Source organism: Carcharodon carcharias, chromosome 6, assembly GCF_017639515.1.
Source record: "Carcharodon carcharias isolate sCarCar2 chromosome 6, sCarCar2.pri, whole genome shotgun sequence".
NCBI classification, from domain to species: Eukaryota; Metazoa; Chordata; class Chondrichthyes; order Lamniformes; family Lamnidae; genus Carcharodon; species Carcharodon carcharias.
In genome coordinates this window covers 50142623-51265093 of record NC_054472.1, presented here as the reverse complement: position 1 = coordinate 51265093, position 1122471 = coordinate 50142623, and the positions used below count along the sequence as shown (strand labels likewise).

The following is a 1122471-nucleotide window of genomic DNA, read 5'->3' as shown; positions in this document are numbered from 1 at the left end:
TACTCAACTTGCATGGTGGATGCCAATGAACTTTAATCTTTTTGTGGGTTTGTTGGTAAAATGGTAAGATGAAAAGCAGAGTGTGCGAGTATTTTTTGATCTTTGAGTACTTTACTTCCTTGATTACCGCGCACTAGTAAATGTTTTAAGTAAATTTTAAAAATCTACCTCCTGAGCTGATGGCTATCATAATTTTATTCAGTCTATAAACAAATACCACACTGCAATTCATGATTCAAGTAATAAGATTTTTAAAAATGTTCACTGTACCACTTGCACCATTTTTTAATGAGATTAAATATAAACTGTGGCTTTTCAACTATTAAACGTTACATTGGATTGAGAATAGAGGATGTTTTGAATATTGATCCTCTTTTGAAATTGTACATTTCTAATTGCTCTAAAAAAGCAACACAAACCAGTCTTAGTTTGAAAAAACTGAGGATGAAGAGAAACTACTGTAAAACTGAAATAAAGCAAATGTTGGAAATGGCTAAATATTGCAGGCTGAGTAACTCCTGATAAAAGATATTTTATCCAAAACATTACCTGATTTTTATTTCTTCTGTTTCAGCTACAGCATTTTCTGTGATTTTATTTTTCTTGGACAAGCTATTGCATATGTAGCTTTGCTTTAGAAGAGGTAATATCATGGGACTAAATCATCATAATGAAATTATTAATGTAACAATTTATAGTAAATTATCACAATGAAGCTGGGTTCTTTAGTGTGGATGCAATTCTAATTAAATTGTAACATGTCCACTATCCTTCCATCATTAAGACTCTTAAAACCAGGGATGACTCAGTTCTGGCCACCTCTCCTAATCTGCTCCATTGGTAAAGTTCCCATTTTCTTCTTAGCTCTGTGAAGCACTTATGGATGTTTTGCTACTTTAAAGGAAGTTGTATTTCTAACATTGGCAACTAGACTACCATTTCATAGTTGAAAGCATCCTAACATTTTGAGACTTGAAAACTCTGACCCAGTTATATAGTAAGCATATGAAATGACCAATCCAAACTCGAGTAGTATTCAGCATTGTTCAGTTTACTCTGCCACTTTAAACAGTACATCTACAGCCTACAGTCAGTATTAGGCCACCTCACTTCCTGTCCATTTAAGTGATGTCATCTTGATGTAAGCCAGACAATCACCTTTGTTTTCTATGATATTTTGATATTATATATGAGATGGTTAAATAGAATAAACGTACTTCAGTATGGTTTTCCATGCTATGGTTTGAATTGGGGGTCTCAATTTAAAATTCTACTTTGTCTATTCCATGAAGCAAGTGCTTAAAGGTTCTGTGGAAAATGCCTGCATCATTTTTTTATATGCCTCGAGAATGGTAGAAGGAATTCAGAACAGAGCATAGCAAGTAAGCAAAAACAAAAATTGCTGGAAAAACTCAGCAGGTCTGACAGCATCTGTGGAGAGAAAGATAGTTAATGTTTCGAGTCCGTATGACTTCTTCAGAATTAAAGAAAGGTAAAAATGTGGTGAAATATATACTGTTTAAGGGGGGGTTGTAGGGACAGGTGAAACTGGATAGAAGGCCAGTGATAGGTGGAGACAAAGGAGAAATTGCAGAAGGTGTCATAAACAGCCTGGAGCTTTTCTGCCTGTTGATTTTAATAGGTGAGAAATTCTGGCCAATATCTTAACCCTCTTGTGTCATTTCTATAATGTTCGCAACACAAGTGACTCCAAACACTATTGAAAGTAGCAGCTTGAAGGAACAAGTGAAACTTGTGTTTGGAGAAGTATCTTTGTGTAATGTGGCTTGCCATAATCATATGACGTCTATGTCATTCTTGGTGTATACAGGCTTGAGAGCAGAAGCCATTTCATCCACCACTTGGAACATGGTGTCAGGAGTGTGCTGAAGTTGAGTGGATTTTGATAGCTGTAAGAAAGCCATCATTTGTAAGAAACAGCGGAGAATAATTAAAACTTTAGTCTGCAGCTTTGTAAGGGACATTGGTCACTGGGTAAGTCAGTATAGCTTTGAATATTCCTCTACCAGCACCTACAGAAATGAAGGCAGATTTGAAAATAAATTGGAAATTCTTCCAGTCTCAATTGTAAACTATGAAATTGCCCCACAGTTCAACAAGAAACCTGAACAAATAAGAGTAGCAACTAATTAGTGCTAGGAAAGAAGTGCTACAAGCTGTATTGCAATCTAGACCTCACTGAGGAACAGAAAAACCAGTCTACTGAAATTTTGGAGGCCTTGAAACCCACTTTGAACCCTCTACTAATCTTATTGCTGAAAAAAGAAACATGCTATTGAAGCTTTTCATCTTGCGCTCATCAGGACAGACTTGCAAGCATATCAATAGTGAAGGGAACAACAGTTTATACTGCATGCGAAGAGAGTGCTAATTGGTTGCCAAGTGGACTCTAGTAGAGGTGTTGCCATGGTGAATGCACCAGGGAACAGTTAACTGCCAAGCTTTTGTCTAAATTCAAACCAGGCATGTTGACTCTAGTCAAGGCATTGCCCTGAAGAATGAACCAGCGAATGGCTGTCCCCCAGCTTTTGTTCAGTTGAAAAAGGCACAATACATTGACATGTTCCTTCTGTCTGCAAAGGATAGAGCCTTGTGTGAATATATGTAGCTTCTAGCATACAGTGAGCCACACTGCGAGCCCGACTAATGATCTTAAATTGGTTGGCAATGTAATTCTTAGGACAATCGGGATTCTTTAGCAAGTGCTGTCCAATCGTGGAATCACAGCTACTCTTGGACACTGTTTTGCAAACACAGGCTGGTTGGTTACGGTCGTTAATTTATCTGTTGCAAACAGCCATGCTATTTGATACAATCTGCCAATCGTTGGGTCATAAGGTCTACAATACACTGGCACTGAAATTCGTATACCACATTACTTTGTTTGATTGGCATAGAGTCTTGTTGGCTTGACAGCAGCATCCTGTTAGTGGAGAATGCCACTAGTGTTGCTACTACATAGTAGTAGCGTGAAACAACTTGCTTCACTTGTTCAAATTTTTGAGACACCTTACCCTTCTAGAGTAATGTGAGCTACAATGGGCACTTTCAGGATTTTCATGAGTTTGCACGATTTGTAGCAAGCAATGATTTGATCAAGGTAGCCATTATCCCGCAAGGATGGCTTTGATGCGCCCTATTTCAGCATCAAGCTTGCATAGTGAGCAAATGGCTCCTGTTCTGCTTACGACGTTGTCAATAATGCCAATCTAATTGCGCATGGAACTGTAGGAATCCCAATGTGTATACTGACCAGTGAAGGTAGGCTTGCGGTAAATAGTTGTAGAGAACCCACCGGCAGATTTTTCATCTAGCACATCAAGGAAAGGGATCTCTTTTGACTGCTACATTTCAAATGTGAATTTGAGCACAGGATGGAACCACTTAAAGTGTGTAAGGAAATTATTACATGCAGCTGTGGATTCAAATATAGCAAACGTATAAACTACGTAACGGAAGTATGCAAGGGGTAAGTGGTTAGGTGTCATTCCATCAAAGACTTGGTTCTCATGGAAACCAACTGGGCCTAGAGGGAAACCCATGGCAACACCACCATTGGCCTTATCAGAAACCTTGTAAATGGGGCCTGAGACACATGCTCACTGTGCAAGCTAGATGCTGAAATAGGACTCATCAAAGCCATCCTGTGGGACAATGGCTACCCTGAGCAGATCATTGCTTGCTGCATATCACGCAAACTCATGGGCCTAAGGCCACCAGTGTCCAGCCCAATTACCCTGGAAGGGTAAGGTGTCTCAAAAATTTGAGCAACAGGTGAAGCTAGCTGTTTCATGTTTCTACTATGCAGTAGCAACGAGTGGTATTCTGCACACAAGGTCCTGTCCTTTACAGACAAAAGGACCATGTCCATGCATTGTGCCTTTTTCAACTGAAGAAAAGCTTGCGGGATAGCCATTCCCTGGTTCATTCCCAGGGCAATGCCTTGACCAATCAGAGTCAACGTGCCTGGTTTGAATTTAAACAGAAGCTTGGCAGTTAACTGTTCCCTGTGCATTCTCCATGTTAACGCCTCAACCAATCAGCACTCTTTTCATGCAGTATTAATTGTTGCTCCCTTTACAATTTGGTATTCTTGCGAATGGGCCTGCTGTGAGAGATGAAAAGCATCAACAGCATGATTTTTTTCAGCAATACTCAAGTCTGTACTACCGAACAGCTACTAAAATTATTTATGAACACTAACACCAATCTTGGTCTGTATGTTACTCCACTGAGATATCTAGCTGAATCCTGGGCGTTTGAGCAACTGAAGGATGATCTGACCAGAGAAAGGGTTGTCTTAGGAAAAAGAGATCCCACGATGAAAGCACATCTGAAAGAAGAAAACCTTACTCTTGAGAAAGCTGTTGTACAGAAGCTCTGCGGTTGTTAATTATCAACTGAAGAGTATTGATGGGGGAACTGATGAGGTTTTGCACTCTGTTGAGAGGCAGGAAGTCTAGCCCTTACAAGCACAAGACAGTGGAGAAAAGGAAATATTTACAGAAGGAGCATCAGAAAGACCAAGGCCAGGGTAAAGAATGTAAATATTGCGAAGGATCCCACATGAAAGAAAAGGAAGCATGTCCAGTATGGGGAAAACAGTGCTCAAACTGCAAGAAGCTGAAAAACTTCGAACAAAAGTATTTTGCTGGAAAGATGAAAAACAAGCCTATAAAGATGGTTTCTGGAGAGATGTCGGAAGATGACCCTGACAAATCACTCTACATCCTAGAACTGGTTGCTACGAAGCCCTGACTCCCCTCATCTAACTAATTGATGTAATTGTAACAAGTTGAGGCCCCAGCCCTGACCCCTGCCAATCAGAAAAAGACCCATTTATGCATAGTTTTCTACCAGCCAGCCAATCTTGTATCCATGCTAACATGTTACCCCCATACTGAACTTTTATTTTCCACAATAACCTTTGATGTGGCACCTTATCAAATGTCTATATATACTCTCCAATGCCTCAATATTTTTATATAAAGATTTACAAGGATGATTCCTATCAGGAGAGGATGAACAGGCTGGCCTCATTTCCTTGGAAGGGGTGACCTAAAAGAGATCTTTGAAAGTATGAAAAAGGTTCTGATAGACACAAAGTGTGTTTCCATTTGTGGAGAAGAGCAAATCTAGAGGCCATCAATATAATGGTTACCAAGAAATCAAACTGGGAATTCAGGAGCAACTTATTCACCCAGAGAGGTGAGAATGTAGGGAACTGAGGGAGTAGTTGAAGCAAATAATATAGATCTATTCTAAGGAGAGGTTAGATAAACAGATGAGGGAGAAGAGAATAGACAACAATGTTGCTAGAGATAGTTGAGGAACTATGAGAGGTGGCCTGACTGGAACATGAATAACAGTTTTTGCTGTATTGCTGTTATGGCACAGCAGATGGTAAATGTCGAGCTGTTTAAATCCCAGAGGGAAACAGCTGTCACAATGGTTTTGCAATTTGTATTTTATTTTGAAATGCACACCTTGAATTCAGTAGTAATAAGCCCATGGAGACTTAGGTTCTTTACAAAACTAGATTAAACATTTTATTAATAAAAGATTAAGTACATACATAGGAGTTATTATAGCAGTAATTTGTAGACCTAACTTTCCTAATTAATCCAGTTCCCAGTTACATCTTCGTTAAGGTAACAGTAAAACAAAAATAGATTTCAACAGTACCCTGAACAGTGATATTCAAAGTGAATTTTTTTTTTAAGCTTCGGTTCCTGTAGACAGCAATTAGATGCATTGAGGCTTTTCACACTTGTGTTAGATCTTAGAATGCCTTCTCTCTTGCGCTTAACCTCATCTCCTTTATAAGTTTCTCCCTTTTTAATGTAAATTCCATTGTTCCAATGTCTTTGCAACTTTACTAGGAAAGGTTCATATTATGGAAAAATACTCATTATTCTCAAAGGTTATTGATAAACACACTCTTTGGCTTAGCTTCTTATGGCTAGGTGCAACATATCACCTCTTTGCAATTCAACCTACCCAAATTTGTCTAAAAATGCAAATTTTCCTCACATTCTAAAACTGCAGCTATGTTTACGTATTTATCATTTCAAACCTAGCTTCCCTTAAAAGCTCCAGAGCAGCCTTCAATTCAATTAAATTCCCCACACATCCACACACACAAACTAATCTAAACCACACTATTAATCTACCTTTACAATAAATGACAATATTATGAAAATTATATTATGAAAATTATATTTTCATGACAATTGCCATATGTAAAACATATTATGAAATCATCAATATTTACAAAATATGATCTGTGGCTAGCCATCAATGTACCAAGCCATTTTACAATTTAGAAGGGACACGATCTATTGCAAAACTGCATTATCGGGACTGTTCACTGGTGGTACTTGCTGCTTCTCCCTGCCCCAACTTCCCATGTGATCAGTGATGGTCAGCACCAGTTTTTTTTTGATGAAAGCAGCTTTTGTTGAATGGGGAGCTCTTTATTCAGCGCACACAGCCAATCTCAGCAACTGATTGCTTGCATGGTATTATCCCAGGGATAGAGATTTCTCATCTGCTATGCATGCAGGGTACTGAATTGTATTGTACTGAATTTGAACTTCTTACAAGTCATGAGCTTTCCAAAATTACTATTAAAGCCCTGGCAAGCATTCAACTATTCCAGGATCCCCACATGTTCTCAACAAGGTGCTGTTAGTTACCAAGCTTGTCATGAAAGCAGTGTTTCCTTTCATCCAGCTATGCCAAGATGCAAAACATGTCAATTAACCTACCACAAAAGCCAAAAGCAGCAGTCCTCATGCACATATTCTTATGTAACAATTCAATCCTGTAGCTCATTGTTGGTTCACTACTATTGCTGGATAATTTCTGGGGTTGTCATTTACAAGTTAAAAGTACTTTTAGCAATCAAATGTATGCACAATTTATATTCAACATGATGCATATTCAAATTGAGATATTTTCCTAGTACTTTTTTCACCTTTTGTAGTTTAAGTTTCAACAAATTTGTGCTGCAGTTTTTATGGCAGCTTTACTCAGTTTGTAGTCTACTTGCTTCAGAATCAGGCTTTGGTTCAAGCCCCACTTCCAGGACATAGTATTGAGTTTTTCTCTTTCAAATATGATTTTTAAAAAGTCCTATTTAATGCCAGCTGCGGCACTGGAAGATTCCACAACACAGCTCAGGAGAAAAGGGAGTTTGCCCTGTGTCCTGATTCAGTAACCTGCATAGTTTAATCTTGAACAATTTATTATACAAGATAACATATCCATCTGCACTCACCATAAATTGGTCACAAGAAGAATGGACAAGAAAATACAAGCATCTTTTAAGAATGTAATTCCTAAAATGTAGCAGGATACTTTCCTCATACAGTATATTGTATGCCACAACAGGAGAGGCTAGATCTTCAGCAATGAAACAGTTGATTTAAATGTAAATAGGCAAAAATGGAGTAGTGACCATAATAATTCAGGTTTAAGGTTCACATAGAAAAGGCACCTGGAACTCCACACCACTCACCATCCTGACTTGGAAACATAGCATCATTCCTTTATTGTTGCTGGGTCAAAATCCTGGAACTCTCTCCCTAACAGCACAGTGGGTGTACCTACAGCAGATGGATTGCAGCAGTTCAAGGAAGCAGTCCACCACCACCTTCTCAAGGGCAATTAGGGATGGACAATAAACGCTGGCCTAACCAGTGATGCCCACAATCCATGAATGAATAATAAAAAAGCTGCAGTATATTTGGTTTTATTGTCTTAAGTATACTTATCCAGGATCAAATGTATTTTTGCCTGGTTATGTCTAACACTTAAGTATGAACAGCAACTTTAAACTGTTGTAATATTATTTCAGCTGACTTGCACGTCAACCTGTCTGCATCCTGTAGAACAACAGCTCTTGTGAACAATGGATTTCTCAGACCAGTTTTGTGTATTGGCTGTTCCTCCAGGCCAAAGCAAAGGCAAACAAAGACATCCACATTTGGAAACATTTACACCATTTAGCTTCATGTATCAAACTAGTAGCACAGAAATCTTTCCCTATTTGGCAGATGAAATAGTTCTACTTCCATAACATTTTCACCTTCCACTTGCAGCTTAGGCAAAGGAAGTTTGGAGGGGTTGCAGCCAGAAGGTGATGTTTCCACAAATTATTCTCATTATGGGCAGTTTCAGCATCCTTCTGGTTAACACTCCTACAGATGTACTCAGCACCATCATTCTTCACAGTTCAGTTCTTGATGATTAGGTAAACCAGTTTAACTTTCACAAAAAGCAGCCCCCCGCCCTCCCTTTCTTAATCTCTGAATGGAGTTGGGGGAGGTGAAGTTCAGAAAAATTAGTTGTTTAAAAAAATACACCATGCTGTAATGTATATTTTCTCCAATTTCTCCAAAAGCTCCAATTAAAGCGATAGCACAAACACGGCTGCCCTGCCTCTTTCAGGGCATGCTTTTATTTTGCACAAACTCTGCTCCTGTCTCCAGGTTCTCAGTGTGGGTGTTGTGCAACCGACTGCAAGAGTTAAATTGCCAGGATTCACTAATACCAGTTGCTGGGACACCATCTTTTAACAACTCTTTTAGGTCACTGGTTTTCACAAGTCCTATCAGATTTACATTTGGCCTGCAGCCACCTGTGTTATTTATACCCATGTTTGGGAACCCAGCTGCACTCGTGCAATATAAAAAACATCTTATGATTTACAATGGCCAGCTCTTGTGAAGGCCTGGAACCTCAACACAGTACTTAAAGCTTTAATACTTATGTTTTATCTCTGGGTGGACCATAAAAGATCATTTGGTTTTAAACCTATGTTCCATAAGTATATATTTATATGAAACGCCCATAATGAGTTTAAAGACTGAAGCTTGAAGTTGTAGTAATTAGAAGACTGAAAACCTCAAAAAAAAAACTGGAAATGCACAGAACATTGGCAAACACTTGGAAACAACAGGAAGGATCTATGTTTTGTGCAGGGCCCTACTTTGAAGCTATTTAATCTGAGTGCAATGCACAGAAACCCAATTCTCAAACTATGGAATTTCAGTTTATGCAGTGATTTAGTAAGAAATATTTTATTAACCTTTATCCCCAGCATGAGCTGAAACCACAGGTAGTCACAGCCAGCAATGCTAAAACTAAACAAGAGCTGTGTGGGTTAAATGCCACCATTTCACACAGTGATGGTCAGCAAATACCATTGATTATATTGTCCCATTAATCTTAGCGAGCACACACAGCTGAAGGAGACATTTGCAAAAAAATGATTTGAAAACTTTATTACAGAGGCAATGTGAATATATATGCACAGCCCATAATTAAGATCTCTAAACCAAGAGTAACAAAGTTGCTGGTGCTTATTCTAATGACAAATTGTGAAACTTAACACTTGGGACATAATCCTATGGTTGTTTTACACCAGAATATAGTCTGAAATTCCAAGCCAAAATCTGCTATTTTTCTCAATATATTTTAAAGTAATTTTGACAGCTGACAAGTTGAAGTGGACAGCTATGCTAACAACATTGTTTCCCCCTTTGGTGAGAAATGCATACATAGTGCTCAACCTAAAAATTCTTGATAATTACAATCCCATGAAAACATCTGAAAAGTAAGCAAACAATCTTGATTTTATTAACATATCAGTGCAGTGAGATTTGGTCACAGAGGCACAATTATGACTTGGAGAATTATAGGACGCAACTACATTTTTAAATACTGGTTTCAAAAGCATAGGATTTGATTAATGGACATTTACAAATTTATTGTAATTTTTTTTTAAATACAGAACGCACCTTTCCTCTTTGATCTAAAAGCAATTGTGGGTTAAACAAAACTGAAGCTTCTTTATTCACAACTGCTGTTTATCTACAGGTAAAAGGTTTGACATTGAACTCAAACAATAAAATGCGCTAAATGTTCAAAAAAAAGAAATAAGATTAGCCTCCACAATGGGGCTAGTAGTTTTATGTAAAAAGCCATGTGACCTTAAAGGAAGCAGGGAAAATATAGCTTAAGAATGTGCAAGCTGCAACTTTAAATTAAACAAGTATCCTGATTTGAGACAGGAATTGAAATCACAACATTTTTATATTGTCTTTTTCTCCTTAGAACGTAGATTAGCAACTGCACTATATGATCTTGCAGATACAGTTCTATCTAGGGAGACTGGTATCTTGTAAAGGCAGTAAAATGTATTACGGCACAGAAAGTAAAAGGCAAACATTTAAAAAATAACATGGCATATCTCAACATCAATCTCAAAACCAATAATCAAGAAACTAGACAGGTAATTTGAAGCATAAATGCTTCAAAATGAGACGATTATTGTGCAAATCTGGATCTACTGGCCATTTTCCTCCTCTTGCCATATTTACGAAGACCACTTTGAACCATAATTTCTGGACTTTCAGGCCCACCCTCAAGCTTGCTGCATCCGACAGGTGCAGGGAGGGTGCTGATCGGTGGCAGTGATATTTCCAGAAGCTTCAAACTCACAGTAAGGTAACTGAACAGTCAAGCTGTGTTTTCAATATGAAACATTTTGTACAGTGAAGTCAGATTCTAACATTTACATTTGCTCAATGTCCTTTGTCATAATAAAGATATCTTCTATATGCAAAAATGTAGTCCAGCTTAACTGCTAAATGGGACAGTTTACTTCAAAATTACATGGTAGCCTTCAGTATTTTCAGCTGTAAAATAAAAAATGTGTGAGAGATCTGCTTAACATTAGGTTAACTTGTACAAATTGCTTATGAAGAAAAATATTACCTTTTACTGTGCTGATGACAAAGCAACTTTCATCTTGGAAGTTGTGAACCATCTGCAAAATATATTTTCAGAAAGTGAACACATATTTTAGGAAATTAGGAAGAACAAAAATGATTAATTATTTTTGCCAATCTTAAGATTGTCCCAATTACCTGGTGGGACATTTCTATATAAAACCAGCCACAGGCGCTTCAATTTATTTTGAATTGCTGAAAGAAAAGTTTTGTTAGAGCTTTCTTTTCATACAGTATAAATATGTATTTTTCTACGAATTGTCCTGATGAGTGCAAGATCAAAAGCTATGACATAAAAGGTCTTTTTTCCAAGCAACACTCAGGTTCTGTACTAAAAAACGACTATTCATTTTGAATTAGAAGTTTCAAGAAATGAGTTGAGATTTTCTAAACTTATTTCACTTAGGAACTAGCAGAAAAAGGAAATTTTCACACCTACAGGCTGAAAATGAATCCAGGTCCCAAGAATCACTGGAGGCCTCCTCTTTCAAATTCAACACATATTTCCTCAAATAAGTCCCTTCTTTTGGAGGGTAAGGTATTTTTTTTCCTAAACGTATTTGGCTTAGTAGGTAGGGGTCGAAAAAAAAAGGATCATCTTAGACGCTGGGTCAATTTATACAGCACGATCTATGGGATTAAAACCAGAACATGGCCTATTTCTATCTGTACATCTTGTGCATGAATGATGGTTAAAGGAGTTGAAACTTAAATGCTTATAATTAAAATAAATATATGGTGTGGGTTTGGTGCTTTCCTTGGGGTCCAATTGTTCAACCTGATTTATGTCTATTTTAAATTTCAGTGTAGTCTAATAAGATTGGTAAGATACTTGGGAGTAATTTGCCTTTGGCAAAATGGGTGCCAACAATGGGGGCATTTTTGGATCTAACTTCCCAATTGTGGCCATGGAGGAAACTCCAAGTCACGATCTAACACACAGAATTTGATTTACTTTGCAGCTCAAGTTAGACAGTTGAAGATTCTGCAGTTCCAAAGGGAGATGTTGAAAATCACAAGCTTAAATAAGGTTTTATATCAATTGTAATGTATTATAAGCATGTCAGTTTCCACATGTACACTGACACCACCCAGATGTACCTCATCATCATCTCTTTCAACCGCTCCAGTCTCTAAACTCTCAGACTGCTTGTTCAACATCCAATACTGAAAGAACAGAAATTTCTTCCAATTGGGAAGATCGAAGCCATTGTCGGCGGTCCCCATGACAAACTCCATTCCCAAGCCACCAATTTCATCCATCTCCGAGGCTGAACTAGAGTGTTCTGACACCATGATCCCAAGATGAGCTTCCAAACATACATCTGTGCCATCACTAATTTCTATTTCCATCTCTGTAACATTGCCCATCTCCAACCCTGCCTCAGCTCATCTGCTGCTGAAAACCACATCCATATCTTTGTTACCTCTAGATTTGATAATTCTAATGCACTATTGATTGGCCTCCCACATTCCATCCTCTATAAACCAAAAACTTGTTCCAAATATCCTTAATCACACCAAGTCCTATCGCCCCTGCGCTTGCTGGCCTACACTGGCTCCTGGTTAAGCAACCATTTTGGTTAAGTCTCCATTTTAAAATTCTCAACCTGGTTTTCAAATCCTTCCACGGCCTCACTTCTCCCCCTCTATAATCTTTGCCAAGTCCACAACCATCCAAGATAGAAGGGCCGAATGGCCTGTTTTTCTGTGCTGTAGTATTCTATGGTTCTATATGTGAGCTCCTTAAATTCCAGCGTCTCAATTATTCCTGATTTTAATTGCTCCACCATTGAAGCCATCAGCTGCCAAGGCCTTAAGCTCTGGAATTCCCTCTCTAAACTTCTCCACCTCTCTATCTTGTTTGTCTCCCTTAAGACGCGTCTTAAAACCGACCTCTTTGACTCGTTTTTGATCATCTAACCTGAAATCTCCTTCTGTGGCTCAGTGTTATGCTTTGTTTTAGAATGTTCCTGTAAGGCATCTTGAGACATTTTATTAAAGTCCCTCCATAAATACAAATTGATGTTATGTACGCAAGAACTTTGAATCACTAACTAATTTCTCCAAACATATGGTGGCAGCACAATCTCCAAGCTAATGTAGGCTATCTTTCTAAAATTCATATTTTTGCCTCGTTTTACAAGGTTCGCCAAAACAAAATTACAAATTGAACATTCTGTCTTCCGTCAACACCATTGTTTATGCTAAGGCAACCCTTTTTAATTTTCTTTGCTATTCAATAAATTTCAGCAGCTTTAAGAGAATAGAGAGATTAGGACACTAGTAAAGGAAAGGCCTATCACTTGGTACTCTATTACCAAGGAAACGAGCTTGACACACAAGTTCAGCACACACAATTTCAGCAAAACTGTCCCCCACTCTTAAATTCAGACATACTTGTCTGAGAGAGACACACCTTCAGGCCAAGGGTGCACAACAGTCTGAAAGGGAGCACTCATCAATTGTTGTCTACAAGGAGTGTGAGGTTATTGGGAAGAGAGAGAAAATAAAGTTTGTCCAGGGCAGGCCTGATCTGGAAAGCAGGTACCATCAACTGGGGAATAGGACAAATGAAAGCTACACAGTTGTACCTCTGCATAGTGACTACGAATTGCGCTCTCTGGAAATCCACTGTCAGCCATCTGATTTCTTCCCAGTCAACAACCATGTTCAGAGATGTTCCCACTGACTGCCTTGCACTCCAGGCCACTGGAATCCACACAGCGCGTTCAATCCCTCCTCACTCAGCAGCTCATGCTGCAGCACCACATCTGACAAAGCCACAGTTAACATGTTGCACAAGTGGCTAGGGGCAGGTACACTGCATGCGCACACATCCCCTTCGGGCAGAATCAATAATAAATTTGTTCCCCTTCTGTTATGTGCAGAAGCTCAAGAATCATATTGTCTTTTTCAAAATGTTTAAAGCACAATATATTTCAAAAGCATCTCTGCAGAGGCCAAGATTAGAAAAAGATTTCAATGGGCAGAATTCCAGAATCAAGAAGTCAGAATTCTGCCAAAAGACGGAAATTTCTCATCCCTCTTTATGTCCACCAGAGGGGACAAAGGATACCTCAGTTTAACGCATCATCTGAAAGATGGTGCCTCAGACACTACAGCATTCCTTCCACAATGCACTGAAAAGTGTCACCCTGGAATACACACTCATGTCTCCTTTGTGGAGCTTGAACACAGACCTTTTGACTCAGTTACAAGTGCTGCCACTGAGCCAATTCTGACACCTACATTCTCATGGGGTGGAGCGTAATCGATCCACATAGTTAACAACAGTCCCAATCCAGCCCTTTATAGAGTCATGGCCATGGTAGCAGTTACTGAACTCAGCACAGCTGGTTCTCAAACTTCTCAGCAGCAAAATTCCTACTTACCTGATCACTGACGAGAACATGAATACCTGTTGGGCCCTGTCTGTACACCTGGTTTATCTGATTTTGGGATATACTAAAGATGGTTGCAATCTTTTTGGCAAGTTCTGCTGTTGTCAGTTCTTCCAGGTAGATAGCATGGTACACTGGGGAAAAAAAGATGATTATAAAATAATTAACCACAGTGTGCAGTCTACTAATTCTTGCTAATGAATTTAAAATACCAAATACATTTAGTTATAACATAAATGCTAGTACTTTAAAAAAAAAGGTAGCATAGTGGTTACATTATTCCACTAGTAATTCAGTGGCCTGAACTAATAATCTGGAGATGAGAGTTCAAATCCTGCTGTGGCAATTAATGAATTTGAATTCAGTTAATTAAATAAATAAATCAAAAATAAAATGTTAGTACCTGTAAAGCTATCAACTGATCTAAAAACCCAACTGGTTCACTAAGGTCTATTAGAAAAGGAAATTTCCTCTTGTCCTGAGCCAGTGTGACATTAACCATTTGGTCACTCCAGATAGTACTGAAGACTTATGCTCCAGAATTTGCCACCCACCTAGCCAAGCTGTTCCAGTACAGCTACAACGCTGGCATCTATCCAGCTATGTGGAAAATTGCCCAGGTATGTCCTGTACACAAAATGTAGGACAAATCAAACCCGGTCAATTACCGCCCCATCAGCCTACTCTCCATCATCAGTAAAGTGATGGAAGGAGTCATCAACAGTGCTATCAGGAGGCACTTGTTTAGCTATAACCTGCTCACTGATGCCCAGTTTGGGTCCCGCCAGGACCATTCGGCTCTTGACCTCGTTTCAGCCTTGGTTCAAACATGGACAAAAGAGCTGAACTCCTGAGGTGAGGAGTGACTGCCCTTGACATCAAGGCAGCATTTGACTGAGTGTGGCATCAAAGAGCCCTAGCAAAACTGGAGTCAACGGGAATTAGGGGGGAACTGTCCACTGGTTAGAGTCATGCCTAGCACAAAGGAAGATGGTTGTGGTTGTTGGTGGTCAGTCATCTCAGCTCCAGGACATCACTGCAGGAGTTCCTCAGGGTAGTGTCCTAGGCCCAACCATCTTCAATTGCTTCCATCAATGACCTTCCTTCCATCATAAGGTCAGCAGTGGGGATGTTCGCTGATAATTGCACAATGTTCAGCAGCATTCACAACTCCTCAGGTACTGAAGCAGTCCATGTCCAAATGCAGCAAAACCTGGACAATATCATGGCTTGGGCTGACATGTGGCAAGTTACATTCGCGCCACGTGTGTCAAGCAATGACCATTTCCAAGAGAGAATCCAACCATCGCCCCTTGATGTTCAGTGGCATTACCATCACTGAATCCCACCCCCCCACACTATCAACATCCCGGGGATTACCATTGACCAGAAACCGAACTGGACTAGCCATATAAATACTGTGGCTACAAGAGGCTAGGAATTGTGCGACAAATAACTCGCCTCCTGACTCCCCAAAGCCTGTCCACCATCTACAAGTTAAGAGTGTGATGGAATACTTTCCACTAGCCTGGGAACACAACCAGATCCAAGTCACACCCCAACCACTGGAAATACATTGCCATTCCTTCATCCTCACTGGGTCAAAAACATGGAACTCCAAACCTAACAGTACTATGGTGGTATCTTCACCACATGGACTGCACTAGTTCAAGGAGGTATTTCACCACCATCTTCTAGGTCAATTAGGAATGAGGCAATAAATGTTGGCTTTCCAGCAATTTGTGCATCCCATGAATGAATGTATTTTAAATAAGTAGATCTAAGGCAGACTACTATTCTGAATGAATTATAAGCAGTCAATATTGGACAGTTTTAGGAAAACAGCTTTAATTTCTAGTTAGCCCCACAGAGCATTCTGAGGGATATTACATTTAAGAATTGTTTAATGAAATAAAAATGGCTAAAAAATATACTAAAGATAAGTTTTTAATACTGTATGCCATGGAATTTTCTCAGTATACCCATATACTATAGCTTTTCTACAACAGACTGCCAAAGTGCATAGACAATATATTTACATATTGGGTTCAACCTTCGATGCTGAAAAACACATACCTGGAGTACCTCTGAAGAAGCTGCATACATTTGCATAAGAATTACAGATTATTTATAGCACTGAAATAGCGATTCACCCCAAAGGTTTCATGCTAGTGTTTATGGCTCCACACAAACCTCCTGTCCTTATTCATCTAACCCTAGATGTCAGACAGGGGGTCCCACAGAAACAAAGTTGCCACAACACATTTAACTTGCAAGTGTGTTTAAGTGTTCCGAATACAGCAAAAGACTGCCATGTGTAAACGGTAATCAACCATCCAAAGCACACAGCTCAGTACTAAGAGAAGTAACACCAAGATTTATCCTAAAGGAAAGCAAAGAGAAACCGTTCCATCTGAATATGTAGAATATCCTCTTGAGGAAGAAACAACATTCCTCAACCTAAATATTTAACAAGCAACTTTACTTTAAATAGGAGGGTAAACCCACAAAATCTGACTTAGGGAAAATTAAAGTTCCAATTAAGTGCAGTGGATTTTTTTTTATTTGTTCATGGGACGTGGAAGTTGTTGGCCAAGCCAGATTTATTGCCCATCCATGATAGGTGAAGAGGAATGCATCTACGCTTACAATCATGGAATTCTGAAGAAGAAAGTTGAGCAGAGAGCATAATCAATACTAAAGTATCTAAATGGTGGCCAAACTAGATCACCATCTTGCAAAATAGGGTGGTTACTGCTCTTTGGAATGAACTAGTACGCAGTCTTCAATCAGGAAACAAAGTCTGAAGCTTAGAAGTGCTAAAACTGACATATTTGAGTTGTAACCATTCCTTTCCTCTATTAGTAGCCTTATAATTAACCAAGACGCATATATACTAGCAACATATAGGACTGCCTTTTCTTCATTCTCAAGCAGAAGATAGTGACCTTGAAATCCAGTTGTAGTGAGGTGGGTGGTGGGCTGCGTGGGAGGGGAGAAGTAGGGCAGCCTTGCCGAGGCTGCGTCTAAGCACATGCCAAGGCGCACCTACCATTTGCCTATATTACTGTAGTTTGCGGGGTTAAGGGTCAATGCCAATGAACCTTTGATGTTGAGATACACACATCTAGACTACCCCAGAAGAGGCTGCATACATCAGCATAAGGATTACAGAGTATTTATAGCCCTGAAACAAGCCATTCAGCCTAATTTTTTCACGCCAGTGTTTATGGCTCCACACAAGCCTTCCATCCTTATTCATTTAACCCTAGGAGCCAGACAGGGGACCCCACAGAAACAAAGCTGCCCACAACCCTTTTCTATAGGGGGCCACATTTAACTTATATAAAAATAAAATTCAGTCTTCCTTTTTAGAAGTCCCGTCCCCAACTCCAGTATGTACTGCCAGGTGGCCCCCACTTCTGCCACCCTGATTGACTGCTTTGCCTGGTCTCTCACCTATACTGATTATGTGCCAGATTGAACCTGACTGCTGGAGCACAGGAACTCAACTTTCCAGAGTCCCTCTCCAGGCTTCTCCACATCACTGGCCTTCTATGGAGCAAGGGGCCTTACAAGGCTCAACAGAATCTAAATGCTGTATCTGGGTGCTAGCTGAGTTTGCAGCACAGGGAACTCAATGTCAAAATGGAATCACAGTGAACTGATGACGGAACAGTCTTCCTATATTTTGAAAAGCACAATACATTATTTCAAAAATACATCATACCAACAGTTTAGTGCTGGAGATTGCTACTCCATGTTTTGTATGCGTGGTCACGTGTGCCAGGGTCCAGCAGGGATATCAGGGTGAAAGAGAGATGCACAGTCTGGTTCATGAAGAATTATTCAGAGACAGCACGCATGCCAGGTTTCACAGCAAACGCAACAAAAAAAAATAAGCATTTCTCCAAATGTGTATATGCTCATGCACATCTTTTGCAAAGATTAAGCATGGCTTTAGAACTTTAGTTTTATGAATTCCTTCAGACTATACTGTTCAAAGTGATACACATCTCTTGCAAATGCATTATCTTCATAGTTATTTTCAGTGAAGCAGGTTTAAACAAAACTCATTTTACTTGAGGTGAGCAATGTTCAATCATTTAATGGCATCCTCTTTCAAATAAACAATTCTCAGATCTACCCACAGGATAGCAGAGATTTATGGGATATTAGCATGGAAGAAGGAACTCCAGGAGAGGCTGGAAAAGTTAGCATTGTTCATCTTGGAACAGTGGAAGTTAAGAGGTGAAAAAAACAAGAGGCTTTCAAGATGATGAGGGGTTTTGATAGAGTAGAAAGAGAAAAATTCTTTCCTCTAGTAAATGGGTTAATAATTAGAGGTCATAGATTGAAAATTAGATACAAATATATAAGAAAGAGAATTTTTTTCTCCCCATCTCCCTTGTCAAAGTTGGAATGCTCCACCTGAGAAGATAGTGGAAGCTGATCCCAGAAATACATTTTAAAAAAGGAAGTTGGACAGGTTCTTGAAATGAAGAACAGGGTTATGGGAAAAAAGTGGAGACATGGGACTAAGCACTGGTGTTTTTTTTTCAAAGAGCTGATACAGATATGATATAGCACAGATGGAGACCATTTGCCCTAAGTTTCTATGATTCTATGAATTGATAGGACAGGTTACATTGACTAAGCTTGTATTCCCTCAAATAAAGAAAATATAGCTGAACTGTTTAAGATGATTAAAGGAATTGATAGGATGCACAGAACAACTCTTTCCCCTGGTGGTGGAGTCCAGAACAGGGGCAGACACTGACATCTGGCATCAAGCTATCTCACTTCCTCCAGCTGAGCAGAACATTAGGAAGCAGAAGACACTTCTACGAAGGGGAAACACTGGGGCAAGACCCAATGAGCACAGCTGCACCACCGAAGAGTTGCTAAGATGGGATGACATACTGGAATGTGTGTTGACAATGCTTTTGGTATGAGCCAGATTAAAATATTTGGGAGGCAATACTGTAGTATTCACAGTGAACAGTCAGAGGAGACATCACTTCATTTGGCAAGGATATTGAGCCTATGTGCAAGTAACTTTTACACTGATGTTTCAGGCAGTGACTGTTAGTTCTGCTGGTCAGAGTAGTCAGCTGACCCTGGTTGCTCCTGCATTTTTCCTTCTGTCTGCTGCAAAGCTATGCCCCTGTGCGGTAATGCTATTCAAGAAATAATAAGCTGTAATAATTCTGGATGAAGTGCACTGTAGCATTCAAAATCTATACTTGAACCATATGTGTGCCATAAAGGCTCTGGTAGAGGCATGCACTACACAACTCTTTGACCCTTGTCCCTCGGTTTTGCAGTGGGTGTCGCCAGCCACAGTTCTAGCACATATCCTCAATTCAACCTCAATGCACCTTCAAATGGAAGTGTAATCATGAACTGATGAAAAGTGAAGAAATCAAAGCAACTCCAAGGTAAAGGGTATTCAATTTTTTTTTCTGTTGTTAGGGGGAAATTAAAAATGCTAAAAGAGAACACTAAGAATGTGCTGAAAAACCCTTAAAATCTCCAAGCAGACACGGCTGCTAAACATTTTAAGAGTTGAAGGTTACCAGATGAACATTACACAGCCTTGAGAGTCAGACTGGAGACACAAGCAGGACACAAATTAGATTAAGTGTACTTCCCTCTCACATAGGGAAGGGGCAGATGGTTTTAGCTTAGATATGGGAAGATGAACAATGGACAAAGAGGGGCTTTGATGAAACAGTCTTGAGTTGTGAGAACCAAGGTCTTTGCATATGTGTTTTAATTAGGTATAGATCCTTTAGAATAATTGGTTAGCAAAATCACATGTTTATATGATAAATAGGATAGAGTTAGCATGGGACCGGTGTGTCAGTTACCGACTGGATGCATTCAAATGTACTCAAATGTATTATGATAAGAAAAAGTACAAAAGTAATGGAATGTAATCAATCTGGGAGCTGGGTCTTCATTCTTAGGAATGATTGCGGCTCCCTTGCATATGCTTGAATAAAACTGGTTAAAGGAAGCCTGAGTCTCTGTGGTCGCTGTGTGATCAGAGTGTGTAACTTCTCCTCTTCAACTGGCCTATGTGGTAGTTGCAGGATCGGAGGGTGTACCTTCTTCATTATGGTTGCAGACTTAGAACATATATTCATGGAACTGTATCCCCCGCTGTTCACGAATGGATAGCATTACGCACATGTGGCCACAAATCAGGAATGAGAGTAGTAATAAAATCCCTTTTTATGACCTGTAGTGAAATGCAAACGCTTCTAGATCAGGATTATCCAACATATGGTCCACTGAAGGTTTTACCTGGTCTGCGGACCAGCTGGCAGCAACTTGAGATGGGCAATAAATGCTGGCCCAGCCAGCGAAGCCCACATCCCGTGTATGAATAATAAAAAAACTCTCATCTCTGAGGAGGTTATGGCTAGGGGCTTAGAGAAACTCAAGGTAAGAGTCAGCATAGCTTTGTGAAAGGGAAATCGTATTTAACCAATTCATTGGAATTCTTTGAAGGAGTAACATGCACTGCGGATAAAGGGGAGCCTGTATACGTGCTGCACTTGGATTTCCAGAAGGCATTTGATAAGGTGTCACGTCAAAGGTTATTGCGGAAAATAAAAGCTCATGGTATGGGGGTAACATATTAGCACGGACAGATGATTGGCTGGCTGGCAGAAAACAGAGTATGCATAAATGGGTCTTTTTCTGATTGAAGGGATGTGATGAGAGGACTCCCACAGGGGTCTGTGCTGGGACCTCAGCATTTTACAATTTATATCAATGACTTAGATGAGGGGAGTGAAGGCAAGGTTGCTAAATTTGTAGATGACAGAAAGATAGACAGGAAATTATGTTGTGAAGAGATAAGGAGGTTGCAGACAGATATAGATAGGCTGAAGTGGGTGAGCAAAAATGGCAGATGGAGTATAACGTGGGAAAATATGAAATTTGACAGGAGGAATCGAAAAGCAGAGTATTACTTAAAGGAGAACTACTGCAGAATTCCGTGGTACGGAGGGATCTAAGTGTTCTAGTGCATGAGTCATAAAAAGGTAGAATGCAGGTACAGCAAGTAATTAAGGTGGCTAATGGAATGCTATCCTTTATTGTGAGAGGAATTGAACATAAAAGTAAGGATGTTATGCTTCAATTACACAGGGCATTGGTGAGACCAAATTTCGATATTGTGCGTAGTTTTGGTCACCTTATTTAAGGAAGGATGTAAATGCACTGAAGGCGGTTCAGAGGAGGTTTACTAGATTGATACCTGGAATGAGCAGGTTGTCTTATGAAGAAAGGTTAGACAGACTGGGCTTGTTTCCACTGGAGTTTAGAAGAGTGAAGGGTGACTTAGTTGAGGTAATAAGGGGCACTGCTTTAAAATTAAGGACTGCCCTTTTAGAACAGAGAGGAGGAGAAATTTCTTCTGAGGGTTGTGCGACTTTGGAATTCTCTGCCTCAGTAGGAGGTGGGGTCATTGAATATTTTTAAGGCAGGAGTAGGTAGATTCTTGTTAGGCAAGGGAATCGAAGGTTATCGGGGTAGATAGGAATGTGGAATTCGAAATGAATGAACGGCTGAGCAAGCTCAAGGGGGAAAATGGTCTACTTCTGCTCCTATTTCATATGTCCGTAACTCGACTGTTTCCGGAGACCGTAACACAATTCAGCTGTTTCCAGAAGCCTCGGTACGAGCCTTGCAGCGTCTCCTTGCAATTCTGCAATCGCCTTTGCAGCCCTGACTGATCATGCCCACATTTTCATGGTCACCAAGTGTGCATTAACTGATTAAACTCCTGTATCAAATATGTTCAGGGGTTTTGGGCACATCGAACAAGAATATATCAAAAGAGAAAAAAGTAAAATAGAAAATACTGCAAACACTCAAAAATCATGTTGATGTTTAAAACAGTAGCCCTTCATCAGAACTGGAAAATAATGCTGTCACGAATCTATAATATGTTTCATAATGTTATTGTGGCTTATTGTAAAGTAGGTTTATGGGTGTGAGTGTAGATGGTCCTGTCTTTGTGATTTAGTATTAGAGTCAGATAGGCTGCAAGTTTGAAATTATCAAAAGTAGTTAGGGGTAAAAGTCATTTGAAATGTTAATGAGTAAACATGGATGAGGTCTTAGCATGTAAGGTGTGAAGAAAAGTTGCATTTTTTGATAAGTGAAGGAGTTGATTGGGGTTCAAAGGGATGGTAGGATGATTTTTCCCAGAAGGTACTTACCATAGTGGCAATGTGAAATGTTTATATTATGGAAAAAGTACATTTCCAAAGACAGAACAATGAAATTTACAGATTAAAGAGAGAGAAACATACATAAAGATGGAAGGAAGGTGATGATGTGGGGGCCATGTAAGATCTAACAGGAGTGTGAGAAATAACCTTAGGGAAACCTCTGTTTTTGCAAAAGTCTGATGTGTCCAGTAACTAAAGTTGGAGAAAAGCCTTTAGAATTCCATTGTCGAGGGGGTGTTGTGGTTGCTGGCTTGCTATTTATTTGGGACTGTTGCCTTAAAGAGACTGTATGGTTGGGATCAGTTTAATTAGGAATTTTGTGATTGATTATAGGATTAAGTAACTGTAATCCTATGTATGTGCTTGAAATCTTTGTTTTTGTTAAGTGGTGAGACTGCAAAAATGGCTTCATCCATAGCTAAGACTCTCCTGGGAGTAAAAGGCATAATTCTGATTGGCTTACAAAAAGTATCTAAGAGTAAGTTAGCAGAATTGGCGGATAAGTTGCAGTTGAGGTTAACTGTAACTCTTTCGAGTACAAACACGTTTCCATCTGTTTCAGATGAAGTGACATTGTTTCATAGTTTGCCATTGTGAGATTTGAACTCTTGATCTTGGGGTTACAAGCCCAGTACCATAACCACTTGGCTTAACTGTAGGGGCCAAGAAAGCAGACATAATTGAAATGATAGCGCAGGATTTGAATTTGCAAGTGATACCTGAAACTCATGAGTCACAGCTGGAGGTAGTGAAACTTCAGTTACAAATGAAGAAGCTTGAACATGAACAAGCAACAGAAATGAAAAAAACTGGAATTGGAAGCAAAAGAAAAAGGGCATTTCAAAGGGTGCAAGCAGTAAGCCAGGAGAGAGAGAAAGAAAACAGGAAAGGGAATTGGCACTGGAGAAATTAGCAAGGGAGGAAGGAGAAGAGAGAAGATTAGCTTAAAAAATCTTAAGTTAAAAAAGAGATCTCAGATGATGAGGGAGGCTCTGAGGATGAAGTGATTACTTCCAATCTAAAGCCCAGTGGGGAGATGTTTAAATTTGTGCAGGCTCTTCCAGAGTTTGAAGAAAGAGATGTCGAGGCATTCTTTATCTTATTTGAGGTGACAGCTAAGCAGATGAAATGGGCCACAAGAAATCTGGACATTGATTTTACAGTCATGAGGTTTATGCTTCACTGTCAGAAGTAGTATCGGTGGATTATGATGCAGTAAAAATGGCTATTTTGAGTGCATATGAGTTGATTCCTGAGGCATACAGGCAGCAATTTAAGAAAACAAGGGAACAGCCTGGTCAAACTTATATTGTGTCTGAGAGAGTATAACAAAGTAATTTTGACCGGTGGATATGGGCATTAAAGGTAGAGATAACATATGCAGCTCTTAGAGAAGTGAAGAATTTAAAGATTCAATTCCTTTGGTAGTAAGAACTCATGTGGAAGAAGAGGGTTAAAACAGCAAGGCAAGCAGCAGAAATAGCTGATGATAAGGGTTAGTTCATAGATCTAAACATTTTCTTCGTCACTCTTTTAAATCCGAGAAGGATAGAAAGTGGGACGGTGAAAGGAAGGTAGTTAGTCAAGGAAGAGGAGGAGTAGTTGGAAATTCTCAGGAAGATTTTTCTCAGACCAGAAAGTAAGGTGCTGAGGGTAGAAGTGACACTCGAAAACTGAGGTATTTTCATTATAATAAGGTTGGGCACATGAAGTCAATGTGTTGGAAGTCAGGGAAAATCTGCTGGAGTAGTTGGAATGAAGAAAAGTTCTGGAAATAAGAGTACTGTGGGTTCTGAGGTCCAGGCACAGCAAAGACCAGTGGTTTGTGTACAGGTGAAGCAGGAAGAATCAGTGATGGGTAAAGAAGTGGAAATGTGTTCACAATTTACCCAAGGGACTTCTGAAGGGCAGGTTACAGAAATGTTTAAAGATTTTGAATGTAAAGGGAAAGTCTTTCCATGTGTACAAGGTGGAGTAGACAAAGATATTAAAATTTTAAGACACAGGGGCTAGTCAATCCTTAATGTAATGTGATAGTGATATTTGTTGTTCGGAGGAAGTATTGCAGGAAAAAGTGATAATAAAGGGAATTCGTGGAGAAAGAAAAAGTATTCCATTGTGTATGGTAAATTTAAACAGCAAGTGAAAAACAGGTGAGGTGATTGTTGGGGTAGTAGAAAAATTGCCCATTGCAGGGGTTCAATTTGTTTTAGGTAATGACATAATTGGGTCACAGATGATGGTGAAGCAGAAAAAGAATCCTCGATTATTTCCCGATTGTATAGTAACAAGACCACAAATTCAACAGGCCAAAACAGAAAAAGAAGGAATTTAGAAATTTAAAAGATAGAGAAAATATGCTGATATTCAATTAGCTAATAGGATAAGATTGTCCAGAGAGAAAGAATGGAGGAGAATGAAGCTGAAGTGTTTAGTTCAGTTAAGTTGGTAGAGTTACCGCAGAAGGATCCATGAATAAAGCAGCTATATCAGACAGCTTACTCAGAAACAGAGGTAGAATATATTCCAGAATGTTATTATCTTAAAGTAATATGTTAATGAGGAAGCAGAGGCCATCTAATGTTTCAGCAGATGAAAAATGGATGGTAGTGCATCAAATAGTCATACCATCTAGACACAGAAATTAGATATTGGAGTGTAGCTCATGAAATTCCAATAGGAGGACATTTAGGAATTAAGGCTCAGGCGAAAATACAAGGATATTCCTATTGGCCTGGATTGCATAGGAATGTAGTCAAATTCGGTAGAACATGTCACACGTGTCAGGTGACAGGAAAAAGTCAAGCAGTGATTAAACTGGCACCTTTAATTCCTATTCAAGCATTTGAGGAACATTTTACTAGGGTCTTGATTGATTGTGTAGGGCCAATCCCTAAGAATAAAAGTGGAAACCAGTAGTTGCTGACAATAATGGATGTCTACACAAGGTTTCCAGAAGTGATACTTTTGTGAAATATTACAGCAAAAATTGCGGAAGAGCTGACTAAATTCTTTACCAGATTTGGTTTACCAAAAGAAATACAATTGGATCAGGATTCAAGTTCATGTCAACAGCTGTTTAAGGAGGTGCTGAACAGCTTGGGGACAAAATAGTTTAAGTCAACAGCCTATCATCCTAAATCATAAGGTGCTTTGGAAAGATGGCATCAAATTTTAAAAACCATGGTGAGGGCTTATAGTCAGGACTATTCACAGGATTGGGATGGGGAATTCCATTCTTGTTATTTGCTATTAGTGATGATCCTAATGAATCAACAGGATTTAGTCCTTTTGAATTAGTTTATGGTCATGAGGTACGGGGCCCACTGAAATTAATTCAGGAGAAATTAGTGGGTCAAAATTCAAAAACTACTCTGAAATTTTGGAATTTGTTATATTAAGTAACTACAATCTTATGTATGTGATTGAGATATTTTCTTTTGTTAATAAATGTTTTAATTTAGTGTTTTAAAACTCTAAAGGTGTTAGTGGACTCATTACCTCTGAATTCAGTGCCCAAATCGTCTCATAATAAATACAAATTGCAAAACCATTGTGATAGTGTGGCCATGTTTCCCTTGTGGATTTGGTCCACTAGGCTCACATCACCTGCCACATCATAACACTGCAAATAGTTTATAATGGGATTGCCCAACATACAGTCTACGGGCCAGAGTCAATAAATTTCTAATGTTCATCTTTCCAAAATTTGCTCACTGGCCCCATCAATGAGAAAAAAATTGAAATGTGACTCTTCACACGAAAAGGTTGGATTCTAGACAATTTCAAATGGGTGGAATCATTATACTTCAAGTAGAGAGAAACATTAATTCTCCCATTGTTTATGTTCTATCACTGTATAAAGTCACCAAGTGACTTCAACAATTCAGCATTCAATGCAGTTAGTGTGTAGAATATAGGATGCAGTCCATACTAACAACAGAGCTTGCTAGATTATGTACATGTAAAGTGAAGCAAAGAGCTATGGCAGCACTTGGCAAGTTATTTTCCAATGTGACCCCATATAACCTCACCACCACCTTCTCAAGGGCAATTAGAGATGAGCAGCGGCTGGCCTTGCCAGCGATGCCCACATCCCACGAACAAATATAAAAAACTGAAAATTAACCGGACCCCAGACACCAGCAAAAACAAAACAGCAATAAAGCAGCTTAGTAACACTTAGTATGTTATTAATAAAGTTGTGTATTATAGATCAACATATAATAAACATATAAATATGAAAATGTGTTTTAAAAGTACTTTGTAAAAATGTTATTTTAGGTAGTCCTGTAGATTTCAGCCAAAGTCTCCATATTCCATGGTGACAGAGAATTCAGTGAAGCCCCTCCTCCCCTACCCACCCACATTGTAATCAGCTCCTCTCACCCCATACACAGACACCTCTTTCCAGTCCACCTCCCCCCACACACTCACTCATGCCCCCCCCCTCTCACACACTCCCATCCTAACTCAGGCCCTACTCACTGACTGATGCCCTCCCATCTCACTCGTGTACTCGCTACTCATCCCTCCATTCACTCATACCCTCCCACCCCAGTCAGCCCACACCCCCCCCATATGCCATCCCACCCCACTCACTCAACCCCTCCTCCTTCTCCACCATCACGCCAACCTGGATTTTTCCACCTTGCCAAAATATGGGGGAGCTGGAGTGAAAAAACAGCAATAATGGTAATGAATAAAAGGGAAACATTTTGGAAATTAGACTCAATTCCTGAATCTTTATAAAACATCGACATGGGAGAGAAGCGGCTGTCAGGACCCAATTCCCAGGCTGCAGATCTCAACAGCACTCCCAGCTGCCTCCCCCACAACTCTCTCTCCACCCCCCTGGTCCAACTCTCTGCCCTCCTTCCCCAAGGCCTCAGCCCCACTTTATATCCTCCCTCTCACCCACCCACCTCACTGCTCCAGTAGTGCCTCATCGCACCCTCCACTCCCCCCAAAAGCAGCAACTGCTGCTGAGTGAAGGATGTGGTCAATACCATAGCCAGCGGGATACTCTATCAGGCCTCGGATTGGGCAAAAAGATCCAACCACCCCGCACCACCAGCTTTTGCAGCAGAAGAGGCAGCAGAAAGATGGCCTAGCGCAAGAAGACATTCTGCAGGCTGCACATGGGAGCAGCAGCTACTGGGAGCATGGCCTCTGCTTCTCCCAATGATAGAAATCGAGTCAGGTTGGAGGCAGGTTAGAGAGGGGCTGAGTGATGGCTCCACCAGCCAAGCTGTGGTCAGAAAGAAATATTAAAAGAGCGGAATTCCATGATCGAAAAGTCAGCATTCCAACAAATAGTGGAAATTTCTCATCCATAAGCAAATGGAGACAAAAATGTCCTGTACTCTGGGGAATTATGTCACACAAAAAATGTGGAGTGTTTACAGTCTGCATTCTTAAAGAAAAGTGACACACACTTTGGTTCTAGCAAAAAACATCTTTAGTGACCTGCATGTTGTAAGTGTGCACTGAAAATGAGAGATATCACCAAGATCGCCAACAGATGCTTGAATTGAGCATGTAACATAAAGGTTCAACATAAGTGGTATATTCATGGCCTTCTGTCCCAGAAGCAGTTCCCAGATCTGGTTGCAGGAGTGTGCACAGCCTCCTCAGGAAATCATTATCTTAACATGTAGGCACCTTTGAAAATGTCCAGTTACAGCTGCCAGATCTACTACACCCAGGTGCTGGTAACATCAGGTGCTTATTAAGTGCCTGAAGTGAAAACGCAATCAAGTATACTTCCACTGACACTCCTCCGGAACATACAAATTAGGAGGGATAGGCCCTCAAGCCTGCTCCACCATTCAATAAGATCGTGGCTGATCTGATTGTAACCTCAACCCCACAATCCTGTCTACCCCCAATAACCTTTCACCTCCCACTGCCTTTTGAGGACGAGAGTTCCAAAGATTCACCACCCTCTCAGAGAAAAAAATCATGTCTTAAATGAGCAATCCCTTATTTTTAAACAATGACCCCAGGTATGATCCCAGGTATGGAGGGATTTTCTTATGAGGAGAGGTTGAGCCTCTACTCATTGGAGTTTAGAAGAATGAGCGGTGACCTTATTGAAACACAAAATTCTTAGGGGGCTTGACAGGGTAGATGCTGAAAGGTTGTTTCCTCTTGTGGGAGAGTCTAGGACCAGAGGGCATAATCTCAGTGTAAGGGGTCACCCATTTAAGACAGGGATGAGGAGGAATTTCTTCTCTCGGAGGGTAGTGAATCTGTGGAATTCTTTACCACAGAGAACTGTGGAGGCTGGGTCGTTAAGTATATTCATGGCTGAGGTAGACATAATTTTTTAATCAGTAAGGGAATCAAGGATTATGAGGAAAAGGCAGCAAAGTCGAATTGAGGATTATCAGATCAACCATGAGCTTATTGAATGGTGGAACAGACTTGATGGGCCGAATGGCCTAATTCTGCTCCTTCATCTCATGGTCTTAACCCTAGTTCTAGATTCCCCCACAAGAGGAAACACCCTCTCCACATCCACCCTGTCAAGGCTCGGGGTCTTAAATGTTCCAATCAAGTCTTCTAAATTCCAGTGGATACAAACCTAGCCTGTCTAACCCTTCCTCATAAGACAACCCGCCCATTCCTGACATTAGTCTGGTAAACCTTCTCTGAACTACTTCTCTGAAATAAGGAGACTAGCACTGTACACAATACTCCAGATGTGGTCTCACAAGTGCCCTGTACAACTGCAGCATAACCATACCTCCCTACTTTTATAATCAAATCCCCTCACAATAAATGACGATATTCTATTAGCCTTCCTGATTACCTGCTGTGCTTGCATACTAAGCTTTTGTGATTCATGCACTAGGACACCCAGATCCCTCTGAATCTCAGAGCTCTGCAATCTCTCACCATTTAAATAATAAGCTTCTTTTTATTCTTCCTGCCAAAATGAACAATTTCACATTTGCCCACATAAGACTCCATTTGCCAGATCTTTGCCCATTCACTTAACCTACCTGTGTCATTTTGTAGCCCCCTTATAACCGCTTCACAGTTTACTACCTATCTTTGTGTCATCAACAAATTTAGCAACCGTTCCTTTGGTCCCTTCAACCAAGTCTTTATATAAATTGTAAAAAGTTGAAGCCCCAGCACTGATCCCTGTGGCACACCACCTGTCAAATCCTCCCAGCCAGAAAAAGACCCATTTATGCCAACTTTCTGCTACCTGTTAGCTAGCCAATCTTCAATCCATGAGGTTATGATACCCCCTATACCATGAGCTTTTATTTTCTGCAAGAGCTTTTGATGTGGCACTTTCTCAAATGCCTTCTGGAAATCTAAGTACAGTACATCCACTGGTTCCTTTAATCCACAGCACATGTGACTCCTTCAAAGAACTCCAATAAACTGGTTAAACATAATTTCCCTTTTACAAAATCATGTTGACTCTGCCCGACTGCCTTGAGTTTTTCTAAGTTCCCTGCTGTAACATCTTTAATAATAGCTTCTAACATTTTCCCTATGACAGATGTTAGGCTAACTAGTCTGTAGCTTCCTGCTTTCTGTCTCCCTTTTTGAATAGATGAGTTACATTTGCTAGTTTCCAATCTAATGGAAACTTCCTCGAATCTAGGGAATTTTGGTAAATTAAAACCAGGTCATCAACTACCTCACTAGTCAATTCTTTCAAGACCTTAAGGTGAAGTCTCGATCTGGAGATTAATAAGGAGGGATTTGGAGTATGCAGCCCGCAGCCCCAACAATTCGCCAATATTATTTCCCCAGTGATTGTAATTTTCCCCGAATTCCTCTCTCCCATTTCCTGATTTACAGCTATTTCCGGGATGTTACTTGTGTCTTCTATAGTGAAGGCCGAAGCAAAATACCTGTTTAATTCATCAATTCCCCAGACACAATCTCTACAGGACCAACACTCACTTTGTTAATTCTTTTCTTATTTAAATATCTGTAGAAACTTTTACTATCCGTCTTTAAGTTACTAGCTAGCTTTTTCTCATACTCCAAATCCCTCCTTATTAATCTTTTTGTCATTCTTTGCTGTTCTTTATATTCTTTCCAATTTTCTTATCTGCCACCCGTCTTTGCGTAGTCATATGCTTTTTCTTTAAGTTTGATACTGTCTTTAACTTTTTTACTTAACTACGGATGGTGGGCCCTTCCCCTGGGCTTTTTCTTTCCCATTGGAATGTATATATTCTATGTATTCTGAAATATCCAATTAAGTGTCTGCCACTGAACTTCCATTGACTTATCCCTGAACCTCATTTGCCAGTTCACCTTAGCTAGCTGTTTTTATGCCCTCATAATTACCCTCATTTAAGTTTAAGATACCAGTCTTTGACACACTCATTTCTCCCTCAAAATTCAATCATATTATGATCGCTACCACCTACTAGGATTGCTACTAGATCATCAATTAATCATATCTTGTTGCACAATACCAAGTCTAATATAGCCTGCTCTCTGGTTGGTTTCAGAACGTGACGTTCTACGAAACTATCTCAAAAACATTCTATAAACTCATCTACGCTACCTTTGCCGCCGACCCCCCCTGATTTTTCCAGTCTATATATTAGATTAAAATCCCCCATGATTATTGCTGTATCTTTCTGGCAAGCTCCCATTATCTCTTCTTTTATGCTTTCTTACTGTGTAGTTACAATTAGGGGGCCTGTGCACCAATCCCACAAGTGACTTCTTGCCTTTATCATTCATCTCAACCCAAGCCACTTCTACATCCTGGTATCCTGAACTTAGGCGAACGCTCTCTAATATCATCATTAGTTAACAGAACCACCCCTCCACCTTTTCCTAACTTCCTGTCCTTTCTAAATGTCACATACCCTTCAATATTTAGGTTATCTATGTCATCCTATAGCCATGCCTCTGTAAAGGCTGTCTGATTGTATCTATTTATTTCTATTTGTGCTCAGTTCATCTGTTTTGTTTCAAATGCTAAGCGCATTTAGATACAGCGCCTTTAGTTTTGGTCTTTTATTATTTTTGTAGCACCTAGCTTTATCTGCTGATTCACTCAAGTCTGTACTCTCTGTCCCTTCCTGTCACAGTCTGTTTATCATTTCCCATATTAATATCTGTCTCTCTTGCCTTGTCTCTACTCTTTGGTTTACCACATTTTCCCACATCATATCATTGTCCCTGATATCAGGGAGTAATTATAATAATTTAATTGATAACTTGTCATGACAAACCAAGAGAGCAAAGCACAAGATTTTAAAACTGTGTACTAATAGCACCATTGAATTACTGCTTGAAATGACAGCCTGGTATTTTACTTTTCTGGATATAAATGACTTTAGTTGTATATAGTTAACATATTTTGGCCTTGCTTTTGTGTTGACAGAGCTACAGGTACCTCCGGGAGCTTAACACCCATTATGTTCACAACAGAACTAACAACTTGCAACCATTACCTACAGCTGGCTGCCGATAAACTCTACACCCAGTATATAATGTAATATCCATTAGCCATATCAATGGCTCCCAACATAAGACAAAATGGTGTTAATAATTTTATACTGCAAGTCGCTGAGTTTAATCAATTTATAGTAATAGCTGCTTGAAGGTAGCTTTATTGCAGCTTTTGTACTTGAAAACCCAACCCTTTATTAAGCAATTTTAAAAAGTCAATAAAAACGTGTGGAACTACCTGAGGGAACAAGAAACAACAACAGGGTTTAAAAGGGGACTGGACAAGTTCCAGCCAGCAAAGAAAATTCAGGGCCCTTGAAATATATCAAGAAGTGAGAAGCTGGATAAGTAGGCTAGGTGAACAAATGTTCTACTCTTGCCTGAAAATTAGCAAATACAGGAGTAGCTGCAGCTTTGAGCTAAGTGAATCTATTGAGAGCTATTAACAGATTTAATCCTGGAAAATGGAAACTGGCTCCTAAAGGGGCAGTCAAGATTCCCATTTGCTATCAACAAATGTTAAGCCCACTATATGTACAGATGTACAGTCAAGGAAAAGGAACATATCTAAATAATCAATTTTTTCAAGAGCTTTCCAAGAAAGCTACACAAAATCACTTACCATATATTGCACGACTGTCTCCCTCTCCGTTTTCATTATCTTGCAAGCTAGCCAGCTGCGAAATACTTCTTGCATGCTGTGATTCTTGGCAAACATAGATGGTTAACCTCGGTCTAACAGACCTGCATTAGGTAATAAGATGGTATTTGCCTTAAGTCATCAGAGAGTATGTTACGTGAAGACATGGTACATCAGTTCTCTTTAAAATGATAGGGTGATGGGACTTGCAATTATGACAGTGGCTTTACATCATATTTTCAATTACTGGTCTAAGGAACATTATATAAAAAAAGAGGGAACAAGCTAGTTTCCCTTTTATCAGGCCATACAATTTCTGTAGGAAACACATTTGTTCAATCTCCAACAAATATTAGGAGGCATGCAACCCACGAAGATAACTAAATAGCCTTTGAATTTTTTCTTTAATGATGGAGATGGTATATAGAATACACTAAGTTTATGTTCATAACATGACTGTTGCAATTTAGCCTCAGCAGGCTGATGGAATCAAACTATTGCCCTCACTGTTACCATAAAGTGGATGGAGAGGCTCAATATTACAAATGCTTCAGCATAGCTATGTGTTTGGATTTAAAAAGTTAAGGGAATGGGATATCAAAGCTAAATAAAGTAAAAAAAAAGTGATTCAGGAAGTAGCAACCAGGAGTTAGCAAACCAGCTTTAAAATAGGAAACAGTGCAATGATTTTTGAACAGCGACATTTAGAAGAGTGGTATTGATAAAACAAAGAAAGATGCAAGAGATGGATCTTCTGCCTCTCACATCTAGCCTTCAACCAATCAAGTGACGAGCCATTCCTTGCATCCTGTCTCATTACAAGAGAATTGTTGAAAGATTCTATCTCAATATGGGAGTAGTGATCACATCTAGAACAGACTTGCCCTTTTTAAGAGTAAACAGCTGAGTAGAAAGCATTTGGCACAAAATAGAAAAACGGTCTTGAAAGCAGTTTTACCAATAGAGAGATGCGGCATTTCAGCTGAGTTACTGGGGCCAAGAATGTCAACACTGTCTACTCCTGATAATTCAAAAGTTTTTACATCTGAATTACACTGAAAAACCCTTGATGCCTTTTTATTCTACAAGAGGAATTTAAATTTTCTGGTGTAGAAAAACTATTTAGAATTATTACAGTGCAAACATAAAACCAGTAAGAGGTGATTATGGTGCACATGATCAAATATACAAGAAGCCAGAAGACAAGATAAACTCAAAAGGCACCATGTGGATGACAGACAGGCATCAGGGCCAGGAGGACTCAATGGGGATAATATTGTCGGTCAGTTAACAACGGAAGAAGGGAGGTTCACAGATCAAATCCAAAGTTGGAGGACAGAAGTGAAAAAAGAAAAAAGAGCCCTTGCATTTTTGTGCTTTTCACGACTACCAGACTTCTAAGTACTTGACAGACAATGAAGTACTTTTTGAAGTGTGGTCACTGATATAATACAGAAAAACACAGCATTTTGCATCCAGCACGCTCCCACAAACAGTAATGTGATAACGACCAGATAATCTGTTTATAAAAACAGTGTGCTGGAAATAGTCAGCAGGTCTGACAGCATCTGTCTAGAGAGAAACAGAGTTAGCACTGAGTCATGAATATGACACTGTCAGAACCTGCTTCATTGAGGGAGGGATAAATATTGGCCAGGACCTTGGGGATAACTCCCTGCTCTGCTTTGAAATAGTGCCATGGGATTTTTACATTCACCAGAGCAGGCAGATGGTGCCTTGGTTTCACATTATCCGAGAGACAGCATTCCCTTGCAGTGCTGCATACCCTCAGTACCACACTGGAGTGTCAGCTTTGATCTTTGTGCTCAAGTTCTGGAGTGGAACTTAAACTTGGAACCTTGCGACTCAGCAGCAAGAGTGCTACCAACTGAGCCACAGTTCATGCTTGGGGGAAAAAGGAGCTCATTTTATTTTAGGAGAGTGAGCAACTCTGATTCGTCAAGGCATTCAATCAGAGTTGACCTGTCTGGTATGAATTTAAACAAAAGCTTGGCAGATCCTTGGTGCATTCGCCAAGGCAATGCCTCTACCAATTAGAGTCCACTTGCCAACCAACCAGTACCGTCTTCTCATGCAGTATAAATTGTTGTTCCCTTTGAGATTTGGTATTCCTGCAAATCTGTTCTGATGAAGACAAAAAGCTTTGACAGCATGTCCCTTTTTTCAGTAATACTCAAGTTCTGTACTACCAAGCGACTAATTAAAAATTTACTATTTCAAAATATACTTATCAACCTTAACAACAAAAATAAGCACCAGACATGCTCCAGAACACAGTAAATTTCAGCTGCTACTCAATATTTGACCTTGGAACATGGTTAGCTACAATCAGCAGCACTTGCAATGTGAGCACACAACTGCTTCTTCAGTAACCAGCACATAGTACTTAGGAGGCTAGGTAACCTCCTAAACTGAAAATTGCATAATTTAAGCTAGTAGAAGCATATATACAACCTATTGCACTGCTTCATCCAGCCAACAATGTGCCAGACTTAGGGATTCAGAATTTCCCAGGCAACACTTGTAACAGCCCAAAAGAAATGGTGCCTTTTAAAATTCATGCTACATTAGTACCCGACCACTCCATGACACTGTGAACACTTAGTGGTGACTAGAAATAGAACCAACTACTGGAGGGAAGAAAGAAACAGAGTAGAGTGAGGTGCAGGGAGCTTGGAAACGAGATGCAATGGAGAGGATGACTGAAAGATGGAGAGGGGTGCTGGGAGATTGGGAGACTAGGGAATGTGGTTGGGACATTGGAGCTTGGAGGGGGGGGAGTGTGGAATTGGAAATGTGCTGGTCATGGGGCTCAACATTTTCTGCATAGGAAAGTGCAGCACCAGAAGCATGGTTAGTGGGAGCAGTGTTAAGAGGGGAGTTACCAGTAAAGTGGTGTATGAAACTTGAGGGCATTACTGTGGTTAAACAATGAAGGACTGCTTTCACTGGTGGCCAAATGAACAACAAGGTATAGAGGCTAAGGATCTCAATGTATATGGGGAGCTGTGTGACCAATCAAAAACTCCAAATACAGCAGGAGAGAGATGACGGGAGATGATGCAGATTGTCAGGGACCACATTAGCACCGTGGAGATGGGAAGAGCATTCTTCTCCACAGATGTTAGTGATATAAAGAATCTTTTCCTCAGCATTTCCTCAGTGATTCCTATAATGATCACTGTAGAACCAGAGAAACTACTCACAACTCATTTAGTGAATGTTCCATCTAATTTTTCAGCATGTTGCAGAAGAGTCCTGAAACAAGCACAGAATCCTTCTTTAAATTTAAATTGATCCATCATTCATTTCAGGTGGCTCGCCAGGTATGCCTAAAAACAGTGAAGACCAACATGGCAACAGCCATACACAGGTACATTTCAGGTTCAGGACCTCATTCCTAGAGGTTGATAGTAATGCAGATGTTTTGTGCATAAACATACCAATTTCTATCCCAGTATATTTAAATAACGTTTGCTGAATGTGGCCCTCTCCAAGTACCAGGATGTCACGCCAAGCCCACCACATAAATGGAGTTTGATGCCTATGATGTAAACGAAGTATGAGTGACCCATTTTATTTGGCTTCTGAAATGTTACCTTGCTTTAAGTGCATTGAACAATCTAATCCCATCAGCTGAGCCACAGATCTGGACAAGGTCATCTCGTGTCAACTTTAGTAAATCAGAACCTGTGAAAGCATCAATCATTGACACAAAATAATTATGAAGCTTTCAGTGAGAACAAAGAAATGAGCCATTCTTAACCAAAAGAAAAGAAATGGAATCACAGCACATCCCAAGATAACTTTTACACAAGCATATATGGCAAGTTTCTGAGAAGAAGTTTTTAGCCCAAAAGTAGGGGGTTGACTTATACAGAAGTAATATGACATAACAAGCTGATGGTGTTACTGTTACCAGAATAATAGAATAATAGAATTACATTCGTGTAATGTTAAACAACAAGAACTTAATGTTCAATATATTAGGAGACTATTAATTCTGGCACTTCTAAGCATTTGAAACATAAAATCTCTCCCATCGTCTCCTTACCTAACTGTTTACGGTGGTATACTAGCTGATTGCAGAGTTGCGAGGCTGGAGACTGTTCCTGCCAACCCTGCCCCCAAAACCAGCAAAAAGCAGCCAAAAAGTATATTTTTATTACTCTGCGCAGACACGAGAAGCTGAACATCTGCCTTCAAAGGAGTAGTTTTGCACCAAAACAAGTTTGACTTCAGTGGTGAGCAGGTGGTGAGGAGTGTGGATTTTTTGACCAAAAGTCAGGGGTTGACTTATACACAAGATCAACTATTACTAGAATATATACAGCAAGTACCTCAATGATTTGACTTGGATACGAATAATTTATTTGGAGCTTCCTGGGTATTACGGCCAGAATTTTCACCCGTCTGTTGGGCGTGCACCTGACCTGAATGAGCATAAAATGACGCATGATGACGTTGGGAGAGTGTCCCGACGCCATCACGCACTCACATGATATTTCGGTTGGCAGCCGCACAAGGGAGTCGGTAGCGCACCCGTCAACAATTAAAAGGCCTATTAAGGCCATTAAAGTAAGAACTGAATTAAAATTTTCACAGCCTGTCCAACCTCTCAGTTGGCAGGCAAGCAAAAAGGCCAAGCAGCCTTTGGATTTTTTAGGAAACCTCATCCAAGGGCGGGATGAGGTTTCCATCAGCTATGAAAAAGTAAAAATTTTAACATTTCATTAATAACATGTCCCCCTCATGTGACAGAGTCTCACGAGGGCTTTTTTTAAACATTTTAAAATTCTTTATTTTTAATTTCAAAAATCTTCATCTCCCTGAGGCAGATCTGTGCCTCAGGGCACAGTTCCTGTGCTCATCCACGCGCTTGTGCAAAGTTCCCAGCTTGCCCTCCTCCACCCACCCACCCCAACACAGGCAGCGCAGAGTGCTGTAGCACGTGTTTCAAGCTGGGTGGGCCTTAACTGGCCCACCAGCGTGAAATTGCAGTTGGGCCCCGATCGAGGGCAGCAGTCGGCTTCCCAACTGCTTCCGCTTGCCCCCGAGCCCGCCCAACAAGGGCAAAATCCTGGCCTATATGTTTAGTAGTCATAACAGAATTAGTACTCGTCAATGTCTTTTCTAATCTTTCCTCCAATCCCTTAGTGCCACACCCAGTATAGCTAAGGCAGCAGGCAAACTGCTCTCTGCAACACAGCCAACTCGCAGAATTGAGGCAGCTTTTTTTATCCACAACCCCCTGCACTCCTCTCCTGTTGGGAAAAAGAATGTCCAGTCAGCATTTCCAAAGCATCACTATTAAAAACGGAAACTCAATTCTGCATCCTTATATTGTTCCAGAATTGTCGTAAAATCCAATTTAACAGATTAGTTCCTCCACCTGTTATAATTTTGTATTGGCAAACTACGTTTATTGAAATGGAAAGGAACAGCAATCAATACCTGAGAAGTTTGAAAATAATCTCGCATAGGTCGAGAATCTATTCTTGTGCAACCATTGCTGGGCCTCCTGTATTGTAGCTGTTGGACACAGTTGCTGGAGGAGGGGAAAAAGTTTATATGTATAAAGGGTGACATTTCATTAAAATTTACAGTCAAGGATCCAAGAATTCTGCAGCACCACAGGGATCATTTCTGTAACAAATAACTCCTGCATTAGAAAACATTCTAATATTTAAAAAATATCCTTTCCATATTTAAAATATAAAGAGTGTCTTTTTTAAAAATAATTTTCTGATATTTTAACTTACGTAATCTCTAAGTTTGTTGCAAGACACCCTAGCTGCCTCATCTCAGTTTTTGCTCAGTGGCAGCCAGCTAAACTGGTGGCTATTTCCAATTGAAGGGCTGTTGAAGCATTTACAATACTGTCTCCTAGTGATTGAAGCTCAAGGAGCATCCCTCTAATTTTCCCCATTTCAAATGAGAACCTTTCCTTCCAAAACTGCATCGACTAGTCCGTTCATAGAGATATGAACATTCTGTTGACATAGCCAGTTGATGGGAGCTGATGCACCCCAGAGTAAAAGGAGAATTACATTCATGTAATGTTAAACAGCAAGAGTCTAATGTTCACTGTATTAGGAAATTGTTAATTCTGGCACTTAAGCATTTGAAATGTAAATGAAATGAAAAGCATTTGCTGAGCAAAGCACAAGAGGTCAAATCCATAGTTTTGCAAAGTTATCTGATTAAAGAGCAGAGAACAATGGGGTTAAAAATGTACAAAGAACAAAATGATTTAGGATATGCATACAGGTTAACAATCTGTAAAGCATCAGGGGTCGGAAAATTGGTGTCAGCTGGCATAATTCAGACTTAGAACATGCGTTATTCATTCCACTGCAATTTTTAAAATTAGCTTTATTTGGGATGAGTGTGTGGGGCAAGGTGAGCGTTTATTGTCCATCCCCAAATGCCCTTGAGAAAGTGTGGTGTGCCTTCTTGAACTACTGCAGTCCATGTAGCATATGTACATCAACAGTGTTGTTAAGGAGGCAGTTCCAAGATTTTAACCCAGCAACAGTGAAGGAATGGCAATATAATTCAGAATCAGGATGGTGTATGGCTTGGAAGGGAACTTGCAGGTGGTGGCATTCCCATCCATCTGCTCGGCTTTATCCTTCTAAGTGGTAGAGGTCACAGGTTTGGAAGGTGCTGTCGAAGGACCCTTGGTGAATTGCTGCAGTACATCTTGCAAATGATACATACTGCTGCACTGGCTGTGGAGAGAGTGAATGCTTAAAGGTGGTCAAAGGGTGCTAACCAAATGCTTTATCCTTCGAGTGTTGTTGGAGCTGCATTCATCTCAGCAAGTGCTGTGTATTTCATCATGCTCCTGGACAGTCTTCAGGGGAGTCAGGTGAGTTACCACAAAATTCCCAGCCTCTGACCTATTCTTATAGCCACAGTATTTATAGGTCTGGGCCAGTTAAGTTTCTGGTCAATGGTAACCCCTATGATCTTGAAAATGAGGATTTCAGCAATTGTAATGCCATTAAATATCAAGGGGAGATGGTTCGGTTCTCTCTTGTTGGAGGTAAGTCATTGCCTGGCACTTGTGTGATGCAAATGTTACTTACCATGTATCTGCCCAAGTCCGAATATTGTTCAGGTCTTGCTGCATGCGGACATGGACTACTTCAGTATCTGAAGAGGTGTGAATTATACTGAACACCACGCAATCATCAGCAAATATCCCCACTTCTGACCATATATTGCAAGGAAGGTCATTGATGGTGGAGCGGAATATGGTTTGGCCTAGGACACTACCCTGAGGAACTCCCGTGTTGTCCTGTGGCCGAGAAGAATGGCCTCCAAGAACAAAGATAGGTATGACTCCAGTCAATGGAGAGTTTTTCTGATTTTCACTGACTTCAATTTTGCCAGGGTCCCTTGTTACCACACTTGGTCAAATGCTGCCTTGGGTTAAGGAGAGTCACTCTCACCTCTGGAACACAGTTCTTTTGTTCATGCTTGGATCAAGATGTATGAGGGTTGGAGCCGAGTGGCTCTGGCAAAACACCAACTGAGCATTGCTGAGCACATTTTTTTTTTGTATATTCATTCACGGGATGTGAGCTTTGCTTGCTGGCCAGCATTTATTGCCCATCCTTAGTTGCCATTGAGGTGGTGATGGTGAGCTGCCTTCTTGAACTGCTGCAGTTCATGTGGTGTAGATACACCCACAGTGCTGTTAGGAAGGGAGTTCCAGGATTTTGACTCAGTGACAGTAAAAGAACGGCAATATATTTCCAAGTCAGGATGGTGAGTGACTTGGTGGGGAACTTCCAGGTTCCCATCTATTTGCTTCCCTTGACCTTCTGGATGGCAATGGTCGTGGGTTTGGAAGGTGCTGTCTAAGGAGCCTTGGTGAATTCCTGCAGTGCAACTTGTAGATGGTACACACTGCTGCTACTGTGCGCCTTTGGTGGTGAGTGAATGTATGTGGATGTGGGGGCTGCTTTGTCCTAGATGGTATCAAGCTTCTTGAGTGTTGTGGGAGCTGCAATCATCCAGGCGAGTGGGGAGTATTCCGTCACACTCATGGCTTGTGCCTCATAGATGATGGACAGGCTTTGGGGAATCAGGTGGTGAGTTACTCATCGCAGGATTCCTAGCCTCTGATCTGCTCTTGTAGCCACAGTATTTATATGGCTAGTCCAGTTCAGTTTCTGGTCAATTTAAACCCCAGGATGTTGATAGTGGGGGATTCAGTGATAGAAATGCCATTGAACATCAAGGGACGATGGTTACATTCTTTCTTGTTGGAGATGGTCATTGCCTGGCACTTGTGTAGCACGAATATTACTTGCCACTTGTTTCTGAATAAGCGTCGCTTGATAGCACTGTCAGCAATACCTTCCATCACTGCTGATGATTGACAGCTGACTAATGGAGTTAGGGTGATAATTGGTCAGATTGGATTTGTGGACAGGGCATACCTGGGCAATTTTCCATATTGTCAGCTTGATGCTAGAGATGTAGCAATGCTAAGATCTTGGCTAAGGGTGTGGCTAGTTCATTAACACAAGTCTTCAGTGCTTCCACCAGTATGCTGTCAGGCCCCATAGTCTTTGGTGTTTCCCACGCCTTTAGCCATGTCTTGATATCACTTGGAGTAAGCCAAATTGTCTGAAGACTGGTACCTGTGATGATGAGACCTCCAGAGGAGGCAGAGCTGGATCATCCACTCAGCACTAGGGTTGATCCCCTGGCTTTATGGTCATGGTAGAGTGAGGGATATGATGGACCGTGAGGTTACAGGTTGTGGTTGAATACATTTCAACTGCTGAAGGCACACAACACCTCATTGGTGTTCAGTTTTAATCTGCTGGTTATGTTCCGAGTCTATAACATTTAGAACGTTGGCAGTGCCACACATGGAGATTTCCTCAGTGTGAAGCTGGGACTTTGTCTCCCCAAGGACTATGCAGTGTGCTCACACCTACCGATACTGTCATGGACAGGTAGACTGGTGAGGATGAAGTCAAGTAGATTTCTTGTGCTTGTGGTTCCACCACCTGCTGCAGGTCCATTCTGGCAGATTCAGATTCTGGCATTCAGGATGCAGCCAGCTTGGTCAGTAGTGGTGCTGCTAATCCAGAGTATATTCTGTGCCCTTGCTATCCTCAGTGCTTCTTCCAAGTGGCATTCAACACGTAGCACTGATTCATCAAATGAGGGAGGGCGGTAGGTTGTAACAGGAGTTTCCTTACCCATGTTTGACTTGACGCCATGAGCCTTCATGGGGCCTGGCATCAATGCTGGAGGTCTCCCAGGGACACTCCTGCCTGACTGTATACCACTATACCACCAACACCTGCCGCCCCCCCCCCTCCCCCCACCCCCCAAACCCCCCACCGCCTCCTCTGGTGAGTCTGTCTTGCAGGTGGGACAGGGCATATCCAGGAATGGTGATGGTGGAGTCTGAATCATTGACTGCAAGATATGATTTTGAGAATGTGATTATGTCAGGCTTCTACTTGACTTTTCTGCTTTCCCAATTTTAGTACATGCCCAGACAATTATGAGAAAGACTTTGCAGGGCCTGCCTTTGCTGTTTTTGTTAACTACGACAATGCCAGATAGTCTGTCCAATTTAATTCTTATTTGACTTTTCTTAGTAGTTTGACACAACTGAGTTGAGTGCTAAGCCATTTCAGAGGGCAGTTAAGGGTCAACCACATTGCTGTGGGTATGGAGTCACATACAGGCCAGATCAAGCCAGGACAGCAGATTTCCTGCCCTTAGGAAATTTAATCAACTAGCTGGATTTTTAGAACAATCAGGCAGCTTTGGGATCGCTTTTACTGATAATAGCTTTTTATTTTCAGATATTTTTTCCAAGAAAAACAGAATTCAAGTTGTCAAACTGCAACAGGGAAGTGTGAAGTCATGTCCTAGGGATTACTCACACAGACATATGGATTACTGGCCCAATAACAAAAGCACTACACTCCTGTACCCACCTGGGTGTAAAGAAAAAGCTAGTAAATGATTTTAGAACAGTGCGAAATTTTATGAGGCTGATTCCACAACTGTGGAATCACTGAGCATGAAAACTTGATATACATCATCGCTAAATTCCAGCATACTATTTAAGTATCTCTATCGATTTGAGGATCAAGTACAACTGAGCGATTCCTTTTTTAAGTGAATGAGAAACACGCGAGAACGTACAGAGCAAGCTTATTCGACCCATCAAATCCACTCCAATCTAACACATCAGAAGCTCTATCTACCCAATTAATTCCCAAGAGTACCTTCTGCATAATTATCTCCTGATCGCCTTACTGGAGTCTTCACCCCCTCATCATTTAATCCTGATTGTTATGCATCAGACAACTATTATCTCCTCTCCCAGTCACAGGAACCAGTGCAGTTGTGCAAAAAGTACGCCAAAAGATCAGAGGCTGGATATTAAGGAATGGGAACAGAGATTTAAAAAATGTGCCAGGAACCAAATCAAACATTGGGGGGGTGGGGGGGGGGTGGGGATCGATCACCAAGTGACATCAGAGTCAAGAGAGAGAGAGCAGAGAAACAGAAACAGGCCAGAGTGAATCTAATGGGTAAACTTTTAATTTAATCTGAATTTATTAAGAAAGACCTTATTGATTCAAGAGCCAAAAAACTAAATACGAAAGCTGATTTAACAATTTTTCATACAATTAAAATTGGTGCTCAATTAATCAATCATATTAATGGGATAAAGTTAAAATTAAATAGTTGGAGATAGTAAAACTAAAGAAATTTGAATTTTTCAGTTTATAATCTAGGGTTTTAAATAATAAGTTAAATAAAAACATTTTCCGATTTAACAGAAGCAGCACATTGGTGAAGCAGTCAATAAATAAAGGCCAGGCTCTGCAGCTCAGCGCCATGCAGTGTGCATTCTGTTCCATGTGAATACTCAAGGACACTTCTTGTCTCCTGAATAAACATATGCGCAGGAACTATTGTGAACTACTGCAGCTCAAGCTCCAGGTTTTAGGCCTGGAGTAGCAGCTGGTGTCATTGCAGCATATCCATGAGGTTGAGAGCTTTGTGGATTGTACATTTATAGATATGGTCATCCTGCAGTTTAAGGATATGTAGGCAGAGGGGAAATGGGTGTTCTCCAGGCAGTCAAGAAGGACAAAAGGTAGGTAATGCAGAAGTCCCCTGAGTGCATCTCACTCTCCAACCAGTATTCCATTCTGAATACTGGTGAAAGCGAAGGTTCATCTGGGGAACCAAAGTGCAGCTAGAGCCACATCCACAACACCATAGTTGGCTCAGTTACGGCGGGGGGGGCTGGGTAGCAGGAAGTCGGAAAAACCAACAGTCATAGGGAATTCAATAGGCTGTGAACAGACAGGCATTTTGCTGCTGCAGACGTGAATCCAGGATGAAATGTTGCCTCCCTGATGGCAGGGTCAAGGATGTCACTTAGCTCCAGCAGAGAACTTTGAAAGGTGAGGGTCAATAGCCAGCAGCAGTCCATATCGATACCAAAGTCATAGTCCGAAAGAGAGATGTGATCCTGCAGGCAGAATATAGGGAGCGAGGAAGGAAAGGAGCAAGTAAGGCCTCAAACGTAGTCATCTCTGGATTAGGGGAGGCGAAGGTGTAGTGGTATTGTCACTGGACTAGTAATCCAAAGACCCAGGGTAATGTTTATGGGACCCGGGTTCAAATCCCACCACGGTAGATGGTGGAATTCGAATTCAATAAAAATCTGGAATTAAAAGTCTAATGATGACCATGAAAAACACTGATCGTTGTAAAAACCCATCCGATTCACTAACGTCCTTTAGGGAAGGAAATTGTTCTCCTTTCCTCGGCTGGCCTACACGTGACTCCAGACCCACAGCAAAATGGTTGACCCTTAAATGTCCTCGGAATAGCCGAGCAAGCCATTCAGTTGTAACAAACCGCTACAAAGTCACAAAAGAGGAATGAAACTGAACGGACCACCCAGCATCGACCTAGGTACCGGAAACCACAATGGCAATCGCAGCCCTGTCGACCCTGCAAAGTCCTCCTTACAAACATCTGAGGGCTAGTGCCAACATTGGGAGAGCTGTCTCACAGCTAGCCAAGCAACAGCCTGACATAGTCATCCTCATGGAATCATACTAGGCTGATAATGTCCCAGACTCCGCCATCAACATCCCTGTCTTATTCCACCAGTAGGACAGACCCAGCAGAGGTGGCGGCGCAGTGGTATACAGTCGAGAGGGAATTGCCCTGGGAGTCCTCAACATCAACACCGGACCTAATGAAGTCTCATGGGATCAGGTCAAACATGAGCAAGGAAACCACCTGCTGATTACCACATACCACCCTCCCTCAGCTGATGAATCAGTGCTCCTCTATGTTGAGCATCACTTGGAGGAAGCACTGAGCATGGCAAGAGTGCATAACGTACTCTGGGTGGAGGACTTCAATGTCCATCACCAAGAGTGGCTTGGTAGCACCACTACTGACTGAGCTAGCTGAGTCCTAAATGGTATAGCTGCTAGACTACCTCTGCGGCAGGTGGTGGGGGAACCAACAAGAGGGTAAAACATATTTGACCTCATACTCACCAACCTGCCTGCCACAGATGCATCGGTCCATGACAGTATTGGTAGGAATGACCACCGCACAGGCATTGTGGAAACAAAGTCCCACCTTCACGCTAAGGATACCTTCCATCGTGCTGTGTGGCACTATAACCATGCAAGTTTCGAACAGATCGCGCAACTCAAGGCTGGGAATCCATGAGATTCTGTGGGCCATCAGCAGCAGTAGAACTGTACTCGAGTACAATCTGTAACCTCATGGCCTGGCATATCCCCCACTCTACAATTACCATCAAGCCAGGGGATCAACCCTGGTCAATGAAGATGCAGAAGGGCATGCCAGGAGCAGTACCAAGCATACCTAAAAATGAGGTGTCAACCTGGTGAAGCTATAACACGTGGCTACTTGCATGCCAAACAGCATAAGTAGCAAGTAATAGACAGAGCTAAGTGATCCACAACCAACAGATCAGATCTAAGCTACGCAGCCCTGCCACATCCAATCGTGAATCGTGGTGGACAATTAAGCAATTCACTGGAGGAGCAGGCTCCACAAATATCCCCATCCTCAATGATGGAGGGGCCCAGCATAGCAGTGCAAAAGATAAGGCTGAAGCATTCACAACAATCTTCAGCCAGAAGTATCGAGTGGATGATCCATCTCGGCCTTCTCTGGCATCAGAGATGCCAGTCTTCAGCCAATTCAATTCATTCCACATGATATCAAGAAACAGCTAAAGGCACTGGATACTGAAAAGGCTATGGGCCCTGACAATATTCAGGCAATAGTATTGAAGACTTGTGCTCCAGAACCTGCCTCACCCCTAGCCAAGATATTCCAGTACAACTACAACACTGGCATCTACCTGGCTATGTCGAAAATTGCCCAGGTACACAAAAAGCAGGACAAATCCAACACGGCCAATTACCACCCCATCAGTCTACTCTCCATGATCAGTCAAATAATGGAAGGGGGCATCAACAGTGCTACCAAGAGGCACTTGCTTAGCAATAACCTGCTCACTGATGCCCAGTTTGGTTCCTGCCAGGGTCACTCAGCTCCTGACTTCATTACAACCTTGGTTCAAACATAGACAAAAGAACTGAACTCCCAAGGTGAGGTGAGAGTGACTGCCCTTGACATCAAGGCAGCATTTGACCAAGTGTGGCATCAAGGAGCCCTAGCAAAACTGGAGTCAATGGGAATCAGGGGCAAAACGCTCCATTGGTTGGAGTCATACCTAGCACAAAGAAAGATGGTTGTGGTTGTTGGAGGTCAGTCATCTCAGCTCCAGGACATCACTGCAGGAGTTCCTCAGGGTAGTTTCCTAGGCCTAACTATCTTCAGCTGCTTCATCAATAGCCTTCCTTCCATCATAAGGTCAGAAGTGGGGATGTGCACTGATGATTGCACAATGTTCAGCAACATTTGCAACTCTTCAGATATTGAAGCAGTCTATGTCCAAATGCAGCAAGACCTGGACAATATCCAGGCTTGGGCTGACAAGTGGCAAGTAACATTCATGCCACACAAGTGTCAGGCAATGGCCATCTCCAACAAGAGAGAATCCAAGCATCGCCCCTTATGTTCAATGGCATTACCATTAATGAATCCCCCACCATCAACATCCTGGGGGGGTTACCATTGACTAGATTAGCCATATAAATACGATGGCTACAAGAACAGGTCAGAAGCTAGGAATCGTGCAACGAGTAACTCACCTCCTGACTCCCCAAAGCCTGTCCACCACCTACAAGGCACAAGTCAAGAGTGTGATGGAATACTCCCCACTTGCCAGGATGAGTGCAGCTCCCACAACACTCAAGAAGTTTGACACCGTCCAGGAGAAAGCAGCCCACTTGACTGGCACCACATCCACAAACATTCACTCCCTTCAACACCAATGCACAGTAGCAGCAGTGTGTACCATCTACAAGATGCACTGCAGGAATGCATCAAGGCTCCTTAGACAACACATTCTAAACCCACGACCACTACCAGCTAGAAGGACAAGGACAGCAAATAGATGGGAACACCAGCACCTGGAGGTTCCCCTCCAAGTAGCTCACCATCCTGACTTGGAAATATATCGCTGTTCTTCCATTTGCTGGGTCAAAATCCTGAACTCCCTTCCTAACAGCACTGTGGGTGTACCTATACAACACGAACTGCAGCGGTTCAGAAGGCAGCTCATCACCACTTCCTCAAGGGCAACTTGAAGAAGTCAATTTAAAAAATGCTGGCCCAGCCAGCAAAGCCCACATCCCGTGAATGAATCTATTTTTTAAAAATTGAGCCTGGTACTACATGCAAGTGACTACAGAAATAGGAGGACAGAGCTGAGGAATATATGCCTCAACAAGATTGTACAGGTGGGAGGATTTGAGATTCCTGGGCTAGGTCTGGGGGTGATGGGATCTGTAAAAGCCTGACCAGTTGAACTTGAACCGAGCAGGCACTAATGTCCTTGTGGGGCTATTTGCTAGTGCTATTGGTACAGGGGAGAGGGTGGGTTTAGGCGACAAGGGTGTGCAACCAGGAGGCAATATGAGACACAGAAAACAGAGACAGATAGCATTACGGTAGGAAATAGTAAGGTCTTAGGTATTAGAGGTCAGAGGGAATGTAATATGCAAATGCGTGGAGTGTGGTACATAAGCTGCAGACTCAGGTGATCATGTGGAAATATGATTTATACAAGGTGTTAAGGAAAGATAGAAAAGAAAGGAAAGGGGGACGGATGGCTGTTTTGATTAAAGAGAACATTGCAGTGCTGGAGAGAAAGGACACCCCTTAGGTATCAAGGACAGAATCTATTTGGTAGAACAAAGAAACAATGAAGACACCATTACATTGCTGCTTATATTCTATGGGCCACCAACTAGCAAGAAATATATAGAGGAACAAATGAGCAAGTAAATTACACAAAAGCGCAAGAATTATAGAGTAGTTATAATGGGGGACTTCAATTATGCTAATATAGATTGGGATAGTAATAACGTAAAGGGGAGAGAGTGGCAAGAGTCTAGAGTGGGTTAAGGGGGATTTTCTTTATATATTGTGTGTGTGTGTATGTGTGTATATATATATATATATATATATATATATAAAATCCAGTACTGGGAAATTAGGTGGGTCAAGTGGAACAAGCATCATATGATTTAAATTTGCTATGGAAAAAGACAAGGGGTAATCCAGAGCAAGAATAACCGATTGGGGAAGGACCAACTTCAATGGGACGAGTACAGATTTGACCCAGGTAAATTGGAATCAAAGATTGGCAGGCAAAACTGTAACTGAACAAGGAGCTGCCTTTAAAGGGGAGGTAGCTCTAGTACAGACAAGGTATATTTGCACGAGGGGGAAAGATAGGGCAAACAATGATAGAGTCTCATCGATACAAAAGAAATCGAGAAAGTAAGATGAAGCAAAAACAAAAGGGTGATTATGCCAGGTGACAGGTGGATAACACAATTGAGGACCTGGTTCAAAATAGAAGGGGAAGCGAATAAAACAATTAAGAGAAGCAAAGAGAGAACATGAGAAGAGGTTGGTAGCTAACGTAAAAGGAATCCAAAAATCTTCTATAAGCACTTAAATAGTAAAAGGGTAGTAAGAGGAGGAGTAGGGCTGATTATTGACCTAGGAAGTTGCAATAATCATGCATAAAACAGTGATTTGGCCTCAACGCAATATTGTGTTCCATTCTGCACACCACACTTTAAGATGCAAAGACAGTGGAGACGGTGTAAAAAAGATTCACGAGAATGGTTCCAGGGATGAGACACTTCGATTTCGTGGATAGACTGGGGAAGTTGGGGCTATTCTTAAAGAGAAGGTCGAGAGGAAATCTGATAGAGGTATTCAACATCACGTGGGTGTCTAGACAGAGTGGATAGGCAGAAACTGTTCCCATTGGCGGTAGGATCAAAAACCAGAGGACACCAAATCAAGGTGATTGGCAAAACAGATAACAGTGACATGAGTAAAAACTCTCTCTTATGCAGTGAGAGGGATGAATCTGGAATGCACTGCATGAAAATGTGGTGGGGATAGATTCAATCATGGCTTTTAACAGAGAACTGGATAGTTATTTGAAGAGCAAAAAATCTGCAGGGATATTGGGAAAAGGTGGTGAATTTCTCTTGCAGAGAACTAGCACAGATGCCCTGGGTCAAATAGCCTCCTTCTGTGCTGTAACTATGATTCCAATGATTGACTAGGGAACTCAAACCAGTTAACTTCATGTCGTTAGTGAGAATAGATAATGGAATCTTGACTCAAAGATTTAAGAGAAAAACGTTTCAAATTCGAAAATATACTAACAAGTAGTCAGCACAGATTTCAAAAGGGAAGGTAACATTTGACCAACTTTATTGAATAATTTGAAGTAGTGACGAAAAGGATAGACAAGGGTTATATAGCTCATGCATTTTCAAAAAGATCTTTTGATAAGGGTAGCACAAAGTAAGTCTCATGACTAACATCAGAGCACATGCAGTCAGAGGGCACACAGCAGGATGGATAGCAAGGTGGCCATAAAACAGAAAAAAGAATAAGGGTTAAGGGCAGCGCCTCATACTAGCAAAAGGCGCCAAGTGGTGTTCCATAGGGATTAGTGCTGGAACCACTATATCTTATAATTTACATCAACAATTTGGGCTCAGGAATCAGAAGTAAAATTTCTAAATTTTCAGGCATCACAAAACCAGGGCATTATAGTCAATGCAAAAAGTAGATTATAACAAAATACAATACTTCATTAATAAATTTGCAGAATAGAATTTAATTGTGAAAATAGACTTCAATACAGATAAGTGTGAGGTGGTGCATTTTGGTTGGAAGAATATGAGGGTCACATACAGCTTGAATAGTAAGCCTAAATGAAGTAGAGGAACAAAGGAATCTGGAGGAACAGGTATACAAATCTTAGGCAGAGACAGAAGATAACAAGGCGAAAGAAAAAGAAAACCCAACACTGAGGTCCAGGCTGATAAGAAAATTGAAAACAGGGAAGGTCATGATAATTTAAAATCTCTCTCTTCCAGATCTGTGCTTATGGGTATCCTCCCCCTCCCCTTCTCCATGTAGTGGCCTTGGTTGTCCAAGGGTTGCTAATCACAACTCAATGATGTCATGATATCACAATGGGGCAAGTGGAAGAAGCAGGCCCTAAGAACTAACTTAACTAGTACAGGGATTGAACCTACATTGTCAGTACCATTAGGCACCACTCTTAACCAGCTGAGCTAACCAGCTCGACCATGAGTATCCTGCTTTCATTAATTTCTCTTTGTACTTTAAAAATCAATCTTTTCTTTAATGTAAACCAGTTAATGTATAACCTTATACACAAGGACCATCACTGCTTATTTTTTCTGAACCATCTCCTATGTAACAGTCTTTCTGAGGGTAGTATGTCAAGAGTAGCACACGAGATTTTAAATACAGCCTCACTGGTGGTCTATGCAAGGTTGTAACTTATATCCACTGCACTCAAGAAAGTTAATTTTTTGGACTACCTTTAATGAGGTCAGGTTTACATCTGAGCCCCAAGGAAAATCTTTCAAAACGTTTCCTCATGCACATTGAGGTGCAGTGAACCTTGACTTTTTAACAAGTTGGCCGACTCCATGAAAACCATGGAGGACTAGGGCATGCCTATCCCCACAATGTAGCCGGCCACATCGGGAGTGCAGGGTGCGGGCTCATGAGCCAAACCAACCTGCACACATAAAAGGCACTCCTGAAAATCAGAAAGCCCAGGAATGGGATTGGGAATTCTAGAACTGTGACCCGCCCAACATTTTAAGAAGGCTCCTAAGTCATTCTGCCTTGGTGAAAACCCAACCTGTTACGTTCCCTCTCAGCCACTTTTAAGTAAATCACAAACCTGAGGCCTATTAGATATATATCATGTCAAACAGCTACCAATCATTTTAATTTATGAGGGTCCGTTCATTAAACCAATACTTTGTCTAGTTGGGGAACAGGGATAAGCACCCCAACATTAATTTTATTTAGAATGCCTGTGAAAGCAACATAAAATTAAAATACTGATTATTTGCAGAACATGGAAATTTCTTAATTCCTACATTCTCAATAAACTTTTAAAAATCTAATGCTGTTATACCCTTAAATGAAGAGATACTTAATTTGTGTCAAGAGTTGAATACTTCTTAATGTCAACATTTTTATATTCAGTTCAATAGTTTTTTTGCAGGACACTGAAAACATAATAATCCTGTTGGGCAAGGGTATGGCAAGATAGACAAGGAAACAGTTGTCAATCATAACTAATCCAGTTTAGTTTAAAAAATCCCAGATTCAAAAAGTTAACCCATTCCATGCTATGCAGAGCTGAATAGTTTAATAATATAGTTTCCACAACTAAAAATTAATAGTATTACTTTTTGATAAAGGTAAACTGTGCATTGCCCACCAGAAGCTTTACTGCTGTGGGGAGACACATACCTCCACTACAAACTGTGTTGTCCCTTCTCCTTGATGATTTGGTGAAGAAGAGTTACTGCAAAACAATAGCATTTATGAGTTGTAGCTCCAACTTCACACATATTTAAAAAAGGAAAATTATCTTACTACTATAAATCTGTACTGCCCAAGTCCTGATTATGATTCTTGACTTAAGTGTTAAACAATCAGGACAAATGCTTACATTTATCAAGTTTTTATGCAAATGTATTAAACTATATCAATATCACTGTACCTGTCTGGAACACTGTAAGTGCTGACTTGTCCAGAAGTAAATGCTGGAGTGGTAGAAGGACTGCTGTTTACATATGCATTATCTGGCCAAGGAGAGCACTGTAGTAATTTAAAAGAGAAAACATTAGGACTTCAAGTTCTTTATAATTGAAGAGGCAAAACACTCCCTCTATTAGATAGAAATGAATTGTGGATTTATGCATGAGGAGAGAGAGGAAAGCAAAACTGAGAATTGAACATATTTCTGTATGCAAATGATAAATTGCTAAGGATAGCCAAATAAATAGATCAAATTGCCTGTTTTTTCTGCATAATCAGAAAAATAATTAGCTAAGCAAAAGGGGAAAATTTCAAACTAACCATGTATTAACAAAAATAATGTGCTGTGAAGAAGAATACATTTAGGAACATGTCCACAATGGTCTTGCTGCATTATCTTAACTTCAATCACAGGATCTTAGTTCAAACATGTAAACAAACCTCAAGAGGTAAAGAAAACACTATCTGGTAGTTTAGTTTCCATATGATATGACTTTAGTATCATTTAGCACAGAATGAATACTTTAATTAATTCTCTTGCACATCACAGGATACTATAAACATAGTTAAGCCATGTTAAGATATTAACTAAGTTGTTTTTCATTATACGGACGGAGTCATACAACTCAAACGTTAACTCTTTCTCCCTCCACAGATGCTGTTAGACCTGAGTTTTTCCAGCATTTTCTGTTTTTATTATTGTCTTTCGTTATACTTAACTTTTTCTATTTCTAGATATTGGATTATAAAAATAATGTTGATATCAGTGTAAAATAAGGTTGATCTACAAAACTCAGCTTGAATAAGAATATGAATTTTCGTTCAGAAAGGAAAAATGGAATTTCACTTCAATGCAGAACAACAATGAATTTATATGGATCCACTAGCAATGTTACAGATGCAGCTAAATTACAATGAACAACAGAAACTAGGCAGTATAAATCACTCAAAAATTGAGAATTGCCCCATTTTAAGTGATTTGATGTTCTCATCATCCCAGTTCCACAACACAAAACCACAAATAATTTAGCACAAAGTTGCAACATTGCTCCAAAACCACCAGAACAACTATTCTAAAATTGGGATTAGGAGAAATTATCAGAACAAAAAATAGGGCCTATTTTTTGGATCTAACCAAGGAGTCAAACAAGAAAAACGATCAGCTCTGCAGCACTTCCTTTGTCTTAGTGAGTACAAAGCTTCAGATGTAAATCAATGAGTCGGACTACTCTGAAGGTTTAGGTGTATAAAATGTATGAAAAAACAAAATTAAACTTATGTATCACCTCATCACACTCTCAAAACCAAAAGCACTTCAAAACCAAGGGTTGTTTTTCAATTACCTCACTGTCATGTATGGAAAAATGGTAGCCAATTAGACACACAGCAAGATTTGCAAACTGCAGAAAAGAATTAACAACCAATTAATCGGTTTTATTTTTGAAGTGCTGAAGGATGACTATTGGCTGGGATGTAAGAACTCCCTGCGCTTCTTCAAGTAATGTCAAGAAGCTTCAATATCCACCTGAACAGTTTGACTGTTTCGCACAAGTGGCACCTCAGAAAATGCAGCAATCCCTCTTGTGGCACTGCAGTGTCAAACCTTGGTAATGAGCACAAGTCCTGGAGTGGGAGTGGTACTCTCAACCACCTTACAAAGAGAAAATAGCTACCAACTAAGACCACTGAAAGGCAGAAAATCTGAAACTTTTTTTTGGTAAACATAAAAGACTCTATACTTCTACAAATCGTTTCAGCCAGAACAAACAGGATGCAGCATTGTACAAAGCAACCAAGTCATTATAGGCTTTGCTCCAATTTGTTTTTTGAAGTTATTAACTACAGGATAGAGATAGCGTTAGCTGTTTTTCTCTAGTTTTTCTTTTGCTCTGGTACCTTCCTGTTTCTCCCCCAATACACTATCAGATCCATAAGCAACACAAATGATACATTATCTGTCAATGAGTGTTGGTTTTGCAGGACAAAACTGACCTGACCAGATTTTTTTCCCTCCAGCTTTAAGTCAACAAGAAGACACAAGTCATCATGGATTGAGAAACCCTGAATTAAAGATTATTCTGTTTATGTATTCATTAGGTTATTGTTGTTCATATGTTTCATTCATTTTCAGCTCCGAAATAAATTACAACTAGAATTATTTTTGCTAGGCTATAAAAATGGCACATAAAAAACATTTGGGGAAATGTTTCTTCAATTATGCTATGAACTGTTTTGTGCAGATTTTCATTGGTTTCCATTGCATTTTCATCTAAATCAAAAATTGAAAGATAAGATAATGCAGCTTAAATAGGAGGGGTGACAATGGAAAGTACTTTCATTCAAATTTACTTTAAATGAAAAAAAATTAAACCCATCCTAAATTTGACAATTTTGGAAAATGGAAACGTTCCTGCTACATAGAGATCTTCAAGTATGTGTCTCCAGGACATCAATTAAATGAAGTATGCCAAAGCAATTCCATTTAAAACAGCCACTTAAAGCTGGCCTGAGAGATAGCCAGAGTTGCCCACCCACACAGAATCATGCTCCTCACCTTATACATTGGCCCAAATCTTGCCATAAAAGTCAAGGTGAGTTTGTATCTCATGCCATCATTAATGTGCAAATCCGCCAGCAAGTTCAGCCAAGAGATATGCCATGGGTTGTAAATCGCCAATTTACACCACTCAATTTGCCTCGTCCTCCCAATCATGAACTTGCTGCATTTTCACATGAATTACCTATTTAACTTGCCACAAAACATTATTGTTCATACTTTACTGTGTAAGTACCCCTTCAACAATGTGATATTGTTAACGCACTGTCAATCAACCATGCTGGCCCTAAAAGGGAACAAAACACCTGCTCCACCAAGATTTGAACCACTGAGCCAAAACTTGCTGTCAAAGAAACAGCAAAGCTAATGGCACTTGGCAGTATTTATAGGCAAATGGCACATCAACGTCAGGTGAGTAACTAATGTACTAAAGGTTGCCAAAGAAACTGCACCGCTCTGCTGCTGACTCTGCAAGAATAGCGCCCTGTCCTTGACCTCCCCATCTTGTTTTAAAAAAAGGAACATGCTGCATTTTCCCATAAAACTCCCCACAGAAGAGGTGAAATCTTGTCATTGCAAGCAGTGCCCCTTCAAAGATGTGAAAAGTGTGAATGACTGCCAATCAACTGCTCTGACACCAAAAACTAAGAGTGTAACCTTATTTTTTCAGGTTTTGTATTTTTCAGAGATTTTAAAATGTCAAGTTTTCTTATTTTTCCTTTGCGTCCCTTTGTGTCCTCTCACCCACCCAACCTTAATCCAATCTTTCTTTCCCTTGCTTTATTTTTCTTTTTGTACCTGATTTGGCATTGAATTCAGCCCTTTTAATTCAACCTTCTTCTCTGTCCTTCCTGGTCCCTTTTCCCTCGCTGTACCATCGGCAGCAGCTTCCACTTTCAGCAGCATTGTGGGCAAAAATGTTGACGGGTGAAAGGTAAAATCTAACTAACTGCAAATATAATTGACAGCCTGCATCAGCAAATGCTGGTCTAGCATTTCCTGGACTTGGGGAGCTCTGAAGCAATCCCTCATTAGTGTTGTGAGGCCAACTTGCAGGGCCAGAGACTTTTAAGGTTCTGCAACCCGACAGGAAAATTGAGTTCCAAAAAAAAAAGCAAATACATTTAAAGAGAGTTTATTACTTTCTTCTGTACAAGCCAGTTTTCCCATTCTTGAAATCCTGTTCCAAAATTTGAAAAATCCATTAAATTATCCTACAAATGGCATTTCATACTAAAGAAATTTCTGAATCTGAATCATCTTAAGTAGATATTGCTAGGTTTCCCATGCATGTTAGCCAGGACAAGCAAGCAATGTGTTCTTAGGCTTTAAAAAGCTCTCTCTTCCAAATCAGTAATGACCGGAGGTTAAGTGAAAACTTGTATTTATTATTTGTTCTTGAAACCTGGACAGTACCTATACCTAGTTACCTGGAGAACGTCAAGACTAGACCACCCTTTGCGACATTGGAGTCATGTGCGAGAAAGGTTTCTTCCCTGGAGAACTTTAGTGATACCACTGGGCTTTATGGTATGCCAGCAGCTTCCATTGTCATTTTTTGGAATCAACTTTGTTGAATTCAGTTTCACAATTCCCTATGCTGGAATGCGAACCCAAGTCTTGGGTGCTAGTCCAGTACCAAAGCCATCAAGCTACCACACCTGCCACCCTGAACCTTCATTCTCTTTTTGTTTAAAACAACGCAGGCAGAACAAAAATTAGTTATTGCTCAAGACCAGATATTAGAGTAGTGCTTTACATGTTAAATACAGCGGTTTCAAACCTAGAGTTTGCATTCTAGTGAGTTCTGAATTCTCCATCAAAAGATGGCACTGAACAAGTTACACATAAATTAAGGAGCGCCCTTCCAAAAATGCACATGAAAAAGAAATACACAGCTCTGCTCAAAGGACATTTTAACTAATCCGGGGTAGAAAAGGATTAACAGTGCAAACAGCTGACAGCATTTGAAAGGTGGGGGTGGGGGGAATTAAGTTGACAAAAGAAAAAAATTCAAAAGTAAAAGGAAGAGACATAGCCCAAGTAGAACACAGTCTTCACAATGAAATATAAACTTGAATTAGTCTACTTTCCACTTGTTATATTATACAAAATGTCTCACTGCTTTAGGCCACAAAAACCAGAAAGTGTGTGTGTGTATGTATGTATGTGTGCGCGCGCGCACGCGTATGTGTGTATATATGTGTGTGTATTTGTGTATGTGTGCACGCACGTGTATATGCATGTGTATCTATGTATATCTTATAACATACAGTATATATATATATCTCAGATATATAGTTAGTTATTTTTCCAGCAAAACATTTGTATTGTATTAAACGATTCATGAATAACTTTGAGACCTCGCATCAGCACTTTCCCCTTGAATAATCCATCTCAAACTGCTTTTTAGTCTGCCAATTTGAGTATGTAAAATATTATGAAAATTAAAATGACTTAGATTAAAAGGCGATGTGCTAGATAGATACATTTTTGTGGCCTTTGAGGAATTAAGAGCTTCTGTATCAAGTGTTAGATTTAGGAGGTTTGAAGCCTGAAAGAGGAGTTGAAAGTTTTGCAAAAAAATCCAAACCAAGTCCTTTCACGGGTAAGTGTTACACGTTTGTAAAAGCTAATCCTATATCTAACACTTTGATTGTATTCTTGCACAAGCAGTCTTGTACAACGAAAAGGTAAGCAGAAGTCCTTACACTGCCTCGCTTTGCCAGAGAATCACCGCAGTCTGCTGGCAAAGTCCGCTTGGTGGACTTTTTCTGCTCATGTTCAAGTGCATCTTCAATAATAGGCTCAAGCCTCATCTGGACAGACACCAAAGACTAGGATCAATTTATACAGTAGATCATGAAATCATGAGCACAACACCTAGCAGTGTAAGCATTTCTTTAACATTAACCATTTTTTTTTAGAAATTCAACTTTAATGTTGAAAAGAGAATCCATCAGGACCTTCAATTTATTCTTCAGATGCCACCATCCAAATAAATATTTAGCTGTTCTCCCTTAGCTCAGAGATATAACTGACTTAGAATTCTAGCATCAATAGAAGATATGCTTTTTCTTCTTGCACCTGGTTTGATTTTGGCATTGTTCAACATAAAGGTACCTCAAAACAAAAGATCTGAACATCCCAAGCATTCATCTCAGTGCATGTCCAGTACTTGTGCCTAAGTTTAGATTTTTTAATTTAAAATGTTTGATGTCTGGGTTCTAAAAGCATTAGAAAAATTTTAGGGATAGCCAAGTTCATTTTGCGTTACATTGCTCATTGTTCCGATAGAGTTCAATTTTTTTTTTTGCCAGCCTCAAGAATATTTTGAATTGCCAAGATAATAGAATAACGTCACAAATCAGTGATGAAAAGCATATTTTCTTCCACGTATTCTACTGATGAAATTCAGAGCACCTTTGTTGACTACCAAAAAACATCTGTCTCTTAATTGTTCCAAGTTTGAATTAGAATTGCTTCCACTCTTGAGTTTAAGTTAGTCGTAAACTCTTCAAAAGACTTTCTCACCTTCCAGATTATTCTCCACAAATCACCATCTGCCAAGTAGGGAAAAGTCCAAGCCTTGTAATGTTTTAAATGGCTGTTGATACCTGATGTGTAGCCCAAAAGCAGGCACAGTTGAACTGGGATGTCTGAAGTGTCCGTTTTTTTCTTTCCTGGAAGCACTTTTCTTGCATCCAGTTCATTGACAAGCCCAGCTAATCAACAGGCTTCAATGCATCGAGGTTTAGGTCAGAGCGCTCAAGCTCAGACACACATCTCTCGAGTACAGAGTCCAAGTGTTATTGACTCCTGAGCTACCCAGTCACTCAACAGGGTGAGCATTTACACTTCTTTTAGACTTTCTGCAGATGTACTTTTCCCCATTTAACCAGATAATGTGTCATGGAGCACAGTAAAAATGATAATTAACATAACTGCAAGTTAGTATCCCAAATGTAAAGTGGAAATGTGGAAGGCAACATCGTACTGCCAAAGTCTTAGAAAGGCTATTATCAAAGATGCTGGACATCAAACGCACAAATTCTGCAATCTGTTCTAAAATTAAGCATGTCAGAAGCATAGTTGCTCATTCATTATGCATCCAACATTGTAATGTTCATTTACTTGCTTCTTCAAAGTAACAATGATTCCAAATAAACATCCACTAGACAGCCAATATCAAAATTATTAGCATATACTTTTTCAAAGTAGGTTAAATAACAAGTGGAGATAGAGCATTAGCAAAACCAATAATGGACTCCTGAAAATTAAAAGTGGAAGCCAGAATATTCTTCAAGTTTCAGAATCCTTAGTTTTAAAATCACATCTTTACAAGACACTTCATTTTGAGTAATCTTGAAACATTTACAATAGCATAATAGTCACATCTTCCTTTCTCTAAACTCAACATGAAGATTCAATACTACTAACAACAAACCAATTCTCAACTAATCTAAGGATAAAACAATGAGAATTCTCTCATGCTTAACATTATACTGACAACCACTGGAGCACTGGAGCACCTATTGAAACCTCATGAACTGCCATCTTAACCCAAATGCAAGCATTTAATCAAATTATCGATTAGAAAATTGTGTCACCTTTTTTAAGCTATTTCCAATATGTCACATTGCATGCACAGTAAGGTCATTCACATGACCGGTGTGTGCACATGTAACTTTGTGCTCATAAACTTCAACAGCTTTGCCCTCTCCCAGCTTCAATAAACTAGACATCCCTCTAAATCCAAAGCCAATGACTGGTAAAATGAAAAAACTTCAGTGTATTTCAAGAACTTCCTTACAAACAAACCAAAAAATGAAACAAGCTTCTTTCAATTCTGGATAAACATATTGCATCTTCCTGTCCGCTGTTATCAACATTACAGGACAAATCCATTCCAATACCTCTGCAGCAGTTTGGTGTCCTGTTAAAACTGGTGGATTTTAGATGCGGTCACAGAAGAAGAGTCAATGCATATTTGTAGCAATGCAGGTCAGCTATCTTTTAGTACAATGAATTGTCACAATAACTTACAATTATAACAAGTTTGATTTTCCTACTCCAAAATACAGTGGAGCCAGCGTATTATTAGAGCATTTTCAAGGCTACTTGCCCTGCAGGAGATTATAATAATTCTTTATTTCTCTTATTTTAAATTTATGATGTAACTACAGTGAACATGACAAAGATAAAAAATACAAGAATATCTTAAATCAAAAGGTCAGGTGAAAATAAGAATTGGTGATGAGTACAAGTGAAAGAGAAATCAACAGATGGAATTTGGCAAAAATACTTCACTCATGATCCAAAAACATGATGCTAATTGAGTTTTAAGTATGTTTTACAAAAATAGACTCCACAACAAAATGGCAAAAGATGTCATAACATGTCAGTACACTATAATTTAGCAAGATTACAAAATGTACTAATGACAGAAAGTTATGTGGCCAAATGATTAAAATAGGGGAAGTTAACAGCATTCAGAGTCATTTGGGACAATTAAGCAGGTGGCAAAGCTATGGTGAATGGTTTTTAACGTCCATATAAATGTACAGTAATAGATGTTGGAACAGGAAATAAAAGTACACGATTAACGAAGGTCCATTCAGCAAGGTAGAAAGGAGAGGGATTTGAGTGCTATTATTGACTGAACATTCAAGTATCCTGTCAACGTGAAGCTGTTATCACCATGATTAATCAAGCAGTAGGTTGCAACTCAGGACATTTAGCTGTGAGTCAAAGTAAATTATTTTAATCCAGTACAACTCAACAGTAACATATCAAGTATAGTGCATCCCAGAAATGGGAACCTCACCTTGCAAAATTAAAAAAAGGTACTGAAAATGAGTTCAGATAAGAACAAGGATGATTACACGAATTAAGGCTTGAAGTTGGGAAAAAAAAGACTTCCACCCAGTACTATAGATAAAATCCAAAGTTAAATTAAGTCTGCATTGCATCAGATAGCCTGACCCAGAATTTTTATTTAAATGTGAAAATACATGAATGGACCCATTCAAAAACAAAGCACATTTTAAAAAAAAGATGCCCACCTTGTCTGATTTGGAATGGGTTAAAAATGGCAACCTCAGAAACAATTGAAGCCTCAGTGGTTGTAGGCTGGCGGGAAGGGAGAATTTTATTGTATTATGAATACCCGCCAGACAGTTTAACACGTACAGCATCAGATGCAGCCGCAATGCCCTCCATGATAGAGAGGTCTAGACAAGAGGCACTATCTAGATTAATGTCTGAAGAACAGTCACTTGGGCAAGATACAACAGATTGCCAGTGGCCAAGGGTTTGTACTCCATTGATTCCCAACTACTGAAAAGGGGTGGAAACTGACTGAAAAATGGCTCTCAGAGAAGAACTTGTTTTCACAAGAGGCAAAACAATTGAGAAATTATGTAACTTACATACTTAAAACACTGAAACAAAGATAGTAGATGCACAAAGGCTGTTTAACTTGAACTGAGAAGGTACAGAACTAAAGGCTTCAAAAGGGATTAAATAAAGGAGAATGTTGCTGCAATAGTTAATGTGGTGCAGGGTTCCAGAAAAAGCTCAAACACAGCTTGAACATGGTAATAAAATTATCCCAATAAATGTTTAGTTAGAAATTGGATTGACAAACATCTAGGTGTCACATAAAAATAATCAACTACTTCTATGCAGCACAATGATTCCCTCACAAACAATTGAAGGAACTCTCATCCAGGTTATGTTTCATAGATGGGCCGTATTGTGAAGGGGGATTAAAAGATGTTCCAATTTTGCAAAATTATTTAAAAAATTTGGAAGAGCTTATTCTCCAGAACAGAGTTCACTGCTGGGTAAATCACAATTAAGCTGTTCAAACCCACATTTTCCACAGATGATCAGCTTTTTACTCCCTCCCTACTTTAATCAATTACTTTCCCACTCCAGGATAGGATTTGCTGCATTCAGTGGAGCAGAGGAATAAAAGGAGAAAAGATCATTTACAGAACAGGGAAAAAAATAAAAATAGGAAATGGAGAGAGTGAAGTAAAACAAAAAGCAACATTAGAATTCCACCGCATACTTTGAAAACCTGTCAGCTTGCCTGAAAGGCAATAATTGTGGGCTCAGTATAAATCAGATGGTCAGTGTGTTTTAGACTAATTTTTCAAGTGTATTTGAGATTCAAGAAAAACTGCATCTGTGCTACCTGCATTCTTACTCTCTTTTCCCTTAACCTATACTTTCCTGTATTTTACCTCAGTTAAGATTGTTGTTTCATATGACGGCTGATACTTTTCTTTTTCTTGAGCTGTTCGTTTCTCCATTTTTTCTCTATCGGTTTTCTGTTTTCTGTCTGCACCTTTGGGCTAGAAAAAGAGAGGAACACTGAAATTCTGTAACTCAAAATTTTGTGGTAGAGAACTATTGAAATTACAATGCATCAAAACTGAAGTTGAAGGTCGAGATTGCCCATTGACTCAGTGAGCAAATACAGCAGGACGTAAGAACATAAGAAATAGGAACAGGAGTAGACCATTCGGCTCCTCAAGCCTGCTCCACCATTCAATAAAATCATGGCTGATCATCTTGTGTTTCGATTTCCAGATTCCCATTTAACCCCAATAACCTTTGATTCCCTTGCCTAACAAGAATCTATCTACCACTACTGCCTTAAAAATATTCAATGACCCCAACTCCACCACCTTCTGAGGTAGAGAATTCCAAAGTCTCTCAACACTCTGAGAAAGAATCTTTCCTCATCTTTGTCCTAAAAGGACAACCCCTGATTTTTAAAACAGTGCCACCTAGATCAGGACTCACCCACAAGAGGAAATATCCTTTCGACATCAACCTTGTCAAGGCCGTTCAGGATCTTGTATACTTCAATCAAAGCACCCCTCACTCTTCTAAACTCCAGTGGAAACAAGCCCACTCTGTCCAACCTTTCCTCATAAGACAACCAAACTCATTCCAGGTATCAACCTAGTAAACCTCCTTTGAACCACTTCCAACATATTTACATCCTTCTTTAAATAAGGAGACCAAAACTGCACACAGTATCCGGGGTGCGGTCTTACCAATGCCCTGTTTAACTGAAGCATAACATCCTTATTTTTATGTTCAATCCCTCTTGTAATAAAGCATAGCATTCCATTAACCTTCTTAATTACTTGCTGTTCCTGCATACTAACATTTTGTGATTCATATACTAGAACACCTAGATCCCTCTGCACCTCAGAATGGTACAGCTGTTCTCCATTTAATTAATACCCTGCTTTTCTAACTTTACAATTTCCCAGATTAAACTCCATTTACCAGATCTTTGCCCACTCACTCAACCTATCTATATCCATCTGCAACTTCCTTATGCCCTCTTCACAACATGCTTTCCTACCTATCTTTGTGTCATCTGCAAATTTAGCTACCATGTCTTCACTCCCCACATCTAAGTCACTGATGTTAATCATAAAAAGTTGATGCCCCAGTACAGACCTCTGTGGGATGCCATTCGTCACATCCTGCTAATCAGAAAATGACCCATTTATGCATACTCTCTGCTTTCTGCCAGCCAGCCAATCTTCCATCCATGCTAATATGTTATGCACTACACCTTGCTCTTTTATTTCCTGTAATAATCTTTGATGTGGCACCTTATCAAATGCCTTCTAGAAATCCAAGTACAGTACAGCTACCAGTTCCCTTTTATCCATTCTGCATGTTACTCCTTCAAAAAATTCCAATCAATTGGTTAAACATGATTTTCCTTTCACAAAACCATGCTGACTCTTCCCAATTGCCTTGAGCTCTAAGTGCCCAGCTATGACCTCCTTAATGATCAATTCTATTAACTTCCCTGCGACAGACGTCAACCTAACTGGCCTATAGTTTCCTGTTTTCTGCCTCCCTCCCTCCTTGAATAGAGGGGTTATATTTGCTACTTTCCAATCTGATGGGACCTTTCCAGAATCTTGCGAATTTTGGAAAATTAACATCAACACATCAACTACCTCATTAGCCACCTCTTTTAAGACCCTAGGATGTAGTCCATTGGGACTCATAGACTTGCCAGCCTGCAGCTCCATCAATTTGCTCAGTACTGTTCCCTAGTGATTCTAATTTCACCAAGTTCTTTTCTCCCGTTCACCTCCTGATTTGCAGCTATTACTGGAATGTTTTTGTATCCTCTATAGTGAACACAGAAGCAAAGTATTTGTTCATTCCTTTTGCCATTTCCTTATTATCTATTAACTCCCCACTGTCACACTCCAGAGGACCAACACTCACTACTTACTCTTTTCCATTTCAAATATGTGTAGAAACTCTTGCTATCCATTTTTACAATACAAGGTTGGTGCCAAGTTTAAAAACTAGTTTCTGTTGAATGAACTGATCTCAGCTGAGATGGTGGTAGGACACAATAACTGACCTCCATTCTAGAAAGGGAAATAAAGCAGCTGAGATTTACCTCCTTTTTTTAAACTGGTGAACCTTACATCAAAGGACAGAATTTTCCTTAGCTGTGATGTACCCCTCTCCACAATCGAACAGCCTACCAAAATTCACTCTGGTCTCACCCATCAAAAGCAGCATTTTAGAAGAGTGACAATGTACCAGTGCCCATTAAATCACTTCACACAACACTCTAGGTAGACAGAAGAAAATGGAAAATTGCCAAATTATTGAGAAGTTTCACATCACAGGATCAACAAAATGATAGGCCCACATAAAAGGTTAAACAACAATATAAAAGGTTGCAATTTACACAAAACTTCACCACAGGACTTAAGGCCAATGGAGGCAGATTCCTATCCTGGAGAAGATTACCTGTGCAAATGTCAACATTATAAAGATGAAAAGAAACAAAATAAAACAAGTCTTGGACAGTGAAGGGTTTATAACTTCATTAGCTTCCACTTCAAAACATATAGGCACGACCCTCAAAAAAAAAATCACAATTTAAAATACCACCTGACCAATGCATATGCATGAACCTCACTGCCGGTGAGAACATGGAAGACGGGATACGTTTTCATAGTGATGCGCTAAAGCACACTGTTCAGTAGGTATTAATTAAAATGAAAAATATAAAAATTTTTCTCTTGGCGTATATGTTTCAAGTAGTGGCTTCTCAATTCTGGGTGCTCCAGATTTACAAACATTTAATTTTGCAACTACCACCATTTGACAAGTATACTCACTATCCATAGAGGCTTGCCAGAATATTAAATCACCAGCTGTATTATCTTCCAGATGCAGTGCGGGAAGTGCCACTTCAAACAAAAATGTGTCACACAGTACCTTGAAAACTTTGATTTGGCAGCTGGCTGAATGAAGATGGTCTGTATACTCTCCGGTTTCATTTTGCTTGAAAGTGTCTATCTGAATCCTGAACGGAACCCCCTTCTCACCCCCATGTTTTCTGGGAGTAAATTCTGTGCTAATGCAATGTACCTGCAACAAAAATAAATGTGTAGTTCCTGGGATTAAAATTGAAAACATTAAACAGTTCAGCTGCAACAAACTGCACAATAAAATTTAAGGATTTTTCAGTAGATACAATAAAACAACTTAGAGTAAAACTATTATATGATTCTGATTCAAAATCAACAGTTCTATTGGCTTTCAAAGCAAGGTAGAGAAGTATTTTGTTCACTGTACACATAAACCCATGTCCAAACATATAGAACTTGCACTTCTAACTTCAGGTGGCCATTTCCAATTATACCCAATAGCACCCCGGCTAGCTGTTTAATAGATTATTCTGTTACCCAATTAGCTGTTATACCATTATTTACACCAAGTATCTCTACCAACCTGAATAAAAGCTGAGGTGCGTTTTGCTGGATCCCATAGAAATTCAATAGTATTCAGTTGTGCTGGATTAGTCCTGGGGTCAATGATTCCAACAGACATTGGAATATCTGTAGTTTTATTAAAAAAAATATAAATCTGTCACACCTCCAGTACAGGAGCTTAATAAAATCAAAGTCAAAATAAATTATGTGCCTGTTTAGCTATTCACTACAATACATAAACTATCCAGCTCTCTACTTTCCCTCCAAATGACCTGAGCTAATGTGAGAGAAATAGTCTATGAAATGTAAATGTTGGTAATGTAAAAAGAGAGATTCAACATAGCCTTAGGGTTGAACCTTCCCAGACTAAACAGCTCACTCTTACATCATGTGGTATGATCAATCCATTCAGCCTTCTGGAAACTTACTATTTTTCTTGCACTTAAAAAAAAATTATAAACAAATCTCTTATACTCCATTTCAAAAATGAAAATTCTCACGACTTGGCACAAGGTAACTTATTGGGAATGAGTCTCACATCTGCAGCCCTTGTTAAAAATTAATTACAAGTGCCTTAGCACATCTGTTATGAAAACATATCCCGTCTTCAAAGTTCTCACCAGCAGTGAGGTCATGCATTTGCTTTGGTCAGCTGGTGTTTTAAATTCTGATTTTTAAGGGTCATGTCTATATGTTTTGAAGTGGAAGCTAATGAAGTTGTAAACCCTTAACTGTCCAAGACTTACTTTATTTCTTTTCATCTTTATAATGTTGACATTTGCACAGGTATTCTCCAAGATAGGAATATGTCCCCAATGGTCTTCAGTCCTGTGATGAAGTTTGGTGTAAATTGCAACCTTTTATATTGTTGTTTAACCTTTTATGTGGGCCTGTCATTTTGTTGATCCTATGATGTGAAACTTCTCAATAATTTGGCAATTTTCCATTTTCTTCTGTCTACCTAGAGTGTTGTGTGAAGTGATTTAATGGGCACTGGTACATTGTCACTCCTCTAAAATGCTGCTTTTGATGGGTGAGACCAGAGTGAATTTTGGTAGGCTGTTCGATTGTGGAGAGGGGTACATCACAGCTAAGGAAAATTCTGTCCTTTGATGTAAGGTTCACCAGTTTAAAAAAAGGAGGTAAATCTCAGCTGCTTTATTTCCCTTTCTCGAATGGAGGTCAGTTATTGTGTCCCACCACCATCTCAGCTGAGATCAGTTTGTTCAACAGAAACTAGTATTTAAACTTGGCACCAACCTTGTATTGTAAAAACAGATAGCAAGAGTTTCTACATGTATTTAAAAAGGAAAAGAGTAAGTAGTGAGTGTTGGTCCTCTGGAGTGTGACAGTGGGGAGTTAATAGATAATAAGGAAATGGCAAAAGGAATGAACAAATACTTTGCTTCTGTGTTCACTATAGAGGATACAAAAACATTCCAGTAATAGCTGCAAATCAGGAGGTGAACGGGAGAAAAGAACTTGGTGAAATTAAAATCACTAGGGAACAGTACTGAGCAAATTGATGGAGCTGCAGGCTGGCAAGTCTATGAGTCCCAATGGACTACATCCTAGGGTCTTAAAAGAGGTGGCTAATGAGGTAGTTGATGTGTTGATGTTAATTTTCCAAAATTCGCAAGATTCTGGAAAGGTCCCATCAGATTGGAAAGTAGCAAATATAACCCCTCTATTCAAGGAGGGAGGGAGGAAGAAAACAGGAAACTATAGGCCAGTTAGGTTGACGTCTGTCGCAGGGAAGTTAATAGAACTGATCATTAAGGAGGTTATAGCTGGGCACTTAGGAGAGCTCAAAGCAATTGGGAAGAGTCAGCATGGTTTTGTGAAAGGAAAATCATGTTTAACCAATTGATTGGAATTTTCTGAAGGAGTAACATGCAGAGTGGATAAAGGGGAACTGGTAGCTGTACTGTACTTGGATTTCTAGAAGGCATTTGATAAGGTGCCACATCAAAGATTATTACAGGAAATAAAAGAGCAAGGTGTAGTGCATAACATATTAGCATGGATAAAAGATTGGCTGGCTGGCAGAAAGCAGAGAGTATGCATAAATGGGTCTTTTTCTGATTGGCAGGATGTGACAAGTGGCACCCACAGAGGTCTGTACTGGGGCCTCAACTTTTTACAATTATCAATAACTGATAAGGGGAGTGAAGACGTGGTAGCTAAATTTGCAGATGACACAAAGATAGGTAGGAAAGCATGTTGTGAAGAGGGCATGAGGAAGTTGCAGATGGATATAGATAGGTTGAGTGAGTGGGCAAAGATCTGGTAAATGGAGTTTAATCTGGGAAAATGTAAAGTTGTTCACTTTGGCAGGGAGAACAAAAAAGCAGAGTATTAATTAAACGGAGAACAGTTGTACAATTCTGAGTGCAGAGAAATCTAGGTGTTCTAGTACATGAGTCACAGGTACTGCAAATAATTAAGGTGGCTAATGGAATGCTATGCTTTATTACAAGAGGGATTGAACATAAAAATAAGGATGTTATGCTTCAGTTAAACAGGGCACCTCAGATACTGTGTGCAGTTTTGGTCTTCTTATTTAAGGAAGGATGTAAATGCATTGGAGATAGTTCAAAGAAGGTTTACTAGATTGATACCTGGAATGAGTTCGGTTGGCTCATGAGGAAAGGTTGGACAGAGCGGGCTTGTTTCCACTGGAGTTTAGAAGAGTGAGGGGTGCTTTGGTTGAAGTATACAAGATCCTGAATGGCCTTGGCAAGGTGGACATCAAATGGATGATTTTTCTTGTGAGCGAGTCCAGTTCTAGGTGGCACTGTTTTAAAATTAGTTGTCATCCTTTTAGGACAGATGAGGAGAATTTCTTTCTCTCAGAGTGTTGAGAGACTTTGGAATTCTCTACCTCAGAAGGCGGGGTCATTGAATATTTTTAAGGCAGAGGTAGATAAGATTCTTGTTAGGCAAGGGAATCAAAGGTTATCGGGGTTAGATGAGAATGTGGAAATTGAAACACAGGATGATCAGCCATGACCTTATTGAATGGCGGAGCAGGCTTGTGCGGCCGAATGGTCTACTCCTGTTCCTATTTCCTATTTTATGTTCTTAATTAGCCATCTCCAGCAGTCTTTGGTTTTGTTCTGCCAATTTAATATTTTTTTCCCCTCAATACTTCTAACCTAAAGTGCATGCAGACAAAGATGTCAGGATATAGACTTCCAAAGGCTCAACTGTGCAACAAGAGGAATACACACTTTTTTTTTCTTTCACAGGAGTGGGCATTTTTTTTTATTGCCCATCCATAATTGCCCTCGAGAACTGTCCAGCACCAAGCTAACCATCAGGTAATGAATGGTTTAATTCACATATACTTAATATTTCAGTGATTTATTTTTTTCCCAAGCTAATGGGCCTCCTTGCATGATCATTCATGCTTCAATAAGACATAGATTGAAAACCCTTGGCAAAGGAGCACCCAAGCCACAGTAAAGACACATACTACTTTACAGAGGTGGTTAACTCACTGTGTTGACTCAGCTATCAAATTAGTCCCACTCCTGCCTAATTCTTCCTCATGGCCCTGCAAAACTCATTCCCTTCAAATATTTGTCCAAATCTTCACACCTTACTGCAAACCATTATTATTAATGATTTATTCAAACTAACTCCCATTGGAGCCACAGGGTGAATTAAGGCAAGTTTTACAATCAATTTAAGTAAAATACAAAAAAAAAATGTTCAAAAGTTCAGGAGAAAATTCACCGGTAGCATTGCAGCCAACAGCATGACCATCGATTCATCATATAGTCATAACTTCTTTGAGATTGTCTACTGTTTGAATCACTGTTCTCTGTTAGGTGCATAAAATCTTTCAAACACCTCTATTTCCGAGTGCGGCTATACTCCCACTCCCCGCTGCACAGAGGATCAAAATCAATAGCCCTCGAGTACCTCTGCAAACCAAGGTGTCAGTGTCGTTAAGGAATCCGAGAGCCAAACAGTAGAATTCATTCAGGTGGTTTCCCACAATTTTCTTATCTCTTGGGGTCTGTCCCTCCTGCTGCTGCTTTCTTCCTTCCAATGGTATCCCTGGCCCCTGCCCATCCATCCCCTCGGCCTGAGCCAGGTCCCGGTCCCACCTTGGGTGTTGCGGCTGTTGAGCTTGGACAAGCGTTGCTTCGTGAGACCTCACACTGCTCGTTGTTATCCTGCTCTTCCTCGTCTGGGTTTGAGCTCAGCATCAGGCCAATGATGGAGACTTCCAGCAGGGTGGAACCATTGACCAAGGCAGAGTTAAATGTGAATCTTCGGCTGTACACACATTCTCCCACTGAGACAAGTCTGGAACATTGCTGAGGGGTTGGTGTGGAGGAGAGGCCACTCTGCAGCCCTGGGCAAGTGGAAACTGCAAAAACACTCACTCTCATTAATTCCCCCCTCCAAAGTCTCTAATCCAGGGTCATCAATCTCGCACTGAACCACAGGAAGCAGGTTCATTCTACCTACTCCCAACCCACAAACCCAAACCTAATTTATTTAGATTATCTAAGCCTAACAGCAGAAGACATTTCTTACCTCCCCTTCTGTCGAAGTGACTGGTGATGGATGCAGCAGGACCAGCCAGAATAACTGCTCCAGTTCCTCACTCTCTCCCACTCTTGCTGCTCCTCCAATCATAGATTCTGTCTCTTGAGGAGCAGCAAAAGCGGGAGAGAGGTAGCCTGTGATTAGAGGATCTGGAGCAATAAGCATGGGACACACGGATTTTCTAACTGGGGGAGCAGGTGCACTCAGATTCTGGCTCTCCCACGTGCGAAGGAGGCTTTTCTCTCATTTGTCACCCTCATCATTGATTTTTCACAAGCTTTTTGGGGGCTTTTAAGCATAAATTCAACTGCCGCCCCCATGTAATATGAACCCTGCAATGCTCAATATGTTAGTTAGATGCAGGATGCCATTCAAATAGGAGGGAATGAAAAGGAATGTGGTATGTATAGTCATGGGGATAGAAATTCTTCTCTGCAGGCTCAATTGGAAACTCTGAAGGTTATGTTGCCTGCTTGGTACCGGGGTTAGGCACATCTCCTTGTGGCTGGAGAGGAGCTTGGAGTGGGAGGGGGAGGATTCAGTTGTCGTGTTCCACATGGGTACCAACAACAAAGGTAGAACTAGGAATGATGTTCTGCTGGAAGAGTTTGATGAGTTAGGGTCCAAATTAAAATGCAGAACATCAAAGGTAATCATCTCTGCATTGTTACCCAAGCCACATGCCAATTGTTATAGGGTCAAGCAGATTAGAGAATTAAATACATGGTTCAAAGAGTGGCGTGGGAAGAAGGGATTTTGATTCATGGGGCACTGCCATCAATACCCAGGGAACAGTTAATTTGGGCTGGGCTCCTGGCCTAACATATAAATAGGGCTTAGGATAGAGCTTTAAACTAATGGGGAGGGAATGGATTCAGGTGAAGAGGGAATTAGAATTCCAAAGAGAAAGGTTGAGGCAACAGAACAGTATAGCTATGTGGGGAAGGACAAGCAAATTGGAGCAGGAGGAGGCACAGTTTAACATAAATTGTGCATTGGTGAATAAGGTAATTGCAGTGAATAAAAGTAAAGAAAAATGAGATTGAAGGTTCTTTATCTGAGCGCATGAAGCATCTGCAGATAGATGAACTAGTGGCGCAAATAGAGATATTTAGATTTAATCACCATTACAGCAACATACCTGCAAGATGATCAAGGGTGAGAAATAAATATTCCAGGGTCCACAATATTTTGGAAAGACAGACAGAATGGCAAAAAAGGAGGGTAGCCCTGATAGTAAAGGATGACTTAAGGACATTAGTGCAAAATGATCTGGCCTCAGCAGATCATGAAGTAGAGTTAGTATGGGTAGAAATTAGGTATAGCAAGAGTCAGATAATGCTGATGGGAGTAATTTACTGGCCCCCTAACAGCAGCCATACCATTGGACAGCGCACTGAACAAGAAATTATTGGAGCCCTTAACAAAGGCAATGTGATTAATCATCATATAGACTGGGACAATCAAGGGGAAGAAGATGAGTTTGTAGAATGTTCTTGGGGCAGTTTCTTTGTTTACTTTGTGGAACCAACTCGAGATAAAGCTACCTTAGATCTAGTATTGTGTGCTGAGGAAGGGATAATTAGTAATGTCAGAGTAAAAGATCCACGGGGAAATAATGGTCATAATACCATTGTTTCCAGTTAAGCTTAAGTGACATAATCTAACACAAACAAGAATCTTAAACTTTAAACAACGCTAATTACTTAGGTAGGAGGGGAGAACTGGCTAAAGTTGATTGGGTAAACAAACTAAAAAGTATGGTGGTGAATGAACAGCTGGAAAATTTAAAGACACAATTAAAAAATGTTCAAGGCGCCTGTGCTTTATCTGTGTGGAATCGATATCAAGAGATTTCAGAAGCACTATTTTTGTTTCTTGGAGCTGCTGATGATCATTTGTCTTGATGCTCCGAAAAAAAAAATGCATTCCATTGAAAAGCGAAAACATCAGCAAGAAAGACCCATCCATGGCTCATTCAGGAGGTTAATGATAGTATTAGATTAAAAGAGGCTTACAATGTTGCCAAAAACAGAAACAAGTTTGGGAATTGGGAGGGTTTGAGAGACTATTTTTTTTATTCATTCATGGGATGTGAGATTTGCTGGCTGGGCCAGCATTTATTGTCCATCCCTAGTTGTCCTTGAGGAAGTGGTGGGGAGCTGCCTTCTTGAACCGCTGCAGTCCATGTGGTGTAGGACCCACAGTGCTATTAGGGAGTTCCAGGATTTTGACCCAGCGACAGTGAAGGAACAGGGATATATTTCCCAGTCAGGACAGTGAGTGGCTTGGAGGGGAGCTTCCAAGTGGTGGTGTTCCCATCCATCTGCTGCCCTTGTCCTTCTAGATGGTCGTGGTCGTGGGTTTGGAAGGTGCTGTCTTGTAGATGATACACACTGCTGCTACTGTGCATCAGTGGTGGAGAGAGTGAATGTTTGTGCATGTGGTGCCAATCAAGTGGGCTGCTTTGTCCTGGATGGTGTCAAGCTTCTTAAGTGTTGTGGGAATTGTACTCATCCAGGTAAGTGGGGAGCATTCCATCACACTCCTGACTTGTGCCTTGTGGATGGTGGACAGGCTTTGGGGAGTCAGGCGAGTTACCTGTCATACAATTCCTTGCCTCTGACCTGCCCTTACAGTCACAGTATTTGTATGGCTGGTCCAGTTCAGTTTCTGGTCAATGTTAACACCCAGGATGTTGATAGTGGGGGATTCAGTGGTGGTAATGTCATTGAACATCAAGGGGCGATGGTTGGGTTCTCTCTTGTTGGAGATGGTCATGGCCTGGCACTTGTGTGACATGAATGAACTTGCCACTTGTCAGCCCAAGCCTGGATATTGTGCAGGTCTTGCTGCATTTGGACACGGGCTACTTCAGTATTTGAGGAGTTGCGAATGGTGAACATTGTGCAATCATCAGCGAAGATCCCCACTTGGGGGCCACCAAAGTTAATAATAAGGGAAAAAATAGAATGAGAATAAACTATCCAGAAATACAAAAACAGATTGTAAGAGTTTTTATAAGTAAATAAAAAGGGAGAGAGTAGATGAAGTAAATGTTGGTCGCTTACAGGCAGAGACAGGGGAAATCATCATGGGGAATGAGGAATTAGCAGAAGCGTTGAAAAAATATTTTGTCTGCTTACAAGTAGAAAACAGACTTTACATACCAGAAATAGATGGTAACCTAAAGAGTTGCGAATAGTGATGAACATTGCACAATCATCAGCAAACACCCCCACTTCTGACCTTATGATGGAGGGAAGGTCATCGATGAAGCAGTTGAAGATAGTTGAGCCTAGGACACCACCCTGAAGAATTCCTGCAGCAATGTCCTGGGACTGAGATTACTGACCTCCAACATAGCCACAACCTTCCTTTGTGCCAGGTATGACTCCAACTGGTGGAGAGTTTCCCCTGATTCCCACTGACTTCAGTTTTGCTAGGGCTCTTTGATGCCACACTCTGTCAAATGCTTCCCTGATGTCAGAGGTAGTCACACTCACACCTCTGGAGTTCAGCTCCTCTGTCCATGTTTGGGCCAAAACTGTAATGAAGTCAGGAGTTAAGTGGCCCTTGTGGAACCCAAACTTGTGTCAGTGAGCAGGTTATTGCTGAGCAAGTGTCACTTGATATTACTGTTGATGAATCCTTCCATCAACAGAGAAAAAGTATCGGAGATACTTTAAGGGACTAAGTCCATGGGACCTGATGGCATGCACCCAAGGGTACCAAAAGACATAGCTGCAGTGATAGTGAATGTGCTGGCTATGCTTTTCCGTAATTCTCTAGATTTGAGAACGGTCCATCAGAATAAAAGTTGGCAAATGTAACACTGCTTTTCCAGAAAGGAAGGAGGGAAAACATGGAACTACAGGCCAGTAAGCCTAACATCAGTTGTTGGGAAGATGCTGGAAGCTATTATCAAGGAAGCCTTAACAATACACTTAGAAAAGTATAGCCTGATTAGAACAAATCAACATGGTTTTACAAAAGGGAAATCATGTTTGACAAATTTATTAGAATTTTTTGAAGATATAACTTGAAGAATAGATAAAGGGGAACCGGGACATAATATACCTAGATTTCCAAAAGTAATTCAATAAGGTGCCAATCAAAAGGTTAATAGGCAAGATGTGGGCTCATGGAGTTGGGGATAATACATTAACATGGATAAAGAATTGATTAACAGACGGGAAACAGAGAGTGGGCATAAGGGGGGCACTTTCAAGTTGGCAGGCTTTGACTCATGGAGTGCCAAAATGATCAGTGCTGGGGCCTCAGCTATTTACTATTTATATTAATGACTTTGATGAAGGGACAGAGAGTAATGTATCTAGGTTTACTGATGATACAAAGGTAGGTGGAAAAATAAGCTGTGGGGAGAACACAGAGGCTACAAAGAGATTCGGACAAGTTGTGAGTGAGCAACAAGATAGCAGAGTATAATGTGGGGAAGTGTGAAATTATTCACTTTGATCATACGAATAGAAAAGCAGAATATTTTTTAAAAGGTGTGAAACTTATAGATATTGATACTCAAAGAGACTTGGGTGCACTAGTACAAGGAATGCCAAAAGTTAGCAAGCAGGCTCAGCTAGCAACTAGGAAGTCAAATGGCATGTTGGCCTTATTGCAAGGGGATTGGAATACAGGAATAAACAAATCTTGCTACAATTATACAGGACTTTGGTGAGATCACATCTGGAATGCTGTGTGCAGTTTTGGTCTCCATATTTAAGGAACGACATACTTGCATTGGAGGCGGTAAAGCAAAGATTCACTAAATTGTCTTGGGATGAGGGGGTTGTCCTATGATGAGAGGCTGAAGAAACTGGGCCTATTATTCTCTGGATTTTAGAAAAATGAGGAGGTGATCTCATTGAAACATACAAGATTCTAAAGGAGCTTGATAGGGTAGGTGCTGAAAGATTGCTCCTGCTGGTTGGGGAATATAAAACACAGGAGCACAAGCTCAGGATAAGGAGCCGTTCATTTAGGACCGAGATGAGAAATTACTTCACTCAAGTCTTTGCATTTGAATCTTTGTAACTGTCTACCCCAGAGTGTTGTGGATGCAAGCATCAGATCAGATCGGGATCCTCCATTAGTGACACGCTGCGCTGTGCTCTCTCTCTTCTGGCTCTGGCTGGACAGGTGGCAATACTTCAATGTCTGAAAACAGGAAATCAGAAGGGCAAAAGGGAAGACTGTGTGGGGTGTAAAGCAAGAAGTCCATGGCCACACCACCATCAGCTTGTTCATCATGACAGAAAGCAGGATGAGGGTAAGCTGCCAATTGAGAAGGCAGGAACATACTGTCATTCTCAATGCTGCAGTGAGGCCAGATGCAGCAAATTCAGTTGCAGCAGAACCTATGATGCTATGGATCATCTCCCACCTGGGGCTGCGAGATACAGACGTCCTTATCCCCTGCCAGTTTTACCTTTCTATTGTGTGCCACTTTGTCCTGCTAGAGAGAGAGCAGAATGTCAGTGATTGTGCAACACTGCGTTTGAGTGATGTGGATGTGATGGCTGAAAAGCTGGAAGTATGTAGAGACAATGAGAGGTGGGTGAGGCTAGCAGCACTGGTGGTTGTGAGAGGGTGACCTGGATTATCTAGATGTTTAAATACTGTCTTGAGTGTCAGGGAATCCTGTTAGGTGAGTGGTGCATTGAGCAGCCTGAGAAGTTAATGTAGGGATAGGTAGGAGATATGATGTGACGATGCATTCACTGACCTTAACCATTAATTGAGGTTATTAACCTTCTCAAGGCACTCAGGTAGGCCCTTGGATCCAGACTCTAAGAATTAACCTGTGACCATTTGCTCCCACACCCTTCTGAAGAACCTCCTGGCCCTCCCTGCAACCACAGCATCTCTCCTCCTGCCCACCTCCAAAGCTAATTTCTCCAGTGGCCTTCACCTCAGAACTCTCTCTCTGCCCCAGTGTTCCATTTTACAGCTTTTAAATTCCAGCAATATTATTCAGTGCAACATGCCTTTAAAAGGCCTGCCTTTAAGAACAGAGCACTGGTTGCCTGCACGGTCTGAGCAGAAGTGTTAGAAACCCTGATTAGCAGAGGCAGCCAGGAGCACAAAGAGAATGCCAGCAGTCAGCTTGGTTCTGTGATAAAATCAGGTAAATGAGATGGGAGCACCACGTTTGAATGCTGTCCACTCCCAAAGGATCTATCACAGGCAGGTCACAAACCTGCTACCTGAGATCAAAATCGGGCAAACAAATTTTTGTTTGCACTGTGTCTCAGTGCAGGTTCTTCAATCTGATTGGTTGAGCAGGTATACAGTTGCTTGCCCTTTTAAGGCAGGTCCCAGATACCCTGTACAACGTAACACACACTTCTGGGTTTCTAAACACTGCAAATTCAAAAGCCGACAGAAAGTATGTGGGCAAGTAAAAGTGTAATAAACATCTAGCACCATTTATTCACCACTGACCGCAAAATCCAGGCTAATATTTCACCCGGACAGTTTTGATCATGCAGATTACTTCAGAATGGAATTATGGTGATTAATTTTGCTCTTTAATTACACACTTCAATTTTGCTTTAATTTTGTTTATAATTTTTTTTAAACAATGCACAAAACTCCATGGTTTAATGTTGACCTATGTTCAGGAGGACTGCTTTAGAAAATACTACTGCCATTAAAATGGGGCTGCTGTTCTGAAGCAATAGCGTTTAAGCAGAAACTTGCTTGCTCTCAAGATTGGGGCTAAGAGCAGGAAAATGCTTCTACTTTCAGCATTAACACAGAATCAAAGAAAGATACAACACAAAATTTGGTTTATTGTGCCCTTTCCGGCTGTTTGATAGCACCCTCCATGTAATACCACTCTCCTGTGCTTTCTTTTAAAGCCTGTCATTCTTTTTCCTTTCGAGTGTTTACCCCAACAGGTAGTGCACCCAGATCACAACAACTTTTGTGTGAAAAGAAAAATCATTTTACCTCTGTTTCTTTATTGCCAATCATCTTAAATGTGCGTGCACTGGATACTAAGTCTCTGCCACTGGATATAATTTTTCCTTATTTACTCTATCCAATCCAGTAGCATTTCAAACGTTTCTATCAAATCTCCTCTTATCCTGCTCTGCTCTAAGGACAACAACCCCATAACTCAAATCCCTCATTCTTGGTACTACTTTAGAAAATTGCTTCTACACCCTGGCCAAGATCAGGACATCCTCCCTGAATTCAGCTGAGAAATGAACACACTATTCCAGCTGAGGCCTAACCAACATTTTACAAGCATGTGAGCATAACTTACTCGCTTTTGTACTCTATTCCTCTACGAAAGCCAAGGGTCCCTTAATAGGCTTCTCAATTAGTCCTGCTGCCTTCAAATATTTGTGCACAGACTTCGAAATTATATATTTAGTTCATTTTCCGCTTTCTCATTCTTCCTACCAAAGTCTATCACTTTGTTGTTCTCTGCACTAAATTTCATCTGTCACGTTTGCCCATTTTGCAAGCCTTCCTGAAGTTTTAATAATTTTCTGAGTTTAATGGAAGTTAAGTAACATTCAAAGTGTGAAAAGAAATAATGCCAGTACCTGTGCAATATAATTAATAACCTATCCACCTCATTGTTTACCACATTTCCCAGTTGATCATCTGCAAATTTAGGAATTATTCCCTACAAAACAGGTTCATATTATTAATACAGCAGATCAAAAAGATCAGTGGTCCTAATACTAAACTCTGGGGAATGCTACTGTACACTTCCCCAAACTGAAAAACAATCATTTAACACCACTTGTCGCTTTCTGTCCAATAACTACTTCTGAATCTGTTGTCTTTGTCCCTTTGATTACAAGTTTATCATGTGGCACCTTGTCAAAGCCTTTAAGTTCAAATGTAGAATATCCAATACACTACCCTCATTCAGCTCTCTTCACTACTTCAAAGAACTGGATCAAGTTAGTCAAACACAATTTGCCTTTAACAAATCCATGCTGACTTTTATTGTTATCCCATACTTTTCTGAATATCAATTTAATTTTTTCCTGGATTATTTCCACCAAAAAGTTTCCCCATCACTGACATAACACTAACTGGCCTGTAATTGCTGAGTTTATCCATTTTAATAGTTTTAAAAAAAACAAGTGTGGAACAATAGCAATCAGCCCACTTATATCTCTCCCACTTATATCCTAGGAGGATTGGAAGATTGCGGCTAAAGGCTCCACTATTTCCACCCTTATTTCCCTCAGTAACTTAGAATGCAACCTAGCAACACCGGGTGACTTTTCAACATTGAGGACTAGTGACCATTTAAGTACATCTTCTTTATCCATTTTTATCCTTCCACTATTATTATTGCCTGCTCTGACTGTTGCACGGATAGAATTCTCTTCTCTTATGAAAACAGATGTAAATTACCTACTTAGTACCTTTGTCATGCACTCTGTCTCCACAAGGTGAAATTTCTGGTCTCTAATTGGCTCAACCCTTCCTCTGACCACACTTTTAGTATTTGTGTGATCACTGAAGACTTTTGGGGTCCTTTTTATGTTGGTCATGAATCTACGTTCAATATTTGTCCCTCTTGTTCTCTTTATAAGATCTTCTCTGTACTTTCCATATTCAGTTTGATTCACTTCTTTTTTGCTTCATTGTAACATCTCGGTCTTATTCATCCTAGGAAGCACTTTCTTGCCTCATCATAGGACTACCTCTACTCTGTAGCTAAATCATCTCCACTTTGAAGGCCTCAACTCACTGTTAGTCCTCCTCCAGTTAAATAGTTTTCAGTGCACTGGGTCTTTTTCCATAAATATTCCAAATCTGATGATATGATCTCTGTTTCCTAAATGCTATCCCACTGAATAATGCTCCATTTGCCTCACTTCATTCCCCAGAAGATGATCCAGGGCTGCTTCCTTTCTTGTTAGTCTGGAAACACACTGATCACATTTGAAACACTCTTGTACACATTTCAGGAATTCCTCGACCTCTTTGCCATTTACACTGTTGCAATCCCAGTCTATATTAGGATAACAAAGTCCAGAGGATCTCTATTCTGCAATTTTTGCAACCTTCTAGTCTGCTAATATGCTCCTCTATCTCCCTTCCAGTATTTGGTGGCCCATAATAGACACAGTAGAGTAACAACTCCTCTGGTGTTCCTTAATGCCAACCAAATAGACTGTCTTTGGCCCCTCAAGCACATCATCCCTTCCCAGTATTGTAATAGGTTCTTTGATCAATACTGACACCAGAGCGTAATTTTCTTCCTTCCCTACATTTCCTATTTTGTAGCTCAAAATATTAAGTTTCTAATTTTCCCCTTTTTGAGGCAGGTCTTCCTTATTGTCAGTATAGCATAGTTCCATCTGTCAACTCCTGCCTGAAGCTGACCAACCTTATTTATTATTTTGTGTCATAGAAATACTATAGTATCTGTCTTTAAGAAGGGGAAATAGGACAAAATCAAGACTAGTCTATTACAGAAAACTTACCTAAATCAAGGAGTCTATCACCTGGCCTGTTCCACTTCCAACCTTCCAGCTGCTGATGCTCGGTATATTGAAGTCTACGATCATGGAACACAACACGCACAATACTCTAGGATTAAAAAGATACAGGCATAAATATTTTCCATGTAAAAAGGCAGTAAATCATGCAACTTTTGCCAAACTTGGCTGTACTGTTAGGTAGTGGATATTGTACCCAAATCTTTTTAAAATCTACTATGGCGACTCTAAATGTAATTTTCTTTGCCTGCTGCTTAAGATAGTATAAACGGGTCCAAGTTCAATCCTTAGTCTTGGCAAATTTAATGTCTCTCAGCAAAGGTAGCAAAAGGAATGTTGCAACAGGAGGGAGGTGGGTGCAAGTGGCCAGGGCTCCTCTGCCAAATTATCTAGCAATGCTTGCCAGCAATGCATCTGTGGGGATACATGGCTCATACTTCAAAATTATTTTGCTTAATAAGAGCCCTGTTGACTTGCATTCACCTCCCTGCTGTTGTAGCTCTCCTATTGCTGAGACATAGTACATAGTGTACAGCTCTTTTTCAAATCTATATACCTGACTCTCTCAACACATTGGAGTTCTTGATCTTACTTGTGATCCCCTAAAGATTATTCCTGTACTAAAGAAAAATCCACTATTGACCTAGATGAATAGTTATGAAATATGCCAACTGTGGCAAACAGAACACGTGGCACAATATCAGATCCAACTTTCTGGAACTTTCTTAGAGCTGCTTTAGTAGGAATTATTTGTCCAGCCAAAGGCTTCTCACCTATTGTCGAGATCCACATTATACATCAAGGAAAGCAACCACATTCAAATTATTACAATTAAGTACACATCAACATGCTTGAGTCTTCTACTTAAATTGATAGTCATTGACTATTTGTTATTTAATGAAAAGGTGACCCACCTTAACCATTTTTCCACTTATTTCTGGTAAATCTCCTATTTTTCGGTTATCTAGCATTCGGACTTCATAAGATTGACCTGTTGAAGTTCAAAAGTTAGTTTAAGCTACTAAGGTCTCAGTTCAAACCAACTACAAAGTAATTATCAGCTCCAGTAAGATTGTTCAATGTGAAGCAATTGCAAGGTAATGACCAATGCAGTCTTTCAATTTAAATTCAGCTATTGGTTGAAAATAATTCACCAGTGCAAATTAAGCAAAATTATTGGAGCAGCACAGCAGATTCTACAGGTAAACCAATATTGAAATACACAAGATCAAAGCATTTTGGTGCTGCAAGGTTCTATAAATTTGCATAATTCTTTTATCATTTACTTACTGCCAACAGTACATAAATCCCCAAAATGTTTAAGTCTATTGCACATGAAGTTCTATCAAAACATCTGACTAATCGGTCAGCCACTTCCTCAAGAATCTGACATATTTGGTCAATGGGCTGTAGTTCAGGCTTTTCTATTGACTGTCCTCAACCTTGAGCCTCCTCCTTATTCTCATTTCCACCGACTGCAACATCAACAATTTCCATGTCTGCCAGCAATCTGGGCATCATGACTTATAAACAACAGGTGCAAAATTTATGCCAATTGACCATAGAACGTTAGCTGCTTTGGGGGAGTTGAAATTGAATTAAACAGTAAATTTTACTGGTCAAAGTCCATAGCAAAACTAGCTTCTTTTTTGCATGATTTGAATAAAGCATCTTTGAATTAAAAATAGAGTGTACCGAAAAGGTGGCTCAGTGCAAAGCAACTACAAAGTAATGACCATTACCATTAAAAGCCAAAATACTGCAGATGTTAGAAATCTTTATTAAGAAGAATTTATTTTACACAGCAAGTTATGATGATCTGAAGTGTGGGACAAGCAGATTCAATAGTAACTTTCAAAAGGGAATTGGGTTCATACTTGAAATGGAAATAATGGCAAGGCTGTACAAAAGAGCTACACAGACACAATAGGCCAAAAGGCCTCATTCTGTGTTCTACAATGCTATGAAATCTGAAACGAAAATTAGAAAGTTCACTGTTAGCCCTATTTTCCTCTCTCTAAAGATGAGACCTGATTATTTCCATTATTACCAGTAGTATGGTGGAGAAACTATTTAATCGGAGTACACTGCTACAGAGCAGAATTGCTGTGAGTTTAAGGAGGAGGGGAGGGAGGTGCTCTTTTCTTTTTCTATCTTTCTCAGCCTGCAGGAGTTGAAAAGCTGCATGAGAGGGCTGAGTTTTGAAAACATCCAAGAGTGGCATCACAGGAGGAGCATAAGTTCATCGGTTGGTGAGAAACAGCTATTAAGGGAGGGTCTTCTAAGTGGCTGAAAATTAGAAAAACACATTCTTCTTAAAAGGAGGAGCTAATTAGATTTCAATAAGAAACACAAGCAATAGGGAAGTAAAGTTAAGTAAAGGCCAAGTAAAATAAAGTAGTATCAGTATACCAAAGTAAAATAAATTTAACATAAGGGAAGTAATTGAAGCAAAGGCAGGACAGCTTGGTCGCATGGAATGCATGTCCTGTAATATGTGGGAAGTCATGGACACTGTTGGCGTGCAACACAACCGCATGTGCAGGAAGTGTCACCAGCTGCAGAATCTTGAACTCAGGTTTCAGAGCTTGAGCGGTGACTTGACTCTCTGTGGCGCATCCTCAAGGCTGAAAGTTATGTGGATAGCACGTTCAGAGAGGTGGTCATACTAGAGCTTAGGAGCCTGGAGGCAGAAAGGGAATGGGTGACTGTCAGGCAGTCCAAAAGGACTAGGCAGGGGCTGCAGGAGACCCCTGGGGTACCACTCGCCAATCGGTTTTCCATTTTGGATACTGCTAAGGGTGTTGGTTCCTTGGAGGAGTGCAGTCAGAGCCTGGTTTGTGGCAGCATAGGCAGCTTTGCTGTAAGGAGGGGAGGAAGAAGGAGGGAAGAGTAGTAGTGATAGGGGATTTGTTAGTTAGGGCAATCAGACAGGCATTTCTGTGCCGTAGACATGACTCCAGGATGGTATGTTGCCTCCCTGGTGCCAGGGTCAATTATGTCATGGAGCAGCTACAGGACTTTTTTCTGGGGACGGCGATCAGCCAGATGTCAAGGTCCATGTTGGTACCAATGACTTAGGTAGGAAAGGGAATGAGTTCCTGAACGCAAATTTCAGGAAACTAGGAGCGAGATTGGAAAGCAGGACCTCTAAAACAGTAATCGCAGGATTACTCCCAGTCCCACTTGCTAGTGAGTATAGGAACAGAGAATTGAGCAATTGAACATGTGGCTGGAAAGCTGGTGTAGGGAGGGCATCAGATTTCTGGGGCAGTGGGACTGGTTCTGGGGAAGGTGGAACCTGTACAAGCCAGACAGTCTACACTTGAACAGGCTGGGATGAATATCCTTGCAGGGAAATTTGCTAGTGCTGTTGGGGGTTGGGGTTAAACTAGATTGGCAGGGGGCTGGGAACCTGAGGGCTAATTCGGAGTAGAGAATGGGAGATGGAGAATTAGTGAATGACTCTGAAAGACAGAAGCAGCACAGGTTAAAAAGTGTACAGCACAGGTTAAAAAAGTGTACAGCACAGGTTAAAAAAGTGTACAGCACAGGTTAAAAAAGTGTACAGCACAGGAACTTGGCAGTGTTAAAGGGTGTATATGGAAATGCAAGTAGTCTAGCAAATAAAGCTGATGAGCTGAGGGCACAGATAGATACATGGCAGCATGATATCATCGCTATAACAGAAAGTTATGGCAGACCAACATCCCTAGATATTGAGTTTTCAGGCAGGATTGATGGGAATAAAAATGGTGGAGTGTAGCATTATTGGTTAAAGAAACAATTACAGATGAGAGAAGGGATGAAATACTAAATGAAGCATCAAATGAGGCCTTATGGGTTGTGCTCAGAAATAAAAAAAGGGGCAGCCACATTGCTAGGAATGCACTATAGACCCCCAAATATTGGAAGGGAGTTAGAAGAGCAAATATATAGGCAAATTTCTGAGTGCAAAAACAATGGGCCAGTAATAGTTGGAGACTTCAACTACCCTAATATCAACTGGGATACGAACAGTGTGAAGAACACAGAGAGCACAAAATTCTTGAACTGCATTCAAGAAAGCATTTTCAGCTAGCATGTAACAAGCCCAACAAGAGGGGGCACAATTCTAGATTTAGTATTAGGAAATGAAGTTGGCCAAGTGGATGAAGTAGCAGTGGGGAACCATTTTGGAGATAGTGAGCATAATACAGTTAAATTTAGCTTAATGATGGAAAAGGACAAAGATAGAACAGAAGTAAAAGTTCCAAGTTGGGAGAAGACAAATTTTACAAAGCTGAGAGGTGAACTGGTGAAAGAGGACTTGATACAACTACTGGAAGGGAAAAGTGTGTCAAATTGGGGGAAGATATTCAAAAGCGAGATTCTATGGGCACAGTGTAGGCATGTTCCCAAAATGAAAAATGGTGGTACAGCCAAATCTAGCCCCCTACATCAGTGCAGGAAGTACAGGGGTGAAATAAAAAAGATTAGGAAAGCAAAGAGAGGATACAAAAAAACACTAGCAGGTAAAATCAAAGAAAACCCTAAGAAGTTTTACCAATACATTAAGAGCAAGAGGATAACTTAGGAAAGGGTAGGGCCTGTCAGAGATGTACATGGTAACTTGTGCATTGATACGGAAGATGTGGGCAGGGTTCTCAATGAGTACTTTGTCTCTGTCTTCATTAAGGAGAGGGATGATGCAGACATTCTAGCTAAAGAGGAGACATTGAAATATTAGAAACAATAAGCATTGTGAGAGAGGAAGTACTGGAGGGACTGACATCCTTGGAGGTGGATAAATCACCAGGCCCAGATGGATTTATCCCAGGCTATTAAAGGAAGCTAGGGAGGAAATAGCATATGCCCTGAGGATCATTTTCCAATCCTCAGTAGATACAGGCGAGGTACTGGAGGATTGGAGGTCTGCGAACATTGCACCAATATTTAAAAAGGGTGCAAGGGATAGGCCAGAAAATTATAGGCCGGTCATTCTGACTTCGGTAGTGGGCAAATTATTGGTATCAATTCTGAGACACAGTATAATCTATCACTTAGAAGGGCACGGATTGATCAGGGGTAGTCAGCATGGTTTTGTGAGGGGAAGATCGTGTCTTACTAACTTAATAGAACTTTTTGAGGAAGTAACAAGAAGTATTGAAGAGGGTAGTGCAATGAATGTTGTCTACATGGATTTTAGTAAGGAATCTGACAAGGTCCCACATAGCAGACTGGTTAGAAAAATGAGGTTCCATGGGATACAGGGGAAGGAGGCGAGTTGGATCCAAAATTGGCTCAGTGACAGGAAATAAAGGGTAATGGTCGATGGATGCATTTGCAAGTGGAAACAGTGACGTTCCACGGGGCTCGGTATTGGGGCCTTTGCTGTTTGTCGTATATATTAACGATTTGGACTTAAACGTGAGAGGCATGATTGGGAAATTTGCAGGCATCACAAAAATTGTCCACATAGTTGCTGGTGAAGAGGATAGCTGTTGTCTCCAGAACGATATCAATGGTCTGGCTGAGTGGCAGAAAAGTGGCAAACGGAATTCAATCCAGAGAAGTATAAGGTAATGCATTTGGGGAGGGCAAACATAAAGTTAGGGAATACTGAATAAATGGGAGGCTATTGAAAGGGGTAGAGGAAGTGAGAGGCCTTGGAGTCCACAGGCTCCCGAACATGGCAGGACAAATGGATAAAGGGATAAAGAAAGCATATGGAATGCTTTCCTTTATTGGATGAGGTATTGAATACAAAAACAGGGATGTAATGCTGGAACTATATAAAACAATGATTAGGCCACAATTGGAATTTTGTGTACAGTTCTGGTCATCACATTACAGGAAGGACATAATTGCTCTGGAGAGAGTACAGGAGAGATTTACAAGAATATTGCCAGGACTTGAAAATTGCAGCTATGAAGAAAGATTGGATAGGCTAGGGTTATTTTCCTTAGAACAGAGGAGGCTGAGGGGTGACCTAATTGAGTTGTACAAAATTGAGGGGCCTAGATACAGTAGGCAGGAAAGACCCAATTCCCCTAGCTGAGGGTTCAATTAACAGGGGGCATAGATTTAAAGTAATTGGTAAAAGGATTAGAAGCAACACACAGAAAACTTATTAAGCCAGAGGGTAGTGGGCATCTGGAATTCACTCCCCAGATTGGTGGTTGAGGTTGAAACATTCAACTCATTTAAAAGATACCTGAATATCCACTTCAAGTGCTGTAATCTGCAAGGCTATAAACCAGATGCTGGAAAGTGGGATTAAAAATGAGCAGCTAGTTTCTTTTCTCTTTTTATGGCCAACACGGACACAATGGGCTGAATGGCCTCATACTGCACGATAACTTTTCTATGGTTCAAATACAAACATGTTCATATTGTTACTGTTTACATACAAAATAATCTGTATCCCTAGCCACTTAAAGGCTTCTCAAACATTTGAAAGGTTGACAGTTATGAATGTAATAGAATATTCAGTTAACTGGATGAATTCTGCATAGGAATACAAGAATAGGGAGGTCATTCAGCCACTCAAACTTGTTCCATCATTCAATTAGAACATGGCTGATCTGTACCTCAACTCCATTTATCCATCATTACATCATATTCTTTATCACCCTTATCCAAAAATCCATCAACCTGATCTTAATTTTTAACTGAACCACATCCACACCTTCCTGCAGAGTAAATTAAGATTTCGACTGCCCTTCAACCGTACTGAAGTACTTCCATATGACCTGGTTCCAATTTTAAGATTGCGCTCTCCTCCTCTTGGTACATTTGGGAGTGCAAAACTTGAGAATTGCTGAAAAAAGACACTTGCTGTCAAAGATTATTGTCCTGCACCCATCAGGACAATTAGCAAGAACACCAAATTGTAAAGGGAACAACAATTTATACTGCATGAGAGGAGGATGCTAATTGGTTGGCAAGTGGACTCTGATTGGTAGAGGCATTGCAATGAAGAATGCGCTGTTAACTGATAACTGACAGTTAACTGCCTAGCTTTGTTTAAATTCAAACCAGGCAGGTTCACTCTGATAGGTCAAAGCATTGCCCTAGGGGATGAACCAGGGGATGGCTGTTGCCTATTTTGTTTAGTTGAAAATGGTTCAGTGTGTACACATGTTCCTTCTGTCTGCAAAGTACAGGGCCCTGTATTAATATGTGTAGCTTCTAACACATGTCAAGTGAGCCACGCTGCGTGTCTGATAATCTTAAATTGGTTGTCAGTGTAATTCTTAGCACACTCAGGATTGCTTAACAAATGTGGCCCAATTGTGGAATCGCATCTAATCTTGGCACTATGTTTTGAGTTTTGCAAACGCAAGCTGGTTGGGTAGTCAGTACTGTCTGTTGCGAGCAATAGCACTATATCACGGCCATCCAGACTTGCCGCTATTGTCTGAATCAGTATTCACTAAACTTATGAATTCAGCAACTCATGGAGTTGAGATTAAACAACACCGTGTATGTCTAAAAAGATGGCAATGCCATGGGATTCCATCTAGGCTCTGCTCTCACAAACTTCTTTGCTGGGTTTCATAAGAAACATGTCTTCGATGGAATGACATCCAACGTCCTATCCCTTGCACAATTCTGATATGTAGATATATTTGCTATATTTGATTCCACAGCTGCATGCAAGAACTTGCTTACACACCTTAAGTGGCTCCATCCTGTGCTCAAATTCACCTTTGAAATGGAGCAGTCAAATGAGCTCACTTTCCTTTACATGCTGGTTGAGAAATCTGCCAGTGGGTTCTCTACTACTGTCTACTGCAATCCTAGATTCAATGGTCAATATACGCCTTGGGATTCCTGCAGTTCCATGTGCTAGGAGATTGGCCTTATTAGCAACCGCGTTAATTAGGCCCGAGCCATTTGCTCACCATGCAAGCTTGATGCTGAAATATGATGCAGAGGCCATCCGACTGAATTGCCCAGTCTACCTTTCTAAAATCTGAGCAACAGGTAAAGTTAGCTGTTTCATACTGTTACTACAATGGTATTCGCCACTAACAGGATGCTGCCATCAAGCCAAAAAGACATTCTGCCTATCATACAGAAGAGTAATGCGGTATACGAACTTTGGTGCTGGTGTGATGCTAGGCACGTAGGCCATACGTCCCGAAGACTGGCAGATCGTATCAAACATGTCCCTTCAGCTGTTCACAACAGACAAAGTGCTGACTATACCCAACCAGCCCATGCTTGCAAAACTCAAAACAGTGTCCAGGATTAGATGTGATTCCACAATTGGACAACATATGCTGAACAATCCTGATTGTGCTAAGAATTACACTGACAAACAATTTAAGGTTATCAGTCGGGTTCACAGTATGGCTCACTTCTGCATGCTAGAAGCTAGATATGTTAATACACAGGGCCCTGTCCTTTGCAGGCAGAAGGAACATGTAAATACGTTATACTTTTTTCATCTAAACAAAACAGGCAACAGGCGTCCCCTTGGTCAGAGTCAACTCATCTGATGTAAATTTAAACAAAATTGGCAGTTAACTATCAGTTATTAGTTAACTGGTGCATTCTTCATGGCAATGACTTAACCAGAGTCCACTTGCCAACCAATCAGCACTCTTTTCTCATGCAGTATAAACTGTTGTTCCCTTTACAATTTGGTATTCTTGCGAATTGTCCTGATGAGTGCAAAAGGAAAAGCTTCGACAGCATGTGTCTTTTTTCAGCAATCTTCTTGGTACATTCACAAAAACAAATAATTTCTCTGTATATACCCTCAATTAGATCATCTCAACATTCTAACTCAAAAAAATATAAAACAATTTGTCCTCAATTTAACTTATTAATTTATTTTGGGGAATCTGTGTATGCATTTTCTATATTACAGCTGTAATATCTTGACTGCATCAGACTGATAGATGAAAGATACACAAAACAGCATCTAATCAACACACAAACAAAAATTGTGATTTACTGTGGCTTATCTACATCTCCAAGCAAAAATCTAGAAACTCAACAAGGACTCAACTTAGAAAATTCCAAATGATGCAAAGAGATAGGCAAGGGGAATGTGTGGCGTCTGATCAACTGAACATATCCACAAGGTTCACAGATTAGCATATGTTTATCTGAAATGTACAGGTGTTCAGGTACTCCTAACTCAAGCAGTATATATGTTTTACATTACTGATCTACGTAATTTATCAGACACAAAATATTGATGACAACATGGTACTGATATTAAATAACAGGATTAATATCAGCTCTGTGTCCATGGCAACAACCAAACATCTTTTGGAGCATGCCAGTGGCACAATAATCGCTGATTGGCATGATGGCCAGTCACTATCTTTGACCTCAAATGCCTACACTTCTGTTGCTTATGACCCAAAATCATGGAGTTGCATCAAAGCACAACCCAGACCTCAATCCTTTCCTCTGTCCCCAGTCATTGTACCTAGGCAGCCCAATGTCATGTTGGACTATGAAGCAATCCATTGCTGATATATTCTCAATTCACCAGTGAAACCTGACCTGAGAAATAACACTGGACAGAGCACCAAGCAGAGGTCAGACACTTGCTCGTGGACAAGAAGTGAAATGAACATCACCTATCTTCCTCAGCTATTGCAGGCTATTACTTTTTTTTAAAATCTGCATTTTTTGTTAGAGGCACTCATGCATTCTCATTCTTCAAAAAAAAAATGGTGATCCAGTTCTCTCAGGTCAAAAGGGGAATCCAAAGGCATGGATGTTTCAAAGCACATAGATCTTCAGGGGCTAGGAAAATAGCATAAAACAGATTTGTGCTAACCATCAGTGCCATATTAATGTACACCAAGCCCTTTCAATTCTGAAAGGTACACATCATAAACAAGTTTGGAAAAGATTTAAAGCTATAGGAAGGAGTACACATAGTAAATTAAACATAACAGTGAGAAATGTGAAGTATTTAATAAATCCAAGTTTATTCAACGAAGGGGGATGAAGTTGTGCAGGGGTCTTAGAATGGGGAAGAGACTGAACACATCACTTTCAATGTTGAATGCAGTGAGACAGTTTATGTTAAAACAAATGTTTAGATATACGGTTTGCAGCTTTCACTTAGAAAGCTTTGAACAGTTTTTTTTTCAAATATCATTGACACTCCAAAGATGAAAGAAAAACTAAATAGGAACAGATAAGGAAATGGATGACAAATTTTGAAGGCAGTGATTAGGAGGAGTGACCAAAGCTCCAATGGTAGTCAACAAGCTCTACAGCATCCAAAACAGTGTGGTACATTTGATCAGTTTTCTGCTGTTGGGCTCAATATTCAACCCATTCACCACTGGCATACTATGGTTGGAGTAGATATCACCTGCAGGATGCACTACAGCAACTTGTCAAGCATTTCCCAGTCACCGACATCACCCACTAAAAAGAACAAAAGCAGCAACATCATGGAAACACAATTACCCCCAAGTCACACACCATCCTATCTTGGACACGTACCACTGTTCCTTCAGCATCACTGGATAAACAATGAGATGAGGGTGCACCTAAATAGAGCCAAGACTGAGTTCCTTGTGGGGTGTTTTGCTAGTGCAATTGGGGAGTATTTAAACAAACTTGGCAGGGGTGTGGGAACCAGAAGGCAATTTCAAAGAAAACCACGTTACACCGTATACTGGGAGAGAAAGATAGCGCTCGAATATGGAATAGTAAGTTAATAAGCGGGGTCAGAGTTGAGAAGAACGTAATAAAGTCTAAATCAGGGCTACTGCTCATGTACGTGAATGCACCAAGTGTGGCAAATAAGATTAGGGAGTTACAGGTGCAGATTGCTAGACAAACAGAGACACTTCAGGAGAGATTAAAACAACAAGACTTCTAGAGAGGGGCTTAAACAGCTGAGAAGGGGAGAGAGCACAGTGAGACTTTGGTGAAGCTTAAACAGCTAGGTGACAGATCAGTCTGTGGACCTACTACGTTCAGAGAAAAAAAGTGAACATCACAGAAAAACAGATAAGTGATTGGTTGGTGAGTATTTCGCTCATTTATCTTAAAAAAACTCATGTAATTTAGTAATTGTAAGGTTTTATTAGTATTAGTATAGTTTACTAGCAGTAGCAAAGTTCAGTGGAAGTAGCAGGGTTCATTAATTAATTAATTAACTCATAATAAAGAAGGCAGGACAGATAATTTGTTACCCCTGTAGAACATGAGGGGACACCAGCGTGATCCAAGGCAAACATGTCTGCACTAAGTTTTTGCAGCTTGAGGAGCTTTGGTTCAAGAGTCATTGAGCTAGAGACAGAGCTACAGACACTGCAATGCATCGGTGGGGGGGGCGGAATTACCTGGACACTTTGTACCAGGAGGCAGTCACATCCCTTAGGATAGGGTCTTCTGATTTGGTCAGCGGTCAGGGACAGGAGGGTATGACTGTGGGTTATTCACATATAGGCAGCCAGAAGATAGAAGTGGAGGAGCCTCAGCCTTTGCAATTGTCCAACAGGTCTGAGGTTCTTGCAGCCTGTATGGATGAAAGTAGAGGCTGCAGGGTGGATGAACAAACTGAGCATGGCACCATGGTACAGGAAGCCATTCAAGTGGGGGAGATGTGGGATGGGGTGGAGTTAATAGGAATGTAGTGGTAGTTGGGGACAATATAGTTGTGGATAGACAGTTTTCTGCAGCCAAGAGCATGAATGCAAATGGTTATATTGCCTACCTGGTGCCAGAGTTTGGGACAACTGCTCAGGGTTGGAGAGAAACATGCAGTGGGAGGGGGGAGGACACAGTTATCATAGCCCACATTGGTACCAATGACCTAGATACGAGTAGGTAAGACGTTCTGCTTGGAGAGTATGAGCAACTAGCGGCCAAATTAAAAAGCAGAACATCAAAGGTAATAATCTTTGATTTATTACCTGAGCCACGAGCAAATTGGCATGGGGTAAATAAGATATGAGAGAAGAACGCATGGGAGAAACAGGTTTCAATTCATGAGACACTGGTACCAGTAATGGGGAAAGTGGGAACTGTAGCATTGGGACCTGAACCGTGCTGGCACCAGTGTTCTGATGAGCTTTATACCAAGATGGTAGAGAGTGCTTTAAATTAAATGGGGGGTGGGGAGGAAAGAGTAATCATGCAAGAGATGTAGTAAATCAACAGGAAACAACAAGATAAAGGAGCAAATTAGAGATTTGGGCAATGATAACCAGAGCATGGGAGGGTGGGACAGAGTACAAACTTAAAAGTGCACCAGCAGATAAGGCCAGAGGGTGCAAAAATGGCGAAAACACAAAGGCTCTGTATCTGAATGTGCGCAGCCTTCATAGCAAAATGGATGAATTGTTAGCACAAATAGAAATAAATATGTATGACCTGATAGCCATAACACAGATATGGTTACAGGGTGACCAAGGGTGGGACCCAAAATATTGAAGGGTATTTAACATTTCGAAAAGATAGGAAGCTAGGACAAGGTGGTAGGATAGTTCTGTTAATTAAAGATGTTATTGGTACTGTAATGACAGAGCAAGATGTAAAATCAGTTTGGGTAGAGATAAGAAATAGTAATGGTAAGGAGTCGCTTGTGGGAGTAGTTTATAGGCCCCCTAACAGTAGTTATGCAGTAGGACAGTGTAATCAGGTAGAAATAAATGGGGCAAGTAAGAAAGGCACCGCAAAAATTATGGGTGACTTTAATCTATGACTAGGTTGGGTGAATCAAATTGGCAAAGGTAGCCTGTAACATGAGTTCATAGCCTGTATTTGGGACAATTTCTTAGGGCAGCATATTCTGCAGTCAACCAGGGAGCATTTTGTTACAAATGCTGCGCACATTCAGATACAGAGCCTTTAACTCTGTCTGGACCTGGTAATGAGCAACGAGACAGGATTAATCAATAACCTCGTAGTAAAGGAGTCTCTTGGTGACAGCGATCATTATGATAGAATTTCATATCCAGTTTGAAGGGGAGAAGTGTGAGTCTAAGACTAGTGTTTTAAACCTGAAGAGGTAATTATAAGGGTATGAAAGCAGATCCAATTAATCTGAATTGGAAAAATAGGTTAAAAGGTAGGATGGTAGAGATGCAGTGGCAGACTTATAAGGAGATATTTATTAACTCTCAGCAAAGGTTTATCCCAATGAGAAAGAAATACTCTTTGAGAAGGATGCATAAGCTGAATAAGGAAGTTAAAGGAAAGTATCAAATTGAAAGAAACACTGTACAAATCTACAAAGACTAGTGGTAGGTCAAGAGATTGGTCACTTATGAGAGGAAGCTAAATACTAATGTAAAAAACAATAGTAAGGGTTTCTACAAGAATTTGAAAAGGAAAAGAGTAATTAAAACTAGTGTTGGTCCTCTAGAGACACAGCCTGGGGAACTGATAATGGAAAACAAGCAAATGGCAGAGGCATTGAACAAGTATTTTGTGTCTGTCTTCACTATAGAAGACTTAGAAAACTTCTGGAGGGAAGAACATAAAACAATCTCAACAGTTAGGGAAAAGGTGCTGGGAAAACTATAAGACCTAAAAGCTGACAAGTCCCCAGGACCAGATGGCCTGCATCCTAGGGTCTTAAAGGAAGTGGCTGAAGAGATAGTAGGTGCATTGGTTATAATCTTCCAAAATTCCATAGATCCTGGAAGGGTCCCAGTGGATTGGAAAATAGCTAATGTAACACCTTTATTCAAGAAAGGAAGGAGACAGAAAGCAGGAAACTACAAGCCAGTTAGTCTATCATCTGTCATAGGGAAATTGCTAGAATCGATCATTAAGGAGGTCATAGCAGGATACTTCGAAAATCATAATGTGATCAGGCAGAGTCAACATGGGTTTGCGAAAGGGAAATAGTGTTTAACTAATTCATTAGAATTCTTTGAGGAAGTAACAAGCAAGGTGGATAAGGGGATCCTGTAGATGTGGTGTATTGGCTTTCCAGAAGGCATTTGATAAGGTGCCACATCAAAGGTTACTATACAAGATAAGATTACATGGTGTAAGGGGTAACATATTAGCATAGAAGAGGATTGGTTATCTAACAGGAAGCAGACATTAGGCATAAATGGGCCTTTTTCAAGTTAACAAGCTATAACAAGTGGAGTGCCACAGCAATCGGTGCTGAGGCCTCAACTATTTACAATCTACATCAATGATCTGGATAAAAGGACCGAATGTATGGTAGCAAAATTTGTTGATAACACCAAGATAGGCAGGAAAGTAAGTTGTCAAGGAGGTAGAGTGTCTGCAAAGGAATATAGACAGGTTATGAGAGAGGGCAAAAATTTGGCAGATGGATCATAATGTGGGAAAATGTGAACTTGTCCACTCTGGCAGGAAGAATAGAAAATCAGTACACTGTTTAAATGGAGAGAAATTGCAGAACCCAGTCGAACAGAGGGATCTGGGTGTCCTGGTTCATGAATAAGTTAGTATGCAGGTACAGCAAGTGATGAGGAAGGCAAATGGAATGCTGGCATTTACTGCAAGGGGAATGGAATATAAAAGTAGGGAAGTTTCACTGCAGCTGTATGGGGTCTTGGAATTCCGCGTGCAGTTTCGGTTTGCTTATTTGAAAGAAGATATAATTGTGTTTGAGGCAGTACAGAGAAGGTTCACTTGACTCATTCCTGGGATGAGGTGTTTATCTTATGAACAAAAGTTTAATAGGTTGGGGCCATACCCATTGGAATTTTGAAGAATGAGAGGTGATCTTATTGAAACATAAAAGATCCGATGGGCATTTGATAGGGTAGATATAAGGAGGATGTTTCCACTTGTGTGAGAAACTAGAACAAGGGACACAGTTTAAGAATAAGACGTCTACTATTGAACACGGAGATGAGGAGAAGTTTTTTTCTCTCAAAGAGTCGTTAATATGTGGAATTCTCTTTCCCAGACAACAGTGGATGCTGGGGCATTGAATTTATTCAAGGCAGGGTTAGACAGATTTTTGATAGACAAGGGAGTCAAGGGTTATGGGGGTAGATGGCAAATTGGAGTTGACCACAACCAAGTCAGCCATGATCTTATTGGATGGCAGAGCAAATTCCAAAGGCTGAATGGTCTACACCTGCTCGCTCCTAAGTCCTAAGTTTGATTATAACAGAGACCTGGCTCAAAGAACAGAAGGACTGGGTGTTAAATATTCCTGGGTACAAGTTGTTCGAGAAAGATAGGAAAGGTAGAAAAGGAGGATGGGGTGGCAGTATGATTGAGGAGAGCATTGCAATGCAGGAGAAACAGAGGATGTCCCAGAGGGGTCAAAGACAAAATCCATTTGGCTTGAGCTAAGGAACAAAAATGATTTAATCACATTGCTCGGTGCAGTCTATAGACCACCAACTAGTGGGAAGGATGCAGAAGAACAAGTTTGCAAGAAATTACAGAGAAGTGCTACCCAGACAATGGTGGAAGAGGAGGTAATTCAGACTGTAGAAGGGTTTAAAATTGATAAGGATATGGTATTGGATAGGCTATCTGTACATAAAAATTGATAAGAAACCCCAGGACCAGATGAGATGCATCCACGAATACTGAGAAACGAGAAAGTGGGAATTGCAGAGGCACTGGCCATCATTTTTCAGTTTTCCTTTGACACAGGGGTGGTGCCACAGGACTGGAGAAAGGCAAACATTACACCCTTACTCAAAAAAACGATGTAAAAACAAGCCCAGCAACTACGTGCCAGTCAGCTTATCTTTGGAGGTGGGGAAACTTCTAGAAACAATAATTCGGGACAAAATTAAGTCACCTGGACAAATGCAGGTTGATTAAGGAAAGCCAGCATGGAGTTCTTAAGGGAAAATCGTGTTTAACCAAGTTACTGGAGTTTTTTTGAAGAGGTAACAGAGAAAGCTGAGGAGGAGTACATGGACCCCCAAAAGGCATTTGATACAGTGCCGCACAACAGACATATGGGCAAAGTTATAGCTCATGGAATAAAAGAGAAAGTAGCAACATGGATACGAAATTGGCTGAGTGACAGGAAACAACGAGTAGTAGTTAATGGATGTTTTTCAACCTGGAGGAAGGTTTGTACTGGAGTTCCATAGGGGTCAGCGTTGGGATCCTTGCTTTTCCTGATATATATTAATGACCTAGACCTTGGTGTACAGGGCATAATTTCAAAATTTGTGGATGATACAAAACTTGGAGGCACTGTCAATTGTGAGGGGAAATAAGTCTAGAACTTCAAAAGGACATAGACAAGTTGAAGAAATGTGAAGTGATTAATTTTGGTCCGAAAAACATGGAGACAATATAAGACAAATGGTACACTTTACAAGGGGCGGTGGACCTGGGTGTATGTGCATAAGTCATTGAACGTGGCAGAACAGGTTGAGGGAGCAGTTAATAAAGCATGCAGTACCCTAGGCTTTATAAATAGGGCATTGAGAACAAGAGCCAGCAAGTTATGTTGAACTCACAGGACACTGGTCCTTCGTATTGTGTCCAGTTATGGGGCCACACTTTAGGAAGACATTGCAGAGAGTGCAGAAAAGATCCACGAGAATGGTTCCAAAGATGAAGGACACCAGCTATGAAGATAGTTTGGAGAAGTTAGAACTGTTTTCCATGGAAAAAAGAGAAGACTGAGTCAAGATTTGATATGGGTATTCAATATTATGAGGGGTTTGGACAGGGTAGGTAGGGAGAAACTATTCCCACTTGTTTAAAGGTAGAGAATGAGGGGGCACAGATTTAAAGTAATATGCAAAAGAAGCAAAGCAATATGAGAAAAAACTTTTTCACACAAGTGGTTAAAGTCTAGAATGCACTGCCCGAGAATGTGGTGGAGGCACATTCAATTGAGGCATTCAAAAGGGAATCAGGCTGTTATTTGACGAGGAAGAATGTGCAGGGTTATGCGGAGGAGTTGGGATAATGGCACTAAGTGAATTGTCCACTTGGAGAGCCAATGCAGACACAATGAATGGTATGGCCTCCTTCTGCACCATGAATATTCTTGAACTACATACTAATACTTACATGGAAGTACCAGCACAAGGATTACAACAGTTTATGAAGGTCCATCATTGCCTTCCTTTGACAACTGGGGTAGGCATTAAAGCTATCATGAGTGTCACCAACATTATAGAGCTTTTTTTGTTAGAAAGTGATTCATTTACACACAACTAGGGAGGTGGTGAGCTTACCATAGGACAAAACATTAGCCACCAAGTCCTATTAACAGGGACAGGAGTGTGATTAAAGTAAAGCCAAATATGAGAGATTACTGCAAATGTTAAATACATATATGAGAGAAGGTAGTAGCCGAGTGGTCATCAAAAGAGTGCAGTGTTAACAGATGCTAAAATCAGCAATTTGGTGCAAGTGGGAAAAGGTTTTTTTTAAGAACTTTCTAATGCACGTATGTTTCATATAAGCTTGAGACAGTAAAATAAAACATTTTAAACATTTTGTCCACAATTTAGTGCAAGTTAGTGCTGGAAAGGGAAAAAATGCCAAAACTAGATATAAATATTTCAGACCAAGACACGGGAGATTAGAAAACTGCACATCACTCCACTACAAGAAAGGTGAGAGGGGAAGCTAGGGAATTATAGACCAGTTAGCTTAAAATCTGTTAGAGAAATTGCTAGAGTGCATAAATAAGGATAGGGTGACTGAACAGCTTGAAAACTTGCAGCTAATCAGGGATAGCACATATAGATTTGTGAAGGGTAGATCATGTCTGATGGACCTGACTGAATTTTTTGAAACGGTGACTAAAGTAGAGGACAGGGGAATGTCTACGGTTGCTAATTAAATGAGCTCTCAGAAATGTGTAGACACGATTAAGTCCTTCAGAAAAACTGCTCGCTAAAGTGGAAGCTCATGATATTGAAGGGAAATTATTGACCTGATTGTAAAATTGGCTGATGGTGGACAGGCTTTGGAAAGTCAGGAGATGAGTTACTTGTTGCAGAATACCCAGCCTCTGACCTGCTCTTGTATTTATATGGCTAGCCAGGTTAAGTTCCTGGCCAATGGTAATCCCTCCCCCACCAAGGATGTTGCTGGTGGAAGGTTCAATGATGGCAATGTAACTGAATGTCATGGAGAGATGGTTAGATTCTCTCTTGCTGGAGATGGTCATTGCCTTACATTTGTGTGGCGTGAATGTTACTTGCCACATTTTCAGTCCTGACCTAAATGTTGTCCAGGTCTTACTGCACGCGGCCATGGAAGACTTCAGTACCTGAGGTGTTGTGAATAGTACCAAACGCTCAGCAATCATCAGCGAAGATCCTCACTATGCCCTTATGATGGAGGGAAGGTCAACTATTCACAACTTAGATGATTGAAGAGAAAGCCTCATATCTAAATTTCCTGATGGCACAAAAATAGGCAGTATTGTAAGCAGTGTAAGTGGAAGCATAATTTATCAATAACTCTGTAGTTTTAAGTGAATGGGTAAAACTATGGCAAATGGGAGGTCATCTACGTTGGACCTAAAAAGAATCAAACAGGGTACTATAATGGAGGCCCAAAGAAGCTGGGGGGGTGCAGGTATGCACTGTAAATCGCAGTATATAAGACCACCCTAATTTTCCGGCCCCAAACATCATGTTTTTGCATATACTTGGCACATAGATTGCCCCCTTTTCAACCACGACATGCTATACTTGTATCAGTTGTCAGCCTCAATTTTTACCTTATAATGGGACGCAAGGATTCAAGCAGCCGATACGGGCTGTGTTGCAAAAGTGTATGCAAGTTTAAGGCATGCCCACTCTTTGCATCAGATGCCAATGATATTTCAAAATGACAACCACCCATAACCACGCTGTGGTTCACTTTTATAGTCAGCATATAAGTCACATTTTCGAGAGATTTTGAGGCTTCAAAGCTCAACTTAAACACCAACATTAAATCATTAAAATGTTGCAGACAGTACAGAAAGTAACTAAAAAGGATAATGGAATGCTAGTCTTTTTATCTAGAGGTTAAGAATAAAAGGGGTTAGAAATCATGCTTCAGTTATACAGAGCTCTGGTTGGGCCACAACTGGAGTACTGAAAGTCCTGCTTAGGAAGGATACAATACCTCTGGAGAAAGTACGGCATAGATTTATAGAATGGTGCCCAGAATCAAGGCTTAAGCTACGAGGAGAGATTAGGCAACTTTGGGTTGTATTCCCTTGAATTTAGACGGTTAAGGGATGCTTTGATCAACGTGTTCAAGCTGAAATTAGGAAACACTTCACAGGAACAGTAGTACAAGTTTAGAACTCTCTTCTGCAAACAAGTGACACTATATCAATTATTAAGTTTTAAAACAGATATTGATAAATATTATTAACCAAAGTATTAAGAAATATGGGGCAAAGGTGGATGTATGGAATTAAGTCAGAGGTCAGCCATGATTTCACTGAATGCAGCAGGTTCAAAGAGCTAAATGGCCAAATCCTGCTCCTATGTTCCTATGAATGAAAAGTCACTGTACGTACAATGAAGATGCGTCAACTTTTCTGGAAAGCCTTAATGTGAGCATTGTGTGAAAGGTTCATTTTTAGCATAGCTGTGGCTCTGAATATGTGCAAATTTTTATTTGCATAGGAGATAAAATTTTAGTAGAGTATAAAATCTAAAACAACTTATATTTATACAGCACCATTCACATAATGAAACATCCCATTCACAGCAGCATTTTAAAACAAAGTATAACACTGAGCCACATAAGGAGATGCTAGGTCAAATGACCAAAAACTTGGTCAAGGTAGTAGGTTTTAAGAAGTGTCGTAAAGGAAGAAAGTGAGGTTGAGAGATGTAGGGAGGAAACTCTAGAGCTTCTGGCCTAGGCAACTAAAGACACGGCCACCAATTGTGGAGCAATTATGATTAGGAATGCACAAGAGTCAATTAGGGCAGCACAGATATTTCAGAGGATTGAGAGGCTGGACAAGGTTACATAGGTAAGGAACAGCTAGGCCAGGGGGGATTTGAAAATAAGGATGAGAATTTTAAAATCAAGATATTGCTTGACCTGGAGCCAATCAACATTCCCGCTAACTTTTTCCATCCATGTGCAGAATGAATTATGTTGTGTGTACCATTATCAAGGTAATATGCTTATGTGAGCCACTAGTAGAAACTGAAAACCTACAGTTATATATATTTTTTTTAAAAGTTACCATTAGGTATGGAAGAATATTAAAACAAGGAATAGATTACAGGGTGCACCACTTAAGATGTTTATCTAATACGAACTCATAAGTGTACGAGACTCTCTAAGCTATATTTATTGAATTCTTTAGTTTGATTTCTCTCTTTTTAGTGAACACACTTGATCCTGGGAGATGATTGGATCCAATGAAATTGAGGTTGCATTTCTGAACTATATCGACAACTTGTCTCTTCGAAATTAGATATTTTAATTTTTCCTTTTTGATCCTGCAACTACCAAATAGTAACAAGGGTTGCAGAGCAGGTATGTACAATTTGTGCGGTAATGTCGCTCACAAAGCAGAAAATGTACAAAAAAAATAGCTAATCAGTGTCTGTGGGTGACAGGGTGCCAAAGGGATAGTTTCTCGCTCTCTGGTAATCCATTTCATGCTTTGTTTTCAAGTCCGCCCTTGATAGTGATCTCCACATTCTGACACAATCACATTTTTATGTTCAGAATTTCACAGCAACCCCCATCCCGACCTTCCCGCTTCCTAGCAGTGACCTGTCAGCTTCCCTCATAATTTATCATTCAGTCTTTACTCAGCCTTTGACGCTTTCTTTGGAAGATAGATACTTTCAAGTGTCTCTATCTAGTTGTGTTATTGAATGATGTCTAAGTGCGATACAGACTTGGACATCGAACCTATTTTGCAATGCGTTTAAAAACAAGCTGGATGATTCAATGGAATTAACCAGCAACCACACAACTATGCAAATTCCCCTCAACTCAGCTTAATAGGCTTTTGGAGAGAATTACATTCAAACATAATTAAATCAAATCTAATGGTCTTATTATTCTTTCACTGGATGTGGGTGTCGCTGGCTAGGCCAGCATTTATTGCCCATTCCTAACTGCCCTCGAAGAGGTGGTGCTTGAACCACTGCAGTCCATATAGTATAGGCACACCCACAGCGCTCCTAGGGAGGGAGTTCCAGGAGTTTGACCCAGCGATAGTGAAAGAACTGCAATATAGTTCCACATCAGGATGGTGTAGTTTGGAGTGGAACTTGCAGGTGGTGGTGCTCCCATGCATTTGCTTCCCTTGTTCTTCTGGGGGTAGAGGTCATGGGTTTGGAAGGTGCTGTCGAAGCAGCTTTAGTGAGTTGCTGCAGTACATCTTATAGATGGCACACACTGCTGCCACAGTGAATGAGATTTTGAGTTCCGTAATCTCCATCTGATAAGTACCTAGAATCAGCTTAAATATGTATCTGATGCAAAAATGCATGTTCCCAAGTCTGAAAACTGAGTGTTACCAAGAAATTGCCACAAACAGTGAAAAAGCTAAAAATTCGCTGGATTTTCTTTTCATCAGCAAAGGTGACATATCACCATTCCTGCTAAATTTTGAACATGGTGACATAAAAGAAGTATCACTGAGGACATCTGAGATGTGGAATTATCTTCTGGTATATTTATTTATAAATCTAAGTTAATTTTCATGTCCACTGCTAAGAAAAAAAATCTACGATAGCAACCATTTATTCCATGCAAGATTATTAAAATTCAGAAAGACACGTGCACTCATTAGTCATACAACATACTTATTTTGCCTAATATTTGCAGATCCATGAAACATCATCCGAATTGAGAGTATCTACTTTGAGACCTAGAAGTTTCAAAAATGTGGCATTCTCACAATCTATACATGAGCAGATGTCAGTGCAAGGTAGTTTGCTAAGAAGACAAGAACACTATCCTTGTGCACAATGTCTTTTTCATGAACAATGTGCAAACTCCATTAATCTTGCTGGTCTTGGAGCAAGTGTCAACCAGGCTATGAAAAGTACATAATTTTCTCATTTCCACCCATGGTCCTTTGGAGATGGGATTTTTGGCTTGCTCTGAAGACATCACTTGCGTATTGCAGATTGGTAATTGTATATGCCTTTAAAATGTATCATTGTTTGGTGGCAAGCACTTCACTGCATAACCTGAAGACCTGATAGATATCATTCAACCTGCACACAGTTCACATGTGTATGCCTTCAGTTCATCACACGGAGATTGCGAAACAGCAAACCATGTCCTCAACTACTCAAAACATTGCACAGTGCTCTTTACTGGTGATCAGGACTTTCGCTGATTTCCCCTTCCCCATTCCATACACAACACTCACTGAATCGCATCCTGAAAAACAACCAAAGTGATCAAAAATGCGATGAACATCAATTGTACACATGTTGTTTCCTCTTCCTGTGCAAAAGTAGAGCTTAGCATCAATGTCCTTGCAGAATACCAAGCACAGTATTAAGACAACAGTGTCAGGACTGTTCATGATGACATGCTCACTGGGACTGGCTGCAAAACACTATGAAGCAGTAGTCATATATTAGCTTCTTGGTTAGGGAACACTGTTGGGCTTGGTACCACCTCCAGATCTGTTACGCTGTCAATCTGAAGTGCATGACACTCACCTCCATGTCCAGCAAAGAGTGTTGTCATTAATGATCTCTCTTGCAGCCTTGCACCATCTTTCATATAGAGGGACTGGAGTAGGTCATCATTGTTGGCACTACAAGACAGAGATTTTGCCCGCTGTCTGAAATTCAACTGCTGGATTGAAGTCAGGTCTTGCTCATCATCTGGCAGAGCATTGATGTAAGCCTGGCAACTCAATCTCTGTACAGCTTCTCAAACAATCTTGAGAGTTCAAATGCTCCTATTGTAATGATAAGCTGCATATGACACCACTGACAGAACCTGCTGCAACCAGTTCAGATTCAATGATGCCCTCCTGAAGACTGGCATCTGCAAATCTTTTCCCAATGCAAGCTATTAATAACATTGCAGTGTGAAACTCCCCCGTGAAAGTAAGTCTCTGCACAAAGAGGATGTTGCTCCAATAAATCTCCTGGGCCTTTGCATAAATTGTCTCGTCCATTACAATGACAATCTTATCCAGTCTCAGTTTGTCTGCAATATGAACACTTCGTTGCAAGATAGTGTTCACTGTACTGAACTCAGTAGGGCTGGCATCGACGGCTGGGAGGTAGCCAATGTTTGACTTCTGTGCAATTGTGGTTCTCTGAAGCAGGGTATTGAAACCAGTCCATCTAGACAAAACATCATTCCTTTCTAGCAACTTGCTGAGGCATTATCCAAGCTGCATGCATCTTCATGGATATGCATACCATTTTCAAGTTCTAATTGTACTACCTCAGCAATGACTGTGGGCCTGCTCTTTATCCTCCACTATACAAATCAATATTTGTGGGGAATGGTTGTAAGGATCGTATTTTAGATCTCTTCAAGGAAGATACTTTCAGTTGCTTTGTTCTGGCTGACTCATCTCTTTGAATATTTATGCCATTCGTATTGTGAGTTGTGCCCATTCCTAACAAAGTTGTAATTGGTCATGTAGGGAACTCAATTACGTCATCATTTGAGATTTCATGCGATTTATGGACAAAATTGGTGCAGACTTTGGGGTGGCTTCAGTCTTCTCAAAATTTATCTGGAAGAAATTTTAGCTTATCCAAAACAGAATATTGGACAAGCTGTCTGAAAACCCAGGGCTAGGGCAGAGTTGAGAGAAACTGTAAAGAGGTACAGCTGAGTATCAGTAGTATGCATGTGGAAGCTTATCCCATGATTTTGGGTATTGCTGCCAAGGAGCAGAATGTAGTTGAGAAGAGAGGCCCTCAAGGACAGGTTTCTGAGAGATTTCAGAACTGATGGAACAGGGGTGGGAAGAAAATTCACTCGCTGAGATGTTATGGCTACAATCAGATAGGAACCAAGTGAGGGAAATACCACTCAGCTGGAAAATGGATGAAAGATATTGAATGAGGAAGGCATGGTCACCTGTTTCAAAGGTTGCAAGAGATGAAGGAGGAATACTGTATCATACTCACATTCCAAATAATAACTTGTTGCTTGGGTTAGGGCCATATCATGACTGTGGCAGGGATGGAAATCCGATTGGAAAGATTCAAACATGAAGCAACACGATTTGTGAGGCAGCAACATGTTCAAGAACTCTGGAGAGGAAAAGAGGGTTGCAAATGGAGCAGAAGTTTGCCAGGGCCAAGTGGTCAAGGTGGCATATTGAGAATGACAGGGGCTCAAGAGCAATGGTGTTGGAAATGAGATAAACAGTACTTAAGGAGATGAAACTATTTATAAATCAGCTGGTACAGGAAACAAGAGGTGAAAGTTAGTGGTTGGCAGTTTAATTGCAATGGGATCAAGGAAGGAGTTGAGTCTCAGGGACAAGGTCTTAAGGAGCACAAAGGGGCAGAAAGCAAAGACAGTAGGGCCTGTACAATATTAATCACAACACTTTCAAAAGGACTTATATTCATTAATAAAGATACAAGAAAAATGATACCAAGTGTTAAGGGAATGAGCTAGGAGGAAGATTTAAAAAGTTCAAGCCCTATAGCTGAAAGAGAAAAAACACATTTATTTAGCACCTTTCACATCCTTATGAGATCGCACAGTTCTCTACTAACAAGCACTGGAGGTTAAAGATGAACTCTGTTATAACTCTCCAGCACTTGAAGGTTACAGCGGAGGAAAAGCACGAACACATCTGAATTTAGAAAGCTGTGAAATATATAAGAGAAATGCTCTCAAATCTCTATATGTTCCAGTCTTAGGGGAGCAACCTCCATGCACTCACTGATCTCCCTAGCTAACACTAGTCATGCAGTGCAGGTGCCTGTAGACATGATGTCTGCTGTTTCATAAGATAGAAATCCAACCACTGAGGGCCAACTCCCCATCTTGAACTTGCATAATAAGCACTTGATCTAAGAGCAATGTTATACAATTACACACACTTTTCAAATCCATACTTCATTGGTTATGAAGCACGTTATACATACTGAGGTTGTGAAAGGTGTTCTATCACTGTATTCCCATAAAGAAAGGAAGATTTGCAATAAGGCTGTTTGTGTTAAAGACACTGACAGAAGAACTGTACATCTGTCATTGGATGAAATCCCTCAGTGCAAAAGCACCTTCAGATTCAAGATGATTGGGAGGAGGGAAGGTTTCCCAAGTTTCTGACTACTTTTCCTTCTTGAACAATGGCAGATATTTTTGAGGCCAATTCTAAACACAGTCACAATGTTCCAAACTCAACACAATCCTTTGTTAGACTATTCATTTATTTACTAATCATTCAACAGCATTACCATTGCTGAATCCACCAGTAACATCTTAGGGTCTCACCACTGACCAGAAACTTAACTGGACCAGCCACATAAATACTGCAGTTACCAGAACAGGTAGGAGGCTGGGTATTCTGCAGCAAGTAACACACTACCTGACCCCCACCCCCCATCAAAGCCTGTCTGCCAACCACAAGGCGTAAAGTCTAGAGAGTGATAGAATACTCTCTACCTACCTGATGCATGTAGCTCCAACACCACTCAAAATGCTCACCACTATCCAGGACAAAGCAGTCTGCTTGTTTGGCATTCCATTCACTTCTTCAAACATCCACTCCCCTCCCCCACCATGTATACATACACTTGCAGACAGACGCACCACCATCTTCTCAAGAGCAATCAGGGAAACACAACAAAAGCCGACCTTGTCAGCGGCTCCAACATCCCACAAATAAAGAAAAGCACTCCTTCTTTCTAATTATCTCCCCGCTTTCTTGAAGGCATTACTTGCTTATGAAGAATTGTTACATAAGCATCTCCTGGCACTTGACCAACCTGTTATTCATGTGCAAGACTTGACAATGAGTGTCAGCAGGCCAGCTGACTGCCAGGTAACAACACAACAATAGATAAAAACAAAAAAACTGCGGATGCTGGAAATCCAAAACAAAAACAGAATTACTGGAAAAACTCAGCAGGCCTGGCAGCATCGGCGGAGAAGAAAAGAGTTGACGTTTCGAGTCCTCATGACCCTTCGACAGAACTTGAGTTTTTCCAGGTAATTCTGTTTTTGTTTTTAACATCACAACAATGTTGTTCAATAATACACAAGCACATACAATGCAAGCTGGGATCATTAGATACTAACTCAGTGCCCTGAAACCAACTAAAATATCCGCTACCTCTGATATGATTGGTCATTTGGCAGAGACAAAGAAATGAATATGGTAACTTCCTGGTACATTTGGCTCAGCTACTCACTGGATGGACTTGCGCAAAGGGACAGTGACAATTATTCTAAAGTGAAAAAAAATTCAATGTATTGCCATGTCAAAATATCACACAAGGATTTTGCACAATTATTTTTTGGACTATTATTTAGCATTTAAATGCAGTAGCCATTCTGCAGAGGCAATGTCTGACAGTCAGGAATGATAAGAATGAGAGCTTTTTTGGTACTGATTGAGGAAGGATATAATAGTGAAAGCAAGGTCACACTGGCAATTGAGTGGGCTGAAGTAATGACAGGCAAAAATTCCCATAAGTACTGAAACCTCAGAGCTGCTTTCTTGCCTAATTTTAAAAGAGGCTTTTGCTCACCTTTTTCTGAGAGTTTGCTTACACTACTCTGGTGTTTTCTGCTTCTGATTTCCACTTTACACCTGTGATATTTCAGGTCAGCATGGGTTCCACTTTTACAAGCCCAACAGCTTCAGCAAAAGTAGAGGAAGGCTACTCAAGTGCTTGTTCTGACTGCTGAGATGCTCTTGACCAATGTCCTTCGGGTTTTGGCTTCACCTACAACTGTGCAGGGGCAGACTCAGCCATCAGGACACAAGACAGCATGTTGGGTACTGACTAAGGGTGTGGGGTGACAGATGAGAAATGGAATTGCTTTAAACAGAGTCCCCATAATCCCTCCCACTGGAACGTCCTTGCTAGCATTGACCTGCGGCACCCTTTGCACCAAATTAATGGGGTGGTGAACATCCAAGGCTAGGATTTCTGGAATCCAATCTAAGGTGGTGCAAGCCTTCACTCACTCATTTGATGCTCCCTGCAGGTGATGATTCCTTCCAGGGGTGAAGACATCATTACAAACTCCTAGTACATTATGACTCATGTTTTAGACAAACTCCTCCAGTCTCCCTGTAAGATGAACACTGGAGATGGAAAGCCTGCCAGTACATTGCACTTTCGTTGCTGGTGCTCCAGAGGTATCCTCTTCAGTGACAGATCCCAAAGTTCAGCTAAATGCATTCAGCTGAGCTGAACTTAGGCGTGTCCTGTGCCCTCCAACAGACTATTCACTCCTGTCCCTAGCTTCATCATCTGCTCTTGTTCACTTGTGATGTGAGACATGCCATGTGCAAACCCAACTAGCTTCCTTACCAGTCCATCAAATGCGAGTATCTGAGTCTGGTGCTTGATTTACATGAATCTTGTGAGGAGCCATCATTATCTTTCCAGAACACTTGATGACTTTGTGGAAGATTAAAGGCAAGAATAAGAACTGTCAAGTTAAGTGATCATCATGCACATGATCACATTTCACAGACTGCTGGCATCAAATCAACATGAGTGTTTGTTGCTTGCCATATGGCTGCATGATATTTAATTCTGTCACCAGGTAGTCAAGATGAAATGCACAGACAGACAGAAATATAAGCAAGTTGATGTGAGATTTGCTGGAATAGGCTTCAGAAAGTAAAGTGAGGGATTTTGGTATATACACATCACGTAGGTGAGTGTGCCACTATACTCACCTTTAGGAAGACAGAGTAGCTGAAAGCATGGCTGGAGAGACTGTGCAGGAGGAAGGGCTTTAGATTTCTGGGGCTAGTTTTGGGGAGGTGGGCCCTTGTACAAGCCAAACGGATTGCTCCTTGACAGGGCTGGGCTGTTGTTGCTGGGGAGAGCTTATGCTGGCTTAGCAGGAGGTTTGGGAACCTGAGCATAGATTCAGGAGGAAGAGAAGCAAAGCTGGAAATAGAAGGCAGAAAATTAGTGAGTGAGTGTGTCAAGAAAACAAAGGCTAGAAAATAGGTAACAAAGGATTAATTCTGTGATTATTATTAGATCTTCAATGCAAGGGATTCTAGTGATTAAGCGCATTGATAGATATTTCTATTATATAGTATGACAGAGTCAGCTGTGATTCAGTTGGCTCTTGCTGCTGAGTCACAAAGTTCTGGATTCAAGTCCCACTTCAGGAATTTAGCACAAAAATCTACACCGACACACCAGGTGCGAGTGCTGCATTGTCAGAAATGCCGTCTTTCAGAAGAGACTTTAAAACGAGGTCCCATCTGCCTGCTTGGGTGTATTTTTAAAAAATCCCATGGCACTATTTTGAAAAAGAGCAGGGGAGATATCCCTGGTGTCCTAACCAAATTCCACCCCTCAATCAACATCACAAAGACAGATCATCTTGTCATCATCACATTACAGTATGTGGGAGTTTGCTATTCACGTTTCCTACATTACAAGTTCGTCAAAAGTACTTCATTGGCTATGAAGCACTATGAGGCGTTTATGATCATGAAATACATTATATAAACACAAGTCTTTCTTTTTGTTTATTTCACTGTTATTGCTAAAACACGGTTTAAAGGAGGACAGGTATGACAGCTCAACATTCCTGGCTACAAGGTTGTCAAACAGGACAGTGAGGGGAATAAAAAGGAGGGTTTCACAATATTGGTTTAAGAAACAATCACAGCTGTGAGAAGGGAATGCAAGAAGGGTCAACCAATGAACTGAAGATCAAAAAAGGGGCAATCATACTGCTGGAAGCATACTAAGGGCCCTCAAATAGTTACAGGGAGATGGAAGGCAAATTGCTGAAAAGCGCAGAAACAAAAGAGCAGCAATGGCAGGGGATTTCAACCACGCTAATGTTAATTGGGATAAATTCAGTGTAAAAAGTACAGAGGTTGCAGACTTTTAAAAAATATATTCAGGACAGCCTTTTTAGCCAGTGAATAGCAAGCCCCAACAGAAAAGCTGCAGTCCTGGACTTAGTTTTGGGGAATAGAGTCAGGGTTTTATAGCAAGGAAAGAGGCCCTACAGCCCATCTTGTCCACGCCGGTCATAAAGCCCCTATCTACTCTAATCCCATTTTCCAGCACTTGGGCCTTGGTCTTGTGTGCTATGGTGTTTCAAATGTTCATCTAAATACTTCTTAAATGTTGAGGGTTTCTGCCTCTAACACCCTTTTAGGCAGTGAGTTCCAGATATCTCCCATCCTCTGGGTGAAAAATTTTTTCCTCAAATCCCCTTTAAACTATACCTCCACTCCGTATCCCACCCCCCTGTCAAATTAGTTTAAACTCCCACCAACAGCACGAGCAAACCCCATCCCCCCACCCAGCAACGCATTCATCTGCTCTATCCACATATTCCTATACTATCTAGCTTGTGGCACCAGAACTAATCCAGAGATTACAACCTTTGAGGACCTGCTTTTCAAACTGCTACATAATTCCCTAAATTCTTGTTGCAGGACCTCATCCCTCTTTCTACCCATGACATTGGTGTCAATGTGCACTATTATCTCTGACTGTTGCCCTCCCCCTTCAGGACACCCTGCAGCCAGTGACATCCTTGACCCTAGCCCCAGGGAGGCAACACACCATCCAGGAGTCACATCTGCGGCTGCAGAAATGCCTGTCTGTACCCCTCACTATTGAGTCTCCTACCATAAGACATAGGAGCCATTCTATTGCTCTTCCTCTCTTTCTCCTCCATCCCCTTTGCGCAGCTGGACTCTGGCTGCACTCCCCAGAGGAACCATCACTCTCATTATTTTCCAACACAAAAACTGTTCTTGAGTGAGATGCACTCTGGGGTTTTCCTGACTACCTGCCTGCCTCCCTTCTTCTGACTGGTGGTCACCCAATCCTTCTCTTACTGCACTTCCTTAAGCAGCGGGGTGACCATGTCTAAAACGTGCTATCCACATAACTCTCAGCCTCGTGGATATACTGCTGTGCCTCCAGCCGACGCTCAAGCTCTGAGACCTTGTGCTCAAGCTGGTTGAACCAGTGGCGCTTCCTGCAAATGTGGTCATCCAGGCTGTCAGGAGTGTTTAAGACCTCCCACATTCTGCAGGCCATGCAACACACAGGACTGAGCTCCCCTGTCATACCTTTAGTTAAAATACCGTCACCCTAAACTTAAGCCAAGGGGAAAATTATTTAAGTTTCTTTCATTTTTTAAAAAAAGCTACAACTCTTACCTTTCCTTAATATAGCTTTATAGTGGAGAAAAACAACTTACCCACTACCTAACCTACCAATTAGCTCTCTGCATTGGCTGATGTCACTTTCATCAGCCTTTTTGAATTCTGGTGGAGTTCCTCTTATATCCCATGAACGCTCGCTCAAATTAATGTGAGCAGGCGGAAGGTGCATCAGTGGAAGAACGTTTTAGTTGAAGTTATCAAAATTCAGTTAGATTCAATTAGCTAATGGAAAAGGTATTAAATTGGGAAAAGGCCAATTTTACAAAGCTGAGGTGTGATTCGGCAGAAGTGGAATGGAAACAGCAACTTGAAGTTAAAATCACTGTCAGAGCAATGGGAGCCATTCAATGATGTGCTAAAGAGGGTTCAGAATTAATTTGTTCCCACAAAGACAAAGGGTGGAACACAGATCTAGACCCTCTGAATGTTAAAGCGCATATAAAGTAAAGCAAAAAAACAGTGTATGTCAGGTGCCATGAGCTCAATACTGCAGAAAGCCTAGATAAGTATAGAAAGTGGGAGGTGAAATTAAAAAAGAAATTAGGAAAGCAAAGAAACAGCAAGAAAAAATATTGGCAAGTAAAATCCAAAGATGTTTTTAAAAATATATAAAGGACAAGAGGATAACGAAGAAAACAGCAGGGCCAATTACAGACCAAAAAGATGACCTGCGTGTGGAGAAGCAAGACGTGGGCATGGTTCTTAAATTAATACTTTGCATCTGTTTTCACAAGAGGGATGAAGCAGACATTGTAGTTGAACAGGAGTGAGATGTTAGATGGGATTAACATAGCAAAGAGAGGAATTATCAAGATGTTTTATTGCATCCTTGAAAGTAAATAAATCACCAGACCCAGATGAAATGTATCCCAGGCTAAGAGAAGCAAGGGAAGAAATAGCAGAGCCTCTGATCATCATTTTCTAATCTTCTCTGTCTACAGGCATGGTGTTGGAGGACTACTAACATTGCAACATTGTTCAGAAGAAGTAGAAAGGGACAGCCTGAACAACTACTGACCAATCAGCCTAACCTCAGTGGTGGGCAAAATTATTGGGCAAGATTCTGAGAAATCAGATAAATAGTCATTTAGAGAGACAATCAAGGTCAGTCAGCGTAGATTTGTTCAGGAAGGTCGTGTTTGACTAATGATAGAGGTCTTTTTTGAGGAGGTAACAAGTAGAGTCAATGATGGCAGCACATTTGATATAGTCCATAGAATTTTAGCATAGCTTTTGACAAGGTCCCACATGGCAGACTGATCAATGGCAAGGTTAGATCCAAAACTGGCATAGTGGCAGACAGCAAAGGGCTAAGGTCAGTGACTGTTTTTGTGCAGAGGAGGCTGCTTCTAGTTGAGTTTTGCACGGTTCAGAACTGGGTCCACTGCTGTTCATGGTATGTATCAATGATTTAGGCTTTACATGAAGGTGGCAGAACTAAGAAGCTAGCAGGTGATATGAAAACATGGCTAATGGTCAGAAAAGTGGCAAATGAAATTTAATCAAGAGAAGGATGAGCTAATGCATTTGGGGAGGATAAACAAGGTAAAAGAATACATAATAAATGGTGGGATTCTGAAAACTGTAGAGGAAGAGAGGGACCTTACAGTGTATGCCCACAGATCCCTGGAGGTGCAGGACAGGTAGATCAGGGGTCAAGCAGCACACGGGATACTTTGCTTTATTGGCTGAGGCCTGGAGAAGGGCAGGGAAGTTATGCTAGATTGTATAAAACATTAGTTAGGCAGCAGCTAGAAAACTATACAGTTCTTGTCACCTCATGACAGGAAGGATATAGAAATAGAATCAGACTCATTAAGATACAGAGGGAGGCCATTCAGCCCATTGACTCAAAACTGGCTCTCTGCAGAGCAATCCAGTCGATCCCATTCCCTTAGTCTATCCCTATGGCCCTGCAAACTTATTTCCCCCCAATTTTCTACTGAAATCATTTATCGTTTCTGCTTCCACTACTTTGCAGAGAGTTCCAGGTCATCAACAGTCACTGCATAAAAAAGTTCTCTCTTTCTCAATCACCCTGGCCCAGGTCTTCCAGTCAGCGGCCATACTAGGGAGATCATGGGTGACTGCAAAAATCACTGCGCCCTGACACTTTTGTGCCCTTCCTGTCTTTCTGTCCTGGTTGCAGCAGTGATGTGAAGGGAAAACTTTTTATGACATTAGCTACCATATTCAGATAACTGCTCAAAGACTTTCATTGGATGAGTGAGTGGGAGGGGGTAGTCTGGGGAGTGGGAAGAATCATCGGGTCAAAGGTAGTCAAGGGGGATAGCGAGGTCGGGGGCGGGGTACTCAGATCAAGTCAGGTGAGTAGATGATTTGGATCAGGTGGGGCGGGGGGGGAGACTGTGTGAGGGGGAAGGGGGTCTTAAATTACGCTGCTCAGCACCGGAGTTACACCAGGAGGTTAAACAGTATAAACAATTCTAGCCAAATATCTGGGTAAGTAGCACATATCTAGCTCAACTCTCCAACCCTGAGCTCAGTGTTGGAGATATTCTCAGTGTACCAGGCAAGGGAAATTAGAAGTTTTAGCTTCCCAGGCAATTACAGCACCTGTGCACATCAGAACTGCCAATGTTCTGTAAAGCACGATAGGAGCACACGCCTCAAAATTGGTCATTGTTAGCTTCGGAAGATCTGAACCCTTAAATCTGTGTTACCTGCTCTTTGTACGATGTTATTGGGAACAACTTTTCTGTCTACCGTTATCTAAACCTGTCATAATGTTGTATATCTCTAACAAATTTCCCTTCAATCTCCTTTGCTCCAAGAAGAACAACTGCCAGCTTTTCAACCTCATAGCTAAAATTCCTCATCCCTGGAACCATTCTGGTAAATCTCCTCTGCACCCTCTCTTGGAACCTCACATCTTTCCTAGGGTGTAGTGACCAGAGCTGAACACAATATTCTAGTGGTAGCCTAAGCAAAGCTTAATAAAGGCTCAGCATAACCTTCCTTACGTACTCAATACCTCCACTTAAGATGCCAAGATCCCATAGGCTTTGCTAATTATTCCCTCAATATGTCCTGTCGCCTTCCACCATCTATGCAACTGAACCCCCATATCCCTCTGTCCTTGCACTCTTTAGAACTGTGCTATTAAGTGTATATTGCCTTGCCCTATCATTTCTGCCAAAATGCACTTCTCTGAATGGAATTCCATCTGCCACTTGTTTGCCCATTCTGTTAGCTGATCTGTGTTCTGTTGTAATTGTTTGGTATCTTCCTCACTGCTCGCCACACTTTCAAGTTTAGTATCAGTAGCAAATTTTGAAATTTTACTGTATTCCAATATCTATATCAATATATCGACCTCTGCTTGCCTATATACGATATACCTATATACCTCAAAAACGTAGTACTCCCAGTTTTGACTCGAGAACACCACTGTCTCCCATCCTCCTGCCTAGGGCGAGTCATCTGTTCCCTATAAAATAGATACATTTGGTTATCGCACAGAGTTGGGAGTACAAGATGTGACAAGGTTTGAGTGCTAACCTAGGAATCTGGTGCAGGTGGGAACCTCTCCACTAAATTTTTTTCAAGCTATAATTTAAATTAGCAGTCAGGCTGATTTAGAACCTTAAAACTACAAGCAAGTTAAGGAGCCTAATTAACAGAAAGCACCTGGTAGTGGCAGTTTCTGCCAATCAACTGAAAGTGAGTAGGTGTTAATCACTGCAGCAGGAAGCTAACTTAGCAGTTGCACCTTGGGTGAGAGTTATCAGCTCTCTACTAAAGTAGACAGGTTCTGTTATCACACAGCATAGGAGCAAGTGTGACAAGGCCCGGGTACAATGAGGTATGAGTGCTAACTTGGGAATTTGGTGCAGGTAGAATACTCAGTGCAGAGGTGAAAGGAGGTGCTGCTTTTCATGTCCTTTTTTCCACCTCCAGAAGCTGGAGAGTGCTCAAGGCTTTAATTAGGTGAGCAGATAGATGGATTGTTTGGTGAGTTTTTAAGATTTTATCCCTCTAAACACAAGCAGTACTGGGGACATACAAGTATTGCATTAAATTTATAGCTTAACAAATTAAACGACTTGATGCTTCTACAGACACTAGGAGTGATATATCAAAATCAAACCAAATTAGTTAAATTAAACACAATAAAGATGGCAGAGCAGCAGCTGCAACAGGTGGGAGCTGGTGGACACCACTGCAAAGCACAATACCACATCTGTAGTGTCTGCAGCTTGAGGAACTTTGATTCAGAGTTGATGAGCTGGAATCCAAGCTTTGGACACTTCAATGCATGAGAGGGAGGAAAAGTTACCGGCGACTTTGTTCTAGGAGGCAGTCACACCCCTTATGCTAGCTACTTCAAATTTGGCCCGCGGTCAGGGAGAGTCTGTGGCTATGTGTGAGGCAAATATGGGGATCTAGAAGATAGCAATGGACAAACTTCAGTCCTTGGTATTATCCAACAGTTTTTAAGTTCTTGAAAGTTGTGTGGACAGGATTAGGGACTGCAGGGATGATGTACAAACTGGTCATGGAAAAGTGGTGCAGGGAGCCATTCATATGAACTTGTAAAAAATGTAGTTGTCGTAAGAACATTAGGGGCTGTGTTGCCTGCCCTGGGCCAATGTTATTGACATCTCCTCAGGGCTGGAAAGGAACCTAGGAGCAGGAAGAAAAGGATCCAATTGTCATGGTCCATGTGGGTATCAATGACCTAGGTAGGGCTAAGAAAGAGGTTTTGCTGAGGGAGTTTGGGTAGCTAGGCATTAAATTAAAAAGCAAAACCACAAAGCCATGAGCAAAATAGTTTTATTCTTTCACGGGACGTGGGAATCACTAGCTAGGCCAGCATTTTTATTGCCCATCCCCAATTGCCCTTGAGAAGGTGATGGTGAGCCACCTTCTTGAACTGCTGCAGTCCATATGGTATAGGTACACCCACAGTACTCTTAGGGAGGGGGCTCCAGAATTTTAACCAGCCACAGTGAAGGAACCGCGATATCATTCCAAGTCAGGATGGTGTACAACTTGGAGTGAAACTTGCAGGCGATGGTGCTCCCATGCATCTGTTGCCCTTGACCTTCTAGGTGGTAGCAGTTGAGGGTTTGGAGGTACTGTCTAAGCAGCTTTAGTGAGCTGCTGCAGTGCATTTGTAGATGATACACACTAGTGCATGGTGCGTTGGTGGTGGATGGCGTGGATGTGGAGTGGATGGTGAATGGGGTGCCAGTCAAGCGGGCTGCTTTGTCCTAGATGTTGTTGAAGCTGCACTCATCCAGGCAAGTGGAGAGTATTCCATCACAGTCTTGATGTGTGCCTTGTAGATGGTGGACAGGCTTTGAGGAGTCAGAAGGTGAGTTAATCTCTGCAGAACTCCCAGCTTCTGACTTGCTCTTACAGCAATAGTATTTATATGGCTGGATGTTGATAGTGGGGGAATTCAATGATTGTAACGTCATGGGGAGATGGCCAATGCCTGACACTTGTGGCACAAATGTATTTTGTCACTCATCAGCCTAAGCCTGAATGTTGTCCAGGTCTTACAAACGTACATACTAACATACGAAATAGGAGAAGCTGGCCATTTGGCCCTTTGAGCCTGCTCCACCATTCAATAAGAACATGGTTGATCTGTTTGTGTTCAGTTCCACATTACCATCTACCCCCAATGACCTTTGATTCCCTTGCCTGACAAAAATTATCTATCTCTGCCTTAAAAATATTCAAAGGCCCCATCTCCACCACCTTGAGGCAGAGTTCCAAAGTGGCAGAACCCTCAGAAAAAAAATTCTCATCTCTGTCATATAAGGGCGACCCCTTATTTTAAAACAGTGCTGCATATGGGTACAGACTACTTCAGTTTCTAAAGAGTTGTGAATGATGAACATCGTGCAATCATTAGCAGACATCCCCAATTCTGACCCATGGAGAGGTCACTGATGAAGCAGTTGAAGATGGCTGGGCCTAGGACATTAACCTGAGGAATTCCTGCCGTGATCTCCTGGAACTGAGATGATCGACCTCCAACAACCACAACCATCTTCCTTCGTGCTAGGTATGACTCCAATCAGCAGAGAGTTTTCCCCCGATTCCCAATGACTCCAGTTTAGCTAGGGCTCCTTGATGTCACACTTGGTCAAATGCTGCCTTGATGTCAAGGGCAGTCACTCTCATCTCACCTCAGGATTTCAGCTCTTTTGTCCATGTTGAACCAAGGCTGTAATCAAGTCAGGAGCTGAGTGGCCCTGTCCAAACCCAAACGCCAGTGAGCAGGTTATTGCTAAGCAAGTGCCGCTCGATAGCATTGTTGATAACCCCTTACATCACTTTACTGATGATCGAGAGTAGGCTGATGGGGTGGTAATTGGCCGGATTGGATGTGTCCTTTTTGTAGGCAGGGCATACCTGGGCAGTTTTCCACGTTGCTGAGTAGATGCCAGTGTTGTAGCTGTACTGGAATAGCTTAGCCAAGGGCGTAGCTAGTTCTGGAGCACAAGTCTTCAGTTCTATTGCCAGGATGTTATGAGGGCCCGTAGCCTTTGCAGCATCCAGTGCCTTCAGCTGTTTCTTGATGTCACGTGGAGTGAATCAAGTTGGCTGAAAGCTGGCATCTGTGATGCTGGGGGCCTCAGGAGGAGGCCAAAATGCTTCATCCACTTGGCACTTCTGGTTGAAGATTGTTGCCATTTTTTTATTTATTCATTCAAGAGATGTGGGCTTTGCTAGCTAGGCCAGCATTTATTGCCCATCCCTAATTGCCTCAATGTGGTGGTAGTGAGCCACATTCTTGAACTGCTGCAGTCCATGTGTGTAGAGGTACACCCACAGTGCTGTTAGGGAGAGTGTTCCAGGATTTTGACCCAGTGAAGCATTGTCTTTTGCACTAATTAGTTGAACTCTCGCATTGAGGATGAGGATATTTGAGGCTCTCCTTCAATTTCTTTAACTGTCCACCACCATTCACAATTGGATATGGTGGGACTGCACAGCTTAGATCTGATCTGTTGGTTGTGGGGTCGTTTGGCTCCGTTAATCGCATGCTGTTTTCATCATTTGGCATGCAGGTAGTCCTGTGTTGTAGCTTCACCAGGTTGACACCTCATTTTTAGATCTGTCTGGTACTGCTCCGGTCATGCCCTCCTGCATTCTTTATTGTATCAGGATTGATCCCAGGCTTGATGGTAATGGGAGAGTGGAGGATATGCTGGGCCATGAAGTTACAGATTATGGTTATATACAATTCTGCTGCTGCTGGCCCACTGTGCCTCATGGATGCCTAGTTTTGAGTTGCTAAATCTGTTCAAAATCTATCACGCTGGTCGTGCCACATAGCGCAATGGAGGGTATTCCACAATGCAAAGATGGGACTTTATCTCCACAAGGACTATGCAGTGGTCACTCCTACCAATACTGTCAAGGGAAGATGCATCTGTAATAGACAGATTAGCGAGGACGAGGCCACGTGAATTTTTCCCTCACCACCTGCTCCAGACCCAGTCTAGCAGCTATGTCCTTTAGGACTCAGCCAGTTCGGTCAGTCGTGGTGCTACACAGCCACTCGTTGATGGACACTGAAGTCTCCTCCACCACCCTCAGTGCTTCCTCCAATGGTGTTCAACATGGAACAGTACGGATTCATCAGCTGAGCTGGGGGGATGGGGCAAGTAGGTGGTAACCAGCAGGAGGTTGCCTTGTCAATGTTTGACCTGATCCCATGAGACGTTTTTAAGTGCATTGAAAGGCAATGGGTTCTCTAGACCTGCACCACCCTCTGGGTGAAAAAGTTAATGCTCAACTCCCCACGAGTCCTTTCACCAGTTGTTTTAAATCTATGTCCCCCATTATTGACCTCTCTGCTAATGGAAATAGGTTTTTCCTGTCGACTCTAGAAAGACCCTTCATAATAGAACCTCAATTAAATCTCCCCTCAGTCTTTGTTCCAAAGGAAACAAATCTATCCAACCTTTCCTTAGCTAAAATGGATGTTATCTACTTGGACTTCCAGAAGGCCTTTGACAAAGTACCGCACAGGATGCTGTTATGAACTCCAGGGCAACTCCCTCTGAGCTGTATACCACTATGTCACCACCTTTGATGTGACAGGACATAACCAGGGGCAGTGATGGTGGTACAAAAACAGAAAATGCTGGAAAAGCTCAGCAGGTCTAGCAGCATCTGTGGAGAGAGAAACAGAGTTAAGCTTCGAGTCTGTATGACCCTCCTTCACCCACGGTGATGGTGGTGTCTGGGACATTGTCTGTAAGGATTCACTGAGTATGGCTATGTTAGGAGGACTTTGCAGGGTCGACAGGGCTAGGTTTACCCTTCTCATTTCCACTGCCTAGGTCGACACCAGATGATCCGACCGGTTTCATTTTTTTGTATTTGTTTTCATTTTTCTCATCTTTTTGTAGACTTTGTAGCAGTTTTGATGCAACTGAGTGGCTTGCTCAGCCATTTCAGAGGGCATTTAAGAGACAACCACATTGCTCTGAGTCTGGAGTCACATGTAGGCCAGATCCTTTGCTGAAGGACATTAATGAACCAGATGGATTTTTACAATGGTTTCATGGTCACTAGGAGCAGCTTTTTAATTCCAGATTTAGTATATGAACTTAAATTCCACCAGCTGCCATGGCGGGATATTACCACCAAGCCACCAACTCCCCGAAAAAGTGCCTGTTTTTCCCCTGGTTATTTCTAAAATCTTAACCACCACTGATGTTAAACAGACCTACTTGTAGTCACAAGGAACGTCCTCACACCCTTTCTTGAATAAGGATATTTGCTACTTTCCAATCCTCTGAATCTTCCCCTTAATCTAAGAAATTAGGATCATGCTAGAGGAGATACAGAAGAGATTTACAAGGATGGTGCAGGAATAGAGAATTTTAGCTAAGGAAAGATTGGTAGATTTGTTTCCTTTGGAACAAAGGAGACTGAGGGGAGGTTTAATTGAGGTTCCATTATGAAGGGTCTTTCTAGAGTCAACAGGAAAAACCTATTTCCATTAGCAGAGGGGTCAATAATGGGGGACATAGATTTAAAACAACTGGTGAAAGGACTCGTGGGGAGTTGAGCATTAACTTTTTCACCCAGAGGGTGGTGCAAGTCTAGAGAACCCATTGCCTTTCAATGCATTTAAAAACACTTAGATATGCACTCTGTACTTAATGGGTACAGACCAAGAGTTGGAAGACGAGATTAGACTGGATAGCTTTTTGCAGCCAGCACAGATACAATGGGTCAATTGGCCTCCTCATATATGTCATAACTTCAAATCTGTTAGAATTCTTTGAGGAGGTAACGAGTAGGTTAGACAAAGGAGAGCCAATGGATGTTATCTAATTGGACTTCCAGAAGGCCTTTGACAAGGTGCCGCACAGGAGGCTGTTCAGTAAGATAAGAGCCCATGGTGTTAGAGGCAAGGTACTAGCATGGATACAAGATTGGTTGTCTGGCAGGAGGCAGAGAGTGGGGATAAGGGGGTCCTTCTCAGGATGGCAGCCAGTGACTAGTGGAGTTCCGCAGGGGTCAGTGTTGGGACCACAACTTTTCACTTTATACATTAATGATCTAGATGAAGGAACTGAGGGCATCCTGGCTAAGTTTGCAGATGATACAAAGATAGGTGGAGGAACAGGTAGTATTAAGGAGGCTGGGAGGCTGCAGAAGGATTTGGATAAGTTAGGGAAATGGGCAAAGAAGTGGCAGATGGAATACAACGTGGGCAAGTGTAAGGTCATGCACTTTGGTAGGAAGAATAGATGCATAGACTATTTTCTAAATGGGGAGAGAATTCAGAAATCTGGAGTGCAAAGGGACTTGGGAGTCCTGGTTCAGGATTCTCTTAAGGTTAACTTGCAAGTTGAGTCAGTAGTTAGGAAGGCAAATGCAATGTTGCCATTTATTTCAAGAGGACTAGAATATAAAAGCAGGGATGTGCTGCTGAGGCTTTATAAGGCTCTGGTCAGACCACATTTAGAACATTGTGAGCAATTTTGGGCCCCGTATCTCAGGAAGGATGCTCTGGCCCTGGAAATGGTCCAGAGGAGGTTCACAAGAATGATCCCAGAAATGAAAGGCTTAACGTATGGGGAACATTTGAGGACTCTGGGTCCAAAGTCAATGGAGTTTAGAAGGATGAGGGGGGATCTGATTGAAACTTAGAGAATACTGAAAGGCCTGGATAGAGTGGACGTGGGGAAGATGTTTCCATTAGTAGGAGAGTCTAGGACCCAAAGGCACAGCCTCAGAGTAAAGGGAAGACCTTTTAGAACAGAGATGAGGAGAAACTTCTTTAGCCAGAGTGATGAATCTATGGAATTCACTGCCACAGAAGGCTGTGGAGGCCAGGTCATTGAATGTATTTAAGACCGAGATAGATAGGTTCTTGATTGGCTAGGGGATCAAAGGTTACGGGGAGAAGGCAGGAGAATGGGGTTGAGAAACTTATCAGCCATGATTGAAAGACAGAGCAGACTCGATGGGCCAAATGGCCTAATTTCTGCTCCTATGTCTTATGGTCTTAACTCTGCTTTTTTCCCACCCTACCTACATGATTAAACTACTTTCTGCATTCAATCGAGGACTGTGGCTCCACACTCTTGTTGCTCACCTCCTGAACAGCGTTCAGCCATGTCTTCTTGTTTTCAGTTTCTTTCTCCCATTTGTAGTGTAGAGTATCTGCCTGTAGTCCCTTGCAGCATTAAAACCAGGAGGCAGGGAAGCGAAGTGCAGACTTGACACAATTAAACACCACTATGACACTTTCTTTTGCTCATCCACCACAACATTCCATCAACTGTCATTTTTGATAATGCAGTTAAAATTGACTCATGCGTCATCAAGCCCATTATGCTAATTAGTCAGGAACCCAGAAACAAATGCAGTGGCTAGGCTAAAAAGTCACTGACAGATGCACTGTACTTGCTTTTGGGTTCTTTGCTACACCAGACAACACCCACAACCTTGGCTCCCAGCACATTAAGTGAAAGCTTCCCCCACTGTATATTAAGCACCAGGTCATCATTTGTTCAAGTTTGTCCACAGACGTTGCAATTATCTCTTTGTTGTGCCCTCTGAGTACAACAGGGAGATAATTGGCCACCTGATTAGCTTTAAATTTTCCCTCCTGGCATCTTTGAAGTCTATTTGAGGTTGACCAGTCCAGAAATTGGGCAATGCATGCTTTTTCTATCTCAGGAGTAACCTTGCTCTGCCTCTACACAGTTACCACAGAACTTGGCAGCAAATCTAAACTACAAAGAACAGTGCAGTATTCTCACTAGACTAATGATCCAGAGACCCAGAGTAATGCTCCGGGGATCTAATTCAATATAATTTTTAAAATCTGGAATTAAAAGTCTAATGATGACCATTGTCGTAAAAACCCATCTGGTTCACTAACGTCCTTTAGGGAAGGAAATGTGTCGCCGTTACCTAGCCTGGCCTACATGTGACTCCAGACCCACAACAATGTGGTTGACTCTTAAATGCGCCCTGAAATGGCCTAGCAAGCTACTCAGCTCTCAAGGGCAATTGGGGATGGACAATAAATGCTGGCCTAGCCAGTGACGCCCCCATCTCATGAACGAATTTTTAAAAATTGCTTCAAGACTTGCATTGTTTTAAGATGGAGTTCATATATATTGATGACAAATCAAATATCTTTTTACTGTATTAAAATGGCTATGTTGTTCTTGCTTTCATTTAAATGTTACTACTTAATAAACTTGCTTTGTACTTGAAGCCAGCTTAAATTGATGGGCTGGACTATTAGGTTACACACCTCATCAGGACACCTTGCTTTAATTTCTTATCTGGAAGACAGCACCTCTAATCCAACACTCCCTTAGTACTTGTATGCCTAAATTAAGATCGCAAATCCTGACGTGCCTGAAGACCATAATGGCTCAGTCAAGAGCTCTAGCCACATAAGCCAAATACAGTACTGGTTTCTAGTCTAAATACAGAAAATACTAGAAATATTCAGGAAGTCAAGCAGCATACATAGAGAGAGAAAGAGAGCTGATGTTTCGGGTTGATGACCTTCGATTAGAACTACAAAAATCTGAAGATGTCAACAGGTTTTGAGCAAGTTGAGGGACAGGAAAAGGGGAAGGAGAGGGCAGGAAAGAACAAAAGGGAAGGTCTGTGATAGGGTGGAAGACAGGAGAGCTGCCAGAAGGGGATGGAACTGGGTCAATGAAAAAAACACTTCATGGAAAAATGGAAGTCGCAGGTATAATTTGAAATCGTTAAACCAAATTTTGAATACTGAAAGCTGTTAAGTGCCTTATCACCACTGTTGAGCTTCATTAGAGCAGTGTAGGAGGGGAGGGAATGTGGAGTGAGACGATTCAAATGTTAAGCAACCACAAACTCAGGGTCACTCTTGTGTACTGGACAGAGGTAAGCAATCACTCAGTCTAGATTTGGTCTCCCCAGTGTACAGGAGGCATCATAAGCAGTGAATCGTGTATACTAAATTTATAGGACAAGTAGATCACTGTTTCAGATGGAAGGAGTGTTTGGGGCCCTGGATGGTAGGAAGCAAGGAACTGAAAAGGGCAGTGATTACATCTATTATGCTTGCACAGGTAGGTGCTGTGAGATGGGTATTGGATGTTTGACGAGTGATTAAAGTAGGCCAGAGTGTCACCGAGGGAACGGTTTCTTCAGAGTACTGAAAGGGAAGGGGATAGCAGTCAGTGATGGCAGAAATAGTAGAGTTTGATGGGGTGGAAGGTCACAAGCATGACCCTAAGCATCCGATAACTTGTCATTTTAATTCTCCATGCCAATGACTTGACCTTCTGAACTGTACTAATGAATTTCAATATAAGCTTGAGGAACAGCATCTCAACTTTCAATTAGGTACTTCACAGCCTTCCTAGCATAGGCTAGACATCAAGTTCAACAAATTCAGATGAGATTATAGCCACTGCTATCAATTTCCATACAGTAGTTGCTGATAATGATTCTACTCGTTATTTTCAGCTCCTCTAGATCCATCTTGTTTCTTCACTTGTCCCATTACCACCCGCTTTTGCCTTCATCATTTTTTTCATTTGATCTCTCCAGCCTTCTCCCCATCACAGACCTTCCCTCTTGTTCTTTCCTCCCATCCTTCCTTTCACTGACACTGTACTTACTTCAAACTGTTACATCTCTAACTTTTTCCAGTTCTGACAAAAGACCACTGATCTGAAGTATTAATTGTGCTTCTCTCACCAAATTTGCTGCCTGGCCTGCTGAGCATCTCCAGCATTTGTTTTTATTTCAGATTTCCAACATCCACAGTATTTTGCTTTTGTTCTGCTTTATATTTTACTCTGCCAGAAATTCTGTGTGTGTGCTTCATCATTGTGAAGAACATATAAAGCATTACATCAACCACTATCAAGCAGGAAAAAAGAACTGTAGAAATTATGTTATATACACATGCTGTGGCTAAACTGGTTAGTCAATCAGGTCCTCACATTGCTGCCCATGCTGAATTCACTGTCAGACAGACAACAATCACTCATTACCAGAAATTAAAACAGGTTAGGCGGCATCTGTGGGGAGAAAGAGTTAGTATTTCATGTCCATGACCTTTCATCAAAACACAGCATCTAATTAGCAAGCACAAAAGATGCAATCCCTGCCCTGTTTACTTCCTTGCTTCCTAGCATCCAGGGCTCTAAAACATCTGAAACAGTGATTTACTTGTACTATAAATTTAGTATACTATATTCACTGCTCATGATGTGGTCTCCTCCACACAGGGGAGGCCAAATCCAGACTGGATGATCGCTTAGTTCTGTTCAGTTCACAGAAGTGATGAAAGGTCATCGACCTGAAAAGTTAACTCTATTCCTCTCTACAGAGCTGCCCGGCCTGCTGAATATTACCAGGGTTTTTCTTTTATTTCAGATTTCCAGTATTTGCAGTATTTTGTTTTTGTACTCATCACCAAAAATTCTATTTTCTCTCAACTAATGTTTTACAGTGCTAGTAACAAAATGATATGTACAGAACCCAAGGGACAAAAACAAAGTTTCATCCTGGACAGCAAATTATGAATTTAGTAGAATACTTCAAGCGATTACATTAAGCAGAAATTGACACATTGACCCATTATTTAACGTAATGCTCAAAAGCCAAAGCACAAGAGTTATGCTCATTTGAGAGAAATTTTCTAAGATAGTCACACTTATTAAGAAAGTTAAGCAGCAGCTCATATGGCCTAACAGGCAGTATTCAAATGTTATTTGATCTGGCTGATTGGCACTTAATCGAGGGGCTGTCTGTAAATGGCCTGCACAGGAGCTTCAAAAGCCCAGTGAGCAAGAAGGAAACAAATAATGTCCTCTAGAGAGCGATTTGATAGAGTAAATAAGGAAGACGGGTTTCCACTGGTGGAAGGGTCAGTAATCAGAAAGCACAGGTTTAGACAAGAAGAGAAATGAGATTTTTTACACAAGTTATGATCCAGAATGCACTGCCTAAAAAGGTGGTGGAAGCAGATTCAATAGTGACATTCAAAAAGGAATTGGGCAAACATCAAAAGTAAACATTTACACAGCTACAGGTAAAGAGCAGGGGATGAGGCTAATTGGGCAGCTTTCAAAGAGCAGGCATAGGTACAAAGGACTGAACTCCATATATTAACAACACTAGAAATCGACATCAAGCTCCTAGTGAACAGCAATATTGCATATGAAAACTGTCATTTGTTATGAGTAGGTTCAAATTCTTCCATAAGAATTTAAATCAGCAAATAAATTTACAATGGACAAGAATACAATATTGCGTTTATGTCACTCTGGAGAAGACTAATTTTGCTTTAAAGTCTTCCTTGTTTGTAGAATAAATTTGGCATTCATCTTAGCCCCTGTGAGTCATGGCATTTACAGACATGAGCAATGACTTGAATCTGCTTTAACTGTCTTGCCATAGAAGAGGTAATAGCTTCAGGCTTCCATCTTTGTGCTGCTCAAACCCTGAATTCACCCATCAGAGCATTAACAAATTCTGTTTATTCAAAAGCACCAAGTAGAATGTTTCTCAAAAGTACTTCACTATTAACTGGTGACAGAGGAAAGGAAAAGATGGATGACAAAATGAAAACAGAAAATGCTGGAAATGCTCAGCAGGTCAGGCAGCAACCATGAAGAAAGAAAGAGGTAACAGTTCCAATGGATGACCTTTGATCAGAACTGGGAAAGTTAAAAATGTAATAATAGGTTTTAAGCAGGTGAAAGGTGGAAGGGTGGCAAAAGAAGAAAAGGGAAGATCTGTGAAATGGTAAAGGCAGAAGAGATTAAATGACAAAGAGCTGGGGCACAAGGCCAAGGGCAGAGGTAAAATAGGACAAGTAAAAAAAACAAAAGATGTGTCTGGAGGAGGTGTGAATGGCTGAATGACGAACAGGTGCTGTCTGAAAACAAAAACATGAGAAAAAACAAGAGTAAAACTAAAATCTTCAAAGATAAAGGAAACAATAGGGGAAGAGGTTACGATCTGACACAGCTGAACTGAATGTTGAGACCAGAAGGCTCTAACGTGTCAAATCGAAAGTTAAGGTTCTATTCCTAGAGCTCAGATTGAGCTCCATGGAGAACTTGGTTCAGTTTTTGCCCCACTGCCCCACACACCACTGTTTGCGAGCATGAAGAGACAACATGAAGTTAAACCTCTTCAAAGTATTAAATATACCTTGGTTCAAGTAGGTGAGCGTTTCATCATGTAGTTTAACAGCAGGGGATGTGGCTGCATAGAGCACGTACTGGAATGGTGGGTGCTTAGTTTCATTCTCTGGAGGAAGGTTAGAATCTTCTTGCTTAAAAATGGGTAGTGCCAAGACATCGCTGCAAAACAAGAATGTATCAATTTTGTCAGTATGAAAGCAGTACTAAAAATGAAAAATAGGATTCTGTTCAACAGAATGAAAACATAAATTAAGTAATTTCTAACCACACTTTTGTATTCTTTTCATAACATCATTAGAACCAAAAAATAGTTCATGCCTAATGGACAATGCTGATGTTTACAATAGTTTCAAACACCAAATTCAGGTTATTAATCTATCTCAACAGATTCACTGTCAAAATCTTCTATTCTCTCTAAAAAGGAGTAAGATGCCACTAAACATATTCAAGAATGGAATATTTCACACTGTTTATCCAATAGGATTTTGAACATCAAAAGCTGTACTGTTGCTTCAAACTTTGTGATTAATTTTTCCTCTAAAGTGGACAACAAGATACTTGGTGCCTCAATTTTTTTCCAGCAAGATGTCGTACCTCAGTTAGTGCAAAGGAAACCTTATCCCATCACTACCATAAAAGGAAGAGTTACACCAATCTCTGAAGTGATCTTGGAACTAAACAAGCAACGTTACAAAAAGTGGTTAACTTAGTTAGCCTGAGCACACTGCCCGTTCTCAAGCTAACAGGAACATACTACCAGAATGACTGGTAATCAAAAGTTTCTCTTATGACTATCTTATTGAAGACTCAATAGAAAAATCTTATCTCAGTTAATGGGAAAAAAAGAGCAAAAACAAAACCACATAAACATTGACTCAGGCCATGAAAAAGGAAACTGATAAAATTGGACAGTATGTGACAATATCATTAACCTCTCAAAATTGAAGTGCTTTTTTTAAAAAAAAAATCACAGGGATGCCACAAACGCACCTATGAAGCGCTGCCTCAGTTGGTTGTAGATTATAGCATAAATGAACCATTGTTTGGCAGATCAACTTCATGCAGATCAGGGACATGCTGTTGAGCTGCTGCTAGTTCAGTAAATACAGGAACTTAGACCCCATCGTTTGCAATCAACAATATCAACCAAAGAGCAAGCAAAGAACTCAAAAGGGAAAGCAAAGTACCACGGATACTGGAAATCTGAGCTAGAAACAGGAAATGCTCAGCAGGTCTGGCAGCACCTGTAGAGAGGGAAATAGAGTTAACATTTTAGATAGATAATCTTTCATCAGAACTCTGAGAAGTTCTGACGAAAGTTCTTCACCTAAAGCATGTACTATTTTCTCTTTCCACAGGTGCTGCCAGATGTGCTAAGTATTCCTGTTTTTATTACCAAGAGAGATTTGCTCCATCCCTTCAATTAATCCAGAAACAGTAAATGACTTTACTCTTAGCAATCTCTCCCTGCATTTGGGCATCTTGCCTAGGGTAGACCAGACTGTAATTGTAACCAGTTTGTTTAAGTTCTTAGATTTCAACCATGAAATGCAAGCTCTTTTGATTACACCAGCTGTTTTTATATTGTTCTTTTAATTCCATTTTGACTATCCTGCATCCCAGACAAGCTGGGTTTACAAACCTGCCTTCAGGCAACAGGATACCAGGCTCCCAAAAAGCAAATTAAAATATAAAATCAGCTTTCAGCTGCTGTTCCTTATAGATTAGATATTAGGAACCTGATGGCTTGCTATAAAAAGGAGCTTTGTCTCAAATAAATTTCACATTCTTTCCAGTTTAAGCTTTGAATTCAAATCCTAAGAAATGCAAATCAAATTTTCATTGTGGGAGTGGTTGCAAAGGGAGACCTACATCAAATATGAAATGGCTAGGGAAGGCAGAACCCCAAGACAAATATCAGGAAGAAAAAACTAAAAACAGGCCACACACACCAAAAGACCCCAGGTTCAGTCTTGGGTCTATGACCTCAGCTATGAAAACAGCTGAGCTATTATAATTAAATACAATGTAGCAAGGCTTAAAGTAAGGGGAAAACGTAAAGGCTCCAGTCTATGTGCACTCCTACGATTCCTAACAGCAATCGTGGTGCAGAAATTGGCTGGTTGCAATGTGCTCCATGAACATTCACTGTCTCAACATTGAGCTGCCTCTATAAAGCCAAGGCCTGCTCTTAAGAGAAAAAAATGATAGGAAATCAAAGATCATGCAGAAAAGCTTCTAGATTTAAATTTTTGTTCAGGTCTACAATCAACAATGTTGGTATTTAAACATACGGAAGTAATTTTGACTCCACTAAAAGAAACGGTGCGCTAAGAAATACAGCTTTTGTAAAAATAAAGACAGGATATGCCATGTCAGCATGTAAACCTTCATCAGAACAGCTATAGAGGGAAAAATAACAGCACAGACACAAAGTTGGTTGACAGGTAAGAAGCAAAAATTTAGAATAAATGATTGCTGCTTAAGCTGAAGGATAGTAGGGTTAATACTTGCTCCACCTTTATCCTCAGTATACATAGATGATTTGGACTTGGCAAATGTGATGTAATGGCAGTATTGTTAGGTTTGGCAAGCAGGTTAGTAGAATGGGCAAAGAGGTAACAGATGAAATTTAATACAGATATCAGCATGAAGAAATATATTTTAAGGATTAACAAGGAATGGGAGCGCACACGAAATAAAAATATGCGACTGGCATAGATGAACAGAAGAACTTAAATTGCAAAAACATAACTCCCTGAAAGTGCAAATATTGGTAGATGAAACCTTAAAAGTCCCTTAAAAGTCAACAGTTATTTGGGGTTTATACACAGGTGCATTGAGTACACAGGTAAACAAAAAACTACAAATTTGTACAAGACAATTATAGTGCTATGTGCAGTTTCAAGTGCCCATATAGTGAGGGCAGTGAAGCCATAGAAAAAAATGTTGGTTCACCAAGATGCTAGATATTTGAGTATTACTGAAAAACGAGACATGTCAAAGCTTTTCATCTTGCACTCATCAGGACACTTCGCAAGAATACCAATATAAGGGGAAAACAACAAGTTATGCTTGATGTGCTCATTGGTTGGCAAGTGGACTTTGATTGGCAGAGGTATTGCCATGGAGAATGCCCCAGTGATGGTGACTGACAGTTAACTGCCAAGCAGCGTTTGAAATTTAAACCAGGGTGCTTGACCCTAATTGGTCAAGACATTGCCCCTAGGAATGAGTCAGTGAGTGGCTGTCAGTTACTTTGTTTAGCTGAAACAAGCACAACGTGTGCACACGTTCATTCTGTCTACAAACAGGGCCCTATGTAGTTTCCAGTACGCACAAGTGCACCATACTGCGAGCCCGACTGACAATTTAAATTGGTCGTCAGCATAATTTAGCAAACAGAGATTATACAAATGTTGTCCAATTGCAGAATCACATTTAATGTTGGACACTGTGTTTTGAGTTTCGCCAGCACGGGCTCAGTACTTTGTCTGTTGTGAGCAGCGGCTGGGGCATGCTGTTTGATATGATCTGTCAGTCTTTGGGACGGACAGCCTACATACCTAGCATCACACTGGCACTGAAATTCGTAGCCACATTACTCATTTTGTGATAGGCAGAACGTCTTTTTGGCTTGACAGCAGCATCCTTTTAGTGGTGAATACCACTGTAGTGGCAGCATGAAACAGCTAGCTTCATCTGTTGCACAAATTTTTGAGATGCCTTGCCCTTCCAGGGTAATCTGAGGTAGACTGGGCACTTTTCAAAGCCAAAAAGTGGCGGCCTTAGGCCCATTCACGAGTTTGCATGACATACAGTGCAAAATGATTTAATTGGGGTAACCATTATCCTGCAGCATGCCTCTAATGAACCTTATTTCAGCATCAAGCTTGCATGGTGAGCAAATAGCTCGGGCCTTATTTAGAAGGTTGCCAATAAGGCAATCTTATAGCATGCAGAATTGTAAGAATCCCAACATATATAATTGCCAGTGAAGGTAGGCTCACGATAGACCATGGTAGAGATGTGGAATGCTTTGCCATAGCAAATGATTGGAGGACAAAATATTCCTAATTCAAGAAAATATTGGATTACAGAGTGAGACTCCAACTAGGGGGTTAGTTTTGGATCCTCTAGCAAAAAGCTGCCACGCACATTGTACTGAATTCCCACCTCTGTGTTGTAAATTTTTGCTGTTCTCTGTAGAGATGCTGACAATCCCACTGTATCCCCCAAATCTTCTGTTTATTTCCAATTCCCAGCATTCACAATTTTTCTTTGTTTAAAAAATGTTCCTTTAAAGTCTGGCAGGGTATTAATTACCCCAAGTCTGCTGAAAGGAGCTGGAGCAATTTAAGATCACTTCACTAAGTTTCCTTTTTTTTTGTATTCATTTAAGGGATGTGGGCATTACTGGCTAGGCCAGCATTGATTACCCATCCCTAACTGCCCTCGAAAAGGTGGTGGTGAGCTGCTGTCTTGAACCGCTGCAGTCCACATGGTGTAGGTACAACAACTGTGCCATTAGTTAGGGAGCTCCTGGATTTTGACCCAGCAGCAGTGAAGGGATGGAGATATATTTCCAAGTCACTCCACCAGTGGAGACTGCACCTTCAGTTGCCAAGGCCCTAAGTTCTGAAATCTCCTCCTTATATCTGTCTCTTCCTCTCTTTCTTCCTTAATCCGTTCCTTAAAATTTATCTCTTTGTCTGATCCTTTGGTTGCCTGGCCTAGTACCTCTTTGTGGCACGGTATCATACTTGGTTCCACAATGCTCCTGTGAAGTACCACGGGACATTTTATTACGTTAAAGTTACTATATAGATGTAAGTTGTTATTACAGGTATATGACATGGATCCTCCTATTTTCAGCTGGATATAAAATCGATCAGTTCAGAAGTTCTGTTGACTGATCACAACCTGAAACATTAACTCTATTTCTCTTTCCACAGATCCTGCCTGATCGAGTATTCTCAGCATTTCTTGTTTTTATTTCAGGATTTCCGGCATCTGCAGTGTTTTGCGTTTGTCAGAGAACATTGGGTTTGATATAATCTGAGATGAAGAAGGTCATGACAGCATCAAATTTGGGTTTATCTGAAAATTATTCAGGACAATTATAAAAAGTTGCGAGTTAACAAATAGAAATAGTTAGACTGAAGGTTTATTTGGATGTAGGAAAGTAACACTAGATAGGATCCACTTAACACTGTGCAGTAAAAGTGGATACACTTTTGATTATTAACTTGTAAAATATCATCTTTTACTTGTTTCATCTTTTAAATGATCTAGTATAGAAGTAATTATAATTGAAAACTTAGTTGAAATCTTTCCATTCAGGGTGATTGAGGAAAATGGGTTATTTTTAAAGGTAAATTTTCTGCAGCACCCAAAGCAAGAAGACACCTTCAGTGAGAGTTTGTATTCAGTAATATGTGCATGAAATATAGTGGCATTCCAGTTGAGAATGATGGTGATCAATTAAACAACACACCGGAGGACACGGCTCCGCAAGTATCCTCATTCTCAAAGTTGGAGGAGTCCAGCACATCAACGCAAAAGATAAGGCTGAAGCATTCACTACAATCTTCAGCCAGAAGTTTCGAGTGAATGATCCATCTCGGCCTCCTCTGGAGGTCCCCAGCATCACAGATGCAAATCTTCAGCCAATTCAATTCACTCCGCATGATATCAAGGAACGGTGGAAGGCACTGGATACTTCAAAGGCTACAGGCCCTGACAATATTCCAGCAATAGTACTGAAGACGTGTGCTTCAGAACTAGCCAAGCTGTTCCAGTACAGCTCCAACACTGGCATCTACCCGGCAATGTGGAAAATTGCCCAGGTATGCCCTGTACACACAAAGCAGGACAAATCCGGACCAGGACCAACCCAGCCAATTACCGTCCCATTGGTCTATTCTCCATCATTAAAGTGATGGTAGGGGTCATTAAACAGTGCTATCAAGCGGCACTTGTTTAGCAGTAACCTATTCACTGACGCTCAGTTTGGGTTCTGCCAGGGTCACTCAGCTTCTGACCTCATTACAGCCTTGGTTCAAACATGGACAAAAGAACTGAACTCCAGAGGTGAGGTGAGAGTGACTGCCCTTGACATCGAGGCTGCATTTGACCGAGCATGGCATCAAGGAGTCCTAGCAAAACTGGAGTCAATGGGAATCCAGGAGAAAGCTCCCCACTGGCTGAAGTCACCCATAGCACAAAGGAAGATAGTTGCGGTTGTTGAAGGTCAATCATCTCAGATCCGGGACATCACTGCAGGAGTTCCTCAGGGTAGTGTCCTAGTCCCAACCATCTTCAGCTACTTCATCAATAACCTTCCTTCCATCATAAGGTCAGGTGGGGATATTCGCTGATGGTTGCACAATGTTCAGCACCATTTGCAACTCCTCATGTGCTGAAGCAGTCCATGTCCAAATGCAGCAAGACATGGACAATATTCAGTCTTGGGCTAACATTCACGCCACACAGGTGCCAGGCAATGACCATTTCCTTCAATGAGAATCTAACCATTGCCCCTTGATGTTCAATGGCATCACCATCACTGAATCTCCCACTATCAACATCCTGGGGGTTACCATTGACGAGAAACTGAACTGGACTAGCCATATAAATACTGTGGCTACAGGGGCAGATCAGAGGCGAGGAATCCTGTGGTGAGTAACTCACCTCCTGACTCCCCAAAGCCTGTCCATCTTCAAGGCACATGTCAGGAGTGTGATGGAATACTCTCCTCTTGCCTGGATGAGTGCAACACTCACGAAGCTCTACATTGTCCAGGACAAAATAGCTCACTTGATTGGTACCCCTTCCACAAATATTCACTCCCTTCACCACCACCGCACCGTGGCAACAGTGTGTACCATCTACAGGATGCCCTGTAGAAACTCACAAAGGCTCCTTAGACAGCACCTTCCAAACCCACGACTGCTATCATCTAGGACAAGGGCAGCAGATACATGAGAACACCACCACCTGGAAGTTCACCTCCAAGCCACTTGCCAACCTGACTTGGAACTATATTGCCGTTCCTTCCACTGTCACTGGGTCAAAATCCTGGAACTCCCTTCCTAACAGCACTGTGGGTGTATCTACACCACATGGGCTGCAACAGAAGGAAATTCACCACCACCTTCTCAAGGGCAATTAATGTTGGCCTAGACAGCAACACCCACATCCCATGAATGAAGAAAAAAGTTGCAACATTAATAGTCGCTATAAACAAAATGAAACACATCAAAAGGCATAAGAAAAAAAAATCCATATCATACTTTAAATTGCTGTGAATGATCTGCCACCCATTTTCCCAACCTTGGTCTTTGCATTATCCCGTAATAATAAACTGTTTAAATGCAATAAAATATCTAGAGACCACCTTCTCTGGGTACACTCATCTCTAGTATGAGGACCTTGAAACCAATGCTGTCATTACACTTAGTTACCAGTATCAACAAACTGTATTTAAATATGCTATATTGTGCCTGCACCTTTCTTAAGCCTCTGGGAAATATCTTGGGACAGTAATCTAAATTAAAAGGATAACATAATGGAAATTGATTGCGCAATGTTCTTAATTCGTTCTTTAAATTATTTCCACACTGCCATCATTGGGCCTGTAACATCCTATCCTTACACATCTTAAAATGCTCTTAATATACATATAGAATGGCAAAATCCCTGCAGTATAATAATTAGGCCATGAAAATTTCATGTTTGTTACACTTCACTGAAATCCTTGTGGCAATACCACACAACTATTCAATTTCGAGCTTTTGTTTTAAGTCCAAAGGCAGGGAGGATTAGGAGCAAGTTAGAAACTGACATAATCAAAAACAAACAGGTACAGCTTCAAATTTTGGAAATCAGTTTCAGTTCTAAAGAACCAATGTCTTAAACGGTAATCCTTTTCGGTTCTATAGACGCTGAGTGATCTGTTGTGTATGTCCAGCAGTTTTTTAAAAAGAAAATCAATCCTTCTTCAGGAAAGACGAGATGATGATTTGTATTTTCAATGGATTTGCAGTCCAACTCCTAATCTAAAACAATTGTCTAGGTTAACACATCAAACCTGACCTCCTGGAAAGCATCAACATGAAAAAGGCCGATGAAACAACCAGCAATCCAAGAAAATAATCATATAAGGAACACCCCAACATACGTGGACCATTGACACGGAAGAACAGACCCCGTGAGGTTAAGGTGGCTTAAATTTCCCGATCTCAGTCGTTCACCTTACTACTGCTGTGGAACAAAAGACATGGAAGTCCAAGGCATATCTCCATTTTGCACGCAGCCCTTCCATCCCAAAACTCTGGGCCCTTCACTTCTCACCTCATGCTATAAGCACCAGAGACAAGCTCCTGGCCGATCCCAGACAAACTTGAGTCGAAATCGTGCACAAGCCCGGACTCGATGGCTTCGTCCATCTTCAGCACCCAGGCCATGGTTCGTGAGGATGGCAAAGGCCGGGCTAGCCCCAGGCCTTGCCACTGGGGGTAAGGGGAGTGAGTGGGCGCTTGCAGACAGCGGCGGCGGCGGTGCGCACGCTCTACCCCCACCCCCCACCCCCGTCCCGGTTGCTAGGAGGCGGCCTGTCCTCGCTCTCGCTGTCACGCTCTCCCCCGGTCCGGCTCACAGGGCCATGACAACACTTCAAATCCAGCTGCCGACTCCTCCTCCCAGTCGCAGTAACGTCGGCAGGAGCAAACCTTCGCTTGGCCGGGAGCTCACTCACTGACTCACGCACGGCCCGGCCAGCTGCTGAGATTAATGCTGCCTCCACCGCTCCGCTCTCTCACCAATTCCGGCACAAACATGGCCGCCCTTCTCTTTCACTCTCACCTCCGACGAACCGACCGAGTCACTGCGCGCGCAACGTCACCAGCTCTTCAGACAACCATATGGGAGGAGCGCAGTCTGATTGACAGCACCGCTCAGTTGATCAGAGCGGAGCTACCGCCCACTGCTCCGGCAAGTGTCCAATAGCACACACATTAAGATGTTGATTGACGTGCAGTGCGGAGCGTCGACCGGTTTGTCTCCGGCCAACGCAAGATGGCCGCCGATACCTGTCTGTGCATGCGCATCCAGGTGCGCGTGTACAGCGTTTATCGGAGATACATACTGCCGGTTGGTAGATGGGGGCTTCTGATTCACCCGATGACGGTCGCAATTCCATTTGCAGCTGCGGGGTTTGTTTCTTCCAGCACAACATATTTAAGCATCAACAGACAGGCACATTATGGAATACAGGCTTAATAACACATCATCCTTTCCACACCACAGATTAGCTGCTAATGACAAGCTGGTTTACTGGAAGAAAGGTGCCTTCCCAAAAGAATGGGGAAGTAAAAGGTAAGAAAAATGTTAAGGAGATCAAATGGGATAAAGAAAACCGTGGGACCCCCGGGAGAACCTGCTGCCAGCGCGTAATATTTGCAATTCCAGAGCCAGTGATCACCGCACATGTTCCTGATAAAGATGGCGGCCGCGCCTCCAGCTGCACCTGCACGGCACTGGCAGCAAACCCAGCCTTCGGAAAATGGTGCACGACAAGGAGTTCAACAAGTTGGATTCGAAACGTTAACTGTTTCTCTCTCCCCAAATGTTGCCAGACCTCCTCTGAATTTTTCCAGCATTTTCTGTCTTTTTTTTAAATTTCAGATTCACAGCTTCGCAGGATCTTGCTTTTATTTTAGACTGCGGGAGGCCGGCTTATCAGGTGTGAATAAACCGTTAAGGATGATCCGTGACACGGGATCACGCTAATTGCAGGGCAGCCAGAAAGCTCTGCAAGTGAGGAAGCTGGTGGGTGGTCAGCATCTGAAAGTAAAATGAATGCTCATCAACTCGGTTTCTCTCTTCACAGATGCTGCAGGATCTACTGCGTATTTCCAGCATTTTCTATTTTTGTTTCAGAATTACAACATCCGTAGTGTTTTGCCTTGGCAAACGAGGTTGCTGCTTGGAGGTATATTCCAGCAGAAACGTGCTCATCCAGCTGCTGTGGATCTCTATGTTTTTAATCTCAGATTTACTGAAATTGATGTTATTGTTTTTGCCCTACCGTACTGATTTAAGGGCTGGCTATGGTAATTAGTTATTTTTTTCTTTGATGCAGGCTGTCAGTAATGCCAATCCCACTCAAAACAAAAACAGAATTACCTGGAAAAACTCAGCAGGTCTGGCAGCATCGGCGGAGAAGAAAAGAGTTGACGTTTCGAGCCCTCATGACCCTTCAACAGTCCTGCTGAGTTTTTCCAGGTAATTCTGTTTTTGTTTTGGATTTCCAGCATCCGCAGTTTTTTGTTTTTATGCCAATCCCACTGTTGCATAAGTCATATGACAAATCATAAATCAAATGTTATAAAAATCATGGGTTTCAAACTTTTCTAACAATCAATATAGACACAGCTGGTTACATAAACCACCAATAAGGTTTAGAATCAAAATGTATGGCACAGAAAGAGGCCACTTGGCCCATCATGTCTGCAAAGTGAGCCACCCAGCCTAATCCCACTCTCAGCATTTGGTTCATAGCCCTGCAGGTTATGGCACTTGAAGTGCATATCCAGACACCTTTTAAATGAGTTGAGGGTTTCTGCCTCTACTACCCTTACAGCAGTGAGATCGAGACCCCTACCACTCACTGGGTGAAAACGTTTTTCCTCATCTCCCCTCTAATCTCTCTACCAATCACTTTAAATCTATGCCCCTGAGTTACTGACCTCTGTGTTGAGATAAATCAGCCCTTCCCATCTACTCTATCTAGGTCCCTCACAATTTTGTACATCTCAATCAAATCTCCCCTCAGCCTCCCCCAGAAGTGTATCTTAATTGGATTAAAGCCAGCTCAGCTGGGTGCTTTGATTGGTACTAGTTTTGATATGCAAGAGAGATAGTGTGCATTTGCATTTTTTGAATAGAGTATTCAAGGAGTGGGGTGAAAACTGACACCTTTCTAGCAGCTAACAAGCAATATATTACTAATAAAGTTGGTACTATGAAAGGAATTTTGTTAGAGAGGTTTAGTTCAGGGGTTGTTGATACAATGAGAATTAACATTCAATGGGTCTGGTAGGTATAACTTAAACAAAAACAGTTCTGTCGAAGGGTCATGAGGACTCGAAACGTCAACTCTTCTTCTCCGCCGATGCTGCCAGACCTGCTGAGTTTTTCCAGGTAATTCTGTTTTTGTTTTGGATTTTCAGCATCCGCAGTTTTTTTGTTTTTATCTCTAGGTATAACTTAAGTAGTTTTCAGGTGTGCAGAACAGAGGCAATGTGAGATCAAAAGGCAGCTGCAAGCCTCCAACTGGCTCCACAGGAACCAAGTGAAAGAACATCATTTTGAATTCGTAAGGTGAAAATGCTTTGCCTGGTGTTTGGTTAAGTCTATGGGTTGCTGTTGCCTTAATGGAGATTATTTTGGGAATTTGTTAAAAGTTATGATTGTAATTTGTTGTCATATATATCTGTGTAAATTAATAAAATGCTTCCTTTAGTTTAATGTAAAACCTCGAGAACTGGTGGTCTGATCCTGCATTTAGTCGCATCTCAAACATAACACTTAAAATTATAGGTTATGACAATTGTTTAAAATTTCCCTCTGGGATTTTGAAATAACTCCGCTTTACCAACTGCATTGGTCATAACACCCAGCCCATCCAATTTTTCCCCATAGCTGCATTTATCCAGTCCTGGCAACATCCTTGTAAATCTCCTCTGCACCCTCCCTAGTGCAATTACATCCTTTCTGTAATGGAGGTGCCCAGAACTGCACACAGTACTCAAGTTGCGGCCTAACTAATGATTTATACGGTTCCATCATAACCTCACTGCTCTTATATTTTTCTCAGTTAATAAAGGAAAGGATTTCATCTGCCTTCGTAACCACCATATCGATTTGTACTGCTATCTTCAAGGATCTGGACATTTGCTTCAAGGTCCCTCACTTCCTCTACAACTCTCATTAAACTCTCTATTTTCTAAATACCAATATTGGTATTTGTGGGTATTATGAATGAGTTTTAGCTTTAATGTTTAAGTTTGATTTGTATTTCTGCATCTGTGTATTAAAAAGTCAAGCTGAGTTTAGTTTCACTTTATAAGGTGTCTGCATTTCTAATGAGAGTTTATGACTGTAAGAGAAGTTAAGCAAACACACAAGTGGAAAAACTAGGCTATTGCTGAGCAGCAGGGGTCCAGAGAGGCAGGTCCTTCCCACAGACACACACACAAGAAACTAGAAACAGCAGATTGATTTGGAAGCTGTTTGAGTTCAGTTGGCTTTTGAAGACAGCTGCCAGGCAGAAGCAGCCGAGAAAGCTTAGATAGTTCCAAGCTAAAATTGGTTCAAACTAGCTGCCAAGGAGAGACTGGAGCAAAAGGGACAGAAAGCAAAGTCCCCAAATCCAGAAGAGTGAAGTAGGAGAAAGCCCCACGCAGACTTTCTAGTTACAGGAAGGACAGGAACCCGGAAAAGGTCCTGTTAAGAGTGAGGGGTAGAGAAAGACTTCAAGCTTAAAAGCTCCAAGCTGCAGGAAGCAGAGTCAAAATGATATAAAGGCTGTGAGAAGTCAGAGGTCCAAAGAGGCAACTGTAAGGTCTGTATCTCTTTGCTATGGGCATGTGAAACAGTGGTGTATTGTTGACGGTTGAGTCGGTGAAAGAGAGTGTGTGGGAAAAAAGTTTGAATGCATGTGGTGACCCACGGGAGAGGAATATTGGAAGGGGAGTTTGAAACCCTGGAGGTGAACCCTTGCGGAAGGCATATGAGAGAAGACGTCAGTTTGGGAGAAGATTCCAAGGTGGGTTCTTGGAAGGTGGAGATTGGAAACATTCATGTAAAAGACAAAATTCAGTGAGACTGGTTGACTAATGGTATGACAAGCATCTGGGGGGAGTTGGGCAGAGTTGAGAGATCTGTAGCATCTGATTGAGGTGCCATCTGTCACTTGGTTTCAGAGTGTAATGTGTGACTACAGGTCACCAATTGGTTTATATGAACTGTTATTACTGTGAACATTAGAATATTAGATGACTTGTGGTAGCCTTACAAATCTGTATATATTTGTAAAGGTATAGTTGTGGGTGAAGAAGTATTGTAATATAGTTCATCTTGTTTAATAAATGTTTCATGCTTTTGTTCAAAGTTCACTAGCTGACTCTGGTGACTCTGTTCAGTAGCCCTTCTCCACACATCCAAACAAACAAATAAAAGTTAGGATCTATCAAGCTGGGTTCCACCCTGGGATCAGGCTTGTCCGTCCATTGGTAACCTCAGCTGGGGATCATAACCTATTCTCCATTAATAGCATATTCCTTTGCCTTGTTTGACATTCCCAAATGCATCACCTCACATTTCTGACCAGTGCATTGATATCTTCCAGCTGTTTTTGTATCAACAATTACCCTTTGTTTCCTTTCACTAAGAGAGTTTTGTATCTGGCATGCTACAAATCCCCTGGATCCAAAGGGCTTTTTTTTTTAAACTGGCCTGCCATGGGGCACCTTGTCAAAAGCCTTGCTAAAATCCATGCATACCACATCAACTGCACTACCTTCAGCAATCTTCCTTGCTACCTTCTCAAAAAAATTCAATCAAGTTAGTCAGACATAACAAGATCTTCCCTAAACAAATCCATGCTGACTATCCTTGGTTAATTCATGCCTTTCTCAGTGATTGTTTATCCTGTCTCTCAGAACTCATTCCAATAATTTGTCCACTACTGAGGCTAGGCTGACTGGCTTGTAATTATTTGGTCTATCCCTTACTCCCTTTTGTAAATAAAGGTACAATGTTAGCAGCCCTCCAATCCTCTGGTACCACACCTGTGTCCAGTGAGGATCAGACATTCTGCTATTTCCCCCTGGCTTCTTTTAACAGCCTGGGGTACATTTCATCTGGCCCTGGCGATTTATCCAATTTCAAGGATGCTAATCCCATTAATACTTCCTCTCTCCCTGTGTTTATCACATCCAGTGTTTCACACTCCTTCTCCTCAACTACAATATCTGCATCATTCCCTCTTCTGTGAGGACAGATGCAAAGTATTCATTAAGAACCATGCTAATATCTTCCACCTCTACACATAGGTTACCGATTTGGTCTTTTATGGGCCTTACTCTTTCCTTTGTTATCCTATTCGCTCTTAGTGTATGATAAAACATCTTTGGGTCCTCCTTGATTTTACTTGCCAATATTCTTTCATGCCCTCTCTTTTTGATTTCACTCAGATTTCACTATATCGCTCTTGGCTTTCTTGTATTGTGTTCTCGATGTCGGACGTAAGCTTTCCTTTTCTGCCTTATCTTACCCTGTAAGCTTCTTGACATCCAGGGGGCTTGAGATTTGGCGATCCCATTCTTGTTCTTTACAGGAACATGTTTACTCTGAGTCTCCCCTTTGAATGCCTCCCACTGCTCTAACACTGATTTACCTTCAACTAGCTGTTTCCAGTCCACTTTTGCTAAATCACTCAGCTTCGTAAAATTGGCCTATCCCCAATTTAGAACTCCAACTCCTGGTCTAACTTTGTCTTTTTCCATAATTATGTTAAAACTAATTGAATTAAGATCACTATCACCAAAATGTTCTCCTTCAACCTGTCCAGCTTCATTTCCTAAAAATAAGACCAGAACTGTACCCTCTCTTGTTGGACACTATATGTTGGCCAAAAAGCTCTCCCAAATGCATCTCAAAATTTTTCTCCCTTAATTCATTTCACAACAGAAATATGCCAGTTAATATTGGGGTAGTTAAAATCCCTTTTACTGCGCTATTGTTTTAGCATTCCTCAGAATTGTCTACTATTTGTTCTTCTATCTTCCTCTGACTGTTTGGGGGTCTATAACACACTCCCGGAAGTGTGACTGTCCCTTAGTTGTTCCTTAGCTCTGCCTTTTTGATTAAGAAGCAGAGCTAGAGGGAGACACACTATGCCCCAGGGTCACCAACACTGACCTGCATTTGCCTCTGGCGGTGCACATTCTGTGCTGGCCACAGCGGAATTCATGTGAAAGCGGCGGTTGGAAGTGGGTTGGTTTTCAGCATGGATATTGCCCCTCTCCCAGCCTCCTTTGTGGATAGATTTTGGGGAGGAGGACAAGGAAGGCATGGGATGTGTTTCTAGCTCACTCCAATCTCGGGGTTCATGCTTTCAGACAAAATCACCAACAGCCACCCGCTCCCTGCAGACTCACACAGACTCGTTGCAGGCGCACCAGAGATTCTCTCGTGTGCGTGCACAGGCTCACAAACATGCACGCACACACATACACTCCCACACAGACAGACATACACACACTCTCACTCTCACACACACACTGATACTGTCCTCTCACACAGACACACACAAACTCTCACACAGACACACATAAACTCTCACACAGACACATTCTCTCTCTCACACACATTCTCTCTTACACTCTTTCTCACACACTCTCAAACACACATACTCTCACACTCTATCTCTTTCACACACTGTATATCTCTATCTCTCTCACACACACACTCACCCTTTCTCTCCTGCACACACTCTATCTCACACTCTCTCTCTCACACACACACACACTCTCACACACACACACACATTCACTCTCTCACACACACTCACTCACACAAACTCACACAATCTCTCTCACTCATACTCGCTCTCACACTCTCATACACACAGAGTCTGTCTCACTCTCCTCTCACACACACACTCACTCTCACACACACACACACACTGACTCTCCCTCAATTTCACGCACTCGATATCTCATTCACACACACACGCTCTCTCTCTCACACACACTATCTCTCACACACTCTCCCTCTCACACACGCTCTCTCTATCTCTGGCACACACACTATCTCTCACACACGCACTCACTCTCTCTCTGTCTTGCACACACTCTATCCCCCTCTCTCACACACACACACACACTCTCTCTCTCTCTCTCTCTTACACATACACACACTCTATCTCCACACACTCACTCTCACACACACACTCATTCACTCTATCACACACACACTATCTCTGACTCTCCCTCTCTATCTCATGCACACACTCTATATCTCACGCACACACTCTGTCTCTCACACACTCTAACTTTCACACACACTCTCTAGCTCTCTCACACACTCTATCTTCCATGCACACACTCTCCCACGTGCACACTCTCCCACGTGCACACTCTATCTCCCACGTGCACACTCTCTCTCCCACGTGCACACTCTCTCTCCCACGTGCACAAACTCTCTCCCACGTGCACACACTCTCTCCCACGTGCACACACTCTCCCACGTGCACACACTCTCTCCCACGTGCACACACTCTCCCACGTGCACACACTCTCCCACGTGCACACACTCTCCCACGTGCACACTCTCTCCCACACACACTCTCTCTCTCCCACGCGCACACACTCACTCACTCTCCCATGCGCGCACACTCATTCACTCTCCCACGCGCACACACTCACTCACTCTCCCACACACACTCTCACTCCCACGCACACTCTCTCACTCTCCCACGCACACACTCTCACTCTCCCACGCACACACTCTCACTCTCCCACGCACACAATCTCACTCTCCCACGCACACACTCTCACTCTCCCACGCACAGACTCTCACTCTCCCACGCACACACTCTCACTCTCCCACGCACACACTCTCACTCTCCCACGCGCACACTCTCACTATCCCACACACTCTCTCTCACACACACACACACTCTCTCTCACACACACACACTCTCTCCCACACACACACTCGCTCTCCCACACACACACTCTCTCTCCCACACACACTCACTCTCTCCCACACACACTCACTCTCTCCCACACACACACACACTCTCGCACACACAATCTCTCTCTCCCAAACACGCACACACTCTCTCTATCCCCCACACACACTCTCTCACACACGCACTCACTGTCTCACACAAGCACAATCACTAATGCTCCCACACGCACACTCACTCAGTCTCCCACACATACACTCTCTCTCTCCCACGCACACACTCGCTCTCTCCCGTGCACACTCTCTCTCCTACGCACACACTCTCTCTCCCAAGCACACACTCTGTCTCTCCCACGCACACGCTCTCTCTCCCACGCACATGCTCTCTCTCTCTCCCCCGCACATGCTCTCTCACTCTCCCACGCCCACGCTCTCTCTCTCCCACGCACACGCTCTCTCTCTCCCACGCATACGCTCTCTCTCTCTCATGCGCACACTCTCTCTCTCCCACGCACACACTCTCTTTCCCATGCACGTGCTCTTTCTCTCCCTCCCACGCACATGCTCTCTCTCTCCCATGCCCGCACTCTCTCTCTCTCTCCCACGCACACGCTCTCTCTCTCTCCCACGCACACGCTCTCTCTCTCTCCCACGCACAGGTTCTCTCACACACTCTCTCTCCCTCTATCTTACACATACACACACTCATTCACTCTATCACACACACACTATCTCTGACTCTCTCTCCTTCTCTATCTCATGCACACACTCACTCTATATCTCACGCACACACTCTGTCTCTCACACACTCTCTAACTTTCACACACTCTCTAGCTCTCTCACACACTCTATCTTCCATGCACACATTCTCTCTCCCACGTGCACACACTCTCTCCCACGCACACACTCTCACTCTCCCACGCACACACTCTCACTCTCCCACGCACACACTCTCACTCTCCCAGACATATGCTCTCACTCTCCCACACACATACGCTCACTCCCTCAAACACACACTCTCACTCTCCCACACACACACTCTCCCACACACACACTCTCTCCCACACACTGTCTCCCACACAATCTCTCCCACACACTCTCTCCCTCACACTCTCTCCCACACACTTTCTCCCACACACTCTCTCCCACACACACTCTCCCACACACACACACTCTCCCACACACACTATTTCTCTCCCACACACACACACACTCTCTCTCCCAAATGTGCACTCCCTCTCTCCCTCTCCCCAACACACACACTCGCTCCCACACAAAATCTCTCCCACACACGCTCACTATCTCACACATGCACAATCACTCACTCTCCCACATACAAACTCACTCACACTCCCACACACACTCACTCACACTCCCACGTACACACTCTCTCTCTCCCACGTACACACTCTCTCTCCCACGCACACACTCTCTCTCCCACGCGCACACACTCTCTCTCCCACACGCACACACTCTCTCTCCCACGCGCACACTCTCTCTCTCCCACGCGCACACTCTCTCTCCCACGCACACACTCTCTCTCTCCCACGCACACACTCTCTCTCACACACACATGCTCTTTCTCTCCCACCCATGCACACACTCTCTCTCTCTCCCATGCACACACTGTCTCACGCATCCACTCTCGCACTCTGTCTCTCTCACACACACTATCTCACTCTCTCTCTCACACACATATTTTCTCACTCTCTCACACACACACTTTCTCATTCTCTGTCTCACACACACACACTCTCTCTCCCACGCAGGTGCTCTTTCTCTCCCTCCCACGCACACGCTCTCTCTCTCCCACGCCCGCACTCTCTGTCTCTCTCCCACACACTCTCTCCCACACACTCTCTCCCACACACTAACTCCCACACACTCTCTCCTACACACTCTCTCTCACACACTCTCTCCCAAACACACTCTCTCCCTCACACACTCTCTCTCTCACACAAACACTCTCTCACACACACTCTTTCTCACACACTCTCTCTCTCTCTCACACTCTCTCTATCACACACACACTCACTCTCACACACACACACACTCTCCCACACACACTATTTCTCTCCCACACACACACACACTCTCTCTCCCAAATGTGCACTCCCTCTCTCCCTCTCCCCCACACACACACTCGCTCCCACACAAAATCTCTCCCACACACGCTCACTATCTCACACATGCACAATCACTCACTCTCCCACATACAAACTCACTCACACTCCCACACACACTCACTCACACTCCCACGTACACACTCTCTCTCTCCCACGTACACACTCTCTCTCTCCCACGCACACACTCTCTCTCTCCCACGCACACACTCTCTCTCCCACGCGCACACACTCTCTCTCCCACGCGCACGCACTTTCTCTCCCACGCGCACACTCTCTCTCCCACGCGCACACTCTCTCTCTCCCACGCGCACACTCTCTCTCTCCCACGCACACAATCTCTCTCACACACACATGCTCTTTCTCTCCCACCCATGCACACACTCTCTCTCTCTCCCATGCACACACTGTCTCACGCACCCACTCTCGCACTCTGTCTCTCTCACACACACTATCTCACTCTCTCTCTCACACACATATTTTCTCACTTTCTCACACACACACTTTCTCATTCTCTGTCTCACACACACACACTCTCTCTCCCACGCAGGTGCTCTTTCTCTCCCTCCCATGCACAAGCTCTCTCTCTCCCACGCCCGCACTCTCTGTCTCTCTCCCACGCACGCGCTCTCTCTCTCTCCAATGCACACGCTCTCTCTCTCCCACGCACACGCTCTCTCTCTCTCCCACCGACACGCTTTCTCACACACTCTCTCTCTCTCTCTCTTACACATACACACACTCATTCACTCCATCACACACACACTATCTCTGACTCTCTCTCCTTCTCTATCTCATGCACACACTCACTCTATATCTCACGCACACACTCTGTCTCTCACACACTCTCTAACTTTCACACACTCTCTAGCTCTCTCACACACTCTATCTTCCATGCACACATTCTCTCTCCCACATGAACACACTCTCTCCCACGCACACACTCTCTCTCTCCCACGCACACACTCTCTCTCTCCCACGCACACACTCTCACTCTCCCACGCACACACTCTCACTCTCCCACACACTCTCTCCCACACACTCTCTCCCACACACTCTCTCCCACACACTCTCTCCCACACACTCTCTCCCACACACTCTCTCCCACACACTCTCTCCCACACACTCTCTTCCAAACACTCTCTCCCAAACACACACTCTCTCCCAAACACACACTCTCATTCTCCCACACACACTCTTTCTCTCCCACACACACACACGCTCTCTCTCCCAAACATGCACTCCCTCTCTCCCTCTCCCCCACACACACACTCTCTCCCACACACACACACACTCTCCCACACACACACTCTCTCCCACACACGCTCACTAGCTCACACATGCACAATCACTCACTCTCCCACACACACACTCTCACTCTCCCACACACACACTCTCACTCTCTCAAACACACACTCTCACTCTCCCACACACACACTGTCTCCCACACTGTCTCCCACACACTGTCTCCCACACACTCTCTCCCACGCATTCTCTCCCACGCATTCTCTCCCACGCACTCTCTCCCACACACTCTCTCCCACACATTCTCTTCCACACACTCTCTCCCACACACTCTCTCCCACACACTCTCTCCCACACACTCTCTCCCACACACTCTCTCCCACACACTCTCTCCCACACACTCTCTCCCACACATTCTCTCCCACACACTCTCTCCCAAACACACTCTCTCTCTGACACACACACTCTCTCTCACACACACACACTCTCACACACACTCTCTCTCACACACTCTCTCTCTCACACACTCTCTCTCTCTCACACACTCTCTCTATCACACACACTCACTCTCACACACACACTCACTCTCCCACACACACTCTTTCCCTCCCACACACACACACTCGCTGTCCCAAATATGCACTCCCTCTCTCCCTCTCCCCCACACACACACTCTCTCCAACACAAAATCTCTCCCACACACGCTCACTCTCTCCCACATACACACTCACTCACACTCCCACACGCACTCACTCACACTCCCACGCACACACTCTCTCTCTCCCATGCACACACTCGCTCTCTCCCACGCACATACTCTCTCTCTCCCACGCACACACTCCCTCTCTCCCGTGCAAACTCTCTCTCTCCTACGCACACACTCTCTCTCCCAAGCACACACTCTGTCTCTCCCACGCACATGCTCGCTCTCTCTCCCACGCACATGCTCTCTCTCTCTCCCCCGCACATGCTCTCTCACTCTCCCACGCATACGCTCTCTCTCTCTCTCCCATGCACACACTCTTTCTCCCACGCACACGCTCTCTCTCTCCCATGCCCGCACTCTCTATCTCTCTGCCACGCACGGGCTCTCTCTCTCTCCAACGCACATGCTCTATCTCTCCCACGCACACGCTCTCTCTCTCTCCCACGCACACGCTCTCTCTCTCTCCCACGCACAGGCTCTCTCACACACTCTCTCTCTCTCTCTATCTTACACATACACACACTCATTCACTCTATCACACACACACTATCTCTGACTCTCTCTCCTTCTCTATCTCATGCACACACTCACTCTATATCTCATGCACACACTCTGTCTCTCACACACTCTCTAACTTTCACACACTCTCTAGCTCTCTCTCACACTCTATCTCCCATGCACACATTCTCTCTCCCACGTGCACACACTCTCTCCCACGCACACACTCTCTCTCTCCCACGCACACACTCTCTCTCTCCCACGCACACACTCTCTCTCTCCCACGCACACACTCTCACTCTCCCACGCACACACTCTCACTCTCCCACACATACGCTCTCACTCTCCCACACACATATGCTCACTTCCTCAAACACACACTCTCACTCTCAAACACACACACTCTCTCCCACACACTGTCTCCCACACACTGTCTCCCACACACTGTCTCCCACACACTGTCTCCCTCTCACTGTCTCCCACTCACTGTCTCCCACACACTCTCTCCCACACACTGTCTCCCACACACTCTCTCCCACACACTCTCTCCCACACACTGTCTCCCAAACACTGTCTCCCACACACTGTCTCCCACACACTGTCTCCCACACACTGTCTCCCACACACTGTCTCCCACACACTCTCTCCCACACACTCTCTCCCACACACTCTCTCCCACACACTCTCTCCCACACACTCTCTCCCACACACTCTCTCCCACACACTCGCTCCCACACACTCTCTCTCACACACTCTCTGCCAAACATACTCTCTCTCTCACACACACTCTCTCTCTCACACACAAACTCGCTCACACACACACACTCTCTCACACACACTCTCTCTCTCACACACTCTCTCTATCACACACACACACTCTCCCACACACTCTATTTCTCTCCCACACACACACACACACACTCTCTCTCTCCCACGGACACGCTTTCTCACACACTCTCTCTCTCTCACACATACACACACTCATTCACTCTATCACACACACACTATCTCTGACTCTCTCTCCTTCTCTATCTCATGCATACACTCTCTCTATATCTCACGCACACACTCTGTCTCTCACACACTCTCTAACTTTCACACACTCTCTAGCTCTCTCACACACTCTATCTTCCATGCACACATTCTCTCTCCCACGTGCACACACTCTCTCCCACGCACACACTCTCTCTCTCCCACGCACACACTCTCACTCTCCCACGCACACACTCTCACTCTCCCACACACACGCTCTCACTCTCCCACACAAATACTCTCACTCTCTCAAACACACACTCTCACTCTCCCACACACTCTCTCCCACACACTCTCTCCCACACACTCTCTCCCACACACTCTCTCCCACACACTAACTCCCACACACTCTCTCCTACACACTCTCTCTCACACACTCTCTCCCAAACACACTCTCTCCCTCACACACTCTCTCTCTCACACAAACACTCTCTCACACATACTCTTTCTCACACACTCTCACTCTCTCACACACTCTCTCTATTACACACACACTCACTCTCACACACACACTCACTCTCCCACACACACTCTTTCTCTCCCACACACACACACACTCTCTCTCCCAAATGTGCACTCCCTCTCTCCCTCTCCCCCACACACACACTCTCTCCCACACAAAATATCTCCCATACACGCTCACTATCTCACACATGCACAATCACTCACTCTCCCACATACACACTCACTCACACACCCACACACACTCACTCACACTCCCACGCACACACACTCTCTTTCCCATGCACACACTCTCTCTCTCCCACGCACACACTCCCTCTCTCCCGTGCACACACTCTCTCTCTCCCACGCACACAATCTCTCGCCCAGGCACACACTCTCTCTCTCCCACGCACACGCTCGCTCTCTCTCCCACGCACATGCTCTCTCTCTCTCTCCCCCGCACACGCTCTCTCACTCTCCCACGCACACGCTCTCTGTCACTCTCCCACGCACACGCTCTCTCTCTCTCCTACGCACACGCTCTCTCTCTCTCCTACGCACACGCTCCCTCTCTCTCTCCCACGCACATGCGCTCACTCTCTCCCACGCACACGCTCTTTCTCTCCCACGCACACGCTCTTTCTCTCCCACGCACACACTCTCTCTCTCCCACGCACACACTCTCTCTCTCCCACGCACACACTCTCACTCTCCCACGCACACACTCTCACTCTCCCACACACACGCTCTCACTCTCCCACACAAATACTCTCACTCTCTCAAACACACACTCTCACCCTCCCACACACTCTCTCCCACACACTCTCTCCCACACACTCTCTCCCACACACTCTCTCCCACACACTCTCTCCCACACACTCTCTCCCACACACTCTCTCTCACACACTCTCTCCCAAACACACTCTCTCTCTCACACACACACTCTCTCACACACACACTCTCACACACACACTCTTTCTCACAAACTCTCTCTCTCTCACACACTCTCTCTCTCTCTCACACACTCTCTCTATCACACACACACTCACTCTCACACACACACTCCCTCTCCCACACACACTCTTTCTCTCCCACACACACACACTCTCTCTCCCAAATGTGCACTGCTTCTCTCCCTCTCCCCCACACACACACTCTCTCCCACACAAAATCTCTCCCACACACGCTCACTATCTCACACATGCACAATCACTCACTCTCCCACATACAAACTCACTCAAACTCCCACGCGCACACTCTCTCTCTCCCACGCGCACACTCTCACTCTCCCACACACACTCTCTCTCTCCCACGCACACACTCTCTCTCTCCCACGCACACACTCTCTCTCTCCCACGCACACACTCTCTCTCTCCAACGCACACACTCTCTCTCTACCACGCACACACTCTCTCTCTCCCACGCCCACACTCTCTCTCTCCCGCGCCCACACTCTCTCTCACACACACATGCTCTTTCTCTTCCACCCATGCACACACTCTCTCTCTCTCCCATGCACACACTGTCTCACGCACCCACTCTTGCACTCTCTCTCTCTCACACACACACTAACTCACTCTCTCTCTCACACACATATTTTCTCACTCTCTCACACACACACACTCTCTTTCCCACGCAGGTGATCTTTCTCTCCCTCCCATGCACACGCTCTCTCTCTCCCACGCCCGCACTCTCTGTCTCTCTCCCACGCACGCGCTCTCTCTATCTCCAATGCACACGCTCTCACTCTCCCACGCACATGCTCTCTCTCTCTCCCATGCACACGCTCTCTCTCTCTCCCACCGACACGCTTTCTCACACACTCTCTCTCTCTCTCTCTTACACATACACACACTCATTCACTCTATCACACACACACTATCTCTGACTCTCTCTCCTTCTCTATCTCATGCATACACTCTCTCTATATCTCACGCACACACTCTGTCTCTCACACACTCTCTAACTTTCACACACTCTTTAGCTCTCTCACACATTCTATCTTCCATGCATAACATTCTCTCTCCCACGAGCACACACTCTCTCCCACGCACACACTTTCTCTCTCCCACGCACACACTTTCTCTCTCCCACGCACAGACTCTCACTCACCCACGCACACACTCTCACTCTCCCACACAAATACTCTCACTCTCTCAAACACACACTCTCACTCTCCCACACACTCTCTCCCACACACTCTCTCCAACACACTCTCTCCCACACACTCTCTCCCACACACTCTCTCCCACACACTCTCTCCCACACACTCTCTCCCACACACTCTCTTCCACACACTCTCTCCTACACACTCTCTCTCACACACTCTCTCCCAAACACACTCTCTCCCTCACACACTCTCTCTCTCACACACACACTCTCTCACACACACTCTTTCTCACACACTCTCTCTCTCTCACACACTCTCTCTATCACACACACACACTCTCCCACACACACTATTTCTCTCCCACACACACACACACACACACTCTCTCTCTCCCACGGACACGCTTTCTCACACACTCTCTCTCTCTCTCTCTCTCTCTTACACATACACACACTCATTCACTCTATCACACACACACTATCTCTGACTCTCTCTCCTCTATCTCATGCATACACTCTCTCTATATCTCATGCACACACTCTGTCTCTCACACACTCTCTAACTTTCACACACTCTAGCTCTCTCACACATTCTATCTTCCATGCACACATTCTCTCTCCCACGTGCACACACTCTCTCCCACGCACACACTTTCTCTCTCCCACGCACAGACTCTCACTCTCCCACGCACACACTCTCACTCTCCCACACAAATACTCTCACTCTCTCAAACACACACTCTCACTCTCCCACACACTCTCTCCCACACACTCTCTCCCACACACTCTCTCCCACACACTCTCTCCCACACACTCTCTCCCACACACTCTCTCCCACACACTCTCTTCCACACAATCTCTCCTACACACTCTCTCTCACACACTCTCTCCCAAACACACTCTCTCCCTCACACACTCTCTCTCTCACACACACACTCTCTCACACACACTCTTTCTCACACACTCTCTTTCTCACACACTCTCTCTCTCACACACTCTCTCTCTCACACACTCTCTCTCTCTCACACACTCTCTCTATCACACACACACTCACTCTCACACACACACTCTCTCTCCCAAATGTGCACTCCCTCTCTCCCTCTCCCCCACACACACACTCTCTCCCACACAAAATCTCTCCCACACACGCTCAGTATCTCACACATGCACAATCACTCCCTCTCCCACATGCACACTCACTCACACACCCACACACACTCACTCACACTCCCACGCACACGCACTCTCACTCTGCCACGCACACGCTCTCTCTCTCTCCCACGCACATGCGCTCACTCTCTCCCACGCACATGCTCTTTCTCTCCCACGCACACGCTCTCTCTCTCCCACGCACATGCTCTCCCTCCCACGCACACGCTCTCTCTCTCACCCAAGCACACGCTGTCTCTCTCCCACGCACACTCTCTCTCTCCCACGCACATGCTCTCTCTCTCTCCCACGTACACGCTCTCTCTCTCTCCCACGCACACGCTCTCTCACTCCAACGTGCACACTCTCTCTCCCACGCACACGCTCTCTCTCTCCCACGCACACGCTCTCTATCTCTCCCACGCACACGCTCTCTCTCTCCCACGCACACGCTCTCTATCTCTCCCACGCACACACTCTCTCTCTCCCACACACACACTCTCTTTCTCCCACGTACACACTCTCTCTCTCCCACGTACACACTCTCTCTTTCCCACGCACACTCTCTCTCACACACACATGCTCTTTCTCTCCCACGCACACGCTCTCTCTCTCCCACGCACTCGCTCTCTCTGTCTCCCATGCACACGCTCTCTCTCCCACGTACACGCTCTCTCTCTCTCCCACGCACACGGTCTCTCTCTCTCCCACGCACACGCTCTCTCTGCCTCCCACGCACACACTCTCTCTCTCTCTCCCACGCACAACCTCTCTCTCCCACGCACACACTCTCTCTCTCTCCCACGTACACGCTCTCTCTATCTCACATGCACACGCTCTCTCTATCTCCCACGCACACGCTCTCTCTATCTCACACGCACACGCTCTCTCTATCTCCCATGCACACGCTCTCTCTATCTCCCACGCACACGCTCTCTCTCTCTCCCACGCACACGCTCTCTCCCATGCACCGCACTCTCTCTCACACGCACACGCTCTCGCTCTCTCCCACGCACACGCTCTCGCCCTCTCCCACGCACACGCTCTCTCTCTCTCCCACGCACACGGTCTCTCCCACGCTCTCTCTCTCTCCCACGCACACGCTCTCTCTCTCTCCCACGCACACGCTCTCTCTCTCTCCCACGCACACGCTCTCTCTCTCTCCCATGCACACGCACTCTCTCTCTCCCACGCACATGCGCTCACTCTCTCCCACGCACACGCTCTTTCTCTCCCACGCACACGCTCCCTCTCTCCCACGCACATGCTCTCCCTCCCACGCACACGGTCTCTCTCTCACCCAAGCACACGCTCTCTCTCTCTCTCCCACGCACATGCTCTCTCTCTCTCCCACGTTCACGCTCCCTCTCTCTCCCACGCACACGCTCTCTCACTCCAACATGCACTCTCTCTCTCTATCCCACGCACACGCTCTCTCTCTCCCACGCACACGCTCTCTCTGTCTCCCACGCACACGCTCTTTCTCTCTCCCACGCACACACTCTCTCTCTCCCACGCACACACTCTCTTTCTCCCACGTACACACTCTCTCTCTCCCACGTACACACTCTCTCTTTCCCACGCACACTCTCTCTCACACACACATGCTCATTCTCTCCCACGCACACGCTCTCTCTCTCCCACGCACTCGCTCTCTCTCTCTCCCATGCACACGCTCTCTCTCCCACGCACACGCTCACTCTCTCTTCCACGCACACGGTCTCTCTCTCTCCCACGCACACGCTCTCTCTGCCTCCCACGCACACACTCTCTCTCCCATGCACAACCTCTCTCTCTCTCCCACGCACACACTCTCTCTCTCTCCCACGTACACGCTCTCTCTATATCCCACGCACAAACTCTCTCTATCTCCCACGCACACGCTCTCTCTATCTCCCAAGCACACGCTCTCTCTATCTCCCACGCACACGCTCTCTCTCTCCCACGCACACGCTCTCTCCCATGCACCGCACTCTCTCTCACACGCACACGCTCTCGCTCTCTCCCACGCACACGCTCTCGCCCTCTCCCACGCACACGCTCTCGCCCTCTCCCACGCACACGCTCTCTCTCTCTCCCACGCACACGGTCTCTCCCACGCTCTCTCTCTCTCCCACGCACACGCTCTCTCTCTCTCGCACGCACACGCTCTCTCTCTCTCCCATGCACACGCACTCTCTCTCTCCCACGCACACGCTCTCTCTATCTCCCACGCACACGCTCTCTCTCTCTCCCGCGCACACGCTTTCTCTCTCTCCCACGCACATCTCTCTCTCTCCCACGCACGCGCTCTCTCTCCATCCCACGCCCGCACTCTCTGTCTCTCTCCCACGCACGCGCTCTTTCTCTCTCCAATGCACATGCTGTATCTCTCCCACGCACACGCTCTCTCTCTCTCCCATGCACACGCTTTCTCACACACTCTCTCTCTCTTACACATACACACACTCATTCACTCTATCACACACACACTATCTCTGACTCTCTCTCCTTCTCTATCTCATGCATACACTCTCTCTATATCTCACGCACACACTCTGTCTCTCACACACTCTATAACTTTCACACACTCTCCAGCTCTCTCACACACTCTATCTTCCATGCACACATTCTCTCTCCCACGTGCACACACTCTCTCCCACGCACACACTCTCTCTCTCCCACGCACACACTCCCTCTCTCCCACGCACACACTCTCACTCTCCCACGCACACACTCTCACTCTCCCACACACACGCTCTCACTCTCCCACACAAATACTCTCACTCTCTCAAACACAAACTCTCACTCTCCCACACACTCTCTCCCACACACTCTCTCCCACACACTCTCTCCCACACACTCTCTCCTACACACTCTCTCTCACACACTCTCTCCCAAACACACTCTCTCTCTCACACACACACTCTCTCACACACACACTCTCACACACACACTCTTTCTCACACACTCTCTCTCTCACACACTCTCTCTCTCTCACACACTCTCTCTTTCACACACACACTCACTCTCACACACACACTCACTCTCCCACACACACTCTTTCTCTCCCACACACACACACACACTCTCTCTCCCAAATGTGCACTCCCTCTCTCCCTCTCCCCCACACACACACTCTTTCTCTCTCCCACGCACACACTCTCTCTCTCCCACGCACACACTCTCTCTCTCCCACGCACACACTCTCACTCTCCCACGCACACACTCTCACTCTCCCACACACACGCTCTCACTCTCCCACACAAATACTCTCACTCTCTCAAACACAAACTCTCACTCTCCCACACACTCTCTCCCACACACTCTCTCCCACACACTCTCTCCCACACACTCTCTCCTACACACTCTCTCTCACACACTCTCTCCCAAACACACTCTCTCTCTCACACACACACTCTCTCACACACACACTCTCACACACACACTCTTTCTCACACACTCTCTCTCTCACACACTCTCTCTCTCTCACACACTCTCTCTTTCACACACACACTCACTCTCACACACACACTCACTCTCCCACACACACTCTTTCTCTCCCACACACACACACACACTCTCTCTCCCAAATGTGCACTCACTCTCTCCCTCTCCCCCACACACACACTCTTTCTCTCTCCCACGCACACACTCTCTCTCTCCCACGCACACACTCTCTCTCTCCCACGCACACGCTCTTTATCTCCCACGCACACGCTATCTCTCTCCCACACACACGCTCTCTCTCCCACGCACACGCTCTCTCTCACCCAAGCACACGCTCTCTCTCTCCCACGCACACCCTCTCTCTCTCTGCCACACACATGCTCTCTCTCTCTCCCACGTACAGGCTCTCTCTCTCCCACGCACACTCTCTCTCTCTCCAACGCGCACACTCTCTCTCTCCCACGCGCACACTCTCTCTCTCCCACGCGCACACTCTCTCTCTCCCACGCACACACTCTCACTCTCCCACGCACACACTCTCACTCTCCCACGCACACACTGTCTCCCACACACTGTCTCCCACACACTGTCTCCCACACACTGTCTCCCACACACTGTCTCCCACACACTGTCTCCCACACACGGTCTCCCACACACTGTCTCCCACACACGGTCTCCCACACACTGTCTCCCACACACTCTCTCCCACACACTCTCTCCCACACATTCTCTCCCACACACTCTCTCCCAAACACACTCTCTCTCTCACACACACACTCTCTCTCACACACACTCTCTCTCTCTCACACACTCTCTCTATCACACACACTCACTCTCACACACACACTCACTCTCCCACACACACTCTTTCTCTCCCACACACACAAACACTCTCTTTTCCAAATATGCACTCCCTCTCTCCGTCTCCACCACACACACACTCTCTCCCACACAAAATCTCTCCCACACAAGCTCACTATCTCACACATGCACAATCACTCACTCTCCCACATACACACTCACTCACTCCCACACACACTCACTCACACTCCCACGCACACACTCTCTCTCTCCCACACACACACTCTCTCTCTCCCATGCACACACTCTCTCTCCCATGCACACACTCTCTCTCTCCCACGCACACACTCCCTCTCTCCCGTGCACACACTCTCTCTCTCCTACGCACACACTCTCTCTCCCAAGCACGCACTCTCTCTCCCCCACGCACACACTCTCTCTCTCTCCCACGTACACGCGCTCTCTATCTCCCACGCACACGCTCTCTCTATCTCCCATGCACACGCTCTCTCTCTCCAACGCACACGCTCTCTCCCACGCACCGCATTCTCTCTCCCTCGCACACGCTCTCGCTCTCTCCCACGCACACGCTCTCACTCTCTCCCACGCACACGCTCTCGCTCTCTCCCACGCACACGCTCTCGCTCTCTCCCATGCACACGCTCTCGCTCTCTCCCACGCAAACGCCCTCTCTCTCTCCCACGCACACGGTCTCTCTCTCCCACGCTCTCTCTCTCTCCCATGCACACGCTCTCTCTACCACGCACACGCTCTCTCTCTCTCCCAAGCACAGGCACTCTCTCTCTCCCAAGCACATGCTCTCTCTATCTCCCACGGACACGCTCTCTCTCTCTACCGCGCACACGCTTTCTCTCTCCCACGCACATGCTCTCTCTCTCTCCCACGCACGCGCTCTCTCTCTCTCCCACGCCCGCACTCTCTGTCTCTCCCCCACGCACGCGCTCTTTCTCTCTCCAATGCACACGCTCTATCTCTCCCACGCACACGCTCTCTCTATCCACCACGCACACGCTCTCTCTCTCCCACGCACACGCTCTCTCCCATGCACCGCACTCTCTCTCACACGCACACGCTCTCGCTCTCTCCCACGCACACGCTCTCGCCCTCTCCCACGCACACGCTCTCTCTCTCTCCCACGCACACGCTCTCTCTCTCTCACGCACACGCTCTCTCTCTCTCCCATGCACACGCACTCTCTCCCACGCACACGCTCTCTCTATCTCCCACGCACACGCTCTCTCTCTCTCCCGCGCACACGCTTTCTCTCTCTCCCACGCACATCTCTCTCTCTCCCACGCACGCGCTCTCTCTCTCTCCCACGCCCGCACTCTCTGTCTCTCTCCCACGCACGCGCTCTTTCTCTCTCCAAAGCACATGCTCTATCTCTCCCACGCACACGCTCTCTCTCTCTCTCCCATGCACACGCTTTCTCACACACTCTCTCTCTCTCTCTTACACATACACACACTCATTCACTCTATCACACACACACTATCTCTGACTCTCTCTCCTTCTCTATCTCATGCATACACTCTCTCTATATCTCACGCACACACTCTCTCTCTCACACACTCTCTAACTTTCACACACTCTCTAGCTCTCTCACACACTCTCTCTATCACACACACACTCACTCTCAAACACACACTCACTCTCCCACACACACTATTTCTCTCCCACACACACACACAATCTCTCTACCAAATATGCACTCCCTTTCTCCCTCTCCACCACACACACACTCTCTCCCACACAAAATCTCTGCCACACACGCTCACTATCTCACACATGCACAATCACTCACTCTCCCACATACACACTCACTCACACTCCCACACACACTCACTCACACTCCCACGAACACACTCTCTCTCTCCCACGTGCACACACTCTCCCCCACGCACACACTCTCTCTCTCCCACGCACACACTCTCAATCTCCCACGCACACACTCTCACTCTCCCACACACACGCTCTCACTCTCCCACACAAATACTCTCACTCTCTCAAACACACACTCTCACTCTCCCACACACTCTCTCCCACACACTCTCTCTCACACACTCTATCCAACACACTCTCTCCTACACACTCTCTCTCACACACTCTCTCCCAAACACACTCTCTCTCACACACACACACTCTCTCACACACACACTCTCACACACACACTCTTTCTCACACACTCTCTCTCTCTCACACACTCTCTCTCTCTCTCACACTCTCTCTTTCACACACACACTCACTCTCACACACACACTCACTCTCCCACACACACTCTTTCTCTCCCACACACACACACACACACTCTCTCTCCCAAATGTGCACTCCCTCTCTCCCTCTCCCCCACACACACACTCTCTCCCACACAAAATATCTCCCACACACGCTCACTATCTCACACATGCACAATCACTCACTCTCCCACATACACACTCACTCACACACCCACACACATTCACTCACACTCCCACGCACACACACTCTCTTTCCCATGCACACACTCTCTCTCTCCCACGCACACACTCCCTCTCTCCCGTGCACACACTCTCTCTCTCCCACGCACACAATCTCGCTCTCCCACGCACACGCTCGCTCTCTCCCACGCACAGGCTCTCTGCCTCTCTCCCACGCACACGCTCTCTCTCTCTCCCACGCACATGCTCTCTCTCTCTCTCCCACGCACACGCACTCTCTCTCTCCCATGCACACGCTCTCTCTCTCTCCCACGCACACGCTCTTTATCTCCCACGCACACGCTCTCTCTCCCACGCACACGCTCTCTCTCTCACCCAAGCACACGCTCTCTCTCTCCCACGCACACTCTCTCTCTCTCTCCCACGCACATGCTCTCTCTCTCTCCCACGTACACGCTCTCTCTACCACGCACACTCTCTCTCTCTCCAATGCGCACACTCTCTCTCCCACGCGCACACTCTCTCTATCCCACGCACACACTCTCACTCTCCCACGCACAGACTCTCACTCTCCCACACACACACTGTCTCCCACACACTGTCTCCCACACACTGTCTCCCACACACTGTCTCCCACACACTGTCTCCCACACACTGTCTCCCACACACTGTCTCCCAAACACTGTCTCCCAAACACTGTCTCCCAAACACTGTCTCCCAAACACTGTCTCCCACACGGTCTCCCAAACACTGTCTCCCAAACACTGTCTCCCACACGGTCTCCCACACACGGTCTCCCACACACGGTCTCCCACACACGGTCTCCCACACACTGTCTCCCACACACTGTCTCCCACACACTGTCTCCCACACACTGTCTCCCACACACTCTCTCCCACACACTCTCTCCCACACACTCTCTCCCACACATTCTCTCCCACACACTCTCTCCCAAACACACTCTCTCTCTCACACACACACTCTCTCTCACACACACTCTCTCTCTCTCACACACTCTCTCTATCACACACACACTCACTCTCAAACACACACTCACTCTCCCACACACACTATTTCTCTCCCACACACACACACAATCTCTCTACCAAATATGCACTCCCTTTCTCCCTCTCCACCACACACACACTCTCTCCCACACAAAATCTCTGCCACACACGCTCACTATCTCACACATGCACAATCACTCACTCTCCCACATACACACTCACTCACACTCCCACACACACTCACTCACACTCCCACGAACACACTCTCTCTCTCCCACGCACACACTCTCTCCCCCACGCACACACTCTCTCTCTCCCACGCACACGCTCGCTCTCTCTCCCACGCACATGCTCTCTCTCTCTCCCCCGCACATGCTCTCTCACTCTCCCACGCACACGCTCTCTCTCTCCCACGCACACGCTCTCTCTCTCCAATGCACACGCTCTCCCTCTCTCTCCCACGCACACGCTCTCCCTCTCTCTCCCACGCACACACTCTCTCTCGCTCCCACGCACACGCTCTCTCTCTCTCCCACGCACACGCTCTCTCTCTCTCCCACGCACACGCTCTCTCTCTCTCTCACGCACACGCTCTCTCTCTCTCCCACGCACACACTCTCTCTATCTTCCATGCATACGCTCTCTCTCTCTCCCACGCAGATGCTCTCTCTGTCCCACGCACACGCTCTCGCTCTATCCCACGCACACGCTCTCGCTCTCTCCCACGCACACGCTCTCGCTCTCTCTCACGCACATGCTCTCTCTCTCTCCCACGCACACGCTCTCTCTATCTTCCATGCATACGCTCTCTCTCTCTCCCACGCAGACGCTCTCTCTGTCCCACGCACACGCTCTCGCTCTCTCCCACGCACACGCTCTCTCTCTCTCTCTCACGCATATGCTCTCTCTCTCTCCCACGCACACGCTCTCTCTATCTTCCATGCATACGCTCTCTCTCTCTCCCACGCAGACGCTCTCTCTGTCCCACGCACACGCTCTCGCTCTCTCCCACGCACACGCTCCCTCTCTCTCCCACGCACACGCTCTCTCTCTCCCACGCACACACTCTCTTCTCCCACGCACACTCTCTCTCACAGACACATGCTGTTTCTCTCCCACCCATGCACACACTCTCTCCCTCTCCCATGCACACCTGTCTCACGCACACACTCTCGCACTCTCTCTCTCTCTCACACACACACTATCTCACTCTCTCTCTCACACACATATTTTCTCACTCTCTCTCACACACACACACTTTCTCATTCTCCCTCTCACACACACACGCTCTCTCTCCCACGCACACACTCTCACTCTCCCACGCACACACTCTCACTCTCCCACGCACACACTGTCTCCCACACACTGTCTCCCACACACTGTCTCCCACACACTGTCTCCCACACACTGTCTCCCACACACGGTCTCCCACACACGGTCTCCCACACACTGTCTCCCACACACTGTCTCCCACACACTCTCTCCCACACATTCTCTCCCACACACTCTCTCCCAAACACACTCTCTCTCTCACACACACACTCTCTCTCACACACACTCTCTCTCTCTCACACACTCTCTCTATCACACACACTCACTCACACACACACTCACTCTCCCACACACACTCTTTCTCTCCCACACACACAAACACTCTCTTTTCCAAATATGCACTCCCTCTCTCCGTCTCCACCACACACACACTCTCTCCCACACAAAATCTCTCCCACACAAGCTCACTATCTCACACATGCACAATCACTCACTCTCCCACATACACACTCACTCACTCCCACACACACTCACTCACACTCCCACGCACACACTCTCTCTCTCCCACGCACACACTCTCTCTCTCCCATGCACACACTCTCTCTCCCATGCACACACTCTCTCTCTCCCACGCACACACTCCCTCTCTCCCGTGCACACACTCTCTCTCTCCTACGCACACACTCTCTCTCCCAAGCACGCACTCTCTCTCCCCCACGCACACACTCTCTCTCTCTCCCACGTACACGCGCTCTCTATCTCCCACGCACACGCTCTCTCTATCTCCCATGCACACGCTCTCTCTCTCCAACGCACACGCTCTCTCCCACGCACCGCATTCTCTCTCCCTCGCACACGCTCTCGCTCTCTCCCACGCACACGCTCTCACTCTCTCCCACGCACACGCTCTCGCTCTCTCCCATGCACACGCTCTCGCTCTCTCCCACGCAAACGCCCTCTCTCTCTCCCACGCACACGGTCTCTCTCTCCCACGCTCTCTCTCTCTCCCATGCACACGCTCTCTCTACCACGCACACGCTCTCTCTCTCTCCCAAGCACAGGCACTCTCTCTCTCCCAAGCACATGCTCTCTCTATCTCCCACGGACACGCTCTCTCTCTCTACCGCGCACACGCTTTCTCTCTCTCCCACGCACATGCTCTCTCTCTCTCCCACGCACGCGCTCTCTCTCTCTCCCACGCCCGCACTCTCTGTCTCTCCCCCACGCACGCGCTCTTTCTCTCTCCAATGCACACGCTCTATCTCTCCCACGCACACGCTCTCTCTATCCACCACGCACACGCTCTCTCTCTCTCCCACGCACACGCTCTCTCCCATGCACCGCACTCTCTCTCACACGCACACGCTCTCGCTCTCTCCCACGCACACGCTCTCGCCCTCTCCCACGCACACGCTCTCTCTCTCTCTCCCACGCACACGCACTCTCTCTCTCCCATGCACACGCTCTCTCTCTCTCCCACGCACACGCTCTTTATCTCCCACGCACACGCTCTCTCCCACGCACACGCTCTCTCTCTCACCCAAGCACACGCTCTCTCTCTCCCACGCACACGCTCTCCCTCTCTCTCCCACGCACACGCTCTCTCTCGCTCCCACGCACACGCTCTCTCTCTCTCCCACGCACACGCTCTCTCTCTCTCCCACGCACACGCTCTCTCTCTCTCTCACGCACATGCTCTCTCTCTCTCCCACGCACACACTCTCTCTGTCTTCCATGCATACGCTCTCTCTCTCTCCCACGCAGATGCTCTCTCTGTCCCACGCACACGCTCTCGCTCTCTCCCACGCACACGCTCTCGCTCTCTCTCACGCACATGCTCTCTCTCTCTCCCACGCACACGCTCTCTCTATCTTCCATGCATACGCTCTCTCTCTCTCCCACGCAGACGCTCTCTCTGTCCCACGCACACGCTCTCGCTCTCTCCCACGCACACGCTCTCTCTCTCTCTCACGCACATGCTCTCTCTCTCTCCCACGCACACGCTCTCTCTATCTTCCATGCATACGCTCTCTCTCTCTCCCACGCAGACGCTCTCTCTGTCCCACGCACACGCTCTCGCTCTCTCCCACGCACACACTCCCTCTCTCTCCCACGCACACGCTCTCTCTCTCCCACGCACACACTCTCTTCTCCCACGCACACTCTCTCTCTCACACACATGCTGTTTCTCTCCCACCCATGCACACACTCTCTCCCTCTCCCATGCACACCTGTCTCACGCACACACTCTCGCACTCTCTCTCTCTCTCACACACACACTATCTCACTCTCTCTCTCACACACATATTTTCTCACTCTCTCTCACACACACACACTTTCTCATTCTCCCTCTCACACACAAACGCTCTCTCTCCCACGCACGTGCTCTTTCTCTCCCTCCCACGCACGCGCTCTCCCTCTCTCCCACGCTCATGCTCTCTCTCTCTCTCCCACGCACGCGCTCTCTCTCTCTCCCACGCACACGCTCCCTCCTTCGCATGCACGCGCTCTCTCTCTCTCCCACACACACGCTCTATCACACACACTCTCTCTCTCTTACACATACACACACTCTATCTCTACACACTCACTCTCACACACACACACTCATTCACTCTATCACACACACACTATCTCTGACTCTCTCTCCTTTCCTATCTCATGCACACACTCTCTCTATATCTCACGCACACACTCTGTCTCTCACACAATCTCTAACTTTTACACACTCTCTAGCTCTCTCACAAACTCTATCTTCCATGCACACACTCTCACTCTCCCACGCACACACTCTCACTCTCCCACGCACACACTCTCTCTCTCCCACGCACAAACTCTCACTCTCCCACGCAACCTCTCACTCTGCCACACACACACTCTCACTCTCCCAAAAACACACTCTCACATTCTCAAACACACACTTTCACTCTCCCACACACACACTCTGTCCCACACACTGTCTCCCACACACTGTCTCCCACACACTGTCTCCCACACACTGTCTCCCACACACTGTCTCCCACACACTGTCTCCCACACACTGTCTCCCACACACTGTCTCCCACACATTGTCTGCCACACACTGTCTGCCACACACTGTCTGCCACACACTGTCTGCCACACACTCTCTCCCACACACTCTCTCCCAAACACACTCTCTCTCTCACACACACACTCTCTCATACACACACTCTCACACACACACTCTTTCTCACACACTATCTCTTTCTCACACACTATCTCTCTCTCACACACTCTCTCTCTCTCTCACACACTCTCTCTATCACACACACACTCACTCTCACACACACACTCACTCTCCCACACACACACACTCTCTCTCCCAAATGTGCACTCCCTCTCTCCCTCTCTCCCACACACACTCTCTCCCACACAAAATCTCTCCCACACATGTTCACTATCTCACACATGCACAATCACTCACTCTCCCACATACACACTCACTCACACACCCACATACACTCACACACTCCCACGCACACACACTCTCTCTCACACGCACACGCTCTCTCCCACGCACCGCATTCTCTCTCCCACGCACACGCTCTCGCTCTCTCCCACGCACACGCTCTCGCTCTCTCCCATGCACACGCTCTCGGGCTCTCCCACGCACACGCTCTCGCTCTCTCCCACGCACACGCTTACTCTCTCTCCCATGCACACGCACTCTCTCTCTCCCACGCACACGCTCTCTCTATCTCCCACGCACACGCTCTCTCTCTCTCCCGCGCACACGCTTTCTCTCTCTCCCACGCACATCTCTCTCTCTCCCACGCACGCGCTCTCTCTCTCTCCCACGCCCGCACTCTCTCTCTCTCCCACGCACGCGCTCTTTCTCTCTCCAATGCACATGCTGTATCTCTCCCATGCACACGATCTCTTTCTCTCCCATGCACACGCTTTCTCACACACTCTCTCTCTCTCTCTTACACATACACACACTCATTCACTCTATCACACACACACTATCTCTGACTCTCTCTCCTTCTCTATCTCATGCATACACTCTCTCTATATCTCACGCACACACTCTGTCTCTCACACACTCTCTAACTTTCACACACTCTCTAGCTCTCTCACACACTCTATCTTCCATGCACACATTCTCTCTCCCACGTGCACACACTCTCTCCCACGCACACACTCTCTCTCCCACGCACACACTCTCACTCTCCCACGCACACACTCTCACTCTCCCACACACACGCTCTCACTCTCCCACACAAATACTCTCACTCTCTCAAACACACACTCTCACTCTCCCACACACTCTCTCCCACACACTCTCTCTCACACACTCTCTCCCACACACTCTCTCCTACACACTCTCTCCTACACACTCTCACTCACACACTCTCTCCCAAACACACTCTCTCTCTCTCACACACACACTCTCTCACACACACACTCTCACACACACTCTTCCTCACACACTCTCTCTCTCTCACACACGCTCTCTCTCTCACACACTCTCTCTTTCACACACACACTCACTCTCACACACACACTCACTCTCCCACACACACTCTTTCTCTCCCACACACACACACACACTCTCTCTCCCCAATGTGCACTCCCTCTCTCCCTCTCCCCCACACACACACTCTCTCCCACACAAAATCTCTCCCACAAACGCTCACTATCTCACACATGCACAATCACTCACTCTCCCACATACACACTCACTCACACCCACACACACATTCACTCACACTCCCACGCACACACACTCTCTCTCCCATGCACACACTCTTTCTCTCCCACGCACACACTCCCTCTCTCCCGTGCACACACTCTCTCTCTCCCACGCACACACTCTCGCTCTCCCACGCACACGCTCGCTCTCTCTCCCACGCACATGCTCTCTGCCTCTCTCCCACGCACACGCTCTCTCTCTCTCCCACGCACATGCTCTCTCTCTCTCCCACGCACACGCACTCTCTCTCTCCCATGCACACGCTCTCTCTCTCTCCCACGCACACGCTCTCTCTCTCCCGCGCACACGCTTTCTCTCTCTCCCACGCACATCTCTCTCTCTGCCACGCACGCGCTCTCTCTCCATCCCACGCCCGCACTCTCTGTCTCTCTCCCACGCACGCGCTCTTTCTCTCTCCAATGCACATGCTCTATCTCTCCCACGCACACGCTCTCTCTCTCTCCCATGCACACGCTTTCTCACACACTCTCTCTCTCTCTCTCTTACACATACACACACTCATTCACTCTATCACACACACACTATCTCTGACTCTCTCTCCTTCTCTATCTCATGCATACACTCTCTCTATATCTCACGCACACACTCTGTCTCTCACACACTCTCTAACTTTCACACACTCTCCAGCTCTCTCACACACTCCATGCACATCTTCCATGCACACATTCTCTCTCCCACGTGCACACACTCTCTCCCACGCACACACTCTCTCTCTCCCACGCACACACTCTCTCTCTCCCACGCACACACTCTCACTCTCCCACGCACACACTCTCACTCTCCCACACACACGCTCTCACTCTCCCACACAAATACTCTCACTCTCTCAAACACAAACTCTCACTCTCCCACACACTCTCTCCCACACACTCTCTCTCACACACTCTCTCCCACACACTCTCTCCTACACACTCTCTCTCACACACTCTCTCCCAAACACACTCTCTCTCTCACACACACACTTTCTCACACACACACTCTCCCACACACACTCTTTCTCACACACTCTCTCTCTCACACACTCTCTCTCTCTCACACACTCTCTCTTTCACACACACACTCACTCTCACACACACACTCACTCTCCCACACACACTCTTTCTCTCCCACACACACACACTCTTTCTCTCTCCCACGCACACACTCTCTCTCTCCCACGCACACAGTCTCTCTCTCCCACGCACACACTCTCACTCTCCCACGCACACACTCTCACTCTCCCACACACACGCTCTCACTCTCCCACACAAATACTCTCACTCTCTCAAACACACACTCTCACTCTGCCACACACTCTCTCCCACACACTCTCTCCCACACACTCTCTCCCACACACTCTCTCTCACACACTCTCTCCCACACACTCTCTCCTACACACTCTCTCTCACACACTCTCTCCCAAACACACTCTCTCTCTCACACACACACTCTCTCACACACACACTCTCACACACACACTCTTTCTCACACACTCTCTCTCTCTCACACACTCTCTCTCTCACACACTCTCTGTTTCACACACACACTCACTCTCACACTCACACTCACACTCACTCTCCCACACACACTCTTTCTCTCCCACACACACACACACTCTCTCTCCCAAATGTGCACTCCCTCTCTCCCTCTCCCCCACACACACACTCTCTCCCACACAAAATCTCTCCCACAAACGCTCACTATCTCACACATGCACAATCACTCACTCTCCCACATACACACTCACTCACACACCCACACACATTCACTCACACTCCCACGCACACACACTCTCTCTCCCATGCACACACTCTTTCTCTCCCACGCACACACTCCCTCTCTCCCGTGCACACACTCTCTCTCTCCCACGCACACACTCTCGCTCTCCCACGCACACGCTCGCTCTCTCTCCCACGCACAGGCTCTCTGCCTCTCTGCCACGCACACGCTCTCTCTCTCTCCCACGCACATGCTCTCTCTCTCTCTCCCACGCACACGCACTCTCTCTCTCCCATGCTCACGCTCTCTCTCTCTCCCACGCACACGCTCTTTATCTCCCACGCACACGCTATCTCTCTCCCACGCACACACTCTCTCTCCCACGCACACACTCTTTCTCTCCCATGCACACACTCCCTCTCTCCTGTGTACACACTCTCGCTCTCCCACGCACACACTCTCTCTCCCACACACACGCTCTCTGTCTCTCTCCCACGCACACGCTCTCTCTCTCTCCTACGCACACGCTCTCTCTCTCTCTCCCACGCACACGCTCTCTCTCTCTCCTATGCACACGCTCTCTCTCTCTCCCACGCACACGCTCTCTCTCTCCCACGCACTCGCTCTCTCTCTCCCACGCACACACTCTCTCTCTCTCCCACGCACACGCTCTCTCTCTCTCCCACGCACTCGCTCTCTCTCTCTCCCACGCACACGCTCTCTCTCTCTCCCACGCACACGCTCTCTCTCTCTCCCACGCACACACTCTCTCTCTCCCACGCACACTCTCTCTGTCCCACACACACATTCTCTCTCTCCCACGCGCACACTTTTTCTCTCCCACGCACACGCTCTCGCCCTCTCCCACGCACGCGCTCTCTCTCTCTCCCACGCACACGGTCTCTCCCACGCTCTCTCTCTCTCCCACGCACACGCTCTCTCTCTCTCCCACGCACACGCTCTCTCTCTCCCATGCACAAGCACTCTCTCTCTCCCACGCACACGCTCTCTCTATCTCCCACGCACACGCTCTCTCTCTCTCCCGCGCACACGCTTTCTCTCTCTCCCACGCACATCTCTCTCTCTGCCACGCACGCGCTCTCTCTCCATCCCACGCCCGCACTCTCTGTCTCTCTCCCACGCACACGCTCTCTCTCTCTCCCACGCACACACTCTCTCTCTCCCACGCACACTCTCTCTGTCCCACACACACATTCTCTCTCTCCCACGCGCACACTCTCTCTCTCCCACGCGCACACTCTCTCTCTCCCACGCACACACTCTCTCTCTCCCACGCACACACTCTCTCTCTCCCACGCACACACACTCTCTCTCCCACGCACACACTCTCTCTCTCCCACGCACACACTCTCTCTCTCCCACGCACATGCTCTTTCTCTCCCACCCATGCACACACTCTCACTCTCTCCCATGCACACACTGTCTCACGCACCCACTCTCGCACTCTCACTCTCTGACGCACACACTATCTCACTCTCTCTCTCACACACATATTTTCTCACTCTCTCACACACACAATTTCTCATTCTCTCTATCACACACACACACTGTCTCTCCCACGCAGGTGCTCTTTCTCTCCCTCCCACGCACACGCTTTCTCTCTCCCACGCCCGCACTCTCTGTCTCTCTCCCACGCACGCGCTCTCTTTCTCTCCAACACACGCTCTCTCTCTCTCCCACGCACATGCGCTCACTCTCTCCCTCGCACACGCTCTTTCTCTCCCACGCACACGCTCTTTCTCTCCCACGCACACGCTCACTCTCTCCCACGCACACGCTCTCTCTCCCACGCAAACGCTCTCTCTCTCTCCCAAGCATACGCTCTCTCTCCCACGCACACTCTCTCTCTCTCTCCCACGCACACGCTCTCTCTCCCCCACGCACATGCTCTCTCTCTCTCCCACGCACACGCTCTCTCTCTCTCTCCCACGCACACGCTCTCTCGCTCCCACGCACATGCTCTCTCTCTCTCCCACGTACACTCTCTCTCTCTCTAACGCACACGCTCTCTCTCTCCCACGCACACGCTCTCTCTCTCTCCCACGCACGCGCTCTCTCTCTCTCCCACGCACGCGCTCTCTCTCTCTCCCACGCACACGCTCTATCACACACTCACTCTCTCTCTCTTACACATACACACACTCTATCTCCACACACTCAGTCTCACACACACACACTCATTCACTCTATCACACACATAGTATCTCTGACTCTCTCTCTTTCTCTATCTAATGCACACACTCTCTCTATATCTCACGCACACACTGTCTCTCACACACTCTCTAACTTTCACACACACTCTCTAGCTCTCTCACACACTCTATCTTCCATGCACACACTCTCTCTCCCACGTGCACACACTCTCTCCCACGCACACGCTCTCTCTCTCTCCCACGCACATGCTCTCTCTCCCACGCACACGCTCTCTCTCTATCCCATGCACAGGCACTCTCTCTGTCCCAAGCACATGCTCTCTCTATCTCCCACGCACACACTCTCTCTCTCTACCGCGCACACGCTTTCTCTCTCTCCCACGCACATGCTCTCTCTCTTTCCCACGCACACGCTCTCTCTCTCTCCCACGCCCGCACTCTCTGTCTCTCTCCCATGCATGCACTCTTTCTCTCTCCAATGCACACGCTCTATCTCTCCCACGCACACGCTCTCTCTCTCTCCCACGCACACGCTCTCTCTCTCTCCCACGCACACGCTCTCTCTCTCTCCCACGCACACACTCTCTCTCTCTCCCACGCACAACCTCTCTCACTCTCCCACACACACACTCTCTCTCTCTCCCACGTACACGCTCTCTCTATCTCCCACGCACACGCTCTCTCTATCTCCCATGCACACGCTCTCTCTCTCTCCAACGCACACGCTCTCTCCCACGCACCGCATTCTCTCTCCCTCGCACACGCTCTCGCTCTCTCCCACGCACACGCTCTCGCTCTCTCCCATGCACACGCTCTCGCTCTCTCCCACGCACACGCCCTCTCTCTCTCCCGCGCACACGGTCTCTCTCTCCCACGCTCTCTCTCTCTCCCATGCACACACTCTCACTCTCCCACGCACACACTCTCACTCTCCCACACACACGCTCTCACTCTCCCACACAAATACTCTCTCTCTCTAAAACACACACTCTCACTCTCCCACACACTCTCTCCCGCACACTCTCTCCCACACACTCTCTCTCACACACTCTCTCCCAAACACACTCTCTCTCTCACACACACACTCTCTCACAAACACACTCTCACACACACACTCTTTCTCACACACTCTCTCTCTCTCACACTCTCTCTCTATCACACACACACTCACTCTCACACACACACTCACTCTCCCACACACACTCTTTCTCTCACACACACACACACACACTCTCTCTCCCAAATGTGCACTCCCTCTCTCCCTCTCCCCCACACACACACTCTCTCCCACACAAAATCTCTCCCACACACGCTCACTATCTCACACATGCACAATCACTCACTCTCCCACATACACACTCACTCACACACCCACACACACTCATTCACACTCCCACGCACACACTCTCTCTCCCACGCACACACTCTTTCTCTCCCATGCACACACTCCCTCTCTCCCGTGTACACACTCTCGCTCTCCCACGCACACACTCTCTCTCCCACGCACATGCTCTCTGTCTCTCTCCCACGCACACGCTCTCTCTCTCTCCTACGCACACGCTCTCTCTCTCTCTCCCACGCACACGCTCTCTCTCTCCCATGCACACGCTCTCTCTCTCTCCCACGCACACGCTCTCTCTCTCCCACGCACATGCTCTCTCTCTCTCTCCCACGCACACGCACTCTCTCTCTCCCATGCTCACGCTCTCTCTCTCTCCCACGCACACGCTCTTTATCTCCCACGCACACGCTATCTCTCTCCCACGCACACGCTCTCTCTCCCACGTACACGCTCTCTCTCCCACGCACACTCTCTCTCTCTCTCCCACGTACACGCTCTCTCTCTCCCACGCACACTCTCTCTCTCTCCAACGCGCACACTCTCTCTCTCCCACGCGCACACTCTCTCTCTCCCACGCACACACTCTCACTCTCCCACGCACACACTCTCACTCTCCCACGCACACACTGTCTCCCACACACTGTCTCCCACACACTGTCTCCCACACACTGTCTCCCACACACTGTCTCCCACACACTGTCTTCCACACACTGTCTCCCACACACTGTCTCCCACACACGGTCTCCCACACACGGTCTCCCACACACTGTCTCCCACACACTGTCTCCCACACACTCTCTCCCACACACTCTCTCCCACACATTCTCTCCCACACACTCTCTCCCAAACACACTCTCTCTCTCACACACACACTCTCTCTCATACACTCTCTCTCTCTCTCACACACTCTCTCTATCACACACACTCACTCTCACACACACACTCACTCTCCCACACACACTCTTTCTCTCCCACACACACAAACACTCTCTTTTCCAAATATGCACTCCCTCTCTCCGTCTCCACCACACACACACTCTCTCCCACACAAAATCTCTCCCACACAAGCTCACTATCTCACACATGCACAATCACTCACTCTCCCACATACACACTCACTCACTCCCACACACACTCACTCACACTCCCACGCACACACTCTCTCTCTCCCACGCACACACTCTCTCTCTCCCACGCACACACTCTCTCTCCCATGCACATACTCTCTCTCTCCCACGCACACACTCCCTCTCTCCCGTGCACACACTCTCTCTCTCCTACGCACACACTCTCTCTCCCAAGCACGCACTCTCTCTCCCCCACGCACACACTCTCTCTCTCTCCCACGTACACGCTCTCTCTATCTCCCACGCACACGCTCTATCTCCCATGCACACGCTCTCTCTCTCCAACGCACACGCTCTCTCCCACGCACCGCATTCTCTCTCCCTCGCACACGCTCTCGCTCTCTCCCACGCACACGCTCTCACTCTCTCCCATGCACACGCTCTCGCTCTCTCCCATGCACACGCTCTCGCTCTCTCCCACGCAAACGCCCTCTCTCTCTCCCACGCACACGGTCTCTCTCTCCCACGCTCTCTCTCTCTCCCATGCACACGCTCTCTCTACCACGCACACGCTCTCTCTCTCTCCCATGCACAGGCACTCTCGCTCCCAAGCACATGCTCTCTCTATCTCCCACGCACACGCTCTCTCTCTCTACCGCGCACACGCTTTCTCTCTCTCCCACGCACATGCTCTCTCTCTCTCCCACGCACGCGCTCTCTCTCTCTCCCACGCCCGCACTCTGTGTCTCTCCCCCACGCACGCGCTTTCTCTCTCCAATGCACACGCTCTATCTCTCCCACGCACACGCTCTCTCTATCCACCACGCACACGCTCTATCTCTCTCCCACGCACACGCTCTCTCCCATGCACCGCACTCTCTCTCACACGCACACGCTCTCGCTCTCTCCCACGCACACGCTCTCGCCCTCTCCCACACACACGCTCTCTCTCTCTCCCACGCACACGGTCTCTCCCACGCTCTCTCTCTCTCCCACGCACACGCTCTCTCTCTCTCCCACGCACACGCTCTCTCTCTCCCACGCACACGCTCTCTCTCTCTCCCATGCACACGCACTCTCTCTCTCCCATGCACACGCTCTCTCTATCTCCCACGCACACGCTCTCTCTCTCTACCGCGCACACGCTTTCTCTCTCTCCCACGCACATCTCTCTCTCTCCCACGCACGCGCTCTCTCTCTCTCCCACGCCCGCACTCTCTGTCTCTCTCCCACGCACGCGCTCTTTCTCTCTCCAATGCACATGCTCTATCTCTCCCACGCACACGCTCTCTCTCTCTCCCATGCACACGCTTTCTCACACACTCTCTCTCTCTCTTACACATACACACACTCATTCACTCTATCACACACACACTATCTCTGACTCTCTCTCCTTCTCTATCTCATGCATACACTCTCTCTATATCTCACGCACACACTCTGTCTCTCACACACTCTCTAACTTTCACACACTCTCCAGCTCTCTCACACACTCCATGCACATCTTCCATGCACACATTCTCTCTCCCACGTGCACACACTCTCTCCCACGCACACACTCTCTCTCTCCCACGCACACACTCTCTCTCTCCCACGCACACACTCTCACTCTCCCACGCACACACTCTCACTCTCCCACACACACGCTCTCACTCTCCCACACAAATACTCTCACTCTCTCAAACACACACTCTCACTCTCCCACACACTCTCTCCCACACACTCTCTCTCACACACTCTATCCCACACACTCTCTCCTACACACTCTCTCTCACACACTCTCTCCCAAACACACTCTCTCTCTCACACACACACTCTCTCACACACACACTCTCACACACACACTCTTTCTCACACACTCGCTCTCTCTCACACACTCTCTCTTTCACACACACACTCACTCTCACACACACACTCACTCTCCCACACACACTCTTTCTCTCCCACACACACACACACACTCTCTCTCCCAAATGTGCACTCCCTCTCTCCCTCTCCCCCACACACACACTCTCTCCCACACAAAATCTCTCCCACAAACGCTCACTATCTCACACATGCACAATCACTCACTCTCCCACATACACACTCACTCACACACCCACACACATTCACTCACACTCCCACGCACACACACTCTCTCTCCCATGCACACACTCTTTCTCTCCCACGCACACACTCCCTCTCTCCCGTGCACACACTCTCTCTCTCCCACGCACACACTCTTGCTCTCCCACGCACACGCTCACTCTCTCTCCCACGCACAGGCTCTCTGCCTCTCTCCCACGCACACGCTCTCTCTCTCTCCCACGCACATGCTCTCTCTCTCTCTCCCACGCACACGCACTCTCTCTCTCCCATGCACACGCTCTCTCTCTCTCCCACGCACACGCTCTTTATCTCCCACGCACACGCTCTCTCTCCCACGCACACGCTCTCTCTCTCACCCAAGCACACGCTCTCTCTCTCCCACGCACACTCTCTCTCTCTCTCCCACGCACATGCTCTCTCTCTCTCCCACGTACACGCTCTCTCTCCCACGCACACTCTCTCTCTCTCCAATGCGCACACTCTCTCTCCCACGCGCACACTCTCTCTCTCCCACGCACACACTCTCACTCTCCCACGCACACACTCTCACTCTCCCACACACACACTGTCTCCCACACACTGTCTCCCACACACTGTCTCCCACACACTGTCTCCCAAACACTGTCTCCCAAACACTGTCTCCCAAACACTGTCTCCCAAACACTGTCTCCCAAACACTGTCTCCCAAACACTGTCTCCCAAACACTGTCTCCCACACGGTCTCCCACACACGGTCTCCCACACACTCTCTCCCACACACTCTCTCCCACACACTCTCTCCCACACACTCTCTCCCACACATTCTCTCCCACACACTCTCTCCCAAACACACTCTCTCTCTCACACACACACTCTCTCTCACACACACTCTCTCTCTCTCACACACTCTCTCTATCACACACACACTCACTCTCACACACACACTCACTCTCCCACACACACTCTTTCTCTCACACACACACACACACACTCTCTCTCCCAAATGTGCACTCCCTCTCTCCCTCTCCCCCACACACACACTCTCTCCCACACAAAATCTCTCCCACACACGCTCACTATCTCACACATGCACAATCACTCACTCTCCCACATACACACACTCACACACCCACACACACTCATTCACACTCCCACGCACACACTCTCTCTCCCACGCACACACTCTTTCTCTCCCATGCACACACTCCCTCTCTCCCGTGTACACACTCTCGCTCTCCCACGCACACACTCTCTCTCCCACGCACACGCTCTCTGTCTCTCTCCCACGCACACGCTCTCTCTCTCTCCTACGCACACGCTCTCTCTCTCTCTCCCACGCACACGCTCTCTCTCTCCCATGCACACGCTCTCTCTCTCTCTCCCACGCACACGCTCTCTCTCTCCCACGCACATGCTCTCTCTCTCTCTCCCACGCACACGCACTCTCTCTCTCCCATGCTCATGCTCTCTCTCTCTCCCACGCACACGCTCTTTATCTCCCACGCACACGCTATCTCTCTCCCACGCACACGCTCTCTCTCCCACGTACACGCTCTCTCTCCCACGCACACTCTCTCTCTCTCTCCCATGTACACGCTCTCTCTCTCCCACGCACACTCTCTCTCTCTCCAACGCGCACACTCTCTCTCTCCCACGCGCACACTCTCTCTCTCCCACGCACACACTCTCACTCTCCCACGCACACACTCTCACTCTCCCACGCACACACTGTCTCCCACACACTGTCTCCCACACACTGTCTCCCACACACTGTCTCCCACACACTGTCTCCCACACACTGTCTTCCACACACTGTCTCCCACACACTGTCTCCCACACACTGTCTCCCACACACTGTCTCCCACACACTGTCTCCCACACACGGTCTCCCACACACTGTCTCCCACACACTGTCTCCCACACACTCTCTCCCACACACTCTCTCCCACACATTCTCTCCCACACACTCTCTCCCAAACACACTCTCTCTCTCACACACACACTCTCTCTCACACACACTCTCTCTCTCTCACACACTCTCTCTATCACACACACTCACTCTCACACACACACTCACTCTCCCACACACACTCTTTCTCTCCCACACACACAAACACTCTCTTTTCCAAATATGCACTCCCTCTCTCCGTCTCCACCACACACACACTCTCTCCCACACAAAATCTCTCCCACACAAGCTCACTATCTCACACATGCACAATCACTCACTCTCCCACAAACACACTCACTCACTCCCACACACACTCACTCACACTCCCACGCACACACTCTCTCTCTTCCACGCACACACTCTCTCTCTTCCACGCACACACTCTCTCTCTCCCACGCACACACTCTCTCTCCCATGCACACACTCTCTCTCTCCCACGCACACACTCCCTCTCTCCCGTGCACACACTCTCTCTCTCCTACGCACACACTCTCTCTCCCAAGCACGCACTCTCTCTCCCCCACGCACACACTCTCTCTCTCTCCCACGTACACGCTCTCTCTATCTCCCACGCACACGCTCTATCTACCATGCACACGCTCTCTCTCTCCAACGCACACGCTCTCTCCCATGCACCGCACTCTCTCTCACACGCACACGCTCTCGCTCTCTCCCACGCACACGCTCTCGCCCTCTCCCACACACACGCTCTCTCTCTCTCCCACGCACACGGTCTCTCCCACGCTCTCTCTCTCTCCCACGCACACGCTCTCTCTCTCTCCCACGCACACGCTCTCTCTCTCCCACGCACACGCTCTCTCTCTCTCCCATGCACACGCACTCTCTCTCTCCCATGCACACGCTCTCTCTATCTCCCACGCACACGCTCTCTCTCTCTCCCGCACACACGCTTTCTCTCTCTCCCACGCACATCTCTCTCTCTTCCACGCACGCGCTCTCTCTCTCTCCCACGCCCGCACTCTCTGTCTCTCTCCCACGCACGCGCTCTTTCTCTCTCCAATGCACATGCTCTATCTCTCCCACGCACACGCTCTCTCTCTCTCCCATGCACACGCTTTCTCACACACTCTCTCTCTCTCTCTTACACATACACACACTCATTCACTCTATCACACACACACTATCTCTGACTCTCTCTCCTTCTCTATCTCATGCATACACTCTCTCTATATCTCACGCACACACTCTGTCTCTCACACACTCTCTAACTTTCACACACTCTCTAGCTCTCTCACACACTCTATCTTCCATGCACACATTCTCTCTCCCACGTGCACACACTCTCTCCCACGCACACACTCTCTCTCTCCCACGCACACACTCTCTCTCTCCCACGCACACACTCTCACTCTCCCACGCACACACTCTCACTCTCCCACACACACGCTCTCACTCTCCCACACAAATACTCTCACTCTCTCAAACACACACTCTCACTCTCCCACACACTCTCTCCCACACACTCTCTCCCACACACTCTCTCTCACACACTCTATCCCACACACTCTCTCCTACACACTCTCTCTCACACACTCTCTCCCAAACACACTCTCTCTCTCACACACACACTCTCTCACACACACACTCTCACACACACACTCTTTCTCACACACTCGCTCTCTCTCACACACTCTCTCTTTCACACACACACTCACTCTCACACACACACTCACTCTCCCACACACACTCTTTCTCTCCCACACACACACACACACTCTCTCCCAAATGTGCACTCCCTCTCTCCCTCTCCCCCACACACACACTCTCTCCCACACAAAATCTCTCCCACAAACGCTCACTATCTCACACATGCACAATCACTCACTCTCCCACATACACACTCACTCACACACCCACACACATTCACTCACACTCCCACGCACACACACTCTCTCTCCCATGCACACACTCTTTCTCTCCCACGCACACACTCCCTCTCTCCCGTGCACACACTCTCTCTCTCCCACGCACACACTCTCGCTCTCCCACGCACACGCTCACTCTCTCTCCCACGCACAGGCTCTCTGCCTCTCTCCCACGCACACGCTCTCTCTCTCTCCCACGCACATGCTCTCTCTCTCTCTCCCACGCACACGCACTCTCTCTCTCCCATGCACACGCTCTCTCTCTCTCCCACGCACACGCTCTTTATCTCCCACGCACACGCTCTCTCTCCCACGCACACGCTCTCTCTCTCACCCAAGCACACGCTCTCTCTCTCCCACGCACACTCTCTCTCTCTCTCCCACGCACATGCTCTCTCTCTCTCCCACGTACACGCTCTCTCTCCCACGCACACTCTCTCTCTCTCCAATGCGCACACTCTCTCTCCCACGCGCACACTCTCTCTCTCCCACGCACACACTCTCACTCTCCCATGCACACACTCTCACTCTCCCACGCACACACTCTCACTCTCCCACACACACACTGTCTCCCACACACTGTCTCCCACACACTGTCTCCCAAACACTGTCTCCCAAACACTGTCTCCCAAACACTGTCTCCCAAACACTGTCTCCCAAACACTGTCTCCCAAACACTGTCTCCCAAACACTGTCTCCCAAACACTGTCTCCCACACGGTCTCCCACACACGGTCTCCCACACACTCTCTCCCACACACTCTCTCCCACACACTCTCTCCCACACATTCTCTCCCAAACACACTCTCTCTCTCACACACACACTCTCTCTCACACACACTCTCTCTCTCTCACACACTCTCTCTATCACACACACACTCACTCTCAAACACACACTCACTCTCCCACACACACTATTTCTCTCCCACACACACACACAATCTCTCAACCAAATATGCACTCCCTTTCTCCCTCTCCACCACACACACACTCTCTCCCACACAAAATCTCTGCCACACACGCTCACTATCTCACACATGCACAATCACTCACTCTCCCACATACACACTCACTCACACTCCCACACACACTCACTCACACTCCCACGAACACACTCTCTCTCTCCCACGCACACACTCTCTCCCCCACGCACACACTCTCTCTCTCCCACGCACACGCTCGCTCTCTCTCCCACGCACATGCTCTCTCTCTCTCCCCCGCACATGCTCTCTCACTCTCCCACGCACACGCTCTCTCTCTCCCACGCACACGCTCTCTCTCTCCAATGCACACGCTCTCCCTCTCTCTCCCACGCACACGCTCTCCCTCTCTCTCCCACGCACACGCTCTCTCTCGCTCCCACGCACACGCTCTCTCTCTCTCCCACGCACACGCTCTCTCTCTCTCCCACGCACACGCTCTCTCTCTCTCTCTCACGCACACGCTCTCTCTCTCTCCCACGCACACGCTCTCTCTATCTTCCATGCATACGCTCTCTCTCTCTCCCACGCAGATGCTCTCTCTGTCCCACGCACACGCTCTCGCTCTCTCCCACGCACACGCTGTCGCTCTCTCTCACGCACATGCTCTCTCTCTCTCCCACGCACACGCTCTCTCTATCTTCCATGCATACGCTCTCTCTCTCTCCCACGCAGATGCTCTCTCTGTCCCACGCACACGCTCTCGCTCTCTCCCACGCACACGCTCCCTCTCTCTCCCACGCACACGCTCTCTCTCTCCCACGCACACGCTCTCTCTATCTTACATGCATACGCTCTCTCTCTCTCCCACGCAGACGCTCTCTCTGTCCCACGCACACGCTCTCGCTCTCTCCCACGCACACGCTCCCTCTCTTCTCCCACGCACACTCTCTCTCACACACACATGCTGTTTCTCTCCCACCCATGCACACACTCTCTCCCTCTCCCATGCACACCTGTCTCACGCACACACTCTCGCACTCTCTCTCTCTCTCACACACACACTATCTCACTCTCTCTCTCACACACATATTTTCTCACTCTCTCTCACACACACACACTTTCTCATTCTCCCTCTCACACACACACGCTCTCTCTCCCACGCACGTGCTCTTTCTCTCCCTCCCACGCACGCGCTCTCCCTCTCTCCCACGCTCATGCTCTCTCTCTCTCTCCCACGCACGCGCTCTCTCTCTCTCCCACGCACACGCTCTCTCCTTCGCATGCACGCGCTCTCTCTCTCTCCCACACACACGCTCTATCACACACACTCTCTCTCTCTCTTACACATACACACACTCTATCTCTACACACTCACTCTCACACACACACACTCATTCACTCTATCACACACACACTATCTCTGACTCTCTCTCCTTTCCTATCTCATGCACACACTCTCTCTATATCTCACGCACACACTCTGTCTCTCACACAATCTCTAACTTTTACACACTCTCTAGCTCTCTCACAAACTCTATCTTCCATGCACACATTCTATCTCCCACGCACACACTCTCACTCTCCCACGCACACACTCTCTCTCTCCCACGCACAAACTCTCACTCTCCCACGCAAACTCTCACTCTGCCACACACACACTCTCACTCTCCCAAAAATACACTCTCACATTCTCAAACACACACTTTCACTCTCCCACACACACACTCTGTCCCACACACTCTGTCCCACACACTCTGTCCCACACACTGTCTCCCACACACTGTCTCCCACACACTGTCTCCCACACACTGTCTGCCACACACTGTCTGCCACACACTCTCTCCCACACACTCTCTCCCACACACTCTCTCCCAAACACACTCTCTCTCTCACACACACACTCTCTCATACACACACTCTCACACACACACTCTTTCTCACACACTATCTCTTTCTCACACACTCTCTCTCTCACACACACTCTCTCTCTCTCTCACACACTCTATCACACACACACTCACTCTCACACACACACTCACTCTCCCACACACACACACTCTCTCTCCCAAATGTGCACTCCCTCTCTCCCTCTCTCCCACACACACACTCTCTCCCACACAAAATCTCTCCCACACATGTTCACTATCTCACACATGCACAATCACTCACTCTCCCACATACACACTCACTCACACACCCACATACACTCACACACTCCCACGCACACGCACTCTCTCTCACACGCACACGCTCTCTCCCACGCACCGCATTCTCTATCCCACGCACAAGCTCTCGCTCTCTCCCACGCACACGCTCTCGCTTTCTCCCACGCACACGCTCTCGCTCTCTCCCACGCACACGCTTACTCTCTCTCCCATGCACACGCACTCTCTCTCTCCCGCGCACACGCTTTCTCTCTCTCCCACGCACATCTCTCTCTCTCCCATGCACGCGCTCTCTCTCTCTCCCACGCCCGCACTCTCTCTCTCTCCCACGCACGCGCTCTTTCTCTCTCCAATGCACATGCTCTATCTCTCCCACGCACACGCTCTCTCTCTCTCCCATGCACACGCTTTCTCACACACTCTCTCTCTCTTACACATACACACACTCATTCACTCTATCACACACACACTATCTCTGACTCTCTCTCCTTCTCTATCTCATGCATACACTCTCTCTATATCTCACGCACACACTCTGTCTCTCACACACTCTCTAACTTTCACACACTCCCTAGCTCTCTCACACACTCTATCTTCCATGCACACATTCTCTCTCCCACGTGCACACACTCTCTCCCACGCACACACTCTCTCTCTCCCACGCACACTCTCTCTCTCCCACGCACACACTCTCTCTCCCGCGCACACACTCTCACTCTCCCACGCACACACTCTCACTCTCCCACACACGCTCTCACTCTCCCACACAAATACTCTCATTCTCTCAAACACACACTCTCACTCTCCCACACACTCTCTCCCACACACTCTCTCCCACACACTCTCTCTCACACACTCTCTCCTACACACTCTCTCCTACACACTCTCTCTCACACACTCTCTCCCAAACACACTCTCTCTCTCACACACACACTCTCTCACACACACTCTCTCACACACACACTCTCACACACACTCTTTCTCACACACTCTCTCTCTCTCACACACGCTCTCTCTCTCACACACTCTCTCTTTCACACACACACTCACTCTCACACACACACTCACTCTCCCACACACACTCTTTCTCTCCCACACACACACACACACTCTCTCTCCCAAATGTGCACTCCCTCTCTCCCTCTCCCCCACACACACACTCTCTCCCACACAAAATCTCTCCCACAAACGCTCACTATCTCACACATGCACAATCACTCACTCTCCCACATACACACTCACTCACACCCACACACACATTCACTCACACTCCCACGCACACACACTCTCTCTCCCATGCACACACTCTTTCTCTCCCACGCACACACTCCCTCTCTCCCGTGCACACACTCTCTCTCTCCCACGCACACACTCTCGCTCTCCCACGCACACGCTCGTTCTCTCTCCCATGCACATGCTCTCTGCCTCTCTCCCACGCACACGCTCTCTCTCTCTCCCACGCACATGCTCTCTCTCTCTCCCACGCACACGCACTCTCTCTCTCCCATGCACACGCTCTCTCTCTCTCCCATGCACACGCTCTTTATCTCCAACGCACACGCTCTCTCTCTCCCACGCACACGCTCTCTCTCCCACGCACACGCTCTCTCTCTCACCCAAGCACACGCTCTCTCTCTCCCACGCACACTCTCTCTCTCTCTCCCACGCACATGCTCTCTCTCTCTCCCACGCGCACACTCTCTCTCTCCCACGCACACACTCTCACTCTCCCACGCACACACTCTCACTATCCCACACACACACTGTCTCCCACACACTGTCTCCCACACACTGTCTCCCACACACTGTCTCCCACACACTGTCTCCCACACACTGTCTCCCACACACTGTCTCCCAAACACTGTCTCCCAAACACTGTCTCCCAAACACTGTCTCCCACACACGGTCTCCCACACACGGTCTCCCACACACTGTCTCCCACACACTCTCTCCCACACATTCTCTCCCACACACTCTCTCCCAAACACACTCTCTCTCTCACACACACACTCTCTCTCACACACACACTCTCTCTCTCTCACACACTCTCTCTATCACACACACTCACTCTCACACACACACTCACTCTCCCACACACACTCTTTCTCTCCCACACACACAAACACTCTCTCTTCCAAATATGCACTCCCTCTCTCCCTATCCCCCACACACACACTCTCTCCCACACAAAATCTCTCCCACACAAGCTCACTATCTCACACATGCACAATCACTCACTCTCCCACATACACACTCACTCACTCCCACACACACTCACTCACACTCCCACTCACACACTCTCTCTCTCCCACGCACACACTCTCTCTCTCCCACGCACACACTCTCTCTCTCCCATGCACACACTCTCTCTCTCCCACGCACACACTCCCTCTCTACCATGCACACACTCTCTCTCTCCTACGCACACACTCTCTCTCCCACGCACACGCTCTCTCTCTCCCACGCACACGCTCTCTCTCTCCCACGCACACGCTCTCTCTCTCCCACGCACATGCTCTCTCTCTCTCCCATGCACACGTTCTCTCTCGCACGCACACGCTCTCTCTCTCTCCCACGCACACGCTCTCTCTCTCTCCCACGCACACGCTCTCTCCCACGCACAACCTCTCTCACTCTCCCACACACACACTCTCTCTCTCTCCCACGTACACGCTCTCTCTATCTCCCACGCACACGCTCTCTCTATCTCCCATGCACACGCTCTCTCTCTCTCCAACGCACACGCTCTCTCCCACGCACCGCATTCTCTCTCCTTCGCACACGCTCTCGCTCTCTCCCACGCACACGCTCTCGCTCTCTCCCATGCACACGCTCTCGCTCTCTCCCACGCACACGCCCTCTCTCTCTCCCGCGCACACGGTCTCTCTCTCCCACGCTCTCTCTCTCTCCCATGCACACGCTCTCTCTCCCACGCACACACTCTCACTCTCCCACGCACACATTCTCACTCTCCCACACACACGCTCTCACTCTCCCACACAAATACTCTCTCTCTCTAAAACACACACTCTCACTCTCCCACACACTCTCTCCCACACACTCTCTCCCACACACTCTCTCTCACACACTCTCTCCCAAACACACTCTCTCTCTCACACACACACTCTCTCACAAACACACTCTCACACACACACTCTTTCTCACACACTCTCTCTCTCTCACACTCTCTCTCTATCACACACACACTCACTCTCACACACACACTCACTCTCCCACACACTCTTTCTCTCACACACACACACACACACTCTCTCTCCCAAATGTGCACTCCCTCTCTCCCTCTCCCCCACACACACACTCTCTCCCACACAAAATCTCTCCCACACACGCTCACTATCTCACACATGCACAATCACTCACTCTCCCACATACACACTCACTCACACACCCACACACACTCATTCACACTCCCACGCACACACTCTCTCTCCCATGCACACACTCTTTCTCTCCCATGCACACACTCCCTCTCTCCCGTGTACACACTCTCGCTCTCCCACGCACACACTTTCTCTCCCACGCACACGCTCTCTGTCTCTCTCCCACGCACACACTCTCTCTCTCCTACGCACACGCTCTCTCTCTCTCTCCCACGCACACGCTCTCTCTCTCTCCCATGCACACGCTCTCTCTCTCCCACGCACTCGCTCTCTCTCTCCCACGCACACGCTCTCTCTCTCTCCCACGCACACGCTCTCTCTCTCTCCCACGCACTCGCTCTCTCTCTCTCCCACGCACACGCTCTCTCTCTCCCACGCACACACTCTCTCTCTCCCACGCACACTCTCTCTGTCCCACACACACATTCTCTCTCTCCCACGCGCACACTTTTTCTCTCCCACGCACACACTCTCTCTCTCCCACGCACACACTCTTTCTCTCCCACGCACACACTCTCTCTCTCCCACGCACACACTCTTTCTCTCCCACGCACACACTCTCTCTCTCCCACGCACACACTCTTTCTCTCCCACGCACATGCTCTTTCTCTCCCACCCATGCACAAACTCTCACTCTCTCCCATGCACACACTGTCTCACGCACCCACTCTCGCACTCTCACTCTCTGACGCACACACTATCTCACTCTCTCTCTCACACACATATTTTCTCACTCTCTCACACACACACTTTCTCATTCTCTCTATCACACACACACACTGTCTCTCCCACGCAGGCGCTCTTTCTCTCCCTCCCACTCACACGCTTTCTCTCTCCCACGCCCGCACTCTCTGTCTCTCTCCCACGCACGCGCTCTCTCTCTCTCCAACACACGCTCTCTCTCTCTCCCACGCACATGCGCTCACTCTCTCCCTTGCACACGCTCTTTCTCTCCCACGCTCTCGCTCTCTCTCTCTCCCACGCACACGCTCTCTCTCTCTCCCACGCACACACTCTCTCTCTCCCACGCACACTCTCTCTGTCCCACACACACATTCTCTCTCTCCCACGCGCACACTCTCTCTCTCCCACGCACACACTCTCTCTCTCCCATGCACACACTCTCTCTCTCCCACGCACACACTCTCTCTCTCCCACGCACACACTCTCTCTCTCCCACGCACACACTCTCTCTCTCCCACGCACACACTCTCTCTCTCCCACACACATGCTCTTTCTCTCCCACCCATGCACACACTCTCACTCTCTCCCATGCACACACTGTCTCACGCACCCACTCTCGCACTCTCACTCTCTGACGCACACACTATCTCACTCTCTCTCTCACACACATATTTTCTCACTCTCTCACACACACACTTTCTCATTCTCTCTATCACACACACACACACACTGTCTCTCCCACGCAGGCGCTCTTTCTCTCCCTCCCACGCACACGCTTTCTCTCTCCCACGCCCGCACTCTCTGTCTCTCTCCCACGCACGCGCTCTCTTTCTCTCCAACACACGCTCTCTCTCTCTCCCACGCACATGCGCTCACTCTCTCCCTCGCACACGCTCTTTCTCTCCCACGCTCTCGCTCTCTCTCTCTCCCACGCACACGCTCTCTCTCTCTCCCACGCACACACTCTCTCTCTCCCACGCACACTCTCTCTGTCCCACACACACATTCTCTCTCTCCCACGCGCACACTCTCTCTCTCCCACGCACACACTCTCTCTCTCCCACGCACACACTCTCTCTCTCCCACGCACACACTCTCTCTCTCCCACGCACACACTCTCTCTCTCCCACGCACACACTCTCTCCCACGCACATGCTCTTTCTCTCCCACCCATGCACACACTCTCACTCTCTCCCATGCACACACTGTCTCACGCACCCACTCTCGCACTCTCACTCTCTGACGCACACACTATCTCACTCTCTCTCTCACGCACATATTTTCTCACTCTCTCACACACACACTTTCTCATTCTCTCTATCACACACACACACTGTCTCTCCCACGCAGGTGCTCTTTCTCTCCCTCCCACGCACACGCTTTCAGTCTCCCACGCCCGCACTCTCTGTCTCTCTCCCACGCACGCGCTCTCTTTCTCTCCAACACACGCTCTCTCTCTCTCCCACGCACATGCGCTCACTCTCTCCCTCGCACACGCTCTTTCTCTCCCACGCACACGCTCTTTCTCTCCCACGCACACGCTCACTCTCTCCCACGCACACGCTCTCTCTCCCACGCAAACGCTCTCTCTCTCTCCCAAGCACACGCTCTCTCTCCCACGCACACTCTCTCTCTCTCTCCCACGCACACGCTCTCTCTCCCCCACGCACATGCTCTCTCTCTCTCCCACGCACACGCTCTCTCTCTCTCTCCCACGCACACGCTCTCTCGCTCCCACGCACATGCTCTCTCTCTCTCCCACGTACACTCTCTCTCTCTCTAACGCACACGCTCTCTCTCTCCCACGCACACGCTCTCTCTCTCTCTCATGCACACGCGCTCTCTCTCTCCCACGCATGCGCTCTCTCTCTCTCCCACACACGCGCTCTCTCTCTCTCCCACGCACGCGCTCTCTCTCTCTCCCACGCACGCGCTCTCTCTCTCTCCCACGCACACGCTCTCTCACACACTCACTCTCTCTCTCTTACACATACACACACTCTATCTCCACACACTCAGTCTCACACACACACACTCATTCACTCTATCACACACATAGTATCTCTGACTCTCTCTCTTTCTCTATCTAATGCACACACTCTCTCTATATCTCACGCACACACTGTCTCTCACACACTCTCTAACTTTCACACACACTCTCTAGCTCTCTCACACACTATCTTCCATGCACACACTCTCTCTCCCACGTGCACACACTCTCTCCCACGCACACGCTCTCTCTCTCTCCCACGCACATGCTCTCTCTCCCACGCACACGCTCTCTCTCTATCCCATGCACAGGCACTCTCTCTGTCCCAAGCACATGCTCTCTCTATCTCCCACGCACACACTCTCTCTCTCTACCGCGCACACGCTTTCTCTCTCTCCCACGCACATGCTCTCTCTCTTTCCCACGCACGCGCTCTCTCTCTCTCCCACGCCCGCACTCTCTGTCTCTCTCCCAGGCATGCACTCTTTCTCTCTCCAATGCACACGCTCTATCTCTCCCACGCACACGCTCTCTCTCTCTCCCACGCACACGCTCTCTCTCTCTCCCACGCACACGCTCTCTCTCTCTCCCACGCACACGCTCTCTCTCTCTCCCACGCACAACCTCTCTCACTCTCCCACACACACACACTCTCTCTCTCCCACGTACACGCTCTCTCTATCTCCCACGCACACGCTCTCTCTATCTCCCATGCACACGCTCTCTCTCTCTCCAACGCACACGCTCTCTCCCACGCACCGCATTCTCTCTCCCTCGCACACGCTCTCGCTCTCTCCCACGCACACGCTCTCGCTCTCTCCCATGCACACGCTCTCGCTCTCTCCCACGCACACGCCCTCTCTCTCTCCCGCGCACACGGTCTCTCTCTCCCACGCTCTCTCTCTCTCCCATGCACACGCTCTCTCTCCCACACACACACTCTCACTCTCCCACGCACACACTCTCACTCTCCCACACACACGCTCTCACTCTCCCACACAAATACTCTCTCTCTCTAAAACACACACTCTCACTCTCCCACACACTCTCTCCCACACACTCTCTCCCACACACTCTCTCTCACACACTCTCTCCCAAACACACTCTCTCTCTCACACACACACTCTCTCACAAACACACTCTCACACACACACTCTTTCTCACACACTCTCTCTCTCTCACACTCTCTCTCTATCACACACACACTCACTCTCACACACACACTCACTCTCCCACACACACTCTTTCTCTCATACACACACACACTCTCTCTCCCAAATGTGCACTCCCTCTCTCCCTCTCCCCCACATACACACTCTCTCCCACACAAAATCTCTCCCACACACGCTCACTATCTCACACATGCCCAATCACTCACTCTCCCACATACACACTCACTCACACACCCACACACACTCATTCACACTCCCACGCACACACTCTCTCTCCCACACACACACTCTTTCTCTCCCATGCACACACTCCCTCTCTCCCATGTACACACTCTCGCTCTCCCACGCACACACTCTCTCTCCCACGCACACGCTCTCTGTCTCTCTCCCACGCACACGCTCTCTCTCCTACGCACACGCTCTCTCTCTCTCTCCCACGCACACGCTCTCTCTCTCCCATGCACACGCTCTCTCTCTCTCCCACGCACACGCTCTCTCTCTCCCACGCACATGCTCTCTCTCTCTCTCCCACGCACACGCACTCTCTCTCTCCCATGCTCACGCTCTCTCTCTCTCCCACGCACACGCTCTTTATCTCCCACGCACACGCTATCTCTCTCCCACGCACACGCTCTCTCTCCCACGTACACGCTCTCTCTCCCACGCACACTCTCTCTCTCTCTCCCACGTACACGCTCTCTCTCTCCCACGCACACCCTCTCTCTCTCCAACGCGCACACTCTCTCTCTCCCACGCGCACACTCTCTCTCTCCCACGCACACACTCTCACTCTCCCACGCACACACTCTCACTCTCCCACGCACACACTGTCTCCCACACACTGTCTCCCACACACTGTCTCCCACACACTGTCTCCCACACACTGTCTCCCACACACTGTCTTCCACACACTGTCTCCCACACACTGTCTCCCACACACGGTCTCCCACACACTGTCTCCCACACACTGTCTCCCACACACTGTCTCCCACACACTCTCTCCCACACATTCTCTCCCACACACTCTCTCCCAAACACACTCTCTCTCTCACACACACACTCTCTCTCACACACACTCTCTCTCTCACACACTCTCTCTATCACACACACTCACTCTCACACACACACTCACTCTCCCACACACACTCTTTCTCTCCCACACACACAAACACTCTCTTTTCCAAATATGCACTCCCTCTCTCCGTCTCCACCACACACACACTCTCTCCCACACAAAATCTCTCCCACACAAGCTCACTATCTCACACATGCACAATCACTCACTCTCCCACATACACACTCACTCACTCCCACACACACTCACTCACACTCCCACGCACACACTCTCTCTCTCCCACGCACACACTCTCTCTCTCCCACGCACACACTCTCTCTCCCATGCACACACTCTCTCTCTCCCACGCACACACTCCCTCTCTCCCGTGCACACACTCTCTCTCTCCTACGCACACACTCTCTCTCCCAAGCACGCACTCTCTCTTCCCCACGCACACACTCTCTCTCTCTCCCACGTACACGCTCTCTCTATCTCCCATGCACACGCTCTCTCTCTCCAACGCACACGCTCTCTCCCACGCACCGCATTCTCTCTCCCTCGCACACGCTCTCGCTCTCTCCCACGCACACGCTCTCACTCTCTCCCATGCACACGCTCTCGCTCTCTCCCATGCACACGCTCTCGCTCTCTCCCACGCAAACACCCTCTCTCTCTCCCACGCACACGGTCTCTCTCTCCCACGCTCTCTCTCTCTCCCATGCACACGCTCTCTCTACCACGCACACGCTCTCTCTCCCATGCACAGGCACTCTCTCTCCCAAGCACATGCTCTCTCTATCTCCCACGCACACGCTCTCTCTCTCTACCGCGCACACGCTTTCTCTCTCTCCCATGCACATGCTCTCTCTCTCTCCCACGCACGCGCTCTCTCTCTCTCCCACGCCCGCACTCTGTGTCTCTCCCCCACGCACGCGCTTTCTCTCTCCAATGCACACGCTCTATCTCTCCCACGCACACGCTCTCTCTATCCACCACGCACACGCTCTATCTCTGTCCCACGCACACGCTCTCTCCCATGCACCGCACTCTCTCTCACATGCACACGCTCTCGCTCTCTCCCACGCACACGCTCTCGCCCTCTCCCACACACACGCTCTCTCTCTCTCCCACGCACACGGTCTCTCCCACGCTCTCTCTCTCTCCCACGCACACGCTCTCTCTCTCTCCCACGCACACGCTCTCTCTCTCCCACGCACACACTCTCTCTCTCTCCCATGCACACGCACTCTCTCTCTCCCATGCACACGCTCTCTCTATCTCCCACGCACACGCTCTCTCTCTCTCCCGCGCACACGCTTTCTCTCTCTCCCACGCACATCTCTCTCTCTCCCACGCACGCGCTCTCTCTCTCTCCCACGCCCGCACTCTCTGTCTCTCTCCCACGCACGCGCTCTTTCTCTCTCCAATGCACATGCTCTATCTCTCCCACGCACACGCTCTCTCTCTCTCCCATGCACACGCTTTCTCACACACTCTCTCTCTCTCTCTTACACATACACACACTCATTCAGTCTATCACACACACACTATCTCTGACTCTCTCTCCTTCTCTATCTCATGCATACACTCTCTCTATATCTCACGCACACACTCTGTCTCTCACACACTCTCTAACTTTCACACACTCTCTAGCTCTCTCACACACTCTATCTTCCATGCACACATTCTCTCTCCCACGTGCACACACTCTCTCCCACGCACACACTCTCTCTCTCCCACGCACACACTCTCTCTCTCCCACGCACACACTCTCTCTCTCCCACGCACACACTCTCACTCTCCCACGCACACACTCTCACTCTCCCACACACACGCTCTCACTCTCCCACACAAATACTCTCACTCTCTCAAACACACACTCTCACTCTCCCACACACTCTCTCCCACACACTCTCTCTCACACACTCTATCCCACACACTCTCTCCTACACACTCTCTCTCACACACTCTCTCCCAAACACACTCTCTCTCTCACACACACACTCTCTCACACACACACTCTCACACACACACTCTTTCTCACACACTCGCTCTCTCTCACACACTCTCTCTTTCACACACACACTCACTCTCACACACACACTCACTCTCCCACACACACTCTTTCTCTCCCACACACACACACACACTCTCTCTCCCAAATGTGCACTCCCTCTCTCCCTCTCCCCCACACACACACTCTCTCCCACACAAAATCTCTCCCACAAACGCTCACTATCTCACACATGCACAATCACTCACTCTCCCACATACACACTCACTCACACACCCACACACATTCACTCACACTCCCACGCACACACACTCTCTCTCCCATGCACACACTCTTTCTCTCCCACGCACACACTCCCTCTCTCCCGTGCACACACTCTCTCTCTCCCACGCACACACTCTCGCTCTCCCACGCACACGCTCACTCTCTCTCCCACGCACAGGCTCTCTGCCTCTCTCCCACGCACACGCTCTCTCTCTCTCCCACGCACATGCTCTCTCTCTCTCTCCCACGCACACGCACTCTCTCTCTCCCATGCACACGCTCTCTCTCTCTCCCACTCACACGCTCTTTATCTCCCACGCACACGCTCTCTCTCCCACGCACACGCTCTCTCTCTCACCCAAGCACACGCTCTCTCTCCCACGCACACTCTCTCTCTCTCTCCCACGCACATGCTCTCTCTCTCTCCCACGTACACGCTCTCTCTCCCACGCACACTCTCTCTCTCTCCAATGCGCACACTCTCTCTCCCACGCGCACACTCTCTCTCTCCCACGCACACACTCTCACTCTCCCACGCACACACTCTCACTCTCCCACACACACACTGTCTCCCACACACTGTCTCCCACACACTGTCTCCCAAACACTGTCTCCCAAACACTGTCTCCCAAACACTGTCTCCCAAACACTGTCTCCCAAACACTGTCTCCCACACGGTCTCCCACACACGGTCTCCCACACACGGTCTCCCACACACTCTCTCCCACACACTCTCTCCCACACACTCTCTCCCACACACTCTCTCCCACACATTCTCTCCCACACACTCTCTCCCAAACACACTCTCTCTCTCACACACACACTCTCTCTCACACACACTCTCTCTCTCTCACACACTCTCTCTATCACACACACACTCACTCTCAAACACACACTCACTCTCCCACACACACTATTTCTCTCCCACACACACACACAATCTCTCTACCAAATATGCACTCCCTTTCTCCCTCTCCACCACACACACACTCTCTCCCACACAAAATCTCTGCCACACACGCTCACTATCTCACACATGCACAATCACTCACTCTCCCACATACACACTCACTCACACTCCCACACACACTCACTCACACTCCCACGAACACACTCTCTCTCCCACGCACACACTCTCTCCCCCACGCACACACTCTCTCTCTCCCACGCACACGCTCGCTCTCTCTCCCACGCACATGCTCTCTCTCTCTCCCCTGCACATGCTCTCTCACTCTCCCACGCACACGCTCTCTCTCTCCCACGCACACGCTCTCTCTCTCTCCCATGCTCACGCTCTCTCTCTCTCCCACGCACACGCTCTTTATCTCCCACGCACACGCTCACTCTCTCCCACGCACACGCTCTCTCTCCCACGCAAACGCTCTCTCTCTCTCCCAAGCACACGCTCTCTCTCCCACGCACACTCTCTCTCTCTCTCCCACGCACACGCTCTCTCTCCCCCACGCACATGCTCTCTCTCTCTCCCACGCACACGCTCTCTCTCTCTCTCCCACGCACACGCTCTCTCGCTCCCACGCACATGCTCTCTCTCTCTCCCACGTACACTCTCTCTCTCTCTAACGCACACGCTCTCTCTCTCCCACGCACACGCTCTCTCTCTCTCATGCACACGCGCTCTCTCTCTCCCACGCATGCGCTCTCTCTCTCTCCCACACACGCGCTCTCTCTCTCTCCCACGCACGCGCTCTCTCTCTCTCCCACGCACGCGCTCTCTCTCTCTCCCACGCACACGCTCTCTCACACACTCACTCTCTCTCTCTTACACATACACACACTCTATCTCCACACACTCAGTCTCACACACACACACTCATTCACTCTATCACACACATAGTATCTCTGACTCTCTCTCTTTCTCTATCTAATGCACACACTCTCTCTATATCTCACGCACACACTGTCTCTCACACACTCTCTAACTTACACACACACTCTCTAGCTCTCTCACACACTCTATCTTCCATGCACACACTCTCTCTCCCACGTGCACACACTCTCTTCCACGCACACGCTCTCTCTCTCTCCCACGCACATGCTCTCTCTCCCACGCACACGCTCTCTCTCTATCCCATGCACAGGCACTCTCTCTGTCCCAAGCACATGCTCTCTCTATCTCCCACGCACACACTCTCTCTCTCTACCGCGCACACGCTTTCTCTCTCTCCCACGCACATGCTCTCTCTCTTTCCCACGCACGCGCTCTCTCTCTCTCCCACGCCCGCACTCTCTGTCTCTCTCCCATGCATGCACTCTTTCTCTCTCCAATGCACACGCTCTATCTCTCCCACGCACACGCTCTCTCTCTCCCACGCACACGCTCTCTCTCTCTCCCACGCACACGCTCTCTCTCTCTCCCACGCACACACTCTCTCTCTCCCACGCACAACCTCTCTCACTCTCCCACACACACACACTCTCTCTCTCCCACGTACACGCTCTCTCTATCTCCCACGCACACGCTCTCTCTATCTCCCATGCACACGCTCTCTCTCTCTCCAACGCACACGCTCTCTCCCACGCACTGCATTCTCTCTCCCTCGCACACGCTCTCGCTCTCTCCCACGCACACGCTCTCGCTCTCTCCCATGCACACGCTCTCGCTCTCTCCCACGCACACGCCCTCTCTCTCTCCCGCGCACACGGTCTCTCTCTCCCACGCTCTCTCTCTCTCCCATGCACACGCTCTCTCTCCCACGCACACACTCTCACTCTCCCACGCACACACTCTCACTCTCCCACACACACGCTCTCACTCTCCCACACAAATACTCTACTCTCTCTAAAACACACACTCTCACTCTCCCACACACTCTCTCCCACACACTCTCTCCCACACACTCTCTCCCAAACACACTCTCTCTCTCACACACACACTCTCTCACAAACACACTCTCACACACACACTCTTTCTCACACACTCTCTCTCTCTCACACTCTCTCTCTATCACACACACACTCACTCTCACACACACACTCACTCTCCCACACACACTCTTTCTCTCACACACACACACACACACTCTCTCTCCCAAATGTGCACTCCCTCTCTCCCTCTCCCCCACACACACACTCTCTCCCACACAAAATCTCTCCCACACACGCTCACTATCTCACACATGCACAATCACTCACTCTCCCACATACACACTCACTCACACACCCACACACACTCATTCACACTCCCACGCACACACTCTCTCTCCCACGCACACACTCTTTCTCTCCCATGCACACACTCCCTCTCTCCCGTGTACACACTCTCGCTCTCCCACGCACACACTCTCTCTCCCACGCACACGCTCTCTGTCTCTCTCCCACGCACACGTTCTCTCTCTCTCCTACGCACACGCTCTCTCTCTCTCCCACGCACACGCTCTCTCTCTCCCATGCACACGCTCTCTCTCTCTCCCACGCACACGCTCTCTCTCTCCCACGCACATGCTCTCTCTCTCTCTCCCACGCACACGCACTCTCTCTCTCCCATGCTCACGCTCTCTCTCTCTCCCACGCACACGCTCTTTATCTCCCACGCACACGCTATCTCTCTCCCACGCACACGCTCTCTCTCCCACGTACACGCTCTCTCTCCCACGCACACTCTCTCTCTCTCTCCCACGTACACGCTCTCTCTCTCCCACGCACACTCTCTCTCTCTCCAACGCGCACACTCTCTCTCTCCCACGCGCACACTCTCTCTCTCCCACGCACACACTCTCACTCTCCCACGCACACACTCTCACTCTCCCACGCACACACTGTCTCCCACACACTGTCTCCCACACACTGTCTCCCACACACTGTCTCCCACAAACTGTCTCCCACACACTGTCTCCCACACACTGTCTCCCACACACTGTCTTCCACACACTGTCTCCCACACACTGTCTCCCACACACGGTCTCCCACACACGGTCTCCCACACACGGTCTCCCACACACGGTCTCCCACACACGGTCTCCCACACACTGTCTCCCACACACTGTCTCCCACACACTGTCTCCCACACACTCTCTCCCACACATTCTCTCCCACACACTCTCTCCCAAACACACTCTCTCACACACACACACTCTCTCACACACACTCTCTCTCTCACACACTCTCTCTATCACCCACACTCACTCTCACACACACACTCACTCTCCCACACACACTCTTTCTCTCCCACACACACAAACACTCTCTTTTCCAAATATGCACTCCCTCTCTACGTCTCCACCACACACACACTCTCTCCCACACAAAATCTCTCCCACACAAGCTCACTATCTCACACATGCACAATCACTCACTCTCCCACATACACACTCACTCACTCCCACACACACTCACTCACACTCCCACGCACACACTCTCTCTCTCCCACGCACACACTCTCTCTCTCCCACGCACACACTCTCTCTCCCATGCACACACTCTCTCTCTCCCACGCACACACTCCCTCTCTCCCGTGCACACACTCTCTCTCTCCTACGCACACACTCTCTCTCCCAAGCACGCACTCTCTCTCCCCCACGCACACACTCTCTCTCTCTCCCACGTACACGCTCTCTCTATCTCCCACGCACATGCTCTATCTCCCATGCACACGCTCTCTCTCTCCAACGCACACGCTCTCTCCCACGCACCGCATTCTCTCTCCCTCGCACACGCTCTCGCTCTCTCCCACGCACACGCTCTCACTCTCTCCCATGCACACGCTCTCGCTCTCTCCCATGCACACGCTCTCGCTCTCTCCCACGCAAACGCCCTCTCTCTCTCCCACGCACACGGTCTCTCTCTCCCACGCTCTCTCTCTCTCCCATGCACACGCTCTCTCTACCACGCACACGCTCTCTCTCTCTCCCATGCACAGGCACTCTCTCTCCCAAGCACATGCTCTCTCTATCTCCCACGCACACGCTCTCTCTCTCTACCGCGCACACGCTTTCTCTCTCTCCCACGCACATGCTCTCTCTCTCTCCCACGCACGCGCTCTCTCTCTCTCCCACGCCCGCACTCTGTGTCTCTCCCCCACGCACGCGCTTTCTCTCTCCAATGCACACGCTCTATCTCTCCCACGCACACGCTCTCTCTATCCACCACGCACACGCTCTATCTCTCTCCCACGCACACGCTCTCTCCCATGCACCGCACTCTCTCTCACACGCACACGCTCTCGCTCTCTCCCACGCACACGCTCTCGCCCTCTCCCACACACATGCTCTCTCTCTCTCCCACGCACACGGTCTCTCCCACGCTCTCTCTCTCTCCCACGCACACGCTCTCTCTCTCTCCCACGCACACGCTCTCTCTCTCCCACGCACACGCTCTCTCTCTCTCCCATGCACACGCACTCTCTCTCTCCCATGCACACGCTCTCTCTATCTCCCACGCACACGCTCTCTCTCTCTCCCGCGCACACGCTTTCTCTCTCTCCCACGCACATCTCTCTCTCTCCCACGCACGCGCTCTCTCTCTCTCCCACGCCCGCACTCTCTGTCTCTCTCCCACGCACGCGCTCTTTCTCTCTCCAATGCACATGCTCTATCTCTCCCACGCACACGCTCTCTCTCTCTCCCATGCACACGCTTTCTCACACACTCTCTCTCTCTCTTACACATACACACACTCATTCACTCTATCACACACACACTATCTCTGACTCTCTCTCCTTCTCTATCTCATGCATACACTTTCTCTATATCTCACGCACACACTCTGTCTCTCACACACTCTCTAACTTTCACACACTCTCTAGCTCTCTCACACACTCTATCTTCCATGCACACATTCTCTCTCCCACGTGCACACACTCTCTCCCACGCACACACTCTCTCTCTCCCACGCACACACTCTCTCTCTCCCACGCACACACTCTCACTCTCCCACGCACACACTCTCACTCTCCCACACACACGCTCTCACTCTCCCACACAAATACTCTCACTCTCTCAAACACACACTCTCACTCTCCCACACACTCTCTCCCACACACTCTCTCTCACACACTCTATCCCACACACTCTCTCCTACACACTCTCTCTCACACACTCTCTCCCAAACACACTCTCTCTCTCACACACACACTCTCTCACACACACACTCTCACACACACACTCTTTCTCACACACTCGCTCTCTCTCACACACTCTCTCTTTCACACACACACTCACTCTCACACACACACTCACTCTCCCACACACACTCTTTCTCTCCCACACACACACTCTCTCTCCCAAATGTGCACTCCCTCTCTCCCTCTCCCCCACACACACACTCTCTCCCACACAAAATCTCTCCCACAAACGCTCACTATCTCACACATGCACAATCACTTACTCTCCCACATACACACTCACTTACACACCCACACACATTCACTCACACTCCCACGCACACACACTCTCTCTCCCATGCACACACTCTTTCTCTCCCACGCACACACTCCCTCTCTCCCGTGCACACACTCTCTCTCTCCCACGCACACGCTCACTCTCTCTCCCACGCACAGGCTCTCTGCCTCTCTCCCACGCACACGCTCTCTCTCTCTCCCACGCACATGCTCTCTCTCTCTCTCCCACGCACACGCACTCTCTCTCTCCCATGCACACGCTCTCTCTCTCTCCCACGCACACGCTCTTTATCTCCCACGCACACGCTCTCTCTCCCACGCACACGCTCTCTCTCTCACCCAAGCACACGCTCTCTCTCTCCCACGCACACTCTCTCTCTCTCTCCCACGCACATGCTCTCTCTCTCTCCCACGTACACGCTCTCTCTCCCACGCACACTCTCTCTCTCTCCAATGCGCACACTCTCTCTCCCACGCGCACACTCTCTCTCTCCCACGCGCACACTCTCTCTCTCCCACGCACACACTCTCACTCTCCCACGCACACACTCTCACTCTCCCACACACACACTGTCTCCCACACACTGTCTCCCACACACTGTCTCCCACACACTGTCTCCCACACACTGTCTCCCACACACTGTCTCCCAAACACTGTCTCCCAAACACTGTCTCCCAAACACTGTCTCCCACACTGTCTCCCACACTGTCTCCCACACGGTCTCCCACACACGGTCTCCCACACACTCTCTCCCACACACTCTCTCCCACACACTCTCTCCCACACACTCTCTCCCACACACTCTCTCCCACACACTCTCTCCCACACATTCTCTCCCACACACTCTCTCCCAAACACACTCTCTCTCTCACACACACACTCTCTCTCACACACACTCTCTCTCTCTCACACACTCTCTCTATCACACACACACTCACTCTCAAACACACACTCACTCTCCCACACACACTATTTCTCTCCCACACACACACACAATCTCTCTACCAAATATGCACTCCCTTTCTCCCTCTCCACCACACACACACTCTCTCCCACACAAAATCTCTGCCACACACGCTCACTATCTCACACATGCACAATCACTCACTCTCCCACATACACACTCACTCACACTCCCACACACACTCACTCACACTCCCACGAACACACTCTCTCTCTCCCACGCACACACTCTCTCCCCCACGCACACACTCTCTCTCTCCCACGCACACGCTCGCTCTCTCTCCCACGCACATGCTCTCTCTCTCTCCCCCGCACATGCTCTCTCACTCTCCCACGCACACGCTCTCTCTCTCTCACACACTCACTATCTCACTCTCTCTCTCACACACATATTTTCTCACTCTCTCTCACACACACACACTTTCTCATTCTCCCTCTCACACACACACGCTCTCTCTCCCACGCACGTGCTCTTTCTCTCCCTCCCACGCACGCGCTCTCCCTCTCTCCCACGCTCATGCTCTCTCTCTCTCTCCCACGCACGCGCTCTCTCTCTCTCCCACGCACACGCTCTATCACACACACTCTCTCTCTCTCTTACACATACACACACTCTATCTCTACACACTCACTCTCACACACACACACTCATTCACTCTATCACACACACACTATCTCTGACTCTCTCTCCTTTCCTATCTCATGCACACACTCTCTCTATATCTCACGCACACACTCTGTGTCTCACACAATCTCTAACTTTTACACACTCTCTAGCTCTCTCACAAACTCTATCTTCCATGCACACATTCTATCTCCCACGCACACACTCTCACTCTCCCACGCACACACTCTCTCTCTCCCACGCACAAACTCTCACTCTCCCACGCAACCTCTCACTCTGCCACACACACACTCTCACTCTCCCAAAAACACACTCTCACATTCTCAAACACACACTTTCACTCTCCCACACACACACTCTGTCCCACACACTGTCTCCCACACACTGTCTCCCACACACTGTCTCCCACACATTGTCTGCCACACACTGTCTGCCACACACTGTCTGCCACACACTCTCTCCCACACACTCTCTCCCACACACTCTCTCCCAAACACACTCTCTCTCTCACACACACACTCTCTCATACACACACTCTCACACACACACTCTTTCTCACACACTATCTCTTTCTCACACACTCTCTCTCTCTCACACACTCTCTCTCTCTCTCACACACTCTATCACACACACACTCACTCTCACACACACACTCACTCTCCCACACACACACACTCTCTCTCCCAAATGTGCACTCCCTCTCTCCCTCTCTCCCACACACACACTCTCTCCCACACAAAATCTCTCCCACACATGTTCACTATCTCACACATGCACAATCACTCACTCTCCCACATACACACTCACTCACACACCCACATACACTCACACACTCCCACGCACACACACTCTCTCTCACATGCACACGCTCTCTCCCACGCACCGCATTCTCTATCCCACGCACAAGCTCTCGCTCTCTCCCACGCACACGCTCTCGCTCTCTCCCACGCACACGCTCTCGCTCTCTCCCACGCACACGCTCTTGCTCTCTCCCACGCACACGCTTACTCTCTCTCCCATGCACACGCACTCTCTCTCTCCCAGGCACACGCTCTCTCTATCTCCCACGCACACGCTCTCTCTCTCTCCCGCGCACACGCTTTCTCTCTCTCCCACGCACATCTCTCTCTCTCCCACGCACGCGCTCTCTCTCTCTCCCACGCCCGCACTCTCTGTCTCTCTCCCACGCACGCGCTCTTTCTCTCTCCAATGCACATGCTCTCTCTCCCACGCACACGCTCTCTCTCTCTCCCATGCACACGCTTTCTCACACACTCTCTCTCTCTCTCTTACACATACACACACTCATTCACTCTATCACACACACACTATCTCTGACTCTCTCTCCTTCTCTATCTCATGCATACACTCTCTCTATATCTCACGCACACACTCTGTCTCTCACACACTCTCTAACTTTCACACACTCCCTAGCTCTCTCACACACTCTATCTTCAATGCACACATTCTCTCTCCCACGTGCACACACTCTCTCCCACGCACACACTCTCTCTCTCCCACGCACACACTCTCTCTCTCCCACGCACACACTCTCTCTCTCCCACGCACACACTCTCCCTCCCACGCACACACTCTCACTCTCCCACGCACACACTCTCACTCTCCCACACAAATACTCTCATTCTCTCAAACACACACTCTCACTCTCCCACACACTCTCTCCCACACACTCTCTCTCACACACTCTCTCCTACACACTCTCTCCTACACACTCTCTCTCACACACTCTCTCCCAAACACACTCTCTCTCTCACACACACACTCTCTCACACACACACTCTCACACACACTCTTTCTCACACACTCTCTCTCTCTCACACACGCTCTCTCTCTCACACACTCTCTCTTTCACACACACACTCACTCTCACACACACACTCACTCTCCCACACACACTCTTTCTCTCCCACACACACACACACACTCTCTCTCCCAAATGTGCACTCCCTCTCTCCCTCTCCCCCACACACACACTCTCTCCCACACAAAATCTCTCCCACAAACGCTCACTATCTCACACATGCACAATCACTCACTCTCCCACATACACACTCACTCACACCCACACACACATTCACTCACACTCCCACGCACACACACTCTCTCTCCCATGCACACACTCTTTCTCTCCCACGCACACACTCCCTCTCTCCCGTGCACACACTCTCTCTCTCCCACGCACACACTCTCGCTCTCCCACGCACACGCTCGCTCTCTCTCCCACGCACATGCTCTCTGCCTCTCTCCCACGCACACGCTCTCTCTCTCTCCCACGCACATGCTCTCTCTCTCTCCCACGCACACGCACTCTCTCTCTCCCATGCACACGCTCTTTATCTCCAACGCACACGCTCTCTCTCTCCCACGCACACGCTCTCTCTCCCACGCACACGCTCTCTCTCTCACCCAAGCACACGCTCTCTCTCTCCCACGCACACTCTCTCTCTCTCTCCCACGCACATGCTCTCTCTCTCTCCCACGCGCACACTCTCTCTCTCCCACGCACACACTCTCACTCTCACACGCACACACTCTCACTATCCCACACACACACTGTCTCCCACACACTGTCTCCCACACACTGTCTCCCACACACTGTCTCCCAAACACTGTCTCCCAAACACTGTCTCCCACACACGGTCTCCCACACACGGTCTCCCACACACTGTCTCCCACACACTGTCTCCCACACACTGTCTCCCACACACTCTCTCCCACACATTCTCTCCCACACACTCTCTCCCAAACACACTCTCTCTCTCACATACACACTCTCTCTCACACACACACTCTCTCTCTCTCACACACTCTCTCTATCACACACACTCACTCTCACACACACACTCACTCTCCCACACACACTCTTTCTCTCCCACACACACAAACACTCTCTCTTCCAAATATGCACTCCCTCTCTCCCTATCCCCCACACACACACTCTCTCCCACACAAAATCTCTGCCACACACGCTCACTCTCTCACACATGCACAATCACTCACTCTCCCACATACACACTCACACACTCCCACACACACTCACTCACACTCCCACGAACACACTCTCTCTCTCCCACGCACACACTCTCTCCCCCACGCACACACTCTCTCTCTCCCACGCACACGCTCGCTCTCTCTCCCACGCACATGCTCTCTCTCTCTCCCCCGCACATGCTCTCTCACTCTCCCACGCACACGCTCTCTCTCTCTCACACACACACTATCTCACTCTCTCTCTCACACACATATTTTCTCACTCTCTCTCACACACACACACTTTCTCATTCTCCCTCTCACACACACACGCTCTCTCTCCCACGCACGTGCTCTTTCTCTCCCTCCCACGCACGCGCTCTCCCTCTCTCCCACGCTCATGCTCTCTCTCTCTCTCCCACGCACGCGCTCTCTCTCTCTCCCACGCACACGCTCTCTCCTTCGCATGCATGCGCTCTCTCTCTCTCCCACACACACGCTCTATCACACACTCTCTCTCTCTTACACATACACACACTCTATCTCTACACACTCACTCTCACACACACACACTCATTCACTCTATCACACACACACTATCTCTGACTCTCTCTCCTTTCCTCTCTCATGCACACACTCTCTCTATATCTCACGCACACACTCTGTCTCTCACACAATCTCTAACTTTTACACACTCTCTAGCTCTCTCACAAACTCTATCTTCCATGCACACATTCTAAGTCCCACGCACACACTCTCACTCTCCCACGCACACACTCTCTCTCTCCCACGCACAAACTCTCACTCTCCCACGCAACCTCTCACTCTGCCACACACACACTCTCACTCTCCCAAAAACACACTCTCACATTCTCAAACACACACTTTCACTCTCCCACACACACACTCTGTCCCACACACTGTCTCCCACACACTGTCTCCCACACACTGTCTCCCACACATTGTCTGCCACACACTGTCTGCCACACACTGTCTGCCACACACTCTCTCCCACACACTCTCTCCCACACACTCTCTCCCAAACACACTCTCTCTCTCACACACACACTCTCTCATACACACACTCTCACACACACACTCTTTCTCACACACTATCTCTTTCTCACACACTCTCTCTCTCTCACACACTCTCTCTCTCTCTCACACACTCTATCACACACACACTCACTCTCACACACACACTCACTCTCCCACACACACACACTCTCTCTCCCAAATGTGCACTCCCTCTCTCCCTCTCTCCCACACACACTCTCTCCCACACAAAATCTCTCCCACACGTTCACTATCTCACACATGCACAATCACTCACTCTCCCACATACACACTCACTCACACACCCACATACACTCACACACTCCCACGCACACACACTCTCTCTCACACGCACACGCTCTCTCCCACGCACCGCATTCTCTATCCCACGCACAAGCTCTCGCTCTCTCCCACGCACACGCTCTCGCTCTCTCCCACGCACACGCTCTCGCTCTCTCCCACGCACACGCTCTCGCTCTCTCCCACGCACACGCTTACTCTCTCTCCCATGCACACGCACTCTCTCTCTCCCAGGCACACGCTCTCTCTATCTCCCACGCACACGCTCTCTCTCTCTCCCGCGCACACACTTTCTCTCTCTCCCACGCACATCTCTCTCTCTCCCACGCACGCGCTCTCTCTCTCTCCCACGCCCGCACTCTCTCTCTCTCCCACGCACGCGCTCTTTCTCTCTCCAATGCACATGCTCTATCTCTCCCACGCACACGCTCTCTCTCTCTCCCATGCACACGCTTTCTCACACACTCTCTCTCTCTCTCTTACACATACACACACTCATTCACTCTATCACACACACACTATCTCTGACTCTCTCTCCTTCTCTATCTCATGCATACACTCTCTCTATATCTCACGCACACACTCTGTCTCTCACACACTCTCTAACTTTCACACACTCCCTAGCTCTCTCACACACTCTATCTTCCATGCACACATTCTCTCTCCCACGTGCACACACTCTCTCCCACGCACACACTCTCTCTCTCCCACGCACACACTCTCTCTCTCCCACGCACACACTCTCTCTCCCACGCACACACTCTCTCTCTCCCACGCACACGCTCTCTGTCCCACGCACACACTCTCACTCTCCCACGCACACACTCTCACTCTCCCACACACACGCTCTCACTCTCCCACACAAATACTCTCATTCTCTCAAACACACACTCTCACTCTCCCACACACTCTCTCCCACACACTCTCTCTCACACACTCTCTCCTACACACTCTCTCCTACACACTCTCTCTCACACACTCTCTCCCAAACACACTCTCTCTCTCACACACACACTCTCTCACACACACACTCTCACACACACTCTTTCTCACACACTCTCTCTCTCACACACGCTCTCTCTCTCACACACTCTCTCTTTCACACACACACTCACTCTCACACACACACTCACTCTCCCACACACACTCTTTCTCTCCCACACACACACACACACTCTCTCTCCCAAATGTGCACTCCCTCTCTCCCTCTCCCCCACACACACACTCTCTCCCACACAAAATCTCTCCCACAAACGCTCACTATCTCACACATGCACAATCACTCACTCTCCCACATACACACTCACTCACACCCACACACACATTCACTCACACTCCCACGCACACACACTCTCTCTCCCATGCACACACTCTTTCTCTCCCACGCACACACTCCCTCTCTCCCGTGCACACACTCTCTCTCTCCCACGCACACACTCTCGCTCTCCCACGCACACGCTCGCTCCCTCTCCCACGCACATGCTCTCTGCCTCTCTCCCACGCACACGCTCTCTCTCTCTCCCACGCACATGCTCTCTCTCTCTCCCACGCACACGCACTCTCTCTCTCCCATGCACACGCTCTCTCTCTCTCCCATGCACACGCTCTTTATCTCCAACGCACACGCTCTCTCTCTCCCACGCACACGCTCTCTCTCCCACGCACACGCTCTCTCTCTCACCCAAGCACACGCTCTCTCTCCCACGCACACTCTCTCTCTCTCTCCCACGCACATGCTCTCTCTCTCTCCCACGCGCACACTCTCTCTCTCCCACGCACACACTCTCACTCTCCCACGCACACACTCTCACTATCCCACACACACACTGTCTCCCACACACTGTCTCCCACACACTGTCTCCCACACACTGTCTCCCACACACTGTCTCCCACACACTGTCTCCCACACACTGTCTCCCAAACACTGTCTCCCAAACACTGTCTCCCACACACGGTCTCCCACACACGGTCTCCCACACACTGTCTCCCACACACTGTCTCCCACACACTGTCTCCCACACACTCTCTCCCACACATTCTCTCCCACACACTCTCTCCCAAACACACTCTCTCTCTCACACACACACTCTCTCTCACACACACACTCTCTCTCTCTCACACACTCTCTCTATCACACACACTCACTCTCACACACACACTCACTCTCCCACACACACTCTTTCTCTCCCACACACACAAACACTCTCTCTTCCAAATATGCACTCCCTCTCTCCCTATCCCCCACACACACACTCTCTCCCACACAAAATCTCTCCCACACAAGCTCACTATCTCACACATGCACAATCACTCACTCTCCCACATACACACTCACTCACTCCCACACACACTCACTCACACTCCCACTCACACACTCTCTCTCTCCCACGCACACACTCTCTCTCTCCCACGCACACACTCTCTCTCTCCCATGCACACACTCTCTCTCTCCCACGCACACACTCCCTCTCTACCATGCACACACTCTCTCTCTCCTACGCACACACTCTCTCTCCCACGCACACGCTCTCTCTCCCCAACCACACGCTCTCTCTCTCCCACGCACACGCTCTCTCTCTCCCACGCACACGCTCTCTCTCTCTCCCATGCACACGTTCTCTCTCGCACGCACACGCTCTCTCTCTCTCCCACGCACATGCTCTCTCTCTCTCCCACGCACACGCTCTCTCTCTCTCCCACGCACACACTCTCTCTCTCTCTCCCACGCACAACCTCTCTCACTCTCCCACACACACACTCTCTCTCTCTCCCACGTACACGCTCTCTCTATCTCCCACGCACACGCTCTCTCTATCTCCCCTGCACATGCTCTCACTCTCTCCAACGCACACGCTCTCTCCCACGCACCGCATTCTCTCTCCCTCGCACACGCTCTCGCTCTCTCCCACGCACACGCTCTCGCTCTCTCCCATGCACACGCTCTCGCTCTCTCCCACGCACACGCCCTCTCTCTCTCCCGCGCACACGGTCTCTCTCTCCCACGCTCTCTCTCTCTCCCATGCACACGCTCTCTGTCCCACGCACACACTCTCACTCTCCCACGCACACACTCTCACTCTCCCACACACACGCTCTCACTCTCCCACACAAATACTCTCTCTCTCTAAAACACACACTCTCACTCTCCCACACACTCTCTCCCACACACTCTCTCCCACACACTCTCTCTCACACACTCTCTCCCAAACACACTCTCTCTCTCACACACACACTCTCTCACAAACACACTCTCACACACACACTCTTTCTCACACACTCTCTCTCTCTCACACTCTCTCTCTATCACACACACACTCACTCTCACACACACACTCACTCTCCCACACACACTCTTTCTCTCTCACACACACACACACACTCTCTCTCCCAAATGTGCACTCCCTCTCTCCCTCTCCCCCACACACACACTCTCTCCCACACAAAATCTCTCCCACACAGGCTCACTATCTCACACATGCACAATCACTCACTCTCCCACATACACACTCACTCACACACCCACACACACTCATTCACACTCCCACGCACACACTCTCTCTCCCACGCACACACTCTTTCTCTCCCATGCACACACTCCCTCTCTCCCGTGTACACACTCTCGCTCTCCCACGCACACACTCTCTCTCCCACGCACACGCTCTCTGTCTCTCTCCCACGCACACGCTCTCTCTCTCTCCTACGCACACGCTCTCTCTCTCTCTCCCACGCACACGCTCTCTCTCTCCCATGCACACGCTCTCTCTCTCTCCCACGCACACGCTCTCTCTCTCCCATGCACACGCTCTCTCTCTCTCCCACGCACACGCTCTCTCTCTCCCACGCACTCGCTCTCTCTCTCCCACGCACACGCTCTCTCTCTCCCACGCACACGCTCTCTCTCTCTCCCACGCACTCGCTCTCTCTCTCTCCCACGCACACGCTCTCTCTCTCCCACGCACACACTCTCTCTCTCCCACGCACACTCTCTCTGTCCCACACACACATTCTCTCTCTCCCACGCGCACACTTTTTCTCTCCCACGCACACCCTCTCTCTCTCCCACGCACACACTCTTTCTCTCCCACGCACACACTCTCTCTCTCCCACGCACACACTCTCTCTCTCCCATGCACATGCTCTTTCTCTCCCACCCATGCACAAACTCTCACTCTCTCCCATGCACACACTGTCTCACGCACCCACTCTCGCACTCTCACTCTCTGACGCACACACTATCTCACTCTCTCTCTCACACACATATTTTCTCACTCTCTCACACACACACTTTCTCATTCTCTCTATCACACACACACACTGTCTCTCCCACGCAGGCGCTCTTTCTCTCCCTCCCACTCACACGCTTTCTCTCTCCCACGCCCGCACTCTCTGTCTCTCTCCCACGCACGCGCTCTCTCTCTCTCCAACACACGCTCTCTCTCTCTCCCACGCACATGCGCTCACTCTCTCCCTCGCACACGCTCTTTCTCTCCCACGCTCTCGCTCTCTCTCTCTCCCACGCACACGCTCTCTCTCTCTCCCACGCACATACTCTCTCTCTCCCACGCACACTCTCTCTGTCCCACACACACATTCTCTCTCTCCCACGCGCACACTCTCTCTCTCCCACGCACACACTCTCTCTCTCCCATGCACACACTCTCTCTCCCACGCACACACTCTCTCTCTCCCACGCACACACTCTCTCTCTCCCACGCACACACTCTCTCTCTCCCACGCACACGCTCACTCTCTCTCCCACGCACAGGCTCTCTGCCTCTCTCCCACGCACACGCTCTCTCTCTCTCCCACGCACATGCTCTCTCTCTCTCTCCCACGCACACGCACTCTCTCTCTCCCATGCACACGCTCTCTCTCTCTCCCACGCACACGCTCTTTATCTCCCACGCACACGCTCTCTCTCCCACGCACACGCTCTCTCTCTCACCCAAGCACACGCTCTCTCTCTCCCACGCACACTCTCTCTCTCTCTCCCACGCACATGCTCTCTCTCTCTCCCACGTACACGCTCTCTCTCCCACGCACACTCTCTCTCTCTCCAATGCGCACACTCTCTCTCCCACGCGCACACTCTCTCTCTCCCACGCACACACTCTCACTCTCCCATGCACACACTCTCACTCTCCCACGCACACACTCTCACTCTCCCACACACACACTGTCTCCCACACACTGTCTCCCACACACTGTCTCCCAAACACTGTCTCCCAAACACTGTCTCCCAAACACTGTCTCCCAAACACTGTCTCCCAAACACTGTCTCCCAAACACTGTCTCCCACACGGTCTCCCACACACGGTCTCCCACACACTCTCTCCCACACACTCTCTCCCACACACTCTCTCCCACACATTCTCTCCCAAACACACTCTCTCTCTCACACACACACTCTCTCTCACACACACTCTCTCTCTCTCACACACTCTCTCTATCACACACACACTCACTCTCAAACACACACTCACTCTCCCACACACACTATTTCTCTCCCACACACACACACAATCTCTCAACCAAATATGCACTCCCTTTCTCCCTCTCCACCACACACACACTCTCTCCCACACAAAATCTCTGCCACACACGCTCACTATCTCACACATGCACAATCACTCACTCTCCCACATACACACTCACTCACACTCCCACACACACTCACTCACACTCCCACGAACACACTCTCTCTCTCCCACGCACACACTCTCTCCCCCACGCACACACTCTCTCTCTCCCACGCACACGCTCGCTCTCTCTCCCACGCACATGCTCTCTCTCTCTCCCCCGCACATGCTCTCTCACTCTCCCACGCACACGCTCTCTCTCTCCCACGCACACGCTCTCTCTCTCCAATGCACACGCTCTCCCTCTCTCTCCCACGCACACGCTCTCCCTCTCTCTCCCACGCACACGCTCTCTCTCGCTCCCACGCACACGCTCTCTCTCTCTCCCACGCACACGCTCTCTCTCTCTCCCACGCACACGCTCTCTCTCTCTCTCTCACGCACACGCTCTCTCTCTCTCCCACGCACACGCTCTCTCTATCTTCCATGCATACGCTCTCTCTCTCTCCCACGCAGATGCTCTCTCTGTCCCACGCACACGCTCTCGCTCTCTCCCACGCACACGCTGTCGCTCTCTCTCACGCACATGCTCTCTCTCTCTCCCACGCACACGCTCTCTCTATCTTCCATGCATACGCTCTCTCTCTCTCCCACGCAGATGCTCTCTCTGTCCCACGCACACGCTCTCGCTCTCTCCCACGCACACGCTCCCTCTCTCTCCCACGCACACGCTCTCGCTCTCCCACGCACACGCTCTCTCTATCTTACATGCATACGCTCTCTCTCTCTCCCACGCAGACGCTCTCTCTGTCCCACGCACACGCTCTCGCTCTCTCCCACGCACACGCTCCCTCTCTTCTCCCACGCACACTCTCTCTCACACACACATGCTGTTTCTCTCCCACCCATGCACACACTCTCTCCCTCTCCCATGCACACCTGTCTCACGCACACACTCTCGCACTCTCTCTCTCTCTCACACACACACTATCTCACTCTCTCTCTCACACACATATTTTCTCACTCTCTCTCACACACACACACTTTCTCATTCTCCCTCTCACACACACACGCTCTCTCTCCCACGCACGTGCTCTTTCTCTCCCTCCCACGCACGCGCTCTCCCTCTCTCCCACGCTCATGCTCTCTCTCTCTCTCCCACGCACGCGCTCTCTCTCTCTCCCACGCACACGCTCTCTCCTTCGCATGCACGCGCTCTCTCTCTCTCCCACACACACGCTCTATCACACACACTCTCTCTCTCTCTTACACATACACACACTCTATCTCTACACACTCACTCTCACACACACACACTCATTCACTCTATCACACACACACTATCTCTGACTCTCTCTCCTTTCCTATCTCATGCACACACTCTCTCTATATCTCACGCACACACTCTGTCTCTCACACAATCTCTAACTTTTACACACTCTCTAGCTCTCTCACAAACTCTATCTTCCATGCACACATTCTATCTCCCACGCACACACTCTCACTCTCCCACGCACACACTCTCTCTCTCCCACGCACAAACTCTCACTCTCCCACGCAACCTCTCACTCTGCCACACACACACTCTCACTCTCCCAAAAATACACTCTCACATTCTCAAACACACACTTTCACTCTCCCACACACACACTCTGTCCCACACACTCTGTCCCACACACTGTCTCCCACACACTGTCTCCCACACACTGTCTCCCACACATTGTCTGCCACACACTGTCTGCCACACACTCTCTCCCACACACTCTCTCCCACACACTCTCTCCCACACACTCTCTCCCAAACACACTCTCTCTCTCACACACACACTCTCTCATACACACACTCTCACACACACACTCTTTCTCACACACTATCTCTTTCTCACACACTCTCTCTCTCACACACACTCTCTCTCTCTCTCACACACTCTATCACACACACACTCACTCTCACACACACACTCACTCTCCCACACACACACACTCTCTCTCCCAAATGTGCACTCCCTCTCTCCCTCTCTCCCACACACACACTCTCTCCCACACAAAATCTCTCCCACACATGTTCACTATCTCACACATGCACAATCACTCACTCTCCCACATACACACTCACTCACACACCCACATACACTCACACACTCCCACGCACACACACTCTCTCTCACACGCACACGCTCTCTCCCACGCACCGCATTCTCTATCCCACGCACAAGCTCTCGCTCTCTCCCACGCACACGCTCTCGCTCTCTCCCACGCACACGCTCTCGCTCTCTCCCACGCACACGCTTACTCTCTCTCCCATGCACACGCACTCTCTCTCTCCCAGGCACACGCTCTCTCTATCTCCCACGCACACGCTCTCTCTCTCTCCCGCGCACACGCTTTCTCTCTCTCCCACGCACATCTCTCTCTCTCCCATGCACGCGCTCTCTCTCTCTCCCACGCCCGCACTCTCTCTCTCTCCCACGCACGCGCTCTTTCTCTCTCCAATGCACATGCTCTATCTCTCCCACGCACACGCTCTCTCTCTCTCCCATGCACACGCTTTCTCACACACTCTCTCTCTCTTACACATACACACACTCATTCACTCTATCACACACACACTATCTCTGACTCTCTCTCCTTCTCTATCTCATGCATACACTCTCTCTATATCTCACGCACACACTCTGTCTCTCACACACTCTCTAACTTTCACACACTCCCTAGCTCTCTCACACACTCTATCTTCCATGCACACATTCTCTCTCCCACGTGCACACACTCTCTCCCACGCACACACTCTCTCTCTCCCACGCACACTCTCTCTCTCCCACGCACACACTCTCTCTCCCGCGCACACACTCTCACTCTCCCACGCACACACTCTCACTCTCCCACACACGCTCTCACTCTCCCACACAAATACTCTCATTCTCTCAAACACACACTCTCACTCTCCCACACACTCTCTCCCACACACTCTCTCCCACACACTCTCTCTCACACACTCTCTCCTACACACTCTCTCCTACACACTCTCTCTCACACACTCTCACCCAAACACACTCTCTCTCTCACACACACACTCTCTCACACACACTCTCTCACACACACACTCTCACACACACTCTTTCTCACACACTCTCTCTCTCTCACACACGCTCTCTCTCTCACACACTCTCTCTTTCACACACACACTCACTCTCACACACACACTCACTCTCCCACACACACTCTTTCTCTCCCACACACACACACACACTCTCTCTCCCAAATGTGCACTCCCTCTCTCCCTCTCCCCCACACACACACTCTCTCCCACACAAAATCTCTCCCACAAACGCTCACTATCTCACACATGCACAATCACTCACTCTCCCACATACACACTCACTCACACCCACACACACATTCACTCACACTCCCACGCACACACACTCTCTCTCCCATGCACACACTCATTCTCTCCCACGCACACACTCCCTCTCTCCCGTGCACACACTCTCTCTCTCCCACGCACACACTCTCGCTCTCCCACGCACACGCTCGTTCTCTCTCCCATGCACATGCTCTCTGCCTCTCTCCCACGCACACGCTCTCTCTCTCTCCCACGCACATGCTCTCTCTCTCTCCCACGCACACGCACTCTCTCTCTCCCATGCACACGCTCTCTCTCTCTCCCATGCACATGCTCTTTATCTCCAACGCACACGCTCTCTCTCTCCCACGCACACGCTCTCTCTCCCACGCACACGCTCTCTCTCTCACCCAAGCACACGCTCTCTCTCTCCCACGCACACTCTCTCTCTCTCTCCCACGCACATGCTCTCTCTCTCTCCCACGCGCACACTCTCTCTCTCCCACGCACACACTCTCACTCTCCCACGCACACACTCTCACTATCCCACACACACACTGTCTCCCACACACTGTCTCCCACACACTGTCTCCCACACACTGTCTCCCACACACTGTCTCCCACACACTGTCTCCCAAACACTGTCTCCCAAACACTGTCTCCCAAACACTGTCTCCCACACACGGTCTCCCACACACGGTCTCCCACACACTGTCTCCCACACACTCTCTCCCACACATTCTCTCCCACACACTCTCTCCCAAACACACTCTCTCTCTCACACACACACTCTCTCTCACACACACACTCTCTCTCTCTCACACACTCTCTCTATCACACACACTCACTCTCACACACACACTCACTCTCCCACACACACTCTTTCTCTCCCACACACACAAACACTCTCTCTTCCAAATATGCACTCCCTCTCTCCCTATCCCCCACACACACACTCTCTCCCACACAAAATCTCTCCCACACAAGCTCACTATCTCACACATGCACAATCACTCACTCTCCCACATACACACTCACTCACTCCCACACACACTCACTCACACTCCCACTCACACACTCTCTCTCTCCCACGCACACACTCTCTCTCTCCCACGCACACACTCTCTCTCTCCCATGCACACACTCTCTCTCTCCCACGCACACACTCCCTCTCTACCATGCACACACTCTCTCTCTCCTACGCACACACTCTCTCTCCCACGCACACGCTCTCTCTCTCCCACGCACACGCTCTCTCTCTCCCACGCACACGCTCTCTCTCTCCCACGCACATGCTCTCTCTCTCTCCCATGCACACGTTCTCTCTCGCACGCACACGCTCTCTCTCTCTCCCACGCACACGCTCTCTCTCTCTCCCACGCACACGCTCTCTCCCACGCACAACCTCTCTCACTCTCCCACACACACACTCTCTCTCTCTCCCACGTACACGCTCTCTCTATCTCCCACGCACACGCTCTCTCTATCTCCCATGCACACGCTCTCTCTCTCTCCAACGCACACGCTCTCTCCCACGCACCGCATTCTCTCTCCTTCGCACACGCTCTCGCTCTCTCCCACGCACACGCTCTCGCTCTCTCCCATGCACACGCTCTCGCTCTCTCCCACGCACACGCCCTCTCTCTCTCCCGCGCACACGGTCTCTCTCTCCCACGCTCTCTCTCTCTCCCATGCACACGCTCTCTCTCCCACGCACACACTCTCACTCTCCCACGCACACATTCTCACTCTCCCACACACACGCTCTCACTCTCCCACACAAATACTCTCTCTCTCTAAAACACACACTCTCACTCTCCCACACACTCTCTCCCACACACTCTCTCCCACACACTCTCTCTCACACACTCTCTCCCAAACACACTCTCTCTCTCACACACACACTCTCTCACAAACACACTCTCACACACACACTCTTTCTCACACACTCTCTCTCTCTCACACTCTCTCTCTATCACACACACACTCACTCTCACACACACACTCACTCTCCCACACACTCTTTCTCTCACACACACACACACACACTCTCTCTCCCAAATGTGCACTCCCTCTCTCCCTCTCCCCCACACACACACTCTCTCCCACACAAAATCTCTCCCACACACGCTCACTATCTCACACATGCACAATCACTCACTCTCCCACATACACACTCACTCACACACCCACACACACTCATTCACACTCCCACGCACACACTCTCTCTCCCATGCACACACTCTTTCTCTCCCATGCACACACTCCCTCTCTCCCGTGTACACACTCTCGCTCTCCCACGCACACACTTTCTCTCCCACGCACACGCTCTCTGTCTCTCTCCCACGCACACACTCTCTCTCTCCTACGCACACGCTCTCTCTCTCTCTCCCACGCACACGCTCTCTCTCTCTCCCATGCACACGCTCTCTCTCTCCCACGCACTCGCTCTCTCTCTCCCACGCACACGCTCTCTCTCTCTCCCACGCACACGCTCTCTCTCTCTCCCACGCACTCGCTCTCTCTCTCTCCCACGCACACGCTCTCTCTCTCCCACGCACACACTCTCTCTCTCCCACGCACACTCTCTCTGTCCCACACACACATTCTCTCTCTCCCACGCGCACACTTTTTCTCTCCCACGCACACACTCTCTCTCTCCCACGCACACACTCTTTCTCTCCCACGCACACACTCTCTCTCTCCCACGCACACACTCTTTCTCTCCCACGCACACACTCTCTCTCTCCCACGCACACACTCTTTCTCTCCCACGCACATGCTCTTTCTCTCCCACCCATGCACAAACTCTCACTCTCTCCCATGCACACACTGTCTCACGCACCCACTCTCGCACTCTCACTCTCTGACGCACACACTATCTCACTCTCTCTCTCACACACATATTTTCTCACTCTCTCACACACACACTTTCTCATTCTCTCTATCACACACACACACTGTCTCTCCCACGCAGGCGCTCTTTCTCTCCCTCCCACTCACACGCTTTCTCTCTCCCACGCCCGCACTCTCTGTCTCTCTCCCACGCACGCGCTCTCTCTCTCTCCAACACACGCTCTCTCTCTCACCCACGCACATGCGCTCACTCTCTCCCTTGCACACGCTCTTTCTCTCCCACGCTCTCGCTCTCTCTCTCTCCCACGCACACGCTCTCTCTCTCTCCCACGCACACACTCTCTCTCTCCCACGCACACTCTCTCTGTCCCACACACACATTCTCTCTCTCCCACGCTCACACTCTCTCTCTCCCACGCACACACTCTCTCTCTCCCATGCACACTCTCTCTCTCTCCCACGCACACACTCTCTCTCTCCCACGCACACACTCTCTCTCTCCCACGCACACACTCTCTCTCTCCCACGCACACACTCTCTCTCTCCCACACACATGCTCTTTCTCTCCCACCCATGCACACACTCTCACTCTCTCCCATGCACACACTGTCTCACGCACCCACTCTCGCACTCTCACTCTCTGACGCACACACTATCTCACTCTCTCTCTCACACACATATTTTCTCACTCTCTCACACACACACTTTCTCATTCTCTCTATCACACACACACACACACTGTCTCTCCCACGCAGGCGCTCTTTCTCTCCCTCCCACGCACACGCTTTCTCTCTCCCACGCCCGCACTCTCTGTCTCTCTCCCACGCACGCGCTCTCTTTCTCTCCAACACACGCTCTCTCTCTCTCCCACGCACATGCGCTCACTCTCTCCCTCGCACACGCTCTTTCTCTCCCACGCTCTCGCTCTCTCTCTCTCCCACGCACACGCTCTCTCTCTCTCCCACGCACACACTCTCTCTCTCCCACGCACACTCTCTCTGTCCCACACACACATTCTCTCTCTCCCACGCGCACACTCTCTCTCTCCCACGCACACACTCTCTCTCTCCCACGCACACACTCTCTCTCTCCCACGCACACACTCTCTCTCTCCCACGCACACACTCTCTCTCTCCCACGCACACACTCTCTCCCACGCACATGCTCTTTCTCTCCCACCCATGCACACACTCTCACTCTCTCCCATGCACACACTGTCTCACGCACCCACTCTCGCACTCTCACTCTCTGACGCACACACTATCTCACTCTCTCTCTCACGCACATATTTTCTCACTCTCTCACACACACACTTTCTCATTCTCTCTATCACACACACACACTGTCTCTCCCACGCAGGTGCTCTTTCTCTCCCTCCCACGCACACGCTTTCAGTCTCCCACGCCCGCACTCTCTGTCTCTCTCCCACGCACGCGCTCTCTTTCTCTCCAACACACGCTCTCTCTCTCTCCCACGCACATGCGCTCACTCTCTCCCTCGCACACGCTCTTTCTCTCCCACGCACACGCTCTTTCTCTCCCACGCACACGCTCACTCTCTCCCACGCACACGCTCTCTCTCCCACGCAAACGCTCTCTCTCTCTCCCAAGCACACGCTCTCTCTCCCACGCACACTCTCTCTCTCTCTCCCACGCACACGCTCTCTCTCCCCCACGCACATGCTCTCTCTCTCTCCCACGCACACGCTCTCTCTCTCTCTCCCACGCACACGCTCTCTCGCTCCCACGCACATGCTCTCTCTCTCTCCCACGTACACTCTCTCTCTCTCTAACGCACACGCTCTCTCTCTCCCACGCACACGCTCTCTCTCTCTCTCATGCACACGCGCTCTCTCTCTCCCACGCATGCGCTCTCTCTCTCTCCCACACACGCGCTCTCTCTCTCTCCCACGCACGCGCTCTCTCTCTCTCCCACGCACGCGCTCTCTCTCTCTCCCACGCACACGCTCTCTCACACACTCACTCTCTCTCTCTTACACATACACACACTCTATCTCCACACACTCAGTCTCACACACACACACTCATTCACTCTATCACACACATAGTATCTCTGACTCTCTCTCTTTCTCTATCTAATGCACACACTCTCTCTATATCTCACGCACACACTGTCTCTCACACACTCTCTAACTTTCACACACACTCTCTAGCTCTCTCACACACTCTATCTTCCATGCACACACTCTCTCTCCCACGTGCACACACTCTCTCCCACGCACACGCTCTCTCTCTCTCCCACGCACATGCTCTCTCTCCCACGCACACGCTCTCTCTCTATCCCATGCACAGGCACTCTCTCTGTCCCAAGCACATGCTCTCTCTATCTCCCACGCACACACTCTCTCTCTCTACCGCGCACACGCTTTCTCTCTCTCCCACGCACATGCTCTCTCTCTTTCCCACGCACGCGCTCTCTCTCTCTCCCACGCCCGCACTCTCTGTCTCTCTCCCATGCATGCACTCTTTCTCTCTCCAATGCACACGCTCTATCTCTCCCACGCACACGCTCTCTCTCTCTCCCACGCACACGCTCTCTCTCTCTCCCACGCACACGCTCTCTCTCTCTCCCACGCACACGCTCTCTCTCTCTCCCACGCACAACCTCTCTCACTCTCCCACACACACACTCTCTCTCTCTCCCACGTACACGCTCTCTCTATCTCCCACGCACACGCTCTCTCTATCTCCCATGCACACGCTCTCTCTCTCTCCAACGCACACGCTCTCTCCCACGCACCGCATTCTCTCTCCCTCGCACACGCTCTCGCTCTCTCCCACGCACACGCTCTCGCTCTCTCCCATGCACACGCTCTCGCTCTCTCCCACGCACACGCCCTCTCTCTCTCCCGCGCACACGGTCTCTCTCTCCCACGCTCTCTCTCTCTCCCATGCACACGCTCTCTCTCCCACACACACACTCTCACTCTCCCACGCACACACTCTCACTCTCCCACACACACGCTCTCACTCTCCCACACAAATACTCTCTCTCTCTAAAACACACACTCTCACTCTCCCACACACTCTCTCCCACACACTCTCTCCCACACACTCTCTCTCACACACTCTCTCCCAAACACACTCTCTCTCTCACACACACACTCTCTCACAAACACACTCTCACACACACACTCTTTCTCACACACTCTCTCTCTCTCACACTCTCTCTCTATCACACACACACTCACTCTCACACACACACTCACTCTCCCACACACACTCTTTCTCTCACACACACACACACACTCTCTCTCCCAAATGTGCACTCCCTCTCTCCCTCTCCCCCACACACACACTCTCTCCCACACAAAATCTCTCCCACACACGCTCACTATCTCACACATGCACAATCACTCACTCTCCCACATACACACTCACTCACACACCCACACACACTCATTCACACTCCCACGCACACACTCTCTCTCCCACACACACACTCTTTCTCTCCCATGCACACACTCCCTCTCTCCCATGTACACACTCTCGCTCTCCCACGCACACACTCGCTCTCCCACGCACACGCTCTCTGTCTCTCTCCCACGCACACGCTCTCTCTCCTACGCACACGCTCTCTCTCTCTCTCCCACGCACACGCTCTCTCTCTCCCATGCACACGCTCTCTCTCTCTCCCACGCACACGCTCTCTCTCTCCCACGCACATGCTCTCTCTCTCTCTCCCACGCACACGCACTCTCTCTCTCCCATGCTCACGCGCTCTCTCTCTCCCACGCACACGCTCTTTATCTCCCACGCACACGCTATCTCTCTCCCACGCACATGCTCTCTCTCTCTCTCCCACGCACACGCACTCTCTCTCTCCCATGCTCACGCGCTCTCTCTCTCCCACGCACACGCTCTTTATCTCCCACGCACACGCTATCTCTCTCCCACGCACACGCTCTCTCTCCCACGTACACGCTCTCTCTCCCACGCACACTCTCTCTCTCTCTCCCACGTACACGCTCTCTCTCTCCCACGCACACCCTCTCTCTCTCCAACGCGCACACTCTCTCTCTCCCACGCGCACACTCTCTCTCTCCCACGCACACACTCTCACTCTCCCACGCACACACTCTCACTCTCCCACGCACACACTGTCTCCCACACACTGTCTCCCACACACTGTCTCCCACACACTGTCTCCCACACACTGTCTCCCACACACTGTCTTCCACACACTGTCTCCCACACACTGTCTCCCACACACGGTCTCCCACACACTGTCTCCCACACACTGTCTCCCACACACTGTCTCCCACACACTCTCTCCCACACATTCTCTCCCACACACTCTCTCCCAAACACACTCTCTCTCTCACACACACTCTCTCTCACACACACTCTCTCTCTCTCACACACTCTCTCTATCACACACACTCACTCTCACACACACACTCACTCTCCCACACACACTCTTTCTCTCCCACACACACAAACACTCTCTTTTCCAAATATGCACTCCCTCTCTCCGTCTCCACCACACACACACTCTCTCCCACACAAAATCTCTCCCACACAAGCTCACTATCTCACACATGCACAATCACTCACTCTCCCACATACACACTCACTCACTCCCACACACACTCACTCACACTCCCACGCACACACTCTCTCTCTCCCACGCACACACTCTCTCTCTCCCACGCACACACTCTCTCTCCCATGCACACACTCTCTCTCTCCCACGCACACACTCCCTCTCTCCCGTGCACACACTCTCTCTCTCCTACGCACACACTCTCTCTCCCAAGCACGCACTCTCTCTTCCCCACGCACACACTCTCTCTCTCTCCCACGTACACGCTCTCTCTATCTCCCACGCACACGCTCTATCTCCCATGCACACGCTCTCTCTCTCCAACGCACACGCTCTCTCCCACGCACCGCATTCTCTCTCCCTCGCACACGCTCTCGCTCTCTCCCACGCACACGCTCTCACTCTCTCCCATGCACACGCTCTCGCTCTCTCCCATGCACACGCTCTCGCTCTCTCCCACGCAAACACCCTCTCTCTCTCCCACGCACACGGTCTCTCTCTCCCACGCTCTCTCTCTCTCCCATGCACACGCTCTCTCTACCACGCACACGCTCTCTCTCCCATGCACAGGCACTCTCTCTCCCAAGCACATGCTCTCTCTATCTCCCACGCACACGCTCTCTCTCTCTACCGCGCACACGCTTTCTCTCTCTCCCATGCACATGCTCTCTCTCTCTCCCACGCACGCGCTCTCTCTCTCTCCCACGCCCGCACTCTGTGTCTCTCCCCCACGCACGCGCTTTCTCTCTCCAATGCACACGCTCTATCTCTCCCACGCACACGCTCTCTCTATCCACCACGCACACGCTCTATCTCTCTCCCACGCACACGCTCTCTCCCATGCACCGCACTCTCTCTCACATGCACACGCTCTCGCTCTCTCCCATGCACACGCTCTCGCCCTCTCCCACACACACGCTCTCTCTCTCTCCCACGCACACGGTCTCTCCCACGCTCTCTCTCTCTCCCACGCACACGCTCTCTCTCTCTCCCACGCACACGCTCTCTCTCTCCCACGCACACACTCTCTCTCTCTCCCATGCACACGCACTCTCTCTCTCCCATGCACACGCTCTCTCTATCTCCCACGCACACGCTCTCTCTCTCTCCCGCGCACACGCTTTCTCTCTCTCCCACGCACATCTCTCTCTCTCCCACGCACGCGCTCTCTCTCTCTCCCACGCCCGCACTCTCTGTCTCTCTCCCACGCACGCGCTCTTTCTCTCTCCAATGCACATGCTCTATCTCTCCCACGCACACGCTCTCTCTCTCTCCCATGCACACGCTTTCTCACACACTCTCTCTCTCTCTCTTACACATACACACACTCATTCAGTCTATCACACACACACTATCTCTGACTCTCTCTCCTTCTCTATCTCATGCATACACTCTCTCTATATCTCACGCACACACTCTGTCTCTCACACACTCTCTAACTTTCACACACTCTCTAGCTCTCTCACACACTCTATCTTCCATGCACACATTCTCTCTCCCACGTGCACACACTCTCTCCCACGCACACACTCTCTCTCTCCCACGCACACACTCTCTCTCTCCCACGCACACACTCTCTCTCTCCCACGCACACACTCTCACTCTCCCACGCACACACTCTCACTCTCCCACACACACGCTCTCACTCTCCCACACAAATACTCTCACTCTCTCAAACACACACTCTCACTCTCCCACACACTCTCTCCCACACACTCTCTCTCACACACTCTATCCCACACACTCTCTCCTACACACTCTCTCTCACACACTCTCTCCCAAACACACTCTCTCTCTCACACACACACTCTCTCACACACACACTCTCACACACACACTCTTTCTCACACACTCGCTCTCTCTCACACACTCTCTCTTTCACACACACACTCACTCTCACACACACACTCACTCTCCCACACACACTCTTTCTCTCCCACACACACACACACTCTCTCTCCCAAATGTGCACTCCCTCTCTCCCTCTCCCCCACACACACACTCTCTCCCACACAAAATCTCTCCCACAAACGCTCACTATCTCACACATGCACAATCACTCACTCTCCCACATACACACTCACTCACACACCCACACACATTCACTCACACTCCCACGCACACACACTCTCTCTCCCATGCACACACTCTTTCTCTCCCACGCACACACTCCCTCTCTCCCGTGCACACACTCTCTCTCTCCCACGCACACACTCTCGCTCTCCCACGCACACGCTCACTCTCTCTCCCACGCACAGGCTCTCTGCCTCTCTCCCACGCACACGCTCTCTCTCTCTCCCACGCACATGCTCTCTCTCTCTCTCCCACGCACACGCACTCTCTCTCTCCCATGCACACGCTCTCTCTCTCTCCCACTCACACGCTCTTTATCTCCCACGCACACGCTCTCTCTCCCACGCACACGCTCTCTCTCTCACCCAAGCACACGCTCTCTCTCCCACGCACACTCTCTCTCTCTCTCCCACGCACATGCTCTCTCTCTCTCCCACGTACACGCTCTCTCTCCCACGCACACTCTCTCTCTCTCCAATGCGCACACTCTCTCTCCCACGCGCACACTCTCTCTCTCCCACGCACACACTCTCACTCTCCCACGCACACACTCTCACTCTCCCACACACACACTGTCTCCCACACACTGTCTCCCACACACTGTCTCCCAAACACTGTCTCCCAAACACTGTCTCCCAAACACTGTCTCCCAAACACTGTCTCCCAAACACTGTCTCCCACACGGTCTCCCACACACGGTCTCCCACACACTCTCTCCCACACACTCTCTCCCACACACTCTCTCCCACACATTCTCTCCCACACACTCTCTCCCAAACACACTCTCTCTCTCACACACACACTCTCTCTCACACACACTCTCTCTCTCTCACACACTCTCTCTATCACACACACACTCACTCTCAAACACACACTCACTCTCCCACACACACTATTTCTCTCCCACACACACACACAATCTCTCTACCAAATATGCACTCCCTTTCTCCCTCTCCACCACACACACACTCTCTCCCACACAAAATCTCTGCCACACACGCTCACTATCTCACACATGCACAATCACTCACTCTCCCACATACACACTCACTCACACTCCCACACACACTCACTCACACTCCCACGAACACACTCTCTCTCTCCCACGCACACACTCTCTCCCCCACGCACACACTCTCTCTCTCCCACGCACACGCTCGCTCTCTCTCCCACGCACATGCTCTCTCTCTCTCCCCTGCACATGCTCTCTCACTCTCCCACGCACACGCTCTCTCTCTCCCACGCACACGCTCTCTCTCTCTCCCATGCTCACGCTCTCTCTCTCTCCCACGCACACGCTCTTTATCTCCCACGCACACGCTCACTCTCTCCCACGCACACGCTCTCTCTCCCACGCAAACGCTCTCTCTCTCTCCCAAGCACACGCTCTCTCTCCCACGCACACTCTCTCTCTCTCTCCCACGCACACGCTCTCTCTCCCCCACGCACATGCTCTCTCTCTCTCCCACGCACACGCTCTCTCTCTCTCTCCCACGCACACGCTCTCTCGCTCCCACGCACACGCTCTCTCTCTCTCCCACGCACACTCTCTCTCTCTCTCACGCACACGCTCTCTCTCTCCCACGCACACGCTCTCTCTCTCTCTCATGCACACGCGCTCTCTCTCTCCCACGCATGCGCTCTCTCTCTCTCCCACACACGCGCTCTCTCTCTCTCCCACGCACGCGCTCTCTCTCTCTCCCACGCACGCGCTCTCTCTCTCTCCCACGCACACGCTCTCTCACACACTCACTCTCTCTCTCTTACACATACACACACTCTATCTCCACACACTCAGTCTCACACACACACACTCATTCACTCTATCACACACATAGTATCTCTGACTCTCTCTCTTTCTCTATCTAATGCACACACTCTCTCTATATCTCACGCACACACTGTCTCTCACACACTCTCTAACTTACACACACACTCTCTAGCTCTCTCACACACTCTATCTTCCATGCACACACTCTCTCTCCCACGTGCACACACTCTCTTCCACGCACACGCTCTCTCTCTCTCCCACGCACATGCTCTCTCTCCCACGCACACGCTCTCTCTCTATCCCATGCACAGGCACTCTCTCTGTCCCAAGCACATGCTCTCTCTATCTCCCACGCACACACTCTCTCTCTCTACCGCGCACACGCTTTCTCTCTCTCCCACGCACATGCTCTCTCTCTTTCCCACGCACGCGCTCTCTCTCTCTCCCACGCCCGCACTCTCTGTCTCTCTCCCATGCATGCACTCTTTCTCTCTCCAATGCACACGCTCTATCTCTCCCACGCACACGCTCTCTCTCTCCCACGCACACGCTCTCTCTCTCTCCCACGCACACGCTCTCTCTCTCTCCCACGCACACACTCTCTCCCTCTCTCCCACGCACAACCTCTCTCACTCTCCCACACACACACACTCTCTCTCTCCCACGTACACGCTCTCTCTATCTCCCACGCACACGCTCTCTCTATCTCCCATGCACACGCTCTCTCTCTCTCCAACGCACACGCTCTCTCCCACGCACTGCATTCTCTCTCCCTCGCACACGCTCGCGCTCTCTCCCACGCACACGCTCTCGCTCTCTCCCATGCACACGCTCTCGCTCTCTCCCACGCACACGCCCTCTCTCTCTCCCGCGCACACGGTCTCTCTCTCCCACGCTCTCTCTCTCTCCCATGCACACGCTCTCTCTCCCACGCACACACTCTCACTCTCCCACGCACACACTCTCACTCTCCCACACACACGCTCTCACTCTCCCACACAAATACTCTCTCTCTCTAAAACACACACTCTCACTCTCCCACACACTCTCTCCCACACACTCTCTCCCACACACTCTCTCCCAAACACACTCTCTCTCTCACACACACACTCTCTCACAAACACACTCTCACACACACACTCTTTCTCACACACTCTCTCTCTCTCACACTCTCTCTCTATCACACACACACTCACTCTCACACACACACTCACTCTCCCACACACACTCTTTCTCTCACACACACACACACACACTCTCTCTCCCAAATGTGCACTCCCTCTCTCCCTCTCCCCCACACACACACTCTCTCCCACACAAAATCTCTCCCACACACGCTCACTATCTCACACATGCACAATCACTCACTCTCCCACATACACACTCACTCACACACCCACACACACTCATTCACACTCCCACGCACACACTCTCTCTCCCATGCACACACTCTTTCTCTCCCATGCACACACTCCCTCTCTCCCGTGTACACACTCTCGCTCTCCCACGCACACACTCTCTCTCCCACGCACACGCTCTCTGTCTCTCTCCCACGCACACGTTCTCTCTCTCTCCTACGCACACGCTCTCTCTCTCTCTCCCACGCACACGCTCTCTCTCTCCCATGCACACGCTCTCTCTCTCTCCCACGCACACGCTCTCTCTCTCCCACGCACATGCTCTCTCTCTCTCTCCCACGCACACGCACTCTCTCTCTCCCATGCTCACGCTCTCTCTCTCTCCCACGCACACGCTCTTTATCTCCCACGCACACGCTATCTCTCTCCCACGCACACGCTCTCTCTCCCACGTACACGCTCTCTCTCCCACGCACACTCTCTCTCTCTCTCCCACGTACACGCTCTCTCTCTCCCACGCACACTCTCTCTCTCTCCAACGCGCACACTCTCTCTCTCCCACGCGCACACTCTCTCTCTCCCACGCACACACTCTCACTCTCCCACGCACACACTCTCACTCTCCCACGCACACACTGTCTCCCACACACTGTCTCCCACACACTGTCTCCCACACACTGTCTCCCACAAACTGTCTCCCACACACTGTCTCCCACACACTGTCTCCCACACACTGTCTTCCACACACTGTCTCCCACACACTGTCTCCCACACACTGTCTCCCACACACGGTCTCCCACACACGGTCTCCCACACACGGTCTCCCACACACGGTCTCCCACACACGGTCTCCCACACACTGTCTCCCACACACTGTCTCCCACACACTGTCTCCCACACACTCTCTCCCACACATTCTCTCCCACACACTCTCTCCCAAACACACTCTCTCACACACACACTCTCTCTCACACACACTCTCTCTCTCACACACTCTCTCTATCACACACACTCACTCTCACACACACACTCACTCTCCCACACACACTCTTTCTCTCCCACACACACAAACACTCTCTTTTCCAAATATGCACTCCCTCTCTACGTCTCCACCACACACACACTCTCTCCCACACAAAATCTCTCCCACACAAGCTCACTATCTCACACATGCACAATCACTCACTCTCCCACATACACACTCACTCACTCCCACACACACTCACTCACACTCCCACGCACACACTCTCTCTCTCCCACGCACACACTCTCTCTCTCCCACGCACACACTCTCTCTCCCATGCACACACTCTCTCTCTCCCACGCACACACTCCCTCTCTCCCGTGCACACACTCTCTCTCTCCTACGCCCACACTCTCTCTCCCAAGCACGCACTCTCTCTCCCCCACGCACACACTCTCTCTCTCTCCCACGTACACACTCTCTCTATCTCCCACGCACATGCTCTATCTCCCATGCACACGCTCTCTCTCTCCAACGCACACGCTCTCTCCCACGCACCGCATTCTCTCTCCCTCGCACACGCTCTCGCTCTCTCCCACGCACACGCTCTCACTCTCTCCCATGCACACGCTCTCGCTCTCTCCCATGCACACGCTCTCGCTCTCTCCCACGCAAACGCCCTCTCTCTCTCCCACGCACACGGTCTCTCTCTCCCACGCTCTCTCTCTCTCCCATGCACACGCTCTCTCTACCACGCACACGCTCTCTCTCTCTCCCATGCACAGGCACTCTCTCTCCCAAGCACATGCTCGCTCTATCTCCCACGCACACGCTCTCTCTCTCTACCGCGCACACGCTATCTCTCTCTCCCACGCACATGCTCTCTCTCTCTCCCACGCACGCGCTCTCTCTCTCTCCCACGCCCGCACTCTGTGTCTCTCCCCCACGCACGCGCTTTCTCTCTCCAATGCACACGCTCTATCTCTCCCACGCACACGCTCTCTCTATCCACCACGCACACGCTCTATCTCTCTCCCACGCACATGCTCTCTCCCATGCACCGCACTCTCTCTCACACGCACACGCTCTCGCTCTCTCCCACGCACACGCTCTCGCCCTCTCCCACACACATGCTCTCTCTCTCTCCCACGCACACGGTCTCTCCCACGCTCTCTCTCTCTCCCACGCACACGCTCTCTCTCTCTCCCACGCACACGCTCTCTCTCTCCCACGCACACGCTCTCTCTCTCTCCCATGCACACGCACTCTCTCTCTCCCATGCACACGCTCTCTCTATCTCCCACGCACACGCTCTCTCTCTCTCCCGCGCACACGCTTTCTCTCTCTCCCACGCACATCTCTCTCTCTCCCACGCACGCGCTCTCTCTCTCTCCCACGCCCGCACTCTCTGTCTCTCTCCCACGCACGCGCTCTTTCTCTCTCCAATGCACATGCTCTATCTCTCCCACGCACACGCTCTCTCTCTCTCCCATGCACACGCTTTCTCACACACTCTCTCTCTCTCTTACACATACACACACTCATTCACTCTATCACACACACACTATCTCTGACTCTCTCTCCTTCTCTATCTCATGCATACACTTTCTCTATATCTCACGCACACACTCTGTCTCTCACACACTCTCTAACTTTCACACACTCTCTAGCTCTCTCACACACTCTATCTTCCATGCACACATTCTCTCTCCCACGTGCACACACTCTCTCCCACGCACACACTCTCTCTCTCCCACGCACACACTCTCTCTCTCCCACGCACACACTCTCACTCTCCCACGCACACACTCTCACTCTCCCACACACACGCTCTCACTCTCCCACACAAATACTCTCACTCTCTCAAACACACACTCTCACTCTCCCACACACTCTCTCCCACACACTCTCTCTCACACACTCTATCCCACACACTCTCTCCTACACACTCTCTCTCACACACTCTCTCCCAAACACACTCTCTCTCTCACACACACACTCTCTCACACACACACTCTCACACACACACTCTTTCTCACACACTCGCTCTCTCTCACACACTCTCTCTTTCACACACACACTCACTCTCACACACACACTCACTCTCCCACACACACTCTTTCTCTCCCACACACACACTCTCTCTCCCAAATGTGCACTCCCTCTCTCCCTCTCCCCCACACACACACTCTCTCCCACACAAAATCTCTCCCACAAACGCTCACTATCTCACACATGCACAATCACTTACTCTCCCACATACACACTCACTTACACACCCACACACATTCACTCACACTCCCACGCACACACACTCTCTCTCCCATGCACACACTCTTTCTCTCCCACGCACACACTCCCTCTCTCCCGTGCACACACTCTCTCTCTCCCACGCACACACTCTCGCTCTCCCACGCACACGCTCACTCTCTCTCCCACGCACAGGCTCTCTGCCTCTCTCCCACGCACACGCTCTCTCTCTCTCCCACGCACATGCTCTCTGTCTCTCTCCCACGCACACGCACTCTCTCTCTCCCATGCACACGCTCTCTCTCTCTCCCACGCACACGCTCTTTATCTCCCACGCACACGCTCTCTCTCCCACGCACACGCTCTCTCTCTCACCCAAGCACACGCTCTCTCTCTCCCACGCACACTCTCTCTCTCTCTCCCACGCACATGCTCTCTCTCTCTCCCACGTACACGCTCTCTCTCCCACGCACACTCTCTCTCTCCAATGCGCACACTCTCTCTCCCACGCGCACACTCTCTCTCTCCCACGCACACACTCTCACTCTCCCACGCACACACTCTCACTCTCCCACACACACACTGTCTCCCACACACTGTCTCCCACACACTGTCTCCCACACACTGTGTCCCACACACTGTCTCCCAAACACTGTCTCCCAAACACTGTCTCCCAAACACTGTCTCCCACACTGTCTCCCACACGGTCTCCCACACACGGTCTCCCACACACTCTCTCCCACACACTCTCTCCCACACACTCTCTCCCACACACTCTCTCCCACACATTCTCTCCCACACACTCTCTCCCAAACACACTCTCTCTCTCACACACACACTCTCTCTCACACACACTCTCTCTCTCTCACACACTCTCTCTATCACACACACACTCACTCTCAAACACACACTCACTCTCCCACACACACTATTTCTCTCCCACACACACACACAATCTCTCTACCAAATATGCACTCCCTTTCTCCCTCTCCACCACACACACACTCTCTCCCACACAAAATCTCTGCCACACACGCTCACTATCTCACACATGCACAATCACTCACTCTCCCACATACACACTCACTCACACTCCCACACACACTCACTCACACTCCCACGAACACACTCTCTCTCTCCCACGCACACACTCTCTCCCCCACGCACACACTCTCTCTCTCCCACGCACACGCTCGCTCTCTCTCCCACGCACATGCTCTCTCTCTCTCCCCCGCACATGCTCTCTCACTCTCCCACGCACACGCTCTCTCTCTCTCACACACACACTATCTCACTCTCTCTCTCACACACATATTTTCTCACTCTCTCTCACACACACACCCTTTCTCATTCTCCCTCTCACACACACACGCTCTCTCTCCCACGCACGTGCTCTTTCTCTCCCTCCCACGCACGCGCTCTCCCTCTCTCCCACGCTCATGCTCTCTCTCTCTCTCCCACGCACGCGCTCTCTCTCTCTCCCACGCACACGCTCTATCACACACACTCTCTCTCTCTCTTACACATACACACACTCTATCTCTACACACTCACTCTCACACACACACACTCATTCACTCTATCACACACACACTATCTCTGACTCTCTCTCCTTTCCTATCTCATGCACACACTCTCTCTATATCTCACGCACACACTCTGTGTCTCACACAATCTCTAACTTTTACACACTCTCTAGCTCTCTCACAAACTCTATCTTCCATGCACACATTCTATCTCCCACGCACACACTCTCACTCTCCCACGCACACACTCTCTCTCTCCCACGCACAAACTCTCACTCTCCCACGCAACCTCTCACTCTGCCACACACACACTCTCACTCTCCCAAAAACACACTCTCACATTCTCAAACACACACTTTCACTCTCCCACACACACACTCTGTCCCACACACTGTCTCCCACACACTGTCTCCCACACACTGTCTCCCACACATTGTCTGCCACACACTGTCTGCCACACACTGTCTGCCACACACTCTCTCCCACACACTCTCTCCCACACACTCTCTCCCAAACACACTCTCTCTCTCACACACACACTCTCTCATACACACACTCTCACACACACACTCTTTCTCACACACAATCTCTTTCTCACACACTCTCTCTCTCTCACACACTCTCTCTCTCTCTCACACACTCTATCACACACACACTCACTCTCACACACACACTCACTCTCCCACACACACACACTCTCTCTCCCAAATGTGCACTCCCTCTCTCCCTCTCCCCCACACACACACTCTCTCCCACACAAAATCTCTCCCACAAACGCTCACTATCTCACACATGCACAATCACTCACTCTCCCACATACACACTCACTCACACCCACACACACATTCACTCACACTCCCACGCACACACACTCTCTCTCCCATGCACACACTCTTTCTCTCCCACGCACACACTCCCTCTCTCCCGTGCACACACTCTCTCTCTCCCACGCACACACTCTCGCTCTCCCACGCACACGCTCGCTCTCTCTCCCACGCACATGCTCTCTGCCTCTCTCCCACGCACACGCTCTCTCTCTCTCCCACGCACATGCTCTCTCTCTCTCCCACGCACACGCACTCTCTCTCTCCCATGCACACGCTCTTTATCTCCAACGCACACGCTCTCTCTCTCCCACGCACACGCTCTCTCTCCCACGCACACGCTCTCTCTCTCACCCAAGCACACGCTCTCTCTCTCCCACGCACACTCTCTCTCTCTCTCCCACGCACAAGCTCTCTCTCTCTCCCACGCGCACACTCTCACTCTCCCACGCACACACTCTCACTCTCACACGCACACACTCTCACTATCCCACACACACACTGTCTCCCACACACTGTCTCCCACACACTGTCTCCCACACACTGTCTCCCAAACACTGTCTCCCAAACACTGTCTCCCACACACGGTCTCCCACACACGGTCTCCCACACACTGTCTCCCACACACTGTCTCCCACACACTGTCTCCCACACACTCTCTCCCACACATTCTCTCCCACACACTCTCTCCCAAACACACTCTCTCTCTCACACACACACTCTCTCTCACACACACACTCTCTCTCTCTCACACACTCTCTCTATCACACACACTCACTCTCACACACACACTCACTCTCCCACACACACTCTTTCTCTCCCACACACACAAACACTCTCTCTTCCAAATATGCACTCCCTCTCTCCCTATCCCCCACACACACACTCTCTCCCACACAAAATCTCTGCCACACACGCTCACTCTCTCACACATGCACAATCACTCACTCTCCCACATACACACTCACACACTCCCACACACACTCACTCACACTCCCACGAACACACTCTCTCTCTCCCACGCACACACTCTCTCCCCCACGCACACACTCTCTCTCTCCCACGCACACGCTCGCTCTCTCTCCCACGCACATGCTCTCTCTCTCTCCCCCGCACATGCTCTCTCACTCTCCCACGCACACGCTCTCTCTCTCTCACACACACACTATCTCACTCTCTCTCTCACACACATATTTTCTCACTCTCTCTCACACACACACACTTTCTCATTCTCCCTCTCACACACACACGCTCTCTCTCCCACGCACGTGCTCTTTCTCTCCCTCCCACGCACGCGCTCTCCCTCTCTCCCACGCTCATGCTCTCTCTCTCTCTCCCACGCACGCGCTCTCTCTCTCTCCCACGCACACGCTCTCTCCTTCGCATGCACGCGCTCTCTCTCTCTCCCACACACACGCTCTATCACACACTCTCTCTCTCTTACACATACACACACTCTATCTCTACACACTCACTCTCACACACACACACTCATTCACTCTATCACACACACACTATCTCTGACTCTCTCTCCTTTCCTCTCTCATGCACACACTCTCTCTATATCTCACGCACACACTCTGTCTCTCACACAATCTCTAACTTTTACACACTCTCTAGCTCTCTCACAAACTCTATCTTCCATGCACACATTCTAAGTCCCACGCACACACTCTCACTCTCCCACGCACACACTCTCTCTCTCCCACGCACAAACTCTCACTCTCCCACGCAACCTCTCACTCTGCCACACACACACTCTCACTCTCCCAAAAACACACTCTCACATTCTCAAACACACACTTTCACTCTCCCACACACACACTCTGTCCCACACACTGTCTCCCACACACTGTCTCCCACACACTGTCTCCCACACACTGTCTCCCACACACTGTCTCCCACACATTGTCTGCCACACACTGTCTGCCACACACTGTCTGCCACACACTCTCTCCCACACACTCTCTCCCACACACTCTCTCCCAAACACACTCTCTCTCTCACACACACACTCTCTCATACACACACTCTCACACACACACTCTTTCTCACACACTATCTCTTTCTCACACACTCTCTCTCTCTCACACACTCTCTCTCTCTCTCACACACTCTATCACACACACACTCACTCTCACACACACACTCACTCTCCCACACACACACACTCTCTCTCCCAAATGTGCACTCCCTCTCTCCCTCTCTCCCACACACACTCTCTCCCACACAAAATCTCTCCCACACGTTCACTATCTCACACATGCACAATCACTCACTCTCCCACATACACACTCACTCACACACCCACATACACTCACACACTCCCACGCACACACACTCTCTCTCACACGCACACGCTCTCTCCCACGCACCGCATTCTCTATCCCACGCACAAGCTCTCGCTCTCTCCCACGCACACGCTCTCGCTCTCTCCCACGCACACGCTCTCGCTCTCTCCCACGCACACGCTCTCGCTCCCTCCCACGCACACGCTTACTCTCTCTCCCATGCACACGCACTCTCTCTCTCCCAGGCACACGCTCTCTCTATCTCCCACGCACACGCTCTCTCTCTCTCCCGCGCACACGCTTTCTCTCTCTCCCACGCACATCTCTCTCTCTCCCACGCACGCGCTCTCTCTCTCTCCCACGCCCGCACTCTCTCTCTCTCCCACGCACGCGCTCTTTCTCTCTCCAATGCACATGCTCTATCTCTCCCACGCACACGCTCTCTCTCTCTCCCATGCACACGCTTTCTCACACACTCTCTCTCTCTCTCTTACACATACACACACTCATTCACTCTATCACACACACACTATCTCTGACTCTCTCTCCTTCTCTATCTCATGCATACACTCTCTCTATATCTCACGCACACACTCTGTCTCTCACACACTCTCTAACTTTCACACACTCCCTAGCTCTCTCACACACTCTATCTTCCATGCACACATTCTCTCTCCCACGTGCACACACTCTCTCCCACGCACACACTCTCTCTCTCCCACGCACACACTCTCTCTCTCCCACGCACACACTCTCTCTCCCACGCACACACTCTCACTCTCCCACGCACACACTCTCACTCTCCCACACACACGCTCTCACTCTCCCACACAAATACTCTCATTCTCTCAAACACACACTCTCACTCTCCCACACACTCTCTCCCACACACTCTCTCTCACACACTCTCTCCTACACACTCTCTCCTACACACTCTCTCTCACACACTCTCTCCCAAACACACTCTCTCTCTCACACACACACTCTCTCACACACACACTCTCACACACACTCTTTCTCACACACTCTCTCTCTCTCACACACGCTCTCTCTCTCACACACTCTCTCTTTCACACACACACTCACTCTCACACACACACTCACTCTCCCACACACACTCTTTCTCTCCCACACACACACACACACTCTCTCTCCCAAATGTGCACTCCCTCTCTCCCTCTCCCCCACACACACACTCTCTCCCACACAAAATCTCTCCCACAAACGCTCACTATCTCACACATGCACAATCACTCACTCTCCCACATACACACTCACTCACACCCACACACACATTCACTCACACTCCCACGCACACACACTCTCTCTCCCATGCACACACTCTTTCTCTCCCACGCACACACTCCCTCTCTCCCGTGCACACACTCTCTCTCTCCCACGCACACACTCTCGCTCTCCCACGCACACGCTCGCTCCCTCTCCCACGCACATGCTCTCTGCCTCTCTCCCACGCACACGCTCTCTCTCTCTCCCACGCACATGCTCTCTCTCTCTCCCACGCACACGCACTCTCTCTCTCCCATGCACACGCTCTCTCTCTCTCCCATGCACACGCTCTTTATCTCCAACGCACACGCTCTCCCTCTCCCACGCACACGCTCTCTCTCCCACGCACACGCTCTCTCTCTCACCCAAGCACACGCTCTCTCTCCCACGCACACTCTCTCTCTCTCTCCCACGCACATGCTCTCTCTCTCTCCCACGCGCACACTCTCTCTCTCCCACGCACACACTCTCACTCTCCCACGCACACACTCTCACTCTCCCACGCACACACTCTCACTATCCCACACACACACTGTCTCCCACACACTGTCTCCCACACACTGTCTCCCACACACTGTCTCCCACACACTGTCTCCCACACACTGTCTCCCACACACTGTCTCCCAAACACTGTCTCCCAAACACTGTCTCCCAAACACTGTCTCCCACACATGGTCTCCCACACACGGTCTCCCACACACTGTCTCCCACACACTGTCTCCCACACACTGTCTCCCACACACTGTCTCCCACACACTCTCTCCCACACATTCTCTCCCACACACTCTCTCCCAAACACACTCTCTCTCTCACACACACACTCTCTCTCACACACACACTCTCTCTCTCTCACACACTCTCTCTATCACACACACTCACTCTCACACACACACTCACTCTCCCACACACACTCTTTCTCTCCCACACACACAAACACTCTCTCTTCCAAATATGCACTCCCTCTCTCCCTATCCCCCACACACACACTCTCTCCCACACAAAATCTCTCCCACACAAGCTCACTATCTCACACATGCACAATCACTCACTCTCCCACATACACACTCACTCACTCCCACACACACTCACTCACACTCCCACTCACACACTCTCTCTCTCCCACGCACACACTCTCTCTCTCCCACGCACACACTCTCTCTCTCCCATGCACACACTCTCTCTCTCCCACGCACACACTCCCTCTCTACCATGCACACACTCTCTCTCTCCTACGCACACACTCTCTCTCCCACGCACACGCTCTCTCTCTCCCACGCACACGCTCTCTCTCTCCCACGCACACGCTCTCTCTCTCCCACGCACACGCTCTCTCTCTCTCCCATGCACACGTTCTCTCTCGCACGCACACGCTCTCTCTCTCTCCCACGCACACGCTCTCTCTCTCTCCCACGCACACGCTCTCTCTCTCTCCCACGCACACACTCTCTCTCTCTCTCCCACGCACAACCTCTCTCACTCTCCCACACACACACTCTCTCTCTCTCCCACGTACACGCTCTCTCTATCTCCCACGCACACGCTCTCTCTATCTCCCATGCACACGCTCTCACTCTCTCCAACGCACACGCTCTCTCCCACGCACCGCATTCTCTCTCCCTCGCACACGCTCTCGCTCTCTCCCACGCACACGCTCTCGCTCTCTCCCATGCACACGCTCTCGCTCTCTCCCACGCACACGCCCTCTCTCTCTCCCGCGCACACGGTCTCTCTCTCCCACGCTCTCTCTCTCTCCCATGCACACGCTCTCTGTCCCACGCACACACTCTCACTCTCCCACGCACACACTCTCACTCTCCCACACACACGCTCTCACTCTCCCACACAAATACTCTCTCTCTCTAAAACACACACTCTCACTCTCCCACACACTCTCTCCCACACACTCTCTCCCACACACTCTCTCTCGCACACTCTCTCCCAAACACACTCTCTCTCTCACACACACACTCTCTCACAAACACACTCTCACACACACACTCTTTCTCACACACTCTCTCTCTCTCACACTCTCTCTCTATCACACACACACTCACTCTCACACACACACTCACTCTCCCACACACACTCTTTCTCTCTCACACACACACACACACTCTCTCTCCCAAATGTGCACTCCCTCTCTCCCTCTCCCCCACACACACACTCTCTCCCACACAAAATCTCTCCCACACAGGCTCACTATCTCACACATGCACAATCACTCACTCTCCCACATACACACTCACTCACACACCCACACACACTCATTCACACTCCCACGCACACACTCTCTCTCCCACGCACACACTCTTTCTCTCCCATGCACACACTCCCTCTCTCCCGTGTACACACTCTCGCTCTCCCACGCACACACTCTCTCTCCCACGCACACGCTCTCTGTCTCTCTCCCACGCACACGCTCTCTCTCTCTCCTACGCACACGCTCTCTCTCTCTCTCCCACGCACACGCTCTCTCTCTCCCATGCACACGCTCTCTCTCTCTCCCACGCACACGCTCTCTCTCTCCCACGCACTCGCTCTCTCTCTCCCACGCACACGCTCTCTCTCTCCCACGCACACGCTCTCTCTCTCTCCCACGCACTCGCTCTCTCTCTCTCCCACGCACACGCTCTCTCTCTCCCACGCACACACTCTCTCTCTCCCACGCACACTCTCTCTGTCCCACACACACATTCTCTCTCTCCCACGCGCACACTTTTTCTCTCCCACGCACACCCTCTCTCTCTCCCACGCACACACTCTTTCTCTCCCACGCACACACTCTCTCTCTCCCACGCACACACTCTCTCTCTCCCACGCACATGCTCTTTCTCTCCCACCCATGCACAAACTCTCACTCTCTCCCATGCACACACTGTCTCACGCACCCACTCTCGCACTCTCACTCTCTGACGCACACACTATCTCACTCTCTCTCTCACACACATATTTTCTCACTCTCTCACACACACACTTTCTCATTCTCTCTATCACACACACACACTGTCTCTCCCACGCAGGCGCTCTTTCTCTCCCTCCCACTCACACGCTTTCTCTCTCCCACGCCCGCACTCTCTGTCTCTCTCCCACGCACGCGCTCTCTCTCTCTCCAACACACGCTCTCTCTCTCTCCCACGCACATGCGCTCACTCTCTCCCTCGCACACGCTCTTTCTCTCCCACGCTCTCGCTCTCTCTCTCTCCCACGCACACGCTCTCTCTCTCTCCCACGCACATACTCTCTCTCTCCCACGCACACTCTCTCTGTCCCACACACACATTCTCTCTCTCCCACGCGCACACTCTCTCTCTCCCACGCACACACTCTCTCTCTCCCACGCACACACTCTCTCTCCCACGCACACACTCTCTCTCTCCCACGCACACACTCTCTCTCTCCCACGCACACACTCTCTCTCTCCCACGCACACACTCTCTCTCTCCCACGCACATGCTCTTTCTCTCCCACCCATGCACACACTCTCACTCTCTCCCATGCACACACTGTCTCACGCACCCACTCTCGCACTCTCACTCTCTGACGCACACACTATCTCACTCTCTCTCTCACACACATATTTTCTCACTCTCTCACACACACACTTTCTCATTCTCTCTATCACACACACACACACACTGTCTCTCCCACGCAGGCGCTCTTTCTCTCCCTCCCACGCACACGCTTTCTCTCTCCCACGCCCGCACTCTCTGTCTCTCTCCCACGCACGCGCTCTCTTTCTCTCCAACACACGCTCTCTCTCTCTCCCACGCACATGCGCTCACTCTCTCCCTCGCACACGTTCTTTCTCTCCCACGCTCTCGCTCTCTCTCTCTCCCACGCACACGCTCTCTCTCTCTCCCACGCACACACTCTCTCTCTCCCACGCACACTCTCTCTGTCCCACACACACATTCTCTCTCTCCCACGCGCACACTCTCTCTCTCCCACGCACACACTCTCTCTCTCCCACGCACACACTCTCTCTCTCCCACGCACACAATCTCTCTCTCCCACGCACACACTCTCTCTCTCCCACGCACACACTCTCTCTCTCCCACGCACATGCTCTTTCTCTCCCACCCATGCACACACTCTCACTCTCTCCCATGCACACACTGTCTCACGCACCCACTCTCGCACTCTCACTCTCTGATGCACACACTATCTCACTCTCTCTCTCACACACATATTTTCTCACTCTCTCACACACACACTTTCTCATTCTCTCTATCACACACACACACTGTCTCTCCCACGCAGGTGCTCTTTCTCTCCCTCCCACGCACACGCTTTCTCTCTCCCACACCCACACTCTCTGTCTCTCTCCCACGCACGCGCTCTCTTTCTCTCCAACACACGCTCTCTCTCTCTCCCACGCACATGCGCTCACTCTCTCCCTCGCACACGCTCTTTCTCTCCCACGCACACGCTCTTTCTCTCCCACGCACACGCTCACTCTCTCCCACGCACACGCTCTCTCTCCCACGCAAACGCTCTCTCTCCCACGCAAACGCTCTCTCTCTCTCCCAAGCACACGCTCTCTCTCCCACGCACACTCTCTCTCTCTCTCCCACGCACACGCTCTCTCTCCCCCACGCACATGCTCTCTCTCTCTCCCACGCACACGCTCTCTCTCTCTCTCCCACGCACACGCTCTCTCGCTCCCACGCACATGCTCTCTCTCTCTCCCACGTACACTCTCTCTCTCTCTAACGCACACGCTCTCTCTCTCCCACGCACACGCTCTCTCTCTCTCTCATGCACACGCGCTCTCTCTCTCCCACGCATGCGCTCTCTCTCTCTCCCACACACGCGCTCTCTCTCTCTCCCACGCACACGCTCTCTCTCTCTCCCACGCACGCGCTCTCTCTCTCTCCCACGCACACGCTCTCTCACACACTCACTCTCTCTCTCTTACACATACACACACTCTATCTCCACACACTCAGTCTCACACACACACACTCATTCACTCTATCACACACATAGTATCTCTGACTCTCTCTCTTTCTCTATCTAATGCACACACTCTCTCTATATCTCACGCACACACTGTCTCTCACACACTCTCTAACTTTCACACACACTCTCTAGCTCTCTCACACACTCTATCTTCCATGCACACACTCTCTCTCCCACGTGCACACACTCTCTCCCACGCACACGCTCTCTCTCTCTCCCACGCACATGCTCTCTCTCCCATGCACACGCTCTCTCTCTATCCCATGCACAGGCACTCTCTCTGTCCCAAGCACATGCTCTCTCTATCTCCCACGCACACACTCTCTCTCTCTACCGCGCACACGCTTTCTCTCTCTCCCACGCACATGCTCTCTCTCTTTCCCACGCACGCGCTCTCTCTCTCTCCCACGCCCGCACTCTCTGTCTCTCTCCCATGCATGCACTCTTTCTCTCTCCAATGCACACGCTCTATCTCTCCCACGCACACGCTCTCTCTCTCTCCCACGCACACGCTCTCTCTCTCTCCCATGCACACACTTTCGCACACACTCTCTCTCTCTCTCTTACACATACACACACACATTCACTCTATCACACACACACTATCTCTGACTCTCTCTCCTTCTCTATCTCATGCATACACTCTCTCTATATCTCACGCACACACTCTGTCTCTCACACACTCTCTAACTTTCACACACTCTCTAGCTCTCTCACACACTCTATCTTCCATGCACACATTCTCTCTCCCACGTGCACACACTCTCTCCCACGCACACACTCTCTCTCTCCCACGCACACACTCTCTCTCTCCCACGCACACACTCTCACTCACCCACGCACACACTCTCACTCTCCCACACACACGCTCTCACTCTCCCACACAAATACTCTCACTCTCTCAAACACACACTCTCACTCTCCCACACACTCTCTCCCACACACTCTCTCTCACACACTCTATCCCACACACTCTCTCCTACACACTCTCTCTCACACACTCTCTCCCAAACACACTCTCTCTCTCACACACACACTCTCTCACACACACACTCTCACACACACTCTTCCTCACACACTCTCTCTCTCTCACACACTCTCTCTCTCTCACACACTCTCTCTCTCTCACACACTCTCTCTCTCTCACACACTCTCTCTCTCTCACACACTCTCTCTTTCACACACACACTCACTCTCACACACACACTCACTCTCCCACACACACTCTTTCTCTCCCACACACACACACACACACACTCTCTCTCCCAAATGTGCACTCCCTCTCTCCCTCTCCCCCACACACACACTCTCTCCCACACAAAATCTCTCCCAAAAATGCTCACTATCTCACACATGCACAATCACTCACTCTCCCACATACACACTCACTCACACACCCACACACATTCACTCACACTCCCACGCACACACACTCTCTCTCCCATGCACACACTCTTTCTCTCCCACGCACACACTCCCTCTCTCCCGTGCACACACTCTCTCTCTCCCACGCACACACTCTCGCTCTCCCACGCACACGCTCGCTCTCTCTCCCACGCACAGGCTCTCTGCCTCTCTCCCATGCACACGCTCTCTCTCTCTCCCACGCACATGCTCTCTCTCTCTCTCTCCCACGCACACGCACTCTCTCTCTCCCATGCACACGCTCTCTCTCTCTCCCACTCACACGCTCTTTATCTCCCACGCACATGCTCTCTCTCCCACGCACACGCTCTCTCTCTCACCCAAGCACACGCTCTCTCTCTCCCACGCACACTCTCTCTCTCTCTCCCACGCACATGCTCTCTCTCTCTCCCACGCACACTCTCTCTCTCTCCAATGCGCAGACTCTCTCTCCCACGCGCACACTCTCACTCTCCCATGCACACACTCTCACTCTCCCACACACACACTGTCTCCCACACACTGTCTCCCACACACTGTCTCCCACACACTGTCTCCCACACACTGTCTCCCAAAGACTGTCTCCCAAACACTGTCTCCCAAACACTGTCTCCCACACACGGTCTCCCACACACGGTCTCCCACACACTGTCTCCCACACACTCTCTCCCACACACTCTCTCCCACACACTCTCTCCCACACACTCTCTCCCACACACTCTCTCCCACACATTCTCTCCCACACACTCTCTCCCAAACACACTCTCTCTCTCACACACACACTCTCTCTCACACACACTCTCTCTCTCACACACTCTCTCTATCACACACACACTCACTCTCAAACACACACTCACTCTCCCACACACACTATTTCTCTCCCACACACACACACAATCTCTCTACCAAATATGCACTCCCTTTCTCCCTCTCCACCACACACACACTCTCTCCCACACAAAATCTCTGCCACACATGCTCACTATCTCACACATGCACAATCACTCACTCTCCCACATACACACTCACTCACACTCCCACACACACTCACTCACACTCCCACGAACACACTCTCTCTCTCCCACGCACACACTCTCTCCCCCACGCACACACTCTCTCCCCCACGCACACACTCTCTCCCCCACGCACACACTCTCTCTCTCCCACGCACACACTCTCTTCTCCCACGCACACTCTCTCTCACACACACATGCTGTTTCTCTCCCACCCATGCACACACTCTCTCCCTCTCCCATGCACACCTGTCTCACGCACACACTCTCGCACTCTCTCTCTCTCACACACACACTATCTCACTCTCTCTCTCACACACATATTTTCTCACTCTCTCTCACACACACACACTTTCTCATTCTCCCTCTCACACACACACGCTCTCTCTCCCATGCACGTGCTCTTTCTCTCCCTCCCACGCACGCGCTCTCCCTCTCTCCCACGCTCACGCTCTCTCTCTCTCTCCCACGCACGCGCTCTCTCTCTCTCCCACGCACACGCTCTCTCCTTCGCATGCACGCGCTCTCTCTCTCTCCCACACACACGCTCTATCACACACACTCTCTCTCTCTCTTACACCTACACACACTCTATCTCTACACACTCACTCTCACACACACACACTCATTCACTCTATCACACACACACTATCTCTGACTCTCTCTCCTTTCCTATCTCATGCACACACTCTCTCTATATCTCACGCACACACTCTGTGTCTCACACAATCTCTAACTTTTACACACTCTCTAGCTCTCTCACAAACTCTATCTTCCATGCACACATTCTATCTCCCACGCACACACTCTCACTCTCCCACGCACACACTCTCTCTCTCCCACGCACAAACTCTCACTCTCCCACGCACAAACTCTCACTCTGCCACACACACACTCTCACTCTCCCAAAAACACACACTCACATTCTCAAACACACACTTTCACTCTCCCACACACACACTCTGTCCCACACACTGTCTCCCACACACTGTCTCCCACACACTGTCTCCCACACATTGTCTGCCACACACTGTCTGCCACACACTGTCTGCCACACATTCTCTCCCACACACTCTCTCCCACACACTCTCTCCCAAACACACTCTCTCTCTCACACACACACTCTCTCATACACACACTCTCACACACACACTCTTTCTCACACACTATCTCTTTCTCACACACTCTCTCTCTCTCACACACTCTCTCTCTCTCTCACACACTCTCTCTATCACACACACACTCACTCTCACACACACACTCACTCTCCCACACACACACACTCTCTCTCCCAAATGTGCACTCCCTCTCTCCCTCTCTCCCACAAACACACTCTCTCCCACACAAAATCTCTCCCACACATGTTCACTATCTCACACATGCACAATCACTCACTCTCCCACATACACACTCACTCACACACCCACATACACTCACACACTCCCACGCACACACACTCTCTCTCACACGCACACGCTCTCTCCCACGCACCGCATTCTCTCTCCCACGCATACGCTCTCGCTCTCTCCCACGCACACGCTCTCGCTCTCTCCCACGCACATGCTCTCGCTCTCTCCCACGCACACGCTCTCGCTCTCTCCCACGCACACGCTCTCTCTCTCTCCCATGCACATGCACTCTCTCTCTCCCACGCACACGCTCTCTCTATCTCCCACGCACACGCTCTCTCTCTCTCCCACGCACACGCTTTCTCTCTCTCCCACGCACATCTCTCTCTCTCCCACGCACGCGCTCTCTCTCTCTCCCACGCCCGCACTCTCTCTCTCTCCCACGCACGCGCTCTTTCTCTCTCCAATGCACATGCTCTATCTCTCCCACGCACACGCTCTCTCTCTCTCCCATGCACACGCTTTCTCACACTCTCTCTCTCTCTTACACATACACACACTCATTCACTCTATCACACACACACTATCTCTGACTCTCTCTCCTTCTCTATCTCATGCATACACTCTCTCTATATCTCACGCACACACTCTGTCTCTCACACACTCTCTAACTTTTACACATTCTCTAGCTCTCTCACACACTCTATCTTCCATGCACACATTCTCTCTCCCACGTGCACACACTCTCTCCCACGCACACACTCTCTCTCCCACGCACACACTCTCTCTCTCCCACGCACACACTCTCTCTCCCACGCATACACTCTCACTCTCCCACGCACACACTCTCACTCTCCCACACACACGCTCTCACTCTCCCACACAAATACTCTCACTCTCTCAAACACACACTCTCACTCTCCCACACACTCTCTCCCACACACTCTCTCTCACACACTCTCTCCCACACACTCTCTCCCACACACTCTCTCCCACACATTCTCTCCCACACACTCTCTCCCAAACACACTCTCTCTCTCACACACACACTCTCTCTCACACACACTCTCTCTCTCACACACTCTCTCTATCACACACACACTCACTCTCAAACACACACTCACTCTCCCACACACACTATTTCTCTCCCACACACACACACAATCTCTCTACCAAATATGCACTCCCTTTCTCCCTCTCCACCACACACACACTCTCTCCCACACAAAATCTCTGCCACACATGCTCACTATCTCACACATGCACAATCACTCACTCTCCCACATACACACTCACTCACACTCCCACACACACTCACTCACACTCCCACGAACACACTCTCTCTCTCCCACGCACACACTCTCTCCCCCACGCACACACTCTCTCCCCCACGCACACACTCTCTCCCCCACGCACACACTCTCTCTCTCCCACGCACACACTCTCTTCTCCCACGCACACTCTCTCTCACACACACATGCTGTTTCTCTCCCACCCATGCACACACTCTCTCCCTCTCCCATGCACACCTGTCTCACGCACACACTCTCGCACTCTCTCTCTCTCACACACACACTATCTCACTCTCTCTCTCACACACATATTTTCTCACTCTCTCTCACACACACACACTTTCTCATTCTCCCTCTCACACACACACGCTCTCTCTCCCATGCACGTGCTCTTTCTCTCCCTCCCACGCACGCGCTCTCCCTCTCTCCCACGCTCACGCTCTCTCTCTCTCTCCCACGCACGCGCTCTCTCTCTCTCCCACGCACACGCTCTCTCCTTCGCATGCACGCGCTCTCTCTCTCTCCCACACACACGCTCTATCACACACACTCTCTCTCTCTCTTACACCTACACACACTCTATCTCTACACACTCACTCTCACACACACACACTCATTCACTCTATCACACACACACTATCTCTGACTCTCTCTCCTTTCCTATCTCATGCACACACTCTCTCTATATCTCACGCACACACTCTGTGTCTCACACAATCTCTAACTTTTACACACTCTCTAGCTCTCTCACAAACTCTATCTTCCATGCACACATTCTATCTCCCACGCACACACTCTCACTCTCCCACGCACACACTCTCTCTCTCCCACGCACAAACTCTCACTCTCCCACGCACAAACTCTCACTCTGCCACACACACACTCTCACTCTCCCAAAAACACACACTCACATTCTCAAACACACACTTTCACTCTCCCACACACACACTCTGTCCCACACACTGTCTCCCACACACTGTCTCCCACACACTGTCTCCCACACATTGTCTGCCACACACTGTCTGCCACACACTGTCTGCCACACATTCTCTCCCACACACTCTCTCCCACACACTCTCTCCCAAACACACTCTCTCTCTCACACACACACTCTCTCATACACACACTCTCACACACACACTCTTTCTCACACACTATCTCTTTCTCACACACTCTCTCTCTCTCACACACTCTCTCTCTCTCTCACACACTCTCTCTATCACACACACACTCACTCTCACACACACACTCACTCTCCCACACACACACACTCTCTCTCCCAAATGTGCACTCCCTCTCTCCCTCTCTCCCACAAACACACTCTCTCCCACACAAAATCTCTCCCACACATGTTCACTATCTCACACATGCACAATCACTCACTCTCCCACATACACACTCACTCACACACCCACATACACTCACACACTCCCACGCACACACACTCTCTCTCACACGCACACGCTCTCTCCCACGCACCGCATTCTCTCTCCCACGCATACGCTCTCGCTCTCTCCCACGCACACGCTCTCGCTCTCTCCCACGCACATGCTCTCGCTCTCTCCCACGCACACGCTCTCGCTCTCTCCCACGCACACGCTCTCTCTCTCTCCCATGCACATGCACTCTCTCTCTCCCACGCACACGCTCTCTCTATCTCCCACGCACACGCTCTCTCTCTCTCCCACGCACACGCTTTCTCTCTCTCCCACGCACATCTCTCTCTCTCCCACGCACGCGCTCTCTCTCTCTCCCACGCCCGCACTCTCTCTCTCTCCCACGCACGCGCTCTTTCTCTCTCCAATGCACATGCTCTATCTCTCCCACGCACACGCTCTCTCTCTCTCCCATGCACACGCTTTCTCACACTCTCTCTCTCTCTTACACATACACACACTCATTCACTCTATCACACACACACTATCTCTGACTCTCTCTCCTTCTCTATCTCATGCATACACTCTCTCTATATCTCACGCACACACTCTGTCTCTCACACACTCTCTAACTTTTACACATTCTCTAGCTCTCTCACACACTCTATCTTCCATGCACACATTCTCTCTCCCACGTGCACACACTCTCTCCCACGCACACACTCTCTCTCCCACGCACACACTCTCTCTCTCCCACGCACACACTCTCTCTCCCACGCATACACTCTCACTCTCCCACGCACACACTCTCACTCTCCCACACACACGCTCTCACTCTCCCACACAAATACTCTCACTCTCTCAAACACACACTCTCACTCTCCCACACACTCTCTCCCACACACTCTCTCTCACACACTCTCTCCCACACACTCTCTCCCACACACTCTCTCCCACACATTCTCTCCCACACACTCTCTCCCAAACACACTCTCTCTCTCACACACACACTCTCTCTCACACACACTCTCTCTCTCACACACTCTCTCTATCACACACACACTCACTCTCAAACACACACTCACTCTCCCACACACACTATTTCTCTCCCACACACACACACAATCTCTCTACCAAATATGCACTCCCTTTCTCCCTCTCCACCACACACACACTCTCTCCCACACAAAATCTCTGCCACACATGCTCACTATCTCACACATGCACAATCACTCACTCTCCCACATACACACTCACTCACACTCCCACACACACTCACTCACACTCCCACGAACACACTCTCTCTCTCCCACGCACACACTCTCTCCCCCACGCACACACTCTCTCCCCCACGCACACACTCTCTCCCCCACGCACACACTCTCTCTCTCCCACGCACACACTCTCTTCTCCCACGCACACTCTCTCTCACACACACATGCTGTTTCTCTCCCACCCATGCACACACTCTCTCCCTCTCCCATGCACACCTGTCTCACGCACACACTCTCGCACTCTCTCTCTCTCACACACACACTATCTCACTCTCTCTCTCACACACATATTTTCTCACTCTCTCTCACACACACACACTTTCTCATTCTCCCTCTCACACACACACGCTCTCTCTCCCATGCACGTGCTCTTTCTCTCCCTCCCACGCACGCGCTCTCCCTCTCTCCCACGCTCACGCTCTCTCTCTCTCTCCCACGCACGCGCTCTCTCTCTCTCCCACGCACACGCTCTCTCCTTCGCATGCACGCGCTCTCTCTCTCTCCCACACACACGCTCTATCACACACACTCTCTCTCTCTCTTACACCTACACACACTCTATCTCTACACACTCACTCTCACACACACACACTCATTCACTCTATCACACACACACTATCTCTGACTCTCTCTCCTTTCCTATCTCATGCACACACTCTCTCTATATCTCACGCACACACTCTGTGTCTCACACAATCTCTAACTTTTACACACTCTCTAGCTCTCTCACAAACTCTATCTTCCATGCACACATTCTATCTCCCACGCACACACTCTCACTCTCCCACGCACACACTCTCTCTCTCCCACGCACAAACTCTCACTCTCCCACGCACAAACTCTCACTCTGCCACACACACACTCTCACTCTCCCAAAAACACACTCTCACATTCTCAAACACACACTTTCACTCTCCCACACACACACTCTGTCCCACACACTGTCTCCCACACACTGTCTCCCACACACTGTCTCCCACACATTGTCTGCCACACACTGTCTGCCACACACTGTCTGCCACACATTCTCTCCCACACACTCTCTCCCACACACTCTCTCCCAAACACACTCTCTCTCTCACACACACACTCTCTCATACACACACTCTCACACACACACTCTTTCTCACACACTATCTCTTTCTCACACACTCTCTCTCTCTCACACACTCTCTCTCTCTCTCACACACTCTCTCTATCACACACACACTCACTCTCACACACACACTCACTCTCCCACACACACACACTCTCTCTCCCAAATGTGCACTCCCTCTCTCCCTCTCTCCCACAAACACACTCTCTCCCACACAAAATCTCTCCCACACATGTTCACTATCTCACACATGCACAATCACTCACTCTCCCACATACACACTCACTCACACACCCACATACACTCACACACTCCCACGCACACACACTCTCTCTCACACGCACACGCTCTCTCCCACGCACCGCATTCTCTCTCCCACGCATACGCTCTCGCTCTCTCCCACGCACACGCTCTCGCTCTCTCCCACGCACATGCTCTCGCTCTCTCCCACGCACACGCTCTCGCTCTCTCCCACGCACACGCTCTCTCTCTCTCCCATGCACATGCACTCTCTCTCTCCCACGCACACGCTCTCTCTATCTCCCACGCACACGCTCTCTCTCTCTCCCACGCACACGCTTTCTCTCTCTCCCACGCACATCTCTCTCTCTCCCACGCACGCGCTCTCTCTCTCTCCCACGCCCGCACTCTCTCTCTCTCCCACGCACGCGCTCTTTCTCTCTCCAATGCACATGCTCTATCTCTCCCACGCACACGCTCTCTCTCTCTCCCATGCACACGCTTTCTCACACTCTCTCTCTCTCTTACACATACACACACTCATTCACTCTATCACACACACACTATCTCTGACTCTCTCTCCTTCTCTATCTCATGCATACACTCTCTCTATATCTCACGCACACACTCTGTCTCTCACACACTCTCTAACTTTTACACATTCTCTAGCTCTCTCACACACTCTATCTTCCATGCACACATTCTCTCTCCCACGTGCACACACTCTCTCCCACGCACACACTCTCTCTCCCACGCACACACTCTCTCTCTCCCACGCACACACTCTCTCTCCCACGCATACACTCTCACTCTCCCACGCACACACTCTCACTCTCCCACACACACGCTCTCACTCTCCCACACAAATACTCTCACTCTCTCAAACACACACTCTCACTCTCCCACACACTCTCTCCCACACACTCTCTCTCACACACTCTCTCCCACACACTCTCTCCCACACACTCTCTCCCACACATTCTCTCCCACACACTCTCTCCCAAACACACTCTCTCTCTCACACACACACTCTCTCTCACACACACTCTCTCTCTCACACACTCTCTCTATCACACACACACTCACTCTCAAACACACACTCACTCTCCCACACACACTATTTCTCTCCCACACACACACACAATCTCTCTACCAAATATGCACTCCCTTTCTCCCTCTCCACCACACACACACTCTCTCCCACACAAAATCTCTGCCACACATGCTCACTATCTCACACATGCACAATCACTCACTCTCCCACATACACACTCACTCACACTCCCACACACACTCACTCACACTCCCACGAACACACTCTCTCTCTCCCACGCACACACTCTCTCCCCCACGCACACACTCTCTCCCCCACGCACACACTCTCTCCCCCACGCACACACTCTCTCTCTCCCACGCACACACTCTCTTCTCCCACGCACACTCTCTCTCACACACACATGCTGTTTCTCTCCCACCCATGCACACACTCTCTCCCTCTCCCATGCACACCTGTCTCACGCACACACTCTCGCACTCTCTCTCTCTCACACACACACTATCTCACTCTCTCTCTCACACACATATTTTCTCACTCTCTCTCACACACACACACTTTCTCATTCTCCCTCTCACACACACACGCTCTCTCTCCCATGCACGTGCTCTTTCTCTCCCTCCCACGCACGCGCTCTCCCTCTCTCCCACGCTCACGCTCTCTCTCTCTCTCCCACGCACGCGCTCTCTCTCTCTCCCACGCACACGCTCTCTCCTTCGCATGCACGCGCTCTCTCTCTCTCCCACACACACGCTCTATCACACACACTCTCTCTCTCTCTTACACCTACACACACTCTATCTCTACACACTCACTCTCACACACACACACTCATTCACTCTATCACACACACACTATCTCTGACTCTCTCTCCTTTCCTATCTCATGCACACACTCTCTCTATATCTCACGCACACACTCTGTGTCTCACACAATCTCTAACTTTTACACACTCTCTAGCTCTCTCACAAACTCTATCTTCCATGCACACATTCTATCTCCCACGCACACACTCTCACTCTCCCACGCACACACTCTCTCTCTCCCACGCACAAACTCTCACTCTCCCACGCACAAACTCTCACTCTGCCACACACACACTCTCACTCTCCCAAAAACACACTCTCACATTCTCAAACACACACTTTCACTCTCCCACACACACACTCTGTCCCACACACTGTCTCCCACACACTGTCTCCCACACACTGTCTCCCACACATTGTCTGCCACACACTGTCTGCCACACACTGTCTGCCACACATTCTCTCCCACACACTCTCTCCCACACACTCTCTCCCAAACACACTCTCTCTCTCACACACACACTCTCTCATACACACACTCTCACACACACACTCTTTCTCACACACTATCTCTTTCTCACACACTCTCTCTCTCTCACACACTCTCTCTCTCTCTCACACACTCTCTCTATCACACACACACTCACTCTCACACACACACTCACTCTCCCACACACACACACTCTCTCTCCCAAATGTGCACTCCCTCTCTCCCTCTCTCCCACAAACACACTCTCTCCCACACAAAATCTCTCCCACACATGTTCACTATCTCACACATGCACAATCACTCACTCTCCCACATACACACTCACTCACACACCCACATACACTCACACACTCCCACGCACACACACTCTCTCTCACACGCACACGCTCTCTCCCACGCACCGCATTCTCTCTCCCACGCATACGCTCTCGCTCTCTCCCACGCACACGCTCTCGCTCTCTCCCACGCACATGCTCTCGCTCTCTCCCACGCACACGCTCTCGCTCTCTCCCACGCACACGCTCTCTCTCTCTCCCATGCACATGCACTCTCTCTCTCCCACGCACACGCTCTCTCTATCTCCCACGCACACGCTCTCTCTCTCTCCCACGCACACGCTTTCTCTCTCTCCCACGCACATCTCTCTCTCTCCCACGCACGCGCTCTCTCTCTCTCCCACGCCCGCACTCTCTCTCTCTCCCACGCACGCGCTCTTTCTCTCTCCAATGCACATGCTCTATCTCTCCCACGCACACGCTCTCTCTCTCTCCCATGCACACGCTTTCTCACACTCTCTCTCTCTCTTACACATACACACACTCATTCACTCTATCACACACACACTATCTCTGACTCTCTCTCCTTCTCTATCTCATGCATACACTCTCTCTATATCTCACGCACACACTCTGTCTCTCACACACTCTCTAACTTTTACACATTCTCTAGCTCTCTCACACACTCTATCTTCCATGCACACATTCTCTCTCCCACGTGCACACACTCTCTCCCACGCACACACTCTCTCTCCCACGCACACACTCTCTCTCTCCCACGCACACACTCTCTCTCCCACGCATACACTCTCACTCTCCCACGCACACACTCTCACTCTCCCACACACACGCTCTCACTCTCCCACACAAATACTCTCACTCTCTCAAACACACACTCTCACTCTCCCACACACTCTCTCCCACACACTCTCTCTCACACACTCTCTCCCACACACTCTCTCCTACACACTCTCTCCTACACACTCTCTCTCACACATTCTCTCCCAAACACACTCTCTCTCTCACACACACACTCTCTCACACACACACTCTCACACACACTCTTTCTCACACACGCTCTCTCTCTCACACACGCTCTCTCTCTCACACACTCTCTCTTTCACACACACACTCACTCTCACTCACACACTCACTCTCCCACACACACTCTTTCTCTCCCACACACACACACACACTCTCTCTCCCAAATGTGCACTCCCTCTCTCCCTCTCCCCCACACACACACTCTCTCCCACACAAAATCTCTCCCACAATCGCTCACTATCTCACACATGCACAATCACTCACTCTCCCACATACACACTCACTCACACCCACACACACATTCACTCACACTCCCACGCACACACACTCTCTCTCCCATGCACACACTCTTTCTCTCCCACGCACACACTCCCTCTCTCCCGTGCATACACTCTCTCTCTCCCACGCACACACTCTCGCTCTCCCACGCACACGCTCGCTCTCTCTCCCACGCACAGGCTCTCTGCCTCTCTCCCACGCACACGCTCTCTCTCTCTCCCACGCACATGCTCTCTCTCTCTCCCACGCACACGCACTCTCTCTCTCCCATGCACACGCTCTCTCTCTCTCCCACGCACACGCTCTTTATCTCCCACGCACACGCTCTCTCTCTCCCACGCACACGGTCTCTCTCCCACGCACACGCTCTCTCTCTCACCCACGCACACGCTCTCTCTCTCCCACGCACACTCTCTCTCTCTCTCCCACGCACATGCTCTCTCTCTCTCCCACGTACACGCTCTCTCTCTCCCACGCGCACTCTCTCTCTCTCCAACGCGCACACACTCTCTCTCCCATGCGCACACTCTCTCTCTCCCACGCACACACTCTCACTCTCCCACGCACACACTCTCACTATCCCACACACACACTGTCTCCCAAACACTGTCTCCCAAACACTGTCTCCCAAACACTGTCTCCCACACACTGTCTCCCACACACTGTCTCCCACACACTGTCTCCCACACACTGTCTCCCACACACTGTCTCCCACACACTGTCTCCCACACACTGTCTCCCACACACTGTCTCCCACACACTGTCTCCCAAACACTGTCTCCCAAACACTGTCTCCCAAACACTGTCTCCCACACACGGTCTCCCACACACGGTCTCCCACACACGGTCTCCCACACACTGTCTCCCACACACTGTCTCCCACACACTGTCTCCCACACACTCTCTCCCACACACTCTCTCCCACACATTCTCTCCCACACACTCTCTCCCAAACACACTCTCTCTCACACACACACTCTCTCTCACACACACACTCTCTCTCTCTCACACACTCTCTCTCTCTCACACACTCTCTCTATCACACACACTCACTCTCACACACACACTCACTCTCCCACACACACTCTTTCTCTCCCACGCACACAAACACTCTCTCTTCCAAATATGCACTCCCTCTCTCCCTATCCCCCACACACACACTCTCTCCCACACAAAATCTCTCCCACACAAGCTCACTATCTCACACATGCACAATCACTCACTCTCCCACATACACACTCACTCACTCCCACACACACTCACTCACACTCCCACTCACACACTCTCTCTCTCCCACGCACACACTCTCTCTCTCCCACGCACACACTCTCTCTCTCCCATGCACACACTCTCTCTCTCCCACGCACACACTCCCTCTCTACCATGCACACACTTTCTCTCTCCTACGCACACACTCTCTCTCCCAAGCACACACTCTCTCTCTCCCACGCACACGCTCGGTCTCTCTCCCACGCACATGCTCTGTCTCTCTCACCCGCACATGCTCTCTCACTCTCCCACGCACACGCTCTCTCTCTCCCACGCACATGCTCTCTCTCTCCCACGCACACGCTTTCTCTCTCCCACGCACACTCTCTCTCTCTCCCATGCACACGTTCTCTCTCGCACGCACACGCGCTCTCTCTCCCACGTACACGCTCTCTCTCTCTCCCACGCACACGCTCTCTCTCTCTCCCACGCACACACTCTCTCTCTCTCTCCCACGCACAACCTCTCTCACTCTCCCACACACACACTCTCTCTCTCTCCCATGTACACGCTCTATCTCCCACGCACACGCTCTCTCTATCTCCCATGCACACGCTCTCTCTCTCTCCAACGCACACGCTCTCTCCCACGCACCGCATTCTCTCTCCCACGCACACGCTCTCGCTCTCTCCCACGCACACGCTCTCGCTCTCTCCCATGCACACGCTCTCGCTCTCTCCCACGCACACGCCCTCTCTCTCTCCCGCGCACACGGTCTCTCTCTCCCACGCTCTCTCTCTCTCCCATGCACACGCTCTCTCTCCCACGCACACACTCTCACTCTCCCACGCACACACTCTCACTCTCCCACACACACGCTCTCACTCTCCCACACAAATACTCTCTCTCTCTAAAACACACACTCTCACTCTCCCACACACTCTCTCCCACACACTCTCTCCCACACACTCTCTCTCACACACTCTCTCCCAAACACACTCTCTCTCTCACACACACTCTCTCACAAACACACTCTCACACACACACTCTTTCTCACACATTCTCTCTCTCTCTCACACTCTCTCTCTATCACACACACACTCACTCTCACACACACACTCACTCTCCCACACACACTCTTTCTCTCACACACACACACACTCTCTCTCCCAAATGTGCACTCCCTCTCTCCCTCTCCCCCACACACACACTCTCTCCCACACAAAATCTCTCCCACACACGCTCACTATCTCACACATGCACAATCACTCACTCTCCCACGCACACACTCTCTCTCCCACGCACACACTCTTTCTCTCCCATGCACACACTCCCTCTCTCCCGTGTACACACTCTCGCTCTCCCACGCACACACTCTCTCTCCCACGCACACGCTCTCTGTCTCTCTCCCACGCACACGCTCTCTCTCTCCTACGCACACGCTCTCTCTCTCTCCCACGCACACGCTCTCTCTCTCTCCCATGCACACGCTCTCTCTCTCTCCCACGCACACGCTCTCTCTCTCTCCCACGCACTCGCTCTCTCTCTCCCACGCACAAGCTCTCTCTCTCTCCCACGCACACGCTCTCTCTCTCTCCCACGCACTCGCTCTCTCTCTCTCCCACGCACACGCTCTCTCTCTCTCCCACGCACACACTCTCTCTCTCCCACGCACACTCTCTCTGTCCCACACACACATTCTCTCTCTCCCACGTGCACATCTTTTCTCTCCCACGCACACACTCTCTCTCTCCCACGCACACACTCTCTCTCTCCCACGCACACACTCTCTCTCTCCCACACACACACTCTCTCTCTCCCACGCACATGCTCTTTCTCTCCCACCCATGCACAAACTCTCACTCTCTCCCATGCACACACTGTCTCACGCACCCACTCTCGCACTCTCACTCTCTGACGCACACACTATCTCACTCTCTCACTCACACACATACTTTCTCATTCTCTCTATCACACACACACACTGTCTCTCCCACGCAAGCGCTCTTTCTCTCCCTCCCACGCACACGCTTTCTCTCTCCCACGCCCGCACTCTCTGTCTCTCTCCCACGCATGCGCTCTCTCTCTCTCCAACACACGCTCTCTCTCTCTCCCACGCACATGCGCTCACTCTCTCCCTCGCACACGCTCTTTCTCTCCCACGCTCTCGCTCTCTCTCTCTCCCACGCACACGCTCTCTCTCCCACGCACACACTCTCTCTCTCCCACGCACACTCTCTCTGTCCCACACACACATTCTCTCTCTCACACGCGCACACTCTCTCTCTCCCACGCACACACTCTCTCTCTCCCACGCACACACTCTCTCTCTCCCACGCACACACTCTCTCTCTCCCACGCACACACTCTCTCTCTCCCACGCACACACTCTCTCTCTCCCACGCACACACTCTCTCTCTCCCACGCACACACTCTCTCTCTCCCACACACATGCTCTTTCTCTCCCACCCATGCACACACTCTCACTCTCTCCCATGCACACACTGTCTCACGCACCCACTCTCGCACTCTCACTCTCTGACGCACACACTATCTCACTCTCTCTCTCACACACATATTTTCTCACTCTCTCACACACACACTTTCTCATTCTCTCTATCACACACACACACACACACTGTCTCTCCCACGCAGGTGCTCTTTCTCTCCCTCCCACGCACACGCTTTCTCTCTCCCACGCCCGCACTCTCTGTCTCTCTCCCATGCACGCGCTCTCTCTCTCTCCAACACACGCTCTCTCTCTCCCACGCACATGCGCTCACTCTCTCCCTCGCACACGCTCTTTCTCTCCCACGCTCTCGCTCTCTCTCTCTCCCACGCTCTCGCTCTCTCTCTCTCCCACGCACACGCTCTCTCTCTCTCCCACGCGCACACTCTCTCTCTCCCACGCACACACTCTCTCTCTCCCACGCACACACTCTCTCTCTCCCACGCACACACTCTCTCTCTCCCACGCACACACTCTCTCTCTCCCACGCACACACTCTCTCTCTCCCACGCACATGCTCTTTCTCTCCCACCCATGCACACACTCTCACTCTCTCCCATGCACACACTGTCTCACGCACCCACTCTCGCACTCTCACTCTCTGACGCACACACTATCTCACTCTCTCTCTCACACACATATTTTCTCACTCTCTCACACACACACTTTCTCATTCTCTCTATCACACACACACACTGTCTCTCCCACGCAGGTGCTCTTTCTCTCCCTCCCACGCACACGCTTTCTCTCTCCCACGCCCGCACTCTCTGTCTCTCTCCCACGCACGCGCTCTCTCTCTCTCCAACACACGCTCTCTCTCTCTCCCACGCACATGCGCTCACTCTCTCCCTCGCACACGCTCTTTCTCTCCCACGCACACGCTCTTTCTCTCCCACGCACACGCTCTCTCTCTCCCACGCACACGCTCTCTCTCCCACGCAAACGCTCTCTCTCTCTCCCAAGCACACGCTCTCTCTCTCTCCCACGCACACTCTCTCTCTCTCTCCCACGCACACGCTCTCTCTCCCCCACGCACACGCTCTCTCTCTCTCCCACGCACACGCTCTCTCTCTCCCACGCACACGCTCTCTCGCTCCCACGCACACGCTCTCTCTCTCTCCCACGTACACTCTCTCTCTCTCTAACGCACACGCTCTCTCTCTCCCACGCACACGCTCTCTCTCTCTCTCATGCACACGCGCTCTCTCTCTCCCATGCATGCGCTCTCTCTCTCTCCCACACACGCGCTCTCTCTCTCCCACGCACGCGCTCTCTCTCTCCCACGCACACGCTCTCTCACACACTCACTCTCTCTCTCTTACACATACACACACTCTATCTCCACACACTCAGTCTCACACACACACACTCATTCACTCTATCACACACATAGTATCTCTGACTCTCTCTCTTTCTCTATCTAATGCACACACTCTCTCTATATCTCACGCACACACTGTCTCTCACACACTCTAACTTTCACACACAGTCTCTAGCTCTCTCACACACTCTCTCTTCCATGCACACACTCTCTCTCCCACGTGCACACACTCTCTCCCACGCACACGCTCTCTCTCTCTCCCACGCACATGCTCTCTCTCCCACGCACACGCTCTCTCTCTATCCCATGCACAGGCACTCTCTCTGTCCCAAGCACATGCTCTCTCTATCTCCCACGCACACACTCTCTCTCTCTACCGCGCACACGCTTTCTCTCTCTCCCACGCACATGCTCTCTCTCTTTCCCACAAACGCGCTCTCTCTCTCTCCCACGCCCGCACTCTCTGTCTCTCTCCCATGCATGCGCTCTTTCTCTCTCCAATGCACACGCTCTATCTCTCCCACGCACATGCTCTCTCTCTCCCACGCACACGCTCTCTCTCTCTCCCACGCACACGCTTTCTCACACACTCTCTCTCTCTCTCTTACACATACACACACTCATTCACTCCATCACACACACACTATCTCTGACTCTCCTTCTCTATCTCATGCATACACTCTCTCTATATCTCACGCACACACTCTGTCTCTCACACACTCTCTGACTTTCACACACTCTCTAGCTCTCTCACACACTCTATCTTCCATGCACACATTCTCTCTCCCACGTGCACACACTCTCTCCCACGCACACACTCTCTCTCTCCCACGCACACACTCTCACTCTCCCACGCACACGCTCTCACTCTCCCACACACACGCTCTCACTCTCCCACACAAATACTCTCACTCTCTCAAACACACACTCTCACTCTCCCACACACTCTCTCCCACACACTCTCTCCCACACACTCTCTCCCACACACTCTCTCCCACACACTTTCTCCCACACACTCTCTCCTACACACTCTCTCCCAAACACACTCTCTCTCACACACACACACACTGTCACACACACACACACACACACACACACTCTTTCTCACACACTCTCTCTCTCTCACACACTCTCTCTCTCTCACACACTCTCTCTATCACACACACACTCACTCTCACACACACACTCACTCTCACACACACACTCACTCTCCCACACACACTCTCCCTCTCCCCCACACACACACACTCTCCCACACAAAATCTCTCCCACACACGCTCACTATCTCACACATGCACAATCACACACTCTCCCACATACACACTCACTCACACACCCACACACACTCACTCACACTCCCACGCACACACACTCTCTCCCACGCACACACTCTCACTCTCCCACGCACACACTCTCACTCTCCCACACACCCGCTCTCACTCTCCCACACAAATACTCTCACTCTCTCAAAGACACACTCTCACTCTCCCACACACTCTCTCCCACACACTCTCTCCCACACACTCTCTCCCACACACTCTCTCCCACACACTCTCTCTCAGACACTCTCTCCCAAACACACTCTCTCTCTCACACACACACTCTCTCACACACACACTCTCACACACACACTCTTTCTCACACACTCTCTCTCTCTTACACACTCTCTCTATCACACACACACTCACTCTCACACACAGACTCACTCTCCCACACACACGCTTTCTCTCCCACACACACACACTCTCTCTCCCAAATGTGCACTCCCTCTCTCCCTCTCCCCCACACACACACTCTCTCCCACACAAAATCTCACCCACATACGCTCACTATCTCACACATGCACAATCACTCACTCTCCCACATACACACTCACTCACACACCCACACACACTCACTCACACTCCCACGCACACACACTCTCTCTCCCACGCACACACTCTTTCTCTCCCACGCACACACACCCTCTCTCCCGTGCACACACTCTCGCTCTCCCATGCACACACTCTCTCTCCCACGCACACACTCTCTCTCTCCCCTGCACACGCTCTCTCACTCTCCCACGCACACGCTCTCTCTCTCTCCCACGCACATGCTCTCTCTCTCTCCCACGCACACGCTCTCTCTCCCTCCCACGCACACGCTCTCTCACTTCCACGCACACGCTCTATCTCTCTCCCACACACACGCTCTCTCTCTCTCCCACGCACACGCTCTCTCTCTCTCCCATGCACACGCTCTCTCTATCTCCCATGCATACGCTCTCTCTCTCTCCCACGCACACGCTCTCTCTCTCTTACGCACACGCTCTCTCTCTCTCCCACGCACACGCTCTCGCTCTCTCCCACGCACATGCTCTCGCTCTCTCCCACGCACACGCTCTCTCTTCCCACGCACACGCTCTCTCTCTCTCCCACGCACACGCTCTCTCTCTCTCCCACGCACACTCTCTCTTTCCCACACACATGCTCTTTCTCTCCCACCATGCACACACTCTCTTTCTCTCCCATGCACACACTGTCTCACGCACACACTCTCGCACTCTCTCTCTCACACACACACTATCTCACTCTCTCTCACACACATATTTTCTCACTCTCTCTCACACACACACACTTTCTCATTCTCCCTCTCACACACACACACTCTCTCTCCCATGCATGTGCTCTTTCTCTCCCTCCCACGCACGCCCTCTCCCTCTCTCCCACGCTCATGCTCTCTCTCTCTCCCACGCACGCGCTCTCTCTCTCACCCACGCACACGCTCTCTCCCTCGCACGCACGCGCTCTCTCTCTCTCCCACACACACGCTCTATCACACACTCTCTCTCTCTCTCTTCCACATACACACACTCTATCTCTACACACTCACTCTCACACACATACACTCATTCACTGTATCACACAAACACTATCTCTGACTCTCTCTCCTTTCCTATCTCATGCACACACTCTCTCTATATCTCAGGCACACACTCTGTCTCTCACACACTCTTTAACTTTTACACACTCTCTACCTCTCTCACACACTCTATCTTCTGTGCACACATTCACTCTCCCACACACACACTCTCACTCTCCCACGCACACACTCTCACTTTCCCACAGACAAAATCTCACTCTCCCACGCACAATCTCACTCTGCCACACACACACTCTCACTCTCCCAAAAGCACACTCTCACATTCTCAAACACACACACTCACACTCCCACACACACACTCTGTCCCACACACACTCTCCCACACACAGTCTCCCACACACTGTCTCCCACACACTGTCTCCCACACACTGTCTCCCACACACTGTCTCCCACACATTGTCTGCCACACACTGTCTGCCACACACTGTCTGCCACACACTGTCTGCCACACACTGTCTGCCACACACTCTCTCCCACACACTCTCTCCCACACACTGTCTCCCACATACTCTCTCCCAAACACTCTCTCCCAAACACACTCTCTCTCACACATACACACTCTCTCACACACACACTCTCTCTCACACACTCTCTCTATGACACACACTCTTTCTCTCCCACACACACACTCACTCTCCCACACACACTCTTTCTCTCCCACACACACACACACTCTCTCTCCCAAATATGCACTCCCTCTCTCCCTCTCCCCCACACACACACTCTCTCCCACACAAAATCTCTCCCACACACGCTCACTATCTCACACATGCGCAATCACTCACTGTCCCACATACACACTCACTCACACTCCCACGCACACACTCTCTCTCTCCCACGCACACACTCCCTCCCCCCCATGCACACACACTCCCTCCCCCCCATGCACACACACTCTCTCTCCCACGCACACACTCTCTCTCTCTCACGCACACGCTTGCTCTCTATCCCATGCACATGCTTTCTCTCTCTCCCCCGCCCACGCTCTCTCTCTCCCACGCACATGCTCTCTCTCTCCCACGCACACGCTCTCTCTCTCTCCCATGCACACGCTCTCTCTCTCGCTCCCACGCACATGCTCTCTCTCTCTCCCACGCTCACGCTCTCTCTCTCTCTCCCACGCACATGCTCTCTCTCTCTCCCACGCACACACTCTCTCTCTCTCCCACGCACACACTCTCTCTCTCTCCCACGCACACGCTCTCTCTCTCTCCCACACACACGCTCTCTCTCCCACGCACAAGCTCTCTCTCTCTCCCACGCACAAGCTCTCTCTCTCCCACACACACGCTCTCTCTCTCTCCCACGCACACGCTCTCTCTCCCACGCACACGCTCTCTCTCTCTCTCCCACGCACACGCTCTCTCTCTCCCACGCTCACGCTCTCTCTCTCTCCCACGCACATGCTCTCTCTCTCCCACGCTCACGCTCTCTCTCTCTCCCACGCACACGCTCTCTCTCTCTCTCCCACGCACACGCTCTCTCTCTCTCTCCCACGCACACGCTCTCTCTCTCTCCCACGCACATGTTCTCTCTCTCTCCCACGCACACGCTCTCTCTCTCTCCCACGCACACACTCTCTCTCTCTCCCACGCACACGCTCTCTCTCTCCCGCGCACACGCTCTCTCTCTCTCTCCCACGCACACGCTCTCTCTCTCTCCCACGCACATGCTCTCTCTCTCTCCCACGCACACGCTCTCTCTCTCTCCCACGCACACGCTCTCTCACACACTCACTCTCTCTCACACACTCTCTCTATGACACACACTCTTTCTCTCCCACACACACACTCACTCTCCCACACACACTCTTTCTCTCCCACACACACACACACTCTTTCTCCCAAATATGCACTCCCTCTCTCCCTCTCCCCCACACAAACACTCTCTCCCACACAAAATCTCTCCCACACACGCTCACTATCTCACATATGCACAATCACTCACTCTCCCACATACACACACACTCCCACGCACACACTCTCTCTCTCCCACGCACACACTCTCTCTCTCCCACGCACACACTCCCTCCCTCCCGTGCACACACTCTCTCTCTCCCATGCACACACTATCTCACCCACGCACACACTCTCTCTCTCCCACAAAAACACTCTCTCTCTCCCACGCACACGCTTGCTCTCTATCCCATGCACATGCTTTCTCTTTCTCCCCCGCACACGCTCTCTCTCTCCCACGCACATGCTCTCTCTCTCCCATGAACACGCTCTCTCTCTCTCCCATGCACAGGCTCTCTCTCTCTCTCCCACCCACATGCTCTATCTCTCTCCCACGCTCACGCTCTCTCTCTCTCCCACGCACACGCTCTCTCTCTCCCACGCTCACGCTCTCTCTCTCTCCCACGCACATGCTCTCTCTCTCTCCCACGCTCACGCTCTCTCTCTCTCCCACGCACACGCTCTCTCTCTCCCACGCACACGCTCTCTCTCTCCCACGCACACTCTCTCTGTCCCACACACACATTCTCTCTCTCCCACGCGCACACTCTCTCTCTCCCACGCACACACTCTCTCTCTCCCACGCACACACTCTCTCTCTCCCACGCACACACTCTCTCTCTCCCACGCACACACTCTCTCTCTCCCACGCACACACTCTCTCCCACGCCCATGCTCTTTCCCACCCATGCACACATTCTCACTCTCTCCCATGCACACACTGTCTCACGCACCCACTCTCGCACTCTCACTCTCTGACGCACACACTATCTCACTCTCTCTCTCACACACATATTTTCTCACTCTCTCACACACACACTTTCTCATTCTCTCTATCACACACACCCACTGTCTCTCCCACGCAGGTGCTCTTTCTCTCCCTCCCACGCAAACGCTTTCTCTCTCCCACGCCCGCACTCTCTGTCTCTCTCCCACGCACGCGCTCTCTCTCTCTCTCGCACACGCTCTTTCTCTCCCACGCACACGCTCTTTCTCTCCCACGCACACACTCTCTCTCTCTTACGCACACGCTCTCTCTCCCACGCACACGCTCTCTCTCTCCCAAGCACACGCTCTCTCTCTCTCTCCCACGCACACTCTCTCTCTCTCTCCCACGCACACGCTCTCTCTCTCTCCCACGCACACGCTCCCTCTCTCTCCCACGCACACGCTCTCTCGCTCCCACGCACACGCTCTCTGTCTCTCCCACGTACACTCTCTCTCTCTCCCACGCACACGCTCTCTCTCTCTCCCACGCACACGCTCTCTCTCTCTCTCCCACACACGCTTACTATCTCACACATGCACAATCACTCACTCTCCCACATACACACTCACACTCCCACGCACACACTCTCTCTCTCCCACGCACACACTCTCTCTCTCCCACGCACACACTCCCTCCCTCCCGTGCACACACTCTCTCTCTCCCATGCACACACTATCTCACCCATGCACACACTCTCTCTCTCCCACAAAAACACTCTCTCTCCCCCATGCACACGCTCTCTCTCTCTCCCATGCACAGGCTCTCTCTCTCTCCCACCCACATGCTCTATCTCTCTCCCACGCTCACGCTCTATCTCTCTCCCACGCTCACGCTCTCTCTCTCTCCCACGCACACGCTCTCTCTCTCCCACGCTCACGCTCTCTCTCCCACGCACATGCTCTCTCTCTCTCCCACGCTCACGCTCTCTCTCTCCCACGCACACGCTCTCTCTCTCTCCCATGCACACGCTCTCTCTCTCTCCCATGCACACGCTCTCTCTCTCTCTCCCACGCACACGCTCTCTCTCTCCCACGCACACACTCTCTCTCTCCCGCGCACACTCTCTCTCTCCCACGCACACACTCTCTCTCTCCCACGCACACACTCTCTCTCTCCCACGCACACACTCTCTCTCTCTCCCATGCACACACTCTCTCTCTCCCACGCACACACTCTCTCTCTCCCACGCTCACACTCTCTCTCTCCCACGCACATGCTCTTTCTCTCCCACCCATGCACACACTCTCACTCTCTCCCATGCACACACTGTCTCACGCACCCACTCTCGCACTCTCACTCTCTGACGCACACACTATCTCACACTCTCTCTCACACACATATTTTCTCACTCTCTCAAACACACACTTTCTCATTCTCTCTATCACACACACCCACTGTCTCTCCCACGCAGGTGCTCTTTCTCTCCCTCCCACGCAAACGCTTTCTCTCTCCCACGCCCACACTCTCTGTCTCTCTCCCACGCACGCGCTCTCTCTCTCTCCAACACACGCTCTCTCTCTCTCCCACGCACACGCTCTCTCTCTCCCACGCTCACGCTCTCTCTCTCTCCCAAGCACATGCTCTCTCTCTCTCCCACGCTCACGCTCTCTCTCTCTCCCACGCACACGCTCTCTCTCTCTCCCACGCACACGCTCTCTCTCTCCCACGCACACGCTCTCTCTCTCCCACGCACACACTCTCTCTCTCCCACGCACACTCTCTCTGTCCCACACACACATTCTCTCTCTCCCACGCGCACACTCTCTCTCTCCCACGCACACACTCTCTCTCTCCCACGCACACACTCTCTCTCTCCCACGCACACACTCTCTCTCTCCCATGCACATGCTCTTTCTCTCCCACCCATGCACACACTCTCACTCTCTCCCATGCACACACTGTCTCACGCACCCACTCTCGCACTCTCACTCTCTGACGCACACACTATCTCACTCTCTCTCTCACACACATATTTTCTCACACTCTCACACACACACTTTTTCATTCTCTCTATCACACACACCCACTGTCTCTCCCATGCAGGTGCTCTTTCTCTCCCTCCCACGCAAACGCTTTCTCTCTCCCACGCCCGCACTCTCTGTCTCTCTCCCACGCACGCGCTCTCTCTCTCTCCAACACACGCTCTCTCTCTCTCCCACGCACATGCGCTCACTCGCTCCCTCGCACACGCTCTTTCTCTCCCACGCACACGCTCTTTCTCTCCCACGCACACGCTCTTTCTCTCCCACGCACACGCTCTCTCTCTCCCACGCACACGCTCTCTCTCTCTCCCACGCACACGCTCTCTCTCTCCCACGCACACACTCTCTCTCTCCCACGCACACACTCTCTCTCTCCCACGCACACACTCTCTCTCTCCCACGCACACACTCTCTCTCTCCCACGCACACACTCTCTCTCTTCCACGCACACACTCTCTCTCTTCCACGCACACACTCTCTATCTCCCATGAACACACTCTCTCTCACCCACGCACAAACTCTGTCTTTCCCACGCACACTCTCTCTCACACGCACATGCTCTTTCTCTCCCACCCATGCACACACTTTCTCTCCCTCCCATGCACACACTCTCTCACGCACACACTCTCTCACTCTTTCTCTCACACACACATTTTCTCGCTCTCTCTCTCACACACACACACTCTCTCTCCCACACACGCGCGCTCTCTCTCCCTCCCACGCACGCGCTCTTTCTCTCCCTCCCACACACACTCTCTCTCTCCCACGCACACGCTCTCTCACACACACTCTCTCTCTCTCTTACACATACACACAATCTATCTCCACACACTCACTCTCACACACACACACTCATTCACTCTTTCACACACACACTATCTCTGACTCTCCCTCCTTCTCTATCTCATGCACACACTCTCTCTATATCTCACACACACACTCTCTCACACACACACTCACTCTCCCACACACACTATTTCTCTCCCACACTCATACAAACTCTCTCTCCCAAACATGCACTCCCTCTCTCCCTCTCCCCCACAAACACACTGTCTCCCACACACAATCTCTCCCACACACGCTCACTATCTCACACCTGCACAATCACTCACTCTCCCACACACACACTCACTCACACTCCCACACACACACTCACTCACACTCCCACACTCTCACTCTCCCATGCGCACACTCTCTCTCCCATGCACACACTCTCTCTCTCCCACGCACACACTCTCTCTCTCCCACGCACACACTCTCTCTCTCCCACGCACACTCTGTCCCACACACACATTCTCTCTCTCCCACGCGCATACTCTCTCTCTCCCACGCACACACTCTCTCTCTCCCATGCACACACTCTCTCTCTCCCACGCACACACTCTCTCTCTCCCACGCACATGCTCTTTCTCTCCCACCCATGCACACACTCTCACTCTCTCCCATGCACACACTGTCTCACGCACCCACTCTCGCACTCTCACTCTCTGACGCACACACTATCTCACTCTCTCTCTCACACACATATTTTCTCACTCTCTCACACACACACTTTCTCATTCTCTCTATCACACACACCCACTGTCTCTCCCATGCAGGTGCTCTTTCTCTCCCTCCCACGCAAACGCTTTCTCTCTCCCACGCCCGCACTCTCTGTCTCTCTCCCACGCACGCGCTCTCTCTCTCTCCAACACACGCTCTCTCTCTCTCCCACGCACATGCGCTCACTCTCTCCCTCGCACACGCTCTTTCTCTCCCACGCACACGCTCTTTCTCTCCCACGCACACGCTCTCTCTTACGCACACGCTCTCTCTCCCACGCACACGCTCTCTCTCTCTCCCAAGCACACGCTCTCTCTCTCCCACGCACACTCTCTCTCTCTCTCCCACGCACACGCTCTCTCTCTCTCCCACGCACACGCTCTCTCTCTCTCCCACGCACACGCTCTCTTGCTCCCACGCACACGCTCTCTGTCTCTCCCACGTACACTCTCTCTCTCTCCCACGCACCCGCTCTCTCTCTCCCACGCACACGCTCTCTCTCTCTCCCACGCACACGCTCTCTCTCTCTCTCACGCACACGCGCTCTCTCTCTCTCACGCATGCGCTCTCTCTCTCTCCCATGCACACGCTCTCTCACTCCCACGCACACGCTCTCTCTCTCTCCCACGTACACTCTCTCTCTCTCTAACGCACACGCTCTCTCTCTCCCACGCACACGCTCTCACGCACACGCACTCTCTCTCCCACGCACGCGCTCTCTCTCTCCCACGCACGCGCTCTCTCTCTCTCCCACACACGCGCTCTCTCTCTCTCCCACGCACACGCTCTCTCACACACTCACTCTCTCTCTCTTACACATACACACACTCTATCTCCACACACTCAGTCTCACACACACACACTCATTCACTCTATCACACACATAGTATCTCTGACTCTCTCTCTCTATCTAATGCACACACTCTCTCTATATCTCACGCACACACTCTCTCTCACACACTCTCTAACTTTCACACACACTCTCTAGCTCTCTCACACACTCTATCTTCCACGTGCAAACACTCTCTCCCATGCACACGCTCTCTCTCTCTCCCACGCACACGCTCTCTCTCCCACGCACACACACTCTCTCTATCCCATGCACAGGCACTCTCTCTCTCCCAAGCACATGCTCTCTCTCTCTCCCAAACACGCGCTCTCTCTCCCTCCCACGCCCGCACTCTCTGTCTCTCTCCCATGCACGCGCTCTTTCTCTCTCCAATGCACACGCTCTATCTCTCCCACGCACACGCTCTCTCTCTCCCACGCACACGCTTTCTCACACACTCTCTCTCTCTCTCTTACACATACACACACTCATTCACTCCATCACACACACACTATCTCTGACTCTCCTCTATCTCATGCATACACTCTCTCTATATCTCACGCACACACTCTGTCTCTCACACACTCTCTGACTTTCACACACTCTCTAGCTCTCTCACACACTCTATCTTCCATGCACACATTCTCTCTCCCATGTGCACACACTCTCTCCCACGCACACACTCTCTCTCTCCCACGCACACACTCTCACTCTCCCACGCAAACACTCTCACTCTCCCACACACACGCTCTCACTCTCCCACACAAATACTCTCACTCTCTCAAACACACACTCTCACTCTCCCACAAACTCTCTCCCACACACTCTCTCCCACACACTCTCTCCCACACACTCTCTCCCACACACTCTCTCCTACACACTCTCTCTCACACACTCTCTCCCAAACACACTCTCTCTCTCACACACACACTCTTTCTCACACACTCTCTCTCTCTCACACACTCTCTCTATCACACACACACTCACTCTCACACACACACTCACTCTCCCACACACACTCTCTCTCTCCCACGCACACTCTCTCTCTCTCCCACGCACACACTCTCTCTCTCCCACGCACACGCTCTCTCTCTCCCACGCACACGCTTTCTCACACACTCTCTCTCTCTCTCTTACACATACACACACTCATTCACTCCATCACACACACACTATCTCTGACTCTCCTTCTCTATCTCATGCATACACTCTCTCTATACCTCACGCACACACTCTGTCTCACACACTCTCTGACTTTCACACACTCTCTAGCTCTCTCACACACTCTATCTTCCATGCACACATTCTCTCTCCCACGTGCACACACTCTCTCCCACGCACACACTCTCTCTCTCCCACGCACACACTCTCACTCTCCCACGCAAACACTCTCACTCTCCCACACACACGCTCTCACTCTCCCACACAAATACTCTCACTCTCTCAAACACACACTCTCACTCTCCCACAAACTCTCTCCCACACACTCTCTCCCACACACTCTCTCCCACACACTCTCTCCTACACACTCTCTCTCACACACTCTCTCCCAAACACACTCTCTCTCACACACACACACTCTCACACACACACTCTTTCTCACACACTCTCTCTCTCTCACACACTCTCTCTATCACACACACACTCACTCTCACACACACACTCACTCTCCCACACACACTCTTTCTCTCCCACACACACACACTCTCTCTCCCAAATGTGCACTCCCTCTCTCCCTCTCCCCCCCACACACACTCTCTCCCACACAAAATCACTCCCACATAAGCTCACTATCTCGCACATGCACAATCACTCACTCTCCCACATACACACTCACTCACACACCCACACACACTCACTCACACTCCCACGCACACACACTCTCTCTCCCACGCACACACTCTCACTCTCCCACGCACACACTCTCACTCTCCCACACACACGCTCTCACTCTCCCACACAAATACTCTCACTCTCTCAAACACACTCTCACTCTCCCACACACTCTCTCCCACACACTCTCTCCCACACACTCTCTCCCACACACTCTCTCCCACACACTCTCTCCTACCCACTCTCTCCCAAACACAGTCTCTCTCTCACACACACTCTCTCACACACACACTCTCACACACACACTCTTTCACACACACACTCTCTCTCTCACACACTCTCTCTCTCTCACACACTCTCTCTATCACACACACTCACTCTCATACACACACTCACTCTCCCACACACACTCTTTCTCTCCCACACACACACACTCTCTCTCCCAAATGTGCACTCCCTCTCTCCCTCTCCCCCACACACACACTCTCTCCCACACAAAATATCTCCCACACACGCTCACTATCTCACACATGCACAATCACTCACTCTCCCACATACACACTGACTCACACACCCACACACACTCACTCACACTCCCACGCACACACACTCTCTCTCCCACGCACACACTATTTCTCTCCCACGCACACACACCCTCTCTCCCGTGCACGCACTCTCGCTCTCCCATGCACACACTCTCTCTCCCATGCACACACTCTCTCTCCCACGCACATGATCTCTCTCTCTCCCCTGCACACGCTCTCTCACTCTCCCACGCACACGCTCTCTGTCTCTCTCCCACGCACACACTCTCTCTCTCTCCCACGCACACGCTCTCTCTCTCTCTCCCACGCACACGCTCTCTCTCTCTCCCATGCACCCGCTCTCTCTCTCCCACGCACACGCTCTCTCTCTCCCACGCACACGCTCTCTCTCTCTCCCACGCACACGCTCTCTCTCTCTCCCACGCACACGCTCTCTCTATCTTCCATGCATACACTCTCTCTCACTCCCACGTACACGCTCTCTCTCTCCTACGCACACGCTCTCTCTCTCTCCCACGCACACGCTCTCGCTCTCTCCCACGCACATGCTCTCGCTCTCTCCTACGCACACGCTCTCTCTCTCTCCCACGCACACGCTCTCTCTCTCTCCCACGCACACGCTCTCTCTCTCCCACGCACACTCTCTCTTTCCCACGCACACTCTCTCTCACACACACATGCTCTTTCTCTCCCACCCATGCACACACTCTCTTTCTCTCCCATGCACACACTGTCTCACGCACACACTCTCGCACTCTCTCTCTCTCACACACACACTATCTCACTCTCTCTCACACACATATTTTCTCACTCTCTCTCACACACACACACTTTCTCATTCTCCCTCTCACACACACACACTCTCTCTCCCACGCATGTGCTCTTTCTCTCCCACCCACATAAGCCCTCTCCCTCTCTCCCACGCTCATGCTCTCTCTCTCTCCCCCACGCACATGCTCTCTCCCTCACCCACGCACACGCTCTCTCCCTCGCACGCACGCGCTCTCTCTCTCTCCCACACACACGCTCTATCACACACTCTCTCTCTCACACCTGCACAATCACTCACTCTCCCACACACACACTCACTCACACTCCCACACACACACTCACTCACACTCCCACACTCTCACTCTCCCATGCGCACACTCTCTCTCCCATGCACACACTCCCTCTCTCCCACGCACACACTCTCTCTCTCCCACGCACACACTCTCTCTCTCCCACGCACACTCTGTCCCACACACACATTCTCTCTCTCCCATGCGCATACTCTCTCTCTCCCACGCACACACTCTCTCTCTCCCATGCACACACTCTCTCTCTCCCACGCACACACTCTCTCTCTCCCACGCACACACTCTCTCTCCCACGCACATGCTCTTTCTCTCCCACCCATGCACACACTCTCACTCTCTCCCATGCACACACTGTCTCACGCACCCACTCTCGCACTCTCACTCTCTGACGCACACACTATCTCACTCTCTCTCTCACACACATATTTTCTCACTCTCTCACACACACACTTTCTCATTCTCTCTATCACACACACCCACTGTCTCTCCCATGCAGGTGCTCTTTCTCTCCCTCCCACGCAAACGCTTTCTCTCTCCCACGCCCGCACTCTCTGTCTCTCTCCCACGCACGCGCTCTCTCTCTCTCCAACACACGCTCTCTCTCTCTCCCACGCACATGCGCTCACTCTCTCCCTCGCACACGCTCTTTCTCTCCCACGCACACGCTCTTTCTCTCCCACGCACACACTCTCTCTCTCTTACGCACACGCTCTCTCTCCCACGCACACGCTCTCTCTCTCTCCCAAGCACACGCTCTCTCCCACGCACACTCTCTCTCTCTCTCCCACGCACACGCTCTCTCTCTCTCCCACGCACACGCTCTCTCTCTCTCCCACGCACACGCTCTCTCTCTCTCCCACGCACACGCTCTCTTGCTCCCACGCACACGCTCTCTGTCTCTCCCACGTACACTCTCTCTCTCTCTAACGCACCCGCTCTCTCTCTCCCACGCACACGCTCTCTCTCTCTCCCACGCACACGCTCTCTCTCTCTCTCACGCACACGCGCTCTCTCTCTCTCACGCATGCGCTCTCTCTCTCTCCCATGCACACGCTCTCTCGCTCCCACGCACACGCTCTCTCTCTCTCCCACGTACACTCTCTCTCTCTCTCTAACGCACACGCTCTCTCTCTCCCACGCACACGCTCTCTCTCTCTCACGCACACGCGCTCTCTCTCTCCCACGCACGCGCTCTCTCTCTCCCACGCACGCGCTCTCTCTCTCTCACGCACACGCGCTCTCTCTCTCCCACGCACGCGCTCTCTCTCTCCCACGCACGCGCTCTCTCTCTCTCCCACACACGCGCTCTCTCTCTCTCCCACGCACACGCTCTCTCACACACTCACTCTCTCTCTCTTACACATACACACACTCTATCTCCACACACTCAGTCTCACACACACACACTCATTCACTCTATCACACACATAGTATCTCTGACTCTCTCTCTTTCTCTATCTAATGCACACACTCTCTCTATATCTCACGCACACACTCTCTCTCACACACTCTCTAACTTTCACACACACTCTCTAGCTCTCTCACACACTCTATCTTCCACGTGCAAACACTCTCTCCCATGCACACGCTCTCTCTCTCTCCCACGCACACGCTCTCTCTCCCACGCACACACACTCTCTCTATCCCATGCACAGGCACTCTCTCTCTCCCAAGCACATGCTCTCTCTCTCTCCCACGCACGCGCTCTCTCTCCCTCCCACGCCCGCACTCTCTGTCTCTCTCCCATGCACGCGCTCTTTCTCTCTCCAATGCACACGCTCTATCTCTCCCACGCACACGCTCTCTCTCTCCCACGCACACGCTCTCTCTCTCTCCCACGCACACGCTTTCTCACACACTCTCTCTCTCTCTTACACATACACACACTCATTCACTCCATCACACACACACTATCTCTGACTCTCCTTCTCTATCTCATGCATACACTCTCTCTATATCTCACGCACACACTCTGTCTCTCACACACTCTCTGACTTTCACACACTCTCTAGCTCTCTCACACAATCTATCTTCCTTGCAAACATACTCTCTCCCACGTGCACACACTCTCTCCCACGCACACACTCTCTCTCTCCCACGCACACACTCTCACTCTCCCACGCAAACACTCTCACTCTCCCACACACACGCTCTCACTCTCCCACACAAATACTCTCACTCTCTCAAACACACACTCTCACTCTCCCACAAACTCTCTCCCACACACTCTCCCACACACTCTCTCCCACACACTCTCTCCCACACACTCTCTCCTACACACTCTCTCTCACACACTCTCTCCCAAACACACTCTCTCTCTCACACACACACTCTCACACACACACTCTTTCTCACACACTCTCTCTCTCTCACACACACTCTCTCTATCACACACACACTCACTCTCCCACACACACTCACTCTCCCACACACACTCTTTCTCTCCCACACACACACACACTCTCTCTCCCAAATGTGCACTCCCTCTCTCCCTCTCCCCCCCACACACACTCTCTCCCACACAAAATCACTCCCACATAAGCTCACTATCTCGCACATGCACAATCACTCACTCTCCCACATACACACTCACTCACACACCCACACACACTCACTCACACTCCCACGCACACACACTCTCTCTCCCACGCACACACTCTCACTCTCCCACGCACACACTCTCACTCTCCCACACACACGCTCTCACTCTCCCACACAAATACTCTCACTCTCTCAAACACACACTCTCACTCTCCCACACACTCTCTCCCACACACTCTCTCCCACACACTCTCTCCCACACACTCTCTCCTACCCACTCTCTCCCAAACACACTCTCTCTCTCACACACACACTCTCACACACACACTCTCTCTCACACACTCTTTCTCACACACTCTCTCTCTCACACACTCTCTCTCTCTCACACACACTCTCTATCACACACACTCACTCTCACACACACACTCACTCTCCCACACACACTCTTTCTCTCCCACACACACACACACTCTCTCTCCCAAATGTGCACTCCCTCTCTCCCTCTCCCCCACACACACACTCTCTCCCACACAAAATATCTCCCACACACGCTCACTATCTCACACATGCACAATCACTCACTCTCCCACATACACACTCACTCACACACCCACACACACTCACTCACACTCCCACGCACACACACTCTCTCTCCCACGCACACACTATTTCTCTCCCACGCACACACACCCTCTCTCCCGTGCACACACTCTCGCTCTCCCATGCACACACTCTCGCTCTCCCATGCACACACTCTCTCTCCCATGCACACACTCTCTCTCCCACGCACATGCTCTCTCTCTCTCCCCTGCACACGCTCTCTCACTCTCCCACGCACACGCTCTCTCTCTCTCTCCCACGCACACGCTCTCTCTCTCTCCCATGCACCCGCTCTCTCTCTCCCACGCACACGCTCTCTCTCTCCCACGCACACGCTCTCTCTCTCTCCCACGCACACGCTCTCTCTATCTTCCATGCATACGCTCTCTCTCACTCCCACGCACACGCTCTCTCTCTCCTACGCACACGCTCTCTCTCTCTCCCACGCACACGCTCTCGCTCTCTCCCACGCACATGCTCTCGCTCTCTCCTACGCACACGATCTCTCTCTCTCCCACGCACACGCTCTCTCTCTCTCCCACGCACACGCTCTCTCTCTCCCACGCACACTCTCTTTTTCCCACGCACACTCTCTCTCACACACACATGCTCTTTCTCTCCCACCCATGCACACACTCTCTTTCTCTCCCATGCACACACTGTCTCACGCACACACTCTCGCACTCTCTCTCTCTCACACACACACCATCTCACTCTCTCTCACACACATATTTTCTCACTCTCTCTCACACACACACACTTTCTCATTCTCCCTCTCACACACACACACTCTCTCTCCCACGCATGTGCTCTTTCTCTCCCACCCACATACGCCCTCTCCCTCTCTCCCATGCTCACGCTCTCTCTCTCTCTCCCACGCACGCGGTCTCTCCCTCACCCACGCACACGCTCTCTCCCTCGCACGCACGCGCTCTCTCTCTCTCCCACACACACGCTCTATCACACACTCTCTCTCTCTCTTCCACATACACACACTCTATCTCTACACACTCACTCTCACACACACACACTCATTCACTCTATCACACACACACTATCTCTGACTCTCTCTCCTTTCCTATCTCATGCACACACTCTCTCTATATCTCACACACACACTCTCTCTCACACACTCTCTCTATGACACACACTCTCTCTCCCACACACACACTCACTCTCCCACACACACTCTTTCTCTCCCACACACACACACTCTCTCTCCCAAATATGCACTCCCTCTCTCCCTCTCCCCCCCACACACACTCTCTCCCACACAAAATCTCTCCCACACACGCTCACTATCTCACACATGCACAATCACTCACTCTCCCACATACACACTCACTCACACTCCCACGCACACACTCTCTCTCTCCCATGCACACGCTTGCTCTCTATCCCATGCACATGCTTTCTCTCTCTCCCCCGCCCACGCTCTCTCTCTCCCACACACATGCTCTCTCTCTCCCACGCACACGCTCTCTCTCTCTCCCATGCACAAGCTCTCTCTCTCTCTCCCACGCACATGCTCTCTCTCTCTCCCACGCTCACGCTCTCTCTCTCCCACGCACACGCTCTCTCTCTCTCCCACACACACGCTCTCTCTCTCCCCCACGCACACGCTCTCTCTCTCCCACACACACGCTCTCTCTCTCCCACGCACACGCTCTCTCTCTCCCACACACACGCTCTATCTCTCTCCCACGCACACGCTATCTCTCTCTCCCACGCACACGCTCTTTCTCTCCCACGCTCACGCTCGCTCTCTCTCCCACGCACATGCTCTCTCTCTCTCCCACGCTCACGCTCTCTCTCTCTCCCATGCACACGCTCTCTCTCTCCCACGCACACGTTCTCTCTCTCTCCCACGCACGCGCTCTCTCTCCCACGCACACGCTCTCTCTCTCTCTCTCTCCCACGCACACGCTCTCTCTCTCTCCCACGCACATGCTCTCTCTCTCTCCCACGCACACGCTCTCTCTCTCTCCCACGCACACGCTCTCTCTCTCTCTCTCCCACGCACACGCTCTCTCTCTCTCCCACGCACATGCTCTCTCTCTCTCCCGTGCACACGCTCTCTCACTCTCCCACGCACATGCTCTCTGTCTCTCTCCCACGCACACGCTCTCTGTCTCTCCCACGCACACGCTCTCTCTCTCCCACGCACACGCTCTCTCTCTCCCACGCACACGCTCTCTCTCTCTCCCATGCACACGCTCTCTCTCTTCCACGCACACGCTCTATCTCTCTCCCACGCACACGCTCTCTCTGTCTGCTACGCACACGCTCCCTCTCTCTCCCACGCACACGCTCTCTCTATCTTCCATGCATACGCTCTCTCTCTCTCCCACGCACACGCTCTCTCTCTCCTACGCACACGCTCTCTCTCTCCCACGCACACGCTCTCGCTCTCTCCCACGCACACGCTCTCTCTCTCTCTCCCACGCACACGCTCTCTCTCTGTCCCACGCACACGCTCTCTCTCTGTCCCACGCACACGCTATCTCTCTCCCACGCACACTCTCTCTTTCCCACACACACTCTCTCTCACACACACATGCTCTTTCTGTTCCACCCATGCACACACTCTCTTTCTCTCCCATGCACACACTGTCTCACGCACACACTCTCGCACTCTCTCTCTCTCACACACACACTATCTCACTCTCTCTCTCACACACATATTTTCTCACTCTCTCTCACACACACACACTTTCTCATTCTCCCTCTCACACACACACACTCTCTCTCCCACGCATGTGCTCTTTCTCTCCCTCCCACGCACACCCTCTCCCTCTCTCCCACGCTCACGCTCTCTCTCTCTCTCCCACGCACATGCTCTCTCCCTCACCCATGCACACGCTCTCTCCCTCGCACGCACGCGCTCTCTCTCTCTCTCTTCCACATACACACACTCTATCTCTACACACTCACTCTCACACACACACACTCATTCACTCTATCACACACACACTATCTCTGACTCTCTCTCCTTTCCTATCTCATGCACACACTCTCTCTATATCTCACGCACACACTCTGTCTCTCACACACTCTCTAACTTTTACACACTCTCTACCTCTCTCACACACTCTATCTGCTGTGCACACATTCTCTCTCCCACGCACACACTCTCACTCTCCCACGCACACACTCTCTCTCTCCCACGGACAAACTCTCACTCTCACTCTCCCACGCGCAATCTCACTCTGCCACACACACACTCTCACTCTCCCAAAAACACACTCTCACATTCTCAAACACACACACTCACACTCCCACACACACACTCTGTCCCACACACTGTCTCCCACACACTGTCTCCCACACACTGTCTCCCACACACTGTCTCCCACACACTGTCTCCCACACACTGTCTCCCACACATTGTCTCCCACACATTGTCTGCCACACACTGTCTGCCACACACTGTCTGCCACACACTGTCTGCCACACACTGTCTGCCACACACTGTCTGCCACACACTCTCTCCCACACATAGTCTCCCACACACTCTCTCCCAAACACACTCTCTCTCTCACATACACACTCTCTCACACACACACTCTCTCTCACACACTCTCTCTATGACACACACTCTCTCTCCCACACACACACTCACTCTCCCACACACACTCTTTCTCTCCCACACACACACACACTCTCTCTCCCAAATATGCACTCCCTCTCTCCCTCTCCCCCACACACACACTCTCTCCCACACAAAATCTCTCCCACACACGCTCACTATCTCACACATGCACAATCACTCACTCTCCAACATACACACTCACTCACACTCCCACGCACACACTCTCTCTCTCCCACGCACACACTCCCTCCCCCCATGCACACACACTCTCTCTCCCATGCACACACTCTCTCTCTCCCACGCACACGCTTGCTCTCTATCCCATGCACATGCTTTCACTCTCTCCCCCACCCACGCTCTCTCTCTCCCACACACATGCTCTCTCTCTCCCACGCACACGCTCTCTCTCTCTCCCATGCACAGGCTCTCTCTCTCTCTCTCACGCACATGCTCTCTCTCTCTCCCACGCTCACGCTCTCTCTCTCTCCCACGCACACGCTCTCTCTCCCACGCACACGCTCTCTCTCCCATGCACACACTCTCTCTCTCCCATGCACACTCTCTCTCTCTCCCACGCACACTCTCTTTCTCTCCCACGCACACATTCTCTCTCTCCCACGCACACAATCTCTCTCTCCCACGCACACACTCTCTCTCTCCCAAGCAGACACTCTCTCTCTCCCATGCACACACTCTCTCACTCCCACGCACACAATCTCTCTCTCCCAAGCACACACACTCTCTCTCCCACGCACACACTCTCTCTCTCCCACGCACACACTCTCCCACGCACACACTCTCTCTCCCATGCACACACTCTCTCTCTCCCACGCACACTCTCTCTCTCTCCCACGCACACTCTCTTTCTCTCCCACGCACACATTCTCTCTCTCCCACACACACAATCTCTCTCTCCCACGCACACACTCTCTCTCTCCCACGCACACACTCTCTCTCTCCCACGCACACACTCTCTCTCCCACGCGCACACTCTCTCTCTCCCATGTACACACACTCTCTCTCCCACGCACACACTCTCTCTCCCACGCACACACTCACTCTCCCACGCACACACTCTCTCTCTCCCACGCACACTCTCTCTCTCTCCCACGCACACTCTCTCTCTCTCCCACGCACACACTCTCTCTCTCCCACGCACACACTCTCTCTCTCCCACGCACACACACTCTCTCTCCCATGTACACACTCTCTCCCACGCACACACTCTCTCTCCCACGCACACTCTCTCTCTCCCACGCACACACTCTCTCTCTCCCACGCACACACTCTCTCTCTCCCACGCCATGCACAGTCTCTCCCACGCACACACTCTCTCTCCCACGCACACACTCTCTCTCCCACGCACACACTCTCTCTCCCACGCACACTCTCTCTTCCACGCACACACTCTCTCTCCCACACGCACACTCTCTCTCTCTCTCCCACGTGCACACACTCTCACTCTCTCCCACGCACACTCTCTGACTCTCTCCCACGCACACTCTCTCTGACTCTCTCCCACTCACACTCTCTCTGACTCTCTCCCACTCACTCTCTCTGACTCTCTCCCAAGCACACTCTCTCTGACTCTCTCCCACGCACACTGTCTCTGACTCTCTACCACGCACACTCTCTCTGACTCTCTCGCACGCACACTCTCTCTGCCACCCTCACACGCACACTCTCTCTGACTCTCTTACACGCACACTCTCGCTCTCTGACACACGATCTCGTTCTTTCACATTCTCTCTCTCTATCTCTCACACACACTCTCTCTCTCCCACACACGCGCTCTCTCTCTCCCTCCCACGCACGCGCTCTTTCTCTCCCTCCCACGCACACACTCTCTCTCTCTCCCACGCACACGCTCTCTCACACACTCTCTCTCTCTCTCTCTTACACATACACACAATCTATCTCCACACACTCACTCTCACACACACACACTCATTCACTCTAACACACACACTATCTCTGACTCTCTCTCCTTCTCTATCTCATGCACACTCTCTATATCTCACGCACACACTCTCTCTCACACACACACTCACTCTCCCACACACACTATTTCTCTCCCACACACACAAACTCTCTCTCCCAAACATGCACTCCCTCTCTCCCTCTCCCCCACACACACACTCTCTCCCACACACAATCTCGCCCACACACGCTCACTATCTCACACATGCACAATCACTCACTCTCCCACACACACAGTCACTCACACTCCCACGCACACACTCACTCACACTCCCACGCACACATTCTCACTCTCCCATGCACACACTCTCTCTCTCCCACGCACACACTCTCTCTCTCCCAAGCAGACACTCTCTCTCTCCCATGCACACACTCTCTCACTCCCACGCACACACTCTCTCTCTCCCAAGCACACACACTCTCTCTCCCATGCACACACTCTCTCTCTCCCACGCACACACTGTCTCTCCCACGCACACACTCTCTCTCCCATGCACACACTCTCTCTCTCCCACGCACACTCTCTCTCTCTCCCACGCACACTCTCTTTCTCTCCCACGCACACATTCTCTCTCTCCCACACACACAATCTCTCTCTCCCACGCACACACTCTCTCTCTCCCACGCACACACTCTCTCTCTCCCACGCACACACTCTCTCTCCCACGCGCACACTCTCTCTCTCCCATGTACACACACTCTCTCTCCCACGCACACACTCTCTCTCCCACGCACCCACTCACTCTCCCACGCACACACTCTCTCTCTCCCACGCACACTCTCTCTCTCTCCCACGCACACTCTCTCTCTCTCCCACGCACACACTCTCTCTCTCCCACGCACACACTCTCTCTCTCCCACGCACACACTCTCTCTCCCACGCACACACACTCTCTCTCCCATGTACACACTCTCTCCCACGCACACACTCTCTCTCCCACGCACACACTCTCTCTCTCCCACGCACACACTCTCTCTCTCCCACGCACACACTCTCTCTCTCCCACGCCATGCACAGTCTCTCCCACGCACACACTTTCTCTCCCACGCACACTCTCTCTCTCCCACGCACACACTCTCTCTCTCCCACGCACACACTCTCTCTCCCACGCACACTCTCTCTTCCACGCACACACTCTCTCTCCCACACGCACACTCTCTCTCTCTCTCTCCCACGCGCACACACTCTCACTCTCTCCCACGCACACTCTCTGACTCTCTCCCACGCACACTCTCTCTGACTCTCTCCCACTCACACTCTCTCTGACTCTCTCCCACTCACTCTCTCTGACTCTCTCCCAAGCACACTCTCTCTGACTCTCTCCCACGCACACTGTCTCTGACTCTCTACCACGCACACTCTCTCTGACTCTCTCGCACGCACACTCTCTCTGACACTCTCACACGCACACTCTCTCTGACTCTCTTACACGCACACTCTCGCTCTCTGACACACGATCTCGTTCTTTCACATACTCTCTCTCTATCTCTCACACACACTCCATCTCTCACACACACTCTCTCTCTCCCACACACGCGCTCTCTCTCTCCCTCCCACGCACGCGCTCTTTCTCTCCCTCCCACGCACACACTCTCTCTCTCTCCCACGCACACGCTCTCTCACACACTCTCTCTCTCTCTCTCTTACACATACACACAATCTATCTCCACACACTCACTCTCACACACACACACTCATTCACTCTAACACACACACTATCTCTGACTCTCTCTCCTTCTCTATCTCATGCACACTCTCTATATCTCACGCACACACTCTCTCTCACACACACACTCACTCTCCCACACACACTATTTCTCTCCCACACACACAAACTCTCTCTCCCAAACATGCACTCCCTCTCTCCCTCTCCCCCACACACACACTCTCTCCCACACACAATCTCTCCCACACACGCTCACTATCTCACACATGCACAATCACTCACTCTCCCACACACACAGTCACTCACACTCCCACGCACACACTCACTCACACTCCCACGCACACATTCTCACTCTCCCATGCACACACTCTCTCTCTCCCACGCACACACTCTCTCTCTCCCAAGCAGACACTCTCTCTCTCCCATGCACACACTCTCTCACTCCCACGCACACACTCTCTCTCTCCCAAGCACACACACTCTCTCTCCCACGCACACACTCTCTCTCTCCCACGCACACACTCTCTCTCCCACGCACACACTCTCTCTCCCATGCACACACTCTCTCTCTCCCACGCACACTCTCTCTCTCTCCCACGCACACTCTCTTTCTCTCCCACGCACACATTCTCTCTCTCCCACGCACACAATCTCTCTCTCCCACGCACACACTCTCTCTCTCCCACACACACACTCTCTCTCTCCCACACACACACTCTCTCTCCCACGCACACACTCTCTCTCTCCCATGTACACACTCTCTCTCCCACGCACACACTCTCTCTCCCATGCACACTCTCTATCTCCCACGCACACTCTCTCTCTCCCACGCACACACTCTCTCTCTCCCACGCACACACTCTCTCTCTCCCACGCACACACTCTCTCTCTCCCACGCCATGCACACACTCTCCCATGCACACATTCTCTCTCCCACGCACACACTCTCTCTCCCACGCACACACTCTCTCTCCCACGCACACACTCTCTCTCTCCCACGCACACACTCTCTCTCCCACGCACACACTCTCTCTCTCCCACGCACGCACTCTCTCTTTCCCACGCACACACTCTCTCTCTCCCATGCACACACACTCTCTCTCCCACGCACACACTCTCTCTCCCACGCACACACTCTCTCTCTCCAACGCACACACTCTCTCTCTCCAACGCACACTCTCTCTCTCTTCCACGCACACTCTCTCTCTCTCCCACGAACACACTCTTTCTCTCCCACGCACACACTCTCTCTCTCTCTCCCATGCACACACTCTCTCTCCCACGCACATACTCTCTCTCTCTCCCACGCACACACTCACTCTCTCTCTCCCACGCACACACTCTCTCTCTCTCTCCCACGGACACACTCTCTCTCTCCCACACGCACACTCTATCTCTCTCTCTCCCACGTGCACACACTCTCACTCTCTCCCACGCACACTCTCTGACTCTCTCCCACGCACACTCTCTCTGATTCTCTCCCACTCACACTCTCTCTGACTCTCTCCCACGCACACTCTGACTCTTTCCCACGCACACTCTCTCTGACTCTCTCCCACGCACACTCTCTCTGACTCTCTCCCACGCACACTCTCTCTGACTCTCTCCCATGCACACTCTCTCTGACTCTCTCTCACGCACACTGTCTCTGACTCTCTCCCACGCACACTGTCTCTGACTCTCTCCCATGCACACTCTCTCTGACTCTCTCCCACGCACAGTCTCTCTGACTCTCTCACACGCACACTCTCTCTGACTCTCTCACACGCACAGTCTCTCTGACTCTCACACGCACTCTCTCGCTCTCTCTATGACACACGATCTCGTTCTTTCACATACTCTCTCTCTAGCTCTCACACACACTCCATCTCTCAAACACACTCTCTCTCTCTCCCACACACGCGCTCTCTCTCTCCCTCCCACGCACGCGCTCTTTCTCTCCCTCCCACGCACACACTCTCTCTCTCCCACGCACACGCTCTCTCACACACACTCTCTCTCTCTCTCTTACACATACACACAATCCATCTCCACACACTCACTCTCACACACACACACTCATTCACTCTAACACACACACTATCTCTGACTCTCTCTCCTTCTCTATCTCATGCACACACTCTCTCTATATCTCACGCAAACACTCTCTCTCACACACACACTCACTCTCCCACACACACTATTTCTCTCCCACACACACACAAACTCTCTCTCCCAAACATGCACTCCCTCTCTCCCTCTCCCCCACACACACTCTCTCCCACACACAATCTCTCCCACACACGCTCACTATCTCACACATGCACAATCACTCACTCTCCCACACACACACTCACTCACACTCCCACGCACACACTCACTCACACTCCCACGCACACACTCACTCACACTCCCACGCACACACTCTCACTCTCCCATGCACACACTCTCTCTCTCCCACGCACACACTCTCTCTCTCCCACGCAGACACTCCCTCTCTCCCATGCACACACTCTCTCTCCCACGCACACACACTCTCTCTCCCAAGCACACACTCTCTCTCTCCCACGCACACGCTCACGCTCTCTCCCACGCACACGCTCTCTCTCTTTCTCCCACGCACACGGTCTCTCTCTCTCTCCCACGTACACGCTCTCTCTCACTCCCACGCACACGCTCTCTCTCTCTGCCACGCACACGCTCTCTCTCTCTCCCACGCACACGCTCTCCCTCTCTCCCGCGCACACACTCTCTCTCTCCCACGCACACACTCTCTCTCTCCCACGCACACACTCTCTCTCTCTCCCACGCACACACTCCCTCTCCCACGCACACTCTCCCTCTCCCACGCACACTCTCCCTCTCCCACGCACACAATCTCTCTCTCCCACGCCACACAGACACTCTCCCACGCACACACTCTCTCTCCCACGCACACTCTCTCTCTCCCACGCACACACTCTCTCTCTCCCACGCACACACTCTCTCTCTCCCACGCACACACTCTCTCTCCCACGCACACACTCACTCTCTCTCTCCCACGCACACACTCTCTCTCTCCCACGCACACACTCTCTCTCTCCCACGCACACACTTTCTCTCTCTCTCCCACGCACACACTCTGTCTCTCCCACGCACACACTCTGTCTCCCACGGACACACTCTCTCTCTCCCACACGCACACTCTCTCTCTCTCTCTCCCACGCGCACACACTCTCACTCTCTCCCACGCACACTCTCTGACTCTCTCTCACGCACACTCTCTCTGATTCTCTCCCACTCACACTCTCTCTGACTCTCTCCCACGTACACTCTGACTCTTTCCCACGCACACTCTCTCTGACTCTCTCCCATGCACACTCTCTCTGACTCTCTCCCACGCACACTCTCTCTGACTCTCTCCCACGCACACTCTCTCTGACTCTCTCCCACGCACACTCTCTCTGACTCTCTCCCACGCACACTCTCTCTGACTCTCTCCCATGCACACTCTCTCTGACTCTCTCCCACGCACACTGTCTCTGACTCTCTCCCACGCACACTCTCTCTGACTCTCTCCCACGCACACTCTCTCTGACTCTCTCACACGCACACTCTCTCTGACTCTCTCCCACGCACACTGTCTCTCACACACACTCTCTCTCTCTCTCTTACACATACACACAATCCATCTCCACACACTCACTCTCACACACACACACTCATTTACTCTAACACACACACTATCTCTGACTCTCTCTCCTTCTCTATCTCATGCACACACTCTCTCTATATCTCACGCACACACTCTCTCTCACACACACACTCATTCTCCCACACACAATATTTCTCTCCCACACACACACAAACTCTCTCTCCCAAACATGCACTCCCTCTCTCCCTCTCCCCCACACACACTCCCACACACAATCTCTCCCACACACGCTCACTATCTCACACATGCACAATCACTCACTCTCCCACACACACACACACACACTCCCACGCACACACTCACTCACACTCCCACGCACACACTCTCACTCTCCCATGCACACACTCTCTCTCTCCCATGCACACACTCTCTCTCTCCCACGCAGACACTCCCTCTCTCCCATGCACACACTCTCTCTCTCTCCCACGCACACACACTCTCTCTCCCAAGCACACACTCTCTCTCTCCCACGCACACGCTCACGCTCTCTCCCACGCACATGCTCTCTCTCTTTCTCCCACGCACACGGTCTCTCTCTCTCTCCCACGTACACGCTCTCTCTCACTCCCACGCACACGCTCTCTCTCACTCCCACGCACACGCTCTCTCTCTCTCCCACGCACACGCTCTCCCTCTCTCCCACGCACACACTCTCTCTCTCCCACGCACACACTCTCTCTCTCCCACGCACACACTCTCTCTCCCACGCACACACTCTCTCTCTCCCACGCACACACTCTCTCTCTCCCACGCACACACTCTCTCTCTCTCCCACGCACACACTTCCTCTCCCACGCACACTCTCCCTCTCCCACGCACACTCTCCCACTCCCACGCACACAATCTCTCTCTCCCACGCCACGCAGACACTCTCCCACGCACACACTCTCTCTCCCACGCACACACTCTCTCTCTCCCACGCACACACTCTCTCTCTCCCACGCACACACTCTCTCTCTCCCACGCACACACTCTCTCTCTCCCACGCACACACTCTCTATCTCCCACGCACACACTCTCTCTCCCACGCACACACTCTTTCTCTCCCACGCACACACTCTCTCTCTCCCACGCACAAACTCTCTCTTTCCCACGCACACTCTCTCTCACACACACATGCTCTTTCTCCCCCACCCATGCACACACTTTCTCTCTCTCCCATGCACACACTCTCTCACGCACACACTCTCTCACTCTCTTTCTCTCACACACACACTCTCTCACTCTCTCACACACACATTTTCTCACTCTCTCTCTCACACACACTCTGTCTCTCCCACACACGTGCTCTCTCTCTCCCTCCCACGCACGCGCTCTTTCTCTCCCTCCCACGCACACACTCTCTCTCTCTCCCACGCACACGCTCTCTCACACACACTCTCTCTCTCTCTTACACATACACACAATCTATCTCCACACACTCACTCTCTCACACACACACTCATTCACTCTTTCACACACACACTATCTCTGACTCTCTCTCCTTCTCTATCTCATGCACACACTCTCTCTATAGCTCACGCACACACTCTCTCTCACACACACACTCACTCTCCCGCACACACTATTTCTCTCCCACACACACACAAATTCTCTCTCCCAAACATGCACTCCCTCTCTCCCTCTCCCCCACACAGACACTCTCTCCCACACACAATCTCTCCCACACACGCTCACTATCTCACACATGCACAATCACTCACTCTCCCACACACACACCCACTCACACTCCCACACACATACTCACACACTCCCACGCACACACTCTCACTCTCCCATGCACACACTCTCTCTCTCCCATGCACACACTCTCTCTCTCCCATGCACACACTCTCTCTCTCCCCCGCACACACTCTCTCTCTCCCCCGCACACACTCTCTCTCTCCCACGCACACACTCTCTCTCTCCCACGCACACGCTCACTCTCTCTCCCACGCCCACGCTCTCTCTCTTTCTCCCACGCGCACGGTCTCTCTCTCTCTCCCATGCACACGCTCTCTCACTCCCACGCACACACTCTCACTCTCCCATGCACACACTCTCTCTCTCCCACGCACACACTCTGTCTCTCCCACACACACACTCTGTCTCCCACGGACACACTCTCTCTCTCCCACACGCACACTCTCTCTCTCTCTCTCCCACGCGCACACACTCTCACTCTCTCCCACGCACACTCTCTGACTCTCTCCCACGCACACTCTCTCTGATTCTCTCCCACTCACACTCTCTCTGACTCTTTCCCACGCACACTCTGACTCTTTCCCACGCACACTCTCTCTGAGTCTCTCCCACGCACACTCTCTCTGACTCTCTCCCACGCACACTCTCTCTGACTCTCTCCCACGCACACTCTCTCTGACACTCTCCCACGCACACTCTCTCTGACTCTCTCCCACGCACACTGTCTCTGACTCTCTCCCACGCACACTCTCTCTGACTCTCTCCCACGCACACTCTCTCTGACTCTCTCACACGCACACTCTCTCTGACTCTCTCACACGCACAGTCTGACTCTCACACGCACTCTCTCGCTCTCTCTCTGACACACGATCTCGTTCTTTCACATACTCTCTCTCTAGCTCTCACACACACTCCATCTCTCAAACACACTCTCTCTCTCCCACACACGCGCTCTCTCTCTCCCTCCCACGCACGCGCTCTTTCTCTCCCTCCCACGCACACACTCTCTCTCTCCCACGCACACACTCTCTCACACACACTCTCTCTCTCTCTCTTACACATACACACAATCCATCTCCACACACTCATTCTCACACACACACACTCATTCACTCTAACACACACACTATCTCTGACTCTCTCTCCTTCTCTATCTCATGCACACACTCTCTCTATATCTCACGCACACACTCTCTCTCACACACACACTCACTCTCCCACACACACTATTTCTCTCCCACACACACACAAACTCTCTCTCCCAAACATGCACTCCCTCTCTCCCTCTCCCCCACACACACTCTCTCCCACACACAATCTCTCCCACACACGCTCACTATCTCACACATGCACAATCACTCACTCTCCCACACACACACTCACTCACACTCCCACGCACACACTCACTCACACTCCCACGCACACACTCTCACTCTCCCATGCACACACTCTCTCTCTCCCACGCACACACTCTCTCTCTCCCACGCAGACACTCCCTCTCTCCCATGCACACACTCTCTCTCTCTCCCACGCACACACACTCTCTCTCCCAAGCACACACTCTCTCTCTCCCAAGCACACACTCTCTCTCTCCCACGCACACGCTCACGCTCTCTCCCACGCACACGCTCTCTCTCTTTCTCCCACGCACACGGTCTCTCTCTCTCTCCCACGTACACGCTCTCTCTCACTCCCACGCACACGCTCTCTCTCTCTCCCACGCACACGCTCTCTGTCTCTCCCACGCACACGCTCTCCCTCTCTCCCGCGCACACACTCTCTCTCTCCCACGCACACACTCTCTCTCTCCCACGCACACACTCTCTCTCTCCCACGCACACACTCTCTCTCTCTCCCACGCACACTCTCCCTCTCCCACGCACACTCTCCCTCTCCCACGCACACTCTCCCTCTCCCACGCACACAATCTCTCTCTCCCACGCCACGCAGACACTCTCCCACGCACACACTCTCTCTCCCACGCACACTCTCTCTCTCCCACGCACACTCTCTCTCTCCCACGCACACACTCTCTCTCCCACGCACACACTCTCTCTCTCCCACGCACACACTCTCTCTCCCACGCACACACTCACTCTCTCTCTCCCACGCACACACTCTCTCTCTCTCTCTCCCACGCACACACTCTCTCTCTCTCTCCCACGCACACACTCTGTCTCTCCCACGCACACACTCTGTCTCCCACGGACACACTCTCTCTCTCCCACACGCACACTCTATCTCTCTCTCTCCCACGCGCACACACTCTCACTCTCTCCCACGCACACTCTCTGACTCTCTCCCACGCACACTCTCTCTGATTCTCTCCCACTCACACTCTCTCTGACTCTCTCACACGCACAGTCTGACTCTCACACGCACTCTCTCGCTCTCTCTCTGACACACGATCTCGTTCTTTCACATACTCTCTCTCTAGCTCTCACACACACTCCATCTCTCAAACACACTCTCTCTCTCCCACACACGCGCTCTCTCTCTCCCTCCCACGCACGCGCTCTTTCTCTCCCTCCCACGCACACACTCTCTCTCTCCCACGCACACGCTCTCTCACACACACTCTCTCTCTCTCTTACACATACACACAATCCATCTCCACACACTCATTCTCACACACACACACTCATTCACTCTAACACACACACTATCTCTGACTCTCTCTCCTTCTCTATCTCATGCACACACTCTCTCTATATCTCACGCACACACTCTCTCTCACACACACACTCACTCTCCCACACACACTATTTCTCTCCCACACACACACAAACTCTCTCTCCCAAACATGCACTCCCTCTCTCCCTCTCCCCCACACACACTCTCTCCCACACACAATCTCTCCCACACACGCTCACTATCTCACACATGCACAATCACTCACTCTCCCACACACACACTCACTCACACTCCCACGCACACACTCACTCACACTCCCACGCACACACTCTCACTCTCCCATGCACACACTCTCTCTCTCCCACGCACACACTCTCTCTCTCCCACGCAGACACTCCCTCTCTCCCATGCACACACTCTCTCTCTCTCCCACGCACACACACTCTCTCTCCCAAGCACACACTCTCTCTCTCCCACGCACACGCTCACGCTCTCTCCCACGCACACGCTCTCTCTCTTTCTCCCACGCACACGGTCTCTCTCTCTCTCCCACGTACACGCTCTCTCTCACTCCCACGCACACGCTCTCTCTCTCTCCCACGCACACGCTCTCTGTCTCCCACGCACACGCTCTCCCTCTCTCCCGCGCACACACTCTCTCTCTCCCACGCACACACTCTCTCTCTCCCACGCACACACTCTCTCTCTCCCACGCACACACTCTCTCTCTCTCCCACGCACACTCTCCCTCTCCCACGCACACTCTCCCTCTCCCACGCACACTCTCCCTCTCCCACGCACACAATCTCTCTCTCCCACGCCACGCAGACACTCTCCCACGCACACACTCTCTCTCCCACGCACACTCTCTCTCTCCCACGCACACACTCTCTCTCCCACGCACACACTCTCTCTCCCACGCACACACTCTCTCTCTCCCACGCACACACTCTCTCTCCCACGCACACACTCACTCTCTCTCTCCCACGCACACACTCTCTCTCTCTCTCTCCCACGCACACACTCTCTCTCTCTCTCCCACGCACACACTCTGTCTCTCCCACGCACACACTCTGTCTCCCACGGACACACTCTCTCTCTCCCACATGCACACTCTATCTCTCTCTCTCCCACGCGCACACACTCTCACTCTCTCCCACGCACACTCTCTGACTCTCTCCCACGCACACTCTCTCTGATTCTCTCCCACTCACACTCTCTCTGACTCTCTCCCACGCACACTCTGACTCTTTCCCACGCACTCTCTCTGACTCTCTCCCACGCACACTCTCTCTGACTCTCTCCCACGCACACTCTCTCTGACTCTCTCCCACGCACACTCTCTCTGACACTCTCCCACGCACACTCTCTCTGACTCTCTCCCACACACACTCTCTCTGACTCTCTCACACGCACACTCTCTCTGACTCTCTCACACGCACAGTCTCTCTGACTCTCACACGCACTCTCTCGCTCTCTCTCTGACACACGATCTTGTTCTTTCACATACTCTCTCTCTAGCTCTCACACACACTCCATCTCTCAAACACACTCTCTCTCTCCCACACACGCGCTCTCTCTCTCCCTCCCACGCACGCGCTCTTTCTCTCCCTCCCACGCACACACTCTCTCTCTCCCACGCACACGCTCTCTCACACACACTCTCTCTCTCTCTCTTACACATACACACAATCCATCTCCACACACTCACTCTCACACACACACACTCATTCACTCTAACACACACACTATCTCTGACTCTCTCTCCTTCTCTATCTCATGCACACACTCTCTCTATATCTCACGCACACACTCTCTCTCACACACACACTCACTCTCCCACACACACACAAACTCTCTCTCCCAAACATGCACTCCCTCTCTCCCTCTCCCCCACACACACTCTCTCCCACACACAATCTCTCCCACACACGCTCACTATCTCACACATGCACAATCACTCACTCTCCCACACACAGTCACTCACACTCCCACGCACACACTCACTCACACTCCCACGCACACACTCTCACTCTCCCATGCACACACTCTCTCTCTCCCACGCACACACTCTCTCTCTCCCACGCAGACACTCCCTCTCTCCCAGGCACACACTCTCTCTCTCTCCCACGCACACACACTCTCTCTCCCAAGCACACACTCTCTCTCTCCCACGCACACGCTCACGCTCTCTCCCACGCACATGCTCTCTCTCTTTCTCCCACGCACACGGTCTCTCTCTCTCCCACGTACACGCTCTCTCTCACTCCCAAGCACACGCTCTCTCTCTCACCCACGCACACACTCTCTCTCTCCCACGCACACACTCTCTCTCTCTCTCCCACGCACACACTTTCTCTCTCTCTCCCACGCACACACTCTGTCTCTCCCACGCACACACTCTGTCTCCCACGGACACACTCTCTCTCTCCCACACGCACACTCTCTCTCTCTCTCTCCCACGCGCACACACTCTCACTCTCTCCCACGCACACTCTCTGACTCTCTCTCACGCACACTCTCTCTGATTCTCTCCCACTCACACTCTCTCTGACTCTCTCCCACGTACACTCTGACTCTTTCCCACGCACACTCTCTCTGACTCTCTCCCATGCACACTCTCTCTGACTCTCTCCCACGCACACTCTCTCTGACTCTCTCCCACGCACACTCTCTCTGACTCTCTCCCACGCACACTCTCTCTGACTCTCTCCCACGCACACTCTCTCTGACTCTCTCCCACGCACACTGTCTCTGACTCTCTCCCACGCACACTCTCTCTGACTCTCTCCCACGCACACTCTCTCTGACTCTCTCACACGCACACTCTCTCTGACTCTCTCCCACGCACACTGTCTCTCACACACACTCTCTCTCTCTCTCTTACACATACACACAATCCATCTCCACACACTCACTCTCACACACACACACTCATTTACTCTAACACACACACTATCTCTGACTCTCTCTCCTTCTCTATCTCATGCACACACTCTCTCTATATCTCACGCACACACTCTCTCTCACACACACACTCATTCTCCCACACACAATATTTCTCTCCCACACACACACAAACTCTCTCTCCCAAACATGCACTCCCTCTCTCCCTCTCCCCCACACACACTCCCACACACAATCTCTCCCACACACGCTCACTATCTCACACATGCACAATCACTCACTCTCCCACACACACACACACACACTCCCACGCACACACTCACTCACACTCCCACGCACACACTCTCACTCTCCCATGCACACACTCTCTCTCTCTCCCATGCACACACTCTCTCTCTCCCACGCAGACACTCCCTCTCTCCCATGCACACACTCTCTCTCTCTCCCACGCACACACTCTCTCCCAAGCACACACTCTCTCTCTCCCACGCACACGCTCACGCTCTCTCCCACGCACATGCTCTCTCTCTTTCTCCCACGCACACGGTCTCTCTCTCTCTCCCACGTACACGCTCTCTCTCACTCCCACGCACACGCTCTCTCTCACTCCCACGCACACGCTCTCTCTCTCTCCCACGCACACGCTCTCCCTCTCTCCCACGCACACACTCTCTCTCTCCCACGCACACACTCTCTCTCTCCCACGCACACACTCTCTCTCCCACGCACACACTCTCTCTCTCCCACGCACACACTCTCTCTCTCCCACGCACACACTCTCTCTCTCTCCCACGCACACACTTCCTCTCCCACGCACACTCTCCCTCTCCCACGCACACTCTCCCACTCCCACGCACACAATCTCTCTCTCCCACGCCACGCAGACACTCTCCCACGCACACACTCTCTCTCCCACGCACACACTCTCTCTCTCCCACGCACACACTCTCTCTCTCCCACGCACACACTCTCTCTCTCCCACGCACACACTCTCTCTCTCCCACGCACACACTCTCTCTCTCCCACGCACACACTCTCTATCTCCCACGCACACACTCTCTCTCCCACGCACACACTCTTTCTCTCCCACGCACACACTCTCTCTCTCCCACGCACAAACTCTCTCTTTCCCACGCACACTCTCTCTCACACACACATGCTCTTTCTCCCCCACCCATGCACACACTTTCTCTCTCTCCCATGCACACACTCTCTCACGCACACACTCTCTCACTCTCTTTCTCTCACACACACACTCTCTCTCTCTCACACACACATTTTCTCACTCTCTCTCTCACACACACTCTGTCTCTCCCACACACGTGCTCTCTCTCTCCCTCCCACGCACGCGCTCTTTCTCTCCCTCCCACGCACACACTCTCTCTCTCTCCCACGCACACGCTCTCTCACACACACTCTCTCTCTCTCTTACACATACACACAATCTATCTCCACACACTCACTCTCTCACACACACACTCATTCACTCTTTCACACACACTCTATCTCTGACTCTCTCTCCTTCTCTATCTCATGCACACACTCTCTCTATAGCTCACGCACACACTCTCTCTCACACACACACTCACTCTCCCGCACACACTATTTCTCTCCCACACACACACAAATTCTCTCTCCCAAACATGCACTCCCTCTCTCCCTCTCCCCCACACAGACACTCTCTCCCACACACAATCTCTCCCACACACGCTCACTATCTCACACATGCACAATCACTCACTCTCCCACACACACACCCACTCACACTCCCACACACATACTCACACACTCCCACGCACACACTCTCACTCTCCCATGCACACACTCTCTCTCTCCCATGCACACACTCTCTCTCTCCCATGCACACACTCTCTCTCTCCCCCGCACACACTCTCTCTCTCCCCCGCACACACTCTCTCTCTCCCACGCACACACTCTCTCTCTCCCACGCACACGCTCACTCTCTCTCCCACGCCCACGCTCTCTCTCTTTCTCCCACGCGCACGGTCTCTCTCTCTCTCCCATGCACACGCTCTCTCACTCCCACGCACACACTCTCACTCTCCCATGCACACACTCTCTCTCTCCCACGCACACACTCTGTCTCTCCCACACACACACTCTGTCTCCCACGGACACACTCTCTCTCTCCCACACGCACACTCTCTCTCTCTCTCTCCCACGCGCACACACTCTCACTCTCTCCCACGCACACTCTCTGACTCTCTCCCACGCACACTCTCTCTGATTCTCTCCCACTCACACTCTCTCTGACTCTTTCCCACGCACACTCTGACTCTTTCCCACGCACACTCTCTCTGAGTCTCTCCCACGCACACTCTCTCTGACTCTCTCCCACGCACACTCTCTCTGACTCTCTCCCACGCACACTCTCTCTGACACTCTCCCACGCACACTCTCTCTGACTCTCTCCCACGCACACTGTCTCTGACTCTCTCCCACGCACACTCTCTCTGACTCTCTCCCACGCACACTCTCTCTGACTCTCTCACACGCACACTCTCTCTGACTCTCTCACACGCACAGTCTGACTCTCACACGCACTCTCTCGCTCTCTCTCTGACACACGATCTCGTTCTTTCACATACTCTCTCTCTAGCTCTCACACACACTCCATCTCTCAAACACACTCTCTCTCTCCCACACACGCGCTCTCTCTCTCCCTCCCACGCACGCGCTCTTTCTCTCCCTCCCACGCACACACTCTCTCTCTCCCACGCACACGCTCTCTCACACACACTCTCTCTCTCTCTCTTACACATACACACAATCCATCTCCACACACTCATTCTCACACACACACACTCATTCACTCTAACACACACACTATCTCTGACTCTCTCTCCTTCTCTATCTCATGCACACACTCTCTCTATATCTCACGCACACACTCTCTCTCACACACACACTCACTCTCCCACACACACTATTTCTCTCCCACACACACACAAACTCTCTCTCCCAAACATGCACTCCCTCTCTCCCTCTCCCCCACACACACTCTCTCCCACACACAATCTCTCCCACACACGCTCACTATCTCACACATGCACAATCACTCACTCTCCCACACACACACTCACTCACACTCCCACGCACACACTCACTCACACTCCCACGCACACACTCTCACTCTCCCATGCACACACTCTCTCTCTCCCACGCACACACTCTCTCTCTCCCACGCAGACACTCCCTCTCTCCCATGCACACACTCTCTCTCTCTCCCACGCACACACACTCTCTCTCCCAAGCACACACTCTCTCTCTCCCAAGCACACACTCTCTCTCTCCCACGCACACGCTCACGCTCTCTCCCACGCACACGCTCTCTCTCTTTCTCCCACGCACACGGTCTCTCTCTCTCTCCCACGTACACGCTCTCTCTCACTCCCACGCACACGCTCTCTCTCTCTCCCACGCACACGCTCTCTGTCTCTCCCACGCACACGCTCTCCCTCTCTCCCGCGCACACACTCTCTCTCTCCCACGCACACACTCTCTCTCTCCCACGCACACACTCTCTCTCTCCCACGCACACACTCTCTCTCTCTCCCACGCACACTCTCCCTCTCCCACGCACACTCTCCCTCTCCCACGCACACTCTCCCTCTCCCACGCACACAATCTCTCTCTCCCACGCCACGCAGACACTCTCCCACGCACACACTCTCTCTCCCACGCACACTCTCTCTCTCCCACGCACACTCTCTCTCTCCCACGCACACACTCTCTCTCCCACGCACACACTCTCTCTCTCCCACGCACACACTCTCTCTCTCCCACGCACACACTCACTCTCTCTCTCCCACGCACACACTCTCTCTCTCTCTCTCCCACGCACACACTCTCTCTCTCTCTCCCACGCACACACTCTGTCTCTCCCACGCACACACTCTGTCTCCCACGGACACACTCTCTCTCTCCCACACGCACACTCTATCTCTCTCTCTCCCACGCGCACACACTCTCACTCTCTCCCACGCACACTCTCTGACTCTCTCCCACGCACACTCTCTCTGATTCTCTCCCACTCACACTCTCTCTGACTCTCTCACACGCACAGTCTGACTCTCACACGCACTCTCTCGCTCTCTCTCTGACACACGATCTCGTTCTTTCACATACTCTCTCTCTAGCTCTCACACACACTCCATCTCTCAAACACACTCTCTCTCTCCCACACACGCGCTCTCTCTCTCCCTCCCACGCACGCGCTCTTTCTCTCCCTCCCACGCACACACTCTCTCTCTCCCACGCACACGCTCTCTCACACACACTCTCTCTCTCTCTTACACATACACACAATCCATCTCCACACACTCATTCTCACACACACACACTCATTCACTCTAACACACACACTATCTCTGACTCTCTCTCCTTCTCTATCTCATGCACACACTCTCTCTATATCTCACGCACACACTCTCTCTCACACACACACTCACTCTCCCACACACACTATTTCTCTCCCACACACACACAAACTCTCTCTCCCAAACATGCACTCCCTCTCTCCCTCTCCCCCACACACACTCTCTCCCACACACAATCTCTCCCACACACGCTCACTATCTCACACATGCACAATCACTCACTCTCCCACACACACACTCACTCACACTCCCACGCACACACTCACTCACACTCCCACGCACACACTCTCACTCTCCCATGCACACACTCTCTCTCTCCCACGCACACACTCTCTCTCTCCCACGCAGACACTCCCTCTCTCCCATGCACACACTCTCTCTCTCTCCCACGCACACACACTCTCTCTCCCAAGCACACACTCTCTCTCTCCCACGCACACGCTCACGCTCTCTCCCACGCACACGCTCTCTCTCTTTCTCCCACGCACACGGTCTCTCTCTCTCTCCCACGTACACGCTCTCTCTCACTCCCACGCACACGCTCTCTCTCTCTCCCACGCACACGCTCTCTGTCTCTCCCACGCACACGCTCTCCCTCTCTCCCGCGCACACACTCTCTCTCTCCCACGCACACACTCTCTCTCTCCCACGCACACACTCTCTCTCTCCCACGCACACACTCTCTCTCTCCCACGCACACACTCTCTCTCTCTCCCACGCACACTCTCCCTCTCCCACGCACACTCTCCCTCTCCCACGCACACTCTCCCTCTCCCACGCACACAATCTCTCTCTCCCACTCCACGCAGACACTCTCCCACGCACACACTCTCTCTCCCACGCACACTCTCTCTCTCCCACGCACACACTCTCTCTCCCACGCACACACTCTCTCTCCCACGCACACACTCTCTCTCTCCCACGCACACACTCTCTCTCCCACGCACACACTCACTCTCTCTCTCCCACGCACACACTCTCTCTCTCTCTCTCCCACGCACACACTCTCTCTCTCTCTCCCACGCACACACTCTGTCTCTCCCACGCACACACTCTGTCTCCCACGGACACACTCTCTCTCTCCCACATGCACACTCTATCTCTCTCTCTCCCACGCGCACACACTCTCACTCTCTCCCACGCACACTCTCTGACTCTCTCCCACGCACACTCTCTCTGATTCTCTCCCACTCACACTCTCTCTGACTCTCTCCCACGCACACTCTGACTCTTTCCCACGCACTCTCTCTGACTCTCTCCCACGCACACTCTCTCTGACTCTCTCCCACGCACACTCTCTCTGACTCTCTCCCACGCACACTCTCTCTGACACTCTCCCACGCACACTCTCTCTGACTCTCTCCCACACACACTCTCTCTGACTCTCTCACACGCACACTCTCTCTGACTCTCTCACACGCACAGTCTCTCTGACTCTCACACGCACTCTCTCGCTCTCTCTCTGACACACGATCTTGTTCTTTCACATACTCTCTCTCTAGCTCTCACACACACTCCATCTCTCAAACACACTCTCTCTCTCCCACACACGCGCTCTCTCTCTCCCTCCCACGCACGCGCTCTTTCTCTCCCTCCCACGCACACACTCTCTCTCTCCCACGCACACGCTCTCTCACACACACTCTCTCTCTCTCTCTTACACATACACACAATCCATCTCCACACACTCACTCTCACACACACACACTCATTCACTCTAACACACACACTATCTCTGAATCTCTCTCCTTCTCTATCTCATGCACACACTCTCTCTATATCTCACGCACACACTCTCTCTCACACACACACTCACTCTCCCACACACACACAAACTCTCTCTCCCAAACATGCACTCCCTCTCTCCCTCTCCCCCACACACACTCTCTCCCACACACAATCTCTCCCACACACGCTCACTATCTCACACATGCACAATCACTCACTCTCCCACACACAGTCACTCACACTCCCACGCACACACTCACTCACACTCCCACGCACACACTCTCACTCTCCCATGCACACACTCTCTCTCTCCCACGCACACACTCTCTCTCTCCCACGCAGACACTCCCTCTCTCCCATGCACACACTCTCTCTCTCTCCCACGCACACACACTCTCTCTCCCAAGCACACACTCTCTCTCTCCCACGCACACGCTCACGCTCTCTCCCACGCACATGCTCTCTCTCTTTCTCCCACGCACACGGTCTCTCTCTCTCCCACGTACACGCTCTCTCTCACTCCCAAGCACACGCTCTCTCTCTCACCCACGCACACGCTCTCTCTCTCTCCCACGCACACGCTCTCCCTCTCTCCCACGCACACACTCTCTCTCTCCCACGCACACACTCTCTCTCTCCCAAACACACACTCTCTCCCACGCACACACTCTCTCTCTCCCACGCACACACTCTCTCTCTCCCACGCACACACTCTCTCTCTCTCCCACGCACACACTCCCTCTCCCACGCACACTCTCCATCTCCCACGCACACTCTCCCTCTCCCACGCACGCAATCTCTCTCTCCCACGCCACGCAGACACTCTCCCACGCACACACTCTCTCTCCCACGCACACACTCTCTCTCTCCCACGCACCCACTCTCTCTCTCCCACGCACACACTCTCTCTCTCCCACGCACACACTCTTTCTCTCCCACGCACACACTCTCTCTCTCCCACGCACACACTCTCTCTCTCCCACGCACACACTCTCTCTCTCCCACGCACACACTCTTTCTCTCCCACGCACACACTCTCTCTCTCCCACGCACAAACTCTCTCTTTCCCACGCACACTCTCTCTCACACACACATGCTCTTTCTCCCCCACCCATGCACACACTTTCTCTCTCTCCCATGCACACACTCTCTCACGCACACACTCTCTCACTCTCTTTCTCTCACACACACACTCTCTCACTCTCTCACACACACATTTTCTCACTCTCTCTCTCACACACACTCTCTCTCTCCCACACACGTGCTCTCTCTCTCCCTCCCACGCACGCGCTCTTTCTCTCCCTCCCACGCACACACTCTCTCTCTCTCCCACGCACACGCTCTCTCACACACACTCTCTCTCTCTCTTACACATACACACAATCTATCTCCACACACTCACTCTCTCACACACACACTCATTCACTCTTTCACACACACACTATCTCTGACTCTCTCTCCTTCTCTATCTCATGCACACACTCTCTCTATAGCTCACGCACACACTCTCTCTCACACACACACTCACTCTCCCGCACACACTATTTCTCTCCCACACACACACAAATTCTCTCTCCCAAACATGCACTCCCTCTCTCCCTCTCCCCCACACAGACACTCTCTCCCACACACAATCTCTCCCACACACGCTCACTATCTCACACATGTACAATCACTCACTCTCCCACACACACACACACTCACACTCCCACACACATACTCACACACTCCCACGCACACACTCTCACTCTCCCATGCACACACTCTCTCTCTCCCATGCACACACTCTCTCTCTCCCATGCACACACTCTCTCTCTCCCCCGCACACACTCTCTCTCTCCCACGCACACACTCTCTCTCTCCCACGCACACGCTCACTCTCTCTCCCATGCCCACGCTCTCTCTCTTTCTCCCACGCACACGGTCTCTCTCTCTCTCTCTCCCATGCACACGCTCTCTCTTACTCCCACGCACACGCTCTGTCTCTCTCCCACGCACACGCTCTCTCTCTCTCCCACGCACACACTCTCTCTCCCACGCACACGCTCTCTCTCTCTCCCACGCACACACTCTCTCTCTCCCACGCACACACTCTCTCCCACGCACACACTCTCTCTCTCCCATGCACACACTCTCTCTCTCCCACGCACACACTCTCTCTCTCCCACGCACACACTCTCTCTCTCCCACTCACACACTCCCACGCACACACTATCTCTCTCCCACGCACACACTCTCTCTCTCCCACGCACACACTCTCTCTCTCCCACGCACACACTCTCTCTCTCCCATGCGCACACTCTCTCTCCCACGCACACTCTCTCTCTCCCACGCACACTCTCTCTTTCTCCCACGCACACACTCTCTCTGCCACGCACACAATCTCTCCCACGCACCCACTCTCTCTCTCCCACGCACCCACTCTCTCTCTCCCACGCACACACTCTCTCTCTCCCACGCACACACTCTCTCTCTCCCACGCACACACTCTCTCTCTCCCACGCACACACTCTCTCTCTCCCACGCACACACTCTCTCTCTCCCACGCACACACTCTCTCTCTCCCACGCACACACTCTTTCTCTCCCACGCACACACTCTCTCTCTCCCACGCACAAACTCTCTCTTTCCCACGCACACTCTCTCACACACACATGCTCTTTCTCCCCCACCCATGCACACACTTTCTCTCTCTCCCATGCACACACTCTCTCACGCACACACTCTCTCACTCTCTTTCTCTCACACACACACTCTCTCACTCTCTCACACACACATTTTCTCACTCTCTCTCTCACACACACTCTCTCTCTCCCACACACGTGCTCTCTCTCTCCCTCCCACGCACGCGCTCTTTCTCTCCCTCCCACGCACACACTCTCTCTCTCTCCCACGCACACGCTCTCTCACACACACTCTCTCTCTCTCTTACACATACACACAATCTATCTCCACACACTCACTCTCTCACACACACACTCATTCACTCTTTCACACACACACTATCTCTGACTCTCTCTCCTTCTCTATCTCATGCACACACTCTCTCTATAGCTCACGCACACACTCTCTCTCACACACACACTCACTCTCCCGCACACACTATTTCTCTCCCACACACACACAAATTCTCTCTCCCAAACATGCACTCCCTCTCTCCCTCTCCCCCACACAGACACTCTCTCCCACACACAATCTCTCCCACACACGCTCACTATCTCACACATGCACAATCACTCACTCTCCCACACACACACTCACTCACACTCCCACACACATACTCACACACTCCCACGCACACACTCTCACTCTCCCATGCACACACTCTCTCTCTCCCATGCACACACTCTCTCTCTCCCATGCACACACTCTCTCTCTCCCCCGCACACACTCTCTCTCTCCCCCGCACACACTCTCTCTCTCCCACGCACACACTCTCTCTCTCCCACGCACACGCTCACTCTCTCTCCCACGCCCACGCTCTCTCTCTTTCTCCCACGCACACGGTCTCTCTCTCTCTCCCATGCACACGCTCTCTCTTACTCCCACGCACACGCGCTGTCTCTCTCCCACGCACACGTTCTCTCTCTCCCACGCACACGCTCTCTCTCTCTCCCACGCACACGCTCTCTCTCTCTCCCACGCACACACTCTCTCTCCCATGCACACACTCTCTCTCTCCCACGCACACACTCTCTCTCTCCCACGCACACACTCTCTCTCCCACGCACACTCTCTCTCTCCCACGCACACTCTCTCTCTCTCCCACGCACACACTCTCTCTGCCACGCACCCACTCTCTCCCACGCACCCACTCTCTCTCTCCCACGCACACACTCTCTCTCTCCCACGCACACACTCTCTCTCTCCCACGCACACACTCTCTCTCTCTCCCACGCACACGCTCTCTCTCTCTCCCACGCACACACTTTCTCTCTCTCCCACGCACACGCTCTCTCTCTCTCCCACGCACACACTCTCTCTCCCACGCACACACTCTCTCTCTCCCACGCACACACTCTCTCTCTCCCACGCACACACTCTCTCTGCCACTCACACACTCTCTCCCACGCACCCACTCTCTCTGTCCCACGCACACACTCTCTCTACCACGCACACACTCTCTCTCTCCCACGCGCACACTCTCTCTCCCACGCACACACTCTCTCCCACGCACACACTCTCTCCCACGCACACACTCTCTCTCTCCCACGCACACTCTCTCTCTCCCACGCACACACTCTCTCTCTCCCACGCACACACTCTCTCTCTCCCACGCACACACTCTCTCTCTCCCACGCACACACTCTCTCTCCCACGCACACACTCTCTCTCCCACGCACACACTCTCTCTCTCCCATGTTCACACTCTCTCTCTCCCACGCACACACTCTCTCTCCCACGCACACTCTCTCTCTCCCACGCACACTTTCTCTCTCCCACGCACACACTCTCTCTCTCCCACGCACACACTCTCTCTCTCCCACGCCATGCACACACTCTTCCATGCACACACTCTCTCTCCCACGCACACTCTCTCTCTCCCATGCACACACTCTCTCTCTCCCACGCACACACTCTCTCTCTCACACGCACACACACTCTCTCTCCCACGCGCACACTCACTCTCTCCAATGCACACACTCTCTCTCCAACGCACACTCTCTCTCTCTCCCACGCACACTCTCTCTCTCTCCCACGCACACACACTCTCTCTCCCATGCATACACTCTCTCTCTTCCACGCATACACTCTCTCTCTTCCACGCACACACTCTCTCTCTGTCCCACGCATACACTCTCTCTCTGTCCCACGCATACACTCTCTATCTCCCACGAACACACTCTTTCTCTCCCACGCACACACTCTCTCTCTCTCTCTCCCATGCACACACTCTCTCTCCCACGCACATACTCTCTCTCTCTCCCACGCACACACTCACTCTCTCTCTCCCACGCACACACTCTCTCTCTCTCTCCCACGCACACACTCTGTCTCTCCCACGCACACACTCTCTCTCCCACGCACACACTCTCTCTCTCCCACATGCACACTCTCTCTCTCTCTCCTACGCGCACACACTCTCACTCTCTCCCACGCACACTCTCTGACTCTCTCCCACGCGCACTCTCTCTGACTCTCTCCCACTCACACTCTCTGTGACTCTCTCCCACGCACACTCTCTCTGACTCTTTCCCACGCACACTCTCTCTGACTCTCTCCCACGCACACTCTCTCTGACTCTCTCCCACGCACACTCACTCTGACTCTCTCCCACGCACACTCTCTCTGACTCTCTCCCACGCACACTCTCTCTGACTCTCTCCCACGCACACTCTCTCTGACTCTCTCACACGCACACTCTCTCTCTCTCACACGCACACTCTCTCTGACTCTCACACGCACTCTCTCGCTCTCTCTCTGACACACGATCTCGTTCTTTCACATTCTCTCTATCTCTCACACACACTCCATCTCTCACACACACTCCATCTCTCACACACACTCCATCTCTCACACACACTATCTCTCTCTCCCACTCACTCTCTCCCACTCACTCTCTCCCACTCACTCTCTCCCACTCTCTCTCTCCCACTCTCTCTCTCTCCCACTCTCTCTCTCTCCCACTCTCTCTCTCTCCCACTCTCTCTCTCTCCCACTCTCTCTCTCTCCCACTCTCTCTCTCTCCCACTCTCTCTCTCTCCCACTCTCTCTCTCTCACACTCTCTCTCTCTCACACTCTCTCTCTCTCACACTCTCTCTCTCTCACACTCTCTCTCTCTCACACTCTCTCTCTCTCACACTCTCTCTCTCTCACACTCTCTTCCACACACACTCTCTCCCTACCGTGCACACACACACACTCTTTCTAGCTCTCTTGCACACACACTCTCACTCTCTCACACTCTTTCTCTCTCATATACACACTCTCTCATACTCTCCCTCACACACACACACACACACACAGACTCGCACACTTTCTCTCTCTCTCACTCACACACAGACTCTCCCTCCGTATCTCTGACACACACTCTCTCTCCCTACCTTGCACACACACATACTCTTTCTATCTATCTCACATGCGCGCGCACACACACTCTCTCTCTATCTCTCACACACACACACACTCTCACTCTCTCTCTCATCCTCTCACTCTCTCATACTCTTCCTCACTAACACACAAACACAGACACTCTCTCTCTCTCTCACACAGACACTCCTTCTGTATCTCTCTGACACACACACGCACTCTCTCTCTCTCTCTCACACACACACTCTCGCTCTCTCTCTCTCACACACACACACTCACTCTCACACTTTCTCTCTCTCTCATACTCTCCCTCACTAACAAACACACAGACTCTCTCTTTCTCTCACTCTCACACAGACTCTCCCTCTGTATCTCTCTGACACACACACACCACTCTCTCTCTCTCTCACACACTCTCTCTCTCTCACACACTCTCTCTCTCACACACTCTCTCTCTCACACACAGTCTCCCTCCCTTACACAGTCTCACACTCTCTCTCACACTCTCTCTCACACTCTCTCTCACACTCTCTCTCACACTCTCTCTCACACCCTCACTCACATCCTCACTCACACCCTCACTCACACTCACTGTCTCACACACACTCTCACACACACTCACACACTCTCTTGCACTTTCTCTCTCACTCTCTCTCGCTCTCTTACTCTCTAACATTCTTTCTCTCTCTCTCCCTACCGTGCACACACATACTCTCTCTCTCTCGCATACACACTCTCGCTCATTCTCACGCTCTTTCTCTCTCACACTCTCTCTCACATACACTCTCTCTTGCTGTCTCACGCTCTCTCTCTCATTCACATGCTCATTCTCACACACACTCTCTCTCTCTCACACACTCTCACACACACACTCTAACTCACACACACACATGCTCTCTCTGTCTCTCTCACACACAATGTCTCACACACACACACTCTGTCTCTCTCACGCACACACACACACACACACTGTCTCACACATGCACACTCTGTCTCACACACGCACACACACTCTGTCTCACACATACACACTCTATCTCTGTCTCACGCACTATCTCTCTCGCACACACACACACACACTCACACACACACACACTCTCCCTCTCTCTTTATCTCTCGCACTCTCTCTCACACACAGTCTCTCTCACTCTCTCTCCTCCCACACACCCTCTCACTCTCCCTCACACACACTCTCACTCTATCTCTCTCTCACACACACACACTCTCTGACTCTCCCTCTCTCTCTCACCCACACTCTGTATCTCTCGCACACACGCTGTCTCTATCTCTCACACACACACACTCTCTTACACACACTCTCTCTCTATCTCTCTCTAACGCACACACTCTATCTCACACACACACACTCTCTCTTTCTATCTTGCACACACTCACTCTCTATCTCTCTCTCACACACACACTCTCACTCTCTCTCTCACACACTCCTACTCTTACACACACACACTCTCTATCCCTTTCATACATACTCACCCACTCACACTCTATCTCTCTCACACACACACACTCTCTCTCTTTCTATCACACACACATACTCTCCATCTCTCTCTCTCACACACACACACACACATGCACTCTCTTGCTCACACACACACACTCTCACACACAAACACACATACACACTCTCTCACACTCTCTCTCACTCACACACACACCCTCTCACAGAATCGCACAATGCAGGAGGGCCTTCGGCCCATCAAGTCTGTACCGACACATGAGAAACACCTGACCTACCTACCTAATCCCATTTACCAGCACTTGGCCCATAGCCTTGAATGTTATGATGTGCCAAGTGCTCATCCAGGTACTTTTTAAAGGATGTGAGGCAACCCGCCTTCACCACCCCCCCAAGGCAGTGCATTCCAGACCGTCACCACCCTCTGGGTAAAAACATTTTCCTCACATCCTGCCCCTCTCTTTGAACTTATGTCCCCTCGTGACTGAACCTTCAACTAAGGGGAACAGCTGCTCCCTATCCACCCTGTCAATGCCCCTCATAATCTTGTACACCTCGATCAGGTCGCCCCTCAGTCTTCTCTGCACCAACAAAGACAACCCAAGTCTATCCAACCTCTCTTCATGACTTCATAACTTATACACACTCTCTTTCTCTCCCTCACACACATACGCGCACACGCTCTCTCTATCACTTACTTACACATGAACATGCACACGCTCTCTCTGTATCTCTCACACACACTCTTTCTCTCATACTCACTCTCTCTCTCTCTATCTCTCTCTCTCTATCTCTCTTTCACACACACAGTCTCTCTACCTCTCTCACATGCGTGCAGACATGCAGACACATACACACACTCTCTCTCTCTCTCTTTCTATCTCTCTCTGACACATATACAAATGCACGTACTCCCTCTATCTCTCACACACACATACGCACACGCTCTCTCTCTCACACATATGCGCTCTCTATCGCTCTCTCTCTCTCGCACGTGTGCCCACTCTCTATCTCTCACTCTCAAGCGCACCTACTCTCTCTCCCGCGCACGCGCGCTCTCTCTCCCGCATGCGCCCGCTCTCTCTCCCGCGCACGCACACTCTCTCTCCCGCGCCAGCTCTCTCTCTCCCGCGCGCGCCCGCTCTCTCTCTCTCTCGCGCGCGCACCCACTCTCTCTCTCTCTCTCGCGCGCGCGCCCGCTCTCTCTCTCTCGCGCGCGCGCGCCCGCTCTCTCTCTCTCTCACACGCCCGCCTGCTCTCTCTCTCGCGCGCACCCGCTCTCTCTCTCATGCACGCCTGCTCTCTCTCTCGTGCGCGCCCGCTCTCTCTCTCTCTCGCGCACGTGCGCCCGCTCTCTCTCTCGCGCGCCCGCCTGCTCTCTCTCTCGCCCGCCTGCCCACTCTCTCCCTCTCTCTCTCATGCCCACCCGCTCTCTCTCTCTCTCTTTCTTGCGCCCGCCTGCTCTCTCTCTCTCGCGCCTGCCCCCTCTCTCTCTTGCGCCTGCCCACTCTCTCTGTCTCTTGCACCCACTCGCCCACTCTCTCTCTCGCGCCCGCCTGCTCTCTCTCGCACCTGCCCGCTCTCTCTTGCACCCGCCCGCTCTTTCTCTGCCACTGGTGCGACCTCTCTCTCTCTCTCTCTGCCGCCGGCGTGACCTCTCTCTCTCTTTGCCACCGGCGCGACTGCTCTCTCTCTGCCGCCGGCGTGACCGCTCTCTCTCTGCCGCCGGCACGACCGCTCTCTCTCTGCCGCCGGTGCGACCGCGCTCTCTCTGCCACCGGCGCGACCACTCTCTCTCTCACGCACACCCACGCTCTATCTCTCTCACACCCGATCTCCCTCTCTTGTGCCCACGCTCTCCCTCTCTCGCGTGTGCTCTCTCTGTCTCTCGTGTGCGCTCTCTCTCGCACGCTTTCTCTCTCTTGCGCTCTCTCTCTCTCGCGCACTCTCTCTCTCTCGCACGCTTTCTCTCGCGCTCTCTCTCTCGTGTACACACACTACCTCTCTCATGCACAGAGGCTCATGAGTTTACACAGGGATATAGGCAGGTTATGTTAATTGGCAAAAATCTTGGCAGAAGGAAACGTGGGAAAATGTGAGGTTATGCATTCTGACAGGAAGAGAGGAGCTGAATATTTAAATGGAGAAAGATTGCAGAAAGCTGCAGCACAGAGCGCTTTGAGGGTCCTCAAGCATGAATCACAAAACGTTAGCAAACAAGTTCAGCAGGTAATAGGGATGGCAAATGGAATGTTAGCCTTTATTTCAAAGGGAATGGAGTATAAAAATAGGGAAGTCTTGCTAAAACTATACAAGGCACTATAACTATAAAAGTTAGACCACACCTCGAATACTGTGAATAGCTTTGGTCCCCTTATCTAAGGAAAGATACACTGTCATTGGAGGCAGTCCAGAGAAGGTCCACGAGATTGATCACGGGTATGGAGGGATTTTCTTACAAGGAGAGGCTGAGTAGGTTGGGCTTGTACGCATTGGAGTTTCGAAGAATGAGAGGTGACCTTATTGAAAAAGATTCTTAGGGGACTTGACAGGGTAGACGCTGGGAGGCTGTTTCCCCTTGTGGGAGAGTCTAGGACCAGAGGGCTTAATTTCAGGGTAAGGGGGCCACCCATTTAGGCAGAAATGAGGAGGAATTTCTTCTCTCAGAGGAGTGTGAATCTGTGAAGTTCTTTACCCCAGAGGGCTGTAGAGGCTGGGTCATTAAGCATATTCAAAGCTGAGATAGACAGATTTTTAATCAGTAAGAGAATCAAGGGTTATGGGGAAAAGGCAGGAAAGTTGAGTTGAGGATTATCAGATCAGCCATGGCGGAGCAGACTCAATGGGCCAAATGGCCTACTTCTGCTCCTAGGTCTATGGTCAAACACAGGAGACAATCAGTCTCTGACTGGAGGAAGAGATCCTTGCAGATCTTTCATTCAACTTGCCTGTAATTTGCAGAGTGAGCCCACAGGCCGGACACAGAGGCTTCAGGGGCTGGGAGTTGGACAAGCCTGTTCTAACATATCATCCCTCCTCACAGCTGTAATTGTTTCTTTTACCAAAATTGCCACCCCTCCTTTTTAATCCTCTTCTCCATCTCATCTGAAAACCCTGTAACCAGGAATGTTCAGCTGCCACCCCTGTCCCTCTTTAAGCCATGTTTCTGTAATAGCTATGATACCATACTCCCACATTTCTATCTGTACCTTCAGCTCACCTGCTTTATTTGCTATACTCCTTGCATTGAAGTATATACCCTTGAGCACCGCCAAACTCTTTGTTTTTATTTTCTAACCCTTGTTTGCTCTGTCTTCCAGACTTATCCATTAAATTTCTGCCTTCCATTTTCATTTCTGATTTTGTGGCAACTACCCTGAGGTCCCGCCCCTCTTCCAAACTAGTTTAAACTCTCCCCAACAGCACTGTCAAGACATCCCACAAGGAATATAATCTCTTAACAGATCAATACTCTACAAAAACTATATGACTGCATCTGAAATGCTTTATAAAACATTTTGCTTTTTAAAAATCCTATCAGTTATCCTCATATGTTAAAGAAGATCCACTTCACTACTGGCTGAAAGCATTGTCTTCTTGTAGGATGAAACATAATTCATGTGTGACAGCTTAATGCATGAGTTCTTTAAAAAATGGATTTATCCACAATGAAGTATAAGCACCTCCAAAGAGTTATTCAAATGTGATGGTGATAGTTAAGTTAATAAAAATATATGAATAATAACTGACAGATAATGACCATACAACCTTTCCCACACAATTGCAATATTTTGTGTATCACCACCCAGAAAATGTGAAGATTTCAATTATCAGTTTTAATCATCATTTCAATACCTTGAAATAATTAAATATGATAAATGGGTATGTAGAATAACAATTACTAGTGGACAGAACAGTTACTCTGTTCTATTAGCACCAAAATACAACAATTTGCAGTTCTATAATACACCCTAGAACATACCTCAAAATGCTTTACACTGAAGCAGGAGGGGGAAATTTAAAAATAAAGATTAGCTTGGGAAATGAAAGACAACGGAAGAGAAGTGTTTTAGGGTGTTTTTTAAAAGCAGAGGAAGAGAAATGTATAGAGAGGACAGGATTGTAGCTGCTAAACAAGGGACCATTAATAATGAAGTGGAAAAAGGGTCAGAAGCATGTGAGGAATCTTGCAAGAATTTGAAAATTAGGTCAAAAATTTAAATCAACTCCCTAACACTTGTGACCAAGCCAAGACGAAGGGAGAAAGGCAGTGCTAGCACTCTAACACCCAGCTCACCCTCTCCAGCCTTTCCTCCATGGGACACTTAACTCTTCAAAAAAAGAGCCAGCCATAGCCTCGGCCTTGCAGAACCACTCCTCTGTCACCAATTGCTTGATGAGTAGTTGGAAATTTAGCAACATGGTCCAGGTCCAACTCCCTGAGTAAATGTCAGCAGGAAAATCGTGAGACTCCACAGCTCTTGCAAAATTGAGTGAGGCTGGATTTGGCTGCAAAATCTGTCTCTAACGACCAATTTGCAAGAGTCAGCTATCTGAGCTATGCAAAGTAACTGATGACCAGGCAGAGTTGCAACTTTAACTCTAATGACGTAGATTGCAAGCCTATTTAAATACATGAAAGTCGGGAAGTCTCCCAGCTTTTTAAGCTGGCCTTGGTCAATTGAAAATGTCAAATCAGAGATTGATTAATAGATAAAAGCAAAATACTGCGGATGCTGGAAATCTGAAACAAAAACAAAACAAAAATAGCTGGAAAAACTCAGCAGGTCTGACAGCATCTGCGGAGAGGAACACAGTTAACGTTTCGAGTCCGAATGACTCTTCATCAGAACTAAGAAATATAGAAATGAGGTGGAATATAAGCTGGTACAGGGGGGTGGGACAGGTAAAGCTGGATAGGGGGCCAGTGATCGGCGGAGCCAAAGAAGAGATTGCCAAAGATGACATAGACAAAAGGACAAAGGGGTGTTGATGGTGGTGATATTAGCTGAGGAATTGATTAATAGATTTTTTTTGTTAGCTAATGGTTTTAAGGTTTACAAAATGAAAATGAAGTTAAGATACAGATAAAAGCAAAATACTGTGGATGCTGGAAATCTGAAACAAAAACAGACCTGCTTCTAGCATTTTCTGTTTTTCTTAAGATACAGATCAGCCATGACCTAATTGAATGGCAAACAAGTTCAAGGAGCTAAATGCCCTACTCTTGTTCCGATATTCCTGTAAGCAGTTCTATATGTTTAAATGGGCGTGCAGGATGGAACTCTGAAGTAAAACTGGAAATGCACAGCAGCTGGATTATTCTCTCCAGTGTAAATCTGAGTGTAGCATACTTCAAATGGTTCACATTTTAAACAAGGCCAGCGACTGTTATTCCACAAACAGGCGCTTGGTGGATCTGTTAACAATTGTCCTGAATTCGCCTGATTTGCCACAAGAGTGGGACCAGCAAAATTCGGGGCGAGAGCTTTCTTCCAGTGCGCCAATATATATTTGTCCACATGAAAATCAGTTTTAGAGAGATGAGTATTACATATAAAAAAGGGCATAATTAAGATCTGGTGGATCTATTTGTAATTTCAGCGATGAGTTAACTTGTTATAAAATTGTTATGCCAATAACCACATTAGAAAGCCCAGCAAATTGACGAAACTAATTCTCCAATACAGAACTGCATTTTAAAAATCCAATACACTCAACAGTAAATAAAAATGTGCAGTCTCAACTGGTGTTCGAAATAGATTTAAAATGAAATTACCATTCAAAATTGCAACCAGATTCTGAACATTTAAGAGGATTTGCTAAGAGTTTGCTGATGACACACAGTTGTTGAAAAGTTATACTTTTTACCCTAAAGGAAGTTATAGGCCCAGCACGAAATCCGCCCGCGGGGTTGCTGTGGCTTGTAGAGATGCAATAACCACAGAAATTGAACGGGTTGAAGCTCGTTAAAATTACTGACCCATAGGAGGAACTGAGAAGCGAGTCTCTGATTCCATTGCCTACTCTGTCTTGCTCCAGCCCCTCATTTGACTTAATAATAATCGGTAATGTCGGCTTTTGCCCTGCAAATTGCTTCATCAGACCCGTTACAATCAGATCCACGGATCTGGTCTGTCCACAGAACTGCTCTGTGTTTCCAGCGTTTTTTAGGATATTTTGTTCCCAGCATCTGTTTTAATCATCATTACTTGAACCTGTTTGCAAAACATTTATATTATCTTGCAGAGAGGCAGAGTTAGTTGTGCCGTGGTTTTGTTTTGAAAGGGGGGTGTGAAAACTTAAGATGCCATGCTAACACATATGACATTTCCGATCCCGATCGCCAGCGAGGGAAAGAGAAACGACAATCTGAGCTCGTGAAGTTAAACGGCGTTTGAAAGAAAGCTCAGTCAGAAAGATAACGTTCATTCGCGTTCTTCTAGTAACTGAATAGTTCTGTTTAGGATGGAGCATTAAGCTCCTGTAGCTCTGCCGAACAAGGTAAGTAATACAACCAGGAGGAAGGACATTCTTACCGGAGGTAGCTATTGCTGCTGGGGTATTGATGATATTGTTCGGGTTGCGAGTGCCAGAAGAGCATCTTGTGATGCGATCCGGGGAGTTCAGACGAGTGGTCACTGAAACAAGAGAAGAAAGCTCTTGAGATCCCCGATGAGTTAACCTGTACCTGGCGCTCTCCCTGGGAACCGCCGGCGACTTTATCACCTTTACCTGACGTCAGTTAGAGCAGGCAAACCCTACAGGGCTGGGGAAGAAAAACTGCCCAATCACAAAAGCACTGAGGTCTGTGCTGTAAAGACATATGCACAAATACCTATGTATAGATATTTTACTTTTTGAAATTTAAACTTTTAACTTAAATGATTGCACATTCCATATCCCTTAGATTCGTCAGCTTTCACTACTCATCAAAATCGTGCATTGTCGCTTTCAAACGATACAACAACTGCGATGCAAAGCAGCTCCGAGCAAACCTGCGATTTGTGATGTGCATTTCTCTGTTGGGATCGCCCTTTAGAATCACGGAAGGACACCGTGCAGAAAGAGGCCAATTGGCCAATAGTGCCGGTGGGTGGAGTTCGCCAGTTAATACCAAATCACTGCCCTTCCCCCATAGCCCTGTAAAATGTCCTCCCTTAAATATTTAGACAATTCTCCTTTTGATGTTAATATTGAATCTACTTCCATCACCCTCCCATACATTCCAGATCAATACAACTCACTATTAAAAAGGTTTCCTCCTGTAGCCTCTGGTTCTTTTGCTATTCACAGTAAACCTCTGTTCTCTGACCCCTTTCTGTCACTGAAAACAGTTTCTCTTTATTTAATCCATCAGAACCATTCGTCATATTGAAAACCTTTTAAAAAAAAAACCCACCAACATAGATGCTGTTGGACCTGCTGAGTTTGTCCAACATTTTCTGTTTTTGTTTCAGATTTCCAGCATCCACAGTATTTTGCTTTTATCCTCTTAACCACCTCTGTCCCAAGGAGAACTAACCCAGCTTTTCTACATAACTGAAGTCACTAATCCCTGGTACCATTCTAGTAAATCTATTTGAAGTAAATCCAGAGCTTTAACATCCTTTCCACAGTGTGGTGTCCAGAATTAAACACCTCACTCCAGCTGCGGCCTAGCCAGTATTTTATAAAGGTTTAGCAAAACATCCTTGTTTTTGTACTCTATGCCTCTATTAGAGAAGCAAATGATCCTATATAATTTATAATGCTATATAACCTTCTCAACTAGTCCTGCCACCTTCAAAAATGTGTATATTTACATGTGTGACATTACAGGAAAACAGATGTGATTTGTTGGTTAATATTTTGCTAGTTTACCTTCAAAACTCATGTAATTTATCTGTAAGTGTAAGGTTTTATTAGTTGTAGTAAGGTTTACTAGCAGTAGTAAAGGTTATTGGGAGTAGTAGTATTTAATTATAAATTAATTAAGAAAAATAAATTAATTAACACTTAATAATAATGTCAGGGAAGATGATGTGTTGCGTCTGCAGAATATAGGTGCTCCTGGACACCGGCGCAATCCAGGGTAAGCACATCTGCAGTAAGTGTCTGCAGCTTAAGGAGCTTCAGCTCAGAGTCATTGAGCTTGAGGCTGAGCTGCAGACACTGTGATGCATCAGGGAGGGAGATCGTTACCTGAACACTACCAGGGGGCAGTTACAACCCTTACACTTTTCTGATTTGGTCATGGACAGGAAGGTGTGACTGCAACTGGGGCCGGAATGGGGACCCAGAAGGTAGAAGTGAAGAAGCCTCGGTCTTTGCAATTGTCCAACAGGTTCAAGGTTCTTACAACCTGTATGGGTGAAAGGTGGATGTGCAAACTGAGTATGGCATCGTGGATCAGGAAGCCATTCAAGTGGGGAGAGTTAATAGGAATGTAGTGATAGTATGGGACAGTAGAGCCAGTGGGATACACACAGTTCTCTGCATCCAAGAGTGGGATTCCAGACAGTTGTGTTACCTGCCCAGTGCCAGGGTTCAGGACATCTGCTCTGGGTTGGAGAGGAACTTGCAGTGGGAAGGGGAGGATCCAGTGGCTGTGTTCCATGTAGGCGCTAATGACATAGGTAGAGCTAGGAAAGAGGGAGTATGAGCAGTTCGAGGCTAAATTAAAAAACAGAGCCTCAAGGTAATAATCTCTGGATTACTGCCTGAGCCACAAGCAAATTGGCCTAGGGTAAATCAGATTAGAGGGTTAAATGTGTGACTCAAAGATTGGTGTGGGAGAAATGGTTTTCAATTCATGGGACACTGGCATCTGTACTGAGAAAAGTGGCAGCTGTACTGTTGAGATGGCCTTCACATGAACCATGCTGGGACCAGTGTCCTGGCGGGTCACATAACTAGGGCAGGAGGAAGGGCTTTAAACTAAATAGTGGGGGCAAGGGATCAAGTTTGGGAAGATGTGATAAATTAAAAAGAGAAGACAAGGCAAGAGAGCAAAGTAGGAATAAGGGAAATGATGATCAGAACATAGCAGGAAGGGACAAAGTGTACAAACCTAAAAGTGCACCAGCAGATAAGGCTGGAGGTTACAAAAATAGTAAAAAGTCAGAACTAAAGACTCTGTATCTGAATGCACATAGCATTGGTAACAAAACAGATGATTTGACAGCACAAATATAAATAAATATATAAGATCTGATAGCAACTACAGAAATATGGCTGCAGGATGACAAAGACTGTGACCTGAATGTTAAAGGGCAAGTGACATTTAGGAAGGATAGCAAGCTAGGAAAAGGTGGAGGGGTAGCTCTTTTAATTAAGGAAGACATTGGTACCATAGAGAGAGATGACATTAGTTCTGGAGATCAAGATGTAGAACCAGTTTGGATAAAGATAAGAAAGAGTAAAGGTAAGAAGTCACTTGTAGGAGTGGTTTATAGATCCCTTAACAGTAACCACATTGTAGGACAGGGTATACAGGAAGAAATAGTGAGGATTGATGATAAAGGTAATAATCATGGGTAATTTTAATCTACATATATTGGATGAATCAGATTGGAAAAGGTAGCCTGTATGATGAATTCATAGAGTGTTTTCGGGACAGTTTCTTAGAGCAGCATGTTCTAGCATCAACCAGAAAGCATGCTATACTAGATCTGGTAACATGCAATGAGACAGGATTAATTAATGTGAAGGCGCTCCAAAGTAGCAGTGATCATAATATGTTTGAATTTCACATTCAGTTTGAGGGAGAAAGGAATGGATCTGAGACTAGTGTTTTAAAATTAAATAAGGGCAATTATGATGGCGTGAAGACAGAGCTGGCTAAAGTGAACTGGGAAATTATGTTAAGGGATAGGTCAGTAGAGATGCAGTGGCACATATTTAAAGAGATATTTAAGAATACATAGAAAAGACACTTTCCAGTGAGAAAGAAAGACTCTAAGGGAAGGACACACCATTCAAGGCTAACTAAGAAGTTAAATATAGTATCAAATTGAAAAGAAAAGCGTATAATTCTGCAAAGGTGAGTGGCAGATCAGAAGATTGGATAGAATATAAAGAACAGCAAAGGATAACTAAAAGATTAATGAGAGGGAAATTAGAGCATGAGGAAAAATTAGCCAGAAATATAAAAATAGAAAGTAAGAGTTTCTACAGGTATTTAAAAAGGAAAAGAGTAAGTAAAGTGAGCATTGGTCCGCTAGAGAGTGAGTATGGGGAATTAATAAAGGAAAGTAAGGAAATGGAGGATAATTGAATAAGTTTTTTGTGCTTGTAGAGGATATAAACAACATCCCAGAAATAATAGTTAACCAGAAGGTGATAGGGAATGAAGAACTTAAAACAATTAAAATCATCAGGGAAAGGGTACTGAGAAATTTATTAAAACTAAAAGCTGACAAGTTCCCAGGTCCTGATGGACTTCATCCTTGAGTCTTAAAGAAGTGGCTACTGAGAAAGCAGATGTATTGGTTTTAATTATCCAAAATTCCCTAGATTCTGGAAAAGTTCCATCAGATTGGAAAATAGCAAATGTGACTCCGCTACTCAAGAAAAGAGGGAGATGGAAAGCTGGAAACTATCGGCCAGTTAGCTTAACATCTGTCATAGGGAAATTGCTGGAATCTATTATTAAGGAGCTTATAGTGGGGAACTTAGAAAATCTCAATGCAATCAGGCAGAGTCAACATGGTTTTGTGAAAGGAAAATCATGTTTGACTAATTTATTGGAGTTTTTGAGGAAGTAACAAGCAATGTGGATAAAGGGGAACCTGTGGATGTGCTGTACACAGATTTCTAAAAGGCATTTGACAAAGTACCATATCAAAGGTTACTATGCAAAATAACAGCTCATGGTGTAGGGAGTAACATATTATCACAGATAGAGAATTGGTTAGCTAACAGTAAGCACAGAGTAGGGATAAATGGGTCATTTTTGGGTTGGCAAAATGTGATGAGTGGAGTGCCACAGGGATCAGTACCAGGGCCTCAATTATTTGCAATTTATATCAATGACTTGGATGAAGGGACTGAATGTCTGATTGCTAAACTTGCTCATGACACAACGATAGGAAAGTAAGTTGTGAAAAAAACATAAGGAGTGTGAAAAGGGACATTAATAGGTTATGTGAGTGGGCAAAAATTTGGCAGCTGGAGTATAATGTGGGAAAATGTGAACCTGTCCCACTTTGGCAGCAAGAATAGAAAAGCAGTATATTATTTAAATGGAGAGAGATTGCAGAACTCTGAGGTACAGAGGGATCAGGATGTCCTGATACATGAATCACCAAAAAGTTAGTATATAGGTACAGCAAGTGGTTAGGAAGGCAAATGGAATGTTGTCATTTATTGCAAAGAGAATTGAATATAAAAGTGGGGATATTTCGCTACAGTTGTGCAAGGTGTTGGTGAGACTACTTCTGGAGCACTGTGTACAGTTTTGGTCTCTTTATTTAAGAAAAGATATAAGTGCATTAGAAGTAGTTCAGAGAAAGTTCACTTGACTGATACCTGATTGGGTGTTATGTTATGAGGAAAAGTTGGGCTGGCTGGGCCTGTATCCACTGTAGTTTAGAAGAACAAGAAGTGATCTTGAGGGGACTTGATGGGGTGGATGCTTAAAGGATGTTTCCCCTTGTGGGAGAGACTAGAATTAGGGGATACAGTTTAAAAATAAGGGGTCTCCCATTTAAGGCAGAGATGAGCAGAAATCTTTTCTCTCAGAGGGTAGTGAGTCTTTGGAACTCTCTTCCCCAGAGAGCAATGGAGACAGGATATTCTTGTTGGATATTCTTAAGGCAGAGGTGGGTAGTTTCTTGACTTAACAAGGGAGTCAAAGGTTATCAGGGGTAGGCAGGAATGTGGAGTTGAGGTCACAATCACCAATATTTGATCTTATTAAATAGCGAAGCACGCTCAAGGGGCTGAATGGCCTACTGCTGCCCCTAGGTCATATGTTTGTACACCCTCGGGTCTTTCTGTTCCTACACTCACTTTAAATTGTATCTTTAAGATTATATTGCTGCTTCTGAATCTTCCAACCAAAGTGTATCACTTCACATTTCTTTGCATTAAACTCAATCTACAATGTGTCTGTCCATTTTACCAGTCCATGTATGATCTCTTGAAGCCTGTTACTATCCTTCTCATTGTTTACTACATTTCCAAGTTTTGTTTCATAGGAACGTAGGAACGTATCATCTGTAAGCTTTGAAATTAAGCCCTGTATACCCAAGTCTATATTGCCCTCCAATCTGAAAAATAACTGTATACACCACTCTCTGCTTTCTATCACTTAGTTAATTCCATATCTACACTGCCACTGTCCCCTTGATTCCATGGGCTTTAATTTTGCTAACAAGTCTATTATGTGATACTTTAACTAAACTTTTGAATTGTCCCTATTTGCACTGAATGTGGCAGCAGGTGAGTAAAATGATGTTTTACCCTCCGGCCATGATGGCTGGTTTTCATGTCATATCATCCCAACCCCACCACGTTAATTATGCATTCCCAAGAAACATGCCGTTTCATTGGCAGGCGGGTTCTCATTTGCCCACCCGCCTTCACCTCGCTGCTTCAGCACACCGAGCGCCATATTTAAAGTCCAGCCGCGCACACAGCTTCCAGCCCACGACTGCTGCAGGGAAGATGTCCATGAAAGGCAAGAAGACTGCAGACCCAAGGTTTAGCAATGCGTCACTGGAATGCCTTGTGGATGCCGTGCAGGCCTGCCATGATGTCCTCTACCCCAGCTCTGGCTGCAGGATGGGCAACGGCATGACCAACAAGGCTTGGGAGCCGGGGGGTGGGGGTGCAGTGGTCAGTGCCAACACTCTTCAAAAGAGGACAGCCCCCAAGTGCCGAAAGAGGGTGAATGATCTCCTTCGTGCCACCAGGTTAAGTCACTCTTCTCATCACTCTTAACTCACACACTCACAAACCCATCACATGTCCACAGGGCCCTCACTCACTGCCAGTTCAGGGGACATCACGATTCATTCTCTCACACACATCATCATTGTCCTCATCCTGTCCATGGGACCACTCACCACACACACATGCCAGGCATACTTATCATCTGGCCCGGCAGGCACCCTACTTACACTCTCTCCATTTCTATTCATGCAGGACAAGCTGGCACACAACAACAGGGAGAAGTTACAGACTGGTGGAGGAGGCTTGAAATCAAGGTCCTCATGGACTTTGAAAACAGAGCCATCCAGCTGGCCGGCGAGGATCTGGACTGTTCCTGTGCTGACAGTGAGGTCAGTGGTGCTCTACCAAGTGAAGATCGAGCATTGCAACATCCATCAGATAACCATGCTGTGAGTGATGTGTCCTGTTCCACAGGCCACTGCCATGCACTGATTATCTCCCCTTGCTTTCAAAGGCACATCTGGGAAACAGCTAAAGTAGCCCATGACCCAGGGCCACCAATCAAGCCCTGAAGAAACCTCTGAAGAGGAATCTGGAGTCCCTGAAGCCCCGTCACAGCTTCACCCGCATCCTCCACCAGCAGAGGGACACACACTTCGGTGGGACCTAGCTTTACAGGGATAACAATGTGGTGAGCACATCACACTGTCTGATCCACAGCAGGCAGAGGCAGGGACTTCCCTGGTTTCCGGCTCTCAGAGGACTACTGGAGGCCAGAAATTTGCTGAGACCGAGTCAGGTGATGAGCCTCTGGACTCAGTCATCTCACAGTTGCTGGAGCTGCAAAGGCAAGCTCAGGAACATCAGGAAGGGATGTCTGCTGCACTCCTCAGATCGCAAGGCATGATGGAGGAGTCTGTCCACCTTCAGTCTGAGCTGATAATGTCAGCATGTCAACGCACCGAGGTCAACACTGTTAGGATGACATGGAGACCTTGGTCCTGGATGTCGCTCCTGCACTGCTGTGCGGGTTCAACTCCATTGCTGACGCCATAGTTGGACTCCAATAGTTTGTACACGAGAGGGGTGCCGTGCAGCTTGACCTCACTCCAGCTACACCTTCTCCTCAAGGAGTCAGCCAGGAGCCCTCAGCCACCCATAGGGAGGAGGATCAGCAGGTGCACACTCCAGGACCATCCATCCAGGTGACTCCAGGAGTGCCCGGCTCATCCAACTCCCCTCTCCCTGTGACCTCAGCAGCTCCAGCTCCACAGGCCGAGGAGGATGCCACTGCCACACAGCAGGACCCCGAAAATGGGACAGGGCACTTCAGGTCTCGGCCCACCAGAAGATCCCCACCAAGGTCATCACAGACAGGGCATCACAGTCAACAGGCTGCCTCCATCTCCGCTGTGCATGTCTGGGGAGCACCAAGATGTAGCGGCAAGGTTAGGAAATTTAAGAAGAATTAGTTGCACAGCCTGGGCACAAGTGTTAATCATTCGTACATAATGTTCACTATTGTAAGTAAACTCCCAAGAATGTCTCCCTGCCTATGGCTCCTTGTTCTGATGAGCAGTGACCTTGTCACTCAGATGTGAAACCTTTCTGCACAATATAAAGGCAGGTGTCTCAGTCCAAGACCTCTTCCTTGTGCTTTGTGCTGCCTTCAGACCAGTGACGGTCTGGCCTCACACTCCCTGGGCACATTAGTGATGCTTGCACCTCGATAATGCTGGTCATTGCTGCCAGAGTGTTGTGGGCAGGCATCACAGAGTTCCGTCATTCTCTCTGTGTGTTCTCAGCACCTTTAAGGTGGGGCTGGCCCCCATCTCTTCAGCATCTGTGACCATCAGCGACATTGTGCTCCTGAAGGGCTCAGGTGCTGAAGGTGGACAAAGGACCAGATGCTTCTAAAGTTTCATGGCTGTGTCTCTATGATGTGACCCTGGTCAAAGAATGCAAGCGAGCTGCCCTCGGCCAGACAGGAGTCAGACATTCTCAGAGGCTATGTGAAGATGTTATGGACAACTGCATGTTGTCATCATCCTCCTGGAATTGAGTGACTATTAGGGTCTCCACTGTGCCTTCATGGTATGAGCATCATTACAAAAGGTATGTGCGCTGCCATAAGCCAGACTGGAGTCACTCGTTCACAGTTGCAATGTAAGGATCTATGCAGTCTCCTCACTGCATGTCGTCATCATCCTCCACAAATCTAGCAACTATGAGGGCCTCTCAAGTGCATCTGCCTTGTCTAGCCACTGTGAAGGCCTCATCTCCATCATAGTTGCCTTTGAGGTCCTCCTTACCCTCATCCCCATCAGTGTCTTCCTCATCGTAAGAGACCTCCAGCTCCTCCCTCTCCTCCTCAGCCAGCTCCTCTCCCCTTGTAGTACCAGGTTGTAAAGGGCGCAGCAGATGACAACAATGTGTGACACCCCCTGCAGACTGTATTGCAGGGCTCTACCAGACTGTTCCAGGCACCGGAACCTCATTTTCAGCGTCCCGATGGTTTGCTCCACCAAGATGCTGGTTGCAGCAGGAGCCTCGTTATACCTCAACTCTGCTGCAGTCTGAGGCTGCTGCATGGGTGTCAACAGCCACTGTCTCTGTGGGTAGCCCTTGACCCCGAGGAGCCACCCCTGCAGCTTCTGTGGATCCTGGAAGACTTCAGGGATTTATGACCGACTGATGATGTAGGAGTCATGGATACTCCCTGGAAATCATGCGCAGACCTGCAGGATGCGTTTCTGGTGGTCACACATCAGCTGCACATTCAGCAAATGGAAGCCCTTGTGGTTGATGTAGTCCATCGTGTGTTATAACGGAGATCGGAGCGCCACGTGAGTGCAGTCAATGGCACCCTGCACCTGTGGGAAGCCTGAGATCTGGGCAAATCCAGTCTTGTATCCTGGCTGTCCTGGTCCCAGACGAAATGCACAAAGTTGTGTGCCCTCGCAAATATGGTATATGTGACCTCATGGATGCATTTGTGGGTGGAGGCTTGTGAGATCCCACAGAGGCCATCTGTGGAGCCCTGAAACTGGCGTAGAAATTGAGTGCTGCTGTCACTTTCATGGCCACTGGCCCTCCATGTCCCTGTGGCACCAAATGCTGCAGCAGCTGGCAGATGTGACAGACCAGTTCCCTAGACATGTGCAGCCTTTAGCGACACTGGTTCTCAGTCATCTTCAGGAATGAAAGGCAGAGACCTGTGTCTAGCTAGGCACCAACCAATATTGGCTCATTGTGGGTCTTCGGCGGCGTGTGCAGGAACCCCAGCTGCCCCTCCTTCCACAGAGTGCTGCTCCTCCCTCTGCGCAGCCAGGAGCCTCAGTCGCTCTCTCCTCCATCGTCTTCACTTTCTGAAGGCATTCAGGCATACAGCTAGTTCACCAGGCTCCATGCTCCTGATGTACTCTTCCTAAGGGGTAAAAGAGAGACACCACTTGGATGGGCAGAGATTAGTGCACTGCATGGCTGCCTGAGACTCCACCCACCTCCACCCCACTCCACACAACCAATTTGTGGCAGCTTTGCCCATTGGACTGCATGCTGCGCTCTCAGCTCAGGCACAGGCATTCTCCTAACTCGCAGGGGAGACTGGTCCAAACCAGGATGCTGACATTTCAAGGGGCTGTGAGCACCTCCACCAGTGACTGCTCCACGGCCAGCTTTAATAAGGAGATTGTACAAAGTGTGCAGTTGTACAACTGTTCTGCAGTCCACTAAAATGCTCATGACGTTGCAGTCTGTGCCAGAGTGGGGTGAAAGGCTTTGGAGCATTTGGTGGTACTTTGATGCCTCTTCGTTGCTTGAGTGGGCAGATAAGCTGGAAGCCTGACTCTTACCATATCAATTTGGCTGCGCTTGAACTGTCTCAGTTGCAGAGGAATGGTCACTTTATTTAAAGTGTCCCTAATGCATGGCCCCTTCCCTTACCCACCCCGAATGCTTGTGCACTGTATTCAACTGCAAGACAGCCCTTGCACCCCCCCACCCGCAACCCCCCCCCCCCACCCCCCCCACCCCCACCACCACCACCACCACCACCACCACCACCAACATGCCTCAAGCTTGAACTCCAACAGGTGACCCTGGTGAGTGTTGCACATCGTTACTGTGCACTTACCTCCAAGTTCCCCTCAAAGTGCAGCCCGCCAAGTGCACGCCTTTTATGTGCTGCTGTGAAACATGATGGCGGCGTGCTTTCCCACCGACATGGATGGAAGATCCAGCCAGGGTGAGTGGGGGGTGAGGTGGGTGGGGTGGTGAAGGGGTGAATGATTCTGGCAGGCTGTCCCAATAATAATATTGCAATGAAGTTCCTGATGTCCAATGGCGGGAAACGCAGCCCACCATTGATGGGCTGAGCGGACGATCGCAAACTGGCTTCACACCTTCATGAAACTGATCGTGCCATATTGTCCACTCATGCCACCGAACATGCTTGATGCCAGTGGGCATGGAAAATCTGGGCCAAAATACTCATTTAGTACCTCAGCTGTGCCCTCTGCCTTTACAAGAATATTTCCTTTTTGGTCCCTAATCACCCACCCTCCTTTTGACAACTATTTTACTAGTTAAATGTCCCCTTTTATGTTAGTCACTAATCTATTTCCATATTCTTTCTTTGCCCCCGTTATTCACTATTTTGGCTCACTTTGTACTTCCCATATTCATCCTTTCTACTATATTGTGAAACCTTTTATTGCCAAATTTTAACATCGAGAACATTAATCATCCAGAGAACTCTACCTTTGGATGAACTTCCTTTTCCCCTCATAAGAATGCATCAATTCTGTAGCCGAACTACTTTCTTTTTGAAGGCTTCCCATTGTTCCATTACTGTTTTGTCTAATAATTTTTGATTCCAACCCACCTGGGCCAGATCTATTTTCAAATCACTGAAGTTAATCCTCCTTTAGTTAAGTATTTTTATGTTTGATTGCACCTTGTCCTTTTCCATAACTAATCTCACATATTCCACATGCCCAAATTCATTTCCCAGAACTAGGTCCAGCGCAGCTTCGTTATTGGGCTGGAAACACACTGATCAAAAAAGTTCTCTTGTATACATTTGCTTCCTGCCTTTTGTCCTTTACACTGTTTCTGTCATAAGTTATATTAGGATCAGTAAAGTCTGTTATTACCACTATTCTGTAGTTCTTGTGCCTTTCAATGATTTACCTGCAAATTTGTTCCTCTATCTTTTTCTCACTATTTGATGGCCAAGAATATAAACCCAGTATTATAATTGCTTATCAATTGTTCCTTAGTTCTGATCAAATGGAATCTGTCCTTGATCCCTCAACTACATTATCCTTCATACGTAATATACAGTGTGTCAGCCATGGCTCTGTGGTAGCCCTGTCATCTCTGAGTCAGAAATTTTTGGTTCAACTCCAGGACTTGAGTCTAACAATCAAGGCTGACATTCCAGTGCATGCTGAGAGGACGCTGCACTGTTGGAGGTGCTGTATTTTGGATGAGATGCTGAACTAAAGCCCCATTTGACCTCTCAAGTGTATGTGAAAGATCCCATATTATTTCAAAGAAGAGCAGGGGAGTTATCTCTGGTGTCCTGCCTAATATTGACACCTCAATCAACATTACACAAAAAATAGATTATCTGTCATTGCTATTTGTGTGATCTTGTGTACAAACTAGCTCCTGACTTTCCAACATTTCAACAGTAACTGCACTTCAAAGTACTTCACTGGCTGTAAAGCATTTTGAGACCAAAGTGTCCACTGGGCATGAGAAGCACGATACAAACGCCAGTTTCTTTTTGTAACAGTTTCTTTGATCAATATTATCACTATTTTCTGAATATCTTGTAGTCAGTCCCCAGTCCTCCCTTCTTTGAATCAGGTCTCTATCAGTCTTCTGGTTTGATCTAGTCCTACAATTGTTGGAACGCTGCTGCGACAGGGCTGCATGTTTCCTGCTGAATGGACAGCAGGGGGCGGTGTCTGTGCAAGTGGCAAAGAACACTGACCCGAATGGAGCATGAGTCATCAGCACACTGCTGCCGCCAAATGGTCAATTTCGGCAGTTCTTCTAGTTGGAATTATTTGCTTTTTGCAATGAATTGCGAGGAACTTGACGGTCTTTTCTTTTTGGACAATATTATAAGAACATTATTCTCTGTGGGAGAAGAAAAACTCTTTTCAGGAATTTTGTGCAGTTTTTCTGGGTCCCAACTCTGCATCAGCATCACTAACACAATACAATTTTCAAATGTGGATGAGGCCATTCTGAAGGGGGAGGGGAACAGCCAGAGGTCGTGGTCCATGTCGGGACCAGTGACATAGGAAGAAAGAGAAATGAGGTCCTGAAAGCAGACTTTAGGGAGTTAGGTAGGAAATTGAAAAGCAGGACTTCAAAGATAGTAATCTCCGGATTATTCCCAGTGACACGCAGTAGTGAGAACAGGAACAGAAGGATAAAGCATATGATTGCGTGGCTGGAGAGATGGTGCAGGAGGGAGGGCTTTAGATTCCTGGGGCATTGGTACTGTTTCTGGTGGAGGTGGGACCTGTACAAGTTGGACGGGTTACATCTGAACAGGAACAGAACCAACATCCTCGCGGGGAGGTTTACTAATGCTGTAGGGGAGGGTTTACACTAAATTGGCAGGGGGGTGGGATTCTGAAAAACAGTTCAGAGGGGAGAAAAGCTGAGATGGAACTAGAAGTTAAAATGCCAGTAAGTGAGGCTAGAAGGCAAAGGAAACATAGGCTAGACAAGAAAGAAGTGAGTTTAGCAAAGCTAAAAGGAATATATTTTAATGCAAAGAGTTTGAGGAATAAGACAAGCTGAGAGCACAAACAGGCACGTGGGAAATCATAGCTATGACAGAGACTTGACTAAAAGGACAGGATTGGCAGCTCAACATTCCTGGTTGTGGGGTATTCAGATGAGATAGAGAGAGGTAGAAGAGGAGGCTGGCTCACAATATTGATCAAGGAATCAATTATAGCAGTGAGGATCATCAAATGAGGCCATATCGGTGGAAGTAAAAAACAAAAAAGGGGCAAACAAGCTGTTGTTTGTGTACTATAGGCCCTCAAACAGTCAGGGATAGATAGGGGATCAAATATGTAATCAAATTTCAGAGAATAATAAAGCAGTAATAGTCGAGGATTTTAACTACCCAAATATTAACGGGGATGGTTTTAGTGTGCAAGGTAGGGAGGGGGCAAAATTCATAAGTTTCATCCTGGAGAACTTTTTTAGCCAGTATGTAGAAAGCCCAACAAGGGAGGGGGCAGTTCTGGACCTAATATTTGGGAATGAGCCCGGGCAAGTGGAAGGCGTATCAGTAGGGGAGCATTTTAGAGATGGTGACCATAACTCAGTTAGATTTAGGATAGTTACGGATAAGGTTGGGCTGGGAATAAAAGTTCTAAACTGGGGAAAGGCTAATTTTACTAAGATGAGATACGATTTGGCCCAAGTGGGTTGGGAGCAGCTACTTGCAGATAAAACGGTGTCAGAAAAGTGGGAAGCATTCAAGGAGGAAATAATGAAAGTACACAGCAAATATGTTCTCATAAAGACGAAGGAGTTGTGGGGGGGGGTGGGCGGAGAAACCAAGTCCAGAGAACCCTGGATATCAATGGACATAAAGGTTAGGATTAAGAGAAAAAGAAAAGATTATGGCAGATACTAAATGCTAAACACGGCAGAGTCTTTAGAGGAGTATAAAAAAGTGCAGGGGGGAATTTAAAAAGGACATAAGAGAGTGCATGAGAAAGCATTGGTGGGTAGAATAAAGAAAAACCCAAAGGGTTTTTAAATATATAAAGAACAAGAGAATAACTAGGGAAAGAGTAGGACCAATTAGGGACCATAGACGTAATTGATGTGTGGACCCGGAAGATGTGGGTACAGTCCACGGTCTTCACAATGGAAAAGGATAACGCAGTTATAGACATCAGGGTGGAGGACTGTGAAATATTAGAGGCAATCAACATAAAGAGAGAGGAGGTACTAGCAAGTTTAATGGCCTTAAAAGTGGATAAATCCGCAAGCCCGGTTGAGATGTATCCCAGGCTGTTGAGGGAGGCAAGGGAAGCGATATCAGGGGCCCTAGCAGTAATTTTCAAATCCTGTCTGACCACAGGTGAGGTGCCAGAGGACTGAAGGACTGCTAACATTGTCGCATTATTAAAAAAGGGAGGAAGGGATAGACCATGAAATTACAAGCCAGTCAGTCTAACCTCGGTGGTGGGAAAGTTACTAGAAAGAATTCTGAGGGACAGAATATATCTGCACCTGGAAAGACACGGATTAATCGGGGATAGTCTGCATGGATTTGTTAAGGGAAGGTTGTGTTTGACAAATTTGATCAATTTTTTGAGAAGGTAACCACAAGTGTTGATGAGGTAAATGCATTTGATGTAGTCTACACGGACTATAGCAAGGCTTTTGATAAGGTCCCTCATGGTAGATTATTCAAGAAAGTAAGAGCCCATGGAATCCAAGGCAAAGTGGCACATTGGATCCAAAATTGGCTGAGAGGCAGGGAGCAGAGGGTGATGGTAGATGGATGTTTCTGTGATTGGAAGTCTGTTTCTAGTGGGGTTCCACAGGGCTCGGTGCCGGAGCCCTTGCTGTTTGTGGTGTACATAAATGATTTGAACTTAAAGGTAGGGGGTATGATCAAGAAGTTCGTGGATGACACAAAAATTGGTAGGGTGGTTAATAGTGAGGAGGATAGCCGTAAACTGCAGGAGGATAGCAATGGACTTGTCAGGTGGATAGAGCAGTTGCAAATGAAATTCAACCTGGAAAAGTGTGAGGTAATGCACTTGGGAAGGATTAACAGGCAACGGATTACCCTATGAATGGTAGGACCCTGGAAAGTACTGAAGATCAGAGGGACCTTGGTGTGCATGTCCACAGATCCTTGAGAATAGCAGGGTAGCTAGATAAGGTGGTTAAGAAGGCATATTGGATACTTGCCTTTATTAGCTAAGGCATAGAATACAAGAGCAAGGAGGGTATGCTGGAACTGCATAAAACGCTGGGTAAGGCCACAACTGGAGTACTGCGTGCAGTTCTGGTCACCACCTTATAGGAAGGATGTGATTGCACTGGAGGCGGTGCAGAGGAGATTTACCAGATGTTGCCTGGGCTGGAGGGTCTGAGCTATGAGGAAAGATTGGATAGGCTGGGGTTGTTTTCCTTGGAGCAATGAAGGTTGAGAGGGGACCTGATATGAGTGTATATGATTACGAGGAGCAGAGATAGGCTGGATATGAAGGCACTTTTTCCTTCAGTGGAGGGGGTCAATAACCAGGGGGCATAGATTTAAGGTAAGAGGTTGAAAGATAAGAGGGGAGCCTGAAACTCACTGCCTGAAAGGGTGGCTGAGTCCGAAACTCTCGTAACATTTAAGAAGTATTTAGAGGTTCAATTGCGTTGCCATAGCCTCCAGGGCTATGGGCCAAGCACTGGGAAATGGGATTAGTGTAGTCAGATCTTTGTTGACCGGCGTGGACATGATGGGCCGAATGGCCTCTTTCCGTGTTGTAGACATCTATGAGTCTATGAGTTGACTGTCCCGGGGGTAGGTTCAGTGCCCAATTGGCAGCGCCTGGAGCAGCCTGAAGGTAGGATATAATAATGGAGGGACCTTTGAAAAGTCGAAAGGCAGCTTGCTACTCGCTGTGCAAATGTCTGCACATGGAGCCAATCAGGATCAGGCCATTCTTGAGTTCTGAATGTCCCTGGAAGTTCTCACTGAGGAAGTGACCTAGCAGAGGGATATCATTTTCCCAGCCTCTGGCCAAAACTCCTCCTCCAGGTGCTGGAGGTGGCTGCCTGCTGGTGGAGGAGATCAGTAATCGTGCTGTGACCAAGAGGATGTTGGTCCAGTGTGGCAAGCGCTTCAGTTATTTCATAAGATCTGGGAAGGTGATGGCGAGCAGCACCAGGTGATCAGACTCTCGATCTGTACACAACAGCATGTAAACAAGCTCAGCAGACTGTGTGCCCATAGTGCTCCCTAACATTGTCAGAGCAAGTGCCTAGTCACATCCTGGAACTCCCTAACAGCACTGTGGGTACCTCCACCACATGGACTGCAATGGTTCAAGAAAGCGGTTCATCACCCATCTTCTCAAGAGCAATTAGAGATGGGCGATAAATGCTGGCCTAGCTAGAGATGCCCACATCCCATGAACAAATAAATTTAAAAAACATCACTGATACATCAGCCACTCTGATATCTGAGACACAACAACTAATGCCAACGCCATACTTTGAGAGCTGCAGGAGAAGAGAGCTCACAATACCTGGGAGATGGCATGGATAGGAGGCAGAATGCCAGACCTGCACCAACTCTCAGACATAGAGGAGGGAGTGCTGGAGAATACCATCATGGCAGGCCATTGGCAAATGGCAAGGCTGGAAGTTGAGAAGAGTGCATTATTTGATAACTCTATCCTCAGGTGAAGAGCATAGGGGAAATTCCTGCCTATTGGTCCATGCCAATGCACACTGAGGTTATCAACTGCTGTAATCTATGAGGCTGGTTTTGCTGACGCACTTGCTAAATTGTCCGAGTTCTCATCAACATGTCTCCAGCGAGCCATAAAGTGCAACAGCACAAATATTTCCAGCCCCATCAGTGGGAGCATCACTCCACAAAGCCTGTACTGTCACATCCTACCTCTGCACCAACAATCAGCAGAAACATAGTCACCTCAGTGGGGCCATCATCCATCTTAGAACAAGGAGCACAGGATGAGCAGCACATTATGAGTGAGAGGAGGAGGAGGGTGAGACAGAGTCAGGTATGAGCAGTCCTCGTTGGAGGACAGACACAGTGTGCTCCACAGGGTGAAGATGCTGGGCCTTGGGTCTGACAGACAAGGAGGATCTTTCTGGAGCATCAGACACAGATGAGATCCCTATTGTCAGAGATCTCTGCGGCATTGCCGAGCATAGGAAGTCAATGGAGAAATCCATGCGGCAAATATGCTCTGTCATGGCTCAGAGATTTAAGCGCATGGGCCCTTCCATTGAGAGAATGGCCACTCTCATGGACAGCCATATGCAGCAGCACTCAATAAGTGTAGAAGCAGCGTGTGGACATGTGCAGAAAGAATGATACTCACTGTAGCATTGACCGCTCAGTGCTGCTGGTGGTACAGGGATGTGAGGAGTGGATGTGGGAGCTTTGTCCCAGCTGGTGGCCTCGTTCAGGATTGAAGAGCACCATGAATGGGTTAAAGCAGTTAAAGAGGCTGATGAGGGGACCACCCCTCAAGGGGCACTGGTGTCAATGCTTGTGTTCTTGGCCTCTCTGGCATCCATGCATTAATGCCCTGTAATAAAGACTGCCCCTGCAAGAGTGTAGGCACAGCACCCTGCAGAGGAACCCCCTTAGGCAGGTCCAAGGCAAGTACAGAACCACAAGTATCTCAACTGAATGCAGGTACAATGGAGCAGGCCATTTCATTGTCAGCCACATGGAGGAGCACCTGGTAGGAGTGGGTATGAGTACAAGGTGATATGCACTTGATGGGTCACCTGGGTGAAGTTATCTTTGTTTCTTTTCTCATTAGATTTATTTTCTAATAATAATATTGTTTGAGGATGTCGATTAGTCTACTGTGTGCTAATGGAGGTGACGACTGAGGGGGAAGGCAGGGGGCTGGGGGGTTGGCATGACTTTGTTGCGGGTGCCTGTTCTGTGGTATGGGGTGATCGTGGTGGTGAAGAACCCATGCTTAATGTCTTTAGGTGGCAGTGAGATTATCCAGATGTGTGTACTGGCTGGATAATTTCTCGATCTGATGGAAGTTTGCGTTTCAGATTATTCACTTTGGCAGAAAGAATAGGAAAACAGAAGATTTATAAATGGAGAGACACTGCAGAATGGTTCAGTACAGCAGGATCTGAGTGCCCTTGTACATGAATCATAAAAAGGTAAAGCATGCAGGTACAGCAGGTAATTAGGAAGGCAAATGGAAAGTTGGGCTTTATTGCAAGGGGATGGAATATAAAAATACGGAGATCTTGTTACAACATTCAAGACATTAGTGAGGCCACACCTAGAGTACTGTGTACAGTTTTGGTCATCTTACTTGCATTGGAAGCAGTTCAGAGATGGTTCACTAGGCTGATCCCTGGGATGAAGGGTTTGTCTTATGAGGAAAGATTGAGCAGGTTGGGTGGACACACATTGGAGTATGGAAGAATGAAAGATGATCTTATTGAAAAATACAAAATTCTGAGGGGGATTGACTGGGTAGGTGCTGAAAGGATTTTCCCCCTTGTGGTGAAATCTGGAACTAGGGGGCACAGTTTAAAAATAAGGGATATCCCTTTTAAGACAAAGTTGAGGAGGAATTTCTTCCCCCAGAGGGTTGTCAGTCTTTGGAATTCTCTTCCCCAGAAAGCTATGGAGGCTGAGTCACTGAAATATATTCAAGACTGAATTAGATAGATTTTTGATCTACAAGTTTGATGATATGTGTATATTTTTATATTTCTTTGTTTATGTGTTTATTCCGTGTAGTTAAGGGTAAGCTGTGTGTGTGTTGTTGTGTGTCCAGGGTTAATCAAAGGTGAGGTTGTTGGAGTCAGATTTTCTGTAGAATCTAGGGGACGAAAGATTAAAGATGTTATTATCTTCTGGCATTTTGTGGCCTTGTGATGGGTCTTAACTTACAAGGAAACAGAGTAGATCTGAAATTAGTATTTGGGGATAGGTTTTGAAATTGATTTGTATCGGTTGCATCTCAAAGGAGTCTCAAAGGAACTAAAGAGCGTTTGCATTTTACAGGAGAATTGTGAGTAAACAGGGGCAGATGTTTTAAATTTTATTGACCTGAAATAGAGGTACAATAGGAACATGAAAGGTTTTGATTTTTGGGAACTGAGTTTTCAAAAAGATATTTAAAGATAATAAGGAATTACGATGAAAGGGATGAAAAGGTGTTTATGAAAGTGGGGTTTCAGTTATGGTAGTTGTTGTGGGGGGAGTCCCACTGAAGGCCAACTCCGGTGCTTTGGAGTGTGCTGAAAAGCTGTGAAAGTATTTTAGTTGAAGAAAGTGGATCAGTTTTGGGCCAGGAGAATACTTGTCCTGAGAAACTGTTTGTTTTAAATCTGCCTTTGGAAAACCCACATCAGCGTGGATTTGTTCTGGGGAGTCATGGGTTGTACTTTTGTTTAAAGTGAAAACAATTTTTTGGTTTGGGTAATATTTCCTGGATTTTATGATAAGAATCCATAAGGGCTGTTGCCAAAAATATAGTTTTATTGTGTACCTTTGTTGAAGCATTTTGGTGAGTTATTTTTGTAAGATTTTTTCTGTGTATCTTTTATTTTGTGTGTTGAAGTTTTTTCTTCATTTTTTAATAAACATTTTAATTCTTTAAAGCTAAAGCTTTACAAGTTATTGCTGGTATCCTGTGCTTTTCTGTTCAGTAGCTATCCCTCCTCATTTCGACAATACAAGAAAAAAAATTATGATCAGCCGAGAAGGATTTCAATCTGAGATTTGGCATGCTCAGCACTAACATCAGCTGCAGTCATAACACAAAGGAATCAAAGGTTTTGGGTGACAGCCAAGAAAGTGCAGTTAGTGCCACAATCACATCAGCAATGACCATATTGGATGGTGGAGCAGGTTTAAAGGGCCAAATGGCCTACTCCTGCTCCTATTTTCTATGATCCTATGCCTCTTGACAAAGAGCTCAGCACACGCATTGGAAAGGCAGCCACCAACTTTGTCCAACTAACGAAACAGGCCTGGCAAAAACAAACAAACAAACCAAGATGCTTATCTACAAGGCCTGTGTTCAGCACATTGCTGTATGACAGTGAAACCGGAACAACTTACTTAAAACTATCTCTAGTTCCTAACAGGTGTAAGTTATATTTATATTTGTGGGTGTTAGGAACGAAGTTTAATATGTATTTCTGTATTTGTAGGTTATAAGGATGAAATCTGAGTTTTAGTTTCACTTTAAAAGATGCCTGCTTTTTAATGAGATTTTATGACTCTTGAAGGGAAGGTAAAACAAACACAAGGTAGAAAGAAAACTGTGTTGTTACCTAGCAACAGAAGGCCTTCTCGAGACAGAACAGTAGTTTCAGTTCAGTTTGAATGCGGTTGGTCAGTTTGTTCCAAGGTTGAGAGGAGTTGCCAGCAGAAGCAGCATAAGAGAGGGATAGTTAGCAAGTCCCAAAGTAAAGTTGGAGGCAGTGGCCAGCAGAGGCAGGACAAGAGAATGAACTGTAAGGAGCAGGTTCCAAAAACCAAAGAAATCCCCAAAACTGGGAAGTGGAACAGGAAAGGTCCCAAGAGGACAGCTGAGTCAAAGAGCAAGGACAGGAACCTGCAAAAGGTCCTGTTAAGTGAAGGTATAAGATTGTTTTTGCAGCTTATGTTATCCCTAGACGAATGTATATATCTGTAAAGGTATAGTTGTGGGTGAAGATGCATTGTAATATAGTTAATCTTTTCTTGTCTATGAAATGATTTGTACTTTTGTTAAAAATTCATCAGCTGACTCCTGTAAATTTGTTCAGTAACCACTCTCCATGTATCCCCCCCCTCCCCCCCAAACCACAATCCCCCATCACTAGGTTAATACCAGCAGCAGTGGGATGAAGCCCTTAACTGGACATTAGTTGTCCATTTATGAGCCTCAGTTGGTGGCGGGGCAGAAAGGCCATCCTAGACCTTCCCACCATGGACTTAATCAGGGTAGAGGCATTGGCAAGGTTCCCACTCCACCATTCTGCTGGATTAAACACACCTCCACCACCAAACTTACCATGGGGAAGGGCACAAAATTCTGCCCAAAGTCAGCAATGATGCAATCCTTTCTAGGGCAAACATGCCATGCATGCTCAGCAAAGGAGGCTTTGCTGGCTTGGGTGTGTGCACAAAATGGAAGATGGCTGCATCTCCAAAGATATGGGAAACGGTAAGGTAGCCCATGGCAAGAGACCAGCAAGATGCCTAAAGCTTGGATTCAAGGATGCTATCAAAGAGACATGAAAGCCCAAAACATCAATCGTGACAATTGGGAAACTAGCTGACAATCAATGCAAATGGCGACACCAGCTGTGGACCAGAATTTGCCACCACAACGATATGTGGTTTCAGAAGCTCCAAAGCAGACACCAACCCTGCAAACAGGGTGTCAGCAGAGATCATCCTGCACCACCAGCAAGGGACAACTTAATGTGTGACAACCGTGCAAACTTTGTTTTTGCAGACTCAGCTTGTTCAGCAATCAAAAGAAGTGCAGCAGATGGTCTCATCTGACCTCACTAAAGTTCTGAAGCTACATTCCCATCATCTCTCGCAGATGAAAGGATGCCAATCAGCCAATCACTGCTTCATGGACTTGTGGTCAAAGCTGTTTTTCTGCACAACCTTCAACTAGGGACAAGTGGTACGACATGCTCCAACTGAGTGGAGCATTGCATGAAAAGGAGGCCAGGCCCATCCTTTGCAACTCCAGATCAGGGGAGACCGGAGGCTGGAAGGTGGATGGGAAAGTGAAGTTGCTCACTTTGACAACTGGATGGATTGAGATCATTAGGTAGCTCGTTAAGTGTTCCCCTTCTGACATTGTGAGGTTTTCAAGGCAGGCGACCTTTAGGACTCTCTGAAGCTGACCAGCTGTGACCTAGCAGGAACAGGGGTGGTAGCGCTGAAACAGGCTTATTTAATGCAAAAAAGCGAAAGTTTGGACAAACTACTGAACAGTAATCAAAATTTTACAAACCAACTTTTCCCCACCCTATCCCAGGATCCAGCTCTCCATTTGTCTTGGCCACACTGAAGATGAAGATCCTTTCATTTCTTTAAGATCACACACAGACAGCAGCCACAGCAATGACTGCCAATTTGGGTAGAACACTTCCCTGCTGTTGTTCCTCTATTTCCCCCTCCCCCACCCCTCCTCCCTCCCATCCCCAGCTACTAATTGGGTGGGAGACCCAGCTCTAGGGTCATTAACAGCCTGTCCCTGTGAAAATTGCGCTTTATGGCATGATGGAGGCAGGGTCTTGACCCAGAATTGAACCCGCCTCTCGATTCCTGCTTCCAACAGGAAGATCCAGCCTTTGGTGTTTGAGTACTGAGGGTTTACGCACAGCTCGTACAGCTGCACACAAACGTGGCTATCAGGATGAAGGGAACATTGTTTTTTTGCCCCCTTTCTCCAGAGATTTGTACTTGGTGTCCCTGTGGACGTGATCCATTTTCAATCTCCAGATAAAGTTGAAAGTGGTTTGGGTGACTACTGTGGTGTGGGAGTCAATCGAATCCCTGAGGAACCTCAAAGTACTCAGAGAGATCGAAGAAGCCCTCAAGGATAGTGGAGGTCCAAGAGGTGCTGATGCAGGAATTGAAGCGGACGAGATTGGTATCGCAATGGGATGGACGGATATCACCCAAACGTCCAGGCCCAAACCCATCAACAGATACGCGGCTTGGAGGGAGGTGGAATACCGGAAGTGGACCAAACTCCAATGCCAAGGAATCGGCATCGAGTATTACGGAAATGACTATGCCTCTAATTCCTGGACAAGAACCTGTTTCAATATCAAACAATCCAGACTAATAAACAGTTTTCTACTACGGTGCAATCTCTACCCGACGAGATGTACCTTAAACAGAGGCAGAGTTCACCACAACAAATCCTGCAGGAGATGTGAGGCCCCCTTCGAGTCACTGGCTCACATCTCCGGCAACTGCCCGTTCGTAAAGAATGCAAGGATCAAAAGGCACAACAAAATACTGGACCGCTTACAACAGTTTGTCGCAAAATACGGCTGGACATCACACCTAGAACCGAGGCTCTTCGGAAAGGACGGGTCCCTGTGGAAGCCCGATCTTGTTCTCGTCAAGGACGAAGTAGTCGCGGTGGTGGATGTGACAGTGCGTTTCGAAGACAACAACAAGTCTCTGGAGAAAGCATGGGCCGAAAAAGAACGCAAGTACAAACACCTTGAGGAGGAGATACTGAAACTGACTGGCGGCAAGTCAGTACGATACTTCGGATTCGTTATGGGAGCTCGTGGCAAGTGGCTCGACCTGAACAACAGCCTCATGCGATTCCTGAAGATCGATAAGTACAAATCCTTCGCCCAGCTTGCTTCAAGACTTACAATATCTCTGACATTGGAACTTTTACAGATCTTCGGAGACCAGTAGTCAGAGAATTGTCTCACAAAGACCACCCGTAGAGATGTCACAAGACCCAAGACGGAGGACGGAGAGGCCGCACGAGATGGGTATTGTATATCTCCAGGGTGGGAGGCCTAACGCCTGATCCCCGGTGGGCGGGTAAGGTGGATTGTTTGTAAATAGGGGTTAAATAAACCTAAGAATTGTCTGGCACGTTGATTAGTTATTCTACTCTGTTTAACCATTTGTTAGTGTTACTTAAGGTTGGTTACAGTTATGTTAACTTAATTACGGCTTTTTCCTTTGTTAATGTAAATAAGTAATTAATAAAGTAACACACATCAGATGATGTAATTCAGGGTAGGTCTTCGGACCACTAACTTTGTGATACTGAACTCTTCTTCCGCCGTCTTCGTCTCCGGGCTCACTTCTTTGGGCAGGAGTCCTCTCCCAGTTCAACGGATCCTTTTACCCATCTTCAATATTCTCCCTCCACCTGGACCCCTCCCTCTGGATTCTTACCTTCTCTCGATCTTTTCATTGAGAACTGTCGGCGCGACATTAGTCGTCTCAATTTCTCTGCTCCTCTCACCCATTCTAACCTGTCTCTCTCTGAACTTACTGCACTCCATTCTCTCAGGTCCAACCCTGACATTGTCATCAAACCCGCTGACAAGGGTGGTGCTGTTGTTGTCTGGCGCACTGACCTCTACCACGCGGAGGCTGAGCGTCAACTCGCAGACACTTCCTCCTACCTCTCCCTGGACCATGACCCCACCACTGAACATCAAGCCATTGTTTCCAGGACTGTCACTGACCTCATCTCCTCTGGGGATCTCCCTCCCACAGCTTCCAACCTGATAGTTGCCCAACCTCGGACGGCCCGCTTCTATCTCCTACCCAAAATCCACAAACAGAACTGCCCCGGTAGACCGATTGTCTCAGCTTGCTCCTGCCCCACAGAACTCATTTCTCGTTATCTTGACTCCCTTCTCTCTCCCCTTGTCCAGTCCCTTCCCACCTACATCCGTGATTCCTCTGACACCTTACGTCACATCAACAATTTCCAGTTCCCTGGCCCCTACCGCTTCCTCTTCACCATGGACGTCCAATCCCTCTACACCTCCATCCCCCACCAGGATGGTCTGAGGGCCCTTAGCTTCTTCCTCGAACAGAGGCCTGAACAATCCCCATCCACCACTACTCTCCTCCGTCTGGCTGAACTTGTTCTCACGCTGAACAATTTCTCCTTCAACTCCTCTCACTTCCTCCAAATAAAAGGTGTGGCTATGGGTACCCGCATGGGCCCCAGCTATGCCTGTCTCTTTATGGGGTATGTGGAACATTCCTTGTTGCAGTCCTACTCCGGCCCCCTTCCACAACTCTTTCTCCGGTACATCGATGATTATTTCGGTGCTGCTTCATGCTCTCGTCAGGACTTGGAAAAATTTATTAATTTTGCTTCCAATCTCCACCCCTCCATCATTTTCACGTGGTCCATCTCTGACACTTCCCTTCCCTTCCTTGACCTCTCTGTCTCAATCTTTGGTGATAGACTGTCCACCAATATCCATTACAAACCCACCGACACCCACAGCTATCTCGACTACAGCTCCTCACACCCCACTTCCTGTAAGGACTCCATCCCATTCTCTCAGTTCCTTCGCCTCCGTCGCATCTGTTCCGATGATGCTACATTCAAAAACAGTTCCTCTGACATGTCCTCCTTCTTCCTTAACCGAGGTTTTCCACCCACGGTCGTTGACAGGGCCCTCAACCGTGTCCGGCCCATCTCCCGCGCATCCGCCCTCACTCCTTCTCCTCCCTCCCAGAAACATGATAGGGTCCCCCTTGTCCTCACTTATCACCCCACCAGCCTCCGCATTCAAAGGATCATCCTCCGCCATTTCCGCCAACTCCAGCATGATGCCACTACCAAACACATCTTCCCTTCACCCCCCTTATCGGCATTCCGTAGGGATCGCTCCCTCCGGGACACCCTGGTCCACTCCTCCATCACCCCCTACTCCTCAACCCCCTCCTATGGCACAACCCCTTGCCCACGCAAAAGATGCAACACCTGCCCCTTCACTTCCTCTCTCCTCACCGTCCAAGGACCCAAACACTCCTTTCAAGTGAAGCAGCATTTCACTTGCATTTCCCCCAACTTAGTCTACTGCATTCGTTGCTCCCAATGTGGTCTCCTCTACATTGGAGAGACCAAACGTAAACTGGGCGACCGCTTTGCAGAACACCTGCGGTCTGTCCGCAAGAATGACCCAAACCTCCCTGTCGCTTGCCATTTTAACACTCCACCCTGCTCTCTTGCCCACATGTCTGTCCTTGGCTTGCTGCATTGTTCCAGTGAAGCCCAACGCAAACTGGAGGAACAACACCTCATCTTCCGACTAGGGACTTTACAGCCTTCCGGACTGAATATTGAATTCAACAACTTTAGGTCGTGAGTCCCCTCCCCCATCCCCACCCCCTTTCTGTTACCCCCTTCTTTTTTTTTCCCAATAAATTATAAAGATTTTCCTTTTCCCACCTATTTCCATTATATAAAATATAAAAAAAAACCCACTAGAGCTATACCTTGAGTGCCCTACCATCCATTCTTAATTAGCACATTCGTTTAGATAATATCACCAACTTTAACTTTAACACCTATGTGTTCTATTGTACTATTGTTGTTGACATCTTTTGATGATCTGCTTCTATCACTGCTTGTTTGTCGCTACAACCACACCAACCCCCTCCACCTCTCTGTCTCTCTATCTCTCCGCCCCCCACACACACACCTTAAATAGCTTATATTTCAGCTCTTTCCTGGACTCGAACTCAAGTTCTGTCGAAGGGTCATGAGGACTCGAAACGTCAACTCTTTTCTTCTCCGCCGATGCTGCCAGACCTGCTGAGTTTTTCCAGGTAATTCTGTTTTTGTTGTGGGATTAGTGTTGGATCCGACCTGTACCATGTACAGCAACACCTGAGGGCACCTTGCACCTGATGACCAGGTTCTTACACGAAACCGAGAGCAAATGCTGTTCCCTCAGGCCCAGTTTCTGTTATATGCTCCTCCCAGATTGTGGAACACACTCAGCCCCTTCAAACGGTATCCCCACCACTCTCAGATAGACTGACCTGGCCGTGAAAGGGACAAAGGATCAGTTGGCCTGATTCCCAAAGAACGTGGCCTTGCCATTTTAGACAACTTCAATTAATGTTTCTAGACAATTACATTGATCTATTTTCTGACTTTATCAAAAATTAAAGAAACGGAAGCATTTGCATTTCATTAATCCCTTTTTTAAATTGTGCATTTTAAAATAAAGCTATTGAGTGAATAAGACACTTCTCCCAAATGCTTTATTTTTTTCAGTTTTTTAAAAAAAATCAAGTCTGGTGTACTGAGCCATAAAATTAAGCTTTGCAGTTTTCAAAACAATAGGGATTTAAATAACACACTAGTTTTATATTATGGTTTTGGTTATAGTCGGGAGGGAGTGCTTCACATTCTGCCAAAGGTTTAACCTCAGGCAACAAATAGACAAATTGTTGCATTTTTTCTCCTTGATACATTAGGGCCAAAATTTTCCATTTGGTGGGCAGGCGGAGCAGGTGCTGATGTGGGCCAAATAATGCCCGCCCAGCACATTTCTGACTCCCGTGGAGAGCGGGAGTCTGAAATTTGCGGCAGGCGTGCACAGACCACCGGGTCCAATGGCCACCTGGCAGTCTGTTTAAAAAAAGGCCTGGCAGCCTCCTTTAGGCTGTTCACTATGGCCAGCTGCAGGTCGTTCCACAGGGAGTCTGTGCAGCAGGTCAATGTTGAGGGAAGGCCAGAGGAGGAGGGCAGGCTGCAGGGTGTGGCCCAGGAGCAGGGCAGGCTGCAGGGTGTGGCCCAGGAGCAGGGCAGGCTGCAGGGTGTGGCCCAGGAGCAGGGCAGGCTGCAGGGTGTGGCCCAGGAGCAGGGCAGGCTGCAGGGTGTGGCCCAGGAGCAGGGCAGGCTGCAGGGTGTGGCCCAGGAGGAGGGCAGGCTGCAGGGTGTGGCCCAGGAGCAGGGCAGGCTGCAGGGTGTGGCCCAGGAGGAGGGCAAGCTGCAGGGTGTGGCCCAGGAGGAGGGCAAGCTGCAGGGTGTGGCCCAGGAGGAGGGCAGGCTGCAGGGCAGCCAGCAGGGGGCCAATGAGCCCCTCGCTTTTCTGATGATTGCCTTGCTGCCCTTGTGGAGGAGGTGGCAGCGCAGCGGGAGGTGCTGGTTCCCCAGGATGGGAGGAGGAGGCCCCCCCATATGATGAAACATGCCTGGGAGGAGGTGGCGGAGGTGGTAAGCTCCTGCGACGTGGTGCGGTGCACCTGGATCCAGTGCCGTAAGCACGTCAATGATTTGTTGCGCCCTGGAAGGGTGAGTACCATGTTGGTGTTGGGCATTTAACCCAGCAGGTAGCCTTAGCCTTTGAAACCCCCCTCCCCATCTCCCCCACCTCCCCTCCCCCTCCCAAGTCTTACTGTCATGACTGCATTGACTCATGTTGGGCATTTGTCGTATGCTGGGTGGGCAAGCAGATAGTGACCATGCTTACATCAGCCTCAGTGGTTCATGAGAAGATGGTTTCTCCCCGCACCATGTGTTGCTCTTAGTCGCACATGGCTAGTTTGGGGCCAACCTGCAGGAGTTGCAGCTAAGCGCATACTCAGAACTTTAACACATGTCCTATTCATTGTAATGAGATTGTGGAAGGGGAGCCTCATGATCTCATGGCCAAGAGTCATCTGGTGCCCTCGGCGCCATACTTAGTTGCGCCTCCTTGCCATGGGAGCTAAGACCATGTGTTCCTTAAAGTGATGGACGCAGAATGTGTCCAAGGTGGCCTTTGGGAGGAGGGGGCGAGCAGTCGTACTATATTTTTGTGACCGATCAGCAGTAGCATGGAGAGGAGGCACAGGAGGCCTGAGATGGGCCACTGTGGTTGGGGTGCAGCTTGAGCATGCTGAGTACATGTGCGATTAGCCCCAATGAATGGTCTTCTCTGTTTTGCAGGAGAAGAATGCGTACAATGCTTCCGAGTGTTTGTGCACTGGAGGCAGCTAGGCCCAGTTGGTGATATTGAGCCGTTTTGAGCAGGAGGCCCTGGTGCTTGAAAGGTGCCATGCGCCCAGGTCCAAAGGTGTCAGTGAGGCTGAAGTGGAGCGGCCAGGTATTTGAGGTCCACAGTCACATCCGCTCCGTCTCCCACCATCCAAAGCACTGATGGTTGTTGGAATTGTTAATGTAGCAACACTGCTCATTCACAGAGTGATAGAGTCAGACGTGTGGGTCATAGGCAAAGGTCCCTCGGCCCTTCGAAGATGCGCATGTCCAGCACCTTCCAAAGTCGCCTTATCCCATTTCTGACCACTATCCCCTTAGCCGTGTATGCCATGGCATCGCAACTACACATCCAAATACTTGTTACATCTGAGGAGGGTTTCTGCCTCTACTGCCCTTTCAGCCAGTGCATCCAACATTACTGTGTGCAAAAGACCCTTATCACCTCACCTGTCAACTTCATGCTCCTTACCTTAAATAAATGACACCAGGTTATTCATGCCTCCGCCAAGGGGAAAAGTTGCCTTCTGTCTACCCTATCTATCCCCCTTATAATGTTATCAAACTTAATAATGTCATCCCTCAATCTCCTGTGCTCCATGGCAAATATCTCCAATCTATGCTATGTGTCCTCATAACTCCAACTCTCCAGCCCAGCATGCATCCTGGTCAGCGACCTCTGCACTCTTTCTATTCCAATCACATCCCTTCCATGAAGCGCTAATTACAACTTCACGCAGAAGTATAGCCGTGGCCTTGGCAGTGTTTTCTGCACTTGCAATATGACCTCCCTGTTCCTACATTCTGTTCCTCGGCTAATAAAGGCAAGTATGGCATTTACCTTCTTAAACACCTTAACTACCCACTAGCCTTTGAAACCCCCCTCCCCATCTCCCCCACCTCCCCTCCCCCTCCCAAGTCTTACTGTCATGACTGCATTGACTCATGTTGGGCATTTGTCGTATGCTGGGTGGGCAAGCAGATAGTGACCATGCTTACATCAGCCTCAGTGGTTCATGAGAAGATGGTTTCTCCCCGCACCATGTGTTGCTCTTAGTCGCACATGGCTAGTTTGGGGCCAACCTGCAGGAGATGCAGCTAAGCGCATACTCAGAACTTTAACACATGTCCTATTCATTGTAATGAGATTGTGGAAGGGGAGCCTCATGATCTCATGGCCAGGAGCCATCCCACTACCTTAACGGGCCTGTCGACATGCCCAACAAGGTCTCTCTAATCCTCTTTACTTTCCACGCTTCTACCATTCCTCGTATGTTCCCGTACCTTGTTTGTCCTGCCCAAGTGCATCATCTCACACTTATCCACATAACATTCCATGTGGCATTCCTTAGGCCATCTGACCAGCCCGTCTGTATCTGCCTATAATGTTTGGGCCTCCTCCTGACTATTTGCCACCCCATCAATGTTGGTCTCCTTAGGCTATGGAAGTTTGAGCGCATTATGAGCCTGGGGGAAAGGGATGAAGTGTGTCACTGTGTGGACGCTAGTTAATCCACTGTCCTTGTTGTTATTATCAGCATCATCAGAGGCTGGCGACCGGACTCCATTACAGATGCCCCCTCTCACACCAGAGGACCCTGAACTGTCACTGCGTCACACCATTTCTGCGAGGCAGGCACCAGCGCAGATACTAGCACATCGGTGGGAATTGTAACATTGGCTAATGTCCCGGGGCACAGTGGAGAGGGCACTTCACAATCGGCTGGAGGAGATGGCAGAGACAGAGAGTGCCGATGGCACCAGCAGCCGGAGGACTGCAGGGGACCAGGCACATGCTGAGTTAGGCCGTGATGATGTGCCTCTGGAGTCGTCCGCGACGCAGCAGCTGCAGGAAATGCAGCCGGGTGTGTGGGAGCATCTGGGAGTGTTGCATGAGACGATGCTTCACTTGGTGTCTGTGGTGGAGGAGTCCACGCGGAGCATGAGTGATGCCATGAGCCTCATGTCAGAGTGTCACGCTTCCTCCATGGAAAGAGTGGTGACTCTCCTGGATAGGGGCTTCCAGGAGAACAAGCAGCTTCTCCTGGGGATACGCTTGGACCTGCAAGCCCTCACAGCTCCAGTGGTCACAGCTGGTCATTGGCAATGTGAGCGATGGTCTGGGCACCAAGCTTCCCAGCTCAGTGCCCATCCATCTATGGTGAGCAGGGAGGTCCGGAACGACCTCATGTCAGCGCAGCAGCTGCCTGTCGTCTCTGTGGGCACCTCTCAGGGCACTCTGGATGAGGGTAGCAGCTCCTCCGCCCCTCTGCCAGTGACCGTTGCATCCACTGAGGCTGCGACGACTGGGGAGATCCCAGCTGTGGAACTGGCCACTCCCTCCCAGGCAGGACCAGCACAGGCTCCACGGACCAGAGGGCATCCGCCAAGGTCATCGAGGCCAACAGGACAGCAGAGTCAGCAGGCTGTCTCAGAAACCACTCCGAGCGATGGGGCAGCACCAAGACGTAGCGCCTGTAAACATAAGCATAAGGCACCTTAGGCACACCATGGGTTTCTCACTGATGCTTTTGTGTTGGCCTGAGATTAGGGAATTATTATTTTTTGCTGTTGTAAAAAAGTTTTGGTTTCATTTTGTTGGACCATATGATGGATCAAAATAAAATCCACATATGTTACCATGGCTGAGGGTGGCTCCTTTGTGCTGCATTTGTATGTTTTACAAACATGTCATGAGTGTTTGAGTGGACATTGATGTTTATGTCCAAAGCTCTTAGTAGCAGCTGATGAAGTGGCAGATGTAACACTTAAGTGCCGCGTATGGAAGCGCCAGGCAAGGCTGGTCCTCCAGATCCATTTGTGTGGAGCTAGCTGAAGGTTCATTGGATTAAAGTCTCCCGGGTGTCCCTGACTCGTTGGTATAGTGCCGGGTCAATGTTCAGCCCCTTATCATTGCCCTGTGCTTCCTCATCCTCCGAATCAGTGCTGGAGTCATCGTGTGCAGCTGCATCCACTGCATCAAGGTCTTCATTGTCCACTGCTTCCCCTCCTTTCCAGCGCCAGATTGTGGAGAGCGCAGCATGCTACCACTATCACCGAGACACGATCTGGGGGGTACTAGAGGGCACCACCTGAGTGGTCCAGGCATCGGAAGCATATCTTGAGAAGACCAATGGGTCTCTCCACCACAGCCCTTGTGGAGCCGTGGCTCCTATTGTAGCGCTGCTCAGCTTCTGTTCTTGGATATCGGAGAGGCGTCATGAGCCACCTTCTGAGCAGATAGCCCTTGTCACCCAGCAGCCATCCATCCAGCCGGGCTGGAGCACTGAAGAGCCCTGGCACCTGGGAGTGTCTGAGGATGTAGGAGCTGCCTGGGTACCTTGCACAGACTTGTAGAATTAGCATCCTGTGATCACACACTATTTGCATGTTCATGGAGTGGAAACCCTTCCTCTCGACAAAGGCACCGGGCTCACCTGCTGGCGCCTTGATGGCCACGTGTACAGTCTATAGCACCCAGGACGCGGGGGAAGCCAGCAATGGCCGCAAAGCCTCTGGCTCGCTGTGCCTGACTTACCTGGTCGCAGCAGAAGTGGATGAAGGTCAATGCCTGTCTGAACAGAGCGTCTGTAACCTGTTTGACACAAGTGTGGAAAACTGATTTGGAGACACCGCAAAGATCACCCACTGAGCCCTGGAAGGAGCCACAAGCATAGAAGTGGAGGGCAACTGTGACCTTCAGGGCCGCTGGCATTGGGTGTCCACCCATACAGTTAGGAGAGATCCCAGGGCCAATCATCTGGCAGATATAGTTGACTGTCTCCCTTGACAGTCAGAGCCTCCTTCTGCACTTCAGTCATATTGAGTTAGCTGCTTCGCCATCTGTATACCCTCGTAGCAGGAAAGTGGCGTCTTCTGCGGCCCCTTCCCCTTTGACTACCTCTTGACCCAGCGACCCTTGTGCTTATGCCTGTGCTCCCAAAGGTGGCTCTCCTGGAGGCTGATTGTGCATTCCTGGCCTCCTCCTTATTTAGCCCTTCCTCCGTCCTCAGAGGAGCTGCCTCCAGTGGACATGTCAGAACCCATACCCAGGCTAAAAGGAGGCCTCTGGAAAGCTGCATGCCCGATAAAGATTTCTGACTGCAGGGTGCTGACCTGAAAGTTCAAAGTACACAGAAAGCTGCTGGAATGCGTTCTGAACTGTTACAGATCACACAGGCAGGTTTAAAATACTTTCTGCAATAAATACTTCACAGACCAGATTGACAAATCCACTGAGCCCTCATCCTGCCCGTGGATGAGTTTTATTCAAAAGTCGCTTATCCACCTGCCCATTGTGTTCATGCGCTGAGCAGAAGATCAGACGGGCGCCTGAAAACCGGCATTGATTGCCAAGTTAATGGCCTTAACTAGCCCGTTAATTAATGGCGGGCACATGTCGCACTTCATCGCGTGCCTGCCCAACGAAATATCGCGATGCCCAGCCCTGCATGTCACCCAGAAAATTCTGCCCTAGAAAAAGTAAATCAAAGAACCAGTCTGATTCAACAATAAACTACAAGCAGTACACTAATAGCAACTCAGTATCATCCAAAATCCTGCTGTTGCTACTTGTAGCTGCTCTTACCAGGAGATCTACTGTCATGTCATGCTCGTCTGTCTTTTTTTCATTTGTTAATGGGATGTGGACATCACTGGCTAGGCCAGCATTTTTTGCCTATCTATCTCTCACTGCCCTTGATAAATGGCTTGCTGGGCCATTTCAGGGGATATTTAAGAGTCTGTGGGTTTGGAGTCACATGTAGGCCAGGCCAGGTAAGGATGGCAGATTTCCTTCCCTGAAGGACATTATTGAACCAGAAGGGTTTTTATGACAATCAACAACGGTTTCATGGTCATCATTAGATTTTTAATTCCAGGTTTTTTATTGAATTCAAATTTCACTATTTGCCATGGTGGAATTCAATCACGGATCCCCAGATCATTACCCCAGGTATCTGGAATACTAGTCCAGTGACAATACCACTACGCTACTGTCTCCCTGTTTTGTGCTATCCTCACACATCCCAAATCTGGGTTGCAAGCCATGTGGACCAGGTGACTTATCCAGTCTAAGCATAGCCAGCCTTTCTAATACATCCTAGCTATTAATTTTCACCCCATCCCTGCTTCTGCCGACATTTTGTCAGCATCCTCTCCCTTAGTAAACATAGACATTTGTTATTCATTAAGTATTCTAGCCTTGCCCTCAGCCTCCAAAGATATATCACCTTTTCTGTCCCGAATAGGCCCCAGCCCATTTCTTACTATCTGTTTACTATTTATATGCTTGTAGATGATTTTGGGGTTCTCTTTTAAGTCAATTGCCATTCTATTCCCACACTTGCATGTCTTATTTTCCTCTTTCCTTGCCCTCTTGATTCTTGTTTATTCTCTAGTTCTCACCTAAGATTTAACCTAATATGTAACTCTCATCTTCCTTATCATTTGAGGAGCCATGGCTTTGGTTCTCCTACCTTTCCCTCTTGTTGGAATGTACCTAGCCTGTACCTGAAACATGTCTTCCCTAAAGATCATCATTGTTCCACTAGTTTTTCCTGTGAGTCTTTGGTTCCATTTTATCCGAACAAGATCTCCTCTTATCCCATTGATACTAGCCCTCTGCCAAGAAGTTTTACTTTAGATTATTCCTTGCTCTTCTCCAGGATATGGACTGAATGAATCATAAGATTTAGGTTATTTACAGAAAAGGACAAGGAACAATCTACAGTAAAAATATTTAATTGCAGGTGGTCTAATTTCAGAGTAATGAGATGAAATTGTTCAGGGTAAATTGGAATTGAAGATTGACAGGTAAAATGGTAAAAGAACAAGTTTTTCAAAATAACCCCTTTTAAGATGGTTCTGGGGCATTTCAGCTACATTCCCACATAGGGAAAGGTAGCACAAAGAACGCCAGAGCTCCCTGAATGACAAAAGATAGAGAGTAAGAGGAAAAATGTTACCTATGACAGATGTCAGATTGATAATACAGGCAGGACCAGGCTGAATATAGAAAGTTCAGAGGGAAATGAAAATGAAAATAAGAGGCAAAGAGAGGGAGTATGAGAAGAGACTGGCAGCTAAAACAAAAGAGAACCCAAAAGTCTTCTATAGGCATATAAATAGTAAAAGGAGGTGGGGTTGATTAAAAACCAAATAGGAGATCCATGCATGAAGGCAGAGGGCGTGGCAAAAGTACTAAATGAGTGCATTACATCAGTCTTTACCAATGAAGAGGATGCTGCCAAAGTCATAATGAAGGAAGAGGTCATAGAGATACTAGATGAGCTAAAAAATTATGAGCTGGAAAGTCTGGCTGTAGTCATTAGGGCTGGATGGGATGCATCGGAGGATGCTGAGGGAAGTAAGAGTGGAAATAGTGTAAGTACTGGCCATAATCTCCCAATTCTTCTTAGATTCAGAGTGATGCCAGAGAACTGGAGAATTCCAAATGTTACACAGATGTCAGATTGATAATACAGGCAGGACCAGGCTGAATATAGAAAGTTCAGAGGGAAATGAAAATGAAAATAAGAGGCAAAGAGAGGGAGTATGAGAAGAGACTGGCAGCTAAAACAAATGTTACACATTTGGAATTGCTAAAAAAGAGACATGCTATTGAAACTTTTGCCTTGCACTCATCAGGACAGAATTGCAAGGGCACCCAATCTCAAGCGGAACAACAATTTATACAGCATGAAAAAGGGATGCTGATTGGTTGGCAAGTGCCATGGAGAATGCACCAGGGAACAGTTAACTGCCAAGCTTTTGTTTAAATTCATACAGGCAAGTCGACACTGATTGGTCAAGGCATTTCCATGGAGAATGAACCAGGGAATGACTGTTCTCCAAGTTTTTGTTTAGTTGAAAAAGCTTGTTGGACTAGTGTAAGAGTAATGGCTTACCTGATGGTTCACTGCAAGTATATATGTATTGGCTGTCCAAGACACACAAAAGTGATGTCTCTTTACGCCCTATCTTACCTATGACTGGGTCTGCACAACATAATTGACTAAATGGTTGAGTGACTGAGCAAGTTTTCCACATACATGATGAAGGATTCCTTCACCTTTACGAAGACCATACAGGACTTGCATATCAATAGCAATGCTGTGTCCATGTGCTCATTCAACATTGCCAGCCTATTCAGCAATGTATCGTTCAAGGAAGCCATAGACATTTGTACCACTCGCTATTTCATAGCAATTTAGATGCACTGCCATTGTCTGAATCTGTATTTACTGAACATATGAACTCAACAACTCATGCAGTTGAGTTCAGTTTTAACAACACCATATGTGCCCACTTTAGGCTGAGGTCTTGCTAACATCTTTGTCAGTTTCCACGAGAAACGCATCTTTGATGGAATGACCCCTAACCTCCTACCCCTTGCATATTTCTGAAATGCAGAAGATACGTTTGCTTTATTTGAATCTGCAGCTGCATGTAAGAATTTCCTTATGCACATTAATGGGCTCCATCCTGCGCTCAAATTCACCTTTGAAATATAGCAGTCAAATGAGAAATCTGCGTATGGGTTCTTGATGACTGTCTACCACAAGCCCACCTTCACTGGTTTATATACATGTTGGGATTGCTACAGTTATTATAAGATTGGCCTTGTCAGCAATCTCGTAAATAAGATCCAAGCCAATTACTCACTGTGCATCAAAGCTATCCTGCAGGATACTGGCTACCCCGATCAGATCATTGCTTACTCTATATTGTGCAAATTCATGCCATTTTTGATCCTGCAAAGTGCCCAGTCTATCTCAGATTACCCAGGAAGGGTAGGTATCTCAAAAATGTGAGCAACAGGTGAAGCTAGCCATTTCAGGCTGCTACTGTGCAGTAGCAACACAAGTGGTATTCTCCACGAACAGGATGCTACCATCAAGCCAAAAAGAAGTTCTGTCTACCACACAAATGAGCAATGTGGTATATGAATTTCAATGCCATTGTGATGCCAGGTATGTAGCCCATACATTCCAATGGCTGGTGGATCAAGCAACATGTCCCTTTGGCTGTTTGCAACAGGCAAAGTACTGATTGTACTCAACCAGCCCATGCTTACAAAACTCAGAACATGGTGTCCATCATTAGATGTAATTCCACGATTGGACAACACTTACTAAACAGTCCCAATTGTGCAAAAAATTACATCAAAAAACAATTTAAGATTATCAGTTGCGCTTGCTGTATGGCTCACTTACATGTGCTAGAAGCTACATATTCACACACAGGGCCTGTCCTTTGCAAACAGAAAGAACATATCTATGAATCTTTTTCAACTAAATAAAAGCTTGAGGACAGCCATTCCCCGATGGGAATGCCTTGACCAATCAGAGTTGACTTTGTTGGTTTGAATTTAAACAAAAGTTTGGTAATTAACTTTTCCCTGGTGCATTCTCACGGTAATGCCTCTATCAGAGTCCAACCAATCAGCACCCTCTTCTCATGAAGTATAAACTGTTGTTCCCTTTGAGATTTGGTATTCTTGTGATTCTGTCTTGATGAGTACAAGACAAAAAGCTTCTCTTTTTTCAGCAATAATTAAGAATCTACTTGGTACATTAGAGGTACCAGAACACTTCTGGGTGTATTCTGCAGGCCACCAACTGGTGGGAAAGATGTAGAGGAGGAACTTTGCAGGGAAAGCACAGGACAGCAGGTGCAAAACTATAGCGAGACAATAGTGGACCTAAATTATCCTAATATAAACTGGGCTAGTAATACTGTAAAGGGCAGAGAGGTGGATGAGTTCTTGAAGTGCGTTCAAAAGAATTTTCTTGATATGTTTCCACCCCAATGAGGAAAGTGGCATTGTTGAGTCAGGTTCTGGGAATTAGGTGGATTGAGTGGATCAAACGTCAGAAGGGGAATGTTTAGGAAACAGTGATCATTGTAATTTAAGGTTTAGGTGAGCTGTAGAAAAGGACAAGGAATAATCTAGAATAAAAACAGTTAATTGGAGGAGGGCCAATTCCAGTGGGGTGAGAACAAATTTCATTCAGGTAAATAAATTGGAATCAAATATTGATAGGCAATGGGCACAAATGCTGCCTTTAAAGAGGAAATGGCTTGGCTTCAATCCAGGTACATTCTCACAAGGATGAAAGGTGGGGTAAGCAAAGCCAGAGCATTCTTGATGACAAAAGGGATTGAGGGTAAAACAAAGCAGAAGAAGTAGGCTATGATAGATGTCAGAGTGATAATACAAGTGAGAACCAGGCTGAATATAGAAAGTTCAGAGTGGAAGTAACAAAGAAATTAGAGCCAAAAAAAAGAGTTTGAGAAGAGACTGGCAGCCAACATAAAAGGGAATAACAAACATTTTTTACAGGCATATAAATAGTAAAAGAACAAAACGAGGAGGGGTGGGGCTGATTTTCGACCAAAAAAGGGGATCTACAGGTGGAGGCAGACGGCATGGCTGAGGTACTAAATGATTAACAGTCATTTGGACAAGTGTGCATTTATTAAGGAAAGTCAGCATGCATTTGTTGAAGACAAATTGTATTTATGTAATTTAATTGAGTTTTTTGATGAGGTAACAGTGAGAGTTGATGAGGATAATTTGGTTGATGTGGAGTACATGGACTTCCAAAAGGCACGTGATGAAGTGCTGCATAACAGGCTTTCGAGAAAGGCTGAAGCCCATGGAATAAAAGAGATAGTGACAGCATGAAAAACAGTCAACACTATCTATCTTATACTCTAACATCCAGAATTATCATGATGTAAACATGAATTAACAAGCAAACTGTAGTCAACTGCACATTAAATAGCAGGTGCAGCCAAGACAGGTGCCTTGAATTTTCTCAGCAACCAGGTGTTAGTTAGTCACAAAAATTATTAAAAACCCTGTCTTCCCCCTGAGGGATTTCAGCTTCTCTTTTTCAAAGATCTAGCCACTGATTTCCCTCAAAAGCCACTCCAACTCAGACTGTCCCAACAACTATAAAAATAAAAACAAAAAAACCGCGGATGCTGGAAATCCAAAACAAAAACAGAATTACCTGGAAAAACTCAGCAGGTCTGGCAGCATCGGCGGAGAAGAAAAGAGTTGACGTTTCGAGTCCTCATGACCCTTCGACAGAACTTGAGTTCGAGTCCAAGAAAGAGTTGAAATATAAGCCGGTTTAAGGTGTGTGTGTGTGTGTGTGGGGGGGGGTTGGGGGGGGGCGGTGGGGGGGGGAGAGAGAGAGAGAGAGAAGTGGAGGGGGTTGGTGTGGTTGTAGGGACAAACAAGCAGTGATAGAAGCAGATCATCAAAAGATGTCACAAACAACAGAACAAAAGAACACATAGGTGTTAAAGTTGGTGATGTTATCTAAACGAATGTGCTAATTAAGAATAGATGGTAGGGCACTCAAGGTATAGCTCTAGTGGGGGTGGGGAGAGCATAAAAGATTTAAAAAATATTTAAAAGTAATGGAAATAGGTGGGAAAAGAAAAATCTATATAATTTATTGGAAAAAAAACAAAAGGAAGGGGGAAACAGAAAGGGGGTGGGGATGGAGGAGGGAGCTCAAGACCTAAAGTTGTTGAATTCAATATTTAGTCCGGAAGGCTGTAAAGTGCCTAGTCGGAAGATGAGGTGTTGTTCCTCCAGTTTGCGTTGGGCTTCACTGGAACAATGCAGCAAGCCAAGGACAGACATGTGGGCAAGAGAGCAGGGTGGAGTGTTAAAATGGCAAGCGACAGGGAGGTTTGGGTCATTCTTGCGGACAGGCCGCAGGTGTTCTGCAAAGTGGTCACCCAGTTTACGTTTGGTCTCTCCAATGTAGAGGAGACCACATTGGGAGCAACAAATGCGGTAGACAAAGTTGGGGGAAATGCAAGTGAAATGCTGCTTCACTTGAAAGGAGTGTTTGGGCCCTTGGACGGTGAGGAGAGAGGAAGTGAAGGGGCAGGTGTTGCATCTTTTGCGTGGGCATGGGGTGGTGCCATAGGAGGGGATTGAGGAGTAGGGGGTGATGGAGGAGTGGACCAGGGTGTCCCGGAGGGAGCGATCCCTACGAAATGCCGAAAGGGGGGGTGAAGGGAAGATGCGTTTGGTAGTGGCATCATGCTGGAGTTGGCGGAAATGGCGGAGGATGATCCTTTGAATGGGGAGGCTGGTGGGGTGATAAGTGAGGACAAGGGGGACCCTATCATGTTTCTGGGAGGAAGGAGAAGGCGTGAGGGCGGATGCGTGGGAGATGGGCCGGACACGGTTGAGGACCTGTCAATGACCGTGGGTGGAAAACCTCGGTTAAGGAAGAAGGAGGACATGTCAGTGGAACTGTTTTTGAAGGTAGCATCATCGGAACAGATGCAACGGAGGCGAAGGAACTGAGAGAATGGGATGGAGTCCTTACAGGAAGCGGGGTGTGAGGACCTGTAGTCGAGGTAGCTGTGGGAGTCGGTGGGTTTGTAATGGATATTGGTGGACAGTCTATCACCAGAGATTGAGACAGAGAGGTCAAGGAAGGGAAGGGAAGTGTCAGAGATGGACCACGTCAAAATGATGGAGGGGTGGAGATTGGAAGCAAAATTAATAAATCTTTCCAAGTCCCGACGAGAGCATGAAGCAGCACCAAAGTAATTATTGATGTACCGGAGAAAGAGTTGTGGAAGGGGGCCGGAGTAGGACTGGAACAAGGAATGTTCCACATACCCCATAAAGAGACAGGCATAGCTGGGGCCCATGCGGGTACCCTTGGCCATACCTTTTATTTGGAGGAAGTGAGAGGAGTTGAAGGAGAAATTGTTCAGTGTGAGAACAAGTTCAGCCAGACGGAGGAGAGTAGTGGTGGATGGGGATTGTTCGGGCCTCTGTTCGAGGAAGAAGCTAAGGGCCCTCAAACCATCCTGGTGGGGGATGGAGGTGTAGAGGGATTGGACGTCCATGGTGAAGAGGAAGCGGTTGGGACCAGGGAACTGGAAATTGTTGATGTGACGTAAGGTGTCAGAGGAATCACGGATGTAGGTGGGAAGGAACTGGACAAGGGGAGAGAGAAGGGAGTCAAGATAACGAGAAATGAGTTCTGTGGGGCAGGAGCAAGCTGAGATGATCGGTCTACCGGGGCAGTTCTGTTTGTGGATTTTGGGTAGGAGATAGAAGCGGGCTGTCTGAGGTTGGCCAACTTTCAGGTTGGAAGCTGTGGGAGGAAGATCCCCAGAGGAGATGAGGTCAGTGACAGTCCTGGAAACAATGGCTTGATGTTCAGTGGTGGGGTCATGGTCCAGAGAGAGGTAGGAGGAAGTGTCTGCGAGTTGACGCTCAGCCTCCGCGAGGTAGAGGTCAGTGCGCCAGACAACAACAGCACCACCCTTGTCAGCGGATTTGATGACAATGTCAGGGTTGGACCTGAGAAAATGGAGTGCAGTAAGTTCAGAGAGAGAGAGATTAGAATGGGTGAGAGGAGCAGAGAAATTGAGATGACTAATGTCGCGCCGACAGTTCTCAATGAAAAGATCAAGAGAAGGTAAGAATCCAGAGGGAGGGGTCCAGGTGGAGGGAGAATATTGGAGGTGGGTGAAAGGATCTGTTGAATGGGGAGAGGACTCCTGCCCAAAGAAGTGAGCCCGGAGACGAAGACGGCGGAAGAAGAGTTCAGCATCATGCCGAGCCCGAAATTCATTGAGGTGAGGGTGTAAGGGTATGAAACTAAGTCCTTTGCTGAGCACTGAACGTTCAGCATCGGAGAGGGGAAGGTCAGGGGGTATAGTGAATACACGGCTGGGGCTGGGATTGGAAGATGGGGTGGGGACGGAGGGACAGGCAGGGTTGGAGGGTCCTAGATGGGTGTTGGTGTCGATGAGTTGTTGGAGCTTGCGTTCCTTAGCACTTGAGAGAAAGAGAAAAAGTTTCTTGTTGAGGCGTCGGATGAGCCGAAGAATAAAATGAAACTGGGGGCACGCGCAGCTTTGGAAAAGGGTACGGCGGTGCTGCTGGAGGGAGAGGTCAAGTGTGTTCATATGGCGGCGCATGGCACTGAGTGTGGATTTCAGAATGTGACGGTTATGCAACACCTGCCCCTTCACTTCCTCTCTCCTCACCGTCCAAGGGCCCAAACACTCCTTTCAAGTGAAGAAGCATTTCACTTGCATTTCCCCCAACTTAGTCTACTGCATTCGTTGCTCCCAATGTGGTCTCCTCTACATTGGAGAGACCAAACGTAAACTGGGCGATCGCTTTGCAGAACACCTGCGGTCTGTCCGCAAGAATGACCAAAACCTCCCTGTCGCTTGCCATTTTAACACTCCACCCTGCTCTCTTGCCCACATGTCTGTCCTTGGCTTGCTGCATTGTTCCAGTGAAGCCCAACGCAAACTGGAGGAACAACACCTCATCTTCCGACTAGGCACTTTACAGCCTTCCGGACTGAATATTGAATTCAACAACTTTAGGTCTTGAGCTCCCTCCTCCATCCCCACCCCCTTTCTGTTTCCCCCTTCCTTTTGTTTTTTTTCCAATAAATTATATAGATTTTTCTTTTCCCACCTATTTCCATTATTTTAAAATATTTTTAAATCTTTTATGCTCTCCCCACCCCCACTAGAGCTATACCTTGAGTGCCCTACCATCCATTCTTAATTAGCACATTCGTTTAGATAACATCACCAACTTTAACACCTATGTGTTCTTTTGTTCTGTTGTTTGTGACATCTTTTGATGATCTGCTTCTATCACTGCTTGTTTGTCCCTACAACCACACCAACCCCCTCCACTTCTCTCTCTCTCCCCCCCCCCACCCCCCACCCCCCCCCCCCCCCCCCCCCCCCCCGCCCCCCACCCCCCACACACACACATCTTAAACCAGCTTATATTTCAACTCTTTCTTGGACTCAAACTCAAGTTCTGTCGAAGGGTCATGAGGACTCGAAACGTCAACTCTTTTCTTCTCCGCCGATGCTGCCAGACCTGCTGAGTTTTTCCAGGTAATTCTGTTTTTGTTCTGCCCCAACAACTGCTTGCCTCCCTGTTTCTCAATCTCTTCTTGAGACTGTGTCTGATTGGGTTCATAAGGCTGCATCCCAGCATTTAGTTACTGGCACAATTTTAGATCTTTAGCTATGCTGAGCAGAACCCCACTGCTCATGGGCTTTCCTTTGCCCCAACTGCCAGCTTTATGGAGCTGATACGTGCTGTTCATTTCAGCTTCACTGGGTGAATAACTGGGCTTCTCTTAGCCCCAGTCTCCTCAGTTGCACAAAGCTAGCAACCTTCTGCTGCCTCCTCCATCTCTGGACTCATCTGAGCAACTCCTGCCCACCAATGGCTGCAGTTCCTTCAACAGAATGGAGCTAATGGCAACACTTCAGCTGCATGGAGCTGACTCTCTGTCTGCTCCCTACAGGCTGCCATTCATTCTGCCTCTTGAACTTATCAGTGTGACTTGTTAATATCTCCCAACAGGGCTTCACCCCTACTTTGATACAAGATCTGATGTATCAACCCTTGACACATTCTGAACCTTAACTGTTACAATCTCCAGTCAACCAAAGGTCACCCCTCACCCTGCTTCGTCACAGGTTCTAACTTACAAAAACAGAAAAATATCCAAAAATATAGATTCCCTCACAACATGGCAAAAGAAATTTAATCTAGACAAGTGTGAAGTGATATATTTTGATAGGAAGATTGAGGAGAGGCAATATAAACTAAAGGATACAATTCTAAAGGTGATGAAAGGGCAGAGGGACTTGGAGGCAAATGTGCACTAATTATTGAGGGTGCGGGGGAGAATAAGAAAGTTGTGATGAACCTTTATAATATAAACAGTGTGTCAGCCTCAACTGGAATATTATATCCAATTCTGGGCACCATACATTTGGAAGGATTTGAAGGCTATTTAGAGGGTGCCAAAATGATTTCTAAGAATGGTTCCAGGGATGAGGAACCTCAGTTATGTGAATATATTGAGAAGCTGGGGCTGTTCTTCTTAGAGAAGTGAAGGTTGAGAGGGGATTCGTTGGAGGTGTACAACATCATGAGAGGTCTGAGTAGATAGGGAGAAACAGTTCCCATTGTGGAAAGGTCAAGAACCACCAGACACCAGTTTAAGGTGAACAACAGAAGAACCAACAGCAATATGAGGAAAAACTTTTTTACACAGCAAGTTGTTAGGATCTAGACTGCCTGGGAATGTGATAGAGGCAGATTCAAGTGTGGCTTTCCAAAGGGAACTGGATAACCAGCCAAAGAAAAAAAAATAGCAAGGTGGCAATGAAAGTCCCAGGTCAAATACAACAGGCCAAATGGCCTCCTTTTTTGCTGTAACCATTGTATGGTTCTATGATTCTATGTGGCAAGTAATTTATATCAAACAACAGCCCAAGCTTGAACATGGTCCAGGTCTTGCTGCATTTAGGGATGGACTACTTCATTATCTGAGTTACAAATGGAACTGAATGCTGTGCAATCATCAGTGAACATCCCACTTATGAGAGAGGAAAGTTCATTGATGAAGCTACTGAAAATGGTTGGGCCTAGGACATCCTTCAGAAACACCTTCAGCAATATCCTACAGCTGAGACTATTGGCCTTCAACAACCATAGCCATCTTCTTTTGTGCTAGGTATTACTCAAGCAAATGGACAGCTTTCCCCGATACTCATTGACTTCAATTTTACTAGGGCTCCTTGATATCACACTCCCTCAAATGCTGCCTTGATGTCAGGGCCAGACACCCCCTTACCTCTGAATTCAGCTCCTGAGTCCATGGTTGGAGGAAGGATAAAACAAGATCTCAAGCCAAATTATCCTGATGGAGTTCAAACTGGACATTGGTTAGCAGATTATTGATAGCCACTTGATAGCACAGTCATCAGTTCTTTCCATCAGTTTGCTGATGATTGAGAGTAGACTGATTGGGCAGTAACTGGCTGGATTGGATTTGTCCTGCTTCTTGTGAGCAAGACATATCTGGAAAATTTTCCATTTTGTTGGGTGGATGCCAGTGTTGCAGGTGTATAAAACAGTTTGGTTAGAGGCATAGTTAGTTCCGGAACACAAATCTTGAGTCTCTACAGCTGGAATGTTGGCAGGGCCCAGAGCCTTTGATGTATCCAATGCCTTTAGCTGTTTCTTGATATCTGACAGAGTGAATTGAATTGCCTGAAGACTAGTTTCTGTGATGGTGGGGAACTCAGGAGGAGGCTGAAATGGATCAATTCCTCATAACTTTCAGCTGATGATGGTTGCAAATGCTTCAGCTTTGGACACAAAACTGCATCTGAAGCCCAATCAGTGTTTTATAAGGTTGAACATAACTCCCTTTTTAACTCTATTCTTTCTATAAAGCCAAGGAGCCTTATGCCTTTTTACCAGCTTCTCAACTTATCTTGCCATCTTTACAGCTTTGGGTATGCAAATCCCCGAGTCCCTCTGTTCCAGCATCCCCTTTAAAGTTGTACATTTAGTATTGCACCTCCTCATTCTTCCTTCCAAAATGTATCACTTCACACTTCTCTGCATTAAATTTCATTTGCCATATGTCTGCACACTTCTGCAGTCTAAGTCCTCCTGAAGTCTGCTACTGTTCTCTCTTTACTTCATTTGAGCTTTTACTCATCTGTAAACTTTGAAATTATGCCCTTTATGCTCAAGTCTGCATCATTAAAAATATATAAAAAGCAGTCTGCGCTCTCTTCTTCTTCACTTCTCTATCCAAAGGCAGGTTGGACCCACTGCGCTGTGATCTCTACCACGGGTAGGACAAGGAGGCAGGTCCCAATCCGCTCCAGCTGGAACAGGGATCAAACTCTATGCGGTTGGCACCAATCTGATCCACACCAGCTGTCCAGTCAACTGAGCCAATCGACTCCCTGAGGAGTCTAAGGTGCTGTGGCAACTTAAACTTTTACATGCATATTATAGCTGGAGCTATGAACAGTGAGGTTAGAAGCTCCAGTTTCTTTCCTTCACATGGCTGACCACGAATCTCTCCAACTCAATGGCCTGCCATTGGTGTTTGGTGGAAGGATTTACAAGTTGATACTCAATCTGTTTGGCCGTTTTATAAAAAGCACCTTTCTTGGCCATCAAATCCTGGAATATGATTTGAACACAAGAGCTTCTGGTTCAGAGGCAAGGACGCTACCACTGCCCCACACGACCTCTAAGTCCGCACTGTACATCAATTCTAATATAACTGAACTGTGGAAATTCAGCCTATTATGCTGTGCTTTAAATCAACTGCTCTTTGGGAAGCCACAGTTAATGTTAAATGTTTTGGATTGCACTGTGTATGTAACAACAGATACACCTGCCTCGGCGTATTTTTGTGAGGTACATGTTATGTACAATACATTTGAATTGGTTCAACTGTAAATATTTCTTCAAAAACAAATGGACTGATTTCCAAATTGCAGGAAGGTGACAGTTCCTTGTATCCCTTGAATTGAAATGAAAACCAACACAATCAAACATAATCCAAAATGGAGTAACAATCAATTTAAAACTCATATAAAGAGGAGGAATAACCTCCACAAATTCTACAAAAAGTGGGAAAGGGGAAGGCATTCACTGGCAGAAATACGAGAAAAGGCAGAAATAAGGGTCTGAGTGATGGTGGGGGTGGGGGTAGGCGGGGGGTTGTCAATACTGCAACAATAAGAGGGCAGTCATAAGAAAAGTGAAACTATAAAAGATGCAAACAAATCCAAAACTGAGGCTGAGCATAAGATGGTTAATATTCTGAATGGCAACACTTTTAAAGTATTCACAAAGAAAATCATGAACGACATGTCCTTCCCAAACAGGGAGAGCCAAAGTAATGCAAATGGAGAGGAAATTCCTTAAGGTCTTTCTTCAGGTCTGAAATGAGTGCCACAGACTTTAAGCTGGAAGCCCAAGTCTAACCTGAAATTGGGCCTTGTGACTTGTTAACATTATTTGGGCAAACTGCCTGTTGCACATCTGCAAGTGGCTCACTTGTTTTATAAAGATGAATGTCAGCCCAAAGATAAATCAAAGGAGATGGGATAGAGTGGCAGTGATTGTAGGTACTGTGGAGTGTGGGGGGTGGGTGGGGAGAGCACTCCATAGTAACGTTATTTAAAATTATTCCTTAAAAAAGTGATTTTATTTGGCAGTTTCTAAAGCATAGAAATATTTATGGTAGAGAAAGAGGCCATTCAGCCCATCATGTTGTTATGATCCCGTGAGATCGATAACTTTCAGTAAAAGAAATTAAAACTTCCAGCTGAAAGCTAAAAGGATGACATGACAAGATTTCACACTTTAAGATTTTTACTGTAACAGACTAAAGCACTATTGACTAAACAGTTGTTGTAGGCAACTTATATTTAAAATTACAGAACAGAACTTTGCTCTTTTACTTTTGACACAGCTGAAAACCCATTTCACAAGTATGCTTTCACTGTCCCTCAAGAAGTCATCGATTTTCCTGTACCCAGTCCAAAGTGATTCTTGGCCCCCGAGGGTTTACTTCCATTCCTTTCCTTTCCCAACCTGGTAACGTGTAACCACCTAAGTGTCATTCACAGTGAAGGTTTTTCCTGGCAATTCTTCCTCTAGCGCAAGCTAGGCAAATCTGCCAGCCTCATTGGGAATTCTCAAGAATTTGGTCTTTTCAATCCGAGCGTGAGCTCCCACTCACATTCCAGCAGGGTGAACCATAGAGACTGTTGGGCTCTAGCTGCTTCCTCTCTCCTGGACCCTGGTACACTGTCTATGGGCCGAGTTTTCCAGACCCTGCAGGTGGCGTGCACGGAAAGCAGGTCATGATCTTCTACTCAGCCCACTGACAGCAGGCTGCATTTCCCACCATCGGTCGGCGGGAGGGCTAATTGTAATATATTAGCATATAATTAACACGCCGACGTGTTTCACAGCAACACGCAGGCGATGTGCACTTGGTGGTCTTCTCTTTGGGGGAACTGAGGTGAGTGAGCAGTAGCGTTCTCCACAGCTCGCCTGTTGTTTACAGGCCTCAGGAGCACCGAGGGATGGGGGCAACTGATGCCTGGCTTCACAGGCGACTGCTGAGGGGCGGGGGGTGTCCGGGGACAAGCACTGGCCAGCCTCGGAGGTGACTGCTGAGGGGGGTGGGGTCAAGTGCTGCCCTGGCGTTGCATTGGGCACACAGGTGGGGGGGTCAGTGTAAGTGAGGGAAGTGGCCACGCATTAGGGACACCTGTATAAACTGACCATGCCTCAGCAACTGAGACAGATCAGGCACAGCCACAGTGATATGATTGGGGTCAGGCTCCTAACCTGCCAGCCCATGTAAGCAACGGGGAGGCACCAAAGGGCCACCAAGCGCTCCACATTTTACACTCCCACCCCACCACGCCCTCCCCCAGCACAGACTTCGAGTCCACCATCACTTTATTGGACTGTGGAGCAGTTGGACTGCACACGTTGTACAATCTCCTCGCTAATGCTGGCCATGTAGCAGTCACTGCTGGAGGCACTCACAGCCCCTTGCAATCTCAGCATCCTGGTTTGGACCAGTGTCCCCCAAGTGCAGGTTGACAGGGCAGCCAAGCAGCGCACTCATCTCTGGCCATCTGAGGGGTGACCAGAACTCTCTGGGAAGCATTAAGGGGTGGTCACACAAGGCCAGGAAGAGTGATAAATACAGCCATGATAACCACGTCTCTTTTTCATGCTGCAGGAGGACCATGTCAGGATTATGGATCTTGGTGGACCTGGCTGTATGCCTATTGGTCTACAGAGACCATAGAAGACAAAGGAGAGAGTGACTGAAGGACCGGGCTGCGCAAAGGCAGTAGCAGCAACCTCATGAAGAAGGGGCAGCAGGGGGTCCTGCACAAGCTGCTCAGGAGCGACAATGAGCCGTGGCTGGTCGGTGCCTAGCGACACCCAGGGTCTATCGACACCGCCTGCCATTCCTGCAGATGACTGAAAACCAGTGTCGCTGATGACAGCGCATGTCTAGGGACTTGATGGCTTACATCTGCCACTACAGGACTTGGCACCAAAGGGACATGGAGGGCATCCACTGCCAGTGGTTGTGAAAGTGACTGCGGTGCTCAATTTCCATGCCATTGGCTCCTTTCAGGGCTCCACAGGACCTCTGTGGGATTTCACAATCTGCCACCCACAAATGCATCCACAAAGTCACGGATGCCATCTTCTCCATAACACACAACTTTGTGCATTTTGCCTGGCACCTGTATAGCCAGGATGCAAGGGCCATTGGATGCGCCCTGATCTCAGGATTCCCACAGGTGCAGGGTGCGATTAACTGCACTCATGTGACGCTCAGGTCTCCATTGCCAGACTCAGTGAACTTCATCAAGCACAAGGGCTTCCACTCACTGAAGGTGCAGCTGCTATGCGACCACCAGAAACGCATCCTGCAGGTATGTGCAGGGTTTCCAGGGACTGTGCATGATGCCTACCTCCTGAGTCACTGGCAGATCCCTGCAGTCTTCCAAGGTCCGCATCACCTCTTAGAATGTCTGACTCCTGCCTGGCCAAGGGCAGCTTGCTTGCACTCCATGATCAGGGCCATCTCAAAGACAAAGCCATGAAACTTTAGACACATGTGATGCTGTGTCCGCCTTCAGCACCTCAGCCGTTCAGGAGCTGGTGCACAGCATCACTGGTCGCAGATGCTGGTGTGATGGGGGCCAGCCCCACCTTAAAGGTGATGAAAGCACACAGAGAGTATGAGAGAACTGCCTACTACATTCTTGTAGCAATGACCAACACATATTTCCAGGGAGTGTCAGGCTGGACCATCACTGTGGTCTGACGGCTGCACAGAGCACAGGGAAGAGGCCCTGGACTGAGACACCTGCCTCTTATCTTGTGCAGAAAGGTTTCACATTTAAGTGACAAGAACATTGCTCATCAGAACAAGGAACCATAGGCAGGGACACATTCTTGGGAATTTATTGACAATAGTGAACAATATGTACGAGTGATTAACATCGGTGCCTAGGCTGTGCAACTAATTCTCCTCAACTTTCCTAACCCTGTCTTGGTGCTCCCCGGACATCCAGAGCAAAGGTGGAGGCAGCCTTACTGACTGTGACGCCCTGTCTGTGATGACCTTGATGGGCGTCCTCTGGTGGACCCGGCCTGCTTTCGGGGTCCTGCTGTGTGGCAGTGGCACCCTCCCCGGCCTGTGAAGCTGGATCTGTGGAGGTCACAGGAAGAGGGGAGCCAGGTGGGCCGGTCACTCCCAGAGTCACCTGGGTGGATGGGCCTGGAGTGTGCACCTGCCGATCCTCCTCCCTATGTGTGCCCGAGGGCCCCTGGCTGACTCAGTGAGCGGAAGGGGTAGCTGGAGTGAGATTGAGCTGCCCAGCACCCCTATCGCATACACATGTTGGAAGCCAACTAGGGCATCAGCGATGGAGTTAAGCCCGTGCAACAGTGCAGGAGTGGCGTCCTGGACCTAGGTCTCCAAGGCAGCCGCCATCCTCCCAACTTTGACCTTGGTGCATTGCAATGCCGGCGCTATCACCTCAGCCTGAAGATGGACAGACTCCTCCATCGTGCCTTGCAATCTGAGGAGTGCAGCGGACATCCCTTCCTGATGTTCCCGAGCTTGCCTTTGTAGCTCCCGCAACTGTGACAAGACCAAGTCCAGAGGCTCATCATCTGACTCGGACTCAGCAACGTTCTGGCCTCGAACAGTCCTCCGAGTGCTGGGGCCCTGGGAAGTCCTTGCCTCCACCTGCTGTGGATCAGAAAGTACAATGTTCTCATCAGATTGTGATCCCGAGGCTACTCTAAAGCTAGGTCCCACTGAGGTATGTGTCTCTGCACTGGTGGAGGGTGTGGGTGAAGCTGTGACGGGACTTCGGGGAAGTTGCCTTCAGATTCCTCTTCAGAGGTTTCTTCGGAGCTTGCTTGGAGGCTCTGGGTCATGGACTCCATCGGCTGCTTCCCAGACGTGCCTGCGAAAGCAAAGAGACAGGACACATCACTCTCAGTATGGTTGTCTGATGGATGTTGCACAGCTGGATCCTCACTTGGTAGAGCAGCGCCAACCTCACCGTCAGCACAGAACCAGTCCCAGTCATCGCCAGCCAGCTGGATGGCTCTGTTTTCGAATTCTGTCAGAACTTTGAATTCCAGCATCCCTCCATCTGTCTGCGACCTTTCCCTCCAGTTGTGAGCCAGTTTGTCCTGTATGGATGGAGATGGGGAGAGTGTATCAGGATGCCTGCCGGGCCAATGGCCCTTGCATCCTGGATGTTCCGGTCTCGGGCAAAATGCACAAAGTTGTGTGCCATTGGGAAAATTGCATCTGTGACCTCATGGATGCATTTGTGGGTGGCGGATTTGTGACATCCCACAGAGGGCACCTGTGGATTCCTGAAAGGAGCCACTGACATAGAAATTGAGCGCCGCAGTCACTTTCACAGCCACTGGCAGTGAATGCCCTCCATGTCCCCTTGGTGCCAAGTCCTGCAGTAAGTGGCAGACGGGAGCCACCAGGTCCCTAGACATGTGCAGTCATCTGCAACACTGGTTCTCAGTCATCTGCAGGAATGCTAGGCGCTGACCAGCCACAGCTCGCTGTCACTCCTGGGCAGCGTGTGTGGGAGACCCTGCTGCCTCTTCTTCATGAGGTTGCTGCACCTGCCTGTGCACGGCCTGGTGCTTCAGTCGCTCTCTCTTCCGTCTTCTACGGTCTCTGTAGGCCATCAGGTCCACCAGGGTTCATGATCCTGGTGTGGTCCTCCTGCAGCATGAAAGAGAGAGAGACGTGGTTATCATGCCTGTACTTAGCACCTTTCCTGGCCCTGTGTGACTGCCCCTTAATGCTTCCCGGAGGGTGCTGGTCACTCCTCGGATGGCCAGAGATGAGTGCGCTGCATGGCTGCCCTGTCAACCTGTGACATGGGGGGCACTGGTCCAAACCAGGATGCTGAGATTGCAAGGGGTTGTGAGCACCTCCAGTAGTGACTGCTCCATGGCCAGCGTTGGTGAGGAGATTGTACAATGTGTGCAGTCCACTGCTCCAAGGTCTAGTAAAGTGGTGGTAGACTCGCAGTCTGTGCCGGTGTGTGTGTGTGTGTGTGTGTGTGTGTGTGTGTGTGGGGGGGGGGGGGCGGGGTGCTGGGGGGAGGGTGGGAGTAAGGTATGGAGCACTTGGTGGCCCTTTGGTGCCTCCATGTTGCTTGCATGGGCTGGCAGGCTAGGACCCTGACCCCAATCATATCACTGTGACTGCGCCTGATCTGTCCCAGTTGCAGAGGCATGGTCAGTTTATACAGGTGTCCCTAATGCGTGGGCACTTTCCTTGCTTACCCTGCCCCCTACCTGTGCGCAGGATGCAGCACCAGGGCAGCACTTGACCCCCCCGCCCACACCCCCCCACCCCCGCTTCCCTCAGGAGTTGCCTCCGAGGCTGGCCAGCACTTGCCCCCAGACACACATCCCCCTCAGCAGTCGCCTGCAGAGCCAGGCATCAGTTGCCCCCATCCCCCGGTGCCCAAGGCTTGTAACAACTGGCAAGCTGTGGAGAACGCTGCTGCTCACTCACCCACCTCAGTTCCCCCAAAGGCCACCAAGTGCATGTTATCTACGTGCTGTTGTGAAACATGTCGGCGTGCTTTCCCGCCAAAGTGGATGGACATACGGCGGGTTTCAAGAGCCTGGCGGGTTGGCATTTTAATTATATGCTAATGTATTGCAATTAGCTCCCCACCAACCAATGGTGGGAAATGCAGCCCGCTGTCGGCAGGCTGAGCGGAAGATCGCAACTTGCCTTCACACCATCATGAAGTGGGTCCCGCCATCATATTTTCCCCCCATGTCACTTATCACACCCCTGCCAGCAGGCTCAGAAAATTCTGCCCCTTATACTTTTCATTTCAGATGTCCAAGAACTGGAACCTGCCCAGTGAATGAAGAAAGAAATGACTTGATCTGATACACGTGTATTTTAGAAGATAGGATAGAGATAGAATGTGCACATGGTGAAACATTGGGCACAAGTGTGCAGAAACCATGGCTAGGGAAAGGACAGCACCAGGTGCAGATTGCTGGCAGGCAAGGTCACATTTGAATTCTGTTGCAGAGAACTCAGATGAGAACTTTGATTGGCTAGGTCACAGAAGAAAGCTGACCTGTGTACACACCAAATGCTTGATGCACTGGAAAGCTTGCATTATATATCAAAGAGCACGGAAAAATTTATCACCAACTTGGCATATAGCTTGTGCAAAGCTTGGGGCCCATACTTTCCAGTATATAACAGGTGGTCACTCCCCTATCAGCACACCTATGGAACCCATCATGATGCAGCGTCTGATGGCCAATGTTGCAAATTTCATAAAAGGTCAGAGTGCTGTAGTGGAAATTCAGACTGCGGCCCTCATAGATCTAGACACCATAGTTCAAAGGGGCTTTCAAGGTCTCACAGCTGATCATCAATCTGTTCTCCAACAGATCAGTAAGATTGCTGAGGCATTGCCCAGGATAGTGACATGCAGCATCAACCTGCTGCCCTCTCGGGATAACAGCATTCCTCATCCCCACTATGTCAATTCATCAGCACCCCTGCTGTTGTTCATCATCCTGCCAGTCCACACTGCTGCAGCCCAGGCCAAGCTAATGCAGTCTGAAGTGGGGCCTTTTGGGCCCAGAGCTACTCGAGGTGAGCCTCGAAGGCTATCCGCAGTCTCCCCAGTTGAAAGTCAACAGCCTTCCACCGCCTCTGCTGTTGCCTATGGGGAAGCACATCATGGGAGCACTAGGATAGCAAAGGCACATAGAGGACAGACACTAAGTGAATGCACACAGGTGATTAGGTTATTTTTGTTTGTATTCTGCAATGGTTGATTTGATAAATTTGGATTGGAATGTGCATTTTCTGGTGGGTTTTGTGAGAAACAGAACAATGTGATGGGCAGTAATAGAAGCAACGTAAAGAGCTGGTGAATAGGGAGATGTAGTTGAGGTTACTGATTTCACCAATTATTTAATCATGTACAACCTGGGCAGAAAAGGGCTGTCCACATTGTAGCATCCCTTCTTCCTGTTCTACTTCCTCATTCCCCTGTTCCTCAAACTCCTAGTCCTCAGCTTCTTGCCTGACAGGTAATGGGGTGGGTTACTCCTTTATAATGGTCACTCTATTTGCATGGTCTATAATGCTCCTTGTCTTCTGCTGTGCACATGCGAGAGAGTTACGGACCAGAATAATGAGCCTTGTCATGAGCATATAATCCTTGTCACCCAGTGACAGCCTTTGATTTGCCATGGTGTTTCATATACATGTGAACCAGAGGACTGCTGCAAAAATAAAGGAATCCTGACTATTTGCAGGATAACAGGCACTGCTTGTGATCACACACCAGCAACACATTGATTGAGTGGAATCACTTTTGGTTCAGGTATGGCAAAGTTTGCGAAGCACACACAAAGCAATTTGCATGCATCTATGGCACCTTACACTATTGGGTAGCCTGCAATCTATGCAGACCCTTGTGCTCACTTTACCTATTTGTCTCCAGCAAGGGATGACGAGATAAAGTTCTCCCGGTCCATAGAGAGCCTCGGTTGACCTCCCTTATGTTAGTGTTTACTGCAAACTACAAGATGTTGCTTACACCTCCAGCAACATACTGACAGCCACAGGCAATGTGTTCTTTGCCTGCTTTGAGTTTGCAATTCTGCTGCAGCAATTGGCAGTTCTCACACAATCTCTCTAGTGAAGCAAAGACATCTCAAGCATTGGTTATTACTGAAGTTAAAGTAAGAGAATTACTCCTTTAAGGACCTCTGCAGATATGGCCTCCTTGCTCTTCTTGCAGGTTGTCTTACTCTATGACCTCTTTGTTCTCCCAGTCATGCACAATTACAAGAAGGTGGTCTACCAGGTCACCCATATTTGGAAGGAGCTTAATAAGCTTTTAATTGAACAACTTAATAGCACCAGCCAGATGACTTCCTGTAGATCATTAAGGTATAGACCAGCCATGAATTATCCGAATGGCGGCACATGTGGATGAAAGCAGGGAGGATGAGTAAACTGGCCACAGCACCATGGTACAGGGGCCATTCAAATTGATGGAGTAAAAAGGAATGTAGTATTAGTAGCAGACAGTATAATTAGGGGGATAGATATTGTTCTCTGCATAGCACGAGCCCTTAAGGCTGTGTTGCCTGCCCAGTGTCAGGGTTAAGGACATGCCCTTGGGCTTGGAGAGGAATGTGGAATTGGAGGGAAAAGATCCAATTGTTGTGGTCCACGAGGGTACCAATAACATAGGTAGGACTAAGAAAGAGTCTGGGGAGTATGAGCATCTATGGATGAAATTAAAAAGCAGAACAAGGTTATAATGGGTATAATTTTCCACTCCCGCCAGTGGCGGGAATCAGTACAAAATTTGGCATGATGGCAAAAGTCAGTTTCCCGCTGGCCGGAAATTAGTTTTGAATTTTGTTTTCCTGATAATGATAGCAGTTTAAAGGCGGCTCGAGTTTCCCGCTGATCTATGCCGGGAACCACATTTGCATCTCATGAATACTCATTAAAGGGTGAACTCACCGGAATCATGTTCCCCCTCCAGATTAAGTGCCCTGTCAGTGGATAATTAGAGCGGCCTGTTTCCCGACTGTATAAAGTGGCATGCACATGGCGAGCTTCAATTCATCAACAACTTTGAGGTAGGTAGATGCTGCTTTCACCTATTTTTATGAGCGTTGCTGCGAATTTTGGGTGCTTGTATCAGAAGCTGCGCCAAGGCTGGGCACAGAAGGCAATATCAACGGGGAGAGGGAAGAGGAGGCAGGTCAGGGAGAGGGTGTGTTGTAACATAGGAGGGAAGGGGAAGACAAAGGCCGGACAGGGGAGTGGTGGAACACGGGATGGAAGGGGAAAGACAGAGGCAGAACTGGGTGGGGAGTGGGATAGTGAAAGATTGTCTTGGGCAAGAGTTATAAGACTATCCAAGGAGGAGTCAGAGATTGTCCTGGAGTTGAGGCTATGCTGTTGGGGGCATATTGAAGAGACTGTCCTGGTAGAGGCTTTGCATGGCACACGTCTTGGTCCCAGACTTGGGTGGGGCAAGGCCTCTTTGGACAGTAACATTGCACAGTATGGTGTGCAGGGCATGGTCAGTCAGTTAAGGAATTTGGTGCTGGGGGTTAGAGGCATTGTACTGTGAGACAGATGACAGAGTCACAGCCAGGGGAGGAATCTGCATCCTTTAGGTCCATAGCTGAAAAGTTATGGGGGAGGTCAGGTGCTGGATGGTCTCATGGGGAAGGGGCCCCGGAAAGTTAGGGTGTATGTGGCCTCAAAAAAGGGAGGAGACAGGTCGACAAAAGGCAAGGGGATATCAACATTAAAGGGTTTTGGGGGAGGACAGGAATGTTGACATGGATAATGATCAGCTCAAGAGTAAGAGGGGAGGCTGGATAGCGATAGGATAAAGGGGAATTAGGAGGCATTAAAGATGAAGGAGGATGGGAGGATCTTGGTGGACGATAGGGGGAGCTGGTCTCCCACACGAATGTTAGCAGCACTATTTTCAACTTTACCTTCCAATGAAGCAGTTCAAAAATCAAGCTAGAAAAAAAATATTGGTCAGGCAGGAGTCTCAGGGCGTATGGGAGGAGTTCAGCACAGCAAAACTTGGCTGATTGAAGGAGCACCATACAACTATCCTGCTCAAACTATGAAGATCATGGCTCAGCTGAGTGCTGGACTTGAGGGTCTCATGCACAATGAATGAGCTTGGCTCCTTCTCTAATGGTGCAAATTCAGACGACAGTCCTTTAAGTTTAGGTGCTGTGTTGCATATGGTCTTAATTTGCATCTGATCCTCACAGAGACATGTCAAAATGGATGCAGGCTCCAAGAATCAATGGCCATGTCTGCTACGCAGAGGCAGCATGGGCCAGACAAGCCTCCATCTTCCCAATGAATTGGTCATGGCATTCAAGGCACCATACTTGAAGTCAGGATATAAGTGAGAGGACTGTATATCCACAGTTGTTGTAAAGGCCACTGGAGGACAACGAACATAAGGCTGACTGTGACTCCTGGGACTTGGGTCTTTTGACCCTAATGAACACCCTCATTGCGAATGTGCATTCACGTCTGAGGTGAAAGATCAGCCACCTTTCATCCTCCAGGATGGTATCATCCTGCAAAAGGGTGGTCTTGGTATGCGATGTGCAGACTAAGGGAAAGTCAAGGGCTGGGGAATGCATAGCTGTCTTGTAAATGGAGAAAGACAAATTAACAGGAACTAACATTGACTGCTCAATTGTATCAGTTCATAGAAACAAGGAGAAGTTGAGAATGCAGACTGCAGGCAACATTACCTTCTTGATAGCTATGATGCAAATGAGAAGAAGAGCCTGTCACCATTTGACATAGCTCAGGGAAGACCATTTCCCCGAGGAACATTAGCAAGCGGGGCCCCAGATAGACTCAGATGCTAATGGGGAGGGACCAAACACACAGATGGTTGGCGCAACCAAGGGTCTATAGAAGTGTCAGCTCATACATGGAGATGAATGCACCACTGTCTTTAGTGGTGCAGATGCCTTGGCTTGTCTAGGGATGTGGTAGCTCATATTTACCACAATCTCCGTGAGGAACTCATGCCACACAGACTTGGAGGGCATCCAATGCTAGTTGCACTTAAGGTTAATGCTACACTCAACATTTTTTCCAGCAGATCCTTCCAGGGGTCCACTGGGGACCCCTGTGAAATCCCACAATTGGTGGCACATAAATGCAAAAGGGAGGTGACCAATGCCCTTTTCGGTAAAGCTCACCATTACGTGCAGTTCAGCATGGATGAAGCAAGCAAGGCTGCCAGACTGAGATTTGCTGTGATCTCAGGCTTACTGCAAACGCAGGGCACTATGGACTGCACACATAGCCTTGAAAGCTCCCTGGCAGCAGCCAATGTGATTCATAAACAGAAAAGGATTTCACAGACTAAAATGTCCAGCTAATCTGTGATCACAGATATTGGATCATAGATGTTTGTGCTAGGTACCCAGGGAGCTTTCACGACTCTTACATCTCGAGTCACTTGCAGGTGCTACAGATCTTTGAGGGCCTCGGCGCTCAGAAGGGTGGCTCCTCAGCAATTAGGGGATCCCTCTAAAGACATGGTTAATGATGCCCATTCATTGTCCACAGAGTGCATTTGAGGAGAGTCACAAAGCTGCACATTCAGCCACAAGGTCTTAATAGGTCAGACTACTGGCCTCTTAAAGATGCATTTCAGATGTTTGCACCAATCAGGCAGGAGTCTCTAATACTCATGACAGAGGGTGTCCTGTATCATCGTTTGCTGCACCCTGCACAACCTAGCACTGCAAAGGGGGATGTTTTGCCACAGGGAGACATGGAAGAGCTACACATCTCATTGGATGTGGAGGACATTGATGGGGGTGAGTTTGAAAAGGGCGAGGATTCAGACAAGTCACATGAGGATGCCATTGCACTGGCATGATGCGGAAGCCATGTCTGTGACAACCTCAGCTACAAGATTCCAGGAGGGATAAAATGAAGACAAGTTGATTTTGGTACAGTTCTCTTCATGCTTTGAAGAAGGGGAGACAATAAGACCTTCATTGTCACCCTCAACATATCATGAAAGGTCAATCTCAAAATGATAATGGAAGAAGAATGAGTTAGCTTCAACCCTAACGATGGGGTCATTCTTGGAAGGCCCAGTAACCTATGGCATGTGTGGCCGTTGTGTAATAGGATAAGTACTTCACTAGCGCACATCCTTAAGCAACTACACATAGTGCAGTCATTCTAACCTTGGCACGAAGATGTCAGTGGCCATGGTAGCCTTCAAGAGGCAGAAATGCTACTGCATACATAGATGCATTAGTGCCAGTGTGACAGCAGCTTAGCAAGGCAGCTCTAAAAGGAAAAGCATCCATCAATGGCTATTGCTTGACCATCTGAAGATCGAGTTATATCTGGACAGCGCCATCTCTCCAAAAGCCAGCTCTCATGCATGATCAATACAGAGGCCACATCTTGATACTGAACCCCAAGACGCCTTTGGATATCAGAGTGCAGTGAACAGCACGGACTCAAAACTGCAAGTTATATTAGCATTGTACTCAGAGTGGTTCAGCAGGACCATCGTGTTATGATTGACCAACACTCATTACTCTGAATTAGTCTGAAGCCTGCCAAGTTTACTCTTGCATTGCCTTGACATCCGGGAGAGACAGGGCCAGTCAGTTTTTACACAGCAGTCAACAATAACTTTAGTCCCTTCAAAGCTACTGATGAGCACTCAGAACAGGTGCCGGAGCATCACTTTCATTTCATTACAGTCTTCAACATTGTCCATCTCACAAAGGTCAATCCTTGTTATGAACCCTAAGGCCAGAATTTTATACTCCCCTCCCAGCAGGTTGAGGCAGTGGAGAGGGGGGAGAGGAACGTGAAATTGCATGAACGGGATTCCCTCCGGGTTCCTGCCCACACTGACCTCTCAGTGATTTTACGCCGGGGCAGGTAGGGCCTCAGATGGGAAGCTTGCCCTTAAGTGGCCAATTAATGGCCACTTAAGGGCCGTTTCTCATCTAGCCTCAATGTTTAGGCTGGCAGGTGGATGACAACTCGGGGGGGGGCGCGCGGGTGGGGAAGCTGGAAATGAAGAAAGGTTGATCTCGGGTGGGAAGGCGGTGGGGGGGGGGCGTCTATCAGAAGCCCCTTTCGACTTGGGGGGGCACCCTGCCCTTAAGGCACGGTGACCTCCAGACCTCCCTCCCCTCCCCACCAAGGCCTATCCACCCAGACCCAAATCGCCCGCCTCACGAGCCCCCAGGCCTTCCCTACCTCCTCAACCCGGGACCCCTGACACTTACCTGGGCCCCTGGTTCCTGGAACTTCGGCTCTGGCAGCTCTGTGCAGTGCCTCTTCTGGCCACTGCAGCACTGTTGCTGGAGGGACTTGAGAGAGCTGCCAACCAATTTGATTGCCTGGCAGCTCTCCAAGGTGGGACTTCTTCTGACTGAGAGGTGGAAGCCCCGCCTTACGCCAATCAATGCTTGTTAGAGTGTAAAATGGCAGCAGGGCTCTCGTCCCCACCGTCCTAAAAATTTAGCCCTAAGTCACTGATTGTAAAATCATGTACTGAATTCCAGATTGATTGGCGTTCTGCAACTTCACTGAGGGATTCCATTAAGTAACACTAGGTAGCTATTCAGGAGCAAAGTAACATCTTCACAGTTAGTTGGACGGTTTAATCAGGATAAGGACACATCTCTGAAATCATACTCATTCCTGTCTAGCAAGCGTTTCAAATGTCACCGAGTGGAACCAATTTCCATTGCTCAGTGTCATGCATGGGGAGAGTGGGGACTAATAAAGGCATAATGTTCAGCCTTAAAAGCAGAGATGAAATAACGTGGCAGGGACGCTTGAAAGGCTATAGTGCTTGACGATGAATAATGCTTTTAGCAAAACCTCACAGTCATAAAATCAAGGACATTGTAAAGCGCACTTGGGTGAAAAGACTCCAACGTGAATCACAATAAACACTTATAACATCCACAAAGAGCAGATTTCAGTGCAGCAGCATCAGGATAATCACTAACATTCCATGAGCAATTCTGATGAGGTCACACAATGTGTGCCTCAGAATCAAGGGTTACATGTGTATTGTTCAGCCATCCTCATATAGGAAGTACCTTTGTTCATGTCGCTGATGTGGAACTAAAGGCGATTGACTGTAATGTGATTGAGTGAGACTTCATGGAACTGAGGGATAAGATGACTGAAAAATTCAGAGGGGTAGGGGGTGTCATTTGGTACCCTTGAATGAACGCGGGACCTTGCATCACATCGATTGGACAGGAATGAGTACGATTTCAGAGATGTGTCCTTATCCTGATTAAACCGTCCAACTAACTGTGAAGATGTTACTTTGCTCCTGAATAGCTACCTAGTGTTACTTAACCTGAGACTTGGAGAGGGATAAAAGTGAAATATATTTACAATAGTGCAGATTATATACAGTGAATGAACACCCATGCCACCATTGTGCATTCAAAACTTAATTTTTCTTATCTTATCGCTACATCTAGGTGCACCCCCTACATCCCTACAGCAGAGGTGGAGGCAGCATGCCGACTGCTTTGCCCTGTTGTCTGGTATGACTTTGGCAGGCACCCTCTGAAGGCCCGAGGCCTGGAGGGTGCCGGCCTGCTAATAGTCTCCTGCTGCAGGGCAGGTGCACCCTTCTTGGCCTGACCTGCTGGAGTTGATAAGGTCATATACAGAGGGGATTTGGAGCAGCAGGAGACTCCTGGGTGGATGTCCTCAGGCAACCTTAGGGACTCCTGGGTGGATGGCCCTGGGGTGTCTGTCTGTCCTCCTCCCTTTGGGTGCTGAAGGGTCCCTCCCTGGCTCCTTGAGGAGAAAATGCACCTGGACGGAGGTCAAGGTGCCCCAGCCCTCACTTGCTCAGCCGCTGCTGGAGCACATCTGTGGCTAGTGCGATGGTGAGCAGGTCCAAGCGCAGATCTGGCAGAAACTGTGCATTCTGCTGGACCTGGGTCTTCAAGGCAGCCACCACCTTTCCCATGGAGACTTCAATATGTTTGCATGCCGGAGCCACAACATCAGACGGAATATGGATGGACTCCTCCACCCTTCGTTCGTCTCTCTGACAACCCTGCCTAATGTTCCCCTGTCTGTCTCTACATATCCAACATTTCTCTCAGGGCTGAATGCAGAGGCTCATCATTGGACTCAGACTCTGCAGAGGCCTGGTCGCCAGCAAGCGTCAGAGACCTAGGCTTTCACTGTCTCTGCCTGCTGTGGACATGTGACCATGAGGTGATCACCAGATTGTGAACCTGAGCCTAGTCTAGAACTAGGACCTACCGAGGTACATGTATCTGCACTGGTGGAGGGTGCAGGTGAATGCAGCGACAGGTTCATCACATGGGGCTTCAGCATCCTCATCTGAGGTGGGCTGGGGCTGAGGGGATTGTTGGAGGTCTTTCTCTGCTTTTTCTTACTGGTGGCTAGAATAGAGAAGAAAGATTATTAGTGATTGATTAGGCAGGCTCCTGCACTATAGGTCACTACAGGTCATTGTCCGTAAGTTGCCGGAGAATACTAGATGGAACCTCACAGGCTTTTTTGAGGAGTCCGATCTCGCCTTCTGTGCAGGAATGATCTCAGTCCTCACCAGCCAGCTCTGCAGCCTGCTCCTCATGGGGCATGAGTGCCCTCAACACTGGGGTACGCCCTCTGGTCTTGGCCCTCTCAAACCGATTATGGGTGAGCTTGTCCTGCATAAAGACAGATAGATTGACATGAGCACTATGAGTGAAAGTGTAGTTCAGAAGCATGCATGCCTGCTGTGTGCCGATCCCACCACAGTAAAGGATGAAGATGCCGTTTGTACTGGATCTAACATGAGATGGGGATCTTAAAGTGGCTGGCAGGCACGCACTGCTAACGTCCCATCCGCTGGTCAAGTATGACATCTTTGTGGACTCTAATCCTTAGACTACCTGATACCCTTACGAGAATGAGCGTTTTGAGTGAGGAGAAGGTTCACTTACTCTGGCGGAGTGCATCAGATCATTCATCCTTTGCCTGCATTGCAGGGCCGAATGTTTTTGCTGGCCTTGGGCGCTGACCTCCCTGGCAACCTCATCCCAGGTCACATTTGTAGACTCCCTGCTGTTGTCGCTTGGGAAGAGGACCTCCTGTTTTTCCTGTATGGCCTGGAGGAAAATTCCCAGAGAGACCTGGCTGAATGGTGGTGCAGAGGATTTGTTTCTTTTCGGGGCCATTGCTTAATTTGCCACAACAACGCCTGGTCTGCAGAGAGTGAATGTGTATGTGGGTGCCGTTTAGTTATGGCACCAGGGCCTTTGACCCCATGAGGTAACAGTAGGGCAGACAAATCACTGCCTGCCCTGCCATGAGATTCGGTGACCTCCTTGATGTATAATTAATGAGCTGAAAAGTGGAAGATCTGGCACAAAAACCAGCCCAACGGGAATCATGCCGACTTTTCCATCCATCACCTCATTTTGTATCCAGAACAGAAAGTTCTGTCCAAAGTCTGCATTACTATCTGAGCCACAAGCAAATTGGCATCGGGTAAATAAGAAAAAAGAACTGAATGTGTACCTCAGAGATTAATGTGGGGTTCATGGGATACTAGCACTTGTGCTGGGGAAAAAGGGATCTGTACTATTGGAAGGAATTCACATGAACCTTACTAGAATCAGTGTCATAGTGAACTGAATAAATAGGGCTGCATAAAAGGCTTTAAACTAAATAGTTGGGGGGATGGTTCACATCAGGTGAAAGAAAGTAAACAAGAAAGGACAAAGCAATAGTGTATGGTAGTGATTGACAACCAGAGTGTGACAGGAAGGGCCAGAGTATACAAACATAAGAGTGCACCAACAAATAGGGTCAGAGAAGAGAAAAATGGTAAAAAGACAGAATTAAAGGCTCTATATTTAAATGCACGAGCATTCGGAACAAGATAGATAAATTGAAATAGATGGGTAAGGTAGCCACTACAGAGATGTGTTTGCAAGGTGATCAAGGCTGGGAATTGAATATTCGAAGGTATTTGACATTTTGATAAGATAAGAAGGAAGGAAATGAAGGTGGTGTAGCTTTGTTAATAAACAATGAGATCAATACTGTAGCGAGAAATGATCTTGGCTTGCAAGATCAAGACGTAGAATCAATTTGGGTGGAAATAAATAGCAAGAGAAAGAAGTCACTGATGGGAGTAGTTTATAGCCCCCTAACAGTAGCTGCACTGTAGGACAGGGTATAAATCAAGAAATAATGGGGGCTTGTAAGAAAGGTACTGCAATAATTATGGGTGATTTTAATCTTCCTATAGATTGGACAGATCAAATTGGCAAAGGTAACCTTGAGAATAAATTCATATAATGTATTTGGGACAGCTTATTAGAATAATATCTTCTTGAACCAACCAGGGAACAGGCTATTTTAGACCTGGTAATGTGTAATGAGACAGGATTAATTAATGATCTCATAATAAAGGGCCCTCTAGGCAAGAGTGATCATAACATGATGGAATTTTGCATTCAGTTTGAGGGTGAGAAACATGGGTCTGAAACTAGTGTCTTAAACTTAAATAAAGGGAATTAAAAAGGAATGAAGACAGAGTTAATACAGTGGACTCGGAAAATAGCTTACATATAAGATGGTAGAGTAATAGTGGCAGAAATTTAAGAAGTTATATCATAACCTCAACAAAGATATATTCCATTGAGAAAGAAAGACTCTGAGAAGGATGCGCCATCTGTGGCTAACCAAGGAAGTTATGCTAGTAGGATGTGAGTAAACTGGCAAGAAATATAAAAACAGACAGCAAGAGCTTCTTCTAAATAAAAAGGAAGAGAGCAGCTAAAGTGAGCATTGTTCCCTTAAAGGATGAGAATTAATAATGGAAACAAGGAAACGGCAGCGACTTTGAACAAGTGTTTTGTATCCGTCTTCCCGGTAGAAGACACAAAAAGCATCCCAATAGTAATAAGAGAAAATCAAGGGGCAAAAGGGAGGGAGGAACGTGAAACGATCACTATCACTGGAGGAAAAAGTACTGGGAAAATTAATATGACTTAAGGCTGACAAGTCACCTCAGCTTGCATCCTAGAGTCTTACAAGAAGTGGGTGCAGAGACAATGGATACATTGGTTGTAATCTTCTAAAATTCCCTAGATTCTGGAAAGGTTCCAAAGGATTGGAAAACAGCAAGTGTAACACCATTATTCAAGAAAGGCAAGAGTAAGAAAGCAGGAAAATATAGGCTAATATCTGTCATTGGGAAAATGCTGCAATTCATCATTAAGGAAGTAGTAGTGGGGGAGATGGGTGGGTGAGGGAAGGAGGGGGTGGTAGTTCCCTCAGCTGGCTAGCATGTGATTGAGCACAATACTAATAGCATTGGGTTTGATCCCCATTCTGGTTGAGGTAGACTTGGGGTCTGCCCGCTCGCCCTGTCCAATAGTAAAATCATTGCAAAAAGCTGATATTAGGTGACTTTCGAATAATCCAACATGTTACCTGGAGTTGTAGTGGTAGCAGGACATTTAGAAAATCATTACACACTCAAGCAGAGTCAATGTGGCTTTATGAAAGGGAAATTGTGTTTGACAAATTTATGAGTTTTTTGAGAATGTAACAAGCAGGGTGGATAAAGGGGAACCAGTAGGTGTATTGTATTTTTATTTCCAAAGGGCATTCGATAAGGTACCATATAGGAAGACATGGCATTGGGGGTAATATGTGAGCATGCATAGAGGATTGGCCAACAAACAGAAAACATAGACCCAGGATAAAGAGATCATTTTCAGTTTGGCTAACTTTAACTAGTGGAGTGCCGTAGGGATCAGTGCTGGAAGCTCAACTATTTAGAATCTACATTAATGACTTGGATGAAGGGACTGAGTATATTGTAGCCAAATTTGCTGACAATAGAGATAAATAGGAAAGCAAGTTGTGAGGTGGATACAAATAGTCTGTAAAGGGATATAGATAGGTTAAGCGAGTGGGCAACAATTTGGCAGATGGAGTATCATGTGGGAAAATGTGAGGATGCCCACTTTGCTGGGAGGTAAACAAACAGAATATTATTTAAATGGAGAGAGACTGGAGAATGCTTTGGTACAGAACGGTCTTTGTACGTTAATCACAAAATGTTACCATGCAGGTGCAGCAATAATTAGAAGGACAAATGGAATGTTAGTCTTTATTGCAAGGGGGATGGAGTATAAAAATACAGAAGTCATGTTACAACTGTGCAGGGCATTAGTGAGACCACATATGGAGTACTGCGTACAGTTTTGGTCTCCTTACTTAAGGAGGGATAACTTGCATAGGAAGCAGTTCAGGGAAGGTTCACTAGGTTGATTCCTAGGATGAAGTGGTTGTTTTATGAGGAAAGGTTGAGCAGATTGGGTCTATAATCATTGGAGTCTAGAAGAATGAGAGGTGACCTTACTGAAACATAAGACCCTCTGAGGGGGCTTGACAGGGTGGATGCTGAGAGAATGTTTCCTCTTGTGGTGGGTGGGGAGAAATTGAGAACTGGGGAAACAGTTTCAAGATAAGATGGGGATGAGGAGGAATTTCTTTTCACAGAGGGCTGTTATTCTTCGGAATTCTCTACCCCAGAGAGTAGTGGAGGCTGAGTTATTGAATATATTCAAGGTTGACAAAAACAGATTTTTGATCTACAAAGTAGTAAAGGGATATAATGGGCAGGCAAGAAAGTGCAGTTGAGGTCACAAACAGATCAGACATGTTCTTAATGTGTGGCAGGATGGGCTCAATGTGCCAAATGGCCTACTTCTGCTCCTATTTTTTATGTTCTTATGGTGGAGTAGGTTTGAGGATCTGAATGGCATCGTCCTGTTCCTATTTTTAAGGTCAGGTACTGTGCGGAGTAGAAACTACATCAAAATTCTTAAGTCTCTTGGTCCCTTCTCCCCATAACCTCCATAACTATACATGCACCCAAAGACATAGTGCTCACTTTATCAAAAACAGAAATAAAATTGGTCCTAACTCACTGACCTACATGTTCTGTTTTTCAAAACAGTTTTTTTGTCCACTGTGAATTCTACTTATCCAGAGGTTACACAAAACATATTGATGAACCATACTGGTTAAATCCCAGCAGGGTCTTGAACAATTAATATTAAGATAATTTTCAACATTTTTCTGCTCAATTCTACAGATTAGACAAGAATGGTGCCATACCCGATTTTTTCCCCAAGAAGCTAGTCTTAAAAAGATGTTCACAAATAACCTGAAAACGAGACTCAAGTATGTATAACTGTTGCTGAAAGGAGAGAGACATGTTGTCAAAGCTTTTTGTCTTGCACACATCTGGACAAATGCAAGACTGCCAAATTTCAAACAATCACAACAACTTATACTATAGTAGAAAAGGGTGCTGATTGATTGGCAAGTCGACTCTGTTGGATGAGGCGATGCCATGGAGAAGGCAACAGGGTCCCAATGCCTCTAGGTAATTCAAAAAAGTTGCAAAGCTTGAACATATTCTTTTTGTATGCAGAGACTGGATCCCTGTGTATGAATGTATGCCATTTCTAGCAAGTGTAAATGAGCCATAAGTTTTTAAAAATTCATTCATGGGGTGTGGTATTGCTGGCTAGGCCAGTGTTTATTGCTCATCCCTAATTATATTCGAGAAGGTGGTGGTGAACTGCCTTCCTGAACCGCTGCAGTTCACATGGTGTAGGTACATCCACAGTGCTGTTAGGGAGGGAGTTTCAGGATTTTGACTCAGTGACAGTGGCCAATATATTTCCAAGTCAGGATGATGAATGGCTTGGAAGGGAACTTGCAGGTGGTAGTGTTCTCATGTATCTGCTGCCCTTGTCCTTCTAGATGGTAGCAGTTGTGGGTTTGGAAGGTGCTGTCTAAGGAGCCTTTGTGAGTTGCTGCAGTGCATCTTGTAGATGGTACACACTGCTGCCACTGTGCATCGGTGATGGAGGGAGTAAATGTTTGTGGACGGGGTGCCAATCGAGCGGGTTGCTTTGTCCTGGATAGCGTCGAGCTTGAGTGTTGTTGGAGCTGTACTCATCCATGTAAGTGGAGAGTATTCCATCACATTCCTGACTTGTGCCTCGTAGAGGGTGGACAAGCTTTGGGGAGTCAGGTCGTGAGTTACATGCCACAGGATTCCCAGTCTCTGACCTGCTCTTGTAGCCGGAGTATTTATATGGCTAGTCTAGTTCAATTTCTGGTTAATGGTAACCCCCTAGGATGTTGATAGTGGGGGATTCTGCAATGCTAATGCCATTGAATTTCAAGGGGTATGGTTAGATTCTCTCTCGTTGGAGACGGTCATTGCCTGGCACTTGTGTGGCGCAAATGTTACTTGCCACTTGTCAGCCCAAGCCTGGATATTGTCCAGGTCTTGCTGCATTTGGACATGGACTGTTTCAGTATCCGAGGAGTTGCGAATGGTGCTGAATATTGTGTGATCATCAGCAAACCTCCCCACTTTATGACCTTATGATGGAAGGAAGGTCAATGATGAAGCAGCTGAAGATGGATGGGCCTAGGACACTACCCTGAAGAACTCCTGCAAAGACGTCTTGGGAACTGAGATGATTGACCTCCAACAAACACAAAACATCTTCCTTTGTGCTAAGAATGAATCCAACCAGCAGAATGTTTTCCTCCTGATTCCCATTGACTCTAGTTTTGCTAGGGTCCCTGGTGCCACACTTAAACAAGTCTGCCTTGATATCATGGGCGGTCACTCTTACCTCACCTCAGCTTGACTGATTATCTTAAATTCAATAATCTATTCGCACACTTTGGATTGTTCAGCAAGTGTTGCACAATCGTGAATCACATCTAAGAGTAGGGGCAGAATCTTCTGTTTGGCGAGTTGGGGATGGGGCCTGCTCGCTGACGTGTTAAATGACGCAGGGTGACGTTGGGCATGCGTGAAAATTTAGATTTTCAGTTCTGCTGAACTGTCAAAGGCCTATTAAGGCTATTATTAAAGTAATTAACATGATTAATTGACCTGCCTGCCCAACCTTAAGATTGGCGGGCAGGCTGGGAGCCCAGGCAGGCTTCTGAAAAAAAATGAAACCTCATCCAAGGGCGGGATGAGGTTTCATGAGGGTATTAAAATTTTTATAAAATGTTTAGAATAAAATAAATTGACATGTCTCAGCTCATGTGACAGTGGCACGAGTGGACATGTCAGTAATGTTTTTCCCCTTCTTTATTGAAATTTTCAAACCAGAACTGATCTCCCTGAGGCAGCACTTTATCTCAGGGAGATCTGTGAGCTCTTATGCGCGCATGCGTGAAAGAGCACATTCCCGGCTCAGGGAATCCCGCCCCCCCCGGCCTGTGCAGGGAGTGCATAGTGCTTCCTGGCCGAGTTCTTGCTGGGCAGGCCTTAATTGGCCCACCCATGTAAAATGGCGGCCCGTCCTCAACTGGGGGGTGCCAATCAGGAACCCACCTGCTCGCGCCCACTCCTGCACATCCCCCCGACGGGAGGAAAATGTTCCCCTAGATGTTTTATTTTGGATTTTGCAAGTGCTGGCTGGTTGAGTGTGGTCTGTACTCTGCCTATTACAAACAGCCAGAGGAGGAACATGTTGTTTGATTCAATCAATTGTGTTTTAGATAGAACAGATTAAGAAGCCATTTCACACTACTACTATGCTGTGATGATGCATGTGGTGTTTTCCACTAACTGAATACTGCTGTCAGTCCAAAAAGCCATTCTGCTTACCACAGAATTGAGAACGTTGTGTATGAATTTAGGTTCCAGCACGATGCCAGGTAAGTAGGCCATACGTCCCAATGGCTGGCTAAGCCAAAGAACATGTTCCTTTGGTTATTAACGAAAGATTTACTGTTAGATGCGATTCCACAATTGAGCAGCATTTGCTGACAATCCTGAGCATGCTAACAGCTACACTAACAACTAATTTAAGATAATCAGTCGAGCTCATAATATGGCTCATTTACACTTGCTAGAACCAACATTCATACGCAGGGGTCTGTCCTCTGCAAGCAAAATGAATATGTTCAAGCTCCCTACTACCAAACGACAGTATGTATAAATGATTCAGACTTACACCAAAGTAAAAGTACAGTCAACTGAACCAAAGAACCAACTGAAGACGTTAAAAGGACATAAAGTAGAAGAACTGAACAATGATAGTATACCACAAACTGCAAGTCTTCCATCATGTTAACAGAACCTTAGTGGCATCATCTTTCACTAGGCCACTTAGGATTTCTCTGTTTAACTTTGGTTGTAGTCTTTTTCAAAATTTCACAAAAATGATGACAAAAGAACCAACTTCAGTGACTCAAGAACAAGTTAATAATGTTATATACAGTTTATTGCCAGTGTATGCACATTTGTAAGCACATAATTATAAATACATCAAATAATACAGTGTAAACCAAATAAACATTCACGTGACACTATATCCTTGATGCAGGTGCTAAAAAAGCCAGTAACAGATAGAAGGCTCGCTTAAAATCTTTAAATACATTTCTACAAATTTCTCATTAAACAAAAAAGGGGGACTCCCTAAAAGCAGCAAAACAACAGTCTGATCATGTTTTGCTTTCCCAGTGGGATTCAATTTTACCAGATGCATTCACTTTAGTTTTGGACTTCACATATCCAGCCCCATGAGCATCACCATCACAGAACAACTGGCAACAAAACTATTTCCAGTATCGATTTAGGACATGTCATTAAATGTTAGTCATTATGCAACCAGGTAAAAGTAGTAGACTTTTAAAAAAAAAAGTGTAAGTTATGTCAGTAGGTTGTAAGAATACCTGTCTGCAAAAGAGGTAGAGAGAACACTAATGCAACGTGCTGACATCTCCATATTGATCCATCTTATTTGCTTTCCCAAATGGACACTGTCAATATCTTATGACCTTCACATTGTACTGTGCACAAATAGTAGCTATTGATGTTAAGCTTCCTGGAACATTTAAACAAAGCCATCACAGACAAATAGGTCAGTCGCATCATCACCACAACTGTTGTCTACTTATTTAAGGTTACTGCTGAGTCAAAACTTGCCACAAAGGTTTTTCTACCTGATGAACATATGCATTTTACTAGAACTTTAGAAACATATACTAAATATAAACAAGTTACATACTGAGTGTGCTTGTGAAGAGCACTCCACTCCGATGCACCTTGCTTGAAGAAGGGGTGATGGCATGTGTCCATTTGGTTATGATACAAGTCTCATGCAACCTGTTCCCATCCACTTAAACCTACTACTGAGAAATAGGACACAGAGATGACTTGCTGCTGCTCAAAAATGCTCAGCTCTTCTAGCTTTCTTCCGTTTAGTTTGCTTTACTTTTATTGAGGGAACAACAGATTAAATTGGTGAATAGACAAGTGACACTGGCAAAACCAGACAATTCCAGCCGCAGGCCTTGCACAACATTAAGTTACAATCCCTAAAGTTTTGTTATGGCAGCATGCACCCAAAACAAGGCAGTTTGCTACTGCTTCAATCTGGTTCTAGTCTGACTTACTGGAGGCTTATCCTTTACCAATGATTTGTGAAATCTAACCAGAAGTAAATTATGAAATAAAAGGAAATTGTAATACCGCTGGATAGAAGCAAAAAACTTTTCTGAAGCTTAAAGCATTCCTTTTTAATCATAATTAGCATTTTATTTATATAACTGTAACACTGGTAAACATTAATTAGAAGAAACACAGAGGAGTCTGAGTAAGAACTGATTTGAGTTTTATCTGGATTGACTAATACTGTTTCCTCTGATCTGGAATAAATTCTGGTGCAACAGTCACATGCAGGCTGAGGGAAGCCATTTGTTGTATACAGCTGTGATGAATCAAGTTCCAAAGAAGAGTCTAATCTTGAAAAACTGGTTGTTGTCCTGTTCTCAGAAGACTCATTTTAAAATAGCTGCTATCTCTAGCTTTGACCAGTGAGGTCTGACGCTGAGCCACTTGTGCTGGAGCCAGTTTGTGCACGTTTAATGTACAAGTTTAACAATTTCATCTGAAACACAAAACAAATTAAGGAATGTGTTACATTTTCAATATACCGGATTTAATAAACAGGGCTGCAAACACTGTACACAACCTAACAGCAAAAATCATGAATTCAGGGAAAAGAACATGAGGCCATAACTGCAAACACAAACAATTTGATGAATAGGTCCTAGTATCACAATCAACAGCAGGAATATGGAGATTGAGGCTTTTAAGTGTTTGCATAAATATTTCATATTATGCAATTTTTGTTCCAAATGTTGTTAGATAGGGAATAAATATAAGAAAAGAAATTCACAAAAGAAGGATAGAGACTGTTCTGAACAAGAACATTCAAATTATTTCAGCAAGGCACTCCTGTTTCAACAGATATTATACATTTCATCTAATACACAGATCACAAATACTTCTGATGGCACAGTATTAATAGTTATCTTGTTTGAGTGACATGCAAGGCTATAAATTAACTGGTCAAAGTATTACAATGTTAACATTATACTAATTCCTAACAAAGATTGCATTCTAATCTGCATAACTGGCATCAAATGTGGCCTGTTAATTACCATATCCTGTATGCTCTTGTGAGACATGAGATTATCAAGTGGATTTAAAGTACTATAAGGTCAACAAAAAGGTAAATTATTATGAAGAGACAGTAGTCCCTGCTGTATATTACACAAGAATAGTGTTAGTAGACACCAAAAGCAACACTATTTAACAAAGACAGACTAGAGATACGGGCTTCAGTTGTTATCATGGAGAAAACATACCCCTATTGAACTGTCACCTATCCAATGATAATAAGTGCACTGTGATTCACAGGCTTCATCGTACACCTGATGTTATTTAAAGGGTTTTGGGGTCATTTTGAAATTCTAAAATATCAATTTTAACCTACTTTAAAATCAATAGATTAATTTTCTAATTTTTTTGTTGTCAGGATGTGGGTAATGTTGGCAAGGCTGGTTGATTCCTAGGATGAAGGGCTTGTCTTACAATGAAAGATTGCACAGTTAGGCCTATACTCATCGGAGTTTAGGAGAATGAGAGGTGATTGACAGAATAGAGGATGCTGAGAGGATGTTTCCCAGTAAGTGCTGGTAGTGTGCCTGCTGCTGCAAAAAAGCAAGAATAGCCACCAGCCTAGCAGTGAAATTGGATGTTTTAAAATGTCTAGAGGCTGGTGAGAGTTATCTAATCTGAATTCATAGAGGATTTCTTTTATATTTAGTGATGTATTTTATTTTGCAAGTTATTTCAGCTGGGAATGCACATGTATGGTACAGTGTTTCAACTTGTATATGACTTTTTTCCGGATGGAAGCCTAATTCCAGCTTTAGCATCAATTCCTATGGGAACTCATGATTCAAATGAAGTTGCTTCACTTCAAGTCCAGGAATGCAAACACAACCTAAAATGAGGACTTACTGTACCAGAAACAGGGATCCAGCACTGAGTCCAATGGAACTGCACTAAAAATAGGCTTCCAGTGACAAAAACACTCCTTGCTTCCTGCTTCTGATCCAATTTTGGATCCAGCTTGCTACTATGCCTTGAATCTCATGGGTTTTTGTTTTTGTGACCAGTTTGTCATGTGAGACCTTATCAAATGCCTTGCTAAAATCCATACAGACTACATCAAATGCAGGACTCTTATAGACCTCTGTATCACCTCAAATATTTCTATCATGTTAATCAGCCACAACCTTCCCTTACTAAATCTGTGCTGTTGTTGATTAATTGGCCCAGAAACTTCCGATTTCCAGACAGTCCTCCTGGAGGTGCCCCAGAAAATGCACTGGGGAACTTCCCCTAAGTCTACACACAAGAACCGCATACGAATTGTCTGGGAAGTTTAAACCTCCGACGGCAGTTTACCTGTACTGAGAACCATCTGATACTCTGATTTAAATTGGAGACTTTGGATGATTCCGCCTCTCTTAGCGGAATAGTTACCCAGGAAAAATTTGAAGAATTAAAGCCACTTCTAACTCCTGGGTAACTATAGTACTGACACCCACCTCGATCCCCACTGTACCCTCTGACTACCATCCTGACCACCCCCCACCCCCACTACCCCTGACTAACCCCCCAACCACCCAACAACCCCCTCTAGCCTCCCACCCAAATACTCACTCACACCCCAATGACCCTCCCGACCACACATCCTCCCACCCTCCTGGACTAGCCCCCAAGCCCAACTACCCTCCCAGCCCCCCATGACTGCAGCTACAAACCCCCAACTACCCTCTTGACCGCCCCAACAAACACACTAGCCCCAACACCATACCATCCCTGCCCCCAACACCATACTATCCCTGCGAGCCCCCCTTGTCATCTCCCTGACCATCCCCATACTCCTCACACACCCTGACTACCCCCTGACTGACCGCCCAACCTCCCTCCAACCCACCCCAACCATCCTACTCACTTAACTTATACACTTACCATCTCCCTGGCTTCTTAAAATGCATTTAAAAAGTGACCTTTAAACTTGCCTGGTTTACAGCAGCTATTGCTGTAAAAAGGGGGCGTGGCTTCACTTCCCCAATAATGCTGCCCTACACTGGAAATGCCTTGGGAACCAGCTACACTGCATATTTCTCACCAGGTCTGGGACGGAATAGCGGGTGAGAAATATGCAGCTACCGACCTGGATAAGTAAAAAGGAACGGAGTGGCAATCTGACCATGATTGCCACTCCCGGGAAGTTCTGGCCTATTCTTCTGTAATGAAGATTTTTCCTGTCCCTCAGAATTTTTTCCAAAAAATTTCCTACTACTGAGGTTAGGTTGAAAGGCCTGTAATGACTTGGTCTGTTGCTTTCCTCATTTTTAAACAATGATACAGCATTGACTGTCCTCCAGTCCTCTGGCACCATGCCTGTAGCCAGAGAGGACTGGAGAATAATAAGCAAAACCTCTACTATTTCTTCTCTTTCTTTCCTTAGCAGCTCAGGGTACATTTCATCTGGGCCTGGGGATTTATCCCCTTTCAAGGATATTAAACCCCTTAATACTTCCTCTCTCACTATGTCAATTTCATTTAAAATTTCACACGCCTCCTCTGATTGCAATGTCTTTACTGTCCCTCTCTTCTGTGAAAACAGACACAAATTTTCCACTAAGAACCAAACCTACTCTCTGCCTCCAAACACCGGTTACCCTTATGATCCTTAATAGGCCCTTCTCTTCCTTGAGTTATCCTCTTTCTCTTTATGTATTTATGAAGAAATCTTGTTTTGCTTGATCTTACTTGCCATATTTTTTTCAACACTGAAGCTTCGAAAGTTAGAATTAACTGACGCTACAGTGAAAAAATTGAAGACCTTTGCCACTGGGAGAGCAAATTCAAGACACTGTTTTTGGGAAGAAGAAAAAGAGCCTTATGTGAGACAGTCACATAACTCTTGGAGATATTCAGAACGTGTAGAATGCTTGTGAGGATTCTGCTCAAGTAATTTTACCCAGTTGATGACAGCTCTGTCACAATTAGAAATAGGCTCTTAAACACAGCAAGCATGTAAGAAAAGTTCCATTCACCTACCCTGCCTGACCATATCCCTTCTCGATTCAAAAATAAGTCTAATTATTTCTTGATCTTATCAATATCAGCTGCTTCAACAGCTGCCCCATAAAATTTGCTTCACAATTCTACGACTGTTGTGGTTAAACAAATTTGAATTTTGAGACCTCTCCTTTAAAACATAATTATTAGTCTGAAAGGTTACCACATAATTTTAAAGAGAGTTATATAAATTATAGTGAGCTTCTTGGCTGGATTTGCTGATGCATATGCAGCTACATCATTGAGTACAAAAAATTGAAAACTATAGTAATAACAAGACAAACCCATAAATATTAGACACAAAGTACATTTAAAAAAATACATTTAGTTTACCTTACTGCCAGTGAGTTGACCAAGATGGGGTTTAAGATCTTCACCAATAACAGAATAGATGGCTACAAGGCAAAATACACTTGCTTTGCGAACACTGCTCTCTGTATTGTCATAACCCTGAAAAAAATTATGGTTGAGTTAAGCAGATTGTTGTATTCTACTGCAACTGTGAAAAGTTACATTAACCTTCTTGGATGATTTGTAATCTCTAGGGAAATATCAGCATTATATCTTTTGTATGTCTGCAGATAATCAGAGTATATGTGTTTTAGAAATAAAAGTGGCCTACCAAAGGTTGAAATGCAGATGTTTCTAAACTGAGAGCTTTCCCAACACCATTATCTGTTCATAAGTATCATGCGATGAAGTCAGCAGAGAAGCACAAGGGCAATGTTGGCTCTGAACAAGCATGAGTTGTGTGCATTTAAAAAATGGTGACACTCACACCCAGGATTGGCTGAAACATATCCACGAAATACAATGAAGGGCAATTCTTGTTGCTGTTTTCAAAGAACAGGAGGAGGCCATTCAGTTCCTCGAGCCTGTTCTGTCATTCAATTATATCATGGCTAATCTCTACCTCAACTTAATTTACTCGCCTTTGTTTCATATCCCTTGATGCCTTCATCCAACAAAAACTCACCCAATATAAAACTATCAATCTCAGTCTTGGAATTTTCAGTTGACCCAGTATCTACTGCCTTTTGGGAGAGAAAGTGTCAAATTTCCACTACCCTTTGAGAAAAAAAACACCATTCTTCATAATCTCTAATGTTAACATTATGCCTTCTGGTTCTGGATTACCCCATCAAAAGATATAGTTCTTCAGTATCACCTCTAGCAAATCCCTTTATCATTTTAAATTCCTTGGTTAGATCAAGCCCTCAACTTCCTACATGCAAGGGAATACAAAACAAGCTAATGCAACTTGCCAGGATAATTTAACCTTTTTTGGGTGATCTGATACCACACATTTTAACCCCTATCAAAATCGAAAGTTTCTCTAGTCTTTATTAGAAAGACCAGGGCTTACATGGTACATTAACCTAGCAAAGGGGCCAGTTAAAAAAATGTTGAAACCCCTGTTAAAAGGGATAGTACAGCCTAGTTGTCTGGAAGCCCAGGAAAGATATTATGGTTTGCAGATTAGCCAGAAAACTGAAGTTTGGTTCTAATTCATACTGAAATTAATTTTCCTTTGGAGCACGTTAATTGTGACTGATGAATCTACAATGATTTGTAGATTCATGCCCATCAATCCCAAAATGGATTCAACTGTTGGTAACAGTCAAAGTTCCTCAGCTTACAAATGGAATTTGTTAACAATATTGGCTGAACCAAAAATGCAACTGTTTTCAGTGGAGTTATGATGGGCACTGTTTCAAAGCAGATGTGGTCTGACAACGAGGGAAAAGATGCAGCAAATTCCATATGGCTTCCTGTAAATTATACCTCTCTTAAGTAGCAACTGTAAGTACTGCTACTGCATCACAGCACACATATGGGTGTGTGTTTCAGTTCAGAGGAGACTTGATCAAGCTTCTGGAGACTGTTTTCTATTTAAACAGGTGACATAGAAAGAGACATGGCCAGTCCATATGACCCTGCTGGCTCTGAAAGAGTTACCCAATTAGTCCCATTAACCTTTTTCCACAGAGCCCAGAAAATCTTTCCTTTTCAGTGTGTATCCAATTCCCTTTTAAAGTTACTATTGAATCAGTTGCACCACCCTTTCCAGATTATCCTAACTTGCTTCATTTATAAAGCTCAGGACCCCATTCATTTTCTTTAAACAGCCTTCTTAACTTGTCCTGAACCCTAGGTCTCTCGAAAATTAAAACAAAATACTGCGGATGCTGGAGATCTGAAATAAAAACAAGAATCTAGCAGGTTTCAAAGAAGAGTCATATTGGACTCGAAACGGTAACTCTGATTCTCTCTCTCTCCACACAGATGCTTTTAGGCCTGCTGAGTTTTTCCAATGTTTTCTGTTTTTTGCCCCAGGTCTCTTTGTTCCTGCAGCCGCTTTAAAATTCAACCATGTTGCTTCTTCAGCCTCTCATTCTTCTGTCCAAAATATATGACTTCTCACTTCCCTTCATTAAATTCCATTTGGCATAAGTCCATTTTAGCAGTTTGTCCGTTGTCCTGAGGTCAGATCACTGTTTACCATATTTCAGTGTTTTATGTTAACTGAGAACTTTGAAATTACAGCTGTTATACTTAAGTCCAGGTCATAGTTATATGTTAAAAAAACAATAAGACCATAAGACATAGGAGTACAAATTAGGTCATTCGGCCCATCGAGCCTGCTCCGCCATTCAATCATGGCTGATAAGTTTCTCAACCCCATTCTCCTGCCTTCTCCCCGTACCCTTTGATCCCCTTACCAATCAAGAACCTATCTATCTCGGTCTTAAATACACTCAATGACCTGGCCTCCACAGCCTTCTGTGGCAATGAATTCCATAGATTCATCACTCTCTGGCTAAAGAAGTTTCTCCTCATCTCTATTCTAAAAGGTCTTCCCTTTACTCTGAGGCTGTGCCCTCAGGTCCTAGTCTCTACTACTAATGAAAACAGCTTCCCCACGTCCACTCTATCCAGGCCTTTCAGTATTCTGTAAGTTTCAATCAGATCCCCCCTCATCCTTCTAAACTCCATCGACTATAGACTGAGACTCCTCAAACGTTCCTCATATGTTAAACCTTTCATTCCTGGGATTGTTCTCGTGAACCTCCTCTGGACCATTTCCAGGGCCAGAGCATCCTTCTCGAGATATGGGGCCCAAAATTGCTCACAATATTCTAAATGTGTTCTGACCAGAGCCTTATAAAGCCTCAGCAGCACATCCCTGCTTTTATATTCTAGTCCTCTTGAAATAAATGGCAACATTGCATTTGCCTTCCTAACTACCGACTCAACTTGCAAGTTAACCCTAAGAGAATCCTGGACTAGGACTCCCAAGTCCCTTTGCACTCCAGATTTCTGAATTCTCTCCCCATTTAGAAAAAAGTCTATGCCTCTATTCTTCCTACCAAAGTGCATGACCTCACACTTCCCCACGTTGTATTCCAACTGCCACTTCTTTGCCCATTCTCCTAACCTGTCCAAATCCTTCTGCAGCCTCCCCGCCTCCTCAATACTACCTGCCCCTCCACCTATCTTTGTATCATCTGCAAACTTAGCCAGGATGCCCTCAGTTCCTTCATCTAGATCATTCATGTATAAAATGAAAAGTTGTGGTCTCAACACTGACCCCTGTGGAACTCCACTAGTCACCGGCTGCCATCCTGAGAAGGACCCCCTTATCCCCACTCTCTGCCTCCTGCCAGACAGCCAATCTTCTATTCATGCTAGTACCTTGCCTCTAACACCATGGGCTCTTATCTTACTGAGCAGCCTCCTGTGCAGCACCATGTCAAAGGCCTTCTGGAAGTCCAAGTAGATAACATTCATTGGCTCTCCTTTGTCTAACCTACTTGTTACCTCTTCAAAGAATTCTAACAGATTTGTTAGGCATGACCTCCCCTTGATGAAATCATGCTGACTTTGCCCTATTTTACCATGCACTTCCAAGTATTCTGAAATCTCATCCTTAATAATGGACTCTAAAATCCTACCAATGACCGCGGTCCTAATACCGACTCTGGCAGGGTTGGGGGGGGGCAACACCACTGTATACTTCCCTCCACTGAAAAACACCAGTTCACCACCGCTACTAAAGGGAAAATACACCGGTGCTGGACATTTGAAATATAAACAGAAAACTCTGGAAATACTCAGCAGGTCAGGTCATAACTGTGGCTTGAGAAACAGAATTAATAGGCAGGATTTTCCCATGAGGCCTCAGGACCCGAACTATGGCACCAAATGGGGGTAAAGAGCCTGCACTTGCCAGGAGCCAGACCTGGAAAGCTACTTTCCCAGGGGTGAAATCCTAGCTAGCTGCTTCTGTTCTCATTGGGAGAGGCGGGCACTACTGAGGTAGGTAGGCGACCTCAAGGGTGCCTCAAAATGGAGATAACTTTGAAGATATAAAATTTAAACAATAAATTCAGGGAGTGAAGCAGGCAGGCCCCTCAGAATGGAAGGAAGCCCCTCTGGTGGCAGCATTTGGACCGCAAGTTTTGCTTCTGGCGGCCCCCTCCAGGCTGCTGCAGTGAAGCTGTCTCCATGGAGCATTTCTCTGGAGGGTCCTCTACATTGCTCCTAATTAGGGCCTTAATTATTTAAATTGGCTGCCCACCTCCATTCAGCAAGTAGTCTATCCATATCCTGGTTGCCTTTGGGAAACCTTCCCGATGGCAAGAATGCATGGTGAGCAGTCCTGACACAACTCCTGCTTTTTTCTCTGTGGCCAACTGGCTGAAATGTGGGTCAGAAACCAGCACTGTGCAGGAAGCAGTCACTCATTGTGACTTTCCGTTGGGTGGTTAATTAATGGCCAAAAGATGGACATGCTGTTCAATTTAGGATGGTGGAGGGCTCTTAAAGCTAGAAGGGCCAGAGCCTTCCTGTTTGAAAGGAGCAACACACTGTAATGTAAGGTAAGGAAGAGAGAGAGTGCCCCAACATGGAGGTGGCATCCATCCAACTTTTTTAAAGTTTAAATTGAAATTGGTTGGGGAGGGTGTGTGCGAGTGCATGTGTGAATATATATATATAGTATGTATGTATGTCTGCGCACATTGAGGGCTGGGGGAGGGGTGGGAGACGGAGAACCTCTCTACAGGGCGGCCTGTGGCTGCTGCAGCGCAGGGAAGGCCTCTATGCTTGTCTGGAATGTTGGTCCCAGGTCTGCCACTGGGAGGCAGCCTCCAGGTATCTAAACTGGCCCAGGCTGCCTGTGAATCCCTGTCAGCCTTCTTCTGGTGTTAAGTGATTCCTAACTAGCTGTGTTGGCTACCTGCTGGGTGCAGATGTGCGGCCATGCCTCTCCCCATCACCCACTACCTTCTTGCCTCCATGAAAATGGCCCAGGATGGAGCCGGGGGACTAGCATGCCAGCTGGCGGGGCTATTTTTACCTCCCACCTCCGAACTCAGCAGGGATTAAAAATCAAGTCCACGTAATGAGCAAGTGTTGCCTGGCCTGCTGACAATTTCCAGTATTTTCAGTTTATATTCATCTCTTGCTGGTTTGATTCTTATAGTCATGGAAAAGGAAACACTTGGAGGGAAGGGAAATCATATGTTTAGAGGAAGCTTTTCAAGTCAAAATAGTAACTTGCTTTGAGCAGTTAAACACCCATCTATGGTTTGATTGTTGTCAATGCTGATTTGGTCAATAGCTATTTGTATTGGATGTGATCTGTGAACCGATTGCCTCGTAACGGGAAACATACTCAATCTTTGACCACACGAAAAACAGACCACTTGGCATGTTCTAGACTGTTACTGGAGTTACACTTTGTTTCTGGTTTGTCTGGTCTGTCTGATCACTATCTCAATTAGTGTGAAATGATCCTCAAATTGTTACTCTGAGTAATTACCAGTTTTCTTAAAAACATTATTAAAATACTCTTTACATGCAGCATTTTCATATTATGAGCATTATAATAGTATTATAATATAGATTGGGAGGCCATGATTACTCAGTTATTTGAAAAGGAGTTCTTCAACCAAAACTGTTTGAGAACCATTACCCTATAGCATTGCACAAGTAGGCAAAACCTAGTGCTGTCTTCAATTCAGGCTGGTTTAGAGGGTGGGAGCATATTGAGACCAAGGTGCAGGAAGTGGAAAAATGTGTTGGGGAGGGGGAAAAAGAGAGAGGAGAAGGGAACAGGGGAAAGATGGCAGGTGGGGAAGAGGAAAGGAGAGGAAGAGGGGAAAAGAAGAGGAGAGGATGATAGAGGAGGATGACGAGGGAGTTAGCAAAGTGTTCCAGAAAATTAAATCAGCAGGCAATTTTAATATATAATGGAGACAATACTGATGGACTAAATTGCACCATATATCCAACACAGTTTTCTCAAATTGTCCAAATCCCAGTTTACATTCACTCAGTTAAATAGTCATCTAAATGTTCTGATTATATTATTAACAATCTGAAGTCAGTTTTTTTAACCACTACTCAACTTAACAACTATGACTGATTGACTTTATGCTGATTAAGTTAAACTGTATAAACTATTTATATTTGCAGCTCAATGGTAGCTACATACCATTAACAGACCAGGAATAATTTCAGGCAACAACTGGTTCAGAGTCTCTCTTTGGACTCTCTCTATGATCTTGGTTTGCATTTTGATGGCTGCTAGGTTGATGGGGCATTCTGCAGTCTGGATAATAGGACAAAGCACTTTAATACACTGCTCAGGGTTGATGGACGTAGCCAGGGCTGTAGCAGCTTCTTCGGCAGCTCTTACCACCTAATGAACAATACATAGATGTTAGAATTCCATGATTCTTTTCAGCAAGCACGATATTGCTTTTACCTGTACAGAAGAGGGGGAGGAAATCAGTACTAAATGTGTACAAAGTCTTAAGAATGTTGAGTGTTATTAAAGTATCAGTGACCCTGATTCACAGTAGCACCCACCTGTTCATTTACTATTACTGTTAATGGACAGGATGCTGCTTCCTTGCTTGTACAGATTTTCCTGTGCCAGGCACTGTTCTCTTGATGAGTGAGCAGTTTGCATTATTCCACTGTTAAACTGACAGCCTCTTGCTGTGATAACTATTTATTTTGCCTCTAGGTTCTCCTTTCTGCACCCTGCCTCCATTTGATTCCTCTTTAGGTAATTTAACTGAGATTACAGTAATTATGTTAAAGTATCATACTACCATTCCATTGCTTAGTTTAAGTGGACAGATTCACTGCTCCTTAAAAGAATTATCTTATTTTCTATTTAGATGTGTCCCAATTACACAAAGACCAGAGTAGCACGCCCAGCTGGGTTGATGGACTCCGATAAACTACTCTACAATAGTAAGAAGATTCATAGAGGCCAAATCTTAGTTAGTGTATAATTTTATATTAAATAAGTGAAGAAACATCGTATTACATTTCATAATATATTGTTTCTTCAAACTATGTTCCTTATATCAATATACTGTTGCGACGACCTTTGACCCAGAAGCAGTACATGAAGGAAAATCTGTAATTTATTTAAAATGTCTGTGATATCTGTAATTAGTTCTAAGAATGTTTGAAAAGGACTTTTAAGAGTTTGCATCAATTATAAAGGGATCATCTGTAATTTTCTTGTATAAGAGGATATTGGTCCATGTGACCTGGTGGCCCTTGATCTGGAAGCAGTACCAACAGGAAGGAAGTTGACATAGGAAAGCCACGTAGCTGGCAAACACAGGAGTGTTGCAGCATGGGAAGAACAAAGGTGGCCCATTTACTGTGTGTGTAATACAGTTAAAAAGGGCAGAAAACTGAAGACAGGGTTAGAGCAGAGATTGTGAATTGGACAATTCGATGACTATACTTCAGTTTTGCCAAAGCCAATCAGACCATTTAACAAGGTTTTATTAAGAGAGTCAGATCAAGACTGTCGTGAACTTAGCCAAGGAGGATCTGCAGGAATGTGTCGTTTATGTGAAGACTGTCTGTGGGGGATTAAGATGGAGTGGAACATAGGATTTAGGAACAGGGATAGGCCATTCAGCCCTTTGAGCCTGTTTGGATTTTGAAATGCAACAGTACTACATGTCCCATCTGGCTTGCCATAATCATGAAACCTTGATCATGAGGCAATCGCTTTGTTAGCTGCCATTTTAGATCAGTTCAATAAAGACTCACACTGAGAAAGACACTAAGAAGTACTGCTGTCTTTGAACATGAAACATGGTATCAGGAGTGGATTTAAAATAGTGTTTTAAAACCTGGAACTGCTGCAGAGAAGCCAAAGCTCAGAAAGGCATACATAAAGGTTCAAATCTGCTAAAAGGGGCTGAAAAAAGGAAAAGGAAAAGCAAACATATAAACAGAAGGCTGCAAGTAAAAGACTGGGTGAGTTAACATGGCTGTAAGCTTTCCCCTGCCAGCTCCTCTCGAAAGGAAAGGTAGTATGTGGCAGAACTGGCAGCTTTTCCACTTACAATGGCAAAATTACGAGATTACAACAGATTTAATTAACAAGCCAGAGCTGATAAGTACAGCCACACTTTTAACACTGCTGGGGAGTGACTGCTACAAATTGTATTCCACTCTCAATCTATCTGACAAAGGAAACAGACAACAGAGATTTTGAACGCCTGAACCTACGTTTTGAACTCTGAGTGAATGTTTCTTATGAATGCTATGTATTCAACACGAAAACTCAAGGTGCAAACGAGCCTACTGAACAGCATGTGACTGCAGTAACACAGCTTGCAGAATCAAGTGAATTTGCGTAGCTAAAAGATGATCCGATAAGAGGTAGAATTCTCTTAGGCTTATGAGACTCCTTAATGAGAGCAAATCTAGTGCAAGAGGAGAAACTTATGCTCAAGAAAGCAATAGGTGTGTGTAAAAACGAGGAAGTTGTAAAATGTCAGCTAGAGCACATGTATGTCAGAACATACCAGGAGATACATTGTGCTGAAACACATTCTAGGTCAAAAGAGCAGAACAATCGCAGACAAAGGACAGGATGCAAATACTGCGGACAACGTCATACAAAAGAAAAGAAGGATTGCCCAGCATGGGGAAGCAGTGTTTTCACTGCAAGAAGCTGAATCATTTCACACACAAGTATTTGGCTACAAAGAAGCAAAACAAACCTATATAGATAGCCACTGGAGAGATATCAGCAGAAGAATCTGATGAAGCACTATACACGATGCAACAGGTTGGTTGCATCACGTCGATAGGTGATTAATGGTTTGTGATTGTTACAATGATGACCACAGGAGGGTATCAAGCGAATAAGAAGTGTCAGAGATACACTGGTGCGTTATGCAACATCATGACCTTCACAGACCTGTGAGAAGTGGCTCAACATGGAGATCCGAAAATGAAGTCCTCAAAAGTAAGGTTGAGGCTATATGATGGCACGATACTCATACCAAGAGGGCAAATTATTCCGAAAGCCCAATGCAATGACAAGAAGGAAGATCTAGAATTACTGATCCTAGATGGAAGGTAACAGCCACTCATCTCAGCTGAAGTAAGTCTAAAGCTTGGAATGGTAACCCTGAACATGCCAACAGAGATTTACAATGTGTCGCAGCACACAAAACCATTGGCTGCCGAACAGATCCTGGAGCGGTACAAAGATGTGCTTACAAAGTACAGGGTTGGGATGTTTACCCAGAGAATATAATCCAGAAGTAGATGAGAGTGTAAGACCAATTCAACATCTATCAAGAAGAGTTCCAAGTGCCTAAAAGACAAGCTAGAACATCTAGGATAGAAGGGAATAATCAAGAAAGTGACAACTCCTACAGACTGGATTAGCAGCATAGTGGCAGTGAAACAACCTGGAAAGCTGACATTATGCTTAGACCCAAAGGATTAAACAAAGCCTGAAGAGATCTTGCTACCCCATGCCAACCATTGAAGGAATTTTGCCACAACTTGCCAAGGCAAAGATCTTTACTATCCTAGATCCAAAGGACGGTTACTGGCACGTGAAGGTGGATGAAAGCAGTAGCTTTCTAATGACATTCTGGATTCCATTCAGGAGATACAGATGGCATGAACACAAACAGAATGATGCTACATTGAGAAAGAGTGCCTGGCTATTGTTTTTGCTTGTAAGCATTTTCATCAATACCTGCTTGGGAGAGACAAAGTAACAGTGGAGTCCGACCACAAGCCACTTCAAAGCATTTTTCTCAAACTGCTACTATCCGCTTCAAAGCATCTGCAAAGAATGTTACTTAGTTTACAGAGATATTATCTGGATGTGACATTCACGCAAGGGAAACAGATGTACATTGCAGGCATGCTGTCGAGAGCACTGCTCCCCATGAAGAAAGTTGAGAATGCTACAACAGAATGTGAAATCTTCCAGGTTCAACATGAAGCAGCAGCTCAACATGATCGGGAAGTCATCAATCCAACAGAGACAGTGTATCTGACAGACAAGTGCCTTATTCAAATCAAGATAACTACCTAACAAGATGCAACTCTCCAAGTGCTATATGTAGTAGTGATGAATGGATAGCCTGAGAGCATCAAGGACATACTTATGGTCACAACAGCATATTGGGCATACTGTGATGAATTGACAGCCCAAGATGACATCTTGTACAAAGGAAATAAAATCATCCCTAAGGAGAGACACCGAAGCACATCCATGTAAGCCATCAAGGAATTGATTTAAGTCTGAGAGAGGGAAGGGAAGTGCTTTACTGGTCGAACATGAACAATGAAATTAAAAACTACATAGGCCAGTGCAGCGCTTGTAATGAGAATCAAGCTAAACCAAGCTAGAGACAGTTGATGACGCATGACATCCCAGATAGACCATGGATGAAGCTGGGAGTAGACTTCTTCACTATAGCAGGAACTGACCATTTTGTCACTGCTGACGACTATTCTGACGACTAGGAGTTAGACCAGCTGACTTCAACGATGACAGGAAAAGTAGTAGAATGCCTGAAAGCACACTTCAGTTGTTATGGCATTCCAGACACTGTGATAAGTGATAAAGGCCCTCAGTTCATGAGTGAAGAGCTTCACAAGGATTGGGAAATTCAACACCATAATCATCTCTGCACTATCCCGAGTCGAACAGAAAGGCTGAGGCAGCAGTGAAAATCGCCCAAGGAATCATCAAGAAAATGAACAAATCTAGCACAGATATATCCGTGTGTGGAGAGACACAGCAACTGAAGGCATGGAATATAGTTTAGTCCAAAGACTAATGTCACGTCGCATCCAAACTACTTTTCCAATAGCAAAAAAGCTACTGAAACCATAAGTAGTAACAGGTGTGAGTGAAAAAAATCAAGGTAAAACGGCAGAAAGCCAAATTTCATTTTGGCAAGACTGTCAAACTGCTACCAAGGCTATGCATTGGTAAGCTAGTCAGGGTACAAACCATCAACACTCACAGCAGGAGTCAGCCCACATGGCAACTTGGGACATGTGTACAGAAGTTATCACCTTGACCGTACATGGTGGAAGTGAATGACATGTACCAGCGCAACCGGCAGCATAAATGAACAACTAGTGAAGCTGTTCCTTCACAGTAATTGGGATGGTCAGGAAGATGGGATCTCACCAGCTGCACAGCGTACACAACGACCACCACTTTCAGAGGTCCACTTGTCCCCAACAACGGAAAAGGAACAACAGGTACCACGACAACAATTGCCACAGAAAGGACACTCGCTGGACAAGGTACATCACCCAGATGAACAGCCAATGACAACACGCACATGAAACATTAAAAGACCAGCACGACTTAAAGGCTATGCATGCAATGCAAGTGTAGAGACTGGCGAATAGAACAAACAGTTGTTAATGCGTGAGAACAATGGGTAACTCTCAGTTACACAGGATTGTGCATGCAATTGTGTCTTTTGTTCGTTAGGAAAAGGGGGATGTTTGGATCTTTCATTTGTTATGAAAAGGGAGGTGCTTGGCTTTGAAATGCAATAGTGCTACATGTCCTATTTGGTTTGCCCTAGTCTTGTGACCTCTGCCATGTGGCACTCTTCTCTGTAAGCTGCTTTTTTAATAAGTTCAATAAAGACTTATGCTGAGAAAGACACTCAGAAGCACTGCTGTCTTTGAACATTAAACAGAGCCTGCTCCATCATTCAATAAGATTACGGCTGATCTGGTTGTGGTTGCAACTCCACTTCGCTGTCTTCCCCCCATAACCCTTGACTCCCTTGTCTATCAAAACTCCAACTCTGCTTTGAATTAATTGAGTGAGCCAGCCTCCACTGCTTTTTGGAGAAGAGAATTCCACATACTAACGACCCTTTGAGATGAAAACTTTTTCCTCCTTTCCTTAGATTGTAGACCTATTATTCTTAATCGGAGTCTCCTGGTTCTAGTCTCTCCCATAAGTGGTAATATCGTCCCGGTATCTGACTTAGTAAATCCCCTTAGGATCTCATATGCTTCAGTAAGATCATCTCTCATTTTTCAAAAAGCCATAAGATAAGCCCTTATCCCAGGAGCTACCAATGCAGATGGACTAGAGGATTGTATATTTTTGCCTCATAATTTAAACCCTGGGAGTCCTTGGGTAGAATCTTGCATCTTTCCCTGTGGCGAGTTTGGTGGTGTCGGGGCATTTAACCAGGAGGGAGGGATATGGGTGGAGATCCCACCTCCTTCCCACTTCCACTCTCATTAAGTCTGTGGTGGGAAGGCTTGTAGACAGCCTATTTGCCCCACTGTCAATTAGTGCCCTCATCCCTCCCAGTTGCTGGTATTCGCCACGTGGGGAACATGACCAGCAAATCCAGATGTTGCTTGCTTGCGGGCTCCCACTCAGTGCCTGATCGAGAGACCAGGAATTGGAAAAGGGGGAGGCCTTCAGAAAGCAACATCTCTGCCCTTGCTGCTGCCAGCTCTTCACCATGGCCCTATCCATGACCCCCGCTCCTGCCATCACTCATCTCTAGCCTGGGATCCATGACAGTGTTGGTAAAAGTGACCACTGCATAGTTGTTGAGACGACTTCACTTTGAGGATACAATCCATTGTGTTGTATGGCACTTCCACCATCCTAAATGGCATAGATTTCAAACAGATCTAGCAGCTCAAGACTGGTCATCCATGAGGCGCTGTGGGCCATCAGCAGGATCCTACTCAAACACAATCTGTAACTTCATAGCCCGGCATATCCTCCACTCTACCATCACCATCAAGCCTGGGGATCAACCCTAGTTCAACAATGAGTGCAGAAGGGCATGCCAGGAGCATCACCAGGCATACCTAAAAATGAGATGTCAGCCTGGTGAACACAAGATTACTTGCATGCCAAACAGCATAAGCAGCAAGTGATAGACAGAGCTAAGCGAACCCACAACCAAATGATCAGATCCAAACTCTGCAGGCCTGCCACATCCATTCGTGAATGGTGGTGGACAATTAAACAACTCACTGGAGTAGGAGGCGCCACAAATATCCCCATCCTCAGTGATGGGGGAGCCCAGCACATCAGTGCAAAAGATTCGGCGGAAGCGTTTGCTACAATCTTCAGCCAGAAGTGCCGAGTGGATGATCCGTCTTAGCCTCCTCTGGAGGTCCCAGCATCACAGGTGCCAGTCTTCAGCTAATTCAATTCATTCCACGTGATATCAAGAAATGGCTGAAGGCACTGGATACTGCAAAGGCAATGGGCCTTGATGATATTCCGGCAATAGTACTGAAGACTTCTGCTCCAGAACTTGCCGTGCACCTAGCCAAGCTGTTCCAGTACAGCTATAACACTGGCGTCTACCCGGCTATGTGGAAAATTGCCCAGGTATGTCCTGTACACAAAAAGCAGGACAAATCCAACATGGCAAATTACCGCCCCATCAGTCTACTCTTGATCATCAGGAAAGTAATGGAAGGGGTCATCAACACTGCTATCAAGTGACACTTGCTTAGCAATAACCTACTCACTGACGCCCAGTTTGGGTTCCGCCAAAGCCACTCAGCTCCTGATCTCATTACAGCCTTGGTTCAAACATGGACAAAAGAGCTGAACTCCTGAGATGAGGTGAGTGTGGCTACCCCTGACATCAAGGCCGCATTTGACCGAGTGTGGCACCAAGGAGCTCCAGCAAAACTGGAGTCAATGAGAATCAGGGGGAAAACTCTCCATTGGTTGGAGTCATACCTAGCACAAAGGAAGATGGTTGTCAGAGGTCAGTCATCTCAGTTCCAAATCACTGCAGGAGTTCCACAGGATAGTATCCTAGGTCCAACCATCTTCAGCTGCTTCAATGATCTTCCTTCCATCATACGGTCAGGAGTGGGGATTTCACTCATGATTGCACAATGTTCAGCACCATTCGCAACTCCTCAGATACTGAAGCAGTCCATGTCCAAATGCAGCAAGGCCTGGATAATATCCACATTTGAGCTGACAAGTGGCAAGTTACATTTGTGTCAGGCAATGACCATCTCCAAGAAGAGAGAACCTAACCATCACCACCCTTGACGTTCAATGGCATTACCATCACTGAATCCCCCACTAACAACATCCTGGCAGGGGGGTTACCATTGACCAGAAATTGAATTGGACTAGCCATATAAATACTGTGGCTGCAAGAGCAGATCAGAGGCTAGGAATCCTGCAGCAAGTAAATCACCTCTTGACTCCCCAAAGCCTGTCCACCGTCTACATGGTACAAGTCAGGCGTGTGATGGAATACTCCCCACTTGCCGGGATGAGTGCAGCTCCCACAACTCTCAAGCTCGACACTGTCCACGACAAAGCAGCCTGCTTGATTGGCACCACATCCACAAATATTCACTTTCTCCACCACCAGTGCACAGTAGCAACAGTGTGTACCATCTACAAGATGCACTGCAGGAATTCATCAAGGCTCCTTAGACAGCACCTTCCAAACCCTTGATCACTACCATCTAGAAGGACAAGGGCAGCAGATAGGTGGGAACATCGCCACCTGGAAGTTCTCCTCCAAGTCACTCACCATCCTGACTTGGAAATATATTGCCGTTCCTTCACTGATACTGGGGCAAAATCCTGGAACTCCCTTCTGAACAGCAGTGTGGGTGTACCTACACCACATGAATACACTGGTTCAAGAAAGCAGCTCACCACCAACTTCTCAAGGGCAACTAGGGATGGGCAATAAATGCTGGCCCAGCCAGCAAAGCCCACATCCCATGATTGCATGAAAAAATGTCATCTCTTCAAAAAAAAAATCCCATGACCTAATTGTCTGAGAAGCTGGTGGTCAGCCACTTCCTTATTCCAATGCAGTCCACGTGGCACAGGTACAACCCCAGTGCTGTTCGGGAGTACAAGATTTTGACCCAGTGACAGTAAAGGGACAACGATATAGTTCCAAGTCAGGATGGTGAGTGGCTTGGAGGGGAACTTGCAGGTGGTGGTGTTCCCATGCATCTGCTGTCCTTGTCCTTCAAGGTGGTAGGGATTGCAGGTTTGCAAGGTGCTGTCGAAGGATCCTTAATGAATTGCTGCATTGCACCTTTGACATGGTACACACTGCTGGCCCTATGCATCAGTGGTGGAGGGAGTGAATGTTTAAGGTGGATGGGGTGCCAATAAAGCAGGTTGCTTTGCGAAAGCTGCACTCATCCAGAGAAGTGCAAAATATTCCATCACTTTCCTGACTCGTGACTTGTAGGTGGTCGTCAGGAGGTGAGTTGCTCGCTGCAGAATTCCCAACCTCTGACTTGCTCAGGTGTCACCATATTTATATGGCTAGTCCAGTTCAGTTTCTGATCAATGTTAACCTCCGGGATGTTGATAGTGGGGAATTCAGCGATGGCAATGCCATTGAATGTCAAGGGGACATGGTTAGGTTCTTGCCTGTTGAAGATGGTAATTGGCTGCCTGAATTTTGCCTAGGTTGTGCCGCATATAGACACAGACTGCTTCAGTTTCTGAGGAGTTGTGAATGGTGCTGGATATTGTGCAATCATCAATGAACATCCTGAATGGGCCGTGGCTTGTTCTGGAGCACAAGTCTTCAGTTAGACTGCTGGAATGTTGTCAGGTACCAGAGACTTTGCAGTAACCAGATTCTTCAGCTGTTTCTTGATGTGGAGTGAATCAAATTGGCTGAAGACTGGTATCCATGATACAGGGGACCTCAGGAGAAGGCAGAGATAGATCATCCATTTGGCACATCTGGCTGAAGATGGTGGAAAATGCTTCAGCCGTGTTGTACCGGGTTTCCCCATCACTAGGGATGGGGATATTTGTGGATCCTCCTCCCCAGGTTAGTTGTCTAATTGTCCATCACCATTCATGACTGGATGTGGCAGGACTGCAGAGCTTTGATCTGATTGTTGGTTGTGGAATTGCTTATTGCATACTGTTTCTACTGCAAGTAGTCCTGTGTTGTATACTTTTTGGAATGTCTGGTGTTGCTCCTGGCATACTCTCCTAGACTCTACATTGCAGCAGGGCTGAACTTCCAGCTTGATGGTAATGGTAGAGTTGAAGATATGTCAGGCCATGAGGTTATATATTGTGGTTTAATACAATTCTGCTGCTGCTGATAGTCCACAGTACCTCATGGATGCCTTGTTTTGAGTTGCCAGATTTGTTCCATGTCTAATCCATTTAGCATGATGATGGTGCCACACATCATGATGGAGGGTATTCTGAATGTGAAGAAGAATTTTATGTCTCCACAAGGACCACGTGGTGGTCTCTTTTACCAATGCTGTCATGGAAAGATGCATGTGCGACAAGTAGGTTGGTGGAGGACTGATAGGTTTCTCCCTCTGTTGGTTCCCTTACTATCTGCTGCAGGCCTTGTCTAGCAGATATGTTCTGTAGGACTCAGCCAACTCAGTCAGTAGTGGTACTAATGAGGCATTCTTGGTGAGGGACATTGATGCCCCCACCCAGAGTACATTCTGTACCATTGTCACTCTCATGTTGAACACTAAATGGAAGGAGTACTGATCCATCAGCTGGGCAGAGTTGGGGCAGGGGTGGCAGGGGTGGGCAGGTAGGTGGTAATGAGCAGATTTCCTTGCCTATGTTTGACCTAATATCACGAGAATTTATGGGGTCTGGAATCAATGTTGAGGATTCCCAGGATAACTCCCTCTCGACTGTATACCACTGTGCCACAACCCCTAGTGGTTCTGTCTTGCTGGTGGGACAGGAAATACCCAGGGATGGTGGTGGTGGTGTTGGGACATTGTAAGATATGATTCAGTGAGTGTAACTATGTCAGGCTGTTGCTTCATTAGTCTGTGGGACAGCTCTCCCAATTTTGGCACAAACCCTAGATGTTAGTAAGGAGGACTTTGCAGGGTCGACAGGGCTGGCCTGTGCACTGTTGTTTCTGGTGCTTAGGTCGATGTTGAGTGGTTTCATTCCTTTTGTAGCTGTTTGGTCCAACTGAATGGCTTGCTGGGACATGTCAGAGGGTGTTTAAGTGTCAACCACATTGGTGTGGTCGGGAGTTACATTAGACAGATTTTTGATTGATAGGGAGTTGAGGGTTATGGGAGACAGGCAGCAAAGCAGAGTTAAGGCCATAATCATATCAGCTATGATCTTACTGAATGGCAGTGCAGGCTCAATGGGCTGCATGGCCTTCTGCTACTTCTTATGATCTTAGCATTAATTACAAAGGCATTACTTACACTGTTTTGCGTGCGCTATTTTGAGCAGATATAGCAGCTGTACACACTTGCACACTTCAGCTCTTCAACAGCACAGGTGAAATTGACCAGAATACTATCTCCCTCCCATTTAGATTAGGTTATGTTTATTTGTGCCACAACATGAGGGGGAGGACTTCCTGCATATACACAGATGCAGTGTCAGTGTCACGTTGTTTAAAGTGAGAAACGTATATAAGTGTAGCTCTGCTCTTGCTGAGTTTTGCATTTTTTTGCAAGCTAGAGTCTTAGAACTTTCTCCTTGACAACAAAATCAGCCAATGGAAAAAAATTGCAACTATTCAGACATCAACCATTTTAACAGTCGGATTCCTGTAATGGCAAAAATGCTCGCTGAGGGAGGAAACATCTCAGTAGTTTGGGTGAGGGTCAGTCTTGGAAACCAAAACCACCCACTTTTAACTGGAGTTTCTCCACTGGTGAAAATCAATAAAAAATATTTTGAATAAAATACTTAAGAAAAAAAAAATCATGACTCAGTGTGGGGCTCTAGACAATGACCCTGGGATGAAGAGTCCCATTACCTCTGAGATGAGCTAACCAGGCTGTGTAGGCACTCCCTGCACCAAGCTTTTCCAACTTGGGTGACAGCCCCACAAGTGACCCCTCTTAAGGGGGCAACACTCATAATTTAGACATACATATATTTTTTTAATATTTCTAAATGTTAGACTCTACACAGATTGGCTTTAATACAAAACTTTTAAAACTTTTGTCCCCCCAACCTCATGTCTCAGTAATTATAATTCTACCAGGTATTAACACTGACACTTCGGAGGGTTTTTAAACTCCACTGATGCTCCTGCTGCTGACTGGAATGGCGCTGGGAACAACTGTGCATGTGCCGGCTGCTGCACTGCGGGCCGAACTCACACATGTAACCATTCCTGACGCCTTGCTGGTCAGTGGCAGGAGTTACATGGTTTAGGTTACTAGGACATTTAGGGCAGGATTTTCTGTTTGGAGTTGGGACCCTGACGCCGAGATCAATTATGGATGCCCAACTCTGCAGAGTGTTGGGAATAGTCACCCGACAATGATTTTTGCAGGATCGGCCAATAAAGATGGCGTGTGGGTTCCTGAGGCAGAGTTGTGAATAGGAAGATCTCTAGCAAAGATAAGTCGGCAGGTCCACTGGCCAAGGTATGAGCTGCTGATTATTAAAAAAAGAGAGATGGTGCTGCAAGATGTAAGTGCCAGTTGAAGACCAGGTAACAAAGTTTAAGTTAAAGATGTCCACAGCTGCCTGACTGTGATCGTGGAGGGGCCATTTCATCCTGGACACAGCCTTCTCGAAACTGGCAAGGAGACAGGATAGTGCCAGCAAACTGGCATGCTGGCAGGAAATTCCCAGCCCACTTGTCTTCAGTCCCACCCTCATTGGGCCTCAAAATCCTTCCCTTCAGAGTGAGAAGTGCAGAGATGGGGGATGAAAAGTCACTCCCTGCTTCTTAAAAATTCCTTGTTTATGCTAGGCACTGCAATAGTTGACATCAAAGCAATTGCTATAAATGGTGGGAACTATATAAGTGGAAAAATCTTAGTTACCAAACTGAAAGAAGTTCTACATTTTAGTGAAAATTAATTTCCATTCTTTCTTAATGTCCCTCAAAAACATACATTTGCTTTTCTCAAATAAGCTGGGGATTAGCTTCTGCCGCAAGGGAATTGGTTGGCATCAGAGAACAAGCAGCTGATAGGCCAATATGATGCTTTATCCACTTCTGGTTATGATGAAAGGTAGCAGTGGTGCCAGTATCTCAAATATCAGTACTAAAACAATGAAATAGGGTGATTAAAGCCCATCTTAAAAAATGCAAATATTCACAATGGCTGAAGATGCAATGCTCAAGATATCCTTTGAAAAACATGAAAGATAGACCAAGAGTCAACAACTTATTCTGGCATTTGCGTATTGTTAAAATGGTCTGTCAGCCAAAAGCAATTACTGGTCTTCTACACTGCAGCAATTTCAAATCTGTGCTGAGCTGTGTTAGATGGAACTGGGTACAACAAATAGTTGAATCAAAAGTTTCAATTATTGTTTATAATCTGGATGAAGACACTGTTTATCAATCTATCAGATGATATTGGAGCAACTGAAGAACACCAAGGTGAAATTGGATTGTGAATAATGTTGGAGGAGATTGAGAACCTTAGAGGAATCCAACACCTTTTGTCTGGCCACTCAAATCAGTGTGCTGACAAATCTTTCCTAGAATGCTACCGAGAGGCAACACTATATCTGAACTAGTTTCATCTTCTGTCTAGAAGCTAGAGTTCTCTAGAACCTTCAGCCTCTGAGTTTGGAAGACTGAATTTTGTGCTTCTTGTCTATATAGTAAACTTTTAGAAAGCAAAATGGCTACGTTGATTATTGAATTTCTTGACCTTGCATCATATCAAAAGACATTGCATGGAGGTATTATAGTTATTAACTAGTGGGAAGAGTCCATAACATGTGATATCCAAGTTGAAACCAGAAATGGAAATGCAAGTTCAACTAACAAGAATTGATGCAATTGTTGAACTAACGCCGAGATACAAAACATAGAAGTGTGTACAGTATTGACAAATTGACAATTTTACATTGGCTAATCTTAAATTTTACTTAGCTTTCATCTAAAATATTTTAGACTTCAAAAAATTTTAACAGGAATAAGTAGTGAAGTACAATTTGCAGAACTGCACTACTTTACCATGTAGAAAATAAATGGAAGTGGGGAAAGAAAACCTTAATTCCCTTTCATATGCATAGGTAATAGATCTCATTGTTGTCAACAATGTAGATTTAAAAACACTAATGATGCAGTCCAGAAAAATGCTTTACTTACAAAGTATGAGGCAACCTAAATAGCAGTGGATGCACAAGAGGAAATTACCTAGCTCTTCTGAGACAAGTCATCTCTCGTGTACCCCACAACAAAGAATGGTTGCAAGTCTTAATTGTGTGAGGAGGTGGAAACAACAACAACTTATATTTATTCAGCACCTTTAACATCATTATACACCACAAGGTGCTTCATAGGAGCATTATAAAGCACAATTTGACACTGTGCCACAGTCATATTCAGGCAAATTATCAAAAGCTTGGTTAAAAAGGTAGCTTTTAAGGAGCATCTTAAAGGAGGAAAGAGAGGTCGAAAGATAGAGAGGTTTGGAGAATGAATTCCAGTGCTTAGGGTCTTGAAAGCATAGCCATCAATGGTGGAAATTAAAATTGGGGATGCTAAAGAGGCTAGAATAAGAAAAGCATAGATATCTCAGAGGTTGTGAGGCTGGAAGAGATTACAGAGATAAGGAGGGGTGAAGCCACAGAGGAATTTTAAAACAAGGGTGAGAAATTTCGAAACATTAACTCTGTTTCTCTCTCCACAGATGCTGTCAGGCCTGCTGAGTTTTTCCAGCATTTTCTGTTCTTATTTTATATGAGAAATTTAAAATCTAGGCATCACTTAACTGGGAGACAATGTCAGCAAACACAGGGAATGGGTGAACAAGATTTGGTGTAAATAAGGGCATGGGCTGCAGACTGGAACAAATAGAAATCACAGTAATTAAACATTAAACGGAATAAAGGGAGTGAGAATGAATGAACATGAACAGGTTTAGCTAACTCATCTTTGAGCTTCAGTTTCTGATTGTAATATCTCACTAAGAGACATGGTTCCCATTGATTGCTATCCAAGATACTTCCATAAATGGCCTTTTGATTCTGTGATATTGTCAGTGCTTCAAATTAACAGTAATTTTGTTCGCTACAAGTAGAAAGGAAAAGAAAATGTGGAACAACAGTACCTTGTAAGAGAAGGGGAGCAGGACGAAAAAAATCAGCACGGTCGTACATTTTGGGGGGGGAAGAGCAAACTGGACAGGTTGTAAAAATCACAGGATAGAGAATTAGGCAGAAAAACTATAACAATAATAGAGCAGAGAAATGCAGAAGCCTCGATAAGAATCAAGATCAACATTTGTTTCCAGTGATTTGGGCAGCTCAACGGATAATAAGGTACAGTTTTCTGCATGTCCTACTGCTATACCATTATTTTCTGTAAATGCAAAACTTTCAGCTATTTTTAAATGTACAAAGACCAATGAGTCCTCTTAGCGCTAAGTTCTTTTACGCTGAACTGATAAAACTCTAGAATGGATGTTATAGAAAGTTTCTTCTGTAAACAATGTTTTCATTTTCTGTACATTCAAAATTGCTGTCAGCTGCAAGGTTTCCACATTTACAGACCTGTGCTGAAGGACAGCTTTTTGTTTGAATTAATGAAGAAAACATCGTTCAACCACCTTTACCATAATTTGGGCTGCCATGCCAAAGAATATCGTATAAAGATTGCAGATAATCAATAGAGTTGTAAACAATTTTTTTGCTTGATGATCAATTAAAGAGAAATACTTGCACAAAAACAGTAAAACAAATGAAATTTGCTATTCCTTCATTTTCAACACAAAAAAAATCAGTGAACAACCAACCTCTTTTTGGGGGTCCTTGTGGGCTTCCAAAGTCCTTATGATAGTGAGTTCTGCATAATTTTTGAATCTTTCTGGCTGATGTTTTAAAATCTCTTTTAAAACTCGCAATGCCAATGCTCTGATTGTATGCTGTAATGCCAAGAAAAAGAAAGTCAAAGCTAACAAATTTCTCATTATATAAACTTTGAAGACAATTGCACAAAGGTGAACAGGAAGAAAGTTTTCATAATGTGAAGTCCCATCCAATGGCAAAAACTTACCCCAACTCGACTTCCCGCCTCAACCCCCCCTCCCCGACCCATTATGGTTATTTGAAGGACAGGATATGTTCTAGGCCATAAGAGGGTTAGGATGAATCAAAAGAGGAAAAAATCCAAAATATCTCAACATATGTTCACATCAGGCTCAATCAGCTGATATGTGTTCTCAAGGCAATGCACACAGTGATATCATGCATGTGATTGATACATTTTTTTAAAAAGTCAGCACCAAGACAAGGAGGTTTAATCCATGAAATTCTAGTAACTTACTTATGGCAGTTCAACTGCTTCTTGAATAACCTCAAAGTTTCTGCTTATTATCATGGTTAGTAGATTATTCCAAACATTTATCACTATGAATAACATTTGTCCTAATACTGGGCTAAAGTTGCTTTCTACAAATTTTCATTCTGTTTTCTGGTCCTATTTTCTCAGCGCTTAGTAATACCAGGGTTGGTCTTTTTGGGTTTGTTTTAACTATGCCATTTAACATGTTGTACATTTCTATGGGGCCACTCTGAACCATCTTCTGATGTGAGTGCAAAATTTAATCTTTTGTAACATATGTTTTCAAGAAGAAGTTTCTATTCTCAAGAAGGAGTTAGATATAGCTCTTGGGGCGAAAGGGATCAAAGGGTATGGGGAGAAAGCGGGAGCCATGATCATAGTGAATGGCGGAGTAGGCTCGAAGGGCCGAATGGCCTACTCATGCTCCTATTTTCTATGTTTCATAGGTCTTCCATGTTAAATTTGGCAAAAGATTGCTATCTTTTCTGTACACTCCCCACTTTTATTCCCCTGATGTGACTAAAACTGAATACTGTGGCTCTGATTTTGTGATCATTAACTTAAATGCAGACTTGCATTCTATTGTGCTAACCTTCTGTTGGCTCTTTAAAAAAAATTCCTTCACCACATTTTCTGGATAGTGTAACGGCTATTAGTTTGGATCAGTGGTAGTACTCACACCTCTGAGTCAGAAAGTCATGAGCTCAAGGACTGAAGCACACAACATAAACTCAGATTTAAATCCTGTAATTGGAGAGTGAGACATGAAACTGAAGCCCCCTACACCTATTCAGGTGGACATAAAAGATCCTATGGAAATATTCAAAGAAAGAGGAGCTCTCCCAGTTCTGTTTAACATTTATCCCTCAGTGCCTTCAAAATTGATCAATTGGTTATTTATCCCAATGTTGTTTGTGAGTTGTATGCATATTAACTGCTGGATTTGACTACATAACTATCATTACACATCTAAAGTCCTTAGAATCATACAGCACAGAAGGCAGTCATTCAGCCCAGTGTGCCTATTCTGGCTCTTTTTAAGAACTACCTAGCTAGTCCCAGTTCCATGTTCTTTCCCTATTGCCATACAAATTGTTCCTTTCCAAGAATATAAGCAATTCCCTTCTGAAAGGTACTATTGAATCTGCTTCCACCACCCTTTCAAACAGTACATTTCAGATCATAACAACTTGCAGTATTAAAAAATAACTGTCACTTCCCTTCTGGCTCTTTTGCCAGTTACCTTAGTGTCTTCTGGTTACCAATCCTCCTGCCAGTCGAAACTGTTTGTTCATATTTATTTGATTAAAGCCCCTCTTAATTTTGAAAACTTCCATTTAAGTTCCATCCAACCATCTCTGCTCTAAAGAGAATGAGCTAGATTTAATGGCCATGGCAATGAGCCCATCCACCACTGGAGAGCCAGTGGCAACCCCACCACAGCCATTCCCAAGTACCCTGATGCGACATAAAGCTAATCAGGCGGCTTCCTGGTTTTCACTGGAGTTCCCAGGGCCTAATGATGAATATTTCACCTCAGAGCTGCTGGTTAATCAGAGGATGGCAGCTTTTCAGTACTAGCAGCGCCATCGGAAACGATGGCCACTGCTAGTATTGCAGGGGGCCCAGGAAGAGCAGCATTGTTGGAGGCACTGTAACACAGGTAGCGAGTGGGCCACTGGGCCCAATCAGCTAGGCTCCAGTGAGGGAGGGGAGGCTTGTCATTTTGGGTGGAGGGGGGGGGTGGGGCAGTATCTTCCCATGGGGGTGGCCCATGTTGCCAGTGGCTCCCTCCACTGGGCAGAGGGTGCTCACACAGGAAGGACATTCCCACCTTCTGGGCCACAAGCAGGCCTATTAGGGTATATGGTGGCCTGACCAAATGGCGTGGTCCCCACTCTCCTGGAATAATATGGCAGCAGGCTGAGGACCTTAAGTGTCCCTTAATTAGTAGTGTCACAGGGATCAATGCTGGGGCCTCAATCTGTATCAGTGACTTGGATGAAGGGATCGAATGTATGGTAGCTAAATTTACTGATGACACCAAGATAGGTAGGAAAGTAAGTTGTCAAGGTGAGGCAAAGAGGATACAGGGGGATATAGACAGGTTAAGCGGATGGGCAAAAAATTGGCAGATGGGCTACAAAGTGGGGAAATATGAACTTGTCCGCTTTGGCAGTAAGACTGGAAAAGCAGTATACTATTTAAATGGTGAGAGATTGCAGAACTCGGTGGTACAGAAAGATCTGGGTGTCCTGGCACATGAATTTCAAAAGATTAGTATGCAGGTATAACAACTGAATAGGAAGGCAAATGGAACACTGGCATTTATTGCAAGGGGAATGGAATATCAAAGTAGAGAAGTTTTACTGCAGCTGTCCAGGACTTTGGTGAGACCACGCCTGGAGTACTGAGAACAGTTTTGGTCTCTTTATTTGAAAAAGGATAAAGTTGGATTAGAAGCAGTTCAGAGAAGGTTCACTTGATTCATTCCTGGAATGAAGAGCTTATCTTATCAATAAAGGTTGAAGAGGTGAAGCATTTATCCGCTGGAGTTCAGAAAACACATTAGATTGTGAGGGTACTTGATAGGGTGGATATTGTTTTTTTTTCCAATAATTTATATAGATTTTTCTTTTCCCACCTATTTCCATTATTTTAAAATCTTTTATGCCCCCCCACCCCCACTAGAGCTATACCTTGAGTGCCCTACCATCCATTCTTAATTAGCACATTCGTTTAGATAATATCACCAACTTCAACATCTGTGTTCTTTTGTCTGTGACATCCTTTGATGATCTGCTCCTATCACTGCTTGCTTGTCCCTACAACAACAACCCCCCCTCCACTTCTCTCTCTCTCTCTCTCTCTCCCCGCCAACATTAAAGCAGCTTATATTTCACCCCTCTCATTGTAAAGAAAAATCAGTTCTGTTGAAGGGTCATGAGGACTCGAAATGTCAACTCTTTTCTTCTCCGCCGATGCTGCCAGACCTGCTGAGTTTTTCCAGGTAATTCTGTTTTTGTTTTGGATTTCCAGTATCTGCAGTTTTTTGTTTTTATCTCTGTGTTTAATTGACTGCCACTGCTCTTCAAGAAATGCCTACCTTGAAGAAGTTCTGTTCGTCTCTGCGACAAGATTTCCGTATCTCTCTTTTGCCTTGTTCACCTTCACTGCTTTCCATTTCTCTCCTGGTGTTTGACAGGTGTTTACTAAAACCCGCTTTCACAGCCATATCTCCTTTCTCAGTGACTGTCTCCATCTCCGACTTACCCCACGTGGATTTCAACTGAAATTCCACCCCTCATGTTTTGAACCCACCCACGATTACAGGTATCTCCGGGACATAAAACATTTCTCGGACTGCTGTTCCCGTCACATTCTGAGATCCACACTCAGTGCATGCACCATCATATGAACACACTCAACCTCTCCCTCCAGCAGCACCGCCGTACCCTTTTCCAAAGCTGCGCGTGCCCCCAGTTTCATTTTATTCTTCGGCTCATCTGACGCCTCAACAAGAAAATTTTTCTCTTTCTCTCAAGTGCTAAGGAATGCAAGCTCCAACAACACATCGACACCAACACCCATCTAGGACCCTCCATTCCTGCCTGTCCCTCCGTCCCCACCCCATCTTCCAATCTCAGCCCCAGCCGTGTATTCACTATACCCCCTGACCTTCCCCTCTCCGATGCTGAACGTTCAGTGCTTAGCAAAGGACTTAGTTTCATACCCTTACGCCCTCAACTCGATGAATTTCGGGCTCGGCACAATGCTGAACTCTTCTTCCGCCATCTTCATCTCCAGGCTCACTTCTTTGGGCAGGAGTCCTCTCCCAAGTCAACATATCCTTTTACCCACCTCCAATATTCTCCCTCCACCTGGACCCCTCCCTCTGGATTCTTACTTTCTCTTGATCTTTTCATTGAGAACTGTCGGCGCGACATTAGTCGTCTCAATTTCTCTGCTCCTCTCACCCATTCTAATCTCTCTCTCTCTGAACTTACTGCACTCTGTCCTCTCAGGTCCAACCCTGACATTGTCATCAAACCTGCTGACAAGGGTGGTGCTGTTGTTGTCTGGCGCACTGACCTCTATCTCGCGGAGGCTGTATGTCAACTCGCAGACACTTCCTCCTACCTCTCTCTGGACCATGACCCCACCACTGAACATCAAGCCATTGTTTCCAGGACTGTCACTGACCTCATCTCCTCTGGGGATCTTCCTCCCACAGCTTCCAACCTGATAGTCGCCCAAGCTCGGACGGCCCGCTTCTATCTCCTACCCAAAATCCACAAACAGAACTGTCCTGGTAGACCGATCGTGTCAGCTTGCTCCTGCCCCACAGAACTCATTTCTCGTTATCTTGACTCCCTTCTCTCTCCCCTTGTCCAGTCCCTTCCCACCTACATCCGTGATTCCTCTGACACCTTACGTCACATCAACAATTTCCAGTTCCCTGGCCCCAACCGCTTCCTCTTCACCATGGACGTCCAATCCCTCTACACCTCCATCCCCCACCAGGATGGTCTGAGGACCCTTAGCTTCTTCCTCGAACAGTGGCCCGAACAATCCCCATCCACCACTATTCTCCTCCGTCTGGCTGAACTTGTTCTCACACTGAACAATTTCTCTTTCAACTCCTCTCACTTCCAACAAATAAAAGGTGTGGCTATGAGTACCCGCATGGGGCCCAGCTCTGCCTGTCTCTTTATGGAGTATGTGGAACATTCCTTGTTCCAGTACTACTCCAGCCCCCTCCACAACTCTTTCTCCAGTACATCAATGATTACTTTGGTGCTGCTTCATGCTCTCGTCGGGACTTGGAAAAAATTATTAATTTTGCTTCCAGTCTCCACCCCTCCATCATTTTGACGTGGTCCATCTCTGACACTTCCCTTCCCTTCCTTGACCTCTCTGTCTCAATCTCTGGTGATAGACTGTCCACCAATATCTATTACAAACCTACCGACTCCCATAGCTACCTCGACTACAGCTCCTCACACCCCGCTTCCTGTAAGGACTCCATCCCATTCTCTCAGTTCCTTCGCCTCCGTCGCATCTGTTCCGATGATGCTACCTTCAAAAACAGTTCCTCTGACATGTCCTCCTTCTTCCTTAACCGAGGTTTTCCACCCACGGTCGTTGACAGGGCCCTCAACCATGTCCGGCCCATCTCCCGCGTATCCGTCTTCATGCCTTCTCCTCCTTCCCAGAAACACTTGTCCTCACTTATCACCCCACCAGCCTCCGCATTCAAAGGATCATCCTTCGCCATTTCCGCCAACTCCAGCATGATGCCACCACCAAACACATCTTCCCTTCACCCCGCCATCGGCATTCCGTAGGGATCGTTCCCTCCGGGACACCCTGGTCCACTCCTCCATCACCCCCTACTCCTCAATCTCCACCTATGGCACCTCCCCATGCCCACGCAAAAGATGTAACACCTGCCCCTTCACTTGCTCTCTTCTCACCGTCCAAAGCCCAAACACTCCTTTCAAGTGAAGCAGCATTTCACTTGCATTTCCCTCAACTTAGTTTACTGTATTCGTTGCTCCCAGTGTGGTCTCCTCTACATTGGAGAGACCAAACGTAAACTGGGCGATCGATTTGCAGAACACCTGCGGTCTGTCCGCAAGAATGACCCAAACCTCCCTGTCGCTTGCCATTTTAACACTCCACCCTGCTCTCTTGCCCATAGGTCTGTCCTTGGCTTGCTGCATTGTTCCAGTGAAGCCCAACGCAAACTGGAGGAACAACACCTCATCTTCCGACTAGGCACTTTACAGCCTTCCGGACTGAATATTGAATTCAACAACTTTAGGTCTTGACCTCCCTCCTCCATCCCCACCCCCTTTCTGTTTCTTCTCCCTTCCTTTTGTTTTTTTTCAATAATTTATATAGATTTTTCTTTTCCCACCTAAATCCATTATTTTAAAATCTTTTATGCCCCCCCACCCCCATTAGAGCTATACCTTGAGTGCCCTACCATCCATTCTTAATTAGCACAGTCGTTCAGATAATATCATCAACTTCAACACCTCTGAGTTCTTTTGTTCCTTTGTCTTTGACATCTTTTGATGATCTGCTCCTATCACTGCTTGCTTGTCCCTACAATAACCCCCCTCCACTTCTCTCCACCCCCCCCAAACCTTAAACCAGCTTATATTTCACCCCTCTCATTGTAAAGAAAAATAAGTTCTGTTGAAGGTCATGAGGACTCGAAACGTCAACTCTTTTCTTCTCCGCCAATGCTGCCAGACCTGCTGAGTTTTTCCAGGTAATTCTGTTTTTGTTTTGGATATTGGGAAGCTGTTTCCTCTTGTGGGAAAGACTCAAACTAGGGGCGGAGTTCAAAAATAAGAGGTTTTCCTTTGAAGGCAGAGGAGAAATTCTCTCTCTGATGGCCATCAGTTTGTGGAATTCTCTTCCCCAGAAAGCAGCAGAAGCTGGGTCATTGAATTTATTCAAAGCTGAGTTAAATAGATTTCTGATAGGCAAAGGAGGCACGGGTTATGGGGGGCAGACAGGAAAGTGCAGTTGATATCGCAGTCAGATCAGCCACGATCTTATCAAATAGCGAGCAGGCTTGAAGGGCCGAATGGCCACTTCTGCTCCTAAGTCCTTTGTTTCTATTAATTGGCCACTTAAGGGCCTCAATTGGCCTAGGGGCAGGAAGGCCGATCTCGACCCTTCCTGCTCCAGACTTAACAGGGGAACAGTTGGAAAGGGAACAGGTTCTCCATCCAGCGACTAGACGCCCAATTAAATAGCCCTTTGCCTCCCAGCCTGCTCCTGGGGTGCATTAAATTCTGCCCAATAGTTCTAGCTTCTCCAGTCTGTCCACAAAAATGAAGTCCCTTAATCTGGTACATTTTAGTAAATTTCCTCCACACTCTTCCCCAAGGCCTTGATACCCTTCATAAAATGTAGTGCGCAGAACTGAACACAATACTCCAGCTGAGGATTAACTTTGCGATTTGTAAAGATTTAGCATAAATCCTTGCTTTCGTATTCCAAGCCTCTATTTATAAAACTATTTTCACTGAATATCAAGCAATTTTATATCCTGAGGATATAAAAGGTGCTGGATAAATGCAAGTTCTTTCTTTTCTTCCAATGACTTCTACTGACTCACATAGCACATAAATGAAGACATTGGCATCTTATATGGTGAAATTACTTAAGCACTTGTATGGCTAATAATATGTCACTTAAATTAACCCAGTACTAGCTGGTTGACTGCCCAAATGGAAATGTGATGACAGAATTTTAATATGCAAAAATTACATTTAAAAGCAAACTTTAAAAATATTCTTTATGCTGAAGAGTGATAATCTCATAAGGTAGTGAAATCAAAAAACCCAAGGGGAGCTCAAGATGCATTTGGCTCCTTAACAAGGGTTAAATGTTGAAAGGACCAGCTTTTTTATGAATGGCCATTTTTCCTTTTTTTTTTCTTATGATTGAAAGGAATCCATCTATCATTAATCTCTGGTCCCTCTCAAAGTATTCCTGTGGTAATTCAATTACTTTCATTATGTCATGCACAATGTGCTGGCAAAGTTCTACTTTGCCTTGGTAGCATTGAATTTGAAGGAGTGAAACAGATTCCTAGCTATGTCTCTGCCAGAAAGTAATTGGGGATGGAGGGCAGACTGTGTGGGGAGCAATCTGGTCATTCAGGATGGAATTGTTCTGCGTTTGAATTTGAAAATTTTGGCTTGGATCTGAAGACAGGAGACAAAGTTTAGTAGTGACATATAACATGCCACATTAAATCTGAGAGGGGAAAACTTAAAAGTTAAATGCATTTCCCTCCATTCTCTATTTAAACCCATCAAAGTCCCAGCACAGCAAGTTCACGTTCCTCAAACTCTGACTGCTTGTGTAGTGGATCCTATTTATTGACTGAAAGCTTGGTCAATAATATGTGACCTGAGAAATTTTTCAAAGGATAAATTTCAGTTTCATCGGTTTAGAGAAAGAATTCCAGTGAGTAGGGCTGAGGCAGCTGAAAGCTCTGCCAATTAAGGTGGCAGTGGAGTGGGGTGGTATGAGGGGGCATGTACTGTGGTAGGGATGCACAGAAGGCCAGAATCAGAGAAGTGTGGGAGGGGGTATTGGGTTAGGAGACATTACTTCCATAGGAAATAAACATATCCGAGAATAGTGGCTTGACTCCTCGCTCCCTCCCGCTTCCCAAGATTGATTTTTATGGCTTTTCTCACTCTGTATTCACTTTTTGTTCTTTTCCCCTTTTTAACTGTTGTTCAAACAATCACCTATTGAGGTCTGTTTGCTATAAAGCTAAGGGAGGAAGCATGAGCACCATAATTTGGTGAGAACATAATTTGCAGAAGGTATCATTCCATAGATTGTGATGCCCAATCTTGGCATACATATGATAATAGGAGAGGGAAGGCAAACACATTCTTAACATAATTAAGCTAAATGGTAAAAGCCATTTAAATGAAAAATCTGTGTACAAAAAGAGAGAGTAATTAAACGGGGAAATAAACAAATGTATTTTCGAGCAGGTTGCTGCAGCAAACTGGGAGTAAAGCTGCACCATTCCACAAGAAGGTTTTGGATTTAGGCACATGGTTCCCTATAAGGTGAACTTCTGATCTTAACTAGAAGCTAGGTGCTTTCCTCAGAGAGAGAAAATAGATGAACAGCATAAACAAGGCTACTCTGCACACCTCAGTGACCAAGTCCAAAATGACAGGATAACGGGACTTCCTGTTTATCCTCTAGGCCAGCAGTATAATCTGAGCAAATGGGAGAACTATACACAGAGTACATAAATAAATATAGACTCAGCACACAGAGAAACACACTGAAGTGGTTAATTTGAATAATAAACTTAACTAACCTCTCTGTCTCCAAGTGTCTCGAGGAGCAGCAGCAAAACAGTTTTGAAGTGTTCATCCCATACCCCCAAAGACTCTTCTTGAATTGATTTAAGGAGTTCATACATTGCTGCTTTACGTTCTTCTATTCTTTCATTGTGATTGGAAAGTTCCTTTAGCAGCTCTGCAACCAAATCAGACTGGTCCAAAGGATCTGTTTATAAAAGTTAAAAAACTATTAATGCCTAAAATATATAATTCTTCAACAAAATTGCTATTTTGAGAACAGAGAAGCTTCAAACAATTTGTTAAAACACAAAATTTTAAAAATGGCCAAACACTTCCCAAAGAATACTCTTAAGTTTCTGAATTTATAAAAAAACAAATGAGAACAAAAATTCTTACTTCAAAACTTTACATTCTAGTGCAATCGAATGTAAAAATCACCCCAACAACATTACAGCTGCCCAATTTCAGCCAGTTCAAATGTCAGTTGTGAAAAATGTTTCACCATCAGATTTCCGAATTCCAAACATCATAGTGCCACCAACATGTTAAGGAAATTCATCAACAGACAGGAACAGGCTCATCAGGTGGATTGAAATATATTGCTGACAAATGTAAATTGATGAGACGAGGGTGGGAGACACATAACCTAAACAATGCTTATCCGCAGAATGCAGCATAGGAAAGGGATTTGGAATTTTGAGGACAGTGGGTGGCAGCAGTAAATAAAGCAAGTGGTTCTCAGGCTGGTCAATTCCCGAAAAGGAACACAAATCACTGGATGTTATTTATACACATGGCATTGGTTCATCCCCATCTGGAGAACTGTGCACGGTTCTGGTTAGCATGTTACAGGAAGGACTTCATGGTAATAGAAAAAGGTCAAATGAGGGCAACTTATCTGATACATGGCATCAGATCTCTAAACTAGAAACTACAGAAGCTGAATTTATTTGCGCCAGGGCAGAAAAGACTGTGATGGTTTTTTAAAACTGATTCATGGAATATAGGCATTGGTGGCTAGGCCAGCATTTATTGCCCATCCCTAACTGTCCTTCAGAAGGTGGTGGCGAACTGCCTTCTTGAACCACTGGAGTCCTTGTGGTGTAGGTACACCCACAGTGCTGTTAGGGAGGGAGTTCCAGGATCTTGATGCAGTGATAAAGAAGGAATGGTGATATATTTCCAAGTTGGGATGGTGAATGGCTTGGAGGGGAACTTGCAGGTGTTCCCATGTATCTATTGCCCTTGTCCTTCTGGATGGTAGTGGTCATGGGTTTGGAAGGTGCTGTCTAAGGAGCCTTGCTGAGTTCCTGCAGTGCATCTTGTAGATAGTACACTCTGCTACCACTGTGCGTCGGTGGTGGAGGGAGTGAATGTTTGTGCATGGGGGGTGCCAATAAAGCAGGCTGCTTTGTCCTGGATGGTCTCAAGCTTCTTGAATGTTGTTGGAGCTGCACTCATGCAGGCAAGTGGAGAGTATTCTATCACACTCCTGACTTGTGCCTTGTAGATGGTGGACAGGCTTTGGTTGTCAGGTGAGTTACTCGCCACAGGATTTCTAGCCTCTGACCTACTCTTGTAGCCAGAGTATTTATATGGCAATTCAGTTCAGTTCAGGTCAACGTTAACCCCCAGGATGTTGGTAGTGGGGGATTTAGTGATGGTAATGCCATTACGCATCAAGGGGCGAGATGATTGACCTCCAACAACCACAACCATCTTCCTTTGTGCTAGGTATGACTCCAACCCACGGAGAGTTTTCCCTGATTCTCACTAACTTCAGATTTTCTAGGTCTCCTTGGTGCCACACTCGGTCAAATGCTGATTTGATGTCATGGGCAGTCATTCTCATCTCACCTCAGGAGTTCAGCACTTTTTCCATGTTTCAACCAAGGCTGTAATGAGGTCAGGAGCTGAGTGGCCCTGGCAGAACTCAAACTGGGCGTCAGTGAGGAGGTTTTTGCTAAGCAAGTGCCACCTGCCAGCACTGCTGATGATCCCTTCCATCACTTTACTGATGATTGAAGTAGACTGATGGGGAGGTAATTAATTGAGTTGGATTTGTCCTGCTTTTTGTGTACAGGACATATCTGGGCAATTTTCTGCATAGCTGGGTAGATGCTAGTGTTGTAGCTATATTGGAACTGTCGGACTTGGGGTGTGGCAAGTTCTGGAGCATAAGTCTTCAGTGCTATTGCCGGAATAGTGTCAGGGCCCAAAGCCTTTGCAGTATCCAGTGCCTCCAGCCATTTCTTGATATTACGCGGAGTGAACTGAATTGGCTGAAGATTGGCATCTGTGATGCTGTGGACCTCCAGAGGAGGCAGAGATGGAACATCCACTCGGTACTTCTAGCTGAAGATTGTGGCAAATGCTTCAGCCTTATCTTTTGCACTGATGTGCTAAGCTCCCCTAACTTTGAGGGTGGGGATATTTGTGGAGCCACCTCCTCCTCCAGTGAGTTTTTAATTGTCCACCACCATTCACGACTGGATGTGGCAGGTGGCACTGTAGGCAGTGTGCTTCCTTCTAAACTTACAATGCTCTTTGTGTTAATGGCAAATTTAGTTATGTGACTTTCTATCACATCATTAATAAATACGGTGAATAGTTGAGGTCTCAGCCCAGACCCTTGCAGGGCATGACTTGTCATATGTTGCCAATTGGAGGACCTGCCCATTATCCCAACTCCGAGGCCTGAATTTTTGTGGAATCAGGAAGATTCCGCCAGCCTCCAAAAATGGCAGTCGAGACACAGATGCTGAAATCCTGCCCCTAATTCCAACAAATCCAATTTGGCTAGTAGGGGAAAGGGTGCAGGGCAGGATTCACAAAGGTGGGAACCCAAGCTCAGCAGGGCTACTTGAACTCAGTGATATGTTCAAATGGACCCCAGTTTGGCTATTTTTCAGCACCTTAACCTACGGTGTGGGAATTAATGGAGTAAACATAAACACTTTTGAAGGGCAGGTAAGTTATTTTTAACTGTCATGTTCTCAAGCTATTTAAATCCTCAGCCCTGTCAAAATAAAAAAAGCAGGCTGCAGGTATCAGTCAGAGTTAAAAAAAACCCTGCTGATTTCCAAAAATTACAATTGCCTCAGTAAAGTGGGGAGGGGTGTGTGTGTGGGGTGGGGGGGGGGGGGTGCTTGGGAGGGGTCCTGAGTTCACAGTTTGACCGGCAAGCTGAAGGACTCATTAAAGGATTAGCTGTCTCTGATGTGGGGCATGAATATAACTTTGTTATAAGAGATTAAGCACTTGAGATTTTAAAAAGAGCTTTGAATTGGCTTTCCTAATGTGAGTTTTTTTTAAACTATCAAATCTGTATACTGAAATCTGTATCTGATTTTAGAGCTTCATTTTATCTCAACAGGGCTCCTGAGGTCTGTCCTCAGTTCATTTACTGCTGAAACCCTCGTGTGTGCCTTTGTTACCTCTAGACTGGGCTATTCCAACACATTCCTGGTGGCATCTCATGTTCTACCCTCCGTAAACTTGAGGTCATCTAAAACTTCTTTGCCTGTGTCCCTACTCGCAGTTCATCAACACCTTGACTTTAAAATTTGCATCCTTGTTTTCAAACCCCCCCCATGGCCTTGCACCTTCCTTTCTCTGTAATCTTTTCCAACCCCACAATTTTCAGAGATATCAGTGCTCCTCTAATTCTGGCTTCCTGAGCACCCTCTTTTTAAACGCCCCACCACTGGTGGCCATGCCTTGAGCTCCCAAAAGCCTATGCTCTGGAATTCCCACCCTAAACCTCTCTGCCTCTTTTCTCCTTTAAGATGCCTACCTTTTTGACCAACTTTTGGTTATCTGCACTAATATCTCCTGACAGAAACACAGAAAGTTTATGGCACAGAAGCAGGCCATTTCGCCCCACTGAGTCTGTTGTGCCAGCTGAAAAGAGCTATCTGGCCTAATCAGACTTTACAGCTCTTGGCCACTTCAAGTGCAAATTCATGTATTTTTTAAATGTGATGAGGGTTTCTGCCTTTACCCCATTTTCAGTCAGCGAGTTCCAGACCCCTCACCACCCTCTGGGTGTAAAATTCTCTCAACTCCTCTCTAATCCTGCTACCAATTATTTTAAAACTATGATCTCTGGTTAGTGACCTCTCTGTGAAGGGAAATAGGTCCTTCCCATTACTCTATCTTCATAATTATAAATAATTATGTGGTTCCTTGTCAAATTTTGCTTTATAAAGGCCCTTTGAAGTATCTTGAGCCTTTTACTATGTTAAAGGCGCTGTATAGTTATTAGTTTTTGAGAGAGCTCCAACCGATTCTTGAAAATACCATACACAAATGGTATGTTGGCACTGGACTAAATGAAAAAGCCATTTTCCAGCCCATTATTGATGTCTGAGTGAAAGAAAGCAACATGTTCTCCTCTTTTTGAACTAGAAGATCACAAACAACAGCAAATTAGCTGAGCTTTTTAAATATGTTAGGAAATACCATCCTGAACCAGTGTTTATTATGTTGGAAAAAAATTGCAATTATAATTCAACTTGGAGTAGCCACTTCTGATGTGAAAGTTGAGATTGAAACCAGGGTCACATCAGCTCATCAGTTCAGTGCAACTCAGGTTTGGACATAAGTGGAATAGCTGAATCTGCATCCTTTCATTTTGTGGCACTGATCATTAGTGCTCCACAACACCAGCTGAACACCAACACAATGAGAAAGGGCAATTCGTTTAATCAATGTTTTATAAATGGCAAAATAATGTGAAAAGCACACATTAGCCATGCAAACTACTCTTTCCTGCAATCAATCTTGACTATGAAAATCTTTTAAATAGATTAAGCTTCTAATTATATAGGAAAAACAAACAGTTCAATGAAAATAATATTATTTCAAATTTTTGGGAATTCCTTTGCTCCAACCATATAGTTATTTTGCAGGTGATGACTTATAGAGGTGTCTAAAGGCGAAAATGCAGTTGATGGTAATAAGAAAACAATAACATTAAAAAATGTCAAAATAAATTAAAAACATGTTAACTTTATGTAACCTTTGCATTCTAGGCACAAAGGACTCCAGAAAGAAAATCACTGAGGCATGATCACAGCTTTCCAGAATGGAGAAAGTTCAAATATTTGCCCCTAACATTTTCCAGAAATGTACAATCATACAACAATCCTTTTTAGGAGCTCCACTGAACGCCAAGTACACTGAAAGTTGTATTAATTCATGCTGTTGTCACTTTTTAAAAAGTGCATCCGCTAGATAAAATGTTTTGTCAACCAAGTATTACCTGATTCAATGTTTGTGGTGCTAACACGTCAACATAACAGATATCAAATGCAGGTATAGCACTTTTACATGCTGACATACTTTTAATTCTTTGACCTTGGGATGAACCTGGTTAGAACTAGATTTCTGTAAATGTACAACATACCAAGTGCCCTGCTTTGCATTCATGAAGGCAAACCAATTAAATGTTAATTTACTATTCCAAATATTTATTCTCAATGTGTCCCAGGCAGATGTCAATCTACTGAAGCAGTAGAAAAATCTGTCAGTCACCTTGGCACAAAGGTATCACACACTACAAGCAATCTTCCAAGTACAGAACATCAAGATAATCAATTTATCAATTTTCTCTCAATTTGTTCTAACAGCTCTTCCACATTCATAGATGTTAATAGTCATTGTCAGTAGCATATTCCAATGACAAGGCATTGATCAGCAAGTCCAAAATCTGTGTCATCTTTCACAAGGGAAATGCAATACATCTTTCAGAAACATCACTTTGGGGAAAAAGAAAATCAAAAGAAAACACTTTTGAAGGTAAAGGTTTGAAAGACCTTTTTGTTGGTCATTTTAAACACTCAACGATTCAAATACAAATCAATGGCCCAGAACATTCAACCTCAGGGAGAATGTACTCCGGAGGTACCAGATGATGCACCAGGGGACCCCTGACAGGTCTACATGCAAGGACTGCATGACAATTGCCTGGAAAGTTTAAATGGGCAATTCTCCTGCATTGGGAACCATCCGATGCTCCAGATTAAAGTGGAGTCTTCAGATGGTTCCAACTCTCTTAGCCAAATAATTACCCAGGAAAGGTTAGAAGGATTAAAACCACTTCTAATTCCTGAGTAACTGTACCAATGATCCCCCTGACCCCCACTGGATCCCTGAAACCCTGTACATTCGCTGCTGTTAGCATCGGAAAGTCCGGTCCAATTAGATTTAGTGTTCAATAATATGCCACAGCTGGGTATGGGCAAACACTTGGCAAATGTAAAATGTGGAGTTATTGTGAAATTTAGAGATAATAGTATGCTGGTATAGCATTTTAAAAAGGGTCAATTTGCAGAAATGGACAGAGGCTTAGTCGCGGTTAAGTAAGAGAACACATTCCTTTGTCTACCCCTACAAGCCACTAAACATATGTTTGGGGTGGGGGGTGGGGGGAGGGACTTGGTGCAGATTTGAGTGGTGGTGAAAGACTCATTGTGCTAGAGGAGTTGAAGTGGAAAGTCGAAGTCGAAAAAGAGTACATGCAAGAGAATACATTAACTGCAAGGGAATGAACTCAGCAATGAACTCTTTATGGGGTATGTGGAACATTCCTTGTTCCAGTCCTACTCCGGCCCCCTTCCACAACTCTTTCTCCGGTACATCGATGATTACTTCGGTGCTGCTTCATGCTCTCGTCGGGACTTGGAAAAATTTATTAATTTTGCTTCCAATCTCCACCCCTCCATCATTTTCACGTGGTCCATCTCTGACACTTCCCTTCCCTTCCTTGACCTTTCTGTCTCAATCTCTGGTGATAGACTGTCCACCAATATCCATTACAAACCTACCGACTCCCACAGCTACCTCGACTACAGCTCCTCACACCCCGCTTCCTGTAAGGACTCCATCCCATTCTCTCAGTTCCTTCGCCTCTGTTCCGATGATGCTACCTTCAAAAACAGTTCCTCTGACATGTCCTCCTTCTTCCTTAACCAAGGTTTTCCACCCACGGTCATTGACAGGGCCCTCAACCGTGTCCGGCACATCTCCCGCGCATCCGCCCTCACGCCTTCTCCTCCCTCCCAGAAACATGATAGGGTCCCCCTTGTCCTCACTTATCCGCATTCAAAGGATCATCCTCCGCCATTTCCGCCAACTCCAGCATGATGCCACCACCAAACACATCTTCCCTTCACCCCCCCTATCGGCATTCCGTAGGGATCACTCCCTCCGGGACACCCTGGTCCACTCCTCCATCACTCCCTACTCCTCAACCCCCTCCTATGGCACCACCCCATACCCACGCAAAAGATGCAACGCCTGCCCCTTCACTTCCTCTCTCTTCACCGTCCAAGGGCCCAAACGCTCCTTTCAAGTGAAGCAGCATTTCACTTGCATTTCCCCCAACTTAGTCTACTGCATTCGTTGCTCCCAATGTGGTTTCCTCTACATTGGAGAGACCAAACGTAACCTGGGCAGACACCTGCGGTCTGTCCGCAAGAATGACCCAAACCTCCCTGTTGCTTGCCATTTTAACACTCCACCCTGCTCTCTTGCCCACATGTCTGTCCTTGGCTTGCTGCATTGTTCCAGTGAAGCCCAACGCAAACTGGAGGAACAACACCTCATCTTCCGACTAGGCACTTTACAACCTTCCGGACTGATTATTGAATTCAACAACTTTAGGTCTTGAGCTCCCTCCCCCATCCCCACCCCCTTTCTGTTTTCCCCTTCCTTTTGTTTTTTTCTAATAAATTCTATAGATTTTTCTTTTCCCACCTATTTCCATTATTTTAAAATATTTTTAAATCTTTTATGCTCTCCCCGCCCCCACTAGAGCTATACCTTGAGTGCCCTACCATCCATTCTTAATTAGCACATTCGTTTAGATAATATCACCAACTTTAACACCAATGTGTTCTTTTGTTCTATTGTTGGTGACATCTTTTGATGATCTGCCTCTATCACTGCTCGTTTGTCCCTACAACCACACCAACACCCTCCACTTCTCTCTCTCTCTCTCTCTCTCCGCCCCCCACACACACACCTTAAACCAGCTTATATTTCAACTCTTTCTTGGACTCGAACTCAAGTTCTGTCGAAGGGTCATGAGGACTCGAAACCTCAACTCTTTTCTTCTCCGCCGATGCTGCCAGACCTGCTGAGTCTTTCCAGGTAATTCTGTTTTTGTTTCGGCAAGGCATTTGTTGGGAGAGGGAGATGAGGCGGTTGGAGTTGTTGCAGGGGGAGCTGTCAATGGGTGCTGTGGACAGCATACTTGAACAAGTAAATTTTTTTTATTTCTACTTCTAACTAGGAAATTTGAGCAGGGTCATGAGGAGTACATGTAGAAATCTGAAATAAAAGGAGTGGTCAATAGTCCACCCTCATGTCAAAGTTGAGGTCCATGTGGTGTTCAGAACCAGGGCATATGTTGCATGGAGAGGGCAAGTGGCATCATATTTTTCCTTTCTACTCTTTATTTTTCCATTGTCTTAATCTTTTCTTAGACATCGCATTCTTATAAACAGATTATAATCCACAAGCATCAACAGAACAGTACACAAAGCACAGAAGTTATTATTCTAGTGATATAGTGTGCACATCAAGCTAGTCACCAGTGAAATAAAAATGAAATATTTTTGCAGTTAAAACAAACATCAAACTTGCCTTGCTCAGATAAAGATGCATTTTGATACAATGGTTAATTCTACAATGCTCTCCTCCCAACAGGAATATGCAGTTCAAAAATACAGCAACAAGATTTTAACCCTGATTCTCTGACCTGTGTTCACTGCAAGCATAGCTCCCTCACTGGCAGTATAAAATTCAACCTATAGGAGAATGTTTTAACTGCTCTGATATTTCGCTTAACCTAGAGGCATGCTCAAATATTTTCCAACAAGCTCAGCTCCCAGGACACATGCTAGTTGAAATTCTGGGCATGACTCTTGGGCAAAAAAAGCTTGCCTTTTTAGCAACATTATCACTTCTTTATTTTGCTCTATTCTTTACTGTCTTCCATTCAGTCTCCATTCCTATGTTTCTTAATTATTTTTGCTTGTTGCTTCTTAGCTTGTTTTATTCCATTTTTAGTCCTCTCCTTTGAGCAAGTCTCTCCTGGTATTCTCAAGTCTGCAGGACTCATTCTCTCTATCTGCCTTTTTCAAACACATGGTTTATCTGTCAGTATGTTTCTGTATTTTTGCACCTGTTTGCCTCAGATATCTTACATTCTTCTCCTTCTCTCTTTTTGTTGCATGACTCACATCTCTCCTCCTGAGTATTCAAAATTCTGATAGTAGAAAAACTTTGGGAATTTTGTGGAAACAATGGGGGTCTTGGATGTGGAATGGAGAGATCTGCTGCATCTTGTGCTAATCAGGCACTTGACAGACCACTGACAGGCTTTCCTCCTAGGGTCAAGAACTCCAGGGGTAAAATCTTGCCACCGAGAGTTGCTGGCCAATCAAAGGCTGGCAGCTCCTCTGTACTCATTGGCACCACTGGGGAGGTGGTGGCTGCTGGTACTACACCCACCTGAGGCCTCAGATCAAGTCGGGACTCAGGCACAGGTGAGTGATGATAGGAAGAGGTGGGGGGGGGTGGGAGGTTGGTTGGCAGCCAGAGCAATGAAGTAGCTCTCCGTGGGCACCCACCTTCCTGATGCCGGGTCTCTGCATCAGGCACTGAGTGCCTTTGAATGAGGGAGCACCCCCGAGAAGCCTGCAAGCAAACATGGAAAAGTTGCTTGACATGCTCCCTGGACAATGAACCCCTGCGCATGCTGCTGGGTTAATGGCAGTGGGATGAGGCCTTAAGTGGGCATTAATTGCCAACTTAAGGACCTCCATTGGCAGTGGGGCAGGAAGGCCATCCATGGGTCTTCCTGTCATGGATTTAATCGGATGGAGATGGTAAAGGGGTGGGGTCCCCACCTGCCACCCTTCTGCCCAATTAAATGCTACCCGTCACCAAACTCACCTTGGAGGAGGGCACAAGATTTCACCTTTCATCTTTTTTTGTGAGCTGAGGAGGAGCATTCCTGACATCCAATTTGGCTATGGCAGAGGAGAATGGGACAAAAATTTCAAAAGGGCTACTGTGCCAAGTGCAATTGATTGCAGGGTGACATTAACTGACCTCCAACAATTAAGGTAAAGATAAGCAAAGTGTGACAGGAAATGGCAGAGCATACAAACATAAGAGTGCACCAGCAAGTAAGGTCAGAGTCGGGAAAAAGGGTGAAAAAAAAGTCAGAATTGATGACTCTATCTGAAAGTATGCAGTGTTTGTAACACAATGAATGAATTGACAGCATACATAGAAATATGTAAGCATAAACTGATAGCCATTACAGAGGCATTGTTGCAAAGAAATCATGGTTGAGACCTGAATATTAAAGGGTATTTGACATTTTGGAAGGACAGGGAGAAAGGAAAAGGAGGTGGGGTAGCTCTGTTAATAAAGGATGAGATCAGTACAGTAGCGAAAAATGATCTTTGTTCAGAGGATCAGGATGTAGAATCAGTTTGGGTGGAGATAAGAAATACCAAGGGAAAGAAGTCACGGGGGAGTAATTTATAGGCCTCCTGACAGTAGCTATGTTGTAGGACAAAGTATAAGTCAAGAAATACTGGGGGCTTGTAAGAAGGTACCGCAATAATTGAAGGGGAGTTTAATCTTCCTATAGCTTGGACGGATCAAATTAACCAGGTAGCCTAGAAGGATGAGTTTATAGAATGCATTCAGGACAATTTCTAAGAAGAATATATTCTGGAACCAACCAGTGAACAGGGAATTTTAGACCTTTGCTTTATTTGTTCACGGGATGTGGGTGTCGCTGGCTAGGCCAGCATTTATTGCCGTCCCTAACTGGTTGAGGTGGTGGTGGTGAGCTGGCTTCTTGAACTGCTGAAGGCCATCTGGTGTAGGTACACCCACAGTGCTATTAGGGAGAGAGTTCCAGGATTTTGACCCAGCCACAGTGAAGGAATGGTGGTATAGTTCCAAGTCAGGATGGTGAATGACTCTGAGGGCAACTTGCAGGTGGTGGTGTTCCCATCCATCAGATGCCCTTGACCTTCTAGGGTAGTGTTCTTTGCATGGCCTGCAAACCAATGGTGGCTCCCACAGACATGAAGCATGGCTCCCTGACCAGTGGTGCAGTGCTGCCGGAGCAGGGCTTTGGAACCTCCAACCAGGGCCCAGAGAGCAGAATGCCAGGGTCCCAGCTAGGAGAGGTAGGCTGCAACATCTGGGCCCCAGGTCGTGGGGAGGGATGGACGCAGAGAGAGAGCGAGCAAGAGTGAGAGAGAGACAGACACTGAGAGAGAGACAGAGACAGCGACAGTGACAGTGAGTGAGTGGTAAGAGATCTGTTTGTATCGAGGAAACAGATCCCTCCTTCAGGAGTGAGCTGATCCTGACAGTGGCCTCCAACAAGGCAGGTGCCACCTGGCATTTTGATGCAGTGGGCTACTGGCAGTGTTCAAGGGGCAGCGGTCATCACAGTAGAATCTGGCATACAGGAGTGCCCCACCACCTCCCAGGGAAAGAGAAGCACATTCTGCAGGTAAATCCCTCACCTTAGCACTGAGGATCCTTTCTTCCTTTGTGTTAACGCAAGCAGGAGCGAATCAGGCAATGGCCTCTTATTATAGTAGTCAAAGTGGCTCTCACATTGCAGGTCTTTGCTAAAGTGGCCCTTGCTGAAAAATAGTGAAGATCACTGTTCTAGGTGGTAGAGCTTGCAGGTTTGAAGGTGCTCTCAAAGGAGTATGGGTGAATTGCTGCAATGTATCATGTAGATGGTACACACTGCTGCCACTGTGCGTCGGTGGTGGAGGAAGTGAATGTGGTGGGTGGGGTACCAATCAAGTGGGCTGCTTTGTTCCGGATGGTGTCAAGCTTCTTGAGTGTTGTTGGAGCTGCACTCATCCGGACAAGGGGAGAGTATTCCATCACACTCGTGATACCTTCTAGATGGTGGACAGGCTTTGGGGAGTCAGGTGGTGAGTCTTTGACCTGCTGTCGTAATGGTAAAGCCATTGAATGTCAAAGGGAGATGGTTAGATTCTCTCTTGTTGGAGATGGTCATTGTCTGGCACTTGTGTGGCGCAATGTTGCTTGGCACTTATTAGCCCAAGCCTGAACATTATCCAGGTTTTCCTGCATATGGATACAGACTACTTCAGTATCCAAGGAGTTGCGAATAGTGCTGAACACCATAAACATCCCCACTTCTGATCTTATGATGGAGGGAAGGTCATTGTTGAAACAGAGGAAGATGGTTGGGCCTAGGACACTACCCTTAGGAATTCCTGCAGCAATGTCCTAGGACTGGGATGACTGACCTCCAATAACCATAGCCATCCTTCTTTGTGTTAGGTATGATTCCAACCTGGCAATGTGTAATGAGGCAGGATTGATTAATGACTTCATAGTAAAGAATCCTTTTGGACTCAGTTTTCAGTTACATTTTAACCTCAGAAGAGAAAACTGGACTCTAGCCTAGCAGCTTGTCTCTGTCTGCCATCTTCCATCAACAGAACCAGAGCTCTGTCCGGGTTTAAAGTGCCTGGCCCTCATCTACGCTTTTTACTGAAATGTCTGAATTCTGTACCAGTGCCTACCACAAGGCGAATTCATTGTGGAAGTCAATGCTACTGGAAAAGTGGATTACCCTGCATCAGCTTCAGCCTGCTAACCTCTGAAGTAATACACCATTGGACTTTTGATTCTGGACTCATGTGAAACAAAAACTCCCATTTTGTCTGTGGTCTTTGCCCTGTACCTCTTTTTTCCCTTCTCCATCTTTTATTGTGAGACTGTATTAGGGTTATTAAGCGACACCCCCTCCCCACGTTTTGAGTGTGTGTAAAATAAACTAACCCTCTGATTTTACTCTTTCTGAGTTTGCTGTGAGGTTACTAATAGAGGATTTGGTCACTCCAAAACTGAGGGGTTGGGAAAAATACACCATCCCTTGTAAAAAGGTGGAATCAAAAAAATCAAAGGCACCTTTCTGTTTATGGACAGGAGGTGAGGGGAGAAATCCGGGCTGTTTTGATTAAACCCCTCATGTCTATAACATAAGAGTAATCATAACGTGAAAGAATTTCACATTTGGTTTGCGAGTGAGAAATGTGGGTCTGAAGCAAGTGTCTTAAACTTAAATAAAGGCAATTACAAAGGTATGAAGATAGAGTTGGCTAAAGTAAAATGGAAAAATAGATTAAAAGGTAAGATAGTAGAGAAGCAGTGTCAGACATTTGAGGCGATATTTTGTAACTCTCAACAAAGATATATTCCACTGAGAAAGAAGGATTCTATCAGAAGGATGCAATATTTTGTGTCTAACTAAGAAAGTTAAGGATAGTAAATTGAAAAACAAGACTATAGACAAGAAGATTATGAAAATTTTAAAAACGAGCAAAGGATGACTAAAAACAAAAAATAAAGAGGGAGAAATTAGAGTATGAGAGAAAACTAGCAGGAATTATAAAATCAGACAATAAAATATTCTACAAGTATATAAAAAGGAAAAAAGTAGCTAAAATTAGGATTGGTTCCTTAGAGGGTGAAACTGGGAAATTAGTAATGGGAAACAAGGAACTGGCAGAAACTTTGAACAAGTATTTTGTATCTGTCTTCACAGTAGAAGACACAAAAAGCATGCTAAGAATAATGGAAAATCAGGAGACAAATGGGAGGGAGGAACTTATTCACAATCACTAGCCTCCAACACTTGGAAAACTAATGAGACTAAAGGCTGACAAGTTTCTAAAACCCGATGGCCTCCATCCTAGGGTCTTAAAAGACATGGCCACAGAGAAAGTAGATGCATTGGCTGCAATCTTCCAAAATTCCCTAGATTCTGGAATTTGGAAAATTCCCAAAAAAGGAGGAGACAGAAAGCAGGAAACTATAGGCCAGTTAGCCCAACATCTGTCATTGGGAAAATGCTAGAACCCATTATTAAGGAGGCAGTAGCAGGACATTTGGAAAATCATAATACATTCCAGAGTCAACATGCTTTTGTGAAAGGGAAATCATGTTTGACAAATTTATTAGCATTCTTTGAGGATCTAACAAGCAGGGTGGATAAAGGGGTCCCAGTAGATGTAGTGGATTTCCAAAAGGCATTTGGTAAGATGCCACATAAAAGGTGTATAAGCTAAGAGCTCATTGTGTTTGGGGTGATATATTAACATGGATAGAGGGTTGACAAACGGAAGCAGAGTCAGGTTAATTGGGCCATTTTCAGTTTGGCAAACTGTATCTAGTGGAGTGCCACAGGAATCAGTGCTGGAGCCTCAACTATTTATAATCTACATTAATGACTTGGATGAAGCGACCAACTGCATAGAAGCCAAATTTGCTGATAACATTAAAGATAGGTAGGAAAGCAAGTTTTGAAGAAGACACAAAAAGTTTATAAAGGAAAATAGATAGGTTAAGCGAGAAGGCAAAAGTGTGACAGGCGGAATATAGTGTGCGAAAACGTGAGGTTGTTCACTTTGGCAGGATGAATAGAAAAGCAGACTATTATTTAAATGGAGAGACAATGCAAGAGGGATCTGGGTGGCCTTAGACATGAACTACAAAAAGTTAGCATGCACGTACAGCAAGTAATCAGGAAGGCAAATTGAACTTTGGCCTTTATTGCAAGGGAGGTGATGTATAAAAGTGAGGAAGTCTTGCTACAACCGTACCTGGCATTGGTGAGAACACATCTCGTGTACTGTGTACAGTTTTGTCTCCTTCCTGAAGGAGGGACATACTTGCATTGGAAGTAGTTCAGGGAAGATTTACTACGCTGATTCCTGGGACGAAGAGGTTGCCTTATGAGCATAGGTTGGACCTATACTCATTGCAGTTTAGAAGAATGAGAGGTGATTTTATTGAAACATATAATATTGTGAGGGGGCTTGACAGGGTAGATGCTGAATGTTTCTCCTCAAGGGGGAGTCTAGAACTGGGGGCACAGTTTAAAAATAAGGGGTCTCCCATTTAAGACAGAGATGTGGAAAAATGTCTTCTTTCAGAGGGTCATTATTACTCTTTGGAATTCTCTTCCGCAGACAGCAGTGGAGGCTGGGTCATTCAATATACTCCAGGCTGAGTAAGACATATTTTTGATCTACAAGGGAATCAAAGGATATAGGGGACAGGCAGGAAAGTGGATTTAAGGCTACAATCATATCAGCTATGATCTTATTGAATGGCAGAACAGGTTCAATGGGCCAACTGACCTATTTTTGCTCCTATTTCTAATGACTTTAAGAAATGATTTTTAATCCCATTCATGGAGGACACCCAAACCTGCTCCACAAGGTAGTAAGTGAATGCAATTGTACTTAAACACACAACTCCAATCCAACCCATCAAAACAGCATCAGCAACCTAAAACATACCCACAGTCAGGATACAATGGGAAAGCACAGTAGTTGCCTTTAACTAGATTAAAAAGGAGGCAAAGTTTGGATATTTGCTTGTGTCAGCACTTGGGCTTCTATTACTGCAATATCAACTTCAGTTGATAAATATATAGTCGGAGAGCTGGCATCGAGACATTATTCAGTGTTATAGACATCCTGGTTCATACTCAATATATTTTACAGGAGCATTGCCATGACACAGATTTGCAATATGTGCTTGTTTAGAACCCACCCCACCACTAGTAGAATTCAGAGTAGGTGAGCAGCTTTCTAGCCCATCGTGGCAACAATGGTACATTTCTGGCTGTAGATCTTCATGAATAATGAGGAAGATCCCTACAGACCTCTTGTACAGAAATGGAGTACGTTAAAGTGGGAGCTCAGTCTGCCTTGACTGACCAATGCTTCCATCAGCAGCCAGTTACAGGGACTGAATCCACTTGTGTTCCCCAACTTGCTCAGGGCCCCATGCGATTCCATGGCCCTAATGATGCCCTTGTTGTGAGGGCATCTTCAGAATTAAAAGATTGTTTTATAATGACTTGGCATCTGGTCTAATAGGCTTTAGTAATTGTCCAACTACATGGAGGCTACTAAAGGTTTTGCAATATATGGCATAGACAGAAGGCCTTAATGAATGTGAGAGAAAGTGGACCCCATTTCGTTTCTTCTAACAGTAAAGCTGCAGTCATAAATTCATGCTAATTTTCTATAAATTGTTCTGTGAGAAAAGAACAGTAATATTCTTGAAAGATCAATGACATAACCATAATTTATTGCACTGTGTCTGCATGGAGAGAAAAAAATACAAAAGGTCTGTCTGAGGACTGGATGTTATAGAAATGTGGTGTAAGGCTAGAGATGGCCACAAAAGTAAGGGGGAAGGTCTGTTAAGCAGTGGAGTGATTTGTAGGCAAGGACCCATGTTTGTCGGCTTAAGGTGTTTCAGCTAACTTGATATTCTAGATATCCAAGTCCAAGGTATCAAGTTTACTCATCCCAAAAAGCTAAACTGGGTCATCATTTAGAGCTTTGTCAAAAAGATGTGATACTAATGTGTAATTCTGATTTATTTTATGGGCGAGAGAGTTGTTATTTGTGCCCAGGTGAACACTGTTTGCTTTTAAGGTTATAGCATTTATAATAAACACTTTTCCATTATACTCAAAATAAGTTGTCAATAGTTAAATGATCATTCAGAAATTTAAAAGGCAATACAGACAGTACTATGTAACAGTAAACCAACAAATAAAGAGCTTCTGAGAACATCTGTACTACCCCCAATTAAGGTACTTAACCCTATCGTATTTTTGCTACTTACCATCAGGAAACTGTTCAGCATCATCATCAAACATGGCTTCCTTTAAGGCAGACTTACTGACAGAAGTATTATCAGAATAATTGTATGGATTATAATCACGTGAACGTGAACTACTGCGTTGGGGTACAGTGCTCAGCAGTGAAGTCTTATTATCCAGAGCAGTTCGTCCTAAGTCAGTGGCATCACCGCCTCCTCGGGTATCGGTAATTCCACCAGTGGCCTAATGAACAGAAGTGGAAAAATAAGTATCATTAGTACAACCATGGTTTCAGGAATTGCAGACGAAGCATTTCTCCCCCTTATCCCCACAATATTTTCTCTCTTTATGTCCTACAAGGAATTGACTTGTTTTGAGTAGACATCTGTCCGCTTGTTGGGGCCTCGTCCAAGTGCCCATTCTAAGGGTGGAATTTTCCATTCTGGAGACGAAATGTGGTGGCAGGCGGAAAAGTTGGCGTGATTCCCACTGGGTGGCAGGTCAGATTTATTTGTCCAATTTTATGCTTATCAACTCATTAATTATGCATCAACGAGGAGCTAGTCGAATCTCGTGGTAGGGCGGCAGGGATTTGCCTGCCGCCCCCCCCACCTCGTGGGGTCGAAGGTCCTGTCGCCATATTTAAATGGCTCCCACGTAGACATTCACTCACTGCAGGCAAGGTGTGGTATAGCTTCTGCTTCACCCAAACAGACAAAATCCTCCACGCCATGGTTCAGCGAGGCCTCCAGGGGGATGGGAGTAGTAGGTCCTCCCACCTGACCATGCCAGCCTAGGAGGTTGCCAGTGAGATCAGTGCCCGTGGCCAACAAAAAAGGTCTGCCTTGCAATGCAGGAAAAAGAATGAATGGTCTGATGTGCTCTGCCAGGGTAAGTGAAACTTCTACTCAGTGCAAACTCTCTCTCATTAGGGAATCATGCAGTCTAAGGGTAGAGTCCACAGGGATGTCACACATGACCAGCAGATGGGATGTGAGCACTGAATGTCTGCCAGCCACTTTAAGCTCACTATCTCATTTAAGAGCCTAGACAAATGGTGACTTAATCCCTTACTGGGGAGGGTTCAGCAGACATAATAGGCATGCAAGCTTCTGAAATGTTCTTTCACCCATAGAAATGCTCTTTCATGCATAGTGTTCAAAGTAAATCCATTTGTCTTTATGCAGGACAAGATCTTCCACAACAGGTGGAGAGAGTGAAGACTGGAGGTGGGACCCCTGAGCTGAGGACATTCCCTACCCCAGTAGAAACAGGTGGAAGAGCTAGCTGGAGAGGACAGAGATCGCTTCTGTGGGGACATGAGATCGACTTCCCCCAAAAAACCTGAGAGGATCCATCCAGTATACATTGACAACATAGGCATAATGACTGTGAGTGACCCTATAATGTTGGAGCCTACCTAGTCGATCACTAATTATTTCTTCTCTCTATTCGAACTACCAGCAAGAACAGGCGGAAGACGGCCACCAGCAAGCGCCTCAGCCCCAGGGTGCCTCAGATGAGGAGGCAGAGGAACCATCTGTGTTCACCTGCGCCCTCCACCAACATAGATACGCACCTCGGGGGGCCCTACTTCTTCTATTGGCTCGGGTTCACAATCTGGTGATCAGCTCACCGACATGTGTCCACAGCAGACTGAGGCAGTGGCAGCCAAGGTCTCTGACACTTGGAGGACTGCTGGAGACCAGGCCCCTGCAGAGTTCGAGTCCAATGATGAGCCTCTGTAAATTGGCCCTAACAGCAATGTTGGAGATGCAAAGACAGGCAGGGGAACATCAGGCAGAGTAGTAAGATGTTGTCACCAGACTGGAATGAAGGATGGAAGAGTACATCCACATTCTGTCTGATGTGGCTCTGGCACGCAAGTGCATTAAAGTCTCCATGGGAAAGGTGGCGACTGCCTTGGGGAGACCCAGGTCCAGCAGTTTCTACCGGATTTGTGCTTGGACTTGCTGACCATCGCTCTAGCCACGGGTGTGTTCCAGCAGTGGCAAGGCGAGAGGGAGGATGGGGCACCTTGGCCTTCTTCCAGGTGTCCTTTCTCCTCAAGGAGTCTGAGGGGTGATCACGCACCCAAAGGGAGGAGGAATGTCAGCCAGACACACTGGGGAGATCCACCCTGGACACTACAAGGGTGCCTTGTCGCTCCAAATCCCCTCTGCCTGTGACCCCCATTAACTCCAGCACATCAGACCAAGGAGGGTGCACCTGCACCAGAGCAAGAGACCTTTAGCAGGCCGGGGCTTTCCAGGCCTCGGGCTACCAGAGGATGCTTGCCAAAGTAATCTCAGACAACGGAATAGCAGCCAACAGGCTGCATTTGACTTTGCTGTGGTTCCAGGGCTACATCTAGATGCAGCGGTTGGGTTAGAAAAATTTAATGCACAATGGTGGCACTGGTGCCACCATTCACTGCATATAATCTGCACTATTATAAACATATTTTGCATTTATCCCTCTCCAAGTCTCAGGTATTGAATGACTAATCGATGTCATGCAAGTTCCTGTGTTCATTCAAGGGTACAAAATGACACCCCCCACCTCCCCCCAAATTATTTCCCACCTGGTCCCTCAGTTCCATTAAGTCTTAATCTCATCGCAGTGAATCACCTTGAGCTCCCCATCTGTGATATGAACAAAGGTACTTCACATGTGAAAATGATGGCTGGACAGTACACCTGTCACCCTTACACCCCAGGCAGACATTATTTGACCTCATGAGAACTGGTCATCATGGTTAGTGATAATCCTGATGCTGTCACACTTAACCCTGTAGTTTGTGGATGTTATAAGTATTGCGATCAATGTTGGGAGTCTTTTCTCCCAAGTGTACTTTGCAATGCTATTTATTTTATAACTGAGCTTTTTAGGGAAAAAGAGTACTCCTCGTTGAGCACCATAGCCTTTCATGCCTCCCTGCAGCAGGTTTTCATCTCCACATTTAAGGCTAAACGTTATTTCTTTCTTAGTTTCCACTCACCCTATGCCATGCATGATGCTGAACAATGGAAGTGGATGCCACTGAACGACACTGGAAATGTCAGGTAGAGGGGAATGAGTGTACTCGTCCTGATGAAATCATCTACTTACCTGTGAGAACTTTGCTCCTGAATGGCTACCTAGCAGTGCTTTACAGAATCCTTCTGTAAAGTCTCAGTACTCAAATCTTTATGGAATTCATTGTGTGACAATGCACTTTGTTATGATCCTTGACCAGACTCCTTGGGAGAAAAGACTCCCAACATTGATCACAACAAATACTTGTAACATCCACAAACTACTGACTTAAGTGCGGAAGCACCAGGATTATCACTAACCAGAATGACCAGTTCTCACGAGGTCAAATAATGTCCGCCTGAGGTGCAAGGGTGACAGGTGTACTGTCCAGCCATCATTTTCACATACTAAGTTCAGGACACTCTTATGATCCTTGACCAGATCCCCAATTTTTTGGTAAGATTCATTTAGGGACCAATAACATTTTGTTTAAAGTAGACAAAGTTTGAGATCTAAAGACACCTGCTCAGTAAATGAAGCCACCAGATTCCACAGGTTTTGAACAACCAAATGTAAACCTTACAATATAAAATCAGAAAGATTAAAAAAATCTTTCTTATATCTACCTTATACTCTAACATTTAGGGTTAATATGAGGTACAAGTGAATTAACATTATGGTCCAACAAACCACACTACACATTAAGTGACAAATGACAGATGCAACCAAAACAGAGTCCATGGATTTCTCAACAACACACACAGACATCAGTAACAGAGTCAACCAAGCTCTCAAACTCTGTCTCTCTCATGAGGGACTCTAGTCTTCACCTTTGAAAATCTAACCTTGGAATTCACTCAAAGTCACTCCAACTCGGGTGGGCATCAACAACAGCTCACCTCTCAAGGTTTCAACCTCATCTCCTAAGACTCTGTTCCCCTTGATTCACAAGTCTGCAGTCAGGCACCAACTTGCAAGCACAATTTCAGCTCTTCGGCCGCTCCAAGCACAATACTATTGCTCCAAAGGGGTGCCTTTGCCCCAGTGGCCCGTAGCACTGAGTCACCAAACTTCGGCTGCCTTCTTGGATCTTCAGGGTTCTTTCTGAGCCCTCTGCGATTACCAGGGCTTCCCTTGAGTCCTCTTCACTTAAGTCTGCTACCTGCAGTCCTTTTCCTATTTGGAGGCTTTTTTCTCTGCTCCTCTCTTTTTAACTGAACTGGGACCTTTGCATATCTCCTCTCCCTGTCCCCTGCCTGGGACACTAGTCTTTCATAGTGCTCCACTCCCAGTCACATAACACAGGTTTTTGTGCTGTTTTTTTTTTAAATGTACAGGGGCACTGGGCCCAAAGAATGTAAAAATGCTAACCTGCACATGTGCAGCCCGCTCCTGGTCTACACACACGCAAAAGCTCCAACGTCTGTTGCAAGTTGAAGTTCCCATCCTCCATTCTCAACACCAAGGAAGTCTAGTTCTCAGAACAGCTCACTCATTGATTAGGTAGAAAAGATTGGCTTTTGTGAGATGGACAATGTTGAGAACTGTAATGCTATGAAAGTGATGCTCTGGTACATCTCCTGAATGCTCAGCAGGATCTATGAAAGAAGTAGTTATCATTGACTACTGTATCAATACTGACTGGGCTATGTCTCCTCCAAATGCCAAGGAATTGCAGGATGGAGATTTGGCAGGCTTTCTACGAATGCAGGATAATGCGTGTTTGTCAATCCTGCTGAACCATTCTGTGATGATAGTGCTAACATAACTCGCAGCTTTGGGTGCATGCTGTAAAGTAACAGATCACTGCATCCTGATGTCTGATGGCATTTTGGCAAGATGAGGCCTCTGCATTTTCCATCCATGAGAGCTGGCATCTGGAGATATGGTACTGTTCGGATATATTTTCTTCTTGCAACGGTCAAACGCTAACCACTGACTAATGTTCTTCCTGTTAGCGTTGCCTTGCTAAACTGTGGTCATACTGGCATGAGTGCATCCATGTGTGCAATGGCGTTTCAGCCTCTTGAAGGATGCCATGGCCGCTGGCTTGTTGATGCCATGGTTGAATGGACTGCACTGTATAGCTGCTTAAGGAGGTGTGCAAGTGGACTACTAAGCACGTTATGCAGCAGCTACATGTTCCCTAGGCTACTGCACCTTGCAAGGATGACTCCATCGTTAGGGTCGGAGGTTACTTATGCTTCCTCCATGATCATTGAGAGATTGATGACCTTTGGTGATATGTTGAAGCTGACAATCAGGGTTTTGTTGTGTCGCCTGCATCGAAGCCTGATGAGAACTTCGATCATGAGAATTCATTTTCACCTTATTCCTTCTGAAATCTCGTAGCTATGAAGTTGTCACGGAAGATCTGCCTCATTGTGCCTGTGCAATCGCATTCTCATGTGGCTTGCTTGATTCCTTGTCCTCTTCCGATTCATCCCCTTCCAAGTTCTCAGCTGAGGAGGCGTCTAGGTCTTCATTGTCTCCCTGTTCATCCCCACTTTGCAGTGCAGAGTTGTGCAGGGTGTAGCAAACATGATGATGCAGGACACCCTCTATGAGGAGTACTGCAGAACCCCGCCTGATCAGTCCAAATATCAGAATCGCATCTTTAGGAGGCCAATAGTCTGTTCTATTAAGGACCTTGTGACTGAATGTGTAGCATTGTATCTCTCCTCAGTTGCAATCTGTGGCTGATGAACAGGCGTCATTAGCCATGTCTTCTGGGGGGTACTTCTTATCAATGAGCAGCCAACCTCTAAGCGCTGAGCTCTCTCAAATATCTCTGGCATCTGGCAGTAACTCAAAATTTATAAGTCATATAAGCTCCCTGGGTATCAAGCACAAACATGCTGGATCTGCTTTCTGTGATCACAAATTAGCTGAACATTCAGAGAATGGAATTCTTTGCTATCAATGAATCTCAAAGGCTGTACCGGGGAGCTCTCAAGGCCACATGTGTGCAGTTGATGGCACCTTGTACTTGCTGGAAGTCAGATCACAGCAAATCCCACAGTCTGGCATGTTTCATACATGCAGAACTGCACATAATGGTGAGCATGATTGAAAAAGGAATCGGTCACCTCCCTTATGCATTTATGTGTCACCGATTGTGAGATTCCGCAAAGGTCCCCAGTTCAGCCCTGGAAGGATCTGCAGGCAAAAGAAGTTCAGTATGATGTTAATTTTCAAAGCAACCAGCATTGGATATCCTCTAAGTCTGTGTGGTGTGAGCTCTTCATGGAGATTGTGGCAAACATGAGCTACCACATCCCAAGACAAGCGAAGGCGACTGCGACACTGCCTTTCACTCATCTCCATGTATGGGCTGTGTCTCCAGTAGATCCCTGGCCGTGCCAAATGTCTTCATGGATTTGGCCCCTCATCAGTATCTGGGCTCCCTGGAGTCTTGTTGACTCTTGTTCCTCAGGGTGATGGTCTTGTCTGAGCTGTGCCAATTGGCAATGGGCCCCTCTCCTTATTCTGATCAAAGTAATCAAATCTGCGTTGCCTGCAGGCTGCATTCTCCACTCCTCCTTCCATCTGTGAATGGATACAATTGAGCAATCAAGGGTAGACACCATTAATTTGTCTTCCTCCACATACATGGCAGCATTCTCTAACCATTGACTTTCCCTTCATCTGCATATGGCATACCAAGGCCAATCATTGCAGAATGACAGGAGGGTGACAGGTAGCTGAGTTTTCCCAAGGGTCCTTGGTCCCACGTCCTAGGATCCAGTCAGCTTTGTGTTGGTTGCCCTCCAGTGGCCTAGACAACTACTGATGCCCAATCCTTGCATTTATGTCTTGATAACATTGAAATGAGAGTGCAGGTGGCCTCGAGAAGGGAAGGGATCAGGTTGACAAAGGGCATGGGGACATCAACATTAAAGGGTTGAATATCCACATGGACAATGATGGGATCATGGGTAATGGGGGAGGCGGGACAGTGATGTAATGGAGGGTAATTAGGAAGCGATGAGTGTAGAGGAGGATGGCAGGAACTTGGTAGGTGATAGGGGGAGGTTGGAAGCTGGTCTCCTGTATGAAGGTCAGCAGCACCATTTTCAATCTAACAATGACACAGTTCAAGAAATGAGCTGGAAAAAAATTGAACAGGGAGGGGTCTCCGAGCATGTGGGAGGATTTTAGCACAGCAGATCTTGGCTGGTGAAGGGCACCCCATAACTACCCTGCTCAAACAATGGAGACTATGGCTCAGCTGATTGCTGGACTCAAGGGTCGAATGCACAATAAATGAGCTTGGCTCCTTGCCTAAGGGTGTGTATTCAGTGAGAATCCATTAAGCTTCAATACTGTGGTGCATATGGTTTTATTTGCTTTCTGATCCTTACAGAGGCATGTCAGAATGGGAGGAGAGCCAAAAAGTCAAGGGCCATTTCTGCTGCGCAGAGGTAGCATGGGCCCTATAAGCCCCCATGTTCCCAGTGCACTGGTCATAGCATTCAAGGCACCCCCTCCCCGATTGTTTTTTTTTCAAGCTTGTTTTGTGAACTGTGTCATTGTTAAATTGACCTTCATACAGGAGACCAGCTTCCAGCCTCCCTCCATCACCCACCAAATTCCTGCCATCCTCCTCCATATTCACTGCCTCCTATATCTCTGCCATTGCATCGCTGTCCAGCCTGCCCGTTACCCATGACCCCATCATTGACCATGTGGATATTCTTGTTTTGCCCCCTGAACCCTTGAATGTTGATGTCCCCATGCCCTTTGTCAACCTGATCCCTTCCCTTCTTGAGGTCACCTGCATCCTTACTTTTCAGGACTGCCCCCCAAACCCCCCCATTAGACCATCCATTATCTCCCATGGCTTTTCAGCCATTGACTTACAGGATCCAGATGCCTCTCCTGAATGTTACTATGCCCTCAGCCTCACAATACCACGAGGCAGGCCCCCAGGACCAAATTCCTTAGGTTACTCACTAGGCCCAGCACGCCATACTATGCACGACTGTCACTGCCCAGAGAGGCCTCCCCCACCCAAGACCTGGACCAAGATACGTGTGCCATGCAGAGCCCTCTGGGCGGTTCAGCCCCAGGGCAGTATCATCATTATGCCCCTGACAGCGTGGCCTCAGCCGCAGGACAGTCTCTTCAATATGTCCTCAACAGCTTGGCCTCAGCCCCAGGACAGTCTGACTATTTCTTGGACAGTCTTGCCCAAGGATAGTCTTTCGCCACTCCACTCTGTTTCTTGATCCTCCCAGTGCTGCACCCCTCCACATCTCTTATCCCTCCCCCTCCCCACTGGTCTTGCCTCCCATGCCCAGCCTTGGTGTAGCTTGTGAAATGGGCACCCAATATCTTGCAGCAATACTCTTAAAGTTAAGTGAAAACAGCATCTATTGACCTCAGCTTGTTGACGAAGCGAAGATTGTCAATTGTGCGCCACTTATATAGAGTCAAGAAACAGGCTGTTCCAAGTATCCACTGGAGAGGCACTTAATTTAGAGGGGGAATGCAATTCTGGCAAGCGAGCCTTTTAATGAGTATTCATGAGATGCAAAGGAATGCAAATGTGGTTCCCGGTATAGGCCAACGGGAAAACTTGACCCGCCTTTAACTCACCAAAGTTGGGAGAACAAAATTCCAAACTAATTTTTTTTACATCTTTGATGTTTATCCTTTTCGAATACTTATCCATTCCTCTCTTAAATGATGATTTTGTCTCTGCCTGAATACTCACTTGTGTGGAAACTTTCCATGACTAAATAGCCCTCAGTTCAAAAACCTCCCATCTCCCTGATCCCTTGGTTTTTCCTGTGAGAATCATCTGTCGCCATGCCCTTGTTCTTCATTTGCCCAAAAGTCTTTCAATCTTTCACTGTTCACCGCAGTGAAGTTCACAGGTTTCACTCACCAGTTTACTATCTGCTCCTCTCTCTGCACCAGCCCTACTCACCACATTGCTGCTGCTCCTGGTTCTGCAATAAGTGATGGGCTCCATCCACCGACTCTTATTCTCCAGCATCCTTTTGCTCCTGATTCCCCCATCCCATTTTTCTTGCCTGACTCCCAATCCACTATCACCCACTTTCCCACTGGCTTTCACATGCCTCAGTTAGGGAGAGGAAAGAAAATCAGCAAGAATTCCCACTACTGATCCCTCTTTGTTCAGTATTCCTTGTGGTAAATGTGGGTGTTGGGTGAGGACAAGGACTTGAGTGTGGTGCCATCCATGTAGAAATTGAGCAAGTCCAGTATTCACTGAGTCTTGTGTTACCACTCTTAAATTAGCCATTAGGTGGCAAGTAAGAGTTATCCACGATTAACACACACTAGGAACATAGGGACAGGAGCAGCCAATTAAGTTTGTTGCTCCATTATTCAATACGATCATGGCTGATCATCCACTTCAATGCCTTTTTCCCTACACTACCCCATATCCCTTTATGTCACTGGTATTTAGAAATCTGCCAATTGCTGCTTTAAACATACTCAATTACTGAGCTCCCACAGCCCTCTGGGGTAGAAAATTCCAAAGATTCACAAGTCTTTGAGTTAAAACATTTCTCCTCATCTCAATCCTAAGTGGATTCCCACTTATTTTGAAATTGTCTCCCCTGATTCTAGACTTCCCAACCAGGGGAAACATCTTACTTGCATCTATCCTGTCTATCCCTTTAAGTATTTTGAAGATTTCAATGAGATCACCTCTCATTCTTCAAAACTCTATAGAATACAGGCCCAGTTTCTCCAATCTCTCTGCATAGGACAGTCCCACCATCCGAGGAACAAGTCTGGTGAACCTTTGTTGCACTCCCTCTATAGCAATAACAGAACTTTCTAAGGGCCAAAATTGCACACAGTACTTCAAGTCTAACTAAGGTTCTATAGTGAAGCAAGACTTCACTACTACTGTAGTCAAATCATCATGATAGAGGCTAACATACCATTAGCCTTCCGAATTGCTTGCTGTACCTGCATGTTAGCTTTCAGTGACTTATTGATGAGGACACCCAGGTATTTTCTAACCTCTTAACATTTAAGAAATACTCTGCACAGCTGTTCCTCCTACTAAAGTAGATAACCTCACAGGCCAGGGGAAGGTAAGTGTCTAAGGTAATTAAATAGGATTTGGGGTGTCTGGGGTGGATAGGGATATAGGGATCGGGGTTGGGAATGGGTGGTCCGGTAGCTGATGGTCTGGGGGGTGAGGGGAGTGGTCCGGTCTGATGTTGGCGGGGGGGTGGTCCAAAGTCAGGGGGTGGGGTGGGGAGCCAAGGTGGGGGGGGTGAGGGGGGGTTGGTGGTGGTGGGGTGGAGAGTTCCATGGGGCCTTTACAATAGTTACTTAGAAGTTTTAATTCTTCTAACTTTTTCTGTGTAACTATTGGTTGGACGCCTACAGAACCATCTGAAGCTTGCGATTTAAACCGCATTTTCGGATGGTTCCCAGGGCTGCGCAATTGTCCAGAGGAAGTGTGCAAACCCTTACCTCGGAACTTGCCAGAGGGATTCCCCAGTGCATATTTCGGGTACACCCCAAATCTGACGCTGGGGAGAGTGGAAGTCACTGGTCATGGGTCCACCAACTTCCCTTTATCAATTCTGTCAGTAACATTGTCAAAAAACTCCAAAAGGTTTGTCAAATATGATTTCCCATTCATAAATCCAAGTTGGCTATGTCCATTACTATCCAAGTGTCCATTTATCACATCCTTTAGAATAGATTGTAACATTTTCCCTCCTACTTATGGAAGGTGAACAGGTCTGTAGTTCCCTGTTTTCTCTTCTCCCTCCCTTCTTAAATAGTGGGGTGACACTTGTTATCTTCCAATCTGCAGGAACCACTCCAGAATCTGTACAATTTTGGAAGATGATTGCTAAAGTTGGGGAAGGAGACAGTCAACTCACAAGGAGTTCAACTGGTAATTATCAGTTAACCAGCTAAATACCCATTTGAATGTATAAAAGAGTAAACAGGTGAGACAACTTCTCCTTAGAGTTTTATGGACCAAAAATAAAACTCTGTTGGAAGAAGGCAGTCATAGTTTTTATCTTTATTTCAAGCAGGTATTGTGACTTTATCAGTGGTAGCAGAGGATGATTCCTGCTTATAAATAAAATATTGGAAACTAAGCTTTCTTCAGACAAAAGATTCTATTTGGAGTTAACTTTGAGAAGAGTCATCTGGATTAACTTTGGAGATTGACTGAATCAAAGTGTTGAACTTCGGGGGTATGATTACCTACCAACGTTTTCTGAGAGTGAACCCCATGTGCAATGGAAGAATGAAGTAATGATGTGGACATGGATCACCGCCCTTGCCGAAGAGAAAAACCAGGGAATGGCCTTGGCACTTTTGTTACCATGCAAAAGCAAAATAAGATGCAAAGTATTTTCGGAGTTGGAGCCTGAGCATTTGAACACGGATGAAGATTTGGTAACTTTATTAGATTTTATGGATAAAATCTATCAGAAGGATGAATTATTAAGTGCTTACAAAGCATGGTCAGATTTTGACAAATTTAGAAAGTTAGAGGATAGTTCCATAGAAGATTACATAATGGAATTCAGTAGACTATATGCAAGATTGCAAAAGTTCCATCTAGAAATTCCCCAGTCAGTGCAGGCATTTAAGTTACTAGTCTATGCCAAGGTATCGAATATGGAGAAAGTTCTAGTTTTGAGAGGAATTCAATTTACAGAAAGACACACACTGCTAGAACAGATGTCAGAAGTTGAAACAAATTCCTTGGAAAACATTCCTTTCCGGCAGTTTTCATGGCACAAGCGGGTCATTCGGTGGTAAGACAGAAAATGGAGGATACAATGTTAACAGGATGGCGAGATCATCTAGAAACAGGATGCAGGCATGAGTACGAAAGGAGATTTGTAACTTGAAACAATGGGGACAGAAAGACTTTTGACAGTTATGGCAGGAGAAAAGAATTGAGGTATTACAACAAAAGGATGAACCCTGGAAATGCCCAGGGTGTGGTCAGTGTTTTAGATGTGATTCAAAATACCTTTATGCAATGAACTGTCCTAAACTACATAAGATGTTCAAAATTAAACACGAGACAGAAGACTCAGATGGAGATAGTGACTAAAGAGAGGGCATTGTATTAGTTACAAGAAGTTTCAGCCCAGTGATGAATGTCTAGGTTGCAGAGTCCTTCAACTGTGCGGTGCTAGGTAGTGGTTGCACATCTACAGTCTGTGGAATCGACTGGTTAAAATGCTACCTGGACTCGTTAAATGACAAGGACTGGAATAAGGTTAAGGAATTTGAGAGTTCTACCTGCTTTAGATTTGGAAATGATAATACCCTAAAATCTTTAAAAAGGGTAGTGATTCCCGGCAAGACAGCTGGAGTCAATCATTTCATCAGTACGGACGTAGCATCTAGCAAAATACCATTCCTGTTGAGCAGGCCATCGATGAAGAATGCGCAAATGAAGCTGGGCAGAGAGAACAAGGTTACTGTATTTGGAATGCAAATATGGTTTGCAATTTACACAATCTGGGCACTATTGTATTCCTTTAATGAAACCTAACTTTTCTACTAAGGAGATTAAAGAAGTGTTATTAGCGTCAGAGGATAGGAGTTTAGAAGATAAAAAGCTAATTGTGTTAAAACTGCATCGGCAGTTTGCCCACCCTTCTTCGCAAAGATTAAAAGTTTTGCTCGGGGATGCAGGGATAAGGTATGGAGAAAACACTAAACTTAGAGGAGATAAGCTGTAGATGTGACTTAAGTAAGAAGTACAGATGGACACCGTCATGGCCCATAGTGAGGGGTTTCAATGAAGTTGTGGCGATGTATTTAAAGGTGTGGGATAAAGAAAAGAAGATTTTTATTTTGCATTTTGTGATTTGGCAACAAGGTTTAGCCAGTCGACAATCATACACAATAAAGGAAATAAAATAATTGTGGATCAGGTAATGGAGAATTGGATAGGATCTGGATTGGGACCACCAGCAAAATTCCTCATTAATAACGGGGGCTAAATTTGCTAACAATGAGTTTCAGGATATGTGTGAAAACATGAATATAATAGTTATGAATACAGCAGCAGAAAGCCCTTTTAGTAACAGTGTGTGAGAAAGGAATCAAGTGGTGATAGATGAGATGCTTTGTAAAATATTGGCAGATAGACCAAACTGTAAATTAACAGCTCTAGCATGGGCTGTCCATGCCAAGAATTCACTGCAGATGGTTGGGGGATACAGTCCATATCAGTTGGTTTTTCGTGGAAACCCAACAATTCCATCCCGAGTGATCACCCCCCGGCTTGGAAGGGAATTACGATTTTTCTGAGCATTTAAATGCACCACATGTGGGTAGAAGAGCTTTCCTTAAAGCCGAAGTTTTAGAGAGATTCAGCAATCTCTAAGGCACCATGGATGACCATGCAAAACTATTTTTAGTCAGGCAGATATGGTACACTATAAAAGAGAAGGACTTAATGAGTGTAAAGGCTGGGAAAGGTCATAGGTAAAGATGGTAAAACTGGGTTGGAAATAAAGCAGAGCGGATCACATGTCATTTTACATCAGTAATCCTACTCAGGGAGAACGTCAATCCCATTGCAATAGTTGTGGTAGGGCCTCCCAGAAAGAGACAGTGGCTTCTGAAATGGAAGAGTAACTCAGAAGTTTAATTGGGGAACTCAACTGGCTAGACAAACAAACAAGGCCGAATGTCAGTTTTGACTTTTTGGAATTGAGCACTAAAATGAATGATCCCAAGGTTGAAGAAATTATTTGAGAAAAGAAAACATTGACAAAACTAAAAATGGAGCTGTGTGTTTTGAAATTCTCATCTTTGGGTGATCTTAGAAAAATAAAACTACTGTGTTTGGTGACGTGTCTTATGCAAATCTATGTGATGGATTTTCATGTGCGGGAGGATTTACAATATTTCTTATGGTGGGAGGGAAAGGTAATGTTGCTCCTAGGCATGGGAAGCGAAAAAAATATGAAGATTTGTTAAAAGGTACGTTGGCAGCAGGGACTCTCATTCTTGTTGAGGTGGTCGATATGGCATTCTTTAAATCAAAGATGCTGGCAAAAATGTTAAATGATAAGAGTATTCACAGATGGTACCTATCAAATGTCTTATAGACAATAAGTCACTTTTGGAAAATGTTCACTCTATGAAGTGCATTAACAAAAAGGGATTGCGAATTGACAAGCTTAAAACAGATGTTAGGGAATTTGATCAAATTTGATTGACAGCAGCTACCAATTGTCCAACTGTTTCACAAAAAGAGGAACAAAACGTTATTGGAGATCCTCAAAGAGGGATGTCTTTTCTTTAAGGTGACAAAAAGGGATGCTCCTTTTGTGTGAACATTTCTAAACTTTTTTTTTAAAAGGGGGAATAAGGTGGATTTATTGAATGGAAAAATATATTAATGATTGTGTTATGGAAAAGAAGATCCATCTTATTATCTTTTTGATTATAGAAACTAAAGGGTTACTTACCTCTTAAAAAGAGGGGAATCTGTTGGTGAAGGAAACAGTTAACTCACAAGGAGTTCAATTAGTAATTATCAGTTAACTATAAGTACCTATTTGAATGTATGAAAGAATAAACAGGTGAAACAAGTTCTCTGTAGAGTTATATGGACCAAAAATAAATATCATGTTAGAAGAAGGCAGTCTTAGTCCTTATTTCAAGCAGGTATTGTGACTATCAACCAATGCATCCAACATCTCCACAGCTACTTGTTTCAACACTCTGGGATGTAGAATATCAGGTCCTGGGGACTTAACCTTGAGACCCATTAATTTCTCCAATACAACCTTCTTACTAATATTAATTTCCTTCAATTCCTCATTCTCCCTGGTCCCTTGGATCTCTGGGACATTTCATGTACCTTCCACAGTAAAGACAGACACAAAGTAATCATTTAGCTTCTCTATCATTTCTCTGTACCCCATTATAAACTCTCCTAACTCTGCCTTTGATGGACCCACATTTGTCTTAGCCAAGCATTCCCTTTATATGCACCTACAGAAGCTTTTACAGTCCATTTGAACGTTTTTGCTAGTTTACATTCATATTTTAATCTCCCTTTATCAGTTTGTTGATCCTCCTTTGTTGTATTCTAAAATCCTCCCAATCCTCATGTTTACTGCTATTTTTGGCAACTATACAGGCCTTTTCTTATAATCTTATACAATCCTGAACTTCCTTTGCTAGCCATGGTCGAATGACTTTTCTTTTTGGGTTTGTGTGCCTTGAAGGAATGTATTATTCCTGTAAACTATGTAATAAGTCTTTAAAGACTATCCATTGCCTAAGTATCATACCTTTGAATGTATTTTCCCAATCCACCTCAGCCAAGTTGCTCCTCATTCCTTCATAATTTCCTTTGTTCAAATTTAACACCGTGACTTCAGATTAAACTGCTTCACTTTCAAACATAATGGAAAATTCTATCATATAATGGTCATTCATCCCTAAAGGTTCTTTTACAACAAGATTATTAATTAGCCCTTTTTCATTACATAATACTAGCTCTAAAATAGCCTGTTCTCTAGTTGAAATAAAAGCAAAATACTGCAGATGCTAGAAACCTGAAACAAAAACAAAGATACCTGGAAAAACTCAGCAGGTCTGACAGCATCTGCGGAGAGGAAGACGGTTGATGTTTCGAGTCTGTATGACTCTTCATCAGAACTAAGGAAATAGAGAAATGAGGTGAAATATAAGCTGGTAGAAGGGAGTGGGACAGGTAGAGCTGGATAGGGGGCCAGTGATAAGTAGAGGCAAAGAAGAGATTGCCAAAGATGTCATAGACAAAAGGACAAAGGAGTGTTGATGGTGGTGATATTATCTAAGGAATGTGCTATTGGGGACATTAAGGGTAGCAAGCAGGACAACTTAGTGGCAGATGGCCCTAGTAGAGGTGGGGTGGGGGGAAGGGGTCGAAATGAGCTAAAAGGTGGAGATAAAACAATAGATAAAAACAAATTTAAAAATGGGTGGGAAAAGAAAAATATATAATTTTTAAAAAAAATTATAAACTATTGGAAAAAGGGGGATCGGAAAGAGGGTGGGGATGGAGGAGAGAGTTCATGATCTGAAATTGTTGAACTCAATATTAAGACCGGAAGACTGTAAAGTGCCTAGTCGGAAGATGAGGTGCTGTTCCTCCAGTTTGCGTTGAGCTTCATTGGAACAATGCAGCAGGCCAAGGACGGACATGTGGGCATGAGAGCAGGGTGGTGTGTTGAAATGGCAAGTGACAGGGAGGTCTGGGTCATGATTGTGGACAGACCGAAGGTCTTCCACAAAATGGTCACCCAGTCTGCGTTTGGTCTTTCCAATGTAGAGGAGACCGCACTGGGGGCAACGAATGCAGTAGACTAAACTGAGGGAAGTGCAAGCGAAGTGCTGCTTCACTTGAAAGGAGTGTTTGGGCCCTTGGACGGTGAGGAGAGGGGAAGTAAAGGGGCAGGTGTTGCATCTTCTGCGGTTGCATGGAAAGGTGCCGTGTGAGGGGTTTGAGGCGTAGGGGGTGTTGGAGGAGTGGATCAGGGCATCCCAGAGGGAACGATCCCTGCGGAAAGCTGCGGGGGGGGGGGGGGGGTGGCGGGGGGTGAAGGGAAGATGTGGTTGGTGGTGGCATCATGCTGCAGTTGGTGGAAATGGCAGAGGATGATCCTTTGAACTTGGAGGCTGGTGGGGTGATAAATGAGGACAAGGGGGACCCCATCATGGTTCTGGGAGGAAGAGGAAGGTGGGAGGGCAGATGCGCGGGAGATGGGCCGGACATGGTTGAGGGCCCTGTCAACCACCATGGGTGGAAAACCTCGGTTAAGGAAGAAAGAAGACATGTCAGAGGAACTGTTTTGGAAAGTGGCATCATCAGAACAGATGCGATGGAGGCGAAGGAACTGAGAGAGTGGGATGGTTAAGGAAGAAAGAAGACATGTCAGAGGAACTGTTTTGGAAAGTGGCATCATCAGAACAGATGCGATAGAGGCGAAGGAACTGAGAGAATGGGATGGAGTGCTTACAGGAAGTGGGGTCTGAGGAGCTGTAGTCGAGGTAGCTGTGGGAGTTGGTAGGCTTGTAATGAATATTGGTGGACAGTCTATCACCAGAAATTGAGACTGAGTGGCCAAGGAAGGGAAGGGAAGTGTCAGAGATGGTCCAAGTGAAAATGATGGAGGGGTGGAAATAGGAAGCAAAATTAATAAATTTTTCCAGATCCAGACGAGAGCATGATGTGGCACTGAAGCAATCATCGATGCGCCGGAGAAGGAGTTGTGGGAGAGGGCCTGAATCGGACTGGAACAAGGAATGTTCCACATACCCCATAAAGAGACATTCCCTCTAGTTGGTTCCTCAACATACTGCTCTAGAAAATCGCTCCGAAAACACTGCAGAAACTCATCTTCCACAGCATTAGTGCTCATTAGGTTTACCCAGTCTATATGCAGACTGAAGTCACCCATGATTACTGTGTTACCCATGCTACATGCTTCTCTAATCTCTTGATTAATACCCCACCCTACGACTGCTGTTTGATGGCCTATAAACTCTTAGCAATGTTTGCTGCCCCTTGCTGTTTCTTAATTCCACCCAGATTCCACATTTTGTTCTTCTGATCTGAGATCCTCCCTTACTAATGCATTGATCCCATATTATCAGCGCAGGACCACCTCCTTTTCCTTTTTGCCTGTTCTTCCTAAATGTCTAATATCCTTGAATGTTCAGATCCCAGTCTTGGTCACCCTGCAGCCATGTTTCCGATAGGGCATTTACCTCTATTTGTGTCTTTAATTCAAATGCCTTGTTGTGAATGTTGTGTGCATTTAGGTAGAATGGCCTTAACTTTTGTCTTTGACATAATTCCACATTCTAAGCTTAGTTGATGCTTGTCTTTATTTCACCTGTCTTCTAATTTTACTTGCTACTTTTCTACTTCCTGTTACCAGCTTTAATTCCTTCCAATTTGAGCTACCCCTCAGGTTCCCATCTCCCTGACAAGTTTAAACTCTCTCCAACGGCACTAGCAAGTCTCCTTGTGAGGATATTAGTCCAGGTCCTGTTAAGATGTAACCCACCCATCTTGTACAGGTCCCACCTGCCCCAGAACCGGTCTCAATGCCTCAGAAATTTGATGTCCTCCCTTATACACCAATTCTCCAGTCACCTGTTCAATTGATCAATCCTCCTAATCCTATGCTCACTAGCACGTGGCACTGGGAGTAATCCTGAGATTGCTGCTCTTGAGGTCCTGCTTTTTAATTCCCTTCCTAGCTCCCTAAAATCTGCTTTGAAGACCTCATCCTTCTTCCTACCCATGTCATTGGTACCAATGTGAACCAAGACCTCTAGCTGTTCACCCTCCCTCAGAAGAATGTCCTGCAGCCACTCAGTGACATCCTTGACCTGACAGCAGAGAGACAACACACCATCCTACACGCCATCCTGGAGTCACATTTACTGCCGCGGAAACACCTGTCTGATCCCCTACTGAATCCCTTATCACTATTGCTCTTCCACTCTTCTTCCTTCCCTCCTGTGCAGCTGGGCCACCTGTAGTGCCACAGACTTGGCTCTGACTGCACTCCCCTGAGGCACTATCAGCCTCAGCAGTATCCAAAATGGAAAATCGATTAGCAAGATAGATTCAGGGCACTCCTGCACACCTGCCTGGCTGTCTTAGATTACCTGGTGGTCACCCATTCCCTCTCTGTCTGTTTGCTCCTAACCTGTGGTGTGACCACCTCCCAAAACATGCTATCCATGTAGTTCTCTGCTTCACGGATGTACAACAGTGACTTCAGGTGCCACTTGAGTTCCCGGAGGCACAAGCTTCTGCAGCCAGTGACACTTCCTGCAGATGTGGTTGTCTAGGACACATGGTGCATGCATGACTTCCCACATACTGCAGGATGTACATTCCACTCGGCTGAGTTGATCTCCCATCCCATAAGTTTAAAAACTATTTATTATAATTAGAATAACTTACCAGTTACTTACCAAACAGTTCCTTCCCCTGTACTGAAATAAGAGCCAACTACTGGAGGTTAAAGAAGATAGAAAAAGAAAGAAGCAACTCACTCACCCAACCAACCAAACTCCTAGCTGGACACTAGCCAGGGCAGCACTGAGGAAGGCCTGTTTTAAAGCTTCCTGAAAAACAACTGATTCAAGCTTCTGAAAACCAGTTTAAGCTAGCCACCTAATTAACAAGCTGTAGCTGCTCTGAGAGAGCTTGCATACCCCTGATTAAGGCTGGAATAAAACTTAACTTCTTTTAACTTAGAGTCATTTTTAGTTAATTGCTAAATTGGAGAAAAATGAGACTTTAGATCGAAATTAACCCTTAAAACTCTTTCATTCACGAGCTCTCAGTGCATTCACCAGCTCTAAAAACTGATCCAGTTTGTTTTCAGAGTCTCATCCTGACAGCAGAATTAAGGCCAAGAACTTATTATATTCCTGATATTGCATGCTACAGTATTAATTGCAATGGTCTGTGATTGGGCCATGAATCTCCCAGGCATTACTGCTAACAGCTCTGTACTTAAAAATCCAGGCCACAATAGCAGACACCTTGCTTTGTGATGTCACTGGTTGGTGCTGCAAAGAAGCTTCTGGTTCACTGACGTCAGCCACCCACTGCTGCAGAAAGCTGGCTCCGCTTAAGAGTGACTGGAAATGGGTTGGCTGGTTGCCAAGTGTTGAGAGGTAGGGGAGAGAATGAGAAAGAGCAGGGAGAGGTGCAAGGCTAGGTAAACAGGGATGAGGGGGCAGGAATTGGGCGCTTAGGGCTCAAGGTTGGAGTTGGATTAACAAAGTGACACTGAACTTATGGATGAGGGAGCAAAAGAAGACTGGAGAAGAAAGGTCAGAGGATGGGGACCACTGTTGCCCGCTGAACCAGGAGCAACAACAGCACAGTGAGTGGGACCGATAGAGAAAGGAACAGCTAGTAAACTGACAATGAAATCTAGGAATAAAATAAACAATAGAAGGTTGTTTTCATTGGTGAGGAACAAAGCATGGAAATTGAGGATACTCTCTGGAAGACTGAAGGAAAAGGTGAATAGAGGGTTTTGAATTGAGGTTTATTAAACCATGGGATGCTTCACCGCAGCTCATTATTGAGCTAGAGACTAGGTCATCATTTAAAAAGGGGTGGGATAAATATCTGAAAAGAACAAACATAAAAGAATCAAGGGGAATGGGGATATGGGAGACAGCATCAGCAATGACACAGGCTGAATGGCCTCTGTCTGCACTTTAATTTCATCCTGTGAAATCTCTCTATTGATCTGAGCTCAGGGATTGGTTTAGAAATGTTGGTACGAAGCTGAGTTACCTGTGCTACATGGGAAGTACCCCAAACACCAAACCTACTGCCCTTTGTATGATCTCTTGGTTTGATTCAGGTGTGGCAGCGAGTTTTAACCTCTGAAGTCCAAATAAATCAGCTCTGACTGCAACTCCCATTTCAGATTTGGTACCTTCCTATAGAACCAGAGTCAAAGGAGATTGGGAGAGAGACTGGGTCTGTCAAAAGTGGCATCAATTGGGGAGCCTGATCACACCTTGTGCATTGGGATTCTAGATGTAGTAAAAAGGTGAATACCAAAGAGTTATAGGATTATTACAAGTTACAGGTAGATATTGCAACATTACATCTACAACATATAGACTTTCAGTGCATTAATGTATTGCTGTTGATTATGAGAAAAATTGCACTGTTAGCAGTATTAGCTTTCAGTGCAATTTCAGTGAGATATTATTAGTTACTGGTGAAATCAAAGATCCTTCCACCTCTGGTTTCCCTGCTGCAAATTCCTCTCCCACATTAATTTCCACTCTTCCCTGCCCTTGCTAGTGGGAAGTAACCCGAATCTCAAAACTAAAACACAATTAGTTGTTGGCATGAAAGGAGCAACTGCAGGGGACCCAACTGTTATAATGTACATGTTGTGACATTTGGAGGCGTCACATGATCAGACATCACAAGATCAAATTATGAGGACTACTTCCAGCCAGAATTGTGCTAATGCAAAGCCTGAGCAAACATGATGTGGAAAAGTGGGGTAGTTCATTATTTTCCCTTGTTATGTAAAGACATGTAAATCTGATTGAACTAACTGAACCTGATCCGGACTATTGCTCTGTATGTTCACTCACTGTGAAACGAAGCACCGTATCAATTTGTATCTGGCCTTATCTCCTAAGTATTTTCTCATTCCAGTTCTGGAGATTCAAGGAGCACATTTGCAAAAAAGTGAATATCTAATTCAGATCTTAACCTGAGTTATGCCATCAGATGGTCAAATACTGAGTGGTATCATCACCCCCAGCTAACCCATAAATATGAAATACTTGGACCACATATGGGAGTAACTAGTTCTGCTATATTGAAGAAAATATCTTATACCAAGACATTTAACATGTAACAGTGGAAAGCCCGAAAAAAAAATCTGATTTTAATTTGCTAAGGTTAGTCTTCTGAAAATATGCAGAATAATGTTGATCCGTTTAGTTCAAAGTAAACTTCATCAACATTGAGAACGTATTTCGAATAGCTTTCATTGTTACAAATGGAAGGTCTTGCTATTAAAGGTATTTTCGTCGATATAGCAGAACGAGTAACTCCCATAAGTGATCGGAGGTGGATGGGGATGACAATATAGTTCAGTATTTGATCATGTGATGGCATAACTCAGGTTAAAGCTTAAGATCTGAATCAGACACACTTCTTCACACATGTGCTACTTGAATCTCCAGAAGTGAGATGAGAAAATACTTAGGGGATAAGGCCAGACACAAATTGATAAGATGCTTCATTTTGCAGTGAGTGAGCATAGAGTGGTTCAAATAATTAACCTCCCCACTTATCCACATCATGTTTGGCTTTAACAAAGTAACTTTTACTCATTCTGCATCCTAACCTTCTTGTAGCCTTTCCTGGACTCAACTGCCTTTGCAGTTTCCTGTTCTTTTTAAAGAGTATGAATACAGAAGTTCTTTATTTGCAATTTCAGAACAAAAAAAGTGACACTATATTTTTCAGAATACAAAATTAATACACTATGATTCTTTACAATACAAGCTGCATCTGCTTTCAAAGAACATAAGAAATAGGGGTAGAAGGTCATTTGGCTTCTTGAGCCTGCTCTGCCATTCAATACGATCATGCCTTTGGTCTCAACCCCACTTTCCCACCTGCTTCCCATATCCCTCAATTCCTTGAGACACCAAAAATCTCAGCCTTAAATCTATTCAAGGATGGAGCATCCACAACCCTCTAGGATAGCAAACTCCAAAGATTCACAACCCTCTGAGTGGAAACATTTCTCAGTCCTGAAGTATCGTCTCCTTAACCCAAGGCTCTCCCTCCATGTTCTAGATTCCTCGGCCAGGGGACAACAACCTCTCAGTGATTACCATGTCAGGCCCCTTCAGACTTGTATATATTTCAATGCAATCACCTCTCATTCTTCTAAATTCCAGAGAGTATAACAACAATGATTTCTATTTATATACTGCCTTCACCGTAATATAAAGTTCCAAGGCACTTCACAGAAGCATTATAAAACAAAATATGACACAATATAACATAAGGAGATATTATGGTCAATGAGGTAGGTTTTAAGGAGCATAAAAAAGGAGGAAAGAGAGATCAAAAGATGGAGGAGTTTAGGTAGGGAATTTTAGAGCTTAGGGCCTAGGCAGCTGATTGCCTGGTCACAAATGGTGAAGTGATTAACATTGGGGATTTAGAATTAGAAGAGCGCAGATATCTCAGTAGGTTGTAGATTGCAAAGACCAGTGGCCAGGCCATAGAGAGAAACCTGAAAACAAGGATGAGAATTTTAAAATCAAGTGTTGTTTAACTCGGAGCCAGTATAGGTCAATGAGTACAGGTGTGATGGGTGAACAGCATTTAGTGTGAATTAGGACACAGTAGCAGTTTTGATGACCTCAAGTTTATGAAGGTTGGAATAAGGGTAAGGGGCGCGTGAGGAGACAGGAGACTATGCCAGAGTGAGGCGGAAACTGTATGAATAGCAAATTAGGCTCAGATGGGAATTTGGTGCACAGGGGAAAGAGGTGTGGCATACATAAGAATTATTCTAAGTTGGGAACAGGAGCAGCTGAGCAGAAACGGACCTGGGTGCGAGCCCTGCCTTTGGAGCAGAGTTTGAAAAAAAAAAATCGAACCATGACATCAAAGGAAAACAGTAAGTTCATTGGTTGATAAGGAACTGTGATGAGGGAGTGTCTTTAAATAGCTGTAAATTAGAAAAGCTTAGTATTTTTAAAGAAGTAGCTACTTGGATATGGGTATGAAGCACTAGGAATAAAGGGACGTCAGTGCCAGTTATGTAGGTAATATAAGCAAACAAAATTAAAATAAAGTTAACCTAAGGGAAGTAAAGTTAAGACATGGCAGAGCAGCTCAGTCATGTGGAATGCATGTTCTGTAAAATATGGGAAGTCGTGGACACTACTGGTGACCTAGACGAGCACATGTGCAAGAAATGCTGCTAGCTGCAGAAATATGAGCTCTGAGTTTTGGAGCTCGAGCAGCAGCTGGAGTCATTGTGACGCATCTGCGGAGTTGACAGCAATGTGGCTAGCACATTCAGAGACGTGGTTAAACAGCAGGTTAGGAGCATAGAAGCAGAAAGGGCATGGGTGAGCACCAGGCAGTCCAAAAGAACTGGGCAGGTAGTGCAGGAGTCCCCTGGGGTCCTGCTCACTGATTGGTATTTTCATTTTGGATACTAGTGAGGGCATTGGTTCCTCAGAGGAGTGCAGTCAGAGCCACAAGTGACTCAGCTGTACAGGATGGGAGGAAGAAGAAACGAAGAGCAATAGTGATAGGGGATTCGTTAGTTAGGGAACAGACAGGCGTTTATGTTGCCGTAGGTGTGACTCCAGGGTGGTATATTGTCTCCCTGGTGCCAGGTCACGGGTGTCACTGAACGGCTGCAGGATATTCTTCTGGGGGAGGGTGAACAGCCAGAGATTGTGGTCCACGCTGGTACCAGTGACTTAGGCAGGAATGTGGATGTGGTCCTGCAGACAGATTTTAGGGAGCTCGGTAGAAAATTAGCAAGCAGGAGCTCAAAAGTAGTAAACTCCGGATTACTCCCACTCCCACATGCAAGTGAGTATGGAAATAGGAGGATAAGGCAGATGAATGCGTGGCTGGAAAGTTGATGCAGGAGGGAGGGCTTTAGATTCCTGGGACACAGGGACTGGGCTGGGTGAGATGGCATCTGTACAAGCCAGGACTGAGTTCCTTGTGGGCCATTTTGCTAGAGCTGTTTAGGGGGCTTTAAACCAATTTGGCAGGGGTGTGGGAACCAGGAGAGGATATTAGAGAGTAATACCAAGGTGCACAAAATACTGGGAGAGACAGATAGCACTAGAAGAGAGAATAGTAAGTTAATAGGCAGAGTTGGAGTCAGGGAGAAACTAACAAAGTCTAAATCAGGATTATGTTGCAAGTATGTGAATGCATGGAGTATAGTAAATAAAATTGGGGAGTTACAGGTGCAGATTGTCATGTGGAATTATGATATTGTGGCAAAAATAGAGACCTGGCTCAAGGAAGGGCAGGACTGGGCATTAAACATTCCTGGGTGCAAGGTGTTCAGGAAAGATAGGGCAGAAAGAAAAGGAGGAGGGGTGGCTGTATTGGTTAAGGAGAGCATTGCAGTGTTGGAGAAAGAGGATGTCCCAGAGGGTTCAAGGGCAGAATCAATTTGGCTACAGCTAAGGTACAAAGAGGGTGGAATTACATAGTTTGGTAGGATGTAGAGGAACAAATCTGCAGGGAAATTACAAAGAGGTGCAAACATTATAGAGTAGCTATAATGGGAGACTTTAATTACCCAAATATAGACTGGATAGTGGTAGTGTAAAGGGCAGAGAGGGGCAAGAATTCCTAGAGTGCGTTCAGGAGAACTTTTCTGCAGCAGTATGTGTCCAGTCCAACAAGAAAGGAGGCACTGCTGGACTTGGTTCTCGGAAATGAGGTTTGCCAAATAGATCAAGTGTCAGTGGGAGAACATTTAGGAGACAGTGACCATCATGTCATAAGGTTTAGGACGATGGTCTTCTTATCGTGTCCATGGACAGTCTATACATGGCTCGGCCAGAACTGGAAACATTTCTGCGCCTTGTTGAATTCGGCAAGATTTGCAACAATGCAGGGTTCCTCTAGCGATAGACATTGCAGGAGATGTTGCATAGTCTGTGGCTTAGTTCCACATTCACAAGTTGTTGGGCTGGTTGTATATCCCCATTTGCTTAGTGACACCTTTGAATGACCTACACCAGTCCTAATTCCATTAAGGCACTTCCAGGTTGCCCAGTTGCAATTAGCTTCTGGGGGAAGACTTTCATCCGGTAGAATTTCCATCGCTGGGGGTTGTTCGAGACTGGCGAGCCGGTCTTTCCACAAGGCGATGTGGGCTTCACATGGGGTTGATTGTAATGGAACAACATTGTTCATGAAGCTCTTCCTTGACTTTAGGCGGCTGGGTGTAGGTGTATGACCACGTAGAGGGTGCCTCTCATCTGATGTTTGATGGAGTAGCTGGTTACCGTTCTTCTTATATCAGGGGGAGCGATAGCTGCCAGGATATATAGGCTGTTGGTGTTTGTCGGTTTTAAACAACCTGTGATTAGTCGGCAGCTTGCATTCAGAACGGCATCCATCTTCTTAGCATGAGCAGATCTTTCCCATGAAGGGCAGGCTTATTTGGCAGTGGACGATGATAGAAAAGGACAATGGATAATCCAGAATCCTTAAGGATAATTAAATTGGGGACTGCTGACTTTGATGGGGCAAGAACAGAGCTGGGCCGGATAAACTGGAACCGAAGGTATGTGGGAAAATCTGTAGTTGAACAATGGGTTATCCTCAAAGAAGAAATGGTTCAAGTGCTTTCCTGAAAAGGGAAAGGTAGGGCAAACAAATCCTGAGCTCCTTGGATGAAAAAGGAGATAAAAATGAAGATAAAGAAGAAAAAGTATGCTCATGACGTGTCAGGTAGAGAATACAATTGAGAACCAAGCTGAATACAGAAGGTTCAGAAGAGGGGTGAGGAAGCAAATAAGAGAAGAAGAGGGATTATGAGAGAAGACTGGCAGCCAACATAAAGAGGAACCCCAAAGTCTTCTATAGGTACATAAATAGTAAGAAGGTGGTAAAAGGAGGAGTAGGGCTGATCCGGGATCATAAAAGGGATTTACACATGGAAGCAGGGTGCATGGCTGAGGTGTTAACTGAATACTTTGCATGTCTTTAATCAAGGAAGCAGGTGCTACCCAGGCCATGGTGACAGAGGAAGAAACTCTGTCACTAGAAGGGTTCAACATTGATAAGGTGGTATTGGATAACTGTTGGTACTTAAAAGTTGACAAGGCACCAGGACCGGATGAGATGCATCCAAGGATAGTGAAGGAAGTGAGAGTGGAAATTGCAGGGGCATTGGCCATAAAATTTCAGTCTCCCCTCAACTCAGGGGAAGTGCCAGAGGACTGGAGAATTGCAAACATTATGCCCTTGTTCAAAAAAGGTTGTAGGATAAGCCCAGCAATTACAGACCAGTCAGTTTAACCGGTGGTGGGAGGTTTGTAGAAACAATTATTCGGGATAGGATTAATAGTCACATGGAAAAATGAGTGTTGACTAGGAAGAGCCAGCATGGGTTTCTAAAGGGGAAATCATGTTTAACTAACTTGCTGGAGTTTTTTTTGAAGAGGTAGCAGAGAGGATTGATGGGGGTAATGAGGTTGATGTGATGTACATGGACTTCCAAAAGGCTGCACAACAGACTTATGAGGAAAATTATAGCTCATGGAACAAAAGGGAAGGTAGCAACGTGAATACAAAATTTGCTGAGTAATAGGAAACAGAGAGTAATGGTTAATGGATATTTTTCGGCCTGGAAGGAGGTTTGTAGCGGAGTTCCCCGAGGGTTGATATTGGGATCCTTGTTTTTCCTGATATACATTAATGATCTAGATCTTGGTGTGCAGGGAATAATTTCAATGTTTGCGGATAATACAAAACTTGGAAGCATTGTAAACTGTGAGGAGGACAGTGCAGAACTTCAAAAGGACATAGACAGGTTGGTCGAGTGGGCAGATAGGTGGCAGGTGAAGTTCAATGCAGGAAAGTGTGAGGTGATTCATTTTGGAAGGAAGAACATGGAGAGACAGTATAAAATAAAGGGTACAACTCTAAAGGGTGTGCAAGAGCAGAAAGACCTGCGTGAATTTCTGCACAAGTCATTAAAGGTTGCAGGACAAGTAGAGAGAGCAGTTAATAAAGCATATAGTATCCTAGGCTTTATTAATAGGGCCATACAGTACAAGAGCAAGGAGATTATGCTAAGCTTGTATCGGACACTAATTAGACCTCAGTTGGAGTACTGTGTACAGTTCTGGGCGTCACACTTTCGGAAAGATGTGAACGCATTGGAGAGAGTGCAGAAGAGGTTTACAAAAATGGTTCCAGTGTTGAGAAACTTCAGTTATGAAGATTGATTGGAGAAGTTGGGACTGTTCTTCTTGGAGAGGAGGAGGCTAAGGGGAGATTTGATAGAGGCATTCAAAATCATGAGGGGGCTGGACAGACTAGATAGGGAGAAACTGTTTCCACTTGTAAAAGGATCAAGAATGAGAGGGCACAGATTTAAAGTGATTTGAAAAAGAAGCAAATGCGATGTGAGAAAAAAACCTTCTCACACAGTGAGTTGTTTGGGTCTGGAATGCACTGCCTGAAAGTGTGATGATGGAAGGTTTGATTGATGGCATTAGATGATTATATAAATAGAAACAATGTGCAGAGTTACAATGAAAAGGCAGGAGAGCGGCACTGAGTCATAATGTTCATTTGGAGAGCCAGTGCAGACACAATGGGCCAAATGGCCTTCTTTTGCACCATAACAATTCTGTGATTCTGAAGGGGAGGCATGTATTCGAAAAATCAGGTCTGGAGGTAACAAAGCCAAGGAACAGGGTTTCAGCAGCAGATGAGCTGAGACAGGGGCAGAGTTGGGCAATGTTAAAGAGGTGGAAATAAGCAGTCTTCATGATGGCACAGATGGAAGAGGGATGAAATTGGTGGCAAAGGTGTAGATTTTGTGGTGGACGTCAGTTTTCCAAATATTGAAATGAAGGAAATTTTTGCTCGTCCAGTACTGGATGTTAGATAAGCAGTCTAACAATTTAGAGACAATGGAGAGTTTAGAGAAGTGGTGGTGTGGTGGAACTGGGTATCATCAAGATCCATGATGATGTGTTTTTTAGTTATATCCCTGAGAGGCATCTTATAAATGAGAAATTGGAAGGATTCAAGGATTGATCTTTGGAGGACACCAGCGGTAACTCTATAGGAAAGGGAAGAGAGGTCATTTTCTGTTTAAAATTACATTGTTAAGAAAGGACAAACATGAGTGCAATATAGGCTCAAATTGGTCAGCCTTTCATCATAGGATAACACTCTCAGCCCAGGAATCCATCTAATGAACCTTTGCTGTACAGCCTCCAAGCCAAATTTACCCTTCCTTAGATATGGGGGAGAATTTTCTCCCTGTCGTGCGGGCTGGACAGGAGCAGATGGGCACGCAGCTAATCGCTGCCCACAATTGGCTGCACGTTGCCATTTTACATGGGCGGGCCAATTAAAGCTCAGCGCTCCGTGTGCAGGCATGGGTAGGAGGGAAAGTAAAACTCCCTCAGGCATGGAGCTGCTTCAGGGAGATCATTTTCATTATGAGAGCTTGAAAAAAAAGAAAAAATTTTTCAGACATGGCCCCTCATGTGACAGTGTCACACAAGCTGGGGCATGTCAATGAATTTTAATGAAAACTTTTATTTGATTTATAAATCCTTCATGAAGCCTCATCCTGCCCGTGGATGAGGTTTCGTGAGAAATGCAAAGGCTGCCTAGGCTCTTTGCCAACCCGCCAACCTTAATATTGGAAAGGCAGCCTAGACAAAGTTTAATTAGTTGCTTAATGGCCTTAAACGGCTTTGACAGTTTGGCGGGCTCGCAGCTGACTCTGGTGTGTGCCCACCAAACTTATGATCGGAATGACGCGTGGTGACGTTGGGATGCATGCCTGACATCACTGCGTGTCATTTTGGCGAGTGGGGCCTGCCCCCGCATGCCTACCAGAAGATTCAGGCCATGGAGACTAAAACTGCATACAGTACTCCAGGTGTGATCTCACCAAAGCCCAACTTCCTTATTCTTGTATTCCTAACCCATTGCAATAAAGGCCAACATGCAATTTGCCTTCTGAATTGCTTGCTGTTTCTGCAATCTAACTTCTTGTGCTCTTTGCACGAGCACAGTCCAAGTCTCCCTCGAAAGCAAGATTTACAAGTTTCATGCCTTTTGAAAAATATACTTCTGTATCCTTACAACCAAAGTGAATAATCACACATTTCCCCACATTATACTTCATCTGCCACCTTGTTGCCACTCAACCTGTTGAACCTCTATGTCCTCCTCAGTTTCCATTATCACCTAGTTTTATACCACCAGCAAACCTGGATACATTACTCTCAGTTTCTTGGTCTAAGTCATGAATATAGATTGTAAATAATTGAGGCCCCAACACCGATTTTTGCTTCACTCACTTGTCACAGCCTGCCAACTTGAAAATGGCGTTTATCCCGATTCTTGCTTCCTGTCTGTTAACCGATCCTCAATCTGTGCTAACATATGACCCCCCACTCATGGGCCCTTATCTGTGTATTAATCTTTTGTGTAGCACCTTATAATCCTTTTTGGAACTCCAGGCCTATATCTCCTTTATCTATCCAAATAGTTACATCCTCAATAAATCTTAATAACTTTGTCAAAAATTATTTCCATTTCATAAAACCATGTTGACTCTGTCTGATCACAATATAATTTCTAAGTGCATTGTTGAGTCTTCCTTAATTACAGCTTACATCATTTTCCCGATGATAAATGTCAGGCTAACTGGCTTGTGCTGCCCAGTTTTCTCTCTCTCACTCCTTTCTTGAAAGTGGTGTTATATTTGATAACTTCCAACTAGTTGGGAACTTTGGAACTTGAACCATGGAATTTTGGAAACATCCACTCTCACTGCATCTACCTCTTTTAGAATCCTAGGATGGAAGCCATCAGTTCCTGGGGATTTGTCGGTTTTTAGTCTCTTAAGTTTCTCTTAATCCCTTTCCTCTGGTGATATTAATTGCTTTAATTTCCTGATTTTCAACAAACCCTTGGTTACCCTCTGTTTCTGGTATGCAATTTGTGTCTTCTACTGTGAAGACGACAAAAATATTTGTTCCATGCTTCTGCCATTTTCTCATTCCCCATGATAAGTTCTCCTGGCCCTACTCCAAGGGACCAATGTTTACTTTAGCTACTCTCCTTTTTTATATTTTTAAAAAACTCTTAGAATCTTATTATATTCCTGGTAGCCAAGTGGTTATGGTACTGGGTTTGTAACCCCAAGATCAAGAGTTCAAATCTCACAATGACAAACTATGAAACAATGTAACTTCATCTGAAACAGATGGAAACGGGTTTGTACTCGAAAGAGTTACATGTTCTGTTTTTCCCTTTTTATCAACTTTTTGGTCGCCCTTTTCTGGTTTCTAAAACTCTCTCATCTTCAAGCTTATTACTATTCTTTGCAACATAATAAGCCTCTTGTTTTAATTTTATGCAGTGCTTAACTTCCCTTGTAGGCCATGGATGGACCTTTCTTTCTTTTTTAATGGAATGTAATTTTGTTGAAAATTTTGAATCATTTCTTGAAATGTGCCATACCTTTCAATATATTTACCCAATCAACTTTAGTCAATGCTATCCTCATATCTATGTAATTGGCTTTGTTTAAGCTTAAGATTCTTGTTTTGGATATGAATATGTTGTTCTCAACCTAATATGGAATTCACTTGTATTATGCTCACTCTTTACCCAGAGGATTTTTTTTTATTATGAAATTACTAATTAACACTGCATCAATACAAAATACTAGATCTAAAATAGCTTTGTCCCGAGTGGGTTCTACAACATATTGTTCTAGGTGTTCCTAGTTGGTTCCACAATATATTGTTGCTATATTTAATTTGGTAGGTTGGAGGTATAGTTAAATGCATTTGTATTTAGGTAACTTTCAATGTTATTGGGATTCAGTGATTTATTTCCAAGTGCATGCATCTTCTGCGAGGGGGAATTAATATAACAGGGAACATGAGCTTATCAATGTGCTCGTGCCATAGTTCAGTGTTTGGAAACAGAATTTGTTGCATAGTTTGAGAAGATGGTAACGTCATTTTCTGGTTTTAGCTTACATCTGATCACCCAACATGATTTATGCACTTGTGTAATTGAACACAAGGTAGCAATATAACAGCTGTACAAACTACAAAGTGTTGGGAATCATGCACTTGAATCATCCGTTAAGTCTTAAGAACGAGAACAAGAAGTGAACATAATGAAGTATTCAGTTTTCAGCGACAGGAGGAGGTCATTCAACAATTCAAGCCCATTCATTCATATCATTTCTGATCTACACTTCAGCTATATTTAACTAGTCTGTGCTCAAGATCCCAATATCCTAAACAAATAAAAATCTGTTGATTTCAGTCTTGAAAATTTCAAATGACCTACCATCCAAGGCCTTTTGGGATGGGGGATGGTGGGAGAGTGTTCCAGATGTCTGTTACGCTTAGCTTGAAAAAGTGCTATTAGATTTCACTCTTAAATGGTCTAGCTCTAATTTTAACATTATGCCCCCTTGTGTTGGATTCCCCCATTAGAGCAAACAGCTCCTCTGAATCTATTCCATTGAAACCTTTTATCAGTCTTCAAAACGGAGATCTGCTCTGTCGAAATCTCGTAATTTGATAACCATACCGAAACTATACAAAATAATGAAACATGTACAGTATATGTAAAATAATCAGAGGGAGAGAAGAACATATTGATTATCATTCCTTATTAAATCCAGGAAAACAAAAAACAAAAAATACCAACATGCATTTATATGGTTTATGTACGGAAGATTGAATTACATAAAAGTCTTTAATAGTGCTTGGCACTATGCACTTTTAAATGTTAGCAACATATCGTCTCCACCAAGATGATGCTCATGGTCATCTAGATATAGTACTTCAGATTTAGTTTAGAGATTGTCAAATCCCCAGCATGTGGGCTAAATCTGGCTTGATTTGCAGTTGTAAATGGGCTTACAAACGGCTCCTAATTGAAGAAAATTTGCTTTGAAGATCTTGCCAGCAGAAACCGCTGATCTACAGTTCACATTATTCATAAGTGATATTCACCAAAGATAGCAAGCCATTGTCTTAGTAGGCCACTTAACCACACATATAATATAATTGCCGAATTCAAAGTATATAAGTAAAATAATTCTTGCATAAGCCAAATTCTAGACTTAAAATTAAAAGTCAAGTTTAAGTAGTTCAAAAATATTCTCCCAACTCCAAGCTAATTTGCAAACTAATTTTTTGAATTTACTGTTCCATTTCAGGAATGTAGCGCAAGATCAAAATTCACTTAGTTTCTCAGATGGATAATGAGGTTGTAGGCTCTGCCATGCTCACAGACCACAATTTAAATAGCTTTGAAACAGAATGTAAACTTCAGTGATTATTCAATTTGCTAATGGTTGCCATGTTGGCAATATAAATATTATAAAGGAAGATTAACAGCGTTCAAAAGGGTGAATTAATGGCTAAATTCTCTGTAATACGTTTTAATGTAGTTAAGTTGAAAAGCAATTTAAATATCTATCAGCAAAGGTGGGAAATAGAATTTTGGAAAGATTCGGGGTTATTCACCATCATTATCTTGTAAACGTTATTTCCAGCAGAATGATACAAGTACTGGAAAACAACTCCGAAACATTTACATTGTGTATGTATTTGGGATCCCTAGGGTGAAAAAGATACCAATGCATTGAAAATTGAAGCAAGGCTATTTCATTGTGCAAAGTATTATAGCAAAGCCTGATGCTATCCTTATCTTAAGTCCACAGATTCACATTTGTAACTGGTCAGATTTCAGGAGTGAGAACATGGATGATTTTCCTGTCCTCAGCAGCAGTGTTGATGCCAACAGTAGCACCTTAGATACTGACTCAGCTCAATTAGCTTAAGACACAGGCTGGAAATTGACCTCATACCCCAATTATTCAATACATTTACAGACATTTTAAAGGGTAAGGGGAAGAGTAAAAGAAGGGCACTCTACATATTTGTTACATGGTCGAAGAAATATCTTCCCCAATTGACATCAACTAAGCTGAAATATCTTTCATAGAAATGCTTAAAATACTCACCAGTTCCCCATCATCATCTTTTTTAGCATCTCGTCGTAAAGGTTCATTCATTTCTTCTTGACTAAGGAGACTAAAGTTCTGGATTGCTTCAGTCATTCCTCGAAGAGAGCAGTATATTTCTTCTGAATTCATGTTCTCTGTGTCATAGTTAAATGCACTGTTCACAGAACAAAAAGTGTGAACTGTCAAAGTTTTATTGCAGAGGTTTTGGTTGATTAAATACTGGTTTGGCCACAACTGGAAGACTGTATCCAATTCTGGACAAGGCATTTTAGGAAGGTATCCTCTCTAAGGGTTTCTTGGAGAAGGTGCAGAAGAGAATTATTAGAATAGTTTCAGGAATAAGAAACCTTAGTTACATGGATAGATTGGAGGAGCTGGGCTGTTCTCCTTAAAAGAAGGTTGAGAGGAGCTTTGATGGAGATATTCAAAATTATGTGGGATTTGGACAGTGGTAGAAACTGTTCCCATGGGCAAAAGGCCAGAGGACATAGGTTTAAGGTGACTGGCAAAAAACCTAAACGCAAATGAGGAAAACCTTTTATGCAGTATGTGGTTATTGATCTGAGGCGCACTGCATGAAAGGGTGATGGAAGCAGATTCATTGGTGGCTTTCAAAACAGAATTGTATAAGTACATGAAGGGAAAAGAAATACAGGGCCATGGTGAAAGGGAGGGAGGGCAGGAAAAGAGATATTTAAACAGGAGGGTCCTAAAAGGGGAACCTAAGAAAAAGGAGCAGCAACAGACCACACAGCCCTGTAAGCCTGCTCTCTCATTTAATACAATCATGACTGATCTTTGGCCTTAACTCCACTTTCCTGCCCACTCCCCACATACCTCAATTCCCTGAGATCCCTAATATCTGTCTATCTTAGACATATTCAATGACGGAACATCCGTAACTCTCTGTGGTACAGAATTCCAAAGATTCACAACTCTGAGTGAATTACTGGAAAAGGAAAAATGTGCGTGTTATGGGGAAAAGGCAGGAGAGTGGCATTAGATGAATTTCTCCTGTAGAGAACTGGCACAAACACAATGAGCCCCTTCTGTGCTGTAATGATTCTACAAATCTCAGTCCTAAACAATTGGCCCCTTATTCTGAGGCTTTGCCCCCATGTTCAAGATTCCCCAGCTGGGGAAACAACCTTGCAGTGTCTACCTTGTCAAGTCCTTCAGAATCTTCTATGTTTCAATTAAATGACCTCTCATACTGCCAAAGTCCATAGAGTAAAGGCTCAATTTTCTCAGTCTCTCATAAGACAACTCTCTCATCTCAAGAACCAATCTAATGAACCTTTGCTGTACAGCCATCAAGCCTCCTTGTATATGGACATCAAAACTGTGCACAATTCTCCAGGTATGGTTTTCATCAAAGCCCTGTTCAATCCTTATTCTTGTACTGCTATGCCTTTGCAATAAAGACCAACATGCAATTTCCCTTCCTAAATGCGTGCTGTATCTGCATGTTAATGGTGCAGAAAGAGGCCTTTCAGCCCATCATCTCTGCGCCGTCTAAAAAGAACTAGCCGCTCATTTTAATCCCACTCTCCAGTATCTGGTCCGTAGCCTTGCAAGTTACAGCACTTCAGATACAGATCCAGGTACCTTTTAAAGGAGTTGAGCGTTTCAGCCTCAACCACTAACTTAGGCAGTGAATTCTAGACACCCACCACCCTCTGGATGAAAAAGCTTTTCCTCATGTCCCCTCTAATCCTTCTACCAATCACCTTAATTCTATGCCCCCTGGTAATTGACCCCTCAGGTAGGGGAACCAGGTCTTTCCTGTCTATTCTATCTAGGCCCCTCAATTTTGTACACCTCAATTAGGTCACCCCTCAGCCTCCTCTGTTCTAAGGAAAACAACTCTAGCCTATCCAATCTCTCATCATAACTGCAACTTTCAAGCCCTGGCAACATTCTCTCCTCTGCATTCTCTCCAAGCAATTATGTCCTTCCAACTTTGTGTACCTTGTACGAGTGCACCCAAGTTGCTCTAAACATCAACATTTACAAGTTTCATGCTTTTAAACATATTCTGTTTTTCTAGTCTTATGACTAAAATGAATAATCTCTCACTTCCCCACATCATACTTCATCTCCCACCTTATTGCCCACTCACTTAACCTATCTACATTCCTTGGCAGTCTCTGTGTCCTCCTCACAACTTGCTTTCCCACCTAGCTTTGTATCATCAGAAAATCTGGCTGCAATACACTCTGTCCCTTCATTCAATGCATTTATAGAGATTGTAAATAACAACAGGACTTTTGTAAACAAAAATAGGCCCCAGCACTGACCCTTGCAACACTTTACTGGTCACAGCTTGCCAACTTGAAAACGGCTCATATATTCCTAACTCTCCAATTTTGGTCTGCTAAGCAATCCTCTATCCATGCTAATATATATTCCCCAACTCCATGGGCCCTTACCTTGTGTGTTAACCATTTGTGTGGCACCTTCCTTCATGTGTGCTGTGCCCAAAGGCAAGGCCTTGGCTCATTACCCGTTGATGCATCATACTGAGCCATTTTCTTGGCAGTTTTTGTCAGAGGTGGTTTGCCACTGCCTTGCACTCTCAGGGGCAGGGCAAAGAGGCAGGTTCCAATCTACTCCAGCCGAAACGGGAATTGAACCCATGCTAATGGTGTTAAACTGAACTACGTGCTAGCCATCTCGTCAACTCAGCTAACGGGCTCTCATCCAGCACCTTAATGAATGCCTTTTGAAAATTCAAGTATACTACATCTATTGGTTATGCTTTATCTATCCTACTAGTTAGATCCTCAAAAAATGCTAACAAATTTGTCAAACAATTTCCCTCATGTAAAACCATGTTGACTTTATCTGATTATACTATGATTTTTGAAGTACAGAGAGGGAGTGCAGAAAGGCAGAGAGGTTGAAAGGAATAATGTGTTGAATGGGAAAAGGACATTGTTAAAATTACTAATGTATGAAGTTCCTTCAACAGATGGGTAGCAGTAGAACAAAATATGGAGAACAAAATGTATAAACAACGTGATTTTGGTTTTCCTTAAATTTGATTTCAGATGCTAACAATCATTAGCAGACACTGACGCCAATGACTAGTGTGTAATTCCAACGGTGGCTAATAGCCCACCATATCTTCTGCAGGAAGCCATTTTTCATGGCATTCGCTAGAAGGTGCAGACAGGATGATAAACCCATGAAGGAGAGAAGTGAAGGCAGCACAGTCAAGGACGATCCTATCTCCTAACATTATCCACATACAATCTACTTGCTAGTAGATACAACAAGCTGAAGCTGGAACCCTGTCTGATATTTTCTTCTTTTAATATAGATACACTGGCTATTCTTAGTTCTTCGAGCTGCTGCCTCGCTCAAATCAGCTCACTCAATAAAAAAAAGAGGGATCAGTTTTTGTAACCTTAAATATATGTAGCCTCCTGGTTCAAAAAAATCAAATTATCTGTTCTAAGTATCTGAGCCAAAGAAAAGCAAACGTATCAAGTGGATAATATAAGCTGATTTATGACAAAATATATTACTTCCTCAAGCATGACTGTTCACAGATGTGTTGGATGTAGTAGGACCGATGAACTCACAATCTTCTGGCTTAGGGGCAAGTCCCACTCCAGAAGCTTGAGCACAAAATCTAGGCTCATGCCCAAGTGCATAATTGGGAAATGTTGCACTGTCAAAGGTGCCGTCTTTCATATGAAATGTTAGGCTAAGGCCTCATCTGCCCTCTCAGGTGGACATAAAAGATCACTCATGACACTATTTCGAAGAAAAGCAGGGATATTTTTCTCAGTGTCCTGGCTGATATTTATCCCTCAACCAGCATCACTGAAACAGATCATCTGGTCAATCTCACATCACTATTTGTGGAAGCTTATCGTATACAAGTTGGCTGCTGTGTTTCCTGCATTATAAAATTGACTACACTTTAAAAGTACTTCATTGGCTGTAAAATACTTTGGGACATCCTGAGGTCATGAAAGGCATTATATAAATGCAAGTTCTTTTTCATTGTTTTCTAATCTAAAGAAAATATTTCACTTACCTCCTCATAAGAAAAATACCTTTGTTCAAGAAAGGAGTTGGTGGTTGAGCAATTGTTTTTTAAAAAAGAGTATGGTAGCTTAGTGGTTATGCTATTGGACCAACAATCCAGAGGCCTGAACAAATAATCAGAGCACGTGAGTTCAAATCCCATCATATCAGTTTGAGAATTTGAATTCAGTCAAAAACATGGAAATAATAAGCTATATCAGTAAAGGTGACCATAAAACTGTTATGAAAAACTCAACTGGTTTATTAATAGCCTTTAAAAAAGAAAACCTGCCATCCTCCCATGGTCTACCTATATATGATTCTAGTTCCACATCAACATGGTTGACCTTCAACTACCCTCTGATGTGGTGTAGAAACCCACCCAGTTCTACCACAAATCATTACATTGTAACAATTACAACACTGCAAAGCACTTTGAGACGTCTGATGATCATGAAAAGCGCTATGTAAGTGCAAGTATTTCTTTTTCTTCTTTGATTTTCTCCGAGGGCATCTAGTGATCAGTAATAAATGCTGGCCCTGCCAGTGACGCCCACACCCAGAGAATGGATAAAAAGACAGCTTGACAGTTGGATGACAGAGCTTTATACAAATGATCACAGGTTTTTCCTGTTTGCAAATTTCAGCCTTTTTCTTTCCCTGTTTACATAAAAGAAGCATTTTCTGAAAGTGAGGCACTTCAGTAGGACAGTAAATAATGGGGATTCCAACTACCATAGTATTAACTGGGATAGAATTAATGTGAAAGGCACAGAGGGAGCAGAATTCTTAAAATGCATTCATGATAACTTTCTAAGCCAGTACATAGCAAGCTCAACAAGAGAGGGAGCGGTTCTGGGTGTGGTTTTAACGAATGAAGCTGGGCGGTTGGAAGGGATTATCACGTGACAAGTACTTAGTTGGAAGTGATTATAATTCAGTTAGATTTATGGAAAAGGACAAAGATAGACCAGAACCAAGGTTCTCTACTGGGGTTAAAGCTGAGATGTGGTTTGGTTAAAGTGGACTGGAAACAGCTACTTAAAGGTAAATCAGTGCCAGGTCAGTGGGAAGCATTCAAGGAAGAAATAGTAAAAGATCAGAACAACTATGTTCCCTTAAAGAAAAAGGGGTTAACATATACTGACCCCCTAGATGTCAAAGGGTTTAAAGGAGAGGGTAAAGAAAAAATGGAAAGCTTATGACAGATAGTGAGGGCTCAATACTTTAGGAAACCAAGAGAAGTATAAAAAAGTTAGGGATGAAATGGGCTAAAAAGGAAATTAGGAAAGCAAAAGGGCGCATGAACAAATATTGGCAAGTAAAATCAAGGAAAACCCAAAGATGTTTTTAATAAATACATAAGGCAAGAGGATAACTGAAGGAAAAGTAGGGTCTACAGGTTGCAAACATTGACTTAAAAACTAACATTTATCACCTTTGAGACAGAAGAATGTGATGCATATTCTACATGGCCATGGATGTGTTAATGGTTATTTTTTTGGCATATATACTCACACCAGGGCTGCATGTGCAGTTGTGGATTCAAAAGTCTTATGTTATCAAGATTTTCTAAGATGACCATGTTTTGGAGCTCTCTCTTTAATTCAAGGTAAAATGGAGGATTGAAGAGGGATGGTCATGTGATCTGCTTCAAATTCTACCTGACAACGAGCCTGGGTGACTTACCAAGGGGACAGGGGGGCCCAGGTTGAAACTTACTGGGAGCAAGTTGCAAAATGTTCACACCTGAAAACAAAGGAAGGAGCAGCTGGGCTGATTGTGGACTAACTTTCAGTCTGAGTTACTGTGCACAGAAACAGAGAGAGAGGTTTCTCAGAGACAAAACACTGCAGCTGGTGTGGTCAGCAGAGAGGAGGCAGCTATGACTCCTCAGCGAGCTACCAGGCAGAATGCGGGAGTGAGAATAGTGCCTGGTCAAAGGCACGCATCCCGTGGCAATCTAAAGACTCTCAAAGATTTGCCCAGGAGGTGCCAGGAGGGGGAAAAAAAAAATCACCAGAGCAGACCTTACTGCTGGTAGTCAGTTTGGTAATTCTCCAAAGATGAAGGGTCACCATAAGCAAGGACTCAGCAAAGCAGGGAAATGTAAAGCCATTGGAATCTGGGAATGGTTGTTGATTGTTACCTACAAAGATTGTAATCCTATGGAGAGTGTGTTATAATCTACATGCATGCCATATGGGGTGGGGTTATTGGTCATGTTAAAGTACTAATATGGGTTATCTTTTCTGTACTTTAGAATATTAGTTGCCTGCTAAGTAATGTTTAGTCATTGTTGCTTTCAGCCTCTTTGTTTCAGTAGAAGTCTTTAAACTTGAAATATTGTCATGTGATTATTTGAGTTTGTCACTGGGAATTCAATTATCTTTTTAAAAGTTATCGGTCTCCATGGGATTGTAGGACTTAATCTGCTATAGAAATTGCTTTTTGATTGTGAATATCAGTTACAAGTGTTGGGAGAGATCTCAAATTCTAATAGTAAGCTTGGGGAAAAAAGATTTAAAATTCCAATTATTCTAATCTACCCTCTTACCAGATATACTCACTATATTGATCAAAGGCAATGCAATGCTTACAAATCTGTTGTACTGTCTTCAGTAAAGCCAAAGGTGGCTTTGCTTTTCTGCATTGCTTTTTCACATGTTGCTTCACTGAGGTATTTAGGTTATTCCTAAATTGCACAAATTCTAGTGGACCACTAATGTGAGTTTTCAATGCATTTTTATGTGATTATATTAATTCATGCTTCTAATTAAATCTATCTACATCAATATCTAAATACTTTATGAGAATTTATTTCTGAAGCTGCAAAAATTCTTCGAAATGATGCATAAATTCCAGTTTGCTAGTTTATTTATCAATAACTAACAGTGTCTTGCCTCTCACATTCACATTACCTTGGTGGTAGAGTATTCTGAGTTGTGTTGGTTGGCGAAGTGAGGGGACTGGTCCAACCTGCAGGTGAACGTGGTGTGCTTCGTGTTACAGAACTGTTGCCAGATCCCTGCTTTGTTAAAAGAAAAGTTAAATACAATTAACATTTAGTAAAGCGATTTCCCAATTCTATCTAAAGCAAAAACCAATAAAATAAGTTAACATCTTGGAAAATGTATTTTTTTAAACAGTTCTTTCATTCATGATCTTACAGTTTAGCAGTCTATGTGGCCAAAAGATCATCATTTAGTAATGGCCAACATTATTATATCATTTACCATGATACATGTATCTCACCTCCCCAGAAAAGCCACTGTATTTTAGCCAAAAACACTATATTCAAGGTTATAACTAAAATTAACTGACAATAGCTCGTGTTTGTAGAGACCTTTCAACCCATCACGTTTCTTTTTTTTAAACTGGGTAAACTAGTCTGATCTAATCTCTTGCTCCTTCTCCAATATTCCTCTTCTTGCATCTTTCTAATTCCTATTTGAAAATACTTAAGGCTTCATCAACTCCTTCTGTGTGAAGGCATTTTTTGTCAATCTCACTTTTTGTGATTTATCTTACATGTTGCCCTCACCTCATCAATCGGTGGAAACAGTCAAATCCTAACTAATACTGAAGATCTCTACCAGGTTACCCTTCAACATTCTCAGCTTCAGTGAAACTATCAAGCCTTTCTTCTGTAACCGTAACCTCTCACCCAATAACAGTCTCAAGATGATGTAGCAGGGAGGATTTCAGTTTGGAGGGACCTGGACAAGTTGGATGCATTGCGCATCAAGAGGTCTGGAGCAATGTTCTCATGGGGAGTTCAAATAGTGCTGTTTGGGATGGCTTCAACTAATTTGGCAGGGAGAGGGGTACCAGGATGAAACATTAGAGAGAAGATGCAAGGCGCACAAAAGACTGCGAGAAACAGAGTATTAGAATAAGGAGCAGTTCAGAAACAGGAGGGATCAAACAGGGTAAACACAAAGCGCACTAAGATGGTTTTGGAGTGCACATGTGTAAATTCATGGAGTGTAGTGATTAAGGATGGTGAGCTGCAGGCACAAATAGCCACATGGAATTATGATGCAGCAGCAATAACAAAGGCCTGGTTCAAACAAGGGAAGGAATGGGCACCTAATATTCTCCGCTTTTATTTTATTCATTCACAGGTATGGGCATCACTAGCAAGGCCAACGTTTGTTGTCTAATCCTAACTGCCCTTCAGAAGGTGGTGGCGGTGGCTTTTGAATCACTGCAGACCGTGTGGTGAAGAAAATTCACAGTGCTGTTAGTGAGGGGGTTCACAGTAATGATGAAGGAACAGTGGTATATTTCCAAGTCAGCATTGTATGTAACTTGAAAGGGAACTTGGAAGTGATGGTGTTTCCATATATCTGCTGCCCTGTCCTTCCAAGTGGAAGAGACTGCAAGTTTCGGAGGTGCTGCTGAAGAAACTTTGCTAAGTTGTAGTGGACCTTGTGGATGGTATACAGTGCAGTCATGGTGCAATGCTGGTGAAGCAAGTAAATGCTTCATGTGGATGGGCCACTGATCAATCAGGTTGCTTTGTGCTGGATGGTGTTGAGCTTCAGGTGTTGTTTTTGGTGCACACATCCAGGCAAGTTGAGAGTATTTCATCACACTCTTGACTTGTGCCTTGTAGATGGTGGAAAGGCTTTGAGGAGTCAAGTGGAGAGTCACTGCAGAATACCAAGCCTCTGGCCTGCTTTTGTAGCCATAGTATTTATGCCACTAGCCCAGTTAAACCTCTGGTCAAAAGTGACCTCATAATATTGACAATGGGAGATTCAATGGTGGTAATGCCAGTGATCATCAAGGAGAGGTGGTTAGACCCTCTTGTGTTGGAGATGGTCATTGCCTGGCACTTGCGTGTCGTGAATGCCACTTGCTACTTCATCAGCCCAAGCCTAAATGTTGTCCAGGATGATTGGGCTTATCACATTATCCTGAGGAAATCAATGATGGCCTGGGGCTGAGACGTTTGGCCTCCAGCAATCATAACCATCATCCTTTGTGCTAGGTATGACTATAGCCAGTGGAAAGTCTTCTTGATTCCCATTAACTTCAATTTTGCTAGAGCTCCTTGCACTGAGTGGCCCTGGTGGAATCCAAAACATGCACCTGTGGAAAGTTATTTGTAAGTGCTGCTTCATTGCACTGTCAAAGACTCCTTCCATCACTTTTCTGATGATTGAGATTAGACAGATGAGGCAATAATTAGCAGGATTGGGTTTGGCTTGCTTTACGCTTTGCAAATTGCTTTGTCAATTTTCAACTTTGTTGAGTAGATGCTAGTGTTATAGCCATATTAAAATAGTTTGGCTGGAGGCTCTCTAGTTCTGGAGCACATCTTTTCAGTACTGCAGCTAGGATGCTGTTGGGTCCATAGCCTTTTCCATGTCCAGTGCGCTAAGCCATTTCTTTGGTATCATGTGCAGCAAAGTGAATTGCCTGAAGACTGGGCTCTGTGATGGTTAGGACCTCAGGAGAAGGTTGCGATGCATCATCACTTGGTACATCTGACTGAAGATGGTTGCAAATGCTTCAATCTTGTCTTTTGCACCCAACACTCCCACAACACTCAAAAAGCTTGACACCATCCAGGACAAAGCAGCCAGCTTGATTGGCATCACATCCACAAACATTCACTTCCTCCACCACCGACACACAGTAGCAATAGAATGTACCATCTACAAGATGCACTGCAGGAATTCACCAAGGCTCCTCAGACAGCCAAGACCACTACCATCTGGAAGGACAAAGGTAGCAGATAGATGGGAATACCACCACCTGGAAGTTCCCCTTCAAGTCACTCACCATCCTGATTTGGAAATATATCGCCGTTCCTTCACTGTTGCTGGGTCAAAATCCTGGAATTCCCTTCCTAACAGCACTCTGGGTGTATCTACACCACATGGACTGTAATGGTTCAAGAAGGCAGCTCACCACCACCTTCTCAAGGGCAACTAGGGATGGGCAATAAATGCTGGCCCAGCCAGTGAAGCCCACATCCCATGAATGAATTTAAAAAAAAATGTGCTGAGCACCACCATCATTGAGGATAATGTTGTTCATGGATCCTCTTTCTTCCATTAGTTGGTTAACTGTCCACCACCATGCAGGACTGGATGTGACGGGGCATGCAGAGCACAGATCTGACGATTTGGTTGTGGAATCCATTTGGCCCGGAGTACAGCATGCCATGCATGCTGCGTAGTATACTTGTAAGTCCAGTCTTGTAGATTCACCAATTTGGCATTTCATTTTAGGCACATCTGTTGCTGTTCCTGGTATGTTCTCACACCTCATTAAACCAGCGTTGGTTCCCTAGCTTGATGGTAATGGTGGAATGAGGGATATTCTGGGTCATGAGGTGACAGATTACAGGGGAATACAATTATATTACTGCTGAGAGCTCGTAGTGTCTCATGGATGCACAGCTTTGACGATCTGTTCTGAATCAATCCTATTAAGCTTGGTGGTAGGGGCACATGACACAGTGGCGCATTTTCTTTGTGAAAAAGGGATTTTGTCTCCACAAGGACTATGAGTTGGTCACTTCTACCAATCCAGTATTGGATAGATGCATCTGTGACAACTTGAACAATTTACCTGAGGCCTTTCTCTCATGTTGGCTCCCTCAAAACCTGTCACAAGCTATGTCCTTCAGGACTTGGCCAGCTTTGCTAGTACCTACTGTGCCATTACTGCCCTCAGTGCTCCTTCCAAATGGTGATTCACTAGCTGAGGGAAGGCAGTAGCTGGTAATTAGCAGGAGGTTTGCTTGCATATGCTTGATGTGATTCCAAGAAACTTCATGATGTCCGGAATCAATGTTGACTCCCAGGGCTGCTCCCTTCCAACTGTATACCCCCAGTGCTGCCACCTCTGGTGAGTCTGTTCTGCTGGTGGAACAGGACATCCCTGAGATGGTGATGGAGGAGTTTGGGATGTTGGATGAAAGGTCTGATTCTGTGAGTATGACTACGTCAGGCTGTTAGTATACTAGTTTGTGAGGCAGCTCTTCCAATTTTGGCACAAGTCCTCAGATGTTAGCAAGGAGGATTTTGAAAGATCAACTGGCCTAGATGTGTCTTTGTTGTGTCCAGTGCCAAGTTCGATGCTGTGTGGTCTGTCTGGTTTAATTCTTATTCTGCTTTGGCTTGGCGATTTGGTACAACAGATTGGGCTTGCTAGGCCATCACAGAGGACAGGTCGAGCACATTGCTGTGGGTCCAGGGTTACATATTGGCCAGACAAGGTGAGGATGGCAGATTTTCTTCTCTAAAGGATGTGAGTGAATGAGATGGGTTTTTCTGACAATCTGGTAGTTACATGGTCACCATTATTGATACGTTCTACAATGTATACCGGAAATGGGGTGACAAAAAGGAGAGGGTGGCATCATTGATCAATGGTAATGTTACAACACTAGAGTTGGTTGATTTAGTTGAGGGCTCAAAGATAGAATCTATCTGATCACAATTGAGGAACAATAGAGGTGTTATTATGCTGCTTGGTTTACTTCATAGACTACCAAATGTTGGGAAGGAGACAAAGGATCAAATTTGCAAGAAAATTTCAGAAAGGTTCAAAAACTTTAGCATAGCAATAAGAGGACATCGATTATTCTAAATTAGACAAAATATGGGAATGTTAAGAGCAAACAATTTTTGCTCATCAGGGAAGGAAGCTGTGCTGGATCTAGTTCGGACGAATGAAGTGGGGTAAGTGAAGCATATTTCAGTGTGAGTGCACTTGGGGAACAGTGATCAAAATATTAGGTTTATTGCGGTTATGGAAAAAGTCAAGGAAAAATTAAAAGTGAAAGTACTCAACTGGAGGAGAGATAATTTCAGTGAGTTGAAAAGGGTTTCACTCTGACAGACCAGAATCAAAGATTGGCCGGCAAAATGGCAATTGAACAATGGGAGGCCTTCAAAGAAAAGATAGTTTTGGTACAAACAAGACAGATTCCAAAGAAGGTGAAAGGAAGGAGCCAAAATGAGAGCACCCTGATGACTGAAGATAGAAACTAAACTGAAATAGGAAAAAACAGGTTTATGATAAATGCCAGATGGATAATTCAGGAGTGAACCAAGTTGAATACAAATAGTATAGAGGAGAACTGAAAAGGGAAATAATAGGGAAACAAGAATGTATAAGAATAAATTAGCATAGGGGACAACTTCAAAATTTGCAGATGACAGTAAACTTGGAAGTATTGTGATCTGCAAGGAGGATAGTGACAAACTTCAAGAGGACATTGACAAACTGGTGGAACAGGTGGACAAGTGGCAGATGAAATTTAATGCAGAAATGTGAAGTGATTGGTAGGAAGAATGAGGATAGGCAACATGAAAAAAAGGGTCCAATTCTAAAGGGGATGCAGGAGCATAGGAGCACTAACCATTGAAGGTGACAGGGCAGGTAGAGAGAGCAGTTAATAAAGCATAAAGGTTCCTGGGCTTTATAAAGTAGGGGTATGGAGCACAAAAGCAAGGAAGTTATGATAAACCTGTATAGAAGTGGGGTTCGGCCACAGCTGGAGTATTGTGTCCAGTGGTGGCCGAGCTGCCAGTTCCACTCAGCTCCTGACCTCATTACATCCTTATTCCAAACATGAACAAAAGAGCTGAACTCGAGATGTGAGGTGAGAGTGACTTCCCTTGACATCAAGGCAGCATTTGGAGCATGGGATCAAGAAACACTAGCAAAACTGGAGTCAATGGGAATTAGGAGGAAAACGGTCCACTGGTTGTTGGAGCACAAAGAAAGATGGTTATGGTTGTTGGAGGTCAATCATCTCAGTCTCAGGACATTATTGCAGGAGTTCCTCAAAATAGTGTCCTAGGCCCAACCACTTTTAGCTGCTACATTATTGACCTTCCTTCCATCATAAGGTCAGTAGTGGGGATGTTCGCTGAAGATTGCACCAAGTTTAGCACCATTTGCGACTCCTCAGATGCTGAAGCAGTCCATGCCCATACGCAGAAAGACCGGGACAACATTCAGGCCTGGGCTGAGAAGTGGCAAGTAACGTTGCACCGCACAAGTGCCAGGTGATGACTATCTCCAACAAGAGAGAACCCACCCATCCTTGACATTAAAAGGCTTTACCATCACTGAATCTGCAACTATCAACATCCTAGAGGTTACCATTGACCAGAAACTGAACCCATACGAAAAGAGTGGCTACAAGATCTGGTCAGAGGCTGGGAATTTTGCGCAGAGTAACTCATCTCCTGACTCCCAAAAGCCTGTCCACCATCTTCAAGGCACAAGTCAGGAGTGTGATGGATGCCTGGATGAATGCAGCTCCAGCAACACTCAAGAAGCTCGACATCATCCAGGACAACGCCCACTTGACTCCTTCGACAGCACCTTCCAAATCTGCAATTTCTACCACCTAAAAGGGCAAGGATAGCATGTGCATGAAAACACCACCACCTGCAAGTTCCCCTCCAGCTACACACCATCCTGACTTGGAACTATACCATCATTCCTTCATTGTTGCTGCATCAAAATCCTAGAACTCCCTCCCTAATAGCACGGTGGGTGTACCTACACCACATGGCCTCCAGCGCTTCAAGAAGGCAGCTCACCACTACCTCTCAAGGACAATTAGGAATGGGCTATAAAAATGCTGGCCTAGCCAGCGACGCCCACGTCCCATGAACGAATTAAGAAAAAAAGTTCTGGGCAGCACAAGGATGTGAATATATTAGAGAAGGTGCAGAAAAGATTTGCAAAAATGGTTCCAGAGATGAGGAATTTTAATTATGTGGATATGTTGGAGATCTGGGGTTGTTCTCCTTGGAAAAGAGAAGATCAAAACGATAGATATGTTCAAACTCATGAGGGGTCTGAACAGAGTAGATAGGAAGAAACTGTTCCAGTTTGTAGAAGGATTGAGAACCAGGGGAGACTGTTTTAAGGTGATTGACAAAAGAAGCAAAGGCAACGAGGAAAAACAATTTTTTTACACAGCAAGTGGTCACAATTTGGAATGCACTACCTGAAAGTGTGGGGGTGGCAGGTTCAGGCGGCTTTCAGAAGAGAATTGGACAGTTATCTGAAGAGAAAAAAATTACATGTCTACACGGGACATAAGAAATAGGAGCAGGAGTAGCCCATATGACACCTTGAGCCTGTTTCACCATTCAATAAGATTGTGGCCTCAACTGCATTTCCTTGTTTGGAAAATGCAGGGAGTGGGACAAGGGAAGTTGCTGTTGCAGAGAGCCAGCACAGATACTCCTTCTGTGCTGTAACCATTCTGCAATTCCATAAATCCAGAAATCTTATATAAACAGTAAAAGGAAGTCGAAGGAAGGGTATGGCTGATTTGGGACCAAGAAAAAAAGCTCTTCTTGTGGAGATCAATGACATAGCTGAGCAACTAAACAATCACTTTGCATTTGTGATCACTAAAACGTTGTTGCCAACGTCACAGTAAGAGAAGTAATAGAGATAAATAGGGAAATTGGATTTGGTAAAAATAGATGAAGTGGAGGTACCCCAAAGGTTGGCAGTGCTCAAAGTAGAAAAGTCACCAGATGGGATGCATCCTAGGTTGCTAAGGGAATGAAGAGTGGAAATTAGGAAAACTCTGGCCACAATCTTTCAGTCCTCCTTAGATATGGAAATGGTACCACCCGTATTATACCCTTGTTCAAAAAAAAAGGGATGGATAAACCTGAAAATGAGATGCTAGTAGCCCTTATTTTATTGGTTCATGGGATGTGAGCATTGCTGCCAAGGCCTCGCCACAATCTTTCAGTCCTCCTTAGATATGGAAGTGGTGGCACCCGTATTGTATCCTTGTTCAAAAAAATAAACCTGAAAATCAGATGCTAGTAGCCCTTTTTTTATTCATCCATGGGATATGAGCATCGCTGCCAAGGCCAACATTTGTTGCACATGCCAAATTGCCCTTGAGAAGGTTGGTGAGTCACCTTCCTGAACCACTGCAATTCATATAATGTGGGTACACATAAAGTGCTGTTAGGGAGTTACAGGTTTTTGATCCTGCAACAATAAAGGAAAGGCGATACTATTCCAAATCAGGATGACGTATGGCTTGAGGGGAACTTGTAGGTGGTGGTGTTGCTATGTGTATACTGCTCTTTCATTCTAGGTGGTAGAGATTTTGAAGATGCTGGCACGTTGCTGTGGTGCATCTTGTAGATGGTACACACTGCTGCCACTATGCACTGGTGTTGGAGGGAGTGAATGTTTAAGATGGTGGATGGGTGCCAATCAAGCAGACTGCTTTGTGCTGGATAATGCTCAGCTTCACGAGAGTTGTTGGAGCTACACCCATCCAGGGAAGTGCAGGTGTTCCATCACACCCCTGACTGGTGCCTTGTAGGTGATGTACAGGCCTTGGGTAGTCAGGAGATGGGCTACTCACCACAGAATTCCCAGCCTGATCTGCTCTTGTAGCTACAGTATTTATATGGCTGATCCAGTTGTTTCTGGTGGGGGACTCAACAATAGCAAAACCTCGGAATATCAAAGGAAGACGGTTAGATTCTCTCTCGCTCAAAATAGGCATTGCCTGACACTTGTGGCACGAATGTTACTTGCCATTTATCAGCCCAAGCCTGAATATTGCCCTAGTGGACATGGACTGCTTCAGTATCGGAGGAGTCGCAATAGTACTGAACACTCTGCAATCATCAGTGAATATCCCCGCTTCTGACCTTATCATGGCATAAATATCATTGATGAAGCAACTAAAGATAGCTGGGCCAAGGACACAATGTTGAGGAGCTCCTGCAACAATATCCTGGGCCTGAGATTTTGGCCTCCAAAAATCACAACTATCTTCGTTTGTGCTGGGTATGAGTGCGACCATTGAAATGATTTTCCCCTGATTCCTATTAAGTTCAATTTTCCTAGGGCTCCTAGACGCCAAACTCAGTCAAATGATGAACAAAAACAGAATTACCTGGAAAATCTCAGCAGGTCTGGCAGCATCGGCAGAAAAGAAAAGAGTTGACGTTTCGAGTCCTCATGACCCTTCGACAGAACTTCAAGTTTTGTCGAAGGGTCATGAGGACTCGAAATGTCAACTCTTTTCTTCTCCGCCGATGCTGCCAGACCTGCTGAGTTTTTCCAGGTAATTCTGTTTTTGTTTTGGATTTCCTGCATCCGCAGTTTTTTTGTTTTTATCTCAGTCAAATGCTGCCTTGATGTCAAGGGCAGTCATTCACACTTCACCTCTGGAATTCAGTTCTTTTGTCCAGGATTTGACCAAGGCAGTCATGAGGCCTGGAGCCAAGTGCCTCTGGCAAAATCCAAAGTGAGCATTAGTGAGGAGGTTGTTGCTGACAAAGTGTTGCTTGACAGCACTGTGAATGACACCCTCCATCAATTTGCTGATGATTGATTGTAGGTTGATGGGGTGGTAATTGGCTAGATTGAATTTGTCTTGCTTTTTGTGGACAGGAAATACCTGGACAATTTTGCACGTTGTTGGGCAGGTGCCAGTGCTAAAGCTGTACCAGAACAGTTTGGCTAGAGGCGCGACTAGTTCTGGTAGTTCAACATTACAACTGGCATGTTGTCAGGGGCCATAGGCTTTGCCATGTCTATGCCTTTAGCAGTTGCTTGGTATCATTTAGCGTGACTCAGATGGGCTGAAGACTGGCATCTCCTTTTTCATCCAGGAAGCTTTGGACTTATTTGCCCTACCCTTTCCCATTCGATGGAATATACCTTGACTGTGACTGAACCAATTACTTTTTGAAGGTAGTCTATTGTTCAGCTACAGTTTTTCCCGCCAATCTTTTGTTCCAGTCTATCTGGCCTATCTCCTTTCTTGCCTCATTGAGGTTGGCTCTCGTCCAGTTAGTTGTAGTGGCTCTTTGGAAAATCAATCACTCTATTGCTCTCTCCCCATAGCCCTGCAGATTTTTCCCCTTCCAACTATTTGCCCAATTCCCTTTGGAAAATTTATTACTGAATCTGCTTCCACCACTCTTTCAGGAAGCGCCTTCCAGATATTAACAACTTACAATATAATATTTTTCTTCCCTCATGATGCCTCTGGTTCTTTTTCCAATTACCTTAAACCTGTATCTTCTGGCAGCCAAACCATATTCCACTGGAATAAGTTTCTCTTTATTTTCTCTATCAAAGCCCTTCATGATCTCGAACACTTCGATCAAAGTCCCCCTAAACTTAATCCATCTAAGGAGAACAATCCCAGTATTTCTAGTCTCACCACCTAACTGAAGTCTTTTATCCCTGGTACTATTCTGCTACATTTCTTCTGCATCCTCCCTAAAGCCTTTACATCTTTTTTAAACTGTAGTGCCCAGAATTGGTCACAATATTCCAGCCATTGTTTTATAAAGATTCAACATAACTTCTTTGCTTTTGTACTTTATTCCTCTACTTATAAAGTTAAGGGTTTCATTATTTCGAGAACAGCCTTTTCGTCCTGTCATCTCTAAAGAGTTATGTCCACTTCCAAGGTCTCTTGGTTCCTGCATTCCCTTTAAAATTGTACCATTCAATTTATATTGCCTTTCCTCATTCTTCCGATAAAAATGAATCATTTCACACTTCTATTTTAAATTTCATCTGCCATGTGTCTGCCTAACTCACCAGTCTATGTTCATGTCCTCCTGGAGTCTATTACTATTCTCCTCACTGTTTACAACATTTCTCAGTTTTGAAACAACAAGATGGATTCCATCAGAGCTTGCTGAAAGTTTTGTAATATTCGAAGTATGTAATGAAACAATACCTATATAATATAACAAATAACTGAGTCTGTACGTCTTCTAAAATTTTCCTCAGTCAGAAACAAATGGATTATGAAATATAATAATATGGTCATGATGTTTGTGCATCTACTGGCCTCCCCATCAAAGTGTAACTAGAAATATACTGCAAGAAGTGATTGTCTTAATTTTGCAAGATGGGTGTGCTGAGCTCAATAGTTTACAGGAAGAAAAATGAAAACCAATTCAATAAAGCAAAGTTAAAGATGTTCTGCTGGCTACTAGAATATCTCAATGTACAATCAAAGGCCACAAGTCAGCTTTTGTTACAAAATACTAGAGGGTAAAGATATAATATTTCCTAGAACAGTTAAGTGCTTTACATGTGCTGATGCCAAAAATTGGTCACTTGGCAAGTCTAGCTCAAATGAGATAACTGAACTACATTAACAACCTGCTTTAATTAAAACAAAGTTTAACAAATAGTCTGGTATATACACAAGTCAGTTGAAAAGAAGTGTGCTTAAATTTGCAGTTAAGAAAATAGCATGAGCTAGATTCTTCAAGTTTTGTTCTTGTAGTTCATGACTGTCCTGGTGCTCTAGTGTTCAATGCTCAGTAACTGACTGAATTATCAATTTTTGTAATTGTTACGATATAAATTACCTGGGTGGTGCTGGCTAAGCTACGAAGATGGGTTTGAAGAAGTTTGGTGGCTCCATCCTGGAACGTTTTGGGTAGAGCTCCAAGCAGCATGCTGAACTCTGGAGTGTTGAGTTGGAATAGGCATATCAAAACAGCTTGAGCTGCCTAAAACAAGAAAAGCAAATGAGAAGAAAAATTAGTTCCACCCATCATCATACCTAAAACTTCCATAAAATAATCTGTGCAGCGTTTCTCCAGTTTCACATAAATCTATCACTATCAATTATTTAAATATCTTTTTACTTAAAGGAGTAGTCCTTAACTGACATAAGTCATCAAACTTTCGGTACAATGGCATCAATCTTTTTCACATTTTAGTCAATTTTAATTAAATTTTTACCAATTTCAATTGGAATAACACTCTTGATTTGCCATTTGCAGCAGCGTCTCTGTAAACTACAGATGCATATTATTGCTCACTAAATTGGAAATGTTAAAATTTCACCTAAATGTAGACATAAGAATGATGGGCGAAGGACATTTATAAAGTTTTCTAGATCCTCAATATTTTCTAAAATATCTGTTCTCACTATTGGCTGACACAATGCAACGCAGCATTAAAGTACTACTGCACCATCACTGTCTTCTGAATGAGAGAGTGAACTGAAGCCCTATCAAGGAACTATTTCAAAGTACAAACGAAATTCTCTCAGTAGCCTATACAATGCTTATAGTTTATTTTGGTGATGATTGAACAATCTCCTGATTTAAAATAAAAACAGAAAATACTGATACACTGAGCAGTTCTGGCTGCATCTGTGGAAAGAGAAATAGAGTTAAAGACCGGGATTTTCTGGCCACGTCATGGGTGGGACCCTCCGCGGGCGAGGCGGTGCCCCGCCATAAGATTTGCGGCGGGACCGGAAGATCCCGGCAGTGGGTAGGTGTGGAAAATCCTGCCCAAGTTTCAGGGCAATGGCCCTTTGTTAGAACTGGGAGTGCTTACAGATGCAACAGTTTCTAAGCCAAGCAGGGAAAAATGGGAGTGGAAGAAATGTCAGAGTGGGTGTAGAGCGAGAATTAAAATGACAGGTGACCATGTTAAACAGTGATTTATTTGTGTTTTCAACTTAGTATTCTGCATTCGCTGCTCATGATGTAGTCTCCTCCAAATTGGGGTGACCAAGAGCAGAGTGGGTGCTTGCTCTGCAGAACACCTTTGTTCAGTCCATAAGTGTGACACTGAGCTTTCGGTTGCCAGGAGATCTCTTGTTGTTCTGGCTAACAATTATCCCTCAAACATCATTACTAAACAAAGACTATCTGGTCCTTTAGTCCACTGCTGGTCGTGGATCCTTTGTGTGTGCAAATTGGCTGCTGTGTTGCCTGTATTACAACAGTAACTCCACTTCAAATGCACTATGTAGACCATAATACGCCTTGGAAGCTTGTGAGGTCATGAAATACATTATATAATTCCGAGGGAATGGCAACGTAGTGGTAATGTTACTGGATTTATAATCCTCAGCTCTGGAGTAACGCTTTGGAAACTTGAGTTTAAATTCCACCACAAGAGCTGAGGAATATAAACCCCATTAACTAAATTGGGAACAAAAAAACTAGTTTCAGTAATGGTGATCATGAAACTACCAGGCTGTTGTTAAAAAACCTATCTGGCTCACTAATGTCCTTTACAAAAGGAAATTTGCTCTTATTACCTGGTCTGGCCCACATGCGACTCCAGACCCACAACAATGTGGTTGACCCTTATTGATCTAGCAAGCCACTCAGTTGTATTAAAATCACTACAGAAAGAGCAAATAAGAATAAAACAGAGCATTAGCCTAGGCATCAGATATGGCAAAGGCACAGAAAGTCCAATTGATTCTGGTAAGTCCACCTGGCAAAATCTGGGGGTTTGCAACAAAATTGGAAAAGCTGTCTCAGAGATGAGTGAAGCAACAACCTGATATACTCATCCTTACCAAATCATACTTCACAGCAATTGCCCCAGCCACCCTTATCACCATCCCTGGGTATATCCTACCCTACCAGCAAGAGAGAGAGACTCAGACTCACCAGAGGTGGTGGCATAGTAGTATACAGTCAGGAGGGTGTGTCCCTGGGAGTTCTCAACATTGATTCTGGACTCCATGTGGAGAAGTGCCGTCTTCACATTGAGGACACCCGCCACTTTGTTGTGTGGCACTACCAAAGTGCTAAATGTGATAAATTCAGAACAGAACAAGGAGTTCAAAACTGGGCATGCCTGAGATGCCATCAGGAGCAGCAGAATTGTACTCCACACAAATTACAACCTCATATCCTGGCATATCTATCACTCTACTATCACGCTAAGGTTCAATGAGTAGTGAAGGAGAGCACACCGGGAGCAGCACTGAGCACACCTATAAAATGAGGTACAATGGTGAAGCTACAATACAGGACTACAAACACACTGAACAGTAGGAGCAGCTTGCTATCCAATCCTAAAACAAACTGATCAGATAAAAGCTCTGGAGTCTTGCCACATCAAGTCGTGAATGGTGGTGGACAATTAAACAACTATCAGGAGGCGGCAGATCCATGAACATCCCACCCAGCTCAGCATTTCAGTGCAAAAGACGGGGCTGAAGCATTTGCCACCATCTTTGGCTAGAAGTGCCAAGAGGAGGATCCATCTCAGCCTCATCCTGCAGTCCCCAAGCATTACAGACACCAGTCTTCAGCCAATTTGCTTCACTCCATGTGGACACACCAATGATTATGGGTCTAGACAGCATCCCGGCTGTAATGCTGAAGGTTTGTGCTCCAGACAAGTCACCCCCCCTAGCCAAGTAGTTCAAGTACAGATATAACACTGGTATCTACCTGGTAATGTGGAAACTTGCCCAGTTATGTCCTGTCCACAAAGTGTAGGATAAATCCAATCCGGTCAATTACTATCCCATCAAGTTACTCTCAAACATAAGTGAAGTGGTGACAGTTGTTGTCAGTAGAACCATCAAACAGCTCTTATTCAGCAAAAACCTGTTCGCTGATGCTCAGTTTGGGTTCTGTCAGGACTACTTGGCTCCAGGCCTCATTACATCTTTAGTGCAAACATGGACAAAAGAGTGGAATTCCAGAAGTGCGGCAAGAGAGACTGCCCTTGACATCAAGGCAGCATTTAACTGAGTGTGGCATCAAGGGGCTATAGCAAAATTGAAGTCAATGGGAATCAGGGGGACCCCTCCAATGGTTGGAGTCATTGCTAACACAAAGGAAGATAGTAGCTGTTGGAGACCAATCATCTCAGGCCCAGGACACTACTGCAGGAGTTCTTCAAAGCCGTGTCTTCAGCCCAAACATCTTCAGCTGCTTCATCAACGACCTTCCCTCCAACGCAATGTCAGAAGTGTGGACGCTCGCTGATCATTATGCAGTCTTTCAAATCCATTTGTAACTCCTCAAATAATGCCTGTGTGCAGCAAGACCTGGACAACTTTCAGGCATGGACTAATAAGTGGCAAGTACCATTAGTGCCAGGCAATGACCAGCTAAACAAGATAGAATCTAACCATCTCCCTTGCGACATCTGACAGCATTAGCATTGTTGAATCCCCGTGCATCAACAATCTTAAGGTTCCCATTGACCAGAAACTTAATCGATCAGCCGCATAACTACTGTGGCTACAAGAGGTCAGTGATTGGGAATCTTGTGGTGAGATTCTCCCAACTCCACAGTCTATCCGCCACCAAAAAGCACAAGTCAGACTGTGATGGAATGCTCCCCACTTATCCAGATGAATGCAGCTTCCACAACACGCAAGAAGTTCAATACCATCCAGGAAAAAGCAGCCTGCTTGATCAGCACACTATACATAACCTTAAACATTCACTTCTTCCACATTGGCATAGTAGCAGCATCTGTTGCTGTTGGTGCCATCTGCAACATGCACTGCAGCAACTCACCAATATTCCTTTAACAGAATCTCCAAAATCCATGGTCTCTACTACCTATAAAGAACAAGGGTAGCAGGCACATGGGAATGCCGCCACTTGCAGTTCCCCTCCAAGTCACTCACCATCCTGACTTGCAATTATATCGCCTTTCCTTCACCATTGCTGAGTCAAAATCCTGGAACTTCTTTTCTAGCAGCAATGTGGGTGTACTACACCTCAAAGATTACAACAGCTTAAGAAGGCAGTTCACCACCACCATCTCAAGCACAATTTGGAATGAGCATTAAACACTGGCCTTGCCAGTGATGCCCACATCCCATGATCAAATAAAAATGAACAGTTTAAAAAAAATTTTTAGGCTAATGCAGCTCTGTAGTGGATTTAGACAAATCACCTCAAATTTCTGTGGGATTTCTATGGATCTGCTGAAATTTAAGTGGAAAAATGAGATCCCCAAAAGTGATTATTGCTAATTAAAGGACGATTGGTTTTCACAAATCTTATGCCGAAGTCACGTTAGTAGATTGGGAGAACTTACATGGAAACTGTCCCTCAATATGTTTGAATAAGCCAAAGAGCTGTAAGATTGTCAGATGCTCCTGGGCCTAATTTGCAGAATGGAGACAATGAATCTTCCCTCAAGTGCATAAGTACCAAATGATGAATAAAGGTTTAAAGAAAATATTCCCTGACATAAATTTTGGATAAACCTCAGATCTAGTTAAACTCATACAAATTATATGCCCATCCATGTAATCCTGCCATTTACTGCATTTCTTGGAGATGGAGATGTGAAATTCTTTACTTAATATGCTGGATAAAAGCTGCAGCCAACATCCAAATTCCTGCTAACAGCTACCACATGAACCTTAAATAAAAGGTGATAGGCTTAATTGAACAAACAATGAAACTGTCTATTTGAGAAAATATTTTATACACCATAGATATGTACTCACACTGGTGTTAATGTACAAACCATTTGTTTTATTGCCGGGAAGGTGTATATGTGCTAATACAGTGTAAACGACGGATGGGAAAAAAACACTGCATACCTGGATGGTTTTCTCAAGAGCCACATCTATCAAATGGAAAGCCTGTGGGCTACCTTGCTATATATCTAGACAACCATATGAACAGGGAGATCTCACTGCTATAGGATCTGAAACAATTGATCAATTTCAAAGGCTCTGTGAGCTGAACGTTGTTAATTGAATGTAGGGTCAACAATATTGATACCTTGTAAATCCCTAACTTGAGAGTCCTGGATATGAGAAGATACAAGGATGTGCACATAGGAAAGGTATCTACCCAAGAGATTGAAGAAAAGCTCAAAAGTAGCATTTGTCTGTTGCAACATAACCACATTTGACCAAAAGTGGCATCAAGGAGCCCTAGAAAAACTGGAATCGGGGGGAAACTCTCCGCTGTTGGAATCATACCTAACACAAAGGGAGATGGTTGTGATTTTTGGAGGTCAGTCATCTCAGCTCCAGGACATCATTGCAGGAGTTCCTCAGGGTAACGTCCTATACCCAACCATCTTCAACTGCTTCATCAATGATCTTCCTTCCATCATAAAGTCAGAAGTGGGGATGTTTGCTGATGATTGCACAATGCTCAGCACCATTCACGACTCCTTAGATACTGAAGCGGTCCATGTCCAAATGGAGCAACACCTGGACAATATCCAGGTTTGAGCTGATGAGTAGCAACTAATCAAGTGCTACACAAGTGTCAGGCAATGACCATCTCCAACAAGAGATAATCCAAGCATTGCCCCTTGTTCAATGGCATTGCCATCACTGAATCCCCCACCATCAACATTCTGGGGATTACCACTGACCATATAAATACTGTGGCTACAAGTGTATGTCAGAGGCTAGGAGTCATGCGACGAGTAACTCACCTCCTAAATCCTCAAAGCCTGTCCACCATCTACAAGGCACAAGTCAGGAGTGTGATGGACTTACCTGGATGAGCGCAGCTCCAACAACACTCAAGAAACTTGACACTGTCCAGGACAAAGCAGCCCGCTTGATTGGCACCACATCCACAGACATTCACTCCTGGCACCATTGGTGCACAGTAGCAGCAATGTATATCCTTGACAAGATGCACTGCAGAAATTCACCAAGGCTCCCTCGACAGCTCCTTCTAAACCCATGACCACTACCATCTAGAAGGACAAGGGCAGCAGATAGGTGGGAACACCAGCACCTGAAAGTTCCCCTCCAAGTCACTCACCATCCTGACTTGGAAATATATTGCCGTTCCTTCACTGCTCCTGGGTCAAAATCCTAGGACTCTCTTCCTAACAGCAATGTGTGTGTACCAAACCACAATGACTGCAGCGGTTCAAGAAGGCAGCTCACCACCACCTTCTTAAGGGCAATTAGGGATGGGCAATAAATGCTGGCCCAGCCAGCAAAGCCCCCATCCCATGAAATGAATGTTAAAAAAAAGCAGAGAGTGGACTTTTTGAGAACTGTTAGACCCATCATAGAAACAAGAGTAGGCCATTCAATCTCTGGACATGTTCTGCCATTCTATCTTATCTTATGGCTGATCTGCATCTCAACTCCAGTTACCCATCATTGATCCATTTCCCTAAATACCCTTAATTAACAAAATTCTATCAACCTAGATCTTGAGCATTTTAATTGACCCAGCATGGAGGCTACACTAGCAAAGTGATTATGTTACTGGACTAGTAATCCAGAGGCTTGGACTAATAAACCAGGAGTTCAAATCACACCACGGCAGCTGGGGAATTTAAATTTAGTTAGTTCAATTAAATTAAAATACGGAATGAACTGAATTTTTATCAGGAATGATGACTATGAAACTACAGGATTGTTCTAAAAACCATTTGGTTCACTAATGTCCTGTCAGGAAGAAAATCTGCCATCCTAATCCGGCCTGGCTTAAATGTGATTCCAGGCCCACAGTAACGTGGCTGACTCTTAACTGCCCTCTGAAATTGTCTACCAAACTCAAGAACACTTAAGGGTGGACAATAAATTCTGGCCACGTCATTCAGGCCCACAGCCAGTGAATTAATTTGAAAATAAAATTGCCATTTGGGGGAAGAGTTTTCTGCAATCCATTGAGCAGAAAATGTGTCACCCAAGAAAAATAGATCAGAATAATTTTTTGATGCTGGGAAGTTACGAACTGTCGAGGATCAGAGATTTAGGCACCCTGTACAAAAATCACTAAAAGCTTGTGGACAAGTACAAATAAATAATTTAAAAAACTAATGTGATGTTGGCTTTTATCTCAAGGGGGCTTGAATAGAAATTGAAGAAGTTATGTTACAGTTATATAAAGCTCTAGTTATACCCCTTCTGGAATACAGTGTTAAGCTCTGGGTACTGTACCCAAGAAAGGATATACTAGCCTTGAAGGGATGCAGCACAGATTCCACAGAATGATATTACGGGGTGAAAGAGGTTTTTTTTTAAGTCACTCTTGCTGACGGATATTGAAGTCCCGAACCACACTACATCCTGTGTGCGTATTAAAATAAAAGCTAAATACTGCAAATGCTGGAAATCTGAAATAAAAACAAAGTGCTGGAAATACTCAAGGGGTCTGGCAGCACTTGTGGGGAGAGAAACAGAGTTAATGTTTTGAGTTGAATATGGCTCTTATTCAAAACTGAAGGAAGGTAGAAATGTGATGGTTTTTATGTCATTGAAAGTGGGAAGAAGGAAGGAAGTTCAAAGGGAAGGTCTGGGATAGGGTAGAGGGCAGGAGAAATTAAATGACAAAGATGTCATGGTACAAAAGACAAAGGGAGTGATAATGATTGTAGTAAAGAAACAAAGCATCTGCAATGACGTGTACAGGGAGTAGCAGACAGATTTGATGATGGGTCAGATTTAACTCCTGGCTTTGATTTGGCAAGGAATATTGACCTAATGCCTAAATTCAGTGAGGAAATAGCTGAAATGAATTTTGTCATGTTTTAAATCATTTCTACAAAGTTACATTGGTCAAGAGAAATTTGAACAATTCTGTTATGAGGTGTTTTAGTAGGGAAAGCATTGGTGGTTTATTCAACCCTCTCAGATAAACAGTCTGCAGATTATGATACGGTTAAGACTGCTGTGTTTAGTTCCAAAAACCTGTAGGCAAAAGTTTAGAAACCTGAGGAAGAGACGTAATTAGACATTTGTGGAATTTGCTGGAGAAAAGGAATTGGGGCAGAATCTTGCCCTTGTTGGGCGGGCTCGGCGGGGGCGGGCGGGAAGCCAACCACTGCCCGTGATAGGGGCCAGAAGGTAATTTCATGCTGGCAAGCCAACTAAGGTCCACCCAGCATGAAATGCAAGCGATAGCGCTCAGCGCTCCCTGTGCAGACAGGGAGAGGAGGCCAAGGGTGAAATTCGTGCACATGCGCTGTTGATAATCTCCCTGATAATCACCCAGCTGCCTCAGGGAGATGAAGTGTTATATAAAAAAAAAGGAAATTAAAAAGGTAATAAAATATGTCCTCGGTCACGTGAGCAGTGACATGTTTTAATTTTTATTTTATTTTATTTTTATTTGCTTTAGGAAACCTCATCTCGCCCGTAAGGTTGGACGGGCAGTGAAAAATTTAACTTAATTGATAATTTAATGGCCTTAACAGACGTCAACGTGCGTCATTTCATGCTCAAGTGGGTCGGGCACGCGCCCATCAGCCGAGCTAAAAATTTTGCCCCTGGTGTTTGACCAATGGTTTGTGAAAACTTTAGGGAGATACTGTTAATGGAAGACCTTAAAGGCGACATTCCTTTAGGAATCAGGTCCCACCCAGAAGGCTGTAAGGTTTTTAATTTAAAGAAGGCAGATCCACCAGGACGTTGCCTGGGATGAAACATTTAAGTTATGAAGAGAGGTTGGATAGACTTGGGTTGTTTTCGTTCGAGCAGAGAAGACTGAGGGGTGACCTGATCGAGGTGTACAAGATTATGAGGGGCATGGACAGGGTGGATAGGGAGCAGCTGTTCCCCTTAGTTGAAGGGTCAGCCACAAGGGGGCATAAGTTCAAGGTGAGGGGCAGGAGGTATAGAGGGGATGTGAGTAAAAACTTTTTTACCCAGAGGGTGGTGATGGTCTGGAATGCACTGCCTGGGAGGGTGGTGGAGGCGGGTTGCCTCACTTCCTTTAAAAAGTACCTGGATGAGCACTTGGAATGTCATAACATTCAAGGCTATGGGCCAAGTGCTGGTAAATGGGATTAGGTAGGTCAGGTGTTTCTCACGTGTCGGTGCAGACTTGATGGGCTGAAGGGCCTCTTCTGCACTGAGATTCTGTAATTATTGTTGATATGAATTATCCCACAAAAACATAGACGGTAACAAACTTTTGCCTGCAAACCCACAGAAAACCTGGAGAGATAATAGAAGTGGATAGTGAACAGAACACTAATTACCATGAGGGGAAATGAAAAGACAGATGCTTCTTAAGACTAGTAAAAAGGACAATAGGGAGAATAAGTATGATTCGAAGAAACCAACGTGTTATTATTGCCATAAAATGGGGCAACAGACTGCTGGAAGTTAAGTTAAGCCTGTAGCTTTTGTGGGCATGTTCAGTGTTTCTCCAGAAACTGCTGCACCAATAAGTGAAGCTTGTGACAAACTGATACCACTTAATGTATTTACAGTGGGTGTAAATCAGAATATACAAGATTATGGGAGTGTTATTTTTCAGGATGAAGAAACTCCATTTTTGTCTGATAAAGGCGCCAAAAAGATAGTCATTTTTAGGGATACGGGTCAGCTCAAATCCTGATGTTAGCAAAAGACGTGAATTGCTTTGCAGAGAGTTCACTAAATACAAATATATTGTTACAGGGCATTGATGAAAATTCTTTACCTCTTTCATTGTGTTGAGTGAATTTAAACTGTGCTTCAGTCAATAGGGATAAAAACAAAAAACAAAAAACTGCGGATGCTGGAAATACAAAACAAAAACAGAATTACCTGGAAAAACTCAGCAGGTCTGGCAGCATCGGCAGAGAAGAAAAGAGTTGACGTTTCGAGTCCTCATGACCCTTCGACAGAACTGGTCTGTCGAAGGGTCATGAGGACTCGTAACGTCAACTCTTTTCTTCTCCGCCGATGCTGCCAGACCTGCTGAGTTTTTCCAGGTAATTCTGTTTTTGTCTTGAGTCAATAGGTCTTGTTGGAGCGGTGTCCAAATTGCCTATTAATGATGTCAATTTCATACGAGAAAATGACCTCGTTGAAGATTAAGTGCTGCCATTTCCCAGGATGGCAGGCAAGTTCATTGAAACTGACAGTGTACCCAAGGAAACAGGGACAATTGTAATCCTGTTGTAGAAAGTACTGCTTCAACTAAAGATGTTTCCAAAGAGTCAAAAGCTTCTGAGATTAAAGAGTTTAAACCTCAGACTGACAACAAACAGTTAAAAGCAACTGGAAATAAATTGACACTGTCTGAATTAAACTTGCCTGCAGAACCTTTGCCACAGGTGTCAAAGTAAAATACAGCAGCAGCATTCCAGGCTAATGACAAACAAAGGGAGACAGTGCTTTCAAACACAATAACTTGGCTGGAGCAAGAACTGATACTGTGGAATTACGAGGATGTTATTAAAGTTTGGAGTGTAAATTAAAACTTCAGAAAGATGAAGCCATTGCTCTTGTGAGAGAGGAGTTGAACAAAATTTGTGCTAATTGGGGAAAGGAACTTAAAGCAAACTGTGAACTGGCAAAAAAAAAGGTTTCAGGATTTTTTGACTGATCATCGATGTGACCTGCGGTTATTAAAGCAGCAAAAGAGAATTGTAATCTTGCAATTCAACAGGAACAAGATGATTCGGCTGGCTGAGATTTTTCTCCTTGACCTGGATAATAAAAACAATTTAAAGACCAAAAGGAAATGGAGATCAAGTGTTAGAACCTGGACCAAGTGATTCACAGATCGATTCTAAAGAAAAACAAAATGACAAATTGAAGCCACATGTAGAGGAGTTATGACCAAATTGCCTATTAATGATGTCAATTTCATACGAGAAAATGACCTTGTTGAAGATTAAGTGCTGCCATTTCCCAGGATGGCAGGCAAGTTCATTGGCAGGCAAAATCCATAGGATTTTGTTTTGATTTACAGCTTATGCCAAATGGAATTAAAAAATCACAGGGATTACCTGCAATTAGCAGATGTGACAAAATTCCCAAGGCTGAATTGATTGGGAAAATTTTTAACCTCAGACATGGAAACACTGAAATTCATGCAACAGGACAAAGGAGATTCATTACGACACATACTAGCACTAAAACAAGTTCCCATCTAAACGAGAAAGGACTTGAAACATACACAAAAAGTGGACTTGAACACTTAACTGTTACATGTGTTTACTTGATATAGGTTAAACTGTGTGATGCTCCCAAGGTGGACTGTTTAATGGCAAAATATGACAGCATGGGGAAGAACATTGCCTGCACTGTATAAAGTAAGTTCATTGTTAAAATGTGTAGAATGTTATAAGTTGTTATATTGCGGATAGAGCTTTTGAAAATTCACCACTTCAGTAATGATTTTTCACCTCTCACAGGAGAGGTGTCATAAATATGAGGTTTATGAGATTGTCATATCTTGGTAACTGTCTTTAATTTAGAGAAAAATGAAGGGAGCCATATGGCCTGTTCTGAAGTCCCCCTGATAAGATGCTAAGGTGACGTAGCTGTTAAAAATTAAAGTGAGGACTGGGTTGTTTTGCTGGGAAGGTAGTCGATGGTATTCACACTTGGAGACAATGGCAGCAGCATCTATGGTGACAGTAGTTAGACTGGAAGCCCTAGGAAGGTGTTGAAAATGTAAGGTTGTAAACATTCGTGCTTTAAACTGTCCACTTACTTCTGAGATAAAAGAGAGTTGGAGACTCAGTGATAGCAAATTAGCATTTCAATCTGGATACAAAGCTCATGTGATTCATGTTGTTGTGGAGGCAGGTTTTGAGAGGGGAAGGGTTTCCTAAAGATATTCCGGAAACTCTCATACAAGTCACTCTGCCAGGATCAGGGAGAGAGGGAATAACTAGAGGCCGAAAGTCTTTATAGTTCACCACACAGGAATGCGGGTGGGAGCTTGTGCTCCAACGAAAAGATAAGGATTTCGAGTGTGGCTACAAGATACACCTAGTTTACGCTAGAAGGAGAATTGCAAGGAAAAACCCTCACTGTAAAGATAGTTCTGTGCTTAAAAGTTACCAGGCTGGGAAAGTAATGGAAGTAAACCCTTGAGGGATTAGAATCACTTTGGACAGGGTCCTGGAAAATCAAATGATTACTTAAGGGACAGTATAAAGTATACTGTGAAGTGGGTTTAGGGGTTGTGTTAAAAGTAAAACTGGAAAATTCTGCTCTGCAGTTTAAAGTACAAGTTGCCTACAAAAATAGCGTTTAGTCATTAGTGCTTTTAGTCTGTTTATTACAATAAAATGTAAAACGTGAAATCTTTCAGCGATCAACTGGAAGTTAAGATTTCTTTTTTGAAAGTTATTGGTCTCTATGGGGATCACAGCATCTTAAGGAAGGATGTCCTTGCTTGAGAGGTGCTGCAAGCAAGGTTCACTAGATTGATTCCTGGGATGAGGATTGCCTATGAGGATAAGATGAATCAAATGGGTGTTTGCTCTTTGGAGCTTAGAAGAATGAAAGGTGATTGCATTGAAACACATAAGATTCTGAGACAGCTTGACAGGGTTGATGCTGAGATGCAGCTTTCCATGCTGGAGTCTAAAGTTGGAGTGCCTAGTCTCAGGATAAGGGCATGGCTATTTAGGACTGACATGAGGAAAGATTTATTCACCCATGGGGATTGTGAAACTTTGGAATTCTTTACCCACAGGGCTGTGGATATTCAGTTGTTGAGTATATTCAAATCTGAGACTAATAGATTTTTGGACACTTAAGGAATCAAATGATATGGGGATTGGGTGGAAAGTGGAGTTGAGGTCAAAGATCAGCTATGATGTTATTGAAATGGAGAGCAGGCTTGAGGGGCCACATAGTCTACTTCTGCTTCTAATTTTTATATTATGTTAGTATCCCTTTAGCAGGTTATTAATCTTACAGCACTTGATTCGCTGTTACCTTATTACCACATTCTTTGGCACTTAAAGATTATGCAAAGTAAAAGATTTTGTCTTGGTTTGATTTCTCCAACTATTTTAAAGAGATAGAAGTCTCAATTGTTCGATCATTGTTTTGTCATCTGATATTCCAGTTCATGAATAAACTAACTGATTTCTCATACGCAATTTTTATCTGCTTTGACAATCGTGGCAGGATAACAAATAATGGAATACAGTTTCTTTCAATTATTCAATCTACTGTGTAGTACAAAGCCAAAATCACATGTGAAAAACCAGCCAAAATAGTACCTTTCTCACATCAGAGCTTTTTGGCTCAGTTGTCCAGGTAATGATCCGTGATACTGCCAGACGTGTTTCACTAGAATTTACAAAATCTGCAGGGTCCATCTGTAGAGTCAACGTCTCAATGTACTTCAAAATAGCAACTTTCACCTGTAGTTCAGACATAAGCAGATGGCATTGTGTAAATTATGGCTTCATGTCCAAGAGGAAAGCAAAATTGAAACCAAGAACATGTTACTGTACTATTACATATAAACATGAATTCAGGAACTATGAAGGGGAACTCAAAGTTAGTTATAGGAGCAAAACCAAGATGTCCTTTCACTTTATTTATCATTGTTAGTTCTCCCTTTCTACTTTATCCACTTTAGATTCAGACTCAGGTGTTTACAGCACAGAAGGAGGCCAATCGGCCCATTGTGTCTGCGCTGGTCAAAAAAAGAAAAAGCTCATCCCATTTTCTAGCACTTGGCCCATAGCCCTGGAGGCTATGGAAACACAAGTGAATATCTAAATACTTCTTAAATGTTACAAGAGTTTCTGACTCAACCACCCTTTCAGGCAGAGAGTTTCAGACTCCCATCACCCCCGGGTGAAAAAATTTCTCCCCAACTCCCCTCTTAGCCTTCTCCCCTCTTCGCTGCTCCAAGGAAAACAACACCAGCCTATCCAATCTTTCCTCATAGCTCAGACGCTCCAACCTAGGCAGCATGCTGGTAAATCTCCTCTGCACCTTCTCCAGTGTAATCACATCCTTCCTATGTGACCAGAGCTGCACACAGTACTCCAGTTGTGGCCTTACCCAGTGTTTTATGCAGTTCCAGCATAACATCCCTGCTCTTGTATTCTATGCATCGGCAATAAAGGCAAGTATCCCACGTGCCTTCTTAACCGTCTTATCTACCTCCCAGCTACCTTCAGAGATCCGTGGATATGCACACCAAGGTCTCTCTGACCTTCAGTACTTTACAGTGTCCTACCATTCATAGTGTAATCCCTTGTCTTGTTAGCCCTCCCAAAGTGCATTACCCCACACTTTTCCGATCGAATTCCATTTGCCAATGCTACGCCCACCTGACGAATCCATTGATATCCTTCTGCAGTTTACGGCTATCCTCCTCACTATTTACCACCCTACCAATTTTGATGTCATCCATGAACTTCTTGAACATCCCCCCTACATTTAAGTCCAAATCATTTATGTACACCACAAACAGCAAGGGCCCAGTACTGTGCCCTGCAGAACCCCATTGGAAACAGACATCCAGTCACAGAAACATTCCTCTACCTTCACTCTCTGCTTTCATAAAACCTCTGCTCTCATGAGGCAGCGATGAATTTGCCTTCACTTATTCATGTCTGTACTCTTGCAAAAGCAAATTTTGTTGAGTAATAGTTATAATAAATTTCCAGTTTCATGCACAGAAATAGAAATAGGCTATTCAGCCCCCTGAGCCTGATCCACCATTCAACAAGATCATGGCTAATCCATTATCTCAAATCCATTACCTGCTATTAATCTATATAGTTTGGTAGCCATATGCAATAAAAATCTGTTGATTGTCAACAGATTCAGTTGTTGAAATTAAAACCTCTAATTGTGGTTATAATCTGGCCTATTCAGCTAGTTTGAAGTGTTGAAAGTGTAACAACAGCATCCCTCTTCAAAAGATTCATTGAGGCAGAAGAATTCACTATTTTGCTGGGGAGTGAGGGAGAGTAAGAAAGGAAGAAAGATTTCCAGTGACTTGGTTCTTCAACTTGAGAGGTGCAGCATTTCAAGGAAAACAAACAGGAAGTGGTTTGCCAGCACCATCGAGGGTAGTCAATTAAACAGCGTGAACTGACCACAGGCCCAGTCGAGCAGCTATGTCCTTCAGGACTCAGCCAGCTTGGCCAGTAGTGGTACTCCTGGGCCATCTTGGTGATAGCTATTGAAGTCACTCCCCTCAAAGTACATTCAGTGCTCTTGCCATCCTTAGTGCTTCTTCCAATTGGTGTTCAACAGAGGAGTACTGATTTATCAGCTGAATGGGGGTGGTAGGTGATAATCAGCAGGAGGTTTCCTTGCCCAGGATGCCATCAAACTTCATGGGATCTGAAGTCAATGGAGTCTGGAGGGCAATTCCCTCTTGGCTGTTCACCACTGTGCAGTCACCTCTGGTGGTTCTGTCTGGTGGGACGGATGATGGTGGTGGTGTCTGGGACATTGTAAAGTTTGATTTGGTGAGTAATATGTCAGGCTGTTGCTTGACAACTCTCCCAATTTTGGCAAAATCCCCCAGATATTAGTAAGGAGGACTTTACAAGGTTGGGTGTGTGGTTGCCCCTCCCAGTGCCTAGGTCGAGGCTGGGTGATCTGTCCTGTTTCATTCCTTTTTGAATTTGTAGTGATTTGGTACAACTGAATAGCTTGCTAGGCCATTTCAGAGGGCATTTAAGAGTCAACCACATTGTTGTGGGTCTGGATTCCTATGTAGGTCAGACTAGGTAAGGACAAGGGTTTTGATGACTATCATTAATTTTCAGTTCCAGATTTATTGAATTTAAATTCCACCAGCTGCTCTGGATTACTAGTCCAGTGACACTGCCACTATGCCTCTGCTTCCTCTTGACTACCTTGTTTATTCTTCCAAATGTTGCACCCTCATTCCGATTCCCCGTCCAGGATGAAGCAATTCTTAATTAAGAGTATTTTTTCAAAAATCACAGGTTCCAGATACATTATTTTGTGTCATTATTTAGTGTAACATACTTCATGGTGACATAATTAATAAATAGATATAGAAACAGATCCATATTTTCAGGACTGAAAAGGGTCAAAATAGGGAGTCTTCTGTTTTTCAATTTGGCTTTGTCAAGATCTGTAAGAGATCAGAAATTGACAGTGAAAGAAAACAAACTGAACACTAAGAGTGGCATTTCCTTTACTGGTGGGTGGAGTGAGAAAGTTCATTCAAATGAAAGGCAGAAAGAACAAGGAAAATTTAAAAAAAAATTCCACAAAGTTGTCAAAGCATATCCTAAGATTACAGTTGCTAAATATATTGGTTCTGTACATATACACAACTAACCTTCAAGTTTGGAGTCTGCGTTTGATCAACAGTGAATCTCATTAAAATACTGAACTGCAGGTCATTGGGGAAAGACTCTCTGCAAATTAATTTTTAAAAACATTGTTAGCTCATTGACATTTATCCAACTTAAGTGCTGGTCCATACTGAAACACTTTTCCTAAAATTATCTTGTGTTTTCTGGGGAGGTTGTTGACGACATATTAGGTGATAGCTCCTGTGGCTGCAGTGTAAGCATTTGGCTACAATAGCTCAATTGCATTATATTTTGCCATCAAAAGGCTGGATTTTAACATTTCTATGGAATTCCCAATCTTTTCACTGTGGAAATGTACCATTGTGCTGCCAGTCAAGCAGTCTCAAGCTGATAATCATTCCACATTGTAAGTAGCATAGTGTTGGTAACAAGCTGCCATTTGAAATCAATACAAAAGGAAACTGATAACTTGAACATTGCTGAAAAGAAATACATGTTGCCAAAGCTTTTCATCTTGCATTCATCAGGACAAACGGTAGAATGCCAAATTTCAAGCGATCACAATTTATACCACAGGAGAAAAGTGGTGCTGATTGGTTGGCTGAGGCATTGCCACGGAGAAAGAAACAGGGAGCTATAGGCTTCCTATTCTTTTGAATAATTTTAAAAAGGTGCAAGGCTTGAACATATTCCTTTTGATAGAGTACAGGTCCTTGTTAATGGCTGTATACTGCTTCCAGCAAGTGCAAATTAACCATGTCACAAATTTGACATTGTCTTAAATTGGTTATTTGTGCAGCTATTAGTGCACTCAGGAATATTCACCAAGTGCTGCCCAATTGCAATATCACATCTAACAGCAGATGTTTTGTTTTGGGTTTTGCAAGCGTAGGCTGGTTGAATACAGTCTACATTTATACACAGGGACCCGTTCTCTGCAAATAAAAGTTATATGTTCAAGCCTTGTACCTTTTTTAAAATTACCTGGAAGCATGGGAGCCTCCAGTTCCCAATTGGTTTCTCCAAGGTAATACCTTGGCCAATCAGTCGACTTGCCAACAAATCAGCTCCCCTTTTCTCCTGTGGTATAAATTGCTAAGCATTTGAAATTTGGCATGCTTGCATTTGTCCTAATGAGTGCAAGATGAAAAGCTTTAGCAACATGTCTCTCTTTCAGCAATATTCAAGTTCTGTACTACTAAGTAACAAATTGATAACTCTTCACCTTCAAAAATGCAGGGGACTTATCTGTTCAATATGAAACACCTAGACAAGATCAGATATATTGCTGATGAGGAATGCTGAAATCTTGGCAACAAGCACAGCTGATATAGAACCATAGAAAAGTTACGGCACAGAAAGAGACCATTCACCCCATTCTGTTGGTGCCGACCAAAAAAGAAAAAAAAAATTAGCCGCTCATTTTAATCCCACTTTCCAGCACCTGGTCCATAGCCTTGCAGGTTAAAGCATTTTAGGTGTAGATCAGGTACCTTTTAAATGAGTTGGAGCCTTTCAGCCTCAACCACCAATTTGGACAGTGAATTCCAGAAACCCGCCACCTTCTGGGTGAAAAAGTTTTCCTCCTGTCCCCTCTAATCCTTCTACCAATTACCTTAAATCTATGCCCCCAACAACTGACCCCTCAGCTAGGGGAAACAGGTCTTTCCTGTCTATCCTATCTAGGCCCCTCATAATTTTGTACACCTCAATTAAGTTACCCCTCAGCCTCCTCTGTTCGAAGGAAAACAATCCTTTTTTTTCTTTTCCATTGTGATTTAACTCCAGCACCAAAGTGATGTTTTGAATTGTCAAACCAGCTACCCACATGTTCCAAGTGAAAAATACCAATTTTTGAAGATTTCAGACTAATTTTGAACTAGAAGTCTGTGTTAGGTATAAACTGAGTTGAGAGTGCTCGAGTCAATTTTACTGAGCTGTCAGAGACAAAAGGCCAGAGGTTGTGCATTCATCAACTTGTAATTTTTTCAAAGTTTATTTTAATGGATAGGAAAACCAGAGAATGATGAGCACAAAAGAAGAAAACTCCAGCCAAAGACTTAGGCGGAGGCCAAACACAGGCCCTAGAAATGAAAGTACTATGCCACTGTGCTTTGCAGTCCCTAACCAGGAAACACCAGCTTCAAAATTTGAACTTGTCTAATTTTGAGTGTTTGGGTACCTATGCCTGACTGCTGAGACAGAGTAATACACACTGTTAGCCCTTGGGCCTTGAGCCCATTGAGCTGTGCAGAGCTGCTGATGAAGCTTAACTTAAAATTGGGCTGCTGCACCATTTGCAGTGAGAAAGTGGGCTGATTGTGTTGAGAAGAATGAGCGATTAGATTTGGAGTTATCAGATCTGCTAGCATCACATTTAGCTAAATCTATTTTTAAAATTACCTTTAGGTATAGCTGTTTTTCCTGAATGCAGACCATGCTGGCTGGCTCAAGGCAAACCATTCTTGCAGTGGGGCTCTCAGAACCTTTAGTCTGTTTCAGGCATGTTGATTATTTGGCCTTTACCAAAATGGCAGCATACCCTGGCTTGTGAAACTCATGAACTTCCTACCTGCCAAATTGGAGGCTTTGGAGGCAATATCACATCCAAATAAAGAGCTGCCATATGTCTGAATTTCTTAGCCATTGCTGGATATCCTATTCTAGGCAATGTGTTATTTAAATGTTGTTCAAACACAACCAACAAATTGTCATTCTGAATAAATAATTTTGTTCAATGGTGGCAAACTCCTAATGGCACTACGCCTTTTATTAAGGGCCATCAGATGGAGTGATCAAGTGGTGTTGTCCACTTAATTGTATGTAAGGCATGTCATGGACTAAAAGGCAAATGAGTCCAATAGATATCATTGGAATGAGTCAGTACACACTAGAACTGACAAGTAAATGCAAACATACACACTAATAATTAGAATTGTGAACAGCACACGGTCAGGAAGAGAATTAAAATGTAAACTGAGAAGAATCTCAAAGTAGCTCAAAAATAAGGAAGTCCAGGCAAACAGGAAATGTTATTTTCCTCATTTCGTGTCACTATGGAATTTCAATGTGCCACACTGGGAACCTCCTAAACTACTTCTGCATATACTTGCAATATTCCCTGTGGATCTCCAAATGGATGGTCACCCCTTTCTCAATCAGAACTTTCCCATTGATTCACCAGTTCACAGCTAGCTCATCTTCCATCAATTCCATAATCTTCTTTAAAAACTTTAAGCAGCTTGGGCTCATCAAAACATAGCCCCTGAAAATCCACTGCCAGCAATTGGTTAAACGCTCTACAAATTCAAGGTTTATGTCTCACTGCTTTTTCAATAGCATTTGCTGTCCTCACTAAATTCCTGTATTTACACTCAAATAGACTAATAGCCAGAGCCACAACTATTTTTTGCTTAACTTCCAATGACTATGGTGTATACCATTTGATCCAAGTGCCCAATAAATATTTAATTCTTTGCATTGCTTCATGCCAAATCCCTAATTTCTGGCAGCCAATTAGGTCACCTAAATTTGAAACATGAACGTAAAGCTGCACAAAGTAGAGAACTAAGTGTATAAAAGGCGTTTTCTACTTTACAGAATTGAATAGAAAATAAAGACAAACTCCTAAAACACATATTTACTTTAAATAAGTCCAATTTTATTTAGAAACAAATTATGTGGAGAATAAAACTTGTGACATTTGTCACGAAATGCTGACCTTGCAATATCAAGTGCTTTCTGTACCTTTGCCTGTACAGAACCAAGCAAATCTGCACCCATTTTCTTCAATAGTTGAGTCAATAAAACAAACAACCAGTCTTGAAGGTCTTCTTTATGGACATGAATGAAGTCAACCAGTGTTTCCAAAAACATACTGAAAACCTGAAAATATGAACATAACAATGGTCATGATCTTGCAGCAAGTCTTACACTTAAGTAATAATTTCAATGAATTCAGCAGATGCCAATTTTTGAAGACAAGCAGAAAACTAGGAAAATTTGCATGTGTATGAAATAATATATACACTTTTTTAGATTCTTGCAGATTATTAGACTCAAATTTTCATGCAACTGCAATATTTAGAAAGCTTTATAACTTTACCTGATGTTAAGAACATTGTTTCCCAATTTAAGTCAGTTTAAATTTGAAATTTTCTCTCTCATTTGTGTTGTTAAACAGCCACAATGTGAAGTGATTTTGGGTGAGCAGTGTCATCAGAGTTACAGTCCTTACTTTAGCATGAAAGCCATGCAGATCTGAGGCCACTTCCGAAAGATAGTTGTACGTGTGGATTGTGTGTTTGTGCATTATAAATAATAGCATGGTGCAAAACCAAGTTTAAAAAATATCCAGTCAGCTTATTGCACTTGCAAGGAACTTGTTTTCTCCCTTCTAAAAATAAAATCAGTTTTTTTCCCTCTCCTCTAAAGACATTGACACCATGTTGGAGCACTGTCCCACAGGTACAGGTTCTGATAACTCTCTCTGAAGTAGCCACAATTTAAGTGTGTGCCTTTGACAGTAGGCTATTTGACAGGATGCGGCATCGTGTTTTTTTTTTCTACATCCTAGTACCCCCACACATGCATTTTCAGCAGAAGTGATCAAGTAATATCCAGCAGCAGGTCTTTGCACTCCTTATCCCGGGAAGTTCTATCAATCTGGCCCAGATCACCTAACTCAGCTTAGGCCAGGGAGTGAGTTTAGGATTTTAATTGTCTGTATATCTCACTGACTAAGCCAGAGAACCTGGGAACTTTTTAAACTTAGTTTAGACAAGTTAAACTTAGTACGGCATCTTGTTAAAATTACGAGGGAAGCAAAGCTCACAATTGCTGCAGAGTAACATAGAAAATTAGCCGCCTGGGAAGCATACATATTCCTAATGATAGGTTACAAAACCAAGTATTACACACATCACGCTACACATTTAATAAATGTTATCAGCACTCCAATGAAGATCTGGCTATATTGCATGGAAAAATCTGAAAGTACGGCCTTCTATGTGGTTGTGTAATATTTCATTACGGCCAATGAATTAATATTATACAAAAACATTTATAACAGTTGTTACACTAGAATCATGTTGTGACATTTGTAGCGAAATACAATTTCCCCCCCACATCTGCTCAGTCATAGTAAATTTTTGCATTTAATCATTAATTGTATTGCATAGGAATAAATTTGAACTGTGTATATAAAACGTACATTTTAATAGCAAGGTGGAAATGAGCTCACACTGCTGACTAGGTGTGTTTATTTTATAAATTTGAGAAGGCCCACAGCTGATGGAATAACTGCATGAATGTCTTAAGGTATCATTACTAGCAGAATAATAGCAGTAACATAGAGCCAATAGAGAATTCTGTCACTGATGATCCGGATACTTAGCTTGTGCTTAAAATAATTTCAGTTATTCACCAACAGGGAGAGCATGTGATAGAGCTTTAAAAATACACAAATGAAAATGAATCTGAAAAGAAATCTAACAGAAAATGGAGGGATAGTATAAGATATAAAGCAGTGCATGCCATTAAAATGAATTGTAAAGAAACAACAGTAACAGCAATGCATGGTTTGTCTTAGAATGCGTAAGCCATTGCGTTAAGTTCATAGTATAAAACTGCAGGATTTTCAACAGTTCCTACAGGCCAAAAAAAATTCCAAACCCCTCATGTTAATGATCCTCAATTTTTCATCATCCTTTCTAAGCAAACCACCAATACATACATGCCCCTGAATGCATAGCTGATACTAAATGTTTACTGAGACTCTAAATGTTTGCCACTGACCCAACACTCAGTAACACAGAACACTGCAAAGCCAATGTACGCAACTGCTGTGGAATTCAGTACCTCAATTTTACTTACTTACATAAACTCAGTTTGATATTACAAATATCAAAGTTAATTAATTTAGGTAATTAGCATATTGTTACAAGATGCCATCCTCATTAGAACGTGGAAATTGTCTTTGGGAATAGGTGATAAACACTGTAGATTTCAGATTGGTGAGCAAGACGAGCCCTGCAACACAAACCCACCTGTGAATATCTAACAAGTATTCATTAAGCACTCTAATTGGACTGTTTGTGAGATTCATAGTTATGTTCCTCATCAGTTATCAATTGTCAAATTAAGGGGGCTTATATAATCAGTCTATCAAAAGAAAGGGTCCGGATAAAGTCTGAAGAAACTTGAACCCCAGCTCTGTCAAACAGATCTGGCAAAGTGCTCATGCAATCACATTACATGTCCAACTATTATCCACTTTATATTTTAAAAAGGTGAGCTTTTCATTTTCAGCCATTCTCCAAGAAACCTAGTTAGTATTCCAATGTGATAATGAATCATTTTTCAAATCTGTTTAAAAAAAACCTAATCAGAGTGTGGTTAAAATTCATGCACTGATTTTCTTTGACAGGAGAGGTTGAGGGTGCAAAGCAGCAAAATTGCTTAGCTGATAAAGTGAATTCTTCCTAAAAAAAAAAGAACTTTCCACATACTCAGTGAACTGGTAAGGAAAGAGAACATTATCCTTGTCATAAAAGGTTTTTGTGACACCCAATACGATAATATGCCATGAAATCTCTTCCAACTCAACACAAGCTTAGGCAGCCTAAATGTAAACAAAACAGGGAAGGAGAGCATGAGAAAGAGTTCAAAAAGGGGCAACATTGATAAGGGAATAAACAGAGAGTTATCGAACAAGTGTCTAATGAGATGGTTAAACATAAAACAAAAGGGAATCCTATTAAAAATGAGTTAAAATGTCTGTACATCAATGCACACAGTGTCTGTAATGAATCTGAGAAGCTGGAGGCAATAATGTATTGGGGGAACCAGACAAAGTAGGAATTACTGAGACATGGCTTCAGAAAAATCAGGACCGGAAATTAAACAGAGCAACTGAAAATATATTTTTAAAAGATGGAGGGAGAAAAGGGGGAAGGGGTAGCTGGACTTATTAGGAATAACATAATGAAAAAGGGACACAGTTATCAGCAAAACAAAAGCAGAAACCACATGGTTGAGATAAAAGAAAATACAGGATCAATCACAGACCATCTAATAATGAAAGGGAATGGAGGAAGAAAGTAACAAACAAATTAGGGAATTCAGTAAAAAAACCCAGAATAATCGAAGGGGGATTTCAAACTATGCCGATACTGCTTTAGAGGAAGGTGAAGGGGATAAGGGAATGGAGTTCCTGGAATGCGTAAAGGATTCTTTCCTAATCCAATATGTAAGAAACCTAACAAGCGAAGATTTGTTGTTTATTAATATGGAATGAACCAGAGCAGATAAGTAGTAAAAGTTAGGGGACAATTAGGAAATAGCAACCATAATATAATTTGCTTTAATATGATAATAGAGAAGGTTCTAAGTATGATGAAAACCAGGTTAATAGATTAGACAAAGCTGATTTTGAGAATCTGAGAATAAACTTGGCAAAAATAAAATGGACAACAATATTGGCGAACATGGATGTTGAACAACAACGGGAAATAGTTAAAACTGTGTTCAACAGAGTACAGGGTAAATATATTCCGTGAAGAGGAAAAAACAAACTAAACACTAGAGAGACTCCATGGATGAACAAAGACATAACGGGACAATTGAGGGTTAGGAAAAAGCATACATTTGATACATGGACAACAGTGAATGGCTTGTTTCAGTTCTGTATACCCCATCGAACACTGATCATCACAGGAGGCTGTGTGCAAAAATTTTGGACTACAAATATGAATGCAACCACCAAACTATATACTCACGGTCCATAACTGAACACACAAAGACTTACTGGAGATACACAAATTACAGGAGATGTTTCCATTAGAATAATTAAGACATTCTCTACCAAGCAGATAATTGATCTTCTTCCATTATTTCTATTGGCATACTATAAGGAAATACATCAAGGAAATATTTCTAACTAGGATGAAATTCTTGCTGCAAGGTGTAGACAATAATGGTTGATAGAAGTGAGTCAAGTAGCAGGATTCCAGACATCAAAAATAACCTTTTACAGATTGGCACAAGGTGTAGGCAATGAATTTGGTAGAAAGATTCCTTCCTTGATGATGTAACAGTTCAAAATGCTTTCAACATCCATTTTTCTCATCTTTAATTGGAAATAGCACATGTTCCAAAAGACACAAATTGTCAGGTCACATACATTTAGTCCATAAAGGAAAAGAGAAAATATTTAATGTTTATCTGATATAAATTCCAACTAAGACTAATACAAAGGTACATAGAAAGGTGTAGTAATTTCCCATCGCAAATTAAATTGTGTACAACTTGGGGAAAAAATTAACTCTTCAGGACTATATACATATCATGTAATACCAAGGGGAGGATTTTTCAGATGGCAGGGTTTCCTGCTCCGCCACCTGAAGAGTCGAAGGGGAACGCATCCCCGCTCATCACAGTAGCCCCTCAGCTAATTAGGAGTGTTAATTTGCTACAAATGGACCTTACACCCCTCACTCAGGTGGAAGACTTGCCTCAGAGAGCTGGCGGTCAATCTAATTCTATATCCTCAGATTCTAAGCCTGAGTCCAGGGCCAGTTAAGTATGGGGGATCTGGTAGCAGGATAGGGAGCTGGGGATTTGGCAGTGGGACGGGGAGGTGGGGGGTGTTGGGGCACACACACAGGGTGGGGGTCACACCAGGGAACGGGTGTTTTGGTGGAGACACCAGGGGTGAGGGTGCACCAATGGGAGTTTGGGGTTTGGGGAGGATATCTAATGTGGAAAGGGGAAAGGCGTCCCCCTTCCTGCTCAAGGCCCAAGCAGGGTGACTTGCCGGGCTGCCCCAAACTCAGCTGCCACCAGCCTCAAAGTTGAGGTCGAAGGGAAGCAACCCTTAGGTTGGCACAGCTTAGGATCTCAATCTGGTGAGGGAATAGACCTCAAGTACCCCATGTAAAATTGCAGACAGGTTGAAGGCAGGTGGTGGGAAGCCCATTCTGGGAATTTTACAGCCCGATGCACCCACCCCTGTCCATCTGTAAGAGACCATAAAATTCTGCCCAAATAAACGAGCCACACACCATTCTGACTTGGAAATAAATCACCGTTGCTTCACTGTTGCTGGGTCCAAATCCTGGAACTCTCTCCCTAACAGCATTGTGGGTGTACCTACACCACATGGACTGCAGCACTTGAAGAAGGCAGTCACCATCATCTTTTCAAGGGTCATTAGGGATGGGCAATAAATGCTGCCCTAGCCAGTGACGCCCACATTCCATGAATGAACAACAACAAAAAGCTGGTTGACCAGCAAAGGCAGGAATGCAGTTTTTCATATCAAAATGTCCAAATGACAGTCAAATGAAGGATGATGAATTTAGCACAAGTATATTCTTCCACAAAACAAATGGGAAGAGGCTGTAGCGTAGTGATAATGTCACTGGGCCAGTAATCCAGAGGCCCAGGCTAATGCGATTCAAATTCCACCATGGCAGCTGGTGGAATTCAAATTCACTTAATAAATCTGGGAATTAAAAGCTAGTCTAATGGTGACCATGAAACCATTGTCGATTGTCGTAAAAACCCATTTGGTTCACTAATATCCTTTAGGAAAGGAAATGTGCCATCCTACATGTGACTCCAGACTGACAGCAATGTGGTTGACTCTTAAATGCCCTCTGAAATGGCTTAGCAAGCCATCCAATCTTTCAAACTGTTACAAAGCCTAAAAGGAATAATGAAACTGGTCAGGCCACATGGAGTCGACCAAGGCACCGGACATGACAATGGCACGCCAAGCCATGCTGACCCTACAAAGTCCTCCATACTAATCCGCTGGCAGTGATGGCGGGTTTTCACACCGTATTGTCCCAAGCCCGCCTTATTATTCATGCATTCCCAGGAATCGCACCGTTTCCGTGGCAGGCGGGCTCTCATTCGTCCTCCCACCATCGCCCCGCCGTTGCATCACACCGGCCACCATGTTTAAAAGGCAGGCGCCAGCTCATCACTACCAGCTCACCACCACTGCTCGGGAGACATGGCCAGCAAAGGGAAAAAGTTCGCAGCAACCCTCCCCCACCCCCCCCACCCCCAACACCCACCCCCCGTTTAATGATGGGTCCCTCAAGCAACTGCTGGATGCTGTGGAGGCATACCAGGATGTCCAGTACCCCTGCTCTGGCCGCAGGGTAGGCAGCAACATGACAATCCAGCTTGGGAGGCGGCGGCAGTGGTGGTCAGTGCCAACACCCTTCAGAAGAGGACAGCCACCCAGTACTGATAGAGGATGAATGATCTCCTCCATTGCGCCAAGGTAAGTCACTCTTTTCATCACTCTCAACTCACACACTCACAAACTCAGCACACATCCACAGGGCCCTCACTCACTGCCAGTTCAAGGGACACCACCATTCACTTTCTCACCCACATCATCATTGTCCTGAGTTTATCCATGGGACCACTCTCCACTGGCACAGGTCAGGCACACCTAACATCTGGCCCCGCAGGCGTCCTTTTTATATTCTCTTCATCTCTATCTACGCAAGACAAGCTGGCACACAACAGGAGAGAGAGGTCGCAGATGGGTGGCAGAATGCCCGAAATCAAGGTCCTCACGGACTTTGAAAACACAGCCATCCAACTGGCTGGCCATGATCTGGACCATTCCTGTGCTGATGGTGAGGTCGGCGCTGATCTGCCAAGTAAGGACCCAGCAGTGCAACATCCATCAGACAACCATGCCGTGAGTGATGTGTCCTGTTTCACAGGCCACTGCCATGCACTAATTATCTCTCCTTGCTTTCGCAGGCACATCTACCAAACAGCTGACAGAGTCCATGAACCTGGGCCTCCAATCAAGTCCTGAAGAAACCTCTGAAGGGGAATCTGAAGGCACCCTGGATGTGGATGTTTGGGGAGCACCAGTATATAGCAGCAAGGTTAGGGCAGCTAAGGAAAAGTGGTTGCACAGCCTGGGCATGGGTGTTGGTCACTTATACATACTGTTCACTATTGTCAATAAACTCCTAACAATGTCTCCCTGCCTGTGGCTCCTTGTTCTGGTGAGCAGTGTTCTTGTCACTCGGATGTGAAACATTTCCGCACAAGATAAAAGGTGGGTGTCTCAGTCCAGGGCCTCTTCCTGTGTTCTGTGCTGCCTTCAGACCACAGTGATGGCCCGGCCTCACACTCCCTGGAAACATTACTGATGTCTGCTCCTCTGCGGTGCTGGTCATTGCTGCAAGAAGTGGTGGGCAGGTGCCACATAGTTCTCGCATTCTCTCTGTGTGCTCTCAGGACTTTTATGGTGGGGCTGGTCCCCATCGCACCAGCGACCACTGATGCTGTGCACCAGCTCCTGGAGAGCTTAGGTGGTGAAGGCAGACACAGCATCGGATATGTCTGAAAGTTTCATGGCTGCGTCTCTTTGAGATGGCTCTGATCATGGAGCGCAGGCAAGCTTTCTTGGCCAGACAGGAGTCAGACATTCACAGAGGTTATGTAAAGATTCGTGGAGTGTCCTCACTGCATGTTGTCATATCCTCCTGACTATTAGGGCCTCCACTGCGTCCCCATCAGAGGAGCATTCTCAGGGTCTTTTAGTGCTGCCAGAGCCCAGACTGGAGTCAAGCATTTGCAACTGCGATGTGAGGATCTATGGGAACACCTCACTGCAGGTCGTCATCATCCTCCACAAATCTAGCAGCAATGGGAGCTTCCCGAGCATGCCTGCCTTGTCTAGCCAGTGCGAGAGCCTCATCCCAGTTATGATCGCCGAGGACCTCCTCACCCTCATCCCTGCTGCCGTCCTCCTCATTTGAAGAGAACTCCAGCTCCTCCATCACTTCCTCAACCAACTTGTCTCCCCGTTGGAGCGCCAGGTTGTAAAGGGCATGCCAGACGTTAATGATGCATGGCACCCTCTGTGGACTATGTTGCAGGGCACTGCCAGTCCAGGTACCGGAACCACATCTTCAGCATCCTGATGGTCTGCTCCAACAAGGTGCGAGCTGCAGCATAAGCTTCATTATACCGTTGCTCTGCTGCAGTCTGAGGCCGCTGCATGGGTGTCATCAGCCATGGCATCTGCGGGTAGCCCTTGACCCAGAGGAGCCAACCCTGCAGCATCTGTGGGCCCTGGAAGATGTCAGGGATCTGTGACCGACTGAGGATATGGGCATCATGCACTCCCTAGAAATCGTGCACTACAGGATGTGCCCCTGGTGGTCACATACCAGCTGCAGGTTCAGTGAGTGGCTGATGTAGTCCACCGTTTGTAGCGACAGAGACCTGAGCGCCACATGGGTACAGTCGATCGCAGCCTGCACCAGTGGGAATCTAGAGATCTGGGTGAATCCAATGGCCTTTGCATCTTGGCTGTCCTGATCCCAGGTGAAGTGCACAAAGAGTGGGCAAAAACTTGGCAGATGGAGTTTAACGTAGGAAAGTGGGAGGTCATGCACTTTGGTAGGAAGAATCAAAAGGCAGGCTATTATTTAAATGGAGAGAGAGACTCCAAAAAAGTGCAGCACAAAGGGATCTGGGTGATCTTGTGCATAAAACGCACAAGGAACAACCATCTCCAACAAAGGAGAATCTAACCATCACCCCTTGACATTCAATGACAATACCATCACCAAATCCCTCACTATCAACATCTTGGGGGTTACCATTGACCAGAACCTGTGACCTCATGGATGCATTTGTGGGTGGCAACTTGTGAGATCCCACAGAGGTCACCTGTGGAGCCCTGACAGAAGCCACTAGCATAGAAATTGAGTGCCACAGTCACTTTCACAGCAACTGGCAGTGGATGCCCTCCATATCCCCTTGGCGCCAAGTCCTACAGTAAGTGGCAGATATGAGCGATCAGGTCCCTAGACATGCGCAGTTTTCGGAGACACTGGTTCTCGGTCATCTGCAGGAATGACAGGCAGCATCTATAGACCCTAGGTGTCACTAGATACCGACCGGCTACAGCTTGCTGTTGTTCCTGGGCAGCGTGTGCGGGAGCCAAAACAGCCCCTTCTTCCTGAGGTTGCTGTTCCTGCCTTTGCAAGGCCAGGAGCCTCAGTTGCTCTCTCCTCCATCTTCTTCGCTCTCTGTAGGACATCAGCCATATAGCTAGATCATCCATAATCCTGACATGGTCCTCCTGCAGCACGAAAGAGAGAGATGTGGTTAGCATGGGTGTACTTAGTATCCTTTCCTGGCCCTGTGTGACCACCCCCTATTGCTTCCCGGGAAATGCTGGCCACCCCTCGGATGGCCATAGATGAGTGTGCTGCATGGTTATCCTGTCAACCTGCGACATGGGGAACACTGGTCTAATTTGGGATGCTGAGATTGCAAGGGGCTTTGAGCACCTCCAACAGTGACTGCTAGACGGCCAGCATTGCCAAGGAGATTGTACAACTTGTGCAGTCCAACTGCTGAGTGGTCCAGTAAAGTGGTCACAGACTCGCGGTCTGTGCTGGGGAGGTTGGGGGGGGGGGGGGGGGGGGGGGAGCACTGTAAAGTCTGGGGGTTTGGTGGCACATTGGTGTCTCCACATTGCTTGCGTGGACGGGCAGGCTAGGAGTCTGATCCCAATCATATCATTGTGGTTATGCTTGAACTGTATCAGTTGCAAAGGGATGGTCAGTTTATACAGGTGACCCTACTGTGTGGCCACTTCCCTCACTTACCCTGCCCCCACCTCCATTGCTTGTGCGCGGGATCCAACGCCAGGGCAGCAGTTGCTCCCAGACACCACCCAGCCCCCCAACCCCGAAAGTAGTCACCTCTAGGGCCAGGCAACAGTTGACCCCGGACACCCCCACCCCAAGTACAGTCACCTCCAGGGCCAGGCAGCAGTTGCCCCGCACATGACCCCCTGAAAACAGTCACCTCCAAGGCAGGGCGGCATCACCCATCCCAACCCCCAGCATCCCTGAAGCCTGAAAAGCAACAGGCAATCCTGGCGAGCTGTGGATAACAATGCTGTTCACTCACCTCAGTTCCTCCAAAGTAGTGCACATTGCCTATGTGCTGTTGTGAAGCATGTCGACATGCTTTCCCGCTGACGTGGACGGACAATCCAATGGCTGTCCAGAGCCTGGTGGGATGGCCTTTTAATGAGATGCTGATGTGTTACAATGAGCTCCCCGCCGACAGTTGGCGGGAAACATGACCTGCCGTTGGCGTGCTGAGCAGATGATCATGACTAGCTTTCTTGGCGTCGTTAACCAGATCGCGCCATATTATCCCCACCCGCCACCTGCTGCCAGCGGGCACGGAATGTGTGTGTGTCTCTATCTCTCTGTGTCTGCGTGCGAGTGCATGTGTTGGAGGAATTTGTTTTAGAAACAGATAAATAGTTATACTTCCAGATTATAATTGTGTGTTAACAAGAATTTGCAACTTGTTAAAAAAAAGGTGTTTTGTTTTATAATGAACAATCATTCTGAGTTTACTGAAGGTGCCTTGGATAAAGTCTTTTACTCTGAGTACCAATAGAGAAGGTAAACAATTGGCCATTTTGTTGAGTAAATTAAATCCTTAAATTAATTGTACAGCCTCAAAGTAGTGGGGCTAGATAATACCTACACTCCTCCCAGCCCAGTCATAACACCATCAAGGCAGGAATCAACAACAGTTCTATGAAGAGTGCAGGATGGCATGCCAGGAGCAGCACCTAAAAATGAGGTGTCAACCTGGTGAAGCTACATCATAGGACTACTTGCATGTTAAACAGCAGAAGCAGCAACTGATAAGCAGAGCTAAGTGATCCCACAACCAACGTATCAGAGCTAAGCCATGCAATCCTGCCACATCCAATCGTGATAGTGATGGACAATTAAACAACTCACCGGAAGAGGGATCTTCACAAATATCCCCATCCTCAATGGCGGGGGAGCCCAATGCATTAGTGCAAAAGACAAGGCTGCAGCATGTGCAGCAATCATCAGCCATAAGCGCCAAATGGATGTTCCATTTCGGCTTTTTCGAGGTCCCCAGCATTACAGATGCCAGTTGTCAGGCAAAGTGATTCACTCCATGTTATACCAAGAAACAGCTGAAGGCACTGGATGCAGCACAGGCTATATGGGCCCAGACAACGGTACTGATGACTTGTGCTCCAGAACTAGCTGTGCCCCTAGCCAAGCTATTTCATTACAACACTTCCATCTATCTGGCAATGTGGAATATTGCCCAAGTATGCCCTGTCCACAAAAAGGACAAATTCAACCCAGCCAATTCCCACCCCTCAATCTATTCTGGGTTATCAGCAAATCTGTGGAAAGTGTCATCGAATGTGCTATCAAGCAGCGCTCAGTCAGAGATAACCTGCTCACTGATGCTCAGTTTGGGTTCTGCCAGGGCCGCTCAGCTCCTGAGCTCATTACAGCCTTGGTTCAAACATGGACAAAAGAGCTGAACTCAAGGAGTGAGCTAACAGTGATTGCCCTTGGTATCAAGGAGCCCGAACAAAACTGAAGTCAGTGGGAATCAGGGTGAAAACTCTCCACTGGTTGGAGTCATACCTCGCACAAAGGAAGGTGGTTGTGGTTGCTGGAGGTCAATCATCTCAGTTCTGGGATATGGCAGCAAGAGTTCCTCAGGATAGTGTCCTAGGTCCAACCGTCTTCAGCTCTTTCATCAATAACCTTCACTCCATTACATGGTCAAAAGTGGGGATGTTCATAGATAATTGCACAATGTTCAGCACCATTTGCGACAACTCAGAAACTGAAGCACTCCATATGCAGCAAGGCCTAGACAACATCCAGGCTTGGGCTGACAAGTGTCAAGTAACATTCATGCCACACAAGTGCCAGGCAATGACTACCATCAACAAGAGAGAATCTAACCATCTGTCCTTGACATTCAATGGCATTACCATCGCTGAATTCCCCACTATCAACATCCTCAGGGTTACCATTGACCAGAAACCGACCTGCACCAGACATATAAATGCTGTGGCTACAAGTGCAGGTCAGGCGCTGGGAATTCTGCAGCAAGTAACTCACGTCCCGACTCCCCAAAGCCTGCCCACAAGGTACAAGTCAGGAGTGTGATGGAATACTCTCCAGTTGCCTGGATGAGCGCAGCTCCAACAACACTCAAGGAGCTCGACACCAACTAGGATAAAGCAACCAGCTTGATCGGCATCTCACCCACCACCCTAAACATTCACTCCCTCCACCACTGATGCACAATGCCAGCAGTGTGTACCATCTACAAGATGCACTGCAACTCACCAAGGCCCCCTCCACAGAACCTTCTAAACCCACGACTCTATCATTTAAAAGTACATGGGCTGCAGATGCATAGGAACACAACAAACTGCAAGTTCCCTTCCAAGTCATACACCATCCTGACTTGGAACCATATTGCCGTTCCTTCACTATCACTGGTTCAAAATCCTGGAACTTCTTTCTTAACAGCACCGTGGGTGAACCTACACCACATGGATCGCAACGGTTCAAGGCAGCAGCACACCGCCATCTTCTCAACGTCAATTAGGGATGGGCAATAAATGCTGGCCTCACCAACGACATCCCACGTTCCATGAATGAATAAAAAAAGAAATTCCTGAGCAATTTTCTGAGAGAAACAAGACAAGCATCAAGCAGAAACGAGCACACCCTGAGATAAAAATAATTGTGAAGACTGGAAATCGGACACAAAAATAAAACTTGGAAATGCAATGCAGCTAAATTGGCATCTGCAGGTGCAGTGGTATTTTTCATCAGAATAAAAGGCTGAGCTGTATTTTAAAATGTCTGTGCACTGAGCTTGAAGATAATGAATGACATTTCAAGTGAATAGTTTGTTAAATACATTGGAAGACTGTCATAATGTGAAACACACTAAATAAAGGCAAGCTTGCTTTCTTTCTTTGGTGTCCCTTAACTTTTTTTCAACAATTGAGCCAACCACACTGAATCCTCATAGAGCACTGACAAAAAGCTTCACAAATGAAAAAAAAATGCTTAATGAAAGGCTACAAGGCTACAAATGGTCGCTTTTGGTGTGTCTGCTTGCACTTCACTGTGGTACAATAGATTCCCGACCAACGACTTCAGATATATAAGGCCATAACTGCCAAGCTCCAGGGCATCGTAGTGGGGGGCTATCCCAACAATGCCAGGGGGTCGGGGGGGGCATACCCCAAAGATGTGCTAGGGGTTAACCCTTCGGAAGTTCCCAGGTAAGGTTTTTTGCAAAGTTCTAAGCATTTGCTAGACAAAAGCACCAAATAATGGCTTCACATGAACTATACTGAATTCAACATGCAGCATGTGGCATAATATACTTGTGCTGCGTTGTGCAGCAAGGAAAAATGTAAAGCCAGGTAGAGCACAACGCCATCTCATGTCACTACTAGGATCCTATGAACAACTGAGAATAATGTGCCTAAAGTACTCTTGAAAGATAAACTACAAATTGCAAATATGCAACTTACCATAAGCAGCTATTTTAATGTTAGTAACAGATCCTTACTAAGATAAGTATGGACAGCACAGCTCCTACATTTAACAGCACAAATTAATTTCAAGCAACACCTTCAGCAGCAAAGCACAGGAGATCCTGGGAGGTTGAATTTAAGGATGAGAAAGTGATCTCTTCAGAGCATCTCATCTGCTTGATTTATCTGTGGTCCAAAAATTGGAAGTCCCTGCACGGTGTTGCTAATCACTCCACATAATGTTAAAAGCGCCTCTCTCTCCTATCAAACTGCTCGTTACGACCAGTCCCCAGGCAAGATCCCCCAATTTGTTAATTTCCCGAACGGGACTCCAATTTTGTTATGTTCCCGGGTGAGGAAGAATGAGCTGGCGCCCCTTCTTTATTCAATCCCCTCGGTTGGTCGCAACAAGGTTAATTTAAAAGGGATCCCTTCCCCCTGTGGATACCTTTTCCCAGTCCAAATGTATTTATGTTTTAGAAGGAACCACTTTAACTAGGCTTTCTTGAGTCGGAGAAAGAGTAAGTTTATTAGTTACTAAAAACCCAAGAAAAGATAATAAAAATGCAACACGCATACACACAGGTCAGAAATGAGAAGTTGAGTCCAAATAGAAGTAAAAAAATATGAATTAATCTTTGGCTTGTCCATGAGGCAGAGGGAGAAGAGAGAGGAGAGTTTTTGTTTGTATGTCATTTAAAAAAAACATCTTCCTTAAACAGTTCAACATGCCTAAAAGTAATTCGGGGCTGTAATCCACTGTCGTGACATGGTACTCAATTAATCACTGCTACTCTTGTATGCCTGTCCTACATTTGCTGGTCAGACCTCAGCAAGCACTGGCAGTCATCTGTTATCAATGTGCAGAATAAACAGGGCTTGAGCTGTGTATGGGAGGTGTTCCTGCTCACTGGGGGAGGGGGGGATTGGAGATTCACGGGGATGGCGGGTTTAAAATTTCTGTTAAGAATAAATGTTCCAAATCAAAGATGAGGAGAAGCATTCTACTTTGAAGAGAAGCAGAGAACCACATATGAGCTCACAGTGCCCTGCATGAGCTTGCAGATATGAAGGAGGTCAATCACTTTATTGGCCTGGCATAGATGAACTGTGTACAACTGTTGCTTGATGACACTATGTCAAACTTATTTTTAATACTTAGCCATGATATAGTTTTGTCTAAGGCAGACTTCACTTCCAGAAAGGCTGCATTGTCTACAGGAACAGGATCCAATAAGAAGGAGAATTAAAAACACAAAAGTTGTAGCCATGCATGAACACTGATCAAAGAAATTTCTTGGCAGAGTTTCAGGCCAGAAGGTAAAAACTCCTTGGTACTCAGCAAGTTATGTCCCCGGTAAAGTCAATGAGTAGGAGTATGGGTAGAGGTATCATCACAAACATCCAGTCATGGTGTTGGACAATTACACAACTAATAGGAAGCTCCACAAGAATCTTTATCTTCAATGACGGGGGTGTCCAGCACGGCAATGCAAAAGGCAAGGCTGGAACATATGCAATCATCTTCAACCAGAAGTGCTGAGTAGATGATCCACCTCGGCCTCTTCCTGGGGTCCCCAGCATCACAAATGCCAGTCTTCAGTCAAGTCGATTCACTCCATGTGATAAGGAAATGGCTGACTGTAAATGGCTGACTGTACCAGATACAGCAAAGGCCGCGGACACTGACAACATCCTGACTGTAGTACTAAAGACTTCTACTCCAGAACTAGCTGGCTCCCTAGCCAAGCAGTTCAGTACAGCTATACTGGCCACATTACCCAAAATGTGGAACATTGCCCAGATATGTTTTGTCCATAAAAGGCAGGACAAATCCAATTTGGCCAAGTCCCACTTCATCTGTCTACTCTTCGTCCTCAGCCAAGTGCTGATGATCAAGATGTCATTGCTATCAAGCAGCATTAACTCAGCAATGACCTGCTCAATGATTCTAAGTTTGGATTCCACCAGAGGCATTCAGCTCCAGACGTCATTACAGCTTTGCTCTAAAATGGAAAAAGGAGCTGAACTCAAGAGGTGAGGTGAAGATGGCTGCTCTTGACATCAATGCATCATTTGACAGGACATGGCATCAAGGAACCCCAGAAAAATTGAACGCAATGAGAAATAGGGGGAAAACTCTCCACTGGTTGGAATCATACCTAACTTAAAGGAAAGTGGTTGTCAGAGGGCAATCTTCTCAGCCTCAGGACATCGCTACAGAGATCCTCAGAGTGGTGTCCTAGGTCCAACCATCTGCACCTGCTTCATCAAATCTCTCCCCATCACAAGGTCAGAAGTGGGGATGCTTGCTGATCAATGCACAGTGTTCAGCATCATTCGCGACACCTTAGATACTGAAGCAGTTTCTGCTCATATGCAGCAAGACCTAAACAGGACATTTGGGTTTGGGCGGATAAGTGGCAAGCAATATTTGCGCCTCACGGGTTCTAGGCAGTGACTATCTTCAACAAGAGAGAGTCTAGCCATCTCCCTTGATGTTCAACGGTATTACTGCCACTGAATCCCCAACCACTGGATTACCATTGATCAGAAACTAAACTGGGCCAGCCATATAAGTACTGTGGTTGTGTCATGAAGCTATTAATATATATAATATTTTGGAAAATATTTTTCTTTTAAAAGAGAGGTTTAGTTTGCGGGTATGTCTTAATTGGATTAAAGCCAGCTATAGAGCATTCAAGAAGTGGGGTGAAAATTTGACGTCTATCTAGCAGCTACCAATCCATATGTTTGTGTTACTAATAAAATTGGTACTATGAAAGTAGTTTCATTGTTAAAAGGTGAAGTTCAAAGAGGTTGTTGATACAATGAGAATTAACATTCAATGGGGCTGGTAGGCATAACTTCAGTAGTTTTCACGTGTGCAGGGAGAGGCAATGTAAGATCAAATGGCAGTTGCAAGTCTCCAACTGGCTCCACAGTGGAAAGAACCTCAGTCTGAATTAGCATGGTGAAAATGCTTTGCCTGATGTATGGTTAAGTCTATAGGTTGTTGTTGCTTTAATGGAGATTAGTTTGGGAATTTAAAAGTTATGATAGTAGTAATTTGTAGCCATGTGTACATATATTTTAACCAGTGTAAATTAATAAAATTTTTCATTCAATTTAATGTAAAACCTCGAGAACTCGTGGTCTGATTCCTGAGTTGCATCTCAAACATGACACTTAAAATTATTGGTTATGACAGTTGTTTAAAGTTTCCCTTTGGGATTTTTAAAAATAACTCCGCTTTAACAACTGCATTGGTCATAACAGGTTGCAAGAGTAGGTTAGAGGCTGGGAATCTTTGGACAGTAACTCATCTCCTGACTTTCCAAAGCCTGTTGACCATCCATAAGGCACAAGTCAGGAGTGTAATGGAATACACTCCACTTGCCTGCATAAGTGCAGATTAATCAAAACTCAAGTTGTTTGACATTATTCAGAATAAAGCAGCCTGCTTTGATAGGGATCCCATCTATCGCCTTAAATGTTCATTTTCTCCACCATTGAGGCACAGGAGCAGTGTGTACCATCCTCAAGATGCACTGCAACAACTTCCAAAGCTCCTTCAATAGCACCTTCCAAAGCACTACCACTTTGGAGGACAAGGGCAGCAGGCGCATGTGAACACCCGCCACCTACAAACTTCCCTCCAAATTATGCATCATTCTGACTTGGAACTATATTGCTATTCCTTCACAGTCATTGGGTCAAAATCCTGGAACTGCCTTTCGAACAGCATCGTGGGTGTCGCTACATCACGTGGATTACAGCAGATCAAGAAGGTGGCTTATAAATGATACATGTTTACTCAAACAACAGCTCAGCCATACCTAATGAGGGATGTGGTGTTACTGACAGAGCAACAGTAAGCAGGGGTGGTCAACTTTGAGGCTGTCCCTCCCTATAGGTGACATAAGCAATAGGCTTCAGCTGCAGATTTCAAGACCAAGGTCTAGATCTCAGAGACCCACGCTGTTAAGGATGGATGATTGAGGATCATTGATATGCAGGTACTGGATACAGTGGCCCAAATCTTCTGGTATGGGGAGCAGCGAGTTAAACAGTTTAAGTTGCTGATGTGCCCGAGGAAGTCCTGATGCGCACACATGCACAATAGTATGCAGGAAGTTTAAACTTCTAATTGCTGTTTTTACCCAGCACTGATTGCTGTATGACTCACTGTGAAAATGGAATGAGATAGCCAGAACCATGGAGAATAGGACTGATTGTATATGCTGATGTTGGTTTTTACACTGATTTACTTAGAACTGTTTTAAACAGGTGCAAAGCTTGTTGAGGAGCATAACTTTAAGCTAATCAGCATTCTCGGATATGGAGGAAGAGGGCAAGCATCGTTGGGGGAGGTGAGGGAGGGGTTGAGCAGTCATTGAGAGAAGGCTGCTGAGTGTTGGGGGTGGGGGGGGCAAATCCATTTAAAACAGTGTAGGTCGATGAACTGAAGACAGACTGAAGGGGCATGGCTGCACTGCAATTATGCTAGCCACTTGGCCTCCTAACTCTGTTCATCACTGAATCCCTGCTGGAGCTGGCATCGGAAGGTGCTACAGCGTAAAATGGTACGTGGGCAGATTAAATCACAGTCAGTGGCAAGTGCACCCTCTCCGCTGAACAGGAAATCTGAGGCAATGTCTTTTCATATGGTGCTGACGATGGAACCATTGAACAATTCAATTTCCGTATATTCACTGCAACAATAGGACTGTCGTGGCAACAACTGTGCACAGTTTTGGCTGATGCACCGAGCTCCATTTCACCTACCACTCCACCTACGCCCTATCCAGAAATTGATAGTTTTTGTACGGAAAGTCCGGATCTTTGCATCAGAAGTAGTTTAAATCAAAGTGGACATTCTGCTCCTCAGGCCATATTTCGAGTCCTCTGCGCAATTGTCTGAACTTGGGAGTGTTAGAGAGCTCAGCAACATAACGAGCTTCACTGCAGCACAGCCTGACTGTATTAAGTTCATATTTCAAGCAGTGTTGGATGAGTTGTGTCCAATTGCACCTTCTGCTTCCCTGCATTATCAATACAGTTCTTCATTTAGCAAAATACTGTGGTCAGTAAACACAACCCTTAAAAAAGGTGACATTTATACATTAATTGAAATGTAATGAATGTTTAAGAGTGGATCACTTCTCCATAATTTCAACCTGAAATATTCAAAATACACTCATCCACAGATGGATGTATAGATGGAAAATTTACTTTGTACTTTTCAATTCTACCAAATTTAATTTACTTCATGAAAAAACAAAATCTGTAAGAATTCTGATGTTATTTTGGATGTGATGGGCTGAAAATAAAAATTGCTTCCACTTAGTTCTTTGATGGAATGGAGAAAAGCCAACTGAGAGAGTGGGGCAATACCAGGGATACCTGCATTCTTTGTAAGGAAGTTCCTTGTTCCAGAAGAGCTAATAGGCTTACCCAGGCCTCCAGGAGCCCAATGCATAGCCAGTAACATCTATTCATTCAAACTGAGGCTTGATTGACAGCTTTATAATTACTTTTAGCAGTATCTCAACTTGTCCAAAATGCAACTCTAGAATAAAAGCAAAATACTGCACATGCCGGAAATCTGAAAGAAAAACAAAAATTGCTGGAAAAACTCAGCAGGTCTGACAGCATCTGTGGAGAAAAAGACAGAGTTAATGTTTCGAGTCTGTATGACTCTTCTTCAGAACTAAAGAGAAGTAAAAATGCGGTGAAATATATACTGTTTAAGGGGGATGGGGCAGGTGAAGCTGGATAGAAGGCCAGTGATAGATGGAGGCAAAGGGGAGATTGCAAAAGATGTCATAAACAAAAGGTCGAAGGGGTGTTGATGATGGTGATACTGGCTAAAGGAGCTGCTAATGGTGACACGAAGAGTAGAAAGCGGGATGAGCAAGTGACAGATAGGGGGAGGGGATGGTGTGGGAGAAAAGATCAAAATAGGTTAAAGGTTCGGGATAAAACAATGGAAGGAAATACATTTTAAAAATAATAATAATGGAAATAGGTGGGAAAAATTTTTTAAGTATTTGGAAAAAGGGATCAAAAAGGGGTGAGAATCGAGGAGCGAGTTCATGAAGTTGTTGAACTCAATATTAAGTCCAGAATACTGTAAAGTGCCGAATTGGAAGATGAGATGCTGTTCCGGTTTGCGTTGAGCTTCACTGGAAAAACATTGCAGCAGGCCAAGGACGGACATGTGGGCATGAGAGCAGGGCGGTGTGTTGAAATAGCAAGCAAGAGGAAGGTCTGGGTCATGCGTGCGGACAGACCGAAGGCATTCCGCAAAGCTGTCGCCCAGTCTGCATTTGGTCTCTCCAATGTAGAGGAGACCGCATTGGGAGCAGTGAATGCAGTAGGCCAAATTGAGTGAAGTGCAAGTGAAGCGCCGCATCACTTGAAAGGAGTGTTTGGGCTCTTGGATGGTGAGGAGGGGGGAAGTAAAGGGGTAGGTGTTGCACCTTCTGTGATTGCATGGGAAGGTGCTGTGGGAGGGGGTTGAGGTGTTGGGGTGATGGAGGAGTGGACCAGGGTGTCCTGGATGGAACGGTCCCTACGGAATACCAACAGGGGGAGTGAAAGGAAGATGCGTTTGGTGGTGGCATCATGCTGGAGTGGGTGGAAATGGCAGAGGATGATCCTTTGAATATGGGGACTGGTGAGATGAAAAGTGAGGATAAGGGGGGATCCTATTGTGGTTTTGGGACGGAGAGGAATGTGTGAGGGCAGAGGTGAGGGAGATGGGTCCTGTCAGCCACTGTGAGTGGGAAACCTCGGTTAAGGAAGAAGGAAGACATGCCAGAAGTGCTGTTTTGGAAAGTGGCATCATTGGAACAGAAGTTTGGCCTAGGTTTGGCTAGGAGAGTAGTGATATATCATGCTGCTAAATGACAGTATGATATAAATAAAATGACTGTAAGAAGCAGACCATACCCCTTGGTCTGGGATGCATCCTCTGCAACACAAGGCTCTCCACCATAAGGAGGCAGATTCCCTTGTCTGGACAATCCTGATAATAGAAGATGTGCAATATTATTTGGTGAGAGAAATCTTTCCAGTGATCATACAGAATCCTGTGAATTACTCTTCAGCCCTTTGTTTGTCAAGCCAACAATTTATTTATCATACTTCTGTTGCACTCATTATGTTCAAGTGGCTACTGGTACAGGGGTGCCGATATCAGCAAGTTCCTTTGATTCTGGAATAAGTACGAAACAAATAGATGTAGCAATGGGAAGAGCGGATGGCTGAAATAGATCAGCTAAATGGTCTTTCTCTAGTGTCTCAATGATGCTTGACTGACCATATGCAAGCAATTCAATTTAAATTGTTCAGTTGCATCCTGCCACACTTCCCTTGTGACGATTTAATACAAGAATATTAGAAATATCAACATGGATGCCTTTGACAGCTCAAGAACTTAATATGGCATTCAGGCTCTGCTTATAAAAGGAACAAATGCCTTGGCAGAAAGATAAAAACAAAAAACTGCGGATGCTGGAAATCCAAAACAAAAACAGAATTACCTGGAAAAACTCAGCAGGTCTGGCAGCATTGGCGGAGAAGAATGCTGCCAGACCTGCTGAGTTTTTCCAGGTAATTCTGTTTTTGCCTTGGCAGAAAGGTTCAGTCTGACTGTCTCAAGTTACAGCTCAACATTACTTGCATGTTTCTAAACAGCATTTCTGACTTGCAGCAAAGTTTCAAGAGAAACAAAGTCAAAATGCAGGACACAATAAACTGAGCCAAAGTCCTGGGAATTGTCAACAACTAGCCTCATATCAGAAAAGGGTGATCAATACTTCAGCTGAGATGACATGGAAATTTTTGAAATCTAGACCAATCCCCAAGACTGGGGAAGGCAATGCTCGAGTTTATTCGAGCAAAGATGACTGGATCTTATATCAACTAAAAGCTGATGTTGAAGGCTGTTAATCAGCAATACTCCACAGCACATTTATAAGGATTTGAGAAACTTTCCATTTTTACATTTAAAAATCTTGACCTGGATAAAACTAAGAATGCTAAAGGCAATGACATGTGATATAGGAAACTGCTGAAAAAGCAGCGGCATCGATCCAGAGAAATCTAAAGTTACTCCAGCAGTGCAAAACTTATCAGTTGACACCAAAGAAGTGCTACATATAAAATACACTATGATAATATCTTGACAGGCACAATTCCTCAATTGGCCTGAACTTCTGATGAACTGATTTATGTAACATTGTGTTGCACATTACAACAGGTGAAGCATTATGAAAAGCAGTAGAAACAATTAACATGAATGTTAGAATATTTTCAAGTGGTTTAAATGGTCAAGACAAATGAGGAGAAAAGTTACGAACAGTAGCCGATGGTTGTGACCGATTTACAAATGGTAGCTAACCCCATCAAAAGAAATAAGAATGGCATGTGCACTACAGAATGTGTGTCCTACAATCAACATACTAGTTGAAAAATGATTAGGGTCGTGCACCCTTGACTAAACAGTGAACATAAAGTTCGTTCACACACTACCCAAAGAGAAGCATTTAAAATAGGAAAATGAGAAAACTGTAGTTTGTCCCTGGCAAGAAAAGCAAATTATAAAACTAAAAGAATTAGAAGCGGATAAGTGTTTGCATCGGAAGTTTGAAAACCCAAATAGACCAAAACAGGTAAACTGAGAGCGACTGCATCAAAAAATTTAAAAATGGGATTAGATTTAAAAAGCCAATGAAATTACAACCTTAGTCATATCAGCAGGTCATCTTCAAGTTAAAGGTGGAAGGAGCATGTAAAGCAAAGGAGGAAGAGCAGGAGGGTTCAAATAAAATGTGAAACAAAAGGTGGAGTTCACTAGTCCCTTAGCGGGGCCCTCAAAACAAATATAGGGGTGGAAGGAACATTTAAAGCAAAAGAAAAAGATGTTGCATGTTGTAACTGTCAACCTCATTTGTTCACAAGATAGTGGACACTGTTCATGAGTGTGAATGCAACTGATAGAGGAAGCAGGAGGACCAGAGTCCGGAACCAGGACTTCCTGAAATTAAAAAAAAACTTGCAGATGGTGATGAGACTTGTACGAGTTGTAAAAAAGGATGTGGCAGACACAGATGTAGGATTCTCTAACTTTCCCTTGGTGTATTTGCAGTGAAAGTGTAAGGGAATGTGTGAAAGTTTGCTGACCTAGAAATGTTTAACAGAGCTACAAGCTGTATGTATCCAAACACATGTACCTTTCTTCTGAGATGCTTGAAGTTATACTTTTAGTTTTGAACTGATATTATACTGTAAATCAAACTTTTGGACTTGCAATCTGAGAATATCATGTAAAACTTTTGCGCTTTTTGAGTTCATACATATTACTGGGAGCAATACTTTTACACTGTTGCAAGTATAAATCTGGTTGCTGAGGATGTACATATCAATTTAAGATTGTGCACCCAGAAGTGGGGAAAAGTTTGTGATTTACACTTTAAGTTAAAGTCAATTGTTTAACGATGAAAAATATATGCAGTTTCTATAGGTAAAAAAATAAAATTCGCCTTTAAGAATTGCAAGTTACAGTTGCGACACTCAGGTAGTAGATCAATGAGAACTTTTCAGAGGACTTTGTTTTAATTGAATTACAGCGAAACATTATGATTGCTTTATGCAGTTTAAATTAAAGACATGGGATCTTATTTTATGTCAACCAGAATGTTTGCAAAGTACTGTTTTCTTAATTTGGTTACTGCATATCTGAGATCTGCTTCTAAAAGTGAATACAGTGACATAAGCAGATTGATATTCTATACCACAGTTGAAAGATTACATTGACAAAGTAGGGCAATCAAAATTTATCACAAAGATCGACTTGCTAAAAGGATGTTGGCAAGTACTGTTGTCGGAGAGAGTAAAGTAGATATCAGCTTTTGTAACGCCAAGTGGACTATATCAGTTTAAAGTCATGCCATTTGTTATGAAGAATGCACCTGTGACATTTCAAAGACTGACAAAGTAATTGTGGGTCTAAGCAATTGTGCTGTTTATATTGATGATCTAATCATTTTAAATCAGGCATGGGAGGAGCATTTACAGCATCTGGAAGAATTATTTACTCGGCTACAAGAAGCTAATTTCGTGATGAACTTGGCTAATAGTGAATTTGGAAAAATGCAAGTTACATATCTTAAGGCCATACCATTGTACATGGTAAAGTGGCTCCGAGAAATGCGAAAGTCAAGGCTAATGTGGATTTCCAAGGGCCTATAACAAAACAAGAAGTTTTGAGATTTCTGGGCATGAGTGGGTTTTACCGGAAATTTGTACCAAATTTTAGCTGAGTGGTTTCTCTACGAACAGAACTATTAAAAAAGAACAAGAAGCTTTAATGGACATGAGTTTTTTTTTTAAACATTTGTTCATGGGATGTGGGTGTCATTGGCTAGGCCAGCATTTATTGCCCTTGTTCGGAGGGCATTATTTTTTTTAAAGAGTCAACCATATTGCTGTGGGTCTGCAGTCACATGTAGGCCAGACCAGGTAAGGACAGCAAATTTCCTTCTCTAAAGGACATTTGTGAACCAGATAGGTTTTTACGACAATCGACAATGGTTTTGTGGTCATTATTAGACTTTTAATTCCAGATACTTATTGAATTCAAATTCTACTATTCACCCTGCTGGAATTTGAACTCAGGTCCCCAGAGTATTACCATGGGTCTCTGGACTACCAGTTTAGTGACAATGCCACTATGCATTGTAGTCATTTGATAGTTTGAAAACTGTACTAACTACGACACCAGTTTTGGCAGTACCCAATTATGCCAAGCAATTTAAGCTGGCTGTTGAAGCAAGCAATATAGGCATTGGGGCTACACTGTTACAAGAAGGTTACACTCGAGTTGAAAAAAACGATAGGGTATTTTTCACAGAAGCTGAATGTACAACAGAGAAGATATTCAATGATCAAAAAAGAGACTTTGGATTTGGTGTTAGCATTGCAGCATTTTGAAATTTTTGTTGCAAACAATTCATCAGTTTATTACAACCATTTAATCTAAGGATTATACACATTGCTGGAAGAGAAAATCTGTTTATATATATTAATCTATACATCTGGTAATATAATAGTGTAATTATATAGGAGATAGTGTGAGATGGGTAATTACAAAATGAAGCTGTCTTTTAGAATTATGATGGTTCATTTTTTGATAGGAAGGGGGATGGCATGAAGCTATTAATGTATATAATGTTATTGGAAATTATTTTTTTAAATAGAGGTTTAGTCTGTGTGTGTGTGTGTGCTTTAATTGGATTAAAGCCAGCCAGTCTGGGTGCTTTGATGTATAGTAGTTTTTGAGATGTAAACATAGGGGTAGAGGACATTTGCATTTTGTTGAATACAGCATTCAAAGACTTGGGGTGAAATCTTGCACCTAGCTAGGAGACACCAATCAATGTTTATATCACTAATAAAATTGGTACTATGAAAGGGGTTTTATTGTTAGAAGATGTGGAGTTCAAAGGGCTTGATGATACAATGAGAAGTTACATTCAAAGAGAAGTGCTGGATACAACAGAAAGCAGTTTTGTGTGTGCAGAGCAGAGGCATGTAACATCAAAGCAGCTGTAAGCCTACAACTGTCTGCAAAGCAACCAAAGTGAAAGGAACATCATTTTGATTTGTAAGGTGAAAATGCTTTGCCTGGCGTCTCCTTAAAGTCTATGGGTTGTTGTTGCCTTAGTGGAGATTAGTTTGGGAATTTGTTAAAAAGTTATGATAGTAATTTGTAGCCATGTGTTTATGTTTAACTTGTGTAAATTAATAAATGTCTCATGTGGTTTGATATAAAAACCTCTTGAGAACTTGTGGCCTTATTCCTGAATTTAGAGCTGCATCTCAAACATACCGTTTGAAAATATAGATTATGACAATTGTTTAAAGTTTCCCCCTGGGATTTTAAATAACAGCCTTTACCAACTGCCGTGTCCTAACAACTATATGGTACTCTGTACTAGATATGGGGTCATCTGACCTGAAGGTTGTAGGTCAGATAGCACATGTTGGAGATGGTCTTGATTGACTTCAGTTACTGCAGAGATGTGTGTTTATGTTAGGAAAATCTGTTATCAATAAAGTTAGCTCAGCTACAATGTCAATAGGCTGTGTGCATCATTGAAATTAAAAACAAGACATGCTGTCAGAAGTAAACTAAATGCAACAATGAGGTTCTGAAACCAGCGGCAGAGCTCAGTTTGGAGGGAAATCTCGCCGAAAACTGGAGCAGGTTCCGGCAGCAATTCGAGCTGTACCTCACAGTGACGGGCAGTGATAAAAAAGACCTTCAGGTACAGTCTTCCATCTTTCTTCATGTAGCAGGGGAAGAAGCCCTATAAGTCTATCACACATTCACGTTTGAAAGTGATGAGAAACAAAATGACTTGAAAGAAATAACAGAAAAATTTGAAGCCTGCTGCAGCCCTAAGAAAAACATCACGTATGAAAGATCCCGATTTTTTACGTGCACTCAAGGCAGTGACAACATTAGTTAATATGTAACTGAGCTGAGAAAATGAGCTAAGTTGTGTGAATTTGGAGAGCTTGAGGAATCACTTATCTGAGATAGAATAATTTGCGGAATCGCAAATGACACTCTTGAGAGAATAGCTTTTGAGAGAAGTTGATCTCATGCTGGAGAAAGCAATAAATACCTGCAGAGTAGCAGAGGCAACAAAGCGCCAGACTAAACAGATGACAGAAGATGATAAGCTGCACACAGTCAAGCACTTTGAAACAGTTAAACAGAAACAGCCATGGGAAAGAACAAATAGACAGTCTGAACTTAAAAAGAACAAAACTACTTTTAAAACATTTAAGTGCAGCCATTGTGGAACGGAGCATTTGCCATGTAGTTGACCAGTTTACGGAAAGCAGTGTAAGAACTGTGATAAACTAAATCACTTTGCTAAGATGTGTAAATCGAAGAAAGTGCACACGATTGACACAGGCACTGAAACTGAACTTTTGTGTTGGTGAAGTAACAACAAATTCCAAAGACGATTAATGGAAGGTTGATTTAAAAATTGCCAACATGATGGTGAATTTCAAGCTTGACACAGGTACACAAGCAAATGTCATTCCCAAAAGCCTGTATCGTAAGATAAGCAAAGAAAAACAGCTAACTAAAACAAAAGTGAAGCTATCTACTCATACAAGTGAAAAAATTGCAGTAGAAAGCAAACTTATAGTGAACTACAAAAAAAGTCTCAAGCACTTCAATTCATAGTGGAATCAAAGCTTGTGAAAATCTGAAGCCCATCAAGAGAATAATCAGTCACCACTTTTGACATCTTGAGCGAGTATGAATTTGTGTTCCAGGGGACTGGTTGCATAAAAAGAGAATGCACCATCAAGACTGACGAAACTGTGACACTCAAAATACACCCGCCCAGGAAAATACCAGTAATGCGGAGAGATTGACTAAAAGCAGAGTTGGACAGAATTAAGAGGCTTCACATCACTAAAAAATTGAACAACCAACAAATTGGGTTAATTCAATTGTAAACGTAGAAAAATCAGATGGGAATCTGCGAGTCTGTCTAGATCCCAGAGACCAAAACCAGGCAGAACAAAGAGAGCATTACCAGCTGCCCGCAGTAGAAGAGATCACATGTAAGCTAGCTGATGTTAAATACTATTCAGTCTTGGGTGTGAGTTCAGGCTTCTTGCAGGATAAGGTGGGTGAACACAGCTCCTAGCTCTGTATCTTCAATACACCATACAGGCGGTACAGGTTTTTACGCTTACCTTTGGTATAATTCAGCTCTGGAGGTGTTCCACAGAACAGTGAAGCAGCTGTTTGAAGGAGTAGAGGGTGTGGAAACCTATATCAGTGATATACTAGTCTGGAGAGCTTCACAAGAAGAACACGACCACAGACTGAGGCAGGTGCTGCTCAAAGCTAGAGAAAGGAACCTCAAGCTAAAGAAGGAAAAGTGTAAAATAGGTTTTCATGAAATCAAGTACTTCGAACATGCTCACAAGTGAGGGACTGAAGCCAGACCTGAGTAAAATTGAAGCAGTTGTGAACATGCCACCCCCAGAATGTAAGAAAGGCTTGGAGAGGTTTTTGGGAATGGTGACCTAACGTGGGAAATTTATTCCGAACATTTCAGACTTGAGACAGCGCCTCTCAGAGAACTTCTACAAAGTGCTGTGGAATGGCACTGGGAACAATGTCACTAGGAAGCTTTGACCAGTCTGAAGAGAACACTGACCCAGGCACAAGTGTTAAAAGTATTATGATGTCAGTCAGCCAGTCAAGATCTCAATGGACGCTTCAAAGACTGGCCTGGGAGCTGTCCTCTTGCAAAATGAGGCACCAGTGGCATATGCTTCAAAGGCAATGACTGAAACACAGCAGCAGTATGCCCAAATAGAGAAAGAAATGCTAGCAATTGCGTTTGGCCTAGAACGCTTCCACCAGTTTGTCTATGGTAAGGATGTGAAGGTACAGTCTGATCATAAGCCTTTGGAAGCTATGCACCACCAAGAATCCAAAGATTACTAATGCGTCTGCAGAAGTACCAGCTCAGAGTTAAATACAAACTCGGCAAGGAAATGTAAATCGCAGACACTCTGTCACGTGCATACCTACCATCATGGAGGAAGAGGATAAAGAAACGGAAGCACAGATTCACATGCTGGCAAAGAACTTACTCATGGCTGTAACCAAGCTGGATGAGATCAGGGAAGTGACCAAGAACGACACTACCCTGAGAAAACTGCAACAGATTGTACAAACTGGCTGGTCCACACATCGAAGCGGATACCCTTCTGCTGTACAAGAGGACTGGAACTTTCGTGAGGAACTTCATGTAGCAGAAGGAATACTTTTCAAGGGAGAAACGATCATAATTCCTACAGCACTGAGGAAAGAAATGCTGCAGCGCATACATGAAAGTCACCTTGGTGCAGAAACATGCAGGAGAAGAGATCGAGATGCCTGGAATGGGAGTACAAATTGGTGAAATGGTGAATGCTTGTGCAATGTGCCAGAAGTATAGCAAGTCACAACAAAAAGAACCACTTCAACCACACAGTGCTCCAGAGAGGCCCTAGCAGAACATAGGAGTGCATTTGTTCACATTTGACAACATGGAGTACCTACTAGCAGTAGGCTACTACTCAAAGTTTTTTGAGTCTGTGCTGGTGAGAAATGTTAGTAAGAGCATCATTGTAATAAAGAATTTAAAATCAATTTTTGCTCGTCATTGTATGCCTGAAGTGCTCATCTCAGCTAATGGTTCACAATTCTCAGGCAGAGTTTCGCAAATTTGCACAGGACTGGGAGTTTTGCCACACTACGTCAAGTCCCAAATATCTACAATCTAATGGAATGGTGGAACGAACCGTGCAGACCTTAAAAAACCTGTGAAAGGCAGCAACGGCAGATGTAAGAGACCCCTACCTGGCTCACTGGATTTCAGGAATGCTCCATTAGAAGGCATTGGATCATCTCCAGCACAGCTCTGCTGGGGAGAAGACTAAGAACTAAGCTTCCAACTGCACTCAACTGTCATTTCCACAGCCAGTGAGCTACAGCATGCAGGGCATGCTTAAACTGAGACAGCAGGAGCAGCAACAGTATTTTGATTGAGGTGCCTGACCTCTGCTTGACCCGAACATGGGAGAGGCACTGAGGATTCAGCATGAAGAGATCTGGAATCCTGCTGTTGTCACAGGAATCACAACGGAACGAAGGTCTTACATAGTGTAGGCTCCAAACAGGAATCCTGAAGAAAAACAAATGAAACGCAATCCTGCTCTGAAGCAGAAAGTGTAGCTGACAATCAAAACCCAGAATGCACCAGTAAAGCAACAGATAACCAGACAAAGCCTGAGAGTCCTGAGAATATCCAAGGGATGATAGTGACACAGAGCTGGAGAAGGCCCCTTGTCCTTCAAAATCACCTCTGTCACCATTCAGAATATCCAGTGGAAGAATTGTGAAAAAAAACCACAGAGATATAGAGATGAGTAATAGACAAAACAGACTGATCAAAACAGAGAAAGAATGGATGAGACTTTTGTGTACTTGAGTAATATAAAAGTTACCTTTTTAAAAAAGGGGGAAATGTCAAGATAATAGTTGATTGTGGTAGTGGACTTCAGTGTTAGATATTATATGTTAGTCTGTACCCGATATGGGCTCATTTGACCTGGGGGTTGTAAGTCAGATAGCATATGTTGGAGCCTGTCTTGATAGAATTCAGTTACTGCAGATATGTGTTTATGTTAGGAAAATCTATTATCAGTAAAGTTAGCTCAGCTACTATGTCGACAGCCTGTGTGCATCATTGAAACAAAAAACAATACAGGCATCAAAAGGGTGTGTTTGAAACAAAGCCTCATGCAGATGTGGCGGCCTTGTATGCAGCAGACTACAGATGCTATAATTTATAACTGCCTCACATTTGCCCAGTATGATCCTGGCTTGGAGTTAAAATGTCCTCTAGTCATGTCAAAGCATCTATAGCCCATGGAGAAAGTCATGGATTGATTGCAGTGACCCATCTCAACCAGTGCTACTTGGCCACAATTGACTGTTCTTCAAAATGGGGCTAAGTAGCAATCAGGAATTGTAAACTAATTTGAGAGAAAAAATGCTAAATATGACAGAGTAGAGAAGGAGAAAGGGAAAGATTGCATCCTTTTTCCACCATCTCAATTCACAGGAGTTCTTTTTCAGCATACTGTCTACTTAAAAATCCTGCATCACTGCTGCTATGAATTCTTTTAAATTTTGTAAGAATGCTACAAAGATTTATTTTGAACACTGATTTTTCATTCAGTTATATTGAGTATTTTTACAGACACTTTCTAAGGGGCTGCAAAACATTGACATAATTTATTGGGTTTATAAGCACACACTCTTTTAATTTTTAAAAATTCATTCATGGGATGTGGGCATCGCTGGCTAGGCAAGCATTTATTGCCCATCCCGAATTGCATTTAAAAGTCAACCACATTGCTGTGGGTTTGGAGTCACATGTAGGCAAGACCAGGTAAGGACAGCAGATTTTCCTCCCAAAAGGATTTTAGTGAACCAGATGGGTTTTACAACAACTGGCAATGGTTTCATGGTCATTATTAGGCTTTTAATTCCAGATTTTTATTGAACTCAAATTCCACCATCTGACTTGGCAGGATTCGAACCCAGGTCCCCAGAGCATTACCCTGGGTCTCTGGATTACTAATCTAGCAACAATACCACAATGCCACTGCCTCCCCTAAAATAATCAGTTCTGTTTTGTGTTTTGTTAAGAAAATATTGGCTTGAGTTAAATTGGAATTATTGAGCCTTACCTAACTCATTAGATCGTGAAATCCTGATTTATTGTGGCCTCAGTGAAAGTCTGGTTATTATAAATTATGTGGAGATCTCTTATTCTGGACATGAGACTATTATATATAAGAATTGATAGTTTTTAATTTCTGTAACATTTAATGATTTGATGTGGAAATTACCATCTCTATTACAACAATCTGGAGATATTTTGTAATTGGACTCTACTAACTAACCAAATAACTAATTCCTCAGTAGCTTTGAAGTTACGAAGGCTTTACAATAAAATAAAATGGAGTTTGGTTCTTTTTCCATGAGTAAAGTTTTTTAAAAAATTACATAAAATGGCACATGAAACTGCTGATACGTGTTTTTAATTCACCACAAAACAACTGCTGTATTGCTGAAAATAAATATATCACATTAAATGTTAAGTGTCTTAATTTGAATGAGTATTCACCTGCACAGTGACAGTAGGAAATTATGGAGATGAGGAAGAATTTCTTGTCTCTGAATTTGTTCATCATTAAGTTCTCCATCCCAGAGATCAGTGGAGACTGGGTCATTGAATGTATTCAGGGCTGAGTTGGACAGATTTTTGATCTACAAGTGAGTCAAGGGTTATGGGGGAGCAGGCAGGAAAGTAGAGTTGAGACCATGATCAGGTCAGCTATGATCCAATTGAATGGCTGAGCAGGCTTGAAGGGCTAAATGGCCAATTCCTGCTCCTATTTCTTATGTCCTTATGAACTGAGAAATTAACTCCTTAGGCTCTTAATAAGAGCCACAGTGAAATCTCTGTTTCTCTTCTCTTATAAACAGAGGCCAATGGTTCTTGGACCATATAGATGTGCATCAAGAGATCTGGTAGTTTTAAGAATGTGACACCTTAGCTATGGTATTGGCATCAAAGGTCACAACGTGATAGCAGCTGAATTTAACATTCTGCCTTACAAAGGCTTTGCCTTAACCCATTGAGGGCATTGCCTTCTGAGACAATGCCCAAGTGCAGGGAAATATGAGTGTTATATCCCAAAAAGTAATTGCTAGCACTTTTGGCTTTAAATGTAAACCCACCAAGCCTGGGCGTCATTTATCTCTAAAATTGGAATTACTAAGACAAACTGACATTAATTGTTGTTTTTAAATACTTGAGAAGGGAAAATGTATCTGAAGTTTGAGGGAATAATCATACTTTCACTTAACAGAGAAAGGAGTGCAGTCTATGTGGTTCCTGCCAAACACTGTGCAACAAAATAGGAAGTTTGGGGAAATAAAGTTAAACACCGTCAAATCTTGTGAGTTCAGCAATACTCTTAGGATTTGGGATAGTTTTGAATTGTTAAAATGGGCTCAGGTCCTCTAAAATAAACAAACAAAAAATGTTAACAACTTTCTATGTTTTTTTTTACCTATAATATTGTATTGGACAGTAAAGTTCCTCCAGGATTCATGAATAAGAAGAAATGTTAATTATGTTTTAATACTGACCAAAAGTACGTGATTGAGGATATAAGATAGAAAAATCATAACCAGGGGGAATCTGCTAACAATGCGTATCCGAGCTGCTAAATCTGAGAGTGAATATCATGCAATGTTTGATTCCAGTTGATTTTTTTTTTCAGATGCTTATCACCTCATGCTTTCCTTAATTATCTGGACAAGAAACAATTCACCACATAACTTTATATGAGAATTTTTCCAATCAAGTAAAACTGGGAGAAGACTGTCATGGATGAATTGAAAATAAATTGTACTGCAGCTGATAGAGGCCTTGCCTGGGCATGGTTCATAGACAAGGCTGTCATTAGTCCAATGCATAAAAGGCCCACTGCTGTTGGCTTTTTAATTCCATAGAAAGGAAATATCACATGATTCTCACCCCAACGTCACAAACATCAGAAACATCTTCAAAACGACTCTGCCATCATAATTTTCCCTGTTGAGAACCTGGTCTGATGTTGCACTATCTGGAGGATGCTTGACTCAGAAAATTCTTTAATTAGAAATTGAAGATCATGGCAATAGAATAATCGGAAGCTGTTAAACGCCCAAGCGGTTATTAAAATAACTAAATTATGTACCCACGAGAAAATTAAGTCTTGCTTTATTTTCACTTTGAAGAGGGAAATTACAGTGCATTGAACTGAAATACTACATCTCAGTCTGTAATGAAAAATGAAAAGTTAAATTGCTGACAGCTTAAGGAAATGAGGGGGCATAAATGCTTTCAATGGAAAATATTTATTATTGAATTTTGTAAAGTAGTTGTAGGTTTGTTTAATGTAAGACAAGTTCTGCTTCTGAAACATGGTGGGTCTTGAAAACAAGTGGGGTTGCTCTTACACAGGTGAAGGTACACTAACTTAATTCAGCACTTTTCATCTGTCAATACCATAAATTTAAAAAAAATCTTCATTTGTAAGCTCCTTTCTGATTTTAAAGAAAAAATATACATTGATGTTACTTCTTACTATATGGCTATTCTGAATATAATGGTTGAATAAATTCTAATGTTATGAATTAATTTCTTAGTTAGGCATATTAATGTATATGTGACAAGTTTCTTTCCTACAACAAGGCAGTGAAATAATCAATTATTGCTGAACAAATGAGTTTGGTCCCATTTGCTGTACTCGTTTTATAATGATTGAAATTTAACATGTGGCAAACACAACCTGTAAGTGTATAATAATTCAAATAAACCAGGTTAACTGTACAATTGTGTGGATTCACTGTAAAAAGTCTGAAGTTTTAAAGAACCTGCTTAAAAGGTATAACTTACAATTTGTCTCAACAGGTATGACAAAGACTAAAAATGCTTTAGGAGGGTGGGACAGAGACTGATCCTTTTTAGACCTCAAGATTCTTGTGCAATTTTATACAATGCAAGCATATATTAATATCCAGTCAAAAAGAAAGTGCTCTAGTCCTGTGCCAAGCATCATAATACAAAGACAATGTAGGTAAAGCACCTGACAAGCAATGTCAGTTCATTAGTAGATCACAGTGCACACTATTTCAGAATTAAATTTACTGCTTCACATTTATGTAACAAATGTTGAATAAACTACGCAAGCTCTCACAACAAAATTTGTGATCAGTAGGGTGCAAAAGGTTAATTTCTGTCATGCAAAGGTTAGGCTTCCAACAAATACTGAACACACTTACTCTCTATTGAGAGTTCCAACACAAGGGTTTGCATGCAAAAGAAAGATAAACAGACTAATTAGTTGCCATCAATAAGAATACCTATGGGGAAGAAAGCATATTTAATATTTTTCTTACCAAATCAAAATCTGCAAGTTTGATGCAGGGCTATTCAACTTATACTGTACTGCACTCATATAAAAATTTCCTCTTTGCTGATTTTGAAATCCCTTAATGGCCTCACCCCTCCCCAGTGGTGACCTCCATTAGTACTGCAACCACCCCGAACAACACAGCATTTCCACTGACCATTGCCTCTCCTGTATTCCCTCCTCTTCAGCCACCGAAATCTCCACACTCTGGAAATCCCTGCAAGAATCCCTCTGACTCATAGCCTCATCCCCCCTCTTTAAAGCCTATTTCTTCAAACAAGCTTTTGGTCACTCATCCTGATAAATCTTTCATTGGATTTTCACCCTTTTATTCCATATACGTGGAGCATCTTTGAACAATTTCCGACGTTAAAGGCGTTATGTTATTGCAAGTTGTTTTATTTTCTTCCTTTCTTGGTCCCACCTTCATCTCACTTCAGTAAATCTACCCCGCCAATGCAGTAAATCTACCCCACCAACATCGACGTCTAAATCTATACTTAAAAACGAAACAGAGATTTAAGTGGTGTAGTGCATTACAGCAACAGTATGCTGTCATCTATGCATCTATACAAACTCCCAATTTTCGCCAAGATATTGTTAGGAAGGCCCAAGTAACGGCAGAATGATTACTCCAGCACTGATTGCTCAGCTGTATTGGAGGGTTTCGGCTTTGATCACACCACTGGATGTAACACCAAGTGGAAGCAAAGCTTCTCTTCACACCTTTTCCTCAAAAATGGGGAAGGAACTAATAGTGATTGCCCAAATGCAGAGCTGCATTGATGAATGATATGGGGAATGTTACACCCTAAATGGTCTGAGCTGAAGTGGGCCAATGTTATGGGAACAGCATATGGCTCTATCAAGTTGGTTTTAAAAATACTGAATTTGTTCAATTGAACGTCATTGTTAAACTGTTGGGTGCTATTGTTGACATTCAAGTCTATGGTAAAACAAGTCCACAGAGTGAACTATTTCACATAGCAATTATTTTAATACTGTAATTCTTTAGCTTAGCTAATATTAACTTATTTGCTGTTTAGCATCATTATGAAGAGATATGCTTCAGATATTGCAATTTTTACAGCTGCACTAATGCAGCCACATGGTAAGAAAGATGATTGAGTGAAATAACAAGGGGGGCATTGTCAGTAAGACATCAGGGAATTCATGTCACATGGCCCTCCCTTTCCATTAGGTAAAAGGTGCATCAGCTGCAAAGTTCTTGTCCTCCACCACACACCCCAGCCCCACCAGAGACAAACAATAACACATACATAATCAATGAATGAAACTAGAGGCATAATTTTATTATTTCTATTCAAAGAAAGGATATACTATCCAACTTGCTTCTTTATTCCAGTACACTCTATATACTGCATGACACTAGCTCAGTAATTAGTACCTCGAGAGAGGGAATTTTCGTCTAAAACAAACATCTGTAACATCTAACTTAACTGAAATGAGAAAAGTAATGATGCTGGAAAGAGCTATGGGTTTTGCCAAGCTCTAAGACATCATATGAAAAAACTTTCCATTTTAACAAGAGCACATCTGGTTGTGCAGTGACTAAGTAGCTCAGCACACATTGTGGCCCACAACTAAGCCATATATTCTCGGACGGTTAAAAGTGCTTCAGCCATTTGGACAAGTTAATAAATCTGAGTCAGAATAACAATGGTCCATTATAATGTCCTCAATGCCCTGTCCTAGGAAGAGGGAGAAAACAAAAATATCAACATGGTTTCCCACCAAATCACTTTCCAGTGATCCCTACCAGAAAAGGCATGTGAATGTTGGATAACACCCCAGATGATGGCTAGCAGATCTCTCTTCTCCAATAGGTAATTGCGAATTAACGGAAGATTGTTAGAAAATTATGGTGAGCATGAGTCCACTCTAAGAAAATTGTGGGATGGGATGTGTGTGAAGAAAGAGGAATAAATAACAAACAGGTTACTAGGGGTCCTGTTGGAACACTCCTTAACATTTTTCTCACCCGAGTGGCAGAAAACCCACGAGCAATGTAGAGTATATTCAAAAAATCCAATTTAACATGACATAACACATTGGTGGAAGTTGAGGTAAAAAGGTAATTTGCTTTTTGATTTAGAGCCAAAGCAAAGATGTTTGTCTTGCTGGTTTCATTTACTTAAAACATCAGGCTGGTCCATTTTCTTGCTTTATTTAGTAGCAGTGCTTGTTTGTTTCAATTCCAATGTATTCACAATTGGTAGATCATCATCATTGTAATTGTCTTTAAAAAAAAAAACTGAAAATGTGTAAAGGTACCATTAAGTCTGTCCAATATCCAAGCAGTCAGAAAGTCTGACATTACCAAACTGCATCCAAAAAGCTGCTGCCTAAAACAAGATAGCTCAGAAATAGAATCTGAATGCAAGCAAAGGTTCAAACAAGAGCAGTCAAGAAGAGATGGAATTTGGTGTTGAAGGCAGATATTTGGTCATTGAAGTAATTATTCTTAAACTCAATCTCAAGTGGTTGTAATAAATGCTAAGTGACCCATTATAGATAAATAAATATAACTTGTATAATTAATCAATTTTGTATTTTACATTAATATATAGCTAAAAAATTGCTTTACTTCATAAAGCAATTTACACAATCATTTATTGTTCTCAACTGGAGTCATGTTCAATTCTGGGCACCACACTTCAGAAAAGATGCGAAGACATTAGAGAGGGTGCAGAAAAGATTTAGGAGAATGGTTCCAGGGACGTGGGACTTCAATCACATGGCTATATTGGAGAAGCAAGGATTTTTCTCCTCAAAGCAGGCTGAGAAGAGATTCCACAGAAGTGTTCAAAGTCATGAGGGGTCTGGACGGAGAAGATAGGGAGAGACCGCTCCAGTTGGTGGATGAGTTGAGAACCAGAGGATACTAATTTAAGGTGACTGGCACAAGAACCGGAGGTGACATGAGGATTTTTTTTTTAAGCAGTTTGGGGCCAGGATTTGGAATGCACTGCCTAAGAGTGTAGTTGAAGCAGATTCAATTGTGGGCTTTCAAAAGGAAATTGGATAATTATCTGAAGAGAAAAAATTGCAGGGCTACAGCAAAAGGGCAGGGGAGTGACATAGCTGAGTTGCTGATGCAGAGAGCCAGCATGGGCACAACAGGCAGAATGGCTTCCTTTTGTGCAGTAAAGGGCAATTTCATAATAGTCACCATTTTGAAGAAACCTTGGTTATGTAGTGCAAAACTACAATAATCCAGCTAATGGATTACTTCAGGTGAAGTAGTTATTGCTTCCCTAGTCTATATAGCTCTGCAAGAATGGAGTTTAGGAAAGGTACAATCCCCTGCTTGAAAGGGTGAAAATTCACTTGTAGAAACTGCTGTTAAACAGTTGGGATAGGGCAATCAAAGTTGTCAGAATAAATCTATCCTTACTGACAATGGGCAATGTTTTGGAGAAGATATTCTCCTGCAAAATAATTCACTGTCTTGCATCTGATACTACAGAAAGATGCCATTATTTAAAAAAAAAATCAATATAACATACCAATCTATTAACCAGGAACCAACTCTCAAAGTTGTATGAATCTGGGTACAAGTAATGTCCTTCCCTGCTTCCAATCTCGAATTCAAAACTTTGCAAACTCCTGATAGTTTGCTTACCAAGCAGATTTAACAATGTGTTTTGATGAGGCATGTATGCACTGCCCCTTGTGTACATGGGGAAGAGGAAACTGGAAATGGAAACCAGATAACAGCATTGAATTTGTATGGGGTAAAGATGTGGAAGATCTTGAAAGCTAGGATCAAGATCTTTGTGAACCAACTTTCCAAGGCACAGGAAGCAGGTGGAATAAGCTGGGATGGGAAAATTGCATGCACTGTGTCATTTGGAGGAAAGAGGAATTGGGTTGTTGATTGTGAAAGTTTGGGCATGCTAAGATTGAAGAAAGCATTTGGAAAAACAGATCTCAGGTGGCAAAAGCATGGATGGGGATTTTAGCAAGGAAAGGGGTCAATTCGTAACAATCAAAAAGTTCTGAAAATAGGATATAAAGTCTAGCACAGGTTCAAATCAAGGTGAAGCTACCTACTGCCTGGCACAGCCATAGGACAACTCTGAAGGAATTGGAATCTCAGGCACCTAAGCAATGAAGACCCGACTAATTTTATTGATATTGATTTGACATACATCACAACTCACTCATATCAAACAAGCCATTGGAAAGCAACAGTACAAACATCAGTGATGGCAGACAGAGTTGGGTGGCATTCATATATATATGTACAATGATTTCACTCAAAGGTAAGAATAATGAAAGAAAAATGTTAAGAACTGTAGTCTGCAGAACATCAGAAATGGTTATCTGGGCTTAAGATAAGACACAAATGGCAAAAAATATTGGGATTTCACTGGATCAAGTAGTGTAACAAAGGTGGATTATGGAGGAGTGATGGAGAAGGATGGAATTGTCAATGTAGTTGACAGTGTTGTGGATCTATGATTAGCAAATCATAGTTGCGGTCACACAGGATGTCATAGATGACTTGAAGCTGTGGAAACCATGTGTTATAAGCTGGGTGGAAGACAAATTGAACAGCCCTGAACAGGATGTCAGGGAGAGGTTGGCACATATTTAAGTGGCAATGTATTCAAGTATCCGAGAGAACAGGGAAATCAGAAAAAGAAAGTGTTCAGGTACTGGGTTAGAAGGAGGTTGAGTGAGCATGTGGTGAACTTCGGAGGAAAAATGAGATCTGATGAGGGTTGCAGAATGTTAAGGTCCTAACAGCAGAGCAAACAGCCTCAGTTTTGGAAGAAAGTCCGAGAACTCCTGACATAAGGAATCTGGGTGACAGAAATCAGAGGAAAAAGTGGTGGCGAAAAGGAATTTGGGGTTTCCTTGCGCACCTTGGATCACACTGGATTAATAGGAACATTTTCGACAGAAAGGAAATAATAGGAACATGGTAGTAGTTCCAGCCAGCAGACCACATTGGGTTCAACTAGCCCACCTATCCATGCAATTCTTTTGATGCATTTCTAACAACACAGAATCTCACTTGTTCACAGGTCCCTGTCCATGCCAGCAATCAGTTTCAAATACTTTACATATTTTTCATGAAAAATAATCCTACATTTCCTATTTTCTTTTGCTGTCCTTTTTATTTGTAACTACAATTCCTTGTGCTCAAGTATAAACAAGGAAGAAAATTTATTTGGATCGAAGTTGTTCAAACCTTTCATAATTTCTGCCTTCTTATGGTTTCTTTTTAAGAGAAAAGTAGCAAAAGGCAATTTTTCCTCATATGCCATTTCCTTAAACTCTGGGGTCAACCATGTAGCCCTTCTTTGTACTCCAATAAGTGAGAATCCTTTTTGAAATAGAGTGATCAAAATTGTGCACAACACTTAAATGTGGTGTTGCCATAGTCAAATACCATTTTAAAATGATTGATCTGGATTTTATGCCACTTGGTATGGATCCCAATATACCATTCTTAAAAATATAGCCTTAGAATATGATGCTAGCTTTATTTTCTCTGCTCTCTCTCCTCATGCCCTCTCCAAGTCCATCTTGGCGATGAGACGCAACTCCTCTTCTCTTGGCTGCATTCCTAAACTACTGACCACCCCTTCCTGGCTGCCTTGTTAGTTGACATTGTTAATGGTTCTCTCTCCTCAGCTTGTGTCCCTCTCTTCCACATCTGCCATCATCACCCTCTCCTCAAAAAAAAAATCCTTGACCCTTCCATATGTGCAAAGGGGCCCATTGTCTACCTCCCTTTCCTCTCGAAATCCTTTAATGTGCTATCACCTCCCAAGTTTGAGTCCATCTTTACCAGAACTCCATGTCTAAATCCCTCCAATCAAGTTCTGCCCTGCTACAGTATTAAAATGGCAATTATCAGAGTCACAAATGACGTTCTGTGTGCCTATGACAAAAGCACACCATCCCTCCTTGACCTGCCTACAACCTTTGACACAGCTGATCATACAATTTTCCTTTAATACATATCCACTATTGTCCAGTTGGGTGGGACAGTACTTACACATTCTTATCCACCTAACCGTAGCCATCAATGGCTTCTCTTTCCATTCCCACAAAGTTACCTTTGGTGGCGCCACAACACCATCCCGCACACCCCCCAAAAGGATCTATTCCTGACCTCTTCCTATTTCTTATCTGTCCCTTGATGACTTCATCTGAAAGTACGTTAGTTTCCACATGTATACTGAGGGCAACCTGCTCACCACCCTCTATCTCGACCTCTCTAATTTGTCAGGCTCCTTAGCCAACATTCAGCACAAATTGCCTCCGATTAAATATTAGGAAGTCTGAAGCCATTGTCTTCGGTCTCTTCCACAAACTCAACTCCCTTACCACTGATTCCATCCCTTCTCCCAGTAACTGTCTCAGGCCAAACCAAACTGTTTGCAACTCCTCCCATATTTGACCTGATATGGGCTTTCAACCACATATCTGTGCTGCTACTAAGACAACCTACCTCCACCTCCATAACATCGCCCATCTCCACCCATTCTTCAGCTCTTCTGATGCTGACACCCTCATCCAGTCTTTAACTATTCCAACGTGCTCCTGGCAGGCCCCGCACATTCTACCCTCCTTTTCCCTTCCTAACATTACTGTGAGTGTTCCGACAACTCATTGACTGCAGCAGTTCAAGGAGGTAGCTCACCGCCACATTCTCAAGGGCAATTAGGGATGAGCAATAAATGCTGGCCCAGCCAGCATCGCCCACAACCTATGAACCAATAAAAAAGGAACTTGGTCATCCAAACTCTGCTGTCTGCGTCCTAACTCACATCAAATGCTGTTCACCTATCACACCTTTGCTCGTTGGCTCCTGGTTAAACAATACCTTGATTTTAAAATTCTCATCCTGGTTCTCAAATCCCGCTGAACCTGGCCCCTCCTTGTCACTGTAATCTCCTCCAGCCCTACAACCCTCTGAGAAAATATGCACCCCTCTCATTCTGGCCTCTTTAGGAGCCCTGATTCTAATTGCCTCACCATTGGTAGCTGTGCCTTCAGCTGCCTAAGCCCCAAGCTCTGGATTCAGCTGCCTAAGCCCCAAGCTCTGGATTCACTCTCTAAACTTCTCTGCCTCTCTATCTCATTTTCCTCCTTTAAAGAACACCTTTAAAATCTACCTTTTTGATCAAGCTCATGTTCATCTGCACAAATATCTCCTTATGTGGCTCAGCATCATGTTGTGAGTTATAATGCCTCTGTGAAACATCTTGAAACGTTTTATCACATTAAAGGCACATTAAAGTCCCTTTTCTTGATTTGTCCATGAAAATCATGAAGTTGTTTTCTTGTGTCAAGTACATTTTTATTAAGCACATAATCCAAAGCAACCTTCTATTTCCCTGCATTAAACTGCATCTGTCATTCCTTTGCCTACTGATAGTGCTTGTCAAGATTCCATCAACTTTGAGCAGAGTGATATTTTTCATTTATTACTGTGTCCAATTTGGTATTATCTGCAAATCTGAACTCCTTGACACAATTTCTCCCTCTAAATCATTTACAAAAATTATACATGGTCACCTCAACACTGAATCTTGTGGCATTCCATTGGTAACTGACTGCCAAGTGATCATTGCCTATAGGCTAGGTTGTGTCAGCCAACCCTTTGCCAATACAATTCATACATTTTCAACTATCTCATGGTCTTGGACCTTTATCTCATAGCCCTTTATGTAGAACGCTATTCCGTGAGACAGGGTCAAATGCCTTCTTGAAATTCAGATCAATAACATCCAATCTTTCCCGTTACTGTTAGGTCTGTTTCTTCCTCAAAGAAATCCAATAAAACTCATTGAGCATTATCTGCCACTCCCAAAACAACTCAGACTGCCTTGGGTTAGCTGGTGCCTCTTCACTTTGCTCCTTGATATTATCTTTGACAATACTTGAAAACAGAAATGAAATCAAGGCTTGCAGGGCAATAATTTTTTGGTTTATCACTCCATCGCTTTCTTTAAAGATGGAGTCACATTTGGTATTTTTCACTTATCCAGGATTTGGCCATTCTTGAGAAGAGGGTGGTACTGACAAGGCTACATTTATTGCCCAACCCATTGCTCTTTATCTTGAGCCACTCTAGCTAGCTAGTTATAGCAGCTCAATATAACCGAGTGTCTTGCTAAGCCACTTCAAAGGGCAGTTAAAAGTCTATCAAATTGGTGCAGCACTGATGTTACAAATAGGCCAGACCAGGTTTGCAAATTTCCTCCCCTAAAGGATATTATTAATCGCCTAAGACAATTTGTTCTCAACGGGGATGAAAGCTGCCAGACCGAGGAATTGGTTTTACTCTTTTAATTAGGCCCTAACCAATTTGCAGGGATAAATTTATTACCAGTCTTTAATGTTACCTTTTTTAAACTATTCCACTTTCCTTCAAGTGTCTCTTCTCATTTTACCATTCCGATGCATTTCACTTGCCCTTAATATCATATTAATTAAAGTTTAGCATTTTTTTTTCACGGGATGTGGGCGGCGTTGGCTAGGCCAACATTATTGCCCATACCTAATTGCCCTCAAGAATTTGGTGGTGAGTTGCCTTCTTTAACTGCTGCAGTACATGTGGTGCAGGTATGCCCACAGTGCTGTTAGGGAGGAAGTGCAGGATTTTGACCTAGTGGCAGTGAAGGAATGACGATATAGTTCCAAGTCAGGATGGTGTGTGGCTTGGAAGGGAACTTCCAGGTAGTGGTGTTCCAATGCATCCGCTGCTCTTGTCCTTCTAAGGTAGAGGTCGCATGTTTGGAAGGTGCTGTCGAAGGAGCCTTGGCAAGATGCTGCAGTGCATTTTGTACATGGTACAAGTTGCTGCCACTGTGTGTCAGCAGTGGAGGGAGTGGATGTTGAAGGTGGCGGATGGGGTGTCAAAAAAAGCAGGTTGCTTTGTCCTGGATGGTTTCAAGCTTCAGGTGTTGTTGGAGCTGCACTCATCCAGTCAAGAGGAGAGTATTCCATCACAATCCTGACTTGTGCTTGTAGATGATGCACAGGCTTTGGGGAGTCACGAGATCAATTACTCTCTACAGAATTCCCAATGTCTGGCCTGCTCTTGTAGCCACAGCATTTATATGTCTGGTCCACTTCAGTTTCTGGTAAACCCCAGGATGTTGATAGTGGAGGATTCAGCAATGGTAACGTCATTGAATGTCAAGGGGAGATTGTTAGATTCTCTCTTGTTGGATATGGTCATTGCCTGGCACTTGTGTGGCACAAATGTAACTTGCCATTTATCAGCCCAAACAAGCCTGGATATTGTTCAGGTCTTGCTGCATATGGACATGGTCTGCTTCAGTATCTGAGGAGTTGTGAATGATTCTGAACATTGCACAATCATCAGCGAACATCCCCACTTCTGGTCTTATGATGGAAGGGCATTGATGAAGCAGCTGAAGATGGTTCAATAAAAAGTGCAGGAAGCCAGGAGTAACAACCAGGCATACCTAAAAATGAGGTGTCAACCTGGTGAAGCGACAACACAGGATTACTTGCATCCAAAAGCTAAAGCAACATGTGATAGACAGAGAAAAGCGATCCCACAACCAGGGTTGATCCCCCAGCTTGATGGTGATGGTAGAGTGGGGGATATGCCGGGCCATGAAGTTACAGGTTGTGGCTGTATACAATTCTGCTGCTGCTGATGGCTCACAGTACCTCATAGATGCCCAGTTTGCTGTTGCTAGATCTGTGCAAAATCTATCCCATTTAGCATGATGGTAGTGCCACACAATACGATGGAGGATATCCTCAATGGGGTGGGGGTGTAGATGGTAATCAGCAGAAGGTTTCCTTGCCCATGTTTGACTTGATGTCAAAAACAATAAGTGCTGGAAAAACTCAGCAGGTCTGACAGCATCCGTGGAGACAAAGACAGAGTCAATGTTTTGAGTCCGTATCATTCGAAACGTTGACTCTGTCTTACTCTCCACAGATGCTGTTAGACCTGCTGAGTTTTTCCAGCACTTTTTGTTTTTGTTTCAAGTTTCCAGCATCGGCAGTATTTTGCCTTTATTTGACCTGATGTCATTTGACTTCATAGGGTTCAAAGTAGATTTTGAGAATTTCCAGGGCAACTCCCTCCCGACCGTATACCATTGTGCAGCCACCTCTGGTGGGTCTGACCTGTGGTGGGACAAGACATACCCAGGGATGGTGGTATCTTGGACATGGTCTGTAAGGTATGATTCCCTGAGCATGGCTATGTCTGACTGTTGCTTGACTAGTCTGTGGGACAGCTCTCCCAATTTTGGCACAAATCCTCAAATATTAGTCAGGTGGATAATGCAGGGTCAACAGGACTGGGTTTGCCATTGTCATTTCCAGTGCCTAGGTCAGTGCTGGGTGATTTGTCTAGTTTAATTTCTTTTTGTAGACTTTGCAGCGGTTTTGACACGACTGAGTGGCTTGCTTGGCCATTTCAGACAGGATTTAAGGGTCAACCACAATGTTATGTGTCTGGAGTCACATGTAGCCAGACCAGATAAGGACGGCTGGTTTCCTTCCCGACAGGGCATGAGTGAACCAAATGGGTTTTTACAACAATCAACAATGGTTTCACCAGTTTTCTCTTGATTAACTGGACTTGAGTTCCACCCATGCTCCCAGAGCATAGACCTCTGGATTGCTAGTCCAGTGGTGTTACTATTATGCCACTGCCTCGCCCTTAATCGGCATTCCTTTTGTTCTTTTACCCGTGAGTACCCTTAATTATAGAATTATTACAGTGCAGGAGACCATTCAGCACATCATGTCTGCAATGCCTCTCCAATAAGCAGTTCACCTTGTGCCATTCTCCCATATTCTTCTTGTAACCCTGCAATTTCTTCCCTTTCAGATAACAGTCTAATTCCCTTTAGAATGTCTTATTTGAACCTGGCTTAACCACACTTTCAGGCAGTGCATTCCAGACCTTAACCACTTGCTGTGTGAAAAACCTTTTCCTCAAGTCATTTTTGCTTCTTTTGCCAATTACCTTAAATCTGTGCCCTATAGTTCTTGATCTGTTCATGAGCGGGAACAATTGTTCCCTGTCTGCTCATGATTTTGAATGCCTCTATCAAATCTCCTCTCAGTCTCTTTTTTTCCAAGGAAAACAGTCCCAACTTCTCCAATCTATCTTCATAACTGAAGCTCCTTATCCCCAGAACCATTTGTGTGAATCTTTCCTGCACTTTTTCCAAAGCTTTTAAACTTTCCTGAAGTGCAGTGTCCAGAAATAGATGCAATACTCCAGCTGAGGCTGAACTAGTGTCCTATATAAGATCAACAAAACCTCCTTGCTCTTGTACTCTATTCCCCTATTAATAAAGGCTAGAAAACTTATGAGGAGATGGTGATGTAGTGGTAATTTCACTACACCAGTAATCCAGAGGCTGAGGGACGTGGGTTCAAGTCCCTCTACGGCAGCTAGTGGAATTTATATTAAATAAATAAATCTGGAATATGAAACTAATCTTAGTAATGGTGTCCATTAAGCTATCATTGATTGTTGTAAAAACAAAAGGGCGGAAATCTGCTGTCCTTACCCAGTCTGGCCCACAAGTAGTTGACTCTGAATTGTCCTCTGAAATGGCCTAGCAAGCCACTCATTTCAAGGGCAATTAGGGATGGCAACAAATGCTTGCCCTGCCAGGGACACCCACATCCCATGAAGGAATAAAAAAAATTGTGCGCCTGAATGCCAGAACATTATGGTTATTTGATCTCCAATGTTTTCTCTATTGTGTCCTCTTACTTTGTTTAAATTACAATCATCAATTACCCGTTACGAGTTCCATAACATAATGTTTCAGAAACAAGTTCCTCAGAATTTTAGTAAACTCCTGCCCTTTGTGCACTCCAGTCAATAGGAGGAAGATTGAAAGCTCCCAGGATTACCCCAAAAATCATCTTATTGTCTCCAACAAAACCGCATTAGCCTCTCTTAATTACTGGTATGTACTATATTTCCAATCTTTTCCTTTTACTATACTTCAATTCTATCCAACAGTCAGTACCAGCATCTAACTCCATTGTAACAAGTCCCCCTGTAACACAATATCACACCTTTTACGTTAATTTGTGACCCTTCCTAAAATACAAAAATCTACAAGTTACTTTCTGATCATTATTTATTTCAACTAGGTTTCAGTCACTCTTACAATGTCTAGTTCCTCCTGATGAACAAGCTCTTCAATTTTATTCCTCAAATGATCATCAAAATATTTATGATTAACTTGCTACTTTTAATACAACAGTATTTCTTTAAATAAAGGATTTCTAATTCTTCTTTCACCAAAGGCTTTAATAGAATTAAAACTTCTCACTCTGGAAAAATCTACATAAAGCTGTCCATGAATGAAAACAGGCCCAGGAATACAAAAACAAATTTTGTCAAAAGTCTGGCCTTAGTGACTTGTTTATAGTCATGGAACATGAAAGTCTAATTTGGAACTAAAATCTCTTGAATTGAAAAGGCAAGTTTACATCTGGTGGTCTCAATAATGTTCAAGGAATAAATAGTCGATTTCCTTCAAATCTGCCTGCTATAATTTCAGCATCTATCATATAAGAAAATACCTCGCTAAATACCAATGAAGTTCCATGATAAAATCCTTGTCTAGGATTCAAGTTTTGTAGCAATGTTATAACCACTTCTTCCTTGAGTCTAAGTTTGCATGGTGGCATGCCCATTGGATTTAGACAGTGTAGAAACTCTGGAAGGTGGAAACTGTTATCATCTTCATCTATAGAATCAATGCTGATCTTCATTTTTAGCACAAAGAATAGCTTTTGAATAATAAGCTGCATTAAATGGTTGTCTCCTTTATTTTGCCACTCTAAACCAATTCTAATATATCATACAATTCTTTTGTTTCTGCTTTACTTGTGTTGGCACAACAGACTAATATCCATATTCCGCCAACATTTATACAGGTAGCACTGGTTAAAATGCCTGCTAAAATGGTGGTCCTGATAATGAAAACTTTTAAATCGAAATAATCTCAAAGTGGGTCTTGAAGATTTCAAGTTATGGGATTGTGACTATTTCCTTTGGCAGCTTGTTTCATTGTGGAATTGTCCTCGGGAAGAAAGATTGTTGATGCACTGTCTTGGAAACAAATGGTCTTTGTAGCTTGTGTGGATGGCTACCTCGTGTTTTGTCATTGCTGGAGAGCACCAGGTACTTGTTTCTTTCAATTCTCACCATTCCAGTCCATATTTTATGGAACATGGTCAGTCTATTTTTTCCCTTCCTTTGCTGTAACGATTCCCATTCCAAATCTTTGATCAAGGATGTGACACTGTTGCATTTCTCATACTGATTCATGCAGAATCATGCAGCTATATCTTTGGATCACTTCAATCTTATTTGTGTATCTCACCATATAAGGATTTCTTGCATCCATACAAGCGTAATTGAAGTTATCCATGAATATCTTTACTCCCTCTCCTCTAATTATTCATAAACTACATTTATTCTGCTTTTCCCTCTGCACTGTTATCCCAATTTAAATCCACCCCATCTCTGCTTATTCTTTCAACAATCCTCACTCCTGCATCACCTCTCAAGGCATGTATTAATGGGTTTCAATAACTTTGTCCAACATGTGGCACAGGAAATAGTCCTTTGATAACGTCCCATGAGATCTTGCTCTTCAGCCATGACCCTAAATTATAATATTGTCTCCAAAGGATCTCCATATTGTTATTTTCTGTGTCATTGATTCTTACACAGACCAGAACCTCTGACCGCTTTCCCTCCCTTTCCAAATGTTTTTCCACCTATTCAGTTATTCCCTTTAATCCAACCTTGCTAATAGAATTCAAACCAGCGAGTGAAACCCAAACCAAGGCACAGAGATTTTCTTTATTGAGAGCTTACTAACTTGTTTGGTCTCTTAGCTCTCCTCCCACAGAACCCAGCATCCCAGCTATCCCTTATTTATATGTGCTCAAAGACAATTAATACCCATCACCTGTTTCTCTTAACCTTGATGAAATTGTCATGATAGTAACAAACCTTAACAATGTAACTGATAAGAGATTAACAAGCTCAAGGAGGGGCAATATGGCTTTTGGGGCTTAGCCCTGGTTAGAAGGCCATGTGTATCCCTCTAAGAGATCAATTTCTGACCACTTCTACTTGTCTGTTCTTGTCTTTCTTTTTCTGGATAACCACTTATCCTACAGTGCCATGGCATTAATTATGCTTATTCTCTGTATCTCAGATGTTATCCTCGTCCATTATGAGTGGATACAGAAAGAATGTTTTCACTTGTAGGGCAAAGCATAGGTAGAAGCTAGACTCTTAAGATAGTCACCTAGGCCAGAAATTTCCCCGTCGGCGATTTGAGGGTGGGGCCCGCTAACCGAAGGGAAAATGATGCGGGATGACTTTGGGAGGTACCCCCGATGTCATCCGTTCCGTTTAAATTTTTAGGAAGGCAGGTGGACAGCAAAATCAGCTGTTCGCCCGCCGACCTGTCAATGGCCAATTGAGGCCACTGACAGGATCATTAAGCTCATTGAAAGACCTGCCCGTCCAACCTTAAGGCTGGCAGGCAGGCCAGGAGCCCCAGCAGGCTTCTGAAAAAAAATAAAACCTCATCCACTGGCGGGATGAAGTTTCATCTCAGTTTTTAAAAAGTTTATTAAAGTTTCACTCATATTTATTAACATGTCTCATCTCGTGTGACAGTGTCACATGAGGGGGACATGTTAATAATGTTTCTCTTTCTCTATTTTTAAAGTTTTTTTAAACATTCAGCGCTCTCCTTGAAACAGCACTTAGTCTCAAGGAGCAGTGTGCTCTTTCGTGCGCATGTGCGAAAGAGCACACTTTGACAGATGGGGAATCTCTCCACCCCCCGCAAAGGAAGTGCATGGCGCTTCCCATTGGGTAGACCACTGGACGGGCCTTAATTGGCCCGCCCACTTAAAATGGCGGCGGGGCCCGCTTTGGCAGCAGAGTTCAGCTGCCCGCCCGCCCATCAAGGTCAAAATTCTGGCCCAAGAAATCCAATTGAGAATTCAGAAGAAACTTCTTTACCGAGGGAGTGGTGAGAATGTGGAACTCACTACCACAGGGAGTGGTTGAAGAAAATAGTACAGATGCCTTTCAAGGGAAGCTAGACAAGCATACGAGGGAGAAGGGAACAGAAGGTGTGATAGATTTAGATGAGGAAAGATGGGAGGGGGTTTGAGTGGAGCGTAAATACTGGCATGGGCTATTTGAACTGAATGGTCTGTTTCTGTGCAGTACATTCGACATCATCCTATGTAGTATCTAACAGTAAACAGCAGTTGGATAGTTTCAGGTTCATAGAGAAACTTACATTTAACAAACTTTTCTTCCTTCCATCTGGTGCATAGTGTGGTCAGACTCATGTTCAACTCAGCATTTTTCTGCTTGAGCAACATAACTTTTAAACAAGTTCATCTGTTCATATTGCTCCTGGTATGAAACTGGGAAGTCTCACAAATAATTGGCTTTACAATTGCATTTGCTACTTTTCTGCATATAACATTTCTAAAAGTAGAGAATCTTTTGGTGAGTGGAAAATCGGTTTGCTAAGAAAATAATGCAGTAATATACTGTTGGACTTTTACTACTAAATGGCGATTGAGCCAGCTACTAGTGGTGACTTCTAACTCATGATCACATGGAAAAATACCACCATATATCCATTTAGAAATTTGATCAGGTTAGATCTGGTGGTTGACATTCAAGCTGTATGCTACATGTTGTTATACAAGGAGTTACTGTAGATATAGAAGACCTCCTAGGATATAATGGGAATGCATACAGTAAAGATGGAAGCAAACTACAGTAGTTATTGGGTCCAGTGATGATGCAGACAAGTAGTTTGAGGAGTATTGGTGTGGAGGCTTCTGAATATTTTTTTTTAGGGCAGAAGTTGGAAGGGGAAGTAAATTGAGTAAATTGAAAATAAAAAGGCATTTTTGGAGATTATGACCCTGGAGCCTTGTGTGAAAGCAAATTTGAAGGGGTGATTACATAGGTGGTTGACAGTATTTAACTACTGGATTGTCAGGTCGTAGGGTTAAAGCAAGGTAAAGAATTTGGCACTGAATAAGGAAGAATTAAGAAAATGAGGGGTTGCTTAATGCAGAGATAGAGAGATGACAGTAGGTAGGAAGCTCTGTCAAACAAGGTATTGCTTGGACAATGAAAATTTTGAAGTAAAGGTGAGAGTTGTGTCAGACAAATAACAAAAGGCTAACTGGTATTACTAACTTAGAAAATAGACAGGCATTTTGTGAACATTGCAGAGGCAACAATAAGATTGCAAAGGAAGAAACTTGCACCGATAGCTCTTTCCCTGTGACAAACCCTCAATATTTCTGACATTGTAGGTGACCAAGTAACATACACCCTTTACTGATGACATCCAGCCAATCTCTCAAGCAGATTGGCTGGATGAATTGAAAAGAGGGACCAGATGAATTTCTTCAGCTTAAGCAATTTAAGCTGTTGCATGAGAAGAGAATAGAATCTATTATTTCTGGGCGACCATTTCCTTCCTGTTGTGTAATTGACACGCAGTATATTGCTGATTTCAGTTTCCAAGTAGACAGTTACCGTAGTGATCTTAGTGGACATGCCTGATGAAATTAGACAATTGAAATTCAAAATCTACGAGTTGGATACTCTTGACTGTTTTCCCAATCCAAAAATCTGCACTGATGCCCTTCCATCATGGCCTGTAAATCTTTAAGTATCCCAATCTCACTTCAGCATTTAATGGGTTTGCAGCTGTGATATCAGTATTGAGTGGTTGAGGCAGAACCACCAAAAGGCTTAGGCTTGGACTGAGTACCTCAAGGACCTGCAAAAGGAAATTTAGAAGGGTTTCTGATGCCATCTCTGCTTAGGTTTGTAGACTGGGTAACCCTGCTTTCCAAGAATTAGGGTTTCTCTTGGATGCAATCCTTGAGATGGCCTTCAGGTACCACCAGGACCGCAACCAGCCTTTTGCCAACAAATAACAATTTTGTGAATGCCATTTATCTGTAACCAAGGACACCAATGAAAAAGGTACACTGAAGATTCACACCAGGTGTCACCTGCTTAGCTACCAAAGCTGAAATAGGACCTTGAAATCCTATTGACATAAGAATTCTGCTCAGCTGACATACTGGACTATACATATTTAAAGCACTCACATTCAATAATTATCTTCCTCATGGGTGCAATTGTTTGGAATTTGTGAAGGGGAAAAAGAACAGGCTTCATTCCTGTACTTGTTTATTGACAATAGTCACAGATCTTGGAGGCAGGAACAAATGTTCTGCAGGTATAAATTGGGCTATATAAAGCTGGTCCTCCTTAGCTGTTCCAAATAACCATTCACCAATAATCTGCCAGATCACTGCCACAGCTATTTCCCATTCCAAGTATAATGCTCAATCTTCCAGACATAAAATATTTGTAATGGTGACATTAGTGAAGATTGTCCTGGTTTCATTCAGAGTCAAATAGAGTAGACTTCAACTCCAAAAGGGATGGAGTTGGTTTATTCTGGTCTGATAGTCAAAGATAGACAAGTAGGCTCCTTGAAAACTAAACTTCACACATCCCATTGAGCTTTGGAATGAGGACAATGTCCACATAAATCTTAAGCTAAGCAAACTTCTAGATACAGAACTATCCTCGCTTTGAGTACAAGTGGTTGTAAATGGGATTGACACTAACCTCAGCAAACAGGGTGTGAATATTTTCACAGCAAGTAGATGTTTACAATCTGACCATTAGTGAAAGTGGCTGAAAGATAATCTCCCGCATCAGCCACTACTGAAGGAGCTGTCAGATTTCATTCTGCTGGGAGTAGGGAATGCAAATGTTAATAGTGACGAGAAGTGTACAACCTCAATCGGTAACAAAGGGTGAAAGTTCTCAATAAGTTAAGACCAGAGTAGCTGCAATGTTTTCTGAAAGAATGGGCTAAGATTTATCAGCAGCAATATCTGTTCTTCTGCATCCAGTGGTTAGTGCCACAGCTTTCTGAGGAATGGCTCAGTTAGTGCTAAAAGGTTTAGACAAGGACTTCGTCACAAGCCTATAATGTTTCTCAGATAGAATTACAAATTACTTCATCAAGCCAGTACTTTTAGTCGATGATATGAGCACAATGTTCATATCAGGGACAAATTAGCCCCACTGGAAAGATCCAGTGTTTCCTCACCCATCAACCTATCCCGCTCAACTCATTTTTACAGCACATATTTTCCTGGAGGATGACTGTCCAATGCTGGAGTTGAGACAACATTACCTCAATGAGGGACGATTATCAAATTAACACACATATTTCTAGGTCACACTTAAAATGATTTGAGAGACAGTCAATATATAAATTTCACAAAGGTGGAGGCCAGGAAAAACACACAGTATGGTACTGAAACCTGAGTGTCTTGGGCATCTGGTTACATCTGATTTTGACTGAAAGACTACGTAGAATAAAACAGATGAATATCAACTTAGACAAATAAAGAAGAATGACTTTCTACAGTTGAAGACAGCAGCAGCTAGTATCCACATGCCAACAAGAAAAAAAATGAAGAAAAGTGTATTGAGTCTTTCATGACCTCGGGGTGTTCCAAAGCACTTGAAAGCCAATTAAGGAATCACGACAGCCAAATTCCACATAGCAATGTTCCAGAAACAGCAACAAGATAATGACTGTTATTTTTAATTTTAGAGAAGTAGGCTGAGAGATAAACATTGGCCAGGCACCAGGGAGAACTCCCCTGCTCTTCAAATTACTCATGGGATTGTTTACATCAATCTAAGGCGACAGATGGATGGCATGTTGGTTTAATGCATCTTCCAAAAGATGACACCACCAACAGTACAGTGCTCATTCAACACTGTGTCAGCCTGGATTATGTGTGGATCAGCCCAGAGTGGGACTTGAACCCACAAGCTTCTGACTCAGAGGTTACTATCACAGAGACAAGGCTGACAACAAAGAAGCAACATAGCAACTCAAATAAAAAAAATACAGAATGGAAAGATTATGTGGATAAATTCCCAATGTCAGTAGGATCAAATCTTTTAAATGACCTACACATTGTCATTTTCCTTGTCAATTTGGTTTGTTCCTGCAATACATAGAGGGTACTGGAATGCAATAATAACATGAAGTGATAGTTCTATTGGGGAATATAATATTTGATCTTTATTACTATATTAGCTCATATTGGAGTGTCATTCTGATGTAAGGAAGTTGCTGGTTAAAAATATAGATCTGTTCATCTTATTTTCAATTATGATGATTATGTTGGTGTTCTGCACACAATGCTTTGCAAGGTCAATAAGATTTAAAAATGTAATTAATTTTCCTTCCTTAAACACCTATACGATAGAAAGAAGAATATCGTTTATTTTGTTAAGTGGTATTACTTAGAATCTGTAGCCGATTAAAATCCAGGAAAACCAATTAAACCAGGAAAATCAATTAAACCGGGAAAACCATTACATTTGGATAAATGCAAGAAAGAAAAATATTGCTATCCCAAATAATTATATCAAAACATTGGTGTTTGATTATAATTTTACATGTTAAATTATCAGAATTTTCTAAAAATTGATATTACATGGTACTTATAAATCAGCCTTGATGTTGATGAAAATTAAAATTGTGGATTCCATCAACATTTAAACCTCGTCACCCTTAAAATCTTTTTAAATCTATATAGAGAAGTCGAAGGGTTACATCTTACATGTCCTGTGATTTCAGAAGTATTTTTTACGTGTGATATGAGAAATTTAAACATAGGGAGCTATGTTTAAATTTTTAATACAAATTGCTAGAGTTAAGAAAACTCACTAATTTTAGGCATTGATTGGATTGTGGGATATTGGCTGGAATTTTCCTGTAAATGGGGGTATGTGGTTGAGTGGAAGGTGAAACGATGGTATCTAAAAGCCAAGACACACAATGCAGTTGGAGGATGATAATGTCCTCAATGGAGGGGTAAACAACTATCAAAATTACTTCAAGTATGTTAAATGATAATTGACAGTTGATTTCTTTAAAATCACTTTTGTAAGAGTCACACTCTCCTTTACAAATAATAGAATTGGCAAAAACTACAACAGCGTGAAATTCCAAAGTATTCCATCGATATTGATGAGCTAACTGTTAAAACATTTTAATCCAAAATACCCCAGCATACCTTGCTATGAGGATCCGCAAACATCCTTGTGAAGATTTCACACAATCTTTTCAATTCAACACGACTGTTGAAAAGAGAATAATTATGGATTAGCTGACAAAACTACACAACTTGAAAACATAATGTAAACTTATTAATCCCTCTACCTTAATGTCCGTTGGTTTTTCAGTAAGCTCTGTAAGCCCAGCAGACCCTCCTTCCTTTCTGAAAAATTGGTGCTTGCACAGCGGTTAAGGACTTCAGCTACATCTTCAGTCTGTCGCATATATGTGGGGATGCTGCCATTTCGAGAACTGTAGGAACGTTCAGAGCAGACACTGGATGCATCACTGTTGGCATCATCATCGGAATATATGCCATATGATTCATATCTTCTCCTTGCTGGCTTTTTCTGTAATGCAACAGGACTTATTATACACCTTCACTATTTTTACATCAGTTTTTAAACAAAGAAATAAATGATTGAGAATTAATTTCAACCTTCCTTTTATAATAAGATGACATTAAAAGCAATGATTTAGTTCCTTGTTGTTTACATTTGCTTTATTTTTGTGACAATGATTTCACTTGAGTATTCAGTAAAATAGATGCCTATAAATTGATCTCATTTTATCAAAAGATATAACACCGAAATGATTAAGTTATTTTTTTACTCATAAATAACCTGTGGCTCTTTGTCTGAGTGTTCGAAGCATATGCAATAACATAGATGAACAAATGGCACAAGTAGAGATAAATAATTTTGATCTAATTGATAGACAAATGGTTACCAGACGACCAAGGCTGGGAAATACATATTTCAGGGTATTTCAAAAAATACTGTATTTAAAAAAAAAAACAGGCAGAATAGAAAAAGAGGATGAGTAGTCCTAGGAGTAAAGGATGACATAAACACAGTTGTGAGAAAGGATCTTGGCTCAGATGATCATAAAATAGGATCAGTATGGGCGGAAATTAGGAATAACAAGGGCCAGAAAACACTGGTGGGAGTAGTTTATAGGTCCTCTAATGGTAGCTATACCATTGGACAGAACATAAAACAAAAATAATTGGATCTTGTAACAAAGGCTAAGTAATAATAATGGGGAACTTTAGTCTTCATATAGACTGGACCAATCAAATAAGCAAATGTGCTATGGAAAATGTGTTTGTAAAATGCTTTTGTGACATTCTGCTGGAGCAAATTATTATGGAACGAACTACGGCTGAAGCTATTTATTTTTATTTGTTCATGGGATGTGGGTGTCGCTGCCTAGGCCATCACTTATTGGCCATCCCTAACTGGCCTTGTTCAGAGGGCATTTTTTTTATATAAAAGAGTCAACCACATTGCTGTGTGTCTGGAGTCACATGTAGGCCAGACCAGGTGAGGATGGCAGGTTTCCTTCCCTAAAGGACATTAGTGAACCAAATGGATTTTTACAGCAATCAACAATGGTTTCATGGTCATCATTAGACTTTTAACTCCAGATATTTACCATCTGTCATGGTGGGACTCGAACCCGTGTCCCCACAGCATTACCCTGGGTCTCTGGAACACTAGTCCAGTGACAAGACCACTATGCCACCGCCTCCCCCTAGTATTGTGCAGAGTTACTTAGCAATCTCATAATAAAAATTCTTTGGGAAAAATGATCATAATATAATTGAATTCCATATTAGCTTTGAAAATGACATACTCCAATCCCAAAAATAAACCTTAAAGCCAATTACAAAGCTATGGCGGGAGAGCTGGCTAAATTTGATTGGGTAAATAAACTAAAAGGTATGGTAATAAATAAAGTGGGAAACATTTAAAGAAACAATCCAAATGTTCAACAAAAATCCATTCCATTGAAAAACAAAAACTCAGCAAGATAGATCCATCTGTGGTGCAAATCGTACTAGATTTTTAAAAAGCCTTTAATATGTCAAAGATTGGGAGCATTTTAGAAACCAGCAAAAAGTTGATAAAAAGGGGAAAAATAGAATACTGGTAGAGTAAACTAGCCAGGTATATGAGAACAGATTCTAAGAGCTTTCACAAATATTTAAAATGTAGAGTATCAAAACACCTGTTACTCCCTTAGAGGCTGAGACAGGGGAAACTATCATGGGGAATGAGGAAATGGCAGAACAAATATTTTCTGCCTGTCTTCACAGCAGATGGGACAAATTACATACCAGGAATTAGAGGGCAACCAAGGGGCTAAGAAGAATGAGGAACTTAAGGTAAATAATATCAGTGGAGATATAAGATTGGAGAAACTTAAGGGACCAAAATGCATCAAATCCCAGGACATTATGGTCTACATCCCAAGGCTCTAAAAGAGGTTGCTGCAGGGATAGTGGATCTGCTGGTTATGATTTTCCAAAATTCTCTAGATTCTAGAATGGTCTCAACAGATTGGGAGTTACCAAAATGTAACACCACTATTCAAGAAAGGGAGAGAGCAGAGAACTATGGGCCTGTTAACCTGATAACAGTCATTGGGAAAGTGCTGGAATCTCTTGTTAAGAATGTCTTAATAATGCACTTAACAAAATCATAGTCTGATCAGACAAAGTCAACATGGTTTTTCAAAAGGGAAATCATGTTCGATAAAGCTAAGAGACTTGTTTGAGGATTTAACTAGTAGGGTAGATAAAGGGGAATCAGTAGATGTAATATACTTGGATTTCTAAAAGGCATTTGATAAGGTGCTCATGGAGTTGAGGGTAATAAATTAGCACAGATAGAGGATGAGAAGCTTAATGGACAAGGAGTAGTAGGAATAAACAGGCACTTTCAAATTGGCAAATTGTACTTGTGGCCTGCCCCATGGATCAGAGTTAGGGCGTCAGCTATTTACAATCGATATTAATGACTTAGATGCATTACTCTTTCTCTTTGTCTAAATTTGATGACGATACAAAGCTAGATGGAAATCTAAGTTGGGAGGACACAAAGGGGCTGCGAAGAAATATAGACAGATTAAGTGATTTGTAACCAAGTGGCAGATTGAGTATAACGTTGGGAAATATGAGGTTATTCACTTTGGTAGTAAGAAAAGCAAAATCGTTTTCAAAAAGGCATGAAATTTGTAAATGCTAATGTCCAGAGAGACTTGGGTGTACTCGTACAAGGAACATAAAAAGATAACATGCAGATAGAAGCAGCAATTAGGAACACAAATGGTATGTTGGCCTTTATTTCAAGGGGATTGGAGTACAAGTCTAAGGAAGGCTTTCCAGAATTGCACAGGACTTTGGTGAGACCCCATCTGGCGCAGGATGTGCAGTTTTGGTCTCCATATTTAAGTATGGATATACTTGCATTGGACATGGCGCAGCGAATGTTCAACTCAATTGGTTCCTGGGACAAGAGAGTTGTCCTATGATGAGAGACTGAGTGAATTAAGTCTATATCCTCTTAAGTTTAGAAGAATGAAAGATGGTCTCAATGAAGCATACATTCTGAAGGGGCTTGAAAGAGTAGATGCTAAAAGCTTGTTTTCCCTGGCTGGGGAATCTAGAATACAGGGGGTGGGGTGGGGGTGTGCCGATCATTTAGGACAGATGAGGAGAAATTACTTGATTCAAAGGGCTCTGAATCTTTGGAATTTTCCAACCCAGAGGGTTGTGGATGCTCCATTATTGAATGTACTTAAGGCTGAAATAGACAGGCTTTTCTCTTAGGGAACCAAGGGATTATGGGGAGTGGGTGGGAAAGTGGAATTAAGGCTATTGATCAGCTATGATCATACTGAATGGCAGAGCAGACTGGAAGGGCCGTATTGTTTACCCTACTCCTATTTCTTAAGTTCTTATGATACTTAGCCACCGCAGCTCCATGAGTTCATTTGATCTTCAACTTCAGTGAATTATTTCAGAAATCAGACAAGTCAGTGTGACTTTGTAGAACATGAAAATACTTTGAAAATTTAGGACAAGACTTTTTTCTGAAAAAAACTTTCTGTAAATGGAATTCTGTACTACTGTGTTTCACAAATAAATTCAATCCTGCAACAATGGTTATATTCTACCTACAGTGGCGATTTTCATATTCTGGATAATGTTTCTGCCTGGTACTGTTTCACAACAACAGGAATTTATACCACATAACACCCACTGTATTATTCAGTAATTAAGGTGGGGTTCGTTTAACTAGCTTTACTCTTTAAGGTCACAAAGTCTAACTGCTACAAATACATATATCCTGAGATCAATTAAAGGCTAATTGACATTCCCAAAAGAACTCTGCAGATTAATTGCTCCTCATAAAACTTGGGTTCAAAATCAGAAGAAAGCAGCAGGGTATTCTCTTGGTTCATTGTTAAGTTCCCTATAAGGCAAATTCTAATTTATTGTTGTTTCATCAATATAAACCAATCAGATACAAGTGTGACACTTTCCTGTGGTGCAAAATAGAAGCATTTCCAAATTATTGTCAATTTATTAGTTAAAAAATGTTAATTACTTCCACAACACAACTTTGCAGAAAGTCATTGTACAGAAACAATGATTTGAAAATATGTCAACTTCAGCATTGCAGAAAATGTCCTTGAATATACATGTAGTAAATATCATATATGTTCCAAGTACAAGAGCTACTTTGGAAAACTGAACCTGACAGACCAGGAAATATTGATCTCTTTTACACACTGCAACAGTATAGCCCATTGGCAGGGTGCAGGATAGACTCCAGCACTTCTTGGCTGAAAATGGCAAGTCAGCATTCTAAGTGAGAAAATATAGATTGTTTTAGGTTCACACCCATTTCAGCTCACATTGATAGTGGCAATGTGCAAGGTTTACATGACCAATACTTCTTTGCATTTTGTTTTTTTGCTATTTAATTGTGAAAGGATTCTTCTGGTCAGATTCTGTGTTAAATTTAAGATAAAAGTTTGAAATCCATTTGGAGCTAATTATTTGATCTCAAACAAGTTACACATATTCATAAAGCTATTAGGTAATGCTGTTGAATTCAATTCTAGGGAAATACAGCTTGGTGCTTATAGCACAACACACAACCCTTCACAGAAAAACAGTCTTGGAAAGAAGAATATCTCTACCTTACTCCGTATGTCTCCTAGGAGCTGATAGCAATTTTTGGAAAGAAAAATTGAGAACAGTCAGACCATATTTTGCTGGTATTTATTATTTTAGTTACTGTTATGAAGCATGATAATGAAACCACAAGCAGAAAACAAAAATGAGTGATTGCACATGGCAATTATCTTTCCACCAGTGGGCAAATGATGCATCTCATGTCCTGCCTAACTCATTGTCAAGATTGCAACATGAATAGCTGCTCAAAGAAGTACAGGAGGGTAATTTGCCACCAGAACTGTACTTCAACAAGGAGTCAGTCCTTCAATAAAGACAGGAAAAGGAGAAAATTGGAGAGAACTTTAAAAAATGCTCCATTTAAGATTCTGGTGTACACCACAAATCATAATCCAAGGAATCAAGTACTGGTATCTCACACGTTATCACTTAGTCAGAAACACCTCGTAATCTTTCAGATACTACTTTCAAGTGCAGTGACTGCTATTATGCATTCAAACTATGTGCAAAGCAATGGCCACATAAGACCCCACCAAACAGCAACCAATAGTTAAATGAATAACTGCTCATAAGGTGGAGGGAAATATGTTTGGGGGAATTTTAAGATGGCTCCTGAGGGAGCTTTTCACAGAGCAGCTCTATCTGTCCCTTCTCCCCCCATTTCCTCTTTTCCACTGTTTCGTTCTCCTGAATGGAACAGCGAATACACATCTTAACTCAAGTTAATTGCTAGTTTATATTGCTTCTGCCCGATAGTTTAAATCCCCAACCCATGACCATGCCTGTTCTTTGAAAGCTCTGGATCTTCCCTGAAATTTGGTTTCCAAATTTATGAACTTCTCTGGATGCCAAGGCTATGCTTCTGCATTGGCCTACACTCTAAGACTCAGCTACAGTCTCTGATCTGCTGCATATATTTTTTAAAGTAACTTAACAGCCATTCCCCACCTCTGATCTAACTGTGGGACTTCAATTTCCTGTTCAGCCTGTGACTGGACTCCAGATTCTGCTGCCTTTTCAGCTTTAGTACAGTCAGTTCCTGGCCAGAGATTCATTCACCTGGATTGAAGTCCGTTTCTCTGCTGTTCTGGATTTTACAATGACTTTCACCTTAGCCATCATCTTTCTGCTCTGCAACTAAACCTGTAGAGCTCTTTGATCTTCATTTCCATGGAAATACCTCCATCAGCATGTCCTCTGATAATCTACCCTCAAAATAGTTTCTGGACTTGAATTATCTGCAACACCTACTGCTAAATTTGGACAACAGTTCATCGGTGCTCTATACCAACTCCACCCCATCTCTATCAACTTTATCCCACTATTGGACCTCTGATTTTAGCTCTGGATTTGCATCTATTGTCTGGAAATGCTCAACAGGTCAGGCAGCAACATTGGAAAGAGAAACAAAGTTAATTGTCAGGTCAATGACCCGATGACAGCTCTGACGAAAGGTCACTGACCTTAAATTTTAACACTGTTTCTCTCTCGACAAATTTTGTTTGATCTAAGTATTTCTGACATTTTCTGTTTTTATTTCACCCAATTTCCCTAACCCTGTCCCCTTCCTCTTTCGCAATTACATGCTGCCCCTTGGTAACGTCATCCAAAAACAGTGTCAATTTTCACATGTACACCAATGACACCTCACCGCCACCTCTTTCAACTCCTCCACTTGTCTCTAAATTTCCATGCTGCTTATCTGACATCCAATATTGGATGAGCAGAAATTTCCTCCAATTAAATATTGAGATAAAGATGTTGTCTCCATTCCCTGTCACAGACTACATTCCCTGGTAATTGCCTCAGGCAAAACCAGTCCATTCACAACTTCAGTAATATTTGACGACTAGTTGAACTTCCGACCAAATATTTGCATTAGCACAATTTCCATCTCAGTAACAGTGCATGACTCTGCTCCAGCTTCAACTCATTTGCTGCTGAAAGCTACATCCATGTCTTTGTTGCCTCTAGACTTGATTATACCAATGCACTCCAGGCTGGACTCCCACATTATACCCTCTGTAAACTTAAGATCACCCAAAACCCTGCACATGTTCTTACTCATACCAAGTCTCATTCACCCATCACCCCATTATCCCATGTTTGCTGGCCTACATTGGCTCTTTGTTAAGCAATGAATTGCTTTTAAATCATCTTGGCTTTCAAATCTCTCCAAGGCCTCGCCCCTCCCTGTTGCTATTGTCTTCTCCAGTTCCACAGCCTGCCCAAACATCTGCACTCCTCTAATTCTGGCCTCAACCATTCCAATTTTAATTACACCACAATTAGTGACTGTGTATTTAGCTGCCTTGGCTCTAAGCTCTGTCCTAACAGCTATTAAAAGTTGTACTTTAACAAAGTACCTCATATAAACAGCCTTGCAGGAACAAAGTTGGAAGCCAACAGACACACAAAAAAATACACAGGACTCCACACAGGAAACAGGTCATGTTTTCCAGTTTGAAGTTATGGCCAGAATCTACCCAACAGCAGAAATGATGAATGGATTGCCACTGCGCTCGAAGATTCCCCCGATTTGGCACTGCTGCACATGTCTTCATTGGGGGGGGCAGAGGGGAGGTAGTCGGGTCAGGTGGTCAGCAGGTCAGGGAGTTCAGGATTGTGTGATTGGTGGGTCATTTGTACCCAGGTGTTAGACTCGGTTTTTAAATTTCCTGGATAACTATTCAGGTAAGTAGCATGGAACTCTCTATAGTCTCCGACTCTAGTTCAAAGTCAGAGGCTTTCGCAGAGGGTCCCAGGGAGCAGGGCAATAGCCCTGTGGAAATGGAAACTTTCTGGGCAATTCCAACGTAGGTTCGTGTGGAGCTCCACAGGGTCTCCGATCCAGGGACTGGAAGATTCAGCCAATAACAAGCATCTGGTCACAGCACTGCAGAAGAGGAGCAAGGCAAATAATCACTCATGGAGTGAAGCTTGATGTATCAAGTTCTGCTGATGGAAGTAAAAAAAACCAAGCGAGCAGTCACAGATTGAGGCCAATGCACAGCAAAGGCTGGGTTGGGTAATGCACAAGACTGATGTTAGAAGCTCAGTAAAGAATACTGTTTCTGTTATTTTCCCAATTGAACTGTAGTATGTGCAGGTTAATTAATGTGTGACCGACTCCATGATTCGGGGAATCTGGCAGGGTTCCGCGACTGGCATCAACCGGAAGGGTGCCCATGAACCTGAGGAAAGATGAACAGTTCTACAGAGCAGGAGCGCTGGTCTGCAGTGAAGTGGAGGGGACAGAGCAGCTCTGCCAATCCCAGCAACAAGGTATTAATCCCCCTTCCCATCAAAGAAACGCCAGGCAGAGGAGGAGGAAGGATGGAAAACCATGCACCCATGCGACCAGGGTTGCAGCAAAAAGGGGCCCATGTGGCCTGGTGTGCTGGAGAAGAGGTTGTGACACAGGTGAAAAGCAGTAAACATGAAGGTAGGATCTGGGAGCAAGCAAGTAAGGTTACTGTCGTTGCTTCAGCTGTTTTAAAGGACTTGATTGACAAGCACCTGCCATATTGTGCACAGGGTTGTTACTCAAGGTTCAGATATAGGTTGTTTCTGGTGGATCCATGCCATCAAGACTGTGGTGCGCAGAGTGAAGTAGGTTCGAAGAAGTCCGCCATTTAGGTGAAGACCATGCCTGTGGAACTCGGCTTGGTTGGGAGCTGTTGTCAGATGAGGATTGGTGGCTAGATCCTCGAAGAAAAGGAGTTGGTATTCTACCTGAGGGAATTCAGAGTTCTGAAGGACTTTGAGGCTGAAATTGGTGCCATACGTGTTGAATGGGCTGCTTAGTAAATAGTAAATTGGTGAGATCTATCTTTTTTGTAACTGCTATTTAATGTGTAATGCATTGATTGTTAACGTAAAAGTTGTCCAATGGCTTTCTCATTGGGATTGTTCAGTACATTTGGTTCTTTTGGTTTGTTGGTCTCCATGGGTATCACAACAAATGACAGAACGTTTTGCTTCATAACAATAAACTTTTAAAAGAAAAACTAACGGAATTCAGGTATTAATGGCAAATAAACAATCATATAACTTAGCTGTACGTACCAAAGCATCTGCAACCGCTTCCTCTACATCAGATCCTGTGTTGAGAACTCGCATGGCACTCACTGATGCAGACAATCTACTGGACTGATTAAATCCATAGCGATCAGACCCTGCTATTTAATCAGCAAGAAACAGAACTTTAAGCATTTAGCAATAAAATATCACATTTCTAATTAATTTTTAAGGGTTGAAAACGTCAAATGGAGTACCAGTTAGGATCACTGAAAAAAAAGTTCAACCTGAACAAAATGTCACATGCATAACGTCTGTGATGTAAATAAATGCTGTAAGTCAAGGTATCAAACGGAAAAAAACTCATAAGGTTTCTGCCTATCCTATCAGTTTACACAGAACAGTGTTATCCTAAATGATATTTATGCTGCAGAGTTTTGCTTGGAAAAAATCTGTGCAGGGAGATACAGAAAAATGTGCTATGACTTTGTTCATTAAATCTACTAATTCGCTGATGCAAACAAGAAGAGTTAAGAGCAATCTGTAACTTCCGCAAAAATTAGTTTTACCTTTTTTTTCATTCCAATTATTCTAAATGGGGTGACTTCAATCTCTGCTCAATATGTACGTTCTATTGGAGGAACAGAAAGCTGGGTGTACAGATACATAGATCTTGACAGGTAGGACTGCGCATAGAAAAGGCCATTAAAAAGACAATGGTCCAAATCTTGCAGTCGCCGGATCATCAGAGACCGGATGTATGACTGGAAACGCATGTCAGGATCCTATGGAAGTCCTGACAGTCTGAGCTATGTGGGAATTGCTCGGGATATTTCAACTTCCGCTGGGCAATTTCCCTGCTCCCCTGGACCCTCCACAATTGTCTCTTACTTTGAGTTAGCTTCGAAGACTTTGGACACTTCTAATGTACTCACCTGAATAGTTACTCAGGAAATGTCTGACAGTAAAAACCTAGTCTAATTCCTGAGTAATTCCAGGGCTGACAGCCCCATCACTCTCACTGACCCTCCCAACCCTCCAATTACCACCTGACCCATCATCTACCCTGATATCCGGCTAGTCCCCGACCTCCTGGCTAGCATACCAACCTAATTAGCACTCTGACCACCCAACTGTCACCTCACCCACCCTGCCTATCTACCCACTTATCTCACCCACCCTACCCATTCGCTCATTCATCCATTCACCTGTTCACTAACATTCACTTGTTGGCTAACATTCACTGTGGACTTTCAAACTTATCTTACGGCAGCTAGTGCCTTAAAAAGAGAGTGAGTCCTGCCTTCTCCCCGACCCTACTGTGCTTAGACAAGGTTCCCCAATGGATGCTGCGCACTATGTGTCGGGCTCAGAAGACCCGGCATGAAATGCAGAGCCACATGGAGTCGGGGAAAAGTTGGAGCAGAATGACAATCCGATGATGTTGCTGCTCCTTGGAAGATGCAGGTCAATCGGTTTTATGCACACAGGGCAATGATTATTAGAACAAGAGAGTGATATTGAATTTATACAAGACTTTGTTTTGAGAGGGTAAATAATGAAAGGTTATTTCCATTAGATGGATTCATAAGGGGCATAAACTGAAAATTATTAAAAGAATAAAGGTGAAAGTTAGATGTTTCATATAGTTGGTTATGAGAATGGAACATTTTATAACACTTGGCAATTGAGGCAGAAACTACAAGGCCATTTAAAAAAGAATTGGATAAAAATTAGAAAAGAGAATGCACAACAATATGATCAGAGGATGAAAAGTACAAGTGATATTTTTCATTGATATATGTGATGGCCAGAATGTTCTCCTTCTGTACTGTAATTTCTATGATCCTAAGTGCAAGGTTGTGTAAAGATCCTACTATCTGAGATGATAAGAGAGAAAAACAGATCAAAAACATGAGTATGGGTTGGTGATCCTGTCCAAAAATTAATCAATCTCTTTCTTCAGCATCATCAAAGACTGAGCAACCCCATTCACTGGAGCAGTGAATTCTTCAGGTTCACAACCCTTTGAATGAAGAATTTTATCCTCAACTCAGTCCTAAATGGCTGACTCCTTCTTCTGAGATTGTGATCCCTAATTCTAGCCAGGGAAAACATCTCGCTGAACAAGGGAAAGAATGAATGACAGAGCAAGATGGGAATTGAGGTGAGGTATATTGAGGGGTGCTTTCATGAGGAAGCACACACAAGGAGAGATAACTGAGGCAGGGGCAAATGACAGCGTGAGATACAAAGCTCATAATGGAAAGAAAGTTATTTTTGTTAAATATTTGACTTTTTTCAACATAAGTGTACAAGCACCTCTGCAGCATTACTCCCATTTAAATAACACTGTAACCAAAATGAGATCTTCAAAAATATTATCATTTTGATAAGGAAATAAAGATGACAAAAATTATTCTTTATGGTTACAGACTTAGGAACATGCCAACCAAAAAGATGCCAAGTTGGAAAGTTTGCACAAACAATGTTGGCATGCTGTTACCCGATTTTTCACCTGTAGCTGAATATGTGTCTGAGGTGTAGAGGGCACCAGTTGATCTGGAGTGATGTCTGGAGGCTGTAAGTATAGGATGACACAAACCCTGTCTATTACCATGGCAGGCCTTCGATTATGTGCATAATGTTAACTTGAAATTAAAGATTTGTCTCTTAGATAAAAAGAGCACAAATCAACAGAAATAAGAAAATCAAAATGTTGGCAACACTTACTCTAAAAATAAAGAGATTACATGTAATTCTAGACTTGCAATCCTTTTGCTAAAATTTATCCTCATCTTAGTCCTAAAGTGCTACCCCCTTACTCTGAGACTGTGATCCCGACTTCTAGAACTCCCCCAGCTAGGTGGAACAGCCTTCCAGCATCTATCCTGACAAGCTCCTTAAGAATTTCATGTTTCAATGAGATTATCTATTATTCTTCTAAACTCCAAGGATATAGTCTACTCAATGTCTCCCCATAGAACAAGCCCTCAGCCTAGAAATCAGTCTCACAAATTGGCTGAATTCCTCCTCTAAGGTAAATATATCCTTCCATTGGTAATGAGGTGAAAACTGTACGTAGGACTCCAGGTGTCGGTTCACCAAGGTGTTTTATAATGGACTAAGACTTTTTTACTCTTATACTCCAATTCCTTTGTAATAAAGATCAACTTACCATTCTTTTCCTTTATATTTCTGTACCTACCTGTTAACTTTCCATCATTCATGTACAAGGACACCCAGATCCCTCGGAATACCAACACTTTCCAGTCTGTTACTTTTTCAAAAATATACTGCTTTTCATTCTTTCGATCAAAATGGTTAATTTTACAACACTCCACAAGATATTCCATTTGCAATGTTCTTGCCCATACACTTAAACAGTACCGATTGTTTTGCAGCCTCTATGCTTCCTCCTCACAGCTTACATTTCCACCTACCTTTGCATTGTCAGTAAACTTGGATACATGACACTCAGTCACACCTCATCTAAGTCATTGATATAGATTTTAAAAAGTTGATCCTTGTGGTACCCCACCAGTTACACTCTGCAGCCCAAAAATGACCTGTTTATTCCTACTTTGCTTTCTGTTCATTAACCAATCCTCCATCTATGCTGAATAGACTCCCAATCTGATGAACCCTAGTTTGTGTAATAACCTCTTGCGTGGCACCTTATCAAACGGTTTTTGAAAATCTAATCACACTACATCCATTGGTTCCCCCTTATCTATCTAGCTAGTTATCACAGAATCACATATAACCTCAAAATTATAACCTCAAAAAACTCAGAATTATAAAACACTATTTCCCTTTCATAAAATTTGTGTTGACTCTGTCCAATCATATGGTTTTCTAAGTGCCCTGTTATCACATGCCCAATACACTGTCACCTCTCCAATCTGGAATGCCTTGGACCAAGCCATTCCTGGATTTCTGCATTTTCTGAATTCTGGAATAATGTTAGAATGCCTAACCACAAGTGTATGAATCGGATATAAATATGTGCCTGAGACTTAAAACAGTGACAAAACTTTATAAAGCAATAATAAAAAATGTTTTATTTATCTAATTACTGTATTTTCCATGTTTTCTAAGTATTGCGCTCTTTAAAATTAGAAAACACATTTATCAGGGGCTGATTACTGTGTATGACACATTTCTCTGCCCATCTTCAAACTCATCCTTGAAACATACCTCTTGGACTGCATTCTCTTCTATCTCCACTCCTCGTCCTGCTTGGATATGTAAGAGGCACTTGTACTTGACAAAGGCTATTAATAGTAGTGCCTGGAAAAGCTCCACAGATTTACAATTAACAACCATTAGGGCCATTCTATGATTCTATAATGTTGGGCAGAATTATCCATTGTGGAGACAATGTCCAGAAGTGGGTGGGATAGTTGGAGTGATTCCTGCTGGGTGGCAGGTTGGCTGAACACGTGCAATCCTATGCTTTTGAACTTCTTAATTATGCATCAGTGGGAGCTCAGTGAATCTTGCAGTGGAGCAGGCAAGAATTCGGCCACCCAGCTGTTTCCTCATGGGACGTAGGTCCTGCATTATTTAAATGGCACCCCTACAGAAATCCACACTGCAGGACAGGAATTGTTGTGGAGAGGAAAGCAATGACCGCAAAAAGAAACAAATCCTCTGCATCATGATTCAGCAAAGCCTCCCTGGGGATTCTGCTCCAGGATGTGCAAGGAAGGGAGGTCCTCCTTCTGAGGGATGGGATTTGGGAGTCCTCCCACTTGAACATGCTGGCCTGGGAGGAGATCACCAGGGATGTTCGTGCCCATGGCACTCAAAAAAGCTGCCCTGCAGTGCTGCAAACACATGAATGACCTTCTTCATTCTGTCAGGCTAAGTGAAACTTCTACGCACTGCAAGCTCACATTCTCATAAGGGCATCAGGCAGTCTAAGGGTTAGAGTCCACAGGGATGTCACACATAACTAGCAAAATGGGACATCACACAGGTTGTCTGCCAGCCAGCCACCGTCTCTTAGCTTCCTGCACAAACAGTGTCTTAATCCCTTACTGGGGAGTGCTCAGATGACACAACAGGCATGCATGCTTCTGAACTGTTCTTTCATCCATTGTACTCACACAGTCAATCCATCTGTCTCTATGCAGGACAAGGTCTCACATAACAAAAGGGAGAGAGCCATGACTGGCGGGGGGCCCTGGAGTTGCGGACCCTCTCAAGGTTGAAAGAGCTGATTGCCGAGCTGGCTGATATTCCTGGGCGGAAAGAGAGATCAGCCTCCCCCAAAAAGCCAGTGAGGGTATATCCAGTGTACATCAACAACATACGGAAAATGACAAAGTGATCTTTAATGTATGACCCTGCTTTGTCAATCACTAATTCTCTCTTCTCTCTATTCCAGGAACCAGTAAAAGGGGGAGGAGTTCCTTAATAAGAAAACAGAACCCCAGACCCCTATGAGGAGGAAGCAGACATATGCTCAGATGAAGAATCATCACTGCATTCATCTGCATCCTCCACGAGCGCAGATACATGCATATTGGTGGGACCTAGTTCTACACCAGACTAGGGTTCACAATCTGGTGACCATCTCATAGACATGGGTCCACAGCAGGTGGAAGCAGCTACAGCCAAGACCTCCGACATTCGGAAGGCTACTGGAGACCAGGCGCCTGCTGAGACAGAGTCTGATGATGAGCCTCTGCAATTGACCCTAAGAGACATGTTGGAGATGCGAATACAGGCAGGGGAACGTCAGATAGAGTAGGCAAAGGCCATCAGCAGACTGGAACGAAGAATAGGAGAGTCTGTCCACATTCCTTCTGATGTCGTGGCTCCAGCAGCAAGCATATCGAAGTTTCCACTAGAAGAGTCCCAGGTCCAGCAGCTTCTGTCGAATTTGCGCTTGGGCTTGCACACCATCACTCTAGCCATGGGTGTGTTTCAGCAGTGGCTAGGCGAGAGAGGGATGGGCACCTCAAGCTTCCTGCAGATGCCTCTTCTCCTCAAGGAATCAGGGAGGGCAGGAGGGAGGAGAAGTGCCAACCAGGTCCCCCAGGGGCATCCACTCAGGTCACTCCAAGGGTGCCCTGCCGCTCTAACTCCCCTCTGCCAGTGACCCCATCAATTCCAGCAGGTCAGGTCAAGGAGGGTGCATCTGCATCAGGACAGGGAACGCTTAGCAGGCTGGGGCCCTAAAGGCCTTAGACCACCAGCAGATGCCCGCTGAAGTCATCTCAGACAACAGAGAATAGCAGTCAGCAGACTGTCTCCACTCAGCTGCGGGTGTTGGAGCTGCACCTAAGTGTAGGTTAAGAAAAATGAAGAAATTTTCAATGCACACTGGTGGCAAGGGTGATCACTCATTGTTTTGACTTTTCACTTCTGTAAATGTATGTTGGCTTAATCTTCTCCAACTCTCATAAATTTAATTGATATTCAATGCAGTTAAATATCCCTCATTCATTTAAGGGTCCTAAATGTACCCCCCAAAGAACTCCCATCGTGATATTCAGTTGCCTTAACTCTTAACACAACTGCACCAGTGAGTAGCCTTGATTTCCACATCTGCAACATCAGGAAAGGCAGATCATTTGTGAGACTGATGGCTGGCCAATATACCTGTCAGCCTTAAACATCAGGCAGACATTATCCGGGCTCTGGAGAAGTGCTCATCAAAGTTCGTGATTAACCTGCTGCTGTTGCACTGACATCTGTTGTTTATGGATGGAACAAGTAGTCGTTGCAACTAGCGTTACAATCATTTCTCTGTGTAATTAGCGATGGTGCTTAATTTATGAAAGTGGGTTAATGAAAAAAGTAGTGTCAAACTTCAAACCCCATAGGCTTTCATGCCTCTCTGCAAGAAGATTGCGTCTCCACACTTAAGGCTGAACATCATTCCATGCTTAGTTCCCACTCTCCCCATGCATGATGCTGAGCTAGGGAAGTAAGGATCAATCGGGAACATGATAAATGTCTGCAAGAGGGGTATCAGCGTGTGATGTCAGAGGTGTGTGCTCATCTTGATGAAGCAGTCTCCTGACCTTGTGATGATCTTACGTTGCTCCTAGATGGTTGCTTACAGTGAGTTATGTGAAGGCACTTTTGTGAAGGCACATCCCACAACTCAATATGGAATTCATCACGACAGTGCACTCACTAACTTAGGGTATATGGAAAGGATGGGTCTATGTGAGCTGGATTATGTTGAGGACTGCCATGCCTGAAAGTGATGCATTTGCAAGTCCTAAGCAAGGTCCATGAAGGGAAGATGTTGTCATTGTTTGCTGTGGCAATGCTGACTGGGCCACCTTTCTCCTTAGTGTCAAGGTCATCCAGGACAGAAACCTGGCACGTTTCCGATGATTGCAGGACTCTGAGTGTTTGTAACTAATCAAACCACTATCCTATTGAGGCTGTCTGTGAGGACATTTCAAACATACCTCGCAGATGTAGAGTTAAAGATCACTGCATCCTGATGTGTGAAGGGCAATTGGGGGTCAGTAGCAAGATGATGCCTCTGCATTATAAATTCATGACAGCTGGTGATGGGAGAAATGGAGCTCTCCGGATGCTGTTCTCTCTGGAGACATTTAAGCATAAGCCACCGAAAAATGTGTGCATGTCTTACTAAGCTGGTGTCACACTGACATGAGTGCATCCATGTGTGAACTGGATTTTCAGTTGCTTGAAAGCTGCCATTCCCACTGATTTGGTGGTGCCACGATTGAAAGGATTGCAGTGTGTGGTGTTGATTAAGGACGTGCGCTAAGGGAGTGCTAATCACATTCTACAGCAGCCACATGTTGCCAAGGCTGCTATGTCTTCAAAGGATGATCTCATTATGAGGGCATAAGGTGACTAATGCTTCTTACATGATCATTGAAAGTTTTTTGACCTTTCCTGAGATGTTCAAGCTGAAAATAAAGGTGTTGGTGCATCTTATGCATCAAAGGCTGAAGGAAACTTTTATTGTGAAAATTTGTCATCACCTTATTCCTCCTGGAATCTTGCAACTATGAGGTTGTCATGGCCATGTCTGCTGCGTCATGCCCATGCAATGGCCTCATGTGGCTCGTCTAAATCGTTGTCCATCCCCTTCAATGTCCTCCTTGTCAGCTTCTCAATGACTCCCTCCGGCAATAAATCCCCCTGTGCAAGGCACAGTGAACAATGATGACGGGGGACACTCTCTGTGGCGAACACTGGAGAGTTGCGCCTGACTGGTCCAAACTTGGGAAATGCATCTTTAGGAGGCCAATAGTTTGCTCTATTAATGACATTGTGACGGAATGCGAAGCATTGCATCTCTCCTCAGTTGTACCCAATGGCCAACCAACAGGCGTCATTAGCCATGTCTTCTAGGGGTACCCTTTGTCACCGAGGGGCCAACCTTCTAAGCACTGAGGACCCTCAAAGGTCCATGGGACCTGTGAGTGACTCAATAAGTTGTGAGTACTCCCTGGGTACTTAGCACAAACATGTGGGATCTGCATTCTGTGGTCACTAATTCTGGATGTTCAGAGTGAAATCCTTTTCTATTTATGAATCTCCCAGTATGTTGCCAAGGAGCTCTCAAGGCCACGTATGCATTTGAAGGTGCCCTGCACACATACAAAACTTGAGATTGCAGCAAAGCCCACAGCTCTTGAAGCCTGGCTTGTGTCATCCATGCAGAACTGCATGTAACAGTGAGCTGTATTGAAATGGGCATGTGTCACCTCCCTTATGTATGTGTGTCACCTATTGTGAGATTCCACAAAGGTTCCCAGTACAGCCCTGGAAGGATCTGTGAGCAAAAAAGTTCAGTGCCACGGTCACCTTCAAAGCAACTGGTGTGGAATGCCCTCCAAGTCCTTGCAGCATTAGTTCCTCATGGAAAAGGTGGAAAATATGAGCTATAACATCCATTGACAAGCGAAGACATCTGCGGAATGTCTTCTGCTCAGCTCCATGTTATGAGCAGCATATTCTATAGGCCCTTGATCATGCCAAACGTCTTTGTGGATTTTGCCCCCATCCATCCCTCCTCTTCAGCATCTGGGACTTCCTAGGGCCCTTCTAGCTCATGCTCCTCAGGCTGATGAGTCTTCTCTGAGCTATGCCAAATCAGCGATGTGCCCTTCTTCTCCTCACTCCAATCAAAGCTATCAACAAGGCAGCATTGCCTGCAGCCTGCATTCTCCACTCCTCCTTGTATGTATGAATGGATACAATCATTGATACTTCCCCTTGAATGGTCTCCTGCCATCTTCAAGCCAGGAATCCAGTCTCAAGCCTTTGACCTGCCCTCAGTCTTGACATTGACATCCCCAGGCCACCCCTTCCAAGCTAATAACATCCTGGAGGTCCACAGGAGGTTGTGCATTCACAACGAGGGTCTTGATTAGGCTCAACAGACCCATGTGCTGTAACTCTCAGGCAGGCTATTACAAATGAACATAGGAAATAGGGGCAGAAATAGTGATTCAACCCCTCAAGCTTGCTCCATTCAAGATCATGGCTGACCTGTTTCTGTTTCGAATTCCACATTCCCATCTACCCTTGATAAGTGTTGATTCCCTTGCCTTACAACAATCTATCTATCTCCGCCTTAAAAATATTCAATGACCCCCCCTCCACCGCTTCTGAGGCAGAGTGTTCCAGAGTTGCACAACCCTCAGAAACAAAATCTCATCTCTGTCCTAAAAGGGCGACCCCTAATTTTAAAACAATGCCTCCCCAGTTCTGGGCTCACCAACAAGAGGAAACATCCTTTCCACGTCCACCTTGTCAAGGTTGTTTAGGATCTGAGATACTTCAATCGAGTCACCCTCCTTCTTCTAAATTCCAGCAGAAACAAGCCCAGTCTGTCTAACCTTTCTTCATAAGACAATCCGCTCATTCCAGGTATCAATCTAGTGAGCCTCCTCTGAATCGCCCTCCTATTCACTTACATCCTTTCTTAAATAAGGTGATCAAAACTGCAGTATTCCAGAAGTGGTCTCACCAGTGCCCTGTACAACTGAAGCATAACATTGTTGCTTTTATGTTCAATTCCTCTCATAATAAGACATAGCATTAAATTAGCCTTCTTCATTACATGCTGTACCTGCATATTAACTTTTTGTGACTCATGTACTGGAACACCTGGATCCCACTGCACCTCGGAATTCTGCAGTCATTCTCCATTTAAGTAGTGCTCTGCTTTTTTATTCTTCCTGCCAAAGTGAATAATTTCACATTTTCCCACATTATACTCCATCTGCCAGATTTTTGCCCACTCATTCCACCTATCTTTATCCACCTAACTTCCTTATGCCCTCTTCACAACATACTTTCCTACCTATCTTTCCGTCATCTACAAATTTAGGTACCATGCCTTCGCTCCCCTCGTCTAGGTCATTGGTATAAATTGTATAAATAAATTGTAATTCCAATCATCTATCCATGCTAATATGTTACCCCCTACACCATGAGCTTTTGTTTTCCACAATAATCTTTCATGTGGCACCTAATCAAATGCCTTCTAGAAATCCAAGTACAGTACATCTACAAGCTCCCCTTTATCCACAGCGCATGTTACTCCTTCAAAGAACTCCAATAAACTGGGTTAAGCATGATGTTCCTTTCATAAAACCATGCTGACTCTTCCTGATTGGCTTGAGTTTTTCATAAGTGCCCAGCTATAACCTCCTTAATGATTGATTCTAATACCTTCCCAATGACCGATGTCAAGCTAATTGGCCTTTCATTTTCTGTTTTCTGCCCCCCTCCCTTTTTGAAGAGAGGGGTTAGATTTGCTACTTCTAGTCTGATGGAACTTTTCCAGGATCTAGTGATTTTTGGAAAATGAACACCAATGCATCTGCAACCTCATTAGCTAAGACAGATGTTAAGTTAACTGGCTTGTAGCTTCCTGCTTTCTGTCTCCATCCCTTTTTGGATAAAGAACTTACATTTGCTATTTTCCAATCTCATGGAGCCTTCCCAGAATCTAGGAAATTTTGGAAAATTAAGACCATTGCATCAACTATTTCACCAACTACTTCTTTTAAGGCCCTAGGATGAAGTCCAACAGGAGATGGAGATGGACTGCTGCTTCCCTTGTGATTGTAATTTCATCAAGTTCCTCTCTCCCTGCCACCTCCTGATTAACAGCTATTACCGGAATGTGTTTTTTAATCTTCCATAGTGAAGACAGAAGCAAAATATTTGTTCATTTCATCTGTCATTTTGTTATCTACTATTAAATCCCCATTGTCATTACCTGGAGGACCAACACTCACTTTACTTACTCTCTTCCTTTTTAAATACCTGTAGAAATTCTTGCTATCTGTTTTTGCATTTATAGCTAGCTTACTCTCATATTCTAATTTTTTTCTTCTGATTAACCTTTCAGTCATTCTCTGCTCTTCTTTATAGTCTGACCAATCATCTTACCTGCCACTCATCTTTGTGCAGTTACATGCTTTTTCCTCAAGTTTTATGCTTTCCTTAACTTCTTTAGTCAACCATGGATGGTGGGTACATCCCTTAGAATTTTTCTTGATAGTATGAATATATTTATTCTGAGTATTATGAAATACTATAGGAACATTGAGGCTTGTAGCATCCATTTAGCTTCTGTGCAGTAGCCATAGCCCTTGATAGTCCCTTTTCACATGCCCGTGATGGTTGTGGTTTTTGGAGGTCAATCATCACTGTAGGAGTTCCTCAGGGTAGTGCCCTAGGCCCAACCATCTTCAGCTGCTTCAATGACCTTCTTTCGATCATAAGGTGAGGAGTGGGGATGTTCGTTGAAGATTGCACCATTGTTGAGCACCATTCACAACTCCCCAAATACTGAAACTGTCCATGTCCAAATGCAGCAAGACCTGGACAATAACCAGGCTTGGGCTGACAAGTGGCAAGTAACATCCACGCTACACAAGGGCCGGGCAATGACCAAGAGAGAATCTAACCATCGGCCCTTGACACTTGATGGTATTGCCATACCTAAATCTCCCACTATCAACATCCTGGAAGTTACCACTGACCAGAAAGTGAACTGGACTAGCATCTACAAGGCACAAGTCAAACTCTCCATGTGCCAGCATGAATGCAGCTCCAACTACACTCGAGAAGCTTGACACCATCCAGAACAAGGCAGCCCACTTAATTGATACCCCAACTACAAACATCCACTCCCTCCACCACTGACGCACAGTGGCAGCAGTGTGTACCATCCACAGGATGCAGTATAGGAACTCACTAATGCTCTTCAGATAGCACCTTCCAAATCCATAACCACTACCATCTAGAAGGACAAGGGCAGCAGGCACATGGCAACACCACCACCTGGAAATTCCCCTCCAAGCCACTCACCATCCTGACTTGGAAATATGTCACCGTTCCTTCACTTTCGCTGAAACTCACTCCCTAACAGCAGGTTCACTTATGCCCACATGGATTGCAGCGGTTCAAGAAGGCAGCTCACCACCACCTTCTCAAGGGCAACAAATGCTGGCCTGGTCAGCAAACCCACATCCCATGAACAAATTAAAAAAACCCATCCCTGATGATTGTAATTTTCTTGAGTTCCTCCCTTCCTTCCATTTCCTGATTTACAGCTATATCTGGGATGTTAGGTGCATCCCCTATGGTGAAGACTGATGCAAAGTACCTGTTCAATTCATCTGTCATCTCCTTATTTTCCATTATTAATTCCCTAGACTCACTTTCTATAGGACCAACACTCACTTTGTTAACTCTTTTTTTTAATCTATAGAAACTCTTGCTATCCTGTTTTTATATCTCTAGCTAGCTTTCTCTTGTACTCTAATTTTCCCTCCTTATTAATCTTTTAATCACTCTGCTTTTTTTATATTCCGTCCAATCTTTTGACCTGCCACCTGTCCTTGCACAATCATATGCTTTTTCTTTAAGTTTGATAATAACTTTAACTTTTTAAGTTAACCATGGTTGATCGGTCCGCCCCTTGGAATTTTTCTCTCGCTGGAATGTATCTATTCTGTGTATTCTGAAAAATCCTTTTATATGTTTGCCACTGCATCTCTATTAACGTATCCCATAACCTAATTTGCCAGCCCACTTTAGCTAGTTCTGCTTTCATGCCCTCATAATTGCCCTTACTTAAATTTAAAATACTACTCTTGGATCCACTCTACTCTCCCGCAAACTGAACATAAAATTCAATCATATTATGATCGCTGCTATCTGCTTTCACACCACTCACTAGCTTTCTCTCAAACTTTTCTTTCTCCCTCTTTTTTTAAAAATCATTCTTTGCTGGTTCTTAAAAATTTGACCAATCTTCTGACCTACCACTAATTTTTACAGATTTGTACAGTGTTTCTTCCAATTTGATACCATCTTTAACTTCCTCGTTCAGCCATGGATGATGCATCGTTCTCAAAGAGTCTTTCTTTCTCAATGTAATAAACCTTTGCTGAGAGTTAATAAATATCTCCTTAAAACTCTGCCAGTGCATCTCTATTGTCCTACCTTTTAATCTAGTTTCCCAATTCACTTGAGCAAGATTTGCTTTCATACCCTTATAATTACCTTTATTTAGGTTTAAAACACTAGTCTTAGACCCACACTTCCCCACTCCAACTTGAACATGAAATTCGATCATGTTATGAAAGCTGTTGCCTTGAGGTTCCTTTACTATGAGGCTATTGATTAATCCGGTCTATTGCTCATTACCAATCCAGAATAGCCTGCTCCAGGCTGTAGAACGTACTGCACGAAGAAATTGTCCTGAATACACTCTATGAACTCATTTTCCAGGCTACCTTTGCCAATTTACATGTATATTAAAGTATCCCATGATTATTGCGGTACCTTTCTTACACACCCCATTTATTTCTTCCTGCATACTCTTGTCCTGCCACGTAACTACCACAAAGGAGCTTACAAACAACTCCCACAAGTGACCTCTTTTACTATTGCTTATTTCCATTGAAACTGATTGTACATCTTGCTCTTTTGAGTCAAGGTCTTCTGTAACTACTGTACTAATGACAACCTTAATTAAAAGAGCTACCCCACCATCTTTTTCTAGCTTCCTATAGTTTTGAAATATCAAATGCCCTTCAATATTCAGGTTCCAGCCTTGGTCACCCCGCAACCATGTCTCTATAATGGCTATCAGGTCATACATATTTATTTTTATCTTTCTTAACAATTCATCCATTTTCTTATGAATATGTGCACATTCAGATACAGAGCCTTTAACTCTGGGCAGAATCATCTGTGCCAGTTGGCGTTGGGCGTCATGACGGGTGTGAGCAGACATTATGGCAGTAAAACTAAAATTCGGTTTCATGCTGTTGTGAAACTTGTTTGCAACCGTCTACTCTGCCATTAATGGCGACCACGTTTCCTACCACTAGACGTCTGGAACTTTATTGTAATACATTTGCATTTCATTATAAGCCAAACTCGCCGGAATCAGTCCCATATGCTTGATCATCATAACGCCGACGTGTTTCACAACATTTATAAGGCGTGCACCTGGCAAGCTGAATTTGGAGGGGAATCTGGAGTGAGTGCACAGTAATGCTGCACAGCGCTTGCAGGGGCCACCTATTGGTCCTCAAGATTGAGGCGCCACACATTCAGGCAAGGGCACAGACAAGTCACTTTTTTCAGCTGGCTGTCAGTGTGGTGCCAGGGCAATGGCTGCCCTGTGGTCAAGGTGAATGGGTGGCGGTTGATGGTAGCACACAAACATGTGCGGGGAGGGTAGTAGCCACATATTGGGGAAACCTTGTATTAAGCGGTCATTCCTCCGCAGCTGAGGTCAGGCACAGCCGCATTGATATGCTTGGAGTCGGGCCTCCAGCTTAGCTGCCCACTCAAGCAACATAGAGGCCTGAAAGTACCACCAAATGCTGCAGAGCTCTTCACCCCCTCGGGCATAGACTGCAAACTAATAGGTGTTTTAGTGGGTTGCAGAACAATTGGACACTACACATGTTGTACAATCTCCTTGTGAAAGCTGGCCATGGAGAAATCACTGGTGGTGGTGATCACAGCCCCTTGCAATGTCATCATTCAGGTTTGGACTGATCTCCCCAATGGTTCAAGCTAACAGCACAGAACTGCAGTGCGGATTAGGAGAATGCCTACACCTGAGCTGAGCACAGACTGCATTCCAATCAGTGAGTCTGCCGCCAATCAGTCAGGTGGAGTGGGGTGGAGGTGGATGGGGTTTCACAGTTTTCGTTACAGAGCAGAAGGCAGCCATTTGGCCCACTGAGTCTGTACTAGCTCTCTGAAAGAGCATTCCGTATGGTCCTACTCCCCTGCCTTATCCCCATAACTTTGCACATCTCTCTTTTCAGGTAGCAATCCAATTCCCTTTTAAATACCTTGATTGAATCTACCGAAATTGCCTCCACCACCCTTTCAGGAAGTTTGTTCCAGACTCCAACCACACTTTGGGTGAAAAGTTTTTTCCTCACTTCACATTTACTCCTTTTGCCAATTATTTTGAGTCTGTGCCTCGGGTTCTTGACGTTCTCGAGTGGGTACAGTTTCTCGTTATTTACCCTGTCCATACCCCTCAGAGTTTTGAATACCTCTACCAAGTCTCCTCTCAGCTTTCTTTTCTCCAAGGAAAAAAGTCCCAACCTTTCAATCTATTGCATAGCTAATGTTCTTTAGCCCTGGAATTATTCTTGTGAATCTCTTCTGTACTCTCTCCAATGCCTTCACATCCTTCTTCATGTATGGCACCCAGAACTGGAGGCAGTACTTCAGATGAGGCCTAACTAGTGTCTTATACAAGTCCAATATGACCTCCTCACTCTTGTACTCAGTGCCCCTATTAATAAAGCCTAAGATACTATATATTTTATTAACTACTCTCTCAACATACCCTGCCATCTTCTGCTATGTATTACCTACGTATGTATACACCGAGGTCCCTCTGTTCCCGCACCTTCTTTAGAGGCTCTCCCTTTATTTTATACTGTCTCACCATATTTTTCCTATAAAATCAATTACCTCACACTTCTCTGCATTTGACTTCATCAGCCACTTGTCTGCCCAATCCACCAATATGTCTAATGCCCTTTTGAAGTTTAAGACTGCCCCAATTACAGTTGACAACATTTCCAATCTTCATGTCATCTGCAAATTTTGAAATCATGCCCGGCACACCACAGTCTAGGTCATTAATATATATCAATTCCTTCACTGTCGCTGGGTCAAACTCCTGGAACTCCCTCCCTAACAGCACTGTGGGTGTGCCCACACCACTTTGATTGCAGCAGTTCAAGGCAGCAGCTCAGCACCACCTTCTCAATGATGAAATAAATGCTTGCCCAGCCAGCGAGGCCCACATCCTGTGAATGAATTGAAAAGCAAAATCAGGAAGAGCAAGGATCCCAACACTGACCCCTGGGGAACTCCACTACAAACCTTCCTCCAATCTGAAAAACAACCATATATCGCTACTCTCTATTTCCTTTCACTCAGCCAATTTCTTATCCAAATGCCTACCTTCTCTTTTATTGCATGACCTAGAATTTTTCAAACAAGTCTGTTGTATGGCATTGTATCAAATGCCTTTTGAAAGTCCATATACACCATAACAAGTGTTTCCCTCATCAACCTTCTCTGTTACTGCCTCAGAAAGTTCCAGCAAGTTAGTTAAACATGATTTTCTCTTAAAGAATCCATGCTGGCTTTCCTTAATTATCCTGCACTTGTCTAAGTGGCTATTAATTTTGTCCCACACTATAGTTCCAGGAGTTTCGCTATCACTGAGGTCAAACTGACTGGTCTGTAGTTGCAGCCATGCAGCACAGTGAACTCTGATAATCCAAGTGGTTGCCAGCACTCTCTAATATGCGTTATGGGGCTTTCAGGCTAAACCAAGAAGGGTTCTTAGAACGCCCAAGCTAACCCCACACGTCTCTCTCTCTCTTTCATCCTGCAAGAGTACAACATCAGGAGCATGGAGCCTTATGAGCTAGTTGTATGCCTCATGGCTTACATACAGCAGAGACAAAGGAGAAGAGGGTGACTGAGGCACCTGGCTGAGCAAAGGGAGGAGCAGTGCTCTCAGGAAGGCGGAATGGCTGGGGCTCCCACACGCCGTTGAAGAGCCACAGCAAGCGGTTTCTGGTCGGCACCTAGCTAGACTGAGGGTCTATAGATGCTGTCTTTCTTTCCTGCAAATGACCGAGGATTAGTGTCACCAAAGACTGCGCATGTCTGGGGAACTGGTCAGTCACATCTGCCAACTGCTGCAGGATTTCTCTCCCGGGGACATGGAGGGCATTCATTGCCAGTGGCCGCGAGTGACCGTAGCGCTCAGTTTTTATGCCAATGGCTCCTCTTCATGGCTCCACAGGTGATCTCTGTTGGATATCGGAAGCCTCCACCCACAAATGCATCCATGAGGTCCTGGACATCATCTTCGCAAAGGCACACAACTTTGTGCATTGTGTCTGGGAACTGGAAATCCAGGGTGCAACAGTGCTGGGATTTGCTCAGATCTCAGGTTTCCCACAGGTGCAGGGTGCCATCGACTGCACTCATATGGCACTCAGATCTCCATGGCAACATGCGGTCAACTATGTCAACCACAAGGTTTCCACTTGCTGAATATTCAGCTGATGTATGACCCAGCACATAGTTCCCAGCGAGTGTCCACGACTCCTACATCCGTGGCAGGTCTCAGGTCCCTGACATCTTCCAGGGTCCACAGAGGTTACATGGCTGGCTCCTCAGGGACAAGGACTATCCACAGAGGACATGGCTGATGACACCCGTGCTGCAGTCTCAGAGTGCAGCAGAGAAGGTACAGTGAGGCTCATGCTGCAACTTGCACCTTGGTGGAGCAAACCATCAGGATGTTGAAAATGAGGTTCTGGTGCCTGGACCTGTCTGGTGAAGCCCTGCAGTACAGTCCACAGAGGGTGTCATGTATCGGTGCTGCCTGCTGCACCCTTTCCAACCTGGTACTGCAACAGGAAGAGGAACTGGCTGGGGAAGAGATGGAGGAGCTGGACCTCTCCTCTGAGGAGGGTGAGGAGGCCATCGCATTGGCCAGACAAGGCAGGCATGCTCGGGAGGCCCTCACAGCTGCTAAATATATGGAGGATCATGATGACATGCAGTCAGGAGACACTACAGATCCTCATATTGCATCTGTGAGCATTTGATTCTAGTCTGGCTGAGGGCAGCTTGCTTGCGCTCTGTGATCAGGGTCACATCATGGAAAAGCAGCCGTGAAACTTTAAATGCAGCTAATACTTTGACAGCCTTCAGCACCTAACTCCTTCAGGAGCACCGGTCACAGGTAGTGAAGAGACGGGGCGGCTAGTCCCACCTCAAAGGTGCTGAGAGAACACAGAGAGAATGAAGAAACACTGACACCTGCCCATGACACTCTGGCAGCAATGACAAGCACCAATGAGGTGCAGGCATCACTAACGTGTCCAATGAGTGTAAAATCGGGCCATCACTTTGGCTGAAAGTTACACACCGAAGAGGCCCTGGACTGAGGCACCTGCCTTTATCTTGCGCACAAACCACAGTTTCAGTGACATGAACGCTGCTCATCAGAACAAGGAGCCATTGTCAAGGAGACGTTCTTGGGAGTTTATTTACAATAGTGAACATTATGTACATGTGATTAACACCCGTGCACAGGCTGTGTAACTATGTCTTCTTAACCTTCCTAACCCTGTCACTACGTCTTGGTGCTCCCCGGACATCCGCAGCGGAGGTGGGGGCAGCCTGCTGGCTGCGCAGTCTCGGTGTCCTCTGGAGGTCCGAAACCTGGAGGACCCAAGCCTGCTTTTGGGGACCTGCTGAGTGGCAGTGGCACCCTCCTCCAGCAGTACTACGAGTGCCTAAAACCTAGGAAGTCCAAGGCATGCGATGTGCTCACCAGACTGTGACCCCGAGGCTACTCTGGAACTCAGCCTCAACGCAGTGTGTGTCTCTGTGCTAGAGGAGAGTGTGGGTGAGCACTGTGATGGGTCTTCAATTGGGGTTCCAGCAGATTCCTCTTCTGAGGTATCTTCAGGGCTTGAGTTGAGGACCTGGGTAGCTGGCTCCCTCAGCTGTTTCCCAGATGTGTCTATGAAAGCAAGGAGAGATAATTAGTGCAAGGCAGAGGCCTGTAAAATAGGACACATCACTCACAGTATGGTTGTCTGATAGATGTTGTACTGCTGATCCTCAATTGGTAGAGCACCGCCAACCTCACCGTCAGCACAGGAACAGACCAGATCTTTGCTAGCCAGCTGGATGCCTGGATTTTCAAAGCCTGTTAGAACCTTGATGTCGGGCATTCCTCCACCGGTATGCAACCTCACCCTCTTGTTGTGTGTCAGCTTGTTCTGCATGAACACAGATAGAGTGCATGCAAGACACCCGCCAGGCCAGATGATAAGGATACATAGCATGCATGTGTGGTAAGTGGTGTCATGGACAGGATGAGGAAAAGGTGTATGAGAGAGCCTCAATGGTGATGTCCCTTGAACAGGCTGAGTGAGATCCCTATGGATGTGTGATAGGTTTGAGTGTGTGCGAGTTGAGAGTGATGAGGAGAGTGGCTTACACTGGTGGAACAAAGATCATTCATCCTCTTTCGGCACTGGGAGACTGTCCTCTTTGGCAGGGTGTTGGCACTGTCCACTGCCTCCCAAGCCAGATTGGTGATGTTGCTGCCCCTCCTGTGGCCCAAACGGGGTAGAAAACATCACAGCAGGCTTCCACTGTGTCCAAAAGGCATTCCAGGGACGCGTCACTGAATCAGGGAGCTGCAGTCTTCTTGCCTTTCGGAGCTATGTCTTCTGTGCAGATGTCCTGGGCTGGAAACACACTCGTGTGAGTGCAGCTGCACTTAAATATGGCACCCGATTTGAGGAAGCGGCGAGGTGACACCCGCGAGTGTGGCGGGCGAATGACACCACCTAAACTGTGTGTTTGCTGGGAATGCATGATTAATGAGGAGGGATTTGGACATATGGTGTGAAAAGCCGCCAATGCAGCCGGCAGGTAAGACGTTCTTTTTCCCAACATCTACCGCACTTAGTGTAAATCTGGGATGATTCCACCCTCTGTCTTTTTACTGTTTTTGCAATCTCTGGCCTTAGCTGCTGATGCACTTAAGTTTGTACTCTCTGCCCCTTCCTGTCACACTCTGGTTATCATTGCCCAAATCGCTACCCTGCTCTATTACCTCACTGCTTCCCTTTTATTTAATATATCTCCTCTTGAATGATCCCTTCCCCCATATTTGCTACTTTCCAATCCACAGGGACCATTACTGAATCTGGGGAGTTCTAGAGCACCAAAAACAATGGATCCACTACCGCTGAAACAATCTCTTTTAAAACAGTAGGTTGTCATCCAGGGGATTCGTTGCTTTTAGTCTCATGAATTTTGAGAGTACTATTTTTCCCCTAATACAAGAAGGGCAGTAGGGATAAACCAGATAATTACAAGCCAGTGAGTCTAACATCAGTGGTAGGGAAACGATTGGAAAATATTCTGAGGGACATGATTAATCTCCACTTGGAGAGGCAGGGATTAATCAGGGGAAGTCAGCATGGCTTTTGCCCGAGGGAGATCACATCTAACAATTTGATTGAATTTTTCGAGGAAGTGACTAGCTGTGTAGATGAGGGTAGTGCAGTTGATGTAGTCTACATGGACTTTAGTAAGGCTTTTGTCAAGGTCCCGCAAGGGAGAATGGTCAAGAAGATAAGAGCCCATGGGATCCTGGGCAATTTAGCAAATTGGATCCAACATTGGCTTCGTGGCAGGAGGTGATGGTCGAAGTTGTTTTTGCGATTGGAAGCCTGTGACAAGTCTATACCACAGGGATCAGTGCTGGAACTCTTGCTGTTTGTAGTGTACATTAATGATTTAGATGTGAATATAGGAGGTATGATCAGTAAGTTCACAGATGACACAAAAATTGGTGGTGTCGTAAATAGTGAGGAGGAAAACCTTAGATTACAGGACAATATAGATGGGCTGGTAAGATGGATAGATCAGCGGCAAATGGAATTTAATCCGGCACAGACATGATGGGTCAAAGGGCCTATTTCTGTGCTGTATAACTCTATGACTAATAATCCTTAAATTCAGCATTTTCACGAGACCCTTGGTTCCCCACTACTTCTGGAACATTTTTTTGTGTCTTCCACTATGAAGATGGATACAAAGTACTTACTTCAAGTAGCTGCCAGTTCCTTATTCCCCAATATAATTTCTCCTGCTTTGCTGCCAAAAACCAGATTTACTCTTGCTAATCTCTTCTTTTTTACATACCTATTAAAGTTTTTACGATCTGTGTTAACTAGTTTACTCTCATCCTATTCTCTCTTTCTTCATCAATTTGTTAGTAATCCTTTGCTGATTTTCAAAAATCTCCCAATCCCCAGGCGTGCTGATCTTTTTGGCAACATTAGAAGCCAATTGAAATCAAATAGTTAATACCCAACTAAGGTCAGCCATGTTTATTCCACTCAAAAGATAATACATCTTAATGCATATTATGAATATCTTATGCTCACTACTGAAGACTCCATGACATTTGTTTGTAACAATTTTTGTTTTTGCTGTTTGGAGAAGGTTTTCTTTTTTCTTCTGTATTAAAAGTCATTGCCAACCAATTACCAGGGTAAGTTCAGGCTGTCAATGGGGACAACCTTGGAAGCAATGTTCCTCTAAATTTCTCAAGTTCGTAGGGCTGCCCTGAGTTATCAGTCAGAGATTAAGCCAGCTGCATTCTGTAAAGGACAGACCCTCCTGTACAGTGTTGGATCTTTCATAAGAATCAAAGAAATACTTTCCAAAGTGATCAAATATGATAAAAACAATTTTCAAGGAATAAAAATTAATTCTCCATAGATATGGTGCTTTGGTAGTGCACAGAGGGATGTTTTTAGTCTGAAGAATGAAGCCAATTTCATGAGGCTACAATCTTATTCACACTAGGAAAACAAATGATAAGATTATTAAGGTACTGTAAGACTATATGCACAGTGATTAAAATAGGGCAGAAAACAAAAATAGTTTGCCTTCCTTGTTGCTACTAAGGAATTTTTCTGAACTGCTTTTGGTTCCCATGCTTCATTTCTGACTAATTTCCTTCTAATTTTCCTTCCTTAATGTTGAAGCTGCTTAACAGATGCACAGCTAAAACATATATGCAACATAAAAAATTCATAGCTCAAAAATCATTTGTGCTAAGGCAGAGGACAAGCCAACCCTTAAGTAACAAGCCCTCCGTGTTCCATTTTTCAATGAATCATAGCTGATTGGCAACTAATTTAGTTAATGCTTCATGGACATTATAAAATGGACATCCAGGTAAAAATGAATCTGATTTGTTAAGAATTGCTACAGGTACAGTCTGAACAGTAAAACATAATCTTATAATTGAAAACAATCAGCATTTTCAAATGTTAAATAAAAACTTTGTCTGTAAAACTTTGTCCTGTTTTGTGCAAGGCACCTGCTTGTTTGATTGTTGCAGCTTCTGTAATCTCCACAGACATGACCCCACAAACGGAGTTTGATTTTCAGTGCCACTGAACCTGCTACAGGCCATCTAATCTTAAGGTAGCCCAGCTACTGTAACAGTGCTGCTCTGTGTTGCTTATATTCTTCGAATTATGAAGTGCCGGAGTGTAAAGTTTCTCAAAATATTATCAATAAAACATCAGTTACATGAGACATGCTATGATGCAATGAAACTGGTTAAGTCCCTTCCAGCCCAAAACATCCAATATTAAAAAAAGTCACACTAACATTTTAAATGATAATGAAATAGTACTGGAAGGGTGGAACTTTAAAAGAATGATTGCCAAGGTACAACAGATTGACCTAGAATTGATTGTGGAAAATAAAAATCAATGAGGTCAACAGTGTTCATCACTACTTATGCAACAATCCAGAAGTTCATGTTCAAGATGCACTACCCCTCTATAAGAGTCGTAAAATTGGCATCATGCCATCTCACTCACCATTCAAATACATTAAACAATGTGAAGTTTCTTACTGATGTGGTAGTTATGGACTAAACTCACCACAAAAAGTTAGGACTTTCCATCCATTATGAATTACTACTAAACAATCTCCATGGCACTGAAATTCAACTTTTACAAGTATGCAAATACATTCCTTCAGCTTTTAATTCTCGAGGATTAAAAATAATTACAATATATTTTAACTTTTACTTGGTCTCTTTTTTCTCTATCCCAATCCTATGTTTCTTTCCTTCTCTTTATTTAACTTTTTGTATCTGATTTGACCTTGAATTCATTATTCTAACTTACACTTCCTGGTTCACTTGCTTATAACTATCCTTCAGTATGATTAGTTAAGAAGATACACAATGTTGCTTGCCCTGTTCACACAGGTTCTAGATCTCCTGTAGAGCGTACCATGCCATTTCAGTCTGTAACTACCAGCATAAAAGCTCAGGTAAAGTACATGAGCAAGTCTAACAAATGACACGACCGTGCATTTGAAGTTCACAGTAAATTCTGGCCCACAGAGTAGCTATTTTGATGCACTTTACCATGCTAAACAAAATGTGCCCATTTACAAAAAACAGTAAGCCATTTTGTTTCAGTTTAACTCAATTATCCTATTCAAACAGATTTATGAATTTCTAAATATTAACAGCTGGTTTGTAAATTAGGAATTGATTCTGGCAACTCAAAAACAATGACATGAAACAAATGTCAGTACGAAATGCCAACAATAATTATCGATTTAGGGTTGCTTGTATTAGCTGATCATAATCAGCACTTATAAAAACCTTTCAAAGCACAATAACTTAACATTCAATTAAAAGGAAAGGAATGGCAGTGTTTTTGCTTAACAATTTCAAGAGACTAAAAGTTACTTGGAAATACACAATCTTTCCAATTTTTGGAGCCTATGAAAGCCAGTCCCATTCAGCATTGATAACTTGCATGCTACATTTTTAAAATTGGAAAGATTTTCAGTCTTGTGACTGTTAAACCAATGAGGTTGTCAGTTGTCTGACAAAAGTATCATGCAAAAGTAATGGAGAAATTTTTGGCTGGAAGACATTTAACTTGCATCTCAACAAGCAGATACTAAATTCACCAAAGCATACAGCAAATGCAATGAAACTATCTTGGAACATAGCCATAAAGTAGTTATGATGCTCAATGTTGCAGGTTAAATGACTAGAAGTGAATAAAAAGAGGGTGCTCTAATATGGATACTAAATGGAATAGGACAGTGCAGCAAAAAGAATCACTAAGTGGATGGCAATGGAAGGGGAAATGGGTAGCCATGCATTAAATAATGACTCCTACTTACCAAGTGGAGTAAAGGATCGAACAGGACTGGTGTCCCTGCTGCTTTCACGGCTGGCGTCCCTGCTGCAGCCCTGACTCACACTAGGTCGAGGGATACGGCTGCCTCGAACTAGCAGGGATCAGGATGGGTATAGAGCAGCACAATTATTTAAAAATAGAGATGTTGAAATATTCTTCCCGTAATCATTAAATATCCACTGTCAAAACTGTAGCCTCAAGATTTAAAAACTTAAAGACATGAATGTAAAGTGATGTCACCTTGGTTCATTTTAAAATACTTATGGTCTGCACTTTTATGCAAGTGGGCAATAATGTTTCCACCAACAGTTAACTCACCAACTCATTATACTGACTTCATACTAACTGATAGCAATGAACAGATTAAAACACAGAATTTGATTAGCTGATGTTTGGGTTAGAAAAAGGCCAATGCCTTGGTAAAGTGATAAAACATGCAAAGTGGTGGTGAGATCAGGCTCCAAAAAACAAAAACTACAATTGCACCCTTCTTCTTACCAAAAAAAGACCCCATTTCAGAACATGGTTGGAATATTGCCCAGTCTGGACAGGACTCTAGGCATATCTAAGAAAGAAAAGTTAGTTTCTTCAAATTAGTGTATAGCTTTGGCCACCTTCTAGTTGGTCTTGTCTCCTGGCATTCAACAAATAAAAACAAAACATGGGTTCGAATTACAATTGGTTGCTCCATTTACCTTTATCAGTCCTGCCATGATTCTCACCAAGATTAATAGCAATCAGAAAATCATTTGGGTAAGTTGTTGCTGCTGTCAAATTAATTACTTTGAAACCTCAAGCAGTAAACTTACAGCCCACAGGAAAGCCTGTGGACAAAATGACTTATTAAAATAAGCTTGTTTCAACTTCCAGAAATCTTTGTATAAATTTTCAATGGTAATGTAAGTAAAGAGCTAATCAGACTGCCCTGAAGTTTGCTAATGATATACTGCCATTGATTTCTGTTTATATTGTAGTGAGATTAACCTTCAGCCTTTGCCTATTAAATGAGGAAGTATTTAAGTCAACTTAAATGCAATTACCACTAACCTGTTCAACTAAGCTTGATTTTAATGCAAGGCTCAGTTTAGTAATGACTGTAAACTGAATTAGAAGACATTTCAATGCATATGGATGTATATATTTCAGATAATTTCAGGAAACACATTTAGGAAAACATCTCCATATATACATCATTCTTGTTAGAAACATGGGATTGGTATAAAATTATGCTGAATCAGAAGCAGATCTCCATTAAAATGTTCACTTGCTGCATATAACTGCTATGCCACCAACAGTGAAGCTATTGATTAGCTTTTAAAGGTAGGACAGGGGTTTGTACCAGTCTATAGAAGAACAACTTGTTTAAATTAAAATTAAAGGGAGAGCTTCATTAAATTTCACGTTATATGGGAGTTGCAGTTTAACTTTTATATAATCGTCTGATACAGGAACATGTGGATTGTCCTGTAGAGGGGAGTAAGAAAGAGGTCCAAAAAAAATGTGGGTGTTCGAACAGACACACAGGTTGCAATAAGGCTTGAACACCCTGTATACCAAGCTTGGAACTGTGATGCACTTGAGCTCCTCAACCAAAGCCTCAAGGTTTTATTGTATGTAACATCTTTTAAGCGTGTTAACCACGAATTGTATACTTAACAAATCTGTGATACTTGACATTCAATGTTTAAGAGTCCTAGTGATTTGAGGAACAGCATAAATAAGAACACATCCTCGAAAGCAGTAATTAAAACCAGGTTAGTTTTATCAAAAGTTAACTGTAAAGCAATCCCACTAATAATTTACATGAAATGTTCAGGTCAGGAAAAGACGAAAGCCAAAATAGGGCAGCAGAAATCCAGTAAACAAGTGATTGCTGAACCTTAAAAATGTGTGAAGTTTCACCAGCCCTTCCAAACAATAAACCTGAAAACCACTTGGGTAGCCTCTCAAGCTGAATTTTCAACAAATAAAGAATTCCAATCACCATCAGTTGTATCCCAGACCAACAGCTCCAACCCATGCATAAGTGACAAAACTCAACTTTAGCAAGTGGTTTCGCCCAAGTCAAAGTGCATAGCTAAAATAGAGTGCCACCAAGAAATAAAAGATACAGTATGAAGGAATACAGCAAGAATGAAGGGAAAAATTGTCTGTAGGATAAATTATAGTTATGATTACTGTCAATGGTCCCGTATTGACCACTAGTCTTTTTAAAAAAAGAGAGAGAAATGATTGCAACAATTTGACTGTTTCTGCCATCTCGAATCCAAATTATATATTAGAATGGCAATAAAGTTTTGGCATTCCCGGTTTTATTTCAGATCTCAATGATATGGCATTAGCAAATCATCCTTGAATGCAGATCCTTGAACATCTTAGAACAGTTACTTCAGTCCTAGAGCCTACTCAGCTGATGTTAATCATGCTTGTCCATTGGAGCCAAACATACACAAAGCTTTAAAGCTTTTGCCATACAGTAAACAAAAAGCTTGACTTTTAGTTGCAACTATTACAATTCTACTCATGTGCTCTTCACGCATACTGAGCGATCATTTAAGACATTCTGGTTTTACAAATCTCAATATTTAACCTAAATCTAATTCGATTCTAATTTGTTATATACAGTTCTATAGTTATAAGTACATAGGATACTTAATTAAATGTGCTGCAGGTGAGTTCAACATCAAAAGTATAAAACTATTCCTACATCTATTCATCAAGATTTACATACTGCATAAAAATAAATTGCTCAGCAAATTTCAAAACATAAACTGAGCACAAAAACGTGGTATTGCCTTGGGAACTGATTTCATCACCAGATTAGTGCAACTACTCTCCTTCCCCTTTTATTTTCACTTGTAATTTGACTGAAAGAATATGTGAAAAGCCAGTGTTAGACAAAAAATGAGACTTGAATTCAAGGATGACTTGCTAAGGTTGAACTCAACTAGTTCTTAATTTTTGAGGATGGCAAAGTAGCCTTTCTGGAATTAATAGTAAAAGGACAAAAAAGCCAACTGCCATCAGCATACATAGCAAAACTTTTTAGTGTCACTGAGGAGCAGCATGTAGGTAAGAAATAAAAGGAGATGACAGAAAATTAAAGAATGGTGGAAGTGACTGAACAGACAAGAAATAAAATTGTTTACCTAAAGTCAATCGAGATGGGCTTGCTTCTCTGCTGCATCCTTGGCTACGTGGTATTTTACTGCGTTTCTGTCCTGGAGCCCCTGTGGGCATGACCCGCTGAGTTCCAATGCTCACAGTTGAAAGTGCAGTGCTACTCAATACTCTTCCAGGAGAACCAGAGCGACTAGCAGCTGAAACAAAAACATGCAGAAAACAGTCAGCAGCTGTGCTGCTTTGATAGCAAAAGGACAAGTAATTAAAAGGAAAACAATGAAAAAGCCAGAAATACTCAAAGTCTGGCTGGCAGCATCTGGGAAGAGAGAAAGTGTGTTAATGTTTCAGGTCATAACCTTCAATTAGTTCTGAAACATCATGACCTGAGGCATAGGCTTCGTTTCTTTCTCCAGCAACACTACCAGACCTGCTGAGTATTTGCATCTTTTTTCTTTTCATTTCAGATTTCCTGCATCAGCAGTGTTTGACATGTGGAGTAACTAGAACCATGTTTGTTCATGTAGTTGATGCATCCAAATGCTCATACTTTACTACAAAAGTTTTTAACTGCTACCATGTACAGAAAAGGTGGCTGAAGCTATAAGCAAAATAAATGAAAATGTGCAGTTTAAGGAAAGCTAACTTGGCTATAAAACTATCATTCATTTGTAATCATAGTACTGCTAGTTAAGCAAAAACTGTCAAGACTGGTTACTTGAGTCATTTACTCAACTTTTTCTGCAACTGCATACAAGAACCTCCAATTATTCACTGCATCTGGCTTTGCTTCATTAAAGCCACAAAGATAAAGTTTGCTAATTTTAGAATGTTGCAAATAAAAACATCATGTCACTTTCAGAATTAGCACCCTTAACATTTAAATAATAAAAAAAAATAAGATGCATAACTCACAAAATAAATGAACACAATGCACTTTAAATGTCTAGCTTAACATTAGGGTTCAAATTTAATGAACTAGATGGTCTTGAAGCAATGGATTAACTAAAATTCACATCAATACACCTGAAGCAAGTTACATCAACCAAGTTTACTGGAACAGTCAACAATTTCCTAAGGGATTTCTATGCTATTTCATTTCTAAAATGAAACAAAGATGTAGAGGAGTAAAGTAAAATCAATGGTCTTAACTATAAGAAGGTGTGCAAAACTTCTAATTGTGTAACATTATTGGCAATATTCACTTCAGATTTCATTTTTACTTATAATCTGCTATAGTACTCTCCCTTTACTCAGTCCTATAAAGGAATTTGGTTAGTTTCCAGCTTGGCAAAGGGCCTAAAATCTGAAAAGCACATTTTAGACTTTGCTCTTTGCTCCCCCCACACAACCCAAAAGATGCTGATGGACCGACTGCTCATTTCATGCACAGTGTTTTCACATTAGGTTTGCAGTATATATACATATATATATATAAAATATATATGGGAATACATATGATATAGAAACACATATATAATTGATATATATGTAATATACATACATATATTATATATACATAATATAAAAACTATGCATACACACACACACACTTCTAGTTGCAGAAATACATGAAAATGACAAGCATAACACAAGACACCACAACTAAAATCCAGAGAATCTTACCACCATTTAGGTTGGCTGACTGCGATCCTGAACAAGTGTAAAGGCATGATTAGGGTTTTTATAAATATTTGCTTTGTATTTTGTTGTTTGGAAATCAGTGACAAGCAAAGGAACAAAGTATATTTGTAGGAATGGCAAATTGAGGAAACAAAGCTTTGGTCAGTTTACTACAGAAGTTGTGCCAAAGCAGCATGAAGAACTCTCAAAATCTGACTTATACATAATGCAGATAAAATTAAGAGGCACAAGCAGGTGACACGAAGTTAAGTATCACTGCACATTATTCTACTGTAATTAAAGAAGATAATAGATGAACGAGAGCGTTTCTCCTATTTCCAGTCAAGGTGCATAGAAACTTGCTGATGGCCATTTATGGATGAACACAGTAAAATAAATTCTTTAAAAAAGCTCAAGACAAGCTGAGAAATAAAAGCTTAAAAAGCAATAAACAGGAAGCAGCTAGAATTTGTAGAATGAGAATTTTAGTAAGTCTGGTCCACTGGTATAAAACTAACAAACATTGATAAATGGGCTGGCAACTCAAACAACAGTTCAACATCCAATTCACAATCTTGGCCTCAGGACTTCTTCATGCTTAGATGTATGAAACACACTTGGAATGAGTTTGGTCAGTTTTTGCAGATTCAAGCTATTTCATTGTAACAGACTCTGTTCCCAAAAAGAAGCTGCCAGAGTATTGACCACAGTGTGCACTTGCAGTCACTGAGAAGAAAATAGCACTAGCATTACCAGTGCAAAGTAAATTAAAGTATTGTTCTCTAGTTACTCCATGAAAAGAGTCATTGAAAAAAAGGACATGGAACAAAATTTAAGCACACAATAAGTGAATACCAAAATACTAAAATTCATAACACACCAACTGCTGTGGTCTCTGTGATTATGCAAAATGCATGTTTTGAACTGGCACATAAAGCAAATATGAAACAGTCCAAGGCCTAGGAGAAATCGGGTTTTTATACTTCAGGGGTGGATTTTACAGTGGCACTGTATGCCTGAGGTCATAATACCTGGTAAAGTTGTCTTTAACTATACCGATTGAACCATGCAAATAAAATCCCACTCAGATTTTATGCACGTCAAAGAAAATTAAATGAGATGCAGTTCTTCAAATGTGTTCTGGAGTACGAAGTGATCAATGGAATGCAAGCTTTATTGCTTAGAACCAAAATCAGTGTGTTAATGTTGTAACACTTACCCCCTCCCTACCATTGCAACTGATAAAACTTTGTTTTCCAAGGTGCTTTCCACACAAACTAAAGGTTGCAGCACTCACAAAAGCAAACTCCAAAAAAAAAGTTTTAAAATTATTCAGAAATTAAAGTTATAAGTAGTAGTCAGCGGCTCAAGTAGCAAGCAAATAATTCAGGTATTTACTCATGGTTTAAGAAATATACAGTGTTGAGTAATGGAGATGGTAGCTAGCCAAACAATTTGCATCCCTAATACAGTAATAATTAGAAAACATATTCAATATGTTTTTAATCTCAAATTATGCAATTTGCAACTCAAGGTTGTGAAATTGTGTCAATTTTTGCCTGGTTCGAATGGATCTTTGCAGCAAAAATTGAATGATTACAAATTTGAATAGAATTCTATTGAGTCATAAATTTGAACAACTTTCCAAAGTGTTGGGTATTTGTCACAACATGGCCTTCCAACATTTGTGCTCATGGATTATAAATTTAATCTAGTGTGACAGCTATAACACATGTGACAGTTTTCATATGAAGGTGATCACGAACAGACAGGATCCTAATGCTAGATACCAGGATGTTGCCAGGAATTGAGAATTTTAGCTATTCGGAAAGATGGATAGGCTGATATTATTTTCTTTGAAACAGAAGAAGCAAAGGAGAGGGGCATAAAATTATGAGGGTCCTGGAGAAAGTGGATAGGAAGGACCTATTTCTGTTAATAGATAGGTCAATAACCAGGGGCCAAAGATTTAAAGTAATTGGCAGAAGGATTAGAGGGGAGTTGAGGAGAAATTTCTTTACCAAGAGGATGGTGAGGGTCTGGAACTCACTGCATGAGCGAGTGGTGGAGGAAAAAGCCCTCATTGTTTTTTAAAAATACAATTGGATAGGGTTATGAAGCAGAGCTGGAAAGTGGTATCAGGCTGGACAGGGCAAGAGAGAATGTAAAGGAAAAATGCCTTAAGCAAGAAATTAAACATGAAATTTGTATCTATTTTGAGCTCTCATCATAAGTGTGAAATTTGAACAAATGGAGGGCAATATTTTGAGGGAAGTGGCACAATTCAAAGTTTACATGCAGTTAAGTCAAAATATTAAATTTTATTCAAGAGCTGTAAAATTACATAAAAATGGTGTCCTGAGGAGTCCCGTTCATCTAATTCCCTGCTTCTTTCCCCTTCTGATTCTTCACTCACCCTGGTTAGTATGCTTTGTTTTCTAAATTCAATTTTCTAACTCAATTCCAATTACAATGATCATATTCGCTACTTGCTGTGGTATTGTGCCAACACTGACAAGCAAACACTCTGGTTCAATCTCTGGTTTGTGCCAACTAAACCGAACTTGACCAGGGTACAGGTTGTGGAATCAGCATCAGTTTCAGTGCCTCAGGCTAAGGAAGTAGGGTAAAATAGCTCTTCAGAATTGCATCCATAGCTATCAAATTGCCCCATCTTTAAATCAGACATAAGGTAATCAAATAGTTGCATTTGTATGGTTCCTTATCAGAATGAAAGAGAACTTCACGTAACAAATCCAAAAATTGCTGGAAAAACTCAGCAGGTCTGACAGCATCTGTGGAGAGAAAGACAGAGTTAACATTTCGAGTCCGTGTGACTCTTCTCTCCACAGATGCTGTCAGACCTGCTAATTTTTTCCAGCAATTTTTTTTGTTTCAGATTTCCAGCAACTGCAGTATTTTGCTTTTACTCACGTAACAAGTGAATACTTGGAGTGCAGTGACCTATGCAGTCACCTTGTACCAGCAACATCCGATAGGCAGTGATGAGATAATTATTGGATTTTTCAGTCGTACTGGTTGCAAGTATAATGGTGCTTCAAGAGAACCCCCAGTTCAATTGTGAATATTGCCAAGAGATTTTTAACATTGGCCTAAACAGGCAGATGGGGTCTTAATTTAATCTTTCATGTAAACTATGCTTAGGTGTAAATTACAAACTCCATCAATAATCCCATGGATGACAGCAGCCCAGATTATGCAGCCAAAGACACCACAGAATAAAGAATGGCAGTGACGTACCAACATTTGTTCATCACTCAAACCTCACCCATGTTTGACTATTCCAACACACTCCTCACTGGCCTCCCACATTCTACCCTCCATGACGGTGAGGTTATCCAAAACTAAATGCCTGTGCCCAATTTGCACAAAGTGTCATTCATCCATCATCCCCGTGTTCACTGGCCTACATTGGCTTCTGGGCAAGCAATGTCTTGAATTTTAAAATTCTCATCCTTGTTTTCAACTCCCTTATAGTTTTGCTCCTCCGTTTCTCTGTAATTTGCTTCAGCCCACAACACTCCGAGATAGTCGCATTCATCTAATTCTAGCCTCTTGAGCATCCCTGATTTTAATTGCTCCACCATTGGTGGCCGTGCCTTCAGGTGCCTAAGCCATAAGTTCTGGAATCCCCTCCCTAAACCTAACTGCTTTTCTATCTCTTGATCCTCATTTAAGACACTATTTAAAACCTAACTCTTTAACCAAGCTTTTGGTCATCTGCCTTAATATTGCCTTATGTGGATTGCTGTCAAACTTTGCTTAATAACCATCTTGTGAAGTGCCTTGAGATGGTTTATTATATTAATTATATAAATACACAGTTGATTTAACATTTTGTTTTCCCTTTCTATTGGGAAGCAGCTTGCCTCCATATGGCACTTCTTTCTTAGCAAAACATAGAAACTAAGTTAGCATGAAGTGATATACACATAGCACATCAGAGAATCATACTACATAATCTATGGAAAATAATTTTAATATGGCAGACAAACCTCTTGAGCCTAAACACCCAATATTACAAGTATTATTGTCGCTTTTATACCTGTATGAGTACATTTTAAGATTATAATACAAACATAATAACTAATTGTAAAATGCCGTTTTTAGTCCACTCTTAAAAGAGACCTTCATAATTGACTTAAGGTTTAGTTGTCACATGGCCTTCCCTGATTGGAATGCCACATTTGTAGAATTAACCTCGGAGCATCCATGAATAATTCAAAGATTTGTACGTTAAAATGTTTCCAAGATATAAGAAACATAGTTCATAAATAGGCATTTCCCCCTATTGCTGTTTTAAGATAACCATAAAATGTAAAACAATACAATAAGACAAAGATGAAATGTCCAAAGGACAGAAATGGAAGACCATCTTCTTATGGTGGAATCTGTATAAAAGGAGTCAAATACTTCTTTCCTTTTCATACATTTGCAAAGTTCATGGCAAATCTTTAAAAAAAAATAATAGTAATATATTAAGTCACATTTGCTGCTCATGGCTGTCTACTACTTTAAGGAAGGAATTTGACAAACTTAATACAACACTTAGTTTCACATAAAATCATCAGGACATGCAAAAAAGAAAAACAAACATAAACAACAGCAAGATACCTTTGTTATCTTCAGATGATGTTAAACCTGAGGCATAGAACAGTTGTTCAAAACTTAGAAGATCATTCAACATTTAAAATGGCAAGTACAACACTAATGCATCCTCTCTGCATATAAACCCAACAACAGTATTTGCTATACCCTGACTTATCAAACGGGATGTGTCAATCACACTGTTTGGCAACAAGTCAGATACATACGTTGGGATTGAGACACCACTTTCGTACGACTTCGTCCTCTAGAATCAGCAGCATCGCCAGCACTAGTGGCAGTTCCCGAGAGTAGTTGCCTATTACGGATACGACCTAGAAAGAGAATAAATAAATTAGAAAAGGAAAGCTATTGACACAAATGATGTGTTGCTCCATGCATAAATCAACTTTTATTTTCAATATTTTTTTTGAAGACTATTCACATGAAAAAGGAAAAGTTCAAAAATTAAAAGATCTGGCCAAACACAAAATATTTGCAATAACATACGAATCTTTAAAGGGATGGGTGCCTGAACCAAAGTTGTACTGGATAATCTAAGCTCCATTGGTCATGATATAGTAGAGGTAAAAATCAGATTTATAATGGATTAGAGTGTGAGAATAACACGCATTCAAACTTTAGAAAGGTGGATTTGAGAGTACAGGTACAAATGGATGCTAACTTGATAATGCAGCAAAAACATTGGAGCTTTTGAAAAGACCAAGAACGGAGGAATGCAGTGAATGTAATACTGCATTTTGGTAAAGTTTTTCACAGATATTAGCTCTTAATATTGGAAAGCATGGAATGAAGGCTGAGAAAACTAATTAATAAAGTGGGTTAGAAATTGATTGAACAGGGACACGAAATAAAGTGAAGTTCAGTGAGGGAGAGTAGAAGGGTGAGATTGCATCCTTATGGAGTCAACAAGCAAATGCAAGCAAGATTTGGACAGAATGAAGATTAGACTGATTTGTGAAAGGTGGCAAGGCTGAGGAAAAGAAAAGCAGTGCAAAGACAAGAATAAATGACATTATTCTAAATGACAACACAGAAGAATTGGGAGTATAGGCTGATGGATGACCACGGTATCTACATAGTGTGCACACAAGAGACTAACAAGATCTTGTGGTAATTAGTTGGAGCGACAAAGAAAAAGTCTGAGTAACTGACAGTATTGCTACAGCCAGCTACCACCCACAGCAACCGGCCCTTTGCCCACCAACCACACATCCACCACCTCCAAACAGCCGGCGTCCTCGTACAACTCTGCCCACCGTACTTCAGTAGCAACTTGAAAACAACAAGAGAAGGGAACATATCTAATAACTATGAACGTGAAAACAGAAAGAGGATGAAAATCTAAAGAGAAATCTAATCTAGAGAGTAAAATTAATTAGTAAAGAAAACATATATTTGATTAGGGTTAAGATAGAAAACAGAAATAGAAACCATAAGAGAGGGAAAAGGTGTGAAACAGCTGTATGTTGGGCCACAGAACTCTCCATAAAGTAGACTTAAGTAAAGCACATCATAACCTATCTAAACACAGCCTCAGGACTGGTCAGGAAATTATCCGAGAACACAGCAGTTAAATTGTGCTTTCCGCTGATCCACTAGCAGAATAATTCAAAACAAGATTAAACTTTTGAAAGTTGCTTTCTCAGCAAAGTTGATTTTCAAAATCTCTCCAGTTCAGTTAGGCTAGTCAGCTGGGCCACAATAACTCAATATGGAATTAGTGATAAAATTGACAGATGATATGTTAAAAATGCAGAATCCACCTTAAAACTAAGGATATCCCTCCCCTCCTCTCTCTCCACCTCCCAAAGGAAAAGATCACATTTTGTTGGAACTGCTAGTTACAACTGAGTAACGTGTTTGATTACACTGGTGTGCGACTGGAGTCACATGCAGGAGGGGCCAGGCAATGGCTGCAAGTTTCCTTTCCAAAAAGATATTAGTGAACTACTTTTCAAAAAATATAACAATTCAACAAATTCATGGTCAGTTTCCCAAGTTTAAAAAAAACGAACTCAATTTCTCAGTGCTTACCATCTTCAGATGCAATTCCTAACAAGGAAAAATGTTCCAAAATGACAGTGTACATAATCTTCATACAAGTTAATATTATGATTAAAGTTTTTGACAGTAAAATTACTCGGTGAATTGATGAACACACCTTTGTTTTCCTTCAGGGATTATTGGTGTACTTGGAAACATTTATGGAAAACAATGATTGAAAAAAAGTATGATATAACTTGGGATATACAAGATTGTTGGGAAAATGCAGGTAGCTAATTTTGAATTGCATAGATATGACAAATGTATTAGACACTAGGGATGGCAATAAATGCTGGCCTAGCCAGCGACGTCCACATCTCATAAATGAATAAAAAAATATAGCAACTGTTTGTACTGTCTCTTAACTGGGCAATTTTCTAGAAAGCAACCTGCCCCTGCGTTCCACATTTTAGCAAGCTGAAACAAATGACTATGCTTCAGGCTTCCAATTAAGAGACATTGCAATTTGTAACGATGAATATAGCATTTAAACCTATAAACACATGAAAACACATAAGTTACAGATCTATAACAGGATTATAAAGAAAGACAGGTAGGCAATTTTCTTACCATCTGCCTTGTCAGATGCATCATCTTTGTAACAGTGCAAGCAAAGAACAGGAAAGAGTAATGATGTTAGAATTCACGCACAATCAATAATTAAAACACTAGGCGGAATTTTACAGCCCCTCCCATTAGCAGTCCCGCCCAAGACAATGGAGTTTTGAACGGCTCGTCGCATTTTCTGGCCCCACCCCGCTGTGACAGGGCTGTAAAACTCCGCCCATTAACTTAAGGCATTTGGAAACAGGATAACTAACAATATATATAAATATTTATCTTCATATAAATATATTTAAGAAATATTTAAGGAAGCCAACATGGATTGGTTAAGGGCAAATCATGTTTAACTTGCTTGAGTTTTTTGGTAAGGTAACAGAAAGGATTGATGAGGATTTACTATTGATATAATGTACATGCACTTAAAAAAAGCATTTCATATATTGTGGCAAAACAGACTTGTGAGCAAAGTTAGTGGTCATGAGGTAAAGGGGACAGTAGCAACAAGAATACAAAATTAGCTGAGTGACAGAAAACAAAGAACAGTGGTAAACTGGAGGAAGGTTTATGGTGGAGATCCCCAGGGATTGGTGTTAGGGCCTCTGCTCTTCTTGGCATATATTAATGATCTAGACACCGGTCAGGGCACGATTTCAAAATTTGCGGACAATACGTAACTTGGAAGCATTCTGAAACATGAGGAGGATAGCACAACTTCAAAGGGACATAGACAGGTTGGTGGAATGGATGGGCAAGTGGCTGATGAAATTTAATTCAGAGAAGTATGAAGTCATTCATTTTGGTAGGGAGAACCCAAAGAGACAATATAAAATAAAGGGTGCATTTCTAAAGGGGATGCAGGAGCAGAGGGACCTGGGTATAAATGTGTATAAATCACTGAAGGTGGCAGGATAGGTTGAGAGTGCAGTTAACAAAATGTACAGCATCCTGGGCTTTATCAAAAGAGCCACAGAGTGCAAAAATAAGGAAGTTATGTTAAACCTGTAAGAAACAAAGATTTGGCCTCTACTAGAGTATTCTAGCCAGTTCTGGGCACCACGCTTTAGGAAGCATATAAAGACATTAGAGAGTGTGCAGGAAGGATTCACGAGAATGGTTTCAGGGATGAGGAACATCAGTTACATAGAAAGTTTGGAGAAGTTGGGACTGTTCTCCTTGGAGGAAAGAAATTTGAGAGGAGATTCGATAGAGGTATTCAAAATTATGAGGAGTCTGGACAGAATAGGTAGGGAGAAACTGTTCCTTATGGTGGAAGGATTGAGAACCAGAAGGCACAGATTTAAGTTATTTGGCAAAAGAAGCAAAAGCGACACGGGGAAAAGCTTTTTCACCCAGTGGGTGGTTAGGGTCTGAAATGCATTGCCTGAGAGTGCAGTGGAGGCAGGGTCAATTGAAGCTTTGAAAAGAGAATTGGATCATTATCTGAAAAGGAAAAAATTGCAGGACTATGGGGAAAAGGCAGGGGTGTGTAGCACTAAGTAAATTGTTCGTTCAGAGGGCCAGCATAGACATGATGGGCTGAATGACCTCATTTTGTGCTGTAACCATTTTATGAAAGCAAGGATATGAAATAATATGGAAGTTATTAATTAAGAGACCATATGTGTTGTTCAAAGCACGTACATTACCTGCCACGTAATGAAACAAAGCTTGAAACATAATAAATCTTTTCAAATGCTTGTATCATACTATTGAAGTAGTAGTGATGTACTGCTAGGTGTCACCAGTGGAAGAGTACACCAGTTGGAAACAGCAGTGAACAAACCCACCACCATTAAGGGTGAACAGTCCATCAGCTGTACCAATACTTCTGCAGCTCAGCACTCATCCATTTGACGAAGTAAATGGATGACAACAGTGGATTTCAATGAGAGACTTGTAGCTTTCCCTGCCTATCGGCTACTGGTTTTATGTCTGACGATGAATGATAACTCATAGACATCAGGATGTCCATCATGGAACACTTTCACACAGTCATGCATCAGGTGGTGTTTCACAAAATTAACGTACTACTTATCAAAACACTTATAATGTTGTTGTTTTCTTGAATGCTCTTAATTGCATGACATCCATCGTTAGGTGCAAAAATTAACTTTTTCACTCTCTTGGCAAAAGTTTGAACAAAATAAAAAAGACAATATGTCATCATGCACTGAAGCCCCAAAACTTGAAGAGTGATGTGATCTGTGATTGTCCATGTACCATATCACTGGTCTCAGCTGTGCCAAAAGGGTGAAGTGCTGTTGTAACATAGAAAGCAAAGGGGGAAAATTGTGAAGAGAGCAATCTAGGCTGCTCTCTTATGCCTAGCAGGTAGCACTGGAGGCTGCACCAGGATAAGATATGCTTTTTTGCTGGCACTCTATGTTGGGGGAGGTTGAGTAACCCTTGGGTAGGAAAGGGGAGAAAATAAAAAACAAGTAAAAAATGGGGATTTTAAAAACATTTGTGCATAGAAACAGGTGTAGGCCACTCAGCTCCTCTAGTCTGTTCCACTATTCAATGAGATCAGCTGATCTGTAGCTTAACTCCCTCCACATGCATTGGTCCTTATCCTTTTACACCTTTGTCTAGCAAAAACCTGTTGGTCTCAGATGTATTAATTGGGTTGTCATTTAGTGCTTTTTCTGGGATAGTGCTCCACACTTCTACTACCTATCGCATGAAGAAATGTTGCCAAATTTCTCTCCTGAATGGACCAGCTATGGTTTTAAGATTAAGATCTTCCTCTTGATTCCCCAACTGCGAAAAAAGGTTTCTCTACCTACCCTATCAATTCCTTTCAAAATCCTAAAAACCTCAATCAAATCACCCTTTCCCTTCTAAATTCCAGGGAATACAAGCCACATTTATGTAATCTCGCCTCATAATTTCATTTTTGGAACCCTGGTAACATTCTGGTGAATCTTCTTCCAATGTCAATATATCCTTAATAATTGTACATAGTACTCTAGGCATGGTCAGTCCACAGTTTGTATTGCTGTAGCATGTAGAATCCTCTATATTCTATCCCTCCAGTTATACAGGCTAACATTTCATCACCCTTTTTGACTCCTAAGGAGTTCTTCCATGGGTAGCCTGGGTCTGGAGTGCAGTTTCTGGTGTTCCTCCCGATTCTGCTGCAGGCTAAGTACAACATTGCTGTAATACAGCACATTTATTCAAGCAATACTTCACAACTGACGAGAGAAAATATAAAATCTTAATAACACAAACACATTGAGTTATATATGACAGAGAAAGAGAGATTTGAATAGCTAATTCTGCTACATGCATAATATAACATTAAAAAAATGGATAAAGAAGTTAATTACTCCTGATATTTCTAACCTTGATAATCTGGATTTTTCTCAAAGGTAAAAACAGCTAAAAATCTACAGAAACTTCCATTAAAAATTAACCCCTGGATCACTTACCCAGAAGGAATGTTGGAGCAGTGAATTTGAAAAAGCAAGGTAGGACAAACACTGTTCTGTCTCAGCAGCTAAGCATCAAAACTGTACTCCAGATGTCAGAATACCTCTGAGCAATGTCACAGGAGACCCATTTGTATTAGCAATACTGTCCATCTCACTTCCAAAGTTGGGCATGCAGGTAGGTTTGTTGTTTCTTCCCTCATCAAAACAAGAGCATTATTTGTGTTATAAAATAGGCTTTTTGCTTTAGTTCTTCAGGAGGATTTTTGATTAAGAAATAAATACTTCACTCTTTCCTTATCCCCACAAAACTTTTTCCCCTTTTATAACCAGTGAAATCACTGAGAAAAGTACATTTTTTCTTTTCCAGGAGAATTTGTATTTCTTTCCCAAGGATTTAGTGTTCCACCAAAGAGATTCCTCCTGCACTGTCAATTCTACATTGGTCAGTACCCTTAATAGGTAATTCTTTCATCCTGACTACATACTCTGGCTGCAATGCAAAGCATCTGGAACATGTCCCTTCAGTTGTGTTTCAAATTCAATGCCTCTCAGTGATGCAGGAAAAAGCCCATCCCAAACAAAAATTAGTGATTTTTTTTTAAGTTAATGTTTCAGATGTTGTAAAGAGAAAGTTATTTTTCATTGCTTGTGCTCCAAAGTCAGCGGTTAGAAATTTTTGATCTGGTAAATTTTGACTTCAAAGCAGATGAATAAAAATTAGAATTCCATAGGAATGGAATGGATAGAATTCCATACTGAAAGGTTCAACAGGATGATCGAATTCCACAAAAAGGTTCAACAGTACCCAATGACCAAGTGAAATTTCTAACCCTGGCAAAACTCATGTTTAATTCACAGAGAGAAAGAGTATCAGACAGACAGGTCTGTGCAGGCAATATCTCGTTTCTAATTGTTGACTTTAGAAAAATTGCAAGGTGGCAGTAGGGGGAGGGGGCTGCGGGGTGGTGGTGGTGGTGGTGAAGTTGTATGGTGATTCTTCTGCAGCATTTACTTTTTTTTTGGAGTTTCTGTAGCTGTTCCAAAGTTAGGGCAGACGATGGAGAACATTCATAGAAATGCACCCTCAAGTCTTTTGATTAGATGGGGTCTCGTGTTGGCAATAGTAAATTTTACACTGTTATATTAATATAATTTATATGAATGATGTGCTCAAACTTATCAACATTTGATCCAAATCTCATCTTACTTAGTAGCTGAACATTGAAAGCATGTCCCCATCCTAACCAATACCCCAACTGTTAAAACCTCAGCAATATACAGAAACAGGAACTTTAGCGGCTCTCAAGTGGTGGGCTGGGAGGTGGTGGGCAGGCGCACTGATGCAGTCCTTCCTCCAGTGAATTTTCCCAGTGACGGGCTGCAAGGCAGATTGGCTGCCCACTACAAGGAAGTGGGCAACAGATTTGCAAATTTAAAGGCCCAATTAAGGGCCATTTTATGGAGCTGTCAGCATTTTGTCACCAGCTGAATGGAGGTAGTCTCCCTTCAGCAGCCATCAGACCTGGAGGGCCCATAGCCCAAAGAGGGTGCCGCAGGCCGAGAAGGAAGCCCCCCACTGCCCTAAAACTCTTCCCTGAGGATTTTCCCCTCGGACCCTCAGCACACTGAATTTTTAATTTTAATGTACTTACCTGGAGGCGCCACGCAGTTGCCTGCCTTCCTCAGCAGCACCGAACTCTCCCAGGGGCTGTGCTTAGAGCTGCTGGCCCTCTGATTGGGCTAATTGCATCAGCAGCTTACCCACTGTCCTTATTTGGACGACAGGTTCACAGGATGCTGATTAGGAGTCCATCTGCGATCATCAAGCAACTGAGAGCCTTGGACATACTTTTTCTACCCAGTGTCGGGAAGTCTCAAGGTCCATGGTAAAGTTCGGCCCTTAGAGCTATTATGGTACAGAAGGAGGCCATTTAGTCCATAAAGTCCATGCTGGCTCTCTGTAGAGCAAGAGACAGCAAGCCCCATTCCCCCACTCTATCCCATAACCCTGCAAGTTTATTTTCCACAAGTACACATCCTTTTGAAGTCATTGTCTCTGCTTTCAATCCCTCATAAGTATTAAGCTCCATGTCATCACTACCCACAACATAAAAGTTCTTCCCTACATGCCCCCTGTATCATTTACCCAAAACCTTCAATTCCAGTCCCCTGGTCGTCATATGATCAGATAATGGGAACAGCTTTGCTTTGTCGATAATAACTAAACCGGTCATAATCTTGTACTCTTCTATCAAATCTCCCCTCAATCACCTTTGCTCCAATGAGAACTGTAGTAAAAGGGTCTCTAACATAAAGGGCTAATGTGGGACTGAGTACAGTACCGCTCATATAGTGATGCAAGGTGACACCTGACCCAGAGCCAGGGTCAGTCTGGAGTGGACACAGTTGGGTTAAAACCTAGAATGGGGTCAGCTCCATACCTGTACCTTCTACTGTAAATATGTACATAGTTGTGAGTTGCTAATGAAGATTTCCTTTTAACATACTCCAAACTCGAAGCAGAATCCTTAAAGAATAACCCCAGTGCAGAGTAAAGGGTTATCAGAAGCACATGATGCTGATGTAATGATGATATAATATAACATGATTGAGTAACATGAGAACTGGAGGGAGAATTTCCAACCTCGTGCAGGGTCCTGATGTGTATATAGTAGCTGAAAATAAAGTGTAATGGTTAGAACAGATTACACAGACTCAAGCAGCTTTCTTTGGGAGAATAGACAAGCCCCAAAGAACCATGTCTAGACCCCAAACACATGATGGAACATGGTGGCAGCGGACAGTGAGTAAAATACCCAGAAAAATTTAAGAAGCAGGTACAGACCTGATAAGTCAAGAGATCTTTGAAAGGACGGAAGGAACAGATTCAAGACACCCCAAAAAGTTGGGGCACAGTGGGTGCAGCAGATGTAAGCTGAGACACAGAGCCGGAGTCCAGGCAACAGTGAGCACAGAACCAAAGCAACAAGCAGCATTAGTGAAGCAGCAACAATTCCAGGGTTCAGTTGAAGCATGGAATCCACAATAACAGTTCCAGAATCATTTCGGACTGCTCACACAGGTCCAGAACTGGGACAACTGGAGAGAAAAAGGTTTGCAAGATAGAGAACTGCTTCTGGCTTGCACAAAGATCAACATGATCAAGTCAGTTAGATCTATTGCTATGATAGCAAGGCAGGGAGTTGGTGAGGCTTCAACTTCTTACAAGGATGTCCTGCAAGCATTTGATTCAGATTTAAGCATTCACAGAAATTTAATTGTAGAAAGGGCAAAATTTAACAGGAGGAAACAAAGACTAGGTGAAAGAATGGATGCGTTCATCAACAATCCACACATGCTGGCAGGGAACTGTGATAATGGAATCTTAAGAGAGGAACTGATTCATGATCAAATAGTTGGGATCTTTGATGAAGCATTATCAGGTCTCTGATAGACAAGAGAGGATTTAACATTATCAAAAGCCATACAAATCGCGAGGCAAACTGAGCTTAGAAAACAAAATCGGTTGTTTGTTTGCAGAGAAGGTGAGGACCTGTGGACAAGATCAAGTGAGACTTGTGTGCTGGCCATAAGAAAGAAAGTACAGCAAAGCCTCAGCCTGCAAAAACGGGCAAAAGCACACCAACCAAAAACCCATCTGGTTCACTAATATCCTTTAGGGAAGGAAATTTGCTGTCCTCTCCTGGTCTGGCCTACATGAGACTCCAGACCCACAGTAATGTGGTTGACTCTTAAAAATGTCCTCTGAACAAGGGCAATTAGGGATGGGAAATAAATGCTGGCCTAGCCAGTGACACCCACATCCCACAAACAAATTAAAAAACCCCGCATCCTGAAATGTCATTGATGCAGCAGGATTAAACTACACAAGCAAGACAAACATCCAGCAAGGACAGTAGAGTGCCACAACTGTGGAAAAGTAGTCCAGCAGGCCACTTCAAAACTGCTGACAACCTGTAAGAAGAGGGAGAAAATCTTAAACTGGAGCCACATATGAGAAATGGAAGGACTACAAACAAAGGAAGTAACCCTCCTAGAAGAGTTAAGTGATACTGCAAATAAATTTTGGCATGTTAAACTCGAAGCGGGTGGACACCTCAAAGAGTTTAAATTAGACACAGCAGCAGGGATTTCTGTTTCATCAGACGAATGGCTCAAGCAGATTACATTTCAACTCTCATCTACCAAATTTCCGAGTCCTAGAGGGGCCACATTGAAAGTGAAAGGCCAACCCATGACCAAGCTGAAGTACAAAGATAGGGAAATCTTCAAACCTCCCTATGTCATACAAAATCAAGCATGCTCTCTACTAAACAAAAAGGCATGCTTAAAGTTGAAGCTAATCTATGAATTCAATGAAGTTGCTGATAAGCATCGCAGCACTACATTCATAAATTAATTTCCAAAATTATTTACAGGCCTAGGGAAACTAAAGACTGAGTGCCATATCACCCGACAAGCTGAAGCTAAACCAATTTGCCTCTTCACACTGAGGAAAGTCCCTCACCCATTGTTGGACAAGGTCAAGGGTGAAATTGAGAACAGGTTACAGCAAGGACTTATCTCACCAGTCACTATACAACAAAATGGTGTTCAGGAATGGTCATGGTCCCAAAGCCAAATGGCTCTATAAAAACCTACATAGATTTAACTCAATTCAACAAATCAGCGGAATATAAGATCCACCTGATGGTCTCAGTGGATCAGAATCTTGCCAAACTTGCCAAGACTACTTTATTCACCAAGTCAGATGTGATTTTGGCAGGTACCTCTGGACAAAGAATCCAGATTGCTGACCGCATTTATTATGCCATTTGGTCATTATTGTTTCAATAGATTAGCATTTGGAATTGTGTCCACTTCTGAAATTTTCCAGAGAACTATGTCTCAAACCCCAGAAGGCATGGAAGAAATAATATGCTATCTGGACAACATACTTGTACATGGCTCCACAAGAAAGAGCATAGCCGCAATTAGAGCGGTCCTGAGAGTCTTATCGGATGCAGGTCTAACATTCAATGAAAAATGTGAGTTTGCCAAACCTATAAACAAATTTCTAGGTCACATAAGCCACTGGAATCATAGTTGATCCACAAATAGCAAAAGTAATCAGAGAATTCCCACAGCCCAGGAATGTTACTGAGCTTCGAAGGTTCCTCAGGATGGTTAACCAAGTGGGCAAGTTCCTACCAAATTTGGCAGAGGTCAATGAGCCTTTGAGATAGCCATTGAGACAGGGTCAACAGTGATGCTGGAATGTGGACCAACAAAATGCTTTTGAAAAGATTAAACAACTTTAACCTACACTAAAACTTGGCACATTATGATCCAAAGTTACTACCCATAGTAGCAGCAGATGCATCGTCAACAGGTCTGAGGGCTGCATTATTTCAAATGCTGAGAGAGGGCAAACATAAACCAGTTTATCAAGCCGCAAGGTAATTATCAGAAACAGAATAAAGGTATGCCACAATCAAAAAAGAAGCACTGGCAGCAACAGGGCATGCAAAAAATTCTCAGAGTGCGTTGTGAAATCATGGTTCAAAATTGAAAGGGTCCATAAGTCACTGGTCATTCTTCTGAACATGACAGAAATTGTGAAGATGCTGCCCAGAAGCCAGTGGTTCAGATTGAGAGTAATGACCAAGACTCCATAACAGAGTATGTTCAAGGATAGTATCAAATGACAGTAGACACAGTGTCGTGGATGCCATCAGAAGGAAACAAGCAAGAGGATTTATTCTTCATCGAGGAGATGGAAGCATATACATCCCTAATTACTCAACGAAAAGTTGCAGGAAATAAAACAAGCTCAGCTGCAAGATGACGAGTGACTCCAGATAAGAAGGATGGCCAGATTATATCCTCAGTAATCCAGTACTACACCAATACTTTGAACAGCGCAAACGCCTCACAGACATCGACAATTTACTAGTCTTCTATGAGAGAATTGTCATTCCGAGGGCACTTCTGCTTGATGTTCTTCAAGGACTTCACCAAGGTCACCAGGATAGCAAAATATCATGTGAGATCCCAGCAATCAATCTGGTGGCCAGGCATTATTTGTTCTATATAAGAAATGATTAATAATTGTCTTACATGTGCAATACATAGCCAAAAGCAAAAAGAGCCATTATTACCTTCTTTTCCATCAAAGATGTCGTAGTGCCTGAGAATGGGTTTATTTGATTTTAAGGTGAAAACATTCCTTATTGTCATTGATTACTACTCAAGGTGGATTAATTAAACAGATTGCACAACATCATGGCAGAAGCAGTCATTTAATCACTGAAAAGAATTTATGCAACACATGGAATTCTGGACATTATAGTGTCAGGCAATGGTCTGCAACTTGCTAATTATTCCAAAATTTTACAAAGGACCATGGATTTGTTCACATTACCAGTTCATCACGTTATCATCAAACTAATGGAGAAGCTGAGAGAGGTGTATGAGCCAAAGATTTGCTAAAGAACAAAGAAAACAGACTACAGCTTCCTGTAAGGACTGCCTGTAAGGACCTCAGTTCCTTCGCTTCCATCGCATCTGTTCCAATGATGCAACATTTCTGACATGTCTTCCTTCTTCCTTAACCGGGGTCTTCCACGAATTGTGGTTGACAGAGCCTCTCTCGTGCCTCTGCGCTCACACCTTCCCCTCCCTCCCAGAACCATGACAGGGTCCCCTTTGTCCTCACTTTTCACCCCACAAGCCTCCGCATTCAAAAGATCATACTCTGCCATTTCCACCAACTCGAGCATGATGCCACCGCCAAACATATCATCCCTTCACCGTCCTTGTCAGCATTCCGTTAGGACCATTCCCTCCGGGACACCCTGTCAGTGATTGGTCTGATTCGATTTTTCCTTTTTGTGGACAGGACATACCATTGTCAGTTAGGTACCTGTGTTGTGTAACAGGTTGACTAAAGGCACAGCTAGTTCTGGAGCACAAATCTTCCAGTGTCACAGCCAGGATGCAGTCTGGGCCTACAGCCATTGCTGCTTACAGTGCCTTCAGTCATTTCTTAATATCATGTGGAGCTAAACGAATTGTGCAAAGATTGACATGAAGGATAGTGGGGACTCTGGAGATGTAGCAGCCACTTGGCACTTCTAGCTGAAGATGGTTGCAAATGCTTCAGCCTTATCTTTTGCACTGATGTACTGGGTTCTGCCATCATTCAGTATGGGGATGTTTGTGGAGCCTCCTTCTCTGGTTAGTTGTTTACTTGTCCACCACCAGTCATGAAGGACTGCAGAGCTTTGATCTGATCCATTGGTTGTAGGATCACTTAACATGCCTATAGCATGCTGATTTTGCTCTTTACTATGCACGTAGTCCTGTTTTGTAGCTTCATTACACTGGCACCTCATTTTTAAGTATCCCAGCATGCTCTCCTACACTCCACGTTGATTCAGGGTTGGTCTTCTGGCTTGATCGTAATGGTAGAGTGAGGGATATGCCAAGCCATGTTACAGATCGAGGCTGAATACACTTCTGCTGCTGCTGATGGCGTCTCATGGATGCCCAGTTTTGAGTTGCTAGATCTGTTTTAAATCTATCCCATTTGGCACAGCAGTGCCACACAAAATGAGGGAGGGTCTCCTTAGAGTGAATATGGGACTTCATCTCCACAAGGACTGTGTGATGGTGACTCCTACCAGTACTGTCATGGACATCGGCATCTGTGACAAGAAGGGTGAGGTTAAGTAGGTTCTCTCACCTGCTGCGGGATCTGTCTGCCAGGTATGTCCTTCAGGACTCAGTCAGCTTAGTCAGTAATGGTGCTACTGAGCCACTCTTGGTGATGGACACTTAAGTCCGCCACCTAGAGTATATTCTGTGTGCTTTTGCTTCTTCCAAGTGGTGTTCAACATGGAGGAGCATTGATTTATCAGCTGAAGGACAGGGGTAGGTAATAATCAGCAGGAGGTTTCCTTGCCTATGCTTGGCCTGATGCCAGGAGACTGCATAGGGATCTAGGGTCAATGCTGAGAACCACTCCCTCCCATCACTGCCACTGTATTATCACCTCTGGTGGCTCTGTCCTACCAGTGGGACAGGACTGAAATGGTGATGGAGTCTGGGGCATTGGCTGTAAGGTATGATTTGGTAAGCCAGGCTGCTACTTGATTAGTCTGTGGGACAGGTGTCCCAATTTTGGCCAAGTCCCCAGATGTGAGTGAGGACGACTTTGCAGGATTAACAGGGTTGGATGTGCCATTCCTAACAGTACTGAGGGTGTTCTTACAACACATGGACTGCAGCAGTTTGAGAAGGCAGTACACCAGCACCTTCTCAAGGGCAATTAGGGATTGGCAATAAATGCTGGCCTAGCCAGCGACACCCACATCCCATGAATATACAAAAACAAATTTTAAAAAAAAATTGTCTGGTGTTATTGGCTAACGTTCGCATTTCAAATTTCCAAAAATAAAATGAACCCTGAAGTATTCTCAGTGATAACATTATACTGTATTGGAATGAAGTTCTATGTCACAATTCAAAGGCAAGCTATAAATAATCAACTAGCTAAACTGCATACGAGATATTATTATGTAATATTTTACCAGCTGTCCATAAGTCCACTGTTTGTAGATGGATGTAAAAACAAATCCAATATTTGTCAAAGGTAACAGTACACAATTTCAAGCACCTTCAGCCTCATGGCAATGATTCGTCTAAAAAACAGAGGCATAGCAGGGCACCTCAGTCCTGTGGAATGCACACCCTGTGCTATGTGAGAACTCCAGGATGCTTCCTGTGTCTTGGTCAACTACAGGCACAGGAACTGTCATCAACTGGAGGAACTTGAGCTTCATGTTTATCAAGGATAAAAGTTTTAAATTGGGGAAAGGCCAATTTTATTAAGCTGAATTGTGATTTGACAAAGTTAACTGGAAACAGCTACCTTTAAGTAAATCACTGTTAAAACAGTGGGAGACATTCAAGGAGGAGCCAAAGACAGTTCAGAACAAATATGTCCCCACAAAGAAAAAAGGGTGGGACTCTCAAATTGAGAAATTCCTTGTTCACCCTATCCCTGGATGTCAAAAAGCATATAGAGTAGGTTAAGGTGAAAAAAGAAAACTTATGGCAGATGCCAAGAGCTCAATGTGCACAAATGTCTAGGAGAACATAGAAAGCGCAGGGTGAAACTAAAAAGGAGATTACAAAAGCAAAGGGAGGGCATGAAAAAATATTGGTAAATAAAATAGGTAAATAAAAGGAAAACCCAAAGATGTTTTATTCGTGCATAAGTAGCAAGAGGATAACTAAGGCAAGAATAGGGCAAGTTGGAGACCAAAAAAAGAACATTTTGCATCTGCTTTCATAGACGGTAAGGATGAAGCAGACACTGCTGTTAAGGAGGAAGAGTATGAAATATTGGATGGGATAAGCATTGTGGGAAGGAAGTACTAAAAGCGGTAAATCACCAGGCTTGAATGAAATGTATCCCAGACTGCTAAAAGGAGCAAGGCAAGAAACAGCAGTGGCTCTGACCATCACTTTCCAATTCTCTCTAGCTGGAGGCATGGTGCCGGAAGACAGGAGAACTGCTCAAAGTGAATAAAGAATAACCAAGAATATTAGAGGCTTTCCCTCGATTGTGGGCAAATTATTGGACAAAAATTTGAAGCAGCAGCATAAATCGTCATTCAGAGAGGTGCTGATTAATCAAGGGCAGTCAGCATGGATTTGTTAAGAGAAGGTTGTGTCTGAGTGAAGTTTCTGAGGTAGTAACCAGGAGGGTTGATGAGGATAGCACGTTTGATCTAGTCTACATGGACTCGAACAAGGTTTTGGCAAGGTCCCACAGGTCAGAAAATCACAAGTTCATGGGATCCAAGGAAAAGTGGCAAGTTGGCTCCAAAATGGGCTCAATTGCAGGTGTTTTTGTGACTGGAAGGCTGCTTCCAGTGAGGCTCTGCAGGTCTCAGTACTGGAGTTCTTGCTGCTTGTGGTACAACTCAATGATTTAGACTTACATGTAGGCACAAAAAGGAGTTTGCAGATGATATGAAAATTGGCTGTGTGGTTGGAGTGAGGAAGATTGCAAGGAGATATCAATGGACTGGTCAGGTAAGTAGAAAAGTGGCAAATGGAATTCAATTCAGAGAAGTGTGAGGACACGTTTGGGGAAGACACACAAGGCAAGGGAATACTAAAATAAATGTTAGTATGCTTAGAGGTTTGGAGGAACAGAAGTATCTTGGGGACCCGTCAACAATGGCCCTTGGTCTATAGATCCCTGAAGGATGATAAGGTGTCCAAGAAACGACACAGGATACTTATCTTTATTTGCCAAGGCACAGAATAGGAGAACAGTGAACTTATGATAAAACTGTATAAACACCAGTTAGACAGCAACTAGAGTATCATGTTCAATTCTGATCACTGCATTACAGGAAGGGTGTGATCACATTGTACAGAACAAGATTTACGAGGATGTCGTGGTGTGTAAAATTACGAGGGGCTGTGATAGAGGGGATGAGAAGGATCTATTTCTGTTAGTGGAGAGGTCAATAACCGGGGGGCACAGATTTCAACTAATTTGGTAGAAGGATTATACAGGGGAGTTGAGAAGTAATGGATTCACCCAGAGGGTGGTTGGGGTCTGGAACTCACTGCCTGAAAGGATGGTAGAGGCAGAAACCCTCACTGTATTTGAAAACACTTGGATATACACTTGAGGTGCCATAACCTACAGGACTACAGACAAAAACTAAAATGGGATTAGATTAGATAGCTCTTTCTTGGCTGGCTTGGACAGAATGCACTCAATGGCTTCCTGTGCCATAAGTCTTTTGGTGTTCTATATTTCTATCAGTGAGAAAAGGAGATCAAAAGCTTTGGAGAAAAATTTGTATTAATCAACCTTACCGAGTGAAGCATAGGCTCCGGCAGGGATATTAGATGCAGTTAAACGGCTTGCTGCTGTGTGTCCCGTGGTATGCCGTGATTTTGCAGATGCAGCAGCATTCACATCTATGTCACTTCTAGAACGCTGCAAACCACCAGGGGTAGCCACAGACTTAGCACTTGGGCCTGAAACAAACAAGGGAAAGATTCGGAAATGTAGGTGTTATTTGAAAAATGTTCAGTTGCAATATTAGACTGAAGCTCTTTAAAAAGAGTCAACATCATAAAGTTGACCAAACAAAATTATCAAGGATAGACAGCGAATAGAAACAAAATAATCGCAATGGAATGATCTCAACTATGATTAAATAGCTGTATCGCAAAAGAATATCTATCTGCCCATTTCAAAAACAGAATTAACAATCCATATTGTACAACAGAGTGGAAAGGAGAACTAAAATGAAGGCAAAATACTGTGGATGCTGGAAATCAAACAAAAACAAAAAATGCTGGAAAAACTCAGCAGGTCTGACAGCATCTAGGGAGAGAGAGAGAGAGAGAGAGAGAGAGAGACGGAGATAATGTTTTGAGTCCGTATGACTCTTCTTCAGACTTTGTGGCCTGTTGGCTAAGAAATTAAAGGGCTCTTAAAAGAAATCCTGCTTTTCAGAGATACTGCTGTTGAAGGACATCTTCTGGTCTGAAGACTCATATGGACTCGAAACATTATCTCTGTCATTATCTCTGAAACATTATCTCCACAGATGCTGTCAGACCTGCTGAGTTTTTCCAGTATTTTTTGTTTCCGTTTCAGAAAGATGTACTCCGCTGAAGAGTCCAAAGTCTTATTTTCTTACTGTGCTGAGTCAAATAATCTCAGCCAAGACAGTGGTTTGGGTGCTACAAAAAGATATAAGCAGCAATGTCATTGGAAGTCCACAACCTTCATGTTCCTCTCCAAGTCACTTACCATCCTGACTCACACAAACATAACTTGCATTATTGTCAATGGATCAAAAACCTGGACTTCCCTACCTAACCACCATTTTAAGCTTTGCAGCTATTCAGGAAGAAGATCCTCTCACCATTATGTCCTTTCAGGGCAACTTGGAATGGACAATGAATGCAGCCTCGCCAACAACACTCTTAACTGGAGAACAAATACATAAAGGGCCAAGACAAAACTGGGCTTTGTGGCCTGTTGGCTAAGAAATGAAACGGCTCTTAAAAGAAATTCTGCTTTTCAGAGAAACTGCTGTTGAAGTACGTTTGTTCAAGTTGTATTACGTTAAAGATTACAGTTCCATTTTCCCCTAAAAATACTTTTACTATCAAATGATATTTTAACAGCTGCTGCTGTAGCCTAAATGCAACCCTAAACACGATCAAAGCAATCTGTAGAGCAATATATTCATCGTTAATGGATTTTGCTGTCAAATCCATATAATCAGTTGCTTAAGTAAGGTGAGAGAGAGAGAGAAACCAGGAAATTATAGACCTGCTAGTCTACATCTGTTGTGGAAAAGTTATTGGAATCTATAATTAAGGGCATGGAATTGAAGACTTAAGAGGATTTGAGCTGATCAGAGAAAGCCAACAAGGATTTGTAAAGAATTGGTCATGTCTAACAAACTTAATTCAATGTTTTGAGGCAGTAACCAAAGTAGCAGATGGCGAATGTCTATATATGTAGTTCATGTGGGCATCCAGAAGGCATTATATAAGGTTCCACAAAAGAGACTGTTAGCTGAAATTAAAGCTCATGGAATTGAAAACCAGGTTAGGAAATTAGTAAGGTAGTGGAAGACAGAGGGTAGGGATAACGGATGTGCACTTGAATTGATAGGAAGTGACTAATGATGTCCTGCAAGGATCTGAGCTGGGACCTTAACTATTCACTATATTTGTTAGAAATTTAGATAACACAAGAGAGCCACAAGTATGACAACACAAAAACTGGTGGCATAGCACGTAGTAGAGGTAGGAACTAAAAATTATAAAAGCAACATTGATAGATTGAGTGAGTAAACTTATGGCAGATGGATTTCAACGAAGCTTACTATGAGATCATCCATTTTGGAGCAAAAAAGGATAATCGGAATGTTTTTCAAATTATTGAAAAGCTAGGAGTCCATGTACATAGATCTTTAAAATAGAATCTGGTACAAAAAAGTAATAATGGAATGTTAGCCTTTATAAATAAAGGGCGAGAATATAAAGGGTAAGAAGTTTTGCTATAGCTTTACAAAGCCTTTGTTAAACCCCATCTAGAATATTGTGTACAATTTCTAGGCACCAAACTCTTGGAAGGATATGCAATGGAGGTTCACCAGAATGTTGCCAAGGTTCCAAGAATTAGATTATGAGGAGAAATTACATAAAGTAGGTCTGTGTTTCTCTGAACATAGAAGGTTAAGGGGAGCTTTGATTGAAGTTTTCAGGATTTTTAAAAGGGTAGATGGAAGCATTTTCTGCTTGTGTGGGATTCTAGAACAAGAGCACCTAATCTTAAAATCTGAGCCAGGCCATTCAGGAAATAAGTCAGGAAATAAGTTAGGAAAATGCTTCACGCAAAGGGTGTCAGAGGTGTGAAGCTCAATTAATAATGTTAAATTGGAGATCAACTGACTTTTATTGAAAAGGGTATAATGAATATGAACCCAAAATAGGTGGATGGAGTTAAGCCACAGGTTAGCCATAATTTCACTGAATGCCAAAACAGGGTGGAGCCCTCAGTGGCCAACAGCTATCCCTATGTTTGTTCCAGTAGAGTATTGTAGGTCTATAATTTACTTTTGGACTGAAGAAGACTTTGTAAAATGGCCAGTTAAATGTGCTGAGAGTGTTAACATATGCTCGATAGCATGCCCTTCAACCAGTGTTATATTTTCTGGAAAATTCATTGACCAAGAATATTATTTGTCAATGACTCTCATTGTACAGGCTCATGGTTCATTTCTTGTACAGTAGATTTCCCAGTGGAGGAGATGAACTGACAGTCTACACAAGATTTTACAAAGACCCCGTATACTGATTTCAGCATTATATTTCGCCAACTTGTGTATGTTGATCTAGAAATTTGCAACCATGGTCCATCAGGATGTGGTCATGCCACATGCATTTGTCTGAGAGGGTGTTCTGGATAATGCCCATTTCAAGTTTTGGGACCCCAGGAATAATAATATTAAGACTTCGGGGCAATACTCACATTAAACTTGTGTATTTGGAGCTTTGATCTGACAGTTTTCCCTTGAGCAATATAACAAGTGTTTCTCCTTTGCGGGAAACTTAATTCAAATTATTATGTAGAAGACATCTAAGCTTCAGGCTCATTATTATTTAAGTAAATTAGTATTAAGGGTAATAAAGACAATCAGTACTGCTAATCTCTTGAAACCAAGATGCTGGTGAATCCCAGCATCAACTGAAGTTTTGAAGAGATCAGCAAGTGATGCCAGCATGAGTTCAGCACCCGGTGAATGGGTATGGCTGAAACTTTGTAGGCTAAGTATGCTGGTGCTTTTCTGGAGAAAGCTTGATCTGAACAACCTGAAAAATGCAAGACAGCTGTCCCTTTAGTGTACCCAAAGCAAACTTGATATCGCAGAATCACTTTTTTAAAAATAGTATTTTAGGTAAAAGTCATAAGGTTCAATAACTGTGAAGCTATCTTGCATAAAATGCTCATCATCAAAACCAGAGCACTTGGACAGTTTTTACGTTTCAGGACACGTGTTAAAACCTGCTACTATCATGACAGTAAATTATGCAACCTATAAATGGTCAATGATGTATAATGGATGACAAGACAAGTAACTGGGTCATCTCCAGTTGAGTCAGTGGGCAGAATTGTTGCAGATTTGCACAAAGTGCAGTAGTGGGAGGGGAAAGTGATAATTTACCCACTGGCCACAATGTCTTCTCACGCTGTATCATCCCAATCCCACTGCATTAATTATGCATTCCCAGGAAACACGGCGTTTTGTTGGTGGGCGGGCTCTCATTCTCCCACCACGCCATAACCTTACCACTTCCTCACGCTGGGCACCATATTTAAAATGCAGTCATATGCACATCTCTCAGTGTTTTCAGCCCAGGACTGCTGCACAGAAGACATGGCCCCGAAAGGCAAGATGACTGCAGCCAACAGGTTTAATGACGCGTCCCTCAAGCATCTTTTGGATGCAGTGGAAGCCCGCTGCGATGTCCTCTATCCCTGCTCTGGCTACAGGATGGGCAGCAACATCACCAATCCAGCTTGGCAGGCAGTGGCTAGCATCAATGTCCTACAAAGGAGGACAGCCGCCTGGTGCCGATAAAGGATGAATGGTCTTCTCCATTCCGCTAGGGAAGACTTTTCTCAGCACTCAAGTCACACACTCACAAACCCATCACACATCCACAGGGATCTCACACCTCCAGGGACAACACCAATAACTCTCATGCACACCCTCACTTCTTCATCAGGCTCATATCCTCTGGAACTCGCATGCTTATCCCATCCATGGCTCTGCTCACCACACAAACATTTCATGCTGTGCCAAGAGTCCTGCTCACACTCTCTCCATCTGTTTTCATGCAGGAGAAGCTGGATCACAACAGCAGTGAGAGCTCCTAGACCAGGCTGGAGTGGATAACATTTAACCCTTCACAATTTGAGGAGCATGCCAACGCACTGACTGGTGAGGACTGCCTGCAACGATGGTGAGGTCAGCGGTGAACACCCACCTGAGGATCCAGCACCATATCATTCCTCCCTCGATGCAAATGTAAGTGCTCTCTCTCCTGCTTTTGACTCTGCTGCCATGCACCAATTACCACTACTTTGGTTCACAGGGAGCTCTGCCAAACAACTGACACCTTCAGCCAGCAAGTCCCTTAGCTCCATCCAAGTCCGCACCTCCAGCCAAGAAGACTCCTCTTCCACTAAAGAACTGGAAGACCTGTCCTACACTTATCTACACCATCTACCAGTGCTGAGAGACACACCTCTGTGGGATTGAGACCTAGAACAGACTCAGGTTCACAATCTGGTCACTGCAAGGACACGTATTCGCAGGAGGAGGAGACAGGTTCAGCCGAGCTCCCGGCATTCGAAGGACTGCTGGGGAAGAGGCACCTGTGAGGTCCGAGTCAGATGACAAGCCTCTGGATTCGGCCTTCCAACTCATCCTGGAGAGTCAACAGAAGGCGGGGGAACATCACGCAGAGCTGTTGGAAGCATTCAACAGAGTGGTACATGAGTCAGAGGAGTGTGCGCGCCTGGTCTCTAATGAACTGGTGCTCACTTTCTCATCCTCTGTCACCACTGAGGGAGCAGCTGGCCCACAGGAGGAGAGCAATAGGAAGCTGGGGCCCCCAAATCCTCAGCTCTTCTGATGACCCAAGCCAAAGTCATCAGAGACAACTGGGCCAATCATTGCACATTCTGTCCCCCCCAGTGCGATGTCAGGGCAACATCTAGAAGGTCTAAGGTGTTTAAAAGTTAAGAAATTCTGATCACAATTGGTTGCACGGGAGAACACATTTTGTCACTTTACAATCTGAAACTATATTCACTTGCACTAACTAATGTGTAATGTTGTCTTTCAGCTTCATTGAATCCTGTCCCTGCATCCACCGCCCCCCCCCCACCACGAGCAGTTCAGCTGCACGCAGCCAGCACATGGTGATTCTGGAGGGAGAAGTGTGTGGGGCAGGGGCTTTCAAAGCCTCGTGCAAGCACTCTCTCATGCACTTGGATCATTCCCACATCACACTCACCTCAATGTCCTGAGCATTTTCAATGCTGCTTGCTGGGGTTCATTTTCAGTTGTCCATCTGAGCTGATCGGCATCTCCACTTACGCACTGATCACACTCCAATGCAGCATCTGTTCCTGCCCATGACTCTCGTTTCACTTTCGATTAGCTAGCATGGGGTGGCTAACATTTTTAGTGTGGTCCCCTGCCCTTTCCCACCCCCCAGCCATCCATTTCCTCTCCCTCAACACTGTTGACCCTCCTTGGCATCACCTTCCACCAGCACCTATCAGCCACAAACCTTTTCTTTTGAGAATGTTCAGGTGAAAGTGCACATTCCTTCCTTCCTGAATTTCCCACCCCCATCCACAATAACCTTCTTGACCTCCTCCCTCCCACCCAAAGGGTCCGTGTCTGCCTCCGAGTCCCCACCAACCACCCTAGCCAACCCTTCTACTGATACCATCGCACCCTCACCCTCCCACCCTACTGCCTCACTCTGCCCTCAGTCATTCTCACCATTCCCTCCTAGCACGCCCACCTTCAGTTTGCTCCCCAGAAAGCAGTCATGGACTGAACAGACCATTCCCCTGCACATTCACCTGGATATCAGCCCATCCTATCTGGACCCCTTCCCTTCTTGGAATCCTTCACAGCCCACCACCCCCCCCACTCTTGGAACACCTTCCTCAACCCATCTTGACTCCTCCCACTGTCCTTACTCCTTCTTTGTTACTGACTCATTGCTTCACCCTTAATTCTTCCTCCCAGTGGACTCCTTCCCCCCACAGAAGTCCTTCCCTCCTCTGAACTCCCCTTACGCCTTCCTCCCTGCTTACACCTACCTCCCCAGTTGCCATATTCTCCCCCTTCCTCCCCCCATACACCTTCTCTATCCTCCAAACCTCACCGCCTCCTACACCTTAGTTCCTCCCTCTCAACCTCACCCTCCCTGACACATTCGTTTCCCCCTTCCCAATCTCACCTCTTTAAGATATCTTCATTTCCCCCACCCGACACCTTCGCTCCCCCACCTCATTTCACCCCATTCCTCCACCCCCCCACCCCCCCCCCCACCCCCCACCCGGCATCCCCGAACAAGCCTTCCTCTCCCAGTCGAACCTAGATCTTCCACCCCCCCCCCCCCCCCCCCCCCCGATACATCTTCCTCTCCCAAACACAGCTGGACCTTCCTCTCCGCCTCCTCGATGATCATCCATTGTGAGCAGACCCTCAACTGTGATTTTCTGTGAGCCGCTTCGCAGCAGAGCCATGTCCATCAGAATCTATCCAGCATGCGATGTACATTCCTCCAGCGTCCCACTGCTGTCAAGCTCCAGCATATTCTGCTCCTCGGATGCCCGCGATGTTATGGTTAGTCCCGAATTCTGCACGTCACACTTATCAAGACGTGTTCTGCACCAGCACATTTTCCCACTGTGGGCGGACAATCCAGTGTAGGGGGGGTGGGGGGAATGATTCCAGCGGGCTGGGCTTATAACGCTATGCAGATGTATTACAATGAGGCTCCCAACGTACAGCAGTGGAAAACACTGCCCACCATTGACAGGCACGGCAGATGATCGCAAACTGGTTTAACAATGTCGTGAAACTGATTTTTGGCCTTCTTACCATATTGTCTGCTCACGCCACCAAACATGCCTAACACCAGCAGGCATGGAAAATTCTGCCCAACGTATTTGGGTGAATGAGCCCCTGGAGAGTGGTTTATGACCTTACAGAGAAAATGCCATTAAAAAGTTTGTAAGCTAATCCTTGAATCAGCTAATGGCATCCTGACTCATGGCGCAGCTGCAACACATAATAAGTCAATGGAAGGGCAACCACAGGCAGCTTGAAGCACTACACCAAGATTCAAGACTTTGCCTTATAAAGTGATGTGGAGGACTCACAGGGGCTCTGATGAAACCCAACCGCTGATAATGAGCAACAGTGTTGGAAGACTTTGTCAGAAATTTGAGCCAACAGTGGTTCAAACATGGAGGCAGGCAGTTAATTTTGATGCATTTAATTGACTAATACTGAAGGGGGTATTGCATGTTCAGTCAAGCTGCGAAATACACTGTTCTGAGGCCATAGCCCTTTGCATGTTACTGGGCTCAATTTTCTGTGCCTGCTGGCATCAGGTATCATGGTGGGCGAGTAGACAATATGGCGGGAAGGTGAAAAATCAGCTTCACAATGCCGTGAAACCAGTTTGCATCATCCGCTCCGCCCGTCAATGGCAGGCTGCGCTTCCCATGACGTATGTCGGGAATTTCATTGTAATACATCTGCATATCATTTTAAGCTTGGAGGGCGGGCGGGGGGAGAGAAGAAGCTCAAGGGGCAGGGAAGGATGACCAGGTGAACATGCAAGGGTGGGATCTTTGGAGTCGATGACTGCCTCCTGGGGAGCAAAATGGTAGGAGGCAATGGTAAGAATGACAGGGGACAGACTGAGCCGGTAGGGTGAGGGTGCAACTGCATCGGTAGAAGGGCTGGCGAGGGTAGTTAGTGGGGACTCAGAGGCAGACACGTAACCCTGGGGGTGGAAATGAGGAAGCTGGAGACGTCAATGTGGTTGGGGGAGGGATTTTCAGGAAGGTAGGGAACTTGCATGTTCACCTGGACATCCCCAAAAGTAAATGGTTCTGGCTGGTAGGTGACAGTGGGGAGGTGAAAGGTGATGCCAGGGGGTGGTCAATAGTGATGGGGGAAAGGACATGCTGACTGGGGGAGGGGAAAGGATGGGGGTGGAGCTAAAGATAAAGATAAAGCATCATGCTTCTAAAACCAAAGGTGAAGGGACACTTGTGTTGGGGCAGGAACAGGTGCTGCATGGGAGTGTGATCAATGGGTGGGTGGAAATGCAGGTGAGCTCAGATGGACAACTGAAAGAGAACCCCAGCAGGCAGCATTGAAAATACCCAGGACATTGAGATGATTGTGATAGAGGAATGATCTGCTTGCGAGGGAATGCTTGCACGAAACTCCGAAATGTCCTGCCATACACACACTTCTTCCTCCAGAATCAGTTGTGGACCAGCTGCATGCAGCTGAACTGGTGGGGGAGGGGTGCAGTGGAAGGACTTGCGAAGCCTGTCAAGGAAGCTGAAAGACACCATTACACATTATTCAGTGAAAGTGAATATATTTTCAGATTATAAAGAGACGAAACGTCTTCACCCATGCAATCAACGGTGCTCAGAATTTCTTAACTTTCTAGGCCTACCACTTCTAGGTACTGCCCTGACATCTGCAGCAGGGGTGGAGACAGCCTGTGCAATGGTTGGCCCTGTTGCCTTTGGCATGAGTCCTCTGGACAGCTGAGGCCTTGGGGGCCCTGGCTTACTTTGGCTGTCCTCCTGTGGGCCAGCTGCTCCCTCTGCGGTGACAGAGGACAAGGTTGAGGGGGTCACAGGCAAAGGGGACTCGGAACAAGAGGAGAGCCTCTGAAATTCCTGAGTGGATGACCCATAAGTGTCCAGCTGCTGGTCCTTCTCCCTTTGTGTGCCCGAATGGCCCTGGCCTTACTCCCTGAGGGGAGGAAGCACCTGCAGGGACGTCGAGGTGCCCCATTTCACTCTGGTGTTGCCACCACAGGAAGTCACATATGGTTGCCGTGATGGAGTGCAGGTCTGCATGCATCTCTGCATTCAGCTGGGCCATGGTATGGCGCCTAGCATCCTTCCCACGGAGCCCACATGTGGGCAGAGAGCAAGCGGACGCACTCCTCCGGCTTGCATGCCACTCTGTTGAGGGCTTCCAACAGCTCTACGTGATGTTCCCCTGCCTTCTGCTGACTCTCCAGAATGTGTCGGAAGGCCGAATGCAAAGGCTTCTCATCTGATTCGGATCTCACAGATACCACATCCACAGCAGTCCTCCAAAAGCCAGGGAGCTTGGCTGAACCTGCTTCCCCTGGCTACAGATATATATCGTTGCGGTGACAACCAGATTGTGAATCCAAGCCTGCTCTAGATCTAGGTCCCACTGAGCTGTGGGTCTCTGTGCTAGTGCAGGGTATTGGTAAGCGTTGTGACAGATCTTCCAGACTGCTTATTTCCAGCTCAATGGAGGTGGTGTCCTCTTGGCTGGAGGTGAAGACCTGGATGAAGCTGAGGGGCAGGCTGGCTGGGGGTGTCGGTCGCTTGGCAGAGCTCCATGTGAACCAAAGTAGAGATAATTAGTGCACAGCAGCAGAGTCCAAAGCAGGAGAGAGCGCACGCTCAGTTGCTTTGAGAGGGATGACGTGGTGCAGGGTCCTCACAAGGGTGTTTGCCGCCAACTTTACTGTCGTCACAGGCATGGTCCACATCCTCACCAGTCAGCACGTTGGCATGTTTCTCCAAATGAGTGAGGGGTCTAATGTGGGCCACTCCACCTACAGTCTGGGAATTCTCCCTGGTATTGTCAGCCACCTTCTCCTGCATGAAAACAGATGGAGAAAGTGTGGGCAGGATGCATGACACTCCATGGAATGTCTGTGTGATGGGTGGAGCCGTGGATGGGATGAGGACATGAGTTCCAGAGGATATGAGCCTGATGGAAATGTGAGGTGCAAGAGAGTGTTAGTGGTGTTGTCTCTTGAGGTATAAAACCCCTGTGGATGTGTGATGAGTTTGTGTGTGAGAGGGTTGAAAGTGATGAGAAGCGTGACTTACCCTGGTGGAACGGATAAGACCATTCATTCTCTTTCGGCACTGGGTGGCTGTCCTCTTTTACGTTGGCTCTGACCACCGCCTTTTATGCTGAGTTTGTCACCTTGCTTGCTGGCCTTCGCCCAGAGCAGGGGTAAAGGACATCATGGCAGGCCTCCACAGATTCTGAAAGGAATTCCAGTTATGTGTCACTGAATCGGGGGGACTGCAGTTTTCTTGCCTTTCAGGGCCACGTCTTCTGTGCAGCAGTCCTAGACTGGAAGCACAGATGTGTGTGTGCAACTGCAGTTTAATATGGCACCTCGCATGAGGAGATGGTGTGGCGGGCGAATCGAAGGCTGCCTGCCAACAAAATGGCATGTTTCCCGGGAATGCATGATTGATGAGACAGATTGGGACAATACGGCATGAAAAGCCGCCATTGTGGCCAGTGGGTAAAACATTCCTTTTCCTGCCTGCTACTGCACCTAGTGCAAATCTGGGATGATTCCGCCCTTGTTTTAAGGAAGAAGAATATTGTACATAAACACATATTTATGAATTAAGATATTCCAAAGTACTCCATGGTATATAAATTAATTTTAAGTTTAGTTTTTGTTGTTTTGTAGGCAAATGCAGCATACAATTTCTGCAAGGTCCAAAAATAGCAATAAAGTGAACACCGGTTAATCAGTTTTTGGTGCTGTTGATTGAGAGATGAATGTTTGTCAGGAAGCCAGAAGAATTCCCCATAACTTCTTGAAATAGGGTATGGGATGCTCTATGTTATCTGAGGAGATGCACAGGATCTTGGTTTCATGTCTCATCCAAATGGTAACACCTCCAACGATGCAGCACAACCTCAGTACTGCAAAGCGTCAGCCTAGGTTATGCAAATGACTCCTGAAGTGCAGCTTGAAACAATCGTCTTCAAACTCAGGCATCGGGGAGTCTTGGTTTTTGCCTGTTTTATTTTCTCTCCCTATGGCCATTCATGGTGACCCTATTGCTGGCCTACAACATAAAAAGCAAAGGTGGCTTTTCTTTCTTTTATGTGCTTGTAATGAAAAGAACTACCTAGCATGTATTGAAAATCTGGGCATGGCAGACTTGCTAAATATTTAATTTGTATCGGTCTTCACAATAGAGGATGAGGAAACAAGAGAAACTTACCAGATATGCATCAGTAAAAAACGGTAATGGAAAGAGAAATGAAAAAGAAGATGGATTTATTTTTAATCCTATGTTTCCCTCCCCCCCCCCCAGAATATTAAAAGTAGTGGGTGGGGCAATTATACATGTTCTTGTCATGATCTTACAAAACTCTTGATTCAGGAATGGTCCCCTTGGATTGGAAATTTGCTAACGCTGCTTCATTTTTAAGGAGGATAAGTTAGGAAATTATAGGCCTATTCTAATATCTGTTGCAAGGAAGTTACTAGAGTTAGTCATTAAGAACAGTGACTGAGCACTTGGTCAAATAAGAACTGATCAGGAAGTATCAATGGATTTGTAACAGGCACGTCATGTGGAACAAACCTAGCTGAATTTTTTGAGGATGTAACCAACAGGGTGGATAAGTGATGATGAACAAAAATGACATACATGGAATTGGAGACATCCTGTTGGTATGGGTAGGATTTTGATGAAGAGATAAGAAACAGTGAGCAGTGATATGCACTCAACTTGTTAGGATATGATGACTGGTGTCCTCCAAGAATCTGTACTGGGGCCTTAGCTTTTCACCATATTTAGAAGTGACTTGGTTAAAGGAATAGAGAACCCTAAATCTAAGTTTGCTGAAGATACTAAATTAAATTGCACAGTAAATAGGATGGTGAGAGCAGAAAATTGCTGAGGAGCATTGAGAGGTTAAATGACTGGGCCAAATATGGCGAATGGAGTTCAATACAGGAACGTGTGAGGTCATCCACTTTGAACCTTAGAAGGATAGATCAGGATATTTTTTAAAATGCGAACTGTGAAGCAACACAGAGATTTAGCAATTAAGTACAATAATAACTAAAAGCTTGTGGACAGATCCAAAAATGAAAAAGGTGAATGGAATGTGTTTTTTTTAATCTCAAGAGGGTTGGAATACAAGGATTGGAAGTTAGACTACATTCGTGTAAAGCACTGGTTGGAACACATTTAGAATACCGTGCTCAGTATTGGGCAGTGCATCTCAGGAAAGATATACTGACCCTCGATGCGGCGCATCACAGATTCACAAGGGCTAAGAGAATTAAACGGTAGTAACAGATTGCATAGGCTTAACTTGTATTCCTTTTTGGTATGGGAAATTAAAAGGAGATTTCATTGCAGTGTTGAAGATGATTAAAGTATTTGATGGGCTAGAGAGAGAAACTATTTCCTTTGGTGGGGGAGCATAGCATAAAATTTGAGCTAGATTGTTCAGAGGTGACATCAGGAAGCACTTCTTCATGCAAAAGACAGTGGAAATATGGAACTCTGTCCTAAAAATCTCTTGAGCCAAGCTCAATTTAAAATTTCATAATTGAGACAGTACCTTTGCCTAACAAAATCTAAGGATTATGAAACTAAGGCAGTCAGATGGAATTAGGGTACACATCAGCCATTATCCAATCAGATGACTGACTAGGCTTGAGGGGATGAATGGCCTATTATTGTTCATATGTTGTGGAAGCTGAAGCTGTTGACAATGTCAGCATCTAAGACTCCTGGAAAAGTTTAATAAATATACCTGGACAGTCTGTATCAAATAACTGCCCATCTAATCTAGCCACACCTGCAGAGAAACTGGAAACTTTTACTCAATGCTTAGCAACACAGGACATTGAATGATAAATAAATTGTCATTTTTATACATAGCTGATACAATGTGATTTCTGACTCAAATATTCAGATAACCTGGGAAAAAGTAATGGAAGTGATGCAGAGGATGCCAGGTATACTGCACACCTGTTATAAGGAACAAAGCAGAGCAATGTCAAACTGGGCTACAGAGAAATAATCTTGACCTTTACATCACTTTTTCAACACAAATATCAATTTCAAAATGATGCTGGTCCTAATCAGGTTAAACTTAAATTAAGCAAGGAACTTAACTATTTGTTGTGATCACACATAAAACTGTCCTGCTGGTCCTTGTTAACATTTTAAGTTAACTTAATATTTTTTTAATTTCATTCATGGGATGTGGGCTTCGCTGGCTGGACCAGCATTTATGGCCCTTCCCTAGTTCCCCTTGAGAAGGTGATGGTGAGCAGCCATCTTGAACCGCTGCAGTCCATATGGTGCAGGTACACCCACAGTGCTGTTAGGGAGCAAGTTCCAGGATTTTGACCAAGCGACAGTGAAGAAACGGCGATATATTCCCAAGTCAGGATGGTGAGTGACTTGAAGGGGAACTTCCAGGAGGTGGTGTTCCTATTTGTCTGCTGCCCTTGTCCTTCTAAATGGTAGTGGCTGTGGGTTTGGAAGGTGATGTCCAAGAAGCCTTGGCAAATTCCTGCAGTGCATCTTATAAATAGTTGACACTCCTGCGACTGTGCTTTGGTGGTAGAGGGAGTGAATGTTTGTGAATGTGGTGCCAATCAAGTGGGCTGCTGTGTCCTGGATGGTGTCAAGCTACTTGAGTGTTGTGGGAGCTGCACTCATCCAGGCAAGTAGGGAGTATTCCATCACATTCCTGACTTGTGCCTTGAAGATGATGGACAGGCTTTGGGGAGTCAGAAGGTAAATTACTCATCGCAGGATTCCTAGCCTCTGAACTGTTCTTGTAGCCACAATATTTTTATGGCTAGTCCAGTTCAGTTTCTGGTCAATGGTAACCCCCAGGATGTTGATAGTGGGGGATTCAGTGATGGTAATGCCATTCAATATTAAGGGGCGATGGTTAGATTCTCTCTTGTTAGAGATGGTCATTGCCTGGCACTTGTGTGGCGTGAATGCTGCTCGCCACTTGTCAGCCCAAACGGTAACCTCCAGGATGTTGATAGTGGGGGATTCAGTGATGGTAATGCCATTCAATATCAAGGGGCGATGGTTAGATTCTCTCTTGTTGGAGATGGTCATTGCCTGGCACTTGTGTGGCGTGAATGCTGCTCGCCACTTGTCAGCCCAAGCAATATGCAAGTTATCAACTTATTCCCATCTAAATATGAACAGATTTTGATAGCATTTTGAAGTTTGCAGTGATTTTAGTAATTAGAGAACAAAGTTAATTTATTCCACAACAGCTATGAGAGAAATAACAGTGAAAGCAAAGTGGATTAGTGCAAAACAAAAACAGAATTACCTGGAAAAACTTAGCAGGTCTGGCAGCATCGGCAGAGAAGAAAAGAGTTGATGTTTCGAGTCCTCATGACCCTTCAACAGAACTGATGAACAGTTCTGTTGAAGGGTCATGAGGACTCGAAACGTCAACTCTTCTTTTCCGCCGATGCTGCCAGACCTGCTGAGTTTTTCCAGGTAATTCTGTTTTTGTTTTGGATTTCCAGCATCCGCAGTTTTTTTTGTTTTTATCTCTGGATTAGTGTACACTGGTGAGTTTGTATTGGCTACAGATTGAAAATAAGGAACAGAGCATCCAGTCCAAAACCATTTTAAATAGAAAAGTTGAGGTGAGCAGCATAACAAGGACAGCAACAGGAAAATGCACAGCAGAACAGGACAAAGGAAAAGGAAGAAGAAAAATAGAAAAACAGCGAGAGAAAAATAAGTCAGACAAATAAAGGATGGTAAATGAGATTAAAGGATAAAGCAAAAGCCTTACTGAGGACAAATGAGTAAGTAAAGGACTTGAAAACAAGTAAAGGAAAAATTATTTTTTGTGGGCCATTGGTAGTCCAGTTTATTTCCCCAAGTGCAAATTTGTGGGAGATAGCACATGAAGTACAGTATTGTGGATCAGTAAAGCAAACGTAGTAAATGTTTAAGTTATGCTAATAAGAATGTTCCCTTTTTTACTTTTTAAATTAATTTATGGGATGTGGGCATGGCCAACATTTATTGTCCTTCCCTAATTGTCCTTGAACAGGTGGTGGTGAGCTGCTTTCTTGAACTGCTACAGTCCATGTGGTGTAGGTACACCCACTGTGCTGTTCGGGAGGGAGCTCCAGGATGTTGACCCAGCGAAGTGAAGGAACGGCGATATATTTCCAAGTCAGGATGGTGAGTGACTTGGAGGGGAACTTCCAGGTGGTGGTGTTCCCATGTGCCTGCTGTCCTTATCCTTCTAGATGGTTGCAGTTGTGGGATTGGAAGGTACTGTTGAAGGAACTTTGGTGAGTTGCTGCAGTGCATCTTGCAGATGTACACTCTGCTGCCGATATTCATCGGTGGTGGAGGGAGTCAATGTTTGTGGATGAGGTACCAATCAAGTGGCCTGCTTTGTCCTGGACAGTGTCAAGTTTCTTGAGTGTTGTTGGGGCTGCACTCATCCGGACAAGTGCTGAGTATTCCATCACACTCCCAATTGTGCCCTGTACATGGTGGACAGACTTTGAGGAATCAGGAGGTGAGTTACTCGCCACAGGATTCCTAGTCTCTGGCTTGCTCTTGTAGACACAGTATTTACATGGCTGATCCAGTTCAATTTCTGGGCAATTGAATCCCCCACTATAAACACCCTGGGGGTTGCTGTGATGGCGATGCCTTTGAATGCCTTGCTGGAGACAGTAATTGCCTGGAACTTGTGTGTCGCTAATTTTACTTGCCACTTGTCAGCCACAGCCTGAATATTGTTCAGGTCTTGCTGCATTTGGACATGGACTGCTTCAGTATCTGAGGAGTTGCGAATGGTGCTGAAGATTGTTGGGCCCAAGACACTATCCTAAGGAATTCCTGCAGTGATGTCCTGGAACTGAGATGATTGACCTCCAACAACCACAACCATCTTCCTTTGTGCTAGGTATGATTCCAACCAGTGAAGAGTTATCCCCCTGATTCCCATTGACTCCAGTTTTTCAAGGGCTCCTTGATGCCACACTTGATCAAATGCGGCCTTGATGTCAAGGGCAATCACTCTCACCTCACCTCTGGAGTTCAGCCCTTTTGTTCATGTTTGAACCAAGGCTGTAATGAGGTCAGAAGCTGAGTGACCCTGTCCCCAACCTGGGACCTAAGAGATCAAATTGCACAATATGCATGAATAAAAACGACAAGGGTGGGGGTTAAACACCGTTCAGAGTCTATATTTCAGTTTTATTTCTGATATTTTAAACACAAGACTAACCTCTTGATGCACCTCCGCTTGCGACTGACCATTTAGCAGGAAAGGCACGGCTGAAAAGAAACAAAAATAGCTTACATCAACCTGGACAGGGAACACAAATGAACACAGTGTTTGGCACATGGCCCCTTCACCTCATAATACATGTTCTATTAAATGCTTTTATAAAATAAACCCAAAATAACTCCCATTAGTTAAGCAATATCTTATGGCCTCCATCTTTGACATATTATCAGTGTATTATTTTTCATCATTGACTCTTGGCATCCAGCGCCCTCTGCTAATCACTACTTTAACTGATTTGTGATGGTTGCTAGATTGTCATAAAGCTGGATAGGTTGAATTCTATTTTTATTGCATGAGATTTCAGAATTCCAACTTTTAGGGATTGAATTTTGACACTTCATTTCTCCATGAACATCACAAATTGGTGTTCTTCAACATTCTGTCACTTGGGTGTCCTGAAGTTCAGGAAGACTAAGGAGGTGGGGCAGTGTCTGGTCGTGATGATTGTGGGGGATGGACGAAGGGGGAGGAGGGACAGGGAGAGAGTAGGCTATCAAGAACAAAATTGCTGTTGGTCTCTTTTGCATGAAAAGGTTGCATTACTGCCTCCCTATCAACCTCCAATGTGACCCATCCATAGCTTCTTTAACGACTGCAATACTCCCTGTGCCTAACCTCAGCTAGTTAGGGTCGAGGTAACATTTTCACCTGTTATATTGTTTCTAGACAAACAGCCTATCCCAAAAACTAATGGACAGATTTCAGATTTCAACATGCAGAAACTTGGTATACAGATAGGGTATGGCCCAAGGAAGAACTGATTTGTTTTTGGCAAAGGGGTAGATGTGGATCCTGGAATATTTTAAAGGATGCATTAACATTGGAAGATGAGGAAAACTGGTTCTTTTTTAAAGAACGTTGTGGGTTGTTTTATTTAGAATGTTGCTGATTGCTTTAGAATCTTGCGGATCACCTCAGGTGCTTTGGTGGAATTTGTCACAGCCATCAAAATGTGAGCAGTTTTCAGAGCAAGTTGTTGAATGCGGACTGGCCTGAAACCTCCTCAACTTTGGAAGCTGTTAATAAAGATATTTCTCTTTGCTGCTTTGTAGTTACAGAGCATCAACCAGGCAGGGAAAAGCCCCAAGTGACTGTAATAATATTGAACTAACACAGCTTGGAGGAGCTATGTGCTCTACTGAGTGCCCTCTTCACCTGTTCTTATCTGCATTTTATTGCTTTAAGGCATTTAACCTTAAAGTTTCTGTTTATTTCTAAAATAATGGAAATAAATCACTTGTTGGAGCTGTGCAGTTTACTTACATGCATAAGGAGAAAAGAAATCAAAGATTTAGCACACTATAAGCTAATTAACTAACATACACTGTTTTAACAAACAAATTTCAAGAAGCAAACCAAAATCAACGCAGGAAATACCCAATTATTATTCCGTTTTCAAGTTTTTATAAACAAACATTTCTTTTAACTTCAAAACTGTTCAGGAAATATTACTTTTAAAACAGGATTTTAAAAAGTAATAAACACTGATTCAATTTCCATAAATCCTATAAATGTGTTTTCTTCTCTAGCCATCAGTAACGAAGCCAGTGCAGTTTACCAATGAAACTTAAACAAATGCCAGATAATAAATAAGTGATTTTGTAATTTCACTCAAGACGTTTCAGGAAAACCAAGTGCCCTCAAATCCTCACATAAGGAGACAAACCCTTCTACATTTCCAGGTCCCACTGATCCACAGAGTGCATGCTGGAAAATTCTGCTAACGCATGCCCAAACTGCAAGATTCTAAGTAAGAGCTCTCTCCATTTGCTGTGACATAAAATGTCTCATCAAATGCCAGGCTTTTGAAAGAAATGGGAACAGTAGTCCAGTCAGCCCCTCAAGCATTCTTCTCATTCATTCAGAATATGGCTGATCTGCATCCCAACTCCATTTATCTGTCTTCTTTCCATATAACTTGATACCCTTAACTAATAAAAATCTGTTGCTCTCAGTCTTGAAAACAGCTATTAATTCAGCATCCATAGCCTTTTGGGATCCAAGTTCCAGGTGCCCACTACCTTTAACCTGAAAAGGTGTCTCTCGATTTCACTCCTGAATGGCATAACGCTAATTTCAAGCTTATGCGCTCCTCTTCTAGATTCCCCCATCAATGGAAATAGTTTGTGTGTATCGACTCCATTGAATTCCAACATCATTTTATACCCCTTGATCAAATCAGCCCTCAACCTTCTAAGCTCAAGCAAACAGAAGCAGAATTTCTTCAATACATCCAAAACAGTGGAGGCTGCATTTGTCAACCACAATGTTAGATTAATAAACAAATGCAGTGGCACTGTTAAGTAGCGGAAGGTGTATTTTGCGAGCACTCTGCATAGAATGTGTAACCTGATCCAGTCATTGGTAGGCAGGCTGCAGAGTGGAGTGGCTTTGCTGTACATTATCTGAGCTCATAAACATTACTGCTGTGCTTTGTCTGAAGTCAATGTCTGAAGTCAACAACACAGAGGTTGATAGCATACAATGCAAGCACTTTGAGTACAGACAAGGCAAAACATCAATACTCCAGGAGTTCGAATAACGCACAACGGTAACATTCACCAAGTGATAATATGGAAGCAACATGCAGTGCTTACTGTAGAGCAGGAGAACTACTCTAGTGTTCATGGGTTAACACATAACACAGTACTGGCATTCTCGAATTCAGACAAGGCACAGCATTCAAACTCCTGAGCTCAAATAATGCACAGCACTAATATTCACCAAGTGCTAATACTGAAGGTGGCAGTTATGAAGTAGTAGCAGTATAGCAGCCAAACTGCTCTAATGCCAATGTACAAGTGACCAGCAAAAACATGCATCCAAAGCAGCTGACTGGAACAGGGTGGAATGGTTTCCTATTTCTCTCTTTTATGAGGAAGGAGTTCAGTGAGGTTAAGTTGGAATGCGCTAAATTTGGCACTTCAGACAATCATCAGATTGGGCACACTTTTGCACTCTATCTAAAGCAGAATTTGTTCTAAGGCGGATGTAACATTAGATGAAAGAGTTCTGATGAAAGGTCACAGACCTGATACATTGACTGTTTCTTCTCTCCACAGATACTGCAAGACCTCCGAAACATTTCCAGCATTTTCTGTCTTTATTTCAGATTTCCAGAATCCACAATATTTTGGTTTGGCGCATAATCTGAGTGATTTTTTTTGTTCACAAGTTGTGGGCATCGCTGGCTAGGTCAGCATTTATTGCCTTTCCCTAATTGCTGTTGAGAAGGTGATGGTGGGCCACCTTCTTGAACTGCTACAGTCCATGTGATGTTGGCAAACCCACAGTGCTGTTAGGCAGGGAGTTCCAGGATTTTGACCCAGTGACAGTGAAGGAATGGCGACATAGTTTCAAGTCAGCGCAGTGAGTGGCCGGGAGAGGAACTCCCAGGTGGTGGTGCGAACATGCCCATTCCTGACCTTATGATGGAGGGATGATCATTGATGAAGCAGCTGAAGATGGTTGGGCTTAGGACAGTACCCTGAGGAACTCCTACGGCAATGTCTTGGGACTGAGATGATTGACCTCCAACAACCACAACCATTTTCTATTTCATTTCAGAGACATGGTTGCAAGGTGACCGATGCTGGGAGATAAATATTGAAGGGTAATGGACATTTCGGAAGGACAAGAAGCTGGTGGGGTAATTCTGCCAATTAAGGATGACATTGGTACAGTCGTGAGAGATGACCTTAATTAAAAGATCAAGACGTAGGATCAATATGCACCATTGTGAAGATGGATGTTATTTTTTTTTTATATTTTTGGGAATATGGTGGTATTCTGTCAATAAAGCTGTGTGTGTCCATGATTAAAGCGGGGGAAGGTTAAAAAAGACAGCTTGTCTGTGCGAAATGAGGGATGAAAGGTAAAGGTGCTAGATACATGCATTTGTAATGAGAAGCTATGGTGAAGTTGATTATATGAGTAAATAGGTTGTATTTTAAAATTTGCATTAGCTGAGAGGTAAGGACTTGACTTTTCAGCAGTTAAATTTCAAAGGTTAGTTTAGAGATGACAAGGGATTTTTACAACTTACAAAGGTTTCATAAGTAAACAAGGGAAGGTGATAAAAGTTTTATTTGACCCAAAAGTGGAGGCAATAGGAAGGCATGAAAGATTTTTATATTTTGGAAAAGTTGAGTTCAAAGAGATGCAGAGGACAATGGAGTCTAAGATGAAAGAAAAAAAAGATATTTAAGGAAGAATGCTTAGTTGAGTTGTGGTTGGCTGTGTGAGGGAGAAGTCCTAAGACCAGCTTTGTGTTGAGAAAAGTAGTGAATTTGAAACAGCCATCCAGTTTCAAGCCAGAAAAGTCTTTGTCTTCAGAAAGCAGCCTGTTTCTGAACTTTCTTTTGGGTTTCCACAGCAGAGTGGAAAAGAGTGAGAAGTCACATGGTATACTTTATTATAGTAACAGCAGTTTTTGCCTTGGGTAATATTACTGGATTTTTATGCTTAAAAATCTATAAGGGAGCTGTTGCCAATTATTTTACTTGCGTGTTCTGACCAAGTGGGTTTTTTTAGGGGGGAATGTTCTGTAGGACATTTTTAACTGTGTAACTTTAATCTTGAGAGCTTAAGATTTTTTTCTTCTTGTTAATAAATCTTTTAATTTTAAAATCCTAAAAGTGTTACTGGGATTCTATGCTCCTGGATCAGTAATTTTCCTCTCATTTTCAAAATACAAAAAAAAGCTTATAATCAGTAAGACAAGCTTCCCTCCAGGGTTTGGCTTGCTTAGCAAATAACACCAGCTGCAGTTGTAACAACCATCCACGGCTAACTAAGGAAGTTAAACACAGTATCAAATAGAAAGAAAAAAAGTACAATACTGCAAATATTTGTGGTAGGTCTGAAGATTGGACAGATTTTAGAAACTAACAAAGAATGACTAAAAAATAATGAGGGAGAAATTAGCATGAGAGGAAGTGAGCTAGAAATATAAAAACAGGTTGTAAGAGTTTCTACAAGGATGGAAAAAGGAAAAGAGTAACTAACGTGAATGTTGGTCCCTTAGGTGGTGAGACTAGGGAATTAACAATAGGAAACAAGGGAATGGCCTAAGTGTTGAACAGGTATTTTGTGCCTGTTTTCACTGTAGGAGGCACAAAAAAATCCAAGAATTCTTGAAAATCAAGAGATAAAAAGGAGGGAGGTAGTTAAAACAATCACAATCGCTAGGGAAAGGATACCTGGGAAAACGATTGGAACTAAAGGCTGACAAGTCCTCTGGACCTGATGGCCTGCACTCAAGGCCTTAAAAGAAGTGGCTGAAGAGGTGGCAGATGCATTGGTTCTGATCTTCCAAAATTTCCCAGGTTCTGGAAAGATCCCCGCAGAATGGAAAATTGTAAACGTAACACCTCTATTCAAGAAAGGAGGGAGACAGAAAGCAAAGTGAATAAAGGGGAACTTACAGACCTGGTGTACATGGATTTCCAAAAGGCATTTGCTAAGGTGCTGCATCAAAGGTTACCACACAAAATAAGAGGTCATTGTGTAGTGGGTAATATGGATAAGAGGACTGGTTAGCGAACAAGAATGCAGGGAGTAGGGATAAATATGTCATTTCAGGTTGGCACGCTGCAACTCGTAGATTGTCACAGAGATCAGTGCTGGGGTTTTAACTATTTACAACCTATATCAACGACTTGGATGAAGGGTCCAAATATAAGGTAGCTAAATTTGTTGGTGCCACCAAGATAGGGAGGAAAATAATTTTCAAGAGGTCATGAAGGCTCTATATAAGCATTTGGATAGGTTAAGTGAGCAGGAAAAAAATGGCAGATGCAGTATAATGTGGCAAAATGTGAACTTTTCAACTTTGGCAGTCAGAGTAAAAAAAACAGTACATTATTTAAATGGAGAGGGGCTACAGAACTCTACAGTACAGAGGAAGCTGACTGTCCTGGTCCATGAATCACAAAAAAGTTAGTATGCAGGTACAGCAAGTGATTAGGAAGGCAAATGGAATGTTGGTGCTTTTTGTAAGGGGAATAGAGTGCAAAAGTAGGGAAGTGCAGCTATAGCTGTACAGGGCCTTGGGTGAGACTGCATCTGGAGTACTCTGTACAGTTTTTATCTCCTTACTTAAAAAGGATACAATTGCATTCAAAGCAGTTCAGAGAAGGTTCATTCGACAGATTCCTGGGATGAAGGAATTATAGGAGGTGACTGTGGCAAGACCAGCATTTGTTGTCCATTCCCTCAATGCCCTTCAGAAGGTAGTGATGAGCTGCCTTTTTGAACCGCTGCAGCCCATTTGATGTAGGCACACTCAGTGCTATTCCGAAGGGAGTTCCAGTTTTTGACCCAGCGACAGCGAAGGAATGACAATGTAGGTTCAAGTCAGGATTGTGTGTGGCTTGGGAATTTGCCAAAAGAAATCTGAGACTTGGATGAAGGTGAATTATCCGAACCTCTTAATTCTTGTAAAAAAGAGTCTCCTCAGTCATAATTACCCTTACACCACCCACCGATCTGCCACTTTGGCATTTTATCTAACTTGCCCACACCTGTTCTTCTTCTAGCAAGTATTTCACAACCTTTTATCCTTCTTGTACTACTTTCCCAACCACCACTATACCACTGGGCAACATTTATTTACCCAGATATGCACCTTGGCTATCCTTTCCCCAAATGCAGTACTTTTCCTAATTCCACCACCAGATCACCAATTCCCTTAATACAAAAGCAAAACACTGTGGATGCTGGAAATCTGAAATAAAAACAAAAAACTTCTGGAAAAACTCAAGCACTGTTATGATGAAAGTTCATTCGACTTGAAAAGTTAGCTCTGTTCTTCTCCACAGATGCTGCTTGACCTACTGAGATTTTTCACTATCTTTTGTTTTTATTCCACTATCTCCCTCCAGTACTAAAATAATTTAATGTCATCTCTTCTTCACTCCCTTTAACCTCCTTGACCATCCCCACCCTATACCCCTCCAATCTTTTACTCTAATTATCTATGCCCTAAAGCATTGTTTGGCTTGAAGATAGGACTTGGTCTTTAATATTCAGTGTAACTTCAGACAAAAAAAATACATTTTAACAATTTTGCCTGCTCATCTTTTGCCATCCTGCTCCCCCCACCCGAAATTGTGGTCATTTTGCACCTGATTTTACTTTATATTTGCAATGTTCTCCCCAACAGATACTATCCCACCATTTTCCTCTTGGATGTTTGCTCTCTGCTCCACTCAGAAATCTTTTACTTTTCCTTTACCGCTTTCATGGAGGTGTAAGCATGTTGCAAGGCTGTATTTTCAGCCTATGAAACATCCAGGTTAAGATTAGGGATAAATCTTGGACATACTTCTACACATAACTGATAAAATGCAAAAAAGGGCAATGCAAGTGCGCATACTGCCAACCTGCAGAACTACAAAATTCCTGAATGAGCAAATTTATCTGTTTTCAAAAGGTTAATATGCAGTCTGATAAAAGAAATATTTAAGTGTAAAATTTAGAACCTGGAGGGAGGGATTCATAACCACAATCATAATAGAAATAGAAGATAATTATCCAGCAGCATGCATTCTTCAAGTATGAAAGACCTAGCATTTTTAAGTGCTAAAAATAAGGAGCTAGAATGGGCAGAATATTCCTACATTACATCAGTTTACTGCTTCTACCAAACAATCTGTTTAGCGAGGTCTTTAAAGCAGCTGAGCGTCAAAGACAAATTTTTGTTTTGATCAAAGTTAGAATCTTTATCCATATAAAATGCAGTTTGAGCGAGTAGGTGTCAAAGTTCCACTGACCTCATTTTGCAAGCAATGCAAAACACAGGTGGCAGACTCACGACATGCTCCATTTCTGACCTTTATTAGTAATTTTTGGACAACTTAATCTGTTGTCAGAAACCATTGCGTCTTATATGACTAAAGAGCTATGCAGTAATTTACTTTCAGGAAAAGTGTTTTAAGAGTAATCCTTTCATACTTAAGGCTCTCTTGTGAGCTGGAAGAGGACCGATCTGAATGAGGCAGAGATGCAGCGCTAGTGGAACTCTTCAGGTGAGCCTGGAAACTTTTTTGATAGGAAGGCTCCAGGGAGTTGTATAATGCATCAGCTTCTGCAGGAAAATGGTTTCGAAGACTCCAATAAGTTCTGTGCAGAAAAAAATAAACATCACAAGTTTTAATATTTCAAAGGGACATTGGGTACTCATCTGTAAACATGTTATAGATAGCCTCTACCTAACTAATTTTTGGGGAAAAAAATTCAATATGAAAAAGCTATATAGCAACAGATAAGGTGGTTAGATTCAAATCCCTTATCATTTATTGCTCCTATTGATTCCTATAGTTGAGTAAATAAGAAATATGTACAATTTTTAATTGTAATGGCAATTAAAAACTGGAACTCACTGAAAATCATGCAGAAAAACCAATACATCCCCTTCCTCCATTTCTACTGTTCTCAAGATGCAAACCACGTTTAAGTATGATTACACAGGCACTAAAAGCTCTGTGGTACTTCAGTGACATTGCTATTCTAATCCACGAGTCAAAGCAACTGCCGACAAACTGTTTGTTTATGGTGAGAAAGCTTGGCTGAGCTAAACATTGTTCTCAGAGAAGCAAACATTAGCACCTTTAAGCAGGAGACACTGGATAATGGAAAACAAAAATAAAAATACGAATGACTATACGGACTCGAAACGTTAACTGTGTTCCTCTCCACAGATGCTGTCAGACCTGCTGAGTTTTTCCAGATATTTTTATTTTTGTTTTGGATTTCTAGCATCTGCAGTTTTTTGCTTTTATGTTACTGGATAATGGAATCCTGGCTGAATTTTCTTCCCTTAAACGGAGGGGCTGAGGTTAAGAGCCCTAACTACTGCCTGAATGAAATGAATTACCTCAGCACAGACCAGTAAACAAAGTTGAGGTCTTCTGTTTTGTGTGATTTAGGACTATGTTATTGTACTCTTTTTTACCACTAAGAGAGCTAAATAGAATTGTCTAAAGTCATATGGGGTTAATAGTTTTGCAATGGTTTGTGACATAACATTTACTGTGTTCAACGGGCAGAATTGCGATTTATTAAATAGGCTGAGATTTCATTTTAGAAAGTGTGTAATCGAAGATCAATGTAGATTACAGTTACAGTTCATTTTTACATATATATATATATATATATCTTCTGTGCATTACATGTCTACAAGCTATTACTTTTTAATTCAATACAAGGTTAATGCTAATCTAATTAATGTATTTTAAAAATTTGAAAAGCTCTGCATTCATTCCATACTTTCTAGCTTCCTGTCTGGCTTCTGCATCAGCATCCGAAATGCCCTTCTTGATGGTCTCCACCAGAACAGTCACATGTCTAAGCAAAATACAGAAAATAATGATGCATCTGTTAATATCTTAAACCACTACATGTGTATTAAGACACAGGCATTTAAATGGTCTCAGAATAAAATCCATCTTTTCTGATTGCAGTGGCCAACTGGTTTACCAACACAGTATACTTCCAAATTATAGCAATTGTTTCTTTTTTTCACTCCCTGACCATATTATCCACCATGCTGTTAAAGTAGGAATCAAGCAGCAACAGAAGTGCGGGGGAAACAACCAGGCAATATGTGACCATAAGCACCCATACTTTCCAGTACCTCATCATAGAGCTGTACTAACCAAGACATGGAATTCGATTGCCTTTGACGAGAGGGTATGCAGAATATGATATGGGGAGCTCAAGTGAAGGCCTGGCAAAAAAATCCACATTATTTTTTGTCTCAAAAACAATCTTTTGAGACAGGTGGTTTTCTAACATAGGCTGCATCTGAATATAGTTCAGGGTTAGAAGGTTCACAGTACATGTTTAATCCAGATTAGCTGATTTCTTCAGAAAGATTTATGTCTTAAAAAATTTCACAATCTAAGTACAAATAAATGTTCTCTTAATAAAATACAAAAAGGAAATATTTACAATGTTCAACTTCCATCTTACAATTTTAAGAGGTATATTTTTTTCTTTTGTGCTTCAACCAATGGGGTTGGAAGCTGTGGTAGAACCTAAGCCAAGTTTCACACATCAGTTAGTCATATTATTATGTCACTCAGTAAATTAGTGCAGAACAAAGTGAGGGAGCAGTGGTGCTTTGCAGTAGAAAAGTGAGATTTGGAAATTTTGTTTGCAACAGAATGCAAAATAGGTCACTAGGGAATTTACTTTTAAGTTCAACTTTATATGCAATTACAAAGTATACAAGTGCAATCTATGTTTAGTCTTATGTACGAAATACAACTGGGTTACATAAAATTGCTACAGTATTAACGTTTGTTTAATTGTGTTTGCAAATGCCAGTTCACCACCAACGGGACACAGAATGAACTCTAAGTGGAGGACTTCAATATCCACCACCAAACAAGACAAGAGGAAAGCCTACATGATCCCTCCCTCAACAATCTGTCGCAGATGCAGCTGCCCATCACAGTACTGGAAGGAGCGATGACTGCACAATTCTGGCGAAGCTGAAGACCTGTTCTCGTACAAAGAATATCTTCCATCATGTTGTGTGGCACTACTACCTCGCTAAATGGTAAGATTCAGGTCAAATCTAGCAGCTCAAAACTGGACATTCATGAAGCACCCCAGCAGGCCATTAGCAGCAGAATTATACTCTATCGCAATCTGTAACTTCATGATCTGGTATATTTCTCACTGGTTCAATGAGGAGTGTAGGGAGAGCATCAGGCATACTCATACAAATGAGGTGCCAAACTGGCAAAGCTACAACACAGGACTACAGGCATGCTAAACAGTAGAAGCAGCATGCCAGAGGCAGAGCCAAGTGATCCCATAACCCACATCAGATTAAAGCTCTACAGTTTTACCACTTCCTGTCCTGAATGGTGGTGAACAATTAAACAACTAATGGGAGGAAAAGGATCCACAAACATTCTTATCCTCAATGACGGTGGAGCTCAGTATGACAGTGCAAAAAAAACAACGTTGAAGTGTTTGCAACCATCTTCAGGCAGATGTGCCAAGGTGATCTATCTTGGCCCCCTCCTGTGGACCCCATCACCACAGAAGCCTGTCTTCTACCAATTTGATTCACTCCACATAATATCAAGAAATGGCTGAGTGCACTGGATACAGCAAAGGCTATGGGCTCTTACAACATCCAGTCTGTAGTGAAGGTTTGGTACCCCAGAACTAGCTGCGCTCCGAGCCAAGTTACTCCTGTGTGGCTACAACATCAGCATCTATCTGACAAAAGTGGAAAATTGCCTAGGCATGTCTGTCCACAGAAAACGGGACAAATACAATCCATTCACAATTGACACTCCCTCAGCTTATCATCCAAGTAACTGAAGGGGTCATTGACATGCCATCAAGCGGACTTTCACACCAAATCACTTCTTGACAGGACGGTAGAGGCACAAATCCTCATGGCACTTGAAAATACTTGGATATCCACTTGAAGAGCCATTACCTACAGGGTTATGGACCAAGAGCTGGAATTAGGCTTGATGGCTCTTTTTTGACAGGACATTCTATGTGAACCAAATGGTCTCATCCTGTGCTGTAAATTTCTCACTTTTCAATGTTTCTAATAACCTGCTCACTGGTGCTGTTTGGATTTTGCCAGGATCACTTCCAGGATCCAGACTTTGGTACAAACATGGGCAAAAGAGCTAGATTTTAGACGTGAGGTGAGGTGAGAGCGACCGCCCTCAACATAAAGCAGCCCAAATAAAACTGAAGTCAATGGAATCAGGGGAAAGCTCTCCCCTGCTTGGTGTCATACCTAGCACAAAGGAAGATGACTGTGGTTGTTGAAGACCAATCATCTCAGCCCCAGGCCATCACTTCAGAAGTTCCTATGGACAGTGTGCAAAGGCCCAAACATCTTCACCTTCCCTCCATTATAAGGTCAGAAATTTAGGAAGTTTGCTGATTATTGCAGTGATCAGTTCTATTCACAACTTCTCATATAATGAAACAGTGCAAGCCCGTATGCAGGAGGACTTGAACAGGATTCAGGTTTGGGCTAATAAGTAACATTCATGTCGCATGAGATTAAGGTAATGTTCTTCACCAACAAGAGAGAGTTGAACCACCTCCCCTTTATAATCAATGGCATTACCATTGTCGAATTCCCTGCCACCAACATCCTGGGAGTCCCACTGCCCAGAAGCTCAACTAGACCAGCCATCTAGATATTATGGTTACAAAAGCAGGTTAGAAGCTGGGTATTTAACTATGAGTGATTCACCTCCCCACTACTGAAAGTCCTTCCGCCACCTACAGAGTATATGTCAAGAGTGTGATGGAATATTCTCAGCTTGCCTGGATGAGTGCAGCTCCAACACTGCTCAAGTTCAACACTGTCCAGGACAAAGTAGCCTGGTTGATTGGTCCCCATCAATTTACTCCCACCATCTTGGCTGTAGAGTGTACCTTCTACAAGACACCTTGCAAAAGGCTTCTTCTACAGCACCTCCTAAACTCGTAACCTTCACCAGTTAGAAGGCCAAAGGCTGCAGGGAATACACTGTCTCCAGGTTACACAATGTCTTGATGTACAAGTATATTGCTGTTCCTTCATTATCATTTTGTCAAAATCCTGGAACCCTCTCCCTAACAGAACTGTGGGTGCACATTTGCAACACAGGCTTCAGCCATTCAAGACGCTGGCTCATCACCATCTTTTCAAGGACAATTAGGGATGCATAATAAATGCTGACCTTGCTGGTGAGGTTTACATCCAGCGAAAACATTTTTAAGAAATGAGCACTACAAAGCCCATATGTAGCTTTACCCTCAATTTGGAGGTGCGAAAATAAGCAACTTAAAATTTTCTTCAAATATTTAGCACACCTGTAGTCTCTGTGATTTAACAGTTCTGTAATGCTTTATAATAATCATGACAGGTTTGTAAATAAAATATACAATGAGCTTTGAAAAAATAATCTACTCAAATGGGGTTAAAAGTATCATTAGATTATTGATCACTTTCATCCATACCTGACTTCTCATTCCTCCCCTAAATCTTTTGAATAAACAAATTTCACTTGTTTTGAATTTCTTCTTTATGAACTTACCTTTCCAAAGAATGTGTTTGCCATTCCTGCAGCAACAAATCTAAAAATTCGTAACAGCGTCTACAAATAATAATATGAAAAAGTCAGTCTAGTACAAATGAAATTAATACTTTACAAGTTGAGCTCAAAGTCTCGGTTGACAATAGGAATTTTAAGCTAACAAGACATATTTCTATGAACAGATTCAGATAATGTAAATAACTTACTCTTGGCTGCTTGGATTATCATGTATTAGATAAACATACACATGGTCAACTGCAAAATGTTTCAGGGTTTCTTTACTCAAACTGGGCCAGCAAACAAAAACCCTAACTTAGCTTATTTCTTGGAGATTAGTCTATTTTGTCATTGATTGAGTCTCACAAGTTGGGTTTTTCAACATCTTTTTCTCATATGAACAGCCCACCTACAGACTATGTCAGTGGCCTTAGAAGCTCAAACCTGTCTCTTGTCCTTTTTGTCTTACTGAAACAATGTAGACTTGGCCTAACAAATAAATCTAACAAACAGATAACCCATTGTACTGTTCCCAGTAATGTGGGGAAAAAGAGAAATTGTTGATGTCATTACTATGCACTGCAGCTCAACAGCATTTTGCTCTAATAAAGAAAGATTATTGAAGGCATATGTCACATACAAATAAGATTAAAAAGAGATAAAACCTTCCAGGGCCTCATTAAATTTGTCACACGACTAATTCACCATTTACTTAAAATGCAAATAAATTTGTTCTTTCCTGGCCAAATACTTCTTGACAGTTGTGAGTTAGTTCACAATCTTGATGAGCTTTTTTTTTCATATTTCCTAATGTTTATCCTAAAGCCGTTACATTTCCCTGCCTTCCCTATTTGTGTAATTTAAGCTTTTCTTTGTTGAGACTAATTTCCTTGCTTCCTCTTCTCTCTGGAATACAAGTTATTTTTCTTTCTAATTTTTCCTTTCCCTGAAACACAAGGCTTTCCTGCTCTTTGGCTCATTAAAATTGTCTTTCTTTTTCTTCACTTTGGAATTCCACTTTAAGTTTTTGCATTTCTCTTTCAAATTCAAGTTTTCTTGCTTCCCTCTCTTCAAGTTTCTGCCTTTTCTGCCTCCAATTCCAGTTGTTTAATGTTCAACTGAATGCTAGCTAACTTATTCTGTCTGCTATCTGGATTACTTTTCTCTTTGTCAAGATTCAGATGTTGAGCCGATTTCTGCCCTTTTCGTGCCTACTTTTATACCTATTTCTAATTATTCTGCCACCATCTTTAAGTTAACCTTTGTTAACTGTTGTACGGCATTCACGGACCAGTCCTTTCTTTTGAGAAATGCTTCAACAATAGACAAAGCCATGATAGTTTTTTTAATAAATAGAGCAAAAGCAACTCGTTTAAAGTCTGGCAAATTCCAGTGTACTCATCTCCAGCCTCTGAATTAGCATCCCACAAGAACTCCAGATTTGTTACGATCCCCATAAAGAATGATAACTTTTTAAAAGATATTTGAATTCCCAGTGACTGATCTAAAGGAAATGCATGGCAAGGTTTCAAGCTTTAAAAACTTTTACTCTAACAAATGAGCAGAAATCAATTTCAACTAAACACTATTTAGTAGGCAACTAATATATCACAGAAAAGATATCCACCCTTAAACTTTTAACATGGCTGAAACACACATGCCAAAGTTATACATTACGTTCCGCTCTCCACAGAATTTTAGTCTAACATCACTCCCAGCTGCCTATTGGTTCGCTTCTCCCCATTTCACCAAGTCATAATGATAAGTGACCATCAAAAATGCTTTTCTTAGTTTTTGGAGAAGCTCTGAACCAAATACCAGCAGTAGGGCCCACTCCGCAATTATTCCCTCCCTGACCCCGGCCATGCCTGGATGAATCTTCAGATTCCTTAGATTGCCAAGGGATGAATCTCTTTAAGAGATGAGACCATCTTCCGTTCTACATTCTGCTTGGTAGTCCATAGAAAGGCCACACTCTGCTCCCTGCTGACCACACTAGTTGCAGTCCTGTGATCCTGTGTGACTTCCTTCTCTCTCTCTCCTTCTGTGCAAAATCTCAGATTCAGAGACCCAGATTTCTGAGGAGTCCTGGAGACTCCAGGGACCTTCCAAAATGGCAGTTAGGACCCAGATCCAGAAGTCTTGCTCCAAATTCTAGGAGATCCTACTTTCACTAGGAGGCAATTGGGGGTAGGACATGCCTCCCACATATGGAAAACCCAAACTCAGTAGGACCATTTGAACACTGGCTGAATTCAGACACCAGTTTGCTGGAGCAAAGGCCTTAACCAGCAGTATAGATATTACGAATATTAAGAGAATATTAAGAGAAGTCGTAAATGCTCTTGAAGGGTCTGTAGAACGGTCAAGCTGTCAAGTTATTTAAATGGCCAGCCCTTTAAAAAATTGAAAGAATTCCCTACCCGTGTCTGAGAGTTGAAAAAAGTCTGTTCTAGCAGTTTTAATAGCTCTTTGTCGACATAAGCCTATCATTATAGCATTATTAATGCATGGCTGCTTTCCACAACCTATCATTATTAAAGTGGGGGGGTGTTATAAATTTACAGTTTGATTGACAACTCAAAGAGATTAAAGGATTAGCTGTATTTGATGTGGGGTTATGAATGCAAGTCTGCTTGTTTTAATAAAGGATTAAGTACTTGAGGGTATTAGAATGTTTTGAATGGGCTTTCATGAATGGGACTGTCTTTTATATAGTGAATACTGTGGTAGATATTTAGGACTTTATTTATATTTCATCTCAGCATGGCTCCTGCTCATGGTGGAGACTGGGAGAGCTGGCATGGAGGGTATGAGGGCAAGGGTGGTGCTGAGGTCATGAGTTGGTATGAGGCTATAAGGGGTCATAGGGGTGGGTGGGGGGTGTCATGGGTTCGCATGTATGAGCATGGGAAGTGACTGGGGGTTGAGTGGCAAGGACTAGATGGCTTAATGTTAAAAAGAACTGGGACAAAGTCTCAGAGAACCGAGCTTAGCACTCGCCAGCCCCTGTGGCAGCCTCTGATCTGCGTCCAGGGATGGTGAGCCTGACTCTATCTCATACTGTCCACTAAAGATACCTGACTAGCTTCCTGAATAAAGACCAAATTCAGTAAATGAACAACTGTATTGTATACTTGGAAAAATGATACTGTTACAATTTTCTGTTCTGTGTTAGCCTCTCAGGTACTGTGTTCTCAGTTACTTCTTCTTTAAGATATCTGGCGTGTTTTATAATCTGGAGAATACATTTACCATAATAACAACATCCAGTTTCATTATGTTTTCATATATGGGTGGCAGACCAATGACCTCCCCAGTGTGAACTGGATATTATGATTTTACACATGCTTTTCTCGTGTTTCAGAGGGTGAACTGAAGATCATGCCGGTGAAACATGGCTAAATGTAAAGCAACAAATTCTTATTTTACATGAAAATCTTACTTTGACTAAAGTATAGTTGTCATGTAAGGTTTTATTCATTTCCTATTGTCCCTTCAAATGAAAAATTAACCAAATGTCCTTGATATTATTTATTGCTGATTGTCACCAGCTTAGAAAATGAGACATCTCTGCCTTAAATTCAGTTCTAGCATCAGAATTCTGTGACGAGGATTGATTCAATACAAACAACAATGAAAACAAAAACTGAAAATGCTTAAAAAACACAGCAGGTCAAGTTGCAACTGTGGAGATAGAAATAGAATGAAGGATTCAGGTCACTGACCTTCCATCAGTTCTGAAAGGTCACCATTGAAACATTAGACGGAATCTTGCGCTCTTGCTGATAGCGAGGTTGGAGGTGTGAACGGCATGTAATTAGGCAGGATGGTGGTGTGCTAGAACACTGCTGCCTTCCCGCCTCGAAGTTTTGGGTGGAACATTTCCACCCTACCACCTAGCGAGGCCCTTAAATGGCCAATTAATGACCACATAAGGGCCTCATCTTACCACCCTAACCCAGTGGCGGGTAAGCCCGTCGCCATGCAGAGTGCACAGCAGGTAAACTGCAGCCAGCTGGTCGCCGCCAGGGAGAGGGGGAGCGGGTTGCTTGATCAAAAGCACTCAAGGCCTGGCCATTGCTGCCAGCCCATTGCACCTCTCGCCCCGTGAACCCCACCCTTCAAGATACACAATCCACCCCACCACATTACTTACCAGTGTCTTGGGTCGCTCTGGGATCCTGGGTTTCCGTTAAGCGTTTCTTCCTCAGCAGCCACTGCCTTCCCTCTGGCGCTGCTGAGCACAAGATGTGCCAGCCTGATTGCGGGCAGCTCTCAGTAGGCAAGCTGTCCACCCCCCAGGGTTTTAATTCCAGATTAAGGCCCACCGCTGCCTGATTAGTTTGTGCTTTTGCAGGCCTTCCCGAAGAGGAAAGACCCCTGATACCTCAACAAGATTCAGCCCGTTAACTCTGTTCCTCTCTCCAAAGACACTGCCTGACTTACTGAATATTTCCAGTATTTTCTGTTTTTATTTCAGATTTCCAGTATCTTCACTGTTTTGCTTTTGTTTCGAAGAAAATGGCCATCTTGAATAAGGAATCTTTTTCTTATTTGTGTGGGAGACATGGCATAAATTTTGTCTGTTTAGCTAAGATCTCTGCTGTGTTCAATGAATGCAAGCCATTCTATTACTATGGATGTGAATATCTTGGGGGAGGGAAAGAAATTTCACCTTACAAACTAGGCTGCAAGGCAAACGAGTGCAGCTTTGCAACTGAGTGCATATTTGGGAGTTTGGTGAGTGGGGGAGTTTAAAGTGATAATCTTCTCCTTGAAAAATCAATTCTAGTTTGTAATTAGCAGTAACTGGAAAGTACTGTGTAACTAAACTAAGTTTCTTTCTTTCTTCCAGCCTTAGGCAGGGTAAACACACTCTGCTGAGAGAGTTGAGTAGTTAATTAGCTAACTGGTTGAATCTGGTTTCTCTAGCTCCAGTTCAGTTTACTAAAACTTCAGGGTTCTTCAGTGCAGCTAAGGCAAATGAGCGCAGCTTTGGAATTGAGTGCAGGCCTGAACGTTTGGTGAGTGGGGGAGTTTGGTGAGGTGGGAAAGGTGGTGTTGCTTTCCTTTTGCTTTTTCTACCTTGTTCACTCTATAGGAATTGGTTCTTACTCTACTACAGGGAAATGAGCTAGCTGTTTGGTGAGTATCTGCTAAGTGGTTATGGTTGATTCCAGTCCTAAGATTTGAGGTAGTAAATGAACTGATGGTAAAGTTACTAAAATATATAACAAAGGAAAACAAACAAGTGAATAATAGGTTAAGTAATTAACTAAAAGACATTAAGGATGGCAGGACAGGTGATGTGCTGCAGCACGAGAGCGCTCCTGGATGCCAGTGTGATCCAGGGTAAACATGTCTGCTGTAACTGTTTGCAACTCGAAGAGCTTCAGCTCAGGATCATTGAGTTGGAGGCTGAGCTGCAGACACTGCGGCACATCAGGGAGGGAGAAAGTTACCTGGATGTGTTGCACCAGGAGGCAGTCACTCCACTTCAGGTAAGGTCTTCTGATTTGATCATTGATCAGGGACTAGAGGGTGTGACTGTGAGTGAGGCAGGTAAGGTGACTCAGAGGGCAGGACCCTCAGCCTTTGCAGTTGTCCAATAGGTTTCTCAGCTTGTTTGGATGAGAGTGGGGGCTGCAGGGTCAATGAGCAAACAGACCAGGGCACCGTGGTACAAGAAGTTATTCAAATGGGGGGAACAAAAAGGAATGTAGTGGTATGAGGGGACAGTATAGAGTGGGTGATTGACACTGTTCTCTGTAGTAAAGAGAGAATCCAAAGGCTGTGTTGCCTGCCCAGGTTCGGGACATCTGCTCAGGGCTGGAGAGCTTGCAATGGGAGGGGGAGGATCCAGTTGTCGTGGTCCATGTAGGTACCAATGACATAAGTAGAACTAGGAAAGGGGTTCTACATAGAGAGAATGAGGAGCTAGGCACAAAATTAACAAGCAGAACTTCAAAGGTAATAATCTCTGGATTATTACCTGAGCCACGTGCAAATTGGCATAGGGTACATAAAATTAGAGAGCTGAATGCGTGGCTCATAGACTAGTGTGGGATAAGCAGGTTCCAGTTCGTGGGGCACTGGCACCAATACTGGGGAAAGTGGGGGTTGTGCAGTTGGGACGGTCTGCACCTGCACAGTGCTGGAGCCATTGTTCTAGCTAGCTGCGTAACTAGGGAAGTATAGAGGGTTTTAAACTAAACAGTGGGGGCAAGGGATCAAATTTGGGAAGATGCTGTAAATCATAGATTAGAGAAAAGGCAAGAGAGGAAGGTATTAATGTGGGAAATGATCAGCAGACTATGACAGGAAGGGACAGGGAATACAAACCTAAGAGTAAATGAGCATTCAAGGCCAGAGGTTACAAAAATAATAAAAAGGACAAAACCTAATGGCTCTGTATCTGAATATAGATAGCGTTTGAAACAAAACAGATGAACTGAGAGCGCAAATAGAAATAAATAAGTACAATCTAATAGCCATGACAGACATGGCTGCAGGATGACATGTATTGGAGCCTGAATATCAAAGGATACATGACATTGAGGAAGGACAGGAAATTTGGAAAAGTTGGGTGGGGGGTGGCGGAGGGGGGGGTGGTTGGCTCTGTTAATTACAGATGCTATTAGCACAATAGAGAGGGATGCCCCATGTTCAGGAAACCAGAATGTAGAAATGGTTTGGGTAAATATGAGAAATAAAGGCAATCAGTCACTTGGGAGAGTGGTGTACAGTCACCCTAATAGTGACCATATGGTAGGACAGGACTTAAGGAAAGGAATAATGGGAGCTTGTCAGAAAGGTACAGCGATAATCATGGGGATTTTAACCTGCATACAGACTGGAAAATCAAATGGGAAAAGGTAGCCTAGATGAGAAATTCATAGAATGTTTTTGGGAGTTTCTTAGAACAGCATGTTCTGGCACCAACCTGAGAGCAGGCTATAATAGACCTTGTATTGCGCAATGAGATAGGATTAATTAATGACCTCATAGTGAAGGTGCCATGAGGTAGCAGCAGTCATAATGCAATTGAATTTTACATTCATTTGAGGGAGTGAAGAGTGGGTCCAAGACTAGTATTTTAAACTTACATCAGGGCAATTATGAGAGCATGAAAGCACAGCTAGCTAAAGTGAACTGGCAAATTAGGTTAAAGGATAGGTCAGCAGAACTGCAGTGGCGGACATTCAAAGGGATATTTCAGAGTACAGAGAATAGAGACATTCCAATGAAAGAAAAATTCCAAGGGGAGGACCCACCACCAGTGGTTAATGAGAAAAATTAAAGATAGTATCAAACTTAAAGAAAAAGCATAATTGTGCAAAGCCGGGTGGCAGGCCAGAAGGTTGCACAGAATACAGAAAAAAACAAAGAATGAGCAAAAGATTAATACGGAAGGAAAAATTAGAATACGAGGGGAAGCCAGCTAGAAATATCAAAAGACAGATAGTAAGAGTTTAAAAAAGAAAAGAGTTAATAAAGTGATTGCTGGTTCTATAGAAAGTGAGTCTGGGGAATTAAAATTGGAAAATGAGGAGATGGCAGATGAATTGAGCCACAATTTTAAATTAGTCTTCACTACAGAGGATACAAGTTACATCCCAGCAATAGCTGTTAATCAGGAAATGGAAGGGAGGGAGGAATTTGGGAAAATTATAATCCAGGGAAGTGATACAGAGCAAATTGTTGGAGCTGTGGGCTGACAAGTCCCAGGATCCTGATGGACTTCACCCCAAGGTCTTAAAAGATGTGGCTAGCAAGATAGTTGATGCTTGGTTTTAATTTTCCAAAATGCCCTAGATTCGGAGAAGGTTCCATTAGATTGGAAAACAACAGATGTAACTCCGTTTCCAAAAAGGGAGGAAACAGAAAGCAGGAAACTATAGGCCAGTTAGCTTAATATCCATCATAGGGAAAATGTTGGAAGTTATTATTAAAGTTGTTATAGCAGGGCTCTCGGAATTTTTCTGGCTAAACGGGTGGAGTCAACATGGTTTTGTGAAAGCGAAATTGTGTTTAACCAAATTATTGGTCTTATTTGAAGAGGTAACAAATGCTATGGAAATTGGTGGATGCACTGTATATAGATTTCCAGAAGGAATTTGATAATGGGCCACATCAAGGTTTATTGCAAATAAATAAAAAGCTCATGGTGTAGAGAGTAACATTTTGGCATGCATAGAAGATTGGCTAGCTAACAGGAAACAGAGAGGTAAGCATAAATGGGTTAGCAAGATGTAATGAGCGGTGTGCCATAAGTATCAGGCCTGGGGCCTCAAGGTTTTATAGTTTATATCAACGACTTGGATGAAGAGACTGAAGATATGGTTGCTAAATTTGCCGACGATACAGAAGATAGCTGGGATACTAAGATGTGAAGAGGACATAAGGAGGTTACAAAGGGATATAGATAGGTCAAGTGAGTGGGGAAAGACCTGGCAAATGGAGTATAATGAGGCAAAGTGTGAAATTGTCCAATTTGGCAGGGAAAATAAAAAAAGTATATTATCTAAATGGTGAGAGATTGCAGAGCTCCGAGATGCAGAGGGATCCAGCTGTCCTAACGCATGAATTGCAAAAGGCAAGTATGCAGGTACAGCAAGTAATTAGGAAAGCTAATAGAATGTTATCATTTATTGTGAGGGAAATTGAATACAAAAGTAAGGAGGTTATACTTCAGTTATACAGGACATTGGTGAGGCCGCATCTGTACTGTGTACAGAATTGGTTTCCTTATTGAAGGAAGGGTGTAAATGGGTTGGAAGCAGTTCACAGGAGGTTTATTAAACCAATAGCTGGATTAGGCAGTTGTCTTATGAGGAAAGGTTGTACAGGCTAGGCTTGAATCCTCTAGAGTTTAGAAGAGTAAGAGGTGACTTGATTAAATATAAGTTCCTGAGGCGTCTTGACAGGGTCCATGTGGAGAGGATGTTTCCTCTTGTGGGAAAATCTAGTCCTGAGGGCTACTGTTTAAAAACAAAGGGTCGCCCATTTCGGGCTTCATGAAGGGGAAATCATGCATGACAAATTTATTAGAATTCTGAGGCGGTAACTAGCAGGATAGATAAAGGGGAACCAGTAGATATGATATATTTGGATTTCCAAAAGGCATTCAATAAGGAATCACATGTAATGCCACTTAAGATAAGAGCCCACAGTGTTCGAGGTCGTATATTAGCATGGAGAGCGGATTGGCTAACTATTAGAAGACAGAGAGTTAGGATAAGGGGGACATTTTCAGGATGGCAACCTGTAACTAGTGGAGTGCCACAGGGATCATTGCTGGGGCCTCAATTATTTACAAAATATATTAAGGACTTAAATGAGGGAATTGAATGTACTGTTGCCAAATTTGCGGTTGATACAAAATAGGTGGGAAGGCAAGTGGTGAGGATGACACAAGGAGTCTACAGAGATATAGATAGGTTAACTGAGTAGGCAAAAAAGCAGCAGATGGAATACAATGTGGGAAAATGTGTGGTTATGCACTTTGGCAAGAAGAAAAGAGGAGCTGAATATTATTTAACTGAAGAACGACTGCAGAAGGCTGCAGCATAGAGGGATTTGAAAGTCCTTGTGCATGAATCCCAAAAAGCTAACATATAAGTTCAACAGGTAATAGGGAAGGCAAATGGAATGTTGGTCTTTATTTCAAAGGGGATGAAGTATAAAAATAGGGAAGTCCTGATAAAACTATACAAGGCACTAGTTAGACCACACCTAGAATACTGTGGACAATTTTGGTCCTCTTATCTAAGGAAAGATATACTGGCATTGGAGGCTGTCCAGAGAAGGTTCATTCAGTTGATTCTGGGTATGGAGGGATTTTCTTATGAGGAGAGGCTGAGTAGGTTGGGCCTATACTCATTGGAGTTTAGAAGAATGAGAGGTGGCCTTATTGAAACATCTAAGATTCTTAGAGGGCATGACAGGGTAGATGTTGAGATGTTTTTTCCCTGGTGGGAGAGTCTGGGACCAGAGGGCATAATCTCAGAGTAAGAGGTCGCCCATTTAAGAGACAAGGAGGAATTGCTTCTCTCAAAGGGCAGTTAATCTGTGGAATTCTTTACCGCAAAGGGCTGTAGAAGCTGGATCGTTAAGTGTATTCAAGGTGGAGATAGACAGATTTTTAATCAGTAAAGAAATAAAGGGTTATGGGGAAAAGGCAGTAAAGTGGAGTTGAGGATTATTAGATCAGCCACGATTTCATTGAATGGCGGAGCAGACTTGATGGGCCAAATTGCCTACTTCTGTTCTTATGTCTTATGGACAGAGATGAGGAGACATCTTTTCTCCGAGGGTTGCGAATCTTTGGAACTCTCTTCTTCAAAAGGCGGTGGAGGCAAAGTCTTTGAATATTTTTAAGGCAGAGGTAGATAGATTCTTGATAAGCAAGGGGGTGAAAGGTTAGTGGGAGTAGGCAGGAATGTGGAGTTGAGGTTACAAATCAGATCAACCATGATCTTATTGAATGGTGGAGCAGGCTTGAAGAGCCAAGTGGCCTACTCCTGCTCCTAATTCATATATCTGTATGTACTGTATATATCTGTATGTTCGTATAGGCAATGTGGAAATACCTGATATTTCAAATAATAATCCCAAAATATTATTCTAGATAACGGGTGCTTTTCTGAGAGTTAACACCTTACAAAGTGACTTTAAGTTACTCGTAACATCATGATATAAATTTATCTGAAAAGCTCCTCTTGGCCAAAATAGTAAATCTCATGTTACAAGCATTAACACATTGTGCTTCCACACAGCCCAATGGCAAAATTAGGTAAACCACTCAAAATTCATTTACAAGAACATGTTCTGATATATAATCTGATCAGACTGCAGCTACAATTTATACACTTACAAACAAGACTGAAAGCTGTTCTTTTGAACTGGAAAAGCATTTAAAATAAAAACATATCAATCCAATAAGAAAAGGAATCCCCGCATTGAAGGCTACTGATCCCACTGAGAGACCTACTAACGGGAGATGAGCAGCTCAGGTTGGAATTCTAAATATCCATTCGTCTTTACTCAGCCTCCAAGCAAGAAAAATGTGCGATCAAGTTTTGGCACAATAAGAGCAAGAAAAAGAGTAATGGCAGCACACAGGGCCTTGAATGCAATTTTCCAGAGGCTTCAGGAGTTGCATCTTGTTTCCCACATTTACTGCACCACACAAGAACTGTGTGTAGAAATGAGGAACCACTTATTCCTGATACCAGAAAACTTTTCCATTATTTGCAGCCATGGACAAGGCACACTGAGTGCAGTGAACTGCTCGGTATCGTCTCTTCATGCAGCTTCCACCAATGCATCTAATTTAGCCCCAGATAAGGCCTCATTGCCGCACTTCCTGCAGACGTATCTTTTTTCAGTATTGCTACAATCAGATGGGAAGAGGTAGAATGGCTTCCCTTTCTGCCCACTCCTCATTTGACATCAACAGGCTATTTTTTTCAAAAAAGAAAAGAATATACTTCCAAGTCAGTGAGCGTTTAACTGTTTATGTGCTGTGACTGTAAAAGACACAGAGGCAGGTTTTTTTTCTAAGTTTTTAAGGAAAATAGTTTTTATTGTACTTAGCTCCTGATCTAAAAAAATAAAAACACACACACTATGTTCAAGGGCTCACACATGCACAAAAGAGGATAGATTAAGTAGTTTTTTTTTAAAAGAAGTCCAATCAAAGTCAATAGTATATGGATCTTTTAGATTGATTACTTGGATGGTATCAGGCTGGGCTCAATGGTCCTTCTGGATTCTGCACCAAGGCAATTTTAAAGATGCTGAAGGATGATTTTCTTCTGGAAGCAACAGCTTCTGGATTGGTTCTTAAAACAGTCCCTGCAACATGGAGGTGGAGCTAGAACTTGCAGGGTGGATGGAGAAATAGAAAGGGTACGGGGGAGGGGAGAGAGAGCGAGTACCCACTCAGGGTCCCGCTTCCTCTGCATCTGTTGTTCTTCTGTTCTCTGGCCTGAAGAAAAGCAGTTTCTTAAAAGCACAAAAAGGGTTAAATTGGTTTATCCCTTTCATGATGATCCGTCACCCAAATGCGGTCATTGCGAGTTAATTCCAGGTCTATGTTTTAGACATTATTAGATTATGGCTGGACAAGTTCCCTTCTCAGTTAGAGTCCATTATCCAAAGTGATTATGTCTAATGGCTTGTCCCATACCCAGCTGAATACACAGGTTGTCTGTTTTGTGGATAGGACAGGAGATGGGTCATTTAAATTCCTCTCAGGTGACTGGCACTGATAGACTCTTCTATATAGTCTGGCTCCGTTACAATGGCTTTGTAATTTGCAGGATACAGCTCTGTTAAGTTCGGCCATTTTAGCAGTTTTTGTTTTAAGTAACTCAACCAGTGGTTTCAGCCAAATAAATAAAGTCATTTTCAATATAAAGCATGGCTTTATAACGGATGTGGAACGTTTCATGGACGGTGGAGCAGTCCATCCAAGCTTTGAGTTCTGCCATGACTCTAGCATGGTTTCTTCCATGGAGAGGTTGGTGACCACCATGGAGAGTCAGTTCTATCATATAACCCATATGCACAAGAACCTGCATTCCGTCAATCTGGTGGGCTCAGTACAGCAGTGGCTAGGTGAGAGGGTAACAAGGCATCTGGACCTCCCTCCAAGTGACCCATCTCCTCAAGAATACAGGAGGGACTCATTGTCCACTGAGGAAGGAGCACTAGAGAACTGTTCGGTAGGGGGTCCATTTCAAAGCACTCCCAGTGTGAGCTGGTGCTCCTCATCCCCATCCTCATCCGTGTGCTGCATTGTAATGCTCCTCCATGGGGACTGTGGGGCTGATGCACTGGTGTCATGAGCCACGTCTTCAGGGGATAGTCACCCTAGTCACCAGGATTCAATCCTCTCTTGGGTAGTGCCTCCAACAGCTGAGAGAGCTGGAAGTTCCGTAAAACATACGAGCCATGAGAGGTCCATGGGGAATGAGCGCACACATGCATTATTCTCTTCAGGCTTTTCAGTCACAGGCTACTTGAACATTCGGGGAGAGAGAGAGAGAGACACCTTTTCGACTGACAAATGCAGCTGGCTATTTTCAGGGGGCTCTGCTCTTGTAACCTGGCTATCAGCAACTTTTGTAAATTGAATGAATTTGTTGAGCCTTCTGAACAGATGCCTCCCTAGGCACCTAAGTGTTGTGGCCTAAAAAATGCCACACGTGTCCTCCATGGAGTCCTTGAATGAGTCGCTGGCATAGAAATTTAGGGACACAGTCATCTTGAGCGCAACTGGCATGGGTTTCCCTCCAAAGCCATGGGGCTGCAGGTCTCACTGAAGGAGTGTGCACAGTCAGTGACCACTTCCCAGGAAAGCCTTACCATTCTCTGGCATTGCCCATCAGACATCTGAAGGTAGTTGGTGCACCTTCTGAAGACACTCTGATGCGCCAATTGTTCTTTGTCAATGATGGCCCTGATTGGGTTCCTCTTGATCTCCCTCACTGCATTTCCAGTTGATGACCTCATGGCCTCTGTTGTGCGACCACATCCCTTCTATGGTGAATACTCTCCTCCTCTGCCCATGGCTGCTAAACTATTGGGTGTATGAAACCCACAAAACCCACTGAATCCAAAAAGTAAACTCTGTGAGCTGGGTGATGGAAGGGTCAAGAGAGATGGTTGAAAGCTCGAGGATAAGGAAGGTGGACGTGGACAAGCTGGAGCTGCACGGTTAGTGTGTGTATGTCCATCAAAATGGCCTTCATTCCTAGAGCAGCTGCACTTGACCAATGACCCTCCCATGTATTTACATACCATGAATACTCATTAAATGGGAACGTCACCAAATTAAGTCCTACCTTCACAATTAAGTCAGCAGTACATGGGAAACCCATACCTATTGACCCACTTGACCGTGACCCTCCCATGGTCCACACCCAGGACACCTCCCATCCCACAGTGGCCTCCTCCCACAACCTCCTGATCTGTAAGCTCAAACTTTCTTAGCAGCCATGTCGATGGACACACACACACAGTGACCCTGCAGTTGCACCCTTGAACTTCCTCCTGTCTCCCTTAATTCTTCCATCAGCCTGCTGCTTCCCACAATCATCCTAGAGCCCCAACCATCATCCTTGACCAAGAGTCAGTGACCCTCAACCATCACCCTTGGCCTTCCTGCCACCATCCTAGAGCCTTGATCATTCTTGATCTGCCCAAGGTACCTTTCAACCATCCCACGCAGGCCATTGAGCCACCCTCCCTCCAGCTGGACCTGTCCTGCTTCAAGCTTGATATCCCTTCCCTGATTGTTAAATTGCCATGTGTGGTACTGCTTCCTCGTTTGGGGACACAGGATCAGAACTCTGCAAGGACAGAACCCTCCCTACAGGATGAAAACTGTCTTCTTTTGGAAACCTCCACCCACACTGACCCACACATGCTTGAGGGCTTGATCATCGCCAACCTTTTGCTAGACCAACCATTTGAGGACCAAATCATCACCACCCTCTACTGCCACTCCCTCTTCCTTGTTGCTACTGGACTGAGTAGCTTCTCCTGCTCCCCTCCCCTGTCCACTGAATTAGACAAAGAAAAAACCTCACCTAAGATCTGAAGTTGAACAACCTCGCTGAGGAACAGGAGGCATGGGTTTCCCATGTGCTGCTGACTTAGTTGTGAAGGTAGGAATTAATTTGGTGACATTCCCATTTAATGAGTATTCATGGCATGCAAATACATGGTAAACAGGTTCCCACCACTTACAGAATGATGTCCACCTCACCAGTGACACACAGAGTGACTGAATTTCTCTCACTCAATCTAAAGGTGGAAAACAGATTCCGGTTCCTGCCTAACCAAGTCCCTTCACCCACCTTATTTTCTGTTCTTACAAGCCCCATTAAATGTCACACCATTTTTGACATTTGAAGGCTTACTGAAAACAGATATTAAAAATGTGGCAACTCAGTTTTATCTTGGCTTTGCTCAGTTACACAATCCTTTAAGAACATGCAATCCTCACTGGGGAAATAAGATTTAAAGCACTTATTTCAATGTCTTACCTCCTTACAGCCACTGACTTTGAAGTACAATTGCTAGTTATTAAGGGGATCAACCTTGGAACATGAGTATGCTGCATGAAAAAAAATAATAAGTTAGTTTCTTTTCCTAACAAACTAAATCATGCTACCAAGATCTATATATATTTAACATGCAATGAAGATTTTTTTACTGAATGAGAAAGGCTGAAGTAGTACTATGCACAGATCATCATTGGCCTGAAAAACAATCTACTGAACATTTATGCTCTCGTCACCTTATTCTTCAAGATAATTTGACACCTTCTAAGGAAAGTTCCCAATATCACTGGAGTAAAAGAAAATGTGGATTATTAAGAAATAAAAATTAAATTAAAACTTTGGTCAATCATGCCAGGTCCTGCCATAGATATTACAAACTCTAGCCATCCCATCGTGTCCTGAAGAAATTATCTGCCTACTGTATACTATCTTCAAATGGGTTACAGCTAGTCATGTTGCACAATGCTGAAGTTGATTTATAGCTGCATAATATTTCACACTCCCCAGGCCCAAGCTGACTCCGGACAACACCCTGCCTTGCAACAGAGGCAATGGTGAGGGAGTGGGACCGGTGCCTCAACCAAGGTGCGGCTGCTCTGTGATCAAATCCAAAAGATGTCCAAATTATTTCTTAGGACAGTGGATGATATGCAAAGCTAGTGACATGCAAGATCGTCCACTCATACCATTTCAATGAATAGCTTAAAAAAAGGCCGAATAAAAAGCCTTCTGCCACGGGCTTATGGGATTGGGGATAATGTCTTATTATGGATTTAGGATTGGTTAATGGACAGAAAATAGAGAGTAGGGATAAATAAGTTATTTTCAGGTTGGCAGATTGTAACTGTGGCAGAGTGTCACAAGGATCAGTGCTGGAACTCAGCTATTTACAATCTGTATTAACTCTGGTGAAGTGGCCTAGAGTAATGTTTGCTGATTTTTCAAAGCTAGTTGGGAAAGTAAGCTGTGAGGAGGACTCAAAGAAGTCACAATGGGATATAGAAAATTTAAATAAGTGGGCAAAAAGGTTCAGATGGAGTGTAATGTGAGGAAAAGTTGTTATCGACTTCAGTAGGCTGAATAGAAAAACATGTAGGTGCTGAGTAAATGTTGGTATTCAGAGAGATATGGCTGAACTTGCACATGCATCATAGAAAGTGAGCATGCAAATAGATCTTGTGGCTCAGTAGGCTGCATCCCTGCCTCTAAACCAGAAGCTCCATGTTGAAGATGCACTCCAGGACTTGTTGGCCACAGAAGGACCATTCATGACAGTTCAACTGGTAGATAGTCAGCCTGCTAATCCTTCTAAAACTTAGATTTTTCCCTTTGGGGGATATTGGGTGTGTGTGAAGTTGCAAAACAAACAAGTAGATACAAAGCATCATGTGTACTAGATTTTAATACAAAGGGGTTGGAATGCATCAATAAGGAAGTCTAGCAGCATTAATATAGGGCATTGGTGAGACCAAACATGGAGTACAATGTATAGTTTTAGTCTTCTCACTGAAGATACAGAGTGCATAACAAAGATTAACTAGATTGATTTCTGAGATGATAGTCTTGTCCTATGAGGAAAGATTGAGTAGAATGGGTCTATATTTTCTGGGGTTTAGAAGAATGAGAGGTGACCTTGTTTAAATGTCTAAAATTTTTCGAGGGCTTGACAAGGTTGAGGCTGAAGAATCATTTGATCCAGAAAGAGTCCAGAATTAGGGGATCAGTGTCTCAGAATAAGGAGATGGCCCCATATGATTGAGAAGAGGGTAAATTCCTTCAATCAGAAGGCTGTGACTCTTAGGAATTCTCTACGCAGAAGGCTGCTGAGCATATTCAAGGCTGAGATCAATAGATTTTGGATACGAAGAGAGTTAAGGGTCATGATGATACAAGGGAAAATTGCAGCTGGGTGAAAGGTCATTGAATGGCCCAGCAGGTTTGAGGCGTTTTATGGCTTACACCTGCTCCTGTACCAGATGATCTTATGCCACAAGGCCTATAGATAAAGGTACTGATTGACTGACCTCCACTTGCATTTTTGAACATTGTTTTTGGTCACAAACCTATTTTATGGAAGCAAGGTCTTGCATTGGGCACAATTGGAATTTTTCTCAATTGAACATGAATTCCACGCATTCCAGCAGCATTTCCATTTGGTCAAATGCTGGGTCTGCAAATCACCCAAATGTGCACTCTTAGCTACCTAAAAAAAGGCTGTTCATACCTATTGCACTTGATAAAGACCCTGACAGTGAAGGTCGATTTAACAACATGTATTGTACTGATGGCAAATTCTGCCAATACGGAATCTCAATTACTTCATGAAGATAAGTGAAGCCAAAGTCTGGAAGTAAGACTCCTTTCGGTCAGTTTTGCTCACCAACAGTGCAACAGACCGCAATAATTCCTCCTTGACTGTGGAGGATGAACGAATAAGAATAAAAAAAAGACTAAATAATCACTAGGACAAGATCAAAGGGAATGAACTTCTGAGATTCCTAGCATTGGATTGAGGGGCTACCTCAAAGAGGTGCTTGGGAATCCCCACCGGAGGTTCCCAGCTAAGGTTTGCACAGCAATTGCCCAGAAGTGCAAACTTCCCCGGGGCATTGGGAACCATGCAGAAATGCAATTTAAATTGCAAACTTGGATTGGCCCAACTGGGTTACGCCAATAGTTACCCAGAAAAACCTAGAAGGATTAAAACCACTTCTAACTTCTGGGTAAGTATTGTACAGACCCAGACCGACCCCACACAGGACTCCCCCACACACCTGAACCCTGTCCACCCCTTCCCCCCCACCGCCCCACAAAGGGGACTCCCACACACTTGCCCTCCACCACCCCAGGGGACTCCCCCCGACAACCCCCCCACACCTGATGAGACTCCCACCACGACTACCACCCCTACACATGACTCCTTCCTCCCCCGAAGGCCCTGACTTTCTCCTCAACTTGCCCAACCCACACCTCCTACCCCAGCAGACCCGACTCTTTCACCTCGCTCCCCGCCACCCCGAGGCCTGCCTCCAACCTCCTACACTCCACGACCTCCAATCACCTCCCCCCGAGCTCCAAATTCTCTCCACTTGACTTTGACACTTAACTTAAAGGACCTTTTAAATTTCAATGGACTTTTAAACTTAACTTGTTTATGGCAGCTAGTGGCATAAAAAAGGGGGCATGGCCCGCTTCACTTCGATTCTCCTGCACTACGGTGCTAGGTTCCATGGACGTGCTGCACTGCCTGGATCTCACCTGGCCTGAGTCGGAAGGCCGGGCAAGACAGGCTGGGGAAGAAATCAGATAAGAAACTAGGATGGGGTGGCAATCTGACGACGTTGATTGCCACTCCGAGGAAGTTCACGCCCAATATATATAACACAATGTACTCACACGGATGATGCACCTAATCGCTGCGACTCCAGATGTTGCCATCACTTTTGCACAGTTTGGGATGAGGTTAAATAATGTAGGCACAATGGCTTCAGCACTATGATCAAACTTGTTGCCTAGATGTGTTGACAGGTGCCTGTATAACAAAATTCCAACAAAAGAACCTTGACCAACACAAAGACAACATATTTTCCTGTTAGATTTAGCCATAGCAATGGAATAATGATTGGACTTATGCACTTTGAATGCACAAAAGTAACCCAATTTCTGACTGGCCTGCAAAACTGATTTTTTTTTTAACCTAAAAGGAGTTCCCGTCTTGGGAGATATGCATTTTAGCCACAATCTTTCTTAATAGCCAATTACAGACAAGACGAGATTTTAAATCATACAGATTCAAATAACCCGCACTTCATTTATCCAATGAAATAACGATGACAATTCCGTGAAGTAAAAATGTTCTTTTGTATGAGTATCGAAAAGCAAATTATTTAAATCTTCATTTTAAAAAATGCTATTTTGGCAATGTTTTATAAAATACAACTGGGCAATGGACAATTCCCTCCATCATGAAATTAAAGTAACCTGTTAAATTCTCAAGCAAAGGGCTCAATGCCATGATTTCAATGTTAATTGAGCAAAACTCAATTCATCCATCTTCACCGCTGTAAGCTGCTGATGCCCACTAACATCACGCAATAGTGGGGTGCATGGTATATGTGTAGACAGTTTGGTTGATGTATTGGCTGCCTGCCCAAAATAGTAGATTTATCTACCCTAACATCTATTTGTCAATCTTTAACCGGTCTGGACATTTTTTAATGCTGTTTGTCTCCCTTATATTTACCACAAGGTCTAGTACCTTAGTACAATCAGTAAACTTTATAATGCAACTCTACTCAAAGTTATTTCTACAGTAACTAAAGGAGTCCCTTCTGTGACACGTCTATTTTCCACGTTTCACATCTTTCTAGCGGCAGAACCATTTTAAAATCCAAGTAGCTAATTCCTTAAGCGTTATCCTACTTTAAAGATCACATCTTTACAGCGAGCCCCAAAGGACATTAGTGAACCAGGTGGTTATTTACAACAATCGGCAATGATTTCATGGTCATCGTTAAGACTGATTTCCAGATTTTTATTGAATTCAAATCCCGTGGTGGGATTCGAAACTGGGTACCCAGAGCAATACCCTGGGTCTTTGGGTTACTGGTCCAGGCGACAATACCACTACCATCGCCTCCCTTAATGGCATCTACCATTGGTTAGACATGTTCTTCCATCCTTCAACTCAAAACAAATTGCCCACAGAGTTGCTGATAGGGTAAGCCGATACTGGTAATGCGAGGTAAACAGGGCATCTGCGGCCCGAGTGAACAAAGCAACCAACAGGGTCTCTCCTTAACCAATGACATTGCAGGACTGGGAAATAAACAAGTAGGAGAGAAAAAGACAAATTGAAGGGGGATTTAAGGTCAAATTAGGTAAAGAAAGTGAAAAAAAGAGTTTAAGAAAGATGAATCAAGATAGAGAGAAAGTAGAAACAAGGGATGATTTTTTGTGTTGACATTTTAAAAATCTCTTGCAGAGATTCAAAACCTGAAGGAATGAGATTCCATACTTGTAATAGTTAACTTTTGATGCCACAGAGATTGATGGACAGTCATTAACACTTATCACATCATTGAAAGAGTACTTATTGCTTGTAATGATTTGGCTCTACTCTTGTGGTGAGTTGGTGCAAATTAAGCCATTTGCCTTACCACTATTTTGATAGCTTTCTTAAACTCAGAAAATTATTTCTATGCAGGTCCTAACTGACACAGAAGTCATTTAGATTCGTTCATATAAACATTTGCATTTGTTACTCGGCGTCGCTTAAAAAAAGTTCAACAGAATAGACTGGCATGCATGTTCCTGGAATAATTTTATATAAAGTACAATCTTATAACAGAATTTCACTGTAGCACATTCTTTACTGCAACAATTCAACAACATTTTAAAATATTTGATAGTCGGGGGGAAAAGATAGGCATTTCTGTGCTGCAGATGTCAAAGCAGGACAGTGTGATTATGTTCCTGATGCCGGGGTCAAGGATGTCACTGAATGGCTGCAGAGCACCCCGAGGGGTGGAGGGTGAACAGCCAGCAGTCATTTTTAAAAATTCATTTACGGGATGTGGGCATCGCTGGCTAGGCCAGTATTTATTGCCCATCTCTAACTGCCCTTGTGGATGTGGTGATGAGCTTCCTTCTTGAAACGCTGCAGTCCACATGGTGTTGGTCCACCCACAGTGCTGTTAGGGAGGGAGGGAGTTCCAAGATTTTGGCCCAGTGACAGTGAAGGAATGGCAATATATTTCTAAGCCAGGATGATGAGTGGCTTGGAGGGGAACTTTCAAGTGATGGTGTTCCCATGCATCTGCTGCTCTCGTCCTTCTAGATGGTAGCAGTCAAGGGTTTGGAAGGTGCTGCCTAAGGAGCTTTGATGAGTTTCTGCAGTGCATCTTGTAGATGGTACACACTGCTGCCATTGTTCATGGTGGAGGGAGTGAATGTTTGTGGATAGGGTGCCAATCAGCGTGCTGCTTTGTCCTGAATGGTGTTAAACTTCTTGAGCAAAAACAGAATTACCTGGAAAAACTCAGCAGGTCTGGCAGCATCGGCGGAGAAGAAAAGAGTTGATGTTTCGAGTCCTCATGACCCTTCGACAGAACTTGGTTGAACCAGTTCTGTCGAAGGGTCATGAGGACTCGAAACGTCAACTCTTTTCTTCTCCGCCGATGCTGCCAGACCTGCTGAGTTTTTCCAGGTAATTCTGTTTTTGTTTTGGATTTCCAACATCCGCAGTTTTTTTGTTTTTAAACTTCTTGAGTGCTGTTGGAGCTGCACTCGTCCAGGCAGGTGGAGAGTGTTCCATCACATTCCTGACTTGTGCCTCGTAGATGGCGGACAGAGCTTTGGGAGTCAGGTGGTGAGTTACCCACTGCAGCATTCTTAGCCTCTGACCTGCTCTTGTAGCCACAATATTTATATGGCTAGTCCAGTTCCGCTCTGGTCAATGGTAACCCTCAGGATGTTGATAGTGGGGAATTCAGCGATGGTAATGCCATTGAGTGCCAAGGGGTGATGGTTAGATTCTCTCTTGTTGGAGATGGTCATTGCCTGGCACTCGTGTGGCATGAATGTTACTTGCCACTTGTCAGCCCTAGCCTGGATATTGTCCAGGTCTTGACGCATTTGGACACAGACTGCTTCAGTATCTGAGGGGTCGCGAGTGGCGGTGAACATTGTGCAATCATCAGCACACATCCCCACTTCTGACCTTCTGATGGAAGGAAGGTCGTGGGTGAAGCAGCTGAAGATGGTTGGGCCCAGGACTCTACCCTGAGGAACTCACGCAGTAATGTCCAGGAACTGAGATGATTTCTTTTATTCATTTATGGGATGTGGGTGGCTAGGCCATATCACTGTTCCTGCTCAAAATCCTGGAACTCCCTCCCTAACAGCACTGAGAGTGTTCCTAAACTACATGGACTACAGCGGTTCAAGGCAGCAGCTCACAAGCACCTTCTCAAAGGCAATTAGGGATGGGCAATAGATGCTGGCCTAGCCAGTGATGCCCACATCCTTTGAATGAATAACAAAATAGATTGACTGCCAACAACCACAACCATCTTTCTTTGTGCTAGTGTTATGACCACGGCCGATGTTAATTGCTGCGCAAATCACATCCAAGGAGGAAACCTGGCATACTGGCCATCCCCTCTTTTCTTGTATTCTGATAACAAGATGACGAAGTACCGATCTCAGCAGTAACAAGCCCAGTAACATTTTTGGGATTTTAAAAATTATAAGTAAATTTTATGAACACGAATAAAAGGAAACTTAATCACACAAGATTACAGTTACACAGTTAAACTTACTCTTACAAAGCACTCCCTCAATAAGACTCTCTACTTGGTCAGCTCCACAAGTGACACTCCCTATCTGATGTTTAACTATAAAAATCCGGTAATATTGCCCAAGGCAAACTGCTGTAGCATCAATAAAAGCATACCACATGACCTCCAACCCTCTTCCACTCTGCGGCGGAGATCCAAACTTCAAAATAAAAATGAATTTTGTAGCCCATGACTTTTCTGGATAGACTGGATGGCTGATTCAAACTGTATCCTCTCCCAGCCCAGAACTCCAGCTGCTCGATCTCACAGTTCCAGCTCAACAGCTTAGCTTCAGCTCCAGCCACAGTAGCTCAATCAGCTCCCTTCAGCTCTCCAGAGTAACTCTAAAATGCCTTTTATCCCCTTTCATCTCCGGTTCATTTGTTTTCACACTTCTTGGAAATTCAAATCCTTCCAAATGTAAGATCTTTCATGTATCCATCTTGTCTTTGCTTTCGGGTCAATAAAATATAACATCCCCACTTCTGTTTATCTACGGGGTTCCTGCAAGACGGAAACATATTTCTTCCCACCTTTGATATTCAAACAAACTCTCAACTTATCTAAAAATACAAATGCTAGATCTAACCTATTCACTTGCATCTCAAACCTAACACCTCTAGCTTATTCATGCTTTAAACCACCACCTAACCCCCCTCCCGCCACAGACACCCAGACAACCTGCCTCCTATTATCTCAACCCAGCTTAATTACATCCCACACCTGTACACATAGGCATACACCTTCTTCAGAGAATAACATTCCCCAAAAATTGTACGAAAAATAACCTCCATTTCTCACACTAGGTATGACTCCAACCAGTGGCAACATTTTCCCGATTCCCATTGACTCGAGTTTTGCTAGGGCTCCTTGATGCCACACTCTGTTAAATGCTGCCTTGATGTCAAGGGCAATTACTCTCACCATGGTCAACATCGGTACCAATGAGATAGGTAGAAAGAGGGATGTGGTCCTGCAGTCTAAATTTAGGGAGATGAATAGATGCACTGAGGAACTCACCAAGGCTCCTTAGATAGCACTTTCCAAACTCACAACTGCTACCATTTAGATGGACAAGGGTAGTAGACATTTGGGAACACCACCACCTGGAAGTTCTCCTCCAAGACACACACCACACTGTCTTGGAAATATATTGCCATTCCTTCATTGTTGCTAGATCAAAATCCTGGAATTCTCGCCCTAACACCACTGTGGATGTACCTACACCACATGGACTGCAGTAGTTCAAGAAGGCAGCTCACCATCACTTTCTCAAGGGCAATTAGGGATGGGCAATAAATGCTGATGTAGCCAGTGGCGCCCACATCCCATAAATGAACAAAAAAATTAGAAAATTGGCAAGCACGACTTCAAAAGCAGTGATCTCCAAATTACTCCCAGTGCCACAAGCAAGTGAGTACAGAAATAGGAGGATAGGACAGATGAACATGTGGCTGGGAAGATGGTGCAAGAGGGAGATCTTCAGATTCTGGGAACATTGGGACCGGCTCTTGCAGAGATAGGACCAGTAAAAGGCCGGACTGGTTGCACCTGAACAGAGCCGGGACAGAGTTCCTTGCAGGGTGTTTTGCTAGTGCTGTTGGGCAGTGTTTAAACTAACTTGCAGGGGTGCGGGAACCAGGAACTAATTTTAGAATGAATTAACAAAGAGCACAGAATACTGAGAGAGACAGATAGTATGAGAATAGGAAATAAGTCAATAGGTGGGGACAGAGTAATGGAGACAGTACTAGAGTTTAAATCAGGGTTATTGTGCATGCATATGAATGCACAGAGTGTGGTAAATAAGACTGGCGAGTTACAAGTGCAGGTTGCCATGTGGAAATATCATGTTGTGGCTGTAACAGAGGCCTGGCTCAAAGAAGAGAAGGATTGGGTGTTAAATATCCCTGGATACAAGGTGTTCAGGAGAGATATGAAAGGAAGAAAAGGGAGAGGGGTGGTGGTATTAATAAAGGAGAGCATTACAGTGCTAGAGAACAAGGATGCCACAGAGAGATAAAGGACAGAATCCATTAGGCTAGAACTCAGGAACAAAAATTACATTGCTCGTTGTAGTCTTTAGGCTGCCAACTTGTGGGAAGGATGGAGAGGAACAAATTTGCAAAATTACAGAAAAGTGCAAATAACTTAGAGTATTTATAATGGGAAACTTCAATTATCCAAATATAAACTGTGACAGTCATTGTGCAAAGGGTGAAGAGGGGCAGGAATTCTAGGAGTGCTTTCAGGAAAATTTTCTTCAGCAGTATGTTTCCAGTCCAATGAGAAAGGAAGCACTGCTAGATCTGGTTCTTGGAAATGAGGTGGGCCAAGTAGATCAAGTGCTTGTAGAAGAACTGTTTGGGACAGCGATCAGTGTTATCATATGTTTTAGGCTGACAATGGAAAAGGACAAAGAACAGTCCAGAGTAAGAAAAATTAACTGGGGGAAATCCAACTTCATTGGGGTAGGAACAGATCTGGGTTGAATAAATTGGAGTCAAAGGTAAGCAGGCAAAACAGAAGCTGATCAATAGGCTACCTTCAAAAGAACAGATGATTCAGGTACAGTCAAGGTATATTCTCTTGAAAGGGAAAGCAAGGGAAAACAAATCCAAAACTGGATGACAAAGGGGATAGAAATTAAGATAAAGACGAAAAAGTGTGCTTTTGACAGGTGTCAGATAGAAAATACAGTTGAAAACCATGATAAATACAAAAGGTTCAGAGGAGAGGTGAAGAAGTAAATAAGAGATGCAAAGAGGGAGTATGAAAAGAGACTGGCAGCTGGCATAAAAGAGAATCCCAAAGTCTTCCAAGAGCATATAAATTGGAAATGGACGAGGAGGGCCTATTCAGGGACAAAAGAGGGGATATACACATGGAGGTGGAGGGCATAGCTGAGGTACTAAATACATACTTTGCATCTGCCTTTACCAAAAAGGATGCTGCCTAGGCCATGGTAGAAGATGAGGTAATTCAGACACCAGACAGGTTTAAAATTGAAAGGAGGTGGTATTGGATAGGTTATTTGAACTTAAAGTTGATAAGGCACTGGGACTAGATGAGATGCATCCAAAGATACTAAAGGAAGTGAGAGTGGAAATTGCAGAGGCACTGACCATAATTTTTCAGTCTTCCTTAGACTCAGGGGTGGTGCCAGAGGACTGGAGAATTACAAACGTTACACCTTTATTCAACAAATGGTGCAAAGATAAGCCCAGCAACAACTGGCCAGTCAGATTTACTTCGGTGATGGGGATACTTCCACAGTCAATAATTCAGGACAAAATTAATTGTCACATGGACAAATGAGGGTTAATTAAGGAAAGCCAGCATGGATTTCTTAATGGAAAATTGTATTTGAATAACTTGGAGTTTTTTGAGAATGTAACAGAAAGAGTTGATGTGGGTAATGCTGTTGATGTGGTGTCCATGGACTTTCAAAAGGTGTTTGATACAGAGCCACACAACAGATTTGTGAGCAAAGTTATAGCTCATGGAATAAAAGGGGCAGTGGAGACATGGAGAAACATTTTCTCCCCCATTCTCCCCCATTGAGGGGGGAAGTGCGGGAGTGGGCGCACCTCTGATGGGTGACCCTGATCGGGGCGCGCTGCCATTTTAAGTGGGCAGGTCAATTAAGGCCCAGTGTGACTTCCGCCAGGAAACGCTATGTGCTCCCTGTGTGGGCAGGGGATTCCCTCAGCCGGGAGTGCGCTCTTTCGTGCGCTCCCTGAGGCTAAGTGCTGCCATAGGGGGATAAGCTCCGATTTAAAACTTTTAACAAACATGTTGAAAAATTTTCCCTGCTATGTCCCCTTATGCGACACTGTCACATGAGTTGGGACATATCCATAAGTTTTATTGAAACCTTTCTTAAAAATTTAAATACCCTCATGAAACCTTATCCCGCCCGTGGATGAGGTTTCATGCTTTTTCCGAAGCCCGCCAGAGCTCCTGGCCTGCCCGCCAACCTTAAGGTTGGATGGGCAGGTCCATTAACGGCCTTAATTAGTTTCTCAATGGCCTCAATAGGCTGTTGACAGGTCAGCGGGCACGCAGCTGACTTGGCTGTGCCCCCACCGACCTGAAAATGGAAATGATGCAGGGTGACGTCGGGAGTTCCACCCGATGTCATCGTGCGTTATTTTACGTGTCGGTGAGCAGGCCCCACACCCGCTCGCCAACCGGAAGATCCTGCCCATGGATACTAAATTAACTGAACAACAGGAAACATGGTAGTGGTTAATGGATGTTTTTCCTGTGCAAGGAAGTTTGTAGTGGAGTGCCCCAGGGGTCCTGCTTTTCCTGATATATATTAATGACCTAGACCTTCAAGTGTAGGGCACTATTTCAAAGTTTGCAGATGATACAAAACTTAGAAGTATTGTGAACTGTGAGGAGGATAGTGTAGGACTTCAAAGGCGCATAGGCAAGTTAATGGAATGAGCAGACAGGTGACAGATGAAATTCAATGCAGAGAAATGTGGGGTAATGCATTTTGGTAGGAAGAACATAGAGAGGAAATATAAAATCAATGGTACTACTATGAAGGGGCTGGAGGAGCAGAGGGACTGAACTGTATAGGTGCATAAATCATTGAAGGTGGCAGAACAGGTTGAGAGAGCAGTTAATAAAGCATACAGTGTCCTGGGCTTTATTAATAGAGGCACAGAGTACAAAAGCAAGGAGGTTATGCTGAATTTGTCTAAATTGCTAGTTTGGCCTCAGCTGGAGTATTGTGTCCAGTTCTGGATAGCACACTTTAGGAAGGATGTGAAGGCATTAGAAAGGGTTGAGAAAAGATTCACAAGAATGATTCCAGGGGCGAGGAACTTCAGTGTTGAAGATAGATTGGAGAAGTTTTTTTAGAGAAGTAATTGTCAAATCCTCTCTGGCCACAGGTGTGGTGCCAGAGGATGGAGGGCTGCTAATGTTGTCCCATTATTGTAAAAGTGGGGAAGGATAGACCAGGAAATGAAAGGCCAGTCAGTCTAACCTCGGTGGTGGGGAAGTTACTAGAAAGAATTCTGAGGGACAGAATATATATGCACCTGGAGACACACAGATTAATTGGGGACAGTCAGCATGGATTTGTTAAGGGAAGGTCGTGTTTGACTAAGGATGATCAAGTTTTTTGAGGTGGTAACCAGGAGTGTTGATGAGGGTAATGCATTTGATGTGGTCTACATGGACTTTAACGAGGCTTTCGTTAAGGTCCCTCATGGGAGAATGGTCAAGAAAGTAAGAGCCCATGGGATCCAAGGCAAAGTGGCACATTGGATCCAAAATTGGCTGAGAGGCAGGAAGCAGAGGGTGATGGTAGAGGGATGATTGTGTGTCTGGAAGTCTGGTTCCAGTGAGGTTCTGCAGGGCTCGGTGCTGGGGCCCTTGCTGTTTGTGGCGCACATAAATGATTTGGACTTAAATGTAGGGGGTATGATCAAGAAATTCGCAGATGACATGAAAATTGGTAGATTAGTAAATAGTGAAGAGGATATCAATGGACTGGTCAGCTGGGCAGAGCAGTGACAAATGGAATTTAACCCAGAAAAGTGTGAGGTAATGCACTTGGGGAGGGCAAACAAGGCAAGGGATTACACTATGAAGGATAGGACCCTGGAAAGTACTGAAGATCAGAGGGACTTTGGTGTACATATCCACAGATCCCTGAGGATAGCAGGGCAGGTCGGCGAGGTGGTTAAGAAGGCATATGGGAATCTTGCCTCTATTAGCTGAGGCACAGAATATAAGAGCAGGGAGGCTCTGCTGGAACTGTATAAAAAGCTGGTTAGGCCACACCTAGATCACTGTGTGCAGTTCTGGTCACCGCATTATAGGAAGGACGTGATAGCACTGGAGAGGGTGCAGAGGAAATTTATCAGGATGCTGCCTGGGCTGGAGGGTCTGAGCTATGAGGAAAGATTGGATAGGCTGGGGTTGTTTTCCTTGCAGCAGTGAAGGTTGAAAGGGGACCTGATAGAGGTGTATAAGATTATGAGAGGCATAGATAGGGTGAATAGGAAGGCACTTTTTCCATTAGTAGAGGGGTCAATAACCAGGAGCATAGATTTAAGGTAAGAGGTAGAAGGCTAAGAGGGGAGTTGAGGAGACATTTTTTCACCTAAAGGGTGGTGGAAGTCCGGAACTCACTGCCTGAAAGGGAGCTTCAGTCAGAAACTCTCAAAATATTTAAGGACAACTTAGATATTCACTTGCGTTCCATAGCCACCAGTGGTATGGGCCAAGCGCTGGAAAATGGAATGTGTTGTCAGATCTTTGGCAAGGACATGATGGGCTGAATGGCCTCCTTCTGTGCTGTGAAAGTCTATGAGTCTATAAGTTCGGACCATTTTCCTTTAAGAAAAGGAGGTTGAAGGAGATTTGATGGAAGTATTCAAAATCACGAGAGGCCTGGACAGAATAGAATGGGAGAAACTGTTCCTACTCATGAAAGGATCAAGAATAAGCAGGCACAGATTTAAAGTAATTAGTACAAGAAGAAAAGTGGTATAAGGAGAAACTTTTTTTATTAGCGAGTGTTTAGGGTTTGGAATGCACTACCTGAGACTGTGGTGGAGGTAGGTTCAACTGAAGCATTCAAAAGGGAATGATGCGATTATCTGAAGAGGAAGAATGTGCAGGGTTACGGGGAATAAGAGGGGAAATGGTACTAGGTGAGTTGCTCATTCGTAGAGCCAGTACAGGCACTATGGGACAAGTGGCCTCCTTCTGTACTATAACAATTCTGTGGTTCTGTGAAATTAAACAGGTCAAAATATACTTCCAACAATACTTACGCTACAGTAATGCAAGCTTCCCTGACAACCTGTGAGCGGAGATCTTTAGCCGACAATTTAAAAGCTCCTTCCAATAATCTTAAATGCTGGAAAAAACAGTCATATTCTGTAGCTCCAGCAATCAGTAGTGATCGAATCTTCTTCAGCTAGGAGAAAAAAAAGAAAAGTCTGCAAATATTTGTGCACTTAGTCTCCTGATGGTTCTGTGTGTTTAACAGTAACTAGCTGATCTGAATAGATCAGGAAGATAATAGACTTAATATTTGGTCTAGCTGAATCAACCAATTATAACTTGTAATGAGCTAAGGGGTGCTACAATTAGTCTTTGATTTGCTGCATAAGGATGCGGATTAAAAACTAATATGGGTTCCCATTTCTGATCAATATCCAGAAAACTTGATGTACATGCACGAGTATTTCCATTACGTGAGTCTATCACTACATGCAACTGTGGTGGCCACAACAACTAAACAGCCAGTCAATTGCCTTCAGATTTGTAAAAGAATAGTTCACCTTTGGCAATATAAGTAGGTAATTGGCACGTTAGCACTTATTGAACAATACTCCCAGCAAAAGCAGCAACACTTGAAGACAGAAACAAAATTAGTAGTAGAAAACCGGGTGAGGTAGGAACCTATACATTCATGGAGTTAAATTTTCAGCAGTTTCCAATAAAACCAAAACATTTTCCAAGTGAAGGAGAGGGGGACCGAAGGAAACACAAAAGGAAGCAAGAAGTTGAGGGCAGGGAGCATGAAACTTGAATCCATCATTGTGGGTTAGATTCAAAAGAGGCTAGAGGGGCAAAAGAACGAAGATGTCATTGTACCACTCAATTCTGACATCAATCCTCATTTTTAAAAATAGATATTATATCTTAGTGAACTCGAATTCACGGGCAAAATATGTTTGACGAATGACAAATTCTAAGCAATCTCAAGACCACTAAGAGGAATAGTACTGCAAAATAAAATCACACTGATTGCAGGAGATTGTGTTAAACTCAGCTTCTGGATATCATAATCGAGAAATTCATCTTGGCCTTTCAACACTGTGTGGAAGGAAAAATAATATTTCCGCAAGTCAGCACAAAAATCATCCTACACACAAATTGACACAACTTACAGCATTGGCACGCTGGTCCCAGTCATGCTTATCATCAGACAGTATTTCTCTTATTTTGTTCAACGTTTCTTCAAGTTCTCTATTGGAAAAAATCTGAAAGACAAGAGTTATAACTAAGGAGACCATTTCAGCAAGTACACCATCTTTACTGAGATATTTGTCTTACAAAAAGTCCATTATTTTACACCAGAACAATTGCTAACAATCACACAGCTTACCATGTCAAAACCACTTAAACTTTTTTAAGAGATCACTCAACATTCTGGCTCAGGGAAACCCACTTATATTTCTTTCACCCATTTTCCAAAGGTTTTTTGAATGGAGTCCTCCCCTCAAAGTTGGAAGCTATGAGAGTATTTGGTTAGAACTCAGATTGTTTGGCTCAGAGTGGTGTGGGAAGCAGTTCTGATGGGTCAGAGGCACAGTACTCAGGAAAGAAGGAGTTCTTCCTCTGGGATGGGCTCCACTAAGCAGAATGGTATCAGTGCCCTGGCGAATTGTATACCGAGGGCCTTGGACAGATTTTAAACTAATGGGGCTGGGGGAGGGTGGGTGGTGCCTAGGTGAAGGAAGATTCAGAGATCTGAAGAGAAAAGTCGAAACAGTAGAACAGGATAGCGATGAGGGTAGAGGGGCAAGTGCAGTGGGACAGGAATGGACATCAGTGAATAGGGTCCATGCAAAGAATAATGGCAAAAAATTAAGGCTTTTGACCTGAATGTGCCAAATATCCGCAATATTTGAAACAGAGAAAATAGGAGCAGGAGTAGGTCATTTGGTCCTTTGAGCCTGCTCTGCCATTCACTATGACCATGGCTGATCCTCTCAACACTATACTCCCGCACTCTCCCCGAACCCCTTGATGTCTTTAGAGTCCAGAAATTTACTTCCTTCTTAAGTATATTCAGGGACTTGGCCTCCACATATGGCAATCCTGCCATCCCAGAAATCAATCTGGTGAACCTCCGCTACACTCACTCTATGGCAATTATATCCTTTCATAGGTAAGCGGCCAATACTCCAGGTGTGGTCTCACCAAGGCCCTATACAACTATAGTATGACATCCTTGCTCCTATACTCAAGTCTTCTCACTATTAAGGCCAACATATTGTTTGCCTTCTTAACTGCTTGCTGCAGCTGTAGGCTTGCTTTCAGTGACTGGTGTACAATGACACCCAGATCCCCTTGTACATCAACATTTCCCAATCTATCACCATTTAAATAATACTCTGCTATTCTGTTTTTCCTACCAAAGTGGATAACTTCATAGTTATCCACGTTATACTGCATCTGTCATGTATTTGCCCACACACGCAACCTGTCTAAATCGTCTTGAAGCCTTTTGACATCCTCCTCATCACATATTCCCAAGCTTCGTGTCATCAATAAACTTGGAAAAATTACATTTGGTTCCCTCATCCAAATCATTGATATATATTGTGGATGAAACAGATGAAGTAATGACATATAGAGATAAATGGTTTAAATCCAATTGCCCTTTCAGAGATGTTGTTATAAGGGGACCGAGGTTGGGAAATAAATATTCCAAGAAACACAACATTACAAGAATACAAACAGAATGAAAACGGATGGGTAGCTCTGATAGTTAAAGGTGGTATAAGAACACTAGAGAGAAAGGATCTTGACTCAGAAGATAGAATCAGTGTGGGTGGAAATTAGATGTAGCACTGGTGAAAATAATTTATTAGGCCCACAAACAGAAGCTAAACAGTTGGACAAGGCAATAAACAAGAAACAAGCAATTATGGCAATGTAATAATTGTGGGTGAATTTAATCTTCATATAGATTAGACAAGTCTAATTGGCAAAGGTGGTCTGGAAGATGAGTTTGCAGAAAGCTTTCATGACAGTTCTTGGAGAAATGCATCATAGAACTGATTCAGACGAAAGTTATTTTAGATCCATTAAATGCAACAAGGCAGGGTTAATCTCATTGTAAAAGGTCACTGGGAAAAGTGATCATAATAGAATTGAATTCCATATAAAGTTTGAAAGCAACCTACCCCAATTACAAACAGGAATCTTAAAGACATTTAAGACACATCTAAGACAGAGATGAGGAGAATTTTTTTCTCTGGGGATCATGAGTATTTGGAATTCTTTCTTAAAAGGCAGTGGAAGCAGAGACTTTAAATATTTTTAAGACAAAGGTAGATAGATTCTTGATAAGGGGATGAAAGGTCATCAGGGGTAGGTGGAAATGTGGAGTTCAGGTTACAACCAGATCATCCATGATCTGAATGGATGGTGGAGCAGGCTCAAGGGACCAAGTGGCCAACTCCTGCTCCTAATTTGTATGTTCTTTTGGAAACTTAACCTCAAAGCCAATTACATAGGAATGGAGGGGAGCTTGAAGATTGTGCATTGAATATGCAGGGCTTGGCTATAATCACACTACATTTACCTTCCCCATCCACAACCTGCTGTATGTCAGCAACAAATCTGCTTCTCTCATGTTCCTTTTGGGCTGTAACTTAAAACCTGATGATCTCAATCCTGAACTTTATTTTTTTAATTTTTTAAAGAAAATTATGCTTTGCTTTCTGATAATTCTAAGTTGTGCATGATCAAGAATGAACATCAAGTTGCCTGTTAGTAAAAAAGGACAGCTGATCATTTATGATATACTACTTAACTACTTAACAATCTTCAAAGGCTACGGTTGGTGGGCTAAATAGATGAAAAGGTATGGCTGTAAATAAATAAATAAAGGAAGCACTTAAAAGAACAATTCAAAATGTTCAACAAAAGTATATTCCACTGTAAAACAAAAACTCAGCAAGAAAGATCCATCAGTGGCATACTAGGGAAGATAAGGATTTTAAATTTAAAAAACGAGGCTTATAACATTGCAAAGAAGTCTGAGGACCACGAGTGCTTTTAGAAATCAGCAATGGGCCATCAAAAACCAGTCAGGAATATAAAAACAGATTTTAAGTGCTTTTATAAGTATGTAAATAGGAGGAGAGTAGCTGAAGTAAACATTGGTCCCTTAAAGGCAGCGACTAGAGAAATTATCACGAAGAATAAGGAAAGACAGCGACATTGAACAAACATTCAGTTTCTTTCTTTACTGTAGAAGATCCAAGTTACATAGCAAAAATGGAGGGTAACCTTGGGGCTAATAAGATTGAGGAAATTAAGGCAATTAATATCAACAGAGTAGTAGTACTGGAGAAACGCAAGAGACTAAAGTTCAATGCATTCCCAGCACTTAATGGCCTACATCCTAGGGTTCTAAAATAGATAGATGCAGCAACAAAGAACATGCTGGTCATGATTTTCCAAAAGTCCTTAGTGAAAAGACAGGCAACTATGCTAGAGTGAGACAGAGACTGAGTGAGTAGCGAATTAGATTCACTTGGGAATTCGGTGCATGGGGAAAGAGGTATGGTATACATAAGAATTATTCTAAGACAATTAAATGAATAATTAAATTAACTAAACTAAACAACATAAGTAACAATGGCAGGACAGGTGTTATGTTGCACCTGTGTAACATGGGAACTTTCGGACACCAAGGTGACACAGGAAAAACACGTCTGCAGAAAGTCCAAGGCAGCAAGAGGAATTCCGCATGAGGATTATTGATCTGGAAGCTGAACTGCAGACGCCACGCAACATAAGGGAGGTGGAAAAATACCTTGACACTAGATTCCACAAGATGGCCACACCTCTTAGAATAGGGTTGACTGTTTTGGTCAGCAGTGAGCGACAGGAGAATGTGACCATGAATGAGACAGGTAATGGGACGGAACAGACAGTAGTGGTGGGACCTCAGACTTTGCAATTGTCAAACAGGTTTGAGATGCTCACAACCTGTGTGGACGAAAGTGAGGTCTGCAAGGTGGATGAGCAGGCTGGCCATGGTACAGGAAGCGATGTGGGGGGTGGGTGGGTGGGTGGGGGGGGGGTGGTGAGGAATGCACTGGTAGCACGAGATAGTATAGTGACGGGGATTTACGCTGTTCTCTGCAGCAAAGAGCAAGAGTCTGGAAGGCTGTGTTGCCCACCTAGTGCCAAGATCTGGGACATCTTCTCAGGGCTGGAGAGGAACTCACAATGGGAGGGGGATGATCCAGAGCTCATAGTCCATATATGTACCAATGACATAGGCAGGACAAGGAAAGAGGTTCTGCATCATCAGTATGAGAAGCTAGGCACCAAATTAAGAATCAGAACTTCAAAGGTAATAATCTCTGGATTATCAATGATCCCCTTAGAGGGGTGAGACTAGGGAATTAATAATGGGAAACAATGAAACGATGGAAGCATTGTGTCTGTGTCTGTCTTCACCGTGGAAGACACAAAAAACATCCAAAAATACAAGAAAATCAAAAGGTAAAAGGGAGAAGTTAAAACAACATGATCACTAGAAAAATGGTACAGAAACAGAATTACCTGGAAAAACTCAGCAGGTCTGGCAGCATCGGCGGAGAAGAAAAGAGTTGACGTTTCGAGTCCTCATGACCCTTCAACAGAACTTGAGTTCGAGTCCAAGAAAAAATTGAAATATAAGCTGGTTTAAGGTGTGTGTGTGGGGGGCGGAGAGATAGAGAGACAGAGAGGTGGGGGGGGGTGGATGTCAACGACAATAGTACAATAGGACACATAGGTGTTAAAGTTAAAGTTGGTGATATTATCTAAACGAATGTGCTAATTAAGAATGGATGGTAGGGCACTCAAGGTATAGCTCTAGTGGGTTTTTTTTTATAATGGAAATAGGTGGGAAAAGGGAAATCTTTATAATTTATTGGAAAAAAAAGGGAAGGGGGAAACAGAAAGGGGGTGGGGATGGGAGAGGGAGCTCACGACCTAAAGTTGTTGAATTCAATATTCAGTCCGGAAGGCTGTAAAGTCCCTAGTCGGAAGATGAGGTGTTGTTCCTCCAGTTTGCGATGGGCTTCACTGGAACAATGCAGCAAGCCAAGGACAGACATGTGGGCAAGAGAGCAGGGTGGAGTGTTAAAATGGCAAGCGACAAGGAGGTTTGGGTCATTCTTGCGGACAGACCGCAGGTGTTCTGCAAAGCGGTCGCCCAGTTTACGTTTGGTCTCTCCAATGTAGAGGAGACCACATTGGGAGCAACGAATGCAGTAGACTAAGTTGGGGGAAATGCAAGTGAAATGCTGCTTCACTTGAAAGGAGTGTTTGGGTCCTCGGACGGTGAGGAGAGAGGAAGTGAAGGGGCAGGTGTTGCATCTTTTGCGTGGGCATGGGGTGGTGCCATAGGAGGGGGTTGAGGAGTAGGGGGTGATGGAGGAGTGGACCAGGGTGTCCCGGAGGGAGCGATCCCTACGGAATGCCGATCAGGGGGGTGAAGGGAAGATGTGTTTGGTGGTACTGGGAAGACTATTAGAACTGTAGGCTGACAAGCTCCCTGGATACAATGGCCTGCGTACTAGATTCTTAGAAGAAGTGGCTGCAGAAACAGCAGATGCATTGGTTGAGATCTTCCAGAATTCCTTAGATTTTGGAAAAGTCCCCACAGATTAGAAAATCACAGATTTAACACCTCTATTCAAGAAGGGAATGAGACAGGAAGCAGGAGACTATAGGCCAGTTAGGCTAACATTTATCATAAGGGAAAATGCTAGAATCTATTATTAAGGAGGCAATAGCAGGACGTTTAGAAATCACAAGGCAATCAAGCAGAGTCAACATAGTTTTGTAAATGGGAAATAATGTTTGGCTAATTTAGTAGAGTACTTTGAAGAAATAATAAGCATAGTGGATAACGGGGAACATGTGGCTGTGGTGTACTTGAATTTCCAAAATGCACCTGATAACGTGCCACATCAAAGGTTACTTAACAAAATAAGAGCTCATTGTGTGGGAGGTAATATATTAGCATGAACAGAGGATTGGTTAGCTAACAGGAAGCAGACAGTAGGGATAAATGGGTCATTTTTGGTTGGCAAGCTGTAACTAGTGGAATGCCACAAGGATCAGTGGGACCTCAACTATTTACAATCTATAACTTGGATGAAGGGACTGAATGTGTGGTAGCTAAATTTGTTGATGACACCAAGATAGGTAGGAAACTAAGTTATCAAGAGAACGAAAAGAATGTACAAAAGAATTTAGATAGGTTAAGTGAGCGGGCAAAAATTTAGCAGATGGATATAATGTGGGAAAATATGAACTTGTCTACTTTGGCAGGAAGGATAAAAGACAGCATATTATTTAAGTGGGGAGAGACGGCATAACTCTACAATGCAGAGGGATCTGGGTGTCCTTGTTCATGAATCACAAAAAGTTGCAGGTACAGCAAGTGATTCGGAGAGCAAATGGAATGTTGGTCTTTAGTGCAAGGGGAATTGAGCATAAAAGTAAGCAAGCATTGCTGCAGCTATATAGAGCCTTAGTGAGACAGTATCTGGAGTACTGCGTACAGTTTTAGTCTCCTTATTTAAGAAAGGATTTAATTACATTTTTAAGAGAAAGTTCACTCAACTGATTCCTGAGAGGAAGGGGTCACCTTATGAGGAAAGGTCGAGCAGGTTGAGACCCATTGGAATTCATAAGAATGAGAGGTGATCTTATTGAAACATACAAGATCCTAAGAGGACTTGACAGAGTGCATTCCTTTGTGGAGGAATCTTGAACTAGGGAACAGAGTTTAAAAATTAGCAGTGTCCCATTGAAGACTGCAATGAAAAGAACAGTTTCTTTCAGAAGGTCATTAGTCTGTGGAATTCTCTTCCCCAGAGAGCAGTGGAGGCAGGGTCATTAAATATATTCAAAACTGAGTTAGATGGTTTTTTGAACGACAAGGACATCAAGGGTTATGGGAGGCAGACAGGAAAATGGAGTTGAAGCTATAATTAGAAAAGCCATTACCGATTGAATGGCGGGGCAGACTTGAGGTGCTGAGTGGCCTACTCCTGTTCCTAATTCTTGTGTTCTTGTAAAACATTCAATATTCAGGATATACCTTGAGAGATTGTTTCCACTGGTTGGGGAATCTGGAATACAGGGTCACAAACTCAGGTAAGGGGCCAAACATTTAGGACTGAGATGGAGAGAAATTTCTTCATTCAAAGGGTTGTAAGTCTTTGGAACTCTCTACCCAAGGAAGTTGTAGATGCTCCATCATTGAATACATTTAAGGCTGAGATAGACAGGTTTTTGGTCTCTTGGGGAATCAAGGGATGTGGGGAGCGGGCAGGAAAGTGAAGTTGAAACCGAAGATCAGCCATGATAATACTAAACGGTGGAGCAAAGTAACAGGTCATGTGGTCTACTCCTGCTCCCAATTTTTTTATTCTTATATGTTCTTAAGGTTGTCACCTGTATAATTTTATACAGATTTACATCATAATTACAACATGACAACTGTTTCAACCAGTTGTAGTGATGTTCAACTTCTACAAGAGCATTCTTCCTTTTTTGTCATCACACAGCACACCCTCAGAATATAGTTATTCCTTTTATTTTTCCAACCAAAATGCATCATTTTATATTTATGGAAATTGAATTCTATCTGGGATCTTTTTAACCCCTTCGCCATTTTTCCATTTCCTCTGGTCCTCATAATGATTTCCTCTATCTATTATATCATTTGGAGACCACTTCTTCTCACGTCCAACCAAACTACTGATTTACACAACCAACGGAAGCAGACCCAGGATAGAACTCCACAGGACACCCTTATCCATTTCCAACTACTCTGAGAAGCTACCTTTAACTCCTAGTCTGGTTCTAACATTTTTTAATCCAATTGCTGTATAGTACTCTTCTTAGTATATAACCTTTAATTTCTTCCAATAGTCTTCCCGAGTGGTACCTTGTCAAATGTCATCTGAAATTCATTCTATTTGGGGTTTACATGAGTATGCTGGATACCATTCTAAGGGATAGCCTCAGTATCTTAGGGTTATTTCTGAAAAGAATTCTGCACATGACATGGCATTGATGTCGGACACACCAGAGTACTCTTTCTGCAGCAGCTTAGATAATGAGCTAGCCAGCTGGATGGCCGAAAATGTTGTATTGTGACTTTGCACAGCTGAAAAGGGAACATTTCAAAGTATTGACTGAGGGATATAAGAACTATCAGCAAAAATTGTTGATTCATTTTGGTACTTGGGGTGCTAGATGAAACTAATTCAGCCTGATCACGATTCTTTGGGACTATGGCAAGAAGGCATTTGTTCACATTTTTACTCCTTGAGGACCAAGCTCCAATACATATTAAAATGGTGGTTTATAAGATATTTGTCAAACAAATTGCCATCACATTTCAAAACTCTGAGATGCAACAGAAAGACTTTCTAAAATAACATAATTCTGTGGATTTGGTCAACCAGTGGAAATAGTGGCAAAGAAAGAAGGATTTGCCCTCCACCAAGCCGTCACTGAACACTTGAAGATCATTGAAGATCAGTTTCATCTTTTTGCCAATGCCCCTCACATAGGATTTGAATTAATCTGTTAGGGCAAGTATATTTGGTACATAGCGCTGCAACTGGACATCTAGAACATAACAGGGGTTGCTGTGACTCATCAAATCTGCCTTATTTGTTATTGTAGAAATTAACACAATGAGGTAATTTTTTATATTATAAAACAACCATTGAACAATTGAGAGCATCAGGGTCACTTCAATAGGCTCGGGGAAAACAATCCACTTATAATCCAAGCTTGAACATTGCCCTAGTGACACAACGAAAGGAGAGGACTGCCCTTCTCATGGTCAACTAGGGATGGGCAATAAATGCTGACCCAGCCAGTGAAGCCCACATCCCATGAATGAATAAAAAAAAAACTCAAATTCAAATCTGCCCATAGATTTTGTGGAGAAAGGGTGCTTACTCTATTTTGAAATTAGCTAATTCTGGCAAAGGCATTTGAAATCAGGTTCAAGTAGATGGGAATATTCATTCATTAGAATTTCAGAATAAAGCCTTGTGGCATTTGTTTGACCAGGTCTTTACCATGGAATGAAATTCCAAACCAACTGTGAGGGAATGGATTGACTGACAGCTCTATGCTTAGTTAGTGACATATCTTTTCAGCAACCATCTCCCACCAACTCATCAGTTCCTTTAAGTTTTCCAAATTAAAGACACAATTTTAGAGATTGATTAGCCCAGGCTCAAAATTCTAAAACTTAACATTGTGTCTTCTGTTTCTGTTACATTTCAAGGTTTAGAAGTGAGAAACTCTGTCATCAAGTGAAATGCATTTTGACTTTACAATGCTGTACAATCTCTAATTTTATACCTTAGTCATACATCTAACAGAGTGACTACATTTCTGTCATCTCAGGATGAGGAGAAGGAGTCACTTCCATTGCAGAAGGCTGTATTACAAAGGATTTCTGCTCAACTGCTGGGAAATTCTCACATTGCAAGATATTGTACATACAGAGTCATACTCCAGCCCTTAGTTAGAATTTCCTTGCAGGCATTGTTTTTTGTGCTGCATCTGAAGGAAAATCTGAGTTAAGTCTAAAAATTTAACAACTGGTCTGTTAACAGCTATCCCACATTGATCCTTCCACTACATTGAAGGCTTTTATCCATAATATTAGCTGATGAGGAAACTCAAATTTGACTAAAGCTGCTGGAACACATTACCTCAAGGTCAGGTTTGTTAGCATGCTCTCATATCCTAGGGCTCAATGACGACCATGATTAGATTATAGGCAAGCACCTAGATGTTGAAGCAATAAACCTTCAATTTCCATTTAATAGGGTAACACAATGACCATGTTTTGATCAGGAGGATGGTGGTGGCAATCACTGAAACTTGATGATGACACTAAAGGAAGTTGCTCAAAAGTTGATGATAAAGTCAGCCAGCACTCACCTTCTCCATTTAAAATTAAGAGCTGAATTGCTCATCGTGATGCCTATGAGAACTTCATTGGTATTTGCTTTCTGCCACTGAACTGAATTCTGTGCGAGTCAGTTACCTAATCATTATTAGTGACTGCTTCCCTGGTAGACTGGTCAATGGAGGCAGGAGTTCTTCCCACTCATCTCCAGATAAACTTGAAAGCTAATATCCAAAGTAGGCAGAGTGATCCCTGGCTATACAAACAGTGGGAAGCTTACCATTTTTTTGTGCTATTTACTTGTGCTGGTAATATTCCAGCACTAACCTTTGCACATTTGGAGATCCCCAAGGGTCAGCACTGCTACACTACATCTAACATGTTTGTATTTAAATGTTATGCCACACTGGGAAAACAGTAATATCTGAGCTGTATCGATTTCTCACAAGCTTGCTTTTGACAATTCCAAACTGATAAGAACCAGACAACAATTTTTCCAAAACTAAAATTGACTATTTTTTTTTACATTTGTCTCCTTTACAACCCTCGACGTACACATTGGACCAAAAGATTCAGAATAAAAAAAAAACATTATTTGAATATTTACATGCAGGCTATGCAAAATGTACTTATCAACAGGCTTCCAGAAACAGACTTGTGACTATTTCCTGATAGTTTCTGTAATGGCATAACAGTGGCTGAACTACTTAAAATAGTCAACTCACAGTACAAGTATACCAGCTGTTAAACAAAAACAGAACCAAAACTAAATGAAGACACCAAATAGAAAGAACAACGTCTGTACAAAGATCTCCAGTGGCAATACTCCTGGAAAATCAGTTTTATGATGAAGCATTTATATCAAGAAATGCAAAATGTACTATTACACTAACAAGGGATGCATTGTGATGCAATACCCCACAACCGAGCACATAGATTGATTTGTGCCAACTTCTTCACTCAACTCTGCATCAATTGTACCAGCAACAATTTTGAGCCCCTCCCTCAATCCTTGAAAGTAAAGGAAGTCTCCAGCAAATTAACGTAACAACTGCACCTCTGGGTGGAATATCCTCTAACTATCAACAGTGCAATTCAGCTCTTAATTTTAAATGGAGAAGGTGAGTGCTGGCTGACTTTATCATCAACTTTTGAGCAACTTCCTTTAGTGTTCAACAGGTTGAAAGAAGATGTTAATGATGAAAAATGAAGTACTAATGAAAGAAATAGCTAACTGGAAAAATGTTTACCACAATCACTTAAAGTATGAGTCAGTGCTCTGCAATTTACATCAATTTCTGCTACACTATTATGGCTAATCTCCTTTGGCTTTCATCATGGATAAAAATTTGAAACAAAATTGTGTCCTATACAACTCCCAGATTAACTCCCTCTAATTTTTGTCCATCTTCATCCTCCTCATTCTCTCCCTCGACACCTCTAAATAGTGTCCAGTTTTGCATTTGACTATCTCGCTTATTGTAAATCGCTCCTTAATTTGATTGTGTTCTCCACTATACACCTCATATGCATTCTCTCGCTCTCTCCATCTGTATGTTTTTTTTTGATAATGTCTGGTACTCATCATATATCAAATAGGTTATTGCTTTCTGTATGTATCTTGTGTCCACATACTCACTGTTATGCCCATTCTCTCAAAAAGCTAATTGCCAACTGTCTCAAACTGCAATACTTGCATGTGCATGAGTGCACACATACACTCTCCCAGTAATATGCACTCATTACTCATGCTTGGCCACACATACTTATCTTTCTCACACATATTAATTAAAATAGATGAGTCCTGGAAAATCATTTTTCTGTCAAAATTTATCTTAAAGCTCTGAGTTCACATTTACCTTGCTTTGATATCTTTAGGAAAAATGGATTGTCATAATAACTTAGCCCTCCTGCCTGCAGATATAAGTAAACAATCTATTCTGGACATTCGCACAAAGAACTCAGTCAGATTGGGATTTATTAATGGAGTAATTGCTCAGTCCTTCCAGCTCTAACAATCTCTGTGTCCACCATATCAAGCCCCTTCAAATCTTGTATGTTTCAACGAGATAGCCTTTCATTCTTCTACACTCCAGTGAATATAGGCCCAATTTATTCAGCCTCTCATCACAGAAGGCACTTCATCTCAAAGACCAATTTAGTGAACTTTTGCTGGACCATCTTCAATGCAAGTATATCCTTTCTTAAATGTGAAGTTCAAAACTACACACAGTACTCCAGATTTGGTCTCACCAAAACCCTGTACAATTGTAGCAGCTTGTATTCCAATCCCCTTGTAATAAAGGCCAATATGCCATTTGCCTTCCTAATTGCTTGCTGTACTTGCATACTAACTTTCTGCGTTCCTTATACAAGCATACCCAAGTCTCTTTGAACATCAGCATTCAAAGGTTTCTCACCTTTTAAAAAGTATTCTGCTTTGTTATTCTTATGACCAGATTTCCCTACATTATAATTAATCTGCCATCTTGTTGCCACTCACGTAACCTATTTATATCTCTTCTCAGCCTTTCTGTGCCCTTCCTTCAGCTTACCTTTCCACCTAGCTTTGTACCATCAGCAAACTTATTCTGTCTGTTCATCTAAGTCATAGCTGAGACTCCAACACTAATCTGTGAGGCACTCCACCATTCACTGCCTACCAACTTGAAAATGCTCCGTTTACGCTCACTCTCTGCTTCCTGTCCATTAACCAAACCTCTATCCATGCTGATATATTACCCCCAACTCCATCTTGCCAATTAACCTTTTGTGTGGCACCTTTCCTTTTGGAAGTCCGGGTATGCAACATCTACTGGTTCCCCTTTATCTACCCAACTAGTTACATCCTCAAAGAACTCTAATAAACTGGTCAAACAGGATTTCCCTTTTGGAAAATCATGTTGACTAATTCTAATCATACTGTGCTTTTCTAAGTGCATTGATAAGACTTCCTTAATAACAAATTCCAGTATTTTCCTAATAACTGATGTCAGGCGAACTGGCTGTGGCTCCCCGTTTTCTCTCTCCCTACTTTCTTGAAAAGCATTGTAACATTTACCAATTTCCAATCTCATGGGATTGTTTCCGAATCCAAGAAATTTTGGAAAATCATAACCAGCACATCCACTATATCTGCAGCCATCTCTTTTAGAACTTGAGGGTGTAGGTCACAGCCCCAACTCCTTCTATCTTTCTATGTAACTGAAGTTCCACATTCCTGGAACTATTCGCATGAATCCTTTCTGCACCCTCTCTAACGCCTTCACATCTTTTCTACAGCATAATGCCCAGAACTGACCACAATACACCAGTTGAGGCCAAACAAGTGTGGAATACAGGCTAATAATAACTTCCTTGCTTTTGTACTCAATACGTCTTTTTATAAAAGTCCAACATCCCATATGCTTTATTATCTACTCTCTCAACTGTCCAGACACCGTCAATGATTTGTACCCCTTGGTCCCTCTGCTCCTGCACCCCTTTTAGAATCGCACCCTTTATTTTATGTTGTCTCTCCATGTTCTTCCTACCAAAATTAATCACTTACATTAAATTTCATCTGTCACTTGTCTGCCCATTTCATCAACCTCTGTTCTTTTGAAGTTTAACATTATCTGCCTCACACTTCAGAATATTTCCATGTTTCTTGAATCACTTTCTTGTGTATGCTGTTGTTTTCCCAATGCCTATGAATATCCACACAGACAGACAGACACACACACTCTTTAATTTGGTTCCCTTCCACTCATTTCTTTGTTGCTACTAGTCTATTTTTTGCTGTCTTTTTTTCCCCCCAATTTAGTCAGCAGATTGCCAATGAAGGGATTAATTTGATCAGAATTTCAGACTTTGTCTCAAGTTGCAAAGTGGTATACAGCAAAGGCTGCAGGCTGGGATCATGGAGGGAAAGTGATGCCGGAAATGAGAATGGTACAAGAGTCAGTTTTAATGATGCATGATAATTTAGCATCCCTTGAACCACTGCTCTTGCTGTTTCATTCAACACATGGATTGCTGCCACATGGATGCTCTTGACCTTTCCCTGCAGCAGCATGACTCATTCACTGAGTTGTGTTGGTCCACAGTTCCATTTCATCTTTCACCTTACCTGGCACTTTAACAAAAAACTTTATTATGACCATAGCCTGTGTTAATTGCCACGCAAACCATTCCAGAGGGAAACTTGGGTTACAGGCCATACCCTTCCAGGCAACATTCCCTTATAGATGTCTAAGATGAAACCCAATAATGTTACACAAGCCAAACTGCTGTAACTTCAATAATGGTGTACCACATGACCTTTACCCTCTTCCACCCCTCGGTGGAATCAATTTCAGAATAAAACTGCTTGCTACAGCCCAAGACTTTTCTGGCTTGACTTGATGGGTGATTCAAACTGCATCATCTCCCAACCCAGAGCTTCAGCAATCTCAACAGCTCAAACAGCTCCAGCTATCAGCAGCCACTTCCAGCTCAACAGTTATATCCAGCTATCCACTGTAACTCTAATATATCTTTTTTCCCCTTTCATCTCAGTTCCATTGTTTTCACACATCTTTGAAACTCAAACCCTTCCATCTTTCATGCTTCCATCTTGTCTTTGCTTTTGGGTCAATACAATATAAAATCCCACTGCTGTTTACCTGTGGAACTCCTGCAAAATGCTAACATTTTTCTTTGCACCTCTGACTCCTCCTTGATATTCAAACAAACTCTCAACCTATCTAAAAATGCAGATGTTAGATCTAAGCTATTTACTTGTACCTCAAACTTAACACCTCTATCCATTTTCATGTTTCAAACCCCCCAGACAACCCGACTCCTATCAAAGTCCTGCCCAGCTTAATTAAAGCACACACACACACTTCATCATAGAACAACACAATATTCCACAAAATATTTTTAAAAACATCCATTCTCACAACTTTCCTTCCTTTCAATAATGCCAACAACCTTATGGATCCCTCTTCCCCCTTTATTTTCCTTTTACCCCTAAACCCTCGCTCCTTCCAATTGCACCCTTTGCTGTGATTTCTTGATCCTCTCTGACCTTCCCCCTCCCTGATGCTGAATGATCAATCCTCAGGAAAGGCCTTAGCTTCATCCCCTCACATCCCACCTCAAGATATTTTGAGCTCAGTACAATGCTACGTTCTTATTCTGTCAATTTTGTGCCTGCACCCATTCTTTGGCCAGGAACCACCTCTCCCCACACCCTCAGTAGACCCTTTCTTCCATTTCTAGAATTCTCATTCTACCTGGGCCCCTCCCTCAGTACTCTTATTCTTTCTAGGTCTTTTTATTGAGAGCTGTCAGTGTAACATCGACCGTCTCAATGTTTCTGCTTCCCTCCTCACTCTTACCTACTTCCCTATGAATTTGCAACACAGAGGTATAATCCTGAAGTTTGTTATTAAATCTGCTGACAAGGGCAGTGCTGTTGCTGTCTGGCAAACTACTCCTTGCAGATTCTGAAAGCCAGTTCTGGCTCCTCCTCCTACCACCCCTTGGACAGTGATCCCACCACCAAATATCAACTCAGATTCTTGTACCGCACTGACCTCATTTCCTCTTGTTATCTTCCCCCATGCCCTTGAACTTACAAGTCCACCTCAAGCTTGCACAGTCCTCTTTCCTAAGACTCTCTAATAGGGCTGCTTTGGTAGATCTAGTCAGTTCTTCCTGTCTAGCGTTATAAACTGAGAAGACAGGTTAATAGAGTTAGTGTTAGACAGAGAGCAAGAGAAAAGCAATTTTTGAAGACATATCACATGATTCCCTCTCACCAACTGACCAGTTACACAAACATGGTCATAGCATGTTGTTTCCAGGTCCATGGCTTAAACCTGATTAGATTACGGCTAGAATAGTTCCTTTCTCAACCAGGTACCATTGTCCGAAGTGATTCCATCTAATAGCTTGCTCTACACCCAGTTGAATGCACAGGCACTGTCTGGATGTTGTGTGAATGGGTCAGAAAATTGGGTCATTCACATTCCTCTAAGACAATTATCTTTGATGGGTTCTTTTAGATGGCCTGGTTCCATTTTTTATGGCTTTGTAAGCTACAGTTGTGCAAATGTTCAGCCATCTTGCGAGTAGGTCTGACAACATCTGCGGAGAGGAAGACAGTTAACGTTTCGAGTCCATATGGCTCTTCATCAGAACTAAGGAAAAATAGAAATGAAATGAAATATAAGCTGTTTCAGGGGGGTGGGACAGGTTGAGGTGGATAGAGGGCCAGCGATGTGGTGGAGGCAAAGAAGAGATTGCCAAAGATGTCAAAGACAAAAGGACAAAGGGGTGTTGACGGTGGTGATATTAGCTAAAGCATGTGCTAATGGTGACATTAAGGGTAGAAAGCAGAACGAGCAAGTGACATGACCCTAGTGGGGGTGAGGTGGGGGGGAAGGGATTGAAATAGGCTAAAAGTTGAAGGTAAAACAATGGATGGAAATAAATTCAAAAATAATAGGAATAAGTGGGAAAAGAAAAATATGTTAAAAAATATATTTAAAAAATTAGAAATTATTGGAAGAAGGGGGATCGGAAAGGGAGTGGGGATGGAGGAGAGCGTTCATGATCTGAAGTTCTTGAACTCGATGTTAAGTCCGGAAGCGGTAAGATGCCGAATCGAAAGATGAGGTGCTGTTCCTCCAGTTTGCGTTGAGCTTCACGGGAACATTGCAGCAGGCCAAGGATGGACATGTGGGCATGAAAGCAGGGTGGTGTGTTTAAATGGCAAGTGACAGGAAGGTCTGGGTCATACTTGCAGACAGACCGAAGGTGTTCCTCAAAGTGGTCACCCAGTCTGCATTTGGTCTCTCCAGTGTCAAGGATACTGCATTGGGGGCAGCGAATGCAGTAGACTAAATTGAGGGAAGTGCAAGTGAAATGCTGCTTCACTTGAAAGGAGTGTTTGGGCCCTTGGAGAATGAGGAGGGGGAAGTAAAAGGGCAGGTGTTGCACCTCCTGTGGTTGCATGGGAAGGTGCTGTGGGAGTGGGTTGTGGTGTAAGGGGTGATGGAGGAGTGGACCAAGGTGTCAGGGAGGGAATGATCCCTACGGAATGCTGATGGGGGGTGAAGGGAAGATGTGTTTGGTGGTGGCATCATGCTGGAGTTGGCGGTAATGGCGGAGGATGATCCTTTGAACGTGGAGGCTGGTGGGGTGATAAGTGAGGACAAGGGGGATCCTATCATGGTTCTGGGAGGGAGAGGAAGGTGTGAGGGCGGATGCATGGGAGATGGGCCGGACACGGTTGAGGGACCTGTCAACCACCGTGAATGGAAAACCTCGGTTAAGGAAGAAGGAAGACATGGCAGAGGAACTGTTTTGGAAAGTGGCATCACCAAACAGATGCAATGGAGGCGAAAGAACTGAGAGAATGGGATGGAGTCCTTACAGGAAGCAGGGTGTGAGGAGCTGTAGTCGAGGTAGTTGTGGGAGTCGGTAGGCTTGCATTGAATATTGGTGGACAGTCTATCATCAGAAATTGAGACAGAGAGGTCAAGGAAAGAAAGGGAAGTGTCAGTGATGAACCATGTGAAAATGATAGAGGGGTGGAAACTGGAAGCTAAATGAATAAATTTTTCCAGGTCCAGACGAGAGCATGAAGCAGCACCAAAGCAGTCATCGATGTACCGAAGAAAGAATTGTGGGAGGGGGCCCCCGAGTAGGACTGGAACAAGGAATGGTCCACATACCCCATAAAGAGACAGGCATAATTGGGGCCCATGCAGGTACCCATAGCCACACCTTTAATTTGGAGGAGTGAGACGAGTTAAAGGAGAAATTGTTCAGTGAGAGAACAACTTCAGCCAGACGGAGGAGAGTGGTGGTGTGTGGGGATTGTTCGGGCCTCTGTTCAAGGAAGAATCGGAGAGCCCTCAAACCATCCCGATGGGGGATGGCGGTGTAGAGGGATTGGATGTCCATGGTGAAGAGGAGGCGGTTGGGGCAGGGAACTGGAAATTGTTGATATGATGTGGGTGTCAGAGAAATCGCGGATGCAGGTGGTAAGAGACTGGACAAGGCGAGAGAGAATGGAGTCAAGATAGCAAGAAATGAGTTCCATGGGGCAGGAACAGGCTGGCACGATCAGTGTGCTGGGACAGTCCTGTTTGTGGATTCTGGATAGGAAGTAGAAGCGTGCCGTCCGAGGTTGGAAGACCATGAGGTTGGAAGCTGTGGAAGGAAGATCTCCAGAGGAGATGAGGTCAGTGACAGCCCTGGAAACAATGGCTTGATGTTCAGAGGTGGTGTCGTGGTCCAGGGAGACGTAGGAGCAAGTGTCTGCGAGTTGATGCTCAGCCTCTGCGAGGTAGAGGTCAGTATGCCAGACAACAACAGCACCACCCTTGTCAGCGGGTTTGATGACAAAGTCAGGGTTGGACCTGAGAGAACTGAGTGCGGCAAGTTCAGAAAGACAGGTTCGAGTGGGTGAAAGGACTCAAAACGTTAACTGTATTCCTCTCCGCAGATGCTGTCAGACCTGGAGTTTTTCCAGCTATTTTTGTTTTTGTTTCAGATTTCCAGCATCCGCAGCATTTTACTTTCATCTTGGAAGTGGTTGTTTTAAGTCACTGAGATGCTTTAAAACTCAATCAGTGGCTTCAGCCCAATAAATAAAGTCATTTTCAATATAAAGCATGGCTACATAACAATAACATAGGAAAAAAGCAAAAAATTGCAGATGCTGGAAATCCAAAACAAAAACAAAAATAAAAATGCCTGGAAAAACTCAGCAGGTCTGACAGTATCTGCGGAGAGGAACACAGTTAACATTTCGAGTCCATATGACTATTCAACAGAATATAGGAAGCAGTGAGCGTAGTATCATCACAATACATTAAGGACAAGTTGAATGGATGACCCACTGTACCTTAGAATTTGCTGCAGGCCAAATTTCTTATTCAGTTGTTTATGTTGCAAGAGCTACTCAAATTATGGGAGAGATTCCTTCAGAAAATCTAGCATACCCACATTTTAAACTTCAAACATAGGTAATTCTGTGCCATGGGCCAGCTGGAGCACATTACTGCCATTCCCTCAAAATTGGGGCTTTACAATAAAGAAGGAAAATGTCTAACTATTAAAGACTGGACACTTGGAAATTTTACAAAGTGGGCATAGACTCTACCAAGCTTCTTGCTAGGAGATTACAGCTGAAATGAGAACCTGATTAAAACAGATGAAAAGCATTAAGCACCAAATCTGCACTTACACAAATCTCCTCCCTACCCTCAGCAAAAAAAAAGCAAACATCATCCACCACCTGCAGCTCTCAACACCCAAAGTCCATATGTTTTCAACTTTGGGCTGAAGTGCATCTGAAACTCAGGTCCTGGGAGTAGGGCCATTTTTCTCATCAGTATTTTGTAAGTATTATTTCCTCTTGTTAAACATTAGGACAATGTTCTTCAGCTTCTATAGAAAAAGATCAGTACTCTTGCCACCAATTCTATCCCTTTCCCAGGCCTGTCTCAGGCTAAACTCAGGCTATTAGCAACTTCAGCATACTATTAGATTCTGATGACATACCCTCTCTGTCACAAAGTCTGCATATTTCGACCTCAGCAACAGGCCTGTCACTACCTTTCTCAGCCCATCTGCTGCAGAAGCCCTTGCTCTGGCCTTTGTGACTTCTAGAAACCTGTGTTCTTGCCTTTAACACTTCCAGATCCAGATATTCAATGAATTAGTGCTGGGGCATCAACTTCTTACAATTTATCTCCATTGAAGGGACCAAAGGTATGGTTGTTAAATTTGCTGATGGCACAAAGATAGGTAAAAAAGTAAGATGTGAAGAGGACAGAAGGAGGTTACAAAGGGCTATCGATAGGTTAAGTGAGTGATCAAAGATATAGCAAATGGATTATAATGTGGGAAAATGTGAAATTGTTCATTTTGGCAGGAAAAATAAAAAGTACATTATCTAAATGGTGAGAGATTGCAGCACTGAGATGCAGCAGTGCACAAATCGCAAAAGGTTGGTATGCAGGTACAACAAGTAATTAGGAAAGCTGATAAAATATTATAATTTATTGCGGGGGGAATGTGAAATACAAAATTGGGAGGTTATGCTTCAGTTATATAGGACATTGGTGAAGTGACATCTGGAGTGCTGTGTACAGTATTGGTCTCCCTATTTAAGGAAGGATGTAAATGCTTTGGAAGCAGTTCAGAGAAGGTTTACTAGGCTAATACCTGGAATGAGCTGGTTGTCTTATGAAGAAAGTAGACAAGCTAGGTTTGTATCCACTGGAGTTTAGAAGAGTAAGAGGTGACCTTGATTGAAACATATAAGGTCCTGCGGGGTCTTGGCAGGGTGCATGTGAAATGGCTGTTTCCTCTTGTGGGAGAATCTAGAATGAGGTGTCACTGTTTAAAAAATGGGGTCGTCCATTTAAGACAGGGATGAGGAGGGGTCAAGAGTCTTCGGAACACTCTTCCTCAAAAGGCGGTGGAAGCATAATCTTTGAATATTTTTAAGGCAGAGGTAGATAAATTCTTGATAAGCAAATGGATGAAAGGTTATAGGGGGTAAGTGGGAATATGGAATTCAGTTTACAATCAGATCAACCATAACTTATTAAATGGAGGAGTAGTCTCGAAGGGCCGAGTGGCCTGCTCCTGCTCTTAATTCATATGTTCGTATTCTAAAAGTCATCTAGTAGGCTTCAACCTACCAACCTTCATAAGCTGCACCTCACCTAAAACTCGGCTGACCATTACCCATTTTCAGCCACAACGGCTCCATGCTCTGGAGTTCTGTCCCCAAACTTCACTGACTCATCACCTCCCTCTCCTCCTTTAAGATCCTCCTTAATATCCATTCTCTGGTTAGGTATTCATTTTACAGTATTTCCATTCCACCTCAGAAAAGTGTCCCATGGCGCTGCAATGTTAAAGTTCTAAAATAAATGCAAGTTGATGCTACAATCCTTTCAGAAAGGCAGCAGTGGCTCATTGTGCTCTTGGACTCAGCAGTTCAGCTGTGCCAAGAACAAATTTGCAGGCAAATATAGATAAATAAATTCAAACAGGAAATACTAAACACACAACAGGTCCACCAGCAGCTTTAAAAGGAACAAAAAAGTTCAATATTTTATGTGCAGAAAATTTCTATTGAAGTTGTTCCACTGGAACTATTATCCTTTAAGAGATGTATGGTTGCTGTCAGAGCTGTTATATATTGCTAGCATTTGTGTCAGCTTTTCATCATTTGCAGTTTTTTTTTCAAAAGAATAATAATACAATTAATTGAAGGGCGAAAATATTGTTCTAAAACATTCCAGGCATTTTAACCAGCACTCTGAATAGTTTTATTTCAGCTTAATGCGGAAGTTATGTGAGACCTTCTGGAGCAAGCTAGGATCCTGAAAGGAGCATATAAAGATTCAATTTTAATGGATGGCCCAATGTGGGCAAAAACACAAATGACCAATTAACTTTGTGACCCAGATCATGCAATAGCTCATCCTGCAAAACTGATGTTGAGCTACTAGCTAATGGGATTATAGCAGGAGCAGCACAAGAGCTGTTAATACTCAAGTTGGATCCTGAAGCACAGAAGACACTCAACACATTTTATCAAATCAATAAAGTCAACAATGACACCAATATCGAAGCTTCCCACACAACTTGCATATATTAAACACTTCCAATCGCTAACATTATCTGAACCTCTGTTCATTCCATGTACAAGTTTGAATGCTGAATTTAGAATCATTATACCAAGGAGAAATGTATTGCCTTTTTCAAGTCTTCAGAATTTCTCTAAGGGCTGGATTTTCGCTGAGTGGGGAAGGCTAGGGGACATTCAAGAATGACAGGCAGTACCCAGATGCGGAAATCCTGTCCCAATTTCTGACAGATCCAATTCTTGCCAGGAGGAAAAAGGACCGAAACCCGAACTCAGCAGGGCCACTTGAAATCAGTGCTGATCCTATTTTGTAAGGGCCTTAACTGCAGCATGGGAGCAACAAATTGATAGAGTAGACGTAAAGGCCCTTGAAGGGCACATATGGTCTGTATAACTATCATGATATGAAGTTTATTAAGTCCTCTGCTCTTGAAACTTAAAACAACACAGGCTCCTGCCAACACTGAATGCTTATAAAATAAAACCCTTCTGGAATGCTTTGACAGACAGGTCATCTGCTGCAGGTTAGAAAAAAGCAGGAGCATATGGTCCTGTTGTTTCAATAGAATTCTTTGTTGACACTTCCCCAAGGGCTATTACTATGTCATTACAAATATTTGGCTGAGTTTCAGAAGTACAATTATCTCAGCAGGGGGTTCTGAGTTCAAAGTATGATTGATAGTTTAATGAGTCCACTGAAGGATTAGTTTTGATGTGGTGTTCAAATAGAAGGTTGTTTGTTTTTATAAGAAATTAACCACTTGAGATTTAAAAGCTTTAAATGAATTATATGAATGTGAGTTTTTTCACTATCTTGTATATGAGTGAGATAAAAGCAGAAAATGTTGGAAAAACTCGGCAAATCTGACAGCATCCATGGAAAGAGAAACAGAGTTCATGTTTTGAGTCCATATGGCTCTTCTTCAGAGCTAAAGAGAAGTAGAAATGTGAAGAAATTTATATTGTTTAAGGGGGAGTGGAGCAGGTGAAGCTGGATAGAAGGCTAGCGATGGGTGGGGGCTAAGGATAGATTCACAAAAATGTCATGGACAAAAAGACAAAGGGAGTCTTAATGGTAGTGTTAAAGGCTAAAGAAGGTGCTGATAGTGGCATAAAGGTAGGAAAGCAGAATGTGTTAACAGCAGAACTCTGAGTGAGAGCTAGATTAGATTGTTAAAACTTCATTTTTTTCATCTCCACATGGCTTCAGAGGTCTGCCACGGTGGATACTGGGTGAATGGCTATGGAGACGGCATGGAGGTATGAGAGGCCATGCGGAGTGGTTGGGGGACAGGAGTTGGCAAGGACGGTATGGGGCAATGGTGGTGGCAGCATGAGTTAGCATGGAAGGTATAAGGGACCATAGGGGAGAGGGGAGGAGGGTGTGAGGCATGAGGACTGGGGGGCCCAACAGCTTTTGAAACAGCTGGGACAAAGTCCCAGAGAACTGGGAACAGCCTTTGAACCAGCCCACCTCGGCACTCACCCTACCCTGTAGCCGCCTGAACTCTGCTTCTGGGGTCAGCAGGAGTATTTCCTTCCTGCACCCCTACCTGAATGAAAATCATGCAATTTGGGGTGCTTTGCACTGAGGCACGTCAGGAAATTACCCAAATCAAGATACTTGCCTCGGTAGCAAAAATCTGGCCCTGAGTCTTCCTTCAGCAGAAACTAACTGGATCAAGTAAAGGGATGTATGTTTAATTCAAGGAATTGTCAACGATATTGACAAAAGTAGTAACAAATATGAGAGTCTTCTTTACCATTTGCCCCCTTGAATAGTCTGTTAAATGATGGTTAACCATACTGGAATTCAATATCCATGAAAGTTCAATATAGAATAAACTTCATGGTACTACAGGCAAATTTCAGAGAAAGAGAAAGTATGGATCAGAATCTTGAAAAATCCAACTTAATTCTAATATTTGGAGAACTATTGGTGGAACATATTTGAGGACATCTCTAACACAACATTTAGGCTTTGTTAAAAAAAGACTTCTACAAAACAAATAGAAAATTTGCAACTACTGGTCATTTAAACATCTGCAGTTGGTCCCAAAGAACATTACATCTGCAATTCAATGTTGTATTCAATAGCACTGAGCAAAACAAAAAAAAACACAAGCTTTATTGAAGATGGTCTTTCCCGGAACTAACAGTACTTAACAACTCAATCCAAGTAGTGTAAAGAAATACCTTGAACTTCTTTCCTCCCAGTGCTTCTTGGAAGGAAGTTCAAGTAGAATTCTCTGACAACCAGGGAAACAAGGGAACATGGCAGTTCCTTCTTATTGCAACATCTCCCATGGCATTGCACAGATGCCTTCAAACATGTAACATGCCTAAAACAACGTATGACACCACAAAAACATTCACACATAGCATAAACACATCATGTTAACAATTATACATGACTGGACTTTGATCTTTTACCACAGAAATCTGAAGAATATTTTGTATAAATGTTCCCTCTTCACTTTGCTATAAGCTTAATTTTTTTAGGCACAAATGACAACCATGCAACATTACCTTCCAACAATAATTAGAATCCAACAATTTTAAGTTCATTGAGCACTCAAGAAATCTCAAAAACTTCAGATGAAATTTCATCTTGATAAATCATTAATATCATTACAAAAAATGGTCATTACAAAAAACCTATGCACAGAAATATAATTTAGGATAATACACCACATGTAATGAATGCAAAGCAGTGCGTGGCATCCATGACTTCCTTCTGCTGTATTAAAAACAAAGGACTCCCAGGAGAGTTTCACGTGTGTACATTCAATATTGGACAGCATAATATGACCAAGTTCTGTCATTATGTTTATCAATTTACATCAGTCACAACTAAAAATGACTTTGATAATCAGAATTTTCTACAAGCACGCTACCTTCAATAAGCAACCAAGTGCAGCATTTTCTTGCCACCCATGCGTCTATGGGAAAATGGTAAATATTGAAAGACAGTCTTAAAATTAAATCCCACTTTCAGCACTGGATCCTCCTTAATAAGAACATAACTGTGCTCAGCAAAATAAAAAACTGGTCAGTTACTTGCTGAACAGAGATCAGATTATCAAATGCTACAGTATTTAAGACTTAACTTGGCTACTCATCTCGATTGTCCAAAGCTATAAAATTTCATTTAGAGCAAGCAATTACTGTAATCAAGCTCTAGCTGGGATAACAGAACAGATTCCAATCCTCTCTTGGTCATCAAACACAGTACATACACCTTTACAATGGGAAAAAAATGCATGAATCCAATTCTAGCCAATTTTGACCTCAAAATATGACAACTCTATGCATGTCTTCTACACTTCTTACACTTCTACCTAAAAACTTTACAAACACATATTTATGAACTTAATCTGGTTACTTGGAATGATTAAGATTTTATATTACACATCCAATAATAACAATTCAGATACCTGTACAGTAGGCACATCATTAAATGCCCTTGTGAAATCATCTTCATCCAGTGCTCCATCTTTTGATGCCCCTAAATCAGTAAAAAAAAAATTTATTTCATCTTTCATAACAATCAACTTCAAAGATCTAACATTTTTGACCCTAAGTAAAATCATTTCATGTCAATAAAACCATCTGCAAAGTACATTAAATTCAGACAGTTTATCATAGCTTTAATAAAAATGCTTTTTATAATGTAACAAATAATTTGTTATAGTATTATATGCAATCCTCATGCAAACGTATTAGTTTTGAACTAAATCTTCATTGCAAAATCAATTCTGAAAAAAATGAAAGCATGAGATGTAACTGAATCTGCAATAACAAACCTAGTTCAAATGAACATGTTATTTTTTACAATATTGCAACCTGACAAGTCCATTACTTTGTACAAGTACAATAAGTCTTGTCAAAGGTAAGTTACACAGATTGGTTTTGAACCTCATTTTTACCACTATATAGAGCAAGTATGCATCAGCAAATCCAAATTAGCTCCTTCCTTTCACTATTTCTGCTTCGTGGTCCATTTGTAAAACGGATTTAGTTCAGGATAGTAAACACCATTGATGCAGGCAACATTTGTAACCTAATTAGGATGCAGTATATGCTGTGATGGCCTTCGGCCCGGAAGCACTAAGACTCAATAAAGTTTGTAATTACTTAAAAATGTTTGGGGAATCTGTAAAATGTTTGAAAAGGACTTTGAAGAGTTTACACCACTTGTAAAGGCACTAACTATAATTTGTGCTTCGTAAGAAATATTGGTCATGTGACCTGGCAACCCTTGACCTGGAAGTAATACCAACAGAAAGTCTGGCACACAGACACAAGAACCAAGGAGAGGAGCTGAGAAGGTTCTTTGAAGAAGTCATGGTGGTCTTGTCACCGTGTGGAACATTGCACAGGTTGAATCTTGTTTACATGGACCCTGCTGCTTCTGGAAGATCAGCCAAGTCCTGGGATTGCGCTTTCAAAAATTGTGCGCTAAAATTGTAGATTGCCTACTACCTCCACGAGATAATCTCTGTTTTGTCTATTATTCCACGTGTTATTCAAAATTCATACCGACTTTGATTTGAATGTTAATTTGTGTTGATTCTGATTCATATTACAAAAAGTAAAATTTTGTCAGGCTATTATTTCATTCAGAAGTAGTTCGGTAAATATGGTTATTTCAGTTTATGGATCCCCAAGGGAATTGTAAAAATGTTACATTATTATGAATCCTGTACAGTTAATGTTGCAAATGCTGTGACAATTGAATGCATGCTGTAGTTGTGATTCAGAGCAGCTGATATTAATTGGGAAAAGGTTGTGCACATATTTAAGAACCAGTTTCTTCCTGTGTTGGTGGGGTAACTACGTGTAAGGGAAAAGTAGTCTGTATTTAAGTTATACAGATAAGCCTATGTTGAAGATAGACTGGCACCAGCTTCTTCCTTTGCTAGATGGATATTCACTGTAGTAACACCATCAATATCCTAGTGGTTACCATTGATCAGAAACTTACCTGGACTAGCCATATAAATACTGTAGCTACAAGGGCAGGTCAGAGGGAGGAATCCTGTGGTAAGTAGCTCACCTCCTGACTCCCCAAGCCTGTGCACCATTTACAAGGCACAATCAGGAGTGTGATAGAATACTCTCCACTTGCCTGAATGAGTACAGCTCCAACACTACTCTGGAAGCTTGACACAATCCAGGACAAAATAATCCACCTGACTGGCACCCTATCCAACCGTCACTCCCTCCAACACCAACGAACAGTGACTGCAGCGTGTACCATGTACATGATGCACTGCAGCAACTCACCAAGGCTCCTTCCACAGCAACTTCCAAGCCTGCGGGTTCTACCAACTGGAAGGAAAGGACAAGAACTGCAGATGCATAGGAACACCTGCAAGTTCCCCTCCAAGCCACACACCATCTTGACTTCGAACTATATCGCTGTTCCTTCATTGTCACTGGGTCAAAATGCTGGAACTTGCTTCTTAACAGCACTGTGGGTGTATATAGACCACGTGGATGGCAGCAGTTGAAGAAGGCCACTCACCACCACCTTCTCAAGGGCAATTAGGGATGGGGAATAAATGCTGGCCCAGTCAGTGATGCCCATATACCATGAACAAAGTTATTTTAAAAATGTCTCTCACCTAGGCTGCAGCTGCTCTATATTCTACCCTACTCTATGAATCTGCAGGTAAAATGCTTATTTCCGTGATTTCTTAAAATACACAAGCTCCCTTTATGTTACTCAAATGACATCAATGTCAAGTAGACTATAATGAAATGCAATTGTGGTTGAATGTTGCTAAGCATTTAGGAGGCAGCATATGGAGACAAACATCATTGGGAGGAAAAAGCAGAAGCAGTTGGTTTGAGATAAGAACTTGATTACATTCGCACTAACTTAAAAACCTTTACGTAGGATCTATGGCACAGAACCAGGCCATTCAACCCAACCAGTCCCCAGGATACAGTATACAAAAAAACCAAAACACTATCAGTGCTGGAAATCAGAAATTGAAACAAAATGCTGGCAACACTTAATCGGGAAGCATTTGTGGTGATTTTATAAATAGGCCATCACCCTGAAACATTAATCCTTTGTTTCCTGTCCCACCAATGCTGTTGAACCTGCTGAGGACACAGTATCTGTTTGACTTGAGTTTCATAACCTAGGCTGGGACAGCATTACAATAATATGAAACTAGGAATGTATTTTGTTGCCAGTTGCCTTACTTTCCATCAAAATATTGTTTTAACATATGCACTTCATTCAGCACATTAAATATTTTCTTTGTAAATAAAATTAAGTTTTACATATTTGCAATTATGATCAACTGTAGCATAATAAAAGAGATGATGACGTGAACAAACATGGGCTATATTTAAGGTCTTTGTGCTGAAGTTACTTTGTGGTTTTGAAATTTTATAGCACTCCAGATGTGAAAAACATGTCATTCATAGTAGCTCATATTGTCAACATGTAACTGCCTGAAATAAATAGTCACAAACAGAATCTCCTATCCAATACTGTATGAGTGCAAAAGGTACAAAAAAACTAAGAACAATTGGATTATTCTTCAGTTTTGTATCCGGGGGCAGGTCTGGCCCACAACGCTTTGACCTCCACTATGGGTAGGGCAAGGAGCAGGTCCCAAATCCACCCCAGCCAGAATGGGAATCAAACTCTGCGCTGTTGGCACCAATTTGATCCACACTAGCCATCTGAGCCAACTGAGTCAAGTACCAACAACACCCTCCCCACTGGGAGGAGTCAGAGTTGCTGTGGCCCACTCTTACTGCCTATTAGTGTATGTCAGAAAGATTTACAAGTTGATACTCAACCTGTTTGCCTGCATTACGAACATACCTTCCTTGACCATAAGGTCCTCGAGTGGGACTTGAACCTGGAGTTTCTGTCTCAGAGGCAGAGATGCTACCCATTGTGCCACAAGACCTCCCTAGGATTATTTCCGTTACATATATGAACAAACATTTATACAACACCTTTAACACAATAAAACAATATTATAAAACAACACTCCCCACAACTTTAAAGGGAAGAATTTCCACTTTTATGGTGCCTTTCTTGATCAGAGGACATCCCAAAGTCCTTTACACCTCATGAAGTCAATTTGTATTTACTGTTGTAACTTGGAGAAACCTGGCAACACAGAGCAAGGTTTCACAAACTACAATGAGATACATGACCAGAAATTACGTTTGTTACGTTGGTTGAGGAATAAATAATAACTGCGATACCAGCAGAACTTCCTAGCTCCTCTCCAAATATGCCATCTCATCTTGGCAGGAAGTCAGGGTCTCAATTTGATGTCTCTTCAAAACAACAGTACCTGTGATCCAGCAGCACTCCTTCAGCACTACACTCAAGTGTGAGCCTGGATTATGTGCTCAAGTCTCTGGGATGGAATTTTTGACGCAGAAAATTCTAACAGAGTTGACGGTACTAACAATTTCGACACCTTGGAGGGTATTTTATTTGAAACAAATTACTATGTTGCCAGAAAATAAAGATGCTGTATTTGAGTTGGAGTTTGTCCATTAACAAAGAACAAAAGTTAACCTCATTAAACTGCTGAGAACCAACTGATACAAAAACAAAATTGTGCCAGTGCTAGAAATCTGAAATAAAAACAGAAATGGTTGGAAACACTCAGCAAGTGAGGCATCATTTGCAGAGAGAGAAACCACAGTTGAATGCTTCAAGTAAATGACCTTATATCAGAACTGAAAATAGATAAAGGTGGGTCAGATTAGTAGTATCTAGCCAGTATCAAGAACCGGAAAGGGATGGCAGGAATGGGAAGAACAAAAGGGAGGGTCTTTGATAGGTTGCAAGGCAGGAGAGGTTAAATGACAAAAAGGGATGCTGCTGCATGGCACTTGGCCAGTTTAATGAAAGGTCACTAACTTGAAATATTAGCATCCCCAGGTGCGCTGCCAGATTTGCTGGGCATTTCGAGCATTTTCTGCCTATTATAAACAGAGATGATAATGGAACACTTCAGATGATACAAATAAGAATATGAGCATCTTTACCAACAACTGCCACCTGAAAAAATGGGCGCAGAGGTTATGATCTGAAAGCACGGAGCTCAATGTAAAGTTTGCAAGGTTGTGAAGTGCCTAATTAAAAGGTGAGGTGTTGTCCCTCTTACATTGAGCTTTGTGCTACACTGTTCAAACAAGGGTTCCCAAACAATTGGTGGGGGGGGGGGAGAGAAACAATCATTTGGGGTCACAATCTTCAAGGCAGTAATGGAGGCTGTCGAGCAGTGGGTCTGGCGGGCCAATCCTAGGATCGACTCTGTGGCTCCATTACGTGCACGAACAGGGTTCTTGGCTTTGAGGCCCCAGAGTCCTCAAAATGAATGTTGATAAAAAAACACTGCCCCCCACTCAATAGCTCTGGCCCTACCTCTCATAATCCGGTTGCACCAGAGGGGAAAATGTTTGGGAAGCACTGGTGCGGGAGGCTAACACTGAGTTAGACAGAGAAATCAGAGTGGGAGTATGGAAGAGAATTAAAATGACAGGTGACTGGAAGCTTATGGACTTAGTGAATGAAGGTGTTCTGCAAATTGGTCACCCAATCAACATTTGGTATTCCCAATGTAGAGATTGCATCATGAGCAGCGAATATAATATACTAAATTGAAAGTACAACAAGTAAATCACTTCTTCACTTGGAAGGAGTGCTTGGCCCAAATGGTGCTCCATATTTTCAGATGGCAGCTGTTGATGACTCCATTCCCATTTACACCTCCTCCGGATTGTTTGTTTACTTGTGCTGTTAACATCTCCACCTGCCTTGCACCATCATCCCTTTCATTATTTAACCTTCCCTGTCTTTCACTCTATCACAGATAATTCCCTTTTATTCTCCCCCATCCCACCTCCACCTTTCTGCTACCTCTGTACTTGCTACAAACCTATTGCAGCTCTAATTCTAGTTCTGATGAAAGGTCATCGAACTCAAAGGTTAATTGTTCCTCGCCACACAAAAGCTACCTCATTTGCTGAGTATTTCCAGCATTTTGTTTTAATTTCAGAAAAATATTAATGTTGTCCATTCGTTAGGTGTGGCATAATAATGTCTTATGTACTAACTTATGCATATCAATTCAACTGGTAATTCACAGATATGATCATCAGTCAGAGGCCTGTATGATTACAAAATCTTCTATGATTATGAATCTGCATGGTTATTTGCATTTTAGAATAATATTTGCTGTGTAAAATTATTATTACTCTCAACTTGGGTTGTGATGATGAGAAACTATGTTTCATGGGTATATTTATGTTCAAAGAATCATATTTGACTTCAAATCAGACTGCTAGCTTAAGGTCTCTCGATGTGAAAAAACAAGAAACAAACTTAAACGAAGGACAGATTCTGACAATAATAATTTGGATAGTTTGATATTCATGAATGTGAGTAAAGACCAGAGATTTGTATTTCATATACTTTTAAGAAAAGGAAAATACTACAGCAACAATTTTATACATACTTTTACAATCCAGTTTGAAGAGAAATCCAAACATCTAATTTTAACCAATAGAATAACCCCACAAGATTTCACTTTTTTTGAAAACACAGACTTAATGTTAAAAAAAAGACCGAAACAAACAAGCACTATTAACTTAACAATATGGTTTATAACTACATGTTATGCACTCAGGTTTACTTCTTACTTTGCTCTCTTCATTACTTCTGTCAGGACCACCAAAAAGTATGCCATAGTCCTTTGCAGTCTACTTTAATCCTCACCTCCAGCTATTCTCAGAAGGCAGAACTTTAATTTACCATCTCTTCACTGTGGATGCCTCAGCCCCTTTGTACTGGTTACTTTTCCAATACTTGCAAGCTAATCTGCTGGTTGTTTCTTTTGCCATAAGACTCTGTGGGGACTACTGTAGAATCTTCCACTAGTTTCTAACAAGGCAATTTCTAACTAGGCAATCTTCCAATTTCTACTCCCTCACAAAATTCAAACTGAGATGAAGCTCGACCCATATTCCACATGGTGAATGATGAGGTTAGTTTTTTTTTTAAACTCTGCTTACACTGCAGGTCTATCTAACTGTCATTACTTTTGTTATCTTCTCTCAGTGAGCTGCAAACTGCACACACCAGTTCCAAGCTGCAACTACCACTTGGATGGCTCTATATCCCTTGATGTAGCCTCAACTAGTTTCTGTCTGCCCAAAAATGTTGGTTGTCAAATTTCAGATACAGTTTTTGTTTCCTTACCAACAGGGAGGGTCAGTTTCGTTTCCATTTCCATTTTCAGTTTCTGTATTCAGTTAAGTCATGTGTTGTTTAGGTTTCTCCACCTGCTGCTTTATAGCTCTGTCTTCTATTCTGACTGTATTAATGTAAAAACCTCCCAGCTTATGTTCCATTCCCTATTTTCTACAGTGAAAGCTTTATTTCTTAAAACTACAAGTTAAATCCTAAAGCTAAAAAGTATATTTTAAAACACATAAGCTATGAACTAGATATTTGCGACAGTACATATAAAAGGTATGGTTAAGAGCGGGAAACTGTAAAAACAGCATTGAAAGATCATAGGGGAATGGTTTCAACCTAACATGTTAGAAAATAAAAGTTGGGGGAAGCTAAATAAATTTGAGCCAACTAATCTTTTGAAAGAGCTAATATACTTTTACTGATTGTGGTTGTTGGTGAATTAAATATATTTGTAGATAATAAGCTATCTTAGAAATAAGCATGAGTTTTTATCAAAGTATTTGCATTTTGATACTTAACGATGGAATTAGAAAAATGTGCTTCATCTTTTTCCATTAACAATGCAAAAATATTTCAAGACATTGCTTGCTAAGTCAGGTATCTTAAACATTCAGGTCCACAATATAGCACAGATGGGCATTATTATTGTGCCTCTTGTCTTCTCTTTCTCGCATCAACAAATTCTGTCAGACCATATCCTTACTCCAATTCATTGTAATCTGTGGTGTGAAAGGAATTCATTTTACCAGTATAATTCTCAAAGTGTTTGCATAAGTTTAGCTCTCAGCCAATCAGTTCTGAAACCACAGAATTGGACCTAGAGATACAGCTTAGAAAGAAAGAACTAACAGATCATATTTAAAAGGGAGATGGGTTGGGACCAGGAAACTGTACACCAATTCCCTTTGCGTCATTGGTAGGAAAGAAAATGGAATCCTTAAAAGATGTAGCAATAAAGCATCTAGGAACTGAAAGTACAGATTCCAAACAAACTTTGGCAAACCTAATTCAAATCTATCAAGTGTCAGAAAGGGTAGATAAACATTGTACAGTAGATAAAATGCATTTGGATTTCCAAAAAGCTTTTGAGAAGGTACCATCTATAAGCCCATGATTAAAGTCATGTTGAATCAGGGGACAACTATGGACTGCAAGCTGGCTACAAAACAGAAAATAGATGTAGGGGTTAAAGGTAGTTACTCAGGCAGGAAAATGATAGGAAGTGGTGTTCCACAAGGATTAGTATTCAGACTGCTGTTGTCCACGAGTTATATAAATTGACTGGACTTTGGAATCACAAGTAAAACTTAAAAATTTGTGAAAAGCACCAAATTGGGGTTCTAGCTAATACAAAGGAGGACTGTGGCAAAATACAGGAACTAATGAACAAACTTGTAGTCCATGTGGGTAATTGGCAAATTAACTTTAATATCAATATGTATAAGAAAATACATTTTGGTGGAAGAGTTATGTGCCCACAAACCCCTCAAACAAGTGTCTAGATGAGGTAGTAAAAAGAGGGATGTGGGGCGGGCAGGTGGGGGGAAACAGATTCAAAAATACTAAATGTAGCAAGACTAGTTAAATAAGGTCCCAAAAAAGGCATCAGAGCACTGGGGTCAATTTCCAGAGGACTAAAACTGAAATGCAGAGAAATAACATTACCTTATACAGAACCTTGATTAGACTACACTTAGAATACTGCGCACAGTTCTGGTCTTTAGCTTAGCAATTGAATTAGGAGCCATGAGAGAAGACACAGAAAAGATTTAAGAGAATAATACCAGATTTTAGAGGTTATAGCTATCAAGAAAGATTGACCAGGCGGGGCTCTTTACTCTAGAAAAAGAGAAAACAGAGGGGTAACCCAATAGAGGTCTTCAAGATTATGAAAAAGTTTGCTCGGGTAGACATAGAGAAGGCATTTCCAGTTGCGAGGAACATCATAACAATGGACCATAAATATAAAATAGACACTAGTAAATCCAGTAGGGAATTCAGGAGAAACTTCTTTACCCAGATGGTAATTAGAATGTGGAACTTGCTACCGAAGGGACTAGGTAAGTCAAATAGCAGAAGTGTGTTGAAACTAAATAAGAATATGGAGGAGAAAGGAATAGAAGGATATCTTGAGGGGGCTAAATGAAGTGGGGTCAGCAGAGGTTCATGTGGAACTTAAACACAATCATAAACTTGTTGAGATGGGTTGCCTGTTTCTATGCTAATATTCTATTCTAATACTAGCAACACTGCGATTTTCCTGAAGGACAGGAGCAGCAAAGGATTTGGTTAGTTTGTGGGATTACACCCTTGTATTATTTTGTTGACTTAAGAAGAATTGTTAAAAGTGACTCTGTTTAATATGTAATAAAAAGAAACGATGCTTGCAACCCTCATCTGGCAGCATCTGTGGAGCCAAAAAATAGGTTCAGTTTTCAGGTCTGTGAACTGAGGAAAGTTAGAAATGTGATAGGTTTTGAGCAAATGAAAGGGGGAGATGGGAGTGAAGAGAGGGATGGGGGTGAAGTACAAAAGGAAAGGTCTATGATAGGGTGAAGGCAGGGAATATTATATGACAAGAAGTTTCACGGTACAAAAAGTCAAATGGAGTGATAGTGGGATAAATGAAGAAACAAAAGACCTGTCCATATGAGCTGTGAATGACTGGATAGCAGCCATCCAAATACAAAATAAAGGAATGAAGAAGGAAGCAAGAGAAAAAAAAACAAAATGTAGGCAGAGGTAATGATCTATAATTGCTGAATCCAGAAGTCTCTTGGGGGTCCAGTCGAAAGGTGAGGTGCTTTTCCTTGAGCTTCACTGCAACGCGGTAGCAGGACAAGGACAGAAAGATCAAAGTGGAGGCAAAATGGAGAATGGAAATAAAAAGTGACAACAGGCTCCACAAGGCAGTCACCCAGCCTGTGTTTGGTCTCCCCAGTGCAGAAGGGGCCACAACATAAGCTGCGAATACAGTATACAAAGTTGAAAGTAATACAAGTAAATCACTGTTTTACTTGGAAGGAGTGGTTTGGGCCTTGAATGGAGAAAAGGGAGGAGGTAGAAGGGCAGGTGTTGCATCACCTGAACTTGCACGAAAAGGTGCCACAGAAAAGAAAGAACATGTTGGGAATGACTGAGGAGTGGACCAGGGTGTCCCAGAGAGAACTATCCATTCTGAATGCTGAAAGAGGAGGGAGGGGAAGATACGTTTGGGTTGGTAGTGGCATTACGCTGGAGGTGGCAGAAATGGCAGAGGATAATCTGTTGAAAACGGAAACTGGTGGGTTGGACGATAAGGACAAGGGGAGCCCAATCATGGTCCTGGGAAGGATGGGAAGGGGCTACATCAGAAATGAGCGAAATAGATCAGAAATGGCGGAGGGTCCTGTCGGTCATAGGAGAGTGGGCAGGGGGAGAATTTTCGGCTGAGGAAAATGAAACAAATATGAGAATAATTTGGAAGGTTGAAAGAGAAGAAGAAACTGGGAGATTGGAATTAAGTCCTTACAGCAAGTGCAATATGAGGAAGTGTATCCAAGGTAGCTGTGGGAGCCTGTGGGCTTGTAGTGAATAGATAACCTTTCTGCAGAAATGGAGACAAAAATCAAGGAAGGACTTCTCTAATACTCCCATTGTTTCAGCCCGTTCTTGCTTCACTGAACTGATTTTTTTCTATCTCAACTGTATTTTTTCTCCCATTGCCCAACAGTCTCTTCCCAACAGTGTTTATGTGGCATCTGGTCAAATGCTTTCCAAATAGACTACATCCACTGATTCCCCCTTCAACATTCTTCTAGTTTTCCCCTTATAAAAACTCAAGATTTGTTGTCTTCAGTCCTATTAATATCACTAAAGATAAAGTCATTGAGAAATTGGGAGGCCAGTCAGCTCAGTTGGCTAGATGGCTAGTGTGTGGTTCAGAATAACGGCAACAGCCTGGGGCTTGATCCCCGTTCTGGCACAGATAGATTTGGGGTCTGCCTCCTCCCCTACCCGAAAATCAAATCATGGCATAAGCCAAGGTTCGGCAACCCTTGAATAACTGAAGAAGTGGAGAAATTAATTATTTCAAGCTACCCACTTTCAATAGGCCCTTGGTTTCCCACAATTTGGACAGAATCTGTTTGGTTAGAATTAAGAAACAATAGAGGTGTCATTACACTACCAGATGCATTCTACAGTCCATTAAAAACTTGGAAGCATATAGAAAAGTAAATTCGCAGGGAAAATACAGAAAGATACAAGCATTATGGACCAGTGATAATCAGGGACTTGAAATAAAATATCTACTGAGATAGTAACAGTTTAAAGAGCAGCAAGAGGGAAAGAGTTTCTCGAGTGCATTCAAGAGAAATTTCATCTTCAGTACGTTCCTGGAGCTAAGTGAAGAGACATTGCTGGATCTGGTTCTGAGAATTGAGACGTATCAAGTGGCAGAAGGAGAACAGTGATCATGGTATCATAGGTGTAGATTAGCTATAGAAAAGGACAAGGGCAATCTAGAATAAATACTTGGAGGAGGGCCAATTTCAGTGATTAATGACACATCCACCCTGAATAAATTGGAATCAAAGATTTGCAGTAAAACTGTTACAGAAGATAGGTTGCCTTTAAATATCAAATGGTTTGGGTACAGTCGGGGTACAATCCCATGAGGAGAAAAGAATAGGGCAACCAAAGTCAGAGCTCCCTGGATGATGAAAGGTATGGCAAGTTAAAGAAAAAAAAGCAAGCCTATGACAGGTGTCAGGTTGATAATACAAGTGAGAACTGGCTGGATATTTAAAGTTCAGAGGGGAACTGAAAAATGATAGAGAAAGAGTATGAGGGGAAGAGAGCAGGAGAGAGAGAAAGAGAAAGAGATCAAAGAGAGTGAGAGATTTAAAAACAAAAAACTGTGGATGCTGGAAATCCAAAACAAAAACAGAATTACCTAGAAAAACTCAGCAGGTCTGGCAGCATCGGCAGAGAAGAAAAGAGTTGACGTTTTGAGTCCTCATGACCCTTCAACAGAACTGAGTGAATATTAGGAGAGGGGTAAAAAATAAGCTACTTTGTGTGTGTGTGGGTGGCGGGGGGGGGGGGGGGGGGGGGGGGGGGGGGGGTCCTACCCGCCACCTTAAACCAGTAGTGACCCTCAATTGTGAGACAGTTGAAGGATAAGTAATTAATCAATAGATGTATTGATAAAGGCTGGACATGTAACCTGTAACAGAAAGTTTGTAATGTTTTATAATAACACAATTTTAATTTTAAATATATTACTTGTACATTATGAGACTGTACAACGTAAAATGATGCTTCTCAAGCCAGTCTAGAAAGATAATGTGTGCTAAGTCAAAGCCTTCATGAACTTGGGGAGTCACAATAAGATGGGTAAAGAATAAGGTATTACTCAAGTATTATACAAAAATCAGATATTGAAACATTGAGTAGCCCCATTGTATTACTGTATGGGGATATATTCACATATGTTAGAAACCAATCATAAATAAGCAGACAGTTAAGTTAACCAATTATTTTTTTGACAGTTAGGCTAATTTGAGGAAACAAAGTACGAGTTGAGGGAATAAAATGAAGTTCCAAGGAAGCAGACTGGAGGAAGCATCTTTGTTTGCATGCCGTCCACATACTGCGTGTCCCAGATGGAATTTTGAAAGATCAACTGTTCACGACCAACCAGAGGGTAATCACTTCACGCCCTTGGCTTGGTCAACCAAGGAAGCCGTGAGAAGTCTGTTCAGTTGTTAAGTTAAGCTTTTTCCTTTTAGTGTTAACTGAAACTTTGTCTTCTATCTTTTTTAACTTCTTACCTTTCTACCTTTTAATTGTTAAAAAATCTTTTGAATTTACCATCTGAAGTGTTCACCTTGCCTGATGATTGAGTCTAGTGTGAATGGTTTATCAGATAATTCGCAAGTGGGGATTTATTGTACAGTTGAAACACTGGGTCAAACAAGTTGTACCCCATAAATTATCATAACAGCCCTCTAACTTGTTGGTGCCTCAAGAGTAAACTGGAGTCTGATCAGAGAGAAAGGAGGCATATCTCCTTGAGAAGAAAGCTGTTGGAAGTCAAGCCTTTTTCAGTGCTCTAACAGGGATATTCAGGAGTCAATAGCTTAAAATCACAGTCGCTGCATCTCACTATTAACCCGTAGGAATGTGAAGTTTGGGAATGCAACCGTTAAGGAGCCACAGGTGCACCATATATGGCATCCCATCAATGGAGGACTGTCATGTGCTTTCCAGAATTGGCATTCATAATGGGCCAAAGGGCATCCAATCATTAATCCTGAGCAACTTTTTGTTAATTTGTACGCCAGATCTGAGATTGGAGCACTGAGCCAGGTCTGGTTGCAGACATCATTTAAACCTTCTCCAACCACAAAGGGATTAAGATATTAAGTCTCAGGGATGGCATCTTGGTCACCTTGATGAGTCTGTTAGTGCCTCAAATACAAGACCGCATGAACAACAAGCTAGTAGGGCAGAAACCACTTGGCCATTACAGTTGCTATTGGTAACAGGTTGTGAGCTTCACGATGTTGATCCGTTAATCATTAATCCGCTCAATCTTTCATTTCAGAGCGAAGGATAAAGCTATTATGGATCCAGAGCTCAATGCTGCCTTTTTGAGTGTTCTACTTCAATGGAGGAGGAGGAGGAGGGGGAGGAGGAGGAGGAGGGGAGGAGGAGGAGGAGGGGAGGAGGAGGAGGAGGGGGAGGAGGAGGAGAGGGAGGGGGGGAGAGGGGGGGAGAGGGAGGGGAGAGGGGGGGAGAGGGGGGGGAGAGGGAGGGGGAGAGGGAGGGGGAGAGGGAGGGGGAGGGGGGGAGGGGGGGAGAAGGGGGGGAGGGGGGGGAGGGGGGGAGAAGGGGGGGAGGGGGGGAGGGGGAGAGGGGGGGAGAAGGGGGGGGGGAGAGGGGGGGAGAAGGGGGGGGAGAGAGGGGGAGAGGGGGAGGGGGAGGGGGAGGGGGAGGGGGAGGGGGAGGGGGAGGGGGAGGCAACACCGAACACAACTCGAGATGGAGGCCCTGTCTGAGGTCCAGGGTCAAGGGAAGCCACAGCAAAAACCTGAGGGTTAGCAGGAAACCCCTAGACAACGAATGTGACTTGACAGAATTAGGGTATACTGAAGAAGACTCTCCTATTTACAAATGAGTCGAAGCCAATGCCGCACATGTCTGCTTGTCCCGAGTTCTAGTAGATCACATCTGCCACATTCTTTGTGAAAACCCAATGCTCCATGGAGTGGGAGGCTATCCCCTGCCAGTGGCTTTAAAGATGACTGCCACACTCAATTTCTTTGCTTGAGAGACATTCCAGGGATCCACAGGGACCTGTGTGCTATCTCACAATCCGCAACACATAGATGTATCAAGGAGGTTACAGATGCGCTCTACAACAAACCACATCACTATGTGAGGTTTGCTCACAACGAAGATGGACAGGCTAAGAGATTCAATGGCTTTGCAGCTATTTCAGGCTTCCCAAGAGTGCAGGGTGCAATCAACTTACCCATGTGGCTTTAAGGGCTCTATGGCCACAGCCCCTAATATTTATCGATCACAAAGGTTATCATTCCATCAATGTTCAACTGGTGACAGATCATTGGAAGCGTACAATGCATATTTGTGTCAGGTGTCCTGGAAGTTGCCATGAGTCATGCATCCTGAGTCACTCCCAGGTGCCTCAGATTTTCAAAGGGCTTGAACATCTGCAGGTATAGCTGCTAGGGGATAAGTCTTACCCACTGAAACACTGGCTAATGACATCGGTGCATCAGACCGAGAGAAGTTTGGAGGAGAGGTATAACGCAGCTCAAAGCTCCTCATGGTCCATAATCAAGCAGAGCATTGGCATTCTCAAGGTGCACTTCAGATGTTTGGACTGCTTAGGTGGCACATCACAGTATACTCCTGATAGGGAGTGTGTTGTGCCCTTCACAACCTGGCACTGCATGGAGGTGATCCCTTGCCAGAAGGGGAAATAGAGCAGAATGAGAGCTCCTTGGGGGATGAAGATCAGTTGGCCCAGAAACCTCAAGAGGGTGATGAGGGTCAGTTTGAATGTGACGACGTTGTAGAGGAAGCAAGACATGGGAGATGTGCCTGTGCCACTTCAATTGCTACCAGATACCAGGAGGAGTAAAGTGAAGGCAAGGGGAGATGGGCCACATTTCTTCTGGTCCTGAATGCCATTCCATTTCATTGAAAAGGATGTCCAACCTGTCACATCAAGAACTGGTTCAGCATTCACACTTGCACCTTTATTGGAAGAAGTACTTGGATGTGCACTTGCGATGCCATAGCATACAAGGCTATGGGCCTAGTGCTGGAAAATGGGATCAGAATAGTTAGGTACTTGTTTGACCGGTGCAGACTCGATGGGCTGAAGGGCCTTTTTCTGTGCTGTAGACCTCTATGACTCTGTGACCTTCTAGCCTCATGAATTACCAGGCTATGATCTCTAAGGAGGACAGCAGTGCCCTCTCTATGTGCTCGCTCTGGGAAGTGAGAATGCTGCAAAAACTCACTTGAAGCAGTGGCCGCCAGATTAATGAGAAACGACAGCAGCCAGTGAGGTGAGCACATGGTTGGGGATTTCCTCCTCCCGTCCAGGCCTTGTCCTTTGGCACTATCTCTGAGGAGGCACAACTGCCACTAATCCTTCAAGGCTGCTGAGCTGCCCTCACAAGATGGTGTTTCGTCAGGAAGAAGAGTTACAAGTGCTTTCATCACAAACTTTCAATAAAGATTTAACCAGATCCCCATGACATCACACAAGGATGCGAAAACAATCTTCACTGAGGTTCACATCACCCAAATGTGAATCTCACAGAGGTACACTATCGCTGAGTGGGAGGATTGCTAAATATTGAAATAAGAGGATTCAAATGCACATAATCACAGTTGACCAAGCCATTCACATAGACATCTAATGCATATTCAAAAGGGCAATATATTTACACTGGTAGCACACCCGTGACCCAAAAGTGATTTCATTATCTCTTAATTTTCCTAACTCTTCCACTGCGCCTGGGTCCAGTCCCGACATCCGCAGCAAAGGTGGAGACAACCTGTTGACTGCTACATCCTGATGTCTGTGATGATCTTGGTGAATGTCCTCTGCTGGCCCAAAGTCTGGGGAGCCCAGGCCTGATAAGGGTCTCCAGCTCAGGGGCAGATACACCCTCCTCGGCCTGAACAGCTGGAGTGGATGGGCTGACAGACAGAGGCTGTGTGGCTAGACACACTTGGAGTGTCCTGAGTGGAGGCCCAGGGGTGTCCGGCTGATGCACATCCTCCCTGTGGGTGCCCGAGGGCCATGCCCTGACTCCTTGAGAAGGTGCACCTGGAGGGAGGTCAAGGTGCACCGTCCCCCTCTCTCCTATACATTGATGGTGCCCACCAGAGTGTGTGGCCATGGAGTCCAGGGCCTAGCACGAATCTGGCAAAACCTGCTGGACCAAGGCATCCATGCTGGTCACCAACCTTCCCATGGTGACCTCGAGGAGCTCGCATGTCAGAACCACAACATCAGGCAGAACGCGGGTGGACTCCTTCACCCTTTGCTCTCATCTGCTGAGTGACTACAGAATCTCTGCCTCATGTCCACCACCTGTTGTTGCATCTCCAGCTTCGAGTTGGGGGCCACTCACAGAGGCTCAACATCTGATTCGGGCTGAGCAGGTGATTGGTCTCCCTCATCACCACCATCTACACCCTCAACCCGAGTGCCAGAGACCTGGGCTGTCCTTGCCTTCGACTGCTGCAGAACATGGCAGTGAGGTGTTCTCCAGTAGATGAGCACAAGCCTAATCTAGAACTATGCTCCACCAAGGTATGTATCTTTGCGTTGGTGGAGGGTACGGGTGAGTGCAGTGACAGTTCTTCCTCAGCAGACAGGATCTGGCAGCTGAGACTTATGCTGGTCAGACTCATGGACCTCTATTTGCTGGTGCCAATGAAAGAGGGAAGAGAGTTTTAGTTAATTCCGATTACAAGACTGAATGTCACTCACTGAGATTTGTCAGGATGCGATGAACTGATGCAGCTGTGATCCATGCTAGGTTGCTCAGGCAATCCATCTCCCCTTCCCCACAAGAGGGATCACTGTCTTCCCCAGCAATTTTAGCGGCATCCTCCTCAACTTCCGAGAAGTACCATGTCAGCCGTCCCTCCCTCAGTCTGTAATTTTTCCCACCTGTTGTGGGCAAGCTTGCCTGGATGAAGACAGAAGAAAGGCATGTGATGAGAAGGGATGGAGCATGGGTTGGGAAAGATGCATGTCCCCTGTGTGTCGTGAGCCCTTCCAAGAAGGGGCTGAGGATGGAGTGTGAGCAATATGATAGATGGATGGTGGTGATGCGAAAGTTTCCGTGAAATAATCAGTGGCGGTCTATGTCCCAGGCTAATGGCTGTATGAGATCACTGAAGAGAGTAGCCCTTTGATTACATGATGCCATAATGAGAGCTTGATATTGGAGGGAGTTGAAGGATCACTTACCCTGGAGGAGCAGATGAGATCATTCATCCTCTTCCAACATTTCCAACATTTTGGGTATGGTGGCCGGCTGCACTGACATCCTCTGTGATGGCCTCCTGGGCTGGAGAGGTGAGGCTGGTATGCTTTCAGGAGCTGTCCCTGGGATAGGGCACATCCCTATGCGCCCGTACTCCTCTTATCAAGGCTTGGACGACATCGTAGCTGAAGCGGGGTGCTGCCTTCTTTTGGCTTGCAGACATCTTTAATGGTCTGCTGCAGATAGGTGGGCTGGAGAGAGAGGTGTGTGTGCTTGGCTGGTGTTTAAAAATAACACCCAGACCTTCAACCCTGCCAGGTAATGACAGGGCAGACAAATCCGACCCGCCTCGCAATTCAGGGATTACTCGCCTGAGCATAATTAATAAGCTTCCAAACGTGGAATCGGGCACAATTTCCTACCATTCCGAGCAGCAGGATACGCACCGCGGAACCCGCCCGCCACCACACTTAGTTTCAAAGATGGAAAATTCTGCCCTTTGACTTTGCCAAGGAAGATGCTGCCAAGCTCACAGTGAAAGCAGAGGTTGTTGAGATGCTGGATGGTTAAAAATTGATAAAAGAGCTGTACTAGAAAGACTGCCACCAGGAACAGACAGGAGTACCTGTGGATGCTGAAGGAAGTAAAGGGTGCAAATTGTGGAGGTACTGGCCATAATCTTTCAATCCTTCTGAGAAATGGGGGTAGAGCCAAAGACCTGGAGAATTGTAAATGTTACAATCTTTTTTTCAACAAGGGTGAAAGGAAAAATCCAGCAACTTTAGGCCAGTTACCTTAACTTCATTGGTGCAAAGGCATTTAAAAATGAAAATTTGGAACTAAATTAACAGTCACTTGCAGAAGGGATGATTAATTAAGGAAAGCCAGCATGGATTTGTTGAAGACAAATTTAGTTTTTTTGGTGAGGTAGCCAAGAGGGTTGATGAGGATAATACAATCAATTTGGTCTACATGGACATCCAACAGACATTTGATAATGTGCCACATAATAGGTTTGCCAGCAAGCCCATGGAATAAAAGGGACAGTAGCAGAATGGATACAAAATTGGTTGAGTAACAAAAAACAGTGGCAAATGGCTGTTTTTCAGACTTGAGCGAGACACACAGCAGGGTTCCCCAAGCATTGGTACTAGAACCATTTTTTTTCCTGACATATATTCATGACTTGGACTTGAGTATAGAAGGCACCATTTACAGATGACAGAAAACGTGGAGTTATTGTAAATTGTGAGGAGGTTAGAGATATACTTCTAAAGGACATAGACAGGCAGGTGAAATGGACAGATATGTGGCAGATGAAATTTAATGCCAGGGATTGTGAAGTGACACATTTTAGTAGTGTTATGAATGCTGAACTTTACAAAACAATCATGTTTTAAAATGTTCTCTTGAACTTCAAGTGAAACAGAATAATCTGAAAAGGGGATGACGAATTCTTGGTAAAAACTTCACTTTCAGGAAGAGTCCATATGACTTCAGGTTGCTATGGGGAGAGAAACTCAAAGAGAAATTCATGTGTTGGGTGCCAATTTTAGCACCTTTCACAGTATCACAGAATAAAGAACAGCTGCTGCTGAGATGCAGGCAGGAGAAGAATTGGAACACTCTGAGGATCAGTTCTTTGCTGTACTATAAGATATAATGGGGAGCAGAAGTCAAGTTCTCAATGGGGAACACAGTTTTACCAAAGCTGACTAAACATTTTAAAGGGGCTGGACACAGGAATCTCTGGAATTTCAGGAGAGGGGAATTTGTGAGCATTGCTATTGACAATCATGTGACAAGATGTATCTTGCTTATGATAATAGTTTTGGGTAAACTTGGACAGAGTGGAATGATTGTTGAAGGACATTGGGTGTTTCGACCTGTCGTGGAGGGGAGAGGTGAACATCTGTTGGAGACCTGGGAGTGACTTTGTGGCTGTTGCTTAAATGCTACATATCTGCCAGAAGTATGGCATGAAGTAAAAGCTTTTCATAAGATATATTTCACTTGTGTTAGTTAGCTAATAGAAAACTTATCTTCTGCTTTAGATTGAATATCAATTGCCTGTTAATTTATATTTGATCTAGGCTTATTTTAGTTGTTTTGTTACAGTAGAAGTCTTAAAAAGTGAAATCATGTCCATTGATTTATTTCCATTGGTCATTTAAGAAATTCAAAAATTTAAAAAGTTATCGGTTTCTACGGAGATCATAACAGGAGCAAGAACAAGGAGAGGCTATACAAACTAAAGGGTACAATTCTAAATGGGATATAAGAGCAGAGACCTATATATATATGCTATATATGCATAAAGCACTGAAGGTAGCTGGGCAAGCTGAAAAAGTGGTTAAAAAGGATTATTGGATCCTGGGCTTTAGGCAGAGAGTGTAAATACAAATAAGTTATGAGGAACCTTTATAAAACTCTGGCTCACGTTTAAATGAGTATAGCCTCCAATGCTGGGCAATGCACTTTAGGAGGATGTGAAGGCTTTTGAGAGGGTGCAGAAAATATTTATGAGACTGGTTCCTGGGATGAGGGACTTCAGTTATGTGGATAGGTTGGAGAACCTGGGGTTCTTGGAGAAGGTTGAAAGATTTGGTTCAAAATCATGAGGGGTCTAAAGAGAGAGAAATCATACCCATTAACAGAACGATCGGGAACCAGAGGGCACAAATTTAAGGTAACTGGGAAAAGAAACAAAGATGCCTTGAGGAAAAACATTTTTTTTAAATGCAGGGAGTGGTTATGACATGGAATGCACTGTCTGAAAGCAGGGTGGAGGCAAATTCAATTGTAGTTTTCAAAAATAAACTACATAACACTCGAAAGGAAAAAACGTACAGGGCTACGGGGAAATGGTGGGTTGGGGCACTAACTAAATGGCTCTTGCAGAAAGCCAGCATGGGCTCAAAAGGCTGAATGGCCTCCTCCTGTGCTATAATCATCCTATTATTCCATGATTCTAATTTCCAGTATCTTCTTTGTATTTTCTACTGTGTAGATAGAAGTAAAATACTTGTTTAATGTTTCTGCCATTTCCTTACTCCCCATCACCATTTCTCCTGCCTTTGCATCCATGGTACCCACAATTAATTTCTCAAATTGCTTCTCTTTTACATACATTTAAAAGCTCTTAGAACATTTTTTATATTCTTGCTAATTTACTCATTTTATTTTCACCCTATTTAGCAATTCTTGATCACCTTTTGTTTATATTTAAAACCCACCCAATCTTCAGTCTTATTATTCTTTTTGGTAGCATTGTAAGTATGATGACCCTTGTGCTTTGGGGAAGAAGCCTGCATTTTCTTTTGGGAATGTCCCTTTAATTCCAAAGTGAAACTGGGCAGCATTCTGAAAGCGGTGCAATTGGACTTCTGAGAAAGCATTTTAGTTCCAAGAAATGCCCGTGTGGCCTGAGGGTGCTTTGGGAATGAAAGTCAAAAAAGCAAAGGATGAATTGATAGCTATTTGTGCGATAGAATTACACCTGCTCTCAGAAACTGAGTTCAGAACACAGAACTTGTGAGGGGAAAGCAAGCCAAGCTCTTTAAGAATAGGTCAGTTTTCTGTTTGGCAGTGAAAAACAATACAACTTCAGGCTCTCAGTAAAGCAGCGTGCTGAAAGGGGCTGAGTCCAGCAAGAGGTGCGAGCAGCTCATGAATGCTAATAATCCGAGTGTATGTATCACAGGACTAGGCTATGAAGCAGGTGTGTTGGTTGGTCAGTTGAAAGGAAACTATGGTAATTAGGAACATTGGACTCAGGAGCAGGTGTGGGCCATTCAGCCCTTTGAGCCTGTTCAACCATTTGATAAGGTCATGGCTGATCTGACTGTGGTCTCAACTCCACCTTCCTGTTGGCCCCCATAATCTTAAAGTGCCTTGTCATTCAAAAATCTAACTCAGCCTTGAACAAATTTGATGACCCAGCCTCCACTGCTTTCTGGGGAGACAATTCCATGGACCCTCAAAAATTGTTCCCTCATATCCATCTTAAAAGGAGACCTCTTATTTTTAAACCGTATCCCCTAATTCTCATCTCTCCCACAAAAGGAAACATCTACCCGGTATCCATCCTATCAAGACCCCTCAGCATCTTGTATGTTTCAATAAAATCACCTCTCATTCTTCTAAATTCCAATGAAATAGACCCAATCTGCCCAACCTTTCCTCATAAAATAGGACCTTCATCCCACGAATGAGTAGGGTGAGCCTTCTCTGAACTGCTTCTAACACAGTTATATCCTTTTTCAAATAAGGAGACCAAAACTGTACACAGGGCTCTAGATGTGGTCTCAGCAAGGCTCTAGTAGAAGGCTCAAGCTGCACAGAAACTTCTGTACTTTTATATTCCATTCCATTTGGAATAAACGCCAGCATTCAATTTGACTTGTTAATCACACGCTGTAGCTACATACGAACGTTTTGTGATCCATGTACCAGGACAAGCAAATCCCTCGGCACTGCCCTCTGAAGTGCCCTCTGTACGTGCAGCTCTGCAGACTCTCTCTATTTAAATAGTATATTGATTTTCTATTCCTCCTGCCAAAGTGAACAAGTTCACATTCTCCTACATTATAGTCCATTTGCTAAATGTGTGCCCACTCATTTAACCTATCTATATCCCTTTGGACTCGATACCTCCTTTTGACAAATTACTTTCCGACCTATCTTGGTGTCATTAGTAAATTTAGCTACCGTACATTCCAAGTCATTGATATAGGTTATAAATAGTTGAAATCCCAGCACTGATTCTTGTGGCATTCAACTAGCTACAACTTCCAACCAGAAAAAAAAACATTTATCCGTACTCTTTGCATGACTAGGAGAATCCAGCATATTATGGTGCTGTGTTGGGCCTTGTCAGCCTTAAGGTCAATAGTTTTCCCAATACCTTCTCTCTGATGGTGATTGTTTTAAATCCTTCCCTCCCTATCACTTGACTTTCAAATATCTTTGAGAAGTTTACTAAGGGGAGAATTTTCCCCATGTCGAATGGGCCGTGCGGTAGCAGGCGCCAGCCTGGTTGCCGCCCGCACCGCCGTTTTACGCGGGCGGGCCAATTAAGTCTCCTCCAGCGTAATTCACGACTCCCATAGATAGCGGGAGTGGGCGGCAGCGGGTGTGCATAGACTGCTGGGTCCAATGGCAACCTGGCGGCCTGTTTAAATGAAGGTCTGGCAGCTTTTGCAAGGCTGTTCACAATGGCTGGGAGAAGGGCACATCAGAGAGGCAATGTGCCTGCCCCAAGTCTGGAGGTCAGGCCATCGGGGCAGTGTGCCCCTTGTTTTTTCGACGAGTGCCTAGCTGCCCTTCTGGAAGAGGTGGAAGCATGGCGAGAGGAAATTCTTCCGAGGGACGGGAGGTGGAGACCTCCCCACCTGACCAAACTTGCGAGGGAGGAGATGGCCGAGAGCATTAGCCCCAACAATCTCCTGCGCTCGGGAAGGGTGAGTACCATGTTGCCTCAAGTTACTTAATGCACCTGTTGCCCTTTCCCCCCAGCCACACACACACCCACCCACCCACCCACACACACACACACCCACCCCCTCCCCTCTCCCCCACAACTCTGAGTACAGCAACGGCATTGAATCCTTCTTGGCATGTATTCCTGGCTGGGTGCGCTAGTAGATGTTGCCCATGCCCAGTTCGCCCTGAGAGGGTTGAGCTAGGATGTGTTCTGCATCTGCAACATGTGTGGCATTGACACCCAGAGCCCAGAGTTTAGAATGCGGTTGAAAGTCAAGGGCCTGCACCTAGGCAGAGTGCTGGAACTGTGAAGCATGTCAAAGTCAGGGTGCTAACATGCTGGGAGAGGAGCTTCCAGTTGGCTGGGCACCAATCCATCTGCTGGTCTTTGCACTCCATGTGCCTGCGCCTTCTTGCTTAGCAAAATGACACCTTGTAGTGCCACATGTGAAGGAGGCAGCAGTTGGGCAATGGTGGGGAGGGGTGCTGGGGGGGCTGTCGGCCCTGGCTTGTTTGAGTGTGTGGCAGCTGTGGGGTGATGAAGAACTGGTGTCCTGCAATGTCCCACTCTGGCTGGGTTGTAGGGATGCAATGGGAATTCAGGTGCAGGCTGGACTAATCAATGCCTTTCTCTCCTTTTCAGGAGGAGACTGCACACAATTCCATAGAGCAGATGTGGACTGGCAGAAGCCAGGCCCAGTTTGCCACCCTAGCAGCTCATGAACAGCAGGCCATGGATCTGGAGAGGCGTCATCCCCCAAGTCCATTGGTGGCAGTGAGGCTGGGATGCCACGGGAACGTGTGTTTGTCAAGCACTCAGGTCATCATGTGTTTCCCAGAAGCCATGGCACTGCTGAATACTCAGTGATTGAAGTTAGCAACATGGGTTGACCATTGATTATGGAAAGATGAGCACATAATGATCTGGGGGTGCAGCATGCGAGTTGACAATGTCTGCACTGTAACTAATCAAATGTCCTTTTTCTTCCTTTCAGCGTCACCAGAGCAGGGCCAGGAGGAGGTGGCAGAGGGCCCATCTCTCATTTCTGTCGTCCCCGAGCAAATGCACTCTCCAGTGTCACACCATCTCAGCCAGGCAGGCACCAGCGCAGATACTAGCACCTTGGTGGGAATTAGATATTCGGCTGATGTCCCGGGGCATAGCAGTGAGGGCACTTCACACTTGCTTGAGATGCGGGCAGAGACAGAGTGCCCAGGGTGCCGGCAGTCAGAGGACTGCTGGGGACCAGGTACATGTTCGGTCAGTGGCTGATGATGTACCTCTGGAGTCATCCGTGAAAGAAGCGAACGCTGGAAATGCAGCAGGGTATGCAGGACAATCTGGCGGAGATAGATGAGGCTATGTGTGGCATGGTGCCTGCGCTTGAGGAGTCCACATGGAGCATCACTAATGCAATGAGTCTTAGCTGAGTGCCATGCTTCCTCCATGGAGAGAGTGGCAACTCTCGCGGCGAGGCTCCGCCAGGAGACCAGTCAGGGCCTCCTGGAGTTACGCTCGAACCTGCAAGCCCTCACAGCGGTATTGGCCTCAGCTGGTCAGTGCCAGTGTGGGAGATGGTTTGGGCACCAACTATCCCAGCTCTGAGCCCATCCATCTACGGTGAGCAGGGAGGTCCGAAGCGACCTCATGTCGGCGCAGCAGCTGCCTGTCATCTCTGCGGGCTCCTCTCAGGGTGCTCCGGATGAGGTCAGCAGCTCCTCCATCCCTCTGCCAGTGACCCTGGCATCTGATGCGGCTGCAGTGACTAGGGAGAAGCCAGCTGTGGAACTGGCTGCTCCATCCCAGGTGGGACCATCAAATGCTCCAAAGGCCAGAGGACATCTGGCAAGGTCATGAAGGCCAACAGAACAGCACAGTGAGTAGGCTGTCTCAGATGCCAGTGCAAGCAAGAGAACAGCACCTAAACATAGCACCTGTATACATACATTTAAAGGCACCTTAGGCACCCCATGGGTTTCTCACTGGTGCTTTTATATTGGCCCATAGTAGTTTCTGGGAGACTTGGTGTGATATCCAACACTTTTATTTTGCTTTAAGTTACATTTGTTCCCTCAATAAATTTTGCTATGTTGCCATGCCTCAGGGTGATTCCTTATTTCTGCAAATGGACGGGAAGCCATGATGTCATGAGTGAGTTGTTTGACATTGAGCTTTACTGACAAGGGCCTTGGTTAATTTTAGTATCCAGGCTGATTTAGCACTCAGGTATTGGGTATGGAGCCTGTAGCCCTGGCATGTGAAGATCCATCTGTGGTGGGCTAGCTGAAGGTTCTTTGGATTAAAGCCTCCCGGATGTTCCTGTCTCCCTGGAGTATGCTCGGGTCAGTGTCTACCCCCTCAGCGTTCTCCTGTGCGTGCTCATCCTCGGACTCACTGCGTGCATCTGGAGCAGTTGAGTCTACGTCTTCCTCGTCCACTGCATCGCCTCTTTCCAGTGCCAGACTTTGGAGAGCACAGCATGCAACCAGTTTCAGTGACACACGATCTGAGGGATATTGGAGTGCGCCTCCTGAGCGGTCCAGGCATTGGAAGCGCATCTTGAGAAGACCGATGGTTCTCTCCACCACAGCCCTTGTGGCTCCTATTGTACCGCTGCTCAGCTTCTATTCTTGGATGGTAGAGGGGCGTCATGAGCCACCTGCTGAGGGGATGGCCCCCGTCACCCTGCAGCTATCCATCAAGCCGGGCTGGAGCACTGAAGAGCCCAGTCAGCTGCGAATGTCTGAGTATCTAAGCATTGTGGGAGCTACCTGGGTACTTTGCACAGATTTGCAGAATCTGCAGCTTGTGATCACACACTACCTGCACGTTCATGGAGTGGAATCCCTTCCTGTTGAAGAAGGTATCAGGCTCACCTGCTGGTGCCTTGACAGCCACATGTGTGCAGTCTATTGCACCCTAGATGCAGGGGAAGCCAACAATTGCTGCAAAGCCTCTGGCTCTCTCTGTCTGGCTGGACTCGTCCCAGCGGTAGTGGATGAAAGTCAGTGCACGCCTGAATAGAGCATCTGTCACCTGCTTCACACAAGTGTGGACAGATGATTGGGAGACACCGCAAAAATCATCCACCGACCCCCAGAAAAAGCCAGAAGCATAGAATTTGGGGGCAGCTGCGATCTTTAGAGCCAATGGCATGGGGTGTCCACCCACACAGTTTGCGGAGATCTCAGGGCATATCATCTGACAGACAGAGGTGACTGTCTCCCTTGAGAGATGGAGCCTCCTTCAGCACTGGACCTCAGACATATTGAGGTAGCTGCTTCGCCACCTGTATATCCTGGCAGCAGGATGTTGGCCTCTTCTGCGGCCCCTTCCGCCTTGGACATCCTGTTGGCCCTGTGCCCCTTGTGCCTGCACCTCTCCTCCCAAAGGCAGCTCCCCTGGAGGCTGAATGTGGACACGGCCTCCTCCCCCTTCTGGCCCTCCCTTCCTCCTCAGAGCTGGTGCCTCCAGTGGAGAGCACAACTCCCATTCCCAGGCAAAGGGAAGACTTCCTGAAACCTGCAGACCCCAAAAATGATCTTTACTGTAGAGTCCTGACCAAGGCTTTTATTCCTGTCCAAGCAGCTGGTATAAGTTTTGAAATATTCCTGCTCAGACAGGCAAGTATAAGTAACTTTGACACTTAAATAGTTGAAGATTACATTCGCGACCCCACTCACCCCTCTTATCCCACCCGTTGATGAGGTTTATACAAATGTTTCCTACCCGCCTGCCCATTGCGCCCATGCGACATCCTGAAGATCGCACAGGCTGCGAAAAATCGTATTCAATTGCTGCCTCAAGGGCCTGAACTGGCCCATTAAATGATGGCGGGCACGCGTCTGAAATTATAGTGCACCTGCCTTCCCAAATATCGCAATGGCACGCGATGACATCGGGACGCACGCCTGATGTCACTGCGCGTCATTTTGCACATTGCATACCAACAGGAAAATTCTGCCCTCAGTCTGCTACAATGAAGACAGACACAAAATACCTACTGAATGCTTACTTCCACCATTTCCTGTTTTCTATTATTAATTCCCCAATCTCACTTTAATTACTCTTTTGCCATTTAAATAGTTGTAGAAACTCTTACTATCTGTTTTGTTCCTTCTAGCTAGCTTTCTCTCATAATCCAGTTTCTCCCTATTTGTCTTTTTGTTGTAATTCAACAGATTTTAAGAACCAGCAAAGAATCTTCTGACCTACCACTAATCTTTGCAGATTTGCAGTGTTCCTTTCAACTTGATGCTATCCTTAACTTCCCTATTTGATGATGGATCCTTCTCCTGGAGTCTTTCTTTCTCAATGGGATAAATCTTTGCTGAGTTACTAAATGTCTCCTCACAAGTCTGCTATGCATCACCCCTGCCCTACCTTTTAACCTAGTTTCACAACCCACTTCAGCTAACTCTGCCTTCATCCACTATGACCTATAATTAGGTTTAAAACCTAGTCTTAAATTACACTTCTCGCCTTCAAACTGAACATCAGTGTTGTTATGATCACTGTTGCCTAGAGGCTCCTTTATTTTGAGGTTATTGATTAATCCTGTCTCATTGCACATTACTAGGTCTAGAATAGCCTGTTCCCTGGTTGGCGCTCGAACATACTGCTTTAAGAAATTGTCCAGGATACACTCTCTAAACTCACTTTCCAGGCTACCTTTGCCAATCAGATTTGCCCAATCTACATGTAGTAGATTAAAGTCATCCATGATAATTGTAGTATCTTTCTGAGATGCCATTTATTTCTTCCTATGTACCCTGTCCTACAGTGTAACTAATGTTAGGGGGTCTATAAACTCCTCCTGCAAGTGTCCCCATCTTTCCCATTTCTTATCTCTACTCAACTGATTCTACAATATTGCTCTTTCAAGCTATGATCATCTGTCACTACAATATTGTTATCCTTAATTAAGAGCTATGTCATCGCTTTTTACTAGCTTCCTGTCTTTCCAAAAATGTCAACTACTCTTTAATATTCATGTCCCAGTATTTATCACCCAGCAAATTCTGAGTTTTGTTTTTTACATAGAATTTCAGTTATCAATGATTAATAGCATATCTCTTAACAACTTTTGAGTAGGGTTGGCAGCCTAAATAACTACATGAACTTCAAAAGTAATCTACAGATTACTAAGAGTTTTGAGACATCCTGCAGTCATGACAAGATGTTATGTAAATGTGAGTATTTTATTGGCATAAGATATGGCGTAGAGATCTTACTAAGTATACTTAGCTGCTCTGAATTATCTACTTCACTTGTCTTCGACTTATGACTTCGATTTCAGCACTTGCATGACTAGCAGAACCTAGCATATTATGATGTTGTGTAAGGATATATGAAGACGACGTCAAATTTCCGTTTTGATTGCCGTGAGAGTAATGTTGGCCTGATGAGACATAGAACTATGGTTCCCAACTGTAACAAAGCCTTTCCTATCTACCAATTACCCCAGTAGTTTTGCGTCAGTGTTTGGTGACAGATTACACAGAGTGCTGGCTGGCCAGTCTGCATGAGTCGCAGCACAATTTTCTGCAGTTTCTTTCTGGACATGTGCACAATTACGTGCTGGAGATTGCGCACATGTACAGTCGTTGAATCCTGTGTTACTATAGCATTAGTTAGGCACCTAGCAGCAAATAAGAATCGTTTTGAGATTCAAAAGGTTTGAGCAGTGCCAACAAATGGTTGGATGTGGAGATAAAGAGGAGGAACGAGTGGAAAAATTTTACAGTGAATATAACATGGGCCAGGGGAGGTGTCATTACACTGCTTAATACAAAGAAAAAGATTAATCACACTGGGAAGGGGACTTTGGGACAGAAACGAATGCTGAGGTAATCTCAAATATCAAGTCTGTATACAATCTACGTGGACTTAAAAAAAAATATTGGAACCCCAGTATTACGATTGAGAGTTGTAAAGATATTTCGAATGAAAGTTTTATGGTTTTGCTCTAAGGATGGAGTGACTGTATCAAAAAGTTCCCTTGTAACCTATTGAAAAATGACGTTCTGGACATAAATATTTAATTTTAATTGTTTATTTCTATTTATTTTGTTTGTATTTCTCAATTAACTTGTTTGTCAATCTTATTTCTGAGAATGCACCAATTCTCAAATTGTGACCTCAATAAGCCATGAATTATCCACAGTCACTTTGGGGATTTTTTTTTCTTTAAGTACTTTCTGGGCTGTCAGTTTATGTTTGAACTTTCACCAACTTTTCATTAGTTGGCATGTACAATCCAGTCAGAAATAAGCATTCGCAATCAACAGCAGAATTGAAAATTCCACAGCAACCACTCCAGCTAAGTTCTTCATGAATTTCTACATCACCCAAAAATACCACACAACATTGTGATTATTCCAGTCAACTATTGTTCATTTCCTCATTCATTCCTATATTTATGTTTATTTTGCATTACTCTTTCCCCTCTTATAAAACCATGGTTACTTTCTATTTCCTTATCAGTTATGATCCTCTTGGATTTTTTTTTTTGCTGACTCCTGTGCTCTGCTTACAGTATGTATCAAAAATATACAGTTATTATAATGTTGATACTTTCTTTTCGCTGTTAATCTTCAAGGCTCAATTGGGAACCGGATAGCATTTGAGGGGGAGAAAAAGCAAAACCAGAACACAAAACTGCACATGTCCTAAATACATATATCACCATCAACATCTAAAATAGAAAAAAAGACTGGCACTTCATCAATGCACTGTATTAGAATTGGGCAGTGGAAGCTGTTCCAAAAGCCAGACCTTGTTCGTCAGAGAGCCAGGGTGAGGTGGGTGAGGTGGGGGGCAGCGACTCCAGGTCCTGGCAGTCCTTCAGAGTTGGCTGGGAGCGGGCTGCGCATGCACAATTCAGCATTCTAAGTTCCTCGGGCCGTGGATGGGCCGAGTGCGCCAGCACAAAATGAAAATGGCATTAAAAATCAGGTCATGTGATCCAGAAGTGAGACACTGTATCAGAGGAGCATCCCAAAGAGGGTACAGGGAGAGGGAGAGGTCCCAGTGAATTAGAAAGAGGAACAGAGAAAGAGATTCCAAGCGGAAACAGGGCTGTAGTTGGCAGACTTTAAGTGGTGAGGGCTCAGGAGTCAAAGGCAGCAGCAGAGTGTTGGTGACTCCTTGCTGTGAGCTGCTGGGGCAAAGATACCTCTTTGGAGCAGCAGTATTCCGCTTGGGACGGCCAAAGAGCTCAAGTTCTGCTAGTAAGCTGGTGCTTGACTGCATACTTGGGAATCCAAGGAGATGGAAGAACAGGAGATGAAACTGAAACCCTGCAAGGTGGGCCATGGTTGACGTCATCCGAGCTGGAGCAACCTTTGGTGAATTCCAAGGTTAGGTCTTTGAAGGTGAAGGCTGGAATCCCTCATGTGAGACAGAGTTTCAACGAGATTGGTTGACATAGTGTTTACTAACATCTGGGTGGGTTGTTGAGAAATCCATGGTATCTGTCTTGGTTGCAAGTGTCAATTATTGTGCAGTGTGATGTGTTCAACCAATTTGCCTGCTGAGTTTTTCCAAATATTTTTGTTTTTGTTCTAGATTTCCAGCATCCGCAGTATTTTGCTTTTATCTGCCTGTTAATTGACATGTACCTCATACTAATCCTGAATGTTAGAGTGTAAGATAGCTATTGTAAATTGTTTTATCTTTCTGATCTTGTAAAGTTTATTTCTGTTCGCTCAAAACCCATGGAAACTGGTGGCTTTATTCTCTTAGCAAGTATCATTAGTTTAATAACTTTGTCCACTCTAAACAAAATATTATTGGTCCTTTGCTGGACCCATTAATCAGTGCATGTTTTTTTTATTCATTCATGAGTTGTGGGTGTCACTGACTGTGCCAGCAGTTGTTACCCATCCCTAATTGCTCTCGAGGTGGTGGCACTTACTGCTGAGAGCAGTGTGTCGTCTTCTCAGTTTCAAAATACAAAGAAAAGGTTATGGCCCATAACCCAAGTTTCTCTCTGGGATGTGGTTTGCGCAGCAATCACCATCATCAACTGTGGTCATAACAGTCACCATTACTGATACTGGCTTTTCCATTCCAGATTTATTTGAACAATTGTCTTTAAATCCCCAGCTGAAATGGTGGGATTTGAGCCCATGTCTCTGCATTATCAGTTCACGTTTCTGGATTACTCACCCAGTAACATAGCTATTATGCTACTGTATCTCCACATTAGTGAAGCTGTTTTTTTTTAAGAAAGGACAAGCTGACTGCTTCATGGTCATTTGCATTGGTATGAGTTTTATTTCCAAGCTGTGTGTTTTCCTACTTTATTCAAATTTGCCAGCTGGCATCATGGGATACGTACTCAGGTTGTTTAAATTAATCAAGCCCTCTGGATCACTTGTCCAGCAGCCTTAACCACTAAGCTACCATATCTCAAAAATGTATATAAATGAGACAAAGGAAAAGAGTTAAAAGAGAGAAAAACAATTTGAGAAAGAAAAGAGAGGGAAAGAGAAAGGGCATTGGAATATGTTTTCTTTCTAGACCTACTTGCAACAAACATCTGGCTAGAGTGATGCAAGAGGCTGGAGGGTCCAGCCTTAAAAAAATTCAGAATCACAGAATCAAAAACCTTTGCTCAGACTTATTGTGAAGGATGACAATTGATTTAAGTGAACATGGAACAAAAGTGTGTGGGGAAGGAATGTACATGAGCAAAACTTGAGTATCAATGCCATCAACTTGCCAATGGCTGGGATCTACTACTGAAAGTGGCACTGACTCATTAGTATCTTGAAGGTACATGTAGTTATCCTGTTGCCTGACTGTGTGTTCTTAACATCTGTTCACAGATTCAGGCTTGATGAATGAGATGTTACATTAAACTAAAGCAGGGAAACCATTATTGGCTATTTCTGCATTTTAAACCACACATTTTAAAATATTCACATCATCATCTGGCTATTTTGGCCCAAATCCAATCCCTCTTGGGCAGTAAAAACTTGGCTAACATAGTGTTAATAAAACCATGGAGGGGTGGCAGACAGGTAGATGCACCAAAAGCCCAACAGGTGTGGTCTCCATATAGAGTTTGGAAAGCAGGGAATTGTGACAGTGGGAGAGAAGAATGAATTAAGAAGAAAAAAATGTTGCAAGTCATGGCATCTTGAAATCAATTTGAGCTCAAACACCTTGTCTCACCTTTCAGTACTCTCTACAGCTAAAGGGACCTCCTGATGAACTCAATAGTTCTTGCATTAGATAAAAATATAAAGCCGAAGTACAGAGACAGGCCATGTTGACTTTAGAGGTTAACAACTAGACAAGAAAGATCATAAAATGGCAGGTAGGCTTACTTAGCTACTTAGAACTTGAGACATGATGATTGCAGTTGTTCCAGTAAAAAAGTCATTTATGTGGTTTCCCAGAATTAAGAAAAATTTTGGAATTAGAAGGTAGTTAATTTGCACTTCTACGTGGGAACAGGCCATGGGTGTCACATTAAGCTCTACCCATCTCCATGGTAGTGATATTCTTTGTTTTACATTTGAGTTCAGTTAGGACATAGCCAGCAGGCGAGAGGGTGAGGAATATAAAGTAGAACTGAGTTTATAGCATAAGTCCCTATAAGCTATAGTTTTAAGTTAATAGTGTTTACTTTGTTCAATTTCTCTTTATATATACATTCATGTTTGTTTTTTTTAAACAATGTGAAACCTTGTGACATAGTTCTGTCGATTAATTGCTGGGTGATCAGATTTCTTCTTCAAATGTCAACGGTCCCTAACAAGATCATAATATACAAGTTGACATTGAGTGCATCTGGTGCTGGCTGGTGTTGTTGTTTTGCCAAAGTGAACTCTACCTTGCAGAGGCTAAATACCAACTCTGCGACATATTCTCCAATCTCCCCCTCGGCCATGACCCCATTGCCAAACAATGTTTTCTCAGTCATTGACTTGATCTGCTCTGCAGATCTTTCCACCATGGCTTCCAGCTTCACAATCTCAAAAACTTGTGCAGCCCACTTCCACCTACTCCCCAAGATCAACAAACAAGACTGTCCTGTTCAGCCTGTTCTTGTTTCATTCTGATCTTTACTTTGTTCTTTAGCCCCTTGTCCAGTTTCTTCTGACCTACCTTCACAACATTTCCGACAGCCTCCGCCACTTAACTGCTTTCAGTTGTCAACTTTTCATCATAAATGTCCTAACCATCACCAATTAAAATAGCATGTGGACCCTCTGCTTTTTCCTTGAATGGCAGGCCCACCAATCTTAGCCACCACTTGTCTCCTCCGCATGGTTGAGTTTGTTCCTATATTCTCCTTTGAACTCCACCCACATCCTCCAAATAAAGTATGTCGCCAGAGGAACTTGCATGGATCATCGCTATGCCTGCCTTTTCGCATTATCGTGCAATACACGGGAGATTCTTTCTAGCACTACTTACATTCTTTCTCTCACCACTTTCTCTGATGCTTTGATGATTGAATCAGTTCTGTTTCCTGCTTATCCTGAAAAGGAAAAAAGTCAACAACAATGCTTCAAATTTCTACCCCTCCCTTGCAATCACTAAGTCCAACTTCAGCTCTTCCTTTCCCTATCCCCATTTCTGGGGATAGCTGTCCACCAATGCCTACCCTGTAAGAAATCACTGTATAATTATTTTGTAATATTCAATAAATTTCTTAGAATTTTATAAGAATAGTTTCCCCTCTCTCTCCCTCAAAGAAAGCTCCCATAGCAACTTTCTGGGCTGACAAACGTGATAGCGAAGGCTGTTATCTCTGTCAAGCACATGTGTCTAGCACAAACAGACAGAAACAAGATATTGCTAATTCTGATTTTTTTGTTTTGGTGGGGTGCCGGTAGGCAGGGCTAGGTGGGTGTTCATTTCATGAGACATATGACCAGCTGTCTGAAGGAAAAACAGGATGTTCTAGAAACCAAAGAGTCACAAGATTATTCATGGGCTTCCGACAAAAATAGGAGGGATTTACCTTGAATATTTTTCTCTTGCTAAAAGACAATTGAATAAATGATTGCCATAAGCCTCCAAGAAATAAGGTACATACACAGGCTACTAAGGGGGACAAAGAATATTTCAGATGGAAGGCAGCTTTTTGTCGTGGACCAATACTGGCTTCAGTCTAACACCTTGGTTAGCTGATGAAGACTTTAGACAGAGGACAGCATTTCAAAGTTGACCATGCTGGTTTTGGCCGAACACTTTGACGAGCTCAAGAAGAATTAAGGTCACTTCCAGCCCTCGCCGAGGAGAAGACGAAAAGCTTCCTGATAGCTCAGCTGACTCGAGGAGACAAAGAACAAAGAAAGAAGGCAGCTATTAGCAAACAGAAAAGAGGTCATCATGTCCAGTCATGGAGATCAGCTTCATCTGTCTGTCTGTCTGATCCAGGACCAGTAAAGTGTTCTGAGGAGGCTGCAACCATCAGCCATGGAGTTCATCAATCCCCTGCTTCCCCAATTATTCCAATTCAGGACCAGTAAGCTCTTCTCACACCTGAGGGCCCTGAAGTCTCAGACTCACCAGCGTCACACCATCTCTGCCAGGCAGGCACCAGCGCAGATACTAGCACCTCAGTGGGAATTAGATCATTGGCTGGTGTCCCAGGGTACAGCGGTGAGCGCACTTCACAGTCACTGGAGGAGCTGGTGGAGACAAAGAATGCCCACGGCACCAGTTGTTGGAGGACTGCAGGGGACCAGGCACATGCTCAGTCGGTGGCTGATGATGTGCCTCTGGAGTCGGCACTGCGCCTCAGATATATTGAGCTAGCTGCCTGTATACCCTGGCAGCAGGATATTGGCGTCTTCTGCAGACCCTTCTGCCTTGGACTGCCTCTTGGCCCTGCAACCCTTGTGTCTGTGCCTCTCCTCCCAAAGGTGGCTCCCCTGGAGGCTGAATGTGCACTGCTGGCCTCCTCCCCCTCTAGCCCTCCCTTCCTCCTCAGAGGAGGTGCCTCCAGTGGAGAGTTCAACTTCCATTCCCAGGCTAAGTGAAGGCTTCCTGAAACCGGCAGGCCCCAAAACGATTCTTCACTGCAGAGTGCTGAACTGAAGGTTGAGAGTCCAGTCCAAGCAGCTGTTATGCGTTTTGAAGTATTTCAGCTCACACAGGCAAGTATCAGTTACTTTCCAAATCAAATATTTGACAGACCACACTCGCGACCCCACTGAGCCCTCTTATCCCGGCCGTGGATGAGGTTTATACAAATGTGTCCTACCCACCTGCCTGTTGCGGCCATGCGACGACCCAAAGATAACACAGGCACCGTAAAATTGCCATCGAATGGTGCCTCAAGTGGCCCATTAATTAATGGCGGGCTCACATCAGAGATCACTGTATGCCCGCCCACCAAAATATCACGATGGCGCGCGGTGAAGTCAGGACACTTGCCTGACATCAACATAAGTTGGTGTAAGGGTCCCACCTCCCAAATGGAAAATTCTGCCGGACATTCCGTGCAACATCTTTACTCTGATCCTCCAATCCCCGTGCAACAAAGACCAACATGCCATTTGCCTTCTTAATTGCTTGCTGTACCTGTGTACTAACATTTTGCGTCCTTATAAAAGTACACCCAAGTATCTCTGAACATCAACACTTGCAAATTTCATACCTTTGAAAATGTTGCAGAGCAAAGACCTCACACTATAATTTTATGGCTACTTTCTAAAATTAAAAAAAAACTGGACAAAGACTTTTAAAAGGGTGTAGCTATGTCTGCTAGTAACCCTGCACAAAAAGAACTTTCTGGCTGTGACCTTTGAACAATAGGAGCTAAACTAGCAATATCAAAGAAATTTGCACCTCATTATCTGAGGAGACGCTAATGACTCTGTGGATTGCAGGGAATAGATTCAAAGAGGATTATACAAAGGCCATCTACATTTCATATGCCAGACCAGGCCAACGAAGATTACCAGTCTGCGAGGACAAAGGACGCTGCACCTTCCCTTTCCAATTCTTAATGTTTGAAACATCAACAATGTCAAGAATCCAGACAAGGAATATACATCCTTTGTCAAAGCCAAAGTGGAGACACCCTAGCTAGAGGAACCTGTAACACTGTCTTGCTGCACTGCCAATCAGTCTGCCATTTTCCATCTAGCAAGCAGCAGCTCAGAATAAGAGCTCAGTCCAGATCAATGTCTGTCTCCCCCACTGCCCCCTCAACACTGTTTCTACTGGAACCTCTTCTGTAACAGTGCATACAAGGCTAATTCATCCCTATGTGCCTATCCCAATGTAGGAGTCCACTCTGCTGGAAAAGTGAATTATCCAGCATCAGTCTGCAGCCTGCCGACCTCTGTGTAGGAATACACTATTGGATTTTAATTCTGGACTCTTGACTCATGTGAAACAATAATTTTTTGCTCTGTTTTCCTTGCCCTGTAAATCTGTCTTTTCCTATCCCCCTTTTATTGTATGAATCAATCAGGCGTGGCTGGGGGGTGGGGGGGGGGTGCAGTGTTGGTTATGTATTGACACCCACCTCCCACGTTTTGAGTGTATACGAATAAACTAACCCTCTGAGGTTACCCTATCTTGAGTCTACTGTGGGGTTATTGGATCACACCAAAACTGAGGGGTTGGGAAATATACCACCGCTTATAAAAGGGAAAATCAAAATGAAAAAAAAACACCTATTTACAGGCAGGTGAGAGAAGAAATCAGGGCTGTTTAAATTATACCCCCTCCAGTACATAACAAAAAATTTCTGTTTTTCTATTTTTAATGACCAAAGTCAAAAACCTCTCACTTCCCCACATTATAATTCATCTGCCACTTTGTTATCCACTCACTTAATCTGTCTATATCTCTTTGCAGCCTCTTGGGTATCCTCCTCACAGCTTGCATTCCCACCTTGCTTTCTATTGGTAGCATACTACATGCATTAAACTCAGTCTCTTCATCTGAGTCATTAATATAGATTGTAAATGACTGAGGCCCCAGGGCTGGTCCTTGCGTCACTCCGCTAGTCATCATCTGCCAGCATGAAAATGTCACATTTGCCCCTACTCTCTGCTTCCTGCTCATTAACTAATCCTCTATCCATGCTGTTACCCTAAATTCCATAAGCCCTTTATCTTGTGAATTGATCTTTTGTGAGCACTTTATCGGATGCCTTTTGGAAATCCAGTTATACTACATACACTGGTTGCCCTTTGTCAACCCTACCAGGTGCAACCTCAAAAATTTGTCAAACATGTTGACCTGTTCTGTTCATACTATTCTTTTCTATGTGTATTGTTAAGACTTCCTTAATATTAGATTCCATGATGACTGATGTCAGGTGAATCGGCAGCAGTTCTCTTTTTTCTCTCTCCTCCTTTCTTGAACAGCAGTGTTACATTTGCTAACCTCCAATCTGCTGAGACCATTCTAGTCAAGGGAATTTTTAGAAAACCATAGCCAGCGTATCCATCATCTCTGCAGCTCTCTCGTTTAGAACCAGAATATGTAAGCCATCAGATCATGGGGATTTGTCAGATTTTAGTCCGAGTTTATCCCTTACTTCTTCTCTGCTAATATTATCTTAATGTCTTCACTCTTATTAGCCCCAAGTTTATCCTCTATTTCTGCTATGTAACTTGTGTCTTCCTAGTGTGAAGACAGGAAAATTATTTGTTCTTTGTCTCTGCCATTTCCTCATTCCTCATGATAATTTATTCTGGTTCTCCTCCAAGGGACCAACATTTACTTTGGCTCCTCTCTCGCTTTTTATGTACTTGTAAAAGCTCTTACACCAAGTTTTAATATTCCTGGATAGTTTACTTTCACATTCTACCTTTTCCCTTTTATCAGCTTTTTGGTGTTCCTTTGCTGGATTCTAAAACACTCTCAGTCCTCAGACTTGCTACTAGCCTTTGCAACATGATAAGCCTTTTTTATTCTAATGCTGTACTTAACTTCCTTAGTAAGCCATGGATGGATTTTTCTCACCATGTTTTAGCTTTATAAAGGGATGTATTTTTGTTGAACATTTAGTGCTGTTTCTTTAAATGTTTCCTATGGTTTATTTACCACCATATCTTTTATTTGGTTTATGCAATCAACCTAGCCAGCTCTTCACTCATATCTATGTAATTGGTTTTGGGTAAGTTTAAGATTCTTCTTTGTGATTGGTGTATGTCACTTTCAAACTTCACATGGAATTCAATGGTATTGTGATCACTATTTACCATGACATTACTAATTAACCTTCCCTCATTGCATGATACTTTTTGATCTTTCATGGGATGTGGGTATAGCTGGCAAGGCCAGCATCTGTCGCCCATCCCTAATTGCCCTCGAGAAAGTGGTGGAGAGTCACTTACTTGAAATGCTGTAGCGTATCTGGCACAGGTGCTTGCACTGTGGTAATGGGAAAGGGAGCTCCAGGATTTTCCATGTCCCAGTCCCACGACAGTGAAGGAATGGCAATCTTGTTCCAAGTTAGGATGGTGTGTAGCTTGGAGGGGACCTGCGGGTGGTGGTGTTCCCATGCACCTGCTGCCTTCGTCCTTCCAGGTTGCGGGTATGGAAGGTGTTGTCGAAGGAGCCTTGGTGAGTTGCTGCAACGTACCTTGTAGGTGGTACACACTGTTGTCACTGCATTGGAGGTGGAAGAGTGAACATTTAAGGTGGTGGATTGGGTGCTGATCAAGAGAGTCGTTTTGACCTGATGTGGCAAGCTTCTTGAGTGTTGCTGCAGCTGTATTCATCCAGGGGAGTGGAGAGTTTTCCAGCACATCCCTGGCTTGTGCCTTGTGCATGGTGGCCAGGCTTTGGGGAATTAAGTGAGTTATAACCTTTCGTATTCCCAGCCTCTAACCTGCTCTTGTAGCCACAGTATTTATATGGCTGGTCCAGTTCAGTTTCTGGTCAAAGTAAACCAGTTGATAGTGAGGATTCAGCAATGGCATTACTATTGAATATCAAGGTGAGATGGTTAGCTATTCTCATGTTGGAGATGGTCCTGACACTTGTGTGACAGGAATGTTACTTGCTACTTAGTACCTCAAGCCTGAATATTGTCCAGGCCTTTGTGCATATTGCCATTGACTGCTTCAGTATCTGAGGAATTATGAATGGTACTGAATAATGTGAATCAGAAATCATCCCCACTTCTGACCTTATGATGGAAGAAACGTCATTGATAAAGCAGCTGATAATGGTTGGGCCTAGGACACTATCCTGAAGAGCTCCTGCAGCAATGTCCTGGGACTGAGACGATTGGTCTCCAACAACAGGAGGAACAAGTGTGAGCAAAACCAGTGATACATAAAACATTGCAAAGAGGAGTGAGTGTGTTAGTGGAGCAAAAGTGATTTAAAACAGTACGAGGAGGAGCAAGAGTGAGTGTTGCCAGCTGGAGCTCACTCTGTGGACCAGCTGCCTTCTGAGAAAAATTCAAAGTGTGATGTCACAGGGAAACAGGTAAGTGATTGGTTGGTGAGTATTTTCTCATTTATCTTTCAAAACTCAGGTAATTTATGAGTAATTGTAAGATTTTATTAGTATTACTAAGATTTACAAGCAGTAGTAAAGCTTATTAGGAGTAGAGTCTAGCTAGGTCTCCAGTTTATAATAAATAGTCTGTAAAGTTAAAGCATGACAAGGGAGGTCAGCCATGTGGAATACCCATTCTGTACCATGTGGAAAGCCGTGGACACTTCCTGTGGCCTAGATGACCACATGTACATTCATTGCCACCAGCTGCAGAAACTTGAGCTCCAGGTTTCGGAACTCGAGTGATGGCTGGAGTTACCATGGTGCATTTGCGAGGCTGACAACTATGTGGAGAGCATGTTTAGGGAGGTGGTCACACCACAGTTTAAGAGAGAACAGGCAGAAAGACTAGGAGGACTAGGCAGGTAATGCAGGAGTCTTGAGTCCATCTCATTCATAAACTGGATTTCCGTTTTGGATACCAGTGAGGGTGATGGTTCCTCAGAGGAGAGCAGCCAGAGGCAAGTCCATGGCACCACGGGTGGCTCTGCTGCACAGATGGCGAGGACGAAAGGCCGAAGAGCAATAGTGGCTGGGAATTCAATAGTTATGGGAACAAGCAGGCATTTCTGCAGCCAGAGCTTGACTCCAGGGTGGTGTGTTGCCTCCCTGGTGCCAGAGTCAAGGATGTCACTGAGCAGCTGCAGGACATTTTTATGGGGAGGGTGAACAGCCAGAGATCGTGACATAGGTAAAAAGGGACGAGGTCCTGAAAACAGATCTGGGAAAGTGAGCAAAGAGATTAGAAAGCTGGATTTTAAAGGCAATAATCTCAGGATTACTCCCAGTGCCACGAGCTAGTGAGTACAGAAATAGGAAGGTAGAGCAAATGAAGGGGTGGAGAAGGGATACGGAGGGGGAGGGCTTTAGATTTCAGAGGCGCTGCCACTTGTTTTTGGGGCAGTTGGGACATGAACAAGATGGAGGAGTCACACTTTAGCAGGATTGGGATCAAAAACTTCACCGGGAGGTTTGCTCATGCTGTTGAGGATGATTTAAACTAGCTTAGCAGAGGGATGGGAACCAGAGAGGGAATTCAGATAGGAAAGAAATAAAGCTGGTAATGGTAAAAAGAATAGTAAGTGAAATTGGAATGAAGCAAAAACAAAGGCCAGTATCAAATAGGGTCAAAATATAGACAAATGTTAAAAAGGCACTCTATCTGGATGCATGCAGCATTCGCAATAAGGTAGATGAATTGACAGTACAAATAAAAGCGGTATGATCTATTACCATTAGAGACATGGCTGCAGGATGATCATGGCTGGGAACTGAATATTCCACTGTGTTGCACTTTTAGGACGGGTAGGCAAAAAGGGAAAGGAGGTGGAGTCACGCGGCTAACAAAGGATGAGATCAGTACATTAGTGGGAGAAGATCATAGATTGCAAGAATCAATTGGGGTGGAGCTAAGAAACACAAGGGGCAGCAAACATTGGTGGGAGTTACTCATAGACCACCAAACAGTAGTGGTAATGTATGGCATGATATACATCACAAAATTAGAGGTGCATGCAACAATGGAAATACAGTAATCATGGGGCACTTCAATCTACATATAGACTGGGTAGACCAGATTAGCATGAGTGCTGTGGAGGACAAAATACTGGAATGGCAAGAACATGGTTTTCCACAACTATTTGTTGAGGAACCAAGGGATGGGCTATTTTAGATCTAGCATTGTGCAATGAGAAAATGCTAATTAATAATCTCAATGTAAAGGAGCCTTTAGAAAGGAGTGATCATAATATATGCTAGAATTTTACATTAAATTTGCAAGTGATGTATTCAACGCGAAACTAGGGACTTAAATCTAAACAAAGGAAACTACGAAGGTATGAAAAGCAAATTGGCTGTAGTAGATTGGGGAGCTACATTAAAAAGTTTGGCAGTAAACAGGCAATGGCTAGCATTTAAAGAATTAAGGCATGGTTTACAACAAATATACATTCCTTTGAGGCATAAAAACCCATAAGGAAAAGTGATCCAAGAGTGACTAACAAAAGAAATTAAAGATTGTATTGGACCAAAGAAAGAGGCTTATAAAGTTGCCAGAAAAGTAGTAAGCCTGAGGATTGGGAGCTTTTTAGAATTTAGCAAAGGAGGACCAAGAAACCGATAAAGAAATAGAATATGCACACTAGCAGGAGACATAAAAATGGACTGTAAAAGCTTCTATAGGTTTGTAGAAAGGAAAAGATTAGCAAAGACAAACGTGGGCCCATTACAGACAAAGATGGGAGAATTTATAATGGGGAATAAGGAAATGGCACAAAACTAGGTGGGAATGAGTGTTGTGAGGAGGATGCAAAGAGGTTTCAAGGGGATTTAGATAGGCTAAGTGACTGGGCAAGAACATGGCAGGTGGGGTATAATGTGGAAAAATGTGAAGCTATTTGTTAGGAAAAGCAGAAATGTAGAGTTTTTTTTAAATGGAAAGAGGTTGGGAAGTGTTGATATCCAAGGGACCTGGATATTCTTGTTCACGAGTCCACTGAAAGCTAGCATGCAGGTGCAGTCAGCAATTAGGAAGGCAAAATGTTGCATGAGGATTTGAGTGCCGGAGTAATGATGTCTAGTTGTAATTGTAAAGACCCTTGGAATATTGCATCTAGTTTTGGTCTCCTTAGCCAAGGAAGGATATACTTGCCATTGAGGGAGTATAATGAAGGTTCACCAGACTGATTCCTGGGATGGTGGGATTGTCCTGTGAGGAGGGATTAAGGAGACTGTGTCTCTATTCTCTAGAGTTTAGAAGATTAAGAGGTGATCTTATTGAAAAATACAAATTTTTTTCCAGGGCTTGACAAGGTAGATGTACAAAAGGACGTTCCCCCTGGCTTGGGGATCTAGAACCAGGGGACACACTCTCATAATAAGAGGTAGGCCATTTAAGACTGAGATGAGGAGAAATTTCTTCACTCAGAGGTAATCTTTGAAATTCTCTATCCCAGAGGGCTGTGGAAGTTCAGTCATTGAGTATGTCCAAGACAGTGATCAACAGGTTTCTAGGTTGTAAAGACACTGAGGGTATGGTGATAATGCAGGAAAAAGGCATTAAGATAGATGATCATCCATTATCTAATTCAATGGCAGAGTAGGCTCAAGGAACCACATAGCCAACTTCTGCTCCTGTTTCCTAAGATCCAAACAACAACTATCTTCTTTTGTGCTAGGTAAAACTCCAACCAGTGTAAAGTTTTCCCCATTCCCTTGCCACCCTCAGTGCTTCTTCCAAGTCATGTTCATTATGGAGGAGTACTGATTCATCAGCTTAGGGAGGATGATAGGTGGTAATTGATTGGAGATTTCCTTATCCATGTTTGACCTGATACCCTAAGTCTTCATGGAGCCCAAAGTCAATGCTGAGGACTCTCAGAGCAACTCCCTCCCACCACCTCTGTTGGGTCTGTCCTGCTGATGGGACAATACATACCCAGGGATGGTGGTGCTGCTGTCTGGGTCATTGCTGTAAGACAGAAGTGAGTATGACTAAGTCTTGCTATTGCTTGACTGATCTGCAGTACAACTGACCCAATTTTGGCACAAATGCCCACACGTTACCAAGGAGGACTTTGCAGGGTCAGGTGTGCTGCTGTCATTTCCCAATGCCCAAGTCTAGGCCAGGTGGTCCATCCGGCTTTATTCCCTTTTGACATTTCTGTAATGGTTAGGTACAACGGAGTGGCTTGCGAGGCCATTTCAGAGAACAGTTCAAAGTCAACCACATTGCTGTGGATCTAGAGTCACGTGCATGCAAAGACAACAGATTTCCTTTCCTGAAGGTACCAATGCTGAGGCTATCTTTCAATTTCAGTTTTTTAAATAAATAAATTGAATTGATTAATTGAATTTAAATGCCACCAGGTACCGTGGTGGGATTTGAACCCATGTTAGAAACTTCTGGACTATCTGTTCAGTGACGTTACCACTGCACCACCATCTCCCTGAAAGATCTAAAATAGCTTTATCTTTAGTTGGTTCTGGATAACAGGAAAAATGAAGGCCATGTAGTCTTAAACATTAAACATGTTTAAATGAATATTTCAAAAGATCTGGGAGAAAAAGAGAATTGGCGGATTTGAGTCCCAGGCATGTGGGTCCCCCCACCTGTTGGAGAACCATTGGGAGCCCCAGCACTATTTAAGTGTACTCAGGCACTTATCTCCTTATTTCTAACACAATTAAGGCCCCCTAGGTGGCAAAAATCTCTTCCCCAAGAGCTGCCAGCTAACCAGAGACCAGTAGCTCTGCATTACGGCAGGATCAGATGGTGTGGTGGGTGCTGCCCATGATGCTCTGAGGGCAATCTGAAGGATTGATGCTGGATCCCTCGAGACACTTGAGTGGGGCAAGATAGAAACTAGGGGAGTGGGTCATGAGTTTAGAAGAGGGGCAAGGGAGTTGGATGCAACGGCAGGTGGGACACAAATTCCCAATGCCAGGTCCCTAAATCATGCATGAAGTGCTACTCAGCAAGGTCCTCACTTAAGAGGCCGGAGGCAGATCCAGCAAGGTTTGCTGGACAGCCCTTGGGAGCCAATGGAGACCCATGCAAGACCTGTTAAATCCCTGAGCCACTATGAAATGCTGATGAACTCAGGGACAATTGGTTTTAAGTGGCTCATTTATGAGCTGCTTCACGGTTGAAAAACAGCACGCAAACATTTGGGGTGGGGTGGGCGAGGGAAGTGGCTACGCATTAGGGACACATTGCATATAGTGACCATTCGTCTGCAACTCAAGCAGTTCAAGAGCAGCAATTGACATGACTGGAGTCAAGCTTCTAGCACATCTGCGCACCCAAGCAACACAGAGCCATCAAAGTCCCACCAAGTGTTCCAGATCTTTTCACTCCTCGAGAACAGACTACAAGACCATGAGCATTTTAGTGGACTGCAGAACAGTTGTACAACTGCACATGTTGTACAATCTCCTTGCTGAAGCTTGCCATGGAGCAGTCACTGGTGGAAGCACTCATAACCCCTTGTCAGCATCCCAGTTTGGAACAGTCTCCCCACTGGTTCAAGCTAACAATGCTGCCTTACAGCTTGGGTTAGGTGAGTGCCTGCATCCGAGCTGACACCACAGCATGCAGTCCAAATGGGCAAAGCTACAGCCAATCGGTCGGGTGGAGTGGGGCAGAGATGGGTGGGGTCATGGGCAACCATCAGTGCACTAATCTTTGACCATCCAAGTGGTGGCCACCATTCTCCAGGAAGCGTTAATAGGCCTTCAGACTTACCCAGGACAGGTTCTTAGTACACCCATATTAACCCACACGTTCTCTCTTTCATTCTGTAGGGGGAGTACATCAGGAGCATGGAGCCTGGTGAATTAGCTGTAGGCAGTCAGTGAAGACGACAGAGAGGGACTGAGTCTCCTCGCTGCGCAGAGGGAGGAGCTGAACCCTCTGGAAAAAGGGGCAGCTGGGGCTCCTGCACATGCTGAAGAGCCACAGTGAGCCATTGTTGGTCAGCGCCTAGCGACACCCAGGGTCTCTTGGCACGCCTTTAATTCCTGCAGATGACCGAGAACCAGTGTTGCCGAAGACTGCGCATGTCCAGGGAACTGGTCGTCACATCTGCCACCTGCTGCAGGATTTGGCGCCACGGGGACACGGAGGTCATCCACTGCCAGTGGCAATGAAAGTGACAGCGGTGCTCAATTTCTGCGTCAGTGGCGCTCAATTTCTGCGCCAGTGGCTCCTTTCAGGGCTCCACAAATGGCCTCTGTGGGATCTCACAAGCCTCCACCCACAAATGCATCCATGAGGTCACGGATGCCATCTCTGCAAGGGCACACAACTTGGTGCATTTCGCCCAGGGTCAGGACAGCCAGAATATGAACATAAGAATGAGGAGCAGGAGTAGGTGACTCGGCCCCTTGAGCATGCTCCGCCATTCAATAAGATCATGGCTGACCTGAATGTAATCTCAAACTCTCATTCCTGCCTACCCCTGATAACCTTTCAATCTCTTGTTAATCAAGGATCTGTGTGGATACAAGAGTGATTGGGTTCGCCCAGATCTTGGGTTTCCTACAGGTGCACGGTGTGATCGACTGCACTCACGTGGTGCTCAGGTCTTTGTTGCAACGCGTGGTCAACTACATCAACTGCAAGGGATTCCATTTGCTGAAAGTACAGCAGGTGTGCAAGCACCAGAAATGCATCCTGCACGTGAGCACATGGTTTCCAGGAAGCATGCATGACTCCTACATCCTCAGTCGGTCACAGATCCCTGACGTCTTCTAAAGTCTACAGAAGCTCCAGGGATGGCTCCTCGGGGACAAGGGCTGCCCACATAGGCCATGGCTGATGATACTGATGTGCAGCAGCCTCAGACTGCAGCAGAGCGAAGGTATAATGAGGCTTAGGCTGCAACTCGCAACTTGGAGGAGCAGACCATCGGGATGCTTAAAATAAGGTTCCGGTGCCTGGGCCGGTCTGATGGAACCCCTCAATATAGTCCACAGAGGGTGTCACACATCATCGTTGTCTGCTGCGCCCTGTATGACTTGGTGCTGCAACAGGGAGAGGAGGAGGTCTCCTCCGATGAGGCCCTCGCACTGGTTAGGCGAGGCAGGCGCACTCGGCAGGCCCACATAGCTGTTAGGTTTGTGCGGAACGATGATGACATGCAATGAGGGGACCCCATAGACCCTCACATTGCATCTGTGAACGTTTGACTCCAGTCTGGCTATTGCAGCGCGTATACCCTCTATGATAATGCTACTGTTATGGGGACGCAGTGGAGGCCCTAATAGTCGCTCAATTGGAGGAGGATGATGACAACATGCAGTTAGATATTCATAGATATTCACATAGCCCTGAGAATGTCTGACTCCTGTCTGGCCGAGGGCAACTCGCTTGGGCTCTGTGATCAGTGTCATGTCATAAGAGACGCAGCCATGAAACATTAGAAGCATCTGATGCTTTGCCCATCTTCAGCACCTGACCCCTTCAGGAGAACAGCGTCACTGGTCACAGATGCTGAAGAGATGGAGGCCAGCCCCACCTTAAGAACACACAGAGAGGGTGACAGAACTCTGATACCCCTGCCCACAACATCCTGGCAGAAATGACAAGCACCGTTGAGGTGTAGACATCACTAATGTGTCCAGGGAGTGAGAAGCCTGACCATCACTTCATTCCGAAGGCTGCACAAAGCATAGGGAAGAGACCCTGGAATGAGACACCTACCTTTATCTTGTGTAGAAAGGTTTCACATCTGAATGACATGAAAATTCATCAGAACAAGGAGCCACAGGCACGGAGACATTCTTGGGAGTTTATTGACAATAGTGAACAGTATGTACAAGTGATTAACACCTATGCCCAGGCTGTGCAACTGAGGGAGCAGCGGTGTCTGCCGGCACTGTGGAGGCCTTCTGTGCTCAGTGGGCACAGCGGGGACTGGAGTGCTTTATCAACCCTCTTAATCACCTTTTGATTTCATGTTGGTAAGTTTCCTTTAAATTTTTGTCTTTTGTTTTTGCAGTTTCCCTTTAAGGCGATGTGTTTATTTTGGCCCTGATTTTGTTAATTTGGTTGGCTCAAAAAAGTTAATTCCTAACTTTACTAATCCTGCCACTACGTCTTGGTGCACCTCGGATATCTACAGCGGAGGTGGAGGCAGCCTGATGACCTTGGCGAGCATCCTCTGGAGGGCCGAGAATTGGAGGGCCCCAACCTGCTTTCAGATTCCTGCTTTGTGGCAGTGGCACCCTCCTTGGCCTGTGGAGCTGCAGCTGCTGAGGTCACAGGAAGAGGGGATTTGGATGGGTCTGACACTCCCGGAGTCACCTGGATGGATGGCCCTGGGGTGTGCACCTACTGATCCTCCTCCCTACAGGTCAGCCTGGCGCCTGACTCCTCGAGGAGAAGGAGTAGCTGGAGTGAGGTCAAGCTGCACAGCACGCCTCTCGTGTACACATTGTCAGAAGCCAACTATGGCATCAGCAATTGAGTTGGGCCTGCACAGCAGTGACATCCTGGACCAAGGTCTCCATGGCTGCGGCCATCCTGCCAATGCTGACCTTGGTGCATTGGCATGCCGGCGCTATCACCTCAAAGTGAAGGCGGATGGGCTCCTCCATCATGCCTTGCAATCTGCGGCATGCAGCGGAAACCTTCCTGATGTTCCTGAGCTTGCCTTTGCAGCTCCAGCAATCATGACCAAGTCCAGAGGCTCGTCATCTGGCTCTGATTCAGCAAATTTTCAGCCTCCAGCAATCCTACCAGACGCCTGAGAAGTCCCTGCTGCTGCCTGCTGTAGATCAGACAGTATGATGTGCTCACCAGATTGTGATCCTGAGACTATTCTAAAGTTAGCTCCCAACAAAGTGTGTGTCTCTGCACTGATGGAGGATGCAGGTGAGCGCAATGATGGGACTTCAAGGAGGGTGCTTTCGGATTCCTCTTCAGAGGTTTCTTCGGGGCTTGATTAGAGGCCCTGGATCATGGGCTCCTCTGGCTGTTTTCCAGGTGTGCCTGCGGAAACTACGAGAGATAATTAGTGCACGGCAGTGGCCTGTGAAACAGGACGCATCACTCACAGAATGGCAGTCCAATAGATGCTGCACTGCTGGACCCTCACTTGGCAGAGCACTGCTGACCTCACTGTCAGCGCAGGACCTGTCCAGATCGTCACTGGCCAGATGGATGGCTCTGTTTTCAAAGTCCATGATTTCAGGCATTTCTCCACCAGTCTGCAACCTCTCCCTCTTGTTGTGTGCCAACCTGTCCTGCATGAATCGAGACGGAGAGAGTGTAAGCAGGACGCCTGCCAGGCCAGATGATAAGTATAACAATATAAAAACAAAAAACTGCGGATGCTGCAAATCCAAAACAAAAACAGAATTACCTGGAAAAACTCAGCAGGTCTGGCAGCATCGGCAGAGAAGAATAAAGTTGACGTTTCGAGTCCTCATGACCCTTCAACAGAACTGAGTAAAAACAGGAGAGGGGTGAAGTATAAGCTGGTTTAAGGTGGGGGGAGGGGGGGGGGGGGGGCAGTTGGGGGGATGGTGGTTGTAGGGACAAGCAAGCAGTGATAGGAGCAGATAATCAAAAGATGTCACAGACAAAAGAACAAAGAGGTGTTGAAGGTGGTGCTATTATCTAAAAGAATGTGCTAATTAAGAATGGATGACAGGACAAGCAAGGTACAGCTCTAGTGGGATGGGGTGAAATACGACTTAAAGGGTATAAAAGGTATAGATTTAAAAATAATGTTAATAGGTGGGAAAAGAAAAATCTATATGAATTATTGGACAAAACAAAAGGGAGGGGGAAGAAACAGAAAGGGGGTGGGGATGGAGGAGATAGTTCAAGATCTAAAGTTGTTGAACTCAATATTCAGTCCGGAAGGCTGTAAAGTGCCTAGTCAGAAGATGAGGTGCTGTTCCTCCAGCTTGCGTTGAGCTTCACTGGAACAATGCAGCAAGCCAAGGACAGACATGTGGGCAAGAGAGCAGGGTGGAGTGTTAAAATGGCAAGCAACAGGAAGGTTTGGGTCATTCTTGCGGACAGACCGCAGGTGTTCTGCAAAGCGGTCGCCCAGTTTGTGTTTGGTCTCTCCAATGTAGAGGAGACCGCATTGGGAGCAACGAATGCAGTAGACTAAGTTGGGGGAAATGCAAGTGAACTGCTTCACTTGAAAGGAGTGTATGGGCCCTTGGACGGTGAGGAGAGAGGAAGTGAAGGGGCAGGTGTTGCATCTTTTGCGTATGCATGGGGAGGTGCTGTAGGTGGGGGTTGAGGAGTAGGGGGTGATGGAGGAGTGGACCAGGGTGTCCCGGAGGGAACGATCCCTACAGTATGCCACCGGGGTGGGTGGGGGGGGTGGTGAAGGGAAGATGTGTTTGGTGGTGGTATCATGCTGGAGTTGGCGGAAATGGCGGAGGATGATCCTTTGAATGCGGAGGCTGGTGGGGTGATAAGTGAGGGCAAGGGAGACCCTATCATGTTTCTGGGAGGGAGGAGAAGGCCTGAGGGCGGATGCGCGGGAGATGGGCCGGACACGGTTGAGGGCCCTGTCAACGACCGTGGGTGGAAAGCCTCGGTTAAGGAAGGAGGAGGACATGTCAGAGGAACTGTTTTTGAAGGTAGCATCATCAGAACAGATGCCCCTTCACTTCCTCTCTCCTCACCGTCCAAGGGTCCAAACACTCCTTTCAAGTGAAGCAGCATTTCACTTGCATTTCCCCCAATTTAGTCTACTGCATTCATTGCTCCCAATGCAGTCTCCTCTACATTGGAGAGACCAAACGCAAACTGGGCGACCGCTTTGCAGACACCTGCGGTCTGTCCGCAAGAATGACCCAAACCTTCCTGTTGCTTGCCATTTTAACACTCCACCCTGCTCTCTTGCCCACATGTCTGTCCTTGGCTTGCTGCATTGTTCCAGTGAAGCTCAACGCAAACTGGAGGAACAGCACCTCATCTTCCGACTAGGCATTTTACAGCCTTCCGGACTGAATATTGAGTTCAACAACTTTAGATCTTGAACTCCCTCCTCCATCCCCACCCCCTTTCCGTTTCTTCCCCCTCCCTTTTGTTTTTTCCAATAATTCATATAGATTTTTCTTTTCCCACCTATTTCCATTATTTTTAAATCTATACCTTTTATGCCCTTTTAGTCATATTTCACCCCACCCCCACTAGAGCTGTACCTTGCGTGTCCTGTCATCCATTCTTAATTAGCACATTCTTTTAGATAATATCACCACCTTCAACACCTCTTTGCTCTTTTGTCTGTGACATCTTTTGATTATCTGCTCCTATCACTGCTTGCTTGTCCCTACAACCAGCCCCCCACCACTTCTCTCCCCAACCAGCCCCCCACCTTAAACCAGCTTATATTTCACCCCTCTCCTATTTTTACTCAGTTCTGTTGAAGGGTCATGAGGACTCGAAACGTCAACTTTATTCTTCTCCGCCGATGCTGCCAGACCTGCTGAGTTTTTCCAGATAAGTATGACTGGTATGTGTGAGTGGTGAGTGGCCCCATGTATGGGATGAGGACAATGAAGACGTGTGTGCGAGAGTGAATGGTGACATGCCTTGAACAGGCACTGAGTGAAATCCCTGTGGATGTGTGATGGTTTGAGTGTGAGAGAGTTGAGAATGATGAGAAGAGTCACTTACCCTGGTGGAATGTAGATGGTCATTCATCATCTTGCAGCACTGGCTGGATGTCCTCTTTTGAATGGCGTTGGTGCTGACTACCGCTGCCACCGCCTCCCAAGCCTGGGTGGCCACACCGCTCTCCCTCCTGCTGCCAGAGCAGAAGTAAAGGACATCCCGGCAGGCCTCCAGGGCATCCAAAAGGCATTCCAGTGCCGCACTGCTAAACCTGGGGACTGCAGTCTTTTTGCCTTTCTTGGACCTCTTCCCTGCAGCAGTCGTGGGCTAGCAGCACTGAGATGTGGTGCGCACGGCTGGACATGAAAGATGGCGGCGTGAAGTGGGGTGGTGATGGCGGGTGTGCAAATGAGAGCCTGCTCTCCCCACCCCCATTGAAACCATGTGTTTCCCAGGAATGCATAAATAATGTGGTGGGCTTGGAACAATATGATGTGAAAACCAGCCATTGCGGCCGGCAGGCAAAACATCATTTTACTCACGCTACCGCAGTTAGTGCAAATCTTGGGCGATTCCGCCCTTAGATTTCCAGAAGGCATTTAACAAGTACCACACCAAAGGCTACTATGCAAAATAAGAGCTCCTGCTGTCGGGGGTAACATATTAGCAAGGATAAATGGGTCAGTATTGGGTTGACAAGATGAGTGTCCCAGGAAGCTACAGCCCTCCCTCCTGCATCATATTTCCAGTCACGCATTCATCTGCCTTATCCTACTATTTTTGTACTCATTCGCACATGGCACTGGGAGTAATCCAGAAATTACTACATTTGAGGCCCAGCTTGCTAATTTTCAACCTAACTCACTAATTCTGATTGCAGGACCACATCCGCTTTCCAACCTATGTCACTGACTGATTACCCTCCCTCAGAAGAATGTCCTGCAGCCACTCAGTGACATCCTTGACTGTGGCACCAGGAAGGCGACATACCATCCTGGAGTTACGTCTACGGTTGCTGAAACACCTGTCTGTTCCCCTAAGTAATCTCCTATTGCTACTCCTCTTCCTTTCTTCTTCCTCCCATCCTGTAGAGCCTAGCCGCTTGTGGCCACAAAGTTGGCTTTGACTGCACTCCTCTGAGGAACCAATGGCCTCACCAGTATCCAAAATGAAAAACGATTAGCGAGCAGGACCCCAGGGGACTCCTGCACTACCTGCCTGGTTCTCTTGGACCACCTGGTGGTCATCCATTCCCTTTCTGCCTGCATGCTCCGAGCCTGTGGTGTGACCACCTCTCTTGATGTAGCTGTCAGCCTCACAGATGCGTCACAGTGACTCCAACAGCTGTTCGAGCTTCGACATCCGGATCTCGTTTCTGCAGCTGGTGACACTTCCTGCACATGTGGTTGCCTAGGTCACTAGATTATATTACAGGACATGCATTCTTTATGACCGAGCTGCCCTGCCATGTCTTAACTTTATTTTCCTTACATCAACTTTAACTTACTTTGGTTTACTTATATTACCTTACATTACTGGCCCCGACTTAAATTTATCCCCTATCCCTAGTGTTTCTTACTTAAATTTCTTTTTTCTCTTTAAAAATAATACGCTTTTCTAATTTACAGCTATTTAAAGGCACACCATAACAGCAGTTATGATGGTTTTCCTGTGATGTCACTTGATTTCTTTTCTTCAAACCTGGCGTTTTAGAGCTGAAGCATCCGCCTCCTGTGCATTCTCCAACCAGTTTCGCTCTCTGCCTCTCTCACCTTCCCTTTAAATGTCTGCCACTGCTTTTCTATTGATCTATCCCCTTGCCTAGTATCCCAGTTCACTTCAGCTAGCTCAGATTTCATGCCCACATAGTTGCCTTTATTTAAGTTTAAAATACTAGTCTCAGACCCACTCTTCTCCCCTTCAAACTGGATGTAAAATTCAATCATATTGTCCTCCCTGCTACCTCGTGGTGCCTTTTCTTGGAGGTCATTAATTAATCCTGTCATAATGCACAATACCAAGTCCAATATAACCTGCTCTCTGGTTGGTTCCAAAAATGTGCTGCTCTAATAAAAAACTCTCAAAATCATTCTATGAACTCCTCAACCAGGCTACCACTGCCAATCTAATTTTTCCAGTTCATATGTAGATTAAAATCACCCATGATTATTGTCATCCCGTTATCACAAGCACCCAATATTACTTCTTGTTTTCTTTGTTCTACATTGTGGTTACTGTTAGGTGGCCTGTAGGCCATTCCCACTATTCCTCATTGCCTCCAAAACCGATTCTACATCCTGATCTCCTGAACCAAGGTCATCTCTAACTACTGCCATCCGTGATCAACAGTGGTACCCTTCCACCTTCACCGAGATTCCTATTCTTCTTGAATGTCATATAGCCCTCAACATTCAGGACTCAATCCTGGTCATCCTGCAGCCACGTCTCTGTAATGGCTATCAGATCATATTTGTTTACTTCAATGTCCACTATCAGTTCATTTACTTTGTTATGAATGCTATACGCATTCAGATACAGAGTATTTAGTTCACTTTTTATCTTTCTAATATCTAAACCTGACTATTGGTGTATTCTTGGGTTTTATCTCTCCACCCCATCCTTCTACTCTATGACCCTCATTTCCCACATGACCCTCATTTCCTATATTAATGTTATGGTCTCCTGCCTTGAATCTCTCTCTTGATTTGCCACATCGACCCAAGCTTGATCCCTCATGCCACTTGTTTAGGTTAAAGCCCTCTCTACTTCCCTAGTTATGCAGTTCACAAGAACACCTCCCAGCATGGTTCAGGTGTAGGCTGCCCCCACTTTCTCCAGTACTAGTGTCAGTGTCTCACGAACCAGAACCCACTTCTCCCACACCAGTCTTTGAGCCACACATTCGTCTCTCTAATCTTATTTGCTCTATGCCAATTTGCACATGGCTCAGGTAACAAGCCAGAGATTATCTGAGGTTCTGCTTCTTAACTTGGTACTTAGTTTCTCATACTGGCTATGGAGAACTCTTTCCTTGTCCTGCCTAGATCATTGGTACCTACATGGACCACGATGACTGGATCCTCTCCCTCTCACTGCAAGTTCCTCTCCAACCCTGCACAGATGTCCCGAACCCTGGCACTGGGCAAGCAACACCGCCTTCTCCACTCTTGCTCCTTGCTGCAAAGAACAGAGTCAATCTCCTTCACAATACTGTCCCCTACTACCAATATATTGCTGTTTGCTCCCCACCACCTTGAATGGCTTCCTGTACCATGATGCCATGTCCAGCCTACTCATCCACCTTGCCGACCTCACTTTCGTCCACACAGGTCATGAGCACGTCAAACCTGTTTGACAATTGGCAAGTCTGAGGCTCCACCACTACTGTCTGCTCGATCCCTTTACCTGCCTCACTCACGGTCACATCCCCCGTCTCTCACTGCTGACCAAAACAGATAACCCTATTCTAACTAATCATCTTCTGGAATAAAGTGTCCAGGTATTTCTCCCCCTCCATTAGGTTGTACAGTGTCTGCAGTTTGGCTTCCAGACCAATAATCCTAATCCAGAATTCCTCCAGCCGCTTACACTTGCTGCAGACGCATTTGTAATGGATCACCTTGGTGTCCGAAAGCTCCCATATTCCACAGCTGCAAACTAATACCTGTCCTGCCATTGTTACTTATATTATTAAGCTGACTCAACTGAATTACTCAATTAACTGAGAATAATTCCTGTGTATGCCACACCTCTTTCCCCAAGCACCAAATTCCCATGTGAACCTAATTCAATATGCACTCCATCTCTGTCTCACTCCGGCGCAGTCGCCCATCTCCTCGCACGCCCCTGTTTACATATATGATTTATATCAATGATTTGGAAGAAGAGAACCAATGTGTACGGTTGCTAAATTTGCTGCGACCACTAAGGTAGGTAGGAAAGTAGATTGCGAAGGCAAATGGAATGCTGTCATTTATTGTAAAGGGAATGGAATATAAAAGTAGGGATATTTTGCTACAGTTGAAAAGTGTTGGTGAGACCACATTTAGGGTGCAGTTAACAGTTTTGGCCTCCTGATTTAAGAAAGGATATAAATGTGTCAGAAGCATACCAGAGAAGGTTCACTGAACTGATAACTGGGATGGTGATGCGGGGTGCATGGGTTATCTTATCTTATGAGGGAAGGTTGAACAGGTTCGGCCTGTATCCATTGGAGTTCATTAGAATGAGAGGTGGTCTTATTGAAGTATAAGATCCTGAGGGGACTTGACAGGGTGGATGCTGAAAAAATGTTTCCCGTTGTGGGAGAGACTAGAACTAGGGGACACAGTTTAAAAATAAGGGGCCTTCCATTTAAGATGGTGATTAGTACAAATGTTTTCCTCTAAGGATTGAGAGTCTCTGTAAGTCTCTTCCTTGGAGAATGGTGCAGTGGAGGCAGGGTCAGTGATTTTTTCTAAGACGGAGGTAGATAGATTCTTGACTAACAAGGGAGTCAAAGGTTAACAGGGGTTAGGCGGAATCTGGAGTTGATGCCACAATGAGTTCAGCCATGATCTTATTAAATAGCAGAGCAGGCTCGAGGGATCAAAGACTATTCCAGCTCCTAATTTGTATGTTTGTATCAATGAGTGCTGTGCAGTTGGATAAGATGTTAAGCCATAGTCCCATCTGCCACCTCAGGTGGGGGTAAAAGATCCCACGGCACTATTTTGAAAAAGAACAGAGGAGTTACCCCCATTTCCTGGCCAATATTTATCCTTCAATCAACATCACAAATCAGATTATTTGGACATTATCATATCGGTGTTTGTGGGAGATTGCTGTGCGCAAATTTGCTTGCTTTGTTTTCTACATTACAAGAGAGATTATACTTCAAAATAGTACTCGATTGGCTGCAAAGTGCTTTGAGATTGCTTGTGATTGGCTAACTAACAGGAAACAGAGAGTATATAGGAGATTTACAAGAATGCTGCCAGGGCTGGACAATTGCAGCTATGAAGAAAGAATGAATAGGCTAGGATTTTTTCTCCTTTTAACAATAAAGTGAACTAATTGAGGTACACAAAATAATGAGGACCTAGATAGGGAAGACAGCAAAGTCTTGTCTCCTCTAGTTGAGCAGTCAAGTACCGGGGGCAGAGATTTAAGATGATTGTCAGAAGGATTCGAGGGGACATAAGGTAACAATGTTTCAAAGGCTGGTGGACATGTGAAATTCACTGCCTAAATTGGTAATTGAGGACAAAACGCTTAATTCGTTTAAAATCTGCACCTGAAGTGCTTTAACCTGCAAGGCTATAGGCCAGGTGCTGGCAAATGGGATTAAAAATGAGCAGCTAGTTTCTTTTTTTCTAGCTGGTGCAGACATGACAGGCTGAATGGCCTCTTTCTGCACCGTAACGTTTCTATGGTTCAAGTTGGTCATTTTCAGACTGGCAAATTAACTACTGGAGTGCCACAGGGATCAGTGCTGGGACCCTAATTATTTACAATGTGTTGATGACTTGAATGAAGGGACTAAGTGCATGGCAGTCAAATTTGCTAACAATATAAAGGTACGTAGGAAAGCTTGCTGTAAGGAGGACAAAGAGTCTGCAAAAGGATATGGGTAGGTTAAACAAGTGTGCAAAAACTGGCTGATGGGAGTATAATGTGGCAAAATATGAAGTTGTCCACTTTGGTGGGAAGAATAGCAAAGTAAAATATTAATTAAATGAAGGGAGACTACAGAAATCTGTGATACAAAATGATCTCGGTATGCTCATGCATTAATCACAGAAGTGAGCATGCAGGTACAGCAGGTGATTAGGAAGACAAATGGAATGTTGACCTTCACTGGAAGTAGAATGGAATATAAAAATAGGGAGGGCTTGCTACAACTGTAAAGGACATTGGTGAAACCACACCTGGAGTCTGAGAACAGGTTAGGTTTCCTTACTTGAGGATGAATATACCTGCATTGAAACAGTTCAGAGAGGGTTCACTAGGCTGATTCCTGGGATGAAAGGGTTGTCATTTGAGGAAAGATTGAGCAGGTTGGGCCTACACCCATTGGAGTTTACAAGAATGAGAGGTGGATCTTATGGAAACATCTAAGATTCTGAGAGAGCTTGACATGGTAGATGCTGCGAGAATGTTGCCCAATGTGGGGGAATTAGAAGTACAGGTCATAGTTTCAAAATAAGGGGTCTACCATTTAAGGGAGGTTTTGAGGAGGAATTCCTTCTCTCAGAGGGTCATTCATCTTTGGCATTCTCTACCCCAGAGAGCAGTGGAGGCTGGGTCATTGAACATACTCAAAGCTGATTCCAACAGATTTTTGATACAAGGGGGACAAAGGTTATGGGGGAAAGGCAGGAAAGTGGACTTATGGCCACAATCAGATCAGCCATGATCTTATTGAATGACAGAGCAGGCTCAAGGAGCCAAATGGCCTACTCTGTGAAAAGCACCGTGTGAATCCAAGTCTTTCCTGTTTCTGCAGGCAACTAAGATTCAATTTAAAATCTGAGCAGAACGTGCACCACATCCAACCAATACAGTCAATTCCTGTCGTTTGCAAGGATCCTGTTCCCATGAAATCTTGAAGGATGAAATTGCGAAAGGTGAACGCAGAGATGGCACGTGCGCATTGCACACTTTTTAACGTGGGAAGGACATGAAAAAGGAAAGAGTTTAACATTGCACATTGCGGATGAGCGAAGTCTTGAGGCTGGGAACCACAATTTAGTATACATACACATTCAAGAAAGTAAATGAATTTACGATAGAGAGAGTCGTGAATGATGGGAATTGACTGTATACATAAACAGGGTGATCCTAAAGTGATCATGGCCATCCAAGCTTGTGATCAAACGTTGCTTCTACTGTATTTACACTTTTTACAAAACCTGGGAAGAAGAGGTACTACCTCCCAACTTCCATAATGCCATAATTATTCCAGTTCTCAAGAAAGGTGATAAAACATTTGTGGGAAATATAGAGGCACATCCTTTCTGTCCACTGTGGGGAAGATTCTCACACAAATCCTCCTGAACTGCCTCTTACTTGTTAGCTAAGACATAGCTCCAAAGACCCAGTGTGGCTTTCAACTCTCCCAGGGAATCACACACATGTTTGCAGTCACTCAACAAGTCCAAGGGTCTGCAATAATGCAAGGGCTCTACGTGACTTCAATTGATCTGTCAGAGGCCTGTGACTCCATCTTTGGAAAGGCCTCCAGAGGCCTGGTTATCAGCTAAAATTTTTAACTATCCTGTGACTCCTGCATGATGGTATGACAGCAATCGTCCTTAGCAATGGATTAGAAACCAAGCCCTTTCGTATCCAGACAGGCATCAAGCAAGGCTGTGTGATAGTAGTGAGAGTTGGCGCAATCCACTGCAGGCTGCTCACAGAACTCATTGGGTGACCAACTTTCACAAAGCATCAAGATTAGAATTCAACTCAACAGGAAGCTTTTCATCCTCAACAGGCAGAGCCAATATGAAGGTGATCCTCCAGCATATTCACAACTTACCATATGCTGACGATCGTGCGGTTATGGCCAATGCTGCAAGCAACATTCAGAAACATTCAACCCCTGCAACACTGCATTCAAAATGGTTGGTCTCAAATTCAGCTTCAGCAAGACCAAAATCCTCCACCAGCCCTCCGCCGGACAAGCACCCACATCTCCAGCTATTTTTACTGATGGGGAGACTTGGGAAGTTGTCAAATGCTTCCCATATCTCAGCAGCTACCTTTCTCAAAAGGTCACCATCGAAGGAGAGATCCAGCACAGAATCAGATGTGCAATTGCAGCCTTCCAAAAATTGCACAGCCAGGTCTTCGACAACAGATTCTATAAAAGGACAAAGGCTTTCGTCTACAACACTGTTGTCACAACCATTTAACACGGCAGCGAGACTTGAGTCATCAAGCAAAGGTATCCCCTGGGGCTGGGGAATTTCCACCAGCAGTATTTCCACAGGATACTCAAAGTCAAATGGGAAGAGGAACAAACAAACTCGAACATCCTCACCAAAACCAGTTCCTCCAGCATTGCAATCATGATCACACAAAATCAGTTCTACTGATCTGGACTGCATGCCAAGTAATCAGCTTCTGAAGCAAATCCTCTTTTCACAACTTAAGGATCGCGCCCGATCGCAAGGTGGACAGGAAAAAGGTATCAAGGATACTCTGAAGGCCTCTTTAATAAGGGGAAAAATTGAAAACCGTGTCTTAGAATGTTTTCAGACTAATTTCTTTGAACAGCACTCTCTGGAGCCAACCAGAGAGCAGGCTATACTAGTCCGGACATTGTGCAACGAGATAGGATTAATTAAGGACTTCATAGTGAAGGCGCCCCAAAGTAGCACTGTAATAATATGACTGAATTTTAAATTCAGTTTGAGGGAGTCCAAGATTAGTATTTTTAATTTAAATAAGGGCATGAAGGCAGAGCTAGCCAAAATGTACTGGCAAATTAGGTTTAGGGATAAGTCAACAGAAGTGCAGTGACAGACATTTAAAGGAATATTTCAGAGTACACAGGATAGATAAATTCCAACAAGAAAGAAAAATTCTGAGGAGAGGACCTGCCGCCCGTGGTTAACTAAACAAGGTAAAGATAGTATCAAAGTTGAAGAAAAAGCAAGGATGGGTGGCAGGCCAGAAGATTAAATAGAATATAAAAAAACTGCAGAGAATGACTAAAAGATTAATGAGGAGGGAAAATTTAGAGTACGAGAGAAAGCTAGCTGGCAATATAAAAACAGATAGTAAGACTTTTGATAGATATTTTAAAAAGTCAAAGTGACCGTTGGTCTTATAGAAAGAGAATCTGGTGAATTAATACGGGAAAAAGAGATGGCAGGTGAACTGAACAGGTATTTTACATCAGTCTTCACAATAGAGGATACAAGTAACATGCCAGAAATAAGTGTAAATCAGGAATTGGAAGGAGGGAGGGACTCGGCAAAATTACAAACAACAGGCAAGTGGTACTGAGCAAATGGAGTTTCGGGCTGACAAGTCCCAGGGTCCTGATGGGCTTCACCTTCTGGTCTTGAAAGAAGGGCCTAGTGACATAGTTGATGCATTGGTTTTAATTTTCCAAAATTCCCTAGATTTGGGCAAGATTCCATTAGATTAGAAAATAGCAAATATTCAAAAAGGGGAGACAGAAAGCAGCAAAACTCCAGGCCAGTTAGCCTAACATCTGTCAAAGGGAAAACTATTGGAAGTTATTATTAAAGATGTTATAGCAGAGAACTTAGATAAATTCAAGGTAATCAGGCCGAGTCAACATGTTTTCGTCAAAGGGAAATCACGTTCAACCAATTTATTGGAGTTCTTAGAAGTAACAACATGTGCTGTGGATAAGGGGGAACTGATGGATGTACTGTACTTAGATTTCGTGAAGGCATTTGATAAGGTGCCACATCAAAGGTTACTGCGGAAAATAAAAGCTCACGTTATAGGGGGTAACATATTGGCATGAATAGAAGATTGGCCAGCTAACAGGAAATAGTCGGCATAAATGGGCCCTTTTCTGGTTGGCAGGATGTAACAAGTGATGTGCCACAGGGATCAGTGCTGGGCCTCAACTTTTTACAACTTATGTAAATAATATGGATGGAGGACCAAAGGTATGGTTGCTAAATTTGCAGAAGATATAAAGATAGGTAGGAAACTAAGTTGTGAAGAGGGCATAAGGAGGCTACAAACAGATATAGATAGGTTAAGTGAGTGTGCAAGGATCCAGCAAATGGAGTATCATGTGGGAAAATGTGAAATTGTCCATTTTGGCAGGAAAAATAAAAAAGAAGCATATTATCTAAATGGTGAGAGATTGCAGAGCTCAGAGTTGCAGAGGGATCTGGATGTCCTCGTGCATGAATCACAAAAGGTTAGTATGCAGGTACAGCAAATAATTAGGAAGTCTAACAGAATGTTATTTTTTATTGCAAAGGCAATTGAGTACAAAAGTAGAGGGATTATGCTTCAGTTATTCAGAGCATTGGTGAGACTACATCCGAAGTACTGTGTATTGGTCTCCTTATTTAGTGAAGGGTGTAAATTCGTTGGAAGCAGTTCAGAGAAGGTTTACTAGACTAACACCTGGAATGGGCTGTCTTATGAGGAAAGGTTGGACCGGCTGGGCTTGTAACCACTGGAGTTTAGAAGACTAAGAGGCGGCATGATTGAAACATAAGATCCTGAGGGGTCTTGACAGGGTGAATGTGGAAAGAATATTTCCACTTGTGGGTGAATCTGGAAAGAGGAGTCACGATTAAAAATAAGGGGTCCCGCATTTAAGACAGAGATGAGGAGAATTTTTTTCTCTGAGGGTAGTGAGTCTTTGGAATTCCGTTTCCACCGTCTTTTGAGGAAGAGAGTCTTTGAATGTTTTTAAGTCAGAGATCATTGGGGGTAGGTGGGAATGAGGACTTGAGGTTACAATCAGATCAGCCATGATCTTATTGAATGGCAAAGCAGGCTCGAGGGGCTGAGTGGCCTATTCCTGCTCCTAATTCATAGGTTCGTATGTATATTCATATGCATGGGAGAAACTTGATGCAAACTGTGCCATGTGGTGACACCTCATCAAACAATCCACAACACAGTTGGAAACTGATCGCATGAACTCTGCTGTCGAGAAGCAATGAAAGCAAAAGGAGAGAGCGCAGAACCCTTGCTCAAGAATCCCCTTTCTTCAGATCAAATCTTTCCTCTCTGCTCAAAGACCTGTGACTCCAGGATTGGCCTGCTGAGTCATCTGAAGACACACAAATCATGAAGCCTGGCAGATGTCATCCTTATTTTGAGGGACTAACGACATTGGCATTCAATTAATTCTGAACTTATAGTAATAAGATCACGTCATATAGCACAGACATTACACAACAAGCAATTTGCATCCATTTTGAATACTAACATCCTCATTCCAAAATGCAATTCCAGGACAGATTTTGAGCAATGTGGGAAATTGCTTATTTCATAAAAAAGAAAGAAACTGAATAGAAGGGGAAAGGTGGAGTCATTGGATGAGGTAGGGTAGGATGAATGCAAACTTGTTTTTTTTACTATTTTGATTCCATTTAGTGTGCTGACCCATGTGCTGGGAAAAGCCTGTATTTTCTTTTGTGCGATATCTCTATGAACAAAATGTGGTGAGCATTATTTTGAAAGAAGGGTAATTGGTTTCCCGATTATGACATCATTTGGTTTCAAGAAATGCCCATATGACCTGAGGTTGCCATGGGGCTGAGCAGCTAAAATACAAAGGGTAAGTAAAAAGCTAATTGAAGTAAGGGGTTTGGTGGGTGGGGCAGAGTGGTTAGCCTGTTTTTTTTCCCTGTTTGGCAGTTCAGAAGACTGGGAATTCCTGAAAAGAGAAAACGAGCAATGCTCTCTCCAGATGGGATAGTTTTCTGTTTGACAATCTTCAAACAAACCACACTGTTGAGGCAGGTCTCAAGAATACAGCAGAATTTGTGTTACTGTGTGTTATACAGTTGGAAAGGACAGAACACTAAAGACACGAAGCGTGAGGGGTTGTGGATCAGACAATATCCTTTGCTGCTGTTGAAATAGTCCCACGGCCCACCAAACCATTTAAAAAGAATGGAGAAGCAAGTCTCTGGGGAGTCTGTGCCATAAGGACTGTCATGATGCAAGTGAAAAGATGGTTCGTAGTCATGTGCCTTGTTGATGGTAACCATGTCCAGGATCTTCAGGTGGAATACACTTGCTGCTAAATGCAACTCAAGACCCAAAGCAACTGGAGGGGATGTGAAAGATCCCACAAAACGAAGGCCCAGTTGGAAAGACTGCAAGATTACACATATTACAATTGTGCATGAAGTAATATGAGTGCACTTGTAACTATGTGAGGTTAATCTATGTTGTATTGACTATTTAAAGTGAAACTTATCTTTTTACCTGTGAATTACTGTTTGAGTCATGTTGATTTTAGCTGGTTTGTTCCAATAAAGCTCTTAGAAGTGAAATCTTACCATGTGGTTTGCTTTCCATTGTGCCATGGGGATTCCTTTCTTTTTAAAGAGTTATCGGTCTCTACAGGGTTTGTATCATTAGATTTGGAGGTACAGATATATTGACTGTCAGCTGTGGCCCAGTTGGTAGGACTCTCACCTCTGAGTCACAAGGTTGTGGGTTCAAATCCCATTCTCACACTTGAGCACAATAGTCTGGCAGAAAATTCAAATACAGTACTTCAGTGGACGTAAAAGATCCAATGGCTTTATTTAAAAAAAAAGCAGGAGAGCTATCCCAGTGTCCCGGCCAACATACAGCCCTCAATAAACATCACAAAAACAGGTTGTCTGGTCATTATGACATTGTTATTTCCTACAGTGACTACACTTCAAAAGTACTTTATTGGCTGGAGGGGCTTTGAGATGTCCGGTGGTTCTAAAAGGCATGATATAAACGCAAGTCTTTTTCTTTCTCTCTTTTCACCGTCACTGTACATGAGGTACTAGATTTTAAAATAAAACATCACCAAAAATATACAAAACATCCCATGGTGTTTCAGAGAAATAACAGCTATATGCCAAAAGGGCAGAGTTATGAGCTAATTTAAAACATTTTAAATGATAGGTTTAATGAGCTATTTTTTAAATGGGAGCGAAGTGTTATCAAATCGGATGGTTCAAGTGGCATCATGCTCTGCCACAAGAATAGAGTGGAAGGATAGGGTGCATCGGAGGACAGAGTCAGTGGAAGCAAAGAATATGGGTTGATGGGTACGGCTGGAGGTGATTGCAGCAATACAACATTGAATGCACCTGTAAATGAGGGCGAAGATTTTTAATTTGATCTGTTGGGAGATTTGGAGCAGATATACAGGCGAAAAGGACAGGGGTGATAGGTGAGTGGGATTTAATGCATGGCAGGTTATGCGGAATGAAGTTCTGGACAAGTTGAAGATGTGTCAACTACAAAAATATGAATTCGATCTTTATGGAACATGTCACAGTTGGTGTGAAATTTTGTTGGATACACATATATATATATATATATATTCGCTGTGAATGTCATAGTTTCACCGACATATTACATAAATTATGCTCATGCATTCACTTCCTGCCATCTATTCATGTCCTATCCACGCCAGACAACTCAATAAAAAAATGAACTTAAGAGGACAGAAAGAGGAGACAACTTTTTTGTTTCAGATTTTTTTCCCTTCTTTCAGTACTTTCCTTTATTTTCTATCATCCCCTCACCTTTTCTCTCATGTTTTTTATTTACCTTCTCTCCTCTTTCTTTCATCTTTTGCTCGCTCTCACTTCTTTACTCATTTCAAAGATTAGGTTTCTTCTCCCAGATCTCGATGATGGTCTTGTCCTCTCTGCTTAGTTCAGTTTTGCCTGTGTGAACCTGCTCAGCTCCACTTTTTTAAAAATTATATATCTTATGCCAATTTAGAAAAAAAAAATTTACAGCTCAGGTCATTCTGCCCATTCTGTGCATATTCAATGAAAAGAGCTGTCCACTGGCATCCCATTTTCCAGCTCATTAGTCCGTAGCCCTGCCATTGCACATCCAAGTATTTCTTTTTTTTAAATGTGATGAGGGTATCTGTCTTTAACACTGGTTCAGACACTGAGCTCCAGATCCCCACCACATTCTGGGTGAAAATATTTTCTCTCAACCTCCCTCTAATCCTTCCATCAATTGTTAAAATTGTTAAATTGTTCCTCCTTGTTAAAATGTTCTAATCCTGCCAACATCCTCATAAATCTCCTCTGTATCCTCTCTGTTGTAACCTTCCAGTAATATGCTGACGAGGGCTGTATGCAATATTCTAGTTGTGGTCTAACTGGTGTTTTATACAGGTCAAGCATAAACTCCCTGCAATTTTTTTTGCCTCAGTCAATAAAGGAAGGTATCCTGATGCCTTATTCACTACATTATCTACTTGTCCCACTACTTTCAAACATCTGTGGACATACAATGCAACATTCCTCTATCGCTCTACACTTCTCAGAACCCAACCATTGATTGCATATTTTCTTGCCTTCTTTGCTCTCACTAAATGCATCACCTCACACTTCTCCAGATTGAATTCCATTTGCCACTTTTCTGCCCACCTGACTCGTCGATGGATATCTTCCTGCAGTCTATAATTTTCTTCCTTACCAAAACTACACAAAATTTTCATTTCATCTGGAAACTTCTTAATCATGTGCTCACATCTAATTTTAAATCATTAATATTTCTCATTAAAAGCAAGGGGCCCAGTAGGGGCCTACGCAGAAGCTAACTGGAAACAGCCTTCCAGTCCCAAAACACCTATCGACCCATTGCTCCCTGCCGCTGAGTTAATTTTGCATCCAACTTGCTACTTTCCTTTGGGTTCCATTAGCTTTTACTTTTTGATCAGTCTGCCATTTTGAATTTCATGCAGGCTACAACATCAAATGTGCTACCCTCATCCATCCTCTATGCTACCTCAAAAAATTCAATCAAGTTCATCAGACATGACCTTCCCTTAACAAATCCAGGTTGAATGTCCTTGATTAATCTGTGCTTTTCTAAATAATTATTTATACAGTCCCACCAAATAGCAGCACTCAGGACTTGAAGATGGTGGCAGTTTGAAAGAAGACCCCGTGCAAACAGAGAGACGGAGCCACTTGGTCAATCGTGGAGTGGCATGGTTTGGCTTGGCGGCATCAATCGCAACTTCGGGGTGTTGAATGCATTGTATACCTCCCTAATACCCCTTTTCCCAGATCGGTTTGTTGGCTAGCATCAGACCTGCAAGTGCATGGCTTAGGAGATGCGAATTGTTGCGTTGGAGCTGTTGCCACTCAGCAGGCTTTTGGGCCGGAATAACTCTGTACAGGAGCGGCTTGGGCCAGCAAAAGGAGGTAGCCTTCTTGGCCTGAAGCTTTTTGGCAGTGGAGTGATAACAGGATATTAAGGATAAACTGGTGTTTGCCAACCCACTGGATCTACCTGGGATCAGAGTGCTTCCTAAAACTCTATATTTGCCTCAAATCCATTCTCCTCAATATACTATCAATGCCTGGTACAGAGGATGTCTGGAAAACACAGCGTATCACCAAGTTAGAGGTAGTCATCAGATGTATCTGTGCTGGGGAGGGAGCATGAAGACATAAAACTCTTTTTTTCTAATTATCTTTTCTACTCTCTCTTGTTGTGATGCTGGTGCTTTGCTGTAGTGACACAGTTTGTTATATTGCTAAGTAATTCTTTCTTCCTTTCTTGTTGGTTACGCAGAAGCAATTTTACCCACAGCAAATTTCCACAAGGACAATAAAGCGTATTGAATTGAAATAATATATTGAATTTTTCTAATAATTTGTCACCCACCAAGGTTAGGCTGACAAGTCTCTAATTACTTGCTCTATCCTTTTCTCATTTATAATGCCTGGGTTCCTATGCCAAGTGTGTTTCTTTTTATAAAGCAGTGAAATTAAATACAATGGCTTCAAGTTGGACTCAAAACTTAAGTCAAAGTAAAGATATGAAAGTAAATGTGCAAAGTTCATAACAGGTACAGGAGGAAGTGGAAAATAGCAGAGAAGAACAAAACCGACAGCCCAAGTTCAGGAAGACTAAAACCAAGAATTGAGTCAAAAGTCAGATCTTCAAACTATTGCTGCATTGGAAAATATCCAACTGGTCCGTCAGGTCAAAAGATTGGCCATAAATCAATCATATTCCATAGAGAACATCATGGATGGACCAAATTACAAAATAAAATTGCTAAGAGTGCAACACTGTGATATTACAACCAGTGGTTATACACAAAATGCCTGCTTCAAACATAACTAAGTATACTACAGTAAAGTAGATCTGCACAGAAATCATTTGTAAAGCATAGTTGGTGCATATAATCATGTGAATCAACTGCTGCAGTTTGAAAAGTTAATAAAATGGAAGCTATGGTGCACATTTTCCAGCAAAAATGCTCACTTTCAGCTCTGTCGTGGTCAAAAAGTATCATACTTGAACAGTGAAAGTTACAGTCACAAACAAAGCTCAGCACCTGCATTATCTATTTTATATCCACATATCTCTGAATAAATATACATTAACTACGTCTACACGACAGCAACATAAACGGACACGGAAAATTCCTTTGCATCAGATTTGCATCAATTTATGTGATATCACAAGTGTACAGGATTTGGGATGCTTTTTTAAGAAGAAAATTATGCTCTCAGTTGGAATTTTCCTTGTAGAACTACAGCAATGTCTCGGTCAAGGTGAAGACACGTACTGTTTCCCTACCCCTTAAAATATTTCAATTATGCTGGTTACAGACAGCATCACTGAGCAGCACTATCACAAGTAAAGGAGCTGCAACTTCATATCAACTGAAGGACACTGGATTTGGTGATCAAGGAAACCAGGCACATGTGTACACCTGAAATATGCTTTACCTGGGTGGGCTGGTTTCAGAGTGGCTTCCTAGCCACTGTGAAGCCGAGGTGTGTGTGTCTTGTTATGAAACTACCAAATGCCAGCTAACTCAGGACATAAGGCAAATTTTCCAGCTTGTTTCAGAGCACCCTGGGTTAGTAGGGTGCAGAGTGGCCCTTAGGCCAGTTTAGAGCTAAGCTTAACATTCCTTACTGTGCAATCACAAGACATGCAAAGATGCTGTCCGGAACTGAAATCATTGATGTGGCCTGGTAGGGAAGGAAACACTGCTCAAGGGTCACAAGAAACAACAGGAAAATACACGTTTAAAAAAATCCAAGAAAAGGACAGTATTTAGAACAAACTATACCCCTGCATTTCTTCTCTCTTTTGGTCAATACTGCACTAGCAATTGATTTAGTACAGGAGATACAATTTAGCAGACAACGCATTTTCTCAAGGTTCAAGAAATTTACTGCTGCTTCGTAAACTGAACAGTTTCTCAACACAACGTTTCCAGCAAGCCCAAAAATAAATATGGTCAAACATCTGCCCATGGGAAAGTCATCTCTAGTTATTTAAAGACCTCATCAAATACAGGGAAAAATTTTCAGAAAAATAAGCTGAACAGGCGATTATTTGCCTTTTCATCTTTTTTCACAAAAACATAAACTTCACTAATCACGCCAATTAAATCTGAATTTGCAAGACAAGTCACACTATTAAATGCAATTTTTAAAAAAATCAGTCTCACAGTACCTGATTTAGATCCGGGTACAGAGGCTGATCTTTTGCCGCCCATGCTTGTGCTTCCCATTTTCTTCGTAGATGCCTTAAACGTAGAATTGGCTGATGGTCTGTTTCCATCCACAGACTCCTCATCATCAAAGCTTTTGTCTTTAAAAAAACAACACCAAAAATATTAAAGCTACAGGAAACCTTGAATAATCAGTTATTATTTGCAGTTCTTACTAAAGAAAAACAAATACCAATCACCATGACTATGATTTTCATTCTCCATGACAATTGTGACTGCAAAGTGAATATGAAAAAAATACCCACCCTGGCGAAGTAGCATTAATCTAGCCTTTGATTGTATCAAGCACATCAACACAGACTGGTATAAAGCTGCATATCAGTCTATTCTACTGACATTTCAAATCCTGTTTTAAATACCAAAATGCATGTGTGAAGCAAATCCTTGTTTCTGCTGCTTTTGTCTGTGCTCCAGCCTACGCATCCTCCCACTTTGTGTCACTAGCTCTCTGCCTTTTCCACCCAGACTCTGCAACTTACAGGCACAGATCCTCTTGCAAATCAGCCGTCTCATTCCTTTTTTTAAAAAAATGCTGTCAATTCCTCTCATGCAAGAAGCTCCCAATAGGTCACATGACAAGTTTAAGTCAATTTTCAATAACAATCAATTCAGGTCCCCATCTCAATATACTCGCCATGAATACAACAGAGGCTTATTCCGGCATCTTTACCCTTTCTCCCTTCACTAGGTGCTCAGCAGCCAATCAGCTAAAAGATTACATCATCTCAGACAGCCAGTGCCAGATAGGAGGTGAAAATTCCTCATGCATATAAATCCTGTTCTCATACACAACTGCAATTTCTTTATTGCAGATTCTACTACATTCAACCTGCTCAGTTGACTTCAGCGCTAGATCTTATTTCAAGTATAGGATTTATATCATTTTCTACATTCTATTTCCTTTAGCCTCCTTCAGCTGCACAGCTAATGTTACTTAAATAATCAATAATAAAACATCTCTCATTCATTGGGCACCTTTCATTTTGTACATTAAGCTGGAAACAGCTTTTCTTTTTAACCAACTAATAAATATTGCATGATACAAAGTACAATATTGCTGCCTGTGCCTTGGAAAGATTTTTTATTTGTGGGCCTACAGCACAGCTGTGCTGACTTTACACAAGCATGTGCTTTGGGTTTTGTGCTGCTGAAGCTGAGATTTAATTAATGAATGCAAATGAACAGGGCGAGCCCCAGTGGTGGTGTTAAGCATCCGATCAGTTCTGTAAAGCTCAATACAATGGCACTAACAATTTATCCTTCTATAGCACCTTCAATGTAATAAAACATCCCAAGGCACTTTGCAGGGTTATGACTGAACAAACTATAACACCGAGCCACACCGAGATATTGTCAGGTGACCAACAGCCTGGCCAAAGAGGCAAGTTTTAAGGAGTGTCTGAAAGGAGTAAAGCGAGCTAGAGAGGCAGAGGGTGTAGGGAGGGAATTCCAGAGCTTCCAGTCTTTGCAGTTGAAGGCACACCCGCCAATGATGGAGCGACTAAAATCACAGCTGCTCAAGAGGCCAGGATGAGATATCTCGAGAGTTGAGAGGCTGGAGAAGATTGCAGTTATAGGGAGGGGCAAGGTCTTGGAGGGATTTGAGACAAGGATGAGAATTTTAAAGTCAAGACGTTGCTTGACCGGGAGACAATACAAGTCAGCAAGCACAGGGTGATGGGTGACTAGGACTTGCTGCAAGTTAAAGACACGGGCAGCAGAGTTTTGGATGGTCTCAAGTTTATGCAGGATAGAACACGGGAAAACAGCAAGGATTGGGAACAGTTAATTCTAGAGATAACAAAAGTATAATGAGGATTTCAGCAACAGGTAAACTGAGACATGGGCAAAGTCGGATGATGTTGACGTGGTGGAAATAGGAGATCTTAGTGAGGTGTGAATAGGTGGTTGGAAGCTCATCTCAGGGGTCAAACGTAACAACAATATTGCAAACACAGTAGCTTAGTCTCAGAGTGTTGCCTGGGAGAGGGATAGAGTCAGCAGCTAGGTAATACAGAGTTTGCAGTGTGGTCCGAAAACAATGGCTTCAGTCTTCCAGATATTTAATAGGAGGAAATTTCTGCTCAGCCGGTACTGGATGTTGGATAAGCATTCTGATAATTTAGCAACAGTGGAGGAGTCAAGAGAGGTGGTGGTGAAGTAGGGCTCCATGTCGGCAGCGTACATGTAAAAGCTAATGCTGTGCTTTTGAATGATGTTGCTAAGGGACAACATTTAGATAAGGGATGGCTGGGGTCGCTGCAAGCACAAATCCTTGGTGGGCACCAGAGACAATGCAACATGAGTGGGAAGGGTGGCAATGCAATCTTAATAAGTGTTGAAAGTAGAGGTTTTTAAATATGCAATTCTGTATACTTATCCAGTTTCAGTGATGCAAAGGACAATACAGAATAGAAAAATAATATACTATAGTGAAATTAAGAAATACTAGATGTCTTAATTTCATTTAAATTGTAATAAATTTAGCAATCTATCAGCAAACATTCAACTTTTGTACTTCAGTATTTAAGAATTTAGTCGAGTGCATAAAATCTAATGCTAATTAAGAAAGTATCAAATCGCACTACTTCTCATATACCAACTACAATACTGATTTAATATACCATTGGTGTGAAGCTGAACTACAACAAACCAGAAAAGAGGCGGTGGCATCGTGGTAATGTCATTGGGGTAGTTACATGAGTTCAAATACCACCACGGCAGACAATGGGATTTAAATTCAACTAATAAATCTGGAGTTAAAAGGTTAGGTCAGTCTCAGTTCAAGTGACCATGAAACCATTATTGACTGTCGTGAAAATCCATCATGGTTCACTAATGACCTTTCGTGAAGGAAATAGGTTGTCCTTACCTGGTCTGGCCTACATGTGACTCCAGACCCACAGCAATGTAGTTGACTCTTAATTGCCCTCAACTGGCCTAGCAAGCCAACGGTAATCACCTCAAAGACTGCAAACATCTGGGGGCTAGAGCTGTCTCACCAGTCAAGCAACAGCCTAACATAGTCATCCAGGCAGCAGTGTGTTGGAATAGTTGAGACGAGAGATAATGAAGGCATGAATGAGGGTCTCAGCAACAGATGAGTTGAGACAGGGGTGAAGTCAGGCGTTGCTAGGGAGTGGAAATCAGTGGGCAAAATCGGCTTCAAGAAAATCTTGGGAATCTGAGTCATCCTTGGGGCTTTCTTCAGCCCATAATTATCAGCATTATAAAATCCTGCCTGAGCTTCGACAGTATTCTCAGGAACAGAATGGAGAGAGAGAATACATCTATCAAATTCAGTGAGAAACTGTTGAAACCAGCTCTAGAGTTCCATAGCAGAATATTTTAAAGCACTTTCCGTTCAGAAGCATCTCCCTCTAACTAATTTTCCTCTTCCTCCTTCAGGTACTGTGACAAGAGGGCGTTGGTGACCATGGACTTTCATTAGATTGGTCCATGATTATGCTTGGCAAAGCACTGCAATGATTTGCCATTGTCTTCTAGAATATGGCTGACCAGTAAATTCTCCCCCTCTTAATTAATTATTTTTTTTTATTTTTGTGTTAAGAAGGGTGAAGTTTGGATTTTGATTTCACTTTAGAGTGGAGACAGCAAGTCTGAAGCTCTTTTTGTATACCAACATTTTCCCTTGAAGTGGAAAGCTGCATTACCAAATCGGATGAGTGGTTTAGGGAAGCTAAAACAAAGTTGAAAAAACTATAATGTTGCCTAGCAACAGGAGGCCCACAGACAGACAAGAAACAGAAAGCAGTTTTCGTTCAGTTGAAAGAAAGTGCCAGGAGCAGCTGGACACAGGAGGGGGAGCTGCAGGGAGTTGCTGGACAAAAAAAAAGTCCCAAAACAAGCAGTGGAACAGGAGACAGGTCCCAAGAAGACAGTCAAGTCAAAAGACAAGGGACAGGAATGGAACAGGTCCTGTTCAGTGGAAGTTAAAGGAAGGAGCAGAGAAAATAGCTCTAAATTAAAAACAGAAACCTGTGGGGAGCACAATTAAAGCAAAGTGGGTTTGCAAGAAGCCAGAAGATCCGAGGAGACAGCCAAAGATGGGTGAGACTCCTTACCAAAGGCCTGTGAAGTTTCTGTTGGCACGACTCAGTACCTGAGAGAGTGCATGAAAGGCAAAGCTTGAATGCACGTGGCATTTCCGAGGAGGGAAACATCGGAAAGAGAGATCGAAACCTTGGAGGTGAATCCTTGTGGAAGACGCCCGCGAGAAAGCATCGTTTGTGAGAAGATTCCAAAATGAGTTCTTGGAAAGTGCAGGTTGGAAACCATCACATGAAAGATGGAGTTCAGTGAGACCAGATGGCTCACAGTATAACAAGCATCTGGGGGGAGTTGATGGGAGATCCAAAGCATCTGATTTGGGTGGCATCTGCCACATGGTTTCAGAGTGTGTTATGTCCAACCACAATTCACTTATTAGTTTACATGGATTGTATTGGGAACTTGAGAGTGTAAGGTAGATTTTTTAACTTGTGTTATTCTTAAGGATCCGTATACATCTGTAAAGTTGTGGAAGAAGGAGTAGTCTAATATCGTTCATCTTTTATTTAATACATGTTTTATTCTTTTGTTAAAAGTTCATCAGTAGACTCTGTGACTCTTCACTAGCCACCCTCCAAGTTTCTTAACAAAAAATAAAAGTTAAGATCCATCAGGCCATGTTCCCATCCTTGGATCCGACTTGACCAGTAGTAACATCAGCTGGGATCATAACAAGTGGGACTGGGCGAATTGCACTTGCAGAGAGCTGGCACGGACACAATGGACCAAATGTCTCCTTCTATGTTGAAACCATTCTATAATTCCATGTCTTTTCTCCTGATATGCCCCATAATATTGATATAGCTCTTCAAGAGACACTGGGAAAATATCAAACACATCAGAAAAGCAAGAACACACTGCAACCACAGAACAATGTTCAAAAAGGAATTTTGATAACCTGGAAATGCAATTTTGAACACCCATATAGGCTTATAAAACACAAAATCTAAGTACTAAAATATCTGCGCATCATGGAAGTTTTTCATTCTGTATGTATCTTGATTCATGTCAGAACTAATCTTGCCTACACATACATGAACATTAAAATAAGGAAAGCGGCTTCCATTTGTGAGACTTTTCTTTCATAAGAATTCCAGACATGGCCAAGAACATGCTAATGAAGAGACTCTCAAAAGGCCTTATAGGTGAATTCAAAATGGAGTTTTTGGCAGCTTTCCCAAAGTTTAAGGGACATCAACTAGATATTCGAATGAAATAGCTGAGTCAGTGCTTTTCTCAGACCTAAATGGCAAGCCACAACTTGGAGATAGTGGCATAGGTTTTCCTGCAACGGCCCAATCAGGATCATGCTTTGTAAATTCTCATGTCGAGCGCATCAGTCTCACCATGGATAACTTCCTCATGAGCCACATAATCAATGCATGATTAAAACACAATCGATACGCAGGCCAGTGACAATTCCAAGTCCTGTTAGAATCTCTGTAACAAAGGAACTGGCTTTACAGAGCTGTCTGTGTTTCTGTTAAAAAAAAACTACGGATGCGTCCATAAAATGGGTCAATACAATGAAACCCAATTCTCAACCTTACTTTAGATGCTTGAGAGATCTGGTTAAATGTGTCTTTTAATCTCCTAAAACATCCACAAACTTTACATCAATGTGCAGAAAGATGCAACCTATCTCATTTCTCCATTCCTTTGTAATTATCTTTGTCATTAAATTAACAGTAAAATGTCAGTAAACATGAACATTTAATAGGTTTGTGAATTTTAGGAAGATTTGTTTGAATCTATGATTCAGATCTGTATTCCATTAACTGTTGATCAAAATATTTAAACAATTGGATGTCACAATTAGTTTCTTCCATGTCACAAAGCAACTCAAACTTCAAAGTAGGGAAGACAGGTGACTAGGATGGTATTCACGTGTCTGTCAACATTTTGTTGTCAATTCCTTGTAACTCTTTCGAGTACAAACCCGTTTCCATCTGTTTCAGATGAAGTTACATTGTTTTATAGTTTGCCATTGTGAGATTTGAACTCTTGATCTTGGGGTTACAAACCCAGTACCATAACCACTTGGCTATTTAGGCCAAGCAAAAGGCATGCTTGCTCTAGTCCAACCTATTGTAACTCTTTCGAGTACAAACACGTTTCCATCTGTTCCTATTCAGATGAAGTTACATTGTTTCATAGTTTTGCCATTGTGAGATTTGAACTCTTGATACTCTTTTGAGTAAACCTGTTTCCATCTGTTTCAGATGAAGTTACATTGTTTCATAGTTTGCCATTGTGAGATTTGAACTCTTGATACTCTTTTGAGTAAACCTGTTTCCATCTGTTTCAGATGAAGTTACATTGTTTCATAGTTTGCCATTGTGAGATTTGAACTCTTGATACTCTTTTGAGTAAACCTGTTTCCATCTGTTTCAGATGAAGTTACATTGTTTCATAGTTTGCCATTGTGAGATTTGAACTCTTGATAATCTTTTGAGTAAACCTGTTTCCATCTGTTTCAGATGAAGTTACATTGTTTCATAGTTTGCCATTGTGAGATTTGAACTCTTGATACTCTTTTTGAGTAAACCTGTTTCCATCTGTTTCAGATGAAGTTACATTGTTTCATAGTTTGCCATTGTGAGATTTGAACTCTTGATCTTAGGGTTACAAACCCAGTACCATAACCACTTGGCTATTTAGGCCAAGCAGGGGGTCATTCAAAGAATCAGACTTAAATTAAGTGTTTTTTTTCATGCACAGCTGACAGCTATCAATTGATTTAGACTGCACATGCTATGGCTTTTACCCTATGTAATAGAACAGTTCTCAATGGATTAGTCAACCAGTTAAAATAAATTCTGTGCATTGCAGGGGTAATTGAAAAAATTAGCAGTGAATATTTCAAGAAGGGCTGGATACCATTAACATATAAAGAATACACTTATGAAGCGCTCATATGACTTATGGATGTACTACAATATAAGCATGACTACTGGACAACACTATTTTAAAACAATTGAATTCTGACTAAGGCATAATTGCTTGCTAAGCAATATTGGAATGGAATTGTGCTGTCAATGATAAATGCTATAGTTGTAGTTTGTACAGGTGAGTCTCTTCATTCAGATTGACTTTAGATCCTTGTTGCCCATACTCATGTAGAAGCAAGAAACCACGCCTCTGGCAAGCCACTCAGACCAGTATTTTTCAGCCCAAGTGGCAACGGCTTGAACATAAGAAAATTGTGATCATCATGGATTTTAACGATAGTGGGGCAATGATAACAACCCAACTTTTCACGACAGAGCAACACAAAACCACTCAGGAAAATTTGGAGTGGCAGAATTAATGGTTTAAGTCACGTACTCTACAATTCGCAATCTCTTCTGGACCATTCAATGTCTGCACTGACTCAAAGTGCTATTGCAATGGAGCAAGCCTCCACCCTCCTGGGAAATCTGAGCAAGAGATAAGATATGCCAAAGTTCCTTTGCTACTGAAAGCTGAGAAGTCACTGGAAGAACATAAACCATCTAACATGTCTTTGTGGCAGGGTGGGGTGTGCTTGCTTCATAGTTCATCTGGAGTCATTAAACCTTCTTGATAGTTTCCACTGCACATTTGTTTCAAAAATAAGTGTAAAAGCATCCCAAAGCTTCCTAAAAAGGATAAGAGAATAAGTATATGAGAGCAAGTAATTACAGTTGAAGGAAATTCACAAGCATCTGGCCTCGCATTGTCTAAGTGTAATACTTGGATGTATATGTTTCTTTGTGAAAAAGGAAAGCACCATTTTTCTTTGTGAAAAAGGAAAGCACCATTTTATCTAGCTTTTCTCCAAATGTAGCTGCCAACATGCAAGGTGGATCTACCCAGGGAACAGAAGATCCAACAAATAAGAACATCACTGCTCTGGCATCCCAAAGGATATATGAATAGGATCATACAAGCTTAATCTATGACACCAGGATTTATAAGCAAAGCAATATAAACTGAAATTATAATTTGAATATATACTAAATAAAATCAATACTTGCTAGCTGAAGATGTTAATTTGTCCACCTGGTAATGAATCTAGTCACATACTGAGACGAGGTGACATCAAGGCAGAAGTTGACCGAGTGTGGCAAAACTGGAGTCAATGGGGATCAAGGGGAAAACTCTCCGCTGGTTGGAGACATACCTAGCACAAAGAAGGTGGTTGTGGTTGTTGGACGTCAATCATCTCAGTTCCAGGACATCACTGCAGAGTTCCTTAGGGTAGTGTCCTAGGCCCAACCATCTTCAGCTGCTTCATCATTAACCTTCCTTCCATCACAAGGTCAGGAGTGGGGGGTGTTCGCTGATGATTGCACAATGTTCACCACCACTTGCGACTCCTCAGGTACTGAACAGTCCGTGTCCAAACGCACCAAGACCTGGACAATATCCAGGCTTGGGCTGACAAGCGGCAAGAACCATGGGCGCCACACATGTGCTAGGCAATAACCACCTCCAACATGTCATTCAATGGCATTACCGTCGCTGAATCCCCCACTAACATGATCCTGGGGGGGGCGGTTACCATTGACCAGAAACGGAACTGGACTCGTCATATAAATAATGTAGCGACAAGAGCAGGTCACAGGCAAGAAATCCACCTCCTGGCTCCCAAAAGCCTGTTCACCATCTATAAGGCACAAGTCAGGAGTGTAGTGGAATACTCTCCACTTGCCTGGATGAGTGCAGCTCCAACAACACGCAAGAAGCTTGACACCATCCAGGCCAAAGCAGCCCGCTTGATTGGCAGCCCTTCCAATGACATTCACTCCCTCTACCAGCAACGCACTTTGGAAGCAGTGTATACCATCTACAAGATGTACCAAAGGGGCTCACCAAGCCTCCTTAGACAGTGCCTTCCGAATCCACCAACCATGACCACTTCGAAGGAAAAGGGCAGCAGGTTCATGGGAATGCCACAACCTGCAAATTCCCTTCCAAGCCACTCACCATCCTGACTTGCAAATATATCACTGTTCCTTCACTGTTGATGGGTCAAAATCCTGGAACTCCTTCTCTAACAGCGCTAAGGTGTACTGCAGTAATAGAAGGAGGCAGCTCACCACCACCTTCTCAAGGTCAGTTAGGGATGGATAGTAAATGCTGGCATAGCCACCGATCTCCACATCCCACAAATGAATAAAAAAAATACAAATCTCACTGACAATGACCCTGGACATGCAGCTTCATGTCAATCTTGTTAATCAGTTCAGTAATTGCATGTTTCAGTCTTTGTGCCCTCAATTATTCATTCCTTCAGTTAACATCTGCCTAAATAGTTACATAATTTAATAACTAACAGTTTTATAAAAATGTTAATAAAATGTTAGAGTTCATGATCTGACTTTGAGGCTTGATGAGAGTTCAATTGATTCACTTAGTCACTTACACGTATCCTAATAAGAGGTTAGTAGTGGAAACGTGAATGTAATTTGGACTTCTGATGAAAGATGGTTCCAGAAGACAAAATTTAGGTATCATGTTGATTTAATCTATCAATAGTTCACAGTAATTTTTTTTGTCTCCATTTACACTGATTATAATGCCATCTATCTGTGTCCTCAACAAATTTGGATACATGGCTTTCTATTCTATCACCTAAGACATGGGTAAATGCATTAAATGGTTGAGGCCCCAACACAGCTCCTTCTGGGACATGAGCCAAATTCTGCCAATTAGAGTATATGCTCATTGTCCGATTCTCTGTCTGCTGCCACTCAACCAATTTTCAAACCAGGTTAGTAATTTGTCTTCAATTCCATGGACGTCAAACTTTAGCAAACAACCACAGGCATTCTCTGTCCACTATTTTAGTCACCTCTTCAAAAATTCAATCAGATCGATCAGGCATGACCTACCCTTTAAAAATCCCTGACGGCTCTCTCGTCAGCTGAAAATTTCCATGTGTTCAGTACCCTATCCTTAGTAAGGGGCCCCAGCAAAATTCCCAAGAGATGTTAGGCTAACTGGTCTGTACCCTGTTTCTGCCCTAACTTTTCTGAAATAGCAGTGTGACATGTGCAATTTTCCAATCTGAAAGGAATGATTCCCTAATCGAGAGAGCCTTTGAAGATTATGGTTAGGGCATTTGCAATATTCTCACCCACTTCCTTTAAAATCCTGTGAAGGAACCATTCTGGTAATGGGGATTTGACACCTTTTAGTGCCTTTTTTTCTTCATTTTTGTCATTGTGCTGATGTTAATTTGGATGAATCCCTGTCTCAGATTCAATATGAATTTTCCTGGGATGTCTGGCATGTTGACCTCTTCCTCTATTGTAAATAATGACCAAGTAATTATTCAGCATATCTGTCATTTCCTTACTTCCATTGACAATATTATTAATAGCTTTCAAGGAGCCTGACCACCCTCACTTTCAAGTATTATTGCAATTTTGTGTGCGCATTTTGATGTCCCTTGCTAGTTTTTTTTTATAATTCTCCTTTCTTGCACCTCTTGCTGTTTACCACCCTTTCCTGTTCCTTATATTCCTTCCTATTTGCCAGGATTTGTGCTAAATTTGCATGTTTTCTCGTTTCGTTTCATGTTGTCTCTTCTCTTGGCTCTTACAGTAATAACTTATTTTGGATCACATTAAATATTACTTTTTGAATACCTCCCACTGATCTTATTTTGTTTTACTAAAAATATTCCTCAATTTCTGCATATATTCTCTCAAGACATTGGAAATTAGCCCTGCCTAAATCTAGAATCTTAGTAGCTGTTTTATGTTTACATTGAACTTGATCATATTATGATTGCTATTAGATAAATGTTCAAACACTTTAGGCTGATTATTAAATCTGACTCATTAATCATTGCTGAACTTAACACCGTATTCCTCCCTTTTTGATTCTAGGAAATAGTGCTGCAGAAAATTTTCCAGGTCACTCAAGAAATTCACTACATTTCTGACATGTGCTAGTGCAAGAAGTTAAAGTCTGTAAGGCATTTTGATATCTCTTGTACTTCTCTTATGATGTACGGCATTTTAAATATCTCTTGTATTTCTCTTATGCTGTACGGCATTTTAAATATCTCTTGTATTTCTGTTTGTATGTAAAATGTAACCAGTCGTGGTGTGGACCAGTATGTGAGGCTCATTGGGTGGTACGAACATGGAGTGCAGAGGCCATTGGGATGAACAGAGAAGGACTCTGACCAAAGACAACATCACTGGGGCTCACATTGGAATTTTTAAAAATAAAGAGAGTTTTAACTGAACAGGGAGATACATGCACACAGACAAATCAGGACATTTTATTAAGGCAGTAGCCCAGACTAATTGCACCACCACACACTGTCCACACAATTCTCATACACAATGGCCTCTCTGGATTTGTATAAATGGCTTTCTTCTTGCCTCATCAAGGTGCAGATATTACATCCATTACTGGTACGCACCCGGAGACGCCTCCCAACCCCACCCTGCTGAGAGCAGGAGACCATATGCAGGTGGTTTTGCATAGACATGGAGGAGTTGATAAGGCACCGAAACCCAATTGGAGGGCCTGATTAGAGGTATTACCTTTCATGTCAAAGGACCAGGGTCAGAAAGGGGTCACATAGCCCACAAGGTCATTGTTGCTGCAGCCAGGGAAGCATGAATTGGAAACAGAAGTTGTATCCAAGTTTGCTTTGTGTCATTGATACCTTGAACTAGGTCCGGACCCCAGAAGGAAGTGAGACGCCCTGCTTAAGAGAATTACAAAATCCACCAATAAAATCACTCTGCCTTTAGTATATGCTTGTATAATATTTGCATTTATATAATCTATCACTTCACAGCTGCCACCAGGGCTCATACACCAGTCCTACTTGTCTTAAATAATTTTCTATTTCTAATTCTACCCATTAAATTTCTACTGCCTGCTTACCTCTCCTCAAAGCCTCACTTATTATTCAAGTGATTTCATCCTTAATCACAAAGGCCACTTACTCCTTCCTCTCTACTATTTTCTCATTCTTGTAGTCAAAAGAAGTAGGCAGCCATTTGGACCCTAGAACCTGGTATATTTTGTATCCAGTCCTGACTGTCTTGCAACCATGTATTTGTAATGGCTACCATGCCTTTCCTTTCAAGTTGAATTTGCACCTGAAATTCATTCAGTTTGTTCCTTATAGCCCATGCGTTTATGTAAAAAAATGTTCATTTGGATCACACATTAACTTTTTAAAAAAAACTCTCTCTTTGCCTCATGCTTTACCCTTACATTTCTTACTTCTCTGTCATAGTTGAATTACTTCACACCTTTTACTTCCCCTTACCTCTGGTGCCTAAAGCACAATTTCTATTACTCTCTACCCTTTTGTTTATGAACTATTCAACTATTAAAATTTCTCCAATGATCATCACCTTGATGTGAAGAGGCTTGTGTGCTCCAACAATCCTTTGCGCAATGCCTTTGTGAGTTCCTTGCTGCTGGTAGGGCCACTTATGATGGTAAAGTTGGGGGGAGGTGCCAGACCAAGTGTGGTCTGAAAAGTACTCAGCAGAAAATAGGCAAAGGAAAACTGTGCATCTCACCGGTTGCAAAGGCAGAAGGAGGCAGCATCAAGGTCCTAGTCATCATGGCTTGACATGTCACTGAAATCTGATCACCAACCAGTCAAGATCGCGTGGATAATGACAGTGTCCTAAGGTTCCCACATCAAGCAAAGTAACACACAAGCTTCTGCCAAGTCCTAGAGCTATGCAGAGCAGGTGAACAGGACAGGGCTCTGAACTCCATGGGAGTCCCTAGGCAAGAATCTGCAGAGAGGTGACAGATACATGAAGGTCATTGAACATTTGCATTGGGACAGAGCTATCTTTGATCAGCAGCAAGTGTGACTAAACAGTCCTCTTCAGATTGCCCTCTGCTCACTCAAAATGGGGAAGCAGCTAGAAGCCCTTAAAATGGGCTGTCCACTTTTTTCCTAGCTGGTGAACCACACCAAGTGAGATCACAACAAAAAAACTGTGGATGCTGGAAATCCAAAACAAAAACAGAATTACCTGAAAAAAACTCAGCAGGTCTGGCAGCATCGGCGGAGAAGAAAAGAGTTGATGTTTCGAGTCCTCAAGACCCTTCGACAGAACTGTCTGTCTGGACAAAAATAAAACTCTAAATTTTGAAACTAGGAATGTTAAAGCACTCAGATAATCTCAAGAGTTAACATCCAGAAAGAAGAACTGTAATCTTGTGATCCTGTGTGCTATCAAGATGCCAAATTGACATTGGTGCCCTCAGCAAGATCCACCTTCCTGGGGAGGGGCAGTTGAAAGAACAAACAGGAGGATACACCTTCCACTGCAAAGGAAAGGCTGACAGCAACCTTTCTGACCACAGGTAGAAACCTAGAAAATAGGAGGAGTAGATCATTCGGCCCTTCGAGCCTGCTCCGCCTTTCAATATGATCATGGCCAATTTTGATGTTATGATTTTGCCTTCAGGAGTTGGATCTTTGATATACTGCCAGAACTCCACAATTGTATGAATGTAAATGCACGACACTTTATCTAAAGCACAGCTATAACCAATGTGCCGCTGTGATTGGTGCTTAAGCCTGACTCTTGACGCTGATGAGATGATTAGGATAAGTTCTCTTGTAACCTTGATGAAATCCTCACTGCTAGCCCAAAAGAAGAAAAGATCATCCTTTTGGAGGATTTTAATGTCAGGGTTAACACTAAAGAGACATCAAACTCTGATGCCTGAAGTGGAAACACTGAGAAAAATGGGGTCGGGAAAAACCAGTGCAAATGGCATCATCCTGCTGACAAAGCCTGCTCATTATAACAGCGCCCTCTCCCAGCAGAAGGCATGGAGGCATCCCAGATCAAAGTACTGGCACCTCCAGGATGATGTCATTGTCTGTGTCAAAGATCCAAGTGATGTCTGTATCACTCTATCCATGCAGGATGCCTGTTGGACAGATGGTATTCCAGCTGAGGTCTTCAAAGCTCAGACTTAAACGTTTATAGCACAGGAGACCATTTGGCCCATCGTGTCCACGCTGGTCAACGAAGATCAGGCTGCACTAATCCTATTTTCCAGCAGTTGACCCATAGCCCTGGAGGCTATGGCAACACAAGTGAAGCTGGCAGACTTTTGTTCACATCAAGAATCTGTGCACTAAATCTATAGATTTGGGAGGATAAAAAATACCCCTCGGACTTCAGGAACGCAACAACTTCAACCATCTTCATGCTGTGAAAACTATTGAATTATTTCCCTTTTGTGCACAGGGGAAACCCTGATATACAATTCTCCTGAATGGCCTACTTCCTGTGGCTGAGGAAATCCTCTCAGAGACAGTGTGGCTTTAGACCTTTCCAGAGGAACCTCCAGTCTTGGTTGCCAGATAAATCCAAGAGAAATGTTCAAAAGAACACCTGGATCTCTTCATTGTATCCATCAACCTGACCAAAGCATTTGACTCAGGAAATCACAAAGTTCCCTGGATTGTGCTCCATAGATTTGGATATCTAAGAAATCTCATTGCAAAGCTGCAGTTGTTTCATGATGATATGACTGCAACAGTCTTCAGTGGGATATCTGAAACAGACAGCTTCAAAAACAGGACCAAGGTCAAGCAAGGCTGTGTGATAGCCTTCATGCTATCGACAATCTACCTGACAGTGGCTATTCACCTTAACGATCAACTGCCTCTGGTGTCACTATTAAATAACCTGAGTTGCCTCTTTGCCAAAACTGAACTAATGTCCATAGATAAACATGATTCACAGTTTGCGGATGACGGCAGTGTCGTTGTCCACTCAGCACCAGATTTGCAAGCCACTCTCAATCTCTACAATTCTGCCTACAAGAAACTCGGCCTATCCTTGAATGTTGCCAAAACAAAATTCATTTATGAACCCACACCTGGTCGGTCAAATGTTCCACCTTCCATATATGTTGTAGGCGAGACCCTAGACTATGTTGAGCACTTCCCATACCTTGGCAGCTTCCTCTCTCAAAGACCACCATTAATGGGGAGATCCAACACAGGATCAGCTGTGTCCCCTCAGCCTTCTATCAACTAAGAAACGAGTGCCTGACAACCAAGACCTCTGCAAGTTAACAAAAATCCTAATGTATGGAGCAGTTGTGGTCACCACACTCCTGTGCAGCAGTGAGACTTGGACTTCATATCAGTGACACACAGAGCGCTAGAGAAATTCCATCAACAATGCCTCCACTGCAACCTCTGGATTCAATGGGAGGGCAATTGAACATAGGAAATAGAAGCAGAAGGGCAAACGTGAGCATTCTTCTCAAAGTCAGCTCCACAAGCACTCCGGCAAAACTACTGAAAAATAATGTTCAACGGATTGGTCACTCTGTCCGGATGGCCAAAAAGCATCTCCCCCACCAAGTCTTGTTTTTTTCAACTCAAATGGCCAGCATTCCGGGGAAGACAAAGAAAATAATTCAAAGATACTCTAAAGCTCTTCTTGAAGTGTGGCAGCATTGACATTAATGGCTGGGAGGAGCTGCTAAAGATCGATCAGAATGGTGACAATTTGCTCATCAAGCTACAACACGCTTTGAGTCGCAACATCTTAACGATGAGGCAAAGCAGTGGCAGATAAAGAAAGAAAAGGAAGCAAATCCTGCACTCCCAAACATATGTGGGTCAAGAATTCACCTGTCACATTAAAACTTTGACCCTGAGTATACATCATACTCAAATCAAGGAACAGCCAACAAAAAACTACTGTTAATACTGCCTATTCCACCTGAGCCCTTCCACCTCCTCTTTGTAGTTTGAAGTCCTTATACTCTATTTATTTTTTCTGCTCAGACCCTGTCCCAGCCCAGTTTAGATGGAGTCCATCCCAATGGTTTGGTTGCTTTCAGAGCCAATATCCCATGAAATCTAGTCTTTCCCATATCTGTCCTTCAGCCACATGTTCACTTCCCTAATCTGCTTGCCCTTCTGCCAATTTGTACAAGGTATGGGTAGTAATTCAAAAATTATAACCCTTGAAGACCTGTTATTTAACTTAGCTCCTAGCACTCCCGAAACAGGTTCCCTTGCCTACTCTTCTCAATATTGTTAGCCGCAACACATATTACAATGACTAGATCCTCACCCTCCCTTTCCAATATCCTTGGTTAAGTTGGTTCAAAGCGTCCTAAAAAAGTACTTGAAATCTGTAGGGGTTGTTAAGAAATAAAATGCCAATACACCCACAGAATCAGCTCCAGAAAAAGCTCACCTTTTGTGCTATTCACACTATGTATCATGGAACACATGACATGCTGGAATGAAAGAAATGCAATTTTTCACCAAGCAACAAAGAAAATAATTTTACTTTGGCCTATGGGGCTTAATCAGCAGTCAACATTTGAGACTGGAGGCTAATTATTACCGATAAATGAAGCAAACTACATAAAACTTGTCTTTTTCCTTTAATGTTGCCAATTTGGCTCAATGGTCGCACTCTCACCTGGAAGTCAGAAGATCATGAGTTCAAGCCCCATTGCAAGATTTGGGGGCATCATCGAAGCTACCAATATGGAGGGGGTTCTGCACTGCTAGAGATGCTGACTTTAAGGTGTCACGTTAAACAAAAATCTGTCTTCCTTCTGACTTGGTAAAATATATGATGGTAATTATCTGTTGCCTAATATCCCTTCAGAAGATATCTATCTAATGTCACTGGACTAGTTAGTAATCCAGGGGCCCAGGCTAATGCTCTGGGATCATGGGTTTATATCCCACCATGGCAACTGGTGAAATTTAAATTCAATTAATAAAATCTGGAAAAGAAAGCTAGTCTCAATAATAGTGGCCATGGTAACTATTATCAATTGTTGTAAAAACCCATCTGGTTCACAGATGTCCTTGAGGAAAGGAAATCTGCCATCCTTACCAGTCTGGCCTACATGTGACACTTATCTGCCCTCGGCAATGGTCTAACAGGCCAATTTATGGGCAAATAAGAATGGGTAATAAATGCTGGTCTTGCCAGTGGTGCTCACAACTCATGAAAGAGTAGAAGAATTTGACAATATGAAATGCACAATACAAATGGAAGTTCTTTGTTTTAATGAGCCATGTTATCAAGCAGAGTCTCTGGGATGGAAGCAAAATTTGTCTGAGCAAAGTGCATCCTAGCTCATTATCCAATAACTGTTACTTCGCAGCTCCATTAAAAAAGTTAATGCATTTGCCAGACATAATTCAGGTAGAACCGCATACACGTTAACTGATTTGAAATATCGTGTTCCCAATGAGAAACAGGAGCAACTATGATGGTTGATAGTCATTTGGCAGAATGTCTCATTGTCAGAGCTTTCAAACAAGCACCAAGATGTAGCTTGAATGGTGGTGAAAAGGGCACTCTCTGTCAGATCCTTCATGCACACCCAAAGTCTCTATACCACTACATGCTTCCTTTGAGGTGGCTACAATGGGGAAGAAACCATTGCCCACCTCCTTCTACAATGTGCCTTCGCAAAGACGATTTGGAAAGAGATGCAGTGACTTATGTCGAAGTTCATCCCAAGCAGTTCCGTGACACAGGACTCTGCCTGACTATGTTCTATAGGATGCACAAAAGAACTGCTGCCAACTCCATGAAAGATGCTCTTTGATCTGCCTGAAGCTGGTTAGTCTTCCAGTACAAAGAGTTATCTACAGTTGAGTGTTGCAGACTGGCACATTCCATGGTCCAGGACTACATACTGAAGGATGCACGAAAGCTTGGGACATCTGTGGCAAAGGCACAATAAGGAAAGGCCACTGTCCAAGGCCTTTCAGCTCCAGTACACCGAGGGTTTGGAAACATTGCAGAGCCCTTCAAGCTGTATGTTGGACAGTAAATGTATATAGTAAACATCACATGTATTGCAACTGTATTGAGGCACCTCTGAGTGCAACAAGCTGCATGGAGAAAAGCTTAATTTTATTGCACTTCCTGTAATGTTCCAGTCGAAATGTTTTTGTTATGTGCTTTTACAAATTTTATGAAAAGTATATGTTTGGAAAATATCCACTGTCAAGGACGCTAAACACCATACTATTTCCCCCCCTCAATGTTTATCTCATCCAATATTTCACACTCCTCCTCCTGAACTGCAATGTCTACTTCAACCCTCTCTTGCGTGAAAATAGACGCAAAGTATTAATTTCAAGAACCATACTCACATCTTGCGCTTCCACATACAGAATATCTTTTTAGGCTCTGATTGGCGCTACTCTTTCCTTAGTTATCCATTTGCTTTTTTTTTATGAAATACCTTTGGGTTTTGCTTGATTTAACTGGCCGATATTTTTTCATGTCCTCTGTTTTCTGTCCTATTTCCTTTTGAATTTTACCCCTTCAAATTCTAGTCTTGTAGGTTTTCTTTAGTATTGAGTTCTTAGCATCTGATGCATGCTAAACCACCAATGCTGATGAAAGTGGCAGGCAAGTTCGGTTGACCTGTGGCACGTTCCATCAAACTTCACATTGAAAGATCGCAAACGTTCTTGCTTGTGGCTCTGGGTCTTAACTGTTATCTTCAATAATTGGGTGTCTTAGGGTTGCCAATTCTGGTTGGACATATTCAGTGAGAGTTCATGACATGATCTCCAACCTTTAACTGCCCCTTCCCCAGACTCCTACCATTGGTTGTCCAACATGTTAATTATCACAGAGTCCTGCCTTCCAAAGGCTTTTCAGTGTGTCCTGGTTTTGGCTTTTGAAAAGTTGGTCACTCTAGTGGTGGTTAAGGTTTTGGAATCCTTGATCAGGGAAAAATAAAATCAACAGGCATTTGGAGAGGTTAATTCAAAAGAGCCAGCACTGATTTCGAAAATGCAGATCGTGCTTCACTAATGTAACTGAATTTTTTGATGCAGGGATATAGAAATTTAATGAAGGTAATGTGGTAGATTTTGTCAAAATGGGTTTTAAGGAAGCATTTCACAAGGTCCCACATAAAAGCCTGGTTAACAGGATTGTAGTTTATGGAATAAGGAAGGCCAGTGTGCAACTGGGGAAAACAAAATTGACTCATTGACATAAAGCAACAAGTCATGGTAGATGGGTATTTTTCAGACTGGAGGGTGGTAGACGGTGGTGTTCCCCGAGGGTCAGAGCTGGGACCACTGCTTTGTTGCTATACATAAATGACTTGGATCTTGGAACGCGGAGCAAAGTTTCAAAGTTTGCAGAAAATAAAAAACTTGGACAAGTAACATTGAGGATGGTATGAATTGCTGTAACAGGACAAGAATGGGCAGACAAGTGGCAGATGGAATTTAATAAGGAGAAGTGTGAGGTGATGCACCTTGGCAAAAGGAATAAGGAGAGGCCCTATAGACTAGTGGCACAACTCTAAATTTTGTGCAGAAACAGAGGGATCTGGGGTGCATGCTCTTCAATCTTTGAAGTTGGCAGGATATATTCAGAGAGTGGTTAGCAAAGCAAATGGGCTCTTGGGCTTCATAAGTAGAGGCATTGAGTACAAAAGCAGGCAAGTTATGCTGAGCTTACATAAAGCTCTGGTTGGGCCCCGACTAGAGGACTGCATCCAGCTCTGGTCACCACACTTAAGGAAAGGTGTGACGGTACTCGAGAGGGTGCAGAAGAGACTTACCAAAATGATTCCAGGAATGGTGGTAGTTTTAGTCACAGAATTATGTTTTCAAAGGCTGGGTTATTCTCCTTGGAGGAAAGGAAATTGAGAAGAGGTTTGATAGAGGCGTACAGGATTATGATTGGCTTTGATAAGGTAGACAAGGAAAATCTCTTCTCATTAGCTGATAATACAAGGACTAGGGGACATAGATTGAAGGTTTTGGGCAAGAGATGCAGGTGGAATGTGAGGAAGAACATGTTTATGCTGCAAGTGGTAACCACCTGAAACTTGCTGCCCATGAGGATGGTGGGTGCGAAACAACCTGATTTCAAAAGGAAATTGGATGGTCACTTGAAGGAATTAAACATGCAGGGCTACGAAGACCAAGCAGGGGAGTGGGGCTGACTGGATTTCTCCACAGGAATGGAATCGATGATGTCATGAAAAGATATTAATGTCTACAATGTTACTGGAAATTATTTTTTAAAACAGAGTTCTAGTGGGGCCTGTGTCTACGTGCATATCTGCGTGTGTCTTAATTGGATTAAAACCAGCTAGCCTGGGTGCTTTGATGTTTAGTAGTTTTGAGATATTAATTAGATAAACGTAAGGGAGGGTAGGAGGTACAGTGTAAATTTGCATTTGTTAGAAGAAACCATTCAAGACTGCAGGTGAAATCTTATACCTAGCTAGAAGACGCCAAGAAACGTGTTTATGTTTTTCAGTTAACTAATAAAATTGGTGGGATGAAAGATTGTTATTGTTAGAAGAGGTGAAGTTAAAAGCCTAGTGATACAAGGGAAAATTTACATTCATACAGAAAGATATGTATAAAAGGAGAAATGAAATTGTGTGTAAGGTAAAGGCATTTTAAGATCCAATAAGTGTGAGAAGCCTCCAGCCTGTAAGCCTCAAGTCTGTGTGCAAGGGACTAGAGATGAAAGAAAATCATTTTGAATGCGGCTGTCCAAGGTGTGCTTTGCCAGAGGCCTGTTAAATCTATGAGTTTTACTGTTACCTTACTGGGGATGTAATTGAGAGTCAGATTAATTAGGGGATTCTTGTAATTATTATAGTGGTCATTTTGTAGACATATGTAGCTGTTTACAATCTTTGTATTAATAAATGTTCATTTAGTTTTATAAAAAAAACCTCTCAAGACTCAGTGGAATTCAAAGCCTGTAACTCGAAACATACAAAATGCAAAAATAGGTTGTGACAGTTGTTTCAAGTTTCCTTCTAGGATTTGAACAACTCAGCCTTTACCATCAGCTGTGTCATAATAATGGGCGGAATGGCCTCCTTCTACACTGTAAATAACTATGACCATCAACATCCTGGGTGATCATCATTGACCAGAAACTTAATTGGACCAGCCAAATAAATGTTAAGACTACAAAAGCAAGTCTGGTGGATTGGGCATTCTGCAGTGAGCAACACATCTCCTGCCTCCTCAAAACCTGCTACCATCTACAAGGCACAAGTCAGGAGCGTGATGGAGCCATATGAGTGCAGCTCCAACAACACTCAGGAAGTTCGACACCAACAAGGGAAAAACAAGCCTGTTAATTGGTGCCCAGCTACCACCTTAAACATTGACTCCCTCTATCACAGGGTCACCATGACAGCAGTGTGTACCATCTACAATGCAATGCAACAACTCACCATGGTTGTGCACGAGAACAAAGCCATCTGCAAGTTCCCCTCCATTTCGCATGTCAGCCTGACCTGGAAATAAATCACCGTTCCTTCATTATCGCCACTTCTAAATCCTCTAACTCCCTTAACAGTAACATGGATGGACATGGACTGCAGCGGTTTAAGGAGGTGGTTCACCATCACCTTCTAGAGGGCAATTAGGGATGGGCAATAAATGCTGCCATTACTAGGGATGCACTAAGCCTTGAATGAATTTTAAAAAAACAAAGCTGTACATTTTTTCTTAAATGGTGGATATTGTAGATTGCACTCTGCCAGGATACAAACAAGGAAGAGCCACAGGCTTATCAGGGTATTTACCTTAAAACTAGTTCATTTACACTATTCACAATATGCACATAATGAGTTACTGGGAAGGCACAGCCCTCCCCTCTGTCTATTCCCTGCAGTACCTCGCACACAATTGCCTGACATCAGTGCCACATCATCATGTGCCCCATAGATTATTATATCCATTCTGTTAACCCTTTACACCACAGTGGATACTATGTATGCCACAGTTACCTTCTCCAATCACATTAGAGGCCCAAAATGGGTGGTCAAAGTTGAAGGTCAGACAGCTCAGCTTACTGAATCCTTATGCCATTGGAATTACCAAAATGGGACAAAAAAATGGGCCAACTTGGTTTGATACACAATAGCCTCAGAAAAGGCATTATCCAAGAGTTGTCTAAGGGAGGGCTCAAGTCATTTAATTCCAATACAAGCATCACAGGATGCAAAAGTTTCTCTTTCCAATCACCTTCACCTTTAATTCACAAGTCTCCCACAGGTTTATCCTTGGCCCCTTCCAATTTCTCAGGTATAAGTTGCCCCTTACTGATATCAATCAAAATCACATCAGGTTTCACATGCACGCTGATGATATCCAGTTCTACCTCACCACCACCTCTCTTGACTCCTCCAATTTGTCATGCTGCTTGTCCAACCTCCAGTATTGGATGAACAGAAATTTTCTTCAATTAAATACAGTGAAGCCTTTCCAAAGAACACTTCCAAAAACACTTACATGGTTACATAATATTTCCAAGTGATGAAACAGGCCATTCAGCTCAACATGTCTTTGCCAGTGTGTGTGCTGCACAGCAGCTTCCTTTCAATCTTCTTCATCCAACCCCATCAACATATCCTTCTATTCTTTTCTGCTATGAGGGTTCATCTAGCATCCCCTTAAATGAATCTATGCTAGTTGCCTCAACTACTCCTTGTGGTAATGAGTTCCACATTCTAATGCTCTGTGCAGAGATTTCTCCTGAATTTCCAAATGGATTTATTTTTCGTTAGTCTTTCATGGGATGTGGGTGTTGCTGGCAAGACCAGCATTTGTTGCTCATCCCTAATTGCCCGTGAGCTGAGTGGCTTGCTAAGCCATTTCAGAGGGCAGTTAAGAGTCAACCACATTATTATGGATCTGGAGTCACATATAGGCAGACCAGATAAGAATGACAGATTTCCTTCCCTAAAGCACATTAGTGAACCAGATGGGTTTTTATGACAATTGATTATAGTTTCATGGTCACCATTATTGAGACTAACTTCCAATTCCAGATTTATTAATTGAATTTCAATTCCATCAGCTGCCATGGTGGTATTTGAACCCACATCCCCAGAGCATTAGCCTGCGTCTCTGGATTACTAGTCCTCTGTTACCACTATACCACTGTCTCCGCAGTTTTTGGTTTTGCAAGCGCAGGCCAGTTGAGTATGGTCTGCACTCTGCCCAAAATAAACAACGGTAGCAACATGCCATTTGATCAGATCAGCCAATCTTGGTGACATACAGCCTACATATGTGACAAAACACTAAGCAAAATGTCTACTGTTGTCCACAATTTTGCGGCACTTGCTGAACAATCCTGAGGGTACCAATAACTAACAACCAATTTAAGATAATCAAATGTGCTCAAAATATGGCTCGTTTACACGTGTCAAAGGTGACATATATTCATATGTAGGGACTCGTTCTCTGCTAACAAAACAAATATGATCAGGCCTTGTGCCTTTTTCCAATTACCTGGGAGCACGGGGCACCTATAGCCCACTATTGCTTTCTTAATGGCAATGCCTTGGCCAATCATTTGCCAACAAATCAGCGCCCTTTTCTCCTCCAATATAAATTGTTTGAAATTTAGCATTCTTGCATTTTTCCTGATGAATGCGAGACAGAAAGCTTTGGTACCATCTCTCTTTTCAGCAATATTGTACTATCAAGTAACTGTTCGTTATTTTCTACCTCCTGTGACGACTAGCTTGGTTGGTAACTATTGTAAGTTTACAGTGTGTCATCTATCACCTTCAAAGAATGTGAATAAAACTGCATAGAACCAGTGAGCCTAAATATAGTGACAACAGTTTTCTGCTTAGAAGGACTAACTCACAATAAGTTACAACTGACCTGGGGGAATAAAGACACTTGAGGTGCATGGTGAGCAAGGGATTGTCCAGAAGATGTGATCTGAGACATTGAACCAATGTACTATATCTGGACATAAACCAGCTAAGTTTAAGGTCCAGCCACTTTCACGCCAGGGGGAAGGTAGTTTTATCAGTTAAGTGGCTAGAATTTAGGGATTTTAGGGTGGAGGGATTCTGGGGAGTGGGGTCAAGCAATTGGTAGGGGGTCAGGTCAGGCCTGGTTCATCAGGGGTTGGGGAGTAGTCAGGGGATCAAGACTACCGGGGAGGGGGGAGGGTGGTGTTGGGGTGTTGGTGTGGGTCTGTACAGTAGTTACCCAGAAGCTAAAAGTGGTTTTAATTCTTGTAACTTTTTCTGAGTATCCATTGATGTAACAGTTGGTACCATCCGAAATTTGCGATACAAATCGCATTTTGGGGTGGTTCCCAGTGCATCGGAACTTTGCACTTTCCAGGAAATTGCCATGCAATCCTTACCTGGCCTACCTGGCAACTCCTCTGTGTGTGTGTGTGTGTGTGTGTGTGTGTGTGTGTGTGTGTGTGTGTGTGTGTGTGTGTGTGTGTGTGTGTATATGTGTGTGTGTGTGTTTGGTGGGGGGGGAGGGGGGTGTTCCCCAGCGCATCTTTTGAGTACCAGCCAGTTACACCGCCCTGGAGCCTGAATGTGAAAGTTACAGCCCTATAATTCCAAATACAACAAACAAATGAAAAGACATTTCACATAAAAAATTGTCCCTCGTCTTTTGGAACTGCAAGACCAATTAGTTTTTTTTTCCCCAGTTGGGTTGATATCAATCCTTTCTCAGCAGACTAGCCTTGAGTTCTGCTCCTTTCCTGAAGCTCGTTTTACTCAGCTCAAACAAGAACTCCTCAATGGTATCAGGCCTCGAAAAATGGGACAACCAAAGGGTTCGTCTTGAAAATTTTGCTGCTTACTCTTAAAAGTTTCCCAACATGTACAGCAGTTACATATCTCTTATATGAATGCATTTCTGAAAGAAGACCATCAGTGAAAAATGAACTGAAAATTTTAGGACATTATACTCTGATAAAGATGCAAAATAAAAATCCTATACTTCATACCCTACCCTCCTTGCAAACCATCACCCCCATCTCCAAACACCCTTTCCTCTCCAAAGTCCTTGAACATGTTGTCACCTCCCTAATCAGCATCTATCTTTCCCGGAATCCCTTCAATCAGGTTTCCACCCCTGCCACAGAAACAAAATGGTTCTTAACGTCGCAAATGGCATCTTATGTTACTGTGACAAAGATCGACTACTGCCCTTGATTCTTCCATACCTGTTTGCAGTTTTCGATAGCATTAGCCACACAACCTTCCTCCAATGCTTCTCAGTCATCGTCTACCTGTTGGGACTGCTTATTCTTATTTAATCACATCCAGATAATCACCTGCAATGGCTTCCATTTGCATTCTTGCCCCATTACATCAAGGCTCTATCCTTGGCCCCCTCCTAGTTCTCATCTACATGCTGTGCCTTGGCCCATCAGTTGAAAAGATATTAAGTTTTCATATGAACACTGACAACATCCAGCTAAGCCTCATGACTCCCTCTCTCGTCTCCTCAACTGCATCTAAATTATCAGACTCCTTTCCAACATCCAATGTAGACTGAAATTCCCTCAAATTAAATATTGATAAAACAGAGGACATTGTGTTTGGGCCCAGTTAAAAACTTCATTCCCCAGACAGTGACTCAATCCTTCTGTCTCGTCAAGGTCCGAGGCTGAACCAGACAGTTCAGAACATGGGTATCCTGTATGACCACAAGCTTAACTTCCAAATACATGTCTACACCTATTTCCACATCCGTACCTTAAACCAACTCCACCCCAACTTAGTTCACTCATCTGGGACGACTCAAACCCCTATCCATGCCTTTGCTCTTTGTAGGCTCCAACCCACTCCTGACCATCCTCCAACATTTTGCCATTTATAAACTTTAGGTTATAGAAAACTCTGCTGTCCAGGACCTAACTCGCTGCAAGTCCTGTTCACCCATCAATTCTGTACTGGCCTAAATCCTGTTTCAGCAATGTCTCAATTTTAAAACTTTCCATGTTCTTAAATCTTTCCCATGACCTCATCCCTCCCTATCTCTAATCTCCTTCAGCCTTACAACACTCAGATATGTTTCCCTCACATTTTGTCCTCTTAACGATTTCCAATTTTAATGACTCCATCATATGTGGCCATGCCTTCAGCTGCCAAGGTACAAAACTCTAGAATTCCATCTCTACACATCTCCAACTCTCCATCTCTCTTTACTCTTGTAAAACACTCCTTAAAACCCACTTCTTTATGCCAAAGCTTTTGATGATATATCCTAATATTTCCTTATATGACACACTGTTAAATTGTCCTTCAGAACACCCCCGGCTCATGCCTTGGAACGCTTTATGTTTCACGTGGCATATAAATGCCAGGCAATGACCATCTCCAACAAGAGAGAATCTAACCATCGCCCCTTGACGTTCAATGGCATTACCATCACTGAATCCCCCACTACCAATATCCTGGGGGTTACCATTGACCAGGAACTGAACTCAACTAGCCATATGAATACTGTGGCTACAAGAGCAGGTCAGAGGCTAGGGATCCTGTGACAGGTAACTCATCTTCTGACTCCTCAAAGTTTGTCCACCATCTACAAGGCACAAGTCATGTGTGATGGAAAACTCCCCACTTGCCTGGATGAATGCAACCCCTGACAATACTCAAGAAACTTGACACTGTCCAGGACAAAGTAGCCCACTTGATTGTTACCACGTCCACAAACATTCATTCCCTCCACCACCAATGCACAGTACCAGCAGTGTGTAACATCTACAATGTATTTACGTACTATCTACAAGATGCACTGCAGGAATTCATCAAGGCTCCTTAGACACCACCTTCCAAACCCACAACCACTTCCATCTAGAAGGACAAGGGCAGCAGATACATGGGATCACCATCATCTGGAAGCTCCCCTCCAAGTCACTCACCATCCTGACTTGGAAATATATCACCATTCCTTCACTGTTGCTGGGTCAAAATCCTGGAACTCCCTTCCTAACAGCACTGTGGGTGTGTCTACACTACATGGACCGCAGCAGTTCAAAAAGGTAGCTCACCACCAACTTCTCAAGGGCAACTAGGGATGGGCATTAAATGCTGGCCCAGTCAGTGAAACCACATCACGTGAATGAATAAAAATACATAAAACAAGTTGTTGTTGTAGAATTTTCAGTTACATTAACTGTTTTTCTGGATTTTTTTTTACAAGAAATGATGTAATTGAATTCAAACAAAGCTTTTCAAGCCTTGTGATCTAAGTTATAAAGCTCTCACTTTTTTTCTATTCATTCACAGGATGTGGGCTTCACTGGCTGGGCCAGCATTTATTGCCAATCTCTAGTTGCCATTGAGAAGATGGTGGTGAGCTGCCTTCTTGAACCACTGCAGTCCATGTGGTGTAGGTGCACCCACAGTGCTGTTAGGAAGGGAGTTCAAGGATTTTGACCCAACAACAGTGAAGGAACGGTGATATATTTCCAAGTGAGTGACTTGGAGGGGAACTTACAGGTGGTGGTGTTAGTCTGGAGCAAATGTGTTAGTCTGTCTGTCTGAAAATGTAGGTAATGAGCTGCCATTATCCAGAGCAATTGTGGGACCTGAAAGCATGGAGATGGAGGCCTTCAGTCTAGCAGTACTTTGGAAGATGGCAAGGGACTGAAGCGAGAGATCCTCCACAATGGATGATCTTGGAGGCATTGAAGGGGGTTTCAGTTTTCAGTAGCACTGTGGCAGTTCTAACATCAGGGAACATTGGGAATATGGTCCCAGGGAATTCAGAAGAGATCTGAGAGTCTGGAATTTTGGTAAAGTGTGGGTCCTGGACTGCAGCAGGAACATGGAAATGGTTTTGGGGCAAAGGGACAGAGACAGCCTGACAGGATTGAAGTCTGCTTTTTGGGATATTGGGGCCCAGCAAAATGACAAGCAAACGAACAGATGTAGGCCCCTTTCAGATCATCAGTCCCTAACCTCTACACTGTGTGCCCAGCAATTGGCTTCCTTTCACTGTCTTTACAAACTTTTGGACTCTCTGGTATCTACTTCACAACCTAACTTTGCTCAGCATCAGCTGGTTCAGGTCTTTACAGTTCTGGGTTCAAGCTTTTCAGCATAGCATTTCTGCCAAATATAGAATATCTATATGGAAGACAAGCACTGGTTTCATATCAGGGAACACAAGTTCTTTCTCCTCCTGACTCACGTGCAACCTCCAGATCTCCGCATAACATACCCCTAGTGCTCACTGGAATGCCAACTCAGCAGCTGGTATTCCATTTGTTTCCCAAGGCCCCGTTTCAAGTTGTACGGCTTTGGTTTCTGGATGGCACATGAGAAACTCAAAGTATTTCTGTGAATAATAAAAACATCATGCAAGATTTGGTAGTAACTTGCTTTTCCAATGTTATGACAACAGGGTTAAAAATGACTATTTAAGTCAAATAGCTTGTGAAAATAAGTGGAAAAGGTAAGGTTTTGGAATCAACGTTTGTGGTTTTCAGATGGCCAGCCGAACAAGGACAGCTGGTGAAAAAAGTAATTCCATTGGACATTACGGTATTTTATTCAAGTGAACTTGCAAATTCAACACCAACCCTATTAAGTAGCCATGAAAATTATTTTTCTTAAAATTTTGTTTTTTGGAATTTGAGCTTCGCTGGCAAGGTTAGCATTTAATGCCCACCCTTATTGCCTTTGAGAAGGTGGTGGGGAGTAACCTTCTTGAACTGCTGCAGTTCATGTGGTGTAGGTTTGCCTGCAATGCTATTAGGCAGGGATTCCAGGATTTTGACCCAGCAACAGCAAAGAAATGGCAATACAATTCCAAGTCAGAATGGTACATAACATTTGGAGGGTAAATTGCAGGTGGTAATGTTCCCATGCATCTGCTGTATTTGTTCTTCTAAGGTAGTAAAGATCATGGGTTTGGAAGGTGCTGTTGAAGGAGACTTGGCAGGTTGCTGCAGTGCCCCTTGTAAATGGTACACATTGCTGCCACTGCGTCCTGATGATTAGGAGTGGAAGATTAAGATTGCAAATGGGTGCGCATTAAGTGGACTGCTTTGTCCTGGATGGTATCGAGCTTTAAGACCATTGTTGATGCTGCATTCGGACACGCAAGTGGGGAGTATGCCATCACACTGCTGACTTGTGCCTTGTAAATGATGGATAGGCTTAAGGGAGTCGGATGAGTCAATCACCACAGAACTCCCAGTTTCTGGTCTTGTAGCAATGGTTATATGACTGGGCCAGTTAAGGTTTTGGTCAGCTGTAATCCTTGGGGTTTGATGATGGGGTATTCTGGAACAGTAATACCAAGAGGTGATGGTTAGATACTCCCTTGTTGGAAATGGTCATTGCCTGGCATTTGTGTGGTGTGAATGTTGCTTGTCATTTAGCAGCCCAAGCCAGAAAGTTGTCCATGTCTTGCTACATGTTAACAATAAGGACTTCAGTATTTGAGGAGTTACGAATGGTACTGAACACTGTGTAACCAATGAACATCCCCACTTCTGACCTTGCGATGGAGGGAAGGTCATTGATGAAGCAGCTTCAGATGGCTGGGCCTAGGACACTACCTTGAGTAACTTCTGAAGTAATGTTCTGGGTCTAAGGTAATAGACCTCCAACAACCACAACCATCTTTTCGTGCTCGGTATGACTCCAGCCATTGGAGAACAGCCCCCACCCACCCCAATTTCCATTGGCTTCAATTTTACAAGGGCTCCTTGATGCCATACATGGTCAAATGTTGCCTTGATGTCAACTCACCTCTGGATTACAGCTGCTTGGAGGAAAGCTGTAATGAGGTCAAAAGTAAAGTGGCCCTGGAGGAACCTGGAACACCAGTGAGCAAGATATTGTTGACTAAATGCCACTTCATAGCACTGTTGGTGACACCTACTGCATTTTGCTGATGATCGAGATGGGGCGGTGATTGGCTGGATTAGATTTGTTGTGCTTTTTGTGGCCAGGGACAATAACTGGACAATTTTCCACATTGTTGGGGAGGCACCAGTGTTGCAACTGTACTGGATTTTTATTTAAAAAATGATGCTAAATACCAACAGTAAACTGGAAAAGCTGTTGAAAATCACGACATATTTTCACTGATTAAAAAGAAGATTCTTTTCAATTCTGACTGGTTAATATTTGTAGCTGTCATTGAATGTGCCACAGTAAATGTTAAAGGTCAAACAACCATAAAGAAGTTCTGATGAAGAGTCATACGGACTTGAAACGTTAACTGTATTCCTCTCCGCAGATGCTGTCAGACCTGCTGAGTTTTTCCAGCTATTTTTGTTTTTCTTTCAGATTTCCAGCATCTGCAGTATTTTGCTTTTATTTTTGCTTTAACCATAAAGAAATGTTGACTCAAATTCTTGCAACAAACAACACAGTTGTGTTGCGGAAGGGCAAAAACTGAATGCGCTTAACCTTGAAGCAAGAGCCTACTTAACCTTCAAAACAAGAACCTGTCTTAATAGGAATCTTGACATTAATATTTTTTTAAAAAGGCAATTAAATTGCACACAATAATTATCAATATTCCTTTCTACTCTTGCATCCATTTTAGTCAGTTTTTTAAACGCTGCATTTCATGAATAAGTGTTAATGACAGCATTGAGGATTCTGTCCTGGATTGTTTGCAGAGATGAAAGAGATAAATAAGCATGTGATAGTGACTCACCTTCAAGCTTATAAAGTCCTCAAAGATGACACGAACACTTGGGCTCAAACAAATTTAATTTACAGCTGCTAAGAAGATAAACATAAGGATGCTGAACATACTTCTTTGTAACTATTTTTAATATCAATACTCCATCCTCAGATTACTAATTTCATTTATGCAGTGTCAAAAGAATAACAATAAAAACTATTTATGGAAAAAAAAACTGTTTAGTATTCTGATTAGTGAAAAATCAGAAGCAGATAGACTCAAAGCCAGACATAAAATCAGCAATGATCTTGTCATTATTAAAGTGCACTTTCTGAAGTTTTTTTATTCCTTCATGGGATGTGGACATCACTGGCTAGGCCAGCGTTTATTGCCCATCCCCAAAGAAAAGGTAGTGGCGAGACGCCTTCTTGAAACACTGCAGTCCTTGTGGTGCTCAATATACACCTGATAATAATGAAACAGAAGTCTTTCACAGATAAAATTTTAATATTTAAAAAACTAATCTAACATTTGCTCAGCTTTTCTCCCAAATAAACCCACACACCCATTTCATAATTAGCAACTCAATAAAATTGCGTTTGCTAACATTCAACAAAAATCCACTTGTGTTGTTCCCACAAGTAGCAGAAAGAAAAATTATCTAAGTTATCTTTACTTAGTATTTTGTAATATGACAAGTTGTGTTAACATCTCATTCGAGTGTTTACAGAGCACGCAAACTAAAAAGTTCACATGTTTCAACTCCAGCTTGTGTGTGACATGAGCTCATTCAGCACCACAATTGCAGCAATTGGATGTGCCCAAAATGAGCAGCAAGTCCTTGTGCCAATCCATACTGGCAAGAAGCCCATAACCACTATAATGGCTCAAATCCATCAAGGACAGTGGCTGAGGTCTTGAACAAGCGTAAGCTCATCAGCATGGATTTGTGAAGGGGAGGTCATGTCCGACTGGTTAAGTTTTTTTGAGGAGGTCACTAACATGATGGATAGGGAAGCATCCCAGGAGGCTATCTTTAAGAACTTCCAAAAGTCAAGAGAAGATCCCAATAAACACAAAAAAACACATCTGAACTGCTTACTCATAACCTTCCAAGAGATGGTGTCATTATTGGGATGGCGTTAGAAATTAATTTCAGTTTTGGTTGAAAGCGGGTGTATACAATATTTTTTTGTGTGGTGGCAAATTAACTCAAGACACAGGGATGCACACAACTCCAGGTAACTGAACGGGGTGTAGTTATGAAAGAACATTATTCATCAAAAATCCCCTCTGGATTAAATTAATTTGAGAAAGTGTGATTTCAAAAAAATTGAAATTCAGACAGTTGAGAAGTCAGGGCCAACATACCAGGAAAAATTGCATTACCAATAAAGCAAAGTACTACAAACACATTTTAAGCTGATTTGCTGATGCTCTACTCCAGGAACAAATACAAAATTAACTAAACAATCCATGAATAGACCAATCAATTTCTTGCATAAAAACAAATACCATCTCATTTGTCTCGCTCCAACTCTGCACAAAGTACAAAGGTTCAGTATCTAAAAAAAATTCTTACATCTGAAATCTGAAACAACCTACAATGCCAAAAGATGGTGAAGCTTAGGATGTCGTGACAAAGAGCTGAAAAAAACGTTCATTTTCAACAAATTGATCATCTTGCAGGGTTGGAAACATTTAGAAACATGTAAAAAGCAACATGTTCAAACCAGATTGTTTTTGGAACCCTGGCACTCAACCTAAAATATTCTCATCTACCAATGTTGGGAAAATTCTTATTATGCTCTCGTTTGATCACTCCAACTTTTTAGCTTAATGTTTCATATAGCTCACTGCCATTTTGATTGATTCAAAATTTTCACACAGCAAGTCAAGAGTGAATCAGCAGGAAGTGGGTCAGTTAGATGACCCAAAATAGTACTGATAACAAATCAAAGTCTCACGCACCCTCCTTAAAAATGGACATCAGCAGATAATTGATAATTACCATAATTTATTCTCAGGAAGTTGCAGCACTAACCCAGTCATAAGAATGAAGACACACAACATACATTAAGAAGAATTAACCAATTTTTGGGGGCAATGTGGCTGATTTATCAGACTGGAAACTAATGAACTATAGGAGAACCAACTTGTTGAAACACCTCATCCTCTGGCTCCCATCACCCTCAAAACAATAAATTCAAAATCCTTTGCAAATGGCTCCATGACCTCAAACCTAACCGAACCCTTTCAATTGCCTCCATTTACCAAAATCTTGGCTTCCCCTGCCATTCTTCCTCACTTGATGGCAGAGCTTTTAGCAGTCTAAGTTCTGCCATTTGGATTTATTCAAAACTGCTTCATCTTGGTAAATCCCTCTTGACTTTTTAAAAACTTCCTCAAAGTTTACTTCTTTTAAACCTGGTATTTGGTCACCACTCCTAATCATTCAAAAAAAAGTCACTCTTGTCAATGTGAAGTGCTTGATTTATTAATTAAAATGGGCTACAGATGTGCATATCTCTTTTAAAGTTTACACATCATATATTCCAAATTTCACCATTATTTTCCAACAATTTGAAAAGCCATTTTGTTGTATCTACATTAACATTTCATAGTACTTTCTAAAATCATCATTGATAGCCCAGTTTACATGTGAGCAGAAGGAAAAACAGCATTTTTTCACTATTTGTACAGGTTGCCTCATGCACCATCTTAACTATTGAGATCTTTTTAAAAATTCATTCTTGAGATGTGGGCATCGAAAGCAAGATCATATTTATTACGCAGTGGCTTTGAAAAAGTGCTGGTGAGCCGACTTGAAACACTGCACTCTCACAATGCAGTCACAAGGAGTTCATTGGTTTTGATCCAGCAACAATGAAGGAATGGTGATATTTACCCAAGTCAGGATGGTGTGTGACCTGGGGAGGAACTTCGACATAATGGTGCTACCATCAGCCTTCTTGGTGGGAGAGGTTACTGGTTTGAGAGGTGAAGCCAAAGCAGTCTTGACAAATTGTTGCAGTCCATCCTATCGTGTACACCGCAGCCACAGTGTGCTGGTGGTGGTGGAAGTGGATATTTGATGTGATAGTTGTGCTTCCAATCATGCAAGTTGCTCTCCCCGGTTGATGCCGAATCCCTTGAATGCTGTTTCATCTGCACCCATCCAGGCAAGGAGGCAGTATTCCATCACACCTCTGATTTGTACCTTGTAAATGGCAGAGACCTTTGGTGAGCCACTCGCCTGCTCTTGGAGTCATTTATGTAGCTAGTCCAGTTGAGCATCTAGTCAATGGCAACTCCCAGGATGTTGACAGCAGAGGTAATGATAACACTGAATGTTAAGGGAAGGTAATTAGATTCTCTCTGGCCCAAATGTTACTTGCCACATGAGTTCATGCCTGGATGCTGGTCCAGTCTTGCAGCTTCAGGTACAGACTGCTTCATTATCTGGGGAATTGTGATTAGAATTCAACACTGTGCAACAGAAAGCAAATTTTGATCTTATGATGTACCTATGGTTGAATGATTGCGAGGAACATAGTTCACGGAATGCCACAGAAAACAGCAAATCATGGCTTTCTTGTTTTGGCAACTTAGAGCAATTTACACTGCTACATTAATACAACTGAAATGTTACTGCATGCAGCATATCTCTCCCATAGAAGTTAATATAATGAAATATTATTATCTCTCCAAAATGCCACTTATCCCAGTTAATTCATAAAAACCTTAAACAAAAATTATGGTCTTTGTACAAGTGGTTTCTGGAGTAAATAAATTTGCACTATGTAATTTGTTGTGAAGGACACAGACCAAATGGATAACTGCAACATTATGTACGTCTCGTGCTCAGTGATTTTCTTCTACAATACCATCTTCTAAACAATAAAATATATAAATTAATGCATTAAAAAAATCATGAATACAACTCCGGACCCCCAAAAATTTACTTATTTCCATGTAATCTTATTTTGCATTGCAAAGATACCACTTAAGAATAGACGGGTGAAAGCACCTAAATTTTACACCAAAAGTGTGGATAGCCACAACAGTATCATACTCTTACATCAGCCTTGACCTTTGAATTAATCATTTAATCTTTGCTTGCTTATATTCATAGATTTGGCTAGAAAAATAGTTGTAATAAAATGTTCAACTGTGCAGACCCAAAAACAACTTTTAAAAAATAGTGCTGGCAAGAAACCAATATCAAAATCTTCTTCAACTCAGACAAGCTACCATTTGTTTTTTATGGCTGTATACTAATATATACTTCAATTGCACACCAATGCTGCAAGTTATTCCTGGCATCATTTCAGGAAACTCCTGCACGTATCATCTCACCCTCAGAAACGTGCGCCTTGTTTTCCCACTGGCATCAATGAATTATGATTTTCCACAAAGTAGAAGGGACCCACAGCCATAATTTAGAGCTGCAAATGCAACAAACTCAGTTCTGGAAGAACATAAGCAACTCCAACACGCACCTAGGCTGGAGCCCTCCAGCTCTACGTGGCCTAAATTAGTTACGACAAGATACACAATTATTGTATATTGTCCAAAGTGCTCTCAGAAATATTAGAATTAAATGGCAATTAGTACCAATTTTTTTTAAATCAACGTTTTGAGTAACATTTCCATCATGAACTTGGAACATTTTGACCATGAAAACCTTTCTGCAAATTACATAGTCCTCAGCAGAAAAATAGGCCCATTTGACCAAAATATCAATTCACTGCCCAATCAAAATGATCATTGCTCTACTTATTAGGCATTTTATTTGCAAAGAAAACAAATTCCACATGAACAATTTTGATACATGTTTAAAATTTTCTATTTTATAAATTTCAACATTGTCAAATCACCTCTTACTGCAATTAAGGTTATTTGGGTTTTAAATTTTATCACAAAAAATCTGTAACTTCTCCGACCGTGAATCCTTCAAATGAATGGCAAGAAAATTTAACGCATCTCATGCAGATCAGAAGATTTCAACATGTATATAACCAACAAATGACTAGAAGTACTACATATACATTCTGAACAGCTTCGCTGATTGTTGTATTCAAAGGGCAAATCTGAAACAATTTAATCAATAAAAATTAAATCAAATAAAGCACAAGCTTTCCTTTCCTCCTCTCATCACATCTAACCAACTTTCATGAATAAAAACTGGGATAGCATAGGCTTTGTCTCCAACATTTATCTTTAAATATTGCAACTCTATATTCTCCGGCTATATTTCTTGTTGGCACTCACCATCACCCATGGCCATGTTTCTACAAAAGCTGACACTTGCAGAATGAAATATTAAATCTGATCCTGAAGCAGCTGAGTAACTGTAGGTGCTTGTGCTGTTATCTCCAACGCACCACAAAGATAAGCAAAACACTGTGACCTAGTCAGATTGCAGCTTCACACTGTAATAGCCAACAGCTGTTGGATGAGTTCAGAATAAAAGTCTCACTGCTTACAGGGTTTTATGTAAAAGTCTCTTGTCATTTGTAAAACAAATACCTGAAATCACATTGGCTCCAGATGACCCACTTGGCACAGGCATGAAGATTTACTACTTTTCTGCAAAACAGCTTCACACAAGCACACAGAGCATTACCTATTGTGCATCAAAATTATGCTCATAATTTGGTCACAAGCTTCCAGTAGAGACTCTTAAGAGAACCACAAGACACATGCTCAATATTCAGAGTATCAGTAGTCCCTACAGATGCTCAATGTAATCAGACAGCAGTCATGTGGGCAAAAGAATTAGAGCTCATCTGAATATTCAATATTTTGTATATTAAACTGAAATATGTATATGTAGATTTGCCTAAAACATGTTAATTCATGCATCTGAATCAGGCAATGCTTGAGCCTTTGATTTTATAATTGATGTAAGCTATAAATGCAGCACATGAAAACAATACCATCAAAGACTTCTGTGTAGGGAGAGCTACATAGCATTTTACGTAGAACGGCCCTATTTGAGACAGCGACACAAACCGACTGGAGACGCAGGTGCAATGAGCCTTTTGTCATGGAAAATTACAAAGCATTCAACTTGCAGGCTTTATCACTAATGACAGCTGAACAAGAACAGAGGAATCAAAGAAACTAAATTAATTCAAATCAGCACAAAACAAAGGGCTGTGTAGCTTTACTAACACAGCCAGAATGTTCTGTTTATTCTAGGCATCCCTTGTGCAAATCAAGTCTAACATTTCCAAAATAAAAACTCTAAAATTGCCAAAGCTTTAGGTGGAAAACATCTTGCAAGGGTTGGCAATATCTTTTACAAATTAGAAATTCAAATCAGAGTTGCAAAATTGTAAACGTTTGGAAACCACAATTGGCATTACCAGAAGTTATTCTAATTATTCTAAAACCAAATGCAGTCTTTAGGTCAAGCACAATTAGACAGAAGATAATTCAATTAGGGATGTGGAAGGATTGTGATGTTGGAGGCTAGAGAAGATCAAAGGAGGGAGACATTGCTGGGTAACAAGGTGGGACAAATGAAGTGGCATTACAGGGGATGCAGAGCAGAATTAAAAACAGGGGGAATTGGGGAAGACAAAAAAAAACGATCAGTAGCCAGGGAAAGGGTGGTGTCCAATAAACAGCCAAAGGTTAGAGAACTGAGAAGTAGGGGGCAGGATAAGGGGTGGAAGAATCCAAGACTGCTGGATGACCCCAGGTTATGGTGAAGCTCCAAACAAATATCCACACCATTGCAATGAATGATAACACAGTACACTAAGTCTAACCAGAGAGGAGGGGAAGCAGGGGAGAGCGAGAAGAAGGGTGATCTGGGGATGGCAAGTAGCACGTGTTTGGAGAGAGGAGATTTCTTGCACATTTTTTTTTGAAACATAGGTAATGTTACAATTCTAATCCATTTCAAGAATATAAATGTACACTATTTCCAGAAGATGAATTGCAAGCAATTTTATTTTATCAATTATTATCAACCAAGAATCCATTCAAATTAATTTAACAGATTCTAGTGCAAACAAATTGGTTAGTAACTGTTAGGACAAAACAGAATTGATGGAAATGACCAACAATGTCTGTGATGTACTGAGTAGGAAGAGAGCAACATTGAACCCCAAGTTAAACAAAAATGTTCAACAGGAGCAGGGCTGAACTTGAAAAGCAATAGTGCAAACGAAGTGAGCTAATTGCACCAGTCATTTTTCTCCCTCCCTGTGAGGGTTCCCCTTTTATCTTCCCCTTTTATCTCCCTTTCTGGAGTAGGAGAGAGGAAAAGAAAGACTGGATTAAGAAAGAGAAAATAAAGACAGAAAGGAAATGAGAAAATAATTTTAAAATGCAACAATTGAATTTTTTTATTGCTCCAAAAACAACTTACTACATGCAGCAATGAGAGTTAACAAAAAATAAAAACAAAGTACTGGAAATATTCAGTAGGTCTGGCAGCATCTGTGGAGAGAGAAAGAGAGTTAATATTTCGAGTTGAGTATCTTGCAGATTTGCGCATTATTGGTGAAGTATGCTGTGAACTGGCCATTATTTTTCAAGGAAGATTTGGCTCAAAGACAGCCAGCTATAAGATGGGAATAAAGCCAAAGTAAAGGTAAAAAACAGTTTTAAACCAGTTCAGCATTAATCATCTCCGACAAAGACAAATACATACTACAACGATTAGGTTGAAGAAAGGGCAGTTAAGAAGTTCATTTTTTTGTACAGCTTTACTCTGGGTAACTAGAGATGGCAGTGGCCTTGAAGAGGGAAAAAGTATAATTATGTATATATATATATATATATAAAAAATTTTAAATCTAAAAGAATTGAAAAGTTAATAGGAAATCTAGATAGTTAAAGTTAACTACCATATAACTTTATAACATTGTACATATTGCGTGAAATACCAAGCATCTGTATATCTGTGACAAGTAATATGTAACACCCTTCACATTGATAATTTCTATCAATGCCATCTCAGATATAATTAGTATAGATTCAATACTGTGTTTTCCCGCATAAGCAGGCTCTACCTAAAACTCAGGTCCCACATACAGGTTTAAGATTTTATACACTGGCAATGTTACTCACAGTGAATTGAAGGGTGTAGTTTTAAACAACAGGAGCTAAATGTGGTTAGGAAAGGTATCCAAATCCTCTGCTTTTTATGGTCCATTATTGACACGTTAATTATCTCCTAAAGCAAGCCCAAGCCTTAATGGTAGCATTTCCGCCTCAGTCACGAGGGACAGTGTTTGCGCCTTGCTTTACACTTTGAAATTATCAATGTTAAGGGCGTTGCGTATTACTTGTCACAGATATACAAATGCCCCGATGATTGGAAACAAGGGCTCCAACTTTTAATTCTGTGTTGACAAACAGTGAGATATTCACACCCTGAGGCTGCAGGTGTCCAATTCCTCACAGTATACGCTGTGGGAGACCCTAAAACATTGCTGTGCATCGGGGCAACCACAGGAGCATTCACATTACAGTCTTTCAGACTGTTAATCAACATAAGTTTTCTTCCACTACTTCACAACTGCTATGCTCCAAGGGATGAGCATGGAAATATAAAAACAACCATTTCTTCCTCTATACACTATTATTATTATTATACCATAACAACTGGTTCCTATCAAGCTAACCACTGTCTTGTGCTTTGCATTTCAGCCCACATCCACCTTATTACAGACCCTACATCGAACCACTCTTGTTGGCAGCAAGTTCCAGGTCATTACCAGTTGCTGCGTAAAAATTTTCTTCCTCACATGCCCTTGCATCTTTTGTCCAAAATCTTAAATCTGCATCCCCTAGTCATTGTACTATCAGCTAATGGAAGCTGCTTTTCTTTGCCTACCTTATTTTAACCTGTCATAACCTTCCACACCTCCGTCTTATCACTCCTCAATCTCCTTTGCTCCAGAGAGAACAATCTCAGTTTCTTCAGCCTAACCTTGCAGTTAAACTCCCTCATTTCTGGAACCATTCTGGTATATATCCTCTTCCCCCTTTCAAGGAGCCTCAAACCCTTACTAAAACATGCTGACCAGAACTGCATACAATACTCTAGTTGCGGCCAGAGGTTTATACAGGTTCAGCAATACTTCCCTGCTTTTGTACTAAATTCCTCATTTATGAAGTCCAAGATCCCATAAGCTTTGCTAACCACTCTCAATATGTTCTGCCACCTTCAAAGATCTATGCACATGGCCCCCAGGTCCCTCTGTCCCAGTACACTCTTCAGAACTGTGCCATTTATTTCCTCTCCATTTAAGGACTTCTTCGAAAAACAGGCGAAGGAAAACTGATTTTCACTGACTGTGAAAGTAGAAAAAGGCAACAGCAGCGAGGTGATCCCAATTGTTGTGGTTTGACACGTGGCCAGTGACAGTGTCTCAAGGTCCCCATGTTAACCAATATCACATGCAGGCATTAAACAGGTTCCATCTTGCAAGATCTGTGGCAATGGGAGGATTGGTGAAGGGCACAGAGCTGTAAACCCGGGATTTCCTAGTCAAGAATCTGCACGAGTGACAGAGATGAAGATTGTTTGACATCTATGTTGGGGCAGAGGTGCCCTTGGGAAGCTGCATCTGTGACTGATCAGTCCTCTTCAGGATATTCTCTACTTAACAAATGGGGAGGGGGCTAGAAAGGGTGCCCTAAAAATAGGCTGCCCCACTTTCTCCTGGCTGGGGAACCACAGCCGTGGCCAACAACTTTGTGCTCAAAGAAAGCAAACCCTAAATTTTGAAACTTGCTATGTTAGAACATTCATGGATAATCTCAAGAGCCACGATCCGGAAAGAGAAGACTACAATCATAACATGTGAGCTATCAAGACTCCAAATTGAAACCCAGCTTCCTGGGGGGAGGGGTGGATGGCAGATGAAGGAAGCAGCAGGAACATAAACCTTACACTGGAAATGGAAGGCTAACCGCAACCCTTGTGCCCACCGAGTTGTTTTTGCCACTAGGAACAGAATTTTGGATGCACTGCCAGAACTCTGCAATTTTATAAATGAAAAGACTCATGACAATTCACTGACATCTTAGTCATAACGAAATATGCCACTGTCAGCAGCGCTTACGTCTTGCCCCTCCACTCCGATGAAGATGTTAAGTAAAAGCTCTATTCTGACCTTGGGAGTCATCATTACCATTCCAAAAGTTTTAAAAAATCATCTTTCTGGGGCACTTTACACATGAACACAAGAATTAGGAGCATGGGTCGGCCATTCAGCTCTTCAAGATTGCTCCACCATTCAATAAGATCATGGCTGATCCGATTGTGGCATCAACTTCACTTTCCTGTCTGCTGCCATAACTCTTAACTCCCTTATTTATCAAAAATCTGACGCAGCCTTAAGTACGTTCAATGACCCAGTCTCTACTGCTCTCTACAAAGAGAATTCAACAGCCCTAAGGGAAAAAAACCTTTTCCTTATTTCAGTCTGAAATGTGACATGCCAAATTTTCAAATGTGTCCTCTAGTCCTGGACACCCCTACAAGGGGAAACATCCCCTCAGCGTTCACCCTGTCAAGTCCCTTCAGGATCTTATATGTTTCAATAAGGTCATCTCTCATTCCTCTAAATTCCAATGGATATATGCCCAACTGCCTCACCCTATCCTCATAAAAAGTCTCAGGAATCAGTCAAGTGAACTTTTTCTGAATGGCGTTGTGTGCAATTATATTCTTTCTGAAGTCAGGAGACCAAACTGTACACAATACTCCAGATGCAGTCTCTTGAAGGCCCTGTTCAACTATAGCTACATTTCCCTACTTGTATACTCTATTCCCTTTGCAAGTAACAGCAACACTCCATTTGCCCTCCTAATAACCTGCTGTATCTGCATAATAACTTTGTGATTCATGTATCAGGACACCCAGATCCCACTGTACTGTAGAGCTCTGCAGATTTTGTCCATTGAAATAACATACTGCATTTCTATTCTCCCTGCCAATGCCGTCAAGTTCACATTTTCCCACATAATACACCACCCTCCAATTTTTTGTCCACTCACAACCAATCTATATTCCTCTGTACACTCTTTGCCTTGACAACTTAATTTCCTATCTATCTTAGTGTTCAGCAAATTTAGCTACCATACATTCGGTCCCTTCATCCAAATCATTAAAGTGATTGTAAACAGTTGAGGCCCCAGCACTGATCCCTATGGCACTCGACAAGTTACAGCTTGCCAACCCGAAAATGACCTATTTATCTCTACTCTCTGCTTCTTGCTGGCTAACCAACCCTCTACCCATGAGGAGGTGATAGCATAGTGGTATTGTTGCTGGACTAGTAATCCAGAGACTCAGGGGACCTGGGCTCGAATCCTGCCATGGCAAATAGTGGAATTGAATTCAATAAAAACGTGGAATTAAAAGTCTCAATGAAACCATTGTCAATTGTTGTAAAAACTCATCTGGTTTACAAATGCCCTTTAGGGAAGGAAATCTGTTGTCCTTATCTGGTCTGGCTTACATGTGACTCCAGACATGCCATCTAAAACAACAATCTCCTCAAAGACCGCAAACTCCTCCCCAGCGAGAGCTGTCTCAGCAGTCAAGCAACAGCCTAACATAGTCATCCTCACGAAATCATATCTTACAGAAAACATAACCATCATCGCTATCCCTGCAGACCCAGAAGAGGTGGCAGCACAGTGATATACAGCCGGGAGGGAGTTGCCCTGGGAGTGCTCAACACCGACCCCGGACCCCATGAAGTCTCATGGCATCAGGTCAAACATGGGCCAGGAAACCTCCTGCTGATTACCACGTACCGCCCACCTTCAGCTGATGCATCAGTGCTCCTTCATGTTGACCACCACTTGGAGGAAGCGCTAAGGGTGGCAAGGGCACAGAATGTACTCTGGGTGGGGCGTTTTAATATCCATCATCAAGAGTGGCTTGGTAGCACCAATACTAACCCAGCTGGCAGAGTCCTAAATGACATAGTTACTAGACTGGGGTCTGCAGCAGGTGGTGAGGTAATCAAGAGGGAAAAACATACTTAACCTCATTCTCACCAACCTGCCTGCCACAGATGTTATTATGGGGGCAACGTCCCACCTTCACATAGAGAATACACTCTTCCGTGTTGTGAGCCACTACCAGTGTAAATGGGATAGATTTCAAACAGGCCTAGCAACACAAGACTAGGCATCCATGAGGCACTGTGGGCCAAAGCAGCAGCAGAACTGTACTCGAACACAATCTGTAACCTCATGGCCCGGCATATCCCCCACTCTACCATTACCATCAAGCCAGGGGATCAACCCTGATTCGATGAAAAGTGCACAAGGGCATGCCAGGAGCAACATCAGGCATACCTAAAAATGAGGTGTCAACCTAGTAAAGCTATAAACACAGGAATACTTGCGTGCCAAACAGCATAAGCAGCAAGTGATAGAAAAGGCTAAGTGATCCTAAAACCAACAGATCAGGTCTAAGCTCTGCAGTCCTGCCACACCCAATCATGAATGGTGGTGGACAATTAAACAACTCATTGGAGGAGGCTCCACAAATATCCCTATCCTCAATGATGGAAGAGCCCAGCACATCATTGCAAAAGGTAAGTCTAAAGCATTTGCTACAATCTTCAGCCAGAAATGCTGAGTGCATGATCCATCTTGGCCTCCTCCAGAGGTCCCCAGCATTACTGGTGCCAGTCTTCAGCCAATTCGATTCATTTCATGTGATGTCAAGATACAGCTGAAGACACTGGATACTGCAAACACTATGGGCCCTGACAATATTCCGTCAATAGTGCTTGTGCTCCAAAACTTGCCACGCCCCTAGCCAAGCCGCTGGCATCTACCCAGCTTTGTGGAAAATTGGCCATGTATGCCCTGTACCTAAAAAGGACAAATTCAACCCGGCCAATTATCACCCCATCAGTCTACTCTTGATCATCAGTAAAGTAATGGGAGGGGTCACCAACAGTGTTATCAAGCGGCACTTACTTAGCAATAACCTGCTCACTGGTGCCCAGTTTGATTTCTGCCAGGGCCACTCAGCTCCTGGTCTCATCACAGCCTTGGTTGAAACATGGACATAAGAGCTTAACTTCAGATTTGAGGCAAGAGTGACTGTCCTTGATATCAGAGGTTGTATTTGACTGAATGTGGCATCAAGGAGCCCTAGCAAAATTGGAGTCAAGGGGAATCAGGGGGAAAACTCTCCACTGCTTCAAGTCATGTCTTGGAACAAAGGAAGATGGCTCTGGTTATTGGAGGTCAGTCAGCTCCAGGACATCACTGTAATAGTTCCTCAGGATGGTGTCCTCGGCCTAAGTATCTTCAGCTGCATCATCAATGACCATCCTTCCATCATAAGGTCAGAAGTGGGGATGTTCGCTGATGAGTACACAATGGTCAGCACTATTCGCGACTCCTCGGGTACTGAAGCGGTCCATGTCCAAATGCAGCAAGACCTGCACAATATCAATCTTGGGTCAACAAGTGGCAAGTAACATGCGTGCCACACGAATACCAGGCAATGACCATTTCCAACAAGAGAGAGAGTCTAACCATCATCCCTTGACGTTCAATGGCATTACCATTACTGAATCCCCCACTAACATCCTGGGGGTTACCATTGACCAGAAACTGAACTGGACCAGTCATTGAAATACTGTGGCTACAAGAGCAGGTAAGAGGTTAGGAGTCCTGCGACGAGTAACACACCTCCCGACTCCCAAAAGCCTGACCACCATCTACAAGGCATAAGTCAGGAGTGTGATGGAATACTCCCCACTTGCCTGGATGAGTGCAGCTCCCACAACACTGAAGAGGCTTGACACCATCCAGGACAAAGCAGTCCGCTTAATTGGCACCACGTCCACAAATATTCACTCCCTCCACCAATGCACAGTAACAGCTTTGCATACCATCTACAAGACCCATTGCAGGAATTCACCAAGGCTCCTAAGACAGCATCTTCCAAACCCACAACGACTACCATCTAGAAGGACAAGGGCAGCAGATGGATGTTAACACCACCACCTGGAGTTCCCCTCCAAGTCACTCACCATCCTGACTTGGAAATATATTGCTGTTCCTTCACTGTCGCTGGATCAAAATCCTGGAACTCCCTTCCTAACAGCACAGTGGGTGTGTCTCTACCACATGGACTGCAGCGGTTCAATAAGATAGCTCACCACCACCACCTTCACAAGGGCAACTAGGGATGGGCAATTAATGCTGGCCCAGCCAGTGAAGCCCACATCCCACGACAGAATTTTTAAAAAAGTACTACAATGTCCTATTAGCTCCTTAATAATGGATTCCAGCATTTTCCCTGTGTCAGATGTTAAGCTTACTGACCTACAGTTTAATGCTGTCTCCCTCCTTTCTTGAATTCAACATCAGGGTTGGCTGCGGCTCAGAAGTTTGGAGCAGAACCATTGGAAAGCATAGAGCAGGAAAAGCCAATGCAAATGGCATCCTCTTTCTGACAAAGTGTGCTTCTGCCTGGCCTCATTATGACAGCCAACCTCCTCCGCCAAAAGAACAAATACAAAATACAGGACCATCCTAGTTCAAACACTAGCCCCTCCTGGATTACGTCATTCTTCAGGTCAAAGATCTAAATGATGTCTGCATCACTTGATTCATGCGGGGGACTGATGCCTGCTGGACAGATCATTGACTTGTTTGATCAGTGAAGAACAGCAACTTAGGACCAAGAGATCACAAGGCCCCAAAGTCCAAGAGGAAGATCATCAATGTGTCAGTCCTGAAACAGCTCAAAGAGAGAAACTCCAATTGCAGCTCATCACCAACCTGTATTATCTTCACAATTCCAGAATAGTGGGATGAAAGTTAGGTTTACTAGACTACTTTTCCCAGACAATTGCATTTGAGCACTGTCAGCACCAGGAGTGGTTCGACGAAAATGATGCTCAAATCTGTGACATGTTGAATCAAAAATGAGCAGCATTGCCTGGGAGAATAATTTGAGGTCACAGCTCAATAAGCCCACTTACCAATAGCTCAAGCTTGATGACCAAAGAAAAATTCTAAAGATGAAGGACAGGTGGTGGGAAGAAAAAGCTTAAGGGATCTAACAGTACACTGTTGATGACATGCAAAGCTTTTCTGAAGCCAAATGGGCCATCTGCAGAGGTAAAATGGACAAATCCCCTTCGCTCAGGGTGATAATGCCATCTGCTAACCTTGGAAAGAATATATTAAACAACTCAACTGCGAATGTATAATGACAGTTAATACCCTCCAAGCTTTCCCCCAGTGTCCCATGATACAATCCACAGGTGAACCACCATTGACGGGTAAGCTGCAACAAGCAAATAGATGAAAAACAACAAAGCCTGTGACCAGTATTCCAGCTGAAGTCTTCAAAGCTGCGGACTTGTGCTCACATGAAAACTCCATGCACGTATCCTATGGATTGGAAGTAAAAACTTCGACCCTCCAACTTCAGAAATGTGACAATTGCAAACTATCTTCAAGGAGGAAGCTAAATCAAGCTGTAGAAACTATTGATGTATTTCCCTCTTGTTGACAGTAAGGAAAATCCTAACACGCATTCGCCTGAATCGTCTACTTCCTGTGGCTGATGGAATGCTCCCGGAGGCACTATGTGGGTTTTCGGCCTTCCAGAGGAACCTCTGACATTGTCTTTATTGGCAGACAAAACCAACAAAAACTTCAAGAATAACACCAGGAACTCTTCATTGCATTCATCAACCTGACCAATGCATTTGATTCAGTAAATCGTCAGGTTCCACGGATTGTGTCCCAAAGATTTGGACAAGCTCCAATGATTTTCCTGCAATTGCTTCACGATGATATTACTGCAGCAGTCTTGAGTGGCCAAGATGCCTTCAAAATCCAGACTGGGGTCAAGCAAGGCTGCAATATTCATAATCTGCCTGAGAGTCGTTACTCACCTCAAAAGATCAACTGCCCTCTGGTGTCAGTATTAAATACCATCTAGATGGAAAACTACCTTTGGTTGACCAAAGCTAAACTGACCACCATAGATATACAAGATCTACAGTTTGGTGATGACTGCAGTGTCGTTGTTCACTTGGCTTTGTCCTTGAATATTGCCAAACAAAACTCATATCAACCAGCAGCTGGGCAGCCAAATAGTCCATCTCTCATATGTGTTGAAGGAGAGGCTTTGGAATATGTTGAACACTTGCCATACCTTGACAGCCCCCTCTCTCAAAGGCCACCATTGACAAGGAGATCCAACACCAGATGAGCTGTGCCAGTTCAGACTTCTACAAACAAAAGCAGAGAATGTCTGACTACAAAGACTTCTGCAGGTCATAAAAATCTTTAGTGCACCAAAGATTTATTGTCACTATGCTCATGTAGTGCAGCGAGAACCTGGAGTACTTAGCAGTAACACGCAAGACTGGCAGAGAAATTCTAACACCACCAACCCCGCAGTGTCCTTCAGATTCCAAGAGAGGACCAAACACTAGTGTTCTTCTTGAAGCCAGGTGTATAGGCATTCAGGCAAAACTCCTGCATAATTAACTTCAAAGGACTGGCCATTGTGGTCACATGGCTCAAAATCATCTCCACCCCCGACCCCAGGGTCCTTTTCTCTTAACTCGCACATGGCCAGAGTTCCAGAGGTGGACAAAAGAAAATGCTTCAAAGACATTCTGAAGCTCTCCTAAAAACACTACAGCATTGACCTTAATGACTGGGAGGAGTTCGCTATCAATCATCCAGAATGTTAACAACTTGTCCATGAAGCTGCAGCTTAATTTGAGTCCCAATGCCTTAAGGCAAAGGAACAGCAGAGAAGGAAAGAAAAGGAAGCAAATCCTGCACTCCAGATCCAACTTATGGGAAGTCCTGCCCACACACACCAAGGTCTTCGATTTGACAATCAGCCTGCTCGGTCACGAGGGCCCACAGTAGAAACTTGTGACTGAGTTGAGGTCATTCTCAAATCGGTGGGCAGCCGATGATGATATTGCCTCTCCTTTCTGCCAGAATGCATCACCTCACATTTCTCTGCATTAAATTCCATCTGCCACTTGTCTTCTTATGCTGCTAGCCTATGTCAAGTTGCAGCAGTCCTTTCACCCTCGCTGTCAACCATGCCAAGTTTTGAACCATTGGCAAACATTGACATTTTGACATTTTAGTATATATATGACTTGCATTTCAGAATATCAATAAAAAGCAGTGGTCCCAGCACTGAACTTTGGGAAACAACACTGCCTACAAACTTGCAGTCTGAAAAATCACCATTTACCATGGCTTCTTGTCTTCTGTCATTACACCAATTTTTTCTCCAAGCTGACACTGCTCCTCTGATTCCACAAGCCTCAATTTTTCTCCTACTATCCTATGCATCCCTTCATGATCACTTGTCACTCAAGCTACAGCCAAGACTTGTGTCGTCATGTATTTCAAGTAGTTTCTTGAGAGTAAAGGGTGTTGGCAGGGGCACAGAATCAGGCAATGCTCACATGTTTACCTCCACTCTCTACATTCATATCTGGGTAATTTCTCAACTTCCATTTGGACCTACAGTCACCAGCCTTTACCGCACCAGTGTTCGCTTGAGTTAGGATAAACTATTACTTGTGCTGAACTGAATTGTTCTGCTGGAATCAAGATCTCCAAGATCATCAGCAGTTCCAACCATTTTGTTTATCTGTATCCTTCCTCAATGGCATGTTGGGCTAGAAGACTTTCAGAGTCAAAGCTCTTGTGGACTTCAGAATTTTGGGTGATGGAATGTGTCCTTGTGATGCTTGTCTAAGATTGTGTACCAGTTTTATTGTATCCTTTTTAGTGAAAGCCTGCCTCTTCCCTGATGCTAAAGCAATTCAACTAAGACACTAGAGCACAAGTGTGGGAGGTGGTTTCAAAAACCCTGTGATGATCCTACAGGTTGACTGACTTTCATAGCAATTGTGTGTGCATGGCTTGAGCAGGACTATACTGGGTTTTAGTACTCTGCAACTGAGTGACCAAATACAAGGCTAGTTGCATGGAATGTCCTCATTTCATTTTGGCTAGTTCATCAAGTTTCACAATTCCTGGACTTTTTTCCCCTGCTTCTTAATGTGATGGTGGTCTTTGAGTGTCAGCATTTGATCTAACAGATACTTAGTATTCGTGGATTGTACCATCCCACATTGTCTAGAGCTTTTGCTTGGCAAAGTGCCCACTTGTGCCTTGGAAGAGTTGAGACCATTAACAATGGTTTTCTCCAAGGATACGCAATGGGTCAATTCTGATGTAATAAGTGTCCTCAGTGTTCACATGCATAGATAAATCTTCACGTTAATAAATTCTGTTTTGTCATTTAATTCAGCATTAAATCAAAGGGGAGCTGGTACTCCTAGTTTATTGTAAATTGGGAATTGTATTTAGAACCCAAAATAGAGAGAAAATACCAAGGAACTAAGGAAGAACTCTTCATGTAAAAATTACTAAGGAGCCCCTGAAAATCAAAAAATAACCCTCCACAAAATTAAGCCAAGCAGTCTTTTTCCTCAAAGAGCCCTGAAGAAAAAAAAGATTATTCTGACCCCTCCTTTGGACAATCCATTCCACTGAATGTGCCACTCACCTTTCAGGCCATGCAGTGTGAAAAACAAATGTTGATTCTGGAAGGTGACCTGGACCATTTTGCTATTTTGCAAATTCTTGTCAGTTTCAACAGAACTACACAATGATTCAGTGTCTTGAGCAGTAGACAGCTCACCTGTAATTTTGCAGGTTTCAGAGACATCTTGAACTTATTGTGTACTTGCCCACAGAATAAACATTTTGAGTGGAAACCAGCTTAGTCATTTATCTAGCTGCTTTTCCATTGTTGGTCCTATTATTATTTAGCATCTGCTCCTATCACCCTGGTGAATTTCAGAACTTAAGCAGCAGCTAGCATTACTGCAGTGCATCTGTGAGGCTCAGAGCTACATAGGTAGAAGGTGCTCACCCACAGCTTAAAGTGTGCATAGGCAGGGAGGGAATGGGTAGACAAGGATAACCAGGCAGTGCATGAGCCCCTGGAGTGAATTTCACTCCATAAACAATATTCTGTTCTGAACACTGGTGAGGATGATGGTTCAGCTGGGGTGCATCCACACTCTAAAACCAGTGACTAAGGCTAAGGGCAAAGGTAGACATTTGGAAGAATGACATAGTTGTTACTGAAAGGTAGAATAAAGGAGGGTAGGAATGGCCACTCAACCGTGGTTACAGGGCTTTCAACTGACACAGAGAGGGGGATTAAAATGAGGGGAGGTCTCAACATTGGTTCAAGAAACAATCACAGCTGTAAGGAGAGAAGAGTAATTGAATTGAAGCCATGTGGGTTGGACTGAAGAACAAAAAAGGGGTAGCCATGCTGCTGGGATAACACAATATATCCCAAAATAGTCAGAGGGAGATAGAGGAGCAAAAATGCAGGCAAATTACTGAGAAGTGCAGAAACAATAGGGGAGTATTAGTAGGGAATTTCATGACCCTAAACTAATCTGGAATAAAGAATGGTTCTTAAGGAATACTTGGCACCTATCTTCATAAAAGGACAATGATACAGTCAGTGTAGCAGAAGGATAAAGAAATATGGGACTAACAGTGAAACATGAAATATATTAAGGTATTCAGCATCTTTGAAAGTAGATATTTGGCCAGGCCCAAATAAAATATAGCCAGCATGGATGGAGCAGTTGGGATGAATGATCGGTTTCTGTGTCAGATTCCCTGTGCGATGTAAAACAAAAGCAAGGGATCAAACAGCAGAGCCTATGGCTTCATTTTCTCTGGCTACAGGCAAGTGCCAGAGGACTGCAGGGCTACTCAGGTTATGCCCTCGTTTAAAAAGTGATTAAGGAATAGACCGAGAAATTACAGGCCTTGATTGTGCGAAGATTATTGGAAAAACTCTTAGGGACGGCATCAATTGTGCCATGCTCAGTACAAGCATGAGGACATTGGATATTCTAGACTGCAAGACCATACTTTGAAAGTGGCCACAAAACCTTTAAAGATGGCCACAACTTAATATGTGACTATGGGTAGTATTTGATTCTGCGGTCAATACTTGTAAAACAGGGACCTGAATAAAGGTACTTAGCAACCACCTGCAAAGTTTTTACATCTCATTCTTTAAGGATGAACCAGCGTTTGTGGGACATGGAATCTCCAGTCCGAAGGCCTTCGAGTGCCATAGTGGATGAAGGGGAATATTTGAGCTCAAATTGAGGCAGAGATAAAACTGAATGACCACTGTCAACTGCCACTGTACCAGGGTGGTCTGGACCCCAGAAGTGTTAACCCTGCAGTCATGTGACGGAAACTAACTTTCAGGAACTGCAGTATAATACAACCAGAACAAAGCAAATCTGGCAGGAAAAGAAACATTTGAAACACAAAGAAACTTTCAAAACAACTGAACCATCATAGCTGAAAGTCTTCTAATGCAGCCAGAAGTATTGTTCTTGTTCCAGCTTCCAAGTCCACCTGAAAACCAGCCTCCTAGCTATTTGCCGACAAGGGGCTTCACAGCTTCATGTGAATCCTTGATTTTTAAAAGGCCTTCACTCCAACTAAAGTCAACTAAGATGTCATCAAGCCTACATCGAAACTGAAATTACTTCTTCAACTTTATCTGTATCTCATCTTTGCACGTGCAATAGTGAGAGTGAGACAAGGGATTGAGACGTTGCATTTTAAACATCCAAGGCCAGTGTGAGATAATAAAAAACCTTTATTTCTAAAAATCACCAAAAAGCTTGCTGCTGGATTTTCATCAAGAATCACTTCGAGGGTAAGGAAATACACACAAACATCATGATACAGACTGGAAGGGCCCATAAAGTGCCCACAACAATAGGCATTTAGAAAAGCATAGATTAATCAAGGACAGTTAGCATGGATTTAAGGGCAGGTTGTAGTTGACCAACTTTACTGAATACTTGTAAGATAACAAGGAGGGTCAATGAAGGTAGCATGTTTGATGCAGTCTACATGGTTTTTAGCAAGGTCTTTGACAAGATTCCACACAGGATAATGGTCAGAAAAGTAAGAGCCCACGGGGTCCTATGGTAAGTGGCCAGCTGGATCCAAAACTGTCTCAGTGGCAGAGAGCAAAGAGTAATGGTTGACAAGTTTTGAGACTGTAAGGTTTTTCCAGTGGAGTTCTGCAGGGCTCAGTCGGTTCCTTGCTTTTCATTATTTCAATGATTTAGACTTAGGGGGCATAATTAAGAAGTTTGTGCATGATATTAAAATTGGTCCACGTGATTGATAGTGAGGAAAGAAGCTGTAGACTGCATGAAGGCCAAAATGTGTTGGTCAGGTGGGCAGAAAAGTGGCAAATGGAATTCAATCTGGATAAGTATGAGGTAATGCATTTGGGAAGTAAAAACAAGGCAATACACAATAAATTGTAGCAGTGTTACTTTTTTATTTCAAATAAATATTCAAATTGTCAATTTAGCCTCACGCAGTTAAAAGCACTCACAATGCTTGCTGCACAAAAATGCAACCATGTGCAATCTCACTGACTTTCCAACTCGGCCTCCACTACTTCCCACACAATTGTTTTGGCCTTCGAGTCGCATTCACCAGCACCCGTATTCCATCCAGAGTTCCTGGAATGGTTACCGCCGACAAGACGCACTTGTACAAATCCTCTCTCACTCCGGTTACAGCAATCCTGATGACACAGAATCCTCAGAGGCTCACTTCTCCAACACTTAAATGAACAGTCTGGTGAGCTCTCACAACACAGAGCAGAAATGGGTCTTGTCCAATTTACACCCCTTACCCTTCCTGTCTTCGGCTCGCTGGTCTTTCCAATTGCTCAATTCTCAAGAGACCTTCTTCAACATCAGATCTGTTCGAAAACTGCCAGACAGAAAACTGTTCCATTCTGAGAACACCTTGCTTGTTTCTTCTTTACCTGAATTCTCAGTGTGTTCTGAACTGTCAAACGAAAGACACAGGCTAACCCAATCCCACTTCAATTAACCTTCTATTTACCCTTTGCTTCTTAGCTGTTCATCCCCATGATAACCTGAGATCACATGGCATTTCTTGGAACATGATGTCATAATCAGAAAACCAAATAATCCTCTTTCAGAATACTCTCCAGCCCATTTTGGTCTCAAAGGAACACTGGGCACAAAAAAATATAGGCTTTTCCAAGCACACGGACCATCAGAATACTGAGAAGTATGGAGCAACAGAGGGCCTTGGAGTGCACATCCACACAGCCCTGAAGGAAGCAGGACAGGGAAATAAGGGTGTTTAAGAAGGATAGTGGATACTTAGCTTTATTGGTCAAGGCACTGAGCATAAGAGCAGGGAAGTTATTCCAGGACGATATAAAACACTAGTTAGATCATAGCTGGAGTATGGTGCACAGTTCTGGTCTTCATATTACAGGAAGGATGTCATTAAGGGGTTACAGAATTGATTTATGGGAATGTTTCAAGGAATGGAGAATTTAATCAAGATTGGATAGGCTGGTGTTGCTTTTTTTTTAAAAAAGATTTATTTGAGGCGTATAAAATTATTAGGGGCCTAGATAGAGTCATTAGGAGGAACTTATTTCCACTTACAGAATTCAAGAACGAGCAGGCAGAGATTGAAGGTAATTGGGAGAAGGGTAGAGGGGAGTTGGAGAGTAATATTTTTTCACCGCAGGTTGGTAGGGCTCTGGAACTTGGTGCCCCAAAAAGGCAAAGAGAACTTCACTGTGCTTAAAATAAAAATACTTGGATCTGCACCTGATGCGCTATAGCCTACAGACCAAGAGCTGAAAGTTGGAATTAGGCTAGATAAATTTTTTCAGCATAATGGGCCAAATTGGCTTCTTCTTTGCAATAAATTGTTCGATGGTTCTCCAAGCAAACTGAGTGCACATCATTGTCAGAAAGAACGGTGGAACTGTACCCAATTCCATCTCATAACTATGCATTAACCTGTTAAACTGAGGCTTTTGCACATTTTGTGTTCAAGTGCTTGGGCTGCTCAATGGAGTACGTGCATAGTACAATGCACAGAGGTCAAGCCAAATGGATCAGCTGGTCGCCAAAACCACTCGAGTGCCACTCTCATATTTCACCATCCCTTAAAGGAGTGGTCTGAGTTTGACCTTAGACCTTTTGATACTGGTTTACATGCTGGGATTCTGTATGTCATGAACATTTTAATCACAGAAAATGGTTCATCTTCAAGGACTAAGGACATTCTGGAAAAAGATGTTTTATAAAAGACACCTTCTCAGAGAGTTAATGCAGGACTCTGATTGCTATTCCTGGGGGAAACATCCTTTTTCACAAAGATTAATTAAGCAGCTGTTAACAAATTGTAAAACTCCTGAAACAAAAACACATGGAAAAACTCAGCAAGTCTGACAACATCTGCAGAGAGGAATACAGTTGACATTGCGTCCATTGACTCTTCATCAGTAAAACTCTTGACCCTGTTGGACTGTGTACAAAAGGGGTCACATGGGTTTCATGGCTCTGCCAAAAAACATGCCTGTAACTGTTTAAAAAAGAGAGTTTTGGTTTAACTTTGGGAGGAGAAGGGCCAACTGCTTGAGAAAGGAGAGAGCAGCCTTTTTGCAGTCCAGACCAACCGTACAACCCGGGCGGCATTTCATCTATCCTTGGTCTTTGAACCATTGACTTTTAACCTTGGGCCATTTCTATTTTTACCTCATTGCTTTTGTGAGATTGTGTGCCTGCCTTAGAGTATCTCAAAAGCATAATTAGTATAATTTCATATTCCATACTTTATGTTGCTAAGCTTTGCCTTTCTATTCGAAAAGACTAGTTTTCTAATGAACTAATGAATTTGCTGTTTAGCGAAAGGAGCCTGGTTAAAGGCACTTTTATTCTGGATAACACCAGTGAAAGTAAATAATTGGCCATTTTGGTGAGTGAATTGGACATTTAAATTAATATTGCAACCTGGGATATAGTGGGGCTACATCAATTGTGCATTCCTTCCATCTCAGTCGTAACACTACATTACAATAGTGACTACACTTTCAAAATAATGCATTCACTTTTAAATGCTTTGTGACTTTAAATTTCACTATAAAAGTTCAAGGTGCTCTTTTTTGTCACAAAAAGATCGAAGGATACTCAGTTAATCAAACCCACTCCATTGGTCAGGTGGTTTAGCAAACTTTGACCATCCTTTGAAAGCCCATATCGCTAGGCCACCACTTCTTTCAGGTCTCGTGGCCAATTAAAGTGAAATTTAAGCGAAAGTGTTACTTTTCATCAATATATTACACTTTCAAAAGCAATTTACCTTTCAAAATGCTTTGAACCAAATGTTGCTTTATCTAATTTGAACAAATGCAAATAATGAAGGATTACTCAATGTACAGCACCCTCCACCCCTGTGGGACTGTAAAGTTCAAGGAGTCAGATGCTTAATTTACTTTCTGCAGACTTCCTGTATGTTATTCCATTCTTGGTCTTATTGGTGCACTTTACGGACTATAAATTCCCGGAACTTGGATGTACCATAATTAATATAGAACTGAAGCTTATCTGAAATAAAAACGGCAATAATGGTGCTGAACCATGTTTAAGGTCCCTAACAGTGCATGGAGCTGCTATAAATAATGCTCAAGTCATCAATTCAGCTGTGGCATGTGCAAAATATTGCATAGCTGGATAATTGCAGGGCAATGAACAGCCTGTTTCACTGATGCAGCCATGGACAGCAGTTTTCTCCCACTATAAAGCAATGAAAATGACTTCAATGCACAGTAAGGCAAAGCAGAGAGCCCAAGATTAGGTGTCCATATGAAGAATTGAGTAATGTTTACACTCCAAGTGGTGGGGGGTAGAACTTACTGCCTGAAAGGGAGACAGAGGCAGAAGTCCTCATTGAATTTAAAAAATACTTGAATAGCACCTGAAGTGCCATAATGTGCAGGACTATGGACTAAGGGCTGGAAAGTGGAATTAGGTTAAAAAGCTTTTTTCTGGCCAACAACTTGGTGGGCTGAATGGCCTCCTCTGCATCGTAAATTTTACATTGAACAGAGTGAGAGTTTAAGAGGTAATTCTCTGCAGACCTGAGGTCTTTATGTGGTTCAAATTTTGCAACTACTTGGCCTATTTCCACAGCCCTGGTATCTGCATCATCTCCATGCCAAAGTTGAAAATATCAACTAATTATTTCTACGCTCTCATCCCGAACTGTAGCAAATAAATACGATCAATTCCATCTTCTTTCCACATTTTAAGTTCTTATGATTTTTTTAGCTCCTCAATATTGAGCCACTCAGTGCAGACTGGGCTGTCAAGTGACCAAAACTCCGACTCAATTTCTTTGATTTTGTGCTGTGCTTTGTTTTGGATAAATTGTGTGTGACTTGTTTGGGAGAGAATGCGGTGAGCTGTTTTGGCTATCCATCAGTAGCATGGAGATTGCAAGCTTTGCTGTTTTGCTATACAGGAAGGTTTTTTTGTTTCAGAACTTTCCCTCCAACAGTCATAGTGCTCCTTTCTGATTTCTCATTAGTATTTCCTCCAAGTTGAATGGTTTCTTTACCAAAGAGATACAAATCAAAGAATGCTGAAACAGCTATTTTGTTGGCTTGTTTGCTCTTAAAGCCCAAATGAATATAGTACCAAGTCAGATATAGACATGCTGTAGCCCCATTAATAAGTTTCATTTATTCATCAGATGCGGGCATTTATTTATTGCCTATCCGTAATTACCCTCAATAAAGTAATGTTGAGCTCCTCCTTGAAGTACTGAAATCCTTGTGCTGTAGGTACATCCGCTGTTAGGTTAGGAATTTGAGTATTTTGACCCAGTGACGATACATTTCCACATCAGTATGGTCTATGGGCTGGAGGGGAATTTGCATGTAGTTGTGTTCCCATCTGTCTGTTGCCTTTGCCCTTCAAATTGGTAGAGGTCATGGATTTAAATGATATTGAAGGAGCCTTGGTGAACTGTTACACACTGGTAAACATTGCGTGCCAGAGGTGGAGACAGTGAATGTTTAATGTGGTGGAAGGTGGGGTGCTTTGTCCTGGATAGTGTCGAGCTTTGAGTGCCATTGCTGCTGCACTCTTCTAGGCAAGTACAGAGTATCTCATCACAGTCCTGGCGTGTGCCTTGTCGATGGTTGGACAGGCTTGGGAAGTCAGGCGGGAAGTTACTTGCTGCAGAATGTCCAGCCTCAGACCTGTTCTTATAGTCACAGTATTTGAAATGGCTGGTTCAGTTCAGGAATGGATGCTGATGGGGGGGGATTCAGCCATGGTAATGCTGCTAAATGTCAAAGTAAGATGGGTAGATTCTATCTGGTTGGAGAGGGTCATTATCTGCCACTTAAGTGACATTTGTGCGACACATCAGTCGATATCTGATTGTTGTTCAGGTCTTGCTGCACGCAGGCAGGGATTGCTTCATTACCTCCAAAGTTCAGAACGGAACTGAAAACTGTGCAATCATAAGAACATACGAGTTAGGAGCAGGAGGAGGCCACTTGACCCTAAGAGTTTGCGCCATCATTCAATAAGGTCATGGCTGATATGACTGTAACCTCATGTTTACCCCAGGTAACCCTTCACCCCCTTGTTTATCAACAATCTATCCACCTCTGCGTTGAAAACATTCATAGACTCTGCTTCCACTGCCTTTTGAGGAAGTGAGTTCCAAAGACTCACAAACCCGAGAAAAAATATCTTCTCACCTCTGTCTTAAATGGGTGACCCATTATTTTTAAATGCTGACCCCTAGTTCTAGATTCTTCCACATCCACCCCTCAGGATTTTGTATGTTTCAATCAAATCGCCTCTTACTCTTCTAAACTCCAGCTGATACAAGCCTAGCCTGTCCAATCTTTCCTCATAAGATAACTCACCTATTCCTGGTATTATTTCAATAAGTCTCTGAACTGCTTCAAATGTATTTACATCCTTCCTTAAATAAGGAGACCAATACTGTACACAGCTCTCCAAATGTGGTCTCACCAATATCCTGTACAACTGCAGAAAAAACCTCCCAACTTTTGTATTCAATTCCCCTCGCAATAAGCAATAGCATTCTATTAGCTTTCCTAATTACTTGCTGGACCTGCATATTAGCCTTTTGTGATTCCTGCACTAAGACACACAGATCCTTGGCATCTCAGGGCTGTGTGATCTGTCACTATTTAGATAATAGGATTCTTTTATATTTTTCCTGCCAAAATGGATAATTTCACATTTACCCACATTATACTCCATTTGCCAGATCTTTGCCCACTCGCTCAACCTTTGTCCCCTTGCAGCCTCCTTATGTTCTCTTCACAACTTATTTTCCTACCTATTTTTGTATAACCAGCAAATTTAGCAACCATACCTTCGGTATCTTCATCCAAGTAACTTATATAAATTGTAAAAAGTTGAGGCCCCAACACTGATCCCTACAGGGATCGTTGCATTCTACCAAGCAGGAGAAAAAACCATTATGGCTATCCTCGGTTTCCTCTTAGCTAGCCAATCTTCTATGCATGCCAATATGTTACCCACTATACCAGGAGCTTTTATTTTCTGCAATAACCTGTGATGTGGCACTTTAACAATTTTTTTTGGAAATCTAAGTACAGTACATCCCCTTTATCAAAGAATACCAATAATTGGTTAAACAGAATTTTCCTTTCATAAAACCATGTTGACTCTGCCTGATTGCCTTCAATTTTTCCAAGTGCCCTGCCATAACATATTCAATGCCAACATTTTCCCTATGACACGTGTAAAGCTAACTAGCCTGTAGTTTCCTGCTTTCTGTCTTCCTCCCTTTTTGAATAACGGAGTTAGATTTGCCGTTTTCCAATCTCAAGGCATGTTTCCCGAATCGAGGGAATTTTGAAAAATTAAAATGAATGCATCAACTATCTCACTAGCCACTTCCTTTAAGACCTTAGGGCAAAGTCCATCAGGACCTGGGGATTTGTCAGCCCGCACCTCCAACAATTTGCTAAGTACCACATCCCTGGTGATTGTAATATTCCTGAGTTCCTGCCTTCCAATTCCTGATTTTCAGCTATTTCTGGGATGTTACTTGTATCCTCTAGTGAAGACCGATGCAAACTACCCATTCAATTCATTTGTCATCTCATTTTCCATTATTAATTCCCAAGACTCACTTCCTTTAGGACCAATGCTCACTTCGTTAACTCTTTTCTAAGTATCTGAACTTAAACCTATATTTAATTATACAGTATTTAATAGAATATTCAGTATGTTATCCGTCTTTATATTTCTATTTAGCTTTTTCTCGTACTCTAATTTTTCCCTCCTTAGTAACCATTTAGTCATTCATTGCAGTTCTTTACACTCTGTCCAATCTTTTGACCTGCCAGCCACCTTTGTGCAATTATATGCTTTTTCTTTGAGGTTTAGACTGTTTTTAAAATTTTTTTTAAACCATGAAAGGTGAGTCCTCCCCTTTCTCATTGGAATGTATAGATTCTATGTATTCTGAAATATCCCTTTGAATGTCTGCCTCTGCATTTCTATTGACCTATCCCTTAATCTCATTTGCCAGCTCACTTTAATTAGCTCTATTTTGATTCCCACATAAATGTCCTTATTTAAGCTTAAAATAGGAGTCTTAGACCCACTCTTCTCTCCCTCAAACTGATTGCAAAATTCAATCATTTTGATCACTGTTACCCAGGGCACCTTTACTATGAGGTATCAATTAATCTTGTCTTGTTGCACAATACCAGGTCTCATACAGCCTACTCTGTGGTTGGCTCCAGAATATGCTGTTCTGAGAAACTCTCCTAAAAACATCCTATGAACTCATTTAGGCTAGCTTTGCCCATCTGATTTTTCCAGTCTATATCTAGATTAAAATCCCCCATGATTATTGCTGTACCTTCCTGGCAAACCCCCATTACCTCTTCTTTTATACTCTGTCCTACTGTGTAGTTCCAATTAGGGGGCCTGTACACCACTCCCACAAGTAACTTCTAGTCTTTTTCATTTCTCATCTCAACCCACATCGCATTTATATCCTGGATTTCTGAACTCTAATGCGCTAATACCATCAATAATTAGCAGAGCCACCCACCAGCTTCTCCGAGCTTCCTATAAGTCACGTACCCTTCAATATTCAGGTCCCAATCTATGTCATCCTGCAGCCATGTCTCTGTTATGGCTACCATACTTATTTATGTCTACTTTGGTGATCAGTTCATCTGTTTTGTTTCAAAAGCTACATGCATTGAAATACAGAGCCTTTAAGTTTCGTCCTTTTATTAATTTTGGAACTTTGAGCCTTCAATGCTGTTTTACTCTTAGATTTGTATTCTCCATCCCTTCCTGTCACATTCTGTTCATCATTTTCCTTATTAATACCATTCGCTCTTGCCTTGTCTCTACTTTTTGGTCTACCACAACTTCCCAAATTTGATTCCTTGCCCCTACTAATTAGATTAAAGCCCTCTCTACTTCCTTAGTTATGCAGGGAGTACAGTTCAGGTGTAGACCGTCACAACGGTGGAGATCCCACTTTACCTAACACTGGTGCCAGTGCCCCAATAACCAGAATCCACTTCTCCCACACCAGTCTTTGGGCCATACATTCGTCTCTCTAATCTTATTTCCCCAATGCCAATTTGCACGTGGCTCAGATCACAGAAACATAGGAACACAGAAAATAGGAACAGGAGTAGGTCATTCAGCCCTTCAAGCCTGCTTTTTGATTCAATGTGATAATGGCTGATCCTCTATCTCAACACCATACTGTACTTCCCCCTCTCTCCCCATATCCTTTGATGCCTTTAGAGTCCAGAAATCTATCTATTTCCCTCTTAAAAATATTCAGTGACTTGGCCTCCACAGCCTTCTTTGGTGGAGAATTCCATAGGTTCACCACCCTCTGAATGAAGAAGTTTTTCCTCATCTCAGTCTTAAATGGCCTACTCGGTATCCTGAGACTGTGACCGCAGCACACCCATTCCCCCATTCTTGTCATCACCATCCCCCCACCCCCAAGAGCCAGAGGAAACATCATCCCAAGTCCAGTCTCTCCATCCCTTCAGAATTTTATACATTTCAATGAGATCCCCTCTCAATTTTCTAAACTCTAGTGAATATAGGCCTAGTCGGCCCAATCGCTCCTCATAGGGAAATACTGCAATCCCAGGAATCAGTCTGGTGAACCTTCTCTGCACGCCCTCCATTGTAAGTATATCCTTTCTTAGGAAAGGAGACCAAAACTGCACACAATGCTCCAGGTGTGGTTTCATCTTTGGAGTTCTTTATAATTTAATCTTTATAATTTAATGCCTAGCTCCTCATCCTCTCTAAGCAGAACTTCTTTTCTAGTCATACCTATGTCATCGGTGCCTACGTGGACCACGACAACTGGATCCTCCCCCTCCCACTGCAAGTTCCTCTCCAGTCCTGAGCAGATGCTCCAAGCCCTGGCACCAGGCAGACAGCACCACCTTCTGGACTCTCACTCTTTGCTGCAGAGAACAATGTCAATCCTGCTCACTACACTGTCTCCTACTACCACATTGATTTTTGTTTCCCCCCATTTGAATGGCTTCTTGTACCATGGTGCCATGGTCAGTTTGCTAATCCAGCCTGCAGCCCCCACTCTCATCCAAATAAGCTGAGAACTTCAAACCTACTGGACAATTGCAAAGACTGAGGGACTTGTGCTCCTGCCTTCTGGGTCCCCTTACCTGCCTCACGCACAGTCACACCCTCCTATCCCTGACCACCGACCAAATCAGAAGACCCTGTCCTAAGTGGTGTTACTGCCTCAAGTACAAAGAATCCAGCTAACCTTTCCCCTCCCTGATGTGTCACAGAGTCGAGCTGCGAACACTTGCTGCAGACGTCTTTGCCTGGATCAACGTTATCCAGGAACTCCCATATCCTGCAGCCTTGACACATCACCAGTCCTGCCGTCATTAATGTGTTTTAAATAATTATTTAAATTACTTATGTTGCTTTTTCATATATTTTAATAACTTTACCACCAATTTCTATACTATTTTAAAACTTGGGAATAGAATAGACCTTAACTACTCACCAGATATTCAAACAGCTAGCTCCTTTCTCTGTAGTAGGGCAAGGATCAATTCCTACAGGGTGAGAAAGATAGAAAAAGGAAACAAACACCTCCCTCACCAGCCCCTTCAACCTCACTCCCCCTTTCACCACACTCCAAGTATGTACTCAGCTTCCTCAGCTGCACTCCGTTTACTTTAGCTGCATTAAAGAGGCCTGCATTTATAGCCAACTGAACTGGAGCTGGAGTAACCAGGTTCAACCAGTTAGCTAATTAACTGATGTCCCAGACACCACCATCACTATCCCTGTGTATGTTCTGTCACATCGGCAAGGCAGACCCGCCAGAGATGACAGCACAGTTGTATACAGTTGGGAAGTTCTCGGCATCAACTCCAGCCCCCATGAAGTCTCGTGACATCAGGCAGAACATGGGAAAAGAGATCGGCTGCTGATTACCACCTTCTGTCCCCCAGCTTAGCTGATGAGCCAGTGCTCCTCCCTGTTGAAGACACTGAAGAAGCATGGGGGGGCAGCAAGGGCACAGAACATACTCTGGGTGAGGGACTTCAGTGTTCTACACCAAGATTGACTAAGTGAACTACTACTTACCAAACCCTAAAGGACTTGGCTGCTAGAATGGGTTTGCAGCAGATGATGAGGGAACCGCCAAGAGGGAAAAAGCTACTTGACCTCGCCCTCACTCGTCTGTCACAGATGCATCTGTCCATGACAGTATGAGTAGGAGTGACCACCGCACAATCCTTGTGGAGGCAAAGTCCCGTCTTCACATTGAGGATGCCCTCTATTGCATTGTGTGGCATTATCCTCGTGCAAAATGGGATAGATTTTGAACAGATCTAGCAACTCAAAACTGAGCATCCATTAGATGCTGTTGCCATCAGCAATAGCAGAATTGTACTCACCCACAACCTGTAACATCATGGCCCGGCATATCCCACTCCACCGTTATCATCAAGCCGGGGGAGCAATCCTGGCTCAATGAAGAGTTCAGGGGAGCATGCTAAGAGCAGCACCAGGAATACCTAAAAATGTGTCAACCTGGTGCTACAACAGAGGACTAATTGCATGCCAAACCATGGAAGCAGCACACGATAGACAAAGCAAAGCAATCCCTCAACCATATCTAAGTTCTGCAGTCCTGGGGGATTGGGGAGCTGAGCACATCAGTGCAAAAGACAAGGCTGAATTATTTGCAACCATCTCCAGCCAGAACTGTCGAGTGGATGGTCCATCTTGGCCTCCTCCTATGATCCCCATCATCAAAGGTACCCTTCTTCAGCCAATTTGATTCAGCCCACGTGATAAAGAAGTGGCTGAAGGCACTGGACACTGCAAAAGCTATGGACCCTGACAACAATAGTACTGAAGGCCTGTGCTCTAGAACTAGTCGCATCCCAAGCTAAGCTGATCCAGTACAGCTACAACACTGGAATCTACTCAGCAATGTGGATTGCCCAGATATGTACAAGAGCAGGTCAGAGGCTGGGAATTCTGCACAGACTAAGTCACCTCCTGATTCCCTAAAGCCTGTTCACCATCCACAAGGCACAAGTCAGGAGTGTGATGGAATACTCTCCACTTGCCTGAATGAGTACAACTCCCACAACACTCAAGAAGGTTGACACTGTCCAGGACAAATCAGCCCACTTGATTGTCGACCCATCCACAAACATTCACTCCCTCCACCACTGACGCACTGTGGCAGCAGTGTGCACCACCTACAAGATGCACTACAGCATCCTAATAGCACTGTGGGTGTAGCTACCTCACAAGGACTGCAGGGGTTCAAGGCAGCAACTCACCACCACCTTCTCAAGGGCAATTAGCAATGCGCAACAGAATGCCGACTTTGGCAGTAACACCTAATCCCATCAAAGAATAAATAAAAATACATTAATAAGTTGACAAAATATAAAGCTATACTTTTTCACTACTTCAGAAGACAAGACATTACAAAACACGAATGCAAAAACAGTTCTATAATTAGATCGGAACAACTAAATTTCCCTAATCAAAATCAGAAAGATTTCCATTTTTCTATTACATTCTTAAAGTTTATTTGACTCTGGTTTGACTTTCTTGCTGTGTATAAGCTTTTGGCAATAAAATTTTACTTCATTATTTAACTGGGCCCATATTATTTTATTGTAAATATATAAGCATTTGAGTACCAAAACCTGCCATTTCAAAGATTCAGATATAAAAGCACTCGACTACTTGAACTCAACAGGTCAACTCTAAATGTTGTATTTAATAGCCACTTGGGTATGCAGCTCAGTAAAAGCTTCTGAAATGATAGGGTTCCACCCACTTGCAGGAAATTTAACTTCAACCATAGGCAAAGAACCAAAATTTATCACATCCAACTTCAAAACAACAAATCTTGCAGCATCAATCTTACTTTGCCTAATATATGTCATCTTGCAGTTTCCTTTTGTGAGATTTTCAATGTAATCATTTGCTGCTGAACAGATCAAGATTTTAAACTTCTCCAAGCTCTTCCCTTCTGACCAGGGAATACACTTGTATTCCATCAGTATGACTGGGACAACAAGAGGCATTCTGCTAGAGTCGACTTCCCAATTATAAAATGTATGTTGCTCAACAAGCCAGCCTATATGCAAAGCTTGAAAAATTTCATTAAATGCCTGCTTTGCAAACATTCTGCAATGTCTATTCAAAGAATTCAAAGTGGCCTCTTTGTGCAAAATCATCAAAACACTTACAGCACAGGAGGCAGCTATTCGGCCCACTGCATCTTTGCCTGCTCTCTGCAACAGCAATTCAGCTAGTCCCAATCCTCCACCTTTTCCCCCAAAGCCTTGCAATGATCTCTCTTTGGGTGTTTATTCAATTCCCTTTGAAAGCCACAAGTGAATCTGCCCCTACAAAACCACCAGGTAGCGCATTCCAGATCCTAACCACTCACTGCATAAAAATGTTCTCCCTCATGAAAAAACAAATCATAAGTGACTTCGTAGGGCAATGAGTCACATGAAGTAAGCTTTTAATTGAATCTTAATTAAACTTTAAGACTTCAATTAATTAGCATTAAAACTAAATCTAATTTTACGCTTTATAATATAATTAAAATCAAACAATTAATTCTAAGCAATAAAATAATAGTGGATATTAAAACAAAAGTCTGAATTGTTCACCAAATTAAAATCTAAGATTTTTAAGATAATCAGAGTTAAGCAAAAACATTTCAGTTTAAACTGCCAATAAAGCGCAGGGGAAACATCTGATTGGTGAGTAGCTGCTAAATCCTTATGTACAGAAGTCTGATGTTTAATAGTCTAATAAATAAAGACATGACAAGGCAGCTCAGACCCATGGAGTGCATATCGTGTCCCAAGTGGGAGCTCCAGATTGCAAGAACCATATCTGCAAAAAGTGTCATCTGCTGCAGCGCTCAAAATCCAGGTTCCAGCACTTCAGCATCAGCTGACATCATTGTGGCACATCTGCAAGGCTGAATGTTTCATGGGTAGTCCATTTATAGATGTGATCACCTCATAGCTAAAGGGTGCGTAGGCAAAGGGGTAACTGCCAGACAGGTAGCGCATTTGTCCCATGAGTAATTTCACTCTCCAATCAGTATTCTGTCCTGAATCCTGACCGTGCAATAGGGTGTGCAGCCAGAGGTCTAATCCTTGAGAGTCAGCTCAGCTTTCTGGTGGAGGGGGTATGGAAGGAGGGAGCAGGAGCACAACTGGAAGGGTCAGAGTGACAGGAGATTGAATACTTTAATATTACCTCTTGACTGTCCATTGTTAGAAAGGAAAGCCAAAGTGCACAGAGAATTGGGAGAGACAGATAGCACTAGTAGAAAATATTAAGGTATTTGGCGGAGCCAGAAAGACAGGACATTTAATGAGGTCCAAATTAGGTTCACTGTGCAATTATGGGAATAAGTGTAGTAAACAAGGTTGGTGAGCTGCAGGATTGGATAGCCAAGTGGAAATATGAATTTGTGGCAATAATGGAGACCTGGTTCAAAAAAAGCGAATAACTGAAACTAAATATTCTTGGATACAAGGTGTTTGGGAAAGACAGGGAAGAAAACGAATAAGGATAACTATCAATATTGAGTGAGGAGAGCATTACCGCACTGAAGAGAGAGGATGCCCTTAAGGGGGAAACTATTTGATGATAGCTAAGAAACATTAGAGGTACTATTACATTGTAGGTGTATTCTTTAGACCACCAACTAATGGTAAAGATATGAAGGAACAAATTTGCAAGAAAATTAAAGTGAGGTGAAAGAATGATAGAGTAGTTACAATGGTGAACTTTAATTACACTATGACTATCTCAGTCTATATCAGGATGAAGGGCAGAGAGGGGCAAGAGTTTCAGGAAAATATTCAACATCAGTATAACTCCAGTCCAATGAGGAAAGAGGCTTTGCTTGAGCTGGTTCTAGAGCATGAGGCAGGTCAAGTGGATCAAGTGTCAGTGGGGGAACATTTAGAGGGTAGTAATCACACTATCAGAAGGTTTAGGTTGACTATGGAAAAGAACAAGGAGCAACCCAAAGTAAAAATAATTAATTGAAGGAAGGCCTATTTCAGTGGGGTGAGAACAAATCTGGCCCAAGTATGCTGAATCAAAGATCAAAAGGCAAAACTGTAATGAAACAACAGGTTGCCTTTTAAGAAGGTAACACAAGTCCAGTCAAGGCACATTCCCATGAAGGAAAAAAGGTAGGGCAAACAAGTCCAGAGTTACTTGGATAAAAAGGAAAGAAATATTAAGCTGAAAAGGGGTATATAAAGCTGATGTCAGATGAATAACACAATTGAGAACCAGGCTGGACATAGAAGGTTCAAATGGGCGTTAAAAACGAAATTAGAGAAGCAAAGAGTATGAGAAAATAGCGAAAGGTGACATAAAAGGGGATGTAAAAGTCTTCTATAGGCACAAAAATAGTTAAAGGGTGGTCAAAGGAGGAGTGGTTTTGATCAGAGATGACAAAGATTTTATGCTTGGAGGCAGAGGTACTAAATAAATGCTTTGCATCTGCCTTTACCAAGTAAGGTGATGCTGCCCAATCTCAGTGAAAGAGGTAGCTATGACAATAGATAGGATAAAGAGGTATTAGATAGGAAGGCTGTACTTCAAAGTTGATAAGTCACCAGGGCCAAATGAGATATATCCAAGGATTCGGGGGGGAAATAAGGGTGTAAACTGTAAAGGCACTGGCCATAATCTTCCAGTCCTCTGTGGATAGAAGCAGTGCCAGCGGACTGGAGAATTGCAAATGTTGCAGCCTCGTTCAAAAAGGGGCACAAATGTAAACCCAGCCAGTAAATTTAATCTCAGTGGTGGGAAAGCTTTGAGACACAATCATCCAAGAAACAATTGAGTCACTTGGACAAATGCAGGTTAATTCAGCAAAAGCAGTGCATATTTGTTAAGGGCAGATCCTGTTGAATGAACTTGACTGAGTTTTTTGATGAGGTAACAGAGGGTTGATAAAGATAATGCAGTTGATGTGGTGCACACAGACTTCCACAAGGTGTTTAATAAACTGCCACATAACAGGCTTGTCAGCAAAGTTAGAGCCCATGGAATATAAGGGACAGATGGAGAAGCGAGGGCACAGATTTAATTGATTTGTGAAAGAAACCAATGTAATGCGAGACAAAAACTTATTCACACAGTGAGTGGTTGAAGTCTGAAATGCATTGCCTGGAAGTGTACTGGAGGCAGGTCCAATCAAGACATTCAAAAGGGCATTAGATGATTATTTGAATAGAAATAACGAGCAAGAGTATAGGGGGTAGGCAGGAAAATGGCACTTAGTCATAATGCTCATTTGAAGAGTCGGTGCAGACAAGATTGGCCGAATGACCTTCTTCTGTGCCCTAATAATGCTGAAATTCTGTGATTAACCGTGCAAAATTCAAGAAATATGAAGACAGTTACTTGAATTAAAGTTTTACCTGTACTGGAAATGGACGTATACCTCATCCGTAAGAACATATGAAATAGGACTAGGAGTAAGCCCTATGGTCCCTCAAGCCTCCTCCTCCATTTCATAAAATCGTCAATCTCCAACTCAAATCACTTTTCTGCTCAATCTTCATGTTGTTCGATTCCCCTAGCACCTTAAAATCTATAGGTCTCAGCCTCGAATACACTCAATGATTGCACATCTGCAGCCCTCTGGGGTAGAGAATTCCAAAGAGTCACAACCTTCAGTGAAGTTATTTCTCATTTCCATCCTAAATGGCCATTGCCTTATCCTGAGACTATGCCTCCATCGCTCTCGACTCTCTAGCTCGTGGGAATAGCTTTTCAGCATTGAATGCAATATGTAATCTGCACAGGAATACTCTCCAATGAATCTTTAGAACCCTCCAAGTTACAGGGCATTTGCTTAGCAAGGATAAAAAATATAAAGACAAGCAACACTTCAAGCAAAAGCCTGGCAACTGGTTGACACTAAATAGTAATAAACTACCTCTAATAAACAGCTTGCAGTCTCAGCATTAATGCTGCAGTAAATTGCTAAAGCAAAGAAAAAAGCTTCCGATTACTGAGGAGTTGATAATGCCATGTATCATTGAAATCCAAAGGGCAGTGCTTGGAGAGCAGAAGGCCAGGAGTTGAAAAAAAACGCGTGAAATGACAACAGATTGATTTAATGCCAGAAGACATAACTTTGCAGTGCTTTGATCAGCTATCTAACCATGACTTTGCTGTACACTTTGATGAATCCACAGATATTTCTAAGATGCCCCATCTACTCACTTATGTTCACTGCGTGTGGAATAAGGTAATAAAAACAGGATATGTTTTGCGAAGGGCTCATGACAACAAACAGTTGATATTTTCAAATTGTTCGATCATTTCAGGACTTGAAGAGAAATCAGCAAGATAAATTACTTTGGGATCTGCGCTGATGGGGCTGCAGTAATAACTGTAATGCCAGGAGCAAAAACTAAGGTTCTGCTGCACCTCACTTCTTTGGACACATCGCTTTTTCACCTAGAGGCAGTTCCTGCCAAAGATACTAAGCCAAGTTTTTTGATGTTCTTAAGAGTATGAACATTTCCTAATTTTCTGAAATCCAAAGCAACAAATTCCAGGTGTTTTGCTGCACTTTGCCAGGAAGTAGCTACAGAGCACAATTCTGTGCTCACATACTCAGTTGAGATAGCTATCTCAATGCAGAATGCTTACCCGTTTGTCTTTTAAGCTGACAAGGAAGTTCAACTTGCTGTGATTTTAAATAATGGCACGTGGCTAGATAAAACTGGGGTTATCTCACAGACCTATTCACTGAAATGAATAAGCTGAATACAACTATGCAAGGCAGGAGAACTTACTTTTTCCCCAGCAAGAAAGATCTGATGCAATCAAAATTCTAGGAAGCTGTTGTCTTTTGTGGAGGGGGATGGTGGGGAGGGGGGGGGGGTGTTGGGGAGAGAAACTATGAATACGTTTGAACTTGTACATTCTTTCGTTCAAGAAATTAAATGCTAAATTTGACATTATCAAACCACAGCTAGTAGCACAACTTTCTGATATACGCAACAAATTTAATACTTTTTTCCAGAACACACAAAGACCTAGGCTACAATCCCTTTACTGAGAAAATTGAACAAAAAACGAGACCCTCTGCTTCATCAAAACTATAAGAATTCATCAACATTTCTTCCACTCCCTCAGAAACAAATTCAGTGAAATGCTGCCAAAGACATTTTGGTGTGAATTCTCTCACGAATGCAGCACTGAAGGTTTTGCTGCTAAGTTGAATTTTCAGCAATGAAAGCAAATTACTGAGTCAGGATGAACATTGACCATAGCATGCACTTAGCAAAGATACCTCCAAATCTTAACACAATAAACAGAACTATAAAATTGATATACTTAATTATATAATGATACAGAAAACATACTTATGTTATCTTACGGGCATTCATAGAATTTGTATAACATGGGCAGAGGTCTCCAAGCCAAAATGGTTGAGAACCTCTGTACTAAAAATACTCTTGTTAAATGTTAAGTACCACATCCATTCATTGCTGCTTCATAGTTATGGTTGCAGACATCTGAAATTCTGTTTTGCTGTGGAAATAATGAACAATTGCATAAACTTTTTAAGCAGCAAACTGACTTATCTGATGAATTTCTTCACCAATCTCCACTAGCAAAATCTGCATCTGCAATTAGTCACTGTTGATTTTTGGAGAACAAGCCAGCAGTTTTTCATAGTCACCATCACTAAAGGGTCCCTTGATTCCAACTTTCTATGTGTACTCAGTTCTGAGATATCATTGCTGATAATATTTGTTGGATATGATAAAGTAGACACTTAGAATCCCACAGTTTGTTTTGCTTTGGAGCGCTGCAGCTATGTTGAAAAGCTAGTGTCAATTTTTGACTGATAACTCTTCTGTCAAGAGCTTTGAAATGTTTTTCCAAATTAAAGGTGCTATATAAATGCAAATTATTGCTGTAGTTCTTTCAATGGAGAATTCAGTTTCAGGCAATTGTCTTAAATATCATTCAAAGTGATTTCCCCATCATTAAATTCTGAGTTTCAGGCACAATTACTTGCATTGCACCCACAGCTTCTGGCACAGTCATTCAAATTTCTTCCTAAGTACATGCATATTCTTTATGACGCAAACAAAGGAGGCAATTTTCCCTCCAAGAATCAATGGGAAACTTGAAATTAACACCATTAGCTGATTTGCTTTCTGCACATATTCACCACTTGTGGTTTAAACCTAATTCTTCAAGTATCTAGTTTCCTCCATGAATGTGGAATTTTCCGACTATTGCTAAACAGAAGACTCCAGTTAGGTACGGTCACCTTTAAGAGATTATCCTTCTTGTATGATCGCACTTAAAATGAAAAGGGATTGCATTTACTTAGTGCCTTTTCATGACTTCAGAATGCACAAAGCAGTCCACAGCTCAAGCAGTACAAACAATCCAGTACTTTGGATTGGAACATGCAGGAAACCCAAGCATGAAAGTGTGAGAAATGATGTGACAGGACAAAAGCTAGCTGAACGGTTTGAGGGAATTAGTTTTATAACTTAGTTTTTCTGTCCAGCTCGATGGAGTACTGCTAGACAGAATACTTGCATAACTAGGCAAATTTGGTGAGTGAGCGTATTTGACAGAACAAGGCGTGGTCCAAGAAAGGGAGCAAAAAATAGTGAGACCTGACAGTAGAGATCTGAAGGCACTAATTAGGTCAGAAAGTAGGTGGTTGCTTGGTGATTTCTAGGTTTCTTTTTTCAAAAACACAGCAGTAGTTGAAACAAGATTTGGGGAGATACAAACATTCTATTAAATTTAGAGCTCAACTAGTTCAACTATTTGATATAACCAAACTTAGATTCCTAATTAGTTAAATAAAAGACAATAGAGATGGCAGGGCAGGTGACATATTGCAGCTGTACCATGCTGGAGCTGGACCAGTGTGACTCACAGCAACTAAATCTGCAACTCGAGGAAGTGAGCTCAGAGTTGATGAGCTGGAGTCCATGCTTTGGACAGTGGTGCACCTGGGAGGGGAAGGTTACCTGGACACTTTATTTCAGAAGATAGTCACACCCCTTAAGCTAGGTACTTCAGGTTTGGTCCGTGGTCAAGGATAGGAGGGAGTAACTACAACTGAGAAAGCTATGGGGATCCAGAAGGTACACTGGAGGAGCCAGAGCCTTTGCACTTGTCCAACAGATTTGAGGTTCTTCCAGCCTGTGTTGGTGAGAGCAGCAACTGCAAGGAGGATAAGCAAAATAATCACAGCACTGTCTTTATGGGGGCCATTCAAAGGAATGTAGCAGTAGTATGGGACAAGAGGTGGAGGGATAAACATCGTTCTCTGCAGCCGACAGCCGGAGTCCTGAAGGCTGTGTGCCTGATGCCAGGGTTAAGGACTTGTCCTCAGAGTGGGAGAGCAACTTGGAGTGGGAGGCGAAGGATCCAATTGTCATGGTACATGTGGGAACCAATGACATAAGAAATAGTTTCTACTAATGGAATAAGGGCTAAGTTAAAAAGCAAAAATCTGGATTCCTACCTGAGCCATGAGCAAATTAACAGAGTAATTAAGATCAGAGGGTTGAATGAGTGGTTCAAAGATTGGTGTGGGAGAGGTGGGATTCAATTCATAAAGAACTGGTACCAGTAATAGAGAAAGGAAGAGCTGGACAGTTGGGACAGACTTCACTTAAACCATGCTGCGACCAGTATCCTGGCAAATTACATAACTAGGGCTGTAAAAAGGCTTTAAACTAACAGTGGAGGAAAGGGTTCATGTGCGGGGAGATTTAGAAAGTTAAAGAGGAAGTGCGAGACAAGAGCGCAGGGCACCCAGTACCAGAGTGTGACTTGCAGTAAGGGATAGAACAAACACACATAAGAGTACACCAGCAAAGGGAGTCAGAGTTTGGAGAAATGCTAAAAAAGACAATTATCTGACTGCACTCAGCATCCATAACAAGATGAGTAAATTGACAGCACAAATTGACATAAATGAGTATAATATGATAACCATTACAGAGATGTGGTTGCAAGGTGACCATTGCTAGGAACTAAATATTCGAGGGTATTTGACGCTTCAGAAGGGCAGGAAGAAAGGAAAAGGAGATGGGGTAGCTCTGGTAATAAAGGATGAGATCAGTACAATAGTGAGAAATGATCTTAGCTTGGAAGGTCAGAACATAGAATCAGTTTGGATGGAAATAAAAAATGGCAAGACTAAGAAGAAATTGTGGAAAGGTCCCAGTGGACTGGAAAACCACAAATGTTAACAGCTCCATTCAAGAAAGGAGAGACACAGCATGCAGGAAACTATAGGTCAGTTAGCCAAACTTCTATCATGAGGAAATTGCTGGCATTCAATACTAACTAAATAGTAGCAGAATATTTAGAAAAACATAACATAAGCAGGTAGAGTCAACTTGGTTCTGCGAAGTGTGTTTGACAAATTTATTGGAGTTTTTTTGAGAATGTAACAAACAGGGTGGATAAAGTCCACCAGTCGATGCAATATATTTGGATTTCGAAAAGGCAGCACATAAAAAGTTACTACACCAACAGAAAACAGGGAGTCAGAATAAATGAGTCACTCTCAGGTTAGGAAATTGTAACCAGTGGAATGCCACAGGAATCAGCTTTGAGGTCTCAACTATTTGCAACATATATTAATGACTTGGATGAAGGGGCCAAGTGTATTGTTTCCAAATTTGCTGACAATACAAAGATAGGTAGGAAAACAAGTTGCGAGGAAGACACAAAGACGCTGCAAAGGAATATGGATAGGCTAAGTGAGTGGGCAAAAATATGGCAGATGCAATATAATGTGGGAAAATGTGAGGTTGTTTACTTTGATGGGAAGAATAGAACAGCAGATGATGATTTAGATGGAAAGAAACTTCAGAATTCTTTAATAGGGTGTTATAACCAATGCAGTTGGTAAAGTGGAGTTATTTAAAAATTCCAGAGGGAAACTTTAAACAAACGTCATAATCAATAATTTTAAGTGTTATATTTGAGGTGTGACTCTAACCTCAGGAATCAGATCACTAGTTTGAGGTTTTACTTGAAACTGAATGAAACATTTTATTAATTTACACTGGTTAAAATATATGTACACATGGCTACAAATTACTACTATCATAACTTTTAACAAATTCCCAAACTAATCTCCATTAAGGCAACAGCAACTCAGACTTAACCAGGCACCAGGCAAAGCATTTTCACCTTACGAATTCAAAACGAGGTTCTTTCCACTGTGGAGTCAGTTGGAGGCTTGCGGCTGCCGTTTGATCTTACATTGTCTCTGCCTACAAACACGAAAACTACTGAAGTTATACCTACCATTGAATATTAATGCTCATTGTATCAACAACCTCTTTGAACTTCACCTTTTAATAATGAAACCCTTTTCATAATACCAATTTTATTAGTAATATAAACATATTGCTCACTAGCTGTTAGTAAAGTGTCAATTTTTACCCTACTTAGACCATAAGACATAGGAGCAGAAATTAGGCCATTCAGCCCATCGAGTCTGCTCTGCCATTCAATCATGGCTGATAACTTTCTCAACACCATTCTCCCGCCTTCTCCCCGTAACCTTTGATCCCCTTACCAATCAAGAACCTATCTATCTCCATCTTAAATACATTCAATGACCTGGCCTCCACAGCCTTCTGTGGCAATGAATTCCATAGATTCACCACTCTCTGGCTAAAGAAGTTTCTTCTCATCTCTGTTCTAAAAGGTCTTCCCTTTACTCTGAGGCTGTGCCCTCGGGTCCTAGTCTCTCCTACTAATGGAAACATCTTCCCCACGTCCACTCTATCCAGGCCTTTCAGTATTCTGTAAGTGTCAATGAGATCCCCCCTCATCCTTCTAAACTCCATCGACTATAGACCCAGAGTCCTCAAAAGTTCCTCATATGTTAAGCCTTTCATTCCTGGGATCGTTCTCGTGAACCTCCTCTGGACCATCTCCAGGGGTAGCACATCGTTCCTGAGATACGGGGCCCAAAATTGCTCACAATATTCTAAATGTGGTCTGACCAGAGCCTTATAAAGCCTCAGCAGCACATCCCTGCTTTTATATTCTAGTCCTCTTGAAATAAGTGCCAACATTGCATTTGCCTTCCTAACTACCGACTCAACCTGCAAGTTAACTTTAAGAGAATCCTGGACTAGGACTCCCAAGTCCCTTTGCACTCCAGATTTCCGAATTCTCTCCCCATTTAGAAAATAGTCCATGCCTCTATTCTTCCTACCAAAGTGCATGACCTCACACTTCCTCACGTTGTATTCTATCTTCCACTTCTTTGCCCATTCTCCTAACCTGTCCAAATCCTTCTGCAGCCTCCCCACCTCCTCAATACAACCTGTCCCTCCACCTATCTGTGTCACCTGCAAACTTAGCCAGGATGCCCTCAGTTCCTTCATCTAGATCATTAATATATAAAGTGAATGCTCCTCTTCTTCTTGAATGCTCTATTCAGAAAATGCAAATGTACTCTACCTTTCTGTTTACATCTCAAACTAGTACATCAAAGCACCCAGACTAGCTGGCTTTAATCCAGTTATGACATACCCACAAACTAAACCTCTATTTTAAAAGAAAAACACTTTCCAAAATATTACATAGATTAATAGCTTAATGACATAGGGATTTTCAAGTCCTCATACATAATTCACTAAACGTTAGGGTGCAGCTACGGGAAGTAATTAGGAAGGCTAAAGCAATGTTGACCTTTATGTCAAGGGGGTTACAGTATAAAGTAGGCAAGGCTTGTTGCAGGGCACTGGTGAGGCTGCACCTCAAGTACTGTTTTGGTCTCCTTATTTAAGGAGAGAAATGCTAACCCTGGAGGCAGTTCAGTGAAGGTTGACAGGTTGATACATGGAATGAAAGGGCTGTCTTATGTGCGAAGGTTGAGCAGATTGGGCCGATACTCAATGGAGTTTAGAAGGATGAGAGGGAAATCTTATTAAAACATACAAGGTTATGAATGAGCTTGAGAGGGTAGATGCTGAGCGAATGTTCCCCCTCTTGAGGGAATCTAGAACCAGGAAGCATAGTTTCAAAATAAGGGGTAGCTCACTTAAGATTGAGATGGAAGTGGAAATTGTCTTCCGAAGGCGGTTAACTTTTGGAATGCTCTGCCCCAAAGGGCACTGGAGGCTCAGTCATTGAATACATTCAAAGTTGAGTTAATCAGGTTTTTGATCCACTAGGGAGTCAAGACTTATGGGGGAGTTAAGGCCACAATCACATCAGCCATGATGTCATTCAATTGTGGAGAACGCTCAAGGGACCAAATGGCCTACTCCTGCTTCCATTTATCTTATCTTAAGCCAGGAAACTAACTTGTTTATACTTTACTAAATGAATAATTCAAACCAGATATACCAATTATTAATAAAACTAAAATAATCATAAAAATTAACTAATCAAATAAATAAATTGGGTGAGTCAGGCCTGATGGGCATGTGTTGGGCCATAACTGCAACGATTGGGAGCTTGTGGAGAGGGCTTCAATCCCCGACAACCAAACGTGCAGTATTGTTCCTACAGCTCGAATAACTTTAGCTCAAGAGATGTTAAGCTGGAGTCTGTGCAGTCAGTGCAGGACATTAGGGAGGGGATGAGTTACCTGAACATTGTTGCAGGAGGCAGTCACCCCTATGGTTAAGGTGAACTTTTGAGTCAATCAACAGTCAGGGACAGGAGAGTGGGACTCCATCAGGCATGTGAGGATCGAGAATGTTGTGATCTTTGCACTGGGGAGACCTAATTTGGCTTGGTGATTGCTTTGCGAAACACCTCCATTCAGTCTGAAAGCATGACCCCCAAGCTTCTGGTCATGTCATTAAACTTCTCCGTTTCACTCAGATTCTCTCCTATCTGCCCTCAGCCTCTTAGACTGTTCCAGTGAAGTTCAACGCAAGCTTGACAAACAGCACCTTATCTTTTGATTAAGCACTTTACAATGTTCAGAGTTGAACAATTTCAGATCATAACCTCTGCCCCCATTTTTCCCAACAGCTGATTCTGCCATTCCTATTTACACCTCCTCTACAGCCATCTTTTGGTTCCTCAATTTGTCCCATTACCATCTCCTTTTTCATTGAGCATTATCCCTTTCGTCATTTTCTCTCTCCTGCATTCCAACCTATCCCAGACCTTCCCTTTCGTTCTTTACTCCCCTCCCTCCTTTGCCTACCTTTGTACGTCCTCAAAAAAAGCTTCTCTGTGGATCGTCACATTGATGTGGTGGAGAGGCTTGTGCACTCCAACAGGCAAAGCCATCGGGCTCCCAGTAGGGCCACCCATGGTAGCAAGATCAGGGAAGATACTTGACAAAGTGCAGTCCAAAAAGCCCTCAATGGCAGAACAGGTAAAGTAAGGCTGTGCTCCTCATCAGCTGTGAAGTTGGAAGAAGGCTGCAGAACAAGGTGGTCCCTGTCATCGTGATTTGATATGGCACCGAAATCTGACCACCAACACATCATGATTGTGTGGACAATGGCAATGCCCCAAGGTCCCCACATTAAACATAAAGGCTTCTACTAGGGTAGATCTGCCAGGTTCTTGGGGATGAAGGATTGGTGATACTGAGAGGACTGTGAACCTCGGAGACGCTAATCAAGAATCTGCACACAGGTGACAGGTGCATGAGGTTGTTGGGCATGTGCAATGGGACAGAGGTGTCTTTAGTCAGCAGCATCCGTGACTGAGCAATCCTCTTCAGGATACCCTTGACTCACAGTAAATGAGGAGGCGGTTACAAAAGATTCCCTAAAAATAGATGTAGTGTAAGGGTCTGGCACAAAAAGGTGTTAATGTAGGATTGGGTACAGTACCGCCCACACGCTGATGTAGAAGAACACATGACCTGAGTCTAGCAGGCAGCTTTGTACAGGACAGAGATGTGTGCACAGTCAAGCATTGAGACAGTTCCTAGGAAAGGCAAAGCTGACAGCAAGCTTTGCCTCCATAAGTTGGTTTTGCCATCAGAATAGAATCTTAGATGGTCTGCCAGAACTCCCCAGTTGCATAAATGAAAAACTCATGGCAATTAATCTACAGCTCAGCTGTAACCAGTATGCTAATATCAGCGCATGTGCCCAACCCTCGACTCGGATGAAGATGTAATGGAAAAGTTCTATTCTGACCTTAAAGACGTCCTCGCTGCCACTCCAAAAGATGATTTTTTAAAAAATCCTTATGGGAGAACGTGAATCCGCGTTAAGGCGAAAATTCTATATTTGGAGTGGAACCAGTGGGGAAAAACAGGGTGATAAAAGCCAAAGCCAACATTGTCCTTCTGCTGACAAAAAAGTGTGCTCAGCATGGTCTCATTATAACAAACGCCCTTTCTGCCAGAAGGACAAATACAAAACCACACGGTGGCATCCTAGATCAAAGCACTGGCACCTCCTGGGTTAATGTCATTTGTCAGGTCAAAGTTCTCAGTGATGTCTACATCAACCAATCCACGTGAGGGAACTGATGCCTGCTGGACAGATCATCAACTTGCTCGATCAGTGATAAACATCCATCTAGCACCAAAACATTGCTAGGCCCAGAAGTCCAAGTGGAAGAAAACCGATGTCTCAGTCCTAAAGCAGCTCAACTGAAGAGAGGAATTCCAAGTGTAGCTCACAAGCAATCTGGAAAATGTTAACATGTCCAAATCAGTGGGATTAAATGAAGTCAGCTATCCTGGACTTCTGTGCCCAAACCATCGGGTTTGAGCATCATTGTCACCAGGACTGGATTGATGAGAAATGATAATGAAATATGTGACCCCCTGTTTTTTCTGGCATTTGCAGCCAGGGCCACGTCCACAGCACAAAGTGGGGCCAGAGACTGAGGTCCATATCAGTGCCAACAACCAAATTTGAAAGTGGGTGAGATCTTGCAGGCTGATTTAAATGAGCTAGGAAAAAGCCTAAAGAAGCAGAACCTCAAATTAACTGCCAGATTACTCCCAGTATCAAGTGCAGAGAGAGTAAAAATGGGATACTTTTGCAGAAGAATGTGTGGCTGGAGAGATGATGCAGGAGGGTAAGTATTACAATTCCAGGGCATCAGGACTTCAAAGGGGAGGGCCCATGATAAGTTGCACCTCAAAAGGGCCACTGCCAATACTCTCATGGGCAGTTAGCCACTGCTGTAGGAGAGGGCTTAATCTATTTTGGAAGGGATTTGGGAACCAGGATATTGCATTAGTAAGGCGAAAAAAGGTGCACAGCAGATTTGGAGGGACAGATAGCAATGAACTGGTCAGCTATTGGGATCAGACTGACATAAAATATCCGCGCATCTAAAACAGGTTTACACAGCATGTACATAAACACAAAGCATGGTAAATAAGCTGCAGGCACAAATAGGCACATGGGCAGAGGATGTCGTGGTGAAAACGGAGATTTAACTGAACAAGAGCAGGACTAGGTACCAAATATTCTTGGATAGGTGGTGTCAGGAAACAAAAGGAGAATATTACAGTGCTGGGCTGAGTGGATATCTTGAAGGGACAGAGCCTATTCAGTTAAGAGTTAAGGAACAGTGAGGGTGTCATTACACTTATGGGTGCACACAATAAGTCACTAATGAGCGAGAACAATACAAATTTGCAGGGATATTACAGAGAGGTGCAAAAACTATTGAGGGGTGATAATGGGCGACTTTACACCTTTATCCCAGTCATTAGGGAAATTAAAAAGGCAAGAAGGAGAAGAGTTTGTGTTCAAGCAAATTTTGATTATTAGCACATTTACAGCTCAACAAGGAAAGAGGCATTATTGGATCTGGTTCTGAGGAATAAAGATGATCAAGTGAATCATGTCTCATGCTCAAATCTTTCCTGCACACTCTCTGAAGCCTTCACCTCTTTCCTAAAGTGTGCTGCCCAGAATTGGACACAATACTCTAATTGAGGCCATTTAATAAAGATTCACAATAATTCCTTAGCTTTTGTATTTTATACCACTACTTATAAGGCACAAGATCACTCATGCCTTATGCACTGCTTTCTGAATTTGCCCTGCCACCTTCAATGGTTTGTGTACATGAACTCCCAGGTCTCTGCTCTTGCACTTGCTTTAGAATTGCATCCCATATTTTAGACCACCTTTCGTTGTTCTCCCTCCCAAAACATAACATTTTACACGTCTTTGCATTAAATTTCATCTGCCGCAACGGCCTTTCATCCATTCCACCAGCCTGTTTATGTCCTCTTCAAGTCTATTGCTATCCTCAAAATTCACAATCGTTCAAATTTATTCAGATTTATTTAATTGGGTTTTTTGAACCAGTTGCTATTGTGGGATTTGTATTCATATCTCTTCATTCCCTATCAAAAAATTATTCTTTATTTATTTCATATTCTCTGGATCATTCACCCAGGTCTCTCGATTCTACACAGTGACCCAGAAGTTCATGAGTCCAGGGGTGTCAGAAACCCCAATGAAACTGAAAGTTGGTACAGGTTGACTGAGGTGGGATCCACCCCATGCTGACGACTGGCCCGTCTCACCTGTTACGACAGGGAAGGGAAGCGTAAGTGTGTGTGATAGGATCTGAACGATTTTGAGCTAAACCTGGGCAGGGGGGAGCCAGGGGAAACTCTGGTGGAGAGCCATGCAATGATATGCAAATCAGTCATCTGACCTGGATATAGGGACGACAGACGAATTAGACCAATCTCAACCTGAAGAACAAAAATTTACACAGCTACAGGGAAAGGGTATGAGTAAGGCAACCTGAATTCCTTTTTCAGTGAGGTGACACTGACTCAATGGACTGAATAGCTTCCTTCTCTGTTGCAACCCTTCTATTATTCGAGTCCTGCAATTTAGTCCTCTTCAGCTAAGTGTTCCTGGGGAGGCGGTGGCATGGTGGTATTCCAGAGACCCGGGGTAATGCTCTGGGGACCCGGGTTCGAATCTCACCAGCAGATGGTGAAATTTGAATTCAATAAAAATCTAGAATTGAAGGTCTAATGATGACCACAAAACCATTGCCGATTGTCATAAAAGCCCATCTAATTCATTAATGTCTTTTAGGGAAGGAAATCTGTCATCCTTGGTCTGGCCTACAGGTGACTCTAGACCCACAGCAATGTGGTTGGCTCTTAAAATGCTCTCTGAACGAGGGCAATTAAAGAGGGGTGATAAATGCTGGTCTAGTCAGTGAGACGCACCTCCCATGAATGAATTTAAAAAAGCCCAACACACCCAGAGCCCTGACACATTCGCACCAATTCATTTGTTGATTGGCAAATCCTCACTAGCTTCCTGCTATAACAGTACCACTGAGACAGAGAACTGCTTGTTTTCCCATTTGTTATTTAATTGAATGTTTCTGACTTTAAGATGTTGGCTTGCCTCTGGTCCCTTCATCCTGAATTGAAGAACGTTATCACTTACACAGAAGGGAAAAAACAAAACTCCAACTATGTACCTAAATCATTAATTTGGGTATGAAGTCCCAGCTGAGGATGACTATAATTACAATTGCAGGACACTAGTTAATGGAGGATCTTCAGACAGCTAATTACAGCTCCCATGCATTCTACCATTTCACTATTTTCATATGGTTTTCAACTTCCTCAGTCAAACTGTTCAATCACAGCAGCACTGAGTGCTCAAGCATGTTTGCCTGTCTGGCAATGATTGGATCAAATTAAACTGCAGCTTTTTGCAACAATTATCACAAGTGTGGAGATAATTTACGTAACAGTCAAGAAATTGTTCAATCTACCTTGCTTCCAATCCCAAGCCAAAATTACTCCAACCTCAGTCGTTGAGCTCCAGTATACAGATGACACCTGTGCACACTCACTCAGAAACTGAGTTCCAGGTCATTGTCAACTCCTTCTCCAAAGCACATGAGAAGATGGACCGAACCACCTGAAAACTAAGGTCTTCTTCCAAACAGATGACAAAATTAACCAACGTCATCAATGTGCCAACTCAGCTTTCAACCAACTGAGCAAGAGTGTTTGAGGACCAGAGTCTCAAACTGGAGACTAAAGTCATGGTTTACCAGGCAGCAGTGATCCCCGCACTCTTATATGCTTTGGAGACTTGGACAACCACAGCAGTGGAGAAGTATCACCAACGGTATCTTTGCAAGATCCTCCAAGTCTGGTAGCAAGAAAGGCATTCCAACAGCAGCATCCTCTCCCAAATTAACGTGCAGCATGGAGGTGCTAATCACTCAAAACCAGCTCTGCTAGGCACAACATGTCTTTCTTTTGCCTGACACCAGACTCCCAAAGCAACCATTTTATTTGGAATTCATTTGCAGCAGGAGACTCCCAGGAGGACTGCCTGAAAAGTCAAACATTCCCACCAACTTGTGGAAGTGCCTAGCCTGTGACTGATCAAAATTGCTAAGATTAATTCGGGAAGGCACCAAAAAGAGCAAGACTTTGTTGAGAACGTGCCGAGGTGAAGTTGAGGCATCAGAGAAAGCAGACAAATTTCCAAACAACTCATCTACCTGACTCTCTAAGAACCACTTGCCCCACATGAGGCAGAGTCTACAGATCACATGTTGGATTTATCAACCATCTCAGAACCCACCGAACCAGAATGGAAGCAAGTCATCCTCGATCCCGACAGACTGCCTCAGAAGACGGCACTTCAGCTGGCAAATTACACGTTCCAGATCAACTGTGGGAATATCTTGTCCTCCAAGTGGACCAATCAGAAATCTGGTCCTACCTCATGTGTTGCAAATAATTTTTGCATATTAAACGTACATCTCCTTTTCTATAAATACTTGTGTCACGACAGAACAATATGCTTAACACTCAATCCCCAATTATCACTGTCATGCACATAAAACAACAGAAATGAAGATAAACACTTAATTTTCTACTGCCACACATTTTTGTTATTATTTTGTCTGGTACATAATAATTTAAACAAATCTGTTTTTCTGACTAAATGTAGTCCATAAATTTCAAGTTTAACTGGCTGCTATACATATATACCTAAATTTTTTTAAATTAATGTTTGTCTCCACAACAATCATTGCACTTCAAAAATGATCAACAGCGTGAAGCATTTAGAAATGTTCCAAAACAAGCTATTACAAAAAGCAAAACACCACTGGCATGGATCTTAAAATGCTGCTCACTGACAGATTAGTCTATTTACGTTGGCATATTCCATGTAGTGCATCAAGCATCATAACACAATTAGACAGTCATAACTCCAACACAAAGGATCAATTAACTAATTCCTGTATCATAAAGTTCATCAAAATCTTAACACTATAAAATCCCAGCATTGTTTTCATACTTGTAGATATCAAAAACACAAACATGATTACAGAACCAAAATTGCATGGAGGTACAGAATTTCTACATAATTGCCCTAAAATGGCATACTGCTTCTTTTTCCCAAATTGCACACTCAATTTTGACACAATGATACCACAATCCAAGAAAAATGAAACCTACAAAGCATCAGTGCTTCTGTATTCTACATACTTACCATGGCTGAAACTCAAAACCATGTTCCCAGACTTCTGCACTTCATCAAACTTTCCAAACAGTGCTTGTAATCTAAAAACAATTTAAATCACATTAGTGCATGTGCAGAATAACACCCAATATTTAATAGAACTAACACTAAAAACATTGTGAAACAAATATGTGATTGAAACTGTTTTTTTTTAAAAAAGACAATAAGCCACACCCTCATTTGTCCAAGTGAGCATGTTGAGATAACAGCACTGCAATCCTTTATATTTAAGGAAAATCAACACAGGAAGCAGCCACTTTCCAATAATTCTACACAGCAGTAGTTGTTACAATCTTCTTTGCCCTTTTTGCTAGTTAGGGAACAATAAAGTCACAATAAATGACTAAACACCCATGCAATGACTGGATAAATGTTTTCCTATTTTTATTTCATATTTTCTACAAGCAATTTACTGTTACCCAACAAATGCATCAGGCATGGCATCATATCGCACAGAGGCAGTGGAAAAACTAATTATAAGGTTTAAATAATTAAGTCACAATTACAAGGATCATGAAGTCACAAGCATTTGAGGAATGTTTTGGTTGACGGGCAATGTGATCGGCACAGGCTTGGAGGGCCGAAGGGCCTGTTCCTGTGCTGTACTTTCTTTTGTTCTTTTTGTTTGAATCCTATGCCAATCCAATTATAAAAACATATTCAGAAGGGAATTGAACAGGAAGAGCCAAAAGATGTACAAATGAGATTTTTAAAAATTACCGAAAAGAGTTAAAATCAAAGCATTACATCACAATTTATCAACTTATGCAATGCACTGCCACCAAGTGTTGTAAATCAACAACTTCACTGAAACTCAAAACAAAATAGGAAAACTTTCTGACAGAAAGAAGAGGGAGATTGGAAGTGGCTTTTGTTTTTCTTTTAGAAGAGTGCCAAGATCAGGATGTTGTTGACAAATATTTCTTCACATATGGTGAAATTAGCAAAACACACTTATGTCAATAAATTGTTCAGCATTCACATTTCAGAAGCTTATCAAATTAACATTTGACCACCATTTTACCCAGTCCCTTACCAATCACAAATGCACCAGGTTGAAAAGTACAAGATGAAGTTTTTAAACACACCTAGAAACTGTTTGGTCTCATTCACCTTAATTGTTAAATACAAAATATTTCCAAGGCGGTTTCCCTGATTTTCCACATATTCCTTCAGTTTCTACTTTCTTCTTCCAATGCATTGTACGTGACTACGGAATACCATTCCAATTAGGAAAGGCCATCACTTCAACATTATTCCACTGAAAGTTATATTAGGGACACATAATTGAAAAGGCTAGGGACAGGGGTTAAAACATGCAAATTTTAAGGCCTAAATGAAACTCACTTTTGATCACTGCTAAAGGTCAAGACTACAGAAGGTGACACAATGGCTTGATAGGACATTGATGGAAAGGGAAGAGAAAAAAAAGCAGGTCTTGCCAATTGCCTAGAAATATTACCTATTCGCTACAATATACAAGAAAATTGAATTGTCACTTGAAAAGTATGAATCAAACCCTCTAAAGCAACCCTCTGAGTTGCAGGTCACTGATTATTTATCAGTATTTACCTGCACCCCAATCACTAGTAATGAAAGCAATAATGAAGAAAAGACAAATTATATTTAGTGCAGGGAGCCAAGACAAACCTAACGGATGAAAAATCAAGGCGAGAAAGGAAATTCAGAATGCAAATGATGTGCATAGAGACAAACTGCATAACTGTTTTTGGACAAATAATCCTAGAGATGCATGGAAGTGTATATATAAAATGTCAGGTTTCACATTTAAAAAGAGAAACGAACCCTTTTTGTCCACAGACAATCCTCATGATGTCGCAAATGAATTGAATAGATTTTATAACTAGTTTTAAAATGAAGAATTTGTGGAATGCGTAATTTTGCAGCTGGCTTCACTTCATGATTTAGAAGGATCTTGCATTACTATAAACAAATAGGAGGTAGAGAAGCAATTCAAGCAAGTGAATCAACACAAAACACGTGGCCCAGTTCAGATCAGCGGAAAACTTTTCAACAATGTGCTCATCAGTTGGTAGTTCCTTTCTCTGTGGTCTTTCAGAAATGGTTTAACATGTATACTGTTCCTTGCTATTGGAAATCAGCCATCATCATTCCGGTTGCTCAGAAGTCACAGCCTGCTGAGCTGAATGATTACTGACACAATTGCTCTTACATTAATAATCATGACATGTTTTGAGTGCATTGTGTCAAAGCCTCTTTTAGATCCACTTATTCCGCATGCAAGTCAGTGGACAATGCTGGTTTGACCTTGGTCCATTTGATCCAACAGCAAACAGACAGGTTAGGCAACTATGCTTGCACTACTTTTGCTGACTTCTCTTCAGCTTTAATACCATGCAACCATTCAAACTTACTGAGAAAATGAAAAAACCTAGATGTCAATCTTACTCTTTTACTTTGGATCAGTGATTTCTTTCATAACAGAACCCAGAACAGGTCATTGAGTGTATTTAAGACCAAGACAGATAGGTTCTTGATTGGTAAGGGGATCAAAGGTTACGGGGAGAATGGAGTTGAGAAACTTATCAGCCATGATTGAATGACAGAGCAGACTCGATGGGCCGATTGGCCTAATTTCTGCTCCTATGTCTTATGGTCTAATAGTTGTCAGTCTCCAGGATTTACTCAGAGCTCACATTAACGATTAGTGGGTCGCCTCAGGGCTATTTACTCTGACCTTTGCTTTTCATCCTCTACACAAAAGATTGCTGATCAGGGCATGACAACATAACAATCTTGAAGTATGCTAATGATACAGTACTTGTAGGTCGCATAAGGACTCAAGGTCAACTATCGGAACTCTGGAGAGGTTCGTAAAATGGTGCAATAACAATTCTCTAAAACTGAAACTTACTGAGAAAATGAAAAAACCTAGATGTCAATCTTACTCTTTTACTTTGGATCAGTGATTTCTTTCATAACAGAACCCAGAACAGGTCATTGAGTGTATTTAAGACCGAGACAGATAGGTTCTTGATTGGTAAGGGGATCAAAGGTTACGGGGAGAATGGGGTTGAGAAACTTATCAGCCATGATTGAATGACGGAGCAGACTCGATGGGCCGATTGGCAGAATGAAAACAAAACAAAATGCATCAGGAAAAAGCCAATTAATGATATTGTCCCTATGAAAATTCATGATGCGGACATTCAAATAGTTACTAACCACAGTTATGTAGGTATCAAAGTAGATGATAAGCTGAATTGGAGGGAACAGTGTACATGTGGTGGCTCAGGGACACACGATTAAGCTACCTCAGAAAATCAAAATCCTTTTGAGTACATCACACAATCATGAAACTCTTCTATACAGCTCGAGTTGAGAGTGCTATCTATTTTGAATGTCTAGCCTGGTACTGCAGTCTTAGGAAAGGGTACACAGATGACTGAACCAGGCAGGCAGAGGAAACTCAGGCCAGTGAGTTTATTTGCACAGAAGCCTCCCTCATAAATCAAATTTTCTTGAATCCTAATTAAATTCTAAAGGATAAGTCTCCTCATTAAATCCATATTGAGGGTCTAAGTGTCAAGAAGCCATTGTGTAGGCAGACCCACTGACTCCACGAGCAAGGTGAGCTAATCAGATGCAAATAGTATCCTTTCGGTTCCTTTTTAAAATGGACCTGGACATCCTCAGATGTGAGGTGAGTCTGTTAGCAGCTCTGCAGGCATAATGAGTTTCAGTGTGCAAGTTTCCTGGCTTTGTGATTACAAGGGGTCTGTACAGTGAGATGTGTGGTAGCAGCTCCCAGGACAAGGACCAACCCCATGGTTATGTGGCTTGTAGCACCATAGTTTTTGCTTCACAGAAAGAGAGAGAAAGCGTGAGTGAAAGCTTGGCTCGATTCGCTCTCCAACTGCCAGGGTTAAAACAATAATTGTATTTTCCAATTATAACTTGATCGATTAGCTCAGTTAGAGAGTTATCTTTAAAAGTCCAGATCTTTAGTCCAAGCAATTAACTTCTGACTGGTTAGCTTCTCATTGTTGAATACTGTGGATGGCTACCATTGTGTCTTTGACAAGGCAGGAACAGGGTTGTTTACCATTCTCAGGGGGTATCATTGTAAAGGATGTTGCAGACTTCTTGTCCATGGGATGTGTGGTGCAGTAATTAGATTTGGCCATCTTGTTGTAGGTTTGAAATCACCTTAGTCTGTCTCAAAGAAAAGCTTTTAGACGCCCAATATTTGACATAAGGACATCTCCGTAACTCCTTGACATCCAGAGGTCTCCCTATTTGGGAGTCCCGCCCTTTTTCTTTCTGGGAACATATTTGTTTTTTTACCCCTATCTCCTCCTTTAATGCCTCTACTGCTCTGACACCGATTTACCTTCAAAGTATTTGTTTTCAGACCACTTTACCTAAATCACATCTCAGCTTAGTAAAATTGGCCTTTCACCAATTTAAGTATTTCCCTCGTCTATCTCTACCTTTTTCCATACTATTCTAAATTTAACTCAATTATCACCACCACCACCAAAATACATTCCACTGATGTGCCTTCTACCTGTCCAGCCTCATTTGCTGGAACTTCCAGAACTGACTCTTGTTGGGTTTTCGCATACAGGCAAAACAAAGGGTCTCAGAAGCATTTCAGCACACTCCAAACTTTTATTCACGTTTTCCCCCCCTATTTACTGACCTATTGTTTCTGCACTTGTCAGCAATTTGTCTGCATACTTGTTCTTGCATCTCCCTCCGGTTGTTGAAGTGTATGGTCAGTGTGATTGCCTATTTTTTATTCATCATTTCATCCCATATGGCCTCATCTCAATTCTTCCAGCACGCCATCCCTTCTCATCTGTCCATCAACTTGCCAACAGACCATACCCGGAGGAACAATGTGGCTTTACAGCAAGCAGATACACAATAAGCATGATCTTCTCCATACAGCAGCTTCAAGAGAAATGCAGAGAGCAGCAAACACCACTCTACCTTGCATTTGTAGATCTCACAGAAGCATTTGAACTAGGAGCAGGGCAGGCCTCCACCAGATACTAGAGAAACCTGGCTGTCCTCCCAAGCTTTGCAGCCTTTTATGCCCCTTTCATTGATGACAGGCATGACACTATTCAGCTCAACAGCTCCACCACTGTCAGCTTTGAGATCAAGAATGGAGTCAAACAGGGCTGCATCTAAGCCCCTACTCAGTTTGGTATCCTTTTCTCTGTCCTACAGACTTAGATTTGCCCTGTCGACAGGAAAGCAGTATACTTATACACATGATCAGATAGGAAACTCCTCAACCTATCAAGACTGAAAGCCAAGACTCATGTCCTGATCAGAGAACTTCAGTATGCCGATGATACTGCATGAGTTGCGCAGGCAGAGAAGCAGCTCCACAGACTCTGTCTATGGTACAACTCAATACCACTCCCACTGGATGCAGTCAGCAAAATGTGCCACCTTGGATCTCGGGTGATAAACCATCTCTTGACGAAGAGCTCAGTACACACATGGGAAAGGCAGCCGTCAACTTTGGCCAGCTAACAAAATGGGTATAGGAAAAAACAACAAACCGACCCACAGGACCAAAATGCTTATCTATAAGGCCTGCATTCTCAGAACATTGGTGGATAGCAGCGAAGTCTGGACAACTTACACCTACCAAGAACAACAGCTCAATATGTACCTACAACACATGCTTGGTATCACATGAAAAGACATGGTCACTAATGAAGCATTGCTTTCTAGGGCAAACATGCCAAGCATGGTAGTGTTAATCAAGCAAAGGCAGCTTTGCTGGACTTGGGGAAGCTGGCAGTTAAAGTTGATGCCAGAGTTAAACTTTTGGCTTCCCAGTCAGGACAGTTCGTGCAGCAATTTTGTTTTGAAAAAGCAAAAGAAAAAAGCTGCAAGAAAGGCTAAGAAAAATATTCCCCATTCAGTGATGAATTTTCAACTGGCAGTAAGCAAAGCCTTTTGGGCAAGGGAATTCCAGCTTTCCACGATGCTGCACGTGTAAAATTCCTCCCTGGTTTGACTCCTGAATTGGCACAGTGCCACCTTGTTCTCAATTCCCCTACCAAAGGTAGTGTAAATGCTCATTTGAATCCTTTTAAATACCTCAAGAACCAGTCCTCAATTTAACCCTCCAAGCCCTGGAATAAAACGGGGGAATCTGTGCTGTAACCCTCCAATATGTATCTGTGTGTGAGAGTGAGAGTGAGTGAGCGTGAGAGGGAGAAACTAGTTAAATGTTTTACTTATTTGTTTCGTTAACTTAACTCCCCCTAAAGTAAGGCGAGTCAACACAAGGGAGCTGCTAATTGAGGTCTATCTGTTCAGTCCAACTTAAGTCTCAAGTATTTTCCAGTTAAATTACTCAGTAATTTAATAAACGAAGGGATGAGAGGACACCTTAGTCTTGTGGAGTGCACATCCTCTTAACATGTGGGAACATCAGAATACTTCTAGTGTCCAGGACAGCCACATGTGGAAGTAATTTTCAGAACTTGAGCAGCAGTTGGTGTCAATGCACTGCAGCTGTGAGTTTGAGCATTTCATGGATGTGTGAAGCTTAAAGGTATGCAGGTAGAGATGGAATGGGTGATCACCAGGTAGGCAAGGAGGACCAGGCATGTAGTACAGGAGACCCAAATGAATTATGCTCTTCAACTGATACTGTTAAGAGTAATGGCTCTTCTGGGGAGTGCAACAGAGTCCACAGCACCACAGTTAGCTCAGCTGTACAGTGAAGCAGAGGAAGATTAAGAAAGCAATACTGATAGGGGACTGTATTGTTAGGGGGAAAGACAGGTATTTCCACAGCCTCAGGTGTGAATCGAGCTATGTTGTCACCCTGGTGCAGGGTCCATGATGTCACTGAGCAGTTGCAGAGCACTCTGAGGGGAGGGCAAACAACTAGAGGTTGTGGTCCATATGGGTACCAAAATCATCAGTAGAAAGAGGAACGAGGTCTTGCTGGCAGATTTTAGGGAGCTAGGAAAGAACTGAGCAAGAACTCAAAAGTAGTTTTTAAAATTCTTTTGTGGGATGGGGGCACTGCTGGCAGGGCCAACATTTGTTGCCCATCCCTACTTGCCCTTGAACTGAGGGGACTAAGCCATTTCAAAGCACATTTGAGAGTCAACCACATTGCTGTGGGTCTGAAGTCACATGCAGGCCAGACTGGGGAAGGACCACAGATTTCACAACATGAATTGGCCAAATGGTTGGGTGAATTGTTACAACCAGTGTTAAGCAAGTGTTGCACATACACGGTGAAGCTACTGTGTCCAAGTGCTCATTTGACATTGCTAGCCTATTCACCAATGTTCCACTTAAGGAAGCCATAGATATTTGCGCTGCAGCACTATATCTTGGCAATCTAGACCCACCACCATTGCGTGAATCAGGGGTACTGCCCAGCAGGCATAATGGGCAGGAAGCTCAATGAAAGAATGGGATGGGGCCATTGGCTGTAATGAACCAGCACCGAGTGCCTAGATGAGCCCGAAGGATGCCACGAAAGGTACAGAGGGAAGCTGTTGGCCTATCCAACAGTGAGTCAAGCATGGAAAGGTAGGAAGAAGGTTAAAGAGTAATTGAAGGGTTGAGAGGGGCAGGGTGGAATTGGGAGGGCAGGGAACCCACGAGTGGAGGTATGACAACTGAAAAGAGGTAATGACAACTGAAGAGAGTCTAGAGGGATAAAGAGAAAAGTTAAAAAAGTACAGTAAAAGGGGAACTTGACTGATGGCCTCGGGTGTGGAGAAACAGTCAAAACGCGCATACAAATGAACAGAGGGAGAGCTCAAGTGACATAGCTCTAGTTACAATAAGACATGTGATAGTAAATGGGCAATAGGAAATAGATCATTATAATAGGATGGAGCCCAGTGTTAAAGCCAGAGGTCCCATGGTGGAATAATGATGACTTTGGAAGGGTGGAATCAGCATGAAGCGTCAATGAGCTCGAGCGAGTTTGGAGACAGGTGAATTAAGTGAAGTCCAGAAGCTGTTTGAGGGTAGTATATCAGAGGACACATTGATGTAAGTATTTTAGTAGGAATGCAAATCTAGGAGGTTGTCATGACTCACTGGGGATAGTGCGCCTTGATATCAAGTCCCACTGTTCCCCAAGCCGTGACAAATGTGAGAAGTTTGACCAAACCACCAGATTGCCCAAATCTACCTCAACAGTTTAAGTTAGGTTAATAGAATATGAGCACCAGGTTTATAAACTTAGTACGTAAATAACTATTTATTTATAACCGGTGGCAAAACAAAGAAATATGAACTGCTAATTTCTAACCCTATAATCCCTATACACGTACACAAAACACATAAGACACACAAAACATGAATTTCAAGGGTGGGATAAAACAGTTCAATAGCACCAATCGTACAAGATTCGATGGGTTGATTTTGTTCGATGTCTTGCAAATTCCTTTCAGTTCTTGTTGATGACACAAGGTGGTCTTCCAGCACTTTCAGTATTTAGTTCACAGGTTGAGAACTTGCTTTTCAATTACACTAACAACGGTTTTCCCCCTCTTCCTTTTTACAGAGGTTTCCTCAGAGAGAGAGCTGGTTCTTGAGATATGAGGAAAAGAGATTAGATGTTTTCTCTTTGCAGGCCAGGAGCTTTCTGCTACCTTGTTCTCCATGCAAAAACTTGGTCACCTAGTCAAGAGCCAATTAAAATGCTGTTGTCAGGCAGCTCTGTTAGTCCAGGACTACTTTCCAGTACCATCCTGTCTTTCATGGCACACTGTTCCAGGACTGCAACATTGTATATATGTCTCATCGTGTTCCAGTGGACATATCTTTCAACCTGCAACCATTGTAATTCTAATCCACAGTCCAACAGAAAATAAAAAGATATGTTCCTTACAAGGTGTACAGAGTCAGTTGCAGGACAGATGGTGGCAAAGTTGGACATTACACAATAACCAAGCAGAAGTTTATTTCTGATATCCTGGCCAGGAACAGAGTGAAGCTGAAAAACCAGTCAAACCAGAGGCCAGACACATGCTCAGCAAGAGACACAAGTCTCTCAATCACAGGGTCTTGGTGGGGGAAGAGCAGTAGATTGAGCCAAGATACCTTATGTATTACAAAAGAGCAGCAAATCAGAGACAGAAGTTGGGGCTTCAGTGTAGCCCAAAGCAGAAACATCTTCTTGATGTTAAGGGGAGCCCAGGAATTTGAAACCAAGCTTGAAATAAGGTATAGATCTAGATTTTTCCAGATATTATCCACACGTCACAGATCAAAATCAAAAACTGATTATAGGCAGCAATGTTTAAAAAAAAAAAATCCAGCAAATTCGAGGAACTTGAAGCCAGAAAAGGCAAAATCCACAGCCAAATCTTTACCACAGGTCACAAGGTGAGGTCAGAACACAAGAAATAAGAGAAGTAGACCACGCGATCCATCAAGCTTGCTTTGCCATTCAATACAATAATGGCTGATCTTGGGCTTCAACTCCATTTTCCCACCCACTCCCCATGTCCCTCAGATTTTTGATGTCTCAGGGAATTATCTATCCCAGCCATAAATGTATTCAACAATGGAGCATCCACAACACTCTGTGGTAGAGAATTCCAAAGATTTTTGAGTGAAGTCATTTCCCCTCATCTCAGTCCCAGATGATCAGTCTTCTTATCTTGAGACTGTGCCCCTGTGTCAGCGTCCACTAGCAAGCCCCTTCAGGATTTTGTAGGCTTCAATGAGATTGCCTCTCATTTTTAACTCCAGAGAAAATAAGCCCAATTTACTCAGCCTCTCATCACAGGGAAACCCCCTCATCCCAGGGACCAATTTAGCGAACCTTTGCTTTATGCCTCTAATGCAATTAGATCCTTACTTAAATGTGGCAGCAACACCTGCACACAGTACTCCAGATGTGGTCTCACCAAACCCCTCAACAATGTAGCAGGAATTCTTTATTCCTGTACTCCAATCCCCTTGCAATGAAGGGCAAACATGCCACGCGCCTTCCTAATTGCTACACCTGCGTGCTAACTTTCTGCATTCCTTTGCATACCCAAGTCTCTTTGAACATCAACATTTAAAAGTTTATCAACTTATAACAAATGTTCTGCATTTTCATTCTTATGACCGAAGTGAATAACTTCAGACTCCCCGACATTATACCCAAGCTGCCATATTGTTGCCCACTCACTCAACCTGCCCAAATCCCTTTGCAGCCTGTGTCCTCCCCACAGCCTACCTTTCTATCAGCTTGGTATCATCAGCGAACCTAGATACATTACTCTGTGGGCTGTTCATCTAAGTCTTGAATATAGATTGTAAATAGCTGAGACCCAAACAGCTGATCTTTGTGGCACCCCACGATTCAATGCTTGCCAACTTGAAAAAGCCTCATTTCTGCCCACTCTATTTTCTATCCGTTAACCAATCCTCTATCCATGCTAATATATTACCCCAACTCCATGAGCCTTTATCTTGCCTATGAACCTTTTGTGTGGCACCTTTCCTTTTGGAAATCCAGCAATACAACATCTACAGGCTCCCCTTTATCTACCCTAGGAGTTACATCTCAAAGAGCTCACATAAATTTGTCGAACAAGATTTCCCTTCAGTAAAAAAAACCATGTTGACAAATTCTAATCATTTTGCCCTTTTCTAAGTGCATTAAGACTTACTTAATAACAGAAACCAGAATTTTCCCAACAACTGATGTTAGGCTAACAGGCCTGTAGCTTACTGCTTTCTGTTTCCCTCCTTTTTTGAAAAGCAATATAACATTTGCCAACTTTCAATCTAGTGCAACCATTCCTGAATATAAGGAATTTTGGAAAATCATAGCCAGCACACCCACTTTCTCTGTATTTCTCTTTTAGAACCCTAGAGTGTAAGCCATCAGGTCCCAGGGATTCATCGGAATTTAGTCCCTTACGTTTAGTCCCTTAAATCAGGGGATGCTGTTTGAGGCATCAGACTGAGGCCATTTAGATTCAACTAATGGTTAACTTTAAGTTTGGGCAGAAATCCACCAACGTTAAAATCAGGGGAACTCGATCAGCAGGATGAGGATTTAAATAGGAGAAAGAGCAGCAGATGACAGCAGGTGGCCACAGATATATGGACAGAGCAGGGAGCTCCATAGGAAGCTGACTACCCAGGAGCCATCTTGAAATCCAGGGCTTTGGCCAGACCACACCTTAAGTACTGTGTACAGTTTTGGTCTTCATACATAAGGAAGGATATACTTGCCTGAGAGAGGGTGCAACACAAAAAAGGTTCACTAGATTGATTCCCGAGATGCGAAGATTATCCTATAAAGAGAAAGTGAGCAGAAATGGCCTAGAATCGCTGAAATTTAGAACAATGAAAAGTGATCTCATTCAAACATACAAGATTCTGCGAGTAGACGCTCAGGCTGTGCAGAGTCCAATTCCTCCCGGCTGGACAGTCGAGAACTAGAGGGCAAATTCTTCAGTTAAAAGGGGATTCATTTCTGACTGAGATGTGCAGAAATTTCCTCTGAGGGTTGTGAATCTATGGAATCCTCTGCCTTACAGGACAGAGTGCTGAGTCACTGAATAAACCTAAGGCTGGGATTGATGTATTTTTGGCTTCTCAGGGATATGGGGATCAGGTGGGAAAATGGACTCAAGGTCAAGCAGCAGCAGCGATTTTATTGTATGACAGAGCTGGCTTGTGTATGTCCATCTCCTGTTCCTATGATACGTTCAATTCTCCATCAAACTCTGGTCTCTCTCTTCTGTTTTCTACATGTTTCCAACAAAGTTTAAAAAAAAGCTCAAAGCAGAGGACCTTCAGCACTTTACTATTTATAACTGAAAAGAGCTATGTTGCCCAAGCTTTTTGTCTTGCACTCATCAGGACAAAACTAAGAATACCACATTTCAAAATATAACAACTTATACTACCAGTGAAAAAGTTGCTGATTGGTCAAGGTGCTGCCATGGAGAAAGCAATAGGAAACTACAGGCACCCCAAGCTCCCAGATAGTTCAAAAAAAAGCAAGGCTTGAGCATATTTCTTTTTGTGCGCAGAGAATATGTACCCACATATGAACGCATATCGCTTCCAGCAAACGTAAATGAGTGACATGATGAGCTCGACTGATTCTTAAATTGGTTGTTGGTGTTGCTATTAGCACACTCAGGATTGCTTAGCAAGTGCTGTCCAATCACAATCGCATCTAACAGCAGACTTTTGTTTTGCATTTTGCAAGCAGGAGCTGGCTCAGTATGGTTTGTACTCTGCCTTTTACACACAACCGAAGGATCATGATGTTCGATTCTATCAATGATTTGGACGTACAGTTTACGGACTTGACATCACACTAGCATTTAAGTTTTTCGCAATGTTGTTTAATTGTGCGGTCGGCAGTACGTCTTTTTGGACTACAGGAGTGTCCGATAGTGGAAAATGCCATTTGTGTAATCACTGCACAGCAGCAGTGTGAAATGGCTTGTTTGACCTATTGCTCAAACTTCTTCGATACTTTGCCTTTCCTGGATAATCTGTGGTAGATGGAGACTTTTGAGGGGCAAAAATGATAGTCTTTGGCTATTTGCGATTTTGTGAGATACACAATAAACAAAGATCTGATCAAGAAAGCTATTGTCCTGCAGGTTAGCTTAGATGCGTTCTATTTCTGTTGTGATTAAAGTATAATAATTTTCATTATATTTTTCTGATTTATTGTGAAGTAGGTTTATGAGGGTTACTCCTGTCGGGTCTGTCTGTGCGATTTAATTGCATTTGTGGTCAAGTAGACGGCAAGCTTTAAATCATCAAAAGAAGAGCTTGATATGCTCATGAGTAAACATGGATGAAGGAAATTTGCATTTTTAGGGAAATGAAGAGATTTGTATTTCAAAGGGGATCTTAAGTCTGTTTACAACTAGCCAGATAAGCAGGGCTAAGGAGTGTGTTTATTTTTCTCCAAAAGTTACTGACAATATTGGTAACATGAAAGTTTTTATATTATGAGGAAGATACAGTTTCAAAGACATATGGAACAATAGAATTTACATACTAAAAAGAGAGAAACGTACATACATAAAGGAGAATTAAAGGCGATATGGGAAGAAGGCCATGTGCCTCCAGTCATGTGTGTATAAGTCTGCTATATAACAAAACTGAAGTTGGGGAAAAGCCATTTGGAATGCCACTGGCAAGTGGGTATTGTGTTAACTTACTGTTTCTGTTTAAATTTAAAATCTATTTTTGGACCCTTGTCTTAAAGCGAGTATGTAACTGGAAGTCAGGTTAATTAGGAATTTTAGGAGTTATTATAGTAGTAATTGTAGTCTTATGTATGTGCTTGAAATCTTTTATATTTGTTAATAAATATTTGAAATTTAATTTTTAAAATCTCTAAAAGTCTTGGTGGACTTATTACTTTTGAATTCCATGCACATATCTTCTCATAATAAATACAAATTGCAAAACCGTTATGATCGTGCGACCAATTTTCCCTCATGGATTTGGTCCACCTGGCATACATCATCTAGCATGTCATAATACTGTGTCAAGCTTGCAAGGAAAGCAAATGGCTAGGGCCTTATTTACAATGTTGCTGATAAGCATAATCTTATAGCATTTGGATTGTTTTTTCAAAATGACCTTGCTAACCTGTGGCATAACTTTTCATAATTGGTATTTGCATTTAGATTACCTTGTTCCTATACCCAACCTAGACTTGCACCTTCCAAGCAACATGCCTTATCAAAATATACCACCTCACATTTATGTGTTGAACTTAATTTACCAATTATTTGTCCATTCTGCAAGTTTATTATCTTCCTTTAATTTGTTGCCGTCCTCTTCAGTATTGACCATTTTCCCAATTTGTTGTCGCCCATGAATTTAGAAATTGCGCATTTTATTCCATAGTCCAAATGTAAATTGTGAACAGCAATGGAATACCACTTCCACCTTCTGCAACTCAGTTTTATTCTGTCTTGAAGCCAACTAGCAATCCATTCTGCCACTGAATCCACATTCGCTGACCTTATTCGTTTGTCTATTATGGGGCACGTTCATCTAAGCCCTTTTGCAAATCCAGATAAATTACCGACATCATTGCCACTGTCTCCTCTGTGACCTTCATCTCGAATTTTTTTGAGCATGGTCAAGCAAGGCTTGCCCAGTAAAATCCATTCATTATATTTTTCATTTCTCAATGTTGTCTTTCCTCTCCTTTGGGAAGGATTCCATAATTTGTCCTATCACCAATGTTAAGCTGACTTGTCAAAATTCCTGCACATGTTCTGTGCCCCTTCTTAAATATAACAATCACATTAGCTATCTGCCAGTCCTATGGCACAATACCCTTCTCTAACAAATGATTAAATATGTTTAGCAATGCTTCTGATATACCTTCCCAAGATTTTTTTTAATATGTGTGGATGCCATCCATCCAGACCAGGGCTTTGTCCTCAGTTTCTTTAGTTTACTCTATACATCCCTTATTTTAAATACGCTATTATAAAATGTCATGTCCCTAGTAAATACCAAAGCAAAATAATTATTTAACATTTCTGCCATTTTTCTATCGTTACCTGTGGTATTATCATGTCTATCTTTTCATGGTCTGATTCCATGACAGCCATTTTTTAGAAAATCTATGCACCCATAAAATATTTTACTATTTTGTTTGATGTTCCTTGATAATTTAATTTCATTTATTCCTCATGGCCTACCTGATTGCTTTTTTTGACTTCTCTAATTTCTTTGCATCCTCTGTCAGCCTGCTATGTACTTAACGCACGCCTCCTTCCTAATCCTCAGCTGTTCCCTTATGTCTTCATCCATCCAATAGTGTTTAGTTTGTTATTTCCTTTCAGCAGAACATATTTTTCCTGCACTCTGTTGAATACGGTTTTAAATGTTACCCACTGCTTTTCTACATCTTTGTTTACCAATGTAGTTGCCCATTCTATTTTACCTAAGTTCTATTCTCAGCCCCTCAAAATCAGCCTTTTTTCAATCTATGAACTTGGTTTTCAATATACTTACGTCCTTCTTCACCATCTTAAACATATCATACTATGGTGACTATTGGAAGCAATGTTTCCCTACTTTGGCCTCTTATCTGCTCTGGTTCATTCCAATTCACTGGATCCAATGAATTGTCTCTTGTTTGCCTATTTACATACTGGGTTAGAAAGCAGTACTGTACACATTGTAGGAAATGCATTCCCCTTATCCCTTTACTTACTTCTTCTGTCCAATGAATAACAGGGTTGGTGAAATCACCATCATTATTATTCCGTTTTTTACTCAATTCCCTAACTGGTCTGCGTATTTCTTCCACCACCTCCCTTCCACTGGTTGGTGGCCTGTAGATGATACCCTTTCAGTGTGATGGATGCTTGATTATCCTTATGGATTCTATTTTTGCCTTGCTGTTCCATTAGGTTCAGTACTAGGACCACTGCTTTTCTTGATAAACAGGAATGGTTTGGATTTACAGGGCAAAACTTCAAAATCTGCAGATGATGCAAAACTTGAAAGTATCAACGAAGGAGGATAGCGATAGACTTTAACCAAACTTAAGACAGGCTGGTGAAATGGGCAGACATGTGGCAGATGAAATTTAAAGCAGAGAAATATGTAGTGATGTCTGTCAAAATGTGATAGTCAATGTAAACTAGATGATACCATTCTAAAGGGGGTGCAGGAACAGAGGCCTGGGAATATACATGCACAAATTGTTGATGATAGCAGGTAGCTTGAGAAAATTGCTTTAAAAAAGCTACTTACATCAAACCTTAAAAAAACATGAGTGCGGCCTCAGCTGGAGTTTCATATTCAATTCTGTGTACTACACTTTTGGAAATAGAGTGCAAAAAAATTCACTGCAGTGATTCCAGGGATGAGGGACTTCAGTTATGTGAAAAGATTAGAGGATCTGGGATTGTTCTCCTTACGGAAGGTTGAGTGGCAATTTAACAGAGGTGTTCAAAATCATGAAGTATCTAGACAGGGTAGGTAGAAATTGATCCCATTGGCTGAAAGGTCAAGAACCAGAAAATACCAATCTGAAAGTGATTGGTAAAAGTAGCAAGCATGACATGAGGCAAAACATTTTTACACCAAGTGTTTAGGATCTGGAATGCATTCTCTGCAGCTATGTTGGAGGCAGATTCAAATGCTGCTTTCAAACGAGAATTAGCTAAGCTAATTTGCAGGGCTATGGGAAAAGTGCGAGTAAGTGGGACTAGCCGAGTTGCTTTTGCTAAGAGCCAGCAGGGACATGGCAGACCAAATGCCCACCTTCTGTGCTGTAATCATTCTATGATTCTATAAATTTCCCCAGAGATAAAGAAAGGCTCATTCAAACATGTGCAAAAAATGGTATACAGAGGAATTTCCTAGTGTAATTTAACTAATTTGTTTATTACTTACCCTTAAGTTGGCATTATCAGGTGGTCTGCTGGACACATCACAGAATCACACTTCAAAAGGCGTGTCTTATTTGTAGAGAGATAATTAGATAAATATTTGAAGCAGAAAAAAAATGCTAGAATATGAGGAGGGTGGGGGAGTAAGGCGAACTGGATTATTCTTCACAAGAGCCAAATGGCCCAGTGTTATACAATTCTAACATTATAAGATTAGTTGAAATTATGGAAAAGATTTTATAATTGCTTGATTTTGTCCAATTTGTCTTACTTATTGTAAACTTCTACACTGATCTACTTCAATGCATTATAACTTTAGATTCTTAAGAGTTTCCCTTCAATTTTGTTTCTTTAACACACATAGTTACTTATTTACTACACCATAGTATCTTTCTATCCATAACTTTCCAGCTCAATTCCTAGAAGGATACCATTATACCAATGCATTTGAGCTTTACAGCATTTCATGTGGAATACTTATGCACTTACCTGAACTACCTAGAGAAACAATGTCAATGTAAACACTAATAATAAAGTCTAGTGTGTTTCCAACAAGTAGGTTCAAAACTTGAATTATTGCAATTTAGTCAGGTTCCTACATTTTGCATCATTTTTTAATATATGTATCAACAACTGATTAACAGATGAAACATTTAAAGGTTTCGGAGCCTTAAATTGTCACCCCTTATGGAACAACGTATTACAATTTGTTTCAATAAACATCACTGAAGCTAAGGAACAAAAATTCCCAAATCAATGGTGTTGAACCGACACAGCATACAGTCTACAAAATGGTTGATCATGATTAATTCATTAAAGTAATTTACCGTGCTTGTGGAACTCCCTTTTTGCTGAGGTCAGCTCGCACTTTCTCCCCAACATGACGATAAATTTCCACCATAGCACTCATGGCTGTATCCCTGACCTGTGGAGGTGCAGTGGAAACCCATTACTGTATATTCAATTAAGAGGAATGGTGGCAGGACAAGGTTGGGAGGTGGGTGAAGGACATGGGATGGATTAAAAAAGATGTCACTGATCAGACATTAATGCAATATGACTCATTAACTACCTCATGGCACACTTTGAACAATAAATACCAAGTCAGTTACTAGCACACTGACATGTTAAGTTATCCTTTTTCACCTGAAGTGGAATTGCAGCATGACAACCAGTTCCAGTGCTGCTTGGTTAGGGGCAAACTAAAGTCAGATCTCATTATTTTTTTTATTGTTATTAAGCAACCTCTGCTGCAAATGCAGTGTAAACATTTGCCAGGGACAAAATAGGCTGGACAGTAATACTGGGGGAGCTGAAAAGCTAACTAATACTCAATGTCAGGACACACCTACAAATAATAGCTATATTGAGATAATGAGAGCCAGCTGCTACATGGAATCTGCTCAGGAGATAGAATACAATGCCATGAGAAGCAAACTAACCGATTTTTAAAATTCATTCATGGGATGTGGGCATTGCTGGCTAGGCCAGCATTTATTGCCCATCCCCTAATACCCTTGTTCACAGAGCAGTTAAGAGTCAATCACATTGCTACGGGTCTGGAGTCACATTTAGGCCAGACCAGTTAAGGACAGCAGATGTCCTTCCCTAAAAAGGCATTAGTGAACCAGATGGGTTTTTATGACAATTGGCAATGGTTTCATGGTCACCATCAGACTTTTAATTCCAGTTTTTTATTGAATTTGAATTTCACCATCTGCCGTGGTGGGATTCAAACCCAGGTCCCCAGAGCATTACCCTGGGTCTCTAGAATACCAGTCCAGCAACGACAAAGGTGGCAAAACAAATGCAAGCATTATGCATTCTCAAACTATTTTACTGGTCATTTGTCACAAAGGTATTAATGAAATGAATAGAATGAAGAATATTTCTGTGATTAAGTAACAACTATCAGAAGCACACAACAAGGCAAATAAAACAAATGGATGAATTTTCAAATGTCAAGTTTCTGAAGGCAAACACCATCATCTGAAACTAGCAGTGAAACTGAAACTGGCAACCTACAGATCAAACTTTCCCATTCTGATACTGCTTTATATTATCAAAACTAGGTTTCAGAAGCTGTTGGGAATAAAACAATAAAACCATTCATTTGTGGGTGAGGTCAATAATATTAAACAATCAGAAACCCCATTGTGATTTTAAGGAGTATTCTGCAAAATACAGCAGCAAAAGAAATACTTCAGCTTGACTCAGTTTCTTTCCAGCATCAGATGGTTTTGGGTTCAAGTTCCAGTCTGTGGGCTGAGGACACTACCAAGGTTGACGCTTTATTGTCGCGCCAACCAAGTGCTGGATTATTGACAGTGTCATCTTTTATGACTGGACATTAAACAGAAATTGCATCATTCTGTTCAAGTGGATGTAATAAACCCCAAAACACTATTTCAAACGAGAGCAGCGAGTTCTCCTGGTGTCCAGGCCAGTAGTTAGACCTCAACCAGCACTACAAAGCAGTACATAACTCATTTATTTCATTTACCACTTGTGTGGCCAATCTGCACATAAACTTGATGCATCAGTTTACAAATCTGTAACATCCTCAAGCCCTGCGACACTTGGATCTCTGCATTCCTCCAATTCTTGGCCTTTGCATATCCTAGATCTTAGTCAATCAGAGGCAGCCGGGCCTTAAGCTGCCTAGACCCTTAGCTCTAGAATTCCTTCCATAAACATCTCTATCTCTCTCTCCTCTTTCAAGGCCCTCCTTCAAACCTATCTCTGTGACCAAGCACCCGTTCTGTTATCTCATGTGACCCAGTGTCATATGGAGTTTGATAAGGCTCAAGTGTTGAGATGTTTAATCACATTTAAGGCAAGATATAGTGCATCATCAGTGCCTAATGCAAGTTGCACTAGGTACTGATGATGTACTAGTGCAGGTTGTGTGTCTGTCCAGGCAAATGAACTGTGTTAATTTGTTCGTTAGTATATGTACTTATGAGTCAGCTGAAATTATGGCAGAGTAATAACACCATTAATTAGAAATTGCATCCTCAATCAATAATTTAAAAAGTGTACCAAAACCATTTGCTCAAAGGTATTTTGCTAATGATCATTCTTCTTTAAATCAATTTATTTCATGAACTAAATCTGAAATAGTCTAGTTAATGTTAATGGGCATACAATTTACGAAACTTAAGCAACTTACTTTGTTGCACAAAACAGATCACTCTTTTTAACACAACCGTTGGTGTCAACATACAAGTACAGTTTCAAGCAAATCATCTTACAGAAGACTTCAAACAATGGTGTACCAGAAATTGTTACAGAACAGTAAAAGAATTTTATCACAATGCAGATTTAAGCCACCGCATTCATTTTGTTTGATGCTGTGAACTGTTGAGAAATCATAAACATACCTGGCTGTTTGGATCTCCGAGTAGGTTGCATATGTGGGGTACTATTTTGCTTAATGTTAACGGTTGTGCTCCATAACTGCAGAAAAAGATGAGATTTATTTCAATGAATCGCATTGCAATTTTTTGGAAAAAAACTAAATACACACAGCACATTATCTATCTCTGCTCCAATCCATCTCAGGAGGGAAACTGCAACAGGACCATTACAATGCAAGTAGGTAAAGCTGGCATGCATTTCAACCCAAAGTATTGTAATCATATGCATATAATTTCAAGAAACTTTACTTTCAGTAATTATGAACAGTTCACTTTTGTCTATTCCTCAGAACTGTCTCAAATTAAACTAATCCACATTAAAAAAAACTTGTAATCTTGAAATATAAAAGGAAGAGATGAGCAGGTAGCAGCTTAAATTTTGCAATACAATAATCAACAGATTGAATAAGTGTAGGGCAAATTCACCACAGATTACTTCCTCACAGATGGGTTACTGTATTTATTAACAAAATAAACATGAAGTTGCTTGCTTCAAATGCTCAAAATCAAGGTGCCACTGAAACTGATGATTTTGGTCATACTTAGCAGTGAAAAATTTCTCCTGGATAAAAAAGCCGCTGTGAAAGCGCGCATAAATTGGGTATTCCATTTTTAAATGTGAAGAGCTCTACCTGAAAATCTCTGCTGACATTCAACATAATATTTATTAGGGAAGCAGACCGTGAACTGTCCTAACACTGTAAAACACTTGAAATAAGTCAAACATGTTCTATTAACAAGTCACATAAATGAAACAAGTACTTCTGACTTACATATTCAGTGTAGTGATGAGGCACAGACAGACTCCTTCACGTGTCCTAAAGTTCTTGTGTTTAAACCCTGAAGTTAATCGTTCCCAGACATACTGAAAAGAAAATTCATTGTAATGTTACAGAAGCCACCTCAAACATTACAGTTTTTCATGATATAATCTTCATTATATTGGGAAGATCAAACTCAGATTCAGTGATCACTTTTGCTATGATCCCCAGAGAGACGCAAAACTTTTAAAAAGAAATTTGAGCTTCCAGTTAATAACTGAAAGCATAAGAAGGAAATATTTCATGTTTTAAACACATTTACTGCAACAAAACACTCAAAAACACTTCATCAAATACTTGGGAGGCAACTTATACTTACAAATACAGAAATGAAATACCACTTTTTTTTATTTTTTAGCACAAACAAAAAAACACACTTCACAGATATATGTTGCACTGTCCTTTAAGATATTCAATTCTCCTGAAATCAGTCTAAAGTGATTCTTAACTCCCAAGGGTTGACTTCTGTTCTTATACTTTTTCGGCCTGCAAATTTAACACCAGAACTATTCTTCACAGCAATAATATGACTGGAGATTCTCCCTCTCACGCAAACTAGGCAAATCTTCTAACCTCACTTTAATTCCTCACGAAATTGGCCTTTTTAAACCAAGCTCGAGCTTCCACATGCATTGCAGTGAAGTGAACTGTACAGACTTTCAGACTCCAGCTGATCTCTCTCAGCCCCGGGCCCTGGCAGTTTAACTGTCTGTGTTTTCAGGGATATCTTAGAAATCCTTCCCCTTTCAAAGGACATTTCCTTGGTAACGTAAATCACATGGGTCTTGTATTCAGATAGAAATGCTGATTAACTATCCTTGAAAGCTCAACTTTCTTTCACTTTGGAATGAAAATGGACAGTTTAAAGCAACCCAGCATTCTCAACACTTTACTGGGAGCTTGGAGACTCACAGTCTATTCACTGTTAGTACACAGGCTGCTGCCATTGTCTGGAAGCATAAACACCTTGCACCTTATTCTCTGTAAAATAACCTGGGCCCTCTTTAATCTCAAACAATTAAACCATCCAGGCTTCAGGACAAGTCACATTTTATCTTAAAATTAAAGGCACAGTGCCAAAACACTTCTCACAAACATTAAATACAACACATTGCAGAATACCTCTGTTCAGTCCACAAGCATGCTCCCAAGAATCTGGTCACCTGTTATTGCAATTTTCCACTTGACTCCCAATCTGATCTTAACTGTTCTCCTGGACTACTGCAATTGTCACAAGGCTATGCCCCTTTATTTTTGAAAATATGTCTTTTCAACTTTCAATTGACTGGAAATTCTGCAGTTTGAAATGAGACAGGAAGAAGTACTTAAAAATGCAAGGCCACCTTCCAAAGTAAAGGTGAAAAAGCAAACAAGTGTGAAGAGAGGGACCTGTCCTATCCCATTGAAGCTTGTCACTGTCTAAGCAAGAGACTTAAAAAGCAAAGTGCTGGATATTAAAACAATGGATGTCAGAGGCAGATCCATCCAAAATCCCTTACACTTCACCCATTGTGTATGTACAGCAGACTACTGCAAAAAGATTGCATGTGACATGGAGTGTCAAGGCAGACTTCAGCAGAGGAAACAGGCTGAAAGAGGCTCTCCCTCTCTCTTTTGGAAAAAGAGTGTGTCACCTGGTTCAAGCAGTCAGCTATCAGAGACCTACCAGCAAACCAAGGTCTTGTAATCATTGCAACATCATCTACATCTGACCGCATCCAAGAAACCAGCTAACCCAAATCAGCCGCAACATTTAAAATTTATGCCTCAAGGAAAATCAAAGGGACCTTAACTGTATATTCTTTCAACTTTTTTTAAAAATTGGACTCTAACCCCCACCCTCACCTTATTTCTGGTGTGTGTGTGTGTGTGTGTGTGTGCGTGTGTGTATATGTGTATGTGTGAGAGAGAGAGACACACATATCACATTTTTACCTTTTTTACCCCCTGCTCGAGTTTAGTGGTAATAAATTTGCCTTCTTTTACTCAAGAAAAATTTGTTTGATTAGCTCTGCATAAATAGTTAAACACATCTGATTTGGAAAGGGCATATCCTCATGAAAAAGAAACTTAAACCTTTGTTGTGACCAATCGAGGAGTTTGAATAGTGGGGAGCCAATTCACTCCTTCTCACCTGGTCATAACACAATGAATCTCAACTTAAGCTCGGGAAACAGCACCTTATCTTTCAAGTCAGAAATTAAAAGTTTTAAGGACTCAATGGGTTCTACAATTCTTGATCATAACCCCCTACTCTATTTTCTCTTTGTAATGGTAGCAAATAGTGATAATTCTGTTTTTTACATTTATGCCTCCTTTAGACAAATGTTGTTCCTTCACTTGTCATGAGACAATATGAGATCATCTCATATTGCCTTGTACTTTTGCCCCTTCTGACATTTAATCTTTGCTGCCTTGTGTTCTATTCTTTCCTCTCCTTCCTGCCTTTTCCTGGGTTGCTCAAAAACTGTTACATCTGCGTAACCTCAGTTCTGACAAAGGATCATTGACTTGAAATGTTAAAATTATGTTGTCAGACCTGAATATCTCCAGTGTTTTCTGTTTTTATTTCATATTTCCTGCATCCACACTACTTGGCTCTCAAGTGTTCTGGATTCAGCACCACCAGCCTCTCCTATAAGCACCCTATAACCATTGACAATCAGTTTACCTTTGCTACCCAACATCTGATTTTATGATAGGATGAGCTGGAATTGGGTGGGGAGATAACAATGAAATACCCTTGTTGTGATAAAAATGAACTCGTATCTACCCTCATGTGTGTCCCTATCTTCTGATAGGTAAACTTACCAACACTTCAAAGAAATAAAGTTAATATATGCCAACAGTTTAAGGTTTAATTTCTAACATGACTCATAATAAAGCTGTCATTAACTTGAACATATTTCTCATTTCACACTCATGCATGTGACTTCACAAAATTTGTCTTAAATGGAGGATGATAAATGCTTAACCTTTGACCTTCCTCATCTCTCTATCCCCAAGGAATGGCTGTTTAGCTGCCAAACCTGCCTCAGCTCTTCTGCTGCAAAGGCCCTTATGCATACCTCTGTTACCTCTGGACACTATTCCAATGATTTCCTGACTGGCCTCCCATCTTCTACCCTAAATAAACTTCAGCTTATAAGAACATAGGATTTAGGTGCAGGAGTTGGCTATTCAGCCCTTTGAGCATACTCTGCCATTCAGCCATGACCTTATTGATCAGGCTGTGGTCTCAACTCCACTTTCCTATCTGCCCCCATAACCCTCGACTCCCTTGTCGATCAAAAATCTCTAACGTTGCCCTGAGTAAATTCAATGACCAGCCTCCACTGCTTTCTGGGTAGAGAATTCCAGATACTAATGACCCTCAGGAAACAAAAATTCTCTTAAAAGGGAGAATTCTTATTCTTAAAACTGCGACCTCAAGTTCTCGTTCCCCAAACAATTGCAAACATCCTGTTGGTATCTACCCTATCAAGTCCCCTCAGGATCTTAAATGCTTCAATAAAGTCACATCTCGTTTTATCCAAAACTCTGCTGCTTAACTCATAACATGCTCTGCTCATCCATTGCACCTGTGGTCACTGACCAACAATGGCATCCGGCAGGCAATGCCTCAATTTTAAAATTCTCACCCTTGTTTTCAAATCACTCCACAGCTTCACCCCTCCCTACCTCCTTTCTCTAACCTCCTCCAGCCCCACAGCTGGCCAAGATCTCTGCACTCCTCCAATTCTGGCCTCTTCTGTATGCCTGATTTTAAATTGCTCCATCATGAGTGGCTGTGCCTTCAGGCGCCTCAAGCCTAAGCTCTGGAATTACTCTCTCACTTGGCCTCCTCTCTGCCTCACTTTCCTCCTTTAACACTCTCCTTAAAACCTACCACTTTGACCAAGTTAGTCTCAAATTTTGTTTGCTCACACCCATGTGAAGCACCTTTGTGTATTTCCTTACATTAAAGGTCCTGTATAAATAAATGCATGTTGTCGTTGTTTAGAATCACATCCAAACATCACAACTATCAGGTGTGCCCTCAAAGATGAGAACATACTCCAAAATATAAGCATGCACACTCTCTGGCAATATACTACCCACCATGACAAACATCTGGATTAGGCATCCATTGAACACAGGCCAGTCAATACAGGTGATCTATGGTTGACATGTACAAAAACTCTGCAGCTGACTTATCCTGGCTTCCTTCCAGATGGCTTATATAAAGTGATCCATGTTGAGCTTATGCATATTGTCATTTGCCTCCTTTGTCCTTAAACCCAAGTACAGGAATACCCATTTTAAGGAGTAGATACGTTGCTGGAAGCCACCACTGACATCAAAATTCCTTATATCGAAGCAAGTTTTCCCATTTAAATATCTGAGAAGCGTTCCCAACCCAAGATGCCACCGCTGCCTTGGAACAAGCAGAGCCCTCGGCACAGATACAGAAGAACATATTCTTGGTCACCGATATGAGAAGCATGTTCCAGGGTTGGTGGGGTGGAAAAAAAACCAAAATCCAAATCAAAAGTTCTAGAGAATGGAGAAACAGCCCCACCACCAATTCACCCAGCTGGTAACAATGTAGACAGTTACTCAATAAAGAAACTGCTCTATTCTGGGCTACTTAAAAACAGGGTATAGCTGTATTATGAGGTCTTAGCCCAAATCTTGCAATCAGAGTCCAAATCCACGCCCAAATCTAATCAGGCAAAAACCTACCCACTTACCTGCAAATGTTGAAAAGGCTCAACTTCCAATGGAGGATCCTGCAGAACTCCCTGAGGGCAGGAATCATCAGAGAGCAGTGAAGAAAATCTGCACAGAAGCCACATTCCCTTTTTACAGCACTAGCTGTATGTGTCAACTATAGGTCACTTCCAAGTGTTTAAAAGTCCTCAAGATTCTCCATGTAGGACTATATGAGAGATTAGGCGAGCGTGTAGGTGGGTGAGCCAAGTGGATAAGTGGGTGGGTGCGGATGGTTGGTGTGTAGGAGTGTCAGTTGTATAGTTACCCAGGAGTTAGACTAGATTTTTCTGTCTAACATTTCCTGGACAGCTATCCAGGTAATAAGGCAGGGCTGTCTGAGGAGTCGGAGACTTTTGCCAGAGGGTCTTGGGGAGCAGGGGAATTGCCCATCAGAAGTTAAAACTTCACAGGCGATTCCCATGGAGTCATTGCATCTGGACTTCTATAGGGTCCCGAAATGCATCTTGAGGGGGTAAATGCGATCTCTGATGATCTGGAGACTGGAAGATCTGAGCAATTATTATATATCCACTACTTCCAATACAAGTTCTAGAATTAGGAAACACATGTCTGGGCAATATTCTATACAATCTAGTCAATGAGACAATGAAATGCAACCATACCCCATATACAGCAAGTCCTGGACAACATCAAGGCTTGGGCTGACAAGTAGCAGCTAACATTTGTGCCACACAAGTGCTAGGCAATGGCCATCTCCAACAAGAAAGAATCTAACCATCATCCCTTGACATTCAATGGCATTACCATTGCTGAATCTCCCACTACCAACATCTTGAAGGGGTTACCATGGAACAGATACTGAACTGGGCTAGCCATACAAATACCGTGGCTACAAGAGCAGGTCAGAGGCTAGAAATCCTGCAGTGGGCACCTCACCTCCTGACACTCCAAAGCCTGCCCACAATCTACAAGGCACAAATCAGGAGTCTGTTGGTATACTCTCCACTTGCCTGCATCAGTACAGCTCCAACACCACCCAAGAAGCTTGATACCATCCAGGATAAAGCAACCCACTTGATTGGCATCCCATCCACAAACATTCACACCCTCCACCACTGAAATATCGTCACAGCCATGTGTACCAGCTACAAGATGCCCTGCAGGAACTCACCAAGTATCGTTAGGCAGCACCTTCCAAAACCATGACCACTACCATCTTGAAGGACAAGGGCAGCAGACTCATGGGAACACCACCACCTGGAAGTTCCCTGCAAGCCACTCACCATCCTGACTTGGGACTTGATCGCCACTCCCTCATTGTCACTGGGTTAAAATCCTCGAACTCCTCCTAACAGCACTGTGGTTGTACCTACACCACATGAACGACAGCAGTTCAAGAAGGCAGCTCACCACCATCTTCTCAAGGGCAATTAGGGGTGGGCAATAAATGCTGGCCCAGCCAGCAATGCCCACATGCCATGAATGAAGAAAAAAAATATACATTGCATATAATAAGTATCAATTTTAATATTGTAACTAACATACCAAGGATTCCTTCACAGGGTCACACGCCTTTGACTGCTCAGACTAGCCTCAAAAAAGGAGGGAAAAATGAACTGGGGAGCAGACAACACTAGCTGAAAAGTAGATCTCCTGGTGTTCACTAAGCATTAATTAACTGCATGGTGAAATACCTGTCCAGGTTACATTAAGCAAAACTACTTATGCAAGGTACCAAAGAAAAACTAACTGTGATACTACAATGCAGAACAAGACACATTTTTCAGGATAGAGAAAAATGGAAGGAAAATTTGTGAACATCACAGAAGAATGTTTTGTCTTGCAGGACTAGATGCCCAGAAAGATATGGTTCACGAGTAGTTCACCAATTACCAGGACAACGATTTGGACCAATTATGGATATGTCACAAGGAAGATTTTGTTCCATTAAGACCTGTTGTAAAACTATCAGAGGTGACCTGCATAACCTCAGAACTTCTCACTGTACAGCAACAGACTGCTTGTTGACAGAAGAAAAAGTATTTCAGAATTCTAAGAGAGACTGAAAGGCCACAATAATTCTAGGCCATTGTTACCTGAAAGTAAAAACATTTCAGAAATTGAAAACACAAAGATACTACCCCAATGTTTAAGGAATAACTGATCGTAGATGACACAAGTCAGTCCAGTACAGTTGGAAACGCAAAAACCAAACATACCTGGGGTGAAACAGCCTGATCCATTATTCGGACAAGAACATTCTGTGCTTGCTCTCTGACTTGATCTTTGGTATCGCCTAAACGATCTACAAGTGCTGGTACCACTGGAGAAAATAAAGCATGCATGAGTAAACAATCTTTGCAGATGTTACTAATTGTGCATTATTTTTCTTGTTTTGGTTTGTGCTTTCACAGTTGATGTTAAGCAAAACCCAAGAATTTGAGATCTTAAATCACAATTTCAACTGACAAAACAGACAAACAAAAAATTGTGAAAAGTTGGGAAATAACTGTTGCAAGTACTGATGGCTGCTGAAATGGTGCTTGGTTCTTCAAGTGTTGACTAGGGTGATGAGGGTGACACAACTGGGTATTTTTTTTGTTTCTGAAAAATAAGGATCTTTATGCCACAGTAAAGATAATATTTGGGCCATTGATTTATGGTGATTGAACAACTCAAATTCCATTTTATTAACCTTTCTCTGGCATTTCTATTGGTGCTTTGGACATTGAACTCAACATCTCTGTCCAGTTTCTGTCAACATTGCAAATAAATGCTCTTTTATATAAAATTCTTTTAACTTTATTTGAAACCTTGCTATTTTTAAACTGACAATAAAACAAGATGGCATGCAAGTGACACAAACTTGCAGTAAAAATCTGGTATTTGTTAAGGAAATGCAAGCAAAATACTACAGGTGTTGGAAATTGGAAATAAAAACAGAAAAAGCTAAAAATACTCAGGTCTGGCAGCATCTGTGGAGAGACAAACAGAGTTAATGTTTTGAGCCCAATATGACTCTTCTTCAGAAATGTAGAAATGTGATGGGTTTTATGCCATTAAAGGCTGGGAGAAAACAAAAGGCAAGGTCTGGGATAGGGTAGAGTGTAGGGAAAATTAAATGACAAAGATGCCATGAAAAGGTAAACGGAGTGGTAATTGTTGTTGAAAAGAAACCATTTGTCCAGACCAAGTGTGAATGGCAGAGTAATGAATAGCTCTGTTTGAAAGCAAAAACATGACAAACAAGGTTCAGACCAACACATGGCAAAAAAAAAATCAAAATGGGGAACAGAGTTCATGTTCTGAAATTGTTGAATTCAATATTGAGTCAAGAAGGCTGTAAAGTGCCGAATCAGGAGATAAGCTGCTGTTCCTCGAGCTTGCATTGAGCTTCACTGGAACATTGCAGCAGGCTGAAGACAGAAATATGAGCATGAGAGCAATGTGGTGAAATAAAATGGCAAGCAACCAGAAGCTAGGGGGTCATGCTTGCAGACTGCGTGGCGGTGTTCCACAAAGCAGTCACTCAATCTGCATTTGGCCTCCCCAATGCAGAGGAGATCACATTGCGATAGCAAATACAGTATACCAAATTGAAAAAGTCCTAGTAAATCACCTGGAAGGTGTTCTTGGACAGGGAGGAAAGAGGAGGTAGAAGTGCAGGTGTTATACCTCCTGCGGTTGCATACGAACGTGCCATGAGAAGGGGGACAAGGTTGTTACAAAGGGAAAGGTCCCTTGAAATGCTGGGTGGTGGGGGTGGCAGGGATGGGGGTGAGGCATTTGGTGATGGCATCATGCTGGAGGTGGTGTTAATAACCGAGGGTTTTCTTTTGAATATGGAGGCTCGTGGGATGACAAGTGAGGACAAGGGGAACTCTACCTCTATTCTGGAGGGAGGGAATGGGGTGAGGGCAGAAGTGCAGGACATATGGTGCTCAACTCTGTCTGACCTGTCAACCATAGTGCAGGGGGGAATGAGATTCTTAGCTGAGGAAAAAGGAAGACCTATCAGATGCACTGCTGTGAAACTGATCAGAATAGATGCAAAAGGACGATGAAATGGGAGAATTGAATGGAGTCCACTCAGGAGGAAGGGTGCAAGGAAGTCTGTTAGTTGTAGCTGTGATGTTGTTGGGCATATAGTGAATATTAGTAGACAGAATAGAAATGGAAACAAACAAGTCAAGGAAGCGAAGGTAAGAGTCAGAGATGGACATTGTGAAGGTGAGAGAAGGGTGGAAATCGAAAACAAAGTTGAATAAGTTATCCAGTTCGCGGTTAAGAGCGGGAAACTGCACCAATACAGTCATCAGTGTATAGTTGGGAAGTGCCCAGAGTAGGACCGAAACAAGGAATGCTCCACATGTCCCACAAAAATACAGACATAACCAAGGCCCACACAGGTACCCATAACACCACCTTTGACTTGGAAGAAGTGAGGCAAGTTAAATGAGAAAAAAGCAAAATATGACAGATGCTTGAAATCTAAAATAAAAACAGAAAATGCTGAAAAAATTCAGCAAGTCTGACAGCATCTGTGGAGAGAGAAACAGAGTTAATGTTTCGAGCCCATATTACCCTTCTTCAGAGCCAAAGTAGATGTGACGGAATTTATACTGTTTAAAGGGAGTGGAGCAGGCAAAGCAGGTCAGCAACAGGTGGGGGCTAAGGAGAGATTGACAAAGATGTCATAGACACAAGAGAACAAGTTCAGCCAAGTAGAGGAAGATGGTAGTTGATGTGGACTGGTTGGGCCTGTTTAAGGGAAAAGGGGAGAGCCCTCAGACTGTTCTGGTGGGCGATGGAGATGCATCGAGATTGGACATTCAGTGAAAGAGGCAGTGGTTAGGTCCAGGAAACTGGAAATTGTTGAAATGACAGTGACAAAAATCATGGATCTAGATGGGAACAGAATGGACAAGAAGAAAAAGAAATAGAGCCAAGATAATAAAAAATAAGTTCAGTGTGGCAGAAACAGGTTGAAAAGTTGGGTCTACCAGGACAGTCCTGTCTGTGGTATAAAAACAGACTCATCATGTCTAGAAGCAACTGTGGAGAAAGAAACAGAGTTAATGTTTCGAGCCCAATATGACTCTTCTTCAGGACTCAAGTGGATTTTGGGAAACAGGTCAAAGCAGGCTGTACGGGATCGGGGGACTTATTGGGTGGGAAGCTGCAGAGGGAAGATCTCCAGTGGAGATGAGGTCAGTGACAGTCGTGGAAACAATGGTTTGATGTTTCGGTTGTGGGGTCATGGTCCCAGGAGGTGCTCAGCATCTGCAAAATAGAAGAAGTTGGTACACCAGACAACAACAGCACCAGCCTCGTCATCAGTTTTCATAAAGGCGTCAGAGTTAGACCTGAGAGAGCAGAGTGCAACAAATTCAAAGGGGGGTAAGTTAGAAGTGAGGGGAGCAGAGAAATTAAAACAGCCATTGCCATGCCAACAGTTCTCAATGAAGAGATCAAGACCGGCAAGAGACCAGAGGGAGAATTGTAGAGTTGAGTGAAAGTCTGCTGACAGCAGGGTATGGCGGGGTGGGGAGGATTTCTGGCAAAATAAGTGAGCACAGAGGTGCAGACAATACAAGATAAGCTCAATGTCATGCTGAGCTTGAAATTCATCACGGTGTGGGTGTAAGGGGACAAAGCTGAGGTACTAGCTTAGGGCTTTGCAGTTATCTACATTTAAGGGTGGCTCTGTGCTTGTCTGAAGTTTCATGGAGCATGATAGTTTAGCAACATACAAAAGAAGGCGGAGGATTACTTGAACTAGCATTGCTAAAATTTAGCACACTGGGAGGGTAAATCTGAGGTTGGGCTCACTAGTGTCTGTCAGCAGTGAGGGAACAGTGAGGAATTAGGCCTCCAAGAATTGAGGAGAATTTCAAACCTGGCTTTCTAAATGAATTCTACAAACAGAGATTGGTTCCAGAATGAGTATGTGTCTGACTCTGCTTCTGTTGGCCACATGACAATGAAAATATTCTCATTACAGCAACAAAATGGTGATAAGTGTGCTTTAAATTTTTTATTCAAATTTGAAAGCAAAAGACACAGCTCCAGATGATCAGGTGATGAGTCTACTTAGGCAGTTGACATTGACATGGGAGTCTGAACAGGAATAAGCTAACATTAAAAATGCCACAGCAACAGGAGTAAGTCAATCACCCCCTCCATGCTGTTCCATCATTCAATTGAGACATGTTTGATCTTTATGCTAACTCAATTTACTCACCTTGGTTCCATTATCCATAATTCCCTTGTCAGACAAAAATCTATCAATCTCAGTTTTGAATTTTCAATTGACCAAGGGTCAACAGCTTTTTGGACCAGTTATGCAAATTTCCGCCAGCCTTTATGAGAGTAAGTGCTTCTCGATATCACCCCCAAACTGCGTGGCTTTAATTGTAAGTTTAATGTTTACTTGTTCTGGGCTCCCCAAATCAGAGGAAATAATTTCTCTCTATCCAATGTATCAAATCCTTTAATCATCTTAAGCACCTCACTTAGATCACCTCTTCACCTCTATGCACGAGATTGAGATAGGAATATCAAGTAAAGGGCACAGGTGCACAGAAGCAGCCACTAAGGTGGCAGGAGAGGAAGTTCAAAAGTCTGGTGGTGCTACAACAGTATGAGCAAGGGACGAAACAATGCTCAGATCAAACTGAATTTATGCATCCTTTGACTTGACCAGTGCAATTTTGATATCAAAGTAATGCTCTAAAATAGATTTACTGATATGCCAAGTACCATAGGGCAAGTGGCACTCTGCAAGGGAGTCCCCAACTCGAGGAGAAAAGGCACCACCATTGAGACATTTGATTTTGCGAATTGGGTGACCATATGAAAACAGCAGCAACAACATCATATTTCAGGTATCTGGCTAGTTGTAAACAGACTAAAATCCCTTCAAAATCCAAATCTCCTTTCATCTATCTAAAAAATGCAAGTTCCCTTCACACCTTACATGTTAAGCCAACATCCATGTTTACTCATGGCGATTTCAAGCACCTAGCTTCTTTTGACGAGTTAAAGCTCGAGTCTACTTGACCCCAAATGTAATTAAATCACACACAGACCCAATTTACCTATCCCCATAAACCGACTTCACAATAAACCAGAAAAACATTATGAAAATTATTATACTTTCTTGACAATGACCCAGGGGCCATCAACAACAGCAGGACTGCAATCACCACAATTTGCAACCTCATGGCCTGGCATGCATATCCATCACTTTACCACTATCACCGAGCTAGGAATGAACCCTGGTTCAATGGGAGAGTGTAGGAGAGCATGCCAAGAGCAGCACCAGGCATACCTAAAAAGGTAGTAAGCTACAACTCTCAGGACTCTATGCATTTTCAACAGCAGAAGCAGCATGCTCCAGACCATTAAGTAATCCTACAACCAACAAATTAGAACAAAACTCTCAAATCCTGGTAGACAATTAACTAACTATTGGGGAAGAGGTGGTTCCCCATGCTCGTTCGAGTTAGAGCCCAGTATCTGCATGCAAAAGGTAAGCTTGAAGCATTTGCAACCTCTTCAGCCAGAGGTGCCAAGTGGATGATCCGTCTTGTCCTTTTCCTGAATTTGTCACCATCACAAGCCTTCAGCCAATTTGATTCACTCCACATGATATGGAGAAATGGCTGAGTTCACTGGATAAAACAAAGGCTACAGGTTCTAAAAACATCCCGCCTCTAGCCAAGCCTGGTATCTACCTGGCCGAATGCAAAATTGTCAAGATATGCCCTATCTAAAAAAATCCCAGGGCAAATCCAATCTGGTCAATCCAAAAAGCCAATCCCATCAGACTACTATCTATCAAAGTATTGAGAAATGACATCAACATCGCACCGGTAGCACTTGCTCAGTAATTAGCTGCTCAATGCTCAGTTTGGGCTTCCCCAGGACAACATGGCTCCAGGCCTCATTTCAGCCTTTGTCCGAACAGGGACAAGGGTGGAATTCCAGAGGCTTTGACATCAAAGAAGCAGTTGACCAAGTGAGACATCAACGAACAGTGGCAAAATTGAAGACAATGGGCATCAGGGAGAAAACTCTCCAGTGGTTGGTGTCATACCTCACGCACAATGGATGATTGTGGTTGTTGGAGACCCATCATTTCAGTCCCAGGACACTGTTGTGTGAGTTACTCGGGGCTGTGTGCAAAGCCCTCCATGTTTGGCTGAAGCATCAATGATCTTCCTTCCTTCAAATGGGATCTCACTGATGATTGCACACTATTCACAACTCCTCAGATAACGAAGAGGTCATGCCCAAATACTACAAGACCTGGACAACATTTAGGCTTGGGCTTTTAAGTAGCAAGTAACATTCATATCAACAACTATCGCCAACAAGTCGGAGCATAACGCCCTCCACATTTAATGGCATCAACATTGTCATTCACCACCATCAATATGCTGGGGGTCACCATTGGCCAGGGAACATTGGTGGACCAGCCACATTAATACTGTGGTTACAGGAATAGATCAGAGGTTGGATGTTTTGCAGCGAGTGACTCACTTCCTGATCTTCGAAAGACTTTCAGCCATCGACAATGCACAAATCAACAGTGCAATGGAATACAATCCACAAGCCTGGATGAATACAGCTGCAACAACATTCAACAATCTCAACAACATTCAAGATCAAGCAGCTGCTTGACTAACATCCTATCCACCAGTGCAACAACTCACCAGGACCTCTTCAATAGCACCTCCTAAACCCATAGCTTACGCCACCTCGAAGGGCATGGACACCAGGCGCATGGGAACATCACCACCTCCAGGGTCTCCTCCAAGTTACACACCACCCTGACTTTGAAATATATCGTCATTCCTTCATTTGTCTTGGCCAAAATCCTGGATCCCTTCCTAAATGTCCTATGAGATGACCTACACCATACAGAATATAGCAGTGGTTCACCAGCACCTTCTCAAAAGTAATGAGGGATTGGCAATAAATGCTGGTCTTAACAGCAACTCCCACAACTTACGAACAAATAAACATAATATGAACTTGCAGAGATATTTGCTAAGATATCACACAAGAGAGTGCAAGGAAAAATGGGAGGTGCATGGATTTGGAGGCAATCTTTTGACATGCGTAAGAAATTGGCTAAAAGGCATGAAACAAAGGCCAAGATAATGGGCACGTATTCCAATTGACAGGGTATGACTTTGGTGTCCCACAAGGATCTGTAGTACAGATTCAGCTTTCAACTGTATTATGCATGCCTTAAGCCGTATCTTCAAGTTTGCTGATGACAAAGTTAAGTGGCATAATAAATAAGGTAGATGGAAGAAGAAAACTGCAATGGTACAGCGATAGATGAAATGAGTGGGCAGATCGAATTCAACATGGTGAAGTGCAAGGTCTCAGAAAGATAGATGACAAGTAGTTACTAAATGGGGATAAGCTAGAAACCATGGACGAGGACTTAGGGACATCCCCTTGTACAGAACAAAACCAAAATGAATGGACAGGTAGAAAAAAATAATTTGAAGAGCTAATGAAATATTGGCCTTCATCTCAAGAGTACTGTGCTTCAGTTCTATAGAATCCTGTACCAGACCCCCGCATCAGACCCACAACTAGAGTATAGCCAACTCCCGTCATTCGTCACCCCCTCTTTTGCGAATTTGTTTACTGGTATGCATGTGTATGTACACCAAACTGCAGTTCGCGGCCCGAAAAGTTCACTCATCCGCTAGTTAAAAAATTAAACTCTCACCTTTCCCATGTAGAAAGTGTGCACTGAGCATGTGCAAGTTCACAATTTCACCTTTCATGGGATTTCACAGGAATGGAACCCCTGCTAATGACAGGAGTTGACTATACTACATTTTGGGCACTGTGCCACAGGGAAAGTTTGCTTGCTTTGGAAGGATTGCAGTTTAGTTTTACCAGAACCATTTCAGTGCTACAAATTGAGGACCCAGCTTGCATGGACTTAGCTTGTATTCCCTTGAGTACTGAAGTTTAAAAGATAATCTGACTGAGATACTTAAAATGTTGAGAGCATTCGAAATTTATCTCTGAACATAGGTCTGGTGGGGGAAGGGGGAAAAATTCAAGAACAAGGGGACATCATCTTAAAATTCAAGCAGCATTAGCAACAACCTTTATGTAGCGATTTCAACATGGTAGAACCTTTCAAGGAGCTTCACAGAAGTATTAATCAAACAAAGATTTCACACTGAGTTATTAAGACAGTTGACGAAAAGCTAGGTCAAAGAGGCAAACTTCAAGGAGAATGTTGAAGAGGGGGAGTGTGAAGCGGAGAGGCATGTAGGTTTATGGAGGGAATTCCTTCGAACTACACGTAGTGCCATGTCTGCAGCAAGTGATGCAGGTACTTGCAGTTCTTTAACGCCTACCTTCATTGTGTGGACTGAAGTGTAATTTAACTTTTTACTTGGATTATCATTTGCCGATTGATTCGTCTTTAATTTATCTTGGTTCTGATTCATGTTAAAGCATAAATTACAAAAAGTGAAATCTTGTTGGTAATTCCTTCATTTTAAGGGTTATTCAGTAGATTTGGTCATTTTGGTTTATGGTTCCCACACAGAGATCGCAACAGAATCCTTTACACTGTACTTATTCGATCACATCATATACTATATTCAATTATGATGATGTCTGATGAATTCTCTCACCGCTTCAGCAGATGAGTGTAAAGCAAGAAGACCAGCTGTTCATCATCTGGTTTGGTATTGTCTCCTATGTGATGTTTCGCCAAATCTTAGTTTGCAGGTCCAATTGCAAATATAACATATTAAGTCACTGTTGCAAGGCTGGTGGAGGCACTGGCTTATCCTGTAGGGACCTGATTCCGTTCTCAACTGCTGAGCTTGGTTTATCCATCCAGGGTTAATTTCTTTTCTATGAGTGGGGGCCAAATTATAGGTTCCGAGATCGGCTTTCATAATGCTTTTGTATCGAAGTTGGGACGTTCCAAGGTGTGGGTTTCCACGCTCAGCTAGCTGTAGAATACTGCCTTAGGTATGTGGAATCTGCCATGCAAACCACATCCCCCAGTAAAGCTGAGCCCTGATAAACATGCTCTTGATACCAAGTACGTGACACCTTGCAAGAAGCACCATTCAGCATCACACTGGCCATCATGCTTTCATGAAGTGAGCAGATGATCCTGATCATTTTTTCAGGGCAGCAATATTTCTACAGCATTATGACAACATATCTCCTGGTAGGAGTAGTTGCAAGCAGCAGCAGCATATCTGTACAGTACTGCACACTGGCACAGTAAACTGTGAAGGTACAAGGCCCTGGTCACAGGTCAACAAACACAATGTAGGGGCTCTTGTCCTATTCACAGGGCTTTTCTTAAATTTGATGCACCGCAAAGATCACATTGACTGTTGATACAAACAGCATGAAAGCCACACTGATCCTGGGTACACCAACCCTGTGGAGAATAACACTTCAAAGAATTTCTCTCACGTTGGCAAGAAATGAAACACAACGATTATTGGTACAGGTGGGCTTGGTTGCCTTCCTTTTGTACAGTTGAGTAATGGTAGCATCCTTTTCATTGTGGGGCATGGTACTCTGGTTCCAGATTAACGACAAATGGTTCGTGATTTTCCTAACCACGTGAGCTCCTACGTATGAGAAAACATCAGGTAGAATGCCATCGGCTCCCAGGAGCTTACTCACAGACAGTTACTTTCTGGCCTTGGTGACTTGGGCTTGAGATGGACAGAGGGCCAGAACCCCATGCTATACAACTGATTCATTACAGTCATCGCATTCAGTGGATTCTTGGCTCAGGAGATTGTTAAAGTGCTCTGCCCAAAGAGAGAGAAACTCATACCCATTCATTAGAAGTGGACTGCTGTCTGCTGAGAGGACAGATGTCGTTCTGTTGACTTTGGGACCATCTGAAGCTGTGCAGTCTCCGCACCCCCAACCCCACCCCACCCCTGCTGAGATTGTCATAGAATGCTTTTTTGATCTAATCTGTGTGACAATGAGGTGTGTAGACACAGACGAGTGTTGCATACTGGTTTCTAGCAATAATTATTCAAAGTACCATGACTCTAATTCCTGATACCCTTGGAAAGTGAGTCAAACTTGCCTGCCAAATCAGATTGAATGACAAATCCTACACCTGTGCGACCTAAGCCAACTGAAAAGATATATGAGGAAATGTTAAGCTTTATAAGTTTAGCAAGAAATGTGGCGCACACAAGAGGGTGAGTATAAATAAAAATAAATAAAAGTTCACCCAGATTGCAGTGCAAAAATATCAAGAAAATAAGACAACCAGCTACATCTATACCAGCTATACCTGCAGTGTGGATAAGAATAAAGCAGATGTCGAATACCTGCAACTCTTGGCCCTTCAACTTCCTTCAAAATTTAAAAATGGACAAAGGTCTAACAAGGCTGGACCCATGTCTAAAAGAAAAAAGCAAAACACTGCGGACGCTGGAAATCCAGAACAAAAACAAAAATAACTGGAAAAACTCAGCAGGTCTGACAGCATCTGTGAAGAGGGACACAGTTGACGTTTCGAGTCTGGATGACCCTTCATCATCCAGACTCGAAACGTCAACTGTGTCCCTCTTCACAGATGCTGTCAGACCCGCTGAGTTTATCCAGCTATTTTTGTTTTTGAACCTATGTCTGTCTGTGACCCTTGAACAAAAAGAGCTACCTAGCGGTATCGGAGAAACTCACGCCTCATTATCTCTGAAGAGCCACTAACGACACATTGTGGGCTACACAGACTAAATTCAAAGAGAGCTATACAAAGGCCATCTGCATTTCATAACCCAGGCTGGTCAACAGGAGTTGACTCATCTGCTAAGAAAGGACCTCGGACCTCCAATTTGTGGAACCATAATATCTCCTTGGTGTATTGCAAAGTCAGTCTGCCACTTTACCATCCGACTAGAAGGATCACAGTCAAGGAACTCTGGCCCAGATTGGACACTTGGTCCCATCTACACTGTCTCTACTGGAAAGCCTGTACCATTGCCTACAAGACTGAATCATCACTGCATGCCTATCTCATCGTGGAAAGTTAACACCACAGGTAAAGTCAATGAACCAACATCAGTTTTCAGCTCTCAGACCTCCATGAAGGAGTACCCATCAGACTTAAATTCTGGACTTTGGAACCCATGTGAAACATTATTTTGTTTCCCTGTGGTCTCTGCGCTCTAAATCTTTGATCTCTCTATCAATCTTTTAGTCTATGAATGCGTGGGAGTCAATGTTGCGACCGTCCTCCCACATTTTGAATAAAGCTTTGAATTCACCTCATCTCAAGTTTGCTGTGGCATTACTAATAGAAATAGATCATGACAAAACCAAGGGGTTGAGAAATATGCCACTGCTTATAAGGGGGGAGAAAATCAAAACACACTTCTGTCTATGTGCAGGTGGTGAGGGGAGAAATTAGTGCTATTTACATGAACCCCACTCCTGTCTGTTACACAGCAAAGTTAGAGCCTATGGAATAAAAAGGACAATGGCAGCATGAATACAAAATTGGCTGAGTGACAGGGAAGAGTCATGGAGAATGGTTGTTTTTTGGGACTGGAGCAGCTTACAGCAGAATTCCCTAGGGGTCTGTTGAAGTATTGTGAACTGCAAGGAGAACGGTGACAAATCTAGGAGGACAGAGATAGACTGGTGGTAAGAGCAGCCAGATGGCAGACGAAATTTAATGCAGAGAATTGTGAAGTGGTTCATTTGGTGAGAAGGATGACAGGCAACATAAAATAAATTACAATTATAAAGGGGGACACAGGGGCATATATACACCTAGCATTAAAGAAGCAAGGAAGGTTGCCAAAGTGGTTCATCAAGTGTGCACGAGTTTTATAATTAGGGGCATAGAATCCAAAAATGAAGATACTGTAATGAACCTGTGTAAAACACTGGTTAAGCCTCAACTGGAGTAACATGTCCAATTCTGGGCACCACACTTCAGCAAGGATGTTAAGGCATTACAGAGGGCAGAAACATAAATAAACAACAGCAACATAAAGAAAAACAGTTTTTTTTTTAAAACAGCAAGTAGACAGGATCTGGAATGCACTGTTTGAGAATGAATCTGCTTCCACCACAATCTATTGGAAAGATAATTGGATGATTAATTTGAGATCAAAAAATTTGCAGGGCCAAGGAAAAAAGGTAGGGGGTAGGAATAGCCAAGCTGCTCTTGCTGAGAGCCAGTGCAGACATGATGGGACAAATGACCTTTTGTGCTGTAACCATGCTATGATTCTCTGTGTCCCCAAGTTTACTATCTTGGTGCCTTCCAGCACTGTGGCCTCTACCACTGAGAAAATGAAGAAGTAACAATATGGGAACATTCACCTTTAAATCTCTCTTTTTGGGCATATCACACAATTTAATCAAAAATCTTGAATTTCCAACCAAACATCATTCTAAGGGCATCATCATCACAAAAATTGCAACAATTTAAAGACAAGGCCAGCAATACCTTTTCAGAGTAATTCAGAATGACTTATTAGAATTGCCTAACCAATACTGATCAACTCCTAAAAACAAGATTTAGGAAAAAAAACAAAAAAAAATTTGGTGCAAATGGAAAAATAACAGCAATAGCCTTTAACAACATTCTCAATGGCTGACTTCTTGGCATGACCAGCTCTTTTGGGATATTTCAGGAAAAAAAACAAATTGGGAAGTAAACTCACCTGTTCCAACAAGGGGCTTAAAACGATCTTTAATACGTTCCACAAGTGCTCCTATAACATCTAGTGCAAGTAAAGTAACCTGTAATTATAAAAAAAAATTAAGCGACCAAGGTTCTACAAATATTTTTTTCTTCTTTTGTAAACAAGCACTAAAAAACTTACCATTACATTGCACCTTACATTTAACTTGATCAAGTGAATTGATGCAAACACATGAGATTTTATCACTAAGGTGGCTTCAGGCCAGTCAATATAAAGATACTGTGAAATGCAGTTTACAACTCTAACTTCACCAAGAAAAGCTTGGGTGTTTCATTTCATTTGTCCTGTTATGGCACCAACAATGAAAGACTATATTATGCTGAAATTATTATTTCACAAAGGCCCAATTCAACATCAGTGGTACAAGTTCTCTCTCACCCTCATTTGTTTGGTGTTGTACATCATTCACTAATTAGGAACACCAGACAGCATGTTTGGATAGCAAGATAAGGGAAGGGAAGGGAAGGGAACATGTGGCTGAAGGAGTGATGTGGGACAAAGTGGTTCGATTTCATGGACCACTGGCACCTGTGCTGGGGCTGGAATGAATTATACCATTGGGATGGGCTCCATTGCTAGGCTGGAACCAGGGTTTTAGCAAAGAGGATACAGAGGACGATTATAATGACTTTAAACTCCTAAGGGGGGGTGTGTGTGTTTGTGTGTGTGTGTGTGTGGAGGCGCTGTTGGAAAAAGGTAATGTTATAGTTCAAAAGCAATGAAGTGAACAGAGTAGAGTTGTGCCTTATGCACTACAGGTAGAGGGAAAACAAAGATAGGAAATTATTAAAACAGGAGAGAGAGAGAAATAAGAAAAGCAACAAATTAAAACACTGAAGCTGAAGGGCAGGTTAGTGTTCTGCACTTCTTGTAGCTACTCCAACTAGGATATCTGCTATCATGGTATCCATTGCACCATCCTCACACATCCACTGTAGCTCATCTGCAACCACTCTGTAATGTTAGTCACCCAAATACACCGCGCTGCTCCCTCTTTCCCCTCTAGGAGAAATCTCTGAAGCTTTTCAGCTCTGATCAAATGGCCAAAATACTAATATTTTCTTTTCTGCATGTCAACTTTTAGAATTATTCTTGTTCTTGCATTTTCAAGCACTCAGTAATTTATCTTACGGTTTGTTTATGGAATTTTAAGCATATGCCTTAGAATCCACTTTTCAGGTTCGGGTGCATGGCCCAAACTCCACTGAGTATAAAGGGACAAATTGAATGAATTGTAGCCACAAATTCAACTTCAAGGGTATAATATGGTAGCCATTGAGATTACAGATACAAGGCTTTGAGGACTGGGAACTAAAATAGCAATTTATAAAGGTCTACAGGAAAGATAGAGAAAATCATAAAAGGGGAGGAATAGCCTTAGTGATTAACTTCACTTTAACAATAAGAAGTAATAGAGCATGAATATGCAGGCACTGGAGATTTTATGGGCATATCTAAGAAATAGAAAAAAAAATTAAGACTGTAATCAGAGTTATGTATAAATCCCCTAACTGCAGTGAAGTGATGATAGATTGCTTAAATGCAGAAATTAAACAAGCATGTAGCAAAGGCAGATTTTGACTTTCATTTAGATGGGGAGAAACAGACTATATCAGAAACTTGGTGAGCTTTGAGCGCATCCGGATAATTTTTTGTAACATGTCCTTCAATCAATAAGGGAGTTCATCAAAAGATGAGGTGCTGTTCCTCACACTTTGGTTGATCTTCAATGCAACAGTGCAGGAGGCAAGGACAGAAAGGTCAAAGTGGAAGCAAGATGGAAAATTAAAATGACAGGCAACCTGAAGCTCGAGGTCATGTTTGCTGACTGAATGGAGGCTTATTGCAGACTCAGATGATAAAAACAAAAAACTGCAGATGCTGGAAATCTAAAACAAAAACAGAAACAGAAATACCTGGAAAAACTCAGCAGGTCTAGCAGCATCAGTGGAGAAGAGTACAGTTGACGTTTCGAGTCCTCATGACCCTTCAACAGAACTAAGTAAAATTAAGAAAGGGGTGAAATATAAGTTGGTTTAATGAAGGGTTTGTTGGGACAAGAAGCCAGTGATAGGTGGAGATAATCAAAAGCTGTCACAGACAAAAGAACAAAGAGGTGTTGAAAGTGGTGATATTATCTAAAGGAATGTGCTAATTAAGAGTATAAGACAGGACAGATAAGGTACAGATAGCTCTCTATTCTTCGTCTCATCCGACGCCTCAACAAGAAACTTATACTCTTTCTCTCAAGTGCTAAGGAACGCAAGCTGCAACAACTCATCGACACCAACACCCATCCAGGACCCTCCACCCCTGCCTGTCCCTCTGTCCCCACCCCGTCTTCCAATCCCAGCCCGGGCCGTAAATTCACTATACCCCCTGACCTTCCCCTCACCGACGCTGAACATTCAGTGCTCAGCAAAGGACTTAGTTTCATACCCTTACGCCCTCATCTCAAAGAATTTCTGGCTTGGCACGATGCTGAACTCTTCTTCCACCACCTTCGTCTCCGTGCTCACTTCTTTGGGCAGGAGTCCTCTCTCCGTTCAACGGATCCTTTTACCCAACTCCAATATTCTCCCTCCACCTGGACCCCTCCCTCTGGATTCTTACCTTCTCTTGATCTTTTCATTGAGAACTCTAGGTGTGACATTAGTCATCTCAATTTCTCTGCTCCTCTCACCCATTCTAACCTGTCTCTCTCTGCACTTACTGAACTCTATTCTCTCAGGTCCAACCCTGACATTGTCATCAAACCTGCTAACAAGGGTGGTGCTGTTGTTGTCTGGCACACTGACTCTACCTCGCGGAGGCTGAGCGTCAACTCACAGACACTTCCTCCTACCTCTCCCTGGACCATGACCCCACCACTGAACATCAAGCCATTGTTTCCAGGACTGTCACTGACCTCATCTCCTCTGGGGATCTTCCTCCCACAGCTTCCAACCTGATAGTCGCCCAACCTCGGACGGCCCGCTTCTACCTCCTACCCAAAATCCACAAACAGGACTGTCCCAGCAGACCGATCGTATCGGCCTGTTCCTGCCTCATGGAACTAATTTCTTGCTATCTTGACTCCCTTCTCTCTCCCCTTGTCCAGTCCCTTCCCACCTACATCCGTGATACCTCTGACACCTTATGTCACATCAACAATTTCCAGTTCCCTGGCCCCAACCGCCTCCTCTTTACCATGGACGTCCAATCCCTCTACATTTCCATCCCCCACCGGGATGGTCTGAGGGGTCTCTGCTTCTTCCTCGAACAAAGGCCCGAACAATCCCCATCCACCATTACTCTCCTCCATCTGGCTGAACTTGTTCTCACACTGAACAATTTCTCCTTTAACTCCTCTCACTTCAAATAAAAGGTGTGGCTATGGGTACCCGCATGGGCCCCAGCTAGCTTGTCCTCCTTCTTCCTTAACCGAGGTTTTCCACCCACAGTAGTTGACAGGGCCCTCAACCGTGTCCGGCCCATCTCCTGCGCATCCGCCCTCACGCCTTCTCCTCCCTCCCAGAAACATGATAGGGTCCCCCTTGTCCTCACTTATCATCCCACCAGCCTCCACATTCAAAGGATCATCCTCCGCCATTTCCGCCAACTCCAGCATGATGCCACCACCAAACACATCTTCCCTTCACCCCCCCCCACCCCCAGCGGCATTCCGTAGGGATCGTTCCTTCTGTGACACCCTGGGCCAATCCTCCATCACCCCCTACTCCTCCTCCCACAGCACCTCCCCATGCAAACGCATAAGATGCAACACCTGCCCCTCTACTTCCTCTCTCCTCACCGTACATGGGCCCAAACACTCCTTTCAAGTGAAGCAGCATTTCACTTGCACTTCCCTCAACTTAGGCTACTGCATTCGTTGCTCCCAATGCAGTTTCCTCTACACTGGAGAGACCAAAAGCAGACTGGGTGACCGCTTTGCGGAACACCTGCGGTCTGTCTGCAAGCATGACCCAGACCTCCCTGTTGCTTGCCATTTCAACACTCCATCCTGATCTCTTGCCCACATGTCTGTCCTTGGCTTGCTGCATTGTTCCAGTGATAACAACGTCCTTTTCAACTATACTCGACAAGTGAGAGGGCCATTAATAATGGTATAGGACCACTGAAAGGCTCATTTAAACACGTTAAAGCCAATCTAGATGTTGTTCTTGCTAGAAGTAGAGCTTTTAAGGTGGTTGGCCATAATTCATTCGTCTCGGTGTTCAAAGAATGGGACCTGTTATTCAAGGTATTTATTCATAGTCAGACTAGAGAGAGAAAGCCAGTGGAAACAAGAAACTTACCTTAACTCGAATTATCATGGTGCTAGAAGGGAGATTAGGCACCATACAACCAGCTTAAAAGAAAAGCTATTTTAAGAGAATCTCAGCATGATTCTGTAAAACATTCACCAACTTGGTAGTTTCCTCAAAAATTCAGCCAAGTTGACGGATTGTGGAAATCCACTTGACATTGCGTAGCTAGATTTTCTTTTAAACAAGCCTGTGCTGATGCACGAGAAGTTGAGTCTTGCAGGATCTCTGATCAATGGCAGAGGCTTTGCATGGGGGTTGGTCACAAGTAGTATTCTGCAGTGACTACTCTGCATCTTTATCAACAATCTGCACAAAGACATCTGCAGTTTTATAGATGATACGAAGATATGCACAAACACAAAGACTTTATCTGGGGGAAAAAAGAGGCAGAGGCAATAGGGTCATAGTTTGTGCCTTGCAGGTATCACGTGGTGGGACCTGCAGAACTGTGACTCCGGCATTATATTGTGTATTGCTCCATGTTCATTCGGGGCAACAGTTAAACCACAGGACCATGTAGGAAGTGTATTTGTAGAGGAGGTCAGACACGTGCTTTCTAGCAGCAGCTGATACACAGGCTTGGAATGCCAGAACTAAAATGGCCCTAAGTTTGTAGAATGTGAAGATTCATGCCTGCCTGGATCTAAGGTTTTGGCCAGAAGGCTACTTTGAACTACGTGGACTCACTAGCTTGAGGATTATCAGGCTTAGAATCTATCTTTTCCTTCATTCTGGAAACCAAAATAATTTATAAATCAAGTCTATCCACATCAGCACGATATAAAGCACACAGCAAAACGCCCAATACATTAAAGCAGAAAGCCTGCCTGGATGTCGTACAAAATTCCCAAGTAGATATTTTGAAAAGCAAAACTGTCAATAGAGAAGATGATGTGATAGTATTTTAGTACTAACACCTGTAACTGAGCATGTTTTATGCCATTTTCTAAAATGCTACTGAATAGTAGCAACCATGAGGCAGAGAAACACTACTCAGCTTCACACCATTTGTTTAAGATAATATAACTTCTGAAGTTCTTTTCATTAACTTTTCATCTCAAACCATGTTCAAAAGCTTCAATACAGGTTTCTCTGCATACATTATAACAGTTAATGGAGGCCTGGACTAATAGTCATAATACTTCAAATTCCACCTTGACAGTTTCTGAATTTAAATTCCATTTATTAATTATCATTAATACTGACTATGCATCTATCAGGTTGTCGCAAAAAACCCAACAGTTTCACTAATGTCATTTTGTGAAGAAAATCTGCTGCCTTTACTCAGTCTGGTCTATATGTGACTCCAGATCTACAGCCATGTGGTTGACACTTAACTGCTTTCTGATATGGCCTAGTAAGCCACTCAGTTTTATCAACCCACGACAGAAAAGTATAAGAATAAATTCAGACTGACCATGCAGCATCAACTTAAGCAACAGGTTAGGTCACAGCAGTGGCACACCCAACCCAGTTGACCCTGAAAAGTTCTCCTTGCTAACTTTTGGGCCAAAATTAGGATAACTGCCCCAGAGACAAGTCAAACAACAGCCCAACATAGGTACGATTCTGTGCCTAAGATGGTCAGCCAATGTCCCAGGCTCATTCATCACCATAGCTGGTTATGATCTGTCTTAGCAAAACAACAGACCTACCAGAGGTGGCAGCAGAATAGTATGCAGTAGGGACAGAGTGACCCCAGGAGTCCTCAGCAATAACACTGGAATCTACCTGGCAAAGTGGAAAATTATCCAGTTATATTATGTCCACAAACAGCAGGAAAGACCCCAATCATGATAATTAAAAGAATCATAAAATATTGAAGCACACAAAGGGGTCCTTCGAGTCTGAACTGTTTCTTTCTTGGAGCAATTCAGTTATGTTCACTCCTTTCCCCACAGCCATGCAATTTTTTGGCCTTCAAATATTTATGCAATTCCATTCTGAAGCCTACTATCGAATCTGTACTTAACACTATTATCAGGCAGCGCATTTTAAATCCTAACCACTTGTTGTTTAGAGAAGTTTTTCCTCATATCACCCATAGTCCTTTTGCTAATCACCTTAAATCTGTGCCCTCTGGTCATCAGCCCTCAAATCATTTCACTTCATTTACTCCATCTCAACACTTGACAACTTTGAACACCTCTTTATGCTCTTAAGAAGTGTCTTCTTGCACCTCCTTTAAAATTGCACCATTTAGTACATGTTGTCTCTCCTCATTCTTCCAACAAAAATGTATCATTTCACACTGCTGTGCTGAATTTCATCTGCCAGATTTCCATCCATCCCACTAAATAGTTCAAAGTCCAACTGTTAACCCAAGGAATTTGGTGAATGGGGAAAGAGGTGCTGTTCTGGTCTCATACAGAACAAGGAGTGGTCCAAGAGGGGGAGCAGGAAATGGCAAGACCTGAGAGATGAAATCCAGGGGGATTAATTAGCTAATTGGTTTGAGAGTTTTCCAGTTTCCGTTTTGTCTAAGCTAGGGCAGTTGTTTGAACCAGGACACTATAAGTACAGTATTAAATCTATAGCTTAGCTAGTTAAACTACTTAATATAATCAGTAATAAGCATTGAATAAAGACTTTAACTAATTAAATAAAATAACTAAGATATGGCAGAGTGTGTCTGGACTGCAGAACTTGGAAGTTTGCGGATGGCGACACTGTCCCAAGAGATGTCGCATTTTGAATCTCTCCCATTCAGTCATTGAACTGGAATGAGAGTTAAAGAGACTGTGACACTCAGGAGGGGGGTAGGAATTTCTGGATAGTTTTAGCCAGAATACAGTCATATCCCTGAGAAAAATAAAGGTTCAGGAAAGGGAGGGTGTGACTGATAGGGAGCCAGGTAGCAGGGTATAGGAAAAGTTGAGGAGGTGGTCCCACAGATACTGTCTGTTGGACAAGAGCAATGTGCTCTCCAACTGCAAGGTCATGGATCTAAGGAGAACAGCCATAATGCAAACCAAAGCACGATGGCTTAGAAGGCTGAATGAGTGGTTTGGTTTGGAGGGGGGGGGGGGTATGTGTGTGTGTGTGTAGGTGGTGGTGACAAAGTGGAAAGCAGGCAGAGAGACTAGAAATGCGGGGGCTAACTAACGTCCTATGCAGCCAAGAATAAAAGTCTGAAGGGTCTGTTGTCTACCCAGTGCCAGGGCAAGGGATATCTCACAGCAGCTGGAGATTAACTTGGAAAGGCAAAGGGGTAAATCCAGTTGTGAATCATGTTGGGACAAAACCACATGGAGGTAGGAACAGGGAGGAGATCCTCCTGAAAAGTATCAGGAGCTTAACTCTAAATTAAAAAGCAGGATCTTGAGGGTTATTATGCAAACCATGTGCAAATTGGCATGGGAGCACACTGATCAAGAGAATTAACATGTGGATTAAGGACTGGTCTGGAAAAGAAGGGTTCTTTTCCATAGGATGCTGGCACCTCTTCTGGGATAGGAAGGAGTTATACCGACGAGATAGGATCCACCTGAACTAGGATAGGGCCTGTGTCCAAGCAGTAAGGGTAATAGTGAGGTGGTAAAGGCTTTAAATTCGGAAGGAGAGCGAGAGCATCTACAAGAAATGTAAGCCATCTAAATGTAAACCAAACAGGGCAGGAGAGCATCAGGTAGAACAAAGGGAGAGCAGTCTTGGCATGGTAATAAATAGATTTATAGAATGGGAGTCTAAAACAATGGTTAAACCTAAAAAGAGAGGAAAACCTGTTAAAAAAAAGATTTAAAAAGGTCTGGATAACAATGCACAGTATCTGTAATAAAACAGAGAAGCTGGAGGCAATGATCTGTTGGGAGGAACCAGAATAGCAGGAAGTGGTTAGACATAGCTGAAGAAAAATCAAGGCTGCGAATAGAACATTGCAGAGTTGAACATACTGAGAAAAGATAATGAGGGAAAATAGGGAGCTGGAGTAGCTGTACCTCAAGAACATAAACGGAGTTGGAAAAAAAAGAGGACAGCTTCCAGCAAAACAAAAACGGAGTCCTTATGAGTAGGCATACAAGATAATAAAGAATCAATCACTCTGACAAGAGTCATTTACAAACCAGCTAATAGTGGAAAGGAAGTAGAGGAAGAAATAGTCAAACAATTTAGTGATCTGGGTAAAAAGCATGAGTAATACTCATCAGGATTTAAACTACCCAAAATTTATTGGGCAGATAAGGGAGGGAAAAGGATTCAGGAAAAAGACTTCCTGCAACTTGTGCAGGACTCCTTCCTAACCCAACATGTAAAAAGCCCAACAAGGAAAGGTTCACCATTGGATCAAGTAAAGGCAAATTAACCTGAGCAGGTAAGTACAAGTAAGGGAACATCTGGGCAATAATGACCATAACATAATACACTATAAGGTGATGACAGAGAAGGATTTCAGACAGACAAAAATACAGTTAATAGAGAAATTTTGAGGGGCTAAGAACAGAACTTAGCCAGATAAAATGGGCAATTGTATTGGCAAAACAATGGTGTATAAAAACAATGATGAACACTGTTTTAAATGAATTCCAGAGTACTGGAAAAACATATTCCAGTAAAAGAAAAGACCAACCTAAACACTCATGGGGCTCCATGGATGAATAAATTCATGAGAACACAATTGAAGGTGAAGAAAGAGGCAAAAGTTAATCTCAGAGAGCAGAGGAGTGCATCATAAAGACTGAATGCGAGGCAATTAAGAGAGAAGTCAATAAAACAATAATGAATGTAAAGACCAACTAGGAAGTTAAATTATCAAGGAAGGTTGTTAAATATTTTACAGACACATCAACTAAACAAGGATGGCTGTGATGGGAAAAGACCATGAAGGGATAGGCAGGATAATACCTCAGGTAATGATCACGAGAGAGCAGGTGTATTAAATTATTTCACTTTGGTGTTTATCAGGGCAACAGACCAGGTTAATGACTTTGAAGTTCAACACACAGAAATTTGAGTTTGTACATTTTGATCTAAAGAACATGGAGATCACTTATTACTTGGAAGATACAACTCTAGGTTAGGCAGAAGAACAAGGAATCTCAGAGTACAAAAACACTGTCATGAACATTGACATCACTAAAAGTTGTGCCAAAGGTTAGCAAGGCCATTAGAAAAAGAAGCACTTTCTGGAGCTAGGATTGAAAAGTAGGGAAGTTACACTAAACTCGTGTCGAACTTGGTTAGAATACGCCACTGCGTGCAGTTCTGGCAGCCGCATTGTAAAGAGGACAGAGAAGCACTGGATAGGGTGCAGAGATGATTTACAAGAATGATACCAGAAATGTGTGGGTATACATCATCAGGAGAGGATCGAAGGCTGTGTCCCTTTTGAAAAGGGGGTTGAGGGGTGACCCCGCAGAGGTCTTCAAAATTTTTGAAAGTTTTGATGGAGTGGATACAGAGAAGACATTTTCTCCTGTGGAGAAGAACATAACTAGAGACCATCAATATAAGATAGTCACAAAGAAATCTAATAGGGAATTCAGAAGAAAATTCTTCACTCAGAGGATGAGAATGTGGAATTCACTATCACAAGGAGTGGTTGAAGTGAACAGGATAGATGCATTTAAGGGCAATCTAGATAAACATATATATGAGGGAGAATGGTACAGATGGCTACAATGGTGGATTTAGATATGGAAAACTGAGCAGCATACTAGAGTGGAGCACAAACACCAACATGGACTGGTTGGGGCAAATGGCCCGTTTCTGTCTTTACGATATGTTCCAACTTGTCTTATGCCCTCTTATAGTGGACAGTGAGGGAGATGGTAATGGAATTCACTTTCAAGATTCGTGCCATCTGCAAATTTCCAAATTATGTCCAGAACCTCTAACTCCAAGCTATTAATGTGCACCAAAGATAGCCATGGTCCTAGTAATTAGCCTCGAGGAACACCACAGTATATCCCCCTCCTGTCTGAGAAACAGCTACTCACCACAACTCTCTATTTTATATCCCTTAGACAATTTTGTATCCATGTTGTTACTCCTTCTTTTATCCTAAAGGGTTCAATTTTACTAACAAGTTGACTATGTGCAACGAAAGCAAATGTATGGAAGTCTATACATGCATCATTTGCAAAGTCCTCATCCACTCATTCTGTTACCTCATCAAAACAATTCAAATTAGTCAAAAACAATGTATTGGAATATTTGAATGGAAGGAGGTCATTTAGCCCCCTTATGCCTGTTCCACCATTCAATGTTATCATGGCTGACCTGCCACCTGATTTTGGCCCATGTCCCTTGATACCTTTGACTAACAACAACAAATCTCAATTTGAGAATTAACAAATGATCTAGAACCAACTGCTGTATGCAGAAGTGAGTTCTAAAAATCTGTCATCCTTGTGTGAAATAGTTTTTTTTTTAAATTTCCTTTCTGACTCTAATTTTTAGTCTGTGCCTCCAGTCCTACATTCCACAATGAACGAAATAGGGTACACATTAGGACAAACTGTTCCCCCTAATATCTTTAATATTTAAATCAAATTACTCCTTTACCTTCTGGATTCTAGGGAATACTTTCTGGTTTACTTCATCTCTACTCATAGCTTAACTCTTTGAGTCCAAGAATCATCTTGGCAAAGCTATGCTGCCTTCTCTCCAAACCAGTCTACCATGCCAAAGGTGCAGTGTCTAGAATTGCTCACAGTACTCCAACTGTGTTCGTATTTGGGCTGAAGCATGAATTCTATCTCCTCATCTTCAAGGTCTGAGCCCAGCATTCCATTAGTCTTTTCAATCACTTTCTGTACCTTTTCATGACGTTTAAATAGATGTGTGTTAATTGGACCTCCTCATTGTTGTTAGCTTTTCAACAACAACTTAAAACACCATTAACATAAAAATTATCCCAAGACACTTCACAGGAGAGCTATAAAGCAATTTAGATACTGAACCATTTTAAAGCAATATCGGGCAGATGGTAAAAAGCTTGATCAAAGAGATAGGTTTTAAGGAATGGCTTAAAGGAAAATAAAGGTAAAAAGAGGAAGAGATGTAGGGAGGGAATTCCAGAACTTCAGTCTTAAACAGCTGATGGTTGAGAGTTTCAAAATCGAGGCATTGCTTGACTGCAAACCAGTGTAGGTCAACGAGCAAAGGGCTGACCAGTAAATGGGATCTGGCGTGATTAAGGACACAGGCAGAGTTTTGTTAGACCTCAAGTTTACGAAGGATGCCAGGAGTGCATTGGAAGAGAGTCAATTCTCGAGAGAACAATGGCACAGATGAGGGTTTCAGCAACAGATATGCTAAGGCAAGGGCAGAGTCAGGTAATGTTAAAAGTGGAAATTGGCCACTTTTGCGATAGCACTCATATGTAATTGGAAGTTCATCTCTGAATCAAACATGACCCCAAGTTACAAATATACTAGTCTGGTTCAGCCTCAGGCAGTTGCCAGGGAGAGGAATGGAGTTAGTAGCTAGGGAACATAGCTTACGTCGGGTCAGAAGATATTGGCTTCAGTCTTCACAATATTTAATTGAAAGGAGTTTGTTCATTCAGTCCTGGATGTCAGACAAGCAGTCTGCTAAGTTAGCAATAGTGCAAGCATTAAATAGCAAGGAATGGGCCTCAGCACCTCAGCCCCCATATACTTATTGTTTTTTTTTAATAACAGTTAAGTATCGTTCCTGGATAACTTCATTTTAACCTTAAATTATTGGTGCTCTTTTCACCATCAATTCAACTACCTCCATTTATCCATCTCATATCCCCACGGTCCTACAAGCCAGCTTGAAAAACAAAATCTTTCCAAAACACTAAACTAGAACCAGAAGTCCCATGTCAAACAACTTCCCCATGGTCCAGAATTTATTGTAATGCTTGGCTTTTTGAAAAGTAATCACCTTTGCAACATTTGATAACTCTAGCACTGATCCAAGAGCTTAAACAAAATATGACTCACTGGCCCATAATTTGCTGAAAAAGTAATGGTGGGCATCTTGCCCTCAGCCTCCCTGTGGTAGTGTTCAAGCTGCTTCATTTTGCACATGAATTGCTTATAAAACTGACCACAAAGTTAAGTCTCATAATTTAAAATTCAACAGCCTTTTCAAAAGGTGATAATTGTAAATGGCTACCAATCAACCTCTCCTAGCCAGAAAGCAAGACATTAACAACGTGAAACTTATTCCTTCAGGTTCGTTGTTGGAGATATTAAAAATTCTTACTTGTCTTTTGTCTCTTTTCTCTCTCTTTTAATCCAACCTTTTTTTCCCTCTCTATTTCTCTTTTTGTACTAGATTTCACTAAATTTATCCAATTTCTTACACCTTTGTTTCTTTCCCAACCCTTAAACCTCATAGCAGAAATAGACCCTTGATCACCAAGATTCTAGATGCCCCAATGTCAGTCCACATTCCCAGCAACTAGCAGGGGAAAAATGTTTTTGAGTTGAAGGGCGAGGGAAAAAGACTAAATGAACAGGACACACTTCAGCAAAATCAGGGCCATGTTAGTGAACATGCCAGCCTTGGTCAGTCCTTGCACTCTCATCTCAGAGTCAAAATATTGTGGATTCAAAATCCACTTCAGAGATTTGAGCACATAATCTGGCTGAAACTTCAGAGCAATAGTGAGGGATTGCAGGTCCTTCAGAACTGCTGTCTTTGGACGAGACATTAAACTGAGGCCTTGTATGTCCTATCCAGTGAATGCAATAGATCCCATGGCACCCATTGCAAGAGCAGAGTTTTTCCCCAGTGCCTTGGTCAATATTCATTTCCTAACCAATGAACATAACTAAAAGCATTATCTAGTCATTAGCACATTGCTGTCTGGTGGAACCTGGTTGCTGTGCGTAAATTAGCTACTACATCTGCAACATTTACAACAGTTACTACACATCCATGGATGCAAAGTGCTTTGGGATGGACTGGTGTTGTGAAAACTTCATAAATCTAAGTCTTACTCCTTTTGTCTATTGAGGTAATGCTACACTATTACAGAATTGCTAAGGAAGGTAACAGTTTATCATAGATGCATTAAATATGCATGCCAACATCACCTCAAAGTGCTAATGACATGTTCATTTTAATAAAAATATTATTTGCCTAATCGACAAGTATTTTCCCAAAACAGGGTAAGTAAAGTTATGATAAACATGTCAAGCACATATCTAACAGGAAATTTACAATAAAATATTAACATTTCAAAAGAAAAGAGCAAGTCACAAGGTCACTGCAAGATTAAGTGTGCCAATTTACAAGAAAGAGCCTCATAAGCAGTGGAGTTTATGAGAATTAGTGGCGCTTACTGGTGGTATACTTAGGTGCACTCAACCCCCCACCCACCCCAGAACCCTTATTTGCTCAAGATGTATGCACAATTGAAATGTGAAAAATCACCCAACAGTAGAGCTAAATTTTCTACTTTATCTTTAAAAACTTGGGTTGTGTCTGGACAGTGTTTGTGTTATGTGATCCTATGGTAACTGAGTTTATCACTCTCTTATTTTCTTGCCTGAAGTGCAATTCTTTTCTTCCATACCAATCCAACAAAAATGCTTAAACAGACAAACGATGCACTTCTGATCTGCATTGTACTATTATTACAATACTTGGAACAAATTTCAACCATAATACAATTATGTTAAATTAGAAACTCAAAAGTCAATTGCAAGAATTAGTTTGACCTTCCACAGCTGAGCCTGCATTATTTGTCCCATCAAATCATTTCTAACAAATGCACAGTGAAATCTGTAAAGGATCAAAATCTGGGGCGAGCATCAGCTATCTTGTTTTTTTGCAGGTGCTCATTTTCACAACTGTCATTATATACACAACAAAAATTTTATGTAGAATTGGGAACTTTCTATCCAACATCCATAACAGCAGAGAAAACACTATCTATGGGATACAGCAGAGAGCACTCAATCCCTGAGGAGTGGATCCTCTGCTGTGCATTTTTAAAAATGCATTCATTCATGGGATGTGGGCGTCACTGGCTAGGCCAGTATTTATTGCCCATGCCTAATTACCCTTGAGAAGGTGCTGGTGAACTGCCTTCTTGAACCACCATAGTCTATGTGATTCAAGTACACCCACAGCGCTGTTAGGGTGGGAGTTCCAAGATTTTGACCCAGCAACAATGAAGGAATGGCGATATATTTCCAAGTCAGGGTGGTGAGTGGCGGTGGTGTCTGCTCTCACCCTTCGAAATGGTAACAATCAGAGTTTAGAAGGTGCTATCTGCAGTGCGTCTTGTAGAAGAGTTAGGTACTTGTTTGACTGGCGCAGACTCGATGGGCCGAAGGGCCTTTGTCTATGCTGTAGACCTCTATGACTCTAGATGATGCACACTGCTGTCACTGTGCACCGGTGGTGGAGGGGGCTGAATATTTGTGGGTGGGGTGGCAATCAAGTGGGCTGCTTTGTCCTGGATGATGTCAAGCTTCTTGTCAGGATGAGTGCAGCTCAACAACACTCAAGTCCATCACACTCCTGACTTGTGCCTTGTAGATGGTGGACAGGATTTGCGGAGTCAGGTAGATAGTTACTTGCCACAAGATTCCTAGCTTCTGACTTGCTCTTGTAGCTACAGTCTTTATATGGCTGGTCCAGTTCAGTTTCTGGTCAATGGTGACCCCCAGGGCATTGTTACAGGGGGATCCAGCGATGCTAATGCCATTGAATGTGATAGTTAGATTCTCTCTTGTTGGAGATGGTCATTCCCTGACACTTGTGTGGCGCGAATGTTACTTGCCACTTGTCAGCCCAAGCTTGGATATTGTCCATGTCTTGTTGCATTTGCACATGGACTGCTTCAGTATGAGGAGTCGCGAATGGGTGAACATCAGCGAATGCCCCCACTTCTGACCGAATGATGGAAGGTCGTTGATGAAGCAGTTAAAGATGGTTGTGCCAAGGGCACTACCCTGAGGAGCTCCCGCAGTGATGTCCTGGTACTGAGATGATTGACCTCCAGAACTCCATCCAACACAAGCCGTTTCTTTCACAAAACCCGCTGCTACTTTACGCTAATTCACACGCATTCGTCTCACGAATTTGCAAACACCAACTAAACCGTCTTCCTGGGAAGTTCCAGTGATTCCAATGAAAATTCCAGATACAAAATGGAACACAAACTGGTAAAACTGATTAAGTTGTAAAAGGGACTTGGGGTGCACTTAAGGTAGTTCATATTTGCAAGTGTCCATGGTTTCAGAATGCCTCTTAAATAACTAGGTTAAAATGTGAGTCGCGCAATAATCAGCTGCTGTTTTTTAGGTTTCACCATAATTTGCTCCTCCCACATAGAGGATGACATGCTGGAACACAACTTCACAACAAGTAGCCACTTTTTGGTGCTTCTCCAAGTGATTGTCATTCTCCACATGAGAAACTGAGCACTCAGTTCACAATGGGGGTCATCGGAGCTTAGCCTGGTTTTCTTCATGTCAACCATCCACACCTTCAGCAGGGGCAACAGAACAAATGATTATTGGATATGTGTTAACCACTTTTTCATTCTACAGCCCATGTAACACCCCCACTGGTAGAGTGTCCAAAAATCAGGTAACTCATGAGAAACCACAAAACTATATTTGAGGGCCTTTCTGACTCACTTCTGGATTCACATCCTAGAAAAACAAATGCTTTGCTTTCAGGAATATAAATTTTCACATAAAACACCAGAGGGTCTTATATTTCGAGAGTGAGGAAAATCAGAAACTTGGCTCAGATTTTTCAAATTATGCAGTTGTGATGACAGCAAAACTGTCAGCATTCACCATTTTCACAACCAACAGCAGCTTCTGGCATTCATACATGCACAGTTAAATGCAGAATTCCAAAATTTGTGTCACTGATGCCTGCTCTTCCAAAGGTTGTGCTGTTGAAGTCCCTGTGGATGGAGGGAGAAGCAGGTTGTGCTGGGTTAGAGGATAATGAGATTAGAACTCTTGGAGCGAAGACCTCCAGAGGAGAGGAGGTCAGAGATAGTCATGGAAACAATGGCTTTTGATGTTCAGTGGTGGGATCATGGTCTAGAGAAAGGTGTCAGAGAGTTGCCATTCTACCTCTATGTCAAAGAACCACAGCATCACCCTCATCAGAAGATCTGATGACAAAAGTTAGGGTTGGACCTGAGAGAATGGAGTATTGCAAGTTCAAAAGAAGACTGAACAAAAAGAGCAGAAAAATTAAGGAGGCCGGTGTCACACTGACGGCTTTCTCTATAAGATTCAAAGAGAAGAGAAGAGGTCAACCAGATGGCGAGTCCAGGTGGTTTGAGAATTCTCAAATCAAGAAATAAAAAAAAGGTTTGCTCTGCAAGGGGAAGGTTTCTGGCCAAAGTGGGCATGTGGCTGGAGAAGGTGATACAAGAAGAACTCACATGTCACATCTGGCTTGAAATTACTTGAGCGTGTACACAGGGATTCAATCTGAGCCCTTGGCTAAGGGCTGATCATTCAGCGTCGGGGGGGGTGCAGGGTGCAGGGGAGAGAAGAGAGAATGTCAGATGGGGAGTGGAGTGAGATTGGATGGGATCAGAGGAATGCGAAGAAGGAGAAGGAAGATCTAGAGGGGCATTAATGTCCATGGGTAGAAGCTTGCTGTCCATGATGCCTGAAAAAAAAGGAAGAAAAATAGTTTATTGAGGTGAAGGATGAAAAAGGAACTACAGGCCAAGGCAGCTTAGAGACAGAATGAATTAGTGCTGCTGATGAAAGAGGCCAACAGCGTGTATATAATGGTGCAAAGCATTAAGCATGGGTCTCAGGATATGGCAAGAAAAGTAGTTTGAGAACTGTTGAATGTTTGGATCTGGAAATATGAGGGGAGGATTTCAGTTGGAATCCACATGGAATCATCTGAGCTGGAGACAATTGCTGAGAAAAGAAGAAATGTGGCTTAAATATCTGATTAAACATCAGTCAAACAGAAAACAATGAAGATGAGCAAGTTAAAAGGGACAAATGGAAAACACAGAGGAGCTGAACTTCATGGTGGTGATGCCTGGAAGTCAAGTGGCAATCCAGTGAGTAATAATTATTCATGTTTAATTTCAGGACTTTGTCCTTTGTAGAGGGCTGAGCACTTCTATTTTGCCATTTTGGGACACAAATGAGAAAAAAGTCATGCTGCAGTAAAATCTAAGATTTTAAGAAAATCGATAAAATATAGGCTTAAGCTTACCTCACCCTCAAATGAATACAGTAGCTTGCCTTAGACTCAAATTTATATTTCAGATTGAAACTGAAACTATAGAGCGCTTCATTCTTCATACACTAATCCCAGCACCTTGAAACAGAGACAAGCCAGGGAACTATAGGCCAGTGAGTCTCACATCAGTGGTAGAGAAACTATTGGAGAAAATTCTAAAGCATCTATCTCCACTTGGAGGGGCAAGGTTTGATCAGGGATAGTCAACATGGCTTTGTCAGAGGGAGGTCATGCCTAACAAATTTGATTGAATCTTTTGAGGTGACCAGGTATGTGGATGAGGGTAATGCAGCTGATGTAGTCTATATAGATTTCAGCAAAGCCTTTGACAAGGTCCCACATGGGAGACTTATAAAGAAGGCAAAAGCACATGGGATACAGGGTAATTTGATAAGGTGGATTCAAAATTGGCTTATTGTTGTAGGAGACAGAGTGGTGACAGAAGGATGCTTTAGTGACTGGAAGCCAGTGTCCAGTGGCATATTACAGGGATCTGTGCTGGGTCCCCTATTGTTCGTCATTTATATAAACGACATAGATGACTATGTGGGGGGAAAGATTAGTAAGTTTGCGGATGACACAAAGATTGGCCAGGTGCTTAATAGTGAGATTGAGTGTCTTGGGCTACAGGAAGATATAGATGGGATGGTCAAATGGGCAGTTAAGTGGCATTTGTAATTTAACACTGAAAACTGTGAGGTGATACACTTTGGAAGGAGTAATTTGACAAGGAAGTATTCAATGAATGGCATAACACTAGGAAATTCTGAGGAACAAAGGGACCTTGGCATAGATCTCTGAAGGCGGAGGGGCATGTTAGTGGGGTGGTGAAAAAGGCAGATTGGACACTTGCCTTTATCAATCGAGGTATAGATTACAGAAGTAGGGAGGTCATTTTGGAATTATATAGAACCTTGGTGAGGCTGCAGCTGGAGTACTATGTGCAGTTCTGGTCGCCACATTATAGGAAGGATGTGATTGCAATAGAGGGGGTGCAAAGGAGATTCACCAGGATGTTGCCTGGAATGAAACATTTAAGTTATGAAGAGAGATTGGATAGACTTGGGTTGTTTTCGTTGAAACAGAGAAGACTGAGGGGCAACCTGATCGAAGTGTACAAGATTATATGGGGCATGGACACAGGGGGGATAGGAAACAGCTGTTCCCCTTAGTTGAAGGGTCAGTCACGAGGGGACAGAAGTTCAAGGTGAGGGGCAGGAGGTGGGGGGGAAAATGTGAGGAAAAACTTTTTTACCCAGAGGGTGATGACTGTCTGGAATGCACTGCCAGGAAGGATGATGGAGGTGCATTGCCTCACACCCTTTAAAAAGTACCTGGATGAGCACTTGGTATGTCATAACATTCAAGGCTATGGGCCAAGTGCTGGTAAATGGGATTAGGTAGGTAGGTCAGGTGCTTCTCATGTGTCGGCACAGACTCGATGGGCCAAAGGGCCTCTTCTGCACTGTGTGATTCTGTGATTCAACGAACTAGCCATTTTCATCTTCTGGATCCTAAACCGGCAAACCAACTGTCAAACTACTCCTTCCAAAGTGTATCACCTCACAGTTTTCAGGGGTAAATTCTATCTGCCACTTATCTGCCCATTTGATCATTCCATCTATATCTTCCTGTAACTCTTTCGAGTACAAACACATTTCCATCTGTTATTCAGATGAAGTTACATTGTTTCATAGTTTGCCATTGTGAGATTTGAACTCTTGATCTTGGGGTTACAAGCCCAGTACCATAACCACTTGGCTATTTAGGCCAAGTCCTATATCTTCCTGTAACTCTTTCGAGTTTTCTTTACTGTTTCAAGTACAAACCCGTTTCCATCTGTTTCAAATGAAGTTTCATAGTTTGCCATTGTGAGATTTGAACTCCTGATCTTGGGGTTACAAACCCAGTACCATAACCACTTGGCTATTTAAGCCAAGCCTGCTAAGTTCGCTGAGTTTGTAACTCTTTCAAGTACAAACACGTTTCCATCCGTTTCAGATGAAGTCACATTGTTTCATAGTTTGCCATTGTGAGATTTGAACTCTTGATACTCTTTTGAGTAAACCTGTTTCCATCTGTTTCAGATGAAGTTACATTGTTTCATAGTTTGCCATTGTGAGATTTGAACTCTTGATCTCTTGATCTTGGGGTTACAAACCCAGTACCATAACCACTTGGCTATTTAGGCCAAGCAACACGTTTCCATCTGTTTCAGATGAAGTTACATTGTTCCATAGTTTTTGCCATTGTGAGATTTGAACTCTTGATACTCTTTTGAGTAAACCTGTTTCCATCTGTTTCAGATGAAGTTACATTGTTTCATAGTTTGCCATTGTGAGATTTGAACTCTTGATCTCTTGATCTTGGGGTTACAAACCCAGTACCATAACCACTTGGCTATTTAGGCCAAGCAACACGTTTCCATCTGTTTCAGATGAAGTTACATTGTTCCATAGTTTGCCATTGTGAGATTTGAACTCTTGATACTCTTTTGAGTAAACCTGTTTCCATCTGTTTCAGATGAAGTTACATTGTTTCATAGTTTTTGCCATTGTGAGATTTGAACTCTTGATACTCTTTTGAGTAAACCTGTTTCCATCTGTTTCAGATGAAGTTACATTGTTTCATAGTTTGCCATTGTGAGATTTGAACTCTTGATCTCTTGATCTTGGGGTTACAAACCCAGTACCATAACCACTTGGCTATTTAGGCCCAAGGCACTCAAACTCACTGTTAACCACCCAGCCAATCTTTGTGTCATCCACAAACTTACTAACCCTCCCCCCCACCCACATAGTCATCTATGTTGTTTCTGTTTCCTTGACAGAATATGGTTTACAAACAGAAATACAACTGCGCCTGGTTATGAATAATGACAATAGTGGCTGACAGAACCAGCCATTTGAAACTGCACAGTGCTCAAGAAGCAAACGTTACACTATATATTCCTACATGTTGCTGAAAACAGAGCAGGTTACAAACAAGGGTTCTTTGTTCATATTCTGAAATACAAGCCAACTTTAAAAAAAAAATGAGAATGCTTAAAACAAGCACTCCATTTCAACAATCCAAATGGCAAGGCCCATTTTTTTTAACAAGTGAAAATCAATCCAATCAACTTAATCAGACTGCCCCAGACCAACCCAGATACAAACGATGGAATTCAAGTTTAGACTATTTGAAAGATAATGATGCATTTTTCATTGCCTAATAAGACAAATGAAACAAGGCAACAGGTGTGGCAAGTTAACTGGAATGAGTTAACAGGCACAGACATGAAAATGGCAAGGAAGAGATCTTTGTTTCCAAAGGCAAAACTTCAAATTATCCATGACTTGCACAGTAAAGGAACAATACATGCGACAATCTGCAAAGTAGTGAGCTTAAAAGGAGCTCAGTTGCAACCGTGTAGGCTAACAGAATAGAATCAGGTCTATTATTGCCAAAGATTTAGTGAATTTAAAAATTTAAACAAAATGAATCCAGACAGCAACTCCAGAAGACATTCATTGCTAGTTCATAGAAAAAGCAAAATTGTAGTGTTGGAGCATGTGTTGCACAAAGCTTGAAACATCTGCCTGTTCTTTTGGCAACAAAAGCTTCAAATGGATGATTGGATTTAAGCAGCAATGTAACTTCAAATATAAGGCAGTCATCAGTGTGGGGTCATAACATGAGTAACACATAGCTGATGGCTCTCTGGTTTAGCATTGAGTTCAAGAAAAAAGTTCAGTTTTGTCAATGTTGGTGAGTTATTTCGGGCCAACGCTGGTGATACCTGCGCTTGCATTAAATAAAGCAAACAAGTCATCCTTCGATAAGGTGAAACATGGACATAGCATGCAGCAAGTGCAGTAGTTACAAATAAACACCATTAGTTCCAAGATGCCCTTCAAGTAACTCATCACCCTGACTTGGACAGACATCGGCATTAGTACATAGTCGCTTGGTCAAAATCCTGGAAGACCCTAACTGTACTAAGCAAGTATCTTGACTGCATGTTGAAGGATCATGGCAGTGGCTCACCACCACCCTCCCAAAGCAGTCTCAAGACTGGTTGAAGACAAAAAGGTTTAAAAACTTGGGTGACAAAGAACTATGTAATTATAGCACTTCTTATAATCTACAGCGAATGTTTCTCAGCCACTTCAAATGGATGGACTTCAAGTGATAGAAACATCAGTTTTCCCCATGGTTACCCCATCATTAACATCAAGACTATGGACCAATGCATCTGCATAAAGTCACAATAGTGATCTCTGCATTTTAGCATTCAATGCAGTTAGTGCATTAATACAGGATGAAGTTCATATTAACAACAGAACAGGACCTTGCTAGATTATGTATATGTGAAGCGAAGCAAAGAACAACAGCAGTGCTTCTCAAACTATTTTCCGAGATGACCCCTCTTAACTCACTGCCTCAGGGGCAGTTAGGAACGGGCAACAAATACTTGCCTCAACGACACCCACATCCCATGAACAAATATATAAACAAAAGAGGGCACTCATTAGAGTGCATATCTCTGCAATGCTATATTGTTATTACAATTACGCAGCTCTTCGTTGAGGCTTTTCCCTGCTGAATTGATGCTTTCCAATTATAAAGCTGTAAAAAGAAAGCTTTTTCTGAAGAGCTTCCGATCATTGACGTTTCAAGCCAATACACATCCAACAACCTGCTCTGAAAACTGCTCACATTTTGATAGCAGTAACAAATCCCACTACTGCAACAGAGACAATCCACAACATTCTAAAGCAAACAGCAACATTCTAAATAAAACAAGGCACAAAACTCTAACACAAAAGTCAATGTGCCCATCTCCCAATGTGAGCAGATCTGGATCCGCACCTTCGCCAAGAGCTTATCAGTTCTTCCTCGGACCATACTCTGCGTAACAAGTTTTGTTGAAATCTGTCCGTTAGCTTTTAAAATATCTTGTGTACAAACTGACTAACCAGGGCAAAAACAAAACCTTGAATGGCCAAGGTAAAAAGAACAACTTGAAAATTAACGTGACCCCAGACGCCAGCAATAAAGCAGCACAGTTAATATTCAGTATATTATTGAGGTCCACACATAATAAATCAACATATAAAATCATATAAAAGATGGAAATCGTGCTTTTGAAATACTTTGTAAAAATTTTACTTATGTACTACAAGTAGGTTTCAACCAAATTCTCCATATGCCCTAATGACACGACTCAGTGAATTCCCTCACCAACCACTTAGCAAACCCCTCTCCCCCCACTCAACCGCCTCTCTTCTCAAACCCCACCCCACCAATCACACACGAAATCAGCAGTCCCTCTTTATAAACCCACTTCCCTCCACTCATCTCCACTCATTTGCCTCATTCAACTGCCTCGCCTTTCCAACTCCCTTACAACAATCTGAGCCATACTGGGGCCCCACAGGCCCCTTCATGGCTAGGCCACCCAGACTGAAAACCAGTACCAATTCATTACAACCAGCAAGACTCAGGCTCCCTCCACACACCTCAGGTTCCCAAACTCAGCTCCACCAAATGGCCAACAGCAGACCACATCCCTCCATGGGGGTGTTGGCATGAGGCTGAGTGGCAGCAGTTGGGATTTCGATCCGGGCCCGAACTGCAATAGGGCTCCCCACTCTGGATTTCATTGATTGTAGCCTGGCAGCCAGACTACAGGGATTGGGTGGAAGTACATGATCAAGGTCTCACACACCAATAGCTAGAGAGAGACAGACATCAGAAAATCATTTCCGAAAGCGGAATGCAACACTTGAAAAGTTGGAATTCCGCCAAATGGCAATAATTTATCATCCTTACAAAGGCAACTAGAGATGGGCAGAACTCAGTGCCCAGGCCAGAAACATCACTTTTTTTTAATTCACTCACGGGATGTGGGCTTTGCTGGCTGAGCCCTAGTTGCCCTTGAGAAGGTGGCGGTGAGCTGCTTTCTTGAACTGCTGCAGTCCACGTGGTGTAGGTACACCCAAAGTACTGTTAGGAATGGAGTTCCAGGATTCTGACACAGCGACAGTGAAGGAACGGCAATATATTTCCAAGTCAGGATGGTGAGTGACTTGAAGGGGAACTTCTAGGTGGTGGTGTTCCTATGCGTCTGCTGCCTTGTCCTTCTAGATGGTAGCGGTCACAGGTTTGGAATGTGCTGTCGAAGGAGCCATTACGGCCATTATTGCCAATTTCCCCTTCGTTATCAAAGATGGCATCATTATTGTGTGCATCAAGTCATCAGCTGTGTCTTCTCACGTGGCTGTGGAGTCTGATTGCAGACTGACGTAGCTTTCCACAGTGCAGGCAAGAATGATTTGTCTGACTGCCCAGTCTTTCTAACTTGCCTCGTCTGTAGCAGGCAGTATTCTTCACTGTTCGAGGGAAGTAATACAACTATTGAGATAGCTTCCCAGGTAGTTTTTTCTTGTGCATTTTTCTCCCAGTCCATGGCAGACTTGCCAAATTTCCTGAGGTTCTCCTTCAAGGAGTCCTTGAGCATTAAATTTCAGCTACCTCTGCAGCATCAGACTTGCTAGCAAAGTCGACACCTGCCCTTCTCTTTAACTTGCCTATCCACAAGAATGGGTGAACTACTGACAGGTCTCTTAGCTGGCCATACTCCACTAGGTGGGTTTTGTTTCAAGCAGCAATATCAATATTGTATCATGATAGCTCCCTGCCAACCAGATGAGTTCTGCGGTGGGGTCAGGAGCTGTTATCGATATCAAGTAGAGTTCCTCTTCTTTTTGCCTCACCTGCAATATACTGTGCTCTGTGGACAAATACTAAGGGAGTGCATTTTGGGATATGGATGTGTGTGAGGGAATTGTTAAGGAGTGCACACAAGAAACATCTTGTAAATTTGTGCTATGATTTTAGATTATTACTTAATTTATCACATTTTCTAAAGGAAATCAAAATTGAAAGTCTACTTTCAATTACAAGAACTTAAGAAAAACCATTCAAAAATTGACTTAGTTGATAAAAAGATTTCTCGTCACTCAATCCAAAATGCTGCATGGTATGTTGTTGATAGGATTAGGTTATAATCTTAGTTTTGCACATTTGTTCCCAGTGGCTTGACAAGTCAAGACAACTGGAGATGTGGTGGACTGCAGTGGATGATCTGCAGCACCTTCTGCACCCATACTGAGCTGTCCTACGACACTTTTCATACCAGTAAGGGAATACTATTTCCTCTACCACATCCGTCAAGGCAGCTTTTCTTGCCCCCACCCCACCCCACCGCAAACAGATGTGCAAGGCCAAGAAACATCTGTATGTGAGTTGATTACCGTGGAGATGGATTCAGCTTGACCAGACCCACTCTTAGTCTTGCTTTTAAGTCCAAAACATTCCAGATGGATATTTCAGATAGGAGTAATCAAACAAGTGTATGCTAAGTCAACATGGAAGATAACAGGAGTTGTGACCAAAAGCTTGATCAACAAATTGAGTTCAAAGGAAGGTCTTAAAAGCATCAGTGTATGGACAGGCAAAAGAGCTGAGTAAATTCCAGAATGTAGAGCTTATGCAGGTGAAGGACTGACTGTACCTTGTTAAAACAAAATGAGTTAGGGGAGGAGGTTGCGGCAAGAAGGTACACAGGAGGCCAAGAGACAGAGACACCAAGACTGCAGGGTAAATTATGTAAATAGAGAAAAGCAAAGCAATCAGGCAATTGAAACACATGGATGAAAATTTTAATTTTGATGCATTGAGAGATTAGGACCCAACATTGGTCAGAAAGGATCAAAGAATGGGTGAGTAGCACTCGGTGTTTGGTAGGATATACACGGCTGAGTTTTGGACGGCCTGAAGGTTGAGGGTGGAGAATGGGAAGCTGGTCAGGAAAGCACTAAAACGGTCAAACCTGGGAGGTGGCAAAGACATGGAGGAAGGTTTCAGCAGCAGAGCTTGTGCCATGATCAAAGCTTCAGTTTTCCCAGTGGAAGGAGTTGCAGCACATCCAAGATCAGATGTGAGACAAGCATCCAACATCGCAGTTGATGGAGTTGAAAGACGTGGCAAATGTACAGATGGGCATGGTTAAAATAAAAGCAAAAGCTGACTCCAAATTTGGAGACAATGGGCTGCAATGTGACAAAAGGAATAACAGTGTGACAAAGACATGCACGGTTATTGATGTGCAAATCAGTCAGTTTGATGAGGAAGAGATATGCCACAAATTGCTGGATGCTTTACAACATGTCAATAGCTTTGTGAAAACACTTTCTTAACACTGTATGACCTAGTGAATTTCATGAAGTTGTATATTAATTGCCTTGTGTGTAGTAAACATGTCACAAAAAGTTAAGTCTGGTAATTAACAGTGTAGCACCCTTTCAAAGATGTGATAATTATTAATGACACATTCTTGTAGCAAATTGTGGGAGACTTTAATGGAAAAAGGTTTTTATTTTTCTCTTTCAGAATCAATCTTTCTTTCCACCTCCATTCCTCATTCTGTGGCTGATCTGACATTAGTTTACAAACTAATTCACTTGCTTCTTGTCCTTGGATTTATTTGTCAATCCTTGAATCTCATTGATTCCGTTGCTCACCAGCCACAAAGCGCCTGTCTACACTTCCAGCATTATTGTGGGCAAACATTTTCTGAGCTGATAGGTGCATGAACAAGTCTAATACTGGGCATACCAAGAGATGCCCCAACATGGACCCAGAATTTGCTGTAAAACTGCTTGAAGAGAGGCTGAGGGAAAGCTTCTGGGGGGAACTACAGGGGGAATTGGGTGGTGGTGGGGCTGTGGGGGGAAGAGAAGCTATTGCTCATGATGCTTTGCCTGGAATCAGATAGCTAAAAATGGAGCCAGGTGAGATAGTCACACTGAGTTAGATAATGGAGGAGGCGCACGGGAGGTCACAATTACAGATGATAGAATTTGTTGGTGGTTAGAGCCATTTTGGTGCTGCAGCAGGAATGGAAGGCTGACTGAAGAAATTCAAACAGCAAGTATGATGAATGTGATGTGCATTAATTTGGAGCTTTGAAAACATTCGAGATGTCTTATGGTGATATAATCAGTATTTCAAATGGCAAAATAGCTTTGCCAGCTAAAACAAAAAAAGATTCTCAACTTCTCATGTCCATATTTAATTCCCTCCAAGGCCTTGTCCATCACTATCACAGTACCTTCTGCCAGCCTTACAAACACTCCGAGAAGGCAGGACTCCTCCAACACTATTCTTTTGTGCTTCCAACTTTCGTCGCCTCAAAATTGGTGGCCGTGTTGTTTTGTCTGTCAAGGCCCTCAGCTATGGAATTCCTTCCCGTTCTTTTAAATCCTCTTTACAATCCACTTCTTGGACCAAGCTTTCAGTCACCCATCCTAATAGATCAGATTTTGCCATTAAAATAACGATGAAGCAAATTGCACTCACCATTATTCATGTGCAAATGGCAGCAACAGCCATGCAGTAAGTGCATGGTTAAACTCTTAAAAATTCATAAACTGCTGTCCAAATGAGGCCGTTCACAAAAACAGCATCTTGCTATCTGGCTCGCCATTAAAATACTCCAAATGGTGTTACGTCTCTGTACTTGCATGGTCAATATGAACTAAACTCACCAGAGAGTGAGGTCAACTAATTTCAAATCCAAGAGAGCTAAGTTAATTACCAGTCAACTTCAAGTCTGGCATTACAAATGTTGGAGATTTTTTAAATTCATTAAGCAATTATTCCTTTCGGTTTCCTTTAACAGAAACTTTCTTTTCTCTTTTTATACCTGATTGGACATGATATTCACCCACTCTGATTTACATTTGCTTCACAGTCTTTCAGAATCCTTCAGTCAGATTGGTTCTAGAGACACACAGTTGCTTGCCCTATTCACTCAGGTCCCAGATACCCTGCTTTCTTGCTGCACCATTATTAACAGGCACTTGCAGTAACTTGCCACAAAAAAAGTTGAAAACCAAAACATGCGAGGGTCTATCTAACAGCCAGTGCTGTCGGATATCCTGCTACAGCAAATTATGGCCCTGTATCTCCTTTGGTTGTGTGTCAATTTGTCTGTTTATATTCTTGTAAACTGCATCAAGTCTGAATTAAAACAAAAGTACACTTATGTCTCATACTTAAACACATTTTCGGTCAACAACAGGTTCTACATTCAACAACATAAACTAATTTACAACTGAACAAAAAGTGCGAGAAAAACTCAGCAGATCTGGCAGCATCTGCAGAAAGAAACAGAGTTCATGAGTCCGTCTTCTTCGGAGCTCCTGTATGACATTTGGTTTCTTAAAACATAAATTAAGCTGTTTCACGAGGAAAGGAAACAGCCTCCCTTTGAAATGTAGAGAAATAATCCTGATTATTGTTAAAACTATTAACCCCTATTCAGTTCAATCTTCTCTAACAGTGTATCTCAAACATTTTGGTTCTGCCAAGATATTAAAACCAGACAGTGGCTATCCCCTCTAATGCAGTGAAAGACATGATGGCATTACTTGAAAAATTAGCATGCGAGTTCTCCAGATGTCCAAGCCAATTATCCTCAATTGACATTGCTTACAAAAATAGATCAGCTTGTGGGCATGACTGTGCACAAATGGGTTGCCACGTTGTCCCACATTACTGAAGTATTACACTTTACAAAAAGCAAGTCATTGGTTGTAAAACACTTCAGGATCTGAGGTCATGAAATGCATTTACAAAGACAATTAGGATTTTTGACCATACTCAAGTCTACTATAGTTCACAGATGTACAATTGTATTCAAGATTAATAACAAAGTACAGTTTTGCACAGATTAACTTCCCTTAGATTTGGGTGAATGACAACCAGGAAGTTCTGCTTGCAGAACAAAAGGGGTCTTCTTCCAACCCAGGTGGAAGTTATGAAGCCAACTGTTGGAATCTTGGAGAATTTCATGTTAACTTTAGAAGACATTAACCAAAGAACTTACACCAAAGTTAGTTTTATTACATAAGATCAAAAGAGATAAGACAGCAACATAATCAATCATACAATCTTATCTAGTTCTAATATTCAACCCCAACAGCCACACATGAAGCCTTTCAGGCTCTACCTAGATTATTCAGATTACCATCCAAGTGTGCTTTCAGTGAGAACATGAATTTTAATTGAATTGCATATTTTCAGACAGTTTACCTAAAGCATCCCTTATTGCCAGAAACAGAGTTCAGATTTCATTATGATTCCATTCTCATCCCTTTTTGAATGGAAAATAACTAAAAACTGTGTTCCTTCAAATACTTTTTCTCAACTATTTTTCACTCAAACTAGAATTCCAATTGTACTTTTAAATCGCCTTACAACAAGTCATGCATGTAACCTTTCATGTAACAAAATGACTCAAGGCACTTTCCAAGGCAAGTGGTCGACATAGTGAAATTTAATAAAGATACAGATATGATCATGGCTCTATATCTGAAACATTAACTTGCTTCTTCTCTCCACAGATGCTGACAGACCTGCTCAATGTTTCCAGTGTTTTCAGCGCAATTGGATACAAAGTTCTACATTCATTGGGGCTTATGCAGAGATCTAACAGTCTGCAATCATAGTGACAAGATGCAATCGGTGACTTAACAAGATATTGTCAGTGCTGTGAATGGAACTAAAAATCCAAATGGGAGGTACTTGCATACATAAAACAATGGAAAAAGATGGAGAGAAAGATCTGGTGGTACTTACGAGTCGTTGTACCCGACCAGGAGGCAGGTTTCATATTTTAACTCCTTTAATGCCACAGGTGTACAAATTATAATACACATATACTACTTCAACAATGGCTTAATAGTTTTACTCACCTTTAATGTGATAGATGAAGTTGTCTGTTCGAGCAGAAGTACATAATATTTGAAGTGATAGGTGATAGTTTGAGCCAGAAGTTGCTCAGTACTCAGTACATTAGTCACTTAAGTGTAACAACAGTTTTTTGTGAACTTACACATTTGGATGATCATGGCCTTTGTTCACCCTCTGCAGCTGTGCCTACCCCAGACTACAGTCTTCCTCTAATTGCTTTCAGTCATGGTAATGCAAATTTTTGCCAAAGGTCTGACTATGGGAATACACTCTTACTGCCTGCTATCACTTCATACTATGCTGTGGGGTCAGATAAAGATCAAAATGGCAGCCACAAGCTCTGCTCTCTTAGAATCATTGAATCTTACAGCACAAGAGGCCATACCTAAGTCCAGGTCATTTAAATAAAACAGGAAAGACAATGATCACAATGCCAAGACCTGATGGATCCCACTACATCCTTCTCCAAGCACTAATTTCTGTGCCCTCACTTCGACTAAAACAAACTGTGTGGCATTCTATATCACACTGAACTGAGTTTCAAACCCCATATCCTGACCATGATCATCAACATCTATTTCCACCTGAAAGATTGCCACTCTATTGTCACTGAAACCCATATCCATTCTTTGTCACCTCTATTAATTACTTCAATGTCCTCCTATCCTCCACAAAGCCCCACTTGTCAAAATACAGCAACCTGTAACTTGTTCTGCGCTAAGTCCCCTTCACCAATCGTTGACCTACATTGGCCCCAGCCCCATTACATGTTACACTTGAACAACATATCAAATTCGTTCACAGCTTTATTGCACTCATAAACATAAGAAATAGGAACAGGAGTAGACCATTTGCTCCCCCGAGCCTGCTCCACCATTCAATAAGACCATGGCCGATCTTGTGTTTTGATTTCCACTCCATTTCTGCAACACCCTCCCAGTCTGAGATTAGCTTCCAAAGAATCCTTCAGTCCTGTTTCTTCTTTTATTTATGCAACTCTTTCCCTTTGGTGGCATTGGCTCCACTCTCACCACAACCATGTTTGTATATCCACCACTCTCAAAAACAATCCTTTTCAGTCTACTTTTGGCCATTCCCTGCAGATCTTTACCTCCAGAATTCACATCCATTTCTCTGCCAACTTCCACTTGTGAAGCCATGAGCACATTTTTCTTTATGTTACGGTGCAACCTTTTGTTTCATATTGTGTTGTACCTGCAAACAAATCAATTGAATTTCTTTCATCAAGTCAACATTCCTTTAACATTTTATATAAGTGTTCAGGATGGTACCAGCATTTAATGATACATTGTATAAGTGGAGTGGAATGATGTGTAGATTTTACGATGCTGTGATACTAAGAGTCAGATTAGAAAACATATTTATGAACACTAAATTTACACCTAAATTGGTGAAGTTCACAGCTGAGTCTTTCGCCCACCCACCCGCCTCACCCACTCCTCCTGGCTGCTTTGCACCAATTATCAGCAGTGGGATCCTAAAAGAACCAGGCTCTTCTTAGGGTGCAAGAGACACCAGTAGTTTGGATAAGCATGATGCCTTCATGGAGACCTCTGATCTGTGCTGGGAAATTCCCAGTCTGCACTGATGAGTCACTGGCAACCAAATGGTAGAGAGGCCTGTTCCTCCAACCCATTCAGGACTAATCTACATCCGTTCCCCTGTATGCTCTTGATTTTGGGAAAAATACAAACAGTGGATTTTTTTTAAGCACAAAATGATTTTTTTAATCATGAGGGAAAAATAGTCCAAATGTTTGCAATAGATCCTAAATCCATCCACCATTGGGCAATTTCTCCCACATATGCCCCATAAGTGTCCTGTTACCTCCAAAAGCACATGTATCACAATATGGGAACCGATGATAAATGAGAGTTGGAGGAGTGGTTGGAGAGGGCAGAGGACGAAGCTCAAAGGGGATTTTGACCATGTCACTGAGTATTAAAATCAAAAAGTAGTAATGAACACGTCAGGTGGGAATCAAAGGAGCACAAACCAGCAGCTCAGAAAAATTGAGCTATTATGAATGCAATGGGGGTGGGGGTGGGGGTGGGGGAGGGGAAAGAAAATGGAACATTTTGCAAATTTTGATGACAAAATAATCCAGGAATGTATTGAATCAGATTATACTGAACTTATGTACAGAAGCAGACCATTTGGCCGACCTTGGGTATGCCAGTGTTGGTGCTTAACATCTTAAGGTCATCATCTAATCTCCAAGAGACCCACAATACATGACCAGATACAAACTAATCACCAACCCTTCTATCTGACAATGTCCAAAGTTTGAAGATCATAATGACCTCAAAAGTACAATTGCCCCAGTGTCACAGATTTGTTCCCCACTTCAGCTCTCATACTCAAGCTCAAAAAGACAAGACAAGATAAAACATTTTCAACCATCTTCAATCAGAAGTGCCATCTGGATATTCATCTCTGCCTCCTCCCGAGGTCCCCAGCATCACAGGTGCCAGTCTTCAGCCAATTCGATTCACCTCACGTGATGATGTCAAGAGATAGCTGAAAGTATTGGATGCCGCAAAAACAATGGGTCCTGACCATATTGTGGCAACAGTACTGGAGACTTGGTGCTCCAGAACAAGCCACACTCTTAGCCCAGCTTTTCAGTAACAGCTGCAACACTGGCATCTATCCGGCAATGCAGAAAGCTGCCCAGATATGTCCTGTCCACAAAGAGCAGGACAAATCCAAGCTGGCCAACTGCTGCCCCATTGCTGATGATTGAGAACGGACCAAAGTGACGGAAGGTGTTATTGATAGTGCTATCAAGTGGCAGCTGCACAGCAATAACCTGCTCCCTGATGCTCAATTTGGATTCCGCCAGGGCCACTCGGCTCCTGACCTGTCCATTTTTGAACACAGACAGAAGAGCTGAACTCCAGAGGTGAGGTGTGAGTGACTGCCCTTGACATCAAGACAGCATTTGCCCAAGTGTGGCATCAAGGAGCTCCAGCAAAATTGAAGTTGATAGGAATCGGAGGGGTGGGGCAGTCTTTGCTGGTTGATACCTAGCACAAAGGAAGATTGTCATGGTTGTTGTGACTTCTCAGATACTGAAGCAGTTCACCATCTACAAGGCACAAGTCAGGAGGATTATAATGGATTACTCGCTACTTGCCTGGATGAATGCAGCTCCAACAACACAAGAAGCCTTGACACCATCTAGGAGAAAGCAGTCGGTTTGATTGGCATCCCATCTACCACCTTAAACAAACAGTCACTCCCTGCACCACTTACAGACAGTGGCAGCAGTGTCTACCATCTACAAGATGCAACAATTCACCAAAACTCCTTCAATCTCTACCATCGACAAGGACAAAGGCAGCAGGCACATGAGAACACCACAACCTACAAATTCCCCTCCAAATGACACACTATCCTGACTTGGAACTATATCTCCATTCATTCACCGTCACTGGCTCAAATTCCTCAAACTTCCTTCCTAACAGCACCATGGGTCTATCTATACACCACAAGGACTGTAGCAGTTCATGCAAGTGGCTCATCACCACCTTCTCAAGGGAAATTAGGGATGGTCAACAAATGCTGGTGAAGCCAGTGACACCCACTTCCTGTGAAAATTAAAAAAAAATGACTTGGTCAAAAATTCTCTGCTATCTTAAATTTGTAACCCACACCTTTTCTACTTCATTTCTGAATAGGCTATGCCACTATGTTATCCCCCTGCATGAAAAAAATTAACCCCTAATCGTATTTTGCCCATTGTATTCATCATGGGTTCCACTTCTGTTTGCTTTTGGAAGATTTTAAATATCTCTATCACTTCTGAGTCTCTTTTCTTGCAATGTAGATATTTATAGTAGATTTAATCTTTTCTTGTAGATCTACAGCTAATTCCACACATTACATATGATTAGATGAAATAAGAAAATACTGAAAATACTCAGGTCAAGCATCAACAGTAGAGAAAAGAACAAAGTTGATGACCTTTCGTTAGAACTGGCAAAAGTTAGAGATTAAAAGGTTTTAACTAAGTGCAGAAGCCAGGAAAGGTCATTTGGTCAAATCTCTCCTGCCTTGGAACCTATCACAGAGCTTGCCTTTTGTTTGCCTCCCTTCAGTACTGGTTTGAACAAATTTCATACATCTCTAACCTTTGCCAATTCTAATGAAAAGTCACCAACCTTAAATAATAACTTTCTCTCTCGCCAGAAGCTGCCTGACCTGAGTTTTTCCAACATTTTCTGTTTATATTTCAGATTTCCAGCCTCAACAAAATCTTACACCCCAAAACAAAAGCAAAATTAAGTTGGTTTTCCTTGTATTCCTTTAAAATCAAGGACATTGGCCACTAATCCAGTGGTATACTGCCCAGGATTCGAAACCAAACTGAAAGTAGGTTCAAAAAAGTATTTTTCACAAACAAATTTAAGAAATGTGCTTCTTGCCTTGGGCTATACAAATTACTATGAGCAAAGTGTTATGAACAACAATCCTTCTTGCACAGCATGGAAAGATTTCTGGCTGTGTTACAATACAATTTAATGCACATTTTGCATTCATGGCACGTGCTGCTTTGTTACATCAGTACCAAAATTTCCTGCCTGGCAATGTTAATTTTCTCTCCCCTTGCAATCAACTGGAACAAGTTGTATTGCGCTATTTCTGTTCCGCAAGTAAAAATACCCTGGGAAAGCGCACATGACAAGTACTAAATGAAAAAGAAGTCTTGCATTTACAATCTCCAGGCCGCTTACTTGCCCCCACCATTACAGCCCAAGGCAGATAGCGCACCACTATTGTACAACACGCTGCCAGGAAAGCAAGGAAGTTAATCACAAGCAACAGCCTTCTAAATTTGCTGGCAAGCAGGTTTAAATGATTTCCTGTACATAGTACAAAAGTAGTTACAAAGGACCACTGGCCCAATGTGCACATATTTGTGTCCTACTCTATAGTTTAAAAAAATCTGCAGTACAAACCTAGGAAGAAAGATTGTTCAATCCAGATTCAAGGAAATGCTGTCAGAATAGCAACACCAATTACTACTTCATTTAATGCCCAAAGTTCCTTCTATGAAATGATAAAGCATAGGGTTAATTTCAACGCAAGTTCTGTATAGGCTTACAACACCCAATTCTATCTCTTCCCACCACCATCACTGACTAGAGGGATGCTGTTGTATTTCTGAACTGCCAACTCATGATTAATTTCTGGACGATACTTGACCTAATACTTCAGCCCATAGTGAAATAGTAAACCTCGATAGTGGAAATATTGATGAAATTTTAGGCAATGCAGATGGTATAACTCGCTGGGTCAGTGGCCGCTTGTAGGTTGAAATTCAACTTCAGGTACTTTGAGCACAAAAGCCAAGATGAACATTTAGCGCATTTTGGGAGATGCCATCTTTCAAATGAAACCTTAAGCCAGTGATCCTCCTGTCCTTTCAGATGGGCATAACAGTCCCTTGGCAATGACAAGGGGAGTTCTTCTGGTGTCCTCCAATACTTATCAATCAACTAACATCAATAAAACAAATAATTTAGTCATTATCACATTGCGACTGGTGTGATCTTGCTGCCTTACAAACTGGCTGCGCATTTCTAAGATTTCAACAGTGACCACATTTCCCAAGTACTTAATTGGTTGCAAAATTACTTGCAGCTTTTAGCTCGGGTCTCACCAAGATCCTCGGTCAAACTCCTAGAATATATTCCACTATGAAGGGTATGATGAAAGTGCAACTTGTACCTGCTGTTAACTTCATTAATTTCAATGTCATTAAACGGGAGAAATTTCTGTTTGATGCTTAACAGTATCACATTTCTTTTGTCCTTTCCAACTCCAAATGTTCACCCAAACTGAACCAGGTGGCATGAAACCTCAGCTTTTGTCGGACCTTTGAAGAAATATGGAGTAGATAGCCCACACAATCTGTTAACAGTAAAGGCCTTCTTCCACTTGCAAAAGATGGCCCACTTATGCCCATACCCACTAACTCCACTAGTAAAACCATAATCCAGACTTTCATCATCCAAAGCAGGGGTGTTTTTGTTGAATGACCCCTTTTCAAATGGATTAGTAATCATGGTGCACCCCCATTTAAAATCATGATATAATAGAATACATGAACTTCTTTCATATTGAGTAAAGAATGTTTTAATTTTCTTAAGGTATCCAAGTAAATACCTGCTATCAGTGAAATGGGTGTGGCTGCTTCTTACGGCGGGGGGGGGCAGCTGCTCTTTGACACACACACACACACACACACACACACACACACACACACACACACACACACACACACACACACACACACACACACACACACACACACACACACACACACACACACACACACACACACACACACACACACACACACACACACAAATAAGATACTGCTGTGTGGAGAAACAAGGCAGCTACTACTGTGGAAAAGCAGAATGCATGAAAGTTTGTTTCCTCTTCGAAAGGAAGGGGACAGATCCAATGGAACCAAAGAGATTTGAAGGAACAGAGGGTCAACTGAGGTGGTCCGTGCTGATGAAAATTGCATGTGGAAACCTCAAGCTAAATGGAAAGCAAAAAACTGCGGATGCTGGAAATCCAAAACAAAACAAAAATAAAAATACCTGGAAAAACTCAGCAGGTCTGGCAGCATCTGTGGAGAGGAACACAGATAACGTTTCGAGTCCATATGACTCTTCAACAGAACAAAGTAAAAATAGAAAAGAGGTGAAATATAAGCTGGTTGGGGGGGGGCGGGTTGAGCTGGATAGAGGGCCAATGACAGGTGGAGATTGCCAAAAGATGGCACAGACAAAAGGACAAAGAGGTGTTGAAGGTGGTGATATTATCTAAGGAATGTGCTAATTAAGGGTAGAAAGCAGGACAAACAAGGTACAGATAGCCCTAGTGGGGGTGGGGTGGGGTGAAGGGAAGGGATCAAAAGAGGCTAAAAAGTAGAAATAAAACAATGATGGAAACACATTTAAAAATAATGGAAATAGGTGGGGAAAGAAAAAATCTATATAAATTATTGGGAAAAAAGGGGGGGAAATCAGAAAGGGGGTGGGGATGGAGGAGAGAGTTCATGATGTCAAATTGTTGAACTCAATATTCAGTCTGGAAGGCTGTAAAGTGCCTAGTCGGAAGATGAGGTGCTGTTCCTCCAGTTTGCGTTGAGCTTCAGTGGAACAATGCAGCAGGCCAAGGACAGACATGTGGGCATGAGAGCAGGGTGGAGTGTTGAAATAGCAAGCTACAGGGAGGTCTGGGTCATGATTGGGGACAGACCAAAGGTGTTCCGCAAAGCGGTCACCCAGTCTGCCTTTGGTCTCTCCAATGTAGAGGAAACCGCATTGGGAGCAACGAATGCAGTAGACTAAATTGAGGAAAGTGCAAGTGAAATGCTGTTTCACTTGAAAGGAGTGTTTGGGCCCTTGGACTGTGAGGAGAGGGGAAGTAAAGGGGCAGCTGTTGCATCTTCTGCGGTTGCATGGGAAGGTGCCATGGGAGGGGGTTGAGGTGTAAGGGGTGATGGAGGAGTGGACCAGGGTGTCCCGAAGGGAATGATCCCTGCAGAATCATGCCCGGTGGGGGGGGGGGGCCATCATGCTGGAGTTGGCAGAAATGGCGGAGGATGATCCCTTGAATATAGAGGCTGGTGAGGTGATAAGTGAGGACAAGGGGGACCCCATCATGGTTCTGGGAGGGAGAGGAAGGTGTTAGGGCGGATGCATGGGAGATGGGCCGGACACAGTTGAGGGCCCTGTCAACCACCGTGGGTGGAAAACCTCAGTTAAGGAAGAAGGAAGACATGTCAGAGGAACTGTTTTGGCATCATCAGAACAGATGCGACGGAGGTGGAGGAACTGAGAGAATGGGATGGAGTGCTTACAGGAAGCGGGGTGTGAGGAGCTGTAGTCGAGGTAGCTGAGAGAGTGGGTAGGCTTGTAGTGAATATTGGTGGACAGTCTATCACCAGAAATTGAGACAGAGAAGTAAAGGAAGGGAAGGGAACTGTCAGAGATGGACCATGTGAAAATGATGGAGGAGTGGAAATTGGAAGCAAATTTAATACATTTTTCCAGGTCCAGACGAGAGCATGAAGCAGCACCGAAGCAATCATCGATGTAGCGGAGAAAGAGTTGTGGGAGGGGGCCAGAGTAGGACTGGAACAAGGAATGTTCCACATCCTGGCGGCATTCTGCAGGGATCATTCCCTCATGGACACCCTGGTCCACTCCTCCATCACCCCCTACACCTCAACCCCCTCCCACGGCACCTTCCCATGGAACTGCAGAAGGTGCAACACCTGCCCCTTTACTTCCCCTCTCCTCACCATCCAAGGGCCCAAACACTCCTTTCAAGTGAAGCAGCATTTCACTTGCACTTCCCTCAATTTAGTCTACTGCATTCGTTACTCCCAATGCGGTTTCCTCTACATTGGAGAGACCAAACACAGACTGGACACCTTCGGTCTGTCTGCAAGCATGACCCAGACCTCCCTGTCGCTTGCCATTTCAACACTCCACCCTGCTCTCATGCCCACATGTACATTCTTGGCCTGCTGCATTGTTCCAGTGAAGCTCAACACAAACTGGAGGAACAGCATCTCATCTTACGACTAGGCACTTTACAGCCTTCCGGACTGAATATTGAGTTCAACAACTTTAGATCATGAACTCTCTCCTCCATCCTCACCCCCTTTCCGATCCCCGTTTTATCCCCCCAATAATTTATATATATTTTTCTTTTCCCACCTACTTCCATTATTTTTAAACATATTTCCATCCATTGTTTTATCTCTACCTTTTAGCCTATTTCGATCCCTTCCCCCCACCCCACCCCCACTAGAGCTATCTGTACCTTGCTCATCCTGCTTTCTACCCTTAATTAGCACATTCCTTTAGATAATATCACCACCTTCAACACCTCTTTGTCCTTTTGTCTGTGACATCTTTTGGCTATCTCCACCTAACACTGGCCTTCTATCCAGCTCTACCTGTCCCACCAACCGTCCCCCAACCAGCTTATATTTCACCTCTTTTCTATTTTTACTTAGTTCTGTTGAAGAGTCATATGGACTCGAAACGTTAATTGTGTTCCTTTCCGCAGATGCTGCCAGACCTGCTAAGTTTTTCCAGGTATTTTTATTTTTGTTTCAAGCTAAGTGGAACAACTTTTGAAGGATACCTGAAGCTTTGACCTGGCATGGCAGGGAGAAGTGAGCCTGCTGGAGAGCTGGGAGTAACTTTCTATTTGCTCCTGTAATGCTACCTATCTGCCAGACGTATGGTGCACAACCCAAGGTGGCAAGACATGTGTCAATCATGTTAAATTAATGCGCAAGCATCTTTTTAGTTTGGTGTATTAGTTGCCTGTTAATGAAAGTTTGATCTATGTTGATCTTAGCTCATCTGTTATAGTAAAAGTCTTAAAATGCAAAAACGTTGTCCTTCAGTTATTTCCATTGGTCGCTTAGGGAAGTAAAACCTTTTCCCCAAGTTTTCAATCTCTACGCAGTTGATAGCACACTGCAGGGTCTGCGTATTCCTGGGTGCACCCCTGCTCAGGGCAGTTAGCCCATTCCACATTGTGCAAGTGGCAGCTGCATTCTATACTTGCCTCCAAGCTTACATTTCATGTTATTTCACAGACTCCCTGGGGTCTTCAAACCCAATTTTGCTAACCACTGACTGGGAGAATGAATTTCTCAAACGTACATATTGCCAGTCTCAAGCAACACCTCTCAAATCAGATAACACAGAACACCACAGTCCAAGTCCTCTCCTAAACTAAGTCCAACACACCTACTAAAGCCCATCCTCATCCAGCTCCATTGACTTCCTGTGTCCCAACCAATAAAGTTCAAAGTTCTCATTTCCAAATCAATTCAGAGCGTATCTTTAGCTTCTTTAGATAATATTGCCCAGCCGACACCCTCCCCCCGCCCCCACCCAAAATGTCTCCAACTCTGAGTTAGTGTCTGAGACTTTGAACAGTTGCAGGTTACTTACCTGGATAGTTACCCAGAAAGTGGTCAACAGAAAAATTCTCATCTAACGCCAGGGTATGATTGACCCACCCGCCTCCGACCTTGCCAACATCCCACCTGAATAGTGCCATCTCCCCTGACCTGACCTCAGCATCCTACCCAGCTACCACTTACTTCCTTACCCACTCACCTCACCCACCCGAACCTCTTACACACCTATGCATTCACCCATTCCTTTACTCAGCAACTAACACACTGCAAAGCTTTGGATCATTCAAACTCTTAGAATATGGCTGTTCCCTCCAAGGTTTCCTGCTCTGTCCAAGTTCTGTAGGCTTCTCTATCATGCGATATGCCAGAAAAAAAATTGAAGTAAGGTAGGTGGGTAGTTTTTTTTAAAAAATCTGATCAGATTCAAAAACAGGGGTTCTAATCCTTAAGAAATCAAGGTCCAAATCTTCTGATTAAGTAGTACTTAAGAATAAACACTGTAGCATAGGTTGATAATTAGCCTTGATCACAGTTATATATTTTCATCAGAACAGTGAGCAGATTTATCAGAAGCATGTGATCCTGAAATACTGGTAAAAATTCTACAATCAAAATACAAGAAAATTTAATTTGATTCAGTAATAAAAATCAGTGGCCTTGGTCATCATTTCTCATCTTCATTTAGGCAAATGAACCATTACTCAATTTTATGTAGCTGTTCAGCTAAATTTTTCTTTCAGCTAAATGTTTCTTTCCATTCTGTCAAATGTTTGCTCCTTCTGTAATGTCTCTTGCCCTCCACCAATCCAAATCTTCCTCGTTCACTTGCGAAAGCTAACAAGTTCTGCCAAAGCATCTCATCAGTCACACGAAGTCACAGTGGATCACTTTTGGTCATCATAATTTTTATCCTCTATAAGGAATCTTGCCATTCTCTCGCAGTTTCCCCTGATGTCATGGCACAAATTAAATTATGTCACAAATTGTAGACAGTTATGCATTATACTACCCTACAGCACAGCGCACTGGAGCATGAGGTGCACTACAGTGCCAAATGATTTGAAGAAACAAAATCAAACTCGTGTGCAGATCTTCACAATGGCATGACAAATTTAGACAGTTTCACTTTAATTGCAAAATGTGATAAATGTCGTGCAAAAGTGGCAAAACAGACTCGATGTGAATTGTGCAAATGTTAAGATTTTCTAAGTAAACTAAGGTAATCACTTCAAAATCAGAAAAGTGTCACCTGTTACACTGACACGTTCAAAAAGGATTTTTATTAACACATTGACGTATGTTACTTAAAATGGTAAATTGGCAAGTGGAAATATGCACTATCAAATATTAAGATATTTCTTTGAGCATATCGAGAGCAATTTGCAAAACCAGTGTTTAATGAAGACATGTTTGCTTCTACGGTGAATATTAAAGAAAACGATGTTTTCAAAAAGTCAATTTGGTCGTCAAACACAGCCCGTTGTTTTGACCTGGTGGTTAACAATAAACATGAAATTTCAAGGAAAGCTAAGTCTTAGACTTCGAACGCTGAGCTCGATTCTGTAATTACAGTTTAGCTGCTCGCTTGGCTCTAAATTTGGACCCCAGATGTATCATTTTCAATCGACACGCCCAGACGTGTCACCATTACGTCAATTACCCTGCAAAAAAGTTCCAGAGCAGTCAACAGTCTCTTATTTGTAATGACCGTTCACTGAACCTGCCAATACTGTTTTAGCTGCATGCACCAGAATAAGCAGAAATGCAAACTCACCATTCTTTACATTTATCTTAACATTCATTATTTAATATCTTAACATTTCTTAGCTATAGAAATAAAGTCGCCTCATTGTAGCTAAACAAAATTAGATTTTTGAGTATTGATGCCACAACGATGATACAAATATTGGTAAATACAACGATTCAAAACAGTGTAACACTTTGCTGGTCACAACTGCAACAACTGGGGATACAAACGTGCAGATTCTGCCATCCCAAAAATGCCCAACATTTTGTCCGTTACTGGACACTGCTGCACCGCAGGGATATTGACACCAGGAACTCGAAGACGTCGCAACTCGCCAACTCAAACATAGCAGTTAATCAACAAAAATATTACACCACCCCCACCCCCCACTTCAGTGTCTCAAATGGATATGTGATGCCTATAGGCCCTGGTGAATTTCAGAGCCGTGCAACCTGCGGACCAGCTTCCGGAAATCTCTGCCTACTATTCGCACATTTAACGCGTTCCCGAAATGTACCCTTGCAAGCAATGAATCCGACAATCACAACAGCTCCGAAAAAAAGGCCCCACCTACTGCCACTAGCAAGCCCAGCCCCGAACAGCTGAGTAAACGCAAAAAGGATGTGGAGTCAACCAGCTCAACATGAAGATGATGGAGAGGAGGGTGGGGGTGTGACGGGATGATGAATCGGACTCGCCGGGGTGCAGGGGAATCGCTTCAGCAGCCTCACTGGGCTCCGCCTTCTCTTACCTTGAAGTTGCTGGAGTTCACCCATCCCGTTAGCTCGTCCACGATATCGTCCAGAGCCCGTTTTGGGTCATGATCCACGTCCATGGACCTCCTGGGGTCGCCCAAGTAATCGATCAGCTCCTGGCCGACCTGTAGTCGTCGGCTAACATCCTTTTGCGCCACTTGCTCCAAGAAGTAGTCCAAGCTGCTTTCAGGCTCCATCTGTGCCAGGGCCGGGAGGTTCTCTCAAAGTTCTCTCGGCAAGCTTCCTCTCCACCACCTGCCTGAACTTCAGTTGACAATTCACACCTCCTGCAGCCTCAAAAAGAAGAGGTTGCGCGGGTGCCCTCTGTTTTTATCCGCCTGCCCTCTTGCAGTTCTCGGTGAAGTACCCAGCCCTTCGCCCTGGTCCAGGCCCTTTCACTCCTCACTCCTCCCACACTCTTCACTCCCACTCCCCTTCAAGCAAATCCAGCCGTAGCAGCGCCTCCTGACATGAAATACGTCCAATCCCTCTTCCTATGTGCCCCCGTGAACTCCCTAAAGACGGATTATAAATAAACCAGGGCACGCACAGGAGCAGTGAGTGACGAGCCCCTGCGTCCCCCCTATAGCAACAGGCCCGTCCCCGGCCGCCCTCTTAACCCGTGTGCGCACGCGCGCCGGCGGTGCCGCTCTGACGCAACGATGGTCTGCCGGCACTCGCGTGCTTGAGCTCGCGGCCTTTCACCCGTTGAAACTCGGGGGTGTCTTGAGCAGCGCAGAGCTGTCCGACAGAATGCCTGGGAAACAGCGCTCAGCAACAGCAGGAAAGAAAAAACTAACGATTGCAGTTATTTCATTTACTAGACAATAAAAGCATGGGCATGGGTTAATTAAGGAAAGCCAGCTTTTCTTCAGGGAAAATTTTGCATAACTAACTGGCCGGAGGTTTTTTGAAGAAGTAGCAGGGAGGGTTGGTGAGGATGATGCTGCTGATGTGGCGTGCGTGGACTTCCAAAGGCATTCGATATAGTGCTGCACAACAGACTTGTGAGCAAAGTTATAGCTAATGGAATAAAAGGGACAGAGCAACATGAATATAAAATTGGCTGAGTGACAGGACCAGAGAATTAGTCGTCTCAATTTCTCTGCTCCTTTCATCCATTCTAATCTCTCTCTCTAAACTTACTGCACTCTGTTCTCTCAGGTACAACCCTGACATTGTCATCAAACCCGCTGACCAGGGTGTTGTTGTCTGGCGCACTGACCTCTACCTCGCAGAGACTGAGCGTCAACTCGCAGACACTTCCTCCTACCTCTCCCTGGACCATGACCCCACCACTGAACATCAAGCCATTGTTTCCAGGACTGTCACTGACCTCATCTCCTCTGGAGATCTTCCTTCCACAGCTTCCAACCTCACAGTCTCCCAGCCTCGGACGACCCGCTTCTACCTCCTACCCAAAATCCACAAACAGGACTGTCCCGGCAGACCGATCGTGTCAGCCTGTTCCTGCTCCACGGAACTCATTTCTCGCTATCTTGACTCCATTCTCTCTCCCATTGTCCAGTCCCTTCCCACCTATATCCGTAATTCCTCTTACACCCTACTTCATATCAACAATTTCCAGTGCCCTGACCCCAACCGCTGCCTCTTCACCATGGACGTCCAATCCCTCTACACCTCCATCCCCCACCAGGATGGTCTGATGACTCTCCACTTCTTCCTCCAACAGAGGCCCGAACAATCCCCATCCACCACTACTCTCCTCCGTCTGGCTGAACTTGTTCTCACACTGAACAATTTCTCCTTAAACTACTCTCACTTCCTCCAAATAAAAGGTGTGGCTATGGGTACTCACATTGGCCCCAGTTAAACCTGTCTCTTTATGGGATATGTGGAACATTCCTTGTTCCAGTCCTACTCCAGCCCACTCCCACAACTCTTTCTCCGGTACATCGATGATTGCTTCATGCTCTCACCTGGACCTCGAAAAATTTATTAATTTTACTTCCAATTTCCACCCCTCCAAATTTTCACATGGTCCATCTCTGACACTTCCCTTCCCTTCCTTGTCCTTTCTGTCTCAATTTCTGGTGATAGACTGTCCACCAATATTCATTACAAGCCTACCGACTCCCATTGCTACCTCGACTGCAGCTCCTCACACCCCGCTTCCTGTAAGGACTCCATCCCATTCTCTCAGTTCCTTCGCCTCCGTCGCCTTCTGTTCTGAAGATGCCACTTTCCAAAACAGTTCCTCTGACATGTCTTCCTTCTTCCTTAACCGAGGTTTTCCACCCACGGTGGTTGACAGGGCCCTCAACCGTGTCCGGCCCATCTCCCACACATCCGCCCTCACACCTTCCTCTCCCAGAACCATTATAGGGTCCCCCTTGTCCTCACTTATCACCCCACCAGCCTCCGTATTCAAAGGATCATCCTCCACCATTTCCGCCAACTCCAGCATGATGCCACCACCAAACACATCTTCCCTTCGCCCTACCTGGGGGCATTCCACAAGGATTGTTCCCTCCGGGACACCCTGGTCCACTCCTCCATCACCCCCTACACCTCAACCCCCTCCCACGGCACCTTCCCTTGCAACCGCAGAAGGTGCAACACCTGCTCCTTTACTTCCCCTCTCCACACTGTCCAAGGGCCCAAACACTCCTTTCAAGTGAAGCAGCATTTCACTTGCACTTCCCTCAATTTAGTCTACTGCATTTGTTGCTCCCAATGCGGTTTCCTCTACATTGGAGAGACCAAACGCAGACTGGGTGACTGCTTTGCGGAACACCTTTGGTCTGTCCCCAAGCATGACCCAGACCTCCCTGTAGCTTGCCATTTCAACATTCCACCCTGCTCTCATGCCCACATGTCTGTCCTTGGCCTGCTGCATTGTTCTAGTGAAGCTCAATGCAAACTGGAGGAACAGCACCTCATCTTACGACTAGGCACTTTACAGCTTTCCAGACTGAATATTGAGTTCAACAATTTTACATCATGAACTATCTCCACCATCCTCACCCCCTTTCCGATCCCCCTTTTTTCTCAAAAATTTATATAAAAACTTTTCTTTTCCCATCCCACCTATTTCCATTATTTTTAAATGTACTTCCATCCATTGTTTTATCTCTACCCTTTAGCCTATTTCGATCCCTTCCCTTCACCCCACCCGGGCTATCTGTACCTTGATTGTCCTGCTTTCTACCCTTAATTAGCACATTCCTTAGATAATATCACCACCTTCAACACCTCTTTGTCCTTTTGTCTGTGACATCTTTTGGCTATCTCCACTTAGCACTGGCCCTTTATCTAGCTCTACCTGTCCCATCGACCCCCACCCCCCCCCGCCAGCTTAAACCAGCTTATATTTCACCTCTTTTCTATTTTTACTTGTTTCTGTTGAAGAGTCATATGGACTAGAAATGTTAACTGTGTTCCTCTACGCAGATGCTGCCAGACCTGCTGAGTTTTTCCAGGTATTTTTGTTTTTGTTTTGGATATCCAGCATCCGCAGTTTTTTGCTTTTAATCAGTTGATGTTGTTTGAGCTGGAGGAACGTTCGTAATGCAGTTCCCTAGGTGTCATTGTTGGGGCCCTTGCCCTTTCTGATATATATTAATGACCTAAACCTTGGTGTACAAGGCACAATTTCAAAATTCGCAGATAGTACAACATTTGGAACCAGTGCAAACTGTGAGGAGGATAGTGTATAATTTCAAAAGGACATATAAAAGTTGGTAGAATGGGTGAACAGATGACAGACGAAGTTCAATGCAGAGAAACCTGAATGTATTCATTGTAATAGGAAGAACATGGAGAGACAATATAGAACCATGGAAGCAGAGAAAAGTTATGGCACAGAAGGAGGCCATTCAGCTCATCATATCTGCGCTGGCCAAAAAAAATAACAGGCTACCTGCCCATTCTCATCCCACCTTCCAGCACCCGGTATGTAACCTTGCAGGTTACAGCACTTTAGGTGCAGGTCCAGATACCTTTTAAATGAGTTGAGAGCTTCTGTCTCCACTACCAGGCAGTGAATTCCGTACATCTACCACCCTCTGGGTGAAGCTGTTTTTCCTTATGTCCCTTCTAATCCTTCTACCAATCTCCTTAAACCTATGACCCCTGGTAATTGACCTCTCTGCTTAGGGGAACAAATCTTTCCTGTCTACTCTATCTAGGCCCCTCATAATCTTGACCCCTCAATCACGTCACCCCTCAGCCTCTCAGTTCCGAGGAAAATAAGCCCAGTCTCTCCAATATAAAAACAAAATACTGTGGATGCTGGAAATCTAGAACAAAAACAAAAATACCTGGAAAAACTCAGCAAGTCTGACAGCATCTGTGGAGAGGAATACAGTTGATGTTTCGCGTCTGTATGACCCTTCATCAGAACTAAGAAAATAGAGAAATAAGGTGAAATTTAAGCTGGTAGAGAGGGGTGGGACAGGTAGAGTTCGACAGGGGGCCAGTGTCTTTGTCAATCTCTTCTTTGCTTTCACCTATCACTGGCCCCCTATCAAGCTCTACCTGTCCCACCCCCCTCTACCAGCTTATATTTCACCTCATTTCTCCATTTTTTTTGATGAAGGGTCATACGGATTTGAAAAGTCAACTGTATTCCTCTCCGCAGATGCTGTCAGACCTGCTGAGTTTTTCCAGGTATTTTTGTTTTTGTCCCAATCTCTCCAATCTTTCCTCACAGCTGTAGCTTTCAAGCATGGCAATATTCCTGCACATCTCTGTGCTCTCTCCAGAGCAATTATGTCCTTCCTGTAATGTGACAACCAGAACTATACACAAAATTCCAGCTGTGGCCTAACCAATGTTTTATACAGTTCCATCATTACATCCCTGCTTTTGTATTCTAATAGGCACAGAGGGCACAAAATTCTTGAACTGCATTCAAGAGAATCTTTTCAGCCAGCATGTCCGATAAAGGAAAGCATTCCATGTCCTACCATCTGCAGAGATCTGTGGACATGCACTCCAAGTTCTCTCATTTCCTCTACTCCTCCCAATATCCTTGCATATGTTGTGTAATCCTAGCTTTGTTTGCCCTCCCCAGATGCATTACCACACACTTCTCTGGATCGAATTCCATCAGCCACTTTTCTGCCCACTCAACCAAACCATTGATATAATTCTGGAGACAACAGCTGTCCTTTTCACTCTCAATAAAACAAACGGCAAGGGACCGCACACCGAGCCCTGTGGAACGCCACTGAAAACCATTTTCCATTCGCAAAAACATTCATCAACCATCATTCATTGTTTCCTGTCAGTTTTTCTTTGATTTTACCTGCCAATATTTTTTCATTTTATTCCTTTTTTTACTTCATCCCTGTACTTTCCATACTCATCTAGGCTTTCTACAGTTTTAAGTTTTTTGTGACTGTCATAACTTTCTTTTTCCACTTTGCCGTACCTTGTATGCTTCTACATAAGCAGGGGGCTCTAGATTTGGCAGTATCACCCTTTTCCTTTGTGGGGACATGTCTACACTGTGCCCGTAGAATCTCACTTTTGAATACCTCCCACTACTCTGTCACTGATTTCCCTTCAAGGACCTGTAACCAGTCTACTTTCGCCAGATCACCTCTCAGCTTCGTAAAATTTGTCTTTCCCCAATTCCCCAACTCCTGTTCTAACTTTATCCTTTACCATAATTGTGCCAAACCTAACTGCATTGTGGTCACTATCTGCAAAATGATCACCCATTGCAACTTCATCTTCTTGCCCAGTTTAATTTCATAAAACTAAACCTAGAATTGCATTCCCTCTCATTGGACTTGTTACATGCTGGCTGAAAAGATTCTCTTGAATGCAGTTCAAGAATTTTGTGCCCTCTGTGCCTATTACACTGTCCATATCCCAGTTGATATTAGGATAGCTGAAGTTCCCAACTATTATTGCCCTATTGTTTTTGCACTCAGAAATTTGTCTACATATTTGTTCTTCTATCTCCTTCTCACTATTTGGGGGTCTACAGTGCACTCCTAGTCATGTGGCTGCCCTTTTTTTATTTCTGAGCTCAACCCATATAGATTCATTTGATGGTTCATTTAGTACATCATCCCTCCTCACAGCTGTAATTGCTTCTTTATCCAACAATGCTACACCCCCACCATTTTTAGCCCCCTCTCTGTCCTGCCTGAAAACCTTTTATCCAGGGATGTTGAGCTGCCATTTTTACCCCTCTTTAAGCCAAGTTTCCATTATAGCAATTATACTATGCTGCCATGTGTCTATCTGTGCCCTCAGCTAATCGGCTTTGTTTGCTATACTCTTTGCATTTAAATAAATACCTTATCACATTGCCAAATTCCTGTGCTGTAAACCTTTAAACCTTTGCTTCTTCTGTCTTTCAAAGTCACCACTAATTTTCTGTCTCCTGCTCCCTGCCCTGAATTTATCTTATCAGAATCTCCCCTCAGGTTCCCATCTCCTGTCAATCCAGTTTAAACCCTCCCCAACAACACGAGCAAATTTCCCTGCAAGGACATTTGTCCTGGTGTAGACCGTCCGGCTTGTACAGATCCCACCTTCCCCAGAAAGAGTCCCAATGCCTCAGAAATCTGAAGCCCCCCCACTCCTGCACCATCTCTCCAGTCACGCATTCATCAGATGTATTCTTCTATTTCCATACTCACTAGCATGTGGCCTTGGAAGTAATCCGGCCGTTACTACCTTTGAGGTCCTGTTTGTTGATCTCTTTCCAACTCCCTGTACACAGTCTGCAAGATTTCATCCCTTTTTCTATCTATATTGTTGGTAACAATGTGAACCATGACCTCTGACTGTGCACCCTCACCCTCAAGAATGCTCCAAAGCTACTCCATGATATCCATGACCCTTGCACTGGGGAGACAACATACCACCCTGGAACCATATCTGCAACCACAGAAGTGCCTGTCTGTTCCCCTAACTTTAGAATCCCCTATCACTATTGCTCTCCTGTCTTTTTTCCTCCCTCCCTGGACAGCTGAGCCACCCATTGTTCTCTGGTCATGACTCTCACTACTCTCTGCAGAGAGACCCTCTCCCCCATTGGTACTCAGAACTGAGTACCTGTTAGAGAGTGGGATATCCTCAGGGGTCTGCTGTACTACCTACCTTTTCTTTCTAGTCAGTCTATCGGCCACCCAGTCCCTCTCTGCCTGCGGGGTGACCACCTTCTGAAATGTGCTATCCACGAAGCTCTCATCCTCACGAATGCTCTTCGTGACACCAGCTGCTCCTTGAGTTCTAAGATATGGCACTTGAGTTTTCTCAACAGGTGGCACTTATTGCACATGTAGTTGTCCAGGGTATGAGTAGCGTCCTGCAGCCCCCACATGGTACAGGATATGCACTTGACGGGTATGAGCAGCCCTGCCATGCCTCAAATTATTTATTTAATGCACCAAAATTGCAATTTAAGTTAACACAATAAAATGTTAATTAACTCTCCCTCTGTGCTCGCACCAGTTATTTTTTAAATCCCCGACTCTCGCTGGAACTCTTGCCCTGTCCTCCGGCTGATTATTTTTTGAAATTCCCAACTCTTGCTCTGTCCTTGACCAGTTTTTATCAAAACCCTGATTCTCGCTGGAACTTTTGGTCTGCCTTCGCGCTGGTTTATTTCAAATCCCCGACAGCAAATTCTAATTCACTGTCCATAACCGGTTTTTTCTTCTTTCTGGTATAAAAGAAAGGGTATAACTCTAATGGATGAGTCAGAGATTTAAATGTAGGAGCAGGAAGACCTGGGTTTATATGTGCATAAGTCATTGGAGATACATGGGGAGGCTTTGACAGAGTGGTAATGTCACTGGATGAGTAATCCAGAGGCCCAGGCTAATGCTCTGGTGACACAGATTTGAATCCCACCATAGCAACTGATGGAATTTAGATTCAATATATAAATCTAGAATTAAAAGCTAGTCTAATGATGGCCATTAAACCATTGTCAATTGTTGTTAAAAATCTATCTAGTCCACTCATATCTTCTGGGAAGGAAATCTGCCATAATAAAAAAACAAAAAAACTGCGGATGCTGGAAATCCAAAACAAAAACAAAAACAGAATTACCTGGAAAAACTCAGCAGGTCTGGCAGCATCGGCGGAGAAGAAAAGAGTTGACGTTTTGAGTCCTCATGACCCTTCGACAGAATTTGAGTGAATCTTGGGATTCACTCAAGTTCTGTCGAAGGGTCATGAGGACTCGAAACGTCAACTCTTTTCTTCTCCAACGATGCTGCCAGACCTGCTGAGTTTTTCCAGGTAATTCTGTTTTTGTTTTTGTTTAGGAAATCTGCCATCCTTACCTGGTCTGGCCTACATGTGACTCCAGTCCTACAGCAATGCAGTTGACTCTTAACTGCTCTCTGAAATATCCTTGCAAGCCACTTGGTTGCATCAAACTGTTAAAAAGTCTAAAAGGAATGAAACCATAAGCACCACCCAGCATCGACCTAGGCACCAGAAACGACAACAGCACACCCAATCCTGTTGACCCTGCAAAGTCCTCCTCACTGATATCTGGGGGCTTGTGCCAAAATTGGGAGAGCTGTCCCACAGCTCTCTGTGGGACAGATCAGTCAAGCAGCAGCCTGATATAATCATAATCATGGAATCATACCTTAGAGATAATGTTGCCGACACCACCATCACCACCCTTGGGTATGTCCTGCCTCACCAACAGGGCAGACCCACCAGAGATGGCGGCACAGTGATATATCATCAGGTGGGAGTTGCCCTGGGAGTCCTCAACATCAACTCTGGACCCCATGAAGTCTCAGGGCATAAAATAAAACATAGGCAAGAAAACCTCCTACTGGTTACCACCTACCACTCCCCTATTAAATGATGAATCAGTGCTCCTCCATGTTGAACACCACTTGGAGGAGGCACTGAGGGTGGCAAGGGCACAGAATATACTCTGGGTGGGAGACTTCAATGTATTTCACGAAGAGTGGTTCGGTTGCACCATTACTGACTGAACTGGTTGAGTCCTAAAGGACATAACTTCAAACTGGGTCTTTGGCAGGTGGTGATGAATCAAGAAGAGGGAAAAACCTGCTTAACGTTTCCCCACTAATCAACCCGTCAGAGATGCATCTGTCCACGACAGTATTGGTAGGAGTGACCTCCATACAGTCCTTGTGTAGACAAGGTCCTGTCTTCATATTGAGGATGCCCTCCATCATGTTGTGTGGCACTACCACCGTGTTAAATGGGATAGATTTTAGATTTCAGCTCCTGACCTCATTATAGCCTTGGTTCAAACATGGACAAAAGAGGCAAACTCAAGAGTTAGGAGTGTCAAGAGGTGAGAGTGATTGCCCTTGACATTGAGGCAGCGTTTGACCGAGTGTGGCATCAAGAAGCTCTAGCAAAATTGAAGTCAACTGGAAACGGGGGAAAACTCTTTATTGGTTGGAGACATGTCTAGTACAAAGGAAGATGGTTGTTGTTGTGGGAGGTCAATCATCTAGGCCCAGCCATCTTCAGCTGTTTCATCAATGGCTTTCCTTCTGTCATAAGGTCAGAAGTGGGGATGTTTGCGGATGGTTGCACGATGTTCAGCATCATCTACAACTCCTCAGATACTGAAGCAGTCTAGTCCATATGCAGGGATAATATTCAGGCTTAGGCTGATAAGTGGCAAGTAACATTCGTGCCACACAAGTGCCACGCAATGACCATCTCCAACAAGAGAGAATCTAACCATCGCCCCTTGACATTCAATGGCATTATCATCACTGAATCCCCCACTATAAGCATCCAAGGGATTACCGTTGACCAGAAACTGAACTGGACCAGCCAAATAAATACTGTGGCTAAGAGCAGGTCAGAGTCTGGGAATTCTGTGGCGAGTGACTCACTCCTTGACTCCCCAAAGCCTGTTCACCATCTCCAAGGCACAAGTTAGGAGTGTGATGGAATACTCTCCACCTACCTGGATGAGTGCAGCTCCAATAACACTCAAGAAGCTCAACACTATCCAGGACAAAGTAACCCACTTGATTGGCATCCCATCCGCCACAACAGACATTCACTCCCTCCACCACTCATGCGTAGTGGCAGTAGTGTGTAACATCCGCAAGATGCATTGCAGCAACTCACCAAGGCTCCTTCAACAGCACATTCGAAACACGCAACCTCTACCACCTAGAAGGACAAAGGCAGCAGATGCATGGAAACACCACCACCTAAAAGTTCTCCTCCAAGTCACACACCATTCTATATTGCCATTCTTTCACTGTTGCTGGGTCAAAATCCTGGAACTCCCTTCCAGCACTGTGAGTTTTCCTAACAACACTTGGACTGCAGTGGTTCAAGAAGGCAGCTCACCACCAACTTGACAAAGGCAATTAGGGATGGGCAATAACTGCTGGCCTAGCCAGGGGCGCCCACATCCCTAGAAAGAATATTTTAAAAAATCAGGACAGGTTAAGAGAATGGTTAAAAAGTATACAGTATCCTAGGCTTTATTAATAGGGGCATCAAGTGCAAGAGCAAAGTGGTTACGTAGAACTTGTGTAAGATATTATTTCGGCCTCAGTTGGAGCATTGTGTGTCATTCTGGGTGCTGCACTTTAGAAAGGATGTGAAGGCATTGGAGAGAGTACAGAAAAGATTCATGAGAATCATTTCAGGGATGAAGAACTTAATTTAGGAAGATAGATTGGAGAAGTTAGAAAAGAAGGCTGAGAGGAGATTTAATAGAGCTATTCAAAATCTTGAGGGGTCTGGGCAAAGACTCACTTTTGAAAGGATTGAGAAGGACAGGGTACAGATTTTTTTAATTGGCAAAAGAAGCAAAAGCAATACATTAAAATCTTTTTCATGCAGCGAGCTGTTAAGGTCTGGAATTCACTGCCTGAGAGTGTGGTGGAAGCAAGTGCAATCAAAACATTAAAAAAAAAATTACACTATTATTTGAGGAGGAAGAATGTGCAGGGTTATGGGGAGAAGGCAGAAGAATGGCATGAAGTGAATTGCTCATTCGGAAAATTGGTGCAGACACATGGCAGATTGGCAGTAGTAGCCTGGATGAGGAGTTCTTAAAATGCTTTCAAGATAGCTTCTTTGAACAGCATGTTCTAGAACCAACCACAGGGCAGGTTATAATACTCTTGGTATTGTGTAATGTGATAGGATTAATTAATGACCTCAGAGTAAAGGCACCCCTAGATAGAAGCGAACTCAATATGATTGAATTTTACATCCAGTTTGAAAGGGACAAGAGGGGGCCTAAACTTAAGTAATGGCAACTGTGTGGCTTGAAAGCTGAGTTAGTTGAAGTGAACTGTGGTACCAGGCTAGAGGATAGATCAACAGAGAAGCAGTGGCAGGCATTTAAGAGGATATTTCAGATCATTCAGAATAAGCATATTCCTACTATAAAGAAAAATTCTAAGGGTTGAACCCATGATCCATGGTTAACTAAAGAAGTTAAGGAAAGCATCAAATGTAAGTAAAAAGTATATGCGCAAAGAAGAGTGGCAGGACAGGTGATTGATCAGAATATAAAGAATGTCAGTGAATGATTAAAAGGTTAATCAGGAAGAATAAATTAGAGTATGAGAGGAAGCTAGCTGGAAATGTAAAAACCGATTGCAAGAGTTTCTACAGGTATTTAAAAAGGAAAAGAGAAGGTAAAGTGAATGTTGGTCCTCTCGAGAGTGACAATGGGGAGTTAATAGCAAACAATAAAGAAATGGCAGATGAAATGAACAAATAATTTCTTTCTGTCTCCACTTTAGAGGATTACAAAAAACACTTCAGTAATAGCTGTAAATCTGGAGGTGGAGGGGAGAGAGGGACATGGTGAAATTGCAATCACAAGGGAAGTGGAACTGAGTTAATTGATGGAGCTGCAGGCTGACAAGTCTCCAGGTCCTCATGGACTTCTTCAAAGAGGTGGGTAATGAGGTAATAGATGTGCTGGTGTTAATTTTCCAAACTTTGCCTAGATTCTAGAAAGGTTTCATCAGACTGGAAAGTAGCAAATATAACCCCTCTATTCAAGAAGGGAGGGAGGCAGAAAAAAGGAAACCATAGGCCAATTAACTTGACATCTGTCATGGCAAAAGTGTTAGAGTCGATCATTAAGGAGATTATAGCTAGGCACTTCGAAAAATTCAAGATAATCGGGAAGAGTCAGCATGGTTTTTTAAAGGAAAATCATGTTTAACCAATTTATTGGTATTAGAGTTTTTTGGAGGAGTAACATCTGCTGTGGATAAAGAGGAGCCTATAGACATACTGTACTTGGATTTCCAGAAGGCATTTGAAAAGGTGCCACATGAAAGGTTATTGCAGAAAATAAAAGCTCAAGGTGTAGGGGGTAACATATTAGCCTGGATAGAAGATTGGCTGGCTGGCTGGCAGAAAACAGAGTATGCATAAATGGGTCTTTTTCGGATGGGCAGGATGTGACTTGTAGAGTCCTGCAGGGATCTGTGCTGGGGCCTCAGCGTTTTACAATTTACATCAATGACTTAGATGAGGGGAGCGATAGCATGGTAGCTAAATTTGCAGATGACACAAAGATAAATAGGAAAGTATGTTGTAAAGAGGACATAAGGAGTTTACAGATGGACGTAGATAGGCTGTGAGTGGGCAAAAATATGGCAGATGGAGTATAATGTGGGAAAATGTGAATTTATTCATTAAAAGTAAGGATGTTATGCTTCAGTTATACAGGGCGTTGGTGAGACCACATCTTGAATACTCTGTACAGTTTTGGTCTCCTTATTTGAGGAATGATGTAAACGTGTTGGAGGTGGTTCAGAGGAGGTTTACTAGATTGATACCGGGAACGAGCAGGTTGTCTTATGAGGAAAGATTGGACAGACCGGGCTTGTTTCCACTGGAGTTCAGATGAGTGAAGGGTGATTTGATTGAAGTATACAAGATCCTGAATGGCCTTGACAAGGTGGACGTGGAAAGGATGTTTCCTCTTGTGGGTGAGTCCTGATCTAGGGGGCATTGTTTTAAAATTAGGGGTTGCTCATTTCGGACAGAGATGAGGTGAATTTTTTTCTCTCAGAGCAACTTTGGAACTCTCTACCTCAGAAGGTGGTGGAGTCGAGGTCATTAAATACTCTTAAGGTGGAGGTAGATAGATTCTTGTTTGGCAAGGGAATCAAAGGTTATCAGGGGTATATGGGAATGTGGAGTTCAATAAACAAGCAGATCAGTCATGAACTTACTGAATTGCGGAGCAGGCTTGAGGGGCCAAATTATCTACTTCTGCTCCTATTTCTTATGTTCTTATGATAGACCAAATGGCCTCCTTCTGTGCTGTGACAATTCTGTGATTCTGTGGTTATTCACATTATTAGATTGGGAAAAACTGAAGAAAGTAATTTTCAAATGGCAGGCACTGTCTGAACATTGACAAGTAGGAGTGTTATGTGTTGTGGTTCCCAGAAGTTTGAGAAATGACACTTTTAAACTCAAATGCTGGAGCTCCACCAAATGTATTTCTCAGATCACAGCCTGTGTTGCAGACTAACACATTGTTAGTTCAATACAGAGATTGGAGTGCAGTAGTGAGTGGTGTGACACTCTGGGTACTTAGGGATACATACCCATGAACATCCTCCTTCTTCAAGTACCATGCCCTAAGAGGGTGCTGGCAACCATGGACTTCCATTGAATTGGTCCATGATTATGTTTGGCAAAGTCCTTCAGTGGTTTGCCATTGCCTTCTGGAGTACGGCTGACCAGGAGACACTCCCGCTCTTATCACCTGCCATCAAATGTATTGAAAGGATGTAGAGGCTGATAATCAACCTGCTTGGCTATGTTATGAATGCACCTTCTGTGGCCACCAAGTCCTGTAGTGGGCCTTTACCTGGAGCTGTGGTACCACAAGACCTCCCATCCATGAACATATAGTTCCTAAATCACATTGGGATTAAATAACAATATAACAACCCTCTTTCTTTAAAAACAAATCCTCTTTATATCAATCTAACTGTTCCAATTATTATATATTTTTATATTCTGTCTAAATTAAAGAAAATTAACAATCAAGTTTACAATTTGTCATGAATGCTGAATTTTACAAGATTGTTATGTTTTGAATGTATCTTTAACTCAAAGTGAAACAGAGAATTCCCATTAAATACCTCAGCTCAGAGACATGCCCATGTGATCCAGTTGCCATGGGGAGAGAAACTCAAACAGAAACCCATTGAACTGGGATGGCAGTTTTAATACCTTTTCACAGTATCTCACAGAAAAAGGACAGCTGTTTTTTGAGACCCAGAAAAACTGGCTACTCCTGTGAAAGACCAAGCAGGGTGTTCTTAAGAGTTTGGCTTCTGTTCAAAAAAAAGATAATAGAACGGACAGGGCTCTTGAAGATTTAAGGAATGGAGATTCGCTAAGTTGTGCCTTGATGGTGGTAATTGTATCCAGGAAAACGTGGGTAGAGTAGAACATTTGTTGAAGGACACTCGAAGTTTTGACTTAGCACAGTGGGAAGTGAAGCTTCGTTGGTGAGCCGGGAGTTACTTTGGGACTGTTCCTGTTATGCTACATATTGACCAGAAGTGTGGCATTGAGTAAAAGTGTTTAATAAGACATATTTTGGTTGTGTTTATTAATGAACGTGAAACTTACCTTTTTCTTTAGTTTGGTGCAGTAGTTGCCTATTAATTAACATTTGATCCATGTTGATTTTAGTTTGTTACAATAAAAAGTTAAAAAATTAACTCTTGCCCATTGGTTAATTTTCATTGTTCATTTGGGAAGTTTATCTCTTTTTAAAAGTTACTGGTCTCTATAAGGATCATAACAAATTAAACTGAAACCTTTAGTTTTCTTTCCTCAAAAACATTATTCAGGGTATTGCTTAGGTTGCAAAATATTGCAAAGGAGTTGGCCACACGCAGTCACTCTCTGCATGAAGAAATATTTCCTCATCTCCCACCCCTGCTTCTTTTGCATTTATCTTAAACCTGTGTCCTCTGGTTACTGATCCCTTTGCCAGTGGAAACAGTTTTTTTTCCTTTTTACTCTAACTAAATACTTCATGATTTTTAACACTTCTATTAAATCTCCTCTTAACTTTCCCTGCTCCATAGAAAAAGATCCCAACATCTCATGTCTCTTCACATAACTGAAATCTCTTATCCCTGGTACTATTCTAGTAATTATCTGTGCACCCTCTCCAAATCTTTGACATATTGTCTAAAATATGCTGCTATTGAAAGCAGTTATCCAGCTGCAATGATTTATAAAGGTTTAGCATAATTTCCTTGCCATTGTACTCTCTGCCTCAATACATAATATAGACATGCAAAGGCGATGGCCCGGCCAATCATGCAGCAGAGATGGGAAGAAAGTCACCAGCCTTGTCCTTACCTCATGGGTCAAAGATCTGGGCACCCAGACAGACATCCACTCCCTACCATCCAGCAGAATCAGTGTTGCTGCTTGTGAGTAGATGGTGATTTTGGAAACTGCTGTGACCATTCTCCCCAACCACCCCCCTTCTAATCTGTCACCTCCCACTGCATTTTTAGAAGGGCTGCGACCCTGCCACTAGTTGATAACCATCACCTGACATATCCAGGTACAGACAACATGTGGCCCCGTGGTCTTAGCAATACCTACCTGCAGGTCTCCTCCAGGCTGTCCGGGAATGCGGGAGGTCCTGTTTCCTGGTGATGGCAGCAGTAGATCCTCCATCTGACCAAGGTGGCCTGGACAGAAATGGCAGCAGAGTTAGCAGCATTGCGGTCCAAAAGTGTGACTGGGTCCAAAAGTGTGGCTGGGTCCAATTCTGCAAAAGGGTGAACTCCTGCGCTCCACAAGGGTAGGTGGCACCATGTATTCATTGCAAAGTGAGATTCATAAGGGCATTAAGCAACGTATGTGTGCGAGTGGAGGAGAATGCCAGACAAGAGTTTGGGTTGCAGGCCTTGCATCTGTTAGAACATGTGGAGTGAATGTTGGGAGCCAGTTCATCCTGTGAAAGTTGTACCAGTTGCATGAGAGTGTATGTGTGAATCACTTACTAAGGAGGGCACAGGAGCTGTCATAGGTATGCATGCTCATAAAGAGACCCACTGGAATGACACTCAAACTTTCTGTCTGCCTTCAGGACAAACAAACACATAACACAATGGAGCACTGCAAAACTGATGGCAGGGTGCCAGACATCGCCGTTCTGACCCCTGCTGAAGATGAAGCAGCCAAATTAGCTGGCAAGCAAGCTGGGCACTTGTGCAGGTGCAGAGGCTGGAATATCAAGGCATCTGAGTAAGGATGCCTCCAGTTTGGTTTTGACAACTGGGCATACAGGAGATACATGTGATACATTGACGGGAAAAAGAACTGTGCATAACCGTGAGCTAATTCATTGTGTTCTCCATTGCAGGCCCTTGTAGCAAGGCGAAACACAGAGCCAGCCTGCACTTAGTTCGACCTTCATCCCTGAGGATGATGACACTAAACATTCAGAGAATACACCATAACATCATTTCTTCACACCTTCCACCAGTGCAATCATTTCAGTGGGTGTGCATTTGCAATTAGGCTTGGGGTCACAATTTGGTGAGCACATCACAGACACACCCCTGCAGCTGATGAATGATGAGACAGCTGAGGTCCCTGACATTCAGAGGACTGCTGGAGACCAGGCCCATGTTAATCCCCATGCTAATGATGTGCCTCTGGAAACGGCCATAAGAAACCTGATGGAGATGCAAAGACAGGCAGGGGGACATCTGGCAGAGAAGCCCGAGGCTGTGTGCATTCTTGAGCTAAAGGTAGAGGAGTCTATCCAAGCTCTGAGTGCTGCCATGGCTCCAACATGCAAACACTTGGTTTCCGCAATGGAAAAGTTGATGACGGTCACAGAGAACCAGGTCCAGCAGAACAATCAGTGGCTGCTGGATATGCACTCAGACCTGCATTCCATCACTCTGGCCACGGCCCTATACAGCAGTGGTGAGACAAGAGGCTCCTCAAAAGTCCTTCTCCTCCTGGATTGAAGGAGGTGTCATCATGCACTGACAGGGAGGAAGAGCACCAGCAAGCTGAAATAGGGGGTGTCATCTTAGGGCTGCTTCTCCTCCCCTCTACCAGTGACCCCAGTGACTCCAGCAGGTGAGAGCTAATAGGGTGCACCTGCACATGTGCAGGAGATGCTCAACAGGTCAGGCCACCAGAGAACGGTCGCCAAGATCATCTCATGCAATGGGGCATAGCATTCAGCAGGATGCCTTCATCTCAGCTGCAGTTGTTGGGGTATTGCCAAGGTGTAGTGGATCCATAAACTTAAAAAACTATAATTGCACAAAAGTGGCATGAATGTCCAATCTTTTCAAAGATGTGCTCAGTTATGTTTAAATATATAGTTTGAAGCATTTTATTCATGTTTTGAATGTTCATGATTTTTGGAAATTGTTAATTGAAGGGGACTTTTAAAGGGTTGGTACCTCACTGACTATCAATAATTGGTGATCTGGGTTTATGGAAATACATTTATTGTGGGGCCTCAGAAGTAGTGACATCTCGGAGTCTCTTGACAAATGCAATTTTCTACGCTTGTCACTCCTTGTTGGTTTGGCTGTTTGAAACCTAACTGGCAAGCCAGACTGCAGTGCTCACCCCTTATCATGCATCACAAACCATTGCCTCATCACCATCTGCAGTGAAAGCATTATACATATTGCAGGTGCATGCATAGAGTTTTTAGCAAGGCCTTGTCAGCATTTGGAGCATGTGTCATTGAGTCATGGGTGACCTCTTGCAATTCCAATGTGTGCGTGTAGATTTGGCGGAAACTGCATTTGGGCATTCTCATGGCAAGGGCCTACATAATTTTTCCTTTTGTAGCAGAAGTTGCAGGCCTGTATATTGGTCTTGAGGGAATGTGCCAGTTCTGCTGGCACTTACACAGTGACATTTTGTGAGGCGATTAAGAGATCTTGTGGGGCCTCATTCTGGTTGGAATCGGGATGCAATGAGGGTGTCACAGCCCTGTCTAGTACATCGCTCCATCACCCTGGCACCTGCAACTGGAGCCGCACCATTCACACCGTCATGAACGTCAGCTTCTCCCCAGCTTCCTCTTTGAGTGAGAAGACTCCCTGTCTGCAAATTCATCACCTCTTTGCTGCATGAGGCTGTGTAGGGCACCCCAGACCACAATGATCCTGGAGACTCTGTGGCATGTGACCTGAGTGGTCCAAGCAGCAAGCGGAACCTCAATTTCAGCAGTCTGATAGCCTGTTCTATTGTTAGCCTTTTTGAGGCACGAGTGGCATCGTACCTCTCCTCTGCTGGCCTAGTGGGTTCTGCATTAGTCAGGTCTTGTGACAATATCCCCTGTCACCCAGGAGCCACCCTTGCAGTTGCTGAGGGGGAACAAACAGTTGTGGCACCTGAGAGTGACTGAGGATGTAAGAGTCATGAGAGGTCCGTGAGAAGTGAGCACACACCTGCAGGACTTGCTTGCGATGGTCATGCGCCAGCTGCACGTTGAGAGAGTGAAAACCTTTTTGGTTTATGAAGGCTGTTGGATGATCTCAATGAGCTCTTCGCACCAAGTGTACAAGCAATTGCCCCTTGTACCTGTGGAAATCCAGTGATGACATCGAGTCCCACAGCTCTGGCTGCCTGGCTCTCTGTGGTGAATTGCAAAAATCATTGGCTCTTCTGAACAGTGCATTGGTGACCTTCCTGATGCATTTGTGAGTGGCTGATTGTGAAATCCACAGATCCCTGGAAAGACCCACAGGCATTGACATTCAATGCCGCATTGACTTTTAAAGCAACTGGCATTGGATTGCCTACCAATCCACAGGAAAGTTGGTCTTCTTGAAGGAGCGGACATTGGTGAGTGACAGAAGCCCGTGACATCCTCAACCATCTCTGACATTGCCTTGCCAACATATGCAGGTAGTTACACAGCCTGCAGTATATTCTTTTATGTGCCAATGCATCTCACTGGACCCTTGTTACCAGCATCCTGAGCTGCTTGACCCTCTGCTGGCAACCATTGTTGGTGTTCTGCCCATTGTTACACCTGGACCTGAGTCACCCTCTGCCAGTTCCTTTCCAGCTACGCCAGAGCCAGCAGAAGCACTGGGTGCACTTAGCTCATCTTGTCTTCCCGAGGTGAGCTGCAAACAAAAGCAAGGCAAGCATCTGCTCAACACTGTCTTAAAGGTCCTCCCTTCTGTTTAAGGATTTTTACCAACAGGGAGTCCCATTCTTTGCATCGATCCTCATCTTTACCACCCCACCATGGACAAGTCCATCCTTGAGCTTGAGTCCAGATAAATCTTTGCATTGTCGCAGCCATTTCCACGGACACTCATGAAGTCACCCTGAAACTGGAAACCGCCAACTGCACCCTCTCTCAGTCATCTTTGACCTTCCCTCCATCACTCTCAACCTACCTTTCGTGTCCCATGATCCACCCCCATTACCCTTGACGAAGAATATTCAGCTGAAAACTTCCCCTTGTCACCATTGCTCAGCCCCCCAGCATACTGGAACAGTCCCCATTACCCTCAAGCTGCCAACCATCATCTTGGACCCTCCCTCTAACGACTTTGTTCTGCCCTCTGTTACCCTCAACTCTCAAGACCTGCAACTTCCCCAGAAACATGCTTGACCTATCATTTGCAGATTTTGACCTTCCCTGTATAGTGCAGCTTCCTCCCTCTGTCCCCAGTGAGCCTTCATACAGCTGCCACCTCCCTTCCTCAGTCAAACATGCCTCTTTCCCCTTTCATAGTCACCACCCTCACTCCCTTGGTCAGCCATGCCCCATTCCCCTTTCACAGCTGCCATCCGATCTCAAAGCATCAATGCCTCCTCTCCCCTGGTTCAACAAAGTTCCCTCTACAAGGAAAACAGCTCCTACTTAGTCCAATTCCACCAGGAAGACTAGCTCACCTGCTGTACGCCACCTTTGACTAGTCATGAATTTGAATGCATGTTTCTCGTTTGCTGTGTACTTAGTTCAAAAGATACAATTTAAATCTGGCAAAGTTGTGTTTTAAAGAGCATGCATGACATGGCAATGTATTAAAAAAAAGGTTCCCGCCACTTGCCATCAGGAAACATGATCCACCTTCAATCCACTGCCAACTTTATTCCCATCCTGCCATCAGGAAGCTATATTTTGCCTCCCGCTGAATTAAATTCCCTCTCCTGCCTCACTTCCCGTTTCACAAGTTTCTGCCCCATAGGTACAATGTTGATCTTAACCTGTTGTTCTCCTTCATCCACCCCCACCTCCCCCATTGCCCATGTCGGCCAGCCCAATTAACATACTTTCCTATGCCAACTCTAATGAAGTATGTGCACCTGAAATGCTGCCCTTGTTTTCAAAATGCTCATGGTCTAGTTATGTACTTCAGCACTTTCTATTTCTACTTCAGATTTCCAGCATTTACTATTTCTCTTGAACAAGTCAAAGAATTCAATTCTAAAAGCCAATAACACTGAATAGAAAAATGTTTGCACACTGAGGTTAGCAGTATGAAAACCAGCTATTAGACTGTGGCACATTTGCTTTTGTCACTTAGTTACAACTATTAATGACTCACAATCTAGTGCTCAGCTCACCGGAAGTACATGCAATGGCTATTATACCCCATCACTCACTTATGCCACTCCTAGGATATCAGATGGCTGCCAGTGGGTGCTGGAAGTTGTAAAATTATGATGCTTAGGGCATCAGATCTGTATGGGGCTGGCTGAATAAACCAGCCGTTCTTTTGCTGTTCAACATGAGTCATAGAGTCATTATAGCACAGAAGGAGACCATTTTGCCCATCAAATCCATGCTTTCTGTTGAGCGATCCAGTCAGTCCCATTCCCCCATGCTATCCCTGCAGCCCTGCAAGTTTATTTCCTTTTGAAATCAACAATTCTCTCCGTTTCCACCACCCACATGGATAGCAAGTTCAGATCATTACTATTTGCTGTGTAAATAACTTTTTCCTTCCATCCGCCTTCTATCTCTTGCCCAAAGCCTTAAATCTGTGTTCCCGAGTTATTGTATTAGCAGCGAATGGGAACAATTTTTCTTTGTCTACCTTATCTAAACCTGTCATAATCTTGTACACCTCAATCAGATCACTATTTTTCCTTACGTACTTGTACAGCACCTTGGGGGATTATTTTCTCCATTAAAAATACCATAATAGCAAGTTGCTTTTGTTGTATATTCCACAATTTCTCAAAATCATGTGCCATTTCAAAATGTTGTTGCAATGATAGTAAACAAAATCATAATCTCCTCTGAATGGATGAAATGTAAACAAGATATAAGTTATTATTCAACTTTTAGCAAAGCTATAATTAGATTTACTTGGGGGAGAAAAACCTATTGGGACTACAGCTCAGACCTACTTTCTGCAGCTACAGAGCCAAGAAAGCACAAAGGGGAATTCAAAACAGAGGAAATTATGTTTCAAGTGTACAGAGCCTTGATCAAACCCTATTTGGAGTACTCTATGCAGAATGGAGATATATAAAGCTCTGGTTAAGCCACAACTAGAGTATTGTGTCCAATTCTGGTATCTACTCTTTAGGAAGAATGTGAGGATCCTTGAGAGAATGAAGAGGAGATGTACCAGAATTGTTTCATGGATGAGGGATTTTAGCTAGATGGTTAGGTTGCAGAAGCTGGTGTTCTTCTCCTTCAAGCAAAGGAGGTTGAGGGAAGATCTGTTAGAGGTGTACAGGTTTTTGACAGGTTTAGATAAGGTAGACAAAGAAAATGAGCTGATGCGAAGGACCAGGGGACACAAGTTTAAGATTTTGGATAAGAGATTCAGGGAGAGTGCAAGGAAGAACGTTTTATGCAACAAGTGGCAATGACTGGAACTCATGGAGACAATGAATGATTCCAAAAAGATTGGATGGGCACTTGAGAGAAATAAACTTGCAGGATTGCAGGAATAGCGAGAGGGATTAGGACTAACTGGATTGTTCTACAGAGAGAAGGCATGGACTCAGCGAATAAAATGTCTTCCTTCTGTGCTGGAATAACTTTAATTTTAATGAGTTATTTTTCTATAGATTGGTCCAATGCCTCTACTTTATTATCTTATGATAGTTTTACTCTTATAATTGCCATTTGACTAAGTGAAACATTTAGCAATAAGTCTGCTTTTGATTCAGTACTATTTCAAAACCAGGCAACCCAGATGTTACCTTTTGCAGAATTGGTTGTCTTCCCTGCACTTGTTATGAATGAATTAAAGTTGCCTGAAATATCTCAATCAGTATGCACTGACATGTCTTTTAATTAGGTTTACTGAAACTACTAAGCTGATCATTGATTTAAGATCTGGCTCCACCACCCAGTGATACTGTAAATTCGCTTAACCTTCCCTGCTTAACAGGCAAAGGCTGAAGGTTACAATTAGTAAAATATAGAGAGAAATCAATTGCAGTATGGCATTAGCAGACTTCAAGACAATCTGAATGACCTGTTCATTGTATCCACCTATTTAAAAGATTTGTTCGGAATTAAAAGGAATTGCAACCTCACTTTGGTTGAATACCCAGGTTATCTACAGTCTAGCATTGGTAATACATCTTAAATTGTCCTTTGGTCGCACAGAACTTGAGTATAGCAAAAAAAAACATGCTGTTGAAGCTTTACGTCTTGCGTTCATCAGAGCAGTTCACAAGAATACCAATTATGAAGGGTACATCAATTTATACTGCATGAAAAGAGAGTGCTTATTGATTGGCAAGTGGACTCTGATTGGTAGAGGTATTGCCATGGAGAATGCACAAGGGAACAGTTAGCTGCAAAGCTTTTGTTCAAATTCAAATCAGGCAGATCAACTTTGATTGGTCAAGGTATTGCCATAGGGATTGAACCATAGAATGGCTGTCCCCCGAGCTTTTTTTAGTTGAAAAAGGCACAACGTGTGGACATGCTCCTTCTGTCTGCAAAGGACAAGGCCCTGTGTGTGAATATATCTAACTTTAAGCACCAGAAAGTGAGCCACACTATTAGCTCAAGGTCGTGGTTAGTGCTTTTTTTTTTTAGCACTAACCACTACCATTAACACTCCCTTTTTCCTTTAGTTTATGACTCCTTTATCCCCACCTATCGCAGGCCTTCAATCTAGGTCCATCTGTCCTACCCCGTTAAACAGTATAAATTTAATCATATTTCCACTTCTCCAGCTCTGAAGAAGTCATACGGATTCGAAACGTTGACTGTGTTTCTCTCTCCACAGATGCTGCTCGACTTGCTGAGTTTTTCCAGCATTTTCTGTTTTGGTTCAGATTTCCAGCATCCTCAGTATTTTGCTTTTATTGCACTACGAGCCCGACTGATAATTATAAATTGTTTGTCAGCATAAATCTTAGCATAATCAGGATTGTTTATCAAGTGTTGTCCAGTCACAGAATCACATCCAGTGTTGCGCACTTTAATCACATCTAATGTTGGGTACTGAGTTTTTCAAGCACTGGCTGGTTGGGTAGTCAGTACTTTGCCTGTTGTAAACAGCCAAAGGGATGTGCTATTTGATAGAATCCACCATTCATTAGAATGTACAATATACATACATGGGATCACACTGGCACTGAAATTCATGAATAACGTGGTATATGAACTTCAGTGCTGGTGGAGGGAATCAGTCTAGTGAACGCTTGTTGTACTTCCTCCAAGGCAAGTATATCTTTCCTTTGGTAAGGTTACCAAAACTGAACACAATGTTCCAGGGTGTGATCTTACCGAGGCCCTATGCAATCACAATTGGACCTTTTGGAGTGAAATTGGTCTACGCCAGCAAAGCAAAATGGCTTGTCGTGAATCAGCAGCCAATTTTTCACTCCGCCCAATTTTCTTTCAACTGAATTTCACAGAACAATAGTTCAAACTCTTTCTGGATTCAGGAAAGGTTCCATTAGATTGGAAAATAGCAAATATAACTCCTTTATTCAAAAGCAGAGGGAGACAGAAAGCAGGAAACTACCGGCCAGTTAACTTAACATCTGTCATAGGGAAAATGTTCAAAGCTATTATAAAAGATGTTATAGCAGGGCACTTAGAAAAGGTCAAGGCAATCAGGCAGAGTCAACATGGTTTTATGAAAGGGAAGTCATGTGTAATCAATTTATTGGAGTTCTTTGCAGGAGTCACATGTGCTGGTGGATGTATTGTACTTAGATTTCCAGAAGACATTTGATATGGTGCCACATCAAAGATTATTGCAGAAAATAAAAGCCCAAGGTGTAGGAGGTAACATATTGGCATGGCTAGCTAACAGGAAACAGAGGGTAGCCATAATGGGTCTTTTTCTGGTTGGTGGGATGTAATGAGTGTGTGCCCTCAACTTTTTATAATATATCTAAATGACTTGGATGAAGGGACAGATAGTATGGTTTCTAAATTTTCTGATGTCACGAAGATAGGCAGGAAAGTAAGTTGTGAAGAGGATGTTAGGAGGCTACAAAGTGACATAGTCTAAGTTAGTGGGCAAAGATCTGGTAAATGGAGTATGATGTGGGCTAATGTGAAATTGTTTATTTTGGCAGGAAGATTAAAAAGAAGCATATTATCTAAATGATGAGGGATTGTGGGGCTCTGAGATTCAGAAGGATCTGGGTGTCCTAGTGCATAAATCATAAAAGGCGAGTATGCAAGTACAGCAAGTAATTAGGAAAGCTAATAGAATGTTATCGTTTATTCTGAGGGGAATTGAATACAAAAGTATGGAGGTTAGTTATGCTTCACTTGTATAGGGCAGTGGTGAGACCACATGTGGAGTACTGTGTACAGTATAGATCTACTTATTTAAAGAAAGATGTAAATGCATTAGAAGCAGTTCAGTGATGGTTTACTAGGCTAATTCCAGGAAAGGGCAGGTTGTCTTATGAGGAAAGGCTGGACAGGTTAGGCTTGTGTCTACTGGTGTTTAGAAGAATAAGAGGTGACTTTAACGAAACCTTTAATAACCTGGGGGTCTTGACAGAGTAGATGTGGAGAGGATGTTTCCTCTTGTGGGAGAATCTAGAACTAGGGGTCACTGTTTAAAAATTGGGGGTTGCTCATTTAAGACAGAGATTAGGAGAATTTTTTCTCTCAGAGGGTCGAAAGTCTTTGGAACTCCCTTCCTCAAAAGACAGTGGAAGCAGGGTCTTTGAATATTTTTAAGGCAGAGTTAGATAGATTCTTGGTTAACAAAGGATGAAAGGTTATTGGGGGGCGGGGGGTGGGTAGGCAGAAAGTTACAATCAGATCAGCCATGATCTTACTGAATTGCAGAACAGGCTTGAAGGGCTGAGTGGCCCACTCCTGCTCTTAGTTCATATGTTCGTAATGTATGGAGACTAGGGGCAGAATATTGCGTTTGTTGGGCAGGCGTAAAATGACGCACAATGATGTCGGGCGAGTGTCCCAATGTCATTGCGCACTCACGTGATATTTTGATAGGCAGGCGCAAGCGGGAGTCAGCAGCGCACCCGCCGACAATTAAGTGGCCTATTAATGTCTTTAATGAACTAACTGATCGGAATTTTTCGCTGCTGTCCAGCTGTTTGGTTGGTGGGTGGGCGAATAGGCCAAGTGGCCTTTGCATTTTTGGTGAAACCACATCCATGGACGGGATGAGGTTTCGTCCAGTGATTTAAAAAAAACTTTTTGTACTCATCTCTAACATGTCCCTGCTGATGTGCCAGAGTCACACGAGGGGACAAGTTTTTTAACATTTTAAAATTCTTGATTGTTTATTTGGAAAATCTTCAGCTCCCAGAAGCAGCTCTGTGCCTCAGGGAGCTTTTACTGCCCACACCCACGAACTTCCACACCAGCACTCCTCCCATCCCCACACAGGGAGCGCTGAGCACTGCAGCGCGTGTTTCACGCTGGCTGGTCGTTAATTGGCCAGCTAGTGTAAAGTCGCATTTGGGGCCCGATCACCAGTGGTAGGGGTCTGTTTCGCGACCGCTCCCGTTCACCCCCACCAAGCCTGCCTGATGATTGGAAAATCCTAGCCTTGGTTCCTGGTCTCACTGTTGTTTTCATTTTGGTTTTAAATTAAGAATCTTGACAATATTTCTCAAACCAATAGAAAATAAAAACTGGCACAGTGAAAAATTTGGCTGCCAATTCACTATGAACCCATTTGACAATGCTGATCAATTCCAACCCCCTTCACTTTTAATCTCCAGTCCCTTTGTAATAAAAGCTAATATACAATTTGCTTTCCTAATTGCTTGCTGTTCCTGCATGTTAACTTTCTATGAGTTATGTACAAGGACACCCAGGTCACAACCAATGTTCTCTTGAATGTTTTTTGGAGTGTGTAGGTAACTTAATTAAGCATGTGGCCCCTTTAAATTGAAAGCAAAATACTGAGAATGCTGGAAATCTGAAATAAAAACAAAACTGGAAAAACTCAGTAGGTCCGGCTGCATCTGTGGAGAGAGAAACTTCAAAATTCAGAGCTGAAGAGGAGTAATACGGAGTCAAAACATGAACTCTGTTTTTCTCTCTCTGCAGATGCTGCCAGACCTGCTGAGTTTATCCAGCATTTTTTGTTTGTATTATGGCTCCTTTAAATGTTTTTTCATGTATGGAAACTTTCACACTGCTGTGCAGCTTGTAGGAAACATTGGCCACAACCCCAATTCACAATCAAAAATTGTCCCACATCTTACCTTCCTTCTATGTTACGGACCACCATAATACTGAATAAAAGCCACTACAAATCAAACCCTCCAAACTAACTTTATCAAACAAACCATGCAATATGCTATGCAAAAGTCAACTAAACATCCTTTTGTGTTTCCGAACTGGCTGTTTTCTATGTGCCAGTGCCTGTCTTGTGCTCCTACGTAATACTACCCCAGTGGCAGCAGCTGGTTGGCAGATTTTCAGTGGGGGAAACTGCACGTGGCCTCGCAGTAAGAACTCGGGCAGCTCTGGCCTTGAAGTTTCGGCTGCAGATTACAGTAGCTCAACATGGGTGCCATCAGTCTGGGCTGGCTGCAGTAGAGGAATCAGACAAAAAATGACACCGAGTCAGAGAGAAGATTTTAGGACATGGAGCTGAAAGCTGGGTCAAAGAGATAGAAGAGAGAGGTGAAGAGGTTTAAAAAAGGAATTTCAGAGCTTAGGGCCTAGGTAGTTGAACGCAGGCCACTAATGGTGGAGTGAAAGAATTCAACGATGCATGAGAGACACATATTGGAGGAGGTTTGTAGGCTGATGGAGGTTTTGGGGATAAGGAGGGGAAGACCATTTAGGACTTTGAGCATGAGGATGAGAATTTTAAATTGGTGGGGAATGGTGACTGGGATCCAATGTAGATCAGTAAGCACAAAGGTGAATTGGTGCAAGTTAGGATCTGGGTAGTCAAGTTTATAGAGAAGTGAAGATAAAAAAGCAGGCAAGGGGGCATTGGAATAGTTTAGTCTGTCATAATGCATAATACATGGATGCAACTTTCAGTAGCAGACAGGTTGAAGCAGTTCTGCGGAAGGATTATGTTAAGGGAGCGGTAGTGGGCAGTCTAGGTTATGGAGAGGTTATGTCTTTGGTAACTCAGCTGAGGATCAACTAGGATGACATAGCTGTGAACAGCTGCATCAGCCTGAGAAACTGGTCGGGAGGGGGAATGAATCTTGTGGAGGGGGCTGAATACAATTATTTTGGTCTTCCCAAAGTTTAATTGGTGGAAATCTCTGCACACCTAATTCTGGATGTTGGACAGGCAACCTGGCAATACTGAGACAGTGAAGAGATTAAGAGGGGTGTTGGTGAGGTCATCACTTACACATGGAACCTAATGTTATGTTTTTGGACAATATTGTTCAGGTGCAGCATGTAGATGAGGGCCAAGGATAAATCCAAGGGCATTCCAAAGATAATAGTGTGAAAGTGGGAAGAGAAACCACTGGTTACAACTGATTAGGTAAGAATAGAATCAGTGGGAGCAGTCCTTCCCTGTTGAATGATGGAGAGACTTTGGAGGAAGACGATCTGGTCAGCCATGCCAAAGGCTGCAGGCAGGTTGAGAAGGATAAGGAAGGATAAGAGACCACAGTCAGAGAGGATGCCTTGATGACTTTGATTAGGGCTGTTTCAATGCTCTGGCAAGGGAGGAAATTCAACTGGGGAGGTTTAACAATTGAATTGCAGGAAAGATGAGCATGAATTTGGAAAACGCATTTGGGTGCTTTGAAGAGGAAAGAGATTTAGCAATAGTTTATCAGAACCTGAAACCATGCAAAATAGATGTCAGTAAGTGGAACAACATGTCCAAGATAAAAGAGCATGGCGAAAAACTATCCATGAAGGCACTTCTTACCATGAGGATCGTTGCGTTGTTGATGGTAATGTCAATATCAGCTGAGGATATGTTACCTTAAAAATCAATATTCCCAACCTGGCACATTCATGACTCATTGTTCATTCTGCAGATGCTCATTCCAAGCAAAGATTAACCTCATCAGTTATCAAAGTACTCACTGCAGAAAATTAGGTGATATTCTTTGATGTCAGAGGATGAACAAGCAAAATATGAATGCAAGTTTTTACTTCCTTTCTCTTTATATATGTGGCTAAAACTATTCCACTGAACATGATCAGAAAACTCAGGTGATGGCCACCTGAAATTACATCTTGTCATACACCTATGTCTTGAAATTGAAGAGGATTCCTTTTTCCATTGAAGTAAAGACTCTGTTGTCAAAATAGAAAGTAGACAGTCAAGTTATTATACAAAGAATTGGTACTATCTTCCAAGCATCAGAAAACTCATATTCTCCAGATGGGAGACTGGATTTTAGGTGGAAATCTGTTTCTACAACTCCAATTTCATCACAGTGGTAAAAAAAACCCCTCATTGTCACCTGTTCTGAGAAGTGGACTGAATCAGCTTTCAACTTGTTGCATTTGTCTAAATAGACTGCAGAAATCCACCTGCAGTGCGATTTAGGCCACTTTTAACCAAGTGCGAAAGTCATCCAGTTTGTGAGATAGAAAAGAGGAACTATTTTCTTCAAAATTAAACATTGCATTAAGAGTATTGTGCACTTCACTTTTCTTTTACTTTATAAATAAGCACTCTTGTATGCCTGACTGAGTGCTAAAGCTTTCTCATGGAGATCTTGCCATTACAATTATACCACTGCAATTTTGGGATGGACATCCTTGTAAAAATATGCTTGTAAAACTTCATGGATCTATAAATTCTGCCAATTCTTGAAATGATCTAACCCCCACTGCCTGACTTGTAGCAGCACCATTACAGAATCAAGATCTTGGGGTAACGATTGATCAGAGGCTTAACTGGACCTGGCTGTCAACACCATGGTTACAGGAGCAGAGCAGAGCTTAGAATGAGTACTTTGTGATGAGTGGATCATTTCCTGACTTTTAAAAATCATTTATGGGATGTGAGCGTCGCTGGCAAGGTCAGCTTTTGTTGCCCATCCCGAATTGGCCTTGAAAAGCATCTTCTTTAACCACTGCAGACAATGTGGTGTAGATACATCCCCAGTGGTGTCAGCAAGGAAGTTCCAGGATTTTGACCCAGCAACAGAGAATGAGTGGTGATGTAGTTCCAAGTCAGGATGGTGTGTGACTTGGGGGGGACTTGTAGGTGGTGGCATTTTCATGTGCCTCCTGTTCTTGTCGAGGTCACAGATTTGGAAGGTGCTATCAAAGGAGTTACTGCAGTGCATTTTGTAGATGGTATACACTGCTGCCACCGTGCACCAATGGTGGAGGGAGTGAATGTTTAAGATGGTGGGAGGGATATCAATCAAGTGGGCTGCTTTTCCCTGGATGGTTTTGAGCTTTGAGTGTTTTTGGAACTGCAATCATCCAGGCAAGTGGAGAGTAGTGAGGCTCACTCCTGACTTGAGTGTTGTTGAGTGGACAAAGTTTGGGGAGAAAGGAAGTGAGTGTCTTGTTGCAGAATCCCCAGTCTCTGACCTGCTTTTATAGCCATTGTATTTATGTGGCTGCCCAGGATGTTGATGATGGGGGATTCAGCAACAGTAATGCTGTTGAATGTCAGGGAGAGATGGTTGGAATCTCACTTATTGGAGAGGGTTCTTTCCTGGCACTTGTATGACCTGAATGTTGCTTGCCACTTAACAGTCCAAGCCTGAATGTTGGCCAGGTCTTGCTGCTGATGGGCATGGACTGCTTCGGTACTGGAGTCACGAATGGTGCTGAAAATTGTGCAATCATCAGTGAACATCTCCACTTCTGAACTTACGATGGAGAGGAGATCATTGATGAAGTAGCTGACGATGATTGCGCCTAGGACACTCTCCTGAGGAACTCCTGCAGTGATGTCCTGCAGTTGAGATGATTGGTCTCCAAAAGCCGCAATCACCTTCTTTCATGCTTGGTATGACTTCAACCAGTGGAGAGCTTTCCCCCAATGCTCATTGGCTTAATTTTTGCACATGAAAACACCACCACCTACAAGTCCCCTCCAAGTTACACCATCCTGACTTGGAACTATATCACTGCTCTTTCACTGTCACTGGGTCAAAATCCTAGAACTTCCTTGCTAACACGTTTGGTCAAATGCTGCCTCTGGAATTCAGCTCTTTTATCCATGTTTGAACCAAGATTGTAATGACGTCGGGAGCCAAGTGATCCTGGGGGAAGCCAAACTGATGTGCCAGTGAGCAGGTTATTGTTGACTAAGTGTCACTTGATGCAATTTCGACGACACTTTCCATCAGTTTGCTGATGAATGAAAGTGGACCGATGAAGTGGTGAGTGGCCGGGTTGGATTTGTCCTGTTTTTTCTAGATAGGATGTACCTGGGCAATTTTCCACATTGTTGGTTAGATGCCAGTATACCAAATAATATTAAATATAATATTTCCAAGTTTGCTGATGACATAAAACTTGGTTGGAATGTGAGTTATGAGAAGGATGGAAAGAGGCTTGAAGGGGAATTAGACAGGCAAAGTGAATGGGCAAGAAGATGGCAGATATAATATAATGTGGAAAATGTGAAGTTATTCACTTTGGCAGGAAAAACAGAAGTGTGGAGTATTTCTTAAATGGTGAGAGATCGGGAAGTGTTGATGTCCAAAGGGACTTGAGTATTCTTGTTCATAACTCACTGAAAGCGAACATGCAGGTGCAAAAAGCAATTAGGAAGGCAAATGGTATGTTGACCTTTATTGCAAGGGGATTGAGTACAGGAGTAACTAAGTCTTGCTGCAGTTGTATAGAGCCTTGCTAAGACCACACCTGCACAGTTTTGGTCTCCTTACCTAAATAAGGATAGACTGGCCACAGAGAGAGTGCAATGAAAGTTCATCAGACTAATCCCTGGGATAGTGGGATTGTCCTGCAAGGAGAGATTGAGGAGACTGGGTCTGTATTCTCTGGAGTTTATAAGAATGAGAACTGGCCACATTAAAGTGTACAAAATTCTTACAGGGTTGACAGTGTAGATGCAGGAAGGATAGTTCTCTTAGTTGGTGGGGTCTAGAACCAGGGAACAAGAGGTAGGCCATTTAGGGCCAAGATAAGAAGGAATTTCTTCAGAGGGTGATGAATCTTTGGAATTTTCTACCCCAGAGGGCTGTGAAGGTTCAGTCATTGAGTATATTCAAAGCAGAGGTTGATAGGTTTCTAGGTACCAATGATATCATGGGATACAGGGATAATGCAGGAAGATGGCATTGAGGTGGAAGATCTAGTTAAATGGCAAAGCAGGCTAATGGGGTCAAATGGCCTACTCCTGCTCCTATGTTCCTATTGTATCTATACTGGAACAGCTCGGCTAGGGGTGCGGCTAGTTCTGGAACACAAGTCTTTCATACTACTTCGGGATGTTGTCAGGACCCATGGCCTTTGCTGCATCCAGCGTTTTCAGCCATTTTGTAATATGTGAAGAATTGTATTGGCTGCAGCCTGGCATCTATGATGCTGGGGACCTCAGGAAGAGGCTAAGGTGGATCATCCACTTTGTGCTTTTAGCTGAAGATGTTTGCAAATGTTTCAGCCTTGTCTTTTGTACTGACCTGCTGGTCTCACCCACCATTGAGGGTAGGGAAGATTGCAAAGCCTCCTCCTCCCATTTGTTGTTTAATTATCCACCATCATTCACAATTGGATGGAGCAGGATTGCAGAGCTTTGATTTGATCCGTGGATTGGGAGATTTCCATCTATAGCATGCAGTTTTTGCTATTTTGAATCCATGTAGTCTTGCATTGCAGCTTCACAAGGTTGGGACCACATTTTTAGGTATGCCTGGTGCTGCTCCTGGCACGTTCTCCTACACTCCTCATCGAGCCAGAATTGGTCCCCGCACTTGATAGTAATGCTAAATTGAGGGATATGCTGGGCCACACTTGTTACAGGTTGTGGTTAAATACAATTCTGCTGCTGCTGATGGCACACAGCACTTCATGGATGCCCAGTTCTGAGTTGCTAGATCTGTTCTGAATTTAATTTAGCACAGTGTTAGTGCCACACAACACAATGGAGCATGTCTTCAGTGTGAAGACAGGACTGTGTAATGAACTTGATGTACTGGACAGGTTTCTACTTGAAGCAGATAACTTTATTACAGTGACCTTTTAGAAGCTACATGCTTGAACCAGGTCCATGACTGAAAGCTCTGCCCTCTGGATTATTTGCACTTGGGGCTCATTTGTCACGAAAAATCACGTGACCTCAATAGGCAGTAGGGAAGGTTATACCTTCAATCACTACATTTAATCCCTCTTTTTTTTTTACATTTCCAATTTACAGAGAATATTTTAATCCATAACATATACATATATACACAGGTCATGTGATTAAAGATTAAGTCTCTGAGGTGGTTTTCTAATTTGGTTAGAGCAGCGTAACTCTACCGCTTGAGGTTCTCCCACTGGATTGACATGATCAGGAACTGCAACATCAGGTACATCATTACAAAGTGGCAGTTCAGGGTTAGTGGGCAATTCAACTGAGACATGAGGTCTGTCTATTCTAGGCTGAACTGTAACCTCAGGGATTAAAGATTTAAATACAAGCAGAATAACTGGTTATTGGAATGTCTCTCTACTCCTTAGATGATCCACATGTTTTCAAACAATCTGGCCTTTCACTTGGAATGACAAGGGTCCCAATTTCCGCGTCAATTTTACCAGGAACCCACAAGGTCCATTCCCAAAATTCCACACGAAAACTATATCTCCACCAGTAAATCTTCGAGCTTTGCTATGAATATTGCGATTCAATTTCTGACCAGTCTGGTTCTTCTCTACCTTCCCCTCTTAAGTTTGGAAACACCAGACTTAACCTTATACAAAGGCGGCATATCATCAGTAATTCAGATAGTGTTGAACCCATAGTTGCATGAGTCGTTGTATGATATTGAGAAGAAAACTGAAAAGTCAAGTTTCTAGAATACCTACGGATAATCTCTTCATTCCTGATTTGAAAGTTTGCACTGCTCTTTCAGCTAACCCATTTGATGATATGCTACTGTTTTAATAAGTTTAATTCCATTTGAACTCATGAATCTCTGGAATTCTGTACTAGTGAAGACTGTACTGTTATCCGAAACAATGATTTCCAGTAGGCCATGTATACCAAAACATTGACGCAGCTTTTCAATACTCGCACTCGATGTTGGTAATCTAACTTCATACACATCCATCCACTTAGAATGCGCATTGATGATCAATAAAAACATGGTAACTAAAAAAGGACCCACATAATCAATATGTAGTCTAACCCAGGGTTGACCAGGGCACTCCCACAGAGGCACTGGTGCTGAAATGGGCAAATTCTGTTGTTGCTGACAGTGGAGACAGTGCTTGACTATGCTTTCAAAGTCATTGACTATGCCTGGCCGCCAGACATAGCTTCGCGCAAGCAACTTCATCTTTGATATGCCTGGACGTGCACCATGAAACTTTGTCAAGGGTGGTTCTCTTCCTTGCGAAGGGACGACGACTCTTGATCCCCACAATAATATTTGATCCTGACAACTTAACTCTGTTTTATTGACATGGAATGGTCTTATCTTTTCAGACACTGGTGAATTAGACCACCCTTGCAATACAAGGTCCCCGACTTCTAAAAAAATTGAATCTTTGTTTGTCCAATTCCTTATTTGCTTTGCACACACAGGCGAAGAGTCCAGGAAATTCAGCAAAAGTACAACTTCTTGTGGCACTGCATTATGTACAATGCTATCTGGTAAAGGGAGATAACGGCGTGCATCTGCATTTGCAATATGCATGCCAGGACGGTGCACAAAGGTATACTCAGGTGTGCGCAGATAATATCAAAGCCCAACTTTGAATTCTTGCTGAGGTTATTAGCAGAGTAGCTTTATCCTCACTGAATTAATGGTTTATGGTCCGACTCAATGGTGAAATGTTGTCCAATTTCTTCATTTCAAATATTACTGATAAACCTTCCCTTTCTAGTTGTGAATAACCCTTCTCGGCTGCAGAGGGGGTTCCGGAGACATAGCCGATTGGCCTTTCAGAACCATCTTCAATTCTGTGTGCTAGGTCGTTTCAAAGGGTATTTAAGTGTGGATCACATTGGAGTTACATGTAAACCAGACCAGATAAATCTGACAGATTGCCTTTCCTGAAGGACATCACTAAACCAGATGATGCCACCACTAAACACATCTTCCCCTCCCCTCTTCAGTCAGCATTCCAAAGGGACCATTCCCTTTGCAAGACCCTGGTCCACTCCTCTGTCACACCCAACACTGTGTCCTTTTCCCACAGCACCTGCCCATGCAATCCCAGGGGGTACAACACCTGCTCTTTTACTTCCTCTCTCCTCACTGTCCCTAAAATATTTCTTCCAGGTGAAACAGTGATTTACTTGTACTTCTTTAAATTTAGTCTACTGTATTCACTGCTCACAATGTGGTCTCCTCTACATTGGGGAGATCAAATGCAGACTCAGTGACCGCTTTGTGGAACACGTTCCATCAAACTGCAAGCACGATCCTGACTTTCCGATTGCTTGCTATCTTAATTCACCACCTTGCTCTCGTTCACATTTCTGCCCTCAGCCTGCTGCAATATTCCTCTATTTTGACTTTTTTTTTTAAACCAAAGGCCAGTCTGTATCTTGTCTGCACGTTTTTGCTTTCAGACAGAGCTATCCATTATTTGGCCATAAACACCTACTCTAGACCAAGGTTTCTTTCTTTACAACAACCATAACCACTGCCTTTCCTTGTGGTTCCATGACATCCTTGTTATTTCATATCTTTTGCCCTTTAACCTATACAAAACCTTTGCTTTTGTTCCACCTCCCCCTTTCAAAAGTACAAAATCAATCACATTTCTCCCTCCCTTCATTTCCAAAGAAGAGTCATATTCAACTCAAAACCTGAACTTTGTTTCTCTCTCTAGATTACTGACTTTTTCCAACATTCTGTTTTTATTTCAGATTTCCAGCATCTCAGGACTTTGCTTTTATTTTAGTGAACCAAATAGACTTTTATGACAATCCAGTAGTTTCATCATCATCATCAGAGACTAGCCTTTGATTTCAGATTTATTAATTAACTAAATTTAAATTTCTCCAGCTGTTATGGTGGGGTTTGAACTCATGTCTCTGGAGAACTAGTGCAGACTTGTCCACTAACTTTAGCTGCCATTCCCGTCAAGACCACAGAACATAATAACACAAGAATGATCGGGGTGAAGAAAAAGCCATTCAGTCAACTGAAGCTCACTCCTTAGGTAGTTTAGCTCTTTTGTCATTATGACTACACCCAGGTGGATTGAAGTCAAACATTGGTAGGCAAAACAGGGAGACTTTCAAAGAGGAGACGATTTAGGTACAGAATTTATATATTTCCATGAGGGGGAAAAGAAGGCTATCCAAAAGCTCCCTGGATGATTCAAGATATGGCTGTTAAAATGAGCAGAAATAGACTTAGGATAATTGTGAGGTTCATAATACAGTTGAGAACCAAGCTGAATGGAGACGAGATCGAAATAAGAGAATTAGTAACAAAGACAGAAGGCGGAATTTTCCTTTCTGGAGACTGAAGTGCAGTGGGGGGGTGGGAAAGTCAACGTGATTCCTGCTGGGTGTTGGGGTGGATTTTCATGCCAGATCTTATGCTTTTCAGCTCATTAATTATGTGAGAAGCTCATTGAATCTCCTGGCATGGCAGGCAGTGATTCGTCCACCCCACTGTTACCTTATGAGGTCAAAGGTCCTGAAACTATATTTAAATGGCACTTAGACACACATTCACTCACTGCAGGCCAGGAGTGGGCTGAATGTCTACATGAGCATGGTGCCCAAAAGAACCAAACCCTCCGCTCCACAGTTCAGTGAGGCCTCCCTGGAGAATCTTTTCCAGTCCGTCCAGGAAAGGTGGGAAGTCCTCTTTCCTTGGCCTGGGAGGAGGTCGCCAGGGAGGTCAGCACCTGTGGGCAACAGAAAAGGACTGCCCTGCAGTGCCAAAAAGGGATGAATGATCTGATCTGCTCCACCATAGTAAGTGAACCTTCTTCTCACTCCAAACTCAACACTCTCATAAGGGCACCAGGCAGTTTAAGGGTTAAAGTCCACAGGGATGTCACACACTACCAGCAGATGGGACATCAGCACTGACTGTCTGTCAAACACGTTAAGTCCCCATCTCATGCAAGGTCCTGCACCAACGGTGTCTTCACCACTTAATGGGGAGAGCTCAGCACATACAGCAGGCACGCATGCTTCTGAACTGCTTTTTCATCTGTAGTGCTCACAGTCAATCCATCTGTCTTTAGTCAGAATAAGATTTCCCAGGACAAAAAAGAGAGAGATCAAAGACCGCAGGGGAAACTGAGTTGAGGTCACTCTCACAGTACGAAGAGCAGGCCGCAGAGCTGGCTGGAGAGGATCAGGATCATTCCTGCATGGAAGGCGAAATTGTCCTCCCCCAGCAAGCCAGGAGGGTCCATCTAGTATACATTGGCCACATGCAGACAATGACTGTGAGTGACCTGTAGTTTAGGAGCTATCTAGTCAATCACTAATTATCTCTTTCATCACTTCCAGCCACCAGCAAAAAAAAAGCGAAGGATATCCTCCTCCAGACGACTTAGCCTCAGCCTCCAGGCCACCTCAGATGAGGAACAGACCAACGATCTGATGAAGACACGTCACTGTGTTCACCTGCACCCTCCACCAGCACAGATACACACACCTTGGTAGGTCTTAGTTCTACAGCAAGCTCAGGTTCATAATCTGATGATCACCTCACAGATACAGGGTCCACAGCAGGTGGAGGCAGTGGCAGCCAAAGTCCTTGACACTCAGGGGACTGCTGCAGACCAGGCCCCTGCAGAGTCCGAGTTCAATGATGAGCCTCTGCAATTAACCCAAAGAGAAATGTTGGAGGTGCAAATACAGGCAGAGGAACATCAAGCAAAGTTGTCACAGACCGTCAGCAGAATGAAAAGAAGGATGGAAGACTCCGTCCACATTCTGACTGATGCCATGGCTCTAGCCTACGAGTGCATTGCAATCTCCATGGGTAGGATGGCAGCCACCTTGGCGACCCAGCAGTTTCTGCTGGATTTGCACTCAGACCTGCTCACCATCAGTCCAGTCATGGGTGTGTTCCAGCAGTGGCTAGGAAAGGGGGGGCAGAATAAATGGGGCACCTCGAACATCCTCTAGGTGCCCTATCTCCTCAAGGAGTCAGGGAGGGGCTTTCAGGCACCAAAAGGGAGGAGGGGCGTCAGCCAGACACCACAGGACCTCCTGCCCAGGAGTCTCCAAGGGTGTCCTGCTGCTCCAAACCCCCTCTGCCTGTGACCCCATCTACTCCAGCTGGTCAGGCTGAGGAGGGTGCACTTGCAGCAGAGCAGGACACCTTTAGCAGCCAGGCCCTTCCAGATCTCAGGCCTCCAGAGGATGCCGACCAAAGTCATCTCAGATAACAGGGAATAGCAGTCAGCAGGCTGCCTCCACCTCTGCTGATGTCGATGCCGCACCTAGACATAGCGATAGAGTAAGGAAAATTAATAAGTTGTGAATGCACAATGGTGGCATGGTGTTCATTCACTGTAGATACACTTTTCCTTTTTGTAAATATATTTTGCTTTTATCCTCTCCAAGCCTGAGGGATTGAATGGCTCATCGATGTGATTCAATGTCCTGCGTTCATTCGAGGGTACCAAATGACAACCCCCGCACACGCCCTGCCGCCCGACCCGAGTTATCCCCGACCGTCAGTTCCATGAAGTCTCACTCAATGTCATTATAATCAATCGCCTTTAGTTCCACATCAGTGACATAAACAAAGGCACTTCCTATGTGAAAATAGTGGATGGACGATACACATATGCAGACACAAAGGGCCAAATGGCCTCCTTCTGCGCATTAAGATTCTGTGATTCTGTGATGTACCCCTTGCATCTGAGGCATTGTCTATTCAGAACTGTTCATGGAACATTAATGATTATCCTGATGCTGCCGCACCGAAATCTACTCCTTGTGGATGTTACAAGTATTTATCACGACTCACAGTGGAGTCTTTCCACCCAAGTACACTTTGCAATGGCCTTTATTTTATGTCTGCGAGGTTTGGTAAAAGCATTATTCGTCATCGAATGCCACAGCCTTTCAAGCCTCCCTGCAGTGTTATTTTGTCTCTGTTTTTAAGGCTGAACATTATTCCTTCATCTGTCCCTGCTACCCCCATGCATGAAATGGGCGATGGAAGTTGGTTCCACTCGGTGTCATTTGATATGTCTGCTAGACAGGAATGTGTGTGTGATGTCAGAAGTGTGTGCTCATCCTGATGAAGCTGTCCAATTACCTGTGAGGATGTTACTTTGCTCCTGAACGGCTGCCTAGCTTTTCTTGATGGAATCCCTCTGCGAGGTCACAGAACGCCAATCTATATGGAATTCATTACATGACTGCAAACGGTGTATTAGGGTTCATACCAAAGATCAACCTATGGTGAGATGGACAGTCTCAAGGACTGTAATGGTATGAAAGCGATGCTCTAGCACATCTAAGTGCTCCTCAGTGTTTGTTAAGGGACTAAGTTATCATTGACTGTTGTGTCAAAACTGACTGTGCCACATCTCTCACAGATGCCAAGGCAATGCAGGATGGAAACTGGGCAGGCTTCTGACGAATGCAAACTAATGAGCGTTTGTCAATAATCACACGATGGTCCTTCTGAACCACTCAGAGTAATGCTAACAAAACTCCAACGTGAGTCGCGATAAGTACTTACAACATCCACAAAGAGCAGATTTCAGTGTGGCAGCATCAGGATAATCACTAACATTCCATGAACAATTCCGATGAGGGCACATAACGGGTGCCTCAGATGCGAGGGTTACATGTGTATTGTCCAGCCATCACTTTCACACAGCGGTCACATGCTCCCTAGGCTACTGCATCTTCCAAGGCTGTTCCCATCATTAGGGTTGATGGTGACTTATGCTTCCTCCAGTATAATTTTGAGATTGTCACCTTCAATATCTCACGAAATGTTATCACTGAAGGTCTTATTGTTTCCCCTTCATTGAAGCGTGAGAGAACTGCACTCATATCAATTTGCCTTCCCCTAATTCCTCCTGGAATGTTGTAGTTATGAGGTTATATGGGTACATCTTCCACATCATGCCTGTGTAATGGCATCCTCATGTGGCGCATCTGAATCCTTGCCCTCTCTAAATTCATCCCCTTCAACATCCTCCTCATCTGAGGAGATGTGTAGCTCCTCCATATTTCCCTGTGGCAAAACATCTCATTTTGCAATGCTAGGTTGTGCAGGACGTGTCAAACAATGATAATATTGGACACCCTATGTGGTGAGTATTGGAGACTCATACCTGATCGGTTCTAACATCTGAAACACATCTTTAAGAGGCCAATAGTCTGCTCTATTAAGCAACTTGTGGCTGATTATACAGGACGTCGGACCAGGAGAAGGCCATTCAGCCCGTCGAGCCTGCCACACCATTCAATTAGATCACAGCTGATCATTTACCTCCACACCATTTTCCTGGGCTGGACACAGGCCATTCAGCCCGTCGAGTCTGCCACACCATTCAATTAGATCACGGCTGATCATTTACCTCAGCACCACTTTCCCGCGCTATTTCCATAATCCCATGATGTCATTAGTCTCCAGAAATCTGTCGATTTCTGTTTTGAACATGCTCAATGATTGATCTTCCATGGACCTCCGGGGTAGAGAATTCAAAAGATTCACCACCCTCAGTGAAGAAATTCCTCCTCATTTCAGACTTAATCTCAGAATAAGAGGTAGGCCATTTATGTCTCCTGGTTTTAGACTCACTAGCCAAGGGAAACATCTTCTCTACATCTACCCTGTCACACCCTGTAAGAATTTTGTAAGTTTCAATGAGGTCACACCACATTCTTTGAAACTCTAGGGAATACAGACCCAATCTCCCCAATCTCTCCTCATAAGACATTCCTGCCATTCCAGGGATTAATCGTTTGAACATCCAATGCACTCCCTCTGTGGCAAGTATTTTTTTGATTCATTCAAGGGATGTGGGTGTCACTGGCTAGGCCAGCATTTATTGCCAATCCCTAAATGCCCTTGAGAAGGTGGTGGTGAGTTGCCTTCTTGAATGCAACAGAAAAGGAAATATTGGCAATACATGGATAGAAAGGGTGGATTTAACAGACCTCTGGATTTTATTGCATAACATAGGTACACCCACAGTGATGTTAGGGAGGGAGTTCCAGGATTTTGACCCAGCAACATTGAAGGAATGGCAATATATTTCCAAGTCAAGATTGTGAGTGGCTTGGAGGGGAACATCCAGGTGGTAGTGTTCCCATGTGTCTGCTGCCCCTGTCCTTCTAGATGGTAGTGGTCATGGGTTTGGAAGGTGATGTCCAAGCAGGCTTGATGAGTTTCTGCAGTTCAGTCTTGTAGATGGTACACACTGCTGCCACTGTGTGTCACTGGTGGAGGGAGTGGACATTTGTGGATGGGGTGCCAATCAAGTGGGCTGCTTTGTCCTGGATGGTGTCAAGTTTCTTGTGTTGTTGGAGCTGCTCCAGGAAAGTGGAGAGATTTCCATCACACTCTTGACTTGTGCCTTATAGATGGCGGACAGGCTTTGCGGAGTGAGGAGTTGAGTTACTTACCACAGGATTCTAAGCGTCCGATCTGCTCTTGTAGCCACAGAATTTATACGGCTAATCCAGTTCAGTTTCTGGTCAATGGTCACCCCCCAGGATGTTGATATTGGGGGTTTCAGTGATGGTTATGCCATTGAATGTCAAGGGGCGATGGTTGGATTCGGTCTTGTTGGAGATGGTCATTGCCTGACACTTGTGCGGTGTGAATGTTACTTGCCACTTGTCAGCCCTAGCCTGGATATTGTGCAGGTCTTGCTGCATTTGGACGTGCACCCGCAATTCCCAACCTCTCACCATTTAAGAAATATTCTGCCTTCCTGTTTTTTCTACCAAAGTGAATAACTTCAGTTATTGTCATTATATTTCATCTGTCATGTCCTAGCCCATTCACTTAGCCTGTCCAAGTCCTCCTGGGGCCTCCTTGCATTGTCCTCACAACTTACATTCCCACCCAGTTTGGTGTCATCAGCAAATTTGAGAATGTTATAATTGGTCCCTCGTTTCGGGTCTGAAGAATGGGTTGGAGCAGGAGCCACTCCCCGTGGAGAGAGTGCTGTTGCTTGAGGTCAACATTCAGGGAGAGGGTGCAAGCTAGGCCAACATCCTTGCAGGGAGGTTTGCTAGTGCTGTTGTGGCGGGGGGAGTTTAAACTAATTTGGCAGGGGGAATGGGATATAGGAGTGGAGATACAGTAGCGGGTGATGCACAGCCAAATGTAAAAGAGAAACTAAATCAGTCTGGAAGTCAGTGCAAATATAGACCTGTTAAGGCACAAGGTAATAATGCAAGGCTGGATTGCATCTATTTTAATGCAAGGAGTCTTACAAGGCAGGTGAATTGAGAGCATTGATTAACACATGGGAATATGGCATTGTTGCTTATCACAGAGATATGGTTGTGGGAAGGGCAGGACTGGCAGCTCAATATTCCAGGGTATAGAATCTTCAGGTGTGATGGTGTGGTGGGGGGGAGGGGGAGTGGCGTGGGGTGCAAAAGAGGTGGTGGCATTGCACTATTGATCAAGGAGTCATTTACTGCAGTAAGGAGGGATGGTATCTTAGAAGGTTCCTCAAATGAGGCCGTGGGGGCAATCACTTTGCTCGGAGTGTACTATAGGCCTCCAAATAGTCAGGGGGAGATAGAGGAGCAGATATGTACGCAAATCTCAGAAGTGTAAAAATAATAGGGTAATAATAGTAGGGGATTTTAACTTCCTCCATATTAACTGGGATAATCTTAGTGTGAAAGGCTTAGAGGGGTGGAATTCTTGAAGTGCATCCAGGAGAGCTTTTTGACCCAGCATGTTGAAAGTCCTAGATGAGAAGGGGTGGTATTGGACCTAATCTTAGGGAATGAAGCTTGGCATGTGGTAGAAGTGTCAGTTGGGGAACATTTCGGGGATAGTGACCATAAATCAGTGAGATTTAAGGTAGTTATGGAAAAAGACAAAGATGGACTGGAAATAAAGGTCCTGAATTGGGGGAAGGCCTATTTCAATATGATAAGACAGGATCTGGCCAAAGTGGCCTGGGAGCAGCTACTTTTAGGAAAAATTTACATCAGAGCAATGGGAGTCATTCAAAAAGGAATAGAGAGAGTTCAGGGCCAACATGTTCCCCTAAAGGTGAAGGGTAGGACCAACAAGACTGTTAATCAGCTTGGAGTCCTGCTTTGATGTTTGCAGGTTGGAGTTTAAAAAGCAGACTGAGTTGAGTCTTGAAATGTATTATCAAAATTTTCCTCAGGCCAGAAGTTTAGGTCATGTGGTATTGCCCATAATGAGTCAGTTGCAGGCTAACAAGCCGTTTCTATGCCTCTGGTCAAAATCCCTTGTTCACCTCAGGAGATAAATGGTGGCTTTTGGTGCCTTTGCAGGCATAACAAGTTTCAATGGCTTCCCCTTTGTAATAGTTCAGGCTGGGGAGATGAATTGTCAGCTGGTCCCTCATTTTGTTGATTGTAATGTGCCCTCACAGGACGAGTGTTGAGCTTTTGTCCTGTAACTGCTGTTGGAAATTTACAGAAACTGTAGTCAACTTGTGAATCTTGTGAATTGTAGCAGCCATTGTTTGGTTCAGCAAAGTTCACTTTTTAAAGAAGCAAAAAGGCAAGGTTTAATTTAACAGTCCATGATCCTTTTCATGTCTCAGGGGCATGGCAACAATAAGCATTGTGGCCTATAAGCTATGACTATTAAAATGAGAATATTGAGGCTGATATTGTGCATGGAGCTTCTGTCCAGCAGCTGTGGTCCTTGATTGTTTGATCCTTCTGGCCTCCGTCAGGAATAGATGGCCAATTAGACTAACTCAAATGTTGCCCCAAAACGTAATATATTCTCACACGAATGTGCACCATTAGTAAGAGAGCAATGTTCTTTCAATGGGCATTTGATCCTCAAAACCAGTACTCAGCTGAGCCTTGTTCTCCATGGCTTGATCTTCAATTGGCCCAAAATAGTAGTTCTCAACTCCTCCCACACACCTTGAGACCCCTTCCATATAATTTTTTTCCAAGCTTGTTTTTCCAACTGTGTCATTACTTAGTAAAGATGAAGATGGTGTTCCTAACCTTAGTGAATGCGACCAGCACCTTCTAAACTTCCCTATCACCCACCAATTTTCTTTCATCTTCCTCCACAGTCACCACCTCCTCATTCCTGTCCTTCCTTTTACTCTCCAGCCACCCGTTACCCTTCACCCCATCATTGTCTATGTGGATATTCCTGTTCTCCCACCATTCCCTTCAATGTTGATGTCCCCATGTCCTTTGTTGATCTGACCGCTCCCCTTTTAAAGGCACCTGCACCCCTATTTTCTGAGACCCATCCAATGAGACAATCCAATACGGTTCCGTGACTTTACAACTGCCGACTTACTGAATCCTGATGTCTCCCCTGAATGTAACTATGCCTGCTGCTACCCAATACTGTGACTCCAACCCCAGGACCAAATGCCTTGTTTGAGTGACCATGCCCTACACATCATTCTGTGCATGACTGTCACTGTCCAGATGCCTTTCCCCGCCCAGGACTGGGACCAAGATATGCATGTCATGCACTACCCTTTAAAATAGCCCGCACAGCCACAGGATAGTCTGCTCAATATGCCCCCAACAGCATGGCCTCAGCCCCAGGGCAGTCTCTGACTCCACTCTGTTCCTTGACACCAGCTTAACATTCAATGGCATTACCATCGCTGAATCCCACTAGCAGCATCCTGGGCATTGCCATTGACCAGAAACTGAACTGGACTAGCCTTATGAATACTGTGGCTACAAGAGTAGGTCAGAGGCTAGGAATCCTGCAGCAAGTAACTCACCTCCTGACTCCCCAAAGCCTGTGCACTATCTACAAGGCACAAGTCAGGAGTGTGATGGAATATTCCCCACTTGCCTGGATGAGTGCAGCTCCAACAACACTCAAGAAGCTTGACACCTTCCAGGACAAAGCAGCCCACTTGATTGGCATCCCTTCCACATTCACACCCTCCACCACCGGCACACAGTGGCAGCAGTGTTTGCCATCTACAAGATGCACTACAGGAACACATCAAGGTTCCTTCGGCAGCACCTTCCAAACCCACATCCGCTGCCATCTAGAAGGACAAGGGCAGCAGATAGATGGGAACACTACCACCTGGAAGTTCCCCTCCAAATCACTTACCATCCTGACTTGGAAATATATTGCCATACCTTCACGGTTGCTGGGTCAAAATCCTGGAACTCCATCCCTAACAGCACTGTGGGTATACATACACCACAGAAACTACAGCAGTTCAAGAGAGCAGTTCACTACTATCTTCTCAAGGGCAATTAGAGATGGACCATAAATTCTGGCCTAGCCAGCGACACTTACATCCTGTAAATGAAATTAAAAATCCCCACAGTCCTGCCTCCGTCTTCCCCTTCCTCCCCCCACCCATGTTCCACCACCCCCACCCCGCAGTCTTGCTCCATCTTCCTCCCTCCCGCTGGTATTGACTCCCATGCCCAACCTCGGCACATTTTGTGATACAGGCACATGAAAACTCACAGCAACGCTGTTAAAGTTAGACAAAAGTAGCATTTACATAACTCGAAGTCGATGATGAAATGAATCTCGCCAGATGCGTGCCACTCATATACAATCAGGAAACAGACCATTCTAATTATCCACTGGCTGGGCACTTAATTTGGAGAGGGAACGTCATTCAGGTGAGTTGGCCTTTTAATGAGCATTCATGAGATGCAAATAAATGTAAATGTGGTTCCTGACATAGATCAGCAGGAAAATCGAACCGCTTTTAACCCGCCATCGGGAGAACAAAATTCCAAACTAATTTCCCGCTGGTGAGAAACTAACTTTTACCACCACCCCAAGCTTAGTGCCCCATCAGCCCTAATTTCCATCGCTGACGGGAGCAGAAAATTCTGACCAGAGTATGAGTATTGTTTAGTTTCTAACATAAAAGCATTTTATAAACATAAAAATATTTAAAGGGTAATCAAAGGAAGGACAGGGCCAATTAAGGACCAAAAAAGATATCTTCTTGTGGAGGCAGAGGGCATGGCTGAGGTACTGTGAGTATTTTGTAACAAAAGAAGAGAATCCTTCCAATATAGCAGTAAAGGAGGAAGCAAGAACAATATTGTACAGGACAAAAATGAAGAAGATGTACTTAAAAAGGTTGGCAGCCCTAAAAGTAGTAAAGTTACCCTTCTAAAGATACTGAGGGGTTGAAGGATGGAAATTGGTGAGATTTTCACCTTATTATTCAAATTTTCCTTCATCATGGGGGTGGTCTCAAAGGATTGGAGAATTGCAAATGTTACCCCAATGTTTAAAAGAGAGTGGGATAAACCTGGCAACTACAGGCCAGTTTAATGTTGGCAATGATGAACTTTTAGGGCCAATAATCCAGAACAGAATTAACTGGCATTTGGAAAATAGGGGCTAATAAATGTGAGTCAGCATGGATTTTTTTTTTAAAAAGGCAAATCATGTTTGGCTATATTTGAATGTTATATAATGAATTAAATGGTCAACCTATTCCAGCATCCTTTCACTTAGGTTTATTTTGTTATAGCAATAGTGAAGTGAAGGGAAAATCTTTAATTTGTTTCTCCGTATGAATAACAGACAGTTTGGAAATGCAAGGGCACAGATTAATAAACACCCAGGATGACAAAAAGGTTCATACTGTTCAAAATGCCAGTCAGATGGGTAAGTGAAGTTGAAGGTTCTGCAAGGGGCTGCTCCTCTAATCACAGGTCATTAATCTCCTTTGTTTGCTGTTGATTGAGCTCAGTGAGCCTTTCAGCAGTAAATATGGAAGAGAAACAATCTCTGATTGGATGAGCAGCGATCACTGGTGGCAGTAAGTGTGCCAGGGAGGGAGGGAGAGGGAGTGTGACGGAGAACGCGAGAGGGGGGCTGTGGGAGAAAGAGGGGATAGGAGGGAGAGAATGTATGTGCCTGGCTCACTCCCAGTCTCCCACCAACACATACTCTCACCTATCCTCAGTGGGCGAGGGCGAGTGAGTAAACACCCTGAGACTGGGAGTGAGCCAGACACAGACTCTCACCCTCTTACACTCCAATGGTCATTTTTATTAATTACTCTTAAAATTTATCAATTTATTGCTTTGACATTACTTTATTTTTGCTCAGCAAGTTGTTTATTTTCTTCTTACTCAACTCTTTATTGAAATTCATGTATCTTTCCGAAATCTGCTCATCAGCCCCTTGAGTGAAAAAAAAAAATGGAAATGTGCCCTCCCCACCATGCAAAAAGGTTGGACAAGCCTGCTCTATATTATTGTATTATGTAACCGGGCTAAGAAAACTGGACATTGACATTTTAAAGTGACTGAAGCTATGTCTGGCAGTGACCGTAAACAAAAAGGCTATCAGAGCAGTATCATAGAGGCTTGTGGCTCATTATCTCTGAAACAATGCTAAAGTCCTTGTGCACTCCAGAGACCAAATTCAAAGGGAATTATACAAAGACCATCTCCATTTCATAAGCCAAGACTGGCCAAACAGATGATTCGTCAGCGAGGACAAAGGACCCTGCAACCTTACTTTCAAATTCTTAATGGGTGGAACATCAACAATTTCAGGAACCCAGACAAAGGAATTTACACCCTTTGTCAAAGCCAGGGTGGAGAGGTGGGACTCATGTGACATGACCCCTCCCCACGGACAATCAGTGATACTGTCTTGCTACACTACAAATCAGTCTGCCATCTTCCTTCGACCACACAGCAGCACAAAAAAGGGGTTTGCTTGCCTGGCCCCCATCCACACTGTTTCTGCTGGAGCTTCCGTACCATCGCCTACAAAACTAATGCATCTCTGCATGCCCATTGTGGAAGTCATCTCTACTGGATAAAAGTGAATTATCCAGCATCAGTTTTCAGTCTGCCAACTGCTGTGAAGGAATACACCTTTGGATTTTGATTCTGGACTCATATGCATCAACAATTCTTTATTCTGTGATCTTTGTCCTGTAAATCTTTCTTTCTCTATCCCTATTTCATTCTATGAATGCACAGGGGGCTAGTAGTGAACCCCCCCTCCCACATTTTGTGTCTGTGCAAATAAACTAACTCTTTGAGTTCATCATATCATGAGTTTGCTATGGGGTTATTACTAGAAATTGGATCACACCATAACAGAGGGGTTGGGAAATATTCCAACACTTATAAAGGGGGAAATCAAAATACCGGTTTACAATTGGGTAGAGAGAGGAGAAATCAGGGCTGTTTAAATTAAACCATCTCCTGTTCATAACAAGTATTTAAAAAAAAATTGAAGAACAGGCAAAGACTTTAAAAAGTATAAGCATGGTAAAAATGCAGCCTTATTTAACTATGCATAATACGTAGGAACAAGCCAAGGTTGTATTACAATATAGGAATAGAACCTGTTTCCCCTTTAAACAGAGCATTCTCAGGAGGCTCAGGAGCCATGCAACTTGTTGCTCCAGATGATGGAAACAGAATGTTTTTTCTTTGCGGTCAGGTCATATTCTGAGGTCGTCGCAGCCTAGAAACATGATTTTATTATTTGGATCTCATCTTGTCATTTAATATAATGGCAAGCCAGTCATGTATTAAAGTTGGTTAGATAAAAACCACGAAGGAATCACAAGTGGAGTTATTGTTGCAGGACGAACAACCTTCTGATGTGATGGTAACCACGGAGGAAAATCTTCAACAATTGAGTTCCTTGATGCAGTGGAAAAGGTTGATGAGGGTAGTGTGGTTGATGTTATGTATATAGGTTTTCAAAAGGCATTTGACAAAAACCATAGGCTTGAACAATGATATCAGGAAACTTTTTGTTTTGCACAGCGCGCTGTAATCTAAAATGCACTGTCTGAAAGAATGGTGAAGCAAATTTCATTGTAATATTCAAAAAAGATTTGGCTAAAAACTTAAAGGGAAAAGTTTACAGGGCCTTGGGGAAAGAGAAGAGTGGAATTAATTGGATAGCTATATCAAATAGCTGGCACAGTCACAATGGGCCAAATAGCCTCTTCTGTGCTGTATGAATCTATGAATACTAATGTTAACTTAGCTCCTTGAAGTATCTTCCCTATTACCTGCAAGGCTCAAGGTAGAAGTGTAATGGAGTATTTACTTTTCACTTGGTTGGAGGCAGCCACAACAAAACAGAAGAACAAAGCAGGGCACCTGATTGGAAATATGGTTGCCATATTTCCAATCTACAGGTTGCAGGACAGCAAATACCCAAGCTTAGTTCAATGGAACCTCCAAGTCCTGCTATTTCTACCACCAGGGAGGACAATAGCAACAACATCATGGAAACACCGTCACGTCCAAGCTCACCTCCAAGTCATACACTATCCTGATGTGCACTTATGTCATCATTCATTTAATGTTTCTAGGTAACAGTCTTGGAAAATTCTCTACCTAACATCAGAAGTGCAGTGGTTGAAGAACTTGGCTCATTCTCACTTTCTCTAGCTCTCGCTGCTCCTTCTGACATACTCTTGATATGACACAGTTCCATTAGATATAAATCACTGGTTTGATTAAAGAAGAACTCTAATGTGCTGCAGAAAGTGACATCACTGTTCCTGGCCAGAATGGGGATGATAATGGTAATTCCCAAGTCAATCACGCCAAAGCCCTCACTACTGAAAGCGACAGGGGTTGATTTTATGCAGGAATTTGTATGTAACTATCCTCTGCTCAATGCAATTTGCTTGAGAAATAATCAGTTTGTAAAATGTAACTATCACCATGCTTTGATCAGGAGAAACTGGTGCAGTTTTGGTCATGAGTTCTGTTTGCTGCACTGTATTTTGTAGATATGCTTTTTAAATAGTGTCTGTAAACTCTTTTCAGTCATGCTCCATTCAAACAGACTTTGCTGAGTAAATAGATCTTACTTGATTCCTGCCATAATTATTGTCCTGCCTCCAACTTATTGGCCAACAATGGTGTCAATAGATACTCTGCTTGCTTTAGCTGCATATTATAGGAAATGAGGTAAATATTGGTGAGCAAATTATCATGGACCTGCACATGTGCTTTGTGCAGAGTATACCTTGCAAGTTGCTTTAATCCAGCCCTCAATTTCTTTGTTATTTCGTTTGGGTGACTTTCAGCTTTTGACACTTCATGGGTTGGAGGATGAGAAAAAAACTGCTCCTGGAAGATTTAGATGAATGAGGGTTCAGATCCTTGGCTTCAAACAGGAATTTGCAAGATGTCTAGACCAGGTTGATTTAAGATGAAAGACATAACTTGCATTTATATTCAGTCTTTCAAAATTTCAGGGTGCCAAAGATGCTTTCCCGTACACATCAAATGAATGATTAGATAATCCGTTTTTGGTGGTGTTGAGTGAGATCGAGCACAAGAGTAAAATAAATCAAGTTGGAGTAAGCCATTTGGCCCTTCAAGCCTGCCCCATCATTCAACAAGATCATGGCTGATCGTTTACCTCAACTCCACCCTCCTTCATGATTCCCATATCCCTTTGTTCCCTTAGTATCCAAAAATCTATTAACCTCATCTTGAATATACTCAATGGCTGAACATCCACATCTCTCTGGTGTAGGCAATTCCAAAGATACACATTCAGTTGTCAGACTATGACCCAGTGTTTGCGATTCCCCAGCCAGGGGAAACTTTTTCTCAAGCATAGACCCTGCCAAGCCAGTTTTACTTAGATCACCACATTCTTCTAAGCACCAATTGGAATGTGCACCAGAACTCCCTACTCTTCTTTAAGTAGTACTGTGGGATCTTTTATGTTCACTTAAATACATGTTACTTTTTAATGTCTCATCTAAAAGACTAAATCAGGCTAGATCATGTGCTTAAGTCCATAATAAGGTCTTGAAGCTACAAGAGTACTAACATCTCACCCAAGCTGACACGGTCAGAAGCTCCCAAATTTTCACATTTTGGGCCATGACAGTGGAAGAAAAGGAAGCAGAGGAGATCACAACAGGGAACCAGCCAGAGTGGATGACAGTAGATGGTGGTGATCATGCCAAGCTAGATGGACAAAAACGACAACCACTGGCAGTAGAATACATTTACATCAGGAAATAAAATGAAAAAGTTAAGAGGAACATGACGCCAATAAATATTTGTGCTTGCTGAGAAGGGAGGAGCTTGAATGCTTTTGTATATCATTGCTTGACTATTTTGTAGATCTCTGTTTTGCATTTGCCATGTGGATCAGTCAGTGTGAAGAACAAAAGCACCCTGCCCCCTAATCTGAAAGATTGGATAATCATGTTTAAACATCAGCATTGTCAGATTCCTAATGTGCAGCAGGTCATTTGCCTGACTTCTTGGCCAGAGAATAATGCGGAAGCAATTTCAATGGGCAGGGTATTTGCATTGCATGCGTCGTTAATATGAAAACACCCTAATCCAGGGGCGAGTTGACATGAAATACCCAAATAGCCCAGAAAGTGACGCAACGTAGATAGGAGCAGCCTGATCCCATGTCAAAAATGTGCGGCCTATGCAAGAGATTTAAAACAAAATAAAAACTTCTTTAGACTTGTGAAACTCACTTCCAGGTTTAGTGACTAAGACAAAAACTATGTAAACATTCATGTTTAGGTTGGAAATAATGCTGCATGAGTGAAGAGGGGTTGAAAGTATATGTGTACAGGGTAGGTAAATATGATTAGAACAATTTACTCACATGAAAAATAAACACCAACATGAACTGGTTCGGTCGTATGGCCTATTTCCATGTCATAACTGACAGATATTAAGCTTTGCCACCTACTCTAACCACACACGTCCTGTTTCCTCAACCACCCTTCAATATTAGCCTTCTTCAAGCTTTAGTTTGTGGTTGAAAGCGCAACATTCTAATTTTGTGTGCAAGCAAATGTTAGCATTTCATATTTTAATTTACGGAAACGACCACAAAAAATCCCTTCCAAACCACTCTCACATACTGCACTGCACTATACTACACTCCTCACCTGTTGCTCCATAGGAGCTGCTTTATGCAACATAGGGGAAGGGAGCGTGGTGACATCATTCCGGAAGTGACTCGCAGGGGGACGTCGGGAGTTTGTCTCGAGCTCCTCTGACTGTTTTCAGCTTCCTCGGGCTTCGAGTGCGCGAGACGATGGCGACCACTTTTGTGTCGGTGCCATTGAAGAAATCGTCCGAGGTGGACCTGGCGAAGCCTCTTTCCAAGTTCATCCACGCCACTTACCCGAGCGGGGACGCACAGGCCGAGTACGTCAGGGCGGCTGAGGAGCTCAACAACCTGCGGAAAAGCGCTGTCGGCAGGCCTCTCGATAAGCACGAAAGTTCCTTGGAAATTTTGCTGAGGTAAGTTTAGCTCGGGGCTGCGAACTGGACCTAAGCCTGCAGAAAGGCTCCGGAGAGTTTTGGGGAGGGAGGGGGGCTAGAGCTATCTAGAGGTAGAGTGGCCACGGATGGACTCAGGCTGGCGGGACGCACGCAGCCCCAACATCAACTCGGTATTGAGGAGGCCTTCCTTCTGGATTAACCCCAATTCGAGGGATTTTATTACCATTTTTAAAAAGGAAAGCTTTGAACTGAATTGCTTATCCAGGAAAAGGGATCGCGCAGCTTACTGTGAACCACTGGGAATTGCGCGCATGATTTATAATTGGTGTGGTAATCAGTTTGGCTGGACGCAGTTTATACTGTTATCTCTTAGTCACCGTCGTGGGTTTGTTGGTTGGGCGAAATGGCCTGTTTCTATGCCACATAGCCTGTATGTAATCCTCGTCGGTTGGGCGTTGAAAGTTCTTAAGTTTTAAAGCAAACTTAAGAATCATTACAGAAAAAAAACGCCCCAGCTGCCTTCCAAATACAAATTTATTTTATTGATTCTATGAGTCAAATTTCACAAAGAATAAAAGTTTGAGGTCCTCGAGAAGTTTATACGTATGACTACCAGGGATGTACAAAGTAGTCGGGAAATAACATGCGTTTGTGTCAAGTAACAGCACGGAATGATTACACTTCAAAAGTTAGGTAGGCAAACATGACAGCTAATCTAAGGATACCTGCTTTTCATTTGACGCCACAGCATCTTACCAGGTAGATGTTTTACAGTCCGTGTGAAAGACCAGACTTCAAATAGTCTATTGCCTCCTCATTAAAATGCTACTATAGATTATGTACTTGTGCTTAAGTGGGGCTCGAACCCCCGTTCTTCTGATTTAGATGAGCCCTACCATTGAACCAAGCTGACACTAATTCAATTTATTTGATATTCTTGTGTACATTTACTTCTGGGTGAATCATTTGTTCAGTCACGTAGAACACAGAGTTTTGGAGAAGTCAAATTGCAATTTGAGTTCAGCACATCTTAACTTCACATGTTTCTCCTGAGCACTCAGCAGTCTTTTGGTCTTAAAATCGACCTTAATAACTGCAAGCTACACTCCTTATTCTCTGAAGAACAGTGGATGCTTGTGATGTGGGAGACTCTGTGACTGGGGAGGATAAGGATGTGTGTTGACATTTAAATTTGAAGAGCTATGGTGAGAGCAGAATACTGATGAATGTTTGACCCCATGATATGGACCCATTCCTTTCCTCTTAAGATAGGTATATTCACTTTTGTTTGTTTTTTTTTGTTTTTATATTTACTGATTTTTTATTTGCTGTGCTTGAACTTTTCTTTATTATGCTTTTATTTAACAGCATCTCTCTTGGGTATTTTGCATGTCCAATTACTTGCAACAAAATTTTGGGTACTGTGTATTATCTTGCTGTTTCAGAATCTAGAAGGTTCTGGTTCAAGCCCCACTTCAGGCCCTGAGCAAAAGATCTAGGCTGACACTCAAGTGTCATACTGAGTGAGTGCTGCACTGTTGGAGATGCCTTTTGGGTGAGATGTTAAACCAAGCCCTTGTCTGCCCCCTCTGGTGGGTGTGAGAATCCTGTGATACTATTTCAAAGAAGAATAGGGGAGTTGTCCCTGGTATCCTGGCGAATACTTATTCCTCAATCAACATCATAAAAAGTAGATTATCCATAACTGATTATGGGAACTTGCTTTGCTAAATTGACTGCTGCGTTTCCTATGGTGCAAAAAGTGACAGCAGATTTAAAAAAAATACTTAATTGGCCGTAACGTGCTTTGGGACATCAGATGGTTGTGAAAAGCGCTATATGAATACAGTCACCCGTTTTCTATGTTTAGAATGCTAATCCTCTTTAATTAGTTTAATTGTTGATTTGTTGCCCTCTGCTTTCAATTTCACCAAAATACTGATTATCTAGTTTTTATTCTGACCTGAAGCAACACCATGACTTGTCTTTTCTCTTCTCAGAAGCTGACTGATCTGAGTATTTTCAGCATTCTTTGTTTTTATTTCAGATTTGTAGCATTTGCAGTTGTTTTTTTTTATTACCCAAATAACTTATTGTTGGTTGGTCTTCTGCCAGATGGTGTTTAAATTTGTATGAATTGTGTGCTTCTCAGTTGTCCCTTGATAATTTAGTGATTATCCTCATGAGCAGTGGGGCTTTGGGCTGAGGTGGCTCCAAGGCTATGTTTGTTCATGTGAGATTGAAACAACATCAGTCTCCTGTAGATCAGTAATCCAGCAGGTTTGTAGTTCTGCAGCATGTTTGACCAGTCAGCCTGGTTTCTTGATGGCATCAGGAGTTGTTGCCCTATCACTGATAGGTGGGATTTTTCCCATAGGGCACCTTAAGCTCATGTCCTAATCTGTAGTGTGATGCTAGTTGGAGAAACACCTTTATTCTTTACATTATTTTTGCCATGCTAATCTCTTTGTGTAATTTTGCTTGAGTTTTTATCCTCTCAGTCATTGGACCACTTGCCCCATATGTTCATTTAATTTGGATTGGTAAGCTTTCTTCATCTCCTTTGTGTTCGGATCAGTTAAACTAAGACCCTGTCTGCAGGATCAAGTGGATGTTAAGTATCTGCTGCAGCCCTATTTGAAGAAGAGCAGCAAGTTTTCTTGGTGTCTTGAGCAGTTTTGTTCCCTTGGCTAACAACACCAAACTTAAATTAACTGGTCATTCATCTTAATTATAGGAACTTGTGTTTTTTATTCTTTCAATGGATGTTAGCATCACTGGCAAGGCCAGCAATTGTTGCCCATCCCTAATTGCCCTTAAATTGAGTGGCTTGCTAGGCCATTGCGGAGGGTAGTTAAGAGTCATTGGTGAGGATCTGGAGTCACGTGTAGGCCAGACCAGGCGGCAGATTTCCTTCCCTAAAGGACATTAGTGAGCCAGATGGACTTTTGGGACAATCCATGATAGTTTCACAGTCACTATAACTGAAACCAGCTTTCTGTTCCAGATTTTATTAACTGCATTTGAATTTCACCAGCTGCTGATGTGGGATTTGAACCTGTGCCTGCAGAGCATCAGCCTGGGCCTCTGAATTACTAGTTATGTTACCACTATGCCACCATCTCCCCATGTGCTAAATAGATGCTGCATAGCGATTATGACTGCAGTAATTATATGCTGAGAGAAATTGAAAGGTACTAACATAAATTTAAGTTCTTAACACCTTTTCATGTTCTTTTAGTTGTCAGCACAGTTTTCTCAGATGTTTTCTAAGCTTTGTTTTAATAAGATGAAACTTTGGACCTCATTATTCATTTGTAATGTACCTGCTGAGGCTAAAAGGTTGGATAAGCGACTGCAGTGCTTTCAGTTGAAACAAACTGAACTGAAAATCATTGGCAAGGCCATATTTACAATGTTTTGTTAATTTTGGTAGGTATTATTGCCCAGATGACTCTTGAACTTGTGGCTCCAAGTTATAAAGAGAACCTTGGCATCAAATTTGTTTTTAATCTAAGACAAAGATTGAAGGATGATCTAATCCAGGTCCTTTTTAAGATTCTAAAAGGCACCAATGGCAAAAGCAGATACTTAGCTTGCATTGTGATCAGTGAATGCAGTTCGACAGTGAACAAAGTTGGAGCAGGATTGGAATTTCTACTCCCTTTCCTGTTGATCAAGGGATATTGTTACATATGCAAGGCTTTATAAGATGTTTTAAACTCCTTAATTCAAGGTGAAATGGAGTAATGGAAAAAGGCATATGATTTACAAGTTCTGACTTCTCAGCAAAATGGAGAAGCAAGCCTATTTGAAGCTGGGAGTAACTTTGGACTGGTTCCTGTAAAGACTACAATTCTTTGGAGAGTGCAGCATAACATATAAATGCATTGTGGCATTTTTGGTTATGTTAGGAAGTTAAGGGAGGGTGTTTTTTCTGTAGTTGTGTGTACAGGTTGGCCACTCCCTAACAGCTGGTTGATCATTTTGGTTAATTTGTTACAGTAAACATCTTAAAACATGAAATCATTTCGGGTGATTGTTTGAGTAGGTCAATGGAAATTCAAATCCCTTTTCAAAAGTTATTGGTCTCTACGGGGCTTGTAACAATATGTGTAATGAGGTGCCAGCAAAAACATTGCGTTATATCAATGGACTCCTTTCAATAACACTTGCACTGAATGTTCAGAAATGGATTCAAGGTAAGAAATGCTGCATGCCAATGGAATGCAACTAATCAGGGCTAAAAAAAAAATTGTTAGGACTGTATGCTAGCATTTGATTTGAGTTTTTGTTGCAACTTGAGAGTTGAATCACTTGACATTTTTAGCCCCTTTTGCTTGAGGTTAAATAAGTTGAGCAGCCTGAAAAGGGGCAAATTGTATGGGTTTTACTTGATGTGTCATGTATACTTGTTAATTTATTTTACTCTTAATATCTTCATACTGGTGTGACATTAGTTGCTGAAATGTTGCAAGACTTTCCCAGAAAAGGGGGCCAGTGGATGGGTAGAGAAACCAAGTTACTGTGATAATGCACAATCAGGATTGGGAACTGCGTGTGTGACTGTATGTCAGCCCACCCTTTGTCTCAGAGCTCCTAGTGCACCATTTTGGTGTTAAATTGATTGTGACTGTCACTTTCTGTTAAATATTACAATATATTTTTTGAGTTCATTTGAGTTTATGTTTTTCGGCTGGGTGGAGCAGGAGAAATGTTTTTAATTGCAGAATATCAGTCTTTGTAACAAAAGGTGGTTCCAGTGATCATTTCTTCACTGTCACATGATAAAGATTTTGAAAGAACAATCATTATCAACTTGTCTTAACTGAGAAATTTCCTACTGACTCTGGCATTAATTGTAAGGAATTCTGTATTTCAAAAAGCTAACCCGTTTGTGAGTGAAGTCATTGTTTACTCATTACATGTTTTTTCTTCCATTTGAAGATTTTTGCTGTCTGAAATCAGCAAAAATCTGGTGCTCTATGCACCAAACTGAATGCTTATTTTGTTATTTTCAAATAATTTGACTTTTAATCTTTCCCCAAATATTGCAAGTTTTACTGCTTTGAAAGCCCAATTCCAAGCACCTTGTTATTTCATCATATATATATTAGCACTCATTATGTTGTGAAATGCTACATTTGAGACCTTCAGCAATTCCTTCATTTTAAAAGACATTTGGCCACTTTTATATAGTTGTCCATTGTGAATATTTTGTTTCTCAGGTGAAAGTACTCTGCTGCCTTATTTTATGCTATCATTATGTTCATTATTACCTCCTGTGCTGTAATCATAAATTTTGCTGATTGCACCTTCCCTCCCCAACTACCTGACAATGAGTCCTTTTTGTACTGCATCTTCTGTCAGTGTCATTGGTGGTCTTGTAACTTTACACTTCTTTGAACCTGACACTGATTGTGCTGTTGAGTCTGTTATATTGTGCATTTCCTGTTAGCTATTGACTGACACCTGATCTGTACAGTCACCTTGATTTGACACTTGACAAGGTCCAAATTGTGGAGTGGCGGGAACTGATGACCAAAGTTTTAAATTATTGATCAAGTTGGGATGAATTAGAGTTTCTTGCACAGTTTTTTGCTTAATTGTTACATGATACTCTGTTCAGTTGTATATCCTTGTGATTTTTATATCCTTTTTAAAACCTCCTCCTAGTTCTTCTGCATAGATTGATATCATTTGTGCTTTATCCCATATTTGTGTTGAACCTGGCAAATCAATTTGTCTTTCTTATATGTTTGTGGGATGTGGATATTGCTGTCAAGGCTAGCATTTATTGTCCATCCTTAATTTTCCTTAAGGTGGTGATCCGCCTTCCTGTAATGTTTTCATTCCACGTTGTGCATATCCGCAGAGCAGTTAAGCTGAGAGTTCTAGGACTTCAACCTGATGCTAATCAAGGGATAGTGATAAATTTCCAAGTCAGCATGGTGTATGACTTGGAGGGCAACTTTTAGATTGCGATGTTCCCACGTTTGTTTTTTCAGACAGTAGCGGTTGCGAGTTTAGAAGATGATGTTGAAGAAGCCATCGAGTTGCTGCATTGAATCTTGTAGCTGGGACACTGCAGCCATGGTGTGTTGTCGGTGGAAGGGATGAATTTTACCATTGAGAATGGGGTGCTGATTGTGGGTTTTTCTGGGCTCAATGTTGCAAAGCTTCTGCATGTGCCTCGTAGATGGTTGAAAGGCTTTGGGGAATCAGTATGTGAGCCACTTGATGCAGAATATTGAGCCTCTGACCTTCTCTTCTAGCTGCAGTATTTGCGACTGTTCCAGTTCAGTTTCTGACTCCCAAGGTGTGGTGATAGGGGCTTCAGCTTTGGTTGTGTTGACTGTCAAGGGGTGATGGTTAGACTATCTTGTTGGAAATTATAATAGCCTGGCACTTGTGTGGTGCAACTGTTACTTGCCATACCAGCTCAAGCCTGAATGTTAATTCATTATCTGAGGAGTGTTCAGGATCATTCACACTGTGCAATCATCATATGGAGGGCTTTTAATGAAGCAGCTGAAGATGGTTGGGCCCAGGACCTTGTCCTGAGAAACTCCTGCAGTGATGTCATGTGGCTGACATGATTAACCTCCAACAGGCACAACCATCTTTCTTGGTGCTGTGTATTGCTTCATCTAGTTGAGTGGTTTCCCTGCTTTTCGTTGACGTCAGTTTTGCTTGGCTTCTTTGATTGCATGTTTGGTCAAATATTGGCTTGCTGTCTTAAGTTGTCACTCACCCCACTTGTGGAATTTGGTTCTTTAGTCCATGTTTAGGCTAAAGCTGTATTGAGATCTGGAGTTGATTGATCCTAGCACAACCTGAACTAAGCATCATTGTACAGTTGTTGACGTTTCGAGTCCTCATGACCCTTCAACAGAAGGGTCATGAGGACTCGAAACGTCAACTCTTTTCTTCTCCGCCGATGCTGCCAAACTTGCTGAGTTTTTCCAGGTAATTCTGTTTTTGTTTTGGATTTCCAGCATCCGCAGTTTTTTTGTTTTTATCATTGTACAGGTTATTGGTGAGTAAGTGCCAATTGATTGCACTGTTGACAAAACCTTCCATTGTTGATGGGATGCTAATTGGCCAGAAAGGATTTAGAACAGAGAAACAGAAAATTTATAGCACAAGGAAGTTATTTGCCACATTGTTTGTGCCAGCTGAAAAATAGCTATCAGCCTGATCCAACTTTCTAGCCCTTGGTCTGAAGCCCTTTAACTTGTATATCCAAGCATTTTTAGATGTGATGAGAGTTTCTGCCTCTCCAGCCTTTTCAGGCAGTGAATTGAAGGCCCCCACTGTGCTCTGGGTGAAAGTGTTTCTCCTTAACATCCCTGTAATCCTCCTTCTACTTCAAGTCTATGCCCCCAGTCATTGACCTCTATACTAAAAAACATTCTTCTATCCACTCTGTCCAGACAATTCATAATTTCATACAGCTCCCCTTTGCCCCTTTTTTTTGAAAGAAAACAACCATATCCCTTCCAATCTTTCCTCATAGCTAGAGGTAGCTATTCCTGGCAACAGCCCTGTAAATCATATTAGTACCCTCTCTAGTGTGATCACATCCTTCCTGTAATGTGTTGACCAGGACTATGCATTGTATTCTAGCTTTGGCCTGACTAATGTTTTAGACAGTTACAGCATAATTTATCTGTTCTTATATTCTATGCCTCAGTTAATAGAGGAAAGTATTCCGTATGCCTTTTTAAAACCATCTTATCTATCCCTCCTGCTACTTCAGGAATTTGTGGGCATGTACTTCAAGGTTTGTCAATTTCCTCTGCATTTCGCAGTATCCTACCATTCCTTTCCATTTCCTTGTCTTATTTTTCCTCCCCAAGTGCATTACCTCACAATTCTCGATTGAATTCCATTTGCCACCTTTTTGCCCACCTGACCAGGCCACTGATATCTCCCTGCAGTCTACAGCTTTCTTCACTGCCAGCCACACGGCTAGTTTTTGTATAATCTACATCTAAGTCTAAATCATTGATACATATCATGACAAGTAAAGGACTCTATACCTAGACCTGTGGAAACTCACTGGAAGCAGCCTTTATGTCACAAAAACATCCATTGGCAAAGTCAAGAAAATGAGGCAGATTATAAAAAGAACAGAGGGGAAATGAAAGGAGCAAAGTGACAGTATAAAAGTGAAATTTGTGGCTAACGTAGAAGGAAATGCAAAAGTTTTCCAGAATTTTTCTATGGGCTATTAACAGTAAAAGGGTTGTCAGAGGAGATACGGAGCCAATTAAGGACCAAAATAGTTGGTGGAGGCAAAAAGCATGGCTGAGGCATGAAATTAATTTATATGAAATTTATTACTTTAAAATGGCAGAAACAGCTGCAGCAACCTTGGATTTGTCTATTGCCAACTCTTGGGTCCAGTCTTTAGCCTGCTTGCACTCTATCACTTTTTTATTTGGTTTCAACCAGCTTCAGTTTCACCAGGAACCCGAAGTTTCAGCTTTCCTCAATCTGAAGTTTCAATTTCCTTTTCAGTTAGAGTCTGACTGGAAAAAAAGCTTTGATGGAATTCCTGGTTTTAGTGTAATTGACAATAATCAGTTAAGATTATAGCAAATATTGAAGAAACAATTTGTAGCAAAAATTATGTGGATTATGACAGAAACAAATTATTGCATTTAACCCTGGGTGGCTGCGATCAAACACAAAAGTAATGTGACCAGAGCAAAATTGCCTATGTGAATTGCTTGAATAATTATACGTAGTGAGCAACATAGTTTCCCCCCTGGTAATATCAGTTCATTGTTTCAATGTTTTGAGATCTGATAGCATTTTGCTACTTCCCGAAGCTTTCTGAAGTCCTTGTGCACAAGATTGTGGTTCAGCAATCTTGGGCTTCAAATTTAAAGTCATTCTCCATCTGTAGTGAGAGTTTTGCTTATCCATTATGTAGATAAGCACATAATTTGATTGACATTTTGAATACTCTTCAGTTAAAGCATGAAACTGAGGCCTCATCTGCTCTACGCATGGGCATACAAGGTAACGTTACGCTGTTCAAAGAAGAGCTGGGGGGCAGGGGGTGCGGGTGGGGGGTTCTCTGTTGTATGATTAAATCTCAAAACAGGTGAATAAAGAGAGATACTTCATGTTTTCAGTATTTAGTCATAACTGATTTGCTTCTCTTTCAGGTATTATGATCAACTGTGTGCCATTGAGCCCAAGTTTCCATTCTCAGAAAATCAGGTATTCAAAGTCTGTATGTTTACCACTTTTAGTAGATGTTTTGTATTGATATGAAGACCTTTCATCCCTGCACATAGTAAATTCTGCATGAAAGTAATCTTGTATATTGCCCATCTGTTGTAATGAACTGTGGTCGTTCTCTTCACGTGGACATAAAAGATTTCATTGCACAATTGAAAGAGGAGCAGTAAAGCTTCCCCAGTGTCCTGGCCAACAGTTAAGTTGACGCTGCTTGCAGCCTGAAAAAGCTGGAAGCGAGTCATTGAAATGAACCAGCATAATTGAGAGCAATGTCTGATCATTCACCTCCTTTCTGATTGTGGGTCCTTGTTATTTGCAAATTGTCTGCTGTATTGGTCTACAGCGCAACAGCAAATGAATTTCAAAAGTCATTCATTGGCTGTGAAGCGCTTTAGCGTTTTTTTTTCTTTATTATTTCATGGGAAGTGGACATCACTGGCAAGGCCAGTATTTGTTGCCCATCCCTAATTGCCCTTGAACTGAATGTCTTGCTGGGCCATTGGAGAGGGCAGTTAAGAGTCATCCACATTGTTTTGGGTCGGGAATCATATGTGGGTCAGACTTGGTATGGATGGCAGATTTGCTTCCATTAATGACATTAGTGAACCAGATGGGTTTTTACCACAATTGTTGATAGGCTCATGATCACCATTACTGAGACTAGCTTTATATTCCAGATTTATTAATTGAATTTAAATTCCACCAGCTGCCATGTTGGGATTTGAACCCATTAGAGCATTAGCCTGGGCCTCTGCCATCATCTCCCCTAGTGTTTAATGGTCATGAAAGGCCCTATTTCTGGCTGCTGAAAAGAGTCATTACCTGCTTCATGCTGATTCTGTTTTAAGGATTCATCTAGGTGTCTGGTGCCTGTCAAAGGCATTTGCTGTCTCCCATCTTGAGAATTTATTTTTCATGTTCCTGTTGCTCTGGTTACCCTTGGGTATTAAAATTTAATACTGAATGGTCATTTATCTTTGCCTGTATTGATATCAAATGGAAATAAACATTTTAAAAAGGAAAGGTGTCAGATAAAGATCCCAGCACATAAATTTGTATGTTTCTTCCTGTGGTGCTAAAGCTTGAAAACAATAGGTTTGGAGAAATAGCCAGTTGTCCAGTCTGTTGAACTTTTTCTTAATAGTTACGTGCAACAAAGTAAGCTGAATTTTTACTTGCATTCCCAAATCTGGGGCAGAATCGTCCATGCCTGCTGGTATCGGGCAAGTCCGGCTGCGTGAGCAGGCAATATGGCTAAAAGGCCAAAAATTGGCTTTGCAACATTGTGAAACCAGTTTGTGCTTGCCTTTTCAGCTTGTCGATGGCGGGCCGCGTTTCCTGCCATTGGACTTCGGGGACCTCATTGTAATACATCTGCATGTCATTATAAGGCTCGCCTGCTGAACTCATCCCCCTGAGCTGGATCGTCCACCCATGGAGGCATGATTACAGCCAGAACAGGGTTTGAGGACATCATGACAGGCCTTCATCATTTTGGCGGATCCAAAAGGAGCTCGAGGGACGCATCACTAAACCTGCGGGGCTATATCTTATTTGCAGATGTCCCGGGCTGGAAGCACTGAGAGGTGTGCGCATGGCTACACTTTAAATATGGTGACAGTGTGGTGGGCAAATTGGAGCCCATCTGCCGTGGAAACTGCGTTCTTCTCAGGAATACATAATGAATGCGGTGGGTTTGGGATGATATAGCATGAGAACCCATCATTGTGGCTGTTACTGCACTTGGTGCAAATCTGGGACGATTCCACTCTTGGTGTTGAGAGCATTTTATGGATCCTGGCTTTGTGTTGGTGCATTCTCTACTAATTCCATGGGAATCGAGGGATAGGTTGGGAAGGTGGACTTGAAGTAGATCAGGCATTGCCTCATTGAGTGGCATGAGGGGACCTGTGGCCTATTTCTGCTCCTATTTCTTATGTTCTTTACTGGTACTCTGTTGCACACCTCCAGGAGTATGAAATTTATACCAGATGGGCTCACAAGTAAGACAAGCAGACTTAGGCCATTCGGCCCATTGAGTCTGCTCCATCAATCAATGAGATCATGGCTGATCTGATAATCCTCCAACTCCACTTTCCTGTCTTTTCCCCATAACCTTATTGATTAAAAATCTGTCCATCTTGGCCTTGAATATACTTAACGACCCCTACAGCCTTCTGAAGTAAAGAATTCCACAGATTGACTACCCTCTGAGAGAAGAAATTTCTCTTCATCTCTGTTTTAAATGGGCATCCCCTTACTCTGAGGTTATGGCCTCTGGTCCTAGACACTCTCACAAGAGGAAACAACCTCTCAGCATCTATCCTGTCAAGCCCCCGAAGAATCTTATGTTTCAGTAAGGTCGCCTCTCATTCTTCTAAACTCCAATGAGTACAGGCCCAACCTACTCAACCTCTCCTCATAAGAAAATCCCTCCATACTCACGATCAACCGAGTGAACCTTCTCTGGACTGCCTCCAATGCCAGTACAACCCTCCCTAGATGAGGGGGACCAAAACTGTTCACAGTATTCTAGGTGTGGTCTAACTAGCACCTTGTATAGTTTTAGCAAGACGAACCTATTTGTATACTTCATTCCCTTTAAAATAAAGGCCAACATTCCATTTGCCTTACCTATTACCTGTTGAACTTGTATGCTAGCTTTTTGGGATTCATGCACGAGGACCCCCAAATCCCTCTGTGCTGCAGTTTTCTGCAGTCTTTCTCCATTTAAATATTATTCAGCTCCATTATTTTTCCCGCCAAAGTGCATAACCTCACATTTTCCCACATTATATTCCATCTGTTAAGATTTTGCCCATTCACTTAACCTGTCTATATCCCCCTGTAGATTGTCATCCTCACCGCTTGCTTCACAAACTTTGTCATCTGCAAACTTGGCGATTGTATGTTCACTTTCCTCATCCAAATCATTATTATATATTGTAAATAATTGTGGCCACAGCACTGATCCTTGTGGTGCTCCACTAGTTACAGGTTGCCACCCTGAAAATGCCCCCCTTATCCCAACTCTGTCTTCTATTAGCCAGTCCTCTGTCCATACTAATACACTACCCCCAACACCATGGGCTGTTAGCTTATTAAGTAGCCTTATGTGTGTGGTACCTTATCAAACAACTTATAGAACCCCAAATAGATTACATCTACAGGTTCCCCTTTATCTATCCTGCTTGTTAGCCCCTCAAAGAATTCTAATAAATTTGTCAGGCATGATTTCATGAAGCCAAAATAAAAGCAAAAAACTGTGGATTCTGGAAATCCGAAACAAAAACAAAAATACCTGGAAAAACTCAGCAGGTCTTACAACATCTGCGGAGAGGAACACAGTTAACATTTCAAGTCCTTATAACTCTTCAACAGAACTAAGGAAAAATAGAAAGGTGAAATATAAGCTGGTTTAAGAGGGAGAGGGGGGGGGTGGTGGTGGTGGCGGCAGCGGGGTTGGTTGTGGGACAGATAGAGCTGGATAGAGGGCCAGTGATAGGTGGAGATAACCAAAAGATGTCATAGACAAAAGGACAAAGAGATGTTGAAGGTGGTGATATTATCTAAGGAATGTGATAATAAAGGTACAGATAGCCCTAGTGGGGGTGAGGTGGGGGAAAGGGATTGAAATAGGCTAAAAGGCAGAGATAAAACAATGGATGGAAATACATTTAAAAATGGAAATAGGTGGGAAAAGAAAAATCTCTGTGAATTATTGGAATAAAGTGGGTGGGGATGGAGGAGAGAGCTCATGATCCAAAATTGTTGAACTCGATATTCAGTCCGGAAGGCTGTAAAGTGCCTAGTCGGAAGATGAGGTGATGTTCCTCTAGTTTGCATTGAGCTTCACTGGAACAATGCAGCAGGCCAAGGATGGACATGTGGGCATGAGAGCAGAGTGGAGTGTTGAAATAGCAAGTGAAAGGGAGGTCTAGGTCATGCTTGCGGACAGACCAAAGGTGTTCTGCAAAGCGGTCACCCAGCCTGCGTCTCCAACGTAGAGGAAACCGCATTGGGAGCAGCGAATGCAGTAGACTAAATTGATGGAAGTGCAAGTGAAATGCTGCTTTACTTGAAAGGAGTGTTTGGGCCCTTGGATGGTGAGGAGAGGGGAAGTAAAGGAGCAGGTGTTTCACCTGCAGTTGCATGGGAAGGTGCTGTGGGAGGAGGTTGAGGTGTAGGGGGTGATGGAGGAGTGGACCAGGGTGTCCTGGAGGGAGTGATCCCTGTGGAATGCCGCCAGGGGGAGTGAAGGGAAGATGTGTTTGGTGGTGGCATCATGCTGGAGTTGGCGGAAATGGCGGAGGATGATCCTTTGAATGCGGAGGCTGGTGGGATGATAAGTGAGGACAAGGGGGACCCTATCATGTTTCTGGGAGCGAGAGGAAGGTGTGAGGGCGGATGCACGGGAGATGGGCCAGACACGGTTGAGGGCCCTGTCAACTACTGTGGGTGGAAAACCTCGGTTAAGGAAGAAGAAAGACATGTCAGAGGAACTGTTTTTGAAAGTGGCATCATCAGAACAAATGCGACGGAGGCGAAGGAACTGAGAGAATGGGATGGGGTCCTTACAGGAAGCGTGGTGTGAGGAGATGTAGTCGAGGTAGCTGTGGGAGTCGGTAGGCTTGAAATGGATATTGGTGGACAGTCTATCACCAGAAATTGAGACAGAGAGGACAAGGAAGGGCAGGGAAGTGTCAGAGATGGACCATGTGAAAATGATGGAGGGGTGAAAATTGGAAGTAAAATTAATAAATTTTTCCAGGTCCCGACGAGAGCATGAAGCAGCACCGAAGTAATCATCAATGTACCGGAGAAAGAGTTGTAGGAGGGGGCTGGAATAGGACAGGAATAAGGAATGTTCCACATACCCCCCTAAAGAGACAGGCATAGCTGGGGCCCATGTGAGTACCCATAGCCACACCTTTTATTTGGAAATAATTTAGTTTGGCTGGAGTAGTGTCTTCGGAGAGGAAAGAGATGCATTTATTCTTCTCTACTTCCGCAAATGTCACTGGGGTAAAATTTCCACTTTGGGCGCAATTGGGATACTGGGCCCAACACCTGACATGCATCGTACACCTTCTTTGTTTTTGGTTTCATCATATTCTTGTATCTCCTTGGTCATCCAAGGAGCCCTGCCTTTGGTTCCCTGTCTTTTGCTTCTTGTTAGAATACACCTGGGCTGTACCTCAAAGATCACGCATTGTTACATTATGGTCCTTCCTGTCCAGCTTTGGTTCCATTTTAGACTGGATGGATCTCCTCTCCCCTTATTGAATTTAGCCCTCTTCCAATTTGCAAGTTCAACTTAAGATTCTTCATTGCTCTTCTCCATTACTAAGCTAAACTTTGTGTTCCCCAACAGACCCTTGGTCTAATTGGCCCACCTCATTCCCCAGTGCCTGATTTAGCATTCCCTCCTTCCTGGTTGGACTGAAAACATACTGATCAAGGAAGTTCTCCAAAACATTTCAGAAATCCGCCCCCACCCCCCCTCCTTTCCCTTTACCCGAACATTACCGAAATTTAAATTGGGATCAAATCCCACGATATCACTACTCTGTAGTTCATGTATATCTGTTATTTCCTTGCAGATTTGCTCCTCTGACTATCACGCACTAGTTGGAGGCATATATAGGCCAGTAGCATGATGATACGCTCTTTGCTTTACAACTCTAAACCAGAGAGATTCTGGCTTTGACCCCTTGAGGACATCCTCTCTTTCCAACACTAGAATGTGTTCCATAATCAGCACTGCCACCCTACCTTCCTTTTTTTTCTCTTCCCTATCCCTTTTGAATAATTTTTAGTCTTGAATATTAAGCGCCTGGTCCTCAACATTTCTGGGCCACATTTCCATAATTGCCACAAGGTCATTTTCCCACTTCAATTTGCGCTTGTACCTCACCAACCTTATTCACCATGCTTTGTGCATTTATATACATGTACTCTAAACCTTTATTTTAAATTCATTCATGGGATATTTATTTATTGCCTATCCTTAATTACCCTTGAGAAGGTGGTGGGTGAGCTGCCTTCTTGATCTGCTGCAGCCCACATGGTATAGGTATACCCAGCAACATTGAAGGAACGGTGATATATTTCCAAGTTGTGATGGTGAGTGGCTTGGAGGGGAACAGGCAGGTGGTGGTATTCCCATGTATCTGTTGTCCTTGTCCGTCCAGATAGTAGTGGTCGTGGGTTTGGAAGGTGCTGTCTAAGGAGGCTTAGTGAGTTCCTGCAGTGCACCTTGTGGATGGCACATAATCTCTGTGCATTGGTGGAGGATAGAGTGAATGTTTGTGGATGGGGTGCCAATCAAGCAGGCTGCTTTGCCCTGGATGGTGTCAAGCTTCTTGTGTTGGAGCTGCACTCATCCAGGCAAGTGGACAGTGTTCCATCACAATCCTGGCTTGTGTCTTGTAGATGGTGGACAGGCTTTGGGTTGTCAGCAGGTGAGTTACTTGCTGCAGGATTCCTACCCTCTGACCTGCTCTTATGGCCACAGCATTTATATGACTGGTCCAATTCAGTTTTTGGTCAATGGTAATACCCCAGGATATTGATAGTGGGGAAATCAGCTATGCTCATGCCATTGAGTGTCAAAAGACGTTGGTTAGATTCTCTCGTTGGAGATGGTCATTGCCTGGCATTTGTGTAGCGCGAATGTTACTTGTAAGCCCAAGCCTGGATATTATCCAGGTCTTGTTGCATTTGGACATAGACTGCTTTAGAACCTAAGGAGTCGTGAATAGCACTGAACAACATGAAATTATCAGTGAAGATCCCCATTTCTGATGGAAGGAAGTCATTGATGAATTAGCTAAAGATGGTAGGGCTGAGGCCACCACCCTGAGGAACTCCTGCAGTGATGTCCTGGAACTGACCTCCAACAACCACCACCATCTTTTGTGCTGGTTATGACTCCAATCAGCAGAGAGATTTTCCCCGATTCCCGTTAACTCCAGTTTTGACAGGGCTCCTTGATGCCACACTCAGTCAAGTGCTGCCTTGGTGTCAAGGGCAGTTACTGTCACCTCTCCTCAGGAGTTCTGTTCTTTTGCCCATGTTTGAACCAATGCTGTAATGAGGTCAGGAGCTGGGTGACCCTGCCGGAACCCAAACTGAGTGTCAGTGAGTAGGTTACTGTGAAGCAAGTGCCGCTTGGTAGCGCTGTTGATGACCCCTTCTATTACTTTACTGATGATCGATAGTAAACTGATGGGTGGTAATTGGCCATGTTGGATTTGTCCTGCCTTTTGTGTATAGGACATACCCGGGCAATTTTCCACATTGCGTTTGGATGCGAGCATTGTAGCTGTATTGGAACAGCTTAGCTAGGGGCACAGCAAGCTCTAGAGCACAAGACTTCAGTACTAATGTCAGAATGTTGTCAGGGCCCATAGCCTTTGCAGTATCGAGTGCCTTCAGCTGTTTCTTGAAAACACATGGAATGAATCAAATTGGCTGGAGAGTGGCACCTGTGATGCGGGGGCTTGCAGAGGAGGCTGAGATGGATCATCCACTCAGCACTTCTGGTTGAAGATTGGAGTAAATGCTTCAGCCTTATCTTTTGCACTGATGTGCTAGCCTCTCCCATCAGTTAAGATGGGGATATTTGTGGAGCCACTGCCTCCATTTAGTTGTTTTAATTGTCCACTCCCATTCATGACTGGATGTGACAGTACTGCAGAGCTTGGATCTGATTTGTTGGTTGTGGAATTGCTTAGCTCTATCACTTGCTGCTTATGTTGTTTGGCATACAAGTGGTCCTATGTTGTAGCTTCACCAATTTGACACTTCATTCTTAGGTTTGCTTGGTTTTGCTCCTGGCATGCCCTCCTGCACTCTTCGTTGAACCATAGTTGATCCCCTGGCTTGATGGTAGAGTGGTGGAAATGCTGAGCCATGAGCTCAAAGATTGTGGTTGAGTGCAGTTCTGCTGCGGATGGCCCACAGCGCCTCATGGATTCCCAATCTTGAGTTGCGAGATCTGTTCGAAATCTGTCCCATTTAGCAGGGTGGAAGTGCCACACAACACTATGGAGGGTATCTTCAATGTGAAGGCAGGACTTCATCGCCACAGGGACTGTTTGGTGGTCAATAATGTCATGGACAGATGCATTTGCGGCAGGCAGGTTGGTGAGAATGAGGTCAAGTATGTTTTTCCAACATGTTGGTTCCCTTACGACCTGCCACAGACCCAGTCGAGTAGCTATGCCCTTCAATACTTGGCCAGCTCAGTCTGTGATGGTGCTTCTGAGCCACTCTTGCTGATGGACATTGAAGTCCCCCACCCAGAGCACTATCTGCACCCATGTTGTGTTCAACATTGGACTACTGATTCACTAGCTGGTGGTGGAGGGGTGGTACATGGTAATCAGCAGGTGGTTTCCTTGACCATGCTTGGCATGATGCCATGAGACTTCATGGGATCCGAAGTCTATGCTGAGGACTCCCAGGGCAATTCCTTCATGTCTTAGTATTCCATGTAGCCCTTTTTACTTTGCTCTTAGCTATGTAGCACTACTTCCTTCTCTAGTACTATCCAACACTGACTCCTTTATGCACTTGATTCCTTTTTCCCCACATGCATAGAGCTGGTGCCCTCCCAACCCCACAAGCTGATCTGCTTTCAACCATACCAGTGAATGTCCCCATGAGGAATTTGGTTCCAGTCCTGTTCAGCTTTTGAATCGGTGCCTCCTGCCCCTGAACTGTTCCCAAAGAATCTGAAACCCTTCTTCCTCCTTTTTCAAACCACAGATTAATCCTCTCTATTTTCCTTTTCTACTCTCATTTTGTCTTGGTGGACGATATCGGAGTATACGATGGAACATTGGTAGGTTCCAAGTTAAACACTTGCCCACTAATTTGCCCCCTGGCAGCTCCAAAAAGCTTAAAGTCTTCCAATTTAATAGAAGGAACTGCATTGAGTTCTGAAATCATTGTGAATGGATCTGGTGATTCAAGATTCATTGTCCCACTTCTCCCACACAAATTGTAAAATGGTACAGGAGAAAAGCTAAATTGCTTTTGAACAAAGTAAAGATTTTCCATGTAGTTGAGCTGCTGTCTGTCTGCTCTCCTCACTACATTTAATTCTTTTGTAGAATTGTTGATCAGAGAACAAGTTTCTCTAGGGATTGAGAAAGTTAGGCATTATGGGTGCTAATTTTTTGCCTGTCCCAGGAGCTGGACCAAGATTAATAGAAGTAGAAGCTTGATCAGCTTAATATTTACACCCCGAGTGCTGATCAGTGATATATTTATCTGCTTACTTTGCTGTTTATCATAACTTTGCTTTCCAGCCAACCACTTTGGAATCTTTAGCAGATTTGCATTGCCTTTTATTAATAACATATATCTGTGGATCCATGGTTATCTTAGTACCATCACATCACTATCAATGTTTTGCTAGGTAAAGAATAAGCTTGTATGCAAATAATTTGAAGCTTTTTTTTGGGACAAGGTAATTGTTTTATTGGAGTGAAATGCTTGCTTACCTATATCACTCTTAATTTAACTGCTACTGACCTAGTTATCATCTCTGTGTCAGGTGCCCTTAACTAGACTGTCCAAAGTTGCATTTGTTAGAATTCTAGCTATTACCAGAGTTTCCTCAGAGTTTCTTCTGCTTGGCTGTCATAACTTTGAAGCTCTGCAGAAACTCCAGAGAAACGACAAAGACCATTTATATAGTTTTCCTTGGATTTTCACTTTGCTGAGGCCATGACAGCAAGCAGGAGAACTCCGTAGGAAATTTGCCTTCTGTTTGTAATAGTAATGTTTTAAGTAGCAGATGTGTTGAATCAGTTCTTGGTGAACACTTGAATTTTTTTTTCCCCAACTAGGTTAAAAGAAAGGAAAGAATAGGGCAGGTGAAGTCCGACAAGTGTATGCCATTTGGTAAATGCCCCTGTATATAGCAATGTTGGTATGGGTAAGCAATGTTTGCCTGGATTTCATAGTTGGCTGTGGCACTCGCCACTGACCTTGATTCAAACTGCGAAACTACCTACTACAATCCACACATTGTTTGGGTTTGAAGGAGGGGGATAATTGTGGGCATGGATTGTCGTGGATTGCAATTCCAAATCCGTATAAACTAGGCTGCCACAGTAAAAAAGCTTGGACCAAAGAATTAAATAATGTTTATTCAATATGAATAATTTCACACAATTTAAAAAAAATATATTTTTAAGTTTGATAATTGGATCAGATTTGCTTTTATACATATTTTATGGAAGTCTGATATTTTAAGTGATACACATTGAAACATTTAAAGTCTGATCATGCTTAAATCATAGATTTAACCTTAAGCATCGTATAGACTTAACTTAAAGATTTAACAGACTTTCACTGTTTTAATGTAAATACATTTTTAACTATTTTGGACCTTGTACAATTTTTAGTGTCCTTATAACAAAATTTATCTGCTTTGTTTAAAGTTGCTCTGTGCAATAATGGCAAATGCTGAATGTTGTAATTATTGGCGTAGCAAATCCCAGTTCCTTTCTTTAATATCTTTTCATTTGGTGGCCAAACTCCTGTAAACAAAGAAAAAGAGGACGCTCCTGCACTGTTGTCAGATTATCAGACTGCTTGTCCAATATCCAGCATACAAGGATGGATTTTGAAAAATATTTTGGGGGAAATCTTGTGTTATTCTGTAAAGAAGGCTGGTTGTTTGCGTGTCTGTGTGCGACTTAATTAAACTGGGCAGAGAGTAATAGAAGACAGGTTGTCTAGGGGGTTTAAAGCATGACCAGGTTAGAGGTGTTCAGTTTGAGGTAAAGTAAATAGGTTAGGTCTAATGTGCATTTTTAGTTAAGTTGAGAATTTTTTTTGAATATCAAATGGGAGTCAGGTGACAAGAAACATGTTTGCGCCTTGCAGGAATTCCATAGGTAAACAGTAGTGGGGATGTTCTATTTTATCGACCCAAAAGATGGAAAAATGAAAGATCTTATATTTGGAAGGGTTTGAGTTTCAAAGAGGTGTGAGAACTATGGAACTGGAGGTGAAAGGGGAAAATGGTATTTTAGAGTTACCTTGGAGAGCTTAGGAGGGAGATAGCTGAGCTGGGAGCTGTTAGTTCAGGGCTGGGAGAAGGTGCAGTTTGAATCAAGCATCCAGTCAAGCCAGAAAAGTCTTGGATTACAACAAGCAGTTTTATTCTCGAGTCGATTCCATCGCAAAGTGGATAAGGGTGGAGGTCATGTGGTATGCCTATATTGAAGCTACAGCAGTTTGCCTTGTGTAATGTTACTGGATTTTCTTTATAGTTAAACATCTATAAGGGGGTGTTGCATGGGAAGGTGTTTACTTTCAAGTTTGACCAAGTAGAGTGTTTTAGGGGGGATGTTTGTAAAACTTAAGTTTAACCATGTAACTGTGATTTTGTGCGCTTAAGTTTCCTTTTATTCTTGTTAATAAAACTTTTTAATTTTTAAAATCCCTGAAGTGTTACTGGAACTCTTACTGCTGAGATTGGTACATTGTCTTCTTGTTTTCAGAATACAAAAAAGGGTATGGTCTGTTAGCCAAATTTCCCTCTGGGATTTGGTTTGTGTAGCAGTTAACACCAGCAATGGTCATAATGAGTACTGGATGAGTGGAAATTCCTCCAATTAAATATTTGGAAGACTGATGCCATTGACTTCATCTCCTGGTTCCAAACTCCATTCCCTAACGACTGACCCCATCCCCCTTGCTGGCAACTGTCTAAGACCAAACCACGCTCTTTGCAATTTTGGTGTCATATTTGACCTCGAGATGAACTTCCAGCTACATCCACTCCATCATTGGGCTGCCTATTTCCAATTCTGTAACATCACCTGACTTTGTCCCTGTCTCTTCTCATTTCTGCTGATACTCTTATTCATGCCTTTTTATCTCTAAACTTGACTTCTCAAGCACACTGCTGACTGGCCTTCCTCACTCTTTCCTCTGTAAACTTGAGGTCATCCAAAACTCTGCTACCCATATCATTACTCACACCAAGTCCCATGTGCCTATTTCCTCTGCTATCAGTGACTTACATTGCCAGCTGGTCAAGTAATGCCTTGACTTAAAATTCCCATCATTGTTTTGAAACCCCTTCATGTAGATCCCTCCACACTTATGTAATTCCATTTACCCTCCAACTCTGAGATATCTGTGCTGCTCTAGTTCTGGCTTTGAGTGTTGCCAATTTTCATTGCTCCAACATTGGTGGCCATGCCTTCAGTTGTCTACACCTGTAAACTCTGGAATTTCCTCCCTACACCTCTCCACTTCTCTACCTCTCTAAGTTCCTTTAAGACACACTTTAAAATATATCTCTTTAATCAAGTTTTTGGCCATTGACCCTGATATTTCTTTATGTGGCTGTTTCCAAGCTTCATAGAAACGTAGAATAGTTACAGCACAGAAGGAAGCCATTTGGCCCATCATGTCTGTGCAGGCTGTCGGGAAGAGCCATTCAACTGGGATACTCTGCCACTCTCTCCCCATTGCCTTGCAGTTCATTTTCTCTTCAGATAATTATCCAATTCCCTTTTGAAAGTCATGATTGAATCTGCTGCACCATACTCTTGGGCAGTGCATTCCAGACCCTAACCAGTCATTGCATAAAAAAGCTGGTTCTTTTGCCAATTATCTTAAACTCGTGTCCTCTGGTTCTCCGCATATGGGAACAGTTTCCCTCTATCTATTCTGTCAAGACCCCTCTTGATTTTGAACACCTCTATTAAACCTCCTCTCAACCTTTGCTGAAGAGAAAAACTCAAGAGTCTCCAATCCATCCACACTGGTTCCAGCGATGAGGGATATTCTCATAAATCTTAAAACCTTATAATACCCCTGTGAAGCACATTGGGAGGTTTTTTATTATGTTAAGCATGCTATATGCAATTTGTTGAGCATTTTGCCTTGTTCCAGCTCTTATTTAAAATGCACGTCTCTCCTGCCTGCTCAAGGACTAAACCAAAATTCTCTCCCTCAGATATGTTCATTGCCTTCCTACCTCAACCTTTTGCAATCTTTCACCCAACTCAATTCATGGTTCTCTTTCCCCACTCTCCCAAGTTCAATGCCCTGTTATGCTTTCTTAATCTTACCTTCCATAGAAACTTCCCAAACCCTATTCATAGCCAAAACTTTGCCTTGCTACTTTCTGTAGCCTTGCTGCCCCATTGTCAGTCACTGATCATTTTGTTTTAGCACGTTTCACCCAGGTCCCCATTTCCTTCCCCTCCAAACTCTTCCATTGCACTTAAAACTGCACTTTCAAAATCCCATCTGTCCAGCCTTTGGCCTTGGTTCACCACAACATTTCTGCAGCTACTCTCCATTTTCGTGCCTTAGCCCCCATAAAAACCATTGCTGTGGTACTGCCTGCATCTCTGCTCCCAAGGGGTCCTTCTCCTCTCTGTAGTAAATGGATGTCCTACACCTCTCCCATGTTTTCTCCATCCTCACCTTCAGGAACAAGCCTGAAGTGTTTATAGACTTCTTTATCACTAAGATTGAGACTATCCTATTAGCTGCCTCTGCTACATTCCTTCCTTCCCCTTGCCCACTGGGCTAAAGTTTGCTTAAGGTGCCCCCCAAAACAAAGGTAAACTGCTTCTCATTATTCTCAATCTGTTTGCATCCTTTGACAAAGGTGACCAAACCATTCTCCACCATCATCCAGACTGCGCTTAGCTGATTCCAGTCTGAAAGACAAAACTATAGCTAGAAATTTGCCTATAATGGTTTCTCTTCCTCCTCCCCAGTGTCCACCAAGGATCTATTGTTGGTCTGCTCTGGTTTTTCATTTTCATGCTTGCCCTCGATGACATAATCTGAATATACTGCACCAATTTCCACATGTACACTTAAACACCCAGCTCTGCCTCACTACCAGCTCCATTGTTTCTAAATTGTCAAACTGCTTATCTGACATATAGTACTAGATGAGCAGAAATTTCCTGCAGTGAATTTTGGAAAGACTGAAGCCAATGTCTTTGGCCCCGTCACAAACTCTGCTCCCTAGCCACAAACTCCAACCCTCCTCTTGTCATCTGTCTGAGGCTGAACCAGACTAGTTGCAATCATACTATTGTGTTTGACCCTGAAATGAGCTTCCAACCAGATTTCCAAGTGATCACTAAGACTGTCTGTTTTCACCTCCATCACATCGCCTGACTCTGCCCCTGCTTGAGCTCATCTGCAGCTGAAATCGTCTTCAACTCCTTTGTTACCTCTAGACTTCTGACTATTCCAATTTGCCCCTGGCCAGCCTCCTGTATTCCACCCTCTAAACTTAAAGTATTCAAAACTCTGCTGCCTGTCTCTTAACTCTCACCAAGTCCTTTTGAACCATCACACCTGTGCTCGCTGATCCACATTGGCTCCTGGTTAGGTAATTCTTCAATTTTAAAATTCTCATCCTTGTTTTCAAATCCTTTGGCACTCTACCTCTCTAATGTTCTCCAGCCTTAAAACCTTCAGATATCTGCACTTGTCTATTTCTGGCCTCTTGAGTTTCTTAAAAAGAAGCCTTGCATGACTGTTATAGAAATGTTGGCTTAAATGCTGGCTTAGATCTCTTCCTGTGTCCCCAGCACAAAATCCATTCCTTATTGCACTCCCTGTGCACCTGGAGATGCAGGAGTGCTGCCCACAGACCTTGCGTGGAAGGCTATCTTCCCCGGCTTCAATGTTGTGGCAGTCCCCTTCCCCTCTCCCTCGCCCTCCAGTCAACTTCTACCAGGGGCCATCTGCACAGGTCCTTGACTTCAGTCTCTTGAAGCTTGTCTGTGCTCCTGGCTGCCAACCATGCTGCCCATTTAGCTGGCCGTCGGGCTGGAGTCTGCAGAAGGTGATGGCCCTAAGATTGAGATCCCTTGGGTTTCCACACTACTGTGGTCCCTGTCACCCACCTAAGAATATCAGGGCCATGTAGTCTAACAAAATGGGAATACTAGGACTTCAACTTTGAACACAATGTCAGGAAGCACTTCAGAGTAATTAATGCCTGGAAGGGTTCAACGGAGAGAACAGGGAAGAAGTTCATGTTAATAAAGTTAGGTGCTGTGAATGTAGATAGTTTTCTTTTTAGTTTTATGCAATATCGAGCTGGCTGCGTTGGGTAGCTTACATCACTTGTAGTTAACTTATCCCAAAGTTGAGGGGTTCTGCAGGGCTCAGTACTAGGTTCCCTGCTTTTTGTGGTACGTAGTAATGATTTGGACATAAATGTAGGGGGCATGATCAATTAGTTTGCAAAGAACACAAAAATTGGCACATGGGTGATATTGAGGGAGGGTAGCTGTCAACTGTAGGAAGGTATCAATGGACTGGTCAGGTGGGCAGAAAAGTGGCAAATGGAATTCAACCCGGAGTAGTGTGAGGTGATGCATTTGAGGAGGTACGACAAGGCAACGGAATACACAATAGGAGAATACTGAGAGGTGCAGAGGAAGTGAGGGACTTTGGAGTGAATGCTCACAGATAGCTGAAGGTAGCAGGGCAGGTCAATAAGGTGATTTAAGAAGGCATGTGGAATTCTGTCCTTTAACCGAGGTATGGAATACAAGAGCAGGAGGTTATGCTAGAACTGCATAAATAATTAGGCCATAACTTGATTACTGTGTGCAGCTGTGGTCACCTCATTACAGAAAGAATGCAATTGCACTGGAGAGTGTACAGAGGAGATTTACCAAGATGTTGCCAGGACTGGAAAAATGCAGCAATGAGGAAAGATTGGATAGGCTGGGGTTGTCCTCCTTGGAACAGAGGAGGCTGAGGGGAGATTTGATTGAGATGTAAAAAAATTGTGAGGGACCTGGATTGAGTAGATGGAAAGGGCCTATTTATCTTGGCAGAGAGGTCAGTAACTTGGGGGCATAAACTTAGATTTAAAGTGATTGGTAGAAAGATGAGAGGGGAGATGAGGAAAAAATTATTTCACTCACAGGGCGATAGGGGTCTGGAACTCACTGCCTGAAAGGTTAGTAGAGGCAGAAACCCTCAACTCATTTAAAAGGTGTCTGGATATGTACCCCGAGTGCCATAACCTGCAGGGCTGCAGACCAAATGCTGGAGTGTGGGATTAGACTGTGTGGCTTGTTTTTCGGCTGGCACAGACACACTGGGCCATGTGGCCCCTTTCTCTGCCGTCACCGATCTATGATCCTGTGGTTTTATGATTACAAAAAGATTTGTCGTTTGTTAAGCTAAGAATCAAAGGCAATTGGTAAAATTCAGTAAGGTTCTTTAAGCAGCCTGCTAGAAAATAATGGCTGACCACAATCACAGTATCTTTACATTGCAGAAGGTGGTCATTTGGCCCATCAAGTTTGTGTTGGCTCCCTAAAAGAGCATTGCACCTAGTCCTACTCCCCTGCCTTATCCCAGTAACAAAGAAACAGAAAATAGGAGCAGGATTATGTCGTTCGGCTTGTCAAGCTTACTCCGCCATTCAATATGAATATGGCTGACCCTTAATATCAACACTGTGCTCTTGCACTCTCCCCATACCCCTTGACATCTTTAGAGTCCAGAAATCTATCCATTTCTTTCTTAAATATGTTTAGTGACTTGGCCTCCACACCCTTCTGTGGTAAAGAGTTCCATAAGTTCACCACCCTCTGAACAAAAGTTTCTCCTCATCTCAGCTCTAATTAGTCTACCCTGTATCCTGAGACTGTCACCCCTTGCTGTAGACTCCCCAGCCAGAGGAAATATCATCCCTGCATCCAGTCTGTTCATCCCTGTCAGAATTTCATATGTTTCAATGAGAACCTTGCACATTCTCTCTTTTCAGGTAGCAATTCACAGAATCACAATATCACAGTGCAGAAGAGGCCCTTTGGCCCATCGAGTATGCACCGACATGTGAGAAACACCTGACTTACCTACCAAATCCCATTTACCAGCACTTGGCCCATAGCCTTGAATGTTATGATGTTCCAAGTGCTCATCCAGGTACTTTTTAAAAGATGTGAGGCAACCCACCTCCACCATCCTCCCAGGCAGTGCATTCCAGACCATCATCACCCTCTGGGTTAATAAGTTTTTTCCTCACATCCCCCCCAAACCTCCTGCCCCTCACCTTGAATTTATGTCCCCATGTGACTGACCCTTCAACTAAGGGGAACAATTCAATTCCCTTTTGAATACTTCGATTGAACCTGCCTCCACCACCCTTTCAGGAAGTTTTTTCCAGACTGCAAGCGCCTTCTGGGTGAATAATTTTTTCCTCACATCACTTTTACTCCTTTTGCCTGCTAGTTCTTGATGTTCCCTTGAGTGGGAACAGCTTCCCACTATTTACCCTGTCCATACCGCTCAGGATCTTGAATACCTCAATCAAGTCTCCTCTCAGCCATCTTTTCTCAGAGGAAAAGAATCCCGACCCCTCCAATTTATCCTCATAGCTACAGTACTTTATCCCTGGAATCGTTCTTGTGAACCTCCTTTGTATTCTTTCCAAAGCCTTCACATCCTTCCTCCAGTATGGTGCCCAGAACTGGATGCAGTACTCCAGATGAGGTCTAATTAGTGTCTTCTACAAGTTCTTGTACTCAATGCCCCTATTAATAAAGCCTAAAGTACTTTATGCTTTATTAACTGCTCCCTCAACATGTCTCAACTGCCATCTCCAATGTACATATACATTGAGTGTTCCTGCACCTCCTTTAGAGGCTGTCCCTTTATTTTATACTGTTTCACCATATCTTTCCTGCCAAAATAAATCACCTCACATTTCTCTGCATTGAACTTCATCTGGCACTTGTCTACCCAATCCACCAACATGTCTATGATCTTTTGAAGTTCAAGACCATTCCCATCACAGTTGACAATCTTCATATCGTCTGCAAATTTTGAAATCATGCCCTGCACACCACAGTCTAGGTCATTAATATATATCAGTAAGAGCGAGGGTCCCAATACTGACCCCTGGGCAACTCTACAACAAGTCTTCCTCCAATCTGAAAAGCAGCCATTTATCAGTACTGTTTCCTATCATTCAACTAATTTATTATCCAAGTGCCTACTTTTCCTTTTATTCATGACCTAGAATTTTGCTCTCAAAATTCTTAACTTGTCCATGTGTGACCAAATAGAAAATGAGAGTTCTGCCAGAACAGTATGTCATGATGAATTGATAGGTAGTTACAATGGTGAGGTTGGGCCATCTCTTGTCATGGACAAGATGGTTGCAATCGGCTTTTGAAGCATCGCTTGCATTTATAAAGCAACTTTAACGTAGTGAAATATTGCAAGTTGCTTGACAGAAGTGTAACCAGATGATAATTGTCACCACACCAGATATTAAGAGGGATGACAAAAGCTGGCTTGAAGGTTTAGGTTTTAAGGAGAGTCTTCAGTGAAGGGAAAAAAGGTATAGAATTTCAGGAAGGAAATTCCAGATACTTGGCCGAGATGATTGAAGTCATGACCATCTATAGTGGGGTGAGGGGAGTCGGGGATGTGCCAAAGGGCTAGAGTTGGTGGGCTTTCGGTCTTCAAGAGATTATATAGATACAAGAGTTTGACCAAAGATTTGAGCACAAGGAAGAGTATTTTGAATTTCAGCATTGATGACCCCCAGTTTTTTAAAAATCCAGAAGTCATGCAGACTTGGTGAGGGTTAGGGCAGCAGAGTTTGAGCACATCATGAGTACTTTTGGTCTATACTTAGTTTCATTTGTAGGCACTTGGATCACAGGCTTTCACAGATCAAAGGATTATGCATCCTTTTGAGAGCACCATTCTCAACAAATGAATACCAAGCCGTATTTCTACACAAATAAAAATTCATGATACTGGGCATATGATTTTTAAAATTTGAAATGTTATTTGATCTCCGTGCCCAAAAAGGGCTTTACAAGGTGGAAAAGGTTTAATATATTCTTGAGGCAAATTTATATCCTTTGGGAATGGGATATCCAGCTTGAGCTGGCTGTTTTTTTTTGCACAGTCGCCTCCCACCCATCATTTAATTGAGAGCATGGTCAGGTTCTAAATTATGCAATTAAATATTTAAAAAGCACATCCAGCTTTGAATATAATAAGTAAATGAGACAATCTCACTGGGAACTCAGTCACAAATTGTGTCTGTTAATTGGTGGTGCAAACAATGAAACTTTTAATTCTTAGAGTTGATGTTACAAGAAACCTGGCAACTTGAGACTTAATGTTTTTTTTTCCCCCTTTAAAGCTTTGTTTAACTTTCACCTGGAAAGATGCATTTGATAAGGGATCCCTGTTTGGAGGATCTGTTAAGCTTGGTAAGTACTTGTTTATATCATGGTATTTCCCAGGGACAAAATTAAAAAAAAACTTTGCTGCCTTAATTTTTCTTCTTCCGCTTCAATTACTTCACTACTGTTCTATCTAGCACCCCCTTTTCACTTTTCTCCTCTCAATTTCTCTTTACCTAAAACTCTCCTCATCTGGTATTTTTTCCTTTGTACCATCCCACCTCTTCTTTTGCTATTTCCTGGTGGTAGACTTTTGGCTCCATAGCTCCAAATAGCCCCAGAAATTATCTCCTTTCTTATTTTTGTTCCCATTTTATCTCCGAAGAAATGCACTTGACTTGCACTTGATCGATACATATTATATTTGCTGCTCACAATGTGGTCTTAGCTAGATTGGGGAGAGCAAACGCAGAATGGGTGATCACATTGCTCAGTCTGCAAGTGTGACCCCCCGCTTCAGGCCACCTCTCTTGAATTCTGCACCAACTCCTACTCTGATGTTTCTTTGATTGGCTTCCTACAATGTTCCTATGAAGCTCAACTTAAGCTTGAGGAGGAGGACCTCATCTCTCGATTAAGCACTTTACTGCCTTCCAGACTCAACATTGAGTTCAAGAATTTCAGCTCATAACCGTTGTCCCATTTTTTGTTTTGGAAAACGGCTGCTGATAATTCTGTGTTATTTATATTTCCTGTGGCCATTTTTTGTTTATTTACTTGTCCTCTTACTATCTCCTTTTCACTTGCACTATCATCCCTTTTGTCATTTACACCTTCCACCTTATCGCAGACCTTCCTTTTGTTCTTCCACCTCTCCTTCCTTTCTATGCTCCTGCACTTGCTTAAAAGCTGTCATTGCATCTTTAGCCTTTTGCAGTTCTGAAACATTGACAGCATTTCTCTTTCTTTAAGTGGTGCCTGTTGTGCATATTTCCAGCATTTTCTGTTTTGATTTTAGATTTCCAGCGTCTATAGTATTTTGCTTTTGTATTAGTAAATCTTTAACTGTCTTACAGACTGCCAGTCGACCTTGGTAGCACTGAAAATGAGCAATTTTTAAGTGTGGAGTCCATTCCTTCAGATTCTAATTATATTGAGAGAGAATTTAAAAGATAAAAAGTTGAAAATTTGTTTTCTTTTACTTGTCTTTTATTACTGTCTCTTAATGCCATCTTTCTCTCACTCTCTATTTCATTTTCTATACCTGATTTAACCTGGAATATTTTGAATATTTAATTCAAAGTACAGTAACTTGCACATAGTACTGTCAATGCATTGAAACATCCGATGGTTTTTCATGGTGGTGGAGAATGAAGGGGAGAGATGGACAGCCAACCATCAAGTAATTACATCACAGGACTTTGAGAAAGAGAATTCAAGACTTGCAGGGACATGATGAGTGGATGCAAACCATTGTTGGGAGATATAGTCTGCAATGTAGGGCTAGGGAATGCTTTTAATTCGTTCATGGGATGTGAACATTACTGGCAAGGCCAGCATTTTTTGCCCATTCCTAATTGCCCTTGTGAAGATGCTTCCTTGAACCACTGCAGCCCATGTGGCGTCGTACACCCACAGTGCTAGCAGGAAGGGAGTTCCAGGTTTTTGATCCAGTGGCATTGAAGGTCTAGGAATACAGTTCCAAGTCAGGATGGTGTGTGACTTAGAGGGAATTTGTAGGCGATAGTGTTCCCATGTGCATCTTGTCCTTGTTCTTATAGATGGTCGAGGTAAGAGTTTGGAAGGTGCTCTTGAAGGAACCTTGGTGAGTTGCTGCAATGCATCTGGTAAATGATACGCATTGTGTGCTGGTGATGGAGGGAGTAAATATTTTAAGGTGGTAGGTGGAGTGCTGATCAAGCAGGCTTCTTTGTCTGGATGGTGCTGAGCTTCTTGGGTGATGGAGCTGCACTCCACTGGGCAGGTAGATAATATTCCATCACACTGAGGAGCTACATACGAACATATGATTAGGAACAGGAGTAGGCCATTCTGTTCCTTGAGCCTGCTTTGCAATTCAATAATAGCATAGCTAATCTGATTGTGGCCTCAGCGCTGCTTTCCTGCCAACCCCCTATAGCCTTTGACTCCCTTGCTGGTCAAATGCTAGATCCATTAATTTTAAGTGGTGGTCCCTTGTTCTGGTCTCTCCCACAGTGGGACACTTTCTCCCAGCATCCACCCTGTCAAGTCCCCTCAGGATCTTGTAAAACTCCTATGGATACAGGCCCAACCTGTCCAACCTTTCCTCATAAGATAACCCCCACATTCCAGGAATAAGTTGAATGAAATTGCTCTGAACTGCTTACAATGCACTTATGTCCTTGTTTAACTAAAGAGGCCAAAGCTGTACAGAGTACTCTTGATGTGGCCTCACCAACCCCCTGTACAACAGCTGTAGCAAAACATGCCCACGTATTACATTCATTCTCCTTGCAATAAATGACATAATTCCATTTGCCTTCTTAATCACTTGTTGTTCCTGTGTATTAACTTTTTGTGATCCATTTATCACGACACCCAGATCACCCTTTACCAGAGTTCTGCAATATCTTTCATTTAAATAATATGCTGCTTTTCTATTCTTCCTGCCAAAGTGGACAAGCTCACATTTTCCCACATTGTACTCATTTTGCCCACTCACTTAGCCTATCTATTTACCTTTACAGACTCCTTATGTCTGCTTCGCAACTTACTTTTCTATCTTTGTGTCATCAGCAAATTTAGCGACCGTACATTTGGTCCCTTCACCCAAATCATTGATATAACTTGTAAATAGTTGAGGTCCAGTAAGAACATGAGAAATAGGAACAGGAGTAGACCATTCAGCCCCTCGAGCCTGCTCCGCCATTCAATAAGATCATGGCTGATCATCTTGTGTTTCGATTTCCACATTCCCATTTAACCCCGATAACCTTTGATTCCCTTTTCTAACAATAATCTATCTACCTGTGCTTAAAAATATTCAGTGACCCCGCCTCCACCACCTTCTAAGGCAAAGAATTCCAAAGTCACACAACCATCTGAGAGAAAAATATGTCTCCTCACCTCTTGTTCTAAAAGGGAGATCCCTAATTTTAATACAGTGCCACCTAGATCTGGGCTCAACCAAAAGAGGAAACATCCTTTCGACATTCACCTTGTCAAGGCTGTTCAGGATCTTGTATACTTCAATCAAATCACCTCTCTGTTCTAAACTCATGTGGAAACAAGCCCACTTTGTCCAACCTTTCCTCATAAGACAACCCACTTATTCCAGGCATCAATCTAGTACACATCCTTTGAACCATCTCCAATATATTTACATCCTTTCCTTAAATAAGGAGACCAAAACTGCACACACTATTCGAGGTGTGGCCTCACCAATGCCCTGTATAACTGAAGCATAACATCCTTAGTTTTATGTTCAGTCCCTCACGTAATAAAGGATAACATTTCATTAGCCTTCTTAATTGCTTGCAGTACCTGCATGCTAACTTTTTGTGACTCACACTAGAACACCTAGATCCCTCTGCACCTCAGAATTATGCTGCCATTCTCCATTTAAGTAAAAGCAAGAAGAATCATATGGACTTGAAATGTTAACTTTGTATTTCTCTCTACAGATGCTGTTAGACCTGAGCTTTTCCAGCATTTTCTGTTTTTGTTCCATTTAAGTAATACTCTGTTTTTCTGTTCTTCCTACCAAAGTGAACAATTTCACATTTTCCCACATTAAACTTCATTTGCCAGATCTTTCCCCACCCACTCAACCTATCTATATCCATCTGCAAACTCCTCATGTCCTCTTCACAACATTCTTTCCTATCTATCTTTTTGTCATCTGAAAATTTAGCTACCATGCCTTCACTCCCGTCATCTAAGTTATTGATGTAAATCGTAAAAAGTTGAGGCCCCAGTACAGACCCCTGTGGGACTCCACTTGTCACATCCTGCCAATCAGAAAAAGATACATTTATGCATAATTTTTGCTTCATGTTGCCCCACTACACCATGAGCTTTTATTTTCAGTAATAATCCTTGATGTGGCACCTTATCAAATGCCTTCTGGCAATCTAAGTACAGTATATCTGCAGACTCCCCTTTATCAATTGCGCATGTTAACATGATTTTCTTTTTACAAAACTATGCTGACTCTTCCCAGCTATATATCCTTAATGATCAACTCTAATAACTTCCCCGCAACAGGTGTCAAGCTAACTGGCCTATAGTTTCCTGTTTTCTGCCTCTCTCCCTCCTTGAATAGAGGGGCTATACTTGCTACTTTCCAATCTGATGGAACCTTTCCGGAATCTAGTGAATTTTGGAAAATTAACACCAGTGCATTGACTACCTCATTAGCCACTTCTTTTAAGACCCTAGGATGTAGTTCATTGGGACCCGGAGATCTGACAACCTGCAGCTCTATCAATTTACCCAGTTCTGCTTTCTTAGTGATTTCAATTTCACCAAGCTCCTTTCTCTTGTTCACTTCCTGATTTGCAGCTATTACTGGAATGTTTTTTGTATCCTCTATAGTGAACACAAGCAAAATATTTGTTAATTTCTCCTGCCATTTCCTTATTTTCTACTATTAACTCCCCACTGTCACACTCCAGAGGACCAACATTCACTTTACTTACTCTTTTCCTTTTTAAATACCTGTAGAAATGCTTGCTATCTGTTTTTTGCATTTCTAGCTAGCTTCATCTCAGACCTCTAATTTCTTTCTCCTGATTAACCTTTTAGTCATTCTCTGCAGTTCTTTATATTCTGTCCAATCTGTCCTGCCACTCAATTTTGTGGACTTGTATGCTTTTTCCTTAAGTTTGATGCTTTCCTTAACAACCTTGGTTAACCACGAATGGCGGGTCCTCCCTTGAGAATTTTTCTTTATAGTAGGAATGTGCTTATTCTGAATACTCTGAAATATCCCCTTAAATGTCTGCCACTGCTTCTCAATTGATCTATCCTCTAGCCTAGTTTCCCAGTTCATTTAAGCTAGCTCAGCTTTCGTGCCCATATGAACTTGATTAAGGACAATTAAGATACTAGTCTTAGACTCGCTCTTCTCCCTTTCAAACTGAATGTAAAATTCAATCATGTTGTGGTCACTGCTGCCGAGAGGTGCCTTTACTCTGAGGTCATTAATTAATCCTGTCACTTTACACAATACTCAAGTCTAACATAACCTGCTGTCTGGTTGGTTCCAGAACATGCTGCTTTAAGAAACTATCTCAAAAGCAGTCTAAGGACTCCTCATCCAGGCTACCACTGCCAATCTGATTTTTCCAGTTAATATGTAGATTAAAATCACCCATGATTATTGCCGTCCCTTTATCATAAGCACACAATATTTTCTCTTGAATACTTTGACCCACACTGTAGCTACTATTAGGGGGCCAATAGACTACTCTCACTAATGATTTTTCTCCCCTACTATTCCTCATCTCCACCCAAACCGATTCTGCATCCTGACCTCCTCAACTAAGTTCATCTCTAACTATTGCACCAATGCCCTCTTTATTAACAGTGCTACCCCTCCACCTTTACCTAGCTTCCTATTCTTCTTGAATGTCATGTGCCCTTCAATATTAAGGACCCAATCTTTGTCATCCTGTGCCATGTCTCCGTAATTGCTACCAGATCATATTAATTTACTTCGATGTGGGCCATCAATTCATTTACTTTGTTATGAATGCTACATGCATTTAGATGGAGAGCCTTCAGTTTTGTCTTTTTGTTACCTTTGTAACATCGAGTCTTGACCATTTATGTATTCTTAGATTTTTCTCTCTGCCCCTTCCTGCCATTCTCTGACCCTCATATTACTATTTTGCTCTCCTGTCTTGACTCTACACCTTGAATTGCTACCTCTATTGAAGCTTGATCCCTCACTCCCTCTAGTTTAAAGCCTTCTCTACTTCCCTATTATGGGATTTGCAAGGACACTCGTCCCAGCATGGCTCAGGTGTAAACTGTCCCAAAGATACCGCCCCCACTTTCCCCAGTACTGATGCCAGTGCCCCACAAACCGGAACCCATTTCTCCCACACCAGTCTTTGAGCCACACATTTGCCTCTACTCTTATTTGCCCTATGCCAGTTGGCACGTGGCTCAGGTAATAGTCCAGAAATTATTACCTTTGAGGCTCTGCTTCTTAATTTGTACCTAGCTCCTCATACTGACTTGGCAGAACCTCTTTCCTAGCTCTATCTACGTCACTGGTACCAGCATTAATCCCTGTGAGATTCCACTCATCACATCCTGCCTACCTGAAAATAACGCATTTATGCCTACTCTGTTTCCTTGTTAGCTAACCAATCCTCTATCCATGCTGATATCTTACTTCCTACATGATGAACTCTTAATTGTGCAGTAAACATTGATGGAGCATCTTGTCAAATGCCTTCTGGAAATCTAAGTGCATAACATCCACAGGTTCCCCTTTATCCATGTTACTGGGCACTTCCTCAGAGAACATCAATAAAATTGTCAAATACTTTTTCCCTTCCACAAAACCATGTTGACTCTGCCTGATTGTATTAAGTTTTTTCAAGTACCCCACTATAACCTCCTTAATAATAGGTTCCAGCATTTTCCCTATGCCAGATGTTAAGTTAACTAGCCTGTAGTTTCCTGCTTTCTGTCTCCCTCCTTTTCTGAATAGAAGAGTTACATTCACTATTTTCCAATCTTGGATCTTTACAGAATCCAGGGAATTTTGGAAAATTAAAACCAATGTATCTAATTTCTCAGCAGCCGCTTCTTTTAAGACTCTAGGATGAAGTCCAGCAGGACCTGGGAACTTGTCAGCTTTTAGTTCTAATAATTTTCTCAGTACCCTTTCCTTGGTGGCTAATTGTTTTAAGTTCCTCCCTCCCTTTCACCTCCTTGATTCACAATTATTTCTGGGTTATTTGCATCCTCTGTGGTTAAGTGGCCCTTGTATATTGTGGACAGGATTTGGGGAGTCATAAGGTGACCGCAGAATTCCTAGCCTCTGATCTGCTGTAGTTACAGTATTCATGTGGCTGATCAAATTGTTTTTTGTCGACCTCCCAGATGTTGATAGTGGGGGCTTCAGCGATGGTAATGCCATTGAGGATTGGTTAGATTCTCTCTTGTTGGAGATGGTCATTGATGGTGCGTGTGGCATGAATGTGACTTGCCACTTATTAGCCCAGGCCTGAACGTTGTCCAGGTCTTGCTGCATGCGAGTATGGACAGCTTCAGTGTTTGAGGGGTTGCAAAAGGTGCTGAACAAACATCAGTGAACATTCTTCTTCAGAACTTATGATGGAGGAAAGGTGATTTATGAAGCAGCTGGAGATGGTTGGGCTGAGGACATTACCCTGAGGAACCCCTGCAGCAATATCCTGGGCCTGAGGTGGTTGATTTCCCAGAACTACAATCACCCTCCTTTGTGTTAGATATGACTCTCTCCTGATTACCTCTGAATCAATTTTACTCTGGTTCCTTGATGCCACATTGTATCAAATACTGCCTTCATGTTAAGTCCAGTTACACTCAGCTCATCGCATGCTGTGGAGATGATGGCGGTGGTGGAGAAGGGCCAAGACTAAATTTCCAAATCAATGCATTATGGGAATATGGTGCCAGTGTAATTTGGTGAGGATATGAATAATAGATGCTGGGACCTAATATGGAATGCTAAGTGAAACAGAACATAAAGGTACTGTATGTAACCTGCAACATTAAGAAATCGGAAAACAAATACTCTGCATTCAAATTTATAACTAAGTAAATGTTGAGGCACTGTTTAGCTATGCTATTAACCTATCTACAGCTTATGAGATTGACATCTGGAAAGAAATATAGTGGTTAAATTAACCTAAAATGATCAAAATTAATTTTTTTTTTCACTGAAAAAACCTACATTTATTTTTATGCTTCTTATGAAGAAGCTAAGCTGTTGTGTTGCTGGGGTGCACTGAGAATTTGTTTGTTCACTGACTTTGAGACGGCCAGTTACGATAGTGTCTCTAAGGCAGGGAAATGTTACAGGTATAGGGCAGGACTCTCTGCATAAGGCTAGTTGCTCTAGCGTTTCCAAGGCAGAGGTTGGCAATTACTGAAGCAATCCCAAACTAGTTTGCCTGTATGTAGAACAATGTTCAAAAAGTCAAGGGAAATGAAAATTCACCATCACTGTTTTTTGCTAGTGATTGAAGTTAAAATTATTCCCAATATGTTTAGTATGTATATTTTGTGCATTACTGACATAGTTGTGACACCATTGGGTTTGTTCATACTTGTTATCGAATCTTAACATAGCGTTGATAATGTACTACTTCTGTTAAGTGCAGAAAAGATTTGACAATAGCAACACAGGTTAGCTTTTTATAAAACTTATAATCGGAAACTATAATACCCAAACTATGAGATCATAGTTTAGAGAATTTTAGCTACTGTACTGTGTTTTTATAATTTCTTGCATTTGATTGCAGCCCTTGCGAGTTTGGGATATGAAAAGAGCTGTGTATTGTTCAACATTGGAGCTCTTGCCAGCCAGATTGCAGCAGAGCAGAACCTGGAGAATGATGAAGGGTTGAAAGCAGCAGCTAAGTATTACCAGGTATGCAGACTTCCCTTTTATAAAATCTGTTGTCATATTTTTTATTCGTATTTTTTTTTTGTTGGTAGTCTCACTGTCTTGCCACGAAGCTTCATACCAGGTTTCTCCCTGACATATTTTTGCTCCTTTTCCTCATTAGCCTTTCCATTGGTGGACTTCTCACTTTTGATAAATTTCAGCTGGAGCTACTTGATCATCTTTGCCTTTATGCCCTTGTATCTTTTACTCTCACCCATCTTGTTATCCCCTCTGCTGGGTCCCCATCTTCAGTTCCTCGAGTCCAAGTGGTGCAATCTTAGAATCAAGGAGTTTTTCAGGACAGGAGGAGATGATTTGGGCCATCATGCCTGTGCAGGCTCTTTGAAAGAGTTATCCAGTGTGTCTCACTTGCCTGATCTTTTCACTTAACCCTGCAGTTTCCTCTTATTGTACTATTTATTCCATTCCTTTTTAAAAGCTGCTATTAAATCTGTCTTCTTTGCGCACTCATGCAGTGTGTCCACATCAAAATGATTTGCTACATTAAAAAATCACCGTTTCAGCAATTACCTTAAATCTGTGACCTTTTAACCAAATAGTGTGATCACTATTTTTCAAAAGCTCCCCCAGACTTAGATCCAACACTGCTTCCTTAAAAAAATAAAATGCTCCCTTAAAAAAATAAAATGCTGCAGATGCTGGACATCTGAAATATAAACAGAAAATGCTAGAAATATTCAACAAGCCAGGTAGCAGCTGTGCAGAGAAAAACTAAGTTCGCAGTTCAGTTTGATGACCTTACTTGTTAGAATGGAAACATGCTGATCAAGAAGGTTCTTGTGTACACATTTCAGGAATTCTTCCCCCTCTTTGCCCTTTGCATTGTTTTTTCCTACTCTCTTCCTATTGTCCTTGCATCTCTTTGAAGTCCACTTGCAAATTTGCTCATTTACATCCTTCCCATTGTTTGGTGGCGTGTAGCTTACCCCCAACTAATAGTTCCCTTTTTCTTGAAGTCTGCCCAAATCACTTCAGTCTTTGAACCCTCAAGCACATCATCCTTTCCAGGGATGTAACCACAGCTTTGATCAATACTGCCATTCCCACTCCTTCCTTTGCTTCCCTTCTCTACTCTTTCATGAATACGTTGTAGCCAAGGATATTATGTTTGCATTTCTTGCCTGGTTTGAACCAGATCTTTCTTATTGCCAAGATTTCATAATGCCATGTGGCATCTTAAACCTGCCGCCCTCCAACCATACTGGCAGTGCTCTGTGCATTTATGCATGACAGAGTTACCTGAATCTGCCTTTTATTTCTCCCCAAGGTAAAAGCCAAGTACTGTGGATGTTGGAAACCTGAAATAAATACAGCAATGGTGGAAATACTCAGCAGGTATGCCAGCATCTTTGAAGAGAGAAATTGAGTTGATGTTTCAAGTCGAATATGACTGAAGAGTCACTTTTGACTCTCAATGTTTACTCTGTTTCTCTCTCCACAGATGCTGCCGGACCCAAGTATTTCCAGCAGTTCTGTTTCTGTTTTTATTTTTCTCTGCTGTTTGATATTTCATTTCTGAACTGATTATTGCATTGCTCTTGTCTTTCAGGATCTCTGTTCACCTTTGTTTCCCCTCTCTGCTTCACCCTTGTTCAACTCCCCAACCAATTTATTGTAAACTCAAAAAAATCAGACTCATCATTCATTTAGTCATCCATGACCAAATCTAGCTGCACCAATGAAGTAGTTACCTACGGTTACTTGATGTTTCAGGATCATCCTGGAATGTGAAAATAACCTCGGCCAATCCTCCTCTGAAGCTGCGCAGCCCTTTGGCCAAAAGTCCCCACACAAGTCGACCCATTTAAATTCCCAGGTGTGTGTGGCTGTGCAAAAGAATCTAAATTGCTTGAGTGCTCAAAAAGTATGAAGGAGTGTTGCCCTTGGCTCCTTTTTGCCACTCAGCCATCTAGTTGAACTGTTCTCCTGTGCACCCTCCATCATGACCTCAAACAATAATTCTGAGGAACTTTTGAACTTCTTTTCAATAAGAATGAGGTTAGTTGCCAATGTCAAATCCTCCCCTTCCCCCATCTGTAACTTGCATCTTTTTCAAGTTTCTCCCCTTATCAGTGTGAGAGAATCATAGAATGGTTCCAATACAGAGGAAGCCATTTAGCCCATCTCAGAGAGTAGCTCAGATCCTATTCCCCTGCATTTTCCTTGTAGCCCTGTAAATTTTTTCTCTTAACATAATTATCCAATTCCTTTTTGAAAGCCTTGATTGAATCTGCCTGTACCACAATCTCTGGCAGTGTATTCAAGACCATGACCACTTGCTGCATAAATGCTTATTTTTCATCTTGTTTTTGGTTCTTTTGCCATTCACCTCAAATCAATCCCCTCTTGTTCTCGACCCTTCTGCCAGTGGGACCAGTTTCTCATGATCTACTGTGTCGAAGACCCCTCATGATTTTGAACACCTTTACCAAATCTTCTCTCAACCTTCTCTCAGGACAACAGCTCCAGCTTCTCTAATCTATTCACGTAACTGGAATCATTCTTGTGAATCTTTTCTGCACCGTCTCTAATTCCTTCACATCTTTTCTGAGGTGAATTGCCCAGAATTGAATATACTGCTCTAGTTGGGTGGAACCAGTGTCTCATATAGGTTCACTATAACTTATTTGCTTTTGTACACTCTGTCTCTGTTTATAATGGCAGAATTTCATATGCCTTTTAAACCAGTTTCTCAAACTGCCCTGTCACTTCAATGATTCGTGTACATATACTCCCACACCCTTCTGCTCCTTGCACCCTCTGTAGAGTTCTATGCTATATTGCTTCCCCTTATTCTTCCTACCAAAATGTATTATTGATGCATCCTTGCATTAAATTTAACTTGCCGTATGTCTGCCTATTCCAGCATCCTGCCTGTCCTCTTTAAGTCCATCACTATCCTCCTTGTAGTTTGCAATACTTCCAAGTTTTCTTATTTGCAAATTTTGAAGTTGTGCCCTGTATACCCAAGTCCAGACCATTAATAAAGATCAAGAAAAGCAGAGGTCTTAATACTGACCCCTGTGGAACCCCATTGTGTACCTTCCTCCAGTCTGACAAGTAACGATTTGCCACTATTGTTTACTGTCACACAGCCAACTTCATATCCATGCTTACTGCCCTTTTTTTTTCATGGGCTTGTTATGGCACAGCCGATGGTAAATGCTGAGTTGTTCAAATCCCAAAGGGAAACTTAAAACAATTGCCACAAATTGTTTTGCAATTTGTATAAATTTCGAGATTTGTGCCTTTAATTCAGTAGTAATACGATCACCAAGTCTTATAGGTTTTTACAAAACTAGATTAAACATTTATTAATAAGGGAAATTTTAAGCATATACACATGTCTAGAAATTGCTGGTATAATAAATTCTAAATCCCCTAATTAATCTGACTCCCAGTTGCATTTTCGTTAAGGTAACAGTCGGACCCATAGATTTTAAAAGACCCAGGCAAAGAAACATGATACCCTGACAATCCAATTCAAAGTGAGTTTTCTTAACTTTGGTTCTTTGCAGACAGCAGCTTGAGATATAGATGCTGAAGGCTTTTCACACTTGTTAGGTCTTAAAATGCCTACCCTTACACAGCCTTTGCTCCTTTATACATATTTTTTCCTTTGAATACAAATTCCATTGTTTCACTATCTTTTGACGTTACCTTTCTGATAATAGTCTTAGTACTAACTTTACCAGTAATCTTTGGGAAAAATAAACACACTGTTTCTGAACTTCACCTGGCTAAGGTCACACATTTCACCCCTCCTTTGAAAACAATCTAATCTGCTTTATTTAAAAATGCAAATGTCCTTTTACACCTTACATTCTAAGCTTCCCCCATGTTTACATCAAAGCTTTCAGACCAGCTGCCTTTAATCCAATTAAATGCCTGTCGCACGCGCGCACACACACACACCAGTATTTTACAATAAATTCCAATAACCTTATTATATCTTCCTGACAGGCTTCAGCTTTACTGACAAGCTCGTTATGTGGCACTTCAATTGCTGGTGTTCCTTGATTAACCCACATTTTTCCAAGTGACTGTTGATTTTGTCTCAGATTATTGTTCCTGAAAGCTTTCCCATACCAAAGTTTAAAATTACTAGACTGTAGTTGCTGGCCTTATACCCGATTTTGAGCAAGGTTGTAACATTTGCAAATCTCCATTACTTTGACACCACCACTGTATCTAAGGAGGATTGAAAGATTATTGCTGTTATCTCTGCAATTTTCACCTTCATTTCCCTCATTATCCTTGGGATGCATCTTAGCTAGTTGTGGTGACTTAACAACTTTAAGTACAGCGAGCCTTTCTAATACCCCATCTTTATCAACTTTTAGCCCACTCAATGCCTCAGTTACTTCCTCTTTCACTGAGTTTGGCAACATCTTCCTTGGTAAAGATAGATGCCAAATACTCATTTTGTACCTCAGTCATGCTCCTTGTCTCCATGTGTAAATCCCATTTTTTGGTCCCTAATTGCCCCCAGCCCTCCTTTTGCAACCCATTTACTTTTATACGCCAAGAGAAGAATTTTGATTTCCTTTTTTTGGCAACTGCCAGTCTGTTCTCATACACTCTGCTTCTCATTTCTTTTTTCACTTCCCCTTTGACCTTACATTATTCAGCCAGTTCTCACTTGCCTTATCAACTTGACATCTGTCATTGGCATGCTTTTTGGCTTTATCTTTCTCTTGCGCTTACGCGCTCCCCCTCCCTCTTTTATTTTCCTGGGTGCTGTGTTTTCCACTTGTTGGAATATACCTCGATTGTTCCTGAATCATCTCCTCTTTAAAGGGAGCCAATTGTTCCATTGTATTTTTACTTGCCAATCGTGGCTTTTAATTTATTGGAGCCTGATCCATGTAATTGAAATTGGCCCTCCTCCAATTATCTATTTTTATTCTGGAATGCTCCTTGTCCTTTTCCATAGCTAACTTAAAAGTTTATGATACAGTGATCACTGTCCCCATTCACAGGTGCATTCAGTATCTCTCAGTTTGCCATTTCTCAAACCTTGTGGTCAGGCACAGCATACTAGAGTCCAGCAATATCTTGTGCTGGGACCTGTCCATTTCATTTGTGATTAATACAGTGCTAGTATTATTGTTGATTCAAATTCTTCATTACTGTTATTTAGACTTTTGCCTTAAAGCTGGTTCATGTTTGAGAATGCTAATCACCATCAGTTCAGGCAGCCACAACACATAGGATTATTTGTATTAATGTGTTCTGTAGTTCTGAGATTATAAGCATTGCAAGATTCTTAAGAAGTTGAGCTAATTGTCTTTGAAGTTTGATTCCTCGTATTATTTCCCAGTGGAGTATAAGAACCCACCTATACAGAACAAGGTTTCCACTATTCTCCATTGAGGGACCTGAAAGCTGGATCATGTTGTGTAAGATTCTAAATGAGGAGTGTTCTGCAGATATAAATCGCTAGTGGTTGAAATGAAATTTGCACACTGAATAGATATTTGTCACTGTTTAGGTTATTGTGGTCTAGGGAACCAATCGGTTGTAGCAACCACGAGTTGGGTAACAGGCTCATAGAATAGTTACAGCATTGAAAGAGGCCATTATGTCTCTGTTGGCTCCATTCCCCTGCCTTTTTCATGTAGCTCTGCAAACCTTTTCAGAGAATTACCCAGTTGCCAATTGGAAGCCACGATTGAACCTGCCTTCATCCCACACTGGAGCAGTGCATTTCAGGACCCTAACCTGGGGTTACAGAACTGTGGTTTGTGACCCCTGTTGAGGTCACAGGATGATCATTTGGAGTGGTGAGCTCTGAGGCAATAGTGGAGACCGTCTAGTGGAGACTCTCCTCAGATTGACACCGAGGGTTTGTTGCACGTGCATGCATGATGTTTTGGTCTGGGGCGTTGGGGGCTAAGACATCATTCTGTATTTTTATAAAATATATATATAAAAAATTCCTGGCTAATCTGTAAGATTGTTTTTTACAACTGGACGAAGGCTTTAACTAACTGAAGCCATGACTTACTATGACTTGCACAAAAGGAATTTTTGGCCTTCAGAACAACAGCAACGTGTTATCCCTAAAGAAATGCTAATGCCCCAGGTGACTACTGAGATCAAAGCCCCAGGAGTTGTATAAAGGCTCTTTAAATCTCCAAGGCCAGGCCCCTGGCCAATGGAGGCCGTCTGTGAGGACGAGGGGACCCGGAATCCTCTGAACTTATGAAAGGTTGATATGGTAACCATCTCAAGAACCCGGACCAGGAATATACATCCTTTGCCCAAACCAAAGTAGCGAAGTGGGAGTCATGCCATGTGACACCCTCCCCCAAAGCAAACTGCTAGAACATGCAATATTGCCTTGTGGAGCAAAAAAAAAGGCAGACTGACATTTTCCATCTCGCAGGCAGCAGCAGAAAAAGGGCTCTGTCCAGGCTTTTGAATACCTAACTCCCCGCCTACAATGTTTTGTACTGGAACCTTTCGACCTTCTGTACCAGCGCTTACAAGACTAATTCACTCCGACGGGCTGATCTCATCGTTTGTTATCTCCACTGGAAAAGTGAATTAATTAGCATCTGTCTTCAGCCTGTTGAATCTGAAAGAATACACCATTTGACTTTGATTCTGGCCTCTGGACTCATGAAACAATAATTCTTATTTTGTCTGTGGTCTTTGCCCTGTACCTCTTTCTTTCCCTTGTCCCTCTTTTATTGGGGCTACGTAACACCATCACACTCCATGTTTTCAGTGTGTGTAAAAAATAAAGTAATCCTTGTAGTTAATATTTTAAATTCATTCATGGGATGTGGGCATCACTGGCTAGGCCAGCATTTATTGCCCATCCCTAATTGCCCTTGTTCAGAGACCATTTAAGAGTCAACCACATTGCTGTTGGTTTCGAGATGCATGTTAAGGGCATCAGTGAACCACTGGGTTTTTGCAACAATCGACAACGGTTTCATGGTCATCATTAGACTTTTAATTCCAGATTTTTATTGAATTCAAATTCCACCATTTGCCGTGGTGGGATTCAAACCCAGGTCCCCAGAGCATTACTAATCTAGCGACAATACTACTACGCCATTGCCCCATGCACCCCATTTATACCACAGGGCAGATTTTGAATGATGCAATGCATGCATGCTTTCCAAGTGATAAACAGATTTGCAACTATGTCAGCCTAAACATAGGAAAAGGTCAATACTGGCCAGCAATGCTGAAGGCTCACTATGGCCTGTGCACATCAGCCAACATCTCAGTCCAGCCACAGCACAAGCTCAAAATGATATCGAATAGTGGTTACTTTATTCAGCTGTTGAGCTTTGACCTGTCGTACCAGTCACTATTGGGAGTTCCATCTTGCTTTCAAAGTGAATTGACAAAAAAAGGAATTTGTACCTCAATTAACTTACTCGCATGCACTGTTCAATGCACTTATCTCAAGTTTGCTATGGACTTATAGTGAATTGAATCACACCAAAACTGAGAGGTATGGAAAATACACTACCACATAAAAAAGGGGAAATCAAAAATGAAAAACATCTTTCTGTTCATGGAAGGGCAGTGAGAGGAGAAATCAGGGCTGTTTAAATTAAAACGCCCTCCTGTCCATAACTGGTCCCATCAGAGTCTTCAAACCAGTTGTGTAGAAAACCACTGGACCCCACCAAACAACTCGTCCAGCCCTCCTCAACAACTGTTTCCAGCTCCCCCCACCTCCACCCAACCTCTGATCTCACTCTGGGGTTGCACCAATGTTCAAGAATTGAAAAGGGACCACAATAGGGAAAAGTTTTTGAAGCACTGTCCTGGCCACTCACTATGAAGAAAACATTTTCCTCATGTCATCTCTGGTTCTTTTTCCAATCACTTGAATCCACTGGTTCTCAACCTTTCCACCAATGGGAACCAGAACCATAGGCCTGAAACTTTCAGCCAGCGGGGGCGGTCGCAGAACTGATCGCTGCCTGTGATCGGCTCTGCGCCGCCATTTTACACGGGCGGGCCAATTAAGGCCTGCCCAGAGTAAGACGTGAGCTGTAGCGTTCAGCGCTACCTATGCGGGCTGCCTCAGAGATTGAAGTGATTTTCAAATAAATAAATGGATCCAAAACTTATTTAAACGTCCCCTCATGTGACTGGGACATAATTTTATATCTCATAAAATTTTTATTTATAAAAGCTTTAGGAAACCTCTTGTGGATGAGGTTTCCTAAAAAACTTGAAGGCCTCCTGGCATTTTCGCCTGCTCGTCAACCTTAAGGTTGGACAGGCAGCATTAATAATTACATTAATTACTTCCTTAATGGCCTTAATAGGCTGTTTAAATATCGGCGGGCGTGCAGCTGACTCCTGTGCACTCCCCAAGTCATCTTGTACGCTGGCATGTCAGGCCCGCCACCCCACGCAGACTGAAAAATCCTGCCCATGGTCTTTGACCAGGCCAGTTTTTTCCATAAATAGTCCTTTGGGTTTTTCTCTGCCAGATACTCATGTGGTGCTTGCCAGATATATATTTAGTAAACTTGTGGTTGCCACCAGACAGCTTTAAGAAACACTCGGAAAGTTTTTCAGTAGTCATCTTAGACACGATGCAGAACTCATGTCTCCAACCAAGAATTATTTCTCGAGAAACTAAAGGTTGGAATGAGCAGCCTGGTGATAGGATGCAGATATCTGCCCAGGCTCCTCCTTGGTCACCAAACATTGACTTGGTACGAACCTCCCTAAAACTGGTAGAAACTCCAGTGGAGGAATGCATTTACAAGGGGGAATCCATGGTTAGGTCAGTGGAAGCAAGGATGGACATGGTTGTAAATGTATTGGATTTCTTCTAATAACGAGTGTTCATCTCCAGATACTGTGGAGAATAGAGATCTTTTTGTTTGACTTTACTTGTTATAGCTACAGGAAGAGGAAAATTCATAATCTTGCTTTTGTTACTTCATATTTCAAAAAAGAACTAGAAAATTTGACTAAGTTTGAATTTTGGGGTCTTAACTTGATCATTCCAAAAGAGAATAGGAAGAGTGGTGAAGTAGTCTGGGAAGAGCGCCTTGCAGTCAGTATTGCTGTGACGCAGTCTGGGAAGAGTGTCCTGCAGTCAGCATCTGGTGAAACAGTCTGGGAAGAGTGTCCTGCAGTCAGCATTGCGGTGAAGCAGTCTGGGAAGAGTGTCCTGCAGTCAGCATCGCGGTGAAGCAGTGTGGGAAGATTGTCCTGCAATCAGCATCGTGGTGAAGCAGTCTGGAAAGAGTGTCCTGCAGTCAGCATCGCTGTGAAGCAGTCTGGGAAGAGTGTCCTGCAGTTAGTTCCTGTTGAAAATAACAAGAGTGACATCACAAGACAGCGTGAGAGGGCAGTGGAGAGATCAGAACCAGTGCGGGGAAGCTTCAAAAAGTGATATCAGCACAAAGGTGAGTGCTGATTGGTGAGTGGTGGGTAAGTGTTTTTCTCCAGTTTAAAATAGATTAAACTAATGAAAGATAAGGGTTCTAGTTTTTATTTGAAGTACATAAATAAGTAAATTTTTTTTACTGTATTTAAGGGTTTTTGTTTTACAACTAGAGGCATGGCAGGGCAGCTCAGTCCTGTGTTATGTACCGCCTGCGACATGTGGGAAGTCCTAGACGCTCCTTGCGCTCTGACCGACCACATGTGCAGGAAATGCCACCAGCTGCTTGAGCTCCGAGTTTTGGAGCTTGAGCGGCAACTGGAGGCACTGAGGTCACCCCACAGCTTATGGAAGTGCAGACAGAGGGGGAATGGGTGACTATCAGTCGGAAGAAAGGTGGCAGGCAGGTAGTTAGGAAATCCCCAGGGTGCATCTCGCTCGAGGACCGTTTCCCTGTGTTGGTAAACGGTGAGAGTGACGGTTCCTCTGGGGAGTGCAACCACGTTCATGGCACTGTGAGTGGCTCAGCTGCACAGGGGGAGAGGAAAAAGCGGGGCAGAGCAATAGTAGTAGGAGACTCGATAGTAAGGGGAACAGACAGGCATGTCTGCGGCCATCGATGTGACTCCAGGATGGTATGTTGCATGGTGCCAGGGTCAAGGATGTCACTGAACAGCTGCAGGGCATTCTAAAGGGGGAGGGCAAACAAAGAGATTTTGGCACTTATTGGTACCAACGACATAGATTGAAAGAGGTCCTGGCAAGCAGAATTTAGGGAGCTAGGAAACAAATTAAAAAACAGGACTTTAAAGGTAGTAATCTCTGGATTACTTCCGGTGCCACGTGCTAGTGAGTATCGAAATAGGAGGTTAGTTCAGATGAATGTTTGGCTGGAGAGATGATGCAGGAGGGAGGGCTTTAGATTTCTGGGACATTGGGACCGTTTCTGGGGGCAGTGGAACCTGTGCATGGCAGACAGGTTGCACCTGAACCGGAATGGGACCAACACCCTTGCGGGGAGGTTTGCTAGTGATCTTGGGGAGGGTTTAAATTAACTTGGCAGGAGGATGGGATCCTGAGAGGAGGTTCAGCAGGGGGAGATGCACAGCCAAAATAGAAGAGAGAGCAACTGAGCCTGGAAGACAGAAATTATAGGCCAGTTAAGGCAAAAGGTAGTTTGGCAAGGTTGGATGGCATTTATTTCAAAAGGAGTCTGATGAATAAGGCGGATTAGTTGAGGACACAAATTAACACAAATGGAAGTATGATGTCATTGCTGTCGCAGAGACACGGTTGAGAGAGGGGCAGGATTAGCAGCTCAATATTCCAGGATGTAGGGTCTTCAGGTGAGACAAGTAAGGAGGTAAAAGAGGAGGGGGTATCGCAATATTGATCAAGGAATCAATTACAGCAGTAAGGAGGGATGACACCTTAGAAGGCTCAACTGAAGCCATATGGGTGAAAACAAAAACAAAAAAGGAGCATTCACATTGCTGGGAGTGTACTATAGGCCCCCAAACAGTCAGAGAGAAATAGAAGAGCAGATATGTAGGCAAATTTCAAAGAAGTGTAAAGATAATAAGATAGTAATAGTGGGGGATTCAACTTGCCCAACATTAACTGGGTTAGTCATAGTGTGATAGGTTTAGAGGGAGCAGAATTCTTAAAATGCATCCAGGAGAGCTTTTTAAGCCAGTACTACAGGTCCTACAATAGTGGGGGGGGGGGCGGTCCTGGAGTAAATTTTAGGGAATGAAGCCGGGCAAGTGGGGGAGCATTTTGCAGATTGTGATCGTAACTCTGTTAGATTCAAGGTTGTTATGGAAAAGGACAAGGAAGGGCCAGAAATCGGAATTCTAAATTGGGGGAAGACCGATTTTAATAAGATCAGATACGATTTGGCCAGAGTGGACTGGGAGCAGCTGCTTTTATGTAAATCTGCATCAGAGCAATGGGATTAATTCAAGATTGGAATAGGGAGAGTAAAGGGCTAACAGGAAAGACAAAGGGTGGGACCAACAAATCCAGGGAACCCTGGATGTCGAGGGATATACAGGATTCGATAAAGAGAAAAAAGGCAGGTAAAATAAAGGAAAATACAAAGCTATTTTACAAGTGCATTAAGAATAAAAGGATAAATAGGGAAAGACTAAGGACCATAGTGGTAATTTGTGTGTGGAGCCGGAAGATGTAGGTAGCGTTCTAAATGAATACTTTGTGTCGGTGTTCACAAATGAGAGGGCGACGTGGATATGGAAATCAGACAGAAGGACTGTGATATAATTAAAGAAATTAGTATAGAAAGGGAGGAGGTTCTAAGTGGCTTGACAGGCTAAAAAGTAGATAAATCTCCAGGCCTGGATGAAATGTATCCCAGGCTGTTGAGTGAGACAAGGGAGGAGATAGCAGGGGTGTTGGCAATAATATTCAATACCCCTCTGGCCACAGGAGAGGTGCCAGAGGACTGGAGGACAGCCTTTGTGGTATCGTTATTCAAGAAGGGAGGAAGGGATAAATCAGGGAACTGCAGGCCTGTCAGTCTAACCTCAGTGGTGGGGAAACTATTGGAAGCAATTCTGAGGGACAGAATTAATCTACACTTGGAGAGGCAGGGATTAATCAAGGACAGTCAGCATGGTTTTGCTAAGGGGAGGTCATGCCTAATTAATTTGATTTGAATTTTTCGAAGAGGTGACCAGGTATGTAGATGAGGGCAATACATTTGATGTAGTCTACTTGGACTTCAGCAAAGCTTTTGATAAGGTCCCACATGGGAGACCTGATAACAAAGGTACGAGCCAATGGGATCCAAGGCAATTTGGCAAATTGGATCCAGAATTGGCTGAGTGGAAGGAAGCAGAGGGTGATGGTCAAGGGGTGTTTTTGTGACTGGATGCCTGTGTCCACTGGGGTTCCACAGGGATCGGTGTTGGGTCCCTTGCTGTTTATGGTATATATAAACGATTTAGACTTGAATGTAGGAGGGTTGATCAGTAAGTTCGCGGATGACATGAAAATTGGTGGGGTGGTAAATAGTGAGGAGGATAGCCTTAGATTACAGGAGGATATAGACGGGCTGGGTCAAATGGGCTGATCAGTGGCAAATGGAATTTAATCCGGACAAGTATGAGGTGATGCACTTACGGTGGGCAGGACAAACAAGGAATGGGCATACAGCATGAATGGTAGGACCCTGGGAAGTACTGAGGATCAGAGGGACCTTGGTGTGCATGTCCACTGGTCCCTGAAGATAGCGGGACAGGTAGATAAAGTGGTTAAGAAGGCATATGGGAAACTTGCCTTTATTAGCTGAGGCATAGAATATCAGAACAGGGAGGTTATGCTGAAACTGTAAAAACCACTGGTTGAGTCACAGCTAAAGTATTGTGTGCAGTTCTGGAATCCGCATTATAGGAAGGATTTGATTGCACTAGAGAGAGTGCAGAGGAGATTTACCATGATGTAGCCTGGGCTGGAGAGTTTTAGTTATGAGGAGAGATTGAATAGACTGGGGTTATTTTCCCTGGAGCAGAGGAAATTGAGGGGGACATGATTGAGGTGTATAAAATTGAGGGGCATAGATATGGTAGACAGGAAAGAACTTTTCCCCTTGGTGGAGGGATTCATAACCAGGGAGCATTGATTTAACATAAGGAGCAGGAGGTTTAGAGGGGATGTGAGGAAGAATTTTTCACCCAGAGGGTGGTGGGAATCTGGAACTCACTGCCTGAAAGGGTGGTAGAGACAGAAATCCTCATAACATTTAAGAAGTATTTGGATCTTCACTTGCGATGCCATGGCATACAAGACTATGGGCTTAGTGCTGGAAAATGGGATTATAATAGTTAGGTACTTGTTTGACGGGTGCATACTTGATGGGCCGAAGGGCCTTTTTTCTGTGCTGTAGATCCCTATGACTTTGAGGTTCAAGATTTTAACTGGACGATCTGAGTAACAAATTTGATTACAGCAGTCGATTTCAAAGACCTGCATTCGAAGATCTGGTTTGTAAAAAAACCATTGACTATTGAAAGACTCTACTGCTAGCGCTATTTCTTTTGACGTTAATGTCGAGAGTAGTTGAATTCAGTTTCACGTTTCCTCTCTGCAGGATGATTGAGCTTCCTTCCACATCTCTTCCAAAATGCTGTTCTGATAAGTTCTTTAGCTCTAAAATGTCTGCAATGTGAGGTGAATTTTGAAATTTCTACCAACAACCAGTTCAAGCGCTGTATTTGATAGAGGGCTTCTTTCAGCCCTGGCTCAAAGATTTGTATTCATCCAATTCTGTTATCTGGGATTCTGATGCCAAGTTCCTAGGCTACTAATGGCCAAATTTGTGCTACTCTGAGAGAAAATTTGGACTGAATTCTTTCCGACAGTGAATATTGACTGATTTAATACTCAGTTGATCAGGGAACTTCTGATGCCAAAAATGAGTAAATATTTACATCTCTTGTGGAGAGAGGCAGCAGTTTCAACCTCATATCTTGTACTTGTGACTAACATCCTACTGCTAAGGATAGTGAGCTGTACTGATTTGGGTGGGGATGAGGTCTTTTAACCTTGAAAATATGATTTCTCTTATAGCTTTTGACATGTCAAATCTAGTTTTGTGCATCAAAGAGGAAGTCCTTGAAGTTTGTGGTGATGAATTGGCCATATGATGACTATCAGCTACATCTGGAGAGCCTGAGTCATTCTTGTCTCTTGATTTTGTGCAGATTTGAATTTTTTTTAACAAGTTCGGCTTTTTTCGCTAAGTACCTCGAAGATGCATAGGGTAGTCGCTAGGGTAACATACTGCTTTCAGAATAGACTCTGAATACAGTTGATTTGATGCCTCTTCCAAAAATGCCACTTGTGACAACATACCAAACTAAGCAGTTACTTTGGAGAACTTGCTTGTCCCTTAATTTCATTCATAGCTTGAAGCTGTAATTGAATAAGGGAAAAGAATCATGTTACCTCCATTAAGGTGGTTGATAGCTTTTGTGTAAAGCATTTCTAAGTACTAATACCTTCCAAAGGATGCAATGTCTTGGATTTACAGTATCAGTACGTTTAACAGTACAAACTTTGCCTTTTTAGGGTGGCTTCCTGTACATTTTGTTAGTTTAGCAGTAGCCATAGAGGAACCACAGTTAATTCAACATTAGGTTTATTTCAGCTCTTCCTACGTTTTACTTCATCCATGCAAATGATGCATTTTTGTCTGAGCATGTTACATACTGACTTTGCACGCATTGCAGATCCAATCTGTTGATCCTTTTGTCTTGGGTTTTTTGTTCCACTTTTTGAAAGGCATGGACTTAAGTTTATGAAGTCCTCTTCAATCAGGCATGCCAAAATAAGTTAAGAGCAAAATACTGCGGGTGCTGGAAATCTGAAATAAAAACACAAAATGTTGGAAAAACTTGGCAGCATCTGTGGAGAGAGAAACAGAGTTATCGTTTCAAATCCAATATGACTCATCTTTGGAACTGTCCTGAAGTTTTCCAAAGAAGAATCACATTGGACTCGAAATGTTAACTCCGTTTCTCTCTCCACAGATGCTGTCAGACTTGCTGAGTTTTTTTTTCTGTTTCTGCCAAGAAATGTGCAAAACTGATCAACACTTTCATAAAAACTTTGAATACTAGGGCTATTACACAGCAACAAATAGTAGCTGACTTACATTTTAAATATAATGTAATAATATTGAAAAGAGGAAAACTACAAGTTCTGAAAATCTGAAAAAAGATACAACATGCTAGAAATGCATGATAGTTTGGTCAGTATTTGTAAAGAAAGAAGTTGCAGGTTGTAGTAAGATCCTAAGATGAGAAATAGGAGCAGGTGTAGGCCATTTGGCTCATCAAGCATGTTCTACTATTCAATAAGATCATGGCTGATCTGACTGTGGCCTTAACCCCACTTACCTGCCTGACTCCATAACCTTTGACTCCCTTGTTGATCAAAAATCTGTCTCATGCGGCTAAGAATACGTTCAATGACCCAGCCTTCACTGTTCTCTGTGGAAGAAAATTCCAAAGACTAATGACCCTCTGAGATAAGTTCTTCCTCATTTCCATCTTAAATGGAAGACGCCTATCTTAAACTGTGCCCCCTTGTTCTAGATTTCCCCACAAGAAGGAACATGTTCTCAAATGTCCCCTCCGAGTCTTAGTTTTACTAAGATCACCTCTCATTCTTCTAAACTCCAATGAGTTTAGGTGCAACCTGCTCAGCCTTTCCTCATAAGACAAAACCTTCACCCCAGGAATCAGCTGAGTGAACCTTCTTTGAACTGAGATATTAAATTTACATTGTTCGTGAAAACTTGCTGCAAGCACAACACAATATGCTGAATGGCCTTAACAATGGGGTCACTTAAGTACTACAGAATCTAAATTGGTTTAGGGGCATAGAATATAGCATTCTTTTTAAAGCTCTGGTGCAATAAGTTACATCTTGGGCATCATGTAAAATTCTCTATTTTGGCTGTAAGATTGAGAAAGTCCTTAAATGACATAAGCAATCATGGGCCAAAGTTTCTAATTTCTGCCCAGATTTTTTATTTTCATTCATCAGTTGTGAATTGCAAATCTGTCTTGGAGAGAACCTAAACATGTTCATAAAAGGATCAATAAAAAGGGAAAATTCTGGAAATAAACAGCTGATTGAAGATCAGCAGGCTTCCAAATAGCCAGAAGAATGGAATTTAATCAAAACACAATTTTGAATCCTGGAATCAAAATAAGGAATATTCAGTCACCACCAAATGGTAACCCTGATCGTCTGCTTGAAATCGGCTTTGTCCTCAGTCCTTGCTGGAAAGAATATTGGATTTAGGTTTATGTCCTCGTTTTCTTTCTCCTAGATCAAGTTCGGCATACCACTGTTAAGGCTAGTGCCCTTCACATGGACAAAGTCATACACTTTTTTAACAAACATTTCAAAGGATCGTTGCCCCTTATTGTTTACGAAGTGCCAATTCCGCCAACCCCAATTATGTGGGATTTGAGGACAATGAATCTTTTATTTCTCTAGCAGTCCTTAATGATTCCTTGGGGAAATGCATCTCCTGGTGTTATACTGACCCATGCATCAGTTTGATTCTTGGGGCTGTGATGAGCAATTGACCTTGGCCAAGTTGATAAATTGACATCAGTGGCCCTCAGCTGTGAAGGTGGAAGCAACTTTCTTGGGTTCCTGCTACTGTTTTCTATTCATTCATCTCTGCTGGAAACTCTATTACATGGCTTCATGCATGAGGGAAAGCTATTTAATTGAGGTGCCAGGGTACATCATATCCCAATATTAGTGCCTTCAGATGAGAATGTTGTGGTAAAAGATTCTCCACTTGTGAAAAATCTCTGCAAACCATTTCCTGGTCAAGAGGGAAGCTACGCCTCGTGATGAGGATTACAAATGGAGGCATTTGGTTTTAAATTTGCTTTTTCTCTTAAATTTTACCCATCTGTGGAGAGAAAGTAGTACCTTGAAATTTTATTTCGATGCCAAAGCTGAAATCGGGAGCTAGCTATGTAGATTCTCTGCTCCAGTTCCGCTTTATGCCACTCCTTGGTGTAATTCCTTTGTGCTTTGTCATCCTAACATATTAGGGTTTCTCTAGATTTGAATTGGTGTTTTAAAAATGGTAATATCTACTGCCAAGTAATTTGAAAATAGTTGTTGTTTCCTATGACCAAAATCACGAGGTTAAAATGATAGTGCCCTCTAGTGTTTCAAATGTAAATTACTTCAGAAAAATCATTGTCATTGCTGACAAGAGTTTAAATGTAAGATTTTAAAGTAATTATTCCTGCTCGTGTTGCTCAAGAACATGGAACATTCTTTCTGAAACTGTCTACTTTTTTGCCATGATGTAACTAATTGTCCCCATCTGTTTTGCTGTTTGTCTTCTACTCTAGCTCTGCATCTCTTCCTCTTAAATTTTATTTTCTCACAGGTGATTTTCTGCAAGTCATCAGTCCTTCCTTCCTTTTATCTATCTGCTTCGCACTTCTGTTTTTGATTTGCTCTCCCTTGTTTATGTCTCGCACATGTGACCCTTCATTATATTACTCAATTTTTATCTTCAGTGAGAGAGGCAGCAAGATGATCATAAGCTGGAAAATTCCTAGATTGTCAACTTTCCCATATCATTTGCAAGCAGATTAATAGTTTCAAGCACTACTGATATATAAAATACTTGAAACATTCTGGAGCTGTTTGGTTCTTTATGGTAGATTGATGCATTTGTAGTGCATTGAATTGGCCTGAGCTTGAGCACTTAAGTGCTAACCTTAGGAATAGGAGTGGCCATTCAACTCATTGAGTCTGCCCTACCATTTAGTCAAATTATGAATGATCTTCAATTATCCACCAACATAATAGCAAAATACTACGAATGTTGGACATCTGAAACAAAAACAGAAAATGCTAGAAAAACTCTGACAGCATCCGTGGAGAGAAAAAAAAAAGTTAACAGTTTGAATCCTTATGACCCAACTTTGTTAACTTTGTTTTTTTCTTCTCCACAGATGCTGTCAGACCTGCTGAGTTTTTCCAGCATTTTCTGTTTTTGTTTCATTTATCCACCATTGCTGTAGATCCCTTGATACCCTTGATAATCTATTAATTTCAGTATTGAAAGCTCCAGTTGTTGAAGCCTTGCAGCTTTTTGGGGAGACAAGTTCCAGATTTCTGCTGCCCTTTGTGTGGAAAAAGCCAGCTTCCTGATTTCCCTCCCTCACCTGTAATTTAAAGACTACTCTGACCGAAAGCAGCGCTCAAAACAAATGATTCAGGAACTTGTCACTTTACAAAATTGATGCAATCCTAACTGAAGTTTAATCCTGTGGACAGATGTTGGAAGAAGTAATCCATGTGTTTTTTTTTGCCTTCACTTTATTAGCTTGCCAGTGGAGTTTTCCAGCACATCAAGGATACCGTGCTGTCAGCGCTGAACCGAGAGCCCACTATGGACATCTCTCCAGATACAGTTGGAACCCTCAGTCTGATTATGTTGGCTCAAGCACAGGAGGTATTTTTCCTTAAAGCAGCAGCTGGTAAATATGAATCTTTATTTAAATGTTCTTTTTTCACACTCGTCCATTCTGGGGCTTGTACTGATGTTAGGATGTTAAGGAATCTCATCAATGTGAAATATATTTTCGACTAAGTTAATATTTTGGAATAATTTCAAAAGCAAAAAACCAGAAACGAAAATTAAAATTTTAGTCTGTGTTCTTAAAGTTAAATGCTGTCGTGTGCAAATCAGTTTTATTTCACCTGGTGACATTCACTCACTTTGTGTTTGACTTGACTTTCTGGCTGTGCAAATAAAAATGGTGAACCTTCCAAACACACAAGAAACTCTACCATGGACTCTTGTCTCAATGGCCTTGCTTTGTACTCAGTTCAGAATCATATGTTGCTAACATGCTTCCTGACCTAACTCACTTCTGCTTTTATTGCTCAGCTTTGCTACATCCAGGATCATGCATTCTATTATTTGAGAGTTCTCACTATTGCTTTTCCCTTTCTATGTGGAACGAATTTCCTTTATGCAGGTGCATTCGTTTCAGTGCAACAGCTGACCCAGTAAGCAGACATTTTTCTGCCACCACTCAGTGCTTAAACTTGCCAGCCCATGCGTTCTGCAGATTGAGAACCAGGATATTGTAGTGTTAATGTATTCTATAGCTATTGCATGCAAAACTGGCATTGCATTGCATTTCATTAGCCTTGCTGGTCCAAAGAGAAATCTGACATTAAAATCGAAATATTTTCAAAATAATGGTGACATTTTTGTATTAAGGAATTGAATTAATTAAATCTTAATAAATTTTTAACTTCAAATTTTAGCTTGTGCCTGTTCTTTATTGCAAAAAAGCCTTTCAACCAGTTAAAATGGTATCTTTTATGTAACAATAGTGTTTTTAACAAAATACGTGTCAAGGAGAGCAGAGGGGAGGATGAGAGAAGGTAGAGTCTTTAAGAGATACAGTTTAAGGCCTTTGGAGATGGTGGAAGAGTTAGCAAGGTACATTTTAGGGAGAGAGATGCAGAGTACCAGAGCACTGTCAATTAGTTTCTATCACTGACAGTGGAGTTCGAGAAGGGAATGAAGGATTTGCAACTAGTCAGGTTTAGAAGAGTGAAGTGACATCCTAGGGCTTGGAGCTTCAGAGAGTTGCTGAAGTGGGATGCATTAACCTCATGGAGGAACTTGATGCATTTATGAATTTTTAAGTGGACATGCTTGTGAACCAGTGGATCTCAGTAAGGAGAGGATGCTAGGATGCAGTTTGTGGGGTTTTTGTAAGAGTCAGCTCGAGAAGCCAGTGATTAGAGTTTGCAAAGTTGGATAGCAGAGTGCTTTTTTTTAGAAAGTAGGCTTATAGAGAAAGCACTGTTTCATTAAGGAATTAGTTGCTGACCATTCTTATGATTTCAGGAAAGGAAGTAAATTACTTTCACCTAGCTTTCTATTATCAATCTTTTAAAAACAAATGCTTAAAAGAGGCTGCTTGACCTGCTCAGTGTTTCCAGCATTTTCTGTTTTTATTTCAGATTTCCAGTTTTCTGCTGTATTCAGCTTTTCTTTTACTTAAAAGTTACTTTTTTAAAAAAAGTGCGTTTGGGCTGGAATTTGCAGACCCCAGCATGTTTCCAGCGGGCACACATAAAACATGTCAAGTGGCTAACCCACCACCTTTTTAGGCACCCTCTGAACTGACTCCCATAATGTCCTTGGTGTGTGGGTGTCAAAACTGGCAGCCTGCCCGCCATATTTGAATGAATAATTAAAGGTCAGTTAGGCTCGCGAGCAAGCCTGTTGACTGGAAAATTTGCCCCCGCCGTAATAGAGTTGACATGGGCAAGTGGCTTGGAGTGGGAAGGCCATTTATTTGTGGCCGAGATGAGAAACCGCAGCGAAGCGGCGGTTGGGGGCGGGGGTGGGGGGCACCCTACCAAGATCTCACCACCCCTCTCCTTCCTTGGCCCAGGAATTAGCTTTCTGCAACAGCTGTCATTCTCCTTTTTGATCTTTCCTGCATTCCTGGCAGTACCTACTTTGGCACTAGTGGGACTGCCAATTAGATTGGCTTGCAGCTCTTGAGGCTGGACTTCCTCCCACTAAGAGGCAGAAATCCCACCCTTAGCTAGTTTAGCCCGCTCCAGGGTGTTATGTCTGTGGACTCCTTTCCGGTGTGTCAGCTGCCGTCTGACCTTCCTTCAAATGCGGTCCTTTTTTTCATAGTATTCTATACGTTAGTTGCTCCCTTAGTGTCTGGTTATATTATATGCTGTTACTTGCTTAAGCAGTGAATTAAATGAGGCAAAGCATTGGAAATAGTTTTTTTTTGTTCTGTATCTGACTGTGGAGGCATTTTTTTATTTTAGAGTAAAGTTGAAAGACCAAAGCCCATAATGCTGGAACCACCAATGTTGAATTGAAAAAAAAGATGAAATGTGGCAATGATTAAGTTGCCAAGTTTGAAGATGGTGAGAGATCCAAGTTTTGAGATCCTGAATTGAAATCGGAGGCTTAGTAAAAATCTTTATTTCAATACTCACTGTTAAAAAGGTGGAAAAATATGCAGGGCAACATATTTGGGGCTTATAAGGAACAATGTAAAGGACCAAAGATGATAGTGTCTTGAACATAGAGACAAGAAGGATTCTAACAGAGGAGTAAGTTGGAACCTGGCAGTGAAAGAGGAATTGCCCAGTGGATGTGTTTTCATGAATCTTGTTCAGGTTCCAAGATCCATTTGAATAACCCATGAATATGGGAACAACGTTCTCCCCCTGCATTGGGTTTGTGTTGAATGCTAGCGAGAGACCTTGGTGCTGCTGGATAGAGAGAGTTTATAATACTCTGGGTAAAAGATGATCTGTTTTGGACTGTCCTGGCAGACCGATCGTGCCAGTCTGTTCCTGCCCATGGAACTCATTTCTTGCTATCTTGACTCCATTCTCTCTCCCCTTGTCCAGTCCCTTCCCACCTACATCCGTGATTCCTCTGACACCCTACATCATATCAACAATTTCCAGTTCCCTAGCCCAACTGGCTCCCCTTCACCATGGACGTCCAAACCCTCTACACCTCCATCCCCCACCAGGATGGCCTGATGGCTCTCCGCTTCTTCCTCGAACAAAAGCCCGAACAATCCCCATCCAGCACTACTCTCCTCCATCTGGCTGAACTTGTTCTCACACTGAACAATTTCTCCTTAAACTCCTCTCACTTTCTCCAATAAAAGGTGTGGCTATTGGTACCCGCATGGGCCCCAGCGATGCCTGTCTCTTTATGGGATATGTGGAACATTCCTTGTTCCAGTCCTACTCCAGCCCCCTCCCACAACTCTTTCTCTGATACATTGATGATTACTTCAGTGCTGCTTATGCTCTCACCTGGATCTGGAAAAATTTATTAATTTTGCTTCCAATTTCCACCCCTCCATCATTTTCGCATGGTCCATCTCTGACACTTCCCTTCCTTGACTTCTCTGTCTAAATTTCTGGTGATAGACTGTCCATCAATATCCATTACAAGCCTACCGACTCCCACAGCTACCTCGACTACAGCTCCTCACACCCCGCTTCCTGTAAGGACTCTATTCTATTCTCTCAGTTCCTTCGCCTCCGTTGCATCTGTTCCAATGATGCTACCTTCAAAAACAGTTCCTCTGACATGCCTTCTTTCTTCCTTAACTGAGGTTTTCCACCCACGCTGGTTGACAGGGCCCTCAACCGTGTCCGGCCCATCTCCCACGCATCCGCCCTCACATCTTCCTCTCCCTTCCAGAAACATGATAGGGTCCCCCTTGTCCTCAATTATCACCCCACCAGCCTCCACATTCAAAGGATCATCCTCTGCCATTTCCGCCAACTCCAGCATGATGCCACCACCAAACACATCTTCCCTTCACCCCCTGGCGGCATTCCACAGGGATCGTTCCCTCCGGGACATCCTGGTCCACTCCTCCATCACCCCCTACACCTCAATGCAATTGCAGAAGGTGCAACACCTGCCCCTTTACTTCCTCTCTCCTCATCATCCAAGGGCCCAAACACTCCTTTCAAGTGAAGCAGCATTTCACTTGCACTTCCCTCAATTTAGTCTACTGCATTCGTTGTTCCCAAAGCGGTTTCCTGTACATTGGAGAGACCAAACGCAAACTGGGTGACCGCTTTGCAGAACACCTTTGGTCTGTCCGCAAGCATGACCCAAACCTCCCTGTAGCTTGCCATTTCAACACTGCACCCTGCTCTCCTGCCCACATGTCCGTCCTTGGCTTGCTGCATTGTTCCAGTGAAGTTCAATGCAAACTGGAGGAACAGCACCTCATCTTCCGACTAGGCACTTTAAAGCCTTCTGGACTGAATATTGAGTTCAACAGTTTTAGATCATGAACTCCCTCCTCCATCCCCGCCCCCTTTCCGATTTCCCCCCCTTTTTTCCCCAGTAATTATATAGATTTTTCTTTTCCCACCTACTTGCTTTATTTTTAAATGTATTTCCATCTATTGTTTTATCTCTACCTTTTAGCCTTTTTTGATTCCTTCACCCCACCCCACACCCACTAGGGCTATCTGTACCTTGTTTGTCCTGCTTTCTACCCTTCATTAGCACATTCCTTAGATAATATCACCACCTTCAACACCTCTTTGTCCTTTTGTCTGTGACATCTTTTGGTTATCTGCACCTATCACTGGCCCTCTATCCAGCTCTACTTGTCCCACCCCCCCCCTTAAACCAGCTTATATTTCACCTCTCTTCTATTTTTACTTAGTTCTGTTGAAGGGTCATTTGGACTCAACGTTAACTGTGCTCCTCTCCGCAGATGCTGCCAGACCTGCTGAGTTTTTCCAGGTATTTTTGTTTTGTTTTGGATTTCCAGCATCCGCAGTTTTTTGCTTTTACCTTTATGATTTGTTTTGTACTGCTTACACCCTAACCGAAGTTTTGAGAGTTTGAGTTCTAAGCTGCTTTCCAAATTATCTATGCATTTGATTTCTAATGAACTGCTTAATTGATGAGAACTGTAACTTGACATCCTTCCAACAGAATGTTATTTGAAGGCTGGAAGCAGGATTAGAGCCAGCAGCTAACAGAGTGAAAGAAACCAAATTGTGGAATTATTTTATTAATTTATTCAGAGAAGAGGACTGATTGCATTTTCCATTAGTTTGTGCCCACTAAAACGTTGTTGTTTATTTGTACCGGCGAAGTTCTAAATAATTTAGAAACTCTTGAGGAAAGATCTCCAGCAGTATAAGTTGTTTTCAGTTTATTGTTGTGCCTAGTTAGACGAACATTAGTTAGCAGCTTGCCATCCTGAATGTCAGCTTAGTTTTGAAATTAATTTCTAAGTATCTGGACTACATTTATGGGTGACTTTTTTTGAAGCCCAGATTGATAGGATGAAAAAGAAATGCTGATAATATTTGGAATAATTAAGTGATGCTGTGATTCTAGTTTGAAAGCCTGCTCTTGTTTGTTGCTTGGTTATTATTTCATTGTGCATTTTCTTCAGTGGGCTGATTAAATGAAAGGTTTAACCATTCTGTAAGTGGCTGAGCAAATGCGATCTGTAATTTGTGCATTATATACAACTGGATACATCTTAGAAAAAAAAACAGGGTGACAGACCTCTGTCTCATGGGCTGCATGATGTTGGGCTTTGGGGACATCAGTATAAAGTTTATTCCCACGTTACCATGAATTTGTATATATCTGAATTTCCTGGTGATTGAGGTTGTAGCCACCTATTAAGCGAGTGTTTAATAATCCTTTACAAGCAGAATAAGTAACACAAAGATGCACAATGCTAATGTGTCTAGACTTGAAGGGGCCAGTTTGCCAAGATTTGGATACTTCATGCAACCCTGGGGCCACAAGTTGGCCAACACTGTGTTGCATCTTGAGAATCATCGTCTCTTTGAATTCTCTGCCTGAAGGCAGGTCTGACCCACAACACCACAACCTCCGCACGGTTACATGCATGTTGTAGCCTGGAGTCATGGATTGTTTTGGTGGAGGCTCCAATTTCTTTCCATCACCTGGCTGACCAGGAATCTCTCCTCATTATGTGTGCGATTGGTGAGATTCCTGGTCAGCCAGGTGATGGAAAGAAATTGAAGCCTCTACCAAGACGAGCCGTAGCTCCAGGCTACAGCATGCATGTAAAAATTTATGCTGCCACAGTAACTCTGAGTTCCTGGGGGTCTGGCTGACTGAGTTGGCTGAACAGCTGTTGTGGATCAGATAGGTGCGAGTACATGGTGTCCAATCCCTGTTCTAGCTCGGACAGATTCGGGACCTACCTCCTTACCCTAAATGTGTTAGAAGGAATTACAAGTTGTACCTCAACCTATTTGGCCACATTATGTATTTTCTCTGGCCTTCAAGTCCTGGAATGGACTTGAACCCAGACCTTCTGACTTAGACAGGAACACTACCCACTGGGCCATAAGACCACCTTGTCTTGAGATTGGTTGGCTTTATTTAATTATATCCTTCAATTACTTTTTAGTAAATCTTTTTGTCTAGTATGTAATGCAACAACTTTTTAGTTTTAATTTTGTGTTTGAAATACGATTCCATCAGCATTTTCTGTGACTAATTGACTTGACAGTTTAAACTGCTTTTAGCAGTATTCATTTATATTATATTGGGATGTATCAAGGGAGAAAATTGAGATGGACATTTGAAGCAGTTGGTTCATGCTCATATTGCTATTGACAACTCTGTCTTACAGATAAAATGAAAGATGCAATAATAGCTAAACTTGCCAATCAAGCTGCAGATTACTATGGAGATGCCTTCAAACAGTGCCAGTATAAGGAAAATTTACCGAAGGTAAGTTCAAAGTATATGCAGTGATGCTTGGTGTTTGATTTTTGAACAAAATAATAACAGTACAGTTCAAAATAGTGGGCTCAGTTAACAAGGAGTTATAAGCAGAATTAAACTGAGATAAACCTGGTCCCAAGAGTTTATACCATAAACTTAAATCTTTCCTAGTTCCATAGGCTTTTGCTAGTTGAGGTTAAATAATCTCATTTTAATCGAAATTAACTATTAAATTGCTTGAAAAAAAATTAAATAGCTTTTTATGACCTTTATGGAATTTTATTTTTACGACAAATTTTCTCCGAGGTCTAAACCCTTTTTTAAAAAAAAATTCAGATTGCTAAAATTTGCTTCTTCATTTCTAGTTTTCTTTTGTATTTTGGGGGTGATGTTACTGGTTTCATTGAAAAGAATTCTCATGGAAAATGTGTAAATCCAATACAACGTACATAGTCAGCAACAATCTCTAAAATTGGATGTCATGAATGCAAACCATTTACCTCAAACACTTTTGTCCCACTGCAAGTGATTTACTGAGAGAATTAACTTAACACCTTAACAAATTTCTAAGCATAGTTCTTTATTTTGTTCAGTGAATAAAGTTAAATGTTTACTTTTCTGCACCACACTGGCTATTGCTGTATGTTCACCTGATGTTATACCAGCTACTCTTGCAGGCAAGCTGCCAGGCAAAAGCTTTGGTTTTTCATGCATTTCTTTGCATAATAATTCTGTGGCAGCCTCTGCTACTTGCCTCCCTTCCCCCAGCTCACTGGGCCAAACATCTGAGGCATCCTCCTGCCCTTGCCCTGAACCTGTATCTTTCTCTAGCTTCTCTGCCTTTTCCCCTTAAGGCCCACTGTGCTCATTATGTCCAGCAGGCTGACTTCTGCTCTTTGACCTTATTCCCACTAAACTACCGACCGCCCAACTTCCCTTCCAGGCTCCCATGTTAACAGAAAATGTTAACGGTGTTCTTTCCTCCAGGTCTGTCCCCCTCCAAAACTCTGCTGCCCATATCCTAACTTGTACCAACTTCCGTTCGCCCGTTCTGTTCCGTTCTGCTTGCTGACCTAAAGCAACCCCCGATTTTCAAATTTCTCATCCTTGTTTTCAAATCACTCCTTGGCCTTGCCCTATCTTTGTAATGTCATCCAGCTGCACTCTCCTCCAAAAATATCTGTGCTCCTCTCATACAGATCTTTTGAGTATCCCTGATTTAAATTGCTCCACCATTAGAGGTCATGCTGTCAAATATCCCCAGCTCCGAAATTCCCTTCCCCAAGCCTCTGTCTCTCTACCTTGCTTTCCTCCTTAATTCTATCTCTTCCCCTAAACTTTTGGCCATCTGCCTGGTATAGCCTGATTGAAACACTATTCTACAATTCTATTTCTAATTTTGCTTTATAATGCTTCTATGAAGTACCATGGGTTATTTAGTGACATTAAAGGAGCTCCATAAATTCAGGTTGTTCTAACTGTTATTTGTTGTATTTGTTAGGCTGCAGGCTACAAGTAGAGTGGATATGAATAAAATCGGTTGTCGAGTCTCGAACCCTGGGTATCATTTTAGGATAAGCAGTTGGTCATTTCGGAGTGAGGCGAGGAGAAATTTTTTAGCTTAGGATTGTGAATCTTTGGAATTCTCCATTCTAAAGGGCTATTGGTGCTCAATCATTGAGCATATTCAAGGCTAAAATTGATAAATGTTGTGACACAGGGAATTGGCTGATTTGGGAATCGGGCAGAAAACTGGATTTGAGGTTGAAAATCAGCTTTGACCACATTGAATAGTAGAGCAAGGTGTTATTTGGCCAACTACCATGCCTGATAAATGTTCTTGTGTTTATGGCAGTAAATCAATTTGTATTGCTGTGCATGCTTCGAGCAGGTAGATTGTACTGAACCACCAATTCTCTGTGCAGCAGACAAACTTAATTGATATTCATACTTACTTGTAGCCTGCAGTTAAGTATGTGGAGTTTTTGAGTTATAGTTGCTACATAAGTACATGCAGTTGCAACAGCTTCAGTTTTGTGAGTCAAATGTAGTGGTAATTGCTCAACTTGTATAAGCAGTGTATAGGGTAGTGATAGGCTTGTGTACCTGTTTGGGTTGAGGATGTATGGAAACTGACACCACCAAAAAATTTAAGGGTGGAATACTCTTTTAAACAGCAATTCCTGTAAAACGTACGAGTATCAAGTCAAACTGAAGTACACTGGATGTTTCATGCACCACATAAACTTTAACGATTCCACTTCTCCCTGTTTAATAAATGTGGAGAGGATGCAACCAAACTGCCATGTTCTTCCTCAGCTGGTCCTGTCTCAAATGGTCTAAGGGATGTCAGGCCCACCAAAGATGTTCTAATGAATACCATTTACTATTTGTGCTAAGATGCCGCCAGGGACAAGTCTTCATATCCCTCACTAAGGTGTGGCTTAAGTATCTGTGGGGTTATATTCCTGTCATAGCATCTGGTATAATACCTCTGGCTTGAACTGGGAAATTGCTAATAGTCTAGACTAGTTTCCTGTAGGCTTCGGCAAAAAAGTAGCTAATCATAAACCCAACAATGCATCCCAGGATTGGGAAAAATGAGTTAATGCTACATATACAAATAGGAGTGGATCATTACTGACTGCTTCCCAAGTACAGAGGAAAAGTGATGTACCCTCCAAAAAATAGAATAATATTTAAATTGTTAACGTCCGGCTTTACACATTTTGTTGCATTTATCAAAGCTGTGGCTGCTCTTGACTAAAGCTACTGTATAAATATGTAATCTCAATATGTTAATCTGTTAATGCATCCTCAGCCTCTTTTATTTCCTCATCTCAATGCTGTCTCTTTGCAACATTTATCTATAGACATAGAATTAGCTTTCACACACTTCACATCTGTTGACATTCAGCTCTATCTTACAATTCTCCCTCTCCATCCCTCTACTGTATGCTGTTGGACTGCTTGTTGATCATTCAGTCATTAATGAGCAGCAATTTTCTGCAGCTAAGTGGCAGTTCCAAAGCTATTAGGCAAGATTTTGCTGGCAATGACAAAGTCCTGACTTCAGGAAGCAAAGCGAGTGGCATGGCCATGAGGGCAGTGGCTGGAAATGAAACAGAACATTGTCAGGGCTGTCCAATTAACAGCCAGCAGGTGTGGCAGCCTGCCAGTCCTGGATCATGTCAGGCAGGTGCAATATTTAAAAGGCAACCAACAATCGGTTGAATGGCAGGAGCACTGTAGGGCAATCAGAGGGAGGCCTGAGAATTGGTGTGTTTGAGAGATGGCAATAGGAAGGGTGACAAACAAGTTTCCTGAATCTTCCTTGGAGGTGTCCTCAAGGTTGCAAGGGCATGGAGGGAAGTCCTTTTCCCTCGGGACAAGTGGAGGAGGCTGGCTAGGTAACACTTTCTGGTTGCAAACAAATAAGTTAAGTTAACAAAATCGGGGTCAAAGTAAAAGGCAGCTCCTTAAATAGGAAATTGTTAAAACAAAAGACAAAATCCAAAAGAAACTTGGAAACATTAAATCAGAATGTGATTAAGGGGGTCAATAAAGCACCCAATTCCCGCGGTGCCTACTGAGCACAGAAGCCTTCGAAAGTGCCGGTGGACACCGCGAGCTCCATCTCCAGGGACACCTGCTGGACCTGTTGAGGCTGGCTAGGGAGAGGCAAAGGGCGTCACTGGAGATCACAGAGTGGTAACTGATTGGTGGCCCCATGTATGTGGCTGCAGTGTGGGAAGAGTATCAATGACCTGATACAGTCTGGCAAGGCGAGTGCAGCGCATAACATTGAGCTTGCAGACTTAAATGTCACAAGAACACAAGAAATAGGAGCAGGATCAGACAATCTGGCCTGTCCAGCCTGCTCCACCTTCATGGCTGATCTTGGGCTTCAACTCCACTTTCCAGCCCATTCCCCATATCCCTTGATTCCTTAAGACACCAAAAATCTGTCTATCTCGCCTGAAATGTATTCAGTGATGGAGCACCCACAACCCTCGGGCAGAGAATTCCAAAGATTCACAACCATTCTAGTGAAGTAATTTCCCCTCATCTTAGTCCTAAATGATTGACCCCTTATCCTGAGACAGCGCTCCCATGCTTCATATTCCCCAACCAGCAGAAGTAATCTCTGTGTCTACCCCATCAAGCGGTTCAATGACATTGCCTCTCATTCATCTAAACTCCAAAGAAAATAGACCAAAATTGCTTGGTGTCTCATCATAGGATAGCCCCTCATCCAAGGAACCAATTTAGTGAACCTTTGCTGTACTGCCTCCAGTGCATGTATATCTTTTCTTAAATGTGGAGACCAAAACTGCACACAGTACTCCAGATGCAATCTCACCAAAACCCTGTACAACTCTAGCAAGACTACTATATTCCTGTGCTCAAATCCCCTTGCAATAAAGGCCAACATGCCCTTTGCCTCTCTAAATGCTTTCTGTACCTCTGTTAACTTTGTGTTACTTGTAAGAGCGCACCCAGGTCTCTCTGAACATCAAAACTTAAAAGTTTCTCACCTTGTAAAAAGTATTCAGCTCTTTTATTCTTTTGACCAAAGTGAGTAACTTCCCTACATTAAACTGTAGCTGCCTGCTCACTTAAACTGTCTATATCTCTTTGCAGCGCCTCTGTCCTTGTCATAACTGATCTTTCCACCTAGTTTTGGATCATCTGTAAACTTGCTCTGCCTCTTCATTTAAGTCATTAATATAGATTGTAAGTAGCTCAGGCCCCAGCATTGACCCTTGCGGCACTCCACTATTCATCACCTGACCACACTCTGATTCCTATCTGTTAACCAATCCTCCATCCATGTTAATATTAGCTCCAATTCCATGTGTACTTATCTAGCCTGTTAATCTTTTGTGTGGCACCTTATTGAAAGCCATTTGGGAATCCATGTACACTACATCTGCTTGTTACTCTCTCAAAAAGCTCCAATAAATTTGTTCAACAGGATTTCCCTTTGTTAAAACCATGTTGACTTGTTCTCATTGTACTATGCTTTTCTAAGCACATTGTTAACACTTTCTTAATAACAGATGACAGCATTTTCCCAATAATTGATGTTAGGCTAACTGTTCCCTGCTTTCTCTCTCCCTGCTTTCTTGAAAAGTGGAGTAACATTTGTTGACTTCCAAACTAGTGGTACTGTTGCTGAATCCAATGAATTCTGGAAAATCACAGCCAGTGCTACAGCAGTTACTCCTTTAGAACCTTAGGTGTAGGCCATCAGTGCCAAGGGATTTGTTCCATTTTACTCCACCAAGTTTCTCCAACACTTTTTGCCTGTTGATATTAATTTCCTTAATTTCCTCACTATTTCGCCTTTAGTTTACCATCTATTTCTGGAATGAATCTTGTGTTTTCTATTGTGAAGACAGATCCAGCATGTTTATTCAATGCCTCTGCCATTTCCTCGTTCCCCATGATAATTTCTCCTATCTCTGAGGGACGAATGTTTACTTTAGCCACTCTCTTCCTTTTTATATACTTATAATAGCTATTACAATTTTTTTTAATATTACTCGTTCATTTACTGTCATTCTACTTTTTTCTTTTTTATCAACATTTTTGTTGCCCGTTGGTTTCTAAAAGACTCCCAACTGTTAGACTTGTTACTGATTTTTGCAACATTGTAAGCCTCTTCATTTAATCTGATATCCCTTACTCCTTGAGTGAGCCATGGATGGGTCTTCCTTGCTGAGCTTGTTGTTCCATGGAATGGACTTTTGTTAGATGTTTTGATTTGTTTCTTTAACTATTTCCCACTGTTTATTTACAGCCCTATCTTTTAGTCTGTTTGCCCAATTTACCTTGGCCCGTTCTCCCCTCATACCTATGTCACACAAAATGTGTATGAAATTGGAGATGGGGGTGCCCGCCCAGTCAGTAATTATGCCCCAGGAAGCAGCATTGGCTGTCAGATGTATATTTGCTTCTGTGTGGAGGATGCTGGTCAGAGTTGACTTATGCGCTGCCAGCACTGAATGGCCACATGCAGCAAGCACCCTTATCTCACCAGGGTGGGCAATGGGGCTGCCATCAACATTGGCAGGATGTTTGCCTGTTATAGACAAGTGACAATGTTATGTTGTGTTTGCAGGAGAAGAGAGCTCACAAAGCATGAGAAAGGAGGACTGAAGGCGATGTGCCTTATCTTGTGGTCATGATGCCAGTGGAAAAGGAGGCCATGGAGCTAGGAGGCCTATAGGCAGGGCAACCTATCACTGATGGAGAGACAGTTGTGGAGTCAATGAGTGCCTTAATGGATTAGGGCAGTACAAATCTGGCGAGCAATAAGCATAGCACTCATTTGGCCACCAGTCATCAAATGGAGCTCCAGCGGATGAGCGGTCAGAAGGATGTGTTAGAATGCGCAGTGCCCTCTCATTACTCCTCTCTTGCAGGTCAAGTAAATGAAGAGACAACTGTCAAACCTGTAGGACAGTTTTCAGCACCTGTAGTGGAGTCCTCCTCAGAGGTTGCAGAGCCATGTTGTTTCTCCACATCCTCCTCCAGCTCAGATACTGTCCACGTTAGTGACAGTTGCAGCCACTCGCACTCTTATGTCTGTTGGAGGGCTCAGCTTCAGGCTAATGCCATGCCACTGTAGTCACCAACAAGGATGGCAGAAGCTGGAGCTGCAGAATGAGGTGTGGGAACATTTGGTGCAACTTCCATATGCTTTGTGTATTGATGCATGATGATGGAGTCCATCGAGGTCATGAGTAGAGCCATATCTCTGGCATCGGTGTGCATGATATCCTTTGTTTAGAGAGTGGTGACCTTCATGGAGAGTCACACCCAGCAGACATATAGTGGAAGCCGGGGATGTGTGGAACCTGCCTCCTCTGTGAGATCTGAAGCAATGGCTGTTGAGAGGGTTATGAGATGTCTGAAGTCATCAGCAGGTGCTAATGGTCCCCTGGTGAGCAGGGAGGAGTAAGTGTAACCTAAAAGGTTAAAGGAGGAGCTGCTGCCTGAAGCACATGGGGGCTCCTCTCAAGGTGCTTCTGGCATGGGCAGTGAGTTCTCATCCCCTCTGACAGCGCATCAACACCTCATCTAGCTGTAAATAGGTTGCCCTTGCCCAGGTGAAGGAGGACGTATATATGCTTGGGCCTTCTTGGCCTCAAGTAACCATAGATGGCTGCTATAGCCATCGAAAGCCATGGAACAGAAAAGTAAACAGGCTGCCTCCACCTCAGCGGAGAGTGCATCACATTGGAGCACCCACAAATATGTGAGTAAGTCCATCTTGCTTTCCTTGGATTTTATTGGGCAATAGTGTGTAGTTCAATGTCACCTTGTTATTTAATTTTGAGTTAATGAATCTGATGTGTCACATCACAAAATGAATCTTTTCCTCATTTTCTGCATTTCTGGGCCATTAATAGTTTGATTGCTCTTGCAAAGAGTGTGATAGTAAGGCCCACATCATGTTAAGTCAGAGTGTTATCCATGATGTGACTTGATGTCATGACTGGTCCTGTGAGATGGTAAGGGCATTGAAGGAAAGGGCAGCAGGTCTATAAAAGGTAGTAGATTTATTAGTTTTCATGGGCATCTAAGGAAGACTCATGAAAAACATATATTTGTACTAGTGACTCATGAGCCTCCCTTGCCCATGTTTCATTGCGCCTTGCCTGCGGTGTGCCTGGCCAGCAAACCTCTTCAAAGAGACATCGTGCATCGAGTTGTGGTCCTAATGATAGAGTTGATCTGCAGACACTTATTGGGTGGAAACATGAAGTTTATTTACAATATACTCAGCAGCAACTGCACGTATGCTTTCAACTCCAATTCCATCTCTATACTAACTGCTAAGGTAGCCTCTGCTGCTACTCCTATTGGTTACACTCCTATTGGTTACTACAGATCATGTGATCTTCCTTAACCAGTATTATTCTTAAGGGTATATCGCACATTAAATAAAGCTGAAATTACTGCAGATGTCCTCATAGTCCAGAGCTGCTCCTTTCTGTAATGCCAGGTGATGCAGTACACAGCACATGGGCCATAGTGAAGAGCTCCCCAACATTTTGACAAGCCCCAGCTCAGGCATCTGGGACTGCTTTAGCATGAAGATGTTGTGCTAGCTTCCTGGGCACCTTGCACAAACCTGAAGGAAGAGTCTGTGACGGTTGCAAACATTTGCAAGTTCAGCGAATGGTAATCCTTCCTGTAGATTAAGGTTTCTGTCTGATTCTTGGAAGCCTTGATGGCCACATGTGTGCAGTCAGTAGCACTCAGCACCTGGGGGAGTCCAGCGATGGCCCCAAATCTTACAACCACCTCACTCAGCCTGCCTGTCCAATTGTTGCAAAATTGCACCTCTTGGCTGGCCCTTTTGAACACGGCACTTGAGACCATCTTGATGAGCTGCATACTTGGAAATCTCATACGTATTTCCAGAGGATCCCTGGAATGATCCGGAAGCATAGAAATTCATCTGGCCTGTGACCTTCATCTCCACAGGCAATAGTGCACCCACTTCTCATTGGGCTCAGACCCTGCTCCATCATGGCATGGAGCGCAGTGACTGCCTTCCTGGAGAGGCAGAGTCTTAGGCAACAGTGTTGCTCTGACATGTGCAGGAAGCACAGGTTCTTGCTGTAAACACTCTGGAAGGTATCAGCTTTTGTGTAGAAGAGACATGCTGCTTTGTGCCCACCTCGTCCGTGCCCTCTTCCAGTCTCCTGATCCTTGTGCCCCTCTGCTTTCACTTAAATAAAGCTGAAATTACAACAGATGTCCTCATTGTCCAAAGCTGCTCCCTTCTGTAATGCCAGGTGATGCAGTGCACAGCACTTGGGACATAGTGAAGAGCTCCCCGACATCTTAACAAGCCCCAGCTTGGGCATCTGGGACTGCCTTAGCATGAAGATGTGCTAGCTTACTGGGGACCTTGCACAAACCTGAAGAAAGAGTCTGTGATGTGCTCCAACCCCCTCCATCTTTGCTTCTCAAAACACAAGTGAATGAGCCTCATTGTAAATTGCTGCACTAATTTCTCTTATTCCTTTCTGTATTTACATAAGTTGCAAGTCAAGGCTCACCAAGTTTGACCAGCCTTCAGATTTTTTTTTAATTCATTCATGGAATGTGGGTGTCGCTCACTGGGCCAGCATTTAATGCCCGTCCCTAATTACCTCTTGAACTGAGTGGCCATTTTAGAGGGCATTTTAAGAGTCAACCACATTGTTGTGGGTCTGGAGTCACATGTAGGCCAGACCAGGTAATTATGGCAGATTTTCTTCCATAAAGGACATCAGTGAACCAAATGGGTTTTTACAACAATCATAGTCATTAAATTTTAATTCCCACTTTCTTTACTGAATTCAAATTTCACCACCTGCCATGGTGGGATTCGAACCCAGGTCCCCAGAGCTTTACCCTGGGTATCTGGAGTACCAGTCCAGTGCCAAACCACTACACCATCACATCCAAGACCTCAGATTGCCAAAACTGCATTTGACACACACTTGCTTTATACTGCCATGCTACTTCTCGCAATGACAGCCAGCTGCAGCCAAACCTGGCGTTCAGCTGAGCTTCCACCACCTTCTAGGTGAGGCTCTGAAGTTCTGTTCTTATGCACCCTTCACAAAATTGAATTCCTTGTGAAATTGCTGTTAACTGCCTTTTAACGTGCTTAATTGCCTGCCCACTACCTTAATGCTGGGTTTCCAGTCACAGCTGGCCTGTTCCAGGAATATCCCACAGTGGCTTAAAGATGTTGTGCTTCCATCCTTATGCTATCCACTGGCATTATGCTGCCCTGTCCGCCTCCCAGCTCGTCACCACTACTTTGACAAAATTCCACCCGTTGACTTAGCCCCACCACAGATTGTGTATGCTTTCACTTACTCCAGCCCCCTCCCAGCCACCATCTCAAACTGAATCAGATTGTTGCAGTTTTGGCCTTGAGCTGAGCAGCTGACCCCACAATTGCAAAGACTGTCTAAACCTATCTCTGTAATATTGCTGCCTCTATCATTCCATCTGCAGAAATGCTCATTGGTGCCTTTGGCACCTTCAAAATTTGACCACTCCAATTCTCTCTTTGGAGCCTCCATGCTCCACAAATGTTGTATCATTCAAAACTCTGCTCCCTGTATCTTCTACAAGAAGTCCCTGTCCTCCCATAAAACTCAGGCCCTTGACCAACCCTGCCCCTCCTAATACCTACTGTTTTGACTCACCGTCTATTTTTTTTAACTTTATGCCTGTGAAACGCTTTGGAACATTTTTCTTCTTGGCAGACATCACCTAAGCTAAAGTTATTGTAAATAGTTTAAAACATTGGGTAAACTGATGCATACTTTTTCTCATTAATATAAGTTTACCTGAGGGATTTTTCTGTTTGTGACTCTGTAAATTGTTTAATTTTAAACAGTTGGCCTCTTGAAATGAAGCTTTTGGAAGTAACACAAAAAGTAACAAATAATTTTATTCATTGATGCAAAATAAAGACCACCTCGGCTTTGAAATTCAGTTAAAATAATTTGATTATATCTGTTTTATTTGGTGTGTGTGCGTGCTTTGAAGGCTGCAGAAGCCATCTAGTTCCTGGTGCACAGGTCATGGTCATCTAATGGCAATTCCATTGGAATGGATTTACTGAAACTTCCTGATGAGAAAAATGAATAAATGTTTGGTAATTGGTAGTGCAAGCATCCCATGAGACCAGCATTGGAGTAACTTAAATCTTTAATATATCGTACTAAAACTTAGCAGTGCTTCATTTGTTCTCCTCACCCTCCATAATATTGATGGAAGTGACTTGAAAAATTACGAGTATATGTTTTGGATTTTGTTACATCAATCTTATGTTAATTTAGTAATTCACAAATATTAACAAGCTTTTACTTTATTTGATGTGACTTTTTAGCTCCTTGGTTCATGTTAATGCTAGCTGAACATCTCAATATTTGCTCTGAAACAGTAATTTTCTATCTAGTTAAAACAAATTAATCAGTTTATTAGACTTCCATAGAATGGATATTGCTTCATTGTTGTATATTTTCACCAGACTAGTTGCAATTCATTTGAAAAGTGATTTGTTTTCAATAATTTTTTTTTTTGCTAAACATTTAATTGAAGTTATGTGCCATGAAATAGCTTACTTTGTACTCAGTGGCTCACATTGTAAACAATTGGATAAATTTAGCAGTTCTGGTGCAAAACTTCTTGTGAGTGGATTGTAAATGGGATGCCCAACACTCAGTCTCCTCAATTTTTCATTTATATTAATAGATGAAAAATGAGGTGGCAGGAAGAATGAAGCTCTGTGCCAGGAGTGCTAAATAGTAACATTTACCCAATAATGTTTTAAGTTTAACTTGTGCCAGTTTAAAGGTGCAGTTAGCATTAAAGGTCTGTACATTGAGTCATGTGCTTGAAGGTCCATAAATGAATAATACTATGATTTCAACAAGGCAACTAAATTGTAATTGACTTTTGCTTCTCTCAGCCCCTTTGCCCAGCAAAGCCTTGAGCATAGTTATACTCATTTGAATATGTTAGAAGGTAGAAGGCAGCATTCCCTCATGTACGTTTTGCATAAAGAATGTTTACTTGGTTTGTAAATGAATTGTTTGATATTTAATCTTCCTTTCTTTGGAAGCAGTTGGAATTTTTTTGCTGTTTCATGTCTCTGTACTTATCACAGCTGGATTGCTTTAAGGAATTTGCCAAATTTGCATGGATTGTATCTCATTTTTTTTAAGAGGTTGAAACATCATAATGCATTTTTAAGAAGTATATTTTTCAACCTCAGGGTGAATTTTGTAAGTGTTGAATGTATTTTTTGCTTGCTTTAAGCAATAACTATTTATTCCTTGTTATTTTGTTACACCATCAACTGATAAATTGATAATGGTTGACAAACATAAAAGCTGAAAATAATGTTCCAGTAACCATGCTTGTTCAGCCAATAGCTGTTCATTTTCAATTATTTACAGTCATTGTAAAGCATGGAAGCTTTGTTACCTGTACAATAACCAAAAGTAACTAAAACAAAATGTGAAATCAGAACAACCAAATTCCAGTTAATCTTGTAACTTGCAGATGTATGTTACTTCATTAGTGACTGTGGTGAGAAATGAAATGGTGAAAAGTGAAACTTGAATCTTAAGATTTAATAATTTGTATTTGCCATAATGAATGAAGCCAGCTGGGTTTTTCAGTTGGCTAATGTGTACAATTACAAGCTGTTGCGTTTTCCATGTTCTTTTAAGATGAAAAAAAAATGAAACCTAGATATTTCTGATTTCTGCTACTTCTGGTCTGTTAACTTTCACACTATTTGTCTTACAGACTAACCAACTCTTTGTCCAGTATGATTCAAATGATCCTTTGGTTCAGGTGTTGTCCTCTGTCCTCTCCCTGCCTTTCTCTCCAATGTAGTGTGGACACTGCAGTCTATTGTAGTACCTACAACAGAACAACTCCACATGTTCACAGTTATTACAGAATGCTGTTCAATGCTGTCTGGGCTATATTTCATTCTTTTATGAACTTGAGTACACCAACGCCAGATTCTGACTGCACTTGAGCAATTGAGTTGCCATTTTCAAGAAAACTTTATCATATATATGAAGAGTAACATGAAATAGAAGTTTATATTTCTGTAAATAGGCAGTTAGATATTTAATATGTTGGAGCACTAGTTCAAAACAGATCAAGAAATAATTGTTTGATTACTTTAAACCCAGTTTCTAATGGGCATAGAACCATAGCACAGAATTGCTCTTAATTTGTTGTGAGCAGGAGTGTGGAGTTAGGACCACTATCAGATCAACTGTGGTATTATTGAATGTCAGAGCAGGCTCAAGGAGCCAAATCGCATACTCCTGCTTTTATTTCTGATGTTCTTCAAGCCACCATTTGTCCTTTTTCAGTTACTGTACAGATAATGGTACAGGCTGTGATATTAGAAATAAACTTGTGTACAATATTGAAAAAGGTGAAGCAACTACTCTGTGTATCTTGAATAAATTTGTTAAAATTGCCTGTGTAGACTCAAGTGGGCGGTGTTGTAGTTCAGAAATTATGGTGAATTGGTAATCTGATGACATGTCTATTGCCCAAATGACTGGCAGCAGAATACTGTAACCTTAACTGAGGAACTTGTTTGATTTGTAAAAAAATATCCATTACTAGTGGCATGTACTGGCTTGGATTGAGTATGGGAGTATCTGGATGGGGGTTAATTGTGGTGCTTGTAAGTTGCATGCAAGCAAATTTAACTTCAGTTCTAAAAGCAAATGGGTCAGTTGTAAAAGTGAAGATAAAATGTTCAAAATGTTGGCAACATATGATTGGGCTGTTGCGCTTTCAACATCCAATTCCAGAGGTCCTTTCACTCAGCTCCTGTATTAGCTATTCCTCTGTACCCCTTTATATTTCTTGCTGATTTTCAGCTGAGAAAAAGATAACATGCTCCCAATTCACATCCTATTACATACTTAGATTTTCTAGGGCCAAATTCTTGTGCTGCTGGTAATCTAGTGTAGTAAATGATTGGACAATTTAGATAGAGAATAGTAATTACGCTTTTTAAATTACATTTAATATATGTGGAGGTTGAATTGTATTCTGATTTTTTTTTTGTAAGTGACCCATTTGTTGCCAGAATATTAACAAATATGCTTTTAGTGTAGAGTTTATTTTTAAAGGATACAACTGCTTTTCTCTTTCAAAATTCAAGCCATTCATAGTCACCTGATTGCCCAACTTGCATTTCAAATGATTTAACCTATCTGACTTTCTATAAACCATTGATGTGATTCTAATTTCCTCTCTTTTCCCCATCTCTTTCCTGATTCCCTTGTTGTCTGTGGTTGTTTGTGGTTGGACTTTCCCCTGGTCAGTATTTTTATTTCCAGGAAGTGCTGCCTGTTTTAGCTGCAAAACATTGCATGATGCAGGCCAACGCAGAGTATCATCAATCAGTTCTGGCTAAACAACAGAAGAAGTTTGGTGAAGAGATTGCCAGATTGCAGGTAAGCCTTCTATAAACACCTTAAATGCATTGTTCGGCCTTGTTTGGATAGCATAGTTAGAGTCCCGAAGGCTGTGTTGCCTGCCTGGTGCCAAGGTTAATCTCTTATGGGGTGGACAGGAACTTGGGAGTGGGAGGGGGATGATCCAGTTGTTGTCCACATAGGTACCAACGACTTAGGAAGGACTAGGAAAGAGGTTCTGCTGAGGGACTACAAGCAGCTTGAGGCTAAATTAAAAAAACAGAACCACAAAGGTAATAACCTCTGGATTACTACCTGGGCCACGTGCAAATTGGCGTAGGGTAAATAAGATTAGAGAGGTAATCACAGATTGGTGTGGGAGAAATGGGTTCCAATTCATGGGGCACTTGCACCAGTACTGGGGAAGGAGAGAGCTATTCTGTTGGGACAGGCTTCATTTGAACCATTCTGGGACCAGTGTCCTGGCAAATTGTATAACTAGGGTTGTAGATAGGACTTTAAACTAATTAGTTGGGGGGAGGGTTCAATTGAAGGGAAGTTTAAAAAATCAAAAAGAAGTGAGGGAGCAGAGGTGCAGGGTAGTGAAGAGGTGAACGATAATCAAAGTGTGACAGGAAGGGGCAGAAAATATAAGCAGAAGAGTGCAGCAGAAATTAGAACCAGAATGAGTAATAATGGTAAAAAGACAAAGCTTAAGGCTCTTTATCTGAATGCACACAACATTTGTAACAAGATAGATGAGTTGACGGCACAAATAGAAATATATGGATATGAATTGATAGCTTTTACAGAGATGTGCTTGCAGGGTGACCAAGACTAGGAACTCAATATTCAAGGGTGTTCTATGTTCCGGAAAAATAGGCAAAAAGGAAAAGGAGGAAGGTATCAATGCGGCGGTGAGTAGTGATATAGGTGGCATAGATCGTGATGTGGAATCAGTTTGGGTCGAAATAAGGAATAGCAAGTGGAAGAAGTCACGGGTGAGAGTCACCCATAGGCACCCAAGGAGTTGCCTCACCAGAGCCAAAGCATAAATCAGGAAATAATGGAAGCGTGTAAGAATTGTCATGGGTGATTTTAATCTGCATATTGACTGGACAAATCTGATTGGAAGATGAATTTGTGGGGTGCATCAGGGATTGTTTCTGACTGCAATATGTTGCAGAACCTACCCGGGAACAGGCTACTTTCGATCTAGTAATGTGTAATGAGGTGAGATCTCGTAGTTGAGGATCCTCTAGGGTGTAGCAATCACAACATTTCAAATTCAGTTTGAGGGTGAGCAACTTGGGACTCAAACTAGTGTCCACAACTTGAATAAGGGCAATTACAGAGGTATGAAGAAAGAGTTGTCTAAAGTGGGCTGGGAAAATAGACTAAGGGGAAGGTCAGTGGATGAGCAATGGCAGACATTTAAGCAGATGTTTCATCCTAGTCAAAAAGAAGGACTTGATGAGAAGGATGAACCACCCGTGGTTAACAAAGGTAGTCAAGGAGAGTGTCCAATCAAAAACTAAGGCATACCAAGCAGCGAAAGCTAGTGGTAGCCCAGAGGATTGGGAATTTTTTCGGAACCAGCAGCGGATGACTAAAATGCTAATAAAGAGGGAGAAAATTGATTATGAAAGTAAATTGTCAAGAAAAATCAAAACAAACAGCAAGAGCTTCTACGGGTATATAAAAAGAAAGAGAGTAGCTAAAGTGAGCGTGGGACCCCTGGAGGATGCAAGTGGATAATTGATAACGGGGAACAGGGAAATGGCAGATACTTTAAACCAATATTTTGCATCAGTCTTCATGGTGGAGGATGCTTTCAACGCCCCAAAGATATCAGATAAGCAAGGAGCTAATGAAAGGAAAGACCAAGGAAAGACCTTGTAACAGTATCTATCATGAGGGACAAAGTATTTGACAAACTAATGGGACTAAAAGTAGACAAATTGCCAGGACTTGATGGCCTGCATCCAAGGGTTTTAAAGGAAGTGGCTGCAGAGATAGTGGGGGCATTGGTTGAAGTATTCCAGAACTCGCTGGATTCTGGGAGGGTCCCAACGGACTGGAAAACTGCTAATGTGATGCCCCTATTCAAGAAGGGAGGGAGACAAAAAGGAAATTATAGGCCAGTCAGCTTAACATCTGTTGTTGGGAAAATGCTAGAGCTCGTTATTAAGGAAGAAATAGGACATTCAGAAAAGCTTAACACAATCAAACAGTCAACATGGTTTTGTGAAAGAGAAATCATGTTTGACAAATTTGCTAGAGTTCTTTGAGGATATAACAAGCAGAGTTGATAAAGGAGAACCGGTAGATGTAGTGTATTTGGATTTCCAGAAGGCATTTGATAAGGTGCCACATGAAAGGTTATTGCATAAGATAAGAGCTCATGGTATTGGGAGTAATGCATTAGCAGGGATTGAGGATTGGTTAACACAAAGAAGACAGTTGGGATTAATGGGTCTTTTTCAGGTTGGAAAGACATAACTAGTGGAGTGCCTCAAGGATTAGTCCTAGGGCCTCAACTATTTACTATCTATATTAATGACTTGGAGGAGGGGGAAAAGTATAATGTATCCACATTTGCTGAAGATACAAAAATAAGTGGGAGGGCATGTTGTAATGAGGATATAAGAAATCTGCAAGGGGATATAGACAGGTTGAGTGAGTGGGCAAAATCTTGGCAGACGGAGTTTAATGTAGGAAAGTGTGAGGTTGTGCACTTTGGTAGGAAGAATCAAAAGGCAGACTATATTATTCAAATGGAAAGAGCCACCAAGTGTGGCACAGAGGGATCTGGATGTTCTTGTGTATGAAGCATAAAAAGTTTGTATGCAGGTGCAGCAAGTAATTAAGAAGGCAAATGGAATTTTGGCCTGTATTGCTAGGAGGTTGGAGTTTAAAAATAGGGAAGTCTTGTTGGTGAGGCCGCATCTGGAGTACTGTGTACAGTATTGGTCCCCATATTTAAGAAAGGACATACTGGCATTGGGGGTAGTTCAAAAGGGATTCAGGAGGCTGATTCCTTGGATGAAGGGGTTGACTTATCAAGAATGGCTTAACAGATTAGCCCTTCATTCATTAGAGTTTAGAAGAATGAGGGGTGATCTTATTGAAACATACAAGATTTTGAGGGGGCTTGATAGGGTAGATGTTGAGATGATGTTTCCACCAGTGGGGGAATCTCAAACTAGGGGACATAGTTACAGAATAAGGGGACACTCATTTAAAACTGAGATGCGAAGGAATTTCTACTCGCAGAGGGTTGTGAATGCCTGGAATTCTGTATCCCACAGAGTTGGGAAGGTTAGATCGCTGAAAGTATTTAAAGAAGAGGTAGATAGATTTTTGAAATAACAGGGAGCTGAGGGCGATGAGATGGCATGAAAGAGTAGTTGTGTCCTGAGGCAGATCAGCCATGATCTTATTGAATGGTGGGGCAGGCTTGAGAGGCTGAATGGCCTACTCCTCCTATTTCTTAAGTTCTTATGTTTTCTTTTTAAAAAAAAAATTCGAGTACCCCTCCCAAGCAGCATTATAATATTTGAGGGGATATTGTTTATCATTATACCATGGGCCCAATTATGAAATGTGTTTGGGCTGTGCAGGTCAGGTTGAATTTATAGTTGCAAAGATTTTGACTGTGAATGTTTATATGCCCAATAACAGTTGTCTCATAGAAGTGCTGTTCTTTTGAAGTTAACTGCTCTCTGCAATGAGAAACCTCCTCCTAAAATTCTTGTAACCCTGTTATGACATGTTTAGTTCAGTTTTGATGTATCTCATCAATTGAAGGATGCAATTCCAAGTTTATGGAACAGTGAGATTTGCATTTTTCATTTACCATTAAATAAAAGCTCCCAATCCAATATTAATGGCCATCCCCTTAGCCATGCCTTCTCATGTTACCTCTCCATTTCTATTGTCTCAATCACAGAAAAAAAATCTATGATAATTTCTTGGAGGCTTTGCTCACCTCCTTCTGTGTCTGACTCAGAAAGAAACATCTCTCACCAATCAGTTTTCAAATATTGTTCTAACTGTGTAGCCTCTGTCGTCCTCCTTGATATTTCTGTACCTGCCAGCCTGCTGAATCACACTCTTCCTTAGATGCCCTTGTCCTAATTTAAAACACTTAATCTCCCTGACCCTGGTCCTTCTATTTGGTATGGTCCTATCTTCAGTTTAAGTCCAAGGGTGAAGACTTTAAACTAGTTTGCACCCAACTGATTTAGTCATTCACCTCCAGATTTGGTTGGAGCACATCAGACAAGATCAAGCACAACCGCTGTTCGCTAAAACTGCTCACTACTCCAGGATCATCTGGGAATCCAAGGCTAACTCCAGGGTTCTTTTCTCCATTACCAACTACCTTATGCCCTTCAACAAATGCAAAGAACTCATGGACTTGGTTGTCAGTAAGATTGAGTCCATCCTTTCAGCAGCATCTCTCCCTTCCCACTACCCATGCCAAGGTTCTCCTCTGTCCTAACCCTGAGCCCACAACTTACTCTGGTTTCTCTCCTATCCTCCCTTATGCCCTCTCTGAACTTGTATTGTCCATTTTAAGTTTAAATAGTTTCCCTATTGGCCAGGAGAGGCAGAAATGATTTTCTGGACCCCACAAGAAACCTTGGACCTCCTTTTGCACCTCAAAATAGTACCATTGATATTATGTTGGCTCTCCAAAAGTGCAACACTTCACAATTATCTGCATTAAATTGCACCTACCATTTGATTGCTGACATTTGCTAATATTCTCCTTGTTATTTACTGTATTGCAAAGTTTTGTACCATCCGCAAACTCTGAAGTGGCACTCCATATATTCAATGCAAAGGTCATTTTATAAACAATAAAAGCGGTGATACTAATACCAACCCTTGGGGGAGCCCACTGCATATTTCTTTAGTCAGAAAAACATGATAAACAACTTGCTTTTGCCTCCTTTCTCTGAGCCAATTATATACCCAAGTTACCATGGTCCCTTTAATCTCATGCACACTTATTTTACAAATAAGTATGTTAGGTGGCACTTTATTAATTCCTTTTAAAAGTCCATATATATATATATATATATATATATTTACTGCTCCACTTTATCAATCTTCTATTGCCATATCAAATAATTTAATCCGAATAGTCAGTTACAATTTGCCTTTAATAAATTTGTGTTGGCTTTCCCTCCTTAACCTACGTTCTCCAAATGAGAATTAATCTTGGCTTGGACAACAGCCTCCAGTAGCTTTCCGACTGACATTCGACTGATTGGCCTGTAGTTATCAAGTTTACCCCCCTCGCCTTCTATGCATAACATTTCAATCTCCCAGTCTTCTGGTGGTCATCATATCCAAGGAAGATTAAAAGATTGTGGTCAGAGCATCTGCTCTCTCTATGTTTGCTTCCCTCAGCAATCTAGCAAGCATATCATAGAAACATGAGTATGGTGTCAGGAGAGTAGTGGGGTGAGCAAAAATTTGGCATCGTGATGGCCCAGGCCATTTTAACCTCTGGATCCCATCTGAATTCTGGAGGCAGCTTTTCCACCTGAATCTAACCAAACTAACTATCTGGCTGGCGAATGGCAGGAAGTTGCCATCAAGGCCCTGAGGGAACAGTTTCCAGCGGTCAAATAAGTTGTTTGGGGTGACGAGTAGAATTGGGAGACAATCGTGGTCAGTGCTGGGGTAGGAGAGGTAATCCTTGGGCAAGTTAAGGTGGTTTACAAAATATAAAGGTTAATTTGCTTTGTAAATAGGAACATTGAATGCAAAAGCAAGGGAGTTGATGCCAAATCTTTACAAATTATTGGTTAAGCCTCAGGTAGAATATTATGCAGAATTTGGAATTTAGGGAAGATGTTAAAGCTTTGGAGAGGGTTTTGAGCAAGGACCAGGATGATATGGATGAGGGAGTTCAGTTATGTGGAGAGATTGAAGACAATGTGATGGTTCTCCTTGGAGCAACAAAGGTTAAAGGGAGATACAGTAAAGGTATTCAGAATTATCAGGGTTTTTAATGGAGCAAGTAAGATGAAATGTTTTCTTCTGATAAGTGTATTGGTAACCAGATTTCATAGATTTAAAATGATAAGCAAAGGAATGAGAGGGGAAATTAGATTTTTTTTCCGCATGCAGGGTTGTTCAGATCTGGAACACAACCTGAAAGGGTGGTGGAATCTGATTTAATCGGAACTTCCATAAGGTGATTGAACATGTCATTGAAGAGGACTAATTTGCAGGGCTATGAAGAAGAAGCTAGAGAATGGAGCTATATTGGACCCCTCTTTCTAAGAATTGGAACAGATGTGAAGGGCCGAGTGGTCTCTTTCTGTCATGTAATATCCTGTGATAAGACTCACCTCCTACAACACTGCTGACCATATAACTTCCTTTCCTGGCCCCCTTGCTAGCTATTATTGTAAATGGTTCCTTTCCATTCAAATATGTTATAATCATCATCCTCCTTGGGAAAAAAAAAACCTGGTTCTTGAGCGCGTTGATGCCTTCCAAACCCATCTTCCTGACAACACCATCCTAGAACCTCTCCAAGTTTCCACTTTCCACAGTATTGAAATTGACCTGATGAAAGTCACAAATGCCCTGTGACTGTTGTGCATTATCCCTGCTCATCATTCTCAAACACTCTCCAGCATTCAACGTGGCTAACTACTCCCAGCCAAATCTTGCATCACTAAACTTAGATGCTGCATACACTTGGTTGTGTACACATCTTGGGTGAGTATCTTGTTTATGGGGTCTCCACAATGTATCTTGGGTTCAGTGTGAATAAATTACAGAAGAATACAAAATAATTAAACTTGTGGTTTTCAGTTCCACACAAGAAAGCTTTCGCAAAGCTACTATACCAGAGTTTTAAAATTGGGTTTAATGAGCCTGAACTATAACTTTTCAGATTACCATAGCCTCATTTCTTAAATTTTCTTTCTCTGTCAATTAAAGGTAAAAGACCTAGAACAAGAATTTAAAAATCAAAACAACTATTTTTAGCTACTCGTGAACTGATGAATTTATGGTTTTCTATTTTTATAACTCAGCATGCATCTGACTTGGTGAAGACAGTTGCCTCTCGGTATGATGAGTATATCAACATTAAGGATCTGTCAGACAAAATCACTCGTTCATTAACTGCTGCGAAAAAGGATAATGACTTCATTTACCATGACCGTGTACCTGATCTGAAAGATTTGGAGCCTGTAGGAAAAGCCACCTTGGTGAAGCCTACTCCTGTCAGTGTCCCCATGAGTCAGAAATTCACTGGTAAGCTCACAGTAAGAGAAGCCACACTTGGCTTTTGTGACAGGAATTAGTTCTTTGGAAGAAAAATGTAATTAGCTTTCTGTCCTTCAGGGGTGTGTATTCTGAAACCAATCTATGATTTTTTTTGTGTTCGGTGACAGTTGAACTTTAGATGCTTTGAACTAAAGGGTCTCTGTATCATTTGTAAAAAGAGAGCTCCACAACCAACAGATCAGATCAAAGCGTTGTGGTCCTGCCACATCTAGTCATTTGTGGTGGTAGACAGTTAAACAATTAATGGGCGAAGAAAACTCCATGAGCATCTTCTGCTACGATGATGGAGCCCATCATCTGAGTGCAGAAGACAAAGCTGAAGTATTTGCATCCATCTTCAGCCGGAAGGTGGTGTTGATCCTCCTAAGATTCCCACAATCACCAATCTTCAGCCAATTTGATTCACTCCACATGATATCAAGAAACAGCTGAATGTATTAGATACAGCAAAGGCTTTGAGCCTCAAGAATATCCTAACTGTGGTGCTGAAGACTTGTGCAATACCCATGCTACTAGCCAAGCTGTTCCAGTATAGCAATAATACTGGTATTTACCCAACAATGTGGAAAGTTATGTACTATGCACAAAGCAGGACAAATCTCTCACAGCCAATTATTGTCCAGTCAGTTTACTCTTAGTCATAGACAAAGTGATGGAAGAAATTTTCGACACTTCTGTGAAGTGGCACCCACTCACCAACTAAGCTCTTCACAGTTCCTCAGTTTGGCCTCTGCCTGGATTAGTTGGCTCCAGACCTCATTACAGCCTTTGTTAAAATGTGAAGAAAAGAACTGAATTCCAGAGTTGAGGTGAGAGTGACTGCCCTTGACATCATGACTGTATTTAACTGGTTGACATGAAGGAACCTGAGCAAATTGGAAATCAATGGGAATTGAGGGATTGGGGAGTTGGAACTCAGGATTGGCTGAAGTCATACATAAAAGGAAGAGTTTATGTGGCTGTTTAAGGCCATTCTTCTCAGCCCCAGGATGTAGCTGCAGGAGTTCCTCAATAGTGTCCTGAGCACAACCATCTTCAGCTGCTTTAACAATAACTTTCCTTTTTATTCATTCATGGGATGTGGGTGTTGCTGGCTGGGCCACTGTTTGTTGCCCACCCCTAATCGCCCTTGAAAGGGTGGTGGTGAGCTGCATTCATGTTTCGCTGCAGTCCATGTTGTGTAGGTACACCCATCATGCTTTTAGGGAAGGAGTTCCAGGATTTTGACCCAATGACAGTGAAGGAATGGAGATATGTTTCCAAGTCAGAATGGTGAATGGCATGGAGGGAAACTTCCAGGTGGTGGTGTTCCATTACGTCGGCTGCCCCTGTCCTTCGCAATCGTAGCAATTGTGGGTTTAAAGTCTGAGCAGCCTTGGTGTGTTCCTGCAGTGCATTTTGTTCATGGTACACGCTGCTGCCAATGTGTTTCGGTGTTGGAGGATGTGAATGTTTGTGCATGGGGTGCCAACAAGTGGCTGCTTTACCTTGCATGGTGTCGAGGGTCCTGAATCTTGTTGGAGCTGCATCATCCAGGCAAGTGAAGAGTATTCCATCACACTCATGGCTTGTGCCTTGTAGATAGTGGACAGGCTAAGGTTAGTTAGTGTTCAGTTCCATTTGTAACTCCTCAGCTATGCAGCAGTTCGTGCCCGCATTCAGAAAGACCTGGACAACATTCAGGCTTGGGCTGATAAGTGGCAAGTAACACACATTTACACCATACAAGTGCTAAGAGATGGCCATCTCCAGCAAGCGAGAATCTAACCATCTCTCCTTGACGTTCAACGGTATTACTATCACTGAATCCTGCAGCATTAACATCCTGGGGTGCACCACTGACCAGAAATTTAACTGGCCAAGCCTCATAAGTTAAGTGATTACAAGAACAGTTGAGAGGCTACGAATTCTGCAGAGTCGATTCCTGGCTCCCGAAAGCTTGTCCACCACCTACAAGGCACAAGCCAGGAGTGTGATGGAATACACTCCACTTGCTTAGATGCGTGTAGTTCTAACAACACTCAAGAAGCTCGACACCATCCAGGACAAAGCAGCCTGCTTGATCTGCGACCCCATCTTAAACATTTCTTAAGCATTCACTCCCTCCATCGTTGGTGCACCATGATTACCAATGCATCTTTGACAGCTCTTTCTAAACAAATCCATGATATCTGCTGCCTAGAAAAACAGGATCACATGCATACGGAAGCACCACCACTGTCAAGCTCCCCTCCAAGTCTCATTCTCTTGCTTTGAAAATATATTGCTGTTCCTTTATACTCTCCGAATCAGCGTCCTGGAACTCCTTCCTACAGCACTGTGGATGTACCTATATTACACAGTGTGCAGTTGTTTGCAGAGGCAGCTCACCATCACCATGGGCAATTAAGGATGGGCAGTAAATGCTGGCATTGTCAATGACACCCATATCCCATGAATGATTAAAACAAAAGGCCTCATTTGTGCTAATTCTGGGATAGTCTTGACTCTTGTTTTCAATGAAAAGGAGGTGAAAGAAGTGGATTAAATGGTAGTACCAACAAGTCTCACTTCCAGTTGAGTTGTGTAAGACAAAAATGAAGAAAAAAGCATTAAGGAACCCTTGGAATATTTTGGCAACCTATTGAGGCAGCAGCACAAAGCAGCTGCATGATGGAAGCTAAAAGCAGGCAGGGTTAAACAGACTGACAACAAATGATGTGAGCAGAATTCTGCAGTACTAATATATTTAGTTGAGAATGGTAGAACACTGCCAGAAAAAGAAAGAGCTTGCAGTTGGTTCGCACTTTTCACAACCTTATGGCATCCCAGAGTGCTTCACAGCTGTGAACTGTTTTGAAGGGTAGTCACAGTTATGATGTAGGGAAGCATGGCAGCCAAATTGTGCACAGTATGATCCCACAAATAGCAATGAGACCATGACCAGGTAATCTGTTTTAGTGATCTTTGGTTGAGGAATAAACATTGACAAGGACACAAGGAGAACTCCCCTACATTTCTTAAAATATTGCTGTGGGATCCCATATTCACATGATAGGGCTGTGCTTTAAAAAGACTTCTGACAGTGCAGCATCTCTCAGTACTGCACTAAAATGCGAACTTGGATTATGTTCTCAAATGTCTGGAGTTGCTACCACAGTCAAATCTGACACTATCCAGTCAAACACTATGGGTGGATTGGAGGGGAAGGAAGAGGAAGACCAATATCTTAATAAATAACAGAGCACGGAATGTAAATGCAAGAGTAAAGGTTGGAGTCCTTGAAAGGGGAAAGAGCGATGGTATGGATCTAATTGGATACCTTTCATGGAGGTGGCACAGGCATGAGAGGCTGGATGGCCGCCTCCTATGCTTTAAAATTATTTAAAAAGTAACGTGTTTGATCCTAGTCTGTCACCTCCCAAGGCCCTGCCGTTGTTGTCACTGTCCAGCCAATTTGGTTCACTTCATGTGTTGTGGAAAAGCAGCTGAGTACATTGGACACAGTAAAGGTAATGGGTGTGACTGTTGCATCAGAGTTGGCCACCCCATGCAAGTATGACCTTGCATCTAACTGACAATGTAAAAAGAATTGCTCGTGTGTCCTGTCTACAGCCTAACTTGGCCAATTCAGTCATATTGATCTGTTCCCAATCATCAGTGAGGTGATGGAAGGAGTCATCAGCAGTGCTAACAAGCTCACCAATAACTTCAGTTTGGCTTCTGCCAAAAGCGCCTGACATGCAAAGCTTTCAGCCTCACAATATCACAGGAGTCCTTCAGGGCAGCATCTGCAAGCCAACCATTTGCACCACTTCTTCAATGATGTATTTTTTTTAGATTGGGAATATGAGTGTCTGTTGTATATTCTAGTGCCCAACATCATTCACAACTTGTCTGGTAACCAAGCAATGCCAGCTTGCCACAAATTGTAGGGATCAAGACTTTGGCTCATAAGCGGCATATAGCAATTGTGTCACAAGTGCCAGGTAATGACCATCCCTAGTAGAAAAAAGCACAACCACTTCCCCTGATTTTTAAAGATATTGGCATTGCCTAGCTCCCCATCAACTTCTTAAGGGTGGACATTAATCAGAACTTAAATACGCCAGTCATAATACTGTACTGACAAGATCAATACAGTGGCTTGGTACTTGGAAATAAGTGACTTGTATCCTGATCCCTCGAAGCCTTTTCACTATTTATGATACTCGGATCGGAAATGTGATGAGCTACTCACCATTTGCCTCGAGGGGTGTGGCTGTATCAATATTCAGGAAACTCAATACCACCCAGGAAAATGTGAATAAATTGATTAGTACCTCTGACATTGAACTGAATATGACCACTGGCAGTAGTATGTACAGAATTCAGGACAGCAACTTGCCAAGCTTGCATTGATTGGACCTTTTGAGCTCAGCAGCCTGTAGCTACCTGGGCAGCACTCATGTGAACACCCTTACTGCCAAATTCTCCTCTAAATTATCCAGCAATTTGAGCTTCAATAAAGGAGAAGCAGTCAGTGTCAATGCGACAAAATTCTGAAATTCCCCAGCCATTGCCATGGTGGAGAGAGTCATCACAAGGACTGCAGCTATTGAGAGAAGTAGACCACCTTGAGGCAACTCACGTTGGGCAGTAATTGTAGCCTTGTAGCATTGTGCATATCTGAAGAACAAATAAAAACAAAACAGTTAATGAAGTGATGTTCATTGGTCTTCTGTCAATTTGATTTTTAGTGATATGTTTCTGTTTAGTTATTAAAATATGAAATATATGTAGTAAGTTAGCAGGTGTATTTGGTTTTAACTTCAGTGTTTAGCTTTTTTGAAGATTTGCACTAGCTGCTTTTAAACTACATTGGCAACTTAGCCTTAGAGTAGTGAAATTAATTCCAGGTATCTAAATGATCGCTTGATCTTTATCTGTAATTATAGCAATCATTTGGGGTGCGTTGTACCTTAGAAATAAATTTCCAGCCCCCCAAAAATATTAATGCAATATTTTCAAGTGGGGATGAAATATACGTGTTGTTGAATATTTTTGCATTTGTTGTTCTGGACAAATTTCTAAGAGCATTTTTTTAAACTAACTTACATATATAGATGTCTTTGTGAAGATGGTTCCTTTGGCAGTGCAGCAAGCTCTGAGTGCATACGGCCAGAGAAGGGCTGACCTGGTGAACAGACTGATAGCACAAATGAGAGAATCCACTAATCTAGCCAATGGGTAAGTAAGAGACCTCTAATTATGCTATTAATAAGAACATAAGAACTAGGAGCATGAGTAGGCAATTCAGCCCCTCGAGCCTGCCCCACCATTCATTACGATCATGGCTGATCTAATTTCGGCCTCAACTCCAATTTCCCGCCCTCTCCCCATAACCTTTCAACCCATTACTAATTAAAAATTTGTCTATCTCCTCCTTAAATTTATTCAGCTTCCTGGCATCCACTGCACTCTGAGGTAATGAATTCCACAGATTCACGACCCTTTGAGAAAAATAATTCCTCCTCATCTCTGATTTAAATCTACCACCCTTAGCCTAAAACTATGGCCTCTTGTTCTAGAATGCCCCAAAAGGGGAAACATCCGCTCCACATCTACTTTGTCTATCCCCTTTAGCATCTTATGTACCTCAATTAGATCTCCTCTCACCCTTCTAAACTCTAGCGTGTATAGGCCTAAACTGCTCAATCTCTCCACATAAGACAAGCCCCGCATCTCTGGAATCAATCTAGTGAACCTCCTCTGAACTGCCTCCAGTGCAACTACATCCGTCCTCAATTAAGGTGACCAAAACTGTGCACAGCACTCCAGGTGCGGCCTCACCAATGCCTTGTACAGTTGCAACAACACTTCCCTATTTTTATACTCTATTCCTTTAGCAATAAATGCTAAAATTCAATTTGCCTTCCTTATTACCTGCTGTACCTGCATACTAGCTTTTAGCGATTCATGCACGAGTACACCCAGATCCTTTTGCACTGAAGCATTCTGAAGTTTCTCTCCATTTAAATAATAAGTTGCCTTTATATTCTTCCCACCAAAATGGATAACCTCACACTTATCCATGTTAAACTCCATCTGCCAAATTTTGGCCCAAATTACATGGTTTACACATTGTTTTATGACACACCTTCCCTGGAATCTCACCAGGGTATAGCTGAGTTTTTCCATCTTCCCTTACAAACAAACACTTCTTGGTGAGATATACTTAATGGGGCCAGGGAGAACATTTTTGTGCAGAGGTGAGAAAACTGACCAACTGGCATTACTGCTCTCCAGTTGATTCTGCAAAGACAGATAAGAATAATACTACTGGATTAAAATTTCACAAAGTTCTGTTGTTGCAGATAAAATATGTTGGGATTGCAAATTGAGGATTTTGAAATTAATTGATTAATATAAGGGAATAGAAAACCTAGTTTTAAACCTATATTAAACTCTAGTGTAGAAATTATAGTGCATTCACTGATTTGATATTTAAATTGAGGCTGTTGATTCATCCAAAAGGTATTTACATGAACAGCAATATCAGCTTGGAATATTAAGCAGAAATATTTTGAGATTCTCATTTAGATACAATATTGTTGAACTTGGCTAGAGGAAAAAAAACTACAATGAATTCGAAATCAATAATGCCAACATCATACATAACCATCTTGTTTGTGAATAGCTTGTGCTCTTATCTGCCTAACTTAAAGGAAACCACAAACATATCAGTATATAGTCCAAAGAGGATTGTGTAAACAATGTAATTTGGGCCAAAATTTGGCAGATGGAGTTTAATGTGGATAAGTGTGAGGTTATCCATTTTGGTTGGAAGAATAAAAAGGCGACTTATTATTTAAATGGAGAGAAACTTCAGAATGCTTCAATGCAGAGGGATCTGGGTGTCCTCGTGCATAAATCACTAAAAACTAGTATGCAGGTACAGCAGGTAATAAGGAAGGCAAATGGAATTTTGGCATTTATTGCTAAAGGAATAGATAATTATAAGATGTGTATACATACTCATTATATTTTAATTTCATCTTTTAGTGTGCTGGCCTCCTTGAATCTGCCAGCTGCCATAGAGGATGTTTCTGGCGACAGCATTCCTCAATCTATTTTGGATAAGTCCAAAGCTGTCATCCAGCAGGGTGGGCTGCAGACAATAGATCAACTTATGAGGGATCTTCCAGAACTCCTGCAAAGAAACAGAGAAATTCTGGATGAGGTAACCTATTTCTTTTCCAATCTATTTTTCTTTGCTTCATGTTTTGAGCTTTTTTTGAAATGTTAAACTCTAGTTACAAGAGGAGCACTTTGTAAATGCAGACATCTTTTCACTGGCTTGAATAATTTTTTTTTAACATTCCATGAGATAAATGGGTTTGTGTTGCAAGATAGCTTCACTTCCTTATTAGATATTCCAACTACACTTTTTGTAACTGTAGATTTAATATAATTCAAATAGGTTAATTCCTCCCCCCCCCCTTTGTAATAGCTAAAAATAAATCTTGTTTTCTTTCTGAAAACAAGTTGTAGCCTTTTGTGATTAATGGAATAGTGCTTGATGCAGTACTAAATTTTTATGTGGAAACCTATCTTATTTCTAGGCACTGAAAGTACTTGATCAAGAGGAAGTCACTGATAATGAGCTGAAAGCAAAATTTAAAGAACGCTGGAAAAGGACGCCTTCAAGTGAACTGTACAAACCCCTAAGAACAGGTAAAAAAAAAACAGCTCAAGTTTCATTTTCAAATTTTAAATCTGCACCAGTGTGCTAGTAACCATGAACAAAATTTACTGTTGGAGTTTCTGCCCTTCAGGATTTAGCTGCTGAAAGTGGTTAACATTATCTTCATTCCTGAAATCTGCTATTTTTGGTCTACTATAGTGCCTACATGGTCACTGATAATATAAAACTGATTCCTGGTAAAATTAGGGCGCTGTACACACCTTACTCTGCCAATTTTATAATAGACCTAAGAGAAATGGCACGACTGAAGACTTTGGATACATTTGGCTTGTGCCTTAAGCATGGAAATGTTGAAAATCACTACATTTGTTTTGGTACACTATCAGTTGTAAGTTACCATGGTTATCACTGCATTGTTCTACATATTTGAATGAAAATAAAACTCTCTCTCTTCCCTGTTTACACATGAAGCCTGATTATGAGCAGACTTAAAACTAACTTTATTTTGGCCAGAATTCAGATTTTATGGTTGACCACAATGCTGTTTTGGGTCAAGGGTGGCCATAAAGTTGAAGTTTAATCCCATAATCAAACTGAAGAATTTAAAATAATAACTACACTTTAGATGGGCCAGTTACAATATTATAAAAACTGTTAGCTCATTTGTATTGGTACATCATTTTGCAAAGTTTGTGCTTGTTTTTCGTTAGAACATTATCTGATTAGGTATGGCAGTGCCTTATTTTGGAACTTGGTATACTCTTAGGTTCCTAAGAGTAAAGCAGAAGAATATGCTTTTAGTTGGTGGGAACATTTGGGAGTATATAGAATAAGATATGCGATCACAAACTACACATTTCAGTTGTACATGCCTTGTTGTTTTAAAATACTTTAGTTTATGGCTTTTTAAAAAAAAACTATAATCAAACTTCATATGGATTTCAATTGTTGATGGTTGGGAGAAATAATGTTTGATAGTGCATTAATCCATACAGTTATTTTAAAACAAAATGTTCTGAACAGATGCAGTGGATATATAATGAGCTTGTCTATATTAGCCTATTCTGATTGCCATTCGAAGGTACCAGCCTGGATTTATCAATAGAAATCACAATGAGGTCTTGCAGAGAAAATTGGACAGCAACATTCAGCACCTGTACACATGATTTCAAATATGGAAGTCCAGAAGTTAGTGTCAGATACTCTACTATTCCACAGGGTGCGCACTAACAGTCCTTGCCAATGGACTTTGCATTGAAAGACATGCAATGGCATAAAGTTGGGATTCTTGTCCCAGTTCCACATAAATACAGTATAAACAGTTAGGACCTGTGCTTTCAAGAGTAAGATTTTCAACAGTGTAATAAATAATTACTGTCAAAACTGGTTGAGTCTTAAAGGACATAGCTGCAATTGGGTCTGCAGCAGGTGGTGAGAGAGCCAACGAAAGGGGAAAACTTATTTGCCCTTGTCCTTACCAATCTGTCGCAGATGTATCTGTCCGTAACAGTATTAGTAGGAGCAGTCACCGCAGAGTCCTTCTGGAGACAAAGTCCTGTTCTTCACTTGGACCATCCCCTCCATCATGCTGCGTGGCACTACCACTGTGCTAAATGGGATAGATTTCAAACAGATCTAGCAACTCAAGCTGGGCGTTCATGAGCTGCTGTGGGCCATTAGAAGAAACAAGATTTTTTACAGCCACAATTTCAAACCTCATGGCCTGGCATATTTCTCACTCTGTCATGACCAACAAGTGGGACCAACCCTGGTTCAATGAAGAGTGCAGGAGTGCATACCAGGAACAGCACCAGACAACCTGGTGAAGCTACTTCACTGCTTGCAAGCTAAGCAGCATGCAATAGACAGAGCTAAGTGATCCCACAACCAACGGATTCAGTCCAGTTTGAATTGTGGTGGACAATTAAACAGCTAGCTGCAGGAGGAGACTCCACAACTATCCCCACCCTCAATGTTGGGGGAGCCCAGGAAATAAGTGCAAAAGACAAGGCTGAAACATTTGTAGCCATCTTCAGCAAGAATTGCTGAGTGGAAGATCCATCTCAGCCTCTTCCTGAGGGCCCCATTATCACAGATGCTGGCCTTCAGCCAATTTGATTCACTCCATGTGATGTCAAGAAACAGCTGAAGACACTGAGTACTGTAAAGATTATGGGTCTTGACAGCATTCCAACAATGCTGGAGCATTCCAACAGATCTGGAGCACAAGATCTGGCCGTACCCTTCACCAAGCCATTCCAGTACAACTACAACACAGGCATGTACCTGGCAATGTGGAAAGTTGCCCAGACATGTCCTGTACACAAAAAGCAGGACAAGTCCAACTTGGCCAATTACTGTTCCATCTGTCTACTCTTGATTGGAGTGATGGGATGTTTCACTGATAGTGCTATCAAGTGGCACTTTGTCAGCAATAACCTATTTACTCATGCTCAGTTTGGGTTCTGCCAGGGCCACTCTGCTTGTGACCAAGGCTGTAATGAAGTCAGAAGGGCTGAACTAAGAGGTGAGGTTAGAGTGTTTACCCTTGACATCAAGGCAGCATTTGACCAAGCGTGGCATCAAGGAGCCAGATCAAAACTGGAGTCAATGAGAGTGGGGGGTAAACTCCACTGGTTGGAGTCATACCTCGCACAATGGAAGATGGTTGTAGTTATTGAAGGTCAATAATTTCAGTCCCGGAACATCACTGTAGAAGTTCTTCAGGGTAGTGTCCTAAGTCCAGCCATTTTCAAATGCTTCATAATGACCTTCGCTCCATCATATGGTCAGAATTGGGGATGTTTGCTGATGTTTGCACAATATTCAACACTATTAAAATTATTCAGGTAATGAAGCAAACTGTGCCCATACACCAAAACCTGCTTTGACATTCTGGTTTGGGCTGAAAGGTGGCAAGTAACATTCATGCCACTGAAATGCCAGGCAATGACCATCTTCAAAAAGAGAGTTTTCCAGAAACTGAACTAGACCAACATAGTAACACTGTGGTTACAAGAGCAGGTCAGAGATTGGGAATTCTGCAGCAAGTAACTCATCAAATCCTGTCCACCACCTGCAAGGCACAAGTCAGGAACGTGATGGAATACGCTCTCTACCTGTGAGTGCAGCTCCAATAATATTAAAGAAGCTTGACACCATCCAGGACAAGGTGATTGATGGGCTTCCACCACCTTAAATATTCACTCCCACCTCCACTGATGCACAGTGGCAGTAGTATGTACTATCTACAAGATGCATTGCAGCAATTCACCAAGCTCCTTCGAAAGCACCTTCCAAATTTGTGATCTCTACTGCCTGCAAACTCCTCTCGAAGTCACATGCCATCCTGACTTGGAATTATATCGCTGTTCTTTCGTTGCCAGGTCAAAATTCTGGAACTCCCTCCTGAACAGCACTGTGGGTGTACCTACACCACGCAGACTGCTGCTGTTCCAGAAGGTTGCTTACCACCACCACCTCAAGGGCATTTAGGGATGGGAATAAATGCTGACCTAAGTAGCAGTGCCTGCATCTTGTGATCAAATAAAAAAAAACTGTCTTTTGAAATTTATTTAAAAATGTGGGGTATCATACTTTCAGAAGTTAGTGTTGGAAATTTTTTTTTAAATTTGTTTTTATTTCCGTTATTCTACCTGTCTCTTATCTCTCTGTGCTATTCATCTTTCACAGTTTTTGTTCTGCTTTCTGCACATGTCTTAAATCTCTGATTTATACTTCCTGATTTAGACTCTGCATATCTGAGAGGATTCTTCAGTCTGGTTGAAGAGCATCACAATTTTATTATCCTGCATTGATGTCACAGATGCCCTGTAGAGGGCACCTTATTGGATCAGATGCCAAATTTTAAGCAAGTCTGCATTCAAAAACCCACAAAAACTTTGTGGGCAGCTGACAGCATAATTGCCGATGAGGGCTATTCTGTCACCGCTGACTGCAAAATTTGGATCATCTGATTTTTTTTTCAGTAAGGTCTGTCAGACAATCTCGTGTCAAAAGCTCTCACCCAAAGGCTGTTCTTTGTATTTCTGAATTCCCCTGTCTTATGTCATTTCACTCATTACAGCCTTGGTTCAAATGTGGACAAAAGAACTGAATTTGAGGTGAGAGTGACTGCCCTTAACATCAAGGCAGCATTTTATTGAGTGTGGCATCAAGGAGCCCTAGCAAAACTGGAGTCAGTGGGAATCGGGGAAAACTCCATGCTGGTTGGAGTCATACCTGGCACAAAGGAAGATGGTTGTGTTTGTTGGAGATCAATTATCTCCGTTTCAGGACATCACTGTAGGAGTTCCTCAGGGTAGTGTCCTAGGCCCAACCATCTTGAGCTGCTTCATCATTGACCTTCCTTCCATCATAAGGTCAGAAATGGGGTTGTTCGCTGATGATTGCACAATGTTCACCATTCACTGTTAAGCTCTAATAGTTGTTTGGAAATGAAGACTGAAACCAAGACAGTCCCCTTGAGATAGTTTTATTACTGGTCATAAAACTCTTCACAGACAAAAACTTGTCACACCTGTTATCCCTTTTATACAACCAAATGGGTACTTAGGTTGTTAACTAATAATTAGCAATTAAACTCATTTAACTGTTTCTTTCCCTGACATTCGGGACTCCTCAGATGCTGAAGCAGTCAATGTCCAAATGCAGCAAGACTTGGACAATATCCAGGCTGACGTAGCAAGTAACATTCATGCCGCACAAGTGCTAGGCAATGACCATCTCCAACAAGAGAGAATCTAACCATCACCCCATGAAATTTAAAGACATTACAATTGCTGAATCCCCCACTATCAGTTTCCTGGGGTTACCATTGACTAGAAACAGAAATGTTCTAGCCACATAAATACTGTGGCTACAAGAGCAGGTCAGAAGCTAGGAATCCTGCGGTGAGTAATTGATCTCCTGACTCCACAAAGCCGGTCCATCATCTACAAGGCACAAGTCAGGAGTGCGATGGATTACTGTCAGCTTGCCTGGATGAGTGCAACTCATCGAGAATATTCAAAGATTGATACCATCCAGGACAAAGCAGCCTGCTTGATTGGCACCCCATCCACAAACATTCACTCCCTCCACCACTGATGCACAGTGGCAGCAGTGTTTGCTGTCTACAAGATGCACTTCAGAAACTCACCAAGGCTTCTTAAACAGCGCCTTCGAAAACTCATGACCGCTACCACCAAGAAGGACAAGGGCAGCAGACACATGGGAACACCATCTGGAAGTTCCTCTCCAAGACACTCACCATCCCGATTTAGAAATATATCACTGTTCCTTCATTGTCTCAGGGTCAAAATCTTGGAGCTCCCTCCTTAACTACACTGTGGGTGTACCGACACCACAAGAACTGTAGCAATTAAAGGAGACAGCTCACCACCACCTTCTCGAGGGCAATTATGGATGGGCAAATGTTGGCCAAGCCAGTGATGGCCATGAATGAATTAAAAAAAATATATCTTTTACCACTTGCGAAATTTCAAGGAGCCTGTGTTGATCCCAGAGAAATCTTACTGCTTACCTTTCTAACTTTGTCTTTGCTTTCTAAAATTATAGATATTGCTGTTAAACTGAAATTATCCATAACCTAATCGGTGTGATTTGTACAATAGCCATTCTGCTAATAATCTTAAAACAGAAGGAAAATACTGTGGTTGCTGGAAATCTGAAATAAGAACAGAAAATGTTTGAAATACTTAGCAGGTCAGGCAGCATTTGTAGAAAAAAGAGCATTAACATTTTAGGTCGATGACCTTTCATCAGAATTGATAAAAGTTAGAAGTGTAACAGGCTTTAAGCTGGTGAAATCGAGGAGAGTGGGAAAAGAGCCAAATGGAAAGCCCGCATTGGAGCAGAAGATAGGAGACGTTAAATGGCAAAAGTCTGCAGAGCCAAAGGGCGTGGTAATGGAAGAAGGAAATAAACAAAAGACGTATCCGTGTGAAGTGTAATCGGAATAAGAACAGCTGCCATCTGAAAGCCAAAACGGGAAAAGACAAGATTGAGACAAAATGTGCAAGGAAAAAGAAACAAAATGATGGCAGAAATTAATGGTCTGGAATTCTTGAACTCAATGTTGAGTCCAGAAGGCTGCTAAGTGCCTAATCCAAAGATGGGGTGCTGTTCCTCAGGCTGTATTAAGCTTCATTGTAACACTGTTCCAGGCTGAGAATACAAGGGCAGCGTGAGAGTCAGGTGGAGAATTAAAATAGTCGGCTACCGGATGCTTGAGGGGTCATGCTTGCAGACTGAAGAAAGGTGTTCCACAAAGTGTCATCCAGTCTGTGTTTGATCTCCAAACATAGTGCAGACAGCAGCTTGAGCAGTGAATACAGTACATTGTCCTCATTTAAAGTTGTGGCTGCATTTGTGAAAATTACGACTTTGTGAAACACAGGCTCCCAAAGTAATCAATGTTAAAACTGGAGTTAGGTTCTGTTGGACCTTCCTTATCAGAGAAAAAAAAATCCATTATATCCTGCAAGTTGAAATGTTTTCTGTTACTAAATGAAATAGCTTTCAAAATGAAATTTAACAATATAAAAGAAAAATGTAACTTTTTACTTGCAGTACTTCCTGCTCACCGCCAGTCTTGCTTTTTGAAGCTCCTGCTCCCTGACCCTCTTGGTTATTGCAGATCCTTCCCCTCTCTGACTTGCAACCTCTCCCTTCCCTGACCCTCCGACTAGTGGACTCCCCCCCCCCCCCCCCCCCCCCCCCCCCCACCAAACAGCTCTCCGATTCCCAACCAAGCCTCTGCTCCGACTCATCCTCTTAGCACTTTCCTCTCCTGAAGTTGCATTCCTATTCAGAAATGCTGAGCTGGGGTATCATCATCCATATTTGTGTTTTGAATTGCTCCCACTTGCTGCTTCCCTGTTCTGAACTCTCGCTATGAGCGAAGGCTCTGGAGTTGAGCAGTGAGGCAGGAGCAGTCATTTCCAAAATAGATGGATTATGACAGCACCAGCTTAGCACCCCTGCACCATTTGGACTTGCACTTTCACAACCCCAGAGCTCCTGTGTTGGGTCGGATCTGGATCTTGAACAGGGACACAAGTTCAGGAGAAGGAAGTGATCAGGGAGCAGGTGGTTCAGTGAGAGGGTGGGTCAGGCAAGTGGAGAGGCCGCAAGTTGGAGGGTCGGACATGGAGAAATGCCACTTAAACATGGTGTCAATTGGATCATGTGGGAAATGATGTAAAAGTGAATCTCTCAATGCTCAGTGAGATTACAGGCCCCATTAACTTATCGATGTTAAAGCAAAAGAATGTTAAACGGGACTTGCTGTATACAAAATTTTAAAAATACACATAAATCACTGCTTCAACCGGAAGGAGTGTTTGGCCCTTGGATGGTGAGGAGGGAGGGTGTAAAAGGGTAGGCATTACACCTCCTGTGCTTGCATGGGGAGGTGTCATGGGAAAGTACAGGAAACAGTCCAAACACAGCTTTCCCTCCCCTCTGCTTTCAGAATTCCAAAGGGACTGTCCTCTCTGTGATACCCTGGTCCACTCCTCAGTTGCCCCCATATCCCTTGTGCACAGATGCTGCCTTAGCTGCTTAGTATTCCAGCATTTTCTCTTCATACTCCTTTTTAAAGTAGAGCCTACAAGCAACTGCAAAACAGTAATTAGGCAGTGATTGATTAGTTACTTTAAAAACATCGTGGATATTATTAATTTGATAAAGAAAAATTAAAATTTACATTAAAATAACATAAAGCCAGCTAAACCAGCAGATTCTAGCTGGGATTTTCCATTCCTGCCAGCATTGGGCGTGCTTAGTGGCGTGAGTGGACAGTTGTAATCGTCCGCTCTGCCCGCCAGTGGCGGGCCATGTTCCCCGCCATCGGATATCGGGAACCTCATTGTAATACATCAACATATCAAGGCCAGCCTGCCAGAGTCATACCACCGCCCCCTCCCCCACTCAGCTGTTGGATCATCCAATGCGTTTCACAACAGCATATGTAAGGAGTAGACTTGGCGGGCTGCACTTCACTCAGCGCCAGGCTTCACAAACAGCACCACATCACTTAGGGGGGCTCACTGGTAGGTCTCTACCTACCAAATCAGCCATATGTGAGTGGTTTTCAATGGCTGCAGGGCAAGGTCTTCCTTGGGCAGGGGGAAAAGTGGCCTCAGGCAGGGGGAAGAGGCTGCAGGTTGAGAGCTGTACTGGAGAAGAAAGGTATCTCAGGGTGTGTGTGGGGGCACTTTTTGATCTGTGCAAGTGGCCTCAAGATGGTGAGGGCTAAGGAGGCAGTCTCAAGAGGAGGTAAGGCCAGATGGACATGTGAAGGTGTGTTTGAGAGAATGACTGGTGAGATGTCCCTTGAGCTGGGTGAGTGAGATGCCAGTGAATGTGATGAGCTTGAGTGTGAAAGTTTAGAGTGAGATGGTTGCCATACCCTGACTGCACGGAAGAGATCGTTCAACTTCTTTACAGTATTGGCACTGATCGCCATGACCTTAAATGGGCCAAAAGGTTTTTTCATTTTATGATTGCTGCTTCATTTTCCTTACTGGTCAAACTAATAGCTACTTTTGATGGTTCTTTCCTTTTGTCTTTCATAATCCACAAATGTCCATGCCTTCATTATCTTCTTTGTCTTCAGTTGGAATGTTATCTGTATGTTCAAGATACCTACTGTAAACTTGATTGCTTTCAGGATGAAAAAAATGCCTGCTTTGCCTTCAATCACTCATACACTGTAAAATTCAAGTCTATCAAAATCTTGAATACTTCTCAAATGTTTAGAAAGCCTCTTCAGGCATCTGTCACTGCCTGAAGTATCAAATACGATAAGATTGTTCTTTCCATTGTGTTGAAATCGGGACTTGGCATATTGGTGCTGACTCTGACTCATTGATAACTAAGTCCTCAAAACTATGGAACTCCTTAACGTGCTCAGTATTCTTTTCTTTCACCCATGATCTACAAGCTTTAAAAACCCATGTTCGACTCACCTAATCATTCATTCTTGATACTATTGGTTTTTGAAATTTTTTTTGGCTACCTACACTGTGGGCCACCTTCACCTTAGTTTCTTAGTTGGAGGAAGAAATCTACTAAGCCATTTTGGGGTGACCCAAAGAACGGAATTTTAGTACGCAGGAAGAAATGATAAATTTGAAGTAATGATTTTGTGTTGTTTTTCCCCCCTTTTCAAAGAGGGAGGTAATTTCAGAACTGCTCTGGACCGAGCCACCCATGCAGATAAAGTGGTCAGAGAACGTTATGCTACTCACAGTGAAGTAATTGCACTGCTTTGTAAACCTGAAGCAGAGCTGAACGCTGCCATACCATCTGGCAATCCAACGAAATCTCTTCAAGGCAGTGAGGTAAAGTAAAATGATGTGGAAGTGAGACTGTAGAGTTGTGTAACCTGTTGACAGATTTTTCCCCTTCCAATTTCTTGCATTGGTAAACTTTCACAGGTGTTTTAACCCAAGTTAAATAGCTGCTATTCCTGTGATCACTGCCAGCTTCAGGAGGCTATTTAATTCTTGGATAATCACATCACTTGATGCTCACACATGACGTTCACACTGGAATATTGACACTAATTTTTGAACCTCATTTTCTCATGGGTTGATCTGGGCCAACTTACCATAGAACCCTAATTAAGCTTGGGATCTTTACTGGCTGTGCATTTGAGTACCACAGAGTTAGCAGTATTTTAGCCTTGTCTTTGAAATGTGAAGCTATGGAATGAAATTAAAATGTGCTTTTAATTTATTAATTGAATTTTTGACACTACCAAGGGAGCATTTGTTTCCCTACCTGTGGTTGCTCTGAGAACAGTAAGAGGTACTTTCAGAATGTGAGATTGGAATCACATCTAGACCAAAATTGGGAGAGCTGACCGGCCCTTTTCCTTGTGAACCTACGTATTGCCACATTACTGACTTGATTTTCACGACTTGTATGATGAGATTTGAACTCTCAACCCCTTGGTTGCTAATCGAGTGGTGTAATTCTAAGTTTACTATGCCCATTATTGCAGAATTTGCCTTACAGGGAAAAATTTTAACTCATTCAAAATCCTCCCACTTGCACAGACCTAAAATCGGGCTGTAAGTATCTTGTTGGATTGTCATACCATGGGTGATTGCATTATAGCTGAACCCAACACTTTATCTGGCTTAATTTTGAACACTAAAATTTAGTTGCTATGCAGATATGGTTTATTTACAAACTTTTAAAACAAAATGTTATGCTGTTTTTGTGTTTTGGCTAACTTTGAAACTATGGTCTGTCATTCTTCTTGTCCTCTGCAAGTTGAATGTCTGAAAATCAGGATACTTAGGATTTTTCCCTGAATATGAAACTATTGCGATGAAGCAATGTTGCTTTGTTTTTAATAGCTTAAAAATGTTGAATTAGTTGAACTGCTTTTGACAATGATTTCCTTGATGCTCTTTAGGTTGTTATGCTTCTGAAGACACTTCTTGCTGCTTTGAATGAAGCCAAGAAAGAGAGAGAAACTTTTGAGAATGATATCAAGTCAGTACAGTTTGACATGTCAAGTAAGTTTCTGACAGCATTGGCTCAGGATGGTGCCATAAATGAGGAGGCTATCTCGGTGACTGAACTTGATCGATATTATGGAGGTTATACTGAGAAAGTGCAGCAAAATCTGAAAAAGCAGGAGGAGTTGCTTGCTAAAATTCAGGTAATTAATATGGTGCATGCTATAGAATGGTTGCAGCAGGCACGGAAGTCATTTGGCCTGTAGTGCCTATACCATTTTCTGCAAGAGCAATTTAGTTAATCCCACTCCCCCATTTTCCTGCAACCATGCAATTTTTTTTTCTCCAGCTACTTAGCTATTTCCCTTTTGGAAGCCACAATTGCTTCCACCACCCTTCCAGGCAGCATTCTACAAAGTGTTAAAGCTGCTACAAAAATAATTAAAAGGCTAATGGAGTGTTGGCCTTTAAGATGCTTGGGCTAACAAGTGGTGGAAGCTATGTTATAACTAAATAGGACAATGGTTAGACCCCACCTGTCACACTGCATTCAGTTCTGTGTATCATAACTTGGGAAAGATACTTTGGTCTTGGAGGGGTGCAGTACAAATTCACCTTAATTGAATCTGGTTCTTTGTAGGTTATAAAACCAAGATAGGTAAATGGAATTAATCTACAGTTCAGCCATGATTTAATTCAATGGTGGAACAGGTTTGAGAAGATGAATGGCCTACCTCTGTTCCTATCTAGAGCAAACCTTGGCAAGCTGACTGAAGAACGTTAATATAATCCTCCAAAGTAAAATTATATGTGGAATAACTTCAACAAATGCAAATTAAATGGGGTAATTGATTTAAGTAGTTTTGTAGTATATTGCTGAAAAAAGAGGCATTCTATCTAAGCTTTTTGTCTTGCACTCATCAGGATAGCCTGAAGGAAATTAGCTAAATGTCACGGGAGAACAACAGTTTATATTGCATGAGAAGAATGTGCTGATTGGTTGGCGTGTGGACCCTAGTGGAGACATTGTCATGGAGAATGCAGTATTGAGCAGTTAGCTGCCCAGCTTTGTTGAAATTTAATCGGGCAGGTCAGCTGTGACTGGTCAAGGCTTTGCCCTGGGTGAATCATGAAATTACTGTTCTCTAAGCTTTCCTTTAAATGAAAAGGATGCAAAGTGTGCACGGGTTCCTTCTGTATGAAAAGGACAGGATCCTGTGTGTGAATGTATGTGGCTTCTAGCATGTGTAAGTGAGCCATTCTGCAACCTTGTTTTCAGTGTAATTAACACAATCAGATTGTTCCTCTGGTTCCGAAGAGGAGTCATATTGTACTTGAAACGTGACCTCTGTTTCTCTCCACAGATGCTACCAGACTGGCTGAGTTTTTTCAGCACTTTGTTTTTATCTCTGTAACTTTAAACCTGCTTAAGAATGAGCCTTGCACAGAGGAAAACATTGCTGGTTATTACACACCTTGCCACCTTGTTACTCTGTTCACGGAAAAACTGGGGTCTGACTTGTGCAATATACTGCCGAATAAAGAGCAAACCTGGAGCAAAAAGCATAATTTTTTACATCTGTGCTTAAATTATTCACTAAGTTTGGTTTTGAACTTGGAAATAGTAATGGTCAGTAGCATATTGGTATTTGTCACTTGGGACATGATAAAAATGATGGTAGGCAATGTAGTTAGGTACATGGAGTTACTAAATGGCAGATTTGATTTTTCTTCTTGTTGACTTGCCGTTTCAACATTGAGAGGGAGATGCCAAACAGAAGCAATGTAGTTGTCCATGATGAGGTAAGGGAACTTGGGAATATTACCTGGGAAGCTCTTAATCTTGGTGCCAATAGTGCCAGGAAGTGTCAGCAGACGATGGAAGGACCTAGCTGTTGTTGTACATCACCTAGGTATGTGCTGGACGAAAGTAATAGGTAACCCTGATATGAAAAATCTATTTATTGGTTTCTTAGCTGGTCTCTTAACCATTTGCATCTTAGTTTTCATTCAAGTGTAATATTGAATCAAATAATCTGAAGCTGCTAAGTTATATTTGTATTAGACATTTTAACTCTAGTAGCCTTGTTAATCTTTGGAATTCTCTAACCCAGAGAGCAATGGAGGCTGAATTATTGAATATTTTCAAGGCTGGGTTGGACAGATTTTTGATCTAGAAGGGAATCCAAGGTTATGGGGGAGTGGAGGGATGGGCGTGAGGAGGCAGGAAAGTCGAGTTAAGAGCAAAATCAGACCAGCCACCATCTTACTAAATGGCGAAGCAGGCTTGAGGGGCTGAATGGCCCACTCTTGCTCCTAATAGGTTGGTATATGTGTGATTATTTTGAGAAGAGGGTTTCCCTCAGTGGCCCTGATTTCCTTTAAGATACAAAAGGCAGGCAATATGGGCTAATATAAACATCTTTCTTGTCTTAGCTATTTTTGTTTAAAGAATAAATGTGTCATTTGATGCTATGCTTGCCTCAGTCAGAGGATCATGGCCTGAATTTTATGTTCCAAGGTCAGGAGCGTGTCCAACCTGAAAGCACATGCAATTGCGCGAGATGATGTCTGGTGTGCATCCCGACACCTTCATGCACGTGATCAATATTGAGGTTAGCGGGCCCGTGCAGGAGTTGGAGCTACTCCTGCCCGTCAATTAAAGGGCCAATTAAGGCCATTAAAAAGCCAATTGGATTCTATTTTACGTTGCCCATGTGATTTGGCGCTTGTTGCTTTGTCATCGAATTTTCATCCATGGGCAGGATAAAATGGGCCTGGAGCATTGCCATTTTGAGTAGTGAGGAGTTTAGAAGATAGTTTGCTGCTGCTTGCTTATTGAAACTTGACAGCCTTGTCTCTGTTTTGAGCTTCAGTCTTTGCATTACTAACCTTCATTTCAAGACTCATTGGTGCCTCCATGGTCCCTGGAGGATTTATACTGTGTGGAACCTTCCAGTCACCAGCTTTCTGTTTCTCTGGTAATGGAGATTGTGTACTCCACTGGTGGCACCTCCTCTGAGGAGGAAGAAAGGGGAAGAAGTGGGAGGAGGCCAGGTGCCCATAGGCAGTGTCCATGGGAGCAACCTTTGGGAAGAGAGGTGCAGGCACAGGGCCAGCATGGAGTCCAAGGCGGAAGGAGCTGTAGAAGACCACACTATCATGCTGCCAGGGTTTACAGGTAGCGATGCAGCTACCTCAACCTGTCAGAGGTGCAATGCTGAAGGAGGCTCCGCCTCTCCAGGGAGACTGTGACCTACATTTGACATATGATTGGGCCTGAGATCACCTCTACCTGTGTAGGTAGCCACACCATGCCAGTGGCTCTGAAGATCACAGTGGCCCTCAGCTTACATGCCCCTGGCTCTTTTCAGGGGTCAGTGGGAGATGTGTGGAGTGTCCCAATCGGCTAACCACAGTTGCGTAAAGCTGTTGACTTGATGCTCTGTTTGGGTGGGTCATGACATTTATTCATTTATGGATGGACGAGGTCAGTCAGCTCAGTGAGCCAGAGGCTTTGCTGTGATTGCTGTGTTCCCCCGCATCCTGGGTAACATCAACTGCACAAATGTAGCCGTCAAGGTTCCAGTGGGTAGGTCGGGTGCCTTTGTCAAAAGAATGTCCAGATAGTTTATGACCACAGAAGCAGATTCTGCAAGTCTGCGCAAGGTACCCTGGCAGCTCCCATGATGCATACTTCCTCAGATACTCTCAGGTGCCAAGGCTGTTCATAGCTCCAGCTTGACTGGATGGATGGCTGCTGGGTGACCAGGACTATCCATTGAAAAGGTGGCTTATGAAATCTCTCCAGCATCCAAGAACAGAAGCAGAGCAGCGTTATAATAGGAATCATGCCTCCACAAGTTCGGTGATAGAGAGGACCATTGGTCTTAAGATGAGAATCAAATGCCTGGATCGTTCAGTGGGAGCACTCAAAACACGCCAGAGCGTGTGCATCGGATAGTGGTTGCATGCTGCGCTTCCTACAATCTTGCTCTGGCAAGGAGGGACACACTGGAGAAAGAGGATCTTGAGGCAGCTCCACAGGCCACATATGATGACTCCAGTGGTGGATCAGAAAAGGAGCCTGGGGAAGAGCATAGTGAGGACATGGAGGCAGACCTTTGGAACCTCTAGGGAGGCAGAGACACCTTAATTCAATGCTTCATTAACTAGGCTGCCAAGGCACTGCTTCTATCTCATGCCATTGGTGCCACCTCCTTACTGGATGTTTGAAATGACCCATTCCAATGAACCCAAAGTCCAATCAGTACCTGTGCAATAAGGTTCAGAGCCACTCAAGTCCAGTATGAGACACTGGTGTGCCCTGCAACTACAAAAACAAGTGAAGCATTCTCAGGCCAATAACACAAAAGCAAAATTTATATCACGTCGGCACTCTCAATGAATGAACATAACAGTATAAATAGTCACACCAGTAAACAAATTAATAAAACCGAGAACCACCCATAAAAAGTCCCCCTTGTGCTCACGGTGCCTTAAACTCACGCTGAGTGCTGCATCCTGGTCCCCCCCCACCCCCCTCCACCTCCATCGGTCCTTGTCCCCTCGATGTTGTTACTGCTTCTTTTCTCCTGAAAGGTCGGAGGAGCATTGGTTACTCCACTCTCTACATACAGTGCCATTACAGCCAGGCCAACCCCTCCTGAGGAACACCTTGCAGGGCACGTCCGAGTTGTGGCCCTCAACCTGCAAAGCAATCAGGCCAAGTTGCCAGAGCTCACTACCTTGGCTGGCACCCTTTTCATTTCCAGTTGGTACTCAGACTCTGACATCCCTGAGCACCACAGGGGGACGGCCAGCTGTTAACACCGCTCAGCACAGATGCATGCCAACTTGATACTTGTCCTTGCTGAGCGCAACAGATTGTTGAACCTTTTGTGGCACTGCTCCCATGTGCGCCGCACAGCATCATGCTGACCTGGGCTGCCAACCCTTGCCATGCTTTTTTGGTTAGGTGCCCTGGTCTCCTCTTGCTATCCCTAGGAATGAGAATGTCCCACCTGGCACTGACCTCCTGCTCTAGGATTCCCAGGCACTCGCCCAAGAACTGACAGGGGCGGGGGGTTTGGGGAGAATGCTGGGTGCCCACGAGACTTTCCCTCCAATCTGTCGTGCCCAGCAGTTGCAGATGTCATTGCTGGCCGAAATATACGTTCCTTCGAACAACTCCCAAGGTTGCAAAGTATTCCCTGGCAGCCTTCAGGGAGCTACCTTTGCTGGCTTTAAATCCCCCACTGGGTTACCTTTGGACCCGGCGCCCGACAGGCTCCCGTCCCTCTGCAACCATTGAAAAGACACATTTCACGCTGGGTGGCCCATAATTGACCACCCAGCGTGAAATCGAGTTGGAAAATCCAAATGAGAAAAACTCTGGGTATTTGATTAGGAGGTTTCTCCCCAATCTAAACTTTGTGAAACACCAGAAGAAAAAACCAGCTATCATCAGCAATATGACTGAGTCAATTCCACCGACAGCAGAATATGCACCATACTGGACCCACTGACTTGCCGTGAAATTCAGGCCCATTTCTTAGTGACCCACTGTAGGCATTTTGCATATAATCTAGAGTGACACTTGAGTGCAGAATTGATGAAATGCTATATTGAGATTTTCTAGATTTTGGATGATCTGGTAAATGGAAACACCCTCAACTTGTTCTGGTGGGTGTAATAGACCTTGTGGCATGATTCAAAGAAGAGTTGGGAAATCTCCCAGAACACTGACAAACATTTATTTCTTAACCAGTATTCTCAGAAAGCAGATTAACTAGTTCTTCATCTCATTGCTATCGGTGGAATCTTTCTTGCTTACATTACAGCAGTGCCTGTATCTCCAAAGTAGTTCCCTGTTTGTGAAGTATAGCTTTGAATTCTGTAAATAAAAACTTTCTCAAACACTGATGAAATCAAGGAAATTGGTTTGTAGAAGCAATTGAATAATAAAGGAACAGAACCTCTGTCAATAAATACTGTAACTTTGATTTTCTACTGTCCTTCTGTTAGTTTTAGCATTGTTATGACTCAGACTTCTGCAATCTAATTTTACCATGCTGTCAGTGGCTTAAAGCAAGAACTTTAAAATTCTGAAGGGCTTACAAAAATGTTTTGCAGTGATTATAGTCCTTGTTCCTGCTTTAGTTTGTTTGAAAACCTTCGACAATGCATTTTAAAATTATAGATGCTGTATGCTGTGACTTTTTATTGAATTAAGTATAAACTGGGCTAAGTGGATCAAATGTCAGTAGGGGGAACATTTAGGGGACAGTTATCATTGTATCATAATGTTTAGATTGGCTGTGGAAAAGGACAAGGAGCAGTCCAGAGTAAGAATAATTAATTGGGGAGGCAAACTTCAATGTGGTGAGAATGGATCTGGCACAGATAAATTGGAACCCAAGATTGTTCCATTACAGTTTTGCCTGTCAGTGGGTTGCCTTCAAAAAGTAGGTAGATCGGGTACAGTCAAGGTATACTTCCGTGAGTGGGAAGATTAGGCAAACGAATCCAGAACTCCCTGGATGGTGCAATAGATGAGGAGTAAAATAAAGCAGAAAAAGGGTACATGTGACATGTCAGGTGGATAAGCCAATTGAGAATCAGGCCCAATAGTAGGTTCAGAGGGGAATTGAATAAAAAATCAGACAAAATAGAGAGAGAGTATGAAAAGAGACTAGCAGCTAACATAAAAAAGGAATCCAAATGTCTTCGCTAGGCATATAAACACTAAAGGGTTTGTCAGAGGGGCTGGTTCTGATCTAAAAAGGGATTTACTCAAGGAGGCAGGGGGCACGGCAAAGGTACTAAATGGTACTCTGCATTTGTCTTTGCCAAGGAAGAAGGTACTGCCCAAGTCATGGTGGAAGAGGATTTCATAGGCACACTTGATGGGTCTAAATTTGATAGAGGAGGTATTAAATAGATTGTACTTAAAGTTAAGTCACCAGGAACCAGATGAGATGCAACCAAGAATGCTAGGAGAAGTAAGGGCGGAGGTGGATGAGGCACTGACCATGACTTTTCAATCCTCCTTGGATGCAGAGGTGGTACCAGAGGACTGGAGAATTGTAAATGTTATACCTGTACCCTTGTTGAAGAGGGGGTCGAAGGATGAACCTGGCAACTGCAGATCAGTCAGTGTGGAAGCTTTTAAAGAAGATAATTTGGGACCGTATTAATAGTCACTTGGGCAGATGTAGATGAATTAAGGAAAGCAAGCGCAGATTTGTTATGGGAAATTGTGTTTTGCCAGCTTGCTCGAGTTTTTTGAGGTGGCAGAGAGGATGGATGAGGATAGTGTGTTTGATCTGATGTGCATGGACTTCAAAAACATTTGATAAAGTGCTGCACGACAGACTTGTGAGCCAAGTTCGAGCTCATGAAATGAAGGGGACAGTGGCGATATGGAGGCGGGATTGGCTGAGTGACAGGAAATGGCGAGTGGTGGTAAACTGTTGCTTTTCAGACTGGAGGAAGGTTTATGGGGGGGGTTTCCCTGCTGTGAGTGATATGTATTTATGGCTGAGACTTTGGTGTACAGGACGCAGTTTTGGAATTTGGGGATGATGCAAGATGTGGAGGTACTGTGAACTGAGTGTGATGAACTTCAGAGGGGTATGGCCAGGTTGGTGGAATGGGCGGGTAAGTGGTTTGATGCAGGGAGGTGTGAAGAGGTTCATTTTGGTAGGAGGAATGGCAGAGGCAATAAAAAGGAAAAGGGTGCAATTCTGAAGGGAGTGCAGGAGCAGAGGGACCTGGGGGTATATGCGCACAAGCCATTGGAGCTGGCAGGGTCAGGTTGAAATCGTGGTTAACAGAGCACATGGGATCTTGGGCTATGTGGGTGGGGGCACAGAATGCAGAAACAGTTAAGTTACGATAAACCTTTGGTTTAGCCTTGACTGGAATGTTGCATGCACTTCTGGGAGGATGTGGATGCATTGGAGAAGGCACTGAGAAGATTCGTGAGATTGATTCCAGCGATGAGGAATTTGTTGCAGTTGGAGAAGTTGAGGTTCTTCCTTGCAGAGGAGGTGGTTTAATGGAGGTGTTCAAAGTTGAGGGGATGGAGTAGATGAGGAGGAACTGTTCCTCTTGGTGGAGTGATTGACAACTGGATGACACTGATTTTTAAGGTGATTACCATTGCTTCTTTTGCCAATGTGAGGATTTTTCTTAATGCAGCGAGTGATCAGAGTCAGGAGTGTACTGCCTAAGAGTGTGTGGTGGAGGCAGATTCCATTGTGGCTTTCAGAAGAGAATTGGACCATTATCTGAAGAGAAATTATTTTTGGGGCTACAGGGAACAGGCAGCAAAGTGGCATGAAGTGAATTGTTCTTGCAGACAGCCAGCACAGACGCGATTGGATGAATGGTACCCTTCTGTACTGTAATCCTTCTATGATTCTATTAAGGTCTGAAATAAAAATGAGTGCACAGCCTGTCCGCATCTAAAAGACAGAAACAAGTTAAAATTTTGGAGGGATGCAACATGTATGGGGTTAGACTACTATTGAAATGGAAATGCTTGAGAGAGTGAGGACAGTAGTGTCAGTGCAGGTACAATACCTCAAATCCGGCTGTCCGAAAAGTGCCAATGGTTGAAAACCAATCATTTTTTTTAAAGCTGCTATCACTTAGTTTTCCCTCCTCACTGACATCTTTGGTCTAACAGTATGGCTGGGAAATTGCTTGCAGCTGCTCCCACTCCACCACCAACACTTCATTAAATTCCAGCAGGAACCCAATTTACATGCATAAGCAGCTTCTACCACACTTCCGGCAACTTATCACTGACAGATCTGAAGCAACTCCAATGAATTTCCTTGGCTTATCTTGCAGCAGTGTTGCTTTCTTTCAAAACTGCCCATTGCAATCTATGATAAAATACCCCCAGCACTCAACATGCCTGGCCCGAACCATCTAACCCAAAAACGGGCAAAATTGGTGCTGAGATTGCTAGTTTCGAGACACTGTACCTGTACATTATACTGTATACATTGGAATTAACTGTAGGTTGGCTTGAATTGCCAGGGTTTTTCAGCCTGGTTTGACATGCAAGAGTTGCATTGCTTGTGGTGTCAGATCCAAGTTAATCCCCTCCAAGGAGCCTTGCTTAAGTTCCTCTGGGAGTCATGTTGGACCCAGTCTCCTTTTTGCATTGCACATGAGCAGTTCCATAACTATGCTAAAGCAGCTGTCTAAATTTGCCTTAATCTCCAATCACTATTGCAACTTCAGTTTGAAGGTTGGCCTCCTAAAGACTTTCAAAGAATTGGTTGATATAGAATGTGGTGTTTGATTGTTAATAACAAATGTGTGAAATCATAAGTAGCAAGGGATCAGCTTCGCTTATTTCCCAGAGCTTCACACTATTATCAATAGGTTTATTTTATGCACTTGTCACAGAAATAAGCCAGGTATTAGCACATATCGGTTACATTACTCTTGATTTATGAATTACTTGTTAATTGAAGAAAAATCAGTTCCATGAGTCAAATTACTGTTCAAAAATATGTATTCTACCATTATTTAGCTAATGCATTGCTTGTTGGTTGTGTCTTTTTTCACTCCACGTTTTAAATAGATGCTGGTTGACATATTCTTACCAACATAAATTTGGAACAAATAATTAAAATCTTGCATCTGTTCTGCCTAGGCTGCTCATGAAGAATTTTCGAAGTCAACACAATCAAACACAGATGCTAATCAGAGGGAAGAAATGCTTAAGAAGTTAGCAGCAGGACATGATCAGTTTGTTGAACTTGTTAATAACTTGAAAGAAGGAACAAAAGTGAGTTTTTCCATAGTTTATTCTCCGAAAAAAAATAATTTGTGTTTTCATTCTTGCATCATATAATAATTAACTGCTTCACATGGTGGACTGTCTGTAATTTTAAAATTTAGATAAGTTTTGAATTTGCACAATATTTTAAAGCTTTCAGTTCACATAGTTTCAAGTGGTGATTTAACACAATCTTAACTGGAAAATTTCACTGTTACACTGCATTTCTTGTGTTTTTAACTTGCTGCTGTGAAAGGCAAGATTCACATTTAGAATATTGTGAGCAATTTCGGGCCCCGTATTTCAGGAAGGATGTTCTGGCCCTGGAGAGGGTCTAGAGGAAGTTCACGAGAACAATCCCAGAAATGAAAGGCTTAACATATGAGGAACATTTGAGGACTCTGGGTCTATTCTTGATGGAGTTTAGAAGGATGAGGGGGGATCTGATTGAAACTTACAGAATACTGAAAGGCCTGGATAGAGTGGACGTGGGGAAGATGTTTCCATTAGTAGGAGAGACTAGGACCCAAGGGCACAGCTTCAGAGTAAAGGGAAGACCTTTTAGAACAGAGATGAGGAGAAACTTCTTTAGTCAGAGAGTGATGAATCTATGGAATTCATTGCCACAGAAGGCTGTGGAGGCCAGGTCACTGAATGTATTTAAGACCGAGATAGATAGGTTCTTGATTGGTAAGGGGATCAAAGGTTACGGGGAGAAGGCGGGAGAATGGTGTTGAGAAAGTTATCAGCCATGATTGAATGGTGGAGCAGACTCGATGGGCCGAATGGCCTAATTTCTGTTCCTATGTCTTATGGTCTTTTCGCTTGTACAACACATTATCAACCTGCAGAAAATACAGCAGTATAAAAGCTATTTAAGGTTTGATGGTCCCAGCCTTCAAAAAACAAAGCTAGTCCAAAAAGATGTGGAAGTACAAACATGAGCAGAACTTGTGTAGCTGCAAATTTGCCCTTTCAAGGGTTCAGAGGACACCATTTAGTAATTGGAAAGCAGAGGAGCCTCAAAGCAGCTGGAGATTTTCAAACCATCACTTGGTCAGTTGAGCTCTCCAAGCACTGCACTACCTTTTTAAAAAAAAAAACAATGAACAGAAAATGTGGAATACTCATCAGATAAGGAGCGTCTGATCAGACACACCAAATGGTCAAAGTAACAATTGATCAGAACTTATCTGCCTATAGGCAGGGATCTTCAACGTGCCATAGCAGAAAGCATCCATGAAGGGTACAACCTTCACTTTAACTGGTTTCCAAAGCATGATTTCAAATATAGAACATTGGTGAGGAGACACCCCTAACCCCATTTCGAAAGCAATCATATCATTACTGACTTAACTCTGTCAATTCTCTTTGTATTTTTCTGCTTTTATATATTTGCAGCAGGGGGTAACTGCCAGTGAATTCATACTGGCAGATAGATATGTCAAGATTAGGGCAGCTGTCAATCTGTTATCATAATTTTTGTATAAATATCTCTCCTTTGTAGTTCTACAATGGATTCACTGAAATTCTCCTGAAATTTCAAACAAAATGTTCTGACATTGTGTTTGCTCGCAAGACTGAAAGGGATGAACTTTTGAAGTAAGTGATTTTTTTAAATGCTTTCCTACAGCAGTCTTGACCATTTTGGGTGACATTTGTTTTTAACAAATATTCTCCTGGTACTGTTGTTAAGTAATTATTTAGTGGTGTGTTATAATCTGGTTTCATGTTGCCTTGCGAACAGATTATCTGTTTGCCAGTCCAGAGAGAGAAATTGTTTAGGTAGTGTTGCTTCGAGCAGTACTATGCAGGATTAAGCCAGTGCCCTAGTCCACTACCTGCAAGGCACATGGTGCAGTCTTCAGTGTTATCAATGAAACATGCTGCGTGAATTGCACAGATAGCACATAACATTGCCTGTCCCTGAAAGTCTGCATAGCTGTGGTACACAAATGGATTTCTCTCTTCCAGTGTTCCAACTTTAACTTTCAAGTGCTTCAGTCCTATTTATGACTCAAGTTCAGGAATAACATTTCTGTATTGTATGTAAAGTTAATAAGAGATGGTTTTTCAATCAGAAAATTAATTGAGGATATGTGATTAAATACATTGGTTAGAAATATATTAGAAGAAAATGGGTAATCGAGGGTAATGTGGACCCTTTAAAATAGAGGGGGGTGTAATATTGGAAATGAAAATAGTAAATAGTAAATGTTGAACAATTGCTTTGAGTCAGTCTCATAGCAGAAGATGAAATTACAATACCTGATATTTCAGAGAAATTCCTTATGAATCAAGGACTGGAACTCACTGACGTTAACATAAAAAGGAAAATGATATTAGGAAAAATAATGGCATTGAAGACTGCCATCCCAGGATTTGATGGTTTTCACTCCAAGGTTTTAAAGGAAGTAGATGAGGAATTTGCAGTTTCTTTAGCCATAATCTCCCATAGCTGTCTCGATTCAGGAATCGCTCCTTTAGATTGGAAAATAAAAAAAATTACTCCATTATTTAAGAAGGATGAGAGCGAGAAACCTGTAGCCTTGTTATTTGAACTTTTGATCTGGGGAAGTTATTGCAAAGTATAGTTAAGAGCAAAGTGACTGAATATTTAGGGAAATCAAGCAGAGTTGAGAGAACCAACAGGGATTGTAGCGAGTAGTTCATATCTAACAAACATGGTTGAATTTTTTGTGTAACTAACTAAAGTAGTAGACAGAGCAATGTCTATGGATATCGGACAAAAACAATTGACGTTAGCTCAATTAATAATTCTAAAACTAGCTTGATTTTTTTTTTCTACACAAGGAAATGGAGCCCTAGCAGGTGGATGGAGTTAAGTTACAGGCCAGCCAAAATCCCTGAATGGTGAGACAGGCTGAAGGAGCTGAATGGTCTACTCCTATACCTGTGTTCCAGTGGTGTTATTGGGTTGGCAGCATCTCTCATTCTTTTGTCAAATAGTCGCATAAAGGATGAAGCCCTTTAGAATATTTTGTGACATCATGATGTTCAAGACATCACAGACAGCTACCTCCACTCCCATTTTTTCACTTTGTCTGAATCTGTGGTTTTATTTGATTGTAAACTTAACAGAACTGTGAACGAAAAGGACAGCTTAGATATTAAGGTTTGTAATTTTTTCATCCTTTTTGTTAGGGATTTACAACAAAGCATAGCTAGAGAACCCAGTGCACCTGATATTCCAGCAGCACCTGCATACCAGACTGCTGCTTCTGTTGGAGGAACCACACCTGCTGTTCCAACTCCTGCACCCAGAAGTCTATTTGTAAGTAGACTGATCAAAATCTTTATGATCATTATCATTTGAGACCGTAAAACACCTGGAAGTATATAAACTATTATATGGAGCTAAGGTAAATATCAGGGAAGAACATTTTGGCTCAGTTATGCTGTTTCTTTTTTTCTGTGCAATCTGTCTGAAGTTGGTGTTAACCCAAGCAAGATTGTGGAACTTTAAGACCAATTTACATTCAGTTCAAACTGAGTTTATGGGATCTTTTGTGCCAATATAAAAAAAATTGCTCTGGAAGCCGGCCCTGACCACAAAACCCGTCATCACTCAAAGTGAATCCACCATAATTAGGAGTTTCTATTGACTGTGGTGGTTTACAGGCTATAAAATTTAAGCTGCTGCTTTTGGACACAAAGACACTAATGAGCACATTTTGAAAGATTTTTGAATTTTTTTTTTCAAATTTACTAAAAAACTGATAACTGTGCCCAAAATAACTAAAAATGGTTCTGCCTAATTTTAAGCTATTCTTGGTCATTTAAAATTAGGTTACTCACAAGTGCTGCTTTGATACTGATTAAAAACGCTTAATATTTTTGTGATAAACTAATTTTTCAGCTGTATTAATCAAACCATTGAATTACCACTCTTGAATATATGAAAGGCATTTTTCAAGCAAATTTTATTTCAGAAGTTTAATTTTAAAAAGCTGCATGATTGCTCTCGCTCATGACACATATTTTTGACTACAAATGACGAGTGGGAATTCAAGGGGAAAAATGTCTTCTCAACACAGACGCAGAAACCTTCCATCCTGTAATCTGTATCAATTGATAAAACTTGACCGAACTGATGGACAGTGCTTAACTTCACGTTAGAGTAATATATTGGTTTATGTTACTGGTCTAGAGATGTCGAGAATGTGATTTCAAATGATACTATGATGGCTTGAGAATTTAAGTTCATTTTGAGAAATGTCTGGGAATATAAAGCTGACAAGTGGCCACAAAGCTATCTGATTGCTTGACAAATCTAACTGGTTTGCAAATGTCCTTTATGGAACAAAAGCTGTCATTGAGCAGTTTGATCTAAATGCAACAAAGTGGTTGAATCTTTGCTGCCCTCTGAAGTAACTCAGCAAGCACTCCATTGGTATTTACGGGTGGGCAATAAATGTTGGCTGTGCCAGTGCTGGCCACAACTTGAGTGTTCATACAAAAAATATGATGGGTTTACTGTACATGAGCAAATAATTTTGAAATTTGAGCCAATTAACCAAAAGATTCCATCATTATATTTCAAAGATGAGTCTAGTTCCATTAAGTGTTTCATTCTGTTAATTACTTTACAATACACATGCAGATTTCTTAAGCAGATGTTTAGAGAAACAATATTGTTTTGCTGGATTTTACTTAGTTTTGACCTCATTCTTTTCAGGCAGTATAGTATATGCAAAAGTCAGTTTTGTTCCCTAGTTTTTCATCCTGTTACTTAAGACTAGTAGAAATAGGGCAGTAAACCATATAGCCCTTCAAGCATGTTTTGCCATTCAGTAAGATCATAGCAGATGGCTGATCTGATCTTGGCCTCAACTTCACTTCCTTGCCTGTTCCCCATAACCCTTAACTCACTTAAAGTTCAAAAATCTAACTTGACCTTGAATGTATTCAATGGCTCAGCCTCGACAGATCACAAGTGTAGAGAATTCCGAAGATTCACAACTCTCAGAAGAAATTCTTCCTCATCTCTGTCTTAAATTGGTGATCCCTTGTTTTGAAACCGTGCCCCCCAGTTCTATGAGGGGAAGCACCTCTCAGCACCTATCCTGTTGAGGCACCTCAAAATTTTATGATTCAATAAGATCACTTCTCATTTGTCTAAGCTCTAATGAATTTTTCTTTATTCTTTCTTTCATGGGTTGTGGGGATTGACAAGCTAGTGTTTGTTGCCTGTTCCTAATTACTCTTGAACTGATTAGCTTGCTAGGACATTTCAGATCGCAGTTGAGTCAACCACACTGCTGTGGGTCTGGAGTTACATGGAGGCCAGACCCTATTGGGGTCTAAGGATGGCAGATTTCCTTCCCTAAAGGACATGAGTGAACCAGAGGTTTTTACAATAATTGATCGTTTCATGATGATGGTCATCATTACTGAGACTAGCTTTAGATTCCACATTTATTAATTGAATTTAAATTCCACCAACTGCCATGGTGGGATTTGAACCCTTGCCCCATTGCACAAGCCTAGGCCTCTGGATTAGTGACAGTGACAATACCACCATGCCACCACCATCATCCCCCTACCATCTCAACTTCTTGTTCAACTTTCCCTCATAAGACACCCTCTTCATCCCAGGAATCAGCCTAATGAGCCTTCTCAGTACTGCCTCCTGTGCAAATATATCCCTCAAATAGAGGTTTTTCATCCAAGTTATTAATATAAATTGTAAATAGTTGAGCTTTCAGCACTCATTACAGTTTGCCAATCTAAAAATGACCTCCTTATCTGTTAATTAGCCAATTCTCAATCCATACTAATGTATTAGCCTAAAACTAAGCTCCAAATTCACTACATCTAATGGTTCCTCTTTACACACCCTACTCCTTACATCCCTATAGAACTCAATTTCCTTTCAAAAACTATGTTGATCCTGCTTGATTGTTTGACAGTTTTCTAAATGCCTTGCTACTACTTTCTTTTAATTGGTTCCAACATTGTCTCAATGATAGATGATGGGCTAACTGGCCTGTTTCCTGCTCTGTCTCCTTTCTTGAATAGGAATGTTACATTTGTGGTTTTCCAATCTGCTGAGACCTTTCCAGAATCTAGGAAACTTTGGAAGATTACAACCAATGCATGCACTAACTCTGCAGCTGTTTCTTTTAGGACCCTTGGATATAAACCAGATTGAAATATGGGTAGATTGTTAATAAAAATTGTTATGACGTGGCACATGATATATGCCAGGCGGATCAAATTCGCGAGGGAAATTTGATCTTGCCATCACAACAGTTTTGCAATTTGTATTTATTTCGAGATGTGTGCACTGAATTCAGAAGTAATAAGACCGCCAAGACTTTGAGACTTAAAAAGAACTAAATTAAAATGTTTATTAACAAAAGAGATTTCAGGCACATACATAAAACTACAAATTACTACTATATTACCTCCTAATATCCCTAATTAATCTGACTCCCTTTAAGGCAATGACCCAAAAATAGATTTTTAGATTTTAAACAGGTCCAGCAAATTAACACAACACAGCAAATTAATGCCACATGGTCAACCTTATGTGGAATAAGATAGAATTTTAAAAAGTGATGAAGCAAAAATAGATTTTCAGAAAAATACTCGAAGGACAACCAAAAGCTAGATAGTGGTACTACAGGCATGCTTAATTACTTAAAAAAATATCTTTGCAACATTGAGATTGCAGTCAGAAAACAAAAGAGTTTTACTCATGGGAGTGTCACATCCTGTGCTCACCCTGCCCACCCTAATCTATTATCTGTATTTTGAAAGCACTGAGACCAAATCTAGTGTTCTAACTGCTGCTTTTCCTTCTCATCTCTACAACTTGTTCTCTCCCTGAAAACCCCTGTCAAGAGGCAAAGGGGAAAATCACTGTTAGAAACATTGAAAGGCAAGTGCTCAACTAGTGAACTAAAGACTGAAAGTGTTGGAAGACCACCTTACTTAACACAGCTAGGATTGAATTTGACTCTCACCTGTTTGAGTTACTAATATACTTCATTTATCTGCTCCCTAATGGGGAAAGTCTGGCCTTAATTTTCTTGCATGCATTTTTATTTACATGATTATTAAAATCTGGTTTACACTAATATATGTGGAGCTGAAGGAACAAATTTAGTGAATAATTTCATTACTTTGCATGGAATTTGCTGGACCAACTAATTATTGCAAGCCACTCTAAAATTGCCATTTGTTCCCTTGGTGACTTTTCATGGATTAATTTTGGGATATATTAACTCAGTCTTTTGTGAAACTAAATATTTCTCCTATAAATAAATCTCTGCCTTGCTTTAAGACTGCAATCCCACTGTTTCCAAGACTTATGAAAATAATTTCTGACATGACTCTAGTATCGCTATCTCGCTTTTAGTTGTGTTGAGTTCCCAAATTCTATTTTCAGTCCATCACTTAATATCTCTTTCCTTCCAGATTATTATTCTACATAAAGTTGACCGTGTGGCATTCATTTGTCTTTCTATTAAGTGTTTGTCCAATTTGACCAACACCATCAACTTTGATTCTATATGTTGATTGTACAATATAATTTATTATTTTGACTGCATGCATTTTTTGTATATGGGTAGACACTTGTGGTCATGTCCAGCAGCACTTTGTATTGACAACAGAACCTCATGAAGTTTTTGCTTGGCTGTTCGTGTCTTAGTCTTGTAATGTTCTCTTTAGTCCCAATCAAAGTTGTTCTTTTTTCCAGCCATCCAAACCTCAACCTCCTGAACATGCTGCTTCTTCATCCAGTGGTGGTTGTGAAAAAGTAGTTTTTTTTTCTACTCTGTAGTTTATTTTTAATACTTCAATTACATTTTGTTGTGCATGCATTGTACAAGAGTTCATGCTGAATCATGATCCACACAGTGTAAAAATGGGTTTGAAAGAGGTGGTAAAATGTTCTTATAATATTTCTGAATTTAAAAACTTGTCATGATTTCTACAAAAAAAATTGAAATATTTCATTTTCTGGAGAATGCACCAGACAGCTTTTATTTGTTGTTCAGCAATAATGTATTCTGTTAGATGAACAGTTTTTCATTAATAAAAATGAGAAGCTGGAAATGCAAACAGGTGAATCAGCATCTGAAAGGGAAACCTAGGTTGTGTAACATTTCAGAACCAATATGGTGAGATCAGAGAAGTCTTTTTCTTGGTTGGCAAAACAAAGGAGGGAGTAAGGGCTAAAAAGCCAAGACTACAAAGTAACTAATTAGATTATAATTCTACTGAAGGATATTAAAATACTGAAATGTGTAAAGTGCTGTATACAAAAGTCACCCTGGACAAATATGTGACAGAAAAAAGTGCAAATATTTTATGTTAATACTCTCTCTTGACATATGGATCTAGAGCAATTGCCATTAGTACTTGAGGTAAGCTTGTCAGCAAGTTCCAGTCTTTACTTGTTGTTTGACAGCACTAGTACAATATCAATGGTTTCAAAGTGACAGAGAAAAGAAGCAGAATGCAAATTGACATCTACTATGAGAATCTAGCAGGAATATTGGGGAGGCAGCTAAGGTGTGAAATTTTTGAAGTTAGTGTTTCAACCACAGAATTGAGACCCCGTGAAGAAGAAATCAAATTTTCTGAAGCTTTTTGAAAGGGTAGAATATGAAAGGATATATGAAAAGTATAGGGAAATGGCAATAGTGTAGGGAGCTTCAGTGGTCTCCGCATAGATGTACTTTTTTTCTTACTTTTCCTCAGTCCATTACTTTTATCGCTTTATTTTTCTCTCATGAGCCCTTCGGTTATGTATCCTTCCCTTCCTGCCAACCACTCATGCCACCTTTCATTTTTTTCCCCTCATGGGTACTTTGACCACTGTCTTGCCCCATCACTGGAAGTCCTTACCATTGTTGCTACTCTGCTTTTCTACTTTGCCTCAGTTTTCAGGCTTAATCCCACTTGGATAAGCTACTTTGTCTGCCTCTCTTGGTATTCTCCAAAGGCTAAATCAGGTCAGCTGTTGCCAAATGTTTACGAGCAACAACTCCCTTTTGGGAGACCATTTGGCAATAGTTCTTCAACTGAAGCTCCCTACACTATTGCCATTTCCCTATACTTTTCATATATCCTTTCATATTCTACCCTTTCAATTAATTAAATAAACCTGGAATAAAAAGCTGACATCAGTCATGTGACCTTGATCACTACCAGATCGTTGTAAAAGCCTTTCTGGTTCAGGGAAAGAAATCTGCCATCCTAACTCCTTACATGGAGCCCCTAAGTGTGACTCCAGACCTGTAGTGATACAGTTGTTTCCTATTTGCCCTTTGAAATAGAAAATATTTTTTTTTTTTTTACGAAATGAAACTGGAAAGTCTTATAACAAAACCAGATGGACCACCTAACAACAACCTGAGAGCCAGGCACCACAAAGGCACATCAAGCCCAGTTCACCCTGCAAGATGGTACTTGCTAACATCTGGGGAATTGATCCAAAATTGGGGGATCAGTTCAACAGACTAGTCAAGTCATAGCCTGCCATAGTCTCAGTTATACTTTCACTAACATATCTTAGAACCAATGTCTCAAACTCCTGCATGCATCATCCCAGTTTATGTCCTGTCCCAGTGGCAGGATAGACCCACCATAGGTAGAGGCGCATTAATATATAGTCAGGAAGGAGTGTCCCTGGGAGTTCTCATCATTGACTCCAGATTCATTGAAGTCTCATGGCATCGGGTCAGACATTGGTAAGGAAACTCCCTGCTGATTACCACCTCCTATTGTCCCTCAACTGATGAATCAGGAGTCCTCCATGGTAACAAGAGCACAGAATCTGAGTTTGGGAGTTCAGTGTCTATGAACAAGAGTGGCTCAGTAGCAGCTGGTGAAGTCCTAAAGCTGCCAGACTGGCTTTGCGACAGGTGGTGAGCAAACCAACATGAGGGAAACATCTGTGAATTTGTCTTCACTGATCATACTTTTCACAAATCTATCTACCTGTGACAGTATTGATAGGATTGACCACCTCTCAACCCTTGTGAAGATTAAACTCCGTCTTCACTTTGGGGGCACCCTCCATTGGCTTGCCTGGCACTGACACTGACACTGTGCTAGCTGGGATAAATTCAGAATAAGTTTAGCAGCTTAAAAGTTGGTGTCCATTATGTGCAGTGGGCTATCAACAGCGGCAAAATTGTATTCCACCACAATCTGTAACCTGATGCCCGTAATATCCCATACTCTACCATTACCATCAAGCCAAGGGGACAATCCTGGTTGAACCTAGTCCTGTGTACATAAGAAGAATCTAGGGGAACATGACAGGAGGAGCACCAGACATACCTAAAAATGAGTATCAACTTGGTGAAACTACAACACAAGACTATATGTGTGTTAAACAGTGGAAGCACCACTCATACTGAGGCATCCCAGAGCCAACAGATCCGATCAGAGCTTTGTTGTTCTGTCATATCCAGGCATGAATGGTGGACAATTAAACAACTAATGGGAGGAGGAGTCTCCACAAGCATCCCTTCCTCAATGGTGGCAGAGTCAGCAAACCGTTCCAGTACAGTTCCAACATTGGCATCTACCTGACAATGTGGAGAATTGCTCAGGATGCCGTGTCCTCATAAAGCAGGACAAATTTAATTTGGCTAAATACTGGTCCATCAACTCTCAAGCATCAGCAAAGTGGAAACTATTGCTGACAGTGCTAACAAGTGGCACTTGCGCATCAATAACTTGCGCACTAATGCTCAGTTTGGGTTCTACCAGAGCAACTCGGCTCCAGACCTTATTACAGCCTGGGTCCAAACGTGCACAAAAGAGATGAATTCCAGAGGTAAGGTGTGAAAATCTGCCATTGACATCAAGGCAGCATTTGACCAAGTGTGGCGTCATGGCACCCTAGTAAAATTGAAATAGCGATTCATCTCGCAACTGTCTCTGTCCCTTTGTTCTCCATTTGCCCAATAGTGGAAACAATCTTCCACTTGGATAAGTGGAAGTAACATTCGTGCAACACAGGTGCAGGCAATGACTGACTCCAACAAGGGAGAATCTAACCATCTCCCTTGACATTCAATGCCTTTACCATTGCTGAATCCCCTACCCTCAACATCCTGGAGTTACCATTGAGCAGAATCTTAATTGGACCAGCCACATAAATACTGCTACTACGAGCACAGTTCAGAGGTTGGGAATTTTATAGCAAGTAACCCACTTCCTGAATCCCTAAAGGATGTCCACCTCTATAAGGCACAAGTCAAGAGAATGATCTAATGTTCACCACTTGCCTTGAGTGTAGTTCAACAACGTTCTGGAAGCTCAACACCATCTAGGACAATGCAGCCCATTCGATCAGCACCCCATTCACCATTGTTGTTCAGTGACAGTGGTGTGTACCATATGCAAGAACAAAAAATGCTGGAAAAACTCTGCAGATCTAACAGCATCTGTGGAGAGAAAGACAGAGTTAACGTTTAGAGTCTGTATGACTCTTCAGAGATAAAAAGTAAAAATGTGGTGAAATTTATACCGTTTAAGGGAGGTGGAGCAGGTGAAGGCCAGCGATAGATGGAGGCAAAGGAGAGATTGCCAAAGTTGCCATAAACAAAAGGTCAAAGGGGTGTTAATGGTGAAGGTACTGGCTAAAGGAGATGCTGATGGTGGCGTTAAGGATAGAAAGCAGGATGTGATAATAGCCAGACAGGGGTAAGCACTCTGCAAACAACAACATGAACAAGTGACAGATAATCTTGGTTGGACAATGTTAGAATGCTGGTTTACTAATAATATTCCAGCTAAAATACTTGTAACCTAACAGAAAATGTATTCAACAGATGAATGATAAAATGCCTTTCTTTTAAAGTTCTCTTCAATCTCATTCTAAGCCCTCTTTTTTTATGTAGCAACCTAAACCTCAGCCTCCTGCACGGCCCCCACCTCCATCTGTTGGATCCACTTTTCCAGCTGCTCCATTAGCTGCAGCTCCTGCAACCACAAATGCTCCTGCTCCAATTGCTTCTATGCCTGCTCCCGTTGGAGGCACTGGTGTGCTATCACAAGCACAGGGCCCTCCATATCCCTCGTATCAAGGATATCATGGGTAAGTCCTGACTGAGTTTGCATTGTCAACCTGGCTAAACGTTAACCATTTTATTTTTACAAGGAAAAAAAATAGTGAAACAGGAAAACTTAAAAGCCTTTGTTTAAGTTTTATACTTTTTTTGTGTTGAAATGTATCTAATTCTGAGCAGAAATAATAGGGAGGGGGGCCTGCACCTGGAGTTTTGGCAATTCTGCATTACAGCTTTGGGCTCTGTATTCTGTACTGTTTGAAAATGCTGGGTTTGGATTTAGAAGAATCTTTCTGGTTAAAAATCATTACTGCCAAATGTGTTTAATGGTTAAGAACAGGTTGCAAAGCTTAATGAGTAAGTACCACCTAACTTGTGTTAAGAGTTTTTGGTTTTCCTGAATCACTTGATGTATGTTCTGGACATGCTGACACAAAAAAAATGGATAGGAGAATTTTAATTTTCAACCTTAAACTGGCTCATCAGTGCTGTTTAATATTTTATTGAACTAAGTGCAGCCTGTTCATTTGAGATTTAGAAGCCATAGAAAATTTACAACACAGCAAGAGGCCATTCAGCCCATCATGTCTGCACTGGCCAAAAAAGAAAATAATCTAACTGCCCATTTTAATCCCACCTTCCAGCACCTGGTCTGTAGCCTTGCAGCTTATGATCTGCATCTAGATGAAGATCCAGGTGCCTTTTAAATGAGTTGAGAGTTTCTGCCTCCAACACCAAACCAGGCAGTGAATTCCAAACACCCAACATCCTCAGGGCGAAGTGGTTTTTCCTCATGTCCCCTCTAATCCTTCTACCAATCACCTTAAATCTCTGCCCTCTGGTAATTGATCTCTCTGCTCAGGGCATCTCTATCTAGGCCCCTCATAATCTTGTATACCTCAATCAAGTCACCCCTCAGCCTCCTCAGTTCCAAGGAAAGCAAGCCCAGCCTATCCAATCTTTCCTTTTTGCTGCAATTTTCAAGCCTTGGCAAATGGAGTGCAGCTGAGCTAACTGAGTGAAAACTTGGGAGTCTGGTGAGAGGGGAATTTGGTGTAGTGGAGGAAAGGACGTGTTCGTTTCCTTTTTCTATCTTTCTCACCCCATAGAAATTGGTTCTTGCTCTACTACAGGGAAAGGAGCTAGTTTAGGAGCTAGGAGATACTGTTTGGTGAGTATTTGGTAAGTGGTTAAGTTCTATTCTATCTCTAAGTTTTAAAATAGCACACAAATTGGTGGTAAAGTTAATAAAATATACAAGAAAGGAACATAAATAAGTGATTAATATAATTAAGTAATTGTTTAAAACACATTAAGGATGGCAGGACAGGTGATGTGTCAAGGCTGCAGCATTTGGGAGCTCCTGGATGAGACACTGATCCAGGGCAAACACGTCTGCAGGAAGTGTTTGTGGCTTGAGGAACTTTGGCTCAGAGTCATTGAGCTAGAGGCTGAAGCTGCAGACTCTGCAACACATCAGTGAAGGGGAAAGTTACCTGGATGCTTTATACTAGGAGGTGGTCACACCACTTAGGATAGGGTCTTCTGATTTGGACAGGGAGAGGAAGGTGTGACTGGGAGTGAGGCAGGTAAAGGGACCCAGTGGGCAGGAGTTTGCACTTCTGCAATTGTCTAAAATGTTTGAGGATCTCTCAACGTGTTTGGATGAGAGCAGGGGCTGCAGGGTGGATGAGCAAACTGACTATGGCACCTAATTACAGGAAGCCATCCAAGTGACAAAAAGACAAGTAATGGTATTAGGGGACAGTATAGTGAGGGCAATTGACACTGTTCTCTGTACCAAAGAGCAAGAGTCCAGATGGCTGCATTGCCTGCCAGGTGCCAGTGTTCGGGACGTCTGCTCAGGGCTGCAGATGAACTTGCAATGGGAAGGTGAGGATTCAGTGACTGTGGTCCATGTAGATACCAACGACATAGGCACGATGAGGAAGGAGGCTCTGTAGAGTCAGTATGACGAACTAGACACCAAATTAAAGAGCAGAACCTCAAAGATAATTTCTGGATTATTCCCTGAGCCATGTGCAAATTGGCATAGGACAAATAAGATTAGAGAAATAAATGTGTGGCTGAAAGACTGTGGGAGAAATGGGTTCCGGTCCATGGAGCATTGGCACCAGTGTTGGGGTAAGTGGGATCTGTACTGTTGGGATGGTCTACACCTGAACTATGCTGACCCTGGTAGTCACAAGCTGCATAACTAGAGAAGTAGAGAGAGTTTTAAACTGAATAGTGGGGGCAAGGGATCAAATTTGGGAAGATGTGGTAAACCAAAAAGTAGAGACGAGGCAAGACAGAAAGGTATTAATATGGGAAAAGATAAACAGACTCTGACAGGAGAAGATAAAGGGTATCCAAGAGTAAATCAGATAAGGCTAGACGCTACAAAAATAATAAAGGGACAAAACTAAAGGCTCTATATTTAAACATAGCGTCCAAAACAAAACAGATGAACTGATAGTGCAAATAGAAATAAATAAGTATGATCTAATAGCCATTACAGAGACATGGCTACAGGATGACATAGATTGGGACCTGAATGTTGAAGGGTACATGACAATTAGGAAAGACAGGAAGTAAGGAAAAGGTGGAGGAGTGACTCTTAATTAATGATGGTATTAGCACGTTAGAGAGGGATGACCTAAATTCAGGAAACCAGGGAGTAGGAAACTAGCAGTTTGGGTTGAGATGAGGAATGATAAAGGGAAGAAATCACTTGTGGGACTGGTGTACAGGCCCCCTAATTGGAACTTCACGAGAGGACAGAGTATAAAAGAAGAGATAATGGGAGCTTGCCAGAAAGCTACAGCAATAATCATGGGGGAAATTTTAATCCACATATAGCCTGGAAAAATCAGATGGGCAAAGATAGTGAAGATGAGGAAGTCATAGAATGTTTTTCAGATAGTTTCTTAGAACAGCATGTTCTGGAGCCAACCAGAGAGCAGGCTATACTAGACCTGGTATTGAGCAACAAAATAAGATTAACTGATAACCTCCTAGTGAAGGCACTCCTAGTGGCAGCGATTTATAATATGATTGAATTTTGCGGGAGAAACGAGTGCATCTAAAACTGGTATTTTGAACTTAAATAAGAGCAATTATATGGGCCTGAAAGCAGAGCTAGCTAAAGAAACTGGCAAATGAGGTTAAGGGATAGACCAATAGAGGTTCAGTAGCAGACATTTAAAGGGATATTTCATAATACACAGAATAGATACATTTCAACGAGTAAGAAAAAGTCCAAGGCAGGAGGCGTGGTTAACTAAAAAAGTTAAAGACAGTATCAAACTTAAAGCATATAATTACACACTGATGGGTGGCAGGTCAGAAGATTGGAAAGAATATAAAGAACAGCAAAAAATGACAAAAAGACTAATAATGTGTGAGAAATTAGAATATGAGATAAAGCCAGCTAGTAATATAAAGATGGGTGGTAAGAGTTTCTATTGATATTTAAATAAGAAAATTTAACAAAGTGAGTGTTGGTCCCATAGTGCATCTGGGGAATTGATAATAAAAAGTAGGGATATGGTGGTTGAATTAAACAGGTATTTTGCTTTGGTATTCACATCCTGGAAATAGCTGTAAATCAGGAAATGGAAGAGGGGGAGGAACACATGGAAAATGACAATCACCAGGGTGGTGGTATTAAGCAAATTATTGGGGCTGCGAGCTGACGAATCCCCAGGTCCAGATGGACTTTACCCTAAGATATTGAAAGACGTGGTTAATGAGATAATTGGTTTTCATTTCCCAAAGTTCCCTAGAATCGGGGAAGGTTCCATTAGATTAGGAAATAGCAAATATAACTTCTATAAAGGGAGGGAGACAGAAAGCAAGAAACTACAGGCCCGTTAGCCTAACATCTGTCATAGGGAAAATGTTAGAAGCTATTATTAAAGATGTTAGAGCAGGGCACTTAGGAAAATTCAAGGCAATCAGGCAGAGTCAACATGGTTTTGTAAAAAGGAAATCATGTTTAACCAATTTATTAGAGTCCCTTTGAAGGAATCACATGTGATGTGGTTAAAGGGGAACTGGTGGATGTACTATACTTGGATTTCCAGAAGGCATTGGATAAAGTGTCACATCAAAGCTTATTGCATAAAATAAAAGCTCATGGTGTAGGGGGTAACATATAGATATAAGATTGGCTAGATAACAGGAAGCAGAATTGGCATAAATGGGTCTTTCTGGTTGGCATGATGTGACAAGTGGTGTGCCACAGGGATCGGTGCTAGGGCCTCAACTTTTCTCAATTTATATAAACGACTTGGATGAAGGGACTGATGGAAAGGTTGCTAAATTTGCTTACGACACATAGGTAGGAAAGTAAATTATGAAGAGGGTGTAAGGAGGCTACAAAGTGACAAAGATAGGTTAAGTGAGTGGGCAAAGATCTGGCAAATGGAATATAATGTTGGCAAATGTGAAATTGTTCATTTTGGCAGGAAGGATGAAAAATAAACTTATCTAAAACGGTGAGAGATTTCAGGGCTCTGAGATTCAGAGGGATCTGGGTGTCCTACTGCATGAATCACAAAAGGTTAGTATGCAGATATGGCAAGTAGTTAGGAAAGCTAATAGAGTGTTATCATTTATTGTGAGGGGAATTATTTACAAAATTAGGGAAGTTATGCTTCAGTTGTACAGGGCATTGGTGAGACCACACCTGGAGTTTGTGTACAGTATTGGTCTCCTTATTTAAAGAAATATGTAAATGTGTTAGAAGCAGTTCAGGGAAGGTTTACTAGACTAATACCAGAAATGGGCAGGTTGTCTTATGAAGAAAGGCTGCACAGATTAGGCTTGTATCCATTGGAATTTAGAAAAGTAAGGTGACTTAATTGAAACCTTTAAGTTCCTGAGGGGCCTTAAAGGGTGGATGTGGAGAGGATGTTTCCTCTTGTGGGGAAATCTAGAACCAGGGGTCACTGTTTAAAAATAAAGGGTTGCTCATTTAAGACAGAGATGGGAGAAATTTTTTCTGACGGTAGTGAGTTTTTGGAACTCTCCCTCAAAAGGCTTTGGAAGCAGAGTCTTTGAATATTTTTAAGGCAGAGCTAGATAGATTCTTGATTGACAAGGGGATGAAAGGTCATTGGTGGTTGGCAGGAATGTGGGGTTGAGGTTGCAGTCAAACAGCCATGATCTTACTGAATGGTGGAGCAGGCTCAAGTGGACAAGTGGCCTTCTCCTGCTTCTAATTTGTATGTTCATATGTACATTCTTTACTCTCAAGAGCAATTATGTCCTTCCTGTAATGTGGCGACCAGAACCGTGTACAAAATTTCAGCTGTGGCCTAACCAGCGTTTTATACAGTTCCATCATTACACCCTGCTTTTGCATTCAAAACCTCGTCCAATAAAGGAAAACATTCCATATGCTTTAATTATCATCTTATCCACCTGTCCTGCCACCTTCAGGGACCTATAGATATGCACTCCGAGATATCTCACTTCCTCTACCCTTCCCAATATCCTCCCATTTATTGTGTATTCCCTAGCTTTGTTTGCCTTCCCCAAATGCATTACCTCTCACTTCTCAGGATTGATTTCCATCTACCACTTTTCTGCCCATTCAACCGAACCATTGATATCATTCTGGAGACAACAGTTATCCTTTTCACTATCAGCTACACAGCCAGATTTTGTGTCATCTACAAATTTTCCTTTGCTATCCACATTTAAGTCAAAATCATTAATAGATATAACAAACAGCAAGGGACCTCGCATTGAGCCCTGTGGAATGCCACTGGAAACCGTTTTCCATTCGCAAAAACATCCATCAACCATTGCCCTTTGTTTCCTGCCACTGAGCCAATTTTGAGTCCGACTCACCACATTTCCCGGTATGCCTTGGGCTTTTGCTTTTCTGACCATTCTGCCATGTGAGACCTTGTCAAATGCCTTACAAAATCTATGTAGACAACATCTACTGCACTACCCTCATCAATCCTCCTTGTTACTTCCTCACAAAATTCAATTAATTTAGTAAGACAGGACCTGCTCCTAACAACCATGCTGACTATCCCTGATTAATCTGTTCCTTTAAGAGACAGTTTATCCTGTCTCTCAGGATTGATTCCAATACTTAAGGTATTAAGGTAGACAGATTGTTCAGCATGCCCTGTGGAGGATTTGGTCCTACAACATCTTAACATCTTGCCAATTGCCAACATGATGTTTGAGTCAATTATAAGTAAAGGCAGGAGTTCATTTACGCCCACCCCACCCCCAGTCTGAAAGTGACTCCAGGTTCACAAGTGTATTCTATTATAGAAAGATCTTGCAGTTACGTCATGCCCTATAATTTTCTCAGGACGTCCCAAAGCACTTTACACCCAGTAGATCAGTTTTAGTGTGTAGTCATTGTTATGGAGGCAAAGAAATGTACTCTGTTGAAACAAAGACCCAAGAGGCACTAATTAAATCTCCTGTAAGGTACAAAATAGCCAGCATGATTTGCAGCAGATTACAAATATCCATTTAATAAGATTACCAGCTATCTCAGTGAAGTACTTCCTTGTGGTATTAGGAAAGACCTTTGAGTTCACCAATCAGTGGTTCAGTCACTTATTGGCACACTACCTTCAGAAGGGCATTGACCAGTGATATGACATAATGCTTAAAGAGCTACTAGTGTGATGCTATGGGCTAGCTTTGCAAGAATTATCTACTGGTCTGTGTCGTATAGTTTTCTGTACTTAGCCCTCCTTTGGATCGAGCACATTTATTTCGCTGAGGCATAGAGGTATGGCAAGTTTGCACTGTGTTTGCAATACCCAAGTTCAAACAAAAGGAGACAATTAAAGCCAGACATGGCATAACTTTAGTGGTAAAGGATGCGCTAATTACAACATAAATTGATATCGTTTGAGAATTCCTGTTGAGTCTTTTTCTATGTAATAATGCTGAATTGGATGTTGCATTGGAAGTTTACAGTTGAAATTTTGCTAAATTAACAAATGAAGTAAATCTGAAATCTTCTCATGCTTTCATGGGATGTGGGTGTCACTGGCAAGGCCAACGTTTGTTGCCCATCAATTTCTCTTGAACTGAGTGGCTTGCTCGGGCATTGTAGAGGGCAGTTAAGAGTCAGCCACATTGCTGTGGATCTGGAGTTATGTCTAGACCGGACGAGGTAAGGACGGTAGACTTTCTTCCCTAAAGGACGTTAGTGAACCAGATGGGTTTTTGCAACAAGCACTGAAAGTTGTCATGGTCCCCGTGGCTGAGACTAGCTTTATATTCCAGATTTATTAATTGAATTTAAATACCACCTGCTGCTGTGGTGGGATTTGAACCCATGGCCCTAGAGCATTTCCTGGGCCCCTGGAGTACTTGTCCAGCAACATTACCACTATGCCACCATCTCCCCCCAAAATTGCAGTAGCTAATGAAATTTTCTTTATTCCTGATTGCAACACGTTTGTACTTTCCACATGATCTGCCAAAGCACAGTAAACTATCTTGAATCTTGTTCCTTCTGTTGTCATGTCTTTTTCTCGTCCCTCATCTCTCATCAAAATATATTTGGCCTATGTTTTGGAATGTAGGCCATTTAAGTGCATGGTTTATGATGTAAAAGAATGCTCACGGATTTTAATGTGTCTATTGCAACAGAAACCAGTAAAGATATACATGAAGGAAGAAGCAAAGGATTTAAACAAAAGTAAACTTTTGATTATGCACAAAGTTTTCTGTTGTGAACCTGACAAAATTAAGTCATGACATTTTGAGACCATTTAATATAATAAGTTCTGATCTTGTATAGATCAGTAGTAAGGTCACATTTTGGCATGCTTCGTTCGGAAGGATGCTTTGAGGGGAGTTCAGAGCAGTGATGGAAGTGACTGCTGCTGTGACTTTCTTTTTACATAAGGGAAAAGAAGAGTGAGCATGATGTGACTTAGTTGATTGACCTGTTCTTGTTCTTATGTTTCATGTTTTATTTTTTCAGGTACTACCCAATGCCTATGCCAATGGCATATAACCAATATGCCTATGGCCATTACAACATGCCGTACATGTACCCGCCTCCTGGACAGCCACCTTTACAAAGTGCTCAGCAACCTCAGCAGCCAGGATACCCTTACCCTCAGCAGCAATTCTACCAGCAATAAGAGGCACTGTGTGTTTAAGATTCCATGTTGTGGTTAATTTTTAAATTACCTCAATACTTTATCCACTGCATTCTCTTAAATTTTAGTCTGAGGTCAATGCTAATTAAATTGTACTGTTAAAATCTAAGATTGCACTAAATGTAACTATTTTCAGAATGGCAAACACTAGGAATAATTTAGCAAATTTGAAATCTCAACTTTTTTTGCAAAAATGAATATGGTACAAACTACTCATTAGATATATCTTTTGTTAAGAGTTTTTTCCTAATTCAGTTTTGGGGAATGGGCCTGAAATGCTGCACAAATATAAAGCAGATTGTGTTTGTAGGGTTGTCTTTGAGTGCTACTTTTGCATATTTGCTTATACTGTATCTGGTTTATGTTATTTCCTATATACTATTTTGTCTAATCAGGGCCTTGTAAATCATATGGTAAATTAAGCTATAATTGCATTAAAAATCAAGATTGAAACTTGGTAGTGTTAGCTTTTATGGGTAAATAAAGTTACAGTATATAGTCTTTAAAACAATTCAAGACAGTTTAGAAGGTAACAAACCCTCATTACCAAAAGTCTAACAACCTCAGACTTGATATTTCTTAAAGGAAAGTAACTGTAGGAGGAACATTTCCTCGCCAAAATTCTTGTCTCTCAGCTCTCCCAGTCTATTTGGATTGTATGTATCTGTC

At 44.1% G+C, this 1122471-nt stretch overlaps 3 protein-coding genes and 1 pseudogene across 22 annotated transcripts; 2 read left to right on the top strand and 2 right to left on the bottom strand.

Annotated features, from left to right (window-relative positions):
- Positions 1–9284: 9284 nt before the first annotated feature.
- On the bottom strand, positions 9285–134161 carry LOC121279207 (upstream-binding protein 1-like). 5 transcript variants are annotated; one of them, XM_041190235.1, is made up of 16 exons: positions 133618–134161; positions 125270–125421; positions 80247–80323; positions 79318–79423; positions 65286–65392; positions 64770–64922; positions 61727–61837; positions 57185–57292; positions 51879–51976; positions 51626–51680; positions 38042–38135; positions 36187–36277; positions 32549–32670; positions 14216–14358; positions 10807–10858; positions 9285–10727 (listed from the first exon to the last, which is right to left on the bottom strand). In XM_041190235.1, the coding sequence occupies exons 1-16, from the start codon at positions 133728–133730 to the stop codon at positions 10690–10692; spliced, it is 1620 nt and encodes a 539-aa protein (XP_041046169.1). In that variant the 5' UTR covers positions 133731–134161; the 3' UTR covers positions 9285–10689. The 5 variants fall into 5 exon arrangements, with proteins under 5 accessions (XP_041046169.1, XP_041046166.1, XP_041046165.1 ...); XM_041190232.1 differs by lacking the exons at positions 57185–57292; positions 133618–134161 and adding exons at positions 97517–97647; positions 112947–113027 and having other exon boundaries at positions 125270–125403; XM_041190231.1 differs by lacking the exon at positions 57185–57292.
- On the top strand, positions 71634–71746 carry LOC121279453 (annotated as a pseudogene).
- A 247067-nt stretch (positions 134162–381228) lies between the features above and the next one.
- clasp2 (cytoplasmic linker associated protein 2) lies at positions 381229–938617 on the bottom strand. 15 transcript variants are annotated; one of them, XM_041189359.1, is made up of 39 exons: positions 938020–938617; positions 896192–896270; positions 883685–883788; positions 876702–876793; positions 875893–875968; positions 873337–873434; positions 856077–856147; positions 773433–773570; positions 705831–705901; positions 680938–681030; positions 679813–679958; positions 669063–669198; positions 665649–665719; positions 650590–650649; positions 646781–646858; positions 645467–645634; positions 637448–637497; positions 620865–621029; positions 606526–606549; positions 604119–604223; positions 597690–597860; positions 594524–594631; positions 572721–572783; positions 570251–570363; positions 566188–566211; positions 561298–561542; positions 561152–561215; positions 506576–506739; positions 502878–502956; positions 499810–499953; positions 486483–486626; positions 475020–475129; positions 468055–468211; positions 434713–434932; positions 417981–418171; positions 408552–408680; positions 392977–393183; positions 386808–386924; positions 381229–382914 (listed from the first exon to the last, which is right to left on the bottom strand). In XM_041189359.1, exons 1-39 carry the CDS (start codon positions 938218–938220, stop codon positions 382828–382830), a joined length of 4563 nt encoding a protein of 1520 aa, XP_041045293.1. In that variant the 5' UTR covers positions 938221–938617; the 3' UTR covers positions 381229–382827. The 15 variants fall into 15 exon arrangements, with proteins under 15 accessions (XP_041045293.1, XP_041045294.1, XP_041045295.1 ...); XM_041189360.1 differs by having other exon boundaries at positions 475020–475126; XM_041189361.1 differs by having other exon boundaries at positions 499819–499953.
- A 51025-nt stretch (positions 938618–989642) lies between these two features.
- On the top strand, positions 989643–1122255 carry LOC121278769 (programmed cell death 6 interacting protein). 2 transcript variants are annotated; one of them, XM_041189194.1, is made up of 18 exons: positions 989643–989937; positions 999102–999156; positions 1018385–1018454; positions 1026878–1027005; positions 1045329–1045482; positions 1052188–1052288; positions 1066199–1066315; positions 1073347–1073569; positions 1078687–1078810; positions 1080626–1080803; positions 1081186–1081297; positions 1090470–1090639; positions 1091725–1091973; positions 1101450–1101584; positions 1103083–1103177; positions 1104741–1104870; positions 1113470–1113666; positions 1121622–1122255. In XM_041189194.1, the coding sequence occupies exons 1-18, from the start codon at positions 989729–989731 to the stop codon at positions 1121782–1121784; spliced, it is 2610 nt and encodes an 869-aa protein (XP_041045128.1). In that variant the 5' UTR covers positions 989643–989728; the 3' UTR covers positions 1121785–1122255. The 2 variants fall into 2 exon arrangements, with proteins under 2 accessions (XP_041045128.1, XP_041045127.1); XM_041189193.1 differs by having other exon boundaries at positions 1066184–1066315.
- Positions 1122256–1122471: the final 216 nt, after the last annotated feature.

Coding starts and splice junctions, on each gene's coding strand:
- LOC121278769 (XM_041189193.1), top strand. CDS start 989,729: ATGGCGACCACTTTTGTGTCGGTGCCATTGAAGAAATCGTCCGAGGTG. Junction 1,080,804..1,081,185: donor ACAGAGAAATTCTGGATGAG/GTAACCTATTTC, acceptor TCTTATTTCTAG/GCACTGAAAGTACTTGATCA. Junction 1,091,974..1,101,449: donor AGTTGCTTGCTAAAATTCAG/GTAATTAATATG, acceptor TGTTCTGCCTAG/GCTGCTCATGAAGAATTTTC.
- LOC121279207 (XM_041190235.1), bottom strand. CDS start 133,730: ATGGCCTGGGTGCTGAAGATGGACGAAGCCATCGAGTCCGGGCTTGTG. Junction 36,278..38,041: donor ATTATTTTCAAACTTCTCAG/GTATTGATTGCT, acceptor ATGCTTTCACAG/GTTCTGATTTACTAAAGTTG. Junction 14,359..32,548: donor AGACAGTCGTGCAATATATG/GTAAGTGATTTT, acceptor TTTTTTCCCCAG/TGTACCATGCTATCTACCTG.
- clasp2 (XM_041189359.1), bottom strand. CDS start 938,220: ATGGAGCCTGAAAGCAGCTTGGACTACTTCTTGGAGCAAGTGGCGCAA. Junction 646,859..650,589: donor CAAACACATTCTTTGGAAAG/GTAAGTTCATAA, acceptor TATTTTGCTTAG/ACATGTGACTGTTCTGGTGG. Junction 606,550..620,864: donor CGGAGCCTATGCTTCACTCG/GTAAGGTTGATT, acceptor ACTGTTACAAAG/ATGATGCATCTGACAAGGCA.